The 1,089,655-nt window shown below is 40.6% G+C and overlaps 1 protein-coding gene across 12 annotated transcripts; it reads right to left on the reverse strand.

Moving 5' to 3' along the window:
* Positions 1-10,019: 10,019 nt before the first annotated feature.
* Positions 10,020-972,199, reverse strand: NRXN3 (neurexin 3). Of its 12 annotated transcripts, none has more exons than XM_031048775.2 (22): positions 971,491-972,199; positions 939,741-939,758; positions 929,822-929,851; positions 927,456-927,467; positions 758,578-758,879; positions 751,299-751,460; positions 715,145-715,583; positions 709,822-710,205; positions 675,630-675,833; positions 669,207-669,233; positions 586,341-586,460; positions 580,606-580,987; positions 579,076-579,266; positions 578,436-578,609; positions 565,625-565,744; positions 266,278-266,459; positions 151,487-151,658; positions 129,663-129,752; positions 123,151-123,458; positions 120,930-120,932; positions 49,329-49,404; positions 10,020-12,979 (listed from the first exon to the last, which is right to left on the reverse strand). In XM_031048775.2, the coding sequence occupies exons 1-22, from the start codon at positions 972,197-972,199 to the stop codon at positions 12,678-12,680; spliced, it is 4,407 nt and encodes a 1,468-aa protein (XP_030904635.1). In that variant the 3' UTR covers positions 10,020-12,677. The 12 variants fall into 12 exon arrangements, with proteins under 12 accessions (XP_030904635.1, XP_005148926.1, XP_030904633.1 ...); XM_005148869.3 differs by lacking the exon at positions 120,930-120,932 and adding an exon at positions 753,218-753,262 and having other exon boundaries at positions 10,020-13,603; positions 49,320-49,404; XM_031048773.2 differs by lacking the exon at positions 927,456-927,467 and having other exon boundaries at positions 10,020-13,300.
* Positions 972,200-1,089,655: the final 117,456 nt, after the last annotated feature.

Raw genomic sequence — 1,089,655 nt, forward strand, 5'->3', positions numbered from 1 at the left:
GCTTGCTGATTGCTTGGTGTAAACAAGCCTACCCTGCAGAGCACAAAACAACCATATGGCATGGCAATAAAATGTATTGCTAAAATCCTCTGCAAGAATATTTTACTGGCAACTGTTCTTGTTCTTTTTCACATATGAAGAGGGAAATACGAGTTGGAATAGTGGGGGTAGTTTCATATTCCAACAAGACACTGAAAAGACTGGACCTGTACACTCAGCCTGATATCCAGCATTTTTTTCCTAACACTGAATTGTGGAAAGGGACAGAAAAGAGCTGCAAGATTGGTTTGAAAGTAGGAGAAAACATCCTTCAGTGAAAAAGCTAGAGTCAGCATATTCATATTATTAAAAAAAAAAAAAAGCTTTAAAGAAAGCTCGGGAAGAGTGAATAAATTTCTTCCTAAGGATAAAATACCAGATGCCAAAAGGTCCTTTTATTTAGCAGCAAGAGGACTTAAGACCAGGTACATTCAAATTTGAAATAGATTGTTAAGCTTGAAAAAAGACTAGACAAAGACAGTCTCTATCAAGTTGTCAGAGAAGGACTGGCACCTTTCTAGAAAAGTTGTCCTAGTCTCCCACAAGCTGATGGGCAAAAAAGTGACAACAGAAGGAGAAATTCTGCAACATTTTATATACAGGTATACCTACACGTACAAAGGTGTGTGCATACACATATAAGGCAGAAGTGATGACTTATTTGGTCTTTCTGGCTTTATATTCTATGAACACAAGGCAGTAGTCTGTAAGGCAGTATTGAGATTATTGTTGTTTATGAACTTCTTACAGAAAACTTCTTAAAATAAGAAGGGTAGAAACCAATTATAACTTTTGTTACTGAAGGTTTGTTAGACTCAATTATAAGGGAATTTGAACGTAAGTGTATAGTGGTTTACTGTGATATGTGAAGGAAACATGGTTTCCAGTAATGGAGCAATGATGGCAATTAAACCTTGCAGTGCACAAAATGTTTGTAAATGAGATAAAGGATGTGTTTTGGTTGCAAGGGTCTTTATATGCCATTAGTGAAGCCTGCTTGAATTTTGAAAAGTTTAACATAACCACTTTTTCTTGGAGGACATGGGAAATACAATTTTTAACAAATAGATTGAAGCATGTTAAGTAGAGAGAATAACTAATCAGTGGATATAATGTACAAATGTGTATGTTAGTCTCATATTCTGGAGACAAAAATACTCAGAGAAATGTTTTCTAACAAAAAGAAATTTTACATCTTTTTAATCTTGTTTCTAATGCTTGTAGCTAGAAGTACAAGCATTATGCAAAGTTTGGCTTTGTGAGAAGTTATATTTGATGTATTGTTTGTTATCAATAGATGAACAAATCACATTTTAAAAAGTGATAGACTTCATTTCTGCAAAGTGCTATTTCTCTGGCTTAGCCATGTCCAAGTTTATTAATGGAAATTAAATAAAAATGTTAAACTTTCTTTTTCTTCTGCAGAACTACTGTGTTTCTTATGATAATTTAATAATTTTTGTGCTTTCCAAGGCTTTAGCAGTGTTAATGTTGAATAATTTTTAGGGTCTGGTAATATCATAATGTAAAAGCAAAGTTAATGTGAAAGCATACAGCATCTGTTATAATAATTTAGTAACTTGTACTGCCAGTTAGAGGAAGCAACCTAATTAATCAACCATTTCAGGTGGCTTGCCAGCTCCCAGCCTGATTGTGCTTTTCTGTGGTAATGGCTGCAGCCTTGGCAGCGGTGCAGAAGACAGTATGGCTTCAAGCTGTGCTCCTGTACGAAGTGTAACACCCTGGTCAGTGCAGCACTTGCAGGTAAGGGTTGGGACTGCCAAAGATGAAGAGCCATTTATGATTCCCAGGATCCCTACCACAAAAAATATGTGTGAAGATGCAGAGAGTACCTATGTTAAAATGAGCTAACAGGACAGCTGCAAGTAGTTAATGTTGTATTGAACCGTGCTAATTTGACGAGTGTGACATGAACTATTTAATTTGCATTGAATCGTGGGCTTGTAGCTGCATTCAAACTCCTGAAAACAATGGGTGTCTAATAAATCACAGGAACCAAAGTGTCAGGTAAATCCAATAGCTACTTTAGAATTTGCAGTACACCCTAATCCTAACAAAACAATTCTGAAGCAGGCTGAATAATTAAAGGTGAACAATTATTTTGAGATACATTTATTTGTCTTTCAGTTCATAAATAGTCTTTTTAGACTTGTCTGTTATTACCAGTTATTTCCTGAACCCTTTCAGTAATTCTTGATCTGTCACATGATAGGGAAAAATGAAATTATAGACCCTTTGGTGATCAATTCAGGAGTAATAAAAGTATATGTATATTCAAGTAAAGTATACCTTTAATGATGAGCAGATCTTCCTGCTTAAAGCTCTGCCTTCCTCTGAATTATGTTACTTTACTTCATGTTAATTATGGAATAACTGCATCTGCTAATAAAAATTAATAAAAACCAATATGGTTTATTTATCTAAAGGTTAAACATATGAACAAAATCTGTGCATCCTAGATTTGGGTCTAGACCTGCTTCTGATGTTATCTAACTGTAAGAATACATGAACCTCTGTTATTTTTTGTAATGCCACTACTTCCTCATTTGTCAGATGAGAACAGTGATATTACTGGCCTTTTTTCTCAAACACTTTCAAATCTTGAAGTGAATTTAATTTGTTGTATAGCTGATATTATAATCTCTGTGACTGAACTATGTGAACTGGATCCATTCTTTTTTGATGGTAGACTTTCATTGCTATTATTGTTTGTTATCATGTCTTGGAGTGGTAAACTGAAATTTGGAGCCTAATGTCAAGCTTGTCTGTTCAAACAGATTTCTATTTTATGAGTTTCATGAAAATGTGAAGGATAGTAGTGTTTACTGGTTTTTGGAAGAGCTTTTTAAGTGTTCCAAGAGGACAATGACAGCAAAATTACACTTATGATAAAATTATTATTCAGCAAAATGGGCTTTTGGCTGAGGTTTGAGATGTGTTCCATGTCAACATAAAAAGGACATGGAACTGTTGAAACAGCTGGTAACTGCCGTTGCAGGGTGGTTGGAACTAGATGATCTTAAGGTCCTTTCCAATCCTAACTATTCTATGCTCCTATAAGTCCAGAGAAGGGCCATGAAGATGATCAGGGGACTGGAGCAGCTCCCATATGAAGACAGGCTGAGAAAGTTTGGGCTGCTCAGCCTGGAGAAGAGAAGGCTGCGTGGAGACCTCATAGCAGCATTCCGGTATCTGAAGGGGGCCTGTAAAGAGCTGGGGAAGGACTCTTCATTAGTGACTATAGTGATAGAACAAGGGGTAACAGGTTAAAACTTAAACAAGGAAGTTCACATTGGATATAAGGAAGAAGTTCTTTACTGTGAGGGTGGTGAGGCACTGGAATGGGTTGCCCAAGGGTGTTGTGAATGTTCCATCCCTGGTAGGGCTCAAGGCCAGGTTGGATGAAGCCTTGGGTGCTATGGTTTAGTGTGAGGTGTCCCTGCCCATAGCAGGGGGGTTGGAACTAGATGATCTTGAGGTCCTTTCCAATCCTAACTATTCTATGATTCTATGTGTACCTTGAAAGCAGAAAACAAGACTTGAGCACCTGTGTCCAGTTTCCACAAAAGGCTCTGAAAAAGACTGCTCTTTCTATGGGTTGTTACATGTTATCAGATCAGCCAATCTGATATATAGTTGCTTGGGAATACTTTTACAGAGCTATCTTACTGAAAAATATTTTCTCATCAAAATATTCTGTAAGAAAAGATTCAGAAAGTCTTCATAAGCATTTATTTAGGAGATTTGACTCAGCTCACGTGCAGTATAGAGTGTCCTGTGCCACAAACATAATACCTGCAAACATTTGTTGACTGCTTCACTGAGAGCCCTACTGTACTTGATGAAGACCCTCTGTGATGCGGAAATTGAAAGTTCTGCTCCCTCTCTACTGGCTGCAGAGGTTAGGGAAGAAGGAGCATGGATCCATGCAGTTGTGCGGCTATGCTCATGTTAAGAGTAAACATAAGGTCTGGGTCCCCAGGGTTATTACTCTGATACGATTCACTGACATTAAATTCACTTAAATAGGAGAAAAAACCCACAAACTTAAATTATATTAAAACTTCACTGCGTTAGTGCAATTTCTCTTGACCATTGTCATGTATTTTAATATAGTTCTGCTACACTTACTCTTCTGCTTTTTCATTATAAATGGTCACAGTTCAGCAATAACCTCACACTTAGCTCTTTTTACCTCTCTCCCACCATGCATTGTCCCTGGAAAGCAAGCAGCTCTTCTTTCCTGTTTTCTCCTCCTATCCTATTTTAATAACTATACCAGCGGACAAAATGTTGTTTATCTTGGACTGGGTGTTAAGATACAGATTAGCACTTCTTCTGAATGTCTCTGTGTAAGTCACTCCAGCCCAGCACCAAACTGGGCTGTGAAGAATCTTGTTGTTAAGCAGTGTTGTTGGTAGGTGTTACACGGTGCAAAGTACCACTCTCGGGGCAGGTGAGATGGCTCTTTGCGTGAGAGTACAGGCATATCTGTGCACTTAGGACTGTGGACTTGGTGTATCTCTATGGCTTTTAAGTATAAGCCTCGGTGTCTCTGTACATGTCCGCAGCTTAGCTGCATGGCCAACTTTTGGGTCCCAGTTCAGTCTCTATGCTATGCAAGAGAAACACATGATTCAAATGAGGTGGATACTAATAACCTGGCAAGGCTAAGCAATCCTGAAACTGAGCTGTGATTTCACCTAATCATGAAAGTTTTATCTCATCCCGACCTGATGTTCCCCATCTTTTCACCAGTCCAGAGAAATCTAGTATTAGACAGTGTCATGTTCTGATTCTAGCTGCAGTGTCTATATTTGAAAGCAAAGAAAAAAAATCCCCCTCAAAACACTTCTCTATTACAATGTTAAAGTATCTTTGGCTGAGCTGTGGGACTTGAGATCCAGATATCTATTAACATTCTGAAGGCATATTTGCTAACTTCAGAACTATTTAACTAGTGACTTGACTAAATTCTGTTCTTACAAATTACATTATTTCTTTAATAACCTCAAATACTTCACTTGGAAGACTTCCTACTTTTCTTCATCAAAGTGTCAGGTATTAGAAAAACTTCACACCAAAGTTACTTTCCTTTGTTAGATGTTCAGAGTAAAAAGCCTCTATTTAAATCTGTGGGCTTTATGGTGCCAGCATCCTTGTTTCTTTCTTAGATCATATTTGATATGGTGGAAAACTTAAGAGAATAGTTTGTATTTTTCTAGCACTTGCTCATTCAGACTGGATTTAGTGATTAACCTGACCCCCCCTTGCTTATATCTAATATGGAGATACAGATGGATAGCTCATTCTAACATTCACAGGCCTATTATGTTAAACAGGTGCTGACATACTAGAGTGTTGGGGGGTGAAGGCAGACAATTTTATACAGCTTGCAGGATGCCCCTTGGCTTCAGGCAGGGCAAGGTGTTTCCTCCTTCAGGCAGGGATGACATATCCTCTTTCTGCTTGTATTTGTTGATCTAAACAAACTTAACTAAGATTCTTGAATTAACTGTAACACAAATGTCCTCATTTCTAGGTAAAAAACTCAAGCATCACTACAGACCCTGCAGCGATTAGCCGATGATTTAGCAGAATTCTGAAGTCTCTCTTGCCTGAGGAATATCTAAACTCAGACTCTCAGCACTTGAACCACTGAACTGCAGACTACACAGGGGGGAGATGTTTTCTATCCTTCATTTTGAAACAGAACTACTGTGAAGCAGAGTGCAAAAAAAACCCAGAACCAAACAACATGGGGTTAGAAGGCAAATTTCTTTGAGGCCACTGTAACAGCACTGAGAAGACCTAATTTTCAATTACTGTGCTAGAGATGCCTCTTATACCACATAGTTGCTGGATAAAATGCAGAACAATTCAAAGAGTAAAGATGCGATAATAGAACAGGTCAGCAACAAAATCACACCAACAACTCCCCAAACATGGGAATCATCAGATATCAGCACAAAAGTCAGGCACTGTGACACTTTTGCATTTAAAGCAAGTTTTGAAGTATGGGCTGGATAAGAGGCAGATTGAAAACTGGTTAAATGGCTGGGCCCAGAGGGTGGTGACCAGTAGCATGAAGTGTAGTTGTAGGCCAGTGACTAGCAGTGAACCCTAGAGGATCCATACTGGGTCCAGTCCTGCTCAAAATCTTCATTAGTAATATGGATCATGTGGCAGTGTACCCTCAGCAAGTTTGCTCATGACACAACACTAGGATTAGCATCTGATGAACCAGAGGGTGGTGCTACCATCCACAGGGACCTTAAAAGGCTGGAAAAATGGGTCAACAGGAACCTCATGAAATCAACAAAGAGAAGTGCAAAGTTGTGCACCCACATGGAGGAAGAACTCCATGCACCAGTACATGCTGGGGGCCAACCAGCTGGAGAGCAACTTTGCAGAAAAGGACCTGGTGGACACCAAGTTGAACTTCAGCCAGAAATCTACCTTTGCTGAAAGAAGTCTAATGGTATGCTGGGCTGCATAAGCAGGAGTGCTGTCTGCAGGCTGAGTAGTGATCCCACTTCCCCTCAGCACTAGTAAAGGCACACCTGGAATACTGGGTCCAGCTCTATGTTCCCCAGACACGAGACAATCCAGCAAATGTCCATGAAAATAATAAAGGGATTGAAGCATCTCTCCTAGGAGGAAAGGAGGAGGAAAGGCCAGGACAGCTGTGACTTTTCAGCCTGGAGAAGAGAAGGCTCAGGGGGAATCTTATCAATGAACATAAATACCTGAAAAGAGTGTGTAAAGGAGATGGAGACAGGCTCTTTTCAGTGACAGGACAGGACAGGATGAAACAGTGGCAGTTCATCTGAATTCAGACTTTACTTGTCAGATTGGGCTCTGTAAGATGTTTAGCTATGTGAGATCCTAGGCTATGCATGTCAGGCTCAGGAAGAGCATATAGGTATGATGATGCTGAGGAAAGCCAAGGTTGCAGAATCTCAGGTCTGTTGTGAAGGGAATTTTAACTGTTGACAGAAACCAAGAGGCTAGCTTGGCTTTTTGGGTGTATGTTTGGATATATGGTATATACCATACAACTTAAAAAGATTCTGTGCTAAATGACCTCAAAAGTTTCTAAGGGCACAGCTGACATTCCTGCAGAAAAGTATGTTCTAGGCTAACACCCCAGATTTCTTTTTCTCCTTAACCCTCAGCTACTTTAACTATGAGGTAATTCAGGCTCTGACCCACTTGTCACTATCTATTCCTGCCTAAGCAACCCTATAGCAAAGTTTTGTGTTAATTGCTGGCAGTAACTGCTGAGATCTGAATGTTGACAGTGCTTTTAAGGGACAGACTAGCTACACAGGCATAGCTGTCTTTAGAGACAGCAAGATGTCTTTAGAGATTTATCTTGGATATGGAAAATAGGATAGGCTGGGAATCTGGGCTGGTCCATTTAGGAAACGGAACAGAATTTGTGATTGAGAGATGCACATACAGGGATATAAGCATAGTTCTTCATTTTAATGTGAATGAGTAAACAGCACTATAATAATCTATAAGGCATTTGATCCCAATAAACCATCTTAATCCTTTGGGCTATTCTGGCAGTAAGAGATAACTGCACAGAAGCAGAAATGTCCTTAGCATAAAACTCACGTATCTATGTTTACTCTGTGTTAGACGGTTTCAGATTCTTCTCCCCTCCTTTCCAACACTGATGAGCACTTCAGCTTTACAGTCTGTTAGCTGCCAACTTCACTAATAAGAGCTTTTTAATTTGGATTTTTACTGTCGCCAGCAAGAGCCAAGACAAAAGAAAAAAACATGGAGAAATGCTTGGGACTGATGTTTCCCTGGTGGCAGGATGTCTGCTTCAACAATGTTTCACTACAGATAGTACTATGTATTTTTAGTAGCCATATATATAGTCCTGTGGGAGGATGCATTTCCATATCTCTACATTTAAAAAATCTTCTGATCTGAATGCTTTGTGGCTATTGTCTCCTAGTTGCTGCATTGTCTTCATTGTTGTCTGCATTGCAGACAAAGGACTGTGGCTCAGAAACGCAGAGGCGGTCAATGCCTAGGGACTGAAGTGCTAAAAGCTATTTGATTTGTTGTCGTGACTAAAGACTGAATAGTGCTTATGAATGGGTGAGAGCAAGAGCACATCCTACCTCCAAAAATGTAGTGCTGCTGCAGGTTATAGCTCCACATGATGTTCCCACCTCCCAGCCAAAGACTTTAGTTGAAGCAGACAACTGCTGAACTGCAGCACTCCAGAGGTCCCTTTGAACCTCAACAATTCTATGTTGAGATAAGCCAAAGACACACAATAATCCCAAGCCTTTTAGGCAACAATGAAATCCCTTTTCTGACACTTTCACTTAGCTTAAGTAACAAAATGGTCATTAGGTGGCAGGGAAAATGAAGAGTGACTATAGCTAGAGGGTTACGGTTAATCAGGTTGAAATTTCTTGCTTCACATAATATTTCATAATGATATGAAGTATATAACAGGTTTTGAGAAAAGCACTGAGAAAAGAAAAATGCTTTCCTCAGAACATCAACTGCTTGTGATAAGGAAATTTTCTGCAATCTTAGAAAAAGCAATTAAGTTCAGACCTAAGTCTCCCACATGCCAGCTTATTGTCCCAGTACTGGGAATATTAGGACAGTAGTAGTAGGAATATTAGGAATATTAGCTGGGAGTATCATTCAGGAATTTCATAACATTGGAAGGGAAACAAGAGTGGAGTTTAGACCAGAACCTGTGGGTTTCACACTTGTAAGGATCTGTAAGTTGTTAGGACATGACTCAGAAAAGAACTGAAATCAGTAAAATTAAATAACTTCACATGTACATACACATACATGTTCTCACACATGCAAAAGTAAGCAAAAACAATGTGGAAAATCAAATGCAATACCAGAACAAATTAAAATACCTGAAAAAAAGTATTGCTTATCTTGAGTCTAATTTGGTTGTAAGTGAAAACTGTGGAAAACACCACTCAAAAGAGCTGTGGATTGTGCATTATCCTTGGTGGAAAATGAAAGGGCTGTGAAATACTCATTTGGCTGACCTCCAGATGCCTCTAAAAAGTTAAATCTTGCAGGTAGCTTGGGAACATACAGTTTGAAAAAACCTACTGCCATGAACTGAAGTTCACTTGCTAAAGACAACACGATGCTGGCAATTTTGCATGCTGGCCAGAGTTGTAATAGACTGTAATGATCAGGAGGACAACAAGGGGCAGGCAGCAGCTGTGATGGGGGTTTCTGGGAGACTCAGAACCTGGAGTGATATAAAGGCTCAGACCATTTACTTTGATTACCTAAGTCTGATCCATAGTATACAAAGTAAGTAAAAGAAGTTCCTTAGATAGTGTGTGGAAAATCATAGATAAATTCAGAGGAATTTAAGTCCTCATATAGAATTATGAGACAGCATTTTTGTATCAATGGTATCAGTATACCAAACTCCAGTATATCAAACATCATAGACTGCTGTCCATAGAAGAGGGTCATGGTAAGAGCTACACACTTCAAAGGGAGACTGACATCAGGCAACACATTAGAAAGGGCATATAAGTCAATAAGTCAATGTCTTAGATATGCTTTTATCTGAGGTTGCTGAAATCCATATTCCAGGGAAATACTCTGTACCCCACTGAGGTGGTGGTGGGGGACAAAGGGTTGGGAGTGGTGTGAGGTAGACCCCACAGTCAAGTTGAATTTATGACCCTGAAAAAGAAAGAATTAAGATTCATTTGACTAATGAAAGCACATGAACAAAAGCATGAAAAAGCACATGAAAGCAAACATGAATATGATTCTGTAATTTGATGGCTAAATACTCTTGTGGGATAGAGGATACCTTGGTAAAAGGTATCCTCCTACTACTTTTCACAGAACACTTTTCACTTGGAAAAAGGTCTGGCATTTCCCTGAAGTATTTCAGAAATAAAAACCCAGTAACATCCAAGGCTTTGGGAAGAACATTTTATTGCTAAGCATATCTTTAAACAAAATGCTAATAAGAAAAGAAAAAGAATCAAAAAGGAAGAAAAAGAAAGGGAAAGAAAGCAATAACATCACGACAACTCAAATAAAAATTCTAAAGGTTGTCCATAAAGCAACAGGGATATGGTAGAAGCCCACATACAGAAGTGCACATGTTTCCAAAAACTGTCCAATAGAAACTTACACAAAAAAAGGAAAGTGTAAATCTTTGTCCCTTAACTTAAAAAAGGAAAGCAAAAAGGAAAGGAAGAAAGAAAGCAGGAAATCATTTCACAAGACTCCAAGACTCCAAGAACAGCAATCTTTTACAGACATCAAGATATAATCAACTTTGTTTAGTTTCGGCCAGTTAAGTCATCTAAAATCGTGCTTTCATACCTTTTTAAAACCTGTCTTTTTTTTTTTCTTTTTAGTATAAAAAATAAAAAAGGAAAAAAAAGCTCAACCTCGCACACGCGCACCACACACACGCACACATACACGCACTGAAAATATCTGTTAACATGAAAGCGTCTTCTCTAAATGTTTGAGAAGGCTGTTTCTTTGAATTTAAGTTCCCATGTGCGTGTGTGCATTTGATGACACTTCTTCAAAGTCAAATATTCATGCGATTTATAAACACCAGCAAGAGTAGATTTCTAAACCTAAACAGCTGATTATTTTTCATCCGTATACAGAAAAATTGTACATTTCTGATATTCCAGAGTCTCCATCCTGGTTTTTGTTGTTTCCTTTCTGTCTCTCTCTCCCTCAGTTGCTTATTTGAACATTATAGGCATGGCCGTCAAACTGCCTGGCTATTGTTCTGTACAGTAAGATAATCCTTTTCACAATAACTGGGAAAATTTAGAAACCAACCAAGCAAACTAACTAATAAGTTCAATAAAAACAGAAGACATTCCCAATTTAAACATAAAACAGTATATACACCATCAGGGTATCCATAAAGAAATTATACTAGCAAAAAAAAAAAAAAGTAGTAAAATATGTAAACAAAATTTCAGATTTTTGTGGGTTTTTTGACACAGGTAACTGTGACAAAGCTAAAACACACACTCTTCACATTTTAAGGTTTGATTTTGTTGTCTGTTTTGTTTTACTTTGTTCTTCAAGAACATTCTCATTCCACATTAAAACCATAACAGAACTTCTATTCCAGTCGTCCCGTCAAACATACCATGATAAATATATCTGTGTGTATATATATATAATATTATTAAATTACTTTGTCTTTATTATTTTTGTGTGTCACAGCAGCTTCATTTATTTTCTTTTATATAAAAGAGAAGGAAAAGGGAGAATAGGGCAAATGGAAAGACAGAGATGATCTGAAATGTCAAGCTACAAAATTAAAATATTACATACGAAAACCATTTTATGTCAAAAAAACTATGTATTTTTCATTCTTTAGCAAGCATTTAGCTTTTCTGACATTTATGGGTCTTGTCACAAGTTGAACTCCAGTGGTGTCTTTCTGATCTCTTTATTAAACAGATTTATTATTATTTTTTGCATGCATTGCAATCAGTCACAGAACCAGAACCCACAGGAAGGCTCCTTTATTTTAGCATGGTATATTCAGCTCTGAATGGTTAACCATTTTTTAAGCATTCTATTTTGAATCTTCAAATCCCTTAACCGTAGTTTGGCTGTGCTAATGCATACTAAGCGATATTCTCAAATAAAGCCAATGACTGATCAGAACAGACCCAAACCCATCTACTCTTCAGTTTAATTGCAAATACTGGAGCCAGATCCAAGGGAACCAGCTTTCCATGATCATTTTCTTTAGCACCACCCATCAGACACTTTCACTGTGTTGTTAGCAAACAACTTACTGCAAGACAATGGATTCTAGAGACAACACAACCAGATATGCAGAGTAAACACCATGGGTAGCTTTTGAGTTCATATATGGCAATAGTCTCTTTATTTATTATGGATTTTTTGTTCCGAGATTTCTTCTCAGGTCATGTCCTGGTTCACCTTCACCCTGTTCCTCTCCACCCTTTCCTCCCACAACCCTAAGAAATGAAAAACACCAAACAGAAAACAACCAAGAAACAAAACAAAACAAAACAAAAAAACCAACAGTCTCCAAAATCATTTATTCCCCTCCTCCAATCTCGAAAAGTTGTATGTATTCTGGACATGGCCAGATCAGTTTGTTCAACATTTTTCTATTGTTTAATAATTGCATTTTTTCTTTTTCCTTCTTTTTTTTTTTTTAATAAGTAAACTGAAAAATTATCGATACAGTCAGGTATCACGAACATTGTTAAAGACTCACTTGGAGATATGAAACAAGTAAGCCATGAAGTCTTCTACCTTTGCAGAAAGTTCAACGGAGGAGGAGATTTGGAGACGTCCAAGTTCACTAACAGGGCAGAGCTGTGTGCGCCATCTCCAAAATGCTAAGTGTGCTTTATAATACATTAGGGCAGAGTTTGCTGACTCCAAGCGATGACTGAGACATTAACAGTCACTGCTGCTATTTTTTTTCCCAATACTTTTTCCCACAAACGATATCTCCCAATCATCTTGTTCGCTGCAATGGTTCTGATATTTCAGTTAAATCTGATTAAGTATTTATATATTTATATATAAATAAGTATTCTTTTTTACACATAATACTCTTTGTCCTTGTTTTTCTGTTTCTTGTGGCCACTCTTTGAGCTCTGCTGCTTCTCCTTCACGATCGTGCCGTTGCTCTGGGCTGAGTTGCTGATGTAGTTCCGCGTCTCGTCCACCTGATAGGACCCCTCGTCCCTGTTCCTGTACTTGTACATGGCATACAGAAGGATGAGGATGCAGAGGGCGGCAGCAGCCACTATGCCGACGACCATCCCCGTTGTGCTGCTTGACTCACGGACCACCTCTGAGGCCCCCGGAACCCGTCTGATTCCTGGCTCCGTGGGGTTTGCTGTGGGCACATTACGGAACATGGGGGAAGTGATTAGCGGGCTCTTCAGCTTTGTGCTGTCTAGCTCATAGGCAGTGGGCAACGGAAGCAAGACTATGTCAGGCTGGGGTTTGAGCTCACGGTTATTCATTTTGCCGGCTGGCAATTTGGGAACCATCCCAGTCGAGGACGAAGCTGTGGAGCGGATCAGCTCAGGGGACAAAGACGTGGTAGTAGTCCTACCAATTTCGGAGACTTTGTTAGGTCTAAAGTCCTTGGATTCCCACTTGGGTGCGTGTGCTTTGTAGCCACCTTCGAAGATGGAAGTGGAAAGACTCTTATCTGTTACCAAGGAGAAGGTGGTGTAAAAATCTTCATCATCAGTAGGGGGTAGGTTAGAGTCAAAGGTTTCCCCTGAGCCATACCCAGATATCACCAAGCCATCATCATCACAACCATCGCTGCCTTGGTCCGACAAGCAAGGTAACCCCGCCTCAGAGGTCATGGACAGGGAATCTTTGGTGGTCTCAATAATGGTGAGGAGGGGGCGAAAGGTAGGGGGAAGTGTAATGAAAGGTGCACGAGTAGCAATAGGAGGGATATCTAAAGGGTCTTCTACAAGTAGAGGGATAACTAATTCACCTCCTGGGATGGAAAAGAGAAAAAAAAGAAGATTAATATATTTTAATGACAAAACACACCATTTTCAATTCATTTAACTCAAGGGTGGCGAGGGCAAGAGAGGATTTGGACACTAACGGATTTGGTTTCTTGCCCTAGCTACACTACTGACATACTTTCCTGAGTATGCCCTTCATTATTCCCTCCCACCCTGCTTTTATACTGGTAAACTCCATGTTCCATTTCCTATCTCTTTTAGCCTATGCCACCTATACAAAGTGAAATACTCTGAATTTCTTGGGACCCAAAGTTTTTGGTTTTTGAAGATACTCTCAAGTGACTCTGGGAACATCAATGCTTAGTAGTGATCTTTCTTAAGCATTTTGTTACAAGACTGTTTAAATGAATCATATTAGACTTCCATAGAGCAATGTTCTCCTACATGTTTTTTACCACACATCTTGCCAATTTTTCTCCTCTGATTACTTTAATTTACAATAACATGTGTATTCTTCTCTGCCATTCAAGTCTGCTCACCTTCTGTAGTAGTTTGTAAGGCCGTTTCCTAAAGCCCTTCCCATTCGTCCATTTCTTCTTGTTTCTTTGCTTTTGAATTGTGGGAAAATTCATGCAAGAGAGGGATGGAATAAGAACCAAGTACTTACTGGGGTCCAGGAAGGTACAGAGCTCTACTCAATGCTTGTTCATCTCTTTTTAATCTTTCTTTACCATTCCATTCAACATTAGGGGTGTCACTTCCTTTTGATCTTTTGAGGCTACTAATGCCATACTATCTTCGTCTTCAGTTCTTCTTGATATTCTTTTACTATGACTTGATTTAAAATCGAGATATACTTCATTGTTATTGATGATACAACTGAATAAGGACTCGACCCGAATTAGCACTTTCCAGGAGGATACGGCAGAAGTTGTCTTCACACCTACTGTTACTTCTAGATATGCAGATAGCTGTGAACCATGCTATTTTTTCCTAAAATGATGGCTATCTGCCTACAGAGGACTGAAATTGAAGTGGACTTATGGTCTATTCCTGAAGTAGAAACCAAAGCTATAGCTGTAACATTTGTACTTTAACACTGTATAAGCTGCAACTAAAACCAGAAAATCAGTGCATAATTTCTAAGATTTGGTTTCTGAGCAGCAATATTTCTGTTTTTTGGGTAGTAGTCCTGTTTTGTCTACATATTGTAATATGACTGTACTACTTTCGAGCTTATGAGTAATTAACACTCCACTGTTTTGTTCTGATGTGGAGACATAATTAATTTATCTAATTACTTTAGTTCAGATTATGCAGTTGTCTGCTGACATACAGGTGGCCAACACTTTTTTTAAAATGAGTTGTATTGCTTTTGAAAGTTTGTGTATGAATTCTCCCTTGTAGTTTTTCCTTGGGTAGCCACTTAAGTTAGCTGCTTGAAGTATAAACTGCAGAGTTCATCTGATACCATGAGTAGTCATCTAGATTTGTTGGAAGGAGTGCAACTCAGTAAGAAGTATTTTTAATGCGTGGGAAATTTTTATTTATACTCACCTTTGCATAAGGAAAAATATGCAAAAGGTATTTTAACTTCTAAAGAAATCATTCTGGCTTTTTCTTATGTATTAATAACTGCTAATGAACAGTTTGGTATTGTTACAATGCTGAATGGCATTGGGGTCTAAATTTTGCTCTCTCCTATGTACACTATGCATTGCATGCACTGTTTCCCATTGGATACTGTCAGTAATATCCATGGAAGTTCTATAAAGAATATGGTCTAAAATCATAATCCCTTCTAAATATATTTGGAGAGCAACATATTTGAACAAATTACATATTGAATTTAGCTATATACTGAAAAAAATACTTTTCAGTTAGATTAAATCTGGATAGCTGAACTAGTGATATGGCTTATACTTATCCTTAATGAGAAACTAAGTGGTGACACAATTTAATCAACTGAAACAGTCAGATTCCTCTCAGAGGTACCACGGTAGAAATTAGGCCACAATAAGAATGTGGTACTTTGCATATTTTCAGGCAAAGCTGGTTTTAAGCTAAGACATAAAGTGCCGATTTTAATATGTTGTTTAGTTTTCCAAGCTTCCTCAGCATGTTCATGCTACTTTTTGTTACTGGATAGAGGATGAAGAAATAACTATCATATGTGTAAAATAATGCCAATCTCTTAAAACTAAGTATCTTAAAAAAAAAAAAAAAAAAAGCAGAACGTGTAGTCTGTCAAATGGCTACATGGCATTTTGTGCTTATGCCTCTGAACTCTGTGCAATGCAGAAACTAGAGCATGTAATATGATTTATACATAACCAAAAGCCCTATCTATAGCTAGGGGAGGGCATCTATAATCTATTCAAACAGGTGGTCTCAGGATAAACTTGGAGTATGCCTCAGAGGGAAAGATAATCTGTTAGTTTGGCTGAAAATGACCAAAAATATAACATTTAAGCGTGCATTGCATCAAATTGCCTGAGTGGGGAATTCAAGTGCCAGCAAATCAGAGATATACATTCCCTTTAATGATTTTTTACAATCAGTGTTGTGCTGTTAAAAAGTAGTATTCATCTGTAATTTTAATTCACCATCTGTGACACCCAATTAGAAAAAAAAACAGTTTGGCAGTTTTTAATTGCTCATCTAGAGCTTTGAAGTGCCTTTGCTCTTAAAATCTATAATATTGGCACATAGGATCAGTATGCAGTTGATCTGCCAACCAGTGGGGCAATACTTTGAGCAGTTTTCATCCAAAGATAAATTCTTTTGGTCATATAAATAATTAATTTTCTTGAAGGACTCAGAAGTATCTCGTATTTAATATGAAGATCTTTCTTTTGCTCCATGAACTCTTGTCTTTAAAACAAGGTCATAGTTCTACAGTTTTTGTTACAGTTCAGGAGTTGAGCCAAGGAGCAAGACTACTGCAGCTATAAATATGATCATGGTCTTCCTGAAATTTTAACAGAAGTTGATAGAGTTGCTACAGTAAGTGAGGTATCACATAAGTGATGGACAGAGGGTTGGGTGCTTTTCGATTCCAGCAAGTCTGTTGGATGGAAGACAGAATCAGGACTGAGTTTTACAAAGCTTTATCTCATAATGTGTGTGAGAAGAGAAATAACTTTCACACCAGGAAGATGGGATTAACTTTGATTCCCTACACAATTATTTAATCTCATCTCTAGTTTTATTCTAATTGTCCAATGATCCATACTAAAGAATTAAAGACACTGTTAAAGGTCCTTCACTAGGAATAACTACTCCATCAAGGAGTTAACTTGTTACATCTACTTAAGACAACATACTTTTGGGTAGTATTAGCGAGATGGATGTAGAGGTGTCAGTTTTTTATTTTTCTTTTTGTCTGTAAAAAAACCCTGTAAAACTGAAGAAAAAGCTGTGTGGGAGAAGGTAACTCAGAAGCGGTACTCTAGGTATCAAGTCTTGATTCTGTTTTTTAGGTATGTTAGGTATGTATGCAAAACTCAAACTAGAAGTTGTAGGTCTAATAGCACGCTGAAACAATGCTTCCCAGGGTATGTGATTTATAGAGGAACTAAAACATCCTTTAAAATGGCATGATGAAAATGCCACTCAGTCTAAATGAAATATGTTATTTAAGGATAACAGGGAATGTAAATTCTAAAAAGCTCCCAGGAATCGGTGAGAAACATGACCACCAATATCTATGGAGGGGAGCAAGCGCAAACTTTCATATCACATCTGAAAACTTGTTATGGGTACTACATTTCTACGCACAAGAGACACGAGGGGGAGTCTGATGACAAGCAGATGATAAGTGTGTATTCGGGGGAAATCATCTTTCACAAAACAACAGGCATGACAGGAAGCTGCCTAGAGCCAGTGGCCTTTTGATGGAGAAGTGGTGCCTCCTGCCCAGGGACAAGGTTTAAAGGTATCCACTGGAAGATTTAAAAGACAAAGTATCAATTGGTTGCCAAAAATATCTCATGTGGTATTTGGATCTCAAAAGGTCTGTTGTGGCAGGCAAGTGCTTTCAAGATTTAGATTTCTAGAAAAAGCTTAAGAGAAGCCCCTGAAAAAATATACATGGCAATTTGGAAGGGAAATACATTTGAGACAGTTTTTATGTTTGGATTTTCCTATCTGAAGTTTTTATCTTCTCACAGTGCCTACCATTTTTTCAATCATAAAATTAACACTTTGCAGCCTTGAATAAAACTTATCGTTTTAATTTCCAAATTGTTCTGTTTAAAAAATAAAATGAAAAGACTGCCACTTAGTTTGCACCTTAGCTTCAAAACAAATATTCGTATGAGACTTATATTTTATTTGTGGAAGGTATGGACTGTTTCCTGGTAGTTACAGGTTTCTTCCCACCTTTCTTATGTTGGCTGTTAAACATCAGTTACTAGCATTCACTGGTATGCTGCAAATTCAGGATTACTTTAGCAATCTAAAGATTTCACAAGGATTTTCCAGATTGATTTTTCACCTACTTCATGCTTTCTCTTCTAGGCAGGAAATAGATATTTCCCAAACAGAAATATGGGTTTTAAAAAGCTTCTGCTGACAACACAATGCCAAAGAATTAAACAAAAGGGAAACAGATAAATGGTTTCCTCTGCAATTGCAAAATTAGTTTGCCCATCAATGGTTACTTGCAAAAAAACTACTGAACAGCAAACTGGAAGCAGCACTGAAAGAATGGAGTTCTGTGAGGTGTGAAACCCTGTACAGAGCAGCCCAGTGTTCTGCTTGGCCTTCTCATTCCACGAAGTAAACACAGTGCTCATATATTCCTTAAAAGTTAGCCTTTAAATCTAGCACATACACTATTTTCAAGAAGTTGTGCTTTTCTATAAACTACCAAGATCATTGGGGATATAAAAGGTCTACTGTAGCCTTGGAGCTGCCCTGCTTTTTGCTTTATGAGCTTATTTATAGCTACATAAGTCATACCTCTGGGGCTGATCTCCGGCAGGAGTTCTCTGCCACTAGAAAAAACAGCGTGTTAAAAATTTAATAGAAGCCTTATGAACTGTGAAGATGTTGTGGGTGAGTCATCAATGCAGAGGGCAACAAAAAAAAAGCAACAAAAAAAAAAAACCAGAAGACAAAAACCCACACCAAACAACCTGAAAAACTAGCAGATGTTGGCTTTCATCTTTGGAGCCACAGCTACTTTGTTGGAGTCTCAGGCATCAAACTGATACAGGACAAAAGGCACAGAACAATGAAGCCTGAAAGTTCTCCTGATGATGATAAGGGACAATCCCTTATTGTGCCTCTCTTTTCCAGCTGTAGTTGAAAAGCTTTTAAATACCAACCATGAAGTCTGCACGACACATCCATTTCTGTAGGCATGTGAAATTCTGCATCCAAAGTTTGTCACTTTTGTTTTATTCTTATGCTATTCCTCTGAAGCTTGACTCTAACTTCCAGTCTGAAATACTTGTCACAGAAAATAATTCCTTACCTTTTTCCCCTCTGTACCAACTCAATAATTCCTTATTAAACGACTGAGTTAATAAACTTCAGTCTAATGGTGTTTTAGTTAATTCTCCTTTAGTCCTCTGAGGATAAAAAGGGGAAATTATTCAGAACATAGTCCCAGATTCACAGGAAAGTTGATGATATCATGAAACCTAGTAGATGAACATTCTTAATATTTTTTTTACTCTTTGCACTCTGCTTTAATTGCAATTGACAGTCAGTAGTATGGAGGAAAAAATTATTTCCACAATGGAATACTGCAACTTTTAATCTCAAATACCTCTTTCTTCTTTCAGAGAATATAAAGTTCTCAAAGCGATTATATAAAACTGTATGTCTTCTGGTGGAGTTGATTGCAAAGCATTTCGTAAGCCCTACAAACTACATTAAAAGATATTACTTATTGCAGTCCTCCCTAATACATGGCTCATGAACAACAGAAAGGTACAGAGTTTGACAGGTCATGAATCCCATGTTAATGCTGGGCTGTGTTTCACTGATGTAAATTCTTGATCATCGCCTTCATGTAGTTTCAGTGAAAGGGTCATGAATAGCTTCCAGAGAGGACATAACATCTTGTCTGCAGTCAGGATGCTAGAGCAAACCCAAGTATTTCGGTGCCTAGACACTAAGCTTCTATAAATCAATTGAAAAATGCCCTCGTCCACCTTCCATCATTACCTTAAACTTACTGCTTCCTACTCAGCACAATTTTTTGTTCTGCTTCCAGAATCAGTTTTTCAAAGGACCTGAGAGTTGAACCTTAAATACCTACTGAGCACAGCACTACTATGCAAGAATAGTGAATACATATGTGCTTGTAGGGAAGTACAGCTTTTTCTTACTTTTAGTCATTGCTTTTTAAAGAATTTAATCCAAATCTCTTTTGAAGCAAGGAAATTTTAGCGGTTCAGGATGTGAGTCTCAGTAGGAAAGTGTCTGCCAAATATACCATTTCTGGATGATTTTACCAAGTCTGTTGCTAGTCATAATATGATAGGTGCATTTACCTGGCAAGAGTACACTTGAGAGTATCATTTAGACTGGACATCAGGCAGATAGTCAGCAATAAAGAAAACTAATAGAAATAAAATACTTTTTTGGGAATAAAGTCAGACTGATGTAGAGCTGCAGTAGGAAGACCCTGAAAGCTACCAAAATGCTAAAGAAGTCTCATTGTTTTTTATTTAACGTGAAGGCTACACCACCAGGCTACACACAATTTAAGTAGCATGAAAGAAAGTAGCATTACTGGTGAGTCCTTTTGGGAAGGGGAAAGGGGAAAGAAAGCTCTACAAAGGGACCAAGAAAGAATAGGAGCAAACAACACAGGTTCCTTCACCCCCTCCTGTGCACATTACAATTTGGTAATCGACAATATACAAAGAGCGCATAACATAAAGGCAAATACAAAATGATTAAAAATAAATAAATGAACTTCTACATTTTTCTTAAAACAAAACCATATACTAGAAAATAAAAATGCCACAGCAACAAGGTCAGAAAAAGGAAAAAAACGTAACAAGTCATTCACTTTATCAGCAAAAGAAAGATAAAAACTTATAAAAACTGAAAAAAGATGAAAACCAAAAACATTATTTCCATTTAAAAAATAAAGAATCAAAAATACATAAAAATGTTTAGAAAGCATACCACATTGATTTCATAACAGTCAACTTACATCAACAAATTGCCCGCATGTTTTTTGGCATGAAAGGAAAAATTTACAAAAGAAAGTTGTGTAAGAATGCTCTTGGACAAGTAGCATTGCCACATTCTTGTAACTCGCTTTTTTTCATTGTTGTTTCTTAAAAACTTTTTTAGCAAAATGTTTATTATTTCTTTTTTAATATAATTGTTTTACAACAAAGGGCGATACAGGGAGGCAACAACACATACATCCACACCACATAACATGAAAAGAAAAAAATCTTGCACCTTAACAAATTTGAACTTTTTTTTTCTGCTGTTTTTGGTTGTATTTTTTTTTTTATCTTATGTAAAGTTATTAGCGTATTACAGTTGAAAAATCCTGTACATTTTATAGAATTTACTTTTGCTTGTTTGTATATCTACATATATAATGTTTTTTGAAAAGCAAAGTGTGTTGCTTTTTTGCCTTTTTGGTCAATTTGATATATATTTTTTTAAACATTTTCTTTTTTTTCTACAATTTTTGTGTGTGTGTGTTTTAAGGAATGGATGACTGCACATAAAATTTTAACAATGCTAAAGAAAGGGGTGGTGGAGGGGAACTTACTGGAAGAAAAAATGTCTAGGGTGGATGGAGTGGGAGTGTAAAAATCTATGAGTGTACTACACAGGAGATGAAGATGATGGGAGTGAATGTGTAAGTCAGTTGCCATGTCCATGTAAGGGCGGTACGGAGTGATCTAGCAGCATTAGAGCTTCTGGCTGTAAGGAAGGGATGGGCAATATACAAAAACAAATGAGCATATTCATGCCCATCAACAAAAAGAAAGAACAGAACTCTAACATTGACAATCTCACAAACCCTAAGCTGCAACTTCTTCATCATGCAAGTTACAAAAAATTAATAATTATAGTATTAATATTTACATTTTCATTAAAGGTTCTCAAATTATAAAAACAGTTATAACTTTTCCCTACTAAAATTAGCAGTAAAAATACATAAATGAATAATAATAATAATAATAGAGTAAAACAAAGAACACAGAAACTAGTTTTATGCATTGGAATAAGAACAACTTCATCTGTAGCTACCCACAGCCTCCATCTTCTAATAATAATTTTTCTGAAGTCCACCAAATTGATATCAGTATGATCAATAATTTGAGACAATCATTCCTTGAGCAAATCACTCTTTTGAATGTAATGACTGTGTGGCACACCCCTTCGCCACTCTCAAATTAGACTGCTTTTATATTTAGACTCTCTGGAGAATCTAAAAAATACAGCTGTAGGATTCTGCCAGTGAAGTAGTTCCGTATTTAAAGAGGGAAATAGAGGGAGAAATTGCAGAAAACAATTCATAACTCTTTTGTTTTGTTTGTTTTTTTCATTATTAGATTGGAACAAACCAAATTGCTAAGATAGAAGTTCAACCATTGAAAATAAATACATCAAAATATAACTATGTAGAGATATACTAAAAAAAAAAGCAAAAAATGAAAAAGAGTACTTTGTTCCCAGGAGGAAGGGAGGTAAATAACAATTGTGGGGTTTTAAAATTTTATTTTAAAAGAAAAAGTTATTCCACACACTTTTAAAGATGAACAAACCAGATGCACACAGTGAAAGGAACAGACAAAGCAGTCCAGGGACACTTTCACAATTTGGATATTTTTTTTTGTTAAAAATCAGATTCTCTTCTCTTCCCTCCCCCTCCCATTTAAATATGTCTTCAATTGTTGGCCAAAAATCACACCACCCTCCAGTGTTGCTTTTTTTTTTAATAGATCTTTTTTTCAAATAATTTCTTTTTAAAATAAACATGGAGAGGAAAAAAAAAAAGGACATGAAGTCTGGATGTACGTCATAAATAGACATAGAAAAAGATAGAAGAAATTGGCTGAGATCGACAAATGGGTTATATAATAGCTTAATTTTACTGTAGGATGTTAATAATAATGCATGCTTAAAGTAAGTTGCATTTAGGGAAAGTAGAAAAACAAAACAGCAAGCAAGGGTTTCAGGGGTGGGCAGGCGGGGCGGGGGAGGGAGGGAGAAGGGAGCAGGGGTGCAACATCCATGCCTTTCCAAAAAGGGCAAAGCACATTCCAGCAGGTTCTCTGCATTTCTGGGGGAGGTCAGAACGGGAAAAGGGTGAGGAGAAATTGTAAGCTATGCTAGGACACAATTTTCGCCCTGACTGTGACATTGCGTATGGATCAAACACTCAGAACTCCAGACTCCAGCCCTTATTCTGGCCCTAACTCTCCAGGGTATTCATGAAATAAGTGGCATTTACTTTTCTGCCTAGTCAGACTGGACTAACTCCTGCAAGCAGTTAACTCAATATTTATCTTAAGTTGTGAGCAGTTATTCAGATGTGGTATCCATGATTAGTGCTGGGAGTTCACCGCAGTGTTTGGTACTAAGGCTGTATGATTTTGAATAGGCAAACCTGCCACTGCTAGCATCAAGACTGAGACTAGTTTATTTTATGCTACAAAAGGATTTAAAGTTCAAGAAGATACTACTAATCAATTCAATGTGAATCTTTACTAAAACTGGATCCCAAACACTTCATGTTATAGAGGGGTCATCAGTTTCCTCTGAATTCCCTAGGCATCATATATGACGGTCATATTTTTCTTGTATAAAGACCATTACCCCGACATAAGGATCCTTCTAGAAGAAACTTGGGACCTCAGCAAAACAATATATTCTGTCTGATGTTTTAGGAGAGGGTAAATAATACATATAAAGCTTTGGACCCTGTCCATGATGAATTTCTCCAGGAGATGGCAAAAGTAGGCTGTAAGTAGGCTGCATGTACCCTAGCTTTCCAGCGAGATCATTTTATAAACCATTATAAAAGGTCATGATATCACCAATTAGTGAAAGTGGCTATCTAGAGCTTGAATTTCTAGGAAGAATGGGGCTATCCACCCTGTAGGTGTGGCCAGGGATACTTTTGTATAAATACAATAACAAACAGATAAAATGTTTTGGTACTTATTAACATGAGGAACAGTAGCACCTCTAAAGCCACTCAGAGATCAGTATTAGTTCTAGGGAATGTCAAATAAGCATAAACCCCACAAAAAATAAAGTAGCCCATACTGTTTTTAGATGCTTTTTCTGGAAAGTGTCTAGTTCTGAGAGGAGTTAGATACGAAGATTCAGCTCCTGTTTCAGAAGTGATGAGGTTGCACTGACTACCAGCACAGTGCATCTGCAGCTGGAATGTACCATGCCTTTGCTGGAAGACTTCACTGTACGTATCTCCTACAACCCTTTGGAAAACATGTTAGGAAAGGAAGAGGTCCAACCAAAGAAGAGGAAACCTGGTTAGGGTAATCTCAGGGACAGAACATGCAGGTTGCAGGAAGGAAAACATTAGAAATACGTTAACACTGAACACAGGAAATTTTGGGGGTTCATTTGTGGATCAGAAAAGATTTGCTAGGAATAGAAAAAAAAAGTAAATGACAGAAATGATGCCTTTGTAGTCCTCTGTGGAGATTTTTATTTGGCAAGGTTTCAAGGCTAGTGTCCCTGGACACCACACCCTACCAGGATTCTGAGCCTCTGGTTTAATTGTACTTTGGGAGTTTCACAAAGAGGCATTTAAGCTTTGAATTTTAATAGGTTTTGTCATGACTTGCAGCTGGATTTTCAGAGTAGTGAAATATTCCCCTTCAGCACATTAGAACTGAGTGCCTTCTCTTTAATGCAAAACAGTCTGTAAAGCATGGGTCTGGTTGTCAACTGTGCAGTCTATGTCAGGCCGCTCTAGCAAATACTTAACACCCTATTTGATGATAAATGCTTCACTCATTGCATGGGGGTCTGGAAAAATCTTTTACTGGCTAAAAGATCAAAAGAACTAAAGAACCACAGCCGGAGTCAGCCACAGTTAAAGAAATGACAAGATTTTGTAAAGGAAATCTTAATGTTAGACTTACAAGAGGATTTGAAGGGTGCTAAGCAACCTTATTTACTTGGTCAGTACAGAGGTGCTTGAACAGTAGCAGAGTTCTTTGGAAAATATGGGTCCAGCAATTTCTGCTAAGGCTAGAAAAATCTTCTCCAGTTTTTTAAAAAATCTGTTAATAGTCAAAATTAGATGTCCTAATTTGAAAATTGGATTCAAAGTGTTTCCACATGAAGCTACACAGACAAGATTTTATTACTTAACATTTAGCAAATTATTCCTCAGAAAAACAAAGATAACCATTAGTAAAACCATACCAAAGTATATCAAAGTATAACCATTGCACCCTTTTATTTTTATTTTCAAAAACTTCAATTAGATTGAAGAGCTGGGAATAGAGGCATCTGTACCATCAAGGCTTACAAGATTCTTGTTTGAAGGATTAATAGCCAGCTTTCTCAAATTAAAAAATCCACATTTTAAAAGGGAGACAAAAAGCCACTTGCTCAGCAGCTATAATTATGAAGTTGTATTTTCTCATTTCTTGTTTTCAACTTGCATTTTAAAATGTTGATGGTGAAGATAGTGCATATTTCAGCATGTGTTAAAGAGCAAGATGATAGATGGCAGCTTCGGATCTAGGCCTGCATTACTGTCCCCAGACTCATGCTAACCTCTGGAACTTCCATGTCTAGTCCCCAGGCTCCATTAACCTGACAATTTCTCTCTTCTCTAACACACTGAACCCCACATGATTTGAGTTCTCTGCACTCCAACACAACTCTAGCAATGTATCTTATTATTAACCAGCTGCACCGGATGCTTCTTCTGACTTAGAAGTCCAGCTATACTCTTGATGTACTTCAAATGTCCAAGATTCCTGGCTGGCCTGATCATGCATTCCTACTTATTTGTGATATTTTTCTTTCTGTATTTCTTTGCACCATAGTTGTGAAACAAGAATGAAGTTAGGAAAAATTCTTTTTTGTTTTGTTGTGTTGTGTGTGCACTTTGACATAATTAGAATGGGACCCAAGACTTTCAGTGCTAAAAGGAAGCATGCATTTCACTACTGCACAGTCTGGGTTCCCTAACTGCTGTTACCTTTCTAAGTTTACCTTATATATCAGGCAGCACCCTTTCAGAGTCATTTAAGGCCATGCGCATTGGACAAGGATACTACTGACACATACTTCTAAGCAGCTGATATTACCAAAATGCCAGTGAAAAGAAACAAATGGAGAATTTCCAGTGGACTGGAAAGTGTTCATTTTTCTGTAAAAAATTTACCTACAAAATAGGGAAAAAGGTATTGTTAGGTATGCATCTGCTTTTAGCTTCAAGATGTGTTGGCAGCATTTTCTCCTCTGGCTAGAATATTTTAGTAGCAGAAATATATGTTAAATAGATAAAAGAGAAAAAAAGTCCTGCAAAAATCTCCACTTCAGGAATATACCAATACACCAAGGAAGATAAGGATCTTCCCAATCCTCCCCAGTGATTTCACCTTTAAATATATACACAAACACAGACTAAGAGACTTCATTCTCTCCCTCCCTTTAAAACTGGCTAAGTTAACTTTATGGTTGTTAAAAAGTTAGTGAATTCACCTCTTCTTAATATAAATGCTATATGCTAGAAATGCTAGATCCAGGAAGAAATCTTCTCAAGAAGTAGCAATGCAGCATGGCTTTTGTGACTGTCCACAACCCAATAATTTTCTGGAATATGGAAAAAATGGCAGAAAATTAGCAGAAGAAAGGGGAGATTGTTCCAAAGGCTGAAGTCCCCAGAAAGAGAAGGCAGGTGATGGATTCTGACAAGAATCTGGGAAACTTGGTGTTTCTAGATGGTCTTTCCTGCTTGTAGTAGCTCCCAAGATGACCTGTTTATTCTTGCATGCTTTTAACTTTTCTCAGAGCAGTATTTTTCAGATATCCAGCCAAATCAATGCTTAGCAGACCACAAATAAGAAATAGCTTATAGGTTAATAGGAGTAAAATACTAATTTTCAAGGAAACCCCCTATTCCTACCCCCACATCAGAATAAAAAACTTTTATATTTGGTTAGCTGGTCCACTACAAAACTCAGAGAGATAGCAATAGCCTAAGGAGATAATTTTTTATATTACTTTCCTTGCACCAGCTGTTTGTACTGGGAAAAAGCTCTTTCATTCTAAGCCTACAGGCACATTTTAAGCTCAGAAATAAAAAAAAGCTAATCTATAGCAAGAATGTCCACATGAGGACCACTGACAAAGTCCCATATGCCATCCTGTTTGTTTTTGTGTGTAAGAGTTAATTAATGGGACTTCCTTATAGCAATGAACTAGAAAACTATGAAATATAAAAGCACATTTACAGATCTCAGAGCTAAAGAAATCATAGGGGTAAACCACGATGGCTCTCTGAAGCAAAGAATTTTTCAGGTGTTTGCCATAAGCTTATTATCATTTCACATTCCTCCAAATCAAAGAGTATTTTGATGCTTCCAGTGCTAAGCAACCCATCCAATACCACTGGCCTGAAAGTATTCTTCTCATGCATCTCTACTCAACCGTCTCTCTCCTAGGAGAAGGATCTGATATGTTTTTTTGAAAGAGTGAAGACTGACCTTTGCAGTCAGCCCAGCAAAGGCTTTTTTATGTAAAGCTTAAACTTAATCCTAAAACTCAGTCACATGGGAAGAAGTCTTTCCGAATCCTGAGGGATTTTGCAACCACAAATCAGATCCTCATACTGACAAACTCAGTAGCAGAACTCCATCCAATAATTTGAATGGAAGCAGGGATAGTTTACTGCCTTCAGTCTAAACCCATGCAGCAAATGCTTCCTGCTGACTTATGGTATACTAAAATGCACTTGAGTTTTTCCTTATCTGCAAAGAAAGAACAGCAAGGTTATCTGAAGTGTCTCCTAGTTTCTTTAGTGTATACTGCTATGAAGCAGCCTGGTAAAAATACATGTCATCAGCTTGTCCAAATGCTAGTGAATACCCCATGGCTACCAAATTCCTCCTTTGTAGTTGTATCTCAAGAAAACTTACACTGTCATGCCATTTAATATTAATTTCATAGAATGCACCTAGGAAACACATCAAGGTAACTCTCAAATATGCTAAGAGATCACAAGCCACTTACGCATATGAAACTGATGTCTTAGAAAACATACTGAGGGTAATTTCATGGGAAAATTGAAGAATTTATTAAATACTTAGGCTCAAGACCGATTTGAATGTCCAGATCCTAACAGACACCTGCAATGTGTGTCTAAGTAAGGAAGGTATGCCATACTGAGATACTTGATAGAAATACTGCCTACTTGGCTGGCATATAAGGTGCAGCTAAATCATAACCATGTGAAGATCTGGATACTTCACAAATGCTGTTTTGTACCTAACCTTACTGTTAACTCCACTCTATGGAAGTTGTACAGCCAAGTTAATATGCATAACAGTTATTCCTATGATCTCTTCCACTCATATGTAATTACTCATAAATATATTTTCATATTGGATTCTTCAAGAGGGCAATTCTGGTGAACTTTAGAAGTAGATGGGACCCATTTGCAGTTCAGATTTTTAATCACTTGCGTGCTAAGCTACATTTGCCATTTTTGAAAGATCCTACAAAGTAATTTAATTCATCCCTCAGCTAGCATAAGCATATTTTACATTCTCAAAGCCTGTAGCTAGTCCAGCTGCAAGTGACTCAGTGGATGGAACTTCCTCCCTTGCTTTGTGAGAGCAGAATCCAAAGCATAGTAGATTCACTGTCAAAAGGTTTCTTTTGCAAAGAACTTATACTTCTCTGATGGCATAGTAATCCTAGTTCTGCCCCCAATAATCCCTCTTCTAGTATTTCCTGTTCCTCTTACAGACATAAATCAGTGCTGGGAAGAATCTGCATCGGCAGATGGTATCTAGAGGGGGCTGCTGTGTTTTTATCTTGGAACTGTAAACAGAAAAAAACAAAGCAAAACCACACAAACAAAAATGTTGTCCACTTCTTGGATGGCTGAATAATACAGGATCATACCAGGCATTACTTATCACTCTGGAAGATATTCAAGATCTAAAGCATTCCACTTTATAAGTTTATGATAATGTTACTCTTCTTTGGGTTTTGGATGTCAAAGTATGTGCTAGCTGCTGTGGATTTCAATTAATGTTATTCCCATATCAAAACCAAAAGAAAACAAGCTAAAAAAAAAAAAGATAGTTTCCACAGTGAAGTTAAACGCTGACAGTGCAAAATGCTACTTGGGATTTAACTAGCCTGGACAGAACCCTGAAGAATGCAGAGAAAAATACCTATGTACCAGCAGTGGCAGTTAAAATGAATTAGACAGGAGTTAATTGATTTTTTTCTCTGTATTTTTCCTCATGCTACAGGTCTTTGGGATTTCAGAATTGAGGACAAGCTCTCCAGTCTCCTTCTCAGCGAAGAACAAATCAAAATAGTCCCTAGAATCAATACAAGGGTTGTCTCACAACCATACTGAAAAACATAGGCCAAGTTCTCCACCAGCAAACAGCTGTTGTTTGATATTCTAGGGCTTTGTTTAATACCTGGTTAACTGTAGAGGAAAAATGTTATATAAGAGGCTTACTAATGAGAAGATCACTACCATGTAGACTGCTAACAAGTTCTACCACATTACCATTGGGAAGTGGCAGAAAGTCTTCAGTAGAAATCCTGATATTGAGTAAACATAAATAAATACAGCCACAACTCTTCCTCTGAAAATGAAAAAAGGAATGCCAACTTTTTCAGCAGTATATTAGGTGGTGTTCTGTCACACCAGTTCAGAGGATGTGATATGCTCTTTCATTTTGTACTAATGTTTAAATGCACCAGATTCCCCTTGAGACCTCAAACAGAGACTTGGAGACAGAATGGCAATGACTATTAATCCGTGCTTTGATGTTAATTCTCCTACTAGGCAGCACTTGTAACTGCATCAGAAATACAATAGAACCAACTAATGTATGAACTATCTAGCTCTGAAGCACTGCGGGGGAGCCCTTTGTATAGGAGCTTTCAACATGTGAGCTTGTTCTTGTCTATCATTTGGAAAAGGCAAGAGAGGATAGTGCCATGATTCGAGCATTCTGGGATGGATTTTTGGCAGGACTTCTTGTTTGTTTGTTTTTATGGGCAAGTTTAATACTAGCTGGGAAGCGGAGAAGCATAGAGAGAGGGGACTGTTTTTTGTAGATTTGCTTTTGAAAGTTCAGGATTACAGCTGTGAAAGGCTGCTGCAGGCAAGTTTGAATCCTCTTTTTCAACATAGTGAATGACTGGAATAAACTCTACTGTGATTCAGAAGCCAAAGCTTTAAGCTGTTTATCAGAGGTTGCATTATAGGAAGAAAGTGGCTGGAAAGGGTATTTGCTCTGTTTTCATAACAGATTGGATTAGAAGAGGAATAGATCTCATTCCAAAAGTTAACCTACTTTAATATCAATGATACTAATATCTGGTGCCCTCAACATAAGAAGGACATGGACCTGTTCAAGCAGGTCCAGAGAAGGGCCACAAAGATGATCAGAGGGCTGGAGCACCTCTTCTGTGAAGATAGGATAAGAGTGTTGGTCTTGTTCAGCCTAGAGAATAGAAGTCTCAGGGGAACTCTCAGGGGAAAACTTATAGCAGCCTTCCAGTACCTAAAGGGGGCCTACAAGTAAGCTGGAGGGACTTTTGGCGAGGGCACTTTGTGATAGGACAAGGGGGAACGGCTTTAGAAGTAAAGAGAGTAGACTTAGATTAGATGTTAGGAAGAAAATCACTATGAGAGTGATGAGGCACTGGAAATTTTGCCCAGAGAAGTTGTGGATGCTCCATTCCTGGCAGTGTTCAAGGCCAGGCTGAATGGGTCCTTGAGCAACCTGGTCTAGTGAAAGATGTCTCTGCCCATGGCAGAGATGCTGGAATGATCTTTAGATGATCTTTAATGTCCCTTCCAAACCACACAATGGTTCTACAATTCTATAATAATAATATTTGTGTGTATTTCATAAGCACAGGTAAAGAGAGTATGTCCTTGAATAAAAGTGATGAGCTGGAAACCAGAATTCTTCAGGTCATTCAGATTTTAAGGACTTTTTGAAGAAAAATTCAGGATGACTGACATCTGCTACTAATTAATGCCGCTCAGCTAATTGGTAAAGTAGGTGGCCTTGGTATCTTTTTGCCCTTATATTCGCACCATGATGAGATAATGTATATCTCACTATCACAAATGTTTTTCTGCTTTTTTAAACACAGTTACTATTCATAGACCAGAGCAGGTCAGATTGCTGTGGAATCACTAAAAAAATATGTAGTCATGCATATGTTTTGTATATGACTCCTTACTGTATTGCCTGAAATATTTGTATTTAAATTTTAGGGTTATTGTTAGAAAATCAGCTAAAAGATGACTCTGCAAAGCTATTAACCACCATATCTGAGCTTCATGGTTTATTAATTTACAGGAGCACAACAATCATGAATACCTGTGAAATGGCAGTTAACTGCAGATCAAGCCTAATAGGATGGAAGGTTAATTAAAAGAAGCTTAAAAAAATCTTATCATATTAGGCTTTCCTCTGCTATGAAGTAAGATGTTATATGGTTAGTTTTAACAGGAAAGTCTATTACTGCTCATAGACTCTAGTTTCCTTTATCTGTATGAGCCACAAAATTTTCTCATCCAGATTTTTTTTAATGAATTAATTATTTCTATTCATATTCTTATTCTAATTGATGGTCTTAAGCACAATCAAAACAGTGATAGAACTGGAAATACTATGTTAAAGAACAAACAATTTATTTGGGTAATTCTGCTATTGGCAAAACTTGCAGCTTTATACTTTGTGAATGAATTAAAAAGGTGTTCAAATTCTAAACTTAGTGCTCTGAGATTTACTGACTTATTAGGGTATCAATGAACAGTACTGTTCTGAAGTTAGAAGAAAGGGTTCATCTTCAAAAGACTCATAAACATTTGAGCCAATCTGCATCCTTCCCTGCCTTTTGCAAAAGGACACTAAACATAGACAAGCACATAGACCAACATTAAGTGTGAGAAGAAATGTTAGATTTGCCTGTTATTCCCAGTCCTTAAACGATCCATGCTAGTCTTTCATGATAAATTTAAGTGAGTAATGCAAACTGGCTTCTCTCCACAGCCTTCCTTGGCACTGAGTTGTCCATCAAAATGGAAGCATGCCAGAACCCAAATTATCCACTCTTGATTCCTATGGAAGCATGCCAGAACCCAAATTATCAACTCTTGATTTCTACTACATGTTACACAGGTAAATGCAAAGGACACTCTCCTCCCCAACTTCTAATCATTTCAGGTGCCTCACTCCTGGATATGTGAGTGCTCTGTGTTTTCAGAAATTTGTCTTTTCTTATTTATTGATTAGTGAATCCATAGAAGACATCTGAATAATTACATTAGATGTAACCTGCCATTGCTGCATTATAGATCCATCACAATTCCTTATTATTATCTTATTTCACTGTCTGATAATTTAGTAGTGGCAACCTCAGCTGAAAAAAATACAGAAAAAGGGAACCAAGAGGCAATTCAAACGTATAATTGGAAAGAGAATAATTTGTTACAGAACCAACAGGATACAAAACTATTAAGGCCAGTGGACTGGATTCTAAAAGCAAACATATATATCAATGAAGATGAAATTATTTGTTTCCTCATTTACAGCTTTCAGGCATAGCTAAGGGTGGAACTGTTCCTTTAGTTTTAACAAATGTGGATTTTCATACTGAAAAAATAATTTAATTCAGAAACATTTCCTCCCCTTTATTAAAGAAATTCTTTTAATCTCAGGAGCAATTTTTCCTCCTCTCACCTCTGCAACTGTTGTGGACCCTACAGATCCTTTTCTCCATGCATCTCTCAAATCTCCTCTATGCATCTCTCAAATCTTCTCCATGTTTCTCTCAACTGAAGCTTATTAGTGAGTCACCTAAGGAAGCATCCTTCTAACCTCATTGATTATGATGTTTATAAAGTGGAGACAACAATATTCATCCTACTAAAGACAGACATCTTACTAAAGGTCTGAAAAGCTTCTTTTCAATACTTCCAAAACATTTTTGAAGTCTGAGATAAACAATGCTATCAAAGTACTAACAGTACATTTTTGGTCAAACACAGTAGCTGACATATGGGGCTGGGTGTTCTGTCAGATAAGACCAAGAAGATCCAGACACTATCAAGTGCAGAAATAAAAATGGAAACTGCAATGACTTACTTTGAAGACAGAACATATTTTCTAAGCAAAAGGAAGGTTCATCTCTGCTCTCTTCAAGAATACTAATGTGCAGAGTACCGATGCACCAACGGGGCTCAAAAATGTAAGCGAAAGTCAGAACTGCCTGAGGTCAGAAAGTCAACAGGCACTTCTCACGTATTCAACCACACGGAACAGAGCACTGTAATGAACTACAGCAAAAAAAAAAAAAAAAAAAAGTAGGTGATATACACCTTATAAAAGCAAACTGTTGTACTCCACAGCTGAGCTTTAAAATGCTCTGGCTGAAATCTTTTCTCTGTGTTAAACTACATAGACTTCCCCCCCCCCCCCCCCCCAGACTGTGATTTAAGGTTTAGCTAATTCTACATAGTGATTCTTTTTTTTCTCACATATTACTATACAAACTCAGCTTTAATCCTACAAACTGCTAAATGCTTTCTACTTTCATTAATCTCAATGAAAAATGAACACACTGAACATCTCATCAGGCTGCCAGCTCTTCCAGCCATGTGGTTAATATAATTAGCAATTATGCATGCACACACATATATACAGGAATCTCCACACAATTTTTTTATTTTTTTTTACCATGAAAGTATTCAATTTGGATCCAAATTCCAAACTGCTATGGAGATCCAAGTGCTGACTGCTTCCTTTTCCAAAAGAAAAATCAACATCCCGTTCATAAATGCTTTGGACAAAAGGCTTGGAAGAGAGTTATAAACAAGCGAGGAATGTGGTGAAAAAGCTCTGCTATTGGTATTTTAAACCTACTATCAAGTGTAGTCTCACAGGAATCCCTTGTGCATTTAAATTTTTTTTCATGCATGCAATGAATTTCCTATTTCACTATTTCAGATCTGATGTTCAGTCCTGGCAAATCATCCTGCATCTGAAACTGAAGAACATTCACCTGCAGCTGGCCATCTCCTGGGGAGCAGTACAGGATATTACCAGCACTCTGTTTTAAGAACTAAGATATTTTCTAGAACTATCTGAAATCTGTCATCATATTATGCAACTGAATAACACGTTTTTTTACATATCTATACTTACACACATATATATGTACTTACACACATATAGATATGTTTATAAACATATATACATATATATGTATGAATACATATATATATATATACATATTTCCCCTAATTTCTATTTCCAGCACTTTTCCAAGTGCTCCAGTCAGAAACGCAGAGCTCAGATTTCTTGGACTTGGTAAAAGGAAACTGCATTTGTCATCCCTTAATCCTCTGTTGCAGAGAATCTCTTTCCACCGCACCAGTTCCCTATGCTTATTAAGCTTTCAAACTATTTTCAGAACTCAGGCTGTGTATAAGCAGAGCCTTCACTGTAATGGAGCAGAGAGATAACAGTGCCTCTTTACATGGCTTTGTCACTGCCACCCCTGAAATGATGTGTACTGTTCTATGCACTTCATTACCATAAAAGAACAGCACAAGACAAAAGAGAAAACTGATAAAGAACTGCTGTTTAGCAAGGAACAATGATCACTGCTCTAAACTAATGTCTCAAATCTTTAAACTCACTGTAGATAGCTCTCTCATCTTGTTTTGCATTTGTTGAGATCTATCCTGATTAAAGAAAATTAACGTAATATGACCCACAGCAGTAAAAGCTGTCATTAGCCTAACATGACTGGATCCCTAGAAAAATGACCTCCTGGAGTATGTATCTGTCAGAAAGTTTAAGAAATCTGTAGGATCAAAATACAGCTTGTGTTTAAAAGTGAAGGAGAGATTAACTGAGGTTTGAGAGTGAAAAAAGAATTAAGACTCCAAGGTCATATTTCAAGTCCTGCCATTCAGACGGTCTTTAAGGGCCTGTCCACAAAATTATTAACTAAGTCTTTTCTGCCTACAAATCTAAAATTTAGACCTTTGAAGCAAATGCTCAGCTGTATTAAGGACCACAAAGCTCCTCTCAGCCTCTGAAAAAATTATGGCAATATAGCTATAAAATGTTGGTGAAGCTATTGGACATTCACACATGCAGCAATCTCTAGGATCCAAATCCTAGAATTAATTTTAATAAGCATGTTGAATATGTAGTTGGCATCAGAGATTAAATCCCAGTAAAATACAAGAAACAATATTACTCTTATACGGATTTTAAGGCAAAAGCAGTAGGTATCAGTACCAATTGATAGCCCAAATATCATCGTAAAGCTGGGCCTTCACAAAAAGTCTGTTTTTAAGAGTACATCAATGGGTTGTTACCTCATTTAGTGCTCAGACTCCTAATGAATTAGCTTTAATGGAAGCTAAGCAAATTAGTTATGGAAAAAGAAACAAAACTGCTGAAGTTTGTCAGGATACTTTTCCATGTGAATATAGTGTTCTTACATGAACAGCACCAAGATTGGCAGCTCTTAAGAGTTTCTTAAACTATCTGAACTGGCAGCTCACATTTGGACACTTGCCACCCATGAAAGTCCAGCAGAAAACTTGCAGCTTGTCATCAGGAAAGAAAGGTGACCTGGGTGACAAAAAAAAATCCCCAGAACAACAGATCTACTAATTCAATAGTAAATGAGGTATAGATGATTGGGATTCATTTTTTCCTATGTTCTCGGTTCTTTGCATTTGCTGTAGAAAACACTACCAGACACTCATTCTTCAGCAAAGAACTGTGCAAATACCTTTTCAAAGGAGGTAACATAGGGAACCAAATACTGAGCCAGTTTTCCTTACTCTTCCCATAGGAGGGGAGAATTACTATTAACAGCTAGAGCTAGACACACAAATGGCTGCTGTCATCTTTAAACAATCTTGCTATTAGAATAGAGGTGCTTCAGGCACAGCTTTACCAGCTGTTTCTAAAACTAACTCCTTAGTGAAGGAGACCTTTTTTCCCTCTCTCTCCAAATTAATTTTTCTTTGCTTTTCCTTTCCAAGGGAAAAGCGATAGATATGGAAAACAACGTATGTGGGAAAGATCACACAGCTTCAGGAATGGAGTTTTACCACTGCTATTCAAAATATAATGAAAAGCTATGAATGAAACAACCACAGATGCTGAAATATTCTGGCCCAACTCTTTGAAAATGTAATCAAAGATTTTATTTCTCTAACACAGTTGGTACAGAGCTAGTGACAGATGTTTCCTATGGAGAAAAGGATGGATTCATGTACTGGAGTACCTAACAGTGAAGAAAGGATGTTGAAAAACTGAAAAGGAGTGGTAAAGAACTCCCATGTTAGTTTAAGGTAAAGGTTACTAGTCATACTTTCAGAGATGAAAAGAAGGGACAAGTGTAGTGAAATCCCCACACAATGCTTACAACTACAAAGCTTTACTTTGTTTCATAGTAAGATACTTTGTTAGCAGGTGAACTATTTATGTATTTATTTATTTATTTAAAAACATCAATTTCAACATGAAAAGACACTTTAAGACAGAAGTTGAAATTTGCATTTTAGGAGTCATAAAACATTTTCTTGTGTTGGATTTGACACATGCAGTTCCGAGGGAGGTTGTGGATGCTCCATCCCTGGCAGTGTTCAAGCCCAGGTTGGACGAAGCCTTGTGTGACATAGTTTAGTGTGAGATGTCCCTGCCCCTGGCAGGGGGGGTGGAACTAGATGATCTTAAGGTCCTTTCCAACCCTAACTATTCTATGATTCTATGACTTTCCACAGTATTTTGCCAACACCAAATCTTCACTTTTACCAAAAGAAGAAGTAAAGCATGGACATTTTCAACTGCCTTCCACTCTTTGTATTCCCCTAGGGCTTATATGGCATGTTTAAGCATGTGAAGTAAAGGGTTTCAGGTAAACCCAAAAACCTCTCACTTCTATTATCAGAAAAGAAAGCTTAAAAGTCATTCATCACTTCATGCTCAGAGGTCGGTCATTCTACCACTGTGTGGGACATGTCACAGCACTTTCTCCAGGAGAAGGCTATCCATCAGTTACTGGAATATGAGCAGATCTGGTTGTATGTCCAGTCTGCTGCACAAAAAATGTACTGTTGTTTTTTTGTTTCAGATACATACATACTCCCACTATATGCCAAGTCCCTTGACTTCCTCTCCAGTTGTCAAACCCTCCTTAATCCTGCCCACAGCTCTCTCAGAGTCCCCAAATCCCAGAACTTTGCCAAAGGCACCTCCCTGCTGCAAGTTCAGATGTGTGCAGGAGGTCCTCTATTTCAGACTATGCCCAAATCTCAAACCTAAAAGTCACACTTGCCTGCACTCATAAAACTCCTGCCCCAAAATGTGGGGATGTAGTAGTTGCTTTCTGAGTTATACAGAAGCTGAAGACTTGAATTAACGGACCTTAACAGGAGTTTGAGAAAGGGGATAAGGCAAGATTCTATCTGTTTGTTCCACATTTGCTTGTAATTATCTTAAACAAGTTTATTCTACTCCTCTATTTCAGTTTCTCCAAATGTTCTTTTTAACCAGAACATAAAAACAACATTAACAGATATATAAATATACACACATGTCTACACAGAGAGAGACCACGCGTGTGCACATGCTTTACAATATATTAATGATCTATGTTTCAACACTAAAGGAATTAGCATTCCTTTAAAAGAATTGGTGGTTCTCTTAAAGGAGAACCACAGATTCTAGTGGAAATACAGATCCCCAAGAACTCCATGGTAGACATGTTGTTTCATGGAGAGAAATCAGAGGAAATTAAAATTACATTTTGATAAACTAGAAAATACCCTGAATTAATAACAGGGCTATTTTTGCTCTTTTTATCTGTCAAATATTTAACTTATGAAGACCCCAAGATTTCAGCAATGAAAATCAGTACACATAAAACTAGTATGTGAAAACATTCTTACTAGTTTCAGTAGCAGGGGGAAAAAAACAAACAAAAAAAATATTGACCTCCATTAAAAAAAAAGTAAAACCTCATAATTGCTTTGCTCTTCCACTGTCCCACGAAGACAGAATAACTTTTTTCCCCTTTTTGATGTCTCTGATATTTTTTGTTCTGATACTGAGACAGTAAAAACAGTGAAAAGTGTTGGAATTTTCTTTTTGCTCTGAAAGAAGTAATTTTGAGATTTTGTATGTTTGTTCCTAAAACAGATGTAGTTCTTGAATGCCAGAAGAGGAGCTTATGATCCTTCTAACACCACCCCATGGGACCAAACAACTTCAGTTTTTATAAGACTCAGCAGAATCATAGAATCATAGAATAGTTAGGGTTGGAAAGGACCTTAAGATCATCAAGTTCCAACCCCCCTGCCATGGGCAGAGACACCTCACACTAAACCATATTACTCAAGGCTTCATCCAACCTGGCCTTGAACACTGCCAGGGATAGAGCATTCACAGCCTTCCTGGGAAACCCATTCCAGTGCCTCGCCATCCTAATAGTAAAGAACTTCTTCCTTATATCCCATCTAAACCTCCCCTGTTTAAGTTTGAACCCGTTACTCCTTGTCCTATCACTACAGTCCCTAATGAAGAGTCCCTCCCCAGCATCCCTATAGTCCCCCTTCAGATACTGGAAGGCTGCTATGAGGTCTCCACGCAGCCTTCTCCTCCTCAGGCTAAACAGCCCCAACTTTCTCAGCCTGTCTTCATATGGGAGGTGCTTCAGTCCCCTGATCATCCTCGTGGCCCTTCTCTGGACTTGTTCTAACAGTTCCATGTCCTTTTTATGTTGAGGACACCAGAACTGCACACAATACTCCAAGTGAGTTCTCACGAGAGCAGAGGGGCAAGATCACCTCCTTCGACCTGAAGTAGAGAAGTCCTTGAGTGTGGCTCTTTTGTAAGGTTTGAATAATGTATTTATTTGTGCAATGAAAAGGCAGAATAAAACAAGTTGTCAAATTAGTGGACATTTGTGATTTCGAATCAAGTCAGTATAATTATTTTTCCTTCTATCCTTAGTTTCAAAATTGGCATGATCTTTGCCTCCTTCCTCACATAGCATTTAAGGTATTAACACTTCACAATGCTTAGGAACTGGGGCTCTCCGCTGCTTACATATGGGATAAAGCACTGATTTCTAGCTGTTGTGATTAATAAACTGAAATAGAGAGGTAGAATGAAGGCAAGGTAATAACCCCTTTGACATAATTATAAGCCTTTGGTATCATGATTTCCTTGGGCTGAAAATGAAAGTAGAATAGGTTTTCCTGCTCTATGGAGGTATCATTCCAGGTGTTACAGTTCATGTGAACGTTAGTATCTTTTGGTTTCTAACACATAAGGCACCTTCACGTCTAGGCACGATGACCCAAAGAAATACATAATAAAACCCTTCAGAGGCAAAAGTGTATCTCTGTTCCTAGTAGCTTTAAATGCTCAACGTGTTTTCTCTCTAACAGATATCACTTATCTTTCAGAAATCAAATAGTTTCTTCTTGTTTAAAGCTAACTAATCAGTTGCTATAGACATTTAAGGGTCTAATATACATACATTTGCTTTTGATGTAATATCTGTTCCTGAGTCATGTGCTAGCTCTTCTCTTCCACCAAATGTGTCACCGGCTATTTTTAATTTCTTTCCCATATATTTTATGAAGCTGAAAATCAAAGCTAACAGGGACAAAAAGCAAGTCCCAGCAGGTTGAAAATATCATGTCTTAGTATTTTAGACATGTGTCAGCTTGATAATATAGTCACAGTGCTAGAGGGACTGCCAGAATGTGACAGTGCACATGGCTTAGAGTTTAGAGAACATGCTTTAAAAAGAGACTGGAAGGCAACAAGGGCAAGGCAGCCAGACTGTGGGTCTGATCCTGATCTCCTCCTAGTCTTAGATACAAAACCAGGGAAACTTACACCAGCTAAGTCTTGCTACAGAAACTTGAAGTTTTTGAAGCAAAAATCTGATCAGGATGCAAATTCAAGTGATGGAAATGCTGATATAAAAGATCTATATATTGCAATCATCTCATGACATTCATTTATGTAGCCTGAGCAAGGCTTATTCCATTGCTTATATTAACTCTAGGGGAAAAAGTGTTATTTAATGAAAATTATGTCACACCAATATTTCCTGACATGAAAATATTTGGCTTTCTTATCCCTCTCCTGCTTCTTTCTGTATTAAGAGATTAGGGGTTGTATCTACTTTATAAAAATATGCAATATTGTTACTTATCATAGCAAATGAAGATAGCACTTAGTATTAAAACCTTAACAATATCATAGTTGCTTGTATGTTTTGGTAGTTAGCAGTGGAGTATCCTTTTGGTGTATTGCACAGCAATTTGCACCTGAATATCAAAGTCCATTAAAATATTCATTAAGTCTCCTTCTTTCCCTCCATCTCCACCTCATTTAGCCAAGAAGTATTTAATTTACCCTGCATTACAGGTAGGCAAATCAGCAATATAGATGCATAGTCACAGAAGGAATTGACAGCAGAGCTGGGAGTGGCACACTGGAATTCAGGTTTTTTATCCTTGGCTTTCATATCTCAACCTTCAGCTTCCTCTTGCTCATGTGACAAATGACAAAATGACAATGACAAATGTCACAAGAGCTGAAGCCAGCATTCTGCCTCAAGACAGAAAACAGAAATATGAACTGTTTCAAGTGCCAGAAATTCATATATATACTTAGTGGGATAAAACGGAGCGCAATGGGATCTTCTGATGCATCTCCTGTGCTTGAGTGAGCCTCCCATTCCCTGTAGCAGAGGGCCAGTCACAGGCATCACACAGGCTACATAAAGCAAACAAAAGCAACTGTTCAGCAGGACACAGCACCTTTATCACAGCCTGGAGATTACTGTCCTGACACCTGGACACTTGATTTTTACTCATCACAGACTCCAACAGGAAGGTTACCCTGAACTTCATGATTTAGGGGGCTACAACTCTGATTGTTCTGCTCCAATCATCTGCCACTTGAGCTAAAAAAAATGTTTCTTTTCCTCTTAGCCTTGTAACAGGATTGACCTGGTCTATCTGATAGAGGGCAGTATTACACAAAACCATGAGCTTGTTGATTACAGTATAATTTTGTAAGCAGTTGCTTTATTTAAACAATTGCCAAGAAAGAGCTTTAGAATCACAGGAATTACTCATTGTGAAATACACAGAGATCTAAAATCTAAATGGAGCAAGCTTTAAATACCGATTGATTCATTTTCACTGTATGTAATAGTACTCAATAACGTTTCTCAGATCATATATGAATTAAGAAAACTGAACCAAGCATAATATCATTGGCTCGTATTGATGAAAGAAAAGCTAACTTCTTTTTATCCCTCTGTAAATACAGGAGATATATCTTGGGTAAGTTAAATGAAATCATTAAATAAAGTAATTCTATGTTGGAGATCTGAATACATCCCATCGCTTCCCTCTTCTGGTAACTCTTAGCTTATACAGGTAAGCCTTATGCTTGTGAGAAAAGTTCACAGATTTCATCATCTCATCTTCCCTGCAGAAGAAACGAATACGTGTAAAACAACTGTGATTTTAGCTAGGCCAAATGTATGTATAAGCATGCTTTTTTGTGATGTTGTGAACATTTGCAAGAAAACTGGCTACCTCTTCCTCTGACAACTTCAGTTGACTCCAGCTGGTGTATCCTAATGCACTGAGACCTTCCATGCCACTAACATGGCTAGCACAATCACCAGGAAGAGAATTAAAAATATCAGGAATTGCACCATTGTACAAGCCAATGGATGTTTTTTCTAACTAGTGTTTGAAGTCTAAGCAGACACCTGAAAACTCAGCTGGCTTTCTGATGCCTTATGCATTTTTGCACAGATGACAGAAGACACTCCAGATGTGTTTCCAGAATTGCATTCAAGTTATACAAGCAAACATCTGCAAGACAGTTTTCACCAGTATCAGTAAAGAGGCAGACATCACAAGAGACAAACTGAAGACTGACCCCACAAAATGAAGGTGACCTACTCTTAGAAATCTTAAGCACGTCCTACATTTTTGTCTCCTAACTGCAAATGAATGATGAACTGCAGATTTTAGAAATACATTCACGTAGATGTCATTCCAGTTGCACGTACACAGTGACATTGCTTTCCCAAGTTTGTCTTTTATGAAAAGGCCTAGGTGCTTTCCATTTAACACACAGCCTCCACCCTGTGTAGCATTTTCTGGTGCCTAAAGCACAGACAACAGCAGTCCTTAGTCTAAGACATCAGTATGCACACGCAAATCCCCTAAAATGCTGTACAAGAAATCACTTTAGCATTATGCCAGTAAACAATTTCTAAGAGTGAAATGATAACAGAGTTTGAAAACTTGATAACTGATCAGCTGCAAACTTTGTCTCTCTTAAGAAGCTGTGTGAATATCTTGCAACTTCCAGCCTGAAGCCTTGGGGTGACACTCAGAACGTCATTCAAAGCTTAGTGCCCATTTGTGGACCCCACTTGGGAAGGTGGGGAGGGAAGGAGGAAAAAGGGAGGGGAAGAGGGATGACAGAGCTGCAGGGAGCTAAACACCAGCTTACAAACAGAGAACAGAATCACGTAACAACACTAGACCAATGGACTCCAAGACACACTGACAAGACAGATGAACACAGACAAGACATAAGATTGCTACTGAGAAATAAAAGAAATAAATAAATAAGAGCAAAACCCCCCATAAAATAAAAGTAGATACCTAACACTGGGACTGCAAGAAGCAGCCAAAAGTACTAGCATAACTCTTCCAAAAAGAAGAAATTATAATACAATTAAAAACTAAAACTGAAACGATATCCCCCCAAATCATACACTACGGGCTTGCTCGGTTAGCCTGAATGCGTAGCTCTGATGAAACACAAGATGGCGTCATCACAGCCCATGCACCGGTTAATGAAGGCCATGGTTAGTTAAATCAGCTAAACTACAGCATGCCATAACAATGATCTTGCACCGACCCAGAAACAAAAGATATGACAGATATTCTGCATCGCAATAAAATTCTTTTTATGCCATCTGCGGTTTGTAGGGCTTTCTTTGTTGGAAGAATTTTTCCTGGGAGAATGCAGGGGTGTAGGGGAGTGTTTTTGTTCCTTCTGGGTGTTCTTTAATCTGGACTCATTTAAAAAAAAAAAAAAAAAGGAAAAGGGGAAAGACGGGATAGAGATTTTGCAGAAGTTTAAAAAAGAGTAGGGAGAAGGGTAAATAAAAGGAAAGGAGGGTAGGAATTTTCATTCTTATGCACACAACTTTCTTGGGATGTCTGAAAACGTTGATTTCTCAAGGATGGCAAGAAAAGATTTTGTTGCCTTTATTGGTTTGCAGATCTATATCTCTTTCTTGAGATGACTGAATCATTATTTTATTGGAATAACTCCAAAAATATAAATTGGAAAGCAATGATTTTAAAAATTAAAAAAAAAAAAAAAAAGCAGTATGGCACCATTACGAGCCCCCACCCAAAAAAATAAATGAAAGAAATATAAAAGAAACCAAAATATCAATCACCAAAAATTCATGCGGCACAAGATGAGGTGAAACGACAGAAAATGTTCTTCAAATATATACAATGTATATATCTATCTATATATACACAGAGTGTGTGTGTATATACCGATGGATATACCTGTATAATTTTTTTGTTCTCCCTACCCCACCCTACCCCAAGGCTAATTGGTAGATGAAACTATCAATTAAAAGTAAACAAATAAATAAAAGGAAGAAAGAAAAAACTGTAACAAAAAAGAAATTAACGTGCTTTTTTCACCAGGAAATAACAATATCATGCATCTGTCCACGCCAGCGGATGCCAGGGTTAGATGAAGGCATGAATTTCTGTGTAAACATGTGACTGGATGATAGGGGCTACTGCTGATATTGGTCTTTTATTACTATAGTATATGCACACATAGATATATATGCACACTTTATATATAGTGCATATATAGATAAAATATCCTCATGGGTGGGGCCCTTGGAGCTTACATAGGAAAAAAAGATCAATATGCTGAAAACCAAAATCAGTATAAATTCTTAACATAAAATAAGAAAACAAAAATTCCTGTAAGTCATCTGCATGATTGATTAGTAAAACTTGATCGTTTGGAGTAATTTTTGCTGTAAGACTGTAGCTAGGAAATTCCATCAAACAAGTGTCACAACCATTTTACCCTGGGAAGTGCCCTGAGTGAATTCCCCTCTGTTGTGGTTTAAGCACTGAACTCAGGACATGCTAATTCAGGTCTGTATTGTATTCAGCCTGTGAGATGGGAAGCCTACTTCTCTGTGTGCTCTGAGGTATGTGCCCAAGGTAATTTCTTGTTCACAGCATGAGAAACAGAGCAGAACTGCACGACAGAGAGAGACTGAGGGTAGCTGGGCACTGGATTTGTGGGAGACGTTTCTCTGTGGAGAGCAATGAAAATTCCCTGTCTGCTTCGAGAAGGTTGATGCAGTTTATTCAGGACAAGAGCCAAATTAGCACTTCTCTTTGTTTCTTCGGTTAAGGTTTCTTCACTTCCAGCAGTGTTTTGTTTTTTTTTTCTATTGTGCTGGCTGCTTGTAGACTCTTGGAAGAGAGATCCTGCTTGTTTTCCACAAATAAGTCTCTGACATAGGCAGCCTGCAGGTACCTGGCTCTGCAACTTGCCTGGATGAAAGCTTGACTGACCTAGCCATAAATCAGGAGGCTGAAGTGGATGGATAGAGGCCAATAAATTATATATACAGACAGCATACCTATAGGATATGTATCTCCTGTGTATGGGTATATGCTACAAAACACTGTGTAACTTCCAGTGCAAAGATCTGTAAATTTTGGCATCTCTGTTGCTGTTGCCAGTCACTCATGGGAAGGGCTTATCAGTAATGCCACCCTTATCATGTATGAAGCCTTTTGGGAAGCACAGAATAAATTTCTTAGGAAAAAATCACCTAGGAAATTGTTAGGTTAATAGGAAAGGAAAGCTGACAACTGCACCAGGTGAAAATGAAGACTGTGTCAAGCCAGGGAGCTAGGATTAGGGCCCTACAGTCCATTTCAAGAGATCACATTATGGGCTTCAGGCTAACCAGTGAGTGTATCTTACTGTTTTGAGTGGTGCAATGAGCAGCTTGGGCTATGACCCAGATCAGTTGCCCAGCCACCAGCAACCAACCTGCTTTGTGCCAAAGCACTGCACTAATGAACATGCTTTAACAGGAACAAAGTAAGGGGCATGAGGAGACAGCAGCTGTTAGGAAAGCATAATTGTAATCCTCGGGGTTTTGAAGTCCCAATAGAATTATAGAATCATAGAATCAACTAAGTTGGAAAAAACCTTTAAGATCATCAAGTCCAACCATTACCTCAGGACTGCCAAGACTACCAATAAGATCAGATTTTTGGAGTGCTCCTCATTTGACTGGAAACAGTAAGTGCTTTCTTTCTTCATGATGGCACTGTGCTTCCTAGTTAGGAGTACAACTTACAAACCTTTCACTCTGTGAGAGCTGCTGAGTGATCAAAACACTACCACATGGCTGTGTTCAAAAGCACAGGCTCAGGACTCTGGCTTCAGCTTTTAAGAACTTGAATATTTGAACCTTAGATTTCCTCAGAACAGGCCAGAAGAAAGGCCTGTACTCATACCAGAGAAAAGCATCATGTTTCTGATGCAGAAACCAGATGACTTTTGAACATGTGCTGGGACAAGTGACATTTCCATAGAGATAAGAGAGTGACTACTCTCATCTGTAAGTAAATGTTTCTTCAGGGCAGATGAGCAGTTTTATGCCCTCTGTATCATTTACAGTAAGCCATTCCAGGAGTTCTAGATACCTAAGTGTATCTAGGCTTCTCTGCAATAAGACAAAAGCAAGTAATTTTTATCCCTAAACCTGCAATGGCTTCTTTTTCATTATGTAAAATAGAGAATGGGGTTTGGATTCACAGCTGTCACTACCATGTTTTAGAATAACTCCTTATGTATATGTATGCATCCACAGGGGATGTCTGTAAGCTACTTCAGTCAGGACAGGTCCTGTGACAGCTTGTGGCTTCTAAACAATGGGATCTACAGAAAACCCAACAGAAATAAGTTTTGGAAGAGGGCACAGTATGGTAGCCAGACTGATACAGTCAGTGTCACAAGCTAGCCAGGAAAATCCTGAGGGGAGCACAGTGAGGAAACAGCTTTTATACCATCTTCTTTTAAAGAGATACAAGTGTCCAGATAGAGATCATCTGATTACTGAGATTCAGGTCTTGGTTTCAACAGAGTTAAGAGGCAATAACACCGTGCAATTGGCTCTCATACGATATTTAGCCTCAAAGAAGACATGATTTTCTGTCTTTTGAACTATCTTTGAGTACACCAAAACCAAAGTCTTCAAAAGGACTCTGTAGGGTACTGCATATAATCCAGGACCAAGACCAAAGTAAATATTCAGATCTTGGGATTTGATTCTGACCCATATGAAATCTGAAAGCTTTTTATTTGCCAAGCAACATTATCTGCTCCCCTTGTCTTGGTTTTCTCAGCAGGTTCATAGTGATGTATATCATATCTCACACCTGCAGCAGTGAGTTCAGTAACCTTTGCATTACTGGACCATGGCACTGAGGGTGATGGAAGACCAAGTCGTGGCACTTGGCAGAAACTCAAGAGCTTTAAAAGCTAAACATTATCAGAGCAACAAAAAGGAGGTTGTGTTGGGTTATGTCACTTAATTTTCAATTTGCTGAAAAAGGGATCAGGCAAGTCAGAAGGCAGCGTAAAATACATTGATCTGCCAACAGAATAGGATGGAGCAACTTCAAGTGGGTCTAATTAAAATAAAATAAATCCAACCCCACACACATGAAAATACCAGCAAGATAATCAGAATATTTTCTTTCCATGATGTATACATTTAGGTACCAGATCTTGGCATATGGACAGAATCCTGGTGAAGTGTAAAGCCAAATCTTCAGCCAAGCCAGCCCAACTGGATTTTGATAAACTGGCTCAGATGGCTTTAATGCTCCAGAGTGGAATGTGCTGCATGAGTGCCTTGATACTGGCTGTATTGCAGACACCATTCTACCTTACCTGGATGCACTGGGGATGAAGACAGTAAAATAGACAAAGAAACCTAAATGAGGAGTGCCATAAACCAACTACTTTCCCTTCTTATTATGATGGAATGAGATAAGTTTATGCTTTTGGAGGCAAAAAGGACCTGCATATCCATTTTTATTCTGGTGATCTTGCACACCAGTACCTCTGAGAGCAGGAAACCTCAAAATCTAGAAGTGTAAATTTCATCAGCAAGGACCACCTAGGAAACCTTTTAACTTATAATCAGGCTAACTTTTATTGTCAGTGCTACAGTAATTATTAAAAAAATATTCGGATTTCAGTGGCTTATGTGAACCAGCATCGCATAGGAGGAGTAAGGTGCGATAAAAGATACTGGATGAAATTTTCAAGAATGTGTAGTGGTTTAGAGGAGTACCTTCAGCAGATTTTCAGCAAATCATATTATTTTTGCACAGCAGATATTCAACCATCTGTAGGCATGTACAGCTGCTAACTGTAATCTTTAGCAGGATTTTTTAAGGCAAGTCATCTTTACAAATCCAGTGTGTACCTATTTGTAGCATTAAATTTCTAACTCTGTCAAGAAAGAGGCATTTTTAGTCTGGAAATGTTGCTCTAAAGCACTCTGATATTTCATGCTAAACATCTGTTTTACCAAATTTCTCCTCAAATTCTGATTTTTCCACTGGCAGCCCAAGCTGAAAACATTGCTATTACCATTTCTAGCCATTGAAGTAATTGTTATTTTTGCATTGAAACATAAATGACAATAATGTACATGTTCTCATTTCCTCCTTCAGTTTTAATACTTGGCAGTCAGAATAATAATAAAAAAAAGTCTTGAAATGTTAGTGAAGCTTTAACAAAATGATTCCTATCCATTCACTTGTGTACCAGTGGTTGTATGTTAGCCTTTTTAGCATAGTCCTATTAATATCATACCTCACTTTCATGATAATCACTGTGCTGGTATTTAATTACTACTTTTTTTTAAAATCCAAGTACCTACACTATTTATGCTTCACAATCAAGTATTATTTGGATTACTTTTCTGTCATATGGGGAGATGAAAAACTCATAGAGATCTGTGAAAAAAGAGATGGGAGTAGGCTGAGTTATCTGTTAGCATTAGTCGTTGTGTCACTGTCTTTCATGCCATCACAGGGGAGTCAAGAATATGAGTGGAAGTTCCCAGCTACAGGGCAATGCCAATGTCAGGTTACTGCAGGACCAAGTTCTACCAAAAATGCAGGTACAGCATGACAAATTGAAAAGAAATATGAAAGCACTGGCCTTGGGTGAATTTTAATGTTATTGTATTAACCAAATAGCTTCAGGAAACTAGAAACAGAAGATTTTAATGCTTTCTTGTTTTTTTTTAATGTAATCAGCCCAAATAAATCAAAGCAAAACCAAACAAAACAAAGCAAAACTAAAAATCTCCCAACCCTAAACTATTTATATGTTTCATTTCTAACAACAACAAAAAAAAATCTAACCAAATTCCTTCTTTTTCTTTCAAATGTACACAGAAATTCGATGATGTCTGTTCTCTATTATAGAAATGCTTAACTCATGGCAAGCCTCAAAAAAAGAAGACTTGAAAAAGCCTGTAAGAAATAAAATTGACTGCAGTTGCCTGCTGGATATCACATCATATATCTCACCAGAAAGAAAAGCCATCAATTTATCAAAATGTATCTGAAAGGGAGAAGTTGAGTCAGTTCCACATGGCCAGTCCTTCTGACTCTTTGATGGATACATTTTGAAGCATCACTGCAGATAACAGGGCAAGAATTATTACTAATTTTGTTATGTTTGAACTGTGTTTTGGTGCTCCCCAATTTCTTTGGGATCACAGGAAACAAAATTAGTACAAATATATTACCATGTTAACTGTATTCAAAATCCCATGGACAAATATATAATTTTATAGTCCATCTTCAGAGCAATTAACAAAGATTAAATAATGCTAATAACTCATTATTGCTTCACATTTGTTTCTTTTCTGTTTTCCAAACATTCACCCTCCCTACTTCATAAATCTTTATTATTTGTCACATGCCACATTGGTATTTTTTGTTTCCCACTGTGTCAGTGAAGTAACTATTACAAACATATGAACTATTAATTAGCTGGGATCACTTTCAGGAAGTTTGGCTTTCCATGCAAACAACTTCAAATTAACAACATAGTGACTACATATCTGTCTTTTGCTGTTGCCAAGTCCATGGGATCTGATGCTTGGCTGTATAATTTTTATTTTATATACAGTGTGTATATACATACAGGTATATATATACACATATACACATATATATATACATATATAGTTATATATGTATACATTCACACACATATAAATATATGTATGCATTGTTTTTTGCAAATGAAATCAGAAAGCAAGCAAAACAAGACTGACCTGACTTACCTGTACTGGGCTCACAGTCGATGAAATCTTCATCATCACTGGAACACTCAGCCGATGAAACAATGTCATCTGTTGTCTGGCATTTGAAGGAAAAGAATGAACGAAACAGAACAGAGAGAAAAAATGTAAGATACTTGCAAGTCAAGAGGCTGGTACAGAGGCAGCTAAGTACCCTAGGAAAAAAAAATGTTTCAGAATTTTCACAGTTTCAGAACTTTAAAAATATCTGTACCAAGCATTCTAGATATGCCTGTGTAAATGTGTCCTCCACAGAGCTGGAATCTCCTGTTGGAGCAATAGTACTTATCCTGTTGAGTATTTCAGGTGTGCTCAGGTGTGGTGTGCCCTGCCTGGCTGTTTAGTTTAGCAGGCAGACCATGCTGTGCTGTTGAACACCATAAGTACAGCAGGCTATGACACCTGCTTGGCTGGCAAACTGTCCTCCCACAGCCAAAGTATATGAGTCCAGCTGGAACATGCTGGGCTCCTCAGCAAACACCAATACCACATAGGGCCAGCCAGAAGGCACTTACTGAGAGACTTGCCATATGAGGCATATTCAACCTGAACATGCTTTCTGGAAAGAAAAACATAGGCTCAGATAATATGCATCATCCAGGCAGGTAGCAGTACTCTTTGCTGTGTTGCTAGATGGATCATTCTGAGGCAGAGATAGTTTCTGCTCTCCTAATGCACCTCTTCTTGGGCTGTGAATCCTTTGTATTTACCCACATAGTAAATATCTGTGCAACCAATTGGCTGCACAATGAAGAACTGCTGCATGTGTCAGGTATGCCCAACATGGAACCTCACCTGCTTGACAAGTGAACAGGGAAGTGGCTGACAGGGCTGACAGGCTGGAAAGCCTGATTCTGAAAGGTTTAAACCAAACTATGACTTTTCATGACACTCACAGATTTCAGCACATTCCTTTGCATTTCAGCTGGTGATATTTTACTTCTTTTTTTTTTATTTTTCCTGCTGGTCTAATTAATGAGCAGCATGTAATGCAACATGTTAAGAGAGAAGTGTACAGGCATCTCTTCCCAGCAGCATCTCCTGCCTTTAATTGCTGCAATTAGTTGAATTAGTAATGCAGATCATTAGGGACAGTCTATGGTAGCCTCTGGACACAGGTTGTAATGCTCCTGCACACAATACAAAATTAGCCCAGCTCAGCAGCCTTGACTCTTTAGCCATGGCTTCTGCTGAAATTGTTTCCCTTAACAACTTGTCCTTGCAGAGAGCTTCCTATTCTGCTGAGCAGTAGGATCAGAGGGATGACGCCTGAAACAGAACAACTAAAATGTTCCTCACCATGCAGGAAGCACTGCTGAAATGTCAGCTCCTCAGGAGCAGGGCAGCTGTACCTCAGTACACTGTACTTTAGCACTCTAAAAAGACTTTCCAGCCTTAAATAAGGTCTCCTTTACATCCCTATGTCTGCTATGGCTGCCTCCAATATGCTCCCTCTTCTCTTTGTGTAAGTGTTCTGGGGTCTCAGCCTTTTCTTTAGCTTCCTGTGGACCTAGTGATACCAAGTCCCTCTGTCCCCTGCCAGAAGTTCCTTGCTCTCCCTTCTCTGTATTCTGAAAAAAACCAGAATGGAGCAGTCAGCCAGAAAGATCAGACTGAACCTAGCATTCCTTCACTCCTGATTCAGTGGCTTAGAGTGAACCAAGAAAGAAAAATAAGATCAGCAAATTGGCTTTAAAAGTTTGTCTGTTCAGTGAGAGGTAAAGAAAGGAGAAATGCACAAAATAGAAGTTTATTTTCTACAATTCTTCTGGACCTGTAATGTATATTTTATAAAGCATTATTTATTCCAAAAGACACCAAATCACTTTATAATTTATACAGTGATCACATCCTCCAACAGTGAAATGCAGCTGTCCCTCGGTAGAAAGATACTAGTTTTTAATTGCAGCACTGTAATTTAGTCCAGTAAGCCAACAAAACTATACTGCAAGAAGTATTTTAAGCAGGTGAAATGTAGCTAGTAAAACCAGACATTTATATTACAGTTGTCTAAAGTACTTGTAAAAGTTATTGGATTTGATTTCCATGTTGAATTTAGAACATATGAATTTTGCTCCTAGTTGAAGATCTGACAATTCACATGTAAGGTCTCAAAGAATAGTGATGATTTGCTTCGGGCAGGAAATAAACATAAAAATTGTAACAACGTGTGGTTGTCACTTATCAACTGCTATACCTATCCACTTCCACATTTGCTTACAGAATGATAGAATCATGGGTTCACAGAATAATTTGGGGTGGAAGGGACCTTAAAGATCATCTAGTTCCAACCCCCCTGCCATGGGAAAGGACACATAACACTAGAACAGGTTGCTTGAAGCCCTGTCCAACCTGATATTGAACAGTGCCAGGGATGGGGCAGCCACAGCTGCTTCTCTGGACAACCTGTGCTGGTGCCTTACCACTCTCACAGGGCTTTAGGCAATATTAACCTGGAATCAGATCCAATAGAATCGATAATGTGATTCAGCATTTGTAAAGAATATGGAATTCCTTTATAACTCTTTTTCTCCTCTTGCTCATTAGGGGCATTATATGAAACCAGAGAAGTAGCATGCCCACAAAAAAAAACCCAGAAAACAAAGCTTTAGATGCATTTTGGAAGTGATCAGTCAAATTAAAGGTAAAAACATTCATCCAGAGGTATTAAATATCCTATATTTAGCTTGGGAAGTCCCTGTCCCACAGACACTGAAGAAAAAGTTATCATGATTTCCACTGTCCTGATCAGGACTGTCTCCCTGATGTCCCGTGCATAGCAAGGGCCAGCTGCAGGATGCTGGCTTTGGTGAGCTTCTGTGGCCTTCCAGCCACTCTCACAGATCCTGAACATGGGGGATGAAGAATTTTGAAGCCAAGACGAATTCTGAGCAGGAACTGAAAAGTCATGAAGCCTGGTCCTTGTTTATCTTCTTGATCAGTTTCCCATCTAATTCCATTTTAGGACAGCACCCACAACATGTTTATGCTGCATTCTTAGATATATGTTCTAAATTTCCTTCTGTGAAATCCTCATGCAGCTTGTGTCGGTTCTGAACAAAGGAGGGCACAGTCAGCCAGACTTGAACAAAATGCAAATGTGTGATGTGCGATACTCATCAGCCCTGCCAACTCTGACCCTTATCTGCACTTTTTTGTGACTGGTTGCAACCTGATTCTATCAATTAATCTCTGACTTTTTCTCCCATCTCCACTGCATGCTATTTCCTCTGATACTCCAGTTTTTCTTGATCTGTGATTGCTGTTTGTCCCATATTGCTGATTTCATATGTATAAAAATGAGGGTTCAAAAAAGAGAAAAACCTCCAGAAGTGGTGTTAGACTTAAGACAAGGTCATTAACGAGATCTCTAGAAACCACAGAAAAGTACACTAATCTGTCTTGCCACTTCCTATCTTGTATTTTTGATCTCAGTACTTTCCATCACAATTCATCACTAACTGATTTTCTACTCCTATCACGTATTGGTTTTCCTGCACCTTATGCTCAGAATCAACATCTGAATCATCCTGGAGGAATAAAGCTATTGCAGTGAGAAACAGCAACAAATTCCTGACCACAGAAACCTCCAAAAGTCCATAACTTCTTGTAACTGGAATATGTACCTTTCAAAACCCTCCTGGAGCTAAGAATTTTCAAGGGATTATTATTGACCTTGCTGCTTCCACAAGACAGAAGAGGCTAGTGAGCAGCTATGCTAGAAATCTCTCCATTAAGACAATTTCTTCTCACCAGAAATGGCTCACCCTATGAGGCAGCAAGCAAAACCAGCTATCCTGTTTCTGGTTCCCTTTCCCCATTTTTGAAATGGGGTTGATTATACTCACCCATTGCCCCCACGGGATGTAAACAGATTAATTCTTTAATGTCTGCCCAGTGATGTAGAGATGGTAAATGCTAAACAGGCACCATGACAGTAACAAAACTTCTCCGTATACTATGATGGAAATGATGTTTGTGTTTTCATTGGAAAGAACATGAGAGAGAAAATATTTTTCTATTCCATATATTAGCTAAACTCTATATTAAAAATAATAATTCATACCATACTATTTTAAAATATGTATTTCATTTTTAAAGAATGCCAGCTTTGAAATTACTTGGCCCTGTATTAAAGGCCATAAAACTAAAGATAGGTATTATAATAACTTTCAATAAAATCTCTCTCTGGCAGGAACCCTTTTTGTTCCTTCCTCTGAAAGATTTCTTATGGCATTTATATTATTATTTTTTTTCTCTCCCTCTCCAGTGTTTAATGAAATTGCCTTGGAACAAAACCAGGGTAGGAGAAGTGCTAAACTCTGAGTCCACCCTAGAGGATTTATGGCCATATTTACCTCCAAATTCTTTCAGTTTCACTGAATTGGCTCCCCATTCCTTTCCATGAATTATTAGTTCTGTAATCACCTCCTCCCAATTATTCACTCTAAGGGCCCCTTCAATCTTGCCACGGTGATGGTTCTGCATCTTTGTTCATTATACTATACTTACTGGTGTGGGATATAAAGCACAAGGAAAGCTGAGATGGCATGGCAAGACCTGCTCAAGATGACTCCATCTCTGTCCAATCTTCCAAGTGCTCAAACCCCTAATTTATGTGTCAGATCCACAGCCTTTGCCCTTTGTTATACACAAAATGGCAGGTGCTGAATCTTTTTTTTTCCTAATGCAAAGCTTTTCTTTGACAACTTGCTCTTTGGGTGCATTATTATTTGAAGATACAAGGTCATTAACGAGATCTCTAGAAACCACAGAAAAGATAAGTACACTAATCTGTCTTGCCACTTCCTATCTTGTATTTTTGATCTCAGTACTTTCCATCACAATTTATCACTAACTGATTTTCTAGTCCCATCAAGCACACAGGGTAAAATAAGTTCTGTCACAGAACAGCTTTATGAAATTATAAATAATGCACCCAGGAATGATGGAGTCCTCATTTCTAGTGGGAGAGAAAAGGCAAGGATGCATAAATTCAACACCCAGACAAATTCCTTCAAAAGTACATACTTGGTAGTTGCTTCACTTGGTAAAGTAGGATAGCCTTTTGCTTGAAACTCATCTGCACACTACACATTACTTCCAATTCAACACTATTATTTGAAAAGTAAATTTAAATGCTTTGTTGCAAAAGAAGTTTAAATCTCTTTGCCACCAAGGAACCACAATTTACAATCTTTCTTGAAATATGACCACCACAAAATGCCAGGCACAAATAACTTCCCAACAGTGGAGAAATATATTTGTATTAATTTAGGCAGTACATTTGTCTTTCACACCTCAGATATTCAGAGCTGAAACTCAACAAACTCTTCCTAAACCCAACCACTTGACTCCCTCCAGTGTTCCCATAATGCTATATTTTTTATTATCTCAAATTTATTATGGGATATGGACAATGTACTTGTCTTCTATGCATAACAGCTTACAGTATGGATACTATCCCAGAATGACAAAATGTTTGTGATGCTGTTCTGTCTTGGCAAAGAAGAGGTTCAAGGCAGTTGCTGCCTTCCCAAAAGAAGATAGCAGAGGAAATGTCTGTCTCATTAGGTGTCATTTCTAGCTTGACTACCTCAGCCTTTTGTACTTTGATAACCAAGCTTTTTAAAGAACTTGCATTCTGTTCACACTACTCTAATTACATGGGAATCCTTCACCTGTGCTTTCCACACATTATATTTTTTTTCTCACTTTCTGTTTAATCTTTATTTGCAAAATACCCTGGAATTCATTACATTTTAGCAGACCTGAGAGACTCAGCCTAGACAAATTCAAGCTACTACATACAGATAGAAAGAATCTGCATACAAGCAGGAAAATACTAGAAATGTTGTGAAAATCATAATGAGTATTGTAAAAGAAGCTGCAATTTGGGATGGCATAACATTTTAAGGAGAGTTCTGATCTACTATCTGTTGCTAAAGGGTATTAATCCTCTCCAACTCATTAGCACTGGATAGGACAACATGTATTTTCTTATCATGGCGCAGACACAAAGATGTGCAAGCCCTTTGCATCCACACACACTGGTGCTAAGGTTGTATCTGCCTCTGCAGAGGCAAGGCATCAAAGAACATGAAACTAGTAATTTTTCTTCATATAGCTCATTTGAGGTGACTACAAAAACCAGAGGACCAAATCCTCTGTTGGTTTAAACTGGCATTGATTTCAACCAGGCTACACAATTTACAGCAAGATAACATAGGTTATTATGTTTAGTTTTGGACAATTCACTGCCAAAAGATCTCGGGTAATTGAAGGCAATTCAGAGAAGAGCCACAGGAAAGATGAAAGAACTGGAGAGATATAGGAATGAGACAGGCTTAGCAAAACTAAACATTAGAGCTTGTTTTATCAAGGACTAAAATGTATACAAATGTTGAAAGGGAATAATAAACATCAAGAAGGTAGATGAGCTATTTAGGGTGCTTCATAAAAGTAGTGGATAAAATTAAAAGAAAAAATAGGATTACTTCCAGCAAGAAAGATCTTAATAGTAATCTTTATTAACTATGGAGAAGTCTCCCAAAAAAGTGCCAGAAACCACCAGTACTGAAATGAAGCCATTCAGGTATTTTTATCATTAGTTTATACACCCGAGTGGGGAAGAACTCATCTCATAAACTTCAATCCAATCTAATTACTTCTAAAACAATTCAGTGTTTGCATCCTCTCCATCACTATATAATAGAAACACATTATATGCATTCTCCTCTGTCATTCCACAGTAGGCAGTAAAGCGATCCAGCACAGCCTTTTAGCTAGTTATGCTCAGAGCAAGAAGGTATCATTGCTGTAGACCTGTTCAGCCCATGGGAACAAATCCAGGTTATGTTCCCAAGACAATGACTTAAGTAACCAGAAGGCATATACCCATCAACAGTAGCCCAGCAAAAGTGCATTTCCTGGTTGCATGTTTCTGGCTGGACATAAAAGCTGATTTGTTGTCAAACTGTATCATTAAGTAGGGATCATGAGAGAGCTACCCCTTAACAAAATCAGCTATTTGTCCATTGCTGTGGCATACAAGAGATTAAGTAACTAGCCAGTTAAGTAAGAGAAGGCAAATAATAATCCCCCCAATTGTACGTCAATCTAGAGTCATGGACAGTCATGTTTAAAAAGAACCTTGAAAGCTGAATTAGTCTTTTGAAAACCAAAAGCCTGTCTCGATAGAATCAACAGTGCATCAAGACTGTAAAGTCTGTCTATTCTTGACCAGCTTTGAAGCTAAATTTCAGGGACTTTGTTCTGTCCCTAAACTGTGCAAAGATTATGGGGGAAAAATCATGTTTCTGCCTTTTGTCTCTGTCTGCTGGCAGTGGTAAAGGCAGTTATGTTGTGAGGGAGTGTGAGCAGAGAGAGAAAGAGAAGGGAGGGCAAAGAAAGAAGGGAGGGCAAAAAGGGGAAAAAAGGAAGTAGGTAGGATTAATCCGCCTGTTGTTCAAGACATCCTGACAGGGGAAAGAGGAGTATTGAACCACAGCAGCTTAACCTAACTTCAATGTACCTTCCCAAAAGCGGAAGGAATGTAATGGTACGTGGTGTTTTGCTGATAAGCAAATCCTTCTAAATCCTTTCAATTTATTTCTTGGCCTGAAGAAATTACATACTATTTAGGAGCTAAATAAAAAAAAATAATTTCCAGGAAACTAGATTGGTTGTTTATTGATTATATAAGCACACAGCCACTTGCTTTTCTGTTTCTTTCCCTGTAGAACAGTGCTTCTTTCATCTTGATCTGGCAAAGGATCAACCAGCAAGTCCTTCTCCAAATTACTCAGTGCAACCCTCAAGATTTGCAAAAGTTTTGAACTGGACTCTAAAATATAATTTCTTGGTTTAAACACAAAAGATGCATCTTTGGCATGAGAGGAGACTCTTTTCTGTTCTTTATCAAACTATTGCTCCTTTCCACATGCAAATGCTTGCTTCCAAAGAAGTACCTTCAAGATGAAAGTTGTGTCTCTGTACATTGAAGTAATTATCTGAATATACTGCCTATTGGAGTTTCAGAGGGGTAGAATTTTTACACTGAATGTAATTTTTCATAATTTGATATAGTGTTTTCCTCTTATTCTATTTTTATTTCTTATTGAAACAAACCTGCCACTTGAAACAGAAACCATCAGCCCTGTTTAAGCATAACCCCAGTTATGCAGATGGTGGTGATGCAGCTGAAAATTCCTTAAGAAAGGTACAGTAGGTGTATCTGTCATGAACTAAATTAATGATGTTGCTTAATCCTAAAAATTAAGCAATTACAACAGAATCCACAAGAACTCCCACCCGGAAATCAGTGAGAGCTGCAGGAAGGACAAGACTTCTGAAATTCAGGCTCTGCTCAGGGGCATGATTTTCTGAAAATCACATCAATCTACACAGTGCTGTTTTCCAATGCATTTCCAAGAATCTTCAAATGGAAGATATTTCTTTTAGGAAATGCTCTGAAAATAGTTTCAGAGTGGTCTCCCCTGTGTCACGATCCCCCTCATAACTGAAAACTAGACAAATGCACTGGGCAGCACAGGCTTCAAATTACCCCACTTGTTAGCATCCGCTTAAAAGTAGCACTCAGGAAGCAAAAGCTGAACAAAGATTCACAGAGATATGTAGGAAAAAGACATTTTATTGCCAGAATTTAGCATCCTGATGGTATGTATCCTAGCCCTATGGCTGCAGTCTGATATGTTAAACTGCCACAGAGATAATTTCATTAATATGCTGGGCTAGGAATGACACTTGCTGGAGAACACCTACTTCACCAACAGAAGGACAGGACAGACCACTGAGAAGCAGTAACTTCTTAAATTGCCCCAGTCCAAATCACCAAGGACATTGAATCACAGCCCTCATGTTACTTGATTTTACATTCCTGACTGTCATAAATTCACTGTCTGATGTCAGGGAAATTGCTTCCTTTCCGCATATTTATACTGCTATGAAATGGGAAGAAAACATCTATGCTTACTTGGCATAAAATTAGATTTTAGTAAACATTTCACATTCTCAAAGCAAAGCGTATGTACACAAAAATCCTTTACATTTAGTAAAAAGAGAAGCCTACGTTTCAGGAAGTTAGAGACTCAAATGACCTGAGATGAATCAGCTGCCCTTTGAAGACTCAGCCTCTAGTAAGAGTAAATGGGTTTTCTTTGCGTGCTAGCTTGCACTTAATAACTGTGTCAGAAGAATATTTTTCATTTACACTTTGCTCCTTTGCTGGAAATCAATATGTCGTTTGCTGGCATTTTCTCCTGGACATCTTTATTTAGCTTGTCTTTTCTTCCTCAGAGGGGAGAGTGTTGTATTTGATTTTGTTCTATTATTGATTGGATCACTCTGAGCAAGAAATAAATAAGTATAGCATAGTAGCTTTAATGACAATCTCTTAAGCCTCAAAATCTGCACACCGTGTTGCATTCCCCCAACACATGATTTAAAAGAAACGAATCTGTAAATTAAGGTTACTATGTAGCAAAGAGGCAGTCACATATGCAATTTAACTGGTATTTCTATTTATGTGCTCATTAATAAAACTATAAAAGTCCTGTTTCTTTTTTTGAAGCAGTACTCTTATTACCGTAGTGCCTAGTTCTGGGATCTCATAATCTCTTACAAATGAGGCCTAATGAGAAATCAGAGATATGGGAGACCTTCTTCCAGCAGACATCATTCACTAGAGAAAACTTGAGCATGTTCACATATTTATCACTGATGGCAACAGTATGGACTAATACTGTTGCATAACATCCTTGTCTCTAAACTGGAGAGACCGATGAATGGACCACTCAGTAGATAAAGAATTGTCTGGATAGCTGCACAGAGAGTTGTGGTCAACGGCTCAATGTCCAACTGGAGACCAGTAATGAGTGGCATCCCTCAGGGGCTGTGCTGAGACTGTTCCTGTTCAACATCTTTGTTGGTGATACAGACAATGGGATTGAGTACACCCTCAGCAAGTTTGCCGATGACACCAAGCTGTGTGGTTCAGCTGATACGCTGGAGGGAAGGAATGCCATCCAGAGGGACCTCGACACACTTGTGAGGTGGGCTGATGCCAACCTTATGCAGTTCAACCATGCCAAGTGCACGGTCCTATACCTGGGTGGGAGCAATCCCAGGCAGAGCTACAGATTGAGGAGAGAAGAGATTCAGAGCAGCCCTGTGGAGAAGGACTTGGTGGTGTTGATCAATGAGAAAAAGAACATGAGCCGGCTTCAGTGTGCTCTTACAGCCCAGAAAGCCAACTGTATCCTGGGCTGCATCAAAAGGAGCGTGACCAGCAGGTCAAAGGAGGTGATCCTGCCCCTCTACTCTCCTCTTGTGAGACCTCACTTGGAGTACTGTGTACAGTTCGGGTGTCCCCAGCATAAGAAGGACATAGGGTTGTGGAGCATATCCACAGGAGGATCATGAGGATGGTCAGCAGGCTTGAGAATCTTCCATATGAAGACAGGCTGAGAAAGCTGGGGCTGTTCAGCCTGAAGAAGAGAAGGCTGCGTGGAGACCTCATAGCAGCCTTCCAGTATCTGAAGTGAGCCTACAAGGATGCTGGAGAAGGACTCTTCATCAGGTACTGTAGCAATAGGACAACGGGTAATGGTTTTAAACTTAAACAGGGAAGTTCACACTGGATATAAGGAAGAAGTTCTTTAAGGGTGGTGAGGCACTGGAATGGGTTGCCCAAAGAGGTGGTAAATGCTCCATCCCTGGCAGTGTTCAAGGCCAGGCTGAACAGAGCCTTGGGCAACATGGTCTAGTAAGATGTCCCATGGCCGAGGCCTGGAACTAGGTGATCTTAAGCTCCTTTCCAACACTAACCATTCTATGATTCTATGACTCTGTAATAGCTTGCACCTGATCTGCAAAATCTCTGTGCAGCAAATTATGGTGGAAGGGTCCTGGCTGCACCGAAGTGCCACGCCAGCCCACAGCATCCCACCCCACATCAAAAGGGATGTGACCAGTAAGCCAGCCCTGGGGGTAACAGTAATCCTCGACATTTTTTTTTTTAACTGGGGAGTTTTTTGCCTCCTCCTGTGCTTCTCTCTTAATTTCTCCTACTCATTATTACATAGGCCACAAACAGCATATGCAACAGTAAATCTCATAAAAAAGAAAATACCCTTTTCTATGGCCCAAGCTATGGCACTTAAAATCTAAAGTGACAAGGTATGCTATTCATAAAGTAACAATAAACACAATCACTCTGAATAAATGTTCCTTAAAACAACTTCTGCAATTATTGTAAGTACCTCTGAGTCCAGTAAGATAAACAACTACCTTTGAATATTTGCATTAATGCACTAGACTACTCTTTCCAGACAAATATTTCTCTTTCTCTCCAAACATTAAAACACACTTAGAAAATGGCATTCAAATACTGTTACTCACAAGATTCACACATTAGCTCACAAGGGAAAGGGGTTTGCCACACACATTTAAATGCAGAATAAGCATAACACAGGATAAATAAATGCAGAATAAACCTTGGGCCACTAGGTACATGTCAGAACCTAGAACTGCTCCCTGAATAACATTCTAGACAGAGCAGTTAACAAAGGGAAATAGCCACTGAATTCCTTTGTAGAAATATATTACACATACCTATTATAAAGTCCAAAAATAGTTTTTGTTTATCAACAATAAGAAAATTCACAAGCACAAAGAAGGTCCCAAAGATCACAGATTTTCCAGAAAGAGTGACAGCCCTTAACACAAGTTCGTCCTTCCTCTTTTAGTATAGGATATAAATATGGTCAAATCTAATAAAAATGAAGCTATTCAGTTCTAGACATTCTTTCATCCAGGAATGCCTCTGCCAAATATCTGGTACTTAAAAATCATGCTTTTCTGTCATTAACATTTTTTTTCATTCCTTCTGAAATGTGAATAGAATAACAACTTTACTAAGGGGATAGGGAACTGACATCACAGCACATGCTAGCAAAAACCAGTTAACAAAAAAGTAGAACAGCCACCCAAATCAGTCCTAACACCACCAGGAGTCACAGAGGAAAACTTAGGAAAGGTAGAGAGAGAAGTTTGTCCATTCTCCTCCAATCCGAACTTAAACAAGGAGAGATCTCAACAAAATACTCCCATCAAACATATACCCATCAGGTCAAAAAAACATACTTGGTCCATCAAGTATTGATGAAGCCAGGTAAACTTCAATCTCCTGAGCTGACAAACATAACAAATGTCTCCTGGGATCCCATTAAATTTGAACTGAACTTCACTTCAATGCCACATTAAGTGCTCCAAGCTGCAAACGGTTGTCATGCAAGAAAATCTGCCATTGAGTAGGCAGACTCCCATGCACAACAAACATGGTGAACACTTATCCCTGCTGGGTTTCTCTGCAGCCCCTGCTTAATCAGAACATTTGCTCTCCATGCTGGATAAGAAGGCCATTTTCCTTGCTTATTTATTTAGCTCTCTATTGTGTTTGATTAACTGTAGTAAAGGCAAATCAATCTTTTGTGTTCGTGTGAAATGAAAAAAATGGAACAAAGTTAGCTTTAATGGCCCAATATATGCTCAGCTGGAATGCACTTACCGAGCAAGAGAGCTAGACAAAGGAATTCAGGCAGCTTTTAACACCACTGGGAACATGCTGAGATCATATATACCTCTACCTGTTTAAAGGAAAAAAACAAACCCACCCGACACCCAGTGAAGATGCTTTCTGTTACTCTGTAATTCCGTATATAAAGGCTTCAAGTACTACAACGGTTTTCTTTTGCATCCTTCATATTTCCATGGCCAGAGCTGGGATATGCTAGGAAACAAGTATCCAGAGGAACATTGTCAGAAGAAGACATGAAGTTTTAAATCCATGAGAATACTTCCTCTACTGTCAGTAAGCTTGCTTCTAAACTCAGATTTGTTGTAATGTTTTTGACATCAATAACCTCACATAAGGATTGTAAGATAGCATGAAATTTATGACCAGTATGAAATTAAGAGGTTTCTGCATAATGAATTTGAGTGAGACACTTATCATTGCAAGGTAGTACTCTGAGAAACACTTTCTCTCATATATTCTAATTATAGTGTTGATAACAGTGGAAATCACAAAAGAAACTGCTTGATTTCATACAATACTGATTAAAAGCCTTTAGTCATATATAGAAATACTCAGACCATGGAAGCCAAGTATCAGCCTACAAAGGATTTAGCCTCAGTCTTAGCACTGCATAAAAAAGGACAGCTTGACCCAAACAGAAACAAAATGTAGCAAAAGGTATTTGACCCATATCTGAAGTACTGCAGTTGCTAAATACATAGATAAATGTGTGTGCCTAGATTTCTTTCTACATTAGCTTTGTCCTTTTAACAAGAATTTTTGAAAGCAGAAAGAATCCAACCATTCATCCCTGTTCTAACACAAAATCTGACCTTCCTCCTTTGCTATAACAGCTTTTGCAACAGTTTTGGGATGATGGTATGTGTGTAGTTGCTCCTGGGAGGAAACAAGATCACTTTCCCTTAAAATTCCTATTTCCATGTTATGATTATTATAGCTTAACTTGTATTATCCAGAAACAAATAATAGAAACCACTGGCATTAGAAGGTAGTATCTTCTGGTATTTTTACCACTTAATTTTACCACTTAATTCAGACTTTGGTCATACTCACACTAGAGAGCTTACTGGCCATCCCAGCATGTCCAAGCTGGTAGAGCTGTTACCTTTAGATTCAGCAATGCTGACACATGAAGGGGTTTTGTTGGCAGTTACACAAGATCTGAGCATTGCAAGCTAAGCTGACGGAAGCTGTCATATCCATATCAGACTTCTGACAGGCACCAGCATGTAAAATCAAAGCATGTGCATTTTTGCACTCTGGGGCACTGCAGCAACATTGACAGAGCTTTGGAGAATAGCACCTAGCACCACATTACTCTGAAATGCTTCAGAGAAAACTAAATAGCTTTTAAAGAATCCTGTAATTGTCTCCACAGTTGTTAGCACGCATGTAGCTTCCATAGCTTAAGTCAGGAATTTGCAAGAAGACTGCAGTCAATGGGGTGTTGTTTGGGTTTTTTTTTTTTTGATTCAGAGATCTCAAGGGCAGAAAGGTCCATCATTTTCACATAGTCTGGTCTCCTGTTCCACACAACTTTGGAATGACATAGACAGCCAAGTGCCAGGACACCTCTGCCACTGATTTGCAATAATCCTTGACAGGGGAGTTAAACTGTCACCACACCACAACTTCATTTTTAAGATAAAGAAGCTGCACACCTCTTTGGAGCAACTGTTTATATGCTGCTGTGAGAACACTTGGAGGAGAGTGCTGTGCAAAGCATCAGAAGGAAGATACCATGACTGTATCCATTTTTTTTTCTATTTTGTGAGCAGAAAGACTCACACAATCAAAATGGAATGCCCATATGGACTGTAACAAAGTCTTATGTGGGGTTGAGGTAGGAGGGAGGAACAAAATAAAGTGCTGGAAATGACTGTACCACCATACAAACTGGGACTCGTGTAAGAAGGAATGGAACTTCCTGCAAATTCTCTTAGTGGAGTAGACCTGCAGTGCACATCAACAGAAATAAATGGCAGCAGAGCTTAACACCATTCATCACCAAAGGCAAACAACTCTCTGAGAAAGAGGCCTGCCACAGTGGACTACCAATACTCATCCCACCAGAAAGCAAACCCTGCTTTCAGACAAAGCACAGCTTTTTCAACATATGCAGAGTAATGCTCTGTAACCTCTCGGGCAGCTTTGAACCTCAGCACCTCATAGGTGGTGGAACAAACTGCCTGGCTGGTCCCAGGATATCCCTTGTACCTAAGTCTCCCACTTACCCACAATGTGCAAACGATTGAAACAAATGCTACAATCTGACACCATGGAGTTCTCAACAGCTGTCAACTCATTAAGCTCTATTCACTGGCTTCCCACCTCTTTGCCAGCGTATTACATAAATTGCTTTTTAGCTGGCAGCCTTTCCCTTTGCCTGAAACCAGTTTGCACTGAGCATGTTTAAGTCCATTGGTTGTTTTTGTTTCTTTGTTTCTTTCTTCTTTCTTTCTTTTTTTTTAATGCATTTATTCCCTTCTCTTTGGTGATTTGCCTTGCTTTGCAACAGTTTGAATGGGTTGCAGGATAATGTTTCATGATCAAGCTGCAACTGGAAATGAATATTTTATAGCAGCTGAACAGAGGTTTGGCTGTAAATGACTATATCCTAATTAAAAAAAAACAAAAGGAAGACAGAAAGAAAAATTAATTTAATTAATGAAATATTGATGCAATTTACAGACAAAGGCCTTTCCATTTAGAAGGGAATTCCTGCAATGTGAATTTTATGGAAAGAATTGGAGGTTTACTACCTCTGTCTTGATTTATCTAGTGATATTTCTCATATTTATTTTTTGCCCTTTTCAGTGTCTTTAAGACGCCTGAAGGGATGCCTGGTATCCACCCATACAAAGTCACAGATGCAAGTGCTCCAAATGCAAAAATATACTTGCAATGACTGTGTATTGAGGACATGTAAAAACAGAGCATAAGCGTAGTCGTGCTAGCTCAAACTCCATCTAAGTCTTGATTCCTGCCTCTTGCATTAGCCCACTATTTATGTTTGTTGATAAGAAAGGCAAACATAAGAGAAACATGCAGAGGTACTTTTCTCACACATATGCTAATTGAAGTAGCAAGCATCAATCAGGAAGTGGTTATACCTACATCTTTATGCTGCATAGATTTTGTATTTCATAGGTCTTAATGGGATTTTCTACCACAAACTGGCATATTAGCTTTTAAAATCTATTTTTTTCTACAATACTGTACTTCAGTGAGTTCCGCATTATGCATAAAAGTGCTTCCTCCTGTTTGAGCTCAGCCTGATGCTATTTTATTTCACTGCTTAGTCTTTGTTGTATGAGGCACAGTGAGCAGTTTTTCCCTAGTTGCAATTTCTCTGCACAATTTTTATTTGAGAGACCTCTGTTATCACCATTTGGTTACCAAATTTTCAGCCTGAAGAATGCCAGTCTATTTAACCTCTTTTCATGTGGAAACCATTGCATAACTTTGATAATCCCTGCAGCTTGTTTGGTTGTCATAGATCTTTTTTTTGAGAGCTGATGGCCAAAACTGACTGCAGTGCAGAAGACAAAGGACAATACAGATTTATGCAGTGGCACAACGATATTTTCAGTTTGTTTGTTTGCTTTTCCCTAATACTTTCTAAACTTGTTTTGCTTTCTTGAATGCGAATACATGTACAAAAGTAACCAAATCTGGGTATTTGTCAGTATATAAACTTATTTTCAATGATTAGTGTGGTTAAGCACATAAATAAACCAGTACCCAGTAATGCATTTCTTCTGTTTCAACCACTGTTTCCAACATTTTTGAATTAAAGGCCCTATAACAGAAGGAATTTATTGATTCTTGAGATGCTTCAGAACACCATCTACTGAATTGTGTATGACAGTGGGATCTACAAATAAGTGATAACGCATCTGGGAAGATGCTGGTTAAGTACAACAAGCTGACACCTTTCTGACATTGCAGAGGGTGCCTGGATAAGCCCAAGGGATGCCTGTCAGGTTCACGGTGTCAGGAGGCAATGCACTGCAATATGGCGTCATTCAGAATAGACTGCAGGAATCCTACTGATGCACACAAGATAAGTTACAGAGTGAAGACTCAATATTTAAATTAGAATGTGGAATGCATACCTATACATTTCAGAAGTGGGGCCAAACTGTAGAATCTGCTTCAACCTGTCTCTTTATAAGTTTTTGCTGATAAATGTTCATTATACTCTATATGTCATAAAGCATGCTTAAATATAATGTCAAAATGCTAAAGCAAATTAGAAGGTGAGAATAGCCCTAAACTGTATAAAAACCACAACAGTACTTTGTAGCCCTATAGTAAAAAATGGTAAAATTATGGTATATATTTTCCTCAAGCCATTTGTATAATTTTGGATGATCATGACATTTCACTCTGGAGTGGATCCACTGTGGATCAGTGATGAAAGCAGTTTTAAGGAAACTGCGCTGGTTTAAAGTTAGTGAGGACAAAGAGAATGTACACTAATCCAAAACCCACCCCTTCTTTTAGACCCTGAGGAAAGCTGAGTGAGTTTTTAACACCTGCAAAGATACTGATCTTGACTCAAACGCAGTATTTTAAAATTGCAGGGGAAAGATTTCTTTAAAATTCACACTATCAGAGAACACAGAGCTTATACGTGAAGATACAACAGCTATTACGTGAATTTTAACAATAACGATATTACCCACAGCTTCTAACCAGGTCAGGCTCCTGTTATTTAGATAACGCAGTAGCAAAGGGATGAAAAAGACCCTGCTGCAAACACTGCTGTTTAGGCAAACAAGCAACATATTTAGTACAGCAGACAAGGGAATAACAGCACCGTTTTATGATAAATGATGATGCTAAAGCATCGGCTTTTGTTCTATGTTAGAACAACCCCAAATATCCTTTAAAAATCATCTCAGAAAAACAATTGGATCAGTGCCAGTTTTCAAATTTATTTTTTTATCTGCACCTAATTTTCAGATTTATCATTCGTATGTGCATGACAGCAAACCACCCATAGACACCTTAAAGGGTGTAGCTCTCAGAAAGATTTAACCCTGAGAAAAGGATCCAGGATCGACATCCATGCTTCAAACAATTAAAAGAATGGGATTTCTTCCTGGATCTTGCTGTATCAGGAGCATAAGAACAAGAACCTACAGCAACCAGGAGCAGGTCTCGATTGCAACTTGCCATGGTGATTGAGCATCTCACCTTCTCCACACTGCGGAACACACACTATCCTTTACACCCCCTCCACTCCCATACAGATGCCTTGTGGAGGGAATGACACGGGCAGGGGGTAATGTGAATAATGGCAAGAAGACAGCTTTAGGAAATACCACCTATAGCCAAAATTACTGAAGGTGAGGATGAAATATGGGCAAAACAAACCTGTTTGCCTGAACGTGTTTTTTTTTTTAATCTCTTTAGCCTGGGAGATTTTCAAAGAAGCTAACTAGGGCTCAGTTTAGGAAAGCAGTTAGTGCAGGGTTAGCACTAACTGAGGCTATACCTTAATAATCTACAAAATAACACTGCCAAAGATTATACTCTTATGCTTGCATGGCTCTCTGACAAGAACAACTTCAGGAAAAAAAAAAACAAACCAAAAGAGAGAGAAAGAGAGTGAACAGAAATGTAATTGCCTGCCTATCAGCTCCACTATCATAATTACATTCAAACTCTGACATGGGTTGAATCAGATGAACACCAAATCAATTTTTGCAGCCAGCAATCAGTGCATTCTTAAGTCATAAATTAAAATGTCACTGGTGGAATGAGTGCAAAATAATGGCTGTTTCACTATTTTACATTGCAGAGAAAGCAACTTGCTTCTTTTTTCCTTCTGTTTGTGAGTGCTGTTTTTATGTCCTTAAGCGCTATACAGTACATTACACTCATCTAATTCTACACTCATCTAAGTTTGCACAGCTGGATGCCACACATGAAAACATAAGAAATTATACAGTAGCTATGGAGTGGGGTAGTGTTATCCTCCTGGGTATCCAGAGGTTTATTCTAGATGTGGGGAGATGGTGGCAAAATTTTTTCTCCTGTATCTGCACTTTATGCAGCGTTTGGAAATTTGCCAGCTTCACGCAGCTTTGGGAGAGCAAATGCCTTACGGCTTCTCTCCACTGTCTTCCCCTTCATTTCTTCCTGCATTTCTGACCTGCAGTGAACCTCCTTAGACTGAACTAAGTAGAAGGCTCTCTGCTACTAAGAAAATTAAAAAAAAAAAAAAAGTCCTGAAACTATTGTGATTTCTTTGAGGACTAAAGTGATCAGATTAAACTGATGAGTCAGTACCATATATTGAAACCTGACCCATACTAATAAAGTGCTTAATTACATATTACCTTCTGTGCCTCATTTCTGAGTCTGAGCAGGAATAATTTAATGGGCCATGTTTTGCCCAGTTACCTTGCCTATCATTTCTCACTCTCTACTTCAAACCACAAGGTGTGCAGCTGAGGGGCACAGCACAAGTATGATGAGTTTACCTGTCATGTTACTAGAGATACCTTATTATTTTCTCCTTTTTAGGGGCTTTTGCTATTTATGTGTACATTAAGTTCATTTTTATTTTTCTCAATTTAAATGTGTTGCCTAATCTTTACCTAATGATTGGGATAATATTTCCTCATATAATGTGACTAGCCAAACTTCAAATTTCTTATTTGTGCTCTGACTACCTCTAACATCATACTTACTTTCCAAAAGACAAAACTTCAAGCACCTTCTTCTCCCATCCACCCCAGCTGGAAAGGATCTGTGAAGACCAACACTGCAGACCAACACTGACAACTCCTAATTGCTCCAAAATGCTCCACCAATGTTTCACCTCCACATACCCCTGAAAAAGGCATCCAGCTATAGCAGGAAATCCAGCTAACAATTTTTAACGCATTCCTGTAACAGCCAATGTCAGTATTGAGAGTTCTGCCTCAAGAGCTATCTTTGAAGAGCTCAGGATTCTTATTCTGTTTTTTTTTTCTATCCTTCAGAAGCTAAGCTATAAACTTACTGAAACCTGAATATAAAATTCTTCCTTATTTAGTAAAAATAGGAAGCCAACATATAGGATTTCTGGAGAGTTGAATTTAGGACAAGTCTCCTCTCTTCCTGACAGTTTATTACATCTGTGGCTCAGAAAGAGAAACTTCATTCTAAGTGGAATGGCTGACTCTTTGCTTGATCAGTGTGGTAATCTGACCTCATATGATATGAATAGCCAAATGAGCAATATGTGTCACCTCGTTTCTCGATAAGTTGTCTACCACTGTCTGCCACACGAAGCTCTGCATCTTTTTGCATAAGCCTCTTTCTCAGTTGTGCCACCTTAGAGCTGACAACTCATTACACTGAGGCTCAGCAGAGCTGTGAGACAGCAGTGTTCTCATATCTCCATGATATTGTACTGTCACGGTAAAATGGCAGTAGGTGCAGACTCGTACACAAATAACAGAAAAACAAGAAGGAACCACTCAGGGTGTAAGAGCTAGTACTCAGCTACTTCTGTTCCACATCACATAAAGCCAAGAATAAACTTATTCTCCTGGACTTCTTCTTCCAGAGGACTCTCCTTTTGGGTAGGAACCCACTTCTAACTTCCAGCCATAGCTTATTCAAAGCTGGGTACTCGCCATTTTGGGCCATGCAATGCTTTAGGTTAAATAAATATTTTTACAGCCTCCTCTTTGTAAACATAATGCAGTTTCAGAGGGCAACCATACCTCCTTTATTTATATAGTATGCAAGCGGAAGGAGCTAAATTGTAACAAATCTCTTCTCCTAAGACTGACTCCCCATTCAGTACTTTGTCCTTCAAAACCTCTGTACCTCTGCCGAGTCCTACCAGTCATTCTGGAACAGGAGCAGATACACTTCGAAACAGAGCTGAGCAAACTCAGAAGAAGAATTTTTTTTTATAAAATACTTTAAAGAACAATCCTGCTGTAGTAAAATGATGGGTAGATTTTTGTGAAGAGGTTTAAAAGGTCTTTACTTCCACAAGTAAAGGAATGTAGCTGACTATGTTCTGTTAGGTAGAAAACTAGGTTTTCTACCAGATTTAATTATGTTGGTTTTCAGATACTAGCATAAGAGTTAAAACCTGTTCCCAAAATAGAGATTTCTATTAGCTTAAATGCCATAAAGTTTAAGGATCAGTCCCACATACTTTTGAATGAATCCAAAGCAGAACATCTACAAAATGGCTGGAAACAGAAATGTGTGCCTTGCCTGAACACAGAAGGAAGCCAAGAGATCAAGCTGAGAAAAAAAGTCAGTTACTTTACAAGCTGCCATCTTTTATCTCTGAAGAAACACAAGAACTGGAACTGATAACTGTCTTGATACGTTATCAGTTATGATAACTACATTAGGACGACGCAATACAGAGAAAGTCCTTAGAAATTCCAAACTTACAAATCAAATATAATGAATATCTGAGAAAGCCTCATTTTCCATTTCAGTTCTGCTCTCCTTATCTGCCATGCTAATATTTAGAAAGTAATTATTGCTCTTGATGATTAATTTTTTTTTCTCCTCTTGAAATGACTGATTTTTCTTTTGAAGTCTGCATCACCCTGAAGGGAAAATTCATTTCTCAACAGTTTGGCTTTTTTTCTTTTCCTTCTGGCCTAGCAAGTAAAGGGGATTAGAAAAATTAGAAAAGAATGACAGTAAAAAGAAAAAGGGGGAATAGGAAGAGTGAGTAAGGAAAGATAGGTCTTTGTTTTTCTTATTTGAGGAATGTCTTTATGAATTCACAAAGAGGAAGAAGTGAAGATTGGTGAGTTCATCATGTAGGGTAGACACCGTGTGTTGCAATCCAGGATTCCCATACTGCGGTGAATGGGAACTCCTGACAGTTTATTGCTGGGGGGGGTGTGGGGGAGGGACGTTAAAATGAGTTCTGCATCATTAGGGCAGGTCTATTAGCACTTGGTGTCTTCACTGCACACATGAAATGTAATTGTTTTTTTTCAGAAACATAGCATCTAGATTAGCTCACCAAAGTGTGCATAAATGCACCTTCTCCTAGAGTCTGAGTGGCATGACCAAGTTAATCTTCCCTGGAAGGAAAGAAATTCAGACTGCAATGACAAAGGGAGGTGGATGTACCTAGATGGGTGTATGCTTTACCAAAATAAAAAGATTAAATTATGGAAGCTTAGCTATTAGTATAATAGACTCATGCTTTTTCTATAGTATCTTCCATAATAAAAGGTAAAGTAAATAAAAATTAATTTACTACGGCATATACCACAAAATATAGACCTATGTGATTTCTTATTCCCCAGAATTCTCCCATTAAAGTGATATAACGAGATACTGTGGTTTTTGGTTCTACACTGTCTCTGAGAATCAAAACATAGGAATGCACTTACCACCAATTTATTCCTCCAAAATCCTGGAATTGGTGTGTGTGATGCAAATTTACTTGGTTGTTATTATATACAATGTCATCATGTAATTTGTAAGCATGCCTCTGTACTGCTGCAATGTAGATCACTACTGCATTCTGCATTCTGGTCTTGCAGAATGGAAAACATAACATATGCACCATTATAGGTAAAACATTCTTCTTTCATATTCCCCTCTCTATATGAGGCTGACTGTGGAAAGTAATACTTCAAGGCTCTCTTCAGTAAGAGTGGACAAAATGCCATACTCAAAGACATTTTCTTTTTCTCATAAACCCCCAAACCCTAAACTCATCAATGGTTATTTCCAGGGGAAAAAAAAAAAAAAAAAAACAACAAAAAAACCCACAAAAAAAGTGGGAGTTGTTAGAAGATTACATACTGACCATCACCGACAGCTAAACTCTCCAATAGCACTGAAGCAGCTACTGAAGCCAGAGTGTATTTCACACAAACAAGCTGGAGCATAGCCAGCTCTGGATGAAGTCATTGACTTATTTCAGAATATGAAGTGTTTCTTCTTGACAGCAAGACATACTGACTGTCCTGGGGGAGGTGCTATAAAGGGAGCTGAGAAGAAACCTTGATCAGAAGTGAAACAAAGCATCAGGTTCGGGTTGTACAGTGGATGGACATTTAATGCCCTTGCATCTGCTAAGTAGCTTTCTAAGTAGAATCTGAAATAAAATAAAGGTCTTCATCTGCCAAAGGGGCTAAGCATACACTTCTTGGATCTATTGTTGGTGCCATCAGGAGGTTTTGTCATTCTTATCTTATTTATTTTAAACACACTGCTTCTGAAGTTAATAAAATTAGTTGTTTCTCCCTTGTGCTGGACCATTTGCATAATTATAGAGAGGGTTCATGGAAGAGAGTCAATCAGATAATTCCCACATGCAAATTAAAGATCTTTCAATTAATATGTTGGGATGTGTGTGAAACCCATGCTAATGTAGCAGAAGATATCCCTAGTGGCAGTTCAGGTCTCTGCCTGTATGCTAAGGCATCTCTTTGTCTTGCTTCCCTCTACATGGGCAAGAGAAAGTGGTGGAACAGAGCAAAAAAGGGAGGTTTATTAGAGAACTTTATTTCAATGCTACTGGTGGGGTAGGGGAGCATTGCCTTACTCTTAATCTTGTTTCAGGCAAAAGTCAACCTGATGGATGAAACAACTGTGTCTCACCATATCAGCAGATACTTGGTAGTACCTTAGGTTATATCTGATAAAACCCAAGAAGACAGATCCTTAGATTTTGTAGATGCAAGTTGGTCATCCACTTAGCAATCAGAATTTAAAATTTCCATGAGTATAAAGATGCTATACTGTCTTGCCCTCAAGCACGCAAAACACTGAAGACCAGAAGAGGCAGATCCTGATTTTTTACCATGGCACCCTGCTAGCTTTGTAATCACTGAATGAATTTTATTATTTTTTTTTAAACTCTGGACGCTCTCTAATTAAATGGATATGACAAGAATAATGTCCTACCAACTAATCAAGAGGATTAACTGGTCTTGGTATTAGTATCTCTTAGTTCCATTAATCACACTATCAGACTACCTAAGCAAACAATAACAAGAATGGTATCTTGGAAAGCTAAAAGATGGATTTAGTATGAGTCCAGCCAGTACAATGGGAGGTCTCTGTAGCAGTTACTCTGCTTCCAACTACTGAAATATCATAGAGCATGACCTAATTTTGTGGACTAAGTAAAAAACTTGGAATCATGAACACCTATCATAAGGCCCACTGCTTCTTTGCTGGAGCTAATGACAAGATTCTGCCCGATACAGGTAGGGCAGATCTAATCCGTCTCTGTCACATTTCTGTTTTTGGAGCAAATCTCTTCCACGTTTATGTTTTAATGGTCAAAACTCACAAGGGGATAATGTCTCAAATGAATCCACCAGAGACACAAGCCCTAGAGAGCTGCAAAGTTTGCAAGGATGGAATTTTGCATATAACCTCCAAATTATTGGAATTTTCATCCATTTACCAGCATCTAAGAATAAAAAACATAAAATAATGAAAAATGGCTCTGTCTGTATTTCTGTGCCTCTGGATTAGACCAGTTCATGGAGTGGTTCAAACTGATCAAAACTTTTAAATGTTTTGTTGTTTTTTGAGGGTTTTTGGTGACAGCCAATAAAAAGCAGGAGTTCATTCTCAGCAGGCTGTTAGTTTATAATTATTATTAATACTAGTTGCTTTATTATGTAGCACTAGGAAAGTAAACTCAAGCTTCTTCAGCACATTTTAGTTTTAACGAAGCAATTACTTGAGTCAAAATCATTTATCAAATGGAGCAACTATTAGCAAGAATTATATTCCTGACTTCAAGTCTTTCTTTTTCAAATAGTAAGGCATAATAACTTCTTGAAGAATTAGTAATCAATGTGTCACTCCTGTAAGTAATTATTTTACTTGAAACAAGTAATAAGTCTGTGTTCCCATTTGAGGGCACATGTAATTGTAATGTATTGTTAATTCTGCAGTCTTTTGTACAGAATGAATATTCAACTGTAATAATCATGGGAAACTATCAAACTATCTCTAGCGTTATGTTCTCTTTAGAAAAAGAATGGAAAAAGAGTTTGCATACTATGTTTTTAAGTTTCAAACTTCAGAAAAAAACACAATTTACTGAAATGCATTGTGTGTATGATGCTTATGTTCACACTCAACATGTCCTGATTTTTTTTATTGTTGTTTTGAAAGAAAACTATAGGCCTAGAAGAACTTGGAATCAAATATGCTTGTTTCTTTATGCTTGTCTTTTCCATTGCATTTGCTGTCAGACCAGGAGCAGAGCACAAGGCTCTTCTCTGCCTCAGTTTCACTCCCTTTAAAGTGAAGAAAACTAAATCCATCTTAGGGGCAGAGAACATTGTCGTCATAAGTTATTGTTTGTTAAGCACTTTAAGATGAGTAACAGAAGTTCTTAGTGAAGCACAGAGCATTACTTGTTTTAAAAAGATAATAAATTAGAATAAAATATAATAAAACCTTCCAGCTGCAAGATACATCTTAGGTCACATTTATATCACATTAGACCATGAAACCATATTTTCAAATGAATAAAATATTTTCACATGAAACAAAACAGATAGTTTTCATTGTACAGGAACATCACACCACGGTAAGAGACATGACTTCTGTACTTGCAGGTGTTCAAGAGCTGATGGATGTGGCCCTGAGCAACCTGATATGACTAGGCCTGCTTTGAAAAGGCAGTTAGTATAGCTCCTTGATTTAGCACACTTGAAAGAGTCTTTCTGTATTATCCAGAAGTTTCCACACATCACAAGTGTGAACCTCATATGAATACAGAAATGGACAGGACATCAGTGAAACCCTCAGTCTAAACAGCACTTGGCAGCAAACAGGGTGCAACCACGCCTGTGTTTTGAGCCAGCTCTGGTCCCAGAGATGATTAGATGTATTACCTCATGCCTGTGCCTCCACAAAGAAATCTTGCCTCACAGCTGGAACTTATCTGTGGGCATTGTCCTGTGTTAAGGTAGCCAGATGGCCTTTCTACTGCAGCTAGCTCAGAGAACCTGCACAGCTGTCCACACCGGAGTGTGCAGCACTACTTGTAATGTTTTCTGCCACTACAGAAGCACACCATTTATCCCAAACTCCAAAAGTACAGGTGCCACTGCTGTGTCTCTGTCATCACCTCTTGCAGCCTAGGGCTTTAATCAACTACTGACAGCAGAGAGAACAGCAGCTACTCACCCATCAGGAAAACCTGCAATCACTCATCATGCACCACTGCCACAAGCCCAAAATAAAACCAGGTCTGCAAACTTGGTATTTATGTTATGCTTGTATTTTGCTGGTTTGTTTGTTCGAGGTTTAATGCCCATGCAGTTAATTTGAGGATGATAAATAGCTTTTTCAGAAAGCTAATTTGTATACAGCTGCAATAAATCAGACTGCAGAAAAGATCGCATCGGAGCTGAGTGCCCCGCTGAAACAGATGGCTGTGCTGTCGCCACACACCTCTGCATTCCTACAGAGGTTAAAGCCAAATTGCAGAGCCCTGGGAATTTGAGCTCACACATATGCTGGCTCTCCCCACATCAGGCTTGCCTGGGAGAAGTTTGAATGATTTCCACCTGGAAGCCTCCTGGGGCTTGTGCCATTACTTCTGAAGTTTAATAACCACTGGCAGGGAAAAAACACAAAACCAAATAATTCACTGAACCTTCCTAACTGCACAACTGAATTTAGTATCTAGTCCTGTTCCTGGCTGTCTTCCTTATATTGCCTGATCCTCAAAAGTTTCCTGGTATGAGAGCAAAAAAGATCAGCCAGATGGCAGCTGCTGTTCACAACAAAGCAACCTGAGAAGAATCCAGCAGTCTTAGATGTTTGTACTGTTTTCCATCTGAATACAATAACAAGTTAATATTCTAAAAGAAAGAGAAGCTGGTGTGCACAGAGAGAAGTGTAATGTTTTCAAGCATCAAGATTGCACAGCATGGTTCCCTGCAAACACTGGGGACTGATCTACAGCATTACTGAAAGATGATGTGCTGATTCAAGTGCACATTGTGAGCACAGGTGCCATCTGAAATGAGAGAAAAATTTTATGCCATGCCACCCATCATGCTCAGGGCACACAGTTGTTTGTAAGATGGTTATTTATCACGTTATTCACTATTTGCTTGAGGTGCACCCAAGGATTACTAGGAAAGAGGTTTAGCATTCACTTTAAAAATCTTGTCATTTAAGACAAACAACAGGTGAAATCTGGAAAGAGGGTTATATTTGAAACCTGAACTTTTTAATACACAGATGCTCTTCTACATAATCACTAGAAGATGACTAATACCCTTTAGGTATTACTGCAAAACTGAGTCTTAAATGCAAAAGAACAGTGATTGTGCAAATACCATAGCTATTATGAGTCAAAGGTCCTCCCACATGTGCCATTATATTACAGATGACAGTCCCAAAAGAGACTTGTGTGTGATATATCAAAATCACAAGACCATGTAATCTCTGCTTAATGTTGTTGATCGCAAAATGGCAAGAATTAATTTTCATGACCTGATTGAGAAACAAAAGGCAACACAGAAGCAAAGTCTGTATTGTTGTTGTATGAGCTTGCTGCAACCATAGGAAGAGGATTTCATTTTACTTTCCGTTTTCCTTTCCTCCTTAAATGATCACAAACCTGCATCAATGCCTTGAGTAAGGGGAAGTGCTTCACCTAGGGAGTAAGATCATGTGGCCTGAGGAGTTAAAACCTATTAAGGTCCCTCCAGCAAATTCACATTAGATAATTATCATCAGTTTTCTACTTCTTTTTTCCTTGCTAACTCTTCAATGGCTTCAAGAACTTGCTATTATCTTGCAAAGGAGAGATGAAGAAAAGGACACTGAAAATGGTTGCTTAAAGATATAAGCACTTCGGCAGGCACTTGGGGAATTCTAGTAGCAGGGCAAAAAGTTACCTGCACAGATCTTTAAGAAGTCTGAACTTCTGAATCTCAGAGTAGACAAGCTTTTTGTGATTCTGCATAAGACGTGTGTGTTTCTCTTTCTGGTGATGACCTTGCCTTCCTCAGATGCAAAAAGTAATTACAGTGATGACTACAACAAACTCACAGACAGTCTTATTTCCCTCCTTTACCCAAAGTACCTGTAGAAGTATTCAACAGGCTATTGTCTTCAGCAGTTGTTGCAGGCAAGCAAAAGGAGTCACCAATCCAAGATGAATCATAAGAGCAGTGATCAAAACAAAAGCAAGTCCCAGAGTATGATGTCTGATACTACTGAAGGAAGAGAGATGCAGCTCTGGGCTGAGGAGCTGAGAGAATTTCCACGTAGTCTGTAATGTCTGCACGTGCAACATCAGATGAGAAACCATGACATTTTAGCAATGATAAAAATCTGTTATTGCAGACCTTACTGAACAAAAGCATAGAGTTTTCTGTTATTAAGCTCTGCTAAAGACAAGCTATAGATCAAGTACAATTCATTTATTTTAGGTAGAGACAGAAGCCCAGACTTCCAGTTTCTTCTGCTGGCTCAATAATAGACTGTACCTTGTTGGGCCACCACTATCATAGCATCTGAACACTTTTTGTGTTTTATCCTCATAACTGATAGCAAAGACTATTTACCTCACTTTTTTGTGAGGGGACCAAAGATACCAAGAGGCTAATTATCCTCCTTAAGATCATACGGAAAATTCATATAAGGAATGAACTGATCCAGTTCTCCCAAGACTCAGGTTTTGAAATTTATTCTTTGCTCAAATCCACTCAAATGGCCATAACCTCAGTTAACTCTGGATATAATTGTATTTTCACTAAGATGGGTAAGAAGAATGAATTTTAAAGCTGAGTTGCTAGGATGAAAGGCACTATAAAATGTTCAGTGTACTATAATGATCATTGCTTCATACCTTGCAGTTGTAAAATGAAATAACATCACTACAGTATATTATTCTTTAGACAAAATGCTCTTATTACTTCTGCTATATTTGTATTTCTGCAGTGCTCAACCCCGTAACACTCAGGCTCTCCTGTCTAGTATCCAAGCTCCATGCCACAGTTAAGAACTACTCTGTAGCACCTTGCCATGGAAGCTCTGGGAGGGTACCTGTAGCCAGACAGCAAACAGTGGCAATAAAACTGATCTCAAAATTTATTGCTACAACATACCGATTGTCTTCACTCCTACTGTGCCGAATGGGCTGAAGATAAAAAGTGGGGGATATCCTATTGGGAGTTATACATCAGCATTACAAAGCAACCTGATCAATCCCTAAACAAGTACATCAGCGCACACTGATCAGAACAATGAGAAAGCAGTGTAAGGCATAGCAGTAGGTAAAAACCAACAGCCTAACTGTGGCCTCACACTCTTCTTACTGCCTGTAACAGGACAGCTGATGTAGAGTTCAACACTGAGCCAGGCATACTCTGCTTTTCTGTGACAGTGGTCCTCTCAAGTGAACTAGGAGAAAAAAAAAACCAACTGTCAGACTAAGCTAGCAGGAGCAGTACTAATGCCTGAGATGTACTTCTATAATAACAGAAGACTGCTGCTACCAGCTTTTTAAACAGTTATGAGGAGCTAGCACATGGCAGCCTAGAAGAATGAACTCTTATTAAGAGCTATTTCCATTAAAGCAATCAACTCCCTCTGCCTGCAATTTATGAGCTCTTCCTATCCACATCAGAGCTGAAAAGGAAACTGCGTGAAAGGGTAAAGCACTGATATGAAATAAAAGTTGCACAGGAGTTCTAAATCATATTCAAGTACTTGCTGTTAGATAATTAATGAACTCGCATTGCCTGTTGTACAAAGCCCCCTCTATAAGGTTTATAACCTTCCTGCACAGAATCACAGAGAAGGGACCTCAAAAGATCACCCAGTCCAACCCCCCTGCAAGAGCAGGGTAACCTAGAGTACATCACACAGGAACTTGTCCAGGCGGGCCTTGAATATCTCCAATGTAGGAGACTCCACAACCACCCTGGGCAACCTGTTCCAGTGCTCTGTCACTCTCACAGCAAAGAAGTTCTTCCTGATGTTAACGTGGAACCTCCCATGCTCCAGTTTACACCCATTGCCCCTTGTCCTGTCACTGGACATCACTGAAAAAAGCCTAGCTTCATCATCCTGACACCCACCCTTTACATATCTGTAAACACTGATGAGGTCACCCCTCAGTCTCCTCCAAGCTAAAGAGACCCAGCTCCCTCAGCCTCTCCTCATAAGGGAGGTGTTCCACTCCCTTCATCATCTTTGTGGCTCTGTGTTGGACTCTTTCAAGCAATTCCCTGTCCTTCTTGAACTGAGGGGCCCAGAACTGGACGCAATATTCCAGATGTGGCCTCACCAAGGCAGAGTAGAGGGGGAGGAGAACCTCTCTTGCCCTACTAACTGCACCCTTTCTAATTCACCCTAGGATGCCATTTGCCTTCTTGGCCACAAGGGCACATTGCTGGCTCATGGTCATCCTCCTATCCACCAGGACCCCCAGGTCCCTTTCCCCTTCACTACTTTCCAGCAGGTCAACCCCCAACCTGTACTGGTACATGGGGTTGTTCTTCCCAGATGCCCCTCCTATAAAAGACAGTTTGAGGATTTCTGGAGGTGATCCCTCTTTCTTCACTTCCAGATCACAGAAAGCTTTTTAAGGACCTGACTATACTTGTGTGTGTGCATGGGAAGCTACAATGTATGTTAATGGCAAGCATGGGCTCATGTCTGTGTTCCTTGGTGTCTACAACTTCCTGAACAAGATCACTGCTTGTGGGAAGGAGTTTGCTGTACCTGAGAGCATTGGTGAATAGAGAAGACAGAATGACAGGGCTGAGAATTGTTCTATCACTTTTTGGAGTACATGAATGTATACTCATGGGCAAACAGCATGTATTTGGTCATTTGAAGTGTACTGTAAGGCAACATACATAGCTATATACACTTCCATGAATGTACTGAATATCTCTAAGCATTAACTTCTGCCCTTCCGCCTTATATATCACCAGTGCTGGCCAGTATGGTAGGGATCAATGCATAACACGACAACTTTTTGCTATGCAACTAAATAGACCAACCTTGTCTTCCCACTTGGTCTTTTCACTCCCATCTCTCTTTTCACATGGTTTAACTCTCATCATACACCTGGAACATGCATGAAGCACATAGTTCTTTGGGATGGTGAGTCATGGCACACCTTTCCACCATCACCAAAGCTCTTCTCTCCACAAGAAGCAGACAGGAAGCTGATATAAGCTAGACCACATGCCTCTACCTATTTCGAATCAGGTCAATATATAAAGCCTTCAAAGGCATAGGCAAGAGCCGACATATGGTTTAAATTATTTTAATACTGTGTCCTTTCTGATCTTGAAAGGAAGATGACTGTCACTCACACTTTGCTTGCTCTTTCCTCTACTCCAAAATTTCTGCTTGATCTTTGCAAACAGAAGCCTGTGTACTGTCTCCTTCCTGTGACTGGCAGTCTGTGGGGCAGGAAAGCAATTCCCACTAGTGTCTGTGCAAATGAAATTCACCTGGCATTTACAAACCAGACAAAAGAAAAAGAGGTTGAAGTGAAAAGGAACCTTTTTCAGCAGGGAGCAGAGCACAACACAGAAATAAAAAGATGAATAAACCTGTCATAGGCTTTTTCTTTATGGAGTGGAGGCACAGTTATTAGGTACCCACAAAGAAGGCATGCTGGATATATGACTCCTAATACATCATCCATAATACAGCGCTGTGCAGAAGGCATACAACTTTTCAAACAGTTGTCAGAGGCAGAAATAAATACAATGTCTTAGTGGAAAAAAATGACCAAAAGGATTAGAAGTGAGCATTTGGGTGGTGCTGGCAAGAGCAAGAAAGCTCTCTCTGGCAGCGTTTTTTCACACTTGCTACTTGTCAGAAACAGGAAAATTATTAAGCTTTTATTATTATTTTTCTCTTAATAATTTGGGTGAGTTTTTACTGGTCATAGAATGTGACAGATTGATTGTGCTCACTAGAAAGGAAAGGTCGCAGACACGGAGCTCTGCCAAGCATATCTGCATCCATAATTGCGGCACCCTCTTTACCAAAGATGGGTCATATCACCCATCTGAAACCTGTGATCTGACTCATATCCTCATGTCCTCAGCTATTCCAGACCTGAGGGCCCCACAAAACCACTGGAATTGTCCTCTTTCCTAATGTGTAACTTCCTGTCTTTTACTCTCTTCTTACAGTTCTGACAAAGTACTGTGATCTTCACCCATGTTTCTCTTCAATTTTCTATGTCTAGGGTCAACTGCACACTCCACTGTGCTCTGTAGCACCACATCTTATCCCAATACCAATCTTCTAAAAATTAGTAGAATGTCCTAACCCCCGAAATACGGAATCACTGTAGCACCTCCTAGAGCAACAAATCTTTTTTGTTGTTGTTGTTGTACACTGGCTCCATCACACATGTCTCCGGCTACCTATTTCTACAGTATCCCAGACTTGGCAGGGTAAAAAGTGTCAGTGTGTTCAGGTTAGCTCTGGACACACACAGGTTTATATTGGAGGGCATCTTAGATTAGAAATGGAAGGTTGGTAACAAACGCTGAGTGGGGGATGTTTTATTCTGTATATCTATGCATTAGTATTTTGAAGTAAGTAACAGCCAGACTTTAAAAATATTTACCCTGCTAAAATGCCTTTGCTCTCTTTCTTGGTAACATTCAAATATTGCTACTAAAAGTTTTAAGTAACAGCAATATGTAACTTAAAGCATCTAACAACCATTCCTATGCCTTCATTACACCACCAGAACATGCTGCCCCCATGCTAACTAATAAGAATCGATTCTGAAATGAGAAACTTGAAGATCTTTTCTATCCTTTGTTTCTCCAGTGTGCCATTTGATATACTACAATTCACGCAGAAACTGCTTCAAGACTATTGCACATCCTAGGCCAGACTTCTTTATAGGCAGCCTCATTGCAGACCCTGGCCTGAAAAAGAAAATACAGCGATTTGCAGTGATGGATGATCTCAGTAGTGAAATTCTGTCTGACTGCTACTAGAAGCAAGGAGCATATTACCAACTCGAGATAGGTAAGTTGATTAGGATCAATATCATAAAACCCAAAGCTTTCAAATGAAACTGAACTTGCACCTGAATAAAGCTTTTTTTTCCTGAGATTTAGATAAAACATTTTTCTTTTTCTTCTGCATAAAGAATGGTGTATCAGAGCTCTGGCTAAAAACAACAATGCTCTATCACAGACAAGTAAAATAGCTGACAAGCCACCAAGATTGTCAACTCTTCTTTACTTTTACTGAGCTACCTACTTTTCACTCTCTTGCCCTATCCTGATGTCTTCCTCTCAGTTTTCTCCTTGCCCATTTTCCTTCCCCTCTGCATACTCTTTTTTTCACTAGTTCAATAAAACAACTGGATAGCACAATAACCACCTCTTTCTTATACTGTACTAACATGTTCTGAAATACTCTTCCTTCTTCCTATATCCTAAAAAGTAACTTCCTTCTTTCTATATCATAACAGTAAGCAAAAAACTCATTTATGACCCCAAGACTGGCAACTGGTGATTCTTAGATATGTGATTTTCAAAAACACCAAAAATGAAGTAGTAGTAGTAAAGTCTCAAATTACATTTATATAAAAATTTGCATTACTTTTTGGCTAGCTTATAGCCAAAACACAAATTAGTTGTAAAGTAAAACCAGTTTTTACACCAGCCCTGCTCTTTGTCATGGTGCTGCTACAGGTGTTATCAGTCTCCAGCTTTGAGCTTCTTTCTTCGATACTCTACCATGCCCAGAAATGTATAAATGTGCAGCTTAACTTTAGGGAAAAGGCCAGAGCACTGAAGCAGTGATTTGTCCTCTCAATCAGGGTGAATGACATCTTTATATAATTAAATCCTTCATTCACTCTCCAGTTAAGCTTTATTCACCTCATTTTTTAAGGTAACATAAAAATGTTTTATGGGTCATTACTCAGACAGGTGTGCTGCATGCTGCATCTTGGTTTTTCAGGCCAGAGAAATGGAAACACAAATGGCAAAATTACTTAGCTGCAAGCATTCAGGGAATGCTGTGAAATGCTTAAAGACATGCAAGTAAGTTTCACATTTTATCTTCAAAGAACTCTTTTGAAGTTGTATGTTATATTTCTTTATTCCTCACAACCTTCCTACTTTTTACACTTTACCAAAAACAGCATCTTTCTGATACCAGATAGGGATAAAACAATTCATTGGGTTCCTGACTTCATCATAAACTGAATGATGCAAACGTGAACCATTCACTTTGTAAAGAATTAAAAAATCTAATCTTGTTAATCTGCACCCTTTATAATACAACAATCTCCTGTTCATACCTGATGAGTAGTGCTTACGAAAGATGCTTTTCTCAGCACATTGATGGCTAGACCACTTCCTTGCTAATGTGTAATTACATTTGGAAATGTACATTTGTTTGGCTAATTCTAACCTCTGAGAGTGGAAATGAATGTGCTTTGCAATTGCATTAAAATGCAATTTTTATTTTTCCTTTAGCTCCTAGATATTGAAAATAGCTCTTCCTGATGCAGTACTCATACTTCCCAGAGTTTCAACTCAAAATAAAAGCAGTTTCACTTAATTACCTTCATTGATGGCTTTGATTAGTGCATTTTGTACTGCACTAGGAGCACTGATGTAGTCAATTACTGTATCATCTCAACCATGGTTGTTAATTTCTAGTATTTTGCACAATCATTTTGCATAATCATCTTCAGCATCTTATATGATCTGCCCTCTTTCTGCAGAGATTTTGACAGAGATCTGATCATCTATGTACAAACTTGCCTATACAATAAATTTGTTACATAAAGGTAAAATCATATAGATACAATAACTCATCCCATAAAGTAACTGAAGAAGTATCATACTTCACAAGTATTATTCTTGGACAATAAAGAATCTTACAGCATTTCTAGAGAAGTCCGCCTAACTTCTTTATTGAACCAGTATCTACAGAAGTCTGAACCAGATATAGTATTCTTTTTTTGTTGCCTATTCTTTTTTCCTTTTTTTTTCTTGGTCTGTATGAAAATGGAGATTACCAAATGCAACTTTAGGAATTAAGTTGATTTGCATCTACTTAAATCTGAACCACCAGCCTGTTTTAAACTGTTGTGTGCTATTTCTGTACATTACTTATTGCACAGCTATTGCACTCTGCAAATGATAGCTGCATGTAAGAACTGAGAGAAATGAAGCCTGAACAGACTAGAAAGACAAATATTTAACTTGTTAGGCATGTAAAAATGCTAAGTAAATGTGAGCTTTTATTGCTACTAATCTGAAATTATTTTTGTACAATCAGCATTTTACACTAATATTACTAATTTATATCTAATGCTCTGTTTATTCCCAAGGATGGTAAGAAGTTATAAAAAAAGCAACCTAGAAACACAAAGACATTTTGGGGAAATGTAGCTTTTAACTGTACACCCTGGAGGGGAGAGACTAACATTCACATACTGACCACCTTTTTTTGATAAATATTTCTCAGTGGCTGCTGCATTTTAAGACGTATTTTTACAAACATCCATAATTTCTTTTTTTCTCTAGGTCATAAAAAATTGGTGCAGATGAGCTGCAGTGTTTCAATTTACCCAAAGGAGTTGGTTTCACCACAGAACTGCAAAGAAGAGAGGCAGCTTTGTCTCATAATTGTTTCTGCAGTCTTTTCACTGATTTAAATGTGCCAAAAGATGCTAGAATCTCATGCACTTCTGAAAACTCTTCCCACTCCAAAATCTCAGTGTGTTCCTTGCCCAGCAAGAAGAAAACCAAACTACACCAAGAAGAAGCTTAACATTGTACTTCACTACCTAGGCAGAAAGATTCTATTATTCCATCCTATAACCATACTATGGCGAGTGTAATATAATATTACAGCTTGAAAAGAGGGCAAAATACATGATCAATTCTCAGACATGTTGCCCAATTAAATATATGGAGTTAATCATAATCACAGTAAATTATGCCAAGCATGGCTAGAGGTAATCACAGGGCAAACACATCTTGGTTCAATTAGCAACAGAAGCTAGTTAGTAGGAGCTTTTGTATCATTCAGATGCACAGCCTTATATGTACAATGTGCCTAAATTGTACAATCCAGTGCAAATACTTAAATTCTAAATGGGTAAATTTGGATACTAAAAACAATAAAGCCATGTTGTGCTGCATATTACCCTGGCTAATTTTCCCTGTTTCTCAACCATGTAAAATTATCTGCATAGAGCTCTGAGTTGCCATCGTTAAACTGTTCCTAGTATCTATGCAGGTGTGTTCAAAGCTAACTTGCCTTCCTTGGTACAGGACTACAGCATTCTGTACAGGTATTTACAATGAGTTCATCAAGAGAAGTCAGCTTAGGGTCCAGAAAGGTGAAGTTAACTTATGTACGGTTTATTAGACTTGGTATTAATAACAACCAGTAATAGCTCAGAGTTAGTTCTTTGCAATATAACAAACAGGCTGGGTTTGAAAGAAGATGTGAAGGAAGAGAGTCATCTTTGTACTTTGCTGACTTCAGTATGCAGCATCTGGTTTTGCTGCAGCTCTGAACCACATGAGCAAGTAACGGAAAACAAAGTCACAGAAGCAAAAGGAAGAAAAGCCACAATACGACTTGCAGTCAGTCCCAGTTAGGACAAGCTCCTTCACAAAAGCTAAGGATAAAAGTGATATAGAGCAGGTACCAGCAAAAATGCCAAGAAGTCATTTGCAGAGAAGAAGAATGAAAGATAATATCTGCACTACATCTGTAACATGAAGCTTTAATTAACATTTCACAAGCCCTGGCACACTTGAAATGTCAGCTTCTATTCAGTGTGGGAAATCTGTGTGGGGTTTAGAACCACAGATACAGAAGAGACACAGAGATGGACTATGGTTAGGACACAGCTGAAATAAAATCAAGATGTCTTTCCTTGTGGCCATGTGAATCATGACAAAAATAGAAGCAGCTTTTACTGTTGGTTTGATCACGCTAGGGACAGATATTGCCACTGGCACGAGTAACTGGCTAGCTGCTAGCGTTGCTGTAGTGGTTTAACTGGCACAGATCATCAGTTTCCTTTCCACAATAGCTTTATAAAAATATTACCATTTGAAAATTTCCAGTGAGTTTGATTTCTTAACTGTTTTCTTTAGAAATAAATACCTTAAGTGTCTTAGGGACTAAGCCCCCTCAAGACCATTTTATACATAAACTTGATCGTAGACACTAGAAGTGGAAGATGTTTATTTCAAGATATTTATCCTATTAGCTAACCCACTTTTGCCTGCATTACAGCCAATACAGCATAGTCCCACACAATACTTTCAGTAGTACCCTGTATAATCCAGATTTAAGTTTGCTCAATGCTCCTAGTTATATGTCCTCAATACAACGCTCTATGTAATTTATACTCCTTGTATAAGGTTTAATGTCTGCATTCTTGCTTCAGTACCATTTAGCACATTAATATGTGCTAAATGCACATTAATAATTTGTGTCATTTCTCATCAGCTTGGCTTGTGTTCTAATTTTTACCTCTTTTTTTTTTTTTACTTAGGCATCTGAAATGTCATCCAGTAGCACCACAAGAGAGGCAATTCTGTTCAGAATTGTGTTGAAACTCTTTCTTTGGGCCTAGCAAGCTCTGCAGATAGCCCACTTGCAGGATCATTTGTACTTACATGGCAATATGGTATCTTGGTACAAACAGGCTAGGAAAAGCCTCGTGTTTCAAAAATCATCTTCAGCTGTCTTAAAGCACTGGCATTTCCACTAGATTCAGGAGTAGATATAATTATTCCTATGTCTACTTAATTTTTTTTTTTGTCAGTGCAATTTATATGGCTCACACTGGAACATCTCTGGAACATCACTGTTCCCTTTAGCGGCTTGTGGCTTTGTGAAAGTACTTCATGCTTTAAGATTCAGGCAGTTCTGTGTGATCTCTGTAACAGACACTTTGGAAAGTTAAATGCTCTATTCCTTTGACAGTTATAGAGGCACTTTGCTGGATATTTCTTAATAAAAAATTGCTTCAGAGTTTCCAATAGATAAGGTGCCCCAAATGACCACTACCTAGTTTTATCAGAACTGTCAAGACCATTGTCCTTAGTAGGACATCGCTTCAAGATTGCATGACCTGCAAGTTCAGGATGCCATAACTTCTGAGCTCTCAACAGTTACTGGAAGCTTATTATCTGTCCCAGGAGAAGAAAAGAATTTGCTTCAACAGGTGTAACATGAAACATGGCTACAGATTTCATTTTCATTCCATCAGAAGCAGCTGCCTATTGGTACCAGTATGTGTGTGCATTATATATTAAAGTATCAGCCCAGTAATGCACAGAGGGATTATCAGAAAGTGGGAATTGATTTTAAAGCATTCAAAGATGTAGATGTTTTATATGCTGAAGCCCTGCTGTAACTAACTGCAAGTCAATGAATATTAAATAAATGATCTAGAGAAGAACCCAGCGAACCTTTAGCTTTGTTGATGACTTTCTAATTACATCTAATTCTATGTGATGCATACTTTCTTACATTCTTTTTCAGAGAATGTTAGAATTTGTATTTACATACTGTGTATCTAATATAATTTTGTCTGCCTGTGTGTATATATGTGTGAATAGTGTAGGAGCATGAAAAAAACGTATTTTGAGTATGTGTATGGATAAACTCTTATGGCATCAGTGAACAAAGAGTTTACACATTTATGTGAGCAAGAATAACTGAGCAGGAATGTGGGATGCATGTGTGTAATTTAAATGAAAGACAGGCACATAAGTTCAAGTATAAATAGTCAGTTCCCCATCTGAATGAAAATCTTAGGTGGGCAGAAGCTTAGAAAGGCAATGCAATTCTGCAGAAATTCTTTTGCAAACCAGTCTCTTCAGTTTTGAAGACATTTGGGGTACTTTCTATACTCTCGCTTTTCCGCATGCAGCAAAGTATGTTCCAAAAATGATAGCTATCTGTGAACTCAGCAACTCTGACAACTAGAAACAGAGCTTTCAGCCCCACAACACATTTGGAGTGATAAAGAATTGCTGTGGTGTTGAACTGGAATGGACTGACTTCATTATCACACTCAATGATGGTTTTAACTTCATATTTCCTCAGCTCTGCCTGAAGGAAAAACGATACCCCTGATAACCAAAAAACATTATTAAAGTTAGTTTCCCAAGGAGTTTAATGATAACTACATTATTTCTTCTTAAGAAAACTAAATTATGAAGCTAGTTATGTCCAGTGTGCTTAACACAAGGAGACTTTGTACTATTGAGTTTTAAACAGCAAGCTGGTTTGATTTTTTTATACATATGTATGCTGGATTATTCCATGGAAGGGTTTTTGCAGCAAACTTTGAGGGGAAAAAATTAAGCCTGCTTAGTAAGTGATCTTTTAATGAGTCTGGGGTCTTTTCTTTCATACTTATCAACAATGGAAATGGCATCTGGACTTTATTATTCATCTGCTGTGTATTTCACTGTTTGATCACATTAGTGATGTAATAAACAGCGAAAAATAGTTGTACCAGATAATCCTTTTCTTTGGCATACATTGTATAACTGATCTTACTGATTAGTGGACTTCTTTTTTCAGCTATGGGCACATGTTGATCACTGCTTCCAGGCTCAAAACCTTAAAATGCTGTGGGCTTTTTTGTTGTTGGATTTTGTGTGTTTGTTTGTTTGTTTGTTTTTCCCAAATAGGTGGTGATGAATTACACAAAGATTTGTTACCTATTATACAATAAATTCTTGTATACTAAGGGACAATGGGATTGATCCTATCCTCTCCCTAAAATGGTAATTATACTCTGGTATATTACCATTACTGATATATGCTACATTAACATCCTTCAAATGATAAAAAAGGTCCTCTGACTTGATGAGTTAAGATTCTAAGCATCATAAGATTTTCAGCATTTCCATCTGAAAAGGCAAGCCAAAATGAACCCTGTAATATGAACTTGCAATTCGCTTTAGAAATTTTCATTCAATACTTTTCATATTATCCTAAAGGAGACAGCAATTGCCCAACCAGATGACATAAGTGATCCATCTATCTAGACCAATACTGTGTACTCCCCAGACTGAACGCAAGCAGCTGTCTCCACAAGAAGCAGCCTATACCCACCCTTTCATGCAGCACCATGAACCACAGCTACTGATTCTCTATAATTCCACAGTGTTTCTGCTAGTGCTTTAAAACAAATTTAAATCTCTTTTAGGAATCCCACAAAATATTACTGAGGATTTTCTCATTGGCATATGCTTGTTTAATCCTCTTTTGAGCACTGATAAATCCTTTGATTTGGGCTCTTTTTGTAATTAGTTTTACAGGTTAATTATCTTTTGAATACAACATATTTTCTTCTATCATTTTCAAATGATCACCTTTCAAATCCACTGAAATCCTCTTTATCTTGCAGTTTTGGAAAGAACAAGTAAGAACATTCAGTATTTCTCCCCCAAATCATTCAGGAAATTTCCTCATGCCTGCCTGTCTTTGTCTGCAACAGTCACATCCTCCTAAGTATTTCCTGCTGCAATTTACTTTTGTGTCTCTTGTCAACATCAGCAGCTGTTTTTTGAACTTTCTTTAGTTACACTATTTCATGATTCTAGGAGCAGAAACGATTGCCACATCCTTGGTAAAGATGTATCACTGTTTTATATAATGCCATGATCAGTAGAATTTTGTAGCCCATTATTTTTGTATCACAGTGTATTATTTACTTTTTGACTTCTGCTGTGCAATGAACAGATGTTTTTATTGAGCTGCTGGCAATGTCCCCTAGATTTGTTTTGGTTTTGTTTTTGTTTTTTCTCTGGTTACAGTTAATTTAGAACCCAGTAATGTGTATGAACAATGCAATTTATTCCCTGCAATGGGCATTGCTTTGTATTTGTCAACAAAGGCTTGCATATGATGTTCTGCTGTCAATACAGCCTCCTTTATTAGGTGCCCCTGAAATTCCCCATGGTCTTCTCTAACACTGACTCCCATAAATCATTTCTTATTATCTGTAAATCTTGCAACTTCACTGCCTAGTCCCTTTTCCACATCACTGATTAAATAACAGTGGTCCTCAAACAGAAGTTTGGGGCACCCTTCTATTAATCTTTTGCCATTTTTCTATTAATCTGAAAATCAGGCATTTATTTCTTTTCAGTCTTCTGTCCTTCTCCAGTTTCAAATAAATGAGAGATGTTAACCATTTACTATCTGACAGCTTTGTTTCCTTATCAGCTCTTACAAGGAATTTTTGAAAGACTAAATAAGTCCCATTTATTTGCTTCACTATACTCAGTGTACTGGTGCACAGAATTAATTCTAGCAAATTAGAGAAATATAGAAGAAATATATAGTCAATTCCAGATTTGCGTTCTCATATTGTATTAACTCAGGTGCTTACTTTCTGGTTGTGTTCTACAGCATTTATTTTAATGAGTCCTTTTTTTGTTTGTTTGGAGTTGTTCAAGCACTTGTTCCTCCATTCTATCAGAAGCTTTTTCTTATTAATCTAAGCACCCAACCCTTTTAATAAAAGAGCAGATCCGAGGCATGTACCCTCTAACACAGCTTCACAGCTATAACAGATTCCAAGCAACTACTTGGCAACTCTAATGCTTTCTAGGAAGTAGAATTTCTCCCTTTACTCCTTCATTATCAAGCCAGCCCAAGGATTCTCTATTGAACTTCCTGACTCTGATATCCCCTGTGATAATAACTATCTTGTTACTGCAGACAGTTAACTGAGGACTGCCAAAAGAAATTACATGTCCAAGTCAGTGACTTGGTGAGCAGAGAGGGAAGCCCAAGATCATGAATCTTCTTGTTACTTTTACGTGACATTATCAGCTTCAGTATTCAAGTGGTGGAAAAGAAAGGAAGACTATTCAAGCTGTAAGTGCTTGGAAGATAATGAGAGGGTGAGTAACAAAACAACTGGGTTTGTCAAAACCACACTGTGTCAAACCAGCTTTTTTTCTCCATTAATTGTTGATTAGGGTAGAAACAGAATATGTTATACCTTCAGCAGAGTCTCACATGCCACAGGGAAATGCATACGACATAATGGCACAAAAAACCTGGAAAACCACATACTGAGAATAATAAGCAATAGTTCACAATGAAAACAGAAGACTATGTTAAGTATGTTTATCCTTCTTTTGGTATTAATGACTAATTTCTTTAGGACCTGGACGATTCAGTAAAAAGGTAGACTGATTACATCTTCAGGCAACATCAGACTGGGAGCTTTCAATAAACCCAAAAACCAAATCAAGTTTATTTTTATATTGGAAATTAGGAAAATAATTCAAAATACAAGAGGTGCAATCCAATAAGGATAAACATAAGTTTCCACAATAGGTAAGAATAAACCTGCCTGAATGCAGAGCAGGGAGTGATCAGCCAGGCAGTAGCTGTGAAGATGAGGACCTAGAGATAAAAGGACAGCACAGGATACACACCAGTCAGAAAACTCATGCTTACGTTAAAATGGGAAACAATTAACCAAGGTGTATAAATACAGCTATAATTTACCACACAAATACAAACCAGAGGTGTGGTATTGTCTCCTACGCAATGTATTCAATGTTGGTAAATCTTTCTCTGAAGCACTGTGCTGCAGAGCCTCTGAAGTTACAGGGCAAACATCTGGCAGCTGTCAAGGAGACAGCAACAGAAACAATCAGAGAGCTAGGAAACAGAGACCAGAAGAAAGATGAAATAATCTGCTCCTTAGCCTAGAAGCTTTGTCCTGAACATGGCAGCAGTATTAAAATAAGTAAAAGTGTGTGGCAAAGGACATGAGTTGCAAGACAGGCATGACAAGAATTATGAGCTTAATCAGAAGAAATGGAGATTTCAGAAAAAAAAAATTCTAAAGATAAAGGTGAATCAACATTGAAAAGGTTTTTATAAGGAAGTTGTGGAATCTTCATTTTTAGAAGCTTTTTTGAAAAGAGAACTGATCAAACATCTGTCTAGATTGAGCAGATGGTTTTATGAGCTTCTTTTCATTCTCACTGCCTGCAATCCTAGCTTAAAAGAAAAAAAAAAAGAAAAAGGAAAATAAATTGGCTTCAAGAAAAATGCTGAAGGTAACAGAAGTGTTCTTAGGCAAATAGGAATAGGTCACGACACTGAGGAAATAAGGTGGCACTACGCTATTTAAAATACTTCCTTCACTGCCTATTTTAAGCTGAAAAGGCTGCATCCATCAGAGAGACGACCATCTCGTCAGAGTAAGTGAATTGAGTCAGCTACTCTGGATTCATCCTCTGGCTTGGCACTGATTCACCATCCAGCCTTCGGCAAAACACTTGAGCATTCTGCATTTGCTTTCCTGTCTTGGAAAGAAGAGTACATATCTCCCTCAAAAGCACATCAGAAGTGTATTGTAGTAGAAGCCAAGATTGAAAGGGTTTGTTATCAAAGAAACTGAGAAAAAGCATGCTTCCTGGAACACAGTTTCAGATAACTTAAGAGCCTAAGAGCATTGTTCTCTGCTACCATTGCTGATACCTGTGTGGTTCAGGGTGTTTTGATCCATTCAGGCAGGCTGTCAGAACTGCTGAAATAGTTCCCAACAAATACACTGAAAGATCTCAGCAGATGATCACCACATACACTTTCAACCTATTTCCCTGCATTTTGCTTCCCTTTTCAAGCAGATGATCAGCGCTCCCAGCATACTGTACTGAAAGCATTTTATAATGTCTGTCAGTGGAACAGTTTCAGTCTAAGGTTGTTCTATAAAACATTCTCCTCTGAAGTGCCTGGGTGCTTCTCACTCCTATGCCTCCTACTTGACATCGCACTACCTTGGAAGAACAGAGATACGAACCCTGTCCATTCTTCTATTCACCTACTTTTCATCCAATCTCAAGGTATCTCATGACCATCAATTTAATGGAGCATTATCCTAGGAGAGATCACAGAATCATAAAATCATTTATGTAGGAAAAGACCTTTAAGATCATCACGTCCAACCATTAACCTATTCACAACAAAAACAAGTTTCAGACTTTTTAAGACTTGGTGACAGGAGTGGCAGCAGAACTGGCCTGATGGAATTTTCTTAATACATGTCTTTATACTTTTTTGCCATTGGAAGTGATTGACTGCAAAGTGATTTAGCTGTAATGAAAACGTGAAGGCCAGTATCAGGCTGGTTTTGAGATACAGGAACAGAGGTTTTCTGCAGACAAATCCAATGGGAAAAGAAGACCTATCCTCAAAAATAATAAATTGAATTCTTCTTCAACATTTTAAGAACTTTTCTCTTTACAACAAGAAAGTTAGAGTTCCAGTGATGAATCCAACATAATAAAGCAGGGCATTGGCTCATCTAAAAAAAAATTAGAATCACAGAATAGTTATGGTTGGAAACAACCTTAAGATCATCTAGTTCCAACCCCCCTGCCATGGGCAGGAACACCTCCCACTAAACCAGGTCACCCAAGGCTCTGTCCAATCTGGCCTTGAACTCTGCTAGGGATGGAGCATTCACAACTTCCTTGGGCAACCCATTCCAATGCTTCACCACCCTCACCGTAAAGAACTTCTTCTTTATATCTAATATAAACTTCCCATATTTAAGTTTGAACCTGTAAATTTTGTGCTGTGATAACCTATATAAATGTTTTCTATATATCCATATATATTTGTGTATGTGTAAAAGTTGTTTAGCCATGAAGACAAACAGAAGCATTTTATTCCAGCTTCCCTTTACTTTGCAAATATAACTTCAAAGCAACATTTTAAACTCCATGTTTCAAGGAACACTGAAAACTTAAGGATGGTGTCTTTAGAGGAAAAAGGGTAGAAATTATACATATTGGCTAAAAGTATTTTGATTTCTGAGAAAGCCAAGTCTGAACTTCCTATTTCTGAGAACTTGTATTCCTAATTTTGATTGCTTCTTTCTTTGTTGACTACAGAACCAATACACTTTGATTTTCATACGTGACTTATCTAGTTTCCATGTGCTTCAAAGCTGTGCAGCCTGGAGGCATCTATTCTGGTCTCAGTCCAAGCCAGACTTCAATATTTAGTGGCAACTGAGGACATGTTTTGTAGGAGAACACTAGTCCTCTGCTCTTGGATTTCTTTATTTAAAGGAAAATGCTACACTGTCAGATAAAAAAGGAAAAAAAAAAGAACCTGCGACAGGGCACAATGTATCATAGAATCATAGAATAGTTAGGATTGGAAAGGACCTCAAGATCATCTAGTTCCAACCCCCCTGCCATGGGTAGGGACACCTCACACTAAACCATATCACCCAAGGCTTCATCCAACCTGGTCTTGAACACTGCCACAGATGGAGCATTCACTGCCTCCCTAGGCAACCCATTCCAGTGCCTCATCACCCTCACAGTAAACAATTTCTTCCTTATATCCAGCCTAAACCTCTGCTGTTTAAGTTTCAACCCGTTACCCCTTGTCCTATCACTACAGTCCCTAAGGAAGAGTCCCTCACCAGCAACCCTGTAGGCTCCCTTCAAATACTGGAAGGCTGCTATGAGGTCTCCACGCAGCCTTCTCTTCTCCAGGCTGAACAGCCCCAACTCTCTCAGCCTGTCTTCATATGGGAGGTGCTCCAGTCCCCTGATCATCCTCGTGGCCCTCCTTTGGACTTGTTCTAACAGTACCATGTTGAGGACACCAGAACTGCACACAATACTCCAGGTGAGGTCTCACGAGAGCAGAGTAGAGGGGCAGGATCACCTCCTTCGACCTGCTGGTCACGCTCCTCTTGATGCAGCCCAGGATATGGTTGGCTTTCTGGGCTGTGAGTGCACACTGCTGGCTCATGTTCATTTTCTCATTGAGCAACACCCCCAGGTCCTTCTCTGCAGGACTACCATGAATTTCCTTTTTGCCCAACCTGTAGCTGTGCCTGGGATTGCTTCCACCCAGGTGTAGGACCTTGCACTTGGCATGGCTAAACTTCATGAGGTTGGCATCAGCCCACCTCACAAGTGCATCAAGGTCCCTCTGGATGGCATTCCTTCCCTCTAGCATATCAACAGAACCACACAGCTTGGTGTCATCGGCAAACTCCCATTGTCCATGTCAGCGACAAAGATATTAAACAAGACTGGTCCCAACACCGATCCCTGAGGGACACCACTCGTTACTGATCTCCAGCCGGACATTGAACCGTTGACTACAACTCTTTGAGTGTGACCATCCAGCCAGTTCTTTATTCACCGAGTGGTCCACCTATCAAATTGATGACACTCCAATTTAGAGACAAGGATGTCATGTGGGTCAGTGTCGAACGCTTTGCACAAGTCCAGATAGATGATGTCAACTGCTCCACCCCTGTCCATCACTTCTGTAGCCCCATCATAGAAGGCCACCAAATTGGTCAGGCAGGATTTCCCCCTAGTAAAGCCCTGCTGGCTGTCACCAAGCACTTTGTTGTTTTTCATGTGCCCTAGCATGCCTTCCAAGAGAATCTGCTCCTAGATTTTGCCAGGCACAGAGGTGAGACTGACTGGTCTGTAATTCCCAGGGTCACCCATTGTCCCCTTCTTGAAAATGGGGGTTATATTTCCCTTTTTCCAGTCATCAGGAACTTCACCTGACTGCCATGATTTTTCAAATATGATGGCCAGTGGCTTAGCAACTTCATTCGCCAGCTCCTTCAGGACCCGCGGATGGATTTCATCAGGTCCCATGGACTTGTGTACATTCAGGTTCTTAAGATGGTCTCGAACCAGATCCTCTCCTACAGTGGGCCCAAGGTCTAGGTTTTCACAGTACATGCGTCCACCTTCCAAGACTTGGGTGGTGCGGTCAGAGCCTTTGCCAGTGAAGACCGTGGCAAAGAAGCCATTCAGAACCTCAGCCTTCTCCAAGTCCTGTGTAGCCAGTTCTCCCGAAAGTTTCCAGAGGGGGCCTACATGGTCCTTGGTCTGTTTTTTAGCCGCTACACACCTATAAAATCCCTTCCTATTATCTTTAACATCCCTTGCCAAGTTTAGCTCCAATTGGGCCTTAGCTTTCCTAACTTGGTCCCTAACTACCCTGACAACATCACTGTATTCATCCCAGGCCGCCTGTCCTTGTTTCCACCTTTTATAAGCCTCTTTTTTCCTGTGAATTTTTCTCAGCAGCTCCTTATCCATCCAAGGAGGTCTCCTGGCCCTCCTGCTGCACTTCCTTCTAGTCGGGATGCAACACTCCTGAGCTTGTAGCAGGTGATCCTTGAATATTAACCAAGAGTCTTGGGCCCTCCTGCCCTCTAGGGCTATATCCCATGGAATCTTGCTAAGCAGGTTCCTGAAGAGGCCAAAGTCTGCTCTCTTGAAGTCCAGAGCAGTGACCTTGCTGCATGCTCTTCTCACTGTCTTGAGGACCTTGAATTAGATCATCTCGTGATCACTGCATCCAAGACTTCCCTGGAGAGTCACATTTCCAACGAGCCCCTCTCTGTTGGTGAGCACGAGGTCAAGCAGGGCACCTCTCCTCGCTGGCTCCATTATTGCTTGCAGAAGGAAGTTGTCTTCCACACAGTCGAGGAACCTCCTGGATTGCTTGTGCCTGGCCGTACCGTTGCCCCAGCAGATGTCAGGGTGGTTGAAGCCCCCATGAGAACAAGGGCCTGTGAGCGTGAGGCTTTTCCTATTTGTCTGCAGAGTTCTTCATCCACAGGTTCCTCTTGATCAGGCGGTCTGTAACATATCCCCACAGTAATGTGTCCCATCACCGATTTCCCCTTAACCCTGACCTACAAACTTTCTGATCACCTGTCCCCAGACAGAGTTCAATACTCTCCAGCCTATCCGTAACATAAAGGGCAACTCCCCCTCCCCTCCTACCGGGCCTGTCTTTTCTAAAAAGCCTATAACCTTCCATTCCAACACTCCAGTCAAAGGAGCCATCCCACCATGTTTCGGTGATGCCTATTATATCATAGCCCTGTAGATGTGCCCACACCTCTAATTCCTCTTGTTTATTCCCCATGTTATGGGCATTTGTATAGAGGCATCTGATCCGAGCTCCAAATGAAGCCAGCTCAGTGGCTGGAGCGGCTAGAATATTACTACATTGCTCATAGTATTTATTATAGGTGCTGGCAACTGACTGGGTGTGTTGGGATGGAATGATGCTCCCCTCCCCCAACACAACTAGTTTAAAGCATCCTTGACAAGTCTGCCAAGCCTCCCAGCAAAGCCACTCTTACCTTTCTTTATCAGAGCAGTTCCACCAGCCCCCAGTAGGCCTGGCCTACAAATGTGGGCCCCATGTAGAAGCCACTATATAGAAAACAACAAGAAAATTGCCTTTTTGAAAGATTACAATTGATAAATGACGTTCCTGTCATCTTGTTAAGCCATGTCTTCCAATTTTCTACTAAGTGATTCAAACCAATCACTAGGTAGCACAGCATCTGCTTAGGTAGATCAGAGCATCAGTCAGTCAGTCACTTATAATAGCCTGTCCCTGTGTACACCTGGAAAGAACACTAGTTTCTCTCATCTCTTATTCAGTGTCCTACTGTAGCAGATCAGATAATCTTGTTCAGACTGAGCACCCTGTACTCACATCTAGCAATGACCACATAAACCTACATTATTACTCTGTTTATAGTTATTGTCTTCTATTCAGACCAGGGTAGAGAAGATGTTCTATATGAGAGAACCCTTGTACCACACTATTGCAAAATTTGAGTGCATTACAGCAGTATTATAAAGGCAATGACTATACAGCTGAAACAATTGTTTTCTCTCACTTCATCAGCCCAACCTATTCATCTGGAAAACATATTTTCCTTTAGTGGAGAAGAAGGAGTGTAGTGGTTTAAAACCAAATCTGCACAGTTCGTTCACTCACTCCCCCCCTTGCTCCCCCAGCTCACGGAGAGTTAGGAAGGAGAATCCAAAGAATGTAGCCCCCACGGATTGAGATAAGCACAGTTTAATAGCTAAGGCACAACACAAATCACTACTGCCATTACTACTACAAATAATAATGATAAAGCCAATAACAAGCGAAGAGAATACAACACCTCACCAGCCACCGACCCATAACTCACTCCACCCTGCCTGACCGAGCACCGACCGATACCTCCTCCATCCCCCCCGCGCTCCAGCCCTTCCAGATTTCTCCCGGTTACATCCTGGGCATGATGTGCTATGGTATGGAATACCTCTTTGGCTAGCCTGGGTCAGGTGTCCTGTCTTTGCTTCCTCCCGGCCTCCCCTCCTCCCTGACAGCATGAGCTCAGAAAAAGGCCTTGAACAAACCAAACATTTGAGCAGTAACTCAAAACATGCTCGCTATCAGCAAACGTTCCCAGCCCGAAAGTCAAAACACAGCACTGCACCAGCTACCAAGGAGAAAAATGACTGCTACTGCTCAAACCAGGACAAGGAAGAAGATCATAAGCCTTTGTCCTCAGCTGTTCTCTCATAGAAACAATGGTCCTGTGTGAGAGTCAGCTAGAGAGAAGATTGGTTTCAGGAGACAAAGTGACCACTAGGTATTAGAAGAGATGGGAGATGGAAGTACTCTTCCTTCTTGCAGTTCTGAGTCATTCATGAGAATGAGGGAACAAATAGATCAGTAAGCTAGGATCAGAGGACACATTCAGGATTCACTGAAGATATTCTGGTGTAAATGCTGTTGATTCAGTAGCTGGTGGTTTCTTACAGAACAGCAGAGCACAAAGCAGTATCACTTCAGGAGCACATTACGGCTAAAATATGTATGTGAATTCATATGCAAATTGAATATTGCTTTGTGTTCCTGAAACATTGCTGAGTATCCCCCAGTATCAGAGAGTTTGGAAGTGCCTGTTATGCTGCCATTAACCTACATGTCAAAGCTCTGCTATTTCTACAAGGAACATGGAGGTAAGCAGCTCTTCTTTTCCAGACAGTGATTAATCATTCTATGGTGCAGCAGAAGCCATACTCCATAGGCTTCTTACTGGCAATATTACAAAAAACAGCAGGATGGCTATTTGATGGAAAATCACCATCTCTGCTCTTCTGTGTATGACCACATTGACAGCTGCAGAAGAGAAGAACATGAACAACCTGTATGTGTTGCAGAGCTGATAGCCCATTTTTTCAACTCAGCTATCAATATCATCAAATCCAGCACTGAAAATATTCTTAAAGAAAAAAAAAAACAACCTTTTGTGTATTTATAGCATGTTTACTTGAAAAAGTCTGGAAATTGTGAGTTTCAATAGTGGTAAAACTCCCTTATATCAGTAGGTCATAATCCTATTCTTCAGGAATAATATCCTTTGTTAAGGTAACTTCATTCCCTAAAGACATATATCACTGGCCTCAGCATAAAAGTGCTAAGGGAACAGTCCAATGCCCACTCTGGCTACATTCTCAATCTGTACACATACAGGAAAGCACAGTGAGAGCATTTCAGCAATCAAGCTCCTGATTTAATCATTGTGAACAAGATTTCAATAGGTCATTTCAGATTTAGAGGCTTTAACTCTCCTTCTCATGTTAGGAGGCTTCTCGGGTTATAGGCTCTATTCCTTAATATTTATTATATTGGGATATTGCAGAAAAGGGCAGAAAAGCCCTTTTATAAAAGTTATGCTTTCAAAATATGAGTGTGCAGAAGTGTGATTGCTAGTGTAACATACTCTGAAGCTATGAAAAGTGTTTCTGTAAAAACCTCAGTGTACCACAAGGAACAAACTAATAAATCACTGCCATTTTGGCAGAGGTTTTAAAGACTGGATCAGTCATGGTACTCTTCAATAAACTAAACCAAATAAACTATAAGACCCTACTACCATTGATGATGCTCAAATCATTTGGCTAAAAATACAAGATCAGTACCCAAAGTATAGTGCTTTTCACTAGCATTCAATTCCTTAACCATTAAATAGAAGACCATACAAAAATTTCCCTTTGATGTTATATTTATCTGTTAGTAAAAGAAAATAACAATTCCTAGGGAAAAATATCCTAATCTTAGCTGTAAATGAAAAGGCTTTGCATTACCAATGATCTGCATAAATTAGAGGGAAAGAGAGAGAGATGGAAAGAAAAAACACAAAAGAAAAAGTCTGTAGCTGATTGCAACACAATTTCTTAGCTTCAAAGGTCAGGGCAGACAGTGTTTTTACTGGATACAATCACCTAGGGGCATTTGGAGTGCCTTGACCTGAAACAAACAAGTCACCATGGCAGTGCTTCCATATATTTATGTCATTCCTAAGCTAATGTGATCATCTCTTCAAGTACTAGCGCAGCACTAGTTCTGGGAGGTCATTATCCATTGGCTGAAAATGCTAGGCAACAGACAGTGGCACTGTACCATCAAATAGGGTTCTCCAGTCATTGCCACTGGACTGTCTTTTCCTTTGGTTTTGTGTGCTGGCAAACATCCTCCCTTAGGCAGGAGAGGGCAGCAAGGGGTTGTGCAGAGCTGCTTCACTGAGGACCTTGCCTATTCATGCAGGAGTATTCCCTGCAGTTAGTCCTTTGACAGGGTACTTCAGGTGTGCTCTGGGATATTCACAACAGCAACAAGACAGAAAAAAAAACCACAAATCAAACAGCTAGGTAACTAGAAGCTCCCTGGGTGATCTACTTTCAGCTGTACTTCCACTTGAATTTCCAGGCTTGTGACTCTTCTTGAAAAGAATAACTTGTCTAGCTATTAAGGAAAGTTCAGGATACTGGAGTTTTCCAGTTCATTCCATAAGACTATAAAATCTCCCATGGAAGTGGCTCAGATGTCTAGTCAAAGATGGCATCCTGGCTGACATAGCAGATGTTCCATCCCTGGCAGTGTTCAAGACCAGTTTGGATGAAGCCTTGGGTGATATGGTTTAGTGTGAGGTGTCCCTGCCCATGTCAGGGGGGTTGGAACTAGATGATCTTAAGGTCCTTTCCAACCCTAACTATTCTATGATTCTATGTTGACAAAGGAACAACTTTTGTGTTTACCCCATTTCTTATTGGCTGCATAGGCATGTGAGTTACCTGAATTATCTAGATTGTTGCTAGGAATTTCAGGGTTATATTCCCAATTTTGCTTAAGCCCTGTGAGAGCTATGCAGGCTGCTAGTCACTCTTCAGCCTTTGAAGATGGATTACAGAGTCTCTTTCTGAGGAAAGCATTGTTGAAGAGAAAATGGTGCCAGAAGATGCTTCAAGTAGTCTAGTGTCCTGACTACATGAAGTTTTGCTACAGAAATAGTTACAAGTTCAGTGTGGGAAAAAATGACTCTAAAATGGAGAGGTGATGAACTGAGGAAGGAAACGGCAGATATGCTCCTTTGCAGCAGATGGGTACTACAGTGCCACATTTGACAAATGAAGTATCAATTCTAATAAACTATTGGTTAGTTTTACTACTAGTAGCTCAATTTCTGCTTCACACCTCAACCAGTAGTAGCTTTACTATAGGCTTCAGCAGCTGAAATGCACAGCCAAGTACACTAAATCAGCTATAAATTATGGCATAATATAATACCTACCCACTCCTTCCACATAAGCCACAGAAATTACAAATTAACAAATACAAATTATATTGACTCTCAACCACTAGTGAGTAACTGGATTAGTTCTGGAAATCTAGAGGCAGGAAATCCAGTCTCTTTCTTATTCATATGACTTATTTACAGCTGTCTTTCAAAAGCAGGTGAAGCATTCAAGGAGTTAAAGGGAAACTTATATACTAACAAAATGAATCATCTTTTATTTTAAAACACTCCTTTCACCTCAGTGAGCACAGTATCACTGATGCTTACACATGCCAGCAATGCAGAAGCTTGTTGTCTAATAACCAAGGAAGTATTAAGAGTTGTGACGCTCAAAGTCTGAATCACCTTTAAGGTCCTTCCAGCTGGGGACAGTCTGTTTCTGAGACATTCGCCTCAATAGAGAGGGGAAACACAACATTCCAGCCTCAGGGTTTCTTATATATTCAGCAAAAATTAAGGAAGCAAGAGGTAAAATTATCTTGAGAGCAGTGCTGTGAGGAGATGACAAAACTAGTTGAGAGTTTTAGGTTTGCAAAAGGAGAATGTTAAAAGAGAATTTTCTTTCAGCCTCTAAATAAAATGAAAGCTCTATAGAGGGAAGCTTTTACAGAAGCTAAGACACAAACAAATTATCCATGCATTAAAAATTACTGCCAGAATTAATTTAAGAATAGCAATAATCCTTTTCCTGCGTGGCGCAGATACCAGACATAAGAGCAGGCAGAGGCTGATAAGAGGTAACTGGAACTCCTTATAGAGTGACAGAAAGTCATTGTCATACAAGAATAAAACACTGAAGTGAAGAAATTACATTGACTGAAAATTCTCTCCCTTCTCATTAAAAGTTTAAATATTTTAATCCAAACTGATATTATTTAGTAAAACACCTCACTTTATTTTCCAACATCCCCTCAGATAATAGTCCAACATTTACATTCAGTTTTGACAGTTCAAACAGCTACTAACAGCATTTGGTAGCTGTTGGTAACCCCGAGATACTACACAATCTCATGCTGGCATGGTACCGGTATCTGCAATTATACTTTTACATAGCTCAAATAAATGATTTAATTATGCAAGTATGTACTAGGAACAAAACACACAAAGGGTCATCTGGCCAAAGCCTTACTGTGGTACAACTGTTATAATTATGTGGTACATTTGTTTGCAACAAAGCTTTCAGTAAATTCTTTATTAAAAAGAGTAAGTGTGAGTTCAGCAACATAACCTGCCTGTCTATAAAAAATGGGCCTAACAAAACTGATACCACATTCTGTTCAACAGCCCAAGTGCTCATAATCCCTATTAATTTGTTCTTATCTCTGATCTAGAGCTCGGACACCCTTTTTCCTTTTTTTTAAACATCTTTTTGATTAAACAAATGTAACAACCCAAAGAAGCTAGTCTTCCTTTTACCCTAATCTGTGAACCTGCAAGATGGAGGGACACAGATGGCTTCTGAATGAGAATAAAAAAGTACGAGTCTGAGTGGCCATTGTAATTTCTAACCAGTGCTCTTTCAGTGACTCTGGCCACTAAGAAGAGCCATACAAGTTCCCTGCACTGGAATAATTGTTCCAGGAAATACCCATTTGCTGGAGATGCACCCAGTTTTCTCAAGCACCCATGGCATAGCCTGCATCTCTGTAGTCAAAAGCAAAGCCTTATCCCAGAAATGCTACCAAGCTTTTGCTGGCTTGCATAAGGCTCTGGAAGAACACTGCTGGGCAGGACAAGACAGCACTCAAAAGAAGAGGGAGGTTATTTTTACACAGCTCAGAATAGCAACAGGGCATGTACAGCTCGTCATCTGCTGTGGTTACCAACAATCCCAGCACTGACAAGTGTGAGCTGTACACTGATTTTCATACGTCTCTGCAGCTCCAGGCTGAGGGCAGACAGCACCCATTTTACCACATGACCATGCTGCTGAGTGAAGACAAGTGTACTTTTAATTTGCAAGTTTGCAAACTAAGCCCTGTCAAAGGCAATATTAATTCCTACAGGGCCCAAAAAACAGCTCATTACTCCTGACTCTGCCTGCTGGGTTTCTGGTGCATTAAATAAAGAAAAATTATTCCAAAGAAGGGCATTTGTTATTGCCAAGGTTCTGCATCATTCTCCATGAAGATGCTTCAGCTGAGAGGTGGTTTCTTTAGGCCGGTAGCATGGAAGATCTGTTAGATATAATGCAATAGTACCAATACAAACAATTAATTCGTATTTTTTTCAGATACATCTCTGAAAATACTTTACAAAAGAAGAAACAGAAAAGGGAATAACAACCCCACATTACATAAGGAAGAAAAATATGCATACCAAGGTTAAAACACTTTGGGCAATATTATGCTGAAATGTCAGGCAAAGTCTGGGAACAAAAAATTATTGAAGACACCATAGAAAACAGCATCTATAATAGCTGAGGGACTTGATGCAGTAACTCATGTAAGGTTTTCCTACAATGGTTTCCTATATTCATATTGTTCAGGCCTAGAGAGCTGAGTCTGGTGTCTTATCTACAGGTCTATACTAGAGCAGAAGACTGCAGAAGTTGTCTATTTACTTTTTTCCCTCCCTTAGCTTTCCAGGTTCCTTTTACAGTAATAGGGATGTCCAGTGGGCAGTTAAGTCCTCCTCAGGCATCTATTTTAGGATGATCTCTCTCTAGAAACATCTATCTCTTTCTCTCAGCTATAAAGAGGATTTTAAGTACTAGCTATGACTATCCAGCTAACTTTTCTGTTGATGAAGTTCAGCATGATGACAGTCGCACTTTGCACACCTATCCATAATGTAAAAGCATATCAGCAGAGACACACATTGCACAGAGCTGACAAATGGCAGAGGAAGGAATAAATGAGGAAGCACTAAACTTGGTATACTTCTAGTATTACATGTGATCTTAAGAAGGAACTCAGTGAAGTAAACCTGTGCATTTTGTGGTGCATATATTACATATATTTGTTGGACAGTAAGTGATCTCAAGCAATTCTGGGAGCAGAATACTGGTTTTGCTCTGGAAATAAGCAATACAAATAAAGCTGTTGCAAAAGAGCCCTCTGAGTATAAGCAATCCAGAACAAATGTGGGGTTTCCCCATTCAACATGAAAGTGCTCAGACCACAGCCTTCCTGCCTAAAAGACACTTTCCTCATCAGAAAGGAAGTCCTCACTAGCAAGTGAGAGGCAGCAAAGGGAAAAATCAACAATCCTCATAATCCCAGATTATTATAGCTAACCATATCTGCAGCAATTAAAGAAGCCTTGATGGATGGACCTTATATCGAGGGTTAAATGAAGTCCTGCTTTATTTATGGAAAAGAAACAGTCTTTGGGCTGCACTGGGTAGCCCATACAATGTATTTATTAAACCATCATGAGGTGGCATAAGACAGTTACAAGCTGGATCTTGAACTTGTTATTGCACCTCAAAGAGAAAGCATAAAAAGAAAAAAAAGAAGGCTAGTATAAAGTAACAACTAGAGTAGAAGCGTGTTTCCCCATTCATTCTCATTACTTCTCTTGTACGCAGTTATTTCTAATTCACATCAGTTTTGTTTAATTTTGGTTTGAAAGAAGAGTCAGGTTATTCTCATTTAAAGGTAGCATAAGTTTTCACCTCTTCACAGAGGTACTGTGACTACAGCAAAGTTATATGAGGCTTAGCTTTGAAGTTAGATTTTACAGGTGAGTGAGAGCATTCTAGACAGGCATCAGGGCTGACTTAACTTGATTCTCTGGTATACACTAAATTTTAGGCTGCCAGTTCCCATGGATGAGGATGGATTACTTTGGAAAAAGAGAGAAAGACTGGATCAAGAAAACATCAAATAACAGCTACAGTTGACCAGAGGGTCCCATCTGTGTTCTGTAACAGAAAAAGCTAAGGCTAGCCAAATAAAAAAGGAACTGATTTTAAACAAATAAACAGCAATAGTTTATATTTTGTGAAACCTACTGCTGTATTACCATGGCTAATTGAATAAGAAACATCTTTGGGAAGATTAGGTGTTTTCATAAACAGTGCTTGTAGGGACTTTAGCCAGGATAATATTGTAAGGCAGTCAATTCTCATGCTCTGGGAATCAACATTCAGGGACAGAATCCAAGAGAAATATAGCACACACATGCAAAGTCCATGAGCAGATGCACTGGGCAGGTAAGTGTCCTTTGAAATCTCTTGCCCATTTCACAGTCTCAGCTAGGCCTGTCAATCAAATTAATGCCTCCCATTCTCCCAGGAAAGAGCTTCATCCTCTTTGCACTTTGCAGATCTGCTGGATATGGGAAGAGTGCACCCTGTCCAAAGGGGCAGGGATGTTTCACGTTCCCTAGCATTTGTGGGACTTGGAAAAGCAATTCCATTTGATTGAGTTTATAACAGTGGATAAGATTTGTATTCAGCTGACATTACAATAAACAAGAGGTGGAAGCACTGAAGAAGCGGTTGGAAGTTGTGGAAAGTTAAGAGACCTGCATCACGGAGGAGACAGACACTGTGGTGTGATGTGATGTCATGGCAAGAGAGGGAGAAAAAAACAAAAACAAAAGATACAAGCTGAGGCAGAAAAGGTTAAGCCAGAGTCCTGGCAGTCTAACAACATTACTGAGAATTCTTTGTGGGGAGACAGCTGCCATTGACAGCACATACACGATCCACAGCAGAGCAGCTTCAGAAAGAACAGCAGAGGTCATTCAGAAGTGCTCTACATCTCAGAAAGTCTTTTTTAATTTACAAGAAAAAAAAATACAGAGTTTGACATGAATGGTTCTTCTTTGATTTGTTTTCCAGGTCTGAAGATAAAGACAACACAGGAAAGCCTGGAAAGCATGTGTGACCTCATCTTTTTCACAGAAGCCTGAACAGCACAGCAAGCATCTCAGCTTTAGCAAGAGGACCACACAGGTGTGCCACTTCAAGGTGTATTTTAATAAGAAACAGTGCACTCCTGGGTAGGGAAATAATTAGGCTCACCTGACTTTATCTTTTATAAAGAGAAAGAAATTCCTCAGAAGCTGTAAGATTTCAGCCTGGTACAGAAGGAGCAATGAACAAACCATTCTCATGGGATGCCAACACAGAGTGTGAGATCTCAGCATAAGAGGTCAAAGCTAAAGATCATTTTAATGAAAACTCTTGACAGCTAATGAAAATCTTTCACTGGTTCAAGAAGGACTTCAAAGTGGCAGAACTGTCGCAGAAGGAATAGCGGACCCAGAAATAAGTTATTAGGTGAATACATCTAGGGAAAAAGGATATTCTGCTGAAGCAAGTACTGTATCCCATTGAAAGCTTTGGATACATGTCTCTATTTGTTACTACAGAATGTAATGTCATGTAGAGAAACTTCAATAAAGCATTCCAAGGGCATTGAAAAGCCTTGCCATATTAAGAAATAGCCTCATTTATAATGAAAAGCTTTGACCGTCGTGATTTTTTACTCTTGCGGCAATGGTTGAAGATGTTAGCATCCCCAGCTGTCCTCCTCACGCACCAGCCAGGGGTTATTGTCCCTGCAGCAAGGGCAGTGAAGAAGACTGTGTGTCCATTCCTCTCCAGCTCCATTTACACAGTGTGCAGTGTAACCTGCTCCTCTAAAGGGGTGACACTGTGGCACAAGCTGTGACCTGAAGCAGCTCAGTCACAAGCATGTGTTCTTGTCTGCCATCTCTGCCAAGAGGCAGCTTAAAGGGGTGATCAGAGACATGTGAATGATGACCTACTAAATGACAAAATTTGGTAAGGAAAGCCTTCAAGTCCTCAGCATTGAAGCTTTGCTGTCTCTGATCCTGCCACAGAAGTTGGCCACTTGCATTGTCTGCTTACTTGTGCCAGTCTGAACCCCAGCTACCTCTGAAGACAGCTGCAGTATAACCTCATATCAACTATGCTAATATGAGGGCATGTGTGAACCAGTTCATCTGAGATGATATTCTCTGCTTCTCAATAAGCAATATGACGAGTTAATATGGAGAATGCTTTCTACTGCCTTTTAGACATAGTTTGGATATTGCTTTACTATTGTCCACATCTACCTGTCTTTGCTTGACAAAAAGAAAAAAACCCAAGCCACTTACTGTCTCTGTCAATTAAGACAGCTTGCACTTGTTAACAAAAGACACAAAGTACAGCCACGGAATGCAAATGGGTGCCCATATATTTGCATGTCAGAAGGGACCATTGTTGAGGTAATACTCTTCTTCAGATCATTTAAGATCATTCAACAACCTTTTCTTAAATATCTGATTTAGAGGTGTCCTGATGCAATAAAAACTTGGTTAATTATATCCTGCTCCTGCATGTTTTCGCTTGTTGCTTCACAGCCATATTGAAAGCATCTTTAGTTGCTGTCCTAAACTACTGCTGATTTAGCCATACATTATTAAACAATAATTAGGTGCTAACATACAACTAGCTGTATTTCTGTGATGAAACAACAATCTTTAGATACAGTTTGCAATGTGCTTCAGAAAGAAATTTTGTTAATGCCTGTTTTCATTACTGTCAGTATGCCTACAGTGCTCCAGCAGGTGCCACATGGTCCATCCCAGAGACTGAAGCCTTCAGCTGAGGGATTTGAAACCCACCCATTTACCTTGCTACAGAACAAAGAATCAGAGCTCTATACAGCAAAATTTGGCTGAAGGGATTGCTTTACACAACTCCCCCTACTTGGAATTATGTCAAAGGCACCAATTGAATTACAAGTTTCCCCAAATTACCCACATGTAGGAAAGCAAATTCTGTGTCTAGGACTAGGAATGGTTGAACTATTGCATACAGTCTGATGCCAAAGAAGGTCAATCAAATTAAAATTGGCTTTCTGATGCTGCCATGTGGGTTACAGCCCAAACTTTACTGTTCTGTGCAAATGAAAATCAAGCCAGATGCATTAAAATAGAGCAGAAATGGCACCTGGAACAACATGATCTAGTTAAATGAGCAATCACTACAAGCAGTGACCAGAAAAAAACAGTCCCATTACAGACACTACACCAGAGTTACAGGACAGTTCACAATTAACTTCTCTGTATCTCTTCCAGAATCTATGTTCAAATTCCAGTAGCACGTGCTCCAGGGATGTGAATTTTTTGTAAAAGCATTGGCTGGTGTTTTCAGAAGGAGCAGACATTTTCACAAACACAGCCTCCCTTCTATTATTCCATAATTTTTAGAACTGGCTACCAGATTTTCTTACATGAAGGTTTTCAATTAAGAAAAATTGCTTCTAGGAACAGCAAAAGTGGCCATTCATGGTCACTGATATTTTTGACAATTTTGAAGACAAAACTCATGGGTTTTACCATCATTTTTTATGCATTTCAAAAATGTCAGAAAACTTTATTTTCCAGACCACACGTTTTCATGCAAGTAAAATTGAAAAAGTAATTCATGAGTGATAAAAAATAATTAAACAAAATAAGGTATTAATTCAGTAATATGGACTATCTTTTATAAAAAGTCTTTGTCTTCTACATACAAATTTGCACAAGACTGCCAAATAATGCCTTGATTTGCAATATGATAAAGTTATGATTTAGCCATAATTTAAAACTCCATGTAGTTATACAGTGAAAGTTATCAGTCATAGAAATAAAATATACTGATAGAAGGAGAGGATTTCTGGCTCAAAGAAATGTAATTAACAAGTGGATTTCTGATTTCTAGGTAAGTGTTTTAAGTTAATAATTCACTGTTTCTCCTCACATTCTTAGTCTAAATTTATGGACCATGGCAGTAGATGGGCTTCTGACCTGAAAAGCTCTCAGACACCAAGTACAGAACAGGTACTGCAAATATAACTTGCCAGATGTAGCCTAGCTGTACCTACGGATAATAGTAATCACTCCTCTTGTCTCCTCTGTAATGTCCTATTGTAAAAAATGGGGTACAACATTGCCTAACCACTGTCATTTTTCATTGCCACCATGGAAGTTGCCTGTCAGCTTTAGAAGGACAAAAAAGCAAGGGAGAAACAGCTAACAGAAGAAAAGCTACAAAAGCCGAAATCCCCAAATCATCCTGACCTTCAGCTACTGCTTCCATTAAATCATTGAATGGAAGAAAAACAGTCAGTAAATTCAAAGTGACCAAACATGACAGAAAAGGGAGAGCCAGCTTGTGCCATTATCTTTTTCTGCCTCTAGAATGATCTTTGCTCTTCTAGACTGCTACTTACATCCTCTGCCCTGCTCAATCTGCAGTTCTCTTGGGAAAGGTGATGATATTGCCCTCCTTTCACCCTATTTTTCCCCTCCCAGCAGAAGTCTTAATGCCATTTAACTTTCTGTTTCTCTGGCTGCCTTTGACACCTAGCATCCATCACTATAATAGTAAGCAGGAGAGCATAAATCCCTGCTAAGAGCTGTAAGCAGAAGAGTTTCCCAAGCCCCACAGAAAAAAAACCTGGCCTTGTAGAAGTGACAGGGCAATTCAGACTCAGAACCTGATCTAGGGACCTAGCTGGAACTGTGCATTAAACCATCATAAAAAGAGCAAGGCACAGATTGCAGGGCTGCAACTCACTCCAGTTGATACAGCATTTCCCAAGGCCAAAGCGAACATTGCAGATCCTGGTCCTTAGCAATCCACAGCCCTCCTTTTCAGCTCTTGCCAACCTTCTTGCACCCTTTCCTCTAGGAATCACATGAAGCAGAAGCTTACACCAGTCCCAAGGCTTCAGTTAAGAAAGGGCAAAGCAAACAACTTGCAAGCTGAGAAGCAGCCAGAGAGACACCAAGCCTTTTCACAATAGATTTTAAGTGGTCCTTGCTTCTTGCCAAGGCAACAAATGCTACAGCCAAGCAAGCAGAAATTTCTCTGCTGTGCTTGAGTTCATAAACAGAAGGACAATGTGTAATCAGCCATCTGAGCACCAAAGAATTATTCATCTTCAGACAAGCAACGATACCTCACAATTGGTCAGATGTAGGGGTGGAGGAAGTCCTCTACAGGAGAAGATCCCACTGCAGTAGTTCTTTCTGAGGCATACACATGACATATAACCCTCATTCTTCCTCCCATTTATCTATCCTTTCCACCCTGGTACTCTTATTTGTTGGAGTCTATACATCTAGCAGCTGAAATCCTGCCGGATGGCTGATCCACAGCACCTGCACACAGCTCTTACAAAGCAGGACCAGCTGCCCTCCTGGCTCTGGAGCAAGCCTGTAAGTTTTGCTGCATAGATACTCCTCTGGCACTGTTAAAGGTGAATGCCTTCAGGGACTCCAGAGGAGCAGGCTGTATATTCTGACCTGCCTGGTATATCATCTACATTTCTAAATTTCATTCTCATAAACTGCTAAATCTCAAGATGAGATAAGCAGACGACAGCAGCAGTGACCTGAAGAGTTATTGCTCATAAGTGTAAGATCAACTTCAATTCATTATACAAATCTGAAGTGTCCCAGTCTAAAGAGCAATGCAGTGAGAGGACTAAAGTAGTATATGTAAAATGGGAGACATATATAGGACTAACCTGAGTGGAGGAGTTGTGTGTTATCAGGTGTACAGAATCAGTTCTAGCTTGCTTTTCTATTGATATCTCTAATGAGGTTAAAACAATGAAACAAACTAGGGCACATGAGACCCACATGCTGATACAAGTGTTAAACATTGCTCTAGTGGAGAGCAGGATTAACTGATGCCTAAATATAATCAATTGGGAGCTAAAATAATTATGCCTAAAAATACTTTCAAGTGTTGAGCCTACTCTGTGAAGGAAAAAGACATTATACTGATATATCTACAGCAAAGAGCAATAAGACAGAAAGTCCAGGGAATACTGATCCTAGGGAAAAAAAAAACCCGAAAACATTTCTGTAGGGTACATATCATCATTCCTCTTTAATTTTTTTATTTTATGTCCATCACTATCTCATCAAAAAGAGTATATTTAGGGAAATGAATAGTCACACTTGTTAAAACAGCCAAATGCTGAAATAAGGAGAGTGACAACATGGCCCTTAATACCAAACAATATTCATTTATTAGAGGTACTCCTTTCTGTATTCCTCTTCTCAAAATTAAAACAAAACAAGGTGCGACTTCTTAATTACTGTATCTTTAAGTCTTTTTTTTTTCTTAAGCTTCTGAAGAAACATGGAATTCATTCCTACTCACTCATAAAACAGCCTCCTACTTAAATCTAAGTCATATCCATTCAAAGCATCTATTTCTGTTTTTACCACAGCACAGACTAAATTTTCTGCTTTATGCTGTACCCATCTCTAGGATCAAACTGGAACTACAAGGTCATAGTACCACTGTGAAAGACCTAATCCAAGGAACAGGCAGGAGGGAAAGGCATACAGAACTTTACAAAATATTATCCATGCTACCACAATAGTGCCTGTAAGCTTGGCTGTGAGACAGACCAAGGACCAGTGTATCCTTATTTTACTATTCAGGGAAACTAAAGAGCCAGTTAGGAAGGAGGTTTGTTGATAACTGCTGAGTGAATTGAGTAGAGATTAGGAAACAGTAGCTCCTGGTTCAGGACCTGTATTCAGCCTGTTACAGCCTCTTGGTTTTCTAGCTAAAATGCAGCAACCCCAAAAGCAGCTCGATGGCTTACCTCCTGCAAAATGCCTGTGCTCCACTTGCTGTGGCCTACCCCATTCATCTTCTTGCCATCAAATCTGCTCTCACCTCTCACTTTCTGCTGTGTCAGTACATTAAGTTCTTCTAACAGGAGGAGAATATATTAAAGGAATAATAATAACACTGATAATGATAGTCTAAGAAATACGTGTTTCTTTCTCCATATTTCCCCTTGTTCGATTAGTCTCTCAGAAAGAGCAGCATTAATCACTGAGGCAACAGATAAAACATGAAGACCAATTTGAATTTTGCTGTGTAGTACTGAGTGTGTATGTGTGCTTAGGCAGCAGGGAGGGAGGCCGCAGGATAATCTGTCATTTTGTATATTTATGCTGCTGGAGTCAGTTAGGAATGGTTCTCCATTGTTACCACATATTAAAATCATTCATGTCCTTACACTTTCATTGGAGGTCATCTGCCAGGAACAAAAAGGACATTATGACCAAGTTAAAGTTATTTGTGCAAATCTCTGTGTATGTCTTGGGTGCTGAGGCGATTGCCAGGACATTAGAGCACAAAATACAGCAGTTTTTCTCCTTACTTGACCTCACTATTTTTACACTAAGAATGAGTTTTCCTGCTCTGAAACAGCTACTGGAAAAGAGCTGTTGCAAGTGAAAGAGGTGTTTTTTAGATGAACTTACTAAAAGCGTGTTAAAGTCCAGCTCTGCCTTTGACTGCTGTGGAAGAAGCCATGGGTCCTCAGATCCCACTGCCAGCAGTTTTACTGAACTGAATGCTTGCCAGCTTGGCAAAAAAAAAAAAAAAAGAGTCTTAATCCCAGGTAAGATGGAGCATGGAACAAAACAAGAAATTAATAAGTAGAAGAGCTGTTACTGAGCCATGTGGTTACAAGTTTCTCCTTCAAACCTTTGTCTATCCAAAAAGGAGTTTCTGGAACTATCAACCTACCACCTCTGCCATGTCACTCTCCATGTGAATCTTAAATCCATATGAATCTTTAAATCTTGCTGTTCCCTTCCCATATCTCTACAAGACAGATGCATCTTTTCCTCTGGAATTTAGTTCCTTGTCTGCACCTCAGTATTCATCCTTTCATTATCCACTTTCACACATTTAGCCATTAGAGCATTTCTAACATTTCCAACTCTCTGGTTCATGCCTCCTAATAAACTACTGGTATTCTCTGGAAATGTCCTTACCCACAAATCAATTTCCTTAGCATACCCAATCTAAGTCATGGCAAAACAGGCAATACAGCACCAGTGGAAAATTCTCAGATAAATTATGAGGGAAGATGGTCCCTTTGTGAGTCATTATAAGGGTGACAATCTCGAGCAACCGCTATCACAAGTCCACCAAGGTACCGGCAGCGCTGTGGTATCACTATTATCTAGGCAGGATTCTGACTTAGCGGAGTTCAGTCATAAGCCCGCAGATGGGAGCCTCGTGCCAGTGGCTCTTCAGCCAAGCGCATGCACCAGGGGTCTGAACCTGCGGCTCCTCTCATACTGAACAGGATCACTATAGCAACAACACAGCATCAGTAGGGTAAAACTAACCTGTCTCACGATGGTCTAATCCCAGCTCACATTCCCTATTGGTGAACAAACCACCTCCTGGTGAATTCTGCTTCACAATGATAGGAAGAGCCAACATAAAAGTATCAAAAAAAAAAAAAGCGACATGCTATGAATGTTTGGCTGCCACAAGCCAGTTATCCCTGTGGTAACTTTTCTGACACCTCCTGTTTAAAACCCGAAGAGCCAGGACTGTGAGGACCCGCTTCCATGGTCTGTATTTGTACTGAAAATCAAGATCGAGCGAGATTTTGCTCTTCTGCTCCGCAGGAGGTTTCCGTCCTCCCTGAGCTCGCGTTACACTTGGACATGTGGTACTGCCCCAGTCAAACTCCCCACCTGCTGCTGTCCCCAGAGTGGACCGTGCCCAGAAGCAAGAGCCCCCCCTTGGGGCTTTCCCCCCTGCCCACTGGGTAAGTGACAAAGCGATCAGAGTAGTGGTATTTCACTGACGGCCAGGACACCGGCAGGCGGGCCACCCCGCGCTGCTGAGTGCATGCCCAGCCTCCCACTTGTTCTGCACTTCTCATGTCTCTTCACACCAGGCTAGAGTCAAGCTCAACAGGGTCTTCTTTCCCTGCTGATTCCTCCAAGCCTGTTCCCTTAGCTGTGGTTTCACTGAATAGTAGGTTGGGACAGTGGGAATCTCGTTCATCCGTTCATGTGCATCACTAATTAGATGACAAGGCATTTGTCTACCTTAAGAGAGTCATAGAACATAGGAGAAGGAAAACTCCTATCTTCAAACCTGGGCAGATGGAGCTCGTTCAGCCTTGTATGGTCTTCCATCTAAGAGAAGAACGCTCTTATAAAACCTATGACCTGCAGACTTTGCTGTCACTGTCCTAGCCAGCTAGGCCATGGTAGCCAAACTTCAGGTGTAAAGGGTGGGGCCAGTTCTGCACAAACTACACCTCACATGAAAAATCCCCTGTGCAGGCTGGAAGAACTTGGCTCTCACTTGTCCGTATGGGCAGAAGAGGGTCAAATCGGTAGGTGACAAGGTGCGTGGGTAGCTGCAGATCCAACCTTGCATGCGGGTGGACCAGTGCATGGGTAGCTTGAGATTGCCCCAGGAGTTGACAGTCCTGGTTGGACACTCCCTGATTGCCTAAGCACCCTTAAGCACCCTTTCCAGCCTGATTTGCATATCCCACATGCCCTTGGTCATCGTGCTTGAAGTAAGCATGGTTAAAGCCCTTCCCAAAATCTTTGCTCATGAAGCCAAGCCATCAATAAGGGTGAAAAGCCAACAGAAGGAATTTTCTCCAAAAACACACTATAAGAAAGAAGGGGAGCATTAGCACCTCATACAATTCCAAGAGAACTGAAATCCAGTCCCTCACCTCTTCAGCTTTATTTTTCTGTTGAAATTTTGTGGAAACAAATTCTCATCTTTTAGAATATAACAGAATTAATTTTTGCAATCAAAATTAACAACATCCTACCTACTTAGATGCTCTCTAAGGGAGGAAAGGAAGGATTGGTGGTTGCATAGCCTGTGTTGCTGATCACTACTTTTATGAGCTATACTGTGACAGACACATATTGCAAATCAGTCACAACTCATCCCACAGATGAAAAAGAAACTAGCAGAAATCCTTCTGTTCCTGATAGTTAACACCACCATCATTCCATAGAAACCTTGTAGCATTAATTAGATGGTTTCAGAAAGTGGATCTGTCACAACAGCATGGGTGTGTTTCTAATTTCTGTGCATTCATACAGATATGAGCTAGAAAAGGTAAGAGGTACATTCCTACTTCTCAGCCAGTCTTGTAAAAAAACATTCAAACATAACGGAAGTATATGCTCTGGAAGTATTCTGGTAATGTCTGTAGCTTCTAGGCATTTCCCTGAAGTATATAAATAGCAAGCAGAACAGATATGCTACAACAGCATGAGAGCCAATCCTCCAACTATATTTGAACTATAACCATTGATTTTACTCCATTTATTTCTAAGCACTTGCTTTTGCAGGACTGGACCTCTTTGTTGTATACTGCCACTGTACAACTGTCCTAGAACAACGCATTTGTCCTATTCTTACATTTGGATTGTGGCGAAAAGTATGGTCAACTATAGTAGCTTTAGTTCCCGAGTACTGTATTAATCAGATTTTGAAAATAATCTTCCACGTGACTTTCAAGAATCCTTTTTGGCAGGGCAAATGGCATGTCTAAATACACAAAGGGATACTGTGTCTGAAAGAAAAGTACATACTGATGTTATTAAGGGTCCTTCCGAGAAATGTATGCCTGCCTGGCTGTCTTAAGAAGGTAGGTATCAGTTTACTTTAGCTATTATTACAGCTTCTTATCTTTTAATTACAGAAAAGGGCATGCTTTTTGGTCACCTAAAAGGAAGCTAATATTTCATTAAGTTCTTGATCAAGATAAAAAAAAGAAAAATCATCAGAGAAAATCTAGAAATGTGCTGAAATTCTAGAAAAGTGCCAGACCAGCCCTGATTCCCCTACCCCCCATACGCTGGGCCAAATCTTAATTTCCAAAATTCACAGTAAAACAGAACTGAGTACGTATGTCAAAAATACCAGCTGAGACTTTGCTGCAAGTCCCAAACAATTGTTCAGACCTGCAGATTAAAGGCAATGTAAACTCAACTGTTGCATAACTGAATCAGCTAATTCGAGCTTTTTGTAAATTGTTAGATGGAAGAAATAAAAAGTTAGCGTGGTTCCCAGCAGAACACACACAGGAGTGGCTGAAGTGACTACTTGGCAGTGCTACTGTACAAAAGCAGGTTATCCAAAGAATGAGTGTAAGCTATATTTTGAGAAATCATACTACCTGTCAACTTGTGGCAATAAAGTTTGCCACACACGTACAATCAAATCCCCCTAAGAGTCACGAAAGAGTAGTCTCCATTTGGAGTCGACAATGGTTACTAAGTTAAATGTTCAAATATCATCAGTGATAATGTTAACAAATGACAGCATATGCTAGCATATGCATGAACTGTTTTACAAATACAATGTTTTTTATTACTGTAATTGTGCTTAGCAGAAATACAAGGCTGAGTTTATTTCTATCATCGGTACTTGTCAGCACTTGGGAGCATAGGGTGTAAAAAAATATTACAGTAAAATCACATTCTCTTTTTGGAAAGGTACTGAACTCTGGGCTCACTATGGCACTTCCAAAAGTGCAGCATATCTGTCTTCTTCAGAAAGTAATTGAAATAATGAAAATATTGGATTATATTTTAGATTATATGAGCTTTATAGGTAATCTGAGTATCCTAAACAATATACCAAAAAATATAATTTAAGCACATCACAACACTCTCCCATCTAATATCCAGTTAAAACTTGGAGGATATTTTAATCCTTTCCTATACAGAACATTATCATATCATATACATGTTTCTGGCTAGGCAGCTACTACAATACACATCAACCATTCTATATTTCAGTGTGCCCTAAATCCATTTCTATACTACATGCTTGTGGAGCATTTAGAGGCCATTTGGTATTACTGAATTAATCAGTCTGTAACCTACGTGAACAGTAGTTTGCACAAAAATTTTCTATCCTACATATGGATTCCTTCTTCCAAACTCTGCTTTATTTCTTTGCCCAAACCACGTTAGCATTTAATTATCACAGAAATATGTGACTCTGAAGAAGTAGATGCCATTTTGTGAACTACACTGCAGCAATACAACTTTACCATCTCACTCAACAGGACTAGCACAGGAGAAAGGATTCTACTCTGAAAGATGGTACAGGTTGGGGGTTTTGGTCTTTTTAGGAAAAAATACTTGAGGAAGAAGCAGAAAAGGATGAGAGCCAGACTTTGTGATTCTCAGAGGTACCAATGGGCCAGTGAAGTCAGTCTTTAAAGCAGAGACTCATCAAAAGCTCTTTTTTCATTAGAATTTTGCAGTCTTGGGATGAAAATGTCACTACTGACTTATAAGAAGCAAAACCTAAATTAAAGGCTATTTCTTTCTCCCCCAAATTATTATCTATGAGCGTGAGAGAAACTACCTAGGCAAGACTAAGGGTGAGACAATTTTATTTGTCTTAGCTGACAGTGAAAGTCTAATTAGACTGACAAATCTTCTGTGTTATTTTCCTTTGTGATATACACTATAAGAAAGGATCTAGCCTGGAGCTGCATGTAATGGAAAGACATTAATCAAGATTATTGGACCCTCAATAGAAAACACCGTTAGAAGGCTGGAAAGCCTAATGGTTAAAGTAAAAGGTTGAGAACCTTATTCTGAGCCATGCCAACAGACTGGACTCTCCACATGGGTAATGGGCAGATCCCCTCTTCTATTTTTTAGAAAGAACATTCTGCATATTATATATCATACACTATCATTCTATGGCTCTAAGATCATTGCTGAAAACATCCACAAATAATTTATTCTCATCACCTCCAAGCTACAATTTGATCAGTTCAGTAAGTGTCATTATCCTCATCTCAGGAAGCCAGGGCATGCTCTGGATGCGTAACAGAGAACACAGTTTCTGGTTCCTCATGGAGAGCATAACCAGAAGTCTATCTGCCCTCCAAGAGAAAGAAAATCTTCACAGAAAAGTATGCTTTTTGTCTTGGGACTCTAGCCATCCATGTCATGAGGCAGACATATGAGGGGCCTGCCCTAGGTCAGTAGGCCCTAAGGTCTTCAGAAGCTTATCTGGAGCAGTTTTCCTTAAAGACCCATGCACAAACTGGAATCATATCTTGAGTCTGATGACCTGAACATGCTTTGAAAGGAAGACTTGTGTATTACCACGCATGCTTTTCTAGACTAGCTTTACTTAGTAATTAACTTCAAAGACATCTTTACACAAATCACTTGAAAACTGAATGACCCAGCTGTGAACTGGACAGAAAACACCACATGAGACCATATGGAGAGTCTCCTAAAAAGCTCTGAGCAGCAACTCACTAAATAAATTCTGAGCATATAGGCAGCTGACATGGAAGCAGAAGCCAAGAGAATGTCACTTAAACTCATTTTCACAAAAGCCTCGCAAACCCAGAAATCCCTGAATAATTCACTAATAACTGAAGCTGTGCTTTAAATCAAGCACAGGGACACATGGGATTCCAGGACTTTTAGCAATTGCTAATGAAGTAACCCTGCAAGAAACATGGTAGCCTTGCAAGGGCGTGATGTGGCACAGTACAGCGACTTTTACCTAATAGATGCCTGCCCAGCGTGTTTCTGCACCACATACAAAAGCTAACAACTTGTCTTTGAGGCCTTTGTAGAGTAACGTGGCAAAGTAGAAGTCCTAGAGAATACATTATTATCACAGGAGAGTCTGGTGTGTCAGGGCCCTAAGACAAGCAGCAGGAATTTAGTATGATGCATGTAACTTCTAAACAGACCATAAAATTCAGAACAAAACCATGTGTGAGAAAGTTAGATCAGTGTTTCTACTCAGGGGCAGAAGAGCACACGCACCATTTGCAACTTACTGAAACAAACACGAATCAAACCTCCTTTTTCTCCCTTATTTTTAGTTAACAGGAAAAGGTCTGCTCCTGTGTTGTGGTTTAAGCCCAGACAGTAACTCAGAACCATGCAGCCATTTGCTCACACATTTTCCTACCTGTCTCTGGTGGGATGGAAAGGAGAATCAAAAGACATTTTGTTATCCTCCTTCAAGGACTCTGAATTATACTTGATTCACAGAAATGTTCCTACCAGTATAACATACAGTCATACATCTCAACTGTTCCTCACTCAAATCCTGTCTGTCCTCCACTGATCTAAGTTTCACTGTCTTGAAGAAATGTTATTATGCATTTTAAAACAAAATGAAGTTACAGACATTTTAAATGCTGATATCATTGCCACTGGGTATTTCCAGTAACTTTTTTCTGTCAATTCCCTTTGTCTTGTTTTTCTGTCTGAGACTATATGATTGGGATCTTCACAAATTGAAAAGCCTATACTGTGTATTTTTAAAGCACTGAATTTCCCCAGCTGCAGTACTCATACTACCTAACTGCAAGAGGTTACAAACAGAAGTCTTTGCATTTATCACACTCTTCTGTACTTCCTTAACAAGTGATGTGTAAATCTAAATCCTACTGAAATTTCCCTGGATTTTGTATCACTTTGGGATTACAGACTTGATATTCTGCAAAAGGCTTTATATGCATTTCAAAAAAGAGAAGTTTTAGTTAGTTACATATGACAATGAGTAACACAAACAGCACAAATACTTCTAATACAGTAAGGTCAATGCTTTTTCATCCCAATTCTTGTCATTTTGTATTAGATGCTTTACTTTTATTTGTATCATGATTGGTATTTCTACAATGGGCCAGAATCCTTCTGTGGGAAGTAGTTTAGACATGAAGAATAGAAAATACATTTGAATTCAAGGAGTCTTCAATCCAAGCATAAACATTTTTCTGTATCTATGTGTGGTATCCAAGATCTCACACATGGATACAGAAAAAATGGATAATTAAACAAAAAATTGTGCCAATACTGAGTGGCTTGATAAACAGCTGTCTTAGACTATCATTAGCCTTACATCTGACAGCTTCTTGACATGAGTCGTGATAAAAGAAATGTTTCAATGGGACTGGAGAAATAACCTGCTGTTGCCTTGTGGATAGTACCAGGCAGCAGAAAGATTCTTATGATCACATCTAAGAAGTGAGAAAAAAAGTTCTTGAATTGTGCTGATCAGAATGGGAAGAGGCTAAACTGTGAACGGTCTTGAAAGTGAAAAAAAACTGTTTATTTCTGAGCAGAAAAAGAGAAAGCTGGAACAAGGTAATAACCAACTGTATTTGTACTGCTCATAGCCTTAGGTAGCTATATTTTACGCTCTCCAAAGAACAAACTTGTTCTATTAGATTTTTCCACCACTTAGATCTAAAGTCATAAGCGGGCTTGACAATGGTGATGTTGAACACAAGAGAGATAAAATAACCATTAGGCATCAGAAAACCACAGCCGGAGATACTGCCCAAACAGAAAAAGACAATTTCTTCTCACTTTCTCTGTACAAATAACGCAACTTAAGCTGACAGAATCAAATTCTACCAAAAGTAAAGAAAGGCAAGCCATCTGTGCTGCGACAGCAATAAAATGGCCTGATATTGAAATGCAGAAAGTTGTAATGGAGGTACATATTGACCTTTATCTTTCTTTCAGTGGGTAGCATGAAGTGTCAAAGAGTTATTGCTTTAATATCAGCTGAGATGAGGCCATTTGTTGTGGTGCATGCGTATCCAGGAAATCACTGCTCTTAACCATGTTTTAGAAGCACTTTGACACTTTATTAAATCTTCTTGATGCTCTTTCAGCACATAGTGGTCTCTACAGGCTGAGTGAACTGCCATGTAGGCTAGACAGGAATCTTTCTGGAGTAGTTTCTCTTCAGGTAAGTCAGGGTCATTTCCAGTTTGACCCAGCCCACAAAGGACCAGGGCTACTCTCTGTTACACTGCTATAGCTAAACACAGCTCTGCTGACTTCATAAATTATAGAAAATCTCTAATAAACAAATAGCAGGATCAGGACCACAGACTTTATTCTTATGGAGATGTAATCTTATAAAGATTTTCTCTAAAATTAGAGCTAGCCACTGAGGAAAAGAAACTGTATTTCTTTCAGAGTTTATAACAAACAATGGCCAAACCTGGGGTAATTTCCCCTCACTTAGCTGAGACTTTATAAATCGCCTGTTTGGTATTTGAGGTTCAATTAATCCCAGTCCTGCCAAATGGATTTACAAAGTACCAAAGAAGGCAATGTTAAACCTTGGCTTGGTATTAATTACCCCAATAGTTGTAAATTCTACTGCACCCAGAGGTACTTCACAGAATGGTTGTGGTTGGAAGGGACCTTTGGAGGTCAGCTGGTCCAAGCTGCCTCCCTGTCCAAGCAGGGTCACCCAGAGATGGTTGCCCAAGACCATGTAGAGATGGCTTTTGAATATTTACAAGCATGGACACTCCACAACCTCTGTGGGCAACCTGTGCCAGTGCTCCATCACCCTCACAGTAAAAAACTGTTTCCTGACATTTAGAGGGAAACTTCTGTGTTTCAGTTTGTGTATATTGCCTCTGGTTCTGTCACTGAGCACCACTGTCAATCTTTACACCCTCCCTTAAGTATTTACAAACATTAATAAAATCCTCCCTGAGCCTTCTTTTCTCCAAGCTGAACAGTTCCAGCTCTCTCAGCCTTTTCTCACAGGAGAGATGCTCTGGTCCCTTAACCATCTCAGAAGCCCTCTGCTAGACCCTCTCTAGTAGCTTACTCTCTTTTGCACTGAGGAGCCCAGAACTGGACAAAATGTATGGCCTGACCTCCTACAACAGTAAGAGGACAATTTTTGTGTTTTCTTATCCTAAGTGACCAGAACTAGACAAAAAAATGAAGCAAATGTTCATATATATAAAAATACAATCAATAACTGATTCAACCTTCTGAAGCAGTTAGAAAGCAAGCATGCAACTTGTATGATTACAAGCTTAAAAATCCTTGATTTCATTAAGATCTTCTGTCCCAGCCAGAAGAAATTGTTTCAGGAAAGCAGATGTAATAATTTATTTTTTTTTATCCAACTAGACAACATCTCTGGAGGTTTAATAAAGACACACTGATCAATAATTATTTTCCAGTGTCTCAGCTGGTGTATGCTAGTGTCAACGAAAGTATGTTAACTTCCACAGGTTGAGGTTCTGATGTAAATAAAGATTTTAAAACAAATGTTTCATCCTAGTTGAAAACATGATAGTACACCACTGAAATAAGCAATTTTAAAATCTGATCCACTGCTTAGATTGGTTATTTACACGATTCTCTGCATAGATAAAGAGAGCCAATTTAATGTGTTTATTTCTAATCTGTACCATATTCTGTTTGCCACACAATTGGTTCAAAAATCACTGCATTTTTGGGACTTTAAACACTACATGAGCGCAATTAAACCAGAACATCTGAAATGTATTTTTTTGGAATGTTTTTTACCAAAGACATTGGAACCACTCTGTGTTGGAGCTCCTACATTTTGCAAGAAACTGATCTTGATAGTGTTCTTTAAAAATTTTCTACAGGAAGTCTATAAAAGGAAAATGAAAAATGGCTCTACCTGGAAGTAATGCTTCATTGCTCTTCTCCCCATTATGAACTTCACTGTTGCAGCAGCACATACTGTCGTAATAATAAACAATCATACACCCACCCTCCATTAAGCATTGTAATTCTCCTAGGAATACATTTCCCCAGATATGCAACTGCAGAAACAGTTACAATCATGTTTTCGTTCACACTGGGGCAATACTAATTACACAAATGGGGCTGCAGTACAACAGGAGCAAAACACGTCCCCATTACACGTACATGTGCCATAATAATTCATCCAGCTGTTTGTTCACCAACACAGGACAACATATTGTGATGATTTACCTTATATAATGTTAACAAAATAGTTACATGGAGCATGATTCAGAGAACATGGCTCCCATGAACTTAGAAGTGAGCAGCAAAACAAAAGACTAAGAAGCCAAGGAAATGCAAAAGACTAATTGACTCACCTGGATGCTGGGTGGTGAACGATTTTTTCGGGTTGTAGTCGTGGCCATTGTAGTTGTCGTTTCCATGACTGTAGTAGACATTTCTGGTGGCACAGAGGTTGTGGGTGTTGTTCCCAAGATGGAAGGGACCTCCCCAACAAGTCGGACACTTCCATTGATTTTAATGTTGGGGTTGTTCTCTGCTGCCATGTTCAGCACTTTCAAGCCATTGTAATAGAGACCGGAGAGCTGGCCTTGGAAGAGACGCCCTCTGTCCTTCCCTCCTATGGCTATTTGCGCCTGGGTGTTGAAGATCGTTAACTGTCGTCCTAGTGAAGGGGGGTGAATAACATTATTGCCAGACATTTCCTTCACTTTGCATCTTACATTGAATCCTGGCCAGAAATGACGGACAACAAAGAAGTAGATTCATTCTTGGTAGTGTTTATGATGACTGTAGAAACAGTATGAAAATGTAATGTCTAAGGCTCATTGATAAGGAATATTAGCCTGAAGGCAAGAACAGCTAAAATTGAACCTCATACCTCAGCATCCATTCACACATCAAAACTCTGGAGGAGCTCTGAGTCAGTCAGAAATTTGTACCCACTCTTTCAGAGTTGGACCTATTTTAAATTACAAATAAGGCTCCAATATGTGGCTATTTTCTACTATCAATTCAGACTGCAGTACCTGTCAAACTTTAGCCCATAAATAAACCTCTATTTTGACTGGTCAAAGGATAGGATTCACTCATAAAGCCACTTTTAACAGTGCAAAGATTTTAAGGGGTGGCTTGAGGACCACATCAGAAAAATACTGATGGTGATATAAGAATTGTGTAGGAATCTAAAGACAGGATCCATCATGATCTTCCACCTGTAAATGTTGTGTTGTGAAGGCTGATGAATCTGAACCCAAGAAACACCAAATGCAAACTTTTGTCGTGTCTCTGAAAGAGCAAAGTTTTTGAAATAGTGAGGATAATACAGTGCTTCAGATGGTTAAGCCTCATAATGCCTTACACTTGATTACCCTCTTACAGACAGTGAAATTCAAGCGTAGAAAGGTTAAGTGGTTTACTCGAGATCACGTCTCGAGTGTTAGGAATGGTCTAATATCATATATAATGAAAAAAAATTTATTAAAAATAAATCTAGTGACAATTGCCAATTCACCTGGTTTTGTAGGATACTTAAATCATATTCAGCCTGGACTGTTCTATGAATACTGTTTATGTCCCAGGCTGCACTAGGTTGACTATGTTTAGAAATAAATTGCTTCATGCAGTGCAAAGGCAGTGCCTATAATTCCACTGTTCTTCAGAAAATTAGGGGCATGCCATCTGGAATCTGTTGAATTAACAGACAGCCAGACTGGGCAGAGCTCAGAAGGGTTATCAATGCAGCATCAAGTCAATAATCATTCAAATATCTACCCTGATTTTTCATTTTTATGGAGTTTGCATCACATGTGCCCATCCCATTCCCGCTCCCCAGTTCTCACTCACCACTTCCTCTCTCTAGTCCACCCTGATGAGGGGTGTAAAATGCCACCATGTAACAAAGCACAGCCTATAACCCACTGCTCATTCCTTCACAGCCAGTGGTTACAGCAGATCAAAATATGAGGGGGAGCTCACCAATTTTGGTGGTCGTCGTGACGGGTCTTGAAGTCAAGTGGTGATGCGGTGTTGCATCATCTTATGGTGACAGGATGGACCATGGGGAAGAGAATGGGGACAAGAGAAGAAATGTATCTGAAAGGAGTTCCTGTCCCCAAAGAGGGCCCTAGCTAACTAAGCAAAAGTGTATGGAGAGGTGTGACATACAGACAAGTGGAGGTGGGCTGCACATCCCTTGTGCTCCTCACCTACAGAGTTGTAAATGAAACATGAAGACTTGGTCAGGGTGGAGTAACTGCATTGATGAAGAAATGGGAAATAAAAATGAAGGGTATCTTTCCCCTGGAAAGTGTTGAAACACCTGATGCAATATTCTGCATCTCAGGAGGTTTTAAACTTACCAGAGGCAACATATGTCTATTAAAACATCAACAAACATGCACTGAAGCCACACATCCTCAGCATGTAAACAGAGCCTTTCCTCTTGTCTATGAGGAAAATAGGATCTGTCAATATCTGTCAAAATATTCAGCCCTCTCAGCCCAGCTCCTGTCTGACCTAGAGAATGTTGCACTACACACTGTAGAGGTGTGTATACAAACTCATATACCATATCCTCAGTTTGCTTTTTTCTCTGTCTTGTGTTTCGGATTTTTTAATGGATATGCTGTCAGTTCTTTACTACACATTTTTCCCTTCTCACATATTACTTCCTTCTAGCATGCTATGTGTTTCCGTACTGCTCCTGCCCCTAGGTACCCAGACATTTCACTACTGTTTCCTCTTTCCCACCTCACTCATGGTAAGGGTGGCAAAAGGCAGAGGTGAGATGAGTAAAGAACAAGGAGCTATTTCACTAATCTTGAGATGTTATCCCTGAAAATTAAGGGAAAGTATTGACCATTCAAAGTTTTCCATTTCCATTCCTTTCTCCCCTTGAATCAGTGCTGTATTTTTTTTAATCATCTATCAAAGGGAAAAGGGGTGGATGATGATAACGAAGGAATTTTAGCAGTTCCAGCTAGAAGAGCTCCCCAAGTCATGACAGAAAAGGGATTCCCTCACTTTTACTGGAGAATTACAACTCTCCGAAGCATGTCATCTGTTCTAACCCAAACTCATAGTACAGCTTTAGACATATCTGTCATATCTCTTGCTTTACATTCAATAATAAGGAGTATACTGAGGCTGAAAAAAAAAAGTCTGCATCTGCATCTTCTAATGCTGAAAGAAAGTGTACATCAAGGACGGGCCCCACTTGAGTAAAAAAAAGAACTTTGGGTCTTTTGGACCCTTGTTTCTGAAGTGGTCTTCCAGACCAGTATTCATGCACTGCACCATATGGTTAATACTGGAGACAGTCCTGGTACCATAATTGTGTTTGCTAAAAGAGCAATCACTTGCTGGAGCCACTTAAAACCTGATATTTCTCATTCTTCACTCTATGATAGTATACAGGCACATGAGTAAAGACAACAGGGAAATGCATGTGAAATGAGAGAAGACTGTTGAGAGAACAAACATTTAATTCTGCCACCATAGGTCTCTTCTAATCATTCTTCTGATGGTATGGTTCTGAAGCCCTTACTTCACCTAAGTAAAATTTATTTGGCCACTGAATTTTATTGAGTTAAGGTTTACATTAGTAAATACTACTAGGTGTGTAAGGGTTGCAGAATTACAGTACTTTTCCACAGAGAACTCTTCCTACTGCTATTTTAGTGTCATATGGGAGCAAAATCATGAGCATATTTAGGTTTCTGAGGTGTTTTGCAAGTATTCTGAATAATTCAACCTCTCAGGTTTTTTGTTTGCTCTCTCATTGACTTCTTCATTTGGAAAATTGTATAACAATTAAAAATATCACAGAGAAATCTTAGTAAAAGTGTAAGTTTCCCATAACTCTAAGAGTGATTTTTTGGCTGATTTTGCAAATCCTAATTCATATTAACAGTTCTTGCTTCAAAAGTACAGTCACTTACATCAACAAGACTTCACATGTAAGTAAGAGAGATTTGAAGAATGAAGGACTTTCAGGATCAGTCCTTTCAATCAGATGCTTCTAGGTCTTTATTAGCTCATCCAATTGCAGAATTGGTAACATCTGTGCCTTATCATAATTTAAGTATGACTATTTAATTGAACAATTTAGGACTAATACTTCTTTGTTTGTTGTTTGTTTTATTCACATACATAATCTCAGTGAAGTTATAAGTGTTTCCTGTTCTGCTTATTACCTGGGCTCCTCTTAAAAATATTTTAAATAATTTTACAAAAATAAAAATATTACAAGAACCAAAACCAGTAATGATGCCACTTCAGAAAGATGATTTTTTTTTTCCCAAGAATGAACGATTTCATTATTATAAATAACGTAACAGTGGTACCAAAGGAAGACCCAATCTATGGAATTCAAAAATGTCAATCAAAAAGTGTTTGATTTTACCTTGCTCAAGCTAAGAACTTATATGGGCAAGAAAGCTATTCTATATGCTGTCTCTTTAGTGAATCTGTCTATTCCTTCATCCATCAGTTCATCCTGTTCCATTTTTATAGCAAGCTACCCTTTTACTCATCATCTTTATAAAGTCTGCTGACAGAAGGTTTCCATGTTGCATTAATTGTTGGACTAATGACCAGATGGATGAGCAGGCTGGTGAACAGCTAGGTAAATTATTCATTCTTATTATTTTTTAATTTAAGTGGTACCTAAGTTGCTCAAAACATCTATCTAATTTGGAATGAATGAACAAAGTGATACTGTCTCAGCTGTTACACTGCATGATGTCATTCCCTAGCACAAAGCATGAAGACTGGATTTCCTTTTACTTTTGCAAAAATATATCTCTACTCTTTGAGCCTAAAAACAGGTAATGTTTTGAGAATGTCTGAACACTCAAATATTATCTTTTTTAGACCCTCTTGCATGTGTGATTGTCTTTTAACAAAGCATCAATAACCACAAAAGGTAGACTTCAGTTCAAAACTTCACGTTGGCTTACAAATGAAAGTGCCTTAGCATGCTCATAAGCTCAAACTTGAAAAACAATGACATAAATCAAAAGATTTGGATGAAAAACAAAAAGGAAAAAAAACAACCAACCAACCCCATAACTGAAACAAAAACACAAGAAAACAAAGGTGAGTTTCTCAAGCACATGAGCTGCATCAAAGAATTAGACATGCATCTGTTTTAACAAAGCTGAGGCAATCACTGTCTTCAGTGTTAAAGGGACTTTAGCAATTCAAACTCACCAAAATTATCTTCTTTTTAGTATTAAGCTTTATTTATTTATTTTAGTTTGGTGTTGTAAATTAACAGGGCAACCCACTGAGACTCAACAAGCATTTTCTGTATACATTCATCCTAAAATTTACCTACAATTTAGCTGAATTAACTATTCCGTAAAAGCTTGGTGGTAAAGTATATATATATATTTTAGTTACACAAATATTTTTGTCTTACTTTCAGAAATATTTTAGCTATAGCTGCAAACATTGTATTTTTACAGACCAAACCTGAAAAATGGGCAACACTGTCAGCTCTCACAAAAGTCAATGGGAACTGAGTGTGCACAAGACTTTGCAGGATCAGACCCTTCATATAATAATACTTTTGATTATACTTAGCCACATCCTTTGTGATCTAATTTATCCTGGCTAAACCAATCTGTTAATTCAGCTGATGACAGAAGTTTGAAACAGGACATGAATTATATTTTTCTAATTATACAAAACATTGGTTTTCCCTCTTGGAAATTTTGTCAGCAATCATAATAAAAATAAGCACAGAAAATGCAAGATCTGAGTTCAAAGGTCACCCCCTTTTATCAGTAGTACTTTCTTAAGAGGAAACAAGAGAAGACTGTTCTGCTCTTTCTAGACTTCAAGGCAAGGAGTCAGTTATAGTGATTTTATTTTTTTTTAATACCACAGTTATTATAGAGCAAGAAGATCTTTCTGGCTTAAGCACCATTGTATTCAGTTACCTTCAACAGGCTTTGGAATGGACTCTATAGCCAAGATTATTTTTTTCCCCTTCCAAATTAATGATAAAAAGACATTACTGTTCTGACACAAGTCCCGTTTTAACAGGTCAGGAGTGTATGCTGAACTCTCACTCAAGCCAGCTGGACTTGTGCATATTAACAGGTCTTTTTACTGCTCTGAGGTTAATTACTCCAGGCACACCCACAAATTAAACAGCACTGCCTGAGATTAAGTTAGGCAATAATTTGACCCATGATTTAAGACAAATGTATCATGAGAGTTGAAACTGTACTCCAGGTATAGCATAAAAGCGACAGAACAATCATCTTTCTCTGTCTCCCTCACTGTAGTTTAAATAAAAATGTTAAAAAATGTTTTCTTTACAACATTTTTTAAAATCAATTAGTTATCTTAATACAATTAGGAAATACATAGCCATAGGGGCTAATCAGACTAATGAGAAAAAAACCCAGCCTTACAGGAAGTGGTTTAACGAGTAGGTTTGAATACGTTTAAAAAACTTTTATAATAAATATATAAATGTAGTTTAAAAACAAATAAAAATAGGAAAATCATGCAGTGGTTAAATTGCCATAATACATGTTGTTGCTCTTCACTCTGTTTTGGTGGTTTGGCATTTTTTTGTTTTTTGGTTTTTTTGAAAAGTTTTGCTTGTTTGTTTGTCATTACTATTATAGCAAGCTTAGAATTTTGTCCCTTTAACTGCATTTTAATAGCAATGTATTATAGCATGATTTATCAACATATGGCAGGTGGAAGCTGACACAAATTATAATGAAAATTAAAACAGTCATTTATGCAGCAGGCGATTATCATTTAAGAAACATTTATTTGCAGGCTTTAAAAATGAGGGTTTAGAATCAAATGGGTTTAAAATGAAAGCTTTAATGACTGTTACCTTTTTCCTGCAGCCACTCCTCTACGGGCCGGTTATATTTGAAGGGAATTTTCTGTTTTACCATTTGGAACCGTTCACTATCAGTGTTGCCTTTAAAGTTTAAAAAACAGCTTAAAAACAATCTGAAAAGTCAATGAAATAGTTAAAACATCCTAGATCTTTTGTTTTTTTTATGAACTTATTTAGCTATAAATACATAAGTTCACGCGTGTGTACATAAGTATTTGAAAAGAGAGAGATTTATCTTTAGTAAAGTGGAGAATAGTTGTACATCCAATTGCCTGAGGTTCTGGAAGGTCAATGCTATGGTTAAATCCTATGAAAAAGGTATCTCGGACTGTCCTCAGAGTATTAGATTATCCAAATTGCTTTGAAGGTGTGTAATTTTTCTCGGATATGGCACTTTGAGTGGACTCAGTGCCATATGTTAAAACATTCTGATCAGACTCTAGATGTGACTGCACAAGACATGGCACAATTTGTCAGGCACACAAAAACACAATTAGTAGTGTTTTGATCAACCTTCTTGCAGTAGTAAATAACACGTATAAGGACTAGAAACCCAGTAAACAGAAAAAAAAGAAAGGAAGAAATAAGAAATCAATGCTGAAAGGATGTAATAGAAGTAGATTAAAAAAAAAAAGAGTAGGAAGATAGGAAAAAAGGGAAGTAAAATTTAACAGGAAGAAGAGTATTAAGGACATATGAAGCCTTGTGTCCAGTTACCAAAGATTTGGGCCTGTTGCCACAATAAAAACAAATGCTTAGAAACTAATTTAAATGAAAGCTGAAATAATTACTCAAGATGTAAATTCAGGCAAGTGCAGTTCTATTGTTTGTGTTGACAGATAACAGAATTATCCAATAAAGTGTGTCTTGGAGCAAAGCTCATATAACTTGCACAGTACAGAAAAGAACAGGATTCACACAAACCCTTAGACCAGATTCCCTGGGTACTTAAAAATTTTACTGGTCAGATGGGTTGGGCTAAATTCCAGTAGAAAGGAGCAGATCAGTTTGATGGTGTTAGTAGTAAGCGTAAAGAAGTGCCATCATTCTGCTTTCTCATTTTGATCAGCTACAGTCACTTTCTGACTCATTCTAGTTTTTGTTTCAAGTATTTTTTTATAAAAAACTCTTCAGTCATAAGCATAAAAAGAGCACAACTTTTACAGACTTCATTATAATGTAGAAATCTAGAGTAAGCCTCTAGCTTACTGAAGTTATGCTACCATAAGCAGAAGTTCAGTAGACGAGTAGCACTCTGATATGTTTTGAATAAATGGCAGACCACTCTTGGTTGGAAACTAGCAACTGGTTTACACAATTTGCAGTATTACTCCTAAAAATCCGAAATATAAATAACGTAGCACGGGTTCATTTATATTTGACTTTTTGAAACAGATACTGGAATCTTTTTGCAATGTAAAGATACATCAAGGGAAAAATATTTATATGACTAATAACTGGCAAGATGCTCTACCCTGTCAACTGCAGACACTTGGATGCTGCAAGCAATAAGACTGGTAAATCTCATGTGTTTGATAATCCTTACTGTGGAACTGTGGGTTAGAAATGCTGCCAGTCTGTATGAAATACCAGCTGACTGCAGCTATCCTCCCCACCATCACCCTGTTACTGCTGACTTTTTGGAATAAGTGGAGAAGCAACTATAGTGATACACCAGGTATAATCCCACATGGGTTCACAAGTACTAAAGCATGGACCTAATCTTAAGAGGTATTTGTAAATATCTAAGTCCATTTGCAAGGGAAACAACAATTTGCATTTAGGTTAGTATCTCCAAATCTAATAACGAACATTTAGAAGGCTTGCTACTTATTTGGGGCAAAAGGTGAAACAGCAAAGCATTGAACAGCGGCTTTAGGGGCCTGATTCCTTATCAGCTTCCTGGAAAGTCATCTACATTTTTCCTTCCCTCTAACAGACCCATTGTGGGAAACTTCTATTCTCCATTGTAGGAAGATCTGATTAACCACTAGCTGACACACACTGATATACCAGTTTCTCTGTCCCACCTCAGATGCCTGACATGTACAATGAGTTACTCAGATAAACTAGCAGGAAAAAATAAAATACTAGAGCCAAACACAGTCAGTCATTTGTCAAATAATATTAAAGAATGTACCATAGTGTCTTGGAGTAACTCACAGACTTTTTGTTACTTTTGAGTACATTTCTACTTTCATAATTCATATCAGCACCAATGAAAAGTACAAATAGTCAGTTCTGTACTTCTATGAATACAGATTCTTAAATATAAAATTTGAATCATGTTCAGTGTGGGATCTGAGAAAAAAAATGATAAAGAGCATCTGGGATAATATAAACATCAAAATTAAAAAAAAAAAATCACCTAAAGCTAAAAAGACTGAAATATTCATAGAAAATTGATTTTTAAAATTTATTTATAAATAATAAGATGATGAATAATATAGGCTGAGGTCATGCAGGTCAGCTGTTTTCCCAGCTTCTCAACCTAAAGGACAGGTCCCTTTCCTGTAAGATCTCACACTGGTTTAAGCCTAGGGAAAGTTTACATTCACGGGAAAGGGAAGCAGACCTGCTAGTCTGGGGAGAAGAGAAACAAAAGTAATCAAGTCAAGTTCAGTGCAAAAACAATTTCTTTTTTAAGACCAGTTAGCATTAGACCTTTTCTCAACATACTAAATACACACTTTCCTTCACCAAAACAGATAAATCTTGTAAATGCAATCATAAAAATTATACATCTCCTTTAGGATATTTCTGGTCTCTTGCAATGGGCCTATTTTTCTCTGTGTAAGAAAGGAGTCTAGGTCCTGAAAGACACTCAGGAGGTGTTTCCATTGGACTTAAGGACCTCAATTTCTCTAGGAACTCCTAAATTTTTCTGCAACCCAGACTGGTACACTTACAGTCTATTACTATATCTGTGTTGAATGTGATTTTAGTAGAAACTGGGGTTATTCCCCACTTTATAAAGGATGTTCTGAGTAAACACTTCTTGCAATGAGTGCACTGAAATCTTGATGTTGATGGACAAGAACATGTTCTGTAACACCAAGGGAATTCTATAACACACTTTACTTGGAACAAAAAACTGCACTGGCTTCATTTGATATGCACATAAGCAAACTTTTAGTGTTGGCAATGAGATCTTTTTCAGACTAAAGAATGACCCACAATTCATAGGAATACAAGAGTCAGCCAATGGTTGGCATAGAACGCTTCTTCATCTGTGGGGAGTTCTGACTGTAGAAAGATAAAAATTAAGTGGATTGAAGTTTCTTATAAGGAGGACATCTGAAATGAACAGGCCAGCAAGACTAAGGTACAAATGAAATGGGACAATAAAAGAAGACATGACAGGGAAAACTGGGTTTCTTATAACACAGTCCTAGACCTTCAAGAAATCCAGAAATGACAACTATTCCCCACCACATATTTAAAGACTTTTTTTAATCTAGTTTAATTTAATTTTATTAGTATTGTTATTATTAGGCAGATATATTCATCAAGATTAAAATATGTATAAAAAACCATACCTTTAAAGGCAATGAAAAAATGAAGGACATTAGAAAATTCAAAGACGTTTAAATTGCAACATTAGTACCTGAACTATTCATTATTGTTCTGGTTTTAAATTTTATTTCAGACATTAGTAAGAATGATTTACAAAAACACGTGCATGAGAATGTGTTCACTGATATGCCCAGTTACAACATTGAGTTAAAGAACAAGTTTTGATTATTAAGCACATGGATAGTCATTAAATACCAATAAAACTATACAATTATTAAATTAATATTGACTTTGAGTTGTGTTTAAAAAAAAATAAACAGCATTTGATATGAGAGTTCAAAAGGGAAATATCATGGTTTGCAACCTGAAGTAACAAAAAATTCAATATGAAGTAACCTCATCAGACCTCTGACAGCTGAGCCATGATGTGATTAAGGTGGACTTCTGTCCATCTTCATACACAGAAATTTTCAGTAACAATCCCTTTGTGACCTCAGTGCAATGCCATTATAGAGGTGAATGGTACACATGTTCAAACAACCCCTTCACACAACTAATCTAGATTCCCCCCTGTTTTTTCTCTTTGACTTCAGCTCTGATTCAAGGCTGTACTTCAGAAAAGAATACACTGGATAAAGACTGACATTTAAATTTATTTAGAAAATATGCTTAATCCAATAGTTCTTTTGCGTTCAGAATCAGTGGGGGTCTGAAAGGTCTGCAGGATATAACGTGTTACAATAAAAATGTGTGGATAAGTTTTGCTACTTGTGATTTACTAGAAATTTTTCCTTCCATAGGTTCTAGATGCTTAAATGACACTAGTATCAATAGAAACTGCTCATTTAAAACAGCCTTCCTCCTTTTTCCTTCTTCTCTATAGTAAGTTCCTGTATATCAATACACGATCTCCTTTGCGATTTAGCTTCTTTAACAAACTGCACCTCTGAAATGCCTATTTTTTTCTCCTTTATCATGCAAAATTCTAAAGCACAGCCAAATCCAGCTCTGTGAAGACTTGAATAAAACAAGTCTTTTATTCCATTTAGTACTCATACATACATTAAGAGAAATCCTGCTGCATCTCCTAAGTTTTCCAACAAGAATCCAGGCTCCAACTACCTTAAGGATTTTAATGGTAATATTTCAAATCTTCTGGACCCTTGAATCTTGTTTAACCTAAATATTCAAAATATTTCAACCACCACAGACATTCCTGAAGACTAAATATTTTGGAGATGTATCTGAAAGAAGAGCTCTACTTTTTTTTATCTCTCTTTCCCCCAGGAGAACCTGGCACCTCAGTCATAAACATCAGAGTCTCCTGGTTAAATATGATTGGATGCCAGCCTTCTGGTTTTGTTTTGTTTTGTTTTGTTTTTTTTTTCCTGGAGCCCTCTGTAACCCTGCTCCACAGTCTGTACAGATCAATAGATCACAATCACTTCTAGCTTCAGCTCCTGATAACCATTCATCAAGATCAAACTAAAATGGAAAAAAATCAAAAGAATTTTCTTGTGCTATTCACAGGATATCCTTTTGACACAGTGCAACAGTCCAGGGGGAGACAGTTTAAATTTGCTCATTGGCAAAGCAGGATTTTTTTTCTACAACTGTTCAAGTGAGATGATGTTTTGCTTTTCCACTCATGATTCCTTTAAGTAAACAAAAAACCTTTATTGCATTAAGCCTCTTTCTAAACCAAAATGGATTCTTAAGCCAAATAAAGTAAAAGAGCAATTGAAGCTCTGAAAAATGTTGCTTCTTAGCCTACATACCAATCATGATGATATACTGCCTCTTTGGTGTGAAAGAGAAAAGCTAAAAGGTTCCAGCAAATTGCACTGGGCATAAAGTAAGTACTTTCTTCCAGGTGGAATATTAATCCAATCTGATGTGTTGTCAAGTCTGTGAAGATGCTAAAAGGAAAACCATAAGAAAACATTCTTCTGTCCTAAATTAATGCCAAAAGCTGATTTATGATGAGACACTACAGCAGCATATACTTCATTGCTTATAAGTCTCTAAAAAGAATGAGATATTTTATCTAATGAGCAGTTATTAAATGAAAGGTGATATGGTGACACAATGATTTAAGAAACAATACTGATCTCGGCTCTCAAGGTTTAAACTGATTCCACCTCTCTCTTACTGAAGATGGAATTTCACTAGAAGGGGTAGTAAGCAGTTAGTATCTGATAGTTCAGTTCATACAGTGGCTTTTAATGCCAACATCCTCTGAGTTTTTATGGATGCCCATAATCTCACTAAGATTTATATACACTCACACCAGTATCGGAATGGGGCATGGCAGCCTGCTAGAGCCTGCAAAGTTTACCTTTGAGGACTGTGAACTGGAGTTAAAAGCTACCTTCACACTGCAACTTCCGTCAGCTCACTGCCCTCACGGCAAAAAGCAATGAGGACTTGGTAACATAAGTACTAAAAATAGGAGAGAGAATTATCAAGCAAGACTAGAACAGCAAAAATTACTCAGGCAACTGTAGTTGCTCCTAAGGTTCTACTGCTTCAACCAAAATCCTTACACTGCTGCCACTCTCTATTTTATCTTTTTTAGCCTATAAAACATAGAGTCCTAATTCAAAGCAAAGCAGCATTCAGGCCAAACTCATTTAGGAAATTCAGAGGTAAACTAGGATATTAAAGTTTAAATGTCTGCCCAGAAGGTACAGCTAACATGTGCCACTGAGACATTAATAAGACTAAGGAAGACTCTGAGAAGTCATCTAATTCATCCCTCTGCCCCAGGACAAGATCAGTAACATTTCAACCTCCCTTATGTTAATCTTTCAATCCTGTCTTAGATGACTGAGAAAATGAGTCACTTGCTCCTCATAATTTAACACAGAAGCACAACAGAAGCAAAAGTAAAAGAAAACTCAGACTAGCAAAGGGGGAAGAAGGTTAATCAAATTTTTCAAGTGTGTAGAAGAAAAAAAAAAGTCTTTCGAAAAATGTGATTCAGGTCTTATTTTATATGAGCAGATTATACTGGATCAGTTCAGCCGTATAGAAGCTGAGACCATGGATATGTGATAAAAGCAGCTTGCTTTAGCTCTCTGGATTTATGTTGGAAAAGTGAACTGGTGTATGGTATAAAGAAAGAAGTTACCAGTTCAACCTTTTCACTGATATAAAATTATTTGGGTGTCTACATTACCATATCTTTGAGATGTTTTGTAAGTAATGTGGTTTTTCCATTGGCCATATCCAAATTAAGGCCTGTATCAGGCAGCCAAGGCTAAAGTGACTATTAAAGAATAACTGAAACTACATATTGATCTTTCCATTTTAAACAAGAACAAATTTAATTTTTCAGGAAGAGATACAAACCAGTTCAGAATAAAATCCACTGCTACTGTTCCCACATCCCACTTCTTGGTTCCTTTGAGAGAGGTTAGGCTCTGATTTATACAGCCCAATGGGAACAAGAAGCAATAACCAAATGCCAAAAGCACTTTATGTGCATTGACACTTTAATTCTATTAACTCCTATTCATCTAGTGGTTGCTTATCTGTTTTGTGGATTATGCAAAGTCAGGGCACAGAAACACTGGATCTAGTTCACATGTGTTGGGTTAGGCATTGGAGCTACATCAGCACAGCTATTTTGCCTCCAAGATCAACATGAGACTGAAAACAGAAAAATTGCCTTTGCAGGGTCTGAGGTTAGAAACCTTGTAGCCTTACACCTTGCTTCATAAAGAGTCAGCAGCTCACTATCAGATCCATACAAACAGCACTCGGGTTGACAGCAACTTAGGTCTGGCATAGCCAGACTGAAGGCAGGGTGTGGAAGAGCACTGATTCTTGAAGAAACACTGGGGGCCCAATGAACTGTGCTCCCCCTTCAAGACCTTCTGTATGTTTACTAGACATGTCAAAACCAGGACTCCTTGTTGGAAGGTGTTGGGAGGCACTCAGGTATCTATGCAGGAATAGGCTCGCTTGCAGCTGGATTTGCAGTCTTGCTGCTGGCAGTGGAGGAGCTGGGTGGGCTGGTCCACCAGAAATCTTTCAGATATTTATGGATCTCATCTCCCTTGTGTACATATTATCAGGGAGATAATATGGAGAGCTGAATATACTACAAATAGAGAAAGTATGTACAGTTATTTCCAGTGAATACAGTTCTGAGTACAGGGAGGCTGCTCAGTCAGTAACATTAATGAGAGTAATGCCTGTTAAGCATTTAGTCAAATGTCACCAGTGACATTGGAAAGCTGACCAGTCAGAAATAACAGAAATGCAAAAACCATAAGGAAAGGGGCAAGTTCTCTTGGGTGAGTGCCAGGAAATAACTAAAAGCAAGTAAGAAACTGATGAAAGAAGTTTATTAAGAAGCACTTCCTATCAAGATTATATATTAGATAGTGCTACAGTCTCCTCAGGGGAATTCTGGAACTATTTAAAATTTTACTTGATAAAGTGGTGGGGGACATCAGCTGATTATGGAATGGAACAAATGAGACCAAACAGGCCTTTCCCATCTCTAATTGCTACAAATCAGCGACCTTTGCCTCCTCTTCAAATCATTTCGATTTTCATCAGTTTAGAAAAAGTGAATTTCAGGACTTCGTAGTGACCCAGTAAGCCTTCTCAAAGACATATGCCATTCACAGTGCAAAGCTAAAGGCACAGAAAACATCCATACAGTGAAAAAAACTACTCAATAACACTGCGTGATAAGGTAGACTCATAAGAAAAGGAACTTGCAGTTTCTGTCGTTATGTTTTTCCTACTCCAAGATTTTAAATAAATTTATTTCTTGGAAATGACCTGAGTTTTGGAAAATGCTATGGAAATGCTAAATAGTGAAGTGTTAAAATATCACTCAGTCTGTACGTGGCAAACTGTTATTCAGAGTGAATCTCATTGATGGTGAATTTCTGGAGCTTAGGAAAAAAAGACAAAAAAAATTTACAAGTCCAGCACTGGAGTTTTCAGTCTCCATGATGCTCTGGGTATGCAGTAAACAGCAAAGATGCAAGTTCACTGACCCAGAAATGTTTTCATATTCAGAGAATTGTATAATATTTTCTATTTAAGTCCCTTCAAATAATGCAAATTGGGGCTTTACTCCCACTTTACTGATTCAGAAACTGAGCCAGAGAGTGGTAAAAACATTGCTCAAGACCACAGGGAATGGCATGTATGAAGACAGGGCTGGAAATCAGGATCTTCTGGCTCTCAGTTCCATGACTGGCTGCTTTAATTTCTGACCTTCATTTCACACAATTGTTCTGTTTCAGTCCACAGCATTGTATTTCAGTGACTGTGCTTTCCAGTGCCTTTTAGTGAGCAGGGACAAGACTGATGCAGACACAGGAACCCCTTCTGTCACTGTATGTCAGCTGTGTCAACCTGGGATTACAGCTGGCACTGTTCTTTCTGCAGGCAATGAGATCAGAAAAGCACAAAGTCACTGTTCAAGCATTTGATCCCTCAGGCCAGATGTTTGTTAGCTCACTCTTACTCTTTGTGTGTGTGTGGAGAGCAGGGGGGTGGGACAAGGGGAGGAAGAGTGTGAGATGGACAAAGGGGGAGCCAGAAAGGGAGAGAAGAAAGAGAATATAATAGCTCCATTTGACCGGGAAAACTGAAACAGAACTAACCCAGGAGAGAAACGTAACTATGTTAATGTTTGGGAGTTCACTGCACTGTGCTGTTTAGCAGGATTTTTACTTTTCAGAAATCTCATGTAGCCTGATTCTCCATCTGAGAAATATTTTCCTATCTTTCTCTGCACTACATTTTGTGTATCATCAGATGACTGAAACAACAGTGATTCAACTTATTCCAGCAAAGGAGAAATTTATCAGAAATTTTTGGTGATAATGTTTATACTTGATACCTGGACATTCATACAATCATGGACCAGTGGACAAGACCAGATGAGAATAACTCATAATATTTCAGCATTCAGACAGTTAGGGTAAGCATGTTTATGTGAGCAGATGCATACTTTAGCCTAGGAAATGTTAGCAGGACTAAGCTATCATGATATACCTACATCTCTTAGCATGTAATTATTATTCATGGAAAATGGCATGGTTATGATTTTATCAAGAAGCATGCTAGAAGTCGAAGAGACAAAAGATAAAAACCCATGGCTTGTATCCTATGTGCATGCAATACACCCGTTTTGCACTGAAGTATCTCTAGGACAGGGACTCAAAGGCGTAAGTGAGCGTAAGAATGCAATCCCAATACTTATGGAACCTCCTCAGCGCAGGGTTCTTATAAACAAGAAGGGTGAGAATAACCCTTCTTGTTAGAATAATAAGGGTAGAAAGGTGATCAGTGCCATATGGATACCATGTCTTGGCATACTTTAAATCATCATTCAGATATACAGCATGCTCAGAATTAGGGAATTGTAAAACTCATCTCTTTGTGAGTTATACTACATGCCATAATACCACGACACTCCTGTCAAAAGTTAATATAACTTTTCATAAGCATTCATTCTGTGTTGCAAGAATTCCTCTTATAAAGAATCCTAGTCCATAGGACAAAGATAAGAGGAAAGAACTGATACTGAGAATCAAGACCATCAATGGAAAAAAATCAGGGAAATGAAAAAAAAAAGCCACCAAACAAAACAGATGCCACTAAACTACCTACGTTTTGTTTTTTGTTTGTTTTTTTTTTTTTGTTTAAATATGGCTGAGCAATGTGCTAACAATACAGCAGAGGAATTTCTATCAAATTCCAGCTGGAGAGGAACTGGGAGTATTTCCACATGGTCATGTCTCCCTGAATAAATGAATGAGAAGTAAAAAGAAAGTGTTTGCTTTCCAATAGAGTAATACACATGCAATGATTGTAGATATGATAAAAATATCTAAAGCTTATACAACCTCATATTTTAGGTCACAAACTAAGTATAATAGTAGAATGATAAGGACGTCTTTCGTGGCACATTTTTGTTATTGCCATAGTGGGTTACTGTAATTCTCCAAAGCATAAGACACTTGGCCGTTCTCCAGCTCAAGAAGCCTATTAGATGAAAAACAGGCTCTGGGAGGACAGAATAGAAACCATCTGAATTGCAGGACCATCAGACAGAAGTGTCATTTTGACCATTAAAACAAATTTTCTTCTGATGTATTTGGTATTTGCCTGTAGATTTGACATATCGGACATCTAGTCTGCTTCAGGAAGATGCAGGAATGATGCTACAATAATTCAACTAACAGAATTAAGCAATTTAATGCATATCTGTTATGTTTGAGAGCACTGAAAAAAATCTTTGCATCAAATTGTCAGTACTTTCTGATAGTATTTCTTTATCCTGGCTAGAAACAAGATAAAGTATTTTGGCTAAATTAAAACTAGTATTGCCTTTGTGGTACGTATTTGCATGTTAGAAACTTTTTGTGACTGTTATGTAGCAGTAATTGAGACTGCTATGTAAGTAATAGAGACAGCTTTTTATTCCTTCTCCCCTCTTTCCCACAGCTCAAGGACTATCTGTGGGATCCTACGTGGGAATTAGACAGTTATGGCTACTTGCATGAAGATACTATTCTCTGTGTATCTCTCCTTTGGAAAACTTCTTTCAGTCTTATTGCTGTTAAATAATACCTGGGTCGGAGCAATCCCAGGCACAACTACAGGTTGGGCGGAGAAGAGATTCAGAGCAGCCCTAAGGAGAAGGACTTGGGGGTGTTGGTCAATGAGAAAATGAACATGAGTCAGCTTCAGTGTGCGCTTGAAGCCCAGAAAGCCAACCGTATCCTGGGCTGCATCAAAAGAAGCATGACCAGCAGGTCAAAGGAGGTGATGATTCTGTACCTCTACTCTCCTCTTGTGAGACCTCACCTGGAGTATTGTGTGTAGTTCTGGTGTCCTCAACATAAAAAGGACATGGAACTTTTAGAACAAGTCCAGAGGAGGGCCACAAGGATCATCAGGGGACTGGAGCACCTCCCATATGAAGACAGGCTGAGAAAGTTGGGGCTGTTCAGCCTGGAGAAGAGAAGGCTGCATGGAGACCTCATAGCAACCTTCCAGTATCTGAAGGGGGCCTACAGGGATGCTGTTGAGGGACTCTTCATTAGGTACTGTAGTGATAGGAAGAGGGGCAATGGGTTCAAGCTTAAGCAGGGGAAGTTTAGATTGGATATAAGAAGTTCTTTACTGTGAGTGTGGTGAGGCACTGGAACGGGTTGCCCAGGGAAGTTGTAAATGCTGCATCCCTGGCTGTGTTCAAGGCCAGGTTGGACAGACCCTTGGGTGACATAGTTTAGTGTGAGGTGTTCCTGCCTATGGCTGGGAGGTTGGAGCTAGATGATCTTAAGGTCCTTTCCAACCCTAACTATTCTACGATTCTAATACTGTACTGTTTTTTCTGCCTCGTTACCTTAAATATCTTCATTAAAAACACATGCATTTCACTATTTCCTACTGCCAAGCTGACAAAACTGCCAGTGGTTGATAAACCACTACTGACATAGGCTTTAGGTATTTGGTGAAGTTAAGACTGCAACTCACACAGGCTGTTTGAATTAAGTGTGCCATAAGAGCCTGTATTGAATTAATTTCTTGAAATGAAACTTCAAGAGGAAGGATGTTTATTGGGAGTCACAATATGGCCACTTTTTTTCTTTTTCTGTCTGTCTTTCCTCTCCTCTGTCCTCAAAGACAGAATTTGGAAGACAGACAAGCCCTACAGAACTTCCATGCAACTGTCTGGGAATAGGGAAGAAGTAGAAATGAACCACAGCATCATACCATCATACGTCCTGTGGGAAAACAAAAGACTAAAAGTACATAGAATTTAAACCATGAGCATAGTGACAACATTTACATAACTTTTTATCATGTTGGATCATCATCCCATCATCCAATATGGATGCACATGCATTAAGACAGATGTTTTAGTACAGATTCCAAAGTGTGTTTGCCTGTTGGTGACTTCATGTGTGTTGGTTTGTATCATAGTGGATACAGAGGATGAAAACTGAGTGTTCATATCATGTAGCCATATTTATCTGTTTTCCAACTTCATAAATATATTATAGAGGTTATGGCCCTGCAGTGACAAGCTACAATCAATTCTTGATTTCATCAACTTGTCATGCTTTAATCATCCCTCTTGGCAGATCTTTTAGCATATGTCACAGTACTTCTTTCAAAATGTGCTTCTCCAATGCTGTTTTATTAACCCTGTCTTTTTATATGTTTTAGGCTCATTATGAAATGCAGTAAATCTGTCAAAGACACTTTACATGCAATCTCCAATTCATGGTGATAGAAAACATCTGAGAGCTCATTTAAGTCCCACAAAATGAGTACATTATGAAAAACCAAAACCCACAAACAAAGGAATGACAAGAACCATTGGGGATCACATTCAGCCTGCAGGGCTAATAAAAATTTAGTGTTCTTGTTCCTAATTCATTACCGACTCACATAGGCATTTGGATAGGAAAATATTAAGACCACAGTGGGATTTGACAGTACGACAAAGAAATCCTTTTAGTTTTCACATCAACAGGGATTATTAATGGATTAATAATACCTAAATTATTAATTTAGGTAGTCAAGCACAAGATCCACCGGCTTTTTACAGAGGCAACTGGATTCAGCCAAGCTTCTTACTATTACCTTGGTATCAAAGTGAGGAGGAGATTGGAATACCCTCTAGTCTGAAGGAGGTAAGGGATTGCTAAAGGGGCACAAGAAGGTAGAAACAAAATTTGTGTGGTAGGGGTGGGGTGGGTGGAAAGAAAACGGAATGAGGAGATGCCAAAACCACTCTCAAAGAGACAGAGGGAATTTTGGGCTGGAGAAGCCAGGCTTTGGAAATCACAGAGGAACAGTTATTTCCTCTAAAGAGGCTTAGATATCAAACATTTGGAAATCACTGAAGTGATCAGCAGGGGTAAGTACAAACTTAGGAAGAACTTGTTGCAATGACTCAGACATCCCAGTTAGTTCTGCTTTTGAGTTTCCCCTGCAAATATCCCAAGCAGCATTAGACTCTGTATTACAAAGGTCATGAGAACTCATAATCACTATATTGCATTATTTGCAATATCAGAGCTCATGTCAGCTGAAGAAAGGATATGTAGTCTTCTCTTAAATCCTCTAGTGATGCTCTTAGGTCATCCAAACTTATTTTTTCCTTGGCTAATGCAGTATAAATTAAATAAAGCAAAGTTGGGAGAGGTAATATCCCATTAGGCCATTTGATAACTGTTAAAAAACACAGACAAGCTTTCACAAATACAAAACCTTAAAAAAATACAGAGGGAGAAAATTAAAATGTCACTGTTAAAAAAATAAATCAATTTATGTATCAAGGAATTAGGCTACTTTCTTCAAATTTATTGGATAGACTCATAAAGACTATCTCTTCAGTAATCCTGCCTTGGTTATAATTAAAGATTACTACATGTATAACACTATTCCTGTGTAATTAAGGCACTCTATTTCCTAGAAAATGAGTGTTAACTCTGTTTCACAAACAGAAGGGTTAAATTATCCTTATGCATATGGTCAGCAGGTAGGAAAACACAGAGCACAGAAAATCTGGTTCAGTCCTCTCCTTTACACTTGGGAAATCTGCTGTCACCCCATACTCAGCATAAAGCCAGTGAGATGAACCCAAGCCAGCATGCACAAAGAATCTGGATGCAACCTGCTGTTTCAAGAACAAGACAGAGACTAATATATAAAATCAGCTGTTTCCTACAGCTCCCCTTTATGTTTTACATAAAAAAAAAATCCCTACTAAATTTGGTCTTTAATGACTACAAGAATCTCTGCATTATCTGAGGAAATTCCTCATCATAACAAGCTCTTGTGTGTTTTGTGTAATTTCTTCACAAATAACCTTGAGCCTTGTGTATGTCCTCTTAGTATCTCAGGAGAGGATCTCACTTTTTCCTCTTCTCTTCCTCTCCTGCCTGCCTTCCACCACCCCCCACCCTCCCCAATTATCTCTTGCTGTCTTCTGGGTGGTTATGTTTAATCTCAGGATTAGGCAGAAGCCTGCAGTTTGCCTTGAACAGCTTATCAGCTTCCAAAAGACCTTTACAGGGAGAGAAAGACTCCAGTTTTGATAGCAGTAATTGTATTTAGCTTGTAAGATACAAGGCTATTTATCTCATGGCTGGGAAATCACAGAGGGAGAGAAAGAAAATGTTGCTGATAAAAACTAAATAAAACCAAAAAGAATGAAGAAATGTCCCTCCAGTAGAGGGATGTGGTGGAAAATGCACTTCACTGAACAAAAATATCATGCCACTTGTGGAAGGAGATTGAAAGCATCAAGGGAAAGGTGACAAATGGCTTGAGTAGGACATGTCTGCTTAAAAGCAGACTGGGAACTTTAGTTCAGTAGCCACAAATGTGTAAAATTCAGGGAATTTGATTTGTAGAGACACCGACAAGTGAGACCTGTTAAATGCTGACAGGCGTGAAGCCTGTTGACCACCTCTCTAGGAACCTTGTTCCAATGTTTAACCACCCTCTCAGTAAAGAAATGCTTCCTAATGGCCACTCGGAACCTCCGTTGATGCAGCTTTGAACCATTCCCAGATGTCCTATCACTGTATGTCAGGGAAAAGAGATCACCTCCTTCCACTTACCCTCCTCAGGAAGCTGTAGATAGTAATGACATTGCTGCTCAGCCTCCATTTCTCCAAACTAGACAACTCCAGAGTCACCAGCCACTCCTCATAGGACATGCCTTCCAGCTCTGTTGCCCTCTTCTGGACACATTCAAGGACCTTCACATCCTGAAATTTTGGGGCCCTGAACTGCATACAATACTTGAGGCTTGTCCAAAGCAACACTGAATACATCTGTTTGACTGTTTGGTTATGTCGTGCTTGATGCATCTAAGGATATGGTTTGCCCTTTTGGCTCCCAGGGCACACTGCTGACTCCTGCTGAGGCTGCTGCTGATCAGCACACCCAGCTCCCTTAATGTAGGGCTGATCTCCAGCCACTCCTCTCTCAGTTTATATTTGTTCCAAGTGTTATTCTGCCCTATCTGTATGATCCAGCATTTCAACTTGTTCAGTTTCATACTATTAATGATTATCCAATGCTCCAATCTATCTAGATCCATCTACCAGGTCTTTTATTCTTCAAGAGAGTCAACAGCATTTCCAATTTGGTATCATAGTTCAATTCCTGCATCCAGATCATTGACAAATATATTGAACAGAATTGGCTCTAGAATTGAAGTCTGAGGAACAGCCAGATGTATCCTCATTCACCACAACCCTTCAGACAGCTCTTCACCCAGAACACTACGCACCCATTCATCTCACAACTTGTCCAGAAGGATGCTGTGAGAGACAGTATCAAAAGCCTTACTAAAATCCAGAAAACTACACCTACTGCCTTCCCTTCACGTCCTAGCTGGACAACCTTATCATAGAAGGACATCAAATTAGTTAAACAGGACTTTCCCTTTGTGAACCCATGCTGACTGTGCATGATGTTTGCATTATTTTTTAAATACCTTTCAGTAACACCCGGTATAGTACACTCCACAGCTTTTCCAGGAATTGAGGTTAGACTAATCTAGGTCTGTATTTCCCAAGCTCTTTCCTCACACCATTTTTAAAATTGGAATATTATTGGCTAGCTTCCAGTCAGCAGGGTCCTCTTCAGAGTCCCAAGACCTTTGGCAGATGATTGAGAGGGGTCCTCCCATAACATCCACTAGCTTCTTCAGTACTCCTTTGCAAGCAAGTAGGAATTCAGCCAGCTTTCTTCCTCGTCTCACATAACATGCCTCGTACTAAAAAGGCAATTTAGGATCTTTCCACCAAGTAAATGAGAAATATGTTGTAAGAAGAGAGACTTCATGCCTTTCACATTTTAGATAGGTAGGACAACCTAAACCACCTATACTTCTGGAAAATGTTTTACTTCAGGCAGGTGAGAAAGATTTACTTCACCTCACATAGACTACTAAAGATATAGATCAGTGTAGACTTTAAACCAGCATAAACCACTCATGCTGATAAAAGAAGTCATCTTCCCCTGCCTCCTGACTGACCGTTTCCACTCCCATGTGTCCAGTGTTCATAGGTCACTACATGTGAATGGCACTGGTAGCGATCCCACTGAGCAGAATATGAGAGGGGGTATAAAACAAAATTTGACCATTTAGGCAACATGAATGAGTTTCTCTGCCCAGCTCCAGCTGTATACTACAGTAAGATCCATTTATATCAGCATTTTGGTTTCAATTAGTATTGTGTCTCCAAGGCGTACCTCCCAACTCTCTCCACTTGCTACACCTTGGTTCACATACCAAAATGCTCTCAGGGAATACAAACTAAATTCCTTTCAAATGAAATTAAACAAGATATGCCCCAATTCAGTCCTTGGGACTGAAACTATCATGAATGAAAATGTGAGTACATATATCAGGGTCTAAGAACCAAATTTCTGTTTTATAGGTAGGCACTTATCAGACCACAGTACTTGCCATAGCAGTCAAAGAGTCTCTGGAGTTCTGCTGTCTAGAGCTAACGGTCCAGCTTTTCCTAAAATTCAACTTCCTCTAAGACATGGACTTGAGAGAGAAAATGAATTTCCTTTCATTCAGTACCAATAGAACTGCAAATTAATGCTGTTTGAAACAGCAGAGACTCCTACAAGAAGACTGAGAGATCAATCAAGAGAATGATAAAGGGGAAAAACATAAAATCTGCGTTGGGTGGATGAACTAATGAATCCTGATAAAGATTGTTTCATGTTGTCCTATTTCTTATTTTTCAAATGCAGTCATAAAATCCAGGCTACAGTTTTCTTGCTAAATAATGTCTAACCTTAAATGATAACCTCCTCCTTCCTTTTCCTTTCCTTCTTTTAATATTCTCCTTTAAAACATTCCTCCAATTAGACTTTGATATCACTGATACTCTTGCTTTACAGCTGCTCTTCACCTAGTTTTGCTTCAATTTCTACTGCAGAAAATGTAGTCAAATGCATGGATGAATGAGCAGGAACATCAGGCTTGTTTCGATGTATAAATAATCTGTAATAAATTAAGTATTTCTTTGCAAGAAAGACAATAGACAGAGGAAAAAAAATAAACCTCCTGTCTAAGAATTAATGAAAACTTAAGGACTGAGGTATCCCAGTTCTGTATCAAAACAGAGATATATTTTAAGCTCTTCTGAGAATTGCTGACTTGACCCCACTGTAAAGTGCCTCAAATTTGACGGAGTTTTCTGTAATATGAAACAAAAGTATGTCAAATGCTTCCTCTTACTGAACTCTTGGTCCAAAATGATCCTAACAAAATGATGTAGTAGGTTCTCCTACTTCATCATTAAGATTTATTTAGATATAGAAAAAAAAAGCAAGCAAATGACAGTGACAAAGCACAACCTGTTATATGGTAACTACACCAAAGGGTGAAGGCACGTGAGACAATTTATGGGAAGTAGTCATGGAAAACTGCACTTTAGGGCATAGCAAAAGGTTGACCCTCTGACTAAAAAATACACTGTGGTGACCAACTTAATGAAACAAGCATCAGGGATCAGAACAGCCTATGGAAAAGCCCATCTCCTTACTGTGTATTTGAGAGAGAGGAAAAAGGGCAAAACTTATGCAAATAAATCATTAATAACTCAATGGTTTTGGCTGAACTAGACCATGACACTTGAACTGCAGCTAACAGCCCCAGTGCTAATGCTACTATTTGCCATCACCCAGTTCTCAGGAGCTTTGTCTCAGATACGTATACTGGGCCACTGTTCAGCGTCTTACTTGCAGGGTTTGAATTGTAAGAATGGTGAGAGTTCATTCCTAATGACTGAAATTATTTCAGTCTCAAAGTTTAGCCAACCTTAGCTCCAAGTTAATTCACTCCTTTACCCTTTCTCTCTAACCATTTTCCTCACAAGAAAGAATAAGGCTCATGTTGCAGCTGACTGAGATACAATTGGATGCTATAAAAACTCAAAATGTCAGTGCCTGAATAGAAAGTTTGTTGCTTTTCTATTTTCCTTACCTTTTATTTGAAGTTGCAAAAATACAGCTTTGGAGTCTTTCAGTCCCATTGGGCTAGTTTAACTTGATTTCAATTTAACTGAGGACTGTGTTTTAAGGAAAGCCAATATTCTCCCTCTTTGCTCCCTTTTGCTATTTTCCATTGAGCAAGTAATTATGAGTGTAAAGTATAATACTTCTATAGGTAATAAAAATCAGAGAGGAGCATGGAAATGCCATTCAGAATGCAGCCCTGGTGCTGAAGATTGCCCTATGTGTGATGATGTGGAAGATAATTTAGCTTGTTTATAATATTTGCAAACATTAGGCTGTAGCACTGTGAAGAAAATCAAGTACAGGTGAAATTATTCATATTATAGACAGCACAGGATACACAAATATGCATGTGCTACAAACACGATCTTTTAAAAAACTAAAGATAACTGTGTTTCCAGAATCAAAGTGATCTTATGCATAAACCACCAGATTCCTTATCTATTATTATACAAGTTTAATAGGAATTGCAGTTTCAGCAGCCTGCAGCTGAAATGCTGGATTAGAATGGGGCAACCCAAACACAAAGCTTTTTACAGAGCTCTGGTGAACACCCATTTGGTTTTGAGGAACACTAGTGCAATTTTGGTCTGTGAAAGACAACAAATTATTACTTTCAAAAGCTTGTGTTTGTTCTTCTTTTAAGCTGTTAATTGCCCAGAAAATTGAATTAATAAGAACTGGTTTCCTGTAGTTATTGGCTCATTGAAGCTTTTCCTGAATCTGAGGCATTCATAACGCCTCTTCATTATATGGATATTCTGGCATTTAACAGAAACTGACATCAAGCCACAGTCCTTTCCTCTGGGAGGGCTGGAGCACTTCCCTCTTCTCCTTTGGTTATTTTCCCTAGCCATGTAGGATCTTTGTTGTTTTGGTTTGGTTTGGTTTGTTCTTTTTTCAGCTTTCAACCCCTTTTTAAATTTGGCTAAAAACTCATTTTGAAAGAAACTGGAAAAATAAGGGAGACACATGCACACACATACAGTATGATCCTACAAGCCTGTTTTTCATGGGGACAGTCTGAAAACCTCATAATCTGCAAACAGCCAGAAATTTAAATACATGAACAGAAAGGAAAAGGTGCCTGGAATACAAAGGTGTCTTTTCCCCTTGGGGTACAAGTGCATATACTCAACACTAGTCCAGACCAAAAGATTAATGCTAATTCAATAAAAACATACATCTCTAATGAAAGCTTAGGAACATCTTTATTCAAGACAGAAGCAGGGGATATTGAGATAGTGCGAGTGTGATTTATTTTCTATTAAAAAAAAAAAATCTCTAAAGAAATGTGCTGAACATTTTGTTTCTTTGCACCAGGGGCTTAGTATGGCAAGTAATATAATAAAATTTATTCATGGGGGGTTTACTGACTGTAATTGGCTACCAACTGGATCAGAGGTATTTTACCACAAAATAATTGATGAAAGAAACAGAAAGATGCTCAGTTTGAGCCACTCCTAGCTGTACTTCCCTCTCTAAGCAGTGGCTAGCATAGCTAGAATCTAACTCAGCATGTCTGTCATGTCATTCTTTGAAAGCAATTATTTCACGGAAATAAAGATAATTATTAAAATGTGCTCTTCTGCATGTACATCACCAAAACACTGTCAAAGTGTCATGTTGAACATGTGGTAGAGAACACCACAGCATAAACCACTCACATTAAAAACTTTTTTGTGCACTTTCTGAGTGGAAGAGATGAAATTATTACCTTGGAGTAATTTATTACTATAACATTGTATAAACAATTACAATATTTCTTGTAACTTTAGGCTGCACTTGTGGATAACTCCTACACAGATAGCAAATTGCCTCATGTTTATCACAGAATTCTTCCTTCTGTCCCAAGTCAATTTATGTACAACCTAGAAAGGAAGAACTGGGAGCACCTCCCATATGAAGACAGGCTGAGAAAGTTGGGGCTGTTCAGCCTGGAGAAGAGAAGGCTGCATGGGGATCTCATAGCAGCCTTCCAGTATCTGAAGGGGGACTACAAGGATGCTGGTGAGGGACTATTCATTAGGGACTGTAGTGATAGGACAAGGGGTAATGGGTTGAAACTTAAACAGCAGAGGTTTAGACTGGATATAAGGAAAAAATTCTTTACTGTTACGGTGGTGAGGAACTGGAATGGGTTGCCCAGGGAGGTAGTGAATGCTCCATCCCTGGCGGTGTTCAAGGCCAGGTTGGATGAAGCCTTGGGTGATATGGTTTAGTGTGAGGTGTCCCTGCCCATGGCAGGGGGGTTGGAACTAGATGATCTTGAGGTCCTTTCCAACCCCAACTACTCTATGATTCTATGTTTCTATTATATTCTTTAGACTTAATTCTGGAAACCAACAAGAAGATCACAGCTTGATCTTAGACAAGAACGTGTGAATAAGAAGAATGTGGTTAACACTGCAGTTCTTTCCTTGTGGTCCTCCTGCCTTTTGTAACGAGGCACACCACTAAGCCTCAGCTATCTTGTGCACTGTCAGCATTACATACAGCAATCTGTTTTTCCCTTGAAGTGAGTTTGACCTTTTAGCATGGTGACATACAGTATTAAGAAGCAGTGATTTGTTAGTGGTGGGATAAAACCTGGGACAGTGACTCAAAAGCCACTTGTTCATTATTCCTGGTGCACTTAGGGTGATTATTTCCGAAGAGATACTGAATTATTCCATTGCAATTTGATCTAAAGTCAACTAAAATTTGTCAGTTTTTGCTAGATTATGTGTCAACCTTTATACCTGTCAACCTAAAGGACAGAGTGAAATTCAGATTATGAAAAATAATGAGGCAAGCATAACACCTGTCCAGATACTTGCAACTTAATCTTTCATATCCCTTACTCTTCAACTCTGATCTATATATAGACATAGACAGTATCTTGGGTGTGGCTAGTCACCTCTCCTTTTAATAAGGCCTGTTCAAAACTTTTCTCTCTTAAATCTCTAGAAAATATCACAAGTAGCAAAACCAAGTTTGTTGTTGGATAAGTCTGTAAAACTCTGCAGAACTAGGATTCACTTAGAGCCCTCTGTAATAGCAGGATCTATGTGCATCATATCATACAGTTGGCACACTTATTCTTCCAATGTAAAGGACCATTATTTTGTTTTCCAAGCACCACCAGGCTGGTAAATTTATTGTTGAGATGAAGCAAGAAAGATTTGTATAGCCATCAGTTGTTACTAAACATTAGTTATAGGTACAGATACACTGAAAGAGAAAAATAAGAAAAAAGTATATACCTGTTGGGTAGTGTTCATTTACTGGCCAACTGTCAACCTGAAGTGTGGCATTGCCACCATTCCTGGTAAAGCGTACCACGTGGTATTTGCCATCGTTTACAGGTGTGCTTTCCTCTTTAATAGAGATGTCCACCGTGCCAATATTGAAGACTACACCAATCTTGCCTTGCTCCTAAAATAAAAGAGAAATAAATGCTTGTAAATTGCTGCCTATTAGGAGTATGTTCTTGCCCTACAAATACCTAATGGGTAATTCTGCCGGTAGATGGCACTGAAGAATACACAGAAGCATCATTTTGAGCTTTGTCAGGACACATTTCATTGACTCTGCTTCAATACATTGTCTTTTGCACTCTCCTTTACAACATTCACCTGAGTGTACTAACTCATTTGTTCCCTTAAAGCATCAAAGAAGACAGGTTGTAGATCAGGCCACAAAAAACAGGAGACGGGGGTAAATATTAATTTGCACAACTTATCTACTGATTATTAGCAGTCACTTGTTCAATTGTCTGAAATGCAGCCACTGGCAGGCTGTATATTCCAACAACTTTCATTCTGTTATTCTGCTTGTGAAACAACCAGCCCCCAGCCCAAAACAAATAACTGAGATCTAGCAGGAAGAGTGCAGTTGCAAGAGGAATGGATTTAGAAGGAAGCAAAAATGTAATTAGCCAATGATCACCTGAGAGAAACTGATTGGTCTAAAATCAAAAGAAAAACCTCCCATATTCTCCAAAGACCACCGTCTTTTACTTTTCTACATCAAACCCTAAGTAGTGCCTTATCAATAAGATAGTCCTCCATAGTGTTTTCCTAAAACATTTAATACTACTAATTTAAACAATGCCAGAAATTCCTGTCACTGTACAATACACAATTAAAAAGAATGCAGAGATTCAACTCTGGTGCAGACAGGCAGAACTAAAATGTATCATACAGCAGGTGTTATGTTTGCTAGCCATCCACACTACAAAATTAGCAATAACTTCATTAACTGTCTCAATAGAAAAATCAAGGAAAAAACAACAGAGTGTAAGTGGTCTTGTACCCAGATATAGCCTCTTCAAAACAAACTTGAGGTATACTAAGGTGGCAAGAGACAATTTTGTTGCTGTTATTGTCTTACATATCTATCAATACCTTACATATCTGCTTGGTGACAAGACAACTGCATCCTTCAAGACTGTTACCCTGACTGACTTCAGTACATTCATGTTATCAAATTTTAGCAAAGTAAGAAACCTCTCCTCCTGTACTTAGAGGGCCACCTCAGTTTCCTTTCATAGATTTATTCTTTTCTCCTGGTATCAACAGACCTTGTCCTTAAAACTCCCAGGTCTTATAATTTCTTACAGAGGCCTTTTCTGATTGCTGCTTTACCTCACTGTCATGGGTTCAGCCGTAGCAGTCATTTTTCTCCTTCTTGTAGCTGGTGCAGTGCTGTGTTTTGAGTTCTGGGCTGGGAACAGTTGCTGATAGCGAGCATGTTTTGAGGGTGTTTTTGTTCAGGGCCTTTTCTGAGCACGTGCTCTGCCAGGGAGGCCGGGAGTCCGGGAGGAAGGAGAGACAGGACACCTGACCCAGGCTAGCCAATGAGGTATTCCATGCCATAGCACGTCATGCCCAGGATGCAACTGGGAGAGGGAGCTGGAAGGGTGGAGCTCTGGGGGAAAATGGAGGAGGGAGCATGCGGTGCTCGGCTGGGCAGGGTGGGGTGAGTTATGGGTCAGTGGCTGGTGGGGTGTTGTATTTTCTTCACTTGTTGTTTGCTGTATCATTATTATTTGTAGTAGTAGGGGCAGTAGTGATTTATGTTATACCTTAGCTATTAAACCGTTCTTATCTCAATCCGTGGGGGCTACATTCTTTGGATTTTCCTTCCTAACTCTCCGGGAGTTGGGGGACTTGGTTTAAACCACGACACTCACATTTCAAAGTTTACTCATACCAAAATACTCAAGTTCCTTATATCCTCAATGTTCTTCTTTTTTTGGACTTTTTTCTCAACACCCCTGCCCCTAGTCCTCAGACTACAACACTTGTACTAGGAAAGGAAAATAGTCCTGTAGCTGAAGAGGTAATTTAAAAACTTTGACTGTTCTTCAGCTACTTGAAGTTTAGCACAGTAACGGCAAGCACCCTGATTTTCCTCCCATTATAATGGTAGATTTTAGACTACTAATTGTATGCTGAATAGCAGCACACATGTCTATTCACAATGCTATGCTTTGAATGCTATGCTTTGAATAGATTTCCCTTCAAGATATCAATAATCTTTTTTCACTAGAACATGGGGTAAGTGTATCGCTGCTCCCAGCAGATGCATGAATTCAGGTACTATTTGAAAACAATCAACCTTTCTTCTCTTATGCTATCCTAAAAACAAGTGAGTTTTCAGCAAGAGATTTATCTCGGGTAAAGCCATTGCTAGCACAGCTTTACCACTTCTTTGACATACAAAGTATATGGTGTCCCAGTACTGCTTTAGTGAATCTAAACCATAAAATTACCTTTATCTGCATAGCAATTAGCAAAGAACAAGTATCTATTTTTGCTCAAAGAAAGTCTACTGACCAGGAAACCTGACTACTGACTCCATGTGGCTTTGCAAGGTGCTCCTGGACAACCCCTCAGCTAACTTTTCAATTGCCATCAATACATTAGCCTTCTTTTGCAAACTGTGGCTGTTCTGAGGACAGTCCACCATGGTGAAGGCATAATGTGAGCAGGTAAAATGAAGAGCTGTGCCTTCTCTAACAAAACAGATCGCCATCACCATAGAAGAGGAAGGGATTAAGAGGTGTTCAGCTAAGTGAAAGCTTTGTACCTTCAAGCCCTACTGGCTTAACAATGCAGAGATAAAAACTTGCAAGTGAAGAAAGGGACAGGGGGAAGTTTAGCTAATCTCCTCAGCAGAAGAAGAAAATGTTTTTGATCTCCCCATACAGCAAGCTATTAGATTTTCTTTCCATGTTACCAAACACAAGTATTAAGGAGACCACTAAGTGTGTGACAAAGGTTTACCTTGAGCCACTATCTGTAATGCTTATTTTGTAGTTAGAGGAAAATAAATGAATCCTAAACTTACAAAAAGGGAAAAGCTGAATATACAGAGCCACAGATAGTATGCAAAATAAATATTCCAGAAGGGCTCAAGAGAATTCTAACAGACAGCATGTATGATGCAGTATTTAACATAGAATCATAGAATAGTTAGGGTTGGAAAGGACCTTAAGATCATCTAGTTCCAACCCCCCTGCAATGGGCAGGGACACCTAACACTAAACCGTATCACCCAAGGCTTCATCCAACCTGGCTTGAACATGGTGCGTCATTATTCACTGGGCTGCCCCAAACACTCTATAAAAAGGTGACCATTAATTAATATTTTTGAAACCCTCAAGTGACATCAAGCGCTGGCACTAAACCTTGGAAAACTGAAAGCCATTTTATTTATAAATAATGAAGTGAACTCAGCATTCAATCTGTATTTTATTTTCCCCTTCTTTATTTAAGGCTACTGTGCCAAAAAGGATTTTTAAAGTTCATCAAGAATTTATCTTTTGCTAATTTGTCCCATAAAATTGCTACTCTCAAAAGCCACATTACCATTTCTTCACTTACAGTCCTTCTGGAGACAAAATTCTGCCATGATGTCTTCTGAGACTTCAGGCAAATAATTATGAATCGTTGTAGACAATTGCAAGAAAAAAAAAGCAAAGTACTAAAAAGAATGTACAAGGCCTCACCCTGACCTCTCATATTCTACATCATGTCCTTCCACTGAATCCTGGCAACAGTTGTTTGTTATACACACTGCTACCTAAACTTTTTTAACATTATGAAATGATATAAGGACTAATCTACAACCTGGATCAGGAGATCTGCAACTAACATTATTTCACTTTGGGGAACTTTTTCCCTTAACTTTCTGTGAAAGAGATTCTTCATCTGTGACAGAGAGATGATAGTCACCTATCTTTCCAAGCTCTGTAAATCCATATATATTTTAGTTAAACATTTATTATATTCTGACAGTCCCAACCCTGAGAGCAACTACAATCTAAGAGAAGCAGGTCCTAATGTTTTCTCATTTTCTACTTTCAACTCCTCAAAAACTCATTCCTTCTATCTGAAAGGACCATGGGAACATTTCTGAGGTCTGACATTTTTTGCAGGTATGATTTTCCTTTTGTTTCCCTCCACGTAGCAGACCAGGTGCAAAGAAAGTCAAATGGGAATGGCAGTGATTCTGTAAGATGAGCTGTTTGAATCACAGAATCATAGAATGCTGAGGGTTAGAATCTGTTACAGAGGGCACGTACACAAACAGCCACATGCACTGTTTGCTCTGAAAAGGGGTTCACCTCTGGGTCTTCTTTTTCTCAATTCAAAATTCAAATAGTCCACACTGAAAGTATATGGCTGTTCCCTATGTGCAGAAAGTATTTCATTTCAAAAACCAAGAGAGAGAAACCCTGGCAATATGACAAATCCTACTTTCAGCTGCATTGGTATGAATCGATATCAATTCTGTTAAGAAACTCAATTCCTACTGATGCAAGTGAAAGCAGCATTTATCCCAGTATCTTTGTTTCTTTTTCTAAAACTAAATATAGAAGAAAAAAAAAAAGGCATTTGTAAAATGTAACTAAAATTCAACCAGAATCCCAGGATATCTGTGTTTTCTTACACTCATTTTACTTCATAATTTTTTAATAGTCATTTTGTGCAGTCTGCTTCCTCCTCCCAGCCTGGCTGGTTCCAACATGACAAGACATTATCTTGCAGACAATACTCCTAGTTACTGCTTCTTGGAGATGACTGCTGATTTTGCTGCTCTCATTTGAAAGTGATACAAGCTTTTTCAGTAATATAACAAGCCATTTCACACTGTAGGAAGGTTTCATAAACTATATATTTTTTTTCTCTCCCTTCCCTGCCCCCTTCCCACCAAGTTCCACATAAATATACTCCAACACTGGTACCCTCTAAATTTAGGAAAAATGATACGTTTCTTTATAACCCCAAGCACTGCTCTTCCTGGAATGGCTTCCCTCTATTTAGGCTTCTCAGATTTGCAGTCTATGTTTTAGAAAATCCCTCTATGATTTTTTTTTTCCACTTTATGTCTTTTTTGCTTGATGTCCTTTGAGGTTTTGTTTGCTTGTTTGCTTGTCTGGTTGTTTTTTTATTTTTGCTTTGCCTTAAACTTGATTCTGGATGTTAGTCCAGCTGTTAGGTTGCTCACTTTCTGTGGACAGGGGGACTTTGCACAACAGTGCTAAGTGTAGCAAGGTATCCAGGAGAACTGAAGGTGTAAGATGTATATTTCACAGAGTACACTCACTAATTACCAAAACACCAAATCACCTTATGTGAATTTTACACCGTAAACAGAAAATCAGAAAGTTCTTCACTGATTAGAAAGGTAATAAAATCCAGCATTGTGCTTAAAGGACCGAGCTGCAACCAGAATCAAATGCATGGCTGGACAGGCCTTGCCAATGTATATATATAAATGGATTTAAGAAATGGAAATATTAGAACCTGTATTCAGTACAGAGTACTATGCAGATAATTCTACTCCCCTCTCTCTGCTCATATTTCATGCCACTTTTAATACCACTGGGAGCTAAGTCTAAAATCAGAATTCAATGCATACAAAACTCTGTATTTTATTAAAGGGATGGCTTACTGGATTAAGTCTTTCTTTCTCCAAATAATGGTGGCAGGGAAGGCATCTCAAGAACCAGTACCGCCACCCTGGTAAGCATAATAATCAACAAAGCAGTAAATGTTGTTAAAGAAGTGACAGGTACAGAAGCTCACTTGACTTGGAAGCTTTTAATCGGTGTTTCAACACTTTACAGTGCTTCTTTACTGTTACAACACTTGTTTCTTGAAACAAGAAAAAAAAAAGTTTTTAAGGTGAAAAGTACACAGACCAGCCTATTTTGGCTAATTTTTGAGGGCTATTATGAGAAGCAGTACGAAGGGGTTTTTTATATACTGCCTGTTAATGATTTTTTAAGGTGCTGAACCAGATCTACTAAGTACAAGTTGCAAACCTGTTTATCAGAGAAAATGATACACACAGAGGACAAAATAAATAGAAATTATTACCCCTCAGGGCCATGGTTTTTAAAAGAAGCAATTCTTACAGATACATAATTTATAAGGCTAAAAAGGACAATTGTTATAATCTAGTCTCTAAAATTTTATGTGAGGCCATATATCCTTGTTTGAATTGATTCTTTGTTGGACTATAGGATATATTTTAGAAAAACAACTTATTTGTGATTTGAACATCTACAGTTGAGGAAAGAAGCCTTGGAGTTATTACAGCTGCTTCTTTGATGAGATTGGCTCACTACTGAACATGGTCAAAAAGGCAAATGGAATGTCAAGAATTATAATGAAAAGGAGCATTGTACAAAAGGAAAATCTCTGTTGTAAACTAATGGCACACCTTTGACTTTAATTCTTAAACACAGTACACAGATCTGTGTGTGGCTGTCTCAAAAAGAAAAAGAGATATAAAAGGTTCAAAAAAGTACCACACTTGAAGTTACCTATATAAACCCCCATAAAAATAGCAATATTCAGCTTTTTTTTAATAACTTAAAGAAATATAAATATAATTATTTGGTAATAAAGTTTAAGCAAGGAAAGTACCTTTCGAGACAATACGTAAATGAGCTGTGCAACTCACTGCCACAGGATGTTTCAGATGTTTAAGATACATTATATAATAGACAAATTCATAGGAGGAAAGTCAATCAAGAGCCATTGAATACAGCAATGTGCATATAACCTCTTGCTCAGCAGTTCCTTAAAAGCAGATCACTACCGTTTCATGTAACTTTTACTTCCTATGCTGAAGAACCATCTAGCACCATAGTTCTATAAATAACTTGTAAGATGGTGATCGAGTAAAAATTTTCTTGCAGGTTCTTACCATTCCTGATTTATTTTATAAAGTAGTGAAACACTGAATCTGGCAAAGATTAATGAGAATCAAATCTTTTTCATTGAAGGTTTAAAAAGAGTAGTTTAGATAAACATCTGTCACAGCCAGGCTGCTGTATTTAGTCCTGCCTCAAAGCAAGAAAATGCTAGAGCGGATGACTTAAGGCTCCAGCTTCCTCCTTCTGTGACTGCAGACTCTTTGAGCTTTATACTGCATAAGAACTTTATATTGCATAAGAGAAAAAGACTCAGCTCTCTGGGTTTCTCACTTGAAAGCAGGTTTTTCAATCTTTCATTTAATCTTCCCTATGGCTCCAAAACTCCTTCAGTTTACTAATACTTTTCTTCAAACATAGACACCAGAAAATTTCAACTTTAGTTTACACAAATTACACAACCACTTTGGCTTTTATGTTCAAAGACTACATAATATCTTTTGGCCACTATCTTACCATGGGGCCTCACATTTAAGGCTTATTCACCATGACTAACAGTCTTATTCTGAAGTGCTCTCTAGGAGTGTCCCTTGTGTCAAAAGATGACCTCTACTCTTTGTTTTGGGACACATCACATTATTTAGCTTAAGTAAAATGTATAGTAATAACCTTGTTATGAGCTCATCAAACTTTCCAAACTGACCTTAATTTTTTGCCCACTGACTTTATGTGGGACACAGACTATTAGATAATACCTCTTAAGGGCTCATACTGCAACATATACTGAAGTATGCTTTATTCTTTCCTTTTCTGGATTTTTTTTTTCACCCTTGAAATATCACAAAAATACTGAGTTATCAGTGGGTTGTGAAATTGCAGTTCTCTTGCTTTACTTTTACCTTATGTCTTTCTCTTCCTTCATCTTTCCCTCTTTGCAACTTTGCCACTTGTCTAATAATAAAAGTTTCTTTCTCAAACAAAACTATTCTGAAAACAAGCCATAAAAAAAAGAACTCAATCCTCTAACATGACCTCTACCAGGATCAGAAGTGATTCATTAAATACTACATCACACACAAGATATTTAGCCAAATAAAAGCATGTACGAGATATAGAAGTTACTTGTGTTTTCTTCAGACCAGACACTCTGGATCTGATAACAGCTTTATGTATCTGTCCTGGGTTCAGCAGTAGCAGTCATTTCTCCTTCTTGGTAGCTGGTGCAGTGCTGTGTTTTGACTTTCGGGCTGGGAATGGTTGCTGATAGCAAGTATGTTTTGAGTTACTGCTCAAATGTTTGGTTTGTTCAAGGCCTTTTTTGGAGCGTCATGCTCTGCCAGGGAGGAGGGGAGGCCGGGAGGAAGGAGAGACAGGACACCTGACCCAGGCTAGCCAAAGAGGTATTCCATACCATAGCACGTCATGCCCAGGATGTAACCGGGAGAGACCCGGAAGGGCGGGAGCACTGGGGGGATGGAGGAGGTATTGGTCCGTGCTCAGTCAGGCAGGGTGGGGTGACTTATGGGTTGGTGGCTGGTGAGGTGTTGTATTCTCTTCACTTGTCATTTGCTTTATCATTGCTACTATTATTAGTGGTAGCAGTAGTGATTTGTGTTATACCTTAGTTATTAAACTGTTCTTATCTCAACCCGTGGGGGCTACATTCTTTGGATTCTCCTTCCTAACTCTCCGGGAGCTGGGGGAGCGAGGGGGGGGGAGTGAGTGCACAAGCTGTGCAGATTGGTTTAAACCACAACAGTATCACTGCAGGTTTTTAGGTAACATTAAAACACAATATCATCAGAATTACACCTAGGAATTAACCTGGCACCAGAAGTTTACATATTTCATGTAAAGTGATACCATCAGTACACATTGAGGCCTTTCAAATTTTAACTCACTCATACAGTGAGCCGAGTTAGAGTACAAGGCTGAAAGACTTATTTTCTGCTTTTGCTGCTGCTCCACTGTACCTTGAATATGCCACTTCAGTTTCTTTCTCCATTCTTTTTATACTTTGAAACCACAGGCTTATCAAACAGTATATTTGTATATTATCTACCACAGTGAAGTCCTGATATCCAGTGGGGCCTCCAGATGTTGTTGCTGTACAAATAATTAATATCAAACAGAGTATCTTGACTTACAGTATCATCATTGCCATGTCTAGCCTTGTACTAAGGACATCCTAAACCCATTTCCTCAAACTTTGAGGAACATTGTGGCACATGTAGTTGCTTTTACTTAAATCTGACACCTGTTGGGCAAAGCCTAGTAATCAGTGATACTCATCAGTCTTAAAAGGGAGGCTTGCTTCTGTGCAATTCAGCGCCTAAGACTGTGTGCCCAATTAAATCTTTTGTTCCCATGACCTAGGAAAGTACCAGTACACCAGCAGTCAATTATAAGGTGGTAAAATGTTACAAGAAATACATGCAGGTGCATTTAGGCCACACAATTTGTGGAAAACAATTGTTATTACACAGCTGGTGAAGCTCCAGCCATAATGGTGCTAATCCCTCTCATGTAGGGATCTTGTAAGGCAAGCAAAGAAACAGAAATTAGCAGAATGCTGAAAAGGGACATTTCCTAGGGAAACAGAATGCAAAACGAATTAAGAAAGCGATACCTGTTCATTGTTTCACTAGCAAATTTGTTATTCAGATACCTTATTTGTTCCCCCAGCTCACAATATGAATCATGAAAACTTGCCCTATCTGATGGTGTGAACTCCAATTAGGATTAAACATTCTAAAGATGCCTTTTGAGACTATTAATAGTATATCTTGGAAAGTTTTGTGAAATTATACCTTTTAGATATTATGGAACTAAGGCAGAAACAGGAACCATTCTGAATGTTGACATTCACTTCTGTTTTCCTGCAGGACTGAACCAATGAATACTGCGTGCTGCATTTTACATTCAAAGCATCCACAAGCTGCTGCAGTCCTCCTGCATTACAGAAGTTGGCTGATTAAATTCAGGCCTTTACATTTCTGTTTCTAAATGCTGTCATGTAACTCGCTCTTCAGACAAAAACGTGACCAGCTGCTAGAATGTCACATCCAGTCAATGGAGAAATGACTACAGTGCTAAGTCAGTAGGGCACAAGAACAAAAAATGTGCTCAAAAGCAGAGATCTTCTAGAGGAAAATATCTCCATTAATCTCACAATGTCTTCTTTGGAGTTTTAATCCACTGGGTAACATTGCCAACAATGTACACTGACAGAGCTGAAGTGGCAGCTACACTGTGGTGATTGACCCTGGCTGGACACCAGGTGTCCACCAAAAATGCTCTATCACCCCCCTTCCTCAACTGGACAGGGGAGAGAAAATATAACAAAAGACTTTTGGGCTGAGATAAGGACAGGGAGAGATCACTCATCCATTACTGCTGCAGGCCAACCAGATTTGTCTCAGGGGAAATTAGTTTAATTTATTACCAATCAAATCCAAGTGGGAAAATGAGAAAGACACACAAATTTTAAAATGCCTTCTTCCCACCCCTCCCTTCTTCCTGGATTTAACTTTACTCCTGATTTTCTCTACCTCTTCCCCCCAGCAGCACAGCTGGACAGGGAATGGGTGCTGCACTCAGTTCATCACACACTATCTCTACTGCTCCTTCCTCCTTCAGGGAGGACCCCTACACTCTTCTCTTGCTCCACAGTGGGGTTCCTCCCACAAGAGATAGTTCTCAACAATCATTTCCAACCTGAGGTCTTCCCATGGGCTACAGTTCTTCATGAACTGCTCCAGAACTGGTCCCTTCCACAGGGTGCAGTCCTTCAGGAACAGACTGCTCCAGCATGGGTCCCCCATGGGGTCACAAGTCTTGTCAGCAAGCCACCTTCATGTGGGCTCCTTTCCCCATGGGTCCACAGGTCCTGCCAGGAGCTTGCTCCATCACAGGCTTTCTACAGTGTCACAGCCTCCTTTGGGCACATCTACCTGCTCTGTCATGGGGTCCTCCATGGGGTGCAGTTGGAGATCTGCTCCACCACGGACCTCCATGGACTGCAGGGGGACAGCCTGCCTTATGACGGCAGTTCTTCACCATGGGCTGCAGGGGAATCTCTCCTCTGGCACCTGGAGCACCTCATTCCCTCCTTCACTGACTTCAGTGTCTGCAGAGCTGCTTCTCTCACATATTCTTACTTCTTTCTCACACTGCAATTGCACAGGTTTTTTTCTTTTCCCCTTCTTAAACATGTTATCCCAGAGGCACTACCCCAGTTGCTGATGGGCTCAGTCTTGGCCAGCAGCAGGTCTGTTTTGGAGCTGGCTGGCTGGCATTGGCCATCAGACATGGGGGAAGCTTCTATTAGCTTCTCACAGAAGTCACCCCTGTAGCCCCCTGCTACCAAAACCTTGTCACACAAACACAGTATATAGAGAAAATGCGTTATGAATGATCTGATACTTGCAGGCAGCATGGAATAAACTATGTATCTTAACTGGGCTTCCTTATCAGGAGCACTGGTACAGTTGTGAGATGTCTGTGGGCTGAAGGTGCAGCATATATCACTCTGTAATAGCAATCAGGGCTGTCTGCCTCAACCCATAACTTGCAGAAAAGTGAGCACTTGTCAAGAAGATGACATTAAAAGAGGACACTGCTGTCTGACAGAAAAGGTGATCACAAATAACAACTTGCCACCACCCAATTAACCCAAGCAGAGTAGACAGAGAATTGCAAGGGCTGAAGAGTCTTCAGACAAAATGAATCCATTTAAATTTGGTTTTGCTTAGAGTATATTTGTTTGTAAACTCTCTTCTACCCTTAATCACAGTGTTGTAGGGTTTCAGAATGCTCCAAAAAATATATATGCTGAAAGGTATTAAACACTGTATATTACTATATTTTCCTTTTCACTGTGGGTATTTTTTAGGAATTCTAATAGAATTTAATGCACCTAGGGTCTATGTTCCTTTCAAAATCTACAAAACAGATTTCATGAACTGCATGTAATATCAGCAGCACACTGTAAACAAAGTAGTTAGACTTCTTTATCAGACAAGCAAGAGGTTTGAGCTAAGGTTTGATAGGCCTCTCCAATCAGACAAGATAATGAGGAAACTAGGAGTATATGTAAACACAAACAGTGCCTGGATTCAATAACAGCTTATTTCCAGCTTTTCAAAGCTTGCTTATTTTTTAAACAGCAAATTATTAATTATTTTTTTAAGCAAATAAAATGTGGCTTTTGAGATGAGCAAAAAAGCCTTCCAGCAGAAAGCTTTTCCAATTCTGAATCAAAGATGCTTCTCAAGATTTTGAATGGGAGTAGAAAATACAGATTATAACATACATGAACAGCATGTGAACACTGCAGTATAAGAAAGGTGTGTTTCTAAAGAAAATACCCTAATTACCTAAAATAATTTCATTTCCCATGGATTTTAATAACCTTCTATAAGAGAGCGGTACTTGGTAAGGAACCATGGAATACTAGAAAGTGATGGAAATAGAGAGGAGAAGCAGATAGTGCCTTTGAACACCACTCACAAAGGAGGCCACCAATGCCATTTGCATGTTGGACAGCAGAGACAAAAGAGTAATGACTTGCCAAAATTTTGCAGGAAGCAGGAAAAGCTACAGGAACAAATCAAATAATTAAAAAACACTTTAATTCTTAGGTCAGTACCTTGTCATTTACATTACCTTGCCTTTGCTGCCAAAGAACATTTCGAGCATTCATATTTTACATGCACTAACTACTAAATAAATTCACACAGAATCTTCCCATTTTCCTTGACAGCCTTATCTATCTCAGTGCATGTTTTTCCATTGTTAGGGGATCTAGTATTTTGTGGTGCTCATTTCTAGGTCCTTCAACCTCAGCACCCCCACCCCCAGAGTGGCACTTGACCCCCCAAAGGCATTTTTATGTTCATCTTCAACAAAAGTCAAAATGCTGTGTCTGAACCTTGTTGGAAATAGCATCTTATGACAAGGCTGAGTTTTCCTACAGAGAAAAGATGACAATTTTACTAAATCGAGATGGGCTATTGGGAAAAAGTTACAACTTGGCTATTTGCCTGTTTATTTTGTGTTGTGGAATTTGCTTACTGTAAAGCTGCTTGGCAAAGTGGTATCAGCCAGAGACCCTTGCCAAGTTTGTATTATGTTAGTTAGATCAGAACTTCTGATGTCAAATTGAAATTTAATTATTGGGAATGGATGCCATACAGAAAGCTGAAGTACGTCCAGGATTAATTTTTTTGGCGTAGTAGAGAGGGAGTAGAGATTAAGGAGAAGATTAATATCACAAGTTCAGCTTCTGTAAATCTTTCTGGTATCTTTTCCTCTGTGCCTTCTAGAGTTAAAATGGAGATGTGAAAGGACAACCGATATACCAAAGGAAACTGCTTTCTTAGGACTGTGCTGAGAGCCTAATTTTACTGCAAACCCAACTGCCCTTAGATGACGAGGGTGCTCTATTTTTCTCTAACACTTTTAAGTTAGTGGGAGAGAAACACAAGTGAATTAAGCACAAGGATTCACTCCTTTACCTGTCTTCCCTTTGTATGGCTACTCACACAACCTATGTTTCATCACGCCTTCAGGAAGAAAGGACCACCTTTATAGATAGCTCTCTATTCATAAATTGTTGTAGCTACCATTAGAAGCACTGGGGTAAAGGCAACTCAGGGCATGGGAGATAAGACAGGTACAGAAACATTCCTAAGATGTCTATTCCTTGATCAAGGCAGAGTTTTTATGAATAAATTGAAACAGCCAATGGCATTTACAACTACAAGACTGTTGTGATTTAGACTATATTGTTTGTGCTTCACACTGAAAGGAAATGTTTCTTGCCTTTGTCCAGCACTCCATGATTTGGTGATATTCAGTAAATACTACCAAAGTGCAAGGACAGAGTTCCTCTCCTCATTCATTATTTTGTCAACATGCTGTTGAAATTAATAGGTCAAACCCTGGCATTTATACTCAGGAGAAAGCCCTACAGAGGACCCAGATCTGCAAAAGGATTTAGCCTGATACTGTATGTTCAGCACAAAATATCATAGCCTTTAGAAAACAAATTTTAGAAAACTACCATTTTGTTTAGGGAAGTAAGAGTCAGATGTGCCTTATCTCATCTTTTTGCAATGATATGACTATAGCCCAAACTCCCCAGCTCCCTACACAATCTACCTACCTGACTAGGTGATTGGGAGTGTCAATTAAATTGTAACAGGTTGATTGCGCAAAATACAAACTGAAGGATAAATAAGGATGATGGATGTCTGTGTCCAGCTATTACAGCTGCTGTCTGTGGCTCTTCTTCATGCAGATGGAGTATTGGCAACATATGGCATGGGAGTCTGGGCTTGGAAGGCAGATACAGCAAAGCCATAAAAGGAAGTAAAACCAAAGCAGCATGGTGGTTAGCAAGCCAGTCTAACAAATTGAACAGCTGATCACCTTGATGGCTTCTGCATTTCTATACCTTACCTAGATTTCAAGGATCCCACCTTTTTGCCTGCAAAGAGGGAGCCAAGAAAACTAGGCTGGAAAGTGGCTAAAGCCAATAGGCATTCCAGCAGATGCATCCAGGCAGCAGCCACTCGGTGAGGCTGGCCTCGGTGAAAGTCTCATACAACATTATGAGTACTGCTCATTGCTTGAAAACTTTACCATGGCCTGGATAACTAAGGGCTTTAGAAAATAAGGGTATTTGGTTGATGGAATACACAGACGCATAAGATGATGGAGATCAGCAGCTGTCCCTACAGTGAGGATCTCACTACAGCTTCAATGGTAAGGCACATAGGAGTACGATATCCCAGGCCTTAAGAGAATAACAGGATACCCTGTACATCACAGACCCACCTGGTCACTGCCACAACTAAAGCCAAGGTCTTATTTTTTGCACTTGCTGCGACCTAGGTTCCTTTAAGGTTAAAAGTTTATTGTCATCTAATTTTCTTATGAACAGTTTTAACACTAAGCCTAGTTAACCTTTCTCCTCACATGGGTCTCCTTCTTGTCATATCAGAGCTTGACCTAGTTTCTTCTCTCAGTAGTTTCCCTCTTTCATTCCTCTTGGCATCTTTCACCTTCTTCCTTTAAGATGAGCCAAACTACATTGTGAAAGGAAGGGGCTTCTCTGGAGTTTGGTAAAATCTCAGAATATTTTCACCAGACACTGTGATATATTTTCTGAATGTTTACATCAAAACAATCAAAGAGGAAGCTGGGTTTAGCTGACCTTCTTGATAAGCAAATACGAAATAGATCATTATAAATTGCCTGCTTTCTCAACCTTACTAGTAGATGGGCCTGCTTATGTCTGTGCATGATAGTGTAAAGAGCTAGTAGCTACATCCTTTCAATGTCTCTGCTATTCTATGCTATGGTCTTCAAGAACTTCCCAAAGTGCAACTACCAGCCAGCTCAGTAGAGAATTTAATGCTGCCAGTTTAAAAATAAATACATCAGAAATTAGTGAAAACAGTCATTTAACTCTTAGAGCACTGGCTTCCACAAAGAAATGCACTTGAGGACAATACATACCATGAGGAACTGAAAGATTATCCTGCCAATTTCTGGACGATGCTAGTAACACAGTCTTCCCAGGCTACACTATAAAGAAAATTATACTAACAAAACAAAGCAGCCAGTATGTGTGTAGATATGGGAGTACTTCAGAAAAACAAAATAAGGAATGCTGGCATGGGTCCCCATATTTGCAACTATCTTGTGTTCTAGGTTTTCTCATACTTAGGGGGACTATAAGCATGCTGGGGAGGGACTCTTCATTAGGGACTGTAGTGATAGAACAAGGGGTAATGGGTTCAGACTTAAACAGAAGTTTAGATTGGATATAAGGAGGAAGTTCTTTACTGCAATGGTGGTGAGGCACTGGAATGGGTTGCCCAGGGATGTTGTGAATTCTCCATCCCTGGTGGTGTGCAAGGCCCAAGGTGTGAGGTGTCCCTGCCCATGGCAGGGGGGTTGGAACTGGATGATCTTAAGATCCTTTTCAACCCTAACTGTTCTGTGATTCTATGATTCTATGGTATTACAGCAGGAAAAAGACCAGAAAAAGGAGAAAATAAAATGAAGTAGTACATCTGGTATTTGAAAGGTTCCTGTTCATCTCCATGGAATTTCACTGCTCCTCTGAAAAAATATATTTATCCTCAAATTGCTTTCTAACTCATCACTAATAATTGAAGATTCTCCTTCAGAAAATGGATACCTTTTTTTGGGAATGAGTAACATTAGGAAGTTCATGCTGATCCACCAAACATCAGTCATGCTCTTGTACCAAAGGAGAATGTAGTACATGACATTAAGTGAAAGGAGCTCCAGAAAATTCAAGAAACACCAGCCTGTATATAGAGATAATCTATACTGTAGCTTTAAGGCTGGATAAAACAAGTGGATTTCAGTTCTGTATCATGATGGTCTTTTTTCATACTGGAACACAAGTTAACCTAATTACAGTCTCCCTAAATAGATAGGTACAAATGACATGCTGAATACACAGCAAATTCCTACATCAGGGGTCTGAATGCTTCAGAAGGGCTTGCACAGCTTCTCACCATTCAGCCCAATACCCTAACTGAGAACTGACCCAACTGTGTGAAAGGAGACCATCAATGAACAGCCAGAATAATGCAGGCAGCACAACAGTTGTTTGACTTTGGAGCTTTCTTCTGAGAGAAAAAAAATGTCAAAGATTTAAAAGAAAATACACTGTACTGGCTTTCAAACTTCTCAGACTTTCTGTAGAAAAATAAAGAAATTGCAGTGGTTTTACTTAATTACCTAAATTTTGTTAGAACATTTTACTTTCTAGATATGTTACTTATTCTTCCATTTGGTCTTTGGTTTTATCCTCCTTTTTCCTTTGGAAAAAAAAAAAAAAAAGAAAGCAGAGAAGATGACAAAATGAGATAAAGAAGAAATGTTCTTCAATTTATAAGCCTAAACTTCAGATATTTATCTGAAGACACAATTTGCTAACACCGCAACAAAACTTAGTTTCAGTGGAAAATGTTCAAACTCTAAAAAATATGCCCAGTTAAAAAAATGGCCTTAGTATGTATGTTTATTTATACTTTTCCCTCACAAGGAAACATGTGGGTTTCTCAAATTGGAATTATATGCCGAGCATAACCACTTTGGTAAAAAAGTAGTGGCCTCTACTATTATCCTAAACCCCCCACATCATTATCATCTTTTCTATTGCACAGTGTATAGTCAGTGCCGTCATGGCTATTGCTAAAGAGGCTGGCCTTCCTTTATCTCCCTGCCAAATTTTGCAGTGTTAAGAGACTAACAAGAAGAATTATTATCACAGCAGATAACATTGCTGTCCTTCAATAAGGACTTTTCATGACAGAAGCATGAGCTACGTGATGGCAAGGAAAAGTTAGTTTGATGTGTTTTATTCTGGAGGTTCTCCAAATTTGTTGGTAGTGCAAGTAAAGGGTGCCTGAAAGACAGAGCCTGCCCATACTCTAAATGTGATGTTAATTCTTCATAGATTAAGTTAGCTTAGCAGTTTCATATGGTAGTTTTCTGCTAGAACCAAACATTTTCAACCACCATAACTACAACAACGGAATAGGAGAAAAATATTTGGATATAATTTCTTCTGGCTAAGTTATGTGGATCTTAAGGCACCTTTTGTTTAGTGCTTTTGGTAGTTTTTAAATGTCCTTATCAGTTCACTTTTTCCATAATGCACTTCTGGTGTTTCAAGTGACCTAGTCTTGATTGTTTGGTAGTTAGTTTGTTTTTAATACTGCATGTTAAAGTGCCACACTAATGTAGTGGGTTCAATATCACAGTTAGTGGTTAATAGATCTGTAACCGTCAAGGTGGCATTAGATGCATGCACTTCCCCCAGCCTTCAAGGATAACTTTGTTTCTTTGTGAAACTAGGTAATGGTTTCAAAAACAAATGGGAACATGAAAGCCTTAACCTCTTTTCTAGCAAACACTTCATCAACAAATGATTCAAAACAGGAGGGAAGCATTAAAGAGGCTTCATTGTTTGTTGTGAGAAAGGTTAATGGCAATAGCTGCATTTTAGAGAGAAAAGAAAAAAATTATGACAGAAAAAAAACCAAAAACCAGCAGCTATGTCTTTATCTGGATCAAAGTGATAGAGAGGGACTTGTGCCAAGTGTCTCCTGTGAAACATAAAGTGTCTCCCTATTTTCCTGGATAACCAACCCAAAACTAACAACCAACAAAAAAGCTCCCATAACACACACATCCAATTGCATACAACAAACTGAAATGAAAACACCCTGTATGCATCCTCACTAGCTTACGAACCATACCACGTGCAAGGTCCTACACCTGGGTTGGAGCAATCCCAGGCAGAGCTACAGGCTGGGAAAAAGGAAATTCAGAGCAGCCCTGCAGAGAAGGATTGGGGGTGTTGGTCAATAAGAAAATGAATATGAGCAGGCTTCAGTGTGCACTTGCAGCCCAGAAAGCCAACCGTATCCTGGGCTGCATCAAAAGGAGAGTGACCAGCAGGTCCAAGGAGGTGATCCTGCCCCTCTGCTCTGCTCTTGTGAGACCCCACTTGGAGTATTGTGTGCAGTTCTGGTGCCCTCAACATCAAAAGGACATGGAAGTGTTGGAACAAGTCCAGAGGAGGGCCACAAGGATGATCAGGGGACTGGAGCACCTCCCATATGAAGACAGGCTGAGAGAGTTGGGGCTGTTCAGCCTGGAGAAGAGAAGGCTGCATGGAGACCTCATAGCTGCCTTCCAGTATCTGAAGGGGGCCTGTAAAGATGCTGTTGAGGGACTATTCATTAGGGACTGGAGTGACAGGACAAGGGGTAATGGGTTCAAACTTAAACAGCAGAGGTTTAGATTGGATCTAAGGAAGAAATTCTTTACTGTTAGGGTTGTGAGGTACTGGAATGGGTTTCCCAGGGAGGTTATGAATGCTCCATCCCTGGCAGTGTTCAAGGCCAGGTTGGATGAAGCCTTGGGTGATATGGTTTAGTGTGAGGTGTCCCTGCCCATGGCAGATCATCATGATGATCAGCAGATGATCTTGAGGTCCTTTCCAACCCTAACTATTCTATGATTCTTGGAGAACTTAAAGAGAAAGAGTGGGACTCAAACCCTACAATCCGTTTTCTTTTCAGGCTTTTAGGACAGATGGCCAGTAAGGACTTCTCAATTATTCTTGGTGCATATCACAAACAGACTGGTTTATGAGGACCTGCAATTTCCCAATCATTAGCAACTGGGCTGAGACACTAACTCATTTGCTAGAGACTACCAAAGAGCTACAAAAGAACTGTGATCTTTTTTATTACTTGTTTGGATTTACTACTGGATTGAGTTCAACTGCTAACTAGAAATGAAGAGTACTGTTTAATCCTGGCATCATTCCTTTGACTTCAGTGATGTTTATCTAGAAGCACATTTGGCTTGAAAACTGTTGCCTTAAATTGATCCTCTGAGTCTTCTTAACCCTTCTAGCAGTTGAAGGTTGGGTACACTACATTATTTTCTGAGATTTACCTGTGGTTTATTTGCAAAAGCCACTTTTCTATCATTGTATTGACACACAAATGGAACTTGCACTTAACCCTGCCACATTTGCTAACTGAACACAAATCAAAGATTTCCACTCTTCATTGTCAAAAAGATGAACTATTTTCTGTCCAGCTCAAGCAGCCCTAGTACATCCAGATCAGTCACTTTCCAGAAATTATGTAAGCCACAATACCAGGTCCTGACCACTAACATCTTAGAATGTTTCCCTCTTTTAAATATGGGTTTATTTGTACTTTTATTGCTGTGGCAATCAATTTTGAGAAAAACATTCTGCAGTTCCATTTGTGTATGTCAACCATAAGTTATAGCAGAGAATAGTCTTTTATTTTGTATACTAGGGTTGGAACAATGATCTGAATTGCTCCTTCCTGAAGAGCCTCTCATAAAGCTATGAAAAGGGAAAATGGGGGAAATAAAGGAGGAGGCAGACCCACAAAAGCAGCAACACCATGTACTAAAATACTACTGCTAGCACAGATCAGTGCTTTTACTGGGAGTCTGAGCTCAAAAAGAGAACAGATGCAATGACTCATGTTACTAAAGGTAAAGTGCTTGTGATCACAGCTGAGTTTCCTGGATTGTTAGATCAGCAACTTTACTGAGTGCTGAATTAAATATGTTTTAAATGGTATTTCAAAGTTACAGTTGGTTACTGTTGGCCATGCTGACCTTAACAATGCCATGTTAAATATTTTCCTTTTAATTAAGATAATAGGTAAGCTCTGAGGATGAGTATTGTTTTGCACTTCATTAATTTTACAGTTAAATGGAAAATAAGATATAGAAGCAGGTTAGCAAAGCACCATGACAGAAGGAACCTTTCAGTTAGCCTGAACCGTTACCACTGTACTCATGGGTCCAGACCCATCAGTTTTTAATGCTAGGCAGACTGTGTGCACAAGAACCCTTATCTCAGAATTGCTTAGCACCCACATTTCCAAACACAGTTCCTAGGATTGACCAGTGTGCACCCAGTCTGACAGTCACACTAGCTGATCTCCAAACAATACAGTTTAGGTTTCTGCATCCATACACGTAAACCTCTTTTTTAGCAGCAGGAGGGCTGCAAGCTTCTTTTCTATTGGCTGCTGGTGTGATAACATTGAATATTCTTCCAGAACAATAAAGTGAAAAGTTACTTATGCCAAACAATACCTTTGTCAGCACAATAATCAATATTGCTTACTGAAGTTTAACCAAATTGCAGCACGGTACAACACTGCTATCATATAACATAATCCTACAGTTTCAAGGGAATGACTTGAATTTGAATTTGAAATTAGAAGTAGTAGAGCTATACAGAGACTTTTGTAATAGAAAAGTATACAATGAACTGGCAATGCTTAGAAAAAAGCTTTTGCAAGAGTCCGAACAGAGAGCTGCTTTCTCTTCTTGTGTTGGCTTTGCTTGACAAAAGTTGCTGGCCTAGAAAATGCTCTTCTGGGTATTATATGGCTGATAATATTTCCACATTCAAAATTAGCGTTCTGAATATAGGGGCACTTACAAAATTTCATCATGGATTTGGGTACTATTTTTATATGCAGTAAATGCTCAGCCTGATTTTTCAAAATTTGGGCCCACCTATCTCAACCAAAATACAGTGAAAAGGAGGTCCTTTACCAGTCATAGTTATTAAAGTGTTAACTTAGTAAGACAAGTAAACAGGTTCCCTTATACTCTATTTTTGCAAGCATCACATCACTCTTGTTCACAGGATTTATTACAGCTTTAGGGAAGATTCTCATTGGATTCATTCCTGAAAACACAGGTAGCACATCACTGTTCACCAGGTAAAGCAGGACAGCTGGTGGAGCATTTACTCCAGTGACTGAAACAGCAAGTCATCTATTTTTGTGAAGGGAATCATGATTTAATAAATCAATTTGAGGGCTGCAGGTCAGATCTTAATCCTACCCCTTATGCTGGAGGAGACTTGCTAAGTAACTTGAAGGAAGAATAATAACATTTTTGCCCAAATTTCTTTCTTTTAAAATGAGAAAAAAAATGAGAACAATAATATTTTTATTAAATGGTTGTATGCTGCTAAGAGATCCCAGAACAGAAGTCTAGACAACTCCAAACTTCCCCCAAGAATTGCCTGATCTCTTCCTAAAATATTTGCAGATTTGTTTGTAGGCTGAAAAGATCCTGACAGCAGGGTAGCTTGTTTCACTGCTCAGGCTACCCATTCTGTCTGCAGCTGTTCTCTGGGCTCACATATAATCATCACATTTGTCACGATGGCAATGGTGATAATGATACCTTGTGCACTAATGAAAGGCAAGTACATACTTCACTTTCTGTGAGGTCTGGTGCTTGGACAACACTGCCTGCCAGCTGTCTCTGTCCACAGCACAACCTGTGATTTAGTTAACAAAATGAGCCATTTCAGAGATCAATCATTATCCTCTCTGTCTTTATCCATTTACTGTTGCTGCCTGTGATAAACAGTGTAAGTCTCACAAACAAGGTCTTTTCAGGTGGAAAGGATGGAAAAATAAGCACAGAAAAAATAGGACTCTTGTCCATTCTGCCTATTCAGAGCTTCCTACCATAGCACTGGAACTTCTAGTTCTTCTCATCTCTAAGTAAAAGCATCTTTGACATACAATTCACACTTCTAGCTTGCTTTAGAAGCATTTTGTGTGGCATGTGTGGTCTGACCAGAAATATGCGCTAAAGAGGTCCTTCTGCTTTAATCTGCTTTAAAATGTGTTTTCAGATCCAGGTGGATGCTATGGTTCAGTTGGCCTCCTAACCAGATGAACATTTAAGGGTTAAACAGCTTTAGTGGCCATGAAGAAACAATGTTTGACACTATTGATGTTTCACTTCTCATTTACATGAAAGAAGTCAGAATCTTTCACTGATTTAATTTTTCCCTCTGTTGACAGAATGACTCAGACCCTTTCCCCAGACAGTAGAGGGAGCTGCTCACAGTTCAACTTTCGTCAGTTGCACAGTGCAATTTTGAGCATAAACTCCACATCATGGTCTACAGCTTCAAGTTCTCACTGAATTTTCTCTCCACACCTGTGTCTCCAAACTTATCTCTTCAAGAAGTGCAAGGATTTGCACATCACAAGGAGGAAGTGGGAAGGAAGGTCTGGTTTAGCCCTGAGGGCTTCAGATTGCTGGCAGAAGAGCCCTAATCCGTTTTAGGAGAAGCTATTCAAGTCTCCCACTGCCACTGCTGATGATGGGCATGCACACTTCCTGCTCTCTGAATGCAATCAACTTTGGTTCAAATGACTCTCCAGATGATTTTAAACATCTAGAGCCACAACCTAATAATAAAGATTTCCCCTCTAAGACTTGATCCTGAAAATTGTGACTTGTAAAGAAAATTTAACCATCTTCAGTCTATAGTTCACACAAAGGTACTGCATTGGAAAACAAAAGTTGGTAAAGGGATGTTATCAGATCTGTATTTTCCCTATTCGTACAACAAGAGTAATCATATGCTACCATTTCACAGGAGTGTTGTACAGCTTACTCTGTAAATAGTTGTGAAGAGCTGTGATATCTACTGGAAGATACATAAATTGTTGATATATATTATCCTCAGAATAAAATACAAATTGCAGTGATCCTAAAAGCAGTTGTGCGCTTAATTATTAAAAGCAAAGTTGATTTGCTTGCAAAATTATGCAACTTCTCATACATAATCCTACAGTACAGCCATGACATTATTGGAAGGTAACATATACTTCCTCCCCCTCTCCTTTATTTATTTTTGTTTTTTTCAAGGATATACATTATGCTCTTCAGAATGAGGTGCCCGCAAACCTTAACTCATTGTGTCACATTGTCAGGCAATGTAAAAGAAACACTGACAAGGATTATTAAAATATGGTAATATAAACCCAATATACTTTCTATAAGTAATCAAATGTACTAGGACTCTTTGGATCTACAAAGACATAACAAAATTACAGATAAAAGAAAACAGGTGTCAGACAGAATTTCAAAAGGCCTTTTTTAAAAGCACTCTATCAAAAGACACTATAAAAGTAATAATAGAAGAAAAAGTGCTGTAAAGAATTAGACACTGATTTAAAAGCCAGTAAACAGAAAATAAGAACAAAATTCTGTTGTGGGGTTTTTGTTTTGGTTGGTTTTGGGGTTTTTTTTGGGTTTGGATTTTTTTTTGTGGGTTTTTTTTTCCAATATGGCAAAGAAAACAATGGAAAAGTTCTGGTTAAAGAGCCCCATTTCTCATAGTTGTCAGTGCTGTGGAAAAGGAGGTAAATAACAAAGAAACAAATCTGCAGCTGGCACAAAATTATTTCAGTTATTTCTTTTTAGGAGCTCTGTGAAAATTGCCTACACAATGGCAAATTAAATTTACTGTTGACAGATGCAAAGAAGTGCATGCTGAAAATAGCTAATAACTGTATGTATGCTGCTGAGTTCCAAAATAACTGGAAATACCAAGAAAAAAGGTCCCTGAGTGTGTATTACAACCTGTCAAGGCCTAAACAAGAGATAAAACATGTGACAAAGATACTAAATGAGGGGAGGAGCAAAACCACTCAGGCAGAAAATTTGAAATAGTCTGGATTTATTGTGCATAGCTTTTTATTAAAAAAAACAAAACCCCTCTGCTCTATTGTTCCCTATTTCTGATATAAGCAAGTTTTGACATTAAAATTTGGCAGGCACTGAACAGCAGCAGAACCTAATTTAATCTGGAACAAACAAACAAAAAGGTATATCTCTTAAAGTGACATACTTTGAAAAATATGTCCAGAGGCACGTCTGCATGTGAGGAGGCAGACATTATGCAGCATCTACCCTGGATCCTACAACACGTCCAGATGGTTAGATGAACCACTGGTCTGAAGAATAATATTCACACCTATGGTATTGTAATGCAATCCAGTTTTGCCCTTGATAGTACTTTGTCAAAATATACATAGGCAGGATGCATACTGAACTCCCTTTCATTCTTTTATTTGATTATAAAGGAGTCATTACTCAGACTCAACTCTTAAATTTTCAGATTATGACACTTCTCTGATGAATGGATGATTCCATGTCAAACAAACCAAAGCCATGCTTTACACTGTGCTGGAAAGATGCTCAAGGCACAAATGTGTTTATTTCTCAAGGTATCTCATTCCAGGCAAGGTAAAATAACAGCCTGTTTGGCTTTGTGGATGATGCGAACAATAGAGGCAGTATTCACACTGCAAAAAAACTGGTAAAATTATGATATGAAGAAGTAGACTTGGAAGACTGTGGATCAGTTTAGTGGAGTGAATAAGAAAGAAACAGGACATTTGACATATCTATATTGAAAAGAGAAAAATGTCTAATGGCAGGTGCGACCACCTTCTCTCCTCTTCGCCTACCTCCATAGCTTCATCCAGAAAACTCGTTATTAATGTACCAGGAGAAGACATTTCACATTTACTCCTTAAGATCAACCTGACAGTTTACCAGCTGTTTCTGTACTCTTCTTCCCACAATGGCATGAGTAATCCAAAGAGCGTTCTCACTTTCTCTATTAGCAGTATGGTTACCTGCTGTTCATTTCTCCTGGTCTGCTCCCTAAGCAGTGATGTACTACCTCTTTTATTTCCCACTCCTTTTGCAAATCATAGGGTTTGATATTGTATAAAGACAACTATTACCCCTATCTCATCACAGAAGTTCTCATGCTAGGAAAACATCCTCCCATCTCTTACCTCTAATGGGACTGCCCCAAAGATACATTGGTAATTTCTTGGTGCTGTTCCAGTACTTTGGCCTGATGAAGAAATTTATGGGTCAACACATGTTTTAGTTGTTTCCTTAGAGAGTAGAGCAGAAGTATATGTCTTGAATAAGGGATAAAAGAAGTCAGTCTGGGGGAAGATGCTCATCTCTTACAGGCAACTATTGGTGTCCAAGAATGAGACACAAGTGCAAAGGGCATTGAGGGGCTGAGTATTATACTTTTAAAACCCAAAACTCTTACAAAGAGTACTGTAATAAAATCAATACCTAGGACCTGAGCCAGTCCTTGCAGATATGTGTAACTTATTCTGGGTTGCACCACATCACCTAAAGCCTGGAAGTCTGAGGAAAGTACATTTAGTGTCACAATCAATAGCTGAAAGGACACTTGAAAAACAGAATGATACATGCCACAAATTCTCTGGTGTATCTTGTGGGCTAACACCTTCCATGTCCCATTAGATCAGTTTGATGAAAGTTAAGGGACCACGATGTGTGCAGCCTTGCTCTAAGAGAAATTCCTGCCCCCTTCCCCTCATTTTTTTTGGTTTTTTTTTTTTTTCTTTTTTCTGGGGGGGGGGGCATATTTTTCATGTTGCCTTTGCCATTCACTGGTTTTGGACTAATTGTGCCTGCATAGGTAAAAAGGCCAGTGGGATTTGTTTGCCCTTCTGGCAAACCACACACACATAAACCACACAGCCCTAAAATGGAGAGACAGGGTTCCATTGTATTTGCTAGCACCACACAACTGGCCCTTTTGAAATGCTGCAAAACAGAAACAGAGTAAAGGAGGATGGCAGAGCTTGCCAAATGGTATTTCCTGTCATATACACACACTAGTCTGGGTAGTCACTTGGGTGCAGAAGTAAAAAGCTATTAGCATCAGGACAGAAACAGGCATCCAATTTCCCCACCCACCCAGATGGAGGAAAATAGAGTACCTCACTGGTAATGGTTTTTAGAGAGAAAAGGATATAAAGCAGGAAACAAAAGAGGACAGACTCCAACAACACCTTTTTTTTTCTTTTTTTTTTTTTTTAAGCAGGTTCTTTTTTTTTCCCTCTCTCTCTCTTTTAGTTTCTAATCCACAAAGGAATTTAAATCTCTTCTTAAAAAAGCCCTTCTGTTCCTGGGCACACTTTACAGACAACGCATTATGAATGGAGAAAAGCACTACAGTTAAAAAAGGCCTCCTGTCTCATTCTCTGTAATGATATAAAATCTAACATACCAAATAAACGGAGACAAAGCATGGAAAAGAAAGAAGGCTCAGGATTCAAAATGTGAGATATTCCCAGGTTGCACTGAAGCTTTTGACTGTCTCTCTCCAGCTCCCTTGAAATAAGGTAATAAACAAAATCAACTCTAATAATACTGATACTGCTAACAGCAATAGTTTGTCCTGCAGCAGAGCAAGACACTTGCCACACTCTGTGACAGGACAGCAGCTCTGGCATAAAGGCAGTGATATATCATACAAGTGACCAACACACAATGGGATGCAGGACAGGTAATGCTTGTTTTTTCTTCAAAAAGTACTTTGTTAATAGTAGATCAGACAGAGAAAAGATACTGATGGAAGAAACAAGAAAACACAGATAGAGACAAAGTCTCAGAAGGAGGGAAGAAGCCAAAAAGATATGGATTAAATCACCAGTCAACAGACTTTTCAGCATTTTTGTTCTCCATGTAAGTTCTCTGAAGAAAACAGAGTTATAGAACAACACACTGAGGTTTCAACAAAATTCATATTACAGTACAGTCACTACTATTGTTACTGTTTAATAAAACTTTGTTTTCTGTACAGACAGAGCTCTAAGAGTACCACAAAGCATTCTGAAGCACTTTTAAAAGCAGGACATGGCACAACGGTATCTAAATGAAGGCACAAATTAAATTTGCAATAAAACATGTTGAAGCAATTTTGGGCCTGGGTATTAATATGCCAAGAGTGAAGTCAGACCACTCAAAAAACTATTAGCTTGGGGAAAAATGCCATAATGGGAAAGTATAGCTTTAAATTCTTGGTGCCAAGTAACTACAGCCCCATCTGAACTGGGCCAAGGAACCCGGGCTAGCACACCTTCTGCTGTGGAAAACACACAGAAATTTAAAGAATGTAAGCACAGTTGGAACGTCAGATCTACCATCTGTCTTAAATGGATCATCTTTAAAAAGATGGTGCCACCCAAAACCATTCTGAAGCCCTAATTTTGTGTCAGCTCTGAGACTAAGAGAAAGGTTTTAGATATCTGACTTTAATGGATTTGAATGAACTTTGCAATCTACCTACAGCCTCTAGAATGATCTTTACTTTAGCTCCCTTCAAACTTACTATAGCTTGTTGGATTAAACAAGATTGCAGCCAAAACCAAATACAGCAACTAATATTTATAATGGAAATTAGCATGAAATTCACATTTACCTGTTGAGGCTTTTTTAGTTTGTTTTGTGTGTGTGTGTGTTTGGTTTTACTATTCAAGACTTGCCACAGAACAGTGAAAGTTAGCACTTCACAACAAGGTTAAAGTGAAAAAAAAGCCCTGCGCAAAACAGTAATGATGGCAGAAATACTGGTGAAAACAATGCTAGCATGGCTGACAGTTACGCTTGCTCCACTTAGCCTTCAAAAAGCTTAACTTGAGTAGACTATAACAGCTCATTATACTAACTGTATTCACAGAGGCAGGATCACTACATACCAGAGGATAGCAGACTAAAATTGTAATGGTTATACTCCTGAGAATGTGTCTGTTCCTTTGTAAAGCTCTGATTTCAAGCAACTGACCCTGTGATTTGCCTAAGGCAAGGCAAGAGCTGTGGTCATTCTGCACCTTTCTTATGGCACTTGATTTTAGCTTAGATTAAATTCTCCACAGTTTTAACCAAGTGTAAATTTTTGAAATTTAGAATTAAAACTTTTCCCTTCTTCTTCCTGAGAAGGGTAGCTGTGAGAAATGAGAACATACTGAAAGTATGGAGATGACAACTGACTGATGCCCAAATTACTAAATTGTGGAGGTTGCTGTCGAATGAAAATTCAACACACTTTCATAGAAACTGTTAATATTGATGTTAAGCCATCCGTCTCCTTAAACGGTTGCAGAAAACTTAAGTTCTCGCTATGTGTAGGAGTAAATCCTGTATGGGAGATACGGTGAATACCAAAACCTCACACCATGAATTGTAAATATCATGCTCACAGTATGCAAGCATGACTCATTGATCTATCTGTACAGATGATTTGCATCACCACTGAAATTAGATGGAATGCTACAGATCCTTAAAAGCACATAGCAACGTCAAACATCACTTTAAGCCAGGAAATGCTTACCCAAGCAATGTAGAACTTAATTTTAGTATAATCTGACCCTCATGTCGGGCCAGTGCCTTTTTTTCCAATTTTCATTACTTCCTAGCAGTTCAAACTAGTGCTCCATCCCGAGTCTCACTGATACTTGTTGTATTTGCTTTTGGTTTAGGAGCTATATATATGAACACAAAGTAATATAAACTCTCTTCAGGTTCTGAAAGCTACTAAGACCATAGACAGGCATGCATTGCCTACGGTTTCACATATACTTCAGTGAAATGTGGAAGAGATATACACAAAAACAGAGCATGTCAGTGGTACATCGCTTTGAACAAGCAGCTCTCTCTGGCTTGACGGGTTCTTCAGTGCCTTCTCCTTATTGAAAGATAAGATTTCTCTCCCACCCATAGCCACTAAGATTCAGATTTCTATTCAAAGTTAGTCGCCTAGAATCCTTTCATACTCAGTAGTGACTCATTGTGAGAGTCAATCATTTACCTCAATGGCAAGATCTGCTCATTGGAAGTGTCTTTTCCTCTTTATTGACTATAAATAGAACCCAGAAAAAAACACTGGGCTAAAAACGCAAGATCTCAGATAGCTAAGGATATGTAAGCTGAATCTCACATTACAACAGAATTGCTTTTCTTTCCACAACTTTTTCTAATTATTTTCATCCTCTCACTCCATACCAAAGGAAGTGTTAAAATCCAGCAGGCCCACTGTTTTTAAAGGAAGAAGGACTATCTCAAAATATACCTACCACTGCCACCTTTTGCTATCACATAATATTGTTTATTGACCTCATGTTGTACCAGCCACATGTTTTCAAGTAATTATCTTAATTCCCACATTTGCCCCTACATTTTGTAACCATCTCAAATATAGAGGTTTTTAGCTTTTTAAAAAAATAGATTATTCCCAGAACACCAAAATGAAAATCCACAGACTAAATACAAAGGGAGATATAAAGCACCCTAGTGAAATAACAGTACTTTAAGTAAAAGAAAGGTGGTTCAGACAGAGGTGTTGACACCAAATCTACCACAGCCTTAGTTTCTCCTAGCAAACAAATCTTTTAATCTACTGTGTGCCACCTCCATGGTCCTAAACAGCCATTACAACACTTGCCCATGTACTCTTATTCAAAACACTAGGACAGAAAAATAACAACATTACGTAGTATTATTACTGGAATATATCCTTGAGTTTATTATTTTGAATTCTAGCTTTCAATGTATTGCATTCTCACTAGGTTTTGATGCAGACAGTATCGAATTCTAAATAGCAATAGTAAACCACATGAATCATTTGGCAAAACCTTCCTTGAAGTGGCTTTAAAAAGGTGAGGTAACTTTTGTTAGCTTTATCTTTGTCTTTTCTGACTTTGAAAACTGGCACCATCACACACTTAGCTACGTCCTCCCCCACTTGTAAATGAAAAGATACTTACAGCTAACTTCCTACCTTTTGCAGTTTGAAACTTCAAAAAATCACCTTCCTAATATGTGCTTCTAATTAAATTTTAGTCCCTAACCACAGCTGCTGTGATTCATGTGTACCCTGCAAGGTTCGGTGTTAATTAATGAGGGCTCTTTAAATTCTCTGAGCTGGGGTGTGGGAGGGAAATAGGGTGTATGCAAGACATGAGGATTTCTCACAGTTGGTTGTGGGGTGTTGTGATGCCCCTCTGGGAGGCAGCTCAATTACAGTATGAATCCAAACAAGAATAAAAAAGGAGGTGGAGAACTGGGAACAAAAACCCACGCAGTGTATTATTCATAAACAAATACATAATTATGCAGTCTCATGAATTAGGGATCTACACTTTTAAAGAAAGACAGAAAAAAATGTGTCAGAATGTTGCTTTGCAGTGTATTGGTTTGATATTCCCTTCATCCTACAAAAATTTAGAGAAAAAGTGGGATATAAGCAACAGAATGCAGGGGCCTCTAGGCAATCCAGGGACAATTTATGACAGGTACAAGCTGAGGTATTAATAAATTTCATGGAGTGTGGATTTCTACAATCCTTGAGATTGCAATTTGAGGCTGCAAATGAAAGAAACCAGCAGCTCAGCATCTCCGCAGATCAGGAATTTCAAGGTAGGATTCTAGAGCTTTGCAAAGCAGTCAGTTTGGCTCTCACGTATGTGAGTTCATGGAAAAAATCACAATTATTATTATGTAATTTGTGTTATGCACAAACAGGCTGGTTGAGATGCCACGACTCTGTCTTCAGCTAAATGGCTGCCAGTCTAGAACAAACGTACTTATCACAGGTTGTATGAAATATTGATCTGAGGAGGCCATAATTGATTGGAGACAAGGATGAGCATTTGACATTTGTCATTTGTGCTTTAGCTTTTGGTGTGGGGTTGGTTTGGTTTTGGTTTGTTTAGGTGTTTTCTAATTGCAATACTTTGCCTCTCCAAAGCATCTTTCATCCTTTTATGTGGGTTCTTAGCAATGCAGCACAGCAACTATAAATTCAGACCCTGATACTGAACTGTAAAGTAGCCTATAGCTAAATGAAATCTCGAGAGGAGGTTTAGAAGAGGAGTGTAAACTCATGAGGAGGGATGTGGCCTAGGCTTTCACACTGATACCTCTTACAAAATATCCTTCGGTATATTTACCGAATATATTTTATATATATATATATATATATATAATATATATATATATATATATATATATATAATATATATATATTATTACTCAGTAGTCATAGCCTCAGCCTTTGTTTTACCAAAAGATTACGAACCCACAGATGATGAGTGCAGTGCTTGCAGCTGGGCTGGGAACACACCTTTCCCTCTCTTTCAGACTGAAGCTTGCAGTAAAGACATCAGCAAGTCTTCCCAGAATCAATTTAATCTTTGGTCCTCTGAGGACTTTAACTAATGGTGGATAGACAACAGCTATAAAAGTCTTTCAGAAAACAGTATTTTTCCTATTGGTGGAAACTCTCCATAGGATAAAGAGAAAAAAAAAACTAAAAGAAGGTAACAGGGAACAAAAATAATTCAATCTGTATCCCAGCCTCATGCTTACTGTTCTCTTGTTGCTGGTTTGGAAATCCTATCTCAGGGATACTCTTTTTTATTTTTTTTCTCTTTTTTTTTTTAATGAATAAGTAAGCACCAGATAATTTGACCATGAGATCGCAGCTTTTTTTAAGATAAGGTTTGGCTCTGCCTCTGCTGAGCTAGTCCAAGATAGGTACTCCCTTTGCAAGGGCACACTGCAGCTGCTCACAGCATAAAATAAAAAGACACACAAGAAGTCTGAAAGCAAAGCTGGCATGTTGTCATGCTCTACACAAAATTTATTCACTGCCTAGAGCTAGACCTGAGACAACTTCAGGGGAAGCCTTAGACAAACTTCTTCAAAATTTCCAGTAGGCAGAGGTGACCACTCCATAAATAGCCACAAATGCCTGGTTTTTCTTTTTATGGAGACTTTCAGGACAGGTTCTCAGCTCTGGTTAATATAATCTGGATTTTAAACACTTGGGTCTTGCCTCATAAATCCAGAAGATGAAGATATACTGCCACTAGAGCCTTTCTTATTATTAGGAATGGCAAGTTGAAGCAGCATAGTGTAAGGACTGGTGTGTAAGGCCAGCACATTGTTGTCCCCCACCTATTTCTCTGTCTCTGACTGGTGACAGCTATCATAAATTCCTTCTCAGATTATTTTCTCTTTGGCAACCCCTCTACTTCCCCGAGAAGCAATTATAAACTGGCTAGCCTGGTTTCTTTATGATACAAATAGTATATTGATACTTGGAATTTAAAAGATGGAAGAAAAAGCTTTCACTTCTTTTCCCCAGTTTACTCAGTACAAAGTACCCTCACAGTCTGATTCTTGAGAGAGCAGGATTTTTCTTTCTGCTAAATTGAAGAGTAGAAAAATCACATCAAGACTAGTGATGCATGGAATTGCAGCTCTACACTGGTGATTCCTAAATATTATAGCAAGAGACACCTTTTCTAGCTGAAGTAGAAGAGGCCTGGTTTTGCAGAGCCAAACCAGGAGGGCTCCAGTCCCATTAATCTCACTTTCTAGATTTGCCATGAAAATTTGATTATTTTCTGGTTTATCCCAGATTATACACTCATTACCAGATGGGGCTGCTATCCTCCAGAATCTCTCTAAATCCTTAGCCACTGCTCTTAGAATCATAGAATCATAGAACAGTTAGGGCTGGAAAGGACCTTAAGATCATCTAGTTCCAACCCCCATGCCATGGGCAGGGACACCTCACACTAAACCATATCACCCAAGGCTTTGTCCAACCTGGAAGGTTCGTCCCTTGGATGAATACTGCCAGGGATGGAGCATTCACAACCTCCCTGGACAACCCATTCCAGTGCCTCACCACCCTAACAGTAAAGAATTTCTTCCTTATATCCAATCTAAACCTCTGCTGTTTAAGCTTTAACCCGTTACCCCTTGTCCTATCACTACAGTCCCTAAATCTCTTCTTGGATTGTGACTTGAACGTGTCTTCTAATAGCCTCTATCTTCCCTGCCTTTTCCTCACCACAGATCCACAGCATTCCTAGCACTTGCTCATTTTTTTTTCTGAAAATCCTTTTAAGATCTTTTAACCCAGTAATCTATTTCAGAGCTACAAGGATTCTGGAAAGAAGACAGAGGTTATGAGGAGAGAAAACCAGATTCAAAGGACTAGAGAACACATAACACGAGAAAATCTGCATGAGTTGGAGGTTTTGGCTCACCTTCATGCTTCTGATTCTCTGAAATACTCTCAGATTTAGGCAGTGCAGATAACACATCTAGGTCAGCTTTGGGCTTATTTGCAATGGCAGAAGTTTTGTGCTTGGCAGCCGTAAGAGTTTTCTCACAAGTGATTCTGAGAGCATACAAGACTGCGATGGAAGCAGCATAACCCTTGTAACACATGCAGAGAATATTACCACTCCACTAACACTCCAAAAAATTATGCGACAGATTTGAGATTTATAATAAAATGCTAAAATCTTTGGCCAGAGGTGGAGAGAATTGTTCTACCATATATTGCAAAGTACCCAGTCTGTTACTTTCTCTAAAGCCACTACTATAGCATTCCACATGACTAGCATTTATTTGAAAAAAATTGAATACCTATTTAAAATAAACTGTGGCACCCACAGACCTGAATATATAACTGCATTCATATGTGCTTGTCCACAGCACTAACCAGCAAGACCCAAAAGAGCCTTGCCCTGTTCTCCCACATCCCATTGGTATCACATTGCTTTTCTTCAATTTGGAGGGGCAGTAATATCAACTCTGTTAGCCTTTTTTAATTCTGAAGCAATGAAGCTGCTGAACAGACAAATCCACACAAAACAGCCCCTAGGCAAATGCTCTGTTATCCCTCAAGACAAAGACAACAAAAAACTGACAACTCTCTATATAATGTAATTAATTCCACCTTTAAAGCCATGTTAGAGTATCCTATGCCACATTTCATCTGTGCATGAAATTTTCAGGATGCGAGACTCTTTTCTATTCTTCCCTCGGGATATGTCCCTCCTGCCTTATGTGATCAAATGGTCATTGCAATTACAGAGGGAGACAAAACCATCTCAGATTAGAGAGATCTCCAGAAAATACTACGAACTGATCTAAGGCTTGGTTGAGGACAACTATTGAAAAGCATGCCTGTCATTCTTTCACTATTTTCCACAGTGCTGAAAAAACCCCCATAACCAAGCCCAGAAACCAATGATTGGTATGTATGACTGAAAATTCAAAGAGAACTCAGCAGTAACAAGTGAATTGAAACCTTGGCATCCTCACAAAAATGCCAAGAGATAATGAGTTTGTGTTTGTTTCTGGAATGCTGTCCTCATAACTTTCATATTTGGAGAAAGACTACTTAAGGAACTTGGCTTCTCAGTTGGCTTCCCACCCCAAATTACTAATTGCACTTCTTTATTCGGACTTGAGATCATAATACTTAGAAGATCTTTATGTCAAAGTGGAATTAGGATTTAAAAAATCAAAACCTGCTTCCTAGATATCAAAATGAACATGGCCATACTACCATGTGTGAAGATATTAAAAGCCAGGAAAAGGGTAAAGTCTTCTAACTTTTAGTGTTAATGATATGTTAATGGATGCAGAATTGAGTGAAGTTATGGTTTCATCCCATTACCTTTTTTATTGCCGTCAAAACATAATGATTTGTAGTTTTATGAAATTGCCACTTTCAGAACAAATGCACATACAAGAAATGTAATAGCATGATACCTAACTTGTCAGTTTTAGTTCTGTAATCATTATTTCATAAAGATAATTGTACACCACCTTCGGTACAACACACTTTCAGAACTAAATATTGCCCATTTATAATCTTTAGCCACAAGGATGTGCAAAACCTGGCAACACACCTTCTACAACTGTTGATGATTATAATGACAACACAGCCTTTTTTCCCTACAAATTTTAAAGGCATCAAAAACCAAAGTAACCTGTGCTTTCTCATTAGAACACGGGTTCATAAACATTAAAAATAACGTTTCTTATGTGCCAGTGATTCAGAAATAAATATATATATACACATACACACACGCACATATTTTGGGCATGACTGATACATATTTTTACTTACAGTTCCATTCCTTAGGGTTTAGTCCATGCATACACTCCTCAATAGGTTGAAAACCACTCGGTTTACATTCTAATCTCAGCTCTTTCTCCTAGGCTGACATAACTTCAAGTAGGTCAAATTATGATGATAAATGAGCAATTCAAAATCCTCTCATTTACTACTCAGGCCCCTACCATCTATGTACAGATTGTTAAAACATAATTCCTTTCAGCATCTTTGTTGAGAATAAAATTAATCAAAGCAGTAAATAGATTTTGGCTGAAATTAACATTCATTTACTTTACTGAAATGAATGCAAATCTTACAGTCTCCTTACCCCTCACTCCTTATAAATAAAGCCATTATTCCACCAAACCACAATCGTCTACACAAGTAGCTGTTTTGTTCAAAAGACAGGAAAAATCAGAGAAAAATAATTTGAACTTTCTTCCCCCTCAGCTACTCAGAGCTCCTTTTGTGCAGTCCAAAGAGCTATGCCATGAAACAACACTTTAACACTAACTTGTGATCAGTCAGTGTGACCTGTTGCTCTTGAAAGTCATATTTTGCTTCTCAGGTTCTGGAAAACAATGCATTCATCTATCGTTTATCAGCTGAAGAACATAATTTTCCATTCTTTTCAATATAATTACCTGAAACTGTCTCCCTTGAGACAATAAAAGCCAGGATGAATTGGTTCTAAGCAACCTAATCTAGTTGAAGATGTCCCTGTTCATTGCAGGTGGGTTGGACTAGATGACCTTTGAAGGTCCCTTCCAACCCAAACTATTTATGATTCTATGAATGTGTCTCTCTTGTCTTTTTAGTGATCTCTTAACAAGCTGGTTTATCTTTCTAATTGGGCTGGAGACCCATGCACAAGAATATCTCATGTATATTTTTGTTCTATTCAGCTGCAAGATTACCACTTTTTATTTTATTGAAATGGCTATTTTATTAAGCCATTTGTTATCCTGCCTTCTTTTGGAGACCCAGAAAGAGCCCTGCTTCTCCAACCCTACCCCCTTTCTCTGGTGAAAAACATATAAGCCAGTCCAAGGGGCTCAAAACCTTGCTGGAAGAAAGCACACATTTCACTGAGTGCTTTTACCTTCACCCACAAGGTCAGCAAATATTCCTTAAAAGATCTGTTTGTTCCTTGTAGTAAGGGAATACTTCATTCATTGACATGACAAATACTGAGAATTATGGTCTGAGAAAACACACCATTCATCGATAAGCTTTGCAATAACTGATAGAAGTTGAAAGCTTTGAAGCATCAATTGGCTTTTATCTCATAGTTATGTTGTCATCTATTGCTGTTCAGGCAAAGGCTCGTAGGCAGTATCTGTAACTATATATATACAAGTTACTGCCAGTATGTCAAAGGGTCCAGTGTCACCTATGGCCTGTGAGGTATACTGGGGCAAGAGTGGTTGCTCCACAGCGTGGAAGGCTTCAAAGCAAGACCCTTACTCATTCACTATCTTTCAGCATATTTTGAAATATTGTATCTTATGTGTGCCTGATTAAGTGGATTTATGGATCATAGTTTCTACTTTTAACTAAAAGACCCTCACAAAATGGACAAGTGCCTTAAAAAGATTCCTGCAAAAAAGCCCATTCTGAGAAGACTGATAATGCAAGCACAAGTGAACAATGAGAAAACGGCAGAGCTGGCCCTTCTACTCCTAGCACAAACTCTTCATCAGCCACATTACAAGGTAAACCAAGTAACAATCCAATCAGATTTGACAAGAACTAGTCCAAAAAGATTTTGACATTACCAAGCAGGTTATTTGAAATACGGATTTTCATCAGTAGTGTTAACAATGGTTGCACCAGATGATCCTTGAGGTCCCTTACAACCTGGTATTCTGTGATTCAATCAACTTTACTCTAAATGTATACTGTGCCTTGAGATATTAACTCATGAAGCTACCACAATTAGCAAGACATATAAAAACTAAGCATCCAGAACATGAAGACCAACTTCTAAATTCTTCTTCAGTGGTTTAAACTCATGCAACATTCAAACCAGCATTTTAAAAGACTTAATGTTAACTGGTTAACAGTGAAAGGGCTCCTATTCAAAAGTGAAAAAAAAAAACCCAAACCAAAACAAAAAGCTCAAAGTGTTTCACTTGCTCCTTCTGCCATGGTAAAACCAGCTAGAATAGTACACAGAAAACAACAGGATGGCAAAGTAAAATGCTTTCCTTTGTCAGCAGATACTCTTGGAATATGCATAGGAAACACTGCTGAAGACTTGAAGAAACAAGTATTCAAACAAATTGCGCAGTGTGGGAGGTTTGCAGTTGGATGAAAGTACAGTTTTGTCTAACATGTCTCAGATTATGGTATTTGCAAGATTCTGTTTCAATAATGAAATATAGGAAGAACTAGAGTTTTTATGAGCCACTAAAGGAAATATATAACAGATAATATGTATTTTCAATAGTAAAAGGCTTCTTTATTAATGTTTTATGGAAAAACTCTGCAAGTGTAATCACCCATAGAGTGGGTGCTTTGACTGGAATAAAAAGAATGGATTCTAGGGTATCATTGTAGAAATAGTACCACACATGAAATTCCTTCACTGCATCACTCATAGGCAAGCTACTGCAGCAAAGAAACTGCAGCCATAAGTGCTCTAAGTGCTACAAGATGTCATTGGTATGGTTCATTTTTCAAAAACAAGACCTTAAAACAGTAGAAACTTTACATTTTCTAATGAGATGGGGTGGGAAGTGGCCATAAAAACCTTTAGTGCCACACATAGGTTTGATGGTTATCTTGTGGCAAAGTTTTGAAAAGAGCTGTCCAATTTAAGGATGGGCTATGTATTTTTCTTATACAAAAGACAAGTGTTCTGAATTTGCTGACCTTTTCTGGGGTTACAAGCTTCTATCAGTTGTATGCTACCTAGCAGATATGATCAAAAATAAACATACTTAATCTGTCTCTTCAAAGTAAAGGTGACATTTTCAGTGTGAGTGCAAAAAGTTTACTGTTCTGTAAATAAATAAACTAGATTCTCTGTCTTCTAGATCTCATAGTACATGTATATGACTTATGAATAAATAAACACATACATATAGGGGGTGCAAACTGAAAAAATTTTGCTGGTAATTATGTAAGAACAAAACAGTCTGGAGATCATTGCTGTAACATAGGTAGGCCAGCAGTTAGCGGCATGTCATCTATAGCCTAATGTACGATGAAAAGTGGTTACTTAAGTAACTGGAAATAGCATAAAATAATGCCAAAAAAAGGGAGAACAAGGGAATAGTACCTTGTAGACAGCTTGCAAGAAATAGTTGACTTCATTGGTAGAGCAGATGGCAAAGATCAATCCATGATAGAGCTAAGGAGGATGCAGGGTTAAAAGGCAGTGCAGACTGGTAGAGTAGAAGGATAGCCTATGTGCTTTATGTACTTGAATCACAGACATTCATATATCAGCTGTGAAATGCAGATAAAGCTGTGCTGCTTGTGATTAGACGCTGCTAAAGTACATTTCTATGAATATCCTTTTCTTATGTGACACAGTGCCTTTATCTTTGCATATAAACATTGCAGCTGTTGAAGGGGAAATAAAAAGCAGCTTCTTTTTGAGCAGTTGGAATCAGATTTTTAAAGCGTACCATTGCTTCTTTGGTGGGTCCTTGTCAGAGAGCTGAGGAATGATGACTGAGCTTAAAATATTTCCTTGTAAACTTCAGAATTTCATCATTAAATCTATCAAAGTTCCACTCATCATCCATCCTACACTTATAGTAATATTTATTACCAGAGATGGGAAGCTGCCACATTCCCACCTCACAGCTAATCCTTGTTGTTAAGAACCACAACAGAAAATTTACACACAATTCATCCCTTTATTCACCTTGTCCTCCATGGCCTTCATCTTATTTGAACAGAAGGACTGAAAGAAATCAAGGACTGAGTATCCTAAAAGAATGTTAAGGTAGCAGTGTAAGGACTTTGTAAGAATGATTTTCACAAGTTTTATCTGAATGCACTACCATCTATATGAAGAGGATGGGTGAAGGTTTTTTTCAGTTTTCTCTTTTTGAATATTCTTTGAATACTCTTAGTTAGACACTAAACTTAGTTACACCAGAGCAGATTCTGACTGCAGTGCATGCTTCAAGCAAGATCCAAAATTGGCCATGTTTTTAAGTTAAGCTTTTCTATGTGGGAAAAAGGTTAGTAAACTCAAAACTACACAACATGAAATAGGAATACAGAGAATTCATACGAAATACTTGGAAGCTACCATAGTATTAGATTCTGTTTGAGGTTGCTAAAAGCAACAAAGAGAATGTGTAATAACTATAATATTTATGGCAACATAAACAGAAAATCATAGCCAAATGCAGTAATTGAATGGATGAAGCAGTGAGGCATTTATTTCTTCACTACCTTTTCTCAGCAGCTACCTGCTTGTGCTCCTTTTCAGCTATCTGGGACAGCAGGTTTCCCTTTGGAATTAAAGTTGCTTTTCCCTTGATAGTGTTGTTACATGGCATTAAAAGCTTGATAAACATAGTCTTCCTGATCGGTGCTGCCATGACAGACTGTTCCCTTTCTGCCTTATTGTAATCACTGCTGGAACACTGAACACCACCAAAATACAGGCAAAAATCCATAGCTCAGAACATGTGAAATTGCTTTCATCTCCTCTTAATTGTTTCCACTGGGGGGTGTTACTAGTTCATTTTTATCTTGCTTTGACCTTACTCCTCCATTTTATGGTAACATGGTCATGCTTGTCTGGGACCTACTGGCTTATCACTTTGCACACTGGTTATTTATTCTGGGTTGAAACATGAATAGATTTGCCTCTCTCTTCCCACCAGAGCTAAAAGACCACTCCCATCAGTAGCAAAGGGCCTTTGACTCACTGAAGTACCATCCCTATCAGAAAGGACTGGTAGCACCTGTAGCGAGGTATCACGCCCTTTACTATCTTCTAAGTATTTAAGAGACACAGTACAAAGCCAGTGCTGGGACATAACTCTAATTTATGTCTTGTTATTTCTCAAAGCATGGTTTGACTGACAGCAGCACAGGTTCCAGAGGCACAAGGACTCATGTAGTTACTTATGGTCCATTACTCCCCTTCTTACAAGTGGACCCCCCACTGTGGTATTGTTTGGTATTGAGTATTCAAACATTAAAGCAACACTCAACCTTTTAACACATCCACCTTTTAACCACTGCATTACACCTGTTCACCACATTCCACCTTTAATGCATTCAATGACCAGAGAGGCCATTCCCCTCTGAAACGGAAACAAAAGCATGATACTGTGCTTGCACCCTTGATACGTTCCTCATGGTTAAACCTACTTCATCTACTCCAAGCAATTTTTCTTCAGTGTTCCATTCTTCAAGATCAACTGCAAGTTAATATTAACATTTACAGGTTCTTTGTAGGATAACACCCTTCCTTATGGTACAGTAAACAACACATCTCAAATACCATGAATGTGTAGTTGTAGGTAAATCTGACATTAGGTAGTCATTAGACTGACATGAGATTAACAAGCATCAGTTGGGCACACGGTTATCCTGCCACTGTATCTTTTTATAACATATACCTTTATGAACACCAGAAGAACTTATCAGTTGAATTATGTAAATTATTTTCTTGTAAATGCCTAATAGCTATTTGAAGTGACTCTAATAGTTAAATTTCACTGTTCAGTACTCAGCACATTAAAATTTCTGGTTTATGATTTGTTCATTAATGGCACTATAATAACTCAGCACCTCATCAGCTGCTCTAAACAAGCATATTTTTTAACAAAATAATAAATAATTCATATATATTTATAATTAATAAACTAGAGAGCAGAAAGATCAATTGTATGCTGTATGAAAAGGACATTCCATTAAGGCATCAATGGTGCTGTTGGCTGGAATATTAAAGAGAGAAAAGCTGTGTATTGGTGAAAATGTAATGCCTTCAGCCCAGTCTCTTCCAGAACAATACAAAAAATTTTTGCCAAGATTAGGTTTGCTTTGTGTACCCTATCCTAAACATATTCTCTCATGAAATTCCTCTGCCCAGTTCTCCTTTCTTTCTAAACAAACAAAACAACCTATACCCCCACAAATATTTCCCCACCAGGGTTCCTTAGGTTGTCCCATTTATTTTATCCCATACCTGACACTACTACTGTTCTATTTCATTCCCCCACTTTCAATGCAACTTTCTACTGTTTTATTATATTTTTCTCTTACATATAACTTTGTCTTCTCCAACAGCCCAGAAAACCAAAGAACACTAATTAATATTGGCAGGAGTTCCACTAGTAGAAACAGGTCATAAGCTGATTACTTGACCTGTTTAACATTTGTAAGTCTCCCTTCCACTATGATGAAAAACTGTATTCAATCCTGAATGTACAGAACACTGTATGCTAGTAAAAAGTCAAGATTCTTCTGCCAAGTTCAATTTTTCCATTCTGCTCCATAAAGAAAACCATTTGAGTAGTTTTCTACCTCACCATCCAGTACCTAAACACACTTAGCATGTGCAGCATTGTAGCTCTTTTCCCTCCCCAAACCCTCCAATTTTTGCATGCTACAGATACAAGAGCCCATTATTGAAATGCAGACATTTCATGGGTAATACATGACAGTTTTTCAATAGACTGCAACACAACTTGCAGTAATTCAAGGCAGGAAGTGAAGAAAAATCCTTTAACTAAATTCATAGAGATGATGATATTACTTCCAGACATAGATGTACTAGGGTACCAAAAGTAATACCATTTTATCTTGACAATCAAGTTTGGATGACAACATGTGGGCAAGTAGGTCAGCTGAAGCAGCAGTACAATGCCTGTAGCCTACATTTCCTTTTCCTTACATCTACCTTCCTCTCCATTTTTCTGTCCTCTCTAATGCTAATGTGGGAAAAAAAAGAAACCAAAACAAAACAAAACAAACAAACCTCCCCCCCAAAAAAATCCCACAAACTTTCTTGATGCAATTCATTAAACTTCAGCAAAATAGAATATTTTTCCAATTAACTTTGTCACCGAGGAAACCACGAAAACCCCACAAAAGCTAAGATCTGCCTCCAATGGGTGAACAATGATCTGCCATCAGTCACTGCCGTGGATATTCTTCTGCCCTTGATTATTATGACTGATTACACTAGACTTAACCTATTAAATATTTAATTGCTATCTTTCTTGACTTCTGTACATCTTTAATTCACCTTGAAGTTACCTAGTTTTGTACCATGGTAATATGAAGTCCCTATGCTCATTTTCTCATCTATCACTTTCCAAAATTATGCAGTCTAAAAGCTTTTTTTTAGAGTGTTCTATTTGCATCCCCTATGTTTTCCTTAAAAGAACACAGGATGATGATTGCCCTATTCCTCCCAGCTAACATCAGTACAAGTAAAAATGCAGTACACTTTATTACAATTAAAAATGCGAAGAAAACAATAAATTGATGAAACAGTCCACATCCTCTTCTAACAGCAAAGGATTCTTTAGATATTATACTTTTTGAAGGCCTGGAAAAGCAGAGCAAAAGAGGAACAATATCACTTTAGCTTAAGATGCCTCTCTAAGAACCAGAGATGGAAAGATGCTAGCAGTGGCTAGACAAAGGAAAACCACAAATAGTCACATAATTGCATGGCTGACAGTCTCTTCAAAGTACCTTGATTAGCATCTGCTTAGTTCCCAGCACTGAAGTATCCACAGCATGAAGATACTACCAGCTGTGATCACCAGAACAGTTCTGAGATCAAGCCTCAGAGACATCCAACCTGCTGCTTAATTTCTTGTGGTGTAACACCACCCAGCTAGTGGATGAAGGGGAGATGGTGGATGTAGTTTTTCTGGATTCTAGTGAGGTTTTTATAATGTCTCTCACAGCATTCTTCAGGACAAACTGTCCAGCTGTGGGATGAGTGGGTACATGGTGTGCTGGGTGAAGAACTGGCTGAACAGCAGGGCTCAGAGGGTTGTGGTGAATGGGACAACATCTGACTGGTGACCAGTCACCAGCACCGTTCCTCAGTGTTCAATCCTAAAGCCAATTCTTTTCAATATATTTATGGACTATCTGGAGTTGAATGCACCATTAGCAAGTTATATGATACCAAACTGGGGGTGCTGTTGACTCTTTTGAAGAGTAAAAGGCCTGGCAGAGGGCTCTAGATAGATTGGAGTATTGGAGAATCATTAACAGCATGAAACTGAACAAAGCCCAAATGCTGGATCCTACACCTAGGATGGAGTAATGCTGGGCACAAGTATAAACTGCAAAAGGAGTGGCTGGAGATCAGCCCTGCAGAAAGGGATGTGGGTGTGCTGATCAGCAGCAGGCTCAACAGGAGTCAGCAGTGTGCCCTGGGAGTCAAGATGGCAAACCACATCCTGGAGTGCATCAAGCACAACATAATCAGCCTCTGGTTTTCCTCTAGAACCTGAGGAAATAGCTCATTACGGTTCCATCACACACATCTTTTTCCCTCTTTGCAACTCTTCTTGCGTGGGCCTTTTTGGGGTACTAGCAAGGGTGCACTTTGAATACTGAGTTCAGTTCTGGGCCCTTTATTACAAGAGAGATATTGAGTTGTTGGAGTGGGTCCAGAGAAGCGCAACAAAGCTGGTGAAGGGCCTGGAGAGCAAGTCTTATAAGGACACTGGGGTCATTTAGTCTGGGAAAGAGAAGGCTCATAGAGAGAATTTATGTCTCTCTAAAACTATCTGAAAGGAGGTTGTAGTGAGGTGGGCTTGGTCTCTTCTCACAGATAATAACTGATAGGACAAGAAGTAATGGCCTCAAACTGCACCAGGGGAGGTCTAGATTGGATATTAGGAAAAATTTCTTCACAGAGAGGTTGGTCAGGCATTAGAATAGGCTGCCCAGGGAAGTAGTGGAATCATTGTCCCTGGAGGTGTTCAAAAACCATGCAGATGAGGCCCTTGGTGACATGGTTTAGTGGTGGCCTTGGCAGTCATGGGGTAATGGTTGGACTTGATGATCTTAAAGGTCTTTTCCAACCTGGCTGATCCTATGATTCTTTCATGTTGTCATGGTTCCAGTCAACATTTGCATTTTTATCACTGCCATATCTACATTACATTGTAAAAGCCTTCAGGCTGCAAAAGAAGCTGATTCATTGCTAAAAGCTTGTCTAAGGTTCACTTTCTCTTCAGGAACATGTGCCTTTCAACAGTATTCTGAACAAAATACACACTACATAATTAAATTACTTAGTCCATGGAAAAAATAGAACAAGTCAGCTAGGTAGGAGTTACATTTGTTAGTTTTTATTTAAAACAGATTTTTGAAATCTCTTCAGGAGTGTAGGAGAACAGACAGAATACAAGTAATTGTAGTTCCTGGTCAAGTGCTGAAAACTCCTGAGTGTTTCAAGAGATGCTTACTGGAAATGCAGGGAGCAGGACATGCTGTGCAATCTGTTAACTCCTTTTCTTCCAAGATAAAAGATCTCTTCCCAAAGAAGCAGACACCAGGCTTCTGCTTTCTATATTCAGTTCTTACCTGTGTGACACTTGATTTCTGTTTTGCTTTTTTTTTTCCCTTCTTGCTTTCAACTTATTAATGAATTTTATCAATTTCCTATTTACAAACAATGCATTAGAATAAAAAGATAATTCCAATAAAGTGTTTATACACATGATTTAATCCCTTCTGTTTGCTCTAGTGAGAGCAGTCCACCTGTCTCGTGGTGCACAGCTAAACAACTAAGCACAATCTCCTTTTGATCAGAGCCTGATATGCTTGGAGTGAAAGGCTTAGAAATTCTGAGTGACCCTACATAATAATATAGTAACAAGTTGGTGACTGCATACTACTGAGATGATGCTTACTATGATTTTTGACTGGATCTTTCTGCACATTATAGTAACATACAAATTCAATTTCATGGCAGCAAGTTTGCATATTTATGAAATAACAAGTTGGCAATAATATCCAGAGTTAATAACATTCAGAACTGCACTGTATTTACAGCAGTGTGCACGTACTGCCATTATATACTTCTCAGTATATAATCAATATCAACTTCTTGCAGCAGTAAACATTGCTTCTAATCTTGTCCCCAGTATATACTGCTTGCAGAAGTTTGTTTGATGGATGGGAACCAATGAGGAGCAGGCATTTCACAGTATGGTGATGGGCCCAATGTTCTCATAAACAAATGTCACCTGGAGGTTTCTAGGACTTGGCTATATAAAGTCTGAGCCTGATTCAGTGACAGTGACAGTCCTGCTCTGAATAGAATGTTTGACTTGGAGACTTCCACAGTCCCTTCAACCCAGTTTCAACCACTCTATGTCATTATTTCCTTTGAGTTCAAAAGATACCATAACACAACACACTATAAATAGGAACAGTTTATTACATCAAATTAACCTTCTTTTTCTGACTAGTTGCTGCATCCCACCCCAAAACATCACATCACTACAGCAGATTTATGGCAGGAATCCATTCTCAGATGGCAGTGAACTAATGCTTTTAGGGATGGATAATTTGTGCTTACTGCAAATACAGTCTTCCATGCCTATGGCTAAGAACATCTTTTCACAGACTAAGGTAGAAAAGACCTCTGCTCCTTTTTACTGTTTAAAAAATTAATTCTGATATAGTATAAAAAAAATGGGAAGTTACGTACAATACTTAATCTGAAGGGAAGAACATCATGCACTGGAGTTAAACTAATCACTGCAGTGCTGTGGTAATTTCCAAAGGAAAAATACAATAATACTAACCAGTTTCAGTCTAGTTAGCTCTTGAGGCAAATCCTTATCAATATTTGTGACAGTAATGTCAAACCTCATATTTTTTAGTTCAAACTAGTATCTGCCAATTTAACCCACATCCATTACTAACCAATTATCACCTCTTCCTGTCCCTACACCATGGTGGTGATGCAGTGCTTCACACTTCATTCACAGTTCTAGGACCCTTACAGACAAACAGTGCTTTATTAGTTGAGAGGTGATCTATATAATACATATTTTCTGTATCATCTTTCCCTCATGATAGTCTTATTCTATCAATGTTTCCTCCTGTAGCCCATCATGCATCACGTAGTCCCAAATAAGGACTTGGCCTTCAACAAATTTATTCAGATACAACATATAGATGGAGATAGATCCATGTGAATAAATGCTAGAGACTTTAGTAATGAAATCCCACCAATATATTATGGAAATTAAATACAATCTGGACACTGTTGCTATTTAATCTAATGTTTCACTGTGTACAGAAGCAGCAATTAGACTGTTGAAAATTGTTCTAAGATCCCTCATAATTCAATACTGACCATCACACTAGCAATGCAATATGCAATGAAACTGATAACTAATTTTGTGTGCAATCCCTGCAATAAAGCAGAAAAGAGCTGAAAAGAGTTTGGAGGAAAGAGATATGTGATGTGTAATGTTGGGGGCTTATTTCATGAAACAAATTAGTGTTTCTCAGAACTGACCCAGCTACATCTGTCTTTTACTCCTTACCACAAAACAGTTCCAGCTTTTGTAAAATATTGTTAGCATATTTACAAACAACATAGTTCACAATTGCTCTAATAGTAACATATTCCAAGACTGAAAAAGAACATATTCTATTAATTATTCCCAGCAAAGCTCCCAGAAAAGGAATTATGGGCATTAAAAAACGTGTGAGTATGTGTTATGATATGGAGTTAAGAGTGCTATGAAAAAAATCCCAAACAAACAGTTGAGATACTTGCATATTTTAGTTCAAAATTATACATCCTTTATACATCACCCCAATTAAGATAAACCAAACCAAAAACCTTTACCCAGGTATCATATTAATAAATGTCCAAGACCTGAATAATAAAAGTGCCAACAGTAGCAACTGAAGCTGATCACAGTATACATATGGAATGTAAGCTCAACATCTTTCAAGCAGCAATGGCTTGATGTAATGCCAGATTCCAAGTATTCATCCCGTAAATCATTAAGGATCTTACTATTCAAAAGTTTAGGAATAGCATATATAGTACAGACAATGAAGTTTCCACATAAGGATTTTAAAATTAAAGTGAACAAAAGACAAATAGAATTTAAAACCCCCCCAAACCCTAACTCTAAATGACTGTTTTATTTTGCAGGAGCAGGACAAAAAAAAAAAGAGTTATTTCTAGAGAAATTAGAAAACAACAGAAAGAACAATTTGCTTAAGGTTTACCCAAGTTGTTTGTAGCAGCTTTGGACAAAACTATACGACACAAGTAGGAAGGATTCAGGTCCTTAGTGAAGGCAAGATACCTAGGTTGAGAAATAAATCTGTGAAAGTCTATCTGTGGTTACCCTGTGCTCCAAACCTTCCTAAACATCTCTGCATTACCTGTTTTTTTCTATTTACACTCATAAATAAATAAGTAGCAGACCTTCTGCAGCCGGATATTGTATACAGGCTTTTTTCTCTGTGGCTTGTGTTGGAGTGAAATACTTATTTCAAACAGCTTCACTGCATTTTTTCTATGTGAAATAAATATGAGCAAATCTGAAAGGTGAAAGTCTGAAAGTTTTAAACAGGATTCATTCAATGACGTAAGACAAGCAGTTCTATCAGATCACGAGACTCTACTTATAAAGCATATAAGAATGCCACTAAAGCTAGTTATGGGGCACCTAATGGGTGATTTCATAAATACCATTCATACAGCCAAGGGACAATGAAGCACAGGAGGGCACAAACAGATGCAGAAGCGTATATAATCATCTGTTCATATCCACTGCCTCCAGAACAAAACATCAGGACTTTTCCTGGAAGATTTTTCAAAATGAAAGTTAAAAGTAACTGCTTGTAGTGTCTATTGATGGACAGTGTTGGATGCATGTTACTATAGAATTATTTATCCCGCTTCCAAGAAAGGTGCACACAAGCATTAGTGAAAATTTAACATTGGGGCTACACCAGTTCATTGTGGTAATTACAGTCACAGTTCCTATTTCATCACTTGTAGACCATTCTGTTCTTAGGAAGGTGTAAGAAAACCACTATGTCAGATAATCACCCCTTGGGAATGCTAGTTTCTAACCGAACTCTAGATTTTAGGTTGTTTCTTTTTCTCATAGTCTTCTCAGACCTTGGCTGATATAACAGAAAGCTGTTCAAAAACTGATAACATTGACAGTTTTCTAAAGATACTGCATACGCTGTGTTGTTGGCCTTAGCCATTGAGGTTTCCAACATGCATCAAACACAGCCAGACCCTGAAGTTCGGTGTCATTAACTGCATAAAGAAAGCTAGAAACAGGAACTGGAAATCAGAAAAGCATTAAACACTACAGAGTTTTCACCCTTAAATGGGGCTTCGTATCATTCCCACTAGCAGAAAAGTTGACACTAACTTCAAAAATACAGGAATTGGGGCTGTTTCTGGTATTATGAGCACCTGGAACTGGAAAATAAAGAAGGATGAAGCTCACTGAGACCTCAGAGGTGACTTTCTCAAATGTGATTTACTCTAGTAATTTCTGGTTTAGTTTAGTACCTCTTTGGGTAGGCTTTTTAAGGCCTACAGAAATGTAAAATTAGTGGCCTTTACCCTATCAGCAGATGGCTCCCAAATTCTCTGAGCTTTCCTGTTCCCACACACTGAGGATTGTAGAGTGATTAGGGTTGGAAATGACTTTAAGATTATCTAGTTCCAACCCAGCTTCCATGGGCAGGGATGCCTCATACTAGACCATACTGCAAAAAGATGAAAGAATGAAACTTTTGGTTTCAACGTTTCCAGTACCTAAACAGGGCCTTCAAGAAACCTGGAGAGGTACTTTTTACATGGGTGTATAGTAACAGGACAAGGGGTAATGGCTTTAAGCTGAAAGTGAGGAGATTTACATTAGACATTAGGAAGCAATTTTTCATTGTGAGGGTGGTGAGATACTGGCATAGATTGCGCAGAGAAGTGGATGTCCCATCCCTGGCAGTGTTCAAGGCCAGATTGGACAGCGCTTTGAGCAACCTGGGCTAGTGGACGGTGTCCCTGCTCATGGCAGGGGATTTGAAACTAGAGGGTCTTTAAAGTCCCTTCCAGCCCAAACCATTCTATGATTCCACGATCTTTTCCCAAATATGTCAAAGCACTTTATGAATATTCATGACATGAGTCTTTTTATTGTATTTTGAAGGAGGCATCAGGTCTATTTTGCAGAGAGAGAAACTGTAGCACAGAAAAAAGAAAAAAAACCCCAACCTACCTTTCAGGCAATATGTTCAAAACTATAAACAAATCTTGTGATTCCTAAATCTTCTGTTTAATTACCAGCCCATTGTTCACTGACACATCAAATGGTTAGGTTCTGTATCACCTCTTCTTAGAAAGGTTGCACTGCAGTAATTCAACCAAGCAGCACTGAAGCATTATAATGTCCCTACCTTAACCTTTCCCTTCTGCCTGGCTGCCACTGATGCATACATAATCTACTAATGTCTCTTTCTGCCTTTCTGCCTTTTGGCCTCCTGCTTGACAAGCTGGTGTAACCCATGACGTTTAGCAGACAGAGTGACAAGACACAATGGGAAGGATTAAATATGCTCACCCACATTTAATTAGCCTTCAACATGACTGCTTCATGTGAGAGCAAGGAAGGTTCAAAAACATCAAACATAACTAAAGATCCAAAACAGCTCTGCAACCCTCATTTACTGCTGCTGCAGTGAGGACCAGCCCTGCACTTAAGAGTCAGGTCAGAATCTCAGAAATGAGCAGAGTTAGCTAGTCCATTATTCTAAAACACTAATTTCCCCAGTTCATTGTTTTTTCACAGCTTTGTATCATACAGCTTCAGATAACTTCTCATACCACACTTCTCAAGAGCCATTCACATTTACAAAGGGGAAACTAAGGCCAGAAAGCAGATAGCTGTTACAGATAGTGCAAAAAGAATGGCAAAGATGGGCCAGATCAAGAACACTCATTTACAGTTCTTGAACCCCCATCCATCAAGCCTCAGTGTATTCTTCAAGGTAAAGAACTTATATACTCTACTAGGTTACTGATATAAAACACCAAAAATGAGACTTGTCATTAAAAACTCCAGTTCGCAATGAATACATATCCTATTTCTAAGCTGGTCTAGATGATGGATCAATGCCAAAACCATTTCTTTGTTAAGGCTCCTGTTTAGTTTTCCTTGTATTCTGGTAGCATCTGAGCCTTCCACTAGTCACTTCTTACATTAGAAATAGATTTCCAGAATGACTGGGATGAATATTTGCCTGATGTGCGCAGCCAGAGGATCCACTGTTTAGAAAAACCTTGGATAATTTTCAAACCAGTTCTCCTCCTTCCCCTTCAATTAGTCTTAATTTACCACTGTCTTTTTTCTCTATACTCCCACTCTTTTTGTTCCCCCACCACAACCACTTTGGTTTTGATTAGGTGGTGATGATGGAGAGAGTCTCTGCACTTCAGCAAAACAATTTTGCTTCAGGTAACAGAAAGACATTTGCTAATTTCTCTCTTGAGTGGGTCTTGGAGAACTTCCAAGGCTCAAACAAAGAATGTCTTGTTAACTACTTCTACAGCATATAACTGTTAAAAAGCTTCAGCTTATAGTTCAAGGCATTTTTATTATCCAAATTAGGCAATTCTTCCATCAGTTGGCATGATCTGCCAGCAAGAACTCCAGAGTACATTCCTCCTGCACACCTCTTGTTCCAAGGTTTGATGTAATAGCTGGAAACCTCTCTTTCTCTTTCATGCCTGCCAGCAATAAAAATGGTGCACACATGGTATTCTATCCTCATCATCACAATCCACCTGCCATAGAACAAGGTTACTGTGGTGCAAGGCTGCAGACACAAACGCACCAAGACCAACCCTGATACACAGGGCCAGTGTGGTCACTGCTGTTCAGAATGGGATTGCTATTTCTCAGAGCAAGGTGGAAGAAAGCAACCAAGCCAGCCATGCCCTGAACTGTCCTCCAGGCCACAGATGCTTCCACACATGCACCCATGATGCTGAATTCAAAGAAGTTGCAGCACAGGCCCCAACAGTGCTGCTCAAACACATGTCACTGAATGTCTATTCTATATTTACCTGTCCTCAGTTCACTGAAATCATGCATGGCATTCAGGAAAGCAGTTGGATATTTCCTACTGGCTGAAGTTCAATATGAATCATTTCCCTGATGAGTGGTATTGTGGTGGTAGCCCTTGGAAGAGCAATGACAGAATAGCTTTTAGCTGAGATGGTGAAGCCCTGTATATGACACAGAAGGATGATTTAGGAGCATTCTGGGAGCTTAAGCTCTGCTTCTGTCCATGAGGACTGACACAGAGTCTGAGTGATGTGCTACAGCAGCCAGCCCACAAGCAGCTCACATGCTTAAGCAATCAAGAAATGTTTATTTAAATAACTGCTGACACCCAAGGATATCCCTTGGTGAGGGTAAATTCATCCTCACTGGCAGGTTCTAGGTAGGGTAATTGGTGTACACGTTCCTCTCCTCCTTTCCTCCCTAGTCTTTTTGTTAGTGTGCATCAGGAATATTATATCTACTTACCCGTTTTCCTGTATACTTTACACAGTATGTGTTCTTGGTTTGCTTACAGTTTTTTCCACTGTAGAGTAGGAATTTCTCAGCTTGCTGCCCTTGGTAGTGCAGCAGAGAGGGAAGACTACTAAGAGTCAAAACAGGTTAATCCCTGGACAGAAGATAGTTCTATGACACACAGTCCTTTTCCTAATAATTTGGCGTTCAATTTGCATTAAGACAAGAGTAATGTGCTGTCTCTCTTTGCTCTCTGCTGTAAAGTCCTGCTTAAGGAGTCAACTGAGGAGCTTTTCAAACTCTCCATGTATCTTCTATGTTTAATAATAATCTTCCTAAATTCTTACACCATGGCTGCTCACTCACGCTTAAAACCAAAACCTTCATACATTATCTTTCTTCTATCATGCTCTTTTTCTTGTTCTATAGCTAGAAGGAAAAGCAGAATGGTCCAGAAGAAAACATTCCACCAAAGGGGAAGGAAGTAAATTTTCTTTTCTTCTATGTTCCACATTAGAACTAGGCAGGAATCCTTTAGCTGCACCCACTCAGAGAAACAAGAAACATTCAAACATTCCCTAGGAGTAGAGCTTAATGTTTCATCTCAGACTCTGACCATTATCAAATACAGTGCATGTTACTGTAATTGCACTTTTTTTTAGCCTACTGCTGATGCCAAGAATCAGTTTCACAAAAAACTGAATGCCAAGCCATTTCTAGCTAGTAGCTTCTATTTACAATTTATTTTCCAAGCTCCAAATTTTTGATTTTCCAGTTCTACCACAGGATTCTTGAACAGCATCACTAAGTACCTTAATGGAGATTGCACCCTTTCAACAACAGCATCATGCACAGGAGGGCTGAAAGTTCATATACATCTCTTACAAACACTAACTCCTACAAAACTACCAAAGACCTCCACTTACAGAATAAACCAAAATAAACAACAATTTTCCCTCAGATTCACGCTCAAAAATGGCTGAGTTATTTTGACTGGATTTTTTCAAAATAATTCATCATTGAAAATTCTCTCCCTAATGCTAAAATTTGCTGAAAGCATACACATCTGAAAACAAATCCTTAAAGGAGTGGTGACAAAACTTCACCTAGAACTGGTACACTTCTCCCCCCATCCATGATACATCTCAAAGCCTGATAAACCAAAGGATATTTATTACTTATGAAGATGTTATATTTATATTCCTATCAGTTTTGTAAAACATTAAAATCATGGCTTTTAACTTTGCTGCTAACTCCTTAGGTCTCTTCTTTCCTCAGACCAAACATGCAGCTCTTGAAATTAGCCACAAATGTACTTGCCAAAATGTGATTCCCTTTAAGATTATTGCGTTGTACAATGTTTGTTTCCGAAGTACTACTTGCTGTTATAAAGAGTTCACAGCAATTCTGAGTCAGACATCTGCTGCAAAATGTTTCAGGTAACTAACATTAGAACATTGACTATGCTAGAAATGAAGTATCATACAAATAAATCCAAGTTATCTTTTCCAGGACAAGAGTGAGTTTGCAAAAAAAACCCAAAAAACCTAGAGGCAAGACAAGACCGAGCAGCACTTAGTGATACATACGATGACAGATATGCATTATGGCATCTATGCCTGTATCTCTCACAGGCAGTTCAGTATTCTGTAGTAGCAGCAAAATAACAGTAACTGTGTCTCATGCTTTCAGTGTAATTTTAGCCATAACAAACTGAGTAATTTCTTTGTTCCTCTGAATAGGAAGGAATGAAGATTGAGTCTGCCAGAGGATACATAAGATATATTTATCATTACTCTTATGGCCTTTCCTATTGAATGTTCTCCAGGTACCAAAAAATAACATGATGGTGTAACAAACACTTTGTTACCTTAATAAAAATACCTCTGACATCTGCTTTTTACCTTAACTATAGAATACAGAACAATGAAGGTTAAACCATGTAGTACCTTCTTGGGAGTGAATCAGATTTATTCATATAAGATCTTCCAACAAAAAACAAACAAACAAACAAAAAAAACCACCCACAAAAAAACCCCAAGAAAACCAAGCTATTTCATTGGAGCTAAATTGCTGAAGGGAACAAGATATTAGGTACATATAAAGAAAAGTACTGAAACTTCTAGCCTCTGGCTTACCAGTTCCAATTTGATCTATGTGAAGAGGCTGAAAGCCATTCCTATCAGATGTTCAATGGACTGCACGAAACCAGCAGGTGGAATTTGGTTCAGTTGCCAGTAGGCAGACATGTCCATCTTACACTGAAGAAAACAAATAATCACATTCCCTTGCTTTTGACACTTTCACAAAAAAAACCAAACCAAAACAAAAAAACAAAACCCCAAACAAACAAAAACAACAACAAAAAAACCACCAACCAAAGAAAACCCAGCCTTTAGACACTGTCTCATACAACCCCCAGAAGTCACCCAATCAGGTACAGAAAGTAGAAGAATACTTGTCCACAGGTCCTGCCTATGATGTAATTGCTGATCAGATTAAGAGAAACCATCATTATTCTTGTCACAGCCATCATTAACATTAAATTCAGTTAATATAACAAAAAAAAGAAAAAAGAAAAAGAAAATCTAAAACACACAAAACACACAAAAACCTCCTTAACCTGAACTAAAATCCCCAAACCCCTTAAAACTTTTCAATTAATATTATCTCCAAAAAAACTACTGGTATTTTATAATGATCTACAAACATGGAAAACTACCAATTAGCAATTATTTCTGGGAAAGCTTCATAGGGTTTTGTTTTTTGCTATTACTTCGTCTATTACTACATTAATTATCTGTGTGCAAGTTTAGTTCAGATTAGCACATTCACATGCCCAGCAGCTCAGAGTTTGATTCCCACTGTAATCCTCCACTTCCTGACTGTATTGAGAGCAATGAAGCTGTCCAGCTGTTCTGTGGTGCTGAAACAGTGATTCAGTAAGGAGGTGATGGCATCAGATTTGATTTGTTAGCTTACAGCATGGTTTTTAGAACCCATGAATCCTTCTCATTAAATAAGCATCCATCATGTTGGAGATGATTAACTTCTGAAGTCAGAATTAAATCAGCATTGAATCTGCACTGCTGTTAGTACAGTTAATTTTCTGTTTGATGGCTGATATGCCAGGTGTCCATTGTTCAATACAACTTAAAAAGTGAAAAAAAAAAAAATAATTGCATACACATGCTCTTCTTATTTGAATGATACGTTGGATTCAATTTTGTTTTACAGAGTGGGTGAGAGCAGTGGGAGTTATAATGGTATTGACCTTCCCCTCTGTGGAGGATGCTAATGCTGCAAAACAATCAATATACTAAGAAGACAACCTTAAAAAATGAGGCCACATTTTTCCCTTTCCTCCTTTAAGATTTTTATACTGATGATGTGCCAGGAAACTCATTTTACATTAGCCCGATAATTCCTTCTATACAAAGTGAGTGTTACATTAGCAGCTTACGATCCCTCTGATCCAAGAGAGCCCTCTTGAGAAGGAAGTGAAAAGAGACATGTTGCGGAATGCAGACTCACTTATTTCATGAATACACGAAATAAAATTCCCCAAACAATAGTCACCTGTCAGGAATTAAAAAAAAAAAAAAAAAAAAAGAGGTATAGATTACACAGCAATTCTCTCCATCTTCCTTTGAAATGACAGGAGAAACCTATGGGGTGCTTTGAAAGGATGAAAAAAAAAAAATCCAGTAGCTTGCCAGCTGAGCATTTCTTTCTGCTGTTGCCAGTACTTTCTAAGCAAAGTATAAGGTTTATGCTTTTGTTTATTAGGCAACAAAGTCTCTGCTAGATGAATAGTCAAAGCCAAAGTTTTCATAGTCAAGATTTAGGAAACCAGTTTTTGTGCAAGAACAAGAGATAGTGACCATATTGTGGACTCTAAGAAAAATACTGAAGAAGCCAGGCTTCTTATTAACGTTTCACTGTTGGGCAGAGGCATGAGGTATCCATAAAATAAGGTGTCAAATTATCTGCAGCTACTACGAATAACATATAGAGGATACAATGTGCAAAGGCCTAGAGTCTTTCCTACTTTGCATTCAGCAGATTTTGGTGATGTTAGTTACAGTTTTGTCTTCCTCTATGCTTTACTGCTAGGTAAAGTGATACAATTTTGATGCTTTTAGGAGTCTACCTCAACCAGTTACACCACTGCTAAATGATCAACACAACTGCTGAAGCCAAATTGGCACCTTCATGCAAATAAGATGAGAACTGATACCAGAAAGAAGCAACATTCAATAATTAGCTAGTTTAACCCAAATTTCAGGTCTCTTGTAGTGCCTAACCTCAGCAGCGCTTGCCTTGTATCCCTTTGCCTAAAGGTGGGCAAAACAGGTTGAAAGGCAAATTGGGCAGAAGTGCAAAAAAAAATCCCTTGAGGAAGGGGTTGTCACTAGCATATACCTTAATAGCAATAGCCTGCCTGGCTATGAGAACACACTGTCCAGCTATCTGACCCATGGATGAGTGTCAGCCACTGAAAGACATCCTTGTTATCTTGGCAGGAAGCATCAGAAAGGTAAGCAAATCCAACTTATCTGCAGTAAGCCTGGAATTGTCATCGTGATAGAAAAAGGACATCTTACAGAGGCCCAGTAGCCTTCCTGAAATTTATACATAGTGTTGTTGTAAAAAAAATAATAATTAAAAAGGCAAAAATACTTGTAGGAAAAAAAACTGTAGGAGCAAATTCATGGGACAGCAAGCATTAGTTTAAGCCATTAAACTGCTTTGGTAGGTGTGTTTTTATCATTATGATTCTCTATTAATTAATGTTTAACCATTCGGATCCTATGAACTATACACATCTTTGAGAACATAACCACACCTTTGGGGTTTTTTATATTCCTTTCCTCCTTCTATTTGTTAAATTCACATAAAAGATCATATAGAAAAGGAAGGACATCAGAGAACAGATTTCTTGGTATTACTTCCCTGCCCCTACTTCCTTTGACCCTAACAAGGAAAACAGCCTAAAAATTTAAAAGTCAAAATCAAATTAAACACCTTTCCTGAAAACAAAAGCAGCCTTATAGCCATACAAGCACTGTACCAACTGAACTACATTAATGGAACTACTTTTCAAAATCAGTCTGGCATTCACACACCAAATATTCAATAACATTTACTTGATTTTTATTATAGGCTTTTGCCATGCCATTGTTCTTATTTTACCATACAGCTGCTCATTTTCACCATCAGGGACTCATTAAGAGTGAGCAATTTGATGCTTAATGAGTTGTTAACCCTGAGTAAATATATTAAAATAACAGAGTGATAAATTCAAATTGAATTGCATTGGGCTTGGGTTTTTTCTGTTCAATAATGTCTTCTGTAGCAAGAGAAAGTGCCATTTAAAAAGCAATTCTTCATAAAATATATTCCAGATTGCTCACATTTAACTTTCAACATACAATCCATTTTTCCTCTCTGTGATTCTCACACTTTCATTTCCTGGGATTTACTTTTGGTTTATATAGTTTCTTCATCATGGTGTAAGCTCTGATATGGAAGACATTTGGCCTATTCTCAAACACAGCTCTTAAATATTTAATAATCTTCCTTGTGTTGCAGTTTCACTCCATTCCAAACACAGTGCATACAGCTTTAGGAAAAATCCACTCCTGTTCTTTTGCAGGATTTGGATTTACAAGCAAAGTCACGATAGGGGGAGACACATGAATGACATGGGAAACACACACCAAAACCCCAGATTTTTCTTTTACTAGGTTTCTCTATGCATCAGGACTGCTTAATTTCAAGGAACACTTGGAATTAGGTGTCCCTTCCATTCTTTTCTCATTTACACCCTAACAAGAGGCCATTACCATGATCTAGCTTGTTCAAATTGACTAAGTCAACAGAAGAACAGAACCAACAACTGCTAAACATCTATAAGTCTTAATCTTGGACACTGAAGTGTCTGAAGCTTTAAAAGGTGCTATTTTTAAACAGTTCCTACTTTTGCCTTCCACAGAGATTGTATGGCAAACTCAAAACTACCTGCGGACAACTGGGAATGAGGTACAAGCTTTATACCATCAGCTTTCAGGCACTATCTGCAGGCACGAAAGTCTGAAAGGCAGCAGAACTCCACGGTGTATTATTATAATTACCACCTTACCTTTCACTCTATACTGCTCTATTCTGAGTTATATTGCGCCTCTCTCAGGAAGTATGACCAAATACCAGAACCTTTTTTATTTTATTCAGTAGAACTATTCCTGCTTGACAATGTACAGTTGGTGTGTTACACACTCGTGGGAAGAAGCTTTCAGAGCTGAAAAGGAAAGAAGTCGACTAACTTTGTTTTCCCCACACTTACTGAATTTACTGAAAAGGCTGGTGTTGAAATCACAGACAACATAACTGCAAACAAATGAGCAAAATTTTACTTCTCTTGTAAATTAGACAAATTCTGAAGGAGCCCTGAAGAGAAGGACTTGAGTGTGTTGGTTGATGAGAAGCTTAACATGAGCCAGCAGTGTGAGCTTGCAGCCCAGAAAGCCAGCTACATGCTGGGCTGCATCAAAAGGAGCATGATCAACAGGTCGAGGGAGGTGATCCTGCCCCTCTACTCTGCTCTCATAGACCCCACCTGCAATACTGTGTTCGGCTCCGGGGCCCTTGATGCAAGAAGGATGTGGACCTGGTCTAGCATGTCCAGAGGAGAGCCAGGAAGATCATCAGAGGGCTGGAGCACCTCTCATGAAGACAGGCTGAGAAAGTCTGTCTTGTTCAATTCTGAGAAGGCTCAGGAGAGACCTTAGAGCACCCTTCCAGTACCTAAAGGGAGCCTTCAGGAAATCTGGGGAGGGACTTTTTACAGGTGCATATATAGGATAGGACAAGAGGGAATGGCTTTAAGGTAACAGAAGGGAAATTTATATTAGATATTAGGAAGAAATTCTTCACTATGAGGCTGGTGAAGTACTAGAACAGGTTGCTCAGAGAAACTGCGGATGCCCCATCCCTGGAAGTGTTCAAGGCCAGGCTGCATGGGGCTTTAAACTGATCTAGTGGATGGTGTCCCTGTCCATGGCAGGCAGGTTGAAACTACATGATTTTTAGTGTCTCTTCCACCCCAAACCATGTTATGATTCCATGATTCCATGAATAGGATGTCAGCTAGGTCAAATGCTGGCATTCTGAATCCAGTCAATTCTCGTTATTGTTAATGTGACTATCAAATGAATGGTCTTCAGGACTTGAAAGAAAATAAATGCTGTAAACGTAAGAAAAGTTTAAGCATGATGGGCTGAAATATGAAATCAAGCCTTACAAGTAAAATGAAGGTTAAATAATTTTAACTATTTTAATTCCTTTTTGTTTTTTACTTTCAAATTTACAGATGTTACTGATTTGAAACCTTAAAATGCTTCTTATACAAAATGCTGGTGTTTGCACCGAACAAGCTCATATAGCACCCTTAATAACAAAACGCAGAGGGAGCAGAGATGCAGTTATCTTAAGTAAGATTTTCAATGGGTTTTTCCCCATGTTTTTACTTGACAGATGTCACATACAAGGAAGACAAAAACCTGTCATTAAACACAAACAGAAAATTGCTTTCTTGGAGTAAAAGAGTGGCATTTAATTTAGTAGCTGCATGTGGCTCAAAAATAACTTTTACAAAATAAGTGAGATTTCATGAGTAAGTGAAGAGGGTCTTCTTCAGGCCTCTTGTGAACTATGGGTTAACCTCAACTGAGTATTATACCTCCCTTAAATAAATGGAGCAAAGGGAATCTGGGGTGAGAATGGAACATGGGGAAAAAAACAGAAATTACCAAATACAAAAGACTTGAGGTTGCTGCTTTACTTCCATACAGAGCTGAACTGCTCTGTATGGGAGTTATTGCTTTAATTTATTAAAATAACTGTTGATTCAGGTATTTAAATTCAGGGGTTTGACCATTTGTAATTTAAAATTTCATTATGGATGTTTTAACAAATAAAATCTTAAAACCAACTTACTATCTTAATTGTGGCTTCTCTTTGCAAAAGTAGAACTGCGAGGATGCTAGTGCATACTACCTAATTGACACACACATTCCTCTAGAATGAAAAATAGAGGAGAAATTAAAAAAGTTCCTTCACTACAGTGGCAAATAATCAAATAGAAATGCAGCTATAAGATACGAGTGCAGTATCACAAGCTAAACTAACTGTTCTGGCCCATGTACTATTCACCCAGAATCACTTGTTTATAAGAACAGGTGAGTAAACGATGGAAAGGCCCATTGTGGCAGATCCTTACAGTGAAGACAACAAAAAAATACTCTCTTTTCCCTAAATTGTGTGCAAAATAGACAAATCTGTGAAATGCAATCTCCTCAAACTGGATAAGGTTGGTATAGACTGCATATGACAGGAAATTGATTGACCTGGTCTCATCCAATGCAATGCAATGAGAAACTTGTGCTGACACAGAGACAAAGAAAGGATCACAGAAACTGTGCACTTTCTACTAGGAAACACTCAACTTTCCACTGTTATGTTCATTTAGGGAAGGCCACTAACCTTACAAGAGGTTAAAGCATGTTTTAGATTTCTCTTATGAAGAGGAGGGGCTTTATTTTATTTTTACGTATCAGAAATAGCAAACAAGAAAGTCTGAAAACAATTTCTATCATTACAAAGCCAGTTCAACTCTGAAGATTTTGCTTACCAGCTTTTGAAGTCATTATTTTTGTTGAAGAAAAAGAATTAGCCTATTTATACATACATTTTCCTTTCTTCTCTGCAAAACTGGGTAACAATGTTCTAAGAAGTAGTACTAGACAAGGTATAGGCTCATGAAATGCCAGTTTTAATGGGCTAAACCCCACACAACTCCTATTGATTCCTTTATTAAGCAGATTTAGGCCAGTGCTCTCATCTGTATTTAACAATGTTACGCACAGAAAAAGAACATGGGACAGGAGAGGGATGTTTGCACCTTATATACCAGACTAAATCCAGTGACAAGAAAACCAGAAGAGAGATAATGTGTGCAGCAGCAATTTTTACTTGAAATTTTACTTGTATATTCTTGCAAACAAGGTATGAAAAATATTGTAAGTATTTATTTTGTCTATCTCTCTCCCAGTGAAAGATTGTCTAACTTCTACTAGTACCTTAGCTTCTCTGTTACTATGACAGGATATAATTTCCTTAAGGAAGACATGATATTTATGAAGTACTTTGCTTATGAAGCACTTTCATTCACGTGAAAGACATGAGAGAAATCCAGAACATTTTAATTATTTATTGTATTTCCTAATGCTTCTTCCTGTTTTGTTTTACACTATTTAAATCATTAGCAATAAAAAGAAAAGTAGCAAAAATCCCAAATCTATAACACAAACACAAGGGAAACTACTGTAGCATTAAAGCTTTTATATTTTCCTATTCACTGAATCTCAACAGCAGGAAGTTTCTCCTCTTAAAAGGTATCTCCATTTTCTTTTTCTTTAATTGCCATTCTTTCCTCCTTTTTATGACCTTTTGCTCACCCTACAAATTTGTTTCCTTTCTTGTAGTTACACTCAATGTTTTTTAAGATAGGAGACTAGATTAATTCACATCTTCAGTGGGGTTTTATTTGCAGGAACTGGAATTAAGGATGTTGCAGTCATTTCTTTTATGATTTCAAAGATGCATTAAGTTTTCGTTTTACCTAAATTGGTTCCAAATTAACTTTTGTATACTAAACAGTTAGAACGATAAGGAATTAATTTCTGAGCAGCCAACCTTCTCCATCTAGCCCACATCTCCTGTAATACTGCTGTGGCATTATGCCACAGCAAGCAAAGGAAAATTACACACCTAAGAACTAAGAGTATAAGTAGAAAGTAACTCTCTAATGACAACAAATAGTATTTGAACATGCCATCTATTTTTCCAGGTAACTGACTGCATCTTTACAATACCTTTAGAGACTTGTGGCCGACGTGCTTACAGTATACAGCACTACAAAGATGTAACCAGCTTAATCCTTTCATCTTACAGGCATCAGTACTGAAAGACCAGCAGTTACTCTGCAAACATGAACAGCCAGTAAGTTTCAGGAGAGCTGTGCAACGCAGAGCCACTGCCAGAAGAGTTTATGGGCAAAGTCAAGTCCAAAGGAAAGTGAGTGCAGGGGAATCAACATTTTGAGACTGATGCTGAAATGGGGAAGCCAGGTTGCAGTACTGTTTTCACTAAGTACCATATTATCTTCCAGAATAGTTTTCACCTGCATTGTAATACTCCTTTGTATGCACATGAGTCCTGACCTGCCTTTCCAGTACTTGATCATTCCTACCGCAGTTCTGGCAAACAATTTCTGCTGTTTCAAACCTTTCTGCTGCCTGAGCCTTGCACCTTGCCTGCTGCTTCAGTTTCAAGACCTGGACACACAACTTGCCTTTCGCCATGACTTTTGTTCAAAATGCTACAAACTACATCAACATGCCTTTTTTCTAGTAAGGCGCAATGTCTTCCAATCCAAGACCTTTGTATGTTTCAACTCAAAGTTTTGAAGTTTAAATACCCTATGAAAGTTCACAGTGATAATCCATCCATCTTAAGGCAACGGCTGCTGTTACCAAGGTGTGAGGTCTATTGCATGCTACTGGTCCCCCTCAGCTTCCCTATCTCCCAAGTGCAAGAAATCTCTCACTGAAATTCATACACATAAAAACTAGTCATGTTAAAGGAAAAATAAAAATAGATCACTCACACTCCTCTGATCCCATTTGCCCTCCCACAGATGCACAGTACAGGGGCCACTACAAGTTCTGCTTCCCAAATAGGTAAGGCTGGTGCAGCTGTTGATTGCTGCTGGATATGTATAGATGCATCTATTTTTCACAGACCTAAGCACACAATTTATAATAGATAAGAAAAAGCTGTAAGGGTGGATTAGACAAAATACAGCTTCTTTCCTTTGTTCCCTCCCTCCCCCACAAATAACCAAATCAATTTTGTTCAAGCCAAAAAGAAATGAACAAAAAATAGAATCACTAAATCAAACTCTCCTCTGAGTAAACAATCTACCAAAGACAAGCTTAGAGATGTTCCCACTTTATGGGGAAGCAGACAAATATGCTGTATATTTGGATTATTCCCCTTATTTAAAATACCTTTGCCAGAATAAAAGAGTAAGTGCAAATATCTAAGCTGAAACCACAGCCATATAGAGGCAATGCAGTGCACTGCAAACAAGCTGACACTGAAGAACCCCAAGGTTCTGGAATATAGCAGGGGGACTGGGAGTTCTGAATGTGAGATGATCTTTTTTTCTGTATTGCATACAGGAGGCATGCCAAAAGAACAGAGTCACAGTTTAATTATCTAGAAGCAGAAAATTTATGTGATTAACAAAGGTAGGAATTTTCGATGAATAAGAGCAATAGAGAAATGGTCAATACTTTTGAAATCAGCTGTCTTCTGCGTAAAATGGGAAAAAGGCTTATCTACCAAGCACAGAGCTGTGAGGTCTAGTTCATGAATGGTTTCGAACCTTTTTCAAATCATTGGTACAAAAATGCTTGACAGCTACAAACAGTAAGATCTGACCCATTCATTACCTAGATGACAGAGCATACTATTCAACCCAGCAGCTCTAACATAGGTGAAATCATAGATCAACTGGGGCATGAAATGCTTCTACACAAAATATTTCAGATTTTTGACAGACTGTGTATTGGTCTTTTCTGATTGCTTTATGGCTGAGGATGGACTAGAAAATAATTTGTTATGATCTATGTCCTGATCAGAAAAGGCAGGTGTGTGGTAAGGTAAGGAAAAGATTTTCTTCTTCATTTAGTTGTGTTGGTGGCCTTGAGACCCTGTGTCCCTACCATTTCAGAAAATATTCACTGTGGAAAGGAACGAAATCCAAATAAAGGAAGAGTTTGTTTCTCACAACATCAGAAGACCTCAGTGGACTGTGATAAGTATTTAGTCAGACTGGCCATGGTCCCAGTAATGCCTATAGATTAGGATATAAATGGCTGCCTACATGGGAAATTAATACACATCCTTCAAGTATCTTCATAGCCTTTGTCAGGTAGCTCTTTTCATATATACACATTGTCTCACTTTGTGTCAGTAAATTCACATACATTAACGCTGCAGCCTATTTTCAACTCTTTATGGGTGCCTATTCTTCTCTGTATGTCTCCTCATTTGTGAAAAAAGTCTGCTCATACATCTACAGCAGCCATATGAGTATTATCTTTCCCTATGTAACTACTGCTCGTGAGCTTTTAAATCAACTTGTTGAACAACTCCACAGAAGCCCTGTGGAAAGTGAGTTTTTAAATTAACTACCTTTCTCTTTCTTTCCTTTTCCTCCTTTGGTCCAGATCAAGTGGTATAAGGTAGTGCCAGAGTGGGATGAATTTTTTTTTTTCCAACATTCCCAAACTGAAACAATCCTACATGCCTTTGTTCTTTTCCTTAAAACTGGCCTGAAAAGAATAAAACTGGGTTTGCACAACTTCCTGCTGTGTTTCCTCCCTCCCTTCCCCCCCCGCCCCCCACCCTTTCTGGAAGAAATGTAAGTCTGTTAAAAAAAAAAAAAAAGAAAAGAAGAAGGAAAAAAAGGAGCTTTACTGACTGACTGATCAGTTTCCCAGCAGACAGTCTATCGTGTCTGAGTCCTGTCTTCCTACTTGGACTGAGTGGGTGATTGACTGAAAACGTTTGTTAGTGACTGAGAATGGGAAGTCAGTCTTCCCCCATTCTGAGTAGTCAAGCAGCAGGATTTTTTCCAAAAGCATATTTATCCAAACCTTTATGCAGCTAGGAACATATCTGCTAGGGATGAGACTCAGAGTTGCTTTGTGGCCAGAAAAGATCAAAGATATTAACAGCTTCCCTAGACAATGAAAAGAGACATGCAAAGTCCTGAAAAGATCAGCACCCATCATCTCCCTTCTTCCAGCCTAGTGCTGACATTATCTTTTCATATCTGTTCAAGAACATCCTCTCTCACTACCTTCAACACATTGCTCTATACCCCAGTGTAGTGCCTCTGTGCATTGTTAATGTGCTATCACATCTGGGTTTAGAGGTGACCAACTTGCACAGATGGGTGAGTCATGTCAATACAAAATATTAATGTTCAACAGGATGACAGAATCCCATGAATAATGCTGTTAGAAGAGTTTCGGTAGCATGTTTGTCAGCATAAGATCACCTGAAACTCTGGACTTGGCTGCAGCACTTAGAGTAGTGGAAAGCAAAGGTTTTTTGGGGAACTCTGCAGGAGCTGGGAGCTGCTACCTATCTAGAGAGTTCAGGTATCTGTGAGATTATTTTATTGAAATAAGTACCAGATTATGAACAGGTGGCAGTCCTGCCCTACCTGAATGCATTATGTTGCTCCAAATTCCAAGGTAGCAATCCCTGGACTCTTGATTTTCTGAGTGAAAACAATCCTTGAACTAATTGGACTCAGATAAACAACAGGGACAGATATCACTGATCAGCTACAAGTTGCTTTTATACAAGGAAGTGGAGTCCCACTGAGGTCCTGGGGACCTGAATGACCGACAGTGATGGCACAGCAGTGTCCAACAGAAATACCACAGTGGACTGCCTGCACAGAAGAAGCATTCAGTTTGATAAGAAGCGACAAAGGAGTACGAGTTAGGGGGTGCTCATAGCAGGCCTCCGGACCAACATGATTAGCCTGACTTTAACCCACATGCCTGACCCAAAAGCAACAATACCAGATGAAAACACTGAAACTTTTTTTTATGATCTTCTTCAAAAGTGATTAGCAAAAAGCAGCAGGAAGGATGCCAGTGTGTCATACTGAGCCTATGGTGCAAGAGATGGGGGTAAGCCATACAAAAATCATTTCTACTTCTCCTGCACATGCTGTGACACAGAGGATGTGCCTTCCTGAGCAACTTCAGTACTGAAGAGCAATTTACACAAAACCGGTAGAGCCGAGAGGAAATACACAGAAACTCTTCGAAGGAATCATCTCAAGAAATTTGTAACAGTACAAATGGAGAAAAAGAGAGAGGAGAAGTTCCATAATTTTTGTTATATCTGGGATCACTGGATAAAGACAGACAAGGAAAGTGTGCGTCATCCAAACACTTTGAATTTGTCATCCAGAATTCTAGCTGATCCTGGATTTAAACTTTTTGCTTATGTTTAGAATGGCTGTGTTTAACTTTGATTTCCTGGTCTCTGAGCAGAATAAAAAAGCAGTGTTAGAGTCAAGTAGTTACTAGAAGCAAGACAGGGAGAAGTTTAGTATTTCAGTCCTCTTTTATGTCTTTACAGCCTAGACCTCACTCTTCCCTCTCAAAGCCACTAACCATTTTAAAGAAGCTGCTGAAGGAAACCTTCTGTGATTTGGTGCATATGTACAACAGCCTCTTCATTTTCCATTCCAAGACCACCTTACCATAAGAAATAATTCTTTACAAGGTTCTGTGAGATTTTTTACTGTAAAGAGGTGCTACTTCTATAGCCCTTTTACAGTGTGAAAACAGTGAGGAAAACAAGACATCTTGTGGGAATGTCTACTGTAAGACTTTCTGCCCTGGGTTCTATTATCAACAGAACAAAAGATTTAGATGCTTTTCAAGCATCTCCAACTGAATGCTGTGGTGATAACCCAGAGCATTTGGCAGCTTTCTTATGAAAATGAAAACTTTCTTATCAACTCATTATAGACAGTTGTCTATCTTTGTATTTAATAGTCTTAATTTTTTGCTATCCCAAACTCACCAATGTCCACAGAAGTCATTCATATGCATTTTGACAATCCATCAGCTTATTTAAATACTGCAGCATTAGAAGTTTTTCCTACTAAGGGCAGAAAGGTCTGTAACCTTACAAAATACTCTTGGTCCTACTAACATTGGAATTTCATCCACATGAAAGTTCCCATGACTATGACATGCCCACACTAGGAGAGGGAGTTGATGAAAGTAAAATTTAAATCAAATATAAATGATTGAAAACATGTGAAGATTTAAAAGCACTACAGAATATAAACCATACACACACACACTCAGTTACCGTAAGGCAAACCAGGATTACTGAATCAATGTAAAAAAAATTAACTATGTGCATGACACATTTCGGATTTTGCAGTTCTACTTTTTCTTGGTTTGTGGTAAGAAAAAGTAGAAGTAGTACATCCCCCAAGGGGGGGATGTAGCTACGGTGACTGTTATCAGCTATAACTTTTGAGACTTCTGTTCCTTTTGAAAAGGTACATCATGAACTGCAACATTTTTGTGTCAGACCTGATCATGGTATAGTGGAAATTGTGTTTGTTCTTCATTATGCTTACAATGATGTGATGTCAAATTTTTATTTATACTGGTTTAAGAAGCAGGAGAATTAGCTCTAAGACGTCAGTGATTTCTGTGTAAATCTGAATTCATTCTTTTTTAATGAAAACCTTCTAGTTATTCTATTTTAAACAGGGTAACAACAAAAAGCAGTCTTACTGTAACTCTTGGGCTGAGGATACAAATCACTGCAAAGACTAAGCATTTGCTCAGCTTGAGACATACACAAATGTAAATCCAAAATGAAAAAAGTTACAGGGGTTATTTCATTGCACAATTCTTTCTTCCCTCCTAACACTCTGAAAACACCAAGGTTAGCTAAAACAAAAATCACAGACAGACAGTACCACAGCTCTTATGGTAGCTGTAAGGCCTCTCTGAGATGTTTTTTATTCTAAACTGTGGTGCAAGCATTAAGCTTTCATTAAAATTGAAGAAAAGAGACATTTTGTTATCTCTTTGCTTTAGAAAGAAATAGCTGTCAGAACACAACCAGATCTTGTGATGATGTCCTGTTAACTCAATTTTACAGAAAACTCTCTGCAGCCAGCCAACAGCAACCCAAGATCTAATTCAGCATCCATCTGTGCCATTACTGTCAATTATTGACCCTTTAATTGTTAATATTACTGAAGTGAAATTTTAACTTAAAAGTAAGAAAAAAAAAGCAATGCAACTAAATGCACACACCCCCTTCCCCCCCCCCCCCCCCCCCCCCCCCCCCCCCCCAGTTTTGTGGCATTGCTACACAGTTAAAATGAGAAAGAAAGAGATGGTGTCTGGGGGGTTGTGTACATATTTGTAAAGTGTTATTTAACATTAGTCTGCACCTAAAGTAAGCCAATTTAATTTTCCCTCAGAAAAAAGTCTTTTGGTTTTCAAGGCATAGCAGTTTCTATCCGTGCTAAAAGAAAGAGTGGGTGTTGTGAAAATCAGAAGCCATTGCACAACAGGAGGTCTTATGCTCCAGCTATGTTACCCTAAATATTTAGCTAGCAAACTGAAGGCTAAAAAGCTGTGCTTTTCCTATCCACAAATTTAACTGGAGTGAAGAGGAGCAGAAGGAGAGAAAAAGTAATGCCAAAGGAGAACACCGGGCCAAGAAGAAATGGCTCTACATGGGCTAAAACAACACCATGGGATACAAATTAGAAACTGTGTCTCCTCATTACAGGATGGGTTCTGTAGCAGCTTTCCAATAGCACAGTAGAAAAATAAATTAATTAAAAGGTAGAGTTTCATTACTAATGAAGAGAATTTAATAACACAGCTGCTTGCAATAACAATGGCTTGGGCTCAGTCACCCACCAGACTTTTCCAACCCCAAAGCCTATTTTCTGGAGGGATTAAGCCATGTCAGTAAGAGAAATCACTTAGCCTACCACCATCTAGACTACAGCAACAGTGTTGTGCTTTCTGCAGTGCTAGTGTGCACTGCTGCAGCCTTGATGAGTTCAAAGGAGTTCCTACCTGAAACCAGGACAGGACTACACTCAGTGATAATACCAGGGTTCGTTCATGTGAGGTAGAGCCATACACAGTCAGAGAACTAGCTTGGAAAATTTACTGGAAAATGGGAAGATTTACAGATACAGTGCTGTGCTACCTGTTTGCTATGAAAACTCACCAGCTTGCCAGGCAAGGCATAATCTTCCTAGACAACCCAAAGTAACAACAGTCTGACAATACAGATTCCCTGTCAGAATAATCACTCTCATATTATTATATAGCAGGCCCTGTGAACCCAGCTGTCTTTTTAATGGTGGCAGCTCAAGCTCTTGCTGTAAGAAACCCTTTCTGTCTCACTCCTACCCATGCTAAATGCCATTACAAGCCAACATTTCCCTATTAATATCACTCCACTTGTACAGTACATACAACACTTATGTTTAAATAACACCCTTAAATACAGTAGGAGCAATCTGAGCTTTCTGATGAGACTGAAAACTGGCTGCAGAATATTTCACATTTTTCATGTAACAACTTCTCGGTCTCTGCTGTATGCAGCATATTTGGGAGATGGGCTTCAAAGTTTCTGGTTTAATTTAGCAAAAATTACCATTTCAAGCTGTAATATACTACCTTTCTGGAACAGAATCATCTCCCAGGCACAGAAATATCTGCTTTATGTAGAAAACTCTACTAAATAAATTTGTGTGTAAGGAAAGAAGAAAGAGTGTGAGGACATACATACACAGTGAGGGCATACATACATACATACATACAGTGTGAGTGCAATGTTTCATAGCAGGTCCAGAAAGGTTGTAGGACAGATTGAATGTGAACATCTAGAAAAAACAGGGTTCTGAAATTTTTTGTTTTCTGGTTGCAAAGGCACTGGAGAAACAATAAATATACACAAATCGTATCTCTCCCTTGACATTGTTCTTCCCTGAAACCTCTCACCTGCTTATACCACATCCTGATGTTCCATGTCTCTTAAAAAATAAATAAATAACTAAATCAGAAAATGCAGGGCACCTACCTTGCTCCCCTTGTTCCTTAAAGCTTATTAAATTTTTTCCCACCTAAAAAGTTTCAGTCCATTTTTGGTTTGGGATAGATACTACTTTGTCCAAACCAAACTATGGCAGGAAGTGTCTGCTTAACGCTTAGAACAAAAGGCTATACTCCTGCAAATTATCTGTGCCATCCACACAAACAAAATAGTGCAAAGAAAGATAAAACCACTTTGGTTTTCTTATTTTGTGTTTCATGGAGCAAAGCACATTTTACTCCATCCATTCACATCAGAGTGTGCATAACTCACAAGGAGCACAGGGCCATTTTCTCTTCTAGCAGTTGCCTACAACACAGGAAAGGAATTCTTCCATCAGTTATCTACAACACAGGAGGAGTAGTATAGGAAGCAGCTTAGAATTACACCTTAACATCTATCCAAGCCAATGCTTGACCAACACAATACGATACTCTCTGTGCTACGCAGAATGTACCCCTAACAGCTAACCTTAATTTATATCTAATAGGACAGCACCACCAAAGAAAATAATCTGTAAAACCTTTGCTTTCATCATAAATAAATAAACCTGAGAACAGCACATACTTCCATATCCCATGACTTGTGGAATCCAAGAATAATCTAAGAGAAGACTACCAAAGGAATACTCATTATAGGATTTGTTACTAAATTGCATCCAAAACTTGAGAATAATAGTCCTTATTATGCAATGCTTATAATTCAGCTTTTCGTTTGACACTTCCTTTGTATATCTCTGAATCAAACAGGCTGCCTTTTCTGAATGGAACAACATATATCTCGTTGAAGCAGCAACAACTGTATAGAACAGATGGGTCTCCCTTGCACTACAGTCTATGAAAAGAAGTGTCATTTAAACATGAGGCCTTTATCACAACTGCAAGCAGAAAAGCAACCAACGTGACTTTCTGATCCCAGCAGAATCTTTGTCCACTTGCTTCTGTTTGTATGTACTTGCATAATGAAATTCTGAGGAAGAATAAAGAAATCAGGATAACCTTAGAAAAGCTAAAAGCAAAGGCTTATCTCCCTGGTTTCTTTCCCCTGACAGCTGGGAGATACTGATGGGTTGTGTATATGTACGCATGTGCATATAGACCCCTTGCACAACTATAAAAGAAAATATAATTTCAGCCAGCTGCAGAGAAGAACTCAACAAGAAAATTACATCTGTATATAATCCCACAGTGTTCTCCAAGAGTGTTTATTGGACACCTGCCCTAGTAGCGTAACACTGCAACATTTACAATCCCCCACCCTCCTTCTACTGCACAATTCAAGAAGAAACCAACACAGTACTTAAGCAATTGGCTACTGTCTGGCTGCTGCATTATGCCATCTGGGCGACAATTTCCCCAAGTTATGCAGTCAGTATGCCATAGAGCTATTTTGGAGGATGGCTATTGCACACCAGTCACAACCTGAAGCCATTTTCTTCCCGTGACAGAAAAGAAAGACACTGAAGTAATGCAGTTTGTGGAATTGACTTCAGCTACCTAGCTCTAAATGTCTACAGTTTGCCTTCTTTTTTATAGTTAGAAAAAAGAAAGGGGAGCAGAAAGGCATCATTAAATGATTATGCTAGCATGCACAAAGCAGCTGCAAAAAAACCCTGCATGATAAGAACAAGGTGCTTTCTAGGCTCTTGAGAGTAGAAAAATATAGCATTGACAACTGCTGTAATACCAAGAATAGGTTTCTACTTCTGTGCTCTGAAGAAAATAACAAATACGCAGATTAAGACATAAACTCATACACCCCAAAAAAGTTATACATACACATTATACAAGTTATCCCTAACCCAACAAAAGGGACCATCCAAAAAAACAGACTTTCTCTTCCACACAAAACCCACAGACAGCTATTGAGAAATAGAACTGAATTGCCAAGCATGCCAAGACCCATAGTTTTCTAATGTCTGCTGTCCTTCAAGGAAATGTTCTGAGGTAACCACAGCTCAGTGTGCCCCTCATTTAGCTCTCCTTGAACGGCAAGTGTGATGGTGCTCTAATTGTGCTAGTTTCTGCAACTGCATTAAACATAAATGCTTAGGCCATTGGACTGCCTCAGTGGAAATGCAAGACTTGGGAAAAGATGACTGCCCAATTTGATGAACTAAGAAATAGACTGAAGTTTCAAACAAAGCTTTAAAAAAAGGGTTTGCTTTTTCTTATCAGAAATCAGTATTTCACAGATTAGCATAATGCTGGAGGAAGAAGAGTCTGAAGAACGGCTTGTCAGAGCCAGATAACCCCAAATTTATGTGCTAGCACATCCACAGAAAGGAAAAAAAGGAGTGTGTAAAAGGATTAGACAGATCAAATCTAAATTAGATTATGATGAGAACTTCCTAAGGAAATAGATTCTAGTGAGATTTCTAGCCCATCAGTCTCTTACAGTTCCTTATATGAGAACTCTTAAAAGAGGTTCATATCAAGCTTAGTACTCCAGAGCCTTCTCAGTTGTCATTGTTACAGGAAGATGGGTTTCAGCCATCAATCAGCCAGGGAGGAGAGACTGTCATGGCTAGCACATGACTATGATGGGACTGTAATCTTTGCTTTCAGACAGCTGTGTCAGCCTTCCTGCACTACACAGTACCCATCTCCACAGAAGACAACCTGTCTTAGCCCTCATTGCAGTAAACACTACCAAGAACAATGGCAGAGGTGACCTTTTTATTTCAGTAATATTGGCAATGCTGCACAACAGACATCTACAACTAAGACTGGTTTTTGTTTGTTTGTTTGTTTTAAAGGACATAAGCCCCTATATTCAGCAACATTTGCTAGAGGCACATGCACCTGTGAAAAGGAATTGGTTTAGATCCAATGGTCAGAGATTGTAATGCTCAGCCTCTCAGGCCCTTTCATTACATATCAGAAGTGGGCAGGTTGTAACACATATATCACATCCTGCATGTGCTATGACAATGGTTCCTTCCACTAGTGTTTCCTTTGCGATGTGAGCTGTACTGGAGAAGTTTTTGTCATAGTGCTGCTGTGTCACACCTTGCAGCTCAGTATCGTCTGTTTTTTCCACTGCCCCAGGTAGCTCAGACCTCATGCTTTACCTTTATTTTCCCTAAACATGCAAGGTTTTGTCTCTTTTCCTCCTACTACTCTTTTTTTCTTGTTTTATTTAAAAATAAGAAAGCTGTTATTCAGCAGCTGGGAGAAAAGAGATTTCATGAGACCCATCTATTGTTGAGACCATGCTGACCTGGGTCTTTCACTCTTCTCTTTCTCTCCCTAGTGGGCTGCAGTAATAAGAGCTCAGTGGCTCTAAAGGCAATTGATACAGAGATGATGTGGACAATTACCAGCCTGGACAACTCAAAGACCTTCCAGAAAATAAACAAAAGACAAATTCTGAAGCCAGACTACTCAACCTGAAGCCTTTGTTGGGTGGATGGGCACAGTAAAATAATTCAAGGTCCAAGGCAGGTGAGAACTGCAACAAGAGCATGAGGAGTAGTATGCAAACTGGCACAACAGAAAGACAAGGATGCAAAGACACAAGGACCAAACCCAAGTTTGTTCCAGCAACTGATCTATGCCATTATAACTCCATTGACTACAGCAGTACAGTGGAAGAGTTAGCATATTTTCAGAGCAACAAGCAGGGTGCAATAGTAGGGCTAGCATATATATATATATATATAAATGATAATTCAGAATCACAGAAGCGTAGAGTAAAACACATACATGATTTTGTATTTGCTGGCAAATTCAAGGAGGACAAGAACTGCCACCGTCAGACAGGGAACTGTGATTCACAAGATGGGTATACCAAGACTTAGTAAGCTTCAGTCCTGCTGGACAAAAATGGTTTGCTGCTGGTAAGTTCAACTGCACAGCAAGCCATAATAGAAAACAGACAGGCTGACAGTTGCCTCAACAACTTGCAGCTATTCTATCCACAGGTACAAAATACCACCTTTAATCAGCTGAAATAATTTCAGAATACAATTAAATCAGGAAACCTAGTGAAGATGGGCAAATTCAGTCATGGCCATAGGATACAACTCCATGTACAGCAGTTCTTAGATGTAGTAATGACCAACTAATGGCGTAACACCACTAAAGTTACTCTTTCTCTTCATTTGAGATGTAGATTTTGAAAGACTGAAGCAGACGGTCAGTAAATCAGTGACAGCTGGGAACATGCTTTGAGTTCCTGGTGCCACTGCTGCAGGCAGCAGAGAATGCTGCCTTCCCAACAAAGGAGATTACTGGTTCAGACCTCACCACCAGGAGAACTACTTTTTAAAAAAGAGGAACAGAATCTTTCCACCAGGAAGTTACTCTTCTTGGACCCTTTGAGAACTGAAGCTGAGGGATTCAATGGCAGCTGACTAACAAGTTAGGTCTTTGAGGTCTTGGTATTCAGAGTAAGAGGAGATAATCGGTTGCCTCTTTGCCCAAGCTGTGCTACTCCCACTGCTGGAATTAAATACCATAATTAACTCAGTGTTTACAAACAGCCTAAGGTATTCCCTGAGGACATAAGAATATAGCCATTCCAGTTCTCTCCATTTCAACCCCCACACAGAAAGCCTGCAGCATCGCAGCAAGCAGCTCATACTTCAACACTTCCCTTTCCCTGGGGCCATGGCCAAACCCATTTCCTTTATAAATGCTGAGAAGGAGAGAGCATCATAGTTACAGCAGCATTCCAGGTTCTCCCATCACTCTCCAAGATGTTAATATAATCCCGGAGTGGCAGAAAGCTCAAAACCCCCATATTCATTATCTTGCTAATGCTGTACTTCCAGTAGTCCCATTAACGTAAAACAGTGCTTATTGCAAATAATTTTTAATGGCTCTCCTCTTGCACATTGGTTGAAAGAAAAATTCTCCCAGATCAAACTGTTTACATTTGCTTTGCCTGATTGGTTTCTTTTGCTTTCCCTTCTCCTCCTTTTTATTTATATGGACATTCTTTCTTCAACTAACTTCTATTCTTCTATCTCTACCTCAGAGTGCTTGAGAAATCTGAAGCCCCTCCTTCTCCTATCAAAACCATGCCAGAGGCAGCAAACAAGATGTCCTGAGACTGCAGTGCAGCCCAGCGGAACCGTCTTTCACGGCTCACAAAGCTGTTCTGCCACATGGTGCTCTGCATCAAACAGCTCTATACAAGCCTCCTGCACCCCCAGGGGATTCAACCCAGGCATCAGTGGAAGAAGGCAGGTGTTCTGGAGAACGCCTGACTCTTCAATACTTCCTATAGGTCTGTGGATGGGGAAAGGAGTATTTCTTGTATGTCAGTGACAGTAGAAAAGGGAAAACAAGTGGCACCTGCTGCTAGTAACAAACAATGAGCTCAAGTTCAGAAAGGCTTATTCACATTGTAAGCAGATAGAATATACGTGGGCTTTGAGATCCTGAGCAGCTTTAGACACTGTCAAAATCTGGATGAAGGAAAAGAGGATGATGACCAGGGCAAAGAAGGGGAAGCTGTAGCTAGTGCTGCCTGTGCTAGGCCCAGAACGTCTATCCTGGCATGTTTGTCTCTTCTCATTTTACAACTTCCCTGAACTAAAATTCTACCTACATGCAAATGCTGGGTGCTCAGCTGTTGATAAGAAATCCCAGTGTTTGTGACCTTTAAAGTTCAGGAAGCAGAGACTAAAAGTGCCGAATATCACCCTATGAATTGAAGGGCAGAGGCTATGTCAGGATTAATCCAGGATGACAGAGCCCTTAGCCACAGGAGTTCTAGCATCAAGCTCTAAATATGGGGTTTCTCCCCATTCATTAATATCCGCATATGATCCCCGCACTTCTGCTATGACAGAGTCACCAGCGGCCATCACTGCTTCTGGAAAATACTGTGCCCACGGTCCTGTGTTATGCAAGGGGCATACATACATGCTCCAAGGCTGAAAAGCAAGCTTGGTCACCATAGTTATTACAGTATTGAGGTTCTCTAAAGGGGCAACCACTGCATTCATTTTTGCAACATCAACCCTTCTCCAGCAGCAACTGGACTTACTCATTCGTCACAGTTATTTTTTTAAGGGATGGTCATTAAACAGCAGTGAGAGGGAAATACTACAGCTTGCTAGCCACTAGAGCTTAGCTGGCAGCCTTTGGAGAGTGTGCATCATTACACAGATCATTTCCAATGCTTCTTGGAGACTATTCAATGTTCCTTATACCTATGTTCCTTCCTCTTCTGCTAAATCTGAGGCAAAAGCAGCAGGAATATTCTTGTGGGGTTTTTAGGAGTGAATCACAAGTGTAGCTTGCCAAGTTAGACTTGGATATCGACAGGAAGGTTGATGAATAGTCCTGGCTTGAGTGATAAACTCAAATAGCAGAGAGTAAATGTAGTGGAAAAGAAAATCTGTCTGTTATTCTTGGTCACAGCTGCAGAGCCTGAACTGGCAACTGGTACTTATTTTCTTAATTCTGAGCAACTTGGACCTCTCCTATGACCCCTTATATCACCCCTCAGGCCCCACAGATAATATAAGAGCATGTTTCATTTTAAAACAAAAAAAAAAAGAATTCACCTTGGATCACCATCCCTCACAGTTTGTTTGGGTTTTTTTCCCTCACCTCCAACTTCACTTATGTATTGAGAGTATCAAGTGCATAGCCTACATCCTTTGGCTGAAATAAGAGAGAAGGGCAGATGAAAATGAATTAAGAAAACAGACAAGCTTATTAACACTGTGCAGTGGAAACCCCAAACCAGGTTCCACTTCAAGTCTGCACAAACACAACTCAGTCACTGCAAGTTTTATTACACTATGGATTGGAAGATGAATCTTGGAGTACCTACTGACATCTTAAAACCTTAGTCCTGCGATAGGGGCATCTTGAGTTACTTGTTCATTAGCCTTAAGAACACATCCTTCAATGGCAGGCACTTGTGAAAATAACTGAACAGCCTAACTTCAGGTATCTGAAAACAAAAGAATTGGTCAACATCCAAGGATTTGTGAACACTTAAGGCTATTGCAACTCACTAACAGTCTGCAAATATATTGTATTTTCTTTCACAACTCGCTAGCTCTCCCTTGGCAACAATCCTCAAGGCATTTGCTATAAAGACTACTTCAGGCCAGACGAGCTAAAGTAAAGCCACACTGACTCTACAAAGCATTAAAGATGATTATGAGGTAAGTATATGTATGCATGCCATATAATGGCCTAGTATAAAAGTGGATTTGCTATCATTGTACTTCTACCATTTCATCTAAAATTAGTAATCAGAATTGGTGTCACACAAAGAAGTTTGTGTGGTGCTAATTTTGTAACAGCAAACAATTTTGCAGAAGTTCATTCTGCATTCATTTTGTTCATTCATACAATGTAGCAAATGCATAAACACAACATACAGTAATAATTAGAATAGAAGCATGGGTTAAAGAAGAAAAGCCCCAAATCCCTTCTGCAAAGAGGCATTTTCATCCGTTATAGTTCTACAGTACAATGTAATTGTGAGCACTGACTGCAGGAACACATGTTGTCTAGTAGGGCATAACTAAAAAGAGAAGTAAAACCTATCAAAAACTTATCACATATGTCACCACTAAACTTTTCATTCAGCCAAGGAAGCAGGGCAAGGAGTGCACTTGAAAGAAATAAGCCAATTGTCCCTTCTTCTCCGCATTTGCTTCACACCACAGAGCTGAAAGACAAACGAGCACACCTAATATACTCCTATGATGGACAACAATTTGCTCCTTAGCCCCATGTTAGAATTAGTCCAGAGGAAGTCCATATGGAAACTGCATCCTCAGAAACAAGTCTTTCCCTTTACAGATATTTTTCCATTCTGCCACCTAACTTGCTAATGTAGACAGTGCTGTCGCTTATTCTTTCACACCAGGAACCTGCCACAATTATTCTGACATGTACAATTCCCCAGTTATAGACTAACATTAAAAAAAACTAGCCAAGTAGTTTGCCACCCTTTCCCAAAAAAAAAAAAAAAGTGTATATAGATTTCTTTTTCTTCAGCATGCTGTAACACTCTTCCCCTGTAATTACTGCCATAAGCTTCCCCCCCGGATCCCTCTAAGAGATTTATCTAATTGCACATCACAACCCAAGGCCTATCTCTGATATGACACAGTTGCACAAGCTTGGATCAAATGGATGCCCAAACAAGTATCCTACAAGAGAGGATGCAAATATGCCAAAAAAGTCACTTAACAGAAGTAGCGGAGAACTCATTATCTTCTAAAATTGTTGCCTATTTCATAATGGTCGTTACCGCCTCCATGTCTCTGTGCACCCTGATGCACACTCGATCATGCACATGAAGCTCATGCTTTATTCATTTCCTGCCTCTTACCTTATAGTTACAACATCAGCTCACTGAGGCAGAGAGTATCTTGTGATCTTTTTCCAAGGCGGACAATAAGCTCTTTATTTCATTATTAGGATTCCATTGCATTACAGTGCCATTGATAAAAATGAATAAAATTATCCATGTGGCTCAGATGAGTCAGTGCTGCCTCATCACAAATTTTCCAATAAAAATAAAATTAGGGCACCTCCACTGAAACATAAAAACTGTCATGGAAGAAATACTTACAAGTGTCTAATAACTGTTCTGAATGTGTAGAAACCCAAAGCTGCACATTCTCTGCTAGACTGCATCCAACCCAAGGTTGTAGTCAAATGATGTTTAAACTTCATTCTGTACTTTCATCATCTTGAGAACACAATCTCACCTCCTATGATAATTTTCTATAACCTCTATTGATCTCTATATATTCTAAAGTTCATCCCCCTGCACAAGAACTGTTCGTTTCATGCCTCCTCATATAACAGTTCCTGTAACACTCATTTCCATGTGCTGCTTTTAATGCTTGCTGCTCTTTACAGACCTTTTCTATTCCAGCCATCTTTAATGATCAAACCGCATCACCCAACCTTCTTCTAATTATGCCACTAATTATTTAATTATTTGAAAAGCAGAAACATTTGGGTACTTTTTATGACCTGTAGTATTAGCAGCTGGACTGAAACAGGACCAGGTAGGGAAACAACAAAACACACTGAAGAACATACCCTTAGGAGGAATAACACTCCAAGGTGTTTTGCTGCAGAATACTACCATGGCGTAGGAAGCAATGGGACAAAGACCCTTGAAAAAATCACAAACATTTGAACCAGCATTAACCAGCTAATAATATTTCTGTAACATATGGACAGGCAAATGTGGGGAGGGGGGGAGTATGACAACATTAATAAGCTGAAAATGCTGGTGACAGCAGGGAATAAGCAAATCTGTTCTGACATAGCAAGAATGGAGCTGAAATTTTGCATTACTAATGATAACTAGAAGAAGCTTGGAAATTGGCTTTAGTTTCTCCTCTTTTATTTTTTTGTTTGTTTGTTTTGTGTTGTTGTTTTGTTGAGATTCTTTTTCCTTTGTGTGGGCAAGCGAGAAGGGAGGATATACAATATGGACGAAATGATAATCCTCTTGGAATGACAGTTCTTCTCAAATAATAAAAAATTTCAGCTTTATGTCTTCCAGATATCATAGAAACACAGAATCATAGAATGTGAAGGGATAAGCATGCCCTCTGTTGTTATCTTCGTTAAATATTTACACTGCTATACACAGAAAAGACCATGGGTCAGGACACAACAGTGCTGTGCAAATATTATGAAGGAAAGCCCAGGCACAAGAACATAACAGTAAAAAAAAACTAAACAAACCCTCTTTCCCTCCACCACCACCCCCCCAAAAAAACCCCAACACCCAACAAGAACAATAATGAAAATAAAAGACAGAGAAGGAAGAACCAAATACAAGGTTATGGTAAGAGGCTGTACTGAAAAAAAATCTTGTGTTCTCTCCCATTTAATCAACTCAATTCTTTTCTCCACCATGGAAGAAACTGATTAGTGTCCTGTCATCCTAAATCTTGAGTTCACCACCCCACTGAGGGGAAAAACTTTAACATCCCACTCATGCCATCTCCTCCAAAAATTTGGCTTTCTAGCTTAAGTCTATCTATTCTCTATGTCTGTACAGACCTAAATTCCACCCTCCAACCCAGCCATCAGTGCATTCTGCCACAGGAATGATCAAGAGTCAGAACTGGTTTGGAGGGGTTTTGCGTAACCTGGTCTAGTGGAAGGTGTCCCTGCCCATGGCAGTGGGGTTGGAACTACATCAACTTTTAGGTCTCTTCCAACCAAAACCATTCTATGATTCTATGAGCTGGCTAGGGGACAGAACAGGTGTGTGAAACAAAGGTATTCAGAGCAGAGGAGAAGAGTTTGGCTGCAGAGTCCTGTCTAATGCACTCTTCCTCCATGGCACTGCACTGACTTGCACCCAAAGACTAGTTGGTTTGGATGATATAAACCACCTTAGGACTCTTTGCATTCCAACAGCATCAAGTATTTATGTGTTCATTCCAAACATATGCACTCCTACACTGAGATATGCCCTGAAATCAGAAGAAAAGTTAATTTCATCTTCATAGGGGAAAATCAAGGCAAGGGAAAAAGGAAGACAAAAACCCCAAACTCACCATCACTTACAAAAGAGGTTTTGTAGAAATCATAAAGTATTTTGCCTTAGAAACACCAACACTTTAATGGTGCAAAAAGTATTTTCACTTCCTAAATGAAACATGCTTCCTAATTTCCTAGACGCCAAAAAACTGTAGAAGCTTTTCCTAAGCAACTCTTTATATTATCCTTTTGTATTTCATGGCACTGGAAACCTAAGCCACAATGAAATTGGGACCTTAAGAGTTTGTAGTTCTCCAAGTCCCAAGTACTCAGCCAGGCAAGCTGTCAAGGACTAATCAATTATCCCATACCTCTGGGACCTTTCCAGGCAGTTTCATCATAATGCCAGAAAAAAAAAAAAAGGAAAAGAGATGTGATGCATGCACCCTGATGGATGCCCTTCAGGAGGCTAGACAGGTTTCCATCCAATATCCACTTAGGTTTTTTTAGTGATGTCTCCAAAACAAAATATCATCTGGATTTTTTTTTTCTTTTCTTTTAGGAAATTAACATTTCCAAATAGAAAATTCTTGACCCAGATCCAGTGCTCATTAATCAAGGTATATTACTGATCACAGAGGACTAATACACCTGTGCATATACAGACATGCACTTCCTTCCCTGGAGCACTTTGATGTCCAAAACAGTGGGCTACAATATTTCAGAGATGTACATGTGGCACAGCCTCAGGCATACTGCACCTGCTGAAAGGGTTGGAGAACTGCCAAACATCTTTCTTTTAGAAAAAGCATTTGCCTTAATATCTGCAAATTCCAGGAAGGGGGATGTGCTCTTCTTGTTTAGATGTGTCTTTGCATTTACAATGAATAAAAGGAAGGGACAAGGCAACCATCTGTGGGTGCTTTATAGAAAAATAAAACCCCAGTGGGCTTCCTATTACAGAGAAGAAGAGAGAAAGGATGAGATTAAACAAGCTGAATGCAACAAGCTGAAACCGCAAGCTCAGTTCTCTCAGTTAACAAGCAGACTTGTTAATCTGTCCTGCCCAGATAACCTGGAAAGCCTTTGAAATAATGTTTAAAATCAAAAGCTTTCCCTGAAACATTTACTGCTCCTTCCACCAGTTTTGCTCTATCTAGTTCAGAGAAAGGGAATCCTAGCTTTTCCTGCGTATCTACATAGTCTTAAATGGAAGAGCCTGGGCATCTGCCAGACACCAATGGTTAGATATAGTAAAGGTATTTGCATTTGGCAAGTAAAGGTGCTGATGAGTACACTGGGTAATTTTGAAACAATATATATGCACCTAATTACAAATATTTAATTGATATTCTGTGATGAGATCCACTCAGGATCAGTCCTAGAATAACACGAGGTAAACTGAATTTTGTAAATCCCTTCCCTCCATGTGTTATGCTATATCTGTCAGCATAAATAGCACAGTAAATATTAGCAAAAAATAGCACAGCCTGCCTCCAAATATGGGCTCACATCTCCTAACTTCACCAGCATCTCAAGATTATTACTAACATGAGGCAAAATTCAGTGCTTTTAGTATAAAACTAAGACTTCACACTAAAATAAAAGAGTGAATCAGCAACAGAAAATGCAGCCTCCTCCCTGTACTGAAGCGTGAAGTAACAGCCTTCTCTCTGGTGGCTTCCAGTAATGAATTCCTGTTTTAATTGAACCTGTAGCCGATGCAGGAGCTCCAAATAGGCCTCGCTCTCTTTTTCTCTCTAGGTGCTGCTGTGCAGGAAAGAGCTTTTAAATCAGTCAGTGAACATAATAAACTTCAATTTCCCTTCAACAAGGGCAAAATTACAAACACACACTTCACTTCCAGACAATTAATTAATTTGTTTACTCAATTTCTTTGCTTTGTTTTACTTCCATGATTTTTTCCCCTCCACTTCTTTAGGCTCTTTAACTCTCTCAGGTGTAGGATTAGCTTTTGACAACTCATCTTCTCTCAGGCATGGACAAGTGAAAATACAAAAAAAGCTGTTTGCAAGAGGTGAAAGAAGCCTATGCAATTACCTTCAGGATTACAATGTTATAGCACATATACTCATTCTGTAGATGACAGCATTAGCATTTGCCCCTCATTAGCAAGGCAGACACAGTTGCCACTTGGAAAGTGTTTGACCACACACCAGCATGAAAAGGATGCACCTCTCAAGCTGCCTGTGTCTGAAAACAACACAACCTGACTGTAAGAGAATAACAGGATTGACTCTCAAGGACAAAATTCTCAATCAACAAATAGATGAAAAGCAGAAGGCATAAATGTAGCCAGTCATAGCCAGCACCCCTGAGTACTGCACACAAATATGTACCGCTTACCCTCCCAACACTGTGCTCCCACTCCTGTGCGATAAGGAAGTCAATCTCAAAAGCACTTGGGGAGGAGTAGAACTGGGACAAGGGAAAAAGCACAGTGGACTTGTTGAGGATAGAAAAGCTGATTTGAGATAGTGAATATAAATTATTTTTTTCTTGTAGGAAGAATGTTTCTTCTAGATAATGCCACAGATTAAATCCCTCTAGCAATACTGTCTACATTACTACAGTGGTGCAAGTTTAATTTCATTTCTGCTGCTACAAATATAGGCCAATAGATTTGACAACACATCTGTTATTTACTTGCACTCAACACTGAAGCATATTCATGACATTTACTTTGCCAGTTTAAAATTTAACAGCTTTCCTTTTATTTATATCTACTTAGTGTTAGCAAAAAGTGCTCTGGTGACTTTCCATATACATGCGGTAAGTGCAACACATTTAGCAACAGCAGAAGATTCTCTTGGCTATGTACCATCACTGCACACATTTTTGGTTTCATAGAGCTAAAATATTTGAAAGTGGTACAAGATCATCGCATCCACTCATTTTGAATACAACTAGTAACTGTGCAGCTAAAACATACCTGCAGTTGTCTCAGGCAACAGAGACCCAGGAACTTATTTCAGTGGCCTCAAATTGCTGACACACAGTGAAGCTCTTCACAGCCTTTGACGCACACAAACAAGCCATACCATGAAAAACTCATTCCTACCCTGCTCACCCTTTCATTATGCTGTTAGGTCTTCTGTTGGAGTAAAATATGAGCGAGGGTTAGAAAAGTTGTGACCATAGATAAAGGAAACACCACTTGAAAATATTACACCGCACATAACCATGAGCAGTGTGACAGCTTTCTAAAGGAGCAGAGAGAGGTGGGGAGTGCTCCTAGGTCAGGAAGGACAATCTTAGCACAGGAGTGCTGACAGAGATATAGTACCTCACACACTCTCATGCCACTGACACACGGGGAACAAGGGACTGGGACGGTGAAAAGAGAGCACAGCTAGATTGCCTTGCTCTTATACTGCCCCTGAGGTAACTTACCTACCTGCCCCCTGTGGTTGTCAGTCTTCTGTCTCCATAAATCCAGTATCACAATGGATAAGGCCATATAAGCTTGTGAACAGTTAGACAAATAACAGAAGACTGAGGTGGAAGATGAAAATTCATAAATTAGTACAAGAGTGAAGACATGAAATTACAGTAAAAAGATGACTTTTCCACTCTGACCTCTGATTTGGCATTCTCTGAATTTTCATTGTACCACAACTGGAACAAACAAGTTCATTGACATTTGAAAAACCTATACAACTACTACATGCTCCTGTAGAGTGGCCTTTTTCTTTTGGTATTAGTTGTAGCTCTTAATTGCACAAAGCTGACCCCTCAAATAAAAGATCACAAAGGCATTAGAATAACTCAGTAACTGTGCTATGCTTAACAATAAGGCTCTCAGCCCATGGTCAGACTTCACCTCAGTCTCAAGTATGGTCTGTTGCAACAAAAACATGCTCACAAATTGAAGACCATACTACAATAATTTGTTTTCAAAAATAAGATGCATACAGAACTACACACATTGAAACACTTCATAAGAGTAAGTCTAGCACACATACAGCATGGGGTCTTTTAGAATCAATTTTGCAGCTCTGCAGATGTAACAGCTTTGCAGAGAAAAAATAAACCGTGTGAAGGAACCAAGTATTTATCTATTGAGTGGATGTGGATACAGCAGCTAAACAGCAAGTGTGTGTGTTTCTCTGGGGGGTGAAGATGATGGGGAGAAATAGGATAGGACAAGGCAAGATACTCCCTGCCCCAAACTTTCTGTCCTGCATTGCTCAGGTACCAACTTCCTGACCTGGAGAAGCCTTATTAGGTCAGGTGGGGACCCTCAGTTGGCTCCAGCCCTGTGTTTCCACCATTAGCATGGGGATTGCTGCTGCTCCAGGGCTGCTGTTCCACCAAGTTCTGAGACTCTGTCACCTCCATCCTACCCTACAGGTAGGCGATTACACTGGTAATTCTGACAGACTGATACATATTCTCTACAGTCCAAATCATGACTCTAGCAATCTCATTTCACTTGCACTCTCTGAATTTGCTGTGAAACAGAAATCACATTTTCTGGCTACAGAAATTAGATTTCCTCCATTGAGTATTATTCTATCTCCTATCCTAAAAAGAAAGCATTATTAACTACAAAACAATGCCAGTTTTGGCTAAATAGCCTTTGGCTTCACTAATGGAGGAAAACAAACAAGCAATAACAACAACAAAGCCTGAAGAAAGGGGGTGTCTTTGGCAAACTCATTACACAGAGAACCCAATATGAAAGAAAAGGTGAAGAAAAATCTGGAAGTTTGTCCAGAATGATCTCACAGGGAATCCTCACTCTTTAGCCAAAGCTATGCTAAAGTCACATAATACTGTAAAAACAGAAGACACCCTTGCATACCCAGAACAGCTTACTTAGTTACGAGATTTTTCTATAGTATCGTCACTCATCAGTATAGCACTACACTGCTGATGGTCAAATTTCAATGGACAGAGCCATCAAGCACTGGAGCAGAGCCTTTATTTTTAAAAGATGACATTGATTCAAATGGACACATCAGACCTCAGAAAATTTTAGTTTTTATGTGTGCCATAGAGACAGCCTCTCAGAATGGTTAGTCACTTTTGTAAGCCAAAATTCCATATATGAAAAAGTTTTTAACTGCATATTTTGGGGTCTTGTTTGGTGTAAATAATAGTGAGCATCATGGTTTCCCTTCAAGTTGCTCTCAAATGGGCAAAGTGTTTGTTGTGCTAGCCAGTGTATGTTAATGATACTTTCACTGTTCTTTTCTCCACATGATGAATCTTATTCTTCTCTCGTCACACTATCTTATAGTAATGTGAGTATATGGCCTTACAGACAAGTGAATTTTGATTTAGATGGGTAGAAACCAATGCTTCTACAAAACTGGAGGTAACAAGAAAAACAAGTTATTAAAACAAACGTGCCTCTTAATCATTCCTGTTTCAAAAAAAGACCATTCTTTCTTGCCAGAGGGATACTTTATAAAGAATTACTTACATTACATTGGAAACTGCTGAATTTGTAAAGTAATGGGAATAACTCCTGTCCCTCATTCTTCCTTCTTTCACAAGCAGTTTCTCTTTGTGTTTTACTGCCATTTCCTTCTCTTTCTCATTGCTAAGATGAAATTCCAACAGCCCATTTCTCACTGCTCTGTACAATGGCAGCCACTGCAGGAAAGCCTATAAAACTCAGCATGAGGATGAGGGGAAAAGCACCATTGCCTGTGCAGACAATGTTTTAGAGAGAGAGAAATTTGCTCCTTAGCTAACTGCCCCAGAGCAATTTTCAAGAGGACTTGAAGGAAGCTTGGAAGAAATGCACAAATACAGAAAGCAGTTTAAGCTCTGTTGTTAGCTGAATGTCATTCAGACACAAAAGGCTATTTTATTTAAATAATCTATCATTTTTAATTTGCCTTTCAAACTCAAAGCCATTTTTCAGTTAAAATTGGATTCTGGCATGACAGAAGCAGTCAGGGAGTGTATCACAGAGGGCATATACAATCTGGTATCAGACATTACTACAAATTCAGCCTTTTCTCTGTGCCTTTCCACTAGTTCTGTTCTGGCCACCTTTAACCACCCTCTGCAGTGAGCCAAAACAGGTTTAAAAGTTTCTCTCAAACTTAGTTTGCTGCTTACACAGACAGCTTAGTCAAAAGCTTTCCTAAACAAACACAACTATTTGCTTTAACTTAGTATTTATGTCACAGATTATTAATTTAATTTTCTTGCAATAATGCCCTCTTTGAGCCAGATCTTTGAAACTGAAAAACTTGTGGAGGCATTCATTGTGTCATCCAACATTTTTCTAGAGAGATTTTCTGGGATAAGTAGTATCAAAACCTTATTCACGGAGATAGCTGTAATTTACAGTTTGTTTCCCACAGCACCCTCACAAGATCCTCACTAAGATTCAGCAATAAATGTGTAAGGTAACTGAACTTTGAAACAGCACCTAAAAGGCACAGGGCACAATACCCCATAGCATTTGTAATGTACCATAGAAACTATTTTCAGGACAGAAAAACTCTGTTATGATCATGTCTTGGGTTCAGCAGTAGCAGTCATTTTTCTCCTTCTTAGTAGCTGGTGCAGTGCTCTGTTTTTGACTCTCAGCCTGAGAACAACGCTGATAACACCGATATTTCTAGTTACTGCTCAGTAATATTTACTCTGACCAAGGACTTTTCTGAGTCTCATGCTCTGCCAGGGAGGAGGGGAAGCCAGGAGGAAGCAGAGACAGGACACCTGACCCAAACTAGCCAAAGAGGTATTCCACACCGCAGCATGTCATGCCCAGTATATAAACTGGGGGCAGTTATCTGGAAGGACTAGATCACTGCTCAGGTCGGGCTGGGTACTGGTCAGTGGGTAGTGACCAGTCGTGTTCTCTTCCCTTGTTACTTTCCTTATCATTATTATTATTGACGGTAGCAGTAGTGAGTTTGTGTTATACCTTAGTTACTGGACTGCTCTTATCTCAACCCATGGGAGTTAGATTCTTTTACTTCTCCTCCCCATCCCTCTGGGAGTGGAGGAGGGGGAGGGGGGGAGGGGGGAGGAAGAGGGGGGATCGAGCGAGTAGCTGCGTGGCTCTCAGTTGCTGGCCGGGCTTAAATCACGACAGATCATAATCTCTTAAATACATAAATTGGATACTTCTTTCCATTCACTGCAGATGGTTTCCCTTCTAAGGCTCTGTAAGCAAGAGTAAACCAGGAAGATGTAAGCTACCAGTAAAAGAAACAACTAGCACTCTTCCCTTGAGCCTCATCTAATGCTGCTAGAAGAAGAGAGCATAGCCAGACCCTGTTTTCATTTTCACTGGTGTAAATCCAGGCTAAGTCCTCTGATTTTATAGGTTTACACTAGGCAAAACTCCAGGCCTATACCTTTAAATAACTATGTTTGAGAGACAAGACACTTTAGGTATTTAAAGTTCACAAAACTTGAGAGTATGCAAGAAGCGAGACTCAGACTTACACAACAGATTGCATTTTTCTAGCAGAGCATCTTTGAAAGCTGTTTAAGGCGATCCAAATATTCCCTTAGAGTAATGGAACAAAGCTATTTGTTTTGAAGGTTTTCAGCAATATTAATTTTTGACCAGTGCTATTTCTGAATAGGTATCAGCCCAATGCTAGGGCATGCTTAGCTACGGAGTTGAAGACCATATTCAGTTCATTTCACTAATGGCTCTTGACACTGTGCACAGACTAGCAGCCAAGTCAGGTCACTTACAAGCAGGATGACTGCAATGGTCAATTTAACTTCCAGAAGACTGATACTTATTCTGTCAATAGAGTGCTTTAATAACAGTAGGCTGTATGCCTCTTAGAACTTCTATTAGGAGTACAAGCTAGTCTGCAGGTGAAAGATACAATTTAAACCATCTGTCTTCCCTTTCCCAACAGGTATCTGTGTACACTACCAGAAAAGAGAGTCACATTCAGTTGATAATCAGACTGCCTTCACCTTGCTATGAACATAAAATTAGTACCCATATTTGAGAGAAATAGAACTGATACAGGTTCTCAGCTGATCAACATAGAAATGGGCAGCCAGCAGAAATTACTGTTAATGACATTTAAAAGCACTTTAGACATCAATAAAGGCTTAGAGACTTTAAAGAGATGCTCACAAGAAGAATTTTCATTATACAGCTGAAACAACAGGATTCTATTAGGAAGATGATTCAGCTTTGGGAAACCATGGGAGCTGGTGTGCCTTTAGGATCAGGGTAGATCTTGTAGTTTTTCATCTGGGTTCCCTGAGGGACTACAGTTGAGGTTCTAACCTCTCCACAGGTTCTGGAGATAAGGTTGCAGAGTTTCCTCCTGCATGAACAAATAATGTTAATGGGGGAAGAGGAGAGGAAGATTAGGGACATTGATTCCATGTCCTAGTAACCCTGGCAGAAATATTCAGAGTTATTCTTGACAGGTTTTTGGTGATGCACAACACATAAATAATTAAGTTCCTTTGTCCAGGCCTGTAAGCACTCAGAAGAAATATACATGTACTAATTATCAAGATGCACGCTGGTGGCATGACTCACCAGAAATAAATATAGCTATTCTCAGCAATATGTTTTCCTCAAGAAAAGATACTTATAACTGGAAAGCTGAGTAAGTTAATGCAGGCAGGCATAAAACAAAACATGAAATTTCCCCCATCTTGCAATTTCTACAATAAGCATGAGATTCAGCCCTGCTCAAAACCAGTGCTCACAGCCACTAAATCAATTTATTCTTCTTTCCCTATCCCATGCAGAGAGCTATAGAAAAGCTGATCTGGAGAGCCCCCTTGCTTACTGAAAACAAAGGATCACCATTTCAGATTCTCACAGTGAGCTTTGAACACACAGAAGCTTACATCAGGTAACACCTTACCCAATCTGGGTTACTTCCCTAGTCAACTAACATATGTATCACTTCTTTGTGGTAATTACAAAATTTCACCTTTCCCTAGACCACTCGCTAGTCCTGCATTTAATTCTAGGACTGATAACCTTTCTAATGCTAGGCAAAAATCTCAGCAGTCCTCAGCAATCTCAGCTTCTGCCTTTGGTTGATGGACAAGACCCGAACCAAGAGTATTTCAGGAAACCTGGCTCTGGAGACCCACAGTCTTACCTCAGCTTTTTTTTTTTCCTACCCACAATGTAAGCAGAATTTACACTTAAATATAGAGAGCATTCACATATTTGCATTCTCTCTCTCTTCCTCCATATGCGCACAAATACACACATATATAAATGTGTGTACTGAATTAATGCAAATCTCAAAGACCATTTGTGTGACAGGTATGGGAATGAGTCATGAACCTTGCTTCTGAGATGCCTTTCATTGCTCTACAGAAGAAAGAAGCTCCAAACAGTCCTAGAGAAAACAAGCTATTGTTAAGGACAGCTGAAGCACTCATGAATAATGTATATATTCTGTATAATGCTACTATATAATGTTTAGTGCATACATAATGGTACTTTTTGGAGCCACAAAGCATTAGAGTTATTTATATCTGCATGATTCATACATAATACCACTAAGATCTGGCTAAGATTCCTCTTGCCCCAAAATGGTAAAGGCCAGCTTTTTCAGGGGTCAGCCTTAATCCTTACTGTATAATGCTATTGTCATTGTAGGCACTCAAGGTACAACACATGGGTAGTCATGGGACTGCTGACTGTAAAGTTTTCACAGGCATCTCCTTAACTTGGTACTTATAGGTGAATAAATTCACTAAGCTCAAACTGCTGTTTTCTGTGACCTTGATCTTGCTTGGCAGTAGTTTATGTTTTGTTTCAGGATTACATATAACTCTGTAAACAAAAAAGATAAGTGCAGAGTAAGAATAAAACATATCAGCTGATGAAATTAATCTGAATTTGAGTTCTTATTACAAAATTTTAACAAGCCACTAACTTTTACAGTCTTCAGACAGCTGCAGATACAACACTCATCTCTGCTAGCACTTCACAGCCATCTATAATTCTGCCACAAAGATTATTTTCCTAATCTGTCACTGTGACATGGTCACATGTCACAATCACCATAGCTCTGCATTGCTCCACAGATATCCCCTCTCTGCCCTACATATATGGCTTTTCTTTATTTTCACAGCCTAGCCTATTTTTTCTCTTCTTTCCTCTATTAGAGGTCACTTCTGATCCTCCAGCTATATACTGTGTCAGCCAACACTCAAAATTACACACAGGCATCTTTTTGCCAGTCCTGTTCTTCAAACTCAGGAGAAGCTCCTGATTAAATATACATGAAGTACTCTACTGTTTTCCTTCAGTTTCCAGTTAAAATTCTGAGTTCTGTAGCTCGGCTTATTTTAATAATTTTCTTTCAAACCAGATTTCCAGTGTTTTCTTCTGAGTAAATTAACAGCTGATAAGCACCAAAAACTGAGCAAGAAAGCACTAGAAAAAGCAAAAAAAAAAAAAAAAAAGGCACAAGCAGCTCTTTCTGTGCTAAGTGGGCCTTCCCACCAACAGTGATAGAGGATAACTTCAAACTACTAAACCCTCTTCGTCAGACCCTACAGCTAGGTTGAGCAGATTCAACCTCCTCACAAGCGAATAGACACATATAGCACAGATGCTCCCATTCAACACTTAAAACCCGCAAAACCTCACTTTTCTGCAAGCTCAGATTTCCCTCCACCCTTCTCCTCCTCTTTTGCAAGTGTGTGTAACATGTAGCTGACCATCCTACCAAAGAGAAGAGCTGCACAAGCAATGAACTGTTCTTGCAGCTGTTAGCACAATGTCTCCCTTGAGTGTGCTCTGAAGTGCTAACAGTTCACCATAATTTCTACACCACTTCTCCCCATGGGTTTTTTCCAATTCCATTTAAGAGGTGAACTACAAGACAGGCAAAAAGGACAAATATCTTCCTCTACATTTGGATTTTTAGAACTCTGGAGAAAAGGGTTTCCGCTTTACAGTTTCTTGTCTTAGAAATCAATCACTTTGAGAAACATGCACCCAATTTTATTTTTTTAAATATATGCATACATACATATATATATGTAATAACCACCTTAAGATTGGCTGGATTACTTAAAACTGAATGCTTCTGCCCTTAGCAGCTGGAGACTCAGTCAGGAACAGAGAAATGTGCAGGGAAACAGTCTCTCTGCTATTGCCTACATTTAATTACTCCTCACCACTCATCTATCATACTGCGTATATAATCTGAGTACATAAGAAAAGACAACACCATTCTTAGCTGACAAGAAATTAAATCTCAAGGGCTTTAGTTCAGGCTTTCAAGCCCTCTTCCAAGTTGGCAGAGAACAGGAGACAAGCTAGCTTTGCTGACTGACCCATGTTATGTAAACGTTATTTTCCTGGAAGCCTTTTCACAATAGTGCTTTTAAGGCCATGCAGCAGAGTGTGTTCAGATAAAGCACTGTGGTCCAATGGTTAGGGTGCTACTCTGATACAATGACGCTCCTGGATTCCATATCTGGCTCTGACAACAGCTCCCTGTGTGGTCTTCCTTTAGACTGCTCGTGCATGAGAGTTGTTTGCTGTGTCTGTAAAATGGTTATAATAATAATCAGCTAGCTATTTTCCTATCACTTCTGTCAAGACATTTTATGAAGATTATTGATTTATTTTCAGTGCCCAGCCCAGCTCCTGAATTCATCCAGTAGCAGCATCTCCCTCAGTGAAAAGCACTAACTTGTGAAACTGCGTTTTCTCCAGGTTGACATCCTTGCCTTATTTCACAGGCTAAGACACCAGCTCCAAAGTTAAATACCACCCCTTTTAATTTTGTCATGAAGGACATTTCTCTTGAGAAAGTGCCTGTACAAGCCAGAACTGCTTCACTCTACCTTGACAGTTATGTGCTGTGGAATCTAAGGCAAGTCACTTACTTCTCTGCCTCATTTTCATAGAATCACAGAATCATAGAATAGTTAGGGCTGGAAAGAACCTTAAGATCATCTAGTTCCAACCTCCCTGCCATGGGCAGGGACACCTCATACTAAACCATATCACCCAAGGCTCTGTTCAACCTGGCCTTGAACACCACCAGCGATGGAGCATTCACAACTTCCTTGGGCAACCCATTCCAGTGCCTCACCACCCTCACAGTAAAGAATTTCTTCCTTATATCCAATCTAAGCTTCCCATGTTTAAGTTTGAACCCATTACCCCTTGTCCTGTCACTACAGTCCCTAATGAAGAGTCCCTCCCCAGCATCCCTGTAGGCCCCCTTCAGATACTGGAAGGCTGCTATAAGGTCTCCACGCAGCCTTCTCCAGGCTGAACAGCCCCAACTTTCTCAGCTCATTTACTGAACAGGAGAAGCATTATTGTCTTACTGGCAGTACCTGTTCTTAGGGTCAGCTAGTAATAGCTGTTCATTACTCCAAAGAACCTAAACAATGCCTGCACACCAAAGAACCTATTCCAATGGGATAGTGCCTTCTAAAAAAGAGAACACATGATCGTTTGCAAAGAAAGAAGTGGTGAGACTAGTTGCCAACTGCATGTTTGAGGAAAGACTACTGAGGTCAGAGGGAAGAACCTCTTCCTGGGTGTTTATAGAAAAAACCCAAACAAGCCTTATCAAGCAATACATAGAAGTAAACCAAATAACGTTAACCCATATACTCATTGAGGCATACCATTGAAAGAATAGTTGCTGCAGAATTATTATCGAAAGAGATCAGACATGGTTTGTTCTGGATTTTGTTTTTTTTTTTTTTTTTTTTTTTTGGAGGAGGAGAGGGCTACCTCCCAGAAATCTTTGCTGTAAACTCCAGCTAAAAGATAGCAAGTCCATGTTGGTGTGTTGCTACAACCAGCCACAAGCTCAAATCTGTCTGCAAACCCTCAGGATGCTAGCTTCCAGCTCCTTTATTTTAGGGAAAGATTTTTAAAGCAAAAACATGCTGAATCAGGAAACAAAGGTGGTGGGATATGCTAGTAGCATTAACAAAAGAATTATTAATAAAGTTCCCATGATTTTAAAGGTGTGGTGTTCAGCATCTGTCACTCCTTCAGTGATAATTCTCTATGCATTTCAGGTCTTGTTCATTAAAAGCTATACCAATTACTACAACTTTCTCCTTTCAACTCCATATAGGAATACATAATTGTACAATGGAGGAATATTTTTCTTTCCCCCACCCCACACCCCCCACTTCCTCTCTCTTCAAAATATATCTTATCTTCTCTCACTTTAGTTTTAGTCTTTGCCATATAGGAAAACTTTCACTCACTGCCTCATTTTTCTCTCATCCTTAATGCCTGAGGGGCAATCTCACATGAACTGCCCTCATAAAATCCGCAAGCAGGATTTTGAAGCTACTCATAAGAATTAAAGACAAGGATCTGGAGCAGTTTACTTAGAAATATATTCCTTCTATTGAAAATATGATTTTCCTCAGGTATGAAGGCCTTCTCTCCCTACTCCCCGCATATATGCACTCTCACTCCTCAAAAGCCTCCACTTAACAGCTTCAACCAGGTTTTATGAATTCTTCCCTACTAAAAAGATTAATTCTAAATTATCTCAGGTGAATGATGTACTAGGGAAGGGATGTATTTGAACCTTTATGAAATATTTTTGAGCAGAAGAGTTCCCTTTTTGTTCCTTGCAGGTAACATCTGCACCACTAAAAATCCAAAGTTACCAACAGAAATTGTTTCCTGAAGTTGAATGTCTAATGCAGCTGTTCCTACAGTAGAAAGGCAAAATGGAAACATACTGGAGCTGCCAAAAGATCACAGTAAGAAACCATACCTACCTGCTCATACAACAACCTCGGTAATCAGAATCTTTGAGCGTGTTTCTCATTAATCATTTTATAGACACCTGAGTATATTTTTCCCCACAAATAGTTTGCTGTTATGTTCAAGCAGATGATTCTTTGGATGAAAGACTGAAGTATTGAATAGAAGCAATATATACAACATAAAATTATCTGTTTATGGCTACAATTAGACATCACACCTATATGCAATGTTACAATATTCATAGTGCTACATGGGGAAAAAAATTGCCAGAAAAAAAAAACTTCATACTTTCCAACTCTGCCTACTGACAATATAGGATGGCTTTCTCAAATATATTTCCAGTATTCCTTACCTGACCCATTTTGTGTCCTCCTGTACATGCCATCTATCTCTGAAGCACCTATATTTTGTGCATGTTTGCATCCAAGCAAAGTGTTAAACATATGTAGTTATATTTACTAATTACGTTTATGTATTTCTAACAGGGATTTCTGGTATATTTCCAGATAGCTTTATTTACTAACAATGTGAACTGGGATATGTAGATATTTTATTCTGTAGTCCTCTTGAGAGCAAAGGGCACCAATTTGCATAAAGTAAGAGCCCACAAATGAAGTGCATGAAACATAAAAATCCAACAGAGTAAATTAAAACTGTAAGAGCAGAGAAAAGAAAAAATAAACCCGACCAATTTCTAGCATTTAAAATCATTGTTATTGAAAAATAACAGTTATGTAACTTGAAGGAATAACCTAGCAGTTTAATTTTAAAAATATTCAACTAAACTTAGGCTATCGGTAGAGACATTGGTAGGAAAGTATCCTTTAACTACTTGCCATTTCTCTGTCTCTTGTAATCCTGCTACTTAGCACTATGAAGAAATATCCCCCTGCCCTTTTTTGTCATCATATTGTGCAACTTGCCTAATATATTGGATGGCATCATCCAGTGTTTGACATATGCTTCTACAAATCATGTTATGTTGTAAAACAACATTAACAAGTGACCTCGAATGAGGACTACATAAATGAGGACCACCCAAAGCCTGAATAAGGGGATAAGCTGAACATAACCAACAGATCCTTTTACCACATTAAAGACTGTTATAGAGGAAACTTCTTCCAAATAAAGGTGCTTGAGTTTTCCCATTAAAATAACTTATTTCAATCTACTATAATTAGAAAATTAACCTAAAGAAGGTCTGCAAGAAATCTGGAAAGGGACATTTTACAATGGTATGTAGGGATAGGACAAGGGGGAATGGCTTTAATATGAAAAAGGGTAGATTTAGATTAGATATTAGGAAGAAATTCTTCACTGTGAGAGTGATGAGGCAGTGGCACAGGCTGCCCAGAGAAACTGTGGCTGCCCCATCCCTGGCAGTGTTCAAGGCCAGGTTGGACTGGGCCTTGAGCAACCTGGTCTAGTGGAAGGTGTTGCTGCCCATGCCAGGGGTGCTGGAACCAGATGAGCCTTAAAGTCCCTTCCAATCCAAGGCATTCAATGATTCTATGAAGTTTCCAATACTACATGTACACCTTGTTTGCTTCATGAAGCTTTAACCCCAAAACAATATCTGCTCCTTTAATACTGTTCCTCTTTGGAGTTAGGAAGAGCACCCAAGATTTCCTGAGCCACAGCATTTCTATACTTAAGACAAATATCTGTGAGCAACTGATCTAGTTAATTCTCTCAACTCAAATGATTGCTCTACCAACCAACATCAACAACCTTGGAAAAGTTTATGACTGTGATGATATCTTTTATTAGACCAAACTGGTAGAGCTATGAAAATAAAGCTTTAGGGACATAATATCCCTTTTATTCACACCCAAAATGGGGGGAAACTTTACTACAGCTTTCAAGAAGAAAACCCCATTTCCCCAAAAGCTTGCAGGGATTTGCCTGCTCAAAAGTCTAATAAAAGTTATTACCGCCTTACAAATCCTGCCTTGATCTTTAGGACATCACAGTTACAACAAAAATAGTATTATTCCCATCAGTTAGCGTATTAGCTCAAGTAGCATAAGAAAGTGCAGCTACAGCTAAAACTGTAGTTCTGTTATGACCTGGAGATGTTCCATTGTAGAATCTTTGCTTTTTGTTTGCTCATTTTGATTACAGCCAAGGAAGTCCTGTACACAAAACTGTAGAAGAGTATTTGCATGGTCAGATACTCAAAACAGGTGAACAGAATTGTTTTACTGTTCATTTTTACTTGCCAGCTATAGGTCCTAGGATACGATTTGCCAAAGTACTGAACATCCACAGCAGTTGTCCCCAGTCCATGGAAACTTTTGACTTTAAAATTTCTGATCCCTAACAATGATTTTCCAATATATCTGTGTGTCTTGGTGGTGACACTATCAACAGATGGGGGCTTGTCCCACTATAGTAACAATGAATTTATAATCTTGTGAATATCAGTACATAATAAAAGTAAAACATTAGCCTTCTGGCTTAACCCCATGGGCAACTAGGTACTATACAGCTGCTCACTGATTCTGCACTCCCCTGCTCTTCCCCCAGTGGGGCAGGAGGAGAACTGGAAAAAGGTAAAATCAATGGGTTGAGATAAGAGCAGCCCTATAACTGAAATAAAACAAAATACAATAATTAACAATAATAATGAAAAGGGAGATAAGAGAGAGAGGGAGAACCCAAGAACGGCAAGTGATGCACAATACAATTGCTCACCACCCGCTGACTGATACCCAACCCATGTCCAAGTAGTGATCTGCCCCTCCTGGGCAATTCCTCCCAATTTCTATACTGAGCATGCCGTTCTGTGGTATTGAATGTCCCTTTGGCTAGTTTGGGTCAGGTGTCTGAGCTTCTTGTGAACCTCGTCACTGGCAGAGCATAGGAAACTGAAAAGTCTTTCACTTAAGGTAACTGGTACTTAGCAACAACTAAAACATTGATGCATTGTCATTATTCTCATGCTAAATCCAAAACACAGGAAGAAACTTAACTTTATCCCAGATGAAACCAGGACTATTACTCAATCTATAAATCATATTAATAATTTACAAGCAAGACCAAACTTTGCCCCAAATGTTTTATAATCTCCATAAAGAGATAAACTAGACTGTAAAAAAAGATAGCAGCATTACATCAATATGCAGAGAGCAGATCTCAACAGTGTTCTGTGATGTCTCAAAGAATGACCTTGCCTTATGCTCCCAAGTCAATAAAGATGGCAACAGCACAGTAGGTATGAGACTGAACCCTAGCGTCAAATCAATAATCACTATGCTGGGTCAAACCCCTGCATCAATCTGTGATAGTTTTGCATTATGATGGTGCAACAACTTGCACGATCCTGCAAAGTCACCTTGCATCAGTTCAGAGGTACTATGCCATGATGTTGCATGAATATACACTTTCCTGTGACAGCAAACGAGTATAGAGGGACGCTAAATTTTGACATGATCATCACAGCATCACCATGCATGATATTAACGTTGATGAGCAGTGACTCATATCACAAGGACACTTAATTTTCTCTTTGCATTACAAATTCAGGTGAGTATGAGTCATAACTAGGCAAAATTTTGCTAAAACCATCAAAGGCACCCCTTTACCCAAGACTGCCCTTCCACATTTTCAGTCCAACCTGCATGGACAGCAGATACTTTGTTCTAGTACAATTTTTATCTGCTCAGCCATTTGACTGAATATGATTGACCTCACTACAACCTGTGGAGGGTAACAAGATTCAAAAGGAAACCACTGTGACAGGGAAATGGCCCAATTACGCTGAGCCTAGCTTTTTTCCTGGCAAAACAGATTCAAAGCATAACACATCAAGACACAGAAGGAAGCAGGCACCTAATGACTGCTGTTGAAGGAGGAGAACAAAAAGATGGCAATTATTTTAACTATCTTCTTAAGACATGGCAATAACATTTCTCATAATTGCAAACAAAAGCTGAAATGTCAATAGTTCCAAACAGCCTTTCCTTCTGAATGGAGCCCAGATCAGCTCTTCATTTAGGCTACTGAAGCATCAACTACTTCCCATTAAACTACCATTGGGTCAGTCTGCTTTGGCTGCACTCAGCTTAGACAGAAGTTGAGAGTGCTAATTACAGTAAATTCACATCACCTTCCTGGGGTGAATTTGTTTCAATTTCTTGCTAATATTTCTCGCATGTATGTTTCCTTATATTTCCCTATTATTAGTGCTACAGTGATTATTGTTGAAGTAGGTATTTCTGATTTCCATTCTATGGGGTTTTATCTTTAGGCTTTTTACCTTTTTTATTGGTACCAATATAATAACAAGAGGGTTGTTTTTAAACAAATACAGAAACAGCCCAGTAAGATTAAATGACAGATGGTACAGGAATTACTAGTCGTTTTATCCTTGTTTTCAGTGGCACCAAGTGAACAATAACACAAGTTGCCAGTAATCTTGTGCTCTTCTGTCTCTTCTCTGTGTACACATATACTAGGTAGGAATAGAGGTCTTCTCTCTAAAATCTCACATTTTGAAACTGTCATGGAAGCTGTTCATAGGTTTTGAGGAATACTTGGCAGAAGAAGAAAACTTTGAAGTAAGGAAGAATGTAACTGTGCAATACTCTGCCTCAGGTTGGATATGGGGATCTTCACTGAAAGGTTTGTGCACAACGTAAAGTCCTCCAGCCCTTCTCATGTCACATACAACACTTTTCCATAAATGATTCCAGGATCAGTAAATAGTCTCCCTTTTATCATTTACAAAACTGCTGTGGCATTACAGGTGGACAGATCCAAAAAAGCTGATATAATACAAGTGCAGGTAATGCACAGTGAATTTTAAACAGAGCTTGTCTCAGTCTCCCAGTACTGTGTGTAAACAGTTCTGGAGTTCCCAGGACATCACTTCATATTTCATTCTGACAGTTTAGTTTATCCTACTCTGAGTGCTTGACCTGAAAATGTAGACATGTTTCAGATGAAACTGAAGGTTAATTACAAAGGCTGAAGCTGTTAATGAAGGCTATCAATTATTAATCAGTTGTTCCACTATTCTCTTTTCCCATATCCAGAAGTGTTATAAGCCAGTGACAGGTTGGTAGGGCTGATGCCATTTCTTAGCAACTGTCTTACTCTGGTTTTATAATTAGACCCCACAAGCAAAGTAGGAAAACGTCTACCAAATTTTTAGACAAGAGACTTCTAAGAAAAAATTCAAGGTGATGCAAGACAAGATGAAACTAATTCCCATATCCAAAACCTTCCTGACCACTGCACTGTAGTCAGCTCTGGTCTTGCATCTGAGTCACGGTCTTGCTAGCAACAAACACTGGACCATGAGGCACAGAAGGGTTTTAGGTACAGTTTGTATTTTTATAAAGAAAAGTTACAGCAACACCTGATAAATTTTAAAGCAAATGTATCCGTCAAAGCAATATAGGCATCCTATGACATAAAAGACCTGCCAGGTATTTGCCACAGACAGGTATTTTCAAATAATTATAGCCAACTTTGAAAGGTGTCAGAATATTAGCAGGGAAATTTTCAGGAAAGGAAAGCAGAGCTCCTATTAATTGTCCTCACATATGAGAAATTTATTTTCCTTGCAAAATAAATCCATCATAGAAGAAAAATGTTTAATTAAGAAATGTTAATAGAAACATGCTTTTTCAACAATATATATTAAGATTTTATTACCACGTTAAAGATGAAAGCCTACTCAGTTATGAAACCATCACTTATACAAAGTGGTAAAATCATCATCATTTGTTAACTGCAGAGTAAGGGAAAAAGACTTGGGAAATGCAATGCAGAATCTGTCTTGAGAGGAAATGATGATTATCTTGGTCTTTTCCTGCTCCAGCATTCTTTGTTACTGCTAGATGCACAGTATCTTTCAGTTGCCATTTTTCAGAACTTCAAGATATTTTTCATTTTACTTGTGCAGCTTTATAGACAAAATTTAGCTTCTGACTTGAATGATTATAAGTTTGCTACATAACATCACATTCTGTAGTAGCCATTTTCCATTAAACCAGTATACAATATTGTTACAAATTGGCAAAATGACATAATATTCTTCCCTCCTCAACCTCTCCACCACCTCAATGGGGGCATTAAAAGAAAATAAATCTAAGCCTAGCTAATCAAAAGACCTTATTTAATGGGTATTATTAAGCTTTCTACTTCAGAAAAATCACCATTCCTTTTTGCATCAGAAATCTAGAGAACAAACTTTAACGATATTCTGCATATTCTAATCCTCATCTTTTATCCTCAGAAGACAGCTTTCCCTGAGGTAACTCCACTACTTCATTGTTCAGTGTAGACTGTAGACCACTCTCCAAGGCAAAGGCTTAGAGAAATTTTACAGAAGAAACCCAAACATTTTTGTAATCTTAAACCCCTTTTTATCCCACATTCCACTTAGAAAAATATATGCAAGCAGCAACTTATTCAGCTGATGTTTGGCAACATTTTATACCTTAATTCCTTTTTGTAAGTCCGGGATGATTTTAGATATTAACTTGCACTACCTTGGCAGATCTTTGAGAAATGCCCATTTCAACCTTCTTCCAAATGAACCATGCTTCCCCCTCACCCCCATATGCTGAAGACTACGATTCTTTCATCTATTAAAATTCATACTTTCCCTCAGTTTGGCAACCCCTTCAATGATGCCATGTGTCATGTCAATGAGCTCCCAGTCTCAAGTAATCCCCCATCACTCCAAATATGAGGTCAAAAACCTAACAATATATTTGAACACACAGTTCTAGAAAGACCACACTTATATTCAGAAGCATGGGTTAAAATTATATTATATGCTTCTTCACGCTGGTCGTATGCATGCTTAGGTAATTTTGTCAGTCAAACGTAAAGGACATAAGAAAGTCTGAAATCCAACAACAAAAACTACCAGGGTTGTTAGTGGGATGTTATCATTACAAACCTTCAGATCTAATATTGATCTTAGGGAAAATTCTCAAAAGAATTGTCTGTTTCTCTCAAGAATAATCAAAGTGCTTTCAGAAAAGTGAGACAACAGAACTGTTTATGTTAGCACAATAAAGCACACTTTTACCTTCAAGCAGTAGTCCTTCCACACTTTGAAAATTAATTCTGGGTCCTGCAAGGATTTCTAGATTGTTTTAAACCACTAAATAGGTATAGTTCTATTCTGCAGCTTTATCTTAATTTTGCCTAAAATCCACAAGTCAGTTTGCTGTTGATCCTTATAACTACACATCTCCAAGCACTGCATCCATACCCTATTAACAAACAGCTCTGATATGAAAAGGGAGGCAGGACACAGAACTCATAAGTAGTACAAACCTGGCTAGCATGAGATGCAGTGATAAAACTTTAAAGGCTGAAGTTACCGTCTAAGTCTGACAATTTTAGCTGTTTTGACCTATTTCCATCCTCATTTTATAAAGAAACACTTTTAGATTTAAAGCACTCCTCTGTGGCAAATTTAGCCATGTCATGCAGGACAGGCTCAGATTTGCCAACAGAACTAAAGGAGTTTCATCCTCCCATTTACACAAAAGCGTACTCCTAACGCTTGATGGTGGCTTGGACCTGGCTTGGCAGCCAAGCTCCCACCTAGCTTTCTACTCTGTCACCCCTTCTGCTGAAGAGAACAGGAACAAGAAGGCTCATGGGTCAAGATGAATACAGGGACATCACTTACCAATTACTGTTGCTGGCAGAACAGATGCAAATGAGGAAAGAAATTCATTACCAATTAATGTTTATATTTATTTGTTTACTGATTTGGTTAGCAGGAAGCAAAAAGACAAACAAAACAAAGGGAAAGCCCCTCTCCTCCCCGTTTCAAAGGCTCAACTTCACCCCACTGAAGGCTCCTCTCTTCCCCCCTTACTATCACCAGAAGTTACGTCTGGCCCCCTCAGTGAGGCAACCAATGTTCAAGGGTTGGAAATGCCAGTTAGTAAGTGCACAGCAGTTTCTCTCTGCTGCTCCTTCTTCTCCTCTGCTCCAGTGTGGATTCTTTACAGGCTACTTCCTTTAGGAATATCCATCTGCTCCGGAATCAGATTTTCCACTGTCTGCAGTGGAATATATCTGCTCTGCCATGGAGCACTTCTTCCTCCTCTCAACTTGGTGTTCCCTCTGCTGTGCTGCCCCTTTCTCCTCCCTCTCCTCTATTTGGCATTTTTCTGCCCTTTCTTGACTATGCTTTCACTGACACCGTTGGCTTGGCTGATGGACTCAGCTGTGCCCTGTGGTGGGTCCATTTTGGAGGCAGCCGAGTGTGGCATGAGGCAGGCCCTGGTCTCATTCTAGAGAGGCCAACCTGCAGCAGCCACCTTGCCATTTATACCCACTACATGGTTTTACATATATAATGCAATCAGATGTCTGCACAGCCCACTCTTTCTTCTCCCAGTGGCATTTAAACAAGCTGTATTCACATCTGTGGACACACCATATTTGTAGCACATTACTTTTGCAGAGATCTGCCCACTCATGCTACAATTCATAACGACTCCTGTCTTCTCTGGACCTAATTTATACACCCAGGACAGTGCAATGGACCACAGGCTCTTTAGTCTTGAAAAAGACAGAAAGCAAAAATGTAACTAGAGAGCACAGCCCTGCAGCTGAACTCATATCTGAACTTATGCCCCATATTTGCCTGTTTTCAAGAATTTATCACCTATTCCAATTTGCAGGAAGCAGCAATAATTTGCTCTAGTTTTACTACAGTCCAAAACCCACATCAACGTTAAAAATGAATGACTTCTTAAAAAGCACTGAACAATGCTCAGCAGCTAAAGCTTTGAGTTCTTCGACAAGCTCGAATACATTCTTCAGACCTAGGCTTGCTTCAGTGATAAGAGTGACCTCCCAACCCCAAACCACTTACTGTATCAGCAGTTCTGGGAAAAAAAAGCAATGCAGCTCATCCTCCATGGAAAAGCATAGCTTTTGACACAGAAGTGCAAATGAGAAAGGAAAGAAGCTTCTTACAGAAGCTAAATTACATTTTTTCTTTGGCATTCAAGAAGCCAGCAACTATCCACTGACAATCATCAATGCAGGCACCACTTTCACAGGTAGCTTCAAATCACAAACTTCTTTCAGTGAATACTCCATCATGAGCCAAATTCTAGCACAGCTCCATGGATGTTAATTAAGGGTTTGTGCACTCATAATACCTCTATGGAAATAAAAATTTGTCTCAACAATAACAACCTTGACATATTTAAAAGTAATTTAAAACCTAGAATGTGCCACTTTTGCTCAAGACAATGTTTTATTCAAAAAAGGAATATACCAGAGTCAGGCATCATGTATACCTCACTGCAGCAACATCAAAAAGTCTACTGGATTATCCTATTGGACACAATGTGTGTCATATTAAGACCTGAAGTTGCGTGGAGAACAACACTAAAAGCATTATGCAATATATAAATGAAGCTGGCAAAAAAGCTTATACTCCTCCTTTTTTCCTATTTCTACATTTTAAAAGCATCCTTCTCTGTGCCTGTGTACCGCTCACATTTTCCTAGATATTACTACTTTTCACAGCCAGTTTTGTAATCTGAGGTTTTGGCACACAAAGAGCTGTGGTCAATGGCTCAATGTCCACCTGGAGACCAGTAATGAGTGGTGTCCCTCAGGAACTGGAGTTGGGACCATGCTTGTTCAACATCTTTGTCAGTTACATGGACAGTGGGATTGATGACACCAAGCTGCATGATTCAGTTCATACACTGAAGGGAAGGAATTCCATCCAGAGGGACCTTGACATGCTTCTGAGGTGGGCTGATGCCAACCTCATGAAGTTTAACCATGCCAAGTGCAAGGTCCTACGCTTGGGTCAGAGCAGAGAAAGAGATTCAGAGCAGCCCTAAGGAGAAGGACTTGAGGGTGTTGGTCAATGAGAAAATGAACATGAGCTGGCTTCAGTGTGTGCCCACAACCCAGAAAACCAACCGTATCCTGGGCTGCATCAAAAGGAGTGTGACCAGCAGGTCAAAGGAGGTGATCTTGCCTCTCTGCTCTACTCTTGTGAGACCTCACTTGGAGTATTGTGTGTAGTTCTGGTGTCCTTGACATAAAAAGGACATGGAACTGTTGGAATAAGTCCAGAGGAGGGCCTCAAGGATGATCAGGGTTCTGGAGCACCTCCTGTATGAAGATAGGCTGAGAAAGTTGGGGCTGTTCAGCCTGGAGAAGAGAAAGCTGTGTGGAGATCTCATAGCAGCCTTCCAGTATCTGAAGGGGGCCTATAATAGGGATGCTGGGGATGGACTCTTCATTAGGGACTGTAGTGATAGGACAAGGGGTAATGGGTTCAAACTTAAACATGGGAAGTTTAGATTGGATATAAGGAAGAAGTTCTTTACTGTGAGGGTGTCAGGAATGGGTTGCCCAGGGAGGCTGTGAATGCTCCATCCCTGGTGGTGTTCAAGGCCAGGTTGGATGAAGCTTTGGGTGATATGGTTTAGTGTGAGGTGTCCCTGCTCATGGCAGGGGGGGTGGAACTAGATGATCTTAAGGTCCTTTCCAACCTTAACTATTCTATGATTCACTAAGGAAGTTAAATAAGTCTGCTAACAAATAGTTCTTGTGAGAGGAGAGGTATAGGAATAAGGCAGACATGAAATATATTGTGCAACTGATCAAGGGATGTTAAGACATGGGTGAAGTAGATCAGTATCAGATGCAGTGCTTCAAAATTGTATGCAACAAGGCACCATCCTCTGTCCTCAAATTGCAGTGCATCATCCTTCATTGCAGCTGCTCACATTACAGGTGATGTCTTTTCAATTATCTCAAAGGACAGAATTACCATTCTCTATTCACAAGTCCACAAGCCCATTAACCACCACCTTAGAAATTACTGCATGGTTCCAGACTACATAATGCAAGGCTCCAGACTACATAACACATGAAGTCCTCTCTGATACAGTTAGAACTGCATTTCTGCATTGAAAAAAATGGAGAAGACTCACATATGTAAGGACATTGAAGTTCTTCAAAATAATAAATACAAGAAAAAAAATATCCTAACAACCAGGCAGAATCAGTACAGTTAGATTTTTAATATAGCACAGAAAAATCTGTTCAGTGTAACAGAGCAATGGACTACATTTCTCTTGTAAAACCCTCCCAAAACTGTAAGTGTGCAAAATCAAGCCAGCAGTGATAGAATGCAATAGTTCTGTAAAGCTTATCTGCAGAAAGGTGCTGACAGTCCCACCACACTCCCCAGGATGCTGAATGCTGCAGGGTATATGCTTCACACTCAACATGCTCAGAATTCCCTCTTGAAATAACCTTTCCTGACCACTTCTTCAGTACACTGGTATAACACCACACCAAGAACACAGCACCCAAAGGGAACCCCTACATCTCCTACTTCTCTCAAGCCCCCCTCTCCCCAGCTTGCATAGCTTAAATACCTTTCCGTGGGTCCCAATTTCTTTTTTCCACATGTTGCCAAACTCATTATACAAGTAAATCCAGTTGCTACTATTGAATGGCTGTATTAACCATTCTGTTCTGTTGTGGAGATACATTTACTTCAACCTGCAATACCACAGCATATGTTGCCCACCTGAGTTATACCAAAAGATCATTGCCTATTGAGGGCCTAGTCTCTTTAAATATACTTGCAATGCAATATACCAACTATGAAAGAACAGCCTGCAGATAATGTTTGTAAAAGTTATTTTAGCAATGCACCCAAACACACGGAACAGATCCTTTCCCCTTAAACAAGGGGAAAATATCTGCAAAGTTAGAGGTTCTCTTTCCTAGAGCTAGTTAAAGTAGTATACTGGAAACATGATGTGGTTCCCTACAGAACTGATTAATGCCACCATCCCTTTAAGGCTGAGCAGCATCATGCTGAAGAGTTTTAAAGGATTCAAAACTTGAAATCCTGTATGTGGTACTGGCTTTCAAAAGAGATTGTCTAAAAATAATAGAACAAGAGAGACATGATAAGATAGCAAAGGCAGACTGAGTCAGTATAAGATACTTTTCTTTGTCATGCTTAATGATTTTTATTACCCAGCTTCCAGGAACCATACTCCTGACATCAGTAATTGACAAGAACAAAGAATAGGCTAAAAGAGGGGCTGACTGCACTGAAAGTAAATTTGGACAGCCAGGGCTAGTAATATGTGTGGTTATCAGGTACAGGCAAAAACATGCTCAGCTGATGCTTTACACTGGCCCTAATTGTACGAGTTATATGAGGCAGTCAGTTTCTTTCTGTAGGATGCAAATTGCTCAAACAAAGCACCAGGAATTTAAATGTAGCAGAAAAAAAGATATGCCAAGATATTTATGAGAGTTTTCACACTACATAAGTTTTACTTCAGCTGCATTTCAGGCTATGTGTTTGCAGTCTCCCCCATCCCACTTCTTTTACATAAGGAGATGGGAAAGGAAAATGCCTGTATCATGTATTTAACATTAAAGCCTTTCAAACCAGCAACAAGCCTTCAGTTCAATCATGCTTTATGTACTGAAAGGTTAACTAATGGGAGAGGCTTATTAGCACAAATAATACCACTTCAGCCTCAATCCTAACAATACACAAGCTAAGCAAGTTCAGGTCCCATCAGCATTTAAATAGAGAAGAAAAAAAAAGCAACAACAACAAAAATCACACCACACTGCCTGCTGCTGTAAATTTTGTCTTCAGGTGTCCAAGCAATAGCAGCAAGTGCTGGCCACAGCAGCCTTACTAGTGCACTACCCTCCCCCAGCTGTTGGTACTGAACTGCTCTCTCAGGATGAATAAGGAAGCACTCTGAAGCCTTGTGATTTAAAAAGATGATAAACACTCAGAGCCAGCCAGCTCCAATTTTGAAGGAACAGCTTAGTTACATCACTTAATCTCTAAGGCCTCATGTTTATGTCTAACTTTCAAAGAGATAGTGTGATGTATTGTGACTGTATAGCTGTTTTAAAGTTATATGCATATATGTGTTTTAGGCATTATAAGTGTTAAGGCAATGTTTCTGAATAAGAACTGTGCCCTTTTCTTGAAAACTTATGGTCACAGAAACTTACAAAAATTCAGACGTTAGAGCTCTAGCCAAAGTCCAGCTCATGCACTTTCTCCTCAAAACTGTGCCTGCAGTGTCCTGTTAAAATAGGAAAAGGTAGCATTGCCTTTCATTTCCCACGTAAAAGTATGCAGGACTAGTCTTCTATGTTCTCTAGAACAGCTGATTTTCTTCTCAGTCAGCTGCATAGCAGTGCTCAAGTTATCTTTTCCCTGCACTGAGTTCTGAAATCCACTAAAATTAAAATCATAGTGCAAGTAATGTGCAACATTTTTTGGATTAGATCAAATTTATAGTTTTCTAGTTAGATTCAGCAATATGTCCCTGCTTAAGATATTTTTCCTGGAAGCTTAATAGAGAAACAATTCATTTCGCTCTAGCTGCTGTAGTACCAAACAGTTGTTAACCTTTGATGAGAAGGTTAAATCAGATTCCAAGCAGGGGTAAATTAAACTGACAATTGCCCTTGTTTAATTGCTTTTGAGTCATACTAAGTATGTCTGAATGTGCAGTGAGTTATTGTCGTATGCTGCTTCTATCTATTTACATGAAGACCAAGTATTTTATTTCACTTTTTTAATGCAACCATAGAGAAGGTGATAAAGGCTTTAATTACAAACAGATTTAACCTAGAATCTGTTAGTGCAATTTATCCAAGCATACAAAAGTAAAATGGGTTGGTCTGAGTAAGCTTGTAAATTTGTTCTTGTAAAGGACAAAAGAGTCTATATTGCCAATTGTTAGAGTCTATAAACACATAAGATTTTTTTTTATCTTTTAGCATGAATACTATAAACTTCACACTTTTCTTCTTCAGGTCCTGGTTGTTTCAAGAAATGAACTTCACTGGGAATTGTCTGGGTTTCTTTCTCTGATGAGCCAAACAAAATCAAAACAAAACAAAACACCACCATACTACTTCACTCCTTCGCATATAGTATTAAAAGGAAAAAGCATTGTGTTGTTTAACCCCAGCCAGCCACTAAGTACCAGTTGAAACCAGGACAAACTATAAGATGCAAAATCTAAATTTACTCAGCATGTAAAAAAGTCACAGTATTTCCCCATTTATTCAATCATTGACAAGACCATCACAAAATGTGAAAATCCCAGTTATTAGTTCTGAAATGTGAAGCACTGCAAAAGGGTAAGAGCAATTCAATTCAAGTTTTATTGAAGTTATGATATATAATATGGCCCTATACGACATATTCTACAAAAAAACAGTATAGGTACGGGAGAGAGCAAAATAACTAAAAAACAGTAGTAAACACAGTACTTGTTTATGGGGTGCACAAGACCAAGCAGTAACATAACATTAATTGCCATGCAGGGTACTTGGATAGATACTGTGAGATACTCTGAAATTTAAACATTTAACACGTAACAGCAATTCATGGAACCAAAACAAATCCTAAGACAAATGCTGACAAATGAAACAAGTTTCAAGCTTCAGAATGTACTTTAAACAGAAGCTATAAACTTAGGGATCAACCTCTCTCATAAGTAAGCCCATTAAGATTTTTCCTTCTAATTAAGAGCATATTTTTTATTTTCACACTTTACCCTAAAGTGCTAGGCCCTAACGTTGCAAGGTATACACCACCATAATGGTCAGAAGTATATTCTAAAAAAATGCTGCTAATTCTGCCCACTATTCCAGATCATCATCAACTTAATAGAAGTCTGTTTTCCTTGATGATGCAGGAAAGCTCTCTCTTTCAAATCAGCAAAGGCAGTATATTTAGTTACCCATATCTTTAAGACAGGTTTCACAAAATCAACTATATAATGTCTCATTGATTCATCTTCCATCTCCAATTCTTAACTTTCACTCTCCATTGCCCAGATGAAATCCACTGCTCTGCAAAGCCAAATTCCTGAGATTATTTTCAGATTTGTGACTCTAATCAGGCTAACTTGTGGGCCAACTGGCAATTTTACCATTCATGTTAACACACTCTACCAGTTCTTTCTTCCTCATCTTCCTTATCAATGAGATTCACAACCTTCAATAACAACAGCAAAAGGTATTGCATCTATGTAAAAGCTATCACTGAATGAGGTGTTAGTGAACCCATGTATCAAAGCACTGAGCTTCCATGCTGCCTGAATGGAGTTAGGGATCTAAAATCCATCATCATTAGCCACAGGACATCAGCATGCTATTTCCTAGCTATGTACATACATTCATACACCTTATAGAGACATTGGCAACTAAGCAGGAACTGAAGATCAAAAGGTCATTGTGATAACTTCATGGGGCATAGTGCCAAATTGTGCTAGCCATGAACAGGCATGCTCAGGTGAGAAACCTTCAAACATTTAGTCTTAACTCATGATCTCCTATCACAGCAACTCTTTCCCAAAAGCTGGTAGATAAAAGTAGATGGACCATTCCTATGCATAATGTGAACTAGTTCAAATATATTAAAAATGTATTTTTAAACACTTTTTCAAAACAAAAACATAAGTAATAACAATATGTTTTAAAGCTGGCTTGAAAACTGAAAGTCCATTTTCTTTCTTCAAATTAGTTTTCCTTTACTAATTCTTCCATGCTCTAGGGAACAATAAATTCAGCATGCACAAACACATGGGACTTCATACATCCAAATAGTTCGGAAGAGGACAGGAAAAGACTGCGGGCATTTCGGGTTAGGATTCTTGAGTGTTTAAATAGAAAGATTCCATATAAATAAATAAGTAAATAAACAAATAAACAAATAAATGTCAGGCATTCTGGCAATTTTACACCAGCTGACAAAACAGCCACTGATGTGCATACCTCAGATTTGACACTCATTCAGTACAGCCTCTCTCAAGCAAAACAATGATGTTGAAGTCATATATTTGCCATGGGTTTTTCTATTCTATAAACCTAACATAACCTGGCAAACAGTTATTTCATGCTCATTTTTTTTGTGTGAATGATCTGCATATAGTAGCCTTTTTGTACATTAAGTATTTTCAAAGTACTTGGTCAAGAACAGAGGCCCTCTTCAAGGAGAAGACTATGCATGTTCAGGGCCAAGTTGGAAAGAGCCTTGGGTGACATGGTTTCATATTAGATGTCCCTGCTCATGGCAGGGGGGTTGGAACTAAATGATCTTAAGGTCCTTTCCACCCCTAACTATTCTGATTCTATGATTCTACGACAGGTTGACCCTGTTACTTATCCTGTCTGCTTCCTCCCAGCTTCCTGTGTCCCTCCTCACTGGCAGACCATGAGACTGAAAAAGTCCTTGATTGGAGTAAACATTACTTAGTAACAGCTAAAAACACTGGTGTCTTACCAGCATTGTTCTCAGACTAAAGTCAAAAACAAAGCACTGCACCAGCTATTAAGAAGGAGAAAAGGTACTACAGCTGAACCCAGTCACGTTCATTGACTTTGAAATTTATTGAGATTTGTATTTCAACTTAAAATTAGTCTTTAGGGCAATTTTACTATCAGTCAAATATCTTCAGTAACAAATCACGTGCACTAGACATATTGTGATAGTCATTAAAAAAGTCAATTGTAATACATACAAAGACCAATGAAATTTATCCCTTCATCATGCACTACACCTTGTTACATAGAAACAGCAAATGGATTTGCATCTCTCAATGGAATGTCTGCTATGCCTTTGGGTAGGCTTTTTATAAGGAAACATCTTTGTTATCCATAGTACCAATACACTGGCCTTCTGCTCACTTTCTTTGGTTTAAATTTCACATTAACCTTATTTTCTTATTTCAGCTATTTCCCCCCTTGTCTAGAGAAGCCAGAATTCTGGGCAGTTTTGTCTTCCTGCAAACAGGCTCAAGCAATCTAAAAATTTACAAGTAATTAACTAGAAATTACTTTTCTGTCTAAGGAAAAGTAATACGTGACTGTATGCATGCTGTTAATTTGCTTCAATGTTGATTAATACAGATACACTTAAATCATCTTCTTGTGATCAACATAAAGAAACAGAGTGCAATTAAGATGCAAGCATCAGATGAAGATGACTGCCACCCTAAGCAAAAAGGAAGACATGAGTTACAACTTATATTTATTAATACAAATAACTACAGAAAGGAGTTAAACACTTGTGGTGTGTGCTCTGTGAGATCTTCAGAACCTGTTTGTGATGCAATAGCTCAATGCTTGTTAATCTCCTAAATTACCCATTGTTGGTAGGGGACAGTACTGTCACCCCAATCTTGTAACAAACTTAAAGACTTACTGTATACTGTGAAGGGCAAGAATAATAGCCCTATTCTGAATGTACAATGTAAACAAGATCAAGATATCATGTGAAATTATTTGTATTCACAAAAATAAAACTCAAAGTTCTATAGAAGAATAAGAAAAGAGGTCTAATATAGTGAAACACACAGGTTAAGAGATAACTGTAAAGACAGTAAAGGCAGCTAAAAAAAGCGAAACACAAGACAGGACACCAAAGCAGATCACCCACATTTTTCACGGTTTATAGCCTCCATTGATAAACTGCCTGTCAAATAAAACAGGCTAATCTTAATGAAACCCTCTTATCCTACTTTCTTTGGTATAAATATAAAACCCTTTTAAAGCGTACTCTGAATTTGGCCTATGAAATGCTAAAATATTTTGCATTAAGGTGATTTTGGTTATAGAGAAGTAAAACACAAACTGCTATTATATTTTGCCTCCATCTGTTATTTCAGTCTACACCTTAAGATATTTGGCACATCACACACTCTCTGTAGCTGTTCTTCTGATTCCCACTCTCCTGCTTCTTTTATGTCTACTCAGATGACATGGCACTGCAGTTTTGGAGGGAGTCTCCAGGAGACTTTGTACTGAGTAGACAGAATTGTTTACAGCCATAAAAACACAAACACGGGCTTTGGCTAAACACAGGATACCCGAACAAATTTGGCCAAATGTACACATAGATTTTCTTCCATTTATAATTATTCCCATTTAGCACTGCCATCTCTAACTTAGAAGACTTCCTTATTGCTTAAGAATCAGCATGTTCATCAAATCCTGTAGCTTTAAGATGCAGCCTGCTGCTAAATGCTGGATCCCCATTAGCTTGGGTCTACTGAAGCAAAGCTCCCCAAATCACTAACATGTTTGCCAAAATCTAGAGTTTACATTTTACACACAAGCCAGAAACTGGACCAGACTCACAGGACCATTCTGAAAAGCAGAGGTGATAAGACTGTTTACCAAACACATTGAACTGAGACTGCAGAATAAACCACCAGTGTAAATGGATGGGTAATTTCTCTTTATATAGTCATCACAAGAATTATAACCATTGTCACCTGCAGCTGTCTTCCTCTCCTCATTTGATCTCTACAAAGATATTTGCAGGTTGGAAATCACAAAACAAGTGTGGTACTGTAGGTGAACATTCAACCAGAACTCATTCATGTAGTCTTCTAAGCACTCATTGTGAAAGGCAATGTGTTTGGAACTAGTGCTACAAATGACTTGTGTTTAAAAAAAAAACTCATAAGGGATTTGATTCTATAGCAACACTCATTCTATGTGCTACAGTCTGTTCACACAAACACCTCATGCTTCATGTATGACATCGATCTGGATAGAATGCCATCCATTTTTGCACGGCTGCCAGTTTATACTTCATTGTAAATCAGGAGAGAAAATCGTTTCAGAGGCTGTAATTTTTTGTCATATAAAACTGACGCCTTAGTCAATAAATTTTCATAGTATACGAAAGACTCAGAATTAAAAAATGAATCCAAGCAAAGCAACCGTAAATTAAACAAGCAAATATGTAACTTGTTTGTAAGGTATCTTTTAAAATTTGAACTTTATAAATAGAAAGAAAGTATAATGAACACTCCAGAACATAAGTGATATTCAAAAAGCAGGCATACTATTATAAAATCTTAGCAGAGTATGAGTCACATTTACAATCTTTAAAATAGTATCAGATGTTGATAAACCATAGCCTATTCTACAACTTTTGGATTAAATTTTAGTTTAGTGAAGCACATTAGAAAACAATGATCACCAAGTGGCTTTTTTTCACCTCTTATCACCAACAGAACACCTAGGGAAGTATGACTGGAATATCTAGCAAGGTCCTGGAAGAAGAGGCCTGCCCACTATTAATCCAGGAAATTTGCTACTAGTGAACATCTTCAGGGATAAAATTGGCCAAACTACACAGGAAACAGTCAACAGAACTTTTAGCATTAATATAAACCACAATTAATAACTTTGATTTAGATATGTAGAACTAGCAACATGCCATTCAGAGTAGTTTGAGCAAAATATATAGGAAGAAAGCAGAAAAACTTTCATTCCTTTCCTTTCCAAAAGTGATTGGAAAGAGAATTATTATTTTTTTTTTTAATGAATGCTTAGAGCTCGGGTTCAACTTGTGTTGCTTGTTTCAAATCATCCAGCAAAGTTAGCTATAATTAAAAAAATAAAATCAAAATAAAAGTAGCATCAGTGGGACTCATTTTTAATGGTAGAGTTGAGAATATTCAAGACCCACATATAGAGAAAAACTACGTACTTTCATCATTAACTCTGAAAAGACTCATTGTGGAAGTTTTTAATGCAGGACTAAAATTTCTTTTCTGGCATTTCTGTCCATTTCACCTGTTCTTTCCACTGACTAGCACAAAAAGCCTAATTTCTTTTTTTTTCTGTAACATCCCATTAGTCGCCAAAAGCAACAGGATCCCATCCCTAGACTTCTTTTCCTAAGACTGAATAAACTCATATCTCTGCACTTCTTACATGCCAAGAATACTGTTCTCCAGTTAATTGAAAAGCATATTACACGTTGTATTATAGCATTTCAGGATCATACAATCTCTTGCTCAAACATATCCAACCACTTTTGCCTAATGTGCGTTGACAGAATTCCAATCCACTAGGCTTAACACTGTTCACTTCTACAAAGTATTCTTTAGTTCTTTTTTTGTTGTTGTTTTTAAGAAAGCAAGCAGAAGTCTTTTCCTTTTAAAAAATGCCAAGATCTGATCTTGCTTTCATTCCAGCACGAAACACAAACTAAATATTTGGACGTATTACAAAAAGAGAGAAACCAGAAGTGGTGACAGTCTAATGGCTCACGACCACATTCTAACCCATTCAAAGAAATCTGCATTTTACAACATTCAAAATAAACCCACTTAAAATGCTGGCAATGAGTTCTAGCCCTGACCCTTATTTCAGAACCACCCTGCAACATATCCAGTTCTTCAACATGATTCTGAACATGGCAGCAGCAGTTTTCTGTGAATGTCAACAACTCTCCAGCTCATTGAGAACCTGCAAATGGCCCATTATGAATTAATGCATAAACTTTGGAAATAATTTGAGCATTGAGTAAACTTACCAGTTTCTACCTCTAGTAAACCTCTTTGCTAACTTTGCAAATGAAAAGAAAGCAAACTAACTCTTCTCCTCCCAGAGCACCACATGAAATAACTCCAAAAATTTCCGGTTCTAGTGTTCTCGTTTCCTCAAACAATTTGACTCTCCCTAAATCCACCTTCACTCAAGTTTCTCTATTAATATTTGCTTTCACAAAAAAAGACCATTTTCTTCTCGCAAAGCCATGTTTTGCTGAAACATGAAATTCTTATTCTGAGTTATCCCACTAGAGAAAGCAGTTACATCAGCTTGAGTATCTGTCAGTTTTCACTGAACCTTCTCAGTGAGAGAAAAAAACCCAACTCTATCACTCCATTTAATTCCTTGCCCTCTGAGAAAAAATAATATTCTCCACCATAAATTCAGCTGTATTCAGGACTGTGCATAAACCACAATAGAGTAACGCTTTTTTAATAAACCCTACCACGACTGAATCTCATAAGGCTCTTTTTGCAATTGCTTTTTATTTGTGTGTGTGTCTTGGCCCCTTTCCAATTTCTTCTGGCATCAAGTTTTGGTTTCATCCCATTCAGTAATGTTCATCCCATTCAGTAATTCAACAAAATCCTAAAGAACTACCTAAGGCAGGTTAATATGATGCATATTGAAGATACAGAGTGCAGGGTACACATACTATTTTAGAGTAACAGTTTTCTTCAAATGTATTTTCAGTTAACAGAAATCCATGTCTGTCATGGACATGGGTGTATCCATACTCACTATGTGCAGCTGCAGAAAATCTCCAAGCCCAGGGGCACTGTCAATCCGAACAAGAATGCCATCCTTCACTGTTGTACTGAAGCCTACAGCAAGACGGTCTGTCCTTGTGCTCGGTCTGTCATTAGCTGGCCAGGTGTACAGGATGAGACCTCCACTCTTCCCAAATATATATGTGGCACCAGCTACAAAACACAAATTCAAAGAAAAAAGTATTAGCTATGCATTTAATTTATTTGCTAATTCTGGTAATACTGCCATGAATTCTGCAAGGAAGAATATAAGCAAGCATACACTTTCATTAGCTTAAGGGGTGAAATTAATGCTTTCTGCTGGCCAGACTACTGGTGGAACACAGAGAAGGGTCCAGGTAAGGGGTAATGTAAGGGTCCAGAACACCACTTATTAAAAACCTTCTATTTTGTGACAAATGACATTATGATGCATCTTTGATACTGGAATTGATTCCATACACGCTATAAGACACACATGAAAGTGTGCTCTAGACTGACCTCTACAACTTTGCACATATACTGTTCCTTCTAAAAAAATTGTAAGCTTTCCTTTGTAGAGCCATGGCTCTATACTGCTAGACACTTTTTCTGATGGAAGGAGATATGAAGGTGAAGCAGCTTTTTATCAGACAAAACATATCTGTTCCTTCCCCATTAGCCTTGCACCATTAGACTCAGTAACAAACAATGTGATTTCCTCCTTATGGAAAGTTCACCCTTCAGATGAGCACACACTCAAGACTCACAAACACTTCAAAGAGCAATTTAAATTTGTATGTATGTTATTCAGAACATCGTCATCTTCCTACATCACAGCAGGGGAACTACAAACAAGCAAGCTTCCTCTTAAGGTATAAATCACTCAAAAAATTCTTATGTATGCAACCTGAGGAAGTACATTTTATTGGTTCTTAAATAATAAAAGACAAGCAGCATTGAAGATAAAGATAAGTGAAGAGCTTATCAAGAATGAATGATTTCATTAGTGCTGATATCCCAGAAAATGACATATGGGACACTGCTGTTCAGGGAAAAAAACAAGCCACATCTGTTTTAGAAGCATGGGATTTAATATGGGGAGTCAAAGGGAATATTTGTAAGTTCTCCTTGAGGCTGGACTTGTCTTCAGCTGAAGACTATTCATGCACAGTGGGAGACTACCCTTTTCACGGTACCTCCAAGACTTTTGGATATCTAGTCCATGTATTCCCAGCGCTGTTTGTCTTTACAGTGAGCCTGGGAATTTGTTCCTTGACCTTGTTTTTAAGGACAACACCAAACCTCTACAAAGCCAAGTACAGTCCTCGCACATTTATAAGGGCCATCTGAGCTGAGCAAGACAGACCCGCAAGTGGAGAATTATTGTCGCAGATGAGAAAGCTGAGAAGCGAAAGCATTTGGAACTCACATTATGCCTTGTACTCAACACTCTGAGTTAGGAGAAGGATTTTATAACTCAGCAGTTACAAAATCAGCTCCTGAGTTTCTTGGAAAATATAGCTAAAATTGCTGTTCTAGACCCAAATCTACAGGCAGGACAGGAACAACACTTTTCAATGCTTCAGCCACTTAATGCACCTCATTTTCTAAGCACTATTGCAATGGGTCACAAGCTACAAAATAGTAAGCAAAAATAACTAGCTCCCATTACTGCATTAGGGATGAAATATCTGTAGAAAGTATAGGCAATTACTGGGCACATTTTCACATTTTCTAATCTGAGTGAAACTACAACGGATGATGTCTTTGATCTCTTCCCTGCTAATGCTCTTCATATACCAGCCAGCAACTTGTATCAAGCAAAACTGAATAGACTAAATGTAGCGAGACTCAGAAACAGGTCAGATCATATATGGGTAACTGCTACACTTGCCTACAAAGCTGCAGCTCTGCTAAAGCCCCTTATGACCTGAATTCCAAATCAATACTACACATTAGTAGAAATAATTACTACACTTCACCCTCACTTAAGATGCTTCCTCTGGACATCCTGGCACACATTACCAAAACGGACATCAACAACTCAGCACACAGAAAGGAAATTATTTGTGAACAGATGACCCAATAAATAAATAAATCCGTGTTTCTTTCCTTCCAGGTCTGTGCATATACACCAGAACATGCCCTCAGTAAATTCAAACAAATGTGTCTGAAATCAGGGTTAGATAGGAAATTTCAGTCATAATTCTGAATTAACCAAAGAGCACATTGGCATTTTGGAACTGTGCATATGTATCATTTAGGTTTCAGAAAAAAATAATTTTACAGACTGAACTCTTATCTTCTGATTCAGCTTTGATTTCAAGATGAAGGGTGTGCAACTATTGTAAGATATGTAGAAAGGGGTTTTGCCTGTTTGTTTAAAGGCCTTCTGAACTGTATCTGAAACTTCTTGATTAGAGAGATAGTTGGAGATTATTGGGTATTGCATTACCTAGGTCTTCCCCCCATGCCCAGGTATATCAATAGCCCACTGTAAGCTAAGTTACAAATATCTTCCTTCAGGTTATCAGTTATAAAAATCTTGTGTATTTGCATTACAGACTAAAGCATACTAACATTTAAAGCAGAACAAGATGAGTTTCTTAATTGTTGATGGCTTCATATATTAAAACCCACTTTCCTAAATTATTCTCACTGGAACTGCAAGATTTTCTGCTTTTCTTTGTATAAGTTACCAGGACCTTCAGCAGCAAAGACAAGCTCGGGAGAGAGTTCTAAACTGCTTATGAAGACAGATGATTTCTTTGTCTCTCCAAGAGCCATTTGGCTGCAGGTAGAACATATCAATGCTTCTGTGAGCACCAATTAGAATCAATTATATCTTCATAGGCCTGTCATGGGACTTAACTGCTTAACAGCTTAACAGAGCTGATTTTCTCCTCACAGAACATGATTTTGCTTCTAGGCCTAATCTGAAGATATTCAGTACTTTGGTTCTGCATACAAACATCATTCACATGCAACAACCAGAGCAGCACAGCCCAAACAAATGTGGTAACAGAAGCCTGGTGGCCAGCAGTTGTTTCCTTCTTGTCCAGATCAGAATTACCTGCATAATGACATACAGCCACTCGCTTTACCCGTGTTGTAGCTGAATATACAATAATTTATTGGGTATATAATGTCCTTTCCCTTCCCCACCTTTTCAAGGGTATACAGGATACCCACTGCCTTGTTTGGAAAGAGATGGCATATTAACATTGTGCCAATACTAAGTTTTTCTCAGAGTATGCATAAAAGTTCACTCTAGTCTGAAAACTCAAGGTGCAAACATCAAGTAAAAGTGGAAGAGGAAGGATAACAAGAGCTACTACCACACTGTGATCACTTTAAAAACACCACTGAAAGCAAACCAAACCAAAACAAACCCAACAACCAAAACCAACCCAACAACATAAAAAAAACAAACCCAAACAACCAAAACAAAAACACAAACAAAAGACATCCTACACCCCACAATGCATTTAAAAGCTTCTATTTGACTGCAGCAATCATTAGTTTACAGAGTTTGACACTCCAAGAGAATCAAACAAGACAAACAGGAGAATTACAAACCTAGACTTCAGGAAAGGAGATTTCAGCTTCACCAGAACTTGACAAGGCCTGAACAACTCTATCTGGTTGGCCTTGCTTTAAGGTTGGACTAATTTACCTCCAGTTCCTTTCTGATGTTAAATACATAACTATTTACTTGTGGTATTGCAGAGAATCATAGACTAAAGTGAAGAACTTGGTTAAAGAAAATATCTGATGAACTGAAAGCCTGTTTAGCTTGAGATACTGTTATTGCACCTAAGCTTTGTTACAGACCTCTTTATTACACAAGAACACTTATTTTTTCCAAGACACTTTCTATTCAAGACAGACAATGGATAATACACTGTTAATGAGCAGCCACTTGCTATTTAATTTTTCCTTGTTGTTCAAGGTTTACTTACGTATCTCCTTTCATAAACACAACACCAACTGTGCCCTGAAAACAGAAAAGTCTTATAGACAGAATAATTTCATTGATTTATTATTACAGCAACTTCAACTACACAACACTGACTTCAACCTGCACTGTTGAGAGAAAAAAGAATTATCAAAGATGAGCTCACAAAATTATTTCTCCAGTCAGCTGAGAGCAATCTCACTTCTCACAGTGCCCTGGGCCAGGTATACTCTACTGACATGTGAGAACAAATGGAAACACAGTATGTTCAGCTACACAGCTGGAACGCTGCGTGCTGAAATTGGTCAGCTATGGGAGCTCACAGAAATTAAGAGCTACACAGTGAGGCAACACTCCCTACAGACTTAAGCTACTAGAATGCCATTACATGGTTAGCACACAAAAAGCTCATAAACTCAGAAACTTCTAGTTTGGCAGAGTGGCAGTTGATTTCTCCCAGAAATTACTTAACTTTTATCTCCAACTTTGGTGTTTACAGATTTAAACATCAGATAGATGGTTATGTTGCAATACACATGACAATGCTGTTATTTAAATTCTGCATATCTAGCTTAAGATATTGTGTATTTGCTAGCTATAGTCATGCACAAAGCTGTTAGATTATCCGGTTTCAGTCAAAACAAAATAGTTTGAGGCAATACACTTCATGGAAAATTCCTAACAGAAAAGTTATAAGCAATGTTATAAGCCACAGTAAATAAAGCCTCCCAATGAGTTGTGCTAAGAAACATTTAGTTGAAGTTGGAACCTCCACCTCTAATTTTAAATTAGTTATCACTGTTTCCTCATCATCTCCCAACGACTTCAAAAACCTATCTTAAGGAAGAGTCTCCTTCAATCAACACAGTATACAGCAGCAGCTATATCCTGCCTAAAACTAATTCTGTAGAGCAGTAAAAAACAAGTCTGTCACATCTGTACAACTTCTTTTGTGCCTTAGGATCCTGTGAATCTCCCCACATTAAATATTCTATTGCAAATTATTTATACCTACTAAGCCATCAACAGCCCCTTTTGCCTCAGCTACAGCACAGCACACATACTTGTTTTCCTGTTGCAGGAAAAGGCAACACCTGACAGGTACTCTAGCAATGTTGATTCACTGGGTTAACTGCAGCAACTGTGACCATACTGGTATATAAGTACAAGTTTAACATCCTATGAATGCTACAGTTCAGGTTTTCACAACTGAAAAGTACCTTTAAGATGAAAACTATGAGAAACACAGGCCAATTTAAAAGCTATAATAATCACATGAGTTAACACCAAAATCTATGACCAGGGTCTCGCATTCTTTTGTGACAACACTGTCACAGGCAAACTAGTCTCAACTGGGATAATCTTGCTTAATTGGTTTTACTGAAAGTTAACATAAACTTTTAATTGCCAATTCAGGCATTGGGAAACAATTAACAAGACAACAATTAACAAGCACTTAGAGGAAGTTCCTTTCAGTTCCAGTCCACCAAATCTCCTTCCCCTTTCTAGTCCTCTGTCCCTCTGGGCTCTAATGAGACAACAGGCAGTGCAGGAGGTAGCGGTTGGTGAACAGAGATTTCTTTTTACCATTCCTTGATTCTTATTTACCTTATATGCTTCAGCATGGGTTATCCAGGAGCTGCAGCCCCTCAGGGGTGTCCCTGCTGCTGTGCAGATCCCTCCACTGGCCCCAGTTCCTAGTCCCTCAGGGGTGTCCCATGTGCTGGATGTGTCCCTCCACAAGTCCCAGTCCCTCACTTCTGTGCAGGTCTCTTCTCAGGGCACCACTCCTCCGGGGTGTCCCTGCTCTGACACAGGTCACCTATCAGTAGGTACTCCCCTTTCTTAAACAGCAGCACCATGTGCTCCTCTGACAGGCTGAAGTTCTGGCACATGGTGTGTTGTTTTCATCTATACCAGAGCTGGCTGTGATCATACAGAGTGGATCACAGCCTCCTCCTATGTTGGGTGCTCTGCAGCCCTCTGTCAGTCATGACCCAACACAAACAAACATACTGATTGTGGTGGTAATTTGCCAAAACACATGAGGCATGTAGACTTCATAACACCTTCTTACCTAAAGTAACATGCAAGATGAGGCATATACCTTTCCTTCAACTATTATGTCTTTATTCTCTTGTACAGAATTCCCAAAACTATAGGTATTGTTTCCTTTTTGTAAAAGGACTGGAAACTCTGTTTTACATTACCCAGAGAAGAAATGGAAGACACAATTTTTAAAGTCAAGGACTTTTAAGTATACAAATAAAAGAACCTTACTGCATTTTTCCCACCCATTGCTTGTTTTTCTTGGACTTCCTGTCCCCACTCCCATTTTGTGCCTACTATATTTTTACTATATTTTCTGCTTAGTCCAGTATTTCTGATGTGTCTCTTGGGGTATCTCATATGCTGCTGTAAAGGCTCTACCATGTTTATTAATAATCATAACCTTCTGCTCTCTAACAAGAAGCTATCAATTCAACTATAGGAAAATTTGTGATGATGGCATTTTGCTCTTTTTTGACTGGGAACTGAACTTTAGGTTGTTTTCAAGACGCAATGGAGACCTGATAGTTTATGCAGACATTAAAAAATTCCCACAAAGTCTCAATAAGAAAAGCTGAAAGTTTTGACAAAGTCACAGAAATAAGAGAAAGCAAGTAATGGTGACCCTTTCCTCATTGTACGTGGACAGTATATTTCAGGCAGTTCATTTACTATTTCCATCACTACAAAAGCCACTAGTAAAGGAATGCAGACCAGAATATTGGCAAGAAAGCAAGTGAGAATTGATCAGGGATACATCTGCAGAAACTCAGTAAGGAGATGAAATTTACTGCAGCAGGAAGCATTATTACTTGGTCACATCATGAAAAAGCAGTTCCCAAAATCATGGTATATACAAAGCTATTCTGCCCTAACAAGTGGAGAAAAAGCAACAAGCTGCTAAACCCAATTTCTGTTCTAATAGAAAACTGATAAAATAGACTGGAGGTTTTGTCTGAAATCTGATCAGATTAATCTGATCATTGCCCCAAAATCAAGGTGTCTTCCATATGTTCACAAATGGGGGTTAACTGCCTGTCTGACCACACAGTTTCCAGTGAGGGAAACAATAGTGGCATAGTTCCTCAGGCCTTAACTTGGTCAGACAGTTCAACATCTTATTTATTTATGCTTGCTACACTCTTGAGGAAAAGTGAGCCATGCTTTGAGCACCAGCTCTAAGGGGAGTTTAAGTAAGCAATACATATTGCACAAACCAGAAAAGAGCACCAGAACTTTAAAATGGCTTCTATCTATTGCTCCCCTAAAGCTTATCACATTGAAACACAGAGAATAAAACATCAGTTAATACATGTACACTGTCAAAAGGACATACATTGTCTAAGTAAAAAATGAAGCATCTGACAGCTGTTTTTCCAGCTTAACTCCTGACTATGTGCACTGTGCAACTCCAAATTTCCTTTAAATAAATTTCTTAGGAGTGACAATACTGAATGAGTGGCAAAAGAATATTTTGAGGACAGTCAAAGAAATGCAACAGTGTCCATATGCACTTACAATAGTGGTGAAAATAGGTACAGTTTTTACCTAGTTTTGCAATATAGTCCCAAAGAGCATGGATGATTTATCTGATTCTTCATTACTTGAAATCACCTGAATTAGGTCAAGTGTAGGTGTGCTGCAACATCTATATTGTCTAGAGATGGCCTAACAGGTGTTTCCCATTTCCAGCCTTTGTGATTTTATTTATTTTAAATTACTTCTATAGGTATTGTCCCATAGAAACATACTAAATGCACTGCATATAACTTCTTTGCCTTGCTGTTACATTAAATGTATAACATTTCCAGCTACCATTATCTAAGAGATTAAGAATGGAAGGAAAAAAAAAGAGATCAAGAGAGAAGTGATCTGACTGAATTTAAAATTAATAAATGGGTTTAGGATTAAAAGAAATAAATGAACATCACAGGTACCAAGTAGCATGTCAGCCCCTTTCCTTCTGGCCTTCCATATTTACCAAGCCATCCATCTTGAGAACAGCTATCCTTTCTTCTCTGATTATAAGCTGTCATCCAGTTGCCCTCAACCTTAAACTTCAACTATGTTGTTTTCCTAATCTGTTACTCCTCTTCTTCCTATATCACTTCACATTACACTAAACAAATTCATAGACCAAAGAATGAATGAGAGCTTAGGAAGAAAAAAACCACAAACCCTAGGCATCTGTGCCTCCCTCCTCCTCACCCCTGCTTCAAGCATATACACTAGTGTTCTTGCAGTATGTGGAATGATCTGCAATATCAAGATATCCCAGGAACACCGTTGAGTTACTGTCATTCAATCACTCACGTAAAGAAATGTGAACCTATTCAAAACTGAGTATCATCAATCAGAATGAAAAGTTTTACTCCTCACTTCTCCTAAAGACCATCTCTATCACTTGTACATCTCTGTGCCCTGGTTGCTGTACTTTCCACACCCCGAGTTCAAAAGGTATTAATACAAACACCTGCTTCATTAAAAAAAAAAAGAAGGGGGGATGGTGTTAAAAAGGGTTACAGAGGGTCTAACCACCATCTGGCTCACTTGATTGTTCCATCACAGGATCCCTCCTAGGAGGAAACAAGACAGACCTGATACTTGTTATGACATGACAGCTGAAACATCCTTTTATTTATTAAGAGCTTTAAATTGCCTCAGAAAGAAGAAAAAGCCCTGAAAAATGCAAAGCTTCCAGTCTAATCCTCAAAAAACCCTCCCAAGCTTCTGTGCTTAAAATGAGTTTTCATGAACTAACTCTTTTTCCTTTCAGGGTGCTCACTCTTCCCTTGACAAACCCTCTAAGGCCCAGATTGAACACCACAGTCATCTCACATCTCAAAAAGCAGACTTTTTTTGACATGAAACTGAAATTCCTTTCCCACTTTAAAACATGAACAAGCTTTCTCTATACAGAAAAGAGAAGGAGTTATAAAATCTCAAAGACTAATAGAAAACGGAAGCAGCAATTCAGATGACGCCTGCTTTCTGTTTCTTTTTTAATGACAGCAAATTAATACAAGTCACTTTCCTCACAGTATGTGTGTGTCATCCAACAATTGGATCAGACAGTATGCTACTTCTTATTAGTTACACTGTATTAAGAAGATTGGAAGAGGAAAAGGGAGAGAGCAAGGGAGTGTACCTAGAACTACAAGAAGATCCAACGTAGTTTACGCTTGAACTACAGATTTCCCTAAATCTGGGGTGCTGGGAAGCCTGATTTTTTTCCCAAATATGAATTTGCCACATGGCATATGTTGGGGATGTTTATCATCTCAGAAGGAATTTAGGGATTAGCTACTGACTAAAATGGACCAAAGATAATGTAAAAGACTGAACTGAAATCAAACTCCACCATCCATTGTCTCAAGGATTGCTGTGAGAAACTGAGGTCTATTGTCTCAAAGCTTGATGTCTATTATCTCAAGGATTGCTGACAGACATGTGCGTTGAGGAGCAAGACCAGCAAAACCAGACGCACATGATTAACCAGGAATGTGCAGTACGTGACATTAAGAACAGAGGTACTTCCCCCTAGCACATAATAAAATGGGACAAAAGTAATCACTGGGGTGGCCACCTGCCACTGAAGATGACTATGGACCCTCCGGACGCCACTGAATTCATGTTGGTGACTATCTCTGTGCACTCCAAATGCTTGCTCAATTTCTATATTTTTTTCTAATCTGTCCTATGGCAATAATAATAATCTTTTTAATAATAATTATCTTTTTATAATAAACAAACTGACCAATTGCAGTACTTGCCCTCATTTGAGTATTAATTTCACTCTGAGGATCATGAACAAAATATTTCTAACACTGGGTTTTATCCAGTCTGACAGACGACCATAGGCATATCAAGATAAACATAACAGACTGCAACTAGGAATATGTTTCAGTAACATCTTCATTTACATTATAACAACATAATTGGTCAGACAAGAATCTGGCTAGTTTACTGTCATGTCTTCAGGACTGATCCTAAGTGGACACCCAGTGAAAACTATGCATATTTCCTTAAAGTATGCACCCAGACTATGAGCCTTTTCAGCAATTCACTCAGTTTCATGTAGCTTGTTTATGCAGTAATCCCAAAGAGATCTATTTCCAAGTACTTAGACAGTCTCTCCTTGCATATATTTAGAAGTTTTGCATGCACAACAATGACTTACAAACCTTTAGCAGTGACTCACAAATCTGCAGTGATGTAGGAAAGCAAAAAAGTAGCCAGCTGTGACCTCATCAGCAAAAGCAGCCTACAGAATCCTGTACTCTATTAACAGGACCATAGCCTGTAGATTAATTGATTATTTCCCTTTACTTAGTGCTTTTTAGACTGCATCTAGAATAATGCATCTAGCTTTGAACTAACAAACTGAAGAAAATTCAATGAAGGGCTATGAATAGTCAGGTGACAGAAATGCCTGCCTTGTGAGGAAAGGCCAAAGGATTCGGACTTATTCAGCCTGAAGATAACACAACTTCAAGGGACTTAAGGGCAGTCTCACAGCACCTTCAGGGAGGTTATTGAGAAGACAAAGGCAGGCTCTTCACAGTGGTGTGCAGCTGGAGAACAGGATGCAATAGACATAACCTGAAGTGAGAGAGTGCGTGTTGATAGAAGGAAAAGGTTTCTTCTTCATAAGAACAGTCTCCTTAGGCAGTCAAACAGATTGCCCAAGATGATTCTCGAGTCTGTGTGAAGGTTTTCAAGATCTGATTATATAAAACCACAAACAACCTGATCTGATCTCACAGATGACCCTGCTCTAGGCAGAGGTTTGGACTAGACACTTCCTGAGGTTTTCTCCAGCCCAAGTGAAGAAACACTATTTCTTTTTTTGTGTGAAGAATCACCTTTTTCATACTTGCTCTTGCTAAATAGCATATGTGTTCCCTAGTTCTTGTACTGGAAGACATAATAATTTGCTCCCACATCTATCTGCTCAGTGTCAAACTTGCCTTGCAGACTTTTATCATAACAGCACCTTTAGCCCTTAAAGTCATCCCATTCAGTAAAGTCATCTGTTGTGTCATCAAATTCAGCTTCTGCAGCTTTAGGCAGCCAGATGAGAGATGTCAATCTAGAAAAGGCCCACAAGGACAATTCCTCCAAGTCTTTTTGTTTGTTCTGTTTTGCATTCCACAGAGCATTAAAAGCATCCTACAATAAAACCCCATGCTGCTTGTAACAAATACAGAATTTTCATTACAGGAAGACAAAAGGCCTAGAACCACTATGCAGAGTAAGAGATCAAAAGAAGTTACAAACATTCCAACTGAAATACAAAATTTGCTGTGTAGAAATGCCCAGAAAAATGTACCCAACTACTGTGACCCCCGCAGGACATGTTTACTGAAGTTGAAGTTAACCACCACCTGGAAAGAGACTTCATTAGGTGCAACTGTGACTAAATTTAGTAAAGCTAGATGGAAGTATTTCTCAGTTGCGTTCTGCTGCCAAAAAGAGTTGGAATCTGGATGCAATTTCTCATTTATTGGTACTTCCTGAAAAAAGAGCACATAGAGAGGATGTCCTTGGAGAAGCCCAGAAGGCAGCATGCCAGAGAAGCTGAATAGAGAAACTAGTGTTCACAATCAGAAGCACAGCAGGCATCACAGCTTATTTGGGGCTTGGAGGAAGAACAGGGATATTAGTTCACTACAGTTTTACAGAATCTGAACGGTAACAAAATGGCTTAAATATGGTCCAAGATGGACAGAGACCAAATTGTGTAACATCTTGTATGGCCAGTTTGCAGCCAAGGTTCTGTTTCTGTTAAATGTAGGTAATGCTTCATCCTTCCTTACATACCTGTTCTCACAGTATCATTTCCCTAAGGAAATGACACATTTCCTTAGTCATGGGTATTAAAACAGAAATGAGAGTTTACATTTACGGTCTTCATTGCAGGAGATCAACCCCAAATTTTCAGGCTTGAATGCTAAAAAGAGTTGAGCCAGAAATATTGGGTTTTAGTCATCAGAACCCCAGAAGGCATGAGTTTCACCAAATCTAACATGCTAAAATCAGCAGCAGAGTTGGGAATAGGAAGCAGATTTTCAGAGACCTAACCTTTTGCCAGCCATTAGCATTTCAGCATCATCCTTTTGAAATAAACTTCTTGATTTGTCACCACTTGCCATGCTTTGGTTCACATCTGAGCAGTCTCAGAGTACGCAAGACTGACTCCTTTCAAATAAAACTAAACTGGAAGATGCAATCCAGCTGTTAACAAGTAATTAGACTATAGGACCAGACAAGAGCTAATTCACAGTAAAACTTCAGAAGTAAAATGCCTACAGTACATTCCAAGTACCAAGGATCTCAGGTCCTTGGTACTAAACTTCATTCTGGAAACCCACTCTTATGCTAGTATTGTAGACACTGCCTAGTCTTCTAGGACAAAATAGGGCTGGTTCAGTCTACTAAGGAAATAAAATCAGAGTTCTGAGCTTTTTAACATCACCTCAAATAAGAAGATGTCTTTCAAAACTACTTGAAGGCCAGTGATGAGAAGAAATACATTTATAGAAACTCATTCCCAAGGCTCTCTGACCTTCCTCAAGGTCACACAGTGGGAGTGTAAACAAAAAAGTATCAAAAGCTCAAAAGCGAGTAACACAGCATGAACTGTTATGTAAGCTATATGCTTTCTTGCTATTGCCTCCTCTTCTTGCCCTCATGAAAGGACAATGACCATTAGGAGAGGTGGACATACGTAAGAGTTATACAGGCAATCTGTTAAAAGGTACCATGCCAGAGAAGAAGACAAGCATAATGGTTGTTTAATCATTCTCTCCATAAAGTGCCAATTCTTCAGTCTCTTATGACATTCATGAATGATGCAGAGGGCTGGCATGATGAATGCAAAGCAATTCCGACTGACAGATACTTTCTGGGAATTTATTTCCTTCTTGCATTCCCAGGACAAAAGAGCTCTTGAGCTGAGTTATCATTTGTACCATGAGAGGATTTACAGTCTTGCCAGCAACTCCTTTTACCTTACTCTATAAAGCGTTTATTTTGATATACTGATTGTGATCATTCAGGAACAACTGTAGAAGAAAGTCAGCGGGGGAGAGAAAAACCAGAGTGGCTCTGAATAACTTGCTCACCTTGACCTGGGCCAGTTTGCTTTGTCTTTGGTATCAGTTCTTTCCCAGCATTCTCTGCTATCCCCATTACAAATGTAGTATCACTCAAAGGAGACATCTCATCTCCCTTGCCTGGTTTTCCTTCTTTCAAGACAAAAGATGAAATTTAGCCAGAAAAGCCACCCACCATAGTCTTTTATCGTATCACTAGAAAGTGCCTTAGCATCACAGTTTTTACACTGTACTGAAATGGCCTCCATCTTACAGCTATACATAGTAATGGATCCTGCCATGAGATTCAATGGCAAAGCTGAACCTGAGCCATCTCCAGAAGAGCAGGGTGATACAGGCACACAGCACAGCAGCCCCAACAGTACTGAGAATAAGATATTGCTATTACCATGTTTCCTGAGAAGCTCAGCAGTTACAATATAGACTAAAACACATCATCTCCTGAAGCCTTGAGTATGTGGCCTTCAGTTGCACAGTGCAATCACATACGTCATACAAGCAAAGATAACGAAGGGGCTTGGGCTGATCACATTGATCTAATAATGGCAGCAATTTCCCTATGCTTCATATTGAAAGTACTAGGGGACTTTGGACAGAGAAGCAATAAGTTTCTATGAATATTACAGATAACGTTCATAATCTCCTCATAGAGAAGGCTACTTACTGTCTTTTCTTACACACCATAATTTTGCTTTAATGCTTCATTTTTACACCTGTGTGTAGTATATGATCCTAAATGCCCTGATATTTCCTATTCTTGAAGAGGACCTATACAAACTAAGAGGAGGAATTTAACTTGCTTGGCTTAGAAATGAATCTACCATTATATTAAAAGGTAATGTGCCACATCACCACACAGTGCTAAGGTAGATCAGTGACAGGTGCTACCCAACCACCTATCTAGATATGGAGAAGGGATTTCCTGGAGCAGTGAGTGAACCATATGGCATTTAATGGGTATTGCTAAGAAGTTTTAGGGAGAAAAGTTAAATTAATAGAAGAAAAAGCTAAAAATGGGTCAGCCATGTCCTCCTAACCTCACCTCCTACTCCCACTGAGAAACTTTAATTAAAATTGGTAAAGATTTCCTTCACTCCTATTTCAAGTATATATTATCTCCATCTTACAAGCACTGAACCTCAATATTTTAGTTTCAGTTTCTACTGCTTTCTTGTGAACTGCCATCTGAAGTCCCAATAAAGCATTTAATTACTAAATCACTTATCTGGGAGACAACACAGGGTAGAGTTCTCTCTTGGGTACACCTTCCAGGGTGCCAAAGGCATACAATTCCACAAAAAGCTCAGCTCTGTGCTCCCTGAGGGGGAAAAAATTTTGCTCAAATAAGGTGGAAAAATAAATCCCATTCCATTTTTTTTCCCCCCACTCCTGTGCTGTAAATGCAAACTATTGATTTACTTCTAGCTCTTTCATGCCATTCACACGCTTCAATAATACAGAGGATTTGTTCTTCATCCTTTCATCTCCAGGCCTGGAATACCTCTTAAACCCTGCGTTAAGGGTCACTCATTCTTGCTCAGATTGCAGCACTTTCATCCTACAGGGCTCTACAGGTTACAGCTAGAGGCATGCAAGTCACATATAATCACTTACCTCCTGACTTCTTTGGAAGGTGAGAAAGAAAGATGAAATTTTTATAAATGCTAGTTTTTCAAACTTTTGATCATTAATGTTTAGAAGCATCATTCTGAATGCCATATAACAAGAATAATATAACAAGATATGGATACAAAGTAATTTTTAGTGACTGCACCTTGCACTGAAGTTGAACTAGAGATACTGAATAATGCTGCACCAACAGAAACTACAGAATCATAGAATAGTTAGGGTTGGAAAGGACCTCAAGATCATCTAGTTCCAACCCCCCTGCCATGGGCAGGGACATCTCACAGTAAACCATGTCACACATGGCTCTGTTCAGCCTGGCCTTGAACACCGCCAGGGATGAAGCATTCACAACTTCCTTGGGCAACCCATTCCAGTGCCTCACCACCCTCACAGTAAAGAACTTCTTCCTTATATCCAATCTAAACTTCCCCTGTTTAAGTTTGAACCCATTACCACTTGTCCTATCACTACAGTCCCTAATGAAGAGTCCCTCACCAGCATCCCTGTAGGGCCCCTTCAGATACTGGAAGGCTACTATGAGATCTCCACGCAGCCTTCTCTTCTCCAGGCTGAACAGCCCCAACTTTCTCAGCCTGTCTTCATACGGGAGGTGCTCCAGTCTCCTGATCATCCTCGTGGCCCTCCTCTGGACTTGTTCTAACACTTCCATGTCCTTTTTATGTTGAGGACACCAGAACTGCGCACAATACTCCAAGTGAGCCCTCACGAGAGCAGAGTAGAGGGGCAGGATCACCTCCTTCAACCTGCTGGTCATGCTCCTTTTGATGCAGCCCAGGATACAGTTGGCTTTCTGGGCTGCAAGCATACACTGAAGCCAGTTCATGTTCATTTTCTCATCGACCAACACCTCAAGTCCTTCTCCTTAGGGCTGCTCTGAATCTCTTCTCTGCCCAACCTGCAGCCGTGCCTGGGATTGCCCTTCATACTCCCATAAAAAACAAAGAACATGTAGTCCTTCTCACGACAAATGCCTAGAAACAAAGAATCATCAAATAATTGGAAGGAACCTGTAGAGGTCATGTAGTTTTCCTCTCCTCGAAGTCAAAGCAAGTCCAGTGAGATCCAATTGCTTAGGAGCTCCTCCAGCTGAGTTTTGATTATCCCAAATAAAGGACATCCAATAATTTTACTGGCAACCAGTTCCAGTGTTTTACCACCCTGCTATTTAAATCACAATTTTCCACATCCCATCTTAAGTCTGTTATTTCTCATACTATCACTTTGGGTCACCAAGAAGTGCATTCTTTATGAACTCCTAGTCTGGTAGTTAAAGACAACAACAGTATTTCCTTCCTTTCCCTTTGGGGCTGAATAAAGCCTGTTATCTCAAGACTCTCCTCACATGTCATGTTTTCCAGCACCTTTATTTCCCTGTGGTCTTCAGCCAGACTTGTTGTACCCTCCATACCTGTTTCTTACTGTGAAGCCCAAACTTGGGCACAAGCATTCCAGATGGGATCTCACAAACACTGACTGGGGGAAAGAATCCACTCCCTCGTCCTACTGGATGCACAGTTAAGGCAGATTACTATGAAATCAGCTCTCTTTGCCACAAGGGTCCAGTGCTGGCTCAAATTCAAGTGGTTTTCCACCTTTTCCATGCAGCTGCTTTCTTAATATCCAGTTGCGACACAGCCTGTTCTCCTCTTGCACAGGAATTATGCATCCCAGATGTAGGACTTGGCATTTAAACTTCACAAGATTCATGATGGGTTCATTTCTCCAACCAGCTGAGGTCCCTCTGAATTGCAGCTCATCAATGACTGCCCCCAGTTTGGTAATCTGTAAACTTGAGAGTGCACTCTATTCCATCACCCAGATCATCAACATGAAAGTAAACAATACTGGCATCGGCACTGACCCCTGAGGGGCATCACTAGTTATAAGCTGCCTGTTACACTTCCTGCCACTGAGCACAGCCCTTTAAACCACTAATTGAGCCAATTCCCCACCAACCTCATCATCCATTTACCTAGCCCATATCTCATGAATTGGGATATAGGGATACTGCAGAGAACTGTACCAAAGCCTTTGTTAAAGGTCAACATCTATAAACAAAAACCTCCTGTTCACAAAGCCAGTCTCATTGCAGAAAACAATGAGGTTGACCAAGAAGTTAGTCCTCCATAAATCCATGCAAGCTATTTCAAGTTAGCTTTTTGTTCTTTGTGTGCCTGCAAGTAGCACCTGGTCAAGGTGGCAACTCTGTAATCTTGCCAGGACTTAGTGTTATGCTGACTAGTCTGTAGCTCACTAGTAGACGTGGTATTTTCAATATCTTTTTCTAGCCAAAATACCCCACTAATATTTTCACTTCCTCCCCCCATCTACTTTGTCTCTGAGTACCTCATGACAACTCATTAGTTTTATTGAATATCAAAGTGCCACAATTCTAGCAAGAATCTTCTCTCTTTACATGTGCTCTCCTCAATATTCCTGTTACAAATAGATGTCCCACTATGACAACTCATGAAATCACTTTCAGTCCCAGGCCCTCCAAGTGTTACTTTATCAATTTTAGCTCCTGTTCTAAGACCAACCACTTGGTCTTCAACAAACAGCAAAACCTAGTCCCCAGCTATACAATTAGCTGTTTCATGAAACACACCAAGTGCCACTGGTGTTCTATACAACATAATGCCCTATGTTCTTGCAAATCCAGAAAAGCATTTTCCTTCTTGTGAGAACAGGCCTAGACACCCAATTCATTAACCTGACCTTTTTCTCCCATTTTTACTCAGTCAAATGATCTCTCTCATGTTTTATGGAATTACAGGTCAGTTCTTCAGATTTAGGTGTTCTGCTTCAAATCCAACGCAAATCCAACTCTGCTTCTTTGTTCTAGAGAATAAGATTACTGTAGAATTGGTTTTGTTTTTCCATAGAGAATGCTGTTACAAGATACTCAAAAAGCCTGTGGGAACTGCAGGGAAGTCCTTCCAACATGTCATTCTGACAGCTGTATCTCCCCTTCAGTACTATGTAATATATTGGAATATATACTTAAAGCAGAAAGCAAATTCCGGGAAAAGCCAATTTTCTTTCACTGGTCTCAGAAGTGCAAGCTGTTCAATGAGCTCATTTTGTTTTGTTCTGAGGTTCACAGGCTATTCTGAAAGGTGGCCTCTATACTTGGAAAACTTTGAAATACTTAACACACTTGTACATTAATTTATTTCTTTTTATGTACAATCAGATTCCTTGTCATTTTTGCTAACCCTCGAAGTTATTTATATTTAAACAGGAACCACTGCCTTTTATTCTCTCTATTTGATTCTCCTCTCATAAAATGATTAATTTATAAGGTGACAATAAATGGCACAGCAGAACAGGAGGGTCACAAACATAAGAAAAGGGATTGTCATTCTGACTTTGCAACAAGTGTAAATCTAGAGCAATTCACTTCAGGTCAGTAACTTAATTCAAGTACAATTACTTGTAAAATAAACTACCTTTAAGTACTGCAATGGGCATAGTATGTGCTTACATCTTAATTCATATTCAAATATGAACTCTTTTGTAACATTATTACACAGGAAAGAACGATCACTGGAAAACTGAAGTTGCTATTAGTGAAAGTTTCCACCTGCTACAAAGTACCTAAGAACTTCCTCCATCAATAATATTCTTCTGTAACAACATATTCCACAAGTACTCAGAATGGACCTTTCTCTTTGAAGGCAATCATCACATAACACTGCCAAAGTCAATTTATAACACACACAGCGGAGCAGTATAATAGACATTTCTGTCCAGCTACTTTGGCATTAGGCATAGTCTAGCAGCACCCAATTACAGTGATGGTAGACCAAGAGGAAATTCAAGAATTGTTAGCACTTGCATAGCAGCTAGACCATCCAGTGGAAAAAGCCTAGAAACCAAACAATGAAGATGTATGCTCCTCTCTTCTGAGTTAGGTCAAGTGGCTATATGCTGTGAGGAAGTTTAAGACTGTTCTGTGCAAGTTAATTTGCACTTCTTATATCTATAGTTAAACTTTATCAAGCAGAGTGTATAAATAATGCATTCCACAGAAAAGAACAGAGATTGTGTACTAGTTGATACCAAAATAACAGTCTTAATTGCCTCCTTATAGTAGATCAACCAATCCAGATACTGAGCAATTATGACCACAATGAGTTTGACCACAATAAGAACTATGGTCTACATACACTTTTGCATTCGGTCAAAAAGGACTCAGAAAAAGGCAGTTCTATTAACCACTGGTGAAAAGAGTTCAAGAACAATTAACTATTAGCTATCAAGAGTAGTTAACTATTTTGCACCATATTTGCAGATATACTGCACTTGTCTTCTATATGCAACATTACAAAACAAAGACCTCTGGTGGGTAGGAAAGTATAGGATTTTTCTGATATGACCTTCAGGATCAACCTTGTAGAAACAAAGGAATCAAGATAAACCATACCAAGAAAATGCCAGGATAAAAAAAAAAAAAAAACAAACCAGAAGCACAATTGCAGGCTCCTGTGACATGGTAACTATACACACTTGTCCAACTAACAAAAAACACAAGAGCCCTTCCCTACCTCCACACTTTTAACAATTTACCAGCATCTTGCTTAACAAGTTTTTGGGAAAACGTGAATTTCCATTTTTGCTAAGCCTCTGCTTTCAGATGTGGAGACTTCCATCACCAAGTACTACATAAATTGAAATCCTGCATTTTAGCATGCTTCCTTAACTGCAAGCATATTGGCATAACTCTTTTCATTAAAAGGGGAAAGGCTAAAGAAATAGTTTCCTTCAATAAAACAGGAAACCTTGCTTTTACTTCTCCAGGAAATTGGCATTATACATTTTGGCTCTCATATTTATTTCTCTTTTCATGCTAAACTTTGTATTCAAAAAGGAAGAATAACCCAAATATTTTCTTCTGCAGATCTTCTTCCATAACATACATCCTAAACAAGACACGAGAAGTGAGTTATGAAATGATGAGTAGGGTAAGTAGCATTTGAGAGAACAGTGCCTGGAAGTTCTTAGTTACGTGTGTATACCACTTAAGGTTGGTCATTGATTAGATTCTCTAGAGACTACTGCAAAATAATCCGAAGTTGTTTCTATTTTAAAATATAACCTTTCCAGCATTCTGAAATCAAATTCTTCTTACTTCCAGGTACACAACGCTATTACTACAGCTCCCATTTTTCCTTTGCTTTTTCTGTTTCTGTCAATTCATTTGCATCCAGTTCGACATTACAGGGTAGTATCTCCAATACAGCAATTACAACTACCCATTTGCTTGTTCAGCACTGGCCCAAGGGGGTCCTGATGTAGTGGGTGGTCTTTTGCCTACCGTTACTATACAAATAAATAGACTAGTCAACACCAAGGCATCTGTCAATTATGCTAAAACACAGACATATTGTAAGTATGCATTTTTCTACATGAAATTGAACTCAGTATATGATCCTATTTAAATTTCAGAAGAAAACCAAACAGAAGTGTTGTCTAACCCCACCCCTTTCTGCTACAGTATACATTATCCAGAACTAGAAGGACTGACTAATGAGATTTAAAAAACAAGCTACATACTCTACATATAGCTTATCTATGGAATGTGTTTCATGTATGCCTATAGTGAGAAAGGCGACAAACTTTCAAAGTGGCAGCAAAAAGAAATATCTAAGAGTAATGAGACAAAACTGTAAGAAAAAAATAAACAAAACAAACACAAAGCAGTTAGCTGAATGTCAAGGAGGACAAAAAGATGAATAATGATGGTCAGCTCCCTCCATGCTTCCCCTCCCGCCCCCCCCTTCTAGGTCTGAAGCAGGCTTCACAAGACCACCCTTCTCATTTCAAAGACACAATACCTAAGCATACCTTCACACTTTCTACACACCTTTCAAGAGGACATATAGGAAAATTGGCTTGCAGAAGTGGCTATGTGCCCTGAAAACCCAGGTCCAACACTACGGTTCCTGGTGATCAATACACATTCCTTTATAACTACTGAATTTTTTAGACAGAGCCTGTAACCATGGCACCCCAGCACTGTTTAGATGTGTACTTAAAGTTCATTTCAAGTGCCAGTTCAAAGAACATCTCCACTAATACTTATTTCTTTTTTCCCCTCATATGTCTGGAATTTTTTGCTTGGGGGCTTTTGTTTGACTTTGGTTTTGGTTTCACTGTTTTTTTTTCCCTGCTGATGTCTGCCAGAGGCATCACCATGGTGACTAAAAGACCTCCTGAGAGGATAACAAACCTTCAAAGTTTTCCTTCAGAGCAGTCTCCAGCTGTTCCAAACTTTCCCCATTTATCTCTTCACAGCCTCAATCAGAGCAATTGCATCTTGGAACCGATTTCCTCCTCCCTCCTACTGTAAAAGCTTTGGTCCACCTGTCAATTGGCATCCTTGCTTCATTACTTGCTGACAGCTCACAATACAGCTCCCTTCCCAGGGCAAATTACTCCTAATCAATTCTTTCTGTAACATTATCTCCTCAGCTCTTCAACATACAGACACATACCGTTGCACACAGGGTTAACTCTGATGGTTGCCTCCCTGAGGAACTCCCACAGATAAGGCATTTAGCACATGGTATATTTTTCTGTTTGCTGCTTGTTTGTTCTGGGACACAAGGCAAGTTTCAGAGTCTCACTCTCCCCTTCTGTAAAGTGAGAAGAGAAATATTTCTCTACCTATACAGGGTACTTTGAGAGGTGCTGATGGAAGAAAGCTTGATTACTTGGGATGGAAAATCTTCCCAAAAGGGGCAAGTAAATAAGCAAGCAGTATTAATAAACACCGCAATATATGATTAACTGTTTACCCACAATGGTATTACTTCCTAATAGTAATTTATTGAATTTTTATTAAGTTGTCATACCAGACAATGCCTTTGCTTTAATTCCTTTTCCTTATCCCCTTTCCTTACATCAACAAGCTGAAATGACAAATATCACAGAAAGTTAGCTACACATTCTGTATACAGAAACAAAAAGAGCCCTCACAAGTTTGATGCATCATAGAATCATAGAACAGTTAGGGTTGGAAAGGACCTTAAGATCATCTAGTTCCAACCCCCCTGCCATGGGCAGGGACACCTCACACTAAACCATATCACCCAAGGCTTCATCCAATCTGGCCTTGAACACTTTAATCACATTAAGTGAACTGCCTGATATAGAGAATACAGAAATGAGTAAAATCATCATTGAAATGTGACCTGTACCAACAAAGACTATTATAACTTACTCTTCTGACAGGCAGATGCTGCATCCTGTTATCTCGATGTTTCTTAATGCTGCCTTTACCATACAGTACCATACTATTCCCCACACATCAGTCTAGAAGAAATGTGCTTTAAAGGGTTTTATGCACATATTTCTATATAAATATTTTTTTGGTTTGATGCTGTTACCTGTAATGCTGCCAGGAAGGAATTATCATTAGCTGCCACAACACATACTTTTAATAGTTTCTCAATGTAACAAAACACATTAAAAGTATCAGTGAATATGGGTACAACAGACTTATCAACTGACTGCTTCTAAAGGATGCAGAGCACACAAGGGCACATTGCTGAGATTTTAGAGGTCTTTCATTGCTAGTACATTTAGAACTGCTGAAATTTTTGCAGTAGACACGGCTCTGAATAAGGACATCTGCTTGTAGACTTCTCGTAGGGAGAAGTCACAGAGGTTTTAAAGTACACTGCCTCCAACACTGCTGCTACTAAGTCAGGAATTTCTAAGGCTGAGAACTAAGTTCACCTTTGAAATGTTTTCACTCCTGGCCTTCCCAGATGAGTTTGCCAAGAAGATGAGCAATCAGAGTCATGAGTGATAATGGGAACTGCCAAATGGATCCCAGATGCACCGGTTCCTGCCTCTGCTCTACGCAGACACAGCACTAAGCCTTTAAGGGCTAATGTAATGTCACAGAGCAGTGCTTGTTCAGCGTTCTTATCTGTAGGGAATCAGTTTTCCTTTCTGTGCTACAGAGCACAAAACTGTGGTTTGGACACAAAGATCACTATTAAAAACATTATTCCAATTCTTATTATTCCATATGGAATAAGTAAAAAATATCTACCAGCTTACATTAGTAAGAAAATCTTTCCGGCCACTTCATCACATTAATGGAAACAACCAGCTGCAACTTCTTAAAATTTTTATTTTTAAGTACTTAGTAGTCCAGAAAGTGTATGTTTGTGGGTACCAGTACTCATGTGACAAGTGTAAAGGATTACTACAGACAGACTGGATAAGTCACGCATCAGTTAAAGTTATAGAAGGGGAAATTGCATGCTTTGTACTAATATCCCCAGAAACATAAGCCTTTCTAGCCGCATTTGAAATTAAAAGAAAAAGGAAATAATACATTCCTTTTCAAATCTGTGCTGACACACAAAGAAACGGCCTAAAACTATTCATTAAGAGCAACAAATGTCTCCAAAGAATCTGTAATAAAAAGCATGTTTAGAAACAGAATCTGACCTTATAATTTAAACAAAACGTTTTTCTATCCCTCCCTATCACTCAGAAAACAATTACCAAGAGAACATGCTAATAAAATTTTATAATACAAGATTTTTGAAGCATACTACCACATGTGTGCACACCCTTTCAGTGAGATCAGCACAGACAACTAGCTCACAACAGACAAAACATATTTACTATTTCTTTTTTCTATCTGTTCGCACTGACTCTAGGCACCCAATATACCCCAAGGGGGCAAATCCAAGCACTCCCATGAAGCCATCACACAGCAAGCAAGGTTCAGCAACCTCCTTGCTTAGCCACACTCTGTTAAAGTGAATTCCAACAAAGACTGTAAGGTCATCTTACACTTTTACTGTTGTTAAAAATATTTGAATGGCATTGTCTTTAAAAAATGTGATGACAATTTCCAACATGAAATCATAACACCTTACAATTTAAATAAGTTTTTCTTCTTTATATATCATTGTGCTTAGAAAGAATAAATTACTATCCCTATTTGGCAGTTGGGTGAAAGTACCTCAGTGGTGCACACATCCAGAAGGACCTGCAATTCCCAGTAGACTATATTAAGAAATGCAGTAGCATGGCATCTCTTCAGCCACATGCAATTTACCAAGCACCACAAAGTAAGTGAGATAGTAGCAAAAAAAATTCAGAATTCCCAGCTCCAAGACAGGGATCTCAGAGGTGGCCTGGAGTCCATAAAGGCTATCTGGAATCGGTCTGCAGAACCACATCACTATCAGATTTATTTCTGTTTAGAAGCTGTATGATTCATTTATGACCTTTCCTGATAATTTTTTGACAGCAACTCAATGATTGAAAGTTTGAAAGCCAAAGAACCATGGCTGTTCCTTGCAATATTTCAGCCATTTTGATAGGACCTATGCTGATATCAGAGAGTTACAGCTTCTGATGAATAAGAAGCACCTATAAAAGAAGGGACCAATTCATTTTCATGGAACGAGGTGCACAGAAGAGACCCTAGGATTACACAGCTAAGGGTGACAAATATGGAAAACAAAACATGTAAAAGCAGTTATGCCTTCTTAAGTCTTAACCCTCCAAACATACACAACATGATGTCTGCTGCTTTTTAACCTTTCTCAGAAGCAGTTATATATCACTGGGAGAAAAAAAAAACATTCTCCTGACCTACCAATGGCAAAAGAAATGCGAGTAAAGCTGATATAGCAGTATGATGGTTATGAGGTCTTGTCTTTGCTTACGTATAAGGAAGAAAAATTATACTGTTAAAGTGTTTGATATAAAACAAAGAGAAAACCACCCAATATCCAAGAAAATGGACCTTTAAGATTCAGTGGATACTACTTTGACTTCAGTAACTGCCATGAAGGCCCCTCACCTCTGAGCCTTGCTGCTCAGACTGGGAGCCCTGAGGTAGTTTTCCACTGAGGCAGTGTATCTTAACACCATGGATGAACACAAAGATCCATGTTACGCTATTCTGCAAGTGCAGCCTCTGCGTAAGAATTAGTAGAAGCAAAAAGCTATACAACAATTACAGAATTCACAATCAAAAAAACCTGCTCCTCAAGAGAAGAAAGGATGCACACAAAAATGCACTGAACTGGAAATGATGCTGCAGAGCCCTGCAGCAGAATGGTCTGGAACATCTAATTAGCTATTGCTGAACAGAGATCTATTTTAACTCAAAGGTTTCCTTTTCAACTCATTTGTAGATGTTTTCAGTAGAGAACAACAAAAATTGTTTCCAATCAAAAAAGAAAATTAATTTGTGAGACATCTGCAAGAGACATAAAATTCAAACATTTGTACTATAACCTGAGATATCTGCATAGCATAGTAGAAACTCAGCTAATGTTTCTTACCTTCTTTCTGAAGCCCAGAACTAGAAGTTTTCAAAATACAGCAAAGAAATTCTGCTGCTGTCCTGGTGTGCATCCAGGAAGGTTATCTAAATCCCACCTTCTCCCCAAATTGTACAGATAGAGATTACAGAATAACTGGAGGACAAAGACTTGAGTTCAGAGAACCTTGTGAGAATAGAAGGAAATAAACCCCTGTATATTTCACATGGGAAGTATTATCTCCTTCTGTTGCTCAAGCAACTGCTTGTGAAGTCTTGTCCTGAGCTCAGCAATAGCAGTCAGTTTTTCTCCTTCTTGGTAGCTGGTGCAGTGCTGTGTTTTGACTTTCGGGCTGGGAATGGTAATGATAGCACCTATGTCTGAAGTTACAGCTCAAATGTTTACTCTGGCCAAGGACCTTCTGAGCCTCATGCTCTGCCAGGGAGAAAGGGAGGCTAGGAGGAAGCAGAGACAGGACACCTGACCCAGGCTAGCCAAAGAGGTATTCCATACCATAGCACATCATGCCCAGGATGTAACTGAGAGTTACCTGGAAGGGAGTGCTCTCTGGGGGGTTGGTAGAGGTATCGGTCAGTGCTCGGTCGGGCAGGGTGGGGTGAGTTATCAGTCAGCGGGTGGTGAGGTGTTCTCTTCACTTGTTATTTCCTTTATCCTTATTATTATTCTTACTGGTGGTAGCAGTAGTGATTTGTGTTATACCTTAGTTATTAAACTGTTCTTATCTCAACCCATGGGAGCTACATTATTTGGATTCTCCTCCCCAGCTCTCTGGGAGTTGGGGGAGAAAGGGGGGGATTGAGTGTATGATCTGTGTGGCTGGGTTTAAATCACGACAGTTCTCTAAGATAATACAGGCCACTTCCACACACGTTGTCAGTTTAGAGAGAAAAATAACATGGAATAAATTCTGCCTTTAGAAAAAAACACAGATTTTCACATTTATTACCAATCATCTGAAACTGGTTCACAGATAAGGTTACAGCACAGTGCACAGTCATCTTAATACCAATAACAACACAAAACATTATGTTCAACTCTTTGAAATCATTAGACAGAAATAAATATTTAACTCAGAAAAAATATCCACGGTAGGGAGAAAGATGCACAAAATGTATCACCCTTATGATGGAAGCTTTATGTGACAATGTGCATCTTTCTAATCTTACCTCATGCGGTAAAAGGTATCTTTTGCCTGAGAGGGCCTGAGCTTACAGTTTTTATTTCTCCTAGAGCAACAGACAGTATATGAAACCTCTGAAGAAAGCAAGGAACCCCCACACAGTATGCTGACTTAAAGACTTGTGATGTTCTCCTCAGCTGCCCCTCTACTCTGCTCTTGTGAGACCTCACTTGGAGCATTGTGTGCAGTTCTGGTGCCCTCAACATAAAAAGAACATGGAACTGTTAGAACAAGTCCCGAGGAGGGCCACGAGGATGATCAGGGGACTGGAGCACCTCCTGTATGAAAACAGGCTGAGACAGTTTGGGCTGTTCAGCCTGGAGAAGAGAAGGCTGCATGGAGACCTCATAGTAGCCTTCCAGTATCTGAAAGGGGGCCTACAGGGATGCTGGTGAGAGAGTATTCATTAGGGACTGTAGTGATAGGACAAGGGGTAAGAGGTTCAAACTTAAACAGGGGAAGTTTAGATTGGATATAAGGAAGAAATTCTTTACTGTGAGAGTGGTGAGGCACTGGAATGGGTTGCCCAGGGAGGTAGTGAATGCTCCATCCCTGGCAGTGTTCAAGACCAGGTTGGATGAAGCCTTGGGTGATATGGTTTAGTGTGAGATGTCCCTGCCCATGGCAGGGGGGTTGGAACTAGATGATCTTAAGGTCCTTTCTGACCCTAACTATTCTAAGATTCTATGATTCTAAGAAGACTTCTCAAGCTTAGGTCTAAAGGATGATCTACTAAATAAATAGCTTGGCTTACTCAAAAAACCCTATCAAGTTTCATTGAGTACGGATTGGGTAAAAAAGCAGTGCATTTCATATATTCGTATAATTCTGGTGATACCTTTAACAGCAAAAGCATCCTTTGGAGTTCACCCTGGGATCCCCTGCTGGGACTATCAACAAAAATTAAACAGAAATCTTGTAGTATGGACAGATTCACTGACAGAAACTTGACAGTTTTCACCTGTTCGTTCTATGAGACATAAAAAATTACTATTACTGAAACCTAACTAATCTGTAAAACTGCTAAATCCCAACCTAAAAAATAAGTATTCGTAAAGAGCATTCATCTCAACTGTCACTGCAAATGTAACTGTAGCATCACCTGGTAGTTAAACCAAAGATTTTTGTGTTACTGGAAACAATACATTATACTTACTAACATATTTACCACAAAAAGTCAAAACAAATGTTCAAATTACACAATAAATACAGTTCTAAGCCATCTGGGATCCTTTTTACAATGGCCTTCCCTCCCTACACAAGCAGGTGCTATTCCTGCATAATGAACTAAACTGTAGACATCTCAGAAAACTTCAACGCATCAAGAGAGGCACTGTTTCTCAGTTGAGACTTCCTAAGGCAAATCAAACAGGGAAGCATCTATCACATCTTCGCTTTCCTTGTATGTACTGCATTTTGCAAATGCAAATTGAATTTCATTCTTTTCACCCCTTCAAGCTCCAGATATGCAAGTCACGACAGCACTGAACCTATAGTATTTGTTTGATCCAAAACATATTGAGATCAAAGGCTTTGAAACAGGATCTTTAATGTTTGGAAAGGCTTTCAAATAAGCCTCTAATATAATTTATTTCTTTTTATAGCATTAGTCTTCACAACGGAATTATTTAAGGTACAATAGGACAAAGATTTGAAAAGCTCCAATGAAGACCACATTGATATAGAGAAAGGCTCAAAGAATCTTTTTGGGTTTATTAACTGTAACTGCTAGTATTCCTTTCACCTTTATTTAAGTTGCATCTGCTAATAGAAGATTTTAGCCAGAGGAATACAGCTGCTCAGGATATCCTCTGTGTTCAGCTTTCATTTAATTGTACATTATCAACCATTCCCTGGAGACCACATTTAATAGATGATGAACCTATTTCATGAGCAAACTTTCTCAAGAGCATTGCAAGATTTGAAAGCCCTGACAGAGAGCAATGATCTGTGTAACTTCATATTCCCTGGGGAACATCACTGCTCTGTTTGAGCTCTCAATAAATGGGTGGGGGAAATTCTAAGTAATTCTACAAATGGATAAATAAATAAATAAATTGAGGACTCAAGCTGTTGGGCTGAAAAAAGATACACTTTCTAGCTTGGTGCTAAATATTCCAGTTTCTCGTAAAGATTAAGATATACCTCTCTTCAAACCTCTGGCCTTTTTCTATTTATTCTCTTTTAACTTCCAGTCCTTCAGCCTCTGCATTTACAAACTGGGAGAGGGGTAGTCATTAAAAGAGGAGGGGCAGATGCTGCAGTCAGTGGTCACTTGTGAGCTGTAGTCACTGGTGTCTGTCATGCAACTGTCTAGTAACCAGAAGAGAGAACACTGGAGGGGAAAGCCCCTAACAGAGTAGCTTGACTAAGTAGAGCACAAGAGACATAACTAAGGGTATAATCAAGACACAAGCAATCTTTTCCTGCTGTGGTTATGCACTGCTTATTTCAGCAACATCCCAATCATTTATAGATAGGCAAAACATATATTAGACAGCTAAACATAAGGTGAAGGATCTTTGGAAAATGACTGCCTCTAAGCCTTTTCAGGTGCAGAGCAGCATCCTGTACCACAGGATGGTCCACAATCCTCTTTCAAACACACTCACATTTTTAATCAAAACATGACAAAATGTAAGATCTTTTTAAGAAAGCCTGTCAATACAACATTTAGAGAAAAAGAAATGAGGCTGTAAAACAAATATCATGACCCACATATGTTTTGGTAAACTGCTTCTAGATTAAGCATCTGTGCCTTAAGCTTACAGTACAGTCTCAATACGCATTACATTTACCTGACAAATTGCAGGGCAAAGAAAAAATTACATAATGAAACTAGACAGCAGGTTGATGAGCTAGTTTCAGAACAAGGAAACTCAAAGGGGAAAATGCCCACAGCAGTTCATGGAAAAACTTGTTACAGCCAAGCAGTACTGCAAGTTTCCAACTCTTGCTGCAATCAGGAAGCTATAAACAAATACAAGTTTTCCCATGTCACTGCAGTAAGATCTTCCTTCCATCAGGTGATTTCATAAAAAAGCTGGGTATTCCAAAAGGTACTACTTTTGGCCTTCTGCATTTCTTCTTTCTGTTTCCAAAGAAACACAGATGCAAATAACACAAATTGAAATAAAAAACAGACTTGGAAACCAAAAGGGACCTTCTCAGGCAGTCAACTGTGACAAAGGCAATAATGTTTCTCTTCAGATCTATGTTTATCTTACTATAATGAAGTGGATAGCACCCCCTTTTAACATACTGCTTATATCTATATATTTTGTCCAACTAGGAGAATCTAGAATCACTCGAAAATTCATTAACACTGACATTTAGACAACACAAAGCCATTTCAATTCAATTAAACAAACACAGCGTGTTAACCTTCAGCAAAAAAGAAGTAGCTGTTCATTTTTATAGGCTGCCATAAACAGATTTCTGGACTTCAAAGCCAAGATCAATAAAGCTTCTGCAAACAATAATAATCTCACACACATTCCATCGACAGCTGCTCAGAAAATATAGTCTGATTCTAAAGGTCTTAGTGGCTGGGCGCTTTCTCAGTCTTTTGCTCTTGCTTTCTAACATCATAGTGCAAATGCCAAGACCTTAGTGAATTCCTCTGCAGCAGCTGCTAAAAGAAGCTGCCCCCTCCTCTAGCAAGAAAGAGTTCCTATTGTGATAAAACTTGGGGAAACAAGGGAACCCAGGTGTTGCACAACTACCTAAGCACTGATGAGGCACAAATTACACAGCCTAAGGCTATAAGACAGTTCTATAAGGCAGAACAGAGACAGATGAAGTGTTAAACCTGCCTCTTTTCCTCTAAAATCAGTGCTATAGGCTTAAACCTAATGGAAAATTTCCACTCATCCATAGGATAGGTATAATCTGGTGGCCAGCTCCATCCACAAGTATCTTGTTTTCTTTACTATAATCTTGCTACTAAAATGTAACAGAGAGCAATTCAGCAATAGCACCTCCGGAATTCCTTAAGGAATTCCAGCTAAGGCTGCCAGTGGAAAGCCTAGCCTTCTTACTTACTACTTCTTACTTACATCCCCAGTATCTCTTCAGCTGCCTATTTAAGGTGCTGTGTGTGGTGTGTATGTGCATAGGTTTCTTTGGGGTTGGGAGAGTGTGTGTGTGGGGGGGATGTTTTGGTTTTACTTTTATCTTTTAAAACAGTTCTTTGGGGCAGAGACCATATCTTTTTCACTAATGCCATGCTTTAAACCTACTGATATCCAATAGCCAGCAAACTCAGTGTCAACAGTCTGCTTTATCAAATGCAATTCAGTTGCCAGCAGCGGACAATTTACTGGCTGATCAGGAGACACTCAAAATGCAAAGAGGTAGATGGCAACTCAGCTTTGATCTTCCCAGCTACATTAATAATAACATATAGTAATCCTGCAGACATGTCTCTAAAATTAATAGTTAACATTAAGATCTTAAATCTTAGATCCTTATGTTTTTCCTTCTTTCTCAGCAAATCCTCCAGTATCTCAAGGAGAAGGTATAAGTGCACAATGAGTACAGAAATTTGGAAAGTTCTTTCTAGCTTCTCTCAGATGCAAGTGAAGGACAGAGGTGAGAACTCAAACTGTACTCTGTGATAGCTCAGATCAGGTCTCACTCAGATCAGTGGATTAGGCTGCTTGAGAGCTACACAAAAGTCTTATACCTTAGCTTAAGGCTAAAATTTGCGTGGCAAATGTGAAGGATATGCAGGGCTTCTGTAATTCTACAATGGTTGATTCAGCTACTACATTAAATAAATAAATAAATGGATTTTTAAGAAAGCATACATCTTAGAATCATAGAATAGTTCATGAAATTATAATCATAGAATCATAGAACAGTGAGGGTTGGAAAGGACCTTAAGATCATCTAGTTCCAACCCCCCTGCCATGGGCAGGGACATCTCACAGTAAACCATGTCACACATGGCTCTGTCCAACCTGGCCTTGAACACCGCCAGGGATGGAGCATTCACAACTTCCTTGGGCAACCCATTCCAGTGCCTCACCACCCTCACAGTAAAGAACTTCTTCCTTATATCCAATCTAAACTTCCCCTGTTTAAGTTTGAACCTCTTACCCCTTGTCCTATCACTACAGTCCCTAATGAATAGTCCCTCACCAGCATTCCTATAGGCCCCCTTTCAGATACTGGAAGGCTGCTATGAGGTCTCCACGCAGCCTTCTCTTCTCCAGACTGAACAGCCCCAACTTTCTCAGCCTGTCTTCATACAGGAGGTGCTCCAGTCCCCTGATCATCCTCGTGGCCCTCCTCTGGACTTGTTCTAACAGTTCCATGTCCTTATTATGTTGAGTACACCAGAACTGCACACAATGCTCCAAGTGAGTTCTCACGAGAGCAGAGTAGAGGGGCAGGATCACCTCCTTGGACCTGCTGGTCACGCTCCTTTTGATGCAGCCCAGCATACGGTTGGCTTTCTGGGCTGCAAGCACACGCTGACAGCCCATGTTCATTTCTTCATCGACCAACACCCCCAAGTCCTTCTCCACAGGGCTAGTCTGAATCTCTTCTCTGCCCAACCTGTAGCTGTGCCTGTGTATCTTCCCTGGATAATACTTCCCTATGACACTACACAGAGTATTTCAGATTGCATCATAATGAAAAAGAAGCTATCACCTGTATTTCTGTCAGATACTCTACACCAACAAGCCACATTACATAATTTTCATCTGTCAGTGCTCACAACATCATGCATAGTTATCTGATGTTGTAAATATAATCACAGTGATCAGATATATCAAAGGAACTTATAGAATGTATGGCCTATCTTACTAATAAAAGGAAAGCATTCCTGCAGATGGCCAGCTTTCAAAGTCATAGTGTTGCTGTAATTTTAGAGTACTACCTCTAAGCTCACTAAGTTCCAAGTCAACCTATTTTCATGTTGGTGAAAATTAGAACAGGATTGCAATTTCTCAGAATATTTAGTGAGTAGGCACAGACCACCATGCTGGCAAATACACATTGCCCTAATCAACATGTACCACATATTAAGCCTACCTGATGCACAGATGACATTCTGCTGAGTACCTACAGGTTGCAGATGAAGTAGGTCTAGTGCTTGCTGAACTCCCCTGTTTTATATTTACAATATTTCTTCACTACAGTCTCAACCTATTCATTTTCCATTCATGGAAATGTATTCCAGAGAAGCCCAACAGAAACCCAGCATTTAGTGAAAGCAAAAACCCCAAATCCAAGCAATAAGCCTCATGGGGTATATTCCCATCTAGGTTGATTCCCAAATTACCTTGATAGATGATAGAGAACGTAGTTCATGGGCTATAGTAAAAGAATTAATTTAGATCACCTAGGTATGTCTATACTACCTATAGTAACTATTTTTCTTTCATTTCCCTGCTGTGAGCTAGTACTAGACTTACGATTTGCTATTTCCAATGCAGTTTATAAGGAATACAAAGTACTCCAGACATAAGCACTGCTGGAAAGTGAGTGCTACTCTGCTCAGCTGGCAGTGTTATTTCTGTTTTCAAGGGCATTCAGGAACATTAGCCACATTCAACATGAAAGCAATTGTGTTAATGCTAGTAAACACCATTTGGATCACTTCATAAGATGTTGCAATGTACTGTGGTGGACTTGCAAGCCTACTTGGTTCTGTCCAGTCCTTTTCTTAGCCCTTAGTTTATGGCTGAAATAAAACTTTTGCTATGAATGCATTTTCTGAAACAAACAAACAAAACCAGATACATATAAATTCAGCAACAGCCTAACTGTGAGGAGGCACAGAAGGGATTTTAGGGAGTGAAAAGGAAACGGAAATACAGTTCACCAGCAGAAGTGTACTGTCTAGTCATGTGGAAAGAAATGGATATGCTTACTTTTTTCAAAGGCATCTTACCTCTAACTTTTATCATCATCATACCTCTACTTTAGAGATTAAAGATTTACTCAGATCCAGTCAGGTGGCAAGTTCATCTTTCTTGCACCCAGCCTAAGTGGGGAAACTTTTTTTGGGTAACCTTTTTTTGACATGTTTTATACCTCTCACCACTAAAGACATAGAATTTGACCGTTCATTTGAGAGCTCATGTAGCTGTCATTCTAATTTTTCTCTCTCTCATCCTGTGTTTTAAAAACACCATGATTTGATCCTTGATCCCATGTGAATTAGACATAGTTGCTTTTATATCATTATCTTAATTTACACACATGCTAGCATGAACAGCTGATGAAGTCTATACTTGAAAAAAAGCAATGTAAAGCTCATTTTCACTATCATCTTGTAAAATTTTGTTAAAGATTAGAGACCAATCCTACAATCCAATTCCTTGAGGCATTCAGCTAGTTGACTCCCTTTGGACTTGTCAGCAATTGGACCAAAACACTAACAAAGAAAGCTTCACAATATCTGAAGATATGTGGGTGTGGTGGGTTGACTATGGCTGGATGGCAGGTGCCTACAAAAGCCCCTCTATTACTCACCCTCCTCAGCTGGACAGGGGAGAGAAAATACAATGAAAGACTCAGTGAGTTAAGGACAGGGAGAGATCGTTAACACCTTAATATCACAGCCAAAACAGACTCTACTTGAGGAAATTAATTTAACTAATTACCAATTGAATCAGAGTAGGGTAATGAGAAATAAAACTAAATCTTAAACAACTTCCCCCCACCCCTTTCTTCTTCCCAGGATTAATTTTACTCCCCATTTTCTCTACCTCCTTCTCCTGAGCAGTATATGAGGATGGGTAATGGCGGCTGAGGTCAGTTCATCACATGTCTCTGCTGCGCTTTCCTCATTACACTCTTCCCCTGCTCCAATGTGGGGTCTTTCTCACAGGAGACAGTCCCCCATGAACTTCTCCAACCTGAGTCTTTTCCAAAGACTACAGCTCTTCATGGACTGCTCCTGCGTGGGTCCCTTTCATAGGGTGCAGTCCTTCAGGAACAGCCTGCTCCAGCATGGGTCCCTCATGGGGTCCAAATCCTGCAGCAAACCTTCTCCAATGTAGGTTGCTCTCTCCACAGGGCCACAGCTCCTGACAGGAGCCTGCTCCTGCGTGGGCTTGCCACATGGTCACAGCCTCCTCTGGGCATCCTCCCACTCCAGCAGAGACCTCCATGGGCTGCAGCGGACATCCTGCCTCACCATAATCTGCCACAAGCTGCAGAGGAGCCTCTGATCTGGTGCCTGAAACACCTCCTCCCCTCCTTCACTGACCTTGCTACTGCACACAGCTGTTTCTCTCACATTCTCACTCCTCTCTGGCTGCAGTTTCTCAGTTTCTTTTTTCCACCTCTTAAATGTTATCCTAGAAGCACTATCACCACCACTGATGTGCTCTGCGCCTTGGCCAGCATGGGTCTGTCTTGGACCTGGCTGGCATTGGTTCTGTCAGACATGGAGGAAGTTTCCAGCAGCTTATCCCATAAGCACCTGTAGCACCCCACTAACAAAACTGTGCCACACAAACTCAGTACAGTGGGAAGAAATAATATGTATATTACTCCTGGCCAAGCTAAAGAGGAAGATGGAATGAAGCATTTTTCTGCCATTGCATATATTAGCTGAGAAAGCACAGAAATACAAGATAGCTGTTCTACTATTTTATTCTACCTTCCCTCCATCCTTATCTTTCTCCAAGCATAGAGTCAATGGTACATCCACTCAAAACTATAACATCAACTGATAAGCCAAAATGACAACTCTTTAGAAGTGCTCTTTAAGAAGGAAACATCTCTTCCTTCAGACATAGTCTTCATACAGAAATAAACATTGCATAACTCTGATACAGAAGTAATATTTTTAGAAAAAAAGTCTGTGCAGAAGGCCTTTAAAACAATGCAGGAGTAAGAAGAAAAAAAAGTACTCATGAAATAGGTCAGAGTTTATGCCCATCCTAAGTAGTTACGGCTTTATAGGAGTCTCTACTAACAAGCAACATACACCTTTTTGTAGTTGGCTCTTTTCCATAAAAGGATTCAGAAGTGTGAAGACTTGTTAATGGATTTTGAGTCGTACACCAAAAGTAGGAACCACTATAATTATCACAGCTGTTTTAACTTAATAGAATAGAAAGTACAGTATGGTTCATTTATGATTCATTCTCCCTAAATGTAATTTAACAGACTTGGTTTTCTCCAAATACATACTGTGAAAGCTGCACAAAGCAGATTTAATGATCTGACAGACCTCTGCACTTCTCTGTGATTTCAACTGGTTTCAAATGTGACAGTGCACTGGAATAACTACATATATATATACACCCATAACTATATATATACACACACACACACGCACCCCCTTCAAAGATAACAATTACATCATCAGATGTAATTTCAGAGAGAAAGCATTCCAATTTCCCTCTCATGTGATATTTTGGTATTACATCCAATAGTCTAGATCTGGCTGTAGTAGATATATTAGTTAACTCATTTTACTTCCCCTAAATTATACTACACAGAAACTGGATTACTTGCTCTGGGGACAGCCAAAGGAACAGATAAGGGCTCCCTTTTAAATAGCTGATGTCACCTTGTCTGTATTACATACAAACCAAACACACAGAGTTAATGTCACATTTTGAAGAGCATCCTGGCAAACAGTTTGTGCTAAACTAGGGTCTAACAGGGAAGTGTATTTGCTCTACAGAACTCCCACTTTTATACGGAAAAGCCCTATAGGGCTTTCTTCTTATCACCCGATGCACTTCTGTTAAAGAACAGACTTTCTATTATTTATCACATGGTATAAAAGACTTTGAAAAAATGCTATAATTTAACCACATTGTTCCAGCTATTCCCATTTCCTTCATCACATTGGCATTCATGTCACCAGCATTTAACGGATGTTCCAAACCTATGTTGTTAATGATGCTTCTGCTCAAAAAACATCCAAGACAGCAAGGATGCTAATCAGAAAGTGTTCTTCAAGTCTTCAGCACATAAATCTAAATCTGAAAATTCAATACCTTTTTCCCTTCAATTCCAAAGGCATGCATGCAAGATGCTGGTGGCAAAGTAAAATATGGCACCACATTTAATTTTGAATCACCTTCTCTTTCAACTACTCTATTACATCTTTCATTAGTGAAAATTAAAAGCACACTGAATAGCTAATGAAGTAGTGCCCATCTAGTGCTATGGTGCAGCCCCAGGACATCACAATTACATGCTTTCTCACAAGACAAGCATCAAAGAAAAATAAATGTACTTGTCCGAAGGGTATCACTCAGAAGCGGCACAAATACTTCCTACTGGTTGCAGCAAGTAGTAATAGTTAGCAGGACCAGTCAAGTACATCAATTTTGGAAAAGCCTTGCTCTCAGACGGAAACATTGTGCAGAAAGAGTGATAAATAACAAAAGTACACAGGCAAAAAAAAATAACAGTGAAGAACTGGGGACCGATTGAGGGCAAGGGGAAGAGTAAGGCTGGGAGGAAAGCAACAGGAAGATCTATGGATAATTACTTCCACATACAGGGATGCTGGGGAGGGACTATTCATTAGGGACTGTAGTGATAGGACAAGGGGTAAGAGGTTCAAACTTAAACAGGGGAAGTTTAGATTGGATATAAGGAAGCAATTCTTTACTGTGAGGGTGGTGAGGTACTGGAATGGGTTGCCCAGGGAGGTAGTGAATGCTCCATCCCTGGCAGTGTTCAAGACCAGGTTGGATGAAGCCTTGGGTGATATGGTTTAGTGTGAGGTGTCCCTGCCCATGGCAGAGGGGTTGGAACTAGATGATCTTGAGGTCCTTTCCAATCCTAACTATTCTATGATTCTATAAGAGAGAGGTTGATAAGTAACAAGTATTAGAAACATGCATACACACATTCAGCTAATGGATTACTGCAACAGACTAAGACAATGTTCTTTTCAGCAGCACCTGCTTGCCCCTCCCAAAGAAGGGTTTTCTGATTTTCTGACTTTACTAGAATCCTAAACAAACAGAAAGCTATCTAGAAATAATTATAATTGTACAGGGTGCATCTAAAAATACAAAGAAAAAGTCATGTCAAAAGCCCTAAGACATACTACTTAGACATACTTTAATGCCCCCTGGAACAGCAAGCAAAGACAACCTCCTCCCCCCAGCTAACAATCGTACCAACTATGAAGTGGGCAAAGTCTATGCAAAGGGTTTGATGACTCACTAAGAAGCTGTGTTATTTTTTACAATCTCTGCTGATGCTGCATATGCTTTCATGAACTGCTGCCTGACTGTGAAACAAAGCATGGGCTGTAGGGTGTTAATTTAATTGTCTTGCCAACTGGTTCTCCTTCAGGACAAACCCTGAAACCTCTTCTATGTACTATACCAAAAGCTCTCACTAAATGCAATGGCTCAAACTTTCAAGCACCTCAGCAATTATGGCCGATAATTAAAACTGCTCAGCAAGTAAGACTTGAGGAAAAAGATTAAGAAAATTAGAATTCAGTTATTCCAGCTGCATGCTTTATCCAGCCATCTCTTATCTTATTGTAGATTAATCAATACCTAGGTGGCAAATGATTTCATACACCCCATGACCTTGCAGACTATACCAATAAGAGAAACTCTACCAGGTTCTCTCACCACAGTAAGACTATTTACTACAGAGCCTATTTATAGTGGGAGCATACAGCTGAAACTAATAGTAAAGTCACAGTAGTACATTTGGCGTTAATGCAAAGCACGATACACTATGCTACTTACCTGCTTTACATCTTTGTCAGGGGGTCAGGCTTAAGGGTTTACATTTATGCCCCCTGCTTTTGTCTCATTGTGCTGACACTGCTACTTGGAGCGAATCAGATCAAGAAGCTGTTCTCTTGAGTTATTTTTCAGCTGGATCAGTTCATTAAATTGGTTCACTTCATCAAACTGATTCACATCATGAACTTGCGCAATAATCAACACCCTCCAGCCAAAAGCGAGTCAACAGTGGGAGTGTTTAACTTGGATTTGCAGTTGAGAAGATCTAAACTGCCTAGTACTAGAGGAAACAGTGTCAAATAGCAACTTCTTAAACCTTCATTACTCAACTACTTTTAAATCCCATACAAAACCCACAGCCATCCTCCATTATTCTTGCATAAAAAAGTAACCTGCCACATACTAACCTCAGTCACCAATTGTTCTCAGATTGTGAGCCATCAGAGGGATTAAATAATTTGTTCCCTCATTTTTATCATTAAAAAAATATTACAACTAGATAATACAGACTTGTTTCTATACTACACACTTCTTGTTCTCACTATCTCCCAAGTACTGATGTAAAGTAGAAGACAGTTTTGTATTGTTTATACGGTTTTGTATGGTTATGCTATTTTCAAAATAAGTTTGAGAAGCACTGACTCATCAGGTGCCTCAAGCGTTTCATCTTGCCTTAAGATATATAAACTCAACAGCCTTCTGCATACAGGGAAACATTGTGCGCAAGAATGTAAAGAAAACTATAAGCAGCAAGAAATGAGAGACTTACTGCAGTTAAGGATCCAAATCTGATGAAGTATGAGGGGTTTAGGTTATTTTTAAATATTGCTGCAACACTGTAATGTGCTAAGATGCTTAAACGTCAGCATCGTAAGTCCCACTGCCTCAGATTCTGTAGTATGAAAGCACTTCCAACACACCAGTCGATGTGTCAACAGTTGAGCTTCAGGGTTTTTTCTTTTTAACTTTTTCTTTAAATAGAATGCTGATATTCAAACAAGAATATTAATTACTTAAGTGAAAAGAAGTGTCCTAGGGCTTTTTATCTCCTGCTCAGCAAATTAGTATGTACTACACGGATTAGATAGCACCAGCTGCTAATTTTTTTAAACAGTGTCACTCAAAACTTCTACATGTGTGCTATTACACAGGAATTGTCAGGCCAATTAGGACTAACACAGCCAAAGCTCAAGTAGGGTTTTTTGATTAGTAGAAGGATAAAGCTGAAGAAAGGACACAGAAGCTGCAAGAATGTTAAGAAATAAAGAATACCCTTCTAATGACTAGACAGACATTACTTCACGATCAAAAAAAAAAGCTGCAGCTAGTTCACAGTTCCAGTATGACCTTGAATCAGTCCTTACAAGTCTCACCAGGCATATTATGGGATTTGAGATCCTCAGGTAAGGAGTACCAGAACCATGCAAAATTAAGGCCTATTTTGGGAATGCCCCCAATTCCCTTTCTTTTTTTTTTTTTTTTTTAACTTGGGTGACACACTCTGTTACTTCAGTAAGAGAGAGATGCAAAAACTTGCTTAGCACAGCCCTTAACACACAGTCACATTTTCCCACCTCAGGGTCCTTATTTATCCCTACAAACACAGGCAAATTGACTTGCAGCTGGAAAATTTCAAGAGGCAAAAAACATTCCAAAGATTTAACAGTGAATATATATTTATTAAGTACATGGAACAGACAGAGAGTGGCATTGGTTAGTCAGGTTCCATGCTTCCCTGCCCCTCCTCCACAGTTACTTTAAAGACAATAAACTTTATAATGAAGTATTGATAACATCTTCCTATTTAGGCTAACAGGCTTATCCCGCACTCCACCACAGAGTATGCTGTTTTAATTAGCAAGATGGATCTTGGAGCTGATATGTTCTGTTGTGCTATAATTCCTGCCTTTACAGTAATTTTCTCCTGTTTCTCACACTATAATGTGCTATAAATCCTACTTAGGCTGCCTCGCTGGCCTGTTCCTGCTCAGAGTCAATCCTTCAGGGCCTCCGTTTCCATGACAACTTCCCCCAACCCTCCTCTTTGCAAGATTATCCTACAGCCCCCTGGGGAGAGTGCTGCTACCGCTCCTGGGTGCCCGAAGCTGGAGCTCCATTCAGTTACATCCCTGCATCCAGCAGGTTTGCTTTGCCCGGCCCATGTCGTGCTGCCTCCACCCACGGCTGCGCCCAGGCAACCAGTCTTCTTGTCAACCCTCTTGAATGGGGATGGCTAGAAAAATAATACAGGCTTGGCTGGTTTAATGCCTAAACAAGTCAGGAAAAAGTGAGATAACTTCTCTTCCCACTCTGGTGCTTTTGTTTCTGTTTTCTTTGTTTTTTCCTTGGTGTCCTCATCTCCCATGGTCAGTCTTCACACACACATTGCACAGCCTACAAGCACACAGTCTTAGCTGTTCTTAATTACCAGCCTTTGTCTTGTTGCCTCTCATACTATTTTTTCCCCTATTTTTATCTTGCTTCCTGTTAATTTTTTTCTCTCTGTTGCTTTTTTAAACACTCATTTTCTCTTTTTACTCCTATTCTACAATGCATTCTAAATACAGCTATGAGGACCCAGGCACTATTACAAGGTTATCCATCAAATGCTCCTGCTCCCCCAAATCACACATCACATTCTACCAATACCAAATTAAATTTCATTCACTGGGAAAAAAAAAACAAACAAAAAACCAAACAGGCTTTTCTCCCCTAACTCCTCCCCCCCCCCTTTTTTTTTCCTCTGCCTCCCTATGGGTCACCTTGTTTATTTTTTCTTCAGCCTCATTTTGAGTTGTTAAACATTTATAACTTAGGAGCAAGTACCAATCTGTCCACACTATTTCAAGGAAGAAAACAAAAATAAGGTTGATTGTTCTCTTGAGCTAAGGGAAGGGTGAACAATGCTGATAGGCAGATGGGCTGCACATGAAATAGCAACTTCTCTGAAGTCACTGCATAAGACAGGAACTGGGAGCCTCCAAACATTTGCAGAGAGTGGGAAAACATTTTTCAGATTTCCTTCGGCAGGACCTATTGATTCTCCAACCTTATTGCTGTTTTTATGGATGAAATTCCTTACAGCCAATAGGTACATAACTGTTCACAATAAGAAATGCTATGGGGATAAACACCCCCCTAACCTTAAGTACCTAATGTAACTCAAAGATCCTAGGTATACAGCTTATGAACAGACAGAATCTTACGCATCAAACTACTCCCACCTTTGGCCTAGCCACCTACCTTAATGCTCAAGTTAGGCTCCTTCAGTCCGGTTAGGTGAAGAATGAACCTCCTAACAAAAGATTCTCCCATAAGCTTATTATTTCCACAGACTTAACAGACATCTGCAACCTGGCAAGCTCCCAGCTGACTTCAGTGTGGTATGACACACTCAGGCACCACAGTACTCAATCATACATATGGCACAGTTAAAATGCAAAATAACTTCCAATGGAAAGATGGGATCATTCCCATCCTTTACTAGCTGACAAATGTAATCCACAGGTATGAGTCCTAATTTGAGACCAAACATGTTATGGTACTACAGTATCCAACTGCTGATACAACTAATGAAATATTTCACGACTTTGCTATAGACAGAGGATTGTCAGATCCCAAAAGCTACAAGTCCTCCGTAATTCAGTGCATTTCCGCAATCTTTACATTTCAACTCTAGTATAAATTTCCAGAATTTTCAAGTGGCAATCTAGGCTTTGAAATACTTGCTGTCCTCCCAGGTCCAGAACCAGTTCTTAACAGAAACCTTCACAGAGAAGTAGAAAGCAAGAAGTGCAGCAAAAGAATTTGGATCAACAAGAAACATTTTCCCAAGGGAAGCCTCACTTGGGAGAGTTTATTTTTTCCCTCACTAAATCTTAATTCTGTCTTCAGTTTATGTTCAATAGACCTCATGATTAAAGCAAATAAGACCACCTAGATCTGTTTAATAAGCAGTATTTTTATTCACCTGAGTCCCTTGAGTAATATTCCTTGTAACTTTATCTTTTGGAATTAGCTTTTTATGCATACTAAGAAGACTGAATTTAAGACTAATGAAAGATTACATACTTCAGGAAGAGGTGAGCAAGTATCAGTAAATCCAGGATTAACTTCTATTAAGAAAACTTACCCAGACTACTGGTATTTACAATCACTACAATCTCGAAACAGATTTCTGGATATTTTTGTTCACATTAAGAACAATTCCTTGCTCAAGTGAGTCACCTTGCATCTTGTACAGAAGAGCTTCAGCAGCTGAATGAAACAGTATTTGCCAAAGTCTTCATATATTCTATATTTTCTGCCACCAATTCAATCACCCTAAGTGCCTCATATCACATAGTTTATACAGACTGGTAAGTGTAACTTATTCATGGCAGCCATTGTAGGAATTTCAGCACCTTCATGAAATCTTTCTCTGAACTGGACTGAGTACTGAGCTGAAGCCTGGTTTTATTTGATCTTTCATCCCCAATCTGTTTCTTGTTTTAGAACTAGACTTTGGATTCTCTGGCACAAGTAACATCTTTGTTCTAATGCATGTAATAAATCAAGCTGTTGCTAGGTGTTATTTGAACCACCACTGCAGTAATACCAAAGTCATTATTAATGATAGTTTTTAATTGCCACATATGAAAAAGAGGCATTCTGTGCCAGTTCTGCACTCCATCCACTCTGATGTCCCACCTTTGATGGTTGCCAGTACCAGATATTCCACAGTGTCTCTGTTAACCCACTGGTTAACTCCTACTAATAGCTTCATTCCCCCTATGAGCTAGAGCTTAACATAAAATACTCTTCATCTTATTAAAGTTAACAGAAACTGTTCAGATGTGTCTGCTATTCCATACCTCAAGCCACAGAGTCACCCAGCATTAAATGTAAAATAATTTCTTCAGACTGTGTTCATGTATATATTTGAGTACATGTCTACAGCTGTGTTTTCAGGGAGTTAGCTGACATCTCCACTGATCTAATAAGGGCTTTCCACCCACATGATGGAAGGACTGTCCTGGTTTTGCAGGACTAGGGAAATTCCAGAAAGCAAAGCTCACAAGGACCATGAGAGCTAAGTTTTTAGTTCATTTTCCTCAAAAGATTTATGTGTTCCTTCACGCACAGAAGTGTTTTTACCATACACATACACATATTACAAACCCCACTGTGAAAAGGAACTCAAAATCAATGCTCTAAAAAGATATCCCCAAACATCTCATGAATGAGTGACATGTTCCCATAGTGACATTACACTGCATTGGCAGTGGCTTTGTCTGTGAGGGCAAATGACTGTTATAAGTCAGACCCTAACCTTGATGAGCCCAAGACAGTCAGGCCAGTCAAGATAATCAGTGGATAAGCTGGAAACAGCATTCACAGAAATAATGTGTTCTTTACAGATAAGGAGAATACCTCAGGGCTTTTGTCTTATAAGAGGCTCTTCATAACTATCAACTAATTGTCTCATTTTGTAAAACCAAGCCTCGGTAACAAACCATTAGGTCAATGTTCTCCAAAAGCATGAGATGACAACTTTGAGCTGTGGTGGTCTCACTCTCCCCCCAACACTGCACAATCCTCAGCTCTCCAGACCCCCCACAGTTGTGCCCATCAAAAGGCAAAGGGACCAGTTCAGAGTTCTGATCCATCTAAAAACCTGAAAAGTGGCTATATGGAGGGCTCTGTTCACTTCTGGCTAAGTTCACACAGATAACACCATCATTTCACCTGAATTCCAATAGCAGGACCTGCTAAATACCAGAAGCTTGAGGCAGAGCTTTCACTCAAGGCTGCTTACATTGTCACAGAACAACATCCTGATGCCTTCATCAGCACAAAACCAGAGTTGGATTACTTTTGAACTCAAACAAGACACAATAATATCATGTTGTTATTAAAACATTTCAGTTGAATAAATTGTTGCTGTACATCTCACAAAAAAAGCTGCTTCCCTACATGTAGCTGTAGTTCAGTCATTTTGAGAAAAACTCACTCTATGTAGTACAGAATATAAAGTGATTTCAGGACTTCACAGCTACAGGTTGGGCAGAGAAGAGATTCAGAGCAGCCCTAAGGAGAAGGACTTGGGGGTGTTGGTCAATGAGAAAATGAACATGAGCCAGGAGTGTGCACTTACGCCCAGAAAGCCAGCTCTTACCTGGGCTGCATCAAAAGGAGCGTGACCAGCAGGTCGAAGGAGGTGATCCTGCCCCTCTACTCTGCTCTCGTGAGGGCTCACTTGGAGTACTGTGTGCAGTTCTGGTGTCCTCAACATAAAAAGGACATGGAACTGCTGGAACAAGTCCAGAGGAGGGCCACGAGGATGATCAGGGGACTGGAGCACCTCCTGTATGAAGAATGCCTGAGAGGACTCTTCATTAGGGACTGTAGTGATAGGACAAGGGGTAAGAGGTTCAGACTTAAAGCAGGGGAAGTTCAGGTTGGATATAAGGAAGAAATTCTTTACTGTGAGGATGGTGAGGTACTGGAATGGGTTGCCCAAGGAAGTTGTGAATGCTCCATCCCTGGCAGTGTTCAAGACCAGGTTGGATGAAGCCTTGGGTGATATGGTTTAGTGTGAGGTGTCCCTGCCCATGAGGGGGGTTGGAACTAGATGATCTTAAGGTCCTTTCCAACCCTCACTATTCTGTGATTCTAATGTCATGAACTATTTTATGATTCTAAGATGTGTGCTTTTTTAAAAAATCTGTTTGTTTATTTATTTAATGCAGTAGCTGAATCAACCATTGTAGAACCACAGAATCCCTGCATATCCAAGGCCAGGTTGGACAGAGCTTTGGGTGACATGATTTAGTGTGAGGGAGGTTGGAACTGGATGATCTTAAGGTCTTTTCCAACCCTAACTACACTATGATTCTATGAACTTCCAGGTATATTGGGAATGAATTTACAGTGCACCACAGACACACATTTCTCCTTTTGTTCAAAACAAAAAGAACATTGAATCCACACCAAAATACACAACCAAAATTCACCCAAAACTTTCTCAGAAGCCTTTCATTGTTTTCAAACCTTTGACGACTCATACCTTGTCCAAGACTTTGCTCAGGACAGTCCATTGATAGCAAACTGACTGCATGCTAACTGCTACACAATTCCAGCTCCCTGCCACATACAAGCTATAGACAGTCAATGGTATGATTATGTGAAAATTGCTTTAATGCTCCTTTGACAACATTCCAGCTGAGAAGTCTCCCTGAGAGTAAACAGTTATTGAGAGGGATTTACATCGACTTCTTATCTTGGAAATAGCTCCCAGTCTAAGACAGCTCTGCAAAAGGATGACATACTAATGATTATTTGAGGTCCAGTTTACATTTTCAAAATTATTATATGCAGGCTTGCAAGAAAAAACACCACCACGACACAAAATCAACCCCCCCCAGTAAAATTAAAATAAAAAATCATGAGTTGTGTTGTGAAACATTACACTTTAAGAAACCCATAAAACAAACCTTGAGGAGTCAACCATGCAAATTTCAGTCCAGATCTTCAGAGAAAAAAAAAAAGCTACACTGCACAGAAACCTCCTCTGCACTTTGCACTTTCGTTGAACCTTTCAGTAAGAGGCCAGACAATGCCCAGAGACAGGGCATCACTCTATGCATATCTGAAGGCAACTGGCACGTGCAGAATAAGAACGAGGGAAGTTGGTGGCCTCCTGAGCAAGAATTACCTCTATGGTATGGATAAACAACAGGTTATTAGCTCTCTTTCACTTTGTTCAATTAGCTGTTATCAACAAGTTGAACCAAACAGGTTTTAAACTTGGCGTTAGATATTTCTGATGACTGCTTGCTTTTCTACACAGAAATGTATCAGACACTGAAATACAGTGTGTTGTGGAAACAAGATTATTCTTGACACAAAAAGGCAGGAAATTCAGGAACAAAAAGAAGAAAATACCACAGTTACTTAAATTATGTCATTAACCTGGGAATGTATAAACTTGTTCCAACAGTTGAGTAATACCCCTGAGGAAGCATACGTTCCCCATAACAGGAGCAACTTGATGATACTGGCTGAAAGAAAATTAAGATGAGTTTTCCTACCACAGCATTACCCACTCTGGTATTTAGAAACAACATTTCCTCCCATTACTACATTTCTCACATGCTGCATAGAGCATTATGCAGAGATATAGGTAAGATACCAGTTAGCTGGAGTCTATTTTGGTTGATAACAAAGCTTGTGCTCTCCAGACTGTATAAAAATTGGGTAATGAGCTTGCAAGCTCTGTTCCACTGCATTTCCATGAAAAGATCTTGGTCTCCTGACACACACAAGTGCAGGGAGCAGCAATTTCCCCATACATAACTGCCCTTGGTGCTACTGGGCCACATGGCAGGGATATACTGCTGGGACCATATGCTGAATTTCAAAATAGAGCCTTCACAGCACAGACATGCCAGGCACCTGAGGTCAGAATCACAGCTCTGCAAAACAAAACATTAACGTCTCTAACAGACCAGTATTACTATTTTTTTAAGCCTGTTATAAAACTTTCCATACCAGATTCCACTAGCTCATCACAGTTATTCATTACCAGGTAAATAACCATTGATTTCAATGTCCTGGCATACACATTTACTCAAATAAACCATTTCTCCCCTGATGAGCTACAGCTGTCTCCAAGACAAATACCACCCAATTTTAAAACTCAATTAGATAACATCTACTTCAGCATAACTACTGCAGTTTCTGTTTGGTGACATATGTTAAGTCAATGAGATGTCAGGAACTGCTTTGCTTATGTAGCTAAATGCCCATGCTTTACTTTTCTCTGTATCAGGTTTTGTGGTCAATTTTAGTATCCATAATAATACTTAGAACTTATTGGACCCTTCATATTTACAAACATAACTAACAGAGAAATAAGAAGTGGGAGCTACTAGAGCAGAGCCCAGCAAAGCCAGCCTTTTCTTTCATGGGCTACATACCTGTTGCTTGAAGTGTAACATGCCTTTTTTACTCCAGTCTAGTTCTTACTCTAAAATGTATTAGGTGTCTCACTTTCAGAAGGCAGAGGCCTTTCTTGATGTCCTCCACATGCACCCACACCTGGCAGCGCCTACCTTCTAGTCAGAAACAATCCCTTCCATCCCTCTCAGGGAAGAATACAAAAGGCAAAAGAAAACTGAGTGCCCCCCTTCATCCCCTAAAAGCAAACTCTCTTCTCTTACTTTTCTTGCAACAATATCAGCCATCTCCTTCTATGCCTATTTAACCTTCCCTTTCCACAGATGCCATTCTAATCCCAGCAATCCCACAGCTCATCTTCCTTGGCGTCTCATGCCCAATTTTTCAGCCCAGCACACACTCTTAAGGTAACTCACCAATCAGCTGCCCCTGCATTTTTTTAAAAAACCCTCTTTTCTTCCTTTTTCCATCCATCAGCACTAGCCACCCATACATGCCATTCCTGTACATTCCACTTCCACTCTTGACCCCTCTTGAGCTTGAGAGCACTGATTGCATCAAATTGGGCATGGTTACATTTAGTGGCTCAGTGTCTACAAAGGACAGGCTTCAGGCATTTGAAATCTCCATTTAAGCTCCCTGCTGAGCTTGCAGGCTTTCAGAGCCAAGGATGTAATGAAACTAAGAGAGACACTGTGCTGCCAGTGACTGACTTACTTGTCAGTGCCTTGCACCAGGGAAATACATCAGATGCACAGCCTGTGATAATTTTGCACCAAGTTGCCTGACATGACACACCAAGCCAAGACAGAGCAATAATGGTTCCCTATCCCACCCAATATACACAGATGTAAATGGCTAGCATAAGGCAGCTTCATAACAAATTATGCAGCTGCTGACTCAAGGAACTCATTTGTGCAAGGAACCACTATCAAATAAGGAAATATTTGACTTCATATTCTGCATTGTTTTTCTTGACCAGGGAGCATCAGGAAAAGCACAGCACCAGACTGGCCCAGCACTTCATGACTCACAGCCCACTTGTACTGGGTCATGGTGGCTGCAGCAAACCACTTTTGTTTCCCTGCTTGTTCTTTAACACTGGCTTAAGCTAATTGCAATGCCCAGAAAGGGCTACACATACAGACAGGTCTACACTAAGCAATAAGCTGGGTATGTTTTTGAAGCATTTTTCTAAGCAGTGAATAAAGTGTAGCATTTCTTCAGAGGTAAACAGGACAGGCTATTTTTCAACAAGAAGTTACAGCACAGAGCATCATTATGTAAACTATCCAAATCATCTTAGCTGTGAGCAGGGAGGAAGTTCCACACAATGGAACACAGGTTTGTACCTGCTACATAGCACAAGAAACGTTGTCTTGTACACCCACAGAAACATTTGGTTCTTACAGTGGCTTGTATCTGTAAACAGAAGAGCACAGTGCAAAAAGAGAACAAATGTAATTATGCTTTTATTATTCATAGAAACACAGAGGCAAGGGGGAAATAAGAAAAAAAAGATTAAATAAGTAGCTTACACAAAACCATGTCAAGGGACAAAGAAAACAGAGCGGCCACAGGGCTCAGGAAAGGAAAAAGCTTGGCTCAACACACTGTGGATGTAACTGCTTGCAAAGATTTAAAATGTGCAAAACCACTCAAAGACCTTAAACAACTCTCAAGTAGAAGAAGAAGATAAAAATAAGCATAGGAAATTGATGGACATGGAACTGATGGACAGGGGTGGAGCAGTTGATGTCATCTACCTGGACTTGTGCAAAGCGTTTGGTACTGTCCCACACGACATCCTTGTCTCCCAATTGGAGAGGCATCAATTTGATAGGTGGACCAGCTCGGTGGATAAAGAACTGGCTGGATAGCCGCACACAAAGAGCTGTAGTCAATGGCTCTGTGTCCACTTGGAGACAAGTAATGAGTGGTGTCCCTCAGGGATCAGTGTTGGGACTTGTCTTGTTCAACAACTCTGTCAGTGACATGGACAATGGAATTGAGTGCGCCCTCAGCAGGTTTGCTGATGACACCAAGCTGTGTGGCTTGGTTGATACACTGGAGGGAAGCAATGCCATCCAGAGGGACCTTGACATACTTGTGAGGTGGCTATGAGGATGATCAGGGGACTGGAGTACCTTCCGTATGAAGATAGGCTGAGAAAGTTCAGGCTCTTCAGCCTGGAGAAGAGAAGGCTGCATGGAGACCTCATAGCAGCCTTCCAGTATCTGAAAGGAGGCATTTAAGAATGCCTGAGAGGAGTCTTCATTAGAGACTGTAGTGATAGGACAAGGGGTAAGAGGTTCAAACTTAAACAGGGGAAGCTTAGATTGGATATAAGGAAGAAATTCTTTACTGTGAGAGTGGTGAGGTACTGGAATGTGTTGCCCAGGGAAGTTGTGAATGCTCCATCCCTGGCGGTGTTCAAGGCCAGGTTGGACAGAGCCTTGGGTGGCATGGTTTAGTGTGAGGTGTCCCTGCCCATTGCAGGGGGGGTTGGAACTAGGTGATCTTAAGGTCCTTTCCAACCCTAACTATTCTATGATTCTGTGATTCTGTGAAATTGCAGTTTGAATGACAAAGTGTTTTTTGTGGGGTTTTTTTTAGGGTTTTTTTTTGTTAGCAGCATGTGATGTGACATTCAAGACCACATGCTAGAAATACATTAAAAGGGGCAATGCTGGACTGGCTACTCTGAACTTGTTCTGCCTTTCCTCCTGCCCCTCCTTTCTAAGGCTTGCACATTTTTCTTTTTCACCTTCAGCATCATACAGATGCCAGAATAGCATTCGATATTAAGCAACAGCCTCACACTGGTACCTTTGGAAATGAGCTTCAAAGTCCTAATTAAGCCAATACATCTTCAGCAATGTCTATAACCCTTCTATAGGCACAGCAGTGAGAATTGTGCAATCATGAAATCTAAGCAGGAAAACAGATGGTCTTAAATAAAAACTTCGCGTGCAATTTGTTTTGCAACATTGTGTGAGGTCTCCAACTTGATAAAAAATAGAGAGAAACAGCACTGAAGAGACCTTTGCCTTTGAACTCCTCCATTTAATTTGGTTCACAAATTAAAATGAAACAGCCAAGGTACAAATTCAAAAGACTCCAAGAGCACATTAGTCTGTGCCACAGAACTGGATGCAGTTTAATATAACTGGGAAAGCTTGCAGAGGACAGTGATACACTGATTTTTACTAATGCACTTCATTTTCAGCGAACATTGGCATTACAAGATGGGAGAACCACTGGCCTCTGCAAGAGGGGGCCATGCACTCTGCTTGAAGCACCCTAGCAAAACTGCACATGTCAGGGGTCAGGTTGCTTAAGTTCAGGATTAAAGCAAACTCCTACAGTTTGTCTAGGCAACCCATATCTGAATTGTCGAACAATGCTTCAAATTCTAGACCCACTGAGCAAAACCATGCCAGGAACACAAAGGCCCCTGACTGCAACAACTTGAGGTTTTCAGCAGTCAAGCGCACAGAGTCATGTGTGTGCAGAGGGATGCTGCATAGTGAGGTACACCTGGCAACCTGGAACAGCACAGGGGTTATGTAGAGAAGGAAAATGTCTCAGAGAGCTCACAGACACTAATAAATTATCTACCCCATGCTAAAGCTTCCAAAACAAGTTTCATCAGCACATCATTACTAAACTCCATTGATTTGGAAAACAATTAATGCCAAAGCCAACATCCGTGACATCTTTAAATACAATACTGCAAGCCACAGGAGTGTAACTTAATAGCTGAACATTTAGAAACACTATAAGTTTTATTCAGGCACTACAGGAAAATCTGAGCAAAAGACATCCAGTGCACAGGCTGGTACTGTGATGTGCACCTGTGCTGTTGCTAGAGGAGTCGTCACACTAACGCGAGCAAACACATACAGACTCCAGAGTCTCAGGAGGATGCATGCTGCAAAATCTGCTAGCATGAGTGATTCATTCAGTGCATGAAAGGACTGGAATCTGCACACCAACTGCAAATGAGACCAACAGTTAATGGCATTTGTCCACTCAGCCTAAATAGCAGTCTGCCTCCTCACTAATATGCAACTTTCTGTTCAGCTTTATCATCTCCACCTCAATCAACTCTCCCTGTTCAGTTATAAGTATTTTAGTTGTGTCATCAAATCTGATGTTGATGGAATCTAATATCAACCACCAACTTGTTCTTTTAGATACTGACAACCCTTTATGGCAGCATCCAAGCAACTAGCGTTGAACAAGTCTAGTGCGGCTTGTCAGAGGACAAGAAGCTGTGCATTGCCTTCTTTCAGGCATCAGCTGACTATTTCTCTCCTTTTAAGAAATCTGGGAAGCCTTATAAGTTACATCAAATTTAACCCCCTAGTTTCATAACATGGAGGATGAAGAAAGAATGAATCTATGGCAGGGAAGAAAGTTGGAGTACAGTTCTGTGTGTAGCTTTAATTGCTGTTCAAGAGAAATACCAAAACCAGGTTTCTGGCTCTTGTACCAGAAACCACACAGAGATACTAAATCATAACAAAGGATTACTGAAATCCTGGAGCAACCTTTACTTTCCAGAACAACACCCACAGGATTCAGACCTCTAACAGCCAGAGAATAGCTGCTGTGAGAGGTGGGAAACTTCTCTCACAGCTGCTTCAACCCCCAAACAAGGACCGTAGCCTTAGCCCAGGAGAACTATTGGACATTACATGCTACTGGGTGTACTTACCTTGGCGAGGTGGGTTTTCTTTTATATTTCATTCCTACTTTCAAAATAAGTGTATTGTTGAAGAAGGGAATTAGCTTACTACACAGCAAAAACTCACTCCAAAGCAAGATGGCCAAACACAATAGTCCTAAACCAGGCTATATGCAAGCTTATGGGATGCAGTGGATAACTTGCACTTCTGTTTAATAGCACCTTGGAAATTACAAGGAATTGTTTATATCAATCTAGATCACCTCTACACTTAGCATGACAAAACTCATATGTGGGCCCATCTCTACCACACTTTAAATAAACAAAATCTTACTTGTGAGGGACAGAACACACAGCTGACATCCTCCAGCCAACAAGAACTCCTCAGCTTTTCCACAGCCTTTTGCATCAGCTTGTAAGGCTACTATAAGTATAGCCACATCACAGAGTTTGGGTGGATACACTAGAATTAGAGGTTCAAGCAAGTGATAGGAATGGTTTCAAAGGAAGTGTACTTGCAGTAAAGTATAATTACATACTCCATGCCTGTCACCCTGACGGACCTACTCAACCTCCCTCTGGGGCTAGGAAACTTCTCTCTCTACAAAGGAATTTTAATTACTTTCCACAGTCAAGACAAGGAGTCACTTCTGTGCAGTCACAGAATACCAGTTTTGAAGGGACCTCAAAGATCATCTGGTCCAACCTTATTTGGCAAAAGCATGGTATAGACAAGATGGCCCATCACCCTGTCCTGCTGAACCTTAGAAGTAAACAACCTCATGGAATCCACCACTTCCTTGGTGATACAATTACAATGGCTGATTATTCTCATTGTGAAAAATGTTTCTCTTGTGTCCAGTGGTCATCTCCCTGGGAGTAGCTTTTACATATTACCCCTTGCTTTTTCTATGTGACTCCTTGTAAAACAGGAGTTTCCATCTTCTTTGTAGCCACCCATTAAATAGCAGAACATGGTTATATGGTCTCTCCTGAGCCTTCTTTTCTCCAAGCTGAACAAACTCAGTCCTCTCAGGCTTTCCACATACAGCAGGCTTCCCAGTTCTTTGATCATCTTTGTGGTCCTTCTCTGAACCCTCTCCAGCCTGTCTACAACTCTTTTTATAGCAATGACCAAAACTAAACACAGTGTTCCAAGTGTGGCCTGACAGGGGCTGAGTAGAGTGGGCTAATGCCATTTTTATCCCTGCTGGTGAAGCCATTGTTGATGTAATCCAGCATCTTGATAGTTTTCTTTGCTGCAGCAGCACAATGTTCGCTCATATTGCTCTTGTTGTCCACCAGGACCCCCAGGTCCCTTTCCACAGAGCTGCTTCCCAGTTGGGTAGATTAAAGTTTGTGCTGCAGTCCTGCATTATGTTTTCACGGGTACACGACCTTACTTGTCCTTGTTGAACTTCATTCCAGCCTATCCAGGTCATTCCTCAAGGTGGCTCTCTCCTACGAAGTGTCCACTTCCCTAGTCATCTTGGTATCATTGTCAAACTTTATCAGTGTACCCATCTTTCAGATCATTCATGAAGACACTGAACAGTGTCTGTCCCAACATGGATCCCTGAGGGACACCATTTGTGACAGGCTGCTAGTTTGAAAAGGAGCTTTCCACCAACCACCCTCTGGGTGCAGCTGGTCAGCCAGTTCCTACCCATCGCACAGACCACTTGTCTAAACCATAGCGTGTCAGTTTCTCTAAGAGCAAGTTGTGGGAAACCATACTGAAAGCCCTGGAGAAATCCAGGGAGACAACATCCACCACTCACCCAAAATCTATCAGGTGAGTTACTTTGCTGTAGAAGGCAATCAGGTTTGCCAAGCACGATCTGCCCTTGGTGAGGCTATGATGATTTTTCCTCAATAACATGCTTTATTTGATTTGCAATGCCCCCCAGGATTTGTTCAATAACTTTCTCAGGGACTGAAGTAAGACTGATGAGCCTACAGTTTCCTGGATCCTCTTCTTGTAGATAGGGGTGACATGAGCCTTCTTCCAGTCTTATGGGACAACCTCCAATCCCCATAACTTCTCAAAGATTATAGAAAATGGTCCTATAATGTCAGTCAGCTGTCTTAACACTCTCAGATACATACTGTCATGGCCCATCAATTTGTAGAGGTCAAGCTCCTGTAATATGATATACCAACCAAGGTCACATACCAGCTTGTCCTTAACTGATGGTATGTCTGTGTTTGCATCACCCTGAATTTTTGACCCCAAGGCCTGTGGTCCAACAGTACTGACAGAGGTGAAGAAAGTGCTGAGAACCCCTGCCTTTTCAGCACTGATAGTGACTAATAAACCCCTCCTGCTTAACAGTGGAGCAGTATTTTCCTCGTGTTTCTGCTTGTTTCTTATGTACCTGAAGAACCTCTTCTTGTAGTTCTTGACATCTCTGGACAGTTTTAATTCAAGCTGAGCTTTTGCTCTTCTGACTGCATCACAGCACACCCTGACACTGCCCTTCTTCTTCTCAATGGGTATTCATATGATTCTCCATCTCTGGTAAGCTTCTCTCCTGGTTTTGAGCAGGCTCAGAAGCTCCAAGTCAAGCCAAGGAGGTCTCTTGCTCCAACTACTTCCCTTACCGTTAAAGATGATAAACTGCTTTTGTGTTTCCAGGAGAGCCCCACCTCCCAGTTCTTACTAACTCCTTTATCCTCCATGCAAGCTTCCCACAGAATCCCTCCCAGTTGAGATCTGAGCAAGCTGAAGTCTGCTCTTCTGAAATATGAAACCTTTGTCTTAGTACCAACATCCAGCGCACTCAGCCAGATTCCAAACTCCACAATACTAGGATCACTGCAGCCAAAGCTATCTCTAAGATAGTACAAAGCAGATTTTCTTAGTTTGGGAGTAGCAAAACCAGTAATGCCCCATTCCTCATTTTAAGGACTAGATTATCACTACAGATACCCATTGACTTCATCCTTTTTGACTGCATACTGCAAAATTTAATGACGTAGAATCACAAAATAGTTAGGGTTGGAAAGGACCTTAAAATCATCTACTTCCAACCTCCCAGCCACAGGCAGGGACACCTCACACTAAACCATATCACACAAGGCTTTGTCCAACCTGGCCTTGAACACCGCCAGGGATGGAGCATTCACAACTTCCTTGGGCAACCCATTCCAATGCCTCAACACCCTTACAGTAAAGAACTTCTTCCTTATATCCAATCTAAACTTCCCCTGATTTAAGTTTGAACCTCTTACCCCTTGTCCTATCACTACAGTCCCTAATGAAGAGTCCCTCACCAGCATCCCTGTAGGCCCCCTTCAGATACTGGAAGGCTGCTATGAGGTCTCCACGCAGCCTTCTCTTCTCCAGGCTGAACAGCCCCAACTTTCTCAGCCTGTCTTCATACAGGAGGTGCTCCAGTCCCCTGATCGTCCTTGTGGTCCTCCTCTGGACTTGTTCCAGCAGTTCCATCTCCTTTTTATGTTGAGGGCACCAGAACTGCACACAATACTCCAAGTGAGGTCTCACGAGAGCAGAGTAGAGGGGCAGGATCACCTCTTTGGACCTGCTGGTCACTCTCCTTTTGATGCAGCCCAGAATACAGTTGGCTTTTTGGGCTACAAATGCACACTGCTGGCTCATGTTCATTTTCATATTGACCAACACCCCGAGAACTTCATCGGGAACTTCACCTGACTGCCATGATTTTTCAAATATGATGGCCAGTGGCTTTGCAACTTCATTCACCAGCTCCTTCAGGACCCGCGGATGGATTTCATCAGGGCCCATGGACTTTTGTATGTTCAGGTATTTAAGATGGTCTTGAACCTTATTCCTCACCTACAGTGGGCCTAAGGCCTTCATTTTCACAGTCCCTGTGTCTGCTTTCCAAGACTTGGGTGATGTGGTCAGAGCCTTTGTCAGTGAAGACCAAGGCAAAGAAGTCATTCAGAACCTCAGCCTTCTCCAAATCCTGTGCACCCAGTTCTCCTGATAGCTTCCAGAGAGGGCCCACGCTGTCCCTAGTCTGTCTTTTATTCACAATGTACCTACAGAATCCCCTCCTGTTATCTTTAACATCCCTAGGCAAGTTTAATTCTAACTGGGCCTTAGCTTTCCTAACCTTGTCCCTAGCTTCCCAGACAACATCCCTGTATTCTTCCCAGGCCACCTGTCCTTGCTTCCACCTTTTATAAGCCTCTTTTTTCCTTCAAAGTTTCCTCAGCAGCTCCTTATCCATCCAAGGAGGTCTTCTGACCCTCCTGCTGCACTTCCTTCTAGTTAGGATGCAACACTCCTGAGCTTGTAGCAGGTGATCCTTGAATATCAACCAACAGCCTTGGCCCCCCCCATCCTCTAGGGCTATATCCCATGGAACCTTACTAATCAGGTTCCTGAAGAGGCCAAAGTCTGCTCTCTTGAACTCCAGGGCAGTGAGCTTGCTGCATGCTCTTCCCACTGTCCTGAGGATCTTGAATTCAACCATCTCTGGATTGCTGCATCCAAGGCTGCCCTGGAGCATCACATTTCCAACAAGCCCTTCCCTGTTGGTGAGCACAAGGTCAAGTAGGGCACCTCTCCTTGTCAGCTCCTCTACTATTTGCAGAAGGAAGTTGTCTTCCACACAATCAAGGAACCTCCTGGACTGGTTGTGCCGGGCCAGACCATCCCTCCAACAGATATCAGGGTGGTTGAAGTCCCCCATGAGGACGAGGGCCTGTGAGCGTGAGGTTGTTCCTGTCTATAGGGTGCTTCATCCACAGAGTTCTCTTGATCAGGCAGTCTGTAGCAGATCCTTACAGTAGTGTCCCGCATCGCTGTTTTCCATTTAACCCTGACCCACAGACTCTCTGTTAACTGATCACCTGTTCCATACTCTCCAGCCTATCCCTAACATAAATAGCAAGTCCTCCTCACCATCTGCCAGGCCTCTCTTTTCTAAAGAGCCTGTAACCTTCCATTCCAACACTCTGGTCACAGGAGCCACCATACTATGTTTCTGTGATACCAATTATATTATATCCCTGTAGACATGCACAGATCTCGTTTGTTCCCAATACTACAGGTATTTGTATAGAGGCATCAGAGCTGAGCTCCAAATGAAGCCAGCTCATTGAATGGAGCAGCTGGAATATCTCTACATTACTTGAATCACCTACTTGAATAATTTTTCAGTAGAAATATTCATCATGAAAACCACCAAGTTCTGCCAAGAGCTGCCAGCTCACCAATCCACACATTACTCGCATGTGTTTGGCTGATGCTTGGTGGTATTAGTCTGTGAACTGTTTTCAGACTGATTCCTGAAAAAATCACCATGCATTACTGCTATGATTCATCAAGGTTTTCTTACTGACTTTATGCAGAACTTTTTCTGCTTACAAATTATCTATGAATATCCTTAATTCTTCTCTGAATGCTATCTATTAGTTTCTGCCCATTCAGTCATGCATAAGTTTTCACAAGTAGATTAAAAATCTGAATACTAAGTAGTTCTTAAAAACAAGTGCTTTGTTTCTGTAATCAGAGTTCATTGCTTCTTGAAAGATGTTTTAAGTTCTCCTCTGCACAAACATAACACTCAAACACATCATCAGTAACCCTAAAGCAAGGCTGGGGTACTTTTTCTTGCTAAGCTTTCATTTCAAATATGATCAATTTGGAATGCCAGGAAGCAAGTAAATTCTCATATTTTCAGGGGGATTTTCATATTATTACCTTGTACACTGGCTATATATGCTGCATGTAAGCCATGAGCTGCAAGTTTTTCCAACTGTACCTTAGGGATTAGAAAAAAATATACATAGGCCAGGAAATCATTAATTATTTCTGTCAACATGTACACTTCAGCTGATATCAGAAAACAAGTTAAACAAAAATCCTTCACAGTCTCCAAATAAAATATGCATACATACATACACCAACTATGGCCAATGCCAATCTCATGAAATTCAACCAAGACAAATTCAGGGTCCTACACCTGGGTTGGACCAATCCCCAGCACAGCTGCAGGTTGGGCAGAGAAGAGATTCAGAGCAGCCCTGTGGAGGAGGAACTGGGGGTGCTGGTTGATGAGTAACTAGGGAAGTTGTGAATGCCCCATCCCTGGAGGTGCTCAGGCCAGGCTGGACAGAGCCTTGGGTGACAGTGTTTAGTGTGAGGTGTCCCTGCCCATGGCTGGGAGGTTGGAATTTGATGATCTTAAGGTCCTTTCCAACCCTAACTATTCTACGATACTATCAGCTGGCTTCAGTGTGCACTTGCAGTCCAGAAACCAGCTCTATCCTGGGCTGCATCAAAAGGAACATGACCAGCAGGTCCAAAGAGGTGATCCTGCCCCTCTACTCTGCTCTCGTGAGACCTCACCTGGAGTATTGTGTGCAGTTCTGGTGTCCTCAACATAAAAAGGAGATGGAACTGCTGGAACAAGTCCAGAGGAGGACCACAAGGACGATCAGGGGACTGGAGCACCTCCCGTATGAAGACAGGCTGAGAAAGTTGGGGCTGTTCAGCCTGGAGAAGAGAAGGCTGCGTGGAGACCTCATAGCAGCCTTCCAGTATCTGAAGGGGGCCTACAGGGATGCTGGTGAGGGACTCTTCATTAGGGACTGTAGTGATAGGACAAGGGGTAAGAGGTTCAAACTTAAATCAGGGGAAGTTTAGATTGGATATAAGGAAGAAGTTCTTTACTGTAAGGGTGTTGAGGCATTGGAATGGGTTGCCCAAGGAAGTTGTGAATGCTCCATCCCTGGCGGTGTTCAAGGCCAGGTTGGACAAAGCCTTGTGTGATATGGTTTAGTGTGAGGTGTCCCTGCCTGTGGCTGGGAGGTTGGAAGTAGATGATTTTAAGGTCCTTTCCAACCCTAACTATTTTGTGATTCTACAATTCTAAAACAGAGATCTCAACTTTAGACAGATTATTCCTTTTAAACTGACCACAGTTTACATCATCTGAGATATCTCACCACAGGTATGAATTTCTATCCTTTTCCTGTTCTCTCCCACTTAAAGCAAAACTGCTACTGACTCCAGTTCATTGGCACAAAAATACACTGTTGACCTGATCCTGGGCAGTGAGCACAAATATAGCACTGTGTAAACTACACAGCAATGTTTGGGATCTTAGACTAAGCATGACAGAGTTTTCATAAGATTTTACCTTAAGAGTCCTCTTTGCTCATGTTTTTTTTTTTTTTATTCTTGACCTTGTGATCTCTGGAGACAGCAGGCTTTTGGCTTTGCTCTATTTGATTGGGTTTATTTTAAGGTAAAAAAAAAAAACAAACCTACAGCTGTTTCACCTCTTGCATTTCCATAGGCTTCCATTTTCAGATAAACTACACAACCTACGAAGTTCCAAAACCTCTGCTTAGAATTCACTAAGTATGCATTTCAAACCTGTACGCTATCCATTTCTATTTTGAAATAGTATGAAACTCATGGCTTTCAAAAATAGAGTCAGAGACATCAGAACACCAAAGCAGATGGGTTCAGCTGCAGCTATTGGTTTCTATTTTGCCAGAGACCCCATCACAAACACACTAAGTTTTGCTTTCAAGTGTGTCCTACTGACAGCAATAAAAAAATAAATTAGAGCCAACCGCATAATAATGTGCATTTATTTCAACCTTCCATTACTGGAAATAACAAGATGAATAGTGAAATGTGAACTTTAACAATCCTGTAATTATAGCCGCTGAACCATATGTTATTGCAAGAATTCTGCAAAACCCAGATGCAAAAGAATCAATGGGGTATGTAAACAGAAATGAAACAGTAAAATAATCAAGTGATGAAGAAGTAATGTGCAGCACTAAATAGCTTCCTGGCATCTCCTGCTACAATGCTTAACAAAGACTTTTTTTTTTTTTTTTAATTTCCTCGCTTTGTCACCCTTTCCATTGCCCTATATTGTTCAGAGATTATTGTTATAAGTGGCCTGGCAGAAAATATCCTGATAGCTGCTGGCAACAATTGCCTGTAAACAGAATAACAGGAACAGGTTGCCCAGGGGGGTTGTGGAGTCTCCTACGTTGGAGATATTCAAGGCCCACCTGGACAAGTTCCTGTGTAATGTATTCTAGGTTACCCTGCTCTTGCAGGGGGGTTGGCCTAGATGATCGTTCGAGGTCCCTTCCAACCCTTGGGATTCTGTATGAATGCTAGAGGATCTACTGAGGACTCAGTTTACATAGATGAGAAAGGATCAAAGAAATTATTACAGTTGACAATAATTAGGACTAGTTCTTACCAGAACTCAGGAACTAGGTCAAACACATGAGAAGTGGCAGTCTCCTGACTTCCAGTAGCCGAGCTGCAGCATTCACACCAGCTCACAAATCAGCTAGGCCAGGCTGGCCCTAAGAGCCAAACTGAAGACACTAAAGGCAGAAGACTGCTGTCCAGAAGCAAGTTATTTGGCATTATAGTTCCATTCATATACAGCACAGCCACCTGTTTTACCAAGATTAACTCATAACTCGTATTGCTTATGATGACTAGAGATGATGAGGAAAGGACAGATTGTTCTCTTCTTTCCCAGAAAAGCTATTCTGTGACATCTGAACATCTGTATTTCAAGCAATCTGAAGCTATTTTAGTCTTCAGAAGAAGAAACATTCAACCTGGATTTTAACACACCTAATGCATTTTAGCCTCCTGTAAGTGCCCTCTACTGCATTTAACCTATTATTGACTTCTGGGTTTGATGGCACAGACAGAGGTGAAGGAACTCTTTAATCCCAAGTGTCTCGCCCTTCTTCACATTCACTTACCTCAAAGAAGGAAAACAAAAACAGTACTAACATCCAACATTGCAGCAAGAACCCTGTCCTAGACTTAAAAATACAGCCATTTAGTCAAGTTCACATGGGTCAGCAAAGGCAAACAGTGTCTTAGGGTGTGTTATGTGCAAGATTAGGAATACATCATAGCCTTCCTCTTCCAGAAAACAAGAACACAATCCCATCCTCACTAGGTATCTGGGAGAAGAATTAAAAATCCACACTTGGATAGATGCTAGTCAGTGTCAGAAGCCCAGCATTAATTCCAGAATCTACTTTGCAGGTTAGACCTCACAGCTTGCAGTGTTCACAGTACCTAGGAAAGCCCTTTTCTCCCCAGCTCTCCACACTCAGAGAGCTCTGCATGTAGCAGCTCACAATATCGTAACACATAACAACATGTAGCTACCATACAACATCCATTTTTTTATCCTTGCCCACTGAAGAGAAAGGCATTTTATTCCATCATTCCTCTCCTAATGTTACAAGTAGTCAGGTTTAGCTTAATGGTATTTTCCTTATTCACAGGCCTTTTTGCTAGGATCATCCTTAATCAACATTTTAGTTCAACCTTATAGTCCTGACAACTGGGCAACCCAACCTCTGATTTTCCAGATCTCAGAAGCCATTATGCTATTTGTCACCACCACCATCATCATCATAATTTCTCCTCTTCTAAAAGAAAAATCCCAGTCCTTTCTCTTCCTTACAATAACTAAGCCTCCTTACCACTCTGCAGTATCCCAAGTACTTTTCCAACTTCATAATCCATACCTTCTCCATCCCAAACAGCTTCATTTTTTTGCTGTCTGCCCAAGCAACCCTCTTCCACAACAGCCAGATTCAACTGGCTACCAACTCCCAGCTGGAAGGAATAATGAAGCCTCCCCTTAACCTTTAACAGGCTCCAGCTGTGACATTTTCTGCCCAACTTCAAGGCATTTGCTGAGTGGAGCCAAAAAGTTTATATAAACAAACTATGTTAAAAGTTACCTGTGCTGCCTTTTACATCATTATTGCTTAGTGGGGTTTGCTGGGCTATATCACTTATTTTTTGCAGTCAGTCACACAGTTCTACACACGATGGATCATTACAGTGCATCACCAAGACTCCTTCAAAGTGAGCAGAGAACAGCACTGAGAACTTTGCAATTTTTTTCACCAGGTTTGGGCAAGAGTACATGTTTTAAGTACTTTTTAATAACTACAAATGTGTCCTTGTTTGCCAGGTCTCAAAACTATTTTTATATTAAAAATACACAACCATCCATGAAGCACATGCCCAGGAGATCACTATGAAAACAAAATTCCAGTGCAATGTAGAAATATTTTTATTTGCCTTCCTTCTGCATTTCTGCAAGTTAATTACTTGTCATGTGTTAATTCAGCAACACCTAACGAAGACATCCTCTGCACCCCCACTTATGAATGCTCTGCCTAGAGGTAAATGACCAGTGATAGTGTTTTTCTTACTACTTATGCCAACTTTATGCTCAGTTATCCCAACTACCACTGAGGGAGCTATCTTGACTCCACAAGAGTTGACAGAGATTAAATTCCTTCCACCTCCCATTAAAAGGTTTGAACACACCTGCTTGATTAAAAATAACATTAATGCTGGCAGCAGAGAAACTCAGACTTGAGTAATTCAATAGAAAAAAGCATCATGAACCCAACTCCAGCCCCTTTCCCCATGCAGTTTGAAGTATACAGCCTTATACTCTTCTGGTAAACAAAGGGCAAACGCTGAACACCTCAGCCCTGTTTCCCCAGATTCAGTGAAACTAAATGGTAAATGCAAACTCTGTGTACAACTAGAAGACCAGAAATATAACTCCACTGCAACCGTTTGATTCTAAAGTCTTATATATAAATAGTACCCACTTCACAGACTGCCTCTGCCATTAATACTGGAGTAGATGCAGTATTGGTTACCTCTTTCATGTACTTCCTTTAGAGTTGGTGCAATGAGATAGCATTTTTGGTATTTTCTTTCCCCAAAAACGGGAAGGGAGATAATTTTCTGCAATATCCAAAAGCCCAGAGCTGATCCTTTGTTATATAGAGACTGAAAGAAGATGCATTAAATGAACAGCATGGGTAGAAGTTCTCTACATGGCCCTTCCTAAGCCTTCTCCCACCTGCTTAGGCTTGCAATTTTTACTTCCCTAGGATCAAACCTGACGCAGAAGCAAAAAATCATTTCCCAGACTTCTTTGGCCAGGGTTGACAACCACCCTGCTTCCTGGTGTCCCCATGCTATTTTGAGATAGCATTGCTAGCCCCACCGGAGAGAGACTCACTTCCATGCAACGAGTTCAGCAGTAAAGTAGGATAAAAACAATTCCAGAGCTTAGACTAGGAAATGTGAAGTTATAATCAAATTACCTATAAAGGACACTTAAGACAACTGAGTGAAGTCGAAGTAAGATGAGGAAAGATCAAGCAACCATGATGCACAGTAAGAAGCCAAGGTATTTCTAGTGGATTTCTTTAGTCATTATCAAGTTCCAAAGAGAATTTCAGAGTGCTCAAAAATTTAAGAATGGTATCAAAAAACTGCGTATGCTTTCTGACATCTTTTATGTTTCTCTTTTGATCACAATAGCAGCAGACCCCTTATATAAATTGCGCTTGATTAATAATTCTAGTAGCAAATATGATTTAATACTTTTTTCTGGCCAGTAGGAAGACAAAAGATATATGAACTACTGCATAGCCAGGTGCTTGCAAGCTAATTAGCACCTTTATTGTTGGACTAAGCTATGACAAGTTGCAAAGCACATATCTAAGAAGGGAAGAAAATGGAAGAAAACACACCTCTGGATGTAGGAAGAAAATAAAAGGATTAGATAAGGGTGGGGAGAATAGCACAGCAAGCATTTTACAAATCTCTGCTAAAATCATGCTTAGTTGGCTGGGTGAGAGGAGGTTATGAGAAAGGTAAAACCTGTTTTTGAGCTCCTGTTTACTTCAGCAAATAAACAAGTTTGGATTAAAGAGAGAAAAAATTGAGATGTCAGCATGCTTCAAAAGCAGAACATTTTACTCAGTACACTTTCCATTAGCTGGATTCCTTCTATCTCTCTCTCTCTCTAGCTCTAATATTTTCCTTACTGGCTTTGCTTATAATGGTGTCAATGACAAAATTGAAGCTACTGATAAAAGCATCATGGAATCAGTTTAACACATGCAGCGTAGACATGCACTTCCCTAATTATACCACGTATTACTGTTGGGTAATTTTCTGCACAAACCCAGAAAAATAAAAAAAGGCATACTTGATTTTTTTTTCTCTTTTCTCTCTCCAAATATCTTCTTTCTAACCTGTCCTTTTGTGGAAGGAAAAACAATCTACAGAAATTCATACAGGTGGTGTTGATACCAGATAGGAAAAAATAGAAACATGGGTTAAATTTGATATCTTCAAAGCAGATATGAGGCCAGATTTCTTTTTGGTATAAAAAACTGTTTAAGTGGGTAAACTAAATAGTCCTAGGTCATCAAAGTATATAAGCATGATCTTTAAATTTATGATGTCTGAAAGCTGCTCATCTTTGCGCTTTTGCCAATCCTCCTTTTTTCCATATATCTCTTTTTGTTTGCTGTCACTTTATCAGGAATAAACAGTGGTGAGATATGATAATAGTCTTCAAGTACCTAAAGGCTGCTGGAAAGAAGGGAATAAGCCATGCTCCTCACCCAGGGTCAATAAGGCAAGAGATAACAGACTTAAGCTGCAGCAGAGGAGATACAAGTTAGACATAAAGAGAGGCTTTTCATGCCTAAAATACCAGAGCCCTTGCATAGACGGCCTGGGGAAGTTGTTGAGTCTCTGTCATAGGAAGCCTCTACAAAACAGCTGAGACCACCATCCATTCAGAATGATACAAGTGTTTATCTTTTCTTTAGGCAGGACAGATGAGATGTTTTCTTGAGGCTTCTTACCCTGAGATTCTGTGATCTCACAAGTTAAAAAGTCTGGAGTGGGTCTGGTAGGTACTTAGAACCTGAGTACAGATCAGCTGAGAAATTAGCTGTGGAGTGATTTCTGAGAGTTCTTACCTCTCTAATCAATAATTAGTCAATGTCCCAACTAGGCACTGCACTACTGAAAGTGTCAATTGCTCAGTAAAAAAGGACTTTCCTCTTTTTATACTGTTCCTTCACTGATGGCACAGTGTTACTGGAATGGTCCACTTTAGAATGAGACATAAAAAAATAATAATAAAAATCTGATTATTTAGGTTGTTACATAGATCACAACACTAAGTTGAAGTCTCTGCTACATCCCCCTGTTTAGACTATCTGTGGTTTATCATCTTAGTAGATCCTTAGATCCTAATTAGTTACACTGTGTGTTTCAAGAGGCATACTGGACAGCAATTTTAATCTAAATGGTGCTTGAAGGCAAGGAAAGGCAGAGTTGATAAGTAGTACAAGGCGAGGGTGCAGTCCCAGCTCCAGCAAAAACAGGTAGCTCAATAATATCACATGGAAGCGAAAACGAGGCAGACACAAATCCATTAGGCAGAAAGAAAATGGAGAGAGAGACATATGGCTGCATCTGCTTGTTTGGCTTGTTCCACTTGTCAGAATTAAGTTTTAAAGTCACATAAAGAATAACCCAAGAAACTTTATCCAACCAACTAAATTTTGCATGCAGTAGCTACTGATCAAAAAGCCCTAATGAAATGGATGAGACAAAATAACACAAAAATTTTAAAGAACAGGAAACCGCTCAGCTTGCTTGGAGGCTATGCATTCCTACTGCATTAAGAACACTCCTATTACATCTTGAAGAATCTCCTGGAGCAGCAAAAGGAGGAGATTCCTCAGTGTGATCTGCCTGGGTACATGCTCTTCATTTCTATAAGCAACCCTGACAGATAATAAAACAAAGCACAGAAATTCTCCTCTTCAAGGTTCAGAAGGCAGACCATCCTAAACACCACAGAATCAAAATACCCCAACACAAGTAGATCAAGAGCACCACAAATGAGAAGTTCTACAGAAAAAGCTCTATAAATCAGTTGAAAAAATGTTTTAAGAGTTTGGTATAGACCTTTCTTCATTTACTGTGACAGACCACATAATTTTGCATAGTCAGATATGTACAAACTATTCTGGAGATTAAATGTCATTTAGCTTTTTCTGAGTTCTAGCTAAAAGACATCCAGCAACAGAGATAATAGCATGTCCTGTGGTCCTTAGCCACCTTCATTAAACATCACTGCAGCTAAATAGAATATGACTAAGCACTTTGGCTCTAACACCACAGTTGTGACTATGGGACTGAAGCTGCTCTCTTGAGCTGTACTTCTGATAAATATATATATAACATTGTTCATATCAAGCTCATCAGAATGCTGAGTACCACATGAAAATTAAAAAGAGCAGTCATTGGGTAGGAGTCTTTGTATTATTGGGTAGAAGTGCTTAGCCCAGTGTCAGGAAAGATTATCTACACTGCCCATATGGGAGCAAGACAGATGAAAAATCTGTGTGAAGAGGGAGTCAGAAGCAGTTTTACACCAGGGGACTTCAGGAGGGGGACTGTTATCAGAGAAAGTGAGGCTCCCTCAGGGTCTCACTGGGATCAAGCTTTCCAGAAAGCTCAGACAATATTAGCAATACTGAAAGCTGCTACCGCAAGACAAGCATGACCAGCAAGATCCATGTAACTCCACGAGCAGACAGCACCAAGAGAGAAGCAAGACAGGGAGACAGTTGGAGTAGACATTACAAATATATGGTGGTTTTCCCCTCACATTTACAATAACTTCATACATGGCATATGAAAGAAGGAAGTAATCACCAAAGAGAATGAAAGAATGAAGTCAGATGGGAAGAGAATACCTAACACAACCTTACAGAGACTGGAGCAAATGTAAGGCAACAAGTGGAGACACTGAAGAAAAGAAAGGTGGAAATTTTACACTGTTTTTGATTTACATAAGATGGCACACTAAGATTCTTCAAGTTATTTTTTGTAAAGCAGTGACAGATAGCAGCATGCAGATATTTTGCTTCCAGCAACCAAGAGGTTTTAGCACCTAGGCCTGGACAGGTACGTTACTGGATATCCAGTATTGTTTGTGTCCTTACTGATGCATTCATCAAGCTGCAGACCTATGCATTTCTCACTAGAGATCACTCTGGGTATATGGAGTACCTCATTCTTATTTATAATAAGGCTGTATTACTCATTCAATGTAAAGGATCATTATTCTGTGCTGCCTCTATACGTCATCTACACCACCATCACTTTGCGAAAAGACCTTTGAATAAATGAGAATCATGTTTCTAGATTATAATCAATTCTTGTTCTACATTTTTTACTGTGGATGTTTTTTCATTTCATTACTGCTCTGTTTTCCAGTGATGTCTATTGCCAGTGACTGCAGTGAGAATATTACATTAATTTTATTTTCACCTGGACTAATCAGAATCCTGTTTCACTGACAATATCAGGAAAATTGAGAAGTGAGCCAGAGCAACTTCCCCTCCGCTTGTTTACAGAACTTAACTATAAGATGTACGATATAAGGTGCCCATACACAGTCACGATGGGCATAATAAATAAATCCAGATGCATGTACTATACACAGGATAGCAGCATACCAATCAACTAGAATTAGATTAATAAATTGCCATGCTCTGCAAATAAAAATCTACAAGTTAATATACAAACTGCACAGCTATTTGCATCTACTTTTAGTGTGCTCTCGGGAAAGTACTAATCACGTCTTCAAATCCTTACATTTCATAAAAAAAAAACACCGTAATTTACTATCCTTCTATCTTACATGTGGGAACACATCTTTCAATATACTGTGATTATACCAATTTTGGATCTGAAATCTACAGTTCTAGAATCTACTCTGTGGCACCACTGGTAGCAACATCATGCGGGATTCAGTGGACTCAATACCACTTGCAGGACACAGAGACACATACAGCCATAAACCTGTAGCACAAGATGCAACTCCACACTTTCTCATCTAGATTTTCCCCATTTCTGCATAACTTCATCCCACAAGGAATATTTCCAAATTTATCTTTCCAAACTGTTTAAAATATGGTGTTTATTGTTTCCTGGCTGGCCCACAATTATGAAGAAAATACATTACAAGAGAAGAGAAACAAAAAAAAAAAAAATTAGCAGGTGTGAGAAGAAAAGGGAAAATGTCAAAGTTGGTGTGAGAAGAGTGAAAAATATAGATGAAAGAAGAAAACATGCCAAAGCAAGTCTATGAAAAAAAAAATAAATAGGAAAGAGAAGGAAGGAGAAAAGATAAAACATGTTTACTACAAGATGATATATAAGACAAGACATATGATCCCCATTAGAATCCTCCATTCTGACTGTTGACAATTCACGACAATACAGCACCTTAAGTATCCATTATTTTTCAATCTGCTAAGGAGTAGATGTTGAGATGATAGATGCTGAAATATGGTATCAGCATTTCCCTACAGCCATGGAACCCACTATCAGCACAGATAAACCTGTGCCAGGATACCTTCCTTATCAGAATATGGGCAATAAACAGTTTAAAATCATGTTAGATTGAAAAGAGCATCCTTGTTGCAGCTCCCTTACAGCGATCAGAAGAGCAGCACAAACATATGTTGGCACCAAAACACCCTTGCCTCTTTATAATCAGTTATTAGCTGTGTTCTAGGAATCACCATTTAGAGGGATGATTTCTCCTTGCTGACCTATGTCTGCTAAGATGCTGAGCTACGGATTTAAACATCAGCACTCTGGCCCAATCTTATCCCTTCTTATACTCTGGGAACAGAGTGACAAGTTTGTGCAAATTTTGGTAATCGAGCCTTCTGAGGCCTGCAAATTATATCTAATGAGAAGTGCCTTGTTATTTGCACCTAGGAGAATAAAAACCTGCTGTTGACAGCAAGAGATCTAATCTACGGCAAACATTTCCACACTGAAGGAAACATGGTTAATTACAGAGTTTTATTTGTTTGTGAAAAATTCTAGGAGAGCAATAAAGGGAAAATTAAGGTTCATTAGCAAAAAACCTTCTTTATAGTGAGTTCTATCTGGCTATGTAATTGTCTTTCAGACAAAAATGGCAGACACCTTAGCTACTGGTCGTTTTAACTGGAATGGATAAAAATCCTGTAGAATGTAATGATGCTCAACACAATTCACTGAAAGCTTCAGAAATTCCAGCTTGAGTCTTCAGTTTTAGAAGCAGGGTTCTATCAGTTGTCATGAAACCCCTAGAGAAAGATTATAATTCTGAATTCACGATAAACAATATACATGACTTTTCCAGACGGGAGGTACCATATGAATTCATCCTTCACACAACATGTATTCACACACCACACTCGACATGGCTAATAGACCTAATAGGTCTTTCTTATCTCTAACTTACACACTGATATTCATGCAGCCTTCCATTTTTATAATTTAGCTTCATTATCTGAAATACCATTTATTGTGCTATACCAGTGCTGAATAGTTAAGAATTTGGGATAATTTTGAGAAATGCCAGTTGTCAGTGTAGTTTTCTGTAAATGACCACTTTGATTTGCCAGCAAATTCCATGCTCTGTAGTTAACATTATAATAATAATTATCTTAATTTCTTGTACTATATTTTTTATGAAACGGTTGTCTCCTTTGTTTTTGTTTATCTCCCATGGTTAATATAAGTAGTTCACTAGGAACCATGACACATTTGTTATCAACTTAATGTTTGTTCTCTGGGGCAAGTCCCATTATTTCCATGTGCTGTGCTTTCACTCGCTTGAACAATGCTGGCTGACATATTTCAAAGAAATCTGATAGGCTTATTTACTATAAGGCTGTCAGAAGTAGCAGATTTAGAACAAAATGCAGAAGCTGAACTGCAAATCAGACTTGAGAAGGTCCTCATTCCTTATCAGCTTAATTTTAATAAATTAAAATTATTCCCATTCTAAACAGGAATATACACAATTTTAAATACCACATCACTGGGTTCAAAAATGTGTTAAAAAAGCAGAGCAACAGATACAGATAGACTGATGTCATGGGCAGGATTTATTTAAGTATCACCTCTATAAAATTAAGAATTTGTCTTTCTACACACCCAAACCTCAAAAGATTCTGCATAGCAAGGGCATCTCAGAGACTGTACTGTTTCTTGATACAGATTTTTAGCATGACCTTCCTACTCATTCTTGTACCTTCAAATATACAAGATAATGTTAGTGGTGGGAAACTAGTGTAAATTCTTTTTGGTCAAATGATCGTCCATTTTGCATTAAGACTTTCTGGTTTATAATCCAATCTTTTCACAAAATCCCAATTCCCTATTATCTTCTTCCATAATTTCTGAGAGAAACAGTAGAACCCATAGAATCATAGAATAGTTAGGATTGGAAAGGACCTCAAGATCATCTAGTTCCAACCCCCCTGCCACGGGCAGGGACACCTCATAGTCTTACTACAGTTCTTCTGCCCATCTTTTAACTATTTCATGTTCTTCTGGTTACAAAAATGAGGAGATGGTCACTACAGCATGACTTGCTAGGTACTAGCTGGTCGCAACTTTGACAAATGATGACTGGACAGTCAGCATGTGAAATGCAAGTATGCTTTCTGTCCTGTCTCAAGAGACACTTCACTGCTCTCATCTGTTGTAGAATCACACTCTATATTGGTATTTCAATTCTAAATAATTAGTGTTTAATCAATGTCATCATAAACAGTCAAGCAAATATCACAGACTGTACTGAAGTTCACTGGATGATAAGTTTTAATAGCCATGGCTCATAAACAATAAAATATCTTCCCCTGATGTGTTGTGACTAACAGAAGTATTTCCTCATGATGCTTATTTGTCACATATGAAGTCTCTGTAAGCCATTTACCATTGTTATAAATGAGACCAGATAAAATCCAAAGAAGCACATGAGAAAGAACTGAAAGGACAAGAGCATTTTGTGCTCAGCAGTTAGCCAGCTGCATGCTTTTGCACACAAACATATATGGACTCTCCTCTCCTTTGATTTCAAACAAACATTTACAAAACCCTGTCAATTCTAAACAGAAGATTAGATACTCTCTGTGATTCCTGTAAGGGTGGGAAAACTCTGAGAGTCTGATAAAATGGCTGTGTATATTAATCTCATGCTAGACAGTCCCTCTTAGGCTCTGCAAGAATAACAACTCTTCTGGTTTCCCTGAAGGTGACTTTTACCCACAGGAGGAATGCCAAAATACTTAATTTCTATATACTCTAGCTTAGTAAAATTAGAATTAAAAAGTGCATGCAACAAAATAGCTCTGCTGGTGTTGCATATGGGCAAAACACTCTTTAAATGAATGCAGGCGCTTGCCACTTTCACTTACAGAAATCAATCAAAATATTTCACAAGCTGCTGCACCTGATTCTATCATTGAGGATATTGTTACCATAAAAGAGTTATTCCTTAAACTTATGTAATTACTTAACTTTGGGTAAGAAATCAAGGCACCGCATTACATGTACACTAAAATTCTAAGGAATCCTTGGTTTTGTTTTCTTTTCATTTGCATCCCCTCCCGCCATCTCAGATATTTAGTAGTGACTTTTTATTTCTGATAGGGACTTGAAGAAATGCCATTTAATTTCCTGTATTCTTTCAATTTCTCTGGGATGACTTATGGTTGAAAGAATATGTTTTACATGTGAGTCCAAGTACTGTCATTTGAGTAGGAAAAAGAGGCCTTAACACACATGGAAGGGGAGCAGATTCAAACCCTAGGCTATTCATTTCTTTTCTAAAAATAAGTATAGCTTCCATAATACTACATGCATTAGCAAAAAGTTAAGGATGACAGTTCCAAAAGCCAGGTATTCTAGAAAACCTCTAAAGCTTTCAAATCCTTTCACCATCATCTCAGAACTGAGAAAGAAGAATAGAGCTAGTGAAGCGCTAGAAAACTCTCCCCCTTTTTGTTTACCTTAGGGAAAAGCCTAGCATGGTGTGCCTACAGGGGAAAAAAACCTACCAAGGTCCAGTTTCACCTCTGCTATGGCATAATTCAAAGTCCTCAAAATCCAAAGGTCTTGAATGAGGGCAGTGGAATGTGGATAAGCTTTCCTAAACTGGTTTGTGGAAACTGCAGCACTCTGCCACGATGGACTGCATTGTGTGCATATCAATAAGCAAGCTGGGGTCTCTATCTGTGCCCATGGGGTGTGCACAGAGGTGCATTTCAGGTACACCTTTGAGCAGTAGAGGGTAACCACCAGTGCTTGAAACGGGCTGCTTTTTACTGATAAGCAGTACATTGAACTGAATATATTTCAAACATGCATACTAGTACTTTCTGCAGAGAGAAAATGATCCTAGTAGAAGTCATCCAGCTCAGAAAGATGCAACAAAGCTGGAGAAGGTACAGAAAAAGGAAGAATTATGAAAGTTTACGTGCATGGAGAAATTAAATGGACTAAGATTCTTCAAGTTGGAAAAAACATTTAGGATGATTTACAACAGAAAACACAATGCCGTGAAAGGCACAGAGAAGATGAATAGGAAATAATAAGTCACTATTTCACAATAAGGAAGAGACACTAGATTAGTAAACCAAAGGTTTATGAAGAAGAAAAGGAAAGGTTTTTTCACATAATTCATGATTACAGTTCTGATAGCGATTTTGCAGAATACCACAAATATAAATGGACTGAAATTGTCATAAGGCCAATTCACAGAAGAAAATTCCACTGATTATTTAAACTCAAAGACATGAATGTAAATAAACCTCTGACCTTGGAAGATTTTTTGGGACATGTGAACATATTTCAGGAAAAGGATAAATATATTTATGCACTGGTTTTAAACTTTTTCTTGTTATAATATTTAAATTTTTATTTTAACATATGGCCATGATTGGATATGATCAGGAACATTCAGCTGTGTATTAGAGTTAATTAACACTTGCAAAGATGTTCCTTTAGCAAATGTAGCAGATGAAAATGTATCCTTCCATTGTATCCTTAACACTACTGCAGACTTTCAAGTGATTATTGTGTAGTATACACTTTGGCATAATGCAGAACATGACATACTCAAAGAACCACAGTTTTGCAAAGTATTCGTTAAAATACAATATAAATCCAATGATGTGAATGTCAGATCATATTAGAATTCTGACTGTTCTGCACTTTTGCACTGACATAGTTCTGCTCACTCACTGTAGTTTTAACAGTATCTAAGAATTAAGAGTAAACTATTAGCGTGCCATAGCATGAGAATGCATTTTCCATGCAAGGCCCTTGCTATAATGCTAACAGAGTAGTACAAATATAAAAGCAAAGTCATCTTCATAAAAAGCTAAAAAGAAAATAAATTTGTGTTTCAAAGAGAAATACACTAGCTGTGGTCTGCAGAGCACAGAGGGTCCATAGGACATTTCTTGGTTGTCTAGGAAGAACAGCTGCATCACAAAGTTCTCCCTCTGTCTCATTTTCAATGACAGAAGTGCAGTAAAGATTCAAATGTACACAATGTACTTTTCCTTGCAAACCACTGATATTGCTGTTGCCAGGATGCTGTGGGCTGAGAATCAGTGGAGAGATGTCCCAAAAGATAACATATCTTTAAAGTATTTTGGAATCCCTATCATAAATAATGTATGTAACAGCATGTGAAATAATATGACTAAAACTTAAAAGGCACAGTTCAGGAGTTATCAGCTCAGCTGGATTCAAAGTTAAACCTTCAGACCTGAATAACTCAAGATGAACTCCAGATCTGAGCATAACTTTTTATGTACAATTCAAACAATTAATTTTTAACATAAGTGTTTCCAGTACTGTGTGAAAATGACTATCTAGTACAAGGTATGTCAATCCCAAGATAAATAACCTAAAGTATAGGGCTTCAGTCATCTTCTAAGTACCCTCCCAATATCACACTTTTTGAACAGTGCTGTTATGCAGCTCTCATATCGACTGTTGCTTTTGTACACCAAGATAAACGATGAGTGACTTCTGCATAAACAAACAAGTTACAGATTAATAAATCTGTAGAAAACTACTACAACTATAAGCACCGTACATTTGATAAAGTTAAGCGCCATCCCACCCATTCGATGTGGAGAATTCAGGTATGTAAATCAAACCACACTTGTAAAGTCTATATGCCATGAGAAGAGCCTTTCAGTTTCATTACCTTATCCAGGAGACCAAGTTACGCATCCAGCTCTGAGCAAAAATACTACAGTTGTTGGTAGAAAACAGGCATCATGGAATTCCACTCAAAGATACACTGATAGTTAACAACCGGTAGGTTAAAAAAAAATAATCTAAATTTGTGTTTCCTTTCATTAGTGTCATTCAGTCATCCAATATGCAGGTATCAGGGGCTGCTGAGTACAGTGGAATTTGGCAGAGACTTGTGTGATCAGGACCCAACTCTGCATAACAGCCATATTGATAATGTCTCAGGCTGGCAGCCATGGCACATAACACAGATACCAGTACCCTTCCCCTCCATTCTACAGGTTGTAGAACTGCCTGCCTCTAAGAGCTGTTTTCTGGCACGGTGGGGGTTAGCTATGTTTATGATACCCTTCAAAATTTTCAGTTGCAGGGATTGCAAAAGGGTTAATTAAGTGCAAGGAGAACAAAGAACTCACAGTCTCTTACAGCCTATTAAAAGAGTGGATCTGTGCATAAGCAAATAAATAATAATACATTCACATAAATATAATGGATTTCTCTCCCCCATCTATGGTTCTTTCCCTCCTGCAATTATTTCTGAGTGAAGTGAAATTGTAAATAGCTTTATCCACTAAATAATTTTGAGAAAATTATTTCAGAAGTGCCACAGTGCAGCTTGGGGGCTTTTCCTAGTCATTCAGTGCTCAGATGATTAGCTCAGAGCAAATTTTTACAAGTATGCTCACCAGGACAAAAACACATTGTGAGGAATGATGAAAGCAGAACCTAAGTCACATTTCATTTTTAGCAGTACAAGGCTTTGGACTAGGACTGCAGAGATGCTGAAGGCCACAACACAAGTGTTTGCAAGAGCTGGGGTTGTGACATGGAACAGTCAAAGCTGCAGTTGCCTGTAACGGACTAGCTAATCTACAGACTTCAGCTCAGGATCAAGATGCCAGGCCTGGACTGTGTGGAAGCCAAGGAGAGCAGTAAGCACTGCATGTCAGAAAAGAAGCACACTGGAAATACTGCCAAGCAAACCCATGTGGGGACAGCACAGATGAGCGAACAGCCCTGGCAGAGTTGTAGAGTACCCCTGCACGGTGCGTGGACACAGCCAACAGCGCTCGACCTTTCTACTTACAAAAAGACAACAACAAATCCATCAGTTTTACAGTTTCTTCTAAGAGTCTCAAGGCCATTTATTTTTCCAACCAAGGCATCAAGAAAAAAGTACCTAGTTTCAATTATTTCCTTCCAAAAAATGCCAGAGAATAGAGAAGAGGTTTTGAAATACCCACATAGAACACACTCCTGTGTATAGAACACATTAATCCTCTACTTCATTACCAATGGTCCCCCATGGAAATGCAACAGTGAAACTGCTTTGATGGAAGAAATGTGCTGCCTTAGTCAGAAAGTGATTCTTTCACCCAGTAGATTTCAACCAGATCTACCAATCCCCTCACTTTCTTACACCTCAAAAGACCTCAGCTGACACATAATATCTACTATATAGTCAATATTTTGATTGTTTTCATAACAAAGGGAATAATTTGCACAATATATAACTTTGAAGAAAAGCCATCATAAGGCATTTCACGGAATCCAACATGTTATTATTTATAATGAATTTCATTAAGATTTAACTTTATCTTTTCTTTTGACAAGCAGTTTTGATTTTCATAAGGTCCCTATCATTTCAGTCTGGAAAGTACAACAACCTCCACTCAGGAAAGGCAGCAGGTGCTTCCATATAAGATATATGAGCCTTAAAATATGCTGAAAACCACCTACAAGCACATTAAAGTGTTTCTGAAAATCTTTAAACATTATATGCCAAATATTATGATCCGTGGCTGGAATGAAAGACCAGAGTGCTTGTGAATGGGATGAGTGACCTTCTTTGGCCATTTCAGCAATGGCATTCATCTGTCAAGCATTTTCTCTCCCCGCACTTTTATGTATGTCACCAACCATGCCTCTGTATCATATATATACCATAGTATTGCAAGATAGTCAGGAGAGGTTATTCAGAAAGACTAAAGATTACTTGGGTTCCCGTCAGGCTTCGCAACACCTGAGAACAGTGTGCAAACATTCAAGGAAGAGGCAGAGAACAAATGTGTACAAGGAAAGAGTTTAACCTTGATTCTTGTGATGCTTGGAGTTATCCAACTTCGTTCTGTTAATAGGGAAGGATGTCTGTATGGTTACCCAAGGGTCTTATTTAGGAAATGACTAGTGCCATTCTGCTCATACTTCCTTCCTTCAGCAAATACACACAATACCATCATACTGCAGTATGGTCTATGTCCATTATGCGATTTATTCAATCATAGAATCATAGAATCAACTAGATTAGAAAAGGCCTTTAAGATCATCAAGTCCAACCTTAACCAGGACTGCCAAGGCCACCACTAAACCAAGTCACTAAGGGCCTCATCTACATGTCTTTTGAACACTTCCAGGGACAGTGATTCCACCACTTCCCTGGGCAGCCTGTTCCAATGACTGAGCACCCTTTCAGTGAGGAAATTTTTCCTAATATCCAGTCTAAACCACCCCCGGCACAGTTTGAGAGGACACCTTGTCCTATCACCTGTTACTTGGGAAAAGAGACCAATCACCTCCTCTCTCCCTTCTCCTTTCAGGTAGGAGGCTCAATTACTGAGTTAAACCATCACCAATCAAAAACAGTTGCTTATCAGAAAAAAAACATAGCCGCTGATGCAAGATAGGTGTTGGTCTTGTTCCTTTATCTGGAGTAGTCAGAAGGCAATTAACTTACCAAATACAACCTACACTACACATTTCAGCAACTGCTTGAAGGAGATTATTAGTTGAAGGTGAGGTTTACCCTAGCAGAGTTGGTGCAGCAACCTCTCAGATAGACTTTGACCCATTCTAAGTCAAGAGCGACCAGGAAGAGTCTGTTCCAGAGGACATCTGATTCCTACAAGTTCTCTGATTGAAGAAAGATCCACATCTATAGTATCACGTTGGGAAGCAATAAATCTAATAAAACCATAAGTAGCCTTTTTCATCTCTTATTTCGATAGATAAATTAGCAAGTAGTAAAATTCATTTGACAGACTGAATGCTTCTGTAAGAAACAGACAGTATAAGTGCATGTGCTAAAATGGATTTTTAAATGTATGCTGGTCTGAGGGAAACAGCTTTACTCACATCTTTGTAAACATTCCCTCCCTGCCTTTTAAAGTAGATGCTCATTGAACTGTGAGGGGGAAAATACCTACATCCAGGATGTGTTAAAGATCTGCAGCCTCATCAAAACATTCTGATGCACCTTTCGTTACTGTGATGGGTACAGCTTAGCTCAGCTTACACTAAATTAAAGCTGATCCCAGCAGCTGAGACCACACTGTGTCAAAGAACTAGGTGTGCAATAGTGCAGAAGATACAACTGGAATAGCCATCATCAACAACATTTTATCAGCTAACAAATGATTCTTTTGATCTCCATTCTCATTTCTAATTTATTCCAAAGCATCCGCCTGGACAAGTTCCTGTGTGATGTACTCTAGGTTACCCTGCTCTTGCAGGGGGGTTGGACTGGATGATCTTTTGAGGTCCCTTCCAACCCTTGGGATTCTGTGATTCTATTGAGGAATATCATTAGATGTCTTCATGGCTTTGATATTTTATACTTGAAATGGAACTTTAATTTTTTAATCCATGAACATGTTGTAGTGAGAGGGACAGAGCTACCACAGAGCTATGAAAGAGTATCTCATCTGCTACAATACTTTCCCCTGTAAATTAGTAATGAATCAATGACATGGAATGACAGTAGGAGCAAAATTCAATAATTTTTAATTGGTCTCTAATTAGCACAAAACCAGAACAGTAGGTACACAACCATCTCTACATTAACATGATACATTCCTATGGGCAAACAAGGTAAAGGTGCTTCAAGACACTAAAGACATCTCCTTAAAAATCTCCTGACAGGAAGACAAGGAGAGAGAACTCACAGCTTCTTTTGATATTTTTGTGTAAATGATCAGTCACTCTCTCTGTTGAAAATGTGCCCAATTTTCCATTTGAATGTCTCTAGATTCAGCTTTTAGTTACTGGTTTTCATTACATATTCCTCTGCAGATTAAAGATCCCATAAGTGCTTTGTATTTTCTTTCTGTGAACACACACTTATACTGCTATCAGGTCACCTCAATTTTCCTTTACTAAGGTACCTTTTAAAAGTCATAGAGCAGTGTTGCAGATAATATACCTGGGAACACTTTCAGGTAGTTATTTTATTCTGTACCTATTTTTTTCCTCTGAGATTTCAGATGCTCCAAGAGTTGTGTATGCAGACTCTGCATGTGAACTAGGCAGGAATTTGCTCAAAGTATGGACCTACAGATCTGCAAAGCCACACTGCACTTTCAAAAGAAGAGTTTTACCTTAGGTCTTCCTCAGATCCCCTTCAGAAAATGGTATTCTTCCCCTCAGATTCTTTTTCCAGGCTCAACAGAATACTGTATTTTTCCATTACATCTTCATTCCTCCTGTGAGCTTTCAATAGCTGCAATATTATATCCTAGAAGTGGCTACAGGTACCTACAGTTTGAAAGGTACGTTCTACACAGTGGCAGCTATTAGAGATTACTGGGGCTTTTTTCAGGAAAAGGGAAGTTGTATTAATTAATTTTTTTATTAAAAGTAAATGTCTGTTAAGAAAAGCACTGAAAATAAAAAGTTCAGGTTTTACTTTTGACCTTGAGATTACAATTTGCATGTTTTCCAGAGCCACAGTAGCAGTCTGAAATCACATATGCTTTACAGTTAGCCATGCCAGCAATGATGAATCTGGCAATCAGAGGGAATACTTAAAGCTGTCAGTTTGCATTAAGGCTATATTTGTCCTTCAAAATGCTGCTGATAATAATGACTTCTTCAAAGAGTCAATAACTCCTCAAAAAGAAACATGAAATCAAAGTCTGTTTATTTATCACAAAGTATCTTCCACTCTATTTTCTCTGTTCAGGTGAAGGTAGTAGCACCATGGTTAAGAACCTATGACTTGAATATATGTGGAACAAAAAATAATCTCAGGGAACCACTTTTAAGTCATTGAGCCCTAAACAAGTACAATACTACATTGCAAGACCTTTAAGCACAGGCTTAAGTTCAGCATGTGCTTGTGCATTGTGCTTAGTGGAGAAAAAAGATCTTTGAGATACCATCACCATTTTCAGATTAAAATTGTCTTTTTCAAACCACCCTAAATTTTCCCATCTACTCTGTGTGGCCACACTAATTGGGATTCCACAACCTCCCTCTTTCCCTTCCCAAATGGTTCCACATCAAAATATATCTTCCACTTAGGTTCTTCTCGCAGAAGAAAAGCAAGCAGAGGAAAACACGATAGCTGCATAGGCGTTTTTACTACATATATCTAAAGAATGAAAAAGCAATTTTATTTAAAATGTTTGCAGCATTAAGGATCAGTAATTCATCAAGAACCAAAATAATTTTAAGTACTTTGGAAACAACTATTTGTTGAAGAATGTGTGGATGGTGTGGAGATGTCTTGACTAATGTGATTTGCAATACATCTTGATCAAATTGAAGTGACAACAATATTGGTACAGAGTGCTAGACTGTCACCTCCAGAATAGGAAGTCCACAGAATATATAGAGCTTGGATTATAAAGGAGAGATTCCTAGAGATTCCTTCAAACATATTACACTGTGAGAGACATTTTCCAGAAAGGAGACTGAGTTTTTTTCACTTTTCATGTGAGGTTGTTATTAAAATGTCACAAAACTAATCATGTGCTTTTTGAAGTGGGCTAGCTGCTTGTCTACAGCCAAATACAATTCTCTCCACTAGAAACTGGAAAAAGTCAGCCAATGTCACACAAAATTAATGACCACTTGATACCACTCTATCACTATGGAAGTGGCCTGGCATCTATCTCCTTTCTTTTACAATCTCCATTACTCCTATCTTGCTCTTTGACTATCAGCAGAACCTGCTGAACACAGACTGTACAGGCAAATAATGAATTGAAAGAACAATAATTGCCTCCATGTGGAAACCTAAGGCACCTATACATCAGGTTACCAGGTCAAAAATTACATCTATTAAGCCAAATAAATTACTTGTGTACCATACTTGAGGTAATCCATAAAGGAATTTACTTCTGCTTTTGTGTCAACTGGTGTTAATTTAGATAATGGTAATTGATGATTTTCCACATCAAATGATTGAAATAAATCCATAAACTGTTATCCTATCAGTTGGCCCTTCTCAATTAAAGAAAGAACAGCATTAATCATTGTGAGTCAAGCTTCCCTAGGACAGCTTCTTCACCTACCACAGAACTGATAAGAAGGATCAAGAGGTCACCATCTGAAATCTACCTGGAGCTCTGAATAGAGTTGTTACCACTATTGCACTCACTGATAATAGTTTGTATGGTTTCATTCCAGCCAGCACACTGCAAACATATCTCACTAATACAATAACCTTGGCTTATTTCCATATGGTGGGTGATTGCTGTGTACTAACTGATAAATTAAAAAGATTAACTAAAGTACTAACTACAATAAAAGCAGCTAATTTAAGAATTTCAGCTCTATATTATCTTCTCTTTATTGAAATTGAATTTAGAAATCCTCCCTCTGCTTCAAGTAATGATAAAACATTAGATAAATATAGGTTTTTTTATTCTCTATTCGTTGACAAACAAAATATTATCCTCCAATTATGCAGCTCAAATAGCATTTTCTTTGACTGCAATTCCACACTTGTATATGTATTTTAGCCTGACTAAGTGAAGAACTTCCCCCACAGCAGTAGTTGCCTCCTGCAGGTTAGAAGACAGAGAAGCTATCAGTATGTCAACAAAGGCAGAAGAAATTCCTGGTGTCGCATGGAAAAAGGGGACAGAGCACCAAGGCCCCATAAACACTGTAGTTCATAGAGTTTTTATCATTATCCATAAGCCTTTCAAAGCTTATTGAAAAGCTATAATTAAATAAGAATAAAAAATCCTTCAGTTAACCAACAACTCATTAAATCCTTTTCAAGCAATCCGTCCCATTTGCATCACTCTTTTGATCCTGGAAAGTGGAGAGAATTACAAAATAGAGTTTGAAACCCAAACCCTGCACCACTTGTCATCCACACAGGCCCCTTTGCACCCCAGTGTCTCTCTAACTGTAGGTTGTGAAATCCCCCATTATAATTCAGGATATTTGAAAGACAGAAAGTGAGAGAAACATCCAGCCATGCAGGATGCACACTCTTTGCCAGAAGGGAGCTTTAGGAGGAGGCTGTGCAGTTGCAGCTCTTTGAAATCTGAAAAAGGTTTGTAACATGATATCTTGATAAACATTGCAATTAGTGTCCCTCGCTACCATTCATGACACATAATCTGAAGATAAATCCTCTCCTCTGGGGTTGGCACAACCTGGAAGTACTGCAAGAACTTTATGTTCATTATAAGAAATCCTTAGTATCACACTGTAGCATTACCTCTTTATAGTACAAGAAGTGGCACAATGGGTTTTTGCCTGAATTGTGTTTATTCTGCCAAACTTGGAGCATGTCTGTAGAAAAAGACATAACTATGTCTTACTCCTCTCTGTGCTCAGAGATGGCTTAAAATGAACCAGCTGCAGATCCACAGCTACTTTATTGTAACGGCTAACAAGTCCTCCCACTCAACAGGTCTCATTATCTGGGTTGCAGTGCCAGACTATCACAGCTCTGTAACTTCTGGACTTGATCTTATTCATGTCTGAACAACTTCAAATTCAGGCAGAGTGATCTAATATCTTTCTCCATCTGTCCATTCTGTCCACCAGCTACGTTTGAAAAATTATTTTCAATCTCTATCTTAAAGCCAGGTTTTTTACTTTCTTTCCCTGACTGCCTTTCTATGGAAACAGTGCAAAAACCTCACTGCTGTAAGGGTTAGGAATATTCCTCTCATCTCCAAATTCCACTTATCCGTTGCAAATTTATACTCACTTTCTTCTTAGGTAAGATCTGCCTTTCTGAGTTCAAAGAGCCCTTGTCCTCCTTGTTGTTTAACTGATTAATGCAGTTACAGGGGGAAAACATCTCCCCTCCTTGACTTTGCTCTGCTAGCCTAAGTAAATCAAACTCTTTTACAAACATTTTCTGTGAAGGACTTTCCATTCCTCAGCAACCTAGAAGGTCCTTACCTGTTCCATAAGAAATCCATCTTTCTTGGAAAGGAGGGACCAAAACCAGATACACTTTTAAAAAGAATCCTCACCAGCATTGTACAAAATAGCACTAACTCTTTCTTATTTCTGTTGAAAGTATAACAGGTCTGCTGACATATCCTGGGATCTAATTTGACATTTCCATCACCTTTTAATGTTTGTTGAGAATCCTTTGTTTCAAAAAGCTGCACTTTAATTCTCAGAGGAGTATGTTCAGGCACAACATTTTTGACCCCTTTTAATTCCAAGTAAAACCAAACTTAATCAGAAAAAGTTTAGACCTACATCTAGGCACAAATACTTCTGTGTTCAAGTATGTTCAAACACTGGTTTTAATTGGCTCTATTTTTCCTTTGGAACAAACTAAAAATAATAGAATAAATCTTTCTACTGGAGTTCTGACATTTTCACTTTTGGTCTAAACTACATTGATGCCAAAATTCACAGCAATTGGATAGCACAACCACACCAACTGTTTTCCAAAACAGTTTCTAAACCTACTTCTTTTTTGGAAATAGCCAAACAGCCAAGAAAAGCAAAATGTTCTCCGTCTCTGTGAACTGGTTTACCCATTCTACCCATCCATCCCTCTCATGCTCTTTCTGAGTAAATCAAATATGAGAGCATTTTCTTCTCAGAAACCTCTTCATGCTTTTTGCAATCCTGCTACAACGCATAAGGTACTGCAAACCAATGTGGTTTGTCAGTCAGCATCTGACACCAGCCTCAGCCCCTCTTGTCTCTAGTGGCTCTTGAAATTCAAGAAGACTCAAGTGCTGCTGGAGGGAGGGAGGGAGTAGGGAAGCCATCCAAACCACATTCCAGATAATTGCTGAAGAAACCACAGCAAATTACACCAAATGATCTCTTCACTACAGGCTTTAACCAGCTCCTTTCTGGAACATGATTAAGTTAAATCTTTATTGAAAAGACTCTGCCAGGTATTTATATTAATTCGTATGTTTTGGGTTTTTTTGTTTTTTTTTTTTCCTCTGGATGCCTCAAGACATTTCCTCTGCCTTGGAAATTAATTTGATTTTGAGCCAAGTTTTCAGCCAAGGTAAATCTGTGCAGCTCTGTTGAAGTCAGTTCACACAATCTGAAGAGCTTTCCTTCAGCAGACAGATTTATTTATTTTTTAATCCCAATTGTTTGTTTAAGACGTAAAACAAATTCTTTAAACTATTAATTTTTGTATTGTAGGTCAAATCCGGGATACCAGCAGGAAACTACATAAAGCCAATTCAAGCACTGAATTGTTTGCATTTGGAAAAACTAATGGGAAAATGTACGTATTAAAAAAAAAATCCCAAACATACAAGGTCTGGTTACAAATTTCTTATTATTGATTAAAATTCTCTGTTAAAAAATGCCAAGATTTCATTTTCAAATTTTCAATTTTCAAATCCAGCAGCATTTCAACCCTTCTTCCCCCCAGACAATGGAAGAAGTGTCAGGGGATAAAAGTCCTGCTTCATCAGATCAAGATGGGCCAAGTGATGAACATGTGGTTAGGGACACGGCGTATCCTATTGAACAGTAACTTAGGGAAACCAACTGCTATTTTAAGTTTCAGTCACATGCTTCATAACTCTGAATACAGTTTTTTTATTTCTGGTGCCTCAGTTTACCTGTCTACAAGATGACAATGATGATTCAGACTTCACACGGCACTTTGAAATTTAGAAAAATGCAATCTAAATACTAGGTATTAACATGTGGGTTTTTTTTTCACGTAAAACTTAGGACAGATCTCAGTGGTTGTAAAAAAAATAAAAAATAAGGCATGAAATGTTGGATATTCTATTTTCACAGTGATCCTACAAGACTTTCACAGAGTTCCTCCCAAAGTCTGCTTTCAGCTCTACTGTATTTCACAGAGGTATCTTCTGTATTGATTTGTCTTTGCTTACATGGGTAGCTTTTTTTTTTTCCAGAATGATATTCCAGGTGTTCTGTACATTAACAAATGGTCTTTGAAGCAATCCAGTATCATTTCAGCTGTATTAATCCGATCTACTTGTTATCCTTGAAACAGTTTTTTTACTTTGCAGGAACCAGTGTTTCTATCTAATATAACAAGTATTGTAAATTGCCCTTAAGTGCTTAAAAAGTAGTCCCATACTGTATCTGGCATCCATTTGTCACATAAATGCAGCAAGTATAAGGCTTTTATCAGCAACATCCAACATTTGTACCTGAAAGCTGGTGAAGAACTGCCAAATGCTGACAAATTTTGATTGAATCTAACCTAAGTAAGATTTGAAATAGAAGTGAAAAATGTAGCCAGTTAACACTCTAGCAAGCTAGATAGCTCCCTTCACAAGAATAGCAAGGCATAGCTCCTTCAAATTGCTTAGTAACTTTCTATGATTTGGATTATAGATATTACACTTGAATAATGAACTTCTAGTTCTTATCAAATTAGTTTACAGCACATTACAATCCCACCACATCAAGATCAGATCAGAGTTCTTCTGTAACAAAATGAACTAGCTAAACAGGCATATACCTGCATTGTGGGTACTCAGGCCTCAAGTCTGACCCCTGAATGCTTGAACTGGGAAAACTTCTACTGAAATAAAAAGAACAGTGTCAGAATAATCCTATGTTTCTGCCTCTAAGTACAGGTGCCATTAGTCTCTTTTTTCTAGATGTAAAACCACAGTACTTAATTTTAAACACATCTAAAATAATAAATACTTAGAAGTCTGATTTTCTACACACATGAACAATAGCTCCCACTGAAGACCATTATGGACAAAGGCATCCAGGCTTAGAACATTAACAGTTTGAGGCACCCAAGTCTTATTTAGTCTGTTTTTTTAATTTCCTCAGTTTGCAGATAAATATCTAAACAGGTATTAGAAGCTGCTGCATGTGTGAAATGAAAGGAGAGGCATATTCCTTTCCTTAGTTTCAAACTTCATACTCTTTCTACCATGCCACAAATTCAGTAATCCCTGTGGCAATTGAGAAGCACATGGGAAAGCCTACCAGTCCTTTTTTAAAGGATCTACGAAGGCCCATTCCTCTAGACTAGCATGACAATATTTTCTATATATGGTTCTGGCTGTCACTATCTATCTCCTAAATTCAGCTTATTTCTTATTCTTCGTTCTCACTAACTTTCATCATAGAAAGTTAGGACAGAATTTGATCTCCACCTTTCCCAAGCAAAATAATTTGGAGACATGAGGTATTATAGCACCTGCCTTTTGGAGGATTATCTTTTGTAAAAGACACTGAAAATCCCTTGAAAGAAAGAGACTTTTTCCTTTTCCTTAGATTTGACATAGTAAGTCAAGATCTTAATTTTTGGGTAAGCAAAGCAGAAGGTAAGACTCTCTGGCTCATTGAACAAACTTCACATAATCACATCAGAAGCCTGTATAGAAGCAGAATTAACCAGGGGTGGTTCTTCAGACTAACCCTTTGAAATTAAGCAATAATTTGTAAAACTGGCCCAAACACTCTTGCATTTATGCCAGTTTCACTGTAATGTAACTTCACTAGCTTCTGTAGCACTACTTTCAGATCAAGCCATAGTGAGAAAAGAACCAAACCAACCTTCTTATTCCCAGCTCCTAAGTAACGTGAATTCAGACTGGGGTTTATGAAATCACTCGCATGCCACATAACCCTCCATTCCTCCTCTGCCTCATTTGCTGAACAAATGAAAAAAATCACTTTCCGTGAAAAAGCAGCAGTAATGAAATTATAGCTGTGAAGGTAACCTTGGCCCATTCCAACTCCAGTACACAGCAGATTGCTAGCTGCTGTCCAGTGAGCTGCACTCTGCAGTGGCCCAGTAGCAACCTCATTAACTTTGGGTTTCTCCAGGAACAGGACACCATTCTCTCCCACCTGGGCCTCTTTTTGCATGTATTTGGTGCTTCTTTTCTCCCTTTCCTATCAGGTATTAAATGACGATGACATTTAATTCAACATAAGGCCACATACATTTTTAGCTTCATAATTAATCAATGGCTTATAAATAAAAAAGATATTAAAAAGAAAAAAAAAAGGAAATAAAATCTTCCCTCAGCATTACAGTGCAATTTTAACCAATAAATGCATAGTATAACGGTTGTACACTGCATGGAATAATGTTGTCTCCTACATGCTTCAAGGATAAAGCTGGAGGAAAAGTATCAAGAATAAGGAATTGAGTTGCTTGGCTAAGTCAGGGTTTCTGGTTTCTATTGCAGTTCCAAAAAAAAAAAATAGTATTCATTAGCACAACACAAGAAGATGAGGACTGGGGATCAGAACTCTGTTTTCAGTGTCCCTACTTTTTTTGTCCTGTTGCCTCTGATCTACTAGTGAGATAACAATACTTCCCTCCCTTACCAGGGACCATCAAAAGGATCAAGGAGCCACAGAAATTGCAGCTAAAAGGTTGCACTGCACTTTCTTTGCTCCCTCTCCCTCCAGCTTCCATGTGCACTGAAGCACAAACATGCCTAGCTCTAAATCCTATTCTTTCCTTAAAACTGACAGAACGCAGGTAAAAGTCCCCAGCATGTCCTACTTACACAGGTTTCAGTGCATTTGAATGAACTAGTGGAGACAGGCTCTGGGAACCGTTCCTTGTCTCTGCAAGGTTGTAGACAGAAGGAGAGAATGCAAACATATACTACAATCAAAGACAGGGTCAGGCTCGAGTCAAATCCTGCTCTGGATTTCAAACTCCCACTACAGTCTAGAAAGACTTGTTTTCAGAACTGAGAACCAGCTCTAAGAGGGGAAGACTAACAGTGATGGTATCGGGAGTGAGGAGCTGAGGTAACTGTTTGCTATTTTCTGAGGATCTAGAGGGAAAAGAATAAAACACGACTGAAGTATTCTACCAGGGTGGAGAGAGGACAATATAGGCAGCAAATACTCATCTGCTAAAAAATGACGAGAAATCCAAGACAGAAGAAAAAAATCCTACAAAAAGATACTACACTGTCAGCAAGAAAGAACTGCAGAGAGGATCAGCAATCAGCCTTATTCTTAAGGCCCAGGGATTTAAAGTTTTAGAGAGATTAAACAGACAAATGATAGTGGTGCAGGAGTAGAGTATTATGTCCAGTTCACACTAAACACACGTGAGTCTTAATACTGCTTTCATTGTCTTGATACTATTTATAACAGGAGCTCTGTAAGAAAGACATCTAATATGAATAGCATACATATGGTCCCCATCCTAAACACAAGACAGGATAGGCTTCTGCTCAGGGATGGCATTCCCCTCTAAAACCAGCCTGCTTTAGAGATCTGACATACACATTGTTCCTCCCATGCTGTTTGTCCCTCTAGTCATTATCAGAAAAACAATAATGCACAGTAAACAAGGAAAGGCTAAAGGGCTAAATGTTCCTCATTGCTTTCAGTCAATTATTAGGGTATTATGCACCTAGCTTCCCTACTTGAAATGCCTCTATCTTCAGGAGCCCAGTAAACCATACCATACCCTCAGGGTATTTAACTTCCTCTACATACTGCCTCTTATTGCCAAGCTAGCCAAATGCAAGGTCAGGCTGCTTTCAGCACATGACAGTCCATATTCAGCATAAATGGCCAAGTTCAAGCAAGTTATATGCCATGCTATGTAAAGAAGATTATTAGAACTTAAGTTAACATAAGTAGAGTCATCTTAAATCAAGGAAATGGGGCAATGCTGTAAAAGAGAAAAAAGAATATATTATTTTGAGCACATCTTGAAAAAGTCTGGGACATATTCATAATGGCATGATATTCCTCGAGGGTTTTTTCTTAAAGGAATGCAGACTGGCACTAGCCACAATGCAGCAGGGCCAAGAAGGGTTGTGGGAGGGAGCAAAAGAGGTTTGGTACAAGAAGGGAGGATGGTCTAAAGTAGCCATGTGCTAGAACACTGAAAATAAATTAGTTCACAAAACTAATACATGTTTTTATGCAACAATGCACAAGATGCACAAGCACCCTCAGATCTGGTCATCAGTACCAGCAGCAAAGGAAGGAAAGAACCTTTTGGCATCAAATGTGTCAACCGTTGTACAACTGCTTTCTGCTTCTTACCTTAAGAGATTAGAAATACAAATGTGTCTTTACTTATTTTAAATTGCATTTGTAAAGGAATGAAGGGCAATTTCAATACCCTTGAGCATATTTTCCTAATTTCTTTGAGCTGTTTCAAATGCAATGAAGCTGGCTCTTTTCCAGCTCTTATCTGATATATTGCATTGCAACTGTACTACTGATTTCAAAAGTATGGCATGATTTAGTCTTAAAATATATCTATTTATATTTACTGTCTCCTACAACCAGCAAGCTACCCCCATAGCAGACAAAGTATGGTTCTGTAGAACTCTCCATTCACTTTATTGTTCTTTCCACAAAATGTCTCCTCAGTAACACTGAGAACATCTTTGGCCATAAACACTTCTGCTCCACAAAAAAATCATCCATATCCTTAGGGTGTTTCTCTCTCTGTCATGTTTTCATTTTGCCCAGCACATCAGGTTGCTCTGTCTCCAGCTGTCATTCAGACTTCAGAAAGCTGCTGGGACTGAGAGGGGAATGTGGAAACTTATTTCACGTGAAGTTTAGATCCAAATTTTGCACAAAGGGGACAGGAAGAGGCCAAATAGTATTCCACTGCTAGGCTGCTGGCCTTCTGTTGATCCAGGACAGGAGCAAATGAAAGTCAATCAAGTCAATCAGGACCTTTCTGACATGGGTGGATATTGATACAATTTTCAGGGACAGGATCAATGCAGCAAACCCAACGAATGCTATTTTCCTACAAGCACCCTAAAAGCAAGAACAAATAGTCTTTTGGGAAATACCCCAACAGCAAATACAAGGAATGACTATATAACAGAGATTCTCTTTCCGGCCATATAGCTGAGCTCTCCAAATCAGCCTAAATGTATGTGAGAAGCTTAAACTACCACCACTGTATATACATGCTGTAAATAAAAGGAGAAAGCTGGCAGACAGGCTGTCTGTACCCATATTCAAACAATTAAATTAAACAACAGTTCAGCACTTTATCCAGGTACACCAACACACTAAATATACCCAAGCTAACATACTCATATTAAAATTCCTCTAGGCTCTAGCTGAAAGGCTGGTTTCCCTTGAGCTGAAATCAAAGGTGTAATGAGAAAATCTACAGGTTTCTTATTACCAATTATGAGGGTATTCATGCAGCGCTGCTTAAATATTATCTTCTAAAACTGATAAAGGGCAATGTAAGGGAGAGCTCTTCAGAGAGAAGGAGACCAGACAACTAAAGCTCTTAATTACAAGGCAATACTCAAGAACCTCTAGATCATACCCAGACTTAACTCAGTCCTTTATACCAATATTCATCTCCCTAACATACATCCCTTAAAAAAAAAGTCTACACATCATAATTCTCTATCATGTTTTTAAAGAATTTTAAGAACATTTCATGCACCAGTTAGTTCAAAGATACTGTGATACATTTAAAGTTCAAAGCCATAGCTTCTCTCTTTCCTTTTAGACATCACTTTAAGAAGAAAAAGTTAAGGAAAAGTTGTGTGTAATTTAATATACCCCTTCCCCCAAAGTCTGTATTTGTTTCTTTTACCCCAAGATTGTTGTAGCAACTCCTTTAACACAGAGAATAAAACCACAGTAGATACTCTACTGATAGTGGTGAAACATAGAAAGATCACATTTGAAAAACTATGGGGAAAATACAAACCAAGAATGCTGTGTCCACAGAGAAGCACAGGTCAACCACTCCAACCACCTGCAGCTGCCCCTAGTTAGCTACCAACATATATCTAGAGAGCATCACGGTGGGTGCACTACCACTGCCGAGAGAGAACATGAACAGGTGGTGCAGTACTACCTCTAATCCATCATCTTAACCAGTGACATATAAAAAACACCTAAACATAAAGTACTGTTAGACCTGAAAACCTGCCATAATTGCAATAGCATTGCTAACTAACTCTTCAGCCCCGTGTTCTGAGTAATTAGGGTGATGGTTTATGACCAGCACTTGGTAGCACTAGCAAATGTAACAGGAGATTGAGCACGCCGACTTGGTTGATAAAAAGGAGGAGGAGTTGTAAATTATAACTTCAAGGAATCACCTGTTAAAAGCCACATGTCTTTCTTTATCAAAAAGGAAAAAGTTCCCTGTATCTAAAGGGTAAGGAGAGAGGATTCAAAACAATGGCAAGATGATGGTCTTTTACAAGAATATTTTTGATAGGGTTTTTTTCTTTTCACATACAGATTATGTGATTTTGCTCTGACAAGTCAGCAGGAGAAAGAAAAGCCTGGCAGACAGGCTACAGCAAGATAATTTTTGGGAACTTAAATAACTTGAGAAATGTTTTAGCTTACTACCTGTCTGGATGAGAAGGCTGATGTTGTAAGTCACCTACACTGCAGCCCTGTACGCAGCAGAAGGAGACTGGGGGAGTTCAGCTGATGCAAAGAAAGAAATACCACTGAGGGAGGAGGAGAAGCCTTTGCTTCATGCCCTCAAGTGCTAGTCTTGCAACAGTGAAGATTCTGCAGAAAATACAAGAGATGGATATGCTTTTTGCTTTTTTTTCCCTCACAGCCATGAAGAAATCTACTCTAAATTCCAGCACAACTCAAGCTGACTTGCTGGGTTTAATTTCTACTTGAAGCCCAACAGATGTGTCTGAACTAGAGAATTCCTTTTTTTTCTTTTTTTTTTAATAATTCTTTATGTGGGGGCAGCAGGGTGGATTTTTGACTGCAAATTGCCAGCAGTGATGATTTTTCCCACAGTGTAAAAAACTGTTCTATTATTACTTAATCCCTATTATTTAAAATGTGCAGACTATTTCTAGTCTACATTTGTGTAGCTTAAACTTTCAGCCACACAATCATGTCATGCTTTCACTTTTACAAATTTAAAAACTTCCTATTATTAAATCGCTGTTTACCATTGCAGGTAACTGTAGAGTGTGATTGTCACCCCTCCAGCTTCTCTTTTTCAGGTAGATACCCTTTGTCTTTCACTAAAAGTCCAATTCCTTTAACAATTATCATATTTAAGAATTTCTAAAATAATAGCAGCTGTATCTCAGTCACAATCATGCCAAAACCAGATGTACTTATTCCTATAGAATACTCTGCATATCTGGGGAGTAATTTAGCCCTTTGGACACAACATTATCCTGAGAACTCATTTTCAACTGACAAAGAGTTATGACCCCAAATCTTTTGCAAAAATTGCTGCTTCTTAAGGTAGTCTACAAGGTTGACTGACATTCTTTGTTTTAAAACTGATGCATTTCAAAATGGAATTTTAAAATGCATCTTGCTCAGCTGCCCTCAATTTACAATACAATTCAGTCTAACAGTGACATTTCACCCGGAATGTTCTCACTACTCTCTGTTTAAGCCATTCAGTGCCAGGTGGTCTGTGAAGAGGATTCACAAGACATCATTTCCCTACACATATACACCTGCTTTTCTTCTCCAAACAGCTGCTTAAGGCACAACTATACATCCTTATTCTTTCAGAGGATGCTGCAATACAGGTAGCATTGGCATTGTGAAGAGGAGGGAAAATAAGCCAGCTCTGTTTACACTGTTTGATACAGTGTAAAGAAAGGGTCATGCTGGGAGCCTGGTTCAGCAGAAGGGAGATGGCATGTATGACTTAGGATGGAAGCATGAATGACACTTCTCCACATTGCAGATAACCCACCAGTAGGGCTGGGTGCCTCCCTACATCTCAAACAGCAAGCCCCAATACTGTCATTGTGGTCCCAAGGTCTGAAAAAGAGGGTACATGGCAAGTGGCTGTGAATTAGGAGAAATACATCTGACTGCCATGGAGGGAGAAGCAATGGGTCTGAATAGCTTGCATTTTCCTGATAGGAAATTGATTTTTCATGGAGAAAAGTCTAAATTGACAATCTTTTCAACCTTTGCTTTCTGGCAACAAAGTCAGCAGATTATGAAAGATAAAAGAATCTTTTTCCTGCTGAAGAAAATATCTTTTTCTTATAGGGAGTAGAAGCTTCAATAGCCTCATTCCACCTGCCACACAGTGTTGTGTGCCATATGACAGCATGCCTGGGGAATCTGGCAAAGGTAATGACATTTCCTCTGAGCCCTTCAAGGTGGATAAAGAAAAAGGGCATTCAGCCCTTCCTCTCTTCTTTTTGAGCTGTACCAGTGATATGCTGCACCCATAAAACAAGGCAGGGGCTGCTAAGGAATTCACAGCTCTGAGGGAGCTCATTTTCATCCTCCAAGAGTCAGAGGCCTACAGGAAATAGTGGTGTAGTGAGCACAATGGCAAGAAGAGGAAAAAAGTGTGTTTCTGGATTTACAGCCATTTATTCTGAGCCAACCGAAAGAATCCCAAGTGGGAGGGTGAGGAGCACAGGGTGCAAAATTAGTATGCATTTAAATAAGAGACACGTGGGTTTGGGTCCCCCCTCCCTTGCTCTGTTTAAACAGCGCAGTGCTGCCTGTGAACAAAGCCTAAGAAGATTATGTTCTGTGAGGATAATCTCAGCTCTCTAGTGCTGGTGTGGCTTCAGAAATACAGCATTCCAGTTTTCTCCCAGGGTCATTTCAATTCCTTTCCCATCAGGTCCTATAGGCTTCTCCAGCTACTCCCTGATTTCTGGGGTGAAATGTCTTTAATGTTATAATTATCAAGGCTCTTCAGATTTTCCTGCCATTCAGGCTCAAGAGGGATGGATTCCTCACCTGAGGGTAACAAGATTAGGTGGCAAGCAGCTTTCTCAGCAATCTAGGTACCCTTTTGGAGAGCAGTGGAGCAGTGTTCCCTGCTTGCATGGGGAGCCAGCAGCCTGGAGCACCTCACTGCCTACCCAAATGCATTATCCCATCTGAGCATTAAATTACGCAGAAGATATTCCAGCAGCTCAAATATTGAGCAAGTGGTAATGATGTTGTCACTTTGGCAGAACGTATAAATACCCGTGCAGATGGATAGCATTTGCAAAGAAGATGAGCAAGATGAGAGAGGACCCTTTTTATCTGCCCTGTGCAGCTCCCATGCTGGCAGGGGGGCTTGCTGCTGTCTGCCAGCCAGGGGACAGATGCTCCCATCCTGGCACATGCTTTCCCACTCACAGGCAGACTCCCTCGCCTTCCCTGCTGCAAGAATGAAGGGCAGTGTAGAGCAGCCTGCCCAGGAGGCACTTTGCACCAAGTTCAAACACACTGAAGCCTGAAGAGCGGCATCTGTTTATGTTGAGCTTGAGTCTGGTTCCACACCTGCCAGATGACAGGAGAACGTGCAGCACATGGTTTTGGCCTGCTTTATGCAGGCTGGATCTATAGGTAAATGAATGTCAGGGATATTTTACATATCTGAATACACTGTGCATAATGTGCCTTGGCTGCAGATATTGTGGCTATACTTCTGGGTACATGTTATTTACATCTGCTGGTTTTATATAGAACATAAGCACAACTACTAAGAGAATTGATAAATATGCAGGAAGAATGATCAAGAAAAAAAGCAACACCAGAACAAGAGCAGAAAAACTGCTAAGAGCTGTACTCTCCTAAGGGAGGATCAGGGATACCTGGGAGCCCACTGCACAGAACTGGTGCAAATCTCTGGACTTCTCTGTGATAAGATCACAGGACCAATCTTGTCCAACTCCCATATGCCATAACCTCATTAAATGGCCTGTGAATACACCTTCTTCTTCCTCTGGCCTAATATAGGTTAGTTTACATTGTATTTGGTCTTACTGTGCTACCTTTAGTCTTTTGTTTTGGCTGTGAACATGAAACCTTGGTAGCAACATGAAAGCAAAACGTCAAATAACCAACATCAAATAAATAACCCAAATAACCATAATAGTTCTCTGTGGCACCAAGCCCTGCAATGTTGACACCAAGCAAATTCCTTTGACTTCTATGAATGTTTGTCCTGAATATGGGTTAACTGAATCGGCCTGGATACCACAGGCTACAGAGGAAGTAGAGTGATAAAAGAATGAAACGAACATGAAGTTCATCATCAGGGTTAAGAAAGACTGTAAACTGCCAGTGCAGTTCCTCGCTCAATCTTACCCCCATTGATTTGGAGGTGCTGCATCAATGTTTCCCAGAATCTTTCATGTTACAGCTCAGGGGGAGAAATTCTAATTCCCACAAAGGCCAAATGAATGCCAAATTAATTTTAAAAACAAATGCTGCAATAAACCCAATTATTCTAATGGAATTTCTTTACCATCGATGTGTTGCAAAGCACAGCCAGAAGCACCTGGTCCTAAAGGAACACCTCAAGGGCATTTTGTGAGATTTCCCTCATCCCAAACAAAAATGGCCAAGAACTTACCTAGGTGTTAGAAAGTATAATTTTGTAAAACACATTAGAAAGCTCTGATGGATGCAGTACAATCTCTATAGTAAAGAACTTTCAATTCAAAGTACTCCATCAGGATATACTCAGAGCACAGCAGATCACAGCCTCCCTGAGGTGGCAGGTAGTAGCTACACACAGCGCAAAAGAGTGAAAAAGAGATGAAATATTGATGTGCTTCTGAAATGCTGTAAGAATACGCAATGTCCTTTCAGATCATATAGTTGCCCTGGGTGTTAAGACACGGACACAGTAAACCCAGCAAGGCCCAGCTTCTGCTGGAAATACAGTGTGCTGGACAAGGAGTCAGCCAAACCACTCCTGCCTCTAAACATCCTGAGGCTTCACACTCCAAGTGGCTGGATACCTCTGCCATGGATCAGCTCCTCAGCGAAAGCCTTTCATTTTCTTCGCACACCAATTAGGCTCTAAAGCCTTATGCCAAGTATTAGAAAAACGATGAACAATATGAAGCCTGACATCATGCAGTGATGTATGACATCAGCATGTGTGTATGTGTACGCAGTTCTGCATGCGTATACACATGCAGACACACACCTTAAACAGCCTGTGTTTGCTGAGAATCATGACCTCCCCCTGAAGCCCCACAGCCCAACCATCAAAAGAACACTGCCCCGGCCAAGCAAGGGAAGAGGTACTAAAATGACAGCTACTTTGCATTTTTTATGAGGTTTGTCTCCTGTGTGTCTCTGTGCCTCTGCAAAGCCCTCTCATTGCAGCTTCAAAGTCTATTTGTTTCTCTCAGCTGATTAGGAAGTTTCATTCTTATCTGTCTCCTCTCCTGCCTGCCTGTCCCTCTGCTCTTGGCGCCAGCATGTCCCAACAGCAGTCTCTGTGGTGCTCTCCTGTTCTACTGCTTTTCCCAAATACCTCTACCACCACTACTTTGCTACTGCTTCTCCTGCAGCATCCACTCCAGACAGAGAGGAAAGTCAATTTTTGTCAGGCTCACTGCTGCCCCTGCAGCCTAAGAGGAAGGAGCACATTTTAGGCTTTGGGGAAGTTCCATGCTCTCAAATCCATGTTTGTACCCTAACTCTATCCCAAATCCAAACTAGGGCAAGAACTGGGTACATGCCAACCCTCCCACTTAACACCCTTGTTCTCATGAATGGAAAACCTGGAAAAATGAGAATGTGGGAAGATGCCACATGATCTTATCCTCGTAAAAGACAGAGATGACTGAGAGACCAAGACTTCATGGGGCAATACAGTATATGAACAGAGTAAATTTAGCTATGGCCTGACAGTCTTGCTCTCCTGCTTGTAAACAGAGATAATCACACTTTCCTAATTCATCATAAGTGTTGAGAATAAACACAAAAATTCTTGAGGCACATTTTAACTTAAAAACAAAACAGAAAGAGGCACAAAAGTTCTAGAGAGGCCATCACAAAGTTTTCCTTAGCTTACAGAGTACATGGTCATGGAAGGCTGATTTCTTCCTAAATGGCACAAAACCATCTTAAAGCCATAAAGCATCCAGAGTACATCTAACACTATTGGACAACCTCTCCCCTTCCTTCCTCAGCTCTTTTGACCTTTTTATTCTCTATCAGTCATCCTAACACAATGCAACAGCTGAGTTTGAGTAAATATTCTTTTATACTTTACTAATACCAGTTCAACAAAGCCATCATTTCATTAGACGTCCTCAAGGCATGCACCGCTCAGACTCTTTCTTTCATCACAGAATCCAAGGTTTAGATGACCCTCTGTGGCTATGCAGGGTGAAAGCCCTGGGTATACATCAAATAATTGAGGAGTAGAATAAACACCAGGCACCAAACCCAACTGACTTCTTCTTAGTCCCTGAGCTTGGCCCTTTTGTTTTCCAAGTCTTTGATGGACCAGCAAATCACTCTTCAATCACTTTGAGACTTGTAGGTTCCTATGCCAAACTCTTAATTCAAAGAAAACTATTCAGGGGATCAAAACAAAGAAGTATGTGTTTTTTCTTCAGGAAGGACATGTGAGATAACATGGCAATTTCATTTAGGTTCTTTCTGTAAAGGATTGCTAATGTTGTAGCAAACGATGGCTTCTAATCTATGCAGCACTGCAGTCTCACAGCAAAAAAGTCTTAGTGAGCAAGTTGAATCCTTTTGGCAGGTTTATTCACTCATAAGGAATTCCTTTCATTATTTAGTACAAATAAAGATATACCTTCATGAAAGGCTTCTGCTGCTCATGCTGCTCACATTCATATTTGATAGCTGAACAGAGAGCTAGGGCCCTTTGCCTGTTCCATACCAGTGTGTGAGAGAAATTATCTTGTGAGACTGCTGACTTTTCAGAACAACGTTGAGTGTTCATGCTGAATTGGGCTGATGGTCCATCAAATCTTGCCTTCTGTCTCTGAACTCCACTGAGTGAGTGAAAAGAGCTTTCAGGATGTTTGGCTCATCCAGTGAAGCCAGGCACCACACAGAGAGACTCCTTTCCTGACCTCTACAGTGATTAGATAATGACTTGAAGCATGCAATTTGGTTATCCCTCTGTTAGAGCCCAAATATGCCTTTGAGTCTCTGTCCATGAGGCAAGGAGTGAACTGGGACTGTAAACAGCATTTCTGACTCTGCTTTAATTCTACCTAGGATTAAGAGGGAGGAAGTAGAGACCCAATATATACCTCCCCTTTGCGCATCCCTGCTCTCACAGCAGCACTAGCTTGTCCCTGTGCTCAAAGCCCCCAAAAGGTTTGGAACTGGGCTTCAAGAAAGACAGGAAAGAGTTACTGCATCCCTCCTCCTGCTCTGTGAAGAAGGCTGCACACAACCCAGGGTCTTAGACCAGCAATTTGTTACTATTTTGGGCGAATGTATGAACTAAGTCCGGCTACCCAGTGAAAATAGATGGTATAAAGATGTAGGTTTTGTTCACAGTATAAAATGATACTTCTTTTCACATCTCTGCTCTGTGTTACTGCTCCATATTATTGAATACTGTGAGAACTAGATGCTGATCATTTGCATCTGATCCTTCACAGTCCTTGCACTAACAGTTAAGAAGTCTTCGCTAACTCACCTGCCCTCAAAGATAAATAATCCTCCTTTTCAGTATCTCCCCCACTTATAAACTTCAACAGTCAATGCATCTTTTTTTCCCCTCCAATTTTGCCAATGCTAGAAAAACTCAAAGCGGAATTGTGTGCTCTGATTATGTCCAAGCCAGAAACTGCAAGTGCAGAATTTGCTGGGGGAAATCACTGCAAAATAAACAGATGAATAAGATACTCAACGTTTTGTAAGCCTATAAAAAGCTGGGGTAAACACAGTGAGAAGGAACTAAAGGGCTGAGTGCCAGTCAGGATAGCTGAGGGGTCTGTTAATTTATCCCCCAAAGATTTTCTCCTCCCTTAGGTTGTAACTAATAACACAAACTCCTATCTAATGCCACTAATGCTATTATGCTGGAAAGCCCGAACCTGAGGAGGAAAAAGGCAGTGTATGGCAGCAGATGCCAGCAATCAGCCAAGATCAGAAGCAGAGCATGTCTCCTGGCTATACGAATGAGATAAATGTTGACTTCATTTCCATCTGCATCCCCCATACCCTGCTCCCCTGAACCCTCCCTGTACCTCCTCTTCCAAAACTCTGCTCTGTTCATGTCGAGATGATAACTGTTAATTTATTCTGCTTCTCTGGTTGCTGTGCTAACCCAGAGCTTGTGCTGTTTGGTGTCTAAGCAGCTTGTCCTGGGGATATGGTTAAACCTGCCTTTGATCAGCATTTAATCCTTCAAGGTGCTCAAGGGGCTGCAGTCTAGTTTCTATGTGAAAGCAATCAGAAAAGATGGAAAGGAAGAAACAGGACTCTTACTCTACTTCTCCCTACAACTCTCCCTCCCTCCAAAAGAAACATTTATCATGGACTGGGGTGGTTGGTTACAGTGGGAGGAGAAGCTGCTCCTTGGGTCTAGACCAGATCTGATGAATGTGAGAAGCAGGAATCCTGGCCACCAGGAGCCTAATTTATCTATCCCCACAAGTAGCTCAAGGATCTGGGTTATTTTGTTCCTCAACTTAAAGATGTTTGTTAGGGAGAGAGGCTTATTCTTCCCTCCCTTCCCTCAAGCCTCCATCAGGGAGGACAAGTAAAGGTAGCAGATGGGAGCTCAGTTCTCCAAGGCAGTCTTTCAAAGTAAATAAATAAAAAGTAACTTGTAGTTCCTACACACAGCTAAATATGTATGTCTAGATAAAGCCCTAACTGTGGGGTACAGCCATCTGCAGAGAAGCAGAAGCTTCAAATGGAAAACAAGGACAGGAGCTGGGGAAAATTTTGAGAAGGCAAAACTAGACTGGACAAAGAAAGGCAACTAATGCCAAGCACCCCAGAGAAAGCTACTTAGAACAGGATTCTGTTAATGCTCTGGGACAGCATCTCTAGGGAAACTCCACGCCTAAAATCACATAAAAATAAGTGCTATGAGGTCCACATTAATGCACTGCCACTGCACAGGACTTCCTCCAATGGGAAAAATGCACCATAAATTTTAGCAGTTTACAAGAACTTGGAACTTCCAAATCAAACAGCAGCACAGTGTCCACCTGTCCCCCACATTTTTCATCCCAGACTCAAAAAGTAGAGGCCACTGAAGAGTACTTCTTAACCTCTCTGTACATGGAGCTTGTTCATCACAATGATCCGGCACACACTGTCTTTGTTATTAGCTAAATCCTATCTGCCAACCTCTTGGTGTCACAGAAATGAGATATAATACAGCTTCTCTATCTAGCTAGGGTACTTCTAGAGTGCAAATCAATTTAGTTATCTAGGAAATGTATCATCAGGCTATTAAAGTTGGTTATCATCCCCCAGGTGCTTTTGATAGTTTCTCAATTTGTGATATATAGGTATAAATCTAAAAATAGATGGAACCATAACAGGAGGACTTTGCCACTGCTACCACTTAGGTATGGCTCAGTCCAGTAATGCCCAGGAAGACCTATAACTCCTGGATTCTACTTGTTCTGCAGCAGAATTGTTTCCTGCACCTGGATGAGATGCTTCTTTTCTCTAAGCCTTAGTAATCTTACAACACTTAGTTTCCTTATGAAATTCAATTTTCAGTGGAATGGAATGATATTGTCCTATTTTGGTAGGATAGTTTTAGCTGGCTGCAGACACGTAAACAGCTGTGAAATTGCAAATAATAATTTATCTCATTTGCACTTGCTTATGGCTACACTGTTGTAACTCTTTGTGTGCTCTTATGTATTTCTGCTCTGTAATTTGAGACAGGAATAAGGATTTTAACCTGCCACTTGTCATGTAATGAAGTACAAGTCACCTCTTGTATCTAGAAAATAATCTAGAAACCATACTAAATAAATTCCACTGCTTGACCTAAGTTTTGCAAATCTTCATGCCGTGACACCTTTCTAAAGGACTGCCAGCTGAATGAGTACTAAAGAAATTAAAATCCCTTAGCAGTTAAATACATGACTTGTTCAAATACCACATAGGAGAAACATTTTCCATCTGCTATAGAAAATAAGTTAGAAACATGTCACCCCATTTATACTTATGTTAAATTCCATGAAACACCCCATTTTATAACATTTAAAACATGTGGGAAATACTGATGATACATTTTTAAGCATGTCTCTGACAGAATTCCAGGGGTGACCGTGCAGGCAGGCACTCCCTGTCACCCCTTGGCTGGCCCCTGATCCATAGCTTGGGGCTGCCTCAGGGCAGGCGACAAGCAGCTCCTTCCCTCCCTCTTCTGCTGCTCCAAGCCCTGCAGCTGTACAAGGTCTTTTGCTTTCTCATCCCTTATAGTCCCCCACAGCCCTAACGAAAATACTGTCTGTGCTCTCCCTCCCCTGCAAATAAACAGAGCATTAGCTTTGCTGAAGCAAAAAAAAAACTGCTACCAGAGGCATGCTAGCAGAAAAGTAATTGGGAAGCACTTGAAAGAAAGAGTTAATCAATTATAAAACCATGTCCCAACCCCCTTTATCTGAGCTTCAGGTTTCCTCACTGTTTTTTTGTTTGGGTTTTTTTTTTCCCTTCTCAGGCTGTTTCAATACAGTAAAAGCTGTATTTAAAAAATAAAAAAAGACAAATACATAAAAAAACCAGCTAGCTCAGCAGGCGCTAAATGCTGATTAGAAAAGTCTTGCTTTGGGTGCTGCAGGTTTGGGGGTGGGAGGAAATGAAGCAAATAAATAGTATTAATATTTTAAACCTGAGAGTTTTAGCTACTACATTTAAAAGTTGGCAGTGGTATCTTCTAATCCCAAAGCCCAAGTGCAGAGTATTACCCAGCAGACTGCATTCCCACACTTGACACCTCCCTGAAAGCTTTCCTGTGTGTGTGCCAGTTTTATCAGCTACCTGGAGGACTAAAAGAGAACTCACTCACTAATTCCCAGCCTTACAGCAATCCTGTTCTGTTCTTTGAATGGCAGGGTGAATAGTGCACCATCTTTAGAAGGCCTTTGCTTGTTCAGCTACACCACCTTACTTCACTACAAGCCCTGAGTCCAAGCCATAATACTTAGAAGAAGCATCAAAAGCATTCAGTGGTGGTCTAATTCTGCTCTCCCTGCTTCACCCTGAGGTGTGTCTGCCTCTGCCATGGATACTGAAAGCTGATGAGCAGTTCACAAAAGAATGATGAAACAATGCAGGCCAAAACATGAAGAATACATTAGTATCCAAGCAAGCCTGCAGGAAGAATTTAAGGAGTCAGGATAAAAATAACAGAACTGGAACATAGACAGAAATGAGGATTAATGCTAGACAACGTCAGTGACAATGAGTGATGAGGATTCCCACTTGTATGTCTAATATCAAAAATATCTCCACAAGGAACAACCTGCCCCCAGCCCTGAAAAGAGTGAGCTCAGCACTGAAATGGCAGAACTGCCATTTCAGATAAAATCTAGGTCCATGTAGTCCAGTATGTGCCTATGACAGTAGCCAGTGTCGCACCCTGTGGTGCAAGGACAGTAAACCTTGCTGTAAGAAAGAATGGATGTAGTCTAGCAGAACAACTGATGCAGTTGGAATAAACAGATGACAAAATCTTTTTCAGGTTAAAAAAGTAGTCTGTTATAGTCCAGTTTTATCAGTTGATTTACTAACCTTGCTTCATTTATACACTAATGCCATTATAGCCACACAACACTATCTACTGCAATCTGCTCTATAAAGTTTTAGGAAGATGTGCTCCTGCACCTTCTAGGTCTTATCCTAATTTCTAGGGATAAGCCTTGAAACAGCAGGTTTCTCAATATCAGTGAAAGACTTGTCACAGCGCTTTGTCAATGGCTCCTGTGTGGCACAGTCCCTCCAACATCGTACCGAACCATCTTCTTGGTCCTACACCAAAGAGATAAGGGAACACCAGCCAGTTAAAAGTAGAATTTGACAGATTTGGTATAATCAATATGTATGTTTAAGAGTTCTAGATCCTCTGCTCCTTTGTGAGTTCATCCGTAAATGCAGCATTTCTCCAGGTCTGCAAGGAACATGATACCTGTCCTTTCATTTTGTTCTCTTTCAAGCTACAAAATAAGACTTCATATTAAGATTTTTTGGGGAGGGACAAACTGCTTGGAGCTTTGGCATAGCACTACCATGTACTGAATCCATTATTTTTCCAAATCACAGCTTCCCTTGGATTCTGTCACGGAAAAGCTGACACACCGGATAGACCAGGGAAGAAATTAGCTCATATGCAATCTGTTACCCTCTCTCTTCCTTTTATTTTTTTTTTATTTAGAGACACCTGAAGCAGATAAAAACCAGAGAACGGGTGTCAGATCCCCACTGGGTATAACCTGGCACAGCTCTGCTACAGTTACTGAGTAGAATGAGTCTATATATTGATACCTATTGAGAAGATATCCTGTGTATCTTAAAATATTAACACCAGAGTCAACATGAAATAAAAGAGAAAAGGGCTCTCACCTTATCTGTTCAGATCTCCAGCCTAATGAATGTATGACTTCCCTAACACACACACTTGCTAAAATGAGCCTAGCTGAGTCAGAGAGGTGCTGTGCCACCCATCTGCCCCTGCCGATCACCCTCGTCCTCCTGAACACACACCTTCTGCCCCAGAATATGCCTTCCTCTGCTACCATTCTCCTCTGTCAGGAAAATATTCTCCTGCACCAGAAGACGGCTTCCAAAAATCAGTTCTCTACCTGCATATTTTATTTGCAAGTAAAATGGTCCATATTCTGCTGTTCCTGACATCAACAGAAACCTGGAAGATTGCTGTTGAAGACAGCAGGACAGAACTAGGATGAGAATCAGTACTCTCCTCCCGCAGCTGAACTTGCAGCTTATTTTGGTAATATGTAATGTATGGTCTTGCTTTTTCTTGTGCATATTGTACTATATCATAAACACATTATTTATCTCTGGGAAACATCAGAACTCTTCTTCATCTTCTTCTTCAATGTTTATCATCATCATCCTCTGTGAGGTCAATCCATAGCTCCTTCCTCAAACAGAAGTGTCAAAAAATTGGATTTAGAGGAAATCACAGTCAAGTGCTATTTTGCCTGGCTGTCAGATGATGAGAAAAACCCTATGGTATTTACACATATAACAGCTGAGAAACAGACAGTGTTGGGTACTTTTTGAGGTAACTTACACAGCATTCTCTCTCCTAAGTGGAGGAGCCAGTTAAAAAGACAATTTCTACACTCTGAAAGGCTGGGGTTTGCAGCCTGGAATGGAGGATGAAGAACAGCAGCAGCGCTGTCCTCCACAGATCCAACAAAACCCACACAGTATAGGCAGGACCCTACACATTGCCCTCCACTGTGGAGTGCAGCTCTCCAAATCTGGCCCATTATACGCAGTATCTAGCTTCCTAATCTCTGTCCAGGACTAGCAGATGCTTACGAATCAAACTGAAGAAACTTTGGGAATTCTCAGCTGTGTCATACAGCAACAGAAATAATCCATAAGACTGGACACCCCTGAAAATCTCTGGCATGGATGTAGTCATTTCTAAAATCAGAGTGGACTGTGGTCAATAGCCTTTGGGGATTTCTGATGGGTTGGGAAAGTTTAACAAGCAGACATTCTGGGCAAAGGATTAAAATGCTTCTTTTATTACATACCAGGAATGAACACAAGGTGATACAACTCCATTCACTTAATGCTTTCTTGTTCCAGTCACACCTTTAAATGCTACTGGCCATCACCTAGAGATGTGCTTCCCTAGGATAAGCATTTTTCCCCTCCAAAGGTGGTTCCTCACAGTCAGATTTGAAGGACCATCCTGTCCCTCCTCTCGTCTCAGCCTCTGCTTCCTCTGGCAGCATTCTGGTGCAGATTTTCTTAGATAATACAGTTGCTTTAATGTTTTCAAACTAAAGACTTCTTAAATTGAAAAACAGTCTTTTGAAAACTGCCACATTTTACTTTTCAACATTTTTCATTTTTTGCAACATTTTAAATGCTAATTCTTTTATCAAAAAATGTTATTGGAACTGTTATCAAAATGGTTATAACTGTAGTAAACCCCCTCAGAACATGAAAAACAAATCCATTTTGAATGCTCTAAAACAGAAAAAGCATCAAAACCCCTATACTGAAAGGGTAAGTTGAAAAATACTTTACAGCCCAGCTCTTTGGAAAGGCAGGCAGTTAACCCACTCCTTGCTGTGTGCTTTCCCTCTCCTCTCTTCTCTGCAAAGACAAGCACTGAAATGAGGCTGGTGTTCATTCCCTTTCAACATGGACACAACAGACATTGATTTTTCCACAGCCTAGAAGCCTACCTACCTAAAAACCTACCAGCTAGAGTTTCTAAGGGGCTAGTTACTTACATGCACATGATTTCATGTACAAATTATGACCTACGCAGCTGAAAGACATTCTGAATGGACTGCTTTACCAGGGCACAGGGGGCTAAGGGGTCCTGGCCATATCCATACAACCACTGCTGCTGCATACACACCTCAGTGTAACTGCTTGAGTCTTTCCGCAGAGCTATTTAAACTGTAGGAACTAAGCCAAATTAATAGGAATTAGGAATCCTACTTGCCTTTTACCTCTAAAATGCCAGTGCTAGTGAATACTTGTATGCAAAATCAACAACAAAAAGGGAGAAAGTAAAACCCTTCTTGAGACATGAATTAAGATCTTTTTAATGGTCCTCAGCTGTCACAAAAGTCACTGCACTCTGATCCTTCTTCTCTCCCTTGTTTAAATGCTATCTGAGAGTACAGCCTTACAGAGGTTCAGTGTAACAGTGACCTTTTTAGTCATCATGTTGCATGGAGCCAATGATGGCTAAATCTCAATCCCCGGTTAATCATTTGCTCCTGCCAGCATGGTAAAGTACAGCATCCTGAATCTCCAGGACAGTTGTGTTAATGGAAAAAGAAAAAAAGTCAAGAGAGATGCTATCTGAGTCTGCCTGATGAGATTGCAGTTTGCAGACAACCCTGGCTTATCTTAGATGATGAACTATCAGGGATAAAGAAAATGCATCAAGTCTGTTTCCCCAAGACCTTGACTTGCTGGTGGTAGGGGAATATGAATAACATCTAGGCAGCTCAATACAGATTAAATGAGGAACTGGATAAGATCATGGTGTTAATGAATATTCACTTTTAAAATATCCTCAAATACCTAGTCCAATAACCACGCAATGCAAAGGATTAAGCTTCTGGTATGCGCTATTTTAGGACAGGTAAATTAAGGGTAAAATCAAGAACTCCATTCTATATGTAATGTGCATATGCAGACATACATCATTTTTTCTATGTGTATTTTTTTACAATGATACTTTTACATAATCAAAAACTATTATGTATCTCAAAATGCTTCACAAAGCTTGGTCACTATTGCAATTTCCACACATAGGAGGAAACTGTAATAAGTACTTTGCATAGTTTTGCTAAGAATATAAAACCAGAAAAAGGAAGATCCAGAAACAGATTCTCAGACCCTTTTCTCCTCAGATTCACAAACAAAAAGCTATGTATCAGTGATGTTAGCAGGAGACAATTTAGTAAGAAAGACATAAACAGAAATCTTGCAAAATGAAGACAAAATATTGTCCAACACGTCTGTGATCTCATTAAAATTATATATTCAATTTGATAACTGCTACTGAGAAACAAATTTTAAAACAGCTGGCTTAGGTATGCAAATCCATAATGTGTAGAGACATGCAAGGATTATTCATTTATGCAAATATGACTGTATTATATGTGCCTGAACAAGGTACTTTAATGTACTGCATTAATATATTGTATTATTTATCCTAAACAACATACTGCCTAAACAGTGAGTTGTTTGGGTTTTACACTTATATAGCTTTAAACACCAAAAAACCACACTGTAGAGCACCTAGCAGTGAAGGTGGGGTTGAGCTATGGTTCAGGCTTGCTCCAGTAGCAGGTTATGGACTGGAATTTCTTGGTGCAAAATTAGTGCAGAAGTTCACAATGAAATATTTTTCTAACAGAGTCAATGATACTTTAAGAAGCCCACAGCCACAGCCTGGATTGGAAAAATCTGCAGGACTGGGTTCACTCCACAGTGGTGGTTAGAAGAATACCATGACCTTATTACTGATGTATGACACTGCTCCATAATCTTTGAATGCTTTCTTTCAGAATCCCACTAATACCAATTTCAATTAAAAATTCCTCTTTCATTAAAAGCCCAGCTACAGAGTCATAATACAACAAACACAGTTCTAAGGCTAAAAACTTGGGAAGAGAGCATGATTTAGAATGTTTGCTTTCAGAGCCCCAGTCACCTACAGCTAAAATCCAGGACTATTTCTCATTCTACCTGCTATTCAAGCCACACTATTGAGTAAAGGAGAAATAACAGCAACTATTTTGGGAGCCTTCTAAATGGATTAATGCTCATGTAACCCAGGCTTTCAGAATGGTTCTAATGGCATAGCTGTGAGGTTTTGTTTGCATTTGTGTCCAAATCTTTTTATGACTAGCATTGGTTGGTCGAGAAATTTCCACTGAAGAGTAATTCATCAGAAGTAAACTATTTATACGAATTGTTCTATATTTGATTTTAAATAAAATATAATTCATTTAACAATAAGGCTTCAGGTTTCACTAAAAACATGTTTTGTCTGGAAAGCTTAATAAATAGTACGTACTGAAGTTTAAAATGTCAAATTTTGCAACTCTTGTAATGACATTGTTATACACATGATTATCAAAGGACATAAATGAGCAAGATTTGCTTTTAGTGGACCAACCAGTATAGAAAGATAAAATGCAAAACATAAGGAACGTAAACCCTATTCAGATCCAAAAGACTAACACCAGCTTTCAAAGCTACATGCAGGTGTAGACTAACAGCTCTGAATTTAACATTTTTATCCAATAAATTAGCCAATTTCAGGCAACAGGCTACCGCTACCTGTAGATCCATGGGGAGTGGTACTAGCAATAGCAATATGCTCTCTCCCTTAGTGAGACAGAGATAGCTAATTATTGCCTATAGGGTGTGAAGGAGTTCACAGGCAGCAGGATGTACGAAGAAATACAACATACTATAAATCAATATTGCTATACCAAGCCCGTGGTTTTTAGTCTAACAGTTACAAATTTTAGTTACAAAGATCTTTCTTTGAAACAGTTTTGAAGGGCTCTCTTGAGGATCAGGGCTGATAGGTTAGAGTGGCTATTTGTGAAAAATGTTCTCCCACTGTTAACTGAATGTTTCTATTTATTGAATGTCTGTGTGAGTTCATTGCGGTAAGTGGCAGGTTTCTGGCCTCACCAGCTTTGGTTCCATGAGGGCCTTTGCAGCACTGGATGACTTTACAAGACTGGTCCATACTCCTGACTAAGCACGTGTTAAATCCAGGGCTTTGAATGCTTTTACCGTGAGTGACTTTTGCGACTATAAAAACCAGGCCATCTGTGTCTTGGTTTTGTTGAATAAATTGTGTTTCTGCTGATGAATTTAGAAAGGTTGCTGTAGAAGTAGTCTGAGGACTACAGGCATTTTAGGGAATGAATAAGTTTTGGGAAAACATCTTTTAATGATGTTATTTTTTTCCTAAAAAAATTTAGTGGTTTTCTGTTCAAGTTTCTGCATATGGTGTTAAGTCATAAGCAAGTGTATACAATAGGCATGTTTGTGCACAGAGAAAAGGGTATAGTGTTATGTTGCATCAGGTGCTTTGATGTTTCACATAAAGATATGATCTATCTCCCTTCAGCAGTAGCTTTTGAAAGAAGATACTTGGAGTGACCTTCTCTGAATTCCTTGAAATAACCAGCTCAACATTTTCAAAATTTTGGAGTTTCAACCCATATCATAGATGGAAAAAAAGAGATTTTGAATAAACAGGATGGGACAGCTCTTCATTCTCTGTATCTTACTGTACAAACATCATTGGTTACAACAACAAAGGTAAGTCCTTTCCACCAAGGCCTTAAGTTCCCTGGCATTTCTTTTCTGCTGCTGAGAGGGCCAACTGCTAGACAAATAAAAGAGATCAATAGAGATTGTCATCCAGGGTTGGTACAATGCATACGAATGTTCTGCACACTACCTTAGCTGAGGCTGAAACTAGGATCCACATGTCAGAGATGCTTCTTTAGAAACACAGGTGCAGACTGTGCCAGTAAGGGAACTGAGGACCTCTAGCCAGCAGGGAGCATGGTGCTAGCACAACAGACTGTCTTGATACAAATGTCTTCTAGTTTTTAATGACAAAAGTAAGATCAGGCTGGTTATGCCTCACAAGCCTCTAGGAAATAAGCAAGTATTTCAACTCCCCGTTATCACCTGGGAGTTTAGCAAATGCAGAGGTGAAGCTGTGATTTGTCTACAGCTACATCAGAAAGCAGCGTCAAAACAAGACACATACCCAGCAGCTGTTGCTTCCGTATTCCTTGTTTAGACCACTGTGCCTCTTTCCATGTGGAATATTCTTATCTGAAAGCTGCTCTTTGAGAGGCTTACACTAGTTGAGATGAAAACACCAAATAAAAAGAGCTTAATTCTATGCGTTATAGACCGTAACTGAAACACTATGAGCAGCTGCTGTTTGAAAGTGGACACAACAAGCTTAATGTCTATGCAGTTTAGAGGCAGAAGAGAAAACACTTCTGGCAGCACTTAGGATGGCTGAGGCTGGTTTTACTACACACAAATTCACACAAATTCAGCTTTTCTGCAAAGCAATATGTAGTCTTTTTCTCACACACATTATTTTTCCAGTCATCAGAAGTAACTCATGCAGGTTAGTATTACAGAAAGTGTTACAGCTGCTATATACATAAGTATCCCCAAATATATGTTGTTTTTCTTCCTGGAAATACCATTTGAGGAAACTGGAGCATTGCATACATGCGTCTTGCTTTCCTGGAGATCTACCTTTCCATTGCATATGCACAGTTCAATGCTATAACGCATGTGCAGTGAGCTAAATATTCCAGGATGACCTACTGCACATACACTGTGTCAACAATCTGCCCACAAACAGTAAATCATAAGCATTTGAGACACATTAGACTCAAGGTACATGAATAGATTAATCATGCTGGTCAATGCTTCTTGGTAGCATCAGACTACCTGGCATGTGCCTCCCTCCCTGTGCACATATTTCTGTGAGGAAATTTTAGACAGAAACACAGCAATGCCACCAGCTAAAACCAATGTGAAAGGTGCAGTGGACCAGATACCATGAGTACCAGGTTGTACTGTCAAGTTTGACTTTGTGCATAGCTGCATTCAGACAGCCTAAATTCCATTAACCTCCAAAGCCTATTAATTAGCCACCCTGATGGCCTGAAATGAAGGGGCAGACAGCAGCAAACACAGGGATTTCAGCAGAACTTGGGCTGCTTAAGTGTGACAACAGTTTCTGATTCAGCAAACTGCTTTCCTTCTTCATGTCCAATTTTTTCATCTTAGAATAAGAAATACAAAAACTGGTTGCTTGCCCTCTCTCAGTGTTGTGATACTCCTAAGAAGCTACATAAAATGCTTTGAGATAGCAGCATAAAAATAACTAAGCAAAAAGCATAAAAAACAGTCACTAATAACCAATGTCTTTTGAAATAATAACAAGGATAAAACTGCAACGAGTCACTTTCTCAGTTCTTTGCAGCATAACATTATCACCATTTGTGAGGTCAAAGAAAAAAAAACTACAACTCTCCCTTGGGATATACAATTAAACATATCAAAGAGGTTATTTGTGTCCATCTGTAGCATCTGGCACTGGCCGTGGCCAGAGACAGAATACCAGACCAGATGGACCAATGTGCATGGAAATTCTTATCATCTTCTGTGATTAATTTCTTCCTTCAGGTTGGATATGTCTCTTCTAATTGTGTATCAGCATCTAACCAAAATTGGTGCTGACATATCATTGATTGTACTATGACTTTATCTGCAGCTCAGCATTCTGGGACAGTTCAGTCCCTTGCTTACTTCAACTCTAATGCAGGATTTCTTTATCAGTGAATTTCTACATTCACTCATACATTTTCCAAGCCTTGTCCTCAGAGATTACTGACAGAATCCATGATTCAACTGTAATGTGAACCAAAAATCTTTTGTAGTTCTGAATCTTTGCTGCTGTAAGACTGTAACCTACAAGACTGTAGACTGTAAGACTCCAAATAATGTTCTAAAAGTACAGTCTCATCCATGAATTTATAAAGGCTAGGTTTGCAAAGCAGAAGCCTACAACCTCCCCACAAATTTTTTTGAATGACTGCACTGTTTTTCTATGATTCATTCAAACACATGCAGAACAAAGAGGATGTGAACAGCGAAGACAGAAATCTTGTCTTTTACAGGAGCCATTCATTTCATTTTTGTTTCTTTGCCTGAAGATGATATCAACAATAATAATTATTTTTATAATTATTTTATTTATAAATTACTTATTTTATAAATAATTAGAAACCATTAGCACTGAGCCATAAAATGATGACATTGCATTGTCACATCACATCAGGGAGTCTGCTGCTATATTTTAAACTTCTTCACTAACTAGGACTTCAGTAAACACAATCAAGTTCAGCAACATGAAGGCCAGGGACTGAATCAGTGTCTCTAGAAGGCACCTTTATATCCTGGAAGGTTAAAGAAAAGGGTTGCTGTAGAATGGTGGCTCAGGTTGTGAAATGGGATAAAAGAAGAAACAAAGAGCTCCTGCAGACATGACCGCTTTGTCTTTGTCAGTATTTAGAGGGAAATAACCTCCACACACAGCCCGTAGCCCTTTCTTGAATCTAAAGTCAGCTTCCCTATGGACATAAATTACGCATAATCCTAAACCTCGGCAGAAACATAAAAAAACAGATGCTGCTTGTGAAGAGAAGCAAGCTTCCCTGAGGAGAAATACTACACATATCCCTATGCACACACACAGCGGTGCCCCAGTAAAAATGCCAACTGTTCAGACACTGCATGTGAACAAACTGCTCCTCTTTTGTCTCCTGTTGTGTAACAAGGGAGTGCAGGCAGAGCAGGCACACACTCCAAGGCACCACTGCAGACTTCAGTACAGCCCAGCTTTTACCTGGGCCTGCCCCAGTGACCTTCTTAGCAATACAAACAAAGCATTGCATAGCTCTTCCCATGGTGATCTGCAGCAGAATCCACCCATTCTCCCTCCACAGAAAATGCATTTTTAAAAAAGTGTCTGGACTCTTTAGACTGTAGGCAGTATGCTAAATATGCTAATTCCTTGTTCCAGATATTTGCAGTAAGACTTCCAAGAGTACAGGCAATGGTAATAAACAGACAGATGAATAGACAGACAGATAAGCCAAATGAGTATTTCAATCATCGTGGTAACTGGATTTGTAAAAACATATGGAATACTTTGAAGTCTAAGTCCAAGGTCAAAACTGTGTGTGGCTAAAAGACCATTGTAAACTAAACATCAGCAGCACTGGGTTCTGGTGGGCAAGTTGCAGACCCTCCAAGCCTTCTGTGGAGCACCTTCAACCTCCTCAGCTCAGATCAAGAGGAGCCAGCAGGGCAGCCCTGCTGCTGAGCTCTGAAACTGCTCCTTCCTTTCCTGTTTCTTTAGTATATTTTTTCCTTCTTCTTCAAGCTGTCTGTGTCTTTTTGTTGAGAACTACTTGGATCTTTAATGGTTCTTCTGATAATCCTTACTTCCTTTACTTCTGATCAAAGAGAAAGAAAGAATGGGAATTGTACCCTTGAGTGATTTACACTTCAGTTTAATTTCCATCTCCCTCCTCTCCCCCCTCTTCTCTCCCTTGCTAGGAGAATCACCTTGATGATCGTGTTCACAATTTCTGGTAAAATTAATTGATTGAACAGTTGCAGACAACACCTAACTTGTGACAGAAACAGAAGACAGTGAACAGGGACACTGAAAATAGAGACTAGGCTGATGTGGTCATCTCTTTGGGTCACTGATGTAAAAAATCATCCCAGATTTCTGGAACCAGGGAAGAGAAATGCATGTCCATAATGCTTCTTGAAGCAGTAAATGAAACCATCATGAGCAGCAGAGAATCATTCGCTCTCAGAAAAAAATGACTGAAACAAAACACTGAATTTAACCACGCAACCCAGACATTCCCCATTTTTCTGTCACTGTCTTCTTGGGAAAAGGATCAATATTTCTTTGCAGAACTGGCTGCATAAAAAGGCTGATCTTCCTGGGGCATGATAAGGATGAATTCTCAGGACTTTATCCAAAAAATGCACCAGGAGCCATGGCACTGTGATGGTCCCTAAATTCAAAGGACCAAATGTTCTGGCTGACATTCAAAAACATATTTCGGGTATGTTGGGAAAGAACAGTAACAATGCAGTGCTTTTCATTTCAGATGGGTTATATCAGAATCTAAAGAGATTTAAATACTCATCAGATTTCTGCACTACAGCATCGGAAAACTGAAACACATGGGAGTATATTATGTACTCCTAAAATTCAGCATCCAGTATGTCAAGGTAAGTCAGTGGCAGAGCTAGGGAAAAGGTTTAGGGATTCTTGCCCTCACTTCTGCTCCATGCTGCTGGTGAGAAAAAGTCCTCTTTAGCATTGTCCATTGCCACACGGGATATGGCTTCACTGACACCGGTGGCAAAAGTTCTCACCATGGAATGCACAGAAGGCTCAGGTTTTCACCATTTCTGTAGATCAGTTATCCAGTAGGACAGGCTGCTATTTGAGCCAGGACAAGTAGCCTGAGTCTATGGCTTGTTAAGTAGGAATCAACCTGTCTAGAATAATAGTGACCTGAAATGAAATAAGCATAGATATACACTACTAGCATTCATCCAAGCAGAGTTTGCCACTGTTACCTACAATTACAAGACATATTCTTTTTTTTCTAAGCCAATACACATCAATTCTGGAGAACAGGCACACCCACCTGTTCTGCACCTTACTCTGCTCCAGGCTACCGCCAGCATGGTGTATTCATAGTAGCTAGTGTCAGAAAAGAGACAACAGGTAAAGGGATGCATGCAGATAATTTTTCTCCAGAATCTCCATAGGAAAAAAAAAGTTAGAAAAAAAAGACAGTAAGAATTCCCTGCTCTGTTTCTCTTCTTCAAGCCTTATAAGGTGCTGAATGAATTTCTCAAGGAAAATTAATTTCTTTTCCTATTCCTTGCCTTTAATGAACTGCCTCTGAATGCATGAGGGCACAGGAAGGAGAGCAGACTCTGTGGTGAGATAATAAAAAGTATAAAAGCATTCAAAGCCATCATTATCTTGCAAACCTACACTGACGGAAATACGCTGGACTTCACATGGGGGGCAAGATCAGGGAAACTTGGAATAGCTTTAGCATTCATTACTTAACTGCAAAGAATAGATGATATTGGGGAAACAGAGACCCTCCTGCAATCCTACAGAGAGGTTACAGAAGCAGATGACCAGATGTAGGCCACATAAACCTAAGATTTCTCTAGGTCCTATCCAGGCCACCAGCATTCCTAAACACTGCACTCAGTGGACATCAGCAAATTACAAACTCTTTTGTGAAAGCCCAGGACATGATAATTATCACTACCCTAATCAGAATATGAGAAAAGCTAAGACTGGCTATCATTAGACAAATAAATCAAGCAGAACAAACAAGGGAAAAAAGAAAATGCCAGGTTTTTACCTACTATTTCCACTTTCACCTTACCAAATACTAAAAGAGCCACAGTGCTTGTAGGTCAGAAAATGTGCCTACGGAACTACAAGCTCCAATAGCCTTTGGAGTGAAACTGCCTCAGATAATCACCAAAACTCAGGGAAGTTACACAAGATGAAGTACAAGAAATCAAATAAAAACAGGGATTCCTGAGTGTTCAGCCAGACAGTGAGAATTTTTCCAGAGTGGACAGCCAAGTGGAGACCTTGCAGAGCTGATTTTCTTTTCATAGTCCAGGCCACAAAATAACTGAACCAAAATTAAGCAGACAATTTTTTTTTAATTATTTTTCTTTTCTTTGAAAACACTGGCATTTCTTCAACACTCTCAGGTCAGTTCTTGTTTTAGTTGAACATGTTCACTTGTCCTGCAGAAGGCAGGAGACCTCTAATGATCTTGCAACATTTGCTAGTATGTGCATGCTTAAGAGGCCAGCTTTCCTGCTTGACAAAATGAGTAGTGCTGAAAGGTTTCAGGTTTAATAAACATTGGTAAACTTGGCTTTGCTAAATCCATGTTTATGTATGCTCTGTAGATGAGATATGGAAAAACACTACTAATGACCAGCATGCTTGATACATACTTGTCAACTGTTGTGTTCTCTCCCTTAGCTACCCTGTAACTGCCTTCACAATACTATTTGGGAAATTTCCATACTCTGCTGCTTTGCCCTTGTTCTATGGTTTCTAGCCTTCACAAACGGTGGAAGACATTAGTGCACTGAACATCTGGTAGCTGAAACAGCAAACCTGCAGAGCCAGCTAGACAGAAACATTTCCAGACATCATCCCTGTAAGATCTCCAGTGGCTGGGGTCATTAAGCAAACCAGCTGGAGGAGGAGCAGCAGGCTGCTGTAACTGCAGGATCCAGCCACGACTGGGAGTCATGAAAACCTTCTACCGGTTCTATGAAGAAGACACCAAAGGGTTTACCACACATGTCCATACAATCAGTTGATGTCAATCAGCATGATTTTAAAGATCAAACTGTAGGAGAAAACAAACTTCACTTCTTATCCCTTTTCAATAATTTGATCTGCTTAATGTAGATATGCTGAATTTGTTCTAAATTCAAAAACATGTTCCAAGGATAGCATGGAGACAGATTACTGTGCAGTTAAGTGGAGCTTGGCCTGTTCACTAGAAAGGAGAGCCAGTCTGATGGCACTCTTCCTGAGCCCTTTAGAAAACAAAGTCTTCCCTGATTCTTTACCATGTGGTACTCACAGAATAAGCAAATAGTCGTCTAACATTTTTCTGAGTCCTTCACCCTTTCCCTTGGGCTTCCACAGACACAACGTCCTCTATAGACTGTGAAATACTGTACACTTTCCCATTTTCCATCATCGAGAATGCAGAGAGGAAAGGTGTAAAACTAAGAGATGACAAAGTAAACTTTGTCACCAGATCAATTTAGTAATGTCCTTTATCAGCCTGCTATTCATGCTTAGCAACCACTACAGCTCACACCAACATCATTTTAATTTTAATACACCATGCTGAAAAGCAGCCTAAATATACATCCCCAGATCTAAAGTGTATAATCTGTAAACTACAGTAACAGGCAGATCATTTACATTTGTTTCTTATGTAGCAAAAAACACAATTTACACCCAAAGCATATAATTATATTCAAATTCTAAAAGACAAGTGTCCGAGTACTTTAAATTCATAGCTTAGGGGAAAGTCACTCGGGGTATAAGTAGTTACATTTTAATGTGCAAAACCAACACACACAGAGTGCAAGAGAAGTAATTTGTGAAAGTGTTGAGAGAGCCATGGTGAATCGTAGGCCCCTGGCTCTGGCAGCTTCCTGGAATTTAGCACAGCCAGCACACCAGCCGAAATGTTCTCCTTGCTCTTTCAGAAACACCGATGCTGGCATTTGGCATTAGAGCCTGTCCAGGCTTTAAAACCATGAGGGAAAACACTACTGACATCTATGTCCATAATTTGAAAGTGTCTTACATCTCCTTCAAGGACAGATCAAAGCAGGCTGCTCTTATAAGTTGCTCCAACATCCAAAGACCAAGAGGACTATTGGGGTTACATGTACTCCTGTGGCTCTCAACCAGGTATCTCAAAGCACACAGGTGCACCAGGACTGTTCACCTCATCTAGAAGATAAACAGTTTTCGTTTCACAAATGAAGCAAAGTTAGGAAGAAAGGTAATGTTTCGCCAAGGTCATACAGCAAATCAGAGCCACTGGTCAACAGCTTGTCTTCTTGTGTACAGTGGTTATACAGAAGACACAAAAAAATAGCTTTTTCTCTCTAGTGCAAGTAACCTTTCATAGTTATCAAAGCCCACCAGAACAACAGAAATGCAAAACCAAAAAATGTCTGCTAACCAATACAGGACTGTCATCCTGGGCAACCACACAGAAAGGCAGCCTTCTTAAGGTACAGCACATGGAAATGGAGAAAACAGAACGGCCAGCCCATGTACTTCCCAAACAGAACTTCTGTTCCTTGCACTTAGAAGCTCTAGCTCTTTATTGGTTACCTTCTGTATGGCAAACCATGGAACTTCCCCACTGCCAGCTTGAGACTATCCCGTCCTTGTCAATATTCTCACCTTAAATGACCTAGGTACATTTTCCTGCTTCTAGGGAGAAAGAAAGGAATTTTACGTAACAGTAAGGAATTTGGAGCTTTGAACAGCATAACATGTAATAAATCAGTGACTACTGTAGCACTGTTCAAGCCCATCTTTTTATGTCATGGAAAAACAAAAAAACAAAACAAAAAAAGAAGAACAAAACAAACAAAAAAACAACAAAATATTCCACAAGGAAAACTGGTCAACATCTTTAAGGAAAATTTCTGCCATTTCTAATGCAGAAATATTATAAAAAGTAGCATTCTCATTCTGCAGCATTCTGACAGCTAGTTTGTGTCACATAACCCAATATTCTTTACAACATCTATACAGAGCATACAGGAGGCTCCTTCATCTATCTTTGAAACGCAGTCACCTCTGCAGTAGAATGTGGCAGATGCTCGACAAGTCAGGGCTATATTACCCAAAAGCAGAAATGACAAAGGGAAGAAGAAACCTCTCTCCAGTGTAAACTGCAAAGGAAATACAAGGAGAAAGAAAGCCCTGATCTAATTCTGAATCAGGACTAGCATTCCCACTTTTGCAAAATGTGCTATGAGATACTGAGCAAGCACAAAGTAGCTATCAGAAGAGATTTTTTTTTTAAACACACATCTTAAGAGACTACCTCCAGCAGCACAGGTCTGAGCAATGTTTCAAAGAGCACAGGGACATACATTAAATCAGAATGACAGAACTCAACATTAACATCAGGCTTCTCATGTCCCAGATCTCATAAGATCATTGAAATCTCCCAGGATCAAGTACCAGGTGAACAGGCTAAAGCTTCGATTTTGCAGATCAACACAAACTCTTCCAAGTTGGGAACAGTTAATACTGTGATACAGTTAATACAGAATGAGAAATCAAAGCACCTGATCAGATATTGTTTTATATAAAAGCATGTAAAGAGTAAGTCAAATAGCAACTTTGTTTTGAAGAAACAGCCTTTGCATAAGCCAGACTTTTCCTATGTTGAGCAACTGAACGCTGTGCTTTCTCAGAAACATTACAGAAGGATGGGGGAGCTGGGGCGCAAAAAGCTCACTTATGATCACTTGAACACCCTACAAGGGACTAGTGAGTTCTGATGCTTAGATTGCTAAGAAATAGCCAGCTTGAGACAATTTAAGCAGACTCCACCTTTCTTTAAAAATATTAGTCATTGTTAATGTCTCTGAGGAAGGGAACATAAACATTCAGGCATACAGAATCACTAGTCTTTGCAATAAAAAATCAGGCTTCATTGTTGATAGGAGACTAGAAGCAAGCCGCAGAAACTAGACAGACTTCTAACTTTTCACCTTGTTAGAGCTGAACTGCAACCCTAATTTCAGCTCTGAATGAAGTTAATTTTACTGGATCACTGACTGCTCTGTACAGAATGATATTTTTCCCTTTTGTTAAAGCTAACAACCTTTGCTCAAACTAATCTGATGATGAAGGAACAGGGAAGGTCCTGCTTGGTACCTGTGAATGGGCAGTGCCAAAGACTGGGAATTAGTTTTCTGTTTTATAGAAAAGGTGTGATTGCAGTAACAAAGACACTTGAGATGAGGAATGGGTCACAGTGGAGGAGCAGCAAGGAACAGGATATATGTATTATAAAGATACACTGTCATGGCTGTGTGTGGCAAGCTTTGACACTGGTCTGCAGAATACCTGCCTTATGGAAACTCTTCTCATTTGTCTAAGCAAGCATTCATTCCCATTTGCTAATATAAAAAAAAAAAAAGATGTAAGAGGTGGAAATGCTTTATATAAATGACAGAACTTCTAAGAATCATCTAAGTCCTGAGAGTTACTCCTACAGGATTTGGTGACTGCTCACTGCCAGTCCTCATGACAAGCCTCCACTTTTTGCTGTGACTTGTGCAACAGCCTGAGCAAGCCTAGTTCCCATAAAGGGAAACCAAAAGAGAAACACTCCCATGCCCACTACTTCTCCCACAGCTGCCCCCGCACAGCAGCAGTCCGAAGGCTGGGGCAATCTGCATGAGGTATCACACATCGCCTCTGTGCACCCCCACTCCCCATCCATTAGGCAGGGCCAGAGAAAAAACAGCTGGAGGAGAAAAGAAGAAACCAAATTAATGAATTCATCACTAAGACAAAACATGCACAAATATCTTCATTTTATCTGTCAACCAGAGATATGCATTATTCATCAGCTGAGGCAATGAGGACATGGAATAAGGGGCTGTGAAGCCACTGCTGCAGGCTCTGGTGGAGCAGCTGACCCAGCAGGGTGCTAAATAGCTAAGAGGAGACAGGAGGATTCAGCACTTGTAGACTTTCAATAAACACGGTCCCAACTTTGTTTCACAGCTGAATTTTCTTCCTCCCTTTGTCCCACAGGCCTTTTGTGAAACAAAGAGGAATTGTTGGTTTCCTGTTCTGCTGTTCAGGGAGAAAGAGTCTGCAACTCCAGGAAGGTCCTCACATGGAAAAAAGATTTCTTGTGACTTGCTGAAACCCCCTGCCTGGCCAACCTTACACCCCTGCTGACAGAGAGACAAACTTGTTACAAAGACTTTCTCCTTGAGAAGATGTGTTGTGCCAAGTTTTACATTTGCAGGTTGCAGCTCAGCTACCAGAAAGCACTAGAATTAACTCTCATAACACCAGCCGGGTAACAACGGCCAGATCCTGCTTCTGTTCAAGTTAAGCCACAGACGGTTTTCCACTGATTTTAAAGGAACACTAAACAGACTCCAAATGAGTGTTCACTGCTTCAGAGACATTTACTTGTGCTCTGTGCTAGATACTAATCTGCTTCTTCAAACAGATTGAAACCCACTGGGATATAGAAGAAAAAAGGAAAATATGGTTAAATACAAGACCAAGTCCTGGTGGTACTGCAAGACTAGGAAGCAGCAGAGCAGGGTGGCCAGGATCCTGACCTGATTCCTTCTGAAACCTGTATGAACATAGCACCAAGTGGAGCAGGAGTCAGAATGAGGTATTTATTTCCTTCTCAAAACAAAAAAAAAAAAATCCCAGGAAACACAGGGAGTGCATGGTCTCCCTGGAATCTGATTCCTCAGCACTGTCATGGATCCAAATTCCAAGGGCCTCTGTTGTGCAACAGTGAAAGAAACACACATGTGTTTACAGGACCAGCTGTCTTTGTGGTTTCTTTTTTCCCTCCCCCTCTCCCCTTATTCATGGCCAAGGGGGGTTCCATGCCAGCTTTGCTGGATGGCATGATTAATAAAGGAAAAAATATCAGGCTGCCTTATATACCAGCCTAAGCTCCCCAACCTCTCAATTTCCCTTGATTCCTTACTGTAATGAGAACATAGGAAAAATGCCCATCTCTCCTGAAGTTTGTAACAGCTTTTGCCCAGGGCTCTTAAATGAGGCTCTGCTGGGCTTTCAGGACAGATGGAAAAGTCATCAAGGAGAAAAGAACTATCATTTCCTGACCAGAAAGCAGGCTGTAGACTCTCCTGCAGACTACTGCCTGCCTTTTACACCAAGGCTAACCACTATCATATTTTGTGACATCCTTCTCTCTCCTCACAAGTGACCTATGAGTCAGATTTTGCTACCTCCTTCCATCATAGGAACACTCAGATACAGAAGCTGGGCTGTTGGAAAGTGTTTGGGGCAGGGACTGGCTGATCCCTCACATCCCTCATGTTAGCACAGTAAGGACTCTCTCACATGGTCCTTGAGTATTGCTGCAAATAACAAGGCTCCTGCTGCTAATGATTAATAAGCCATAACTGAGTCTCACATGGGTGGTGCTTAACAGATGGTCTTGATGTCTGGCATGGCACTGGTTCCCTTCCCATGTGGGGCCTGAATGTGTTCAACTTGTTTTTTTGGGGGGTGAATATAAAATTTGGGATAGAAGTGGGAAATTGATAGGCTGACAGGTTGTTGCCACTTGTGCCTGCAGAACTGGTTGTGCACCTCCAGCTCGACCCCTTTTACCCAGCACAATTTCAGTTCCAAGCCCTCTCCTCTGCAGCATGGTGCTGTTCTGCAGCATCCTGGACTCTCCCTCCCACACCGCTAGAGCACTGTCAACCTGCCCTGCTGTGCTCCCACCAACCTCTTCCTGTGCCTTCCAGCAGCTCTGCTAAAGCACCTCCTGCTAGAGCAGCCCTGCTCTCTTGGTGCTCAGTTGTGACCCACAACATCTGCCACTTGGCTTTATTCCCGTGCCTGTTCCCTCTCCAGTGCACCTCAGCTCAGACCTGCAATACTAGGCTCCTTCTACAACTCTGCTAGGGTACCTATAGCCTTAACTGGAGGTCCATTCATTACTGTGCCATTTGAACTCTTCAGACTGCTCTGCTGGTCATCCAAGCACTTATCTGTGACACTCCAGTTTTCAATATCCTTGTAACAGTGACACAGCCCTGCCAGTACATCCTCCTAGCACCTACTGCAGCCATGTCATGCAGCATTTCAACTGTCCCAGGGCTCTCCCCTCCCTTTCCCTCTCCTTGCAAGTGGTCTTCTCCCTCATTTCTGACACCAGTTCTTCTTTTGGTCCTGCACAGATGTGCTTTGGCAGCTGAGTGCTCCTATGATGGAAGGCCAAAACTGATCCAGGCCTGCAAAGAAAGGGCCAGGCCCTGGCCTGCCTGCTTGATGTAGCTGAAGCTAAGGGACACAGGAGAGAGAAGAAAGTGGAGATGAGGGTGCCTACCATGTCAGCCAGGCCTAGGCCAACTCCTCTTAAGGTGGGCAGATTCAGGAAAGCTGGGCAGGAGACAGTGCTGGTCCAGCTGCTGAGCATTGCTCAACATTTCAATGACAAGATACTGACAGGTGTCCCCGTGCCCCTTGGGGTCCCTCAGACCCATTCTTTCCCTTCTCCCTGCTGCCCAAGTAGAAACTCACTCCCTACAATTTCCTGCCCCTGGGTTTCCTGGGAAGCAACTGCCGGGCACTAAACAGAGAGCCGGGAGCAGGTGTAAGGAGACCTCACCTTTACCTTTGTGTGCCCTGAGCCACCCTCCAACTTCACCCAGGAAAGCTGGGAGCGAGGGAGCAAGCAGCGGGTCACGGCCCTACCGCACAGGGGCGGCCGGCGGGGAAGACGCGCTGCTGCAAGAACTATATCAGCCGCTACGACTCCGTCAAGGACGGAAGCCAGGGAGTTAGTGATGCTCTCTCGGAGGACCCCCAGCCCCGAGAGAGACTTGAGACCCAGACTTGAGAGCCGGTGCCCTCTACACGCCCTGAGGCGCTCAGCGCTGCCCCCTGGATGGAGTGGCCCAAGCCCGCACCGGCACCCCCCAACTCCGTCCCGTTGGAGCGCGCTGCTGGGGTGGGGGGGGGGGGGGAGAGAGAATTGGCTCTGGAAGCAGCTCGTCTTCAACCCCCAGCTATGCTCGCGGAGGGGGCAGGGGAAGAAAGCGGAGTTAATGGGGAGGGGAGCTAACGGCAGAAATATGAGACGCTGCGAGGACCCCCCCCACCCCGGAGTCACAGCCATCGTCCCTGTTCCCCCTCTGCTGCTCCAGCTGCTCTGCAAAAAGGTTAGAAAGAAACAAGAGTGGGAACCCACCGTGTCCTCCTCGGAGGGAGACAGGGGAGCGGTAGATAGAGATAGGCACAGAGTGGTGCTTGCTGCCGTGGAAGTGATGCTCATACTGAGCCTGAGATACAGACGAGGAAGAGGAGGCAGAAGAAGCCACGTTAGAGGAACTCCACACAGAGCTGACGATACATCCCCAAAAGAGGGAGCACATCCACAGGGTCCAGGCGGGGCGGCGTCCCGGGCAAATGCTGGGGTTTATTCTCAGGTACATGGTCAAGGCACAAGACACCTACAGACGGGCAGTCTGAATTCCAGCCAGAGAGAGAGAATAAGGTTCATGATGCCAGGGGACCCATGCTAGCAGAAAGGAGAGTCGCTTCCGAGGCTCTAGGGCTGGCGTGCGTGTTCAAAAGGCAAAGAGAAGGTGTCTATGCGAGAGCGAGCGCAAGGAGGGAAGGGGAGGGAGGGGAAAGGTTAGTAACCACACACAGAAGAATAAGACGCGCCGTTTCCCAGGACCGGATCTACTGTGCTGGGAACCCGACGACAGCACCAAGCCTCCAGGAGAGCACAGGGGAGCCGCTCATGTCAGCGCGGGGGTCCCGGAGCTTGCACTGGTCAGGTTCCTCCAGGATCACGGGGTCCCTGAGGACTTTTCCCTGCCTGCGATCCCTGTCTCTCACTTTGCTGAGAGGGACTATCGAAAACGAAAATGAAGAAATAAGCCAGAGACCCCAGGTAGATTTTTTGATTTTTTTTATCCTAATTCCAGGGGGGTTCTGTCGCTTCTCCACTAGCAAATGTTGCAATGCAGAACTGCTGGGCACACGCACACGCGCACACACACACACAGAGATCTGGATTGTTATCCTCCTTCCACCGGATCCAGGCGACCGAGGGCTCAAGCCGATTAACCGTGCGCAGCCGGGGAGGGCAGCACCACGTCTTCCCGGACGGCCGGTCGCGGAGCAGAGGCCGGGGCCGGGCGGCGCGGTTCCGGGAGCGGGGCGCGGAACGACCGGGACGCGGAGCGAGCGGAGCCGGGGGCGGGAAGCTGGCGGCCGGCGCGCCAAGTGCGGGCAACTCGGCCGCGCAGGTGAAGCACAGCCGGGGAAGCTGCTCCGCCAATGGGCGAGCTGTATGCAAATATCCCGGCCGCGGCGAGCCAATGAGCACGGCGGCAGCTCTCCGCAGAGGGACTGGCTGGCTCCTGCGGGAGGCGGGGCTAGAGGGCGCCACCGCCCCCGCCATTCATGCGCGGGTGCCTTACACACGCACCGGCCGCCCCCCGCCCGCTGAGGCGGGGGGGTCCCGGCACCAGCCTCAGTCCCAGTCCGGCCATCCGGGCGGGCCTGACGGTAGCTGTGGGAGTGGCGATGGCGGCAGCACTGTTGCTGCCACCAGTGGGAAGCAGTACGAACCCTAAAACTATCCGCAGAGGAGTTCCCCTCTCGGCCCCGGCGCAGGGTTGCGCCTTGCACCTCACGGGGGAACCAGTGCCCGGCATCCACCGCCCCTCAGGCGGCGGCGGCGGCTGTCCGCCTAGAGCGGTCCCTGGGGAATTACGCCTTCTCCTTCCATGCGAGAACGGGATGCGCCCGCTTTCTACGGGCACCCCTTAGAGTGTGTGCTGCCGAGAGCGAGAAATGCAACCGCTACCGGCCCTCTCGATGCCACAGGGACGCCCCTATTTAATAACCGTCCCCACCGCGCCGACCTGTTCCGAGTGCTCGTTCTGTGGCCGCAGCTGCACAGGAGCGAAGTGAGAACCGCGAAAAGCCATACTCACTAAAACCTCATACTGCTTTCATAGTAATCATAGAACGGTTTGGGTTGGAAGGGACCTTAAAGCTCATAAAGTGCCAACCCCCTGCCATGGACAGGGACACCTTCCACTAGACCAGGCTGCTCAAACCCCCACCGAGCCTAGCCTTGAGCACTGGCAGGGATGGGGCAGCCACAACTTCTCTGTGTAACCTGTGCCGAGGCCTCACCACCCCATAGTGACAAACTTCTTCCTATTTTTTTTTTTCTTAGCGCTCCTGCACTAGTAGTCTGAGTCCAACCAGGGGTATTTGCACCTAATCCTTGGAGAGCAAGGACTGCAGGCAGAGTTCGCAGCCCATAAATTAATAAATAAAGGCAGCAGCATTATCTAGTAATTTACTGCCTATCAATTTGCATGGCAGAACTCCGCAGCCGCACCAGGGAAGCCAGGCATCAGTGGTGAAGTGACTTACACTAGAGTCAATAAGGAGCTTTGGCAAAGGAGCCAGCCAGCCCCAGGACTCCTAACATTGTGCTGCACTGCCTCCCTCTCCTTCATTTAGTCATTCAAACCAAAATAAACTGTTTATGACTAAGTTTCCTTGTTTTCCCCTCCAGACACACGTTTGTAGGTGTGCACAGATGTGCACGCCTTCGAAACCTTTCGCAAGTATTTCCCTAATGCAGAGATGCAATGTTTTCGGTCATCGATCTCGATTTGGTACAGTATGTCAGTAACTTGTAATGATCAGCCTGAGCTGCACACCTAGTACTTCTAGCTGAGCCTGATATGCTTGCAATTTATTTTCCAGAAACTTACATTAAAAGTGATCTAAAACAGGGGCTAGTGCAGTCAGAAATACTTCAGTGTTTTGTTGGGTTTAATCAATGACTGTAGATGGTAAAGCTGGAAAGCAAGATTATTACTTTCAAATTTATCCAGCATCTGCCACCTAAGAATCTCAGAGTGCTATAAAATCTTTTATAAATAAAGCCATTCAGCACCTTTAGGTATTACTTTGTCATTCTGCAAAAAAAAAGGAAACGGCGGCTCAGAGGCATTGGGCCAGTTAGTGACTGATAGACATGGGAACTGAACAGAACAGACACAGAGATTCTCTGTTGTAAATAGTACATGCTGTTAGTATAAATGCTTGACTGATTTGATAGCCATTTGTTAGCCTTAAAGTGTGAATATCAGCTTTCCTCCCAGCAGGACTCACAGCTGGAGACAGGGGTAAGTGACCTTTGGTGCTGGTGCCTGGCAGATTTGCAGTGCTATGCATAGAGCACAGAGCAGTTTTATCATTGCAAGACAACTGTTCCTGGTCTTGAGTTTTGTTGAGGAGGCTGGAGTTGCTGCCATGTTTTTGGTGGGATATCCAGAAGGATCCCAATTTCAAGAGGAAGACACCTCCTGCTCCTAACTGCGTTTGGAAGAAGAGGCAGAATATAACCTGGCACTTGCAATGTGGCTGACCCGTGAGGATGCTGCTAACATCCACCTTGAATCCCTCACTACAGAAGTTCTAACTTTAACCCAGTTTACAAAGTACTCTAAAATATTGTGTAGTTAAACTATAGGGGGGTTGATGTAGGGGAAAGCATATGTATTAAATACACAGCACTGAAAAGCTTGTTTGTAAATACAGGAAATCTGTTCTGAATACATTTCAGACCCACCTAGTTATCAGCAATGCAACAGTGATCTGCCTCCCATCGTTTTACTTTTTCTCTGGCTAAAGCATCATAAAAAGGACCAAACATATAAAACATTACAGGATCAATCCCTTAAAAATGGACTATAGATCTAAACATTGAGGACTTACTGCTGCAGTAAGGCAGTGGTGGAAAACTCATGCATTTGTATAGAAAATTGATGTGTTTTAGGAAGCACAACTCTAGAGGGAAGAGCAGAGGAACTTCATGGATACACTCCTTGCCACTTTCCTGCAACTATTTGCCCTGTTGCTGAAAGAGGGAAGAAAAGAAACAAAAACCAAAAAGAGGGACTTTTTGTTGAGTGAAGTACAGTAGCATCCTTGGACTCTTAATTCCCCTTTAACAGTCTGTCAGACCACATCCTCTTCTCTGTACTTGAGCCCCTGCTCATTCTGGCCACCCCTTTGGCTGCTGCAGGTGGCACAGCCCTTAATGAACAATAAATTACCAAGCTCCAAAACAAATCGCTGATCTTTTCCTCACTCAGTCTTCCACCAACCTTTCCCAACATACAGAAGAGTACAAGCTTAGGTGCAGGGGATGTACAAAGGAGAAGAGCATCACTTCAAACTGCCCTGGCTAGAGACAGAAAATGCCTAGGAATCCCTCAACAGAAGAAATAGCTGTTGTGTGCTGTCCTGGGTAAACTGCCCTAGACAAAAAGGAGAAAGGCCAAGAAAGCAAAACTGTAGGAGCACAACATAAAAAACTGGGAAGCTGGCTATAAATACATCATAGGGTTCTGGTGACACTATAAAGTACTGGAACTTCACTCTGCCTTGCTTTATTAGGTGTTGGTGGATGTATTTACTACCCTGTAATTCACAGGTGACTCATTTATTTAGCACTACCATTGCAGGAAGAGGGCAGATTTCAATTGCAGTTTCCCCTCTTGGGTTGCAAGGGAAAGTTTATAGTTAGAAGTTTCAGCAACATTATTCCCACCAGATTTACTCCAAAAGAGGAACTGTTATTTTCCTATTAGTTTAGTTCATCCGAGTAAACATACAGTCTAAATGCCCTTGCATTTTCAGAACTGGGATGGGTATCTTGAAGGATTATGGTTCTCATCATAAGTTGCTTCCCACAGATAAAAGTAGTCTTGTTTCTTACATAGCTCTTTCTTTTACTAAAAGAGCAGAGGGACACCATATTCTGCAGAAGTGAGAAATAATAAAGCAATTGTTTCTGAGTTTTAGAATCCCAGAAAGAGAGCGAGTTGGCTTCAAGCCCAGGAAAAGTACAACTCTCTCTATATTTCTCATTAAATCTTAGTTGTTAATTACTTTGCTGCACTCAGAACTGGAAAAGTCAGCTCTGCTCTAAAATCACAGATCTCAAACTGGATCCAAAGGGGAATCGCCATTAGCTTTTAGTAAGAGAGGGTGACTGCCAGAGACGACAGCACTGCTCCACCCAGAACAAACTAGGGAGGTACAGCATTAGCTAGTGCATTGCTACATAATAAGGTTAAGAGAATAAGGTCAGCTAGAACAGCCCTTCACTGAATAGCTTTACCCAAACAGAACTGTTTCTCCCAAGGTTCAAAAAGTCCCTTTTTTTTTTTTTCAAATGTACTTTTCCAAGAACAAGGAGGGCAAGAACAGGTTCTGCTTATGATCTTAAAATAGTGTCTTCAATAAAATAAAATAAACCTGAGGGGACTGTGTGCTGTAGAGAGCTTAGGACTGGCATACAGACACCCTTGTCTTTTGGAAGCTACTTCAAACACTCTGACCAAAAAGCTGGTAAGTTCCTCAGTCCTTCCAGCAGAATTAACTGCTCTGAGACTAGTCCCTGGTGCCACAGTGTCCTTGTCATCACTGCTTCTCTGCAGGCAGCCTCAAGAGGCAGGTAAGACCCAGCAACACCAACGAATTATTAGTGTCTGCTCATCCAGAGGAAAAAGGAAGGGTTGCTCCAGGCCAGAGCTGAAGACCATGCACACAGTTGCTGCTATGCAGTACTTTTTCTGTGTGTAACAAATGAGCTGCAGTCCCTGTAGTTCTTGGTTTTATTCTGTACCTTTGAAAATAAAGAGCAACCTATTCACATACTTCTGTGCTTTCCTTCAGCATTCAGTAAGTCCAGTTACCTACAGAATATCAGGCCTGTGCCTTATGTGTTACCAGTGACACAGGGCAGGTCTAATTCTTGTTTCAGTTCAGCTCCAAGGGACCACAGTTGCCACAAGCAACTAATACAGAAGCTTTGGAACCTTGTTTTGCTCTCGTTCATGTCATGGGGAGTAAATTCTACAGACCCAGTAGACTGACAACCATGAAGGAAGATCTGATCCTTGATGTTCATTTGTGAGAAGTAAAATGCAAGCTGATTACAACCAGTTACCCTGGGCTAGCAGTAAATTAGCCAAAAGCAACAGTAACCACTGGGAGCTTTGACAGAAGATGAAGGGACAAACTCAGTTCTGTCGGGTGTCCAATTTAAAGGCCAGAAATCCTGCAAAGTTCAGGCTTTCATTTTCTGAAGTTTCACACCTATAGTCCTACATTAGTGGAAACAAGCAAGAACAAGTAGACACAGACACACACACACACTAATACAGTAATATATCTCTTTTTGATAGGTAATGATCAATTGGGAAAGAGGCAATGTCAGAATTTGTTGTTGCAAACTGACAATAACATGTTAGAATTGCCCCTGTTTACTAGAATGTGTATAAGGGACAATCCAGTGTACTCAGCACTATGTAAACTGACAGAAGCATAGAGGCCCTTCCCCCAGAGAGCTTACAGACTTGCTGGAAAAGAATGAGCCAACAGCGCTGGACAAGTTTTATGAGCAAATGACACTTTTTTCAGCTTAAGTCTGCTAGTCTGTGAACCTAAGAGAATTGAAAGGCTTAGACACTAGCAACAGCAGCTTCACACAGGAACTGATGCAACTGATTTCATCCATAGGCTTGTAAGTTTCCATTCAAAGATCACTGAATGTGCCACAGATACCCCTGGCTACCTGCACAGGACACCAGTAAGCTTCCTTTCTCCTAAAGCTATATCAGAAATTAAGACAAGATTCTTCTCACAGTTTGGACCACCTACAAGATTAGTAATTATGAATGTGCTTTGTGTTAAACAATGGATGCTGAGGTTTGGTTTACTTCAGTCATAAGCTCTGATTACTCAAGTAGCTACCATTTCTCCTTTTGTCTCACAAACAGCTTTGTTTGCTTCTGGGATAGTTTATCAAAGAGGGCTAAGCAGGCTCTAGTCTGCCTATCAGTTGCATCTAGTTGCCTATCAGATGCATCTAGTCTGCATCTCCCAAAACAAAACTGATCCGGTGCTGCTGTAGAGTTCTTTCCTCCAGGAAGGCTGGAACTGCATATATTCCTTTTACTCTCAGTAGAAGTTGGGTTCAATCACAAAACCATGGAGTGGCTAGGGTTAGAAGTGACCTTAAAGATCATCAAGTTCATAAACCACCCTGCTATGGACAGGGACACCTTCCACTAGACCAGGTTGCTCAAAGCCCTCCCAAATCTGGCCTTGAACACTGCCAGGGATGAGGCAGCCACAGTTTCTCAGGGCAACCTGCTCCAGGGCCTCACCACCTTCACAATAAAAGTAATCCTGCTATGTAATCTAAATCTACCTCCTTTCAGTTTGGCAGCTGTTCAGATCTTGTCAGGCAGAGAAACAGAACCTGCTTCTACTTCTTGTTTCATTTTGGGCAATGTGATTTTTTCCTCAAAGGTTTGTTTAGACTCAGAAAGATTACAGAAACTGGAAGTTTGAAGAAATCAGGGTTGCCCACTGCTCAACCTTAAACAATTATTGAATCACCAGTGAAGGAAAGGAGCCGGACGGCTTAAGTTTCTGACATTTCTGTCACAGAATTCACACTACAGTATCTCTATTACCTACGTTTCACTGAGGATATCAGAATAAAATGGTAGTGATCCATAGCATGTGCTGAGAACTGATTTCCATATTTGCAACAGCCCCTTTTTACGGGTAGGCAACCTTCTAATCAACTCTGCAATTAGCCTGATTTTATGTTGAGCCAAATTCACCTCTAGCATAACTTCTAGCAACTGGTGGATGAATGCAAGTAGCTACTATGTTTATGGAAACAAAAATACATGTGTATCTTACTCTCCCTGTGGTTGGAATCAACATTGGCAAGCCTAAGGTGAAGGCAAACAATCTGTTACCATCCTAAGTGTGTGCTGTTGCAATCCCTTGCCTTGAGTGACTCTCACAGCAGTGAGAGATTAGGCATACCAGCAGATCACAGAGGAAGATATGTGACCCATTGTCATCTTGGCCATAGCTATTCTGTAGATCTAGATTTAGATCTTCATGGTGGCCTGTTCCAGTCCAGCATCTTACACACTACTGGCTAAATATTAGCACTGCAAAACTAACATTTCATTTATGTCACAGATTCTTAGTGTGGAAGAGCTGGGAAATTTTTTTAAGAGCTCTGAGTTCTAAAAGTCAAACAGTACCTGAAAGGTTGAAGTAAAAAGAGACAGGGAATAGGCAGAGTTGAAATATCTGCTGCAATAAATAGGGAACTATTTTAAATTTTACCCATGAAAGCAGAAAGGAGACTTCTATTTTCCTTTTGCCCTAAAAGAAATCTTGTCTGACACAGAAAGGTAAAGCTGGAAAAAAAACTTTGCTTTTGCTCCCTTAAACTGGCTTCTGTGCTAATGAAAAGTGAGCTTTCTAATACACACTGTGCACAGGCTCCCCTCTGCTTCTCTTCTCTCTTCCGCTATCGTCTTGTCTGGCTTTTGCCTGTAATCACCTGTTCATCTCACAGCAATAACTGTCAGGTGTCTGGTGTTTGCTATAGTCTCCCAACCGCTGAAAAAAGAATTAAAAGAAAAGCAAAGAAAGATGTAGGGGTAAAATCTTTCAATGACACAAGTGTCTCGCTGCCAGCCAGCCAAAGAGTGAAAAGTCTCCTGTGGCCAAGCCTGCTCATGTGGGAGCTGCTGGTAGGTGTAATTTTCTAAGATGTATACCTTGCCAGTGTGCAGAAGATGAAGACAGAAATAAGGTCAGAGCAGCCAAAGCTAAAAAAAAAAAAAAAACATAACTGGAAGGACAAAAGATGACATAATCTTCTGCTTTAACCCTGAAAGACCCCATGGTGCATGGCCTGTGGCAAACCAACATACTGGCGAAGGCATAACGAACAGTAAGACCATTAGATGGCCTTCTCCTCACCCAAAGGAAACAGTCATTTTTCCATGCAGTGTCTGTGCTACACAACCTGCACAGGCTGGTACACAGTATTCAGTCTGTCAGCCACAGTAGAAATTATTTTTTTTCCTCTAGGTAACTAGGCTCATAACAGACCAGACAGCCAGGAACTTCAGGAGGCTACCTAGTCCATCTGCCTGTGACAAGGCAGGATAAGCTTTACCAACATTCTTCGTGATGTCTAACAGTGATGACGAGCCAGTGCCTCTGGGAGCAGTATATATCAGTACATATCAGCTTTATCAACAGCATTGCTTTTTTCTTTTTCACAAATCTGCTGTAGTCAAAGAAATGGCTCGTGGCACCTATAAATTACAAATGCATTAATCAGGATATAATTAGCATTAGCTTTCCTTGTGCCCACATATAAAGGTACTAAAACACTGTAACTAACAGCAGTATGTAATATATTGTAACACTGTGATGGTGTATGGAGACATATATACATTTATAAGCATTTCACTAACTATGTGAGCAACATGACCATCAAATAAGCAAACAAGGTGTGGTTAGTTGCTCATAGGAGGCAACCAAGTAACAAAAACGTTGCAACAAAGGACAAGATAAGCATAAGGGCTGCAAACGTGCAAGGTATCCTGCTGAAAACACAAGAAGCAAGCTAGGAAAAAATAACAAGAGAAGCAGCACTGTTAGCAGTTGGAGACTCCACTTCTGAGAGAATGAAAGCAGCATTAAAACATCAGGTATGAAAAGGGACACTGGATATGGAAGACAACAAGCCAGCATCACTTCCGACTTCCCTCATCCTTTTCTTCTCACCTCTTCTCCTGCAGCTGAGGCCATTGAGGACAGTAGCTGACAGTGCTAACTATACACAATTGGTTCTATGGGACTGTATAGTTACAGTTAATTTAGGAATACATCTTAAAGGCTAACAGTTTTGTATATAAAGTAATAAGTAATGATAATCACTGAGAATGAACCATTAGCATAAAGTGTGTTACTAATTAAGGAATTCACTAAAGTTTCATTTTAAAGTTTAAAACTGGCCTGAATTGTCAGCCTTCTAAACAGTCTCTTCCTGGCAGTCTGTAATTCCCTAACTCACACATACATAGACACACACATACTTAGTTATTCAGTATTACAATCTGTTATTTCTTGCCCTATTATAGAAGAAAGATTATTTTCTTCCTCTTCACAGATATCACTTACATATTTGAAGACTACTTCTATGTCCCTTCTTCCTAGACAAGGACATTTGCCTTGTTTTTCCTTAGAAATACGTGGGGTTTCGACTGTGTTCATTACTGCTGGTTTCCTAAAGACTTTTTCCAAATAGCTACATTTTCCTTGAAGTGCAGTGCTCCAGACTGGATGCAGTACTTCAGATGAAGTCTCATGAGCACTGCATATGGAACAATCATTTCATGTATCTCACTGATGATACTCCCGTCTACATTGCTTGTCAGACATTTGTCCCTCTTACATAGAAGGAGGGCTTACATTAGCACGCTGATGACTACTTCCAGTTTTGTATTCTATAACATGGAAAATATGGCTGAGCCCTGGTCCACGGGTTCCTAGGCATTTTTCAGAAAGATTTTTTAAAGGTTTTTCAACTTTCACAAGATGCAGCTTAGGTCACTGAGATGGGTAGTAGTACAGCATCAACTACCTGTTTCCTGCTGATATATTTAATATTACTGAGTTCAGGCCCTGGCTACAAAGCATGCAACACACCCACACAAATAAATCAAACAGATGAAAGCAAAATAAACTCCAACTCCATTTGTGGCAACTGCTCAGAGGACTTACTGGGACACTTGGTCTCCAGGAGAGAACCTTGACAAAAGCACAATAGGAAGAATAAATGTAAAACGCATGAGCTGCTTTAAAAACACCTCTCTCCTTGTGAAGCATCTCACTCTCCTATCATTCCCCAGGGTCTCAAACTCCACTCTACCCACACATGTGCCTCCAGTGCTACAGGTCTCCTGAGATACCACCAATTTCCTTGTCAAATCCTCCATCCTGCCTGTGATTCAAAGAGTGTTTGTGCTAGTTACATGGATACAAAAAGCCTGCTTCCTCAAACTGAACACTTCCCTTTACCCAGCACCCTCGTCTGTGAGCAAAATGGGAAGGGATTTGTGTAGGGGGAGGCACCTAGCAGCAATAAAAACTCACTGGAGCTGCTAACATCAGAGCAAGTGCAGACATCAGGTGTACATGGACTTTAAGTACCAGGCAGATGTGAGAATCAGGAAACGGAAACAATGAAGGAGAAAGAGCAACACACTCCCTCACTGATAAGGTGTATAAAACAGACAAGGCATAAACTGCCCGCAACTCACATATATTATTTATTGGACAGGACAGCAAAAAAACCCTCCAGCTACTCATTGTAAGGTGCCAAGAGAAAAGCTAATGAGAGGGATGCAGAGATTACATTTAAGGTAGTCAGATACATGCAAATACATGTGCATGCACACACATGTACTTCTGCTTTGATCTCTCCTTAGTAGCCACTTATCTCTTCCTTAGACTACCAGCCAGGGGCAACTACAGGAGAAATCAGAGAAGGGGAAAATAGGGAAATGCCTGCATAACCCATAAAGGGAGCTCACTTGAAGAATGACACCTTTTTTTTTTTTTTTCCCCTTCTGAGCTTCTGGTTGGTCACACAAAAGCCATCTGCACCTTGGACCAATTCATCCCTTAAGTCATCCTTCCAGTTATAATCAGGTCTGCATAATTTTAACTAGTTGCCATGTTTCACCTCCCTCCCCTTTTTATATCAGTCACCAAAAGTGAGCACTCAGGATGGCAATGCACAGTCTGTCATTGACTCCTCCAGGGTACTGGCAGAAGTATGGTGGGTACTGTGAGGACGAAAGAAATCTGAGTGGTCTTCAGGATGACTAACTCTGAATCATTCTGTTGCTGTATTCATCTCTGCATTATGATCTCCTCCTGCACAAAAATCAGACAGCTCAAGCTACCAAAAATCCCCCCAAAAGATTGAAAGCAGTGTGAATAAATGTATATACAGGTGATCTGTGTAACACCTTTTCTTGCACCAAGAAGCTTCTTACCCACTAGCAGACCCTATACTAGACATAATCCTCAGAAATGTAACAGCAGGCAGATAAAAAGAGGGCATCTGATATTCTTGGTTACCTGAAAACATGTTGTTCTTTAAGCAGCAGAACTACAGAAATAAATGAGCAGGAATTGAGGCTTCAAATTTCCCCTTTGTCACCCCCCCCATATTCACTATAATAACATCACATCACCCTCAGTTCCCCCCCCCACTTTCTCTCACACGCCCTCCTCTGATGTGGTCAGATTTTCGTCATATTTCCTTACCCCCCTTGTATCACCTTTAATTTCCTTCCCCACTCATGTCTTGCTTTGGCTGAGGAAGAGGCAGCCTGTATTGCAGCAGGTTCAGAGCTGCAAGCCTACCAGCTGGTAGACCAGCCTTTATGCCTCAGCAGGTATGATGAACAAGTTTCTGTATAAGTTCAGTATCTCTTGGGCTTCAATGCTTCTGTCAAATGTGGTGATTGCTGGCCAGGTGACCAAAGGCACTATGGCCAAACAGAGTGATTTTCTTAGAAAAACAGACTAACATAATGCTGCATGTCCACACTAGTACAGTATGGCCTCAAACAGTGTGAGTTAAAGTTGCAGTATGTTGGCTTCTCACTATGGGCTGGATTGCAACTTTTTGTAAAAGGAGTACCAAAGCCAAATCCTATGCTATGAGATGGGCAATTCAGCATCTTAGATCTGTACTACATATATATGGTAATGAAGCATGTTTTAATCAAAGCATAACAGAAGGAAACCTTAAAAGGTGAGAAATTCTGTGCCATTTTGATTAAGCATTACTCTCCAGTGCTGGCAACAGGATGTAGACTAGCTAGAACAAAAAGACATGGAGGGATACTGCCTCTCTTCCCCACCCCCAGACATTGCTTTGGTGTCAGAGCCAACCAGTGAACAGCAATTGCATGGGAAAAAGAAATAAATCATCTAATGGAGTTCAAGGTAGCAGGGAAATATTACACAAGAGTAAACTTCAAAATTAGTATGACAGCATTTTCCCAACTTCTGTTGGGGAAATAGGTGGCATCAGAGGGGAGCCCCAACATCACCTGGCTATTTGTGGGTTCTGTGAGACTCTCTGATCCATCCCCCAAAATGCTGCTAAGCATTAAAGAACTTGTTACCAAAATTTTTATTTAAAGAGATATGTCCCTGAAAAGTTCCTGCTGTCAGCAGAAGACAGTCTAATGGCTTTGTTTTGCTTTTTCACAGAAAGCTGTATTACAACAAATTGCTCTCATTACCAGGTTTTCTTAGGTCATTAGTTACAGGCTGAAAATAATAGATATCCATATACTTATACAGAGTTTATCATACCTTCAGTTACATAAGGCATGATAAAAAAGTCTATAGGGTTAAAATCAGACTAGACAAAGCACTGAGACTACCCCAGGCAACAATCCCACACCATTCAAGTAGGACAGCTGGCATTTAGCAAGTATTTTTACCATCATCCATCTTCATTTTTCTCCCTCTCTATCTCCCATTTTTGTAATTGCCCATCCCATCCTGCACAGGAACACACAGAGGCTCACCCACTCACTCCCATTTCTTCTCTTGCCAAGAAGAGCATCCTGCGTGGGATTCAGTCATTTGTTGTCCACAGAACTTCTGGTGTGTGTCTCTCTAAATAGCTGACATCTGGAGGAGCTAGATGCTTCTTATACCTTCCTTAGCAGATCATATGCTGCACAAGAACGTGAAAAAAAATGCCTCATTCTTAAAATATCTTCTCTTTATCTCCTCTACCTCTAACAGGGTTGGTTTTTGTGGGGATTAACAGCCCGCTACATATAGTGATCAGCTTTCAAAGCTGTTGTTCTCAGGGACAAAAAGAGACCAATATAAAAGTACATACTGATAGCAATCCATTACTTCTGCTGTCCATCACTCACTTCTACAACATACACACTGATTTTGGGGAAGAACGTATTAGTCTAGGACCCTCTTGCAAAGATAGGAAAACAACCTGGGTACCCATGGTAGCATTCAAGTTCTTTTAGTTACTAGATCCTCTCCTCCCTCTTCATTATTCAGACACCTTGATTTTTACAGCAACTAAAACAGGGGTTTCACAGACTACAGAATTTTCTAACTACACAAACATGTTTCACTTAATGATTGTTTCTGCCTCACAAATAAATCAGGAATCCACAATGACATGATCCTGTAATTAAAGACCAATAGGAACACAGGAAGGGAAAGATGTTACATTTACTTCCAGTATGCCTCAATTCTGAATGCTTGATTTTGCAACAAAACCAGAATCACTCAGAGCAGCGCTGTTGTTGGCTTTTTTTTATGTTCTCTCTTTCACACACACCTAACTATTCATGTGCACATGTAATCTTTACTTCAATGGGGTATGCTTTCATTTAGAAAGTACAGCTAGTACATACATGCTTCAAGTCACCCAGGCAAAAGAAATACAAACAGCCAGCAAAGTGACAGGTAGCACAGATGCACCTAAATTGATTAAATTGCCATTGCTAGAACACACACACTGCAATCTCTTTCCCTTTCAGTTTATTCAAGGTACCCTGTCATTCTTCTCCAATCCTTTTCAAAGTGCTCTTGTTAGCAGGTTGAGAGAATTAAGTTAAGTTGACTCACCAACATTAATAGGTCTCTCTAATTCAATAGCGGCATGTTCAGAGAATGCCACCTGCTTACTCTTTAAGCAAAAAAATACTGAAACATGGCCAACACTTTGCCCAGCTGTTTCAAAAGCTGAAATTAGACACCCCTGTTTTAGCAGTTGTTTCAGCAGCCGGACACTGGGATGTGGATCAATAAGATTTACTAACAGCCTTGTTCACTCAGATCCAATTGTGCGACGCTAGTACTTCATCCCGTGCTTAGAGAAATTTGTGCTGCATGGGATAGTGTAAATGAATCAAAGAGGTCAGAGTGTTCCTCTTTCCCATTGCTGGACCTTGCCACAGTGCAAGAAAAATTGCTTGTTCAGTGGACTATGGGATCGAGATATACTGGTCTTGATCTAGGAGTACACAAGGACAAGATCTTGAACCATATATAAACCAATGCAGTGATAAGCTGCAGGTACCATAAAACTGCAGGATTGAGAGGTCTTTATCCTTCCATTCACTGCAGTGAGTTGTTAGCGCTGATAGCCAAAGCCAGCATGTGAATCCTGCCAGCTTTTCCATTACTGATTTTGGACTAATCCAGCCAACATGCAAAACCAACTTTCTCAGCATCTAAAGTACAACTGTTCCACTGGTTGTCTTCACATTCATTGTGCATCTCCACTGCAGAAACCTATGGCCTGTTGGAAACATGAAACACTGAGGTGTTATGAAAGAACTGACCGTAAAGTACAAGAAAAAATAAATGAACTCTTACTAAAATTATACTTTAGGAATTAGCTGGAGCTATTTCCAAGTTTCTGTATCTGACCAGGTTGCTCAAGAATCCCAGTACCTTCTCCTAAAAGGAAGATGAAATTTCCTAAGTTGCTATATTTCACAATATAGTTCTGTTCACCTTTCTCCCTGAGGCAAAATCAGTTTATACAGTGCTATCCAGAGCCAGTTATTCCCAACTTAGCGGCAACCCCTCTGGTGTGACTGTAGGACTAAGCAGTAAACAGGATGAGTGAGATAATTTACGTTATGAAGAAGTGTGCAAAACCAGGAGCTCCATGAAGTTGTATACACTGCAACTAAGAAAATGGCACTAGAATTCCTAAGACAATTCTCAAACTTACAACTGGCCCTGTACTCTTAGAGTTCCCATATAATCAGAAGACACAAATCTGTAGACATGAATGCACTCAGGTATATAAAAATAAACATCACCTAGAGCATGAGCTTATTTGTACACTCCCATGGGATGGGTACTTGCGTGTTTTTAAAGAAAAAATGCAAGTACATTCATGTATACGAACCCAGGTAGGTAGCATGCACATCTATTGAGATCATTTATAATGTACCAAATGTATGCAAACCTACAGCCATGCCCACACAGCTCTACAGCCACGGGAGTAGACGCCTCAGAGAATACTGCACATCATCAGATTCCCATCAAACACAATTCAGCTTTTCTCTTTCAAACAGAAAACTGGTGAAGGGGGAGAGAAACTACTTTGCTGTCAACCCCAGTAATAAATGCTTGTCAAGAGCATTTTTGATGGGATCTAAAGGTGCTTGGAGAAGTGGGGCCACTACAGTCAAACTGCGCAAGCTGAACTCAAGAGCAGTGAAGATAAAGAGAAATGGTGACACGGAGACTTTTCCCTTCTTCCTGGGAAATAATGAACAAATCCTTGAGAATTATTACACTGTTACATCTGCTGCCTCTGCTCTCAAGTCTGTGTTAGACAGAAGATGCTCCTATCTTCCTTCAGATTAAATGTGCTTAGTAAAGAGCGATTAGAGATTGGCACAATAACTATCTTTCCTCATTAGAAAGCAAGCCCTGGACCTGACTGAATATGACTCCTCTGTCAAAGCCATTTGTGGGCTGTAATAGTGCTCAGCCAACATCAACGGGCACAAAATTTCATGTGAACAAAAGCAACATATCAAGTAATCTTGTCTTTTTATTTGCTTTTTCTCTCCTAAGTCTGCTGAGTGAGGTGGGAAGGTGCCAAATTCCTTTTTAACTTGTATAAATGCATCTAAATGTCACAGAAGAACCTTGTTAAGTGAAAAGCTTTCCAAATCTTTTCCTCTCCTGTATCTGAAATGGATTGCTCTTTTCTGATTTCTAATTAAACAAGGCACTCTCGCTCAGCCCACTGCCTTTCACCATTGCTGGGGCCAGCTGACTGCAGTAACCCACAGCAGAGCTTGCAGTGTTCTGCAGCAGCCTTCAACAAAGTATTGCTTTGCCAGGGAAGCCAGGAATAAAGGTAGACATGTAGGCAAAGACAAGGCTGAAAGCTCCTCCAGCTATGGCATTAGCAGACTGGAGGGGCCTTTCTGTGACAGAAAAGGCAGGCTCCGTTACTAAAAATTTAAATAAATAAATAAGCATTTGAAGCAAATTCACTGCTTTGGTTCTTTGATATTACATGGGCTTGAAGACAGTGACTAATCCTGAAGAGCTGTGACCCCAGAGGATGCAGCTTTGCCACAGTTTTCTGTGGCCTTTGCAAAACACCAGCCCTGCTGCAGACAGTGCAGCTGGGTCAGTGTCATTTAGAAAGGGGTGAGTGCTAACAGCTCAAGCTTCATACTGGTGCTCATATAGATATAACTCTTGTAGGTACATCATGCTAAGAAAGATGGGTAGTGTGTCAAATTGTTATGAGAGCTGTGTGGTAACAGAGGAGGGCACACAGCACTGGCTAGTCCACAAAGTGGAGAACTGCAGAGTCTGACTGCTTTATGGCCCAAATGAATCAGCTCCTTTCCTTTTAGTACAACTAGCCATGATCCTTTCATCATCGCAAAGGCCACTCCTATCTCCACAATCTGGCTTATTCTTTGGTGTTCCCAGTAAGGGAAAAAAAAAACAGAGTCCTCTGGACAACAGGTTGCATTTTCATGAGAAAGGTATCAGGAGAAGCATTGCTTTTGTTCTACAGCCAAGTACAGGCCTCAAAGAAACTATCACATTCTATAGTCTGTTCAACAAAACATTCTGCAAAATGGTGTTACTGTGCAGAAGGAGGAGCAGAACTGTGTTAATGCATTATAGTACCACACACCATTGTCAAGTGAGATACGTGGTCCCAAGATGAGATGGCATTTAATCAGACAAAACTTATTCTTCAAGTAATCACATAATCTACAAGAACACAGGCAGCACCTAAAATCTACAAGAATGATGCAATTTAACATGTAAGAGCAGAGTCAGACATCAAATTTAGAAGAGCTGGCATGGCGGAAGGGAAACCTTGGGTTCAGTGCAAAGTAACCCTCTGCAAGCAACTGCTGCAAAGGATTCTACTGCAAAAAACTGCCCCTTCTGGAACCCAAATCAAGAGAGACTATCTACAATGGAAAATGAAGTCTCATAAAGGTCATTCTCTCTTTTCACCATCTGCCACAGTCTGCTAATTCTCAAGCAGAAATGTGTGCCTTTTCATTCAAGACTGCAATCCAGAAGCTTGGACTAGTAAAACTATCAGTCTCTAAAGTCCAAATCTGAGAGCTGGCTCCTCCCAGGGTGAAAAGAGTGATTTTTATATTTTTAAACATAGTAGCATTTGTTTTATTTGCCTTTTCCTTTCAGATTTGGGGAAGAGGAGAGGGGAACTGCGGATGTGTTTTCATGCTTTCATCTGTAATAGCTAGAAAATTTAGTTTCAGAAAAAATAAACGAGCAGATACAATGACACGACATGTGCCTGTGGGAGCTCAGATTTTAAGATACACATCAGACACCAGTGGCCTCAAAATTAAATTATGCACTAGCAATAAAAAGGCATCTCACATTTAAAAAACAACCAGAATTCTTGATCAGTGAACATTTTAGAATCTCTGTTCTGCAGAGGCACATCCAGGTGTTTGCTAGGCAGATGTAACAGAATGCTACTTCACTGGAGCAGTGTTCAACTGCTGTGATCATTTAAATACGCATTTATTTGCCTTTGGAGTAAGAAAATGGAAAGCTGAAGCAGAGTTGTTTTGTGGCCCACTGCTGGTTACTAGCCTTCTCATCCAGGTAAAACTTGGGTAGGCAACAGTGTTCTACCATGCACTGCCATAGCTTTCCTAAAACTAAAAGCCCCCTGGGAATCTGACCCATTTCCTCTGTCTCCCCTCTCCTGTGACCATCCATGTCCTTCTTTTCCTGTTTGTCTTCCTTTTCTCCCTGTTTGATGGGCTACAATGGGACAAGGAGCAAGAGTAGCACATGCATAACCCCATCGCTTCACCTTGCTGCTTGCAGCATTTCTCAATCTCAGGAAATAGTCCCTTTTCACTATTGCTGGCTGCACCTTATTTGCATAAGGATAAACTATGCAGTCACATTACCTCTCTTCTTCTACAATACCACAGTCTGCTGATGAGCCTTAGTAGTTTTAAACAGGGTTATGCCTTCTCTCATGCCCACTTGCAGGCTTGGTGCTCTGCCAGGTGGCCACAGTGGATACACTGAATGCTAAATATTCCTTGTGCAACAGGCCAACAGGAGCTCCGAGGGGGAGGCACATCTGAGCTCCTGCAGCTAAAGCCTGGCAAAAAAAAATTAGCTTCCTGCTGCCTTGAAAATGATGGATGTACACAGAGATTGTGCACAACCTACAGCCATATGATCCCCCATGCTGTCCCCTGGAACCCTGCACACAGTATAAATTGCCACACAAAGAAACATGCTCAGCAGCGCTGACCTGAACACTACCTACAACAAGCAGTAATGTAAGAGGTGATGTAACTCCACCACACAGAATCAGCCTTTGCTTGTAGGGTGTGTTTAGATGTAGAATCTATATATTCATATATTAGATTCATTACTGGCACATTCAAGAGGCAGGAGATACCCTGGCTTGTTCCTTTTGGACAGAAATGCAAACTTTTACATTGCTTCAGTGCTTCTTGAGAAAAATAACCATTTCTCTCACAGACCTCAAAAGACAGCAGTCTCCAATCTAGCTGGAAATGGTCACAACTGTCATTCTTTCAGAACTTCTGCCCTAAAAGGAACTCTGTAAAATTATATATATTTTCTCACCTTCTAGGAATTAACCAGATCAAATATGCTTGACCTTATGATGAGAGGGAAGTGCTGGGGGGGTTTCTAACTGTCAAGGCTTAGACCTGAGAAAAAAGTTGAGGTCATATCCAGCAGGAAACACTAAATTACAAAAACTATGTGGTTTAACCTCAGCAGTTCCCTTGCAGCTGTAAGAACTCCTGGCCAGCATGATCTCATGCGTAATTCACCTCCATCATGTCCTCAAGCAAGGGGTATGCATTTACAGTAAGTCACACACTAAACACAATTTATTGCCTGCTAGCAACGAGAAGGCAGACTGCTAGCAGAATACCCAACTATGTAATGGTAGCAAGAGATCTCAAAGTCACTGGCCCCAAAGCTACTGCCTTCAAGGCTGCAGAAGACCTTATGTCCCTAAACTGAGCAGAATATGAAAAGCCCAGCATGCTCTGATCAGCTCTGGGTCTATTTAATACAGCAGCAGATCACTCAGTTTTATTCTAGAACAAACACGTAACCCTAGAAACATACGAAAATACTGTTCCAAAATCTGCAACTCCACAAATAAACTGTGTAGTACACAGGAATAGTTTATATTTGCACAATGTATAGTATCAAACTTTTCCAAAGGAATTTAGTGTCACAGAGTACATAGAAAGCAAGTATTAGTTACCTAAAAATTTCAGAGAGCATTGCTGAGGCAGTGAGGGACAGAACAGATTGTCAGGGTGGAATCATCTCTGGCCCAAGACCCTGCCATTACATCAGATTCTCTCTCACCCAACCAACAGCAACCACTATTATTTTTGATACTGTTGATTTCTGCACATATATTCCTGCACAAATACAGCATAAAAGCAGTCCTTGGTTTTAATGCATGTATGCATTGATACAGCGTCTAATTACATGATCATACACAACTCTGTTTGTCATGACTTTCATACAGCACACAGGAAGAATACTGCCTTTTGAAGGCGGCATTACTTGATACTATGGTTTATCTTCATTGCTCCATTTGTGGCCCCTTCTTCTGCACACTATACTAATCGTGCTCTGAAGAGTAATTTATTTCCACACAGGCATCTCTGCGGTGCCACTCAGCAGAGCACTGGACTGTTTTGCAAAAACTAATTACTTTGGACAACACCTTTCTGAGGTGATAGGCTCATTTTACAAATGTAGAGTTCAGGAACAGGGGAATTAAGTCAAAATGCCCACTAGTATTGAATATGTAATTTCAGATTGCAAATTCTATTTACACAGAGCACTTACCACCTTATGGCACCTTACACAGTTGAAGCATGTTTAGTGCTGACTTGATTACTGTTTTCAGGGCTCAATATTGTTGCCATCCAAGCTATATGATCTCAGGTTGGAGACCGGAACACAAGGAACACATAAATCAGGAACAGCCTGAGAAAAAATTGATTTTAGTAGCTTATCCAGCATCATATAATGACCCTGGGGAAGAAAGAGGGATACACAGAACAAGATGCCTCTTGATCAATGCCTTGCTCAAAGGGCCTCCTTCCCTTTATGAATCCCTTGCCTCATTCACTACACATCCTGCTTCAGTAAAATCAAAACAGGTATCCTGGGTACAAGGCAGTAGTTTTTAGAGCAGATCCCCAGTTTATGCCAGAAGCTGATTTTATTTTTTTCTCCCATACACAGTATTGTGGAAAGTCATAGGGGGGAAATAATGAATAAAGATATCACCAATGATCATCTCATAAAGCCCATACCAAAACAGCACAAGTTCACTGACACTAATTTTAACTGCTTGATTTTGGATTCTCCCCAGTCTTTTCAGATTTATTGAATATGGAACAGTTGTAGCAGTCATATAAATATTTCTGTACACATGTATTTGTAAATAGGTACACAAACTTACACATAAACACATTAAACCACATAGCCATTTCTGAAACTTACTTAAATTTTCAGTGAGTTCCTTTTGATTTAAAGAGCTGCTACCATATCCACCAGCATTTCTGTTTTACATTTTTTATTGAACAAAGCTAGAACTGAAAACTAGATTTTCTTCAAATTCCCCTACCTGCATGACGCATGGAAATGAAAATGCCTGTCAGCAAAAGTAATGTGTTTAATACCATGCTAGCCCTAAACATCAGTAGAGATTTCTGTGTATTGTAGATAATTCTATCACCAAGCCATGTTGCTCTGTGATGTGCTTTTATCTTTGCTGTAGCATAATATCAATATTTCAATCATGAGCACAGGAATGTTTTATGAGATTGATGTGGGAAAATACAGTGACAAGTACACAAAAAAGGGCAGAGAAAAATGCCAGGTGGTCATCATAAATGCCTTTCATTCCCACCAGAATATGACTAGTTTATCCAATTCTAATCAACAAGTTGAGGTCCACTGGGGCCCCAGTGACTTTGATTACATTTTCAGTGCTGAAGAACAGCAAGCAAAATAGGGCACAGATAACAGGATGGGGAGGCTGTCACATCCTAGAAGCCTAGACCTTTACAAACCCCAAAGTCATATTTTCTTAAACTTTTACACTAAAAAGAAGTAGTGATTTACAAAAGAAGGAAATAGAGTGTGTGTGTGGAAGATTAAGCCATTTGCCATGTTAAGCCATACTGCATGTGTCTGGTAAGAGCCAGATATTGCAGGGCAAATCTACCCCGGGAATAACCTCTGCAATTCCACAGTGATGCCCTGAGCAGGCAGCAATTTGAGCACTCCTGGAACTTGAGCCCAAACAAGAGCCCTGTATCGCTCTGGCTGGGTGAATTATTCACCTCTTGCTTACCTTTGAAAAGGACTTGGCACTTCAGAGGAAAAACTCTCAGGTGCAATTATACCGAGAAAAAAAAAGGTGCTTTTCTCCCTAGATAGCTAAGTGGCTATCTGTGCCCCACACTGGCACAATAAATAAGCTTGTTTATATAAGCTCTGCATGTAACTCTTCTGGCAAATCCACCAACACAGACCATTTATCATAGTGTCTTTTTTTTTTTCTCTGGGGCTTGCAGTTAGTTTGACAACAGAACTGGTGACTACTACTTAACCCTTTCCAACAATAACACTTCAGCTGTTCCACCAGACTGATGTTTTAGTGTAATTTCACATTAGGTACCTCAATATTTGGGTGTTGAACTGAGAACCCTTACAGGAACCCGAGTTTCAGGGAAAGCATGATCACCCTCTGCAATCAGTTTTAAAATTCAGTTTCAAATCATTAAAATTGAGGTATCAAAACCATTAGTTCTGTAAATCACTGTTTTGATCAGAAGTAAAAGGAAAATTCGCAGCCCAATCTTTTCCAAAGACTCTCCAACTCTACCATCCCCTTATCTCCAACTCAACACAATGTCCCTGGGGACATTCAGATAGTTTTTAGTCCATCTGGAACAAAGCTCATTGCAAGGCCAATTTGAATCAAATACCTAAAAATCTCTTAGAAGATAACTCTCATAATAAGCACTGTACCTTTTACGAAGTTACATTATTACCAGGCAGTAAATTCATCTATTTTCCCAAATCCCTTACCACCTTCTTTTAAATACATAAATAAAAAGGGTGAATTTCAGTGAATATGATTTTACAATATGTGGATCTGAGACATTTTAATAAGAAATGCACCTCCAGGCTAAGAAGTATGAATTGTACACCGAAGGGAATGCTTTAATACACTGTTTAATGCTATCATCAAAACTGATGATAACATGATGGCTTTTATACATTTTAACATTTCTTTAGAGTTGGAAAAAATAAGAGTGAGAGCCATATTTATATATTAGCTAAATGTCAGAGGTGACACTGAACCAGCCAGGTGGTACATAGCTCCTATAGCATTCCCTCTTCCTGACCAAAATAACATTACCTGAACAGGGAGATCCAGGGATTTCTTCTGAGAATGACCCACAAAAAGAATGCCTGCCTCTCCTGTATACCTCACCAGATCATGCAAAATGACCCACACCTACCATGTCCTCATATGACATTCTCTTGCTTCTGAGTACAGTGTGCATTTTCAGAAGCTTTGACACATAATCTGGTTATGACATTTTGATAATACAGCATTTGAGGCAGGAGCAAGATGGACAGGATACTGCTGCCCACCAGGGATCAACCTATGCCAAGCAGGAGCCCTAAATATCCTTTGTTGCACAGAGATATGCAAGAGATCATGGTTCTGGAGAGGACAGCCACAGCAGCAATCAGTACAAGCTTTCTATGCAAGAAGCTGGCCAGACCTCATGAAGCATAGGTAGATAGACAGCCAACAATGTAGCACAGATGAAAATAACCTTTTAGGAGAAGGAAAAGGTTTATTCCTTAGCTATAACCTTCCTAGCAGGACCTTGCCAGAAAAGCCCTCAACTATATAGCCTATGATCATACAGAAATTCTCCTTTAGGAGTGTTCCTCTTACCACTTCTACAATGAGATAGTGGAGGTCAGTAACATGAAGGCAGCAGCCCCTTTCAACTGGCAGCAGCCCACTACAAGCCACCCAAGCCTTGATACTTCTCACTTTTCTCAACACATAGGAAGGGAGGAGTAATATTTTATGGAAGCAATCCTAGATCACCAAGTGTCTCTGCATGAGCCCAGGACTTCAACACTTGCACGTTTTTCACTCTCATACTCTCAAGGATGGGAAGATTGTCAGGGCCCATATGGGAAAATCCCCAGGAAAGGATACTGGACTTACTTCTGCAGCATTGGCTGCGCAGGGAGAGGCTGAGAAAGTGATGTTGCATTGGCCTTAATTAGTCCAAAATGTAAGTTTTATATTTATGCTCTCTGAACCCCATCAGACTCGTGATATAGGAGGCAGTACGATTACACAGCACAAACCCATTATTGTATTCCTATCGATTCAGGTTGACAAGGTCAGTTCTAAGACTTTGTGCTAGTGTTGCAAAAGGAGTGCTTTTAGACTTCTAAAATGTCACATAAAAGTAAAGTTGGCCTTTCAGTGTCCTATAGCAGATTTGTGCCTAAATTATGCAGGCTCTAGCAAAAAGTATTAGCTTGAACATAAATGTTTTCTCTTGCTTTTTTATTCCTCCAATGAGCAGGAAGTGCCTAGGATCCTGGTAACTGTGAACAGTGAAAACTGTTAACACTTGTCAACAAAAACAGGTTTTGCACCAAACAGTAAAGTCTTCTGGTACTTTACAATGTGTATGTGTTCTTAGCTCTATATGGCTTATGAGGGATGCTTACATTTCTACACATTCACTGAGGATAAACAGGGAACGCCTGAAGCCACCCTGTGCCCACTTTCTGAAGACAGGGACTTTGCTCATTCCATGGCATACCATTATGTACTCGAGGAAACAGCACCTCCAAATAGGCAACATTTTCCAAGGCAGTGTTTGGACATACCAAGCACATAGAACTTTCCAACCTCTCTTTTGCTGGGTTCCTGGCAGATCAACAGCTACCTTTCTCCTCCCAGTCAAGACATCTGGCTTCCATGGCAGTGGACAAAAATGCAGGCTAAGACAATATGGGAGAGCACATGCGACAGAGATTTCCAAGAGGGAGCATATGACTGATATAGGCCAGATATAGCCTGTAAGTGGTTACTGATCTTAAGAGTGCATATTTCCCTTTCCTCTTACTAGGGAGTATGTCTTCCACATGGGAGAAGTAAAAAAACAGACTGTTTTCCAGGCTAGAGTTGAAGGATAAAGCCTTTTTACTTTTCATAGTTTCATTACCTTTCATAGCTGAAGATTCCTGACCAAGTGTTTTCATATCAAGATACATTTGGTGAAAAGGTCAGGAAAGTCTAGCCCAAGGTAATGTCTTAACTTTAGCACAGGCATGAAGAAAAAGCTTCCAGGATTTTAGACTGTAGGGGGTGTTTAGAACTAGTTCTTAGTTCTGAAGTACACGTGTGGAAGCGCAGAAAGGGAATTACAAGGGTAATCAAACAGTGTTCCTAAGCTGCCCTATCCTCCCCTAGCTTCCTTCTCCACACACCTCAGCCTTTCCTCCAGTGCTTTTGTGACTTCTCAGAACTGGCTTCTCCCAGAACTGACATACATTTACTTAGATGTGTGTACAAACACATTCACATATATATACTTCAGTGTAAATATCTTTATGAGCTTTACAGAGGTAGAACTGGTTTTCTCCCCAAGTATGAAAACACAGCACATTTTAGATTCAGTTATTCTTTACCTAAATAGTACATAGCTGGTATTTTTATATACTCTGCTCTTAACTGAGTTTACAAAGACAGTACACTATGCGAATTTAAAGCTGCTTCAGGAAATTAAGATCTCAAGCTCATAAATACACCTAATTTCTCATAGCTCTGACAGGCTTTCCTCTTCAACTTGCTTGTAGCTTTAAAAAATAAAATAAAAAAAAAGAAATCGATAATATTATTATTTTCCAGCTGCCTGCTATGAACACAAGTTGCAAATTTCACAGGGTAAGTACTGGGTTTGGTTTTGTTTGTTTTGGCTTGGTTTTGTTAAAGTTTATTTTAGACTTACAACTGTACGTATTATTAAGGATTGCACTTGTGGATTCACTTTGAGTGCTGACCCGGCCAAGTGCTGCTCCTCAGCTCTGTACTGCTGCTCTGCCATTATGTCACAACTGATCTCTAACTCTTCCATCTGTGAGTTATTCATTGCCTCTCCTCCACGCTTGTCACTGGCTATTTATAAATTAAACTCCACTATCACAGCATTCATCAGCTTCCCTGAAGGAGGGTCTAAATTTGCAGAATAAAATGCTGAAATTGCACAAACATTCCCTACATTGGGAAAAAAAAGAAAAAAAAATACCCATTTCAGAAACAGCAGAGTTACTGTGGATATTTCAAGTATTTCCACTTGGGGCTATTCTAAGTATCGCCATTTGCTGCAGCCATTTGGGACTTTCATCAGGCATAAGGGCAGAAACCAGCTTACTGAGAACTATTTGCACATATGATGATAAAATCCTGGCTTGCAATATATTGAGAAAGCAATCACCACCAGTAGGCAGTTTAACTTCCCACAGCTTCAGAAAGCGTGTGCATAAGTAAGTGACTGGAGGCTGAAAACCCCTAGGCATCTTATAGCCATACTCTGCCAGAAAAAAAACCCTAGGGACCAGATCCTCAGGTATAAGTCATCATATTCCCATTGCCTTTGGGAAGTCCTTCTACTTTATACCAGCTGAGGAATCAGGTTTTGTATGCATAGCCTACATAACTCTCTTCCTATGATACCTCAAATAAAATGAGAATGAATAAAACTAAGAGTGTGTGAAAGCATGAAAAAGAAGTGAGTCCTGCTGTCACATAACAGTAAGAAGCTGAAAAAGGCAGAGCTTGGAACAGTGGCTTCTGATCCACCCTGTTATATGGAGCAAAACCTGGCCAAAGCAACCTCCAGAATTAGGAGCATGACTCTTGGTCCATTTTTTCTTCTCTGGTAAGCCTTTTTCCTGACCTTGGGTAAGTTGATTAACCTTTCTTTTTTAAGTTTCTCTAACCGTGGTAGGACTCTGTACCTCCTGTAAAGGTTGTGGTGCTTAATTGGCCAATATCTCTCAAATACCTGAAATGCTTTGGATGAAATATGTTGAGCAAGAGAAATAATTGAAGTCAATGGAGCTGTGACAACTAACACTAGTTGAGGATCTTCCCCCTGGTGTTTAACAGGATCAGAAGGCGGCTTAGTTGAAGTGACAGGAAGCCAGAGAGACATTTGGTGGTAATAAGATCATAAATGAGTCAAAGGGGTTATTATTCACTGTGGTAATGTTCAGCATTTTTCATCTTCGAGGCACTCTATCAGCACCCACTAATTCTCAGACCTCCCCTTAAACAGAGATATGTAATATGTCCCCCATTATACAGATAAGAAAAAATCAGGCATAAGGGTGATGTGACTTATCCAACAAACCAAGATGTGAGAAAACAAATTTGAGCCCCCAGCTCCTAAGCCTATTCTCAAGGCTCCCTTTCCACCACTCTTTGGTTACGTATATATTTCCTTATCTTTTTGTTTCAATTATGAAAGCCTGCCTCCTGCTCTTTTCTCTGCAAGCATCCTTGCCTAATTCTCAATTAGATACTACTCACATGCTTTCCCATAAAATTCTCAAAGCTTTCTGACAGAAAGCAAAGCTGAGGGGAATGCTGCTGGGATTAGCAGCTGTCCTTGTCTCAACAGAACCCTTTCCTAAGCTCCAAGAAAGAAGTAACAGTATTTGCCCTTGCAAATATTTTTCACTGTTCACGGTCAGGCCCACACAGCACCTGGCTGCTCTACTGCAACCTCTCCTCTCAGAAGCAGTTCTCAGAATATGCCAGGACAGGGTCTGTCGCTTCAGAATGCCTACTGCTCATTGCAAAAAAATTCGTGACCTGCTTGAGCCCCTAGGAAAAATCATCGTAGTTACTTCAGCTCTCGAAGATGCCTGCCATTGAAGGATGCAAGGCTGAGGTTATGTAAGTGTGCTGGCCAAATCCAGTTGTTCCCAGGGAGCCCAATCGCAGCTGCTCTGCTCTGCGCCCACCCCTCTGTAATGGATGCCAGGCCAGGCTTTGGGGTGCTCAGTCTGAATAACAGCCTCAAGGGGAGTCTCCGCAGATTAGTTTCTATGTAGAGGGAATGTATGTATTTGAATCAGTACCCTACTTCAAAAATAGAGAAGTATCACAGTGTGCCTGAATGCTACTGCGTTGAAGTGTCCCAGCAGATGGAAAAGTAACATGAAATGGGAGAAATTATTCAACTGTTATGTTATAAATCTGCAGCAGTCCCACAGAACATAGTTTACTTTATAACAGACTTCCACTGCTGGTTACAAGAGCCATGCTACAGCAGTATTTGGGGCAATTCCTCCTCAATGCTAGAGGTTTTTTTTTTAATTATTTTTAGGTGGTATACTCTAGATTTACACTCAGTTCAGAAAGCAGAGCTTTGGCTACCTTAGCTCAACAACAGCCCCAATTGGCATGCAGGAAATAATATAAGACACTACCCAAACCTCAGCACTTACTTTTGGTAACACCACAGTGAGTCACATTTGCACATGTTTTTTCCTGACTATCTACAGCAGGCTTGGCATATGGGAAGCAGGCTTTTATTCCCCTTTAAAAACCAAACAAAACCATCTTAATTACAATAAAAGCACAAATTTTGATCCAGATTAAATTTGAAGGTATAAGGAAGAAAAATGAGTATGTGTGACTGGATAATAATTCCTTCTTTTTATGAGTCTTTTATAAACCAGAAAGGTAAAGAAGGATGTATCTATGCACTTGCTGAAACTTGTGTGCTTTCATAGTGACTTAATACTTCAGGTGCATCTCCATTTTATATATTGAAAAGAGCCATCACATCAGACACACAAACTAAAGTTCTTCTTATCCAGATCAGGTGGTAGTTACACTCACCAAAAAATTCTATGAAAAAGAGACATTATTATTTATGTGCTCCTCTGTGCTCTTTGCCACTTTGCTTACTAAAACATAAAATTCTAGACATCTGATTCAGATGTTAGCTTCTTAATACACAGAATATGATTTCTTACAACACAAGGGAACTCCCTGATAAAAGTTTAACTCAAAGCCAACAGACAGGGTTCAGCTGGAAGGGACTCTGACAGTGACTCCCTGTATAACCTTGGGAAAATCTCTTATTTCTTATGTTCCTCCACTGGAAGCTATTAGAGTTAATTCATTAACATGCAAAAATGTGATTTAAGACCATCAGACAGAAAGTCTTAAAGAAAAAGCACTGTCAGCATAGATTTACATTAAATTATCTTAATAAAGTGAATGCTAAGCCATCTTCAGTTACAAGTAGAATAAAAAAAGGTAGGCAGAGTCACACTATCTGATCACTAACACAACAGGAGATTTGTGATGAGTAGATGAACAGATTCACAACAGCTAAAACTTCAGAGGCTTTGTGCAAAACTACAGGTGAAAGCAATGACATGTTTCATTTAGAGGCTTGTTCAGAGCTCATCTACTAATGCTGTTTGTTTGAAAAATATCCCCAAAACAATCAGAAGAGAGAGAAGGTAGCAATTACCACTGGGGAAAACATAAAAGATGACTGCTGTGTGTATGCCAGGCATTGGGGAAAATTACTACTTTGTCTTTAGCACAGAGACGAGATTTTCCCTGCAGCCAAACAGAAGCTACACTGTAAATGCAAAGTCCAGCTATGTTGAGCAGGAAAAGGTGAGAAATTCAGCTGGATCAGAAAAAAAGGCCATTCATGAGCTACTTTGGACAAAGAAGTTTTGCTAACAGTCTAGGCTGCATACAGCAGCTTACCAGCAGCTTAGAAAAGGTGTTATTGCCATCCCCATTCTGGGACCTCTAGAAGGTCACTGATGGGAATTACCCAGAATGACAATGGGAAGCTGAGTGGTGATGAGCATAAGGGAGGTAGTTTCACAGTTGGCACTGGGCTTGTTGGATGTATTTAGTTGAAAGATAGCCCTGAGCAGCCAAATGGAAAGACTTTCCAGTTTGGGAATAGATTCCAGGATTTTCTTTGTATTTGGCAGTACTGATCTGGAATGGTCTATAATGATCCAGTGGGCATATCCCAAACAAAATGATAGCTTATTGGGTATGTGAGCTTTTCACACTTACACCTGGATTTCAATATGTGACTGCTGGCTTGGAGGGAAAGATGTTGACAGCTCTTAAAAAATAAATAAAAAAAAAAGGAAAAAGAAACACAGCACAACCCCCCAGGGGAAATGGGGCTAGACTCTAAAGGGAGAGAGAAATAAATAAATGCGAAGCAGTGTGCAAGCAGCACTTAACTCTGCGTGAGGTTAACACTAACCACTTACTCTAAGCTAAACAAATGCTGCCTGGGGGTTGTGATTAGAGCAGGCAGCTCAGGGGTGGCAGTGACTCCTCAAAGCTAGAGCCAGGAGGAAGTTCTGGGAGCTTGGTAGCGTGGTGCTTGCTGTTCGCCACTAGCCCCATCTAACCAAAGGGAACATGATGTTCACAGTAAGAGTGAAAGCATTCCCTACCATAGCTATCTAATGTGTCATCATGCTGCCAGCCTGTGCAGAGAAGTCATGTCATTCTAGCACATTACTATCGAACAGTCTCAGTGAGACCGGAGATGTCATGTGTCCTGTCCAAACTGACCACTTCATGTAGACAACAGCTTGAAATGCCTCCTTCCCGCTTTCCCAGCTCAGAAATAAATGAGCAGCACTCAACTGCAGATCAAAATCTTCTTCTGAACACTCCCTCATGTAATATTTCTGCTTTTTTAGAAGTACGTACTGGATAAGACTGCTCAGGCACAGCCCACAGTCAGAAGCAGCAGCCAAATTATTAATTCACTTGTTCTGATTCTTATTACAGTCTACCTCCAGGTACGTAATCAGGCTTTTATTCACCTAACTGCTTTATCCTCTAACAAGCTATTCATCTGAAGAGTTTGCACTGCAGGATTTCCACCATAAGGATCTTTTTTTTTTTGTTGTTTTAGAGAAGGAATGCACCGCTTCAGTGCAATGCTTTTGATCATTAAAAATAATTTCTCAGTGAGTTTGGTTGCAGTAGCTCTTCAGTCATATTAGAGGCCCTGTTGTAGCTTTAGTTCCAGAGAATACGCTAAAGACCAGCAGGTAAAATGAAAGGGAGAGGAGAAAACAAGTTGGAATGGCAAGGCAGATTGCTGGCAAATTATAAGCAAGGCCAGACATGTTCCTACCTACTAGGATACTGATTCGTGCAGCCCTGGGAAATGTGTTTGACCACAAAGTCAGGCTGTACTCTCGTAAGAATTTCTTCCCTACACCCAAATACAGTTCTCACTGTATTTTCTCTTTTGCATCACTATTTTGCTTACTCCCTTCTCTCTTATACCATCCTTGCTTTTTTTTCTTTTACTACCAAATCTTCCATGCTCACTAGAAATGCTTTGAAGCTTGCTTTCTGAGCACAGACTCTTTCCAATCTTTAGGGAAATTTGGTACAGAGAGTCTGTGGTTTATAGCAGCAAATTCACTAACACAAGCACGTTGCCCTGGAGAGATGGCATGTTAGCTGCCAGTGAGTTTATTTCAGCTCCTTTGCTTTTCATGCAGGCAGCTCCCTCATCAGAAAGTTTTGTGTGAGTGGTGTGGGGCCAGCCTGCAGCAGCCTTCTGTGTTCCAGTATGTAACATAAATTGACAACTTTCAGCATAGCTCCCTGTTTTCACATAAATAAGAGAGCTGGAACAGTCTGGAGGTGAAGGGAAGTTATTCTGAGATGCAAAGCATGTTAATCTCCCCTCTTGTGACTTAAGCATAGGTACCAGTTACCAATCTATGTCTAATATATCACATAAACAATGAGTCACATTATTCAGTGAAGCATCAGCTCAGACAAATACAGGAAGAATCAAGGTATTTTTCATTCAGTGGGCCAATTTGACTTCTGATGCAAGTCAAAAGCCTTTCAGAGGCTCTTCCTCAGCTGAATACAGCTTTGTTTTTTAAAAAACATCACAGAGTCCTAAAGGACTAAATTCATGACAGTACAATGACATCTACTTCTCTTTAAGTAGCAGATCAGGAGGAGTGGGGTAGCCTCTCCTGGACATAAGAAAAATAACACGACTGGTCACTGTTCAACCTAAGGGAACATACTAAAAGATCCAATAAGAAAGTGCTTTTCTGGTTGAGAGGGAATATTGCTCTAAGCTAACAAGTTAATGTGGCAAAAGCCTCACTGCTTGAGGTGAAACTAGAGACATAAAACTACTGGAATTATCCTGCAAACAGACAACCTATACTACAGGAGGAACAAACTAGCTGAAACTTTCTAGACCTTCTCCATCTTTAATCTTATTGAAAAGAGCTGTCCTGGTCACTGTGGCCACATAATCTCCTACAAAGACAAGGGAATATGAATTTAGGCCTCCAGGCTTGAGTGGCTCATGTCAGTGTTCACTACTGACTGTTTTGTTCCTCTGCTGCATCTCAGGACTCCTTTGATTTACTTCTAGCTTCCTGCTTCTGGTACTGGTAAGTAAGAAATGGCTCTTCCACCTGCTTTAAAGCCCTGAGGAAATTCTGCAGTCTGTTTTAACTCTAGTATCTGCTCAGCTGGTGTAATTGGGTTGTTTCAGGATGGATGAAGCAAGAACTGAGAAGTGGGGATCCATAAGTTACTGAAAGGAGAAAATGCAAGCAAAATCAATTGAAGTTACATGCAAAACAAAAACAATTGAAGTTAAGATCTTAGACACTCCCCTCTCTTCCAAAATCTCATCTGTAACATGTCATCACAACAGCTGCTGTGGGAGTACAAAACATACTGGGAGACTGTCTGTCCTCCTCAGACTGGGCCAGGGTGATGATGATGATAACATTTAGAGAGATTCATTCATCAGGAATGGGAGAAAGTATCTTCCATTCAACAAAATATGGAATTAAAGCAAAGAGAATGTGAAATGAGAAGGCCAGCATCAAACAGCAAGCAGAAGCTGAACCGAAAGAATAAACAGATCTTAGAGGTGTCAGGTCAGTAGCCTCTCCCAGGTAGCATGCTCTCTGAAGCACTCAAAAGAAAAATCTGTAGACAGTTAAGTAGAAAAGACACACACAAAGGACTGTTGAAAAAGGACAGAGAGGATGCACTGGAAACCCCATTTCCTAAACAATTAAGTAGGACTAGTGCCAGCCCTTGTATATGCGAGAATATATGACTACCTGGAAAGAAAAGACCACAAAATGGTAGCACTCATATGAGAGAAAGCCTCATCCTCATGAGCCATTCTGTCACTTTTACCTCTCCCTTCCTTATTGCAATACATGGCTTCTAACGAGACTTGCCAAGAACAAGCAAGTCATCAGCACACTGGGGTAACTACACACTGGCCAAATTTCAAACTGTCTGACTTTTGGTACTGAAGCAGAGTAGTTAGCATCATAATCGTGCTGGCCAGGGCTCTCCCATCCTCATGTAGGCCTCTACATCTGAAAGAGTCAACCAGATTTCCTTCAGAGTCAATGAGGACATTTCCAAAGCTGAATTAATCTGGTGCTTTTTACATATCCATTTTAGAAAAAGGGAAGGTATCAAGTCTACATCCCCTCACAGTGAACCTTAGGCTGGAAATTCAAATTTGAATGTGTATCAGCAAACATATACGTACGCACCTTTACTGAATTTAGTCTCAGCCAAATAGCACTGAGAATTCAGACAGATTTAAATAAAATTCAAGTAACACGAGTTAAGATGGGCAGTAACAGGAAGTTCTCTGTAGTGTCAAAGGTAAACTTGTGTGCCACAAAGACCAGTGATGGTAACATACTCCATGAGAGACCTTCCCCTCTACTGATGCACACTGCAAGCAGCAAAATGCTACAGACTCCATACTGAGTTCCACCAGGATGTTTGCCACCAAATTTAATGTACATACAATGTAGGTAATGCAAAACATCAGCATAAGGCTGGTTATTGTTAAATCCCATGACTGCAAATCAAGACTCATTCCAACAAGAAATCAGTGGAACCCCAGGACCCAGGCTTAAGCCAGTACAAGTTTTAAGCCAGCCTTGACTGAATGCAGGGGTTTAGTTTGGCAAATCCAGCTCCTTCTTATTAATTCAATGAAGATAAGGCTGTTGGCAATGACTAATCCGAACAGTCTCTTAGGAAAAAGGGGAGTTTAATTACGTTAGTGTACTATTCAGTGACTTGCCTAGACATACCACACACTGAAAGATACGTGACAATGTGGGTGCTGCAGTTTATATCATCACGAGCTTGGGACAGCCATGTTAGTCATGCGTTTGATTCCTGTCTCCTTCTTTTCTGAAGTGCATTAGCTGCTATGGAAACAGTGTCATTAGAATGGACAGGGCTTTCTGACATCCAGATGAACCCCATGCTTATGCTAAATGATATATCTCCTATGAAGAGCTCAGCTAGGTCTAACCATGACATATTAACTAGTTCAGATCTATCAGGCATGATCTGAAGTACAATTCTACACAAACAATGTAATTCACAAAAGCTTTCATTTCCCCACTCTTGACTCATGATGGGCTTCTTATACCCTATAATGTCATGAAAACAGAAAACTTCACAGTACACACAGCTGCAATAACTGGCAATGTGATATTTAGTTAGGGAAGCTTGAGGAATACCTCTGTGCTCAAAAAATACAAGACTAGAATCCCACTGCTGAATTACAATCACAATTCAATTAATTTCAGTTTTTATGCTTCTTGCAATTGTCCTTTTAAAAGGAGGCTGCAAGAGATGCTAACTTAACTGGATCAAGAAATACACAGAGAAGTCAGAATTTTAAATCCTCTTGTTAAACACTGCTTACCAAAAGGCTAAGATACAAACACAATCCAAATCTGTCTTAAAGAAAGAAAAAAAAAAAGTTCTTTTTAATTAAGGAGCCTATCAAATTCCATAACCTGAATTCAGATTTTTACAGAGGAACAATGAAAAAGAACTAAATCAAATCAATGGCTCATCTGTTCCTGTGTCTAAATGTGACAACTGCAAAATGTTTTGAGTAAGATGTAACCAACTCCCTTTCTGCTACTGCCACTCATTTCAATCTTCCTGCACTATAACCTGTATTGTTACACTCCTCCCAGTCCCAGTCTGTGATCACATACAGGATGATCAATTTGGGAAAGCTTCAAATGCTCTGAAATATTTATGAGATTTTTGAACACCTGGAAAGCCATGAAATAAAAGTAAATCCAACAGTTATAGTACATAATGATTTTCCAACATGAGTGTGCTTGTGATTTAACTTCCCCAGTCTTTAATAACTACAGAATAAACCCTGGCATATCACAAAGAAAGCAACTGTCTGGATCTCTCACACAAGCCCAATATTTTGGTCTGAAATATTTTTGCTTTAACAACCAGTCATACACTATTGTGGAGACCCAAAAGACTTGGAAAATTTCAGTGAAGCTTCTAAAACAGGAATCTTGTAAAATGCAACTTATCCCATTGGCCACACCACTCAACCTCGGAAACATCATTTTAGCTCTTCCTGCAAGAAGCAGCAAATGCTGCCAGCATTTCATTGAAGGATACGCATGCCTCAGTTTACAAGTGAATTCTGAACAGCAATCTCCTGTGACTGAAGAAGCCTTTTTTTCCCATGCTGCAATAGGACAGGGAAATTAGATATTCACAATTTATCCTTAGTAAATTAGACTTGACTGAGTAAAATCTGCCACTCTAGATGTAATGTTTATGGGAAAACAGAATGGAGGAACACCATGTGACTATTAACTTGAGCCTTGAGCTCCTCCCTGCAATAAATATTTGTAATGATCCATGTTTGGAAAAAGGACAAATAACCACAGCAGAATGGGCACGTGCGTGCTTTGCTATTTTTCTTCTTAGGTAGAAAATTTCCAATGCTGCCTTTGAAATTGCTAGTAATCTGTCATGCTTTGACAAGGCTGTTTTGCCTACTATTTGTTAAGCAGAACCAAAGAGAAATCCACCTCTGGTGGGTACCTTACATGCGTATAGACTTGCTAGAAGAACACCAGTAAGAAACGGGCTGTAAAGCCAGAGCTGCATAGCTCTCCCTTGAACACTAGTTAAGTCTAATGGCTGAGTACTAAGCACTGAAACCCCCAAAGGACTGTAAAAAGGTAGGGGCACAGCATGCCAGTGGATCTATGACAAGTGCCATGACCACATACGCAATTCTTGATCACATCAGCAGACACTTTGTTTACCTGTGACTTCTACAGCTGGAAGGAAGCCATTCTTCAGGACACTGGTGATCTAATTACAAAAGTTTTCAACCTTTTCAGTTTGTATGCCATTTTTGTGCCTGTCTTGTAGATCTCTGTACAATGATTTTAAGACAATGACAATAGCCTTTTCTTAGTTATTTTTTTTCATATAGCATAGATATAGTCCACCTACCTCCCTACATCAAAAAAATAGACATTCCAGTCTTCCAGACTATACCACACCTTACTATTAAATCCACCAACTTAAAATAAAAAACTACTTTATTAATAAATGTCACTACTAAGGGATCACTACTTTAAAGATATTTCCACATTCTGTTAACTTTAATCTCCAATATGAGAGCAATTTGCCACCAGACTGTAATATCTGCATTGCATTCTGCTGGGCTAAACCATATTCTGATGCCTGGATGCTGTAGGTTGGCCTTTCAAGACAGATACTCCTAAGCAGCCCTGCAGCAAGCAGAGAATAAGTGAATCTACTTCTGTCTGCATCTCTCAGTATCCTATTGCTGTGTGGTGCTCACAGGATTGGAAAGAAAGTCTGCAGAGATAAGGGCTGCAATTTGGAAGGGCTTTTCTTTGTTTCACTTTCTGAGCTTGCTTGCTGAGGCGGCATGAATTGCAGAACGAGGCTTCAGCTCAGGGGCCTCACAAGCAGAGCCAACTGCTCCCAAAGCTTAATTCCCTGATTCCTGACCTTGGAACAGTGGGGACAGGGGAGAAGTGGGAACACATCCGACAGTTGTTGCAGTAAGGGTGGCAGAGCAGCCTGAGGGTTCAGGACATGGATCCTGTCAGCTCTATTTTCTGCTGTATGTCAGCTATGGACATGTCACAAAATCTTTCCTTGGACTTGAATTTGTCTCTTAATGGTGCTGATCAAGTGCTTTGAGGTATTTGGAAGACAGAAAATGCAAAACCATTTTGTAGCATTTCATTATTAAATACAGGACTAGACAAACAGTTCTGAATTTTGTTATTCAGATAGATAAATATAGAGGTGGTTGCACTGAGTCCCTTCTGTGTTTCCTTCTGTGAATATTATAGCAAGTGACACCTAATGTGGAATGAGAAAAAAATGGAAAAACTTGTATCAGAAACTCTTCACAGAAGATTTTTGATTGTGATAGCTTATTTGCATTTGAGGTCTGACTTTTCTTAAAGAAAAAAACACTGTGATTTTTACAATAAAAATAATAGCAATACAAAAAATAAACATTTTAAAGTCTACTGAGCTCTCCTATAGCCAAATCCCTGAGTAGCTTCCTCCTATGTGGCTTCTGAAGAACCTTTTCTCTTCAAGGAACTAGGGTTCCGTGTGCCAATGTAAAATAAATCACACCACACTGCACTTAATAAGTTAATTAAAGATAATGATGGAAGCTTAAGGAGAGCAGTAGCAATGAAGGAGGCAAGTGGACACGTTCCTAGGGCAGACATGAGGCAATGTCTCTCCAAAAGGGTAAATAGAGGATACTCTGTATCAGTGATTTAGCTTTCCAGCTGCACAGATCCAGAACCATGGAGCCAACAGAAGCATTTCCTTCCTGCCACCTGTCCACACAAGGGCAGCTCCAGCAGTTATACCATCATTACTAAGAGATCACACATCCAGGACAGTCCAGAGAGGGAAGAAAAAGGTGCACAAGACTCCATCTCCAAACACAAGATCAGACTTTCAAGTGCTGTTCTTCTGGTTTGGTCCTTGCTGACTTCAGGTATGCTCTCTGCTTACGACACATGGGTAAATCACTGAACACATGGCATGTGCCACTTTCACTTAAATTCTAGTCCAGCACCTCCACACTGGTGGTAGTGTCTTACTGTGTTCTGAAAACAGAGAAGGAAGTAAATGATTTCCCTATGCATCTGACAAAAAAGTCGTGCAGTAGAGCTTGTCCTTTAGGCAATTAATTGGGTCAGTCACATCAAACAAAACATAAGAAAGGAGGATTTTGGAGACTCAAGCTGAACCCCAAAAGGTAGCTGTGCACCCTGCAAGAAGGAACTCTGCATACCTTTCTCACTAACGGGTTCAAAATTGCATCACAAGAACTGATGGGAAAATTAGATGTACTTCAAAATAGGCAAAATCAACTTTCAAAGCAGTTTTACATCAATAGAGGCAGATGGGTAGAGGTAACAATGTTGAGGTGAGATTCAAATAACACAGAATTAAGGTCCAGTCTTACACCTTTTCTTTTCTTTCAGAGTGGTTATAAACCTTACAGATATTAAAATAATAGCAATGGAAACACAGAGAAAAGGACTAGGAAGACGTGTAAAAAAACATTAATGTTCTTCATAGTAGCCACACTAGGAAGAGATCAGAAAGAGGAACACTGAAGGACTTCTGATTTTTATTTCTGCATCAGCCACAAATTTGCCAGTCCATCTTCAGCAAGTGGCAGACTTTAATCAATCAAGTATAATTTACTGTGGATAAATTACTAATATCTAATTTGACTATCCTGTTTTGGGGGGGGGAAGTTGCTGTTCAGAATTCACTGGTAAACTGAGGTATGCATATCCTTATCTACCTCCTATTCACACTTTAAAAAAGGGACAAAAATACTTTGAGGTGCTTTGAGTTTTTCAGAAAAGTGCTGCACATGAGTAGGGTGCTCTAATTACTGTATAATCCATAGGGTTTGCATTTAAAAAAACCCAAACAAATTCCAAGTCCTTCTTAGGAATAAGGAGAGAAGGCCTGGCCTCTGATCCTGGAAATGTTCATAGAAGGTATTTCTGAGAATATTAGTTTATGGACCACTTTTCTCCTATATAGCTGTTGATGTAGACTGATATTCTTCACAGAAAATAGAAACACTCACAAGAAAGCTTTCAGAGCATCTGGTAAAAGAGCCAGATTTGCAAGAATTTCTCCTCAAATGAGAGCATGTTTATGGGGTCACACTGGCATCTTGTAATAACATCTTGCAATGTAGTTTTTTTTACTGTATCTCACTTGATTAGAAAGAGCCTTTACAAATCTGAACAGAATCAAGCTTACAGCAGTCAATACTTCCAAATTAAACATTTTCCCTTTCCTCCTATTGACAAAGACATGTATATTTATATCTCCAAATATTCTCCCATTCTATGATTGCAACCAAGAAAAATCTATAGCCTGACAATGCAGTCCTGGAATCTACTGCTGAAGGAAGACTATTCCCCAACATCCTCAGTGACTATTAATGGGTCTTCCTAAACATCTTCCAACATTTACATTATACACAAATATGCAATCACATGTTATTATGTAATAACACATAATAGCATATAATAATGTAGTATATGAAAATATATCATTATATTCGAAAGAAAAGGAATACTACTCATACTGTGGCATGAGAATCAACAGAAGATGTAGCATTACTGCAGAATATGCACTCAATGTTTGGTATTAAGATGATTAATACTGAAGAACGACAAAGAAAATTTCAGTATCAGAGCTATTTCCTATGAATAGATGGGTTTCCTCTAGACACCTAGAAAAACACATTACACTTCTGCATCTTCTCAGGAACATATACCTGCAGTTGTACTGGACAAGTATGGGCTTAGCAAACAAACTGCACTGCTTTGGCTACAAAGACTGCATGCTCAAAGCTGTTAATGTCAAACACATCAGTCCTCTTCAGTTCAACATAAATAATGTCTTCATTATTAAAGTTTCCAAGCATCTGAACTGGAAGGCTACTTTTGTCTTAAGTTTCTCTTTTTAATGTAAGGATTTATTTTTTAGATAGTTATTAAAGTAGCAAGTATTCGCAATTGTCTGTTTCAGCAAGGTTATTGTGCTATGGCCATAGCAAATCATCATGGTTGAAACTGTCACCTTAATCTGCACTGTACCTGTCCATTGATCATCTCCACTTGTCTTCTCAATAGCATTGTTTTGGGAAATCAACCACATCCGTGCAACATGTTTTCCCCAGAGAGTAGCATTAGGTAGCTTCAATATGAATAAAGAAAGAGTTGTCAAAATGAACAGAAGCATTAAGAACTTCACTGGCCACAGCAGGAATCTTTAAAACCTTAAACTGCCTGCCCAGTTTGATGCATGCCACAGAGGGATCCATTTCTCAATAATAAGGTTCACATTTCAGTGGGAAGAGCTGTGGAGCAAACACTGCTGGCATTTGTCCACCTGGGAGGTACCAGTCATTATATTATATAAGGACCAAAGATAAAATTAGATTGAGAACAATGTGTAGCATCTTCTAGAGCACAATGACTCACATTCACACATGAGCCTGTCAAGCTGGAACACAGTCACGGAGAGTGTAAAAACAAGGCTGCAGTAAAAAGTACATCTCCAGATTATTTTGTTGAAAATATGGAGAAAACTACAGAGCAAGAAGTACACTAGTGCTCTCCAGCCTACTAATTCCACAGGCCACAGAAATTCATGAACCACAGCAGATAAATAATATTACCTCTTTCCCTACACTTTGCATATCACCACAGAGGAAGAATTCACAGGGAAAGAAACACCTGACAAAACAAAGATTAAATATCCCTGAGAGAAGTCTCACAAGAACCTATTCAGGTGAAACCTCTTCCTTTAATGACATGTCAGCTCACACAGAAACTCCATGCCACCTTATTCATATATTGAAAATGTGGGATTCTGTAAAATTCTACCACTTAGGAAAAGTGTATTGTTCTTGTTGCGGTACACACAGAACAAGAGAGGTGAGTAGATCTGTCTGTCTGTCACCATCCCTTCTCCTCCTTTAATTTTCAATGAAGGAAGCAACACTGCTAATCATAGAATCATAGAATAGTTAGGATTGGAACGGACCTCAAGATCATCTAGTTCCAACCCCCCTGCCATGGGCAGGGACACCTCACACTAAACCATGCCACCCAAGGCTTCATCCAACCTGGTCTTGAACACTGCCAGGGATGGAGCATTCCTCACTTCAGTGCATTCTCAGTCAAGATAATTGTTGTACAGCTTTGCTCATCAACTCATGGAACCAGAGGAAAGAGATCATGTTTTGCTTCTAGTCTGGTATTAACAACCTGAGTTCACAACTATTCATGTTTTATAATTCATCAGAAATTGGTCCTTCAAGCCACTGCTGGGTCCTGACTGATGTCAATGCCTACAGCAAACGTCAAGAACCACCGCCCAAGCACTGTCAGCACCTCTCAGTGAACGTGTTCAGAAGCTGTATCTTAGCTACTGTCAAGAATTATCAAAAAATGCGGTCAGATGCTAGCACCCAAATGCTGTCATCTCACAGCAGGCCTGGTCAAAGCCACTTCCTAACTGCTGTTGAAGCCAGCCAGGCAGGACATTTGTCTTTATGGGTGATAACTGGAACAATGCAATATTGCTTCCATAACAGCTAAATACTTTCTTTATAACCTCATATAACAATCAGCAAGAATATTATTCTGTACCTTGGCCTAGGCTAGGAGGGAATCCCTGCAACACACAGGAATTACAGTACTGTGTATCAATGAACAAGAATTATCCAGCAATTTTGTCCAAGTGTGAATAAACAACCAGTAAAAATACTACCACTTACACATGGTAGATCTTACTGCCATAAGATTTTCCCTCTACCATATTCAGCTGAATATCCTTTTCTTAAGATTTCTCTTTTCCTTTGTTATACTTTTTCTTGCTATGGTTTACTGCAAGCAACACTTCTCACTCCTTGATTTTAAATAATTAATTGATACCTACTTAGTCACGAATTACTCAAGTTGTACGCATTTAGTTTGTTCAAATACATCCACATGCAACCATTTGACTCCCTTAGGAGATTTGAAAAGCAAAGAATGCTTTCAGTGAAAGGAGAAAAACGACAGATTGTCCTTCAATGTGTGTGTGTGTGTGTGTGTATATATACACACACACATACACTGTATGTTCTGGCACATGGTAGGTTGTATTTACTGTATGAGGCCATATGCTTGAAGAATTAGAACAGAGGAAAAAAGCCAGTTTCTGAATGTTGTATGTCTAGTTTACATATTGTCAAATACATTCTAAATATATGGGAAACAGAGTTCATGACACTGACAATTCATAGAGGACAGGTAATCATATATAAAGATCAGCAAAGGTTTAGGAGTCAGATTTACAAAGAAAGATGGTAAAACACTTATCATCTGTATGAAGACATATCACTGCTCCCATCTTTCCAGCTTTCAAAAAAACCCTCTCTCAAAGCTCTGAGCATGCCAAGTATTACAGAAGTATTATCAGAATCCTTGCATCATATATGGATTTACTGGACTGTTTCCACCAGCTTAGAGATGGAATCATTGAGCACCATCCTACACCACACAATACAAATATGTCTACAGTCAACTTGATGATTTGCATGGAAATATCAACATGTTCAATGAATGAAAACACTAAGAGTTAAAACAATTTTTTAACCTAACGGAAAACAGCATAACAGCAAGAATTAGCTAAGTGCTGGAAACTGAAGCGAAATAAATTCGTATGAGAAAATAGGGCTCAATACCTTCCATTGAGTTTGCATATGTAGAATATGCTTGTAATCAGAAGATATTTAAACATTCAGAAAGAGTAGCCTACATCAGTGCTTTCATACCTTTTGTTGTTTGTTGGTTTGTTGCTTTTGAGGTTACTTCCTTTCTGTTATTATGGAGCAGAAATAGATGCATTCTGTGACATTTCCTCCCTTCCAGTAGAGTTTCAGTGGATAGAGAAGTAACTAATTCTTCAAGGGCAAAGTTAGAGGTTATGGCCACAATTAATGCATTTGTGCCTGTTTGTCTATGTCAAGTCTTGCCTTGTGAACTCATCATTAAAACAAGAGTTGGGGCAGTGGTTGCCCTGGAGAAATAGCAGACATTAACTAGATCTCCTCTGTAGGCTTTTTAGGTGTACAGAGAATTAGACATACTCTTTTCAGCTTATGCAGCATCTTTTCTGGAAACCTCATAACATGTTTAATTACATAGCACCAGTGTCAAATAACCAGCTCTCTGATCTTGTGAAGTTATTCTATTAAATTAACAGTTCTGAATAATTCAAATTACTAGAAAGAAATTAAATTCATTTTAGCCTATGTCAATGTGTTCATTGCACATCAAATCATGATCTGCTCTTCAAAAATCTCCCAAAAACACAGTTGCCTTAACAAGTGAACTTAAAATCAAAGATCTTCATAAAGAACAGGTTAGAAGATCTGGTTCTTTCATGGAAATGCATTCTTACATTGCAATGGCACTAGGGACCAATTATACAATTTATTTTCTTGTACTTCAGTTAACTGTTGCCTTCAGAATACCTCTGTAGTCTTGACAGACCTAATTTCCCATTCCAGACTAGCCATTGATTCTTCATGAAACCTGAAGTCTTTTCCCATTCCAGTACCTCAGTTTCCCTTGCTTTCAAATATGAGGAGAATGATGTTGGCTTCTGACTCAGAAGGATTCTGAAGATAATTCTTAGATGACCTGAAATCATCTGAGCTGTGATGCTTGGGTAGAAACTATGAATGATTAGCAGATGTTGTTTTTACAATGATAGCTTAGATTTTGGAACCTAACCTTTTTTGTGTGAAAGTGGAAAAAAACCTTCAACCCCTCTTGGTTTCTACAGCAGACCTGAGATTGTCCCTTAGATTCTTTTAACTTTATTGTGCAGGGAAAGAAGATTGAGAGTGGGGCTGGAAAAGAGCCTGAAATTCAGACAGAACATTTTATCTATCTTCTTCTTAATTGCCAGTTCAGACCTGCAGCATTGAACCCTATTAACCACCATTATGGCATTTTGTCCCACTGCTTAGAAGAGGTTTTTTCCTAGAGTGCTGAGCAAGTGCAGTCTCCAGACACCCTGTGCAGAGGCAGGACTTGATGCATAATATGAAACAAACAGCAATAATGACAGGACAAAATGGACTTTGACAGAGAAAGATTGATGGTGGCAAATGGAGAGGTGTCACAAAGCCAACCTCATGCTTGCCAAACTCTAAAGCCACATTTGTCATCTGTGGCACTTTCTCCCTGGTGCAGGCTGCTTGTCAAAGGAACTAGTTCAAGTGTTCAGCATGCAAGGAGATGAGGTGAAGAAGTGAAGACATCATTCTTCATTATTCACTTCACAAAAGGGGAAAGGAAAATAAGAAAGAGTTGGTCACAATAGAGTCTTGATTAATTACTAGACTTGGCAGTGACAGTAAAAGCTAGAGGAAGGTGAATTTTATTGCTATATACGCACAGCATAAACACAACTTCCCTGAGAACCATCAGTTCATTGAGGCAAACATTAGCATCTGGATCCCAAAGGCCAGCACAGGCCTGAAAACACTTCTCTTGCCTCTGCATTGCTGCTCTGGGCCTCAGACCTTTCTGATGGGCAAATCTCACAGACTGGCGGTAGCTTTGGCCTTACAGTAAGCAATATATTGCATGTGGCGTTGCCAATATGCATGTTGCACGCACAGACTGTGAGAACAGTTCTGTTGTGTAAAACTGAGACAGTTGCAAAAAGGATTTAAATATTTTCAAAGTGCAAGTCACGTGCAATTGTGATGTTTTTTCTCCAGCTGATCTCTATCATAAAAGTTGACAAAGCCTTTATCTGAAAGACCTCCCTGTATTGTTAAAGTTGCCAGAACTGCTCTCTCCTTACATGTTATTTAAAATAATTTAGAGCACAAACATGCTAGGAAAGCAGCTCAGTTAAATGCCATTATGGGTCTCATATCACGTACCCTTAGTGTTCAAGTAAAAATGCTGTTTTTTCCTTCCCTAATTGCTGACAATGTAAACCCAGACTGTGAAATAAAATTTACACCTTTCCAGCTCATACATCATCTGAAATAAAGGATGCACTTTTGGACTTTTTAAACAACTCTATAAGAACATGTAAGCCACGAAAGAAGATATCTGTCTTCTCTCAAAGTTTTGTTGACTTTAAGAAGAGCGAAAAATATTCCAAATGTGCCTTAATTTTTCTCTCCTGCAGTTCTAATTCTGCAGTCACAAAGGTTTAAAAATTGTTTCCATTGCTATTTGATCAAATAAGCTTGAGATCATATTCTACCAGGTTTCAGTCACAGCTGGCAGTAGCTGGCAGCTACTGGAAACCACTTGTCCCATGTTCATTAGTAGTAAAATTGCTTTCAACAGTGGTTGAGTGGGGATTAGTCCAACTGATGACAATCACTGATAAATGACAGGTCACTTTCCTAGTACATACACAGTCTAAAAGATCTAGCAGTCCAGGGCTAATGAAGGACTCCTAAGTATGAGTCTCTACAGTACCCAGAATAAAGGACCTGGAAACAGAGGACTTGGACTTTCAATGCTGTATTTATACAGTGCCTGGAAACAGGAAAACTTTCTAAGCTTAAGGCAGAAATTCAAAGGCCTCAATAGGTGCATGGTGTCTAAAAAGCCACTGATGTGGCCTTTCCCATTCTCCTCCCACCCCGTTATCTGCACCTAAGGAATTAGGTACAAGGACACCTAAAAAGCATAGACAACAGAAAACTATGCAGGCATTCAGTACAGCTAAGTTAGCAGCACTTCTGGGAGCACAAAGGAGTACAGTAGAAAATCTCTTAGTAAAATTTCACCAGAAAAAGCATATATGTCCAGTGTTCAAGGCAGCTATGCTGCCTAAGCACAGTTTTCATCATCACTTAAGCTCTGCTGCAAACACCAAAGTATTTTTGTCAATCCTGACCACAACCTCTTGGAACCAAGACTTCCTACCTGCCTGTTAGAAGAATATTTCACAAGGTTCAATGTATCTATCCTCTCAAAATGTGAAGCATGCAACTAAGCCCTACAATATAGCCAGAAATAAAAGCAGTAGAGATAAAAGTATCTTTCAGAAAGCCAAGAACCAGCTGTATCCAAGTATAAGAGTCAGAAACAGCACATCTGGAGAGCACCGTGTCCCTGCTGAGAGGCAGAGACCAACAGCTGTATATGGATACTACAACACTGCTGCGAGGAGAACAGAACATCTCTGCACAGATCTGCTCTACACATTATAGAGACACCAGTCATGTGGACCTGGGCCAATGCACCATGCACCATGCTCAGCCGTGCAGCACAGAGAGGCCAGTCACTGCTCAATGTCACCTTACTAGTCTACAGAAATTATGGCAAATGTGCAAAACCAAACTCCTAAAAATGGCATCATTTTCATCTCACTGCTCCCCCCGTCCTGATTATCATGTTAAAAATGGTCCCATCTCTTCAAAACATAAACACTGCCACCCTCCAGTGCATGTTTTCTTAGTAAAAGTCACTTTCTAAGTAAAAGAAAACTTCCTTCAGAAGCTTTGTGAATAATTGCCCTCAGCACCATTTTCATGCAAAACTACAGTACCTGTTTTATCAGGGTTTCTCACAAAGCAAAATCTGAGCAGGTACAAAATCCAGAGAAGGAAAACTGTTTTGCGTCCTTTTTAAAATATTTTTAATTTAACCTGGTTCTACATTGCAGCTCAAGGTGCAGAAAATATATACTACTACTGAAGGCCTGTCTTTTACCTGACACACTTTAATCATTGATTCCACATAATGAAAACCATCTCGAAAAGACTGTTTTACATTGCACCCATTTTTCATGTTCACCAGCTCTCGGCATCCTCCCTGCAGATCATGCCCCAGAACAGCTCCAGAAATCTGCTCCCCCTCCCCCGCCATCAATTCCACTCTGAAAACACCCAAGTCTGCTCTCAAACAAAGAAAAATAAATGGACCTCCAAATGCCTGAGTGGCTTTCCCCTTCACCCTTCCCTGCAGGTATCCATACTTTGTCCTTTCCAGATAAGCCTCCAAGTATAGCCACTATCCTTCTTCTTGGCCTGCCAATGAAGCCTGACAACACTTTCCCTTAATCACCTGAAGCTGTCAGTCATTATGAGAGACATGACAACTCACAGCTTGAACATATTGCACCCACAGGAATCCCACCACTATCTAGGCTACACAGTGACAGCTTCTGACCAAGCACTCTAAACCAGGCCTGGGCAAAGGGGTGAGGCAGAATAACACAACAGATGTGCCACCACCGGGCTGGCACTCCCCTGTACCCTATGGCCATCTCACAGCTCCACAGCAACAGCAAGAATGAGATCTAGATCACAAGATTGCTGAGGCAGAAACCATGTATTTTATTATGTGCAAATTCAAAACTCTGTATGACATGTCTTTGCTCTTGAACTAAGAGAGAATGTTCGAGAGTAGTTACGACACAGCTGACAGATTCTTACTTGAACTGGTAGAGGAAGTTATTTAAAAATACACAGTTCATTAGAAAAGAGAAGACTTTCCTACCTCTTGCCCCAGTGCTCAAACAAAATGTTTTAGATGTTAGAAAACATACTGGGTTCTTCCCTTTTATTCTCCCATATTTGCAGCTGACAATGCAGTCACTATTGAAAGTGGGAAGCAAAAAATTGCCTAAGAAACCAAAAACACCACAGTGTTCCAATTGTTCAAACATTAGCCAGAAATACTAGAAAAGGTGCCAGAAATACTAGAAAAGGTACCAGAAAGACTTTTTGGCTTTCCACATTGGAAAACTATTATGATTACCTAAATGACAGAAGGTAAAGAAGTTCTGCAAAAATGTTGAGAGGTTCTTACTCTATCAGTCAGTCCTGGTGATAAAACAGGATGATCCTTCCATACCATGCTGCCCTATGACTCCTTCCAGGCCAAGCAGACATAAACTCTCATTGCTCTTTGCACTGAGTTTCAAACTACAGGGAACACAGGAAAGAGAAATGCATCCCCTAGGTTCAATGCCCACAAAAGCAACATCAAAGTCCTGTCACTTAGTGTGAGCTTAGACGTTTATCCCCACTCTGCTTAGGCTAGTAAAAAGTATGGATCAGATGCTTGATGTTTTTAACAGCCACCTAACACTGGAATCAATACTCCCAAACACCATACGCTGTCCCTCGTTAATGTCCCACATCAGTGGTATCCCTGATTTAACATACTTTTAATGGCTTTGAACATTTGATCTATACACTTCACTTTCCTAAACATAAAGAAACAAACGTTTCTTGACACACTGTAGGAAGTGCATAAGGGCTTACGAAACTAGAGAAGAAGCAGAGTATGAAGACTGGGGCAGTAGCCGGAGATCAGTCATGCCCATCACTGGCCTTAACTCTTTAATTAAGAGACAAAATTTCACCATTCCAGCAGATAAGTGGAAGTGACAGTTAGGAAATGTATCGTGCTCTTGCAGGCAGCAGAAAGTGAGGAAGAGAACAAGGAAGAGAGTAACTTCTATGTTATTCCTCATGTTTAAGGAATTTGTGGTGCTACAAACACAAGGAGCAAGAAGACTCTGATTTTTCATCTTTGAGGCAGGTGCAAAATCCACCCCTCTCCTGTCCTGATGCTGTGTCACACAGCATGAAAGTATTGCTGTTGGACATCATGTGATGGTACCACGCGAACATGCAACTACATCAGGATATTCTGGGGCCTCCTGTGATAAACTGATGGCATGACTACACAAGGCAAGCACTCATGAGCAGATGGAATGTCCCACTGCACAGTCACTAAAAGGAAGCCACAGAAATGACATTCAGCAGATCCAGCCCCCTCAGAACTATTCAACAGCTGTTGTATATATTTTCTATGTATGTGTGCATGCATGTATATAAATATAGGCATGCATATACCCAAAGATATATAAACTCTACTCAATGAGTTCCAGAAACTAATTATAGCCTTTGAAAGGGTGGATTTTGTATCCCAATAAATTGCATAGCCACAACCCATACATAATCCACAGAAGTGTATCTTCAGATTCCTATGCTTGTGGACACAGCTCAGTGAAAAGCACTCTCCTCTACAGCATGATGAACAGCATCCTCACAGTTTTTAGACTTTTGTTCTTATAACTGCATCCTAGTAGCTTCTCATGTGTTTCCACACCTGGGCTTTCCAAGGAGATTCCTTAGCACCTAGTTACTGCTAGATATTAGATTTCACTATGATAGAGACCAGATTTGGATTTCCACAGGGGCTTTGCTCTCTGCCTTAATAGCCAGCATAGACCTTGCTCTGTGGAACAACTCAAAAGGGCAGATGGCAATGCATTGCCCTTCCTGCAGCTTGGCCTACTCATCACCTTATCTTAGCTTAATAATTTTGTTCTAGTCATCCTGTGGCTGCCATTCATATAAGTATACCTTTTACCTTCTGCTTTTGCTTCAGGCATTAGCCAGACAACATAATATTCCCTGCCCTATGGAAAATGGGAGGACAGGCATGTGGCAGTCATTTGCCTCTAGGAGAATGATGCATCATTCACAGAACTGCACAATGGGATTTGTTCTAACTTATTATCCTCCGTAACTCAGCTGATATTTCTGTTCAGCCTCTGATTCTGTCAGCCTCATTTCTTTTCACTATACATCTACTTCTCCCTCAAGAAAAGAAGAACATAACAAAGGGGTGGTACAGAGGAAGAGGAGGAAGACAGCACGTGCTTGTTCTGTAATAGCATGCGGAAGGTTTGTGAGGGTTGGAGTTGGGCTAGAGCTATCATCCAGTGATCACAGCTCAGGAAGAAAAGCTTGCACTGCAAAGCGTGCAACATCTTGGGAATGTCATTTTCATTCAATAACCAGATTTTCTTTTATGTTCCCTTCCTTTGCTTGGTTTTCTGTTGCCAACCTGTAGCACATGGGAATATTTTCCTTCTGTTATTAAAGTGGAGATTTTTATTACCTGTTCTTGCAACAGAGGAAAAAACCTAAACAAACACATTAAAAAAAAAACAAAAAAAACCAAAACAACAACTCACCAAGAAGAACCCCCATAAAATCCAGCTAGAAGTAGCTCAGGAAAGCAGCTAGCAACTTGGATAAAATAGAAGACAGAGATGGAGGACTTCTGGGCTCTCAGATATCTTGTAGGTTTGCTGTGTGGTCACCTTCTACAGTAAAAGTCCTATGGAGAGATTGCAACCTGCTGCCCTCCAGGTTTTGGAAGTAGGAACTTGGAGTACCTCTATATCCTGCTTGCACAATGCCCCTCACTTATTTTAATGCATGAAAGCTTTTAGGACTCAGGATCAAATGCTAGGAAGTGTGCTCTAGCAAAAAGGGGGTCTTCAAAGAGTCAGTGCAGCAGGCAAGAATGGAGAAGCCAGGAATATGAGGAATCAACCCATTACCGTATTGTGCTAATGGTAGCTCAGCCACTGTCTCACCTACGAGTAGGGAAGGAAGAGAAAACCTGATGCTCTCCACAGAATGGAAAACATGGGGCCCGTACCGTGGGGCCTAGGGTAGCAGTTAGGAGATCAGGTCTTATTCCCAGCCATGCCTCTCCTCTCCAGTCACTTTACACCATTCCTCCTCTGAAGTTCAGATTCTCCACCTTTAAAATGGGCATGCATTGGCTCTCTTCCATAAAGCACAAAGATGCACAGAAAACTGCCAGACAAGTGCTAATTATTGTTAAAAATATGATTCTGTCTTGACTCCTTCAGACACACTAGCAGCAGCTTAGAAAATGAACAGCGCAATCTCAGTAACGATGATCATCCCAACACCAGTGGTATGTTTAGCTGTGTATAAATCAGGCCTGGCAGTTTGATGAGTTGCAAGGAAGGCGGTATTACGTCTCAAGAGGAATGGACAAGTGCTGACAGCTCATCAAGGCTCCCCCTGCACAGGCATTAAGCAGCTTTCTGCAAATGCTCAAACTCCCGCGAGAGGAAAGAACAATGGGGAGGGAGGGGAAGAAAAACATTTTGTAAACTCTTTTTCCTTCTTTCATTTTATTTTTTTATTCTTTTTTTTTGTGTGTGTGTGTTTTACTTCTGCTGCTGTTCCACCTCCCATCTTCCTCCCCAGCTCCTTTTTATTACAAATTAAATAATTACTGGACTGTAGCCCAAAACACTGAAGATTTCACATCTTGTTTGGTCTAATTATATCAGGCGGCCTGACAAAATGGTTTCATCAATGGAATTGCCATGCAAGAGCTCTGGCTAATCAATTCTTTGACACTTAATTAAGAACTCTGCTGGCCTGTGAGGATTTGGGGAAGAGGGAGGGAAATGTTGGGCAGCAAAGTGTCTGGATACGCAATGTAGGGAGCAGGTTGTTAAAACTCATGGCACAAATGGACCTGCACTTCCCTCCCTGATCATCTTCCAGCTTTAATATTACCTCATGTTTTATCCACCTCTCTAACCACTTGCTTCAGTTGGGGTTTTTTTAATTACTTTAATCTCAGTCATGCTACCAGTAATGGCTTCAAAATCCCTCTAGGCCCTTAGATATACCTTTAGACAGATGTTTCTAACGCAGGCTGCAGCAGACAGGCTCAAAGCATAACACTTCAAGCTGAAAGTGCATTGGACCTCACACACTAATCAGACTGAGTCTCAGGCAGCATTTGGAGAGGAGACCTCCACAGAAAAGTCAGGCTGCTGCAGTGAGAGGAACCCCAGAAACATTGTACTCCCGTGGGTCAGAACACGCTCTCACAGCAAGCACAGTGCCTGTAGGTCTGTGCTAAGTGCAGGGTAAAGGCTTTCCTTCAAAAAACACTGCTACTAACCAGTGCAATCTGGGGATTACCCAGCAGTATAAACCATGATCCAAAATTGCAGCAAGCAGATATCTGAGTTTCTCTTGAATGACCAGTGCATGCAATTCAGAGCTTGTGTTGGTTCTTATGGTTATACTGGCTTTCAGCTGGCTAAGGGAGGATAGAAAAGAACAAACAGATACTACCTGATCTAGCATAAATATTGCCATTCTCTGCAAATTAAACCCACTAAGACATTTTTTTAAAGTAGCTCTATACCAGCTATGTAAGTTTAACCTGGATCAGTGCACTGTATCATTTGATAGCAGTCTGTGTTGATCTGGCCCCAGAGCAGAATTTAAAACCTGTGAGCCACTTAGAAACTGCTTAATTTAAGAGAGTGACACTTATATACAAAATCAAATTATTAAATCTCACTAAGAAGATGAAAAAAAACAAAAAAAAACCCACAAAAAACAAACAAACAAAAAAAAAACCAGCAAAAAATTCTAGAATCTGCCTGGGCAAAAGCTGGTTTATCAGTGTTTAAAGAAAACATCACCCAGTGTAACTTCAGATGCAAAAGCCACATCACAAAGCTACCTACGCAGGACCTGCTTGCTGCTCCACCCATGGAAAGCCAGAGGTTAGCAATACCAGAGGTAAGCAAGAGATGGGATACTCTCAGCTTGAGCACACACTAGCTAGATTCTCATTAAAATGCCTAGTTATGCTGCAGATTCAGATCTTCAGATTCAATTCCAATAGTAGCAAAGACTGAGAGTTGGAAGGCCACATGATTTACTACAAAGAAAGTAGCCAGTGACAGGCTCCTTCACAATAGCAACGCATTCAGAGTTGTGACACAGAGGACCCATGAGCAGTTAATACCTTTTCGTCATAAAATCCCTTAATTTTGCAGTGTAACTCAAAGGGCTTTACGTGAAAGAAGAGCCCTAACAAGCCTTAATTTTTTGAAGATTAGGATTCAAATTTGAAGACTGCCTTTCAGGCTCATCTAAAAATCAGATGCTTATTAGGAAAAGAATCAACCAGGATGTAACAGGAAATGACAATATGCTTTTTACACAAATTTTCTCTACACCTGAAAGACATTAGCTTATAACTGTAGACTCTATTTGTTGGCTCCATTCCTGGTTTGGAAAGCCACAAGAGTCCAAACAGAACCAAAAGAACATTTAACAACAGCAAAATCCAATTGTGAGGTACAACAGAAAAAGATACATTAACTTTTATCATTACTAGAAGACTGGCTCACATGTGGGAGACTCCCTGAATCCATGGTTCCAAATGGGAAAGCAAATTTGTAACAGTGGTAGATTCAACATATACACTGAAGTTTTGGCCACCTTGAAAGCCTGTGGGAAAGACAGGCTGTGCAGAATCAAAAGCAGAGGAAAGCAAGCAGGCACATTACTTTAATTCTCAGCTTCCGAGAATGTTAACCTCATCTAAGCAGCCCCAAGAAGAGTGTCTAATTGTCTTTTTATCAGCTTTTGGCACTATCCATATCCCAACATTAACATCAGTGAGAGAATTTTTCCCTTTGCACTTCCTGCCATTGGGATATATTTTTCGTTATCCCTTTCTCTCACTCCTGCTAAGCTTTCAAATTCTTTCCCTCCCTCCCAAGAAAGAACTTGCCCCTACACCTCTTCACTAATTTTCAGCTTCTCTGAAAACAAGAATTACAGCATTTTCATGGTGATTGTTTGAGGTACATCAATTTACAGAGTGGAAAACTTTGCTTTTACTAGACAAGAAACTTAATACAAATTAAGCGAATAATATTGGACAAGCTCTTTTATGCAGTGCTAAAACAAACCTGAGTTTGTAGCTTGCAGCAAACTGACTTTTGGGAAGAACTAACTGGCTATCTAGATCAGCTGGTACCAAAAAAAGAACACAGCAGAGCAAATGGAACATGAGGCTAGTGAAAAATGAAAATTAGGAATTAATTAGGAAGAGAATGAAAAAGATTTAAAAACTACCTTTATAAAGCTCTGCACTGACTTAGGTCTTTAGGTGTTGACTGACAGAAAGTTAATATTTTACTTTAAGAAATGTGCAAATCTTTCATATTTGTCATTTTTTTTTGGTGGTGGGTAAGAAAAAAAAAAAGAAAAAAGTCCATTTGCTGCTTCTCAGAGAATATGATTTCAAATTTCAATTAAAATGAAATGAGCAGCACGATTATCACTATAGAGCAGGCGCCTGGTAGCAGCAATAGGCCTCTTTCACTGCCATGGCAACCAGCCCTCATTGTCACGGCTACCTTGGCACCACATGTAATTGTCGATGTGTGAGCCTGGCTGATAATACACAATCAATACCCCATAAGCAGCAAACATAATTTTCAGTCTGAGGGAAAGGCAAAAAAAAAAAAGAGGGAGGGAGATGCTTGCAAGAGAGAAAGAAAAAAATGAAAGAGAGAGAGGGAAAGTGAGAAAAATGGAGTGGGAAAGAGGAAGAAGGGAGCCCTAACTCCAGAATACCTTTAACAACGAAGCATGCTGCTTCTTTTCTATAAGGCAGATAGCTGGAAAAATCCCAGCACACATGAGCACCTGCTAAGTCCTTATAATATATTTAATAATTGTTTACACCAACATCATTAAAGCATCATCCAAACATCACATCAACAAAGAGAATGCTTTTGTATGTAATCAACAGTAATTTTGATAGTGCCAAATTCTCAGGAAAGAGCTGGCACTTACAGTCCAGAGCAGGAAGCTGATTTTCGTATATGGATCATTAGGTTTTTGTCTGATTGAGTACAAAAACAAAACCAAAAAAGCTCAGGGAACAAACAGATCATGTAGAGAAAAGCGGAGCTTAGTCCTCAAACACATACCAGAAAGTGAACCATGATATCACAGTGGAGACAGGTGCAGGAGGATGAATGGAGAAAAAAAGTCTGCTCAGTATTAACACTCTAATGCTTTGGTAACCTCATGTTCTTTGAACATTGTGTCCTTTTACCTAATGTTTGCATGCTGTGCAGAGCAATCAGGTCCCACTGGAGAAAAAAAAGGGCACATAGAAGAGTATAGAGAGAGAAGTGGAGGGAAAAATTAAACGAAAATTAGGAAAGAAAGGGGGGAAAAATTAAGGAAATTTACATTATTTTTTATAAGTGTGGGGCCCAAACATACAGGTATGTTGACTTCAGTGTGAGCTACGTGAATGCTATACCTACACAGACAGGCAAGACCGCATCCAAGACTGTCAGCTGGTACCAGTGGGTTAGGTCCCCCAACTAGAAATGTGGCCGAGCAGCAACAGCTGTTCTTCTCCAGGGGACAGGTCAATAAGCAACACCTTGGAGATTTCAAATACTGGTGAAGTAAAATCACTATGTCCTGGCATGAAGTCAGTGTCTTGAAATTTAAGGTATTTTATTCCCTCGAAAGCCTCTAAGTGTCAGCAGACTGTGAACTCACATGGAAAAGTGAGGGAACAATAGGGAAACTGGATCCCTGTAGATACTGAAACAGTGATCTCAGAAACTCCTTAACGCAATCCAAGTACTCCACCAGGGGAAGCCAATCACTTGGATGATGCCATCTCATGATTCTGGCATCTCGGACTCCTGCACACGTCTGGATGGTATCAGGGGGTGTCAGTGGTGCTGAAGAAAATATTAACAGAAATGTCCATGTACCCATTCAGAATGGCAGAGGGAGGAATTGGTCCATGTTCTCATACCACCTTCTTCCATATCTTTTTAGTTTGTTTAGTAGTTTTACTTATTCCTATGAGAAACTCAAAATCTGCAGGCATACATGAAAAAATTCCAGGTCTCATAGCACAGTGCAAGGGTAGTTGATAGTATAACATGACACTGATAAGCTTAGTATATTAATACTGAATGCAGAATGGGAATGTCTTCCTAAACCCTATAAGAGATAATCATCTGTAATAAATTAGCTACATAAGAGATAGAAAAGAAAATATTAGCTGGCTCGGATGAGCAGTGGCAGATGCAAATCACCCTATTTTACGATATACCATTTTTTAAATAGCAGCACTGCATCCACTAAATCAGGGTGTGTACCTTTGTTTTAGAGTGGTGTTCTTTCACTGGTGTGCTCCTCAGACACCACATTAGTGGTAATACTAATTTAAAAAAAAAGCACATTTTCCATTCAATACAGAAGTAAAAATGTGTTTCTGAATGAGCCTGTTTAGAAAGTTCCTAGTTCCAACACCTAACTACACAATGCAGTCACTGCTAAAAGCTCAGCTTTCCTAAATAAACAATTCTATTATAATTACACTGCCAGCATAACTCCTAAATGCAATACCACTCACCTCTGGCATGAAGGTTAAGTGTACCACACAGATATGCCAAGTCCATGAAGAATCCTGCATTACTACTCTAGCAATATGCTTTGCATTCCAACATTGCTGACCAAGGCAGTTTCCATAAGGCAGATCAAGAGTTACCTGAAGAAGCTTTAGCTCTTCCCTTTGTAATCCAAACCCAAGAGAAAAATAATGAAGAATATGAGTCTGACCACACTTTATCTAAAAAACCAACATGGCCACATATCAGATAGCCTTAAATCTTATATGTGTCTTGAAACCCCCTGGCTCTTCTGAAACTATGATAGGATCTTCCTAAAACTTGCACTCACTCTGGAAAGATTAACTGTAACTTGCACCTTTATTTGTCAAATTCACATTGCATAAGAGATAGGATAATTGGGCCCCAGTTGTCTAACATTTATGAACAAACCTCTGATAACAACAGACTGATTGACAGCTCCAGTTGTAGAACACAAACACAAAGTCTTTTGAATTGCAATGTTTTAAATGTTAACAATAGAAGTTGAAAAGCAGAATTAAACACCAATAAAGGACAAGCCTGAAACAAATGCAATGTCAGAGATTTCCCTGGGGCCTGATAGCATTGTTCTAAAATAAAACTTGAAGACACCATAAAGTTCTAGTTTTACTAACACTCCCCCAGGCTTGACAGGGATACATGATCATTTCACAGTATTCTCAGGAACTAATTTCCAGACAAGAAAGCTTTAATTTTCTCTTTCCTTTATGTACTTGCACTTCATCTTACCTTCTATCGCTGCTCCTGACCACTGCTCCTGACCAGTACTACTCAATCACACATACTCTGAAAACAAATATAAACATCTAACAGACAAAGCCAGCAACTCAGTTTTGGCTCTTTATTGGATTATCTGATCTATTCTGGCTTTCAAGTTCTGTTTGAGACAATGTGTCAGGAAAAGCAGGCAGAAATATTGTTTATTTTGTTTAGTAATTGCAGTCTTTTGTCATTTTTCTAAGGACAAATGATGAACAAAGTCTAGTTTGTGCTATAATTAGAAGGAAGAAAGGAATGAAACAGCTGCACTTTTCCTCCCAAAACGATGTTAAGAATATCCATTGGGTATATTAAGTAAACTCCGAATACATAGGTAATTGTATAAGGTAACCTTGTAGCTACTACGGTTTGCAGATAAAGAGCAAATAGCTGAATAGCTCAGAGGACATTCCTAAAATACAGTTCCTAACATGCAGGAAAACGTCCTCTGCCCTGAGAGATATGTATCTGATAGTTTTGGTCCTCACATCAAGACATGATGAAGAATGCAAACCTCCATAGAATCAAAGAATAGTTAGGGTTGGAAAGGACCTTAAGATCATCTAGTTCCAAACCCCCTGCCATGGGCAGGGACACCTCAGACTAAACCATATCACCCAAGGCTTCACACAGCCTGGCCTTGAACACTGCCAGGGATGGAGCATTCACAACCTCCTGGGCAACCCATTCCAGTGCCTCACCACCCTCACAGTAAAGAATTTCTTCCTTATATCCAATCTAAACTTCCCCTGTTTAAGTTTGAACCCATTACCCCTTGTCCTCTCACTAGAGTCCCTAATGAATAGTCCCTCCCCAGCATCTTTCCAGGCCCCCTTCAGATACTGGAAGGCTGCTAAGAGGTCTCCATGCAGCCTTCTCTTCTCCAGGCTGAACAGCCCCAACTTTCTCAGCCTGTCTTCATACAGGAGGTGCTCCAGTCCCCTGATCATCCTCGTGACCCTTCTCTGGGCTTGTTCCAACAGTTCCATGTCCCAGGTGTAGGACCTTGCATTTGGCATGATTAAACTCCATAAGGTCAGCATCCACCCACCTCACAAGCGTGTCAAGGTCCCTCTGGATGGCATTCCTTCCCTCCAGCATATCAACCAAACCACACAGCTTGGTGTCATCGGCAAACTTGCTGAGGGCGCACTCAATCCCACTGTCCATGTCACTGACAAAGGTGTTGAACAAGACTGGTTCCAACACTGATCCGTGAGGTACACGACTCATTACTGGTCTCCAGCTGGACAATGAGTCATTTATCCACAATTCTTTGCATGCGGCCATCCAGACAGTTCCTTATCCACTGAGTGGTTCACCTATCAAATTGATGTCTCTCCAACTGAGAGAAGGATGTCGTGTGGGACAGTGTCGAACACTTTGCACAAGTCCAGGTAGATGATGTCAGCTGCTCCACCCCTGTCCATCAGTTCCGTATCCCCATCATAGAAGGCCACCAAATTGGTCAGGCAGGATTTCCCCCTAGTGAAGCCATGCTGGCTGTCACCAAACACCTTGTTGATTTTCATGTGCCCTAGCATGCCTTCCAGGATAAACTGCTCCCAGATTTTGCCAGGCACAGAGGTGAGACTGACTGGTCTGTAATTCCCTGGGTCATCCATTTTCCCCTTCTTGAAAATGGGGGTTATATTTCCCTTTTTCCAGTCATCAGGAAGTTCACCTGACTGCCATGATTTTTCAAATATGATGGACAATGGCTTTGCAACTTCATTGGCCAGCTCTTTCATGACCCACAGATGGATTTCACCAAGTCCCATGGATTTGTGCATGTTCTGGTTCTTAAGATGGTCTCGAACCAGATCCTTTGCATCTGCTCATATTTTTCAAATATTAGGAAAAATATGAAAAGAAAATACGCAAATATGGCCACCTTCCATAAATCAAAACTAACCTCACTTACGAGCCTTGACAACGAGTTTGATGTACTTATTCAGGACAAACAGACATTACAGCCTGAGAGAACAGGCAAAGGGAACAACAGTCTAACTGAAAAACCCTTTCTGTGAACTACTCCAGCTCCTCCAGTCTAAACCAATCTCTATTCACAATATTTACAGCTGCTTATTTATTACTTGTTCTAAATAAGGTAAGTAGTGGAACCATCACAGAGTGGAAAGTTATGTTCCTTATACCATCAAGAGAATATTTTGCCACTAATGTGCACAGCTAATAGCAAAGCTCCAGAAAACTTGAGAAGACAACAATCTCAAAAGCAATTTTCTATAAAAAAGTCTATTTCTTCCAAAATGATCTAGCAGGCAGTCCATCTAAGCCTGCATGAACAAAACCCCCTTGAAAAGGAAACTGGGCCAGTGGGTGAATAAATCTGGCCTCCCGGTGCATATGATCCCTCTTGTGCCTCATAACCCTGACCCTGTCCTTTCAGCTTTGGGTAACTGACTCTGGCATCCAACTAAGGTTGTGATTTTAAATCACTCTTACAGCTCAAGCTGCTTGTAGATGATGCTACAAGTGGTAGCAGGGCTGTTTGACAAAACCAGCCTGATGGTTGGAAAGGCAAGCTTACAGAAAACAGACAGCTATGATAAACATCTGTGAGCCTTTGAAGACTGCAGAGGGGAGACATAGAAGGGGAAGGAAACAATTTCAGGTTGTGCAATTAGGAAGACAAAGACACAAAGGAACACAAGGGAGGAATGTCTGCTTGGCATTTCTGTTTGGCAACAAATCCACTGGAACAGCCTCCACAGAGTGATGGTGGAATTTGTGTTGCTTTAGTCATTTATAATTAGACTGGGTGTATCACTGGTGAATGTGACATAAAGAACAAACTTGCACCAAACAGCAAGGGAAGGACTAGATGGCACAGGTGTTTGCCATTTCTTGTGTCTAAGGTACCCTTCACTTCATGCTTAAGTGCTTTCTAGTCTTTCTGTGTAAGCCTGTTAGTCCCAATACCCTGGCAAAATTCCAATTTAGTAATTAGTTTCTCCCTACCTTAAATTTCTTTTTGTGGTTTTGATTTGTTATAGCACTATTGTATCTCTTAGGAGGATATACTCTTAGGAGTATAACGTTGTGCTGCCATGTTCCACTCCAGAAGTAGCTGCTAATACACACAGAAGGGGAATGTGGTGGCTGTTTTAAAAGAACTCAGCAAACATGAAAGTGTATCACAGCAAGTGGAGGAGGAGATTGCAGCCAATACAAATCTGCTGCAGAAGCGAAGCAGAAAATAGCTCCTCAAATTGGAACTAGACCAAAACCCTGGCTTTAACATATCTACAATTGTGAAAACTGACAGAAGATCTTTACAAACACCAAAACTCATGAAATAGGCCTATGCTTTATTCTAGAAGGGCAGTGGAAACAGCACCACTTCAAGGGGCAAAAGTCCATCTACCATGTCAACCCTATTACTTCCTGCAAAAACCTGCTTCTTGGGGGTCTTTTTTTGAGATTTTCTCTTCAAGCCCTAACTAACCCTATGTGAAATCTGGTGAGATCACAGCACAGGGCAGTGAGGCTGCAGGAAGTCAACCGATTTGTAGACAACCCTCCTGTTTAGCACATAGCTGAGTCTTGGAAATCTGTGATAAAGTAAAAATCCCCCAGGCCACACTTGAAAAACAACAACAAACACAAAAATAAGTTGTTGGATTCTTTTCTTATCCTCTTATTAATTCTGAGAAAACTTGGCAATTTAAGCTCCTTGTTGGTTTGATTTTTTCCTCCTCTTAAAAATACACTCTAAAAAGTACACAAGACTGCTTACTTTTAAAATGTTCAAGAAAAACACAAAGGTATTATCATTTCTTCCCTCTGCTCTTCCCAATGAACTAAGCTGTGTGTATACCACGTGCAAAAGTAATCCCCCAGAAACTACATGCTAGGATCTTAGGAGACATGGAGGAAGAGCATGGGAGAGATGAGATTATTTTCTTACTTCCATTACAAATTGTTCACCTTTTTGAAGAGGAACATTGATATTAGAGAAATATGAAAGAATTTTTTTTCAACTGCCAAGTAAAAATAAATAAATAACCGCATTAGTTAAATCCCTTCTCACATCTTAAGAGGTTATTAATTTTCTCTAAGGGTTGATAGAAGTTCCCGATGACATGCTTTCTAATTTTAAAATCCCTCTCACATCACAGTTCTGAAAAAGCTGATGTCAGGGAGTGAGTGAGTGGGTGAGTCTGTTTTAAGTGTGATTCACACATTAGATTCTCTTATCAGCTCATGCATATTCAGAGGTGTTATCCACAGGCTGTGGGGGTCAGCTGGAGTCCAGCAGGGAAAGGGTCATTGGGAAGGAGCTAATAAAACAGGGAAAAGAAAAAGAGGAAAGTTATTACACCATGTTTTCTTCATGTGTCAGGCATGCAAAAAACACTGGCCCTATCTATGCCACAACAGAATAGGTCCCATTTGCAAAGTGGTTCTTCCTGTCCTTAGCTCTGCTTCTTCCCACCATCTTGTCCCTAACACAGAAGTAAATCCAAGTCTGTCATGATCTCCCCCATAAACGGAGCCATGCTTTCAAATATGCCTAGAACTGGAGCACAAGAGCTAGCTCCCAAGCAAAAGCTGACTCGCGGTGTAGTATTAGCGTAAGGCTTGTGTTTTTTGAAACAGCCTGAAATAACATACCATCCCTTCTGTAAACATTTTTAAATACTATATGCTCCTACTGTGAGTCTGATCAGTAGAGCTCCTCCCCAAAGTATATCCTTATGAAAGAAAGAAAAAAGCTGTTCCTGAGATCTTAGTTACAACACAGGGAGCAGGAACTCCTCAGATATCTGAGATGAGATAAAACAAAACAATGATGTAGGGTGAAACTGATGTCATGCCACTAAAATATTTTCACGACTTGGCCTATTTCTCAGATCATCAGACTAGCTAGCAGAACTTCATCTTTCTTCAAAGTCCTTTGTTACACAGAAGTGCTTTGCCTCCTCTCCCTCCAACTGTTAAACATTTATTAGTACAGAATAGGGCATTATGGAATGACAAGATGGCAAGCCTGTGGTAAGCCTGTGGCAAGCCTCTGGGTAGAAAAATGAGATTCACCCACGGCAGGTATACAATAAGATTCTGTATGACGGCTGCTGGAAACAGACATGCCCTGTGTCACAATCTAGCTCTCTCATTCCCTTTATGACCAAGATAATCAATGATGAACACTCTCATCACAAAGTCTCCACAAATTCTGCCTCAGCCTAAGCAGCAGAAAAAGGTTCTGTTGACTGCAATGCATGTACCTTGGTTCTCAGAAGTTAGCAAGCACAGCTGAGGTGGGGGAGGTAGGAAGAAGGTTGGGTGGTAGGGAGGGAACGTATATGATACAGACACACACAACACTGTAATTAAGGGTAATTTCAGAAGCATTTACCTGTGTTTCAGTGTCTGACAACTTTTCACTTGTGAATGCTGCAAACGCCTCAGCTCTACAGACTGATCTTGTTTTTATGTTGCTGGGATGGGAGGAGCAGAAAAATGAGTCGTTCTCTGAATTAATTACCTCCTCTGATTTGAGGAGCATGCAATGAAACACGGTTTAACTCTTGCTCAGGATTTAAGTGTCTATACTAGAACAGAACTGAAACGGAGCCATGCCTAGGGTTTACAGAGAGCTACTGCAGAGGTTGCCCTATGTGTAGAGCATAACCAAAGAGGAATGCTGCTGTATGGAAAACTCAATGTTTTTGAAGTACTACACTAACCCTAACTTCATCTGATAGGATCTCCAGCAAGCAAAGGTGTTACCATAAATGCTGCTTTCGTTCAGTCACCACCCTAAAGGCCACTGCTTGATTCCCATTTTCTTTTGCTGCAAATCTGAGGTTTCCCACTCCTTTTGTTGAAAAGTACTATGATGGGGTAGAAAACAGAGCTGCAAATCAGAGGGCTCAAGTTATATCCCTAATTCTACAAGTCAGTCAGTTTTGAGGACATTACATCACTTGTTTCCACTCCCATTTTTCTGCTCCTTAAAGAAGTAGCAGCATCTTTCCTCCTTGCTAATTGCTCTGAAAGCTGTGACTCAAAAACATCTGAATAATGAGTGCTTTGGAGAAGTCCAGAGTGAAAAAAGTTTTCAGGAATATGGCATTTTAATGGAATTCTAAAGATCAGGTCAAACAACCAGTACTTGCCTCACTTTTTTATTTACTTATTTTTAACAACTGTGCTCCAGGTCCTGACCTACAATGTCAGTATCTATCATCCAAGGTATGTGAAACATCAGACCATGTCAGGTTGCACATGATGTTGTATGGCATGAAAATAAAATACTCCATCCACAGTTAGCGGTGATAGGATAAAACAAAAAAAAAAAGAAAAGATGAACATTATTATCTCTTATTTTAAATAACACTGCAATTTATCCATTATTTTACCTTTAACATGGAGAATATTTCCAGAGCTTACAGCAGAGAATGACTGAAACTATCAAGCAGAATTACACAAACTTGGACAGGCAATAACATCTATTTTCTCAAACACTTCTGTCCTGACCTTCAGCTCCCCAGATAGTTGAGGCTGAGGTGTTACAATAATCTTACCACATTCCTCAGAACTCATCCCCTTCTTTCCTCCACCCGTAGCAGTTATGTCACAAGGTAACTCAACCAATTCAATCAATGGAGCTGTCATGAACCTTGTATTCTTTTAGTCTTTCAAGACCTGGGAAAAGTCCCCTCTGGGGCTGGAACCTATAGCGGAGGAGTCAGAGATCACTAGATTCTTTCACTCCATTATGGATAGGTTTTGACCCCATACCTACAGAACTGAAAAAAAAAAAAAATGTAACTCATCTATGTTTACTTATTATGCTTTAATATTATCTAAATCTCTACATTCATTTTCTCTCTTACTTTCACTGTGCAAAATGAGGATTTTCTGAGAAGGCTGGAATGTGGCTACTACAACATGAGAATAACTGCTTCCTCCCAGGGCAGCATGTAGATCTTGCTCCCATGTATATGCTATTTTTCTTATTTCTCTTTGAATATAATTTTTAGTCCTTACATTTTTTTTCCAGAGCAGCAGAGAGCAGTATGTAGCTGAACTAAACTTCCTGTAGCTCAGAAATGCTGTGTGTGAACAAGCCTTGAAATAATGACCACTTATGATCCATCTGAGTAGAACTAAGAACAATTATGATCTCTATCTCTGTATTCAGAAGCAGCAAAATCTTTCTGTAACAGAGCTAATCTGTCATTGACAGCAGAAGGTACCACAATGAGCTGAGAAAACACCAGATTCTGCTGAACTGCGTGGTAGCAGCAATTAACTTTGGGTTATTGTTTATCCTCCTCTGAGAAACAGCATGACTGCATCCCATGCTAGTACCAGATTAACTGGAAGATCCTTTAGCATTAAACTTCTATCAAAAACTCCTCCCTCTCATTCACTATTATCCCTTTGGACACCGGGTTGCCCACGCTCCCACAAGATTGTGTCAATCCCAACCCAGTAGTAAACAAACAGTCATGACAATGGGCAGAGCAGCATGTACAGGAAGATGATGCTGGTCGGTATCTAACAGTAAGTTGTAAGCAAGGAGAGTTTACTGTAAAAGGATGCAAAATTCAGGGTGGGCTCTTTCTCACTGAGCTGAATTAAGAAATGACGTTGTGTTTGACACAACTTGAGCTAAAATGTGCAAGAGGAGAAAGAAACAGGAAAAGAAGTATCATTAGTACCTTATATTCACCTTCACTTCCATGGATTGACTTTACCACTGTTGGGAAAAAATATCATAGCAGCTGCTCTTTTTCACTGAAAAATACTGATTGAAAAAATCCTTCCTGTCATTAATCCTTACTGACAGAGCAAAGAGATCCTGTAGAGCATACCTATATCATAATACAGCTCAGTTGTTGCAGACCTAGGGGCTGGGATCAGGGCAAACATGAACAGGACTTTCAGGAGCTTATATTGCAGACTGGGAAAATAATTGACCCTAACAAAACAAAAATATTTCATGAAGCTGTCGCATCATCAGGTCTGGGAACCACAAGACCAGCCATACCTCCTCCCCCGAACCCAAATACAGATCGCTAGGCAGGCAAAGCTACTCAGCATAACAAAGAGGGGAGGAGCAGGAACTCATATGGTGTTTGCTGGACCTAGCAGTCCTCTCCAGAAGGTGATTCAGGATGAGTGCCTGACATCAATGCTTCAAAAGTCTGTGACAAAGCTCATATCTCTTCACAGACTGTACACTGATTACCGCCTTACAGTTTAGTTACTCAAAATTAGGTTGCATGAATACCTTCCAAGATGCTCATGGATCAGTCTCAGGCCCAATCTTCTCTGTGAGGAAGACTGACAATAACAAACAGTAAACACTATTCAGTCTTCCCTGACTAACAGTTAATAATCAGTCCCCATACAAGCACTTGCCTTCCTGCATAGTCTTCTCTCCCCTTACATGTATATCTATAACAGCCCCACAAGCCTACCAAATGTCTCCTTACTGGAAACAGACACTATCTCCGGGAAGCTGACTATGCTCCGCTGACTATGCTCCACTGACTCCTCCAGCCCTACAGAGAGCTCTCACACAAAGCAGCCCCTTGAGAACAGGCATCCTGCATAGTAAAAGCCTGGGGACAAACAATCGGTGAATGCAACGGCAGCAGCTGCTGAGATGGCTGGATGTCTCTGACACCACAGCAACCATTACAGCCTCTTACTGCTTTCTATTTGGAACAGAAATGACCATTTGTAAATCATTCCTAATTGTCATGTTAAAGAGCACAGAGTGCAGCAATCAGAGAGCTCCTGGTTTTGGAGCCCTGACACTGCCATCAGGCACGGATCAGCAAGCAGGATAATAGGAGGAAAAGCTGCAGGGTTACATAAGCAGGAACAGGCAGGCAAATGGGAGCGTGAGAGAGGAGGGCAAGTGCATGTCCTCTCCCCGCTCCCTTCTGGGAGCAACTCTCATGAACTCAATAGCAACGCAACCTCTTATGTCATGGATTACTTTGTTCCCTAGCAAAAGCGCATCACTCAAAATCCTTGGGGAATCTTTTATAATGAAATGTTACTTGTAAATTTTCTCTTTTTAAGCAACAGGAAGTGGTTTCTTCAGTTCCTTCTCATCTCTACATTGACTAGAAAGGAACTAGAGAAGGGATGCTCCTAAGGTTTATCAGGCTTTCAGCAGCTATTCACCTTTTTGTATTATGCCTTCTAATCAGCTCTTAATTGAAATGGTTCCTAGAAAATCTCACCAAACCAGAGATCTTTTCAGAAGGCATGGCTGTCCAGTAAAAGACACATAAAATCAGAAAAGCTCAGTCACTCTGAAAGTACCCTTTCACCAAGTCATACACTGTGTGGAGGAACACTTTATGTAGACCTAGAAACCTAGGTCCAGTTGTGTCCCATTAACTTGTCTGCCTCTGGGTATTTGCGGAACAGCAGACATAGGTTTGGATCCTGTATATACAAAGTAATATATGTATATACATAGTAATGGCTGTTCATTGACCTTCACATGCTTCTCACAACTGTTACTTGCTATTAAAGACTCCACAGCACTTTAAACCAAGGTGCCTTTATCTGTGTTCTAGAGGATAAATACCTTGTTGACCTCTCTGATCACAAGACTATTGGGGAGCACAGCAAAGCAAGGGCTGAAAGTAGGATCCACCCTGCCTTCCCCATAGAGTAGCCACATTACTGTACTAAGAAATCTTGGGTGTATCATCTCAGTAGGTATAATCATTATGCGAAACAGCAGGTAGCTGGAGAAAGGCACAGAAAAGGGTTCTGCTTCACTGAGGATTCCTATTACTGCTTAAATACAGAAGATTAGATTTTCTTTCATTATTGTTCCTCAGGAGGCCATGGGCCTTGCAGCTCTAGGACGTTTTGTAATCTGACATAGGGGACACCTGTTCATCTGCAGCACATGGATTTGCTTGGCAAACGCACTCTGGTTCTGTTGTTAACAGCAGAAGTGCTATGCTTAGCACACTCTGAGGGTGGAAAGCAGAAATGGCTAACTGCTGCCCTTCAGGCTCTAAGAAGCTGCTTTGATTGCTGTTATCCTATTCTAAGAGCTATCCTGGCAATTCAGAGTAAGAAGTTAGGAACAGTCATAGCCACGTTCACCTCTTCTACAGCAGCAATTCCATGTTGCATTATTTTTGTCAGCCAGAAATTAGCATTACGACAACTGAATTTCATAAATAAGTACACTTTATATTATGAAATCATCAGACAAATGCTTCAGAACTTGGTTCATTATGTTTAAGAACAAATCCAATGCAATGCTGATCAGGAAAGAATCAGGCTCACCTTTGCTGATATTCCTGACAAAACTCTCCCAGCTGCAGGGAACAGAGCTGATAAACACTGTAAGAAACACAGACAGTTCCCTATGTCCACATATGATTGCACTGGTCTGGTGAAAGGAGTTCCTCTACATGTCAGGGAAACCCTTCCAGAAGCTTTGAACACTTGGCTTTACCCTTTCCTCCTCCCTTTAAGTCCTGTGGTTGCCCCCACGCTCTCTCATGTAAACAACCAAAGTAGCAAGAAAGTGGATTTGGATGAAAAAGGACTGGCTGTAGTTTTCATCTAAGCTTAAAGTTATTTTTTTATTGTTTGGAGTTCTTTTCAATGCTACGGGACTAAGTATTTCCTAACTCTTTATAAGTGGTAAACTGAGAAGGGATGAGATCACCAGATCTGTTAAGAAAATCTGTCCCAGTGGCAGAGCTGACAGAACCCACAGAGCGATAGCTAAGAATAAGCAGGCTATGAGAGGTGTGGGCTGTCCCCACACAGTTCTGCAGAACATTGACACTAAAGTGTACAGGTGACAAGTTAAGTGTTAGCTTTGTGAATTACTTCTGATTGCATTAGCAGGAATATCTAATTGTTTTTAGGCTCAAAGCAGAACCTGGGATATAACACCACCCACTCTGACAATATACCAAAACAAGAATAGTAGGAAGTCTTACACAGATATGCAGAGAACTTTTTCCTCTTACTGCCTGTCCCAGTTCTAAAAATCAAGTAAACAGTTCTGACAGATAAGCTTTGGCAAATTTAACTAATGAAGTTTAAGATGTTATACACCTGTCTATCTCATCACTCCACTGACGAGGACCACCCTCAAAAGCAATCAATAAAATGGGAAGTTTGTCTGAGCTTCACATACTCCAGGTCACAGTCCTAATGAACAACCCAGCACAAACCCATCTTCTCTGATGCCTTCATATGAATTGTTAGACTCTGAATCTGCTGTGAAAATGCAGAAACTCCACTCATTCTGCCACCCCACTAACAAAAATTATAACCACATGCACTGGGATAGAGTTCATTACATTTATGTATGTCACAGCCTGTGGATGGCCTAGGATCATTCAGGCTACCCCTTCTTCAACATTTTACTTTATTCAGTTGAAGGTCTTACAGCAAAATTAGCGTGTGCAAACTTATCCACCAGGCCACTGAGCAATACAATCAGTTTGTCTTCTTTCTTTTCTGAACTGCAATTCTTTTGACATGAGCTACCTGTAAAACCACTAACAACCTCTTTCCATCCAGCCAGCTCCTTCTGGAATTGCAGAAGCAGTTTTCTTCTGCTGGTGCTACCCTTTCATGCTGAAGCAACATTTCACCAAGAAGCATGGTAGGGTTTGCGTTGAATGGGTTTGCATTCAAGCACAACCATTCAGTTTTGTGACTGCTGCTCTAAGGTGAAGAAAAATACACAGAGTAAAACGCAAAAGAGACACTCAGAAATCAACCCCCCAAATAATTAACTACACAAGACAGAACACAAAGGGAGGCTTAAGATTCTATTCAACTCACAACTTTTTAAAAACCCTGAAAAACTATTTCTTGGCTACCTTGTTTTTATATACGAACTTGGGGGTTGGAGGTAGTTAATTTATGCTTTAAGGGAAAAGGGAATGTTACCCCTCCCATTTGCAGTTTTCTTCAGTTCATTAAACGAAAGAAATTGATTTGGCAAAGGTAATTTTGTAATTAAAAAGCTTATCATGGCTTTCTCTAATGAGCTAAGCAAACAGACAATAATTCAGTGACAATATTTACACAGTGCACACTGAGGGATGTTTGTTTAGAAAACTAAATAATAGAAGAAATAGGAGGAGGAGAGAAGGGAAAGTAAGCAAAGGAGAAGAGGTCAACTCCAGATCCAAGTTCATCCCAAAATGCTGGTCCTTTGATTTGAACAGTTCCTGTTCCCTTTAAATCAGAGCAGCAAAAGGAAGAAAAGACTGTAAGCGACCTGTACTATTTCCCCTTTGTAAGTGGGCTTTTCACAGACGGAATTTACTATGCTCTCATCTCCAGCTGGGACCATAGCCAACTCTCTGTTCAAGATTTCAGGGAACAGCTTTATACACAAACAAGACTAAGAATTAGCTTTCCAGGATACACTTCCATCCTCTAGGGTGCCAGAGGCTTCATGCACACCGATGGTACAGTGTGGAAGGGAGGACAAACTCTTGAGAACTGGAGAAAAAACTTAACTTGAAAAAGCTCTTCTACTACAGCTGAAATGAAACTCAGTACTCCAACTATTTCTTTTACACCTTCAGAAAGCAAGAAAACTCCACAAAGCTCCTGCCTCAAGCAAGACTTTGTGCATTGCAGGATGAAAAATGAGATGGAGAAAGCACAGCAAATCCTTGGAGATTCTTCCCCTCTTGGGCTGTTCTGTTATGAAGAGGTACATCATTCCAGTCCTAGAAGAAAGTTTCTTGGGGGGGGGGTGGAAGGACTCTTTTCCTCTGCCCCTGTTTCCCTCATTCTTCAGAGTTTGTTCTCCCATTATCTCTCCCTACTCTCTGTACCTATGCACAAAACCCTTGGCAGTTTGGGGGGGGGGGGGGGGGGGGGGAAGGCTCTGGAAAAGTCATTCTTTAGTCTTTTGAGTTTGACACACCTACATAGCTGTTCCTTCTATTCTTGAACTGGCTCAGATACTGTAGCAATAAGCAATAGTACAAATCAAAAGAAAATAATTAGTCCTAAAGCAGGTGAGCAGAAGATCAGCTAGATGTGGGGCAGCACAGAGGCAGTAAAATGTTGCTAAGAAAAAGGTTAACAGTGGGGGTGAACTCACAAAGCATTAAAGACTAGAGATAGAGGCAGATAATAAAATGGAAACTCCAGTGGACAAAGAAAAAGAATCTGTGAATCTAAAAATTTGTCACTTTTCAAATCAGAAATAGGAGCATTCCAATGCCTAGCATATGTTTTTAAGGCCTTCTTCACAGCTATAATGCAGTGCATGAAACAACTAATTTTAACAAAGAGCAAAATAACTGGGGAGATTTGACTCTCAAATTTCCATAAAAATTCCCTGATGAAGGAAGGGGCAAATGCATCCCCTGTGCACCATCAGAGGTCAGCATATCACTGTATCATGGACATATGAGGTGGAAGACAACAATGAGACCTCCTCCTTTCCGTAAGATTTACTCCATAAGACAAGCTACCTCTATGTCTGAACTGAGTCCAACAGGAACCATTCATCCAGACTAAAGGCTTGTGATGAATCAGCACATTTCTCAGCATCACTTGAGACTGACATCAAAAGGCATTTTAAAAGAAAAAATAAAAGCTGAATTACTGTCTGCTAAGTCCAGGTTTGCACCTACCCTTTTCTATAGGTAGACAGCCTCTTAAGAGATTAATACCAACCTGATTTACTAAGTTAATACTTGATTTCTGTGCTGTAAATAAAGTATCTGAAACTTGCGTGGAGGCACTGAGCTAAGCCAAACCCACTGTCACACTAACCATCCCTGACACTCCCCTACAGTAAAACAGGGAGTTCCCCATTTCTGATTTCCTCAGAGGTATCCTTTGCACATCCCACTTTCTTTCTGATATGTGAAAGAATATCTTATGAACACATAAGAGTGTTCTGAGACCACAGAGCAGGCTCTGAAAATCTGCAGGAGCTCTACTCCTGACTGTGGGAGCTAGATGTAGCCTACTCATATGCCTGGAAGCATAGTCATAGGATGGTGGCTTGGACCAGAGGATGAAGTTCCTAACACAGATTGCAGAGGCACAGGGCAAGGCAAGACAGACAAAAGCATAACAGAACTGAGCATCTTTAGCAATCCTTAATCCCTTATCCTGGAAAAGAGGTGCCTGTCGCTTCTCCCATACTGCATCTTACTGGCTGTCTCTGAATACTCTCTGACAGGAGAGTATTATATCCTCTGACAGGACATATAATACACAATCATTAAAACCAGACATTCACATGTCCTAACAGTACTAATTTAATACAGACCAGGAGTAGGCCCACAGCTGCACCCCTGTTAAATTAGCCAGAGAATATGATAGAGCATTTAAGGCCACTGTCATACCAGCTGGGCTTGAATATACCTGACCAAGCATATAATCAGAGGTGTGTAAACAGACAGTTCAAGATCCAGCACAAAGTCTACCAGTACACACCAAAATCCTTTGAACAAATCTGAGAAAACAGAATAAATTTATTGGTGCCATGTGGTCCAGCTTTTCTGGTTTTATCTGAGATATCCTAAAGCTGGATCAACTGTATCATTGAAACATGCTCATTATGCATGGCAGGGAGAGTCTCTTTTAGAACACAGGCATACAGACAGAACTTGCTAAGATAAACCCAGAACTGCCCTGCTTGCCGTGACTCACAGCCAAAAGTGTCTAGAAATTGCTGATAAATAAGGTTTATGAATCTCAGTACCACAGACTCTATCCTGGAAGCTAATGAAGACCCCGTGATTTAAATGAATGAGGTATTCACAGCACTAATTGGTTGCCAATGAACTGAATAATTGCTTGCCAATAAGATCTCTCTGCAGTCACCTTTTGTATTATAATTTCCAGCACATAAACTATTTTACTGTCCTTCATCTTTTGTTTCTTCTCATCTATATAACTCTTCCCTTCAGTGTCTCTGAATCCAGAAGCAATGCCTTCAGGACAGCAAAGTTAGTCAGTGATGATTTGCTGGCAAGAAAACAGACAACAGACCAAGAAGCTGCCTAGGTCAGACCTTAGGGCAGAGCCGTGCCACTTCATTAGCTGCAATGGTAAGATGAAAATCCCAGTGGCTCTGCAGTAACAAATATGTAATAAACGTTACCTTTATATGTAACAGAAAAACCCCACAGGTTATACTGCTGGGGAATAATTCTGCTTTGTTCTTAGGCAAAACAACTAAATGGAATACGGTAGGGCTTTTCCATCTCTTACTTCTGTAACCTAATGCTTTCAGCAAAACAGCAACTACAATTCTGCCTTTTTGTGTTTGCTTAGGTTTTTTAAACAATTACTTTGTAATTGACTTGCTTAGGGGAGACTGGATGTATCTGCATATATTGCTGCTCCCACACGATGGAATCAGAGCTGCATTAGCAGGCAGCACTGCTGAGAGACTGTGAAGATGGAGCAGAGAGTCTCCTTCAACTCGGACAGTGACAGACCTTGGGTTTTGGAAGAACAAGACCAGACTCATGCCCAGTGCAATTACGCTGCATTGAAGGTAGGGGTGGGTTTCTTTTGTGTAAGTTAGCAACAGTTGGGAACTCACCCTGGGTTGCTTCTGACCTGAGAGAAATTGCTCCTCAGGGGTCACTACATAAAGCAAATAATTAGAAAATGACTTAAAAGTCTGAGGGCCCAGCTGAAGGGAAGGCGCAGTAGGAGAGCTATTGAGAACAGCAGAACTGAAAAATGATCCATCCATCTCCCACCTCACTGGCAACTCAGGGTCTTTTTTTCTTTTTTTTTGTAAGCTGTGGGAAGTGAGGCTGTCGTGATGAGGTGAGAATGAGGTGTCTGTGAGGTTTCTCCAAGGAGTCTTTAACTACACTCTGGGTATATTAGCGCCTGCCTGCAACACGTGAAACTCTTGAGTATTAGCTTAGTTCTCTTTCTCCAGTTAAAAGCATTAAATTGCAGATGCCAAGTGTTTTCTTCCCCTCATTCTCTTTCAAATTCCTGAAAGCTAAAGCAATTTTGTCATGACTCACATTATAAAAAGAACAAGGGATGTGACTGCTCCCACTTATCATGCACATGTACAAAACAAATATTCTGTCCGCTCTACCTTGACTTGCTGGTGCCTGCAATCCTATCTTCACAGCCATCTGTTTAAGCATTAATGCCAAGCTCTGCTCCATAAAATAATTTCTTTTTTTCTCTTTCTTTTTCTTTCCTTTTTTGGGTGGATGGAAATCTCTAATCCCTCTCTCATCCCCCCCAGATTATTATTCTATCATTCCCATTAAATTCACTGGAATTTGTACATGGTAATGAAAAAAAAAATTGCTACAGTATGAATAAAAATCCTAGGTGTTGACAAAAATATGCATTCTCAGATCACAGATACTGGAGACAAAGCACAGTACCAAACTATGAGAGAATTTGGGAACAGGCACCTCTCAAGGATTTATCCATAGCCACCTGTCTCCCAGAATATATGGCTAAACTTACTAGAGTTCTTCATCAATGTCATACATCCAGTGACATTATCTGATCACTGCTATACCTTTTCCTTCAGCAAATTTGTTAGTGACTGAAAGAATTACAGTCATTAAGTTTCTAAATTAAAAATACACTCTGAGATAACTGCCGAGGCTTTACATAAGGTTCACAAACTGAAGTTGTCTTCTCAACTAAGAGCTTAGTTTATTCCTTCTCCATATTCAATGTAAAGTCAATTTCTGGAAAATAGGCTTTGTCTTTTGGAAAACCATCTGACCCCAGCCTCTTTTAGCTATCAGCACACAATGTTGCAGTTACAAAGACATCCAACAGAAAATCTGAACTAGAAAAAATTTTGTGAAGTCATGTGAAAACACAGAGCTTTAATTTTTACTTGAGCTCATCTTTTAAAAGTTGCAACAAAGAATGGAATTTAACCATGTAGAACAGGTGTCATATTTGGGACAAATAACATTAATTTTCTAAATTCAATAAAAAAGATTCTATAAAGAAGTTTACAAAGTAGGAAAAAGTTTTGTAGTTTGTGAGGGGTTTACTAAATCATTTTTGCAATTACTTCTGTGACTTCTGCTCCTTTTGGTGAAGTGCCAAAGCACTACAAACATAACTTTTTACACATACATGGCACAGAAGAAAAGTGCCTCTTGGTTTCACAGAGGAAAACTAGAAAGCAGTGAAATCAAGTGGAGCAGATTTTAGTGACAAGTTTTTTGAGTGATACCAGTTCATCTGTGGTAAGAATGAGCCTCCAAGCTCTGAATCCTTGCCACCAAATTCAGATTCAAGGGGGGTTGGATCTATTCTCACTGTCAATGTATAAGCAGAAAGCAAATGCTGCTGAACGCATCTACACAGCTGTGTATTTATGATAACCAAATTCCAACCCCAGCCTTTCTAGTCTTTCTGAAGGATGAGTAAATGGTTAAAAACAAACCTGCATTGCCATTTTATAGCTCATCCAACTATGTTCTTGGATTACACACCTAGATGGAGCCAGAGGGTTCCTTCCTAGTACAAATGACGATGTTCTGATGCACATGTAGAAAGACACAACAGCACAGCTCTGCCTTATCCCCCACTCTCTTATGACCAATATAGCTTGTACACCTTCTGCTGAAAGTGGTGTTTCTAACTCACTTTTGTTAAGCCTACCATCAGCACTATACATAAAATATTAAATAATAATGGTTATAGCTAAATAAATAATTTACCAAGATTAAAAATCCATACAATTTTGGCCCCTTTTTATTCTTCATGGACTGAACCAGATTTCTGTGAATGGATTTGTTATTCAGAAACATCCGCCAAATAGTTCATTTGAGCACATTTCCGCCTCCAGAACACTTGCGAGCTGCTCACTTTAATTATTCCCTATTCACAGTGCACGAATGGTAGCACAGCATTGTTTCCAGTTCCTGACTAGTGGAATAAAACTTTTTAAATGGAGGAGTGATAAGTAGCAAATGCTAAATCACTGTTCATAAATAGCTTTCTAAGACAGATGACTGCATGATTACACGCTCACATTAAATTCTATGAAACCTACAAAACAGAGACATGTTTTTACAAATACCTACAAGAAAGGAGTAATCTAACCCCACATACAGCTGTAGTCAGACTACATGCTTTAATTTAACAAGTATTTACAAATGGCTTTTTATATTAAGCAGCAAATTTAATATCTGAGAGTGAGATTTTTAAACTCTCAAGCAGGGTTACCATCCTGAAGAATTCCTTTTTGTTTTTCAAATAGAAAGAAGAGCCACATCCAAGAAACCTCAGTAATTTTTTAAGCAGGTTCAGCACCTTCACTACTGGCAATCACCACCACTTCCTTTGCCATTCTGCATGCTGTATACCTATATGAGTAATTTCATCTTCCTCCCAAAGCTGTGATGCTAAAAATCCACCCACATTTTTCCACCACCTCATAACTAATCATTACACAGTTCTCTTTGATTACAGTGTGAAGCATAATAATAACCATGAGGGGAGATGGACAAAAATTTGTTGGTATCAACCTCAATGGCTAAATGCTGGTTAGGCAATTTCTGTGCCAGAAGAAGGAGAGGTGCTATACTATATAATTTAGTGAGTGAATAACAGCATTCTGCTGCTATGAGCAAGTTGTAGTGTCACGATGCTTGCACAGTGACATTTGGGTATCTGAATGCTGGGAGAGCTTTTGCAACACTGAGTTTGATAGGGTGTGGTTGTGCCGTGACTTTACCATAGGAGACTTAATTCTTTAAGGCAAGGAGTAGACAAGAAACTGTTTGAGCTGACAGAAGTCAGAAATGAGATAGATATAATAAGTACCACTCTAGCCATCTATAGTAACAGAATCTGTTCCTTCCGAGTCCTCTCTTCATTTTTATTTTGAGCTGCCAGTAATAAGTATGAAAAACCCAATGCTGTAACTAATGTCAGAAGAAATCAACCAAAAATCAAGATGATGAAAAGCAACAAACTTCCTATGTCCCTATGAGCCTAGCTATCCTACCTCCCCCCCCACTTGCTCTTCAAATTCTCCCTCCTGTTTGTCAATACAGTGCTCACCCCTTTCTTCTTGTCATCAATATATGCTACTTTAAAAAAATATTTCTTATAGTTAGGAGCTGACTGTAAGCTCCAGGGCTGATGGGGACTTTGATTCAATGCTAACTTCAAAGGGAACATGCTAGGTGCTTACACACCAGTGACATGTCATCATTTTTTTCCCTGCACTCAGTGTGCCCTGATGAATAATCAAGGCAGCTTTTATAGAGACGCAAGAAATGCCGATCACACTTTATCTCTGAGTCAGTTGACATTTTTATTTTATATAAAAAGCAAATGAGGGTGGAAGACACAGACAGAGAGCAAAAGATGAGGCTGTGTGCCAACACCTTCAGATCTCATTTAGTTTATCTTACAGAGAAGTTAGTCTTTACAACCCGGGATGCTAATAAGGGGCACATATTCCTACTCTGAGAAATCAGTAAGTCTTGAGACAGCGTAAAGAAAATAGAAAAGGAAATTTACAGCCTTTAGTATGGCTATCTGTATGTGTGCTGGGATTACGGGAGGAAGCTGAAGGACTTGCAATATTGCTGAGGATGTGGGGGGACTCAGATTTTTCTGTAGGTTAGGAGTCATTGCAGTATCCAGTAGAAGTAACCACTGGAGGCAAACAATGAGAATGAAGAACAAACTTCTCTCATAACAACTCTGCTACAATACTTGCAGAGCTCAGTTATCCTTATGATGGTGCCCCATCACCTTCCACTGCACTTGAGATGTGACCTGCAGCATCCACAGATACTACAAACCCACATGAGAGCACAGCAACATTCCCTTTCATTAATTCATAGTTTTGCCAAATACCTAGCTCAAAACAGCACAAAAGTCTAATGGAAGAATGCCTGTGAGAATCTCAGTTTCCAAATTTAGTAATGAAGTGGTCACTTATTTTAGTGCAATGTATTGTGATGTTTTACAGTAACTGCAACAAAGAAGCATTAGATATTGTTGGACTCACACACCATGCTATATTCTGACCTCAATTTCCTACCTATGTGGGTAAGAAACCAGACTGGTGGAAGATGGCTCTTATGCTCCCAAAAAGAGGTCAGCCTCCAGTCCATGCCAGTTAGACTGTTCTTTGTAAGTACTCCAGCTGGTTTGAATAGAAACTTCATAACCTGATACTAAAGTGAAGAACAAACTACTATCAAAAGAAAAGCCATACTGAATAGTAAGACTGATTTTCTTTCTTTTCTTTGCTTAAAATTACTAAAGAAACATTTTTTTTGAAGCATCTAAACCAATCTGAATAGCTCTGAAGATTTTTTTAAAGGGTTATACGACATGGATAGATTTCTTACAGAAGCAAAACAAGAGCAAAGTTATATTTTCATGCCTTTTCAGGGCTTTATGGAGATCATCTTTTACAAACTAAGATATTTTCTGACTGATGGATTTGGTTTTAAGGAAGGCAATGGTGGGTGCTAAGCAGCAGGTTGACAGGGAAGTCACCTGAATACTGCTAGGCCTGCCAGGAACATGTTGAGTAAATTGGGGTTGTTCAGCCTGGAGAAGAGAAGGCTGCGTGGAGACCTCATAGCAGCCTTCCAGTATCTGAATGGGGCCTAAGGGGGGCCAGAGAGGGACTCTTCATGAGGGACTGTAGCAATAGGACAAAGGGTAATGGATCTAAACTTAAACAGGGGAAGTTTAGGTTAGGTATAAGGAAGAAATTCTTTACTGTGAAGGTGGTGAGGCACTGGAACAGGTTGCCCAGAGAAGTGGTAAATGCTCCATGCCTGGCAGTGTTCAAAGCCAGGCTGGACAGAGCCTTGGGTGATGTGGTCTAGTGTGAGGCATCCCTAGCTATGGCAGGGGGGTTGGAACAAGATGACCTTTAAGGTCCCTTCCAACCCCAACCATTCTATGATTCTATGTGATCTGCTGCCACAGATGAGGAATAACCAGGACCAAGGCCACAGAGAGGGAGCTTGGAGTGGTTTAGCCAAGTGTCAGAGAGGGCTCTGTGACTGTCAGCATTAATCCTCCCCTTCTTCAATGTTTGGTGCTCCATGCAATTAATTACACTCATTGTGGCACCAGAGTCAAGATGATCCTCTCCCACAGAAACTCTATACAACATGTATGCTCTCCTACATCATTTCCATCTCCCATGGCTCTGCTCAACCTAATAGATTTAGAGCCTCAAACAGAATAAAACCAAACAAGGCTTGATGAGAACAGAAGTCTTTGTTTAGAATAATGGATAATAAATAAATAAATAGATAGGCTCACTGTGATATAGAGCTGTTCATTGAAAACAGGCCTGCAGGGAGATAATTCTTGCAAGTTTAAAGGACAATCTGGCTACTACAAATCAAATGGGTTGAGTTGAGATTAAAACCATGTTCTAAGTGTCAGACTAGCATATGTAGAAGGTTCTTGCTGTTCAGTCTGCATCTAGTGATCCATGAGGTAGTAAAGGTAAACCTAAAGGTTTAAGAACTTGTGACACCTCTTCTCGAATTTCTAAAGTTTCAACTTTAGTAGATACAGTAGGTCTGTCTGCTAATCAGCAGAGCAATACCTGAGCAGAAAATATCTAACTTGGAACAAACAGTATCTAACAACAATAAGATATCTAACTTGGAACAAACAGTAGCTGTGCTTTTTGTGGAAGAGCCCACCCTCAGCATGTGCTTTGGAAGAAATCAAGCTCCAAGTAAAGATGCTCCCAAACCTCAGGGAGACACTTTGCTTCACCTCACTGGAAGTATGCGGAAAGAAGTGGAGGCCATCTGCTCAGCAACTTGGGGAAGATAAACTAAATTCACATTTCAGCATTTTGCTCAAGAACCTCATAAATACTTGAAAAAGCCTTACAAGAAAGAAAGAAAGAAAAATAAATTAAAAGGCAAAAAGAAGCTCAAACAAAAAAAAAACCCAAACAAATGTACATCACAAAACTACAAATCTCACACTTGGGAGAACTGGAGCACAGCATATCAACAGCAGAGCTTGGGAAAAGAACTTGGAGAAATAAGTCATAACCTTTTGTTGATTCCCTGACATATTTGCTGCATTTTCATGTGTCTCCAGGTCCATTTGCTACCTATATATGAGTTATTTTCCATACAACCGGTTAGTGAAGCTAAAGCTTTCATTTCTACCACAATGTTTCAATAAACAGCTAGGTAGGTCCTTATAAAGAGAGAGAACACCATGCACAGCTGAGGAAAGTGAGGATCCTGGTCGATAATGTGGAACAGTCAGAGTTTCACACTTTTGACTGATGCTGTTTGAGGGAGGTTTTGTTAGAATAAATATCTTTATTTTCTTAGAGAAAAGGACTGTTTCTTACTAATCAACCTGTGCCAGACCCAAGTTTCATCAGCACTACAGCTACCTGCAGGCTGACTTGCAATTTAGTACATGATTACCTGTTGCCAGCAAATCCTCAATCTTCACAGTCTAGGCAGTCAGTGCTGAGAAATATAAAAAATATAACTTACTGCATATAGTGGAAGAGAAAGGGAACTGAAGTAAGGAAGTGGCAGAAGAAAAGAGCAATATATTGAAGAGGAAAACAATAGAAGGTAAAAAATGGAAGAAATATAGAAGCAGAAAAAGGAGAGGAGAAGGAACAGAAATTAGTAGGTCCTTTCCAGTAATGCACAAGTGCAAGAAAGCCATCCACATTGGGATAAAGAAGAAAAAAGAAAAAAAAAACAGATCCAATTTATATTTCCATCTTCCACCACACTTAAAATAAATTTATATTTCTTTACTTAACCTCTAGTTTACCCAACCTGCAGTCTACCTTTATATCATTATATCATTAACCACAGATTTTTTTTGTGATTGCTCCAGAGATAGCTCAGTGAGGTATATCCAAAAGTCAAGGAGGCAAAACACAACTAAATTCACAAGAAAAAAAAAAAATATAAAAAAACCAAAAAACAAACAAACAAACAAAAAAAAACCAAAAAACCACACACACCAAATTTTCTCCCAGAAATAAAAAAGGAGACAAGGATATGCATGCTGCTGTTAGAGATGTGCAAAATCTACAGAGATTATGCAGAAGAGACCATACATACATATTTCTTTCCTAGTGCAATTTCACACTTGAAGCACATCAGTCACTATGCTCTAAAGTGACTTCGGGCTCAAGGTCATGGGTGAAACTGTTCTCCTTCCACTGAAACTTCTGTTTACAATGAGTCCTCCCAGCATTTCTCCATGAATTAATTTCAGGAAGCAAAAAGTTCAAACTCCATCAGTTTATTTCTATTTCTCTTTTTCCTTTCAGCTGAAGCTCATCATTATTTCACAGCAACACGACAAGCTGAAAGTTTCACCCTAGTGACCATCTTGCAAAGCTGTCAGAGTGGAAACCTCACTGATACACAAAACCACCAAGTCAAGCTGGAGAGTCCAGAGGCTCTCCTTAGCCCCGTATGGTAATGGGATTTTCCTGTGACCTTCAGGATGCCACTTCAGCTTCATCTAAAGAGACTCAAGCAGCCTCTCTGCTATTAAGATGTTCCTTCATTTGTGAACAGAAAGCTGCTCAATTGCTACCCTGTGCAAATTTACACAGAAATTACCAATGATACTCTGCAAACAGTTAGAAGAATTACAGCAGAGCCAGCCAGCAAAAACACTCTGGGATACACAGCCTACAAACAGCTACTGCTCAGACAAAAAGAGGGAGGAAAAAATATTAGGGACAAAATGCACTGGACTTTCAGAATGTGTGTGAGCACCATGAGCTCTGTATGAGGCTCTGAATATACTAGTCCTTTCAACACTTTCCCACTGCAGGGAAAAGATGTTGCTAGCATTTCCTACCCGTCAAATATTTCCAAGTTCTCTTTGTATATCTGTCCCATGCAGCTGCATCTTCGTGTGAAACCTGCAGAAGATAAGGCAAATTACTACCCCATCCTGATAAAAGATGCCTGGCTTTTCTGCCTCGCACTCTGAACTTCATCGTCCTGTTCCTGACAGATGAGCCTTGCTCCCATGCTCCAAGCTCCTCCTTGAGGAGAGAGCTCTCTCCCAGTCACACACCTCAGCCTCTCCATCCACCTTCAGTCTTCCCAGGGCCCCTTCCCTTTACTCAGCCCCTGAAAATGGGACCCACTTGGTCACCTACCTATCATACAACAGGCAAAGCAGGTGCCTGATTTGCTTGAAAATGCCATTTTTTTCATTTTGTGACCTCTTTTCTAGGGCTCTTGATCTGATCACAATGGACTTTTATTGGCAAAATTGCAGACCTGTGCAATCTGTACTTAATTATTTTGTCAAGCATTAGTTGTGGTAGGATCCAGCCTCAAAAGTCCTGTATGAGGGCTTGGGCAAACACTGTTAAAATACAAATCTGCTATGGCTGCCAACTTCAACTAGGAGCATTGTTGAGAACAAGATCATTTTCTTCAATGGCAAAACTCTTCCAGAGCTGCCCCTCAATAGTGCAAATTTTCTACAGCAATCCACAGTCTCAGCACAAGTCTTTGTCTTCTAAACTTTAAATACAAAAATAAATAAAAAATAAATATCCCAGAGACTTATGCAATCAGCAATTACGTCTGAGGAACACTAACAATACCCTGTCTACCCAAAGAGGACCACTCCAGGAGTCAAATGAAGGAGTGGACACTGTAGGATACCAAAGAGGCAAGTCCACATTTCCTCAGACACCATACTGCTGTAGAGATTTCTGGATCAGTTAAAGGCAAATAAAGAGGAATCAAGCAGGAAAGAAACTGTCTGTGAAATGTTTTCTTCTATGTAGGTATGTACATACATGCAGGTGTGTGCCTAGACGCAAAAGAAAAGAGGTTAGTGAGCACAGATAAGATTCAGCAGGGCACTGGGTATATGATGCTTACTATGTGGTCTTGACATAAAATGACTGTATAAAGTAGAATAAAAATCACATTTCGAAAAATGATCAAAGCTATCAGATGGGAACGAGTAACTTCCAATTCTTAAAGCAAACAGCCAACTAATATTTATTCCACAGTATAGACAAAACTGCCTTCTGTCAAGGGGAAGGGAATAAATTGTTTTCCCATAATGGTATTTTCTTTTCAATCAATTTCCCTTCAAGCTTGATTTAAGAGGAAGCTATGTTAGAACCTCAGGCGAATGAAGAAACCTAGGACACTCCCCCATGAAAGGTGAAAATGATGATGCAGGCAAAATTACAGAGTTCAGTCTAAACCCCAGTGCTGCTGGTACAGGTACAATCATGCAATCCTCTCCCTTCTCCTCTCCAAATAAAATCTTTGCAGCAATAATACAATGAAGGACTAGCGAGAATGAGGAGGAAAGAGTTCAGAGCACAGAGAATACTAGCAATGGGTATACACTGGATTACATGTTGCATTAGCTACGGATAGAAGTACAAAGTACTAGAAAATCTGTTGTTACAGGTAGTTTTGTCACATACACACTCATATGCTTTATATGTTACAGATTTATATTTTTTGTGAGACCTTTGTAGATACTATTACCTTATTATTAATATGCAAATAAAAAGGAAGAAAGGTTACATTTCGTAAAACCCCTGGCTTCTAAGAAAAGCTATATGGGGAGAGAAGAAAGCATGCGGCTGCTCCCACAGCACTACAGGCACTTAGCTACTTGCAGAGCTAAGCCATAAGGGAACACCTTAGATTCAAAAATACTTTTGCCTTGTTAAAAATTGTGTATATTTTCTGAGATTACAGATAGCACCTTGAGTTGGAAAAATCACAGTAATTTCTATTTCAGAATGAAATTTATGCTGCAGACACTTTGCCATCTATTTCTTTTCAATGCAAATTGCAGAAAAACTGCTTCCAGGGGGAAAGGGATATAAAAAGACAATACTTAGGATTTCTAAATCTTGGAAAGGTTTTGACAATTTGACCCACATATAGTACAAACCCTCAGAACAGCTCCAATAGTATCTGAATCAAAACACATAACCACAAAATATCTATTAAGGCTTTAACAGATGCAGATCTGAAGTACAGAGGAAGCCTTATTTTTCTCTCATAAAATTACACCCAGGAGCTGACTCCCAGTTAAATAAATCAGCTCTTCAGAAGTCATGGGATTCTTACTGCAATGTTTGAGGGAGGGGATGCAGATTTAAAGAACACCATGCCATCTCATTTTCTTCCTGACAGAGATTTCATTTCGACTGTTGCTGTCTGAATAACAGACTTTGCCTGTTTGAGTACAATGATTTCCTCATGTAAGTAAACAGTAAGTAAACAGCTAGCAGAAGATCTTGGTGTTCAACATACACTACAAGCAAGATTCTTAACAACACTGTTAAACACTGTTAGCTAAGCAAAAGCTAATGAGCACTTACTACAAGGACATTCCCATTCCCTAGCCCTAATTCTCTCATTATTTAACCACAGGCATAACATGGTGCAGTAGCATTAGTATTACTGACAACAAAAGCCAGAAGCAAAAGAATGCCACATCCACTGATGGCACACCCAGAATCACAGCTGTTGATTAAGATGGAGGGGTTCTGGGGAGGACTGAGTTAACATCCAGCACAACTAAGACTAGCAACAGAAACTTGCTTGTGGTGCCAACTTACCCATGTGTACTTACCCATGCACATGAGTATCTGCGTACATACCTGCACAAGAAAAGTCTTAGAGGAATCTTTTTATGATTAAGATTATCTTTTAGGTCAGATACAGGCCAAGATTTTCAAAAACAGATGTCCAAAGTTAGGCATTCCAAAACCCATATTTAAGCATCTACAGAAGTGGCCTCATTATCAGAAGTGCTGAAATTGCCAAGAGCTGTAAAATGCTCAAAACTTGAAAATCAGGCCACATCTTCAGGTGCTTGAAAACAGATTCAAGAACCTAAGTTTAGGCATCTGTATTCTTGACTGTAAAATATTATTCTCCATGCAAGACCTGCTATAATCCATCACAAACATGACATTCTCAAAAATGTACTGTACTAATTGACCCAGATTTTCAGTTGCAGCTAAAAATGCACTACCCATCTCACAGCAGGATCACAAATGCAGCCACTGCCTTTCTTCACCAGCTTCCTGATGGTATTTATGGCAGCAAATAACAGTGACTGGCAAAAGTACCCAGTAAACAACTGTGCCAGTCCATATTCCCTTTATCTACCCTTAGTCTCCAGCAGAAGAAAGGATGGAATCAATGTGAGTTTCCACTAGTCAAATTAAAAAGAGCTCATAATACAAGGCTCTGTTTTAGGTTTGTACTGAACACTGTGTTGATAACACAGGAATATTTTAGTTATTGCTGAGAAGTGCTTACATAGAGTCAAGGCCTTTTCTTCCACTCATCCCACTCCATCACCAAGCAGTCTGGGGATGCATAAGGAGTTGGGAGGGGACACAGCTGGGACAGATGACCCCAACTGACCAAAGGGATATACCACACCATATGGCGTTGTCATGGTTTAAGCCCAGCCGGTAACTCATAATCACGCAGCCACCCACTCCCGCTCCTGGAGACATGGGGAGGAGAATCGAAAAGAATGTAAATCCCATGGGCTGAGATAAGAACAGTCAGTAACTAAGGTACAATACATGTATAATACATGCTCAGCATATAAAGTTGGGGGACACAGGAGGAAGGGGGGATGGCTTTTTGTCTTCCCAAGTAACTGCTGTCCTGGAGGATGGCTGAACACTTGCCTGCTGATGGCGAGTGGTGAATGAATTCCTTTTTGTGCTTTGCAAGCACACACAGCTTTTGCTTTATCTACTAAACTATCTTCATCTCAACCTATGAATTTTCTCACTTTTTACCTTCTGATTCTCTCCTCCATCCCATCAGGGGCAGCAAGTAAGCGGCTGCATGAGGCTCAGATGCCTCTACATCAGAGTAATCTCCTATGGCCACCTATTTCTATGTTTAAATCTATGCAATGCGAAGGAAATAGGTCCTATATTTTATGAATGCCAATCATATTTATTAAACATGAGAATAGGGTACATGTGTTTACTTAAATGTTATCAAGTCAACTCCAGTAACATCTTTTGAAAGTGATGTCAATTCCTTCAGCTTAGGGAAATTAAAAGGAAACATATACACACAACTGCTTGGTATGCTAGTGCCCAGTAGGGAAATGGCTTACCCCTGTGCTAAATGTGGTAGAAGCAAAATAAAAGGATAGAAAATATTTTAAAAGAAAATCACACTAAGAAAAGGTTCATCAATTAAATAACAAACATACAGGATATTTTGCTTTAATGCACTGATAAAAATTCTCTGCTTCTCCTGAATCCAAAATCATGATATTATCATAGAATCATAGAATAGTTAGGGTTGGAAAGGACCTTAAGATCATCTACTTCCAACCCCCCTACCATGGGCAGGGACACCTCACACCAAACCATGCCACCATGAAATAGCCATGAAATACTCCATAACAAAAGTCTCAGTATGAATCAAGGTCTTCAAGGTACTTCCCTTCTCCATTTTTCAGCAGCATTTTTAAATAACTGCTTCATTCTGTAGCTGCAGCACTTAACACCACAGACAACACAGTCTACACACTTATTGCACCTGTGTACAGCTATACTGTCCTACACAGCTGAAAAGTACTCTCTGATGAATGGGCATGCTAGAATCACAGAAAATTATCTTGAATGTGAGGTCATTCATCATATGCCACAACATCCTACTGAAACTGCAATGAAAGCAACCATACTTCCATAGCTTCTTTTATCCAAATGGTTCCCCATATGTCTATCATGTTTACCTTTTAATGTACACTGTCTGCATGCTCACAAAAGGTCAGATTCTCAGATAGCCTAAAATGATAGTACTCCATTAATGAGAAAGCTGTCATTATCTTGAACGAGTGAGAATCTGATCAAAAATTCTTTCACTTAACAATAAACTGTGGCAACTTCCATGACGGGTACAACCACCATTCAGTGGAGTTTATAGCTGGAAATAAAGTAAACCACCTCTTTCCAAAGACAGAGCAATGGGAAATTAACATAGGAAAATAATCCAAACTGGACGATACTTTTAAATATATTGTTTCAACATTATCTCCCAGAGAACAATACACCTACTAGACCACCCACAACCATCAACACAGTTTAGCTTAGCCCCCTACAGAGCATCCAGGCATGACTCTTACCAGGGAGTCATAATTACTCCCTCTGCCCTATCAAAACCGTCTGCTGAGTCAACATTCCTCTGAGTTATCCATGTAAGTCCCCTTATACTCCAGTAAGGCTATCTCTGCTTCAGCATATATTCATATGCTTCTAGAACCCCGAGCATGGAAGGACTTGCTTACTCACTGTTCCAACTTCTTTTCAGAAACTGAAACACTGCTGAAACACTGAGTTGTTTAAGAGCGGGACCAAGTAGATGGCTTCTAGACCACCCTATTTACTCACCAACTTGGCCAAATACAAGGAAATCCCAAATATGTGTTTGCCAGCAAAAGACCATGCAAACTTAGACTTCACCCATGTGAGCCAAAAATACTCTAGTGCAAAGGTCGCATCACTGAGCTCCTTATAGCAAAAATTCTTTTTCATCTGCTATACAGATCAATGATGCACGAACTAGAAATAAATTCCAAAGGTAGAATAAGTGAGAAGATAAGTGGGCTCTAAACTACTTTTTGTCCAGAAACTTCCCCTTTCACACATGTTGCTACAGTTCTCTTTTCCCAATGATTTACTCATGGAAAAAGAACGTATAGGAAGGACCCTGCCAGAAAGTATCTGAATTAACTGAAAGTGGTGATTTAAACACAGAAAAACCAGGGCAAGGCATTGCATTCACGCCAAATGACTGTTAAAGAAGTAACAACAGAAAAGTAAAAAAAGATGTGATGATACTGGAGTCTGATAAGAGCTGGACAGGAATCATGGGAAGCACTTACGCAGAATGGAATGAAGAAAAGAATTTTGTGGCACCTTGGATGACAAGTGATATGATTTGAGCGTGAAATGTAAAACAACTGTCAGTTTAGAAAGAAATGTGAAGAAAGCAAGATGGGCACAAGTACAGAAATGTTGCTACTTTAGCAGCCACTTGAATGAACTGCACTCAAATCCAAAGCATGAAAGTCACAACAGTCAGTGCAAGAGATTAACAGAAGTCTGAACAAAGCTTCTAGCTGGAAGATTTGGTTTAGTCAGGAAAGCTAGATCTGTTGTTGGCTGTACCAGACCAAAAACTGGATGAGTGCCAGGTGCCCAGTCACCTTCTCCTTCCTCTGAGCTGGAGGTCAGACCTTGTGGAGCACCAAAGGAAGGAAAGCATGCATAGCTACAGATACTACTGTATGGCTCCTATCAACCACTGACAGAAGAGTTGCTCTCTGTAGCTTCTGACATAGGAGAAAGACACTGCCTCTGAAAGCTGGGAGCTCTGCATGGCACAAATTCCCAGGATGCTATCATTCACACGGCAATACCAGCTCCACGTATTTCACAGCAAGTATTTGTATTCAAAACCCCAGGCTCAATTTTGCAGACTTCCACTCGGGAGAATGCTCGTGAAAGTTGCATAGGAACATGCCTGCAAGAAAAGACTCAACGGCAAAAGCAGGTGTAATGGGACCACAGGAAAACATTAGATACAAAGGCTCAGATTCTTCTGCTGTATAAATTTCCATCTTTATGTTTTAATAAAGATTTTCCTTGCTAAGCAATGTATCTGCTGGTCCCCAAGGACTATGCCATTAACTTTAAACCTTGAGCTTATGAAGTTAATTTTCTCCTTTCATTAGCTCTTATCATTCTCTCTGAGCTTCTGCAGGTGTCTCTGCTGTTGTTAAGAGACAGCAGCTTAAAGCCATCTCAGTCATCACGGAGTTGTGCTCTTCACCAAAACCCTGTTATCCTGATAAAAACTCTGCTTTTCCTATTGCATCCTAAAACCCCTAACTCCCTCTTCACAGAGGCAGAGAGCTACAGTAAGAAAAGATACATATCATATGCTCCATTATTTAGCAATTATATAATAAAGGGGAGAAAAGGGGAGGGAACCATGGAGAGGGAAGAGGATCCTTTGGCTTATATCAGTGCCAAGAAATGCACAAGCAACTGGTAGCAGATCAAAATCAGTGAATATTGAAAACAAATGGTTTGAAATTTTGGTTACATTTTGCATGGAGTATGTCTTACTAATATCCAGTGCTCAATTCTGCCTCATGGCATCTCCACTGTCAATGTGCAATTCCTGAAGAACTGCAGTATTACCAAGTATGTGCTTTGAAGTTATTGGTAACAGATGCTTCAGTACAAGAAAACTTTTTGTAGTTACTGAATATTTGGCCTAAATTTATATTTCCTTCTTACTTAATGCAGTGTTTATATTGGTTTTTGTATTTCTTAGAATGTTTTTTAATCAACTTTTATAGTGAGAAATTGTTCATTACTTACATATAGCGTTCCATGTAACATTTCTAACACACTTAAGATTCCGTAACATTTCACAGCAGTGAGGTCCACCAGAGGCTTCTATGTACAGAAAACACAGATTTCCTTAGATTTCAAATATGCAGCATCTTTGGGAATCCTCTGCAAATGTGCACTGATTTGTTGTAAGACAACCTTGCACTGGCAACATACTGTCTCCTTGTGTTTATTAGTTATGTAATTAATGAAAACCAGCACATCTTAAGGACATTACTTATAAGAAAATGAAAGTAAATCCACTGGCTCTCAAGAGAAGCCTAGAGCACACACTACAGAATAAAGTCAGTGCTGTGATTTCAGCATTCAATTAGATAAAGCTGTATTGAATAACAAAGTGTGTTTCACTTCAGATTAACATCACTTAGGTTATTAAAAGCACAATGTGCTCCATAGCTTACTTTTTTTTTTTGAAGGAGGAGACAGGGTAGTATTAAAAACCATCTTTCCCTCCTTAACTTAAACCCAGCTTGAAGGGCTAAAGATAAAAATTGGAGATGGGATTTCACTGCTGGGTTTTGCAGCTCTCTAATTATATACTACGCTCCGTAAAGCATGCACTGCAGTAAAGAACCAGAAGAAATGGCAGATTGAGGCAGAGTGAAAATATCTTAATCCTTCTGACCTTTACCACAATTTTCTTTCTCCAACAGAATACACAGCCGACCTTTTCTACCTACTGACAGCACAGCTTATGGCAGATTTCCATTATCCAAGGCTCTATGCAAATTTGCTGCAGCTACTACTGGTAATCCAGCTCAGTTCTGCAAGGATATTATAATGCACAATTCACTGAAACCTTCATTCTTGGTTGATACCTGTTCCAGAAAGTCACGATGGCCACCTTTGCATTCCTGCTAGTTTCCCAGATGTGCACAGAGGCAAAACACCTGCAAAACAGCTGAACATTACAGATGTATCCAGCAGACACAGGGTGGAAGTGTTGCCAGATGCACCAAACATGTTCATCTAGGTCACAAACTCTACTGGGTTGAGGGATGTTTCAGTCATTAGGCTGACTGCCCAACACATAGAAGATCTGCCTCTGACTTAGTACTGACATTGGGAAAGTCACTATGGCTCCAGTCTACCTGTAAAATAGGGGTGGATTGCATTTCCTTACTTCTGTGTTATGAAACACCCTTGTAGATAGTGAATCATTTCCAGCTACTCTGGTAACAGGGTCCAGATGGAGAAATTCGCAGAATATTTTAGTTTAAGTTTCTAATGTAATTAGGGAAAGACAACTACGTATTGTGGTGTATGGTATATAGGTTTTATTGGTACGAGTTGGATATAGGTGGTATTCATGAACAGAAAAGCCCAGACTCAATTATGGTCATACCAACTGACTAGCAGAAAAATCTATACACAACTTCACCATCCTGGTGTCTGTAAATTTCACACTTTTATTAAGAAAACAGAATGTTTGTGAAGTTTTTAGATTTTATTCACATCTTTTTAAATTGAAACTATTTTTATATTACTCCAGCTGTAAAGCCAGACTCTCTTAGTAACCATGTGTCCAACTACAAAGCTCACTGAAGGAGAGAAATCAAAAACTAAAGTAATATTTTGATTCTCAAAATAACCTGTATTCTTATGCCTATTGTTTTTTCTTTTTTTTTAATTAGATTCAATACAGACACTTAAGGTCAAGAGTCTCTCGAGTACTTATCATACATCTTGTTAGAGAGCACCAGAAACTAAAGTTTGACACTTTAGATCCACAAAACTATATATGCCCCTACGATCAGCAAAGGCAAAGATGCTGGGGGTTGCAAAGGAGTCAAAGGCAGTAAAACTTTACAATAAAAGAAAAGTTTCCATCTACAAAAAAAAAGTAGTGCATGCAGTGAGGCTGTGGGAGAAATAACTGCCTTTTTCCTCTCAGACCTGGCTCAAGATTTAAAACCCTAGCGGGTTACATTCTGCATCCCACTGTGGGTTTATGAGGAAATAAGCACTAAGAGGGAAATAGGAAGGCTTAGACCAGGAGATGAAGAGAAGGAGAAAAGCATGGAAGACAAGAATGGGCAGAACCATCACACTGCAAGTGGAAAACAAGCCTCCTTACGCTCATGACCACTGAATACACAATTTTGAAAACAGAAGTTGAACTAAATGGGATTTGGAGAGGCTTGTGGTGCACTCTCCTACCAACAGAGAACTTCTTGAGGAAGAAGTCCCAGAGATGGCTAGAGCAGCCCTGAATGCAGCACTCAAAACTGAGCACAAACACCACAAAACACTAAGTCTGATATATGTGATCTGGCATAAACATAATGCAAGAATTTCAGTGATCTGACTAAAGTCCTCTTTAAGTAAATATATTCTTGGCTACATAAAATTATTCTGCAGACAATAATATTTCTTTTGCCGAAATATTGGGCATGGGCATTGGGCATCCCAACTATGGGCAGAGACACCTCACACTAAACCATATCACCCAAGGCTTCATCCAACCTGGTCTTGAACACTGCCAGGGATGGAGAATTCACAACATCCCTGGGAAACCCATTCCAGTACCTCACCACCCTAACAGTAAAGAACTTATTCCTTATATCCAATCTAAACCTCTGCTGCTTAAGTTTCATCCCATTACCCCTTGTCCTCTCACTAGAGTCCCTAATGAATAGTCCCTCCCCAGCAACCCTGTAGGCCCCCTTCAGATACTGGAAGGCTGCTATGAGGTCTCCCCGCAGCCTTCTCTTCTCCAGGCTGAACAGCCCCAACTTTCTCAGCCTGTCTTCATACAGAAGGTGCTCCATTCCCCTGATCATCCTCGTGGCCCTCCTCTGGACTTGTTCCAACAGTTTCGTGTCCTTTTTATGTTGCATAAAGCTTTGCAAGGGGCTTCCACAAACAAAAAAAACCAACATTTCCAGAAATAGCATTGCAGGAAAGTGTTATTTCAGATTTTAAGAACCACTCCATGGTTCATATACATTTAATTTAGAATTCTACTGACACCAATAGATTATTCTGCACTGAAAGGGATTTACAATATAGGTATCATTAAAAATTATCCCATGCTTTGGACAGATTGACTCAGACTGCAGATGAACAGCAACTTATGATCAAAATAAAAGAACAGGACAAAAAAAATACCATATAAAATATACTACACATTATAGTTGTATTTTGCACAGAGAAAGTGTATTGAAAGAAAATTCATGTAGGAAGAATTCAGTAAGGAGTAAATGTTTTAAATCTTCACAAAAGCTTGATTTTCCCATAGAATTCTAACCTGATTTGTTTAGTTTAGCAATGCACAAAAGCTTGGGAAAGTATCTAAAAGGCTGATTATTCATCTTCCCTTAGATAGTGGGTTTGGCTCTGAAATTTCCTTAATTTTTTTCTCAGACAACCTACAGAATACTGCAAAGCTCCACACAGCAATAAGATAGTAGGAATAGACATGAAGACAACCTGTGATTGTCTTAGACTGATATAGAAGACAGTTTCAAGTCTGAATATAAAAAGCCTGAACAAATGCTGACTAAGAAGAGGAATAAAAATCTACAAACATGACATGCATAGGAAAGATGGAACAACCTATGCAGAAAAATCAAATTAAAAGCAGAAAAATTTGGACTGAAGAACATTGACATCTGCTAGAAAGTAAGATGAGATGGAGTTATTATCTGTTCTTTATCATATTTGCCACCGCACCACAAATACAAAGTAACAGTGTCATTTCTCAGAGGATGAGAACCTTATCACTGAGGACATTTAAAATACAGAAGAATGGAAAAAGCAATTGAAAAAAAAACCTGTAGGGGCTCCACTGATATCATGAGTAGCATAGAATAAGTTTTCTATTTCTAAACAACGTGTTTGTAGCAATGGGGAAAAACTTATGCATTCAGGGAAAAGGATACTGCATGAGAGGCTCTTATGTCTTTAAAGAAGGCACAGTTATAGCAATAAGATCTTCCAGTAGTAAAACACATCCACAGGAAAGTAGGACAAACCTTACAAGCACATTGAAACACTGCTATTGAATGCAGAGACAAGGTGACTGCTGAGTAGAGACCATAATTTCAGATACATAGCTTTTGTTTCTCTTTCACAGCCATCTGAATGTACTATCTGATGCACCACTAAATCTTCAAAAAACTGCTGCTCTGGGATCCTCTCTTCATTATCCCACTTTCCAAATCTGATCTCCTCCCTCTTCAGTAACCCAACGATGAGATGCTCCCTTCCCCTGTCTCCCTGAGATCCCAGGCATAATATTAATAATCCAGCTCTGGATTTGCAACAATTAATTCCACTGTCTGCTGCCAGATACCCACAGCGCTTTGGATTCACTTTGCATCACGAAGAGGAGGTCTTTTTCAATGTTTACCATTGACAGCAATTCTCCTTTCCCACTGATCCTTCCTCAGCAGAAAAATAACTCATGCTAACACCCCCACTCAAGGTAGCCCCTTTGAACACCCTATTCTTTTTCATAATTGGTTAGTGATAACCCTCAGTGTGACTCAACTGTCTGTCCCTGAGAGGAGGCTTACAATAGAACAAAGATGAAACCGCAAGAAGCTGAATAAATAAATGTTAGGGGTTTAGGGTTTTTTCCCTACTTGAAAAACAGTATTTCATTTGTTATTGCCTGCCATATTTGCTTTGTAGGGTTTGCCACATACAGGCCTTCACTTGCCACATTGTGTCACAGGAAATCTCAGGTTCTCTCTCTACAGGATTAATTAGGCCAGGAATTCTTATTCCCCTCCAGTATCTCTATCAAATCCCTGAAAGAACAGACACCAAAGCTCTTAACTGCACTCATCCTTGCTGCGTATTTCCATTCAACAGAGACAAACGTCCTGGAAAAAATGCTACTAAAGCAACCTAACATTAAAAACAGAGTTTGCTGTTATTTTTTAAATGAGTTAGTTAGAAACCAGTCTGCTGCTTTTTCTGCATTCTGAGGCAAAGCCAGGCACCGACCTCTCCCTTGATTTATATTAGCCTTGTGAACACAAACAATAAGCAAGCTGGGGCTTAATGAGCCTGAATGTAGGGTCAGTTTATCGGAACAAAAGAGGATGGTCATTTTTTGATACATCTCAGTTTGAAACAGGATCTATAGAGGGAGATAACAACAGCAACAGAGAACTAAGGACCTACAGAGATACCTCATTCACAGGATTTCACAGATCGTGTCTCCCTTGTGGCTTCTTTACTGCAGCTAATTGGAAGATACGATTGCCCAAGTATTGGCACTGAGCAGCTAATCCCAATCAGCCTGCATCAGCCTTTGGCATAGCTGCAGTGGCACATCTGGGTTGAAAGACTGAGCCTTCTCTCCAGGAATGTATAAACATATTTGCTTTTAGAGAGATTCACTTCAAATAAAATGTGTACTATATAACACACAGAAGTAACATACTTGATACTGAATAGAAACACCTCAACTGCTCTAACTACTTTCTGTAATAATTTCTGAACAACAGATAATAGTACCTTTTGCTAAAGCTCAAGAGAAAAGCACAGACTTTCACCATTAGAGCCAAATGTAAACCTCCTTTAATTGTCTCTAAAATGTGGAAGATAAATAATTCTAGATATAAAACCACTCCAACAACTAGAGTCAATAAATGACACATGAGGAAGGAAATGCAAAGCCCTGGTACCATCTTCAACCAAGTCACTCCTTCCCTTTCCTCTCTCTCCCCGCTCATTCCACAGACACCCTTATGGGGCACATTTTGTCCTTTTGTTATTATGAAACTTCTTAAACCCCTCCTTTCTATTCCTCAGCCTCCACAGCCCTGAAGGGCAGAGAAGAATACCAACTCATTAACCAAACAGTGAACAGATATGAAGGTGATGAGCTAACAGAAAATTCTAAGGCAGACTGGATCAGTGTCATACACACACCATTGTGCCATCCAGAGAAGGAGTCTTGTAAAGGAAGGAGTTATTTCAAGACAAGTTACTGAGCTTGTGAAAATTTTACCTTGGCAACCCATTTCCCAAGCTGCAAAACAATGAACAGAGGAATCTGAACATCAGGCAAGCAAACAGTTAAAATCCTGCTTGTGGTCTGCTGCAGACACTTTAATAGTTCTGCGTAGGAAGAAAGGAGCTGTTGATATTTTTGTCATCTGCATATATTCTAGTTTGGTTTTCTAATAAAAAAATAAAAAGGTGTATTTAATGATTATTCAGAAATAGACTATTATAACCATTATAAATAATATTCATACAGATTGTAATCAGCTCTGGTGTCTCTCAGCACGTGTGTGGGTTGGAGATGAGCATCGTGGCCAGTAGGCAAGGCCTTTTTTGGTACAGATGGGGGTGTATACTAAAACTTTAGCAGTTACTCTGATTAATTCACATCCAGTCAGCTTAGTTTTTCTCACTGCTTAATTATTCCAGCTTCTAACATTCCCAACAGGGAGTCAATTGTGCTCTTTAACTTCACGATTAAAGTCATGCCTTTTTTTCAACTAGCCTGAGACCCATCAACTCACACAGAAGTTGGCTAGAACTTTTTCCACACACTGGATGTCAGATTGATATCCAGAAAGATAATTTCATAATAAGTCTCCTAGTCTCACTTCCTGAGAAGCTCCTTCCTTTTAGACTACATTTTTGGTAGAATTCAAACTGTGTAACCTCAGTTCTCTTGGGTGCCTTCAAAATAATCTGGCTTTGGATTTGAGTACCAAGAAAATGCCCTCATGCAAGGCTTGTCCACTGGCAAATCCCCAGGAGGTGGGACAGGTGAAAAGATTTTCTTCCTAATTAGTTTTATATGGGATGTTCAAGCAAAATCTTCCTTTCCTACAACATCATCTGTCAAGCTAATGCTTAACGAAGAAAGAAGTTCCACGCTTTACAGAGCAGTCGCAGCTTCTCCATAACAACGATCATATCATTTCGCTAAAGCTTTTAATTATTCTTGGGTTTGTGTCCATTCTAAATGCAATAGCTTGATTAGATGCCTTGCCTCAGAAAGCTGAGAGGAGGTCACATCAATCTTAGTAACATGGAGAATGAAAATAGGTTGGATACCACTGCTTTTTTCATTCTTCCACAAAGAGAGAAAGTGTCCATTGACATAATAATCCTTAATAAAAGTATACAACATTTACTTGTATATTTCATTCACACACACCCTCAAAAATGTATGCAATCTAACTGAAATTACTCCAAATGAGAAACATATTCAAACTACTCCAGCCAAAATAATGTCAACTACAATCTAAATGAAGCTATGTTTCAAAAGAAATCCTTTCCATTTTCATATAAAAGTGAAGCCCTCAGTTTCAAATTTGCCTACATTTCAAAAGGTCAGTAAAAACAACAAAGTGCTTGCTCTATCCCATATAGAAATACATTAAAGCTTTTTTTAATTACATTGGGGAGAGAAAAAGACAAGTGCTTGACTCTTTCCACTATTCAGTTTTCTATTTCAACCAGCAAACTATAAAAACAGCCATTTCAACTCAATCCTTTCCAGTTTTCTACTCATCTACAGAATCATTACAGCTACACCTGTTCTGCTCATCTCCACTACCTTCAATGCCTGAAAAAGCAGCCTACAAATGTATTTGCTTCCTAATCTCTTGAAGAGGCTGGGCACTATTACACCATTCAACTGACTGGGCAATACAGAGAGACAGTGTAAATGACTGGTGGTAAATACAGAAGGTTTGAAAAATAATCTTTCCTGCCTTCAGTCACAGTCTCTGATACATATCCTTTCTCTGCTTATTATGCTAGAGAGTCACATAGAAATGTTCATACTGCTGAAACCATCAAAGTTTACATAGGACCTATTCAATGAGCAGAGTTGTGAACTGTCTTAAACTCTGTTAATATTGATCTTTGGTACCTTGGACCCATGTAGATCCAGGATCTCACTTGATCAGCCCAGTCAACAGAGCAGTAGCATTTGGTACTACTACAGAAAAGTTCTGGTGGTTTGTTGTTTTGCTGGTTTTGTTTGTTTGTTTTCTCAAGAAAAAATAAATGCTGGACTATCAGTGGGGTTTTAGTAAGCAAAAAACTAGGGAATAGGTATAAAGAGACCTGTCATCAAGGGCCATCATTAAGCCCTGTCATCAAGGGCTTAACTGAACCTTGCTTTCCAGAGGTGAGAGGTTTCCAGACACTGAAATAATAGAGCCTGGTAGCTTATCTCAATTTAATTATTTTTTACTGGGACTGCTACTCACAAAACCATCTCAGATTGACAGCCCTGGAGATGATGTCCTGTGTTACCTGTGGAACAGATACAGTCCAAGAAGTAGAAACACTTTTAGGTCTGATCTATTTTCATTTCATTCTTAAAAGTGTCCTTCATGATAGTTACACCTCTTTCCCACTAGCACCACTTTTTATTTATCTCTAAAAGACAACAAAGGTTTCCTTCAGACACATATATTTTACTTCTAAACCTAATTCTTTCTAAATACAGACTGGTTAATGCTTTTATTACTGAAATTGCAAAGGAATTTACAGGTTACTTGATCAGTGACCTAACTTTAAAATATAGCAACTAATCTCTGTTTACATTAAATACAAACATCTGGGCAGTTATTTTTAATAAGGTTTTGGTTTGTGTAGGAAGAGATTGCTCACTGAAACCAAAATTGCAGAAATGCAATACGGAGTGGAAGCCAAGAAAAGAGAAAGGAAAATGGTGAAATAATAATTTTAAGATACTGGTTGTCATGTGCTGTTTCACCTCTGTTTATACCACGAGCTATACAAAGCAATGAAGCCACTTTGAGGCAGGAGAATAGCACAACAATATAGTAACAGTGAAAGAAAATTTACAACCAACATCTGCAGAAGGCAGAAGAGAAGGAGGAAAGGATAATCTAGTGAGTAGGCAATTTGTAATCTTCTTAAACCTGGGCTCAGGAGAAATGCAAACATTGAGGTTTGTGCGCTACAGCAGCCGGCTCATGAATCAACAGTTCTCGAGACCCAACCCTTGAGATGAGTGTGCGGAGATACTATATTGTAGGCAGCAATGAGGCAATCAGATTCTAACAAAAAAGGTAACATCCTAATCTCAATTTGATATAAAGCATGAGGTTTAGTATCCTTTCCAATGCCTCTCTTCCTGTTAATAAGATTATTCAATGTTATAGCAATTATCTACATAAATGTAATCTGAATCTGTATCTTGCTAAACTCTTGGCCTCAATGACTCCCTTTGGCAAATCATGCATTGTAAAGGCTCAGGATCACAACACAGATTTGTGTTATACAAAATCTTTAAAGACAAGGGTTTTCTTTTTTAAAGGAATTTAAGCACATAACACATCCTTAAAAATCTGTTAAATCCTATTCTCTTTATAGTGATAACTGTACTTTGCTATATCTGACTTATCTTGCAACATTTCCAAATTACACATTGTAAAAGCCTTTACTAGTTGAGCAATGAGTACGCAGGTAAGGAACTATGCACTTAGTGATGAAATTAGGTGAAGTATCACATAATGGCTAGTCACTGGCTCCTTCAGCTTCAAACAATTATTTTCTAAAGATCATTCTCTTGTTCTTTGTCCAGTTGAGTTTTAAGTAAAACATCAAGACTGTCTCAGCAGTGATATTCACTATTATTTTCTTGCTTACAGGGTCCCTCCACTTTTACTGATAGCAGCAAACCTTTCACCCTGATGACTTGTCAAGAGAAGAAAGATACTATCATTATAGGACCACAACTATGACAGAGGATCCCTGAACTGCTCATTGAGCTTTGCCTTGGAAAAAACCTACATCAGAGCTGTCAAGAAGGCCTCTCAAGGCAAGAACACATACACAGGCCCTCCAGAGTGAGCTTCTTTCCTTCCTTATGTTCTAGTCCACTCCTACCCATAGTTACTTCTCACCTTGTTTCTCCAAAGCCTGTATCAGGTCAGAATTAGGAGATTTATTCCCTACTGTAGCTCTGACACAGATTTTCCCACAAAACCTTTAAGCTGTTTTTGCACTTCTGAAAACCAGTACTATACATGTTAGAAAATTTCAGGTATCAGTGTGACATCTATTATTCAAACATTAACAAGGTCCACTGAAGTCCTCTTGAACACCTGTAGGAAGAATGTGGGCTCGAGTTATGGAAGAAAAGAGATGATTGATGAGTCAGGGTTGCAAACTGCTCTCTTTTGGAACTTATTTGCTTAGTATGTTTGACAAAGTCCCAAACACTAATGATAGACAGAAACTCAAGATCCTCCATTCACAATCCTACATCTTAAAACAGGGACAGAGAATGTCCTCATTTAAGTTTCAAATTTAGCTCCCTCCTACTTGGACCTATGTGTCATCTTGTGCAGTTGTTAAGATGAATTATTTACATGGGAATTGCCTGGTTAGCAAGCAAAGGGAGAAGAAATTTTTAAATCAAGTGAAAACAGCCTGCTGCATGTTGGGGTTTGGGGTTTTTGGGGGGGTGTTTGTTGTTAGTTTTTTTTTTTTTAAACAAAGCATTCTGTGGCATGAGTCAGATAATACAGAGTGGGAGGATCACACTCCAGCAGGCTGTGGTAGAACAGGTGGAGCTGTGGAGACAGCTTGGGCTATGCAGCAGGTGTGTTCTCCTTTGAAGGACTTAGAGAAGCAAATGCTACAAAACTGCTTTTGCAAGGATATCTTGGTGATAAAATTGTACTTCAAAAGCAGTGGTATTCCTGAGCTGTTTTCCTGCACTATTAATTAATGTTTTCTTTCTGTACCTTCTTTTTCAAGATGGGGATAAAACCTGCAGATTTATCTCAAAGGCTAGTTGAGAAACAACTTCTGAGAGCAGGTGACATCCTTTCCAAATGGAAAATATACCAAAATGCAAAATACTTTCACTACTCCTTGGATACAGACAAAGCTCAGCAGTGTGGAGAGTATTCAATAAAGGGGACTTAGTTTATTCAAATTACTCTATCTTCCTTAGTCCTTAACTATTGACTTTATTCTGGCTCTTCTGCTATTAAATTCCATGTTAAAGTAATATCTCGTAAGCAAATATGAGCAAACTGACATGTAAACCCTAGATAAAGGTTTTTGCAAGGGCCTAAATTCCTCCAAATGCATCAGGAAGCTTTTAAAAAGGGATGAGAGTGCCTGGATTTAATAATTAGCTGTATTCCATTTTCAGGATTATGGATAGCATGGGTCAGTTTGTTTGTCCTCTCAATTAAACTGGCATGAATAAACAATAATGCCACTGATCTCAGGGGAAGTCACATCAGTGTGAAAGAAAACATCAGGTCCACAGTGAGGAGACCAGCCCTTGCATTAATGTAGCTCCTTCGGTGGCTCATCAAATAATTTGAAATAAATAAATAATGCAAACAAGAAACGGTAAACCCAAATTTGAATAATGAGAACTTTGGGTTTGCTGCTGTTTGGAATATTACTTATACAAACAAAAAGTAGCCCGAGGTGTTCTCAAATAAGCCCAGCAAGTTCCCTAAAGGTCTGTTAGCTGACTGCTTGCTCAGGGGCCCCTCTAAACTATGACAGTCTTGCTTCAGCTTCCTGCTGAAGAAACTCTTCCTGTGAGTCTCAAATCTGGTAACAGGCTAGTCAGCAAGCATGCCAGGAAAAAGCTGCAGAGACCCCACTGAAGCATTCACTCACTGTGCCTAGCGTGGAATGCCAGACTTGTGACAGCACAGATCACATCTCATTTGTAATGTGCATTAGGAGCTTTTAATCAAGGTGGAGAGAACCACCCTCTCTCCTATGGCTAAGAGGTCAGGCTGTGTGCACAGTGCTGCACAAGTGTGGTACCAAGGGACGAGGGAAGATACTCAAGGGGAAAAGCAGTGATGAAATTGGCATGATTGCTAGTGGTTTCCTGTAGGAGACTGAGCTAGTAATAAGGAAAACCAAGCTTGTTAGAGGAAAACAGGAATGGTGCCAATCTGCTGTGATAAGCAGGCAGTAGAATGGTGCCTCAATGGCATGCTCCATTTGGGGTTTTGAAGCACACACTGCAAATGCTGGGCCTTCCTGGGTGTAAATTAAGACAGAATAATGAGTTTTCTTCTCTTTTTAGCCTCCCAAGCTAGTATTAACTTACAGGGGGAACTACATTAGAAAAAAGCACTACAGTGAATCGCATGCAGACTAAAAGGTTTCCATCAGCTATGCCATACATCTGTCAGGGCAAAGGAGATGAAAGACTGGCTGCTTTAACCAACTGTTAGAGTCTTGAGGTAAAGCAGTAACTCACATGGGACAGGGAGTTCCCAGTTACCTCCAGACTATGAGCATTTTTAAAAATAATCACAACACTCTAGAGTACTATTTAGCTTACAAAACATTGTTCAGGGAGTAAATCCTTGAGAAGATGAAACATTCCTTTTACAGCTGGGAACCCAGAGGCACAGAAGGATTAAATGACTTGCCCAGTATTATAAAGTAAATCAGTGATAAAATACAGAAAAGAATCAGGTGTCCTGATGCCCACTTCTGTACATAAATCACCAGACCATAATTTCTTCTGCAAAATCATTTTCTCCTTTCGTATGCTATCTTGCTGCCAGAGTAAGATTATTCTACATGCTGCATGGAACAACATTTTTCCAAGTCTAATTCAAAACCTGTCAAGCTGTGGAGTTTCTCTCCTATTCCCTTGGGAAATGATTCCAAGGCTTGACAGTGCAAGGACACATCTCTGTGACAGGAAGTTTTCCATGATACTTACCCTTAATTTTTTCTATTCTACTTGTAGTCATCTAAATACCTTGTCTCTTTTCATAGTATTCACAGTCCTCAACCACTAGCAGGGCTGTATTTCCCCTTCTCTCTCACAGCTATCATGTAATCAAGCAATATAAAACTCTTTCAGTACTACCTCTAAAACAATTTGTTAAACTCACAAAACGTTTTTCATTTGTTCCCTGAACTTTCTCCACTTTTCCAATGTTATACATGTATTTCTGTCTTCCCACAGCACATTGTTTGACCTTGACCAGTACTTAGTTTCTCCCTGCTGATGGGCACTACACAGGATGATGAAGAGCTGGAGTCTGGAATAGAAAATCTATGGTGTCACAAGACCTTTAGGGTTGAGGGATTATCTGCAAGCTCCTAGAAGAATGTTTCTATCCATCCATTGGAACTGGAAGGAGTGACAGATTCTCCATTAACATTGGGCTAATTTACTCAAAGGTGAGAGGCAGAACTGATTCCTTCCTGTTTGTTTTACCATTTTAGCCCACAGGTATAAGAAACATATGCTAAATTCTAACATTAGTAATAACAACAAAATTGTTTGTTTCACTGCATGGCTAAATCAGGAGAAGGCAAACACCAGTACCTGAAACTCTTATGGTTTCCACTGCGGTCAGAATTAAGCTTCACAGAAATGACCATCTCAGCAAAATATACAACCATGGGCTGCCACATTAACATAAAGTACAGCAGCCAGAAAATATTGCTGCCTCTAATCTCCAAACACTCAGGAGCTAAACTGCGTTCAGCAGAATGACCTGTCCTCCATGATGCATTAGTGTTTGCATTCACTCTAACTCTCTCTCTCATGCGCACACTGAGCCTGTCCTTTTGGAGTACAGAGATTTATGGTTCCTGAAATAAAAAAAGCAATACTTTAAATGCCCCTTCCTTGTCTCTAACACAATCATCAACTCCTAGCTTTTTGAGGACACTAGGAGTTCTATTTTGGGTGAAGATCACGAAACAAGGAACAACCCAAAGCTTCAATTAGTATCTTGCTATTGCCACCCCAGAAGAGTCAATTACTTCATTTTTCCTGATATTTCTAAAACTAAAATAACATGAAATTTAACAGCTTGAATAAGAAACTAAAGAACAGATGTCTACATGTACTTACACAAAGTCACAGAAAAAACCAACCTGCTGATCTTCTTGCCTTTGAATTTGTGCCATCCCTCTCTATAACCCATCCCCTCTATCCTGTTTCTTCTCTATCTTAGCTTTACATCTCATTAAAAACATCAGCTATGCTGATGAAAAAATCTCTCTAAAACTAAACTAGGAGAAACTAGTATGTAAAAGTTTTTATTTCTGTTGAAGGTTGTTTTATTTTAATAACTGACTTCTTGCTTGCATTTAAAATGCTTTAATGTGCTTTCAGATAAATTGATGAAAACTTGGTTTAAACCAAAGTGAGTGCACTTGTTTAATGAAGCTTATTGGAAACAGTATCTCAAGCTGGTACGACTGATGGCAGAGTAGAATAAAACAAGGTTTTGTGTTTAAAACACTGACAAAAATCTGCCTAAAATAATCATAAGCAGAGGTTAAATCTCATTGGAATTGGTAGAATCATAGAATAGTTAGGGTTGGAAAGGACCTTAAGATCATCTAGTTTCAACTCCCCTGCCATGGGCAGGGACACCTCACAATAAACCATGTCACACAAGGCTCTGTCCAACCTGGCCTTGAACACCGCTAGGGATGGAGAATTCACAACCTTCCTGGGAAACCCATTCCAGTGCCTCACTACCCTCACAGTAAAGAGCTTCTTCCTTATATCCAGTCTAAACCTCCTCTGTTTAAGTTTGAACCCGTTACCCCTTGTCCTGTCACTACAGTCCCTAATGAATAGTCCCTCCCCAGCATCCCTATAGGTCCCCTCCAGATACTGGAAGGCTGCTAAGATGTCTCCACGCAGCCTTCTCTTCTCCAGACTGAACAGCCCCAACTTTCTCAGCCTGTCTTCATATGGGAGGTACTCCAGTCCCCTGATCATCCTTGTGGCCCTTCCTCTGGACTTGTTCCAACAGTTCCATGTCCTTATTATGTTGAGTACACCAGAACTGCACACAATGCTCCAAGTGAGTTCTCACGAGAGCAGAGTAGAGGGGCAGGATCACCTCCTTTGACCTGCTGGTCACGCTCCTTTTGATGCAGCCCAGGATACGGTTCGCTTTCTGGGCTGCAAGGACACACTGAAGCTGGCTCATGTTCATTTTCTCATCGACCAACACCCCCAAGTCCTTCTCCTTAGGGCTGCTCTGAATCTCTTCTCTGCCCAACCTGTAGCTGTGCCTGGGACTGCTCTACCCCAGGTGTAGGACCTTGCACTTGTCATGGTTAAACTTCATAAGGTTGGCATCAGCCCAGCTCACAAGCGTGTCAAGGTCCCTCTGAAAAATTTAACCTGGTAGATTTATTTGTCACCCAGGTAATTACTCATATAACGTACTTAGACCATTGCAAACAAGTTTCCACTTTAGACAAAAAAAAAGATAATAGAAAAAAAAAGTTGTTTCAGAGTTTGAATACTTCAAATTAAAGAAAAAAATAACAGCACACTGTTCTACGATTCTATGATTGCTTGGCAGCTCCTCCAGAAGACACATAAGAAGAGAACACCCTCTCCAGATGGAGATAGTGATAGAATTCAGCTCAGGCTGAGCTGATATGTGGTGTGGCTGTGGGATGGGCATTTTGGGAAGAATATCATAGAGATAGTGCATGCTGTAAGTATGGAGAAGGACCTTTAGTTTTCATATCTTATTTTGTTTGAGGAATGGAGGCTTTATACATTCCCTTAAAAAAAACAAAAATCCATTACATATATCTGGCTCCATCCAATTAATTGCTTTCACATAACTGGAATAAACTTCTATCCCCCAAATTTAGGCTAGCTGCTATAATGAAAAGGAGCACAATTTTTACTAAGAAGGTAGCAGCGATAAATAATCTAGCATCTATTACTGCAGTAACAGAACACTGTTGAGTGACGACTGATAGTTACTACTCTGGAATCATCCCACATAAGATGACAGATTAAATCACAGCTACCTCTGTACATAAGACATGCTCTTCCACACATTCAAATATTATACTCTAAAACCCAGACAACAGCAAGCAGAACCCTCCACAATGCCTTCTTGTTACCTAAGGACTCCTCATTACCCTTCACTCTTTAGGAATGAACAGCTATCATAAATGCAGAAGGAATGTTAAAATTAATGATCACTGCTGTTACAAATATACCAAATAAAATATCTGGAACAATAGTTAATTTCTCATTAATAGTCATGCTTAGGACATTTCATTTAGGACAAGACATTGGCCAAGTAAAGCAATGGCAAAAAGTAGTAAGTGTTAATGATCATTTGATTCAGACAACTTCATCTGCAGAGACAAAAAGAAGCTCCAAAAAGCTTGCTTCAGAGAAATCTTTGCATCTACTCTAAAAGGTATTTTTAAAGCACCACCAACACCAGAGGATTAAATCTGCAAAGAAAATTGATGACATTCAACTCTAATTCAGTGTAAAAGTCTCACATACTTCTATTTCAAACTCATCACATGTTCCTACCAAAATAATCAGCTGTGAAAGAGTGAATTATGCCTATATTTAAAGTTAATATTGTTAGGAGCTGTATCCCCTTGAAACAAACAGACACAGTTCTAACATCCCTCAGAGGCACTGCTTATAGGTTGTCTGCAGCCTCATCCATCTGCTTGGGAAACATTTAAAAGGATACATATCTATGAAACACTCTCCATTAAAATATGCCAGAAAATATTTCAAGCAATATCCAGTTTTCCCCACATTTGCACCTCTTCTTTCATCCCAGCAGACACAGCGTTCTCAACATTTAGGCCTACTGGGTTATGTCAGAGACCACTGCCCCTTGTGTCATCTATGTCAAAGTTATCCTTTTTTTCCTCCCTCTTCTTCCCCAGATCTAAGCAACTGAGCTTAGAAAGGTTGTCTGCTTCTTTTATGCCTCAATTGAGAAATCAAATGCTCTCAGCCTTTCCAGCTTTATGTTTTTATTTGACAACAGTATACAACAACAACGATCTATGTGACACGGTTACAGCAGACTGTTCTTAGGTGTACTATCACATTACTGCAATTGAACAGGATACCATAAAAGAGATTTAAGCTAAGTGTTGTTACCCTGCCTTTGCAATGAAGAGTGTGGAAACAATTAAAACAACTCACCTAACATGATATTGAGTGATACAGCATCCAAATCCTTTACCAGTTAAACTTTAAGTTAGCACATTCACTCTATAGTAAAAGAACATCCAACTCAGGGTGTTAACCCAGTACAGCTATTTTATTACTACTATTCAAGTACATGTTCCTTATTTCAAGAAGCACACATTTATAATCCATTCCTCCTCCCAACTCTTTGTGTTCACTGTACAGTGCACTGACATAGAGTATCCTGCCACAAAAACAGAGGTAAGGAGAAAGGACAGACAGTTTTGCTATTGAGTTTTGTGCTGCTTCACCCAAGATTAGATCTTAGGGCTGAGCTGTAAATCACAATATGATTCATAAAACTTATACATCAAACATAAATAAATATAGATCGTACTCACCTGTAACACTTTCTGACCTTAGAGATGAAATGTCCCCACCTTGTTACAAGTACATTGAAGTCAACAAGACAATTTTCTTTAAATGAGCTCTTTGGCTTGATCATTTCCCTCTACTTAAAGAAAACCCCAAAACAAAATGAGCAAAATAAAAACAACAGCCAAAAGCCTCAATAAGTAAACAAACAACAGAGATCACAAAAACTCATCACAAAAGGGAAACACTTGGGACTCTTGTGAGAAACATTCAAGAAGTAAAGCTAAGACAGTCCAGCTATGCCAAATGCAGCCAGCCTGGCCTGCCTATGGCTGCATTGCCATAATGCTGTCTTCTGGCATTCTCTTTTCTTAAGGAAAAAAAAAAAATCAGTGAGCTATGGCTTGACAGGTCTGTGGTAAAGCCCAGCCATGTAGAAAATAGAGCAGCAGCTGCACTACAGGATCAAAAAACAGAGTGAGCAAACTTCATCATCAGGCACAATTATCTCACTGGGAAAAAAAAGCAAAGAAGAAAAATGAATACATCCTTCCTCCTGCAATGTTTAACAAAAACCCATGGGATTTAGATTTCTGATGATGGATATCTGCATACTATCCACTAACTTCCTTGCATACCTACTCTTTCTTCCTTCCAAACATTTGACTCTTAGCAGACTTTAGTACTTCAGAAGGAAGGAACAAAAACCATGCACAATAGCAAGGAAGTCTAACCTGGGAGACTGCCCTTCACAGTTATATTCCGTCCACGGGCTCCTGAAGTAGTCATCCTCTAAGTGTGGGAGAGGGTCACGCCCCCACCCTGTTGAGGCATAACAGTTACATGGCAAGCAGAGGTAAGTATATCGTATCATAAACATACAGCATCCAAATCGTCCAAATCAAACCATATCTCCATGGACAGCTACCTTTTTATAGTGTTTGGAAGTTCTACACACACCGGAGCTTGGCCTGTCTTTCTAGTAAGTCAAAATAAAGCCTCCAATCACAGATATTGCAAATAAACATATCTACACTCCAATCAGCAGGAAAATTGTAGACATCAAATTTTCACCTCAAGTGTTTCTCCTAATATATAAAATAGCTCACCACCCCTAACAAAGCAATTCCAGGAAGCCATAAGATAATAGACATGAGGCAGAAGCCTCAGAAATCCAACTGGCTTATGAATTTTGAGGCTCTGGTGTATGCATGCTGCCTATAGATGCAAGTACATTCTCACCCCTGAACCTACTGGAGCCAAATCCCTATTGGGGATTGGTAATCAATTCTCTACAATAACCTGACTAAATCCTTAGGGAAATGGGGAATTTTCTATGACACCTGTATGATTTTTGACAATGTTGTCAGTTAATAGTAAGAAATTCCAATTCCTCAAATACAACCACACATTGTTTTCCATCAGATATTTCCAAATTACATAATAATTTCATATTTTCCCCTATCCATAGAATCATAGAATAGTCAGGGTTGGAAAGGACCTTAAGATCATCTAGTTCCAACCCCCCTGCTATGGGTAGGGACACCTCACACTAAACCATATCACCCAAGGCTTCATCCAACCTGGTCTTGAACACTGCCAGGGATGAAGCATTCACAACCTCCCTGGGCAACCCATTCCAGTGCCTTAACATCCTCACAGTAAAGAACTTCCTTCCTTATATCCAGTCTAAATCTCTGCTGTTTAAGTTTGAACCCATTACCCCTTGTCCTATCACTACAGTCCCTAATGAATAGTCCCTCTCCAGCATCCCTGTAGGCCCCCTTCAGATACTGGAAGGCTGCTATGAGGTCTCCCCGCAGCCTTCTCTTCTCCAGGCTGAACAGCCCCAACTTTCTCAGCCTGTCTTCATATGGGAGGTGCTCCAGTCCCATTCCTCACACTGTGCCCTGATCACTTTTTTTCTGCCTGTTTCAATGCATGAAATCCCTGGCTGCATAGCCTGAGGCCATGATTTTATAAGCACCACTAGAAAACGTCAATCCCTGTGTTTATGGGGCATGCCCATAAATTTTATGGCTGGAATAAATGCTGTGCATCACTCAAGTATCTGTTTATTCATGCATATTTATACTTATGACTTTAAAAAAAATCCTCAACACCTTAAGGAACTACATATTGTACAGAAGTTACAGGAAATAACATTAATTAAGGTGTTTCAGTATCCAAGCAGTATAAATATACATCCTGTAAGTACCTATCAGACAACCACAGAAAGTGAACCCCAGCAAAGATCCCTGGATTTCTGGAGCTCCACCAACATCTCGCTCTTCAACAAAAGGTTTTTCACTTGTCTCCAGTCCCTATGCACCTCTTTGGGGACTGTCAGCCCTCTGCATGCATAGGAGAGAGAAAAACTGCAGAACCAGTTATAAGGAGAGAAAAAGGTGAGTGCCTGTACAACAAAAAAAAAATAGAGACACTTTGCTCTAACTCTGTAGTGCAGAGAAAACAAACTTACCCACAGCAGTGGGGAACAGCCAAGTGTGGGGAGCAATGCAAGCTGTACAGGATGTGTGACTGGGGATAGAGGCTGTACAAAGAGGGTCTTTATAATCAGAGTCACTCAGTACAAATATCTCATTCACCAGGTGTTCACTGTTGTATTTACAGCCAAGAAAAGATTCTGCTGAATCTGCTGTCATTCATAAGATGATCACAGCATAAAACAGTACAGCTAAATCCCATAAACTGCAGTAGATACCCAAGCTTAATTAAAAAAAAAAAAATCACGAGAAATTCAATAATCTAAGGATTTGTCATTTAATCCCCTCAAGACTCTTACATTTAAGGCAGTTTGGTCACTTTTGACAATTCTTCTTACAATATGCTGAAAGTACACTAGGATTGTTCTCTTGAAGAACTATGCTGATACATGACCAAAACACTATCACATCAAACTGGACTCCAAAAAGAAATTCAGTTTTATAAGCACTTCCAAACCTCTCAGATAAGCAGAAAGCACAGCTGGGCATTGCCCTGTTGTAGTGATGCTAGAGTCAGGAAATACCCTTTGGTACTGCTCAGCCTCTCCTCCACAGAACCCCACTGAAGAGGGTACGTGGCGGCTGTGCCAACACATACATATTCTTAGAAGTCCTTGAGAAGCACCAACAGTCAGTCTCCACGGGGCCCACAAGAAGCCCAATTGCTCTTATGTGGCCTCTCTCTTTCACACTCCAGTACCCTTCAACTGAAGCAGAAGCCCACATTAGCTGCAGATCAGCAAGCTGCAGACTCACCAGCACAAGTAAAGCAATAAATAACGGAAGCCAACACATCTGAGAGCAACTGGGAAGAGAAAAAGATTCACAGTAGGCAAAGACAAACAGCAACATGACAAATAAAGCGGCCAAAATGAATGCAAGTGTCACGCTATCTGCAAATAATTGACAACTGGGCACACTGAATAGTTCTCTCGGAATATGGTAAGATGAAAAATTATGATCTGCATCTAGGAAAGCACTTTTCTTAATTCCTCCTAAATTCTGTGAAATGGACACAAGTAAAAAAATATGGGAACTAGGTTTCTTTCTACTTAGAACAACTGCAGGAGAGAGGTAAGTGTGGTCTATTCTGCTTCAACATGGACTGCAGTGCACATCTCCAGATAACCTTAAAAACATTGCCACAAAGAACTGTAAAGACCACGTCCTCAACAAGAGGATCTTACTTCTGTTCCTTCCAGTTTCAAAGCCACAGCACGGACACTTTACTCCATGTCTCTGACAAAACTCTGCCCTTAAAGTCACCTTGTGAGATCTCAGCGTTTACTCATGAACAAAGAAACACAGCTTGTGGATGCACATAAATACTTGAAAGATAGAATTGTGTTTGCACAGGCCCAAGGCTGAAGAGAAACAGAAATACAGATAAACATGATGTGGTGCCTTATTTTCTCAAATTCACATCACTTCCAAGAAACGACTGGCTGTGGGATATGCTGGGCTCCCACCAACACAGTAGACATCATATAGCAATCTATCACTAATACAGCCAATATACCAACTTCTACTGGCATAAGAGAAAAAAATACTCGTGGCAATAGAGTATGAGCACATCTCTGGAAAGCGGAAATAATACTTCAGCCTGTGTTTAAGCTCTTACTACACCTGTTGGCATGAACTACATGGCTGTTTACACAAAAGATTTTCCAGCAGAAAATCCAACATAAGCATGAAAAAAGGTGCTTAATTAACATTTAAACATAATACTACAGACAGAAATTTTAACCCAGCTTTACCTCTTCTTTATCAAAGGCATGAAAAGAAATTTCAAGGTCATCACTCAGTGTTATCAATATAGCTGTATAAAACCAGTACTAGTAAGAGCTGTCGATAAGAATTTTTTACCACTCTATCATCCAATTCCTGTAGTTTTCATAAGAATCCCATGTGATTTGCTTATTTTTGCAGCCTTTTTGCATTTGCAGATGTTCTAGCAAACAGTATTTATTAGAAGAATATTTTCAGTGTTGAAAAGATGCACATTTGAAATGGCAGATTGCATAGATAATGCAAATTTGGCTGGGATCAATGAAATGGAGAAAAGATGACAGAACAGATTCACTAAGAAACATCGGCTAAAGAAGTTCTTGAAAAGCATGGTATGACAAAAAATTCTCAATTTGTGCAGGACAAGAAAGAGAAGGAATTAAGCCAGAGTATTACTTATTCTGAACTACCATTAGATTTGAATATTAGTTTTAAGACCTTGAAATCTAGCTTGAAACTAATACATTATATACTCCTCTCCTCTATTACTTTTGTCATTTTGTTAAATACGATCAGAACTTACTGAGGTGACCCTAAAATCTCTACATCATGGAGACAAAAGATACACAACCTTAAGAACCTTGCTTCTCAAACGGCTGAGAATTAAAGGAATATTAAATAGAAGATTGCTCTTCAGGAGGCAACATTATAAAATAAGATCTACAATGTATGAAAAGCACAATTCCAAAGCACAGACTTTGATGCTAAATCATACTGCCTGTTCACATACCATTTCCAATTCACAGATCTCAGAATCTCTATCAATCCTAAATAAACCTTGTAAAAACCTCATGAAGTATACAAGCATTAGCCTTTACTTTCACACTTGCTACAGGGTGACCTATGCTGGTTTTGGCTGGGATAGAGTTATTTTCTTCATAGTAACTTCTATGAGGCTATGTTTTGGATTTGTGCTGAGCACTGTGTTGATAAGCACAGGAGTGTTTTAGTTATTGCTGAGCAGTGCTTACACAGAGTCAAGGCCTGTTCTGACTCTTACCCTACCCCACCAGCGAGCAGGCTGGGAGTGGGGATGGAGCTGGAAGGAGACACAGCTGGGACAGCTGGTCCCAATGCACCAAAGGGATATTCTACACCATATAGTGTCATGCTTAGATTATAAAGCTGGAAGAAGGAGAAGGAAGAGGTGATGTCTGGACTGATGGCTTTCTGTCTGCCCAAGTAACCATGATGGATAACCCTGATGCTATCCTAGAAATGGCTGAACACCTGCCTGCCCTTGGTGAGTGATGAATGAATTCCTTGTTCTGCCTTGCCTGTACACATGACTTTTACTTTACCTACTAAACTGTCTTGATCTCAACCCACAAGTTTTCTCACTTTCACCCTTCCAATTCTCTTCCTCATCCCCTTGTGGGCAGTGAGTAAACAGTTGTGCGGGGTTAGCTGCCAGCTGGGGCTAAACCTTGACACCTCCCTAGAGGAATACGAGATCTGAACTAAGAGTTCAGTCCAGGTATTCTGACTGCTAAACACCCATACTTTGACTATTATTATTATCTCATGCTATGTCTCAGCCCTTACAATAGTAACCACACACCCAACTTCAGTTCCCACTTCAAAATATTCTTCCAAGTTCTTCTCCATATAGCAGCACAAGGGAAGTCAATCTAATGCTGAGAGAAATATAACAAAAACTTCTATGCTGGAGATAACCACTTGCAATTTCCAATTATTCTCACATAGCTTGGCATGTCCTCATAGTATCATTTAACTTTATCAGATAATAGCTAGTTATTTCTCAAACAAACAGCTGGAATTTAATCCTCTCCTCCTGAGTTTGCAACACTTTTCTCAGTTATCTTCTGAGAATTATGTCTTGAGATTTTCTTGTCCAATGGAACCAGCTAAAAGATACTAGATGAGCTCAGAGTTCACCAGGGCACCTGACATTTTCTTCATGCAATGATCTCTGCAGAAAAAGTGAGACATTGTGCAGAATAATTGCTTATGCTGTGAAGATTGGCCTTAAAGGGGAATTTTTCTTGGAGTGGGCTGTCTGTAACTAGATAGAAGCATTGTAAAAACAACTGATGGACATCAACCCAAGCTGCACATCACCAAGGGAAGAAATTACCAATACTAATTCTTTAGCTAAAAAACTTCCATATGGGAAAAGAAAACATAAGATTCAGGATACATGGACTTAAGTTCTTATACTGCTCCATCACCAGATACAATTTTGCTTTTAACAAGTAAAACAAACTAGCAAGCTGCGGCTTCTAATATAACACATTTTCACATCTCTCTCCCCAAACACAACATAAACCCCTCCCCATCACAGGAACTTTAGCAGACTATCCACAGTCTGTAAAGACTGAAGGAAATCACCTCTCATCCATTCAATGGGTGCAAGGCCAAAGCAGGAAAAAGAGAAAAACTGATGTCATCACCGGTTTACAAAGGAGTTGTTTTAGGAATTAAGATAGGATGATTGCTGCCACGTGCTTTAGTCCAATTCCTTTCCCAAAACCCCCCATTAAAAACATAAAATAACACAATTGGAGAAGCATCTGATTCTGTAAACATCTCATTTGCAACATGGTGCTTGTATTTATCTTCTTTTCATTCACTGTGATGTGAGCTGCTTTTGTAGCTCCCCACAGACTTAACGCCAGCACCTTGGAGAAAACAAAACCAGTCTAGAAGTTACTTAGAAATGTACAAATATATTGCAGGAATATTATTCTCAACCTTCCTTTTAGTTTTAGAGGCAAAACAGAAAAGTACATTAAGGCTCATCTGCATAGAACTTCTCATGAAGCCAGATCTTGGTGTGAACTAGGAAAAAGATTTTCTTTGAACTCTCTATTGCTTTCATTTTCATTTTGAAAATGAAATTTTCCCTTGAAACTCCCAATATGTTTCTGTTACCTTCAGGGAACAATAAGGGAGCCCTCCTGTGGATAATGCATCACATTTAAATTCCCATGACCGACAAGGAAAGACTATGAAACCTAGGGGATAAAATAGCTCTGTTTTAGAGCAAAGAGAGTGAGGTGGTAATCCACTGGAGGCTGTAGTTTAATTTAAATGGCTATTAACTTTGTTCCATTGGAGCAGTTATAGTTTAATTCATATTACTTTTCTGAAGCAAAACAAATTGCACCAAATAAAACATTCAGCCTACAAAAGATATACCAGACAAAAAAAGTATGATGGCTTTTTCAACATATTTTTATATATTATAAATGTTCAATGTTTTCCTCCATAAAACACACAAAGCAGCACAATGAGCACCAATGAAAGTGAGCTTGGAACACTGATCATGTGATTAACATGTGAACTGCTAGTTTCTCCAAGACTCATTTATCAAGGAACAAAGAAGGTTGTGGATACAAGGAGTCTCATGCATACCTTTGCTATTGGATGTAATTTAAAAAGGACCCAGCCACTTCATCCCATAAATATGGCAGCCTAAGTGAGCCTTACTTTGAGCTCTCCCTACTAAACATCATGGGAGTGATCTTCCCTTGAGCTGGGACACCTCTAAAGTTTGATCCTTGAGACAGAGACCTTTCTATAACAAAAGACCTTTAAACATCTCTAGTTTGAGTTCTCTCTAAAATGGTACTGGACTGCGAGCCAGTGACTCTGCCCTTGAACTGGGGGCACCTCTCAAGGTATGAGATTCTTTACCTGAGACAGAGAGATTCTTCCTTACTCAAGGCAGGGAAGCCCCTTATTTGCAACAGGTCCCCAGTAAGTTCCTGATAGTGTGCTAAATTAATACTAATGATATTAACATAGTTAATTCCTTTAGAAATAAACCATTGTCCAAGTCTAGGACTAACTTTCACTTAGCTGCATCTGACCTCCAACAAGAGTTTGAAAAGCAAGTGGGTCCACTCTGAACTTCATGACTCAACAGGAGGGTTTCTTCTTTTGCATCGTCAGTCTCTGTATAAATCACTTCAGGTTGGTGATACCTTGATTTTCCTTTTGTATGTTTCACTGATGTATTAAGTAACAGAGTGAACCTCACCACTGAACTCTGTTAAGTTATACTTTCATAATTTCATATGAAAACCACTTTTACCAATACCTTTTAAAGTAATTCTTTCAGCAACTCAAAAAAACTCATTTGACACAAATTGGTGTAGTCACCAGGATCTTAAATCAGGATTCTCATCAAACCGGTGTAACCAGCAGGAGCAAGTGCTATTTATCAAACTGTAAAAATTAATTTGTGGCTTCCAGGCAAGAAGTGCACATTGTCTACTCATTGCAGTTAAGTTCACAATGAAAATCTTTTGGGTTTTGATGTTTTGAACAGCTGAACCTAGTGCCTTCCAGAAAGCAGCGCGTGGCCTTTTGGTTCAAATGTCAACCCTAATCCTAATAAAAATTTGGAGGCTACAGTGTGTGTAGTCTGCACAGTACCAGCACTCCCCAGTTCAAAGATTACTACCATATCACAGTCCCTGATTTCTACTGCAGCACAAAAGGGAGTTTCTGAACTCATAGCTGATCTGAAGATATGACAAAGCACCTCTAGAACCCACTTCCCATACAATTCATCAGTTTAATCTGTCCAAGAACTGGATGGCAGATGGCGACTAACGACTGATTAGCAGCACTTAAATATGCAATACAGCCTTGCTAATAACTGCAGTATCCAATACTGCAATCCTAACAGCCACACTACAAACAGCCACATGCCCATGGATAGCAGCACTAGGTGTAAAAGGTATCCTCTTTATGGTCCCCTTACAAAAGAAGGATAAAAAGAAATTTGCCCTTACTTGGGAATGTATACAATATACCCTTAACAGACTTCCACGGCAGTATAATGGCAGTCAGGTGACTGGATGACTGGAAAAAGGGAAATATAACCCCCATTTTCAAGAAGGGGAAAATGGATGACCTGGCGAATTACAGACCAGTCAGTCTCACCTCTGTGTCTGGCAAAAACTTGGAGCAGATTCTCCTAGAAGGCATGCTAAGGCACATGAACAACAACAAGGTGCTTGGTGACAGCCAGCATGGCTTTACTAAGGGGAAATACTGCCTGACCAGTCTGGTAGCCTTCTATGAGGGGTGAAGCAGTTGATGTCATCTACCTGGACTTGTGCAAAGCGTTCGACCCTGTCCCACATGACATCCTTGTCTCTAAATTGGAGTGTCATCAATTTGATAGGTGGATCACTCTGTGGATAAAGAACTGGCTGGATGGTCACACTCAAAGAGTTGTGGTCAACGGTTCAATGCTGGAGACCAGGAATAGGTGGTGTACCTCAGGGATCGGTGTTGGGTCCGGTCTTGTTCAACATCTTTGTTGGTGACATGGACAGTGGGATTGAGTGTGCCCTCAGCAAGTTTGCCGATGACACCAAGCTGTGTGGTTCGGTTGGTACACTGGAGGGAAGGAATGCCATCCAGAGGGACCTTGACACGCTTGTGAGGTGGGCTGAGGGCAACCTCATGAAGTTTAACCATGCCAAGTGCAAGGTCCTACACCTGGGTCAGAGCAATCCCAGGCACAGCTACAGGTTGGACAAAAAGGAAATTCAGTGCAGCCCTGTGGAGAAGGACCTGGGGGTGTTGGTCGATGAGAAAATGTACATGAGCTGGCTGCAGTGTGTCCTTGAAGCCCAGAAAGCGAACCGTATCCTGGGCTGCATCAAAAGAAATGTGACCAGCAGGTCGAAGGAGGCGATCCTGCCCCTCTACTCTGCTCTCGTGAGACCTCACTTGGAGTATTGTGTGCAGTTCTGGTGCCCTCAACATAAAAAGGACATGGAACTGTTGGAACAAGTCCAGAGAAGGGCCACAAGGATGATCAGGGGACTGGAGTACCTCCCATATGAAGACAGGCTGAGAAAGTTGGGGCTGTTCAGTCTGGAGAAGAGAAGGCTGCGTGGAGACATCTTAGCAGCCTTCCAGTATCTGGAGGGGGCCTATAGGGATGCTGGGGAGGGACTATTCATTAGGGACTGTAGTGACAGGACAAGGGGTAACGGGTTCAAACTTAAACAGAGGAGGTTTAGGCTGGATATAAGGAAGAAGTTCTTTACTGTTAGGGTGGAGAAGTACTGGAATGGGTTTCCCAGGAAGGTTGTGAATGCTCCATCCCTGGCAGCGTTCAAGGCTCGGTTGGATGAAGCCTTGGGTGACATGGTTTATTGTGAGGTGTTCCTGCCCATAGCAGGGGGGTTGGAACTAGATGATCTTAAGGTTCTTTCCAGCCCTAACTATTCTATGATTCTATGATCCTATAAACATTTACACATAATTTCTCATGCTACACATGCTGAACTTTTACAGTCTCACTCCCTTAGAATGTGAAACTGTACCAATATATAGATGGTATTCTAATCAGAAGAGAATCCCCTGAAAAGGTAGGGGAAGTGGTCACAGCAGTGTGGCAAGCACTACATAAAGCAGAAGTTGACATTCCACCTGAGAAATATCAAGGACCAAGTACACAAGAAAAGGTTTTGGGTACTTGGATAGCAGGCAGTGCAGTGACTCCTCCAGATACCTTAAGAAAAATAAAACAGCTGCAGATGCCTTATCTAAGAAAGAATTACAACAGTTAATAGGAACTTGAGAATACTGGAAAAAACATGTACCTGGATTTTCTGTCATTGCTCACCCACTGTACTCACTTTTACAAAAGAAAAAACCATAGAAATGGAACTTGGAACATGAAGAGGCAGTCAAAACCCTAATACAGTAATTAAAAGCATTATCAGTCAGTGGGACCAAACACCCCACAGACCTATAATAGCCGAATGGGGTTTTGCTGAGCATGGTACTTTGTGCAACCTATTCCAATCTGGCCCTGACAGACTAGAGACTTTTATTATTCAGCTTGATTGCATTTAAACAGGCAGAACAGAGATACTTTGAGTAGCAAAACAGACTTTGTCTTTAATTTTGACAGTAAAACATGTTGAAAAATCTCAACAGGAACAGCCTGTGCAAACCACAGAACCATTTAATTTGCTAGAAGCAATTCTAAATCTCCCATTCACGCCACTGCTCAGTCAGGACTCTATGTGTTCCTTAGTACTTCACTACTTCCTTTACTAAGGCATGCCAAAGAACACAATACTTAATTTGTCCCTCCTGAAATAGAAAATATGCAAAAAAGGAGAATGCAAATGCCTGTGACCAAGTTAACTTCTATTGCGTACTCATCCAGTTTGTTGGCTTTAAAATAGCAGCAGCTCTGCTCTCATAAATAGTAAAAAAGGCCACATACACCATCACAACACACTCTTCATTGTTTGCCACTGGCTTCAAAGAGATTATGTAGGTGGAAAAAAAAAAAGAAAACCAAGTATTTGTCCCTGCTAGGATTTCAGCAGTAATAAATAAATAAATAAATAAATAAATAAATAGATAAATAAATAAATAAATCTAATTTCTACCCCAACCAACCCTAGAAAATCTGCTTTAAAAATTTTTCATTATTTTTTACTAAAGACTGGAAATACTGACTTCCAGTGTAGCTAACAGAATTTGCAATTGCTCAGCACCCTACAGGACAGAGGCTGTGCTCTGCAGTCTTCAGATTTATGCTTAGCTATCCTATGAGCTCAATTCACTTATGTCACATGTTGGCACAATTCTACCAATTTCAGTTTATTTCCAATAGCTTATGCCAGCACATCTTTCCAAAGGAGTGTGAACTACTGAAAAGCATAAACCAGGTGCATTAGCCTCTCTGCAGCAGGATGACTCTGCACAGCAGTCTCAATCCAGTTTCAAATATTTCCAATGTTTCCACTAAGTGTTTGTTCTTTAGAATCTGTTGTGTCCATTCAAGAGCTCAGGTGACAGCACTCAAAAAAAACTCCAAGTAAATTTGGGTACACAACCTTTCACATTCCCTCAGGAGATACTTAGAAAATCAATTATGTGCAGAAATGTGCCTACAAGAGAACTTTTCACACCTGCTGCATAGCCTCACATCCCCACTGATGTATAAGCCTTTACAATTTCTAAACACATTGATTGCAATAGCACTGTCAGAGGAGCAAAGTAACTTCCTAAACAGGGTAGGTTCAGAAATACAATTAGCATTGGAGAAACCAGCAGTATAACCAGAATTATTAAGGGCTTGCCAAGACAACTTACCTAGATGGTCAGCTTCTTCAGGAGCTAATAAAGCCACAGTTCAGTATGTAACTTCTGTTCCTCTTCATTGCAGCTGCTCAGTGAAGGCACTAACCTCCATGGTCTTACTTAGCACATTTTAACACCTCTGTGACCTTGTGTTACCACTACTATGCACCAGCCCATGGCATTCCTTTAGCCTGAGCAGCCAAATTCCTGCTTGAGTAACACCTTCTTTAAGGAGCACAGGCTGCTAAATTAATCATAGAGGTCACTCTTAGACCACAGAACGGGAGACAAAGTGCTTATCTTTCTGCTCTTTAAACTTCATCTTGCTCTGCCAGGTTAACCCCTTCTTTTATTGTGCTTTTGAAATGGTTGCATACAAAATACCAGAGAGAATGAAGTACAAAGCAACATCTTACAGTTATAGGGACTCCTGCTGTAGAAGACAGTAGTGTAGGAATTGTGCAGAGACAGGTCTATTTACCAACAGGCAAGACAAAAAGCAGCACTGGAACTTAACAGAACACAACAACATTTTACAAACGCTCTGGCAAGGAACTGAAGACTATCCAATGTGTTTAAAATTGCAGGGAATACTTAATAACTTGCTCAAAACACTGAAACTAATACTCTAGCTAAACGTACTACACAGTTCTTGTGGACTGAAAGTAATCAAGGCTTGGCTTCTGCCTTCTGTTAAGGCAATTTTCTCACAGACTTTTATAAAAGTAGAGGTAAAAGTCAACAGCTTTGCTACCTATAAACAGAGGACAAGCAACCTACTGATATTTTTGGTTCTTATCTATTCTTAGAAAAACTGCAAATAGTAGAGGATTTCTGTACCTCAGAGGACAAGCAAATAGGGAAAAAAACATGAAAATATGCTTTATTTTTCAGTTAGTCTGCCATCATATAAGGCCTGATTTCCAAATCCATAAATCTGATCAGAAAGATTTGCACTTCATTCAGCTAAATTAGAATCAAATCCATAATACAAGACAAGGGCAAAATGGCTGCAAAGCTAGTACACAAGCAGAGGTCTCAGAATTTGGTATGTACAGAGAAACGAAATAATGGTATCAGAGATTTGACAGCTACATAACAGCTTAGACATAACAATTCTGGAAAATGGTATGTTTTCAGGCATGACAATTTCCTTAAATGAAAAAAAAAAAAAGTATTCACAAAAGCTAAATGTATGATGAGGAACTGGACATTGCTCACTAAGCTAGTACATCTGCATGGACCGTGAGTCTCATCAACAGCAAGAAACAACTTCTTCCACCAAAAGAACAGTATCACACACATGGCAAGAAATGGAGCAATGAGCTTAACATCTCAGATTAGTTGTAACTCCTATGTAGGTGAAGAAACATTTTCTGTGAAGAAATCTGTTTGAAATCCTAATGCACACAGGTGTGCTCAATACTGCCTGTACCAAAAGCCACAGGTTTAAAGAGGTTTAAATCAAACTAAGTGGAAGAATGATTGAAGCAGCAAAAAGAAAACAAAAGAAAATGTTTGAAGATATATAAAAGCAGAAGAAATAAGATACAACTGAAGAAAGGAAATACCTTCGTTTTAGAAGGAGTTCTGTTACAGTATTAGGAAAGCAGATCAGTGATAAGTGAGATAAATTAACTTGAAATCCACACATACTGAATACCTGAATTGAGAAAATAAATGGGTATACCCCACAATGACAGGTGTCTCAAGATTTTCCAACAATTCCTCTGTTTTGTTGTCAGCCAAAAGCTACAAGAACCTCCACCTTTCTTAGCAGTTTTCCGGAAGAAGCTGTCATGAAACAGGAGTTCCAAAACTTCAGAAATTCATTCCACATTAAAAACAAGTAATTTCATGTTTTATGGCACATTTTAATCCAGACACATCACGCAACTGTGACTCAACAAAACCTAACACAGCACAAGAAAGGAGGAAGACTGAGGTAAAATGTCATGACACCAAGCCACTTTCAAAGAGCTTTCTGACTGGAGGCAGATTTCAGTGACTACTTTTCATAATACTTTCAGCTCCCACTTTTCATTGGAGCATGAGCCAGGGTCACGATGGTCCTGAAGATGAGGAGACAGCAATACACAATATAGAAAGGAGAGGAAAAAACAAAATAACAAGAAGATTCATGGCTGAATTTGAAGTCTTTGCAGGGTTTAATACATCTCCTTAGAGATCTTAATTGCACATCAATCTTCTTCAGCTGGAGAATGAGAGGTGAATGTGCAATTCTCCAGCTTGGCACAGAGGGCAAACTGGAGTTAAAGGAAAAGGGGAAAAGAAGGACATGCTCAATCCAAACTGGATTTTCTCTCTTTTTACTATGAGAAGACAAGAAGCTTTTCCTTAGTGGTTGCCAACACAGGGAAATTAACTTGAGAACAAATAAGAATGTGACTTAACATCATTCTGTCCATAATTCCCTTATTCCATACCTCAATTTATTTTTGGCAGTTAAGCTTTATTCAGTTCTAACCCCCAACAAAGGCATGTTCAATGCAGGGTGCCCACACAAGGAATTAGCAGAGAATAAGTATGCTAAGCTGACAAGACCTTAGCACAAAGTTCTTCATAAACCTACATTGCCAATGTCATTCTTGTTATTCAGAGACTTAAACAGCCAAGGTAGGGCAAAGAATTATGGGAGACTCTTTGCTCTCCACACCTATGACTGTAAGACAGACAAGAATTGACCTCTACTGAAATCTCTGCTGGCCACATCCAAGCTTTCTAGGCATATTCAGAGTTGCATATCCAAGATAATCCAAGAATGGAGAAAGGTCCATCCTCACTATGTTTAGATGAACTAGACATCAACCTCTTTAATGGCTTTAAGTTGTTCTGGATGTATATAGCTCCATATAGAACTTTCCTACTGTATGTACTGGTTTCAGGTGGGATACAGTTAATTTTCTTTCTAGTAGCTGGCACAAAGCTGTGTTTTGGACTTAGCAGTAAAATAATGTTGATAACACACCAATGTTTTTAGCTGTCCCTAAGCAGTGTTTATACTAAGTCAAGGACTTCAGCTTCTTGAGCCCTGGTAGCAAGAAGGCTGGAGAGGCACAAGAAGCTGGAAGGGAGCACAGCTCACCCAAACTGGACAAACATATTCTATACCACATAACATCATGCTCAGTATATAAACTAAGGGGAAAGCTGGGGAGAGGGGAGAGTGGAAGGAGGAAAAGGCCACTGCTTGGAAACTGGCTGGGCACTGGTCAGTGACTAGAAAGCAACTGCATTGTGCATCGCTTATTTTTTACATTCTAATTCTTTTATTATTTCCTTCCTTTTCTGCCCCACTAGATTGTCTTTACCCACAAGTTTTCTCACTTTTAGTCTTCCAGTTCTAGCCCCCACTCCATGGGGCAGGGAGGTGGGAGAAAAGCAAGTAAGCGTTTTTGTGGTGCTTTGTTGTCAGCTGGGGTTAAACCATGACACTGTATGAACAACTTCTGTGTGATAACAAGAAAAATTTTGGTTACAGTTTAGACTTACCAGCTCTAGGTTGGAGATTTATGTAATCAGCAGTTTATTATTAACCAATTCAAAATTATTAAAGTCACTAGAGTTGAGATGAATGATCCACACTCCAATTCTCAGGATCCCCTGCTCTCAGAGTTCATGTTCCACAGAAATGCCATGGAACATGACTCCCAACCATACCAACAATATTTTTTTTAAAAGTAGCTTAGAGTCAAGCACATAAAAACACCAGTGATAAGCATTCCCAGTTTCTAATGCAGAAAACTCATACTTTAAACATCCCTTATAACACTATAGACTTATATAAACCACTTAAACTTCAGAAATACCTAAAATTTCATCACAGACTTAAATAGAGACTGACAGGATTAATGTTGTGGACTATCCCTTGACGGGCAAGCACTGACACACCTTCAGACCTTTTTAAACTGTCTTCCCCTAAGCTACTCATCAGAATATCAGAACAGCTTAGAAAAATCTAGCTTGGCTTTCCCTGTTGATGCCATTGATTTCAAGAGGAGAGATGCACAAAGCAAGAGATGAGTGGTATCAACCCATTGCACTTTCTCCTTACAAACTGTTCGTTCTTGCTCACTCTCTCTCTTGCATTTGAATTCTGAATAGCAAAGAATAGAGAAGTTTATTCTGCTTCTGAAAATAATGATACTTAAATTCTCATTTCCTATAAATAAAAAAGGTGCAACAGAATCTATGAGCTCTTTGGGGGAAGCAGAGTCCTTGATAAGTTTTAAAACCAAACCCACATTTTGAATCTAAGCAGCATATTTGACATCTCAGGGTCTGGCATTTCAATCATAACATAAAACCTGCACTAGCAAAAAGATGAAGAAAAGCACACTTGTCTGCCCTGGAACTCTGCTGCCCTTAGGCGTGAGCCAAAAATACTCCCAGAGGCAGGATGCAAATGAAATGTCTCGTCAGCACACAGGCCTTAATGGATTTTACCTTAAACATTTACATTAACAGATGGTCCTCCACAGTCCTATAAACTCACTCTTGAGTTCATTTCCATCTCACTCCAGGCCCCATTTGCCACAGGCCAAGCAGTGGAGTGTCACAAGGGGCTTGAGCCAGAACAGAGGAATGAGACAAACTGTGTGAAATGATTGGTGTCACCTACACATATGCATTTGACCTCAGTTAAAAAGGGAGAAAAATCTAAGTTAAGAGGAAAAGGAAGGAATAAGGTGATGATCACATGACCTCGTTTTACTAGAAGTACAAACAAACCCCAACCAGAAACAAAAAAAACCCAACCCCACACTGCTCCTTTGTGTGAGGACCAAATGCTTCATTTTGAAGAGGAGATGTAGCTGTGTGCTGTGAAAGTGGCCCAGATTACTTCATGTGCTTAAAGGAAGGAGACTGACTGGTTTATTCAGGTCCAGAAGTTCCATGATAGAGCCATGCTGCTCAGCCCTCACTTGCAGGAGAAGTAAAACTCTCAGATCAGTCCAATGCTCATGTACATCACTTCTGCATTTGCTGAGGCTCTAAATTCTCAGCTGTGTCACAGACAGTGATATTGATTTAACCAGAGAAAGAACAAAAATGAACCCTGCTCTAGTAGGCTGGAAGATAACACCTTTTGAGCTCATCTGTGGACAGCGTATGCTGTAGCAGGGAAATAAATTTTAATTTGTGTCATACTTTTCTTGGCCAAATGTCAGAAAGAAATTGTCAGAACAGAGATGCCTGCCAAAACAAAATCTCAAGTGCAAGAGGAAAATACACAAATCAGTCTAGTAGATCTCAGTGAAATATAAGAACACAAATGGATAAAAACCAGCACAAGGCGATACTTATTTATTCAGAAGCTGAAGAATACAAGCAACAGAATTTGATCTACGTTCTCACCAGGCTTCCACAGAAGACATAGTTGCTCAGACTGTCCCAGATGTATAATACACTGACTCATCTTGGAACATTCCTCTAAACACAGAAATATCAACTCCATTTTACAAACATAAAACTGAAGCACATCAGAGACAAAGAAAATTGTCACATCACAAAGAATGTCTATATTAAAAAATAAGTGAACTGAGTCACTCAAGTCTCAGGTTACTGTCATAACTGTTCAGTTCTGCCCAGACTATACAGCTGTTCTTCTTCCTTGTGCTAGTAGGAGGCAGGTACCAGGACAAACTAGCAGTGTGGTCTACATTGCTTCATTGAGATAGTAAGAAAAATCACAGACAATCAATTTCTTCATTTGAGAAAGGATGCCTTTGCTTATTAAAAGAAAAGCTCACTTTACTTCTATAAATTGCTTCAGGGAATAGCATATACTGCACTTCACATTGCTTCTGTGGATTTTATACCGTAAATTTGAATATAAGACATATTTTAAAAAGAATGACTGCTCTACAGTAAAGCTCTGTCTTTGTACGAAAATCCCATTGTGGCAGATTACTAAACTATATTGTTTTGTTTAAGTCAAAGGAATTTCACCTACTCCCACAATCTTTATACTGATTCTTTCAGTCTAAGCCAAAATGTAAGGCAGTTGTGAAAAGTACTGCTTTCCATTCACCAGTAATGCTACCATTTCACACAGGTTCTTGGGCTGCAATTCTGTGTAGCCCAATGACTTCACAGGTCTTGTACCAAAGTATCTAGGTGTTTTGGAACATGGTTTTGCTGAGCAGAATTTAAGGCCACATTCATAAAAATGTGATTTTTTTTGCATTTCACACTTCAGAAGACATGTACGAATTTGCCATGCCACCTATATTTCAGAGGCTAGTTAGCAGAAAGCCAAGCTTCATAAAACACAGAAACAGAAAAACTGAATTCTTCTCCAAAGGTCTTGTACTCGGGATTTGTGACAGTCACACATTCTTTTTGTTCTCTAGAGTTTAAGAACATCTGCCCTGAGGAAAACCTCTGCCCCTAAAATGAGTCAGCTGAAAATTTCAAATTTTCCATCTTCCTAGCTAAAACCCCTGCTGGTACATAGCAATCAAAGCAAGTCACACTTAGCAGAATGGGTACAGGAGAACTGCAGGGCACTGTGCTCAGGGAAAACACTTCCCTCTCCCTCCTTAAAAACTTATGCTGCTTCCAAGTATAATTGAGGAACTGTGTCAACAGAGAAAGAACAGCCTTGTAGGGATGGCCAGCTATTTCTCTTATAGCTGTATCTTTTCAGTATTAACAACATTATTGTAAACTCATTAGGCATTAGCAGTTTGCCCAAACAAAAACTGGCTATGATCTTTATGTATCTTCAAGTTCAAGTAATCAGTTGATTATTAGGGCTGTTTCTTAGAATTTGCTCTCATTTAGGCTTTGGCTAGGCAAGAAATATGTTTTATTTTATACTTTCAGCTTCTACATAATAAAGAAAGAGGTTTTATAGCAGTGAGACTGGTTCTTCAACAATGTGATAACAAAACATATTCGAATAACAACTGTAAGAGGAATGACACTACCAGCATGGGACTCAATGGTCCAAATGCTACACTGCAATAATATTCTCTTTTAGCAGTTAAAATGCAATCTTTAATGTCGCTGCACTCCTTTTTCACTAAATTCAGTGAATATATGACAGGGTTGGAGTGAGAGGGGTTTTAGGCACCACCTTATCCTAAAGGCAGCAATCAGAACTTCTCAAATCTCAAGGCCAGATTGGTCACTGTGAAATTCAGCCATCACTGCTTGCAGAAACTATCTCTGATTTAATGCCAGGTTTCCCCTTCCCACTTCTCTGCTCCTTACACCCTCTCAAACAATGTGGGGAAAGATAATGCCATCATGCCTGCAATATTGGCTACTGTGTATTTGTTATTATAACTACATTCCTGTCTTCTGTTTTTAAAAATCAAACATAGAATCATAGCATAGTTACGGTTGGAAAGGACCTTAAGATCATCAACTTCCAACCCCCCTGCCATGGGCAGGGACACCTCACAATAAACCATGTCACCCAAGGCTACATCCAATCGGGCCTTGAACACTACCAGGGATGGAGCATTCACAACTTCCCTGGGCAACCCATTCCAGTACCTCACAACCCTTACAGTAAAGAATTTCTTCCTTATATCCAATTCAAACTTGCCCTGTTTAAGTTTTAACCTGTTACCCTTGTCTTGTCACTACAGTCCCTAATGAAGAGTCCCTCACCAGCATCCCTGTAGGCCCCCTTCAGATACTGGAAGGCTGCTATGAGGTCTCCATACAGCCTTCTCCAGACTGAACAGCCCCAACTTTCTCAGCCTGTCTTCATACAGGAGGTGCTCCAGTCCCCTGATCATCCTCGTGGCCCTCCTCTGGACTTGTTCCAACAGTTCCATGTCCTTTTTATGTTGAGTACACCAGAACTGCACACAATACTCCAAATGAGGTCTCACAAGAGCAGAGTAGGGGGGCAGGATCGCCTCATTCGACCTGCTGGTCACAATCCTTTTGATGCAGCCCACAATACGGTTCGCTTTCTGGGTTGTAAGCGTACACTGAAGCCAGCTCATGTTCATTTTCTCATTAACCAACACCCCCAAGTCTTTCTCCTTAGGGCTGCTCTGAACATCTCTGCCCAGCCTGTAGCTGTGCCTGGGATTGCTCTGACCCAGGTGTAGGACCTTGCACTTGGCATGGTTAAACTTCATAAGGTTGGCATCAGCCCACCTCACAAGCATATCAAGGTCCCTCTGGATGGCATTCCTTCCCTCCAGTGTATCAACCGAACCACACAGCTTGGAGTCATCGGCAAACTTGCTAAGGGCGCTCTCAATCCCACTGTCCATGTCATCGACAAAGATGTTGAACAAGACCGGACCCAACACCGATCCCTGAGGTACACCACTTGTTACTGGTCTCCAGCATTGAACCGTTGACCACAACTCTTTGAGTGTGACCATCCAGCCAGTTATTTATCCACCGAGTGGTCCACCTATCAAATTGATGTCTCTCTAATTTAGAGACAAGGATGTCGTGTGGGACAGGGTCGAACGCTTTGCACAAGTCCAGGTAGATGACATCAACTGCTCCACCCCTGTCCATCAGTTCCGTATCCCCATCATAGAAGGCCACCAAATTGGTCAGGCAGGATTTCCCCTTAGTGAAGCCATGCTGGCTGTCACCAAGCACCTTGTTGTTTTTCATGTGCCCTCACATGCCTTCCAGGAGAATCTGATCCAAGATTTTGCTGGGCATGGAGGTGAGACTGACTGGTCTGTAATTCCCTGGGTCATCCATTTTCCCCTTCTTGAAAATGGGGGTTATATTTCCCTTTTTCCAGTCATCAGGAAGTTCACCTGACTGCCATGATTTTTCAAATATGATGGACAGTGGCCCAAGGTCTAGGTTTTCACAGTCCCTGCTTCTGCCTTCCAAGACTTGGGTGGTGCGGTCAGAGCCTTTGCCAGTGAAGACCAAGGCAAAGAAGTCATTCAGAACCTCAGCCTCTTCCAAATCCTGTGTAGCCAGTTCGCCTGATAGCTTCTGGAGGGGGCCTGCATTGTCTCTACTCTGTTTTTTACCCCTTCCTGTTATCTTTAACATCCCTAGCCAAGTTTAGCTCTAACTGCACCTTAGCTTTCCTAATCTGGTCTCTAGCTTCCCAGACAACATCCCTGTATTCTTCCCAGGCCACCTGTCCTTGCTTCCACTTTTTATAAGCCTCTTTTTTCCTTCAGAGCTTCCTTAGCAGCTCCTTATCCATCCGAGGTGGTCTCCTGACCCTCCTGCTGCACTTGGGATGCAACACTCCTGAGCTTGTAGCAGGTGATCCTTGAATATCAACCAACAGTTTTGGCCCCCCCTGCCCTCTAGGGCTATATCGCATGGAACCTTGCTAAGCATACCCCACAAGTTTTAGCAAGCTGCATTTCTTCAATAAACATGCCAGTCATCTTCCAGCAGCCAGACTTTCCAATAATTATTAGCTAGGATACCAGAGATAACCTGCACTGAAGGACTGGTACAGGCATCACAGTATGTGCTGCAGTGCCTAGGGCAGTGGCACTAGACAGACATCTGGGGTATTTTTACACCATTATAAAATACACATCAACACAAAACACTGCTTTAAGCAGCTTTTGTATATATATCTTGAGGGAACACCAGTGACTTCTACAGAAGCAGCTCTATCCTCCTAGCTCTTCTTAGGGCAAAGGGCTTCATTATGGGGGAAATGTTGTCTTCACTAGCAGGTACTGGCCGTTGTAATGGTGGCTAGAGCACATCCCCCATGGAATCCTCCCCTGAGCCACCCCCATGTGACACTACCATATGGAATTCAAGTCCTGGAACAGAACAAATGCTTAAATACAGCTCTGTTCTTTGCAGAAGCTTTGTGGATGGCCTACTCACACTTTTCATGTCATTTTGACTCAATTATAAATAGAAAGACAACGTCACACTCTGTTCCTGGATGATATCATAGTAGTGAGTATTTCATTGCCACCAAGATGAATTTTTGCTCATGAATCTTTTCTGTTCTTTCAGGGAGTGGCAATTTAAGCAAGTTACATTTATAACACTGATTCTGCAGAGGGAGGGGGTGCAGTGAGCTATGACTGCAAGTGATGGGTCTCGAGGGAGCTAAAACACAGATGTCATAAAAAGCCATTTCAAAAATTGTACACAAAGACACAGCTGTGCAGTGGGAAGGAAAACAGGTGGCACCAGCATCAGGGGCTGGCAGAGCATGGAAATAAACACACTGCCTCACGTTACAGTGCAACATTGCCACAAGAAACCTTCAAAAAGGACCCCTTTAAAATGGCCTCTTAGAAATTACCTCTTTCTGCACTGCCTCTGAAGAAGATGCTGAGGTTAAGAAGCCCTCTTCAAACAAAGCCTCCTCAGAGCACAGAGTCCATTTGCCCGTGATCTGCGAATTTACACAAGCTACCAAAGACTTGTGAAGTCAGCTGGAGTTAAGAGCCCCTTAGCAATATACTAAATCAGTCCAGCACTCACCCTGGAGTCCTCTACTTAGAAGCAGCTGCTTTTCTATTGCTTTTGTTCAGTTTTGCACCCTGAGGTTGAACAGGCCTCTATTATCCCCCACACCCAGTGTCAGGTCAAGAGACAGCACTGAAACAGTGCAGGAACCAGGAGTTATGTCACTGCCACTTTATGGTCTGTTCACAAGAGCAGACTGCTTCATTACCCTCTAATCTGTTATTCCGCAGACAAATTGTTTCTGTAGAACATATTTTGAAAGCCATGCAGATCTCTCTTCAGTGGCCAGACCAGATTTAAGGGCAGTGTGATCCTATTAGGATACGAGGTCATTCAATTTACTGCCATAAATCAACTGCCTTCTTTGAGGTTTTGAAGATCAGAGTGGTTCCATCTGAGGCAGTGGGGAGTTCACAGGTTCAATGTCATCTAATACCTTGCAGTATTTTTAAAGTATGTTCTGAAAAGCAACACCAATAAAAGTGACAATGTAGAGCTCCCCATTTATTCTTTCTGTGATGCCAGTTCAAACTGAACAGACACTCAAAAAGCCAATGTACCCTTCTGTCCTGTACTTTGTCTCTTCGGTCACCATCCACAACACACATCCTGTTTTGGGAGCAGAGCTGGCAGTACTGGTGCAGTCACAATAAACACACCAGAAGGCTCATTCTGTCCCTTATGCTTTGCAAAGGTACTAAATCTAATATTTTTGAGAAGGGTACAAGTATCACCCAAATAGGTAAATTGGAACCAGGTCTGTGGCATCTGTGCTTGTTTCAGATGTGCTTTTTTAACTCCATGTATGCCAAAAAGTTGCAGAGTAACTTTTAGCTTTACTAAACGCTAAAAGTATTAGCATTTAGCATATAGCATATGTTTATGTCTGACTGTATAAAGATTTGTACTTCCAGCCACTCCTCAAAATCTCTGACGAAGGTGTCAGGCTGATCATAACAGAGACACCAGTAAAGCATATAGTAAAGCATATAGTTAACTTAAGAACATTTAAAAAGTATGAAAAAATGGGAAGTCTATGGAATAACCTTTGATATCAGGCATTTTGAAACCCTTCAATCTTTTCTCCAATAGCTGTCCATATTTTATGCCACAATGAAAAATTTTGTTTGATAGGTACAGTAGGAATATGCCAGGATTTATTATGATTAGGAAATGACTCAATGCTACTCTAATAGCAAATTTCCAAATATTTATAGCTTTATGATCAATAGCATTTTCTTCCATATTATTTCCAATTACTCTGGTGGTACAAGCTGCAGCTTACAGAGGTCAGTCACCCAAGTTCAACACACAGCAGTTACAGAGAAAACAAAAGCATGTCTGATTGAAAGAAAACAGATTTTAGAGGAAAGAGAGTTCAGGACAACTGCAGGAATCAGAGCAGAAGCTGCTTTAAAAAAAAAAAAAAAGCACCTCTCCTCTGCCCCCATGATCAGCTTCACTGACTGTCTCCAGCTGAAACTTGTCTTGCCCCAGCTGCTGTAACTCCCACCCTACCAGCTTCACCATGAACCCTCCTTTGACCTCCACAAAGCCACTGCTAAATTCTGTTGCTAATCTAATTTATAAATTGGATGCTTCTCAGATATCAGACATATGAAACAACCAAGCAGTTTACAAAAAAATTATCTGTAACTGATTGAAAATACAAAACAAAGCTTGATGCTGAGCAGCCCTGCACTCAGGCCATCAAAAGACCACATAGGTTGGGAAAAGCAATCTTGCAAAGAAAGCATAGGCACAGGACAGTACAGTAGGATTAAGCCAGGCTATTTTGCAGATTCTTTGAAACACTGGAAAAAGACACATAAGCACTTTGGGGCAAATCAAATTCTTTAGTCTTATTTATCTGTAAAGATAATTATGAGTTTGTAAACCATCAAAATATGCAGAATGTCAGAGGCTGGTATAACGCAATTTGGGTATTTCTGTTTTCTCAGGGCAGCATTCAATCCAGTTCATGTTAAGTCTCTCAGTGTATCTGTTAGGAAAGGCATGGAGCACACAAATTCCTTTAGCATCAACAGGGAGCCAAATTCCTCCTAGTGACTGCAGGGGTAACAAGGCAGGTGAATAAAACTTTTTACCTCAGTGCGTAAAATCAAATTCCTCACATGTGAAAACCCTGCCCCTGCATTTTCAGGGGAAAGTAGGGATAAATAAATAATACTGGATAATTTCTAATTCTTCCCAGCCTGCTGTGGCTTTGGCTCAACTCTGCTACAAATGGTTTGCACTCACTTAGCCAAGTGTGGCCACAATCCCATTTGCATTCAAAGATGCCTGGCTCTGCTAATTTTTACATCTCAAAGCAATGGATCTCAGAGTACACAGCAGGCTAAGCCCTGGCTATTGATTACTGCTTAGCAGAAACTACCACAGTCCTGTTTGGTCACAGGCCAATAATATCAAATTCCCCTATCCCATCAAACCCTTTCCCCTCTTCCCCCCCCCCTCCCCCCCCTCTTTTTTTATTTAATCATAAATTAGTTAATTTGTCTAGGAGGGCCAAAGCCCTCCCCACTGCTACTCTCCCCACAATCTCCCCTTTGACTAACACACCAGAGCACCAAAATGGCTCTTTGTAAATCTAATTGAAACAAATGTTATTGATCCAGACACATTTGCAAGTAAATCTGGTTGGACCTCAATCAGAGAGCATGCGTTTGACACCAAATTATGCTTAAGTGCCACAGCAAGAAAAATGGGAACTATGCTCTGGCAGCTACAGAGACAAAGGGAGGACTTAATTAAAGGACTAAAACATATGCCATCAAGCCCAGCAAACGAGATTCACAGCTGAAAAGGATAAGTGCAGGACTGCCTCTAGATTACAGGAATCTAGCTCTGAGATTTGTTGCCCTCCAAGAATACTTGGGCACAGGGAATGATCCTATGCTGCTGTGAAAAGGGCAACGATCAGAGACAGAGGATAGGGAAAAGTTAACTGCACTGAAGGAGACCTAAAAATGTCACCTTGTCTTGTGAGTACGGATTTTTCAGTCCAACACTGAAAAGGAGGAAAGCAGTTTGCAACTGCTGCTAAAAGGAATTACCTTCAGAAAGGCCACAGCAATGCTACAAGTCAGTGCAATGCATCTACCTGTTCTGCTCTCACTCAGATAATAATCAGCTAAACGTCACTGAAACAAACACAAATTCCAGCAAGAGCAACTGCAGTTGACAGCCAAAACTCCTGTACAATAACCTCACACCGCACAAGAGACAAGGAGGTCCTGAGGGGGAAGGTGAGACACCTCTTCACCATGGCTCCTGGAACCACAGCATGTAACAATCATTGCTGGCTACAATGTAAAAGAAATAAAATCATTATGTCCTCAACAGCCTGCAGGCCAAAACAAGGTATGACCTTCCTTAAAAAAAATGCAAAAAAAAAAAAAAAACACCCAACACCAACCATCACAAAAACCAAAAACAACAACAACGAAAAAAAACAAAGCAAAACAACAAAACAAACCCAAAAAGACCCCCATAAACAAAAACCAAAAAACACAAAACCAGACTTTGTCCATTCCCACCACAAACAGGCTAACGCAGCTTATTGCTCTTATTTAACTATGCTCGTTTACAAGTGATATCAAAATAACTATTCCAATATAAACACCAGTTTAAACATAGTTCTTCATGTTGGCACAGTAACAATGGCAAAGATCAGTATCTGATCTTCTTCTAAAACTACTACATTCTGCGTTTGAGGTCTTTGTACCTTTCCCAGTTTACCCACTTTCTATCATGGTGACACTTCATTGTTTGCAATAAATACATTAAATGAAAGTCAAGTTTCCAACACCTGTCCAAGCATGCTTGAGACTGCCAAAATACCCTCCCCCTCAAGGATTAAAATAAACTTGAGGAATGAACAACCAAACCTCCTAGGCGCATGGCCCAATTAGCTTTCCAAACCTAAATCCTCTGATCAAGCCCTCCTAGAAGTCAGTGCAGCTTCTGCTGTTGTCAGTTCTGTTCCACTGAAACAATGCAGGCGGTCTCACAGATCACTGGGCAAGTTCTGCCTCTGATATGTTTGACTGTCACATCCATAAACACAACACACTATGCCAGAAGTGATGGCAAGCCAGGGGTGGTGGTGAGGAATTTGATACAGTTCACAAACTGCAGTGCACAACATCCATCAGTGCAAACAAACCCAGTTCACAGTTCTTCAAGCTCTGCCTTCACAGCAGGTGCAGGCAGCTTCCCAAAGCTGTCCTGTCTCTGCTTTTTACCAAAGCCCTGAATCTCCAGAGCAGGTAAGAACAGTAACCTATGGAAAAAACTGTTTGCAAGCACATGACTACTCTCCCGTAATTGTGACCTACTGGAGTATGTGGTTACAGCCTGAAAAACATAGACCATTCAGGATACACTTAGAAGCGCCTCTGAGATAGTCTTTTATTAAGGGGAACTGAGTGCCTAGGATTTCTCTGAAAAGAAACAATTACACAAGCTACATCAAATGCCCTAGACAATTACTTATCAGTTTGGAAGAAGAATCATGGTACCTGACCCTAGTAAAGAATGTAGAAAGGAATGAATTTCAGGTAAAGGTTTTTCCCCTGTAGCACTGGAATACCAAGAAGTGTGAGGTTAACTGCTTTGCTTACTATTGTGAAAACATGCAAATAGCAGTGGACTACTCACAGGAGTGTCTATCAGGCAAGGATCTCATCCACACGGCATCTCTTAGCATAACAAGTGCACATGCAGGCAAGTGTGGTGTTATTTTTTTTTTAAATTAAGTGAAAAAAAAATCTGTGATTCTTCAATGGCAAACAACACAAAAAAAAGAAAAAAAAAAAGGAAAAAGCACTAGGAACATTTCTTTCTCCTCTCTCTGAAATGCTATTCCTGAGATGAAACTGGAGTATTTAATAGCACATTGAATTGTGCAAAAGAGATGAAGAGAAGGATTCCATATTTATATTTTACAGAAGAAATTCAGGAAAGTAAAATATCATTATGAAATCTATAGTTTGGAAGGGTAAAAGATGGCTTTTGCCAAGAAATCTCCAGGAACTTCTACTAGCCCTGAAGACAAGCCTCTGTTTCATGCTTGATAAATAGCCACACCATCAGTCCCTGGCACCCTTGGCTTGGTGTTGTATCCTAAGTCAGAAACAACAGGAAGATGACTGTCTCCTATGGCACTGCTCCAACTCTTGCTCATTTCAGACATTGGGAAAGATGATAACCCAATGGATTTCAACTGGAGACTCTGTGCTAAGAGGGGGAAGAAAGAAAATGAAAATAAAAAAAAGTAATTGAAAAGAGAAAAGAAAGCTAAGTTAGGTACCTTGACAGATACTGATAAGAACAGAAAAAATAAAAGTCCCTGCTATGAGAAACTCGTCAAATAGGGGGTAATGCATAGCAGGCAGACCCCATGTAGTGTCCCTTCTCAGAAATATCACAGCCCTCACCAGCTCTGATACTGTAACATTCCTCCCGGAGAGGAGAGTTTAGCTGATACCCTGCCAGTCATCCCAGTGACTGCTGACAGCCTCAGGGAACATACAAATGTGAAAGTGATGCCTGCATGCAAAGAGTGCTTTCAAACACAGATAAAGAGTGCCGCAAGGCAGCACTGCCTAAGCTTGTGTAAATACCTACAGGATCCGTACATTCCCACACACATTTACATATTCTCAGCTGTATCTTCAGTGATGAGAACAAGACAGTGTGAGTCTGCATGATTCAAGCAAGCCTGGGGTGGTGTTGTAAGGCACAATGTGAGCTTATCAACATGACAGCTGCACTAATCCCTTTGATCTACAGTGACTGGGTTGCCTCATTGCTGTATTATATAATAGTAGAAATTAATATTAGCTACAGTAATATAGCTTGAGATATAGTCAGGTCTTGTCCAGTGGACATTACCAAGACAGACTCAGAAATAGAACAGCACCTGGAGAGAGAAAATATTGCCCTGAGTCTTTGACATGCAATTAGCTTGGACCTACCAGATGCTATTTATCCCTCATTCTCAGACTCTTCCCTCCTCAGTTTTGGGCAAGTTGCATGGCAGCAAAATCTGAGCCACTGCTACTTAAGCCTCAAAGTTGGAAGAAGCAAATAATCCCAGAGATTTGACCCTAGTAAAAAAAAACAGAGTTTCAAAAACTGCAGTATCAGTTTCCCACTTGAATGAACCCAGATGAGCACTTGACTATCTGCCACATCTTGCCTACAAATAAATCCTAAGGACAGAGCAGAAACATTGCCCCGTATTTCCAGTGGTCGTTTAACTAACAGCATTAGGAAAACTCCAGGGACTGGAAACAGTTCCATTTCTATACATGGTTTTTATTTTAGTTTTCAGGAAAGGTTAGCACTTGCTTAAATTCTTGGCAATATCACATTTCTGAAGATGTTTCTTTACCATGTGAGTGGTAAGGATGAGGGCTGCTGACTTTGACAGATGCAGTTTGCTGTCACTGCAATATTGAAAGTACCCCTAGATTTTTAGTTTCATTCAGTCTTCCTTTTATTTTTTTAACTGAGAATAATCAAAAAGTATAAAAGACCTAAATTCTTTACAATCCAATCCAAAGATTAATGTTTTGCAATGGAATCCACAGTGGGTTTTGTTACTACCCAGGGCACTAGGGAAGCTGACAACCAAAGTACCAATTTATGGGCTATCACCTAGCCAACCAGCAATGCCTTTCATGCAGTCCAGACCTAGTTAAACATTCATCACTTAGGCTATAATTTGGTCAGACAGTGATTTACCAAAGATGAAAGTCTACCACACCCAGTCGTGTATAGCTGAGTACAATACAGTACTCAGCTTTAAAGAAGATAGAATGACAACAGTCAATACCATTTTATGGGGTTTTTTCCTCCTACTCTCTCTCCTTACTGTATCATCTGGGTACTGCATTACCTGAAAGAATAATTCACTTTATCCTGTTCCAAAAAGCAAACTACAGAAAGTAGTCCTTAAGCTAAGGAGGGAACATAAAACCTTGCTGTTAGTCAGAATACTGATGCTAATGCTGCCAAATCTAATACACCACCAAGAACAACATATAGCATCATCCCGGCAAAGCAGACCAGAACTTCACATTACCTTCAGTTGTACAGTGTTCAACAGAGGCTGGCCCTGTGGTGCCTTTGAAAGAACAGGCACACTTCAAAACCTCAACTCTGAGAAGGTTCACCTTCACTCTCCACCAAACACCTCAAGAATGCTACAAAATGCAGGTGGGACCACAGCTGCTAACAAAAAGCTGATGTCTCTGCACAAAGCATAATACATATTCTTCAGAACTCTCTCATTAAAGAGCTAACCCTAACCATCACCGCACAGAGGGATCTCTGACTGCATGATCTAGCTATGCTGCTAGAGAGAGGTATTCTGTCATATCCATTTACCTTTGCTAGCGCCTGGCAGCACTGTGGTAGGCTGTCAGGAGGAAAAAATGATCTAATATTCACTAGCACATCCTTGCCCACTACTGTTTTCTGGACATGACAAGCCCTGCCATTTCTCATATGAAAAAATCAGAGTAATCATGCCTTTCCCCTCCAGGATGATATAATGGTGCCTGCAGAGATGAAAAGCAGCAACAGAATCACTGGTGTTCAGTATAGCATGCAATATACAGATATCAAGAAATACAATGAAAAACTAAACAAAACTTGTTTTTTTAATGCTGTCTTTGATTGAAGGAGGATTTCATAGACAGAAATTGGCTCACTGCTATAGAGGGGAAAAAGGAAAATAAATCCATCAAAGCTGGTTCTGCACTGTTGGTCCTTTCAATAGCTCTGCCTGCCCAAGTCACCACAACTCCCACATTGGGCACCTCCTTGTCTTCTCTATCTGTGAACCTGGTAGAGCAAGCAGCTACTCATACCGTCTGTACCACAGATTCTTCCCTAATACTAGAGTTGCATGGGCTGCAGTCACAGTGTTCAGTTTCTACTGCAAATCAGTGTTAACACTGGTACTGATTGGCTCTCCCAGCTGAGGAAAGGAGGAAATGATGTGAAAGGTTGGGGCCCGAAAATCCTCCTGTAAAGAGACCAAGTCTTCTTTCCCCTCATCAAGAAGGCTTTTCCATTTGAAAATTCATTACCAAATTACTGCCCACTCTTAATTCATATTCTCTCAAAGACTAACATTTAAAAAGAGACAGACAGACGTTTAGCAGGAAAAAACTATGCTTCCACCTAAAGAACAAAGCGTGTGCTCTCCATCTAAGCAGCTCTTGTCTTGACCAGCTAAGTGTCCTATGAGTATTGATGAATACCACCTCTTTGTAAGTTTATCAACAGTATTACACAAAAAAATAATAGCATCAACAAAGGCAGAATGAGAAGACTATCAGCAGCTGGCTTAAGAAGATGCAAAGAGCCTTTAGTCAAAATTATCTTAAGTACTTATGGACTACTTTTTGCCACTGCTGATTACAGATAATATTCTCCCTTGATGATTCACTTGTTACACGCCAGTGCACAGGTCATCTTAGCCTCCAAAAGAAGTCCTCTGCATAATCTGTGACTGGTTCCGACATATGCGAGAAAATTATCACACTCAGGGAGGTTCAGCTGACCTGAAAATGCTTTTGTACATGTATGGATGTGTATACATATTTGCAGGAAAATGTATGCATAGGTATAGACACTAGGACACACTGATTTAAAAAAAGATGATCTATAAGGTCTAGGTCTAATGGGCCCAGGGCAAACAATATCAGTTTGTCAAAGGAGAACTCAATTCCTACCTTGATCCAGATTACACACTGGAAGACAACAAACAAACCAAACCAAACCCAAAACCCATTAACAATAACCAAAAATTGCCAAATCTTAACACAATCTTTGGCTGGCTGAACATGAAAGAAATATTTTTTCACTGTGTACCACAGCATGCAAAGATAAAGCACATTAAAAAAATGCACCTGTGTTGTCACCTTTCCCTCTGTAATCCTTCTGTTCAAATACACTGTATACAAATGATTGCCCTCAAGGTTGTAGTTTAATTTTGCTCTTTTCAGAATTAGCACTGTCAATAGCTATTGTGGCAAGATGAATTTTTCCTGCAATAATTCATAAAACCTGCAGTCTAAAAGTTTGTCTTCAGCTGGGTTCTTAAACTGGCAACTGCATACACACACACACAAAGAAGAGACAGTTCAAATAAACAGGAAAAAATTAGAAGGGCAGAAGGACTGGTGAACAGCCAGTGGTCAGCAGACTGACATCAGCAAAAAGAAGAAAAAGGAAGAGAGACAGAAGAAAACGGAGGGAGAGAGGGGGAAGGAAGAATAAAAGGGCATTTTTATTACAATATTAGAAACCCTTTGATTGCTCTAATTACACCTAAAGGAAAACAAAACTCATCTGCTGGTACCAAGTGTATGAATAATTAAAACCTGAAAGGAAGGAAGACAAGTAAAGGTACAAACAACCCAAACAATCTTAAGTTGCGGGCAGGCTCCCTGAGAAGCAGGAAAGAATGCAATTTCTGGTTTGTGGTGATATTTCTTCCATTTTTTCTCCCTTTTTGTATCTCAAGTAAGCTGAAATGACTCTTCTTCTACTCCTCCCCCACCATTCTCGGCCTACACTAAATCTACCTCAGATTGCAATGCTTACACTTCTTGCTGTGATGTAGCACTGTGAATGCAGACTGTCTCATTCCATAAAACATTTGTGTGAGAGCACCTCCTAGGATAATCCATGATTGACAGAAGATGGACGCTACTTTTCTTTGGAAACAACCACTCAGCAGTAGTGGTCCTTCAGACATACAGTAAAATCTGAGACTTCAGTAGCAATTAAAAATGTACTTGGGCTCTCTAAATGTAGTGGTGCCCCCTCTGCCAGCTCTTCTAAACAGAAAGGGTTTTGGCCCTAATGTCTTAACCTAACTCCATCCATCATAATCAAAGACAGGTATCATGAAGTACTAAAGAGACAGCACCATTCTTTTTGTTTTCTCCCTGTATTTCCTTTCATTTTGAAAAATTAGCCCTCAGGACTTTTCTTTTAGAATATCAAGTGGAACTAACATGCCAGGCTTTGAAATTCATTTAAAAAAACTAAAACCACTTAACTAACCAACGATATAGGAAAGAGTACAAAATAGTTTGATCTTGTACGGCAGCATACACAGTAGACAGGTGGGTAACTGCACCAGCACTGGAATTAAAAGAAGCAAATTAGCCAAAGATGATGGACTAAATATCTTAGATAAAGCTTTTAAGTTCAATATAAATAAAAGTCAAACAAAATTTTCTGGAAAGATAAGCAGGATGTTATAAGGAACTAGGGGGTAAAGGATGGATAGATTCATTGAATTATTAATGAGTACAGAGAGAACCTCAGATGATGAAGTACTAATCATAATTTAATCTACTGTGTTGAAACACCAAAAAAGAAAAAAAAATCCATTCTGACAGAAAGGTACTAATACAAGCTACCAATGGTTGCACCTTTCCTTCCTGAAGTTATATCCTTGCTGATCTATAAGAATTAAAACATTTGTTTGCAATTACTCAAGGGATCAAAAAGAAATCTTGATTGTATTTCCTGGCATGCCAGAATAATGCTGCTATCAGTCACTTCATGTCTGCAGCAGGTAAGGGATAAATAAAGCTAATTTCAAATTACACATATTTACCAAAAATAAACAAACTTGTTCATTGGACAGCATGCAAGGTTAAGGAAAATAACAACTGAGGAAGAGTACTCCTTACATCTACTTATTTATTTAATCTCTAGAAGCAAAACCTTTGGAGTGCAGAAATGCAACTGCTACATGCACCATGATGGATTAGCTCTGGTAAGATGAAATAAATAGTCATTTATCATACTGTTCCCATCAGCACTGGGTGTACCATGTACAGAACTACAATGGAAAGCCTACAGATAACGCTAACCTGGGGCCACACACTAGGAATATTTACAAAACTCTGTACCAGAGCTAACTGTGAATGTCATTTTGAAGTCTCAAACCAGTTCTATTTGAACCAACCACTCCACCTGTTGTCTCTCCTTCTATGGAAAATCACACAGAGAAAAACATGCCCACAGTCATCCATCCTGGAAGCAGAGAGTTTTTCCCCCACTAAAAGCATCTCGGGAGGCATGTCCTTAGGAAACTCTGTTTACTGCTGTAATACAACTACCACAATGCTGTGGTAGCATTTCGCTCTTCTTAATTTTAAAGCGTCTTTTAAAAATGAAGATGAAAATAAAGGCAAGTGGCACGTCCACACTTATGGCAAGAAAATAAATCAGTATTGCTCAAATGACATCCACATGACATCCTTGTCTCTAAATAGGACTGTCATCAATTTGATAGGTGGACCACTCGGTGGATAAAGAACTGGCCGGATGGTCGCACTCAAAGAGTTGTGGTCAACGGTTCAGTGTACGGTTGGAGATCAGTAATGGATGGTGTCCCTCAGGGATCGGTGTTGGGACCGGTCTTGTTTAATATCTTTGTCACCGACACGGACAATGGAATGGAGTGTGCCCTCAGCAAGTCTGCCGATGACACCAAGCTGTGTGGTTCTGTTGATACGCTAGAGGGAAGGAATGCCATCCAGAGGGACCTTGACACACTTGTGAGGTGGGCTGATGCCAACATCATGAAGTTTAACCATAACAAGTGCAAGGTCCTACACATGGGTCAGAGCAATCCCAGGCACAGCTACAGGTTGGGCAAAAAAGAAATTCATGGTAGTCCTGTGGAGAAGGACTTGGGGGTGTTAGTCAATGAGAAAATGAACATGAGCCAGCAGTGTGCACTCAAAGCCCAGAAAGCCAACTGTATCCTGGGCTGCATCAAGAGAAGCATGACCAGCAGGTCAAAGGAGGTGATCCTGCCCCTCTATTCTGCTCTCATGAGACCTCACTTGGAGTACTGTGTGCAGTTCTGGTGCCCTCAACATAAAAAGGACATGGAACTGTTAGAACAAGTCCAGAGGAGGGCCACAAGGATGATCAGGGGACTGGAGCACCTCCCATATGAAGACAGGCTGAGAAAGTTGGGGCTGTTCAGCCTGGAGAAGAGAAGGCTGCGTGGAGACCTCATAGCAGCCTCCCAGTATCTGAAGGGGGCCTATAGGGATGCTGGAGAGGGACTATTCATTAAGGACTGTAGTGATAGGACAAGGGGTAACGGGTTGAAACTTAAACAGCAGAGGTTTAGACTGGATATAAGGAAGAAATTCTTTACTGTGAGGGTGGTGAGGTACTGGAATGGGTTGCCCAGGGAGGTTGTGAATGCTCCATCCCTGGCAGTGTTCAAGGCCAGGTTGGATGAAGCCTTGGGTGATATGGTTTAGTGTGAGGTGTCCCTGCCCATGGCAGGGGGGTTGGAACTAGATGATCTTGAGGTCCTTTCCAATCCTAACTACTCTATGATTCTATGAAATCTGAACTTTTGGTTCCAGGATGCTTTCCATGTTGATGCTGAGAGCCCTGAAGAACCAGCCTGAGTCCAGCACTCAATTTTCACCTTCACTTGGAGAAGAAAAGGATTGAGAAAGCCCAGATCTTCAGCAGCTTATGTCAGGGCCCTTAAAATATACTTAATGACATCATCATCATCCCCAGCAACAAAGCAGGAACACAGAAGTAGGGATTCAGCCAAACAGAAAGTTGCAAGTATGGACACTGAGAAAACTCAACTGTGGCAACACATTTTCTCTCTAGACCAGTGTCGTGGTTTAAACCAAGTCCCCCAACTCCCGGAGAGTTAGGAAGGAGAATCCAAAGAATGTAGCCCCCACGGATTGAGATAAGAACGGTTTAATTGCTAAGGCATAACACAAAACCCCTACTGCCATTTACTACTACAAATAATAATGATACAGCAAACAGCAAGTGAAAAGAATACAACACCCCACCAGCCACCGACCCATAACTCACTCCACCCTGCCTGGCCGAGCACCGTGTGCTCCCTCCTCCATTTTCCTCTCCAGAGCTCTCTCTCTCCCAGTATCATCCTGGGCATCACGTGCTATGGTATGGAATACCTCATTGGCTAGCCTGGGTCAGGTGTCCTGTCTCTCCTTCCTCCCGGCCTCCCCTCCTCCACCTGGCTGGAAAAAACCTTGAACAAAAACACCCTCAAAACATGCTCAAACCATGACAACCAGCCAAAAGTGACTTGCTATTCACCAAGCCACAAACTCACTCTCATGTTACTGACCTCTGAGACATGCAGCAAACACCCTCTTCCTACCTCCTTCCCCAATAGATTTCATTAAACACTTTCAAGATAGAAGTGTTTTGTTATTTGGTTTCTTGTTTGTCTGTTTTTTCCAAAGCACCTGTCCTCTATCTCACACTGTCTTTTATTGCTTAGGTGAAAGAAATATAATGATTTTTCAGCAGTAATTACAGTCTTGGTGGAGTCTATACAGGCTGGAAGTCACTAACACCTGAGCAAATCTGACTCCAAACAGTGTATCTCCATCCACCTGAAACAGATGAGCAGTGCAATTGCCTGGGGGTATTCATTCTGCATTGCCTTGCTTGAGTATAAGCATATGTTTCTCTTCCTCACCAGTGAGTGTTTCTCAGAAATTTCTCTTACCTAAATCCCCTGTCTACAGTACCAGTGGTACAAGAGCAGTTGTCCTCCTCTCCTCTGCTCTATGAGAGGAGGAACAAAAGGAGCTCAGATGCTACCATTAAGGACTATGGAAAGGTAAAGAAAATTCAGAAAGAAAACCATCTTCCCTAAGGCTATAAAAGTTGATACAAAGCCACCTTGGGAACCCCTGAGAGACCCTGTTTGACATGCAGAGCAATCAGAAAAAGGAGAAGCTCTGCCTACAAAGAAAATTGGAAATGAGAAATAGCAACACAGAAGGTTCCACACATGTTGCACACATAAAAGAAAACAAACCTCAAATATCTGTTTTCTGTATTCCAGCTCCAAACCCTTAAAAAGGTGACGGAGTTATACAATTGCTCAGAGGGTTTTGGTGTACATCAGCTTCAATTCACTTACTCACCTAGTACTAACTCTATTAGTGTATTTCAGCATTGACAGACAGCTCCCATTAAACACACCTTGATACTGCTTAAAACATTGCTTAATTAACACCTTGATACTGCTTAAAACATTGCTTAACACAGATGCTTAAAACATTGAACAAGCTCCTATACATCCACAATCCAAAAAAATCTGTGCACAAAAAGCTCCATATAAATTTCTATAACATATCAGCCTTAGAATTGAGCATGTGCCCAGCTCTTGAATCCCTATTCAATATTTCAAGTACAAGAGTTTTTACCCAAAGGTGACTGTCGGCTCTTCCCAGGAGCTAGGATCTGCTGAACAAACATTAGAAAAGCTCCTGGGAAGGAAATAACTGAAAATGCCCAATCACCATAAACCAATTTTTTTTGAGTTTGTTCTTTTCTCTTGGGCTCAAATGCCCTTTTCAAAGGGAGGCATCACTTGACTTTGGACTGAACAATGATAAAACATCGGAACAAATTGTAGATCCTGATTTTGCCTCCAGGTGGATATACTAAAAGAGGCATTTTCCCAGTGGAAAGTCCAAGGTGCATTTCATTTTTGACCTTCCTTTCAATGAGGCAGTCTGCCAGGACTTTTGGAAAGACAAAGTTAGTTCTCCCTCATACAGTATGACGGATATCAGACTGTGTCCATATTGACTAAAGAGAATTTAGTAGCCACCAGGGTTTATTCCTTCATGTAACAATAAGCCTGCCATTCACCCAGGAGCTTTTAATAATTATCCAACATTCATTTTATTTGAAACCCATGTAGCTTTGCTGTGCACCACCACACATCTGTCTCATTTCAACCCAGAGGTGGATACATTACTTGAGTACAGCTCATAAATTGCTTCAGGCTCTCTTCCAGTAAAGGTGCTAGACAAATGAGAGCTATTATTAGCACAGACAGTGCCAACCACCAGCAGTTAAGGCTAGCACTTCTGCCTGTCAGAACAGGGCCCTTCCTCTACCACACTGCAACATGACATCTGTCTTAATATACGAGCAACATATCAAGCCATCATACTGCCAGAGAAAAATCTCATGTGATGATCATCCAAAGAGGCCACAGATTTTGCTGGAACCTAAAGCAGCACTAAAAACACACAGAGTTGCCTCAATAAGAAGAGGGATGACCTCAGAAACATCAATGTGCCAGACAGCTGCTAGGAAGCAGAAACTGAAGGGTGGCCAGATTCTGCCAGCTGGCTGTAAAGTGGCTGCTTAGGGCAGGACACAACTTTTCGATGATGGCAATTGGGAGTAACTAGTGTGGCCTTGCAGCCTGGAAAAATAATATTTTCTGTGGAAATGTCTCCAAGTATACAGTTCGGTCTACTGAACAAATGAACAGTAATCCACAGGAGAAATAGAGAGGTCCTCAAATTTAAACGACATGAGCAGGAGAACTTACAATAAGTTCTTGCTGATTACAGTATTTCTCTGCCAAGAGTTTCATAAAAACAATCTGCATAAAAAAGCTATTTATGTTTCATCATGTAGCTTTTCTTTAGGTTGGAATTCCAACTCATGTCTAGTAAAGCCAATTTTTAAGATGTGGAACACCCATTTAACACCACATAACCCTTTTCACCATATGAGCTGTCATGGACAGTCACATTCCTTCTCCATACAAAGCACTTTCAGAAAGAGCTTATAGTAGCATTATCTGCATATTACAGCTATGCAAATTGAAGATCAGATTACTGGCCCAATTTTCAGGGGAGATGAAAAGTTACATTGTTCCAGGGACATAGACAGGACACAAATGCAAACTGTGAGGAAGAAAAATCCCTTCAACAAGAACATGCAGTACTTTTATTGGATGACTTCATCCAGTAATTTTCAACAACATGACAAGAAAAGGACAGAGCTTTTATTTTGTATGATGGATAACCAGAAAAAAAAAAAAAGTAAATTGGTATCCCTAGATAATGCAAATAGTAAATGGGAGTGCCAACAATGAAAAATATGTTCCCTAGAATTCGAGTTGAGCACTGAATGGGTCATGCTGCCTTGTTTTGACCTAAATGCTGAAATTAAATTTCTTTTTCCTGCATCAAATCCAAATAAGAATTACTTTTTTTTTATTGCAAGTACAAGTTGACAAGGCTTCAAGCCTTGCTTTTGCAAACAAAATGGCTGCTCAGTGATATATTGCAAGCCAGAGTGACTACACTTAAAGTGCATGGTTCATTCATATTCTGTGACAGATGAGGAAAATACAGTTTGAATTTCTGACAGCTCCTGAAAGAATTTATTCATCATTTGGAAAGGGGCAAGCACAATATAACCCTAGCCAATGGAGGCCATTTAACACATCTATTTCAGTCACTACTGATAACTTTAACACTGTACTGTTGGGCAGCTCTATAACAAAGAACTGAAAGCAATAAAGTAAAGGTGCCAGGCACTGAAGCAGGATGATTCCTCAACTCCAATTACTCCCTAGAATACATCACATCACCAGGAGACCCACAGTCTTCCAGGTGCCTCCATACTCCTGGGAGCATTCATGAGACAGCATTTCAACTCTGGGATACACCCAAGCAAGATATAAAAAAAAGCGAAGGAGAGGGAGGTGAATTTCAGACAAAATCAGACTTCCAAGTCTCCAGCACATTAGTCATACACTATCCTTCGTGCAAAGACATAATGAAACTAGTAGCTAAATAAAACAACAGAAACAGACACAACCTAATGTTGGTGCATCTAATGAAAATGTTTCTTTGTTAACGACAGAAATAAAGATACGGAGAAAACTGCTTTAAAACTGTGAGATGCTTTTCTGCATACGAAGAGCTTTAAAGTTCTATAATGCTGCTCGCGTGAATGCAATTTCCCTTCAGATTTGAGGCAGCCTCATTCACAGGACACATACTGCATGACCTCCTCCAAATACAACTGTACTTTTATTGTACCTCACTTAAATTTAGAGTGAAGGGAGCAGCTGCCTTTTACTGCCTGAAAAATGGAAGACTGACATTTGGCAAACCAGAGCACCTCCATGTAACCCCCAGAGCTCATCACCTTCTGTGCTGCCTCTAGTGGGGAAACACAATCCACATGTGATTTGCTTGGTTTGACCATTTCAGATTTGGTTCTTAGAAGCCTCATAAAGCTGTCTGTATAGATTTGGAGTTGCCTAATGACATAAATCTGTCAGCCTTGCATTTTTATTTGATGCTGGGCAGGTAATAGGAACAAGGACAACCAGTAGAAAACACCATCAAATCTGCACTGTTGCAAAGTTAGTCTGCAATTGCAGAATAACCTGCAGCAATTGCAAAGGATGTTTTAGCTTCTCTATCACTTCCCCATTCTCACTCAGTAACAAGATTCTCAGTTCATCCCTAGCCACCCTGTGTTTAGTGTGACTAATGCTTTTAGCAACCCATTTCCAGGTCATGACAGTCCCTTTGAATTGCAGTCCTGACATTTGGCATATCAATTGCTCCCACTATCTAGTATTACCCGCAAATTTAACGAGACAGATTATTCCATCCTACCAGCTCAGTTGTTAGTGAAGGCATTGAGCAATATAAATTCCAGCACTGACCCCTCAGGACATCACAGTCATATGACAGAACACAGTTTTTTTTTCCCCTCCATCTTATCAAAGACTCCCAGTCCTGTGATGAAGAGATAACAGAAACCGATTCACTGATGAGCTGGAGCTCAGCACACATTTGCAAGAGAAGAAACAGCACAGATCAGATCCCCTTTGTAAGTTTATTAGTTATCAAACTCCAAGATCAGTTGCCTCTAGCCACATATTCCTGAAAACCTAATGAAGCTTTTTCCAGAGTAGTAATGAGGAAATCTAGACTCTGACAAGAGCCATTAATTACAGAGTTAATAAAAAGGCCCTACAATATTTATTCCACGGTCTGCAGCCACCTTCTTAACCAACTTGAACAGGTTTTTGCTTAAAGGGAATGCTTTCCACAATAATATTATTAGGAACAGATGCTTTGCATTATTTCAAAATTTTCAAAGGATATTAAAATGTGTTTGGAAACATTAACAGTCAAGTGATCCTGGGAGACAGAGTTTCACTGCTAGATGCAACTGTCAAAATTCACACTTCTAGGGTTGAAAATGTTACTTAAATTACAGTATTAACACCCAAAGCCCTATTACTACATGCTAGTGTCTATTCAACCCAGAAATGTATTAAAAACCTCTGTAATTTGTACTTAAAGCTGAACTGCTTAAGTACATTGCTTAATCAATGAATCCTCACACTAACTGCTTATGACCAAATGATGAAAACAACTAATCACAGGACGATCCAGGAAATTACTGTCCTATCTGTGGAATCTTTATACTGAGAAAGAAATGGGAAAATTTCATCAAGTACAAGTCTTCAGATTATAGTTCAGAAGTCTGAGAAGAATATACAACATCTTTAAAAGAGAGTATGTCTAGTCTGAGACTCCTGCACTTGTGACAGTGATAGAGCTGGGCTGCAGAGTAAAGTCTCATAACTCGGAGCCACAACTGAGTTCAGAATACTCTGTGCTGTGTATTAATATAGCACTTACTAAGACAGCAATTTTAGCAATTCCTCATGCATTTCTTGTATTGACCTAAATGCTGAAATTAAATTTCTTTTTCCTGCATCAAATCCAAATAAGAATTACTTTTTTTTATTGCAAGTAAAATGTATAACAAGTACTGTGGTTTATTTTATTGTGTTTCTTCTCTGAGAAAATTTGAAGCTATAAAACACAATTGATTGAAACTGTCTCCATGCCACCACACTGTGCCATGGAGTCATGCCACCTGTCACCACTGCTGGCTACAAGACACTGAGCCATTCACTAATATTTCCCCCAATTATCCATGACTCACTGGCCAAAGCCCTCTGCATTCTCAATTCCACTAAAGATAATCTCACATATAATTGCACTGATGGGACATAACAAATTAGAAGAAAGACCACATGATTTTTAGTCTGAGCTCTAGCAAGTTCTTTCTGGATTGGTTTCAAATCTGTATGCTCCAGGCTTTTCTGAGCATCCTAAAATGCATCTCAATCCTCAAGCCTGCAGGAGAGGCTTGCAATATAAGGTTGCTGAGAACTCAGCCAAGCAAGAGAAGAATAGTGATCCTAACCCTGACCTGACCCTCATTTACAGGCAGAAGCAAGTGGAGAGGCTACGTGAAGGAAAAGGCTGATATATGAGATTTGTCTCAATAGGAGAGGTTGAAACTGATTTGCCAGTTATCAGTGCTTTCTAAAACCATGTCCATACTAAAATATTAGGCACAGCAGCAATGAATTATGACCATGAAGATCCCATGTGTTACATGTAAGGAGGTGATCCTGCCCCTCTACTCTGCTCTCATGAGACCTCACTTGGAGTATTGTGTGCAGTTCTGGTGCCCTCAACATAAAAAGGACATGGAACTGTTAGAACAAGTCCAGAGGAGGCCACGAGGATCATCAGGGGACTGGAGCACCTCCCATATGAAGACAGGCTGAGAAAGTTGGGGCTGTTCAGCCTGGAGAAGAGAAGGCTGCGTGGAGACATCTTAGCAGCCTTCCAGTATCTGAAGGGGGCCTACAGGGATGCTGGGGAGGGACTGTTCATTAGGGACTGTAGTGATAGGACAAGGGGTAACGGGTTGAAACATAAGCAGCAGAGGTTTAGACTGGATATAAGGAAGAAATTCTTTACTGTGAGGGTGGTGAGGTACTGGAATGGGTTGCCCAGGGAGGTTGTGAATGCTCCATCCCTGGCAGTGTTCAAGACCAGGTTGGATGAAGCCTTGGGTGATATGGTTTAGTGTGAGGTGTCCCTGCCCATGGCAGGGGGGTTGGAACTAGATGATCTTGAGGTCCTTTCCAACCCTAACTATTATTCTATGTACCTTTGTGAAAAGAAAGGTGGACCAGCCTTGGGTTCCTGGTCTGCCTCTCAGTTATAGGGTATGTGAACTTAGCTGAGATGCTTCCTGCCCCATGCCTCAGCTTCCCTGACCACAGCTGTGAGTTATTGCTACAGGTAGCAATTTTCCAAAAGTGTTAAGAAGTCTATTAATTTACACATGTAGAAGAAAGCTCCTCAAATCACACCCCCTTGCAGAAGACCCAATCCTGATGCCTTACAGAGCACTGACACAACACCCACCACCAGCTCAAGGGTAGCTACATCCCATAACTTTCTGCCACAGAGGACTGTACAGAGTGTGACGAAGTGAGAGGTACTGGCATGGAGCAGCTTGCCTTCCTTAAAGCCCTAAAGTGTCTGAAAGGCCTGATGGCACCACAGAGCATCTAAAAGGGGTGAGAGCTTTAAGGAGGAGCTGTGTACCAGGCACTCTAAGGGAACACCTTGCAGAGCCAGCCGGTTGCCCTTCTGTGTAGCCCCTGTGCTCAGACCCTCTCTGTCAGGCAACTTGCAGTAAAATCCTGGCTCAAACAGGGGATGCAACAGCAACAGTAAAAAGCAAACAAGGTATTATGCTTCAGAAAAATCTAATTAAAGAGTCCCCATGCCAGCCACTTTTATCAAGCTCTGCATCTATTGCTCACAGACACACACAAAAAAAGAAAAAGCCCAACATATTCTTAACACCACATTAAGTTTTATGTCCATTAAATTTTACCTGCAGAAAATAAAAGTTTGTCTGTTTTCTACCTTTTCATAATGCATTTTTATGCCTCCAGATCTCTGCCTATTTAGACTCCAGGGGCTGTAAAAAGTATTCTGTACACCATTACCTGGGTAAACACCCTATAAATTACAACTGATATTTATCAGCCTCCTGGCAATTTCACTACATTAGAAATAGTACAAGACTGTATTTAGATAGATAAGATATGGGTAAAAGATTAAAATACATAGATGTCTAAAAAAAAAACCAAAACAACATACACACACAACTTTAATTAACTTTTCCTGCATTTGGAATTCCACCAGGATACAAAGCTAGTGGGATCATTAAACGCAATCATATTTTCAGCCCAGCCTGGTATTTCACTAGAACTATTCAAATCAATTTACCCAATAGAGACATTTGTCCCTGGCCTGTCACCAGGGCCTGTATTGAACGTCCTGCACTTCTTTATCTTTTGGCAGGGCCATCATAAGCAAGCAACACTGAGAATGATGTATGGGAGCTCAAATAAGTTATAAATCCTCTATCCCTTCATCAGCCATCAGCCTGAGTGAATTTACTCCAGCCAGTATTGGCAACGACTCCCTCACTGCTCTCAGGATCAAGTCAGCTTTAAGATGGCATGTTCTTCAAGGTAAAGTTCCTTGTCGCTTTTGGGAAAAGGCGGCAGTGCAATGGGAAGGAATGACTAACACCCACATCCCCAAAAGGCAGTGATGTGCCTAAACATCATAAATATCAGGCAGGTCTCTTCTATGTATTCAGATGCTTCTCAAATGTTCGGAAACCTGAATTACAAATCCATCTCATCAAAAATTTAAGAGCACAGCTGACAAAACTTTGCTTTAAGAGCACTGACAAAACTTTGCTTTAAGATATTGCCACTTTAAAACTACAAAAATAATTAACAATACAGCCCAAACAACAACCAAAAAAAAAAGGCAAAAAAAATCCCACCATGTGGAAAAAAAAAACAACCCCACAACCAAAAAGAACCAAAACCAAACCACCACAAAAACCAAGCAACCCCCAAAGAACCCCCAGAATCCACCACCAAGTCTAAACCTTGCCTGTTTGTAGAGTGGATGGTCACCTGCAGTTCAGGATAAAGAGAAAAAAGACTGAGTTATTTAAAAAACTGAAAAACTTTAAGGAGCAGTGGAAGACACACAGAGCATCACTCTCATTTTTCATAGCAGCGGCCTGGGATTTTCTGAACACCCTTGAGGAAGGCACTGGTATGCATTTCCTTTCACACAGCCAAAAGGATAGTAGCCATTTAGATGGATAATGCAAGAATCCTTGAGTGGCATGATACACAGCTGGTCAGCTGGTCCAGACTAGTAGAGTGACATCTTTACTTAAAGCACTTGACATGCTGGCATCCTAAATTTTAGATACAAACTAATGACATTCTTTCCTCCCTACCGTAGCTGAAGGCATCACCACTGTGCCTGTTTGACTGGCATACGTCAAAACTGCTAAGCTCGTGGGCCTCCACTACTTCTCTCCTCCTTCTTAGTGAGCTATAGTTTGTATATCAGCACTCCAGCACTGTTCTCCATTCAAGGAGGCAGATCTAAGAGGGAGCTTTCACATGGCAGGTCAGTCTCTGGATTGTGAATGGCTATGTGCTTGTAACTACCATCTGTTCTGCAGCTGTCTCTGTAGCTACAGTTTATACTGGTGGAGCCATAGGCCTGGCTCTTTCCCTGGCACAGCATATACACTGTTCAGCTGATAACTAGTTTGATTGTATGTGAACATGGATCCGATAGTCCAAGTATCCTGTTATCAACTTTATTTTTGATTTCTAAATGACGAATTATCCAAAAGCTCCCCGACAAGCTAGTATAAAGATCTTCAAATGCCTTCCCACCAAAACCAAAATCTAGATGTTTTGTTCAAGAGCCACTAAAAACCACTCAGTTATGTCTGTGAGATGCAAAAATATTTAATGGCAAGTCCAGTGCAAGAAGTACAGTCTCTGAAGATTCTGCCAGAGTAAGCAGGCGATTAGGCAAACCTGGTGCATCAGACAGGATCAATGAACCTATTCTGAAAGTTCTGGTACAAGTTTTCCTATCCTCGTGTACTGAGTATAGAATATAGGTGTTCTCCACTCTCTAGCATTCCTCTTATTTCAGGCACATAAGACTCTGGAAAAGTTCAGATAGGAGTAGTGATTCAGTTCTGAGCCACAGCTAATCTGTTCCAGCCTGGACATCCAGGCTATAAATTCTACCCAGGACTTTCCAGTCATCAGCCTCACAAACACAGCTTTCCACACATTTTCCACATGCAATTGCAGCTCAAAGCACAAAACATCAATACAACATAACAAGCATCTCTCTGTGTTCTGATAATAGTAAGGCAAAGCTTTAGTCATTGAAAGCCTAATTTCAGTTTGGGAACAAGATTAGGTCAATATTTATGACCTAAGTTGCTTTTTCCTAACAAGTGCAACCATGTGGCTTTCAAACAGATATCGTTCAGCCCATCCTGCTCTGCTGCCTGCCTCCCTCACCTGCATCACCTCTCAAACGGGCATGCGCAGACACACGTACGCACTCAGTCATTTGATACCATCATAAAAGCAGCAGTCTCTTCTTTCCCATGCACACATCTCATTATCCATCCTCAGTATACATCTTGAGTAATGCAATTTACTTCAATGTCACCAAGAAAAAGATACTCCTCTGGGACTCTCATTACCATAAACCACAATCTGCTGCCAATTTATATGTCCTTATCCATCCCTTGTTATAACTTCTTTATAGATGATAACGAGTGTTTTGCACCCCTGGTGTTTTCATTTAGTTTTTACATCTTCAGAAATCTCACTGCTTTTCCTCTTTCCCCAAACACTATGCTTTACATTTTGCCTCCCTCTAAGTCCCTATATCTTTCTATCCCAACATCACAATTCAATGCTGTTACCCTTTCAGTGTCCATTTGTTCTTCCTGGGTTTGCTGCTGCTGTACAAACCTACTTCGCTGCTCTGTTACTAATAAACTGACCTCTCCACACCAAGCTCTGCCCAGCATTCTCAGAGGGCCTCCTGCACTGTTAGGTGAAGCAAGAGAGACTATAAGAACAGCACATCAGTGCAACCATAGTTGTTCTTTATGAATAAGCCATCTCAAAGCATGATCCTAGAGCAGTTCAGCAGCTGAAGAGAGTTAAGATTGTTCAGGAGATTTTAATCTCTACAGCAGGAACTGCTTTTACTATTTGCCTGTGTAGTCCTCAAGTTAAGGTGTCATAATAGATCATGGAAAGAAGCTTGAGTGTTGAAGGGGAAAATCTCTGGAAACAGCCAATATTTATATTTTACTAAACAAAGGCAATTAAAAAAACAACACTAAACACTAAGAAGAAATTACTAGAAAAAACTAAAGAGATCTGCAGCTGTAGATGTAAGGAGAAGACAGATTCAAATCAAATGTATCCAAATAAAGATATAGTATCTGAGCTGGTAGTTAAGTAATTGAATACCTGCTGCTGCTAATGTATGATATGTATGACTGCTTCCTCTGTCTATTAAGGATAAATTTTTGCTGTTGGGGTTTTGATTGTTTGTTTTTCCTGAGTAACCTGAGAAAAAATGGTTTGGAAAACAACAGCAGCAGACCTTTGCCAAAGGAGGCACTTCTGGATAAAAAAAAAGAAATACAGGGGAATTCAAATTCCTAAAAAGAGGACTTTTATCTAGGTAGTAAATAAAGAGGCTCATAAAGGGTAGAAGTATCATTCCATGGAATTCGCCTTCATCTATTTCTTTAAATTGTAGGAGTGGCAGTGCTACAATATTGTTAAAAAGCTGACATAGTCCAACCCAAAGGTGCAGAGGATTATTCTGATATGTAGCTAGTCCAAAAAGCACTTTGCAATGAAAGGTGCTAAAGGAGCACATACCAGTGATCACATGGTAATGAAAGGCTTTTGGCATCTTTCCAACACTTTACCCCTTGCATTTTACATTCTGAAAATGGGCTATATCTGCTCCATTTTGGCTAAGCTTTAATGCCCATATCTTGCAGATGTAAACGATAATGGAAGTTCCATAGGTGTTAGAATGCATGCAACAAAACCACACTTGGGTTATGTCTAGCAAGGGGTCCTGAGAATCTCATTCCTTAAGCATGAAAACCCAGACAAGAAAGGCATCACACAGAACAGCAGCCTTGTCTGCCAGAGCAGAACCTGGGTGCTGATTACTAGCTCCCCTTCCACAGAAAGCCAAAAAAGTCACATGGCTCCAACATTAAAATTATAATCCCCCCAAAACAACAGAATAACATGAAAGACATTGCTAAATGGTAAAAGCCAATGCTTTTACCATTCTTTGTAATGAGTAATTCTTTGTACCAATTGACACTGTGATAATAGCATTAAAAACAAACCACCGTGACTTTACTGCTCACAGGTGACATTTGTTTGCATTTAGCATTTCATTCAAATTGAGCTGAAAACCAAGACTGATCCATTTTGAATCCTGAATCTCATGTAACAGTAAGGCAAAAGCTACACTAACAGCCAAGCAGCAAAGAAAAGGGATATCTGTAAAGGTGGTACATTGCAGGCAAAGTGACATCATTTTGCTGCTTTGCGATTTCAGCAACACTGTGGGAAAACTTGTATATTAAAAAACAAACCAAAACAAAACCAGCCCCATGATTATGGACTTTTGCTAAGACTTATTGTTAGGTGTCTTCTTTTTCCCTTATTTTATCACGATCTATAAAAACTAATATGATGTGTAAAAATGTTAGAATTACATTATAAAGGGTTATACATCTAAATAACCTCATTTTGCAAACAGGTCCTCAATATCTCAGAAGCACTACATACAAGAAACGGACTCCAGTTCTTTATAGGTCACACTGCCTACATTTTGGTGAAGAACATCACCATAAATAACTTAAAATTCCACATATCATGTAGTATTCACATTCTTTTTCCATTTCTCAGGGCTCTGTATTTCAGAAGATTCTCTCTACTAGGCAGGAATGTTTCTACACCCCAAAAATTTATATACCTCACACCTGATGTGAGCCTCATTTGAGCAGACTAGAGAGAAATAATCAAAGAAATAAAGCAATGTGCCCACTGGTTTAGCCCTCCTTCTCCTTCAACAGCCTAATGCTTCCCAACACTTCCTGCTATCCTCCCATGTTCAGGACTTTAAAGTCCTTGGAACCATTTACATTCATGTAATGTATTGCTTACTTTTATCTGTCGATCCTTCAATCTACTCATTTATACCAGTAAATAGTACATTACCTACTAGACACTTCCTAAACAGACTTCGTTTTCATTAGCACCCACACTATCTGCGCAACAGATGAGATCCCTTTAAGAAACTTCCCTTCTTCTAATGAAGTGGCTGACAAGTGACCTTATTCTATTACTCCGAAATGGTGTAGGGCCAAAGTAAGGGTGTATCAGTTTATCTCCTGGTTTGTTATCCTTCACCTGTCCCTCCTCAATCCCTTGAAAAAATCATCTTGCTGTGCTGCTGGGAAGAACTGGCTCATGATGCAGACCTGTTTCCAGTAAGTTCAGCATTAGAGCAAACTTCTGAGGTACCCTCCATACAACATATTTCTTCTCTGTATGCCTTTCCAGAGAAGAGACAAGAGCCCCTAACATGCTGAATTTATTCTCTCTTGGCTTCTTACCAAACTCACCAAGAAAAGTGGAGAAATTCAGGAAAATGCAGTCTAAAGAAAAGGAGGTAGTTGTTGATGTTTTACAGAAAAAAAATAAAACCTGGATTTCACCAGGATGCCAAAGAACACACACTCTGGGACCACATCCCACCCTTGTAGTCCTTCAGCCCCTTGAGCTGTTGCAGGTTTTTATTCTTCCTTTTGCTTTTCTCTGCCCTTTTTCAAGATATGTCTTCCGCTTCCAGAAGAATGAAATTGAATAATCTTTTCATTGCTGACAGATAAGATCTTCCCACTGGCAATCATTCAACCACACTGTCATTTATTCTCTACTTTTCACACCTATATTTTTTGCACAGTTTCAAACCCCTGAATGGTCCTGCAGCCCATTGTGCTTTTCCTTACCACATATCTGAAAGACATGTAACTGCTATTAGCTCCATTTTGCTAATATGGGTTAGGGGAAACTGTACAAAGGTGGGTTTAATCAACTAACAGACTACATCATTCTAATTGTAAGGGGTTCATAAGTTTACTTTGTAAACAATAGGCAGTAACAAACTTTAAGGATGCCTATTCTAGAAGTAGATGATTCAGGCCCTGGAGGATTCTGCTCTTCATTGACCATAATGGGTAATGGACTAGTTCAAATGTTCCTATATGCCAGGCATCTATGTAAACCCCATAAGAGTAAGCCTACAGGGTGTGATGGTTTAAGCCCAGCCGGCAACCCAGAACCACACAGCCGCTAGCTCACTCCCCCCACTCCTCCCTCCCCCCACTCCTGGAGGGATGAGGAGGAGAATCAAAAGAATGTAACTCCCACAGGCTGAGATAAGAACAGTCCAGTAACTAAGGTATAACACAAAACCACTGCTGCTACCACCAATAATGATGAGGGAAATAACAAGGGAAGAGAATACAACCGCTCACCACCAGCCAACCGATACCCAGCCCGACCCAAGCGGTCATCTAGCCCTTCTATGTAACTGCCTTCAGTTTATATACTGGGCATGATGTGCTGTGGTATGGAATACCTCTTTGGTTAGTTTGGGTCAGGTGTCCTGTCTCTGCTTCCTCCTGGCTTCTCCTCCTCCCTGGCAGAGCATGAGACTCAGAAAGTCCATGGTCAGAGTAAACATTACTGAGCAGTAACTAAAAACATCGGTATTATCAGCATTGTTCCCAGGCCAAAAGTCAAAAGCAGAGCACTGCACCAGCTACTAAGAAGGAGAAAAATAACTGCTATTGCTGAACCCAGGACACAGGGTAACCGGATAATCCAAGTTTCACCATGGTTTGCTTACCAAGAAACAACTCAGCCAAACCAGCCAGGCACCACAAGGTGCCTTTAAAGAGGACAGGAGGAGTGCTCCACAGCTGTTCATGGAAATGGTGGAAGGAAACTGATACTCTCCAAGGCTTATAAAAAAGCCAGCACTGCACATGCACTACCCACCATTATTCACCCCTATTTCCCAAGCATCAGAGGAGGCAAAACTTGCCAGGAAAACCAGTAGCACAACTTGGATAACATTCATACTCCTACCCAATAACTGGAAGAAACACAAAACCTTGTTTCAAAAAGTTGTGGCTGTGCTTTCCAAACACAAACACCAATGCCTGTACAAAACTGGTCAAGCTAACTGAACTGAAAAATATGCAGAGAAAGGCTAACAGGTGACTGACAAGCCTATCTGATAAAAAGAATATTAAAAGACCTTGGCTTGTTTAGACCAGCTAAATAAATGTTGAGAAGGGATACATTCGGTGTGCACAACTACCCAGGGGTAGAAATAGCTGAAGAGTGAAAACGACTATTTAACTAAAGGACAATACTGATACAAGAACAGATGGTTATAAACTGCCAAAGAATAAATTTAGACTGGAAATTAGACAAAGGTTTCTAATCAGCAGAGCAATGAAGCTTTTAAAATGTCTTTACAGGGAACAGGGGTAAAAAGCTGCTCTAATTGAGGGATAAAGCTTCATGTATTTCTGAAAAGTATTATGAAATATGGTTCTCTATCAAAGCACAGTACTGGAGACAATGACTCCTGGGGTCCCTTGCAGCCTTATGCTTCTCTACATTTCACACTAAAACCCATTCAAAGCACCACTAACATATTAAAAACACAGTTCTGAAATACCTTGACCTCCCAGTACAACTACACAGAGAACTATTCTGGCTGAACTCTGCTGAAGGGAGTGAAACCAGATAGCTTCTAAGGGAGTGACTTCTGGAACAGTCAAACCTGGGAAGAGGGCCTGAGCTGAATTTTTACATAATGTTAATAAGAAAGTCACAGAACAGAAGCAAGCACAGACAGTATACATAATCTCATTTAGAACTCTTAAAATAACTCTTGAAAGATCCTAGGAGCTCCAGGGTTCAGGAAAGCTTCTCAGCACATTGCTGCATGCCAGACAACCCTCCTGATGACCACCAGTCACTGGAAGATGCACTTCCCTCTTCTGTACATGCCATACCTTTATCAAAAGGCTAGGTATTTTTCTCCCTCATTGTGTATTTTTACTGAAGTTTTCCATAAAATACAAGGATGGAGCTCAAGATTAACAGCATGGCTAGGAATATTATCACACATTGTCTTCATTTTTTATGAGTAGGGGACAGTCAAATCTTTCCAGTATGTGTATGGGCAAAAGGAGTTACAGTGCAGCAGAAAAGTAATTTTCATGGACTCTAAGAAGTACTGCAGAATTAAATGGCTTGACCTGTTTGCTTCGTTACTTAGTTAAGGCTGCATCATGTTTACTCTCTGAGGACATGCCATTATACAACATTTTATCACTATTTGGGGATCAAAAACAACAAGCAAAACAAAAATGTATGAAATTCAGAAACTCCCTCTTGACAGCCATTCCTGCAATCCATATTATCAGCACAGTTAGAGATATTTTAAACACTGAAGACAAAAGTACTTGGAAAGCCACAGACCCTCAGTAGATATTCTCTGGAATACTTGGTCAACAATAGGCCATGGAGAAGTTATCTGGACAAGAACATTCCTGAGAAAGTGTGGAAACAGATGAGGGTTTTTTGTAGAACACAAACTTCACTGCTTCTTCAGAAAATCTTCAGCTAATCAGTATAACAGAGTGTGTGGTTTCAAGATACAAATTGTCCTACTGGATAAATCTGAAGAGCTTCTAAACTTACAGAGATAATCCTAAACTGATTTACATGCAAAGTCCATATCCATTACAACTACATGCCTCCTTCCACAGACTCTGACTGAATCCTCTGGTGATGCTTTTCAACTGCACACCTGATTAAATGCTGCCCCCCAGAATTCTTGGATAACAGGAATTAAATTTGAATTCCCTTAATCTAGGTGACACTTTTTCATATGCCCTCTCCTCCCTCCTTCTCCTGTGTTGTAAATGACCAATTACCTAATCTGAGATAATGCAAGCTTTGGTTGAGGGTAATGAAGATGCAGTGGGTGAGATCCTGCTTGCAGCACAAAGTCCCATTAGGAAAGGTTAATCATCTTCGAATTTATAATCCCACATTTTGGCTCCAAATAGGGAGAAGACAGGGAAAGACGCATCCATCACATTAAGCAAATAATACAGCAAATGCTTAGCATTTGATCAGTAGGGTGCTCTCCTGACAGGAAGACTGCAAAATAAAGAGGAAGGTTGCTCAAGGACAGAGATCCCCACACAAGAAGCAATGAAGGGAAGTACCCCAGCTAACATATGATTCGTGCTTCAGAAGAAATGCCTGCATCAGCCTTGAGAAAGAAGCACATCACACTGTGTGATATTGCCCTTTCAAAGAAGTAAAAATATTGTCTTAACACAGCATATCTAACCATAGGAAGGAAACTAGAGAGGAATAGTCTCAAACTATATAAAATGAAATAAACCTCCAGCTACTTACTGTTATTGTATACTTCCAGAGCTTCAGGAACACTTCAGGCAATTGTGTGGTGCTATCTTCTCTCTACATTCAGATAATATTTATTGCTATCCAATGTTCATTCACAAAATAATCTTTTATGTTCAGTGAAGTCAGACACAATATCTTGAGTGAATATATGGATAGAATAGAACCAAAGGGTTTATTTGCTGCATCAGCAAGGCCTAACACTGAGAGGCTATACCTGCTTGTAGAACTAACCTTTATGACAGCAACTCATTCCATTAGTAAGTTCTTACTCCAAGAAAGAATAATTTCTTTTGTGAACTGAGGCAAAGGGATTGACTACGAGATGAGTGGAGGCATTCTCAGAACAACTGCCTTCTGACTGACTTCATAGCAGTGACAAGTAATTACCAGAAAAAACAGCAGCAGGGATAAGGAAATAATCTGCATCTTCTACCTACCTACTCTCATCACCAGAAAGCATCAGACTTAGAAACAGAGCAGATATATTGTCTTTTGGGTCTGGGGAGGGCATAAAGGGGAGTGTTGTGCTTTGTTTAGTTTTGTTTTAACTTCTGGATTCTTTGAGGGGTTGTTTTCCAATTACCTTATTCATTACTACTGAAAATGATCATTAAATTTCCTTTATTTAAACAGTGAAAATCCTTCTTTCTCATCTAGAGATGCTTCCAGAAAATTGAGAAATACTTCAGCTGTGACAAAGAAGGATTGCTCCTTTCCTTTTTTTTATGTATACTTTTATATATATTCAAGCCTCCAGTCACCTTTCTTGCTGAATCTTCTCAGCTTTTAAGGTCCCTAAGCATCCTTGCTCAACTGATAAAAATGGTTTCCTGTAATTCATACAAGATACCTTGCAAACTATTCTTCATGCAATCAGGAACATACCCCATGATCTAAGAGAAAGGTTGAGATAGGATCCCCTGTGACTGGTAACATATGACAGCAGATAGATAACTCAGCTGCATTTAGTCATGATCAAATTTAGCCTCTTCACAGTGCTGGAGCAAGTTGATATCATCAAGTGCTCCATTTAGTTTTCAAAGTAGGAGGATGTTCCCATGCAGTCTGAGCTTAACCATTCTTACAATTTAGCACTGCCTCTACCAGGCGTCTTTCTACTGTTGATCATTAAATATGCAAGTGAAACATTTTTAGGCTCATTTCTTTTGAAACAGAAAGGCAGGCAAAAGTATCAAAAGAATCCTTTAGCTGGACCCTGAACTGTGAAGCAAACTCACAGGCAGAGATCCTCCACAGCTACCTTCTGGAGAAGAAAATGACAGCTTGAACTGGCACCAACTCTAACACCTAAATGGCAAATTGGGAAAAAATATGGAAGGAAACCCATACAGAAAGCTAAAGTGGCAGGCAGAGATTAAGAATTTTATTGTCTTGATCTCCTTGCAAATCTAAGGGGTATATGTAACTAACATTAGGCACAGGAGAAAAAGAAACGTAATTCAGGAGTATGAAATTGCTTTTTGAGAGTTTTGAAAAAAAACCCACCAACCTCATAAATTAAGCTTTCAGAAGCTCTTGCCTGTAACTGTTTTCAATTCTTTTCTAAATAGTTAACCCTTTACTTTACTAAAATAAATTTCCTTTTTTCCTCTTTTTCTTAAAGCTTTTCTTAAAGCTCATTAATGAGCATATCTTTAGATGAACTGGCCAATACTGGGCATACAGCAATGAACTTGCACAATATGCCCATCTAACTTCAAATATGCACTTTCAGGTTCTTGAGCTGGGTCTACAAAGACCCTTTCCAGGCAGCATGCAGAAGATTCAAAAGGACCTAAGATTATATTTACAGTACAAACCAGTGTAGTTCAGTTGAACTCATGGACAAGTGAGTGAACAAAGTGAAGTCACTAACACATGAATTAGAGTAGCCCAGGAAAAGGCCTCTACAACACCCCACGATTACCAACAGGTGAAAATATTAATCAGAATTTGCTCCCTACAAACTGCAGGGAACAGGGCTCTAAAAGTTCCATGCAGACAGGAAGCCATTAAATGAATGCCAACGCTAACAACACATTCAAAGAGAAAACTTAGGGCTCCACAGAGTCCAGCAGAACTCTGCCATGGGAGATTTCCTAGATCAAAAGGGAGCAGAAAGCTTTACGGCCCAGGCCAGAAGGCTCAAGGCATAAGAGGACTATGGGCTTTGGTATGTCCCACTTCTTAAAGCAAATAGTCTCTGCCTTAAGGTTTTTCCTTTTCTTTGGTATGTGAAACAGAAAATAATTTTCAGATAAATTCAGAGTTATTCAGAATTGTCTTTGGAGATTACTGCAGCTGACCACTGTGCTTGCTAGAGTTTCTATTGCTTGTGAGCAACTGGTTTCTGGTATGAACCACCATACATTGCAGTTACAAAGATACACTTCTATCATATTTACAAGTTTTATAGGTTTCTAAGAACATCTGAGTTTAACCTTTGTTTTCTTGAGAGGACTAATACTAACAAAACATCAATCAAATCAAAGCCTGCAAAGGGTACATGTTAGAGATGGTGAACTACGCTTTGGTCAAAAGTTCTGTTTGATTCCCAATAAAAAGAAACTACAGTTCTCAGCATTGCTGCATAGCATTTACTTAGCAGGGCAACAGATAAATCTATTTCAGCTTTTGACCTCTCTGCTATGAGCACAAGCTCTAATTAGTGCCAAAAGCAGGAAAAATTGTTCTGATGTTGAAGCTTTACCTCAAGAACTTTTCAAGATCTTCTAATTGCCCCAAACATCCCCCCAACATAAGCAACCTACTTGTCATAAAAGTGTAACAGGTGTTATAAAGGGAAGCTCCCCTTGACATGCAAAAGTCTCACTACCTACTATAGTTAGCAGTTCCCAGATTGGAAAGATGTAGAAGTCACCAGCAGCAAATGCCAAAGGGAACCTGGAGCCCTTAACAAAATAAAAAAAATCTCTCACACACAAAAAACACTACAAAATCCCAAAACTAAAAACCAAACCAAAACAAGCAAGCAAACAAGGAGCAAGGGAAACTTTTCTCAGTGCTTAGTAATTTTAAAAAACCTCTGTCCCTGGAGAATTCACACTATTAATATAGATGGTATCATAGTTCAATGGTGGCCCGTTCCTAAAGGGAAAGGATGGTACTGGTTATGTGGAGAAAATGCTTATAAGACTTTACCCCCCAACTGGAAGGGGCATGCACCTTAGGTGCTATAATACCCAATTTTACTATAATTGACAGATATCCTTCCGGAACCTGGATTAGAAGTTTCGTTAAACGAATTAAGCGAGGGTATAACACTATTATTGAACGGCACACTGCATTTCATAGTTTTGTGAGAGGGTTAATTCCATCTTTAGGAGTAAGTGAATTAGAGAAAGCAATTGTAAATATTTCAGCAACCATAGAGAAAATGGAAAGTAAGAACACTGATATAGTCCAAGCAGAACAACAAAAAATAACCAGCCTATCAAAGGTGGTATTACAAAACCGAATGGCCCTAGACATGTTATTGGCATCACAAGGAGGGGTCTGCTCTATAATCAATGAAAGTTGTTGTTCCTATATAGACCAAAGTGGCAGAATTGAAACAGATCTAGAGGAAATCTGGAAACAAACGAAGATATTTCATGAGATGGCTGTGGATGACACTTCCTGGGGTTTTGAAGAAATATGGAAAAAGTTAACTTCACGGTTACCTAATCTCTCCTGGTTGAGGCAACTGGTAGCAGGAATATTGATATTAATTTCTGTAATATTGACTACTTGTGGTATGATACAATGTTCCCTCTGGTGTTGTAAACGATCTGTGATCAACTATGAAGATTGGAAGAGACATGAAATCAAGCATCAAGTAGAAACGGGAAGGTATTTTAAAAGGACTTTTGATGGTAATTGTCATATATAAAATGTTGCAAAAGAATTTGCAAAGGGACAAAGAAAGGGGGGAATTGAAACAAGGGGAACATAAAATCACAAAATGGAATATATAAACCTCTAAAATTAGTTGTAAGTAATGTTAAGTTCGGTGGCTTTGTAGGAGTAGCAGTGGAAAGTTACTGAGGTGCTTAGTACATAGAAAAAAAATAGAGTACAGATAGAGAACATACTGGCATAAGATAAATCGTTCTAGTTGAGGTAGTTTTAAGAAAAACAGTCTAGAAAAACAGGACGCAGGGAGTATCTGGGAATAGCAGGTGTCCAGGATGGGCTATGGGTAAACTAACTGATAAGTAGGAGGACAAGGTCTCTGGTGCTAACGAACCAACCAGACTGGTGTAAACAGCAACTGCACATGCTTCAGAGGCTGCCAAGAGTGATGAAGATCGTTGGAAGAAGTAAACGACCCTCAGAGACCACCACTACAATTATGTACGCATGCGGGGAGCTTTCTGGAAAATGATGTAATCCATACGTAACCTCATGAATATGTATGTATGCCCAAGGGCTATATAAGGATGGCTTGTGTAGCAATAAGGGAGACACGCGCTAGGTGGAGCTATCCCCTGTGTCTCTCGGCGCCGGAATAAATACCTGCTTGTCAACTTAAAAACTTTGTTGGCGAGTTTGTTCCTGGAGTTTTCTCCGAACCAGTTACATTCTTTTGATTCTCCTCCTCATCCCTCCAGGAGTGGTGGGGGAGGAAGGTGTAGGGGAATGAGCGAGCGGCATTTAATTGGAACAGCAATACAGTTCAGCTATTTGCTCACATGTGTATTTTTGAAGAAGGCAAATGAAATGTCACATTGTATCCAGAAAACCCCCTCACAGTGTTATCCATAGTCTTGATCACACTTTTCAACACCCTATGAAGCTATAACTATTTCACCAAGACACCTCTACACATGATTTTGGGAAGGACTTGCAGAAAAACAAACAAAAACCCTAAACAAACAAACAAAACAACAACAAAAAAAACCCACAACACCATACACAGACACACACAAAAAAAAGCCAATCAGTACAGCATAGCTTTTATTTTTTGCTAAATGTTCATAATAGCAGAAGCAGGACACTGAACGAGAATTGATGAGAACTTGAGGTTAATTGATGAGGACCACCATCTGAGGTTAAAAACCTCTCTGGTGTATATGGTCACACTCAGAAGTGTTTCTGAAGCTGTGTCAGGATATTAAAACTTGTGAGAACCAGAGAATCAAACTCAGTGAGAAATCAGAGAAGAGCTTTAAGCATTGGAATAATTACTAGAAACTTCAAAATGTTGCTAGAGGTATCCAGATAAGAAGCTTCACTTGTCTTGGAGAAGATGCATGACATGGCATTTACATGCCACATTTCATGGGGATTAAACACTGTTGGCAGAAACTACTGCTCATGTCCAGAATGTGTCTTGAGCTAAGTAAGAAACAATCCTTATACAATCATGTCATCAATTTAGTTAGGTCCTGAAGTTTCCAACTTCAGTGAAATGTAAGAGTTATGTAATCATAAGATGTGCATTAGAAGTCCTGCTGAAAGCTGGCTGGGTATTTGAAATGAAAAACTGTTACTGACTCGCCTTGGAGTTGGAGTTGTTCCACATTAATCAGGACCAGTTATAAAGAGTAAAAAGCTGGGGAGGGATGTTGGTCTCAGTCTCATTTAGGCATATAAGGATTTTGTATCTCATCTCTACTCATCACTTCCACACCACTTATGGGGATTTGAGACTAGAAATTATAAATCAGGAAAACACTCTCAATCAGCAGAAAACCAGGAAAGCACAAGTTTAAGCTTTTGGAAAATATGTAGAACAAAAGCAGGAGGACAAGTGAGGTCAGACTGTTCTTTACAGAAGTATGAAGAAATGAGAAGCAGGGCCGTGAAGACACTGAGAAGACACTGAACACACATCTACAACACACTAAGGTATGTGCAGTAATCAGGAAGCTAAAATGAAGTCTCCAGGACACACAATGTGTAAAGAGGCCTTTCACCCCAGGCACCTATTTCTGTAAAGAAAGATTATGTTCTGCAGAACAAATGGAAATTCTCTATCCATTACTTCAAAAATAACTAATACTTTCCACACCAACATCAAACTCATTTTAGCAACCCAACTAATACCAGGGCTAATAATACCCTGGCGAGCTTGATTTTCTTTTTATTCCAAAAGAGTCTCTTTCCACCTTGTGACAGAAGCTGAGTGGACTTCGGCCTGTTCAAACACCAGCTTCCAACGTTTCCTCCTTCCGAGGACAATATTCCGAGATCAGTATTTCTCTACTTCAAATCTAATTGAAAGGAGGAGAAATAAAACACACAAGAGCTTCCAAAACCACAGCCTCCACATAAGCAGGAAAGCATACGGTAGGAGAATGAGGAGAGCAGAACTGCTGATTATTTTAAGTTACATGATCAGGTAAATTTAGATTCCAGGGCTGAAGCCCTGAGACATTCTGCATAAGACCTAAATAAGTAAATAAATGTGGAACTAGGCAGACCCCTACAACATGAAACATCTTAATGACTTAGGAGGCTATCAACAAGGAGTGACCACAGACAACAAGACAGAGTCTCAGCTCTAGTGTCTGCTATTTAGTACAGCTGCTCTGAAACTATAGCATCTTGAGATAGACTCCAGAGAGTTTCCTAAGTCCTTTTGAGTCATGGCAAAGCCACAGAACTCAATAAACATTTAGGAAGACACAAACTGCAGAGGACTGTATAAACTCTTAGGTAATTTTGGAAAACTTTTTTTTTTTGAGATTAGTTTGGAGGAGAAAAATGTAACCAAAGAGATATTCTTCCTAACTTCATTACAGGTTTTCCTATTCCAAACACCCACTCAAGGCCGTGGGAAAAGCCAAGCAAAGGATGCCTGGGGTCTGTGGAAACACAGCACCATCTCGTGGAGTGAAGGGAAGACATATAAGAAGCAAGAAATAAGTATTTCAGTATTTCAGACATCTGCAGCTTGGCTTTTCGACAGCCTGCTCTTCTAAGAGGTTAACAAATCTATCGAATTTGTGCTTTATAAAAAAGTTCACTGCAGATCTATAATGAACAAATGAACAAACAACTCCCTATTTTTATCTCTCGAACTCATCACTGTTAACATAAACACTGGGGGCCTCTTCATAAATAGAGTGTGGGCAGACAACCATCTGTACTGAATGCTATGTGCCAGCAGGCCTAGTGCAGCTGTGAGCACCCTTTTCTTGCAAGTCTGAATCTCCTGTGCTCAAGGTGGGCAAAGAACACAAATCTCTGAATACTAAACTTGCCAGGCCTAATTTTCTATTTCTGAACTAACTCTATTTTCATCTACTCAGTACTAGAAAATAAGAAATTTAAAAATCCTTTTTCCATTTAGAAGAAGAAAGAAACCCAGAAAGGCAGCTATTTCACCCTTTCCATTTTTTTAATCCCAAACATGGATGTATGCTTACAGAGCATCTGAGAGTGCGCAACTTGAATTACCCAGCTGGTTCACATCTTACTGGTTATAAATAACAATTTATTGGCACCAGTGAAGGCATGAAAACCTAGTTAGTTTCTACTCAACTGACTGAACTTAGTTATAAATTCATCTCTGCAACAGAAAGCATTTAAGTATCCTGGGTTCTAAACAAGGTAGGCAAATGCAAGGGTCTCCACATAGGAGGATGTAGTTGATTTTACTTTCTGCTCCATCCTAAGTATTGTGCTATACGTAGCTCCACTTTAGCAAAAACATCCAACTTTAATTTTGTCCTGGTCTCCAGGATGAAATTTGTGTAAAACAGGAACCATTATGATATTCTGACTAGCATTTTTAATAACTCCCATAATGAGCTCATTACAGGTCTCTCAGATATGATAGTTGGGCTAAGTATGTTCTAAGTATGTGCCTAAATTATGTTTAAGTGTCTTGATCTATCAACCTTCCATTAGAGGAGCCATCATAGCAATTCTACAGCCAAATGGGGAAAACACAAAAATTCTTTTCCAAAGTGTCTATCAGAATTATCGCTATTTCATCAAGATGAGCTAAGGGATTTATGCTTCCAGCCTCTTCCAGTTGGGAAAAATGTAGAATAAATTCACCATTGGTAACAAGAGAGAAAAAAAAAATAACATAAAATACAGGCTGTGGATTACGGGTTTATTTTTTTTAACAGCCAGTACAAACACTGAACTCCTATGACTGTGTTTAAATAATGGGAAGCACAGACAGTTTGCAGCATTCAAGTAACTGTAGCAAGATGAATTCTCATGCTGCAATATCATGTAAAGAAATCTGGGCTAACACTAAATTTAAACATGTAGGATTAACATGGTGTCCTATGTGGTCTAACACACCATGGAAGTGTGTGCAACTCAGCAATATAGCAATTCTTCAGACAAGTACTTCATGTACCTATGTATGTCACCTTATCTACCATATATATATCCTGCACAGCTGAAAGTGCTGCTACAAGACATCAACATCATGCCCCATAACTGCATGTTTTCCAGTGTCAAATGTCATGCCCATTGATCTCAAGATTGATATTGGTATCTCTCTCACACATGCTCCCTTGACCAGATTTTCTCTCGCCCCATACCACATAGCTGTAGGGACTACAACCATTTACCAACAGTCAGATCCACAGTCACTACTTCTGAGAACTTTTGCTCATTCACACAGAGCAAGTGCTTAATAGCTAGGTCTGCTCAGTTCATTCTGCACTTGTAACACAATCAACCCAGTGTTACAACAGCAAAGCAGAAAAACGGGTCTTTGCTGATGTCAGCAATAGTGCAGCCCTCTATAACATACAGTTGGCATCGATCCATAATTCAAACTCTGGTTCACAGGCACTTCTCATAACAGTCTGCGTTTCCAAGTGAAAGACATCTGACTGCTGAGGTCTCCCGCTAGTAAAAAGAAATTGCAATATTAGCTCTCTCTTCAGCTTTTCGTGGTCTTCAATTATGAGAATATCTGTGACAGATGAACTATTAAAGACACAGATGCTTCTAAGGGACCTACAAACTGTATGATGGATGGCTTTTGATATTGCTATCCATCTTCATCATTTGCCTGAGATCAACAGGTCAGGAATGTAACAGACAGAAGGTCATTTAGTGCAATCAGAGGGCAGAAAAAAAAAAGAAAAAAAAGAAAGAAATATGACAGTTATGGGAAACCAAGAAACCTGACATCAGCTTTGCTGTGCCCAAACACTGTAATTAAGTTTCAGAGACAAAAGGAAGAACAGAACTCCAATCACACTTTCTTCAAAATCAACACGCCAGAGTCCCTCTTGAAGAAGACATTGCTTATGTTTGGCAGCTGTATTATTAAAGCCAGAGTCTAGTCAAGACACCCTGGTCTAGAGGTCAGTTGTATTATCTGAGACAAGCACAATTATTCACAGAATGAGGCTGGAGGCTTCTGAACAAAAGCACAATGTAAAGATGAGACAAAATCTGCTTTCCTACAGAGGGACTAATTTTCTACTCATTTTCCCAATCCTGCTCCAGATCACACTCTTGAGCACCCTTGCTTCCACTAGAAACATCCTGAAAGGCAGCTCACAGGCCAGGAAAGCCACCACAAGCTCACCCTGCTCATCTCCTACACAGAGGTCTAGGAAGAGCCTCAGGGAGTCACAGCTCATCAATTAAATCATAAACCTCTAGACCCAGGAGGGTGAAATAACTTAGGTCACACTTTTAAACTCTTTCTGTTGATTTTCAAGTTAAATTAAACATTTTGATGGAGCCAACAAATCCTGAACTTTGTTTTGGAAATTAAGACATCCCACTTTTGAGCAGCCCTGCAGGGAAGGACTTGGGGGTGTTGGTCAATGAGAAAATGAGCATGAGCCAGCAGTGTGCGCTCACAGCCCAGAAAGCCAACTGTATACTGGGCTGCATCAAAAGCAGCGTGACCAGCAGTTTGAGAGAAGTGATCCTGCCCCTCTACTCTGCTCTCACGAGACCCCGCTTGGATCACTGTGTGCAGTTCTGGTGTCCTCAACATAAAAAGGACATGGAACTGTTACAACAAGTCCAGAGGAGGGCCACGAGGATGATCAGGAGACTGGAGCACCCCCCCATATGAAGACAAGCAGAGAAAGTGGGGCTGTTCAGCCTGGAGAAGGATGCGTGAAGACCTCAATATCTGAAGGGGATCTACAAAGGATTCTGGAGAGGGACTCTTCATCAGGGACTATAGTGTTAGGACAAGGGGTAATGGGTTTAAACTTACATAGGGAAAGCTTAGGTTAGGTACAAGAACAAAATTCTTTACTGTGAGAGTAGTGAGTCACTGGAACAGATTGCCCAAGGTAATGATGAATGCTCTGTCCCTGGTAGTGTTTCAGGCCAGGTTGGACAGGGCTTTGAGCGATCTGGTCTGGTGCGAGCAAGGTGTCCCTGCCCATGGCAGGGGGGTTGGAACTAGATGATCTTAAGGTCCTTCCCAACTCTAACCATTCTGTGATTCTTTTATTCATTTCAGAATTATTCTAAGGTTTTCACTGAATTATGCAAAGTTTTGATTGCTGTAAGTGTCCAATTTTCACTGATTAATCTACCACTCAAGAAAGTTTAGCCAGTTCTGTATGCACCTAAGAGGTGAAATGAAGTAACTTTCACAGATTTGGAAGCTTTTCTTCTGTGAACAACTATTAGCTAACTGGGGTTTTAGTTAACACCCCCCAATAGCATTCATGTAATTTGATTATTCTTGGGTTCTTTTACTGAAAAGCCTAATTCCTGCCACAAATAGAGAAATTATTTTGTGGTTCAAAATCTCCAAGGGACAGCAAAAGGTAACTGAAGTCGCAGGCTCTCCTCCCAAGTGTTTGTGGAGGCCTCCAATATTAGTATGCAGTGAAACACCTCCATAAAGATAATCAAATCCACTAAAAAATTCCTCCCCTTGCAAAGCTTTTTTCACAGGTACCCAGGCCACCAGTTTCAATCTACCCCTCAGGGATCAGAATTAAAATCTTGCATCTATTCCCCAGTGTTCCACAGCTGAGATTATTATACCAGCTGCTGGGTAACAAGATTGCAGTGTAATAAAGATATGTCCCTATATACAGCTACAGTCCAGGGAGAATCTCCTTCAGAACCTCTGACTCTTGCCTTTGTTCTTCTGTCAATAATTTCCATTGCAAAACCCAGGATAAACATACAAGACGTCTCTCTCTCTCTTTCCCCTACCCACCCTGTCCTCCTCCCTTACGTAGCTTCAGATTTGAAGCCTCAAAAGCCAACAAGAGAAAAAAACAAAACAAAAAATTGTAGCACTGTCTCCATCCTTCTGTATGTTGGCATTCTCTCACCTAGATGCACTCTGTAAATATTTTATGACATATATTTGTCCACTCTAATGACTAATCCTAAAGGTATGTATAAATATATGTATATATATATATAAATTCTAAATACAAAACAAATAGGCATACTTGATATGGACTCAGAGAATTCTATGCCAGATTTTGATCAGCCAATACTGCCATAAATCTCAAGTTAGAATCAAAGGAATTATTTTGTATTTATATATATGTGTTACTGTAAACAAACTCCAGTCCACATAATATGAAGACCAACTTCAACCTCTATCTGTCTGTTCTCAGTCATTAATGCAGGCTCCTCTTTGCAAACTGTTTTCTATGTAGGTAGCCTGGGAAATAAACAATACTCACCTTGAGGGCCCTACAGAAATAAGAAAGCGATACAGCATGTGTTATAACAGACAAGTCAATGCTGTCTAGGAAAGCACAGAGTGAACCTTATCACACCTCATTAACATCATTACACTCAGACACACATCAGACTTAGAGCAATGGATCAAAAGCACAGATATCTACAAAGACAGGAGAACACACAGAACCCAGCTGTGGCAAAAAAACAGACTAAAGATTATTGCAAGCCAGAACTTCTATGAAAAACATTAGGCCCAATATGGGAATCAGTTTCAATAATCCATAGTGTCAGTTAAGGCAGATTCATAGGGAAACAGAGGCAACCATCAAAGCCACCTGATTTTACCAAGATTGGTGACTGGAGCATCCTGTTGCAGATCAACAGCTGAAAGATTGCCAGGCTTTTTTTTTGCAAGGGTTTTCCCTTCTCTGCAGAAGTATAGGTACCATCTGCATACCACGTGGCACCTAAAATACCTCATGGCTGGTGTGAGATTTGTCTAGAGTACTTGCACAATACAACTGAGGATAGAAGTGGCATAGCATTGGGGGGGAGGGGGTGGAATCCGCTTCAAATAATGGTCCCTAAGCTCAGGGTGACTTCTGCCTACACAAAAATCCAACGCTACATACACTTGCCACCAGCTTCCAAATTCAGTACTGTACTATCTTCTGTAGAGAAGCTGACAGAGGAAAGGAATCTTTAAAGAGTAAAATTGATGGTTGAAACCTATGTCAGTGTTTTCCTGAGTTTTTACATTTACTGCTTCTTAAATACAAACATTTGCAGGATGTTACAAGGAAAAGGGTACATTTAAAAATAACCAAATCCTCGTTACATTTGACAATTTAGAACACTTAATTTATTAACTTACATTTAGTGTAAGTATTAAGATGTGCTTAGAGATCAGGAGCAGCAAATGGAGCTTGAGGTGACAGAACAAGCAGACACTCCTATTTTGCTGTGCCACATTTCTGTTACTGCTTTCAACTCACATCTGTGTGTTACCAGAGATAACACCCTGGGTGTGCCATTTCTGAAGGAACAGTTTCAGAGGTCAGCACTTTCCTGGGGCAAAATACCCAGGACACAGTATCACTCACTCAGCTATTTTCAACATGAAAGTGATAATTATTGCATGACTACCAAGAAGTACCAGTAAAAAAATACCGTCAAAGAGAGCAGAGATCACATGGAATAAAATTATGGCAAAAGCCTTCTGTTTCATGTTGGCACATAGCTGCTGAGCAGCATCAGGAAGAGAATTAAGTAACTGCTTGAACTGTTCAAAGGTTGTAATCACTGCCACCTGTAAAAAGCCTCTCTCCTTCCACCCTATTGAAGTCTGTAATACGGCTGGACCATAGTTTATGTGCTGACAGCAGCCAGGTGTGCACAGATACCAGTGACTGATTGCAGCTCTCATCCTAAATGCTCCTTCTGCCAAGCTGTTGAAGCAATTGTAATTAAATTACTCACTGGAGACCTAGCTGCATTTTGGGGATCACAAAAAGATAAAGTTGGCTAGCTTTCACAATAGAAAAAAAAAGGAAACACTTTACTGCCAGGGCACCTTGAGAAGTCGAAAGGTGCAGAAGCAGCAATTCCAAAAAGCACCTGTCTCACAAATTCCCTCTTGCTCACCTGAAACAGGGACACCCAAATTCCTCCCCCTGCTGTTGACAGCACTACCTACCCATCCTGGATAACTCCCAAAGGAAACATGGGACAAGCAAACTCTTGATCTTCAGCCTCATCTGATGTTTTACAGCTGCTAGTCAAGCAATGGGAAATGCCTTGCAGTATACAGAAAAGCAGCAAGCATTCTTGAACCATTCAAGTGCCAAAGCAATTATGTAGTGGGTTATTACTAAACATCAGAAAAGCGCATAAAAGTAAACAGTGATAAGAAGGGTAAAAGCAGGGTTCACAACCCAAATCACATCATGTACTAAAGTGTGCAGTTGTATTTTCCTTCCCTTTTATTCCATGTCTCAGAGGATGAGGTCATTCAGAGACAGAAGACACCAAAGTCTTACAGTAGGATCTGGAAATGAGCCATCAGACAGAAAACACTAGTTATAGTAGAGTGCATGTAAAAAGGCACTGAGTAAATGAGGGCAAAGCATGAGGAGGGAAGTAAGAAGTAGGCAGGGTGCCTGACCTGCTGTAATGAAGTATGATTCAGTCAAGATAAATCAGAGGTGACTCTTGTTTCATTGTAGGGCGGGTGTTTCTGTAGTATCAAAGGCAAATCCCTAAGCATGCTGATATTTAAACAGCTGACTGGTTTAGCCATGCATGACTAATGAAGTCTATGCAGATTTATTTTCTACACACTAGCAACCTCTTGCTCTCTGACTCAGTAAGTGATAAGCTGGGCACATTAGAAATGAATGGGTGATAACTAAACATGAACAAGGAAGAGGATTTCTGCAAGTAAATCAAGCTAAGCATGCTGGCACTGACAGTAAGGAAGGTCATGAAGTCTGGACAAAAGTTGGCCCAGTTGGTAAAGAGCATAAAATACTGAGGGAGATGAAATAGGGTCCATTTCCTAACAGGGTGTCTGAATCCTGCCATGGAGAGATCTGTAACTGCTCAATGGCGCAGACAAAGTAAGTGTGGAGCACAAATGGCTCGTGAACACATCAGAATAAAGCCATCACCATAAAGCATCAGTTCTTGCTGTAGCCATTTGCCCTGCATAAAGCATCAGTTCTTGCTGTAGCCATTTGCCCTGCTAGCAGTCTCTTCTAATTACTATTGTACCATCCTATTTAGGCAGGGGTGATGAAAGATGGCTCTGCCACTGCCTTTTTGCAACCTAGTCTACAGACTACGCTCCAGAAGTATCAGTCCATTTTGGTACTCTTCCACTTACATTGTGGGGGGGAGAAGTGGATTAGTAGAAGAGGGATAGGTCTGCTCTGACATCTCTGGCATCTCACTTAGAACATGTATGAGGCAGAGGTCAACTTCAGTCTTCCTTATCCAATCCCAAGTGCTATGTGCTCTACTGCAAACTATTAGTCTTATACTCATTCTGCTAATTTTAATAGGCTTCCTTTTTCAGTCAAGTAAAAAAAGAGATTTTGGCTAGTAAGCCTCACTGATTACAGAATCGAAGTTATTAACGCTTTTCCTGTGACAGTGTTAAAGTAATGACAAAAGACCAAAGTTACCATGGCTCCCTTTCCCCCCAACCCTTCCCTCCTCCAAATGTGATTCACAGAAAGACAGTGGAAGCATATAGGTTATGCATTGCATGGAAAGGAATCTCAGAAGAAAAATATGACTTACTGCACAAAAAGACCAACAGCTGTGTGTACTACATCCCCTCCAGACACAAACTGAACCACACTTAACCAAACAATCAAATTGGAAGGTTAGAGTATTGCTTTGCCTTTTCAACAGGCTCTTTTAAAAAGCATGCAAACTGGAAGCGTATGAAGATACACACACAAGAGGACACACAAAAATGAGCTGCCTTTTGTTTTTACGAATCAAATGGAAAACTTGTCTTTAAACCAGCTAGATATTACAACCCAGGGTTTAAAAATAAATGAATAAGTAACCCACCTAAAAAGACAATCAATATTAAACAGATGGACTTAACTATTTAAAAAAAGCAAAGCTGTTTGAAAAAAATGCTTTTATACTTTTATGCTTTTTTAATAGTTATTGCTGCAGCTTATTGATCTTTTATAGACAATACATACTTCTGTTATCCTGGCAATTTCTCTTGGAAAGCCTAACCCTGAGTGCTAGCCATCTGCATGAGACACTGAGTAACAAGCAGTGTTTTTTATGATCTATTTTGACATATATATAACATTCTCATTAGCTAGATTGCCCAAACCTATTTTTTATGCATTGTCTCTGTGTAGTAAAGATTATGTCATTGTTTTGACCAGATAGAGAACAATATGAAAAAGTTACAGAACCTGTAAAGCTCTTCATAAGACAACAGTTTAAATATATGCTGTATCTCATCTCAGGTAATGTGGAGCCTTTAAGTACCATATTTTCATTTGTGGTGAAGAACAGTAACAGGACAAAGTTCACCCAGAAGCAAAATGATTCATTAACATTGTTGATTAAATTGTAAGTCTAATATCGTATCTGCTTGAAGTTACACATTTGAACAGCCTAAGCTACACTTTGACATGACAAAGTTGTTTAACATTCCTCTGTGTATCAACCTCAGTGTATCAATGCTGATTTACTACATCTTACATCAACAAGCAAATTCTAAAACCAGGTTGGAATCCCAGATCTATTGAATGTAATGCTGGACTGATAAAAACACCTCTAAAGATTGAAGAAAGAGGAACCACTTCAAAAAATGAAGACTGAATCTTAAATGGCAAGGAAAATGAATCCAGCATATCCTGAAGAGTACCATCACTTCTAACTTCTTTATAGGTGTTAGAACTGGTTAGTATGCAGGGCACAACTTTAAATTCACTTCTGTACAACAGACCTTCTCAAGTAAACTTGAGGGCATGGGGTGTTTGTGGGTTGTTTTTTTTTTGTTGTTTTTGATTTTTAACATTGGTATAAGAAATGATACAATTCAAAGTGAAGTGTATTAAAATTGAATTTATGCCCATAGCTTCCATTAATTTTTCATTCTGAGGAATCTTAACTCCTACAGCGTAAAGAACATCTGAAACAGAGCTACACAACAGCTAAACATGAAGGTTGTATCATCTCAACTAAGGATGTAAATCTTGTTACACAATACCAGTAAATGTAGAAATATGTCTATAGGTGTTTGACTTGCATCTCTGGAACCTGTGCTTCTCCTTCACCTTCACCTGTTGCATCTGATTTGGAAAGCTTAATGACCCAGTGCTGGGGCAAAAAATTAAAAGCAAAAACATACTGCCACACAAAACTTTCTTGAGTACTGATAAGACTGGACAACTTTCCAAAGTTTACCCTAGCAATAAAAAGAATACCAGCAATGGCATTTATCTGTCTCAGAGGCACTGAAATATTCTGCAACAAACACACGGAAACAAAATTTCCACTGTGAATGCTTGAACTGATGAACAGAAAAGGAAAGACAAAACATAGTAGCAAAAGGAGGACTTACTGAATGTTTCCATTGTGTAAATCTAAACCTGTTCTACCGACTTCAATATTCCATATTTACATCAGTAGGAGACCACAATTTGCTCATAAAATAGAAATAGCTATCTACTAAATTAATACAATTGAACTCCTGTGGCCAAAAAAATATATAAAAAAAACCAAAACCAAACCTCTACCAAAGAGCCAGATGCATTTCTAAATAATAACAAGGCTTCAGGTTACACAGATGTTATCTCCCCACTGCCATTACTTGCACTAAGATCCAGTCTAAAGAACATTTAATTCAATGAACATGCAAGTGCCTGCATTTCCATTGGACTCAGGTATAGCAACCATATCTAACAGATAGGAACAGGAAGGAAACCGTCTTCTTTTATACAACCCAACTTCTCACTGCCACCATGCAAACAGGAGTAGAGCTATGTCTTCAATTTCCTGATATATTGCAAACATGACAAAAATCCTAAACAAACAAAAAGAATGATATACGCACTTTTTGAAGATCCTGGCTGAAGCCCTGTTGTTTTCCAGGAGTCCACGTGACTTACCTCTCTGTAGCATTTTGAAATGCACATCCTCAGGTGAGCAGTTATAAATCACCAGTCAGCCTGACATTGGGAAGCTGACTATTGTGTCACCCACTTCACCCCCACTCATAACAAACTCCCATTTTTGCTCTGCATGGTTTCCAGCTGCCAGTTCTAAAAGCAGCAAGGAATCCCAAATTACAGATACAGGAACTTGGCTTTCTGACACTTCAGAGCCTGCTTCAAGTCATTAGCAATGGCATAACAAGGGCACTGCAACATTCTGGAGCTGCGAAACCCAACACATTAGAAACAAAACTGACAGTATCAATAATTGCCTCAGAAATTTCCTGGGCATGTACTTAAATGCAGCCCAATAGGATTGAAAGTAACATTTCCTTTACATAACAGGTTTATTATGTGCTGTGCTATTTTGTCTAAAAAGAATGACTGAACAAGTAGTGTGAGAATGCAAAACTGGGTGTCCAACTGACAAAAGCAAATCAAAACAGAAGTGCAGAAAACTGGAGCCAAATGATTAAATGTTTCTTCTGTGCCCAAAGGAGTCTGGATTCCAAAACAACCCAAAACCAGATGTGCATTACCAGCCTATAAATCTGTGTTCGCAGTACCCTTCTTATACAATCCCTGTCAAAGTATGAATGCTGGCAGACCTTTCCAGTATCTGTTTGTGAGAACTATGCTGGGAGAAAGGGGACATCAATGCAGGTAACACTACATTTTGTGAGTGACTTGGAAAACCAGGCTTTTGGGCCTTCCGCAGAAACAGACTGTCACCATGTCAAACAGCTTGTCATATGCACTATCAATTCAGCTACATCTCAAACTTCTAGAGGAAGTGTTGCAGATATGACAGTGCTGTGGCACCAATATTGTGCAGACCTTGCTGGTACCCCTAATAAAGTCTACCACAAATACCCGTAATGAAAAGCAGCAGCTTGTGAGATGCAGGTGGTCAGAGTGAACTATAAGTCTTTTTGTCTTAAAATTTACAGACACAGTAACCAAATTCTTGAAGCCAACTGTTATACTTCCTACAGTATTCATGTTATACTTCCTACAGTACTCATAACTGCCTCAGAGTGGGGAGGGAGAAAGGGACTAAGTGTTGCCTTAAATAACTAAAATGGGGAGAGTAGAGCTGAACTGATTTGCTCCCTGCAGGCAGGATCAAAGACCATAACAGGATGAGCAGAGGGAATGTCTGAAAGCTGATTATTTGCCCCCTAAAGGAAGACTTCAGGTTTTTGTTCAATCATTTTATCAGATATTAATAATAATAAACTAAGAAGAACATCCAATGTTTTGAGATGAAGTGAATCAATACGCCAAGAATCACAGTACTGTTGCGTATGCTGAATTGATCACTCAGTTTTAACTGAACATTCTAGTAAACAGCGCCCAATTTTTCATCTTAGCAAACAGCTAGTGATTCAGTAGAAGACAATCTAGAAAACCACTCAGTTTTACATGAATTCCATGTCTTTGTCACCAAGGTTTGCATGAAAAACATAGAATCATAGAAAAGTTAGGGTTGGAAAGTACCTTAAGGATCTAGTTCCAACTCTCCTGCCATGGGCAGGGAAAATCTCAAAGCATAACTGAGTACACAAAACCTAGCCGTTTTCTACCTATGAAATGTTTCACACGATACATACAAGTCATTCCTGGTTTAGAGAAACCAGGAATTCTGTTAACATCAATTACCATCACTGGTCTGGGTGAGTTAGCTTTTAAAAAGAAGTAAAAAAAACAAACCAAAAGAAAACCAAACCCAACATATACTGAATTGCACATTTTCATTTCAACAAGGAGAAAAAATAAACTGCTGTATGCTTCTAAGAAACTTGCCAGGAAACCAAGTTTGGCTGTGACACTAGGAAAGTTGTACTTTAATTGAAAGTAAAACTAATTAGGTGTTCTCTTCGCTCTCATCCATCAGAATTCACAGGTCATCAATCTAATGGAAAAGCCTACTTACGGTCATTACACTGGCTCCCAGAATACGAAGTCATGGAGCAATCACAGGTGAAGCCTTCCCATTGCTGATTACAGATGCCCTGATTTGCACAGGAGTCTTCCTGGCAGGTAGTACTTGGTCCTGGAGAAGGGATGACAAGAAAAGGGTGAAACAAAGCTGAGAGAATCATTTTATTCAGGCTCACAAAGTCTCCAATTCATTGTTGCCATTATTATCAGGATCTTCATGCAGAAGAGAAAAAAAACACTAACCAAACATTTTTCTGTTCTTGGACATGCAAGAAACTGAGGTAAAAAGAGCACAAGGACAACTGTACATGACAAAACAGCATACTAACACAGAGCAAGGAGTGAACATCAACATATTCCCCCTTAGGCAGGTCCAACTTGAATGTTCAGTGCTTGCACAAATAATTTACTGTAAAATATGGTGTGATGCAAGGATAACAAACACTGCCAGGTTGTCATGCTTCCTTGGAAGTGTGATCCCCTTGTAGAAATTAAGGCTAAGAAATGGGCCCAAAACCAACGCTTCATCCTACCCAAAGAACCCTGATATGTGGGTTCAAACTAAAGTTTTGAAGCCTCAGATGGCTACAATTTTGCTTTACAGGTTAAGGAAAAACAAACCAACCAACCCGGAGACTGTGAACATGCCAATAAAGTCCTCAGAAGGGCATGACATTAGTCCATGACACTTCTCTATTCAGGACTGCATTAGTTTCCATGGCCTTTGGGGGAAGCAAAGGAAGAAGTAGCCACTACTAACAGAACAGCCTCTATTCTGCAATTTGGAGCTAACAGTTTCTGTCCTACCCACATAAACTTGTAAAGACATAATCCAAGCAACAAGCAGAAAAATGATCTTCAGATCACAGGGATTCTGAATGACATCTAGTATGTTATCCACAAGGACATAGCTGGATTCTGAATCACTTAAGAGCAGACATGAAGCTGCAAGCCATAGAATATGAGTTTAGAAGTTAATTCCTGTGAAAGAATTTTGTCTTCACCATTCTAGACAAAGGTATGCTGTTCCTATTGTGCACTACTTCAAATAAAATGTACAACTACAGTTAGCATACCTACTATTCTATATCCTGTAACTGTTGGAAAACAACAAATAAAAGAAATGGAGTAGATGATAGAGAAACAACAGGCTAGGCTGCCTTAGGTCAGTTCGTTAACCACTTCCAGTCTAAGACAATATCATGAGGATAAAGAAACAACTATTCTACCAGCATCTTATGTCACATAACCATAACAGCAGTTCTATAAAGCTCATCTTATCCTTCATCCTTACCTTTTCATCACATTAACTTCACCATCCATACTTTATAAAGTAAATAGGACACACCAAAGTGGAGACAGCATTTTCAAATGTTTTAATCCATATTGAAACCTTCACCTGAATCTGAATATCAAAAATGCTTCATAGAACCTACATCTAACTGGAAGTCCCGTGTCATGCCACGATCCTCCCAACATAGTTTTGTTGCAGAGTTCCCATTCCTCCCACTAGATCCTCTTTCCCTGCTTCAAGATGGGTGAATTTCAGTAGCTTTTTAGCTATCTGTGGTTCTTTAGATCTCTCTTGCAATGAGAAGGAACATGTGACTATCAGTAGGCAGAGAGTTTAACCAAACATTAACAAAAACCTGAGATTCTTCTGCAATCTGTTATAGCGTTAATAAATAAATAAATAAAAGAAAGAAACCCCAAACCTCTAGGAAGAAGCATAAGTGCGGATAATAAAAGCAGACAACAAACTTCCTGAAAGAAAATTCACCTACTGAAAAGAGATGGCAGCAGGAGCAGCCTCAGCAAAACAACTGTGTTATCATAGTGAAAGTTGAGCAGCATTTTACAAATTTTTTCTCCTCCACTTTGCTTATTCTTCCCACCCACCTGACTCTTATTTGCAGCTGTATGAATCCCAGTGGTCTCCCTGGCACAATGTTACCAGATCACTTCTGAGATTACAACAGTGATGACAGACTTCACAGAGTGGGCTAGTAGGCACATGTATGTACACACTTCGCTCCTGCCATTATGCTCCTTTACACTTCCAAACCACACAAATATACCTGTATAGATACATATGCACCAGGCTAGGGTCTGGTACTAAGTTCAGACTTACTCTAGCGCAGCAAAAAGGGATGAAATTTAACAATCTGCAACAGAATACTAGTTGTCATTTTGCCTAACATGCCTGCGTTATCTGAGGATAAGGAATAAAGAACCAATGCATCTCCTATACCTTATTATTCCATTATCTAACCTCTGACCCTAAATATGAATGTGAATATAAATATGAATATAAATATGAATTCCTAGAGGTATAAACAACCAAGTTATATATATTTAAAAAATAAAACCAGAAAGTAATTGTGACTCTACACAAATTTGCTACAGCATCAACTGTAAAAACTATTACATAGAAGCACAGCAGAAGAGCATTTTCAATGACATTTCCCCTCTCTTCCTACACTCTTCCAAAAGTGCTTTAATCAGTAACTGGACTTGACAAGGGGCATTATCTAATGAGGATATCCTTTGTCTAGGTGTTCATGAGTACCCTACTCAAGGAATAATGCATGAGGCCTAGTATCTGTGGCTTGAGGTGCTTGTAGTGAGAGAGTTTAGAGAGCCAAAGGACTTGAATTCATGACCAGTATTGTGGTTTCTGAATTATATTTTCCAGCACCTGTCAGTGAAGATGGAAACTACATTCAAAACAGCCAGAAGGGAAGAAAAAGGAGAGGGGAAAAAAAAACCTAAAAGAGAGAAAAAAAAAAAACAAAACCAATAACAACCAAACCACAAAAATGAGCAATTTTGAAAGCCTAACAATAGCACAAGGAAGCTTGAAGCCTGATCTGCCATCTTTAGAGCCAGTTATGACAGCACAACATAGATACTGGGTATTATGCTTTGCCTCACTCCTTAGTACTATGGGCCATTTGTACGTTAAAAGGATCTTTGTCTCTCACAGTTCATCTGCTCCTGCTGCTTACAGTCATCATAATCCTCCATCTGTGGCAACAGAATTTTGTTCGGAGCAACTAACAGGAATGTCACAGGGGATTAGGATTTTGGATTAGAGAGCGACAGAAGCACAGGAAGGCTTATAAAGCATGAAGATTGTGCTACCATGCACATGCCCTTTAGTGCCAACAAACAAGGAAAGAGAAGATGACAATTCATACATACAGCAGTGGAATTGGCTCTAAATTATGAGTGCCATCAGAGCTAAGGTCTATATTTAATCTCATTCCTTTGGCAACACAGCAGCTGAAATATTTAAAAGCAGTTTCAGAACTAGTCTTCACATAATAATCTGAGAGACGCCTGATAAATCAAATTGTCCTTTTAATTAACAAAGTATGCATGCTGATTTTCATTTTCTCCTTAAAACTCCAACATCCTGATAACATTTGCTATTTCCATTGAGTGCATTTTCAAAGGCCTTGTTTTTGTTGTCTGTTGGTAGCTGGGCTTGGCACATTGTCTTCTTCATGCCACATACACAGTGGAAAGGGGGAGTGAATGGTCACTAGATACAGAATGAAAGTGAAGTCCCCAGTGCAGAAAAGCATTCCTACTAGCAGAAGTGTGACTTGCTGTCTCCTCCTTTACAGATTAAGTCTAGCAACAGAGGCAGCTCCTTTGGAATATGAAATGGCGAAGCAGAATTCTTCAACAATGTCCATTTGATCTTTATTTCTGCATCTCTAATTTCTACTGGAACAGCTCAGTATATAAGGACTTGCAAAATCTAAGATATTGTTGGGTCTCCCTCACTGGGACAGAGTCCAGTGTTATACTTTTCCTCCAAATTGCCTAGGTAATATATGGTTTATTAGTCTTACCACTAGGTATTTGAAGAAAATAATCTTAGAAGAGTACAGTAGCCAGATCCATATTCTGCTTGGAAAAATTACTTATGTCCCTAATTCTTTCCTGCAATTTCAGCTGTATGGTAGGTTTCTCTTTGCCCTGAAAAGAAAATATTTGAATTCTACTGCTGTGCATTGCTAAAACTGCCATGTTTCATCCTGCAGGTGGGTGCTTTTCACTGGCAAGAGAAGTCATTCCTCCTGTGTCATTTAAAAGCTCTTTGCAGAGAATGGAACTTTATGAATAAAAGACAGTATAGTTTTTATTATTCTTCCAAGTTACATGAAGAATCAATTTACACAGCAACTGCAGGATTACAACATAACTGCCTTGTGCTTTGATCCTAACCAGCAATAAGCATTAGGCTAAGCAAACCATTCGTGGTCCTGCACATAACACCTTCCTTCACACATTCAAAATTTACTGCTATTGAAAGGGATTACACATTTGTGCTGCCATTATTTTCTCAGTAAAATGAGATCTGCAGCAGATCAGGTTCAATGGCACCACGGATTCATTTTCACTCTCTATCTCCACAGATGCTCCCGTTTTTCATCCTTGTACTTTCAAAGAGGTTAGGAAGAAAAAGGAAGGTAACACACACAAGATATCTTTACTGTTTGTGTAGAATAAGGTGTTTCTTTTGTTCTATAGTTCCTAAATTGTAAATGCCATCAAAGCACTACATACCCCTCTACCACTTTCTTAAATTTTTTGGCAGGGGGGGGAGAGATTATTTTGTTTGGTTGGGGTTTTTTGGGTTTTTTTTTGTTTTGTTTTTGTTGTTTTGGGGTTTTTTTTAATTCAATGTTCAGGTCCAGTACAGCTCAGAGAGGCATCAGGTCTTGGAAACCATATGCACTAGGCAGAATATAAACCTGTTCTAGGACATTCTCACTCACTGTGAAGGTTAAGGAGAAAATGAAGTTAATACAGCCAAGTTTTCCAATTTTAGAATAATTTTGAATTTATTATTTTTCTGAGTAAAAAGGGAGCAAAATTGAGACTGAGTCTCATGGAACCATCACTGTACTGGATGGACCATATCTCTCATGCTGTAACTGTCAAATACCAATGGTAGCATGTTGACACCTACTGTGCACAAATATCAGAAACTAAAGTATAGTCAAGGTTCAGTGCATGATTCAGGAAGCTGGATCCTGACTTTTGAGTCTCAGGTAGTAGAAAGCAGAAATATCACAGAGTAACTTTTACTTAGCAAACCAGAACCTAAAAAAACAAAAGGGACTTTCAAGGACTGCAAGGCCAGCTCTTTGAGCTCTCTCAATTCCAGATTTTGTTATGAACTCACCATCCTTTTTATCACCTAAATAAGTTTAGACATCTAGCAGATTCCATAAAGTTACCCATTGTCAGAAATAACTTAAAAGCCAGCATTCTGCAGTCCCCTGAAAAAACAGCTGTTTATTCCAGTGCCTCAACAGAACCTGAACTCTTTTTTCACCTGATGACAGTTATGACCCAGAGTCCTGTTCCAAATACATGGCTGGCCTAAAAACTTCAGGGACTGGGACTAATTAAAATAATAAATATGCAAGTCTCTTACAAAAAACAAACAAAACCACCATTTACCTCAATGCGACAGGAGAAGGGAATCAGCAGCAATGGCAATCCACAGATCAACAAGGTGGTGGGAATTTTTGCTCCATGAAGCCTGACATATACCCATCTTCCTGTCTCTTTTCATCCTGCCACTCTCCATGTCTAACAACCTCAAAGGTCTTGAGCAAAGCGCCCAAACACATACCCAAGCCAAATAAAACCCCAGCTTTAAAACAAAAAGTCAACTGCATAAAAGGGAGTATGCCTGGACATGAGGTGGGACAGGGAGATGCAAAGGATGTTGAAGAAGTAAACAGTATTCAGACACAGAAACTAAAAGCAGAAAGGAAAAACTGAAAGGGCTATATGCGAACAAGAAAAATACCATCAATTGGAAAAATGTCCTTCCCCAGTGCAAATCACAACAGTACAGAAGTACTAGGCCTCACGGCCTATTCTGAAACCTATTTAGCAAAGGTTGGTTTCTTGAAAAGCCAATAAGTCACATTATGCACTCAAGACAAACACTTCCCTTTAGGCTTCAATGTGATCAGGTGTTTCAATCTCAATGGCAAATATTCCTATAGTGCTAAAACCTCTGTAACAATATGAGCTTGAGCTGGAATAATCTTCACAGCTGTGGTTAGCCTTGAAGTTCTGAGGAAAAATCAAAACAACAAACAAATTTGTTTCTTTCACGACCTTGTCTTGCTGTATCCACTTCAATGGCCATCATAAAATCAAGCAAGAACTTCTGGTCATGTATTCTGAATTCCAATGGACAAAGAAATGACCAGAGAGAACAACAGCAGCTGTGGCCATAAACAAATGCTACTTGCTGATGTCCAATGCAAGTCCCAGATTCCCTTCTCCAGTTTAAACAGATGGTACAGAATACCTTAATCCTAAAGCTATTTACACCCCAGCCTGCTCCAGGGTGCTTTTTCTCCTCACATTGGTATCAATCCACATATCCTTCCTAGTCTTTCAAATCTCATCCTTTACCACTTTTGTTTACCTAAACTTCAGAAATCCCCTAGAGGCAGCACCTGATATTTATCTAAATCCCTAACACCTGCAAAACAGAGCACTTTGACTTTTTACAGCTGGAAATAGGCCAGAGATGCCAACAAACGTGGATACAGTCAGATGTTCCACACGCATGGAGCATAAAACATGATATTAACTTTTGTCTACCTGTTAAAATCTTTCAGATTCAGTGTTTCATATACATCCAATGGCTAAAATTATCTCAGGCCAACAGTATCTTTATCTGCTGGGTAAGGGGGTGCCTCCTAATATGCTTCTGTCCATTAACAACTGCTAATGTAATTGTACTATTAAGCCCTCCTTCACTACATGTCTCCTAAGAATTAGCCTTCCTCATACTGGCAGAACACTGGAACAGGCTGCCCACCGGGGATCCTGGAATCTCCCTCTCTGGCAACATTCAAAATCCACCTGGATGCATTCCTTTGTAACCTGCTCTAGATGTCTCTGCCTTGAGCGGGGGGGTGGACTAGCTGATCTCCAAACATCCCTTCTAACCCTCACAATTCTGTGATTCTGTGATACTGGTTTGCTGCCAACACTCTTTACTCCATCATCTTCTCTGTAATTCAAGTGGCATATTCTCCAATACTATCTGGCCTCTCCTTCTTTAGCCATCTTTGGTTTCTATCAATTCCATACACCACCCACCCTTCCCCACCTTTCCTGCTGAAGCTACTCTCTGTTTCTTGAATGGCTTTCACTCGAATAGCTTTAGTATTTTACCATGTTGCACATAGTCCTTTTGGCAACCACAAAAATCATTGGTTAATCCCTTTTGACTTAGCAGGCAATAGTAATAATAGTCAGAATTTCACATGAGGATCAACATCATGAAAAAGCTCTATCTGCTTTATAAAAAAATCAGACTATCCACTAGGAGATTCAAAAAAAGACCTCTGAAAGGTACAAAAATTAGCAGGTACAAAAGGACCAGGCATGACTACTCATATGTTTGATCAATCATGGCTTGTAAAATGTTATCTAACTACTAAGGAAATTTGTAGTTAAGAGATCCTTTGTTTTACTGAAATTCCAGAAAGTTATTTCTGAGGAGTTTTATTTTTTTCAAAGTCTAAGTTAAAAAATTAGCTTTTATCTCCTGGTCTCACTCCTTAAGATCAGTACTGAAAAATTCAAGTCAGCTTTCTGTTTTGTAAAGCTCTGAGGGCATTCTATGTCTCTATAAACAGCAGCTACTTGCCTGAACAATCATTACGCATTTCAGGAAATCAACCTGTGCTCTTATGGATAATTCAGAGACTGATACAGCCAAACCCCTGAGGTTAACGAAAACACCTAATTTTTTTTTGCCATGTCCTTCTTTAACCCAGATAGCCCCTCAGAGTGGCTGGCATTTATCATTCTGTTCCTGTCTCAGAGGTGTGACTGCATCCAGTAAAAGGCACCAAGTGTTACATAAAAGCATCTTAGTTCAAATCAGTAATGGGGAAGAACAACCTTCTCTACCTTGCAGGTCAGCTTTGGTCAACTCAACTTTGTTAGCAAAAAATAAAAAAGAAAACAAAAAAGCAAAAAATAATAACAAGTTAGTATAAAGGCAGATAAATGAGGGTCACATCACTTTAAACAAATTAAAGGAGTTGGTATAACCACCACAGACAATGTACATAATTATTACATGCAGGGACGACAACATAAGCAACAAGCACACAAAGGAACATGGTTACTTTAACCCAACCAAGCAACAGATAACAAAACCACAGATGAGAGAGTAAATGTGTTTTATTCACACACACACACACGCACACACACAAGGTCAGAGAATTTACAGATAATAGAAGGGAAAAAAAAATCACATTTTTAACACTCATCTTTCAGCATTTACCGATAATTTAAGACAAATTTTGTCCCATTTGAGAAATACTTAGAATCCATTTAAACAAAAAAAAAATCTATTTGACTTTCAGTACATTAGTCAAGAATTATTTTAGTTTTGTTTTACTTTCAGGCTCTGGATCTGAACCTCAATCTTCTGTCTCTCATAAAAGCACAGACTGCCCTGGCTTTTTGTCCAAAGTGGATTTATTGCCAGAAAACCATAAGAGGCTAATAACTCTGGAAGATGACAACCTCAGTTTATCCCAGGTACTGAACTTGACACTGGATACAAAGTGACAGTAAAACCTTGCTCTCTCATACGCTGTTGCCTGCTCATGGATTTCAACACATCCTTAGGAAAGCTTGCATCAACAGGCAAAGAGCTCAGGCTTTAGACCCAAATAACCCATCTCGTTACAGCAATCAACAAAAAAGACAGAAGTACAAACTCATTCTTTTACCTAGGTGGGAATAATCTTATCTGCAGTCAAATCATAGCCCACATGGCAAAAGAGAATCGCAAATCTACCAAGTCTGACTGCCTAAAGATTCAAGCACACTTTCTGAAAAAGTAGAGCATGAAAAAATCAAACCAAAACAAAACCACTGATCCTCTTTCATTTAGCCATAGGATTTTTTTTTAATTTTTTTTTTTTTAAGGAGTCCAGTTCACAAGGAAGCCACATAGATTTTTGATGTGTTATACCTTGATTCTAAGTTTTCTCTTTCAGCATGGAAAAAACAGAGGACAAAGATGGGAGTACAGGCAGCAGCTCCTGAATTCCTTGCCACTGAAGGTTACAAATTTCTATCATACAGCACAATGGGAACAACAAAACACCAAATCACTGACCCCATTGCTCAAATGATGGGTACTTGAGAAGTGCATACTCACCTTTATAACCTTCTGTCCTTAAAAAGTGATAATATCACAGATGATATTGAAGACAGTGATAGCTCTCCCTTTTTCCCATTGTCTCCTTTTACATTTGCAATCCAATAAATTAGAATTGGCATGTACAGATACCATTTCCTGTGATTCCTATGAAGCTTAACATTTTAAATCTTTGCTATTGTTTTACAGCTCAGAAATGACTCAAGATGGCAATTAGCTTCCCTTTTCAGCTAGTCAGATTTTTCTTTCCACTTATCAAACTTCTCTATTACTATAAAGCCATAAAATCCCCAGCGTTCTCTAAACACAATGAAAAAGAAGGGGGGGGGGGAGAAAGAGTGGAAAGAGGAGGAGAATTCATTTCTTCATGCACCTCCTTTGACACATATTCTAACAAAGTAATTTCTATGTAACATACAAGAACTTTCCATAGCTGCCCAAGTCCCCATCATCTTTGTAGTTGAGCTGAAGCAAACCTTATTATTTGTTGTTCCATAAATCCAGTAGCACTGTGACAACAGAATACAAAAGCCTAAAGAACAGGAGAGCTGTCATGCCATCATGAAGTAAATTAACTCTCCTCTCCTCTATAGACAACCTTTGATTCTACTGAGGAAGTGAAGTATTGCCAGATTTGAAGTTTCACTACTTAGCAGATGAAAGGTGTCATCCTTTCTGGCATTATCCTGCTGTGAGATTTTAAGCACGAGATTAGATTTTCTTTTTTTTTCTACATACTGCTTAGTATGCAAAATGAGTTTCTGATTATCCACCCTGTATGTGTCATTCATGCTTTTCAAGTACAAGTGAATTCCAAAGGTTAACTCTACTATTTCATGGAAAGTAGCACAAGATTATGATTTTACTGCAGGATCTGGACAAAGATTCAGTTAGGACAAAAAAAGGTCCAAAACATCTGGAACAGTGTCAGTCAGTTTAGTAATAGTCACTCTCCTTTGTCATAAGCTATTATCAGTGGAACAGGTGAGAAAAAGGGAAGAGCAAAAGCTGCTACCACATCTCTAAAGCATATAGAAAATTGCCTTGTAGAAGAAATGCAATGTTCTTTAACCACTGCTGTTAGGTTTGGTCAGCTGGTGGTAAAATGGGGTGAACGTATTTAGAATACGCAGCTGAATTTCATATAGTTCTAGTGCCCACGGTAAGCAACATAAGGATGACCAAATAAAGGAAACAAAAACACAGCAGAACATATGGCAAATCAATAAAGAGGTGAAAAAATACCTCAGATGCAGGAAGTACTCAATAATTATGCAATATCTTTGACCTCCATAAAAGGTTGTACATCTGCCAAAGTAGGTGGCAGACTTGCCTGCAAGCTTCCAGGAGAAGTGGGCCCCCACCATGAAGTCTGAGAACTGACTTCATCTCTTCAGAATGCTTGGTACACTGACCAGACTGGTCATGACACAAGGACCATTTAAGTCTTAACTACTTCCCTACCTTTTGTGCTTTTTCTTTCAGGCCCTCTCACCAAGCCATTTTTTGCTTGGTGGTAGGGGGTAGGCGCTACCCTTTTTATCTTTAGGCATGAGAGCTAGAAAAACTCCATGAAACATAAATAAATGTTTTGGTATAATGTCATTACCATGAAAACTCATGGTTCTCATAGTTCGTCATAGTACATAGTTCTATGTACTATGAGAACTATGTGACATAGTTCTCATAGTACGTCAACATAGAACAAATTTCACACACCAGGCAGCCAGAAGATTTCTGGCTTTGCTGAATACCTTCAGGGGAAACAAAAGCTGCCACTTTAGATCTGAGCAGACCTCCAAGTCAACGAAGAACTGCCTGTTGTTTCCAAAAACTCAGAAGTGCAGCAATAAAAATACGTAAGACCACTACACACAAAAAAGAAGGGCTATGTGGTGTGGAGTTTTAACTCCACAGGCTCATTTGACATTTCAGACACTCCTGGGTTCTCTTCTTCCACATAATAAGCCACAAAAGTCTTTGCCAAAAGCAACAGTCCTACAGGACACATCAAAACAGAAAACAGTCAGTGTGGTAGCTATCATCCTGTCAAGCACACTGGTTAGTCTAATGATGTCCTCCAAAGGAGAAGAGCTAGTAGAGAACATGCAGGCTATACAGATAACAGATGAAGCTAATTTTAAACAGAAGAATTACCAGAAATCTCTATTAAAGAACTTTGAGTGCACAGAGAACAATCAAAAAAGACATCTCCAGAAAAACCCAAAAGCAATATTCTCCTTGAACTCTGTGAGCAACATAGAAAAGGTGTAATTTTGGCATTTTGCCTGTGCCACAAATCGGCAAAGCCACAGGTTCCACTACACTATGCTCAGTTCCACAATAAACAATGTGGTTAACAGACCTGATTAAATACATCAGAAAGAGAGAAAAAAAAAGAACAGCCTTTCACCCAACCAGAACACTGGGAGACAATGAATATAGTATAAGGATATAATTGGACTGCCAATCAGGTGTTTCATGAATACTCAAAGACAGCTCTGAGATAATACTTTCAATCCTAAGAAGGGACAGTCTAGACAAGTTGCAAGGTTTCAGCATGATTAACCTGTAATCTTGACACGATAGGGAAATACGATCAAGGAGTAATTTCACCTTGCAAAGTCCTGTCTGGAAGAATCAGTTTAGGACATACATCTTCTTAGCAAACATGCATGCCAGACAACTTTACTGAGAGAACTATCATCCTCTAGTAACTGCTAGCCAACACAGAAGACTGGTATTCAGTGGAGCTAGGCATAATGATAATTTTCACTTCACAAGGCTAGCAAAACCTTGTGTTTTGATGGTAAGTGTCCCAAGTGCTTTGGCAACTGATGCCATATGCATGATACTGAGTAAGTGCTGCTGATGTCAATATTCTTTTAATTAATGGGAACTTGGCAAGAACAGTATTTAAAGAATCTTCAAGATATGAGTACTATTGACATGCTCCAAAAAGTCGCTCATCCCTTTTGTTTCTAAACTGGCTGGAAAAGTAAAACTACAGATGAGAAAGGTTTCCCATACAGTAGAGAGAATGCCTCCAGTGCTTTCACTGGAGGCCCATCTCCTCAAAAAGCAACTTCTGTTTTGGTACAGACTTCACCCTTCAGTTCCTCCTACTTTCCATTTCTCCCATCTCTTACTTGGTCTTCAAAATATTTACTTCCGAGGATCCCCAAAAAGGGTGCTCTGAAGCACAAGTGAATTGTAGGCTCAGAACTTCTTTCAAAGTATTTTAAGGGTAATGCAACCTTAATAAACAACTCTGAGAAAAGTATTAGTAAGTAGTAGTCCATCCCAGTATAATCCTCTCCTCTACTGGAGGTACCACTTCATAGAGATGAGTATGCAAGAGAACTCTTGCCACTGTAAGGCGTTCACAGAAGCTCACCATCATTTAGCTGCATTTGGTAGCATTTGGAAAACACAAGTGTACTGAAGGATATCATAGTGAAAGCAAACTAGTGAAATGGACAGTAAGGTGGACAAGCAGATGCACAGGGAGCAGCAGTGAAGTGGAGGTTCTAGAGAAGAACTTCTCTGAAATCAAGTATACCTTCGCATCCACGCTCAATCTGCCCACTGCGGTGCAGAGCATCATTGATTAGATCAGGCAGACGCCCATTCAAGTCCACAGAAGCTAGACAGCCCTGAAATCCATCACGTGATGCTACTAGCTTCGGGAGGTTGCTATACATGCCTTGAGCTAGGCCAGCAATGTAGAGATCACCTAGAGGAAAAGGGGTAAACATACAAGGAGGATGTTACATACCTTTTAGAGTACATTTTCCCCACACCCAACATGAATACAACAAGCTGAATAGATGCTCACAAAGTCATTTCTGACTCCTTTCTTACTACAAAAACCCCCCACAATAACAAAATATAAAAATAAAACCCCACAAAACAAACAAATGAAAAAAAGACAAAAAACCCCCACAAACAAATGAAACAGAACCTGAAAAAATAATCCTAACTAGAAAAAAATGTAGCATGACAATTTATGATAAAGCAAGATATGACAACCTATTCTGGTACATTAAGTTGCAGAGAAAGAAAAAAATGAATGTGAAATCCAAAACTGGCAAATTCCAGATTTACTGTTCTGTAATGCACAGTTCCTGAGAGCTTTTTCTTGTTTACTAGTTGAGCCCCACAATAATGAAGAAGAAGGCTGTCAGTCATGTATAATTTACCTTTAAGATCCAGATTTTTGGCACCATTGATAACCTGAGTGACCATCTTGGTGTCCACCTTTAGGCTGTGTGTGTTACTGTTATCTCTCGTAATGACAACATTGTGCCATTGGTTGTCGTTAAGAGGGCGATCACTATTGCCTTTGATAACATTAGGTCCATTTCCAAGGTCAAACACATAGTGTATATACCTGTAAACATACCAAGAACTAGTTAAAATTGTGTAAGATCTCCAGTGTTCCTGAAGTGACTAGCCAGAGCTGATAAATTAACTTATACAAGTCATGAAGGTAAGTCTCTCTGGGTTAGAAAGTTCTAGTAAGCCAAAATATTAGCCACTGATTTGAAAAGATAATAGTTGTTTCACTGCCACCAAGAAAGTATAAAAAGTAGCATTTACAGATTACAACATCTGCATGAAATTAGAACCTAACAATAGGTTATGCACAAAACCCCTGCCTGTGCATATATGATTTTTTAGAACTAGAAATACCAATGAATGTATTAGAGAGCAACACTGGATATGCTTCTTTGGGGCATATATTCCCCATATTCATTCTGAGTTTTGAATAACTCCCTTAAGAAGATAACTGGAAAACTTGCTCAGTTTATTGTACTAAAATTCACATGAGATCCTAAGCTTATTCAAACAGCTGAAAAACAATTAACAAAGCTTTCGGCAAAACATAAAGACCCTAACAAAGACTGAAGTCATGGGAGTGTTAGCCTGGATTATTTACAGTTCTAACACAGAATCTGCTTGACAATAGAAGAGATACGGTCTATTTGGGAAAAAAAGACAACAAAATTCAACTCCCAGTAGAGCACCAGGAGCTAGCAATTCTTACTTTTTTATTACTCAATGTCCCACTTACAGAAATATGTGCAAGGTTAAAAACTAAACAGATTAAACTATATTTCACTTATGGTAAAATAAACAGGACTAGTAAACTGTGGAGACCATGCCTGCTCTGACTAGATGAATACAAAGGATCAAAAACTGTTCAGCTAACAATAGATTTATTTTTTTAAAATAAGCTCTTAGCCTTGTGAAAGGAGTATAGCAGCTCAAAAGCTGCCTGAGTTTGCTTTTCCTCAAGCATCACCAGCAGAAAAACAAATTCAGCAGCCCACATGCTCTTTTTTTTCCTCTAGTAGAAATGGTAGAAATACAAGTCTCTTACAGGAAGGGGGAAAAAAAAAAGTGGGAAGAGAGAGCCCTCAGCACATTTCCTCCTCCTCTGTGCTACTCTCCAAGGTTAACAGGACAAAACATTAGCTTAATTAGACCAAAACGACTTAAAACATTAATGTTTTATGCTGTAAAAGTGTCTTTACCTCACTGACGGGGGAAGTCATTGATAAAATTAGGAGTGTTAAGCTTCAGTGTTTATTTCTAAGTACTCTGTCACACTCAATGTTCTCTCAGTTTGCTGAGGAGTATGAGGTGTATTTCTCTTTGTGCAAACATTTTAAGCATACCAATAAGTGAGTTTATCTATAAATAAGCTGGTAGATTACAGCACTTACCCCTTGACTAGTTCAACTGCGATAAAGTCATTGCCATCACCACTGTTAAAGAGGATGAAACCATCAGCTGATGTTGTCTTAAACTGAAAGAAGAGGTGCATGGATGTATAGGCCTGCAAGGTGGCCAAGCTCAGGTAGCTGCTCTTAGTCTTGAACGTCACAGGGTCAGCTATGATGTTGCGGAGACCAAAGCGTGCCTTCAGCTCGCAATAGTCAATGTCACCGTTCTTGCACAGGTCAATGTAGAGCATCCCATTGAACATGAGGCTCTGGAGGTGGCCGATGAAGCTGGAGGGGATAACAGAGATGTACCGTTTCTCTGTCATGATCCCTGTTTCGATGTTGTGGAACTCCAAGCGGGTGTGATCACCAACCATTGTGCCTGAAGGACAGAAACAACGGGGAACATGCAGAAAGCCCAGGGATCAGTAACAGGTTATATGAAGCCTTTCACCCTTCAGTTTACAGACTAATAGTAGTACTAACTTAATCCTGTCTGATCACAGTTCAGCAGCTTGCATAAGAATATGTAGAATCTCAGTGAAGAGGCTTGAGTCTAGTAGTTGCCAAAATGTGACAGAAGAGAGAAGATAGGCCTAAAGGGCCTTGGGCAGCAAGCTCTGTATTTTTCCCCTGTGTTTCATAGGCTTTCTTGTTTCTGAAGATGGCTAGATCTCTCCCTTAAAGCCTACAGTGACCTATTTGATCCAACAGTCCATCTGCCAAACAGCTCAGACAATTCTGAAACATCTCTTTGAAGTGCACTTCCTGAAAACACTCAATAAACATAGATTAATATAAAAAGAGCAGAGTGAGAAGCAAGAACATTTATAAACCTGCCAATATTTATTCCATTATTCTCTCCTGGTGCCTGATGTTATTTCTGTTGTTTTAAAAGCATGGCAGGAAGGAAACACACAACAATGCAACAGTCAAAAAGAACTCCAAATACTGAAATCAACCTACCACTTGGGCTATTTGTCACACTGTGATGGATTTTAACTCCTCAATTAAAATATTCACGCTATTCAGTATACCAATATGTCAGACTACTCTTGAAGCATATTTAAAATGTTTTGGCTTGCTAGGCATTAGTCCAGACACAAACCCACACAGACAGATGAAATACAACTGAAGACTAGTACAGAGACAAGTTGGGCAACATCAGAATGAAAACCATTGGTTTAGTCATCTGTAGCTCTTCATTAAAATAGCTGTAAGTATGTGGTCACACAAGCCAGTGTTTCTTCTACACAGGCATTATGCCATTGAGCATCAACAGGAATAATATGAAATTAATGAGCTACTCAATATTTGTTTTCTCACCATTCAATGTACAAGCATTATTCAAACTCTGCCACAAATCTGCTGCTATTTCTTACTTCACGGAATTTTCTGCAGTGTTGTATTGAGTTTATGTGGTGAGGCGCTGGCAGCAGGGTGGCTTCCGGGCTGCCCCATGACGGACACAGCCGGTTCCAGCCAGCTCTAAACAACCCACCTCAGGGGAGGGCCAAGCCCCTCAGCCAAGATGGCGGCACCCCTGGGAAAGCGTGTTTAAGAGAGGACAGAAAACACTGCCTGTGAATGAGGAACAATGGGGAAAATGTACAAAAATAAACACACACCACAACAAAACAAACAACTAAAAAACCTGCAAACACCAAGCTCAGAAAAGGATGAGGGAGAGGAGGTGCTCCAGGCATCAGAGTGGAAAGTCTCCAGCAGCTGATGGAGAAGACCACAGTGGAACAGACACTCACACTGCAGCCCAGGGAGGGCCCCCATGCAGAGGGTATTTCCCATAAAGAACTGCAGTCCATGGAGAGCCCACACTGAAGCACGTTTTCCTGACAGCCTATGGAGAGGACCCATACTGGGGCATTTCATGGACTGCTACCAATGGAAAGGACAAACACTGGAGCAGGTGAAGAGAGCAAGGAGGAAGAAACAGCAGAGAGGAACTGTTAAAGACTGACCACAGCCACCATTCCCTTGCACCACTGGGTCAGGGGGAGGTATAAGAGTTAGGAATGAAGGAGAAAACCTGAGAAAAAGAGGGAGTGGGGAAAGGTGTTTTACTTTTTCTCCTTGTTACACAGCATCCAAATCTATTTTTAATTGGTAATAAATTAATTTTCCCCAAGTCAAGCCTGCTTTGTCCACAACAGTAATTGATAAGCGATCTCCCTATCTTTATCAGCCTTCTCATTCTATTTTCTCCCCTGTCCTCATGAGGAGAGGGAGTGAGAGAGCAGCTGGGTGGGTGTCTGGCAACCAGCCACATCAACCCCACAAGTTCAGCAGCACAGTATGCAAATTATCCTCAAATATTCCCTTCTTCTTCTACCACTCCTGCAAGATTAAGGAATATTACTCTTAATTTTATATACACAAAGCTGAGGAACAGAAAGATCAACATATAAATAGTTTTGGATCTCAAAAAAGAAACATTTGGCATCCGATTTAGTGGAATATTTAACAGTTTCAGAGCACTCACTGATTTTGAGGCTCAGCACTTCTAGAAATAAGACCCACAATCCCAAATGAGTAGCTCCCAAGTGGATAAGGACAATTAGTGATCAACTGTGAAAGAACTGACTTTGAGTGACTTATTTAAGATAGAGAAGTCAATTCCATTGGACTGTATTCACATGCCTTACACAGAGGTCCCGTTCCTCTTTTTTACCATGCCATGTCTTTTAAAAGGGAATCTTTAAACCACATTATTCCTAACGTGCCTCTCATAATCACGTACAAAGAGCCATTTTTCAGTTTATGTGTTGTCCCAATGTGATCAAATTTTTGCAAAGACAACAAAACTGAGCACAGATATTAGGAAAAAAAATGCTTTCAAGTAGCTATTCTAAACAAAAAAATATTATGCACAGCAATTAATTTTTTCACTTATTCCCAATTTTAGCAGTGTATAATTGTCTTTCAGTTTAGATCCAAACACCATTGCCATGGAAAGCTTCAACCCAAGCAGATACAGCTGGACAAACTTAGAAGCAGCTGAAAAGAGTCACATATTTCTGACTATTTAGAAATTCAAGTGTCAGTACCAATGCAAGTGTTTTTAAATTCTAAAACAGTTATTTTCCAGAAGTAATAATGCTTTAGTTTGAAAAATGCCAGATCACAGTAACAGAAACTGTATATGGGCAGGTTTGTTTAAATAAACCATCTCACTTCCACTGCTGTGATTGTTAGGGGCTATTTCAGATTTAGTGTTTTAAAATGACATTTTCTGACTTTTCCAAACTATATTTCCTTACATTAAAATTGAACAAAAAACCAAAACAAAATAAAACTTAAAAAAAATCCCTCTTCTTCACTTCAAAAGATTGGAAAAATAAAATTTAGATATTTAGAGGACAAAAACTAAGAAAACTCTTCTCATTTCTTCTACTTTTAGATAAATTCAAAGAGGTTGTTGCCAGACTTGGAGAGAAAAGCCAAGTTTGTGAAATCTGGAGTACACTGTAACAGGGAACTCAACTGTAGAGGGCAGTACAAATGGAGTGCAGAAGGTTGGAAAAGGTGAACCCAGAATTTTAGGAAAGGTGAAAAATGACAAAACTGGGACCAGCTTATGTAAAATACAATGGTGCTAGCAGTTGCAGTGCAGAAATTTAGGACTAGATCACTGAAAAACTGAAAAAGACATGACACTACAAGACCAGAATCAGTACAGGTATATATTTTCCTAAGAAATCTTAGAGAGAAATCAAGTATTTTTTTATCTCATTAGCTGTCAGCCCCACCTGCAGAATTCACCTCTAATTTCTCCACTGTGCTGTCTATGAAGTATTATAATTACTACAGTAATCAACAGCTCTTTAGTTCATGTGGTAGCAGACAAAAAAAAATCCAGCAGTATTTAGGTGCTAGCCAGATGTTGTGGGGAGGAATGTAACTGCTGTATTTCTGTGTCATTTATCACCGGTGTTTTGAGGTCTGTTCTGAGGCAGGGGGAATGTGGCAGGAGGGTTTTGTGATTCAGCAGCAAAATGCTGTCCAGGGAAATTGGATTCTGCGTCTTCCTTAGATGTTCTCCAAGAAGCCAAGCCAGCCACTTCATTAAAAATATTCCATAGGTGGTCATTAATTGTCTAAACCTAATTCTCCAAGAAGCAGGGCTGATCTAATTTACAGGATCCAATTTACAGACACTCTGAATATTTGTGCATGCAAATGACTGAAAAACCATGCCAAACTGGCACAAAATACATCCAGCTTTAATCTGGTGCCTTGTTTCTAAACCTCTAAAATATTAAAAAGATGCCTGTTCACTTCATATAACACAGACATGGGAATAAATTCAGTTACAGCTTCTTAGTTCTGTATAAACATATGAGTAGCACACAACACACAAACAAATGAATTGGAAAAAAGCAAACAAAAAACAAACAAAAAACCCAAACAAACAAAAAAACCCACCAAAACAACAACAACAAAAAAAAAAACCTAACAGCTTTATAATTCAAGCAAAGTGTAGCTGCCATGCATTGTTCTAAACAAGCAGTAAGAAAGAAGGTGGCAGTCAAACAGGCAATTTATTTTTACTGGGGGCCTAATTTAGACTTCTGATCTATGCCTAAGACAGCAAGAATCCTGTGGAAAAATCTATGTGACCACATGGTTGAAGACTATATCATCTACCCAAGGAAGCGGTATGCAGATTGCACAGAAAGTCTTAACTCTGGCTTTTCTTGACTTTTGACTTTGCCATGACGACATTCTTGTAACAGGTATTTTTAGCTGTAATGCATCTTTAATTATGTAATTCATATACATGTACATATGCACATCCTATTTTAGTATAGGATTGTATCATTATTATTTATAAACTCAGCTTCATGAAAAAGAGAACTCGAGAACAGAAGGCTTCAAAGGGGATTGAGTGCCATCTCATGGTGCTTTCTAAAAAAGCACATCCAAAAGAATCGTTCTTAAATGCATTAGTAATCAGTATGAAGCATTTACCAGAATTTTTCACTAATTTATAAAGTTCCCTCTTAAATAAAATTTACATATAGGATATTCAGGCACTCCCTATGGCAGCTGTTACTTTTAGTTGCCTTCTGAGAAGGTACTCGGAAGACAGAATGTCAGCATTTGGGTCACAACTAAATGAACATACCCATATCAGTGTGGCACCCAGGGTTACTCTTTGTGATTCTATTATCAGCCTTCAGAGTGCTTGTGGTTTCCTTAAAAACTTAGTTCCTACAGTTATATACATCTATGAGAACTACAGACCTTCAGAAAAAGAAAAATAACTTCCTGGCTCTTGCAGCTATGGGGAAACAGACCAGAAAAAGTATCACCTCTAAAATTTCAAGATTAGAAAGAGACCACTCTGAAGTACCCTGATCATTTCAATGCAAATCTCACAACCTGGGAGAAACCAGCTTTCCTGAGTGATTGATCTTTTCTTCACTCCTTCAACAACATTTCACTACAAAAGGAAGCAGGAGCTCAAAAAGCTGCTCAAAAAAAAAAAACCAACAAAAAAAAACCACCCAAACAAAACAAAACAAAAAAACAACCATGGACTGACACACTCTGGACAAATCAGGGGCCTCCGTAACTCCTAACACAAAGCTGGGAACAAACTGCTCTGTTTGATATGAGTTTTCACACAAGAACAGAGAGAACAAGTCTAACAGTATAAAAGAAACTGGGAACAGAGATACAAAAATAACAACCAAAAAACACATCACACTTACCCTCAGCGACATCATCATCCACCATCAGCTTGAGACTCTTTCCTCGTCGAACTACCCGGACAGTGTGCCACTCATTGTCATTGAGCTTCTGCCCAGCATAAAGAGTTTCAGGTCCCTTGCCTGGGGATGGTGATAGGCACAACAGTTAAAGCCAGACCCTCAATTAGTTTACTATTTACTCAATGGCAAAAGTCACCAAAATCAACCTGGTGTCCTATAGTGTAATAGATTATGTAGGTGTACCTATAACCAACGCTCACACACCTACACGTTACAAGCCCAGAGAGAGTCAGGGTCACAAATCCTTCCACTCTGTGAAGTGCTTTTCTCCACAGACTCCAGAGGTCATATGCATTTAAAACAAGGGTAGAAATCTCTCTTGTGCTATGGTACTCATTTCCAAACACCCATTGTACACAGCACTGCAGTACTAGAAAAACGAGCTGGTGACTGAAATGTCTCTAGAGTGGAGGCATTACAGAAGACTTTTGCTCTCCTATGACTCCAGATTTACAACAGCCCCAGGGTGCTTGGGGCTGTTTTCGAAGTTAATCATATTGCTGCCTCAACACTGAGGTATCAAACACCAGATTGGTTTCAGTCTTTCAGTCTCAAAAAAATAAACCAAACCAAAAAAATACTCCACCCAAAACCAAAACAGCAAAATAAACACCTGCCATAAATCCTCAAACCCTACCCACCCCACCCCCTAAAAAAAAAGGCATTAAAAAAAATGAATTTAAACCACAGAAAAGATAACCAATCACCAACCTGGCTGATTGCTCTAAGGTTCTTTAGCAAAGCAGACTGGCTTACTTTACCCATTGACTTACATGGCAAAAGGGAAAGAGAAGCCCTTCCCCAAAAGGTAAAAACACAGTTGCCCTTGCAAACAATGCTCCTGGAAAAACAGAATAGCACTACCCATATTTGTCCAGTATTGCTGCTTACCCATCACAGCTGACAGGCAATTACTTAAAGCATTAATTGTTCAGATTGCAGGACTGGACCACCTCACTCATGTCAAATGGTAAGTGAAATTGAATGATGGTGTGTGTTAAATTAAAAGTGTCTCTGCTCATTTCAGTAGAGTACTAGAGTGGTTTTGACAGAGGTGTATCAGAGGAATGCCGAATGAGGACAGTAGAACTTGCTGCACATCGGGTCTGGGCCCATTGCCCAAACTGGCAAAAGGGAAACCCAAAAAAGAAAAAGCAAGACACATTGTAGACAGGAGAGAGACAAGGGGGCACTGCTACAGCTCTGTATACTGCACTAAAGTTAAATTAATATCAGTTAACCTAATATCAGACATGCCAATTATTTCTCTGAGTTTTTTTTCCACACAAGCAAATAAATGTTTTTATTCAGAGAGCTCAAGAACAGCATTTATTTTGACTAGGTTTACTGGTTACGTAACACCGAATAAAATGTACCTGTCTTCAAATGAAGCTCCACAAGGGGATGCACCCACCCCAATTTGTGTCATGGTGTGGAATAGCAAGTAAGAGTAGCATATTCCATAGTGAGACAGAGTGAAGGATAGGGTAGGAAAAATGTCCAGGGACTTTACGTAGCCCACAGTATATACACAGCCTAATTAGCAACATCATCTTAACCGCTTCTTACTGAGGGTGGAACATGGGCAAAGAAGGTGGTGTCTCGTTCAGCTGGGATATAATGGGTGTAGTAGGGGAAGGAGACCAAAGCAAAATGAGTTTTTATTCTACTTGGAGGATCATGCAGTTCATGTTACTAAAAAACAAGTTTAATACCCCTTCAGACAAAGCCCACTGCTAAGCAATTTTATCACAGAGCAAGGAGAAAAATTTTTTTTTCTACAATGACAACAAAAAAAGTTGTTCTTGGATTAAAAGAATAGGGAGTAATATATTGCAATTACAGAGAATATCTCCTTAACAGGAGAAAACCATAACCTTTGCAATTCCTCACCCATGTTCTGAAGTCACACTGCACTATGAATATAAAATGCAGATGCACAAGGTAGCCAGATCATGGCCAAAAAGGTTAAGTTCTTTGGAGCCAGACAAGCAAAACTCTATTAAATAGAGTCCAAGAAAGTTATGCTAAATTTACATCAGTGAGTGCATCCCAGCACGTTACAAAACGATGTCTCTGGATGGCCAGCAAAATTATTGCCTACATCAAAATATACTGCACCAGCTACTATAGTTCCACATAGCCACCTCCCAGGTAGGAAGATAAAGGAATTCATCTGGATCTGTGTGTTTTCTATAATGCCATCAGTTGCTGGCTGTTTAGTTCCCACTTTTCAACCCTAGCCTGACAAAACAGGGGTTAGCCAAATCGAGGTGGCTTGGCTTGTCATTGCTATCTTGCTGCCCACTGTAACATTTTGAAAACAAAACTGTGACACCAACAGAAGTTATACAACTAGATCCTCAGAAAATGTAACTTAACCAGTTCACAAATAAACAAGTAGAAATTTTCAGCTTTCCAACTTCTTTTTCCAAATGGATTGTCTTCAAATGAGATTCCTATTTAAAAGCAACTGGTCAATAGTTTGGGCTAATAAACTTGAAAAACAAGCACTTCAGATGCAAACTATTTCATGCTATGTAAGCCCATTCTTGATCAGTCAATTTAATATTTGATCAGAAAAAAAATAAGAGTTTTTAATACTTCTGTTCTCTCTCAAACCTCTGTTTTATATCCAACAATGGGAACTGGTTTCTTTTGGTACTTTTACCCAAGTAACATAACATACAAAATTCAATACATGAGCATGCTCAAGAACATGTGGGTAAGTTTTTCAAACCAAAGATATCTGAATTAAAAAAAAAAAAAAAAGTGTTAACCAGATATTATTTTACTCTATTTAACTGTTTTCAAAATCTTTCATGATATTTAAGCAGCAGGTGGGTTGATCTGAAAAGCAGCAAAGTCGCGCTCCATTTTCCAGCTGACAGTGTGCAAACGAATTGCTGCTCCCTATGTAAGCTCCCACTGAATTCTGAGTGGTTCCAGGAAGTCCTACATCTGGATGACAAACTTCAGTTCATTGAGCATGATTACTATATGTACTGGTACTATGTAGACATTTATATTTGATCAGATTTTTAAAATATGTGTTGAAGATTCTTAATCCAACAGTTGTAGAGACCAAGGAAAACAGAAAGTGGGCAACATGTAGCAAAAAGATAGTGCCTTCCCTAAGTACCGTCTCCTACCCACCCAGTAAGGCATTTCTGTGGTCTTACAGGTAAACACTCAGAACCAAGTGTTTAAATTACAGCTGGTGGGGTTTTGTATTTTTGTGAATTTGGGTTTGGTTTTGTGGTTTTGGTTTTCTTTTCCCTCTCAAGCTATCAGCACCTACATCACTCTTCAACTAGAATAATGCAGATGTAGGGGGAATCAAAGGAAAAGATTCACTGGATGGAGAAAAAAAGTCAGACTTATACCTTCCCTTTGTGCGACAGTCTTTTATGATAAAAGACTCCTGCAGCAATGCTATTTGTAATACTTTTGATGAGATGGCAGTTGGGCATTAGGTAATTTCTGCAATTTATTTATTTTTTATGCGTACCAAAAGACAGCCTAACAGGAAAAAATAAGGAAGTTTCCAGTGTAGAAATAACTTAACAGTAAAGTTGCCCGAGCATCACCTCTGTTGATGTTTCTAGCCTTCTTGGTCATTCCACTCCCCTTCTTAATGCCCTCTAAGGAACTATATATATCATACAGAATTGATCACTGCCTCTCATTTTCAAACTCAAATGAGACAGACTAGTGCATATTCCTTTGGTGCTTTGCAGTGGCAAACACTACTTAATCAGAAGCAAAAATACCTCTCAGACATCCCCATATTCTGGACATACTCCAACTGCAGTCCAGGCTTCTTGAACAAATATTACTTAATTCAGCTGCAGCGACTCTTCCTCATGTCCCCATGAGTCCTTTGACATCTACTCAAAACTTGTGTGTATCTTGTTCAGATACCAATTAGTATATGCTCTCAAACATAGAAGAACTACATCCAATCTGCCCAGGATGTCCCAATCATCACCTCTATATCAAAGGTGCACTGCTGCTAATTAACAGCTTGGCCCAAATAGACTATATAAAAATGCCAAGACTAGACATGCCAAAGTATAAAGAATCAAAAAGCAGTTCATGCCTTCTAAAAATGCCAAGTTGCTTTCAATCTGGCCCTCAAGAATTCACTCATTTAGAACAAACAACTGGTCAGAGGGATGCAGTTAAAACAATGGCTCTGAAAACACTAGCTATTACCCTCCCTCAGCAGTTAACAGCACACAGAATTTCCTTCCTATGAAATGCAAAGGAGGAAGAGGGTTAATCCCCTCAGCAGTTCCTCACAGGTGGATCAAAACCTGTACTTTTTCCCTTCATGTAGGCTGTCATTATCTGATCCATTTATATGATTAAAATGACCTTCATAAAACCAGGCTACCTTCATTACTGCATATCTTATCCAACATTACAGAACAGGTCAAACATTCAAGTCTACAGAACAGCAGAAGAGAAAACCAGAAAGGACATTGCCAGATTGATGAGAATGGAAAAAGCTCTTCTCTCATTGCAATTACAATGATAAATAATTCTAGTGATATACTAATGCTTTTTAGAGAAGACCCTCAGTAACAATAAAAAGCTTTTATCTGCTTTTTTTCTTTTTAATTAAAATGCTCAGCTACCATCTCAGCTTTCTTCAGTGGCAAGATGCATTTCTGTGTCTGTCTCAAACAGGGCAACATCCCTCAGGAATGCCATTAACATCCCAAGACAGAGACAGGCTGGGAGGGAAAAGGTTCTTTACCCTTTTTTTAGGGTAGGGTGGGAGGAGGACTTAGTTATTTTTACTTATATCTTTACATAATGACCAGAGAAGTTACGATGCACTATGAAAAAAAGCGTGCACACAGATTTGTGAAACATGAGGACAAATGAGACAAGGTGGATGGATTCTCTCAAAGCTTACAAGAAACTGATCCACCCCATTTAGACATTGTTCAGTGATTCTTTAAAGAATATTCGGATGTGACTAGTGCAGCTGCAGAGTGGGATTCTTCATTGTAGCCCTAACAATATGGCACAGAGGAGGGAGGCTACAAAGCCAAAGAACAGAACTGGAAAAAATTCATGAGAATAATTAAGGTTAGGTAGTTAATGTAATACCACTCAAAGACACTACATCAAAATGTTTTGCTCTACATCTACTTTGACTCAATACCAAAATGCCCTTCCTATTTCTCATCCCCAGTGATATTAATACTGCTTTGGAAAATAATCATCTTCTATATACAAACTAGATAAGTAGTAACCTACATGAAATAATTATGCATAGTTATGTCATATAGCCGACATTTTATGTAGCTGTTACCATATTAAAAACGTTTTTCTGTACATATATTGCCTTTTCAAAAGATAGACAGTATATATTCTAGGTCCAAAGATACTTAGTCACAATTTCTACAGGCAGGTTTGAACAAGGGACAAGAGTGGAGCTGCATGTAAGGACAAAAACCTGACAATTATTCACACACTTTTATGGCTTCCTGATATGTAGCAAGTTCCTACAAAGGCCAGAGTGATTATCAAAACACATAGATGGCTCTAAAGCAGAGCTGTCAACTGGTCTGAAAGCCTTCAATACCTTTTGGTCTTGCTTAAATGTAAGTCAGTAGTGTAAATGCTTACTTTTTTCCAGGCAGCATTAACATGGACAAAGTGTTTTAGGAAGGTCATTTTCTTCACCAGGAGCCACTGTCTAACTCCAGGAGCATTGTTAATTGCTAGGAAGCAACTGGCAACCCCAGATTCTAAGTACATTGTAGCCATTTATGTAGATATACTAGTCAAATCAACACAATTACATACATACACACTTGTTTTGCTCATATACAGGTTTGGAACACTGTTTTCCAACAAGGAAGTTTCCAACAAGGAATAAGCAGTTGCTTATTCCTATAGTTAATACCTTCACTCGCCACCTTACCTGCACCAACTTTTCTGTTTCCTCAAGAAACAGGATCATTTCCACGTACTACCCCACATTAAACAAAACACAGTATACTCTTAAACAAATGTTTTTAGCAGGGCTTACAGAAATGTTATGTTTGCACCTTTGCAAAGTGGCTTCATTGGAAAATCAATAACATTGAGCATGATTTACAACAGCTTACCTAGAAGCAAATTTAATTATTTATATGTGTCCAGCAAAGAGCCCATACATAAAATGATTTAAATGCCCACAGAATCAATTAGTCTCACAAGTGCAAAGAATCCCCTCCAACAGCCAAACTACTTAAGTGCATAGAATTAACTCAGCAAATAAGCAACAAGTAACAAGACCACCATATTTGTTCTTTCAGAAACATACTCCAGTTGGATACAATCTATTTTAAAATGCCTTTACACACACATAAAAAAAAATCCCTTACCAAAAAACAAAACTGTTCCTGCTTTTGCTATAAGTGCATTTTTGCTTTTTGCTATAAATTCATGTAGCACCATATTGAGTGACTGTTGTTTTAATTTAAAGGCATCCTGGCCAATGGCTGCAAGAAGATGGATTCAGGCAGCATTCAATGTGATAGCAGCTTTCTGTAAGGCTCTTAAAAGAAAACTATTTAGTGAAGAAATTATGTTATGTGCCCTTCACTTGATATGACTATAATGTGTGATTAAGAACAAAAAAGGAGACAGATTGATTGCATAAGTGGTACAGGTGTATGCTTCACTTCTTTCAAAGAAAATTTTATTCTGACTTTGAAAACATTCAAAATGTTTCAACTTCAAGCTAAATGGAGAAGTTCTCAGTGATTAAAAATAAAATTAAGGTTCTTATTATCTATTGAAGATATTGTTCATTTTTTATGGTAATAGATGGTTACTCTTTTTTATTGAGGGAGCTATTTTGGCTTTTAAGGAAAGGGATTTTATTCCATATTGACAACCAGCAGGGAAGTCAAAAAAGGATATGGAAGTATGAAAAAAATATGCAAGGATATATGCTTTTAAAATGAAGAATCACAACAGTTTAATTAAATTAACTTCAAAGCGATTTCAGTAAGACTGGCTCTATCTTTGGTTTTTGATAGGGCTCTCATATGAAACACTTCACATTGGCCAGTACACCATACACTTCTGTTCCTAATGGATCAGGCAACAAAATTTTCAGTATAGGTATAAAGAACTCAGGAGCTGCTATATTGTGACTTATCTAAGATTCGCCTAAGGATATATTTATACACATTGGATTTTCAGAGAGGAAAGCTCAAGAGAGTCATTAAGTATAAACGAGGAGGCATGGCAATCACAGCAGCTTCTACTAAAGGGACTACAGAGAGCAGCCACTAGAGGGAAACAACCACATTCGCTAAAGCTGCTGGTTAGACGGTTTTACCCAAGTACAAAGGAATTACAGTGCTTAAAATGTTGCTTTCCAGAGTTTCACCTGCTGTTATTTTTCCCTCTGAAGATGGCCAGACCTCAGTGACGAATAAAATAACTCTAGAACTTCAACTTAAACCCAGATGAGCCATCATATTAGCAAATATCTGTTTATTTCAGGTATATCATTTAATGGATGAAGTTTGCCACCCAAGAAACAAGTCTATGGCTCAAGAAACATGCAAAACCTCAAAAGTTTTACCATTTGACAGAATTTTGAATCAACTATTACACCAACAATTATGTCCAGGTACAAAAACCAAGCAGCTTCTCTCTAATCCCATTAATGTACCTTACTTAAAATATAGGTGGACTGGCTACCAACAGTTAGACACCTGGAGATTCTCTTCCTTTTTCAAATATTTCCATAAATGCTACAAAACAAGTGGTTTCATTATGATAGTGACAAAATCTGCTGCAAGCAAGGCTCAGATAACTGGAGTGAGTCGTATCACATATCATTGCAGGCATGTATGCAATGGCAATGCAATAATTTGACTGGCTACTGCCTGGATGAGATACAAACTACTTATCTCAGGAGAAGAAACATAAATCAAATGTATGACTCTCTAAATCAAGCACCCCCAAAAGTTCTTTGCTTATGTTAGTAAGCAACTACATTAGAACAGGCAGGTGAAGCTTGTATTGTCTCATTTGGTGAGCCTTCTCTTACTTTATTGGAAGGGGTTACGTGAATTTTGGAATTTCCTGATTATAGATGTAGAGGGGTTTGTGCGTTAAAAAAAGAAAAAAAAAAAAGGAAGAAACATAATAGCAGCCACTTCTCATTTAAGTCTGAAAAGCAAGATCAGAAAGCAAGACAAATCAGCTGATATGTGACAATGCAGTGCGTAAGGCATTTGAACGTTGCACATATATGTCTTTCGAGTAAGGATCAGAGATGCCTTTCTAACAACAGGATAGCATCTTTGTCCCACTCTTTGAGAACACAGAAAACAATGGCAAATAAAGAGACTCCTTTTTCCCAAAGACATATTTGACAGCTGAACAGAGGGTTGAGGTGGTGGAAAACCCCAGGTCTCTGAAGTTCCTGACCTAAATATTGCATACAAACAAACAAACCTCAAACCTGTTGTTCAGGACACACTGTATGGTCCTCACTGATTGCACACTATAAGGACAGAAGACAGTCCTGCCACCAACACTTCTTTATTCAGACACCAAGGCCAAAGACCAGCAGCATCACACATTCAGAGGATCCAAATTCCTTTCTCAATAAAGGTACCTTTCCCTATGGCATCTGAGTGCTCAAGGTGCTACAGATATACAGTTATCTTTGTGGTTGCCAGGACTGTAACATGAACTAGCTTCAACATCCCTCTAAAAGCGTAACAACCAGTATCACAGAAATTATGATTACAAAGCCAGAAGTTCAGTCTTCTGCAGGGATTGTAAAACAACACATATGCTTCTGAAGTTTAGTTCTCTTTTTTGCAATGCTACCTGTATTCTGAAGTTTGCCACTCTTTCTTCGATCTATGGTGTGTGAAAAGTGGTTTTTAAGTTCTCCATTGTATATTAGGCAGTATTTATAAGTCTACTGAGAACCCCATGTGTACCAGGAGAGAGAACATCCTGCACATATAAATCATACTATTAACAAATACAAACAGCAACCAAAATTTGTAAGTATAAACCTTGTGTTCCAGTTGTTACTCGTAAACTGCTTGTGCATAACTGGTAATGCACATTGATTCCCTTTGCCTAAAATGGAAAACTATGGAAAGAAGTAAGTGGTACTTGGACGAACACGCAAGAGCCTCTTTACTTTGCTTAAGAAGCTACTTGCTTTAGAAGCTAATGGTCCTGGATAGCTGAGGAATCAGTAGTGCATAGTGGAGTGTTTAATGTTAAAGGCATTTAAAAGCTTAACCATCTCAAAGAGGTATCTTTCACATGAAACAGAACAGAGACCTTAGCTGCTGTTACCTTTTGAAGAGTTATTTACTGTTCTCCTGTTCCTTAAATAGGAATGGGTAGGACAAGATGGCAACCAGGTGACCAGGTGGTAACACAAATACTATTCTGACTGAAATTCTTCCTGATATTTCATAGATAGGGCATTGGTGTGTGTTTTACCTATTTTAGGTAAGACACATTTCAGTAATGACTATACATTTCCAGGTTACATACTAGATAACAATTATGACCCAGTAAAAACATTTCACAACACAGTTTTACTGAACTGACCTATAAAAGGACTAGAGACATAAAACAGTCCCTCCAAATGCCCCTTTTTCTTTCTTGAGCTGTAAGTTAAATCCTTCTTTTGGGTTGCTATCTTCCAAGCCTTTCATTTTCATCTTGGCATTTATATAACTCCCTGTTTTTCTAGGACACTACAATACTAATGTATCCTCAATATAAGGCTGGGTGATACTTTTGACCACATTTTATGCAGCTGAAACTGAGATAAAGTTGCATTGCCCCAAGTGTCACAGCAAAGGTTTGGATTCACTTGACTAAATGTTTTCCTTTCTCTTTAATAAACTTCACAAAAATAGATAAAATCTGATCAAAATTTGGAAGCCAGATCTGCACTGACTACTGGCTTTAAAGTTACGACACATGCAGCAGCCAAGAAGTTAGTAAGAAATCTATCTGCAAATAATTTATTTAATGCCACTTAACCCTTCTTTTCCCAAAAACCTCTCACCAGGAGCCACAACTCATACTCCTAAAAGAACTGGGACTGTGCTAGCAGAAACCCATCTGAGACATAGCAACAAGATCTATATCCACTCATGAAAACCCTCCTCAGATGCTTTACAGAAACCACCAATCTCAAATCTGCTGGTAGAACACTTGGTTCCTTCCACAAGAACTGAGAAACCCAGGTGAGAAGGATGAAAAGTGCTACACAAACCTATAGGCAACAGAATCCTTATTTAGCTGTAAGGAGCTATCAAAGAAGGAGCACATGCTTCTGGAAAGCTGAGTGATCTGCAGTGCAGTCTGAATGATAGCTGGGGATTTACAGATAAAGATGACATCTGAGGCTAGCATTGAGAACTCCTTTGAAATTCAGTTTAAAAGTCACAGCTTTCATGTCAGATAAGGAGCATGTAAAGAAAAAAAAAAGCCCTAGGAGAAGAAGGAGGTAGAATGATAAAGCTAAGCATCTGTGGCTTTAAACACATCCACATTTCTCTGCCCTCAGGGCTCCCAATGACAAACAGCATCTACGATCCAAACTGATGTCATCCCTCTTCTCAAACATTCTACCCAAGTCACATGTGTATACCTTCATACAGAACCTGTTTCATACAACATCAACGTATAATTCTAGCATTGCTAGAATCATCCTAACCCAGACACATAGGAAAAGAAAGACGAAAGAGAAAGTCAACAGATCTCTTCCCACCAGGAAGTAGACTTATTCCTGGAAAGGTACCACTAGCATTTTGGGGTCTCCTGTTCTTGCCCAACACATAGAGAAGTTAATGCTCACTTTCAAAAGATCAGAGCTCTGACAGCAATGTCTGAGTACAAATAATGAAGTGATCACAAGGAAGGGAGTGATGAATTTATACCTCCTGAGATCAACTGATACCTGTGCATGTTCATCAGGCATCTTGGTTACCATACTTAAAATAGTAGTAGCAGTAGCCAACATTGTAAAGTTTCTTTAGAATCAAAATAATCTACCTGTACTGGGACTACATCTTAGTTCAAGTTGTTCCAAAGTTATTTAAGCAAGAAGTTTCTTTGACTATCAAGCAATAGTATATGTTGGGCTCTAGCTAAGTTATAAAAAAAGTAGAATTTGATTAATGGCATCAGCTGGACACAAACATGTCTCTGGCAGTTTCACTTTCCATTGAAAGTGTAGTGACAAGCAGACTTAATTTTCCATCACAAGTTTGCAAAGGCATTCTTTTGCTCCAAGAAAAGGTTGCTTCTGTGTTGCCTTTTAGAAGACACACGTTAAAAATCAATATAAATCCCACCCCCACCCCCGGCCTATTTATTTCCTTCTCCAGATGTCTGCTAGGAAAGGAGGTAGTGGTTGTTACACGGATGGGTACATTATACACAGCTCTCTTCCTATGTATTTTTCCTCATGATGTCTTTATTTCTAGCCAGTGAACAGCTGGTGTTCTGCAATGTTGAACAAACAAATATTTCTCTCATTTCCATAATTCACAAGAGCACTGTGAGAATTAATCCATGCATATGTAGAAAGTATTCAGATCCTATGCTGAACAAATGCTGTAACACCACTAGCAACTTATCTAGTCCATATCATCAGCAAATATATTTTTTAAAACCTATCACAGCAGCAGAACATTAACAGATTCTCTTTAAAATGTGGATTTACAGATTCTGGATTCAGTGCAAGACAAGCACCACTGTAACTAGAAGAGACCTGAGTGTCAATCAGTAGAGGAAAATGGACTCCCAGGACATAGAACCAGGTGCTATTGGGTGCCAAGATACAGATGATCGAGACTAATCTCCATAGGGATTGGAGATTGGATTGGTAAACACCACAGGGAGGTGTTGTGTTTTTTGTTTTGTTTTTAAATAATGATAAGACACCCTAGGATGATCCAATGAGATTTGCAGTCCCACAGCAGAATCAGTCTGGAAAAACAAATGTCATCACTTAGTTTATCACACCCCTGGGAACATTAATTATGTGGGGAAGTAAAGGTTTGACTGATTATTCAAGAGATTATTCAAGGCAATAGCTAAACCTGAAGAATTAGGATTAGACTTCAGAATGAATTATCCTTTTCTCAAATGTTTAAAGTACTGTTTCTTAAGGAATCAGGTTTTTAAACTGCAAGTGTTATATTAGTCTGATCCTACCACAGTGTTCTAAAACAAAGCATTCTGTAATACTCTGCAGGACTACAGGCCAAATTTGGATGGCTTCATTCTGTTGTGGTTTTTATTCTGTTTAACCAGCATCAGTAATGAAATCTTCAGATCACTGCTTCCCAAACTCCTTCCTCTAGCTGGTTTGGGAGCTTTTGTCAAGTGCAGCAATTCCAGCCATCAGTCTGAGAAGGATCTGGATGGCCTGTATGAAAGTGAGGTCAAGAAACTTTCCCAGTCAACAGCCTGGGGTTTATCAATAAGTGGGTAAAGGAACTTTTAACATAGAAAAATGCTTAAGAAGTACTAATCTGTGTGCTCTTCTCATAACTTCAGTCTTAATACCTAATTCTCTCCAATTCCCCTACTGGTGGCATAGGCTAGCAAAGCACTTCAGTGGCTAGAGAATGAGTAACAATTTTGACATCTCCCCTGTCACCCATGTAGCCTGTACCAAAAGGTGAAAGGGAAAGAAGGAAACCAGGTTGAAACCAAGCCTACCAAGCCGCTCTTTAAGCACCACCAAACCACCCCAAACAAGCTTCAGAAGCCTTTTGACCACTTTATACCATGTTATGTAAACCCACACAAGTTGTCCCCACTGCTGCCTGGCTTTGACACCCTGCTCTGCCCTCACAAGCGGTGGTACACTCCAGCCATGCAGGGAGACAGCGATCCTTGGTGGCCCCTGCACTGCTCCACTCCAGCATCACATTCTACACACCCCAACCCCACACTCCATACTCCATACACCCTTGCTAGAAAAGAGCTCTCTGTTTTCCCTCTTCTGTTTTTTAATTCCCATAGGAGAAAGCTAGATTAAGTGAAGATCTGAGAGTTTTCAGTGCAAAACTTGATGTTATATCTCAAATTGATAGCAGTTCACATTTAATAAATGCACTCTGCATGAAGTTGATAGCAGCTTGATTTTCAGAGAAGCTGAACAGGAACTATAAGGCACATAGCTCTGGAAAATCAGGAAAAAAGGTATGCAAATTCAAAATCTCAATAAAGGACAGGGCACTACTGTATTTCATCTCCAATTTCATAGGAAGGAAACTGTTTACAGATGTGTCATGTTTCATTTGCTCCCAAGTCCTTTCTTAAAAGTTGCTAAATATTTGTAAAATGCAAAGCATGCCTAACAGCAAATAGCTAACTGAAGTTGCATCAAGCCATCTGTACAAGCCTGCAGGCAAGTGGATCACTTTTAACACCACTTACATCACTGTAGTAATTTTAAGTAGGTAGAAAGTAAAAGAAGTGCCAAGTACTACTGCAATCAGCTGGAATTAAAGGATTTCTCATTTCTCATTCAATATCACTAGCATCACAAAGCAAAACAGTTTCTAGTTTTATACCACTGCTGACTTTTAACGATGTGTCAAATGCAGGCACATGGTTTCATGCAAAGAACAATAAAAAGACTATTTGTATTGGAACACCAATCTAGGACAACCATCTGGATCAGCAAATTTAGTACTTTATATTTATAGTCAACTAAGCAATAGCCACATAGTAAAAAATTATGCACAAAACATCTGCTGTCTCACCAACACATAAAGAAATATCCCTTCAGCATATAAACAAATGGATATGAAAATGCACCTTTTCTGTGAATTCCATAAGCCACATCTGATTATCTACTGAAGCATGCAAGCAGACAGAGTATAATATACCATGTCTATTGGATTGCAACACTAAGGTGAATATTCATACTATATACAAACACGCATGCAAACCAAGAATTGGACCACAGAGATGCTGCCACAGCACAGATCATATTTGGCATCCAAGGAATACAAAGAACAGGAGGCATTTTTGGTTCAGTGAACAAATTGGCAACACCAGAGGAAGGACAAGAAAATCACTTCAAGCCAATCTGAAAATGTCTTTGTTTTATTGAAACAAAAATTGTTCCCCAGGAAACAACTCAGAAACAGTTCTGCATGGACTTTGTAAAATTCAAAGCAGAAAATAGCTGAGGAACTCAGGAAAGGTCTACCCTCAGGCCTCCAAAGTTTCTGACCTGTACAAAATCATGAGATCAGAAAAGTTGCAACCAAATATATCAAAGCAGCCAGTCACCATCAATGCAAGAACAGTTCCAATCACCTTTGAAAGACTGCAATCACAGGAGGAAGTCTGAAGTGGCAAAGAAAAATAGGGAAAATTTTAAAAAGCTGGCTGTGAGTTGCTTGAGCAGCAAGTTGGACTGCAGACCTCCAGAGACCCCTTTCCAACCTAAACTGTTCAATGAAAACATTTTGGTTTACTGGTAACCAGAAGTTTGTGCTTTCACTGAGTGGGAAAGGAGACAATTTTAGAATAAATTAAATGTTGAGACATTGTTAAAAATGAAAAGTCAAAACATTTTTATATTAAGTATCATAATATTTTTGTCATTTCCTTTTTCATAAACACTTGCCAAGTTCAAACTAAATTCACAAATAGATGCAGACAACATAAATCTGCACATTTCAGCTAATAAACTGCTCAAATGAAAGTACTTAATCTACTACTTGGCAGCTCCTTTTAGCAATACTAGGGATGAAAAAAAAAATATTTGTGACAAAAACCTCTGTTCAGAGAAACTGCATATAAAATTAACTACTTCAGGCAAAGATTATAGACTTATATATATTGGACTATCAATATTTATTTAACTAATCTACTGGCCAACGTACATAAAAATCTTAGCACCAGACACCAAAACCACTAATCTCAAGTCCATACCATCACCCAGAAAGACTGTTCCTGATTAACTTCAGGTCTATGAGCCTCAGCTGACCAGCAGTTCTGCTGTATAATAAGTGATGTTCGGCAACACACTAAAGCCTTTTCCATCTAAGTTATTCTTTTGGAATGTATTCTTAAAATGGTATGGATGTTTACAGTATAATTTCTCACAGAATGATCCCTAAAGAAACAGGTAAATTTTACATACAAACACCAGTAAAGAAAGAGAGTTTGCCCTTACCAAACTAATCTTGATTCTTTTGGTCTTTATACTGAGAGATGTGTCAAAAACACTTCCTATGGTCCCTCATCCATGTTAACTGCAGAGATGGCTGCTGCAGCCCAATCACTGGCACCCTAGAGTGCCACTCCACTGACATATGGAGTAACATAGAGAAAATCACGTCTCCCCTGAACACATAATCTTACTAAGTTGCCTACATTCTCTCCGGGTGCATCTCAGTACAGTAGTGACAGAGCTCAAGCCCTCCCCAGTCATAGTTCTTAAACATGAATACTGCAGTCTCAGCAGGAAGAAGCCTGGACACTTCCATTTCTCCATAAACCGCCATACGAGTTGAAACTGGCTGCATCTCCAGTGCACCTGACATAACAGATTTCCTCTGAAAAAGAAAGCAGGGAGACCATTTCTCCTGTAGCCTTCTCATGCCAAGCAAATACTGTGATCTACTTCTAAAGTCAAATTGCAAGATTCCCCTGAGAAATGCCCAAAGCTCCTTACCAAGGCTTCATTTGCACCAGTTTTCAATTTCCTTCCTGAGAGTATCAATCCCCATATTAATGTAACATGACTTATGCATGTGACCACAGCTAGTATAGGAGGCATTTATAGTGTTATACCCAGAATTTATGTGCACTCAAAGAAAGATGGGGTTTTTACTGTCAATCCTTTAGCCAGAAATGCAACACAATCAATTCTCTGGCTTTAGGCCAGAGAACCTGCTATGCATGTATTTTATGTATTCAGTTCAACAGTTCACATCCAGCTTCATGATGACAGGAACTACAATTAAAACTAACCCTCTGAATAGGTCTAGCATCTTTTGTCATTGATATTTGGGGTGAAATTGTAGCACAAGTCTGGGTTCAGTCTGATTTCATTAATACCACGAAGGATTCTGACAGCCACCACTCTGAAGCAAAGGAAGCATGTGCGTGGGAGGGCACGGTGGGGAAATGCAAAGTGAAACAAAGTTAATGCTCCCAATGTGCTGATCCTTAAATTTCTCTACCACCCGCTCCTTCTCTATTTGCAGTATTCCTTATGTTCACATGAACAACACGCTGGATGTTGAACAGAGTCACAACTAGTCAGAACTGTCCCACCATGCAGTCTCTCTCATTCATAAATGACAGAGACCCAAGTGGTAAAGCATCTTAGCAACTGACTACAGACTGGCAAGGATGAGAGAAGCCTTAATCTCATTATAAATCTTTAAAAAATGGAAATATTTGGTCACAAAGTATATATCTATAACAATTTAAATATCTGTGAAATATAATTAAGATACAAAAACAGTTACAGGATTTCTTGGAAAGAAATGCAGTACTAAGCAGGACAAAAGAATACCCTGGAAATAAGGGTGTAACAGTCTTCCCTTTCACTGGTACTTTCATGTCCATGGACACTGAGTCAGTCCTACATGGAATATGAATAAGCTGGATATTACTGGACAGATAAACAGAATCCTAACTGTTGTATAGGTATACTAAGACAAGGACATTAATCATGATCAATTATATTCCAATTTAACACTATTGATTATCACATCATTTTAAATTCTTTCAGAGTTTTCTCTCCACTTACATATCCCCTCAAAATAATTCAGTGAATCAAATAATAAGGTGGGGGGGAAAGCTTGAAAGGGAATACCTCAACATTATGGATAGACTGCATGAGCCCTTGGGAACCTTCAAAATGTACTCAAACTTGCAAAGCTCAACAAACACACAGAGTTAGTTCCAGCTGACACCTTACTCTACCCTGTCACTACAGATATGAGGAGAAATGACCTTAAAGAGCTTTACACTTACATAGCCATACACTAAATCAGAGGCATTTCTCTTTTTTTTTACAGAAGCATTACAGAACAGAGACATAGAGGAGACTGCAGTCTCCACATTCTCCCCACTCCTCTACTTAGAGCAGTATTTAGAAACTCCTTGCAAAATACTATGCCTCTCTATAATGGGTGTTAACCAAAGATAAATGTTTATCACTCTGCACATGAGTGGTTTATTTACCTAGTGCCATCAGTGTTACACTTCCCCACAGATGATGTCTGGTAATGTGAAGGTATGGTTAAGAGTCATTAAAAATATCATGATAAAAAAATAAATATGTTGGGAGATTTCACTACATTCTTCAGAGTCGACTGGCCTAAAAGAGCTCTCTCTTGGCTTCTCCTCTAATCCCTGACAGTGACTGTGTAAAACAGGGAGCAATCTAAGGTTCCAGAATGGTTTCTCACATTGTCTCTGTTGCTTTCATTTTTATGAATTATGCCTCTGACTATTTTCATGCAAGATTCAGGAGAAATGATGAGTTACTATGCTAAGAAAACATTACCAAGAAAAAAAACTACTGGCAATGTGCACAAGTTCCATACATAGATACAAACTGGGGAGGCCACACAGACCTGAAAGACCCAGTTTGTCCTCAGCTTGCATGTTACTGGAACTAAATTAATCCTAGCTATATTATCTTCATTATCCATGAGTGCCAATATCATCAGGAAGAAACAAATTAGCTAAGGACCCCAGCAACACACAGGAAAAGGTTTAAATGAAAGTAATCACAAGAATAGCCTACTCTACAAGGAACACAAGTGAGCTGGTGGCAAATCTGGCTCAACATACATGATGCTTACCGGTTTCCAGCTCTTGTCACTATGCCTTTTTCACACATAAACTAGAATTATGATCAGACAGCCAGACTTACATCAGCCTCTATAGACAACAGAAGTTCTTGCTGACAAAATTACTAGTGGTTCAGCAGTGAATGCACCTCAACACAGAATCATAAAACGGTTTGGGTTGGAAAGGAACTTAAGATCATCTAGTTCCAACACCTCTTGTCATGGGCAGGGACATCTCGTGCTGAACCATCCCACTCAAGGCTCTGTCCAACCTGGCCTTGAACGCTGCCAGGGATGGAGCATTCACAACTTCTTTGGGCAACCCATTCCAGTGCCTCAACACCCTCACAGTAAAGAATTTCTTCCTTATATCGAATCTAAACTTCCCCTGTTTAAGTTTGAACCTGTTACCCCTTGTCCTATCACTACAGTCCCTAATGAATAGTCCCTCCCCAGCATCCCTATAGGACTCCTTCAGATACAGGAAAGCTGCTATGAGGTCTCCATGCAGCCTTCTCTTCTCCAGGCTGAACAGCCCCAACTTTCTCAGCCTGTCTTCATATGGGAGGTGCTCAAGTCCCTTTATCATTCTTGTAACCCTCCTCTGGACCTGCTCCAACAGCTCTGTGTCCTTATTCTGAAGACACCGGAACTGCACCAATACTCCAAGTGAGTTCTCACAAGAGCAGAGTAGAGGGGTGGGATCACCTCCTTCTACCTGCTGGTCACGCTCCTTTTGATGGAGCCCAGGATACAGTTGGCTTTCTAGGCTGCAAGTGCACACTGAAGCTGGCTCATGTTCATTTTCTCATTGGCCAACACCCTTAAGTCCTTCTCCGCAGGGCTGTTCCGAATTGCTTCTCCACCCAACCTGTAGCTGTGCTTGGGATTGTCCCTACTCAGGTGTAGGACTTCGGTTGAACTTCATGAGGTTGGTGTTGGCCCACCCCTCAAGTATGTCAAGGTCCCTCTGGATGGCATTCCTTCCCTTCAGTGTATCAACTGAATCACACACCCTGGTGTCATAGGCAAACTTGCTGAGGGTGCTTCAACCCCACTGTCCACGTCACCAACCATACATGTATAGATGAACAATATAAAAATTCATGATAGGCAAAATAACCAAACCATGTGCAATGTAAACTTGCATTTGAACTTTCCAATCAGAAAATTAAAAGCCTTCTGCTACCCTACTGAACATCTTTCATCACCAGAAGAAAGCATACATTCAGAATAAGACAGACCTGTCAGTCAAGAGCTCAGAAACCGATGGTATAAAAGAGAGAAAGAACACAAAATGAAACCCCAATTGCTAAAAAGATCCGGTGTCCCCAGATCCCTTGCCTTCGAGCCCAGAAATATAATATCTGATCACTGTGATCAACTGCCACAATGTCCTAAATGAAGAGATACAAACTTGAAGAGCAAGGATCTAACAGCTGCAGATGTTTTAGGATTACACACTCAAATACATGTTGAAAGTAAATAGGAGTTAGGTATCACTATGAAGTTCATGATGCATCTCTGCAACCTGGATGTGCCACTCATGGGAGTTACAGTTGAAACAACCCAGAGCAAACAGAAAGGCTTCAAGATCTTGACCAGATATTGCTGATTTATTTTTGTCACTACAACGGTAGTCAGGAGGAACTGATAAATTGCAAGTTGAAGAAACAGTTTAAAACAGCCAACTCTAGTGGCTTTTCTTCAGTGAGCCTGCACAACTTGCTAAGACTCAAGCAAATCCCACTTGCTCAGCACATGATTTTGTCAGGACACAGGAATGAAAGTCACTTTTGTCCATTATACTGTCACAACCATTGAGTTTTAGGTAAAACCCAGGGAGTATAGTAAGACTAGTATAATAAAGTGAATTAATTCTGATATTTTGCATAAAATGAGTTTTAGCTAAAGAAATTCATTTGAATATAGCAAATAAATCTGGTAAAACTGAGGCATATAGCCAGGAATTATTGTCCATAGTTCATATTATCTACATATACTTACTGATGTATTATATAGGGATTCAATAACATCATTGATAAAGAAAAAATGCTTGCAACTTGGGCAAGTCAAGCAGTCATTCCATGAATGCCTATGCAGAGGAAAAATCACAATGAAGAAATGACTGAAACTGTGTACTCTTGCCAGAATTCACAATTCACTTTCAACATTCATAATAAAGATAATATTTTCCCTCACTTATGGTTTGATTGACAGTTTCAATAAGCTTCTGATCTGCAGATCTATAATGGGCTGAAACAGATACCTTCACTGAGAAAAAATAACCAGAGACCAACCCTTTAATTTTTCTTCTGTTTTAGGCACTTTTCTTCTGATGTCTTCACCTCTATATAGTACCTTTTCATACTTGCAGCATGTGTGCTCTAGCAACGTTATATAATCTTAGAAAAGCAAAGCACGTCTATGCTATCTTAATACTAACATGACAGCAGCAGCATTTGCTGTTACCATAGACTTCCTCACAGAACAGCCAAAGCACACAGTTTCCAAAAGCCTTAGTACTGTCCATGATTGCAAACCCCATTTCAAGATACTCTCCTTGAGAGCTCCCAGCATCTTTCCATCATTTTTACAAGATGTTTGCATCCAGCTCCTTAAATTCAACCTTTGCTATTTGCTACTATCTTCTGCTTTGATTAGATTTTTTTTCCTAATAGTAATAGCAAGATACCTACATACAGCTGTATAAACGCGATGACTTCTTCATGCGTATGCAAAACTGCATTAATTTTACTGGAGCTGCAAGGCATGTTATCTCAGCTGCTTATCTCCAATGCCACAGGTAATCATCTGAATGCTGTGGAGGATTCTGCTTGCAACACTCTGCCACTTCTTGCATGTAGCCCTTGATCTCTAACACTATAGCATCCAACAGTAAGGTTGTCAAGATGGAGAACTTCTCTGTGTGTCTTTAAGGTGTCAAATAGGCTTATGATGATAAAAGGATGGAAATCTAAAGTCAGTGAGTTTTTTTGGTAATATTCAGAACTTCACTGGACACGGCCCTGCAAACTGACCTAATCAAAACTACTTTTCATTCATGAGACTGAAGGGCTTAGGATATCCTTTCCAAACTAAATTATTCACAATTCCCTTGTCTCCTGGAAGACCTAGCACTCCTAGTTGTGCCTGCACTGCCTGGCCTGGTCAGCTGCCCAGTGCTGAAGAACCAAACACTAAAATTATTGAGGGGAAAAAAAAAAAAAAAAAAAGAGTACAGATAATCTGGAAGACAAATGAGGAGCTGGAAAGCAAAGAGAGGCAGAAGTTAGCAGATGGGCAGATAAAATACGTGGAGATCTACTGAAATAGAAAGTGGTGTAGGATGATATATTAAAGTAGAACAGAGAAGAGCATGCCCACAGGAAGAACAATTACTGTAGGAAACAATAAGAATAGGCTGTGAGGTAGAAAGAAAAGACATGAAAAATAGGTGACAGGAAAGAGACTACATCATTTGAAAAGACCCTTAGGAATAAAGGTGAAGGAATAACTAAAAATAAATGCTTTGCTAGATACATAGTTACAAATATATTTGAAGAGGAAAATGGCCACATGGGTGGAAATCGCTTTTTTTAAAAGCACAAAGCTGCACAAGAACAATAAACTTCAGGCCTTCATGATGAAAATAGCATTTGCAAGTCACTTACTGCTCTTCTTCAGAAGAAAATAACATTTCAGAGCACAGAACAACAAAGAAAAGGATAGGAAGCAACATCCTGGGCATTTCCAGGCAGCTCCACAAAGCACAGCTGAAAGTTCAATCAGCTCTCAGATTCAAATACTGCTCTCCCATTCACATAATCTATACAAGAATAGCCACATCACTATAACCTTGTCACGTGTGCAAAGAAGAACCAAGTAATCAGAAATGAACATGTATTTTTATTAGGGTGAGGAATTAATGAGAAGACTAACTTGCAGTTTTAATCCTGTATTAAGTGCTTAATTTAACATCTCATGCAGTGATTTTATATACTTGGATATTTATGTGAAAATTGTACATGGGTACACTTGTATTCCTAGGCACATGCTTAATCAACAGAGGTCAAGCAACTTCACTTTTTTGCCAGTTTTTTACCACATACCCCCCTGGCAGAGCATGAGACTCACAAAGTTCTTAGACAAACCAAACATTTGAGCAGTAACTCAAAACATAGGTGCTATCAGCAACCATTCCCAGCCCGAAAGTCAAAACACGGTGCTGCATCAGCTACTAAGAAGGAGAAAACATGACTGCTACTGCTGAACCCAGGACAGCCACAAAAGTGCTGGATTAAAAAGGCCTTTAAATTAACAAGAACTCCAGTGAGTTACACTGCAGAAAGATGCTGATGCAGCCCATATTTGATAAAATCTAGCACAGTTTCTAAAGAATAGGAACTACTAGGGTGTCCCGGTTTTTTCTAAACTAAATATGCACAACTTTTTCCACAAACTACCCAGGCACAAATCCATCTTCTGCACTCCATATGCAGAGCATAAGTTATCTTACTTAACCCTCCTGAAATGCAGTATGCCTTTTCACAGCAGGCTAAGTAAAAATATCACATTGCAGTTGGAATCAAGCTCTGAATCATTTCAGTGGAGTAGCATCCAGGATTAATTTGGCTCATTAACACTCTTGCAAAGATGCTGAACTGACACAGAAAGTCCAGTCACTATAGTGTAATGCCCCAGAGAAGCAAGGAGAAGATAATCTTGCCCAGAAGCCTTCATCTGATCTGCTACTGGTGTCCATTGCTGCTTCTCACTATTTTCTCTAACAGAAAGGTAAATGTGCTGGTTTTCTTGGGCCACAAAGATCTATGCAATAAAAATGATCTTGACAAAATAGCAATGTATTTGTCATAACCTGGTACTGAAGTTTTCTATATTTGGAATGTGTAAACCAGCTTGAAACTTCAGAAAGAGAATGGACCCACCACAACACAGACAAAATAAACTATGAAGACAAGACAGCATGCTTGCTTAATTTACTTCACTGGCAAAATATTCAGAGGCTTCCTTTAGAGTATAGAGTTATTATATAGAGAGCTAAAATAATAAAAAGATAAATTGAACTGCATTTTAGGAGACAAATAAATAATAAGTCATGCTATGGGACCACTCTGAAATTAACATAAAACTAACAATTATCACACTGAAATTAAGTGATGAACTGCTGTCATATAAGTGGAGTTACAATATCACAGTACTTGAAATTTAATGAATAAGCTAATTTTCATTCAGAAGACTGCTCAGCATCCAAAGCTTCCAAATCAGGCAAGCACTTTGGGAGTGCCACAAAGCTGATTTGACAGTGACTAGCCCCTTGTATAATGTTGCACTGTTTAGTTTCTCTAAAGAAAAAAACACTGTTTACTTTCTCTAAAAGACAACAAAGAAAAATATAGCATAAAATAATGTTGGAGTTTAAGGTGGAAAGAGTACCAGGGAAGCTGTGAATGCTCCATCCCTGGCAGTGCTCAAGGCCAGGTTGGACAAAACCTTGTGTGGAATGCTTTAGTGTGCGATGTCCCCTGCCCAGGGGGGCTGGAACTTGATGATCTTAAGGTCCTTTCCAACCCTAACTATTCTATGATTCTGTAAATCTCCTGGTTTGTGCAGTGCTAAACCAGTGCTACCACTTGGTCCTGCTGTGCACTGCTTCACATGGGACAACCGCTTTCACTAAGGTCGCTTCTCTCATGATGGAATTCTTCACATCTTATAAAAGCAATGGCAAAATGCAAATACACCTGGTTTATTGTTGGCTAAACTAATGCTCAGCTATGGCAAGCAATACTGTCTTCCTTAAAGCCTCAAAATGACAAACTGAAAGTAGAACTAGGTTGAAATTAATTGAAATGCAACAGTGGTGCTCCCTTGAAGTGAAATGGCTTGAAAAATAATAGGTACTAGAAAATTGCTCTCTACTTCCTGAAAACTCAGGCCATTTTAAGTTATCACATAAGCTAAGAATTTGTAATTTGAGATGAGAAGTATGTGTTCTTTTAGCAGCCTGTCATCTTCACCTGTACACACTCTCATCCAACCAACAGGGCTTGAAAGAAAATCTGACTGCAATGAAAATGCTCCCACAGAAGTTAGGATTTTAATCTTAGCACTCTGACCATGACATTGAAAAAACCCCAAAAAAATGAAAAAACCCCAACAAAAGGGGGCGGGGGGAGAAAAAAAAAGGACTAGAAGCAGTTGTATCTTGTTTCCTGCTGACATGAATGACTTAACTGGATCATACACATAATAGCAAGTGAATTCTATTCTATATGTGACTGCACAATAATGAAACACACATGTATATTTTGTAATTCAGGAAGTAATTTCAAAATAGGATTAGTGGAATTTACAAGGCTGGCTTAAAAAAAAACTAGTCGTGATCCAAAATTAATGGGGTTTGTAAGAGAAGGGAAGAGATTAGGAAAAAGTTGAAAAGAAATTCTGAAGTCCACATGTACACTAATAAATTCAGTTGGTCCACATGTTTTATCATTAAATTTTGGTGAAGTAAGTGTTCTCCAAAGTGCCTTCATTAGAAAATCTGAAAAAGAATGTTTTTAAATTAAAAAACAAACAAAAAAACCCAACAAAACACCACAACAAGAATAAATCAAACCCCTTCAACAACACTAAGGTGCTCAAATCTCTAAAACTATCAGTGTCTGCTTCACAGCCTTACCAGTAACTTGTCTGCTCTGCATACATAGTTTAGAAATAGATGAAACAGTTTATCTCTGTAAAACTTTATTCGAAAACACTGTTAATTTGCTCAGCTTAAGGAATAATTTTACAAGATGGTTTTCTTTCTACCAAACCAGTGGTTCTGGCAAGAAGATTGATATTTAAGTGCTTTCTACATCTGAAAATTATATTGGAAATAATCTGTGTTTACTATCTGTTTATTCGCATAGATGCTGCAAATGTAACTGTCTTCTCCTTTACTATTCTGCTTCATCTGTAGCAGAAGGCAGGGGAGGGAAGATGGCTCTATCTGCAAGACAAAGTGGAATCTGTAAGGTAACACAAATCCCTAACAGTAAAAGCTGTTTACATGCTTCCCATGTAGGTGGCAAAATACTGGGTTAAATTTATCCACTTTTATTAGACAGACAGAAATAATCTATTGGTACCAGTCCTTTACCCCAACATGAACTTCTGCAAAATTGGGTAAATTCCCAGTCCCTCTGTTCACCCTTTGGCAAGGTAAGAGAGAACAAAACTTTCACTCTTGGATTTAACTCAAGAAAAAAAAAATCAGTATGATTCCATCACTTACAGAAGATAAAAAACAAAACCAAAACCAAACAACTGCCTGATGCTTACTCTAATGTCTCTTATCACACACCGTCATCCCCTTACTACTACTTAAACTACTAGATTCTCTACACTCTCCTTTTACTAATGAGGACATCTCTTGTGGCACTCTGCCACACTTGGGATAGCAATTATACACCAGATTTCACTCAGAATACTAGACTGGAAGAGAATGTACGGACAATTGAGTCCAGTCAAACAAGTGCAAACATCCATACAACTGCTATCTAGTTAAACAGCCCAGAGTAGATGTTCCGCTAATACCTACATATCCATACATCTTAGACATTTCCCTATAGCCTGTAATATATTCGAAATTTCCTGTAAAGGTTTTCTAGTCTTCTCTTTGATATAAATCTTTCCAGGCACCTCTTCAAAATTGATTCTTCTAGTTCTCTGGTTTATCATCTACCTGCTATAGAATTGCATCCAAAATGGACTACAATATTGTACTGCAGATGCTAAAAAATGCTCAAGAAAACCGTAAAAAGGAATTATTATCACTTCCCCACATCGCAACAGAACATTTTCACATGGAGCTTCAAATTCAAAAGGACAGCCAAACTATAATGGAAACTCAAACTTAGTGGTTTTGACATTCATATGACAACATTCCTTTGAAGAGTTGAAGGCAACTGTCTCGCTTCCCAAAGAAAATAACTAATAGAAAGAGATATATCTGAGAGGCACTAGTGACTAAAAAAGAGGAAAAAATCATTTAGCAAAGTAACTTGCTTCATTCTCACACCTTTGAACACAAGAGTCCTTCAAAGCAGATGCTTCATTACATGCATTGCCTCACAGGTCAACAGAGTTGAAGAGCACGAGCAATATAAATCTCCGGGCTTTACTGATCTCTCTACATACAACTCCTCTGTTTGCTCTTTGAGAGCCCTTCAGCACTTCATCTTGCAATGCACATTTACCTGTCAGCTTCCCCATCCCTGGAATTCTCATGAGATTTCTCTGATCAAAAGCAACACATTCAACTGGCGCTGAGCAAATACCCAGTCCTCAGGGACTCTTTTCCACAACACCGAGTAGCACACCTTTGGCACTGACTGATTTTGTCAGGTTAATTTCTGCTTCCATAAGACTTATTCACACAATGAATGGGAACCACCTCTGTGCCTTCCAACTGCTATGGAAGAGGGGTACTGAAACATCACCATATAATTAGAAACAGACAAAGAAGCAAAGAAACCGGAGTTAATGACAGCACTCAACTGCCAGAAAGAGGCAGGATACAAGGTGTAGTTAGTATCATAACTGCTAGTTTGTAGCTGCCCACTTTGATCAGTTCAAAGAATTGTCTTCAAGGTGAAAACCTGATGAAAAGATAATTAAGAGAAGCATTTATGGAGATATTGGAGAAAAGCTATTTCTAGATGCCTTTGAAGCACAGCCAAAGAATGCTATTAAACTATTACTCTTAAGTGTGAGAAATTAATAGCCTCAAGTCACAAGTGTAACAACACTTTTGAAAAAATGTGTAAAACAGAAATATATTTCTAGACTACAGCAGAAAATGATAAAGAAAAAAAGAATCCCAATGCAATTACAAAAAAAAGCAAACAATTATCGTATCCTGGGCTGCATCAAAAAGAGTATGACCAGCAGGTTGAAGGAGGTGATCCTGAACCCTCTACTCTGCTCTCGTGAGACCTCACTTGGAGTATTGTGTGCAGTTCTGGTGTCCTCAACATAAAAAGGACATGGAACTCTTGGAACAAGTCCAGAGGAGGGCCACGAGGATGATCAGGGGACTGGAGCACCTCCCGTATGAAGACAGGCTGAGAAAGTTGGGACTGTTCAGCCTGGAGAAGAGAAGGCTGCATGAGACCTCATAGCAGCCTTCCAGTATCTGAAGGGGGTATAGGGATACTGGTGAGGGACTATTCATTAGGGACTGTAGTGATAGGACATGGGGTAACGCGTTCAAACTTAAACAGGGGAAGTTTAGATTGGATATAAGGAAGAAATGCTTTACTGTAAGTGTGGTTAAGCACTGGAATGGGTTGCACAAGGAAGTTGTGAATGCTCCATCCCTGGTGGTGTTCAAGGCCAGGTTGGACAGAGACTTTGGTGACATGGTTCAGCACGAGATGTCCCTGCCTATGGCAGGGGTGTTGGAACTAGGTGATCTTAAGGTCCTTTCCAACCCTATCTATTCTATGATTCTATGAGAAAGTAGCATCACTTTCATACAGTTGAATAAATAAGACTCCCAGGAGAGAAGCCGCTGCAGAAGGGGAGAAGGGGATAACAAAGGCCACTCACCAGATTAGGAACTAACCTGGAAAGTGAATGCAGTTGTACAAGCATCCAGTTTCCCTTTTTAAATACAAGAAGTTATTAATAGCTAACTTTATTATGTAAGGTGGGAGAAGGAACTTCGATGATCTTATACTTGTGTTCTGTTTTTTGTTTAGTTTTCTATTTTGTCTTATTATTTCTTACGGCAGCAAAGCCAGAAATGGCTTGTGCGGGTTACCCTAAACAAGCATCAATAGATCTTAAAATGTTGTATCAGAACACATTCTTAGCATGTCATGTTACAGAAGTTACTACAAACAAGTTTCAGAAGCCTTATCAAACTTTGTTGTTGTTGTTATACTCTATTAACTGTAAATCCAAGCATCCTAGTTAATAATTTCCATTTGTACAAAGCTGGAAGAGACTATCACTAGCATCAAAATTGACCTAAAAAATGTCTGAGCTTTGAAGGTTAAAAGCCCAAGCTATTTTGGGCAAAAATGTAAGGGAAGGGAAGTCCTTTAAAGATTAGATACTTTCTTCCCAAAAGGATAAAATCTTTATTTCTAACAACTTCAATGTTTGCTTGGTAATGACAGATTGTCAATTTAATAGTTGGAGACAGACCTCTGGAATTTATGTGTATACACACAATCCCATGAATCCTTGGATGGTCATCCTTTGAAAAGTCAGTTCCAACACTCATTCTGTGTATACAAACTCTTCAGGGAAAAAGATGACAGCAGGTAGATGTCACAACTGTTTCAGTTTGAGAAAGGGAGAATGGCAGAATAGAAATAAAGCCTTGAAGAAACATAGGATTACTTTACATGACCCTTCCCTGGGTGAACAACCTATAAAATCTTTGCTTGCCCATAAATTAGCTTAGTACTAGATAACCAGGCAAAGAGCTTCCCACATTATAAGCACCACATCAGTGGAGCAGAGCATGTAAAGGGCTGCATTAACTCCTCAATCCGCAACAATGAGAGGGCATTAAAATAGGTCTCTTGCCGGTACACTGATCTCAGAACTGCCCCCATTAAAACCACATCAGTGAATCCTCTCTGCTGGATTCCTGGATTGATTTTTAGCACCTCATAATGGAATGTGCCAGGCATGGCTGGGAAATGAGGTGGGCAGTGACACTGAAGAGATTAAAGTTCTCTGGCTCTGTGTGATCTGATTTCTCTCTAATTGCAGCCTTATACTGCTTTACCTGGAGAGTCACTGCAAGAACTATTCAGTTACCTTCATTGTACTTCCTAGATACATGGAAACAGTGAATTTGTGACAAGAACTTACTAAGCAGTTTCCCAACCCTCTCTGGTCTTTTAAGTGGCTTAAAAAAAGTCACAATTTTGACCTAACAAAGACTTCCACAACAATGGAAAGAAGCAAATTTCACACAGATCTCCCTTAACAGCACAGCTTTTGCCCTGTGCTTTACTACATTGTGGAACAAGGTCCACACAGACTTCCAGTTTAAATAGATTTTTCATATCAAACCCACTGTGGTAGCATTAGAACTAAGATGAGAATTTTGATGATAACTACAGTGAACAGCAACTAGAGTGATGACCCTCTAGAAGATTTACCTAAACTTATTGTGCTTTTAGCTGGCAGCAGTGCACAACTCTAAGAGCTGAAAACTCTTCAGAGTGCCTAGAAAAATGGCACTGTAATAGGAATCAGTAGCAATTAACACGTTTATTGTCTAAATTTTTCTAGAGTTTAAGGAGTATCACAGAGGAGGCTTAGAAACCTACTGAAAAAAGGCAAATAAGAGGCATGGAGCAGATGAAAGGAGAGTTTGTCTGGTTTGTCTGACCTGTAAGATAACTACCCCTTGCATATTAAGCCACACTTCCCTTTAAATGAAGACTAACAGAATGCAAAATATGTACCAGATGACAACTCTGCAAAGCATTTCCCAATCATCTAAATAAAGAAACAAAAACTAAACAAATGTTTAAGCCACTGGAGTTCTAGAGGCAGAAAAATTCTAATGCCTACATCTGCTCTCATTTAGAGAAAGTACAATTTTATTATAGACTTCTTCAGCCTCTAGAAATAACACCACAAAAATACATCTTTTAAACAACATTTACAGAAACAACAGGAAGAATCCCAGTGAGATTATCCAGTCCCATACCATGGAGAGGAGACCAATTTTCTTTTAGTCCCTCCTTGGCTTACTTGTGTGTCAGATGCCAGAGCAGTTATGTCTCCAGTTCACCACTGATGCTGAGACACTGGAGAGGCTATTCACAAATAGTCTAATAGTCTTTAATACTGGAATAGGCCAAGTTAATCAGTGCTATTGGCTCTTTGATTAACTTCCTCCTGTCCATGGAATTGCAGTAATAATAATAATATTAATAAGAATAAGAGAATGTATTTTTATCAAAATTACTATTGTGCTGCTAAGGGACCTCAACAAAGTTAATATCATCTTGTGTTCTGCAGCTGAAAGGAGGTAAAATTATTAACTGATTTATTTAAATTGCAAAAAACCAGAAGCAGCAAAAAGTAAAAAACATTGCACAATGGCTTGATGTTTAATAGTTACCGTCTTTTGGCTCTTCTGTAAATAATGATTTATACTTAACAAATTTCAGGTACTTGCAATGTGATTTAACCAAAACATGAGAACTTAATCAATTTTGGTTTTAGTTTGGTTCTTTTTTAGTAAGAAAAAAAACATGTTTTAATTTTAAATACAGTTATAATAATCATCATTAAGAATTCTAAACTTGCTTCAGTAGCACAATGAAATAATGAAAAAGGAAAAAAAAACTGGTAAAAAACCAACCAGTTTCTTACCAGTAATGTACCAATAGCAAGTAATCCTTTGGAACATTCTCAACATATACAAGATGGTCAACAATTAAAGCCAAAGTCTCAAGAGACCTGGGATCCAGTCCTGTTCTCTTTTAAGGTCATTTATGCAGTTCTACTTCTTACGTATAAAACTTTTAAACTTATGCTAGTAAACCGGAAAAAGAAGAAATGTCCTGGATTGAAGAATTCACAAACGAGCTCAGAATTATATAAGATTCTGTGAAAGAAGAAATGAGGTAGATGCAGTCTGGTAAGCAGCAGCTCAAATACAAAGTTCTGCTCTTCCTCACTATCTGTCTGTCAGCATATTCAAAAGCTGACTAGCAAGCACTGTAGGCAACAAAAAAGAGCCATGGTGCCCTTAATTCAGTATTTCTCAAATAAAAGCTCAGAGACTATATCACTACTTCTGTCTGCAGGCAAAACACACTTACAGTTCTTAAGGACAGCACCACCGCAAGTAAATCAATTTCTCCCCTGCTGTAGAAATGACACGACTGGTGTGGCTTTCTTCCAGGCTACTTGCATCCACAACATCAAGTCACAAACAATTGTTGTCCATGTCCAAGGTGCTTAGTCTAAGTGAGGCATTCAGGATACATTACCCTTTCAATCAAGAAATATACTTGAAACCCTAGTAAACAAACATATTTAGGAAAAAAACACAACCTCTAAAAGTCTGTATTCCATCACCCTTTATATGTTTTACTTCTCAAGGGACAGGTTCTTCTAGGTCAAAAAAATGCCAAACACAGCCTATTAAGATCTGTACATTAACATCATGGACTTTATGAGTCAACTGTGGCAATGGATAGTGTCTGTTAATTCGAGCCACACTTTCCCTGCAGTTTGCTCCTGTTATTAAAACAAGAAGCTACTTTCATACATGTGACAAGTAGATTCTATAAAGGCCAACCATTACAATACCCTTTCCCAGGTACCTGTTCAAAGATTGAGGTGAAATGTTTCCCCCAAGATGGACTGAATTTATCTGTCCATATTCCTTAAAAAAGAAAGAAAAACAGAGCACACAGCCTGTACGCTCCTTTCACAGCTACTCCTTTCGGCCAGACACTCCTTTGAGCCAGACATGCATTCACTATCTCTCTAGTCCAAAATTAGATAAGCACTATCACTGCAAATCCAAGTTCCCATCACAACGTCAGGTCACACTGTAAAATAACATTATAATTCTTGGGGTTTTTTGCCACTGCATTTGGAAATCTAAAGCAAGACAAGATGTAGGCTTCCTTTACCAAACAAGACATCAGCAGGCACTTCTGAAAAGTGTTCAGAAGCATACAACTAGATATAGAAAGAGTATGCTCACAATACAATAGATGTTGGGTTTCTAGCCAAGTGTGTCTGATTGTCTGGCTTCAGCTCAACTATTGAGTGTCACTGAACCTCCCACATAACGTTGGATTATCTGAGGCACCACTGTGACATATCTTACACAGTGAAATAAGAACATTACATGACTTTTCAAAGTTATCCTGATGTAATACTATTACAGTTGACACTGACAGCTCACACTGAAGTCTGACCTGTTGGATGGAAATAACCGACATACAGTATTTCCCAAGGAAAAGTTTTCAAATGTCACTTCACAAAAGTGATGTGCCTGAGGTTGAATGTTTTGTTTAGAACATGTTTAAATGCTGATTTGATTAAAGTAGGATAACTGAGATGGAGCAGAAAACCTCAGTGTTCAATTCCTACCAATAAATTAGCATGAATGATTTTTAAATAAAACCAATCAGAATTTACTACCTTTCTCTCCAGCTTTTGTTTAACAAGTTACACAATGAGAGGGAGAGGAGTTGCAGGCAATTACCATGAACATTCACCTCTCTAGGACTCTGCTTAGAAAGCCTACACTTCTCCAACTTAACTCCTGTCTGTCAGTCAAATATATAATGATAGGAAAAAGGAAAAGCAACTTCTTTCCATTAACAGCTCACACTTTTCCTCACTTACAGTGTAAATCAGATGAATGGTCCTAACAGTATGACAGTCTAACTGAACTCCTAGAAAAATGTGGAGTTGGTCACAACCCATTCATAACTGAAAGGCTTTACCTCTCACTTAATGAAAGTTTCTGGTTCAAATCTGCACTTAATAAGGAAAATCTTCCTACTTCCTAATGGGGAACAAGCTAACGGACTTAAGAAACTTTGGCACAACGTTATCACCAGCTCTTACAGTAAGCTTTGAAATTAAACATTCACAGTAGTTTCCAAAATGTATTATCTCCCCATGTTCTTTGCATTAGCATTTCTTCTACTCAAACAAAAACCCTGCAGAGACATTTATATATGTTTATTTTAAAGATTATTTTACAAGCAACACATTTTTTTTTGAAACTTCTGAGAGGTTTACATCATTTAACGCTATCTCCTTAGGCTTCCAGAAGGATTTCTAACATTTTCTAGAAGCTGCTGCCTCAGGAACATGTCTTGATTCTCTGAGAAATGTAGCTAGAAGACATCAACAGACAGAATGGTGCACTACTGCCTTACTGTTTTAATTGCCAACAGAGATCTCGCAGAAAAAATAAACATGATGAACACCCACTGGGCAAGGTGCCATGTATTATATAAGGATCATGTGCACAAAGTAATATGTGTGGACTTTTACACAGACATTCATGGATGTTTAACGTGGATGCAGTATATTCACTAGACTGAATTATGTCCACATTCTCATGTCATTCATGAAAAATACTGTGGAAAGCTAGCAGAGATTTCATCTTGCTCTTTCCCCCCCAACTTCAGCAGTGAAATTACTGAGTGTTTGCACAATCTGTTTCTCAACAACCAGGCATATACAGTGCGCTTTAGAAGCATATAGAAAAACAGAATAACACCAAACAATCTAATATAATGATACAGCACATACAAAAAAAAAAACATGCACTGCTGAGAGACTCAAGCTTTATTACTGTCAATATCAAGTTATTTCAGTAGTCAAAAGTGGAAATTTTCTCCTAATTGACCATCTGTGCCACTACTCTCTCCTTCACTCTAATGCTACAAAGATGCATTTCACTACATCAGACAGTAGCTTCTAATCAGTATTCTGTTACCTTCTGCTCTCACTCTTCAATTACTTTCTTCAGAAGTATTTTACAAAATCTCTAGTCTAAGTATTGCTTGCAACTACCTAGCAGTCTAAAGAAAATAGGCAAATTCTATCAAATATTGGAATACCAACAAAAAAGGGAGCCACACCACTGCTTACAGACAAGAAAATTATACTTGTCAAAATTTAAGTGTCATATGAGATGAGGTCCTTAATACCAGCAACAGGTTTCATTGCTTTAAATCATAAGTTCTACATCAGAGGTCAAATCAAGTAAAAGACAAAAAAAAAAAAAAGACCCAAACCCAACCAACCAAAGGAAAGCCCCCAAAAGCCCCAGCATTAAACCAAAAGCACCCAAACTAATGAAAAAAATAGAATTTTGATATGTGAGGACAGAGAGAAGTAAACAGATGCTTTGTCTGACCCAGGCTATCCAGTGGAAGAAAAAAAGCACATCACAGCACAATGTGCAACAGCACAGACACAAAAGCAATTTTCTTCTTTCATCTAAAAACCTACAATCTGTTCACATTTTCATATAGACTACAAAATATCTTTTCTATAAGCCAACATCACTTAATGCATCTACTGCAAAGAAGTGTCATTATCCAGCTCAGCATTTGAAGAGTCTGCAGTCTTTTCAGGGTCTGAGTTCCTTTGTCCAAAAATTACACTCACTTTCCTTTGTTTAGTCCAACCTAAGCATTTTCTTTCAGTTAGCCCATGCAGACAGCACAGAAAAAGACATTTCTGCAAAGCAGTAAACCTGAAAAAGAATTAACCCAAGCCCTTTATTATCATGTTGCTTTTAGACGTGCTTCAATTATTGCATTCTACAGTCATTTTGAATCTGTTCCCTTAATGTTTCATACTTGAAATCCTCTTTGAATGGTCATGAAACCTACATATATAGGCAATTACTCTTTTTCCTGTTCAGCCTTCCAAAGTAAATATTTATTGTTATAAGCTGTCTACACACTCTTGTATAAAAATGAGACTTGACTTGCAGGAGTCTAGGCCAGTACATGCACACCAGCCCTTTTATCTGCTTTTCCACAACCCACATACACAGTTGCCTTCAGCCTATTCAGACTCTGGACAACCTGGACAATTGCTGGTTTCCATCAACAATTCCATGTTACTATTATACCAGCACACCACAGGTCTTGTTGCTTCCACTTTTACCCTCAAAGCACTTACCCATTTTTACACCTACACAGCAATCATTAAATTGAGATCAGTCTGCATGAATAAAACGCCAGTTAGACTGTTCCTGGTATGAGGTAAATCTAAACAGCGAGTTAAAAGAAGGCATAAAACCCAAGACACATAGTTCATGAAATGGAAATCATTTCCTCTACTTTTCATACCTAAACTCCCATTTCCTTCTCTCACTACTCAACCATTTTCACTGCTCCAACTTTCCCATCCACATCTCTGCCTTGTTTGTATTAGGTCCAGCAGAGCCCACTTTTCCTTATTGGCTCCTTGATCAACTATCAAGAAGTTGTTAACAACACACTCAAGAAGTCTCCTTGAGCCATGCCATACTGTCCTTCCAAAAAATGCAATGATTGAAGTTCTCAAAAAACCTGTGAACAACCTCATGCGCATCTTCCTGATCAGGAAAACAATAACAGATACCCCCTACAACAGCACTGATGCTAATCTGACCACTAGTCTTCACCCTTAAAGTCATGATTGAATGTGAGCAGGTCCTGAGCCAGAGTCTCATGCATAACAGCTGCTCTCTCATGTTGAGGGCAACTCCTTCCCCTAGCCATTCTTGGCCTGTCCTTCCTAAAAAGGCTGTCTCTCTCCATTATAGCTCTCCATCACATAAACCATCCCACCACACCTTCACAATCCCAGTGAGGGCATAGCCCTTTAACCACACATGGACTTCTAACTTCTCCTTTGGTCTCAAGCAAACATGCTGCACAACTGAAGCTCTCCTCACCTTCCCAAGAATTTGCAAGGCATTACACCCTATACCATCAAATGTAACAAGCATGCTAATATGCAATGACTCCAGCACAATTACACAATTTTCACCAGCTATTAGTTCAGTCAGAAACATACCAATAAAGAGAAGAAGCACAGTTTGCTACTATACTGATGTTTGCTACTATCTATAAATAGAGGAATCTGACAAATGCAGAAGGGGAAAAAGAGGCAACAAGACAAAATGATGAAATGAAAAAAGATGGGACCTAAAGCTCAGGAAGAAAGTGTTAACATAAAATGTACCACACAGTCAGATATGAGTATATGTGACGGAAAACATAAAATATTTGGGTTATACAAAAGATGCAACAAGATGTGAAAATAGTTTAGGGAAGTATTCTTCCTCCTTCTAACAGACAAAGAATTGTACAGATTTGGATGTGCTCCTTCATAAACTGAGTCAGCAAAACACAGCAAGTGAGAGGAGTTTCTGTTGCCCTTCTGCAACAGCAGACATCTGGCTTTTTCCTCCAAAGAACCATTGAAGGCAATGGATTAAAGTAGAACCTAAAAACTGTACACTTGAACAGGCTAGCTGGATTGTTCTGTCATAGCAGATGGTGAATGGGATATAAATAACCTCTCTTCTACATACAATTTTAATTAACGTTAAAAAAAAGAAGAAAGGGGGGGGGAAACAATTGTGTTTAATAGACAGAACCTACAGAATTCTTTATCTGCACCCTCTTAATTTCCAATCTCTGATACCAACTCCACACAGAGTGCATAGGAAACTTCTTTTTCTGCATGATGGGCTGTACATGAGTCTTCTCTCAAAACAGAAAGTTTAGCATTGCTAATCAAATATTTTCCCTTCTCACTCTCAAGGTTACGTTTAGACTGCAGTTCATATTGGGATCATCACATCATGGTCATGATCATTGTCAAAAGTACTGGTAATAATATGGCACCAGCAGAAGGCTGTTCAACATAGACCAACCACAGGTGCCTACCTTGCTTGCCAGGACCATTCCAGAGCCTATGCTAAGTGCCTGCTGCTGTAGAAATATCCCACCATGCCTATCTATGTTGGTATGCCAGCAATAACCAAGCTATAATAAAATACACTAGTCTAAAACTAGCTTGGAAACTACAGGAAACACATATCCACACAGGCTGGGAGGGTCTGTGCCCCTCAGCACCTACGGAGCTTTGCTATCTCTGCTATTTTCAAAGCAGCTGCTACAAAGGGAGCACCTTAGATGTGCAGCCCCATAGCTCTGCTACTAATCTGCAAGGCATTTTCTATGCACTCTATGTGCTTTCTCTTTAAGGATGTGAGGTGGAGAAAAACATCCTGCTGCAGCATAGGCTCCACAGCTTTCCTCTAGCTGCCAGGCCAGAGTCTGAGCATTGTGGTACCCCAGGTTCTTCCCTATAAAAGGGCAGCGTTCTGTTACTTAGTTTGTAACATCACCAACATGCAGAAACACTTTGTAAGCCAGCCTGGAGTTCTACATCGTTACGAAGAGGCACTCTGAAGTTGGCCCAAATTACTCTCAAGTAATAAATTTCCCCTTTGTGTGAGCAACACCCAGCACAGACCTCACATTTCTGCTCCATGATTACAGGTTTCACTTAATGAGCATAAAGATATGCTACTAACAATGCACAGCCAAAGACTCACATTTGAGCTGCCTGAGTCAACCACACACATCAAAGTCAGACCTCTTGAGCATTTACACAGAGTAGTGCTTATAATCTCACAATAGTAAAAAGTCAGAATTTCTGCCATGAAAGACCAATTTTAGTTTCTGTTGAAGATGGCTATAGCACTAATGCAACAGTATGGTCAACTAGAGGGAAAGGCTACAATTGTTTTCGAACTTTTGAGTGATCATCAGTATTCCTGCTTCTACAGATGTTATACGCATGCATATGGAGTGAATTATTTTTATTTCTTGAGACAACTTCTGTTGAGTGCAAGCACTCTGTAAGAAAAATAAGTGTAAGGATATGATTAATGCCTTCACAGAGCCGCTTCACTTTTGCCTACATTCTGCTCCTTTGAAGTGTCACAGCACTGCCTGCCCTTTAGATGTGTTTTAAAAACGCAGCTGCTCCCCAGCCGAGCACGGACCAGACGTGCAGCAGCTCTCTGTCACCCAAGGAGCACACACAGGTCCTGTGTCACTAGATGGAGCTCATTACCTACCATAGACAAAACATGGCCGGACGGTAACAAAGCAGGCGCTGAAACAATGTAAATCAACCCAGTTTGTATTCAGAAAAGCTATTCACGTTTGCTTTCTTGTTTCATTTTTAAAATGGTTCCGTATGTTCTTAACAATAAATCACAATGTTCGTAAGACACAGAGAAGAAATAGAGGCACAAAGGTAACCCTCCTTTTCTCTGGTCATTCCAGTTTATTCATATTATCCCCACATCTGATCAATTCCCATGCAACTGAATTTATGTCTTAACTGCTTTTTTTCCGGGGTTAATCTTTTTCACTGCAGTAAATCTAAATCATAATGCCTACTTTATTAGATGAGAAAACTGAAAACTAGAAAGTTCAGAGCTAAACATCCAAATGTGAATCCATTTTTAAGACCAAATTTACAATTGCAGCATACACTCAGTACACTCCAAGCCTGAGCTGGAATTTACATGAATGCAAAATGCTCATGGTCCTACAAAAATGAAACCTTAGTAGGCTGGATCTCCAAACAAATTTCACTAACCCAACTTCACTAACAACCACATGTCTATACTCTTGGAGGATTCACACCTACATGGGAAAAAAAAAAAAAAAAGAGACCTTTTATTACCATTAACAATGGTAAATGGCTCCAGAAAGAATTCCTATCTACTCTTCAGCTAGAAGACCAGGATATAGTGCAGTAAGACTTGCGGTAACTTGGGACTCATTTCATAGAACCCCGGTTAGGGTTGGAAGGGACCTCGCCTCAGTATGCTCTTTATCACTGGGTTGGGGGCAGGGAAATGCAGAGAAAGAGAGCTTTCATAGTATTCTGAACTGCAAAGAAACAGAAGTGCCAAGACAACTCTGCTTAACAACTTGATTCTGTCAGAAAGGTTTTCAGACAACAGCATTTGTGGTTAATGGACAGCTTTTCAAATGCTCACATGGCCTCACTTGCAGTTTATGCATACAAAGCACCTTATGCCCACGTATAGAGCAGTGTAAAAGACACAGAGTGAGGAAATGCAATGATGTCTTCACCCCCCACACATGGCTTTCACAGCAGAACATACCCTAAACTGGAAAATGTGCACCCAGTGCTGCTGGAGGCACAGGTGACCCCTTTCAAAATCTGACAGTCAGATCAGGGGTGATATTTCAGACAGAATTGGCTTTAAGAAAACAGAAGAATAATGGCCCCTTCACCTTATCTGGTAAGTCTGCTCACAGTACCCTGTGCCTAAGAGCAGCCAAACCAGAGTCCTGATGCAACAGGTACAAAAGAAAGTTGCTATAAGCAATCACAGAGGAATCTGTGCATATGAGAAGCATATTTCAAGTCCCTAGAATAGAAAGGCTGGCATAAAAATTAATGTGTGCAAGTCTTACCTCTCCCCACTGTATATTCTGTTCCACGAAAAGAAAATTATAACCTAATCCTAGATGCACTTTTATCCAGATAAATTTTCTATTAAAGAGCTGCAGTTAAGCTCTTTGCCTTGATGCTATCTTGTAGTAATGAGTTTCACTGATTAGTTACGAAACATGACAAAGTCTCTTATCAATTACTGTTGAATCTGCTGCCTTTCAGTTTTAGTTCCATGTTTTGTGCTCCTCTATTCAAAAGAGCACCCCATGTATCTTCTTAGCACCATTCATTACTCTTTAGTATCTCTGTCCCTGTTTACCACTCAAACCGTATCTAATTGATACACTCTCAGTCTCTCCTAGGAGTCTGACTTTGTTGACAATGTTTTATCATTACTTGTTTCTGAAACAAAACAAAAAAAAAGATTATACTGTCAGAAGAAATTAACCTATTGTAGCTAAGTTTTATTTAAACAGGTAAATATATTTAGCAGCAAAGAACAGTAAAGATGAAAAAGAGGAAGACTGGTTGCAGCAAATAGAAGGAAATGATTCATTGCAAAGTATGTGAACAGTGATTAATAAACTACTATCAAACATGAAGCATGGTGAGAATCTATATCATATATGCAATGAATATGAAGTTAGCAAACAAGCTCTAATCCACTTAATCCAGTAATCAGTTTTTGACCATGGCTGTTGTCAGAGGCAATGGCATAGCTATATGAAGAGCAAGAGTGGAACTGCTCTCTACATCAGATGTCTTTCCAGCTTTATTGTTGTTAGAGATTAACTATGAAATATGAGGCATAATATTCCCCTCAAACCTCTATGATAAACAGTGAAATATAATTTCACCATCTATAAAGATGGATGCTTTCAAACCTAAATAAATTCTCAAATGGAATTATTACAACAGCTTAATAAATTGTTTGAAAATTATTTTCAAACAATTCTTCATCAGGGACTGTAGTGACAGGACACAGGGTAATGGGTTAAAACTTAAACAGGGGAAATTCAAATTAGACATAAGAAGTTCTTTACTGTGAGGGTGGTGAGGCACTGGAATGGGTTGCCCAGGGAAATTGTGAATGCTCCAGTCCTGGCAGTGTTCAAGGACAGGTTGGACAGAGCCTTGGGTGACATGGTTTAGTGTGAGGTGTCCCTGCCCATGGCAGGGGGGTTGGAACTAGATGATCTTAAGGTCCTTTCCAACCCTAACTATTCTGTGGTTCTATGATTCTATTTTCTTTTATTAATTTTGCATTTACTATCATTCCATTTTTTTCCAGGATTTTGTTATGGTTTTTATTGGTTTAATAAAGCTACACTTCCTTTATCATCCATTATTCTAAATATTGTGGTCCTTCCTTCTGTCTGCTGAAAGAATATAGTTACAGTCTTAAAATCTGAAAAGCTTTTTCACATCCTATCTTTACATAGTTCCACAATATGAAATGTCCTGCTTTAGCATTTTCAGAAACTGAGAACTAAGTAATTGTAGAAGCAAACAAGTTCAGAACTACAGGTGCGAAGTAGCTCTAAAATTATAGAGAATCCTCTCCTCCAAAAGTAAGAATTCCAAGAAGCTGAAAATTTGCTCTTTTGCAACTAAAGCAAATAGCCCTAAAAATAAAAAAGGAATACTATACTTCTAAATGCCTTGCATATCCCAGAGCCTGTGAGTTTTAACATCAAAGCTGGAACTGCTGTGCATATTTATACATAATAACTAGCTGAAGACTTGAACTGGATTTCTTTCCTGTGTTTTCTCCTCCCGTGTTTAAATGAAACCTGTAAGGCTTTTCCAACAAAAAATTTTGATTACTCCAGCCTCCAGGAGTTTTTTTTCCCTTTTTATTTCCTATCTTGAAGGGGAATAAAGGGCAGAGAATAAAATGGCCTTTCTCATCCTCTGTTTCAACTAAAAAAAAATATTAATAAAACACCCTGAAGTGCTGTGAAATCAAGGGAAAAAAATAAATAAAAATTGAAGAGAGACAGTAAAAATATTGGCAGCTATCCAGCATTAGCACATTAAGGAAAAAGGGAATTTAAAAATTAAGTCATATTTGAATGTTACTGCTTTTTAGCTTTTTGGTATATTCCCTTCTTCAATAGCTTCTTCTTCATTTTAAGCCAAAGGCACAAGAGGAGAAAAATCTATTCTTTAAATCACAAGATGATTTCTAGACTAAAATCTCCATCCTCAGCCTGCATTCAGGGTTGTATTTGACAGCTAGCCTTCTGCTCATCCTGCAGCATGTTACTCTGCTCCCAGAAAAGGATCAATTTAGATGAGAAGGTCACTATAAAATCAATTACTTGAAACCCAAGCCTTAAGTCTAGATAAAAGCTTTATTTCCATCTCCAAGACAACTATACTCACCCTGAACAGATATCACTAGTCATCTAAATGAATTCCAAAACACACTTCATTGGTTAAATAAGCAAATCAATTTACATCCTACTGAACCACATCCAACTCCTAAGTGAAGCCTAACACTGCACTAGAGTGCAACACAGCAAGTAAAGACTGTCACTACTAAGAGTAGCTGAAGAAGGAAAAATTGAGAATTTGGAGATGAGTGCTACTGTTTAATGTTCCCATACCCTAGAAATACCATTGAACAGAGCCAGATTTGCTTTCTCAGGCCACATAGGTAGTAGCTGCTGAATCACAGGACAGTCACATGGTATATCACATCATCATTGTTGTTCTAAGTATGCACTGTACCAAATCATATTAAAAGTATCATCAAAAAAAATGAGATGTTATTAAAAAATATGAGGTGCTATTACTCTCTACTATATATACATCTCCCCTCTGCCCTGGTCTTGCCAGGTCCACTTCTTATCAACCATCACTCTGGATTATGGTGGCACAATTTAACTTTATGGAAGTACAATGGGTTTTAGCATTGATAGTGTGAAACACTAAACACATACGGCTCCACAGACAAATGGAAAGCAGTCAGCAACAGTATCACCAGCAGCCCTACAACTTACAACAAATGCAAATTCTTAAGAACCTCAGGTACTCTCACAGACTATCCAGCCTGACAGCATTACAACTCTGGTAGGAAGAGCTATAGACAGTTTAATGGGTAAAAAGTTGCAGGTTTCCACTCTGAATTACTGGCTTGGAAGGAACCACAATGTGTTTCACTATCTACACACAGGCAAAATCAGTCCATCCAGTCTAATTCATACCTTTGCTTTTCTAGTGGAACACATATTTTTCTACAGCAATTCCTATATTATTTTGAAGAGTTGATGGAGGTTTTGGCAGTTTTGGTGGTTTTAATGTAAGTCACTTTGGCAGACAAAATGCAAATTAAAGTCTAGTTTTTGCCAATATGAGTCTGAAAACAAGCACAAATCTATCACATTTCAGCCCTCTTATTTCCATCTTAACTTCCTCAACTCCTCTTTGAAATCCAATCTGAAGAGGAGAGTTTAATACTTAAGAACTAAGATGCATTAAATCCTTTCATCTGCAACATGGATTCTTCATTCCATCCAGTTCTTCAAGCACAGCATTTTGTCCAACTACCCCTGAAGAATTTGCTTTGAGTACAGAGATCACTGCTTGCATGGGTAATATCAAAAGCTACTTGAGTGGCAACAGGATGGGTGAACAGGAACCTACCCAAACACGTATATACCAACCAGCCTGAGGAGCCAAGCATGCACAGCACTGTTACTCTTCCAACAAACCAAAGAGCAGTGCTTCAAGAAACAAAGTCTTGAAGTCTTTTACACATCTCAAGAGGACTAATTTCTAAATCCCCAGGATGCTACAACCAGAACAAGGACATGCCTCTAACAATATCCACACTAAGAAAGGCAAGGCATCCATTCAAGTTCACTATTTTATCTTACAGAACATACATTTACAGGCTACAAATCTAGATTACGGTGTGATAACACCTATTGTGGAAGCAGATATTAACAAGAAGTTATCTGTAATGATTTATTTATTCATGTACCAGAGACTGAAATCTCCCTGTAGGACACTGCCTGCCTGGTTGAGTCTGCTTGGCTTGTTCAAATATTAATGTAGCTGTTTTGTTTTCCTGTTATTCTGATTTCAAATTAATAAACAGCTCTAGAGGCCTCCAGTTCTGTTACCAACAATTAAAAAGATGAAATACAATTTAAAAAGAAAAAAAATCAATAAATAAGCAACACGGGAGCTTTTATTTTTTCTCCCAACTGAAACTTGAGCCAAACACGAGGCAACAAAAGAGCATAGGTTTAAATCTCCTCTCCTTTCTTTGAAGAAAATCAGACATCGTCTAAACACACAAAGGTTTTCTAAAGAGAAGTACACAGCACGCCTAGGAAGATGAGAGAAAACAGCAATGCAGGCATACAGGAGATGAAGGTTTTTCCAGACAGATCTACACATCCCAAAGCTGTGCAGCATTCAGATCCTAAATGTATCACCAACTAACTAGGCACAAAAATACTGGAAAAATAGTTATAACCAATGTCTGTGTTCCCCATAACTGAGGTACAAGGATGGGGCACATGACCTGGTTCTTCACTAACTTCCACATCTCTCCACCACATGGTGAAAACATCCCTCGACCAAAGACTCTACTCCACCTCTGCAGGTGTTTCACATACACCTTGACTGAGAGGTCAAAGATACTCTACATGAAAGAAGCTTTGGTGAAGAGAAGCCTAATGTGAATCTCTGATAATGGGCTGTGGAAGGCAGGGACCCCACCTTATAAGCAAATATTCCCACTATTTATTTGGTAAGTATTCATAGCAAAGGCAAAGGCTTTCACCATGTGATCATGTGAGGTGATCCTGCCCCTCTACTCTGCTCTCGTGAGACCTCACTTGGAGTATTGTGTGCAGTTCTGGTGTCCTCAACATAAAAAGAACATGGAACTGTTGGAACAAGTCCAGAGGAGGGCCACGAGGATGATCAGGGGACTGGAGCACCTCCCGTATGAAGACAGGCTGAGAAAGTTGGGGCTGTTCAGCCTGGAGAAGAGAAGGCTGCATGAGACCTCATAGCAGCCTTCCAGCAGCTGAAGGGGGCCTATAAGGATGCTGGTGAGGGACTATTCATTAGGGACTGCAGTGATAGGCCAAGGGGTAACGGGTTCAGACTTAAACAAGGGAAGTTCAGATTAGACATAAGTTCTTTATTGTAAGGGTGGTGAGGCACTGGAATGGGCTGCCCAGGAAAGCTGGGAATTCTCCATCCCTGGCCAGTCTGGACAGAGCCTTGGGTGACATGGCTTAGTGGGAGGTGTCCCTGCCCATGGCAGGGCAGTTGGAACCAGATGATTTTAAGGTGCTTTCCAACCCTAACTATTCTATGATTCTATGTTACTGCTTTTTAGCCTACTCCAAAGAAAAGGCTGCAGTCTTCAGCGGAGTATAAGCAACACCAGCAACTTTCATGTGCAAAACCCACAAGTCCCAGTGCATTCCTACGTGACTCAAGAGATATTCACAGGAACGGGCTGAAATTACTTCATAGTTAGAATACTCAATGCCACTTTCTTTCCCTAACAGAGATAACCGAAGATTATCCAAACAAAAATCCTAACAAAAATCCTAACAAAAACGATTCATCAGGCCCCTCAGTCACGTTAGGAACTTTACTACAATGTTCAGTATTCTTCCTATTAAATCCATTTGCCATTAAAAGATAAAGGTCTTCCACTTTTAACCTTGTGACAAAGGACACTGAAGAAAGAAGACAGAGTACCTATTCCCCTTCCATCTTGACCCTTGTCCAGAAAGGGCAATCTTCAGGAATCCCAGGACCCTGTGGCCAAAGGGAAGACTTATCCTTAGTGGAAGTGAACTGGATTAGCAAACACTTAAAGAAACAGGACATACACCAGTCCATGGACCTGATGGGATGAATACAAGTGCTAAGGGAGCTGGCTGATATCACTGTAAGGGCAGTCTCTATCATCCTTGAAAGGTCATGATGACTGGGAGAGGCTCCTGAAGATGGGGAGGGAGCAACTGTCACTCCTGTCCTCATGGTGGGCAAGAAGGAGAACCCAGGAATGTACAGACCAGTCAGCCTCACTTCAGTCCCTAGGAAGGTGATAAAGCAAAACCATCTGCACAACATTTTCAAACATATTTGGGATGAGAAGGCAGTGAGAAGTAGTCAGCATTGAATTATTTAGGGAAAATCAGGCCTGACAGCCTTCTACAGGGAGGTGACTAGCTTGATGGGCAAAGGGAGATCAGTAGATGTTATTTACTTTGATGTCATAACCATCTCTTATGGCATTGTTATTGGCAAGCTGACCAAGTACAGGCTAGGTAAGTGCACAGGGAGGTAGACTTTAAACTGGATGAATGACCAAGTCTAGTCAGTTCTGATCAGGAGCAGGAAGCCAGTTTGAAAGCAAGTCACTGTGTACCCAAGGGCTGATACTGGGGCAGGTCCTGTTCAGTTATCTGCATTAATGACCCAGCTGACGGCACAAAGAGCACCCTCAACAAGGTAACAGGGGACACAGATAGAGAAGTGGCTTGTACAGATGTGCTGCAATTCAGAGGGACCTGGACAGGATGGAGAACTGGGCTGACAGGAACCTCAGTAGGTTCAACCATTGGAAATGCAGTTCTGCACCTGAGAAAGAATAACCCAGACATCAGTAGATGCTTTCCAGTTGTTTGGCCCCAGCAGCCTGTCTTGAAAGGACCTGGAGGTCGTTGTGGGCAACAACCAGCACATGATCCAGCAACATGCTCTGATGATTAAGAAAGCCTCCTGGGCTGCATGAGAATATTGCCAGCAGGGAGGTGATCCTTCCCCTCTGCTCAGCACTGAGGAAGCCACCATGGAGTGCTGTGTCCTGTGCTGGGCTACCAAGTACAGGGAAGATAGACTTACAGCAGTAAGCTCAGTGCAAGGCTGTGAAGAGGATTAAGAGACTGGAGCATCTGTCATATGATGAGAGGCTGAGGGAATTGGGACTGTTCAACCAGGAGAAGAGAGGGCTTGGGAAGGGAGGGGAGTCAATCTTACTAATGTGTGTAACTATCTGATGGGAGGGAGTAAAGAAGACTGAGCAATGCCCAGCAAAGAGATGAGACGCAAAAAGCACAAACTGAAATTCTATCTGGAAGAAAAAAAGAAAAACAAACTGAACAAGAACTACAACAACAATGAAAAAAAAAAACCCACCCAACTTTGGGGTTTTTGTTGTGAGGATGTTCAAACAGGGGAACAAATTGCCCAGAGGGATTCTGGAGTCTCCATTATGAGACATTCCAAACCAAAGTGGACAAGTCCTTGGGCAACCTGCTCCAGTTGGCCCTGCTTAAGCAGGAAGATTCAACTAAATGATGTGGCAATGCCCCCTCAACCCCAACTACTCTGCGACTTACGTGTGGTTTTAGTTATCAGAACTCCTTAGTTAGAAAAAAATACCAAGCCATATTTATTTTCATGCACTTCAGTGGAAATGAGATATAACAGATGACTCGCCAACAAAACACATGCTCCTATCAGTACATTTCTCTTCCTCTGAGATGCAGTTAAAGTACAGATTATCTTAAAATTGTCTTTAGGAAACAAAACCAAAACACTGCTCATGAAAGACATTTTAAAGGTACCTTGTCCTTGGGAAAACAGTTTATTTTCTACTGTCTGTGGCTCAACAGCTACTTTGTTGTCCAGTAGATCTGTAAATATCCTTCCTTAAGCATGTTATTCTTAATAAAACCACTGTATCCAAGCCCTTGTCTTCCAATGATTTAACGTCAGCCAGAACACCCCACATTTTCAGCAATGCACCATGCCATGCAAACAAAGCAAAGACTTGCATGGTTTTGGTTTGTATTTACATTTTCACAGGTTTTGCAGTGTTGGGTTTTGTTTGTTTAGATTTTGTTATACAATGTTTATTTTTTTAATTTTTAAAATAGAAATTAAACCTTCTGCATAATATATGAAATGGCAGTAAACAAGTATGCTAAAAGCATTTTGCTTTCCTAAGTCTCTGATTGACTACCAAGGAATGGCTGAAGTAGAGGTCAGCACTTTTTGAGTGAAATGCTTACAGAAAATAGCTTAAAAGCTTTACAGGTCCCAGCAAGCTCTTCTGAGGCTCCCATTCACCTGTAAGTACTATTAAGTCCAGAGGTGAATTACACTGGATGTGCCCTCCTTGCTTTCAGATGTTAGTAATGGGAATGGGGCAGGGGAGGAATTCATCTTACCTTTTTCAGAAGCACCATCTACTGATGTTTTTCAAAAGCATTTTATATGGAGTTTTTAAGTTTTACCATGGAATATTACTGAATTCATACCTACTTTCCCTTGTCACTTACCACAGATCAGCTGCAGGAATAAAAGGCCCCAGGCACAGGACTTTTAACCAAAGTAGAGAAAGTACCAGAAAGCTCGTTCAACAGGAACAGACAGGAAGCAGATTAAGATGAGATTTTATTGGGAGGCCATGCCCACAGATATGACAGCAAACCATCTTTTACCTGAAGGACGATTTCTGTCCCACTGTCAGCTTGTTGTTTCCCCAGTTATGGCTTTACCACAACAACCTCAGCTGCTGGGAGACATTCTGCTTTTTTATTTATTTTTCTTTTCTTTAAAGAAGTGAAAAGAAAAGAAATCCAAGCTACCCAGACATGCAAGACAAATTAATTCACAGCAGCAGAAGCTGTATGACTCAGTCACAGAAATGTTCTAAACACCTGTTTATGAGCAAAACCAGTCATAAAAACAGCTGTAAGCAGCAAACAGGAGGTAACAACAACAATTTCCCATCCTTTTCCAGACACATAATGACATTTAAATCACATAGCATCACAGAAGAATTGTATAGAGCTGATGGTAATTGACATTAGTTGTATGCATTTCTCCACTACATAGTGTTGTGCTGTAAACCCAAGCATGTTAAAAGTAAACAGAGCTTTTGAAATCCCAAAGCAATAGTAGGACAATCCCTGCTGGATCCTTTTAACCTGTAGATGGAAAAAAACAAAACAAAACAAGAAACAACCCCAAAACCAAAACCAAACACAACTCAAAACCAATAAAATCCTACTTCAAACTTTAAAACTTCCAATACACAATTTAAACCTCAGGCAGACAATTAAAAAGTTACAAGTGTCTTTTGGCTAAATGGGTTCTGATCAGAGCAGAGATATGAAACAAACCGGTAATGAATGCTTATATGATTAAAGACGAAGACAAAACAAATGAAATCAAATCAACTTTCTTTCAAAAAAAGTGAAATCTTTCACCTGTAGATCTCTGATAGACCAGAGCAGTGAAAGAAAAAGACACATCAGTGAATTCAAATCACAGAAAACATTTTTCCCTGGAGTACACTTTAGCATTGGCAAAAACATAAGGGAAGCAATGAATAAGAATATGTTGAAGGTATTCTCTCAGAGAGGATTGTTGGTTAGGAAGACTCCAAGACTCCTAACTGAGACAGCTTTTACTTATCTCTGAATGCTATGTACCTGCCACATACAGAAACCCTATGCTGTTCCTGTGTGGGTAGAGAAATGTAGCTCTGCAGCCAAACACATCTCTAGTTTCATACAGATCTATGGGTAAACTGTAACACTATGTGGGGAAAAAGAAAAATATCCAGTTCAGTTTGGTCAGCCACTTTTAAATACAGTTCAGAACAATGCCTGATGAAGAACTGAAGGGGGGGATGGGGACACATGACACCCAGCTCACATAAATAATAAATACACAACTCGAGGTAACAAAACTCAGCAGGTTGGGTAGCAAGCCACATCAGAGGATCAGTATCAATGGAGTATCTTATATTAATCATGGTAGGTATGTAGAGAGGGCATAGCATCCTTCATAGACAAATAAAGAAGATTCCCAAGCTGTCGCTTCTTCCATACACCTGAACTTTCAAACAAACATCACTCAAAAATATTTCTGAGTCTTCATTTGAGAACGTGTTTTCTATCATTTTTATAAATAGAATAAATAAGTAACAGTGGAGAAAATTTAATGCTCCAGAATGCAGTAGGAAATCCCAAATACATCGCCCTACACACACACCCCTCCCCAGCACACTCCACTTTAGCATAACATTCTTTAGCAATACTCCAGAAAGGCATGAAAGATGCAGTGCCTATTCCCTGAGCCATGACTGTTGACAGATGGAAGGTGTCTTATAGGCGCTTTTTAAAGATTAAGCTAATTGGGTATTTTATTGCTCTAAGTAAACCTGAGCCATTTAATGCATCTTATTACCTTTTAGTTATTAATCCTTCACCCTGGCTCTCTATGTTTACAATTCATTGGGATGGCACACAGACTGGGGTAACTTTGATATATTCAACAGCTAATCAAATACCATGTTCTCTGTTTATTTGTAAAACAGCTTTCTGTTAAGCACAAACAGGGGAATCCCAAGTGATGTCAAAGCTGCACTAATAGGGCACTATTTTTTTCCACCCAAGCACAGCACCTGTTCTTGAGAAAGAAGAGAACCAAGCCATCTGCCTCCAAAAATCTTTGCAGGTTCTGGTCCCATGTTACACGCATACAGTTACAGGAATAACTTCAAAATTGTGACAATCTATAAACCCGGTGAGTATAATAAGGGATTACGGGCAATGTGGGGGGAACACAGAATCAGTACTCACCTTAAACTGCACCTTAACTTGGCTGTTATACTGTTCCTGGATCAACTCAGCACATATTGCAGAGATAAGCTAATTGAAAATGCAGAAATAATGGACATTTATTTAAATCATGTCTTCCCCCCAAACATGTCAAAATAGTACATTTTCCTATGCAGGGGGATCCTAAGAATGGGCATGGGTTTCCCCATGTTAAAAAAAAATTATCTTTTAAGATAACCTTATGACCTAACTCCTAAAGACACTTTGAAAGTACTTTTACCTCTCCAGTGAAAGGATAACTCAGGTTTCCCACTTACTATTCAAGTAAGATATGCTTTAGACCTTTTCTAATGTGATGTCACTTAGTCAAAATCAGGTTTTCTCTATTCAACACTGGAGAAAGTGAATTCCAGAATTCAAAACCAATACTTCCATCTGCCTCAGTCTTAACTTCTCATGACAGATATTACCCTAGTGAAATAAGCTAATCTCCATGCATTGCAGTCTTGGTTATCAAATGGAGCTCTGTTTATTTTAATATAGTTAGTTTGCATATGTGTTGCACTTTTTGTTCATGAATATTAGAGATACATCAACTTCTCTAAAAATGCATTGTTCAGCAGCTAGGAAAAGAAAGAAAAAGATGGATTAACAGGAAAACTTTCTAATACTTTGTCAAATTCTTAATGACACTGTTTTAAGGGGTTTGTCTGAGATGTTTCCAATTTTCAGTAGTGTGAAGCACTCCAATTACTTCACTGGAGTCCAAGCCCTTTATGACTCCTAATGCTTAGCATGCAAGACTTAGAATTGTGACATTCACAATTACAGATCAGTTTTTAAATCAAGCTATTTATACAGACACCCAGCAAGAGAGAAAGTAAAATAAAATTGAGGAATTACAGCTCACATTTACATGTTCTGTTAGCACTAATTCTATGAATTAGGACTACACTAAACTAAGAAAAATATAGTAGAACTAACTACTACTTTTCCTCAAGTATCTACAAAGAGGAAAAAAACAAAACCAACCAAACAAAAAAAAAAAACCCCAGAAACCAAAAAATGCAAAACCAGCCTTTTACGTTTTCTTGAAGATTTCAAAACACTTTTAGTCATGACAGGGATTTTGTGAGCAGTATCTTCAGCCACCAGACCTTCCATACATCTAACGTTACAATCTTTCACGGTGACACTGGCATAAGAGAAATGGGCAAGAGCATAGGAAGCAGCACTATCCAGGGTTTCTATAATTACAGTATACTACCATGGAAAAGCAACTTGCCAAAGCTGGCTGCTGTCTCGTATAAAAACAGTATAATCTGAAAAAGTCCAGTATAGGAGGTAGATCTACACTGCATACATGTGCTGCCGCCTTCTGTTACAAGAGACTCAGTGTGCCTTAGACCAAGTCATAAAAATGTGACCAATCTATAATGCATTGTCATGTAAAAGCATGACATAAGTTCAACATCGCCTAACTCAAAATTTTTAGGCCACACATACTTATATATTCACAATTCTAAACTTTTCTTAGAATTTTGTGATACCGATGAAACAGCAATGCCCTAAGAAAAATCAGTAAGACTATAAGTAAAACTATAGCAGACACAGCCTGTTCTTCCACCACTAGTTATGCACATGCACACACAAAGGTCAACATGTACTCCTTTTAGACTGCAAATGGACTGACTAAAGCAGGAGCCTCCAATTTCAAGCTTTTTCCTGCAGAGTAATCCAAAATACCATGAAGACAATAATCTCAAATCCCCAGGCTTTTTCTACTGTGGTGTTACAAAGCTTTCCTTAGTAAAGTAACTATCTCTTTTAAGTTCGTATTTTACATTGGCCAGCTGCAGGTCAGATGTTGGCCAACAAAGCAGTATTCCTTCCTTTCTGCATGACACACACATACTGACCAAATCCTTAGGCCTACAGAAGCCCCCAAACTGTTTCTCAGCAAGATCAATGTACGACACACTTCAATGCTGTTAAGAAGCCTAAGCTGGTGTTATACATGTGTCATGGTTTGAGCATGTTTTGAGGGTGTTTTTGTTCAAGGTTTTTTCCAGCCAGGTGGAGGAGGGGAGGCCAGGAGGAAGTAGAGACAGGACACTTGACCCAGGCTAGGCAATGAGGTATTCCATACCATAGCACGTGATGCCCAGGATGCATACTGGGAAAGAGAAGGCTGGAGGGGAGTGGTCTGGAGAAAAATGGAGGAGGGAGCACATGGTGCTTGGCCAGGCAGGGTGGAGTGAGTTATGGGTCGGTGGCTGGTGGGGTGTTGTATTCTCTTCACTTGCTGTTTGCTGTATCATTATTATTTGTAGTAGTAAATGGCAGTAGGGGTTTTGTGTTATGCCTTAGCTATTAAACCGTTCTTATCTCAATCCGTGGGGGCTACATTCTTTGGATTTTCCTTCCTAACTCTCCGGGAGTTGGGGGGACTTGGTGTAAACTACGACAACATGTCACATAAGCAAACAAAAATCTAATATCCAGGAGGGGAGTGTCCCTAGTGTCTCCACAGAGGCAGGATGATCCTTTGCATCATATGCCCTTTCAATAAATTACATTGCTTTAAAGGTAACAAATCTGCAGAGATGCACAGCAGTATTAATCACAGAGTACATCAATCATCTATTACTGAGACACTTCAGGGAGGACTGCATAAAAAAATAAAAGGAAAAAAATCAAAGTGCTTTGAAGAAAACTCTTCCCTCCCCTGCCATGAAATCTCACATCAGTAGCGTGCTTCCCAGCTTCAAAATTACAAATATGCTTAAAAGCAATGATTGGTTTCAGTTAATTTCAGCTCTCGCTTATTTACCAAGACACAGAACATATCAACAATTTTTTTTTTTTAATTCTGCAAGTTCTTCTTTTAGAAAAGTTCAAACAAACACTAATGAAAAATGAAACCATCTCCACTTCACAGAGAAGGAAAACAAAAAGTCTTAAGGGGCATGTAAATTATAAAACACTAGCTGGACTAAACAGAACTCAGCCGCTTTGTTTGCTGACCCTTTGCCCCAATCATCACAAACTTCTATGCTCCTTTCTCTTCAGCCTGTAGTTCTGAGTTCTCACATATGAAACTTCAGTTTTCCAAAGAAACAAGTACTGTCTTTATGCATCCAGGAAACAGGTTCCCAGATGTGTTACTTGTGGATTGTTCACTAACAATGAGAATTGGTGAGCTCCATGAATGCTTAGTTGAAAGACAAAGTACAGTAGGAAAGCTCTGCTCAGTCTGGAAGCCATTCAGAAGAAACCATGCACATCAGTATGCTGAACAAAATTGTTAGCTCTTCAAAAAGACATACCTTGAAGAAAAGAGACCAAGAAGGAACAAAAGAAAAAAATTGCCAAGTTTAAGAAACTATCACTGAAGACTGAAACCAAACCCAACAAAACTTTCAGCTGCAGGAAGATACAATCACTCAGTTTAGAACGAGGAGACAAAAGGACAGAAATGCATCAGTCTCAGGAAAGCGTCAGCTGAGATTAATTTTATAACATAAAAAGGGAGGTAAAAGCAACTGGATATGGCATTATGGTAGAACTTGTCACATGGTCTGTGGCACACACAATGGGTGGTGGCAAGAGAAGAACAGTGTCTAAGTTTGTCAACATTGCAAATTAGTTGAATTCTTTGAACACTCAAGTGCCAAACAGTGGTTAGTAAATATCAGAGAAAAAAATAATTAAAGGTTTAATATGAACACTGCAAAACAGTTATGAGAATTACTGAGCATGAATCATTATTACAAAGAAGTTTGAAGCGCCAGAGAAAGTTGCACCACATAATAATGTAGCCCACCTTGGAAGAGACTGATAGGAAGAACAAGACAAAAAAGTTTAAAGCACAGATGAAGAGACCAATTACATGGCATCACTTAAATATTCCAATACAGGCAGACCCCTTCAAGACTCTTCCCCAACCACACTTGCTGAAGCTGATATCTTAGAAAATGCTCATTCTGACTGCTACTAGTTGTGTTCAAAAAGGAAGTAGAGACTGCAAGAAGATACGGCACCAGATGGATCACTGAGCAAAAGCATTACAGGATTGCAGTGAAATAGAGGCCAGTAGACCTCCTCTTAAATCTCTACTTAAAGAGTGACCATTATAGAAAAGTAAAAACTTGAGTGTATTGAACTCCTTTTCATAACATCAAAGTTGAGTTTTCACCCCTCTAACAGATTTTCTTCTCCAGAGGTACAGATTCACCATTTATAAGATACTTAGCAAACTAGATTTGCTAAACTACATATCTGGTGGAAGGGGTGGCAGACTCCTAGAAAACATTCCAAATAAAGTAAAACTGGTTTTAAGTACCAGTTTTATTATAAACAATACTATAAGATTGGGAAAAAAATGCTTTGACTTCATATGAGCCCATCCTACTCTTCAGCTTTTCACCTTACTGGGTTTGGAGATGTGTTGGGTTTTAATTACTTTGCTCCATTTGAAAATAACATTCTTTCTCTATCAGACCTGGAAAGAAAGTGTTTACTTCTGCACATCAATTAGGTTCATTTTCATGTCACCATGGTCATTCAGCCATTCAAATCCCCCACTAAAGAAGCAATTTTTAAAGTAAGAGTTTTCACTTAGTGACTGCTCTATTTTGCACTGTTCACCAAACCATCAGCTTCCATCTGAATCCCAGTCTATAATATTACACCCCTTAGAGGTATCATGGAAATTTTTGAGGAAGTTTCTGGTATCAACCGGAAAAAACTGTCTGATCAGACAGAAACTTGGAAGAGGCAATGTCAGATCTCAGAGAACACTGGGAAAACTGTGAGGATTTGAAGAACACTTGTACTTATAAATTGCTGATTTAGATTGTCTGTCAGATGAGGGATATCTCAAGTGAATGAGAAGTGTGCTAGGCTCAAACCAAGATATTGTCACTACAGAGAATTGCTCACTTACTAATTATTAGGGAGCTGACAGCAGACAACTCCCATTTGTTTTAGATAAATCCCAGTTAAGGAAAGCTTATGTTCCCATCATATTCCCAATGTTAAGTCAGAAAACCCATAAATGTCAAAAGTTAAGTATAAAATACAGCTAGTAAAGTCTTGGCAACACTTTAGAAAAGGCCTAATGGTCAAAGCAACAAAATGACTCTGCATCAAAAGCATCCATCATTCTGACCTTTATATTCAACAAGCTGTTCTCTAAAAATAAAATCCAATATGCATCACCTTTAGTTATATGTCCCAAGAAAAATAATTTTAAGTTCTGCTTCTCTCCACTTAGTTTGGCAGCAGATGTGTGGCTATGATGGATTCCTTCTCCATTGCCTGAGAAGGGGAGCAAGACATAAAAACATCACGAGGGTCTCACCATTCTGCAAACAGCTCATGCAGGTCAAGCTTGATGACTGGAAAAAGGGAAATATGAGCTCCATTTTTAAAAAGGGAAAAGTGGAAGACCCAGGGAACTACAGACTAGTCAGCCTTACCTCCAGTGATACGGCTACAGAACTAATGGATAGGGGCAAAGCAGTTGACATCATCTACCTGGACTTGTGCAAAGTGTTGGACACTGTCCTGCACAACATCCTTGTCTCTAAACTGGAGAGACATCAATTTGATAGAGAGACCACTCAGTGGATAAAGAACTGGCTGGATGGCTGAATGAAAATTGTTGTGGTCAACGGCTCAATGTCCGTCTGGAGACCAGTAATGAGCGGTGTCCCTCAGGAATTGGTGTTGGGACCAATCCTGTTCAACATCTTTGTTGGTGACATGGACAGTGGGATTGAGGCACCCTCAGCAAGTTTGCCGATGACACAAGCTGTGCAGCATGGTCAACATGCTGGAGGGAAGGGATGCCATCCAGAGGTACCTTGACATGTTTGTGGGGCAGGCTGATGAAAACCTTATGAAGTTCAATCAAGCTAAGTGCAAAATCCTACACCTGGGACTGGGCAATCCCAGGCACAGCTACAGGTTGGGCAGAGAAGAGATTCAGAGCAGATTTGCAGAAAAGGACTTGGGGGTGTTGATCAATGAAAAACTGAACATGAGCCCACAGTGTGTGCTCACTGCCTAGAAAGCCAATCGTATTCTGGGCTGCATCAAAAGGAGCATGACCAGCAGGTTCAAAGAGGTGATCCTCCCTCTCTGCTCTCATGGAAACCCCCCTGTAGTACTGTGTGCAGTTCTGGTGTCCTCAACATAAAAAGGACATGGAGCTGTTGGAGCAGGTCCAGAGGAGGGCCACAAGGATGATCAGGGGAATGGAGCACCTCCAGTATGAAGACAGGCTGAGAAAGCTGGAACCTTCAGGTATCTGAAGAGGGCCTTCAGGGGTGCTGGAGAAGGACTTATCATCAGAGACTGTAATGACAGGACAAGGGGTAATGAGTTTAAACTTAAACAGGGGAGATTTAGGTTAGCTATAAGGAAGTTCTTCACTGTGAGAGTGGTGAGGCACTAGAAGAGGCTGCCCAAGGAAGCTGTGAATGCCCCATTTCTGGCAGCATTAATGACCAGGTTGGACAGAGCCTTGAGTAACCTGTTCTGGTGGCCAGTGTTGCTTCCCATGGCAGGTGGGTTGGAATTAGATCATCTTAAGGTCCTTTCCAAACCTAAGCATTCTATGATTCTAATAAAGAAACTAGTACAATAGTATGGAAGACTCCTATCCCCCATGCACACATCCAAATTGCTGTAAGAAGAAGCATATATTCAAGCCTGTCAATCCTCCAACCCCATCAAACACTCTCCAATTTTAAGAAATCTCATTAAAAAAAAAGTAAAATAGTTTAGCTCTGTACTGTGCCCCTTTGACCTCGGGCCTGAGACCACTCCACAGTAACCCATGCATAGTGCAAGAGGGGCGGCAGGGCTGGTGAACATGTTTTGGACACTGAAGCTTCCATACTGAAATGAGAAGTGCTAGTGCTGCAAAGGGCCATGCACTGGAGAGGATGGACCACAGAAGCACCGAGGAATTAATTCCAAAATGAAATTCAGGGCTTAGAGGCACAAGAGCAGCACACAGGCAGGCCAATCATATGCTTTTTTTGTTGGGTTTTTTTTTTCAACACAGAAAACTGCATTTCCAGTGCAACCAATTCAGTTCTTGACACTGGAGGGACTACATTTTAATTTGTGTACATAAATTGAACTGTTTCTCAGCTGGGTGAAAGGCTTGTTTGTGCTGCATGTAGCATACAGCGAAGCATAATGATTGCATATATTATAAACCTGCTAAAAATCAAACCCCTATTTTTTTCAGCATTATCTATTGAAATAACTATAGAATATGTAAATGTAGTACCTAAAACCAACTTTTATTTTCTATACCTGATATAATGTGGCTGAATTTTGAGAGAGAGAGAACTAGCAGCAGTGACTGAAGCTGGATGGATCTAATGAGTTCTATGCAGGAGTCTTTAAAGCCCTCTCTGCCTTGTTAGAGTGATCTTAAACATTACAGGCTGACACAAGATGACTTAAAGTACCCCCTGACAATTCTATTTGCTTCTTGCAAGACATGAGCAGTGTTTAAACAACACCAGAAGTGCACAGCACTCAAAACCAAAGATTCATTTATTTATTCCCTATTGCTCAAAGATCACAAATTACAGTTTAATACCACCTGCAGAAAGAATTAAAACATTTCCTTCTGTCAGCAAACCACAAACACTGACAGAACAGGTCTGATTTCCAGATGCTTACCATTACAGGTACTTAAGTCGACCTGCTTTTCCATCTCTGGCTGCAAACTTCTTGTTAGCTAACCCACAACAGTATTCACATGTACCATTAATGTTACTGAACTGTAATTAGAGCTAGAAAAGTATCCAGGTAGAGATAGTAAAAAGTACTAGGCATCTGACCAAGTGATGCTAAAGTGTTCCCAACTCCCATTTAATCAGTATTTGCTACAGAACCTCCCAGGACCTGGCATGGCTGGGCAGGGGTGGATCAGGAGAAAGGTCTCCACACACAATTTACTATAGCTTCAGGAGGCATGTATGGCCATACCAGCAAAGAGATTGTGACTTCTAGTTTCATGTTTTTCCCAACAGTATTTCTGCAGCCTTCGCAGCCTTTATTATTAACCAAGGTCTTGTATCTTTGTGGAGGTAAATATCACTCATCCATTTACACATAAAATCATCATGTTTGAACAAGGTCAGTTCCAGATGAGCCAGGAAGAGATTAATACATTTTTCAGGGCAGAATGAATATTATGATCATATGCACCAACCTCCTGCACAACGCAAGCCACAGCACTTCAGCCGGTTATTTCGACACTGAGACCATAACTTCAGTTTGAACTAGAGCTTATCTTTTAAAGAAACATTTAGTCCTGCTTTAGACTTCAGGTGATAGAAGATCTACCATCTGACTAGAAAAACTGTTTCAATGATAAATTACCCACATTGTTAAAGATGGGTTCCTTATTTAAAGTCTCAATTTGTGTAGTTTCCACTTCCAGTCATCAATCATTACATATTTCCTGCTCCCAAAAGATAAAGCAGTAGTCTACAATCAGAGATCTGTTCCTTGAGTAAGTATCTGTAGGCTGTCTTCAAGTCCCCTCTTAACCTTCACTTCTATAAACTCCGTAGAGTGAGCTTCCTTAGTCTCAGTACTCAAGTTGTTGTAACACTCTTAAATTTCACATTCTTAGGTAGCAAGAACTCACACCATTTTCATAGCCTTCTTGTGAACCCCTTCCAATTTACTAAGAAATGTTACTCTTGATGCAAAGGACAAAATCTGAAATTCTCATTTCGTTAATAGTCTTCAATGTCACATCCAAGACAATGCCACTTCCTGAATGTTCCAATACTTGTACAGCCCAGTTTTCTCAGCTACAAATTTAGAGGGAGCATGGGGTCAACTAGCTAAACAAGTCCCTGCTTCTTTTCAGAAGCTCTGTTTCCAAAGCAATGGTCTTCACTCCTGGAAGTGGGAGTTTGCTACAGGCTACATTAAAAAGTCAATTACTCAAATGAGCCTGTTATTAAAATGTAGGCTATTTTATTTGCCTACATCAGTGTTTGTCTCTCCATCACCTGTTTGATTCATCATTCACATTTTAACATCTGTGCTCTTTATCTGCTCATTATCTCTTTTATGCTCCTGATCAAATAATAAAGTAGTGCATGTACAGCACACATTATCCATCCTGCTGCCTTTCACACACTTTAACAATGTCACTGCAAGAGCTATTAACCATACTCCAGTTATTTTCAATTGTCCAGGTCTTAACACAAAAAAAAGAACTGCTGTTTTTTTTTATTTAAAATATATTTTTGTCATAATTATTTAGGCCTCAAAGACTTAAACTCCATATATGCATCACTTACTACACATACAGATTTTTTTCTGTTCTTGACACTGAACTATTTGGAGATCATCACCTGGCACTCTTCCAAACACAGAGTAACTTATTTACTGATTAGCTTTGCTTTGTCTGCACTACAAGTCACTTAAGATCTTCATCAGACACTTCATAAAGAATTTGATTAAATAATATACTAAATCCTTCAAATTTAAAACTTATTCACCATTGTGAAGTTTCTGCTGAATTTGTTGTTTGGGTGCTTTTTTTCATTGTAAAAAACCAGACCCACATTTAATTCCTATTGTTTCCTTTTTTTCAATTGCAGATTACTATTCCCTCATTCTTTCCTCAAAAAGACCATGCTCTGTAACTGTCATAGCACATTTAAGTGTCACACAGAAAGCCACAAGGACTTTCAGAAGTTACACTAAGCATACTCGTAAGCATAATTTCAACTAGCATTGTACTTTCATCGCCCTTATACATCCCAGCCACAAATAAAATGGAGAAAAACACAAATAGTTCTTATGAACATACTCCTTGTATGTAATAGTAAAGGCTCGGAGTGTTATAACCACATACCTGAGATTTATATTCTTCAGATAAATGTATAGAGAAATGCATAACAAATTGACAAATGGAACGCTACCAGTTACCTAGTTTTCTCCAGAAAGAAATCCTTCAGCCTCCGAGTCAGAAAAAGTTCTAGTAACACCTGTGGCCCAAATGCTGCACAGCTACCAATGCATATATTCTACCTTCTGTACGACGATTTTGTCAAATGCTACCAACTTTCAACTACTGATAAAAAACCTTAATAACGTTACCAAAAAAAAAAAAAAAACCCACAAAAACCCCAAACCCAAACACACAAAACAAAAATATCAGAGCTACAGATCCAGTTAACAATAGACTACCAGTCTCAAGACAAGAACTCAGAAACCAGAAGCTATTCCCATTAATTACTCAAGAGCTACATAAGGTGCTTTGGTATTGGCTTCCACAGCCAAATCCACTATCATGTTTTGCATTAGGCTGTTCTAGGCACAACAGAAAATAAATAACCCTTGCTTGCGCATGGCAGGGGCCCAGTTAAGTTTTCAAGGAATTGCTTCCAGAACAGAAGCCAACAGCCCGCTATTTGCAGGCAGTGCAAAATACTGAACAAGAGCAGCAGCACAAGGAAAGGGTGAGGGTAAGTACAGTCCTACTTGGTAACAAACATTCATACTGGAGTTCACATTTAGCACAGATTTTTAAATTCAAGCCTGATGGCCTGTGATTTGTGCTAGAATTACAATGAGTCCTGCTGGCTTTACAATGTAGAATTATAGCAACAAATTGCATTTATACACCGAAGAGGGGCGCTCCCTCATAGAAGACAGACAAAAATCAGTGATTTTGCCCCTTCAGTTCGAGTGTTTCATTCTCTCTCTTTCACTTTCAGAAGCCTGAACTGATACAGTAATTTTGAACTTTTATGGTTAGTAATAGTTTACATTGTTCACAGCTTATAAATTCTCAATTTCACAGGTCACAGAAGTCAGCATACACAGAAGGAACCTAGAGAACAATTTTTCTTCCAGAGCACTAACCAGTGAGAGACTGTCTCTAAAATCATAAAGCACATTTCATATCCTTATTGTAAATATTCTGACTAGTCATATAGCATTTAATTTTTTTCTCAATGTTTCTTTGCCTCAGTACTTGCAACAGTGAGGCACACTAGCTAATTATGCACAAATTGGAAATATTTTTGTTTCTGTAGGTGCCAGATAGCAAAAGAGCAAGATTCTTCTACATTTTTTCTCTTAGGAGCTTCCTTTACATTGGATTTCAGTATTAATTTTCTGTCATTTTTCTCCCCTCCCCATGTTAAATACTGCATTACCTGTTTCATGGTCACCTTCTCAATCCTTCTCCCTCCTTGCATAATCCCCTTTGTGTTCAACCATCTTTCTCACTATCTACAATCATTCCCTTAGAGCCTTTCCATCCTCATAAACACATGCTATTTAGCAGAATCTAGGGACAGTGGAGGAAGGAAAATGCATCTCTTCAGAAACACTGTGACTCAGGAAGGGGGAAATAAATCACTTTCACAGATAACATGCCACTGAGTCTCTCGGCCTGCTGCCTCTCTCAATGAAGTGAAAGTAACATAAAAAAAAGAAAAAACAAAATGCAGTTTAGAGTTCGTTCTCCCAGCTCTCACACAGGGCTGCCTATTCCAAAATGGCCCTCTGAAACGTGCCATTTCAGCCATAACGCAAGAGAAAATGTAGACAGCATTACCTCAGCTGTGTGTTTTGAGTAAATCAGAAAGTTTCACATGGGCTGTGACATACCAGCTCCAGGGCTGCCAGCCTGCATCACGAGACATAATGAATGTGAAGGTCTGAGTGCAAGCCTAGCTGTGCAGCCCTCCCACACTGATGCAGAGAAACCTCGCTGCTAAATAAAATTGTACATAAACTCAAGAACAGACAGCACTGAAACATTCAGACAGGAAAGCAGTAGGCACCCAGAGAGCCTTGAACCAACTTTGAAATTCTCATTAATTCAATTGAGAGCACTGGAAGAGTAAATTCAGTTACATTCAAGACACGCAACTACAAATAAGTCTCAGAAGTGCAGTGCAGGAGCTTAATGAAAGTACATAGCATCAGACAACCAAAGCAAGCACTATACCCAACATCCTAGGTTGTTAAACGTTTCTTGAAGTTGTATCACAGGAGAGGTCAGCATAAGTTACAGCTCTCAATAAAGAAAGACTTAAAAACCCTTTCTCCACTCACTGTTCTGCTGCTCCTCTTGGAAACTCTCCCTCCCAAGTACTTGCCTTAAGCCTGTCCCTGCCTTCCTGGAAATACACAAAGGGCAGAAAGATTTCCATTCTAGAAGATACAAAGGGAAAATTTTAGCTAAAGTAGCTTCTATCCTGTTTAAATTAGAAAACATCAACATGTCCTCCACTCAAACTGATGCATACTATGATTTAAATTCTCCAGGAGAAAAAGACTGTACACAACAGGGAAAAACACAATCAAGTACCATATCCACCACATAGGACAGGCAAGCCCATAGGCCCTGCAGCCTTCCTCCAGCCTCACTGACCTGCAACTGCAAACAGCTTGTCCGTCTCTGGAAGAGAAAAACAGACCGCACCACCACACAGGCAAGAGAAAAGCAGCCTCTCCTCTTACTTCAGCAGGGGAGAGCACAAGGGCCACATGCAGACAACAGCATCGCTAGCACAACTCTTCCCAGCTGCAGGCTCCCTCCCAGAACCTCCCCCAGCACCTAAAATGTGCCACCTCCCACTGAACTTCAGCTCTTCAGTAGCTGCCCCTGTTGCCCCTATCTACCTCTTATTAACAGGAGAGGAGACCTTTTACATGTAGTATTTGTTTGGGCTTGCAGAAGTGCAATGATGCAACAGACCCAGATGAGAAAACCTCAGTCTGTGAAAGCCAGCACCTGAATGGCTGAGGACAAAAGAAGGGTGCCATGACACAAGGGGAAAGGCCTTTGGCTGGGTAGTCACAGGTGGGCTGCATCACGGTAACAATCTCCTTACTTTCCCAGCTGTCAAGGTCACACCTACAGGAGAGGGGAATGCTTAGGAAGTTTCTATGCCCTACCAGTAATGAGCAGGGCTAATCTGTTCATATCTTGGCCATACAAATGGTACCAGGTCTCATCTGTTCCACCTTGATGTCATCCCCATTCGCTCAGAAGAGTTATATCAGGACTGACTTCCACCTCTCCCAGAGCAGACTGGAGTCAGAACTATAGTACCTTATTTTGTACCTCGCCAACATTGTAAGTGCAAATAAACCATCTCCCATTTCCCTGTAGGAGACCACTGTTTTATTCAGACCTTCAGGGGGCACTGCATCTGCTGAGGATACATGTTATGTGGGGCACACTGGACAGAGCTGAAGACTTTGCATAGATTTCTGCAATCCCTAGTAAAAAGCATCCCTGAGAAGGCCTATAAAAAGGCCGGGTCTGATGTCAAGTCACTGAGGTACCAAACCCAAGCAGTATATTTCAGGACTTTGCTATTTCAAGTAATACTACCAGAGGATCCAAATAATGTCATCCAAGATGGGAAGGGGATGAACCTAATTTTGAGTATTAGGAATGGGGTTCAGTAGTTATTGTTTCTGAAAAAAAGGCCTGGATGCAGGATTCAAGGGACTTGTGCTTAATTTATGGCTTTACTACCTGTATTGCATGTATAATTGGTAAATGTCCCTGATGATTTTAAGGGACTTCTAAATCCTTAGCATAGATAGATATTTTAAGACAAATGTGCTAAGGTCTATGATGCATTCAGATACAATGTGTTTCTAAACAGATATTTCATAGCTCGAACGGCAGTTACCAGCAGAAATGACTAAGTCCTGTCTCATACAGGAGGTCAGGATAGATCATAATGGTGTCTTTTGGCCTCAAAACATGATGCAAAGCAGATAATAACACTTAAAGAGGTACCAGGAAAGCTGAACTCTGGAAAATAGATAACCCTAGACAATTCAACCTCCATGTGCTTTGCTCAGGATGGGTGACTCAGTGGAAAAGTTCAGTTTGTTGTTCATGAACTGTCTGGCTGATGTGCAATGTATCATTCCCATGGATCATTGTGCCAGCACTTTCTAGGATACCTCACTTGCTCCTTGTACCACTTGTACTATTATCATTACTTTAAAATGATTAAAAAAAAAAAAAAGAGGGCTTCAACCTACCATTCCTATCATTTAACACTGGCTTCAATGCACAACATTTGAATTTTGGTCTTGCTGTTAGTCACACATTCCCATCAGGACAATACTGTTAATAATTCAATCACCAAAGCTGCAAGGCCTCTTTCTAGTAATACTGTTCACAGAACCCTATTAGAGAGCAGTGATTCACATCCTTTATAGTTCTTCATAGTCTGTGACTAACACTGAAGTAAAGGCTTTCTGAACAAAATTGTCTACTCAACCTGTATGCCTTTCTAAAGTGGAGACACAATCAAATCTCAAGTGAGAGAGAGCAGACTGTCCTCGGTGCTTTTTTCAGACAGGCTTAGATTATCAAAACTGAGATTTGACTTTACACGGGCATGTGGATTGAGCAGACAATTTTGCTCATAAAGCCAGTGATGCACGCTACTCAAGTTCTCCAGAGCAGTTCTGTAACAAAAAGTAGTGACCAGAACCACAAGCCAGCAAGCATATTCTTGATGCTGTTACAGGTCCAGGGTGAAACTGCTTGAAAAGTAGAACTGCCTGTAGAGCATGGAGACACTGGTAGTTCTGAATGCATAGGGTTCAGGTGTCAGTCTGAGTTCAGGTGTGAGTGCTGGCCCTCTGAACTTCACTGATACTTTCAGCCTAATTTGCACCTCTCCTTAAGGAAAAAGCTGCTGAAGCCATGAAAGACGCAGAGTGGCTGGGAAAAAGCAAAGTTTGATGAGCAGTGCAAGGCACAGATTATTAAACCTGGTATTTATGTTGATCTAGGCCAAAAAACTATTTTCTCTTGATAAAATTTCTATCCATTACTTCTGCACTCTTCCCGCAGAATCTACCTGCTTGATAAGACCTCCCTCCCAAAGCCTTTTCCAGCTAAAATTAAAAATAATCCAAAATTCGAAGCATTTAGAACAGTGTCTGTGAAACAAAATGTCACACAATGACACTGTAAATTCTACATTTGTAGGAATACTAGCATTCCTACATCCCTGTGAACATTTTTCAGCACCGAATCAAGGTGAGTAGACCAGGGAAAGCAAAACTGACTTTAGTGTGCCAGTCTGAAACAACACAAATGCAGGTCAGCCACTATGAGCACAGCTTCTTCCCCCAAAAGAATTAAGTACGGAAAAGAGTTCCTTGTGATTTAGTAAATTCAAAGAGGCTCACCTCATGGTAAAAGGTTTCATTCATCAACTTGTTTGCATCTAACACAATTCCTGAGAGTTCCTGAGATATGGAAAGACCCCTTGAAGATATCACCAAAAAAATACCTAGTCTTTTTGGCAGTGGTTTCAGTGGCAGTAGAAACATGTTCTTAGACCTGCCTTGAAAAGACAGGACACAAACTCGGTTGGCTTGTTCTAGCTATTTACAGAGCAGTTAAAATGGCTACCTACTCCTGTACCTTTGGCATGAACAAATCAATAAAATCATAAAAAGATTAGACAGACTGAAAGACCAAATAAATTACTGACTCGCAAGATAGATTTTGAAAAGGCACAAAAATGTGCAGAATCATTAAGGCCAATATGCCAATTGATAGATGCATTCAGTGCACAAAAGTGTGCTCAGCAATTGCAGCAGAGCAATTCTAAAGACTGAATCTCTCCCAGGAGTCCGGAGGTAAAGAAAAATGGCTCTAATCTATATCAAAAATTACATGCACACACACATGCTGTGATTTTGAGTATGATTTCCTCTTTTGTATTCCAAAGCTGCTCTCTTACCGATGTGGCTTTGTATGTTCAGATCAAAGCAGGAGCTGCCAGAGCTCTGCTATTGTTTGGGGTTATTTACAGAAGGGCAAAGAACAATTATTCGCAAGGTACGTGAGGTCTCCAAAACGAACAGGTTGAGACCAAACTGAGAGAACCTGGAAGCCGATTTGCCAAGTGTTACATATTATACACCCAGATCAGAAATGCAAGTCTCCATTCTCTCTCTGTTCTGACATAAAAAATAATAATACTAGTATTCTTTTCATGCAACCAGATCAACCTCCCCTCTTGTATACCTCTGATGATTCCGTCATCTTTGCAACATCCAGTAAAAAAAAATATTGCTTTCTACTATTAGACATTTAAAATCAACTTTGTCAAAACTACAATTTATTCCTTTCTAGGTCTTTCACCTTCACCTGATAGTTAAAACTGGCTTCTTTTCAAATCTCTTTCTATATCTTCACATGTAACTTAGTCTATTCTGGTACAAGATGCTTTTCCTCTGCAGTTCCTCCATGTCTCTTTATCTAGCTAAGATACCATGTCTTTTCAAGTAAACACCTCACCCAAGAACACATTTTATACCCTTATAGAGGAGGCACATTACAATTCTTTTCCTGACAATACTTGCCTTTGTGCTCCTGATTCAAATTCAAAAGGAATATTGCCTTTTTGCTGCAGTAAGAAACAGGATCAGATTCCCATTACAAGGGTGGCATTAGGAACTATATATACACGCATATATGTTAGTCTCCCTCTCTCTGTATCTCTATATGGAATGAAATGCCAGGAGTGAGATACAGTTAAAACAGTAAAATTCTGATCATACCTATAGAATTTATAAATCACATGAACATTTATGTATAACATGAAGATGTCAATGCTATAATTACATAACAATAAAAAAAATACATCAGGAAGAATCCATTCCAATGTCATCTCGAGAGAAGAATCTCAACAAAGCTGTCAAGCTTAATGTCAGTGGTGTTTCTCTGACCTCCTGCCACATGCCAAGGAAAAGAACAGGACCCAGAGCTCCAGACATTTCACTGAGTGCAAAGAAAAAAGCCATCTGAACAGGCACTCAGCCACAGCTGAAATGACATTTCCAAAAGTGCAGGCCAAAGGAAAACTACACTGATGTAAAACTCAGCAGACCATTTCACAGGGTAAACGGATCATACTGCTATGGCACAGGGTCACCACTTGGCTTTTATTTACAGAATCAATTATTTTTAGGATACAAGCAAATTTTAGCTTCAGTATTTCTTCTTACAGCAACGAAGCCAACTGCAAACATAATTTCAATTTCCTTTGGCTATTCCAATATTTTTCAAACTTAGGTCAGAACACTAACAAACATGAGGAAACTCTCACCTCTATTTCAACTATTTTGCTGTATCATACAGAGTCTACTTTATCAAAAGGACCAGCATTATAAAAAGGGAGCATATTAAAATTAGTACAATCACCATCAAAACACAGTTTAAATATTTGAGATAGTTTGAGAAATCCAAGTAAGCAAACTTCAGTTTCTGTAGACTCAGCTTACATGACATATTGCTTCAGCATCAAAATGCTAACTTGAACACAGTGTTGAAAAGACACATTAAAAAGCACAGAACAGAATTAGAGTTTACCACATATGTGAGGCAGTTATCCACCTCATATATGTGTCAAACAGTTCTGATGTATGGAAATGAAAAATCATATACAAAGAATATCATAAACCAGGTAATGTTAGTCTGCAGATACTCAACCATCCAGAAGAGTGAGATATGTAATCACATGCAAGAGCAATATCATTTATTAATGATAGCCTCATTATTCTGTCCTAATTATTCTGTCATTTTTACGGAAATCATGACTGAATCTGAAGTACAGTGCATAAATTCCAAGCCAATAAAACTGCACATACTAACCATGTGTACAGCAGTCCAGTTATTGCTGGTGCAGGAGACTGAGCACTTGTTTAATTTCTAAGGAGTAGGTCCCTCATTTCTCACTGTTTCTGAAGATACAGTCAGTGGTGTAAAAAACACAGTTATCTCTTTCAGTGTGCTGTTATGGAAACTATCAAATGCAGGCAATTCAAAGGAGAGAGAAAACTGCTAATAACATTTTCAAATATTATGGTAAGATTTGATCAGCTACAGATAGAACATTGCATACTTATTCTTGTAATATGTCTGTACCTTCCTACTCATTTAAGTTAATTTTATTTTAGTTCAAACTATATATATATATACACACACACATATATATTACTGTTTGTGTGGCATTTTTTTCATTGAATTGATGGTATCTTACCTAAATAACTACACCTAAAATTATGCGTCTCATGGATGTTGATTTATCTCAACAAGAAATTAATCGCCACACATAAGAGGGAAAAAAATTCTTTGCCATGATTCCACCAAACTGCACCACCAAGACAATCTGGTCTTTAACATTTTGGAAAACACTGCATCTTACGACAGTTTATTACCGTAATGCTGTGGGTAATAAACAGGAATCCATTATTTTTTCATACGCACTAAATACGTTTGCACAATACCTTCATATTCATGATATTTAAGCCATTGCAGACATTTATGACATTTATGACTTCAGACTGTAAAGCCTTCTGGCAAGCAGGTGACTGTTTTTGGCTACACACTACAGGAAAGCTGAAATGCAGGTAAACAAATGGGTTGCCCAAAGTCCTGCTACTGCAGTTATGTAGAGATTATTATTATCTGGAGACTGTTGCAGTGATGTTGAGAACTCTATCCACAGCTTCAATGAGAAATGTTGCAGCAATGCTCCTGACAATCACCTAGGAGGTGCAGGTGGCTCTGAACTGCACAGCAGAGGAGGCTGACACAGCTTGCAGCTATGTGAGAGCTTAGTCCTCTCCACTGTCTGATGAAAGATTAGGCTCAACAAACTAAATACTGACTAAATTTAATCATTAGACTAAATGTGAATGCCTGTACACTCTCTCTATGCCTCTTGTCCTTATATTCATTTGTAAAATAAAAACTTCAGAGTTGATTATGTCTCCTAGCTGTCCTGTAAAATTGTATGGCTGCTTGTACATGGATACTATTCTTACCAGCAAGAACTGAAATTGGGATCTTCTGTGTCCAGAAAAGAGGCATTTAATATCAGACCAGAAAAAGTAATAACCTTTTCTCTGTGGGTACCAAGATAAATTTATCAAAGCCAGGCTAGACTAGTTGTCTACTATGTCAACATACTGGTATTTCTCTGATGTTAGAATAGATATCAGGTAGACAGGTTCTGGATGTGGGTAGGTTCACCTACCAAAACTGCCTCATTCTGTTCAAACACAAATCTTCTGGTCTCTTTTGCCTGTGAACATAGAAGAGTTGGTCACAGTAGAACATGAACGGAAGCAAGGAAAGACTGGGGAGCGGTATCTGGGATGCTAGACTCTATCTCTAGCCACTGTACAGATCCTAGAAGTTATAGACAGAATTCTCAGTGCTTGGGAAAAGGAAATAAAAAAGTTTGAAATGTGGGCCAAACAGGAACAGCATGGGGCAATTGGAACAGTGGACTAGTGATGGAAGAGACTTAGAAACAGCTGTCTCTATAAAATAACAGTTCCCACTAATCTGTACTACCACAAAGCAATGGCTTCTTATGGCCTTTTCACTTCCAGTATTCTTAAACTAACAAAAAGAATAATGTACAACACTTTGATCACCACCAGATTTTCTGTTGTAAGATTTTCTTCACTCAGAGACAATAAGAATCAACTCTTAACTTCCCTACAGTCTTTATTGTTAGGAAATAGAGTTTGGGTTTGTTTCACCTCTGTATTTGTAGCCATGGAAATTTTATACTAGGGAGCTTGTTAGTGCTTCAGATTACTTCAGATTATTTTCTTCAGAAAAAGCTGATGTGGTTTCAATGCCCTTGGGAAATATCTTCCTACATTTTCTTCTCCTCTGGCCCCACAAAATCTGCCCAGGTTTTACACTGGACCTCCTGCAGCTTCAGGTCTACTGATATCTGAAGCAAAAGATCTGCAACTATTGTCACCTGCAGCAAAATGTAAGAAGTTTTTTTCAGCACTAATATAATTAACAGTGTTCACAGTTCATGGATACTGTTTTATCCCTAACAGAACCATTTCAAGTATTGAAATTGACTTGTAGTCTGAAAGGCAGCTAAGCCCTTCCCTTTCAATCAGTATGCAGCTTGCCAATCTCCAAAAAGTACACTGGCAATAAATTCACACACAGACCCTACGAGCAGAAATTTGATCCCTCCATATACTGTTAGCACAGTAAGGTAACACAATGAGTAAGAAAGCATAACCTTTCTGTTTGCTCATAGTTACCTCTCTGCTAAAAACTGTAGAGTAGCATCAGGGTTGAACAGCTGCAGCAAAGTGTTACCTCACTGTCAGAGGTGCTCAGATAATGGTGCCGTGTTATGGGCAGAGCTGAAAGCCCGTAATGTTGTGCTGCTGCATAAAATGACTTCACAGTTTGTCCTTCAGTAATTGCATGGGTATAGTAATGCCACAGCTATTGCAGTCTTTTAAGGATCAAATCACCAGCACAAGAACAATACTCCAAAGATAAAAATATTCTTAAGACCTACTTAGAAAGGATTTTTAATTTTAGGCTCAAATCCCATCCCACTATGAAACAGAATCAAATATCCTTTTGGTGTTGTGATCAAAAAAGTGATACCAAAACAAAGTAATGCATTACCTTGACCAACTGATACCATTTCCCACAGAAAAATGAAGAGGAGTAAAATATTTTACTACACATCCCTCCTTTAGTTTATCATAACTGTAGTTCTATAGGTATCTATAGTCCTATAAGTATCTGTAAGTTCTTCTGTACTCCCAAAGCTCTAAGGAAACTGATGTTTCTGTCCCATTTCTGACCCTATCAGAAAAAGTGAAATCAGAAATGTTATATTAAAACATGCTCATGTTTGGCCCTTGAGTTTAAACATGATGCAGATCCACAGAGGTAAACCTGTGTCAAGTTAAAACTCACTCACTTGCATTCAAAGCAAAGTGACTGAGCCTCATTTTTCTCAGGCACAATGTTTTCAGACCATGGGAATTAAATCCAATGGGAAAACCTGATCCATTAGGTACACTGCATGCCTTGGAAGTGATCACCAAGACTGGCAACAACTTTGCCCACCTGAAGATATACTTGTCTCAAGAGCTCACATGTATTTCATTTACTTCACAACAAGAAAATATATATAGTACCTCTCATTTATCACATTTTCAGTTCTGAAAATTTCCCCTTAGTATTTGGCAGTGGATCTCTTAAGGACAAGGGCCTTAAGAGTTGACTCTTCACAAATGCTGAGCATTTAAAATCCTGTGAAAGTCAACGGGGACTGACTAGGCTTAGTGCCTCTGCAAATTAGAGCTAAAGTAGTAAAAAATATCTTAATAACTTCCTAATGGATTGCTGAAAACCATAGTTTCAGCAATCAAGACGACAGAAAGCTGGGCTCTTTTCCCCTGCTAATATATAATCAACAACATTTGAAAAATATAAGAGGTGCAAGGAAGAGGAACAGATTTGTCTTTTAATTCCATTCGAGTGCACTGGGCTAAAGGAGCTGCCTGGAAGGGCAAAGCATAAAAAAACCCTCTCTCAAAATAAGGAAGAAAATATATTTCCTTACAATGCATCAAAGCCCACCTGAAATGGAGAAGTACCTTTAACTTCTCTGCCTTCTGTAATAGGGAGGTGGCTGGTACCCATTCAGAGGAACACTTTCCCATAACCCACTCTCCACACTCACACTTTGCAATTTGGTAGGAAACACTCCAGCCCTTTGGCTCCCTAAACAAATCTCAGAGCCCAAGTTCCTTTGTCCTGCTTTTAAACACCATCCTTACCACAGCCACTCTTTATGTGGTTGTGAAACAGAGTGATTTCTCAAGTTTACCTTGACTCAGCTCAAGAAACATCAGACTGGGTTTATGGCAAAGCAAAACACCAGATCTTTCACACATCTAATGTAATTTTTTAGTTACAAAATGAACATCAGATGCAATTCTAATATTAGTTTAAAATGGAATGCATCTCTATTTGCTTAATTACTCCTACTCAGAATTCTTAAGACAGGTTCCAGCTGCTTCAGTTGAGATTTTGGCTTTAAAGTAACATCCTGCTTTCCAAGTGCTGCTCTCACTTTTTACAACCTCTGTGTTCACATACGGCTGCTACAATCCCTTACAATCAAGCCTGGGCTAATGTGCTATTAAGAATTTTACCTGAAATCAAGGCATTTCAGTATTAAACCACTGAAATCCCTTTCTGAATTCATGTCTAACTAGTCAGGAGTGATTAAATATCAGCTATGCAAATATCACTGATGTTTTTTTCCATCAGCTATGGTACACTCCACACTGAAAAAGTTATTTGCTTCATACAGAGTATCTGATATGGTAGCCCAGCACTACCATCAAGAACCTGTTTGCATTCAAGCCCTTTTCCACAGAGTTTTGTCAATGAACACAATCTTTCTCTTTACTGCTTTCCACAAAGCACCCTGAACATCCCCCTCCAACCCTGTCACAGGTGGAAAACCAGTAACACAACAAACAAAAAATTATCATATTGCTTCGGAGATCTGAGCACATGAACTGAAAATAAACCAGTAAATCTCTAGCTGCACCACGAGATGGTGCTCAGGCCCTTTTGTAACACGCACATGGAGTATCGCCGGAGTCAGGGAAGTTTGCTTGAACTGAATACTGACACAGCCTAAGCACAGGCAGTTGTGCTCTAAACGACTCCCTCTCTGCAGCCCTACTGGATACAGCATACCCTGTAGAACACCACTGTGCTGCTGGAGGAGTCACACAGCCAATGAGAAACTGCAAAAAATACCACTAATCTTCCAAGCTGGAAGCTTGATATCTAACACACTGGCAAAAGCCTGGAAGTTTGGAAAACCTCTTCAGTCATTCAGAAAAATCAGATCCATAAAAACTATGCTAAAGGAAAAAATAAAGTCCTGCATTTTCATACAGTTTTCACACTGCTCCATCTGCTCTGTTACCTTTTAGTATGCTTGAAATAAATCAAAGTGTGATCAGAGAGAGAACTACTATAAACTTTGATTACAATGAGAACTGGTCAATTTTATTGGCACTGCTTTTAATGGCGATGATTATTTAGTAAGCAAGGTTCCCTTAATCTAAAGTTATCCTAAGCAGCAAAATATAATAAATTGGAAGCAACAAACTTTCACTCTTTCTAGTGTAACAGAACATGGAACTAAATGAGGCTAATTTTCTGCCCATCACAAAGGAGGCAGTGATACTACCCACAGTTGTGGCATCAATACTTTGAGAATTCTAGGGCTATGATCAATATTTTCATGAAATAAAGAGAGGCTGTAACAGAATAAGCTATGGTAAGAATGTAATTGGGGCAAATGCAATTACTGTTACACTGCAATGGTAACTACCACCATGTGATTTGACCAACTGTGTACTAACCTCCAAAAATCTCAGCGGTCATCTACAAATATGCTTCTTTCCTTCCTTTTTTGTATTAAAGTTGAGTCAGGGTTGTTACATGAAATTTTATGCCATCTTCCACAATAGAACTGGCTACATTTTAGTAGAAATGGGCATTTAATCTGTATCAGCCACTAAAATCTCCAGGGTTCATTCACTATCCTGCTAAGCAAACTCACCTTATAAGCCTACAAGATAAAACCCCACCTCTCACACTTCTATAGCTCTTTCAAGGGGCTTCTTTGCAATTAGAGCATTTTTATATTATTTCAGAAAGAATTATGAAATTCTAGCAATATTTGTGCCTGCCATTTGTCCACAGAATGTGCAAACACATTCATTCAGACTGGACTCTGTGCCATCATAAACTCTGCAAGAGGCACACATCTTCTACTGTACATGCCAACTGGAATGGAGGGAACACAATCACATTTATAACTCCTCACAATGCTGCAAAAGGACTTGGGGTTCAAGACAATGAAATATCAAATGGATGACAACTTTTTCCAATTCAGCTAAGAAAGGTTTGTGGGTTTGCATGCAGCAGAACAATTTGGCGAATACTGTCCCTCCTCTCAAAGCTAAGAGTTAAACTCCAAGAATTTTCAAGGCCAGGTTGGATGAAGCCTTGGTGATATGGTTTAGTGTGAGGTGTCCCTGCCTATGGCAGGGGGGTTGGAACTAGATGATCTTAAGGTCCTTTCCAACCCTAACTATTTTATGATTCTATAAATTCAAGAAAAGCACCATGCTAGACTGCAACTTCGTTTAAACATTTCAATGCTGTAAGAACACTTTTCACCAGGCAGTTCCAAAGAAGCTAACAGCTTGGTGAAGGTGGCAACAGCTTTCAACATGAAAAATGCTGATGCTAGTCAAAAGCAAAACCAGCTACATTTCTCTTTGTCTACCAGTTCAAACCAGTGGCCTGGATATTTTAAATAAGATTCCTCTACTAAAAGGGAAACAGAAAACACACTCAAACTATGTCAGCTTGCTGTCTTAATCCACAATTAAATCTTTACCTGAAACTTCATTAAAATGTAATTAGAATAACACCACACGTGTTTAAGGCTTGCTGGTGATTTTCTGCTTCAAATTCATGAGCAAACAAAAACAGTAAGATATCCTTGGAGGATTAAAATTATGTGGTGATTTGACCTTCAACTCATGGTCAGGCCTGGATACTGTGAAATCCACCAAGAAGGAAAAGCTATTTTTCCATAATGAAGTGTGCGCATATGAGTGTTTAATATAGCAACCACTGATGTGACACAAAAAGATGTTTAATTGAGAAAATTACTTGAGAACTTCTCTCAGGCTTTCTAACTTTTCATATTCAGAATGAAAATGTTCAGCATATTGCATTTTCTACTAGCTACAAAATGGTTTGTGATGATAAAAAAAATAAAATCTTTACCACTGATCAAACATGTCTTGGCCTCTTGGCCAGGTTCCTTGTGGAATCAACTTTTCCCATGCATTTTATTCCCTTTGCACAAGAGAAACAAGAGGTCAACAACTGTTTCCTTGTCCCTGAAACCTCGAGAATCAGCTTTTCTTGCGATGAGTGTAAGTTAAGCAATCAGAAAAGAAGGCATCATTGCTGAAAGGTTTGTTAAGGGCAAGTTTCCAGAGAAGTAGCAGCAATGCAAGCTTGCTATATGAATCACACATCAGTGTGCACCACGTCAACCAAGCAAGACTCTCTGGAAGAAGGGTTCTTGTTCTGACTCACTCTGTCCCTACACAAACAGTAAATGTTTCTAAGGTGCTTCTTTCGGAGGCAGACCACAAACCTGCAGTTCACCTTTCCCCAGCTCGTTTCAGAAAGGCCAAGTGTTCAAGCACAGAAGCACCAAAGAGTGTTTTTAAATGGAACTTCAATCTTCCTCTTCGAGCGTCTGTGTGCAATTGCAGTTCTTTGCTCTCCCAGAGAATTAATTTATGAGCAGTGCCTTTTGCCAGCTTTGCAGTGCAAACTACAGGCAATGTGACAGGGCACGGTGGCAGAAGGACAGCAGCGGTCACTGCTAAACTAAATGGGTGGTGTGAAGACTGTTAAATGTGAGGAAAAAAAGCTCACAGCTGTGGAGAGGCAACTTCTCTCTGTCATTATCAACCCTCTCACTATTCATTTCCAGAAACAGCATCCACTATTTAAGTCCTAATGCAGTCATTGTTTGATTTTAAGACAGTCAACAGCCTGATGTATCTTAATGCTGGAAACAACACATTTAGTGCTGCTACACAGCTCCCTGATACTACCACTCACACAGCAAATTTCCTCAAACTCAGTGCGGTGTGTAGAAAAAGAAACATTTAAAAGATGAAAAAAGAAATGACCAAATGCCTGGGCACCACAGACGACACTGTTTTAGCTCACCTTTGGCTGTCTATTTAACTGTAGGGCAGCAAAAGCATTGCCTTTTTAAGCCCTGTAGCCTGATGCCCACAAACTTTAAAGACTATAGTTACTTCCTGAGTATACCAGGTCTAGGAGGGAAGTAATTTTCCTCATAGCAGCCTTCATGGTGCTATGCTTTGTATTTTTAAGCAAAATAGTGATGCTAATACAGAGGTTGGGGGAGAGTGAGTGAGCAGCTGTGTGGTGCGTAGCCACCTACAAGAGTTAACACAGTACACTGAGGAAAGTGCAAGTGATGACAGCTGATCTGAAAGGAACACAAATCAATTTATACAAAGAAAGTGGCCAAACTAAGAACCAGAAATGTACAAGTTTTTCTATCAAAGCCTTTTTTTTTTTTTGTAAGACCCTGCAAACACTTCAACACAAAAGGAAGTAAGATACCCTCTTTTACCCAGACATGAAAAAGGAAGCCTGTATTCTAACAACAATGGATAAGAGAAACACATTTCTGAGCATCAACTAGCTAATTTAATGTATCATTAAAACAAAACTGAGCATCACATGGCTTCAAAAGTTATTCTACCCACAAACTTGTTCTTGGGTTTACCCACAGCATCTTTCTCCTTGGCAAAACATCCCCCACCTTTTCATATTTCATGATCTTTGTTATAGCGTCCAGAATCCCAGTATTTAATCAGAATTTCTAACATTAAATAATGGGTATCTAGCTCAGTGACTGACAGGGTGATTGATACAGTTGTTTTGACTCTGCCTCCTTCACAACTGTTCTCATTTTAGTTATAATTCCATGGAAGGGGTCAGTGGCTAAAGGAATTGAAAATTGTATATATAAGAACATAGAGCACAAGGACAACCTTTCAAAAAGTGGCAAGAAGTCAAGAAAAGCTGCTGGGGTTGGAACAACAGCCAGTAAACTGGCATGGCTGTTTTCCAAAAGTGGGTCATTGATTCCTGACAGATGATTGCTGAGTTTCCAAGGTTTTCTTTCCTGTTAGGTCTCACCACAATAATCCAGGTAAAAACAATGCAGATTGCATTCTGCCAAGCTGTGCTCTCAACAGCTCCATCTCTTCAAACTGATGACCTTAGAAGACCTGGTGAAGTCTCTCCCAGAGCACTAGAAATGAAAAGTCAGACTACAGACTTTCAAAGGATGTGACAGTAGTAGCTAGAAGACGAAGGTTAACTGCTGCTAAGAGCTAGGGCTAGCTGAAGTCTGATGAACATGGACTTGCATTTGTAGCCCACATTTACGGCCCCTAAAATATTCCAGGATGCAGGGACCTTGTGATATCACAAACCACATTTTAGAAGCGCAGAACTTAATTATCCACAATAAAACTTTAATCTTTGTGGCACTGTCTGGGTGAGGAGGATTAAAGACATTGTGGAAAGCTTGTGCTTCTTACACCCAGTGTTCTGCACCCAATAATGCAAATCACTAGAGCCTTTCTACCTGTCACTAGCAGTCTATCAAGTATCTGCTGAGCCTGAAGGTTCACTGATTTGGCCTTAATTCTACTGATAAGGTAGCACCCAACATAGTAAGCAGTGCTTGTGCTGATTAGCATTTCCTCTTTCTTTTTAACTATTCAAAGTCTCATTAAAGATGCTCTTTCTGGGTTGTTCTCAGGCAAAATTAGTCACATATAAAATACTCACTTCCTCCTAGATCCTAGAGCACGAATTTCCAGTTTTGTGCCACTTTTCTTTGAATAAAAGAACAAAGTGGATGGTCTGGCAACTAATTATGGAACCTAATCTACAGAAGACATGTTGTCTAGAGCAGCAAAGCAGAATAGCTCCTCATATGTGCTTCACCTTTTGTCTCTTGCTAGATGGAAGATGTCCACGGGGAACCCAGATCCAAACGGTCTTGTCCTCTGCACTGCAACTGGTAACTGTGTGGATTTAGTGGCCCCTTATCAAAGCAAGCTCAGAAGCATGTCAGGGTAATAAGCAACCTTGGAGTTGAGAGCTTAAGTCAAGAGGTTTTTCACACTGGGGACTTGGAGTGGACTTGAATCAAGCAAGTCTGAGACAGAATAACTCATTTTGTAGTAGCTACCATAGGGAAAAGGAATTTGTTGAGTTATGTGATAAAGCTCATCTGCACACCCACAAAGGAGCTCAGGAGCCCAAATACTATCTTCTTGGGTTACAGTGGCAGGTGGGCACAGATCAAGGACTCCTGAAAAATGAACACCCTGCCTGAGCCTCTCCCAGGACTGTCCAGCAGAGCCACCTGTCCCAGTGTACAAGCATAAAACTCATCACTAAGTCATCTGGAACATCTCCTGAGATCACCTTTTGGTCTAATGGAGTTGTTGTCTACAGTGGGACACACATGATGCAGAGGAAAAGGAGCTTGGGATCAGACAGACTTATTATGGGATGTTTAGGGAAGAAACCAAAGGCAGAAAAATTGAGGAGTTAAGGTGATTTTGGGAGGAACAAAATCTTATTTTCTGGGAAAAGAGGGGCGAGGGGATATAAAGGTCTGGTCATTTCTAAATAGCCAGTTAGTATGCTTACCTGGCTGTTCCCTGTGCCTTATCAGCACAGTCAGTCCTGTCTTCTTACTAAATTAATTTTTAACTCTTTCCTGGGTGAGGGTTCTCTATTCTGTGTGCATGAGGATGTATGATGGTATAAGTGCAGCAACTGGAGTTGACCATGGTGTGAGAGGGCCCAAATGCTTGTGCTGCCAGAAACTGGAGTGAGCATGAGTCTGTGAGCAAGCATGTGATCACTAGCAAAGTGCCTGTCAGGAATACGTCTTCAACCTTATACTGGCTGAACCTGGAAACATGGAGTGGCAGTAGCCTTACTGCTCTCCAGCTCTTGGTTGCAACATAGTATGTTCTCCTCTAATAGTTCTTTACCATTGAACTGGGAGGACTGCTGTTCCATCACCTGACAGAAGGAAAAGTCTTCCAAAGACAGGCTTGCTCCCTTCCCTTCTTCTGCACTGCAGTGCAGCAGCATGAGGCCAGACCAGCACCCTGAGTCTGAGACTGCTCAAAGGGGAGACTGCTCTCAGTGAAGCTGTACCGATTCTACACACACCAGCTTTGCTTTCACAACTACAGTAGGACATACTAATGACTCGTCACTTTTCAGGCTGCACAAGCATTCATTTCTTCCTGATTATGTTTAAATAGAATTGGAAGATAACTAGAGTCACAAATATGACATGTATGTTTAATCATACCTCTTCATTTTCCAAATAATGTCTTCATGTTAGAGTACTATTAAGCCTTTATTAAAATGACAGCAACATCACTAGGAATCAGATAAGTGCATTTGGTTTTATAACATTTTTATTAGTTAGCACGACTTCCTATTTCCATATGATAATATGGAAAAAAGGAAAACTTTAAACCTCCCCCAGAGAGTTACACATCATAGGTTTGTATTTTATGTTCTTACAGTGGCACTTCCTAAAATAAAACATTAAAGTTGCATTGCATTAAGGCACTAAATACAGTAAGTATGGCAACTGAGAAGGGAGAACTACCAATCTAGTATTCTAGATCTCTTCTATCGCCAAAGACCAGTTCAAAGCTCACTGGCTCTGAAATAACATGTGAACAGTGAGGTCTCATAGAGATACAGGATTAACTAGTAGTGATTTGGCTGTGATTTTTCATCCTCTTCCATCTGTGCTTTTAGCAACAAGTACAAGAAGAGTATCAGGATTTGCTGAGGCTACACAAGTAACATGAAAATAGGTAATGGCTTGTCTGGCAAGCATTAGTGAGAAGAAAAAGCCTCATTATGAAGTGACAAGCAATATGACAGAAGCATTCACTGTCCCAAAGATAGCTACTTTTGGAAGATCAAACTTCCCATAAAAGTAGTGTCAAACTATGTGACTCTGAGTATTGACACACCACGTAAGTTTGGGAGAAAGACCAAGAACCAGGCCATGAAAAATAATACAAGTGGTATCCTAGAAAGAACATAAAGTGCAGACACCTCCAAAACCTTGTAAACCTATAGCACACACAGCCCTGTCCTCTACACTTAATATTGGATTCTGAAAATGATCCTCATCTAGACTGATATGAAATGGGGGTAACTGAAAGGGAATAAGGAAATCAAGGACTAGTTCTGAAAAAAAAGCCTGAAGAAAAATCAAAGCTATTTGATTATGACACAAACTATAAAACTATCACACAATTCTGACTTTTTTTTTAAGGTGAACTGTGTTTTTCAAGAAACAGTTTACAGGAGATGGACCAAAGAGCTACTCTTCTTTAGGAAATCTTATTTAAAAAAGCATTTAAAAATACAAGTAGGCAAAATTCTAAGGGTATTCAGACTATACTTATTTTTCAAATAAATCCAGCCAAAAAATATTGTGCTATCCATTATATCAGCATTATGTTGAGGAATCATTCAATGCACCTTCACATTTTGGGATCCTGATCTTGGTTGTGCTGATTTCACATTCAAATGAAAGAGAATTACTACCCAGTTACATATGTCTAGGCAAAAGCACTGCTGTATTCCTCTAAGTTCAAACTCTGCCAGTGCACAGAAACATCAGTTTAGGTATATTCAAGAGGGAAAGGAAAGGGTAAGCATTGAAATAAATACCATTCTAGGAAATTATGTCAGTCTTCCATTTCAGAACTGTGAGGTATTACAGTGATGAGACACAGAGAGAACATAAGAAGAAACGAAGTGATGGAAAACAGTATTTCACATCAGATATATGACAATACAAAGATATGCAATCAAAATCCCCTCAATTCTTTTTAAAAAGTTAGGAGCAAGTATATTGAAAATTAAATGCTTACCCAGGACAATAAACTCTTCTCAAACAGCATGAGCTCCAGTGCTTGCTCTGATAAGCTCTTTAACCTATACACACATTCCACAAGATGCCAAAAGTACAGCTCTGTTTACCTTTAAAACCATGCACCATGTTCCTCTTATTCAGTCAGCAATGGTGACAGCTTGACCTGAAACTCTTCAATTGATCTGGAATCCCATTTGCCAAGTTAGTTTAAAACACTTCTGCTCATTCCAACAGACCCTGGCAGACCCATCTGTATGTGGATAACTCCCTCTGTACAAGTAAATGTCAGTGTGTCTGCAAGAATGGTTACAGTGATACTTGGTCTGCTACTGCTTAACTGCATTTTATTCATGCAAGAGTACACAGTTTTTTATTAATCAGTTTCCAACAGGTTCCCTTCTAGAATGCAGAACAGATGACATGAGTCATTGCAACAGGCAGCAACAGAACAGGGTGTTGGAGTAGGGCTGCTCATTTTCAGTAAAGTATCATAAAAAATAAATAAGGAAAATCCAAAGCGATTTAAATAAATAAATGGAAACCTTCAAAGGAAGACTGTATTTAAAAATGTAACATGCTCAACTATTGAAAACTCATGGAAGCAAAATGATTCAAGACGTTTTGATGCTTATGGGGAAACTAACAAAAGCACTGGATTCAGACTGCCTTGCCAGTGCTCTGATTATAGGATTCTTTTCCCTCTTTCTATTTTTTTGAATGCTTCTCCCAATTACATCTAGATTTTTATTTGCATGAAAACCAGACCATTGCTCCTTGCTGCCAAAGCTGATTTCTCACTTGAAGATAGTCTTCCACGGCTAAGCCATTAACAGCCAGCTGTCATCAAAAGTTGAAGATGATGACAGTGACATCAGACTGTTGTTCAGTACCAGAAGAACTGATATGGATGCTCAGCTGGCACACATCAACAACACCTATGGTGCAAGTATTTATATAGAGTTTTGCGTGGCTAAGCAGCAAGAGTATATGAACTCTCAGGAAGCAAAAGAACCTGGTTATATGCAAATGTTCTCAGTGCTGCCAAGTAAAAACTGTCAATCTCAGCTAGCAGTGATTCAAAACACTATTTCCTATTACCTACTCTATCTTGAAATACTTGTTAAAACTTTGAAGAGCAAAAGGAATTCAACAAGAGCTGTTGAACTTTGAGTCATATGGGATTAATCCCACACAGCCCTGCAACAGGGCTGAAGACAGCTGCAGCTCTGAATGTTGTGAACTCATGATCAAATTCCTACAGTGGTATCAGGGCTCAGAGCTGAAATAATCACACATCAGCCAATGCTTTGGCTTGTCCCTGGCTACATGCTCTCATGGACCACTTCCCAAGACCAAGAAACTAATTGCTTTCACTTCCCTGCAATGCAGGATATCAATCAGCTGGCAGTGACTAGGAAGGAAAACTGATCTATTATCTGCTTATGTGTGTGGTGGTTGGTTTTTTTTTTTTTTTGTTGTTTTTTCCTATTTGCAGCCACAGAGAATCCTTTAAATTTTTGCAGACACGGTACATATGGAAACCCTCCCAAACAGCTGCTGTCTAACACTACAAACCTACTCTTAGTCCAAAACTATGGCAAAGCTGTGAAGAAACTGCTTTACAACAGGATTTTCTCAGTGTTGCTGCAATTGGCACTGCTACTTAAAAGTTCTATGTTTGCTTATGGGCTGTAACACACTTCTTTCCACCTTCCTGCTAGCTTAGACGGGGCTCTCTGGTGCACAAAAAGACCATGGGAAACACATGGACCATATTTGCCTTTTAATCCCTTATAGCATTTCCAAAGTGATGTTTAGCCTTCCATAAATCTTTCCATATAAAATCTAACACAGAGGATCTGCCAGTTCAGAATTTTTTTTTCATGTAAGGTAAGTCTCTAAAAGCACACTTGAGAGCTAGACAGCTCCATTCTTTGGGAAGTGCTTTTCACTTTGAAATCAGCATCAACTTCTATCAGCAATCTGAAGTAGAACAGAAAAGATTTTGTTTGCTCAATCAGTCTAAAATTGTATATGATCTTTTACTATTATTTTCCACAGATATTTTATAAACCTTCTTCCCTTCCTTTTACAGATTGAAAGGGATTTTCAGTGAACCAGATTCAGGTAGAATTTATTATAGAAACCTAAGAGTGGTAAATGCTATGAAGGGCCTCACATAACTCTGATAATATAATCAAAATGTAAGATCTAATTTTCCATTCTTCTATACCCCAATGAAAATGTTTTTTTAATAAATATCAGGTTAAGTTGTCACCATTCTGAAATAAAGTGAGAGTTTAAGTAGGTTTTGGTTTTTTAAGTACACATGACTTTTTTTGTAATGGAGAAGTGCATACAGTACCTGTTGTTATTCTTATGTAGTTCTTTAAAAGTTTTCATAAAGACAACAGGTTACCAGTGAAATATAATATCAGCTCATCATGCTCCTCAGGTGCTCTTCTGCAAAGCTATGAAATAACAATTCATCTCCTTGGAGAAACCTAACGTGAAATTTTCACATACGATCACCACAAGGTCTTCCCTCCTCCCACCCAGCTTCATATCCCATCCAGCCCTTCCATTTCAGAAGATGCATTTTTTTAAAGAAAAGAAAAGAAAAAAAGAAAATAATAAAAAAACCAAACAGTTTCTAAAAACAGCAAATAAAATAAAGTTATTTTAATATATATAGAAAGATAACAAAATGAAACTTGAGGGGAAACTTACTGGCGTTACAGTTTATCCTGATACAGTCTAGATGGGGAAAAATAAATGAAAGATGAAATTGCATCCTTCAAGGTAACAGCTGCAGACATCCAAAAACAATCAGTCCACCCTTCCGGGGACAGACACACGCAAAGAGATGTGGCCATTTTATACTTATATACAGTCTGTACAAGTTCAGGAGTGGGTGTATATGTACAGTATATTCTACACAAATATTTATTACATAGATATATATATATATACATATATATACACATATGTATAGGGAGATATACCAGTATACATATATATCCACATGTTGACAGAGAAAGCTATTTTTCTTTTATAGAAACCTCTGCATCAAAGAGTATCTTCTATTCCAGACCGTGATGTGAATTACAATAGAAAAATTGGTAATTAAGGCACAAAAAATCTCCTTCAAAACCAAGTAATACTCCAGTGTCATTTTGCTTTTTAAAGACCTTTAGCAATTTCTCTAAGAAGCTTGAAGCTCAAAGTCAACCTTTACACTTGGTTTCTTTTGAATTAATTCATATTGTTATTGCATAAATATACCATCTGTCCAACACAGAATACCTGTAAAATCAACCTATGAGATTTGTTGGTGCAATATTTAACCCTTTCCAGTTCTCCCAAAGACAGACCCACTTGTCATTCCCCCCAGCCCAGAACACTTTTCAGTATGTGCACAGGCACATTTATGCTGTCCATTCAGGTGAGGAAAGGGTTAATATATTGCCCAGTTGTGTCCTATCATAAAATGGCCACTTGCAAACAGCTAACCGCACGAACGCCCAGCCCAGATTTCAGCTAGTTCTGGAGGTTGGGAATAGGTTTTATTTTTGTTTGGCAGGAGGAATGAGGATTTCTTTAAAAGGTCCCCAGACCTGCCAGCTCCTCAGAGCCCGATCTCATCTTGCTGTCTGAACGCTAAGATTGAATGGGATGAACGTTCAGGGAGAAGACGAAATGGACAGTGAAGTGGCAGATCTCGGAGCCTTTGCTGGCCCCACTTTGTTCAGAGCTTAAAGGCAAGGGAGGGACAAAGAGGGGTACATGGAAAGAAAGAGTTATGCCTAATAAATGGAAACTGAGGAATCTGCACAAAGAAAACAAGTAGAAGAGCCTGAGTTAGAGGGCTTCTGAGCATTGCTTCTCTCACTAACACACTAATGCTCAGCATATCTCAGGATATGACCCATAAGAGGATCTTTTGTTTATAAATGCCTACTTACAGCCTTGTGAACATGGTGTCAAGACATGGGCAAGAGTTACCTTATCAGTGCTATTACATATCTTGGTTCATGCTGACCTCTCAGAAAATCAAGACCAGGAATAGTAGCACCATGCTACTAGACATGCTTCTGGACAACTAAAGGTGTGACCAGCAGGGATGGTCATATTTATTACAGAGATATGGCCCAACAAGAGAGATTATAAAGAACGGCAGAGAAATAAAATGTAGTTTGCTGCTTAACTTTACCAATTTTATGCTTATTGAGACAGATGTAGAAAAATTACTTCAGCAGCTGAAACTAAATGCAGTTCTTAAAAAATGAGAGAGGGGAAAGTATAGGAGTCTATCAATAAAAAGCCGTGATGAGCAGGGACACACCAATCAGGAGCTGCATAGCCAGAGAGAGTCTGTTTTCAGCAGAACTTCTCTTGAGAAAATCTGGGTTTGGTTTTGTGCGATTAGGTTTGTCATGTGTCGTCAACCGCAACAGAAAAGTGGGAGCAAACAGTCCTGGAGCAATTGCTATGATCACCATACAGTGGTGGCTATATCCCTTACAGGAGTTGGGTAGGGTAAGGGGAGCTCTGAAATACATGCTGGGGAACTTCCCACTATGACCTGATGGAGAGTGAGAACAAGAGCAAGAGAGACCCCCAAGCCTCACTGCAAGCGAGTGAGATCAAGAGAGTTGTCACAGCTGGAACAACATGGGAATTTCTTACTGGCTAAACAGTGAGTGTGCTGGAAAGGGAAACATGGCTGGTCCTCAGCAACATTCATCAGTTAGAAACTAAAACCAGTATTGTGTTATTGATGTGTGCAGAGGAGTTATGCATTTCTAATTTCTTTTGTAGCAATACCAATATAGCCACATGTCCCAGGGCTCACCCTTAGGCCGAGCCACTGGCTGCTCCAGGGGAAAGGATCAATGTTTCAAACTGAAAACCAGCGTAGCCCTTATGCTGGCTGCTAGATGTTTATTTCAAAGGACAACGAGAGACCAGGCCACTGAGCAGGTTGCCTTGACAACTACTACAGTGTTATGAGATCTCCAGATTCTGTGAGCATGAAAGCTCTGCAATGTCATGCAATGGGGTGCTAGGCAGAAACACTCAAGTGCACTCCAAAAGAACCAGCTCCCGAACCAGACTTAGTCCAGTTGGGTCAGTGGAGATCCTGCATGGCAGCTAAGGCATGCAAGTGCATCTGCCTGTGCTGCTATACCAGCACTACTACGTTTTGCACAGTACCTTCAAGAACAAGCATAGGGGGGGTTTACTCATTTCCTTAATTCTGAGCCTTACCCAAAGCAACTAAAACCAATTTCCAATCATTAATACATGAAGCTGTTTTCTCCCTCTTACATTGGTTTTCAGAAACGAAGATTTTTTTCCTCTAAACAACTCTACAAATCTATACAACTCTACAAATCTAAAGCAGAGGATGCTTTCCCTGGCAGTTAGGTGCAGGTTTAGCCTGGTCTTTGTGCTCAAAACAGCAGCAGTTTGGGAATTCAGGAATACTTTAAAAAAAGCTGCTTGGACTTCCTGCTGCACAGTACCAGGGCAATAAGACTTCTGGCAATCATCATCAGGAGCTCTCAGCTGTGTTATCAGCTTCTAATGTAATCCAGAAGCTGCTTCCTAAGTGCTCAGATATGTTTTCCAGAGCATATCACCTGGAAAATGTGCCAAAGACCCTCCCCTTGCAAAAGGTTAAATAGGCACACTGCAATTAGCTGACATAAGGGATTCCTTGTTTGAACAGGAATATCTTTATTAGCAGACAGAAGACTGAGAATTAGGCCCGTGTTTCTTACCATCTGCATCTTTGTGTTGTCTGAAAACAGCAATATCTATTTGACATTGCTAAGACCCCAGGCTGTTTTAATCTTGAATCAGGAAAGCAAGTTACCTTTGCTGAATGAGGACAGTGGTTGCTCTTTTAGATGAGCATCCCCATGTGATTATGGAAGAGCATCCTAAGGCAAGACTAAGACAAGAAAGATAATCAAGGCCTAACTGTTTCTAAGCTCACTTCCAGTTATTTTCTATTGGGAAACCAGATGAGGTCCTGTGCACACTCTTACCCCGTGTTATAGTGTGGCTCCTTGCCTCTCTCTAACTTGCACATGGTCAGACTGTGCACTCGCCTGTAACTGGCAGCTGACAAATATTTTTGCACGTTTATGAGAAAAATAAAAATCAAGGGCCTTTGTATTTACAGATTATAGAAAAGAAATTTTTAACAAGAAAGAGCATGAATGGCCAGATACTTGCAGGTCTGAGTGTATGATTTGCACAAAAGGAAATCTGGCATAGAAGTTCACATACATTTAAAAGAGAATAATAGAAAATATGCCTGCTCTGTTTGTATGTAGGACTGACAAAAGAAACTGCATTTTGGAGAGACAAAGATGTCTTTCACACCCTTGAGGAAGTATTTTTGAAAAAGATAGGTGAGAGGAATGATTACACTTCCTTACCAGAGAACTGACTCAATTCAACAGGAGGCAGGCAGTATTTATTCTAATCATCAGTGATCTGAAGATAAGCCAGGCAAGGGAGAAAAAATTCTGAACTATTTATTCTTTAATACAAGTCAGTGACACTATAGCCTTTCCACTCACGAATGGGAGGAAAAATGTGAAGGTGGATCTCCCTGTCAGACCAGCCATTTCTTTCCCTTTTTGCACATCTTCTCAGCATCAGAAATTATTCCCAAGCATGTTCCAAGCCATGATTTAATTTCCCTCTCTCTCTCCTTCCCCTCTGGACCCATTTCTTCAGAGTGCTGCTCAACAGAAGTGAGATTTGTATCACATTTGCACTTCTAATCTTCACACAACAAACACTCAAACTACTGTGAGACGTGCTGTGAACATGCAGAGTGCAGTGCCTTGGGCACTCACACAGGAAAGGTCTGGAACAATTTCCTTGCTCCTCTTCCTTAGAGAATTATTTATCACTGCTCTTCCTTTCCCTCCCACCTTCTACAGCAAGCACCCAGCTGCCCATGCCCACCCTGCCTGCTGTATGATGTTTCTAACCCCTGTTTGGTTTGGACACTGAGGGCTGAGGAGGTGAGTGGGATATGCCAGCCCCTGCAGGCTGCTCTATGCGCTCTGTTCTCAGGGCTGTTTGCTGTGCGGGCCGCAGGCTTCAGGCCTTTGAAGGGTTGAATACCATCTTTTGATTTACGATGGCTGATGGGGTATGGGAAAGCTTTACAACTGAAATACACACAAGAGTTTAAAAAAAGAAAAAAGAAAAAAAAGAAAATAAAAAAGTAAAAAACAACATAGGAAAGACCTTAATAACCACACAAATGATAATAAGTAATCAAATGGAAGAGATCAAAGAGAAGAGACAGTTCTTAGTATTGAATGACTTGTAAGAAAAGTACAATGAAATAACTCACCACTCAAAACAGTCTTTGTTTATACATATCTGTCAAGGGTTAGACATTCAGGGGGATGCTGACATGTAGCTAGTCAGCACCAAGCATACTCAGGTCTTCAGAGGTGGTGCTGATGACTGTTTCTCACTGGTAAGGGGATTTTGGCAGCATCAGATAACTAAGTATTGGTTCTTGTTTGTGATATTCTGGCTATGAACAGTCTCCTTGAAGAATTAGATGTGACTTACAATAAACAACTGAAAATAAATGGCTCTGGTAAGGGTCATTCCTCCTCAAATTCTGTTTCTTCTTCCTTTTTGATAAAAGGAAAGTCCCGTTTCAAGAGACATATCTGACAGTTTTATAAATCTGAAGAGAGGAAAGGTGAAGCACAGTCCAGCTTCCAACAGTCTAAACTACCCTTCTTTTGAGTTGGGCATAGAAGGAGAGTGCTGACAGGTTTTCACTGATGCAGCCTGTCATCACTTTTGGGGGAGTATTCAACCTCACAAAAGTTTCCAGCTGGAAAGCTGGCAAACCTGGCACACAACTTGCTTCAGTCCCTGCAAAAATAGCCTTCAGTTAACACAGGGTTTGGTTTACAGATTTTGTCCCTGTGTTAAACCATCAATGATACTCTTCCCAAGCACTTGTAGACCATAAGTCTACAAAAAAAAATAATTCTGTAGCCATGTCTTTTAGATGCCAGGCAGTAAGAGTTAACATTCCACCTCAAGGTTAGGTGATGATGTAACAGATATCAGTGAGCATTAAAAGTGACCAGTGCCAATCTTGAACTTTCAAAGCCAAAAAGACACACAACTGCTGTTTTTACAGACAAGCTAAGTCCAGAGGACAATTTCTGGACAACATATTGCCCAGGTAAGGATGAGGAACCCTAAAATCACCACTCAAGCTCATCTATGGTGCAACAAGACTTTGCACTGACTTAGAATCCCTTCTTCGTTATATTCCAGGATTCACTTTTCACTGAAAAGTAAAAGAAAGCTTCAACTTGTACTTACATTTTTTAGAAAGGCTATTTGTCACCCAGGCAAGAAAACAGATTGTGGCTAATCTAAGAGCACATTTACTCCCAATTTTTTTCGTATTGTTGTCATTGTTGAAGGTGTTTCTAATTGTCTTTTTCATTATTTTCTAGGAAAGTGTAACTCTAAGGAGACAGAACACAACCCTTTGGGTTGGTGATGGGGTGTGCACTTTTACTATTGTCTTTAGTTTAATAAAAACACAAATCAAAAAAACACGCACTTTTTTAGCAGATGCTGAACCAAACAGCAGTTAGAAAACGGGAATAATTAGAAAATTAGTAAGATAGACCAAGTTGTATCAAACTCTGCCAAATTATGTAAAGGGCATGGGATGCACAAGACTTCTGCTTGACACCGTAACTATTTTGCTTCCCTTCCATGTTTGGCTTTGACTGTTTTGAGTGATGATCGATGAATGAGGGATGTAACTGATCAAAAGATGGACCAAGCAGCATGTTTCACACAGAGCTCACCAGTCCCAGACCAAGAAAGGAAACTTAAAAACTTACATACTTAAAAAACAACACTGTTAATAACGAAGAACTGACAGCAAATCTTCATGCAGCAATGCAGAAGAGACTTTCTCTCCACAAGAGAATATATTATGAAGATCTCAGCAGTTATATTAGAAATCAATCCAATCAAACCAACAAAAATTAAACAGAATTATAAAAGAACATTAATGACAAGCCCAAAATAATAGTGAAGGGGCAGTGGAAGGTCTTTATACGATACCTAAATTGACCATAAGTTTGACACGGCCGCCATCCAGCTCCAAGCGCAGAGTGTCAGCAGAGTCTCGTGAGGTGGTTGCCATCAACAGCCCATAAGCACGCTGGGACATGAAACGGAAGGACACATCTTCTGCTTCTGTATGCATGACCATAGGCATGATGATCTTCATATACATGCTGCCATCATAGCTCAAGATAGAGGCCTCTGTAAGGAATCAGCAAACATGCGAAAAATGAAAGGAAGTTACACCTCTGCAATCTTCACTCCTGAAACTCCATTAGGCAACCCTATGTGACAAGTATGAGCAGCAAACAAAGCTACTGTGTTCACCATAACTGGAGGTAGCAGTACCCATGGAGACACAATCCCTGAGGACAAGTGTGTTAGCATAGGGCCCTTTTGTGATAATGAGCTGGCAAAGCCTCTGTTTTTCACATCTTCCAAAATATCAATCTCTTCTATTAGTCCAGCCTTCCCTAGCACTAGCTGTAATGACTGTTTAAAATAATGTCTACAACACTTCTACTAGCACATTTAGTCTTGCCTTTGAAGGCTTAGAGTTCCTATTTCTGGTACTTTTGAGAGCTGTTGCTTATTTAGAGAGGAATTCCATTCCATTACTAGCACTTCAAAGAACAAACAACAACTGTATGAAGCAAGTTTCCTAATAGATCTTTTCTACATCAGGTTTCTGCTGTTTGGTGATTTTATATTTTTCTCCTCCTTACTAGCAACTACTATTAGGAGAGCACTCTTGACACAACTGATGGCATTGCAACACAAATAAAGAAAAGAACAAACCAAATTCCACTGCAAGTTTAAGTGTCATTCAAACACAGGAAAAATCAGGAGATGGAGGCACAATGAAAGCCAAGAGGTGGAAAATAAAAATAACAATAAAAAAAGCAAGAAAAGAAATAAAGAAATTGTATTTTTCTATCATCTCCGAGGATGTCAAAGAAAATGGTAAGTTCAGCTGTGGAAAGGAGCTGTAGTACTTAACATTCTCTATTTGTTCAGGGTCTTGCCTGCAGAAACTGATATTGTCCTCTAAGGGAGTAGAACTGAAGTCTTGTGATAGAACTGCAGCAACCACTACAGCATGATAATCATTGTTTTAGTGCAGGAATATACTCCAAAACATTTTTATTCACAGATTCACAAATCTACATAAATATATTAACGCATGAACAAGAACATCCCTTCTCCCCACAGCCTAAATGTTAGACACTAGAGTAGGTAGATGGATGGGAAACTGAGGAACAGCCATATGTCCATGCTGGAAAGGACTCATGGCTGGCTCCACAATGACCAGTAAAAGAACTGTATGTGTATGTGTATGTGTATGTAACTGTATGTGTAATAAATATGCAAATGAGGGGATAGATAAGGATACAAGTATCAGGCTGATAAAGTGTCAGAGGACATCTATATGGTTACAAAACGTTTGGTGGGGATCACTGTAGTTGTGCTAGTGCAGCAACCCCCTGTGCTAATAGTTGGTATGTAGTACCTCTCTGGTCATGGGACATACAAACTTATTAAGAATAAAACTTTTCTGGAAGTGCTATTGAAGTAACATGGCTGTGAACAGCATCCCTGTTTTCTTAGCTGCACTCCTCACACACCTCCATGGTCTGTACACATAAAGCTCTCTACATGCAACACCCACTCAGCCATACATACACCTTCTGGGTACCAGCTGTCAGTGCTGCCCTGGGGACTCACATCTTCACTTAGAGAGAAGGAAAGAAAGCTTCTTTTTCAAGGTGGGGGAATTGTTTCTTCTTTTCAAAGTGCAATTCTCTTTCCCCTCACGTCTGCACCTCCTACTTGTCACCCACAGCTGCAAGCTGGAACTAAATGTACTGTATATTATACCTACACTCAAAGGCAATGTGTGTGTACACACAAACCCTCCTTGCTCTCTTTCCACCATCTCTCTCTGTGGATTGTATTAGAAAATGCAGTCAAGCATGAAATGGCTCTTTTGATGCCTTGAGCTCAGATGTGCCTTGCATGAAACAGTTGCTTGCCCTAGCACCTGAAAAAGGGGGTCAGAAGATCAGGACTACAAGTGGGAGCAGCTGACACAAGTGCTCTGCTCTGCTTCTTCCTTCTCCATAGCACCATACATTAGGTTCTTTGGAAACAGAAAGTTTGGAATGTTTTTCTGCAGACACTAGAAGACAAGAAACCAGAAGTGTTGCAACGATGTGCCTCTTCCCTTCAAAAAGAATTCATGTCCTTCATCTCCTGGTCCCACTGCCAGAAAATTTCTGTCCTTAGACAAGAAATCCCAACCGTTATTATTACACTTATGTAATAATGACCTGAAGAACATCCAGAATTGCTGAAGATAAAAGTCTAGACAGTGTTTAAACTGACATTCCACAGTAGCCTAAATCAGATATTACTGTCCCTTCTCTGAACAGTCTGTTACAAACAGGGGGTGATGAATACTTGCAACAATTAAGCAAATAAAATTTAATAGCCTGGAACAGTTGAAACAGCCTTTGCATAACCATAGAAGAGGAAAAGTTTCTGTTCTTATGTGCGCTCTATCCTGACCTGAGCTTGGCGCAGCTCAGACCACTTATGCACTTGACATCTTTTTAAAACAAAGAGATTTCATTCTCACTTTGCAAGCCTTCACCATCTGGAGTATCTGGGAGCTTTTTCAGTACATCTTGCAAAACAGACCATTCCTTGCAGCTACAACAGCACTCCTTCAGAGGAGAGTATTGCCTAGTAGCAGTCATATAAATAAAATCTATCTCCTTGTCCAGACAGTCAGTGCCTAAAACTCAAGGAACGCATGGTAACAGCTCAGCAACACAAACATCAAATCTGCTCAGGCCTGAACATAACATGGTAACAACTAGGTGACCTCATCCTCTTAGGTACCTGTGCTGGTGACTTCTGCCCAAATACAGGCATCCATTTGGTTGTTATCAGCCATCTGCAGCAATAGGACTATAATCCTTTTGTTCGGCACCATAAATACAGGCAGCAGGATAGCTACCCAAGGTTAAAATACATGCACACTGCTTCCACCCTTCTACTTTTAGGTTAGATATTATGCTTGGATGTCTCAGACATGCATAGCAGCAATGAGTGAAACCATGTTTCAAAGACAGACAGATCTGCACAGACGAAAAGAACCAGAGGGCATTTATTTGTGATCCCAAAGCCAGAAGCTCCATTGCCATTAGCCTGGAGTTGGGAAGAGGAAGAAACCAGGTGCTGATTCAAAACCGCCCTGACACAAAGCCAAAGAACTATGAAAATCAATATGTTATTAGGAGCAATTAGCTTCCAAGTCTTGTGCTCTGAGACCCTGCCAGCTTTAATTTTACACTTAGCATCCAAAAGAGCAATTCACTGCTGCTTCCCCACAGGGCTCTGCATAAATCTCCTGGGGAGACAGCAACAGGCATACTCTTAGAATACAGAGAGAAAAATATTCGAGACCTCTTCATGCTCTTCCTCTTGCTTCCTAGACCTCTCTCTTGTATTAATCTCCATTCTTTGCCCCTTTCCTTTCTTCTCTTATTTTTTTTTTCTGTAGTCTCCTGTTCTTCCCTGTGGTCTCTTTCCCCTGCCTCCTAGACTACAATGTAGCTTACTTCCTGAAATTTCCAGAAAGATGACAATATAAAAAGTAGGAAAAAATATCCACCCTTCATAAAAAGTTTAGCTGAAGTCACCACCAGCAACAGTACAGGGAATGAAACATGCTCTAGCTGCATTTGTAAGAGTCAGCTATGGCTACCTGCTCCCACTGAGCAGGGCTTCCAGACACAAGTGCCACCAACTGGAAAGGCAGAAGACACCTGGAAGGAGCAAGCATGGAAAACATGTTCAAAACCACCAAGGAATACGGACCAAATGCTTCTATGGAAATATTTCTTGCCAGAATCCAAATATCTTTAAATAAAAAGTGCCAAAGCTTTGTATCCACAAACCAGAAAAAACTTTCCTGTAGGCATTACACACCACACCTCTTTCCCTTCCATAGTCATTAGCAGACACATGGCTACAAATAAATATGGACTTAATTTTCTGAAAACCAAAATTATTCTTAAAAAAACAACCAAAAAAAAAAAGGGGGGGGGGGGGGTGGAGAAGAAAAAAACACCCAACCAAAACTGAAAAAAGAGCCTAAGAAAAAAATAAAAATCCTCATTCCTGTCCAAGTGGATTCCATACAGATGAGTTTCAACAACACAAGTCTCTCAAGTGATTTGGGGAGCCCAAATATAATCACTCAGACTGGAATCTGACCAAGACTCGGGACATAATGCTCCTTTTATTGGTGGCGGAAAGGCTGTGGGAACTTTGAGTGCACTCAAGTGGTTACGACCTTGCACATCAACCTGGCAGGCCAGGAGCTGGGAGCTGTGGGGCTCCCCATGCCAGGCCCATCCAACACCCCCAAGGACGCGAGCACAACAGAGCTGCGGATGGTGGCCAGGTCCAACCAAGAGCCCAGGAAACATGGTGATGAGGCAAGTCCAGGGTCAGGCCAGGGCTGAGATGTGGACAGGGTGGGGGAGCCCTGGGGACTGGGCAGGCCTGTCATGCCCTAAGGACGGTGGGGATATGAAGCCACTGGTACGATGCTCTGGCATTGCTCCTTGCTGAAGAAAAGTCCATATTTATTTTATGTGCTTTTTCTGCTAATTGAATCTTCCCTGGATGTCTCCCATCCAGGTGCCACCTTACTTAGCCTGCCAAGTAGGAAAGAGTAAATCAAAGGGAGGTAAATGTAATTTCCTAGCACTGAGAGGGACAACCACAGAGAACACAGAACACTCTTTAAATACCCGCTTATAAGTATGGGGCTTATTAGTCTAGCAAAATACCCTGCAAATAATATCACTAATCAGCCACTGAAAGGTTTATAGTGCTAGAAAGGATAAAGCTATTCTGGTTGAAAGATTTCAGCCTGACAAGATGTCAATAGCGTTATCATCAGTTGTTATGTACTGTTATGTTCATGAAGATAAAACAGTTAAAATTCTGGACACATATGACCACAGAAATGTAAAGAACCTGATCTGGTTTTGCCAGTGCTTAATCTCCCTCACAAACTAAAGTACTTTGGCAACATCAATACTAATTTTTATTTGCTTCAAATTAAAGTGATGCTTTCCTTCCTTATTTGCAGTGGTTATACAGCTGCTTTACAGAAGCACCTTTGTATCCTGAAACCCAGCACACAATTACTCCAGCTCCTTCACTCTGTTCTAGACTAAGCAAGCCCCTTCTGTTCACTTGTCCTGAATTACAGTTCATAAAACTCACTTCTTTTGCTCCTCACCTCTGGCTTCTCTCTGATTTGTATACTACTTTCTTAAATTCAAATGCTCCAATTTGAATAGTATACATCAGTTAAGACCAAACAGGCACTAGAAGCAGCATAATTACATAAGACACCCCTATCAGTACAATGTGTACAAAATATTTCCAAATGAGCATCAAACGAGAGAGATAATAGAGCTAGCTTCAAGGCATTCATCAAATTTTCATGGATGCAAGAATACTGGTGGAGCAGTAATAATAATTGTCACTTATAAGGCCAGTGCTATAGACAAAAATTGCTAGCAGATGTTTACATAGGCTGGATGACATCCAGATGAATATTTTTCATCAAATACATTTTTTCAAAACCTTCAAAATTTATTTTGTAACATGATTTCAAACACTTCATTATTTTTAACATAGAGTTAAGTCAGAAAATAGCCCAGAACTGCAGGTTGGTTCGTATCAAATAAGAAATTCCTGAAATGCAAATCACACCTAGAAAGTTAAAACAGAATAAATACCCTACTATTTCCTTTATCTATCTTATCCTATATATCTTATCCATCCTATCTTACATACTTTTTACCCATTTCCTTTGTGGTTTTTCCAAACACAAGCAGAAACACCAAATTACTGCATAAAAGATTACTAAGACAAAATAGAAGACATAGAAAAATCTAGGCAGAAGCAAACTAAGAGCCCCATGTAACAAATCTGTATGAAAGTGCAGGTTGCAATGCAAGTATTACAATCTCTTTTCTCAAAAAAAGCCCAAACTAAAACAAAACCCAAACCAGTTTGTTTAATGAAGTTTCAACATTGAAATTACTCTGTTTATGGATGGAAGCAATTCTGATCTTTCTTCAGAATTACATGATTTTTATTTTTTTTTTTCTGAATCCAAAAATAACATCTTGCTTTTCTAAGTTATATAACACCAAAATCCTGTAAACCAGTCTTGAGAACTTTCAGCCCAAAGTGGGTGAAAGCTCAAGAAACTAGTTAAAACTGTGAAGCTTCCACCATTGTAAGGGAAAAGCCCACCAGATTTTTTATTGTCTACAACAAAAGCTTCAATTAAGACCTTCTAAATTTTAAACTGACCTTGAGAAGGTGTATTAGGATCCAGGATCCCAAATCTTCCTCAACTAATAAACTTCATAAACCTTCATACTCTGGACTATTGCTCTGTTTAACTTTTGTAATGAATGAACTTTTTAGTTCCTAAGAGGCTACCCTGCAAATAAGTATGTACTAGCTTCCATCAGCATCAGGCTTGGCATGTGCTTCCTCTCCTCCCATTGTCACCACAGGAGGATAAGTTACTTAAAAGGTGATGTCAGGTAGATGGTTACAAATAAAAAGGGGGGAGGGAACCTTTAATTCACAATGAAAGATAAATGTTAGCTAATAAACTTTGCATCTCCTTTCTTCAGGCTGTAATCACAAAGAACTGGGGTAGGGAGGAGCTGTAAGAGCACCAAGTAGCACAGTGGAAATATTTGCAGAGGAAACTGTAGCTTGTAAATGTTATTGCTAGCCCTGGGAGGTGACCACTAAGGCTATATGCTATATGAAGCTTGGCAGAGGCACAGAGGAACCAAGGAGCACGTAGGCTCTTCAAAATTACTCCAAATGTCACTCTAACATTTACAGAGTTGTGTACAACTATTTGTGAAGAAATCTCAAGCAAGGTTAAGGGTAGAAGAATTGCTCCTCAAAGCCAAGAAGTGTAATGGGGAAGGCATGGGGAAATCTGCTACTAAAATGACAGTTAGAGTTTGCATTATATAGGTGATACAATTTAGAAAGCTATGTGACTTTTGTTTAGTTTGAACACCTCTGAGACCTCTTCATGGCAGTGTCAAGCTCTGTGAAGCATCTGATCCCTGTCTTCTCAGCAGCGTTCACTAAGAAAGGGGGTTACAGCTAACATGGCATTTGGCTCCTCTCAGAGGTGTAGAGTGAAAAATAAAAGATGAAGCAGACACAATTTGTAGCAAGGAAAATTCCAGAAAGCTGTAAAGAAGAAATTACACAGCTCAGGTAGCCACACACTGAGACAGAAATGCTGCAGAAACTCCACCCTTGGAAATATTCAAAATTCAACTGGATAATGCCTTTAACAATTCATTCTGCTCTTAAAGGCCCCACTTGGAGCAGGTGGTTGGGACAGAGACTTCCAGAGATCCCTTTCAACCATGACTGCTCTATGACAAGTGCCAGAATGCACCAATTTAACTGGATATTGCGCTATTTCACAGGCATCACCTTGTATCTGCAAGTTCCTACTGATCTAAGATGGAAAAGATTCTGTCTTGTGAGTTATCACATTAATGGGAAAGCACTGCTTACAGCATGCTGTCAAGACTGCAGAAAGTGGATTCAAAACTTTGCTCTCATACAAACACTATATATCCTTGGGCAAAATCTTTACCCCTGCTGAATCACCTCAAAACAATTACAGTTACTAAACAAACTTATTATGGCACTACTAAACACATGTAAATGCTGTGCTTTCAGTCCTTTGCTTCCACAAGCCAGGATGCTCCCACTGAACTGGTATGCCACACACTGCCAACATCTCCTAGTGGCTGCTGACCCTCAGGTGAAAACTGAAAGGTTTTTAAGGGTGGCTTTCAGCAGTAAAATTTGCATTAGTTCCCCAAAATTCCAGGGGATGAGGGCCCTGCTACAAAATCCACAGATGTGGGAAACCTACCCAAAAGGCAGTTATCACCAGCCTACCATCTTTGGAAAGCAAGGCTGTCATGTGAACTATGCTCATAACCTTGTGTTTTGAGGCAGAACAGCCTCCCCCCAGTTCTATTTTTTTGAATACTGGAAAAAAAAAACCCAGTAACTCAAATTGCCTGTCAGATTGTCAACTGTCATATTGCCTGTTGGTTTAAGGAAGGTTCACAGCATGGACCAGATAACCCTCAATCTCCTTTTCGTTCTTTTTCTCATCTGACAACCCCAAAACCTTGAATTATGTCGAGTCCTGGAAGAAGTGCTTTAATAGGACAGGGAGTAGAGAAAAAACATGGCTCTACAAACTGAAGGGTAACCTTGTCCACAGAAATCACAGGTATACCCACTGTAGAGTTTTTAAAAAAAGCAACCATTCTTCAACCCAGGAAACTTCTAATTTAGGAGGGGGCCAGAAGCGAGAGACTGACACACTGAAAAGAAGTAGGGAGAGGAGCTGGTTAAGTATTTACAGCTAGTATAAGGCAAGCAGCTTCATGGAAATGGGAATATCACAACATTCACAAAGGCTGGCAAAAAGGTCATCCTTGGGGGCAGTCTGATACAACAGAGCAGGCAACAATTAGGAAGGTAATACACAAGCTGTGGACAGCTATAGGATAATATGTAAACGTGGGGTTTCAGACTACAACTTCCAAGCTTAAAAATCTAAGATATACTCAGCTCAGTCTGTAATACTAGGATCAGGAGGAAGGTCCTTTCAGAGCCTTTTCTTCTCCTATTTCAGAGCTGATGCTTTCCCTAAAAACATTTGCAAAACCAGTAATCCCAGGATAACATCTGCCTGAGAGCAACACTCAGCGCAGCACAGGCCATGCAGAAATGATGACACTGATTTCCAGTCATCCCACAGGCTGTCTAATACTAATGAAGTCATCAGCAGAGATGTAATGGCCAGGGCTGGTCACCCAGCTAATTGCAACCATTGTCCAAGTATTGTAACTATGAAAAAGAGGAAAAGAGAAGCAGAAACTAGAAGTTGGCATGGGATGGCAGTTAATATTGCCAAGATCATGAAGGAGGAAGCAAAAGATACATGTTCAAGCCTGTAAATCTCATTAGCTGATAAAAGAAATCAAGTCCTACTATCAAATAAGTTACTGTCTTTTGAAACATGACTGTCCCGCAGACCAGATTCCACTATATGACTCTGGTACCTGTAAAGAAAGGTGTTCAGAAAAAAGGTAATCTCAGATAAGAAAGAAACAAAAAAAAGAATTGCCATACGCATGAATAGTGCTTCTGTACTAATATGACACAAATTACTCAGAATTTCCTTGTTTAGGCAACTAAAGGAATGCCCACCAGCTGTCCTTCTCTGACTCCAAACATGACCAAATGCAGCTTCTCCCAAAATCAGTATCTCTTGGTATGGACAGAGTTAGCAATTCATAGCCCAAAATACTGTTTATCAATATGCAGAACCACAGTTAAACTCCCACAAGCCTATACCAAATGCTGAAGGCTGTGGTGCATAGACTAGCATTCAATGGATGGGTTTACATACAACTGCAGCCAGCCCAACCTCCTTCCAAAACTCAAAGATTTATATTCATAGAACCATAGAATGGTTACAGTTGGAAAGGACCTTAAGATCATCTAGTTCCAACCCCCCTGCCATGGGCAGGGACACCTCACAATAAACCATGTCACCCAAGGCTACATCCAATCGGGCCTTGAACACTACCAGGGATGGAGCATTCACAGCTGCCCTGGGCAACCCATTCCAGTGTCTCACCACCCTCATAGTAAAGAATTTCTTCCTTATATCCAATCTAAACTTCCACTGTTTCAGTTTGAACACGTTACCCCTTGTCCTATCACTACAGTCTCTAGCGAAGAGTCCCTCCCCAGCATCCCTATAGCCCCCCTTCAGATATTGGAAGGCTACTATGGGGTCTCCACAAAGCCTTCTCCAGACTGAACAGCCCCAACTTTCTCAGCCTGTCTTCATATGGGAGGTGCTCCAGTCCCCTGATCATCCTCATGGCCCTCCTCTGGACTTGTTCTAGCAGTTCCATGTCCTTTTTATGTTGAGGACCCCAGAACTGCACACAATACTCCAAGTGAGGTCTCACGAGAGCAGAGTAGAGGGGCAGGATCACCTCCTTCAACCTGCTGGTCACACTTCTTTTGATGCAGCCCAGGATACGGTTGGCTTTCTGGGCTGCGAGCGCACACTGAAGCTGGCTCATGTTCATTTTCTCATTGACCAACACCCCCAAGTCCTTCTCTGCAGGGCTTCATAGAATCATAGAATCATAGAATAGTTAGGATTGGAAAGGACCTCAAGATCATCTAGTTCCAACCCCCCTGCCATGGGCAGGGACACCTCACACGAAACCATATCACCCAAGGCTTCTTCCAACCTGGTCTTGAACACCGTCAGGGATGGAGCATTCACTACCTCCCTGGGCAACCCATTTCAGTACCTCACCACCCTAACAGTAAAGAATTTCTTCCCTGAATCTCTTCTTTGCCCAACCTGTAGCTGTGCCTGGGATTGCTCTGACCCAGGTGTAGGACCTTGCACTTGTCATGGTTAAACTTCATGAGGCTGGCATCAGCCCACCTCACAAGCACGTCAAGGTCCCTCTGGATGGTATTCCTTCCCTCTAGAGTTCCATTAATCCTTCCCTTCTTCTCTGAGCTCCAAGAGCCTTCAATGATCTTAAGGGTAATTGTAAAAGATAATAAATGCTTTTTCTTGTGGAAGGTGTGAAGATTCAGTCAGTGTTGACAAATTCTGAGAGATCCTCCACTCAAAAGAACTGTCATTGTATAAATTATGATAGCAGTTGTAACCCTAAAACTTTCACATTTACCACTGCTGCCTATTTTATCCATTTCAGGGAAGCAGCAGTGAATACAATGAAGAGTATCATACTCCAAAAGCACCAGCCAGATGTCACAGTTCAGGAAAGCTGAATCTTCTTCAGCTGCTTCTATCACTGAGATAGCTCCTGAGTCTTGAGTCTACTCCGATACCAAACAAGACCAAAGTTTGAAATCACCAGGTATCTTTGACTGAAAATGTCATTACTGTGCAGAAGACTTTCAAACCACCTTCTACAGTATCTACGACTTCTGCTGAAATGCTTGGATCTTTCCTGCTCCTAACTGAAACTGGAAAGCAGTCACAGTCACCCCATATCAAGACACTTGCATCCACTTACAGATAAGGTGTGAGAATGTACTCAAGTCCTGTATCGCTCTTTTTATACTAGACATAAAGGACAACTCTGGGTTGAGAGTTTTGATGGTGAATAGTGTGCTATTTATCCTGCCTACAGCACTTCTGTTCACTGTAATAAAGTCCAGAGGGACATTTACTCCCCAGATTGCTAGCAGCAAACCAGATGTGATGTATTTTCTTACAACATTTCTGATCCATTACATCAAATTATGTCAGATTAAATGCAGCCCATTAGGGATAAGGGTTTCCTTAGACCTGTAAATTGACTCAAACATAAAATTCAGTGTCTGCTTATCAGTGACTGCACTTCTTGCATGACATCACTTTCCATACAACTTCTTCATTCAATGCTGGGCACCATACCTGCAGAATTAACAGCCTGGGAAGGAACTTCACAACAAGTGGGCAGGTAATAAAATGTGTCATTTTACCATGGCACTGCCAGGTTCTCTAGTTCCCCCAAAAAAAAACATCTTTATGTGCTAAACCTGAAATTCTCACAGAATAATAGCAAGGAATAACTGATTCTGCACCCTTGTCTATTCAGAACAGCAGTAAGGTAAATACAGTCAACATTCCTGTCCCAAGAGTGGGGGGAAGAATTTAAACACCAACCACTCATTCCTAAACATGAGAGTTCAGAAGTAGTTTAGACTGGGAAAAAATGGAGGTTTGTAGTCTCAACCTAAAGATAGTTTTTTCCACATCAAAAAACTGCCATTTAGAATTGCCTGTGCTCTGAGGAAGTTCAGAACAAAAGCTACCTATCCCAAGTACGACATGTTTGCTACTCTGGGTGGCAGACAGGAAGTTCAATCTTTGAGAATAGGTTCTGAAGTCAAATAAAAATTCAGGTGTTTGATAAAAAAAGTCAACAGCCACAGCCTTAATACTCTGTGCAGTGGAAAAATGTTTTGCTTTCACCCAAAGTGTCTCCTAGACCCTTAAGTGCAGGAGAGATGTAACTAGGAGTAAATTGCAAAAGACATCCCATTTAGCTGAGTGGGATTACAGGTGAAGTCAGGACAGTTAATCACTATGTACTTGCTGAAAATTACCCACAATGGTAATTAGATGCACAATTCTCTTACAGCAATTAGCTCTTGTTGATACAAATATAAAATAGGTACCTAGCAAGAGTTAACTCTGTAACAAAAGGAAAGGAATGAATCAGAGCAAAGAGAACATTCAAAGCTGGAAGCCAGGGTAAGTCTGGGGGATGCCCAGATGTTCAAATGTATGTTTAGAGGACTAAAGGATGCATTCACATGTATTATTTGGCCAAACCTCTGAAGTGTATCTGAGAAAGTGAGATTATTAGAATGGAGCCCAACACAGTTTAATGAAGCATGGTAAAAGCAGATGGGAGCGTGGCTATCAGATTAACTTTGTATAAAGGCTGTGGCAAATCCATCATGAGGTTTTCCAGGCTCTGAGACAGCCTGACAAGAGCTGGTCCTGCCAACAAATTGTGTTTACTTCAGAGATGAAAACTTTTCCCTCACTATACAAGCCTGAAAAAGGGTGGGGGGAGTCTGACATTTTCTTCTCTTTCAAATGGTATTTCTCTAGAGTGATAAAAGCCATTAATTGTTATCAATAGAAACTGGTGGAGGAGGGGGGAGAGGGAGGGGAGAGAATGGACATGTAATTACAACATCTAAAGGCATTCTTTCAGTTTTTCAACAACTTTGGTGCTCCAGTGATATCTAACCCCTTCTCTGGCTTTGTGTAGTGTACTGCTATTTCTGCACCCACAGGAAAGAGATGAGAAAGCTGGGCTACCACTCCGTAAATGCAGCCTTCAGCTGCTGGGAGCAGGGCTCAGGTAAGGAGGGGCAGATAGGAACAGCCCCACTTACACACCACTCACATCTGCTCACATTTCAAAGGAGTCACACAAATGAGCCCAGAAGATAACAAGCAGTGAAAGCTCTGCAATAAGGATGGAGGGCAAGGAGGACATCCACAGCTGAAGCATGCTAACAGAACCACATGGTATCAAGCCTTTGTGTCGCAGATGGCCTTGGCCCCTAATGCAGAAGCCTCCCCACAAGAGATGTGAAGCTAAATCAAAGCAAATACAAAGAAACAGATCTTTTAGTCCAGAGCTCTCTATATTCTATAGATTCCTGTTAAATTTCAGAAATTATTTAGACAAAAATTATTTCCAAGCAACAGGAACTGTTTGAACCTGAATGTAACAGCTCCCTACTGGGACACCTTCAGTCTCAAATTAAGCAAATAGCAAAAAATGATCTAAAACCAGCTAGCTGCATGTACATCACCTGTCAGATTCCCCCTCTACTGTTTGTGGCATCAGAATATGGCATTTCCTTCCTAAAAGTCCTACAGAATACAGACTTTCTTCCATAATATCTCAGTTATTGTGGCTCAGCTTTGGTTTGGAGGTACGGTACTTCAGAGGAAGAATAGCTTTTAATTTTGTTCTATCCTTAGCTTCTGAGATGCAGCGGGAGTACTTTTAAACTGATCCTGAGCAAAAGCCAACCTCTCACTTCTGAACCTTGAATTCACAAAATTGTCTGCATGTAGTGTTCACTGAGAATTTCCTGGAATATAACTGAATGGATCAAACTAAACTTTCTCAGGATGCTGTTACATTTTTTATTTTGAAGCCTGGAATTGCAACCTCTCTCTGCATTTTCATTTTTGTTTTTGTTTAATAAGGTCCTTATCATGTGATCTCTGAAACAGCACCTCAGGGCTGTAATTATTTCAAAGCCTAACTTCCCTCCGTGTTAGCAGAACTTTTCGGAATTAAATATGTCTACAGATCCTTGTCTCAGCTCTTAAGGAAATTCAGTCATTTAACAAGATCGCAACAAGAACATGAGCTTTGTGGCTGGAAAACACACTTAAACCAAGAAAGAAGAGCTACTGATTTCCCTCAGTCAGGAACCCGAGAATGTGCACATTTCCTCTGGGGAAAATAAATAAATAAATAAATAAGTAGAAAGTATTTAACTATTGAAGACAGTCCGCAGTAAACGATGAAACTGACAGATTCACAGCTCTAACCTCCCACAGCATCACTGTTCATTTTTTTAACTACTACATAACTTTATTTATTTCAGAAGAAATATCGATTTCTCTGTTTCTAGGGTCCTGAAACAGCAAAAAGCTTGATTTTACCTATACAGTAACTCTGCTGCAATACTGCATTTCACAGAGGCGCCTATGATATGGAAAACAGTTAAGTTTTCCTTAGTTTGGAAGGAGAAGTGGCAACTTCTCAGAATTAGGACATACACCAAGAAAACACAAGAGGAAGTTAAACTGCCACCTAATGGCGAAAGTGTAGCTTTGAACATGCTTAGCAGCCAGCACACAAGGACACAAATGCTGCTTTGACCTGCATGTCTTTAATTCAGATTGACAATCACCTGCTTCAGCAACATTTAATCATATGCTGTTTCGTACAGCACTGACTGCTGCTGAAGCAAAAGTGTATGTTTTAAGTGACAAAACATATCTTCATCAGAGATATGATTACTTTCTCAGACTGCCAGATTTGATTCCCAGTTTCATGCCACAGCTAACAGACTGCAAAACAAAGACTATAATAAAGCCAAAGTTCAGTTGTATTTTTTGAGGACTGATAATGTCATCTTAACGTCTGATTAAAACTACCAGCATTGGAGTGTAGAAATGCTACCAAGTTAAAACAAATAAATTACTCCACTGATAAGGATTTACTGGACATTTCAGCCATTCCAAACCAAATGTTCCCTTTCAATCGCCTATCATTTGCCTCATGATCTGGGGGTAAATGTCCCAGATCACTTTTCTTAGTGACTCAAGTATGGGCAGAATTTTTTTGCCTTATTATGCACCAAAATGAGAGGCATCTTGTCAAACTAGATCAGTATTTCCTTCTCCATTTTACTGAAACAAAATTTAAGAGGAACTCTTTATTTTTAAGCCCCTAAAAATGTTGGCCTATTATCTAAAGCAGAAGGACACAAATTAGGACTCTTGAGATCTATGCCACAAGTCACCCTCTGATTCTCCTTTATCGGATCTGAAAGCAGGAAAGAATTTCATTTATGTCTCTACAACATATTTTTAGATCCTTGCTTAAGAAATCATTACAATGCTAAAACAATATATTAAAAGGAGGTTGCACATAGAAACACAGACCAAAATCAACTTCTGTATTGAAAATATTATACATCAGGCATAGATATATTTGGAATCTACTTCTGACAGGTCATCAGAGTCTAACTCTACACCATCTCTAGAGACAGCTCAATTTACTCTGGTTTTTCATGGGAAAGAGGGCCAGTGAAAGCTGTCAGACTGGTGTGATGAAACAGGAGTACCTAGGATCCATATAGAAAGAATGCTTCCTTCATGCAACACTCTAACTAACTTGTTATTATCTTAAAGTAAGAGTCATTCAAGAGTTTAAAAAGTCATCTCTTAATACGTGAGCCATCAATCCCAGTATCTCTGGAGAAAAGGGATGCTAAGCTCTTCACCAGCAGAAGCAGACATGCAGACTCTCTTGTACAAAAAGTGAGACACTTCTCTCAATTTTCAATATAAAGTAATTCATAGGCTCCTACACCGGGCTCAGTTATGACCCTGAGAGTTGCAGTACAATACCTGTATGGTACAGTATGTTCCGCTTTCTCAAACTAAGGGTTCCTGGGGGTCTGTGAGGGTACAGAAGGAGCCCCAAGGGATGTAAAAGCTGTGTGTATTTAGTTTTATTAAAGAAACAGTACATATCAGTGTATTTCAGTACATTTTTCAAGTCTATTTGAGGATAAAAACAGCTTAAAGCTTTCCCCCAAAAGGAGTATCTGCAAGAATTGAACAAGTCAAGCAAGCCAGCAGCTGCCAGGTGAGCAGAGCAGGCAATCGGGATGCAGAGGCCGCGGGCGCCAGGGGCTGGTGCACTTGCTCACTTTGGGGGCGCAGCGAAGGGCAGGTGGTAGTGCTGCCTGAGGCCATCAGATGGCAAAGGACTTCAACTGAGTCCTCACTTATTCCACTAGTGCTGAGAAGTACTTGTTCTATGTTTTTTTCAAGGGACAGCAGTGTGGCTGCTCCAGGAGTGGAAGAGAATGCAAACACACAGACAATCACTGCTTTTATGTACAGTCTCACTGCCACCAGCTCTCACTGCCACTTGCTGGGAAAGGTCCCAAGTATCCACTCATACCCGCACGAGTTCTGGATCATCAAGCACTGTTTCAAAAGAACCTTTTCCTAATTTACACCTGGAAAGGAACAGAAACAGCCCTACACCACAAAGAACATGTTTTCTAAAATAAGCAGCTAACATACTCTGACCAAACTGGGAAAAGGGTAGGTGTCCTAAAATAGAATTACTTTCCTGTACCTGATTCCCATTATTTGAAGTCCTCAGCATTAAGATGCCCTCAGGAATGCCTTTTGAACTGGCCTGCTTTCACAGCAGAAACTGACAGATATAGGAGCCAGTTCATCTGGTGTCACACTGCAAAGCCAAGATGGTGCATGGACACAACCCACTACCCTGAACTACTGTTCCACCGCCACTGGGTTGCTCTCTCCCCTTTTTGGATGATCCAAGAGCTACCCACCACCTGGTTGCTTCATCAGACAGGCCATGAAAACTTCTCAGAATATCAAACTAATAAAAATCATGAAAAGGACAGTAATTCCTTTGGAAAACAATCTTCAAGCCTAAAAATAATGTAAATCTGTAAGGGAAAGAAGACAATTCTTGACATCCCTTGAAACATAGATGTTAAGACTCTATAGATACAACACCTGTTTCTCTTTCAAATGCTTCAGAGACTCAAAGGGAAAGAATTGAGGCATAAGACAGTTTTTTAAGATTTCAATTAGCCTTTTATTTGGACTAGGATTTATTTACTGCAGAGTTAAGCATATCTCATAGTTACAGATTCTGTATTTATATCTGCTAACTGTGCAAATTTCCTGGTTCCCTGATTCCAGACCAGCTGCTGGGCACAGCTGTGCTCCAACAAAGGCATCCAACCAGCAGGATTGCTGCAGGACTGTCATACTTCCCTAATTTCATCTGCATGTGGAAGAGGAAATCACAGCGCTTTTCTCACTCACTCCTGACACAGCTCAACAGTATAACATCAATCTAATTAAAAAAGTGATAGATGTCCAGTCTGAGAAGCTCCCAAGTTTTCACAGGTTTTAAACATGGCACTAACACTTCCTTCACAAGGTACAAGGTTACCAACACAAAGAATACAGGAATCAAGGCATATAGTCACTTGCAAAACCCTTGGTCTGAGCAAAAAATATCCTGTGAGCAATTAGACATGTGGAGAGATCAAGATACAGAACTGCAAGCAATTTGGAGTCTGGCAACAAGGGAGTTTCTGTTTAATGGAAAGAAGGGGATGTAAAAGCAGATCAGCTAGGCAGAGCACCAAACTGCCTCATCAGCATACTGCAGCTGTATGATCACATACAATGCCATTTGCCATCTAAGTCTTCAAGCAGGTTTTTGAATGTGAATTTTGTATTTATGTGGGCACTGAGCTCAAGTTTGCAGCAAGATCAGGGCTTCACAGAGGAGAGAGGACTAGCACATTCCCTTACCTGGCATGAGCAACTGGCTACTGGAATCCTGTCCCCACTTCCCCCCAGTCACTGGCACTTATTTAATGGCCTCTTCACACTGTAGGCACATTACTTATTTTTGAGGATTTTATTCTAAAAGCTGATGGGGTCCTAAGCACTATACAGGGCAACCCTGAGGTTTATCAGAATTTACTGCTTTTATGCATCAGAACCTGAATGATTTGCCAAAGATCAAACGAACCACATGACTGAGCAGAACTGAATGCAACTAAATGACAGACTACATTTTTGTTGTTGTTTTGCGATTTCATGATGGTGAGCAATACTGGGTATGACAGCCTGGCAGTCAGAAACACCTGCCACAGAGGGGAAGACTTGGCACTACACTTACTTGCTTCTGCTCAGACTCAGGCTAGAGAATGAGCCTTCCACTAAGCCCCCCCCTTTACCATCAACCTGAAACGATCTTGGATACATGCTACACTTCCCCATGTTTTTCTTTCTCAGTGAATACATCTACCTGAGGTTTGAGTTTAGGATTTGAAGTTCTTTGGCAACAGCTTTTTCCTACAGTGTTTTTGATAGTCACTTCCTCAATGACTTTTCTTTCTCATGTAATACAGTAACGCATGCTACATAATATTGTTTCTAATTTGCCTAAAGATGGAGTTTGTTGCACCATCCTTTAGATCTAGTAAAGAAGCTAGAGGTTTCAAAATGTTGCTATTTTTACACAATAAACTATTCTACACTCCCTAATTCAGCATAAGTTATCATAATAAGTAATTACAATATGAATCAAATAAAATATAATTTGAGAATCAGTGTCTTGCATACCTTATAAATGTATTCATGTTATCACTAATTGGGTAAATGTATCCAGTCATTAGCCAGATTTAGAAAGAAAAATAGATCTTTTGAAGTTGGAAGACATTTCCAGATTTTCATTATTCTGAGGCACACATTTTACAGATCCATACAAGCTAGAAACAGAAAAGGTGGCCAAATCATGCAGTTCCCTTCACTTCTTTCCCTCTTACAAAGTGTATTTCATTAAAGCCATACAGCAGCCTGACCATACTCCGTTGTTTTATTCTAATTTTCAGTGTCTAACTGATGAGATTTCTATCCCTTCTCAAGGAATCATGCCATAGCAAAACAAAGCAAAAATAAACACAGCTCACTGCTGGGATGCTGTCTATGGTATTCACCATTTCCTTTCTTAATTTAATCCAATATTCTAGCTAGTGCCCTATGAACTTCCTTAAATAATTCACCTTCCTTGGGAAGACATCGGAGTTGATGCATCATTTCACCATATATCATTTACCAGGCAATATGTACTGAACTTTCCTAATCTTTCTCCATAACACCTCCCCCTTCAGCCTCCTGATTATATTTCAAATGTTTTTTTTTGCCAGTTTCCTTCATATTGTTGCATTTCAGTCTAAGCTGCTCAACAGCACTCTCTTCACCATTCTTACTCTTCTTTTTAATAACAAATAGCTATGAAAGCTATTAAGAGAATACACTTTTTATTCTCACATTTTTTAATACAAATTTCTATACAAGTGACCAGGAATACTTCTCACTAGCATGCCTGTAGCGGACTATCCAATGTCACTTCATTAGTACACAATTTAACTGCTGAGGAGTTGATATTCAGGCTTATTATCTTGGCAAAGGTCAATGGGTAAAACTATTTAAGGCTCCCTTCTTGTGTACTCTGTAAATCTCATATCACTACCGAGTTAAATACATTCAAGCCAATCGCTGACACACCATACAAAATCTCATAATTTGTTTAGTGCTTCATAAAGGGCAATGAATAATTTTACCTTTTCAATGCCAAGGAAACTAGAAAGTTTTTTCCCCTTGAGTGGCTCAAGTTCTATGGCATTTGATCTACAAAAGGTTGCTTGTATACCTCAAAAAAAAATCTCAGCAACCACACAAGGACTACATTAGCATTGCAGGTAGAGAGAAGTACCACAAGACACAAAGTCATTGCTATTTTAAAAGAAAATCTCTGACCTTTAAGGATTTTCAATAAACATTGTGGGTCTAGGCAATGTTGTTCTTTTAAGGATATAAACTCAAATTATTTAATATACAAAATCAAAAGCTGTTCACATTTCTGTACTGATGAAAAATAAAATACTATGTGTCAACTAGAACCAACAGGAAAATAAGTTAGATAATACAAAGATTAATATAAATCACTAGGTCAAGTTTTCTACCTGTTCTCAGGGCAGGATGTCCCATTTAAGCTCAAGAAAACTATGGAACAGAAGGTCAAAGAGTAACAAAAATTAACATTTTGTTGGTCTTCAACTTGTCTCATCCTGCAATCTGAAGCTATTTACGATTCATTAATTTTTCACCTTGCAACCCTTCTATGACTTAGGTAAGTCTCAAGTATCTGAGGCGTTTGCAGCTGGGGGAAATAAAGCACAGAAAAAAATGAGCTTGTCTGTAATGATATAAGCCAGAACAAGAATCCCAAGGCATGTCTGTATCATATACTTTAATGAAGCTCTTAATTAGTGACGTGCCATATACGTCAAGGCTTGTTTTGTGAGAAGCCCTGATCAAAATTCACTCATTAGCCCAGCAATGATGCTGATTTTATATGACACGTGCCCACGTTGACACAGTTTACCCACAGCTGGCTGTCACTGGAGCAGTCACTGGATAGTCTTGCAGGGCAAACAGGACTGCACACACTGTAGCACAGGGTGCTCTGTGTCTAATTTCCAACAGCACTTGTGTCTTTACCCCTGGTCCAGGGGAAATCACTGTGTCTTTTAGCTCTCACTGTCAGATGTTTTCTTAATATTCATTTGTTCCTTAAGTTAAGGCTTGTACTAGTTCAGTTTTGTCTTATAAGCATATCTTTACTAACTTCCTCCATGTATTAGTTGGAGTTCCCTGGATTCTGGCCAGGCACACAGGGAAGGATAGTTGGTGAGTGCAATGCTGGATAAGAGAGAGGCTGACCCATGGGAGCTGTATGGTAATCAGTTTTTCATTACTGCATGGCTGAAAGACCAAAGTGATTCATCAGTGCTCTTCCAAGTGGGAAAATGAGAGCAGAAGAAGATGAAGGAACTCAGGTTCTGATATGGATTATCTCTATCCTATAACAGGATATAAAGTATTTATATCTAGGAACTGCTAATCAAATATCCCAGGACTAGATCACCATGTCTGTAGAGATCTGCAAGTATTATTTTAGAGACATCAGATAGGCGTTTTCAAGGTGGAAAACATAGCTTACTGCCTAAGAGTCTAATGACTAAATTATCTGATATCTTAGATTCAGACATTTAAATCCCAGTAACGTAAATGCAACCTCCTCAGCATGGGTCTGTGGCTAATTACTTTTGTAATCTTAAATCTTACTGTAGGTACCTTAATTGCTCTATATCACAGTACCCCAATGCATAAAATTATAATTATATTAATATCTTTTGAAAATACTCCCTATATATGCAAAAAATTGCACTTGTATCATTGGATTATAATTTTGCACTTTTATAAACAGTTTAATGTGGGTTTGTTTAGCTAATTCTGATACCCTAAACACAGGTACAGAAGTCAGCAACTTACTCGCTTTCTCCCAGCCATGACCTTGCCTGCTCCTTGTAAGCTTTAAGGCTCCTCCTTGTGTTATCTATATATAAGGATACAAAAATTCACCCAAGCCCCCATCTCTGGTTTCTGCAGATGCAGTAGAGCCCCACATCCCTACGGCAGAGAATAGCCTAAAATCCATTGTCAGTGTGCAAATATGGTCTTATCAGTGTCAGACGGGTTACAGTTCATTGCCTGAACACTTCTGTCTCACCTCAGTACTGAACATAACTCCAGCCCCAAACAAGACTAATGCCAGGACCCCCAAATCTCACTTCCTTTTTTCTGCCTTAAAGCCCTCCTAAGTAGCCTTCTCAAGGAGTTACTCAAAAGTGTAACTCAGAAGCAATGAAGAAGCAGGAAAAAACAATACACAGTCACCTGCAGGCACCCAAGAAAACATTGTTACAGCTTTTGTCATGCACAATCTCTTCTCCACCTACCAGGACACTCCCTTGCAATGGGAGAAGAAAGCTAAGGGTATCACATTGTTTTAATAGGATTTTGTCAATCAACTCTGATGGAGCATATTGATCAAGTGGATACAGGCCAATACTCCTCCCTAATCTGAGCAACAGGGTGTCTGGGAAAAACAACAACTCTCAGCAGAAGGCACATGAAAGTTTTTCCAAAGCTTCTGCTCCTGGAAGACCTACTTGGCACAGACTAGGGTATGAACTGTGGGCAACACACACAAAGAGGAGTAAGTGACCAGGCTTCTAACTTTTATGTCTTCCCCCTCAAACAAAAAAACAAACCACAACAAAAATGAACCAACCAACAAAACATGTAAAAGAGAAGAGATGGGCTCAGCAAATAGTCACCAGCCAGCAGGAAAAGACAAAAGGAAAGAGAAATCACAGCAGTGTAAATCAGCCTGGGGAGAAACAGCTAAATGAGGATGCTGATTGCTAATCTACATCCTGTCACTCTGACTTTATAAGCAGGTTACCTCAACAGGCTATGTATGCAAAAGCAGCCCCATAAAAGCACTGTCTTTCTCTCATCTGTATTCACAGTGGACCAGGTTTTCACTTTATGGCTGCAATGTTCTTGTTTCTTCTGCAGGTCCATTAGCACTGTGCACATTGCACAGTCAATACCAATTCCAGCCTACACCTTTCTGCCTTTTTTCTTTCGACACAAGTCCTTCTGTCTGGCTGGATTCATTACTCTTCGACATAGCTATTTGTGGTGTTTCTTCATGTTCTGATTTTATTTTTTTTTAAAGCAGGCCAAGTGCCTTTGGCTTTAAACAAAAAATAAGATAAAGCAAACCCAAAGTGGGGGATTTAAAAACCCGCATGATAAATCATCTCTTTCATCTTTTTCTTTTTGCCTAATTGCGTTACCCAAAAAGGTTGCAGTCTATAAAATGAAAAAGACACCAGTCTTTTGTTCAACAAAGCTCTATTCATTCCTTCCCTCATCCCCTTGTCCCATACCCCAGTAAATGTTCCAGGACATTCCTTGCTCTTCCACACCAGACAGAAAAGTGAAATTTAATTGGACTGGAAGGTAAGGTGGCAGAAGGAACTCAGGAGGCTTAGGTGAATGGCATACAAGCATTTGAACAGGAAACAGAACTGCAGTGCTGCCTCACTGAAAAAGAAGAGGGTGACAGACTGGGACAGAAGCGAATCTTCACCCCCTTCACCAAGGTGGCTAATGGCAGCGGTGCTCCCAGCATCAGACTGAGAGTGGTGAGAAGTGAACTGTCAACTATTACCTATGCCTTACATTATCCATATCATAAGGTGACCATCCCTGTGTTCAAGAAGAAAAGCTGGAATTATTAAATACACAGCTTTGAGGCAAGCACCTTGGCTGCAGTGCTAAGTCATCCTCCAGTAACACTTGACATGGAGGGAGAGGCTAAAATTCAGTGTTGGTCAGTCCTCCAAGAGGTCAGAACACTGTCTTTTGCCAATCACTTGTTCAGAGGGAAATCATGTCCTAAGGTGACAGATGATATAAAGTCCATTTTGTTCTGCTCAGCTCAACCCCTCCTTGCTCTGTTGCCAGGGCTGGGTGCACTAAGTTGCCTCGTGGCTCTTTCTGTCTTCAGCAGTCACATAAACAACAGAGAGGAAATCAGAGCTACAGAAGAAAAGTTCCTCATTTCACCACCCTATTTAGTAGCTCTATCAAAGACTGGGCAGGTCAGAAAAACTGACCTTCTAATCTCTAATGGAAATACTGCTCTTATAGACTAATAAGGTACATAAAGAATAGCTACTCTGTGTATATTTCTCATTCTGAGCACAGGCTTAGGATTCCAGACCTGTTGATCTAACACGCTTTTCAGCTGAGGGCTGAATTGCCATTTTGCATTTTTGCTTATTTAATACAAGGTAGTGGATAAAAATTCACTATTTAAAATACCATATTTTTCTTTTCTTGGCAGTTTGAAATGTGCCCTCGAGTTACACTTAAAAGTCTGATTCCACAAGACTCCAGCTGAATCCTAAACTCTGGTGCTTTGATACAACTTCCAACAGTAATCCACTCCAGCCTGCCCTGTCCTCCTGCTCCGTTTAGCAGTATCATAGGATTAGAATTCTTTCTTGTTCAGAAATGGAAAAATGCTATACTGGTCAGAAAAACACAAGTCCTGGATGGTAGAAAACCCCTACCCATAGGGTCCAGGCTGACCACAAGAAGACCAGTGTCAAATGCTTCACACAAGTCCAGGTAGATGAGGTCAGCTGCTCTTCCCTTATCCACCAATGCCATAAACCCATCACAGAAGGCTATCAAATTGGTCAGGCGTGATTTGCCCTTAGTAAAGTCATGTTGGCTGTCACTAATCACCTCGTAATTTTCCACGTGCCTTAGCACAGGTTCAAGGAGGATCTGCTCCATAATCTTAACCTGCACAGAGATGAGACTAACTGGTCTTGCTCTCATTTTAAAACTGGATATATGTTTTTCCTTTTTGTCCTGGGTTCAGCAGTAGCAGACAGTTTTTCTCCTTCTTGGTAGCTGGTGCAGTGTTGTGTTTTGACTTTCAGCCTGGGAATGGTGCTGATAGCACTGATGGTTTTAGTTACTGCTCAAATGCTTACCCTGGCCAAGGACTTTCTGAGCCTCATGTTCTGCCAGGGAGGAGGGCAGGCTGGGAGGAAGCAGAGACAGGGCACCTGACCCAGGCTAGCCAAAGAGGTATTCCATACCATAGCACGTCATGCCCAGGATGTAACGAAGAATGATCCAGAAGGGCTAGGCTTTTGGGGGGGTCAGAGGAGGTATCGGTCAGTGCTTGGTCAGGTGGGGTGGGGTGAGTTATCAGTTGGCGGGTGGTGAGGTGTTGTATTCTCTTCACTTGTTACTTCCTTTATCATTATTATTATTATTGGTAGTAGCAGTAGTGATTTGTGTTATATCTTAGTTATTAAATTGTTCTTAACCCGTGGGAGCTACATTCTTTGCATTCTCCTTCCCAACTCTCCGGGAGTTGGGGGAGAAAGTGGGGGAGTGAGTGTACAAGCTGTGTGGTTGGGTTTAAACCATGACACTTTTCCAGATGTCGTAATTCCATCAGACTGCCATGACTTCTTCTCAAATATGATGGTCAGTGATTTAGTCACTTAATCTGGCAGTTCGTTCAAGACTGTGGATGCACCATCATCATTATTATAAGGTGGCTTTTCTTGTACATCCTCCCTGCGTCTGAGTCCCTTCAGTGGGATAACTTTTGCATAAATCTCAGGAAATATCTACCATATTAATGTTTTACCTAGCCACCTACTCCCCACCTATAATTATCACAAAGCAGGAAGTCACTCTGAAACTCGTACCAAGATTTGACTTATCAGCATACAGTTTCCGTCTTCTGCAATTTATCTCCCAGTTTTAACCTCCTTTTTCTTGATTACACAGAAAAGAAATGAGGATGCTGGTAAGGAAGTGCAAATAAAGGTAATGAAAATTATCCTTCCCTTATGCATTTTCAGACCTTTTAGTAGAGGGAGAATAGCTTCCCTCTAAAGAGCAGTATCTTGGAATCTGGTACCTAGTGGCAGAGGATTCACCAGGAGCACCCTGTGACTGTTCTGGGGGTTAACTGTGTGTAAGAAAAGGTAGAGAAACCAAGTAGATTGGGATAAGCCAATAAACACCACCAAGTGGGACCTTCCTGTGCTTATGGTGATGGCACTTCTTTTGCATATCTTTTCCATATCACGTAATAGACTCATCCAATCAATCAAAGTGTCCAAGGGACTGCCTGTCTCCATATGGAAAGAGAGTCAATTAAGGGAGCATCATGAATACCAAGTCTTTCCTCTCTCTCTGAGATGAATAGAGAAGGAGAAATGAGACAGAAAAAGCACTGTGCCAGTGCCTGCCTTTCACCTTGATGGCTTCGACTGGGCAAAGCAGAGAGATGGAGAAAGCTAATTTCACAGATAACATCTCCAAGGTCTATACAGTAATTTTAAATATTGGAAATAATTTTTCATGACAAATTTATCTAATTCATCCTGGTTACTTCCATAAAGATATTACCATTAGTTGTAGGGACAGTTGGCAGTCTCGGCAGAAACAGTCTCGTCTGATTCAAGGGTATGGAAAGGGAGTATGAAGCCACAGGGACTGAGATGAGCCACTGAGCAGTAAGATACCATGTAGTCTGAAGTGACTCTTGAACCCAGTGTAATCAGTTCATCTCCAGACACCTGACATACCACAACAGACATGGGGCATTCTCAAAGTAAGCAGGCACATTCTGGATCACACATGTAACATGCCATATGTCTTGCTGGGAGCTTCCTGGGAAAACTAGGATGAAAAGGTGAAACAGTATTTCCTTCCTTCATGGTGACTTACTGCTTCAGATGATCCAAGTTTTAGCAAATTCTGCCTTCCCCTGATAGTGTGATTCACGCAAAACTGAGCTGCTGTGAGAAAGATGTCCTTTAATCTGAGAGTTATCATCTGAGCAGCATTGTGCCTTGACTTGTAGATAAGGTGTATTTTGTAGCTTGCATTAAGAAGCCATTGTTCTGAGCTACCATTTATAAACCAGCAGATAAGGAAAATATAACACTATGTTATTAGTCCTGTAGAAGAGGCCTATGCTAATAAAAGTATAAAATGCTAAAAAGCAGTAACCAAATGTCCTTAGTCATCTACCCACCAACATCTTTTTTTTGCTGTTCAAGTGCTCTTCACAGGAGCTGACTTTAGCACAAAATATGATACGGTTTTGGATAATCACATTTCTTGAACTGGGAAGACCTTGTGAAAGCTACACTCGGCAATGAAGAGACAGAAACACAGAAGTCTAGAGGAAAACAGAAATCATCTTGTGTGCCATCAACTACCATATTCAAATGAGATAAAGAGCACCTGGAGTACTAACAAATTCACATGCAGCATGGAAGGCAGGAGTGGCCTTAAATATCAAGAGCATATGATGATGGAGACAAGATGGAGAAACAGGAAAGAGCACACAGATAAAAAGCCATACTCATGTCATTATAAAATATTGGAGAGACAATCAGTTGTTTTTATATGGTCTCAGATTTTCCAGCTGCTCAGCAGTTGCTGGTGGAGATTGCCACGTCAACAAGACTCTTTGAAGTTAAAGTTCAACAGCCTGAAGACCATGAAATTATCTTCTCCTAAAAAGATGTTATCACCCTGACTGCAGAATTAACTGCACACTCTTCTGTACTGAGGATATCACAAAGGCATTACAAGGCAAGAAATGGCATCACTTCTGCTGGAACAAACATATTCAAAGTGGCTTTTGACTGAATATATGCATCTATGGACAACAAAGTTAGAATGAGTGGAAAAGATCACAATATAAATCCACAGAAGTGAGAGACACCAAAATTGTTCCTTCATATTGTTTCTCTCCCCTTATAAGCTCCACCTCGGCTGCCCTCTCCTTACTGGAGCTAGCACATCTCATGAGCATCCTGGGAATTGTTTGAACGTTAGAAGTTATCCCATGGAAGGCAATGGAAGGATGCAGTGATGGAGTATACATACAAGCCTAATACAGTAGAATAATCCAGCACTTACGCAGCCAGCAACAGCCTCCTGCTCCGACACCGAACCATTAGGGAGAGGTATGAGGGAGTTAAACACAGAAAGCCTGGGCCTGCATTCCTTGAGCATAAGAAGAGCATATATCACAGTAGTAGCTACTTGGATCAGCCATAGAGGGAACCTCCACAGGTGTTGAAAACAGATTGATGGTAAGCAAGAAAATGAACTGTTCACCCTCAGCAAAAGCTAACATACCTGAGATCATGTTTAATGGAACAAATTAAAATGGGAGTGAAAGGATTGTGTGAACTCTTTTGCTATATTCTGATGGAAACTTTTTTCTGAAGTTTGGAGATGTCTGGGGAAATTGTACAATAGGGACCTATCTGTACTAGTAAGTCAATGAACAGGTAAGCTCTAGAACAGACCATCCTGTTTCTAACATCTTTATCTCATGAGATCATAAAAATTACTCTGATGTTTTGACTTTCCTAAAGTCTTTGAGTATTCAAGATTCAGCAAGGATTAAAAGCACTAAAACACTGCAGCAAAGGCTTTTCTGCTAATGTGTCAAGCACCCCTGCAAACCATCAGTCCTATAAGATTATCTATTTTCAGCAATTACATAGCATTACACTGCAGGATCAGAAGGTCTGGACAGTCCAAAAAGCATCAACACATTTCAAGGTTTTTAAACAAACCTTCAAATATGTAATCATCAGTAAACATCTTCACTAAAATGACAAAGAAATCTATGCTGCTACCTGTGCTTAAGACAGCAATGAATACAGTTAAACCACGTAGTAGAAGATTTTGTAGCATTTCTTATTACCAGTAATTTTACAACATTTCTATTTATTGCATACATAATAGGCAGATGTGTGTTGTCATTAAACTGTTCTTGGCAAACATTGCTCTAAAGGTACTTACCAGGTAATAAAACATGTAGCCCTATGCTCAGTACTGGCATTGCTAACAGCAGGCACACTGTTGTTCACAAACACTATGTCACAAACCACAGAAAAATCCTGGTTTGCTCAGGATGTTAACTGTCCACCTGTGAGCAAACCCAAACAGGAAGGGACATTGATTTCAGCCCCTGGGAGGAGAACTGGAGTGGGCTATTTCTGTCTTGCTGCAACAAACACTGGGTGCAGCTCAGCAAAAGGAAAGGCTGGAACAAGACTTTCATTTTTGTTACCTGGAAAGGACTCATCCTACAGCCAGTTCTGAGCAATTAACTTCAGCAGTTTAAAATTTAAACCTTGGTGTCTTTTATTTCGGTCTTAAATGGCCAGCAGTATCATACCTCTTACTGAAAATTAAAAGTCCAATCAGGGTATTTAAGTAGAAGCAAGCATTAAAAAAGTTAGCTAACAACAAGATATGATTTTCATTGGCCTAAAATGATCTGATTTTAAGTAATCTTTTGCTTTGTATCTTTCCTGCCTTATGCAGTCCCTCTCCCAGGGTTTCAGTAGGAGAGCATGCAGAGAGCCTTTGGGATCTGCAGTAGAAGAGGCCTCATGAAACTTCTTGAGTCCATGACATTTTTAGTGCAACTACAGAAAATAGCTAATGTGAACATAACAAACACTCTCCTCCCTCCTGCTTGTTTAATGCCAGTGCTTTGAGGTCCTTTTCAGAAAAGTCCCGGGGTTGTGAGGAGATGCTTTGTTATCACAGCAAAGTACATCATCCTACATGACCGTACAGCTCCTACCTCTAACACCTTAAGAGCAGTTAACATGGGGCTGCAGTGGCCTGATGCTGCAACTGACTCACAGAGCTTCAGGTCAGATTCAAAGTACGAGGGGGTTGCAGCTGGGTTTGAACTAGTGGGGCATTGTTCTAGTATTAATGAAGACCAGAAGGCCTCCTGCTTCCGGAGGGTGCCATCAGCGTGCTCTGCTCCCTCCCTGAAATGCCTGTACACCAATGCACGCAGCATGGGGAATAAACAGGAGGAGTTAGAAGTCTGTGTGCGATCTAAAGATTATGATCTGCTGGCAATTACAGAGACATGGTGGGACAGCTCACATGACTGGAATGTGGTCATGGATGGTTATGTCCTTTTTAGGAATGACAGGTCAGCAAAGCGAGGTGGTGGAGTCATTCTTCATGTGAGAGAGCAACTAGAGTGTATTGAGTTCTGTCCGGGGGCAGATGAGAAGCAAGTGGAAAGTCTGTGGGTATGAATTAAGGGACAGACTGGTACGGGTGATACAGTTGTGGGGGTCTATTACAGACCTCCTGATCAGGATGAAGGAGTTGATGAGGTTTCCTACAGGCAACTGAAGGCAGCCTCGCGACTACATGACTTGGTCCTCATGGGGAAGTTTAACTACCCCGATATTTGCTGGAAGACTCACACAGCCAATCATTCACAGTCTAGGAGGTTCCTCCCATGCATTGATGATAACTTGTTAATGCAAGTGGTGGACAATCCAACTAGGAAAGGAGCGCTGCTAGATTTAGTACTCATCAACAAGGAGGGTCTGGTTGAAGTGGTGATGGTCAACGGCAGCCTTGGCTGCAGCGAGCACGAGATGGTGGAGTTTAGGATCCTGTGTGGGAGGAATAGGATACCTAGCAAGGCCACAGTTCTGGATTTCTGAAGGGCCAACTTTGGCCTCTTCAATCAACTGCTAAGGGAAGTTTCATGGGAAAGGGTACTAGGCAGTAAAGGGGCTCAAGATAGTTGGTCAACACTCAAGGACCACTTCTTCCAAGCTCAGGATCAGAGTGTCCCAATAAGTAGTAAATCAAGTAAGGGAGCCAGGAGACCAGCGTGGTTAAACAAGGAGCTGCTGGGCAAACTCATGTGGAAAAAGAGAATCTATGGATTATGGAAGGAGGGGCTGGCCACCTGGGAGGAATATAGGACAGTTGTTAGAGGATGAAGGGAGGCAATTAGGACAGCTAAGGCCTCCTTGGAACTTAATCTTGCTAGTCGGGTTAAGGACAACAGAAAGGGCTTCTTCAAATACACAGCAAATAAAACTAACACAAGAGGCAATATAGGCCCACTGCTGAACGAGGTGGGTGCCCTGGAGACAGAGGATATAAAGAAGGCAGAGGTGCTGAATGCCTTCTTTGCCTCAGTCTTTACTCCTGCAGACATTCCCTGGGGGCCCCAGATTCCTATAGCCCCAGAAAGAGTCAGGACAAAGGAGGAGTTTACTTTGGTAGATGAGGATTGGGTTAGGGATCAGCTATGCAATCTGGACATCTATAAATCAATGGGTCTGGATGGAATGCACTCATGGGTGCTGAGGGAGCTGGCGGAGGTCATTGCTAGGCCACTCTCCATCATCTTTGGTAAGTTGTGGGAAATGGGAGAGGTGCCTGAGGACTGGAGAATGGCAAATGTCACGCCAGTCTATAAGAAGGGCAAGAAGGAGGACTCGGGTAATTATAGACCGGTCAGCCTTACCTCCGTCCCTGGAAAGGTGATGGAACAATTTATTCTCGATGCCATCTCTAGGCATATCAAGGATGAGGGGGTCATTAAGAACAGCCAACATGGTTTTACCAGGGGGAAGTCACATTTGACCAATGTTACAGCCTTCTATGAGGAAGTAACTAGGTGGAGGGATGATGGTAGAGCAATAGATGTGGTTTTTCTTGATTTCAGTAAGGCATTTGATACTGTCTCCCACAGCATCCTCATAGATAAGCTAAGGAAGTGTGGGCTTGACGATCAGGTAGTGAGGTGGATCAAGAACTGGTTGAAAGGAAGAAGGCAGAGAGTTGTGGTCAATGGAGCCGAATCTAGCTGGAGGTCTGTGACTAGTGGAGTCCCTCAGGGGTCGGTGCTGGGACCAGTGCTGTTTAATATTTTCATCAACAACCTGGATGAGGGAACTGAGTGTACCCTCAGCAAGTTCGCTGATGACACTAAACTGGGAGGAGTGGCTGACACACCAGAAGGCTGTGTTGCCATTCAGCGAGACCTGGACAGGCTGGGGAGTTGGGTGGGGAGAAACTTGATGAAATTCAACAAGGGCAAGTGTAGAGTCTTGCATCTGGGGAAGAACAACCCCATGTACCAGTACAGGTTGGGGGTTGACCTGCTGGAAAGTAGTGAAGGGGAAAGGGACCTGGGAGTCCTGGTGGATAGGAGGATGACCATGAGCCAGCAATGTGCCCTTGTGGCCAAGAAGGCAAATGGCATCCTAGAGTGCATTAGAAAGGGTGCAGTTAGTAGGTCAAGAGAGGTTCTCCTCCCCCTCTACTCTGCCTTGATGAGGCCACATCTGGAATATTGCATCCAGTTCTGGGCCCCTCAGTTCAAGAAGGACAGGGAATTGCTTGAAAGAGTCCAGTGCAGAGCCACAAAGATTATTAAGAGAATGAAACATCTCTCGTATGAGGAGAGGCTGAGGGAGCTGGGTCTCTTCAGCTTGGAGGAGACTGAGGGGTGACCTCATCAGTGTTTACAAATATGTAAAGGGTGGGTGTCAGGATGATGGAGCTACGTTTTTTTTCAGTGATATCCAGTGGTAGGACAAGGAACAATGGGTGTAAACTGGAGCATGGGAGGTTCCATGTTAACATCAGGAAGAACTTCTTTGCTGTGAGATCGACAGAGCACTGGAACAAGTTGCCCAGGGTGGTTGTGGAGTCTCCTACATTGGAGATATTCAAGGCCTGCCTGGACAAGTTCCTGTGTGATGTACTCTAAGTTATCCTGCTCTTGCAGGGGGTTTGGACTGGATGATCTTTCAGGGTCCCTTCCAACCCTTGGGATTCTGTGATTCTGTGATGTCAAATACTAACAAATCAGAAACCAAAGGCTTTTTAAGTACATTAAGTACTTAGAAAACACTAAAGATCCTTCACAAGTAGCTGCACCAATGCATCCTTCCCACCTTCCTGCATGTCTCTAACAGCCCTCCAGCCCATCTTGCTGACAAGACTTGCAACTTGCCCTATTTCTGTGGGGTTCAGTATGTGAAGATTGTTCACATACAACAGAAGGAAGTGTGCTACCCATTGCATTGGATCCTTTTTGTCAGTTCTCCCAAAGCCTTCCCCATCTCTGATGACTGTAAAGCATTTGGGAAGCATTCCCATCGGCTTTCAGGTATTTTATGTCCTTTATTTCAAACTAATTAGCAGAATGGCAGACCTGTTGGAACAAGGTACTTGAGGACAGAGATGTTGCACTGCATACACTCTTCTCTGATATTCCTTTCTAAAACCCTAGGATTCAAGAATGACTAAATACTACCAGAAGTACAACCTCCAACATCATTTTTTCCCCCTAATGCCCCACATACCACAACCCAAGACTTAGCAAACTTAATACAAAGCCTCAATATGTACTTGCAATCATAATTTCCATCACAAATCCCCTCCACTGTGCCTGCCATTCATTTCAGAGACAACCAAAACCTACCTTTCAGTATAGGAGTCTTTCTGGCATGATTATACTTTGTCCTCCACCAAACATACTCTAATCAGATATAACAGGAATGCAGGAGAACTCAGGCAGCAAGGGGAGGCAAGATTGTTACCATATTGCAAAGCACCCAGACCATCACTTGCAGGAGTAATTGTGTCCTGTCTAGTCGGTTCTTTCATATTTGCCTTATGCCCCAACCCTAAACAAGACATCCTCTTTTTTGTCAGTCTGGTAGCCTTGGCAGCTTGGTACTACCAATTACTTCACAGCACAGTTACCTTCTGGAGTGCAGCAACACTGAATTATCAGACCAGAATCTGCATATAATCAATAAAAAAAAAAAAAAAGACAGGCAAATCAACAAAAGGAGGCAAGCAGATTGAGTTACTCCTTTGAATTTCTCCTGAGAAGCAACTACCTCTCTCCACTGACTGTACAGGGAACTTAAACATTAGCACAGGTCCTCATTGCCATGCTTCTATTTTTTTAATCTTAGAGTACTTATACAAAGCATCTAAAGGAAGTCACAATACTACTTTAGCTGAATTAATGCCACTTGCAAAGCCAACAGAATCTCATTCCCTGAACTGATGATTAGCCATGCCACTGCTCTCTTCCAACAGCTACTGCAGTATATCTGAAGTTTTCATCCAAATGCTGCTCTGTTTATATTAGCTCCTTAATTTTAACAGTGGCTCAAAAAGGTTCTTCTCACACAATTTCCAACATTGTCACACTCAGTTAGACTGGGTAGCAGAGAACCATAAGGAAAGATTATAGAAAATGGAGAGCTCAAGGATTTAAGAAAACAAATAACTAATGGTGTGTTACCAGCCTGAAATGGAGACATACCCTGCTAACTGTCAGCATTTTCTGCTACATTTGCTTAGCCTCATAGTCTGGCACTGGGCACTTCTGCCCATGAATCCCATTGCACTTTCATCTCCTCTCTGTTCTCTGTCATCTGCCACTAGCTACAGAGTCTTTTATGAAGACTAAAGAGAGCCTTGCTTAGATGATGTACTTTGTCTCAGCCTGAGGATCAAACACTGATGTCCATTCACTCTAGATTCTACAGCAAGGACTTGAATGTAAGTATTCCCCATAGAAGCCTTCACAATTTGTCTCCCAAGAACATGGAATGAAACAATCAGAGAAGTAGTAGGGACTGGAACTTAGCATTGGGAAGAACAACAAGGGCAGGGAAAGTCTCATGGAAACAGTGAATTTTGTTCTAGTTCTGCATAATCTCTGTGTAACTGAGGTCTGAAAATTCAGCTTACCTCGCTCACATGTTCTACCCCAGTAGCCGGTGCCAGTGCAGTCACAAATGAAGCGGTTCCAGCCATCCTTGCAGATGGCATTATTCTTGCATGGGTAGCTGTCGCACTGCTTGGTGCTGAGGCGGGAGCAGGAAGACTTGACTCCTGCGGCATTCTGTGCTTCAGCCAACTGCCGAATGTTCTTGCTTCGTCCATCGATGAACAAGTCTCGGATACAGCCAACATAGCCGTAGTTCAGCATTGCTGTCCAGAGCTCTGTGGGAAGTATGAGACCTGCCCGGTTCTCAGGCAACCCACCGAGATACATGTCGCCTTCCAGATCAAGGATCTCACTCTCGCCACTAGCAGTGAATGGGGTGCGTCTGCTGTTCACTGATATTGTACCTAAATGAGGAGGATAAGGAGACATTACCACTTTTGCTTAGGCACTCAGTCTAGTTCTTTTTTTTTTCCAATAACTGAGTGAGGTTTAAGGTTCAGGAAAGTGCAAGAAAGTGAAGATTCCTCCCTACCCAAATGCACTCCTAACAGAGACAGTGTCTTCCACACAACACACAGCTCCCTTTCCTCTTGAACCATAGGCCATGAATTCTTCTACACAGTGACTGATCATCATGTCTGTATCCCAACTTGCATTATAAGGCCACAAGCATAACAATTCAATCCTAAATAATGATGTGTAAAAAGCTGAGCATTATTCAATGGTATTCATCCAACAAAGCAAAGACCTACTGAGAACATAAAGGATTTTGATGGTATCAGGAATGGAGAGAAAAAAAGATAAGTAGAAGCACATTAACTGACATTACATAGCTCTTCCAGAAAATACTTCATCAGTACCTCCAAAACTGGACCTGGATGATGGAACTAAGCAGAACCTCATCAGTTATTCCCATCAAAACTGAGGAAAACGGTTGATGCAAGGCTACAATTCATAAAAAACTTTACAAGGTGGAGCAAAAGACTGATAGAAATGTTTGATATAAATCAACAATAAATACTAAGTTCTACACTTGGGGTAGAACAACCTCACATGTAAGTACAGGTTGGGAACCAGCTGGCTAAGGAGCAGCTCTGCAGAAAAGGACTTGGGGATGTGGTGGACAATAATTTGGACATGAGTCAGCAGTGTGCACTTGCAATGACAAGAGACTGATCACAGGTTGCATCAAGGGAAACTCCAACTTCTGAGAAAGGAACATTTTTCACCATGAGGGTGGTCAAACAAGGGAACAGAAACCTCATAGAGGTTGTGGAATAATCATGCTGAAGGCATTCAAAACACAACAAAAGTTTGTTCCAAAATAAATTATTCTTTGGTTTTACAAAGGAAGTTATGTATTCTGACTTCCATTTTAGAAACAGAAAAATTGAGGTAGAGAAAGACAAAGGTTATCTCTGGAGAACAGTTATTATTATAACTAGTTAATGTTCTTCCATGTGCTCCAAGCAAGATGTGGGCACAATGCACTGAGGACGTTCCTCTATATTTCAAGAAATTGTCCTAACACATAAAACAATTAGAATGTATAATACAGAAATGTAGTTAGAACACAGGAAACAGATGCAGACAATGAAGTGACTGGTTTAAAGTCGGACAGCTCATCCAAAGCAAAACAGAGAACATAATGCAGGTCTCACACCCCAGAGCAGAGTAGTCTTCAGAAGAGCATTCAGTAGCTTTTGTGATAGGGACATCTGCCCACCATACACACAGCTAAGAATCAGCAGTTCACTCTCTCTGGCTATAAATCATCACATCCAACTGCCTTGCTATTAAGATATCTGTCCTTGGAGACAGCTACCCAAGCTTTAATATTAATTTCACATCATTGCATTTTTATCATACACCCCTACAATAAGATGGAAGAGCTTAGTTAATAGAGTTAGCTCTATTTTGTTTCCCTGTGAGAAAGCACAGTCGTGTACACATGCTTTTTCTTCAGTTGGTAATATGTGTCTTCTCAAAGAACAACAAGTATGACAGAGACACAAGGTATTTCAGGTGTGTGATGTTCAGTAATAATTTAAGAATAATGTCAGAGGCAGCAGAGTGCCAGAAGCAGCCAAGGCACAAATTAAAGGCTCAGCGAGAACCATGGTTATTTGATGAATCATTTTGAAAAACAAGCTGCAGCACCACAGACATCTTCCCTTTTACAAAGTAGGAAAAGAGAAGATGTGACAATACACCTACAGTCATAAAAGCAGCATGTCACGAAGCCACAGGATCAGAGCCCCAATTCCAGCATCTCTGCTGTTACTCCTCAAAAGCAGCATGTGGAGTACGTATTACTCAAAAGACTAGAACAGTCCAAACTACTGGAGGGCTGAGCTCCAGACAGCTGCTACTTACAGGTAAAGCAAGCACGACCTGCAAACAGGTAAAGAAACTCCCAAAAGAGAAGAAATCCTGGATACCAAATAAAAGTGTAAAACCTGGAGAGAGAGAGATGATGATGATGAAATGAAATAACCTAGCCAACAGCCTAAACTTTCTGCCAGTGTTTTGTACCCTGCAGCTATTCCTGTAAGGAGATGGTACTAGCTCAGATGCATAGCACTCCTAAGATCAAGCTCCTGAGATAAATTCTGAGCTGACCCTAGGAAGAATTAATCATGTGAGCTGACATCCCTTTTTCATTCATTTTTCCAAATCCCATGTTCCCAACTCTGTTTGCATAGATCAAATCCCATAATGAGAAATCAGAAGCATCTCTAGTTATCTCCAGTCCCTTAGGCACTTTGTGCAGGGGTAAAGAATAGACCAGAAGACCCCAGTTACTGAGGGCAAAACTGGTATACAAACCAGTGCACTGATACAACCCTCAACCAAATCTTCCCATAGACTTTTAGTGTCTGAGTGGGAGGGACACCATGTGTGTTTGGCAGCCAATGACCAGCTGAAAACAATGTGTTCCATAATCTGCCCAGTGTCCACTGCCTAGAAACCATGACAGGTTTTGTGGTCATTTTGTAGAAGCTTTCCTCAAGGACAAAAGGTTACAGTAAACTAGGTGTGCATGTCCACGCTGTCTGCTTTTGTCAGAGTAGAGAGAAAGAACAGACCAAACCATACACAAAGCCTAAGGGGACTAGAGATGCCAGAGGTTATTTGAGCATGACTGCCAGGCTTCCCCAGCATTTGCACTCCTGCCTTAGTACATTGCAGCAGCAGATGTTTAGATTTTCAGGCTATTTTACCAAGCTCAGCAGAACCTGAAGTTTTGGACTGTTACAGAAATGGGAAGAAGGGGAGAGATGTTACCTAATAACGGCCTGGCTGCTTTAGTAATGAGAATTAGAACCTAGAGGTTACTAGGTCATTAAACACAAATGGCTGTTTTGTCAGCTACATTAAGTAAGTTCATTATTTCAGTTCAGTTTCTAGATGACAGGCATCCACATTTAAAGAAAAATAATCTCCAAGGTGTAACTGTTCTCTGGTACACATGTGGGAGGAATGCCAAGGACTAAACATAAAGAGATCCTGAACTTCCTTTCACACCTACCAAAGTAACACTGAGCAAGAGTTGTTGATGCTTGCTAAAGGTATGGTGTGAAGAAATCAATGCCAGTATCATAGTTTTCTGGAGAGATGACATCAGTCACTAGGACCATAAACACAGCACTTTTTGTCAGCAGAAAATGCAATTTAAAAAGAAAAACAAAAACATACAGATGTGTTCATTTTTGTTGAGCAAAGTGCTTTTAATTCAAAATCTGTTACCTCTCATCAGTGCCCAGAACATCACAAATCTCCCTACCAAGCAACAACTAAGTCACTCCTACAGTCTAATCCACCAAGCAGCTATGCAGTCTGTCACAGCCTCTTAGTTCAAATGAACGTATGTCCCTCTTCCTAGGTTTTTACAAACTTAAATAGAGCCTTGTGTCATTTTTGTTTCTTCTCCTTCTGCAGCTGCCTCTCCAGGGACCAGACAGTCCCCAAGTGAGCAAGCAAAACTGAAGGCAGTACTGAATGCAATTAATTGAGCTTATCCTTGGAAGTTAATTAAATTTTAGCAATTCCAAAGAAATCAAAGCTCCATTTATTTATTTATGGCTTCCTTTATAAAATGTTCCCATCGATGTCTTCAGGAGATAGCAATATATAACCACACATATTAAGTCCTAGTAGAGCAGTATGCCAAATACAAAGAAATTCCTCACATCATCAAAGAAAAGACTAGCTTCAGGCAAAGACCTGTTCAGACAGCTAGGCTTTGCATGGCATCTAAAAGTCAGCTCTTCTGAAAACTCAAGGGAAGCAAATTCTAGCACTGTGTTCTCTCTACTGATGGCAGTCAGCAACTGGAAACATAAAATTAGGGACTGAAAGCTATCATGTGGAGATCACCAGACAAATTCCAAAAGCACTTGTAAATGCAAGCAAAGTTTCCTTTGAAGGGCCATACAGCCAGGCTTTGAGATCCCAGGGTTCAGGAAGAATGCAAATACAATTGTTCACATATTCTCAAGATGAAGTTACAATATTTGATCATTTTGTTTCCTTACAAAATTTTATAATACATCATGAGTAGGTTAGCTCTGGGTTAGATACCTAGCACTAGAAACAAAAAAAAATACCTCTTGGTAATTGCATGCTAGGTATATTATTAAAAATAAAACACATTTTTGAAAATTAGAAGCTGTGAGGAAATAAACAAACATCCACTGAATGTTGACTCAGATATTAAGACTATAATTTGGCATCCAAAAGAATAAAGAAACCTAATGGAAAACTACAAGATACTAAAGAAAACAGAACAGGATTAAAATGTTGATTTGTCAGCACAATTTTGTCCCTGGTTGTGCCAATTACTCTTATTTTCCTCATGACAAGATCCCAAACCCCTGCTCTTTAAAGACACAAGATCCAGGAGAAAATGCTAATATTAGGTCATAGCAGTAAGTTTTCAGTTCGATTTTACTAAGTTTGTTTTTGAACAAAAAAAAAAAACCAAAGTAGATAAATGAGAATTTCTCAAACTAAGAATTGAATAATTATCAGTCTGAAGGAAATTTAACATTACTGTGACCTACAAAGTCATCACTATAACTGCAAAGAGAGGTCCAGAAATATCTGAATATTGTGAGTAAAATATTAATAGATTGCCTCTGTGATATACTATCCAAAGTTTATCCTAAACATTTAATGAAAACCTAGCCATTCACATCTTTGTTTTGCTGGATTAACATCACAAGATGTTTGCATGAGATGACTCATACCTAACAGGTTTTGAGGGTTCTCAGAATTAATACACAGCCCTAGGTCTTGATCTGAAAGATGAATCTACTTGAGAAAAAGTCATGACTCTACCTGATCTTCCATCTCGTTGAATATCCACATGATACCACTCTCCATCATTGGCTTTCTTCTGGGTGGCCTTGACTTTAATGGTCCCAGAGCCCATGTCCAGCAACAAGTAGAGGTTCCCATCTAGAAGCTCAACTGCAAAGAAGTCTACCTTCGTATTTTTCTGGCTCCTGGCATCTTTTCTTTCCTGAGGCTTGCCATGGGTGAAAAGGATCAGTCCATTGGGTTCAGTGGTTCGGAAATCAAATGAGATGGAGCCCATCCTTTTGGTATTCCATTTAGGCAGACTAATGTAGGCCTCAGGTGTCTCAAAGCTGATGGGATCCAGGGTAGCCACATTCTCACATACGAATTTCACTTCCCCGTAGATCTTCATCTTAGTATCACCAATTCGTGCCAAGCGAGACAGCTCCAGACGAATGTCATTGTTCTTATAAACAACCTGCCAGACACAAGGAAAAGTATCATACATCAATCCTGCATACAGTACAAATACCCCAATTACTTTCAGCCATGGGAGATAAACTTCTCCCAAAAGGCAGTGGGGAGCAGAAAGGAGACCATGCAAGAGTCTGGTGGGATGACAGAGGGAGAGAGCACAGCCAGGAGTGTGTATAGAAATGACAGCAATGGGTAGTTTGCGATGACTATAGATCAGATAAGCAGACAGAAGAGAACATTTAACTGAAGGACAGTGAAAACAATTAACTCTACCACAGGCCCACTCTGCTGTAAAAGCTTTTGTACATAAAATACAGTGTGTGTCTGGTATCACGCTGCCACATTAGCATAAATCCCATACAAAATACATAACCAAATGTAACCTCCATGTCCATCTCTGCTAGCCACAGCAGGAAACCCTGTACCACCACTGTCATTTCCCTATTATTCCTATAAGTCCACTTAAATACTAGGAGAGATATATGCAAAAAAATCTAAGCAAGTTGTTGTGAACTGTTGGTGATTGTCCTGTGGCTCCTAAAGAGCTACAAGGGAAAAAATAAACAGACCAAGAAATCTTAGATCACTACAGGCAAACTTGCTATGGAGATATCTGCATAGCTTACCTTGCTTCAAGAAACCTATGCTCTCTGTGGTAACACATAAAAGTTTGTACATATTCACTGCCTGGACTCTTACTCTCTCTGGGTTAAGGACCAGAGGTCTGGATTCTGGGATGCTACATGGATAAAAGTCAGCCAAAGGAAGAGCCCCAAACAGGCAAGCAGTCATGAACATGCACAACCAGCTCAGGAGTCCAGACCTCCTGCCCTTCTCTTTCTCACAAGTCCAGAATTAATTCCTTGCAAAGAGGACTCCCCCCCTGCCCCATGCTATTCTCACAGAGGCAGGGACTGGAGAAGGCACAAAACTGAAATATTTGTAAACTGTAGTTCCTCTCAACCACCTTCCATGCTTCCTAAACCCAGAGCTGGCACATACAGGAAACCAAAGCATTTGTGCAACTAGCATTCAATTTTGATTGAATTCCTGTTCTGCGACACTAGTGAAGACTCTGATTTCTTCTATGAAGGTATTATTTTAAAATACTTTGTGTCTATTACAGCATACACACACACACATACACTGGATTTCTGCTTTCAAAATGCCAGCAAGATGAGCTGTCAGCAATTTGCTATGAAAAGAGAAGGGAAAGGAGATGTATATTGTTACTTCTACCAATAGGACAGGAAAGTCAGAGAAATGAGTGTGCAGTAAATACGAAAGAGAGAATGAGGGATAAGCTTCTAAAGTGGGTGACCTCAGAATGAAAACTAAATGAAATCACAATTCAACACATTTTGTAGCAAGCAAAAAATTTCCAGCTTTTTCACTAAGCTCTTAAAGGAGAACTTCCCCAGTGTAGCCAGCACAGCATCAGGTTTTCGTGTTGCAAAGGCAATACACCCTACATCAGAGTGAGAGGAGAATCCAGCTGTTAATTCCCATTTGGAGTCGTGGCACAAAGCTGTAGTTCCTCCCAGCAGAGGACAGCATTGACCCACAATAGCTTGTTTTGCTCCACGTCCCAATAAAGCGCTCTGCCTCACACAGACTTCGAAAACATCAAGTCTATTAGTATCTACAACAGGAATAAAATATTTTTTCAATTTGTGAGACTCTAGCACTTCCATTTTGCAGATTAGGCCTGTAAAATGCTCTCACGAGACAGACCACACACCTCCGTCCAGTGACTCAGCAAGGCTGTACGTTACAGCCTTCCTCCCTTGAGAGACAAGATACACCTCAGACAGACACTAGCTCCAAGCACTGCATGTGGTTCTGTGTCAGCATCTCAAAGAAAGAGAGGAGCTGAAGGTATAGAGGAAAATAAATAGAACAATTAAGAGGATGGGGCAGGATGCTTTATGAGAATAGCCTGAAAAGGCCAGGGCTCTTATATCTGGAGAGGACTGAGAAAAAAAAAATACTGGAGTGTACAGAAGATGAAGAAGGTTAACACAGAACTGCTCTTTGGCAAACCCAGCAATCACAGAACTGGATGCACTCGCTGAGACTTGTAGGTTATCGGTTTAAAATGGATTTTTAGAAGCACTTATTTACAGAGAGTGTACTGAAATTCTGGAACTTGCTGCCACAGGAAGTTGTGGAAGCAAAGTGCATCAGCAGGCTCTAAGGGGAATGCACCACTGACAGTAGCCATGTTCACAGGCCCTCCCTAAATATCACTTGCACCTGCCACTATTGGAGGGAGAAAACTGGGGAAATGGACTGACTATTCTTCAGGCCTGCTAAGGCTTTTCTCCTGTTCTTAGTGAATCTAAGGATACCGCAGGTTGTCCACAATCACAGAATCCCAAGGGTTGGAAGGAACCTTGAAAGATCATCTAGTCCAACCCCCCTGCAAGAGCAGGGTAACCTAGAGTACATCACACAGGAACTTGTCCTTGCAGGCCTTGAATATCTCCAAAGTAGGAGACTCCACAACACTCTGGGCAACCTGTTCCAGTGCTCTGTAAATCTCACAGCAAAGAAGTTCTTCCTGATGTTAACGTGGAACCTCCTATGCTCCAGTTTACACCCATTGCCCCTTGTCCTATCACTGTATATCACTGAAGAAAACATAGCTCCATCATCCTGACACCCACCTTTTACATATTTGTAAACACTGGTGAGGTTACCCCTCAGTCTCTTCTTCTCCAAGCTAAAGAGACCCAGCTCCCTCAGCCTCTCCTCATAAGGGAGGTGTTCCAATCTCTTAATAATCTTTGTGGCTCTGCGCTGGACTCTTTCAAGCAATTCCCTGTCCTTCTTGAGCTGGGGGGCCCAGAACTGGATGCAATACCCCAGACTCACCAAGGCAGAGTCCTTGTCACACTGCAAGGAGAGCCTGGGAAAGAGGGCAATTGGAAATGGGTTCCTCTGGACAGAGTCCTTCTGCCAGAACAAATATACAGGACTTCTTAACTGGTATGACTTTGGCACAGCGCTGCATTTTTTGTTTCACCCAGTATGGAGTCATTCTGGCATTCAAGAGAATGCCTGGCCTAAATAAACTGGGACTTTGGTGGTTCTAACATAGGAGAACTGCCCTTACAGGATACCACTAACAGTTGCTCAAACCAGCACTCCTCTAAACTGTACCTTGACCCACCCTTTCCCCCTGTGAGAGGAGCAGATAGGTAGCACAATACCCTAGATACCACTGATGACTGGTCCTGGGTGGTATCTAGCTGTCACTCAGTGATCTTTTTTCAGCAACTTCTGCAGGCTGCTGGCAGAAGGAGTATGATCACACACATATGAGCAACTTCCAACTCTCAGATAAGTCACATCCAGGTTACATCTCCCCCTTTCAAGTATTTGACTTGAGTAACAATTCCTATCGCTTCTGGGAAAACAAAGAGGATCTGAGTCTGGATTTATTTGGGGTTTGCTGCAGGCTGCCTGGTATTTCATTAGTCAGACCAGTACCAAAGTTGGAGAATCCCTGAGACAGAAGACTTTTAAAGGACCTAGAGAAAATTACATGGAGTTATTTGTAACCCAGAAAGTCACTAACAATGGAGGATCTAAGAGCAAGTTTGAAAGAAAGGACTAAGAAAGCAAGCACAAAGGAAGACTTGGAGAAGAGAGGAGAAAGGGTGTTGAATAGGTACAGGAGTTCTGAATTCAGTCTTTTCAAAGAAACAAATCCACCCCAATCCACTTTATGATTCAAGTGTTTGTCATTCTAGATTATTTTCTTTAAAACAAAAAACCCAAACAAACAAAAAAACCAACCATAACCTCACTTGAGAAATTTTAAGCACCTGTATTTAAGGAAAAAGTACAAGTGTTCACATAGCTGACTTGAGATATTGTTAACAGCCACGTTTGGACATCAAGATGTATAAACCGCAACTCTCAGCACTATAAACAAAAGGATAAAAATAATCCTTGGGTGTAAACCCAAAGTGAATCCTGAGAGGCATAGGGAGGCAAACCATCTCTAGCTTGAGCAATGAAATGCAAAGGCAGCTACTTATGGCAGAAAGCAGTTCAATTGTTAAACCGAAGGTTCAAGAATGAGAAAAGGGAATACAATTAAATGACTGGAATGCACGTCCCATAGTAAAGAACATTCAAATTCAGTCTGCTTAATCAGCAGAGGTTAAAGGGTGATTCGATTACAATCTATGAGTACCTGTGCAGAAAATGGAATTTAGCAATAGAGGGCTCTTCAATCCATGTGACAAAGGAATAATGGGATCCAGGGGCTAGAAACTGAAGTTTGAGAAACTCACATTTTAAAATATTATGACTTATTTTTACATGAGGGTAATTTGCTATTGAAATAATTTACTACAGGTTACGGTGTGTTCTCTGCTACTGGCAAACTTTAAATTAAAATGGTATCTTGTTTTCCCTAAAAGACATAGTGAGACAGGAATTAATTATGTAGCAAATCAGCCTAGATTATCATAATGGCTCTTTCTGGCCTCATAACCTATGAATCTTTCTGTTTTAATGAAATCAACAGATGCTTCAGTGCTGTTTTCCAAGATAGATGAAACACATCCTTCTCAAATGTTAAAACTGCCCGGGAAAAGAGAAAACACTTGTGCCAATTCTGGTCTGGCTTGCCACCAGTGCTTTCAGTAAGGCTTTATAACATGTGTGATCCTACCTTGCATTAACAATGAAGGCAACTAAGAAATCTAGGACAAAAATTTGATTCTGTAATTCTAAATATATGAGCTTCAAGAACTTCTTTAGAGAGTTACCGTCATCTGCTGCAAGCCAGAGAAGAAATATTTTAATGTTTTCACTGAGAAATCTATCTGCCCACAGTTGTACCTATCACCTGCATAACATTTCCTACCTTTTAGTCTCCCTTCTCCAGCAATCTCTGAACTAACTTCAGTGCTCTTCATGATATACCAAAATAGTGATTGAAACTCACACCTCTAACTCTAAATGAGGCCATAATTGACTCTGAGAGTTGTCCCTCACTAGGACATAGTCTTCTAGTGCCACTCTGGGCTGTGGCTTCCATAACAGATTAGAAGTAAGCAAATCAGTATAAACAGTGCCCATAAATTTGTCCATTTTTATCAGATGGCTTTCTGAACAAAGCTAATATTGCCTGTTTAAATAGAGACAAAACTTGAGTTTATCTGATATATATATCAGAGGTCAAGAGGTCTAAGGAAGTCAAGAAGATGATTCCTGGTACAGACATACACATCTATTTTGCAGTTATTCTAGAAAGGAAGGTAGAAAACGAAAAGGAGAAAATGACTAGCAAAAGCTAGACACAGAGCACTGAAAAAGCAGCCCTTATGTTCCCAATCTTAAAATGGCTTTATATTCAACAAATTGCATTAGCACAATGACAAAAGTAAGTTTTTTCCTCTTCCATGAAGATTACTTCTACAATCACTTTAACAAGAATATTTTGACTGTTCAATGCATTTGCTTAATGAACTGGACCAGTACAGATGGATGATCAGGGACAGAATAGTCCAGATACACACAGTCTCAAATAATCGGCAGCAGAATTCCATGACATCCAAGACATTTTGGGGGATAAAAAGATACACTGTAAATTAGGTTTCCGTTGAATCTGCTGAGAAAGAAGAGTTTGTTTTAAGCTGAGCTAAACCAAATTGGCAATCTAGTTTTGAGCTTTCTTAAAAATGGTAACTTTGCAATTCTGAAGCATTCAAGGAATTTATCCGGCTACACTTACAAGAAGCTTCACTCACGGGTTAATGAGAGCCCTAATCAGATGCCTTTTCACAAGGATGAAAAGCATGTCTCTGCAATCAAGCAAAGATGCAGATAGAGAGGGAGCAACAAAAGTGAGAAAAAAATTATGTGCTAGACTTGCCAGTGGCCAATATAAAAATTCCTCTCCAAGTTGGTGCTATTAAGCAGGAAACATGGCTGGGGGGGGGGGGAGGGAGGGGGAAGCTGTGCAGGCTGCACACACAAGCATGCTCTAGAGAACGGCCATTGATAGCCTGGCTAACTAGATGACCATCACTAAAAAGGGCAGTAACCTGAAAACTTCATAAGTTTAGCTAGCTATGAAGAACACCTCCGAAGTTCAGCCCAATTGATTACCTACTTCATCCTGTGCATCACCAATTGCTTTTATCTGTCATGGGCTGTCCCATTCACCAACTGCCAATATCACCTCTTCAGAAGGGCTAACTGCAAGACATTCAGCCTACAGCCTAAGACTCCCTTAAAGGCACCTTCACTGAACCAGACAAGTTCCTGCAGTTTAAAAAATCACAGTTTATCAGCTGTTTTACCAGAACTCTGTGTTTCTAGCCTGCCCTGACGAGCAAGTAGAAACAAACACATCAGCTGAGAGCACTTGTGTTAGGGACAGTCTATGTATGCAGCAGTTCAGGGTTTCAGTAATAGGAAGCTAAAGCTGATATGCTTATTTAAAGAACTGCATGTGAATTGCGCATACCTAATCTAAACATATCTGATGTTCAGGTAATGAACAAACACAATCACCATTCACCACACTGAAGAAGTTAATTTACCTGTCCAGAAAAACAACACAGCAAACAAGACTTGAATATGACTTTTGCAATGTTGACTAAAGAAATGCTATCCTACATTTCATCTGAATTATGTTTAACAAAGAACATTTGTTCACCCAGGTAAAAACAAGAATACAGTGAGTAAAATGCTTAAAAATTAAGGTAGATCTATTTCAAGCTTTCCTAGAAACTTTTGTCCACCTTCTAAGTCAATTATAGGTTTGTATTAATCTGAACTTTTGTGGAAACCTCCAGAAGAGAAAAAGATGGATTTAGTTTTAGAAGCCTTAAAGAAAATACAGAGGAGCATTCGCTGAAGTAGGATATACACAAAGAGAAAGCAAAAGATTCAAGGTGCCAGTATAAAAGGTCTGAAAAAGGCAGGGTGGAATTTCAGCTGGTCTAGTGAGAATGTTTCTTTAACAAATACTGAAGACACAGGACCCTGCACTTCATTATAGTCATAACTAATCCATCCTTTAAGCCAAAAAGTAAGCCCCTGCTTCTCATGAGAATTCAGGACATCAGAGTGTGTTCACAGTTACTACAGAGTTAACACTAACCCAATTCATTCACAGGATATCCCAGAGCAAGCTTAAAAAGACTAAAGCAGATCAAGGTCCATCTTGCTACATTTCACCTTGAAACATATCAAGATAAAGACCAAATTGTTCTACCTATGCCTTTTTGAAATAAGAGATAAATTTCAGGTGTTATGACCAAATATATGAATAAGAGAAATTCCAAATTTTAGGGGGAGGGAAAAGTTGCTTAAAAGCTGTTTATTGAAGAGTTCTAATACATGTCTAGAGCTGTAAAACACATTTTTGCATATACTATGCCTGCTACTTCTTGGGTTACCTATGAATATTGGTGACTAAAACACAAAATACTCTACAGCCTTACCAGTGTTGCACTTCATCATTCAAACTACAGAAAATCAGGGTTGTGAAATTACCTACTTCTTAGATTCCTTCCTTTTAACAGGTAGCAGTAAGGACAGAATTTGCTTTTTTCACATGGGTAGATTTCTGCATCCTCTATGCTGGGGTACACTGACTGCTAATTCATTTGGTCTACTGTTGAAGAAAATCTTGATTTCAGAGGGTATAGCACACCCCACATTTGCATCAGAAAACAACCATGATGGGACATTAGAAATTATATATATTTATTTGTGGAAAAAAGGCATGACTGTATATAGGATGAAGAAACCATTACAGTCGCAGAAGAAATGCAGCTGAAGGATTTTGTTAGCCTCAGACACTAAAGTCAGCTACTGAAAAGGCACAGTACAGGCAGCAGTAAGATTAAGTGGAATCAGCTGTATCATGGGCTATTATTTAAGGATAAATGCTTTTTTGTGGTGGACATATCAAGTCCTCTTCTTTCCCTGCTACAGCAACTTCAAGTTCTGCAATAAGTGAAGAAAGGAATCCCAGGAAATAAGGTGTAATTTCTGGATTTCTGAACATATCACTTTTCCACAGATTTTCGAAGGAATGGTGAGAAAGCCACATAACCTCAGTATTTTTGAAAGTATATTCATCACTTCACAGTGACCAACTTGAGGTCATGGAACTGGTTTTGCAGAAGTGCCCATTAGCAAAAAGCTGTAGGTGAAGACAAGAAGAGATTTCATCTTTAGTGCTAATGCTAAAAGAAATGCTCTGAGAAATTAAATTTCTCGGTCTGTTCCTAAAAAACTAGCTGATATTTTGCTAATATTTAGATGAAAAAAGTAAGTAACATTTGACTGTAGCAGAGTTCAACTTTGCGTCACGTCAAAGCACTTAAGACATTTCACTGTGAATTCAGGTGCACAAACTTAAACTTCCGTCTCGCTTCATGTTCTATTCTACTGCTATTGGGCCTAGTAACAGAGAAAAATAAAAGGGGCGGTACAGGGAAGCCAAGACAGCCAGCTATAATGCTCCTTACTTGTGCACAGGTCATAGGCACAGGCGTACTTCATGCTAACTCTGAAAAGCAGCTTGTACCTTGGACACATCTCTGCATATAAGGGCGTAAAGGGGATATGTCAGTATTTTACAAGTATTCATCCATGTAAAGCAATAAGGATTTATGTTCTACTCTAAGCTTGCATAATGCAGAGGTGAAAAAAGACAGAAGAAACACTTAAGAGCTACACACAGAAAACCTTTCATTGGGTGTGCTGAATGAAGCATTCTGAAATGCACGAAGACATAGGAGGAGACAACGCTGTACTCTGCTGGAGATCATGTTCAGTTTGGAGAACTGCACTTCAAGCAAGAAGTGAGGCTACTGGAAAAAGTTATGAGGAGAGGAATGAGAATCACCAGAGACATTATAACAGTGTTCAAATACAAAAAGCCAGCTACAAAGCAGAAAGGACAATCTGTTCTTCATACCTATACTGAAAAGCACAAGAAATAACAGGCAAAAATTACAGCAAGAAAGTGCTAGAATTTATGTTAGGAAAAGCTTTTTTAATTTAGGCACAGTGAAGCACTGGAAGTGATTGCCTGAGGAGCAACCATCACTGCAGACCTTTAATTACAGGTTAAACAAACTGCTGTCAAGACTCACATAGATGTCACTGATTTTGTCTTGGGATGCTGGAAAAGGAAAGGATTAAATAACCTCTCATGGTCCACTCCAGTTTTATGGGAGGCTGTGTTCTGGGGGACGAGACATGAGGAAGAGGAAATTACGACGTAGCTAAAGACTTTCCTAGTGTTCAATGCACAGAAAGGAAGAATAAACCTCATATTAACACAGTATGTCACAAATTTGAAGAGCCTAAACTTACAAATGAGCTTCCTAGATAATAAAGGTTTGACAGCGTTTGTAGAGTTCAAAAAAGGGAGAAAACAAAGAAATCATCATCACAGAAGCTTATTTACCAGCATGCAGTAGTTGACTTCAATTACATTCAGTTCTGTATTGAGCTTATATAGACATTCACCAGTTACAGAATGCTCTTCTCCTCCCAAATGCATCCTGAAATCTCAGATTTGTGTAGCTTGCACAAGCTAAATCTGTCTAGCTTGGTTCAGTGATGAGTATGTGAGGAAATGATTACTGTCAAGTGTCTTAAGGATTTCATCTCAAAGGCAGATAGGATTTATTTTAGGATGGCCTCATTGATCATTTAAGGCTTGAACTTTATTACACAAGACACTGAAAACTGTATCAGGCAATGGCTTAGCATATAACACTCCACTTTGCAATTTCATTGTATTTCAAATCCACCTAAGGTTGTGCAAGTACAAAACAACCTACCTCAGGAAATAGATATGTCTAGTATGGCTTGGTGAATGGTCCCATCAGGATGGCTTTCTAACACAGAATTACATTTTCCTAACAGGAAATTAACAATAAAATGCTTCACTTCAAGCTGTTGTAACTCAAAATGGCACATTTAGTTTCATGAAACATAACAGAAAAGCTTTTGTATGAACTTTCCATAACATAAGCCAGTATTCTCCAGGCATTGCATTTACTTTCAGTACTGGTCCTGAGTTTTGCCTCTGGTCTGCAGTCCCTAGGGAAATACTTCCACATGATGCAATATCACTCTCTGACCAGACATCACAGACACATGACAGATTTTGTTACAAAGCAGCTTGACCAAATATATGGTCCTATGGGAGAATGAGACACAAGGGCCCTACAGGACAGCTACCCCATGGAACTGCACTAGACAGGAAAATAGAGTTCTTGTGAAACTGCCTCCAGAGTATCTGGGGTCAGTTCAACAATTAGTAGGAAATAATGTGCATCAGGGAATATCAGCATGTTACATATGAATTCATTTCTGAAGTTCTGAGGGATTTCCATTAAAAAAACCCATAAAATATTACAAACACCAATGAAAACAAACGGGCTGAAAAGAACCTCCTTTGTGACAAAAAAAAATCTTAATTTCACTTAGCTTTTCATTTCAGTGATGCAATGTGTTTTAATGAGAACATCAATGTTTAAAATCTTGTGTGAAAATTCTGACTAGATATTGCCCGCTTTTATAGGTATGCAGTTTTTCCCCACTACCTATCTTCCCTAGCCAATATGCCTTAAGCCCGCTCCATAAGAATATCCCTGGCAGGTACAAGAAGGTAGTTCAGTCTCCATATGGCAGTCAAGCATTAGTTTCACTGCCAAGGCTTCCAATGTGCTAGGCAAATTGTTCCAGCCACAATGGTGTTTTCTATGATTTTGTCACTTGTCCAGCAAAAAACAAATAAAAAAATTACCATTATATATGGGAGAGCACATGCTTAAATGTGAGCACTGCACAAATAATAATGAGATTAGAGCAAGAAAGGAAGTATTTAGTGGGTTTAGTATTGTATAGACTTAGTCCACAAGCTTAAAGTAGTATCACTGTAGCAGGATGCTATCACTGTAGATAGATGACAGCAGCTAGCTGTGTTGCACTCCATTCATGTGTCTCCCTCTCTCAGCGTCAGCAAAAAGGTGGCATCTCCTCCAGTCTCCAATGGCAGCCAAAGTAAGCATCATGCCTTTAGCTAGGCTCTTCTGCGAGGGAGCAAAGACACTCCAGGCCTGCTGAAGAAGTGCAGGATGGCACTATCCCATAGCTGACACCATCTGTCATAGTGCACTACAAAAGTCTAGACAGACTAAGGAGGAGGACTTGTCTCCATACATCTCAACTGAAGTAGTGGGTTTTCAAACTTCTTTTTAGCACCTCTCTTGTCCTGTGCAAAAGTGTGTCAACAGAAGCACAGGGTATTTTTTCTCACTTCTGTTCAAACTCCTATGCACAGAACAAATTCCAAACCCTCCACAGGTAGGATTCCCCAAATGTTTATCTGCACCAGGCCTTACGCTGTGTGAAAACAGGCAGGTGATGAGCTAAGTATTTGCTTGATGGAGGGGGGAAGGGAGTGTAATTAATTCCCTATTTATAAGAGACATCAAGAGAAAAATACTCCTCTTATAACCCCACCTTGATGCTGGGAAAAGAACCAGAAGCTCATTCACACCTTTCTCCTATATGTATCTAAATACTCCCTGATCTGTGTCCTCCAGCTCTACAGCTTCCAGCATGAACAGAAGGAAGAGGTGGAAAAAATGTCAAAAAATAAATTTAAAAACATGTTTTCTGTTTGGGTCTGATCCCAGTTACCGCAATGCCAAAAAGTCTGGTCCATCTACTCATTCAGAAGCCACACAGCTGCATCAGTCACAGCTTTAGGGAACAGGGTAACACTGAGACCAACAAAGGGAGGCTGGGAATGGAATAGTTCTCCCTCACCTGCTCATACGGTCTCACCTGGCCTTTGAAAAAACCCCTTACTGACAAAACTGCTTTCCTAGTTTCTACCATCTTTACAGGTTTCTTGAGGAATAGCATTAAAACAGTGCAAATAGCCCAGAGGTGTTGCCAGAGCCCACCAAGGCTATTGGTAAAACTTTATCCCTTGCTTTGAGCTGGAAGTTAGGTTCATGGAAGAGTGTGAGTCCAGCAGCTCCTGGGGGATTAAGAGGGGAGGGGGAAGCAGGCAGCACAGCCAGAACCCTGCCACGCAGTAAGAGAGCATTGACGAAAGCATGTGAAAGGAGAAACAAAGCCAAAAAAAAAAAAACCAAAGGGGGTTACATTTCCCAGTGGAAGTGCTGGAATGAGATGCATGAATGGGAGGCCAATGAGGAACAAAGCATCCCATTCAGCACCAGATTACGCTTCCTTCTCAAAGGAGGTAGTGTGCTGTAATCAAGAGCAGGGAGAGTTCTCTGGTAAGGCGTGAGGTCAGGGCTAGAGTCAGCACTGAGCACCAGACAAAAGAGGCAGCTGATTAGCTGGTTCCTGGCACACTGGACCTGATTCTGCAAAACACAGCTCTCAATACCGTTTTGTCTCTGGAGTGGGCCCATAACTACGTATTTTTTCTTTTCATTTGAAAAACATAAAAAGGGGGAAAGGAAGAAGCCTTTTCCCCAAAGGGAGCTGGAAATAATACATCTCTCTGTTCTAGAAACACTTTACATAAGAAATTCCTACAGAGCGTTTTAAATTACTCTGTGAATATTAGTGTCTTAACATTAATCCATTGTTATTATCTCCTGCTTCCCCAGTAAGGGCCACTATCCCAAATTTTAAGAGAGAGCAAAACAGAGAGAACTGAATATTCTTGGCCAATTCATACAGCAAGTCAACAGACCATCAGAAAGAATGCCTCTTCTTCCTAATCACTACCCTATGCTTAAGGAAAAGCTAGAGAAAATGTTTTGGTGACACAGATCAGTGTAAATGACGTACATAACCTCTTTCAGCTTTGAAATTCAATAATGTACATATGAAATAGTAATAAACTCTTCCCTCATTTTTTTACATTTATTTTCCCATTTTTATGCACCCAGGAACAAGGTTGCCATGTCCTCTCTGTGGAGCTTGGTTTCAGATATAAGTGAAACTGATCTTACATCTAAGAAAGCTTATTTGATACAAGCCTAATTTACAGTATTAACTTACATTTTCTGTTTTCCTCAGTACTACCTTACTGCTTAAGGAAGATCTACAGCAAATCTAAAGCAGAGCTGTAGAGCTTACATTGTTCAAACACTAACAGGCAGAAAACAAAATCTGGCTTTGCCATTTTTTTTTTGGCCAAAATTCTCCATTTAAATCTTTTAATCCTTTCTGGTTAACTGGACTGTCCATTCACTTTTGTCATTCAAGTCCCAACAACCTTTTCATATTGAGCACTGAGACACTACTGTGGCAGCAGCCAACAGTCTGAGACCATGGTGAATTTCCATTTCAGAAGTCACCTTCTTTTGGGGGGGGGGATTGAGAAAGTGATTCTGCTCTTGTTATCAGCCAGACCACATTGACCAGAATGATAGAAATGATTGCTTCATCTACATGGCACTCGTAAAGAACCAAGTGTCTCTCCTCTATGGCAGTTCTATTCTCCTTGCATAGAGCAAGCACTGTCAAAAAATCATGAAATACATAGAAATTAGTCAGCCATTCTTTTTCTAATATATCAAAAAGCTTGACTGTTACATTGACTGCTGAAGGAAAACAGGAGGGGAATAAGAAGAAATGGCTAACAATCACAAAACCTTAAAAAAATTCCTGGAAGCAAGGACACATACGTATTCCTCAGTGCTGGACTAGTTGCCTGTGTCTGGACATATAATCAACCTACATGCTATATTTGTTTGCCAATTATGTGCCTATGCATATTTGTATTTACATAAACATAACCATACACTGTGTATAGGTGCATAAGAAGGCATATGCATTTACATATTGACATACAGACCGGAACAATGGATCTCTTCACTGTTGCTTACAAGGGCATATGTTTAGGTTTATACATATCTGTATACAGTACCTGTATGCATGCTGCTATATGTACATAGATACATACATGTGTACTCATCTCTCCACCTGTGATTCTTATGCAATGCATGTATTTCTCCAGTATAATAAACTTTAGAGTGCCCATGAGTAGCATTAGAAGAATGCACACCACCTGCATGTGGATCCCCACAGACATATATATGTTGTTATGCAGGTGTGCAGCCAACAAACTGCATGTCATTCTGGTAACTGCTATCCTTCTCTCATCCTGAAGGCAGCTCAGAGAGCAAGAGTGTATCTTTTTCTATGAAACACTCTACACAAGACTGGAGTAATCATTTCATAAAGAAAAGATGTGAGATTAAACGAGAATCCTTGTGAATGCAAATTCAGCCTTTGCATACCCACACCCTAGAATTTCAGTTCAGAAGATACAACTAACTTCCTGCACGTGACATTGGGCTGGGTGCCAAATGGGACTTAGCAGGAGCTAAGCATGCTCCTTCAAGCATTTCATTCTCTGTTACCTTGGCATGATCAAGACCTGAACGAAGCACAGACAGGGAGAAAGCAAAGCAAATGACAAGAGGGGGGTTTAAGTGGAGCATTTCTAATATAAGCTGTCCTGGGCTGGACATGTTGCTGCCTGTAGTCATGTTCCAAGCCCAAATACAATGTGAACTCTGACATTCTACTACTTCAAAAAGGCAAACAAGGGGAGCTGAAGGAGGTGGGGGAAAAAAAACCCAAACAACAACATCCACAACTGTATACAAAGCCCTGTGTGTGGAATACAAAGAAGCAAATGCTGGTACATACACTGCTGAAGAATATATGTTCGGTTCGTGATACTTCCCAGCATCACTATGTCTTTCTGCTCCCGGGCAGGAATTGTTCTGCTTGGCTTGGGTCCTTCATACATAAGGCACTCAAAAGGAAAGGATTAATGATGATGATCATCACAAGACACTGAAAGCACTGCTGTTTTCTATACCATGCTCTTCCTATTTATTCCCCTAGAACACTAAACTTTGAAAGGGCTGCATTTTTCAGCTACCCCCCAGTTCCCCATTTTGCTTTAGGAGCAATATAAACAGTAATCAAAACAGGCAAATTATTTCCATAACTCCTCTGTCACCCTGTCAATAGGGTCTGTGCAATTCCTTTGCCCTTGACAGTCCAAGTATCTCATACTGTTCTGGTACCCACAAGCCTGACACCTTTCACTGCAAACCCATCATTTCCATGTGGGTCTATCAACAGGTATTTCTAAGGGTAAGAAGTATTTCCCAGAGTTTCCAAAAGGAAAGATGGGTTGCAGACATCTGCCTACTAGTCCTCACAAAGCCACAGAGAAGCCAAAAGTCCTGATCTGCTTTTTCTGTACTGTGCTACTACTAACTAGTTTTGTCCATCCTAGGCTGACATGCCTCTTTAAGGCAGATAATCAGCTTCTTGCCCCATTCTTCCTTGCTTGTGTAGAAGTATTATACTCCAGAAAGCTAAATGCTTAAATTAGTTTGAAGCAAGAGAATAAACCCTCTTGTATTAATCACATCCTGCAAAGTTTGCCTGTATGTTCCTGTAAGAGGTATAAGAGGCATTACACTGCCTTCTAAAAACAAGTCTCATTTTCCCAGCTGAACACAAAATCTGTGCCAGTAATGGAACATTAGGATTACATTATTACTAATATTACTACAATTATTATTGATTATTACACATTGGAGACACTGATGTGGTTGGGAAAAGCGAGAAGGTAGCAAGAAGTTGAAGGGATTTCTCTGACACTGAGAAGCAGAAGGATCATCCTGTACCACTTCCCAAAAAACTGAGGCCTGGAGGTTCACTCCAATGCCCTGGGATCCCTTGCATGAAAAAAAAAAAAAAAAATAAGAGGAAATATGCAAGCAGGCACATTTTGCTTTAAGCCCTGCTTCTGATTTTATGGAAGAAGTGCTATTAATAAAACTTTCCAGGTGCCAGAGAGAGACAGACAGAGGCAGCACACTGGGGAAAGGGTCACTGACAAAGTTTCAGTTCTAGCATGGCTGAACAGCAGCCATAGAGCAGCTCCCAGCTGCTGAAAAGCAGTCTTGACACCTAATGTAATTTCTGGAAAATGACAAGAAGATATCTAAAATTCGGTTTACTTATCATTCTGACATGCATATAATAATACATACTCAGACAAATTTTCATTTCAGTTCAGCCCAGTGCTAGATTATAGATTTAGGATCAAAGACTGTAAGTAACTCTCATACAATAGGAACCATATCTAAGCCTTGCAAAAAAAGCGCGTGTGTGTCTTGGTGCATAACCAATTGAACATGAAATGCCTTTGTAAAGCAGTTGCTAAGAGGGCTAATGTGATTCTTCAGTGTTTAAGCAGGAAACTATCAAGAAAGTACAGAGAAAAGACACTGACTATGTATATAGTATTAGTGAAACCATTTAATAATACTGTGGCCTCTTATCTTGACTCTGCTTCTAAAAAGATGTTAAAAAAATTAAAAGAGCACAGAAAAGTACTGCAGTGATTTCAAGTCTCTGTCTATGCTAGGTGAGCTATCCAATGAACTCCATCAGTTCCACCCAAAGGTAGGTTATAAGCTGATTCAAATCTACATGCTATGGGAATCTGCATGGAGAGCTCTTTCACACAGGAGGTCTGCTTTAATTTTGGAGACAAAGCATAATTATATATGATGGCTAGCCAAACCACAACTATTCAGCTTGGGAGTAATGTGCAATGTTTTCTAGTGATCTAATTAATCAATGAAGTCTTTAAAACTTTAAAATAGGATGCATGCTTATAAAAAACAAAAAACAACAACAACAAAAAAAAAACAGAAAAAAAAAAATCTATCTTGATACAGAAGTCATTCAAACCCCCAAGGCAGCATTTTTTTAAAGGATTCAGCTTATAAAATTTATGAAGTATGTAACAAACAGTTTTTTCTCTGTTAGATACAAATACATGAAGAACATAAGTGCTTGTATCACAAGAGGATGACAAGGTATTTTGCAGTCCATGAGAACAAAGGAGGATGTTGATCATCTACCAAGAATAAATACGCTTTATTGCTTTATTTTTAATTTCACAGACCTGGGTCAGTTGCTCCAAAGTCTTAAAAGAGCTGAATGAGGAGATTTCTGATCCACTGAGGATTATTTTTAATCTTGGAATAACAGTAAGATAACAGAAGAATAAGAGAATGATAATGTTGTGTCAATGTCTTAAAAAGCCAAATGGGACAAGATGTATAACTGTAGAAAGGTTTAAGCTGAAGGAAACATCAACCCTGGAGGAAATAGCACAACAGCTTCTATCAAAGTACTTAGTAAAAACATTAAAGGATAGGAATGCAATACTTAATGTCATTAGACCTTCCTGTGTAAAAAGAGCTTTTGTCAAATAAACCTGATATAATTTGAATGACAATGGTAAAGGCACAGATGAAACATTTTTTAAGGCGTTTGACTGAACACCAGAAGACAGCTCTGCTTAAATTAACAACATAGAAGAACAAAACAGGGCATAATATTAGATAGGCAGCTAGTTCTCAGCTGACAAATCTCAAAGCAGTTGTCAGTGGGGTATCATTACTGAAAAGAGGCAATTCTAATGCATCATAAGGATCCATACTTGATGCAAAAAATATTAAATATTTTATCAATTACCTAGAAGTAAATATAAAAAAAATGCTGACACTAATACCTGAAGATAACATCAAGTTTGACAGAGCACGAAACTTTAAAGACAGCAGTGCCTACAAAGTGATTCATAGAGCGTGGAAGATCCTTTCAATCCAAGCAAGTATTAAAGCAGTTGAATGCTAAATATGCTAATGCTAAATATGAACATGGAAGACAGGCCATGAACAGCAGAGCCAGGAAGGGGAAGCCACAGGGGAGCTTCACTCTGCAAAGCTTCAAATTTGAACACAATTCGGGAAACATTGGAGGAGAAATTGTGAGCTTCCAGTAACACACTACGGCCAAAGGGCCAGTTCAGTTTCAGGATAAACGACTAGAACCAATATGCAGCACTAGTACAACATGCACTTAAAACCTAGGTATGATTCTGATATCTACATTTTCTTAAAGAAAGGATTCTTAAAAAAAATATCAAAGAATACATCATGCAGCTTCAACATAATTTGAGAACTCAATAGATGCCTTACAGTAAAAGTCAAGGAACTCCATCTGTTTAGTTTATCAAAGACAGATAAAGAAGGGACTTGATTATAGTGAACTAGGGAAAAACACTGGATTTCAGAAGCATCTTTGTTCCAGTAGGAGACTGCATCACAAAAGTCAACATTTGGAAGCTACTGTCAGACAAATTCCAAATGGATAAAAGGCCTAATTTCTCTTTCAGGTAAGGGGCAATTAAACATCACAACAACTTACCAAGGAAAACAACAGATTGTCTTTTAATGCCCTTACACCAAAGCTGGTTAAAACAGAACTCCTGAAAAGAGGCCCAAATTTATTAGATTTAATGTGGTGGAAGTAGGAGAGATTGAGGCTGATGTTTCTTGCTTACGAACACTCCAAAACTAGCTAGGATAATCAACAGAAGGCTGAGCTAGCTCAGTACAGTGGTTCTTTCAGTCTTAAAAGTCTCTGACGTTTTGTAACCCTTACACATCATAAATCACTTAATTGGCAACAGGACAGATGGCTGTAGATTCACTTTGAGTAGCGAGCACTTGTTTTGTACTGAGTTGAGCAACAGATTGGGAGTTAAAGGCTCCTAGTTTCTATTCCTGATCCCGTCACTTGTCTGTTAGATAACTTTCAACAGTTTTCACAATTTCTTAGTTGGGGAAATCAATAGTTAATTAAATAGCATTAATAAATCTCATTCACCAAATTTTTTGCCTTTTAGATGTTTTTTATTTTCATTTATTTTTATTGTTAAGTCTCCACCACCCAAAATGCAGAGAAACCCAGGTGCAAGGACAAGTCTTGCTTGTCCTTAAGACGTCTTTAGCAGAAGCAAACTGAAGACAGAAAACAACAAGCACAGTCCCATGGTGATAGGCTTTTTGTAGAAACACTTCAAAGCTAATACTCTGAAGGGAACAATGGCACTCCTGGCAAAAGAAGATAGACAAGGTGACTTAATAGACATTTACTATTTCTAATATCTATGGTTCTCTGGAGCTTGTCCCAGTAGGGTAGTCTCTTTTCATTCCTTTTTTTCACACAGCACCACTCCACCTTTTTGAGGCAGTAAAATAAACTTTCCTTGGTTTTTTAAGTCTCCTGTAAAATACAACCCCATGTAGAATTCAGCACTCAAAAAGGGCCCAGTTGGCCAGTAATAAACCTTCTGAACAGTTACTTTCACAGCTGTAGCCAGAGGGAAAGAAATACACATAATCATAATGTGAACATTAGTCCTGGATAGAAAGATTTGCAAGCACAAGTTAAAGCCTGGGAGCTGTCTGTTGCTAGCATAGTCCATACTGATCTGGAGATACTTCTCTAATGGAAATACTCCCTCCGAGCCTTTATAGAGTTCCCAATTCCATACACGGAAAGATCACTCTGTCCTGAAAGGCACATGCCTTTGCCATGCAGCTCAGAGGCAGTTTTACAGATTTGCCTGTTAATATCATCATTCTGGTTTGACTGCTTTGGGGGCCTTAATAATTAAAAATGGTGAAAGAAGCCAACCTGTCTTGCATTTCTCCACAAACATCCAGGATTCATTTAGCTTTCCTTCTTGCTCCTTTTCACTTAAAGCAACTTCCTCAAAGACTGCTTGACACACACGAACATTTGTTTTCATTCAAGCAGGCATCATTACACCTCAGATCAATATATGGCACTCCAACCACATCTGAACTCTGTTTCTCCAGCTTCTCCAACATACATGTATCACATCCACATCTACACATTACTGCCTAGTTTTGCACAAACTTTTATGTCTGACCTTATATCAAATTGACTCTGCTCTTCTGAAATCCCACTGCTCAGCTGCCTTCCCCCTCAGCTGTGTACAAGCCTTCAGGAATATTACCTTATATGCAATACTTGCAATGAAGGGGTCATGTGTATCATGGCCTCCAATGGGTTGCAGCACACTGTAATTAACATAAGGCAAAGCAAATGGAATATCTATTTGAAAATACTACAGGGAGCCTAGAAACAGTGTAGCCACACCAGGAAATACTTAAACATAAAATCCTCTATATTATATTAGATCAACATCCTATATCTGAAAAAAGCATCCTAGGTAGGTCTAACAGAGCAGCTGTGTAGCAATACACCCTTAAAACCATTTCATAGACTCCACTTATTTGGGGCTGGGAGAGTCTGCATACAGAAGCTGATGTCTTCGTATTTTCAATACGATCAAGGATTTTTCTTCTGTGAGGTTTTCCAGTCACAATAACATCCCACACAAGATTTACATGACTTTAACCGCTGTCAGATTTTGGGGGGGATTGGGTTTGGGTTGGGGCTTTTTTTCTGAAGCTTGCCCTGCCTTTGTCTTTTGATGCCACTTACTCCCTCTCTTTGAAAAGAAACTGAATGACAGTTCCCTTCGATTCCTCTCCCACACTATACATGATTTTATGTCCCACTATCATACCTTTTTCTCCATCAATTCTGCTATGAAAAGCCATAGTCTGTTTGGCCATGCCTTATATAAAAGTCTCTCTCATGACCTCTCATGACAGAATGACAGTGTCCAGTGTAGTTTTATTTAATGACATCATTGTATTTTCTGTATTGTTCGCTATTCCCTTCCTAAAAATGTCCAATGTTAGATGCGCTTATTTGATCAATATTGACCATCAAACAAATATTTTCAAATAATTCCTTACTAAAATATCAGAATCAACCTGAAGCTCTCTATTGCATATGGAATATTTGGATTATATTAACTCCTTCCCAATATATATACCTCAATTTGCATTTACATCCATTTAATTTAATCTGACATTTATTTGTCCAGTTGTTCAGCATTATTAGGTCATCCTCTGGAGTTCTGCAGACAGTCTCACCTGAATACTGTCATATTCTCAGCTTAGGGTTTAAGATCAGCTGGTAGCTAAATACCGTGCAGCCACTCACTCACACCCCCTTCCCGGGATGAATGGAAGGAGAATCAAAAGAATGCAAAACCCACAGGTTGAGACAAGAACTGTCTAATAATTAAAGTACAATAACACTACTACTAATGATTATGATAATCATATATTGTAAGGGAATATAAGGGAATAAGGGAAATAATAAGGGAAATAAGGGAAGAGAATATAAAAATAAAAGGGAAAAAAAAACCCTAAACAATAAATAAATAAACACAAGTGACGTACAATACATCAGCAAAATGTATGCCTTCTCTATCCACATCCCTTTGCATTTATAGTTCTAGTAATAAATCTTCAGACCTCAGCACTGACTCAGGTATCTTCCCCGCTGGGGCCTTCCCGTGGCAAAACTGCCCGTTTCATCCAACATTCTTACCTTACATTTTTACCTTCCAACTAGTTCTTCCTCTGTTCAGGGACCTTCTTTCTTTGCCCATTGCTTCTTTTAATCCTTGAAAAGCCTTTTGGTGAGACACCTCACTGAAAGACTTTTGAAAGGTAGGCTTCCTTTACCAAAACTCTCTTGTCCACACTTGCTGATGCCTCAGTAAGCCCAAGGAAGCTCCTCCACAGTTAAAATACAGCGCCAATGTTCATAACTCCTTGGCAGCACCATCAAAACTCATTTGCTGCCCTCCAAATAAGTGGAGTCTCTGAAATGGTTTTAGGGGAGTACTGATACACAGCTGTTCTGTTAGACTTGCCTGAGTATTTAAGGAGGTAGTTTTCAGATACAGGCCCTTGGCATAGCCCCTACAACATCATTCTCCCTAAATTGGAGAGATATGGATTTGATGAGTGGACTGTTCAGTGAATCAGTAACTGGTTGGATGGTCACATCTATGGGGTAGTGGTCAACAGCTCAATGTCCAGATGCAGACTGGTAATAAATGGTGTCCCTCAGGGATCTGTACTGGGACCAGTACTGCTTAGTATCTTCAGCAATGACATGAAGCTGGGGGAGGGGGGGGAGGGAGCAGGTCAAGTGCACCCACAGAAAGTTTGCAGGCAACACCAAACTGACTGGTGTGGTTGACACACCTAAGGGAAAGGATGCCACTTAGAGGGATCTAGACAAGCTCAGGAAGTGGGCTCATATGGACCTTATGCGGTTCAACAAGGCCAAGGGCAACATCCTGCACCTGCGTCAGGGCAACCCCCTGTATCCATACAGGCTGGAAGATGAAAGGATTTGGAGCAGTGAGAAGAAGGATTTGGGGGTACTGGTGGATGAAAAGCAGGACATGAGCCAACAATGTGTATTCACGGCCCAGAAAACCTACTGTATGCTGGCTGCACCAAAAGAAGCGTGACCAGCAGTTTGAGGGAGGTGATCCTGTTCCTCTACTCTGGTGAGAATCCACCTAGAACATAATGTATAGGAAAGACCTGATGAAGCCAGTGTAGAGGAGGGCCACAAAGATGATCAGAGAGATGAAACACCACTCTCTTGAAGAAAACCTGAGAGAGTTGGAGATGTTCAGCCTGAAAAAGAGAAGGCTGTGGGGAGACCTCACAGCACCCTAGCAGTAAGTGCCCTTATAAGAAAGATGGGGGCAAACTTTTTAGCAGGGCCTGTTGCAATAGCAACAAGATGTGATGGGTTTAACCTAGAAGAGGGGACATTTAAGCTAGATAGAAGAAATTTTTTTATGATGAGGGTGGTGAAATACTGGAACAAGTTGCCCAGAGCAGTGGCAGATATCCCATCCCAGGAAACATTCATGGTCAGGTTGGATGGGGCTCTGAGCACTGATGACTTTTAAAGGTCCCCTCCAATCCAAACTATTATATTATTCTTACCAAAAGGTGTCCTTATACAAAACAAGTCTTTCCCACAAGCTCCAGTTGCAAAACCAAAGGGGACACCAACACTTATTTGCCTTCCTCTACTGGAGTCACTGGCAAATCCAGTATTTCCAGTATTCTACAGAAGGAATGGGGAAACAGAGCTGGAATCAAGTTTTTTAAAACTAGCTGTAGTTTCCACACAAACCCCAAACTCCCAAAAAGAAGCGCCAGAAGAAATGATTCAGAAAACACACTCTATGTCAAAGTTGCCATTTGAATTATTAATGTTTAACGTCATGTGCAGCGCACAATGAGATGAAAGTTATTAACCTAATAAGTTACATGCATAATTAATTTCTCCTGTGATATATGATTTGTGAAGTTCTAACAAAATGTATCACGGAGGTTGTAAACATGAAAACTAGCCTGAAGCCAGAAGAGCCAAGCATATGCTAATTAAGAGAACATACTAGAAATACATATTAACAAAAAAAATGGAGAAGATGGAGGAAGTGACAATGCTGCATTTCTATATTATGTCTTAGTATGCAGTCATAAATAATAGGAAGCAAACACACTTGCTCGAGAGAGAAGTAGTCACATCAAGCTTAAGTAAAGGAGAACGGAGGCATTCTATCTTCTTGTTATCTCAGATGAAGGCAATTTCAGGATAAATCAGCCCTGGAATATAAACCAGGGAAATGGAGAAAAGTGCTCAGCTGACAGCTTGCCTGGTTAGCTGACCACTGAAGCTGCAGAGAACCCATTCTTAAATATAAGAATAGCATACACTTTTTCTGAGGTTTTCTTTGCAACTGATTAGCAAATATTTTAATATTGCAATTGATTGCTTAACCATTACCTGGCTAGAATAAATGAACTGAACATCCCCAGTAACAGCACAAACACAAATGTCTTGTCCTTTAAGAGTGACAAATCACAATAATCATGGTTTGTTAAGCTCCTGAGAAAGCTCTATCCTGTGCTACATGTGGCTCTTTTTACACTTCTTTTACACCTTCGAGGTGGGTGATGTGGCAGTCCCTCCACTGGGCAAGAACCTCCATTGGGAGGTTACAACCAGCATCTAACTTAGTGCCCATAAAGAGTTACAGAGCAGTTGCAGAAACCAAACTGTGGTCACAGCATCAGTATCAGAAAGACAGATTTCACCCAAACCTCTCACTGGTCTTCTCAAGAAAAAATGCAGCTTTGAAGACAGCTATAAAAGAAGTAACAGAGTGTGAACACCTCTTAATCATCTGATTCGTTGGGACAATATCCTACCATTGCGAAAGCTGAAGCATAGGCTGAAACCCACATCAGAGGTCTGAGAGAGAATTGGCACCTACATAAACCAGAATAGCCACCTCTTCTGCTACCCACTTCAGTAACAGCCATATTGAGCTCATATTAGATAAAAGCTTTCAAGTACAAAGCCTTTCAGGATCTGCTGCATTTTTAAGTCAGCACTGAACAATGCAAGTGAAAACCTTTTCTTCCCCATTTTATTGCCCATGTGAGAAATAAAACCAGAAGTACAAGAACATAAGATTAGAAAAAAGTTTGTCATCAGAGCCTTGTCAAGATTATTCAAGTAGTTTGTCCAATCCAGCTGCAAACATGAAAAGAGCTGTGCTGCCCTCCTACTATTTCACAGCAACGTTTTAGTTACCTCAAATGTTCTGAATTCCACTGCCAGATATCTTCTCTGACAAAAGTTCAGAGAGCATTCAGCATACTTATCTTCACATCTGTTCAGAGCTTGAAAGCTACTGGAGCACTTCACAACCAAAACCAAACTGGAAAACGAACACTGGAAGGCAGTTGAGAAGCAGGATCAGAATGGGATGGACTTAATCAGCCTTCTAAAATCACTGGCTCTCTTCCCTGTTGCTGCTACTGCCTGATGATAGCAAGTGGATGCAAAAGCAGATTGTCTGCCTACCTCCTGCCCCAATCAAAGGAACATCTTGCCTCTGGCTGGCATCTTACTGCAATCAGCTGTAGTAAAAGAGGGAATCTCAAGGACAACTAATCCAGCCAGGATGTTCCGCCAAGGTTGCTGTTCCTAGCTGAGGAAATAGCCCTCTCTATTTTTCTCAGCTAGAAAGAGGGAGAGAATATACCCCACACACATTATCCTAAAGCCTGCAGGTGCCAGCAATCTAAATAAACACAGAGCAATTAACAGAATTAGCACAGCTTTAAATAGCTTGGCTCACTAGATGCATACTCCTAGCAGGGTTCTATAAAATGTAAAGTTATTACAGATAAAACCACTAATCATCTGTTCAGATACTTGTTCTAGATGCAAAACCCATTCCACTTAAAATGGCTAATAATCAGAAAGAAAGGCACAGATTTAACAGGAATGATTATGCCATTCTCAAGCCTCATTTCTAAATGCCATTTTTCATCTCTGCCACTTTCCTAAACCAATGTGTTCCCTCTACATGCTAAGAAAGCTTTACTGACATCACTCAGTTATCTCTTGAGGTACTGAAAGTGAGACACCACTGCTCAGTCACTTCCACTCTGGCCAGAGGAGCTTGGCGACTCACACACTACAAATCGCTGCTTTGCTGGATGCAGCTGTTACTGTTGTGTGACATCAGCCCCACGTAACTGATCCTCTCTCTGAAGCATCCGTTAAGTGCTCAAGTGCTAAGATTTGTGCTCAGGAAGTAGGAGCATTTGAGTTTTCCCCTTCTGGTGATATTAAGTCACCAGTAGCATGGTATACCACATAGCAACCCTCCTGATGTTCCCCTAACATCTATTAAAATAAACACCATCCATCTCATGTGCTACTACATCTGTGCCTAAATAGCTACAAAAAGCAGGGGCAAAGGGCAGATCGTAACTCATCTCTGAGCTCTGACATTAGGGTTTCTAACATCACCATTTATGGAACTGCGGTTCCAGGAGTATAAAAACTTGTCTTAAGTAACTTGGAGCTTAAATTTCATCTTTCAATATACCTGTATTATTCATATTGAATTTCTTAGGAATCTAGATAAACACATTGTTAGTTCTGAACTAAATGAATTCTTCCTTTGCAGTTTAAAGGACGGAGGGAGAGTAAATAATCCCCAAGCACAGATACTCTGAGCAACAGACAACATCAACAGTAGACCAAAGCCAGAGAGCAGCAATGACAAAGAATTAGAACAGAAATTAAATGAGAGACAATACAAAATCTGATTGTGTCATATTGAGCTCACTGTTTTTTCCATGCAGTCCAAGTAACAAATGCTGCCTGTTAGTTGCCTATCTACTCCTTTTCTACTCACATGACAGTCAGCTGGCTCACTGCTACAGAGGAGTGGTGGACCAGCCTACCCACTCAACATTCAAACCTCACCATCCTTTCTTGCCTCCCTTGTTGGCAGCTGCAGCAGCCTGGCTTTTTATGGTGGGCAGCAGCTGCTCAGTCTTCCATCATCACCCACAATACAAACACACATATGCATTTCATAGCAATATTCTGGCCATCCAGGTCAGGCAATAAGATTTATACAATAATTGCTGCTCCCAAGGAGATGATACTTGTCAAGTACAGCCAACAACCCCATTTCTAATTAAAGTTCTAAAAATCTAGATTCAGCCCTTGCATACCACTGTTGAATGACCACAACCTACCTGAACGCACAGCTAGAGTACAATATTTGCAGCTGCGCACTTCATATTTGAAGATTGCAATAAAATTAAAATACTAACAGGAGAAAAAAATAATGCCCAGAAGGCTGAGGAATTGCTAGTGGTCCCAAAGTCAAGTTGAAATGGGGTTAAGTTAGAAGTTCTAGCTTCAATCCTAGTGGTGCATGTTCCTGCTGGTAAAGGTAGCAGATATTTTTAAAAGCAGTGTAACTGGTTTCATTAGAAGAAAATGTGTTGGGGGATACAGTTACACAGGGAGCAGAGTCCTTTTAATTCTTGACCTTGGAGCAGGTACTCAAATACCACTGGAAAAGTGCTTTTCCCACCACTATTACAGCTATGTTAAGAGCCAGAGCACTGGAGAATTCATTAAGCTGTGCATAGTCAATATTATTAACTCTGCCTAGCAAGCTTTCAAACCCTACATGCCAAAAAAGTAAGTACATTCTCTCATTGTCTTCCTTTACAATAAGCATTCCACTCACTCCTAGGCTGAAAGTGTGTCTTTTATACACCTATACATAAACAGCACAGTTTTGCAACTTCTCCCTCTCCTATTATTTTATTAATGTTAGTATATGGAAGGTCCTGACTCTCCAAAACGATATTTCTATCTGACAATATAAGGTTGATCCTTAGCAATCTGTTTAATGCAACATAAGGAGCAACAAATTAAAGTGTTATCTCCTATTTCTTCTCAGTATTCACCCAAACCAAGAATTTACTAAGCTTAGTGAACTACAAAGCCAAACAAAGCAAAAGAAGTTAATTTACTTTCATAATAAGCTAAGAACGCCAGGCTTTGGACATCCAAACTTGGTGGTAAATGCTCTATCCCTGGCAGTGTTCAAGGCCAGGTTGGACAGAGCCTTGGGTGACATGGTTTAGTGTGAGTTGTCCCTGCCCATGGCAGGGGGGTTGGAACTAGATGTTCTTAAGGTCCTTTCCAACCCTAACTATTCTAGGATTCTGTGACTGATCTTCATTTGAACAGTCCCCAGCCTGGAAGTAAAGCCTGTTCCGGATATTTCCTTCATTTCCTCACCTGGCCTGACACTTAAAAGAAGGTAGTGGGGGCATTTCATACCCATCCACAACACTGCAGCTGGCAATTTTAAGATGCACTACTGACATAGCCTATACATATATGGCTTGTGCAGTCTTCCAAAGTTGTTTTTTCACACTCATCCCCTTGTCAGCTTGACAGGAATGTATAAAGAAGTCAAGGATAAACCAAGAAAAAAAATAGTAAATACTACTGGTAAAGAAGAAAATTCCCCAGGAAAACAAGGTTGCAGTAATTCCAGGAACATCTAGTATTCTCCACTAAGAACATCAGATAGTTGCAACTCTTAAACTATACTGAAGACATAGGCTATCCCTGCCAGGAGGAACAGCAACAAAAAGATCAATAGGTAAGATGTCCCTCTTATCTACTGCTCTACTAATGGCAGGCTGTATGACAATGACCAAGTCACATCACCTCTGTGCCTTAGTTGTAGCATTTGAAGGAAGCAGATAAAGACATTTACTCCTCTCGGTACATGTTTTAGCTGACAAAGAAGCCAAAATCTCTGATGCTGCTTTGCAAAGGCCACTGACTGAACTGTTGAGACAGTGTCCTATTACCTCAGATTATTCATCATTATGAATTAGACTTTTAGTAAATGTATTTAATAAGTATGGGGTCACAGTACACCAAGCTCTGTACCATTGAATTTTCTGTGTGATATTCTTGTCATTAAAAATAATCATAATTTAGAAAAAATAAATCAGACACTAAGAAAATATACTCCAAAACCAAAAATATTCATTTGCCTTGTCAAACTGACCAGGACATTCTGATCTGTGCTTCTCCTGGGAGCTCAGCCTAGGATATTGTACTTTCTTTGTGTTTAGGAAGTGGGAAAGTTATGAGAAATTCACTCAAAAGAGTACTGAAAAGGAACAAGCTAGGTGATTTGTTCCTCTATGCCTAAACTCCTTCAGATATGTTAATTGTAAAATATTGTCATTATGTTACTGTACCACGAGATGCCTTTCTCTCTGCATGCTTCCACCTGCACTAACAAAAGCTTAGTTCTGACCTTTCATCTCCCATGACTCAGACACTTGTATAGAAATCTAAATGCTCTCTCTTCTTCTGGCCCACAGTATGGCCATAGATTTTGTGCTGGAATGGCTGCCTTGCCTTTGCTTCACACAAACATTCCTCTTTTCTCCCACCCTTGCTAAATGATTCTCTAAAAAAAAAGCCACTAGCAAAATTAGCTGAATCAAGTGCCTTCCCCAGAGAGGCTGACATTCATCACTCTGCTAAATGTTAGTATTGGGACCATGAACCATAAAACAGTTACTTTGCTTATGCCTGGTTTGATATAAGAAGTATAACACATTTTCTCCCACACTTGTGTGTAGGGTAAATTTCACTCTAGTAGTTATTTCTGAGAAAAGAGGGTGGTGTGACCCAGTTTTTTATGACTATAGAATAGTGTGCACATGCAAAAATACAGGCGAGCAAAACAAAGGAGGCACAATGCCACTCCTCTGGCAGCACCAGAGGTCTGTCAGGGCAACAGAAGTTCCTCTGGTAAGATAAAAAAGTTTGTTTAAAAACAATCCTTCTCAAAGCATTGTTTCTTTTTCATCACTGTCAAAAAGCCCAGAGATAGATGGGTAGGGTGCTCCAGCTTTCAGATGTTCAGTTTAAAGAGCCTCTTGCTCTCTTTGGCTTCATGTCATGCCCCACACTCATACCAGAAAGCACAAGGTATTCTATGTACCTTGCAGGATTCATGCCTAAGCATCCAATATACATTGTCAGCCAGCATGCAGCCTAATGTTTTAATGCCCAACCATATATTCCCTTCTGACTCTGAGCTAATACAGAAATACAAAATGCAAACAAGCCCAGGAATGAAGCTTATAAGCATTACTTGATGGGAAAACACTATCATCTTCCCCTCCCCATTACTGGTCTATTCAGGATTCTCTCAGCATCTTGCCTTGTACCATATTGCTCTCAGTTTCCAAGGGCCTCCATTCCTACCTACAAGTTAAACCTTCCCAGAAATATGGTTTGGATTTTTTTTTTCCCATGAATTTCAGTAGGAGCTGCTCAAAACATTGGCCAGCATCTCCTTGTTGGGTCTCTTAAGCCACTGTGTTGTTATGTTTCCACAACAAGGGCACTCAAAAACATGATGAAGGCTTTGCGCTGGATGCTCTGCAGATAGCACAGAGAAAAAGCACAAGCACGCATGACCCTGTCACTCACACAGCCTAGAGCTGCAGCAGGAAAATGATCCACCACAGCAGCAGTAACGCAATTGGAAATCTAAGAGTGAGGAAAACCCAAAAACTACACGTTTCTGGATCTGGAAGTTTAAGAATCAAGATCACGGTGAGACACTGGCACAGGTTGCCCAGAGAAGCTGTGGATGCCCCATTCCTAGAAATGCCCAAGGCCAATCTGGACAGGGCTTTGAGCAACCTGGTCTAGTGGAAGGTGTCCCTGTCCAGGCGGACCTGGAACTATATGATTTTTAAGGTCCGTTCTAGCCTAAACCATTTGATGATTCTATAATCAGCAGGTCAGTTTGGGATGATGCACTGGCACAGTAAAGGGAGACCAAGATTAAGAACAAGATATATTTTGAGGAGAGGAATCATATTCAGCCTTTGGCCATGCTTTGCCTGTTTCTGTGCAGTACTACTAGGCCCTCCCTTTCTTTTACAAATACTAAATTCACAAAGTAATACAGATAAGAAACAGAGTGGTCTAAACACAATAGAGCAGCTGGAGCAGCAGTGTAGGACCAACATGTGTGGGCAATTAGTGCCATTCATGTGGTAACTTCCTCCACATCTCATCAGTGAAATTCCCCCCACACTGTTAATTCCTGACTGTCCTCTTATGTATTCCTGGGTCTGTTAAATCACTGCTGTGGGAGGAGATCTTGGGCACCTAAAAGCTTTTAGGCTACCAGGTTAGGGAGGGAGTCTTGTATCTGCAACTTCCTCCATCTGCCCTCTTCACATTTGGACTGTTTTTCTCTGTGTCTGTGTTTTAGCCCTTCAGGCTTCAGCCCTTTAGGCATCTTCAGCCTCCTCCCCAGTGTGATACTTCAACCAGAAAAAAAATAATCCCCAAACAGAAATCGCATCATCTTTACACATGCAAATAGGCCTGAAAAAGACCTGGCTTGTAGAGAGCATCCAAGATGTACATACAGCAACTGGGCACACTCATGAACCATTTAGAAATCTGGCTTCTAGCAGTTAAATTGCAGGCAGAAATGATCTGAGCTTTCACAGCTTTCTCACATCATGGCCAGATGGTGGCTGACCCCTGCAATAATTTCTGCCATATTCCAGCCATATGCAAACTTCACTGCTTCCATCAAGCTGTTAGTACTAATCAACATTTTCCAGAATTGAGATTTTAATAAAGCATTGATAGAAAAATGTGACATTTTCATAAATTCTCTCATGTACATCCATTCTCCAGGGACCACCTTCAGCTCTTCTAAAGCTCTTCCATCTGTACCATCTAAATACTGCTCCAAGTAAATCGAATCTGAATGGCTGACTCCCTAATAAAGCCTAGAAAATATTCTGATTACCTCCCTTCCCTAGTGAATGGAGATCAAAATGCAGTTTTCCCTCTTTGACTACAAAGCTAAATTTACCACCCAGCCATTCTCTATCTCCACCCCGATCACTGGAACCTCCTCCCTGAGACTCTCCAGTACACCCAATACATAGCTGTTTGTCATTACCTTTCTTGTCTTACCTCTTTGTGGCCCTATGGGTGTCCTTAAATACTATTAATGGATCCTTTTTCCTTTCCCCCTGAGGGCAGTAATTTCTCCTTTCTATCCATTCACTGACTCTTAAAGCAGTGTCACTCCTTCCCTGACAGCCATTAAGAAAATACTTCTGCTCACTTGCCTCAGATGTGCTTCTGTACCTCCTCCTATCCCACCTCTGTTTCTGGTTTGCTCCGCGATAGGAAATGCACCAGCTTCCCCCCTCAGAGTTCCTCTGGAACAATTTAAGACTGAGGTCCATAAAGCCTCAGATTTTATGCAAATACAATTCACTGTCCATGTTTGATGTCTGTGTGTGCTCTATTTGCATATTCTGCCTTTTAAATTTTTCATGAAAGAAGTTATTTTGATTTTGCTGTCTTGCTCCCTCATTACAGTCAGGTATGCTGCAGTACTGCCAGGACGGCTACAGAGAAATGTAAAACAAATAGTGCTACCAGGCATTGAGGCACCTTTAATTCTGACTAAAATAAAGAATAATAATAATAATTATAATAATAATACCACCAACACAACAACCTGAACTACACATTCAGCACTTGGATTTATGATTTAGTTGTATTACTACTAGCAGCTTAGTGAAATCTCTTCAACCAGAACTAGTAGGCACAAGGAAAAGAAGAGGTAGGAGAATCTGGTCTGTGGTCAAAGGAGGAAATAGTAGCTTAAACGATTCAAAGAAAACATCAGTACTTTCACCACAGCTTACTTAGATACTGCAGCAGAAAAGTCCCAGGACCCTTGGCTCATTTCCAGAAGCACATTCTCACACATTCCAGTTCCTCCTAGTCAAGGCTTAGACTTTGACCACAAGGAAAGTCTACCCTGCCAGAGTTGCACCTCCTCCTACCAACCCCAGCTGAGTGAAGAAGTCTGTCCCAGCTGCAAAGGGGCAGAGAGGGTCATTAGGCATTCACCCCATGGCACTTCAGCACCTGCATGTCATCTCAGAGGAAGTGGGAAGCAATGCTCCACTCAAGGAGCCCTCTTCACTCCCATGTGAGCAGTTTTGTTGCTGTACTGTGAGGCTGACACAGTCCAGATGAAGTAAGTGAGATTACAGGGGGAAGGCTGAAAGTTTCACCCCAAAGCCTGCAGCAATCCTGTTGCCTAGGAAATCCTAGGAAACTGAGACATCTCTCAGGGGAGTCTTCAACAAATGCAGGGGAGTAGGAATAGACTCTTCTGCTTTAACACTTTGAAGAGATCAGTACAGGGCTTGGCAGGGTGTCCTTCCTCATGACAAACACCAGCACAATCCACTTGCAATGTGCTATGCTTCTGGGAACAGGTGATTACTCAGCTATGACTTTGGTAGGAAAAAAGAACATTACTTTACTAAAAAGCATAAATTTAAAGGAACAATATTTGCTGTTACGGTCTACTACCCCTCTGTTTAACTTTCTTACTTTCTTACTTTTCTTAAGAGCTCAAGCTCCTCCAGTACTGGCTGATGAGAGACTAAGCATCTTTCTTGGCCACAGTAAGTATTCTAAAACATAACTTACAGGCACTGATTTATAAAATACAGTGCTGTGCTATGCAGAGAGACAAGATCCCTGTAGCCAGTTCTGGAACTAGAAACATTACAGGCACACAAGCACTGCACTAACACATTTCTGCCTCTTCAGTGATCAAAGCTGGCTGCTCCTGGGGGTCAGTCTGATCCCCACAGGTACTCTAGCTTTCTCAAGTCAGCTCAAGTTTCTTTCATACCATGCTGCATTGCATTACATAGATCTAACCTGGCATTTCAGAAGTAAACAGAAAGAAAACACTCAAAAGAACCATCCCCTAATTCCAGGTGGATTTCAGGTTGATCCTGGTACCTTTGCCATCAGTGTCTTCATCCCTTACAAAGGAAAAAAGAGGAAACTAACCCTGTGAGGAATTTCAAAAGGCTAACTACTTTCAGCTCAACTCATCCAAAGCTCCATTTAATGAAAGCACTGCCTGCTTTGATTTCTGGGAATAGCTCATGACACATGCCACAAGAACCTTTCTCAGGCTACACAGGCTATCTATTCTGCTCAGACCCTGCTCTGTGTAGGTGTCCGTGTTATGGAAGCACTTCTGGACTTTGTCAGGTTTCTGAAAGTCGTCTAAGTGCTGCTCTTTCTCCATTAATTGCAGTTCCCTGTCACCTCTGCTTGCCAAAACCAGAATGAGGAAATGCACAACAGTCAGTTTCCTTACACTTCCTAGTGACACCTGTGGTAATTCATCCAACGGCCTAAGGGGTATGGAGAAATGAAACAGCAAGTGCTAATTAGGAACATGGCTTCCAATTTGAAATATTAAATTTTTCCATTCATCCCACTTCCAGGTACACTCCTGACAGCCCTATGCTACACTGTTGTTTAGTGAATAGCATATAGTGGATTTGACCTCAGAAGCCAGGAAAGGTACATTTTAGGCATATTTTCACAGCAGGTGAAAACATTACCAGACCGCTACTAAGAGCAGGTTGCTATTAAGTAGACTATAGCTCAAATCCAGTCAGCACCAGCCTGTATTAAGTCGAGACAGCTGCTCAAAAACATCTTCTGTCACTGCCTAGTCAAGTGAAGATTACGAGGTACATTCTGATTATCTGTTTTCTTCCTCTTCCCTCTCATTCTTAAGTGGTTGCTTGGGTTTTTCTTCTCACAGAGCATTATAAGCATGGGACTGCTATGTAAGCGTCTCTTAGCACATTGTGCTAGCTAATAGAATACAAATGATTATATAAATAACAAAGCTGCTGAAGATTTTCTTGTCACCGCTTTCTCTGCTCCATTGGCTTGACTTAAAGCACACATAAAAATGGCCTCAGCTAAGTGTTATGTTCAGAGCATCCATAAATAAAATTAAGATCCTGATTTAAAGAGACACTAAGAAGCTGTATCTCCTCTTTATTTCGATCAAACTGGGATGCTCAGTGCCTACAAAAATCAAGCCCAAGGCTCTACAGATGAAAACAGAAGGATTCGATGTCTGTATGACAGTTTGTATTCAGCAGGGTAGTTTCATTTCCTATATAAGATGCTCACATTTTGTTTTCCAGCATATGTGCATCCCCTTAACTAATCCAGAGGTTAGGCAGGAGAGCATCTCCAGACTCTGACAGCCATTGCTCACATCAAAAGACTGGCACGAAACATACAACCCCCGACACCATGAGTCAAGCATCAGTAAGATGGTAACAAGTCAGGCAGCTGCAGTCAGAGACATCATCTAGCTCAGCATTGCTGTTTCCATGACTCCTGCCTGAAAACTCAGCTCTGCCTTCCCTTCAATATTAAATGTTCATACAAAGAGGATATTATGACAACCCTCAAGGCTGCAAAGGACTCGGACCCACCAAGCCACACCCTGTGAAAAACAGAATTACCACCATTAGGGAGAAAACTCTTGCAAGAAACTCTTACTCCAGGCTATCTAAGAAGCTGACTGACAGAAAACTTAACCGTGCTTATCAGTAAGCTTTCTATAGCACATTTTGGAGATGTCAATCACCATTAATCACAGTGATTATCACAATTCTGTTAGAAGAGATAGGAAAGATGACAAAAGCTGACTGCAGGGCGTAATAGCTGAACAACTGCACCAGATTTCATATTTAGGCCGAGGCTTCTCATCCCCACCCCAAACACTTGTCTGGTTCTTGCTACTAGCCAGGCAGTTCAAACTCTTATTACTCATGTGTGGATTTTCTTGAAGTTGTGGATTAACTAAGGACAAGGGCAGCCAGTCAGCATGAGACAATATGGGCTTGGAAGCCAACTAGCTGTTCGTGATGAATGCAGAAACTGCTGCTGTGATGTACTAACATGGTACACCACAGGTCCACATGTTACTTCATTGCCACAACTCCATTATACCCTCATGCTGCATTCTCCTCACATAATTTATATACATGTTTTATGCTACATGCAACTTTATTTTTCCAGTTTATTCTAACTCTCTATCTTCCTGGAAAATTGACATTTTAACTATATACCTAGGTGAAATCCAGGCCCTTAAAAAAATATCCTAAACAAGTTTCCGATTATGAATTTTTTTTTAATCCAAAAATGCTGCTTAGTAATCAAAGGCCATTTATCTTCTTTTTAATGTTTATTGTTTTAATGCCTAGAAAATTCTAATACTTTCTTCTAAATGGTTAGCACCTTACAGAAGACAAGACACCTCTCCCACTACCATGAGTATATTTCCTGTAATCCAAGCACTAGAAGTCTGATTCTGACCATAAATTCATGAGTTCTGCAGCTAATGCCTTCTGTCCAGCTGAATGACAAGTTAATCCTTACGGAGCTGTTGCAGTATCAGAGTAAAATTGAGCATCAGGGAAGGACCTTGAGTGTGTGATGAAAAGCAGGAAAGAGTAATGACTTTGAGAAACCAAAAGCACAGAAACAAGAATCTATTTCAAGTATTTACCTCTTTGAGGCAGCCCATGAAGTTGTTGCTTACTGGAGAGCCAGGTAAATCAGCAGTACTGGGGCTCCCTCCAACATAAAAGAAGTCATCCGAACCAAGCATGGTGTAGTCCTCCTGCGTGTAGCCCGTGGTGGTAAGGATGCCATCCACAGAGATTGTCACCTGTTTGAGGGACACAATGGACAAAGAAAATCCCAGCAATGACCTTACAATTCTGAACAGAAGCAGTTACCTCCCCTATAATTTTATGTCAGTTTTATCAGGGATTTTGTTGAGATTTGGCATGTATTTTTTTTTTTTGGTTAAGCCAAGCTCCATCTTCTGGTCTGATTCACCCACAATGGAAAAGCTCCAGCATCTGCTTGTCCTCTTTCTGGTGTACTAGCATGGTCAGGCTGACCTGGCAGTCTACCCGTCAAGATGTTTTCCATCTATTCAGGCCAGAAAATGGAGCTGTCATTGAAAGAGATTTCTCATATTAGCTGATTTTATGATTAATTATTATTTATTTTATTACAGTTAGTTATGGTTGTTAGTAAAAAAAAAACAAACACTAATGAAGACGAGGTTGGTATTTTTTATTTTTAATGTTTCTTTTGCTCACGGCACACGTGACGATCATGCATTCAGGGAAGGGTGAGAGGGATCTCACTTTCAATACAATATGGATGTGCATGCCATGTACCTAGAGAGACACACACCCACCACCCCCCAAAAAAAGGGAAATTAAAAAAATAAAAGTATTAAAAACTCATAACCAAAATATAAACAGGAAATCAAAATAAAACAAAATAAACCAACCACACACCACCAAGTGTGACGGAAGCAGAGATGAGAAAGAAAAAGAACAAACACAAAGCGTGCACACACTGCACTTGACATGTCATGCCAGTATATCTGGAAGCCCAGAAAGATGGCAAGGAAAAGAAATAAGAGAAAGAGGGATAAGGAGAAAGAGAGAAAACTATTTCACACTCACATGCAATCAAAAATAAAAATACCAAACAAACCCCATAAATAAAATAAATAAAAATAATAAAAAAAGACGAAACAGAAATGCCCCCAAAACCTCTAACCCCAAACACATGGAGGGTGAAGAGGGTGGAAGGGAGGCAGAGGAGCAAGTGAATCTGATGTGCTTTGCTTGAATGTTGTTAGTGGCTTCAAGGGAAGATGGAGGAAAATAGATCGAGGCCAAGTGGAGACAGGCGAGTCACCAGACGTGGACATGCCATGCAGAGTGTGTACTGAAACAAACAACTGGCTGAGCTCCTGTCGGTCATGGCAGGTAGAGGTCAGAGAGAGAGAAGAAGTGAGAGAGAGTGCAAGAGGAAGGAGGAGGAGGAGAGAAAGAGGAGGGAAGGAAGTGGGGGAAAATCAAGAGAAAGAGGACAACTCTGGCCAGTTTGCCTGTAATAGCCGTTGCCACAACAAAAGGATGAGAGAAAAAGAGAGCCTTTACCACCATGGACTAGAGGCCCTGAAATGGTTCTGATCTAGAAACCTTCAGAGTAAAAAATAAAAATCAAAAAGGAAGAAAACAGCAAAATGAAAACCAAAGCGAAAGAGAGAAAGCTGAACCCAAAAGCCAGGGACAAAAAACCCAATAATTTATCACAGGAATGGAAAAGAAAAACTAAAGCAGGAGATGAAGAAACCAATAAAAGCAATGTCCAAACCCCATTTCCAGAAGAGTTGTTCAAGTTGCTTTTGTTGCTCATTTTTTTCCATTAAAAAAGGAAGGTGAGGAAAAAAAAGGAGGGAGAAAAGAAAAAAAAAAAAAGTGATTTAAATTAAACCAAAATAAAATTAAAGGAAGAAGTAAGTATAAAGGAGGGGGAAAAAGAGGGGGTAGGGAAAGGAAAAGGCAGGTAACACACGGCAAACCCAAAAAAAGAGACAATAAGAATGATATCTACCAGACAATGTAGTTTGTTTACCATAGCGTGTCCAATGCCTGAGTGCTTTGCGGAAAAGGGGGAAGAAAGGAAATTAAAAAATCGTGAACAGAACGATTGTTAATTAAAATAACTAAAAGCAAAGATGGGTCGTTAGGGTGTTAGTACATTAGTTGGTTAGTAAAAATGACACATTGCATGAATGGTCTAGTGTTAGTCTTTCAAAAAAAGGCATGGGGCACCTGAGACACACAAAGTGAGAAAGAGGACAATATGATCAGGACTTTATGGGGAACCATGCCATCTAGACTGTAAAAAAGGGTGCTGCCTAGTCTTCCCACCCTGGTATTAGTCATTAACTTCAACCCTCATATACATTATCCAGGACTGAAGCAAAGTTAAAGCAGTACAATACTTACTCTGCAAATGCCCATCAAGGTGCTTCCCTCAAACAAGAGCCTTACCCTCAGAAATGCAGAATATATAGTTCACCACTTCAGCAGAAACCCAGCCACAGCTCCCTCCTTCCATCCACCACCTCCCACCCTATATTCCTGCTCCTCTTCCAAGACTCACTACCCTCAAGTGTTGCAGAGTACCACAAGTAGGCAAATATTTCCTTTGGCTGGAGGACACAGATGAAGATGAGTCCAAGACTCTGAGCCTTCCTTCCAAGTTTCCCAGTCTGCAGGTTTCTTTACAGCAGGGGAGTTTGTGACTTTCAGAAGCACACAAAAATGCCTGTGCTTGGCTGCTTGCCTGTAACTCTCTTCTGTCATCGGAAAGTATAGGAACTGAACCTCTCACACTGTAGGAAGAAATGTGTCAATGAATTGTGTAGGAAGAATTGTGTTGCTTTGTGCCAAGGTTGAAGAAGAAGACTGACAAGATTTAGTGTCTCTCCTGTTACACTGCATCTATATTATGGAGAAGCTAGGAGAACTTACCAGCCAGTTCCTTTAGTGGGGTTTAGCAGAACTCTGCTGATGTTTTCTTAACCCTTCCCAAGGCATGGGGATGCCAACTGTTCAAACATACACATTGTTTCTTGGTTGCCTTTTAGCAGCTGGGTAACTCAATATCTTTATAGTAGATTTTACACTGTGACTAGCTTCAATGTTAATAGGGAAATACAGCCTGTGGAGGTTCCAAGTCCTTGTTCCAGTGTGACTGAAGTTGGTAAGGCTATCCCTAAATTACACAAGCAAGTTCCATGCTCCCTCTTGTAAAAAACTATCTGCTTCAAAATTTTAGAGAGTTTGTGAAAACTTCATGGCACTGAACATAATGTCCCAAGTCTATTCATGTATGGGAATGAAATAGCAATATTCTGCACTTGGGTATAATGAGCACAAACTCCAGTATTCTTCATCAAGGAAATGCTATTCTCAGTGATATGTTGTGTAAATAAGTTCATTTTTATAAACAAGAAAATTGGAGTATGGGACAGAGGAAAGAGCATGCTAAAAATGAGACAATGCCAGCAGCAGACCTGAAGACAGACATGGGAAGCCTGACGTTCAGTATCTTCCACTCCTCCTCCTCCCACCAGGCCACATTGACCTAAACATGCTCTGAAAGCCCTGGTAAAATATAGCAATGATCCAGTTTCTAAGTAAAGGTTCCTCACAGGGCAGAAAGGGGGCTTAGATTTAACTGAAATAATAAGATAAACAAACAAGAAGATTTGCTTTGACATTAACAATCACTTCTCAAGGGAATCTGTGAGTTCGCTTGGTTTGTCTCTAAGGAGATTAGTTGCTGCGATAGCTATTTGATCAAAAGAAAACCACCACCACCCCCCCCCAGCATTTAGTACTCTCCTAGCTTAGCTACAAAACATTTAACAACTCAAAAAAAGTACTGGGCAAAAGTCCAGCTATTTAAAGTTCTGCTCTAATTCCGGTAACAGCCAAAAAATTATGCAAATCCTCCTCCCCCTGCTCCCAGACCCAGAAAAAGCAGAGGAAAAGACTAGATGGCATCCTGAAGCTGCTGATAGCCCATTTATCTGGAATTGTTTTAGCTCTGGATCATATTGCTGGGATTTCTAAATTTATTTATCTAAGTTCACTTTAAAGAGAAATATATTTATCTTCAGTGCAATGTTTTCAACAAATTACAAGGAGCATACTGGTTTTCTTATAAAGCTTCGATATTTAGGGGCAATGGTTTTGTTGGTTTTTTTCACTGGTTTTGGGTGGGGTTTTCTGGGCAAACATGAGCCTAGCTGGAAACAATATTTCCAAGTGACTTATATCACACTGCAACTTCACAGGTAAATTTATGTGAGGAAAGATGCAGAGTAGTTAGTTTCTTAAATACAAAATTATTTAGGATATACAAAATTATACTGGATGCAATAAAGGGTAAATTTATTGCATTTATTACAATAAAGGGTAAAAAAATAAAGGACAAAATATGTAATTTTAATAATGATAAATAATCTTTATCCTTTATTACATTTTCTATATGAAGGTATCAAAGGGACTTCACATGTTTATAGTCTGTCTTAAAAATAGTGAAGTATTTTACAGATAGAGAAAAACCCTCATACACACACACAAACTCTGGACATATAAGCTGCTGGAAGCTACTGTCAAAATGGAACAAAGCAAAACTCCTTTATCATGTTCTTTTAGAATGGTATCTTTATCCCTTTTTGTTGTTGTTGTTAAATTAAGCATTTATAAGGTCAAGATATAGAGTAATCCTTCTTAGTTGCATCCTGAAAAATGCCCATAGCAGGTATTAATTAGTTCATAGTAATTAAAGTTTTCAGTCTTTTCCAAACTCTTTATCTTGAAGACTGAAGGTTTTTAAAACTTCGTCATTCCCAGTAGTATCAACAAAAAGTAAGAATATACAGGTCCTGACAGGAAAGCTGCAGTATTCAAGGTTTCTCCTTACTGAAAACTGTGGCTAAACTTACCAATAGTTTCTGGATGACAGCATTCAGGACTAGCAATCATGCTTCTTCTCAAGACCTCATCAATTCCAAATTCTGTAAAGTTTTAAGTTCTGGGCCAATGTCTTAATTTTGAGACTGAACTTGTCCAGAAGTCAAAAATGGAGGTACCCAAGAAAAGGTGACTCAAAAAAAAAATTCCAGCCTTACTGATATTTATTAGTTGAACTGTATTCTGTCATGCTTATCCTAGAATTGGACCTCACATCATCCCTGCTACTTATTTTTAATATGACTGCAAGACTGGCCTTTATTTGGGAAGAGCACAGCTGTCTTACTAAAACATCCTCTCTCTTAATCAGTCAAGTTGGACCCTTTAAGAATTCAGGATGACATGAAAATATCATCCATAGTGAACAGATCAGAAGAATTAAAAATTTGCAGTGCTGCTTAACTGGTAAGGGACTCACCTGCTTTCTAGTAATCACCAAAGCACTGTCCTGGTCTAATCAAAGATTAAGAGGTACAGACATATTTCCATTTAACTGCAGACAAGACAAAAATCACTAGCTGAAAGATTAGGAAAAGAAAGTAAGAGCTTCTTCACCCATAGTTTTGCCTGCCACCCTTCCTCACTTTCTGCTTCATGATCCAAACCAACCCTGGCACGATGCAAGGATGCATTTTGCTTTAGACATATTTTCCCATTGAAAGCTGATTTTTGACAAAACCTAAAATGTATGATTAACTAAAATGGCCAGTAAGATACACTGAAATATTCAGAAACCAGCCATTCTGAAACCATCTAAAAACTAAAAAAAAATGCATCAAGTAAAGCCATATATTCCTGACTGACAAACCTCAGCCAGCTGCTGCCTCTCCCTCTACTGGACTGGTGAGAACATTTGAACAAAATAGGATCATTAAGACCCATCCGATGCATGAGAAATCATATTTGCATCTGCATATAAACTACTGAAAACAGACTCATGTTACCATGAATAAGAACTCTACAGTTGCATGAAAGTTCAATGACAGGGTTTTTCTCAATCCGATATTCTGAACATGTAGAAATACAGGGGTTCACATGAGAAAGACAAATATCTTCAGCCTCAAACCTAAATATTTAAAAGATATGAAATCCCCATTACAGATAAATTATCCACTGTCATCTGCTGGTGGAGACTGTTTCTGATCTCTGACGCTGATTATCCTATAGTCAGATACATGTTAGCTACTGTAAAATTTTACCACAAAAGCTATTTTCTCAGCAAATGACATTGTATGAACTTCAATAAAACTGTTAAGGGTTGTGTTAATATTCACATTAATGAGAAAATAAAGAGATCATATTATTTTCAAAAAATTATTTTACAGTCTTAGTTTATAAGCTATTTCTGCTGCTGCTACCAATCAGCAAGACACCAAATAACTCCCATTCACAGTGTAAACCTCATCTATCGTGCAGTGGATGGGCCTTAGTGACTTGATGTATTTACCAGCTTTCAGAGCAAGGATATTTAACTTTATCTTATCTATTTATGTCTGAATTTATATTTCCCAAGGAAGGCTTCAGGGTTGTAAGACTAGCCTACTACCAAATACATCACCTGATAGAGTTGTCTGCTTAGAAAAAGTAGCATGCAGATGTGCAAAATTACAGCAGTAAAATCAGAAAAACGTTTCCAAAGCGGAATTGTAGGGTGCTGGATTGATCTGGATTTGCTTGGTTTTTTTTGATCCTTCCACTTTTCCAGTCCTCATAGCCAACAGAAGAGTCTCACAGGCAGAGACAAGAAATAAAGTAGAATCTCATTATAGGAAGAAGGAGGGGGAAATTAAAAAGAAGTAAAGAACAGAGAATCAAGAAGACTCAAAAAGATTCCAGCCAATTAATTCCAAAGCTCTAAAGTTAACATAATTACACACGTACCCACCAGCCTGCATACCTGCACACTCACATTCGCACACAAAAGAAAAAGTAAATTTAAAACAAAAGACTTCCAGAATTAGAATTATGACATCATGGCAATGGTTAAACCAATTAACAAAACTGAAAAAAAAGGAGAGAAGTGAAGAGCGTTGGCTGCAGGAAAAAATTTACTGTTCCCACAGTAATTAAATGCAACACAAATATTACTGATAAGATTAAATCATAATTAAGGAATTAATAAAATAAAAAGCAAGAACAAAAAAAAAAAGAAAAGGGACATGAAAGTAATGTCACAAGTTTTCATTATTAAATCAAACTGGGAAAAAAAATAATAAAGTGGAAATGAAGATATCGCAACAGGGATAAGTTCCCACCAGCCAATGTTTTTTCAGTGCCCTTTAGATACCAAGATCCAGAAAAGGTGAAGAAACTCTAGCAATTCCACTGAGCATCCCCATTTCTCCATTACTCTCTCCCATGTGCCTGTCCCAATAAAACAGAACAAAATTTTCCCCAGCATTTTCTCCCCTGCACCATTACCTGCCGCAGGTTGCGTGTCACCTTAACGTCATGCCATGCGTTGTCATTGAACTTGCCATTGACCGGCTCCACAATGGCCTCAAAGGCCCCAGACCCCAGGTTAATGACCAGCGAGACTGCACCATCTTTCAGGGCCAGGTTGACATAATCAGCTGATTTGCCGGTGTGCAGAATGAGCCCGTTGCGTTGCCATGTCTTGAAGGAGAGAGTTATCTCATCGCTGCTGCTCTGGATGGGGTTTTGCGACAGGTCATAGCAAAGGTATTCGGAACCACGGAAAGTGGCCATGTTCTCATCTCGTGCTGGGGAAAACCAGAAATAAAAGAACTACTCAGCAGTCAGCCAAGAAGAGATTTAAGGTTGTCATGAAATTTCTAAGCAAACCCATAGCACTGCTAATATTCTATGCAACTATATATCATGGCATGCTATGTACAGCCTCTCTTGTAATATGGCTATCAAGAGAATTCACAGCAGAGTCCTCAGTACTGTAGAATTTCAGCACTGTGTTTTCAGTTTCATGGCAGCACTGTCACCATAGGGACCGTGCAAAAGTATGCGGTGGAGCCCAAGAAAAGTACATTTAAAGACACTGCTGTAAGACATCCTTTTTAAGAGAATGATAGCAAACCCTGCTATTCACAACAAGACCATCATGTAAATGATGCTCCAAAAGAAAGCAACATTTCCCAAAGATTAGTATCAATATTCAATGCTAATACCACCTTAATCCATCTGCCAAGCAATTTAAGATGCATCAGGATATAATTCTGACAGAGCTGCCCCTTTCTTTCAACGGAGAGACACCAAGCAGATAATAACACCACGTTAAGTGTCCTATAGTTTCCTTCTTTTAGAGCATGCGGGAAGCCAACATAAAACATTTTGTCCATAACCATAAGTAATGATGTCTCAGAACTTTGCCTGTTTGATCACCTTACCCAGAAAATCTGTACTTGACAAGCATATCTTTTTCATACACCAAAGAAAGAATTATTTACAGCATGTGACATGAAGTATTTCCTTATTAAGAAAAAAATCTTAGGTACAGTAAGGAAAACAACTGAACTAATGTCTTAGCAATTGGAGGCACCACTCGAATACCCGAAAAACCCTTCGTGTGAGTGAGAATTCTGCTTCTCAGTACCTGGGCTTCCACTGTCACTCAGTACCAGCTCTGTTGCTGTACTGTGCTCACGTGCCTCAAGTCAACTGTGTACTGCAGTTCTGTTCAGTATAAGAAATAGAGGACAGTGATAGTAAAGCTTGCAGGAGGGCTGTCTGCAGTTCGTTCCTACCACTGTCATCTGTGGGAAAATGGTACTTACAAGGGAGTATATACTGACCCTCCCACTCCTTACTGCAGCACTTTCCCAACTCCCAGCTGTGAAAGTGAGTTTCACCATGAATAACGGGATGGTACAAGCAGTCAAGCTATCATTGCTTACAATCTGCTGCCCAAAGCAAGTGCTCGCGTTATTCCCACAGACATTAATAGCATTTTTCTGCTTCATTTTGTCTCATTTATTAATGCTTATACAGATTAGCCAGAATTTATTAGTACAAAACTGAAGTAAAAATACTTGTTGTCATAGCTGTTCTTGAAAAATAACTACCTGGTAAAATCTGTGCCCTCACAGCATGAAACAGTGGTGACAAAATAGCACAGTGTTGCAACAGGAACATTCATCACCCTCAAGTGACGGGTCTGCTCTAAGCAGAGAATTTTGCTGTCTTGACTAAGGGTATCACAGAATGACCTTACTAAAACGCCAGGCAATTTGAAGGTGGCAGTAATCTGTATTTGTATTTATGTAAGCAAACTATGTGTCTATATACTCCTGCAAGCAAACAGTAACATTAATTACTCCATGCAATAGTACAAACTGGGAGCCAACTGGCACAAAAGCAGCTTTACAGAAGACCTGAGGGCCCCCACAGGCAAGTTAAGCACAAGTTAGCTCTTTCAGGAAAGGCCAGCTCCATCCTGAGCTGTATTAACAAGAATGCAGCCAGCAGGCAGAAAGAAATGATTCTTTACCTAATGGACACTTGAGAGATCTCATCAGGAGTACTCTGTTCAATATTAAGCTCCCCTGTATAAAAATGGCTTTAACATACTGAAGTAAGTCTAGCAAAGAACTACTACAACACACAAGGTGCTAGAGTAGGTGATGTGTACGGAAAAGCTAGAGCAAGGTTTGTTCTGCCTTAAGGAGAGACAGCTTGAGGGAAATCTCATTGCTCTCTGGAAAAACTTAATGGGAAACTATAGAGTAGACCAGGCCAAATCATTCTGCAAAAGAAAAATATGCTGCAACAGATACAGATGGAATACAAGAAATACTCATTCTATATGAAAGAATATTTCATCTTCAGGATGCTGAAGGGCTTTAGAGAGATTGCAAAATTTCTGTCCTTAGAAATACTAAAAATTGATTATGCACATTCCTGAGCTGCCTGCTCTATGTGAGCCTTCTCTGAACTAGTGGTTTGACTACACAGGCTCTGACTTGGGTCTGTTATTCTATTGTGAACACATTTAACTACCATCAAGGTGTGGGACAGTACGGGGGCAAGAGCAAGTTTAACCTTGAGAAGCTGGCCTTGTGTCCTTGAAGTGGAGGAGGACAGGAGAGGAGGGAGCTTGTGGTGGAGGGAAGGAACTCGGCTGATGACTGAAGGAGCATTTGGACAGCAGCATTGAACCAATCAGTGTAGCAGTAGAAGCGCGCGAACACAAGGCAGTACCCTATCAGAGTGTTTCTGATGACACATGCTTGTAGAATGATAGTATAAAAAGCCTGTCAGTGAAGCTATAAAGGTCTTTGGCCTATACCCAGCCAGAGTCAGTGTCGTCAATCTCCACAAATGGCGTCCGAACAGGGACCAAATTGAGGACAGACTAACCGGTGGAGAACCCAGCTGAACTAAAGAAGAAAGGCAGCGGAATCAGAGAGCTGCAGTCCAGACACACAAACACCGAGATCAGGTGAGCAGCTGGGAACTCAGAATGGGATCACACATATCAACAGAAGAAAGATCTATTGTGTACGTTTTCATAAAACTTTTGGGCAAAAGAGGAATTAAGTATGATTAACATTCCTTCTGCTCCTACTTGACTGGTTAAAAAGCAAGGGCGGAGCAGCGGAGGCACAGACTGCTTTCAGCCTGGAGACATAGGCACAGGGAGGGAAGTTCTACAGGATGCAGCCATTAAGGGTGATAATACCATCACAAAGCTTCTAAGGACCTCGAAATTGGTTGTTGACTCGTTAAAACAGCTGAAGGAAGATCACATGGCTAAGGCAGCTGTAGCTGCAGCTATGGCACCGGCGACAGCTCATCAGGAGCGCCACCCACCTGATCACAACCAGCCCTCTGTGACTCCCTGCAGAGGTCTACCGATTCCTACTGCGCCACCACCTTTGTCTCCCCAGGTTCACGACCCCCGCGCAATGCCACAATGATCCACCACTCATAGATGTGAGTGGAAAGAACTGTTCCGTGTGGATTATGATCCTGGGGTACATTGGTGGCAACTGTGCCAAAAAGCAGTGGCAGAAGGGGAAATGGCAATGGCCACCACGTTCCTGGTGATTATTCGAAATCAAGGGCCTAATGAGCGGCAATCCATACAGTGGGACCTTGTTAAGGAGTTAAGGAAAACAATTATGCAATACGGCCTTGCATCACCATTTGCACAAAGTCTATTGCAAAATGTTATGAAAGGGCATCTTTTAACTCCCTTTGATATACAGGCACTAGCTGAGTTGATTTTTACCCCTAAGCAGAAGGTACTGTGGAAACCACATTCGAGAGCTGTGTAATGTGGCATCCACAGATAACTTAGGGAGACAGCCCAGTGATACACTGGTAGGAGCAGGAATACTGCAGGTAATGGGAGAAGCACCCATTACACACCACAATTACAAGCAAGATTAGCACCTGAGATTTTAGGACAGTCAGCAGACCTTGCCTTTCAGGCTATATTAAAGGTCCCTGATACTGGAAAAGTGACAAAATCATTTACTAATATTAGACAAGGCACTTCCAAGCCATTTATGCAGTTTATTGATAGACTACAAGACGCCATACAAAAACAAGTAGAGAATCTAGAGGCAAAGGAAGCCCTGCTCCTCAAACTGGCAACAGAAAATGCCAATGAGGATTGTAAAAAACTGTTGCAGACTTGCGGAAACCTATTCTGATTGACATGATCGGAACGTGCAATCATGTAGGTTCAGTCACCCATAAAAATGAAGTATTTGCTGCTGCGCTCGACACAGCTCTGCAAGCCAACAATAAGACCTGTTTTTGCTGCAGAAAGCCCAGACATTTTAAGTGAAATTGCCCTCTGTAAACAGACCAAACTGCATCCCAGCCAGGAGTGTGTGCCCCGCACTGGATTCCAGTCCTACTGATGCTCCCGGTGATCCTCAATCAGTCGACAATCCACAACCCCTCTCAGCTAATGATGTGGAACAGCTCCAACATTTGGGTAACATTAGCTAGGACACTGAATCAAACGACCCTTTGTGCCTCAATGCAGCTAGCAGCACAGCCATTTCATACATGTTTAGTAGGAATATCCTTGTCTGATAGTATCGTTACTGTATCACTTACAAGACGGTTAAAATGACAGAAATGTAAGAATTTTACCTCTTGTATTAACGAATCTGATATGTGGGATGACACATTAACTGCTGCATCCCAGGAACCACAAGAAATCGCTATTCTAGGCTGCAGTGTCTGCAGCTACACAGAGGCAGTCAAAAACGAGCAACACTTGACTCCAGTTGTGACAATAATGTTGATCTCTGGAACCGAGGAGAAATCATAGTGGCCATTTTTTTCAGGCTGGGAGTAGCTGCTGCTAGAGCATTAAAGCAGTTAAACAAACTTGCTTGTTGGTTATGAAAACAAAACAATGAAATGGCTAAAGTTTTAAGTGCTTTAGCAACAGATACTGATGCTGTAAGACATGCTACCCTGCAAAACAGAGCAGACATCGATTTCTCATTGTTAGCTCATGGACGTGGGTGTCAGGGCTTTGATGGAATGTGTTCTATGAATTTATCAGATCACTCTCAATCTATTCATGGAAGTATTCGAAAATTAATGGAACAAACAGAAAGGTTACAACAGGATGACATTTTTTTTGGCTTATGAACAAAGTTTCAGAATTGTGGTCTAACAGGTTGGCTGTTATCCTTGGTAAAAGGGGGTTTGTTCCTTGTTGGGGTGTGCTTATGTATCGTGTTAATTGTTCCATGTTTGTTACCTTGTTTGCAAAAAATGATGCAAAATACATTGCAACAAGTATTGGTGGTGGAAAACAAAAAGGGGAAACTGTGGGACAGTACGAAGACCAGAGAGAGTTTAACCTCGATGAGGTGGCCTTGTGTCCTTGAAGTGGAGGAGGACAGGAGAGGAGGGAGCTTGTGGTGGAGGAAAGGAACTCAGCTAGCGACTGAAGACTGAACAGCAGCATTGAACCAATCAGTGTAGCAGTAGAAGCACGTGAACACAAGGCAGTACCCTATCAGAGTGTTTCTGATGACACATGCTTGTAGAATGATAGTATAAAAAGCCTGTTAGTGAAGCAATAAAGGTCTATGGCCTATACCCAGCCAGAGTCAGTGTTGTCAATCTCCACACCAAGGAGTGCATATGCTTGTGTCAGTGTTCAGCCAGCCTAAGCAGGGAGGACTGGTATTGATTGTAGTCCTGGAATTCAGAGCACAGTGCTTAACAACTGATAATTCCCCTGTTTAGCGACTCCTGATCCACCACAAGGGAATACGGTACAATCAAGTCAAAGATACGGTCTATGTACCTGTGGGTAATTCCTGTCAAATAGCCAGCAGCTGAGGGCGGGAGTCAAACAATTATTATGACTGAGCCTTTTCCCCACAGTGCAAAGCAATGAAAACAGATCTGTCATCTCTGGAAAGGAGGACGAAGGCGTTGATTGTTCACTCAGTACAAGACATATTAATAGGGCTCATTTACACTTTCTCAGCCACTTAGGACAGAATCTCACTGGTCTACTCAAAACAAAGGAGAAGGCAAAGAGTAGATCAGAAATCTAAAGCATAATTTAAGGCAACCACTGCAGATTCCTTATCTGCTGCTGACCTTTGTCAGAAATGAGATCCTGGACATGATCCATCTTTGTATCCTTCCTGTCACCGGGATATTATCACCTGTTTCTATTTCTTACATTATTGTGGGGAGTTGTTTTTTTTTTACCTTCCTCTTGTGGCCAGTCTGGATAGACATTCAAATTTGCAGATCACCACACACTAAAATCTCTTTGGGGTTCACTGGTCAATCCAGAGTCACACCTGTCTACCCATGTGCCCAGCAAAACTCCCAAGACCAACATACTCTCCAAAACTCTATTCTCCAAACCACTAATTCCTAAGCAGTTTACCAGTGGCTATGGAGATGACTGGTTTACCAGTTTTACTTTAGCTTACCTTACTTTACAGCACAGATTACACTCCAATCACTGAAAAGCCTGAATGTGTATTTCTCCAAGTTACAACACAGTAGCTTGTGTCAGGCCACACGAAAGGCTTTTTACCAAGCACAGCTTTTCCATGCTGTCCTACCCTTTAGCATGTTCTGGCATATATGAGGGCTATGACCACAAAGCACAGGAGAATCCCCAGTCAGCAGGGAGGGGAAAAGTGGTACAGGTTCTCTCAACAATGTATGAAGATAAAAAAGCCCTGACTACGCTGCAGGTCTCACTGTAGCTCCACATGCTTTTAGACATATGAATGTCTAGAAGACCAGAGAGTGGTGAACAGCCTGTTAGTTGTTAGCTCTTGACCTTTATGCTGTACATTTCTTAAGGCTCCACAAATTGCCCTGTGATATTTACAACTTCTATATGCTTTATATAGTGGTAGTGTACCAAAAAGCCTCCACATAGTAACACAGCTAACCTAGAATAGCTAAATTTACAGCCTGACTCAAAAAATCAACAGGAATCCTTGGTTTATGTTACATGAAGCAGTAAATCAAACCCTGGTTTTCTTGGGATGGGAAACCCTGTATATAGTAAGTGATATTAACTTGAATTGATGATCTAGCTGTTCAAGTGTGAAAATGCAACTGCATAAAATAACATTTATGTAAAACAGCATTTAGAATATGCTTGCAAACTCTTCATTTATACATGACTTGCAAGGTTTAATTTTTAACTCAGTTAATAGGAGATTTGCAAAAATCAGAAACTGAAATCAGATTAGAACATGTAAGCAATTAAGTCTTTCATTTCATTCCTCAATATTAATCTAAACCTATTATTTATATTCTAACACATTCACATAACTAAATTCTCAACAGACGGAATTTGCAGAAATCCAAGACCTGTACAAAACTCCACATTAACTTGGACCCTTGACATAGAACAGAATCATAAAATCATAGAATAGTTAGTGTTGGAAAGGACCTTAAGATCATGTAGTTCCAACCCCCCTGCCATGGGCAGGGACACCTCACACACATACATATTCAAAGCCTCACAGAGATCACTAGAGTAAAAACTCAGAATCTTAAAACTGACCAACACAGACCTTTTCCTTGAATGAATGCAGTCACCCATCACTTTAAGAAGTAGGAAACATTATCCTTTTCTGACTAATCACTAATAGGCCCAGCTAACACAAGAAGCAGCTACCATCACCACCCCACTGCAAAGTCAGTTTTGCAAATCTCAGATCTATACCTGTTTAAGTCCCCAGACCAGCTACTAGTACATACTTCAGAGCCTGATAGCAAGAACGAAAAAGCACAACCAACAGCTACCTAAGCCAAGCTCCTAGCTCTTCTTATCCCTGAAGAAACCCCAGAGCTTGCTGAGTCTCAGGTTCCTAACAGATATAAAGACTGGGGATCTTTCCCTATTGTATATGGCCATAACTGCCTGTTTAGGAGAGCTGTGTGGTAATTTCCAGTTATGCACAAAGCTGTTGCTATGTCTTCCTGTCAAAACTCTTTCTACAAAGCAGGACTCAATTATTCAGAATTCACAGCATCACTACAAAGTAAAGAAACCTTGGCATTTTGACTTATGTATGAGGAAACCGACACACAGATATTTTAATGGATTTGCTCATGACCAACAAGAACATTGATAGCAGAAGAAGCATTTGAGCTCAGGAGCTCTTAGTTTGCCATCCTGAGCTCATTCCATAGGTTCCCATATATATGTGAAGGAAAACCAACCTCTTATTTTTCTCTAGTACTGCCAGGAAGACATCCCAGCAAAAAAGCATGGAGCAGAAGAGCTTCCAAAGTTTTGGATGATGCCTGAAGATAATCATGAATGTGAAGCTGAGAAGAGCAAGTCCTAGAAGCACTGATCATTCCCAGGGGCATAAAGTTTAACACTTAACAAAAGCATCTGATGTAACAGGATGTCCAGCCTCAGACACAATTAGGAAATATTTAGGAAAATATGAAATGGACAGTGACTTTCCTGAACTCTCCTGAAGAAAACTTCAAGTAGGCTCCTAAAAACAAAAGTCAACTGCTCACCCTCTGGTTTTCTGTCAAGCCTCACTAACTACATACACTCTGAGGCAGTCTCTGTCTCACTGCGATTTGGTTTATGACCAACATCGAAGCATGTCTTCTGTCACTGAAAAAGCAAACTCTGTGCACTGCTTCAGAATTAATAACCACTTCAGTGTTCAGTGGAATTTACCTTATCTGAATGGTTTGCTGTGCTTTGCACAGAAGAGCTGGTGCTGTCTGATAATCTAGGAGTGGTCTAACATTGTCAAGCATCAGGCTTCTCTGCCAAAACAGTGTGCATTAATGATAGGGGCAGCAGAACAGCCAGTTACTCCTTTGACCCTCTGTCAAACAGAGGTCAACAAGCAAAACAGCATTTACAGGAACGTTTTCTTCCTACTACTAACAGTTGTCTTTAACTTCAGAAAATCCTACACGTATGCAACTTCAGAGAAAAACCTGCTTCCAAAGTCGGCCACTGACCACAGAATTGTTATTAGAGGACTACCTTCCTGAGAGGTAGCAGACAATACTGCTAAGCCACACTCCATCATCTTTGAAAGGTTATGGAGAACAAGAGAGGTGCCTGAAGACTGAAGGAAAGCCAGTGTCACTCCAGTCTTCAAAAAGGATAAGAAGGAGGACCCCAGAAACTACAAGGCGGTCAGTTTCACCTCCATCCCTGGAAAGGTGATGGAACAGCTCATCCTGGATGTCATCTCTAAGCATATGGAGGAGAAGTAGTATAGGGTCCTGCACCTAGGGAGGAATAACTGCTGCACCAGTACAGTAAGGGGCTGACCCCTGGAAAGCAGCTCTACAGAGAAGGACCTGGTAGTCCAGGTGGACAAGTTAACCATGTGCCAGCAATGTGCCCATGTGGCCAAGAAGGCCAGTGGCATCCTGGGGTGCATCAGGAGTTTGGCCAGCAGGTAGAGGTAATCTTTCCTCTCTCCTCTGCCCTGGTTAAGGCCACATCTGGAGTACTGTGTCCAGTTCTGGGCTCCTCAGTATGAGACAGACAAGTCACTATTAAAGAGAGTCCAGTGGAGGGCTACAGAGATGATTATGAAACTGAAGCATCTCTCTTAGGATGAAAGAGGTGGGCCTGTTTAGCCTGCAAAAGAGACGACTGAAGGGGGATCTTACCAATGCATACAAATATCTTAAGGTCAGGTGTTAATAGATGGGGTCAGACTATTTTCAGTGGTACCCAGTGACAGGATAAAAGGACACAGACACAAGTTGAAACACAAGAGGTTCCAACTGAATACAAGAAAGTAATTCTTTAAAAGTGACAGAGCACTGAAACAGGCTGCCTAGAGAGGTTATGGAGGAATTCAAAACACACCAGGACACATTCCTGGGTAACCTGCTGTAGGTGAACCTGCTTAGGGAGGTGGAGAGGCAAAAGTCACTGTTGGCATTAATTCTGCTGCTTGAACAATAGGTCCTCCTCACCTGAGGATGTGCTAGTGGAATCACAGTGTTACAACACAGCCATAGTACCCAGTGGCTATGAACTTACTACGCTTGGACATCAGCTATGATTTCAGCAGCATGGCATTTAATATAAGGAAACTATGTAATTTCTGATAGGATGACTGGCTAGCATCACAATCCTGGCAAGCACAACTGAACTTGGCCTTTCTGGGAAGAAATCTTGTGGTAGTCTTCCTGTACTGCTGTTGTCACTAGCTCTGGGTATGGACATGACTAAATGTCTTCATGCTACTCCATATATCTTTTCCTCCTTTCTGTATTAATTCTCACTCCATAAACAGACCTAAAGTTTTAAAACTTTAACTGAACTGTAGGAAATCTTCTGATCTGAGTCACAGCAAATTCCAGAAATAATAAATTCTACATATTAACCACATGAACTAAGGGGAAAATAAATGTAGAAGCTGTTCTAGATGATGAGTCATGAGAGATCAAAGCATCACACCCCAAAGGGTGCTGCAGAACTCCAGCCTGGGCAAACCCCCATGAACTCTACTAGGAGGTAATTCTGTCCTGGGCAGAAGGGTTGCCCTGGGAAACACTTCTAATGGCTATAATCCTCCACAATGTTACAGAACAATGAACGATTTATGTTCCAAGTCACTTTCACATATATCTGATGTTCCCTCAGAGGTTAGGGGAGGAGAAACTGTACATCAAATGTCACAGAAAATAAGTCAGCCAACACCTCTGAAGGACAAAAAAGGTGAACTATTTCCATCACCCTCCAAAAGAGCTGCCCAGAATCTGAATGCTGAAACCCTAATGAAAGCCCTCAGAAACGGTGAAAGCAGCTCACCCAGATTCATGTTATTAAAATAAAGCCAGATAGTTTAGTAACAATCAAGCTGTTATTTTAAAGAAATTGTGACAGACTCCACTCATAGCTTAACACCAAATTACTGCATCCTCCATTAAGTAGTTGTCCTGGTTTGAGCAGTACCAGTCATTTTTCTCCTTCTTGGTAGCTGGTGCAGTGCTGTGTTTTGACTTTCAGGCTGAGAACAGTTGCTGATAGCAAGTATGTTTTGAATTACTGCTCAAATGTTTGGTTTTTCCAAGGCCTTTTTCTGAGCTCATGCTCTGCCAGGGAGGAGGGGAAGCCGGGAGGAAGCAGAGACAGGACACCTGACCCAGGCTAGCCAAAGAGGTATTCCATACCATAGCACGTCATACCCAGGATGTAACCGGGAGAGAGCCGGAAGGGCTGGAGCTCTGGGGGGAATGGAGGAGGTATCAGTCGGTGCTCAGTCGGGCAGGGTGGGGTGAGTTATGGGTCAGTGGCTGGTGAGGTGTTGTTTGCTTTATCATTATTATTTGTAGTAGTAGTGGCAGTAGTGATTTGTGTTATGCCTTAGCAATTAAACCGTTCTTATCTCAATCCGTGGAGGCCACATTCTTTGGATTCTCTTTCCTAACTCTCCAGGAGTTGAGGGAACAAGGGGGGGAGTGAGTGAGCGAACGGTGCGGATTTGGTTTAAACCATGACAGTAGTCCAAATCATTTTGTTACATTCCTCCTTTCTAGCCTTTGGGCAGGAAAAATAATACATCCAGTTAGTTTTTTTCCAGTCTGATCACTCTTCACACCACCTGGTTGAATCAGTGACACCACTAACCAAACCCTCTCGTAAGGTCCCATCCTCTCGCCCTCACATACACACTTTCGTGCTCTCAACAATCGAAACCAAATATTTGCTTAAAAAAAAAAAGAGAGAGAAAAAACAAAACTAAAAAATCAACTCACAGAGCTTGCTTGACTACTTGGATACATAAGAAATAGTGTGCAAAGCTTTCTTCCATGCATAAAGCATCTTCCAAGTATCACCAACAGCAATACTGATATGTGGAAGCTCTGAGTCACATACAGTATTTATACTCCACAAACTGTAAAGTAGGAACACACAAGTCACCTCAATGTCATAATGAATCGACTGAACTGATTGCACTGATAAAACTTTATTAAAAGAATATTACACCTAACTTCAAGAAAATTATAGGAATAAGTTTTCAGAAGAAACAGCATTTTTGCTGTTTAAAAAAAAAAAGAAAATTGTCTGCAAAATCATGGGAAATTGTTATAATACAAAAGATTGAGTCCCACAGTCCCACAGTAAGAACAGTACTTTCCTAAATGCTTACTATCTTTAAACCATTCTGGATAACGTTAGACTTTTCAGAAATAGTGTCATTTATTGTTTCCTCAAGCCCTTCATTCTCACTTATTGTATCTACATAATTTGCCTTTGGAAGCAGAGAAGAATCCCAGTAATAACATCAGAAACTGCTTAGGTAAGAATCAATGGAGGACAACATCTCTCACCATGTTTAAGAGATGCAAAGAACAACATTAACCCAAAACAAAGGTGAGGTGAACTCAACGGTCAGTGCCCTTTCAGTGCCAAACTCAGATTTTACACATACTGTAGCAGGTTGGATCTTACCCCGAAAGCTCTTTCATCTCACTAGCAAGAGCAAAGGAAGCATATGTTCCACCAGAGAACACCAAATGCCCAGTATGAATCACACCTTCTCCTCTGTTATCTCCTGCTTTACACATTACCCTTCAAGTCTAAAGGAAAATGCTTGTTAAAAAGGTTCTCAAATTTAAGCCCAGAAGAGATCAAGGAGACTTGGCAATTCAATGAATGTTTGTCTTTTTGTCAAACTTGACTAACCTATTATTTCTCTGACCTCCAAAGCTCTTAATGAAAAGAGGTGGAAGAACTTTCTCTAAAGATGTCGCACAAGAGCTCTGGAGCAGCAGGTTTCCTTGCTGCTGCCTGCGCCCTTGGACAGTGCTCCTTGGGCTGGCTCCAGCAGAGGTGGCTCTGACCACCCGGACTGCAAACCATGTCTAAATGGCCCAGAACCAACCCTCAAAAGCAACGCAGCTCTTCTGATGAATCTGGGCCACTGCACTTCAAAGACTGAGAGCAAAGAGAGGGAACAGGCATGACAGTCTGCATCTTTAACCAAATATCCCCTAGGCTCCTGACCCTCAAACAGTTGACATGTACTAACAAATGGAAAATATACACAGCAGTTTCCACGTATCACTTTCACCTATCAGTGACTGAGCTAATAGTCTGTTAGAAGCATGACTGCTTTAAATTTCTGGAGGATGCACCTGTTAAATATACAGTTGAAGTTCATACCATCTAAACAAATGAAAATTCACTCAAATGAAAAGCTGTTTTGCTTCTCCAGCCTGGAAGACTCTTCTTCACTCAACAATATAATGCTGTCCTTTCAAAAGAATCTCTACTAAGGGGGGGGGTGGGGGGGAATCAGATCTGTCACAGAAAACCTCCTAAATAGTCCACATATCCAGCATAGACAGATTATTTAAACCTAGATTCATCAATAATATGATCCACAGACTTATACTGGCTCTCTTTTTCTGAAGGGAAGCAGAAAACAAAGGGTCTGAAGAAGAACCAGAACCTGTGGGCACAAGTATTACACAAAATAGCTAAAAAATGCATGCATAAAATCTTCTAGCTAAAACGCTTGGATGAAGGTATTAGCGCCACAATAATAAAATGCATGAATAAGATGGCACGTCTACAAACGATTATGGCATGTGGTTAGTAACATCATTTTTTTAATTGCACACTAAAATTGATCTAAATGACAAACTACAGGTGTCGAAGTCAGAACCTGCACGTTTTATCCTCCACTTTGCCACTGTGCAACCTGAGGCACTTAATTAACCTTAGCTGTCTCCATCTGTACTACAAAGATAACAAAAAATACAGGTGAAGTCCTTGAGACCTATGAGAAAAGAATGCTCTACGTGTTTAATAAAACTTCTCTGCAAAACAAGAAGCATTGCTCATCAGTGAGGAGAAGCCACATGCCAATGCAGTGTATATGCAGTGTACAGTGGCCTGGGCATCCTTCTCTCTACCTGTTTTCCTTTGTTTTCTAAGTACAAGCAACTGTACCAGCATCGGTGCATGATGCTGCATTCTCTGCCACTTGCAAGGAAACAATAAAAAGCATCAGTCTTACTGTGGTAATAAGTACTTCCAGCTGTGCTTGTTATTTATGTTCTGATCAACTGACCAAAGAGACAAAAACACAATCGTGGGATAATGTCTTGCTTAACCCAAAATGAAATATAATAATTTTGCTTTACACTTCCTTAAAAATAAATTTCCTTAAAAACTAGGGCTCCATTTTTAAAATAAAAGCATGAAACATGTTTATTTTGAAATGAATGATGCTGAATAAATCAATTTAAAAAATAATTTGCCTGAAAATTTGATATATTCATATAAATTCACAATTTGTTTTGGTTGAACAAAGTACACTTTTTGCTTCTCTGAACAGTTTTGCTACTGTCACTCCCAGCTCCAGAAGGTGCAGAAAAGTGTTGCTACTAATTTTGTCACAAGCTCAGATACCATGATGATGTGCTGGGCATTAGAACTCCTCTATCTTCCTCACTGCTGAGAATGGATGAGGACAGTTCCCATTCCTGCTGTATTTACTTTCTTGTATGTTTTTATTTTCCTCTGAATTTCTTCTAGTTTACTTATTTTCCTAGTGCCTCATTGTAAAATGTAAGGATGCCAGTCCCTGAACATACAACCCAAACAACCTGGTTCCTTACAGACTGAGCATTTATCAGAGTGGACTCACTGCAGAAAGAACATCAGAACACTATGAACATAAACCACAAGATTTTTAGCATATTCACCAGCCCTGCTCTCATGGAGGTATCTCTACTTCTGGGTTGTTACCTGGCCTCTCTGCCCTTCTGTACAGAACACACGACAAGTACAGCAGGGTCAGACCATGCAGGTGAACAGCTAACCCTTAATTCACCAGCTTTTTATCTTACACACTCTGATGAACAAAGTGCTGCTGTTTTATACAGACAATGAGATTTACACCGAAAGAAAATTGGAAAGTGCATTCAGAAGAAAAGCACATCTAAGGAGCCCAGCAGGAGGGGAAATTCCTGCTGCCCTTGAAGGGCACTATTTTAGAAAAATGCTGGAAGCTCGCAGTGGAACTGGAAGGACAGGAGCAGAGAGGCAGAACGGCAAGAGCTATGTGCGTGTGCACTTGTGCATGCACACACGCTTGTGTTAGCAGCAGCCTTCCAGCAGGCGTCACGCTTGCTGTTGAGGTGGAAGCCCTTTGGGCATCCTTCCAGCGGAAAGCGTGAGCAGAAAAACAGCTAATGCTAATCACGGTAATAACACAATAATGATCCACAAAATTATCCTTTTCAGTACCAGCGAGCGGTATGAAAAGCCATGCCCATGGGAAAGGGGAGATGCGAAGGAAGGTGAAAATCAAAAGTGAGGTGGAAGAGAAATGCAAAAAGGGGCAGAACAGCACATGGGACTGGTATCGCACAGACTTCGGGAATGGCAGGTCCTTGCAGCTTTAGTATTATTGGAGAGTGTGTACGTGTGGAACCCCAGTACTACCACAGTATCAAACACACTGCCAGACACTACTTCTGCCTTTCACTCATGCTCGCTGTGAGACATCATTAAAGACCATTTATGGAAGTACCAGTATCCAAACCCTATTTGAGGCACGATGATTCTTCTCAAAACAAAGCCACAGGCAGGGGACTGTTACAAGCTGGCAGAGCACCTTCAGCCAGCAATTATTTAGAGGCAAAAATGTGTGCATTTGTATGCAATGAGAAACAGGCTAGGCTTCTGCTATGTCTCTATAGGAGCAAGTTCATGTGATTACCAGAGCAGTGGATGTTTATATGCAAGTATAAGCAGTACAGTTGCTCAGCACATCACTGTGGAAAGGCAAATAAAGTGAACAAACAATATATATACATAAACAGGAGAAGTACCCTTTCTTACAACATGCAACAAAGCAGGCATTAGTGTGAGGAGATTTACAAAACAGGGAGAAACACACAAAACCAACTTGGGGGTCTGTGCATGCATATGTGTAAAATATGGGAGAATTAACATCCTTGTACACCTTACAGTGCAAATATGAGGACAGGAATGAAATTCATCTTCCCCACGTAACTTCAGGGCATCTGCATGTGAAGACTTATACATGCACGTATGTACACAGAGAAATTAATACATGTCTCAACCAGGCATAAATACAGCAGTGAGTGCACACAATCTTGGGGTGTAAGCATACACACCCATGGTGCGTGAGGCTACAAGCAAGGGGGAAGCGTACCGAGTGCTGGCATTACGTGCGGGGCGAGAGGGTGTACGTGCCAGTGTGTGTGGCGCATGCTCCAACTTCACCCTGGGCTTTTTTCCCTTCCTGCTTTAGGTTTTTTTCTGCGGCAGAACAGACTCCATGTCTACAGGGAAGGTGCTTAATGAGTCAAATCCAGTCTCTTGACTGCCTTATCAGTTGTGGACAGGCCTGTTTCTGACAGCTGACCTTTCCCACTTCACGCTGCTGAAAAACCCATACACCACAAACAATTAACACAATGCTGAAAACATAAAGCTGAAGGAAGGGAAGACTGTAGACCATTACAGACAGCACTACAGATGTAAGGGAGGGAGCGATGCACATAAAAGTGACAGGCAGCGGCTGTACAAGGGTTTGGTTCTACCTTATTTTGCCATGCACACACTTTATTACCTCCTTTACAGCTTAGCTATAACAAAGCTATGTGCAATAACAAGGCCCACGTAAAGCAAGAAAGAAAGCAGAGGACAGGGAACACTCTCATGAGACATATAATAGCATTAAATCCGTGCACAAATAAATACACGTCCGTATAAATATATGCAAAGCTGACAGAAGGAACGAAGTTCCTTACTTCAAAACAAAAGCATACAGACCAGAGGAGGTGACAAGTACTACCCTGCCATCCTATACCTTTGCTGTTGTGGGACTAGCTCCTAACGGCATATAGATAAATAGATTAATTAAAAGAAGTAATAAACTGAATACACCTGAGTTAAGAACCTCAAAAATAACAAAACCTATCAAATAACCACTTGTGATAATGACAAGAAGGCTCATCCCACAGGGAGTACAACTCCAGTTCCATCCAGGTAAGCAGCAAACTGCTTCTCTTGGGAGGCAAAAACACCTAAACATAAGGTGGGTGGTCAAGTCAGTTGTCCAAAAGATTTTCTGGCCAAGAAAGGCTCAGAGAATATCTGAACATTCTCAGCTTTGCTGACAGCTCATTGCAAGCCTTGGACAAACCACACACATTGCATTTTCTGAAGTCCCTCTTCACTAACATGATTTTCTGGAAAGCTGCATGCCACCATCATACTTGAAGATCAAGACCAACGTATCTCAAGTGTCAAGAGCAAATCCTCAGGCACACAGAATGCACATACTAATTTGAGAAAGCAGATGTCAGTCTTTTGCACAGTAGTCCCCCTGTAAGTGCAAAAGACAGCACAGCACACATTATCAAATGTTTGGTGTTTTACCATTATGGCATTGTAATAACAGATTCTAAGAGAGACATGCATTTCCATTTTAGTAAGTCCCTTGATGTCGAGAATAAGAGCTAGGCACACTGAGGAAAAGTTCACAGAATAAGAGTTTGCCAGAAGCTCCACAAGTCATCTGGACACAGCATCTAATTCATCTAGGCACTTGAGGAAAACTAAGCATGCTTTTGAAGATTTGACAATCCAGACGACTGCGAAACAAGAATGGCTTAAGAGGTACAGAAAGTCAGATGAGGTCAGACAGTGGGGGAAGCTCAAGAGCAGTGCATCTCTATCTGCTAAAGATGCTGACGAACAGAAAAGGCACTTAGGCAAAAGTATTCCAGCTAATCACTGGAAGCATACAAGACCTCTTCAAACCCCACAAACCCAAAAAGATCTTGAAAATAAATATTTCACTGTGGTGGGGGATTATTTGTATTCAACTTTGAAAATGTTACATCATTATTGTAATTGCTTTTTTGCTATTTCCTTGTGGTCTTTTGGTATACACATATTGTATGTATTTATTTCAATGCAATAAAAATATATGCTTAGTACATACTGTAAATCTCGTAAAATAATTTCAGTTCACCTATTTTCAAAAATTTCTGAAATTATCTATGCTACTTGGAAAAGTAGATCACAACTATACTACCAGTTCATTCAAAATTAGTAACTTCTTATCATCAATGAAATGATGTTCATATCTTTTATGTGACAGCATCTAGAATAAGCCCAGCTGTTTTCACTAGTTTAAGCTACTGGGTAGCACAATCCTATTAAAGCCTTATACAAGTTATTAACACTGGATAGCAACTAAAAGCAACAAAAAGCAATAGCCAAATCAGTGCTTCTCTTCAGTACTATAAACCAAAGTCTGTATCCACTGGCCTTGTTAAAAATTAGGAGTAATTTTATGATAATCAGTGCAGGTATACTGCTGGATGTAAGACAGCGATCATGCTGGTATCTGTATTCATGTTATTTTTCCTAAGCCTGTTGCTAGAAGGTCAGAACTGATGTAATTCTTACTCTTACAAGCAATGCTCAGCTGCTGTAAAAATGACTTCTCAAACCTCCCTGCAGGAAATGTGACACAGCCCTTGTGTTACAACCACTGTTGAAAAATGTGTGTTTCTATTCCATCTCAGAAAGGGGCTGCCATTATTTTCCTGGCGATGAGTTCACCCTGGAGGCCCCTGATTTCTGCAGGTTTGGGGTTGGTTTTTGCTTAAATGGCAAAACCATTTTTTTCTTATCTAAATACCTGGGGCCTTTGTATAGTCTATGAATATTTTCCAGCCCCTGTTTTACCAGTGTGTTGTCCCTCTTCAAGCTGTTCCCCACCCTTTAACAACTCCATTAACCAACTACCACTCAGGTCTTGCCATTTTGGAACTGAAAGCTGGTCAGTTTTAGTAAGGAGGGATGGCAATTTCAGTCAAGACCCACAGAGCAAGCCCTTATGTATCCTTATACATATCCAGGGTGAGGGATCATTAAAGCCCCCACTATGTAGAAAGGATGTCTGGTTTTAAAATACAAAAAAAACCTCTGAAAATGGACATGGCCAAGGTAAGCTCTAGACCTTCCAGGATAATTGTCTCTTAGCAGCTACCTGGTCAAATGTGCTCAGTTACAATGCAAACAAGTAGGTTTTTTTTTCCTTGTAACTGCTATAGGTCTGCCACTATTTTGTGGAGCCACAGACAAGCTGAGATCTTTCTGCACGCTGTCTTTAGCAACAGACTTTTGGCAGACCAAGTTCTGCTCATACCTTCACTATGTCCACGATCACTTATGAGGCTGGTGAAGGAAGACTGCTGACAGAATTTGGTCTTGACATTGTAATTTTAGAAACTATTCAGCTAATACATATGTCAGAAAAATAAGAGGGTGGAAATTAGATAAAATTTTATTAATTTATATCATTGATCTGTATGTACATATACATGCAGTTTTATCCTTACACTCAAACAATTGGGCTAAAAAAAATAAGGAAGCTCTATTAAAATTTTTTCCCCAATTTTGCACAAGTTTTTCTTGCTTATTTTGTTTGCCTACAAACAAAAGGAGATTCCACAATTTAACTACCCTGGGAGGACAAAGGAGCAAGGGAACTCATTGTGAATAGTACATACCAATACTGAAAGGTTTTGTACAGTTACCTGCTGACTTACAAGATTAAACTTCCCCATCTGCATGCAGCCCAGAGAGGATCACAGTTGTCCCTGCTGCTATCTATACACATTCTGGAGCATCACTTTCCTCTTTCTTCATCCTACAAGTGATTAGCTAGATTTCAAACTTTAGCAGTCTTCTTGGCTTGACCATATTGTGGTCAAGAAGAAAAACCTCACCAGCAACATCTCCTCAAATGGCCACTACAATGAATGCCAGGGTTTTTTTAAAAAAGTTCTCAAATTGCAGATTTATTAGCAGGCAAATACTAGTGGTGACCTTAAGATTTCATAGCATACAGTAGAACAAGCTTGTTGGCCCCTAAGATACTAATTCTCAAGGGGGGTGAATTAACAACTCATTTTCAAGCTCTTACAGCAAACTGTAGCAACTCCATGAAGTACTGTTAGTCCTAGGTGATTCTAGTATGGTTTATAAGTATGTGCTGAAACTGCTTTACTTGGCACAATTGAGGCTGTCAGGTCCCAAAAGACAAAAAAGATCTGACAGGAACTGTAACTGTCAGCCAATTATAATCTCTAGTAACTAGCAAGTGCTAGTCAGAACAGGCTGTGATGAAGGGCATGGGCAGTGTGGCCAGTCCTGCTTATCCTTCAAGGTGCTGCAGCCCTGCAGGCATACTAGCCTCCAGAGTCCACCTGAGCCTGCTTGTTCACCTCTATGAAAGAGAAATTGCTGATACATAGAGGTCTTTCTAGAGCGAACTATCTTGTGCGTATAGCTCTGCATCAACACTGCATAACCACTGAGAACTAAAATCTAGTTGGATATATGATCCAAAAATAAACAGTAATGGCAGACTTGGCTTTGCACATCAAGCAGTGACCCTTTCTGAGATGCTCGATACTGACGCTTCTGTGCAACAGGCAAGTGTGTAGAATACATCATACCTGTTATTTCATGGTGGCTGCCCACACGTATTGCCCTGCCCTTCAGTAAATGCAAGGCAGTTCACACCTCAATGTGAACATGCTAAGTTAGCTTGCTTTCCCTTACAATTACAAGTGTACACATGCAGTTGTTTTGGAATAGGTAAATTTACAGCCTAGCTTACCTCAGAGTGACTTGTTATTATGGCAGCAGCTTGAGTCAGCTACCTCCCTTCCAGCACCACCCACCCAGTATTACTGTTAATTCTTTCAGCATTCAGATTTTTCAGTAAGATGTTCTGGGACTCTTCCCAAGCTCCCAGAGTAGTGTTAAAAATGCAATACCGTTTCCCAGGTTGAACTCCAGATGTCAACATCTCCAGCCCTCTTTCACCCCTTTGGTTACACCTTCTGTGAATCACTAACTCATAAACAATAATAACCTGCAACACCTGAGTTTATCAGTTATTTTCCTACTGCTACATCTGCCTGCCTGAGCTGTTAAACTTTCACTGGGATCAACCTACATCCTTGATAAAGGAATGTTTGTTTGCTAACTGCTTCATATTGATGTGTTTACAGTGAACACTGGCACAAGGGAGAATAACAGATTAGGGACCAGCTCAAGCAAGTTATTTTTATAACACATACAATATGCATGTGGTTACAAACAGACTTCATGGCTTTATTTCAGTGGGCAGAACCACAACAGGAAGAACTAGTTTTGACTTTTTTTTAACCATCTGGCATCGCACCATAGTAATCAGCTTTAAAAGCAGATATGTGGGAAGTAACTCATACTTGATGTTCCTGCTTGATTCTAAATAAGCCAAAATGCCCTTGTAAAGGGGCCAATAGAAGCTCAGATTATGAAATCAACAGATGACCACAAGAAAGTATGTTCAGTAAATATTAGAGCATTCTCATTGCCAACTAATTTGCTAAATTTTACTAAGAGTCTTCTGAAGGTCTCTAACTTTGCCTTCTGCTCACCAAGTATTCCTGTGGTCCACTCAGTGCAATGGGTTTCCCACTCTGGAACAACCACATGGCTGTGTGGGAGCAAATCACTGGATAAACAAGTTATAAATGATCTATACATTAAAAACCTGTATCACAAAACAATCAGTGCATCCCACTCATTGATTGTCTTAGTAGAAGCCAGCAACTGAATGAACTACGCCCATTTGCCGTCTGCACAGCATTTCAATCAAAGATGACTCTCCTAGCTTCAGACTCATCTTCTGCATCTAGGTGTTTTCTATTTATGTTGTTAATGACAGATAGGGAGTATGAAAAACAAAAGGTGAAAGGGACAGAAGAAAAGGGTGGTGATGGAAGCCATTTTAAAAGGCCAAAATGAGCCTACCTTATCCTCTTAAAGATAAGGCTAGAGGAAGGGCTGCCTGCAGAAGACAACTTCTCTGTGGTTTCATATAAAAATATGCAACTTTACATTTGCAAGCACACACGCAGCTGGAGAGTCCTCTCTCTGATGGAGCACATAGTGGCTCCAGGGCAGTCCTTGTTAAATTGACATTACGGTCACACTGCGTGGGAGCACACAGTATGTTCAGCAAAGCAGGTATCCACAGACATGCAAGGATCCTATGTATACAGAGGTACAGTCATTACAAATGCATGACAAAGTTGGATTTGCACCTGTACATGTGACATGTAAGCATAAGCAAATAAATATATGCATGATGACATAGGTGCACACTGGTTGTGTGTATGTACAAGTACTTTTGTACATGCATGTGCAACAGTGGCTGTGTATTTACATGGGCTGGGCAAGGCTCCTCTCTCTCTCTTTTTTTCATTGAAAGAGAAAAGGCTGTCAGCAATTTCCTTCTGTCAACAGCTGGGAGATGCTTTTCTGCAGTTAGCTGCAATTTGTTTCAATTTGGATATTAATCATAGCCTGCTCCTGATGGTATTCTCCATTAAAAAAAAAAATCAGGGCTTTTCTTTTTAACAACCCATTTCCTCTCTCACGATAGCATTTAGTGACTGCAGGTTTGTTGGGGGTGGGGGGCTGGGATAGGGAGAAAAAGGAAAAGAAAACCCCAGATGCTTCCAGTTTTGCTTGTTTCATTAATAAGCACCATGGCTCAAGAAGCTGGCACGGCATGGAGTTGAAATGGGGGTCAGTGCACTGGTACTTCAGATTGCTCTGAGCACAGTTTATATCTTAAAATCTAGCTTCAGAGGGGTGGACGGAATGACATCAGTTAAGGATTTTTAGACTCCAACTTGCTTTCTTTGAAACCTAAAGCAGAAAATCCACTAAGCTCCTTGGAAATCAGTTTCCTACTGTTTTAGTATCTTACAACAGGGATCAATTCTATGGATGCTGGGAAAAATAGTGAAACACTGGGAAACCCATAGCCACCTAGGGGCTACTCCCAGAGTCTACTGGAACACAATCAAAGTATCAGTGAGGAGAAATGGTATTTTACCAATCAACTACACATCAAGCAGTAGGATGTTTCAAAGTTGCCTGGTTCATGTGTGAGTTCCAGCAAGACTTCTGAGGAACATGCTATAAATCCTCAGCAAAGTGGTAAATAAAAAGAAAATCAGGTAGTTAAATAAGCTCCTTTGCAGAGACACGATGGCAAAGACATAAGCCAAAAGAATGCTTATTAAGTCTACCCCTCTGAAGACATTTAAAACCTGGCTGGACATGTTCCTGTTGTACCTGCTGTAGGTGGCCCTGTCTCAGCAGGTGTTTGAACAAGATAATCCCCACAAGTCCCTTCCAACCCCAATGATTCTGTGAGTTTTCCTTCTTTCTTGTTACCTCTTTTCCTCTACCATTTATTATTTTACTTGCTATTGTAGAAAAGATTCCTCCCACACTCATTTGTCATTAACCACAGCAACAGCTGGCTAGCTTGAATAACTTGGGAATCAGTGTACAGATTTTAGTCAGAGATGTAAACGTTTCTGGGAAACTGCCAAGATCCAAGCAATGAGTTCTTACTCCACAGCCCTGGAATTTTAGACCAGAAATTATCCAAGTGCCAAAAAATTAGGTGATTTGCAAGACAGGTCTATGTATTTTATCAAAGGCTGGGTTAGAATAACCCTATGCTACAATAACAAGAACCTGTAAGATTGGTACTGCTTAAAACTGCATTGCATTGACTCCTTGAAAATTTGCTTTCTAAGAACCAGCATAGCTAGATTTGCTGGCTCCATCACACTTAGCAAAAAGAAGAATGATCCAACTGTAGAGTGCATATGGTATAATGTGTCTAAATACTCCACACAGAAATTTTAGGCCTACTCTTATCCTAGGATTTAATGGCACAGATATATTGGTTGGGTGTACAAAAAACAAAAAATCCCAAATCTCCTGTAATCACCATATCAACAATGACAAACCTGTGAGGACAGATGTCTTTATACTGGCAGAAAATACAACTTTGCTGGTGTGATATCTTTTGGTAAGAGAACAAACACACTGCCAAAAGAATTTATAAAGTATCTATATTCAGTAAGCTTTTTGCATGCCTAGGTCAATAAAGGTCTCCAGGTTCCAGCAAGGCCTTGAACAGGTTCTGCATCATTCAGTTTTTCAGGACACAAACATCAGGCAAGGATGAAGTGATGTGATCCTGGACATAGCTACGATGTTAGCTGCAGTAAGTAGGGACTGGGGAGATGTCAGAACCCTGACACATTGTGCAATTATGAATGCACACTGCACAGATGGTGCACATTCTGCAGGAGATGATGCTACAGCTCCCCTACCCTACCCAACAAGTGTATGTCTGGACACCGACAACCGGCAAAGGTCACTCTCGTAGATGGAGCTACACCCAGATGACTAGACATCTGTGAGGATTTCATGTTTCTTTGCATGAAGATGCAGAGGAAATAGACTGTCCCGAAAAGAGCCCGTATCAACTACATCTGCACTGACAGCCCTTTGCTATGTCAGAGTACTTTTGAGTCAAAGCAGTGAGCTTCCCAGGCCTTGATTCATTCCAGCTAAAAGGTAGGTACCTGAAAGTTCATCACTTAGTTCAAAGCTATATCTGCAGAGGGACAGGTCTTAGAGAGGACCCCTTGCTATCATCAGTGCCCCGGTTCTGTGACATTTCAGATTTGCACATGCAGGACATTTAGAAAAATTAACCCCACAGCAATCACAAAGTGAAACTAACCCTGGATAATTAAGTTGTGAAAAAGTGAGTTTTAGAAAACAACATGACCCAAAACCCAGATGCAAGTTACCCAACCTCCAGGTAAACTGTGGCTAGCTGTGAATAAAGCACACAGTCTCTGGCACCAGAAGAAGCAGGAGTACATCTCTTTCATTAGCACTTCCTTTTACATTTCCACAAAAAAACTGTCATTACATTATGTTGTACTTGTCAAATTAAAACACAGCTCACAGAAATATGCTGGCAGAAACCTCATCAAGCAAACTTCATCCTTACTTAGACTCATATTGACACGCGCACATAGCCAGATGAGAGAAGTAGGTTTAAGCTAGAAAGAAAACTGAATGTCTGGAAGGAGCAAAAAGGCTGGAGCTTCAGGGTTCTCAGGCTTCAAACACAGCACACTTTAACACTAGGAAGAAGAAATACAGTGTAATGTAAGAGTTAGAAAACAGGATAGAGGAGGTAAGAGAGAAAAGAGGTGGGGAAAGGAGAAAAACAAGGAAGGCAGCAAGGAAAGAAATAGCAGAAAACAAAGAAAGGCCAAGTGCAGAAACGGGCAGAAAAGGAAAACAAGAAGGAAAGGAAAAGCAGAGGGATTGACAGAAAGTGATAGACAGAAGGGGAGAGAAATCTCTGCTGGTACAGTAACAAATAAATCCCTGCAGCATGACAGGAGTCTGCTGAAGCATTTCATTTCCCCGCAGCATAATGGTGTGTTATTGCCCATTATCTGTTCTGTCAGTGCCAGAGTCGATATTAAATGAGGGGCAGCTGCATTTAGCTGCCATTTTTCAGCTGTCTCCCTGTTACCATGGAGATCCGCTTGTTTTCTGCTGAACCTGGCCTCGAGCAGAGGGGTGCGTGCATGGGGGGAGCAGTCAGCACCGCAGAGCGGCTGGAGCTAAGGGCAGACTGAAACCATGGAGGAACGCAAGCAAGGGGAGGGCAGGTACCTCGCACCCTGGCAGGCACTACAGCCAGCCATCTCAAACACCCTGTTAACATGCAGAGGGGGTGACAGCCAAGCATCTGCACAGTGCTTTGACTTTCACAAGTTCCAGCAATTGCCCCTTCACGTTCCTGCCCTTCTCCTTTCCCTACACCCTTCTGCCCCATAACAATTACAGCAACCCTCCTCTTCTCTCTAGTACCTCTGCAGCAGTGTCTATAGCGCTATATGAAGCAATGATGAACTAAGCCTCTCAAAGACCATGCAGCAGATTGAGAAGCATTAATATCCTTAAAATACTAATCAGGAACCTGAGGCACAATAAAACATGGTTTGTCCCTCGCTCCCAACAAGATCTATACAGCAAGCTGCTGGCACACACAGGTGCCAAGACCTAGAAAACTTTATTCAACATTTTCCTGCTCTAAATATGAGGATGCTCCCTACAGGGAAGTGAGTGGGAGACAGCTATGCAGGGAACTGGAATGGAATGAAAGACATCCCGTTTCCTTTTCTTGGCTTCTTAATAAAAGGCTTCCTTAGGGGAAAAATGCACTGGGCTCTCCCTTCACCATTTACTTGTTGATGGAAACACCAAACGTTGCATCTAGCAGACCCTTGTGTTTGATCTTCAACACTGTTGCTTTAGACTCACCAGCAGCAGTGATTGGCAGAGCCATTCTCCCATTCTCCAGTGGCATTCCAATCACACCAGTACAAGGAAAGTTGCCTTCCTGAAGTGCTGCCCATTATTAGCACAGGAGCTGTCTGGCTCCAACTGGAGTGTTTTCAGTCTACCTACACTAACTGTAAGATGTTTATCTCTCCTTGAGGGCCTTGTATTTCTTAATACCTTGTGAAAGAGTTTAGAAACACTGGAGAGACTTACATGGTGAAAATCAAACTGTTAGGACTATACCTAAATTAACAAATGAAATGGAGCCTGGGCACACTCCCAGATTTTTAAACATGGTAGTTTGCAACCTTAAACTATTAGAACAGTCTCTGACATGATTTTTCTCACTCTAACTAGTACTCTTCTAAGTAATTCCTGAGCAAGGCTCAGAAGTTAGGATATGCCCTTCACCATTCCCAGGATCTATTTTGAGAGTCAAATCCTCATCTCCTAGTAGGTATGTATCCATACCTTGACATCCTGTTAGTCTGACACTTTCATATGTAAAGTAACTGCATCAGTTTGCAACTTCTGAAATCTGGTAAAAAACTTTTAAAAGTAGACTGTAAAGAAATTCCTCAAGTGGCACAATGCTGTTGATGTTTTCCATCACATCTGCTACCCTCCACATCTCTTGTGTAGTTATCTAGCATCTTCAGGCATCTTTTCTTATCTTGCTGACTAATGGTTTCTTCAGAATTTTTTCTGTACCATGCTCAAAGAAAGTAAATCTGCCCATACTGCTTATATGCTAACCCTTCATTTAGCTTCACTCCACTCTCACAACCTTTTTTTGCATTGGAATATGGAACTATCTTAAGCACCACACTGAGCACCAGACTGCCATTCAACTTGCAGGATCTTGTTTTTTCTCTGGGGGATGCCTAAGCTTCACAGTGTCTGATGAAAGCTGTCTTTGTAGTCCAAGGGAATTTTGCAACAGTAGTGGAAGTGAAGAGCTGATTTAGATGATTGAAAGTATTAATGCTAATGAATTTTTTAGCCTGTTAGGTCAATGGCACTAGACTGGGGTTCAACCAGTCAAGGAAGACAAAGTGAAGAAAGAAATTTGCCCTGAGATTAAAGAGGAGATTTTGTTTTAATGCAACCTCTGGTCAGCAAAATATTGTGACAAGAATATTGACAGAGTGAACTTTGAAACAAATGGGAAAGCAAGAGGGAAATTGTGCTGCAGTGCTCTTGCAAACAACCTTGCGGCCATTTCATGGAGTTTCTAGATTTGTGCTGCCTGTGATTAGACTTAGTTCATACAGTTCAAGTACGTTGGTTCTAGGACATGCTAAACTTTCCCATTCAAGTTAAGGAATACCTTCAGAAGAGCATGGAAATTTGCAGTGAATTCCTTTAACCACATTCCCCACATCAGACAACTCCATCAGCTAAGAAAGAAAACAAGGCAACAAAGCTGTAAAAGGAACCTAACTGCTAGATGATACAGACAGATCATAGCTATTCAGCAACAGTTTTTAATCAAAAGTATTGATCTCTAACATCCTGGGGATGTTATGTGGAAAGCTTTCTGGCAGACAAAACCAGCACTTAAGTTTGTGGGGAGGGGGTGCAGGTAGATTTCTATGCATGTTTATTTTCCATACTCTTTTGTCCCAAAAATTTGCCATAGCCATCATCTTCCTTTATACAGTCTATTGCCTTGAATATAGTCAGTGAAAAATAAGTATGTCATGTTTGGCTCTATTTATTTGCATGCATGTACTACAGGGCAACATAGCTGAGGATCAAACCTATATTCCATATGTCACCAAACCCACTGGTATTTTACTGGCCATGCTGGTTGACTACAAAGTGAGAATTCATTGAAGGGTAGTCACATCCAAGATGATCAGCAACCAAGGAAACCTGTATCTTTAAAGCCTGTGTTTGCCTACTGCCTACCTCAAATCTCTTTGAAGACTTTCCCCTGCATCAGAACTAGGCTCAACTGCCTGTTCAATATGAATTTTTCCATTATTTATGGAATAATATTGAGGCCTGTAACAATTTAGTCCCTCATCCCCAGAAAGCCACATCTGAAAGCACATAAGGATGACTTCATTTGTTCAAAGTGATTTAAAACATATCCAAATATCCACTGGAAAAAGTAAGATAAATTACATACTTTCAACACAGTCCTTTAAGAAACAGCATTCCTTAATTTGCCTTAATTTGTGTCTACAGCACACCAGCATAGTGCTAAGAAAACAACTCCCTTACTGTCATCACCCTCTATGCCATTCTTTGATAGCACTGTCAGAGCTGCACCTTTAGCTGTTGCATCAAGGGACTGCCTATCTGGGTGATAGTATTCCTAAATCTGGTTCCTACTACTGATGGGCAAGTGATGTACATCATGCTACCAACAGCAGCTCTGTTTTTCTGCATCTCAAAATACAATCCAACTTCAAATATTCAAATACTCAAAATACCATAATTAAGCTGTCTGAGTTTCTGCATCAGAATACAAGCCCATAGGACAGAAATTTCAGAAGGTCAGAGCCCAGTATCACAATCAGCTTTCTATAAAAACTTGGCCTCAGTTTTCACTATTCAGGAACAGATCTTCATACCTCAGTGTCCCTGGTCCTGAGCACTTCTCATGCCTTGCCTGTTTAAATATCTTTAAGCCATTCTACTGCAGAGCTAGGAAAGAAGATTGGGTCCTCCAGATGCAAGCCTTTGGCACGGAAGCCTCTCCTATTCCATAATGTCCCAGGAAGGAATATTATGCTTTGCAGAGTACTAAAATAGTCACAAGGAAGCAGAAGTGAGCTTTCATGTCACAACAGACTTTATTAGCATAATTCCTAATTGTGACTGTTTAGAAGCCCCATAAGAGCAAGAATAATTATGTTTAACAGGCAGAGTGATAAAGAGATTAGTCAATTCTCCACCCCAGCCCCCGCTCTCAGACTGCTACAAAATCCTTCTCCTTTCCTCTGCTCTTGAGGAACAGTACAAGGGAATGTATTCCACAGAAAACAGTGGCCATTTCTAGCGTCCCTATGAATGTTCTACTTGCGACCTCTTAACCCTAGCTGCCTTAAGTGTGACCTTGTACAAACATCTGAGTAGCAGCATAAAACAAAGTTTAGAACCGCACTAGAATACAGCCTATAAGAAGAGGCAAGATACTGCTAAGCTGAGGAACAGAGAAACCTAGAAGAATTGCAATATATTCCAGAACTGCACGCCCTGAAAAGAACCCATCATTTAGTTACAAGCTTACAATACATTTCCACCAAGATCAGTAACAATGTAGAAGACAAACACATTTAGTGCCTTTTCAAGAGCAATCAATCACTTCCTATCCTGCACCACTGATATGAAGCATATGGAGACTGAGCCCTTGTGATGCAAAACTGGTCAGAAGATATTCTTGGGGGTGCTGCAAACTGGAGCACAAAAAACATTCTCCTGTTGTGGTTGGACAGGACAGGCTTGCAATGGGGACTTGCAAACAGCTCAGTTCTAAGAAGGCTTATAGGGACAGAGGGAGCTCTTCTTTCCTGAACTTAATTCAGTCATTATAAAGATAGCAGTCCTTGAAACGTGATTCGTTATGGTTAGAGAGGCCTGTTTTGGATACTACTGACTTAATACCAAACAGGAAAATACACAGGAAACTCAGCAAAGGGGGTCTGTCTTGGTAAGAAATGGATTTCTAGCAATGACAGCAAGTCGGGGCTCTGAATACACTAGCATATTTGGCTGGGGGCTGCCTCCTCCTGCCTTGCTCACTCCCCAGCCTGCCTAGCTTTATCTCTGTAGGCAGCAGGACGTGTCCTGGCCTGCAAAGCCCCTGCAGCCAGCTCCCACTACCCAGCAAGATCACAGCCCTCATGTTGCCTTGACACAGAAGAAGATTTTTAGATGCCAACTGGTGTCATACACAGCAAAGCAAGAGCTGCTCTCCCAACAAATGCAAAATGATGCAGCTATTCCAGCTAGCAGGCTTCAGAATACCTTTTTAATATGCATTAGCCATTGTTATTACAGTCTGGGGACAGCTGAACCATTTCACCCCTTTCCTTCTGTCCTTTAACTCCTCCAAATCTTAAAAGAACATTTGTTTTCAAGCTGACTTGTCAATTAACTTCATCCACTCCCCCAATTATCTGCAGTTGCAGGTTCAGACCGGGTCCAGAACTGTCACCATAACACAAGTAAAAAAGCTTCTCTCCATTTAAACTGCATTTTACATAACCAGGAGATTAAAGCAGCCAGAGACTCTAGGGTTTAATTCAAACTCAGACTCTCAGGTGTGATTCTGTTATGCTGCAGGTACTTCAATCTCCATTAGAGAAAGAAGAGGAACAAAATCTTACATGGTTTCATACGAATTTGTTTTGATTTTTATAGGTGGTGAAAGAGCTATATTAATAGCACAGCAGGGGCTAAACTGAAACCAAAGACCTGGAAAATAAAATATTCTCAGTATCCGTTATTTCAGTACTTGTGAATTCCAACAAGATGAGACTTTTGTACACTTATGACGGAAGAGTTAAAAAACAGGCATAGATTAAAATAGTTAAACCTCTCTATTTACAGTAAATCAAACAAATATGTAAAAGGCATTACCCTTGGAGTGGCCAAGAGATTCTAATGTACTGGAACAAAAAGTAGGCATACCCAATTTAAGTGCTCAAAATAAAACTGGGCAAGATGTTTGCAATCTGATATGCAACCACCAGAGACAGACCTATATGACATTGAGAGCAGAAAGCTCTGAAGGCCTGAGCCATGAATCCAAATCTCAGACATCTGAGTTTTCATAAAATGTCTGTCATTTCTTACCTTAAATCCTAACCTTAAATACCTTGATGTCTGGACATGGTTAAGTCACTTTACCACCTCTTTCTTAAAAGAGAGTCTGATATTGAGCCATTTAAAAAAGTGTTGTAGGGTAAATTGTCCATAACATTTGCAAAGCAGTAATACTGCCACTTAGTTTTCATCAGTATTAAACAAAAACTCTTCAGGAACCACACACCCACTTGTCAGGATCTAAATCCCAGAAATCAGATCAAGTCTCAAAACAAAACAGAAAAATTAGAGTCTTCTCGGTACCTCTGACGTTCCACTCTTGACTCTGCATCGCTTGAGCAAATGAGCCTTGTCTAAGCTAATTAAAAAAAAAGTAGGAGTCCTTCAATCGACTGATCAAGAAAGCATCAAAGAAATATGGAGGAAAAGATTTCCTTGAACTAAAACTGAAAGATCCCAATGTGCTAAGAATAACGGGCTTCTCACTTTCAGCATGATGAGCCCCTCATGACCTTACGAATTTGGGGTGAAGAGTACATAGGACTTCACAGATTATGTCCTACACCAGCTTGCAGTGCTAAGCAGATATTGTCTACAGGCTCAGAGGCTCTGGCATTGAATATTTTACAAAGAGGGGTCATGATCACATGATAGATTTTGTGGGTATTTCAGTTTTCAATTTGTACAACCCTAACCTCCTACTTTATTTTGTATAAGGAATGAGTAGGTCACCACTGTCCTAGGACAGCACTGTGACATTCCGAGAAAGCAAAGGGAAATCCCACACAGCTGAAATAGGAGGAAGTGGGACTAGAGGCAAAGCTTCGGTCACACTGGGTTGAAGAGGCAGTAAGCCATGAACACACGTTTCTCAGAGGAGTTTTCAGATCCTGACACTCAGGAGCAGCTGATCTGCTCAGGTCTCCCAAAGACACTGGATACTCGTATTGGTTTAGCCAAAAGGCAAGGACGATCAAAGAGCAGAACTTTGATTGTTGCTCTTCTGCATGCATTCTCATGGTACAGGGCTAGAGTACCCTGCTTAAGGCACTGCCCCATGGCTGACCCTTTCACACTGCTCCTGCAGCTGCAACAAACATCCCCACAGCCTTTGCAGATCACCTAGTGCAAGAGACACTGGTTGACAGATCATGACCAGTCAAATACTCCTCCATATAGGGCCCTGCAGCACACAAAAGAGTTAGGGAAGAATACTACCCCCACAGGCCACCAGTCCCCACTCTTGTGTTAGCAATAACCGGCACCCAAGCAGTGAGCAAGAAAAGAGGTTTGTAAAGGTTTGAGCATCGCAGGAACTGGTCTGACAGCCACCAACTCTTTTCACACAAGTTATAACTTTCATAGAGAACCTGCTATTTAAATGTCAGATGCAGCAGCAGGTCTTAGAACAGTGGACAGACCACTTAGAACAGTGGACAGACCACTGCCAGACCACAGTCTGGCAAAGGGAAGGGCATATCCTCTACTGATGTCTTGTAGCTATAGTAATTTTAGTTCCTTTATGAGGCATACAAAGGGATAACAAGGCCTAAACCTGCTATGCAACCATAAATAAATCAATAAATATGATGCCCAGTGGAAAGCACAGTTTTGATATGATTATGGTGACAGTTGACTGAGAAATCATGGTCTACTTCTATATCAGGAATGTGGTCAGTGCTACAAGATTATTTGGAGGAAAAAAAAATATTAAGGAAGACCAACAACAAACAATGGAAATGTTTTTTTTCTACAATAGCTCCCTTTCTGGGGCTCTGAGTAAAACAGTTCTGAACTGCTGTGGTCTTTTTGATTAAACAAAGTCTCCACCATGAGAGGAACCATTTTTCAACTTCTTAATTGTTTCTATATGAAGACATATCCAGATCTCTAACAGCAATATAAATTCTGCATATTTGCGATGACTTGCTTGCAACCTATACATAAACCAGGGCTTATGTGATAAAAGAGATACATCAATAATTTCAAATCAGCGTATTTCAACAACATTGCAATTCTTTTGTCAGCAGAAAGATGGAGTGGCAAAATATAATGAACAAAGCATTCAGCTCCTCCATTCCCTCTGCTCAAGCTGGAGTGGTGTGGCTTGAAGCTAATGGAGAGATAGCCACGATCAAGTGGGAATGGTTCACTGCTGAGGTCTGAATCAGGCCATTCTCCTCTAGTCCCTGTCCTTCAGACATATTACAGCTTTTGCCATGGACAAATCATTTCAGCTTTTAATTCAGTCTCTCCTTTTGTAAGAGGAGCCTAATAGGACTCACTTATCTACTTCAGTAGGATGCTTCCAGGATTAAAATTGATGCATCCCTGCTGAAGTAATGTGCTGTAATTACCTTGTTAATGTGCCCTCTCTTGGATTGAATGAAAATGACTTAGCTGTGTGTCACAGGTCCCACACTGACGGCTGCCTCAGCCCCTGGGCAAGCTCAGACAATTGGACGATGATCCCTCAAGCCAGTTGCTCTTCTGAAGCTCCAGTGAAAAGAAAATGGCAGCCCTGTAGCCAAGGGATGCAGCAAGTATGATCTGCTTGACAAAGCAGACTCAAAGCCACTAATTATGTAGAAGACTACTTCTTTACAGAATAGTGGGATAAATGGGCTATCTTCTACCTACATTTGGGTGACAAAAGCAAAATAAAAACAACCCCCAAACTTGTTGAAATTCTTCTTTTCACTGAAGTAGATCCTTTCCTGATGAAAGCAGTCAGGCATCCTTCCCACTTTTAAGCCAATCTGTAATATGCATGTCCCTGCCTTCACTCCAACATTTTTTACACTCCAGTGTGATTCTTCCCAGTTAAGCATCCCTTTTTCCTCAGCTGCTCTGACTTCTATAAACAAGAATAACACTAAGAAATTATGCAAAACTGAGGAGAAAAGTCTAAGATTTTCTCTATTTCTGAGGTAAGTAGCTGTAAGAATCTATTACAGATCTACACTGGCAACTGCAAGTCCATCTCTACTATGCAGAGATATGCAAAGCCCTGTCTATTCCTACACACAGAAAAAAGTGAGGCTTGCAGACAGTATATGTCCTGGTTCCTGCATCTGTATTTGCACTGCATTGCATTACCTCACTTCCAGCCAATCCAGCCGTCGCATGCTTCAACACTCTCCTCTCGCCTAGCACGTACCCACTGCCGGAGTAGCTGATTGCTATGGCAAACATGGGGGAGTTCAGAAAATTATGTATGGCCAGCAGCTGGCATTTGTAGAAACAAATAAAACCAGCACAACTTAAAAAGGGGTACACAGAGATTGAAATTAGTATCTTCTGCATCAAAATTTAACGTAACACAGAGCAACAACTCTCACATACTGAATAGTAGAAAGTTATGTCCTGATAAATAGGTTTTCCTGCTTTCCCAGCCCAGTTACAATAATCAGAAATAAGATGACCCTCCTGTCTCAAAAGGACAATTCTGAATGGCAGTGCAAACAACAGTATTTCAGACACTACACAAAGTGGTACAACACCAAGACTGCAAGAACCAAACCCCAGTCCTTTATCCTTATTCAGCTTGGAAATCTCAAATATCTAGCCTCACAGATGACAATTCCTCTTAAGCAGCCCTATTTCAGAGATCCTCAAGTATTATCACCACGTGAATCTTAGAGGGCTTATATTTCTTAAAGGAGTTTCTGCTCATGGTACAGTGAATACTGCTGTTGTATTCCTTTAAAAATAAAGAAGCCATTACAAATCTTCGTAAAGTATTCAGCACAAGCACAGTGATCCCTTCACAATGATGACTCCACACATTTGCAGTGTTCATGTATTGCTTAAAGCACTGCAGATATCTAGGACTGTTTTTCCTGTTTTCAAAGGTGGTCAGATAATGCAAGCAGTACTAATGATTTGAAAGATGCAGGACTGTGGCTAACTTGTCTAGAGAGTCACAGCTGTGCTGGGAACAAGGGAAGCCCTGAGACTGAACTCTGTAAAGAGCAACTTTCTGCTGAGGCCACCTCTGAAATGGCCAGAAGAAAGCTCAGCTGGCGGAACTGCTGTGACCTCTGTCTATCACAAAAGCTGTTTTAGCACTGCCATCACATGGCACTGAGCTTCAAACTCACCGCAACATCCAAATGATCATCTCAGCCTGCCTCTGCCTCAGTACAAGTTGTCCTGATGAGCAGCCCATGCTTCAGGAGAGAGCAAGATTTCAAAGTAGTTGCACACATCACTGTGAAGATTTTATTCATAACCACAAAAGTTAGAGCTGACTTTAAATTCTGAACTGATTCTTTTCAGCCTTCAAAAGAAAGTACATAAATACACAGGATATAAATACTATTTCTATTAAAATTTAGCAGGATTTAACAGAGTTACTGAAATGAATGCTATGTAGAAAATCCCTCAGTCTAATTATCAATTGACTGATATATATGCTTACATATCTAATACATATATATATATGTATATAATTCAGTCTGCAAAATGTGGGTGCTTTTACTGGTTTTGGAGAATGTATGTGAAAACAAAACAGACCTGAGAGAAGACAGACCAGCTGTGGCTTCTTCTGAAACTAAAACCTCTAGGCTATGTGCTGCTTAGGACTCCTGCAGAACAGACCTGGGATTCTGCTCCATTGCACCTTCATTTGATAGTGCCAACATACCACTGTCTGTGTTGTGACATATGGCTGCTTTCCTCCCTCCGCTAGTAAATCTGGTACATTACAACATTTCCTGTGTGCCAAGTGTTTAGCAAACACACATGTTGGCAGCCAGAGTGTGCCTGGAAAGGACATGTGTCTTGAAATGAAGCTGTGCCAACTGCTGCTTCATGTCATAACACAGAAAGTGCCCTGATATATGAGTTTAGCAGTGCTTACACTAAGAATGACTGTCATCCAAAAAGCAGAGCTGGAAAAGTGCCATGGAAAACACAGTCAAATTAACAAGTATATGGTTTTGAGTATATCCGCTTCAGAAGTATCTTCTGCTTTTTTCTGATTTTGCATAAGAGATTTCCATCAACAGATGCCTTGGAAACATTTGGCCAGAGGTCAAACGAATAACAAAGGAGGGAAAACAAGGCAAAGAAAGTAAAGTAATTTGTGTAAGAATATTGAACTGCTGCTCAAAAGCCAAGAATGTCAGTATCAGATCTTCACATAGTTCAGTGACCAGTATGGCATCTCTACCTCAGTAATATATAGCTACACAAATACTGCCGCAAGCATAAGAAGCGGATGTCCAAGAAAGAACCTATCCTTTAAAAACAAAAGTGGGGAGAATTGAGACAAAATTTTATGAAATCCAGAAAAATTAGTAACTGGACATTTTGAATGCAAAGTGCAGTCAGATGTTAATATGATGCTTAGTATAGAAACAAAATAATTCCAAATAAATCCAAATCTCAGCATCTGTATATCTGATTTTTCTGGACTCTCCTCTTTCAAGGATCTATTCCTGGGACTGACGTGGCAGCAGCTCTTATCCTCTCCTGCTAAGTTGATTCTCAGTCTTTTTCAAATAATTTGAGAAACATATATATTAACAAAATTAAAACTGCTAAAGATTTAATCATTTATAGATTTGTATTGATTTCATCAATACTACACAATGAGCATTTGGAAACCAAGAATAACTGTGAAGGCAGAAATAACATTCCCAGGCTTGAAATAAGACAACTCTCTGACAATGCTTATGAAAAAGCAGCATGCCCCTAATAATCAGGAGCACAGGGATTGTGGCACACATGACTATTTGTAGTTCTATCCCATCAGCAGCAACAACGAAATACAAGCATCAGATAAGACTTTACAGTTTTATAACACAAACTATGGATATCTTATTTAAGGAAATTGGAAGAGGAAGAAGAAGCAGTTTTATGGGATTTTTCCACAAGCAGCAAAGTGTGACAGGAGGTATGTGCAGGCTATGAATAAGCTTTTTTGTAGAAGGGTAGAAAATACTTTCTTTCCTTCCCTAAATTATGTTATTCTCTCCAGACATTTGCAGAGAGTTGAATTAAGTAGCTTATAACAAGCTAAACACTGCAACAAACATGTATGTGCACTTTCTGCCTGCCATTAGCTGAATGACTGACAGCTACGGTTTCCTGCATTTCAGAAAAGTCAGCAGCAGCTGCTGAGCTTTAATTGGGGCATTTATTTTGAAAAGCTGGGCAATAACATTGCCAAGAAGCAAACAGTTCCAAAACAACAAGAGGAGTTTCAAGGGTGGCAGACAGTGTTTATCGAAACCATCTCCATCTGAGGAACATTAATCGCTTACCAAACCTTCTCCCTCCAAGACAGACTACCATGGTGTTTCTCCTTCCCTGCTGCCACATGCAAACAAACATTAGCCCATGCTCCCTGTTCCTAAATCTGTTATGATCACTGAGATTCATTTTAATTACAACTACTGGAAGTTTTCATCAGGACTCTTAACACAGCCCACAAACTCATTAGAAACTCAGAAATGTGTGCTGATGAAGTTTGCGTGTTTGCCAGAAGCCTGTACCTGACACGTGTGCCTCCATAATACAATTACAATTGCTTTTCAGATTGAAACATTCATGCAAAATCCACTAGAATTATGTTTTTTTAACAAAAGGAAGAAATTGCCTGATGGCTGAATTCACCACTAATACAAAAACCTCCTGCTGGCATCATCTTCAGCCAGTGCTTCTTAAGATACTGCTTATTTTACCAGCTAAATTGCACCTTGCCCCTCCCCCCTTAAATAAAGGCCATCAAACCCTACTAGAGAAAGGCAGGTATTAATCATTTGTGCTTTCCCATTCTTTCCACTATCTATACAAGTTGATTTCTCCTGGCATTTTGATTGTAAGAGAAAGATCCACAGTTTCAAATATTCCATTAGAGCTAAAAGAACAGTTGGAGCATGAAAACTTTTCTAAAAAAACACCACCTTTGCGGAGCAGAAAAGGAATAGGGTACCTAATCTCATGTAACAGATTAGGAGGAGTTACCTAAAAGTGAACCCAATTTTTTTCTTGAAGGTGTCTGCCTTTCAACAGCACCTCCAACTGGAATAATTTCTGTGCTTTAAAATATTTATTAATCTAATGTCACACAATTTATGCTACCCTGTGGGTTATTAAAAGTATTCAAATATGAAGCAAAGGAATATAAGGATTTGTCCAAATTCACAAGCAGAGTCTCTTTCAACATAGCCAGAAAAAAAGACAAATCTTTCCGTGCCCTAGAATGTACCTTAACAGCAAGACTGTCCTTAAATGAATCATAGAATCATAGAATAGTTAAGACTGGAAAGGACCTCAAGATCATCTAGTTCCAACCCCCCTGCCATGGGCAGGGACACCTCACACTAAACCATATCACCCAAGGCTTCATCCAACCTCGTCTTGAACACTGCCAGGGATAGAGCATTCACAACCTCCCTAGGCAACCCATTCCAGTACCTCACCACCCTCACAGTAAAGAATTTCTTCCTTAGATCAAGTCTAAACCTCTGCTGTTTAAGTTTGAACCCGTTACCCCTTGTTCTATCACTACTGTCCCTAATGAAGAGTCCCTCCCCAGCATCCCTATAGGCCCCCTTCAGATACTGGAAGGCTGCTATGAGGTCTCCACGCAGCCTTCTCTTCTCCAGGCTGAACAGCCCCAACTTTCTCAGCCTGTCTTCATACGGGAGGTGCTCCAGTCCCCTGATCATCCTCGTGGCCCTCCTCTGGACTTGTTCCAACAGTTCCATGTCCTTTTGATGTTGAGGACACCAGAACTGAACACAATGCTCCAAGTGAGGTCTCACGAGAGCAGAGTAGAGGGGCAGGATCACCTCCTTTGACCTACTGGTCACAATCCTTTTGATGCAGCCCAGGATATGGTTGGCTTTCTGGGCTGTGAGTGCACACTGAAGCCAGCTCATGTTCATTTTCTCATTGACCAACACCCTCAAGTCCTTCTCCGCAGGACTGCCATAAATTTCCTTTTTGCCCAACCTGTAGCTGTGCCTGGGATTGCTCTCACCCAGGTGTAGGACCTTGCACTTGGCATGGTTAAACTTCATGAGGTTGGCATCAGCCCACCTCACAAGTGTGTCAAGGTCCCTCTGGATGGCATTCCTTCCCTCTAGTGTATCAACAGAACCACACAGCTTGGTGTCATCGGCAAACTTGCTGAGGGTGCACTCAATCCCATTGTCCATGTCAGCGACAAAGATATTAAACAAGACCGGTCCCAACACCGATCCCTGAGGGACACCACTCGTTACTGATCTCCAACCGTACACTGAACCGTTGACCACAACTCTTTGAGTGCGACCATCCGGCCAGTTCTTTATCCAGCGAGTGGTCCACCTATCAAATTGATGACACTCCAATTTAGAGACAAGCTTGGTCCTTCACAGGAAAGACTAATCAAGTAATGTCATGTTTCCTGTATTGAATACCTTCCACTGCAGTGGCACTTCATTGCACATACACCTGTAGGCAGAGGCAACTTACAAATAATTTCTACTATCAGATATAATGCATACCAATATATTGCAATAAATTATATATATATATATACTGTGTCTCATACTGCATCTGCTGGGATACTGTAACATGATTTAGCAGATAAAACTCATTGATTATTTAAAAGGGCTATCAAATTTTGAAGCTACATAAAATTATACATTGAGTCATTGTGTTTGTGGGGGTGCCCACACGCCAGTAGCTTCTGTGTATGAATCAATCATATTGTCCGGTAAGCCCCTACAAGTACATAACCCAGAGCACTAGACTGTGCAGGGGGCCAAAGCCCAAAATGCACAAAATAAATGTGCTTTAACACACACTCTGTGCTTCGCCATGGACATTTTCTAGGAAGAGATAAAGAATTCAGGAATGTGTTACATGCTAAACCTGTATCACTTGATTGCAAGCCGAAATAGCAGCTCAACATGCCTGTGTGTGCATGTGCACTTTCACCTGTGGCCTCACCCATTCCTGTTGCAGACATACTACATCTCTTCTGGTACATGAGGTGTTAGGACCTCCCCAAGCTGTTTGTTGACTCTTCATTGGGGAAGCAATATGGCAATGACCACTCAGAAGGGAACAAGCACTTCAGACAAAAATAATAAAAAAGAGCACTCCCTCCTTGTATTGCCCACTCATGGTATTTCTGATTCATCTCATGCTTTATATGACCAGGTGAAGGCTTCTTCCACACAGTTCTGACCACGCTCTGTGGTCCTGACCTCCATCCCAGGGCTATTTTTAATAATACATGGGCTGTGAGGAAAAGCCTGACAGGTTTTCCAATACCTACCAGCTGAGACCCAGCAACTTTTTATTTTTCTTTTGCTCATAAACAAGTTTTTCTGGATACTCAGGTCTTCTGATAATAGAACATCTAACTCTGTGGTACTGTATCTTTTATGCTGCTGGCTGAATAAATTAATATTGATCTAGTCCATTCACATTGTCAGTGCAAAAGAACATGCAAGCTTTCACCTGAAGAAGTGTTAAAATTCCTTCACGTAGGACAAGGGTCCCATGCACATCCAGTTCACCACATATGTCCTTACCACAACCCCATTAACTGGCAGAACTGTTTCCTTCAGACCATGTTCAGTATCTGGTCACAATTTTAAAAGGCACTGGCAGAAACAGAACGGATGCTTAGGAGAAGGTGTGTGTGTGCGTGTGGAAACAGAAGTATTGTGAGACATTACTTCCATATAAAAATCCCTATTTTATCCAAAATAAAGGATAATGGCATTATATAGTACATATCTATCACACTTTCACATAGTAGGAGCAAGAAAACTAGGATGTTCCTACATGATGCATAATAACCTGTGGAACTCTACCACAGAGTAACACCAAAATCCAGAGGCACAGCAGTACATAAAATAAGAGGAGGAATTTAGACAGATAACGAAAACTACTGCAGTCACAGCATGTACTTAAACTGTGTTCATGCTTTCCTAGAAAATACACAGAAGCCCTCTAAAACATGTGCAGACAATACTAAGATAACTGTCAATGGACAGGCAGTGATGGAAGTGAGAACCCCCATCTTCAGCTCCCCTTTTATATGTCAGCCGTAGCAGCATTACTAATATACTAATTTTGACAGCAGCCAGAAGTACCACATCTGATGGTCTTCAGGCCAAATTGGAACCCAACATTTTTCCTTCATGAATATTACCTCTGCTACTAACATTTATTGTATATCCCTCCACATGACAAATGAGAATGTCGGGTCACAGCAGCATGCCTGTTCTGGCTCCATTACTTCCAAGCTTAAAAGGAAGGTTCTCCTTGTTAATTACTGTGCAAAGTGAGACCACAGAAAGGTAACAACACACAACACAAGTTAATATATTTAGATTTTTTTACTGCACTCAGAGGGTCTACCAATTCTGAGACATCTAAACCACCACTGACCATTTCTGCACTTGAGGTCAGCTCCACCAATCCCCATTCCACATCTCTCCCTTTTTCTGCAAACACCTTGCCTGTATCTTCATTGCTTTTCCTACATCATCCTGGCTCAGAAGGAAAATTTGAACATAAATTACCTAATCACTTCCCAACGGCTAGCTCATCCTTAAAAAGGATCATAAGCCCATAACATGTCTGGATCTCCAGCTTCTATGTTACCAGCCCACACTGACTGGGGAGGCTGCTCTCACACCTGCAGGCCCTGGTGAGCAGAGAGGATGGCAAACCCTTTCTCTCTCTTGTTCCGCCACTAATCACTCCACCGCCCCTTAAAAAATATGTACACATGTATAAAAATGCTCAAGCAGTTCCCCCTAAGCATAATTCCCAGCAGAAATTCTGAAGTCCCAATTACAGTTTTATCTCTGATGATAGAGACTTTTTATGAGCTTGATCAGCCAGCAGAGATCAGCGCAGAGAAAAAGCAACCCCAGTCTCACAGGCACTGATTCATCAGCGGCCTACTTAGGCAAAGGCAGTTGGGGGTGTGAGGGGTTATTGTTTCGGTTGCTTTGGTTTTGGGGTGGTTGGGGGCTTTATTTGTTTGGGAGCAGAGGAGTGGTTTTGGTTTTTTTTTCCTATGCCCACACAAAGTAGCACCAGATAGTATTATGGACCACACTAAGCAAGTTCTAAACGACATCTCTTCAGATTAATATTCCTAAACATCTCTGAAAAGTGGTTTTCACATTTTCTCAGTGGTGAATTATCTTGCAGAGTTACTAGATGGAGCTGGAGCACACGTAAGAGCAGCTGACGCTATGTGGATTTAGGATAATACATTGATGGTGCACGTATAGCCTGCCAGAAAGAAGAATTCTTAAGCTTCAGAAAATGACTTTTTGGCAAAAATTATAATACTGACATATTTATATTACCAACTGCTATAAGAGGAAATCACTAGAAGTCACATCCTTAAAAATTCAGTCTTAACGACACATTCCCAAAGTATGTATTTCATAACACATCACTGTCTCTCCTCCAGGCTAGTGAGGTAGTGTAAACTGGGAGTTACTGATCACGAGGCATCACAAAGATGGCTGGCTGGATGCCAGTCAAAAAGCACTAAGATAGGAAGCCACCAAATTGCTACTCTAGAGGCACTGTCACGCCATGTCTACACTGCAGTAACTACATTATTGGTCTAAATATATTTTTGAAGAAATTAACTCAAGAATTTTATGGAATTGAATTTGTAGCTTTTTCTACAAAGAATGGTTAACAGTGAATAATTTTACTTTTTTCATTTGTAAAATAAGTTTCTCTTAAATCTTAAATGCCACTAGCTCAAGTTCCTGAAAATCTTTTCTATGATGGTACTACTGCTTTGCCACATATAAAACAGCTGTTAAGTGTGAGCTTTTAACATGCTGGAAGAAACTGATGGATCATTCTGAACCATCTCTGGGTTCTGTCTTGCTCTTTGGTTCCTTTGTGGGTTTGCACTTCCACAGGGGGAGAAGCTAATTTGATATAAAAAGTAGTTTCCTCCAGGAGGTTCTAGAAACAGGTAATTAGGAATCAATTGAACAAAGACAAGGAACAGAGGGGAAAAATTAAAATGGGTCATCCTAATGGCTCTTCTTGGCACATGTTTGTATCTCCATGGTACTTGCATTTCTCTGCTGCTCAAATTCATGCTCTTTCCACACCCCTGCAGCACAGACAGCCCTTGCATCATTCTCAAATTGCCTTGCAATACCTCACACCAGACACTGCAACTTCCACTTTCAAATTACAGGAAAGGGTATGGATCTTGTGTACTGCTGAGGTCAGGCTTCCCATCTGTCTGAGGAGCAAAATCATGTCTCTGAAAGTGGTCAGCAACCTCTTTACCTCTTGTAAAGATCACATGCTACTACTTTGGTGGTCATATAGAAACTCGATCTAAAGTATGATCCACTGAGGGGTTAGTGACCTCAACTCCTTCCAAGTTCATGGTTTCATACTGAAAAAGCAGTGAGTTTCTTGCTTACTCGCTGCAATGTTATTTCCATGCTTGCAGAGGTACACAAAAGAACTGAGCCTGGCTTCAGACCTTTCGAGTTCTAGGTGACAAGGACTAGGTGTCTTAATTCCTGTACTAGGATGGCCCCACTTGGGATAACCAGTAAATCAGTAAAAAAAAAAAAAAGAAAAAAAATCCCACAAGAGATAGATAATGCTATTTCCTAAAAATAATCAAAAGAAATTTTATCTGTTCACTGATGGACCCAACACTCAGAGCCTTGTCCAAAACAAAGCTAACCTCTGGAAATGCTTGCTTTAATCTGCACTGCCTCTCATGCTTTTCTTTCCTGCTTTATAATTTAGTCATACACTTTCTCCTGTGTTCTCTTGGCTGAAACGTTCCCCACTATTGTGACAAAGCTGTGCAAGGTTCTGTGGGTCAGCTGTTCAACACTGAAGGACAGGAGGAGGAAAGGCCCCAAATTCTCTTGAAAAAAAGGCAATTTAAAGAGTTAGGAAAGCTTTATTGAAGATTTAATCTGGTGCAGTGCATTGGACATCACATTTCTGCTTTCACAAAATACTGTGGAGGACTCCTACTGAATAAATTTAAGCATGACCACTGCATGCCTTATCCAATTTTGAACTTTTTTTTTTTCACATAAACACATAATTCTGATTAATAATCTTACTGAGACAGAAAATACTATTCCTGAAGCCTGGAAAGGCAAAGTAGTTTCCCTACAATAGTCCCAGAGGCCAGTGGCAGAACCTGAACCATTCCCTACTTTGACCGAAGCCCTGCCAGAGACACAGCTTTAGCTTCCTTTCCAGCAAGTGTTTGGGATTTTGATTTGCTAATTAATACTTGCTCATGTAACACTGCAATTGGTGCAGGTTAAGGCTCCAGGGTTCAACAGCTCACACTGTGCAGCACATTGGCACTTCATTGGAAATCCACAGAAGTACTTAACTGTGCCAGGATCTACTCAGCCCAATAAATTTGGCGCGACCAGCATCTTCACGAAGATGAGAGGAAGACCACAGACTGTACCTTCTACCAGTACAAAAGGTTTCTATCAGGAAACCATAAAAGAAACTCATATGCAGATTTGAAAAGCTGTGGAATAAGTGAGGCACCTTCAGCGGAGCTTAGCAAGTACAGCTCTGTGTCAGAAGAAATAGCAGATGTGAAGTGTAATTACTTTCCCCCAGTCCCCCACCAAACTCTGCTCATGTTTTACAAACTAGGACTGACACATGAAGGAAGACTGAAAAAAGGCAGGCAGAAACTATGCAAATAATAAGCAGCTCTATTTTATCACCACTGCTTATTTGAAAACCCAGCCCATACCTAGCTGGAAAATGCAGGAGCTGCTAGACTGTAAAGGAGACCTAAATTAACAGTGAGAGCAATAGCCAAGATACTCTGCACAACCAGTTTATTTATGCTTATTTACAGCTTACACTCTTTTTGCTAAACATATACCTGCCAATGGAAACAAAATAGTCTGTGTTATTCTGCCTTTTACAAAAGAAAGCAGCACCGTTAACTTCCTTTTTACAAAGGAGGAAACCTGCAGCATTAACGATTCGTCTCAGACCAGCAGCAGCAGAATTGAGTTCTGCTGCTCCAGCCTTTGCCCACGTTGTATCTCTCTCCCTTTTCCAAGTACAAACAAAAATTACTTCTTCAAGGCTTTGGTGTGACTGAGCAAGAGATAAATGCAATTTAACCTAAAGATGGCAGGACATAACATCTAGAGAAGCTAAGTAGATTAGTCAGCCACCTAGCCACTAAACTCTAGAGAAGTTTGTGGCAAAACACACACAATGCAAGCAAAACATTATGCTGCCAGTTAAATACACCACATTCAGGATTCTTATGCAGGTGAAATAACCACACGAGTCATCAATGCAGGATTTGCATTTAACTTAAATAGCTATTTAACATGTCTCAGGAAATTGTAAAACAGTCTTTGCATAAATAAGAACCATTCAATTGGGAAACCTGTATCATTGAGGCCTGCTAAGAAATTTAATGCAGCATTGAAGATGTTATCCACAGTATTTAACCAGAGTGGTGGAAAAGACATCATAACTGGCACAAACGTGCATCTGCTGCATTTAGAGAGAGCACCACACTACAGATCTCTTAGGCCTGCCCTGATTCCTCCCTCTCTCCTTGCCTAATTTGGACCTAATTAGAAAATTTGAGAGTTGCCAAAACAGCTCCCACACACTGAGCAGCTATTATCACACAAGAGTTTGTTCATCCCCTGTAGCTTGGCTTTAGCACACTGCAAATCACGAGCTCACCACTTTCCTCTGTGAGCTCAAATAGCAGCTGAGGGAGTCAAAGGAATTATCGGCTACCCAGGCCTATGGTTGCCCAATTCCTCATGTTACAAGAACCTACTCTTGGTCATTTCTCAGTTTGCCAAGGTATGAAACCACAGCTTGGCAACTTCTACTGTTTTCTGTAAGAAAACTCTAGGATTTTCACACTTTGGAACAAGAACTTAAATTCAGCAGATGCACAGCATGGGTACCAAGGATACATCTTGTAGGCCAAGTTCTCATATTAGAAACAACTGCTTGGTGGGTATTGCAAGTATAATGCTATTAAAGCTCAGTAGCTGTACTCTAGGATGGAAATCTCACAGCCTTGCCCCTGACAATTAAATCTCTTCTTAGACCCAGAAGAAAAATTAAGATAGCATTTCATATAGACTGTTGTGGCCTGGTTTTGGCTGTTGCCAAAAGCTACCCCTTATAGGTTTGACCATACATCTCTGCCTCCCTTCTTTGCAGAGAATCTGGGAGTTATGAGGCTGCCATGAATTAAAACCTTCTGATCCTGCTAAATGCAACATGAAATCTCAATTTAAAATTTGAAGTCCAATACTTAGAATGCTCATTCAGCCTAATCCCATCCCTAAATCATGCAAGATTTTGGTGGTCTGTATAAGAGTTGTTACAAGGTAATTTGCTTTTCTCAGGTGTGCAGCACATGTCTGCATCTCACTACTTCATCACAGACAAGCATATCTGCTTGTCTCTCACTTCTCACAAAACATTTTATGAATTGTTTCTTTTGCAATAATACTAAATGGGAACATTTTTGACATTTCAAACAAATGTAATAGAACAACAATTTTGCTTCCCACTTAGTTGTCTGCAACATTCACAGTGGATAATCTGAGGAAACAACCGAGGTATTTCCGCAGCAATACAATAAAAAAGAGCAGAGCCTAGGATGAAAATACCTGGCAGAGCATCTCAGTTTTGTGTATGTTATTCTCAGTAGTGATAGGTGGAAAACATATGCATTAAGCTCAATTATAAAAAGAAAATAAAAAATGCTGTAGCTTTCTTCCTGGTGTTTAGAGCAGCCCTATGCTGTGGATGGAATGCCCAGAGCTGCACATGTGCCATTTTGGAATGCTTGCTGAAGTTTGCAGGAACAGCAAAGTTCCGCATGCAGCCAGGAAAAGGAACCATGAGTTGTGACAGAAGAAAAGGATTTCATGGAATCATAGAATCAAGTAGGTTGGAAAAGACCTTTAAGATTAAGTCCAACCTTTATGCGAGGACTGCACAGTCCACCACTAAACCACATCACTACATGGTTTTGAACACTTCCAGGGATGGTGATTCCATCACTGCCTGAGCACCCTCTCTGTGAAGAAAATTTTCTTAATATTCAATCTAAATCTCCCCTGGTGCAGCTTGAGGCCATTACCCCTTGTCTTACCACTTGTTACTTGGGAGAAGACACCAGCCACCTCCTCACTCCATCCTCCTTTCAGGTAGTTGTAAAGACAAAGTCTCCCCTGAGCCTTCTCTTCTCCAGACTAAAAACCCCAGTTCCCTCAGAAGCTCCTTATCCTATGTATGCTCTAGGCCCTTTCACCAGCTCTGTTGCCCTTTTCTGGACCCACTCCACTCTGCTAGTCCTGGCCCCAGCATCTCCTCCACAAGAAGCTATTGCCTCCTTACCAAGGCAAGGTGAGCCTGAAGGCAGCACAAGAATGGACATCAGTGACACAAGGCTCTAAGCCCTGACAAAGGGAGAAAGCACAGGACTAAGCAGCTCTCTCTGATGCTGCAGGGCTGCACTTCAGCATGTCTCCAATCCTGGTGCTCAGAGTCCTTAAACACGCCTGGAAATTCTCTTCAGAGGAGTCATGTGATTAGCACCAGCCCTGCTATGAATTTTAAAACAGATATGCCAACACAGACAGCTTCCAAAACTCACTGTTGCCTTTCTGCATCTTCACACCCTGCTCTCAGGTGCCCAAAAATTCAGTACTCCCATCTCCGCTTAACCCCATTTCTTTGGCCCCCATTTCAGAGACAGCAGTCCATGTTATTAAATTAGAGAACAGTTTAGTTGTATCTGTCCTGTGAACTTTGTCACCCAAGTAGCCTCTGTACAGTTCTTGAAGTCCACACTGACACCCACACTGCCATGAAAAACAGAAGGTATAGGAGTGCTTCAATGAAGAAGTAACCTTCATAGTTAGTAGCAATAGCTTTCCAAGCTGAGCTAATGCACAGGAAAAAGAAAACCTCTTCATTAAAATCACTTAGCTGTCAGTGCTGGCCCCAGAATTCTTTTTTCTCCTATTACTATTAATTTATTATTAATAATACAATTCTTATTAAGGAATCAACTGCCATTCACTTGCTTTAAATAAAAGAAGAAAAAAAAAAAACAGGAAAAAACCCCAAGAAAGCAGGGAGTATTTAAAACGTTGCTGCAGCAGTAAATATCACCTCTGGCATATTTGTCCTGGAAGAACAGAGCATGATTTGGAATACCTAATTGAAATGTGCTACAAGAGATAAGGCTGGCTGCAGAAACTGACATTTAAAAGCAGGAGACACCAAACAAGACATTAAATATCACTGTTGCTGCCTCAAAGCAGAAAGCCACTTTCACAGAACTGAAGCTTTCTCCTCCTCAACTCTTCCCCCTCCCCAGCTCCAACAGACTCAGCAGGCAATTAACCCCTTCCCTGGTGTCACCAGTGATACCCCACAAAAATACTCAGGGTTGCTACGATTCCATGTACCTACTCCCTCCCACACATCACGCAGCCCTGCACGAAGCAGCTCATCTTCCCTCTTCCCTTTCTCACTGTGCAGAAACCAGTTTCTTCCCTGCCATATCAACATGTCAAATCCCAGCATGCCCAGCGCTGGAAACCAGGCTCTCCTCCTGCCTAACTAGCCCTGCAAAGCAGGCTGTGGACTTTGATCAGCTTCTGCCCACCAGCCTCTCACAAAAGGAGCTGGGAAGCTCTTTCTCAACTGGAAGAGAATCTAAGGATGGTGCCAGAATATAAAAGCTGAGAAAAAAACCACCCTTGGCACACAAGTGAAATTATGAAGTGTTTGGCTGCTCAGGCTTTTGCTGCCTTAGTCAGAAGGAGCACTGGTGCCTTTGAGCCATCTGATCTAGTGCTGTGGGTAAGCAGCCAGGGAAGCAAATCCAGCAGATTCCATAAATGCACACGTTACACCAACTGCACGTCAAGCAAGGACTTAATTAGAAAGTTGCAGTTCATTAAAAGAGCACCGATAATTTCAACTACATTTTTTTTTCCTACACCAGGAGAGCAGGGCAAAGATTGGGGATGCATATCAGAGCCAAGCACCTTGTGCCGCGCAGTGAAACATCTTTGAAGGAACAGCCCTGCTTAAAAGCTGTTTTCAAAAAAAGCTAAAAGAAAACATCCTGTGAAGTTTCTAAGCCATTAGACTGCCCATGCCATCAGACTGATCACCAACCTTAAGCAAAATGGGAAATCCTAGCCCAAGACAAGTGAGATATTTTCAGATCCAAGATTTAGGGAGCTGGTTTTGAGTTATTCATCAAAACTTCTTTTTACAAAGCTGCAGCTGGTATCTCCTTGTTTCCCTGAAACAGGATAGGCCAAAGAAGTACATTCCTTTCAATCAAAGATATACAGTGTGGAAAGGTCCACTGGTTAACCAGAGATGCTCAAGCAGACCTGGTTTCCTGAAGCTATTCTACTAGCTCTCAAGTGTGCAAAGCAGCCCTGTGAATCACATACCGCCAACTGAGAAGGTTCTGCTCTACCTTAGAATTTTGAACATTAAACAGCTGTGCCTTTACATGAAAACAGTTTAGAGATCAGCTTGTGGTATATCCCACCCTCCCTTAGTGGCTTCCTGTTGCAGGATAAAAAAATAATGATAATAAGAGTATTGTGTAGGTTTCAGGTCTAATTAATTGGTTTCTCTCCCTCTAGAAGTCACTGAGCTTAGGCTCTTTGCAGTAAGCTCTTGGCACCATCCCATGTGCAGAGCAAAGCACATGAGAGAGAACACATAACTGGAGCCAGTAGGAGATAGAACAGTACAAACAGCACAAAAAAGCCAACAAATTATTTCATAAACATATAATCAAATGGTGAGATTTCAGATCCCACCTCATTGCTGTAACTTGAGAGGAATGGGGGAGAAAAGCACAACTAAAAACAAGAACACAAAGAAAACATCAGGAGACCCCTACCCCTACAAACTAATGGTTTCTCAATTGTTTTCAACTCCTCTGTAGGGTGTCTTTCCTTTGCATTTTGTGGCACACAATGCATTTATCTTCCATTAAAACCCTGCACCAGATTCTGGAGAAATTTTGTCCAAAAAAAACCAAAACAGTACACTGTTGGAGGAACCCAGAATCAAGAGAATGACTCAATATGAGTTACACATCTTGTTCAGCTTTACTGATCACGATTGCCTATATTTATACAGTTACTGATAGCCCATGCGCTACTAAACATTCTTTCATTGGTTACATTAGTTTGTCCACCTGCCTATCCATATATAGCTATTGGCTAACCTAGAATTTGCTTACAATGGCTCAGTGTATTACACTTTGATACATACACAATAATTGGCTGTATTAAGAGTGGATACGTAATCAATAGCTCATTGTAATAGTGGATACATGTACAGTGTAGCACACAGCAGCTAAGATACAATTTTGTTACATTAAGCATATGAGAGCCTGGTCTCCAGAACTTGCTAACAGTTCACCATTGTGTCTTAACACATCCCAGTTTCCTCTCATCTTGCTTGCACTGCTACTTTTGCTTCTTTACCCTCAGCTTTCTTCATCCTCGGTTCATGTCAAGCTCCACATAGGTACTTGCTGACTTAGGACTGTGGCCTGCACTCCTCATAAATGCCATCTTCTAATGCTAAAACATCAGGATTAGGCACAATATGCCCACTGCCTTGCAGCCAGTCCACAACGGTTCACTGTCATTCACTCAGTTTCAAGCCTGGGTTGTGCAAGCCTTCATAAAAGTCAAAGTCAGGGTTTATTCAGCCCTTCATAATTCACGTGCCCATGCTCCATCAGCCATTGTTCCACAATACACAGAACCAGGGAACTCCACAGACCCTCAAATAGCACTTGCAGATGAAAAGCTTGACACACAACATAACACAGAAGAGAAACACTCTGAAGGCATATCAACCCTTTGATCACAGCATTTCAAAAGATGCATAAGTGAAATATTGCTCATATGATAAACACGCTCACCTACATGAGCAGAACTACTGGGAGGTGCGTTAGAAAACTTTCTCAGAGATTCAAATGCAATTACACAACTGGAAGACAAGGAAGGGATGAGACAGGGTTCAGATACATTGGAAGATTGACAGAGTCCCCAAGTTGACTCCAGAATGGCCATCCATCAGGAACAAGGTACGGTAGTATAGCAGGGTATGCAGGAGCCCAGGAAATAGAGAGGTAGGGAAAGAGCATGTGAGTATATACTTGATTATGACAGCCTGCCTATGCTTTCCCTTTCTGCAGTTAATACTACTCTTCATTTCTGCAAGTGTTGAAGTCATCCCATTTGAATTTGAAAAGCCTCTAGTCTCACAGTGAGATATTGCTGAAATTACTGCTGGGGCTTTATTGAGGCAGAAGTTAATGTCCTCACAAGTCAATTCTCCTGGTCTGTGCTCCTGGGCATCCTATAAACACAGATTCAAGTAAAATCACACCTTATTCTATTTAATCTCTTCTGTTGCTTTCTCTCCTTAGTTCTTCTATTTAAAATAAATAAAAAGCCCCCTTGCCAATCACATTCCCAGAAATTACTGTTATTTTTAGGAATGATTTTGAAAGTGCCCACAAGGCAGGTCCTTCTACAGGAAGACAACCACACATTTTAGCTAACATTCTGAAGTGTAGCTTACTTTCTGCAGCTCCGGCTTGATTCTATATCCCTAGAATCACTTAAAACTAGAGTGATCTCAGCAGGTATTTCAGGCTTGTTCTGCAGTGGGGATCCCTGCTAATTGTGCAGGGAAATAGGGATGGGGTGTGGGCAGCAAACATGTGTACTGTGCAGTGTAATTTTGTCCACCTTATTTTTCAGTAGCTTTCAGCTCTTCTTCCCTGTTTTTGAAACTGCTTATGGATGTTGGCAGGAAGGGAAGGCAAAGGGAGGAATAAAAGAGAAGTAATGACAACTGTATATTTTATTTTTTTTTTATCTCTTGCTGATGCTCTCCCCAGTGACACCATTTGAGATTGAAGTGACAATTAAAACTAACTTGCCAGAGTACTCTGAAGAAAGCAGCCCTCCTGGAGAGGGACCTTCCTCTTGCCTACGGACTTGCATCCTACTGAAGAAGTGAGCATCCCTATATATCAGGATAGCCTAAAGCAATAGTGCAAGGTGTCCCTGCCCATAGCAGGGGGTTGGAACTTGATGATCTTGAGGTCCTTTCCAGCCCTAACTATTCTGTGATTCTGTGATTAGCAGATTGGCTTCCATTATCAATGAATTTTCTCTGTTTCCATATATCTGTACTCTGCTCCCTAATCAACCTTACAGAGACTTAATCTTAAAGTATGTTTGACTAGTGCCAGCCCTTTCATTGCCTTCGCAGGATATTGGAGATTCTCCCAGTTGTGCTGTCACTTTAGGTTTATGCAAAGTACACCCTAGCGAATTAAGCACATTCAGTAAATTGCTATGGGAGACCACTAATAGAAACAGTGCAACTGAGGACAGGAAGTACGGAATCACCAGGCACTCCTCAAGCATGGAAGTCCTGTAATATCAGACAGAAGAAAACAGTGGAAGCCAGAATAGAGAAGTAAAACAATCGATAGGGCTGACTGGCTTTTGATGGTGTTTTGGTTGTTGGGTTTTTCAATAATATGGGATAAAAATCAAAGCAAGCATATTTCTGAAATAACTAACCTCATGGTTAAAAGGGAGAGGTTGTCCATCTCTCACAGCAAGTGGCTCTAAAGCAATTAGTAAGCAGAGGTCAGCATCTCTATGAGGTTGCACCACATTGCTATTTGAGTTAATAAGTGATAGGATTGGCTTTCAATTCTGACGGAAAGGCAAAGAAGCATCAAGAACCAATCGACAGACCTGAGACAGTCACAGCATTAAGTCTCTTCTGGCATGAGATGACCTTTCAGGAAGACACATTGGAAACACTGATAGTCACTGAACACAAATGCAATTACATGGTGCTGCCAGTCAGAACAAATATGTGACCACACTGTACTGCAGCTCCTACAGCAGCTGACATAGAACAGACTCAGCCCAGGAGGCAAGGCCTTCACCAGCAACTTCAGAGCTCCTACTGTCATCCAGGCTTTCCTTGCACTGCAAATGGCTCAGTGCAAGTTTGCCAATGTTCCAGGGATATTCTTCCCTGTTGAGCTGGGCTTTATTACTGTATGATGTCTTTTTTTGCCCTAGGTTATACCTGTGTGTTTGCTTTTGCATATTCAGCTGTGCCTGTTCACATGTTATGACACACTAAGGCTCAGCAATGCCTTAGCTCCTTACTGGGGATGAGGGAGGATTTTTTTAAGGACAAACAGGGTGGCAAAGCTCATGCCCAGTTCTCACCTCCTTTGACCTCTTTAATATGTAGCCATCATTGTGCTCTCTGCAACATCCAGTTTGGCCTGGGCCTAAATGTAAACCCAAGTACAACCTACCTTTTATCAAGAGACAGAATGCAGCAGCAGGTAAAACAATACAAGGACACTGGCCATCTGAGGTGCATTTTCTACATCTCCACCCACATGGAGCTGCTAAGTAAATACCAGCTCATGCAGTTGTGACTGCCATGCTTAGCAGATCATTCTACCTGCTCTCTCAGCAGCCTCCATCTCCATATCGTCCTGTCCATAGGAAGGTTTGCAAGTGAAGTTTTGGCCGTTCATTGTATATTATTCCCACCCCACCTCACACTTTTTTTATGAGATCTGTGGCCACAGAAAGTCATCCTCCTGCCCTCAGCCTCTCTCCACCTCTCCATTCTCACCATCATCTTTTTCTGCATTTTAATTGCAACACTATCTGTCAGTGACCCAAAACTCACTGAAGTTATCAGAATTTGAAGCCACTGAAACCAGTTCAACACATTCAGAGATTTGTTAAAGGAAGAGGGAGTCATACAACAGAGCACACCACCATCCCAGCTAAAATCTTAAAGGTAATTTGTACAACCATGACCTTCCTCTAAAACCTGGGACTGAGTGCTAGGAAAACATACCTTCTATTTCTGTCTTGGCTGAAGACACGTACAATGACAGACAAGCCACTTATCCTTCACATATTTGTTTTCTTGCCTAAATAATACTAAAAAAGTGACCACCTATGACTTTGTGACTCAGCTATACCTAGAGGACAGCTAGAGGTTCATGGAAGCAGTAGGCACAGTAGGTCAGCCCTTCACCTTATTCCTGGAGGCATACAGTGATTCGGGCACCAGCCAGCTCATCAGAGAGCACCTCCCTAAGTCACTAAAGTCTTTACAGTGCTTCAAACAGCTGCAGATGCAGGACAACTAATAACTCTACTGTGTGCCATTGCAGGATTTGCAATCTCATTTTCTGCCAATAGATCTTTCTTAGGTTCATACGGGTCTAATGATCACTGTCAAACTGAGCCGTAGTAAGTGAGCTACTAGCAGTGCAGCCAGACATAGCAGACCAAATGTCTTCCAGTAATGAGCACCCTGGCCATCAGAGAAGAAGGTCTCCGGTAAAAGCTAGGAACTGCAGACAAACCCAGAGGTGAAGGTTCAAGCCTGTCCCTGGGTAACATCATACAGAACAACAGAAGACAGAACTGCTAAGAAATGACAAGTTTCTTCAGAGACTCCTCTGGAAGGCCAAGAAGCTCATGCAGCAGTGTGAACATGCATGTCATCACTTCCCTCTGGGAAGGCAGGACCATGTTTTGTTGTTCTGTTTCAGGTTTTGCTGACTTGACCTCGAGGAATAATAAACAATGGAAGCTCTGATTTTATAGGACAAAAGCAGCATGCGAAAGCAAACAGTAGAGACAAAGTTGTATGTCTGGGAAGGGAGATAACTTATGGGATGATATTCAAAAGGAGGACTTCAGGTTGAATGGGAGGAAATCTTGCCAAAATCCTTGGTGCAGGGGGGAACAGAGCATGTAATGAAGACAGGAAGGTAGCCAAGCACAACACAAGGAACAGTGCGCCTTTCACAGTTAAGTACTTCTGATGTGCTTACGGAAAGAATATTTTCACATCCCTTCAAGCAGCTATGCCTCTCTTCCAAGCTGGGGGTGGGTTCAGTCATGATGTAGCTCCAGTTGGACCTAGGTGTCCAGGCCAGCACCCAGAGCAGGGCTCGGCAGGAAGGTGAGAAAAGTTTTTTCAGGTCTTTCTTCCCTAATAGCTATTATGCGATCTTCTTAGCAAGAAGAAAAAAAGAAAACTACTTTTTCATTGTATTGGGAGTAGAAGTGGTAACTAAAACCCCAGCCTTCCCAATGACCACTATACCCATAAAAACTCTTTGCAGTTCTATTCATTAAGATCAGAGCACCTGCCAGATAAATTTATGCAATTACTGTATTTGCATTTTATAGGAAGGGAAGTATAAAGTAAGAGTACAGAGGAACAGGCATAGTACAAACATTTGTAAAGACTGGGTGCCCAAACTCAGAAATCTGTTATTTTAGAAGGTCATCAATAAACAAAGCTCCAGATACCGCTACACTAAAAATGCAGCTGTCATCATGGCTGCCTACTTACGGAATAGCAACACCAAAACCCAAACCCTGGTAACCAACTCTAATTTGCTTCTACTTCCTTTCACAATATTAAGAAGTGGAGTGTCTACAGGACACTTAACTTCAAAGAGGCTGAGATAGCATGCACAGCTCATTTAGCCTATGTAGGAGGGGGAAGGAAGCTACTTTTCAATTAAATGATAAGACAAACATTTCAAGGAATCAACTCTTTTTTCCTTAAATTATAGCCCTAATTCAGTCATTACACATAATTATTAAATTTGTTGAAAATGATTAGATAGGCTTTACTTATAAAAGAGAAATAAATGGGGCTGCCAATGCTTGTGTGTATTACTGTTTAAAACAAAGACCAGAAGTTCTCCTTGGTGGGCAAGCCTGCTTGTGGATGTATGTGCACACATACCCATTTCAGATGGGTACATTTTCAATATGCTGAATAGCTAATAGAAGATGCCAGCTAAGTGTACCTAAGAGTTTTTGATGGGCACTATTCACAAAGACCATCTTGGGTAATCTAGTAGGCATACTTGTGTTAAAAACAAACAAACAAAAAAAACCAACCTCAACACACATACAATCAGGCAGAATTTGAAGCAATAATCATGTTATCTTCAATAGGTAAGATCAGCAATGCTACAAGCAATGCAACAGCACTGCAAAGTGCTCTGGATAAAATAGACTACAGGAAAATTTCCCTAATTCAAAGCTGTTTCCTATCAGTAGAAATAGACAATGAAAACATCTCCCATTATGAACTCTGCCACTAGGACACGTGCAGTAACATATATATATATTCTCATATATCATGCTTCACTATTGGTAATAGCAGTCACATTCAAAAGGTTTAATCTTAAGCATGTGGGAAATCTTATTCCTTAGTTATTGGAAAAATAAATCTGCCCCTGGGACAGAGAGCACAGGAAAGCCAACAGCCACTGTGGCTGAAGGCATTCTGAATCCCCAACACGAATATGCACTGAATTCAGCAAACTATTCACCTACTGCAAAAATTGCAGAGGTTGCTGTAAACTCGGAGCAATAACCCTTGTTTATTCAGCAAGGTCACTTAACTGGAAGGGGTAACACACTAAGGGCTTAACACAACTAATTGACACGTTAATTGACAAACCCTCGCCTCTGGCTTGCTTGATGCCAGATGCTGACAGTCTTTGCAGACTCCTTGGCTGCCCACTAGGCATGGACACCACATCCCTTGCAGCTCACAGGCTGATCTGCAAGACAATCACTTTGCAGGAGGATTCACCAGAGAACCTGCTTGTGTAACTTCACTGTTTCAGCCCATCTATCCATCAAATATCACATCTAGCCCAGGACTTCTGCAGAGGGAAAGCAGCAGGCTCCATTTGAAGATCTGGGTAGGCAAAATGGAGGCTCTACGGCAGCTAGGGACTGAGGGAGAATATTAAACACTCCATGCCTAATCGAGCATCTTTTCAAATTAGCCTGACTGCCTTATTTGTTCTATTCAGACAGAACAAAGAGCTGAAATGTTACAAAGCCTCTCCAGCACTCAGAGGCACCCTCCCCCTCCTGCCAAGCTAGGCCATCAGCTGTAATACTCATGCAGAAAGCGAACGCGGGCAGAATGGGGTATGAGCACCTTTGTTAATCCTCCACCACGTAGTGCTGCTGGTAACATCCCTCACCACACGCCAGTTTCCAGCAGAACATCTCCTACCACAACAGCTTTCTGTGGCTATGACCCTTTATTGTAAGGCTTTCAATTAAAAAAAATAGGGCTTCCCTTTTCAATCAAGTACCACTAAAGAACACCTCGCCAGGTAAACCAGCTGTAATTATTACAAGAAACAAGCCTCCTTTGCAAATCAAAATGGGAACAAACGTGTTAAATTCTCAGGGGTGGTTTGTCTCAATTCAAGGATAACTCAATAAAAATCTACAGCTCGTGACATAGGGGGCAGAGGCTGGAATGATCTCATAGGCCCTTTATGACCTGAAATGAATAATTTTCTAAAACATTTTTTCTCTGACATTTCACTTCTCTGACCTACATCCATGCTCCTCACCCCACCTAGTCAACATATGCCTATTCCCAAATTAACCATGGGAACTATTGATAGGAAATAAATGCATGAACAACACTCACTGCTCTGCTGTCCATCACTGTGTGCATTCCTCCCAGCCAAAATGTAAGTGCCAGCACTTACAGGTATCCAGTATAAACTGAAGCTAGGCTTTCCACAGAACAGACATCAGAACTTTCTTGCAAACAGGGCAGGAAAGTGTAACGAATTAAGAGCAAGTACTCTTTAACTAGGGCAGTACAAGCCATTGCACCTTATTCAACATCCCAATCACTCCAGAAGTCCCCGGCAGAGCAGTGAGGCTTGCATCAGACAGTCCTTACCCCTGCAGGATATTTTGCAATAGGACAGGAAAAACAGAAGAAAGTGCACATGGCAAAAAGGCCCGAAGCCTGAGAGAAAGGAGACACTCCTTTGGAATACCAAACTGAATTTGGGAAGGTCACGGTCATTTTCACTTTACAGCAGCCTTTCCCTCACCTAAATATAACTTAGAAAGCAGGTCATTAGCCTCTGCTATCTGTTTGATGCCAAATGCCATTAACCTCATCAGTGAGGAGAAAGTAGGACTGGTTGCAACGATCAATCCATTAAAGGATGTGTCCCCCATTTTCTGGTTCACCTCAGATCCAAATAAACACCTTTTAGAAAAGACTGCTGGTAAGCTTAGCAAAAGACACACATGAGGTAAGCCAAGATGTGCTTCTCCACTATCCATGCCACTGCTCCCTCACCACACCAACACACTCCAAACATTCCTCTCCTTCCAGCCCACCACCTCCCCTGCACACCTTTGGAATCCCTTTTACTTTGTCTTTAACTTGCTTAAACTACTCCTGCTGGAAAAAAAGAAAAGCACAAAGAACTGTGAATATCATCCCATTTATAAAAGCTAGCATTGATTTAGAAAACATTAGGAATCTGTGTAAGGCAGAGCTTCTGGGGATGGGGCATCCACAACTTCTCCAGGCAACCTGTTCCAGTGCCTCACAACCATCACAGTAAGTAACTTCTTCCTATTAACTAATCTAAATCTACCCTCTTTCGGTTTAAAGCCATTAAACCTTATCTTATCAATCCTTGGTCTTAAGAGTTGCCACATGCTTTCTCTAATCTGATCTGGTAGATCTGGCAGATCAAGATCTTGTACTGATCTGTTCACAGCTTTTATTCAGTCCCCTCAAAAACTGCTGCATAAGGGCTGTCATAGTTAACTTGCAACTGTAATACTGCTTTGTCATTTTTGTAAATAACATCGAGAAAAAAAATAACAAATTGTATCCTTTCTTGTTTGTGATCCCTCAAGGTTACTGCTAGCACATGTCTAAAGTTCTAGGCTCTTCCTCACTTTCTTATGAGGTAAAAGAATGAACAAATACAGCAGAACGTATATCCAAAAAAGAAAATCCTGTAATAGTTTTGGATCATTTGTTACTCACATAATCTCCTCCCCTCATGAGTAAGACAGAAATCAGTTCCCCACTGATCTGAACTGCAGTCCTTCCCCACCCATAAATGGGTAGATCTTCATTGCTTGAGAAAAGACCTACTAAAACTGATTTATCCTTTACTGCCTTCTGTTTGGTTAACTATGGTCCCATCAGGTTTGTTACAAAAAATCCCTCAAGCTGCTTCCCACATTCAAACCCACACAAGGTTGTCAAAAGAGACTGCATTGTCAAACCTATCAATATATCAGTTACAGCGGTGAGTCTCAGCAGTTTTTGCAAGAACCAGATTGTATAGTGGGTCATCAAGACCAGTTCAGACTTCTCACAGGCCTCATCATATTATCACTACATGTAGAGCTATAAATCAGTTTGAGCAGTCTCTGTATTTTCAAAGGTATAAGATAAATAAGCAAGGGTGAGTGAGTGCACAAAGCAGAAAAAAAAATGCCTTCTTTAGCTCATCAGCCTTCCCACATACTCGTACTCCAGAGTACCCAGCCCAAAGACCAGCATTCTGAGCTAAACCTTCCCTCACTCACCTACAGTCTTCTTCATTGTCAGCTCCCAAGCTTCCACCACATCCACAGACACACACCATGCAACGTAAGAATTAATCCCCCCACGCCAGCCACAAACTGAAGGACATCTCAGCTGCTCTCTAGAGATCCAGGGTCAGTCCTGGGATCAGTGCTTCAGCTCCCATGCCTGGTTTCCACAAAACATAATCCTGCTCCTGACACAGTTATACCATATGCCAGTGGCAACCAAAACTACAAGAATTTATGGATGATGTTCATTTTTTGTCTCCAATTTCCATGCTTTGTGAAAAATCCCTCAGATGCAAGAACACACAGGGCTATAGGACAGATATTTCTTCTCCAGCAATGGTACCTTTTCCTTTCCTCAGCAAAAACACCAGTGGCCTTTAGAAGAGCAAGTGCAAAGGAATGGAGAAGAGGTGCTGCTGATAGAGTCCCACAGACATGTGCTGGGGAAGGAGGGCAATACATGATCTTCTTCCTCCAACACATGGCTGGAAGCTGAGAAAGTACCGGAGCAGAAAGTTTACCAGAAAGCGTAATATAGCCTTCCTTGGTTTTATACCCTCCCACAGACATCCACTTTGGGATGCTGTTGGAGATCAAATACTTGTTCTGAGTCATATTCATCTCCTACTGGCAGGTGCTATCAGCTTCTCTCCTGTTTTAGGAAAGCCCAATGCAATTCCTCACCTGAAGCAGCAAGCACAAGTGGGAGCACTGCAACTCTCTTTGTTCTGACCTGGGCCACTGAAGTAACTGAAACATTGATCCTGGCTTTTGCAGTAAACTGTGACAGGAAAATTACACCACCAGCTCTGTAAGAGCCTGAGGCTGAAAACAGATAATTGCTTCAGTATTGGAGGAAAATCCAGCAAGTGTTTAGGAAACCTAGGAGCATCTTCAGTTCCCATCGGCTCAGTGTGGGGCACTCTACCATTTGTCATGTTGAAGGAAACACAATGCTTCTCTAACTGGGCAGGCAGCACTTCCTCATTCTGTTAGCCTCAAAGCAGCAGAGATCATTGCTCTCCAGCTCTCTGCTTCCCATTGCCATTAAACAGCATTTTAAGCTGGGTGGTCTTGTTTGAGCCATTCTCATTAAGCTGTGTAAATACTCAGTCCAGCCAACTACTGCTTTCATGGCTGTACCAGCTGGTCACAAAAACTGACATACATAAGCAAGCCAAAAGAAATTCTTTTCTGTCTATGCAGGAATTTAAGCCTATGGATGATTCACAAATGCATGAAATAACACTCCTCTTAAGTCTCCCATCATAAGCCTACATACCTATGTGTGCTGACAAACACAGTCTCCCACAGCTGCACATTCACACAAACTTTTTGTGACATTGACAGGTTTACTCTCACATTTGCCCAAAACTTCACTTCCAGAGTATCACAAATCCCAACTCACAACTTTACACAAGCAGTGATGCAGACATGCCCTCCAACACTAATTCTGCCACTTCCTTTCTCTTTTTCCTCAAACAGGCACAGTTTCCAATACACATGCCTAAAGATCCTTCTGAGCTACAGCCACTATGCAAATTTCAGCCAACTCTATGCATGTCCTGAAATGAACTAAAAGGCAATGCCAAACCCTGGGAAAGCAGTGAGCGTAGCTGTTAAGAAGATATTCAAATGCATGTATTCTCTTATAATCAGTCACTCTTAGTTAAATCAGAAGAGTCACAGATTTGCAGAAGAACCAAATCTAAGTAGGAACCTTGTTAAAACAGTGATGACAACAGACTGGCTTGCAGGAGAGCTCTTGGGTTGGAAGGAGTCAGTAAAAACATTGTTCAGGATTCAGCTTTAAAGCACATCTCACTCAATACTTAAATTAATCTGACTAGGCAGAGGACAGGAATATGCTGAACAAATTTACTGATAGTCAGGCAGCAGGTACTGCTAAAACGAAGGAGGAATATCGTAAGGATGGGTTGGATCATCTTCAGGACAGAATAACAGAAATGGTACACAATGTAGTACCTTCCAACAATGAAATGCCATAGCTACGTCCCTTCTAGATAACTTGTCAGCAGCAACAACAGCTCTCCAGACAATCCTGGCAGGCTGCATCCCCTCTGCAGCCACTGTCCCCTAGACACTAAAGGCCTCCCTGGCCACCAGTGAACATGCCTACCATTGGAGTATCTCTTTCCAGAGGGGTAAAATTGATGGTTTTTGTAGTAACTTTACCATAAAACCTGTAGCTTCACAGTGTCTTCATAACCGAAAACAGAACTATGCTAAAGAAGAGAGAAAGGCCAAGCAAGTTTGCCTTTACAAGTTCCATAGAAGTTACATCAACGTGAAGCTCAGTGTCCTTTCTTCCCCTTGTTTCAGAGGCACAGATGAAAGAGCCTCTGATAACACACACTATAATCAAAAGCTTAAGATCACCCAGAAAAAGGTTTTAATTATTTTGCGATGGCAAAAGACAGAATTTTGCTTATCCTGCAAGTTCCTTGCTGTTGCCCAGTCTTAGAAAAGAAAATGCTTTCAGTACTTCTGTGACAGGGTGGCCACCAGCACCAGGCCCTTGCATCTCCCCTGCACAATGGGGATGGTATCAATCTCACCACCTTCAAACCACTGGAGGAATGCAGGTACCAAAAAGCTGTTACATTAAGGATGGAGAAGCCCAGGACAGTTTCCCAGTTCTGCTGGTTGGTCCCCTAATCTTGCAACTACCAAGTGTATCACCTCACTTCCACAGTGTTCCTGTGGATCAGGATGATGGAACCCACAGCCATGGACCAGGCAGTAGGGGTGTCAACCTCAGAACAGGTGGGGGCCTGCTGGATGAACTAGAGAGCCTGGTAACACACAGAGACAGAAGAAAGCATCAAGAGCACTGTGCAAGAAATAATTAACTTCTCTGCCTACATACCACTGACCTTGTAAACCCTCCAGCCCCAAGTGTAGGCACCTTGAGTTACTGTCACCATGTTATACCAGCGGGATCTCAGGCAATGGTTCAGTAAGTGATCACCTATGTGAAGGAAGGGTGAGGGGGAAGGCACCAGGACAGAAACAGCCCCTTCTCTTGTTCTGACCACCCACATCAGTTCTTCAGTCAGAAATCTCTAAGAAGCAATTTGTCAACCCAATAATTTCTCTGGTATCTGGACTGTATTTATTTATGCCCACACTAGACCTCCTCATTAGCACATCCTCCTTTGTTCCTGAGCATCCTTTCTCTGGCCTGTGTGTCAGATGGGCCTCCTATCATACCTCTCTGTGACATGAGGCAAAGGCAGCTCTCCTGATTTTCTGTGCAGGTCCAAGCAGCACTCTGTTCATCTTTCATGCTGTTCTGCACCAAGCTGGATCTCATCAGCACCAGGATTCAGAGACAGCAGCATGGGATGAGGCATGAGGAACCACAGAGACAGTCCTCATTTCATATCACAGCAGAAGGTGTGAAATAAACTAATTTGAAGAAAAGGGCAGGCAGGAAGGCAAGAAACAATGGGGTTTACATTTAACTACATTTAAAGATAAGGATTTTTTTTTAATTCCCCTCTTTCTCAAATATACAGAAGAGCAAAAAGGATAATCTGGAGCTAGGAGCTCTCTGAGAACCAAAGGAACTGCAAAAGAAAATAAAAGGAGTTCAATATTTATACAGTGTGACTCTAATTAAATTAACGGACCTGCAGATGTGCTGGGAAGATCAGCAACCTACTTCCTTCCCCTGAAACCTCTTATTCTTTGTTATCACTCCAAAATTTGTAGCTAATTACCAACACAACTTCATCTGAAAAGAAAAAGATAAATTGGAGGAAAAGTAAAACAAGAGTTCAACCATCCTTCCCAGCATGGCTACCTACCATCAGGTAAATGTTTGAGATCAGCATTCAAGAAACAAGCAAAAAAACCCCAAAACTATAACCTCAAATTCCTACTGATAAACCAGGTGAGAGTGACATCTGCATAACTCAGTGTTGCAAACCCTTACCCCAGCTCTCTACCATCTACTGGAAACTATAATCCTGAGTTAGGCACTAACCCTCCCACGGATGTCCAGAAAGAGTTGAGTGTCAAAGGGCAGTCCTGCTGCATTCAAACATTACTAGATTTCTCACTGCAGGGAGAAAACCAGGTACGCAAGTCCTGGCCAGTAAGCATCCTAAACACTAAACTGGAGAGCCAGGTTTACCCTTGTATGTTTTCTTGTTCTCACTCTGCTCCCAAATATAAGGAATATTTAATTACTTCAAGTAGAGAAGAGTCTTCAGTAAAGGGCAGAAAAGTTATACCTTCCATTACAAAATTATTTGCTGGCTACAGTAGACCAAGGAATGCTACATAATCAATGGCTCCCACAGGCAGGACATGCGTTTCAGCCACAATGACACCAGACAAAAAAGGAAGGCTCCCATCATTTCCAAGTACAGTCTAGTACTATCCTCCTGAGAGCAACGGTTAGCCTAGATTATGGATACCAACAGACACAAGATAGACACTTGTGCTGACCAGCACTGTCAAGAGAAAATAACTCTATACAGAGCTCTAGCACTTCAGAAAACAGCAACCCATTGACCTCCGGCATCAGGCAGTGCTGGGGAAAACAAAACAAAACAACCCAAAAAAAACCCCTGGAAAAGCCACAACAACAACAAAACCCTCATCAAAACAAACACAAAAAAAAACCTTGGAAGATCTACTGAGGATTTGAGCACCTGAGAGGCAGTTAGATGGCACCAGGTAACACCATTTTCTTCTGTGGATATAGCTGAGTCTTATTTGCTTATGTTTACCACAAAGTTCCATTTTATAAGACTGCATAGGAATCCCCAGCTGTATCTCCAAACACAGGGATGTACGTAATTTTTTGTACCCAAGACTCCAGACACCCCTTAATGTAAGGCAAGGATACATACAACTTGAGTAGTGCCCAAGTCCTCCACAGGAATGCATTACACCTTCCTGTGTCTCACTTGTTCTCACTCTGGGGTTGAGAGAGGAACAGAAGTCACCCCTTGATAGAGCATTACAGGGAATTCCCAAAACAGCACTTTGTGTAAGGCTAATCTGAAACAGAGATCCTCTCTCCTTACTCCCAGCTGAGATGAAGTGATATGCTCAAATTCATGCCAACAGTTAACAGCAAATATAGCTAGTATCTTTCAATCCCCATTCTAGCCATCAGAGCCAATCTCTTCTTGCATGTTCCCTCCTGCCTTTTTGTGACTTAAAGTACTTATGTGGATCTTGAGTGCAAAAAATTACCTACACCACCTACTTGCCATGGATGTTTAGTTGTCCATAAAATTTCTTAACCCCTACGGTTTTAATTCAAGAAGTCACAAAACCACTTTGCAGGGAGAAAGCAGAGGCCAAGGGTAGAAAGAGAAGCAGAAAGGGGAAGAGAATTTAAAACTAAAAACATCTGGAGAGAAGGTGGATTCTCAGATCTCATGCCCTTTACAACAGTTCAGCTGGAGAGACTGCTTTCTGCCTTGCTCACAAAGGCTCCCAACCCATCTCTTTGCTGATCTCTTTTTGTTTTGACTGTTGTTTTTCACTGAAGATCTTGTTTTCCTTCTTGTCATCATTGTGGGCTTTTTCTTTTTTCTCCCTCAGGGCAGCTGTCACATCTACTCAGGTCTCATGAACCGCTGTGCTGCGGGTGCATGTGATTAATTATACCGTTAGCCTTCATTAAATCAGTGGATTGGCACTAGGGCAGAGAGGCAGCAGGACCAGAAGGAGAAGCTATTGAGAGCCAGCAGGACCTGTGTCCTGCAGTTTGTGTGTATGTTGAACATGTTAGGCTTTTGTCCTCAAAACCAGTCATATCCGAGTGAATTTTGTTTTTTTGACAAACTGAAAAGCTTCTGCTTCAATGCATGCACAGCTCAGTTTAAATAAAAACAAACCCCACAAAACAAAACGCAACACAAGGTCATGGAACATTTTACTACCCCTACTGCAGCCTACTTTGTTTTGTGCAGTACAGACAGATAAAAATCACTGTACTGACAATGGCTTTAGTCCTCATGCAACTCTAAAGAGCTGAACTGCTCCCAGAAGATGCAGGCTGCTTTCCTCCAGCTTTTTACTGGATCACCAACCGTCCAGTAACACATGCAGTTAAAAATGCTTCTTCATACTTGACAGAGACAATGCATTCGGTCTTCCAACAGTCTAGGGAAGGGGGGTTTACAGGAACCATAAGAAACTCCATTTTGCTTATTACATGGAATTAGCCTCTCCCATGCATGTTCTCTGATGCTCAAAGATAAAACTATTTCTATTCAAATTGCACATATTCATCTCAGCTGTTTTTACCTAGCTTGATCTTACCCCATAAGCAAGACCAAGCTGTAAACACCTTATAAGGATATAATAATTACAGCCTAAAAATCTTCAGGAATCTTACAACTCTACTTTGCAATACTGGGAGTTATTTTGTACTTGAAAGTTACAACACATCGCTTGTTCACTTTGGAGGGTTTCACTACACATGCTGTTGGACATTTTCCTCTAAAACTCTCCAGCAGCTAAAACTAAAGAAGTTCAGTTTCTTACATAATGATATTTTAGTTTACTAGTGATTGATGATTCTCTCTGCAAGAAAATCTAAGAAATGGGGTAGTTTAACCATTCTAATTATATCACATAGTTTAATAAGCCTAAAACAAACCAATTCTCACCAAAATCATTATTTTTGTTTTAGTCACCCCAAATGATCCATCCCAAAGTTCCTTCTTAGCAGTTTCAAATTGCCAAAGTTGGGTTAATCATAAATGTAAGTTTTGTTATACTACAGAAACAACTTGGTGTGCCACAGGTCCCATTGCCAATGCTGCACCAAATCCAGAAGACTCAAAGTAATAGCCAATGCACGTCTTCAATGACTTCAGACTAGGATGATGGACCCCAGAATAAGAAGATTCCATTGACCCCATTTGGGCAAGAGGATACCAGACAGCTCTCTAGGGAAGGGGCAGAAGTGACTCCAACATGAGAAGCTTCGACAGATTGCTTGAGAGACAGAGAGATCAGATAAAAGTCCAATAGAGCAGATGCTGTAAGAGGATTAGAGCAAGCGGATTAGAAGCCTTGAGAATGCAAAGATCATCAGACACACTATTCCTCTTTAAACATAATCATGAACATGTACCCCAACTCCCCCTCCCCACTCCTAACAAATCATGTCCTTATTTCCTCTCTCCCTCCTCTTTCTCTGCATTTCTCTCTCAACCATTTTATGTTCCCAAGAGGTGATTAATGCCATGTGATGGACCTGCATAAAGCTAAGTAGAGGAAGTTTCTAGAAATGTGGCAGGGTCCTCTTAGGCTAGAAGAAGCAGTAGAACTATGGAGCTAGACAAGGACATACCAAAAACCTCAGGTCCTTCCTAATGGAAAGTGCACTCAAGTGGGTGACAAGCATCATTGCCAGATGCTGGGGAGAATGCAGGTCCCAAACGGGAGGCTACTATCAACAGAAACAACTGCTTTTCCAAGCATGCTACTGTCCAAAGCCCTGCTGTTCCCATGACAGCTTCACCTGTTACACCCCCTTCACCTCTCCAAGTCACTTAGATAGCTGAAGAACCCATCAGCATTCAAGCATACGCTAAGGAACTCTCCCCAAGTTACACAACACTCTTCACTCTGCTACCTTGAATCTGTCCAGTCTGGGCTGTAGTGTCCTTATATACCAAAATAATTTATCCACAGGATTTTTCCAACAGTCTTCTAGGAGGGTTTACAGCTATAAGTGTTGGGAAAAGATCACCATATACTGAGCACCAGCACTGGGAAACTATGAAATGCATCCACAAAGTATGCATGTTTGGCACGTGCATAACTTGTCCAAGCCCATAGGCATCCAAAAGTCACAGCATGAAATATTATGCTATTTATAGGATCAGCTGTACTATGGATAGCTCAGGGTTCAAGTGAACAGCTGTGCATATCATATAGGTTGAAATAAACATAATCTTTTCCAAATAATTATGAATTAACTTGTAACAGACAAAGTTTGTATGTCATTCACATGGTGTAAAAATGGCTGAATCAAATAATTTGATGTACTATACAAAAATCCACCCAGCCCCGCTCAATCATTCCACAGCATCAGTTTTACAGAGCGCAAGGGAAAACAAAGCAAAAACAGTCTAGAAGTACTGGCTGTTGAAATCAACAATAAAGTCAACCTACATTGACTCCAAAAATGTAAATATGCATGTGCACATTGATGGCAAATGAACATTTATGTAATGCCACAGGTGGCAGACCTATTAAGCCATAAGTTCTGGAAGAGGACTGTCATGGGTTCAGCCGTGGCAGTCATTTTTCTCCTTCTTGTAGCTGGTGCAGTGCTGTGTTTTGAGTTCTGGGCTGGGAATAGTTGCTTGGTGGTGAGCATGTTTTGAGGGTGTTTTTGTTCAAGTGCCTTTTGTTCAAGGCACATGTTCTGCCGGGGAGGAGGGGAGTCCGGGAGGAAGGAGAGACAGACACCTGACCCAGGCTAGCCAATGAGGTATTCCATACCATAGCACATGATGCCCAGGATGCATACTGGGAGAGAGAGAGTAGGAGGGGTGGAGCGCTGGAGGAAAATGGAGGAGAGAGCACACGGTGCTTGGCCAGGCAGGGTGGAGTGAGTTTGGTCGGTGGCTGGTGGGGTGTTGTATTCTTTTCACTTGCTGTTTGCTGTATCATTATTATTTGTAGTAGTAAATGGCAGTAGGGGTTTTGTGTTATGCCTTAGCAATTAAACCGTTCTTATCTCAATCCGTGGGGGCTACATTCTTTGGATTTTCCTTCCTAACTCTCCGGGAGTTGGGGGACTTGGTTTAAACCACGACAAGGACATTTTCACCTTCTGGAGAGCACTTGCATTTAGACAAACCATACTTTGCACTAAATATTGCCTCTAAACTTCTCATGACTCCTCCTCATCCTTTCCAAACTGATCTGCAGCTTCCGACACATATGGTCCTCCTTATGGGGTATCCTCCATGCTCCTATCTATACACCTTCCCTCATAAAGCTTGATTTTTGTGCATTGTGTTTAAAAATAAATACAAGCAGATCTTTGTTTCCATGTTCGCTAGAGGCTACAGTTTAGCTGAAGTCATAAATCACCACCAAACCCTTCATCTGTGGATAGAGCACTTAAGTGCCAAATGCCAAAAGCAGCTTTGCCCAGGATCAGCAACAACAGCCATCTAACACAAGGGCTGCCTGTAGGATCCATCCCCAGATTAGGCTCCCAAAATTGACACCAAGAACATAATTATTAGTCCCAGTATTGGGCTATAAGAAGGAGGACTTAAGAAAGGGAAACTCTCCCTGACATAAATGATTCTATCAATATTTTCAATTAAAATGATGAATACAAGTTTGCCAGCAATAGGGAAAAGTTCCACGTACATTCACCCAGCCTTGCTTAGACTCTAAATAGCAAACTAAACCAGTAATACAAGGGAATCTATAAATCTCAGTTGGGCCTGGTGACAAGCACTGAGCAAAGCTATTAGAAAGGAAGGAGATTAACTGTGGCATTCAATTCCTTAGCTCCTCAGTTCCTTCTCTTCCTTCTCCAAGGTCAGAACCTCAGTTATTTCCCTTCACGCATGCACTCTTTTCACCCTTACATCCCAAGAACAATGCCTGTCGTATGGAGTGGCAGGCTGCAACACGCAAGGGCCCTACAGAAGTGGCTCAGGGGAAAGCACGACAGCCATTGTCTTTCCCAGAGAACCCTCTGCCCTAAGGAGACAGCTGCTTAGCCACTTTCCCATGTGCCTGTTTCTCCACAGACTGCATCGCATCTACAGAGACCACAGGAACTGAGGTTGATGTCAGAGGAACATGTTATTATGCACTTGCTTGACTCTAGAGTTAAAACATACATCAGAAGGCCCCTACAATCCGCAGGTTTGGCCTAGGCACATCCTTTATAGGAATGAATTATACCATTTACCACAGTGATTCAAAACATACATATACCACCTCAGCTCTGCACATCACCTCTGCTGCTGTCTGGCCTTTCCCCACAGAATGAAGAATAACCAGGTGCCATGGTCTTCCTCCATCAGCCCCAGTAGCCTGTCGGGTTTTCTTTTCAGCCGCACCAGTGGGGCTGTGTAGCTGCATGCCTGCAAACCCTGGTTGGCTTCTCCCTCCAATCCTTCATAGCAGACAGCACGGAATTCTCCAGGCTGGACACCCAGTGGGGGGCAGGAGAAATCCTGCTCATTGCACTTAGAGCCCTCAGCCAGATCACACTTCTCTTCCAACATGCTGAGAATGGAGAAGACCCAGACCCTCCTACTTGTGTGCATGTGCCCCATCCCTAAGATGATCCAAGTTTCCCCACTAGCCATCTGTCATGGTTTAAAACCAGCCACGCAGCTCATTAACTCACACCCCCATATCCCTCCCCGTGCTTCCCCAACTCCTGGAGAGTTGGGAAGGAGAATCCAAAGAATGTAGCCCCCATGGGTTGAGATAAGAACCGTTTAATAACTAAGGTATAACACAAATCACTATTGCTACCACCAATAATAATAATGATGATGATAAAGCCAATAACAAGTGAAGAGAATACAACACCTCCTCAGCCGCCGACCCATAACTCACCCCACCCTGCGTGGCCGAGCACCAACCGATACCTCCTCCAACCCCAGAGTCCCAGCCCTTCTGGGTAACTCTCAGTTACATCCTGGGTATGACGTGCTATGGTATGGAATACCTCTTTGGCTAGCCTGGGTCAGGTGTCCTGTCTCTGCTTCCTCTCGGCCTCTCCTTCTCCCTGGCAGAGCATGAAGCTCAGAAAGTCCCTGGCCAGAGTAAACATTTGAGCAGTAACTCAAAAGGTCGCTGCTGTCAGCAATGTTCCCAGCCCAAAAGTCAAAACACAGCACTGCACCAGCTACCAAGAAGGAGAAAAATGACTGCTACTGCTGAACCCAGGACACCATCACACTGCCACCCATATCAGAACAACCTCTGCAGCACTCTGAGAGCTGAACAAAGCCACAGAGTTACTCTTGCAAATCAGAGACTGATGACAGGGAATATTCCTCTGTCCTCGCTCCTACAGCAATTGGATGGAGCAGATACAAGCAGCTACCTCAGCCTTGTCCCACTGTCTCATTGTAATGGGATAGGTATGAAACAGGGAAATACGAGGAAACAATGACAGTAGAAAACAAACTAGAAACAGATAAAGCAGCAAAAATAGCTGGATGCAGTCAAAGTAAGTTCAGCTCTCTCGTGGGGACATACAATAGTTCTCCATGACTACTCAAGAAGTTATTCCCTTTAATGAAGAAACATAAATTAGAGGCATCTTTCCTTTAAGAATGAAATCTGTGTTAAAAGCAGAGGCAAGCAGCAGCATTTTACAAGGCAGGGATGCCACAATGCTCTCAATGTAAAACTACAATAGTCAATGTAAGCAGAATTTCTGAAGATACATCTTGGTAGGGCAGTTGATGAGGGACCAGTTAGAGGAAAGTAACTGAGATAAGCACAGCAAAAGGACATTTTGTTTTGAACATAGAACTCTGGAAAGTGCTTTGCCAATGCACCCAAACCTGACCCATTCTTTGAGCCTTTGATAACTAAGCTTTTCCCTATGCCCCTCAATCATGAACTTAACCATCCCTGCTATTAGTACACTTCATGCACCTGAAACCTGAGCATCTGCCAACTGCTAACAACATAGCAACGTCCAGAACATCAGAAGTGCAAGCTTGTATTTAATGAACTAACACAGTCTGTGAAGCCCAGCATCCTCAGAGATGAAGTAGTGCACTATCTTATCTACATCTCTCATAATAATCTGCTCTTTATTATTCTCCAGTGAGTTTGCTTTTTCTATGCAGTGGGGAGTGGAAAAAAAAAGTAAGTAGAGAAAACAGAAGTAAAAAGAAGAAAAGAAAAAAGAACAAACAAACAATTCATCTGATGGGGGTTATGGTTCCTGAACTTCACTAGCAGAAGAGAGAATGAGACAGCAACTGCAAACACAGGAAAACAGCCACTTTGGTAAGTCTGTTGTCTCCTATGACCTGCTATGATGAAAGGGAAGTATCCCCAAGGCCCATCTGAACTCATCTGTTTATAACCGCTGTGGCAGGAGCTGTGCTGACAGACTCCCATCTGCTGGTAGTTCAGACACCACGGAAAACATAGGAAAAAACGCAGACTCCATTATTAGGAGAACGCTGTATACGTGGGTACATAGACGCTACTCATCTAATGCTGGCAAGCATGCTACCGATTCCCTGGGAAATCCTCATCTGCTCCCACTACTATGACTTTGCAGTTGTCAGATGGAGGACTTATTTACAGCTCAAGGAGAGAACTCCAATGAACAACTCTAAACTTAGTGAACCATAAACCATCCTCCTGAAACAGGACCCACAGAATCTACTCCTGAAACCCAGGCCAGAACAACAACTGAACTTCCTACAGTTATTTTTTGTTATTCCATTACTCACAGGGGAGTGAAATAGTTGCAACTTTATCACCCTGTTGCTGAACTGTCTTCCCATAAGCAGTTCTTACCTACTGAGTCTCTCCACCCTCAGTAGTTAAGTCCCTTAGTACCATGCAGCTTTCATTCACATCAGTCAGGTTAATAAACCCCTTCAGAGTACAGCCCCAACTTGTGTTTGATAGCTGCCTCTGAGGCATGATGCACATCTAAGCTCTAAAGATTTTCCACAGGAGACCATGATGGGAGATAGGCTTACAGAAAGTGAAGGATGCTTTATTACCCTGTTAAAGACAGAAATCTGTGGCTGCAATTTACTGAACAGTAAGACATGCAAGAAATAAAATTTGTCCAAACACAACAAACAGCAAATGACCCAATCTCGGCACCTATCAAGGGAAACAAAGACTTTAGCTCAACAGCTGTCATGCAGGACAGGCATTATTACTCCTGATAAATGCAACTAAATCCTAATAAATGAATCCATCTGACACAGAGGCAACAGGAGAGAGAGAAGGACAGAAGAAACACACAGGGACAAGTATTCATTTGGTATGGGCAAAGACAAACCTGTAACAGGCTGCATATGACATGGTAATTGGGTATAAGAACAGGATCTGACAAACTCAAACCTTGGACATAATACCAACCAGATGCCACAATCTCCAGCATCATTCTGTTTGTTAGTTTTTGGTAAACTGAAGCAGCAGGATTCAGGCTGTAGGGCACACAGGGGGAAAATAGGAATTCAGGCTGTTCCAGCAGATCTGCTGGTAGATCTGGCTAAAGTAATTCCACTCCCCATGCCTTGGTTTCACTGCACAGACAGCAGGCACAGAGCACATTTTATGAAGCACTTTCTGTCACAGGAAAGTAAGTCTCTTTGTTCCTTAGAGAGTTACAAATTATGACGCTTCCAGGTTTTCATATCACACGAGGCACTGTTTGGCCTTTTTATTACCTAGTTTGTGAGCAGCAAAAGCAAAATAAATATAGCAAACACTTGGCTTGCCTCCACAATAAAGCAGGACAAATTAAAAACCTCGCATTTATGAGAAGTCCCTCTTGACCAAAACGACCAAGCATCATTCCTGTGATTTTGTCACTGTGTGGTAGAGTCACCTGGCAACAGGCAGAGAAAGCAGGAGCTGAGCTTTTGCCCAAGCAATGACTCGGCATGGCTGCGTTTCAGGGGAGGTGCTGGAGGGGCCATGCAACTGTGAACAAGCCTGGTCTCATCCGGGAGAGGGCACTGGTAACACACATTACCCAAACCTTCAGGCTGCCAAACACCAAAATGCAGAAAACTAATACTAAATTAAAATACAGATTAATACTGTTTGGATGGTCTATCCGTTTGATGACCTGTAAAATTAAATGCTGTGTTCTCCTAAACTATTACAGGTAAGCCCTCTGCACTTTGGTAAAACCAAGAGTATTCCTCACCAGGGGATCTGTAAATGCATGCACCTCGCTGATGACACCAAGCTGTGTGGTTTGGTTGATACCCCAGAGGGAAGGAATGCCATACAGAGGACCTTGACACGCTTAAACAGGGGAAGTTCAGGTGAGATACAAGGAGGAAGTTCTTTACTGTGAGGGTGGTGAGGCACTGGAATGGGTTGCCCAGAGAAGTAGTAAATGCTCCATTCCTGGCGGTGTTCAAGGCTAGTTTGGACAAAGCCTTGGCCAACATGCCCATGGCACAGGGGTTGGAACAAGATGACCTTAAGGTCACTGCCAACCCTAACCATTCTATTATTCTATGAGCTTTCACCTTGTAGAGAGATGTATCCCAATGTGTTTTTCACTGCATACACTCAGCCTCTGGCTCTTTTCCTGGACTCCTTTCCTGTTACTCACCTCTTATAGCTATTGCTTGTGACAAGCTAAGTAAGGCATCAGGCCCACTGCACACCTACAAAGCAATTTCCAAGAGAGAGAATACTCAATGGGCATGCTTGCAAAAATATATGTCCTAGAATTTGTGAATACAGAGTTTTACCTGCAAGTTGTGGTTAATCTTGGACTCCTATGTTGATCTCTGTAAAGCTGTTGCTGCCCTGCATCTCCTTTCTTTCTTTTCTAGAGGCTTCAAGCCTCTCAGGCCAGAATGAGTTTGTTGCTTCCACACTGCAAAATTTGGGATAGGTCAGCATGCAAACTGGCTCATGCCAACACTAGATACGGGGTTGTTTAAGATCTTACACTAGGCTAGTGATGAATTAGGAGCAATCATCCATGCAGCAACTCACATTCAAGCTACATAAGCCCAGTGTTAGCTCTTCCGAGAGATAGGGACATCTCACCCTAAAGTCCCTGACAAAGTACCAAAAGCAAGGCTGCTGTAGAAGATAACATTCAGGAGACTCATCAGTTTGCAGTGTTCTCAGCAGCTCTCATTTTTCAAACTTGCCACTAAGGACCTGTTTCATTCTGAGCCTCTGACTCAGCCCAAGCAGCCTCACTTGCCAAATCTTGCTCCAACCAGCTGTAAGTTGCTCTCCTCACTGCACAAGAGAATGTAACCCCTGAGAAATAAATACAACTCCTCATGCAGCCCAAGTTGGCAGCACTCAGGTAATGTGTTCAGTGTCTTGCAACAAACATACAGTCATTTGGGAACCCAAACCTGTATGCCCTGACCGAGGTGTGACCATCGTCACACCAGTCAATGGCGGGTTGGCTTGTAATCTCCCTGCTCTGTCAGCCCAAAGAGGAGTGAAATGAGATAGCGCATCACCTGCCAGCAACCTCAGGTTTGCAACACACGTGGGCAGTTTGGGTTTTATCCAGTAGAGGGCAATACTAACACAGGAAAGAAAAAGTAAATTGCTGCATTTCATGCACTAAAATAAACAAGCAAAGGAATTAAAGGCCTTGATCTAGCAGCAATGAGCACAGAACAAAGCACCTGGGTCGTCCATGTGCTTGTTCCATCAAATATCCCTCCCGAGTCTGGCCCCATTTTAATGGAAGGTTGCCCTGCACTGAATTTCCAGATGCTCATTTCAGGTGAGATTTTTACTCTTCTGACTGTAACAGAAAAGATGGTCTGTCTTGATCACAACAGAAATACAAACAAACGTTTTTTATTGTTCACTGATTAAGAAACAGTTCCATCCCACTCTACTCTACTCTGCACGTTTGATAAGACCGAAAAGATCAATGCATTCGTCCCAGACTGGCCTTTTTGATACTGACCATTTCTTACAGACAAAGAAATAAAACATACCAGCATTTAATGTTAAATGTAATGGAACTACCTTTTGCTTGTTAGGACCTGAAATTAACTCTCTATAACCAAAGCTTCCACACAGGCACATAATTATCACACATTTCTAAAGATTGTGACAGTACTATCACAAATCATGCTCTAATAGCATTCTTCCACAACAAGTTTCAAATGTTAACTCCATATATTTTTAAAAACCACTTTTCCCCTGTTTTACAACTAAAAGTGTCTGTTTCTATAACCTTTCCATCCCATTACTTCAAAATAGTTTACAAACATCAAGGAGTGAATTCTCACAATAAAGTTTGCTTTTCTTCCACTCAAGAAACACCCTTCTTTAGAGACTAGAAAGTTGAGGCATATGATGTGACTGCAAGTTCCCCCAAGGTCACACCATATATCTGCAATGGAGCAGAGATGAGAACTTTGTCTCTAGTCTTGTATTTTAGCCATTTAACCATACTGCTACTCATGTGTACTAGCACAAGATACTGCTCTTTCCTCTCTGAAGTCCTCCATTGTCCTCTGATTGTGGAGCTGGGAGATGAAGAGAAACTACTTTTCCCATTCAATGTGTTCTGCTATTATGCTTTCTTGCTTATAAGCAAGATAAGATATTTTACAATGTTTTGCTCATTCTACTTAATTTTTCTTTCTCAAACATAACCACCGAGGACTATCTTTCCAGGCTTTTTCAAAAAAGCAGATAATCATCTCCAAAAGTACTAGGCAAGTCCCACGGTGACCAAACTCAGTATTAAGAAATAGCATATTACACACAGTTCAGTGCTAGCCAAGAGCAGTCTACCAAAATCAGTGTAGAAAGGGTGTTAAAACCAGACAGAAACACAACTTTTTCATCCAGGGAAACATACTAGAGATTTTACAAATCTTCACAGGCCCAGATTTCTACATAGATGCTTACACACCTAGCTTTCACGGACTTCTTTGGGACTTCCAATACTTGGCAGCAGTAAGATGACATATTTCTTTTGTGGATGTGACCCTCACTTCTTCCTCCCTCTGCCTTGCAGCCAGGCAGAGCCAATTCCACACAGGGTGAGAGAGGTGTGAACTCTCTCAGTCTATGTTATGATAATCTTTTAAGCTAGCTATGATCATGTTTGTGGTAACTACTTTCTTCTAAGGCAGAAAAGAGCAATACAGACATAGGGTTAGGTACAGTCATACACTGACAGAACACACAGCCATGACTTAAAGCCTGTTATACACAGACAGAGTTACTGCACCTCCCAGCCACACAAAACTGACAGCCTCTTCACCATGCCTCCTTGCATCAAAACTGAAAAAGAATCATTTTACCACCTGTTGCCATGGATGTTTTTTAAGTTATTATCACAAGAGCAGAAAGGACCCTAAATGGCTGGGAACAAGGAGGCCTGGATTGTGTCCCATGTCTCAGCTACACCAAAACTCTTGCCATGTCATCCTGACTTCTCTCTCCCTTTCAAAGTGGAGATAATGACATAACTGCCCTCCCTAGCAGTGAGTTTTAATGTTACTCAAGTTCATTACTGGTGACATAACATTGCACTATGAAAGAGAAGCAAGGACAGGACATTAGGGTCAGAAGAAACCACTAAGCCAGTTAGCCTAACTGCTGTTAAGGTTTGACACAAAATACTTTGCGGCATTGCCACTCGAAATACTGGAAGATTTTATGACCACTAATACCCCTGAATCTTGCCACACTACCCCTGTGGTCAACACTTTGCCTCTAACAGGTAGCTAGGGCAGGGATTTGGTGATAGCACTGCTTGTTTGAGTGTGACAGGGTTGTTTCTAACAAAAATAATTGCTTATTTAAATAAGGTATTTTCTTCCTACCACATAAAAGAGAATCAATTTATGGCATCAGCACTTTCCATGCCAGCAAATTAAAGATCCTGTAAGTAAGACTGTAAGGACAGGGTAATTGTGTTGTCCTGTATAAGAGAGGCTGAGACAGCAGCAGCCTGTGCACTGCCTAGGGAGGGCAGGGAGCTGGGCTGGAGAGAGAGAACCAGCTCTGTGCCTCCCCAGTGCTCTCCAAGCTGAGACGCTTGGTCACTGTCACCATATGAGATACTGCCCAACTGGGATTATCCTCATTGTCATCTTCCTGCAGCATAAAGCTGTTATTGCCTAAGAAATAGTTCAAAGTTGGAAAACAGGCTCAGTCTGAGACCTGGGAAACATCACAGTGTGTGTATCAGGGAGCTTCTATATCTCTCACAAAACAAGCAACTCCTAATGCTAAGTAAGGTGATACCAGGCAACAAGTAGTTAGAATGTTTCCTGCATGCAGCTCTGCAAATGCATCTTGATTTAAATACTGAGTTCATCAGCCAGCCCCACGCAGGGCATAGGTGCCTTCCTTCATATGTCATTGATCCTAGAAATGAACCCACCATCCCCATACAGTTCAGACACTGACTCTGCTCTACAGTCTTGGAGCTTCCCCCTTGCCACACACACACAGAGCAAAAGCAGCACACGTAAATCCACACACCCAGTGCCCCCCTGAGCAACCTGACCAGTATGCAGCACTTCATGCCCCCCTCCCTACCTCAAGACCTGGGCCATCACACCTTAGACAAGGCAGCCCAAGCCAGCCTCCCATCCAGCATGTCCCACCTGCAAAGACTTGACTCCAGACACTAACAGCAGCAGGGGAACTTAAGGGCTCTATTACAGTGCATTTCAATGAACAGCTCCCTCATACAGTATGATTTTTTTTCTCCTCTGTATGAAGCATTTCCTTACAAACCTAATAACATTTCCTAAACAAATACCACCATATTTTTAAACCTAATCAATTTCTAGTTCTTGTCTCCCTAAATGCTCTGAGGCCTTTCTCATACATTTTATTCATGTTTAATAAATTCCAAATATGTACCAATATGAAAACTGCTCCAAACTTCATTGCTTCAAGACAGATCACACAATTTGAGTCCTACACCTACAAAACCTAATGCAAAGACTGACTTAATCAGACTCACATTTCACAAGTCCAAATTTACAAGTTGCCAGGTGGTTGGGGCTTACCAGGGCTGCCTAATGCTAACTACAAATACTAGCTACAAACCGATGTTCAGAGTTTAAAGTGCAAACCACATCTAAAGTCATGGAAGTATATAATTCTGTGTGCTTATTCCAGCTTCCACGATATAAAAATAGCAGTGAGTTTTTATTAAAGAAACAACTATGTGTATCACACCCACACACAGATGTAAATAATCTAAGTGCTAGATATATGGCCTAATCCTTTGATGCTAAGGCAAAACAGTATCTTTACTACAGAAAATAAACCAACTACTGAATGAACCAGGAACAAACGACAGTAAGTGAAATAGACACCTTAAACAATACTTGTGAAAGGCTCTTTGAGTAGCTTTGCTATTTTAGTATTTTCTCTTTAAATTCCACATAAAGGCCAAGAGGGACAAATGGCAGGGTATATTTAAGCAGCATGATTTATCTCCCTTTTAATTTTTAATTTCCCAGTAGAAGTGGCAGTGTTATCTCTAGAAACTCACTTGCTCAGGGGCATTTTTATAGTCTCCGGCTTTGCATGAATTGTCCCTAGAGATAGTAAAGTCCCCTGACTCTCATCTAGCAAACATCTAACTAAATTGCCTATTAGACAATAATGCCCTCCAGCAGGAGGGGAAACACAGCTTTGTTCCTGTGACACTCCCCCCAACACCCCCCCCTCATCCACCCCCCCCCCCCCAGTGTCTAACACAGTACAGAGAAGACTGCAACAGCCACCAGTTTGGGAGGAAAAATAATCAGTGAGTGAGAGGTGACTTCTGAGAGTTCAGAGAGGCTCAGGAGCACAGGGGGAAGCCTGCTTGAATGGGGATTTCTCAGCTGACTCCTAAGGTTTTAGGGTGTTGTTTTTCCTTCCTCTAGCTGGCAAGGACAACCTAGACCATTGCAGGGTTAACCATTTAGCTCCTGCAGTCCAGCATGCACTCTACAAACTGGCAAATTCAAAGCCCTCTGAAAAAGACTGAGATGACACAGCAAGAGACAAATGTCAAACATGCCCTGAAAACACAGAAACCAGCCCTGCATTCACAGCATTAAATGATCTCTGGCAAACACAGCCTCACTCACAGAAAGCATCCCTGCTGGCCTCTCATCTGCCAGGGCTGTGTATCAGCACAGCAACCCAGCAGGGAAGAGTCAGGAGGTGTCTTCCCCATCTTTCACCCTCCTGAAAAAAAAAAAAACAACCAACATTTCTCCAAAAGACTGAGTATTTCAAGAGGTGGGAAACCCTTGCAGAACTGAGGATAACAGCAATGAGCTTTGCACAGAGCTGTTGCCCTCAGTAGCTGTGCTTAGGGATTTACCTGGCAGCAATTCAAGCATTTGCACCCCAAACCCCACTTACCATCACTATTCCTGAGCATCCTGGTGCTGGGTGCATCCCCTTCTTGTGAAGCTATGCACTTCACCTTCCTGAAGAGAACTGCTCCCCCCATGAGAAGCTTCAAACAGAAAGCTTCAAAATTCAGTTGGTTTTTTTTTTTCTCCTCTGCCCTACCTTGCTGGGGACCATCCAGGATTTACAGCTCTGGGGCTGAATTCTTCTCTCTTAAAGTAACAGCAATGAGGGTAAAGGAACAAGACCCACAGAAATGAGCTCAGAATCCAGCCACTAGCTTTCTGTGCCCTGGATCAGCCAGGGACGTGAATGCTGCATGGAGAGTTGCTTTGCTCAAGGGAAAGAGTATGTTTCATGCAGCAGGAGCATCTCCAGCTAGTAGTCTCCAAAACAAACAGTACTAGGGATGAAAGAACCATGCCCTTTACATTGTGCTTGCAGTATACATTTGCTGTAATCATCCCAAAACAGACTACTGCTAGGGCTCCACTAAAAGAAAAGTACTCTAAAATACATTTCAAACTTACTAAAGTAAAATGCATATGCATTACAGTGAAGCAACATGGAATTGAACTGTCTGTGACAAAGACTGACTGGATCAGTTAGAGTTATTTTATACCTGATTTCAATTACTTTGCTATACAAGTAAGTGAAGGTCACAGAACAATGTAGTGGCAAGGCTGCAGATGGATCCCAGGTGACTGACAGCTAACCCCTCCTCCCCTCCAGCCCTGGCCTATCTCTAAACTACCAAACAGCACAGGAGTCCCTTATCAGCAAGTGACAGATGCAAGTGGGTCTCCAGGGTGGAAAAAGGAGAAAAAGAGGGTCCCCCAGATTCTAAGGGGGATGACAGGTTGCTGGGGACATCACTTTTCACTATCTACAATGCTTATTTTTCATTAGATTACACAGACCAAATTTACTTGGCTATTAAGCAGAAAGGCTTTAAGGGACCAAAGAAAGACAAATTAATTCCTGATTTATGAACAGAAAATTCAATAACCATAAGGGTAAATCAGCATATTGCTCATGTACCAAATGATTATTTCATGGACAAAACTGGGAATAAATCCAGGAATAAAGAACAAAAGCAGGAGGGCTGTGGTTATAGTGCTGGGTGTTTAATACACAAAAGCGTATTATAGAAAGCACTATTAATTCAGTCACCTGGAGAAATAATAGTACCATGGCAAAAAAAGAGTATTTAGACTCACTGTATATTAGGGCTAACCCAGACCAAAAGGTTGTCACAATATTAGGTATGTCCTCAACCTGCTGTAGATACGAAATCTACATATTTCGTATGGATGTACATATGAGTATATGTGTGCGTAACATTTTCAGCTTCCCATAGCATCTTCTGCTTCTCTAGTCCTCCATCCCTTCACACCTCCACTACTGAACCAGAATCCTTTGTAGCCTTCTGTTATTCCATGCTTGACTTCTGTGCACAGATCTACTACAGGAACTGCGCATTGCCACACTGAGCACTGAGCTATGGCAAACTTACCTCAGCTATGATCTAACTTTAATATAACCAAGTGCTAACTAAGATGCACAGGGATCTAGGAAAGCAGTTATCTCTTGCAGCTGAAGGATAGAATCTTGGAAGTTGTGACCAAAACAAGCAACAGTTCACAACTGACGGAACAGGAACTGTGGCATTCTGACTTCTACCAGCCAAAGTAAGACCGTCATACAGTAAGGATATGCAGACTAGAAGGTATTCAGATAGGGCCTCTGAAGAAACACTGCTTAATGCATAAACCAAACATGCAAAGCCAGTTAGCAAAAACTGCACCAATATATCTCAAATTACATCTGCAACACTTCCAATCAAGAAGCAAAGTGGATGAAACCTCAAGCATAGTGTGGCAACCCCATCAGCACAGCCATATCTTCTTGGAAAAAGCCCTGTGGTGTTTACCATTAAAAGAAAGTAATTAGTAAGAAGTAACTGTCATACACAAAGCCAAGCTTCTATTACAGAAAGGCAAACAAAACTGTTTGACTGTAGAGAAGACAGAACAAATGTCATTTAATCACCTACGTACAATTATCTGTACTTTTTAATTGAAAAAATCCCTACGTAATGTAGACACACAACCATCCTCTGCAAACATGGTATCAAATGTCAGATATGGATACACAAATCCTGATAGTCACTGCACACCAGCAGTACAGCATTTGGACATTTTAGCCATTCTACCTGTAGATATTACACACATTTCAGAAAACTTTATCCTGTTTGAAAAGGATAAGCAGTGAAGAGACTAGAATTTAATTACCATCAACCTGGAAATCTCAATAGGCTTCACAAAGTTGGTGAATATCAGCCTTACTCAACTGTGTGAGGAATTTGAGTGACAGGTTAAAGGACTTGCCTTGAGATCATACTGACCCAGTGGCAGAGCCAGCAGCTCTGCGTCCAACCCCTGTGCTTTAAACACTAATGCAATAACTCTTTTCCTGAACCAAAAATGGAAAGCCAGGTGACCTACACTTCAGTTATCATAGAATGATAGAAAGGTTGGAAGGGACCTTAAAGACCATTTAGTTCCAACCCTCTGCCGTGAGCAGGGACACCTTCCACTAGACCAGGTCGCTCCAAGCCCCATCCAACCTGGCCTTGAACACTGCTAGGGATGAGATAGCCACAACTTCTCTGAGCAACCTGTGTCAGGGCCTCACCACCCTAATCATAAAGTCTCTTCCCAGTATCTGCTTTATATCTATCCTCTTTTAGTTTAAAGTCATTACCCCTTCCCCCCCCCCCCCCTCCCCCCCCCAAAGCTGCTTGAACAGATCCAGGTCTATCTTATACTGGGGACCCCAAAGCTGGATGCAGAACTCCAGGTATGGTTACATGAGAGGAGAATTCAGAAGGAGAATCACCCCCTTCAACCTGTTCGGCCACACTTCTATTTATGCAGCCTGGGATAACACTGACATTCTGGGCTGCAAGGCACACATTGCCAGCTCATGTCTTTTTACTTTTTAAAATAAAACAGGAAAAAAGGCAAGTACAAATTGTACAAAACCCTAATTACTACCTTGTATTGGAAAACTATATACAACTGGGATAGCCCAGCAGGCAAGATACATTTGATCTCATCTCCTTCTCTTTCTAGAAATACATTACAAGTAAAGAGATACAAAGCACCAAGGGAAATTCACCTGGGCATCAACTCCACCTCTGCTCTCCTCTATCTAGGTTCTCTCAGTAGCCCTTAATCCCCAACCCAGGCTCCACAACCTACCCTCAGACCACATCTCCAGCAGCACTGAATGTAATTACCATAATTGATGTGCTGTTTTTGTTAAGACCATGGTATCAATAAACAGGAGTAAAACAAGCTGCTAAGGAAGATGCGGGAAATCTGTTAGAATGGATGCATGCAGTGGCTGGCATAACAACTGTTGATGGCCAATTCATAAATCACAGCTGGATTCTTTGGGAGACTTGTAACTCCCAGGCAGCTTCCCTCATAAAACAACAACAGTATGAGGAAACAAATGACAGACTGCTGTTAAAGCCCCTGTAAAACCTTCGCTACGCCAGTCATGGCCTCAAAAGCTAACAAGAATCCATTAGTCTAAGTTACCAGGCTCAGAAGCAGCTAAAAATCCATCTGAAAATGTCAGGCAACAAGCCCTCTCACCTTCTTTTCCAGAGAAGTGAGAAGTTGCACCTCAGACATGCTCTCTGACCTCTCTCAGGGTCTGCAGCTCTAAGAGAGTCCACCGACCCAGAACGCAATCCAATACCCATCAAAGGTTACCCAGCACTTCAGAAGCATCCAGTCCCTGCAACAATATCACACACCTAGCCAGCACACTGACACTGCCTGCACCCACTGCAGCAGCCCAGGGCTGGTAAGGGAGTTACCACAGCATATGGCAGCCCTGGAGGTCCTGACTTGAAGGTGACTGTATGCAGGCTGTGGCAAAAGACCTGAAAACACAGCTATGTGGCTGGGTAACCCAACCAGCTAAATGTCATCCTACTTTCAAGGCAGCACCCAGAAGCAGATCTGCATCATCCTCTGCTTCACTATCCCCACAGCTTGGCAGGCAGTCTTTGCACCAGCCCAGATGCAGAAATGCTGCACTGCTTCTGCTGCCCCATCTCCACCCCAAGGCAACCACAATGGTGTCTGTCCCTGCCTCTGTCCCCAGTACCCTCTAAAATGGAAGCATTAGCTTTTGGCCTCTTTCCTCTGGCTTTCACAATCCCCAGGATGTGCAGGGTCCCTGACCACAAGATGCTGGTAACCAACTATCCTATGTCCATCACACTGATGAACCAGCAAACTGGAGCACTAGTTTGCGCTCCTGCCTGAACTGATTCCTGGACTCCTTAGCTTTTCCACATCCTCCTTATCCCATCTCCCTATCTGTGGTGTCTGATCCATGTCAATGGTGCTGAGAAGGTAAAGAGGAGGACAGAAAGTGGCTTACAGATGACAAATATTCCATATAAAATCTTAATGGCAATAAATGTATGTTTATGATGATTTATTAATGTGCTTAAAAATGTATAGACTGGCCTGAGGCATCATTCGATTGTGTTAGAAGTTGTTGCTGCTTGCAGCTGGGGATGATAAATAGCACCTCGTATGCAACAGACACAGGAGACTTCTTGTTATGCCAACAGTTTACCCTTTAGGGCACCACACTCTTTAGGACCAGGACAATGCACTGCAGACTTACAAGCTGTAACTGATATGCAGCCCTCTTAAAATCTTTCTCATCTTCCTAAAGTACAACCAGGAATATCTATAGACTCACTCTGTGAGTTGAGGCTATCACAGCCAAAGTTCATTTCAGTCTGTATTCACAGGCCAGTCTCCTTCCTAAGGAGTCCCTCTCATACATTATCAGCCTGGCTAGTTGGCATGAAGGCCATGCAAGCATTTCCAACTGGGCGACACTGTTCAATCTACCACAGTATATTGGCTTACCCACCAAGACATGAACTCACTTGGGGCTGCCTTCTTCTCTAGCATGTGTTACAAGAATGCTACCACTTGGCACTTAAGTTGCATCTTTCATTTAGGAATCTCAGAATGCTTTTTAGCAGCATCATTATCCTCAGTTTTCTTTCTTCATTTAAGGAAACAATTCACATAGGTCCAAAATGGGAATGGGAAAAAGATTCTTCAGCAGCTCCACAGTCTTGACCTACTAGATTATTCCTCAATACACCTTACAGGCAAGAAGAATTAACAAAGTACACCCTCTGAGTATCTCATAGCACTTAAATGCTATGAAGTTAATCCTGTTTTATAAACCATTATCCATACAACTGAGGCACAGGAACAGCAACTAACTTGGCTGCGGTCCTACAACAATTTAGTGTCAATCATTTAGTTAATAAACAAAAGATAAGCAACACCACTGTTGTTTTGTTGTTAAGAACAAAAAATTATAGTGATAAAAAGCTCAGGAACAGATACTAACTGCTGTAATTCCTATTCAGTACGTAAGTGATGAGACCATGAATCTCCCATCATAGCCCTTATGCAAGAGCCTTTTGGGGTTTAGTTGTGGTTTTTATGTTTAGGGTTTTTTGTGGGTTTTGGGTTTGGGCTTTTTTGTTCGTTTCTTAATTATTCTTGTTAGGAGATCCTACCTATGCAGCCCACTTTACCAAAAGATTCACACCTTTCACTAGGGCAAGAACAATAGGCAACAGTCTCAACAGAAATATCACAACTAGGGACACATACGTATTGAAAGAAGAAAAAATGAAGATGCTGATGCCATGAGCTCCCTCCTCCCAGGCAGTTAGCACCTGACAATATTTGCACCTTGAGCACATGCTGCACACTCCTAATTTACAGTGTGCAACTCTGACCTAAAAGCTGAGGGTCCAGAGGTAGTGGCTGTAGCTGTTGGGTATACCATACAGCCTTGAACAAAAGGAGTACTCAGTCAATAATAAATAATAGATTTATTATATATATATAATATGCATTATTATATATTCATATATAAATAATAGCCTGATCAGGCTTCAGGGTGCTCATGTTTTAAAACAATCCCAACTTAACTTTAACTCTTAATCTCTCTGGTTTGTTGGTTGTGCGTTTTTTTCCTTCCATGCTGCTAAGCTTTGGTGTTGAAAATGAAGGAATAGGGGCCTCCAGTATCACTGCCATCAAGGTAATAGATGTGATAGACTCAGTCTTACCACTGACTAGGTTATTGATTAAAATTTGTCAGAAAATGCATTGTAAAGGCTGCAAGAGGCTTCAAACAGGAGGAAAAAAAAAAAGTAAAATGTATTTGACTCCCAGAAGTGTATTTCAAAAGACTGAAGGTCAATTATCCCAGCAATTTACAGCCAGTCTCAACAATCTGGCTTGATTAGACAGTATAATACAATAGAGGAGTTCACCTCACTCCATCTCCCCACCCTCCCTTCTTTAGCAGCAGGTTTGAACATCAGAAACTGCAGAAGTGTGGGGCACCTATATTGCTGAATAAAGCAGCAAACAAGCATTTGTCAGTGATCCCTGCAAGTGCAGACTTAGAGAACTCCTGCTAGCTAGCAAACATTGCAGGAGGGTTTAAAAAGCCTTAAAGATTGGGTTGGCTCCAGAAACAGGAGCTGGACACTTCAATCACCAAGGTCATTTGTTTGGTGGGCATTATCAGTTATTGGAGGGAGATGCATAAAGATCAGACAATTGGAAAGTGGATTTGTATGAAAAAAATTGTAGTTTTTACACAATTTAGTCATCCCTCACCATGTTCCTCTTTCCTTCTGCACTGACCTGCCAGAGCCAGGACATTTGCCCACTCTAAATGGGTTGGTACCTTCCTGCTGTCCAAGCAAAGCATTCTCACACACCCATGTCAACCTTAAAAAGGCCAAACGTGTCTATGGTGTAAGTGCTTTGTCTGCTGAATACTGCAAATGCACACATAATGCCTTTCCAACCAATAGGACTATAAACCCATTAGGCATGCTCCTATCTGCCCATGTGCTAAGGGGGTGACAAGTATTTTCTTGTTTCTTCCTTTCATAGGTTAGCAACTGCTCACTTCCCCTCTCCCCTCAGAACAATCAAAGTTTACAAAAATCTTTCTGATGTTTTACTTCAAATTGTTTCAAGCTTCCATTCCCCCAAATGCACAAAGCTGTCTTCCCCCACAGGGGAGCAGAAGGGGTTAAAAGCCCACCCTCATTCTCCTTGATGGAGGCCATCCAGCCATGATCCTGGCTGAGTAGCAGACACACAGGAAGTGGATTATCAATAACATTTTTTCTACCTTTTTTCACCCTCCCTCTATACAACGTCAATGAGCTGGAAAATGAAAGGGATAATGCAGGTTTAAGAAGCCAATAATTAGGTCACAGCTGATCTCAGTTTGGATCAGCTGACAGCTGGTGCCCATCCTGCCCTAGCAAGCAGGGGGTCTTTCAGGGCTCACAGGTTTAGGCCAGCCTCCCCTTCTCTCTTCACTCTACCTCTTTGTTCCCAGACTCATGAAAAGCAAAAATTGGCAACTGTAATGGCATATCTACCAGTTTCCATCCACAGGAGTTTACAGGGAAATGACTCTGCTTGCTTTTGTCCTAAATTACCTTAAATCCTCTTTCCTGTTGCCTCACCACCACTGACGAGCACTACAGCCAACTTACTGCTCCAGCTCTGTCCCCTTTCTGCCCAATTCCATCCTGCCCACTCCTGAACATAATCTCAATGTTTGCTTGTTTTAGCTTCCATAATCCTGTTGTCTTGCAAATCTCCTCACCATAATCCTGCTTTTGTCTGTCAATACAATTTGTTTGCTGTGGGGAGGCAGGGAGGTGAAATGTTTCTGGAAAGGGAGAAAGCCTTTGCTGCTGGTTTTCAAGGCTCTACCTGCTTTTGCACACACACCCTGGGAGATGTGGCACTGCTTTCCACTTAGCATCTGATGGGGAGGGGGGGAGGTCACAGCTTCCAAGATGAAGAGTTTGCTGGGTCAAAGCCAACAAACTGGACTGCTGCAAAATTAATAGCATGATAGCAAGCATGTGTTGTACATCCCTGCACATGCTAGAGGGAGAACAGGCAAGAAAAAGCAAAGGAAGACAAGCTCCACTCTTCCCTGAGGAGAGGCTTCCACTGCCATTTTTACCTGCGCAAAGCAGAACAGAAGCTGAGGAGTGGGGCACTGCTGTAGGCAGTGACACAAATGAAGACAGAACAAAGCCTGTATCACTTGCACACTAACACAGTGGTGATGGGTAGACAAACAAACTGGTAATTGATTGGTAGGAGTTGTGGCAATTTTGTGTTTGCATGAATAACGAATCAGCTTAATCAGACTAATTCCTTCCAGTCAAAACACAACATCGGCTCCAGAACTCACAGCAAAACTCTGCTGCACCAGCCAAGTTTCACACCAGAACAAAGGGGCTACAAATTCCACTCAATTTGGATGCAAAACTGAGAGTCAGGCCAATCACCCAGAAAATACTTCTGATTCAGACAACCACCCACTGAAAAAGGACAACAAATCATGAAACTAAGCAATGTTCTTATTATTTGGAGTTGTTTGCAAATATTATGGATGAAGCCTTGGGTGGCATGGTTTACTGTGAGGTGTCCCTGCCCATGGCAGGGGGGTTGGAACTGGATGATCTTGAGGTCCTTTCCAATCCTAACTATTCTACGATTCTATGATTTGAGAGAGCTATAGTACCTGAGCAAGCTGCTCCTCAGAATTGCTGAAGTGGATAGAAAACGGGGGGGGAAGGGGGCTGCGTACCATTCCAGGAGTGACAGAAAATGCTTTCAAGAGGTTGATAAAAGTATCATTCACACCGCTTCCCTCATGTCAGCTTTTTACCTCAGGTCTCCTACTAGGAAAAAAAGTATTAAAGCACTTCCATCACGCAAGGGAAGTCTGGCTCAAGCTCTGCGGAGAAAAAGGATTTCTGGATTTACACATAGCTAAGCTTCAAACCCAAGCACTTGGGATGCTCAAAACATCAAGTTGCAGATGCTATTGATACAGCTTTTCCCATTGCAAAGCTTGCTCCATAAAATGTTGTTGACCAAATACTTGGTCCAAAGTACATTACCTGAAAAAGTATATTCAGGGAAGCATCACTTAAGTTAGCAACTTTCACTACCATTTATGCAACATTTGGATTTCAGTATGCAAGGTTTGTTTGAAATAGGAAGAGTTAAGTCAATTAACTAGAGGGCTCAGCCTATTGGAAACTTTAAGGCAGAACAAATACTCATAACCTATAAATCAAATAAATCACCAAAGGCCAGAAAACATTATTAAAAGAAAATACTAAAAAAAAAAAGACAAAAACCCCAAAAGCAAACCCAACAAAAAAAAACCCCATCTCTGCATCCTTAAAGCGACATGGAGGGAATGACCAGACTAAAGGCTGCTAATGCAGAAAGGCAGTAAGGAATCTAGGAAAAGCGTTTTATGAAGATGTTTATAAACTTACATGAGCACAGCATAAGAACATAGTCACGCTATGGGAATTTACAGCTGAAACCAATACTTCATAACCAGGGCTTACACAAAGAAGCTGAGACTGTGAGGAAGGAATCATGTGCAGAGCTTGAGATAGCAGCTGGGACACCAAACTGTTCTAGTACTGCTGAGAGGCCCCTTCCCACACTAAGTTTCAAGTACATCAGGAACCTGTTATCCACCAGCTGATTCTAGAATATGTTGTGTTTTAGCTTCCTTTAAGTAAGAGACCCTTTTGTTTCCCTTGCCCCCTTTTGCTGCCCTCCAGCTACAGATTAATATATTCACTCATATCCCTCCAATAACCTTGCCCACCAAAGCTTCCAAAGATAACATAAGTTTCATCAGTAACTTTATCCCACTTTCATTCACCTGTCCTCACCTACCCAGGCCTGAGTCATCTCACAACAGCATATCACACTCCATATAATTTCTGAGCAGTCACCACCTAAAGATATGCAGCTTGATGTTGTATGTCTTGAATTAAATGGAGCGTTTGCAGACAAGTCACAATATTTCATACTTATTTACTTCAAAATCTGGTCAGATTTCCCCACCTCCCATGGCAGGCCAGCCAGTATCAGGATGCCCACTGCAGAGATGAAAAATCTTCGCCACAGAGCAAGGCAGCATCCCTTCCTCTAGTGGTGTCAGAGTTGGTAACCAGGTAATAAGGATCTAGACAAAGAGGGAGACTATGATGGACCTTGATCTTACCAACAGCGAGAGGCTGGTAGGGAACGTGAAGTTCAAGGGCAACCATGCCTGGAGTGACCATGAAACTGTGGAGGTCAAGATCCTTCGGGCAGTGAGGAGGGCACACAGCAAGCTTGCCACCCTGGACTTCAGGAGAGCTGACTCTTCAGGGATCTACTTGGTAGAATACTATGGGATACAGCTCCTTGGGGAGAGAGGCCCAAGAAAGCTGGTTAGTATTTGAAGACCACTTCCTCCAAGCTCACGAGCTTTGAATCCCAACAGAGGAAGACAGGCAAAAACACCTGTGTGGATGAACAAGGAGCACCTGGACAAACACTAAAAGGAAGTTTACCGAGGGTGGAAACAAGGACAGATAGCATGTGACAAATATCAAGTTAATTGTCTGAGCAATCAGAGATCATATTAGGAAAGCTGAAGTCCCAGTAGAATTAAATCTGGGCAGGGAAAAGGCAACAAGGAAAGCTTCTATAGATACATTAAGGGTAAAAGGAAGACAGAAGGAGACAAGAGACCTGATTACCCATGATATTCAGAAGGCTGAGGTTCTCAGCTTTTTCTGTTTCAGTCTTCATCAGCAACATCCGGCCACACCTTTCAAGCTGCAGAAGGCAAAGGCAGGGACTGGGAGAATAAGAAACCACCCATGGTTGGAGCATCTGATCTGAGATCACATCTGAGAACATCTAAAGAACTGAAAGGTGAACAAGTTCACAAATCTATGATCCCGGTTAGTGCTTTCTATTGCCACCTACAAAACTCTATACATATTTGGCTCTTCCAATTTTAAATACCACCACGTAGGAGTAATTCCCTTTCCTCCTCCCCTCTGACAGGGCATTCAAGCATATGACAAGAAAATACCACTCCCTCTGCACCTAAGAGATGAATAACCAATGCTCCACAGGATACCAGTCCACACAGCCGGAACAGCCTTGCCACGTCATCTAGACATTTGTGTTTGCAGAGGCAGCAATGCCATGAAAAACAACTTGCTGAAGCCAGGATACTGGATGGCACATAAATTGTACTGCAAAAGACTGGGACTGAGGGGCTTGTTTTTAAGAGGAACAGCTCTTAGTCTAATATTTAATATTTAGGTTCCTCACACTGGCTGAGATGCACCCTTTCCACAGAAGATATGTAAACCTGCACAGTCACCATCCTCCCCCCTCACACTTCACAACCTCATTCCCACCACCTACGATTCCAAGACAAGAAATTTGGGCAGTTTCTTCCCTCACAACACAGCCACATCTCCCTTACATTTTCTCATAGCAGGAGCTTGGATGTTTCTTTCAAAGGTTCAAGAATAATTTCCCTGCATGGTCAGAAGCAAAGTTAAAGTAAAGAAATGAAACAGTGAGTGTTTTGAGGAACTTCCTGTGCCCTGCTTCCACCCAAAAATATGTTAGTAAAGGCAAGAAGGAAGGAAGGAGGTGAAGTTTGAACTGATGACTCCTGCAGGCACTCAGTGACACCAGCTCTTGAGCCCTTGGAGCTCAGGCACACACTACTGAACTCTAGAAGCTTTGAACAGTGCATTCTGTTCAATCTAACACAGACATTGAGTAAAAAAAAAAGGATAATTTCTATTTCTATAACCCCCCTCTGGTGGATTCTAAGGCATTTTAAAATTGCTGTAATGCTTCAATATCACTGAATACAACCTTTTTCACCTTCTGAGAGACATATCAGCTGTTCGGCTACAACATGTAAGAGTTCAGAGCATGGCAAGGAAGGGTTCTGTACAGAATGGAGAATGATGGCAGAGCAGTACTGAGATAGGTGCTAAAGTTGCAGCTTTGGTCAGGACAGAAAAGCAAATAATTGCTGTTAAAGAAGCGGTGATGTTTGAGTCAAAGAGCTCAGTTTTACATCCAGGCTGAAAGCAAAAATCTGAAGACTTGCTGACTCTGATGCCTTACTGGATATATGTGGAAATTGGTTTTGCTCTAGCTTTTACAGATGCATTTTTCAAGACTCAATAACAGCAAAACCCTCGATTCTGTAATGTCAAAATTTATGATCAGAACAGGGCCTGATCTCAGATTACAAAAAATCCAAGAGGTGCATCATGATTTACTTTAACCATCCATGTACCAACATTTACTTGTGTGATTGTTTTACAACTGCTGACACCTTTTTCCACTGTATCAGTGTAGCTCATGATTTCTGAGCTCAGAAGACATGGTGCTAAAACCATGTATATGCATCAGCAGAAGCTGCTTCAGGTTCACTGCTGCATTAGACCGGATATAATTTGCTCTGTAATCCACTTAACTGGGACATGCTTCCCCAAGGAAGCATGTTTACCTATAAGATTCCACAAGGAACTGATTTAAGCCAGCAGTACTTAATGGCAATAACTACTGCTTAACAGAAACATTAATTCTGCTCAGTAGAGACAAAATGCTTCAGTTAAGGAAATTTTGCTAAGACCTGCCAATGCATAATGCTAACTCAAGACCTCAGAAGATTTACATTAGTTAAGCATCTTTCTAATTGGGACTAACAGTTGCTCCAGGTGCAACACTCAAGCCTGCAGTTGCCCTAAGACTATACAACTTGCATTAAAGTAGACAAGGATTTCACGTGGCCCACAGCTGCCAAGCAGCTCTCTAAAATGAACTCTAATAATCTTTATCCCATTAGCCTCCATTTTACTTCCTTGAAATCAGTGGCAGCTCAGACATTTGCTCCAATAGGAGAAAGCTAAGCTTTTATTATCCTGTATTTAACTCCCACTCCCTTTTGAGACAGAAAGGATGCTAAGGTGGTTTTAGAAAGTGTATGTTACAATAACAACACCATCAATGTTACCGGGAATTTTTTCTTTCTGCACAGCTGTGAACCTGAGCATTTACCCCTGTCCTGGGTTCAGCAGTAGCAGTCATATTTCTCCTTCTTAGTAGCTGGTGCAGTGCTGTGTTTTTGACTTTTAGCCTGAGAACAGCACTGATAACACCGATGTTTTTAGTTGCTGCTCAGCAATGTTTACTCTGACCAAGGACTTTTCTGAGTCTCATGCTCTGCCAGGGAGGAGAGGAAGCGGGAGGAAGCAGAGACAGGACACCTGACCCAAACTAGCCAAAGAGGTATTCCATACCACAGTATGTCATGCCCAGTATATAAACTGGGCAGTTACTCAGAAGGGCTAGATCACTGCTTGAGTCGGGCTGGGTATCGGTCGCCGGGTTTTGAGGGGTTGTATTCTCTTCACTTGTTATTTCCCTTATCATTATGATGGTAGCAGCAGTGGTTTGTGTTACACCTTAGTTACTGGGCTGTTCTTATCTCAACCCATGGGAGCTGCATTCTTTTGATTCTCCTCCCCATCCCTCCAGGAACAGAGGGAGGAAGGGGGAGGAGAGAGCGAGTGGCTGTGTGGTTCTGGGTTTCTGGCTGGGCTTAAATCATGATAACACCAATTTCTTTATAATGCCATTTATGCTGGGGCACCTCTCACCCAGCTGGGAAACTGCCAGTGGAAACAGCAACAATGATCTGGACTGTGATGCTGTCTCCTTATCTTACAAATCCCAAGTGGAGAGAAGAGAAAATACAAGATTTTTAGGAGACCCTCAACATGCCTGAGAAAGTAGGTTTGGACATGGGGGGTCATGAGCAAGCCAGAACACAGCTAGCTCTGACAAATACAGTGTTCCATTGCTTGCTTTTCTACTGTTTTTTTCTGCACTAATTCACAAGCACTGTAACATCAAGACAAGCTTCCATATGCTTCATTTGCTGACAGTAATTAATTTTGGCCTCTCCACACACACACAAATGCATTCATTTTATCTGACAAGCAAGTTATGAAAAACAGTCTATTCTCACAGAATACAGGGCAGCTATCAGAGGTTGCCCTTGTTCTTAGCAAAGAAAATCTAATTGGTGCATGTGCTGGGCCATGGATGCCTTTCTCACCCTCTGCTCTTCACCTGACACCTCTTGCCCCAGCTCAGGTCTCTTGCTTCACCTAGTCGTCCCCCTACACCAGGGAGCAGTTTGTAATATAACACTTTATTCCAAATGGAAAAGGAGTAACTCGCTAGAGGAACATGTGGGCATCTCCCTCCCTGTCCAAATAATGACTCCATTAATGGCCATGAGGAGAGGAATAAATGCATTAAGAGGCTTTGAAAATCACTCAGAGAAGCACAGACTATACCCTCCTGCTCCCCTTTGCTCACTGACAGTTTAACCCACAGCAGCAGTGACAGGAAATTAAAAAAAACCCCAGAAAATACCAGGTAATTGATTCCACTTTAAAATATTTCCTTATATTAAAAAGAATAATATTTTTTTTCTCCAAAGTCCACCTTATGCTCACCTGCTCTCATGCCTTCTGCCAGCTGTTGCTCCAATATCATTCTATGCCTACATTATTTATGGTCTGTTCTCTAAGTTAGTATTCTTTTAAAATATTTGGTATCCGTATTTTTAATTCTCCAGTATGCCTCAGTACCAAACAGAGAAGCAACCATAATTCAGAACACCAGTGATGGCGACAGAAGATCAGACAACTAAGCTGAAATCCAGATAACGCTACTACAGAGCTGAAGTCACCATTAGTTGGCTAAAGCTCATCTTCACAAAAAAGCCAAAGTGCAAGTTGTACATAATACACGTTTGACAAAAAACAATGGGAGATTTTAAAATGTGTTAACCCAGTTTTCACTGCACCATCAAGCACTGCTGCTCCATGTAGAATGGTGCAGGTAGAAAATAAAGATCTGAATAATCCCAAGAGACACTATAGTGTGTTGATTGTCAGCAGATGAGACATCAAACTAAAACAGTAAATACTTTTACTAGCAATTCTCACGGAGCGCAAAGAAACATGGACTTACGGACACGCAGTTTCTGCTGCCATTCCCAATGAGTGAGGAATCTGCCATTCCCAATGAGTGAGGAAAGAGACATGCACATGAAAAGGGTCTTGAGTCCCAAATATACTGTATTGACAGATAAAACAGGAACCAAATCTATTCTCCACCTCACCAGGCACTTGTTTGCACAGGTCCCTTTCTGTTGGGGAAAGAGGTGGTGCTGCTTGTATTCTTTTTAGACACATTATTTTCCACTTGCTTGACCTTTATATACCAGCAAATCTATGTCTTTTTCACTCTTTGATCTTCTGCAGTCTCACTGTCATCTGGTGAGAGTAAAGCCTTATCTCCCCTTGATGAGCCATGCACAGATTTATTCTCACACTTAACGTGCACAATTGTAACAGTAAACAGCTAGAGAATCATACAACGGTTAGGGGTGGAAAAGACTTTAAGATCATCTAGTTCTATGTCTATCCCAATTTAACTAGCCATCTTAAGACATGTGAAAAACAATTAATTCAGCTGAAGAATCCTTCCTTTCACTAAACAGATAAAGAAACTAAGCAGAGTGCCTTCAACCAAACTTTCCCATGTCATACTTGCTTTAGATGCTTTGTTTTAAAGTTGTCCAATATAAAACTGCCGGGACTCAGTTTTCACAGCACTTTCAATGTACAAAAAGAAAAAAAGAAATTTAAATCCATGCAGGAAGCAAAGATCAAGTCCAAACTAAACAGCCACAGTTATTGAGCACTTCTGGGCTGAGGTCTGACAGCAAGTCTGTGGAGAAACTAGGAGCTAAGTTCAAGAGTGCTCAGGACCTCATCAATGGTTTATTTACAAAACCCCATCCATTTTCTTGAGGCACCTACCATTTCCTTTACTCTGCCCAGCATTTTGAATTAACATAACAATGTTTATGGGATTTAACCTGTAGAAGTTACACTGTAGGTGTGAATTTATTCCCCAATTCATATTGATGATTTTATGAAGAAGCAGGATTCATCAGTCAACAGTGCAGCAGCAGGGAAGTGAGAATCAGAACATAAGTAGCTGTTCATCCAAAAAAGGAGCATAAAGGTTAAATGTGTCCAGCTGAGCCACATGCACAGAAATACAAAGCCAGTGGGATACTACATGACAGTCAAGAGAAAATTTATGGTCCTTTTCTAGGGACTGTCACACAGAATAGCTGACCCATGTGCGTTTATCTGCCCTTTTCCTGCTAGTAATGTCCATGATTAAAATGCTTTTAGCTGACCAGTCTTTTAGCTCCACAGTCCAGTTGTAAGGAAAATGTACTTCTTTAGAGCAAATGGTGATAATGCAAGGACTGAAGGCTACAGCTGACTTAAAACAGAACTTGTGACCCCTCCTAGAAAATACCCGTCAAGAAAAGGCTGAACCATGATGAGACAAAATCACCACATTTTTCCCACTTAGTCAAATCAGAGCACCAGTCACTGACTCTTGTAACTAGATCTTCGATCTTATCATCATCAAGTTTTTTACAGAGCCCACTGTACTGCAGTAGCAGGCCATGCTGGTAAGAGACCTTAAGCAGCTGCTGGTGTGGATTTATTCCAGATATGCACGATCAAAAGAGCATCTTTGGGAGAGAAGAAAATGGCTACTGGATAAATGGGGCAACAACAGATCTGCCATGATAACCATTGCAAGAGCTCTTGTTTCTTGTATCACACAAAGAAGCTGATGCTCCCTTTCATTCCCATTTTCTTCCCTTTTATTTCTGGCCTCCCACCCTATCTCAATTTCACCATTATTTATTTTCTCTGTCTGTCCCTCTCCCTCCCATGCTCTCTCACACAGCAATTGCCCTTGTTTTTCTCCTTTATTTACTTCCCAGCAAGCAAACAGCAGCAGCGGTGCCTGCTTTGCAGGCTGAGACTGCTCCCTCACTTCATCTTCCTCCCAGCTCAGGCTCGGCCGTTCTGCCTCAGCACTGCTCTCCAGAGACTCCCACAGCTAGGAGCAGCCACAGCTCTTGCCTCTCAAGCCTCAGCAGGTTAAGGGAGAGCACAGGTGGGAGGCGAGCAGCCACTGGAAGGGGAGAAATATGTCACACCCGCTGCAGTCAGCCATTTTGAAGGTCATAATAGAGAATCTCTCCTTTCTGCCTGCCAACTTGGAGCTGTCACGGGTGTCACAAAGCAAAAGCCTCCAAGTGAGGGACTGATGTTCCCTGCAAGCCACGACTTCCTTAAAATAGGACCAAGAGAATAAGTGAGCTCAGCAAGGAGAAAAAAAAAATAAGGTGAGAGGAATAGCCAGGCTCTCAGCCAGCACCGTTCTGACAGCGAGAATGAGACATGGGAACAGCAGACCAACTATGCACTACATTTCTCACCGAAGTGCCTCACATCCCTAAAGAAACAATGTGGTAAAAGAGAGGACCCTGTCAGCTCAGGTCCATCCCCTCTCAGTGCCTCTATTCCATTATGGAGACAAAACCTGAGCACTCTGGTTACAGGGATGCTCACACCACGATACACACCTGGCTCTGCCTGTGGTGGCAGCGCATGCTCAGCCACCTTTGCTAATTCTGGCAGCACTAAGGCACACAGCTATAAGACAGGCATTACACAAACAACATATAAGGACAGTCCTTGTTCCAAAGAACATGTAACTGAAAAAGCAGAATGCTGCTGATACCCATACAGAGGACAGTGCATACCAGCATGATGCATTTTCTGTACAGTGGCTTGTTTTTCTGTCATTAATTCATCCTCGTTATGAACAGTAATCAACTGGAATAACAATAAAACTCAGTGGCAACGTGATTGTCTCCTCTACTCATAGATTTACTTTTTAAATTATTCTCCCTTGCAAAGGGCTTACACAGCTCCACCATGTAGGTACAATACCTCCTACTGTCAGGTGTATCCATACTTGTTCAGGCAATTTCTGATGCAAAATTCCTGTGTTCTGACTGGACCTCACTAACAACAATGGGCAAGAGGGGATATACAGGGAACAGTGTCAAATACATCTTAAGGTGATGGCCAAAAACACAACATGCACAAACACAATCTGTGACTGATGTGACTACTGGAAATAGTGCCCCAAGTGACCCATCCACAGCTCCAAACCTGTAGTGTAGCCTGTGCTTGAATCCATAAGCTCAGTCTCAGCTGCGTGTTTACCACCCATGCAGTCTCTGATGCAGTTTAACAGGCTCCACACCCAGTGAAACTTTCACATCTCATCACTTTGTCAACTTCTGAAGAATGTTTTTAGAACTCACACCTTGTGGGCTCCTCTGCAATCCAAACCTCAGCAATTTCTCACACACAGCAAAGTCCAGAATTATTAACTCCCAAAACTACCACTGATTTCTAGCAAATTACTGGCATGAAGTAACTCAAACCATTCCCCTGAATCGTCATCTCTTCTTACAGTTTCCTTATCCAGCTGCTGACCAAAAATACTCCTTAGCATAAAGGAATTAAAAGATCCCCAACAGCAAACCTGGCTATATATATACTGGCTAAGCTCATACCCAGCACCAGTTTTAACCAGTTGAGCAGCTCTCCTGGCAAAACTTTGCTCAAAAGCAGCACTGGAGTCACTTTATCCTGAGGAAGCTAACACAAAAGAGAGATAGGAATGCAAGAAAAGGGGAGAAAAAGAAATAAACAGGGGGCAGATAGAGCTTGAAAATTATAATGGACAAAGGACAGTCTCAAACAAGGAGTAATTCAACCATGTCGAACACCTTTTCTCCTAATCAGACAAGGACACCCTCATCAGCTGGGGAGAAAGCACATAGCCAAAAGCAGTTCAGAGACAGCAGAAGGTTAAGACACCAAAGCAGTCAAAACAGCTGCACATACTTGCGCATCTGTGGCCAAGTTCATCATATTATAGAAAGAAAAGTGGCCTTCAAAGAACTACACATCACTTCAAAACAGTGAATTCCCTTCTCACTTACTATAAACTTGTAAAAAACAGAACTCCAAAAAGCAAATCTCAAGTATTTTGCCTGTGTCCTTTCATACTGATGAGATAAAACAGCAAAGCTAATGAACTCAGATAAATTTTTATTATTAAAATCAGTGGAGCCACAAAATTTTACTTCTAGCATCTTTAGGAGCTTCTTACTATCTTGCCTATTGTCACATCCCTGAACTCTGTGCAAGTTACTCTACCTTCTTTTGTTATCTATAACTGACATAAACTGTATTTCCTTCTCCTTTTACTCTTGCATAGCACTGACAAGCATCAGCTGAGCTCTGTGGGCACCTCAGACAGGAACAGAAAGGAAATGCTTAGGGTAGAGTTGCACTGGCAGAAACACATGTACCATTGAACTCAAAACATCAGGAGAAGGTATAAATAAGGACTGACAAATGTCAATAGAGATGCAAGTAATTGGATTTGCAGAACCCGTACCTGCCCAACGGCAGATACTAAATGAATTTTCATCAAGGATTCACCAGCATCTCCTGGAAATTAAAAGGAGAGGGAAGACATGTCATCTATCACACTTCTAGTCCTACACGCTGTCAGGCTAGGCACCTGTCAGAGAGTAACAAAAGCTGGTATTTCCTTTAGATAGCTGAGTCTGTCAGTAATGTGTTTTGGGACATCTGGTCTGTTTTTTGATAATAAGCCCAAAAAGACTGATCAATCTCCTTGCAAGCCATGGGGAACGGTAACAGGAACCAGTCTATGTCTTCTTATCACTACAGAGAAAACCAAAATTCAAAGGAGTTGAGCAGTTCCTGCTGAAGGGCAGAAGGTAACAGATGAAGAAAAGGTTGAGCCCTGCAAAGACAGCCTGCTTCTCTCATGGGTACTAGACATGCTGAAACAGATGCTAAGGAGCACAAAGCTGCTGTCAAAGGCCACCTGGTTGTAGCATCAGGCCACTTAGTCTCCCCATGTGCACTGAATTCAGCCCCAGCAGTGGCCATCCTGGCTTTCCCAGGCAGTGCTGGGGATACAGAGCTGCTGTGATGGCCCCAGCACACCTGCTCCAGGGAGTTCGTACAATGGCTAAAGACTCTGCCTTACTCTCTCTCCACAAATCCAGGAGCCCTGAAGACACAGACAGCCCTCCATACACAATTGCAAGTTTTGCACTGGTACAATGCAATCATTAAGTCTGTGCCAATTAGGTAATGTGATGTCAAAAGCAAGAGTTCAGAGATGAGCGATATGAAGGATGAATAGGCTGAAGGGACTGAATTATAGAAACATTAATCATTAGGTTCTTTTATGGCTTCTTGCTTAAATTTATCTTGAAAATGGGATTACATAAGCCAATAGCAATATTTTTCAGGGTACAACTCTGACTTTCATGTCCAAAATTACAGACTCAAGTTCTCAGAACTGCCCCTGAAAAATTATTACAGCTCTGTATGGAAAAGACAGTTGAATAGCTTAAAAGTGACTTGTGCTGGCAATTACGGTGACTATTAGGAGAACTACTTGCCCACTCTGCCCCTGAAAATCTAAATATTGACCTAAAAATTACTCAGACATTGTATTGCAAGACAACATCCCTACCCATTTATTTAGCTTCAAGTACAGTCTTCATTAGAGGTTCTGAAAGGAATAAAATATTAAAATATATACTTGTGTTGCAAACTCAGCTTCCTTTGAATCTACCTCTTCATGTTGAGCAAACTAACCACAAACCAAACAGATTTCACTGATCAGAAGGGTAAATGGTTATCCCATATTGCCCAAAGTTTAACTCAAACTCATCTTTTTTTCTAATACAAAAGTTTTTGTAGAAATTTATTGCAGTGGGAAAAGGACCTTTTTTGCTTTTGAAATTCATCACTGGTTTAAAAAAGCAGCAAAGAGAATAGCATTTGTGTCAAGCAATGATTTAAACATTCCAAGCCAAATCTTCATCTACATGCGCCCAATGAAATCAACAACACTGACTTACACAGTGGAGTCTTTGGTAGACAGGTTTGATTATCAATAGCAGTTGATCCTGTATTGCCATATGCTAAACTACAGATAAAAGAACTGGCCTGTTGTTAATCCAAGATCCTACAGAGATATAAAGCACTGACGCTGCATGGTTGCTTAAAATCAAGCTATTCAACTGTGTCTGGTGCATCCCTTTCTCTCATACAACACCTCACATGACACTGACTGGATCTATGAAACAAGGCCATGCTCAACTCACTCCTCACACCTCACTGAGCTGAGAAGTAAAACCACAGACGTGGCCAGAGCTGCGCTGGTGTAAATGTGACTCTTGAGGAGAGCAGGCCCTCATGATTCTTCCTTCTTTCTCCTTACAGCATGTTAAATTGATCCAGGAAGCAGTTCATCTGAATAAAATACTTACCAACAATTTGTTTTAAACTAACAGTTGCTGGCAAATCCCTCATCTTCAGTGGCATGCAAGTATCCCGAATCACAAAAGGCAAGGAAACTGAAATTGAAAATTGATCTCAGTGTGGCCATGTAGACTGGAAGAATGATTTCCTAGCTGTGATTTTAAATAACTCTTTCTTCTCTACCCCCTCCTTCCTGCCTATATACATTCACATTTCTTCCCTCACCTTCTCCATCTTTTGTTGGACAGGAACAAAGACTTCTACCATCTCTCTTCTCTCTCCCCAGCCTTCTCATCAATATTCTATTACCAAACAGGGCTTTAGCTCTTTTTTTTCCTTCTTTAAATCAATAAAAAGCAAAGCAATGAGAGGGAAAAATTAAAATCCTCAGCAGATAAAGAAAAGGGCCCTTATAAAAAAGCTAATCACTGCTAAACACTGGCAGCTCACTGGAGTGGCACACAGAGCTCCTACTGAAATCCATCTGGTCTCACACTGTCATAAAGGTAAGCTACCTGAGCCTGTCTGCCAAAGACAACTGAGGCAGGAGAGGACAAGGCAAATAAAGCTTTCAGGATTAGCCTTCTCTGGTGGTTGCCATCTGAACCCCACAATCTGGAAGAGCAAGAGTAATGCCTAGTCCTCTGGGTGAGGGTGGCACTGGGGAAGCTCCCAAGTTCCTCTCACCAAGACCTACCCCAACTCCCAGTCAGAGGAAGGGGCAGCCAAGCATCTTCATAGCTTTCCTCATATAGAAGCCCTCCTGCTCCTCTCACAGACCTAACCCTTCCCTTCCTGGCACATACAACGCAGGCAGGGCTAGGTGTGCTGCTATGTATATATACACAATTACACAGAGAGGATATGCCATACCTAATATCTTCAGATGTATTCTCACAAACATTACTGAAAAGACACTGAAATTATTTAGAACAACAATATGAGGGGGAAAAACAAATTTGAGATTTCCAGCCTGACTTCATATGCCCCTAAAAATAGCCAAACACCAGACAAATACACTGGCCTAAATGCTAAAGCTACTTAACCCTCAGGTTTTGTAATTTACTTCACTTTCTCTGACTCCCCCGGTCCCCAGTCTGGCTGCAAGCCTCGAAAGATGCATCTCAATTACAGCCATTTCATGAGGAACGCCACCAACTTAGAGGGAATGGACATACAGGAAGATTGATTTCATTCTTTTAATTCTGCTTATTCCTCTTGCCACACACTCCTTGTAAAACAACAAAGTTCAAATGGAATAAATATTCTTTTTTTTTCCACTATTTTATTTTTGTCCTTAAAGTAAACAAATTCTGTTAGCCAATTCAAAAGACAAGGAGAGACCAACAAAATAATTTGGGTGTCTGATGCAAGACTGATGACAAGAAACAGCATTTTTGTTATGTCATATCCCTTTTCTGTTATTGCTAGTGCTTCTTCATGATCAAAGCATCTTTCACGAGAGACAGCTGGACAGAGACACTGCATGGTGGTGGAACGAAACAGCAGAAAACAGTCCTCACCACAGCCAGCAGTGCATTCTTTTTTCCAGGAATAGCATTCAGAAATAGAAAGTTCAATAATAGAGCAAAAGAATAGGAAACTACTCTGGTTTGCCTCAAACTGGCTTTATTTCTTTAGGCAGCATATGTTGCTCCTCTTCTGCCTATGACAAGATCCAGTTACAGCTTTTATACCAGGAACTTGCTAAAGCACGATGAGACACCTCCATGCTCTGTCTCATCTGAGAGCCCTAGAGAGCATTGGGCTGCACAGGTTCTGACAGAGAGGACACAAGAGTATCACTATAATCTTCTAGGTCTTTGGTTGGTATCTGACTTCACACAGAGTGGAGTAAAAAACAGCTTATAGGTGGCTTCCCATATTCTTTTTCAACTTTACCTCTCCCTCTGACAACTGCACAAGATCACTAGGGTTCTCCATTCTTATCAAATTCGGAAATACCTGCACACACTCTGGCAGCAAGCAACAAGCTGAATGGAGAAGTCTCCTGTTCTAGACCACCAAGGAGGAGAAAAGAAGCAGCAACAGAATTTCTCCTCACATGCAACACGACAGCATGTCCATCCTCAGGAAGAAGACCATAACACAAAACCTGCTCAAACTAAATTCCATCCTCATTCTCAATTATCATTCACCAAAAAAAAAATTACAAACACCCTTAAAATTAGAAGAGAACCTATTCCATCATTGCCTTTAAACAGCATAAAAATTTTCAGGGAACAGAACAGCAAGTCAAACAGGAGAGCTCTGAAGATAGCGTATGTATCAGCAGGACAAGACTCAGGTGACTCAGAAGAGAGTACTCCTGATAAGGTGCCACAAATCACCTACAGAGCACTGTGATGTTACAGGAGATGGCTTCTGCATTCCTGCTGAAAGGTCCTCAAGCATTTACAATGAAGAAAAGCTTCTCCTTCCGTACTGCTCCACACTGCACAGTGTGTTCTTTCCACTTGGTGGTGACATGGTCTGTCAGGTATGAAAAGATGACTCCTGCATAAATGCCTTGAAAAACACTTTGGAACTGTGTGCCATAGAGGAAAAAAATATTGCAATCCCAAATGCTTGCTTTAAAATATGCAGTGAATTTGATACATTTACCTGGGACAAAGAGATAAGAAGGGGCACAAGGACTTGTGGGGAATGTAATTACTTCACCCAGTGTTTCTAACTCAGATCAACAAAGCCAGAACAGTAGTGAGTTTAAAATCTTGCCCAATCCCTGTAATGAAGAAATACCCTGATTGTTTCTAATTTCTTGCATTTTCCCCACTTCACAGCTACCTGTGATGACAAAGTTAGGACACTCTTTCCCACAAATGCTTCAGAAGCAGCTGTACTAACAACTGTGATCAGTAGTTATATTAATTGGAAGGGCAAATCAGGTAGGACTCAAGAACCAGAGATTTTAGATACACTGTGAATTAACAGTTAAAGAAAGTAAACACAGAAATTACTGGGTAAATCTCAGCACGGGAAAAAAAAGAAAAGATATGAGCTGGAAAAGTCAGGCAGTGTTTACCAGTGGTGAGGGCTACAGAGCTATAGAACAGTGTCCTCAATTAATGGCCTCTCACTTATTAGAGGTATTTCATGCTGTTCATCAGCCCCACCAGTAAACTGTAGCACACTCTCAACTCTAGCACAAGACTGCTGTCTTGACAATGCTGATGGCCTCCACGAAAGATGTCCACAACCATGCTGATGCCTAAGAGGCTTTCAGGAAGACACACTGGAGGTTTGCTCACAAAACTGCTTTCTTACAGAGCAAGCCAGTCTGGTCTCAAGAGCAGCTGTGAGCCCATATTTAGGAGAGTGACAGTATATTCAGAAATGCCTTCCCCCAAAAATACACTACAAAGAACAGTCAGGCATGGGCAGAGGGTATGGATTTGATAGCAGAGAATGTCTGCTAGACCAAATCCTTCTGGATTCATGCTAATAGGACTACAGCTCTACAGGAACAACTCACAACATGCAGCTCAGCACACAAAAACTTGTAGATTAGTTAGCAGTGGGCAGCCCATCCAGCACCTCCAAGAATACCAATAGTACATGAGACCCAGCCCATGAAGGGAAACAGAAATAGGAGTCCTAAACTGCAATAGGAATCCCAAGATCATAGGCTGGATCCACGAGTACAGCTCCAAGAGCAAGACAGCAAAGAGCACTCAAAGATTGTAAATAACACACAGAAAATAAATTAATAATCTGACACATTAAAAAGGGGAAAAATATAATGGAAAACAAAATTTCACACTGTACAATTCCCAAAAAGCAACTATAGGGAAGAAAACTTGCTTAAAGGAGGAGGACTGAAGGGAGCTAAACACCTTAAGGGCCTTTTGTTTCACAGAACTTTAAAAAAAAGATCTCTTTTGTGAGGCCAAAATAAGGTCTGTCTCCCTATTCCAGTGAAAGGGAAACAGAGATTCAGATGCTCTTGTCTGTGAGTGGGTGGAAGCTGCCAAGCAATGATGTGTTGTCTGTATTTTTCCTGCTGAACAAGGATCCATCAAACCAATCAGATTAAAGGTGTCCAAAGGTCCAGAAACCCAGTGCACCAAGATGAAAGGCCCTGAAAGCAGCACTCATCTCCATGAGTTTCCAAACCTCATGGGAAAGCAAGAGAAAAAAGGGACCAGTAACCATGGGTAACCACTTACAGGTTAATCTCAGATGGGGAGGGGAAAACGCTTCTCAAGATTAATAGCTAAAGTACTCGGGGATTAGAGATTAAGAGGAGAATCCTGTTTGCTAGAATTAAGAGGGCTAGGTTCACATGAAAACGTCAACCAGTGAATTGCCTCCAGCAAAACAGTGGGGTTTATTATTATAATTATTATTTTATTATCCTCCAATAAATGAAAAACATCAGCAGGAGGGCAGCAAAATCCATCAAAGGTTTAGAAAATAAAATCTCTGAGGAAGGTTAAGGGAATGCAGTCAAGATAGAAATCAGATATTAAAAACAAAAAAATCAGCCCATGTTATTAGTAACATTGCAGATTATAAAGAATGAAGACTTAAAATATAATCAACTTCACTTTCCAGAATCCATATTGTGTGGTCTATTTCTTTGCCTTTGGTTCAGCTGGAGGCAGGTGAGATGCAAGAATAGCAAAACTCACCCCTTTTGCATGTGAGAAAAGTACAGTTTGAGCATCTGATGGCTGGCATTTTCCAGAGTGCTCACTAAGGGCTTCTTTTTGACATTCACTCTTGGTTGCTTGTCATTGGCACATCATTAAGGCACCTACTGAAAGTGTACAGGAGGGAATAGAAAGAGAACGGAACTATGCTGTATCAGATAGAGCTAATAAAGAGGGAACAGACATTAGTCCAAAGTATCCAAGCAGACATTCAAAATTTTCATTAAGCAGCTTGCCCGAGCTCATTTTCAGTGATGGAGCCAGGAACAAAGCTGGATCCACCACATCAAAACTCTGAGCTAGGCCCTAGTTGATGTGACTACATCCTTGCACAAGTAAGAATGTGCAGTGTGGGAGAGGATTATTAAAAAAATACCCACAGAAAGGTATTTTAGAAGAGCTACACAAATCAAATATTCCTATTTCTCTTCTCACTTATTCACAAGCCAGGAGCAGCTGGATTAGGGTAGCAGACCTGCCAGCCAGCATATTGACCACCAGCACACAAGGTCAGGAAGGAGAAGCAAGGCTGCAACATGGACTTGTCGATAAGGACATATAACTGAGTGACACACTACTACTGGGAAACATAGCCTCAGGCCCTCCACATAACCAGACCCTCTCTGCAGGCCTGCACCAAGAATACCTCATCATGAGGCTTAACATGTCTTCTCAAGCACTGAGGAAGAATTGGGAAATCTGATTACTCCAGCACACTTGGCGTTTCAGGTGCACAAGAGCTATAGAATTGCCATACCGATGCACAAAAGAACTTCCTAACATGAAAGCCCAGGAGGCTGCAGGTAATAATGCCTTTTCCAACAAAAGCCATACAGAGAGACAAGGGATGTAACAGGAAGGAAAACTGAGCAGGTATTCTTAAACACAGATGTTCCTGGCTGTTTGCAAGAGACATTTAGCTGATACATACTGGGATGGTCCTCAAACTGGTTTAACAGGGAGCTGCAAAGCCATCTGCATACCTGCCCCTCAAACCACAAGCATAGAGGAAGAACTAGCTCTACCTTTTACTGAGCAAGATCTCAAGGAGGAAGCTTTTTCTGTTGCAGGTCATTTGGAATTTTATTGAACCTGCTGTGTACTAAAAAAAGTAAATCTAAACCCAACCCTTACTCTGTCCAATGCCAGACTGTCACTACCAAACTTCCGGGCATCACTGGCAATGCACTCCTCAGGGAGCAAAGCTCAGAAGGCTGGGGCCCATCCAGGCAGAGAAATCCGTTTCCCATCACTTATTCTTCCAAATGAACCCTGGTCCTTTGGGGCTCCCAAGACCAGTAGAGCAGCAGGTGGAGATCAAGCCAACTCATGGGGAAAGGAAAGTGCAAGCACAGCACAGGTGGGCTGAATTTATACACACAGAGAACTTCATTAACACACTAGAAGCACCACTGCCTCCTCCCACCTCGCCTGCAGCTGTGTCTCCTCCTTTCCCCTGCTATTCTTGGAAACTAGATGACTCACCTTCCTGATGAAACCAAGTCTAGTTGGCTCTGGGCCCTGACCCTTTTTTGTACAGCAAAGGCCAGAAGCTAGAATTTTTAAACCCTTTTCAGCCACACTTGGGTAAGCCAAGCACGTCTGCACAGGATGATGGCAGTGCCAACTGCCTAGCACCAGCAGCATTTCTGTGTGAGCAAGGAATGATAACAAAGGATTTAAGGGGCTCTCTATCAGGTTCAGTCTTCACAGTGAATAACAGACACTTAGGGGTAACAGAAGGTCTAGGAGGAAGCAAAGTGAAGATGAAGCTGTACTGCAATGAAGTAGAAAGGAAAAGCCAATGTGTGGAATACATAAATGACCAAGGCACACAAAAGGTCCTCCCAGTAGTAATATATGGCAACTCCTATCTCAAACACTCATTCTGGGCACTGTAACTTAGGGGGTAAGAAAGAAAAATACTGTGGAGAATCAGGAAATTGCTAGCTTAAAAAACAAACAACCCCAAGAAAGCAAGCAGTGAAGTTGAGGAGATGTGATGGATGTGTACAATCGTAGGGAAAAGGAACATTGAACCAGAAAGGGTACGCTCCATTGCTGACAGAAGGAACAAAATAATTACTTAAAAATTTCAGTTTACCAACATGATGATGCTTCCTCTCAAATAACGCCACATTCTCCTCTCTTGGTTTGCTATCACACCTATTTTTGTCCTACCCCTGCAGGTACAGCCTCCCTGCTGCCGCACACTGCCAATGCGTCATGTTTCCATTACCCCATGTGCCCCCATACAACAGTACTCAGCCTTACCTGTGCCCCTTTCCTTCCTTCACAGCTCATTCCCCTCTTTCCTTGCAAAACTGATCTCTAGTACAGATTAGACATGAAGCTCTCCACTACAAGAGTCTACTTTTCCCACAAAAATACTGTTTTTAAAAGCCAAAATTGACTCTGTGCTCTACTGTACAGGTGCTGACTGTCAAGACAGCTCTGCTCCCCTTGAGCCACCACAACAGAGGGAGAACATTTCACCACCTTCTGATAGAGGCTCATTCTGGTCTAGGTTAAAGATCCATTCTTGGAGACTAACAGCTTCAAAGTAGTTGTGAAGACAACTACTGGCACTGAGTCTTCAACAGGAAATACAAGGTTTAGTATCAAAGATTCATTGGAGCACTGGAGAAAATGTTCCACAGACAGTAGGTGCATCTCACAGCTCAGATTAAATTGAAAACTGATGCTGGACAATGGTGTGAATAATATTATGCTCTCATTTAACAATAACACAAGCACGTATTGCTACAATGCCATCACTCACTGGCCTAAAGATGCTAATCACCACCAAAACCTAGGAGTTGCCGTTGCCCACTGGCACAGTAGTGACAGACAAAGCACTAGCACACAGGGCAGCAGCAAAGGTCTATTCACTGGCGAAGGCAGCCATGTGCCGTAAGGAAAACCAAAACACAGGAATGTTACTGTGAGTGGGGAGCTGCCCTGTCCACTGTAATCACATCATTTGGCAAGAACAAGGAAGCTAAAAAAATGTAAACCAGCTTCTGACAAGAATAAACAAAGTATAAAAGAAAAATACCAAAACCTCTCCTCTCAGTTGAAATGATCTAAAACAGAAAAAAACAGTAGGCAGCAGTGCTCAGTGTGTTTGGCTGAGAAAAAAGTTATTTACAGCAAGGTCTGGCCTCTCCCTGCCACCATGTAATTCCAGGCAATTGCACTTTCAAATAGGTCTTCTTGGAGAAAATCAACAGTGGCTTTGCTTTCAATCTAGTGGAAAATGAAGCCCTGCAAATGCATAAAGCAACAGCAGAAAGAGCATTGTGCACACCGGCACGTGCTGTCAGGTGGAGGTCAATGGGCTTAGTACTAAAGCTTTGCCAGCCCCCCTCCACATTTTCCATTCGTCCATCACACACACACACTGGATTTCCTGTAACCAGTGATGCATATAAAATACCATGGCAGTGATAAATTTCCCTAAGCTGAGTCCTACTGCCTACATCAGTCCTGTATGTCCAGATCCAAGGAGAATTGACACCTCCAAGGCTCAACAAGGCTGTAAGCTTCCTGCACAAGGTCCTCTGGCATGGGGTATGCAGTCTTGTGAGGCATATACACTTGCCTGCATAGGACTGTCCCAAAATCTACCACTGACTACACCCCACAGAATTACACCCTGAAGGCACATTCAGTGAACACCAACATATGCCTAGGTGTCTACAGGGCTCTTTCCCAAGCCTGAAGTGACCACTACTGCCCTGCTCAGTTTATCTGCAGCTTTCTGCTTCTATAGGAATACTGTCCCACCAGAGCCTTGTCATTCAGAGGCAGCAGACATGAGCTTTTGAATGTTTTATGTAGTTGACAGTATACTGAATATGTAGCAAATTAACCGTTATACAGTTAAGCCAAACATTGCTGACCTCAGAAAACTTTAGGAGGGTGACTACTGACAGCAAAAATATTATTAAATGCCTATGTATGACTTCGAGAGAGGGCTGGAGACCACATCCTTTTCAGTCCTGGGGACTACAGCCAGACTCCACATACCCAATCACCACAAGCTGTTAGTGGGCTTCATCCTGTCTCCCAAGCCCGCATACCAACATACAGCACAAGCCCTGGCATCCATTTCAGACAAGAGGCCTAGGAGAAACTTGTCCAGGCACCGTCCCCTGGGCAAGTCGGAGGGATGGAATGTAGAAGGTGAAGTTAGGCTCTGAAACATTTCAGAGTAGGTCAGGTATCACTGCACTGTGAACACAACAGAAGGAAAAAAGTTAATTCCCACTGCAGAGTCTAGCAGGAAGAACTATTTAACAACTTCCTTGCTTCAAGACACTGAAAAATGACAAGAGACAAACTGGAACTAGTACCTTTAAACCAAGTTAAGCTTAAGACAGACATGAGCAAGTCTTCTTGTTTTAGGAATACTGAAGCATAGGTTTGGAAGCTTTCACCTGGGTCAGAGTCCAGGTTCCACAATGCATACAACTGTACATTTCAACAGGCATGTAGCTCAAGCTTCCCAGGACACCTATTCCACTCATTCCCAAGCATCCCAGGCTATGGAACACTTCCAACGACTTACAGCAAACTGCTCCCAAGAAAATGCAGCCTGTCACAGCAGACACTGAGGACACCACCTCCCACCTCTCTCAGGCAGAGAATATATTAAAAAGAAGTCCGCTATAATCTTCTGAAGCAAACCATGCCTGTTTCCACAGTGGAAGCTAATAAAAAAAACCAAACAAACTTAAACCAAACCAACCAAACTAAAAGAAAACAACCACAAAACAAAACCACACAAAAAATCCCAAACAAAACCACAATCCCAAACCACACACAAAGTCTGACAATCTGACCAGAAAAAATTGAATTTTCTCTCCCCAGATCTAGCAATTGCCTTAATCCTGACACCATGAAGGGGACACAAAATCAGTGTCCGGGATAACATGATGACAATGGGAGTGCCAACAGGCCTGTTGCAGCCTGCAGGCTATCTCTATCTGAATCTAATCTGCACTGCTCCAGAGAAAGAGAGAAAAATTAACAGCCAGAAGCCTATTTGCACAAAGGTGGAAGAGATTCCCTGTCCTTTCTAGACAGCTGAACCAGTAAAGCCCCTTTACAGGATCAAGCATAGACCTACTGACTGCAGAGCCCTAGAAACCCTTTTCATAACTGCTGACACAGGTCTCCACAAACTGCAAAGCACCCATAGCCAGCAATGACTGTCCACTGGTTATTTCTGCTGCAGTGTAGAGGACAAAATAATTCAATACAATGTAGTCAATGCAAAAGAGATTTCAAGAGGCAACAAATATTGTAGCTTCTAAGGAAGTAGAGATTAAATACAACTAAAAAAAGAAACAATCAACAATTGCATCATCAATTCAGACTCACCAGCTGTTTCAACACCACTTCACACAGTAAGTTAAGACTTCCCAGAAACAGCAGGGAGGAAAATTCAGGATCTTCAAAAGTACATACCTCTGCCAGCCACACACTGGAGGAAGCACCACTTTTAGGGTTTTTTAGCTCTGTAAAAGACCTCAGACTTGACATACATAACCTAGCTTCCTGACAGCCTCCACTAGAAGACTTCTATTCCCAGGAGCCATTAAGCACACCATTAATCAGATTACAAAGCGATGGGTGTTTCAAAGGAAGCCCTCTCCTTCCACCCTGAGCCTCACGCAGGTGGAAGTGGTACTAAAACAAATAGCAATACACCCTACACATGCATTTATCCTTCCTGAACATGAAAAGTGTGAGTTCATTAACTGACACACCCCTTGCATTTTGTGTGATTTACAAAAACAACCAACAGCATAACAGAGGGAATTAGACACTATATAACGAAAGAGCTGTAAATAGCACTGGAAAAGAGTGTCAGGCACCTGAGACAGCAACAGCTCTCCCCTGCACTTGTTTGGGCAGGTTTCTGATCCATTCCTGCTCCTTCCTCTTGCTCCCAAGGAGCTGATTTCTTGTCAGCATCACTGCTAGTACAACAGAGCCACCCCCCCCCCAGCCCCAAGCTCCTCGCTGGCAGGCTCTCAGACCCCCGGCACTCTGAAACAAGTGAGCAAAAGAGCACGGTCCCCAGGGGAATAGCCTAGGGCTTTATCTCCTGAACCACACCATCCCCTGAAGCCGTGCACGAATGAGATAACATCCTGCTGCATCTGGAGGGTGCCTCTTTAAATCTGATTATTAAATACCCTCAAAATTATTATTCAGAGAAAGCATTTTAAGATAAATTAATTTAAAACACAATTTATGGCCACAGATGAATGACTACATCGCTGTACACATAGGAAAGCAGTGTTCCATCTTGGTCCCTTGTTTCCCTCCTAAACAAAGACACTGGGACTCTCTTCACATACTTCTCATAACATTGCTTCTTCCACCATGCTTCTCAGCAAACTGCACACAACTATTTCTATAAGTAAAGGGTATAGATACGTAATTAAGTATCTAATGCATCATCTTAGATAGTGGTAAAGCTGTCTTAGTGGTAAAGCAATGACATTTACAGCATTCAGAAATGTACCTGACCAGCTTGGTACACCTAGCTACATAAGCCTGAAATACTATGAACTGAAAACGAGCAAGAGCAATGAATAGAGTACTATTTTAAAGAAGACTCTGGTAAGCGAGTATAGGGACTCATAACTTTCAAGGCTAGAAATCAAATCACAAGCACTATCCCTGCATCCCCCTCTCTGGCTCCCCCTTCTCCAAAGGAAACATTCAGCAATACTGCCTGAATGTTACATTTGCATTTTATTCAGGGTCCAGATCCAAGCCCCAGATAATCGCCATACTTACTGTTTTTACAGAAAGCTTAAAACCTTAATGGTCTGAATCATCAGAGCATTACTTTGCTCTGATGCAAGCATAAGTCTAATGCTTTTAGCAGTTGCAGTGGTGGAAAAAAAATCAGTGATGGGAACTGCAAAACTGAATGGCCTAAGTGTCTTTGACACCTGTTACCTCTGTTCTAGAAGAACACATACAGAAACACAAAGATGCAGGAAAAGCTGCTCTCAAGATGCACTGCAAGTTAAAGAGATGTGAACAAAATCTTCAGGGCTCTGGACTCCAAGTCACACTTACCAGATCAGTTAAAAAAATTCTCCTTTCTCAATGCTGTCCAAAATACCCAGAGTGGTTGCTTTCCTTCCCTTTCCCACTACCATCTGACCCATCTGGAAAGCAGTCCCTTGCTGCCTCAATACTGGCACCCACTTCGGCTATCCATGATTCATACTGGAGCTAAAAATCCCAGATACAACAGAAAAAAGTCTCCCCACCCTACACTACTAATGCAGCAAAGACACAAATAGTGACCTGCATCTCACCCTGCTGCTTCCAGTCCTGTAAGATACCCAGATACATATCACACTCTTTTGCACCCAACTAAACAAGGTCCAGACTTCCAGTAAACTACAGTCATAGTAGTACATGAGCAACATTTCTGCTGAAGCTATGTGTTTATATCTGGCTGGGCATATCCCTATATCCTAGCTGTGACAGAAGGTCATCGTGCAAGATACTTGCTTTTCACATTTCTTTTCTTTAGGATGCAGGCTAGAAAGCATTTTGTGTGACACTTAAGCCCACCAGTGGTGGATAAGGAGGGGTCACTTCACTTGGCAATAATAGGTCTAGATCCTGTTAAGCCTGCCAGATAAGACATGGACAGCAGGAAGAGACTCTCAAATAGCATTTAGATCAAAAGGTGCAGAACTGATCATGGAAAAGCTCACTCAGCTCCAGTTTCCAAGCAGAGGACTCTCTCCTCACACATATTTGCTACATGCTGCCTTGTTAAAACTTGCCTTAGAAAGCAATAGTAATGGGATTTCTCTCTCTTCCCTTGAAAAAGTTTATGGAAGTGCAAAAAATATTGGTAAAATGAAAAATTTTCATTCAATTTCTCTTCTGCATAATTTCACTCAGGAACGGATGCAGAATCCCTCTAAATCCTCTGACGAAATTGAGTAATAGCTAGTACGGGTAAGATTCTATTTTTCATATGCTTATAGGGAAAAATATGCTCGAGGGAAAAATTGCTTTTGAGTAATCATCCAACATGCCTTTTTTAAAGCATAAAATGAGTGCAAACATTTCTGGATTTTTTTTTAACACAGAAATGAGGCACAACTCAAAAACAAGTCCAAGTACCTATGAATATTTACAAGCTACATGACACTACTGTGTTTAGCCACCGGAGTATGCATATATGAGGTTGTCTTGAGCTGATATTAACTTTGATAACAGCGAGTCCCACACTGTTTTAAAAAGCCCCCACCTAAACCAGTCATCCACCATACAATAAACCATGAGATAAAGGCAGAGCAGAGGAGTCAGAAGCCTTTAGTATCCACACAACAAACTTTTATCAGAAGCGAGAACATGCCACTTAAAAATGCATGGACTCAGGTTTCCTCATAAACAAAGTACAAAGGAGAATGGGGCAAGAAGAGCCCTAATACAATATTAATTATTATCAAAATTTTAGTTACACCCAAGCAAAAGATTTAAAAATTATGACTCTTCCTGCAATCACATCTTGAGCTCTTGTACAACATTGCTGGGTTTGCCTCCCATATATCATCCTACTCTCAATTTTTATCTTATATATATTTATTCCTTCTGCAGAGTAAATGCAATCCAGGAAATAAAGTACATTTTCTTTTTTTTTTTTTTTCTGACTGAAATCAATGTTTGCAAAGAGGAGAAGATTTGTCTCATCTGTGGAAAAGTTGCAACAGCAGAGAGACGAGCCAGTCTGTTTCTCTAAATGATAAAGGACTGGTGATGCACCCCTACCCCTGACCACTGTTTGCAGAAATTAACTTCCTACAGAAATAATTGAAAGCAATAATCAAAGGACTTCTCTCACTTTATTTGCAAATGCCTTAGGATTCATTCCCCAATTTGGGGTTGGAAGCAAGATTTTAATTTATTTTTTTTGATGGGGGGATGAAGTCAGAAGTGATCTTAGAACATGACTGGTTGAGATGGCCAGAATACAGACACCATCCATCCTCCAAGCTTATCCAAACCACAATGCTTCTTAGTCCTTAAAATTATAACTAAATAAAAAATGAAGTTATTTTTGCTCACAGTGATAACATTTCTCATAACTAACAGATTAGAACTCTACAACCATAGAAGAAAGGAGTTCACCTTCAAGAGTCACTACCTATTTACAAAACCCTAAATGTAACTCTGGTATCATAACCACATTTCAGTTCCAATAATAATGGTTTAGCTACAACAGATTTTTCTATAACATGTCAGATATATACATTTTTCTCCTTTATAATGTGTGCTATCTAAAATCTGAAACTAATACATGCAATTGATTACACTGATTCCTCTGGGTTGTAAGGTTTGTTGAGTACTTTGAATAGGTAGATAAGTTGCAAGTCACTAGTTTGTTAATACTAGAATGTTTTGCAGTTTCCTGCCCCCCACATTTAATTTCAAACTGCTCTGCATACTACATTATATTACCTTGCAACATATTTGTGAAATATAGCATCTTGTTGTCATGACTCCCACATTACATGCAGGGAGTCAAGTGACTTGCCCGTGACTGCAGGCTCAGTCAGCAGAATTGCTTTTGCAACTGAAGAATGCCTACATCAGTGGCCTCTGAAGAACCCACATACATTTTATCTCTACAATGATGGGAGCTTTAGCATTTCTGCAATGTGCGTCAGCAGGCAGATAAACTGAATGCTGGAGATTTTACATCTTACAAGGAAGCAAGCTAGACCTACTCAGCTCGGGCCACAGCTTTGAAAGCAAAATTCCCACTTAAGTCAGTGAGGCCAGGATCTCACCTCTGATTGTACTGGGTCTGGCCAAGATGGATTTCATTTTCCCCATAGCATCCCTCATAGTGCTGTGCTTTGTACTGATAGCTAGAAGGGTGCTGGTAACACACCAGTGTTTTGGCTACTGCTGAGCAGTGCTTGCACAGCATGAAGGCTTTCTCCAGCATTCCATCCATCTCACCCCATGGGCTGGGTGTGGGCTGATGTTGGGATGGGAAACAGCCAGGACATCTGACCAGAAACAACCAAAGCTATATTCCATACCATATGACATCTGCTCAGTCATAAAAGCTAAGAGAATGGAGGAGGAAGGGGGACATTTGTTATTATGATGTTTGTTTCTGGAACAACCACTACCTGTACTGAAGCCCTACCTCCTGGTAAGTAGCTGGATATCACCTGCTGATGGGAAATAGAGAATAAATCTTTTGTTTCCTTTTTCTTCCACATGCAGCTCTTGCTTTATTAAACTGCCTTTATCTTGGCACAAGTTTTCTTCCAAGACAAGAGGAAAACAGGAGGTGCATGCTAACAAAGGGCTGATTACATAGGCTTCCACATGAGAACAACCCAAAGCAAACTCCAAGGCAGCTCCCTGCACGCTGGGTGGTGGCACCTCTTCTCAGATAAGCAACTGTGAGGCTGTGTCTGCACTAGGAAACTCTGACAACTTCATCAACCTCAAGTAAGGAAGCCCTGGAGGTTAACTTTGAAAGCTCCCTGTTGGAATCTGTATCTACGACATCACTGTCTATTTTTTTTATTCCTTAGGAGAGTAAAATGTGTCTATTCAAACCTATGTCTGCTGCCATTACAGAACTAATTTAAACAAGCCCTGTCAGTCTGAGGACAGAAGAAATCCCAGAATCCTCCTGGCAGTTTGTTTGCTCTCACTCCTTATGTTAAAGTTACATGCAGATTAGAGATTATTGCATTTAATTTTTTTTTGGGGGGGGGGAAATCACAAAAAAAGAAAAACCCACAAAAAACTACAAACTACGAATAAACAATTGGATCTTCAGCATGGCAGAAGGAATACTTCAGGAATACCAGCTTTTATTACAAGAGGAATGAAACAGAACAAACAGGAGACCCTATCACAGGCAGGTTCTGCTTTAAAGAGGTTATTTGATGAGCTTCTGTTTGAGTGCTGCTACTGCATCTGACCAAATTACCATGTGATTGGCAGAGACGTTTAGCACACCTCAGAAGAAAGCTGCAGTCACCAAAGTTCAGAGCAATGCAGTTCCTTATAGCAAAATCTGAAAGAGCTGCTGATAAAGGATTTTTGTTCCTTCTTGCTTTTTTCTTTTTAAACACTAAATTAAAAGTGTGCCATATGCGCCAGACTGCAGGATACTAATTTAGGAGCCACTGTCAATGTTCTAGAGTCGAAGTTTGATGAGCCAGAGAGGACACCATGCTTGCCAGATTTCTGTGCAACACATGTAATCTCTTCTTGGTATTCTAGCCTTCCTTGTTGACTGAATTTAGACACAGATTTTTCCCCGCACTTGAGTTACACAGACTTAAGTGAAACACAGGGCAGCACTTAGAACAGAATAGGAATATATCTTGCTTTACACAATTCCCTTCAAACAACACTGGAAATACTGGCTACAGCTACAGATGTTAACAGTGTTCATGGATGGGTAACCTCCAGCTCAGGGTTTTTGCAGAAGGAGCTGAAAACTTCTAGAAGCATTTCCCTCTCAATCAGTAATAAAGTAATACCTCTGCATGGAAATACTCTGCTGCAGGAAGCCAACAGGGTAACTTGTGATCAGCTCTTTGGCCTTTAAGCTGTATTAGCTGCAATTACTAGAGGCTGTGGCGACACTGAAGAGAACAGCCCTGGAACAGAAGGAAAGTGAGGGCTTTCCCAACATGTATTTTAAAGATCTCATGATCAGCAAAGTTAGCTCAGATATCCTGGCTGCTTTCCAACACCAGTAGTTATTTCCTTTGAAGTTTCAATCAGATGGCAAATTTTATTTCATTCCTGTTCTTAACTGCTTTAGTTGAATAAGTGCAATGTTAAATCACAAAACATCAGCTGTGACCTAAAAAAAAACCTCCTGTCCCCACAATTCTGAAAACACTTCAGGATCCTTCAAGACAAAAGATGCTTAAGAACAACTGTGGTATGTCCATTAAGGCATAGTTGCAATGAGTACTGCAATCTTTTCATTTATTCAATAATAAATTGATTTCTTCCCCAGAGCTGAGTTTTCCCTTGAGCCAGGGTTGGTCTCTCATTTCCTCCCTTCATGAAGCAGTGAAAGATTAAACTGCTCTTGGTGCTCAGCTCCCAGGCACACAAGTCCTTTAAGGTTAGTCTTTACCTTTTTATCATTTGGTTTAATGGTTTATTTTTGTAACATTTTCTTTATTGATGGAGCCCCAAGACTCTATTCCTCTTGTTCAGCTCTAGAAGTAAATTCTTATTTCTTTTAAGATCTCAGGGGTCTGTGAAGCAATTCTCAGGTCCCTGCTGGTGAATGGAGGTTAATCTAATAACACAGCGATAAGTTGTTAACAGACATACAACGAAAGAAAATACCATTATCACACCTACCTTATTTCAACACTAGAAAGAACTCTGAAGCATAAAGAAGTTCCAGCACAGCAGTGGAGGGAATTTCCCCCCTCTGCTCTCCCCCATTTAATCTGTATAATAGCAATCTGCTTCCTAATCCTTTCCTCAGAGTTGTAATAAGGCATTTTTTTCTGGGTTTTCTTCCCTCTTGGTCCTTAACCTGAGATTCCCACAAATGGCCCCTTCACAGGGGACTCCTCATTTTGGGCACACCTTGCAGCAACATGCACCTAACCCTGCATCAGGGAGCCAGGATAGTCCTGAGCAGAGAGGTGGACTCTGGACACGGCTTGTAGGCATGCAAGGAGTCACTCATATTTATATTAGACAAGATGCTCCATTCTCCAATATAGCCTATTTTTCAGGCTGTGAGACACCTAAGAAAACAATGTATGTCAGGGCCAGCTGCCACACTGAAGCTGTGACCCCGTCACCCACTGCAGGAAGGACTGCACACTCTCACATGCATCAGGGCTGTGTCCAGCATCAGCAGTGCCACGCCATTGCAAGTTTCTGATGTGAAGAGCATTGAACAACAAGAAAGGAAGTTACACTGAGTATAATGGAATTACACTTGAAGCCCAAGACCAGTACTTCAAGATATGGGCAATTCAAACTTCATCACTAGTACAACAAGTACTGCTGCATAGAATAGTCACTCCAGAGTGGTTGTTCTGGTTTGGTGTCATCATCCCCTCCCTCTTACTTGTCTGAATGCATCATCTGTTTCCTTGGAACAAGTTTTCTCTATCCCTAAAAAGTTTGCAAGAGACAGGGAAGCTGCTGGGCAGCTTGCATACAGGAGGTGGGCACAGTATTACCCCACTTTTAAATGCACAAAACACTTCAACCTCACAGGAAGCAGCAGTGCCTGGTTTTGCCTGCACAGGCAAAATGTACAGTGAAGAATCTGTGAAGTTCTGCAGTGTTGATAAGCTATTCCTGTCCCATTCACTCACAAATGGCAGGAGATCTGCTGTGGCGCTCCAGACTGACAGGTTATGTTCCTACAGGGCACATAGGCAACAGCACATCTCCTACTTTCCCAATTTCCCAGTAGGTACTATCCCTTCCCTCCTGGCAAGGAGCCTTGCCTAAAAGGCATGAGAGACTGGCTGGTGTGAGGGCCATCAAAGTGCTTAGCAGAGTTCACATACCCACTACTCAATCAATGCTTAGCCAAGCTGCACACACTCAGGCATTTAAAGTTGTCTCATCAGCTGCTCCATCTGGTTCCCTAAAGAGTGTAATGAAAGGCTCCCATCTTGAGTTTGTTTCTCAGGCATAGGATTGGCATGACACCTCATTCCCAAGGAACACAAAGACTTTACGGACCTACAGGATGGGCACAGGCAGCAGTCCCAGGCTCAGGTACAGGTATCTATATACCATCAAGCCACACCAAGGCAACAAAACCCAAGAATATAACATTAACAAGTACTGGAAAACGATAATTTAGCAATAAAATACAACATTGTAATTTAAAATATGTATTAGAAGTGATTTTAAAAGAGTTGATGGAGTGTGATTTATCCTGCTACCTGAATTTAATGCACAGGGTAAATGAGTGTTACTGGGGGAAGGAAGAGAGGCTAAATTATCGCCTCTGACAGTTCCTAAACAATGTGGTTTGCCTGGTTGAGCTACTGATGCCTCAAAAGGGGGGCTAGATTCCTAGCTTCTTGACATATACCTTAAGCTCATGTAAATTTATCTGGTTGACTACCATAAAAGTAGCACTCAAATTTCAGTTCCTTCTCTCCAATCTTACATTCTCTTGAATGAGACCCTCACAAGTGTAGAACTGAGTGCACCTCTGCAAAAAGCACTCTGGCTCCACGCATGTTCACATGGGCAGATGCTTACTATACACAGCTGTTTATTCTTTGCCCAGGCTGTTCCTGGTGTGACGTTACCAGGTATAGCTCTGGTGCACTGGAATACAGTAGAGAGAGACCTAAATTATCTATAAGCAAAACGGAGCTTCTGCATGGCATAGCATGATATCTTGTGGAGATACCAAGCTGGGAATGGAAATATATGGCAACATCGCTGTAGTCTTTGACCTGAGCTAAATCTGTCTTGAACCCCTCTTTGGAGGGGCAATGGTGCATGGATGTGGCTGATACTGCCTTCAAGTCTTCAACTAGTTTGTTCAATGTTCATTCCTCTATCTAACCATTGCTGCTAGTCATGACATATACATTCACTGAGACAACAGACACTCTCGACAGAGCAGCGTCCCTTTGCATCCCATCTTACCTGAGCACTGGAGTCAACACTGACTTGTAAAACAAGAATGATCTGGGTAATTCAGTACAGCCTTTCACGCAATCACTAGAACCATGCAAATGACTAGAGAAGACTTATCTGACCATGTACCAAATATTCTCAGTAACAGCCCCCTCTGGCCTACTCCCATTGGCTTTCCTGGTTATTTCATCCCAGTTTCAGACAGATTAAGCAGGCGACTCCTTAGCGACATAGCAGGTCCCATGGCTTGCAAAGGGATTTTTGGTATTTAAATGTATATTGCCATGCTCAGTTTCCTATTATTACATCTCATGACATCTATCCAAGCCTTCAGCAACTTCACTGGAACATCTTTTTGTAGTATTTAGAATTTCCTTAAAAGGTCTCCCAACAGATAGTCCCCTTCCTCCCCCTCAGTATCTAGCAGCACCATATCCTCTGGTGTTTTGTCTAAGGGAAACTAGCTCCTGGAGGAGTGTAATACATACCCTATCTATTCATATCTCTTCTCCCAAAAAGAGGAAGTGGCTCACTTGTAAACTTCTGGGCTGAAATCCATTGGAAGACAGTCAAAACAGATTTCTCATTCTGTTGCCACTGTAAATAAGAAATCAGCAGTACCACATAAAGGACTCAGAAGACAGAACTAATGATGCTGTCTCCTTCCCAGAGAGTATGCCACAGGGAAACACAAAAAAACAAAAAGGCAACACATCTAGTCTCCCAGCCAGTTGATAACCCCATTCATCTTGTGAGTGGCTGAAATGAACCAAGTTTGAGTAGTCAAAGAGATGAAGTTTCCATCACAAAACTCCACACCAGCTCTCCATAAAATTCACATTTTTGCCTAGCTGTACAGAGCTTTCATCTCCTTGCTGCTCAGACATGGAACAGCCGAGGAAGACCGTTCTTCCTTGTAGCAGGTGCCTCTTTGCATTAGCAGTAGCAGATTTCAGTCTCTGCAGGAATACAGCTTTCTCCCTCCCTACTGGGAGGATTAACACTTGTGCTCTCTACAAGCATCTGCTTGTCTTGCAACTCTAAAATAAGCACCTTTGAGGCGCCTACAGGACACACATTGCCTCTGGTTCCCTGCACTTTTGTCAAGCTCTTGGGGTGATGCAAACTGTCAGCCACATGATCCCGCAGCAGAGGAGGAGCAACGCCAGTGCTCTCCATGGAGAGAATGGGCTTGCTGTAATTGCTCCTAAAAGCAAATTCCACTGGCCCCAGGGAAGAGAAGAGATGGGCATGTGTCTGTACATACTCACACAGAGGATCTCTTATGCCTTTCAGCTTCCCTGCACAAGCTTACTGACCTCCTGCAGTATTAATGAATTCCTCTGTCACCTCTTTGCTCTGACATCTGCTCAGGAGAACGGATGAGTAAGCAGGTAATGCAATTGGGCAGGAGCAAAGCCATGAGCCAATTCTCCCACACAACTGTGTTACACTATTGCTCTTTGGCACTGCCTGTCCATAAAGGCCTAGTACTTCAAGAAAAGCTTTTGGGCTTCCTGCGCTGTGAAGGACTAAAGAGACCTTCTCCCACCTCCAGCTTCTCTTATTGATTCTGTAAGTATCACATAGAGGTTTACTCTTCTCATTTTCCAAGATTTCTACACTGAGAAAGCAAAAATGAAACCTCAATTTCTCTTCATCTCTTCCTTTCTGTAAAGCAGATCAAGATAAACAATTGCTCCCTCCCCACAGTGAATCATAACAGAGAGATCAAGCTTCTAGATCACAGACACAAATCAGATTCAGACCAAACACATTCAGTAAAACAAACTTCTTGGGTACTATTTAGAAAGTTAAAACAGGCAGTAATACTAGATGACTGGGAATTAAGAACACAAATGGCCAGAAGGTTAAATTCAGTTCAAGTCAGGATAAGGGCAGGATTGGTCCATACAAGTTTCTGACTAGCACTTTTCTTTAGGCTTGCTTCTCTCCTAAAAGCCATCAATCAACTGAACTTTCATCAGCTCCCTTCCAAGATGCATTTAGATTCAGTCTAAAAGTTAAGACAATCCTTACTGATATTCAGATGAATTTTCCTTTGTTCAGGGACTCCTGTTACCAATAATTCACTTTCAGTTCCACCGTGAAAAAAAACCCACATTTTCTTCCCTAATTTATGCACTTTTTTGGATGCCAATATGCCTTTCCCTGTTTTACAGGCTTTCAGTGGAGCACCCCCTTGTAGAAAGAGATGATCTCTCCCACCTCCACCATCTCCCATTCATACTTTGTTACTAAAGGATCTGCTAAAAATGAAGGCTCAAGAGTTTCAAGCTAAAAAACATGAATACAGACAGCCTTTTTTGTTCACTATGGGAAAGTGTTCTTCTCTGCTTGGCTCAAAATAGTATCCAACAGGAGTGATTCACACGACTTCTGAAAATCTCACAAGAACTAAGCAAAGAAATCTGTAACTGCCTTCCTCAGTCTCACTCCCTGCCTGCCTTCTTACTGATTTCTGCTTTGTGGCTACCTTTCTGCTTTCTACTCCATAGACATAACCACCAAAACATGAAAGGAATAGGGAAAAGGCAAAACAGTGAATTCTGTGAGGACCTCCAGCACTGCCTTTTTTGGGGAGGGGTCAATGAGGAAATAGATGCACAAAATTATGTTGCTTTCATGAGAAGCCACTGAGCTAACTCAATATGAATTAAAATACAAAATGGATTTTACTTCACTTATATAAATGCCTAACACATCCCAGAATGCCTTCATCAGTCCAGCCTTTGGGAAGAGAGAAGGAAAGAGGAAGAAAAAAAATACATTCAGAAAACAGCAAGACCCAAGTTCAAACCATGAAGCTGATGCTCTCCTACTCTGGAAAGAGAAGAGATAACACGGCATAGCCTGTGCACTGAGGATGCCACTAACCTCCAGGAACTGGGTATGGAAGGAAGAAGATATGTATCTACCTCCAGAGCAGCTTAATCTCCATTCTTCTGTTAACTTAGACTTTCAGCAACTTTTTGTCCTCTATTTTCTTTACTCCAGTTTTCTCTCTATTCCCCTAATGTAGAACTTATACCTACTGACATAGGTCTAATTAAACACATCAACCCAGATACAGGAATATTAGCTGCATTTCTATGAATGAGGGGTCCAACGACAAACCAAGTGATAAGGAAAAAACACATTGGAGAGGCTATACCCCTGTAATTCCTAGCCACAAAAGGGTTGGTTTGAATTCAGCTTCCATTTCTTTTAAAGTCAAATGTAAAAGATACATATTCTCTCCAAGAATTTGACTTTCCCCCCCCCCCCCCTTTATGCTTTAATCAGGTTTTTTTTTCCCTTCCCTGACCTTTTATGTTTTCTGTTGCTTTAAATTTCTCTCCTTGTAGGATAAACCTATGTTGTACTTGACTTGGGAGGGAGAACAATGCGAAAAGCACCAGCTTTTGTGTGTGTATATATAGATATATACACACAAAAATGTATATATACATCTCTCTACACAAGTACATACATGAAAATCCACCACACTTGAGAACTAATCAAGGAATTACTATACATTTCTATGTCTACCTACATAAATACATACACACTCACACCCCTTTGTATGGAGACTAATCACAATGAGAACTAAAAAGCGGCAGGAAGGAGCAAGCAGGATAACAGTCTTCTCAGGATCATAGGTATAGCAATAGGGGAGGTGCTACGTGTTATGAACACAAGCAGACCCAGTCCCTCACACTGGAGCACACAGCACTTCCAGCAGTCTATATGCCTATGAGTTTCCACTTGGAAGCCAAACCACATGGAGAAAAGGCTGCTCACCCTGGTCTCAGTCCAGCACAAAGTCAAGGAAACACTCTATGGAAACACCCGTCAGGTTTACAGTTTAAATGCTTACAACAGATGGGGGGGGGGGGGGGGAAATCAAATCCAATTTAGAACTATTAGAAAAGGATCTCTGCATCGTTATGCCACTGGATGCACTTTTAAAGGAAAAGGTGAAATACAAACACTTTGAGCAATAATACTACAGAACTGTTTGATCACGCAGATTTTAAAGTCAGCCAGTGTAGAGCTACAAAAGAAAAACAACCACAGTACTAAAACGCTACATTTGTTCAAATGCCTCAAGAGCCAGAAGGAAAGCTACAAGTAAAATTTCTTAGAGAGCATGCTTGAAACCCATTCAAAAAGGCTTCTAAAATTTCTCAGTTTAAAACATTTTTCTCTGACATGCACAGAAAAAAAAAATCCCTCATGGATGCTTAAAATATATGTAGTTTGTTCCCATTTGACAACTTAAGAGTCTGTGGGATATTTTCTTAGTGCTATAGAGGATTTTGGTTTTTAGGTTATATATAATTTTAGTTACATACCAAGCATACTGATTTGTTAATCCACTAATGCTCCTTTTTTAACTTAGTTTTGTTACAGATAAATAAAGCCTTACATGGTTCAAACCCTGCAATCATGACCAAACCTCCACACTTTCATTTTAAATAATGGAAGTCTTCTTAAAAGCCAGAACAAATGGGTTGTATCCAACTCTTCACACAAAAGTCATAACAAGGCTACATAATCTGGATTTTGCTGTGTCATTTATAACTTATTTTTCTACAAGCAGAGAGAAAATAAAAGAGAAAACCTCTGTTCCAAAATAAGGATAACTTAGCTACAGAAAGATCTATTGAAATGGGAAGTCTTCCTACAGAATATGGTGGAAATTCCATTGCTTGAGTCACCTGACATACACAACACTAAGAAAATAACCCACAGACTCTTCAGTTGTCAAATGGGGAACAAACTACATATATTTCAAGCTTCCATGAGGGATTATTTTGTGCATGTCAGAGAAAGATGTTTTAAACTGACAAATTTCAGAAGACTTTTTGAATGGGTATGTACCTATACAGACTAGGCATAACTGGGTGAATGGCATGCTCAGGTTTATTGTCTTCTGTTCAGCATGAAGCATCTGTCTTCCCAAGCAGCACAGGGAAGGGAGGAATATTTTTTGCATAGCAAACCATCTTGAGGAGCACACTGTAATCAAATTAAGTCAATGAGTCATACATAACACCAAGAAAAATCAGACATGTTGTTACTTTTTCCTACAATGACCTTGATTCCATTCATGTGAGAGCAAATGTTCCTAGAAGAAGCTGAAAGCCTGGGTAGCGAAGAGGGAGAAGAAAAAGGCCACATAGGATTTACTGGTTTGGTACATGGGCACACACTTGAAGTCACCCAGTCCTCCCGAATCCATCAAATCTCTTTAGGAAGGCCAAAATAAATCACCAGTCTCATCTTGCAAACTAAAAGACGCAACAAGCATCTCCTTCATTGTGCAGCTACAGCACACTGAAAGTGAATCCCTGCAGCACCCACCCAGAGGCACTATTTAGTAAAACTGTTTTTTACATACCAGCCAGACAAATTTTTAACAAACAGTAGCAAGAGGATCTTCTCTCATCTATAGGGAAGCTTGAGATGAGAGGCCTACTCTAAGTTACTTGGTGGGAAACTCAAAGTAACTGAAGCAAAAAAGGCAGTTCCTCAATTTTTTTTATGCAGGTGCAACAGCCATTAGACTGATTCCAGAGCTTTGTCAGACTAACACTAATGATATGGAAAAGGAAATACCAGTGGGAGGATTCAGCAGCAGCCCAAGTGGTGGTCAAACCAGGAGACAATTAACCAGTTGTGATTAAGTTTTTAAATCAAGCATTTGACAGAATATGTAATTGTAGGAAGATTCAATCCAATCCAAAGGTCTAAGAGTCACCTAATTCACATGATGGATGGAAGATAAACTACCTCTTCCCAGTCCAACACCCTGCCCACTGGATGGCAATAACTTCCTCTGAGCAATTTTCCTAGCTCAGTGCTGCTGGTCATCCGCAAATGTCATTGTCTGGCCCAGATGTCAGCCTGGGATCTGATATGTTGAAAAACTCAGCAAGGAGCTTGCACAACAGCCAATAATTAAGGAGTGCATTCCACACCTATGTGCACACATACACACTATCTGTATCATACAAGTCAAAAAGCATTAAATGATAATTCTGTGATCAGGGGTCTGTTTTGGGCTTTGTTTTAAATTGGATACTCTAAGAGCTTATAAATAATACCCTAATTTCTCACAGCCAGGCAGGTGCATAAACAAGGGTCAGGCTGGAATGTAAAATGCTACATGTCTCCATTATCATCACTCCAAAGGCACTCAGTTCCCTCAGACAAGAGCGCAACTGAAGTTGATTTGAGTGCCCTAAAAGTGAAGGGTCTTGCCTTTGGTTCACAGATCTCTTGTTACAGTATCTGTAACACTTCACATTCCCTTTTTAAAGTATTTTGTATGAAACGACAAAACATGGACTCTAACGCTCATCCTTACAGCTTCTGTCCTCCTTTGATCTAGGTAGTAGAAAGTAGGACAATTATATTTTTATTAAAGTCTAAAAATTTATTTCCAGAAAGATTGTCTCCTTTAAAAAGAAAGGCAGCTGGATAATGCTTGGAAAGCAAAATGCAGGGAGACAGAGATGGTGGCCATAACCCCACAAATCCAGTGCCATTACACTGTTTAATTTTCCGAATGGTATATTTTGTCTGAAAAATTCTCACACCACCACCACCCCCACCTTGCTTCTATTTCTTATAATTTTTTGCATAAAAAGAAAAATTTAATTTTGCTTCCAATGTTGTTCTGAATTATTGATCCATCACTTCTCATGCTCCTCTCAGATAATTAAGGGTAATATGGGCAATATACATGTGACCTAAATCCTGTAGTTCTCTAAATTCTACAGCTTGAAGGTCTCTGTAGATGCAATTACAGGGCTGCATACCAACGAAACAAGGAAAGAAATTAGGGAGAGCTGGTATCAAAAGAGATTTTCAAAGCACAAGGAAAGTTTGCGTGATGCGGGAAAGTTGTTTCTGATAAAACAGAGAACCTTATTGGCTTTCACTCACACAACGACCACATTACATGGAAACTCTGTGCTGGTCTGCTACTTAGAGAGCGCAATAGCTGCAGAATTTCAAAACAAGAAGCACATAACCCTAAAATGAATCACTGAAGGAATGGGAAAACATTAAGTTATTTGTCCAAACACAGGGTTTGTTTTACTTGTTTTGCCAGAGGTGAGCCTAGCTGTTAACAAAAAATCACTTCAAGATCTCCTGTGCTAGCAGCAGGAAGAGCACAAGGGACACAGAAGAACCAGTACAGTGGCCACTGGCTAGACAAGCTAGAGGCAGCAAGGAAGGACAGTCCTCACACTCCTTTAGAACATCACTCTGACCATTACCTGTTTACCTTGTTAGGAATACATCCAAATCCCTGACACCTTCAAAATAAGAGCAGGGACTATTATTCCTATGTGACTGTGGATGGGCTCCTTTTCCCACCCACCCCACATGTTATCAGTTCAACTGGAAATAGGATTCATTTGTGAAGCTGAGCAGAAAAAAAAAGATAGGAAAGCAATTTATCTGCTAAAAGAACCCTCCGGATGCTGAAAGGAACTGCCCAAATTCAACACATAATAGCTAACAACTTTTGTAATGTAACAACAAAAAAAAATAAATCACCCTCTCCTCTGTTTTCTCTTGCCCAATAAAAAAAAAAAAAAAACAAACCCAAGGTTCATAAAGCATTTAAAGAACTAGATAGATGATACACTGCATGGCTAAGAACTCAGATCATGTCAGTGGGCTGTCTGCATACCCTAAGAAGGTCTTCAGTCCAAGACAGACCAAAAATAAACAGCCTCCACTTGTAAAAGGTTTCTATTAAAATATTGCACACTAGGAAGTGCCAGATTGGTGAACCAACAAGCATAAAAAAATCTGTAGCACCGAGAATAACTCCAACTGTGAAAATGTACTAATAATAAGCTGTGCCTTTTACTGCTGAGGTGAGAAACATCTCAGGCCACCGCATACCACTAATAGGTATGACTGTTCTGTGCTATTTATTTTCATATAAAATCCATTCTTTTGTGCCATCCAAATATTTTACAAGTATTACAGACTTCTGAACTGACACAAAGCAAGCCCATCAAAGAAACAGAGATGGAGCCATCCATGCTTTTACAACTGAGTAGATCATGACAGGATCTTTTAGCAGAGAGGAGGCAGCAACCCAATTTCAGATTGTGGGATACACTTGAGTGCAGGTCTTTCTGATGAAGTAGTCAGCAGTGAGAAAGACAACAGTGCTGACCACTAAACTGAACATCTTTGTCAGTGACATGGACAGTGGGAATGACTGCAACCTCAGCAGGTTTGCTGATGACACCAAGCTGTGTGGTTCAGTTGAAACACTGGAGGGAAGGAATGCCATCCAGAGAGACCTTGACACACTTGTGAGGTGGGATGATGCCAACCTCATGAAGTTTAACCATGACAAGTGCAAGGTCCTACACCTGGGTCGGAGCAATCCCAGGCACAGCTACAGGTTGGGCAAAAAGGAAATTCAGAGCAGCCCTGCAGAGAAAGACTTGAGGGTGTTGGTCAATGAGAAAATGAACATGAGCCAGCAGTGTGCACTTGCAGCCCAGAAAGCCAACCATATCCTGGGCTGCATCAAAAGGAGCATGACCAGCAGGTCGAAGGAGGTGATCCTGCCCCTCTACTCTGCTCTCGTGAGACCTCACTTGGAGTATTGTGTGCAGTTCTGGTGCCCTCAACATAAAAAGGACATGGAACTGTTGGAACAAGTCCAGAGGAGGGCCACGAGGATCATCAGGGGACTGGAGCACCTCCTGTATGAAGACAGGCTGAGAAAGTTGGGGCTGTTCAGCCTGGAGAAGAGAAGGCTGCGTGGAGACCTCATAGCAGCCTTCCAGTATATGAAGGGGGCCTATAGGGATGTTGGGGAGGAACTCTTCATTAGGGACAGTAGTGACAGGACAAGGGTTCAAACTTAAACAGAGGAGGTTTAAATTGGATATAAGGAGGAAGTTCTTTACTGTAAGGGTGGTGAGGCACTGGAATGGGTTGCCCAGGGAAGTTGTGAATGCTTCATCCCTGGTGGTGTTCAAGGCCAGGTTGGATGAAGCCTTGGGTGACATGGTTTAGTGTGAGGTGTCCCTGCCCATGGCAGGGGGGTTGGAACTAGATGATCCTAAGGTCCTTTCCAGTCTTAACTATTCTATGATTCTAAGTTCAACCACTGGCCACATGAGCCAGGCCATTCCATTCTTCTGAAACGGGGTCTTTTTGGCCACCTGCAGGCACAGGCAGGCATAATTTTGTTGGTTCTTTCCAGGCAGTGGTTGTAAGGTCACCATCTCTAATATAAGATCTAGGAAAACATGAACTGAATTTTCAGCTGTCGAAATCAAGGCAGACTGGGTTGTACCAATTCATTAAGATGAGGAGCAAGGCAGTGCAAGAGCACAAATTCTGCATTCAAGTTATGGCAAAATGTCTAGACTGCAGTTCTTTTAATGTGTTCTACTATGGTAGTAACTGCCCTCCCAGTACAACCTGGTCCAGCTGCACCGTACTTAAAGGTCTTGCTTTCAATCTCTAAACTCAAATGAGTAGAATTTCAGTGGGACAAAAGCAAAAAATCAGTCAGATTTAGGCATTCACCAATATGTTTTCCCAGTTCTACTTGTGAGTGAGGCAGGGAGACAAGTGCTCCCACAAATTAGGTCGCTTTCCTCTGGTACAGAGCCTCACAAGCCTTACTGCTTCTATGGGCAACAGCATTAGCAGCGCAACAAAATACTCTTCACGTGTCTTTCAGTGTGGCCACTTCCATCTAAGCACAGAATACACCCTCCATTTTTCAGATTTTACATAAGCTGTGGGCTGCTAGGAACATAACAACTGTGTGTTTTCAGTTTTGTTTTCTTTTAATCCTGATGGAATTTTCTGGTCATGGCTCATAAAGTTCTTTAAAAGCTTGCAAAGTAAAATATGACAGTCTTTGTGTGTTGTTATGGCAACTGGAATATTCAAAGTTACCAGGAATTAAATATCTGTTGGTTAAATTAGAGTGCTATCATTTTTGACCAGAATATGACTGCTATCTCTTCCACCCAACTCACTCATTTTTCTTTTTGATTCTAAACCAGTCAAGACAGGGAAAGGAAGAGGGTTGTCTGCACTCTTCTTTTTCACAAAGAACTGTACAAACCTTCCACGTCCAAGAATATTTAAGGTAGATTTGTAGGCAAACAAGTTTATCAACAACACAAGTTCTGTTGGTCACAAGACCCTCTCACTTCAAATAACACAAGTGAATCAAAATGCATGTGGCAGCCAAAGCAAAAGAAGTTGGGATTTCTGTGCTCTGCTCCAAACTCTCTCATACTTTATGACTTATGTACTGTCATTAACCAAGGCCAATATTTAAACTCTTAGTATTTTCAAATGGCTTCATTTTGTGGTTTTGATTTGAACTACATCAGCCCTGAATCTTACAGGTATTAATTATCTACATAATCCAGCAACTGAGACTGGAACTGTGATTGCTCAGTCACCACAAAAAAATCCCAAAGAAACTCCACTGATATGTCACAATGAAGTTGCAGAATGGTTTGGGTTGGAAGGGACCTTAAAGATCACCCAGTTCCAAACACCCTGCCGTGGGCAGGGACACCTCACACTAGACCACATTGCTAAAATCTCTCCATGCTACAGATTTCTGCCTCCAGTAAGGCTAGTGACACTCACTGTTCTAGCTGTATTCATTGAACTGCATTTCTTCAAAAGGGTGGAAGAAACAAGTCTTCCTCTCCTCTTCATGTACTAAGCCATAACCCAGTGCTAAGAGTATCTACTAGTTCAGATTAATATCTATGTGACAATGCCTTCCCCTAATCACTCTTTAATTGAAGTGAAACAAACCGTAACTATACACAAGTGTAACATCATATAGATTTATATTTAGTAAATATAAATCTACACCTGCTTTTGGTTTACTTCTTGTCCCACTTTATTTTGACATTTCTTTGCTGCAAAATAATATGGTGCATCTTTTGACACATTTGTTGCAGTGTCCTTTTTATTCTCTTACCTTACCATTTTATTTCTCTGTGCACCATGTTCTCTTTTTCCACTTCTAAATCCATCCCTAGCCACTTCACTAAATCTGTCTTCATGCCAAACTTTCCTACTTGCTTCTATACCAGTGACTAACATTCTCTGCAACAACAAGCCTCACGCAAAGATGGAGAAGTTTACCAAAACCTTGAAATTTCAATTCAGTACTCTGACAGAAAATAAAGACCAGATTCAAAAGGAAATTAAAATGCTTAGATTTCTACAACACACTTTTCTGAGAATCTGTCCAAGAACTTCTCAAACATACTTCTCATGGGAGACTTCCATGCCCATTTTTCTTGGCCCAAGAATTAATGCTAAAAAATTTAAGATCCCAAAGCCTCTGAACTTCAGCCATTTTCAAATTACAAGTGACTGGAAGAAGGCAGATGCAAAAAAGGTCCTTTCAGCTCTAGAAGCCCCTGCTGCAATCCTTCTGTAGCTGTCTTCACTTCAAAAGTTTTTACTGCTTAATTCCCTTTCATTCAGAAATAACAAAACACCACCAAACTTTAAATGCAGGCATACTTCAAACAAATCTATTGAATTTTGTTAGGCTACAAACATTAAGCAACAAACAACATCCTGGCTCTGCAAGCTTCCAATCTTGATTTTATCAAGGACAGCTAGCTTGCTTGCTTGCTTGCTTTAGTTTTTCACATAGGCAGTTCAATACAGGCAGGTAGCCCATTCCTTTCTCTTATCGCTCCTATTCAGCCAGTTCTGAAAGAGTTGGGGACTATCTCATTTTCAGATTCCCCACACGTTCTTTCTCCTATTCTCTCACATTGCAATTCTTTCAAAACCAGATTGCCAAATGAATAGTATTTATCTTAAGTGATCTTCCAAAAGAAAGCACAATGTAGGCTCCTTCCCTATTAACTATTCTATCTGTCTTATTCTGTGTGTTAAAAGGTAACCAAATCATTTTGTCCCCTTCTGAAAAAGGAATTTCTCTGTTGAATTTCAAATTCCAGTTATACAGAGTCTGTTCACACAGGCTTTTCAGAAAGGCAACATTTCTAAAAAACATAAAAAGTAACTCCTTGTCTGCTTTGCCTTCACATTGATTACCTGTGACTACAGGGCTTTTGAGTCCTCAGCTACTAGAAATCCCACTGAGGAAAACAGTTAAGTCTTTTTACTAGGGAGAATTTTGCTGCTGCTTGTCCAAGACTGTGACCCATGTTAGTTCTAGAAAGACTACAGAACAGAATGGAGGGAAAGCATTATCAAAGAGCTACATAGGAGTATGTAAGGATTAATAGAAGCCAAATATTTCAATTGCAGCTGAACTATGCTCTGAGAATTTGTGCCAGAGATCTAGTTACACAATGGCAATTTATGGACAACACTGTTTTAAAATGCTAAACATTTGGCCATAAGTAAGTATCTAATGGCAGAAAGTCACACAAGTTGTACAGATTCATCCTCAGAAATAAACTCTTTATACCCCACACAAAATGGCCACTACTGCAGCAACTGTATAGCACTAGCCAGAGTACAAGCAGGGGAAAAACCATCTGCAGTTGAGCCCCCTTGCCAGAGCAGCTGCTTCCAGTTATCTGGCAGAGTAACCTGGTCAGTATCATTTTCTGCTTTAACATGGGAACTAGGACAGCTTTTCCCTCCATATCCATGGACCTGGCTTCCCATGAACCAGCAGCAAGGAGGACACAATGAAAGATCTAGGTGCAAATGTGGGATTAGACTTTCCTGTTCCTCAACCAAGCCCTCTCAGCCATCAGTCTACATAAAAGAAGTAAGAAATGGACAAAAAGTGTCTGCTGCCTCCCATTAAATGATAACCAAAGGCCAAGGATTCATTTGATGTGCTTTCAATCTCCACAGCAGTGAATAAGATCTACACTATATACAGATAGATATTCTGTTCACAGATATGTATGTACCAATAAATGTTCAAGTACAGCTAATAGCATGAGGACCAAACACACTGACTGCAGGGAGAAAACAGTTGAAGCTGCTGGTAGCAAGTCAAATTCAGCTTGCTTCTCCTCCCATCCTAATTCTGCCTAGCTCAGACAGATCTCTTCTACTCCAGGGAGGCTCAAACAATAATATGGATGCTCAAATAGATAAGAAATTCAGTCCAAGAACTACCCAATTCAACAGCCAGTTATGTATTCTTATCCTTTTTATCACACAGTTGCCAACTCAAGTCTGGCCCACAGCCAGTACCTTAAAATAAGTTGGTTTATTATAGTCAGACTTAGAGAGCAGGTCTCCATAGTAATACACCAGCAATACTATCACTTCCTTACTACTGCTGTATTTATTTTTTTTTAATATATATACATATCACAGTAACTCTTAGAGCTATTCACAATAATCTCCAACTCATTAGGCAAAGGTACAGTATAAAAACAGAAATGACATCCAGCATCCCTCTAGATTGCCAAAGAGAAAGAACTCACAGAAATGACATCCAGCATCCCTCTAGATTGCCAAAGAGAAAGAACTCACAAAGTTAGAGGTAAGCAACTTGTGGTGTATAGCAAACTGGTAGCAAAATAAAAGCTGTACTTCACTTATGTAGCTCTTACCTTGTTTCATTACTTAGTAGATAACTAGAGCAGCAATGAAGGAATTCAGGACTCCTGATATCTTACCCTAGGTATACAAGATAGAAATTATAATTGTCTTAGCCTAACAACACTTTCTTTCCTCAAGCTTAAATCAAGCCTGGAAACTAAGTCATAAAAAAATCAAAACACACCTGGAGATGACAGCCACATCCAGTCAAGAATCCAGATTGTAAGGTTGTACCATGGCGACAAGGCAGTTCCACAGGCAAATTAGGAAGCCAACCATAAATCAGAGATAGGATAAGATCTGGCAACTGCCAGATACAGCCATGTTGATAAAGCTAGGCCGAAAATCAAACCAGGTAAAGTTAGGAAACAAATCTGCTAGTTCAGATCTAGTTCAAAGGGATCTATAGCTAGGCATCAGTATGGCTGCAGCTAAACTAATAATCAGTAGTCCTCCTCCTAGCATAGCTCAAATAAGGACTAAGACCCCAGGGCTGAGCAGAAATAGAGCTCCTGGGCCCATGGATGTGGGCCCCATGTGAGGCTCATCAGGGCTATTAAGGCTTATTAGAGCACTCAGAGCCTTGACACACCAATATGTTTGCAGTTCCCACCATTACAAAGTCTCAAATGCAAAACAAAACCTCAGTATCAATGTCCAATTCCAACAGGTGCCTAAAAGCTCCAAGCCTCATCTTAGTCAGGGAGAACCTCTTGAATCCCCATGTGTAATTTTAGCCAAGAGAATTATAAACCCCAAAAGTAACCTTAGTATAGAACACCCTACAGGTACCAGCTGTGGCTGCCCTCCCACAAGAGTCAGTTTAGGCAGCACATGAATGAGCTCCTTCATCATGTTTTCAGAATGCTGGGATAAACCAATACAAGTTTGGTCACTTGGCATTCTTAACCAGACATACCCCTATTCTCATCTCTCAATCACCTAACTTACTTCTACAGCTTTCACTGAAGGCACAGAAATTAACAATCCTTTGTGTAATGAACAATCCTTTGCCATCTCATAAGAACCTCCCCAGGTTGCTCTGCTGAGTATACCTGTTACTTCAACACAGACTAGCAGTTCCAACCTTTAAAAATCACTTGCAGGTACATAGGGAAGGCAGAAAAAAACTACATTTCATTTTCTCCAATAATAATCAAGGGACATGAAGTATCTGTAGAATTTGAACATCAGCTTCATTCTTAGCAATAGGGATGGAACTTCTGCTCCTCACAGGAGGGAAAGGATGAGATCAGCAGGGGATGGAGGCTACACTTCTGATCAAGTCTACAGAGAGAGGCTCCAATCCATCTCCAGTTAAGTTCAGCACAGAGCGGTTACCAATGCCTAATTCACACAATAACAACAACATATTAAAAAAAGGCTGAATTCCAAGGTCAAAGTATTGATGGACAATTTACAATGGTGAAAGTAAATGTAAGCCTTGACAGAGATATAACTGAGTGCTATACCATCAGGCTTAACAGCTTGGGCAGGGGGAAATCTTCCTCCCTGTGAAAGTAATGCCTTTTTATTCACCCAGCCAGAGTGAATAAAAACGCAAAAAAGTTAACATTAGATCTTAAAAATGGAACACCTCACATTCCAGAAAACCTTGCACTTTCCCAATCCCCTGGAAGCTATGAGTTAAATGTTCCTCAGTCATTCACTTCAGAAATAAAGACCCCATCCAGGGAGCTGAAATATGTGGGTTATGCACTGAGCAAATACATTAACATCTTTATTGGCTGAGCCATCCAACCAAGACTTTTCCCATAAAGAAAACAGTCCCCGTGACAGTAATTTCCCCCTTTGAGCTGAGTGTTTTCTAAAAGTCTGTGGCTATCAAAGCAGTACTGAAACGGAGCCACAGATGTGTGAGACCAAGCTTGCTCCAGCCACACTGCCAGGGTAGGCTGGCCACCATGCCCATGCTAGGAGCCCTCGCATGGCCCAGCTGCTACATTGGCACCTCTGGCAGAACGTGCCTGCAACAGCCTTGCTCCACCAAAGCCCACTTTCTGCCTCCCACCAGAAATAAGGCCATTCATCCCTTTCTTTCTTGGAACAAATTTCAAACATGTTCTCCCATAGCAAGGTCTCACACCACAATGAAAAAAAAGAATTGAAACCTAATCTGAGCCAGAGACAGACACAGCTCCCCTAACTTGGGATTTGGGGGATAGGTGTGAAAGACATTAACTTACAGCTTTTTCTGATTGGGAGCTTATTTTTATGAACATAGTTCTCTAGCTTTTATTAAATAATAAAGGAAGATAAAGGAAAATGGAGGAGGCTGACAGGAGATGAGGAGGATTGTATCTCAGAAGCCAAAGACAAATGAAAGCATATAACACAGCCAAAACCAACTGCATCAGTGAGTACTCGCATCTTTCCACTGGGTGCTATTGCACATTTGCATGTCACTGCCCATGGCAGGGCGGCTGGAACTAGGTGATCTTAAGGTCCTTTCCAATCCTAACTATTCTATGATTTGCATGCTGCTCTGGGCAAGAGAATACCCCTAAGCAGTGCTGCTAGGAGAAAAGCTGCATTTTACAGTGCCAGTCACTTCCAGAGTCAGGTTTTGCCTTGCAGCAATGAAAGTGGTGGCCCATGGACCATCATTTTTTTCAGATTTCTCATATTTCCTTCATAGCTTTTGAATAAAACCATCAGCTGTGGCAAAAGCTGTTGTTTCATCCCTCTTGTCTGGCACAAAGAAATACAAAAATGGTTCATTTGTACTGCAGGTTTTTGATCTGAGGTTCTCCCCCAACAAAGGCACCATCAGCTTCACCTCACAGTGACTGCTGTCCAGAGTACGGATCTGGAAATGTCTTTGCCTCTCTGAAGGTACCAGCTCAAAGTGCCTTGTGTGGTTTTGCATCTAACTTCAAATAGCAGCTTAAAAAGTGCTCTTGACCATCTAGGTTCTTAGTTTTAAGGGTTTCAAACCCTGAAAACTTAAAAATATACTGTATCATATCAGATTTTATCACTAGAAACCACCAAGGGCAAAAAAAGCTGGCTCTTTCACATTTCCTCTTCTAGGTACACCTACACAGTGATTTTCACTGTTCCTTCCTTCAGCTCCTAAAGAAGAAAAAACCTAGCATCACCATCACACCCAAGAGAAAACAACAGCAGTCCCTGGCTCCATCAGTCATATTCTCAGCAGGGCAGAAAACACTGCCCAACATTTTCACCTACATAACATCACATGTATCTTAAGTAGTACTCTACTGCCAAAACTGTGAAGTAGCTATCTTTGAAGACTTCATGACAGAGTCAGAGTTGGGGCTTTCAGCTACAGTGCTTTTAATTAATAGGAGAATTATGAGAGTCATTAAAACAATGTGAAGAATAACCAAGTGTCAGCTTTATAAATTTCCCTTTTCTGAAACAAGACTGACATTTTTTTTGAGCAACAAAATAAGAGAGAAGAAGAGATCACTTTTTCCACTTATGCAGCTGAAATTCTCCATAATGTGCAAAAATCGGGCTGGGAATTTCTTGAGAGCAGTCCTGATTAAAACAGACAGGAAATTCCCTGAACTCACTATATGAAGTCAATTACAAAATACCAAAAGAAAAGCCTTTTTGGCTAGGATCCATGTATGTAAAGACTCAGGATAACAGAAGAAAAGCATTCATGCTTTCCCAACCTCAGGACAAATCTGAACAGCTAAAGATCTGATATGGTTGCTTGGTTGTTTTCCAGAACAGAGTTTCTTATCCTTCCTCAATAAGAGGCCAAAGAAACACAATACAAAACTTCCAGAGTAGGTATAGCTATCAAGTTTTGTGCAGCTCCATACACAATAGGAGGAGTTTGCATCATATTAATAAATTTATTAATTTGCTAACAAGCTGGACGTAACTTTAAATTTAAATTTTAAAATATGCACAGGCAAGACAGTAAATTACATAGCATAGTAGCAACAAAGCAGGTTCCAAACACACTCTATCCTCCCAAGTCTTTACAACAGTAGGAGAAGAATCGATTCACTTTCAGAAAAACATGAACAATTCAGTGTTTTCTCAGGCTGATCATGGTCTTTCTGCCGGGTTTGCCAAGCAGCCTGAAAAACAGTAATGAATTTGCAACCCCAAAATAAGAACTGCAGACTTATCACTAACCTAAAGGATGTCACCAAATATCCATTAGCAAGAACTATCCTCTATTTCCTATTGAGTCAGTCTGTACTGAAACAATTTCCTGGAGATGAATGGCACCATAACATGCTGGCAATGTCCCGCACCATCTGGTCTGTTAGGTGTGCCAACATCACGCACCTAGGGAATAAGGCTGTTAGTCCAGAAAGGTAAGTTTATCAAATTGATTTTCATCATTTTTGGAGCTTAGGCAGGCTCTTCTGATCAACAGGACTGAGACAAAATCTTCCTCATTCTTTAGGTCCTTCAAACTCCCCCTAACCAACTGCCTAACCCTGTTCCATTAATGAAAAGAAAACCACTAAAATACAACTAGAATTAAGCATTTACACTAACCAAGAAGGAAACCATAATTTCCTTCTTCTTCCTTATCAGGTAGCACTATTAGATTAAAACCCATCTTTGAGATTTACATCCCTCTTTCACTACTACTCCTTCAGTTAATATTGAGCCATAACACATGTCTCCATGTAAAACATGGAGACAGCAACAATCTGGTTCCAGGTCCCCACCTTTTTTTTCCTACTTTTGGCAAGTCAGCAAACAGATTCTTGGCTCTTAGTACACCCTGCTGTCTGAGGGCTAGAAACATTAGACGTCCCAGTACACAGGCAACTCTCTAGGCTTTCCTCTCCTGAGAAGCAAACTAGCAAAGTTAATGAACCACGGTTTTCATCAGAAAATAAGATTCTCTTCCATATTCTGTTTCACCAGATATAAGGCAGCCCTGCACTTACTTTTTCCCTATGGAATACATACTCCTCAATAAATACAATGATGCTTACTAGGGACTCAGAAACAGTTGCTAAAATCAGATGAGAAAAACAATATAGACAAGACTGGACAGTACCCCAAACCCTAGGCAGCATGCTTATTTATGGAGCAGTACCTTACTCATTTTTCCTCTTGACATCTCTGACACAGAGGAAACCATGAAAGACCCATCAAAAATGCATGTATCATAGCAGGCATATGAACAACAGTTGGCAGCTCTGACAACATGAACATCAATCATTTTTTGGTGTATGTTTCTATCATGCTGTGAAAATTAGATTCTCAAAGCAAATGTGGGAGAGAATATGTGCCCATTACACTCCAAGACCTCAAAAAGCAACAGCTTAACAGCCTATAGTGCTTTCTGGTGTTACAGTAATCAGTAATATACATAAGCCTGTGAAGAAAGGCCATAACTAAATGATGTCCCATCCCTCTTATCTTTTAGATGCCTCCATCTCTACTCATCTCTGATACTTAAGGTTTTAATTTTCATGCTGAAGTTTCAGAAGCCCACAAATGCTTATAGCCATCCATACCCACCTTGAGCAGAAACCTTTTTAAGATGTAAGAAAGCTGCACTTCTAACTCATTATGACCTAGGGAGGCCAAAAGCCAAAGGGCTCACAATACATGCAGCCTCTCCTTGCTGTAAATGCTGTATGAGCTTATTCACAGAAGGAAATTGCCTGCACTAGCAGACAGCAAACTTACATAAGGGAAAACAGATAAATGAGCCTCTTCAGGATACTTCAACATCTCTCTCACATTTACCCACTTAAATTTCACCCCCAGAAGATTAATGAACTCCAGTTTCTCCAGTAGCCTTTACTTTTGCTCTGTGCTGATCATTTGTGTCCACTTTGCCAACAGGAGTATCAACTGCAAAAGAGAAGAAAAGCACTTCCACTACCTCTGTTAGTAGCTTTCACCAGTGCTGTTTGCGTATAAGATTTCTTCAGTACTTTCCAAGAAGTGACTGTGCATCAATGATGACAGAAAAAATGACTCTATGTCAACAATGACAGAAATGTGCAAACTCCAGTATCACATTCCCATATAAATATTTCTGTGATGGCTTAACTGTTCTGCAATGACTTTCACTATTTTTCCTTCTTTCTTTTTGTCAATCCCCATTAGACAAAAAGTAAAATTTCATACATATATCAATGCTTTACTTAACTGGAAAATTCTGGTGCAAGTTGTAGGTCCTCCTGGCAAGGCTGATCAGACCTCAGGGTGAATTGGGACTTCTAACACCAAGCTCTAGTCCCTTCTTCCTGGATTAATCAGTCAGCAAAAGAGACTACAAACTGTCAGCTAGCCCACTCCTATCACTCATACAAGGCAAACTCAGCTGTTCAGATCAATATTCGTTAGCAGGCAGAATGAGCTACTTTTGAGAGTGTTCTAATTAGACAATAGAGATTATTACAAAACACCTGCAATGTTTGTAATCGCTTAAAATAATGAGAATCAATATTAGCTTCCAAAGGCACCATATGGTAAATGCTCATTCCAGGCAGGTGGTCCCTCATAGGCTCCCAGTGTTTCAAAAGTGATCATTAACTTTTTTTAATCTGAATGAACTTGTTCTCAGTTAATGCCTCAGCGGCTGGTTTCTTCTCTGCGTGTTGACTGTGCATAAAGCTGCCTTAACTTCAGTGCCTCCTGTATTCGTGCTGCAGGACCTGAGCTGCCTTCTTCAGGAAGTGACTCTGCCAGACTTTGCACACCGGGAGAACAACCTTCGTCTTCTCTGTAGCACCTGTGGTTGAGAAACTCAGAGGTTCTTTCAGGAAAAAAGTGTGACTCAGTGCTTTCTAACTTAATGTCATAAATCTGTCCACGCAAGCAGTGCTGTACTTGCAAATGAAGTCCCACAGTGGTGGCATCTCTAGGGGTGGCAGCCAGGTCCTCTGAGCACAGGGCTGCAGAGATGAGCTGTGACAGGTGTACAGTTCTGCACAGCACAGGGAGCAGTGACTGAGTCTGCCCCTCACAAATCCATGCCAATTTCTCTACAAATGGTGAAAATGAAATTTTACACACACATGTAGTGCTTAATCTCAATGAAAACAAATAAAATGTTTTTCCTGGAAGTCATACCCAAAAGTTTGTCTGTATGTCTGTTTGATGACAACTCTTCAACTCACTGATTTTGTTTTCTAATTGCAAGAAAAGCAGATTAAACACCTCTGGTGTTGTGGAAACAATAAATAATAACGAATATAAATATCCCAACAAGGTAGCTATTGCCATATCTCTTTTACAAACCAGTAAATTCAGCTATAGTCTGTCCATGCCAACATAGAAATTCTCATTTAATAGGTAATCTTCCTGTGCTGGTATGAAAACAGGCCTCAGTTTCTCCTGCCAGGCACATTTTCTGTGGTGACTCCTGAGAGTTGATTGTGAAAGAAAAAAAAGAAGCTAAAGAAGTAACTTCCTTAGCTGCTTCCCAGCTTCCTTAGCTTTAGACAGCATGAAAAAGAAACTGGACTCCAAATAAATGTAAATATACTATTTTACAAACTAAATTATATAACATTAAAGGTTCCCAGCCACACTCTTTGCAAGTATAACAGCTTAGGATGCCACAGAGTGAAGCAGAAATTCGGAAAACCCAGGAAACAGGCAGAGACAACAAATCTTGAGATTGTCTAAGTTGGAACTCAGATAAACTTCATCAAGTTTTTGCTACTAAGCAATAATTACACAGCACTGTGTTTACCTACCAACTTTCATGCCAGGGATCTCCAACCTTCTTATTTACAAACTATTAAATCACTGTTCCCATCACTGACACGCAGCCACTTCTGTTACAGCATACAGGCTGCTTAAATGCACACTGCAGAATATTTAAGACAGGTGTACAGACTGAACTGTAATCAATTGAAACAGTAGGGGAAATGAAGAACTGCAAATGAATCACCCAAGTTGGAAATTAATTAAGACTCTGGAGTGAAAACTCCAAAACTTCTAGAAATAATATCACTGGATTTTTAATAAGTAAAGAGGTCCTCCTTTGAAATAATTAATCACCAGTTATGGTACATTAAGCACATGGTGGGCATTAGTTCTGAGTAAACTTGGGGAAGGAAAAAGCCTAACAAAGATCAGATGATGCTTCAAGGTCTATTCTGACCTGGGCTATTCTATGATTCTATGAAATCATCAGGACAGATTTCACCATCTCTTTTAGAGCAGATCGTGTCTCAAACACAGTGATTTTTCTGGGTTTATTTTTATTGTTTGTAATTTTGAGAAACGTCAAAACTTCAGAGAAATGTTTTGATCCTTGAAAAACATCAGCTGGCTTTGCAGGCAGCTACGAGAAAAAACAAAATTAAGCATTTAAATTTAGACTGCTAATAGATTTTTTTCAGGTTCACTCACCTCCCCTTGAGAGAAACTGCTTTTCATTAAAGATATTAGTCAAAAATATATTTTGCAGAATATTTCGATCATCTCTACTTTAGCCCCACTATAGACTTCCTACAACACAAAGAGAATAACAGGGAGAGTAAGAACCCTGGGGGACATAAATAATTCACGCAATGCTGTTCTGCGCTTTCAGAAGCCATGGCAAGTGATACACCAAAGAAGGTGCAGACAAGAAGAGAGGACATTGCTCCTGGGTTGAACCACAACCCCACAGACCACCCAAAGTGAGTGGTTGTGAGCTGATAGATCAAGTTACACAAGGCTGTCTTGTATCCATCCTTGCCCAAGGTCTTCCAAAATCTGAAGGCACAAAGGTGGTGTGAAGCCATCATTACTGTTTTACTTACTGGTTGGCACCTTCTGGGTGGGTCCTCCCGAAGATGCAACAGTGATCTGGACCAATATTTAGTCACTAAGCTTTTTCCCCAGCTTTTTACCCCTGTGTGTTCAGTTTAGCTGGAATTAAATGACCATATAACAGCACAAGATGGGGTAGATAGCACCAAGAATATTCATTTAATGAGAACACAAAGCCAAAATAACAATAAAACCTGAGGTAGGTTTTATCACAAGGTTTGTCCTTGTTTACAGCTTTACACTTCATTTTCTTAATTCTTTTTATTTTAAGTGTACATGGAATGTTGCTCTGAATTGTTCTGGTAAAGCACTGCCTGCTACAGAGGCTGCGATGACAAATTCTCTGGGCACTGTCACTTGTCACCATGATTGTAATTCACAGCAATACATAAACTTTTTCAAAATACTGTGAACATAACTTCAGGGGGTTAATAAAACTGCTTTCCAGTCTTCCACCTCCTTCCCTTGATAATATATTCAAGTTGTAATTGCTTGTAATGTGCACCCTATATCACATGACTGCTTTGCATACATGTACTCCCTGGGGGCAATCCCTCACCCCTGCCTATCAGGAAAGTCCTCGTTCTTGCCCGATGATGGTAACCTGGGTACCACTAGCACATGGGGGTTTGTTCCAAACCTTAACTGTCACCCTCAAACCCCAGTTGACTCTACACTGCATTTATCATTTGGAATTTCTCTTATCATCAAACCCAACTTAGCCTATTGCATACAAATCAGCTCTTTGTCAGGCACTTCCAGCAGACCTATATATGTTTCATATGGAAAATAGCATCGTTGCCACTTTTTCCTCCCCAGGAAAACTCAGAGGCTAAGTTTTCTCTCATTTAAACAGCAGCTCCATCAGCTTTACTTTGTATTGCACAGATGTAAATGATGGCAGACTGCTTCCCTGGCCTTGGAGCACAAGTAACAACAGTGTTGAAGGAGGTAGTAATGTTCTTCCCTATCAGTAGGAAAAAGCACTACACAAAATTACTCCTTTATAGCAGTTGTAAGGCCCCTAAAATTGAAATGATTACATCACAGAAGCAGACAAAGCTGGGTAAGCTTCCCTGACCCACACTCCTATGTAGTACATTTCAATGCTTACTTGTAGTACGCATTTTTATTGTTGTCATTAATTTTATAGCAACCGAAAATGGTAGGTTGGTTCCTGAGATATATACTACTGTATGTACTCTAAAGACTTTCCAAAACCATTTCAAAAGAGATAGACACTAATACTAAGAAGAGGCTGAGTCCTGGGGTGAGGTAAATCCAAGCCTGACAGACACATGGCAGAAGTCTGTGTGCACTGTAAAGACACAGTTAACAAAATGGTGGCTCTTTTTGGACATGGCCTCTTTTGCCTCTACTTTTGAGTCCCACACCTATCTCTGCAGATGCTCTGTGATCTGACCTGGATGTCACAACAGTATTCTGATATACCTTAATTGCAACACTTCATGAATTTCTAGTGCTTGCTCTTCCTTAGGAAAAGGATAACAAGCAACGGTAACAAATGCTGTAAGTTAAAACCAACAAGGTGCTTCAGAACTCTTTGGTATTCTCCAGTTTTGCAGCACCAAGGTGCTTCACCAAGAAAACAATTTGCTAATTATTCTTCTTAGATACACGTCTTCCTAGCTGTGCACAGCAGTTTTTTGGAATCAAATTGATATTTAGAGCATCCCAGAGTGCATGTGTTAGTTTCACCTTATTGGCAAAACAGCAAGAAACCAAGGGAGTGGTTGTGAGACATGTCCACCGCTATAGAAAACTTAATCCTGAAATACATTTACCTTCAAATCTATTTGACTTCAGCACATATTTTTTCAGCTGTCCTGAGACACAAGCTCATCAAGTGCTTGAGATGCATGCTGGGACAGACAAATTGTACCTCCTTCCTTTTCTGAATCTCTTAATGACCTGCCTTTCTCCTCTTCCAACCCCTATTTGCTTGCAGCTTTACAGTTTTTAGCTTGGGGATTGTCTCTTACTAAGCAGACGGATAGTACCTAGATTAATACGTAAGCACTGCTGAAACACACATCATCACGATTTCTCTATCTCAATATTGTACCACATCCCCCCCTCCTCCAGTGACCTCTCACTGAAGTGGCACAATTGAGTACACTAGTGCTATTTTTTTTTTTAAGAAATAATAAACCATCTTTTTCCACAGATACTCTCAGTCCTCTGCACATGTACTGAACCAGCAGAGGTCCAAGTTACAAGGAAAATGTGGTGGGTCTCAGCCTAAGCATGTTATTACTTTTAGCTCATGGCTGATTAATTTAATGCATGTGAAAGGAAGAGATAAGCATTTAATTGTTACTAGAAGTGGGGAAGCTGATCAAGGCTGAATTAGAATCTGTGGCCTAATTTCATCATTATTGTAATGTATGAAAAACTCAGGTCTGTGCTTCTGCCAAGATGAGGCAGATTGCTCTTCAGACTCTTCCACAATGGATTTTACCTTCTTCTCCCTCTCAAACTCAACATTACTTCAAATGAAGTCGCCCAGCCCATCAGCACATAATTACTTCTATGCTACTATAAGATACTCTGCCCTTCGTATTTTGTGTTCAGACCCTCCTTTTCATGCAGGACCAAATTTCAGATTCCACATTAATCTGATCCTGACAGTGGCAGGACTGACAGCAGCTCCTCCAAGTGCGCCAGAATATGCATACGCACAAAGCACATGCTAGACACTGTATGCTATGTCTTTATATATTATCCTGTAGATGTATGTGTTATCCAAGGAAGTCTACAGTATAATGTAGTTATAAGGCCTTGGAACAACCAGGACAAGGTGTAGGGTTTGATACTCAGGTACCATACATGAAATGAACCTAGACCTCCACTCCTTAAGAGAGATTTTGTTCTGCAGTATAGCTGTAATAGTGAGGGACATGCCCAACTTCAGGGTAGAATCAACTCCTTTTCCCCCAGGAAAAAAATAAAATAAAGTACCACCCCTTCCCCTTTGCTTGGGAGATCCTGCTCTGCATGAAGCATCTGGCAAAACACACCCTAACTTTTTAAAGATAACAAACTAAGGAAAGGAAGTGGACTAGAGAGAAGAATTTTGTCTTTGTTTCCTTTCCCTACCTCCCTCTTCCACAAGAGAAAGCCTGTTTGGAAAGCATTTATTTGCGGGGGGTTCCTTCAGTAGGAGAACAAACATCTCAAACTCAAACTCTTTCTGACACCAGTGGAGTCCTGGGTGCTTAGCACCTCTTAGGATGAGGCCCTAGGTATGAGAGTGTCTGAGTTACTATCTAGCATGAAAGATAGTAACTGAAATTAGATCTCTCCCCTGCTTCACCCCTATCACTTAAATCATTTATCTTCCTAGACAGCATGAAGAGTACCACAGTCCATAGGCTGCTTTTCCAATAGAAGACTTAACGTTCCCAAGCAGGACTTCTTCAAAGTAAGATTGCTTCTCCTTTGCAATTTACATTACCAAAGAGCCTCTTATTAGCCTGATATTTTGTCTCTGACACTGTGAGAAATATCACTGCCATAAACCCTGCTGCACTTAGTAAAGTGGAAGTACTTGGCAAAAGCTAATAAAATGAGGAATGACAGCAACTGCCAATGAATACTTAAGCACCATGTGAGCCAGCTGCCCACATATGCACACACACACAAGTATTTCTTCTTCATGTAGTACCTACACCAGCAGAAAGGGTATTGGAAGGACACTACTATTTTCACTTTGTGCCATAGCAGTAGTGTACTGGCAGGGAGATGGATGAGGTGCATTCACAGACCCTTAACTCCCACAATTCACATTTCTCTTTAGAAACTTTGTTTAGTATCTAGCTTACTTATTAAATGGTTTGGCTTTTTTCCTGGATTCTTGCCAAAGAGAGCAAGAAGAGGAGATGGTGTCTACGATTTTATCAACACAACAAAACTTTCCGTCCTCTCTTTCATAGCACCTCTACTATGAAGAAAAGTTTTGAGTGATAAAATACAACAACTAAAGGGTGATGAAAGGAAATAGGAAATTGAAAAACTTAAGGCTTCTCCAAGCACAGGGGCTGGTCAGAGAAATGCTCTTATGACAGCAGTTCCAAGACTGGAGGAATAGAAGGAGGAAAACGCCTAAGCTCTATCAACAGAAGAAACAGAAAGATACAGGTCTCACTAATTCAGCTGGGACATCTTGAAGAGTTTGAAAGACGAGATAAATTTTGAACCTTGGGAATTTACTGCAGCAATAACACTACCTTAAAGGGCTGTTATTCAAGGTGCCTGAGAAAAACTGCTCACTCTCCTCTTTCACTGACTTCTACTGCTAGTCCCCAGGACCTAAACTTTGAGGAATACTGAAAATACAATAGTCAATTCTAGAAGTTACTCAGTTGAAATCACTAGAGCTGTACAATTCTAAAAGCCACCATTTAGATTCAAGGAGAGAACATTTTTGTAGGGAGAGTGTCTAGGTCTACTCTTCCATTTCTCACAGGATCTTCCTTGCGGTACTCAAAAAAGGGTACTTTCAGGCATACAACCGTGTAAAACATCCCTGCATCCAAGTTATTTCCCCAGTTTCTATGCTTGCAATATTTTGGCAGTGAACTTCATTTGCTGAAAACAGGAAAGGTTTTTATTATTACAGCTAAAAATTTGTTCCATTTTTGGAAACTGAAGAACAGTCAAACAACTCCTGTCAATACTTTAACTCTCTTACAACACTTCTGCTATCTGACGAGCTGTGTGGCAGCACTTACCCTCATGGGAAGCCTCTTTTTTTTTCAAATCAAGAAAGTCCCTCTTCCCTGGATAGTAAGTCAGCAGCAATTTCTCACAACTTTGATCCCTCCTCCTTATTCCCTTTCCCTAGAAAAATCCCATTGATGATCAGTCTCATTACGCATCTTACTACGCTAACACCTCCACTATATTTGGCCTTAACATATTTATGCTACTCCAGGCTTCAAACCTTTATCTGCCTGTGTACAGATAGCTCTGTAGCAATGTCTGTCACCACAGTATCTATTCCCATATTTACACAGCTCATCTACAGCTGCTCATTCTTAATGATAAGCCTTTAGCTGATCATTTTTACAGATTTCAGAGGAAAGAACTGAAGTTTCCTCAAGCTGGAACCTGCCTGTATTTAATAGCCTACCCTTACCTTCTTAGGGTAGGCCTATTATATACAGGCAAGTACTTTTTAAGTCTTAGAGACATAAAAAACAAGGAGAAACAGTCAGCCATGCAGTGCCTGAGCCTCTATGAAGTCATTACAGAGAAGGAGGCAAGACCTTATAATGAAAACACCTATACTTTCCTGTTCACAGCAAGACTAAAACCTACAACTTCATTTTGCTGTCAGAAGGAAAGAGTAATCAGTCTTTGCTAGCCAAGGTAACTATATTCATAGTGATGGCCTACATGAGAAAGTGTAAATATCCCATTTTGAATTCCCTGATCTAGCCAGATCCTTCCATACAAGTCCACTGCCAGAAAAGAATAAGACATTATTACAGTGATGAGAGTGGTAAATGCAGGAATGTTGAGCCAGGCAATTTCTCTCTTGGCTTACAACCATAAACCTAAGTTTAAGGTTCATCAGTAGTTGTGACCTTCTCACCTTCCTTGCACTACCTGCTACCTCCTCCATTCATCTGTCAAGAAGATTCTCTAGCCTGAGTCCCCTGAACTCCAAGAAAGTTGTCTTGATGTACTCCACCACAAAGCATGGCCTCTGTGATTATGCAGTGTGATCCCAGTCAGCTTCTGTCCCAAGGCCTGAGATTTATATGCTGTCCAGTCTCCTTTTGGCTTGGCATTATCTACTCTGCCAGTGATATGAGTCATTCCCTTTAAGATGCAATGGCCACAAGGTGGGACTGAAAGGCTGTGATGAAGAGGGGCAGAATAAGGGGATAGATGCTCCCTTTATTTTGTCATCACATTTACCCAAGCCTGCAAGGGAAATGTTACCGGGAAGCTGTTAAAGGGCAACTTTTTCTGGAGTCACCAATACATCTCCATGTGACATTTACTCTGCTAGGATGATTTATCCCTTCAGAAGGAAAGGCCTGAGTCACAGCCCAGCAATAACAAGTAAATCACCTTCTGGAGGAAGATAATGGCTCTGCCCATCACAGGGCTTTTTCAAACCTATCAGACCAAATTCTACCTCATTCTTGATGAATAGTTAAATCTCATGTTAGAGTAATATGGCATTAATGTCCCAAAATAATGAAGAATATATGGGGTTTATTCCCTCCTATCCTACTAATTTCCTAAGGAACTCTCTTCATTCTCCTCCCCTTGGAAGACAAGACACTAATCACTCCCTAACCCACACAGTGATTACAGGAATACAAATCAATAGTGGCAAAGAAATCTGACTCACAGATGGGGAGTGCCAGTGAGAGAGAAAGGAGAACTGGCCTCTCACTTTTCTACTCTTCCAAATCAAACATAACAGAAGAGCCAGGATCAGGAGAAAGGAGTCATCTGTACTGAGAAACTTTCTAGCATAAAATTCTTCTCAGCACTAAAGAACCCAGAAAAAAAAAAAGAAAACAAAACAGAACATAAAGGCAGCGGTGTTAATAAATAACATTCATCACTAGAATGCTCTTTAACACCTTTCCCTTTGTCTTATCAGGTCACAGCAACTTACGCTCTGCCCCAAACCACCTGCTGTTCACTATAAGATTATTCTCCAGCAGTGTATTCTCATCATTTAGTCTAATCCACTTTGAAGTGATTTGAGCTCCAGTTTCTGCACACGTTTAACTTTGATCACTTACAAGTGGAATCCTCCAGAAATGCACATTTATGCAAGTACAACGAAAAGACACAGAAGAAACACAGGGTGACAGTTAAGCATGTACTGGCAAAGCTCTACAATGTGACCTAGACAGAATTACTGGAGGAAAGGATAGAGATTTATACCTATTTACATTACCCTTGCTTCTAACAAGGAGTAATTTCCCCTATTCTAAAACACTGTCATTTCCCATGAGATTTGCTTAAATAAATGATGGTAAATGAGCCTCCAGCTGCAGATGCTTCAGCCTGGAAAATGACGATGCAGATATAATGTTGGACAGGGTTAAAAGCATAAGGGAAGTCCAGCAGCTTTACCTCCACAGGAGAGCTCAGGTGACCAGAAAGTTTCTGGCATTATTCAGCGCTGCAGGAACAAGAGTCACACAAGTCCAACAGAGCCTGCAGTCAAATACTCTCACCTGCAGGGATGGCACTCAGGAGATCACATACCTGCATGCACACACTGTACTCACTCCAAGTCTCCTTCATGTTGTTACAGGATTCTGAAAGGATCAGAACTTAAAGGTAGATCCACTAAGGCTTCTGCATACAGTGCGCAGGACCACAAGTGCTTTATACTCAGAACTAAGTCAAATATATTTTTAAGTTTGAAGAAAATGAAAAGCAAGGACACAGGGCAGACTAGAAAAAAAGAGGTTTGAGTTACCTGCCTTGCCTTTGCTGGGGGACTTTTTCCCTTGACTTTCAACATGCAGTTTCGTACTCTTCTGGGTTGCAGCACAGTGTGCACAAGCATTATCAAGGTCTCTGGGAAAAAGTGTTCTTCCACCACCTCTACAATCTGTCTTTTTTCTTACTTCTACCAGTATTCTCCCACACCTATGTAGTGCTGTAAATCCCCTGTCTACTGAAGTCTTCCTCTGCTTGTCCCACTGCACACTCCAGGTCTTCTCCCTCCGCTACATGATTCAGGCCTCACAATGAAAGTCCCTCATTCTGAAAGACATTTTCTGTGCTCATCCCCTGAAGGAAAGAACAATGTGGTACAGTAGGAGTAAAAAAAAAAAAAAAATCCCACATGCCACACAGTCAGGAAAAGTTCTTCTTAAGGAAAAGCTACTGGATTTGGCTGTGTTCTTTGTGTCATATGGATACTACTCTCTTCCAATAACAGCTGCAGACTAACTGCACTGACCCATGAAAAGCCATTCTTTCTCAGAAGTGGCCCAGGGACTGCTAAAAGGTCAAGAATTAGATGAACGCACACCTTACACTTAGTCAAAACATATCCTGCAGCCAGTCAGATCAAATGTTCCTTGCCTATTCTGTAAGATTGGTCCCCTGCAAAAAAAAAAAAAACAACTTCTACTGCAGGGGAGCACTGCCTTGAGAAGGGACAAAAAAGAACTGATAGACACCACATCTCAGCAAGTGATACTATGCTGTCACTCACTGTTAAAGCACAGATAGATCACTTAGCTGACATGAAACTTGCATTTGGTAAGAATGAAAAGGACAAATAGGAAGCATAACCAAATTCAAAAGAAGCCAGAAAAGAATATGCAAATGGATAATTTGCTTATCAGCAAGTGGAGCCACCGTAACCTGATCATATCCCCCTGCTTGGTACTTGCTTTGGTATATAACTGGGGAGCTTTTATGGTCTTTTGGAGACAGTAAGAAAAATTATGGGACTTCAACACAGAATAATGACTCTATTACAGTTTCTCAGTGCTGAAACACTCTTATTCCCCTCTTAAGAGTTAAAATCGGACAGTATTTCTTCTGGGACATGCCTCTAGTGATTTCGACTGGGACAATCAGCTCCTTGAAGGACAATACAGGAAATCCTTGCTCTTTCCTGATGAATATTTGTTCCAACATCACTAAATGGTTCAGAGGGCACACAAAGGCAACTATGACTGATACCTCTGCAGCAGAAATATGCATTCCCATTACTAATGTTGGATGGCATGAGCCACAGAGTTTATTTTGATATATGAATTCACTTGGTCAAAGAGGTGATGTTCAGATCTTCATTCTCTTCTAAGCTGAAAGGCTGCAGGGATTAGTTGGGGTTTTTTTTATACAGGCTCCACCACTACTACAGAGTTGTTTGAGAAGCCGTTCAACCTGAGCAGATGCTGGCACAATTGGAGGACTCAGAACAAGCCCATTGCTCATAGTACCCTTTTTCCATCACCGTTCATGTGAACATTTGAGGGCTTCCTTGTACTGATCTGCCAAACTTTTTTCTCTTTGCCTTCTATCCCAAGCCCTTGGATGCTCTACAAATCCAATGTCCAGACTGTTTGCTCCATTGCACAGAAATACCATCATGCTGAGAGTCATTTGGCAACACCTGCCGGTGATGACTGTGTTTTATAACAGCCTATTAGTACAAGGTTCTTAATGAAAATGAAAGCCAGTAATGAAGCCAAAAGGCAGCAGCAGCCTCTAGTCTGCAGAGGGTAATTAAGCTAGAAGAGATGGGGAGACTGAAGAACAAAATTAATACATGGATAAAGAAAAAAAAGACCTGGTAGTGCATTAACACTAACGTAGTTAAGGCAAACCATCCAGTTGCCTTTATGGAAATATTTTGTTTGCATTTGGTGGACTATTTTTATATTGCTAGCTAATACAACAACAGATTATTGCTCCCTCAGATATACAGACATCAGTTACAGCAACACACAGAGGATTTCAATGTGGAGCAGATAAAGATCCTCTGGAAAATGACAGATATCATGGTACATTTGAGATTCAAGAAAGGAAAGCAGTTATCCTCCTCTAAGTCACCATCTCATGTCTACTAGGTGTGGAAGAGAGACTGACTCCCAAGAACAGGAACTTCATTTGGTTTATTTTCAATACAATTGGCAAAACTCAGTGGCTCCCATCTTTTCACTTAGTAAAGTACTCTATAAGCTAATGTTACAGTTCTCATTGTTAGGATGTTCCCTCTCAATACTGGATTTAAAATACCTTTCAATGATTGAGTGGCACCTCTCCCAGGTAATTTCTCTGAGACAACAGCAGGATAATTTCTTCTGTGCATTTATACTCCATATGTGCTTGGAGATCGCTTTCATTTCATATCTTGACACTTCCTCAGCATGAAGTTTAGATATACACACTAGGCCTTTCACTGTTCCTTCATAATTAAGCTATGCATGATCTTAATCATCAAGCCCTTTCAAAATTCTTACAAACTGTTTGACGTATTTAAGGCCTGTAACAGTTTAGTCTAGGTAAGCTTATCAGATCTCTTTACAGATGAATTATCCACCTACTGCTTTATGAAGGATGTCATGGTACTCATGCAACATTAATGCTGTTTTCTATCCACACTGATGATTGCAATTCTTCCCATTTTAGTCAAATCTACACATTTCATTAATATGTCATTTCTTCCCCTCTTTGTGATCATTGAGAAAAGCATTAGACAGAAATAACAGTAACTTCCAATTTGGCTAGCATTCCCAGTTCATGAAAATGCTGTTATATTTTGTATTACTAATTTATTTTAGAAAACTCTTCATGTTAAAGCCAAATTTTAATTGTTTTCTTCAAATAAGATTATATAGGGTTTTTTGTCAAATAATACATTGAAGTCTAGATATATCACAACCACTGTTTTCCTTTCATCCATTAATTTTGTAACTCAGTCCAAAAGTAATCAAATGAGTTTTGTTTATTAAATGCCGCTGATGATTGCTCATGGTTCTGTTACTCTGTATAGTTACAGATTCATTATTCTTAATACTGCTTTCATTATTTTATTAGAGGCTGATAAGGCTTTTAAGAAACAGTTTGAAAGTTAATTCACAGAAGTATTTAAGGACTAGAATTCAGCTTTATGCAGAATCTAACCGTTGAAAAGCTGCCATAGCTGTTTATTCTCCTGAGAATAATATACAAGAACAGGAGATACAAAAGCAGACAAGGACTAGGGGTTATGTAATGATGGTTATATTATTGATAATGAAGTCAAGACATAAACAAAATGCACCACAACTATTAGAAAAATATAGACAGGTTTGATAGCCTTACACAATAAAAGCCTGATGATCCTATTGTCTGTGGGTTTGGTTAATTTTTACATAAATCATTATCACTCTATACAGCACAAAGATATCTTGTAGGCTTCAGGGTCTCACGCACTAGAAATTATAATAGGAAAGGTGTATTTGAAAATTTTCTTTGAAGTAATGACATCAAGGTGGGGGGGAAGGGTTAGAAAGGGTGGAATATGAACCCCCAAAGCCTTGTGACAGAACAAGAGGAACTGGCATTTTTCTTCCCTGAGCAGCCCACTATGCCAACACTTGACAGCAACGAGTATCACAAATGGATAAAAAAGGAGACTCCGACTGTCCCTGACCCATTGCCCCTGTGCCAACCACCCCAGACCCTTTTGAAAATGCATATGAACATTTCTAAACATTTCCAGCAGTGGCAGCAGTAATAATACCAGCAAAGAGCTCTGTGGGTTGGCAGGACAGCCTGCTGCCTGCTTTGGGTCAGACACTGTCCCCTGGGAAGACTAGGGACCTACAGTCAAACCTCTTTATGAGTGGATTGAATAACCAGTTCTATTTACAGCTGTTTATGAGGCATCCAGAAGCTGGCAGGTGAACACCTGAACCTAGGCAATCAGTGGCCTGTAACTAGAGCCTTGCCATGTAATAAATACACAGCTCAGTAAAAGGCAGATAATCTTGTAATAAGAGACTCCTGAATCAGTCTTGTTCTTCCAGTGTTTCCTTTTTCTCCAAAGCGCACCATTAACAAAGTGAAATCTCCGTGTACAATGAAAGTTAATTTTCCCATTTCTTGGCAAGCCAGAGTCTCAAATGCAGACTTTTTAATTAATATTATTCGCCTGTGAAAGACTATGAAAATTCAACAGAAGCAAATTTTAGATTGTCTAAGAATAATATCATTGCTTAGGCCCACATCTAAATATGGCTTTGATGTGACTTGCTGTACCTAGTGTGTTCAACTGAAAGTGCACTCAGCTCAGAAGCTCTGTGTCAACAGGAATCTGAGCTCCTGGGCTCTGTTCCTGGCACTAGTAGTTCACCCTTTCTCTGTGGAAAATCAGATAATCTCTGTCCTTCGTCTGTTAGGTGGAAAATACTTAACACTCTGTGACTACACAGTACCTCCTGTTCACAGCTCTACCAGTGTGTCTTGTTTCTAGCTCTACTGTGCCACCAGCCTGTATTTGCTGAAGGTCCAGACTGATGTGGACTGAGTCCCTGCAGTGGGGTGGCATCAGTGCCCTAGATCAGGGTGCCAGGGGGCCGCAGCACTGTATTATCAGGCATGACAAGCCAAAGCAAGTCAAAATCAAGGTTTGTGTGGTTGACCTGTGGGGCAAGACTAAACAGCTGTACTACAGCTCCAAATCTAGTCACTCAGGCAGGGTAACATAAAAAGACATATAAAAATGTGTTTGGCATAGGTATTTGAGATCAAAAGACACTGAGGGTTATTCTGATAAAAATACACTTGGAACAAAACAGAATTTTGAATCACAGCTATCCATCAAGACAAGCAAGGTAAAACAAACTGACATATTAAGATTAAAATCAGAATTAAAAAATACAACAGAAATCATGATCGCCAGATTGAAAGAAAACAGAGGCTTGGGCAATTATTATGGAATAGTAGTATCGGGATATTGGAATTCCCACGGAAAGTGTTATTTATAACTTCTGCCAGATCATATTCTACATAGCCAAAGCTTTGGGAACTTTCTGCTCCTGTCCCCAAGGTGCCTCATCAGCCAAACACACTCCAATCAAAGCCAACAAATCTGCATTATAAAAGTAAAAGATTGGTGTTAATTAAATTACGTGAAGGGGTAAGGAACAAGTATCAGGGAGCTTGAAAAAGCATGCAGGAATATGCATGCAGTAACTCCATCCAAATTCTTTGTGTGGCCTCAACAGGGAACAATCTCCCTATTTCCACAAACACCTCATTTTATTGATGCCTGACTCTTAACTGACACCAGCTTAGAATGAGTAAAGCGGGATTTGCCTCATACTTATCACAAAAGCAATCACAACAAATATTAACTGGCCCTTTCTTGGTTCCTGTAACATAGAGGGTATAATGATGATACAGCCATGGTCACTGCTGTGTTCATATTCCTTCAGGACAGAGCTGAAAAGCTTGAGTGAATGGGGACAGCACATACAGTTGGAAAACACAAAGTACAAACAGTAGCAAGGGCAGGGCAAGAAAAGTTTCTGCCCTTGTCACTTCTCTGAGATGGATGTCACATAAGGGCAAAATATGTTAGGGGTGTCAGTCACTGCAGCCAGCAGTGACTCCCAGAAACTGGATGCTGTGCAATGGATAAAAGGCAGCAGGTCCAGAGGCAAGACACAACCCCAAGGTGGGAAGCCAGCACTCAAAAGGTAACTTGCCTGTCTCTGCTTCAGCTAACCTGAGTAGAAATAGAGAACATCCTTCCAGTCTGTTCCTTTGACCAGTATGAGCTGCAACTAATTAGTCTTGGGGACAAAAATTTTGGTAGGGCCTGTAGTGATAGGACACGGGGTAATGGTTTTAGATATAAGGTTAAATATAAGGAAGAAATTTTTTACAATGAGGGTAGTTAAACACTGGACTGCCCAGAAAGGTGGTAGATGCCCCATCCCTGGAAACATTCAAGGCCAGATTGGATGGATGTCTGAGCAACTTGATCTAGTCCCTGCCCATTGCAGGGGGGTTCGACTAGATGATCTTTAAAGATCCTTTCCAACTCATACTATTCTATGAGTCTGTGAAACACAAATTTCCTCAGGCAGTTTATGATAATAAACTGCCCTCAAGCTCAACTTCATTTGAAAGTGGGGCTGCTATATCTTCCTGAGGAACACCCAAGCCCCTCCAGAAATACTGAGGTTAGCATGGACCCTGTGTGCTGCTATTCCCATCACACACAGACTCAGCTGGCACCTGATGGAGCCATTGCCCCATTCCCATCACTCCTTTCCTGTTTACCAGCATTAGTTGCTTTCTCAACACCAAAGCACAACTTCACTCAGGGTCTTCAGGTGCTGCACTGCATCCTAATGGTGCCAGAATCAGGAGAGGTGAAGAAGAGGGCTCTTTGCCCAGGACTGCAACCCAAAGTCCAGGCTCCCACCAGTGACATCTGCTAGGCCCTGTATAAACACAAGCCAGTCTCCAGGCGAGTTTGTAGATGAGGTGCGGCATGGCACAGCCTGCAAGCTGTGTTACCCCTCCAGAGTCTGGGATACATGGTCTGCCAGTCCCATGAGGCAGTTCCTTCTTCTCCTCTCATGCTTTCTATCAGCATAGTGTCTGCCCTCCTCGTTACAAAAAGATAATGGAGGATCAGAAATATCCCACCACTAACCTAACCAAATCTGACATCACACAGGTGGATGTGTGACCACAGCACAGGGCATGAGAAGCATGATCTGTCCTTTTGTATTTACTACCCAAAACCAGAGTAATTAATTTAGTTTCATGTAACATAAGATAGGAAAGTTATCACTGCTTCCATTTCACACATGGACAAGCTGAGGTTCACTGTAGGCAACCAGAACAGCCTGAAGCAAAATCAAAATCAGAGCAACCAAGAACTGAACTGAGGACTCTAAATCTTGTGCCTTAGCATTACCTTTCCTTTCTCAGCACGACCTCCTCCCAAGCTGAGATGCTACTTTTCCATATTCAAGGGTATTACTTTCCTCCCCAGAGAGACCTGAAGGCTGAGCTGGCTTCTCTCTTCTTTCTCTTTGCTTAGAAAGAAGAAAAAAAAAAAAAAACCAACCAAAACCCCACATCCACAAATACCCTCCAAAGGCAGTCTTATTTAATCCCAGTGTAATTCTCACTGCTCTTTCTTAATCCTTTCACCTGTGAGACAATTGACAGCATTCTGGGAAGAACTCAATACTAATCATAGACTAGCATAAAAAGAGACAAGCAGATAAAACAGAATAAAGGAAATCACAAGGCCTGAATTAACCGTGCACATGCACATCCATTCCAGACGCCCTGCTGAACTAGCCTCTTTCACAACAGATAAAAGGTCCACTAATGGGCCTGAAGAAGGCCATGAAAAGACATGCCAGTAAATGAAGGCTTCAGTCTCCTCCTGTGTGCACTGCGGAATGAGATGACAAAAAACCCAAAGAACCAAAATAAGTTACCAATAGTAATACCTAGCTGCCTAGCATTCAGCAAAAAAATAACGTGTAATCTTTCCACCTTGTTCTGTCCAGAAGACCAATGTTCATGGCAGATTTCCTCTCCCACCACCTTATCTGTGACACTCATCCCAGGTAACAGTACCTTCTGCTGCCCTGCTCTCTGCTTCCCTTCTCATTCATTCCATTTGTCCATTCTTTCCACTACTGATGCTGTACATCCATCCTTCTTCCTCATAACTGCAAAAACATTTCTATTCATTGACTATTTAAGTACCTTCTTTCTCTTCTATTTGCCCTTAAAACTCATGCTTTCGAAGGAGAAAGTCACATCCATGTGCTCAGATTTCCCAGCAAACTCTTCACACAGTATACTTAGGGCACTTCTGCATTATGTGTTTTTTCATTTTGTACATTTCTGTCACATAGAATATGTGTTGTTCCCTTTGCAAAATATGATTGCAATTTCTACGGTCATGTACATGTTTATCAATAGATAAATACAATTTTAATCTTCTTAGAGAATTGCTTTAGCAAGTAGAATCTAATTGGGAGAGTCCTTGGTAGAACAAGCAAGTTATTTGGTGGTTTATAAGACAGATTGCACTGGTGCTTACAGAAACAGGAACGGATAAGAGAACTCTGACATTTATTGCCTGTTCTCCTCCAGCTCTCTCCATCTCTCTGTGCTTCTGCTTATTCAACTGTAAAACAAGGAAAACAAATAATTAACCTTCTTAGTGGATGGATGTGAAGCTGAATGATAATGTTTTGTACTCATTGTGTATTGTTTTCAGGACACTCTGTAAGCCTCAATGCAGCAGCCTCCTTGTGCAGTGGTGAAGGGCTTTTGTCCCCACTACACTGTCACAGAGGAGCAAAAGCCCTAGCAATTCACAGGGAAAGCAAGCTGCAGAGTGAAGAACACACCTCTCACTTGTGAGGCCCCTCCATTAAGCATGATGCTATTTAGGAATCTACTCCAAGCATTTATAAGACACTTATCAGGACAGGAGGTTGGTGGGATGTCAACACACTACATGCACACTACTGATGACAAACAATCAGCACACAGAAAAGTATTTTTCAGGAGAGCCAGAGACAGGGCTGGAAACAGCACAGGGGAGAAAAGCAACCACTCATAAGAGTGGAGGTCATAATTCAGCATCTCTTAAAATGAACTGCTGAGAAATGGCCAACTGGAAATCCCAGCAAATAGAGCTATAACGCACTCAAGGCCAGAAAGAAGGAATCGGTGTCTATCCACCGAGGACATCAACAGGAAAACTTGTAGAGAGGTTTCAAGCTCCCGAATCAGTCAGATGGGAGAAGAGTCAGAGAGAAAGTGATTCCTGAATAAATTTCTTTTCAGTTATTTTTGGAAAAGAAGACAAAAAGGAGGGAGGTTGGTACATTGGAAAGCCGACAAAAATCATTATTCTCTATAAATTGCTTTGACATTGTATAGGCAGTGACCTTCACAGCACTACCAGTTTAATGGCATTTACTTCAGCAGTAGCTGATTTCACTATTAAACAGGGATGCATAGCACAAGATTACACAACTAAATCACTCTTGTAAATATTTAATATCATTGCCTTTCTTTTTTTCCTTTTTAACAAATCACTATCAAAGGCAGAACACACAGTAGAAAACACATTTATTTATTCTATTCTGGAAAAAGCTTAGTGCTCATGCATTTTCTCTATCTGGTTCTCCAAATGACTTTGACACTTGAAAGCCCTTGTGATCAAAACAGGCTGAAGGAAGGCAATTTTGCCACCATTTAAGAACTGATTTCATGCACTGATCAACATTTACCAAACTTGCCTGATGGAATAGCACAAAGTTTAACTCAGCAGATTGATAGGAAACACCTGAAGAAGAAAATTAGTAAGAAAATATACTGGCTTAAATAGAAGTAACTTAGGAGACAAAAAAAAAGAAAATCAGACATTATCTCCCCATTCTCTTCTCCACACCTAAGAAAAAGACATAAAAGCCCCGTATTTTGGAAGTCAAAGGGAACAGGCACTAACAGAAAAAAGCTGCGTTTTTGGTTGACAATATAATAAGCACATCCACCACATAATACATTCCTTCCACTATGGACATACAGTGCACCACGGCAGAAAATGAAGCGTCCACAGATTTCTCTTAAAACACATCTATTTTAAAGATGGAGTCAATAGACAGAACAAATAAAGTACAAGAATGTAACAAAGAAATATTGCTAATGATGTCTCTTGTATCATATCAAGTAATCCAAAAATTGCCTGAGAAATTGAAACGCTAAGCCTGGAGCTGAGTACCTTAAGTATAGCAAGTCATTTTTAAAGAGAGCCTCAGAGTCTGTACATTCTGATTTTTCGAACTTTAGGAAAAGAATTTTTCCACATTCTAGCATAAATGGTCTGTCACATTGTGGCAAAAATTATATTCTGTTCAAACTGCAGATGATCAATGCCAGAAAGTATTCTCTATGACAGCATTCCAGGAGACAAAGAACAAAAGTTATGTGTCTTTTAAGCAATTTAGCAATAGAGTAAAGATAAATCAATGGATATTTAGGAATTGAACAAGTTATGGAGGAAAAAAAAATAATTTGGTAAAATGAGAGATAAAAAACAGATGTAGAAAGCAGTTTGCCCTACATGCCTGCAGACTTCACTGAGACTGTCTGTGGAGTAACACTATCCAAATTAAATACATGTAGTTGAAAATGGCCAGATAAATATATTCTTTGGATAATGGAGTTGGTCAGTCCTGCAAAGCACTGGTGCCTGAAACACGTGTGCCCTTTGTCAGAGCCATGAAATGCAAATGCACAGAGATGCTAGGTGCTGCCCTGGCTTTTATAAAAGCTTGCAGCATCTTTAATGCAGAACTAAGCGAGAGTCTGTAATCCCTGTGCTGCGATGCAGCAATGTGCTCTCCCCTCACAGGACAAACCAACAGCTATGCAAGATCCTTTTATCAACATTCACAGGGCTGGAAAATAACTGTTCACAGTTTGATTCCCAACATTAGCGAATGAACCAAGAATTGCTCAGAGAACTGGCAGCTGAATACACATGTAAAAGACAAAGGTTCTTCAGTGATATTTATTCTAGCCAAGTTTTAATATTTCAAGGCTTATAGGAACTAACTCTTTACATAATCAAATGTAATTGTCTGAGCCCAGCTGGTGATCAGCACATTCATCATCAACCTGGTCATTATTAATATACCAGTAATTAGAGGGAATAAAGGTGTGTGCTTTATAATGCTGGCTTAATACAAATCCACCATACCTAACAAGACCACAGCTCCTTTTGAAATACAATTATTTTAACATTCAAATTACACATTTTTGTTACCACTACTAACAACTAACAATCACAGAGCCCTATGATTTTAAAACAAATACTGTAATGGGGTTTTTTTGAGTCTTCAGTGCAAAGAATTTGGTCAAAAAAGGAATCGTGTTTTGCTTTAGAAATAATCTGACCCACAAGCAGTTCCCCAATCAACCTGTGATTTGAGAGAAAAGCTCAATTAACATGCATGCAATTGACAGAATCAAATCGTAAACACTTACCTACATATACTACATTCTTCTTGCTCTACTGTAGGAGAAAAAGCGCTATCTCAGGCACCACAGTGTGGTACTGCTTGGCAAATGCTACTGACTTTTTTAATGGTGACAACTGTGTACACAAATTCTCAAAGTACCAGTTCTGTTTAAAGCCTTTCCCCACAAAGTAGTGCTGATAAAGGACCATTTCTATTAAATGCTTTGCAGTCTTTTACTTTAGCAAAAGGAGTATCAAGGCCATCATTTAGCAAGAATGATACAGAATCCCTCAGTCTTGGAACAGTCTCAGAGCCACATTCTTCCCTGCGCTGTTTCTTTTACATCAATGCATCTCCTCTGCTTCAGTATCAGTTATACCACAATAAAATCCTTGCAGTGCAGTGAAGAATACCATTACATCAAGCCTCTTGGTATATGAAGTATACCTAGTATGAGACCAACATCTCACAGAAAATCCTGGTAAAACAGAATTTGGGGTCTTAATCTTGGCAGGTACACAATACATTATCAGCTGCAAAAAAAAAATCCTTTCATTTTTATGGGATTTGCCAGCTGTTTAGGGAGCACAGTACCTTCAGTAACTTGCAGGATAGTCATGTGTGACGTAAATTTCAAAACAAAAAGGCTTCAAAACCAACTGAATACATTACAATCTGTGAGTGATGGATTCACATCTGGTTCCTTGCTGTCTGTAGTGATGTTTTCTATTCTCTTCCCTTATATCATAGACTATCAGTACTGATTTCTATTTGGATATGTGCACTCTGAACTATCAAGGCTCTTGAAATAAATGTGGAAATGAAAGCCAGCATGTGAAGGAGCTCTAGCTCCATGGAACAGGTAAGACCAAATAAATGAAAGGTGGTGGGTATCACAGGAAGATCAGTGAGTAGCAATGGTGCATTGCCAAAAACAGAATCAAAGATAGATGTGGGGAAAATCACACACCATTAGATATGACTTAGTAACAGACAGAGACGATACTGGGTGAGTTATATCAGACAACTTGAGAAAGCATGACCTTCTTCACAGTAATAGTTTTACAACCATTTGTATGGCATGTTACCCACTAATCTCTAGTCAAAATATTTACTGTGTGGTAAAACACTGCAAATAAGGCTGCTGCTTCTAAGTGCTTACTCTTAATGCATAAGATCCAGCTTACACAGCACATACTTTCTGAAGTGTTAATACCATAATGTCATCACTGTTGTCCACAGAAGGCCACAATGAGCCTTAAAACAGGAAACTCCCCTCTTCCACTGGGTTTTATATTTTTGCAGGGCTGTCTGATGTTTGTGACAAGGGTCTATTTCAGTTCCTGATGGCACTATCACCACTTTGCTGCATTACCATAAAGCCCAGGAAATAAGCTATTACCCACCATCACTCCTCCAAATGTTATCACAGAGAATCATGCATTCACAAAACAGCGTTAACTGTGAGAATTAGAGTCCATTTAAACTGCAGCTGTTCCTTCATTCCTAAATAGGTTCTTAGTTCAAAACTTCTCCCTGACCAGCCTAATTACCAAATGTCCCTTTCAACTGGAAGAAGAAAAAGATCACTTTAAAAAATGGTGTGGTTTACCACTCCTTCCCTGTATTATGACAACCAGGTAAGTAATATTAAAATTAACATTTTTTTTCAAAATATACAGTAGATGTTTTAGTTTTTAGAACTGTGAGCTGAAATTTTACCTCCAAATCATCTCTGGCAACAGAAATGAACCTCTAACTTTGATTTTGTATTTCTAGATTATCTCATTTTGAGAATCTGAAGCTTCAACTATTTAGGGTAAAGACATCTATTTATTTTTAATAATAATATTAATTCTGCAGGAAGGGCTTTCTTTTAAATGCAAAACCTAAACCCTGGATCTAATATACATGCTAGTGTCCTTTCAGCTCTAAACCCATGCCCTAGAAAGCCCCACAACCTATATTCTGCTATTATCAAAGAAAACATTGCCTATTATGTTCCATTTCCTTCTCTGCTTCTTTGCCTCTTTGTTACTGTCCGTTGGAAGGACTCCAATCTGCAGGGAAAAAACACTCTCAAATCTAAACTGAAAAACCTAAATGCCAAGAAAAGGCACAATGTCTCTTTAAGAGTCAACAGTAAATTAACTTGCCCATAAGAGTGCAATAATTAGCAGTTAGTAGCTTATTAAAAGGATGGCAAAGGCCAAGCTGCCATCTGGGATCTCCAGTTTCTTGTGATTGTTATTATGTCAAGATGTGCAACTTGCATTAGCTTTCATGTCACTGTGCTTGTCCTTACTTTCCATGTAAATTTTAATGAAAGATACAGCACTTTAAAAATCAGATCTCCATCAAAGGTGCTATTAGTCTGCCTTTTACAAAGCATATGGACTGTTTTGCTACCTCTGCATCTCTACACATCACTGAATGCCTCAAATGAAGAAAACAGAGGAAGAAAAAAAAGCCTTTTAATGATATCAATTAAACACTCTCTCTGGGCAGAGTGAAACCTAAGCCTCATCAATACCAGCAGACTACAATACAGCATAAAAGGACAATATTTTAGCTCCTGTTTGCACACAGCATGACCACAATGCCTTTAACTCTCACAGGAATCATTCTCCTTAATAAAATGGAAGCCAATGAAGCTGTTTATTCAGATGTTAGAGAGAAACTGCTTTAAAATAAGGCAGAAAGTGTATGAGAAAAAAAATAAATTGCTTATGAACTACAAAATACTTAACACGTTATGAAATATTTTATTTAAACACATTATTTGTAAACACACATGCTCATGTGCACAAGCAATAAATAATTTACAGAAACGTCCTGTTTATTTTCTCATTTGTCTATCTTCATAAATATATTACGAAGAGGCGTAAAAAGAAAAAATGTTTCTAAGATATCTATTCCTTTGTGTTAGCTGATATTCATTTAAGAGGCTCCATTCACCAAAGTTCAGAAAATGCCATCACCTCTGGATGAATGCCTTGCAGAAATGTCCCCAATATCTTACACTTGGAATTCATCAACTATCAATCATCTCTAATTAGGCTTATAAAAATTACAGTGAAGTATTTGTTTCTTCCCGAAATAAAATATAAAACCAGCAACAAAAACTGGCTTACAAAAAATTATTCCAGGAGAAGAACATCTACATTCAAGGGGCACTGATTCTATTAAAGAGGTTTTACAAATTGGGTATTTGCTAACCATAAAATGAAATTATTTATTTTTTAAATAGTCATTATGAGGAAAGTTAAAACTGAGAATCACTATCCTTCTAATAATACAGGATTTTCTTCCCACCAAAACGAAAACAAACCTACTACCAATATTTTAAAAGTATTAACGAAAGGACTGTAATTGTAGAAACCAAAACCATACAATAGTCACATTTAAAACCCAAATATTAAGATATTTTATAGGACAAAGCAGAAATTAAAAAACACTGCCAAGGCTGGCAAGATTAGTGTAGTGTTGCTTCTTCTGCTTGTGTAATTAGGTATTTATAGACCACAAATGATTTGTTACTGATGTTTCACTTGAACATTTGCATAAAGTCTTGGCCACTCAGATGGACTTATTCACATCACTTTGAAAACACAGAATCATTAAGTTGGAAAAGACCTTTAAAATCATTGAGTCCAACCATTAACCTAGCACTGCCAAGTCCACCACTATACCATGTCACTTAGCATCACATCTACATGTCTTTTAAATACCTCCAGGGATGCAGACTCAACCACTTCCCTGGGCAGCCTATTCCAATCCTTGCCAAGCCTTCTGAAGGAGAAATTCCTTCTACCATCCAATCTAAACCTCCCCTGGCACAACTTGGGGCCATTTCCTTTTGTCCTGTTGCTTGTTACTTGGAAGAAGAGACTGACACCCCACTTGCTCAAGCCTCCTTTCAGGTAGTTCTAGAGAACATTAATGTCTCCACTGAGCCTCCTTTTCTCCAGACTAAACAATCCCCGTTCCCTCAGTCTCATAAGACTTGTGCTCCTGCCCTTTCACCAGCTTCATTGCCCTTCTCTGAACCCACCCCAACAGAACCGGACAGAGTATTCGAGGTGTGACCTCACCAGTGCTAAGTACAGTGCGACAATCACTTCCTTAGTCCTGCTGGCCACACTGCTTCTGATACAAGCCAATACAAATCCTAATGTTATTACTGGTGAAGAACTCCTCAAAATTATTTTCCAGATCAGTAAAGTCCAGTCATTTCTTTCTATCTGAATCTGCAAATGCTATTTCATTTTTTGTGTGCCATTACCTCCTGATCAATATTATTGAACAATTCAAAGAAATAACGACCTCACACTGCTCACTAAGAGCAATGCTGAACATTACAAGACTTAAAAGACCTACTTGGGTTAAGAGCAAGACCAAGTTAAGACCAAGAGAGATAGTCTGATTTTGCAGTTCTCAGCATGTGGAATTTGCCAGTAGCCTTTGGTCTACACAACATGCATTAAAAATGTTCCACCCATGAAATATGTGAGTACTCTCTCTTTTGTCTCTGAGAAAAAAACTGCTACATGTTGAAAATGAGTGTGCAGCTGTGCAGTTTTTCATCCCTAGCACAGCTACCGTTGAAGGGAAGGAGGCCACTGCCATAAAGGAGAAGCAGGAATCTGCAGACTGCATAGGCACTGCAGAGGTGTACTGTGGACACCAAGAAACCATCCACACCTCACTGGCATCCTTTGTGTTAGAGAGGATATTTGGGACTCATCAGTTACTTGTGTGAATCTTGGCCCACTAAAGTCAGTGTGAATTTTGCTAAGATACAGGACTTCATTCACCAAAACCAGCAGAGTCCCACCAGAAATACAGCCAATTTCCTCAAGGGGCATGAACCTCAGTGGAAGCCAGATCCAAACCAAGAGTTATGGTAAAACAAAACCCACTACGTATATGAGAGAATGGTGAAAGGTAGCAAAAAGGCAAATTGTCATTTCCTTAACAAAGGCTGTACAAGAGAACAAATTTATATTTATTATATTATATTATATTATATTAATTATATTAATTGTAGCCTGGAGAAGAGAAGGCTGCGTGGAGACCTCATAGCAGCCTTCCAGTATTTGAAGGGGGCCTACAGGAATGCTGGGGAGGGACTATTCATTAGGGACTGTAGTGACAGGACAAGGGGTAACGGGTTCAAACTTAAACAGGGGAGGTTTAGAATGGATATAAGAAAGAAATTTTTTACTGTTAGGGTGGTGAGGTACTAGAATGGGTTGCCCAGGGAGGTTGTGAATGTTCCATCCCTGGCAGTGTTGAAGGCCAGGTTGGATGAAGGCTTGGGTGATATGGTTTAGTGTGAGGTGTCCCTGGCCATGGCAGGGGGGTTGGAACTAGATGACCTTAAGGTCCTTTCCAACCCTAACTATTCTATAGTTCTATGATTCTATTATAGTATATTTATTATATATATTACTGCTATACGTTGTTAAGAGCTTTTATGAAATCAAATACATCATATCCTTTGGCTATGTGGCATGAGACAGAGTGGCTGCTGGTTTTTACTGAAAACTATAAGAATGCCAAAAAAAGATGAACTTTCCAGCTACAATCACTACGGCATCCGGTACCACCTTCTCTGTGAGCTGAAGGCCATGTGTGGGGTCAAAATTACACCGCATGAGCCCTTTGCATATATGCCATTTTTCATACAGAATGACGGCTATCTGATGAAGTCACTTGCTGTAAGTAGAACTAAAAATTACAAGTAGCTGGGAAGTGAAATAACATTTTCACTCAATGACGCAATAAATTAAGTTTCAGTGCATACGAATGAATTGTGGACTATATATTATAATACTCATTCCTACAGGCTCAACTGGGAGCTTTGCTTCAGAAAAGACTTACAGTTTAGTCCTGCACAGACTGGCCTGTAGCACAAATGCCGCCCAAGAAAAGAAATGAGCAATATGAGCCAATATCACACCACCCAAGTCTCACCCTGATCTGCATCGACCCTTAAATCACACTAATCCATATATCAGCTAACTCAATTATTGCCAGCTGTGTTGAGGCACAGTAACATTTTGTATGGTGTGCTTAGAGCTTTAGGTTCTCACATTTTCTACAGTGTATATATGTAATTATTATGTTCTGATGTTCACAAGACACAAGAAGATAGCTCTGAGTACAGCTTATGTATTATTCTCCACTACCCAACTTTGGATAGAAAAGCTATGAAACTAATTACTGGAATACTTTTTCAACCTCAAAGAAGAACAAATAATACTGGTTACATGATGCACCCCATCACCGAGAATTCAACAATATAAACCTGTTACAAGAAAACAGGGTACCTGAAAGAGGAATTATATGAAGAGAAAGTATTTAGTATGCCATTGTTCTCCAAAGAATTCAGGCATTACACGAGTGATAACTGAGCACAGGCTGCTTGTGCCTCAAAGGAAAGTTGTTATGAACAAATCCTGTGAGTTCTCATATCCTCCCAAATTCATAGTAGCACAATTAGTCATTTCATCCCCCAGTGTCTTACTGGCATAGCACACCCACCAACGTCTTCAAATTATGATGATCAATAGATCGGATTCTTCAGCAGTGCCTGTTGAAAAGGAGTAAGCCTCAGCATAAAACAACCTTTTCATCTATCTCATTGGAAAAGAGGACAAAGAAATGGATTTTCCTTGAGCAGTGCTTCTATTTATCAATTAATCTTCACCCTTCCCTCCAGTCCAACTGGAGACCCACAGCAGGTTTGCAGCATTTTGCCTTTTTGACAGTTTTGATTAGGGATGGATGACTGCCCTCTGCATGCTAAAGACAGGTGTGAATTGCTGAAGAGCAAGCTGGAGCCCCAGAGCAGCCTTACATGCCCTGTGCTGTACTAAGCTGCAAAGGAAACGGACCCCTCTGTTCAGCAGTGCTGATCATTTGTTTCCTCTGCAGCTTATTGCAACTCAATTTCTCTTTGAAAAATGCCTTTTTACTAACAGAGAGGCTGGGAAGCAGAGCTGGCAGGAGAAATGATAGCTCAAAGACCTCCATTGTTGAAGGGTACTGGACAAGCCCAAGTCCCACTTCCCAGCAGTGTCATCACTCCAGTGCAAGAGAGTCAGCTCTACCAGCTCACTGGCCTCTGGCTTTGTCTGACTGTACTGGCGGTCCCTTTGCACCCCAGCATCACCAGTTACAGACAGTCTGACACTGCACAGCCCATACTTGGTGTGAACAGGGAGAAAATAACATCTGTTAAGAAGGCCTCCAAGGATTAATAAATATTTCTTCCATAATTCAACACAAAAGATTAAGAGACTTTTAAAAGTAAAGGCATTAAGTTCCAACATGAACCACATTCATAAAAATACAATTTGTCCATTGGCAAACATTTTACAAGCAATGAAATGTTAGAAAGAATGCAATCTCTACCTTTACTTCTACCTACAGACAGGAAGGTGTGTGTCCAGTTAAGAAGAGGAACAAGGGGGATGTCCATCATGGAGGAGGCAAAAGAGAAGAAAAGGAGGAAGCACAAAAAACAGAAAATTATGTCACTGGCCATACTTGCAAATACAAGGAAATAAGCATATTTATGTAGCAACCAAATCCAAGAAAACACAATTTCAAGGGAAAACCAGGAGACACACCACAACTTGCACAAAGCAAGGCTTAAAAAACTGACAGTACAACCAGCAACTGCCTTGTTAAGCCCTTTGGCTTTAATTTGATTTTCTCCTGAGAAATGCAATCCTCTCATGCAATAGCACTACAGTGATACGCCTCATTCCACGTCAAAACCAAAATAGCAAGGGAAACAACAGAGTAGGACAGAAAAAAAAATAATCTCATGGTAATATATTTGCTAAACACATTTCACCTACCAGAGCTAATGTATTTGTATTTAATGTTGACATTGCATATTTACTCACACATACACATTTACATAGTTTATATCCATTATGTTTTTATAGAGAGTAAATATTTATCAAAAGGGAATATCTCTGAGCTGGCTGGCAAAAAAAAAGAGAAGCCACTGTTTCCTGATGCCTCATGGATAAATATGGGTGGCTGAAGCTGCCAGAAGCTGATAGTTTTCACATTTTTTTGCCAGGCAAGGGAGTACAGAAGGGCTGATGACAATCATACAGGCCTGAAGAGGTCATGCAAGACTTCATGAGCAAGCTGGGTTGCTACCTGTCATTCAAATGGCCAAGTGCATCTGTTCATATAATCCAGTGCTAAAACACAGACTGCTACAAAGATCAGTGTTACTGAGAATAAAAGTGGTCATGCAAGTTAGCTGTACTGATCCCTCCCAACATGCCATTATCCTTTCTTTGCCAATAGTTTGCCATACTCAGCTGTATCCTGAGGAACTAGGACATGCTGAAGGGACATATCTGCTGGATGCTCCTTCAACAAGTATGACTAGAGAGCCATGAGTCCAACTGAGCAGTAAGTAGGGATAGAGAAGGAACTCAATGTTGCCCAGAGCTTAGCTAAATGCTCCACATGCCCAATACCATGGTCTTGACATGTACTCAGAAAGAGCCCTCTTTACCTATCTTTCCCCAAATACGGATGCTAAGCAGTACAGAAAGTGAAGAGTGAGCCCCAACTTCACTTCTGATTGTTTCCTAAGCTTTCATGACCTCAGAGGTGAAAGCTGTCTTGAACTACAGAATAAAAAGTTATTATATCCTAAGCTTTTCTACATTCCACTGAGATACATAGAAACTATATCTCTTTCATTAAACACTTAATTACTCTTGAGTCTTCAGAGGCACTACATTACATCTTACTAACTCTTTGGACTGTCTAACCTCAGAAATGTGTTTGCTTAATGGTAAAAGCACTACTGTGTACATCTAGGTTAGGAAAGCCTCAGCAGGATTTAGAGTCAAAATTCACATTTTCTCCCCACAGACAGACATCAATCAGGTCTTGTCTTTCTAGTGCATCATGTGCACACACCTCACATTATATCTTCAACCATTTTACTCCTGCATTTGCAAGACTAGAATGCATCACCAGAGCTAACTCCATCACCAGTGCTCCCTAACTTCTTCTCTGTCATGTTGGCGAGACACTCACACTGTCAGAGAGAAACAGAATCATCCCTCTCCTCACCACCTTTTGCTCCCCAAAATATGTCCATAATACAAGATGGGACTAATGATCCCATCATGTCACAGCCAACAGATCAGTAACACAAACCTAGCTGAGGTACTAAAATGTGAACTCTGATACAGGCCTAGATCTCATTTGTAGCCTAAAGTGGGGGGAGCCCTATTCTTTTTCTAAACCATCCTGATCTATGCATATTTGAATATTTTAAATTGCAGACACAAGGACTTACAGGCCATTATATGCAATTTTCCTCAGGATTCATAATGAATTAGAATCATGCCACGAGGGCTATTTACTTTTTTTTTTTAATAATTGCACTCTGAAAAATAAAGACCCACATTGAGGTCTGTATTTACCCTGCAGAAGCAGGAACCATTACAGCTGGCAAAACAAGAAAGAAATGGCAAAATAAAATAGTTGGTGGACTGCATGAAAGGGGGATGCATACCTCTCTACTGCTCATGGAATTATTTCATGCTCCCTCCTGGGCACTTGAGTCCTAGGCTGACAAGTAGCCATAGCTCATGGGACACAGGAAAAAAATGCAAATGGCTTGATGGCACCCACTAGGCTTAGTTGCTTTTGTCATGCAAAGTCCAGAAAAACAGCAGGGAGAAAGCTTTCATGATCAGTGATTGAAACAAAGAGAAAATCAAAGGACTTACCTTGTTCACTCATCATCAGGTGTGAGAGGCCTTTGAAAGAGAGAGAAAGAGATAGGAAGTAAGAAAAAAAGAACAAACCAGAAAAAGAAGCACCAATATCCATGCACCCTAGTCTTGCAATCCAATACTTCTCAGGACTGGAGCTCACATACTTGAGCTAGACCAAGTATGGAAGTAGCATGCAGGACACAAACATGCAGGTACTGCTTTCCACACTGAGCAGGAAAGCATCTGTCTTAGGTAGAAAAAAAAACTGTTGGTAGTTGCAGAAGTTCCTTTGACGTTCACCATATCCCTTGGGGAGCTACTCCAGAGGCACTGCACACCAGTACAGCTAAAAGGGCTAGGAAAGCATTGGAGCTCTGCAGGAAGCATTCACTCTACTGGAGAGCTATAAAAATACTTCTCAGCTACAGATTTAAAATTCAAGGCTGCAGTGGTCAGTGAAAGGGAGGCCATGATCCCACCACACCTGCTTCAGACAAAACATGTGGGCTAAACACATGCACACACACAAAGTTGTCCTCCTCCTTGATCGTGATGGCTTCGGCCTGTATTTTTAGAGCGAATCAACACTGCTTGCATTTATCAATTAGGCACCAGTATACCAGACTTGCCAAGGAGTAAAAAAGTTACCTGTAACCTATTTTTAATACTACTGCATTTTCTTTCTGGGGAGAACTAGACATTCAGCTTCCAAGAGCAGTATGTTCCTTTGTGGCTTTATAGCTAAAGCTACTTTTCGGTTTCAGAAATCTGCATAGCTCGCCTCAACAGTGACAGCCACTCTGTAGATGAAGCTGTGGTGGTCACTTTGGCTGCTCCAGTCTCTGACTGATAACTCTCTCTGGCATAAACCTTGTTTGTTTCAATTCAAATTCATTACTAGTCTAAATTTTCAAATAGGCTAGAATCTGAACTACTAATATGTTATAATTTGAATACTGTACAACTGAATTCATACAAATATTGTTTCAATACTATTTTATGTATATTCATGCCCAATCCATGAAGTCCCAACTGATCCATTAGTTAATTTTGTGACACACAATATCACAGAACTAAGATAACAAAAATCAAGTCCTACCCACTCAAGCTGTGGGTGACCCCTTTTGGATTTGATCCCCTGACCTTCTTCCCTTAGCTTGATTCCTTCTCCACATCTACCTTGCGCAGCACCTAATATGCCAGGGATTTTGATTCGCACATATGCACTCACACACACACCCTCCATCTTAAGTCAGTTTATTAATCAAACAGGGCTGTGACTTTTTTAATTTCACGGAGACTGAGAGGTCAAATGAACTTATTAGAATGAGAATTTTCAACAAGCAGCATGCTGAGTTTGAATTTGTTTATTCCTCTCTCTCTCTTTTGTATTTTCCTTTTGCGCCTGCTGGAGAAATCTAACATCCAGATCATCCCAAGAATACGTTCACCCACAGAGAACTCCAAGCCAGATAAGGGGATTAATAATTGTACAGTCTAAGGAATGCAAATATCTTAATGTTCTTAAAGATTAATGTGGATTTAAAAAAATAATCACAAACACAACATAGGTTTAGATTTTTTTTTAGCTATAAATAAACATAGCAGATTTGATACTGTAGGACATGTTTCTGGTCTAAATTACAAGACATAATTTTACTGATGCATTTTGCTCTGCTAGTAGAGTGGGTTGAATTTGTCTCTACTTATGACCACTGACCCCATCATTCTTGGTAGGAAAATCTTAGGTCTGACCAAATGGGCACTTGAAAGTCACTGTAAAAAGCACTGCAAAAACCAAGATGGCAAATGTGTAACTGTTAGGTCCCACAAAGCACAGAGATCTTGTACCGATGGTGAAAAAGGAGAAAAGGCAGGAAGGTGTCAATATGACATGCTTTTTCAACATGAAGCTGGCTGAACAGTGAGGGGACATCAGATCCTGAGCACAGATAGGGTTTCCCAAGGCCTGAGCCCTTGTACACCATGGGGAAGGAAAGCCATGGCAAGGGGCACAGCACCAACAGGTGCAGCTGCTGGGGATGGCATACTGATGGGGAGTCACACTGACGGGAGATGGGACACTGACAAAGAGAAACCTCCAGAGAGGGTTCAAAGCAAGAGTCTGCATTAAACATCCTAAATCATACTGCAAGACCCCTTCAATGAGTCCGCTGAGTACACCGGCCTCAGAGGAGCTACAAAAATCTCAAAATGTCAGGAATGTCAACATCCATTTTGTACTTATCAGCAGGCAAATGCTGTGTGCCCTATCTGTCGGGCACATCAGCCAGGTGAAGCCTAGAGCCCTTCACCTGCGGACCAGGACTTGGAGTACCCCCCAAGATGTACCCACCATTCTGGCCCCCAGGTTGGCCTTGGTTCAAATGCCTGCAGAAGGAAGTCTCCCTAAGAAATGTTCTGACTCCTGCTTCTTGACAAATTTGAAATATAACAGGAGCAGTGCTTTGGTATGTACATCTTGATTCTCCAGTCCCAACTGAGCAATGGAAGTAGGGAGGTTAATGAAAAAGAATGCCCCTCCTCCCCCAGTGCTACTTTTTCCTTTTTAAAATAGGAAGAAAAAGGAGGATGCACTTGGAGATACAGAAAAAAAAAATTATGTCTTAAGTTGTCCACTGACACAGGTCCAGAGTCGTTATTAGCTTGAATAATAATATAAATAATAAAATATTGGCTTTGCTCATCTGAAAATTTTCTTCCTTATAAATTAAAGTAGGAGTGAAAATGAGTATATTTATCTCCAACAAAATGTCATTAACAACCCAAACCTTCAACCATTGAGAAGTAAAATCTGTGACATTTGCGGCATGTTAACAAAGGCCCCAAATTAGTCACATAAAATCAACATAGGAAATGTGAACTGACATCATTGTCTCACGTTTACATCAGTTTCAAGATATAACAGGATACTAAAAGCGTTTTCAAATCATAAAAGTCAAAGTCATCTCAAGGTGGCAAGGAGCAGGACTTGCTATAAAACTACAGTAAATTAATGGGGCATCCAACAAAAGAGTGCGAGAATTGTTCAGACCTGCAAACTAGACCAGATTTTGCCAGATCTGGGGGACACGTACCACTATGCTACTGGAGCATCAACCATAAAAGCTAGAAAACTTTCAGCAAGGTCAGGATGCTTAATGAAGGGCATGTTATTCACATATGCAATCACTGTCTGTGCCAATAGCCACCCCATTCCAGGGGAATCCTGTAAGAAAATCTGAGTGTCCATCTAAATCCAAGTAAAACATTATTTCCTTTTAGTCTTAGATTTGTTCAACAAGAAACCCTGATTAAAGCCTTTCTGGCTACCCGGTCAGTGCAGAAGTGGGAAAAGGTGGACACAAACCTGCATGAGCCACAATGGTCAACAAGTTGTGTGCTTTTTCTAAACCAATCTAGTCTTTCTTATAATAATCTACTGGCTGGACACAACTGCTGCCCAATAAAAATGGTGGGTAGCAAGTACTCCAGAAAAGGTTTAGGAAAACTTCAAGATAAATAGCTTATCTGCCCACAAAGAATTTTTTTGTCAAAGTCAGGAATCTGATTATTCGCTTCAAATGTGAGTGATAATAAGGACAAGTGCATGGCTTCAGAAAAAGGCTCTCAACAAGTCTCTCAGACAATGATAAGCATCTGCTTGTGCTCCACCTCTGGAGCCCCAGCTCCTGCAGTCTTTCAGCAGTAATGTGAAGAGAAAGTAGCCTGCTTCTTCAGAATGTTGGCTTGTTATTAAAATAATACATCCACTGCCAAGGGCCGACACACATATAAACTCTGCTCTCTGGCCATGATTTATGCCTGCCACAACTGCCTCTTCCTATTTAGGTCTGGGGTTTTTTTGGTATTTCTTTAACCTACAACTAATATTATTTTCTTAAAGGTTAATATTAACCATCCTTGATCTCAACGTAGCACTTGAAAGAACTACATTAAAAAAAACAACAGCTGTGAACCATCTATATTGAAATAGTAAAATGAAGCAGCTCTAATTGTACAAAATATCAAGGGCCAGCACTGGATTCTTACAAAGCCAGAAGGACATTTCTAAAACTAGCTTCAGAGTGCAGTGATATGAAAGAGCGATGTAGTAAAACAGCAGTCTTCATCTTTAAGGATATACCAGGGGCAATTTTCAGAGTGGAAAAGAAAATGAAGGAAACCTTAGAGGCAGTTTGAACCTCACCCCACCATGGCTCCCAGCACCACATTCAGATACTTGGCACAAAACCACAAAACCCAAGAAGGTGGGGAGGACACAGAACACTGAGAGTGGCAACTGATTGCAACAAGAAAGGAAGATGGACTCTTTCATCTAGTTAATTATAGGTTGTCCTGTGTTACTGGGCCCATGCTGTGGGGGTGTGCTCATGTGCCTGGGTGTGTATGCACTGCTGAATTGCTCTGTTAAAATGGGCAGCCTCAGTATTTCCCTTTTAATGATGCTGCCAGATTATAAACCCAAAAGCTCTTGATGAATGGGAAGAGAGACTGACAGGCAGCAGCAGCAGCAGCCCAGCTCTCCCCAAGGACACAGGATCCTTTCCTGCGTACCAGGCTCCATGACCCATTCAAATAGTAACAGGGCCAGGACTAATGTATGTCTGAGGCAGGGCATCATGCCTCAAATCCTTTATAGAAGAGAAATCATGTAAAGGAAGAAAACATGTAAACCAGGGATTCTTGCAAAAATAAAATTACATCTATGGAGAAGAGCACTCTGATGAGTAATGGAGTCTGTTGTTTTCACATGCTTTCCTAATTTCCTGAAACTAATAATTCCCTAAGAATTTTTTTTCCCATATGAGCCTCCTAACTGAGGCTCAGATGGGAAGTTCCATCAGCAGTTCTCTTTTTTAGTCAGCAGGAGTACTGACAAGTGCCTCGTCTTCCATGTGATTCTTCTTAAAGAAAGCATCTTGAGGTTTTCATAAACCCAAGATCAAGGAAGACTCCCTAAGGGTCCCCATGTACCAAAAATAGGACATTCCAACATGGCCAAAGGATGGGACTCAGCGGAAGAAGCAAAACCCTTGTCTTGAGAGATGTGAATAACAGAAGAGAAAAAAAATCACTCTAATGGAATCTCTTACCCGATAGACAGGTCAGCTTTGCCAAGAGGACTGACCTGATTCCTTGACTGCTGGCATACATGGTGCCTGTTTTTTCTAACTGGGCAAAGCTGCAGCACAAACTGGGGAGCAGTCATTTTTGTCTGATTCAACCATGATATGCACAACAGCCAAGGGGCTCCTCACAGGCCCCAGCAGTGAGGCCAGCCAGGAGTGCAGTTTTGTTATTGTAGCCCGAGGCCCACTTCCAATCCAATTACACACAACAGCTGTGCTAGCTCCTCTTTCCCATCCCTTTTGCTTCCTCAGCTATGTAGTTCCAGGATAGGTTTTGTTGTTATCAGGGGCAGTGAGTCAGGGTGAGTGGCACCTACTCTGAGTAATCAAAGCAATGAAAGCATGAGGTAGAGGCCAAAGAGCAAGTCAATTACCCCAACATGTCTGGGCAGAAATAGTGATCAAACCATCCTAACTCCTTTCCCCTACAGGAGAAACAGTATTCTGACACTGCACATGGCATATTCCTGTAAGTATTCACACAGGGAGAGCTGCAATGCCAGAATACTTGTAGTCCGTGCTTTCAAACATAGTGGTGTTTGAAAGCATCAAAATAAACATGAGAGTATTCACAACAATGGCCACACGCATAAAAGAATATGTGCAGGTAGCAAGACCCGAGGGTGAATCCATTTTATAAGATTATGTGTACCCCTGCAAATCAAAGCACCCGATCAAGTGGGTGCACAAGTTGGGAAAAGGACAGTTAGGCATGGAATAGAATTCTTCAGCTTGGAAAAGACATCTCTGAGAACATATATGATAGAGGTAAAATCCCAAATAATGCAAACCATGTGAACAGGGAATATTATTTCCCCTATTCGTCAGAACACAAGGAAAAAGAGTCACTAAATGAAAATCTCAAGTAACAGGTGTAAAAAATAAGTGAAAAGCACATTCCACATTTGAATGATTAAACAATGGGACGGTTATCACAGGATACTGTAGAGTTAAAAAACATAAGTGGATTAAGAAAAAGACTGGTCCAGAGAAAATACATCCATCAGCAACACCATGATCTTGATGCAGTATCAGGTCAGAAAATCCTTAAAACAGTGACTACCAGGAACCACAAAGGTGTATCAGGACAAAACCAATGGTAACGTAGTTTCTTAAACTTCTTCCAAAGCTCCTATTTTCATTAAAAAATGCTTCTGAGCTAGATAAATTCTTGCTCTGACCCCAGTGATCACTACTACCATATTGTTGCAAATGGCAACATTTCAGTGCAAGAGAATTCGATTTGAGGACAGTGTCTGCACAAAGAACATGCAAGAATAAAAACAATGGTAGTATCTGTGATGAAGAACATAAGCCTTTACAAAGTGGTTTCAAACACCTGTGTGAGTGGAACTGAAGGTAACGGCATGGGTGGATTCTTAATTTGACCTAGTACCTTCTATGAATAGGAAACTTCAGATAGGCCCAAACACAATTCACACATTTTCATGCCCGAAAAGCAGAGTTCAGGTTCAAGAAAGTAATACATGTATGCTTAAATGACTATGTGGAGTTAGGGAGACAGAGGAAAACAGCAGCCCTGACATGAAGAAGGGAAAGAAGCACTGAAAGATGTGGTTTGAAAGATTAAAGAGCTGGACCAAAAAAGTGTTTGCACGCTTGTGCCTTCAGGGATTTCTGTATCCTTATGAAGGCTATGTTCAGGCAAACAAGAACTAGTTTTTCCTCGGGGCCCCAGATAACTAGGTCATTTCTACTGGGTTGTGTCCATTCAGTTTCATGCAATCTGTAGTCAGCAGTAAAACTGTGACAGCAAACTGCCCAGAACTTCATCTCTTACTCTTCTCCCCTTGAACATCCAAGTATCTCCCCCACAAAGTGGATAAACATGACATGAATAGGAAAACACTATTTAAACTCTGGCACCTCCCAGGCATCAGTTCCAGTCACCATAATACCATGGATCCATACCTAGTTCTTTCTCCTGCACATAATCTTCTACTAAAAAAACCTAAGTGGGACAGAACATGTCACTTGCCCCTTGATCTACTTGTTTTTTCCAAACAATTTGTCTTCCACAACCTGGACCTCTGGCAATGAGTAGAAGGTGCAAAGACGGGCAGATATTGTGCAGAGGTGACAGGGGCACCCATTCTGGTCTGTGGTGCATACTGCTCTCCAAGAAAGGCACTTAACTTCTGTAATAAGGCTCTTAATCATCATAATGTTCAGCCCAAGAACTCTAAGCATGTTGTGAAGGAGAGGTGAGGCTGTAGCTATAATCCCAAAGGGAAAAATTAAGTTCTGAAAGAAGTTATTTCTCCTCTACATGACACAGTGAGTCAGTGACCTAGCTCAGTGAGTACAGACAGTAACAGTCCCAACTCCAGGGCCCAGCTCTAAATACTTGACTTTGCTGCTTACAATGCAGCACTCTTATTTTGTGACAGAGGACATAATATTTGCAGGGCAGCTAGGCTAGCATCTAAAAAACTCCTTTCAGTTGTGAAATAACCCAGATGGGATTGTCAGATGGCTCTTGAAAAGATCATAGCACACCAGCCCCTATTGCTGGAGGACCCCTTCTTCACAACTAGAGACCAGGCAGCCAGGAAAGGCTCATACTACACACTTCTGTTTACTTTGAACAAGACCAGCTTCTTTGCATGCTGCAGCAACTGCACCCAGCAGAGCTCTGTGGTTCCCACTGCTGCCAGCCTCAGCCTATTTACACCTACCTTCTCTTACTAGAGAATTAGTTCTAAACAGTATATTCCACAATTAAAAATATTCAGTTAATCAATGGTCTCTTTACAGCCATTCTGCTGCCTGTGGATAAACAGTTACCACTAGCTCATAAAATCGCTAATTTGTCTTGCAAACAGTGGATGCTTAAAGTAACCATTCTGACAGGGGCCCAGGGCTCTGTCTTCACAATAGAGACAGCTGGATGGGCAAATAGGAAGAAGGCCTCTGCACAGTCGGGGAGAGGGGAAGTACAAAACCAAATGCTCCTGGTAGTCCATACTGCTGCCCAGTTATGCAGCAGTGACAGTATCCTCCCCAGGAGGAGCACAGAGAGATTAGACTGCATGGGAGTAAGCAGTTACAGAGACCAGTAATGAGATGTGGGTAGTTGTCAGGCTGAAAATATGCAGAAGAGTGCAAGAAGACATGGAAAAGAGCATGCACATGTGACTAAATCCACATGGGAAAGCACACAGCAGTCCTGAGAACAAGAACACATGTGTGAGTGATGGGGAGAATAAAAAATGCACATCCAAGCATATAAATTATGAGAATAAGATGGCAGTGGGGCAGAAGAGCCCATTCAGAAGCAGAAGGATGGACCGCCCCAGGGTCCTCACAGTAACAGCAGCATAGTCCTGTCCTGGTTGTGCCACCTCTGCTTGGACCCCTACTACTGATGCTGTCATCCCCTGCAGATTGTGCAGGCCTCGGAGATGGCCCTGATGCTCTTCGTGACAATGCTTGTTTGTGGCAGAATATCGTGTGCTAATGGTAGAGCATAGCAAGGCCATACTTCCAAATCCAACCATCCTCCTCTGCCACAGACACCAACAGCCTCAGGATTTGCTGGAGAGACTTGTGACTTCAAGCCCTTGGTGTCTGTCCTGTCAGATCCTGCCAAGAGGAGACAAAAGTTCCTGGAGACCTCAAGACTGGGGCAGAGAAGGGTTCTCAGTCTCATGGGTCACTGAAAAGATTCAAGATTCTCACTTGAGAGATCCTTTCTCTCCAAGCACACCAGGCAGCATTTGCCATTTGGCCACTTCCATCCCCACTCTTGCCAGCTGAAAAACTGATTATCCAAGTGTAGAAAAGAAGCAAATTGAATGGAAAACTCATTCCACACCCAGGTCAGGTTTAGTAAAAGTTATGCAGAAAGCTGAGATGGAAAATAGCCTCAACTCTCCCATCATTCCACTCCATCCAGGGCAATTCCAGCTGATTCCCTGGGCTCTCACTGCCATTTCACATAATGGTAGGCCACGTGAGGCTCCCTGAGCATGAGATAAAAATTGGTTTCTTAACTTCAGTGGCAACCGGATGTGGACTACAGTGTAAAACCCTCTAGTGCAATTTACCCTTGCAGCTGGTTTTGGGGGAATAAAACCATTTTGGCAATGAGAGAGGATTCTGGGGAGGGAGGTTTGGAGTTCTCTGTGGTAAAATACTTCCTGATGGAAAAACTTCCCAGATAAACAAGCACACAAAACACCTATTCTTTTTTTTTTTTATTTTAAATTCATCATTTTTGCCCTGTCATATAGTAAACTTTTGATACCTAAATAAGATCAAACATCCACATTCAGCCAGAAAGGTACTCATTGGATTTTAAAACCTAAAATAAAACAACAACAATAAACCCCTTTGTTAGCAGAAAGGAAACTCAACAGATCGTCAGTGGACTACCAAATGGAATAGACTGCAGCTGGAACAGTAAAATTACTGAACTATATTTGTACACTAGACTACACAGATATATCAGAAATAAACTGTATATAATGCAGTGTTCAAAGCCAGGTAAATAGCAACACAAGCAACCATTTTCAATGTAATTTTCATGCAGAAAACATCCCTTTAACTGACCAACACAGTGTACTCTTTGAAGAGAGAAGTTTGTGACCTTTGATACTATGAAGCCCTCCTTTTTGCAAAGACTTTGCAATCCAGACCCTGTGATGTCCCATATGAAGATTTGTTCTGTGCACTCTCAGGAAGCGGGATGAGATTTTCTGCCCACCACCACACCATAAAGAGCAGCCTTTCATCTCAGCAAAAGCAACACTTACCTGGAATATGATTGACATCTGTTGAGGTGTTTTCATGGCAAGCAGAAAGCAGAAATAGAAAAGAGAGAGAGAGAGAGAAGAGAAAAAAGCCATTAGAAATGCACACAGCAATTCGGCATCCTTGCATGGAAATCAATTTCATGCAAAACCAGAAGTAATTAGGTCTGTTTGAAGGCCATCCATGCAAGGGAGGAGGCACTGGCTCCCTCTCCACTGTGCATGTCAAAGTGAATCCACCATCATATCTGTCCGGAGAGAGAGTTCCTGGAATCAGATAGAAGCAAGCCACGTCAGTTCCTGTAAGAATATTGGTTAAAATATTCTACTGTTTTTCACACACAAATGCAAAAGAAAGAAACAAAATCAACCTGCCTATTGCACATAAATTCAAGCAAGCTTTCAGAGAAAAAGAAAATAACCTGCTCCCCTTTTATTAGGGGCCATGTGAATTTATGACCAGGTGCAAGACACTCAACATAGTCCCAAAGTCCAGAAGAGAGCCCATTTCTTTTCATTCCTCATACCCATCATTCCCAAAACAACATCCTTCATTGCAGACAGCAGTACCAATGGGGAGAAGAGTGCCAGAGGTTTGCACATCCCATACATTGCCTTTTCACAAGATGCTGAATTCAGACTAAATGTCATTTAGCACTTTTTTGCTTTGTGAGGTAAGACCACTTTTCAGAACCAATCACATTAAATCCCAGAATAAATTAGTCCTTTAAAAAAGAGAGCAGCAAGACTATGTAAATTCTAGTACTGATCAAAGGCATATCTTTGAATGCAGTGCCTGTTTTGGGCAGAGCCCACCAATCCCAGAGAATGTGTTTTAAAGAAAATGCCTCTCGGAACTTTTTTTAGCATCCTAAGTTTAGTCTTCCTCTGAATAGCTACTCTTATCATAACACCACAAGAAACTCCTGAAATCTCATGGGATGAGAGTAATCAGTATTTTCCTTCCAAAGCAATCATCCAAAAATAAAAAGTGAACTTGCTTGGGGAAACAGTGGGGCCAGGTCCAGAGGCAGCATTCTTCCCCGGAGGCTTGTACATTACCCAGGAGTGGTGCTGCTGCAAGAATCATGCTTCCAGTAAGACTACAAAGCAATACATTAATGATTTGGACTACTACAGGTCCTGGGCTACTTCTGCCACAAGTCTAGGAGCATGTCATGCTGGGTGCTTTGGCTACACACCAAAGTCTAAGAATGTATTCTCCTTACCTAAACATCCCCTCCAATTTCCATCAGCATTTCCCACTTCCTGCCCAAATGAGCTGTGCTGCTGTGAAACCAGTGCCACTTCTCTTCCAGACACACTTGCATTTTGGTGGTGAGTGATTCCTGTGCATGTTGATTATTGTTTATCACTTTGTAATGGCTCCAGAATCATTTGAGGAAAAGTCCCTGTGGTACATCACACATATATCAAGCCATCCTTCCCTAAGGAGGTAATAACCCAAATGAAACAAAGCACAAAGAGGGACTTCTGCCTCAACTCATTTAATTTCCATAGCTTCTACTAAACATATATGTCAGATTTGATGAGTGTTATTTGTTGCCTTTCCTTTTTTAACACATAATGTAAGAATTGGTGTCCAGGCATTTGAGCCTGGAAGGACACTTAGCACTGAAAGTTGGCCTGAAATAATTATTTGTAGGTAGGAAAAGGAAACAAGTGTCAGGCAGCAATGTGTGCACTGAGGATGGAAGGCAAATGGAGGTGAGAACAGAGGCAGAAGGAAGCAGCGCACTTTTAAACACCACTGCAGAATGTGAGCACGATGACGAAGAATTTACAAGTCCACAGCTAGGACTTAGTTGAGGTGTCACTTGGGAAAATCAGTGGCAGTCAGAGAAGATGATCACACATTTCAGGAGAGGAAAAAGGGAGCGCCTTTATGGCACTGCAATTTCTGGGGCAGCCAGCAACTGCCCTAAAGCCTATTCTACACAGGTACAAAGCTCTAGGCCATGTTGTCCTCACAGCCTCTCTGCATGCCTGACAAAGGAGCAGGCACAGCTGCAGCCTGGGCTACCTCAAGGGCCAAGGAACAGCACACAGCCTCACCAGGGTGTCTGTGTTTCAGGAAATGTGTGGGATGTTTAGGGAATAAAAAGGATCAGCAGATAGAAAGGGCAAATGAAAGAGCTAACAAAGGGTGAGCAAGGGATAAACACATTAAGCAAGAGAAGAGGCAGTAGGCTGTAACTGATACACTGCTTGAAACAATACTTAATTAACTGTGCGTGAATTAAACAGGTCATGAAGCTGTTAAAAAGCGGAACAATGAAGTGTTAAGAGCTACATCAACATCTCAAAAAAGTAGTTTCTCAATGGCAAACAATCCCAGGCAGACAGCAAGGGGATTTCCTTTCACCCTTGTTTTTTTGTTCTGATGTCCGAAAAGCAGGCATCCCCAATCCCTACCGGTTTTACTATTAGCTTTCTTTTTGATGTATCTTTTTTGGAAAGCCTCCACCAACACTATTTCTATATACATCAGCTGCACCAGAAAAGTCACTGTTTGCATCGCTGCAACACTTTTGCAGTATTTATCTATGTGACAGCCCAGGTCATCAGTGTTACTTCCCATACTAAAATATAAAGGGAGTTTCCTGTATTGCAGACACCCCCCCCAAGTGGTACCTGCTAGCAAATGCTGGTTTTCAAATGGCGAAAGCACTTGTTTTTTTATTGTAAAAACACACATGAGAAAGCACTGCTTTCTTTGTGAAGACAAAACTGGCATCTAGCCAGTTAAGCCTCACAAAAGACCCTGCAATAAATACCACTGTGGCATACAACTGAAACTGCCATTCAAGTCCTCACAGCAAACCCTGTAACACCTCTGCAGTGTGGTGTGCCACTCCACTGTGGTGCACAATTAAAATTGTGGTTGCATATATCATCAAAAGGTATCCTTAATACGAAACCTCTCATTCAGTACCTTACAGCTGGCAGCTCCACAACTAGAAGAAATCTGACACCTCAGGATAGGTAGAACATAGAGATGGAAAAGTGACCAAATTTGGGGAGCTGCACTGACTCTCCTTCAGGCCCCATCATCTGAGACATCTCACATTCTCTTCATTTTTTCTGGTTTGTTTTCAGACTGTTTAAAACGTGTCCCCAGTCTCTTCCTCTTCCATCAGCACTATCTTCTTCCCCTCACAGGGACTCCTACTTGCTCCAGGGGACTAAGGAGGTGCAGCATTCCCAATCAAACAGGGAGCATGCAGAACCCAAGGTTAATGAAAAGTCCAGTGACCATGGGACTTACTGCCATGCAGATGGAGATTTCTCCACTCTCTTCAGCTCAGAGCATTTCAAACACAGAAAGGTCTTCTCTTCACAAAAGACAAGGCAGAATTTGCTTTATTCTATACACAAGAGTCCATTTATTGCTCCTTTGTAAAGGGCTAAGCTGCAAGCCAGTGCTGTTTGCTTTTGTTCTTAGATGCTAATAGCTGGGTTGAAAGAGGGATCAGCAGGGCTGCTGCCTTTATTGCAGCCCCAGCCATCTGGGTGGGGTGGAAAGGGAAGGAGGAGGATGAAGGGGAGCAGGAGGAACAAAGCAAACATTATTATAGCTCAGATCATTCCCATGCCTGTAGAGGAAACATCTGAGGTATTTTTAACAAAATTTTTAACAAGAAGTTTATCAGTAAGGGAAGGTGTCATGAGAGTGCACTTCTCTCTCCAACTGCAAGACAAGGACAGCACACTTTCAATGCACACCAGGCCTATCCAGTACACGTCACCTTGACCTGAAGAGATCTGCTTTCATTCCCATCCCCATGATGCATTCAACCTTGTCCCCTGCTTTGATGGGCTGTAGACACCTGTCTTCTGCCAGCTAAACTGACAGCCACTGGCTGAACTCACACATCACAAACCAGCTGTCAGGCAGACGCATCCTAGGTTAAGTGGAAATAAGCACCCAAAAATGAATGGCACTGTCTTGCACTATAAGTTCCTCAAGCTCTCTAGCATCCACCTCCAGGGTTCTCTGGTTATCAGCTCTCTGAACACCAGTGTGTGAGGAGGAATGGGGGGCAGGAAGAAACTGGAGATAGGAGGAGGGCAAAAGTTATAACACTTAAAGGCACCCGTTTGTCACAGGAGATCCATTCCCAAATAAGAGAGATCCTGCAATTAGATAGGAAAGTGACCTTATTCTGAAGCTCATTCAGTTACCAACACCTAAAAAAGCTTTTCTAAAGCAGATTTAGCTCTCATTATGCTGCAAATACAGAAAATTGATATAGGTACAAGTCTGCTGGCAGAAGCATCACTGGTTGGAACTCTCAGTCACTTAACTCGGACTTACTGATATATTTGAAAACAGTTCAGAGACCATAGATTGATGCATTTATGGCAGCCTGTGAAATAATTCAAAAGGTATGTGATGAGCCAGCCTGGACTCCTGTGGTATGGTAGAAAGAGATACTGGCAACTCAGAACCAGCTGATTTTCTGTTAACTGAGCTCTGACATAACATTTTAACAATATGATAAAGAGCTGCATTTTTGCTGAGCTTAAAGTGTCCCTCAAACTGCAATGGGAAAAGTCTTAATTAATTTGATACTTCAACAAAGTGTTAATTCCAGATGCTGATTTGGCAAGTGGTCCTATTCCATCCAAATTTGGTCTGTTAAAGTAAAGCTAAATATATGGTTCTACTTCACTGCCTACATTCAAGTTGTTAGGGACCAGTGTTGTTGGTGCAAACCTCTAGAAACCCCTTGCTTTTCTCTTCAGGACATGGTGATTCAAAACTACATGGGAGGGTTACAGCCACATAAAAAGAAATAGCATTTACATTGTATAAACAGCTAACGAACAGTTTACTTGAGTAAAGAACTGTAATTTGGCACTATAGTGAGATCAATCCCAAGCATTAGCACAATATCCCTCTAGTGCCCATTTTCACACAGGAGATACACACCCTGAAGATTGTTGCATTTATGGTTAACTGGGTTAAAATCCTGGCTGCATTAATCATAGAAGACTTGACATAGAAGACTTGACTTTAAGAGTGTCATGATTTTATTCCTTGTATTTACTTAAATTCTTCTGCCTTACTCTGGTAGTAGGCTCCATCCCTGTTATCTTTGCACTGACTTCAATGGAATTGCCACAGAAGCAGATCTTACCAATTATGTTTAACTTCCTAAGCATTTAAGATACTGAAACAAATCCAAGACTACTCAAGCCTATGAGCCTGTCACTGAACTGCACACTGGGATCATGAAGAACTTCACAGTACTAGCAGGTGGAAGCTTTATGGTCTCACTCCAGAAGAATAGGACCCTGTAATTTGCGTTAATGGAGTGTTGAACACTTCTGATTTTATTCAGCAGAGACAAGCGGTGACACATACACAAACAAGTTCATTACAATCAATTACATTTCTCTGTGTCCTTTGTCCTGTGGGATCTCTTAGGCTTCAGTCTCTTAGGAATAGTGCTCATTTCATATGTTGCATAGAATTGCAGACATTTGCGGTACTGTGCTTTTGCACAGCTAATACTTGGGATCCCAAAGCGCTTATTAGCTGTGAATATAGGAATCATTCATTCAGTACTGAAATGCAGCCAGCTCTGAAGTGAAAGAGACAGATGTTTAACAGCTTATAGGAACGCCATACAGCAGTTTAGCTGTCACGAGTTAGAACAACAAGAACTACTTAAAGACGTAGAATGAAACTTGGCTGATTTTACTAAAAGTGCCATGTGATTTTAAAGCACTCCTGATTTAAATGAGGTGAAAGGATTTGAATTTGAATCTTAACTGAATGATTAACAGTGATTTGAGGCTTCCAGTGCTTTTCTCCATACTGCGTGCATTTGTGTTGTGAGCAGCCTGCCCTCCCCACAGGGTCAAACATGAGGTTGACTGACATGTGCCTCAGTACATCACCCTCTGAAGTATATAAAGTTTGAGTGGATCATATATCTGCTAAAGAAAATGGCCCCTTTACCTCAATTCTTCTCTCAGACAGCCAAGGTGCTCCGGCAGAGTATGCGCTACAGCTGGCTGGGGAGATACTTGCAAGTCACTATGGTTTTGCTACAATTGCCTGGCCATGTAGAAAAGTGCTTTCATAACAACATGGTATAGATGGATTTAAGTATGCCTGCTGCTTTCAGAAACCAATGCACAGAGTGACTTAGCTCCAGTAAGAGTAAAAAAAAGAAAAAATCCCTCTAATTAACTCTGTATCATTACTATTCTTAGATAAAGCTGCTTGCTGATTTCACGGCTTTCAGTGAAAGTACCATTCCCTCCCACACATCCCAACAAATATGTTCATGTATATTCCTTGGGGCCTGGCTATGCTGCTGCAGAGAAAGTCAATAGTTCTGTAGCCTACTTACTACTAGCAAAAATCCAACTGGAGTTTAATTACTCAGTGCCCTCCAAACAATCTGTTGATCTTCATTTAAACTGCCTACATACATTGCCTGGGTACTCCAGGATGAAGTTGCTTTCTATTTCATCCTAGATGCCTGGGCACTGGAGGAAATAGAGGATTTGTTCCCTACTATTCTGCACAGCACCCCCTTACATGTCCATTCAGGAAGCTGTGTTCAAAGTCTTGTGGAGTACACAAAGATAGAGACTTAACTCTATAACTTCTGTAGAGCAGATGCAAGCACAAAAAATGCAGAGTCCTCTGTATTCACTAGAGAGAGAATGAGAAGACACTCATCACGCAGAACAGGAAGTTTTGGTTTAACGTTAGAAAAATTTGGTAGCAACAGGACAGTAAGGTTCTGGAATAGGTGAACTATTAGAAATTAGCCACCAGCACTGGAGTCTATAAAGTATTCCTCATTAATTTTTCAGATACATCTGATCTTGTCTTGGAAAGACTAGCTGATCCTTGAGACCTTTTCCAATCCTATTTCCTACTATTTTACTATTCTAATTCAAAATGCACTCTCCCCAGACAATCCAGTTGGTAACAGCTGCCAGGCATCACAAAGTAAGAGCTTCAGTAATGGAGCAGGGCAGACACCAAGGCCAAGCCTCTGACAGCAGCTAAGCGCACATACTCAGGGAAGAGTCAATGGAACCGAGTACCTTAATTAACAGCTTCCAGCAATGACAGACTGGTGGAGGTTGCATCATGATCAAAACATTTCACAGTCCTTGATGGACCTTTCCCTCCTTCACTTTGGCTGGTCTCTTCTGGAGCTAGAACTGATGCACTGTGAAACAGTATCTTCATTTGTTCATTTAAAACCTACAGCTGAATACATCACATTGGGCATACCCCACCTGTTGCTTTATAAAGTACTATAGATAAATATTCCCTATTCAGCTTCACCACAGCACTCTTGATTGTAACTGTCCACCTCACTTCCTGCTTCAGCCACTTATTTTCTAGACTGAAGAATGCTGGTCGATCAAGACCCTCTGCAAAGGGCAGCCATTCTGCACCTACAGTGAAAAGACACCTAAGTTATCTACAGCAACACCAGTTTTGAATTCCATCCTTGGATTAGTTGTACCAGGCCATTTGTCTAACTACTATATTTTATCACAGGTCTAAACCCATCAGAAGCCTGTCCCTCCCTGAGGGGCATACAGTACTACATAATCTGGCCAAAAACTCCAATGAGAACAAACCTATTATTCTTGTCAGAAAGAAACACAGGCTGACAAATTTATGAATAATACAGACTGTGTTTGAACAAACCAGCCTAAGAGCACCCTACCGCTCTGGAAATCCTTCTTCCTCACTAGGGCCTGGTGCAGACCCAGACCCCCTCTTCCCTTTCTGTTTAGCAGTATCACACAGCCCTATAATGAGCATTTGTCTGCCCTAGAATTCACTGGCAACACTTGGGCCTGTGAAGGAGGAATAGATACCAGAGGACAAACAAAGCATGTCATAGAAAAATATAGACACTCCAACAATGTGTGCCCAAGCTATGCATGCACAGTACCCTGTCTCCTACACAAACACTATGATTTGTCATTCAATGTTCCACACAAACAGCAAAAAGCTGACAAATAGTTCATCATGTTATCTACTAGAAGTGCCAAAGCTTTTTACACCTAAGTGGCCAGTCACAATAAAAAAGGGAACTAAATGACTTCCTTGACTTTAGCTACAACAATTAGGACCACTATTTATAAACCATTCATATATTAGGGCAGTGCAGGGGTTACACAGAAAGTTGGGTTTCATTTTCATAGGTTATCTTCAGTGGTATAAAAAGGGAAGATATGATTTCTCTTTCCCACTCAGCTCAGATGAAACAAGAACCTATAACCTTCTCAAAGCATACATTGCTCATACTTCTGCTTGTTTTTTCACACTCCTGTAACATCACCTAGACATCTCTGTACCTGATCCCATGCAAACACGGCTGGAAATTCCTATCACTATCTCCCTTCAAGGTGAGAGAACCTCACGCTTAGCAAAGCCTTTCAAAAACTACTTGCAAGAGTAACATTCCCAGGGACAGCTGCTTCCTCATGTTCTAATTACAGCTGAAACCAGTTTCCCATTACAAGCCGAATTTTCTTTTGAGTTTAACAAGAACTAAATCAACCAATGTGACACTTCAATGGCTGCATCATATCATAGCAAGAGATGTTCTTGTAAACTGGAGGCGACATACACAACAAATCTTAGGGATACGGGAGCCAGCTTCTCTCCAACAGCCTTCCTATTTTAATAGACTTATCAGGAAGGGATGGCAAATGAAAGGATGTCCCTAAATGAAATATGCTCCCCACTAGGAATGCCTGGATTCACCAGCATGGCTGCTACTTCTCAGATCTCTCTTTGCACTATTGCAAAGGCAATAATGCTAGACAGTTATCAAGACATAAAGACAACAAGGAGCTAGTTGATGATGACACCCAACAATGGACTTTCCCATGCTGACCACCACAAAAATTAGCCTATTTTTGATCAGTTTGACATGTGACCTAAAAGGCTAAAACTAGTTTCATTGTAGGCACTCTGATACCTGCTCAAAGTACTGAACTTGGGCCTGTGGTGTGTCACCTTTGCATTACCTGCAAGACTGACAGAGACTGAAAACCAGGGCATTACCCACCATATGCCACAGAGAGTACCTCTCTTCCTATTGAGTAAGAACCTGCAGGCATGCTGCATATTTTCAGCTGCCTTGTTCTCAGAATATCACTGTGACAGCTACCAAAGGCATTTACTACCCCCAAATCCACTGCAAATTGTGCTGCCTCCATTCCTCTCTTATCATCCAAAAAATGATGGACAGGAATGAACTTCGGGCATATCCCCTGTGACATATACACCACTGAGGATATTCAATAAATAGGAACACAAAGAACAGAAAAAGGAGTTAACACAAGGAGATTTGGAAAAAAAGTGATAAGTAAGCAGAGAAAGGGCTCGTTAAGCCTATGAAGTGGCCCAAGCTATAATCTATTTGCTGTACCCAGTCTCGGAATTAATAAAACAAATCCCTTGATAAGTCTGACAGAGTTATTAAAGGACGTTAATATACCCCTCAGAACAATCTGAAGAAGCAGAGCTGGATCCATAGAAGGCTGTGACTAGCCTAGTCGGGCAAGGGTGCTGGAAGAAGACGGACCCTTCTCCAAACCCACTTGAATCTCATTGACAGCATTGCTTCTTCCTGCCAAGCCTGCTCTGGAGGGGTTGGAGGCTGCAGAACTAGGGGGGAACCTGCAAGGAGGAAAATTCTCCATCCCCACTTCTGCTGCCAACCTAACCTTACATGAGGCAACAATAGATACTGCTTCACTGGCTGAGCTCTGTGCTGTCTGAGCCATTCTCTGCTCCCAGCAGGACTTGGTGCCAGGACACAGCAGGGACTGCATCCTGTACCACTGTCCTCAGAGGCCAGCACCTGAGCTCCGAAGAAGCAGCAGCTTGCACAGCCATGGAGGAGAAGGAACACTCCTTTGCCTGGTTACTCCTGGCACTTAGTATGCCTTGTACTGCATCGCACCATCCCAGGACAGAAATGGCATAGTCCAGCCATCTGCAAGGCACAGAGATGTCCCACAGAAATCAAGAGGTGGCATTTTCCACATTAAAAAGGACTTCTGGCAAACTCCACCCAATAGCCCAGATCCTGTATCTTCAGTATCAGAGTGCCTCTTTGTTGAAAGATCTAAGCAGAATTAGCATTTCACCACTGAATCCAGCATACACAATATTACACACCTAAGATTCCTGAGATTATACATCTCTTCTTTAAAAAAAGGGAGGAGGGGAAATGTAACTCCCACTTTCATTCTCAACATTGATTATAGGCAATACAGAATCAAATCTCTGTTTACTACAGGATTCAAATTGGATTAACTTGTAACTCAGTTCTGTATGGGGAGTCTTGCAGAAGACACTGTATTCAAGGAGTTAGTGATCTTGACCAGGCCATGTCTACTCTGTTGGGCCTTTCACCTGGGGCTTGAGAAGCCCCAAGGAGGAGTAGCCACTGCATGGGAACCTGCTGGAGTGCCCTGTGCCAGCCTCTGCTCGATAGTGGTGGGTGTTATGACAGAAATAACATCCCAGACCATCAGGAGAAGATACATGATTCTGTTTGCTACACACAGTAAAAAGTACCAGCATGGGAGGGAGGAGGAATATCCATCCAAGGTTCATCTGGTGCTGCATGAAAGCAGGGTTCCCAGCCTCTAAAACAATATAAAAATTTAAGTGCTATCTATATTCCTCCTTGTCTTTTATCTTATTAAAATGTCTTTTTTATGATACCATTTGTTGTTAAGCCTTTTTTTTTAGGTTCAGAAAAATCCTTACACACTATCTCTCACTCTCTCTTTCACTCACCTGTTCCCCCAGCTGCCACAGTGCTGGTTAGCCACATGGTGCTTTTAGGTGCGGAGATTTGTGCTTCAGTAGGTCACTCTGGCCAAGGAACCATTCACAGTCTCTTGTACTAAACATTCATATCCCTGAATTGCCTACTGATTTGAAAATAAAGACCGTCATCTTGAAATTTACTTTGTATCTATAATGCGCTTAGCATGCTACTGGGTTTGGTACAAGTATCAACTAACTATTGATTCATTCACTCCAATTCCAATTAGGATGGAGTTCCGGTGTACCTGTAAAGTGAGAACTCTATTTATTACACATAAAGATATACAGTGCATTCTTCTCCAACTTACAATAATCACCGTAAATACAGCATGGGTAATCAGAAGAAATGCATCTTCTTTTGCCCTCCCTCCTACACTTACATATTTTTTAAAGTATGTGTTTAGTGGGGGTTTTATTCCATGTTATTGCTGTATTTGCTGCCGTAATATATATATTTAAATTAAACAGAAGTCATCAAGAGGTTCTATTGGAAGCATTTGCCTTGTTTATTGTTGAAAGGCACTGCTTGGAAAAGAATAACTGCTGACTTAAGTAAATGTGAAACATAATGACAGGAAACAGCTGCATTCTGCATCTTTCAAAATGCTAAATTTTCTTCTGTGAATGTCTAAATGTAGACTTCCAGCCTGCAGTGGGATCCATGCAGATGCAGACCCAAGTGCATAATCACAGGGCAGGGCAGGACCTCGTACCCACTAAATCTGGCAGATGTTTCTCTACATTGAATGGACTAGAATCAGGACCTTAAAATTACCAGCACTTGCATGCAGAAGAATTTTGGTTTTTTTTTTTTCCATACACAGTCAAAAACCCTTTTGATTAACATGTTAATATAATACGTGTAAGCTCATACCCAGAACAACAGAAAACAGCCAGAGAAGGTGCAGGAAAAAGAGCTGTGCATCTTTTGGTATAGAAAAAAAAAATGTTTCAAAATTTCCACTGCTTCTTACATCTGTGAAAAGGAGTGTGAGCAATAAACAGCTTCCATGTTCATTTTCTCACATCTATATACAAAAGACACTGCTGAGCAGCATAAAGTTCTTCACCTCCAAGCCACCAGTTCAAATCTGCTGTATGTCAATAAGCACTCAAAGTTATTCCCAGCTAGCAGTCCTTCTATGACCTGAGTGAAAGCAGATGAGTGGGGCCCTTAATTCATATCTGCGCTGATTTCTGAATACAGAAAAGCCACCATCACAGTAATTGGCTCCCAACAGTACACAAATGTGTTGAGCACTCTATAAACCAAGAAAGCACACCCCCCCCCCACCAGGAAGACTGTCAAACACTAGCACTAATTGATGCCTCACCTCAGTCTTATGCACAAAAATAACACAAATTCGTCTCATATTTCTAAATTACGTCTCATTGCAGAAAATATCAATCAGATGCTTGTTGTACGAGTAAAAGCTAATACCTCTCCTCCAAGAACTGTTCTGCCTCACCAATCAGGATCCAGCTCTAAGTGTTCATGCACCAAAAGCACGGAAAAGGAAGGTGCTAGCACAAGCAGCATACGTCAGGTTGTCCCAGGGTGTTTGTACCTCCATGTCTGTGATGAGGTCATGGAAAGCTGTATCTCCCTCTTATTCCCCAAACAATTCAGGGCCTATAACTGCAGCATTAACCAGGGAAAGCTTATTCTGATTACATCTTACAGAGCCTCATTCACTGCTGGGGGAGTAATCAGTCCCATCCTCAGCTAATAAAGTCTTCCTCCACTAGAGTGACATAGCCCTGAACCAAAACAGTAACTATTAGGGAGCAGAGACACAATTCGTCTTTGGGTTTCACTGATGGTCATAAGCACTATTGCTGAGGTATTTAGAATAGGGACTGTCCTTTCTTTTCTATGGCCTCTAATTAATAATATGCTAATTTTTTCTTCTTCAAGAGTATGTCATTATGGACTCCACTGGAAATTACTGGAAAGCAGTACCTTTCCAGGACAGTAGGAGAAAAGAATTTCACCTATATGAAGGAGTGACTGAAGGATGGTATTCCTGAACTGGCATGTGACCTAGCTGCTTTTTCAAAGACATAATGTTTAACTACATAGAAAACTGATTATTCTATATTGCCACTTTGCAACATGTTGCAGACACAGGCACTAACACCTGCTTCTGAATTCAGAGAACCACAGGATCACAAAATAGTTGATATTTCAAGGGACCTGTTGAGACCATCTATTCTGACCCTACCTCAACCCTCCTGAACTTCCAACTCCCTCCAGTCAAGCTAGACCAGGTTGCTCAGGACTTCCACTAACCAGGTTTTTACTATCTTCAAGGATGGAAGACTGTGCAAAAGTTGGTGAAGTGTGCCTGGATATACGAACCACCTCACTCTTTTTGAAAAAGCTGGATATAACTTCTAAGCGGTTCACAAAGGTGTATCTTTGATGGGCGGGATATAGACATAAATACACAGGAAGGTGGTCTAAGAGATGTACAACTTTCCACTCCATAGAGGAGTAAAAGTTTGAGAAGAACAGCAGCACAGGCAATGATTTGCAGAGAACCTTAAGACCACGGTAGGAATAAAGTTGGAGTTTCAGTTGTGGAGTTCCTGAGTTTCAGTACTATTTTTTGCAATTGAATGCTGCATGATACAGCTGAAGGAGCTGAAGATGAGTCTTTGTATTAAGGGACACCCACAAGAAGAAACATTCAAATATAGTACAGTCTAATAGTGCTTCAAAGAGAACTTTAGAAAGCAGACATTGAGGCTTCAGGTAGAAGTTGAGTCTCTAATGAAAAAATGATAGCATAATGTAGATCCTGAAGGACTACTAATACTGGTAACACAGAATAAAAAACAGAATATGTGATTGGATCTAACTGCATACATATGTGATATGCTAATATCATTGCAAGGTGAACCCCAAGAACCAAATACTAATCCATCATGTTGCAAGACCAGTATGTAGGAGCCATCTTTTTTACCAAGGGCTTACACAGGTTCAGACAGCTTTAAGCAGCTCCTATTTAAAACTTGTACTGTGAGAAGTAACTCCTTCTGTATGAGAACTTGTTGGCTTGTATGAAAATGTCCTGAAACTGTAAGAAGCAAACTGGTATTCAGATGCTCACCTCTCATCTATCACGCACAGCAGCCAGCAAACAAGGAACATTTACCTGCAGGTCATTCCAATATACATCCACATAAGATGGAAGAAGGGTGGGGGCCAACTGTACAACTAGACAGGTATGACAACCCAAACACTGTCATTTGGTAAAGGGTGATCATGGAAATAGTCTTGTACTATGATTTCTCTTAATCCTGAATATTAGGCAGTATACATGGGGAAGTTATAGAAAACTACAGTGTTGCAAAATTAAGCCAATAAAAACCTAGCACAGGCAGTATATTGAGAAGCAGATGGAGCACATGGTCTCTTCCCTTGTAAACAAGTCTGTCATGAAATATCTGTATTAGCAGAATGTACAAAAGAACATTTATAAGGACTTTTGCAGCAGCTACCAGTTGCTGGATATCAAAAGTCTGGCAAGGAAGCTTGCCAGGTTGGAGGCGTAGAACAACAGGGTTAATAACACTATAACCAGATCCTGATGATTTCCCAGTGAGAGAACAATTGAGTACATCTCTCTGGCTGTTTATATAATGTAACATTATATGGACATACTGCTCATCAGCTGTGCCACAACAGGGCTCTGTAAAACAAGCAGAAACACTCTGCAGACTAGCCTGACAACTTTCTCTTCCAGGGCATTACTGTAGCTTCATCTCCTTCCAAGAGCACATTACTCACCACTGCAGATAGCTCAAATGGGTATCTGTACCTTACAGTGATATTTGCCTGGAATGGATATGAGGATTGTCACATTGTGGGAAGGACAATAAGGAACATCAGTTTTCTCCAGGATTATCCATTAAAAGTTGAGATGGAAATATATAATCCCTTTGCTTTTATGGTGCCTAAGATATATTGAACTCAGCCACACCCACACGCTAGGTCAGAGCTGAAGCCTAGCTAATAGTATCAGTTCTGCACACCAGTATTTGGTAGACACTGTTTCCTTCTTACCAATGTATTACAGTTTAATCCCCACTAAATAGAGAGAAGTGTAGGAGAAACTGTTGGAGATTCTATCTACTGGGGGAAGTAGAACACTCTCTATTCCACATGATGAAAGTGTGACGAGCCCACCACAATAACACAAAGAACAAGTTAAGAAACTAACAGGCTTTGTGTGGGAACACTGAGGTCAACAGCACCAATCCAAGGTATGTGCTACAGACAGGCTGATGGTATGCAAGAGCTGTGAGCCATCCTTGAACTTGGAGTTCTCAGTAGGTAAAGGTCCACTTTGCTATCCTAAACTTCAGACAGAAGACAATTTGTATGCCTCTGCTAGGCTCCTTCAGACCTAGGACAGGGAAATACCCTCCCTTATTATTTGGTGTAATGCATGAGCAAAAGTTGCTTCTTCACTCCTACACAGTCTCTTGTATGACTCCCAGAGAAAGCAACACCCACTTCTGATGGGGGCAAACTTTCTTATGAGTGACACCCTGAAAAAGGATAGGAAAAAGATAAGAAAGATTAAAATGGTCAGGTAGCTACAGCCATACCATGATTTACAAAAGAGAATGAGGCTGTCTCCAAAGATTTATCCACTAAACTCTGAAAATGCTCTTCATCACTACTGCAAATTTGCAGGTATACAATGTATATAGGCAATATTAAGGAAGATGACGACTGTTACCCTCCAATATCTCACTAAACTTGTTGCCATGATATTCAGGTTGCTAAGAAAGTAAAAATTATCAATCTGAGCATTGTATTCACTGCAATTCACTGACAAAATGCAAAACCCCCAAAAGCACAAGTTGGGCCTTCTGGTATTTCAGAACGTGCAATCCTGTCCTGTATTACAGCTTTTGTAATTCAGGGCAGGACAGAACTTGAATATTCACATTTCAAGTGAAAACATTCATGGCTGGCCTGAACCTCTTTGTCTGTTTTAAATGTCTAATATTCCTGGTAGCACCTTGCCACCATGGCAGACAGCCATAGAGTTTGGGATGTCCATTACCATCTGTAAGACCACCCTGCAATCCCTTCTTTAATAATGTCTAAACATGTTTCTCTTAAAAATGTGGTAAATGCCATGCTGCCAGTTTTCAGTAGTTCTTCCAACTTACATTTGAGTTGGACTGTTCCTTATAATTTTATGCCCTACAGGATTTCCTTCAGGAAATCCATGACAGTCAAAGATATCATATGTTGTCAGCAGTAATGGCTTTAGACATATTCAGTCCCACAGGAGGAACTGAAATCCCTTCTCCACTCATTTTGCACTGGGTATTATTCAACTGATGCTGGCAAAGAGCATGGTCAAGGAGGCCTGTTTATTACTGCAATGATTTTTATCGGACAATCTGACATCCTGTAAGCTATGCTTGATAGCTTAATCTCCAGAGTCTCTGAAACTTGAGAACAATTTCCAAGCACTTAACAGCACCTTAATATGCACTTGTTTGCATGATACTACTTCACCAGATGACAAGGATATAACATGTCCTTTGGTAGTGAGCATTAGTACTACTTTGTCACTAGATCTTAGTCTTCACAATCTTTCTCCATACCAATAGAGAATTAATTTTCTATTGTCTCAAAAGCAGTGCAGCCCACCTTCTTACCAACTCCAGATCATTCAGCAATACACACCTCATGACATACAGACTATTACTGGTTTGCCAGATACTGGCCAACTTTGGGCTACAAGGTTTGAGGCAGGACCTTAGCAATCACCTCAAAAAACACATGACCTGGCTCCACTACCAATGATGATCAAGATAGCTTGGCAGCTGTGTCTCAGCACATGAGAAACATCAGGTCTGGCTGTTTTCTGCCTGCTATCTTCTCCCCACTTGTCTTTGCTTTCCTGTCTGCTGTAGGAGGCCCTGAATGAAGCCACCTTGGCTGGAGCTAGTCTCCAACAGGGCCTTCAAAGACTGTTCCAGCAGATGGAGCTTTTACCTCATGACTTGCAATTTACACATTGTTGTGGAAAATGACAATCGGGCATCTGCTCCTTTCCAAGATTCCCACACACAGAAGAGATGCCTGTTGTGTCCATCCCATATAGTGATTAACCCTGGAAAATATAAAGTGTTTAAAGCTGGCAAGGCTTTGAATCCCAGAGGGTCAGGAAGAGTCAGTTCAGACAGACAGGAGCAATTCATAGCAAACAGTCTAGGAGATAATGGAGATTAGTATTTTCTTAGAAACTAGTTTAGCTTGAGTGTGTTAGCCTTGTTCTACTATAGCTCTCTGTCATAAGACCTGGAGGGAAATCAAAGAAGGTCACAACACCTTCACGTCATCCTACTGAAGAGATACTCAAGTTCCTACAACTCCTCTAATTTCACATATGTGTAATGTGTGGGCCAAATAGGATCCACAGGGATATCTGAAAACCTAGAAGACTTTAGTCCCCAAAGCCAAGAGCATAGGAATGAAAAAAGATTGTGCAAGAAAAAAAAGATTCATGCTTTGCTGCACTGTTCTTATACCTGGCAAGGTTCTTGGGACACATTTAATGAGGGCTAGGAAGGTGTGAGGAATGTGTCTCTAGTATCAGGTGGACAATTCTAGCTAGGAAATCAAATATCAAAAGGAGGGAGATTTAGAGCCCTCCCAGCAGATGTTCATGGAACAGATCCTCAAAAGATATTGATACTTCACTTAGCTGAAGACAAATATTATCATGCAAATGTGAAAGTACAGCTTTACCTTTCAACTGCGTGCCTTGAAGGCTGATCAGTGTTCCATGTGTGGGCAGCCTTCCTACCACACACAGTGTGACTGGGTTCTCCCTTGCTGACTCGCTTTCTTCCTCTCCAGTTGCAGAGCCCAGCCTCCCATAGCTTTGCCTCAGAGAGGCCTCCCTCACTGCTTTGCCTGCCAGTGCCAGCTTGCAAAACCTATCCTGGCCAGTCACAACCAGGAGGCTCTTCCCCTGCCACCCATGATCATCTTGACAGTTCTGCTTTCTCCTTACATCATCTGTCATCCCTCTCTCTTCACCTACCCCTTTCTGGAATCAGCCTCCTCCATCTACCACATTAGGGCTGGGGGCAAGAGGAACAGGGCCACAGTCAGATCACTACCTGTTTCCTTCCTACTCCTAACAAAGTGATGAGCCCAACAGAGCCAGGGCCAAGCCTGAATGGGACACTTATGCTGGAGGAAAAACACTGAAAAGCAGCAGAACCGTAAGCAGCTATAAAAATCAACTCATCATACTTCTGCTCTAAGGAATGGCTGCACTGTTGATGTTTAGGTATGGTCTGGCTTATGAAAGACTGCCAGAAAAATTTAAGGAAAAGATCCACACAGTATTAAGCCTCAGCGCCACTCTTCAGCCATCTATCACAGAGCAAATAGTTCTAGCAGTACATCTCAGTCTGGACTGGCCACTCTCCATTTCAAGGAATCCACTTTGACAGCACTACCAACAAATGTCACACCCGATCTTGGCATTGCCTGTTAGTTTAGATTTGTTTCTTTCTGGCCTAGTTCTGCTGATGAATTTTATTACAGACCTGAAGGAGTTCCAGTGATACACTTCTTCACAGCACCAACAATTAAATTCTGTTGTGCACTACATGAAAATCATTCCCAAGTAATATTTATAGCTTCTAATAATTTAATTTAAACAGCTTCTGTAATAAATGCCACATCAGAGCTGTTAGTTATGTCTTAGCAGAGCAGTCCTACTCACACTCCTGTATGCTATGCAGTAAAAAACAGAGTACCTGTTGCAGGACAGTATAGTTAAATGCAGTATGTCACAATTACACAGGAAATGAGAGCACTTTCAGTCTACAGAGCCTCTCCTCAAGTCTTCTCATTATTCTATTGTTTCCAGAATAAGCACAGGATCATCATGCCCCATCTGCCACCATCTTCATGCTACACAGAACTTTATGCTCACTTGTATGCCTGTTGTTTGCTTAGGCAACTTGGTCTTCAAGGGCAACACTAGAAATGGGACATACTGGAGTTACTTTCAGTGTCTAAAGAGACTGTTGGGCAGCAAACACAGAAGAAAAAAAATCTCCTAAAACATTCTTTCAGCTGCTTCAAGAGCAAAGATAAAAACCCCAGGTCTTTTCATGTGATCTCCTCTTAAAATAACCAACTAAAAAAAAAAAAAGCCAGTAAAAAACTCTTCTGTCTTCATCACATATGAACAACCTTCTACAGATTCAGATCTATCCCTCAACTGGAAGTCCTGCCTTCAGTGGTTCATTGGAGTCATTCCACTACATAGCAAAGTTTCCAGGAAAACTATTCTAACAATGAACGTTAGGCAGGAAGAGAATGTTACATGAGCACTTCACCTGGGCAAGTTTGCAGAAATGCAGAGGGGAGGAGAAATATAAGACCCCATTACACTTTCTCCTGTCACCTTCCTTACAAGGGGATGTTTAATAAAGCATTTGATAGCTTGGAATTCTGATTTCATTTTGGTATTTTTGGTGAAATCATAAATCTCTCTCTACTGGAAACATTTAAAATATCAGATCTGTTCTTCCCCGTTTTGAAAACTTAAATTAAGGAGCATGTAAACAACAGACAGGCAAAACCAGCTAAACCTTCTATTGCTACAAACCCTTTTTTCCTCATTACTGACTATAAATCAACACTAAAAAGAGGAATCCGTAAGCTCAAGAATGGCTGTCATGCCACACTTCTGCAGCACACTGGCAAGATGTAGGGAACAAGCTGGTTCAGGATGGTTTCAGCTGACAAACTTACATGACAACAGCCACAAAGGGCAGAATTTCTTGGATATGGACAACCCACTCCACTAGAAAGAATAAAAAGAGATCCTTCTTTGAATTTCAATCAACTGAAACTTTACAGGAACTCCTAAACTCCAAAGCTCCATTTTTAGCTTCACATTCAATGTAAACCACAGTGTTTTGCAGATTTCCTATCACACTTGGATAAAAACAGATAAACTACTATATTGTTTAATACGTAGGATTTAGCGTTCTGTATTCCAATCCCACCTCAGGCACCTTCTAACTTGATACCCTTCAATAATTCACATTCTGCTTGCCTCTCAGTTTTGCCATCAGTAAAATGGAGATAACATGCATTTCACAGTGTGCTAGGGTGATGTGAAGGCTGACTGATTTATCAGTAGTTGTGAGATGCTTAGGAACACTCTGATGAAATGTGCCACATGTATGCGCAATTTATTATTAACCTGACAGCGTTTTAGCTCTTTTATTTTCCTGCCTTGCACACAATTCAAGTGCAGGATGCCTGAAGCACATTTGAATGGATGCCATGTGGCATTTTGATTGTAGCAGGTACTACCATTTAATTCTGAAATTCACAACTTTAACATCAAATTAAAGAAGGCTTTTTGCAAATATTTTTCCTTTGCTCAGTTTTGATTCTTTTTATTTTTTTAAAGAACTTGGCTTTTATTCAGTATCATAGCATTAAAATTATTAATGGCAAACATAGGCAAGGAAAGAATCTCAAAGGCAATGTGGTCTTTGGGCCCAATTCTGGGAGGTGAAAAAGGATGGAAATAAATAAGACATGAAGGTTAAATGATCAAAGCTACTATTTAGAAGCCCAAACCAGTCACAAGGCTCCAAGGTGTCTGAATCCTTTTTCAAAAAAGTAGTAATTGTTCATTTGCTGACAAGATCAACAAATCTAGATATGGGTTTAATTCTTAGTTAAACATGTCCTTCATCAGTATGAATGAAGGCTTTGCCTTATTAAAGAGCACTTGGTGTATGATGTTAATTTTAAGTTCAATACTATTTATGTGATTAGATGTGCAAGACAACATTTTATCCAACGATCTGCACATTTAATGTATTTCCTACAGAACAGCCCATTAATGACACAATATGAGCAAGTTCACATAGTTCATGTACCCCCACTGCAGCAGTCAGACAGCCGTTAACAGGGAGAAAACAACTGGGCAAGTGTAAGGATAGAAACTAAACCAGATGAAACCTATATTTTTGTTTCACTCCCAGACCTGAAGAGTGGCTTAAATTGTTTCAGTCAGCTTTCCAACAACATTTTGACAAGTAGCCCAGAGGAAACTTCAGCAATTTCAGCTCTTGAAGAAAACCAATGGAGACTGTTACAAATGCCCCAAAATAGTGGGATATAGATTCATAGATTTTTAAGGCCAGAGGGAGCATTAAATAGACCTACAACACACCAGTGACCTCCACTGTAAGTGGTAGCAGGGCTATAATTAAACACCATTGACAAATGAGGACTGAAATCACAGCCAATTGTTCTCCCGAGATACAGGATCTGTTACTTAGCACTTTGGTTTAGCTATCTTTTGCCTCAGGCAAACTAGGAGTCACCACACTGGCAGCGACAATAACAGGGAAATCATCCCAGAGCTCATGAATGGCTGTCATGCCATACTAGTGCAGTTCCCAAGTGATTTTCATAGGCAGAGCATTGCTCATCCAGCCCAAATCTCAGCTTGGACTGGCTGCATTTCAAAGAGCACTGCTTGCACAGACAGGTATTTGTTATGCTCTTCTTCAGAAATGCCCGCTGCCCAGTTCCCAGGTTCAGCAACACTGAAAACTACTCAGGCTCAATCCAACACACTAAAAAGCTAAAGCCAAACTGCTGACAATCCCAGCCTCTCAAATCAGCAGCTGTGATTTTTCTTTAATATATGCAGCCACGCTGCCTTCACTGTCACAGTTCAGAGACTGCAGCACTCACTGAGACTGGTACATCTGAGAAGTCGAATAGGGAATAGCCCACCCAAATCCTGTCCACTCAAGATCATTCCCTTGGTCCTTCCTTTTGTGGAACTCTTGACAAACAGCAGTACCTACATATCTGTCACTTCCAGTGAACTTAAGCGGTAATGCTTCATGCCACTCTTCCCCCGTGGGAGGTTTCAAAGGGCATTGATCTGACACGTTGTCCTACCTGTACTCCAGGCTTCACACACTGCAAGCTGGAAATCTGTTCTCTCTGGTCAAGTCTAACCTGTGCTTAGCCCTCCTTTTGCCTCTACTTCTGAGCCTCACACTTCCCACAGTTGTGGCACAGTGGGGTTGAGTCCACAAGTTTTCATACAGCTTTTTGGTCACTGCAGAAGCATATGCCCCTTCCTTAAAACATTTCAACATTTTGCAGTTCATCAACAATAGGTCCTTATTAGGGACAACAGTGTCAATAAGTCATAAAATAAACTAGAAATTTACGCAATATTGACAGAGACTACATCTTTAACGAAGTCAGAATCCAGAAATTCTACAAAACAAAACTACATCTCTTTTTCTACAGACTGCCATCAAAGTCAGTATTTTATTTTTTTCTAAATATTTTGATCTGAATGAAACCATCATTTTTCACGAGGAAAATATTTCCAAGCTGTCTTACTCTGTTGTGTCTTAGCTGGTCAAAGCGTTGCTTCACACATCTTGCATTTGAATGTGCCACAAAATAGGGCAGTCAAAAAACAGACTGCCTAACAGATACACTTATGTGTAAGATGCAGAGTACAGATGAAGTCTATGTGTATATATGTCTCATATCTTCTCAAAATGAACAGGTTTAGGATTTTGTTGTTTTCATTGCTGCAGTTGACATACAGCTGAGTGTTTCAGCTTAAGTAGTAAAGAGAATTTAGGAGGAGGCAGCTAAGCCAATATCCTAAATTTGAATTAGATCATCAGAGCCTTAATTTATCTTTTTTTTTTTTTCCCCCAGATCTCCAACAGCACAGTGCCCACTAGAGGAACTCTGAAGAAAGGTGATTTTGCCATTTAATGCAACATCCAGTGTTTTCTGAGAGGGTCCCCTACTCGACAGCAAACCTATAGCCATACTGCTATCATCATACAACTATCTTCCAAGCTGCTGTGATCACACCAGTACCTATCCTGGCAACTTTTCAGCTAGGTAGGCCTGTATGAGTGGCACCTCGTCTTTGACACTAATATAAACATACCTCTAGTTCTGGTTATCCTGAGAGATGTAACAACACTACTGCTTCACAATGCAATATATCCAATCCATACTGTTTTATGCCTATTGATCTCCTGTTACCTTCCTTAAAAGTCAAAGCTTTGTGAATAATAAGGACCTACACAGATCTTCAATTACACCACAGGTCTGGTAGGCATCATGCAGGCTGGTCCTTTGCAGAGCCCCCTGCGTCATACCATACTGAGTCCCATGGCTGCTCTTCTTACAGGAGACACAAAACAAAAGGCAAAAGACAGAAGTAAAGAAATTATTACTTTCCCAGCTTTTTCTTTAAGTGGTCCTAGACAAGCAACTTAATCTCCTTTCCTCTTCGCAAACCTCACCTTTTCCTTTTACTCCTTCTTTTATAACAGCAATTTACTAAGGAACGATTCCATACACTTCCACATTAAAAAAAAAAATCCTTGGGGAATATGAGCAATATATTTTCAGCTACATACAGAAAGGAGTTTAAAGAATTTGGCCACAAATGTCACTGAGCTATGAAATTTGCAGATCACAACATAAGCCATTCTCATCTCTGCTAGCCATCTCTACTAGCCTCAACTGTGGTTTCTGACAACTCTCAGTGAACAAACTTGCTTTTAGCTCCAAAGGACTTCTCCCATGTTACCTTGAGGAGAAAGGTACCTAGAGGCATTCTGACCCTGAAAGTCAAGCTGGTAGGATGGAAGCCGCAGGAAAGACCAGCAAATCAAACACATGCCCACAGAGACACACTGAAGGTTTGGAAAACTCAGTGTCATTTTTCTCATGTACTAAGGCAACAAACTGAGAAGAAATGAAAATCCACCCAAGAGACTACAGAGTCTGAGAAAGCCTTCTTAATAAATGCAGCAGCCAAGCAACCTCTGGAGCCTGCCAGCAGCATTAGAGATTGAAGCCTGATTTTAACTCACAGCTCAAATATCTACATCTACCAATGAAGTGCTGCTTCTTTCCAATAAGTTTCTGTCAAACACTCAGAAGCAAACCCAATCCATTATATTCACTCAAGTTATTTTATTGGTCAAATTCCATGAGTAAGAGGACCTCAGAGCAACATTCTGAGAGCTTGGTACCCCCTTCCTCCTTGACCACTGCAAACTGCAGACCAGCTACTAATACACCTGATATATCTAATCAGCAGTTAAGAATTTTGTTGATGAGAGTTAACAGGAAAAGAAAGATTTTACCTACCCTTTTAGTGCCTCAGAATGACAAAACATTTGCCAGCTTTGGGCTAATTAAACAGTCAAAAAACCCAAAGGGCTTTCTTCCCTGTTGTCTTGGTTTTTATGCAATGACTCATACAGGAACAGAGGAAGTGCAAACTCTGCCACCCTGCTCTGGTAGCCTTTTATACTCTCTTTGCTCTCCCTGACAGCACAAGGTCGAGGTGAGTCTCAATCTTGGAGGGTGACAGGGGCAGGCTGGAACCAGCAGCCACAGCAGGAAGGTGCCAATGCAGACGGGGAGGCAGGGGTGGGTCACCACACAAGGAAAAGGATCTGATCAGCATCTGAGGTTTGTGACAGAGGGGAATGTCAGTGGTACACACAAAACATACCAAAAATAGAGTCAAAAGCTCATCTTCTCCCATTGCTCCTATCAGCACCCTGCAGTGCAGCTTCTGCTCTGTGTCACCCAGAGGGAAGGGGGTATGCTGCTGCTTAGGCCCTGCCTTTACCAGCACTACTTCAGCCTGGCCTAGGAGGAGTCGGAGTACTCATAGTGTGACACTGCACAAAGCAGCAGGAAACTGAAAGTTTTCAGTTGAAAAGAAAGATGAGGAATGCTCCTCAAAGATGGACACTTGACAAGGAAAGACACCTTAATTTCAACTGCAAGCCTAGCTGGAAAACTGACAATCAAACCCGGCCATCCTACTGGCTGCTCATGAATTATCATCATTCACTTGTCCTGTTAATATACTGGTATGTCTCTGTCACTGTCATACAGAAGCATACAGGATCCTTAATACCTAGACTACAGGAACCCCACTGGCTACATATTTCAGATATGGAAACTGAGACACAGATGGTAACCAGGTACATATCTCCTGCAAAAAAAAAGGGTCAGTTGATTCAATCTTGAGTCTTTTAGTCTGCCAGCAGATCACCCTGGAGGATGCAGGAAGTCTGTGGCAGAAATGGAAATTAGTCTCTTAGGCGCTAACATTTTTATGACCAGCCCATATAAGTTCTGCTGCCACAGTTCACTCTCTTTACATGTCATACATTGGTCTCGTCTCAGGATAATGATGTGAACAAGTGCACATGCAGGCAGCACCCGGACAAATGAAACAGCATGACTGACATTGATGTCAGCAACACAGAATGTGAATACAATGTAGCCAGGTCCCAGTCCCCTTTCAAACACAAACCCATTGCCCTCCAAGTAGTCTGTTACATCCACAGTCCTCCCTACCTCCCCACGTCTACCTCTCTCTGACTTCGGGCTGTTTTGCACCCAGCTGACAGCTCCTGAACCCGGTCACAAACAGAAGATAGGCAAATACTTTGCTCTGCAGGGTAGGTTTATAATGGCAGTGAGCCTGTCTGCAATGAAGGATTGTGGGAGACACACACACTTACACCCATAGGTCACATTGCCATCTCTGTACAGCAATAACATGGCAGTTGCCTTGCTTTCTAGATGGAGAGAAAGAAGCTTTGCTATCCATCAAATTCAAAGTGAGTCAGCAAAAGAACAAGAGGTAAAGTGAAATCAGAAGCTGGCCCAGGACAGATGGCCACTCTACCATTTCATCACATGGATTACCACCTTCTCCCGCACCAGACGTGCAGAGGCTCATCTCTTCTTAGCGCCAGAGTTTGCTGGACAGATGTGTTCCTCTTCTGCTTCTTTATCTGTAGCTTCGTCGTGCCGTTTCCAGTATCCTCAAGGTATGCAGGAGGATTATTTCACCCTATTTTCCACCAAAGCTTAACAAAAAATACCCTGTGGCAAATGGCCTGCACTCCTCCATCCTGGAATAAGGATGAAAGCAAGGCTGCATAATGCTCTGTCTTGCTTGGGGTTATATTTACTGATGATTGACCTCCATGACAGGCTGCCTACCTCAGCAGAAGCCTGGACAGTAATGAAAGATGAGTTCTTCCCCTTCCCACCTCCATTCTTTTTCAGGGCAAAACCAAAGGAAAATAAACCTTCCTTCTGAAATTTGAATTATCTCCTGAACATAAATTGGAAAAAGAAATTTCTGGCACTGCTTACTTGGATAATTATTATCAGCTACTTTTATTTAAATCTTTATTTAGTGACACCCCAAAATTCCAGTTTAGATCCTAGCTGTGCACACTCTAGGACAGAGCAGGAGCCAGCAGGTTGGTCTATGGGCTGACAAGGGAAGCTGATACCCAGACTCCAGCTAGAGTTAGTCTTCCAGAAGCTCACTCAGCCCACTGAAATCTACTCTTTGTGACAGCCAAGAACTGTTCTCTTATACTATGAGGCAGGTAAAACCAAGCTAGTACAGCTGCTACATGTACTATGTCTTATTCTTTTACAAAGCAACATTTTCATTCTGCTTCCCCCCCATCCCCTCCTGAGTCCCACCTCTTCCTACTGACAAATTGTTCCCACTCTTCACAAGTTCCACCTCACACCAAATAATGATCTCCTTTGTACACAAACACAGTTTGCTTCATTTCAGCAGAGATGTCCAAGCTTTGCCTAACTGAGGGCTATAACTTGTCTGTTGCCTGAGGTCTGAAGCTGATCTGCAATCAAGCAGAAAAGGATTGTAGCCTCATGGTCATCTATAATACAGAAGAGTGAAACAAGAAGAATATAGCTGTCAGCATGTATTGCAGCAAGACTGTTTGAATCAATGGCACACTCCACACAGAGGCCTGTAATCTCTCTGTGGCTCCCTTGCATTAAAGGCAGGGGAGGCTATAAAACATATCCAGCTAAGTTTGGAGCTGCAGGCAGTCCACACTTAGTGAGTGGAGATAGGTCCTAGGCCATTTCTGAGAAGGACTATGTAGAATATAAATTGAAATTCTGTGCCTCCTACTCAGTTTTAATATTTATTAAGAATAACAAATCGTACTTAAACTGCTCTTTGGAATTTCAGAGCACTTTATAAACATTAATTAGTAACTAACACATCATCTTTCTCTGGTGCTTATCTGCGAATGCATAAAAAAATTAACAACCACACTGGAAAAAAAGTTACTATTTTAAATACAACCAAAGGATCTTAAGTCAAGAATAATAAGCAGAAGAAAGAGATAGGGAAAAATAAATTACTGTAAAACTGTCATGAGCAGAGTTCTTACCAGCTTTCTGCCCAACGGCCTGTGCTGGGGCATAGTAAGTGGTATGAAACAACAGATTCTCCCCTTGCAATATTTACTCCAAAGCCCTTGGAGACCACTGATTGTACTGTTTTGCGCAGGCTGGTGAAGATCCTGGAACCCCAGAAGTATATATATCACAGAACAGCCTGATGTTCTCTAGAGCAGGAGAGCACAAGACCAAATGGAGGGTCTGCAGCTGTTTATTGCTGGTGAACTCAACAACAACCAATTTATATTCATCTATCAAGGAATATGCAAGTGGAAGCAAATATTATGGTCATGCTCATTTGTTTCTGATTATAAAATATATGTAAATGAATATGCAAATTAAGTGCACCCATCAGGCTCATGGCAAAGTGACAAATTAGCCCTGCATATTACAAAGTTTGGGGTGGCTGGCAGGGAGATACAGGGATTGCAAGTAAGGGTAGGCAGTTCCTATAAATGAAGCCAGAACTGGGCTGCTCCGAAGGGGCTGGTGGAGGATAAATCCTGCAGTAACTTATCGCTTTAAAGGAAGCTGAGGGGCTATAGAAAAAACTGTTCCCACTGCAGTTAGAAGTGTGATAATTACAGAGCAACGAGCTCCTCTGCCATTCAGCAGGCAGCATCCCCAGGAAATCTTGCTCTGTAATCAAGGGAAGAGGTGCAATCAAGCCCCTATTCAGGCTTCGTTTAGAAACAGCCCCTGCAGGCAACACAAAGGCTTCAGCATGGTGCCTTGTGAAGTTGGTGATCACATCAGCGTCTTGGTTCTGCAACTACAAGCAGAGTTAATGTCATTTCTAAGCATATCTTCTGTTCACCTTTCCTCACAAAGTCCAGAAAGGGTCTAGGGAGAGGAGTGAGGTCATGGGCCAAAACACTGTACATTCAGTGTTGCATTCAGGCTGTCCACATTAGTGAACTCACTCTCTACACCCTGATTTCAGAGGAAGAGAGAATTTCTTGCAAAGGAAGACAGCATGATCCTGAATGAGCAGATATAACATGTTCATCCAGCTGCTACAGCAGCACAGTTTTCAGAATTTGCATGGGGAAGGGTTTTTTTTGTTTGGGTTTTTTTTTTCCCCAACAACATGAATCTATCCATGCTGCTCATTTACTACAGGAACCTCATTCTCTTGGCAGCAGCCTGATTCCACGGAGGCTGATGAGGTTTATTAGATGGGAAGGTGTCTCTGACTTCAACTTTCATGTCTAATACCACCATTACCCAGAAACATACAAATTAATTGCTACTCAAATCAGCCATCCTTTGTACCCTACAGAGCTGTCAGATTCAATGAACCAGTTTACTCCAGCTGCAATAAAAATAGTATCACATTTTATTTAAAACAGCCAAACCTTCCAAAGTGGGTACACATTTGCTTTCCCACTATATATACTCTGAAATAGAAATTGTACTTCCCAATGACTAGTAATGACCTGCTCAGCTACCCTATCTGGATGTGTAGCTACCATGACATACACAATACCAATAATTCTGGGTGCACCTTAAGTGCCAAAAATCTTTCTTCATATCAGGGGCATATTCTGGACAGGATTTACCATATTGTCTCAGTGTGGAATGGTTGTTCTCTGCTGAGGTTCACCATAACTGGAAATGAACTTTGCATTACAGTAACCCCTAATACTGTAAATGGGGCTTCATTCCATCACAGTACAGAATCTGCAGGTTCCACTCTCAATTTATTTCTTATTTCTCTGGCTAAATGAGTTTGCTGTGGTTACACCATCTACAGACATAGGTATCAGTCAATAGGCAAGTAATGGCCTGAACACTGTCAAGAGAGCTCATTATTAAAAAGGTATGTATTGCATTTAGCTGTTCCAACAGAAGTTGTTATTGATTGAATCCCATCAGTTCCCAGTAAAAGGGCCAACTCCACTGATGAAATCAAAATATGCACATGGCTACAGACTAGTAAATACTGTAATGGACTTAAGGATCCCCGCAAAAGGCAGCTGCTGATATCCAGTTGAAAGAGGACATAGTTTTCAAAAATGAGACTGGGAATAAAATAACCATATTGCTTCTTCAAATATCCAGAGGCAGGATGAAAAACAAAAGGAATAGTTCTGATAACAAATTTCTCAACCTCTTAGAAAAAGCAAACAAAGAAAATACAAGGTGGCTAATGGCCAATCAAGCCACAGGCAGGAAGAGCCAGTTCTGCTGTTCCTATCACATCCTACTGTTCATCAGCAGAGGTTTCTGCCACACTCACAGAATTGAAAGAGAGCATCTTTGGAGTTTGCCAATTTTTTCAAAGTCAGATAAAAAGGTAGCTATACTTAACTTGGTTCCCATTTTGTTTCCTTGTCACTTTTCTTTGTCTGCTTGTTTCCACTTATTAAACAGCTTTTCTATTTTTCCCCTTCTTTTCACAATCTGCATAGACATTGTAACATTTCTGGGTGGCAGCATTTAACACACAGAAATCACCGCTGCTGCAGCATAAAGGAGGCAGAAAACAAAGCTGATTATAAAATTCTAACATAAACCAAACATACATCATGAATAATACAAGAGAAAATTGAAGAACCAGGCAAGGTAATGCCTGTAGAAATCTTTACATTTGTTCCATTGGAGCAGCATCTTCTGCGTGAGTGAAGAGACCTCAGCTTAACAGTGAGTCAAAAGTGTTTACTAAAGAAGGTACATCGTGACAAACTTCCTTGCTCACCCTTAACAGAAGGTTGGGCTGGAAACTGATGAATCACTATAGGAAACAAACAGCAGCCGTGACACATGGCTTCAAAAAGTAACAATAGCACTGCTTGATCCATGTCTGCAAATGAAATATCCCTGGATTTATTAGAAGATTAATTTAATATTGCTCTACCCACTCAGGAAATGCTGAAATTTCACTACCTGAGCTCTGGTTAGAGCTGCCACAATTGCCCCACAGGCACATGGAAGCCTCTCTCATTTACAATATTTTCTAAAGACATTCACTGAATACCATATGCTGTTGATGTCTTGAGCAGGTCCCCTTAGAGTCCGTATCCATTAACCCTGCAGTAGAAATAGTCTTATATCCTTATGTTTCAAGGTCCACATGCCTGTATAGCTCTTACAATCTTCCATCATCCAAAACTGTAATTTAGACGTGAGGTGTGTTCATTCTGTGTGTAAGTATTGGGATGGGTGGCCCAGCTACTGAAGTGCCTGGTCATACCCAGCAGTGTCTCCAGCTCCACACAGCTAACAGTTCAAGCACAGAAAATAGTTCTGGCTCATTACAGATTTGGACCTGATTGGTGTGGAGCAAATAGCCAGGAAGAATGCTGGTGTTCAGCACTTCACAGACTCACACCTAATGGCCAGGTACTGCTACTGTAATATTTGGATAGAAAGACAATTTTTCTGTTACCATTAGAAGCATCTTAAAATGAATGCACACATGGATATCATGTTTATTTTCCATACCTTCCATTCCTATAAAAACATGTTTGCTTCTCCATCTATATTGCAGACATAGTGCTGTATTTGCATAGTATGTCTGTAGGGCTTTAAAGTATAGGCACTTTATTTTCCACACTTTTCACATTCTACATACTAAATTCTAGTTAATTTCTTTTCATTGCCAAAAGACATAAACAAATGCTAGGTGTGATAAGATATTATTGCAAGTATTTCCATTTTGACAAAGTTTCAGGTTTTTTCATCTTGAGATTGGACACCTTTTGCCCAGGTTTCTTCTTTGGCTTAAGCTCATACCATTGTGTTCAAATCTAAATGCCAGAAAAAATGCTATGATGAGATTCTCAAATTCACACTGGGTTTATCAGTTGGCTTAATTTAAGTCTCTTGCACATGCAGAGTTAATTACCATTACACCGCTAAAGACCAAGGAAAAACCCTGAAATACTTTTCATCATGTGGTTTGTACAACTCAAAACTTCTGGACTTAAATTTTGAAAGAGAGTATGAACTAGTGTAGAAACACTCAAATCACTCTTCCCTTTGCAATACAAAATAAGACCATCCAACAGGTCCCAAAGCAATTTAATCGGGGATGCTAAAACAATCAAGGTTCTACTCAGTGATTAGTCTGCAAGTAATTTTTGCAATGTCCTGTCAATCATGTTAGCCATATATATATGGCTCCTGTTTACAAACACATCACTCAGTTTTCAGGAACACAGGGTAGAAGAATTCACCCAGATAGCTAAGATAACTTCTTAGTGCTGCCTTTATCAACACCAACCTATGGTACTTCTATACCAGTTTATGTTCTTTACCCTTATTAAGGTGGCTGATGAAAATCTGCCCATGCTAAGAATGCAGCATTCTTTCAGAAAGGCACTTTTACAATTACTTATGCTCTCCTCTATTCCCATTTCATTACCTTCAAGTGGAAAAAGAACTGTGAAACTTAAATTCCTCTGATACCCACCAGCAGAGATAAGAGCTCAGTCATAGCCCTGCTAAGTGACAAATTAACTCTTTGGATTAAGTAAAGATCAATGGGAAGCAGGGAAGTATTCTCTTACCTTCAGAACACAGCTTGCCAGTATAACCAGTGGCTGAGCAGTCACAGTATGGCTCACCATCCAGAAGGAAGCAAGTGCCACCATTTTCACAGGGGTTTTCTGTGCAAAGCCCTTCCATTTCCAGCCGGACCCCTTGACTGCCCAGGAGCTGTGGCTCAGAGTTGCCGTATTTCAGATCCAGGATAAATCCTTGAAATGGAGGCTGACCCAGAACACCATCAAGGGTCAAGGCAGCAGGACGGATGTCCAGTGGGACTCCACCAACAAAAAGGTCACTGACAATATTCATATACTGGCGTTGTGGACGCACCTCACCTGGCTTGGCTTCACCATCCAGCACTAACACCGTCCGCAGGTGATTGCGGCTGACCATCAGGAAGTGCCAGTTGCTGTCATTGACCTGTTTGTCTGTGATAACTGTAGTCTCCGCACAGTCCACACTGAACTGGAGCTGGATGCGCCCATCAACAAGAGACAGACAGAGGAAGTCACAGACACCACCATCATCAAAGTAGAGGAGCAGCCCAGCAGAGACATTGGTCTTGAACTGGAAGCTCAGTTCACTCCTAGTGCTCGCATCCCAGCGGAGGTAGCGGGCCCACTGGTTGGGGATGCCCATGAACTCCAGACCTAAACAGAGACCCAGCAAGGAGCCCAGCAGCAAACTCACCTTCAAGGTGAAGCAGGCGGAGTGCAGAGTGAAGCCCATTGTTTCAGTAAACTACTCTTCTCTAGGAGCAAAAAAGAAGACTCACTACTGGGAGGAGAACCCTAACAGTCAACACCAAATGCTAAATCCAATGGGAAGAGGAGGAGAGCACAGACAGTGACAGCAAGAGGAAGAGTAAGTGGAAAGTGAGATAACAACTGCAGGTGACCAAGAGGAAATGTCTCCTCCTCAAGGAAGGATCTCAATTATCCTTTAGGATATAGAGGTTTTTATCTCAGAAGTACAGGGTATATGAAGTGACTTCTCCAGCCAGCATACTTTGTGAAGGGCAAAATAACCCAAGTGATTTGTTTTGGTGGAATACAAAGGTGACACTGGTTGTTTGAGGGAGGGAGGAAGGAAAGGCAGAGCTGAAGACCGAGCCTCAAATTCTGGTTTCCTAGAAGTGTTGACAATATTGATGGAGGCGGCAGTGAGATGGAGGAGAGAGTGAATTCATAAAGCACGTGATCCTCGAGAGGCCAAAAATCAAGTCAATCTTCATGATGCACTGGTGGCTACCCAACCCATAATTCACTGCTTGGCACTCACGGAGCTTGCAGGACCTGTGGGGTCAAGAGGAGAAAAGAAAGGAAAAAGTAAGTCTTACTACTCACCATGTCTTTACTAAGAAGCTTATTAACATCTTGCCCAGTAACTCTTTTCCATTTCTTGATACCCTAGCCACTTTCTCCTGCCTGCAGTTGGCTATATAGTCCTCCAAAGCAGCAAGGAGATCTATGTCATCAAAACTATAAGGACCAAATAGAGAACTCATCAAGTGATCTGTACACACCACAACATTCAGAATTCAAAAATACATCAAATTATTGAAATCCTTTGATAGATGCAATCTCATTGACTTTACTGAGAGAAAATGTGCTGAAGCTTCCCCAGTAGCAATTACCTCTCACAGAAAATGCTTAGGGCAAAGACCAGAGTTACTCAGAGTTTAGAAGCTTATACAGGTCATAAGCAGACCTTACCCAAATTTCCCATTTCACTGTTTTCATCATGCTACCAAGCAAGCATTAGAGAAGACAACTCTGAAGTCGGCCTGCCATGAAATAGATGCTTTTTTTTTACATGTCTTGCACACTTCATAGACTTTAACAGGGACCTTTTGCAACCTGGAAATATGTGCTATGCAAATGATACATGGCAACCTGCAGCTTAGATGATAGGAAAGTTGTAGCTTAGATGGTAAGAGCTGTCTAAGCATTAAACCACTTATCCTGGTCTAGTGTTTGGCAGAAAGGCCAAATTCACCCTTAGCCAAGAGCAAGCAATTCCAGCTACCTTCAGTGAGCAGGAGTTAGACCTGTTAACACTGGGATTTAATTCACTTCTGCCTATTTGCATGTGGGTGACTGTAGACCTAGGGTAGGAGGATATTTTTGGGTGACAAGTAAAGACAGCACAAAGCCAGGCTCATTCTCTGAAAATCCTATTTAAAACACAGGTGCTTGTTCACAGAGAATAGCTCCAGGAATGGCTAACTTTAGCACAGCCATAAAGCAGGAAAGGAGATGATGAGAATCAAGGCCTTCAACCTCCAAGAAGCGAGCATGAACACAGATTTCACAAACTGGATCACAAACATTGCAATGTTTTTTTATTTTCTTGGGAAATGTGTTTGGTCCTGTGGACAATAAGAGTTGTTGGATTTACTGTTGCTCCCAGCAGGTGCCTTTCAATCCCACCACCACCCCCCTTGCTCTGAAGGAGGAGGCCCACAGACACTTCAGAAATGGACAGCATAGGAAACCTTCTGTTTGGTAAGGGGAGAGTATGAGCTGAAGGACAATCACTAGGGAGCAGAGGGGAGAGCTCACACAGTCACAGTCACAGCCTCACCTGCCCCAAGGATCTGCAGAAGCCATAAGTCTGCAGAGCTGTCAGTCTGGCAAATTTAGCCAGCATGAAAAATAAGTCACTTAGAAAACAAAAGGGATCAATTAAAAGAAAACCTGCAAGTTGGAGAGAAATGTGAACTTTCACTACCCATTGGAAACCAGGCCCGTTCCCTGCAGCTGCCTGAGTGAAGTGTGTTAGCTAAACACACTTCACTTATAAACACAAATAAAATCAAGTCAAAACCAAAGGGAAGATAATTCCTTTTAATTATTAACAGCTTGGCTCAGGAGAATGAAAGGAGGAAAAAGGAGGTGTTAGGTGTAAAATAAAAAAATACACAGATCCAAATGCTCAAATCGTCTGTCTTCCCAATAATCAGAGTGTTGGCTCAGTACATGGGGTTTGGGGGGCCCTGGAAAAACAACTGGGGAAAAAAATTATGCGGCTCTTGTCCTTTTACCTTTCTCCTCTGTGCTCCCTAGTGGCTCCACTAAAATAGCCGTGATTTATGGAGAAGGAGAATAGAGTGAGAAGGAGGTAAGAGAGAAAGTGATGACCCGAGCCTAGAATTACTGATGAGATGGGAATAGGAATATAATAATGTGTGTAAATTAGCCAGTGATGTGCTCCAAGCAGCTCACAGTTCCTTGGAACATTTACCATCACTGTAGCAAAACTTGCTGCTTATCAGCTCTGTGCTCAGCCTGAGCTCGGGAGGAAAGCACAATTGTCCACAGAGACCCCAGTGCAGAGGAGCTCTCACCCCATTTTTCAGTTCTCCTGAGCTGCAGTTCTACCAGCTGCATCAGAAATAACCCTCAGCTTTGCTATTCTTTTCTCCCTATTTTAGAAGACTAACTCTGAAAACCAGTGAGAGATGTTGTAAATCACAGCAGCAAGTGACACAGAGATGCCTATGTCCATGTTCAGCCCAATCACCTGTCTGAAAAGCTAACCAATCTCTTCCAATCCCAGGCTGCTGAAACCCATTTTTTACAATCACAGAGAAATCCCAGTCTCCATGGGTTGCTTCAATTCTTGGGATATTTCAAAAACACAGTAAATGGAGCACGCTACCTCTGTGGTACAGATTTCTGTAACATCAATACATGTTCATTAGGAGAGAACAAAGGCTACAGTTAACAGGGGAAACCAGCAGAAATGGTTAAACAGAAATCACATTGTTGACTGAGGGAAGCCAAGACAATCCCACTGTTTTGATTGAAAGAAGCCAAGGAAATCCCTTTCTAGCTGTTTTGAAAGAAGACAGTGCTTATTCTGTTTCAGAAGAGAAAGACAACACAAAAATACATGAAATGAAGGTATCACTTCTGGGTGCTTCATTGCCCTTAAGATGCTGCAGCTCAGGTTTTGGGAAGGCTGCCTGCACCCAGGTGCTAGCAGGCTGAAGCTATCTGAGGCTCCTCCAGAGCTCTGTCAGCACCCAAGAGTGCTGACCCACAGTGCTTCCAGTTCTGTGTCTCGTGCAGTTCAGCCTGTGAGAGCAAACCTCACTCAGAAGACCCAGTGTCCTTTTCAGCAGTGGACAGGATCTGAATCCTAACCTTAAGGAAGTAAATCCTGACACAACAAATCTGTGCCTCACCTATTTTCCACAACAATCCAAAACACACCAAGAATGAATAATTTTCTGCTCTTATCATTTTATTTTTAGCTTAACTACTACCCTAGCAGCCTCATACAGCACACTGCTACCATAGCAATACATTACAGTTTGGGACAATAACTATAGAATACCACAGTATTTTCTTATATATTTCATCCCTCAGAAATCTCAAACTATGTCACAACATAATCGCATCTGACAAAAAAAGATTGTGTGATGGACACCACCTCTCCCAGTCATTGAAGAATTGGAATTCTGTTCCAAAACCTCTATTCCAATTCCATCTATTGCTCACATCGAAAAGCAAGATAACAAACATTTTCTATGTTATATTTTTGGCTTAATGTGATTTAGCAGCACAAAACAAGACAGCCAGTCTGCTGTGACCAGCCCTTCAATAAACCCCTAGGCAAGGTCTTTGCAGAGAATTTTAAACATTTGCTACCCTGGAAGTATAAGAGTGCCAGTGAGTTATCTCCACTGCACCTCTAGCAGCCTGTACCACCCTCCTTGCCGCCAGAGAGCTGAGCCAGCGAGGAACCTGCACACTGAACAGACGGCTCAGCATCTCACACACACGAAATTCACTGTAGGAAACACACCCACGTGCACTATTCAAAGTCCCACTCACAGGGCTGACAGAGCTGCACAACTTCTCAAGCCTGCAAAGGGAGGCAGCCCTGCTGCAGTACTGTGGGCAAGCGCCTCTTAAGAACCACACACCTTCCCTAACTTGAGAGCAGCCTATTAAAGCCAGGTCAGAGCCATCTGCTCAGCAGCCCACAGAGAGGGTCTCGCCCTCGCTTTGGAGTGGCTCTCAACTGCTTATCAACTGCACATAGAGAATGAGTGACATTATCTAATTGCCAACTAATTTCCATAATTACTGACTGGCACACTCTGTATGCAGGGCTAATATCTTTGCAAATGTCTTGCAACACACCTGCTTAGGAAAGGGGGTGAGAAGCTGGGCACAGTGCTGATCCACAGCTTCTTTACCCAATGCACAGAAAGGCTGCAGGCCATGGCTTTGTCACTCCCTGCCCTCCCTCCTCCACTACTTCCCTCTCTAGCTGCTAATTGCTTGTGGATGAGTTTTTTTCATATTTGAAAGTGTAATTTTCAGCAATTCCTAGTGCGGAAAGAATAACAGAGTTTGATGAAGCCAAGGACAGGCTGGCTTCCCTTGCAAACCCCCTGCCACTGCAGCCCAGTGCAAGCCTGTGTAAGTCCTGATACTCCACTTAAGGATGCTGGACAAAATCCCATTGACACTCTGATGGAAGAGGTTTATAGTGCCCCCAGTTTGTCACCCCCTTCACAACCAAAACTATCCATTGTGCCATACTTCATGTAGAGGGAAAAACATGCATTGATCACATAAGATACTTGCATTTATACCCCCTGTGAATTCACTTTTGTCCCTGCCTTCACTATCAAAAAAGCAAAATCCAATGGTTTGATTTATTCCCCAGGCCCTAACGAAGCAGAGGAGTTTTAGGTAGGGGTAAGCAGGAACCTAATTTGGCTCTGCACCCGTGTGTATTCCCACAGTTAGGCCAAAGCACAGCAAACAGATCACTAGAGTTTTATGACATAAGTTGCTCAAAATGATCCAGTGAGATTCACAATCAATAACTGATATTAAAAACCACACTTGCCAGTGGCAGAGAAATGGGGAATTAATAATATTTATTCAGTCTGTCTTCACTCATCCAGTTCTTCAGTGAGCAGTGGACTCCTCTTGGCTCATGACTTCAGTGTGGGTTTCCACAGAGACTTCTATCCTTAAGTAGAAATCTTTGTGCCTGGTCTATCCCCAGATGAATTGTGGCCAAAAAAGAAGAGTGTGGAAACAACAGAAAAACCTTCCTGACAAAAAAAGCAGATGTGAACACTGCAAATTGCTACTGTCACTGCAGAAAATAAAGGAACACAAAAAGCCTCCCATCACACAGCCTCCTCAGCAAGGATGCATGGAGATGTTTACAGAGAACTGAGAGGTGACACAGAGAGCTTTAAATTGAAGACACTAGTTTAAACCACATGGATTAATTTAGGTTTTAATTCCTCTAGCAGTATTTGCATCCCAGCTATAAATCTGGAGGTGGCATCACCCCCTTGCTGGGATGGAAAGGACTCTGGGGTGGTGCCAGGGGGGCTGTGCTGAAAGAACCAGGCTGAAGACAGAAGTGGACAGCTATTCCACAATCCTATCACCAGGGAGAGTTTGGTGGCACTACACTGCTCCCTGTAAAGTGGTCAGGGGTAAGGCAAGATGGGCTCTCCCTACTGAAGAGGCTGGAAGTGAAATTGGAAGTGGGGGCTTTGCCCTGCGAAAAGCTGAACACACCCAGGTCCTGCTGAAGTTGGCAGAAGTTCATGAGGTGCAGCAACTCACATGATTGGCTGCAGTGAAAGTAGTGGAAGAATAAAAGGAGATACTTACTGCTTTCTCTTGGACATAGAGACACATATGGGCATAAAGGCCAGCATCTTAAAACTGTGTATTGGAGGTGACACAGAAAACTTGATGACCTCTTCTGGATGGTTTGCAGAGATACAGTATTCGTGCCAGTCTCCAACATCACTGTGAGAACCATACCTGCCATTGCCACACCCCAAGCCCAAAGAGAAAACACATTCTCCTGTGTTTCCTGGTTCTTTCAATTACTGATACATCTTGCAGGCTTAGCTCTTCCATTCTTGTAAGTGGCTATGGAGTTGCTTAGTCTTCCTTATCTGAATTTAGCACAGAGCTCCCTTAGGAGACAGTGGCAAAAAGCCTGTATCAAAGCAAAAAGCAAGAAAAGGAGGTCTAGGGTCCTCTTAAAAGAAAAACAAACAAGCTAAACTAAAAAGCTAGAATGACTTTGTCTTTGGTCCCCTGTTGTGGATTAGGATATACACACAAAAATGCATACACTGTCACTCATGAGTCATATGTTTCCTGGTACCTGGGCACATGGTCTGCAACCACACAGGTTAAACCCACTGCCCTTCTCTCTGTTCCCACTTCTCACGCAGGAAGGGCAAGAATGACTGTTTATGACAAGTCTACTCTTGTAGCTCACCTCCACAAAAACTGTAATACCCAAACTAAGTACTTATGCTTGAGGTAGCTGAGCTCACATGCACTCATAAGACACAGCTGAAATGCCACCAGCAGCGTCAGAAGAAGTATGAGCAAGCGAGTAATGTACTCCGTCCAACAAGCAGCATAGGACCATGGCAGCACAGCCTCACACTTCAGTGCTATTATGGTGGGAAGCCATATGGCTGCTGGAAGAGTTTTTACCATAAATCACTCTTCAAGGTTCTCACCTCCTGAGCCTATTTAAACAAACTTAATTCAGAACCAGAGCTCTTCAAACCTATACTGGAAGAAGAAGGGTTAAAGGAGCCACAAGCGACAGTGTGACTCCCTTCTTGAACACCCTCCCCACCCCACCAGAGGAGGACATGTAGTCCACAAGAGTGACCTTTAACTAGCCTACCTAGCCCAAGCTCAGCATGAATGCAATTTACAGACCATTTCAGCTCTCCAGCTTTCTTAACACAAAGCAGAAAAATCAAAACCAAGCACAATGGCAAAGAAAGAAAGAGAGAGAGAAAATAACCCTGCAGAGCAATCATGTCTGGGGCTGCTCTGATGGCTTTCTGTTCCCTTCCAGGACACAGAAATGACTCCCAGTGTGTTAATTACCCCCATTACCACAAACTCTCTACTAACAAGGACTAGCTAAAAGGAAGCATTGGCAGCAGCTGAGCAGTTATTGCTCTGTACTGCCATGCAGGAGAAACCAGACTCCCCCATCTCTGAGCTGGTACTAACCAGGAGAGCGATTTCTGCAAAACTCAACAGCATTTATTGTAATTCCCACAGCAGCTGTGCTGGGAACACTGGACTTCCCTCAATTCCACCATTGTTGTAAGAGAACAAAGAATACCTGCTTTTCTAAAGACTTTGAAGTTCAACAGTTGAAGAGGTCTAAATCATTATCATTTATTTTACTGTTCTGTAGTTGATCTGCCTCCATCCCCCGCATCTTCTTTCTGCCACCAAGAAGCCTGGACAGGTCTGTAATGATGTTTATTTTACCAGATCCTAATATATCAAATGTGAAACCAGGAGCTGCACACATCACAGCACAGGATGTTAGCAGGAAATTCTGTGAATTCACAGTGCTGGCATTACCAAAAAATGGCAAAACTTCTTCCAGATCCTGTATCTGACACATACATTTTATTTCCATTTTTATTAAAAATCAAGTCTCTTAAAAATGTGCTTATTGTTACTGAAAAATGATGTTTGAGCACGTCATCAATGCCTGAGAAAGAGGCTACTTTCAAGAAGATCCTTCTGAGACTGACAGTGTGGAATGGATTTACTTTTCCCCCAAAACATAGTTGATACTGCAGACACAGGCCAGTATTAATCACTCCTCAAAGGAGGGACATACTTGAGGTATGGGGGGGCTACTACCTTCGAAGCAAGAAGATGAAAAGAAGTCACTGTTGCACTGCTTTATCAGCTACATTAGGAAAAGGTACAGAGCATAAAAAGCAACAACAAAATAAAACTAATGGCTGGCACACTAACCAGTAACACCTTGTTCTTCCTAGCTGTCTGTCTACCCATCTGTTTCATCCTTTCATATGCATTTTTTAAGTTCTTCATGAGCAAGAACACTTTCTCTCCTGTTTGACAGAATCTGGCAGAACACAGCCAAGAACAGAGCTCCGACACACTGCGCACGTACACGTTAATAATTGTGATCTTCTGTACTTGAGCTAGCCCTAAAAGGACTCTACATTCCAGCTGGCATAGAGTAGTTCCTTAATAAAAAAAATGAAAAGGAAGAACAAAAGCATAAAATGACTATCAGAAAGATTAGAATAAGAACAAAGGTTAAATTCATTCATTTCCTCACAGATCACAGTCAATTTGCACTTTGTTCAACACATTTTTACACCCCTGAACCTGATATCCAGTAAGTGAAAGAAGTTTGCATGTTTTTAACTGTCATGACAGTGGAGGGGAGGCCGATGCAATCAGTTTGACTATTTTACTAAAAACATAACATGCACAGAGGGGGACACTGCACCTGGCCAGACTTCCCTGTCATTAGTATGGCCAGTAATTAGTTCAGATCATTCCCTACAGTCTTCTGGCTCATGGGAAGATAAGCAGCATCCACTTAGAAATAAAGGGCCCTGAAACCTGGAAATAAAGGACATTGGAAATGTGGATTTTCCCATTATGTAACATGTGGCACTCACCATGTTTTATTGCAACTACATGCTCTCATGCAAAAATTCCTACTCGACCTCCCACAAAGCAAACACGAACACCCAAACATAGCAAACAGATGTGGTAAGCCATCCACAGTGCAGGGAATGCTCATTTGAGTTCCCAAGCTCCTTGGATAGCTGATGCTCTGTTTATTGACCAAATGGGGACGCCTTTTGGAGAGGCCAGTTAAACATCAGAATTGAATGTGAGGGATCCACATTCACACAGCTCTCACAGTGACCAGCATGAGGGAGCAAAGACACTGGCAACTTCATAAGCATTCTAAAAGGCTACAGCCACTGTGAGATTAGGTGCCTGCTTTCTGAACTGCATCTTCCCTTACCACTAGCTCCAGAGACATGTTGCCTTTTGTGGGTGTATATACAACAGTAGGCTGGGAATCCCCTGCCATGGGAAATCATAGCATTCTTCCAGCTCTCTGCTATTTTCATAGTCTGATACACAAAATTTCTGCCAAAATTCAGTCCAACCTATTCCCCTCTGCACTTCTACATAAGGGTTACTGGGGGGACAGGACAAGAAGTTATGCAGAGATAGGTTTTCTCAGTTCTAGCATGCTGGAAAATGTAAGTGGAAATCTTTGCCAAGATAGACTGCTAGCAAAAATCTTTAAGCATCAGTGTCTTGGCTGGAAAAGGATAATGCTTTAAATGGCTCAGGATATTGAAAACTTTCCAGATTATTAAGGAAAGGGCTTGGAGCTTTGCACGATAGGGACCAGTTTCTAAACTAACCAGCAGTTATGGGACAGGTAAGACATATGCTAGGCATGTTGTACTTGCAAGGAGTCATTTCATCCTGGCCTGTGCCTGCAGCATTACATGGTGACCTGTCAGAGTGTTCCAAGCAATCCTCCGCCTAACCCAGACAGCCTGCTGGCAAAGCTGGAACAAGAAACCTGCCAATCTGCTGCAGCAGTGGTCTCACAACCAAGGACTGAGAAAGTTCTGGTAAAGGCTACCTAGGCTCCAAGCCCTAGGGACCCTCAAAGCAGAAATATAGTTCTTATGGTAGAATCTCTTTCAAAAGGAAGAGTGTTGATCAAACAAATTTAGGCTTAAGATCCCTGTCAACCCAAGAGCCCAGTGACTGAGAGGAGGTACACAGAGGGACAGGGGTTTCATTACTGTTCTTTTAGTGCATGTACATCTTCCTGGATTGTGTTTCTGTGCTTTACTATTTTGCTCTATGAGTTTTCTCTCTAGTTATGACTTTTCCTCAGGAGATATGCTACTGTGAAGTGTAGAAAAAAAAAAAACCCTAAAACATTAATATGTGTAAAACAAAAAGATTTTGACAAAACTCAAGTATAAAGGATTCATCTGTTTATTTCAATGGACCACCTAATGATGAGGAAATGACATTTACTAGAGTAAGCAAAACACAGTCAAAAAGGCAGGGACATGGTACATGCACCAAAGCATAACAGGAACCATTGTACACACGGAGTGACAAAACCACTGAATTTAGCTAAAACAGAAAGTCCAGAGAGTGCATCCTGGGCTGTCAGAAGCACTTGGGATTGAACCCAGGAACCTGCAGGAAGGTGAGGGGTATAGCACAATTGCCTGATTCATTTGAAAATGAAGCTGGATTAAAAACACTGGGAAACAGTATGGCAGGGAATAACCTGTCACCATCTGAGAAACAGACAGGAGACACTGCACCAGCACTCTTCTATTCAAACCCTGTATTAAATCTCATTCCTGAAAACCCCAAACTAAACAGCAGCGTGCCAGGGCCACAGATCTAAGCAAAGCCTGTCAGCCAGCTTAATACCTCATGTGAGCCAAGGGAGGGGGGAACAGCTAACTAGCAGCATTATGGAAGTTAATGCCTTTAGAAATTACTTCAAATTTTCTAATGGAGCATTTCAACACCACTGGTGAAGACATGTCCCTTTATTTAAGCATTAGTTGCTACATATTGATAAATCAATCACACTTGGTAGATTTAGAAAGAGCTAAAAGATATATATTATCCTGCAAGTGCTCCTTTAAAAGTCAAATGGTCTTTTAAAGAGCTTCCAGCCTTGGGACTCACAGTGCAGTGCCCTGGAAGACAATTGACATTCTGAGTGACTGGGCTGCGAATTCAAAATCCCAACTCAACCTGCTCAAGTCAGGATTCAAACTCACATATTTTAAAAATAGGAAAAAAAAAAAAAAAAAAAAAAAAAAAAAAAAAAAAAACAGAAAAGGAAAGAAAGAGTGAGGAGAAGACTTGAATTCCTGCAGCTCCTCAGGACAGAATCTCTCAGGGCACAGGTGCAATAGTGGGTCAGGGAATATCTCCACAGTACCTGCACGGGACATATTCTGGTGCTTTTCCATACTAAACACAAATCTCCGTACAGTTAGCAATACAGCTGACAAAGAACAACTGTTTGCTATGAAAGCTCTAGGGAAAACAAAAACCCATTTATTATATCACAGCATTTTCACTGAATTTTCTGAATTTAGAAATGAAAAACTTTAATTTACCTGGCTTTCGTTATAGTTACTTCCAGTCATTATTTGTTGTTTCTTTTTATTTCTTCTGGGAAAGGAGCATAGAACAGGAAAAGTGGGAAAACAGACTGCTATATAAATAGCTTCATTCCTACCAATTGCATAACTTTTCATTTCAAATCAATTTTAAACGTATTTCCCTCCCTTTCAACAAAAGAATCTGAACATTTTGAATAATACATCCTTTTTGCTAACATTGTTTTCACAGTCTGAAAAGCCATTATTTTAACAAAAACATTATGAGCAGTTCTTGTTAACAGCCCCACTTTTTCCCTTTCATACCAGGCCCCGCGCTCAGCTTAGTGTCCGGCTGGGGCCTTATGCACAGCTCCAGAGAGAGGTGATAAGCAGTGATGGCTCTCCCTATTCTTTGGCACCAGTTTTCATCTCTTTCTTCCACATAAAGCTTTTGCTAGCTGATAGCACACTGGAAGCCAATAAGAAAAGATGCAAGATTAGCCCCAGTTTCTAAATGAACCACCACAAACTTCCTCTGCCAGAGCAACAATGCTACTTCTACCATCCACCAGTAAGGCAAACAACAAAGGAACATGCAAAACTCCTCTCTCCATCCAAGGAGACACTCTGCCTAGGGTATAGCTAAAACATATGGGTTGGAAAAAAAAAACCACTAGTGAGAGCACTCATTCCTGGGTAGACTGAGCACTCCAGTCTCCCACCCCACACCTGTCATCAGTACAAAAATACGTCTGGGAGAAGCAGAGGGAAAAGCTTTTCTAATCAACACTTAAAAGATACCTGAAGTGCTCCTAATAACCTGGCAGAACTTCTGTTTCCAAATTGTGTTGAGTAACTGAGATTTAGAAGTAACTACACAAATTATTACTTGGTACCACAGGCAACAGATGGTTCCTGCAACCTGCCAGTTGCCAGATTCTAGGCTAAACTTCTCCCCTGTGTAACTTCATCACACATTAATTTAACTCATTTTATCTATGGTACCTAGTTATCGGCTGCCAATATTGTGCTGTTCGGTCGTTCCTCATGCAATAAGATTCATACTCTTAGCAGCCAGGGTACATGTACTGAGTCCAAAGAGAAAGGCTCATGACCTGTTTGTGTGACCTCAGGCAAAGTGCTCTGTCAGAGAATATAGTTAAGACCACAGCAGCCACATTGTAAAGTTTAATTAGTGATTGTAAAGTGCTGGACCCACTTGAAAGACAAGCAAAGGTAAGAGGAACCTATTTTCCTTTATGACATTACCTTTCAAATTAAGCAAGGCAAGATGCACCTATAAAAGACAGTAGATTTTCTTTTGTTACTCCTGATGGCTCAGCCCCAAAGAAGTGCATGTTTACTCAGGAGGCAGGGAAAAAGGCAGGTTAATGGCAGGGACAGGAGAAGCCTTCATCTGCCCCAACTCCTGACCCACCTCAAGCTGCCCTCTCATTCCACCAGCGCTAGACAGCATCCTACAGCACAGCAGGTCCGCAGAGCTCCTCGGCACCAGTGGTGGAGCTGACATGGTCTGCATCTTCCAGGACTGCCATGCCTGGCTATATGATACCTCCCTCCTGTGATACAACGTGGGAAACCAGGGCACTCACTTTCCCCATTTAAATACAAATCAAGTGAATCTGTACATCGGACACTCTGTGTTTTAAATAGGAATCACGGCCTGCAGTCTATGCACTGTTCTGTCAGGAGATGTGCAACCCTTCTGTTTTCCCTAAACCCCACAAAGGAAGAACTCTTTACGGCTCAGAAAAAAGGCAGTCAACCACGTGAGGAAGAAATAGGTACATTTACCTCCGTTTTTCACCAGTGATTGTCTAAAACGCCTAGAAGACTCAGAGGTAGGGTGATGGTAAACCAGGACAAAGGGAAAAGTGTAAGGTCAGACAGGCTTCTTTTATGCAGCACTTCCCAGCACTAAGGATCAGCTAAGTAAGTACAACTATTTAAGCTTGCTTTAGAGACCAACGTTCCTCCACTTTTCTGGAAGAAAAAAAAATCACTTTTTCTTTCAAAATAAAAAATAAAGGGAAATTAAACACACATGCATCTGACAGGAGAAAATCCCTCTATGCATTTAGTTAAGATCTAAATAAAGGGGTAAAAGCTACAAAGCACATACCTTTATATTTAAGTTAGTCTTATAAGAAAATACACAGGTTTAGCTGTTGGTCTTTTAGAGAAATGAAAAGCTGCTTTCAAAGCGGCTGGTTTTCATACATGTGCAATGTGTACTGCTGCAAAAAGTAAAGCTGTGTCCACAATGTATAGGAAAGGGAAGATATACATCACTTTAAACTGGTTTTACAGAATCCCTAAGGTAGGACTGTATAAAGAATTAAATGAAAAGAGGAATGGATAAGTAAAACCCATCAGCCTACTGTGGTCTTCCGATTACCTCACAAATACAGGCTAGAAGTAGTCACCTGTTAAAAAATACATGTCAATAAAAGTATACAGTTACTCTGCAGCACCGAGCCAGTCTGTTGTCTTGGACTACAGCTCACTGTTGGCTCTCTGTCAGATGTTTCCCAAGAGAATCCTATACAGCTTCACTATGACACACACTGCTTGTCCATGGCAGCAGAATTAGAGGCATTCAAAATATACCTCCTAAAATATCCATTCCCAATAGCTTTTTCTGACTAGTAGAAGAGATTAAAATCACAACTGTACAAACTACACGTGCCATTCACTATACAACTAGTTGATTTTAAACCAGAGAACTGTTTCATGATGATTAAAATAAACTGTGAGGTAACAGTACCATAGAGGCATGAGTGCATTACTGAGCAGAGCAGGAAGGCTATATTGGTGCTTAGCAGAATATTTGCTGCTTACACAGGTAATAGCAATAAAGTCAAAAAGATTTAAGCATCCCTGCTGGGGGGGGATCAGGGGGAAGACACACAGACCCACCACACTGATTCAACTGATTTCACTGACTTCAAGAGCCAATTTCTGTTAACCTTCACACCCATTAAAGCCAAGAATCCCAAAACCCACAGGGACATCTTCCGCTCCAAATGTTCATCCCCAACACTCTGTAACACCAAGCTAAAAAAAATCTCCTGTTGAAAGTTTTTTCAAGACACCAGCTAGATACTGATGACCACTGCCACCCCACCTCCTCTTTCAGTACTTTCACACTCTGCACATTGAAAGCAGCGCTGTCTTTACTGCAGTAATTTTGTATTAAGAGGGGCTGGTGTGTGCTCCCTCCTTTCTCCCTCACCAGATTCTTGCTCCAGTGCCGTTTCATACTGTCCACTGCTGGAGTGGAATTCTGCCTCCTGTTCAGCCATTTTACATCCTGCTTTTCAACATCTAAGCACACATTCACACACTTTTAATAAAGCCACCACCCCTCTCCTCTCTACTTCAGCCTTGGCTGAACTGGAGGCCACATACCCCTTCTCTAAACCACTGTGGTTTTTACAGCACTCCCTGTCCCAGCCCTCTTCTCACAATGTGAGAAGTCCCAGTCCTTCCACATCTCTTCCCAGAGATATCACTAAGCCTTTGGTGAACTTTTTCTATGTATCTGCTAGGTGGGATGACCAGAATTGCATGAAGCTAAGTGTTTCATACTGAGTTTGGATCCTGATGGGGTTTATAATAAAGAAACCAAATTAATTTAGCGACAGGAGATGTCCAAAGAATAGAATAGAATAGAATAGAATCATAGAACCAGCTAGGCTGGAAAAACCCTTTAAGATCATCAAGTCCAGCCTTTACTGCAGGACTGCAAAGGCCACCACTAAACCATGTCACTGAGTGCCATATCTACACGTTTTCTGAACACTTCCAGGGAAGGCGTTTCTGTCACTTCCCAGAAACCCAAAGGTATCACAGCACACCACTCAATCTGTGGTCCCTACACACCTGAGTTCTCCTTTGGTTCTTTTATAGCTTGTGTATTGGAGGTATTCAAGTGCGCAGCACTAAGCAATGTGATTAGAACTGGTCCAGTGATTCTTCTATCTTGCCCCAAGGGAACAATTACATTATATCTAAAGGACAAAATTAAAGCATTTGATTTTCAACCAGAGATCCACAGATGATCCCATCCATGCACTAAACTTCCCAGCCACAAAATATTTGTCCATACATATTGATTAATGATTGTTTATATATATACACACTAGTCTGCTACAAAGCAGTGGTCATACTGATTAAATTTAAGAACAGCAAAAAATGAAGTAGCCTGTGCTACAGGTAGAAGCTAAGCTAAGGGGATGTGCCTGTAATGTAAAGCATATACATTTTCCACTGCTATCAAAGCAAACACCAGTCCATTAACGGTTGATCATGTTAAGAGGTTTAGTTTGGGGATGTTGGCTTTTTTTCTTTTCCATTTTTAGGTACAAGATTAAGTAAATTTAAGATTTTTCTTTGACCACAAAATTCCTTCAGTTTGCCACAGGGGAATGGAATTACTTTCCACTAGGGAAAAGTATTAAAAAATCCTAAATGGCATACAAAGGAAAGAGTGAGAAACCCTGAGACAGTAGATTTGGGTATGTCAAAACTACAGCCTCTGTCAGCAGGTATGGGAAGAAGAGGTAAAACCAGAATAACACAAGGCTTATAGTCTCCTGTAAAACAAGCATTTTTACTCATCATGCTATTAAGCATTTTATTATTTCAATGACTCCAGTATCCCCATTTCATGCTCCCAGGTTGGTGCTTTTCCATTATCAAGATCTGCCCACAACACCAATGGCCCAGAAAAGAAATTAGTTGCTTCCTTTTTTTAAGAGCTGTGTTTGACTTTAATTACATTTATACCTGCTTGAGAAATCAGACTTCACTCTCAAGAGGGTTAAAAAGGGGAAAGAGAAGAGGGGGGAAAAAAAGGCACAGAGAAAGAAACAGAAAAAAAGAGAGACAAAGGGGAGTCAGATGAATCCAATTAAAAGTTTCCAAGCTCCTATCCCTGAAGTTTTGGCCAAAGCCACTACTTAAGAATATGGGGCAGTGTGGTTTTTAATTCCTTTTTAAGTTTTATCGGTCATCTATTCAGAAAATTGCTGACATTATTCTTAAAGCAGACATGGTTATCAATCACTTGAAAATTCTTTTACCTGGAGCTGCTAATAAAACTGAAGTATTTCCAAGATAAATTTAATGCAGACGGATGGTAGTTCAAGGAAGAGGAAAGTGAACATGGGGAAGCCTGGTTACCTTTTCTTCCATGTGGGTTATTACTCAAGACTGAAAAAGCAAAGCGCTGCAGTCATGGTGCACAGTCAGAGAAGATTCAGAAGAAGTGGGTAAGAAGCAGTTACAACAAAAATTGCTTCATGAAAAATGTTTTTGCTTTTTTTATTTGCTCCCTTCATCTTGTATGACTTTCTCAGTGACACAATGCTATGCTGCTTGCCCAAGCTGTATCCACAAATGCCAAAATATTTATTACTAGTTGGTTCGTCTAGGGCTGCTGACCAGTGCTCAGCAGCATAGTCAAACCTTCATCTCCCAGTCCTTTCTCCCTCTCCTGCACTCTCCTTTTCCTCTCCTCCCTGCCTTCCATTCCTCTACCCTTACCCCTCCTCATTCCATTTTAATCAAGGTTCTTTCCTAATTAAAACAAACAAATATGAGGAAGCAATTAGCATCTTGAAAGAAGCAGATGGTGGAATAGTGCCATTTCGTTATTGCATTAAGCCTTAACTTGCTATCTCTTCAAACTTTCTGCACTTTAATTAAGCGCTGTTACAGGCAAGTTCAATGGGCTCTAGAGTAGAGTTTATCCAGTTAGCTCCTGAAAAACTGACGGTGCACAGTGGCAGGCTGAGGGTGCTGTGCAGTATGCCACTGGGAAGGGCAACCCCAGGGCCAAAAGGGACCAGGAACTTCCCTTACACAGGCAGCAGGCAGGAACTGCATGGCAGTGATGTGGCAGAAGTGTAAACTAGCCGTGACCTACCATGTTCCGGCAGCAGCTTTTCACTGCCCACACCATGGGAGTCAGTGATCACGAATTCTTATGCACACATTCTTACGGGATCATGGTGACTTTCTGTGTTTATACCATCCTCCCACAGAGAGGACAGGAGTGAAGATCTGTAACACTGGTTAGAAAAATTATCAGTAGCTTTCAGCCCATTTATCACCTACCATTTCCAGCATTCCCACCCACTTCAATCTCTGGCTTCCATTATAGCCCCAGATACAACACAGAACTGGCAATTAAGGAGCTTGAATCATCTAGAAAAATACATCCAGAAACAGAGGGATTTCCCCACACACACATTTCTGTTTGCAGTCAGCCTGGCATTGCTGAACACAGGCCTTCCCAGACAAAGTAAGCATCAAAAAGCAGTTGTGTCAGCCAGTCATCCTCTCACTTGGCACCACGTACACATGCCAGATAAGTAAGCAAGAGATGCTGTGATTCAATCTACCTCTGCCCTGCCACTTTCTGGCAGATAATGTTACTATTCAATACCAGAGATGAGTGTCCCTGAATCCTACTTGCAAACACCGATCTTGACTCAAATGGACATAGCCCTATAGAGCCCAAGCTTCTCTGCACAGAAGCATCTCAATTCTCTACACCCATATGAGGAAAAATATACTACATCCATTTTACAGATAGGAATGTGAGCCATAGACATTTTTTGTGATTCCCAGTGTCTCAACCACAAAGACAATATTTTTGTCTAACCAAGGCTGGAATATGACTCAGGGAGGATTCACAGATTATGAAGCCAGAGAACATCTCTGGGGATCATCTGACCCGAGAACATCTCTGAATTAATTTCTGTTTGAAACAGGGAAAAAAAATAAAAAAAAAGCCAATCCTGTCTTAAAGATTTCTATTAATGGAGAGTTAACAACAATTCCTATTACATTTTCCAGGGCCTAATTATCACAGCTGTTAAAGACAGGCACCTTACGTCTAGTCCAAATTTGTATATTTCAGCTTCTAATCACTTGATCTAGCTATATACTTCTGTCTGCTCAACTGGAGAACCCTCTATTGTAAAAGCTCCTCTTCCCTTGTTAAGGATAAAAGATGAGTCATTTTACATTTACTGAGGGATGAAACTCCTGTCATACTCTCCTGGCATCTCTGCATTTACCAAAGTTTCAAACTCTAACAAGGAAACCATTAAACACAATACTATGAAATGCAACTACAGCCTGCTATAAATAATGTTTGACTTGCAGGTCTCTTCTTTAACAATTGTGCCATATGCAATACAAACATATTTATTATGCTGACTATTTAATTGCGTACAACTCAGAGATTATGAACATCCAGTTCCCATTATAACCATGATTTAGCCCAAAGTACAAATGTAAGATTTTTCTTTTTCCTGTGGATTTTATCATAATTATGGCTTAAATACACCATATGGAGAAGAGATTTTAGTAGTGTTACAGGAAAAGAAACTTTCATTTTCCTGACTTTGGGTATTTAAATTCTCTCTTGCAGTATCACACTATAGGGTGGTATGCACACACAATAGGATTATAGAATCAGTCATTTGTGTTGGGAAAGACCTTTAAGATCATTGTTAACTAACCGTTAACCTAGCACTACCAAGCCCACCATGTCACTAAGTGCCACATCTATGTAGTCTTTAAATACCTCCGGGGATGGTGACTCAACCACTTCCCGGGGCAGCCTGTTCCAATGCTTGACAAACCCTTTGGTGAATAATTTTTTCCTAATATCTAATCTAAACCTTCCCTGGTGCAACTTGAGGCCATTCCCTCTTGTCCTATAACTTGTTACTTGGGAGAAGAGACTGATACTCGCCTTGCTCAAGCCTCCTTTCAGGTAACTGTAGAGAGCTATAAGGACCCCCTGAGACTTCTCTTCTCCAGACTAAACAACTCCAGTTCTCTCAGCTGTTACTCATGAGACTTATTCTCCAGACCCTTCACCAGCTTTGTTGCACTTCTCTGCACCCACTCCAGCACCTCAGTATCCCTCTTGCAGTGAGGGGCCCAGAACCGAGCACATTATTTGAGGTGCAGCCTCATCAGTGCTGAGTACAGGGGGATGATCACTGCCCTGGCCCTGCTGGCCACTCTATTGCTGATACAGGCCAGGATGCTGTTGGCCTTCTTGGCTACCTGGACACAAGCTGGCCACATTCAGCTCCATCAACCAGCACCCCCAGGTCCTTTTCTGCCTGGCAGCTTACCAGACACTCTTCCCTAAGCCTGTAGCGTTGCATTGGGTTGTGTGTCCCAGGTGCAGGACATGGTACTGAGCCTTGTTGAACCTCACACCACTGGTCACAGCTCATCATTCCAGCCTTTCCAGATCCCTTGGCAGAGCCTTCCTATTCTCCAGTAGATCAACACTCCCACCTAACTTGGTGTCTACAGACTTACTGAGGCTGCACTTGACCCCCTAATTTACATTCTCATTACAGCTGTTCTTCATTATCAACACAAGATCCAAATAGTTTGATATCTATATGTAATCCTACATCAGAAGTGCATCATATGAATATCTATTTCACATCTATTTTTATTTAAGACATGTTCAGGTTCATATGCGAAGTATTACGCACAACTACACCGTGTTCTCCAAAAGCAGATGTGTTCAGATCCACGTACTATCAAAGAAGTGTTACCCTCAATTACACTAAAGGAGGATCTATTTTGTGCTAAGTGTATTACCTATCTGATTATTTGACCTCATAAATCAATTTGGCTGGGCAATTACATTAGGTAGATGCTTAACATAGATGCACTAACAGGAAGCAGCAGCATACTGGCTTCTGAATTAAATGATTTACCCAGTTCCACGTTACCCCCAACATCTGGGGTTTAGGAAATCCCCAGAGTGCATCTGGAGCAGGAGATGAAGTTCCACATTACCAGTTACAGTTACCACATTACCCAGTTCCACGTTATCCCCAACATCCATCATCTGTGCCATGACAATCAGATCCTTCTGCTTTGTAAAGACCACATAAGCTAAAATAGTTTGTACAGAGATTTAAAATGTGAGGGTTATGTGCTGAGTCCTGACAGGAAGATGTGCGCACAAGCCTGGCAATACATTATCTTACAGCAGTACCCAGAGTCCCTAAACATCTGATGTTTGCCTCCAGCTATCATGCCAGACACTGGTTAGACCTGCTCTGAAACAGCACACGCTATTCTGACCACCTGTGTTCATGAAGGAGGAAGCCAGACTAAGCAAGTTTCAAGAGAGCTTCTGAGGATGAACCACACAACCCAGAGCCTATTTCATAAGAAGAGACTAAGACAACATGGCACTTTAAGCTTAATAAGATGAAGGCCAAGAGAGACAACTACTGTCTATAAATACTTTGAATACTTTGGTAGAGATTTACTGGCACCAGAACAAAGGTGTATAAACTGGCTATAAGGAAGTGTATACTGGGAATTAAAACAGCATTTCTAACAATCTGCAGACTGAAGTTCTGAAATATCTGTCCTTCCATCCATCCATCCAGGAAGGAAGGAAGGAGGCAGGCATCACAAAACTAACGGGTTTTATTTTCTTTAGAAGATATACAGCTGCATGTGGTAGAATTCAGGAGATCTTTGGCAGCCTCGTGCTCCTACCGTGATCAAGATAAATATTGTAAAAGAAACCCCACATGAGAAGGCACAGTCTGACCCCCAGAGGGTCAGTAAATATTAGAAAGGATTTAAGACAAAGCTGAAGGATGGTGGGTGGAAGAAGCTGTCCCCAGTGTATTGTACCCAAGAACATTTTAAGTTTCCAAAATAGCTTCACTATATACAAGCATATGCTGTAGTTCATATAGCTTCCTCCATTGCACAGGCAATCGGAGTAGATCATTATAATGGCCACTTTTGGCCTTAAAATCCATGGATCACAAGCATCAACAGAGAACCTCAAATTCTGCTCCCAATTATTCAGCACTTAAAACCTGACAGCTGATTCAGATCTCAAATACATTCCTAGCCAGGTGTTGTGGTTTAACCCAGCAGCCAGTTTAACAGTATAGAAAAGTATAGAAAAGGAAAGGAAAATAATGACAAAAGAATATACAAAGCAAGTGATTCACGATGCAATTGCTCACCATGAACTGACCAGTGCCCAGCCAGTCCCGAAGCAGTGGGCTGCCACCCCTGGCCAAATCCCCCCAGTTTTATTGTTCGGCACAATGCCATATGGTCTGGAACATTCCTTTGGTCAGTTGGGGTCAGCTGTCCTGGCTGCATCCCCTCCCAGCTTCTTGTGCATCCCCAGCTTCATCACTAGCAGGGCAGTGTGAGAAGCTGAAAAGTCTTTGACTTAGTGTAAGCAGTGCTCAGCAACAACTGAAACATCCCTTTGTTATCAACAATATTCTCATTCTAAATTCAAGAACTACACTTTACCAGCTAAAAGAAAATTAACTCTATCCCAGCAGAAACCAGAATGTCAAAGAAATACAGCCTGAATTAGGGCTCATGCAAAGATAAACAGCAACTCCAAAGTGTCTGATCTGTATTTGGTAACAGCCCAGGGACACTTTCACAGCACTCATATTTGCATTTCTTTGTCATCAGCTGGAATCGTAAAATGCTTTAACATGATCCAGAGAAATGTCAGTCCCTAGGTAAAAATAATACATCACTGGAAATCAAAGGTAAAAGTAGTAAACATAGTTTAAAACATGAGGATAAGGAGCAAAAAGCACTTACCATAAGGAAGTATAAACAGATGGTTTAGACACGGTCTTTCAGGCAACTTTCAAAGCAAAACTGTAACTATGACTTTTAGTAGCCCTTCCATAGGAACAGCCAAGACATAATCCCTGCCTTACATTTCACCTTTTACAGCTTGCTCCATCTTACCAACTGCCCTCTACATGTTCAGCCAGCACACTCTTCAAACAGGCAGCCCTGCTGCCCAATTCCAGTGGCAAAATACATTGAATCCCTTAAAAAAACAAGAGTACAGCGATCATTGAGCTTCCTCTGGAAAATACTCTCAGAGAACCACAGTCTCTAATATGGATGAAATAGGCAAAGCAATCAGGATGGGCAACGGCCAGAGCACACATGTGACATTAATTCAGTGCACCTTTCTTTTGAATCTTCCTCGCCTAGGAGTAACCAAAGACAGCACATTTATCCCAAGGCAGAGCTGGTTCCCACAGCAGACTTTACATGCATGTGAGTCTTCTACATGGCTGAACAGATGCCAAGTCCAAGAACAATTTTGGGATCTACAGATGAGAGCAAGAATTTAAAACCTGCATAAAACAAATATTTATGGTCTATAAATATGCATAGGCACATTTCCTCCTCCTCTCTCCACAGAGCAGAGACTCCTCCTACAAAGTGCCTTACAACATGTCAGACATATAGACAAAGCAAGCAAAAGTTTGGGTGTTTAATCTGCTCCACATAGCAAGGTCAATGTTCTTTATTCCCGCTCCTCTAATATTCATTCCTCCCTTTCTTTTCTACCTTCTGCCTCGAGCTAGAGGCTTGTCTGCTGTCTCTTCATATTGGAAACATGCAAGCTTGTTTGGTTTAAAAGGTCAATCACAGCTTGTTTGTACTAAAGTCTCTGATGCAAAAACCTCTTACTATAAGCTAGGAAAAATACTGGAGAAAAGACAGCCCTGGATGGAAGAGTATGAGGTCTGGGTAACATATCAGAGGCACAGACACACAGTTAAGCCACCCTGTGGCTTACCAAGACAGCACACATCAGCTATAGGGTTCATGGTTCTGTATTCTTAGTCAACAGCAAATAGGCTAATTTAATTCATCTCACAACAAGAGAGACTTAAACCAAATGAGATTACCTCATTCATCATCTACAAGGATGGTCACCATTAGACCAACCATTAGCCTCATACATTAATCTAAGGCAATTGACTGTGTGTCACAAAATTTGACTGCCCAACATCAGGAAAGGAGCTAAAATAACACTAGCTCTGTTTTACAGAAGGGGAATGGATAAAGGTATTAAGGCTGACACTTCCATGATCATGGGTCTGTGATACTGTGATCATGTGATACCATGATCATGATACTGTGCAGAACATTTTAAAGATGTAAAGTGATTAGTGTGGGACTTTTTTAAAAATTCATATAAAAAGCTTTAAAAATATACCACAAAATTTAAAAATTTATGTTATCAATGGAAAGTTCTACTTAGTTTAATGGCAACTATCTTTCAAAATAAACTGGATAGAGTGTGTGGTGTCAGTACCTAATTCTATCCAATTTGGAAGTGCTGAACTGTGTGCCGTAAGCTCTCTATGGGTAACATAGCATTTCAGTGATAAAAAGCTGTCCGAAGCTGAGCAGTAGATTCTATTCCTCACTTGCTTTGCCAATGGTTATATTGTGTAGCTACAAACTATCTGCCACATCTTTCAATTTAAAAAATAAAAAGGTTACAGTTGTTTCGACTTCCTCTGACCTGCAACGGTATCATTGCAAAAACATCTATTACTGTGCTGATAGCTGATGTTACTGATAAGGCAACTCCATGAGTATCACTTTTTGGCCTGCATCAGATGCTGTGAACATGAACATTATCCTCCATCACTGGAACAGACCTGAACTCCAGAGCTGGGTACCTGCAGTAAAAAGCTGATCAACAAAGAGCAAGAGCTCCCTCGTGTCACACAACCCACAAGCCAATTCTTATCCACATTTCTGTGCTTCCTGCTGTAGGCTACAGAATTCATTTGCTCCTTTCTCCTTCCCTCCATTGTCAGAATAAAAATAATCAAGTTTCATTTCCAGTTCCAGGCCTGCCCCTCTGCCATCTTCCAAAGCAGTTGTATTCCATGCCATAGCCAGCCACCATGGCCACTCCCACACCTTAAGTGAAAACCTAATCAAACAACAAATTCTGACAATTCAAAGACTAAAACCAGGTTTTGCTTTTAATTGGGTTTATGAGGGACCAGCTTTTGGTATGTTATTTCCAACAGTTACTGATGGTCTTTCACAGCTCAAGTAAGGACTCCATTCTGCTCTGCCACTGGAGAGTTACAAGACCATCAATAACCATGGAAAATAATGTACCCTGAGAGGGACCAGAGCAGAGCCTCCTTCTTCAAAATCCTTCTTTACCTATATAGTTTGCAGGGAACCACAGCCCTGAGTAACTTCAGCTGACACCCATACACCAGTGAGGAGCAGTGCTCTCTTCTGTAGGTCAGCATGTTCACTCTAAAGAGAAAAAAGAAGTCCCCAGGAAAAATACTATAGTTTCATTTTCCTTCTCAGTGAAAAAGTGCAAGTCTCTGTCCTCTGTAATCAGAGACTTGGAGCAAACACCCACATAGCACCCTGCTGCTATTCATTAACCGCTCTGACAGCTCACTATGAAGTCCCCAGAGAAATTTTATAGCCTTTCTCTACACATCTGCTTGAAGAGATCCCAAACAGATACACGCACAGGCACCTATCACACATCACCAGGTATTTGAGAGTTTGGTGCCTGTGGAATATCAGAGAAGTGCCACACATACCTGCTCCCACTAGAGACAAGAAACAGAAAAATCAGTGACCTCCGCTTACAGCACATGGTGAAATACAACTGCATAAACTGCACTTGTCTGCAGGGGATATCCATGTATTTACTGTGCAACATGTCTTGGGAAATTCCAGTGAGGCATTCCAGGAGAAATGCTTCAGCAAAGAAGGTGCAAAGAAACAAAGCAGAGATATTCATTCCTCCATCAAGACAATGGGAAAGGCCAAAAGTCATGGTTACAGCAGATGATGGATCCTCCCTCAATTACTGGTCTCAGATGCACAGTTCTAAGTGTAGAGAGCATATAATTGTTGGGGGAAGAAGGTGATCAACGTTATTCAAAGAATTAGGAGAAGTACGGAAATATGCTCCACTGAAGTCAGAAGCAATTTTCATTGGCTTCAGTAAGGCTAGCGAGTACTCTTTAGTCCTACATTTTTATTAGATGCTTACGGCAGGGAATATTTTATAATCAAAGACACCAACAAGCCCTGAAGATGGAATTTTGAGCTGTTCTTTTTTCCTGAAGTTTAACCTGGCTATTTTCAAAAGACGTGAACTTCCTCTCTGTCCTGTTGAGACTTGAAGCACAGGAGAAAGCCTCAACAATGCCTACACCACAGCAGATGCAAACTGCCACAGAAAGTCGTATTTTTCATTTCCAGTCCAGCATCTACCTGTTCTGGTTCAGATCAACCCTCTGTGTTCTATTTCAGAAACTGTGATTGTAGATAAAGACATAAAACATGGTTAATTCTATTAACTTTACAACATCATGTCATGAAATGTTGTCTCAGTTTTCACTGCTGTCAATTTATGCCACAGTCCTTCTGGCCTGGGTTCCTCCTGCTCTTTCCCATTCAGTGCACTGCAGGTTGCAGCCTTTTTGTGCTACCCACCTTACCTGTGCACATGAACTCTAGAACAATATGAATATTACATGCAGCAGCACTTGCAGCAAAGGGTATATTAAGTTCTATATTTTTAATGCCACTTTTAGTATGCCTATAAAAAGACTCTATGCAAAACACTGTATTATGTATTTTTGTGCTGTGTGGGAATAGGGTACAAGTGAGAGACACGGCAAGCGGGAAAGTGCAGCAGCCTTTGGCAACCAGCATGTGGATGGGATTTGCAGAGAATGCTGTAAAACTTACCTTCCTACAAGTACCACAACTAGTTAAGCCCATAGGATTTTTACATCACAGGAGGTTTCCAAAGGAGTATCACATTAGAAGTGCTAGCGAATGCTATCCCTTGCAGTGAGCAGATTACATGCTGCTTTTCAATTTCTCTGTAACCACTCAAAAACATGACATCTTCACATCTCATTGTGTGCTCTCCTACAGCTCATATTAGAGGACCAGAAGGAAAAGGAATGCCTGCCAGACACTTTCAACAAAATTTGATTATATTTGGAGCCTTCTCTTGTATTTGTCTTCACTTCTTCCTAACTAAATTAGGGCACAAGGAATGATTACCACTTCACAAGTGTCTTACCTTCCTCTGCATCGCTCCTGTTACGTACTTGAGTTCTGGCCTGAAGAGACCTCCCCAGGAGCAAAAGAACATTTAACCTCCATGATCCTTGCATTTTTTTGTTTCCTTGAGATAGCAAGTGTACAAAACAAGCAGGACTGGGAGCACTTGAAAGCATGGATAGCTGAGATTACTGCAAGGCTTTTTTCTTTTTCCCTAGCATGACATGCCACGAGTGACATTCCTACAATAGGCAGGATTTCCTAGCACCACTTCTACCAAATAACAGAGAAGTTACCTGGGAATTAGGTCATTAAAACAGAGGGCCTGACTCACAATGAGAGATGGATCAATAAGTGACCTTTGACAGACTGGAGCCACTGATCAATGATTACTTTTTTATTAAATGATTCTTTTTGTGTGCCAGCAGGGACTCCTTTCCTCACACACAGCATTAACATTAACCTTTGCTGCACAAGGATCAAAGGACATGACACCACAGAGGACCGTCAAGGAAGAAACAAGCAGTAGAAAAGGCAAAAGAGAAGCTCAGCCCAAGGAAACACACTCTTCCCCTCTACTTAGAGAGGTGATGCACAACATGGCCATAACAACATAAACAAATTTGCCCCAGCACCACAATGAAAATCAAAGTCTACAATTCAAAAGGAAGCTGTGCTGACCCACAGCTCCCAGACCCCTCACTGATGGCACACACAACCTGAAACCTTCCTATTTTACTGTCTGGCTCCATTCCAAAACACTTCTGCTTCTCTCCATGCCAACTTGTTTGACTGCACAGCATTTGCTTCTCCTGAGTGGACATCATCAGTCATACCAATCTGCAAGAGCTATTTTGTGAGGTGAGAAAAAAAGCCCTTAGGGAAAAGTACGGCTTACCAAATGTGTTGTGCCTGGGACTTGGACTTAATCTTAACCCAGGTCTCCTCAGTTGACCCTGTACAATACTCAAGTGTGCAATTTGGCACTGTGCCCATAGCATAAAGACCAGGTGGGAAAAGGTATTCAAACTTTGGGCAGTGTAGAAAGGACAGAGGAACACAAACTCTGCCCTCACCCTCCCAGAAAAAAAAACTCAAACCCACCAACCACCAAACCAAACAGATGATAGGGAAGCAGCTTTTTTCTGCTTTTGAAGGCAGCATGCACCAGCATGGCTTTTACTAGGAAGGCTCTGCTGGCTTCTCCATACACTTTAGATGATAAATCTCACAGGAACGGAAGGGAGGATCATGTGTTTTCTTCTCACAACCTGACTTCATTGCTGCCAGTAAGCGTTGCACCATAACCCCCAGTGAAGCAAAATGTCTTTGTGTTGGTTCAGTGCCAAGAAATCAAGTGTCATTTGAGCCTCAGATGAGAAGAACATGCTATAGCAGCATATCCCACAGCAAAGGAAACATTTGGCTAAAGAGAGAAAGACGGAAACCAGAGAACAATATAACAAGTAGTATCTAGTTCAACTTCATACATATTGCATGTGTATAATTCACCACCATATATTTCAACAGCTGACACCCAAGAACTCAGACAAACCCAAAGTGTCTCCCCTCTCTCCCAAAGAAACAGGAGACATGCTCAGCTGAAATCCACCTCATCTAGCCATTATCAATGAAAAAGCAGCTGCACTGCTGACAAAAAGCATGCCCTGTTCCTTCTCTGGGATGGGTAGCTAGTAATTCTTTAAGCCACCCACTTGATATGTCAACCAATAACTCTGCATCAGCCCTCCCCATTGGAGTACGGTGAACACCTGCTATATCCAGAAGAGACCCTTACCACCCTCATCACTTCACACTGGTCTTTGCTCATGCAGAAGTAAAGGCAGTATGGAAGAAATGGACAGGAAGTGGATGAAAACAAACCATGCCCACTAAATCAGAGAATAAGAGAGCAGTGTGCCAATTATTATCAATAAAACAAATCTCAATTGTTAGGGAGAGTCTGGGGAGCCTCACCAACTACTTTACACAGAAAAATCTAACCAGATGTGGCAAAGCTTTCTCAGCTGAAGGCGGCAGAACACTCTCAAGTCTTCCCAATACTTCTCAAGTCTTCTTGCTTCAAGAACACAATTCCTGGTCTTGTAAGCATCATTTTCTTTCAACATACTTACATGCCTACAGACCTCTTGTGCTCAAGGTCTCAGTCTGCATGTACAGTTTTCCTCTGCATGCTCAACTTCCTCATCAGAGATCACAGGCGAGGGATCACAGGTAGATCTTGTCATTTAAATTTACACAGTTGTTGCACACACTAAGAAGTTGCATTATACACACTATTTCCAAGTCATTCCAATTTTGCAAAACCCCATTATCCTCAACATTGCTGCTGGGCCTCACTTCTTTCCCACTCCCATACCAGCTCCCTAACAGCTGGCCTCTGCCACCTCCTCACAGGTCCACTCCTGGACACCACCAGCAGGCATTACCAGCCAACATCAGCTCCCCAAGAGACCTTCCACTATCGCACCAAGCAGAGAAAGCTGAGTTCTTCAGAGGGTAAGCACAAGCCTCTCTCTCCATCCAGAGGGAGGAATGAGGATACACAATTACAGATTCTAGCCTCAGGCTGGTCATTTGATGAAAGGTGTGTTTTTCGTTCCTAGTTTTAGCCAAGGAAAATGTAATTAGGGACTTTGAAAAGCAGTGGCATCCAGAAGAAAACTGGCAAGGGCCAGCATGAATCTTCTTGCTGACTCCCTAGCTTCCACCAGAGAAGGAAATGAACCAACAGCAGATGCAGTTACCTGAAGGAAACAGAGGCAGGACTGGATGCCACAGACAACCCACAAGAGAGCTGCAAAGGCCGACAGTGGGAAATTAAAAAGTAACATAATAATAATAATGCTATCTGGAGTCCATACCCGGAGTTATGCCCAGAATACCCTCCCTCCCCAATCCATACATTAATGTTTTGTCCTTCCAGTCACAAGCTGTATGTTGAGTCCTTTCAGGATCTTGCTCAGACTGTAATATTTGAAGAGTAGATGAGATGGAAGAAGGAACATTATGCCTTTATCCCATACAAATTTGCACCCTCCTCATTTCTTCACATTGTCTTTCCATGTTTTTCATTTGCTGTAATCATCTATGTAGCTAATCCATGTGTTTTTTCTCACTGTGAATTACTAGTCTGTCCAATAATTTAAATGGTCCAAAATTATATGATTCCTCAAACCTTTTCACCATGGACATGGATTTTTAAATAAAAAATAAATCAAAATCTGAGTAGGATCAAGGCAGTTGATAATAATTGAATTAAAAAATTGGCATCTTCTTCCCTAGCAGGCTTTAGAATGTAGAAACTTGGACTGTTTTTTTTTTAATAGATATTACACTGATTTTAAGCACATTGAAAATTAACAACAAAAAACTACAAAGCCTTTTTGCTATTTGCCTTGCATCCTAAAGTATGTTGTCACTGGCAAATTGTGTTTTATTACAGGATACTACCAATCTAAAAAACCACATTATTCTATTGGAGTACTTTTTTATTTCCTATTGTTACCAGCAACACCTAAGAATAATACAACTGAAGGATTAGAAGAGAAAATTTCTTTCCCTTAACTGCTTACTCCATGCATTTGACAGTATTTTGTGTTAAGTCAGTTTTACTGTTTCTCTTGTAAGCAGTCAGATCCCCTGTCAGTTGAGCTGGACTAGGCCCATGCAAATAGGGAAGGAAAAATACATATGGAAATGTAACTGCAGAAGCTCAAATATTAGCAAGTGAGCCCAAGGAGAGCACACCTTTTTTCAGCTAAGTAAAATGAAGCTGCTGGGTACTCCTTAAACAACACACACACACAGAAAATGCTCTGCCTCAAACAAACACACATTTCCCATCAGGCACAAAAACATACTCAACATTCAACAGCCAGTGTCAATACTGGCTACAGTCTCCTTTTTCTTATTTCAGTAGATTGTGTGATCTGCTTTTTCGCGCACTCTACCCTAGAAACATGAGACATCTATGATTCATTCTGCAACCTACCTCTCCACTAGCACACCTAAAGGGAAGGCATGTTGAATGTTTTGGGGGTTGTTTTTACATCAAAGAATAAAAACATTAAGAGCATTGCATTTCTTTGGGGATTTTGTTCCTCCTCAAAATGAGTCTCGTCACTTAATTTTTCCCTTCCACATTTCCCCACGCTTCCCCCACTTCCAACCCACTGCCTGACATTCTTTCCCTTCCCAGAGATTGTCTCCTTTTCCACCTTGCTCCTTCCCCTTCCAGCGCTGCCTCCTGGCTCCCCCCTCTCCCTTTCTGTGCCAAGAGAGCCAAGCTGTCCAGATGTCAAGTTTTGTCCAAGCTGTGCAGTTTGTCCAGATGTCAGTGGGGTCGGCACACACAGGAAGTTCTGTTAGAGGTACACTTCATATATTAGAAAGCTGCCTTCTGCTTTCTTTATTCACTCTCTTCACTAAAAAAAGGTTTTATTCTAAATCTTCTTCCCCTCCCACCTCTCCCATTTCCCCACATCATTCTGCCTCACCAGAAGCTTGGTCATTTTCTTCATGTTTTTCTCTCTTGCTCTTAAAATGTCTTTTTTCTTACCTATTCTCCACCCACTTCTTTTGGCTCCTTTTGCTACCAGACTGTCATCTATGCCATTAGTCCCAACCACGTCTCCAGCAGCTCTACAGTTAAATCATTCATTACACTCCTTTAATTGTCACCATTTGCTCCTCTGAGCCCTAGCACTGCCAGTTCCCAATCACACAAACACCAAACCTGTACCCTGTCTGCTCCTTCTTTCAAAGAGTACAATCTTGCACTGGGAACTGACTGCTCATATAGGAAGCAATTACCAAACCTTTTTGCAGAGGTGCATGATGATGTGCCACTGTTAAGAGGGTGGCTTACTAAGAACTGATTGGAAGAGATAAGTGAAGCCTTGATAATCAAGGCTGAATCCATTTGAAGTTCAGATAAAGGTTTGGGCTGACTGTTCTGGGGCAACTTACAAAGATTCAGCTGAGACATTTTGGCTGCAGACAGAGCTAAGCAAGGACACTGAGATGTTCCAAGGCAAGAGGAGTCAACTTCAGCAGCTAAAAAACAGAGCAGCCATTTACCCCTTCAGAGTCCAAACTCTACACACAGTCAGCAGGAAACTGTGTAGGGCAACTTCTGAACTACTTAAAGAAGCTAAGAGCAGTGCATCACAGGGGCAGCTAAGAGTTTTTCCTGGAAAACAGAGCACCTGACCAACAAGGCACACCAAGGGACAGACACACACCTTCAACACCTAAGCAGTGAGTCAGGATGGACCCTGTCAAAATCTGCATGGAAGCTGCAAGCAGGACCTGTTGCTCCCACACCTCGTAGGAAGGTTGCCTATAGCATCACCCCAAATGCAAAGGTGTGCGGGGAGGTGGGATGGCAGAGGAGAAGGCAAGCAGAAGAGTGAACAAACATGCAGGCAGCTGTGATTGAGAGCTCTAAAAGACTAAGGTCTCTGCAAATGCCCAAGTTAAAAGCAGAAGCAGCCTCTTGGATCGATTATGCATGCACGCCACTGAAAACACAGGCTGCTAAAGTGCCAGAGCCCTGCTGGATAATTTATTGGCTGGTGTTAGTATTCACAGAGCAGTGGGCAGAGTTCAAAGGAATAAGGTGGAGAATAAAAGTTTGAGCCTTATAAAAACACTGTCACAGCCAGCATGAGCCTCAGCTCTACAAAGGGCTCACTTTTGCTGGGTACAGGCAGAAGCCAGCACATATTATCACAGCAGGAACTAGCAAGTGCCATCTTGGCACAGGGGAAGAGGGTTCTGGGAGGGTGCACAACTAGAGCGTGCAAACGTGTGGACTTTGCAAATGTCTGAGCAGATGCTTGTTTGGCTTTTGGGAAAGTTTGAGAGGCTGTGTGCCAAACAGCCACGACCCTCCTTCTCCCTCAACTTTACCTTACAATCCTTTTGGTTGTCCTAGGCCTGCCATACACCAAATTTCCCAGGCTACTTCAGCCATAAACACCAAGCAGGGAATAACTGAAGACCTTCACATGTCTTCCTCCCTTATGGTATCACCAGGATTTGAAGCCAGGACTTCAGGGAAGAAATTAATCATACTAAGCCACCTAAAAAGCAAGTCTTATTTAGGTGAGCTTGAGTTTTCTAGCTTTATCACTGCCTGAGCCTCTTAGCCATCTAGTTATTAGGAGAGAAAGATGGGAAGACAGTGAGGTCATCAAATTACTAAGCCCTATGTCTGCTCACGTTTAAGATTAGACACAACACCAACAGCATTAGAATAAGTACTGTGCAGTTGACTTTAGCAGAGATGTAAAGCAAAGGCTGCCTTGCCTGTCTTCTCTTCCCTCTTTGCAAGGCTACTATAAAACCAGATCTCACAGACATAAAGGTGCACACTGTGTACTGCCACTATTTACCACAATCATTTAGTGCCAAAAAAGGAATACAAGGGAAAGCCCATTATACAGACAAGATGAACTAAGGGGTTTAACCAATATTTTACTATTGAATGCATGCCCAGATACCACCTTTAAATGCCTTGTCACAGCACCTTTCCACAGCACTCGGTGTACCCCTCTCCAACCTTATTCACTCCAGGAGAGACATGTCTGAAGTTAATTTTCTGATCCAGAAGCTTGTCTAAATTAAGCTCTCTGCCCCTTGCAACACACACCTGATGTCTGAAGGCACACAGGAATTTGGTATCATACAGTGTGCTGCTAGTATACCAACAAGTACTCATCTCACCCACATCTTCCTGTAGGACAGTCTTCCAGAAAATTCTGTCTGGGAGCAGCACTTGAGGCTCAATCAATTACAAAAAGATACCTTTATTGGAGGCCACAGAGGAGCATGCTTTAGAAACAAAAATTGCTTAGAATCTTTTATTTACATTTGGAGAGCACCACACACAACAAGATTCTTGTGTATGACTGGGGAATACAGTAATATCATTAAATAGACTAATAGTCACCAAAAGTAGTACACGGTCCATACAATTACAATATAAAGTAAGGTTTTTCTGCATGGACTCTGGAGGACTAGAGTACTGACAGATACTCATTCTTTTAATCATGGAGGGCTGGGGGGGCAAGGGGTTGAAACAAGGAAACTGTGTTTTTACTGTTTTGAGCAATGGCACAGAATGTCCAGAAAGGGCTGTCAGCATCGTTACATGGAATATGTAACTTCGATTAGTTCAGTTTATAAATATGTGTCAATAATAAGGGTCTTGGCAATTAATCTATAGCTAGTCCACAGTATCATTTCAGGTGGATTTTCAGCAGCAATGCTATTAAAAGTCTTGAGGATAAAGGTATATGGTGCAGAGCACAGAATTTAAGGTTGGCAGCATCTACTGATAAGTTTGACAACCATTAGGAGAGAACAGTTTGGGATAGAATCTCAAACCAACCCTAAGATGAAGGGTGTACTAAATGTGATTAAATAAATCAGTGTTGTCTATTATCTTCAACAAACAGAACTTAAAACTCTTTCTATTGAATTTGAGGCCCATTTTAGAGATAAGAAATAGAAACAGCAATTTGCTTTTGTCATGAAATAACTCAATGGCAGAATGAAGGAAAAAAAAAAGTTTGTGCCTCCTGCCCTTTCCCAAAGGAAAACATCTGGACAGAGTCCAGTAAAAAGAGGCCATAAAGCAAACAGAAAGGACTTACATGGAAAAAGAGAGAAGAGGTATAGCTTACTTAACATGGAAAGAGACAAAAAATTATGGAGAACAACAAGCAAATCTGAAATGACATATAAACCAGTTTACAAACAGAACCATTTTCCCAGCACAATTATGGTAACAGAAGAATCACTGGAGAGCTCTAAGAAATCATTCACTGAGCACTTACATGGGATAATCTAGCAAAATGGCCCAGGAGACCTGGTTGATCTTAAAAGAACAAACTCCTCACAGCACAAGAACCATCCAATTCAACGTGTGAGAAGCCAAGCGGGTGTGGAAGGAAGCAGGCGGCTGAATGGGAAATTTCTGACAGAGCTTAAGCATGAAAGGAAACAAATGGAAAGTCAAAGTAGGGGTGTGCTCCCTTCCAAGGAGGAACATTGAAACTCTGCCTCAGCATGTCAGGATGAAAATCAGAGAAGCTTGAAATTTCATGAAAATGTACAAAATCTGGAAGGCAGCACGAAGGGCTTCCAAATGCACACTGGTAGCAAAAGGATGGCTGAGAAGCTGTGGACCCAAAGTTGAATTTGACATGGAGCTACTGGTAAAAAGAAAACACTTAGGTCCTCAATGCCTTTTTTTGCCTTGGTCTTCACTGGCAAGGATGGTTCTCATCCTTTCTGTTCCATGTGCAGTGGAAGGATCCAGGGACTGAAGAAAACCTACCGCCGCAAAAGAAGACTGAATTAAGGACCATTTAAGCAAAGTGGGCATACTCAAATCCCCAGGACTAGACAAGATGCCCCAACAGGACTGAGGGATGCAACAGTGGTTGATGTCACTGTGAGGTCACTCTCAGTCATGCTGGAAAGGTCACGGTGATGGGAGTAGGCTCCTCATAACTGAAAACAGGTAAATGTCACACCTATCTTCAAAAAGGGCAAGAAAGAAGATTCAGGGAATTATAGACTGGTCTGCCTAATATAAGTTCCAAGGAAGGTTATGCAGCAAACCCTCCTGGAACCCATTTCCAGACACACAAATGACCAGAAGGAGACTGGGGACAGCCAGCATGGATTTATCAAGGGAATAAATGAGCAAGATTGCTTTCAGTGATGAGATGACAGGTCCAATGAAGAAAAGGAGAGGACAACTTCTGAAAGCTTCCAATAGCATAACTGTAAACGATGGTATGTAGATGTATTGGGGAAAGTTCAGATTGGACTTTGAAGAAGGTTCTTCACTGAGAGGGTGGTCAGTCACTAGAAGAGGCTCTGCAGGGAAGTGGTCAGGGCACCAACGCTGTCAGAGTTCAAGGAACATGTGGATGACACTCTTAATCATATGATTTAGTTTTAGGCAGTGCTGTGAGTAGCAGCGAATTGGACTCAAAGATCCTTATGGGTCCCTTCCAACTCAAGATATTCTATGAATCCATTATTTATAGACAACTGGAACCAGATACTACAAAGCACATGGAAAACTGACTGGACAACCGTTCTCAAAGGCTAGTGGTCAGTGGTACAACAACCCAATAGCAACCAGTTACTAAGAATGCTCATCAGGGATTCTGTACTGGACTTACTGCCAACATCTCTTTCGTACTGGGGAGTCCAGAACCAGGCACAGTAAGCAGACATGATCCCACAAGTCTGAGTATGGGGAAATAATCCCATCCCTTGAACTGCTGTCTGTGCTTTTGCCAACAAAGTTCAGTATATGATTAGCTTTCACCACTGCAAGAACTATCCTGATTAGAGACTAGAGTGTGATATGCAAAGAAGCTGGGATTGCTGGTTATGATCAGCTCAAGAAGAGCTAAACATTTGGTTCTCATTCTCCTTAGTCTTTGGCTCTGAACTTAAAAACTCTACAAGCAGCTATGAACCTTTACCATCCACTAAATGAGCATAAAGGATAAACTGAAGCATGGAGTCATTATGCGCCAAGAAACACAGTGCTTTTCATTATTTGTTTACTAAGATACACAGAACTCTGTAGTAGAACCAGGAATAAACCCCAAAAGAGCCACCTCCCTTTTCTACAAATGCTTGCCCCAAAAATGTGTTCTAGCAGTAATGATCCCATAATTCTGCAGTTTGCCTCTGTTGGAGTTTTTCTGGTATTGTTCAGATTAGGTATAAGGAAGAAGTTCTTTACTGTGAGGGTGGTGAGGCACTGGAACAGGTTGCTCGAAGTGGTAAATACTCAATCCCTGGCAGTGTTCAGGGTCAGGTTAGACAGAGTCTTGGGTGACATGGTCTAGTGTAAGGCATCCCTGCCTCTGGCAACGGGGTCAGAAAGAGATCATCTCAAGGTCCTTTCCAACCCAAACCATTCTGTAATTCTAGGACTGACTTCACCCAGAACATAAGACTTAATTGAACAGTCCAGGCTTTATGTTTTAGACTATTTTAACTACTCACCATTATATGGATGCTGTAAAACACACGACTGCATCTACTGTCCCATGATCACTTCTGGACTACTGAAACGGCATGGCAGGCCAAAATAGGAAATAAGAGTGTTAGCAAGATGAGGGTTAACAGAAGGCACATTAATAACATACCTGATGTTGGCATACTGTGTGATAACAAGAAGACACGCAGTAAAAAAGAGAAGACATCACAGCACCACACGAAGTCACTTGATATAATTCAAATTCAGAAAGCAGGACACCCGAAAATTATGTGATGTCTATCCTGCATTTTGTGCATCTCTTAAGGTAACACCCAAAACAAGACACATGCATGAATGCATTCACTGGCATATGCAGAGCCCCTAAGGCCAAGCACTCCCAAGTTCCCTAGCATCATGGTACAACCACACATCTGGAATGGCTGCTCACTGTACAGCCTAATCACAGCCCTCCATGCTTTCAGGCACTCTTACACTCACCAGCATACAACACCAAGGATATAACCTATACACAGAGAACTGTTGCTTATGAAATGAATTAGATAGGTTTTGCATCACCTTGATAAGACACCAGTTTGGCCAACAAACCTCTTGTGTTATGCCACTTATACTGGATATTCTTGTTGCTAAGATTCAGTCTTTCCCCAGCATCTTTCTAAACACACAACATCAAAATCCTCAATTGTTTTTACATGATAAAATTCTGTGTCCATGATAAAAAAACTAGTTTCCCTAAAAAACTGCAGTGAAGCCTTCATTGCTGTTCCAGTGTGTCTTCCTACCTACATCAGATGAATGATGGGAAGTTTGGGGATGGTAAAACTTCATCAAGTGAGAATTACGCTGTTTAAATAAAACAGATGGAAGATGCACACATGAAAACACCAAAGCAAAGGCCACAGCTTGAATTATTGTTGTAATCCTTTGCCACATGCCTACAGAAAGCTTGACAACAGCTAAGCTGTCAACATGCTATCATACCACCCATTCTGCTGACCAATCTTTGTTTTTCTGTACTCCCCCAGTTATTTGTGTCCATCTGTTGTCTCCTGTCTCATCCTTAGCATGCTAGCTCTTTGGGGCAAGGAACATTTTTTGCCCTGTGTTTGAACTAGGACTGTGTAGGTGCTACCACAATAGGCAGGGATAATAATAACAACAATAATTAGTTTATCTCACTATCTCCATAGGTTGGAATGTTTCCCTCCTGACTTCACAGCAGTGTTCGTAAACAATTATTACTTGGTGCAATATGGGGCCTCATAAACAAATAATTACATCCCAACCTACCTTCAACCATTTCACCAGTCATCCCTTGAGGCCTGAATCTGCTGAGCTCTCCATATGCTCCAAATGGTGAGCGTGTATGAACCCATCTCCAGCAGAAGATAACCAGCCTCGCAGTGCAGCAGGACTAACATCCTGCATATAACCCTTAGATTTTCCTTGGACAGAACAAGCTTCCTACACACAAACTGTTGCCTCCTACTTTTGTGTGTCAACCCTGACTCACTTCTAGTGCCAAGGAGTACAATATCTCCACCCTCCACTCATTCTGAAGAATGGCGAGAGCTTGCAGTTACAAGTTTATGTAAGAAGGTGGAAAGTGGTTATTATAAACTGTGCACACACATGGTAGTCAAGCCCAACACTGTTCAAATTCAACAAGCATAGATTCCTAGATGTTCTGTCAAACCAAAAGGAAGAAACTTCCTTCTTTGAGAAGGTTCGTCAGGGGAATCAGCTCTCTGCACTGGAGATGCTCAGAAATTGACACCAAGGGCCAACTGATTCCAGACAGGCTGTTCATGTACATCTAAGATTCATGAAAAGACAGAAGTAACACAGCACATAGTATGTCTTGGACTATTTTTTGTTTTTGTTGAACCCTCAGGAAAGGGTTTTGCTGAACCTTCAGGAAAGAAGAACCCCATTCCCAAGTAACATCCTCCTCTCTGGAAGTGCCATGACCCTCTTTCACAAGTACTGAAATACATGTCTTTACTGAATTAGGCATTAGGTTCCATCTTCACAAACCCACTGGGTGCTAATATACCTCCTTGCAATGCCTAATACACACTACTCTGCTTTAGGCAACTGGAATAAAAGATGTTGCAGAGAGAAAAATCCTTGCCCTTGCCCACTACATTTGATGGAAGAGCACAGAAAAATCATCTTGTAGTAACACCATACAAACCTGGGGTGGTTTTTACCAGATGAAAGCAGAAGTGTAAGTCTTCTTTTCCATCTTCAAATCTTGCCAATGTAAATTGATCAGGAACCAGCATAAGGGTCCCAAATAACTTCCATTTCCTCATTACAAGGACGCAGAAAGCTAGGCCAGCCCTCTGCTTGTTTGTTATCTGAAGAAACAGAAAAAACTTACAGTGCTGGAAACTAATTTGATATTGCCAAACACTCAAGATCCCTCAGGTCTTTTGGGCATGCACTGTAAAACCGGATCATGCCAGGGGCATGGAAGGTGCTGCAGGGGCATCTGCAGAGGGAGTGTTTTGCCCTGGCCCCTGCCTCCCCATGCTCCCACCACAACAGTGAGTGAAGAGAGAAGCCTGCCTTTCAGGGAGTGTAAGAGGTGCTGCAAGCAGGTATTGGGAGTTCAGACAGCCCCTTCCCCTTCTGGTCAAAACTGTAATAAAACTACCTAGGTAAAATTTGGTGTCTCTCTGTCTCACCTACTCGGAAAACTTCCTGTGATGAGAGTACTACAACATCTCTCGGGAAGCTGTTTTCCAAACACTCACAAAGCTTTTCCTAGCACCTATCTCCATATCTTCCTTGCAACAAATTAAGCTGATTACTTCTTGTCCTGTTCTCAGTGGACACAGAGAACAATTAATCACTGTCTTCTTAAAACAAGCTTTTAAATACTGGAAGACTTTTCACGTTCCTCGTCAATCTCTCTAGACTAAACCAGCCCGGTTCCTGGAGCCTCTCCTCACAGATGGCACTCACCACCCTGGCTGCCCTCTCCTCATCTCCTTCCACTGTTTCTGGCTTTGATGCTCACACCAGATGCAGAGCTCTGCTATGGGTTCAGCAGCGGCTGCTAGAGTAGAAAAACTACTGCCTGTGCGCTACACGTGACATTCCTATTAAATATACCCTAAAATGAGATTTGCTTTTTTGCAACGTCACCACACTGTTGACTCACATTCAGTCTCTGACTCACTGTGGTGCCTCCCAGATCCTTTCCTGTACTTCTGTTGCCTGGCTTGTTATCCCTCATTTTACATGTAGGCAACTGATTTCACCTTCCCAAGTGCAGTACTTTTCATTTGTATTTAATAAATTTCTCCTTATCAAATTCAGACCATTTTCTAGTTTAATAGGTACAGGACCTACATTGTGCCAAGAAAGCAGATCAGCTTCCTGCCTCATGTTAAACATTGGCACCAAGGACAGCATGGAAGGAAGAACTGCTGGGTTCAAGTGAACTTCCTAAAAGCTACTGTCTTATCAAAAGCCTATCAATTTGCTACTGCCTTTTCACCCTGCATTTCTACCTGACACACTGTGGCCTTAGTAAACAAACAGTAGCTCACTCTAGCCTCGTAAAATACATTAATTCAATGAAATTACAATCCACTGCCAAAAAGTACTGCAACATCTCAGGCACCACATCACTCGATGACCCTAGCTATACAAAACAGAGCTACTAGCAACTCACTAACTAGGTTGTATCAAGCAAGAAGGAAGACATGGGACACGTTTGAAAACCTATTTATATTGAGCTAAATCCTTAAGACCCAGCTCAACAAAATTATGCCTTTTAGTCCACTGTTGTTAGAGACACCATCAATATGTATTTGATTAATGACTTAGAGGAAATTACATCAAGGATCAATTTGTTTCCTTGTATTTTTCCATAAAGCCCTTAACATTCGATTCTCACATAGGCAGCAGGTATTTTAAATGTATATGCCTGGGATTACATTGTATCATACCCTCTTTCAAAGTGCTTCATGAGCTGACCAGAAAAGTGAGCAGACTTTGATTCCAGGACTACAACGCATTACAAGGAATACAGAATCCCTTGAGAAGGTCGGCCTTAATTCCACCAAACAATTCCTGCATTCCCCAGATCTGTCCCCCCAAAAAAGTCAAAACAGTATTTTCTTTTTCTTCATGGTCTACGAAAAGATTGCAGTAACTGGCTATACTAACAGAACTATTAAAGAAAGGGGAATACCTCTCTCTTTCACAGATTAGAAAAGATGTGAAAGTCCTTGAATGTGTCCAGAGCAGGGCAACAGAGCTGGTGACAGTGCTGGAAGTCGTGTTCTATGGGGAGTGGCTGGAGCCTCTGGAGTTGTCTAGTCTGGAGAAAAGGAGCCTGAGGGGTGCCCTCATTGCTTATCTCTTGGCTATTTAGTGACAGGATGTATAGGAATTGTTCAAGACTGCATAAGAGGAGGTTCAGGCCAGATACTAGGAAACACTTCTTTACAGAAAAGTTGAACAAACACTGGAACAGGCTTCCTAGAGGGGTGTTTGATGCCCTGTGCCTGTCAGAAGCATTTGCACAATGCCCTTAATAAGATGCTTTAACTTTTGGTCTGCCCTGAAGTGGTCAGGCAGTCAGACCAGATGATCACTGCAGATCCCTTCCAACTGGAACTATTCTATTCTCAGATACATGAAGACTTCCTTTCAGGGAGCTCAGAATAATATACAAATGATAACTCTGACTTTCCAGTGAATGGCCAAAGTGATGACAGTATGAAACCTGGTCTGACACATTCTGGGAAAGAAGTCGAGACTTCCACTTCTTAAATTAATACTTAAGGACCACCCTGCCTGTTTTGCTAACACTCCATACCACCATAGCGATGTTCATGGGTCATGAGCCACTACATGCTGAGGATCACTTGGCTGAGAAGTAGCTTTCCAGAAAAGGACCTGGGGGTCCTGGTGGACACCAAGTTGAACACCAGCCAGCAATGTGCCCTTGCACAAATGAAGGCTCCTGGTATCCTGGGCTGCATTATGAGCATTGCCAGCAGCTTGAGGAAGGGGATCTTTTCCCTCTACTCAGCACTGGTTAGGCCAAACCTGGAGTGCTGTGTGCAATTTTGCCCACACCTTCCAGTACAAGAGAAATATGGAAATAATGGGGACAGTCAAGCAAAAGAGCCACAAAGAGGACTGAGAGCATCTCTCATATGAGGAAAAGCTCAGAGAGCTAGGACTGTTCCGTCAAGAGAAAAAAAGACTCACAGGGAATCTTATCTATGTATAGAAATAACTGGAGGAAGGGTGTAAAGTTGACAGAGCCAAGTTCTTTTTAGTGGTGCCCAGTGACAGGACCAGAGGCAAGGAGCACAAATGGAAACACAGAACGTCCTATCTGAACATCAGGAAACACTTATTTATTGTGAGGGTGACATATTCAAAAGCCACTGGGATGTGGTCAGCTTTTCTAGGTGGCCATGCTTTGAGCAGGGAGTTGGATGAGATGACCTCCAGAGGTCCCTTCCAACCTCAACCATTCTGTGACTCTGTGGGTTTCACCAGCAGGTCAAAAATCTTTTTGTGAAACAGTTGATCCATGGCTTAATCTTCCTTTTCAAATGTGTCCTGATGCTACAGCAGATCCTTCTGTAGCCTGATATTGCAGATGGTGCAGAAAGGAATTTAGTAGCCAAGACTTCTCAGGGCAATGCTGACATTTTGCTTATTGCATGAACTGACCAAGATTTTTGCATGACGATTTTAATTCAGACTTACGCAATGCTCAAACAGATCAGACAGGTTATTCCCTCCTTTCCATTATTTCCCAGAGCTAGTGAAGACAAAGCACAGTGGTCAAAAGAATGCAAATCAAACTATTTAATGTCATAAGAACATATTGCTCCTATCAGCAGAGGTTTATTCCAGATAAAATCTCAGGACTAAAGCAAGGACTTATCTTCCCTATGCATCCCTAACACCTGGAAGTATAAAAGGAGGGCAGCACAGCCTCCCACTGGCTCTTCCAGTCTAATGAACAGAAGAGAGCTCAACCAAGCAAGGGAGACAGATATCGTAATCTTGTCTCACCTTTCAGTGCTCTGAGGACCAGAAGAGAAAACGTTAAATGTGCACATCACAATTTTATACTTGTGTTCAGTGACTGACTTATCCACATGCAGTAAATGGAGGTCAGTTGAGCTACTAAATATCTGCGAGTAACGAGAGCAAGTATACCATTAGGACTGATGCCTTAACTTGCACCACAGCTTGATTAATTTATACATACAACAGTAACTACAAGAGTAGAAAATCAGCAGAGTGCCAAACTGAACAGAAAGCCTCTTCAACGATAACACGCCTTGGGAAAAAAAAAGTCTCTCTTCCATTTTGCTTTTTAATAAAAACAAAGCATTTTGTTACTTAATTTTTTTTTTTAAGAAAACACAGTTGGTGAGCTGGTAATTTCCTTAGCACACATCAGTTCAAAACTGTCAACAAGATTCCCCCTTAAGACAAGTGAAGGACTCTAAACTTAAGGTGAAGAGATTTTTCACCAGCCCTTTCCTTGTTTTCCTCCATGACTGGTCATGAAGACAGCTGACAGAAGGTCCTTCTACACATCCCTCACCAGATCCCATTCCTCCACACTCCATTTAGTTTCTGCAGTTCAAGCAGATTCCTTTTTCCCCTGAAATCAATGTTTAATTAACACATTATTGGGAAAAAAAAAGGTCTGCAACAGCAGACTGAAGCAAACCCAGCACCTCCCTGCTCTGCAGATGTAGTCAGTCCCACCAGACAGATACACCACTGGAGAGGAGTTCTCATCCTCCTTCAACTGCCAGCAAACATCACCCTCTTGCTTAGTTACCCTCCTTTACATTCCCATGGGACTCTTCCCTTCCTTAAAGTGTTTCACAACAGCAGGAAAGACAGACAGTAGAGGGAGAATGGGAGCAAGTGCTGTCTGGGTAGCCTCACAGTATGACCAATGCCTCACCTTTAATCCTGCTATCCCCATCAGAGCTGCACACCAGTTCCCCTGATGACACCACCACGCCCTCCACCCCTCATCAACACAGCAATAGGATCAGCAGTGCAGTGGAAACAAGACCATATACTTTGCCAGGAGCAGAGGATGCTCCCATGATCAAACTCACAAACACATTCTGGGACTACACACAGCTCTATACATACCCAACAGCAGTGGAGAAGCTACCAGCAGCTTCAAAAGGTTTACATCATACCTCCCCCCATCCTCATCAATTATTATTCTATCCCATTCCTTGGCTCTTATCCGGCTGCTGGGAGGTACTTGGATGCAGGGGATGCTGCAGCACTGTCAAGGGCATTATGAGGCAGGCCTAGGTCTAGAGCGCCCTCCCTGCTCAATATACAGGCACCCTCACTACAGTGTTGGTGCAGCAGGCAAGAGACAACAGAGTCCATGAACTCCTGGGCTGGGCTGCCCTAGTTATGAAGAGATACATCAGGATCTTTGAGAGTCTACTATCCCAGCACTGTCATTCCCAGGATCCAAAGCTACCAGTGTTAATTAGTTCCCGTGATGTGATGGATGACAAGCGGCAGGGCCAGGAATGACACAAGCAGATTGTGCTCGAAATAAGCCATCCCTCACCATCAAGGGCAGAGAAAAGGAATTTGGAAAGGACAAGAGCTGAGCACACTGCTGTGAGACGACAGGTATGCTGACAGAAACCCCCTCATCCCTGACGTCCCCTTCCCAATACCCTGGCTCACTGCTGCTGCCAGCAGACAAGAAACAGGCAGGGGAGAGTGTGCCTGGGAGAGAATTCAGGCACAGCGCTATGAGAGACAAGGGGAAAGCTCTGAGAGACATGAGGAAGCAAGTCAGATGAAGGGCTAATCCACCCTGTAGCAAGGGGCCACATTTCAGACAGAGTTGAACTTCTCTGCTGGCTGTAAGCGCACCTCCACCACCCTCTGCAAAGCCACACAGCGATGCCTGCAGCAGCCTGTAGTCCCAAGAGGCTGCAGCCTTTAGCCCAGACAGAGGACTCTGCCAAGCTGGCTGTGTGGTGTACAGTTCCCAACAGCTGTCCACAGTGCTCAGAGAGCACCTTTTTAGAATCATAGAATAGTTAGGGTTGGTGTGAATGACAAAAGAAATTGTATCCCCACCTTCCCTTAAGGAAAAAGGAAGGATCTCCCAGCATCACTGGCGTATTTCCCCTAGGAGTCTTATTGTTCAACTTTTCAAGCACACCGCTACAGGGACCTTGCACTTGATCCCTACTAAACACCAGTAAAACCATACTCAGGCTAGCCCAATGTAAAGTAATAATAATAATTAAAAAGGGTACAAAGGAAGAGCATTAAAACCCCATCCACTGCCCACAAGGAAAAAGGCAGAATAAAAACTCCCACATTGCCCTTCTACAAGCGTGTCTTGGTCTCCGTGTTTGGATTGGTGGCGAGTGGCCAAATCACCACCTTTAGTTCTCAAAATCCTTTACACATGTGCTGCCTTTGTCTATGCCCATGGGAGGAGAAACCAGAGAAAAAAACAAATGACCTGACCCAAGATTCTGTGGTGTGTTTCAAGCAGCTGCCAGTCCCTCGAGCAGCTTGGTTTCCAAAATGAAAAATACTTCCCTCACAATTTGCTGTATGAATGAAGAGCCAACTCTGCTGGATTAACAGACTGCTATTAACAAGAAGAGAGGGATGAGAGGGAGAACTGATAAAAATTTCCAAGGCTTAACCAAAATTTGGGTAATTTCTGGCACCAGCTGCATTGGCAATACTCCCAAAATAAAGCCTGACTCTTCTTTATGCTGACGGTGGCAGGGGCAGATAGTCAGATGCATTTTGTTTTTAAATTAAACACTGTGTCTCTTGAATCATCATCAGAGGCCACTTCTCATCCCAGCTTTTGGTCATCATAAAGTTTCTGGCTCCTTCAGCTTGCTCTTGGCCAGCTCACTATGTGTCCTTACCCTTCCCACAGCGTATCACAACCCAGCGAGTATCCAGACATCTACCTGCACATGCCCAGAGTGCAGAGCTGATGAAAGGGCAAACGAAAACAGATCAAGGGGGGGAAATACACTCTGCTTCAAGACAGAAGAACTCAAGTGCCCAAGAGAAGGCTGCAAAAAACAAAAGCAAGAAGTTCAGTAGACCCACTAAAACAACTGCTGTTGCTACAAGAAAGGGATTAAATTCTTCCTTCTTCAGGCAAGAGCCAGAAGATCTTGCGCAGTCTGAAAGTGTCCTCTAGGTTGAGGGTTTAAATCCAATCCTAACACAAAAACAATTGCCTGCACCTGATGGCTTGGTAACTTGCTTGGACAGGGAGGAAAGCAAAGGAGAGAGGAGACATACTCATTTCCTTTAGCACAGGGACTTAGGTCTTAAAATTCACCATCATCACTACCACGAATTACCCTGGCACCACCTCTCACCCTCTGAATGCTCTGCAGGAACTGAGTTACTCCTCTCACTTCAAGGATGCTAGTCATTCAGGGTCAGAAATAAGTTCCAGTGCCGTGTGAATTCATTCTGTTCCACTGGCTGTACCAGCTCTAGGAAGGGCGAAACACCACAGTCAGAGACTGGTGAGCTACAAAACTTACACTGCAGTCATTGGGGTTCACCTACAATAATGCTTTCTTCCAATCTTTCCTATTCCCGCTAACAAATAATTCATAAAAGGAGGTTTGCTGTGCCACAAGAACACACCAGTACCTTGGTCACTGGTGAAATGGAGGAGCCACAAAAACAGGGCCCACCTTCACCATGCGGGGTACCAAGGGAGCAGTCTCCCAAGGGCAGCAGGCATGCTGTCCCTCCAGCCCCCTCTGCCTGTCATTCAGCTGGCAAATATATCATCTTCGGCAGCAGTCATGGCTGGACTACAAGCACCAGAGCTGCAGCATCACAACTATTTCTGAAGAGACTGGGGTAAAGGGGAGGGCAGGGAGAGATCAAAAAGCAGCTACTGGCACAGGTAGGCAGCTGAAGAAGCCTAGGTGTGGTGAACACAAAGCAGGGGAGTGGGGGAAACTGGTATCTCTCCGGGTATCACCAACATCAACAGCATGGGGCCCTGGACATGCCCCTGCCCCATCTTCCTGGCTATAGTCTATTATTGCACCTCAAGGTCAGAGAGGAAAGAGAAAAGCAAAAAGCAAACTACAATAGCCCTGGACAGATTTATTTATTCAGCTTTGCTATTGCTCCATGAAGTGGAAAGATCCAGAAACCTGGAGACCTCAGAGCAGGCGCAGCCACACATGGAAGATGAGAAGTAGTGGCTGGTGGAGCCACCTTCCTCCCCCAGCTCCCCTCTGTGTGCGTGCAAGCAGCCCATAACCAAGCAAGGAGGTCCTTTGCACACAGAGAAGATGCCGAGCAGGTCTGAGAGCTTTGGAGAGGGTCCTGGCCTGTCTGAATCCCAGGAAAATCCTCCCTCTTACTGCCTAGGTTCCCCCCACCCCAGCACAAAAGCCACCGCAACCACCCGCCAAGGCTTGCCTGGTCCTTCCCCATGTTCTAGCTGGGGGAAGGAATGAAGGAAGGGATGGATGGAGGAAGAGACTCACATTTCCCTTTGTTCCCCCACCCCAGCGTATTCCCTGTTATACTCGGACCCGAAAAGCCGTGGCTGTCTTGCACATACTACAGCAGAAACACAAGGAGCTTCCCTCCCCCCAGCCTCCAGCAGGGACTGCATGGAAATGGCGATATTCCTGTATCGTCTGGATCAACGGCACAGGCTCAAAGGGGGCAAGGGAGGATGGCATGGGAGAATGAGGTGGGAAAGCTTTGTTCGGTCCTAGCTCCAGTGCAGCCCACCCCCTCTCTCCGTTGCAATGCCCTCCAGTTCGGACACGCAAGGAGGAGTTGGGGAGGGGGCCTGGGGTGCTTATGAATTTTGTTTCCTCCATCAGGAGGATGGCTCACTCCCCCAGGCATGCCTGGCTCTGCTGGAGCTCCCTGGAGTAACCTATATTCCAGTGTGTCGCAAGCATGTATTTCACGGATGGTTACACTGAATCATTATCACCAGACGTTCATTTGACCAAAATAATGTTATTAGCATCATCAGGTCCATTTCCCCCCCCCCAGTTCCTCCCTCCCCAGTACACATACACTCCTTCCAATCCTCAGGCCCCTGCTATCCACATAGGGCACACCCCTCTCAACACAAAATCTCATGATGTGTGACACAATGTCCAGGGAAAGAGAGCGGCAAGAAGGGCTGGTGAAATGGATGGACGTGCCTTTGGCATTTACTGCGTTCCCTACCCTCTGCCAATGTTTATCAGCCGCACGCACACACACAAAGACGCAAAAGATAAGAATTAAATCATGGCCTGTCCCAGGTACATGACTATGGGTGCACCAGTGTGTGCACGGGTGCCCAAGCTGCGATCACAGCCCTATCGGGAACCCGAATCTGTGTGGCACGAAGCAAAGGTCATCGTGCCACTGTTGTGATGCACTAAAAAAAGCCGCAGAGCCATCAGGATGTAACACAGAATTTTCTCGTCAAGGGATGAGAAACCTTGGGGGGGGTGGGAGCTGGGAGGAGGAAAGCGGGTGTGCGGATGGGGGGGATGGGGGGAAATGGCAGAAAATGGGGAGGAAAACGAAGAATACAAAGCTCCACTTCGCTAATCCAAGATAGACAATCCATCCCTTCCCCCCTCTCTACGCCCTCCCTCCCCCCGAAATGTTGGTGCAGATGGATTTCTGTATCTTGGTTTTGCAGCAGTGGGTCTAATGACTCCCATACCAAACCCCCTCGCTATGATAACCCCTCCCACTACCTCTTTTTTTTTTTAGACCGGGCTGAAGAATAATGTGTTTTTAGAGATAATAGGTTTTATAAAAAGAAAAGAAAAAGGGACGCAGCGCAGACATTATGCGAATAAGCTGCTCCTCGCATCAACCCCATCTTCCCCCAACCACACATCCCAATTTCACCCCCTCCCGTCATTCTCCAGCCTTTCCTCATCGGCTCCCCCAAGGAAAGGAAAAAAACCCACAACATGATCTGGGTAGCCGATCTCAAAATCCCGAGCACTAATCTGCTTGAATTTGTTCTTCCCCTTATATAAGCAGCAGCATGTCAACATGTTCAGTGGAAACGCAGCGTAAAATGAGGCCAGGCTACAGCCATGGAACAGGGGTGATATCGGCAGATATCGCTTCTATCGAGAAGCCATCGCCTCCAGGATGATGAAATCAAGCATTGGGCTTTCAGCCGTTCCCTTCCTTTATCTATATATTTTTCAACGCTTACTCTGATTTTATTTTGTTTCATTTTGGTTTCGCTCTACTTTATTTTTTAAAGGACAAAAGTGAAATAAATAATTAAAAACTGAGAGATGTACCCCACTGGAAGGTGCCCGAATGCTCCAGAAAGAGAATCCTCACCTCTTAACTTCTTTATTTTTATTAATTTTTTTAATAAACACAGTCCTGTTGCTCCCACTATCCCCAAACTTGCAATGTCCCCAGGTGCACCTCCCTACTCCCAAAAACCAGATATGTGTAGAGACAAATGTTTAAGAAACTGCTGAAGACTGAAATCAAACCGACAGAGAAATTGGAAATTATGTCTATACAATAATCTAGTTCGCTCAGCTGATGAAGTGCGTCCACTCCCAAAATCAAAACCAATAATCTCTGCAACCTCCTCCCCCCAAAAATACTACTAACCCTTAGATAAACTGGCCCAACTTAACACCGATGACCATTTTAACTTAAACCTGAGACAGACGTAACACCCTTCTGGTTCACATTACATTTAATAACTGTCTCTATCATCACGACAAACAAAATCTTTGGCAATCAATTTTCCCCCCACCTACTCGACATCTCTCTTAGACTTTTCACTGGTTAAGAGTTCGCCCCCTCAAAAATAGCCCCTCAAAATACACAATAAGCAGGTATTGGAGAGCGGTCGTTTCAATATTCACCTTTTTAGGAAGGCTGTGTGTTTACCACGAAACAATTCCGTGCAGTAAAAAAAAAACCCAGGAAGAATCTAATATTTAGGAGAAACAGAAATAATTTCTTAAAACTATTTGTAACGAAGCGTTGAACAGTTTGACCATGGAAAGGTGGAAAGAGCTTGGAAAAGCGAAAGGCTCAAAGTGTCCTTTTCAGAAACAATTCAGTGGATTTAGCCTGGCTTCTGCCTCCCCGATCATCTCGGTTTTCTGCCGCTGATCTCATGCCTAATCTTTTTATTGTTTTCTTTGGGAGAGGGAAAGAAATCAGGAAAAAAAAAATTTGAAAGAGAAAAATTTTAATTTTAGCAAAATGCCCCCTCAAAGAGCACTGGTTAAATACGTTCCTTCCTAGCTACAAAAGCCTGCAATTAAAATAAATTCAAAGAGTAAGCAAAAGAGAAGTCACCTGCAAAGCACCAGAGTCAGTGCCCTTAGGTAGGAGAATTACATCACTCCCTGACCGAATGATGTTTTCTTTTAAATTATAAAGCAGGTGGATTTTTTTTCCCCGACAGAAAAGGAGAAAAATGAAAAACCAAATCACACCACCACAGCGGTTATTTCACATACATCTTGCACGAAGGAAGCATTGAACCAACCTTTAAGGTCACTGACTGCCTGAAAACCCACAGCAGTCGCTCACGGTGGAAGTTTTCAGGCAAGACGACTACTAAATCATTAATACAAACAAATGGAAGGCGGGGAGGAAAGGCGCTACTGTAATAGATCCGAAGACTTGGAAGAAGAAAAATATTAAAGAAAAAAAACTTTCATCTTCAGCCTCTCTTCTTTCCTCATTAATAATTCTTTAAAGAAATCCTTAAGCTTTAGCCAAACAGTAGGCAGGCTCTCTCTAAACGTCTCCCTGCTGTAACTCAGCGTAGTGTCTTCTTTTGCGAGAGGCCACCCATTTTCTACTCCGAGAAGCCCCGCCGTGAGAACTGCGATTTCCCAAGAACTCGAGAGAAAGGAGCCGGGGACGGAGCGTCCCGGGTGGTCGGTGCGCGCCCGCTCCTCCCGGGCGGGCAGCGCCCAGCCCCGCTGGAGCACGGGAAGCAGGGAGAGGGATAAACCGATCCGAAACAGTTGCCGTGAGGTGGGTCAGGAGAAACCCACGCGCGGGGCGCCGGCGTCCAGCGCTCGCCGGGCAGGTATAGCCCCGCCGAGCAGAGCCGCCCCCCGCCCGCCGCCCCCTCTCACCTGCGCAGCCGGGCGGACGCCGGCCGCCGCGCCAACTCGCGGCTCGCCTCCGCTGCGGGGCAGGGGGCTCCAGCGTGTCCCCAGCCGCGGAGACTCGCGAGGTCCCGGGGAGGCTGGGCTGGGCTGGCCGCGCCGAGCCGTACCGAGCCGTACCGAGCAGAGCCGTGAGAGTCGCGGGCGGCCGCGGGCGGAGCTGCGCAGGGCTGAGCGCGCCGCGGTGCCGGAGCAGCCCGAGCCCCGCGCACGCCGCCGCCGCCCCCTGCCGCCGCACCCGCCCGGCCCGGCCCCGGCTTTTAAAGAGACCGCGGGCCCGGGTCCGCGCCCCCGCCCGGCCCGGCCGGCTCCAGCAGCGGGCAGGAGCAGCAGAGCCCCGCCGGTGGGACCGCCGCCTCCTCCCAAGCGAGAGGCTGGTGGCTCCGCTTCTGCCTCCAGCCCCGTTTGCGTCTCGCTCCTGGAGCGCTGCCTCGCCCGGCCGGCCGGCCCAGCATGGGGGTGGTTTTGCCCCTCTGGTCCCAGCAAGGGGAGGGGAGATAGGCAGCTTACTTTATCCTCCTAGAGTTTGCCAACGCCACCCAAGCAAGCAGGGACCTGCCGTCGGAGCAGGAGGTAACGCCTTCCTCAGATCCTCAGGCGATCACCTCTGTGAGCCCCTCAAAACCATTAAAGTTCACAAAGACTCTTTGACCCAAACCTACTGGGTATTTCAAGTCAGTTTATAGACTTCCCATTTCATTTAAACCAGCCACTAAGTTTTCTTGTTACTTTGAGGAAATATCTCAAACTTTTTATCCACTGGTTTCCTCACTTGTACAAGCAGAGACAATGGCACCCACAGACAGCATCCACTGCATCAGAGTCAATATTTCGCTCAGAGTGTGTATCCTAAGCATTATTATTTATCATTTTATCACCACGAACACTTGGGACAGCAAACAAAATAATTCAAAGTGCCTTCTGTGGAGAACATCTGTGTAAAGGTGTTTAATGTGTTATCATGATAAAAGCCCACCTCAGAGACAGCTAGCAGGCAAGATCATAGTGCCCATGAAGCACACACAGAACCAAAAGTGAGAAATCAAACCTTCCAGCCCCTCTCTCCAAACCCTATAATCTTGTAAAACTTGTGTATGATGCTCATGCTGCAAAGCCAGACACTCAGAACTGCATTTTCCTTAGGGGCAGACTAGAAAGCTATTTGCCTTTCCTTCCCTCTTCTGATCATGTATTCAAAAGGTTTTTGTCTTTTTCCACATTTTGCATAGCAGACAGCTTACTCACAGCACTCAATAAATAATAAATAATTATTATTTTATACAGTATGTATTGATCACTTTGCCCACTATCAAAATGCAGCTGTGTCTGATGTGGATAATAGCCACACAGAAACACTAAACAGTAGTTTCAAGTTGTATTAGGAGCCCCCTGGGAAGTTTCTCTAGAAAACAGTCCTTCACATCCCCTAACAAATTCAGATACATGCACAGGGAGGATAATGGAGACCTATTTCAACAAGGTGACAAAGGTCCAGCAAAGAGGCATCTTCCTGACTCAAAATCAGCACCCCAAGAGCAAGAATTTATCCCTTTAGATGTCTGTGCAAAGGCAGGTTATTGTTAAGCTTCCTGTTTTATATGGACAACATAACAGTAGTGAGAACTATCAATCCCTCCTCAGGGCATGGGATTAGATCCTGGTCTCAACTGCTGTGAAGAAAATCAGGTATTACTTCATTTACTTCAATAGTTAACTCCAGATTTAAAATGTGCAACTGGCAATAAAATCTGGCTCCTAGTACCTTTCCTTCTCTGCTGATAGCTCTGGCAATCTAGCATTTTGTAGCTTACAGTTTATCAAAGTAATCATTTGATGAAGTAGTCATCTGAAACTGCACTACCTCTGGCCCTTCACTCTCCAAGGTCTTCTAAGACCATACACATACTTGCAGCATATTTTGAACTGGCTGCCTATCACCATGTAAAATCAATGACAACAGCACAGTCTATACTCATTGTGAGCTAAACCTCTTCAGTTTGGCAGACAGAAAACAGCATGTACCCCGAGAGAAAAACAAACTACAATGGCAGCTTATAGCCAGCTTAATCATGAAGGGTGAAGTGAGCCCAGGGAGACTTGAGGAAAACAAGCTAGTTTTTATCCACACACTGTTCTTTCAACTTGAAATAGAAAGACCTAGAACCCCCATATATGAAATATTTATAAATCAGAAAGAGGGATAGGAGAGTTCATCTAACTGAGGTTCTATTCTATTCAGAGTGCTATATATGAACCAAGGAAGATAACAACTACTTTGAAAGAAATCTTACTGTGCATAACTCAGACACAGAGAACTCTGCTTCCAAAAAACTGTTACAGTTAGGCACCAAAATAGCAGACATAATTTTATAAATAGGTAAAGAGTAGTGAGAAAAATACTAGAAGAGGAGGGAAGTTTCCTTAAGACTGCAAGGCACATCTTTGTTGTGGTGTGGAGAAAAACAGAGGCAAGAGGAAAGCCATGTGCTACATGGAGTTCTTTTGTCCAGCAAGTTATACTCCAGTTGCTCAACAGGGATTGGATTTATCTGACTAATTCCTCTAATTCTTTCTTTCACATCTCTAGCTCTGACCCAGTAGTTTGCAAACAAGTTGTATGGAGCAGAAGGAAAAAAAATCATTACCACAGTAAGGTTTGCACCAGCCCCTCTAATAGTGCTCTAATCCGGCAACGCCTGGCATATGCCACTGGCTTTGTGCTGAGACTTTTACAAATATATGACATACTCTGTTTTGTCCCCATCTATAAGGTGATCAGTAGATACATCGGCCTTTTCCAGCACCTTCATTAAGAAAACTGCCAGTTCCCATTTCCACGGGGCCTTCTAAATGAGCAGCGGCACAGATTGATGTACCCGGCTAGTCCTTCCCGACGCAAGCACTGCGCTCTCTGCTCCCACCACCGGCACAAAAAGGCAAAGGCAAGAATACAATGGGATAGGCATGTTACTCATCTTCTTTTGCTTGCCCCCTTCAGAATAAATTTCCAAAACTTTTTACCAAGTTCATGTGCTTGTTTTCCAAAACACATTATAGTATCAACAAACTGGCACAATTTAAATGCTGCAGTTTGCAATAAACTGCTATGGGGAACTGTTTGACTTCAGTGCACTTACTCTGCTCTGAGATCTGGGCTTGCTAACTCAGGGCAGTGGCCATAGTACCCACAAGACACAGCTTTTTGCCGTTAGAGGAGAGAGCTTTCTCATAAGAGCAACCTAACTCCCTGATGCAGCACTGTAAGTGCCATTACCATCAATTCCTGGTGTGTGTGTGTGTGTGTGTCCCCCTTTTCTGTTAAGCATGGGAGGCAAGAAAGGGGGATCAGAGCCTGGAAAAGGCTCTGGAGACAGAATAGACAGGAGTTAGAGGCATCATACATCGTGCTAGGATATCCAAATACTGCAATACAAGATCTAGAAGATTCCATCTAAAATAATGCCCCGAGCATGGCAGCAGTGGTTAAGAAGAGTCTGCACTGCAACACTGTCCCATAATCTCCTGGCTTTTTCCATAGGTTCTCTGTATAGCATTCAACAAACCCTTGAAATCAAGTATTTGTATGGTACTGTTTAACAGAAATGAGGCTCAAGGGGACTTTGCCATTGAAACAGTGGCAGTGAGATCTGCACAACAAGGCAAGAATGCAGTTTATCTCTCTGGCTATTTTTTTAATCTCTTTTTCTTTTTTTGCCATGTTAGCAATTTCAGTGTCTTTTTGCCCAGGGTTAATATCCAAGGTGAATTTAGAAGCTGCAGTCCAAACTGTGATCAGATCATCTTGGTTGTGCCAAACGAAGCTGATCTTATCTCACTGGTGACCTTATCCTTCTTGAGAGAGCAAACCTCATTACAATAATAAGAAATAACAGAGATGGGAAAAAAGAGTAATTATGACAGCACCTGGTCAGAACTCCCTTTACCATCATCTCAGAGGAGTAGCTCTGAGCCCTTCTCCTGCAAACATCATTTTTCACCCCAGTGGGAGGTTCAACCTCCAAAGTTATTCTGGCCACTTGCAGGACACATCCATCTTTTCTTGATTCACAGACCTTTTCCTCCTCCTAGCAGGTTCTGTTGCATTTATTTAATAACTACAGACAAACTCTACACAGTGTGTACAGGAAGTGATTTTCTGAGCACCAATTCTGAGTGTACAGGGGGCAGAAACTGTGAAGACACACATTTGAGTATGTGGCAGTGTATGAATGGGAGAGCACGTGCCAAAAAACGTGATGTGTGTACCCAGGCATGTAAGCGTAAACCCATTCAGATGAGAGGATTCCTTGTAGGAGGAGTGTGTAAGAGGGCTTAAATAGGAGCAGTGTGTGTGCAAATGCTGCAGGAGCACGTTCAAGGCAAGGCAGATAGGGAAAGGGAGTATGTATCATTACAATAGCTAACATATATGGGGAAAAAATATGTAAGCACTTCTCCAAGTCTCATACAGTGTTTTCTGCCATCTTTCAGAGCATCATTGTCAGAGGGTGCCTTGTACACGAGTATTTAGATTTAGGAATACGTAAGCATTCCAACAGGTAAGTCAGATGTGTGTGCACATTCAAGTGTGCAAAAGAAGGGAAAAAAACAACAAACCATAAAGCTTTACCTTCTCTCAGCCAGCAATATCAAATCTGATGGTGGTCACCCTGGCTGTATGATCTCCTCTAACACATATTAGACAGAACTCCACATCTCATTCTAACACAGAAAAATACCCATTACCATCACTCATCATCAACAGTCCTTCTGAGACCCTGATTTGGTGATGGCCCAAAAGAAATAGAACCCCTCCTACAGGCAGCAGGCAGCATCCAGTGAAATGGTCAAAACCAAAGCCACAGTTAAGAGTTAATGCACAAACAAGTATTTCCACCAGTTTTGAACCCTGTCTTTTCTTGCTTCCTAAGTCTTCTGAAGTCTTGCTTCTTGAGTGTTCTGTGGGATCACTCCAGTTTCTGAGATGTCATTAGCCCCCTCTGCAGTAAGACTCAGCAGAATTGTGTACTACCTCATCTACTTGAACTCTGCCTCCTCTTCTTGTTTCTGAATCCTCAGATGGAGCCATGAAAATGAGCCAATGACATCACAGTGTGTTTCCCTGGCAACAAATACTATGTCATACCTGCTTGTCCATTAGCAGGGTTGGGTAGGAGTAGGAATTGATGAGTACTAAAAGAAGAGGAGCATGGAAAGTTCTGTTATCAGAAAAGCTGATTTAACATGAGAGAAAGATAAACCTCTCTTTAATAAAGCACTCAGCTAATGCAACCACAGGAGCCACTCCTTGAATAGCTCCATCAGCTCCTCAAGTTAGATTAAATATTATTTCCACTTTGCCCTTGACCTCCTTTAGCGACCCTGCAGTACAGATACCTTGATTGCTCAAGACTAGGGGTACAACACAGGTACCTTTCCTGTTGTAGCCATCAGACAACACTCCTAACAATGCAGGAAAAGACAGCCTAGGGGTTTGTATCTAGACTTGTGTTCATTATTCAGGATCAACCCCTAGCAATCTCATGCCAAACACTTACCTGTAGCTACTTACTCAGGCAATACAGAATCCTCCCCATCCATCAAGAGCACATAGAATAAGGACGTAAGTGCAGAACAACCACATCAGTGCAGGACAAGACAGGTTGCCTTCTGTTCTCAAAAAGCAGTCCCCTCACACCCACTACAGCACCCCGCTCATGACTGAGCTCTGATCTGCTCCACAGCCACTGAAGTGTAGGTTTTCCCAGCAGAATTTCTTTTATTCTGAGAGCTCCTGAAAAACGCTTGCAGTTTTCTTTTTCTAACCAGCTGATCAACTGGGACACTCTAAGGGTAAGGAACAACCGCTGCAGCCAGTGTCCTTCTAATTGTTGGGCTATCTCATTTTAAAACCTTATGCACCATTTTGGATAAACATGATAAAATGAAACAATCAGTTATTTTCTCTGCTCACATGCCAGACAAACACAGTGCCATCAGAGACTGCTCTGTCCATGGGAGGAAGTATCTGTCATTCACAGTCAGATGACAATAAATGTCTTTGTTCTGCATTAGTCTATGACATGAAGATTTAAGATAGATGAGGAAACCCAAACAGGACTCCAATAAAACTATGTTGCAGGGGGAGAGAAATTCTCTCCCTGATGCTCTAAAACACTAGGGGGTGGGAATTTTCTAGCATAAGCAAAATCCTCCAGGAAGCCAAAAAGAGCAAAACATACTTTCTTTCCACCTACTGAACACTATTTTTGACAAAAGCCTTTTATCCTGTTTAATGATAGGTGTGGCATGTCTCCAGGGCAAGCTTAAAGCATTGGTTTTGACCTTTAAAGCACTATATGCTCCTTTTTCAAAGTTAATTTACATTGGATATGTATGCTATTCAAGTACTTTCTGAAAATCCTCCTGGGCACCTACCTTGGAAAATCCAACCCTGAGCTGTGAAAACCCAAGCCTAAATGGCTTGGGTCTCATCACCTGTTTTCTCAGAGGAAGTTAAGCCAATATCAGCTCCCAGCCACACAAGCATGACCATAATGAGCTAACAGCCAGGGCTCTGCCCTACACTGTGTGCAGGACTGTCCCCTAGACCTCTCCCCTCCACACCTAGTGGAAGGCTCTGGCTGATGCCATGAGATTGGCAGCAGGCCTCTTTTAACCAATTACAGATTCTGCACCTGTCACTGTGTACCAAAGCATATTCTTGCTTTTCCTGAGCTCAGCCTAGGCTTTAAGACAGGCAAGTTGAAAAGCTAGACAAATGCATATATTCGAAAAAGGGACAGCAGAAAAATGGAGAGCAGTTCCCCTTCTATAGCCTGGCCCCTGTGTCCCAGAGCAAATACAAAGTTTGCTTTAGGGCACCATATAAATTGGTATTATAAATTCAGATGGTGCACCAGGGAGTGCCTCATTCTGTATGATTGGAGTCATTCTCAGAAGCAGTTCAGGCACTCAGCCTGCCACATGCGACTGCTGCCCCAAGGGCTGCCATTACAGATGCATTATTACAAAGTGCTGCAATAAAGCATGAACTAAAACAACTTCATTGAAATGAAGATTAATATGGAACATGTGTTCACCTCCATACACTCAGAAGGAACAGTCCAGCAAACACAAGCACCACAGTGCTGGGGCTGATGGGATAGGGGAGCAACGCAACTGGCCAACTATCGCTATTGCTGAAGGCAAGCAATACATTTCCACAGCATCTTTGAAGTGTCCATGAATGGATTTAATGCAGCAGCTGTGAAGCAGAGAGTGAGGCAAGCAAAACATGTGGAGTGCTGAAACATGCAGAAAAGTGAGCTGTGTCTGAGGCAGAGAACAGAGAGGAATGCTTCAAACCTACAGAAGCAATACCACTAGCTGCAGAATGATCCCTGCCTTTAGTTATTGCAGACTTCAGTGGATATTGATGGATATTCTCAGCACTTCAAAGTGTCATATCCACATAAGAGTTACAGGTGAGAAAGACCAGCTAAGGTGATAGTTCGTCCATTCCCTCAGTCAGAGCAGGAGTATTCCCCATGATCCACTTGTTGATGCCATTGCCACCTCACTTAAACTCTCCCATGCAATACAAAGCTCACTACTTCCCCCTTCCGATGCCCTTTCAGAGCCTCATAAATTTCACCACTGGCATGAACTGAGAGTCATTACATCAATATATTTCCCTGTTCAAATTACACTGATGATACCCTGTTATAGTTTAATGGCCAAAATTTCATGCTTCCCTTTCCTGCTGTAGATTTTTCATTCTTCCTTTCCTTGAAATCAGTGTACGGCTCCTATCAAAAACCGGTTATGACTACTGACTACAGGTCCCATTGGATTCCTTCCTTCCTTCCATCAACCAAATCAGCACTGAATTTGAAGTAGTAAGCATAAAGGTAGAGGAACAGGACACATGGCATTTCAAAATAGAAAACAAAGGGTTGGAGTTGTTATATAGCAACCGAAGTAACAGATTCATGATTAATCTGCATGATGGGTTTTGCCACTTTAAGGAAAGAACAACAAACTTCCCTGAGGACACACCTCACTGAACACAAGCTTTGACCCTTCGGAATCAACTGCATGCAAAGACTTTTATTTATCCTTTGATAGTGCTTAAGGCCTCATAGTTGTTCTGTCTTTGGCATATAGGTACATTGTAATCATGACACAGGCAGTTTTTTAAGTGGGGGGTGGGGAGAGGGAAGTCATGCATCTCTCTATATGGGCTGGAAGCTAGTGGGGGAAAAAAGACTAATTAAAAGTAAAGAACAGATGCCCCATGATTCTGGCATCTCTATTGCTTTCTGTTTCTGGAATGAAAAAATCATTTGTCATAAAAATAAATGAACTGACAACAAATATCGAAATTAAAAAAAAAAAGAAAAAAGAAAAAAAGATTGAAGGGAGAGATAAAAATACACAGTAAACAAGCAAAAGCTCCAGTTAGCAGGTTTGCCTTCCCTCCCCAAGCTGACTGGCACTGCACCAATGCAACTCAGAGAATGAGATCTGCTGCATGCAAATGATTCCTAACAGAGCTGAAACTCTACACTGTACATGGATAAGCAAAGGTTGGGCAGTTGCCTTTAGACAAGGCTGCCGTGTCACTGCCCATTCAAAGAGCAATACTGGAAAGAAATGGGTATGAATTATATTACTTCACAGCAAGGTGCCATCCATTCTTCCTTGCACTGCAATTTTATATCCCAAAAATAGAGTAGCCTTCACAGCCCTCCCACAGTGCACCTCTCACACCACCACAAATACAGCTCCATAGCAGTCCATTGCCATCAATATTCCCCTGACTGAAGATGACTTAATAAAACATTCTTAGAAGCCAATAAACATGCCTTATAATTAAAAAGGAGCCAGTGATAAGCTCCTTTGAATTATCTGTTGAATTATCACTTTTTCTCAGCTCTCCACTCTTTCAGTAAACCAAACATGCTGCATCCCAGGATGGATCTATGCTATGTCTAGCTCTTAACGGAGATCTCTGCAGTTCTCTGAAGTGACAGGATTTCCTCTACAATTTTAAAACACAACTTTACAGACCTACAGATCTCTTAGATTTAGGCCACAGATAGGACCCAACAAAGCTCCATATGCTGACGTCTAAATGCCTGCATAGGCCTGACTGCTGTCATTAGAAAGATATATGAATTCTTCTGCAGGTTTAATACAGAATGACTGTTAAATTTCTGTGGCAAGCAGATTCCTATTAGGCAAAATGCTGTTTGGATGCCTATACTTGGCATGGGAGACACTGAAACTTTCTACTCTTAGGATCTAGGATCAGGATGTAAACTGCAATACAACAATAGGTGTACCTATTTAAATGAAGAGGTGGCATTTCTCAGCATTAGCATCTTGTAAATGGAAGTCCGAATCTTCCTACAAGAAGCTGATCCTTCAACCAAAGAGCAGAAAGAGTCAGAAGACCCACTGGATCTGCAATTGTTGTGTTTCGTATTACCATCTGAATAAAGAGAAGGTTTCCAACAGGCTCTAATTAACAAAGTTCTGCTCAGCCTGTTGCTGTCTCAGCAAGAGGCCCTGTGGGCTACATCAAGGGGACTAGTACGACCTGAACACAGCAAGGCAAGTGTCAGTCACAGCTGAACAGCAGTGTCTTGAACATACTGTGATTAACTCTATGCAAGGAGTCACAGTTATCACATAAAGCATGCTTATGATCACCCCATGCACAGGCAAATTCATAACAATGGAAGACCCCATCCTTCCCCCACCCAGCTACAAACCACATCTGACTGTTAGGATACTGACCTGCAGACAGAAAACACAGATTACCTTGTCCCTTTTTGCCAGGCATATTCCTAGGACTACAGCCCAATCTATTTGTGGCACTACATCGCTGCAGAAGCAACCATATCATCTCCGAGTTCGTAACAATACCTGCAAAGATGATGCAGAAAGTGCTGCAACTCAAATGAACTATTCTATGCTTTGTCTGAAGCAGAGTTTTACTGGCCTTATCAGTGTAACTTCAGAAATCTTGTTAAGCAAGTGTTATAATTCCCTGTGTAGATGCTTGCTGCAGAACAGGAGCTGTTTTTTTGTTCTCCGTAGCTTAAGCTCCTTCTAGAGTGATGCAAGCTGACTTGTGGAAAGTTATCTTACAAAGAAATAATGAAGTTATACTAGCATGTCAATTTAAGTTCACACTTACACACATCAGTATCACTTCTCCAGGCAGACAGTATATTAGATAAGGGACTTTCATAGCATTATCAACAGCAAAACTGAAAGCAGCTACATCAGATACAGCACTGACAGAGAATTGGGGTCATCTTCTGGGTCTTGTCTCCTACCTCTGGAAGTAAAGTATGGTTTGGTGTCAAGATGAAATGACTGAGAGTTGGAACTTGACTGTCCAGACACCTGCAACCATGTGTATAAGCCAGTCTCCTTCTCCATATCTACTCTTATCCAACTGTAAAATGAAGAACATCAGTTTCTTCCCATGTGTTTTACAAAGGTTAACTATTTAATACTAAAGATAGCTTCTACAAACAAAAAGTAATGGAATGCTGTACATGGAAAATCTTTTGGGCAGCCCATATGAAGACAGGCTGAGCGAGTTGGGGCTGTTCAGCCTGGAGAAGAGAAGACTGCGTGGAGACCTCATGGCAGCCGTCCACTATCTGAAGAGGGCCCAGAAGGGTTCTGGGGAGGGACTCTTCGATAGGGACTGTAGTAATAGGAGAAGTGGTAATGGGTTAAAACTTTAACAGGGGAAGTTTAGATTGGATATAAGGAGGAAGTTTTTTACTGTAAGGGTGGTGAGGCACTGGAATGGGTTGACCAAGGAAGTTGTGAACACTCCATTTGTGGCAGTGCTCAAGGCCAGGTTGGGCAGACCCTTGGGTGACATGGCTTAGTGTGAGGTGTCCCTGCCATAGCAGGGGGGTTGGAACTAGATGATCTTAAGGTCCTTTCCAACCCTCACTATTCTATGATTCTATGTATAAGTTACTACCCTGTCAATTTTTAATTTTCTATTGCAAAGAATTTACTCACAGATACATGCACCAGTTTTACACACTGTGGGCTCTCTGGCAGTTCCAGAGCCAGAAACCTGGCTACACTCCATACCTAAAGACCTCCCATATTAACAAAAGTTTCCATACTGTAAAACATTCAAAATCACTCCTCCTCCCTCTCTATTCATGTCAGGGGGAAAAAAAAAAATAGCTCTTGCAAGGGGTTATGATGCATCTTTAATGACGGAGCAGGGAAGTGCCTGCCATACAAAGAAGCTAATCAGTCAATCAAGAGCCAGCTCACCAGACAGAAGCCGTCAGTGCCTAACTGCTCTGTCTCCACCTGTCCAGGGGAACAACAAAACAGCATGGGACACGCCTGACAATTGAGTGCAAAATAGCACACATATTTATATATTCCTAAGCAATAAGAGGGCAGGTTGTTGCTGCAAATTAACATTTTCAAGAATAACAAACCTAGCACAACACATGTACTGGTGTGCACCTGAAATAAGGTGAGTGACTCTTTTATCTTTTAACAAAAAAAGCAGTGATCCTGGGGATACAGAAGAGCAGTGAGAATTACTATAATTAGGCTAGCTGGAAAATCCTTTGCCATAAGGTTGCCAACCTAGATCAGTTAAATGAGTGGTAGTTTAGAGAAGGAAATACATCTCTTAAAACTAAAATGGGCAGAGCTATAGGAGCTCTGTGGTTTTGTATTAGTGAGAGCATAAAGGTCATGGTCTTTATTTCCTGGGGCCAATACTGGCCAAGACAAAACACCTTATCCTTATCTGCCTCAGTTTCCTCAACTAGAATAGGATAATGAAACCTCTCTAGGTCGCAAAGGGATGATTGACTTTGCAGCTGGCTTCATTAATATTCATAAAGCACTTGGAGGCCTTTGACCGTAAAGTGCTGCTTCAGTACTGACTGTCACACTTGCCATTTTGCTGACTGCTCTTGTACAGAACTTGGATTTCACTTTTTCCCCCCATTCTTTCAAACAGGTGGGTGTTTTGCAGGCACTTGGCATATAAAGAGTTTATAAAAGCATCAAATGGCTTAAAATAACCCTCCTGTTACTCCACGGTGACTTGTAACCTCAAGTGAACCGCGAGCGGGCCATGCCGCTCTCCGTGGTGCTGAACACTGCCGGGCGCCCGCCGCCGTCCACGTCTGCTCCACCGCCTCTGCTGCGCTCCCGTCGGCAGCGCTCTTCCTGTAACCGGGATTTACTCCTGGCTGGGCTGCATCACAGAGACACTGCAAATAACTGTTATCGGATTATTTCGATAGGCAAATATGAGCTACTGGTCTAGATCCTGTTGATTGATCGCATAGCACAGCCTGCCCTCGCTGGCCTGATCAATCCCTGATGAGAAGTGGCTAAGGTCATAACTGATCTCTGATCTCTCCAGACTTCATGATATGGGATCCTTTCCTTCCACTTAAAGTCACAGTGCCTGCATGGATCTAAATCTTTCTGGGTATGGAAGTCTGCTGTGGAGCACATCAAACACAGCCTTATGAAGCCTGAAGTTTAGCCTTACTCAAAGCCTTACTCATTGTCCATTCCCATGACAGAGAAAGGCAAGAGGGATAACTCTATACTCTGGATTGAAAAATAAAGAGAAAAAAATTACTTGAAGGGAGGAACAGGGAAGGCTCGCTGTGCCGCTACCTTACCTGCCTTTTCTTTTTATTCTGTGTCACCACCTATCTTGTTATTTCTATGATCACAGGGGCTTGGGCCAGCAGCAGGCCTCCGAGAAGTTGTGCAGCTGTTCTGCAGGAAATAGTCTGAAAAATGAGAGGAAAATGCATCTCATCTCCTTCATCAAGTGGCAGCTCTCAGGTGAAAGAAAACACAGGCTTTTCATGGGCACTCTACAGGTAGGGCTCACATAACAGGAAAACTTACCTGATCAAAGAATCCTGCTGTCAACCAGGAAGAAGAGGAAACAGGCCAACTGCCTAACATACAGCATTCTATACAAGAACAAACCTGATATTTTGTTCATTAAATATACAGTGATTAGCCCCTCAATCTGCTTGATCTCTGCACTCATCATGAGCAAGGACAGCAGGGAGGGGAAATGCAATGTTTCCCACCTAACCATTTCCTTGTGGGAAGGGACAGCAACTAAGACTGTAATGTTCAGTGCAAAGAGCAACCCAATCCTACTCTGTCTTGTACTTCTCTCAGGGACCACTTCTAGGCATGAAAGGCAGCTGGGAAAGTACTTCCCAGCCTCACGAAGGTGACATTAGACTAAATTCACTCATGTTTGTAAGGCACAGATATTACAAGAATGCAGGTCATAGAAAAAGCTTATCAAGAAAATTAAATACAGGGTCCTCACTGCCTACCTCTAATCTTAGGAACTCTCAGGATGAGGAACTGAGATAAATAAAATCATACTTTTTCTGAGGGTTAATTCAGTGTCATGGCTAAAATCCAAATTGAGTAATTACATTCTGTCTCCTGAGCGTGCCCTTGAAGTTTCTGCTAGGCATGTGACTTCACTTCCTGTTGCCAAGTTTTGTTACGTGTGCCTAAGTATCAGCTCTACCCACCCATATGACCTGACTCACACTGCAGGAAGAGAAAGGTTTTGTTCATCCCACATTCTGAAATCTTTTGATGAAAGGTCTTGTTGCATTTTCATACCCCACATAAGTTCCAAAGGCACTTTGCTAGGGCTGTTTCTCTATTAGCAGCAATATGATATTTGCTCCATAGCACATTTTATAAATACCCTTTCCCAGTGACAGTAATACCATGAGCATGCCAAATCTCTAATATCCACAGCACACCTCTTTATAGTCCCTTATTTAACGGAGCTGCTGAACAGGCCAAGAACATACTGGCTGGCTGTTTTCAGCATGGGTTTTAAAGGTAAATTTTAGTATCACAGTCATTCCCTGAACTACAGCAAGGGCCTATTGAAACCCAAGACAAAAATCTTCTTGTGGTACTAACAGCACCATGAATTGTCTCTCACAGACACTTTTATACATCTCTTTATTGTACATTTACTTAGGCTTCCTTCTTTACAGCACATTTTCTCCTAACAGGAAACATGTTTTATGCCACTCCACCATTATTCCAGAGATGTCAGGATGAAGACGAAGCAAAGACAGCACCTGCTCCTTACAGGCTGCTTGATTTTCCTGGAATTATCCTAATCTTAGAAATGCTGGGAAAACAATTGGTGATTAGGGTCTGCTCAGATCAGGAATCTAGGAACTGAGAATCCTCAATCTGTGAGATTTTAAAATGCTACCAGGACAGGAAAAAAAAATAATAAAGAACAAATTTGCTTCCCCCAGCTACATCTCAAATCTTCAGAATATACAGGTACCTTATTCAAACTGAAATAGACTGCAGGTAGCCACTTGAATATTCAAGAACATGCAAAAATCTGGGCCCCAAATCCCCATTTCTTTTTTCACCTAACATCTTGGACCCTGAGATACAATATCAGGTTATAAATTCCTGAGACTCACAAGCAGAAAGCTTCCAAAAAGATCCCAAAATGCACACATCCAGACTACCTATATTTAATGGAAGCTGCAAAGCAAGAAAACTTCATTCTGAAGTTAAATTAATTACCAAGACATTGGTTTGGTGGAGTTTTTAGTCTAATATTAAGCAGAAAGTGAGAAAAGCAGCATATGACTACCTCAAAAAACAATTGAAATAACAGTCTATTTCTTATGAATGTTAGACATCCACACAGTCAGTAACAACCATTAACAGAAGAGCGATGCATCTTGCAGCGTGACATTCCAAAGTGCCAAAAACATGAAGGTCCATATAGCTTTAGTAAAAGCTGTGGGAAACAAAACAAAAATTAGACCAGAGCTCTTTGACAGTATTTTGCTATACTGAGGACAAGTAATTGCCTTCATCCATACATAAGAAGAAGCTAACTGCCATATGTAACTTGGCAGCCCAAATGTCTTCAAACTTGAGTTCATGCACTAGCTACATGGAAGGATGCTCACCTGCTCTTGAAGGAGCAAGGTGACAAAGGCACTTAAAATCCACCCTTCTGAACACTGGCAGAGCAACAGCTGCAGAAGACCAATCAACAGTTTTGAATTTATTACTTGTAGGATGTCTTGGTTTCAGTTGGGAATTGAGGTTGATTTGGTTTGGGTTTGTTTTTCCTTTGTGGCTGGTACAGTGCTGTGGTTTGAATTTGGTATGAGAATAATAGTCATTATACACTGATGTTTTAGTTGTTTCTCAGTAGTGCTTACTCTAAGTCAAAGACTTTTCAATCTCTTGTGCTCTCACAGTGAGGAGGTGCACAAGAAGCTAGGAAGGAAGAGAGTCGGGACACTTGACCCAAACTAGCCAAAGGGGTATTCCATATTGTAGCACATCATGCCCAGTATATGAACTGGGGGGAGTTGGCTGGAACCCACAGTCGCTGCTTGTGGGGGCAGGTTGGATATCAGTCAGCAGGTGGTTAGCAATTGTACTATGCATCACTGTTGCTTCTTGGGTTTATTCCTCTCTTCCTTATTCCTACTAATATATTTTACCTTCTTCCAATTATTAAGCTGTTTGTATCTCAGCCTGTGGGTTTTACCTTTTTCTGATTCTCCTCCCCACCCAATTGAGAGGATGGAAGTGAGTGAGCAGCCACATGGTACTTAGTTGCTAGGGGGGTTAAACCACAACACAGGAACAGCTAGGAAGGAAGAAGGGACACCTAGTCCTCTGTGGCTCTTGGAAGTCTCCAACTGAAACCAGTCAAGGGAGGCCCTATCTGGACTGTTAAGTGCCTACGGTGTGTGCTTAGTGACTGGAATATAGACACTGCTAGTGACTAACGACAGTGATTCAGGAGATGCATAGGCAGCTGACTCCAACACCTCAGCAGGAAGTCCTACTCCACTGAATCACACCTACTTTTTAATAACTTCACACCCAGGTCAAGATGCCTGCTCATGCATTCCAGACCCACGACTGTCACCTGTAAAAATGAAAGCCATCTCCCTAGGAAATGCTGGAAATATCCCACACAGCTGAAGTCCTTTGGCAACAAGAGTGGAAATGCCTAGCTGTTCTAGGACAGCAAAGAAGAAGAAAACGTGGACTGACATGAAACATTCTCTCTCCAAGAGAGCATTTTTTTCTGTTTTACGCCTTTGTTTTTCTATTTGCAAAACACCCTACATTCCATGACCTGAGTAAATGACCATTTCTCATGCTTGACTCAGCTTAGCTACAGAAAAGAAAAGGCAGGAGCTACACAAAGAAGTGACATAAGCAAATGAGCAATCTGATGACTGGTTACTAAAAGAGAGCAAGGAACTTTGTGATCCCACTCAGCCCCCAGTTTTGTCACTGTACTATCCAGAAGGATAGGATAATAAAGTCATGGCACTGCACACTCAGAGGATTGATGTAAAACCCTGCAAGACATCATATACTCTGTTCATACAGGATAGCTCTCTAACTAGCTAGAATGGGCTTCATCCTTGCTTAGTGTCCCTATGTTGTCTCATCTCCCCTGTTAGACTTGGCTTTGCCACAGTGAACTCCCATTGTTCACATCAGAACATGAAGGTTGATGAATTTATCCTCACATTACTCTCTGGAAGGCAGAGAAGTGTCAACTTCTCATCTGCAAAAGGGTGATAATTAAATGCTGAGAGAATAAATGACTTGCACAAGGTCACTTGGGAAGTATGTGGCAGAGCTGAAAATTAAATGCAGATCTCCAGAGCTGCAGGTCAAGGCCCAGAACACAGAATCTTTTTGCCCTGCTGGCACAGTGGAGATCAGATTCCCAGCATATCGCAAGGCCCTCAGTAGGAATGTGCATGTTGCAGGAGATGAACTGAACTTCTTGGGTGCAGTTTATCTGTAGGAAGAATTGGATAAATTTCAAAGAATCAGGTAAACATCAGAGATCAAGGAAACAGGAAAGCAACACAGAATCTACCCAATGAGCTCTGAAATACCTTTTCAACAGCTTGTATAAAGCAGAAACACCCTTCTAGGCCTCTTCAATTGGACATACTGGTCCAGGGGAAGATCGATCATCAGTACCATGTTTCATGTGCAGAAATTGCAAATGCAGACATGAAATTATCTTTTCAATTTAACATAAGGTTTGCTAACAGATTAAAGACTTTGTTAGTGCTACAGATTGTGTGAGGGTTACAGTTTAATATGTATCTACACCTTCATGTCTTCTTGCTTGCTGTGCAAACTCCTGCTAAGCACCCAATTTTAACCTTCCTTCTCTTCTTCTATTTGCTGTTGATCCACATGATCAGATTTATCCCCATGTATGTATACATTCTTCCTTCATATCTCTCCCTAAAAAGCTTTACACCCTAAGGCTTTCAAATGGAGCTATCATATTCGCTGGTAGTTATGCTGGTTCTCCTCCTTGTGCTTTTTGAAGTTATGAGCGACACAAAACATATTCCTGTTGTCTCCACAAAACTGAAGGGGAAATGTCAGGTACTGTAACCTATAAAGCCTTCTTAGTAAAGAAACAGCATTTCAGGAAGATGGCCAGGCAGCTGCTGTGAAAGTGGCATTGGGCAGGAGGAAGGTGCTTTTGAAAGCACTGAGAGGGGAGCAGGTAAAAGAAAATGTGGAGAGCTGGGAGAAGGAAGAAGCTCATCCAAATTGAGACCTGCACCATCTGGGTCCCAGACCCATCACTGGACAACCAAGCAAAGCATAACAGTATCCTGCTATGTTATCAATTCCTTGATTGTTGGTGCTGCTTTTGCTAAGGTACCAGTACCACAATGGCTTTTAGAGGCCCTGCCCATCACTAGTCCCAGGTGTTTGCCTCATCTCAGCTGTGAATCCTCCTCATGTTCCATGCATGTAGCTACACTGAGTCACTGCTGTCTGAACTCTGCTGTGAAGCCCCAGAGTGGTGCTTGTTCTTAATGTGCTCACAGAAGAAAGCAGATGGGTAAAATTTAACCCTGACAGTAATAATAATAATTGTTGAGGTAATAATAGTAAATCAAATACTGTCAACTCAGTTTGGAAAATTCTTATTGATTTCATAAAACCTGTGTTTGTATTCAAAAAAACTCAGATCACAAAGTTGTGGCATTAATTCCCAGCTTCACCTGGGCAGCTCAGCTGTCCATATTACACCCCAGTTTCCACATAATTTCATTGTGTGTCATCAGACAAAACAACTGGGAAAAAAAATCTATTATATTTTTGTTAAAGACACAATTCACTATCAAAATAAGTGGGTACTTGTTTGGGGTTTTTTAAAGCAATACAAACATTCATGGTCAGGAGAAGTAAAAATGACGGATCAAATGGTTGTAAATTAATGCCCAAAGGGGATTTTAACAACTGTAGTTCAATTTTTCTAGTAAATTAATGTATTGAGGAAATTTTTCAACCTGAAACAATGTATTTATTGCTCTGAAATAAGTGGGGTGGGATTTTTTGGTTTTGTTTTTTTTTTAACTGTTGCTTAATACTCTTAACCCTTAACACTCACTAAAGGGTTCAAATCACAGCTTTGGAAATACTGGAAATACAGACAAGTTCAGATGATCTCAAAGGTTTCATTCATCCTAAAGAGCAATCCCAGATGAAACATCTGACTGTTCTGTGCAAGAACCTGACTTCACCCTCTATTATTATGTAAATATTGCACAGTGTCCATAGACAAAACTCTGCTTTACCATCAATAAAGACTGAATGCTGCCGCTCGGCCTTGCTCCTGCATGCATGTAGATATTTTGGTTAAAAAGAACATAAACAAAGTCAATATCCCTAAAGCTTTCCTTGCCCTGTTACTTGAGGATGTATGTGCTGGTACACGAGGATGATCTCGGATGTTTTTATGTTAGCAGTGCAGCACTGTGTCCCTATCTGTTTTATGTAACCACTGCACACCATCTCCAATTGATGATATCTGTTTCCAGTGCTGTTCTGGTTTCAGTTGGGATAGAGTTATTTTTCTTCCTAGTAGCTGGTACAGTGCCATGTTTTGGGTTTAGTTTGAGAATAACATTGGTAACACACCGATGTTCTAGTTGTTGCTGAGTAGTGCTTACCCCAGTCAAAGACTTTTTAGTCTCTCATTCTCTGCCAGTGAGGAGGGGCACAAGCAGCAGGGAGGAAGCAGAGGCAGGACACCTGACCCAAACTAGCCATACCACAGCACATCATACCGAGTGTATAAACTGGGGGGAGTCACGTGGAAGGGCCGGATGGCTGCCCAGGTCAGGCTGGGTATTGGCCAGCAAGAGGCAAGCAACTGTGTTGTGCATCACTGCTGTTCTGGGGGGTGTTGAGTTTTATTTCTTGTTCTTTGTTACCTTCCTTTTCATTAGAAGTAGTAGTAGTATATATTGCACTTGATTTTAATTACCAAACTATACTTATCTCAATCCACAGGTTTTACCTTTTTTGGTTTTGGATTCTCCTCTTTATCCCACCAGTGAGGGAAAGTGGAGGAAGTGAGCCAGCAGCTGCATGGTACTTAGCTGCCAGGTAGAGTTAAACCATGACAAATGCCTATACACAGATGACTTTATAGAATCAAAGCTGCATACCCCCTTCACAACAACATCTTTGCTAATGAGAAAGGGAAGAAAGGCTCACCAGGCTGGTACCATTAGGGAATACACCCCCTCCTTAAATATTTCCTTTTTGTCCTTCTTCCTTCTCTTTCAGATCCACTGCTTTTAGCCCCAAGAGGCAAGTTTCCATAGGACTTCATGTAACAGCTGTCCAAAACAAACTGAAAAAGCTAAATTCAGTAAAATACAAGCAGCTAGGTCAGGACTAATAACCTCTGTGGAAAAGGAAAACAAATACTTTCAGTACTGGTAGGACAACTATGGGAGTAAGGCCTGTTGGAAAGGGCTCAGGTGCAGCAGATCTCTGTGTACAAGCCACGTATGACAGCTCTGGTTGCCCCACTGCAGACACTACCCCAGCGGATCCTACAGCCATGACTGACAGGAATAATAAAACAAGACATCTATCCCTGCAGGCTGTTACTCTAACTGTCCACTGAGCAATAGTAAGCATACCATAAGAGGACATCATGAACATTATCAAGAGAGGAGCTTTGGGAGTCCAGATGAATGCAGGCATACACTGCCCAATACACCCCCAGATCCAATGCAGTGTGGTGTCCTGATCAGCTCTTTGAGCACTCCCAAACATGTGAAACATGGAATGTCCCTGCACAGCAGATGCGCCCTGCATGGATGTGCTGATTTTGCACCTGTGAACACACTTGCATTGTGATAAAAGGAGGGAGGTGCTGCAAATGGGGAAATGAAGTCTCCATATTTCCATGGAACATAAGTTTGAGAGGTCCCACAGGGTAGCATGGGGAACATGTATCATTTTCAACATGCCAACCCCAAATGTGCAAGGCGTTGGGTGACAAAAGACCCAAAATTAGGCATATAAATGTGATTAACTTTCAAATCCTGGAGGTTTTTCCCTTTGGTGTAAACAGCTCTTCCTGCTGATGCAGTTTCATTATTCTGTTTTCAAGTGAAACAGATTTTGATTACTCCAGTGGAAGAGCACCAAACTTTGAATGGGAGTCAGAGCTTTGAAATCGAAGTGAACGATGCATCCTGCAAAATGAGGTACAACCAAGAAGTACAAGCACAGTCACAGCCCCCTTTTCTTTTGTAATTTTGCCTTCAACATGCTTACCCTTCCCAGAGAGGAGGGAAGACACACCACTATGACTTCACCATGGCCTCACTGGGATTTGCAGCTTCATGCTACATGAATATCACCTTCCTTGCTCCTCAATCTCCCCCATTCCATCCTCTGGTTAAACATCATTCCTGCTCTCCCCATCACTCTCTTTCCTTCTCAGATACACTTCAGCATCTCAGCCTTTTCCCCACCTTTTGCCTTCCATGCAAGCCCATTCCCAGCTCCCACCTACACATCTCTCTGCTCTCCCCCAACCAGCCTTAACCCTTCTCTTTGTAACCCTTAGGGCTAGCACCATACTCTGCTTTCCTCACACCTACAGCTGTAATCCCACCCTCTGCCTTTCTTCTCTCCTCAGCTGTACTCCATTCCCCAATCCTCTTGCTTCCTCAGCCCCACACCTCACTTTCCCTCCCCAGCTCCCATAATGGTGTTTCTCAGGCTCTCCCCACTGCATTCTGAGATTGTCCCTCCCACTAGGCCCAGTTTGCCACTTTTTGTTTACACACAGTCAGGTCTTCCCTCTTCAGCTTTGTTTCTAGACCTGACACGTTCAGAGAGTCACCATGACCTACTTAGGTTCCCTGACCTAGTTATAGTAGAAACACTGACTCTAAACACTTGAGAAAATAAAAAAGGGCAGCAGGGGAAGGGAAATATTATCATTATTGTTTGAAATGAAAGCAAAGCCACCAGCACAGGACTGCTGAGTTATTCCAGCTCTGGCCACTCCCCAGGGAAGCAATGTCAGCAGTTCACTTGGTACTGCAGTGCCAGTGTGGTCACAGATGACGCAAGTCTAGAAATTACCTGAAAAGATGGTATGTAGTCTCTTATCAGCATCCCATTTCCTTATTCCAGCCTCTTTCTACCTAGCCTTGCTCACCCAGAAGTTGTCTTCCACTCCACTCACCTATGTCATAGCAAATTTGGTTTTGCCCACTACGCTCACCAGTCCTCCTTGCCTGTGAATGCAGGCTACAGCAGCAGCCCTTGTTTGCTCAAGAACAGCATTTCTGCAGCTGAACTTCATTTAGAAATCAATCAATGTTCTACATTTGTTTGGTTGACTTCCTCAGCCCTGTATTCTACTTCAGCTACTGGTACAGGTGTTTTCTTCCTTCCCCTCCAACATGTGCAGTTCACTCACCTTGCCTCTCTACCTGGCTTGATGTTGTCTTCTCTTTCTTTACCAGCTCAGGAGGTGGTGTCAGCAGTTCCAGCAATGGCACTGAGCTAGTGAACCTGCCTGGAAATAGCAGCTGTTCTACAGAACTAGTCAGGAATCTCTCACTGAGCAGCGCCCATCCACTTGAGTGCTGTGTACTGTGCTAATGACTTAGCAGCCAGGAATCACTGGTCTCTGACAGTTGGGTTTGTGATTCAGTTCCAGCTCAGCTTTTGTTTTAGCCACTGTTAATAGATTTCCCTCTAGTGTTTGTATTTTAGGAATCATACTGGCCCTGTAGTTCCATGGGTGAGTTCATTGAATTAAATTATGTCTCCTTAAAGCTGATATTTTGTGGTGCTGACCCTCACTGCATAGGGCCAGCATTCTCATTGCCACTGGAAGCAGCCTGCTCTACACCCTGAGCTCACAAGGTATTCCCACCACCACTACTTCAAATCCTGGCAAATATTCCAGCAGAGACTCCCCCTCCATTGCCAAAGTCCCATCAGAAAACCATAGCTGAGTGCACTGTAGCCCTCCCACAATTCCACAAGTTGTACTTACATGAGAGTGTAGTCATTCTGCACCCATTTACTGTGATTTTGTACCTGTTTTCCAGCTTCAGCATAAACCACAATTTTTGATTACAGATTTCCTGGCTCACACACTAATTTACTGTGCAAATGGCTTTGGAAATTTTCTATAGAGCCCCCAAATCCCTATGTTGTTGTCAACCACTGCCTGCTAAATATGTACTTGTGGATACACTAAACTGCAGTTCCAGCTCCTATACTTCCTTTGTAACTGATTTCTCAGATCTGACCCCTACCCTGCCTAGTGGTTTCCCACTCCTTACTGTGCTGTACCTACATTTGGCCATGGTCCTACAAAGACACTGCTAAACCACTCAGTTTTGACTAACAAACAACATCACTTGCCTCTCTTCTGTGTTTTCCCATACATCTCTGCTGTCTACATCATCACCTGCCAGGCCAGTCACAGGCCTCCACACCACACTGATAATGCCTCTGTCCCTCAACCTGCACCAAATGATGTTTAGTCAGATCAAGACTGAATTCTTCTAGCACATAGGACTGACACTCAGGGCCTACAATTTCAGGAAGTCCTGAATCTTGAATACAGTGAGAGAGTGCCTCACACTTACAGCCATGGGCAGGAACACCTTGCATTAGCATCACCTCCTACCTCCGTTCATAGAGTACCAAAAAGGAGTATAGGAAAAAGATAAATTTGTGCCTGCACAAGCTAAGTAAGTGCAGAGGATCCCTGCCAGCTTATCAAGACAATATAAAGGCAACGAATTAAGACAATTCCAGACATGCTGATTACATTTGCCGTTGCAATTTCTGATGGGATTTTCAGATGTCTCTTAGCATTCTCTACCTGGCATGTGTCAGCCACACTTCACTGCTGCTTTTATGTTATTAGTATTGACAACCACTCAGTTTAAATGCAGGTTAGGATTGAAATCCTGTCTGTTTGCTTATCTCTGCCTTTTTATCTTGTTTGGAGAAATCCTCCTTTTCATAAAGCCCCTTTGAATACCTCAGCAAACATGCAAACACAATGCTAAATGGATTAACTGGGAGGTACTGGGGTCTGAAGCCTGCCTGAATAGATGCTCCCAGATCAATCAGCTCTGCATACCAACTCTAATGGTCTGAGTTCCTCCTGATCTTTCTGGGGGTCCAGCACAAGTCCACTGGCATGCTGGGTATAACTCATTCAGGAAACACTGAAGGGGAAAAGAACATCTGGTTTGTAAGGGGGAGCTACTTGTTCAGTAATACTATGAACCACTGCAGGATTTTAACACATGGCAACGGCAAGGGAGTGGGTGTGTCACAACTGCAGGTTATTGCACCTGATTTTGTCATCTCACTTTTGTCTTGTCCTCTCTCCCATTTTCTGGTTAATAGCCACATGCTGGGAAATTACATATTTCATTTTGAAAGATGTTTGGGGCAAGGGCTACCTTTCTCTTATGTGCATACAGAGAGCTTAGGCAGAGTGGCATTTAGGTCCCAGAATGAGACCTCTGAGATGTTATTGCAATATCAATAATAGCAATAATGCTCTTCCATCTTCAGGTCCTTAGAGCACATTTTCCAGACATGAATCTAGCTTCCAAACATCCCCTGTCAGTTGTTGTTGTATTATTCATCTGTGTTATACCATTTACTTTGGTATCTAGTTAATTGTAAAGCTGAGGCACCTGAGGCAGAGGGAGGCTAAGGCACCCCTACACTACAGCACCTTGCACAGCTGGAAAACTCTGTTCCTGCACCAGACCCAGCAGCACAGACTGGCAGTGCTTGGCTCTGTGCCTACACCCCAGACAGCAAAGAACTGGCCTCGAAGACTCTCACACAGACTGACAGCAAACAGCAGAGGCAGGGGATGCATTTTGATTCCAGCCAAAAGATGGACAGTGTGGATGACCTCTGCTACTTGAAACCTTCTCCCTACACAAAAAGCAACATGGCAAAGACCATCTGAATTTTCTTCATAACAACGAAAACCCTCCAGAATGAGCAGCAAGGTCTGTTCAGCCCTTGATCTTTGTTAGTATGGACAAGTAAGTTACCACAGTGTCCTACAGTTTGGGGGGGCTTTGACACACTAGAAATGGGATGAAACACCACTCAATCAGCTGACTCATGAACCTGTCATTCATTCTGATAGAGTCTACAATAACAGCTGGGCCAAGGCCTGCCTTGGCACATGCTGCCCGTATTTCTTGCTGGGCACATAGTAAGGATGGAAATCCTCACAAGGGCCACTAGATTAAACATACAGTCTCACTCTGCTAAGGTGTGGTCAGACTAGAAATTGTCTTTTTGGTGGGAGGGAAGAGATCAGTGTCACTGGTTTGCTCAGCACGGCAATGTTAAGTCAGATACCCAGATGCCAACTATGGCTGGCGGCATGTTCTACAACCCAAGCACCCACACACAATGCTATCAGCCCTATCAGAAAACAATTCTGTCTCAAAGTACCAAAGGAGATGGTTAGTGACAGAGAATAAAACAGCTCATTACAAGGAAGTATACTTGCACTTCTACTGCTTAATAGCTATACAAAGGGTCAAAGTTTAAGCACAAGGCCAGCATAGATACTTTTATCTAAACAAACTTTCTCTTTAAATAAAAGCCTTCCTCCAAACCAAAGCCACATTTATGTTAATGCTCTCTAGGTCTTCGATTACTGCTGAACACAAATTATACACCAACCTGTCTAGCATGCACATGAATCTCTTACTTTTTAAAGCTAAAAATTTTCTGTAAGCAAGAATGTGGCACAGGCCACCCACTCCAGGAGCTCTGTGAGTGAGTCCACTGTATATTGTTTTCTAAAGCATGGATAAAGCAGGCAAAGTGTAAATTTAGTCCTTGCAGTAATATAACTCATGAATGCTATCTGCAGGCTCACCCAGCAACACTGAATTTCCTTTCTTTCTCCCAGCAGCTGAATATGCACATCCGTCACTGAAGGATCGGTATATGCTAAAAAGCTAGAAACCGCATTGAATGAAAACTGCATGTGCATCACTTGATGCCACAGACCAGCTAGCATGAACCATCTGTACACACCTGCCCAGACTTGGCCGCTGGACAAAAGGAAAACAATTCCAGGTGATACAGGAGTCACAAAATAAACCAAAACCATATGGTATTTGGGATATAGACACACCACAGCTGTTGGCCAACAGAAATGCCCCAAGAGCTTTCTGGCTGTAACAACTATTTAAAAGCCCAACAAAGGCTACACAGTTGGAAACATGCCATTCACAATTCAATGTGTTTTAATGGGGGCCTGGAAATGAACACCGATGCTGCCTAGAGGCCTGGAAACAGAATAACTAAACTGAAGATCTGGAATCTTTGATGTACAAGAGTAGGTATAACAAAGCTGTTAACAAGAAGAGGGGACTATTCTAACAGAAAAACTACATGTGAATGTAGGAAAACATAGATGATGGTCTGCGAGCTCTAGGAGAACCTGCAGAACACAGACCATGGTTACTCATCAGATCACAGCATTTCCTAGCTTAGACATATTATGCAGCTGGAGAGGAAGGATACAAAAAGCAGTTGTTTGTACTTTGCTCAAGCAGTAATTGATGAAGTGTGTGGTCAGGCTTGACTTTGCATTTCAAAAGCAACGAGGATAGACACAGACCACCTTGGATCTTACCTTGAATAGTCCCTCCAACCTTGATCAGCTATTTTGATCATTCTTGAAGTTCTCTTTCTCCTACATATTGACATCTTGATGATGAAAAGTGACAAGCTGCCTGCCAAACAAAAGCAAAAAAGCAGAGCCCATCAGAGCTTTAGGAAGCCTGTTAACTGCCCATTTCCCATTAACTGAGGGTAAAAACACATCCCTAAAATAGTTAATATCTAACCGCTGATAGAGGCATTTGATGTCATGGGTGAAAACAATTTACTTATTTGGGGGGGTATCCCACCAATTTAATTTACTGTCAATTAACAAAGTTCTGACTATTGATTCTGGTACTGAGAGCAACAAACATGCACACAGAGAAAACACTCTTTGTCTGTGCCAAATGTCTCTTCCCTGCTTTTTGCTCTCCAGTCCCCTCCCCGCACATTATACTCTGTCCCCTTGACAGCAACTGCCCCTGAGCCCAGGGGCAATGCAGTAAAATGGGGTCAGTGCCTTGTGCCTCCAGCAGCAGCAGCCTCTTCAGTGCCATACTGCCCATCCCAGTCCAGCTCCTCCACTGCTGCTCTTTTCTCCCCACCTGCTCCAGCGGTAGATTTCAGGAGTGGCCCCATGGGCCACCGGTCACTCCTTCTTTGACTGATATATACATTTTCTGCCTGTTATACGTATATATTGGTTTTCAGGGGGAAAATCATTTATTGCTTTTAGCACACTTAGGAGTTTAAATAAAAACAAATATATCTATATTGACTGTAGTTATTATGCTTGGTTTCATGCAGCGTAAGTGGTTCAAATAAAAATAGATTGGTTGGAGTGAATGTGCATCAGTTCCAATAATAACACAGGCAGCCTCAAGAAGCGTATAAGTTTCAGTTAATGCACACTGGGCTCACAAAGAAGAGGGAAGAAACGCTGGGTTAGAGCAGCTTTTAGTCTACATTTTCTGACTAAAGGCTTCTGCATTTAGCAGATTTCTGAAACAGAAAGAGAGTCCGTAAACAAGTGGAGAGAGGGGTTTATTAGGAGGCCCAGAGGGGTATTACAGAGGGAGAAAGTGATCTATAATAAAACACCACTCGGGTAAAAATTCCCAACTATATTATCTCCCAACAGTTAGTCCCCTATGTGTGGTATTATCTCCCCACAGGAAGGCTGGGCTTCAAGCTGGAGCAAACAAAACCTTGGTATAACAAAAGATCGTGGGTTTTGAGAAAACTGTACTAGCTGAGGGCTGGCTTTCAAAGGGAAAATTAATAACAAATAGGAGCTGGGAGTTTAACAGCCTTGTTGGGTCTAGGCCATATGCCTTGAGAAAGGACTACAGGAAACTAGCACAGAGAAGAGAGAGTGCCTTGGGCAGAATGTAGCCAGGCTTTCGCCCCTAGTGTTCTGAATCTAAGAGCTACTATGATCATAATAGCTCCAGGGCAGATAAACAGAAAAGGAAAAGACATCTTTTTAAGTAATTTTTTAAGATGTTTTACGGAAAACATCTGGGAAACAATCTCAGAGGCAGTGATTCAATTTCAGGAATGGCTGCTGATGGTGAGGGGAACAGTTAAATCCTGCACCTCTGTTCCCCAAGATACAAAGCTGGGACTGTAACTTAAGAGTGAATATTGAAGACACTTGTCAGATCCACGCTGGTTCACAAAAGGCTCTTAAAGCCATGAATTTACACCCCAGTCTCCAGTCATAATGAAGATCTGTGATGGTCTTATCCTGGTAGTGCAGGAGACTTATTTTGGGGCAAGAAGACATTTGGGAGGTAGCAAAGAAAAAGGCCTTTATTTCATGGTCTTTGAGTCTATGTGTTTTCTTATTCCCCTCTTCGCTCCTCAGAATTCTTTAATGTCCAGCTGAAAGGAGGACACTGCCTGTATGTTGGAACCCCCTGCTTCTACATAAGCTATGATGGTGACCCATCTACTCACACCTGATGGCAATGAAGAGGAATTTTTCATGGGATTAGAAATGTACCAGAGGCGAATGTTCTCACTGTGCCTTTAGGATGGGCTTTTGAGGTAAAGGATGGGATCCCATCTCCCACCAAAAGCCACTGGAAGTTCCCAGCTCTGGGGCCATCTGTCCCCCAAGGGACCATCTGTTCCCAGTGAGCAACACCCCAGGAAAGGGTGTTTATTCAGACTAGCAGATTGAAAGCTTGGCAGGATCTGCAAGAAAGCAATAGGAGGCCTTTAAATGCAGACTATTTGCTGTATGTGAAGCGTGTGTGTGTGTGTTTCCTTCAACCACCCATACACCACAGGGGAAAGCATTCAAAAACAGGACCCAAAAATAGAAGAAATTGTATGACTCACAGCCCTGCCACTCTGAATTGTATGCTCAACAGAAATCCCAGGCAAAGCAGTGTTAGGTGTTACTCTCCACACTCATAGCTGTGTGTGACCCCAAAAGAAAATCTACACTATATACATGTAACAATACATCATGTATTAAAGGTATCTCACTCAACAGTGCTTTTACCTCCAAATGGGCCCTGCTCCAACACCACAGGAAGAAGGTTTGATTCTGCTGCCCGCACTGGTATTCTGCTAAGGGAGAGCTGAGAGGACCAGCTCCCTCTGGTGTGGAAAGCACAGGCCTGGCTGCCTGCAGCAATTAAGCCATGACACATAAATATAGAAATATTAACACTGCTGTCCTTGGCCAAATTTCTATATCCTTGGGATTTTCAACTAAGAATTATATTTTTTTCTTCTGCTCTTGAAATGTGTTGTGCTCAATAGCTGCCATGGTCCTCCCAGCAGAGGCTTATAAGCTCAGAGGTCACTCAATCAGACTTTTGTCTGTAGAAACAAAAAGGTACAGGAGAATTACAAATTTTTGCCTGGGTAATCGCCACTTCCCTGTGAGATAGAAAACATCCAGATGAGAATTTTTCTCTACAAATGTATTCTCAATAGATATATTTTTGGAAACGTTCTCAAATTTTTTTTGTGTAAGACTGTCCAATATTTGAGTGCATTATGGCCTCTACTGAAAAACCTAAGAACAATAACATTTTTTAAAGGAAGAATGAAAAGAAAAATTTCTTTATCAAAACCCAATAGTCTTGAAGAAAAGTGTCCATCAGAAAAGAGAAGTAAAAATTTTAGTGGGGGAAAAGCTTATTTCATGATCAGCTCCAGCCGTTCCCTTTTGCACCATGTTGACCAAATGGACTGTATGATACAAATAGCAAACAGGTTTTCTGTGTGTACTCATGTCTCTCTCTAGTGGAAAGCCCTCATTACTACACAAATACAGATAAGAGGCATGGATGGGATCTTCAGTTCAGTCAAGGGAGACCTGCTCCCAACTGATGCCCTGCACCTCAGGAGCTGATGCTGCCCCATGGGTGGGACACAGCTTTCCTACCTTGCACTGGAGCACATTCCTTTTGTCCCTTGCCCCCAGGGAGGGCTATGCTATGTCTTAAGGTACCCACAGTATTTTGGAGAGGGGAAGACATTAGTGGCACACCTGGAGCTAAGTCAGTGCTGAAAAAGTGTTGTCATTTATGCATTTGAGTCAGATCCATTTGCACTTCAAGGAAGGACAGTAATTAAAAAATCTTCAAAATTCATTTCCAGGTGGGGCTACCCCAGAGAAAGCGAGAGGTATCCTCCAAATTCTTGTAGCATGCTCTTGGAAATGCAGCAAAATACCCATCAGCTATTAGCCCACTCTGCCCAACTCCTAACCCATAGGGACAGGGAGGAGACATGGTCTCTGCTTGCCAATCCCTGTTCACATCCCTGCACAGCCACTCAGGAGGCTTTGCTTTAGGCTCAGATGCAGCTGTTCGAACTCACTGGCAGGCAGCACACACATCCCTGACCCTTATTGTACAGTGGCCAGCGCTGCTTCAAAGCACCCAAGGCAAGTGGCATGAGGACCAGCAAACAGTATCGTGCTGCATCCTGGCAAGTGTCAAGCAGAGACAGCCCACTGAATAGATGTGCTTGCACAGTGCTGGGCTTTCCTTTCCATGGTGGCATTAGATTTGTGGAGATGGGAGCTGTACAGTATGGAGAGGGTAGATCATGCTTCACCCCCTCCCTCTGCAGAGCCTGGGGAAGTCAGGTGCTCTCTGCTTGACAGGGAATTTCTCCCTGCATTGCAGGGCCCAGCTCAAGCACTCTGCCCCGTTTATTTGCAAAGGGTCACACAGCCCTGGGTTGCATTTGCACAGGATGATTCTGGAGGATTATTGATCTGGAAGCCATAAAGCCAGTCATCCAGTGGCCCTGTGGGCAGCCTGCATTTGGACTGGCCACAGACTGCTTTCCAACACCCAGGGACCTTCTTAACAGCAGCACTGGGATCCACCACTGTGTTGTGCTGGGCTTTGCCTTAGAGAAACCATGGGATTGCTGGAGGCTTCAGGAAACCTAAAGGGTTTAGCCACACAGCTGAAATGAGCAGTCTGTGACAGCACCTAAGACCCAGGTTTCCTTGGGCGTACCAAGTCACCCAAGGTTTCCCTGCTGCCATGTGGTGTGAACAGGCTATTCTGGAGGCCTCCCACTAAGCTGTTCATTTCCTGCAGTGCTGCCTCCATTTCACAGAGCTGGAAACTGAGAGGCATGGAAAGCAGAAAGCCTTTGTTATAACTGCGAGATGCCTGACTGCAAGCTGACTTGATGAGCAGATGTGCAGAGCCTTGCTAGGTCCTGCTGGTGGAGGGGCATCTGCAGGTGCTCCACACTTGGGTTATCACTAATGAGGCACTTCAAATAACTGGGCACTTTAGAAAAATCTGGCCTAATTTATGTGCCTGAGGTGGCAAAGTGTGTGTGAAGTGTTCCTGGGAGCAGCAGCAGTTTCCAGGCGGTTTTCCAGGTCTAACCACTAAGCCTTCTTTTCCTGTGAATCCAGCTTTGACTGAAGACCTTGTTATCAGTGGTTCCCATGCTTACACTGACCTGTGCTTTAATTCTATATAAATATATTAACAGATTCCATGATACAGATCAGTATTATGTTTCCAAGTAGTTGTACATACTCCTAAGTATTTGACATATGTGGGGAAGAGGGCAGTGGGTGCAAATGGGCAGTATGAGCACTAAGGTCCTTGAGCTAAGTAGCACCTACAGTGCCCTCTGTTTACACTCAGCAAAGCTGAAGACTGTAATGTACTTTATATGGGAGAGATGACTATCATGAATCAAACATAAGCTTTACATCAGGGAGTAACAGGCATAAAGCTATTTACTCATTTCATTTGAGATACAACGTCAAGGGGTTACTCAAAACAAGATAAAAACTTGTCAAAGAGGTCTTGAAATTCCCCTTGCATTATCTGTCAAAAATTGGCAGAAAACCTAAGTGGTAACTTTGCTTAATTTGTGATAGGCCTCTAACACACGATGACAGCAGGGATTGTCAAGGCAAGTGCATCCTTTTTGTGAATGCATTAGTAAAATTTGTATTTTGCTAATGAGCTAATTGATTGAGCTCGGCTGCTGGAAGGCCTGAGTTTTGCCCACAAGGAGCCATGTAAGTATTTAATTCCTATGAGTCAGAGGTCAAAAATGAAAGGTATTTTACATCCTCCTTCCCAGTCAGAATGGTTTTGAAGTAATGGGTTTAAAGGCCAATATCACTTTTGTTCCTAAACAATTGTTTCTTCACATTCTTTCAGTTACACTTTATCTCCAGCAAGATCTAAGCAGCAGCTATTGAGCCTGGCTTTAAATCTTACCCAAGCCTACCTTTCCCTGTGGCCACAGAGGGAAATCTTTAGTGCCAGCTGCTTCACCTCCTGACACAATATTATTTCACTGTAACCTGTCCAGTGAGCAAATTGCCTCTTTGGCCTCCTCATCATCTCTGCAAGAGGGCTGGGCTATTGATTGTGACAGTGTGCTGGTGTGTGCGGGGTGATTCCTGGAGAGGAGGGATCGATGGGAGCATAATCACTACCTCATTGGCAACAAACAGGAAAGGGAGGCTGGAGCACAGCTCAGCAGCAGAAAAAAACTGATACTGTTTCTGGAGCATCTTCATTCTGCCTGCTGGATGTCCTACCACAGTATCATAGAATGGTTTGGGTTGAAAAGGACCTTAAGGTCATCTAAGTTTCAGTGCCCCCTGGGGCATGGATGCCTCACACTAGACCATGTCACTGAAGGCTCTGTCCAACCTGGCCTTGAACACTGCCAGGGATGGAGCATTTACCACTTCTTTGGACAGTCTGTTCCAGTGCCTCACCACCTTCACAGTAAAGAACCTCCTCCTTACATCTGACCTGAACTTCCCCTGTTAAAGTGTAAACCCATTACCCCTTGTCCTATCTTTACAGTCTCTGATGAAGAGTCCCTCTCTGGCATCCAAAGGCAATGCCATGGGGAGGCGGCACAGCTACACTCCCGCCACGGGAACAGGCAGTGGCTATTTAGACCAGTTACAAGTGGTGTCCCTCAGGGATCAGTGTTGGGACCAGTTTTTTTCAACATCTTCGTCGCTGACATGGACAGTGGGATTGAGTGTGCCCTCAGCAAGTTTGCCAATGAACCAAGCTGTGTGGTTCAGTTGATACACTGGAGGGAAGGAATGCCATCCAGAGCGACCTTGACATGCTTGTGAGGTGGGCTGATGCCAGCCTTATGGAGTTTAACCATGACAAGTGCAAGGTCCTACACCTGGGTCGAAGCAATCCCAGGCACAGCTACAGGTTGGGCAGAGAAGAGACTCAGAGCAGTCCTAAGGAGAAGGACTTGGGGGTGTTGGTCGATGAGAAAATGAACATGAGCCGGCTTCAGTGTGTGCTTGCATCCCAGAAAGCCAACCGTATCCTGGGCTGCATCAAAAGGAGCGTGACCAGCAGGTCAAAGGAGGTGATCCTGCCCCTCTACTCTGCTCTCGTGAGACCTCACTTGGAGTATTGTGTGCAGTTCTGGTGCCCTCAACATAAAAAGGACATAGAACAACTCGAACAAGTCCAGAGGAGGGCCACAAGGATGATCAGGGAACTGGAGCACCTCCCATATGAAGACAGGCTGAGAAAGTTGGGGCTGTTCAGCCTGGAGAAGAGAAGGCTGCATGGAATTCTCATAGCAGCCTTCCAGTATCTGAAGGGGGCCTACAGGGATGCTGGGGAAGGACTATCCATTAGGGACTGTAGTGACAGGACAAGGGGTAATGGGTTAAAACTGAAACAGGGGAGGTTTAGAGTGGATATAAGGCAGAAATTCTTTACTGTGAGGGTGTTAAGGCACTGGAATGGGTTGCCCAGGGAGGTTGTGAATGCTCCATCCCTGGCAGTGTTCAAGGCCAGGGTGGGCAGAGCCTTGGGTGATATGGTTTAGTGTGAGGTGTCCCTGCCATAGCAGGGAGTTGGAACTAGATGATCTTAAGGTCCTTTCCAACCCTAACTATTCTGTGATTCTGTTCCCACGGCAGTGGTTTTGCAGCCACTTATGGAGATGCAAAGAGCTGCAGATCAGAGGAAAGAATTAATGAGGGCTTTGCATCTAGGAGGGAGGCATTGAGGGAAGGGCTGGTGGAGAGAGTGCTGTGGAGCTGCAAGTTAGTTATTCCTCCAAGGCGCATGTGCATTGCAGTCACAGGAATTAGGTCTGGAAGGGAGACTTCAAGGGTTATATAATCCATACCCCTGCCCCAAGGCATGACTGGCTATACTTACACTCTTACAAGGCTGCAACCCTACCTCAGAACAGCACAAACCAGGCAAGAACACAGCATTTTTACCTTTAACACAAGACTGTAAGCTTCAAAGACTGTAGCACACAGTAACAAAATTGTCACAATATATTACATGTTGGAGCAGTCCATTTCATAGGCTGAAGAAACAGCTGAAGAAAACTGAAGAAAACACAGCAATCATCATATCTAATGGGTCAATTGGTTCATCTTATTCCTACCTGCCATGTTTGTAAGTACAAATGCTTCAGAGGAAACGTCAATCATCAAAAATAACCATTTAACAAGTTGTCTGTCAGGAAATTCTTAACATCAAACATGCTACCCAATGTATATTTTTAATATACTGTGACTGCAAATATTTCCATTATTCAGATAGGCAGCTAACACCTTTCAGTATTCTGCTGAATTCCTGGTCAGATCTTTGATAGCTGAACAGCTGAATGTCACTAACACAAAACTGGCCTGGGGTATAAAATAAAGAGTAGTTTTCTGATGACTTGGAAGGTTTAGAATCCACAGTGCTGATCAGGGCAGTGCCAGTGACTCAGTGGGTAATGGTGGGGGTCTCATTTTGCCACTGTGTGCCTCAGTTTCCTTACCAGGTAAACAAGAAAAACAATGCTCATCAGTTTGAGATACCTGAAAGTTCTAATAAACAGAAAAAGCTCATAATTACTGATTTTACTGCCCAAATTAATACATATGAAAGGAAGAGTTTTGACATGGTGTTCCCATTGCATCCATATATGTGGGTGACTCCCCATCGCTGATGCACATCCAACTATACAGATTCATCCAGGGAGTAAATGCAGGTGATTTATTGTCTGAACACCTAGTGACAGCTGGGTGCTCCCATGCACTCACAGAGACAGGGATGGAGTATATTCTCTCACCTACAATTGATCAATAAAAGTCTCCTGTATAGGCTCACAGGCCACCAAGGTACAACCCAGGCTGTGAAAATTATTTCCTCACTCAGTGTACTCCTACAGCAAGGAGTGATTTGGGCCACAGTATGGACCCAAGGGCATCCTGCAGATCAGGTTTCCTGAGGCCAACATAAGGCTTAATTCAAACTTCTTCAGAGCATAGTGTTAGATTTGAGGATCCAAACTTGGCCTGGCTTTGTTGGCACTTACAGCCATCAGATTTTTTGCTGCATTTCCACAGCTGGAAATCCCTTCCCAACTCTGTATGAACTGCTGCTATTTTCAGTGTCTTGGTGGAATATTTTCCAGACTGCCTCAAAGAGAGGTTTAGCCCAGAGGAGCTTCAACTCGAAGCAGGGCATTGAAGGAATTGAAGCCTGCTTTCAAAAGTCAGCATACTGGGCTAGGTGGTACCCAATATCTTCTCTGTTTTTAATTCCATTGCAACATCACAAATTAGTTTCTGCCTGATGATGCAAAATCATGGTGTTAATAGCAAGATCTGAAAACTCTGAGGCTAGAGCATTATAGCAGCTCTCAAATCTGTGTGTAAAACTATGCCTTCAAAATTCAACAGCAACCTCATGCCAGCAAGCCAACATCCAGTCAGCCAAGGGCCTGAGTTGACAGCTTTTTTTCTTCCGATATGTACATTACTACTTTTCTCAGGAGTAGCATCCCAACCATCCCAACTTTTCAGAGCTTCATGTATTCCAGAAACCAGCATTTGCTCTAAGTGCTGTCTTTGTCTCCCTGGCAGGGCCTGGATGGGAAAAAGCCAACACATTGCTGATATCTCCAGCTCTACCTGAAAAATGCAGCACCAGAAGTCCTGCCATGGAGTATCAGGCTTGGCAGAGGGCAGGGAAGCAGCGTTTGCCTCTAACCATTCACAGTGGGAAAACACAATATTGAAACAACAGCAGTGGGCTGAAGGAAAGCACCAAAACGCAGGTTTCAGCAGCCCAGCTTTTTTATAACCTGATCTGCAGCAAGCACAGAAGAAAACAGGACCCAGCCAAACGTGAGCTGTACCATTCCCCTGCCGGAAAGCCTGTCTGCGGTACAGCTCCCTCTACACATGCTGGAAAAGAAAGACAGAAATTGCATATTGTCTCTTCCATGAGGTTGAGAAGTCTTTTGTCTCTTCACTTGTCATGTCATATTTTCCTAGGGACTGGCACAATATATTCCCGTATGTGGAAATAATATAGAGATGCAAAGTCACTTGCTAAAAAAGATTTGTTAACTCCCCAACTTCCCCAAGCTTCCTCCAAGCCTGGCACAGAGAGCAGCAGGGAGGGGAAGGAGTCAGGCATGTCACTTCATGTTTTGATCAAAGATCTGAGTTTGTTATTGATTCATCCAAGCTCATTTACCTCCCTCCCACCCCAGCATCACTGGCTCTGTCTCCAGTACTTAAACATCAAGCCTAAGTATTTCCTTCTCAAAACTGTGTTCTTTGAGAAAGCAAAGGCAATGTATCACTCTGAGAAACTCCGCCTGTTCCATCACACACTGGCCTCCTGCCTTCAGGCTCAGCTTACAGCAGAGAACAACTTTGTCATCACTTGTAAACGAAGTGCCTTAATGCGGCATCACCAAGGGAGAATAAACACAAACCACAGTGCTGTTTCACAGAGTTGCTTCTCTGATGTTCCCAACAGTATTTAGCACTTACGTGCTGCTTTGTCTCCTAGGATCTCAAGGCAACAGACTTGCTGTCAGCTTGATTGTGAAAGGTCTTCTCCCCACACCTCTGTCCCCAGAATGAGATCAACAGCTTAAAACAGGCTTCAGAAAAGAGCAATCGATGGCGGGACTAAAGGAGCTGATTTATGAGTTAAAATTAAGCAAGCTTGAAATAGCTGTAAAGTTCAGTTGGTGCACCCATGTTACAAGATGTTTGTGATAGCAATGAATAATATTAACTAACCATACACTATATATAATAACCATATGATAGCAGAATAAAAAGACAATCATCTCCAAATCTTGGCAGACTCTCTGAAGAGGAAATAATGTGTTATAGGAGTGTAAATCTAGATGGAAAAGCACAAAAATAAGGCCATAAAATAAACCTAGGATGAGTATTAGCATACCTTTACTGGAAATTCATCTAGTACAGGAATCAGAACTGAAGCACCTATTTTCTTTATTTGCTACAAGTTGTTATAGTTTCTGAGGCTAAATACAGAGGAACAGGTGAAACACCTGCCCAGGCTTCACCCATTAATAGGGTGACCAAGCTGCATTGGTCTTTCAGCAAAACCAAGCATAATTCTTCATGGAGATTTGGCAATAGTCTCATATTCTATATCACACCATGTTTAGAGAAAAAAAAATCTAAATCGATTGCTATTCATATATCAGATGGGCAAACAGACACCAGCTGCAGTGTCACCCACTTTGAATTAGCAACGACTGTATTGCAATTCAGCCTTCGAGCTCTTCTAAAATGTAAGCAGGGAGAGACCATCATAATGTCTGTGATAATGACTGGGTGTGTGGATTATGGAGCTGAAAATTATTTTTTCCCAAACTCCTTTCTTAGAAGAGGACATGTGTTCAGATTTGGCTGGGTAGGTCTGAAACTGTGCCTGTGTTCATTCATCTCTGCTACATATCCAGTTTGTGCACTGGGACATATCACCACGCTGATTTCAGTCCAACAGCATCACATGAAAGAGATAAAAATCACACCACAACCTTATACCAGCCTACCACAGCTACGTTATTTAATAATAATTGTAATCTTGAAATTACAGTTATACTGTGTAGAAGCCTGGATAAGAATGCCAATTTGATTACACACTCAAAATACCTCTGCTTTTCAGGAACACAAACAAGTTTCTATTCTAGAATAACATTATAGGCCGGATCCTCACCTAACATGAACTTTCAACATCAGTGTGCTGCACCAATTTATATTGACTGCAAAAGATGTAGCCCAGTGACTTTAAAACAATCAGATCAGCAATCCCATCCACAGCACTTAGCAGAAGTGTACACAAGTATGTATTACACATGCCCGCTCAGTGAGGGTTATGTATTTATAGAACAAGCTAAGTAAAAGGAGTAAAGTCTGTGCACTGTGATGCATTCAGTGCTCTGGTGGTGGTGGTGTATTGGAGTCTGATATGGAGGGATGACTGTGCAGATGTGGCTAAGTTTGACAGCTGTGCTAATATTCAGTCTCAGGATGTACAAGAATTAGTGGTTTTCTTGCACTGAGAAGCCTTAGGTGAAGGTTATTTGTGTCTGAGGGGAAGGGGAACATATGCATATCCATCCCTTCCCAGCAAACTGCACCTGGATGTACCACAAAGGTTGGTACGTTCCAACAACTGTATGGGCTACTGCAGTAGTTTTAATGGATGCCAAGCCAGATGACAAGGCATGCCCTGGTCTTCCACATCCAGGACTAAGAAACAGATCAGCATCTTAGACTCACAGGAAAGCTATAGACACAGTGGGAGGTAGCCTTTCCCTTATGCAGATAGAAAAGCTGAACAAGAGAAGTCCAAGGCTGCATCAGCAGAGCACGCCTTGGCTCCAGCTTTTCGCCAGCCTCCAACACTCCCTTTCCATCCCACACAGGCAGGTCTGGGAAGGGAGAGTGCGAGCACCTACAAATACCTACATAGACAAAGTCATGGTTTGTAGTATTTGTGCAGGCTGCCTGACCCTGTCAAACACCCAGCTGCTCCAAGAGTGTGACCAGGTACAACTGGGGTGCTGTGAGTATAGCTTTGCCTTTACATCTAATTAGCAACCCAAAGTTGCCCCTACAGCAGAAACAGCCTAAAATATCCCAAAAAATGGCCTATTTTTTAATGCTCTTAGCATTAGATGCCTTCTCTCCCTACCCAGACACATGGCTGGGAGAGCAAGAGACAAGAGCTGCAGCCTTTGTGCATAATCAGGAGGGGCAAGCTATCTGACCCACGCATGCCTCTGCCTCCCCCCATCCGGTTAGTGCTTTCGTAATGCTGAGCTCCTGCACTGTGGTTTCCAGGCGAATTTCCACTCGGTGCTCAGAGAGCTGAAACCTTTAGATTAATCCCAGATCTGTCAGCCTCCATCATTTTCAAGCAGGGCTGTGAGCTTCAGGGCACTCCGTTACTTTCCGTAGCGCTGAGGAGCCTTAAGCCTCTTGCTCTCACCCTCCTAGAGAGTGGGCAGCCCCATTCCTCTCCCTCCAACCTGAGATGACCCTGAGTCCATGGCCAGGCTGGTTACAGCTGGATTTTCCATGAATCAGGTGGTTAATTTGTTTTCTCTACCTCAATGAACTTCTACTTGGTCTCCAATGTTCAAGCCAAAATAGTTGCCAAACGCTGCCAGCAACCCCCTTGTTCCCTTACACATGGATGCCCTAGTCAATGAGCTGCAGCCACTCTGCCTGGCACCATAATCCCACTTGTTTGCTGGAGGTGTGGAAATGAGCCTAAATACCCCACACAGAAACTCTTAAGCCATGTCACCAATAGCTCAACACTCCTCCTAGACTAAACCTGAGATTTTGCTCAGATCTGGCTTTGGTTAAGACTGAACCTTTCTGAATCTATCTGTTGGTGATCAACTGCCAGGGAGATTTCTCTTGCCTGCACCAGCAGACCATCACTGACAGTTATCTAGCCCCCACCTCTGAAACAATGTTCAAGCAGCCATTCAGACACTTTGTATCCTTCCCTCCTGCTTACCTCTGTCTTGTTCATCTTACCCTGCTGCAGGCAGCAGCAGTGGCTGCTGACCATAGGCTACAGGACTTGTGCCTAGGACTATACAGCATGATCCTCAACATCTTTGTACCCAAAAATCATGTATGAACCATAGGGACCATGGAAAACACTTCCACCACACCCATACCCTGCTGGAGATGCTGCATAGCTAATCCAGCAACAGCAGGATCCTTGTAAGTGGCAGGCACGGCCATCTGGAACAAGCAGAAAGGAAAGAATTTGTAAAATTACTCACTAATGACTAAATTTTGGGCTCAGTGCTGTACAAGTACAGGCCAAAAACTGGTCTCTACCCCACTGACCTATAATCCACCACATTTGTTTCCAGCCTGTCCCAGACTGTGGAAGTGAGATCCCTTAACTTGCAACTGGAACTGTCGGATTGCATCCCTTGCTCTTGAACATGGCATGGGGATGGAAGCACTCTACAAGAGGCTAATCCCTGCAGAAATCACCACTGGTAGAGAAAAGCAGTCCTGGTCCTGGCTACTGGACAGTCACTGTGCCCCTCCATCATGCTGGCAGCTGCAAGGCTGATGTAAGCAGCTGCCCAAAACTTTCTCAACCTCAAGGGCTAAAGCTGGGAATGTCTGCTTTGATCCTGCCAGTACCAGGGAAGTGCTAGGCAAAGAGAAGAGCATGATGCTGAAGCCCATTGATGAGGCAGGAAATGAAGTAGAAATAAAACACAGTGAGGAGTTGAAAGGTCTGTCTGTGAGGAAAATCCTGGCTGACGCTGAGAAAACCAGATAGTGTGAGCAGAGTGGTGCTGGTAACCACTGCCTAGGACTCCAGAACTAGTTCTGGATTCCTACCCTTCATACAGGTAGTCTCAGATGGGCGAAGAAAATATGGGAGAGGCCCCATGTCATGGGCAGCAGGACATGCCCCTGCCACCCAGCACCCATAAGAGGAAGAGCAATCCTAGCCAGGGGTTTCAACAGGGAATGTTAGAAGCTCCAGGTACAACCCAGGAAACAAAGCCCCATACACGCTATCTAGGATGCTGAGGAAACCAGTCTGGTCTGACCCCAGAGGAGCAGGTGATTCCCAGCACTGCAAGGTCATCTCCCAGTCCTCAGCCATGGGCAGCTGTGATCCTGCCCTCCACAGCCCTGCTGAACATGAACAGGAGAGCTCCTCAGGGTGGCAGGCTCACTGCTTAAGCAACTGTCCTTTCTGTGAATACCTCCTCCTCCTGTGTGGAAAGGGAAGTCACTCTGGTGCTGGGTGCTATGAAAAAGGTTTAACCCTTCAGCATGCAGCATGAAGCCCATTGTTCCAGCTCCCTGGCTAGCACTGCCTCCAGCCTGTACTCCCCAAATCCCTTTCGAGAGCAGCTGAATCAATGTTTGACTTGTACAAACAGCCGCCTGACTGCAATTTGGAAGGGATTCAGATGGGGATTATGGCAAGGCAGTGGATAAAAATCTATTACATGGCAGTATTTATTCTAGATCCCTGTGGCACTCAGCGTGAACTCTGGCAGCATCTCCTGTTCCTTATTCAGTGGCACATGTGTAGGGGATTGAGAAGAATCACTTTCAGGAGAGCATGCTGCAGAGCAGGCGGAGAGGACCAGATCCAGACTGAGTACACATTTTCAAGCCAGACTGACTTGGATCTGCAGTACATCCTCCCAGGGTGTCAGAACATCTTTAGTTGTGAGAAGAATTTGATATTGGTGAAATTGTATTGCTTTGATAGCCCTAAGGATGCGTGCCAGCTCTGGTTTACCAAAGACCAGTAGATCTGGCTCAGTACAGCTGTATCTGAGATCAAAATCCAATCATGCCTACTCTCTTTGGACACAGAAAAGATCCAAGCCCCCAGTCAGCAGTAAGAGCTGAGTAAGAGGGACGTTGCAGAAAACCCCCCATTGCTCCTCTCTACCAGTAGCTTCTCACTGGGGGGAGCAGTTCAGGCAAGGGGTAAAGGGGGCTGTGGGTGGCAATCTCTGAGACAAGGTGATGCAGGAACAGGACAGCAAACAACCCACTCATTGCCCACAAGGTCACCACCAAACCACTGCTGTTGGCCCAGATTGTCCAAGCTAGTCAGGAATAGTCTCCTGAGATAGGCATCTGGCCACAGTCCTTTTCCAGCACACAAGCACAGTCCGCCAGCATGCAGGAGCACAGGGAGTGCCAGGGCAGTGCTGCAAGATACCACTGACTTAACAGACTGTGACAGGGCTGTCCAGCAGCTAAGAGAGGCAGAGAAGCCATGGCTCCCAAAAGGAACAGAGATAGGGGAGGGTTCCAAAGGGCCTTAATTACCCACCCCCGGCTTTGTCTTTCTCATGTTGAAAGTACCAGATCCTTATCTGCTGTAGGTACATCACATGTCAAGGGAGACAGACCTCTCCACACCCATGCTGCAATATCTTCTCTGCAGGGTCATAGTGCTAAGAGCAAAATAAGCACCGGCCAAGGCCCCCTTGTTTTGCTGCCACCAGCAAGGCAGCGTGTGCAGGCACCAGGCTCCCCAGCAGCAGCGTTTCTGGGCTGAGGGATGCAGAGATGTCAGGAACAGCTGGACTGGAGAAGTGCTGGAGGAGCCAGAGCTGGTTTGGGTGGCCCCAGCAATGAGGGACCTGCCTGAGCACAGCCACAGACTTCGAAGCCCAAAGTGAATGTGTCCTGAACACTTAACAACTCCCTCTGGGACCTGCTCACATGGCTGGATCTGCATTGGAGTCAGCCCCACACCAGTGAATAAAGCTCTTACACAAGGTACAGGCACAAAGACAAGGTAGCAATGTTTGCTGGCAGGAAGCACCATGAGCCTCCTCTTCCTCAGGTTCTGCACAAGTCACTGACTCTCCCTGTACCCATGACTGCCTTGATGAAACAAGCTTCAGTTCAACCAGCATTGCTGGGGCCTGGATACTAGGTCATTTTCTCAGCTTAGTTATTCTAAATTTTAGTTTAAATTTTGCTTTCTGTAAGCCAGAGGTAAGTCTGACCTAGAAAGATGCTGGGAAACTTAATGAATAGAGAGCTGTCAATGTGCTTAAAGATCACCAGGGAGAAGATACAAGAGACAGGCAAAATATTGTGATACGTGTAATATTTTATCAGATTATAACTAATTTTTAAGTACTCCATGCACCAATCTCATATAAAGGTGTGCTCTCATGTGTGATATTTTACAGAAAGCAATGCATTAAAAAGAACTAAATTTCTGGAAGGAAACTAGGAAGAGATCATTACTCACAGATCTCTATCCCCTAGATTCATCCCCTCTGCGGTCATTTTTATCCCTCACTTCCTCTCTGACCATAATCCACATTCCTGTTATCCCCCATTTCACCCCATCTTCCTCTGTCTGCTGTTGTGAAGTTTTTGCTCACTGGGGTTTGTTTTCATGCAGAGGCCAAAAAGCGTAAGTAACATGGAGCCCCAGAGGCAACCACAGAGGGACAGCAACACTCACATCTCCTCCTTTGAACACACCAACTGTCTTTGGGACTTGTGACAGGGCTACGGATCTGGGACTCTCCCAGCTTTGTGCGTCAGTCTGTGACCATACAGGTTTTCTGCAGGGACCAGGCTGAAGTCCTCCTCAAGGGGAGATTCACTTTCATGGCACGGGAGACCCTCTGTCCTTGTGAGTTTAATTTGGTCCATCCCAGTCCCCAGAGACTTACCTGAGCAAGCCCAGCTCTTCCACCCAAAGGACTTTGTTATATATTACTGCTAATGAAGTTGCTTTGTTTGTTCTATTGCTTAGGAGAATAAGTTAATGTCCCAGAATGCCCTTTAACAGTATTTGGCTTTGTTTATTAAATATTTATTTTGTAAGATAAACATGGATAAGGGGCTGCTATTGGTGTTCTTTCTGGGAAGAGAGAGTGTCAAGAGACTCAAAGGATAACACAGGTATAGAGATTCAGGTTGGATTCTTATCCAGAACAGCTTACAGCATCCACCCTTACTAACAGCATAAAAGATGAACAGTTTCATTTTCCTGATTCTCAGAGTTTATCACCAGCAGCCAAAAGGAAATGGATCTGACATGCTTCAGGGTCTTGTGCTCTTCTTTGCCTAGAGCCTGACACTCCTCCCTTCTACTGGGATAAAAGGACTGTGCTTCCCAAAACAGCAAAAGGGAATCCTACAAGCTGCTCTATCGTTGCTGCTGCTACAGGAAGGGTTTGGCAGGGAGGGAGGGGAAAGCAGGATAGCACTGGTATAAGAAACCTTTGTCAGGAGTATGAAGGGAAGAGGGGGAAAACTGCATGGATGGAGCACAGCTGGAATTAGCCCTTTCACTGGTGAGCCTGCAGGCTGCACATACACCTGCTGAGCCTTTCTTTGGGAAAGCAAAAAGCGGAAGAAATACAGATAAATTAATGGGTTAAGCAGTTACAACTAGAAGCAACTACTGTGGACTACCCTGAAGCTTTGCAGGAAAGTCAAGGCAGCCTTCAAACTCCTTCCCAGCAATGTTAGCAGAGTTTGGTGGGTTCCTGCAATCAGTTCAAGAATCACAGGACCTAACTGACAGGAGTTTTATAAGTGACCTGCCCAATGAATCCCAATTCCCCATCTCTGTTCCTGACACCCAGAGAATAGACAGATGGGAAGTGATGCTGCAGTCTTGCACAGCCATGTTATACAAGTCAGAGTGAAGATGCCATCTTCTTTCTTCCCATGCGCATGGCTGGCATTTAAATCTGGGCTTTCTGGTGGGAGCCCACTGCAGCTGTTTGCAGAGAGAGATTAACCCCCATGGCATCATTCTGCTGGGAAGGTGACTCCCCTGGCCTCCCTTGGCTGGAAGCAGCTGTGAGGGAGGAATAGCCATCTCTTCCTGACATACATGGGAATAGAGCTGAGAGGGAGTGGTGTGGATTCAGCCTCCAGCCACCTGCTGTACAGAACGGGCAGATCATTACCCAGAGAGCTCTGTAATTTTGCTTTGCAGATGCTTGCCCACTGGCGCAGAGCCTGAGGAGAAGAGGGAGAGGGAGGCTGCTCCCAGCTCTGCATGCCAAAAAGGCACTTTACCATGCATGAGGCCACCAACACTCCTGCAGCCGTGAGACCTTGCAGGCTTAACCCTCTCTGCTGCTCCCCAGGCCAGCTCTATGTAAGAGGGAAGAAGAGAGGGGCAAGAGAGGGGAGAGAGGCAAAGAAGAACATGGGGGTTTTGGAAGGAGGGCAAAAAGAGCAATGCAGAGAACAGAAGAGGACTAAGGCTAAAGAAAGGGGTGCATGGAGGCCATGGAGGTATGTCAAGATATGAGTCCCTGCAAGAGCTGACAGCATGAGAGGGAGAAGACTCCATCCCCATGGTCTCCCAAGCAGGCAAGCTGTAAGCACACTCTGGGAACTAACAGCAACAGCAAGAAACAGCCTGTTGGGTGCTTTCTGCTAAAGATACTAAAGCTTTGCAAAGCCTGCTTCCTGGGGAAGCCTGGCTCATTCAGATACACTGCTTGCAGCTGCACCAGCCTCCTGCCTTCCCCACCTCCCCAGAGCTTTTAAAATTGTGGGCAAATTTCAGCTAAACCTTTGACATGGCTACATCTCTATCTGGTATTATATTTTTACAAGTTTCATGAAAACAGGCAAACGAATAGCAGATAAAAGCCAAGTTTCTATGAAGGGACATGGGAAATGTGAATTCAACAGTATCAACCACCCAGCAGAGAACTCAAACAGGAGAGTGCTCCAATGAATGTCACAACAAAGTTCAAACTCCTACTCACTGGAAAGCAGTTTTTCAGCCAGCAAGTGTGCAAAACCACAATGATTGGAATAAGCTGGACCCCAGGCTCTGTTCCATGTTGGTATCTGCTATCCTTCTGATTTAGTTTGTGCCCATTCCCTAGAAGATGTCCCCTCTGATGTGTACATTAGAGATGGTAGCCAAGCTGAACTCACTGAGAACAAGTGTAAACCCCAGAGCTCAATAATCAGCATCTTTGAAGAAGATCTTCCTGCCCTGCAACCACTGAGCATGCACAACCAGAGGATGGCTGCATCCTATGGAGGATCCCATCTGTGCAGAGCTCCGGCGGCAGCAGCGCCTTTTACTGCACCAAGAATGTGCTGCAGCTGTGACAGAGGCATGACCTGAGAGGTCACACCTGGTCAGGGCGCAGCACACCAGAGAGGTCTCTTTCCAAAGAAGGACTCTGCTACTTCCCACATTCCCCAGTTAGCCTTCTTGGTTTTGCTGCCAGACCCATGTCCATCTGTGAAGAAGGTTTCAGTACAGAAGGGAAATAAGGCTCCACTGCTCCCAATTCCCTAGAGAGCTGGAATTCTGTTAAAACACTTCTAGATGTCCCTTCTATGTTCAGGTAGCCCCAAAACCGGCAACCTTTGAGCTTTTCAAATACCATTCCCTAGCCTTGCCTTAAGGCCCCTGGCTAAAGTGAGCAACGTGTCAACATTTAAACGTTTTAGTAAAAAAACCCATAAGTCATAAGGAAGCAGGTCTTTGAATACCAAGGGAAGGAGCTGCTCTCCTTATAGCAGAACACCTGCTTTCTACTTCACAAGTACTTTTGATTTCTAATAGTATAAGCCACAAGAAAACTAGATCTGCTGTGGCCACCTGACCTATTGTAGCAGCAAACATGCATCTCAATTCTGCTGGTACTATAATAGAGTCCAGTAGCACCTATGATTTAGAGGATATTTACTGCGCTTAAAGTTACTTGAAGAAGCAACTGGATAACATTTTTGAGTGTAATCTGATGACATTTTGGTGAGTCACACCATCTTACCACAAATCTGCATCAGCCATTATTTTTCTAATTATTTCTAAAAGTGTGCTGTGAGGTTTTCAAGCATCTAATTAGGGAATCATTGCCCTGAGAAGCTGCAATCTTAGCTGCTTGATCCTATACATATATGTGAAGGCTTGACTTCAGCATCAGGGCTTCAGATATGAAAATGGACAAGGAACAGGCAGGAAGGGGTCTAACCCCAGGGCAAGTAAAAGGGCATTCTACATGTTGGTTGTTGTGATTATTTTTCTTCCCTTTCTCCTGCATTTCCCACCAGCTCTCACCCACTCACCACATGGTGCAGCAACAGGTGAGTCTTCCCTTGGCAGAGCTGACAAACTGAAACCCTTAACTTTGGAACTTTAGAAAGAGTCCCTTCAGTCACACTAACACTGCTCTGTGTGATGTTGGAATACAGCTGGGAATTAATGGGTCAGAACAAAAACATTTCCCCAGACTAGAAAAAAAAATAAATTGCTGTTGATTGCTTCATTTCTCTCTTAAGTACATGAGGCACAGTTCTCAGCAATGAGGTTTCAAGAAAAGAAGAAAAAAGGAAAGAAAAAAAGAGGAGACTTTCTATATTTAGTAGCTTCCACACTTTGGCACATTTGCTTGCTAAAAATACCTAAATGCACTTATTGGTGGGGTGGAGGAGTCAGTATTTCTGCTTTTTACCATTCAATTATCCCAGCAACAAGAGAGGTAAACAATTGCAATTTGAGCTTCCCTGACAGCTGTCTGCTGAACTACAGCATTTAAATGCCTGTGTTTGCAGAAGGCAGTAAGGAACCCATTCAAGCAGGCTGCTGTTGCAGGTTAGCACATAGTTGAGGTGCTCAGCATCACATCCAGGTGTGACAAAGCTCAGCCCAGAAAGCCAGCTGTCTGAAGCCAAGTACCATTCCTCACCTGAGGCAGAGAGATAGTCACATCCCCCTTGGGCAAGGTAGGGTTGATGGGGCCACAGGCCACCAAAGCCATCAGTGAGCCATATACAGGGAGGAGGGAGGACATGGCTGGAGCAAGGTGCCTGCCCAAACTAGCAGCCCAGAACACCTCTGAGAAACTGGGATGCACAACCTGATCCTCATTCTTGGATTAGGGTGCAGGTTATTTATTTAGGGAATGTAGGATTATGCTCACCCTGTTTCTTTTAAACACTGCCCCTATATGGTGTCTGTTAGGTAGCCCAGTGCCCAGTGCAGCTGTCTGGGGAGGTGAGGACTTGAGCTCTTCAGCCTGAGGAGGTCAGGCTGTCACAGCTAGCCCTGTTTGGTGGGTGCATCTCTGAAGAAAGCAGCTGATGCTGCTGCAGAATCCTCCTGCCCACAAGGCATGTAACCTGGGGGCTCAGTCAAGATATACTTTTTGACCAGCACCTAGGGACAAGTTTCCTTATGTCTGTTCTTGAGTTCAACCTTTTTTGTGTGTTACCGACCATCAGGGTTTCCTGGGACCCAGTCTTCTCTTTGGTATAAATATTATTAGTAAGTAACTAAATCCAAGCATGAAGTGGATTTTACAAGTATACACAAAGCTGCTGAAAGCTTTAGAGTTCAAGTTTCAAGTGCTGAGCTATATCCTTTAAACCTGAGAGCCCCGAACCTAAGCTAGAAATCATTCTGAAAGAGAAGCATAACAACCAGTATGGATTTGCAAGAGCAGCTCTAGGCACAGCAATATAGTTTCCTTTTGCAGAAGGGGAGCAGGGCTTGGGAGGCAGCGGGTGCTATGTCTGGGCTCTGGTGAAGCTTTTGACATTTTGACATGTGGCTCACGGTATTCAAGAAAAGATTGTCTGGGTGAGCCCCCTGTGGGATAATAACATTTGGCTAGAAAAACATTTCTTGAAAATAGTAATAATTATTTCATTGTCAGATGAAAGATGTATTGAGTGGATCCTACAGGTGTTCATTGGAGGGTCCAGTGCTAGTCAGTGTTTCCATTAATGACTTGGATAATGGAATAAAGAGTATACTTATTAAATCTGCAGATGACATCAAGCTGGGAGGGACTGAATACACTGCAGGACAGAAATAGAACACGAGACAATCACAGCAAATTGGACAAATGATCCGAGAACACAAGATGAAATTCAACCAGGACATATTCATGTAATTAGACTTAAGCAGGAATAATCAAGTTCATAAATACAGAAAAAGGAACAGCTGTCTAGGTGGCAATTCTACTGAAATAAAAAAAAGGAGTCTGGAAATTACTGTACAACACAAGGTAAAAAGCAGTAAAAACCACGTCTCCCCACCACAGGACAAACAAGTATATTGGGACTGACAGACCTGTGATGTAGGTTTATCTCTGGAGGATTATGTCCACTGTTGGGTGTCCCATTCTGAAACAGGCAGACTGGCGAGAGCCCAGGAAAGAAGGGTATTGGTCACAGGTTTAGGATCCATGGCCAGCAGGCGCAGGCGGAACAGAAAAAGGATGTCTATATACTCAAAAAAAGTAAACAAATAGAAAAGGAAGAGATGACTGGGGAAAGACACCGTAACAGTTTTCAAATAGCTGAACACTGCTATCATAGAAATAATAATCTACTTTCCATGCCCATGGTGAATAAGAGGCAAAAAAATCCAACTTCATCCTGGGGGATTTGGGCTAATCTGTTAAGAGCAGGGAAGCATTGGAATAGATGGTCCAGAGCTCAGTCAAAATATTGTCAAGGGCAAAGGAGGTGCCGCTGAACATGCCTGGGGCAAGGAGATGGACCAGATGATCTCTCAAAGCCCCTTCCAATCCTATTTCCTATAGCTTTTTTGATCAGTAGTAGCAAGTTCAAACAGAAGCTGTATTCCCCCTCCCCCATATCGAATATTTTCCACAATGCAAAGGGGGAGTTTGAAGTTTTTACAATACAGCTCAACACACTCACCAGTCCCTACCAGCTTCAGAAAATCTATTTTCTAAATACAGCAAACACACACCAAGATACTCTCAACCCTATGTGGAACAGAGCTTAGGACATTAATCTTTTAGCAACAAAGAACACAGTCCTCTTCTAACAAACCTGTGTAACTGCTTGTAGGGGTAACTACAGAGCCACAGAGCCCTGTGGCACCCTGCACATGCCTCAGTAAGCCCAGGCTAGGAAAAGTGTTTACATCTCAGGCTCACTGGTCTTTACAGTCCCCAGAATAGTTTGGGAGGTTGTTTGTTGCTGGGGTTTTTGAAATGCTTTCCTATGGAAATATCTCACACGTTAAATGTTATTCACCTACCCAATAAACTAAGGTCATGTCTAAAAAGATGACAAAATCCTAAAATTGGTATCAGTCTCAGACCCCAAGCATAGCACCAATGGAAACTAAAGTTTGCAACACCTGTGTCTGAAATCAGCCCTCATCTCTTTATGATAAGAGGAAAAGCCTTTTTGCTAAGAGCTAGAGCTGCTGCAGGACCCATCACACAAGCAATGCACCATGCTGTTCTGCTGGAGGGCAGATCATACCCATGGAAATGTGAAGGGAGCATGCACTGGGAATGCCATGCCCTGCAGTGCTGCTCCCAGATGAACATGACACAGGTTATGAACATGTACACCATCAAGAGGAGAAAAAGTGCCCAGGACTGTAACTATCAGAATTAGGGCAAAGACATCACTTCCATCTTCAGTGATCATTAAACTTTTCTGTTGTTAAGATGATCAGGAGTGCATGAAATACCCACTCCCATGCCATAGACATGTTCCCATATGCACCTATGGCAACTCTCTTCAAACTGAGAAGGTCATGCTCCTTGTTCAGTATGCCAGCAATGAGGATAATTAACGCCATTTCTTAGATCAGCCATAAAGACACAGACCAGCACCGAGCAAAGCCAACAAGTAATGTGTTTTCATGCTAAAGAGCTTCTGAGAGAAGCTGTCAGCTGGCCCCAGTTCCAGCTCCCCCTGTGAGGCCTCAGCTGCCTGCTCCTCCCTGCACCCTGGCTCTGCCTGACTGGAAAGGAGCTAGTGCTGCCGCAAGCTGGGTGCCCCCCTCCCAAGGGTTTAAGGGCAATGAAGGCTCAGGGACACCCCTTAGAGGCTGCCCAAGCAGAACGCGGAGTAATTTTGGTAAGAGCCAGAGCGAGCTCTCGCTGCACCTCATGTGGGGAGAAGGGGGTCCCTGCAGCCTGTCAGAGCAGCTCTGCCGCAGGGGCAAGACACAACCACGCTTTTCCTATCACCGCGCTCAGTGAGGAACAGGGACCCATGGCGCAGAGGGCGATCTCTGCCCCTGGCTATCCTTCTTCTCCCATCTCTCGCCCACGGCATCTCTGAGCGATGCTCCCAGTGCTGGCTGTGCCCCTGCTGCTCGAGTTAATTACAGTAATTATACCTGCGCTCCTCAGCTCCAGCTCCCTTTGTTGTGACTTCCCTGCCCATTCATTTGCAAATCTAATAGCTCAGTGATTTTTTAAAAGAGAAAAGGGCTAGGGAGGGCAAAGATACAAATGAAGAAAGGAAGATACCTGCAACAAGAATACAACCGGAATGGAGGAGCCATTGAGCAGCACCAGGTGTTTTATTTAGTGCCCTTGCAAGGGTTCCATGCTGCTCCCAGCTCTTCAGACAGGCCTTTGCTGTGTTACAACACTAGCCCAGAGTGGGGAGAAAAGAACTGCATCAGCCTCTCCTAGTGCCTTCCAACTTGCCTTGACCAAGGTTCATAGCAGAGCTCAAGATACTGCCCAGTGCTTCAGAGCTCACCTGCAGAAAGGCAGGAGAGCTTCCTGGGCACCCAGAATTCCCAGGATGCCCACATGGACACAGGTGCCACGAACCTCCAGCAATTTCTCATTGCTGGGTCCTACCCGTTTCTCAGGCAGGCTTCTTATGGGCAAGGGGTGCTGCAGTAACCGCTCTGCAAACAGAAGACTATTTTCATGCCTGGGAGCAGAAGCTTTCTAGCAGTGACCCTGGAAGAGGCATTGCGGGAGGTGGGTCTGCAGTGCTGGTCACCTCCCTAAAGGACAGATGTGAGGTCAATCCTTTCAGCAAAGAAAGGGAAAAGTATAACCAGAAAAAAAATGGGCAGAAATGGCTCCTTAACTGTTTTCAGGTGCTCTGAAGAAGAGGAAGCAAGGAGAGGAAGCCTGTGATGTGCCCTGCCAGCTGACACTGGCAGCAGAGTGGTGGGTTTTGTTCACCCATATGCTGTGTACACAGTTTCAAGGAGGAAAGTACAAACCAGCATTATTTTTTGTCTTTTACTGCCAGTGGAGACAGTGAAAGACATCGAGGGACAAAGACGGCCTGGCTCCTTCGCACTGAGTAAGTGCAGCAGTTTAATTAAACTGAGCTGAAGCACTTTCACACCAGCCATTACACCAGTTCATCAGTGTAGCCACGCAAATCTAAGTTTGTTCACAATATCATCCTAGACACCAGAATTGTCCCACTGTGCGATGTTTCGCCATGTCAGCACTAGGGCTGATTTCTCTCATTGACCATGCTGGAAAGGCAGCCCAGGTGGCTGCAGAAGTCCAGGAGCTTGAGAAGGTGAGGATTAAACTAATTCCCCTGATAAGTATTAGAAGAATACACATATCTTTAAAAAAAAGATGAAAACAGGTGATGTTTCCCATGATCGCAGTAGATGTTTATCTTCATATGCTTTGTACACTAAATATTTATTGTTTTGCAATTCTGAATAGGCAAGAAAGCACTTGTAGAGAATGGACAGGAGCAGGAGGTAGAGAAGCCTTCTTGAACACAATAGGCAAGCAGAGAGGTGGTTAGGGAAACAGGTCAGAAATATAAAGCACTCTCATTGGAAGGTAATGTGCCACTGAATTTTTTTTGTGAAGTTGAAGCAACAAATTCATTTTAATATAACAGGGGGAAAAATGCAACCCCCTCAAAAAGTAACACCTTGATTACAGGTAGGAAACATGAAACAAGAGCACTATACAGATCTGAGCAATGTGTAATGTTTGCGTGGAAAACTAGTCTCCAAGTCCTTTAGATGACCTGCTCAAAAGGGTTTTCCATCTCCCAGGAGGCTGATTGCTGGGGGAGGAGAGAAAGGATCTGCAATTAGGTTGATTAAAAATAGTGGTCCCAGCATGGTCTGCTCTTCACTGTTGCTGGGAGACTAGAAGGCTGCAATGAACTGTTCAAACTTTTTGTAACAAAAATAGTTGTTTACTTCTACACCCTGTGATCTTGGCCCTCTCCAAACCTGCACCTTCTCCATTAGTCCTCCAGAAAAAAAAAATCCCAACCCAACTTCACTTTCCTATACTTGTGTAAGTTGGATTTACCATGTCCAAAACCACACCAATTCTTCCCTCCCCCTATCTTCCCAACCCAGTGCCCAGCTCCAGGACCTATGCTAACCATTCAGGGGTTGTCCTTTCACTTTTTATAATATTAATCCTGTCTTTACTTCCTGATCTGGACCCTCATCCCAGATAAGCAGATTAATTCCAGATTACTTGCCCCCACTACAGGATATACATCTGAAGCAAAGGTTGGCTACATGGCTCAGCTGATGAGGACATTGAGATGGGCAGCCACTCACAGGTTATTAAGTGGGCATGCACTACCATCAGTCGGGGACTTATGCTTACAATAACCTTACCCTTGTAAGGTTACCTTAATACTTCAGGAAACAGAGCATCTTAATGTAGACACCAAGTCAGGCTACCTTACCAACTTACTCAAGTTTTTCCCCTCCCCTTTCCCAGCTCATACAGAAGTGAAACGAAATGCTGAATATATCATGAGAGGTGGCTATATAGTTCAAAGTGAAATCCTAGTTCTTCCTTCAAGCCTCTTTTGATGGCCATCCTAGAGCATACTGGGGTGCAGGGGAGAGATGGAGACACGACTGTTGAAAGCCTGGAGATCTCCATGTGTCACTGTAGTCTGATTTAGGCCATTTGCTTCAGTGTAAATTTCATCTTCCCTAAAGCCAAGTTCGTTAATGAAACTGAGCCAATGTGCCTTTTCTATGTCTTTCTGTTGTTGTATCTGCTGCTACAAAAACTGTGCATGCCAAGAAATGAGCTTGCCTTTTAGGGTCTAAATGCCAACACTCTGAGCAAAAGGGAAGGGGCTGTGATGCGTGGATAGCAGGCATGACATAGTTTTGTTAAGGAAGTATAGAGATGATAGTGAGGTAGAAGACTGCAAAAATAGCAGCAAAATTAGCTCTAAGTTTAAATCTCTGCTACAAAAGCTGATGAGTGCATGTGGGGGAAGGGAGTTTGAATGCCAAGAGAGAAAGAATCCTTGCTCCTGTTAACACAGCAGCAATCAGGCAATAGCTGGAAAGAGCCATTTAAACCTCCCTGTGTAGCTGTTGAAACACAGCACGTAATTACTCATCATGCTCTTTTCTGCAGCCTGTGCAGGCTGCCCGCTGTAAGAGCTGTACTGCACAGCCACCTCAACACCACTGGGCTGCACAACTCGTCGGGTACCCTCCAGATCAGGTGATGCAGAATTCATACAAGTACCTGAAAGTTTCCTGGCTAAATCCCATCATCTCTTCAAGGCTTCCATAGTCTCTGCACCAAGCTCTCTGCCTACTCGTGCTTGGATGTAAAAATGGCACTTTGCACAGGGAAACATAGCCTGAGAATGAGGGCAAGCAGCAGGAGTGCTACCAGAAAGTCTGGTTTGGTCCTTAGTCTTCAGGTACCAAACTGAGACGCCAGCCCTGTTAGTGGCTCTGATCTGCATTTGCTTCAACACATTCACCCAGTATGAACATGTATCTCTGAAGAGGGCAGGCACATCCAGAGGCTCTGAAGGGCCTCAGATGGGAGCACAAAGGCACAGCCACGTTAATAGAGGATACAAACCAACTATTACTAGCACTACAAAAAGAGCCTCAGGTTTCCCACCAGTACTCTAATAGAAGTGTTTCTGCTGGATGTCAAGGACACATTATAAAGGCAGGTCAACCCAGGTGTGAAGCAATGTAAATAGAGAGAGCAGAAGCAAAAAGACTAAGAATACACCCAAGAACCTTAAACCCAGCAAGCTCACTATGGCATTACTAAACAAATTGTTTCCTGCAACCTCAGATGCTAATTACCTATGGTTTAATTTTTGTACTTACCATACTTCTGTCCAAATTAAAGTCAATCTAATTTAATGCCCCAACACAAGCAGACTAAGTGCCTTTTTCCTTGAAAGCTTTTGCTGCTAGCCAGTACCTGGACACCATATTAGGAATAGCATTATTTTAACTCCTAAGTGGCTTTTGTCTTATGTGTTGCAAACTGGGAAGACAGTCAGAAAAATAGTGCAAGAGGTAGAGAATGTGCCTTCACTCCTGTCTGCTATAGCTATCCATTTTCAACAAAGGCTACTGGGAGGAAAATGCATCCTGGAGTCATGCACCTCTATACATTAACAACATCCAACAGATATACCTGACTGACCATAGAGCCCATGGACGCTTTTCAAGCTTATCTTCAATCATTCCTTTCTATTTACAACCTCTTCTTGGATAGCAGTCTCCTAGCCTTGCTAATACTCCTTCCATCCTGGGTATTGCCCCTCTGATTTTGCCCCTCAAATTTCTAGAGGGTCCTTGCAGCTAAGAGAAACATCCACCACATTTGTTGCAGCATCTCCAGCCCCAATGGCCACACAGCATCAGGCACAGAGGAGCCCCAGGAGGGAAGGGAGGATGCAGCATAGACTTTCTACAGAGCCTGAAAAAGTCAAGACTGCTTTGAAGGGTCTGCACAAGCAAAACCTGCTATTTAGCTTCCTGACAGCAAAGCAGGTGGTGAATTTACAGAACTCCTTCCCAAAACAGTTTTGCCATGGATTTCTGTCACTTCACAAAAGCTCTTCCCTTCCAACTTGACGATGACCTTTGCCACTGATGGCAGGAGATGAGGATGTTTGTTTCAGCAGATAGATGGCTTTGGAAATCCAGAGGAATCTGAAGGTTATTGAGTAGCTGACACAAGGGGATTAGCAAGAGCATGGGTTATCTTCATAATAAATACAGCCTGCCACACATCTCCACATTGAAGAGCAGCCTCTCAGGGTCAATAGGCTTGGTAGCTTAGGTCAGTCAATAAGACCTAGTATTAGTTTCAGCAAAAGTGTCAATTCCCACTTAATAAAACATGGTTTATGTTTTGAATCTCCCAGAGAGTTTTCTACTGCAAGCTTCTCCTCAAATGGCCAAATCCTTTCAAAGCCCAGGGGGCAAAATAAAAGGTCTGGTGGGCCAAGAGCAATGTTTTGGGCCTGCGTGAGCAACACATTGGTGCATATAGTCAAAACTCCCATCAGCAACATGAAACAAGAAGGAAAATGGGCAGGTGGAGACCTCCACAGAACACAGCACTTTCCAAACACCTCAGCAATACTTTGCTTTTCTCACAGGCTCTCTAACCTGTCCTCAGGTGCCATCACACACCATCCTAGGCCCACAGCCTACACACAAGACAGGTACTTGTTGTTAGGCTTGCAAAGTCCAAAGAGAGATACACTATCATGCATCCAAAAGCCACCATCATCTCCAGGAGCAGGACTTTCTATACCCACCCTTCCCTTTGCTTTTTCTCAGGCAGAGAAACAGGAAAAGAAAAGAATAAGAAAATGAACATGAGGTGGCCTCAGTGTGCACTTGCAGCCCAGAAAGCCAAACATATTCTGGGCTGCATCAAAAGGAGCGTGACCAGCAGGTCAAAGGAGGTGATCCTGCCCCTCTACTCTGCTCTCATGAGACCTCACCTGGGGTATTGTGTGCAGTTCTGGTGTCCTCAACATAAAAAGGACATGGAACTGTTAGAACAAGTCCAGAGGAGGGCCACGAGGATCTCCCATATGAAGACAGGCTGAGAAAGTTGGGGCTGTTCAGCCTGGAGAAGAGAAGGCTGCGTGGAGACCTCATAGCAGCCTTCCAGTATCTGAAGGGGACCTACAGGGATGCTGGTGAGGGACTCTTCATTAGGGACTGTAGTGATAGGACAAGGGGTAACGGGTTAAAACTTAAACAGGGAAAGTTTAGATTGGATATAAGGAAGAAGTTCTTCACTGTAAGGGTGATGAGGCACTGGAATGGGTTGCCCAAGGAAGTTGTGAATGCTAGATGATCTTAAGATGATCTTAAGGTCCTTTCCAACCCTAACTATTCTATGATTCTATGAAATACTTACCTTTCCCCATGCAAACCAACCCTGCCCCTTGGAGCAGCCTCACTACTCCTGGCTCTGCCTTCTACCCCCTTTTCCTTCCCTTCCTTCTCCATATCACCCACATATCATACCACACGAGCTACCAAAGCCTTCAGCAGATGCTCTCATTACCTCCAGCAAGGCAAAAAGCAGCCACAACCCAGAGCTGAAACCTTGTCACAGTTTGTAATGAGCTGATAGGAAAATATGTCTGCTTGATTAGAATCCTTAACGAACTCCTGATTATTATGAGTGGAAGCTGGTTGGCCTCCTGTTTTGTCCCACCTGCAATAGCAGGACAGCTTCTTGCAGCCCCCTATGGATCTCTTCCCCTCAACCCAGGAGGAAGAGGTATAGTAGCTCTTCACTGATCTATACCACACACTGGCAACAGCAAAAGAGAAGTACTGCTGGTGTTAATATATCAGTCCTTGCTGTAAATCAAGGGTTAGGCTTTCTGCTGCTTGGGAAAAGCCTTTAGTCACTGGCAACGTCATCAAAGAACCAGGGACAGACACTGAGTCATGTTGTACCCCAGAGTGTGTTGTGGTTGGGGGTTTAAAGACCCTTTAACAAGTGCTTGGAACAAGGATGCTCTTTTGTCATCGTGTTTTACCTATTAGGAAGTTGTCCCACGCAAGCACTGAGTACTGTCAGGTGGTCTCACCAGCAGAGGAAGCATACAATTATGCATTTACAAAACAGCATACAGCCAATAGTACATGGTGAGCACAGAGATGGGGACTCCCAAAGCAGAAACATAGATCAGGCACTGCCACACTTCTCCCAGATATCCTCCTTGTTGGCAGCTTCAGAAGGAGGCCAGAGAGCCTGGGACTGGGATCCCTGCAGGTTAAGCTTGTGGTGTGCCTGCAAGGCTGTACTCTGAATCGCATCAAGTGTTTCCTTATCTTCTTTCAGATTGGGACCAAAGACATCCCCATGAGACCATACCCCTCATCAGCCTCCATGTTACCCCAGCACAGTAGGATAACCAGGCAGTGGTGATCAATAGGACGAGCCAACCCCTCTCCACCCTACATACAAAGTCTGGGGCTTCATACCATGGAAGGGTCCTCCACCTTCATCTCCTGTCTGACTGTCTCCACCTCAAGGCCTTCCACTCCGCCTCCTCCAAATCCTTCAGCCAAAACCCTTGCAGCCCCCATTCTTAACTCCTTCTTCAAAAGCCATAACAGAAGCAGTTCCTCTCATCAAGGTATTCCTTCTTCCACAGTGACCAGCAGTATCTTTTCTCTGGCTTCCCAACAGTCCTTTCTACAGCCTAAAACCCAGGCCAACAAGTGGGAGGGGACAGGAAAAGTTCTGCAGGTGCAACTTACCTTTTAACACAGCCAATGCAACAGTCATAGGCAGCATCAGCTTGAGTGGAAGAAAACAAACCCTAAGACTAGTTGCTCTGATTAAATATTAAAGATGGAGCACACCTTTACTGCATTGTTAAAGGCCATCTTTGGCCTTTAAAACCTGCAGTTTCCTGGAGCATCTGAACTGATCTTGGGAACTGAGATGCCTCATGTGGTCTTGGTGATTCAACTTCAGCCCACATAACTCAAGTGCCTAAGACAATCTGGTGATGTGACAGAGCCAGGTGATTCATATAACTAGGAGGGTGTGAATGGGATGCTCTGGTGACCACTGTGACTCAATCTTTGCTGCTGTTGTGTCACAAGAAATGACTGGGACCACCTAAACAAAGTCAGTTGGTTAGTCATTGTGCCCTGCACTGGTTATAAAGGTTTCAAGGTACACAGTAATTATTAAAAACAGGCACAGCTGTATTATATGTAAATACGTACCTATGTATTTATAAATGTTAGGAGATATAAACTTTCTCATTTGGTTTAGACCTTCTATAAACAGAAGTATGGAGTAGGAAGAAACTTCTCCAGTTGGCAAATCTCAAGTGTTGTCCGTCTGTGGCAATTTTACTTGTAACTGGTGTTAATATTTTAATCACTTTTTTCCATTCAACATCACCATTTCCCTTCAGTCTGTGTTATGCCAGATGTTCAGGGCATGTGGTTTGTCCTTCCAGCAAAGGAGAAATAGAAGGCTTGTGCCTGGGAATATTCTACACATTCTCTTTATACAAACAGCACTAGAGCAGAGGAGGTGAAGAGCCTGCAAGAGCTCTCACAGGGACCTTAGCCCAGGACTGGTGTGGATTTCCCCTTGAACTGATATTAATAAAAGACCTAAGCAGAACAGTGGTGCCCACAAGGTTCTCTCTTTAGGGCTCCTGGCTCTGCCCCAAACCTTGTAAAACCCCTGTGCCACATTACATCCTTCCATGGCCAAACAAGAAAAATAACTTGAAAGACTGTGCAGTGGGATCATCCATTGGCACATGCCTCAACAATATCAATATATCCTGTCTCTTGACGCTGGTTATACATTTTTTAACTGAGACATTAATACTCAGCACTTGTAATGCTTTTAACCTATATATGTCTAAGTCCTTCTGTGGAAAGAGAGATAGTGTGTAGCCTCGTATGAGCCTAGAGATAACCCAGGAAGATTTAGTAACAGTGGCTACTATACTCATTGACCCAGCTGAAGATGTATGGAAAAGTGACAAAACCCTCTTCCCAACACGCAGCTGGTTTGGTGTGAAGCCCAGAATGGTTTCCCTGGAGTAATATAGTGTGGAATTCAAGAACATCTTTATGTGAATACTGTAGTAACACAGAGTTGCCTTTGCAAGCTAAATTTTGCTGCTTCTGAGTATAATCTCAAGCAGAATCTGTTGTTTGAATTCATAAGGCATAAAAGACCTGCCTGAGCACTTCTCATTAACATCCCAATACAGGCAATCGGGACAGAGATTAAACAGCACTCTCTGCTCTCCCCATTTCTCCCATTTGTAACCACATGGTGTGTGTTTCTGGGCAGAGGCTGCAGTGTCCCACTGTGGTATATCCTCAGCAGCTCTTTTCCATCAGGTATGTAAGAAGTCAATAAGGGTGCTGGGGGAGGCTGATTCCTATCCTGCTGTAACATACCCAGTCCTCTTCTGTCCTCCTAGCCAAGCAAGAGCCCTTGACATTTTGTTTTATGCTGTTATTTTCCCTTTTGCTTTCTCCTCCCCTCTAAACCACGCTGTTCTCAGAGCTGCCCATCCTCTCCCTCCACAGCTGCTGTCCAGGCTCAAAGCAATTAACTCTGCCACTTTCTCTGGGTCTGTTCCTCTGAAGATTACTGTCCCATGTTCAGAGCAGACCATCCATCAACCAAAAGGCCAGCTGCCACCCAGGGGTCTGGTGCATCCCTTTGGCACTCGTGCTGGAAGGTCTCTGGCTGCACGGCTGGTGGAGCATGAAGAAGGCAGTGCACCAGGAGCAAAACCAGCATGAGCTGGAATTTAGTGTTCCAGCCAGCATGTACATACACAAACATGAACACACATATGTGCACTCATAGTAGCAGCTCCACAGCCTCATATCTCTGGATATGGGTGGAAGAAGAGCCCAGGAATGAATTAGCTGTCAGGAAACAATTTGCCTGCTCTCACTCTGCAGACCTCCCTTTAGGGGAACTCTCCTTGCCAAGAACTGGGTAGGGGTTTCAGAATACTTATGGAACCTGCACAGTGTGAATATCTGAAGAAAATGTGAAAACAAACTAGAGCTGAACATCATGCCCATGCTGAGCCCACAGCCCTGTTCTTGCAGTGCTGCAGGACCTCCCTGCAAGAGCTGGAGCTCCTGCAGGCTGGCTGACAGGCTTCTAGCCTGCCATAGTCACCACAGCATTCCCTTTTCCCTGCTAACAGCCCCTCTTCTGTGCACAGAGCACAGGCCAATGCTCTCATGGTACCACCACAGACCTGGCATTCTTCACAGCCCGGCCAAAACACCTCCAGCCCAACCGCTGTGCCTGTCCCAGCCACCCACCCAGGCTAAGCTGAGGTGTGAATTCCACCACTAGTAAGACCAAACTATTGATCTTTGGAGAGAGTTAAAATCCAGCCCAACATCCCTCCACAGCAAGGCCATTGATAAGCAACAACAGCATCGTTACAATATGGCCCAAACCATAGCCAGACTTCCTTCAGCCCATCAAGATAACTTGGAGAGGCAAACCAAGAAGGAGAGAAACATCACTGCAAACTGGGCTAAAAAGGCAGGGTCAGGCAAGAAAAAGAAGAGGGAAATGACTCAGGACATACATGCAGCATGCAGTCTGCTCTGGGCTGCAGGGCACGGCCCTACCAGCTTCATACACTTGAGATGGGGAAACATCTGCTTTGTGGCTAAAGCAGAAACCAAAGGGAAGCAATGTGCCCTGTGCCAGTTGGCAGTCTCTCCCTGTGCCCTGTTTGTCATGCCCATAGCACCAGCCAGTTGTTCTGTGAGGTGAGGCACATGGGCTGTCAGTGCAGCAGACAACAGGGAGAAATCAAGCTGAGAAAGCCCACTGCAAGTGGAACAAATACCAAAGAAGAGAGGCCAAACAGTGAGATGGAAGCTCCTTGCCAGGAGTGGGGCTAAGCTGGGCAGGCTGCTGGCAGTGAATGGACAACTGGATGATGCAACAAGCCATTTAAAAAGTCCAGTTTCCTCTGCTTTTCGCTATCTTTTCTTTCCCATCTTTGTGTTTCCCTTGTCAGCTTTTGAGGGCAAACAGCTTATCCCATTGAGCTGTCCTGAGAGAAGGGACTGGGCTGTCTGACCCTTTACCAGTTCCCTACTGGCAAGCATTTATTCAAATCCTTCTCCAGTTTCAACAGAGAGAGAGGCACAGAGATCCCAAAGATGATGAAAGTCTTTCAGATCTAACGAAAATAAGTAGGTGGATAGAGAAGACTCTCTGAGCATCCCCACTGAAGGAGAGATTGTACTGTGAGCTAAAATACAAAGCACCAGAAAACCTTCATGGGAGAAACCATGTAAATACCCCAGGGCACAGGAAACACATTTAACCCTCCTCTATGTTCAGAAGGACACTTGCAGCTGGACATGGAGTGGGGAGTTAGCAGGCAATGGAGGCAGGCACGGCCCATTGCGGCTGCATCAGTGGCAGGTCTCTGTTCCCCTGGCCTCTGTGCAGGCAGAGGGCACAGCTGTGTGTGAGTCCATGCACACACCGCACCTGATCTGCTGTGGTATGGGTTCCCTTCCTGGCATCAACGGCCAGTGCTGAACTGTGTCTTAATGTCCAGGACTGCCAAAAGTGTTTAAAAGGCTTCTCCATCTCTCACAAAGGAAAGAGCATCTTCATCCCTCTTTATCCTGTCCCAAGGAGATTGTATCCTCTATGATAACAGTGCTCAGCAGCTACGTCTTGAAGCCTCACTGTGCCGGTAATGCTCCTGCATCCTCTAGGCTGAGGAAGGCCAATGATCCTACTCTGTGCAAGTCTTCCCACACCCTCTCTGCAAATAAGCTCATGCCAGGTCATAGCCTGACTCCACTGCTGGCTTCAGTGGCACATGAGTGCCCACCAGTTCCTTCAGAAGCTGCTGAACAACATGAACCAAGGTTAATGATGGATGCAACTCTCAGCTGTTCCCTGCAGATTTTCTGTACTCTGCTTGGGAGATCCCATTTTACCCTCTGAGGGAAGAAGGCAGCAAATGAAAGGGCATTATCCCTCCTATTTGCACTGATACATTGGCAGTGCCAGCACATAAAAAGTCAAAGGAGCCACATACCCATCCCTTTTAAAAACAGAAGGGCTAGGATGCTTTCCAAGCCTAGAAACAAACTTAAAGCCAAGGCTGACATTTCAGGGATCATTGCCAATTAACTTAATGAATAAAATTCTCCTCTTCAGTCATGCTCTGTGCATGCAGCAGAGGAGCTGGATTGTTTTCCTGCCCCAGTTCTGGATAATAATTTTTGCTGCATTCACTCAGAGACATCTGTCTGTTTTCATGCCTGCAGTGTAAGCTGGTGTTGAAGTTGCATCTGCTAAGGAGCCACTCTGCTCTCTATCCTGGGGGCTATTTCAGGGCAAAAAAATCCATTAACTGCTTGCACTGAAGTATACCCTTAACAAAAGCATGAGCAAAGAACATAACGATGCATCAAGCTCCACTTACAACTCACTGGCTGTGGCCATGCTCACAGAGATGCAGGGAGCGGCTGTCTGCAGCAGGGTGGTTGCTTGAGCCGTGGTGGCCGGGCTGCATGGGCTCCCCAGCACCAAGGCTGGGGCAGCACAGCTTGCTCCTGCGGCATCACAATGGAAGCAGAACCTCCCCAGTGTGCCGTGTCCCACTGCTGGGGGCAGCTGGGCTTTTCTGGCTGTCACTGCCTGCTGGCTGGCCCCAGAGAACACACACTGCTATGAACCCTTGCCATCCTGCTCCTTCCCTGCGGGCCTGAATCCACATCACGTCCACCCTGCTCCCAACACCGTCAAGGCCAAGTGATGCTTCCTTGCCTTGCAAGTGGCTGTTTCACCAGCCACAATGTAGAGATGATGGATAAAATAGCACTGAGTTCCTAAACCCACAATAAAAAGAGAAAGCAAGCAAGAAAGGGCTGGGTGTGGCATGTGTTTCAGGGTGTATGAATAATGGGAAACAAACCCCAAATCCCTGAAAACTCAGAGAAAACAGGAATAAAAGGTGGGAGACAAGCACATAAGCAAGGGAGAGGCGGTGAGGAGAGGGGCTCCTGGTATTGATGTTTGAAATGGGCTCTTTAAAATGGAAGATAATGACACTGAAAATTATTCTGAGCATTTCAAAGGCATAAATGACCAAACTGCCTCCTGACTCCTGAATTACATTATCCAGAAAGAACTTAATAGCATGTTATTATCGCTTCTCCTTGCTGACAGGATTTCGGCACTGAAAAGACAAACAAGAAGTGCATTCATAATCACACCCGCGTTCACCTCTGTGCCGCGCTGGCCACAGCTAATTTCAGGTAAGTGTCTCGGCGGCCAGCCGGCAGAGCTCAGTGGGGCTCCTTGCATTCGGCAGTGAGGTAATTGCGTTTGTCACTGCTGCAGGGGGACCAGCTGGGTGTCCCCAGGGGTGCCCAGTGCTGGAAACAGGCTGTATGGGGAGAAGGGAATGGCCTGAGCTGGCTGGTGGCAGCTGCTGGGGACCTACCTCACTTGGGGCTGGCTTTAGGCAGCTTTAGCTCCCCATACCTGCTAGGGTCCTAGGGATTTGCACATGGCAGCAGGGTCCCTGTGTCTGCTGCAGCCAGGAGCTTGTAAGAATGGGAGCAAGACAACAAAGGGGAACATAGGGACATGAAAGGGTTGGGGAGTGTGAGCAAGCAACCTGGCCTGAGATGCTCAGGGATAGACCCAACCTTTGCCATTTCTCATGCACAGTTACTTTTTGTGACTGGCAGCCCTAGGTACCATGGTACTGTTGATTTCCAGATTTGGGTGGCCTGGCGCACCCCTCTCCCTCTTCCTCCATCCCAAAAGGTGTCCCATCTCCTCCCGAAACCTTCCCCAACAGCTGGAGATAGGACCAGCTGCAGCCATGGCAGGGCAGCACAGGAGCCCAGCCTGGAGGGAAAGAGACAGGGACGGGAAAGAGGCAGTGAGCCATCTCATGGGCTCTGCTTGGCTGATGCTCTGCAGGACACATTTGCACAGGGCCGCCTGGGACACAGAGCGTGACCCAGCCCAGTGGGGTCCCTGGGCAGAAGACCTTCCCTGCCAACGTCACGAAGCCAAGCTAAACCCCAGGGGCAGCCTTCGTGCAGTGCTCTGTGGTCTGCCCATGATTTATGTCCTGGGTTTAACAACGTTTCATTTCAGCAGCCATGCTCTGACGTCCAGAGGCCCCCAAGCAAGAGAAGGGAGTAACTGCCAATTATATCAGCCAGCGCTGTGCTCTGCCTGCTCGCTACATGTGTACTCGTGATTTCTTCCCTGGCAGCACAACATGGCAAACAAATAATCCTTCCCCCTCCCAGCAGTAGGCAGGCTGCAGAGAGAGCTCACATAGTGCACCCAGAGCCAGCCACACCATCACAGTGGGGCTCCCCAGCCCAGCCTTGATGGGTGGATCCAAACGGGCCATAGGAGAATCTGCTCCTATAGCGTAATTCAGGTGCTGCCAGAAACAGGGCACATGGCAGAGGAGCACCCAATAACCTTTGCAGCCCTGTACTCTCCCACAGAGGCTCCTCCAGGGTCTACCTCTTGTCAAATGACTGCTTGGCAGACAGTGGGAACACAGTGACCAAAGGAAACCATGGGTAGAAGACCTGGGACTGAGCTCCCAAAAGTAAGACCATAGAGCAGTCTTGAAAATAAAGGACTGGCATTAGCATTGTAAACCAGGCAGGTTGAGGGCTGAAGAGCAAACTGCAGGGAACAGCCCTTGGCCAGCAAGGCCATGAGGGTGACCTTGCACAGTCTGCACATCTCTCTGTCCTGTTCCCTGGCTTCACAACTGGGCACACAACTGCCAAGTATGATTTCTCTAGGATGAAACTCTTCTCCCATCAAACTGACTGTTCAGTACTGCTGTGCAAAGTTAACAATGGTACCTCACTTTTAGCTGACTTCCCACGTCGTATCAACCTGCTTTCTTCCCCTGCCTTCCTCTAGAACTCTGTCCACCTCACACCAATGCATTTCAAGTGTGCTGATACCCCAAGTAAATGCCCACCCCACACCACCTCATTGTGTAAGTCTCCATGCCGGGTGTTGCAGAACTGCTATTTAAATTCTGCAGTGGCTACACCAGCAGGCTCACCCTGCTCTGATCTATCTGATGGTCCCACAAATCAGAGGAGCAACCACAGTCCCTGCACAGACTGGGTGTAGCATAGGCAGCCATGAGACTGGCTGCCCTGTGACACAGGCATCTTACATTGCCGAGTTCTCCTTTCAGCCTTATCGACATGATGGATAGTTTAGCCACGGTGAAGCACAAGGCAGTAATAACAATGGCCATGATTACTATTTTTCACATTTTCTTTAAGAGCAATATACCAAGCTTCATGCAGGTCACTTTGCTTATTAGCTACCATTTAGTAATCTCTTCCATCTTTGCTTTATTATAAGTTAGAGGGATTGTTATGTTGAGAGGAGAGCAGAGACTCTGGGGAGACTCCTGCTTGCTTGCATTCACTCTATACACACAGGGTTGCATGCCTGCAAACCATCGGCAGCTAACGTGGGTTTTACATCCAGATGTGTCCTGCTAGGTCAGACTTCAGTCTTGTTCCTTTCTTTGCAGTGTTCCAGTTATAGGAAGATGTTTTAGTAGTGTTATTTATGCTCACATGTATCAGAGTAGGGAAAAGTAGCTCAGCAGGAAAGAATCTGAATCAAATGAAAATAAAACTTGAGTGAAATAAAATGAAATAGTAAAATACCAAAGCTCTCCCCCACTCCACACTGCTCATGCAGTCTGGGTGAACAGTCTTTAGCAGACCATCAGAAATCACAGTACCTGGGTTACAGCAAGCAGCTCAAGAGGGAAGCTGTGCAAAGAGTAGCCCATGTCCTGACCCCATGGCTGAGTGGAGCACCATGGAGGATGGCAGGCGCAGCGATGCTCTCTGGGTCACACAAGCTGACCCAGGAAAGGCTATCACCCTTTGACAAGGTCACCCTCAGCTGCACAGGGTCTGCAGAAGGCGCGGGTAAGCTCAGTCACGTCCTGCCCAGGGCTGCGGCAGGGGAAGCAGCTGCAGGCACACGCACGGCAATGATCCCTGCAGGGGACAGACACGGATCACTACCCCACGGAGAAGCAGTGACAGCTTTCCAAATTGGCATGGAGGAGATCTCTCGGCTGGGTGTAGCTCTCTGTCTGCTGAATGCCCTCAGTGGGGAAACGCTCAGTACTGGCTCTACAGGGCCTGATCACCATCACACACTTAGCATCCCTCCAGCCTGCCCAGGAAGATTTCAGCTGGATGCAAGCAGAATCTCTTTCTGGTTTGAAGCCTGTTTAAAGCTGGAGGTAGCGACAGCAGGACCCTGGGAAGGTACACACTACTTCTTTTCCAGGAGGCACTGAAACATGCAGGTTTTGCCCAAGATGAGGCTGGCGATTACCCCCATGCAGACTCCCCACACATCATGACTTGAGATGGCAATCAAAGCGGAGGCAGCAGCTTGGCCCAGAGACACCAGCTTCTGGCACCTTGCTGCCTCCGGGGCTGGTCAGGAGGTGCTGTCCTCCAGCACTGCTGCAGCCTTGTCCAAGGTGCACAGCTGCAGAGGCCCGTGAGCCCAGAGCAGGGGGGAGCAGCAGGACAGCAGCAATCCCTGGGGGCTGCTGTGCTCCTACAGCAATCGAGACCCTCAGCTAAGGCTGCAGGCAGCAGGGAGATGGCTCTTCAGAGCAGGGAGCAGCCCTTTCATTGCTTTGCTGCACACATTAGGAGGGAGGTGATGAGCAAACTCATAGGCTCCAGTTGCTCCTTCCCTACACCCCCTGCTCCACCTTACAGGACCTCCATTCAATTGTCAGGGGATCAGCAGCCCCAAGCAGACCTGTATTTACCTGAAAGGCTCTGAAGTATCCCTCCCACCTCCCAGCTCAGCAGTGACAGCAAATTCCCTTTCCCAGCACATGGCACAGGCCCAGCCTG

The sequence above is a fragment of the Melopsittacus undulatus genome, chromosome 4, assembly GCF_012275295.1.
Source record: "Melopsittacus undulatus isolate bMelUnd1 chromosome 4, bMelUnd1.mat.Z, whole genome shotgun sequence".
Taxonomy (NCBI): Eukaryota; Metazoa; Chordata; class Aves; order Psittaciformes; family Psittaculidae; genus Melopsittacus; species Melopsittacus undulatus.

Bases quoted from the DNA above. Each gene is read 5' to 3' on its own strand.
- NRXN3 (XM_005148869.3), bottom strand. From the start codon at position 972,199: ATGGGCTTCACTCTGCACTCCGCCTGCTTCACCTTGAAGGTGAGTTTG. The intron at 586,461-669,206 runs GTAAGTTTCCCC...CACCATCCCCAG, and splicing joins CAGGATAAACTGTAACGCCA to GCAAGGGACCTGAAACTCTT. The intron at 123,459-129,662 runs GTAACAGTCATT...CCCCTTCACTAG, and splicing joins GGAGTGGCTGCAGGAAAAAG to GACGACAGTTAACGATCTTC.